The sequence below is a fragment of the Sus scrofa genome, chromosome 13 (assembly GCF_054392235.1).
Source record: "Sus scrofa isolate SSC_HxYL_T2T_F1_AM1 chromosome 13, Sscrofa_HxYL_maternal_Yorkshire_Landrace_v2.0, whole genome shotgun sequence".
Classification (NCBI taxonomy): Eukaryota; Metazoa; Chordata; class Mammalia; order Artiodactyla; family Suidae; genus Sus; species Sus scrofa.
In genome coordinates this window covers 176,231,326-177,384,758 of record NC_139395.1, presented here as the reverse complement: position 1 = coordinate 177,384,758, position 1,153,433 = coordinate 176,231,326, and the positions used below count along the sequence as shown (strand labels likewise).

The window sequence follows — 1,153,433 nt, the reverse complement described above, 5'->3', positions numbered from 1 at the left end:
GGAAAACAGATTGGTGGGAATCACTGATGCAGAACAGAATAAAGAAAAAAAGAATGTAAATAAATGAGGACAGTCTAATGGAACTCTGGGACAACATTAAACACACCAATGTTCTCATTAGAGGGGTGCCAGAAGGAGAAGACAGGGAGAAAGGGCTGGAGAACATATTTGAAGACATGATAGCTAAAACCCCTAACATGTGAAAGGAATCAACTCACTTGAATCCAAGAAGCACAACAAATAGCATTTAGAATGAATCCAATGAGGAATACCTCAAGATACAAACGGACCAAAATTAAAGACAAAGAAAAAATCAGCTAGGGAAAAGCAAGAAATAACATACAAGAAAACCAATAAGGTTACCAGGTGATTTTTCAGCAGACTCTGCAGGACAGAATGGAGTGGCTCAATACATTTAAAGTGATGAAATGAAAAAACCTACACTGGCATACTCTACCCAGCAAGGTACTCATTCAGATTTAAGGGAGAAGTCAAGAGTTTTACAGACAAGCAAAAGCTGAGAATTCATCACCACTAAACCAGCTTTACAACAAGTACTAAAGGAAATTCTATAGGTGGAAATGAATGGGCCACAACTAGAAACCAGAAAATTTACAAATGAGAAGGCTTACTGGTAAAGACAAACATATAGTAAGAAATCATTCACACACAACTATGATACCAAAACCAGTAGTCATGAGAAGAGGAGGGTTCAAATGCACAATACTGGAGATACATTTTCATTTAAGAGATCAACAACTTAAAACAAGCTTGTATATATAATATTCCCGTACAAAAACCCCATGTTAACTGCAAACCAAAAATCCATGATAGATACCCACACAAATAAGAAAAAGCAACCCAAACACAAACACTAAATATAGTCATCAAACCACAAGATAAGAGAACAAAACAAAAGGGGGAAACAAATCAGCAAACACAAACCCAAAACAATTAACAAAATGGTAATAAGAACATAACATGTCAATAATTACCTAAAGTGTAAGTGGACTAAATGCTTCAACCAAAAGATATAGACTTAGTGAATGGATTAAAAAATATAACTCATATATACTGTCTACAAGAGATACATCTCAGTTCTAGGAATGCATAAAAACTGAAATTGAGAGGATGGAAGAAGGTATTACATGCAAACAGAATTCAAAAGAAAGCTGGAATAGCAATGCTCACATCAGACAAAAAAGACTTTAAAATGAATACAATTACAACAAACAAAGTAGGACATTACATAATGATTAAAAGACGAATCCAAGAAGAAAATATAACAATTGTAAATAAATACCCCCCTAACATAGGGACACTTCAATATATAAGGCAACTGTGAACAACCTTAAAAGGGGAAATCGACAGCACAATAACAATGGAGGACTTTAACACCCCGCTTACATCAATGGATAGATCATCCAGACAGAAAATCAACAAGGAAACCCAAGACTTAAAATGATGCATTATACCACACTGACTTCATAGATATTTATAGAGCATTCCATTCCAAAGCAGCAAAAGACACAGTCTTCCAAGTGTATATGGAATATTCTATAGGATAGATTATACTCTAGGCCACAAATCAAGCCTCAGTAAATGTAAGAAAATTGAAGTCAAAGCTAGTATCTTTTTCTGATCACAAACCTGTAAGATTAGAAATCAAGGACAAGGATACCTACAAAAACACAAAGAAGTGGAGATTAAACTATATGTTACTAAACAACCAATGAATCATTGAGGAAATCAAAGAGAGAATTAAAAAATGCCTAGAGATAAATGGTAATGAAGACACAACAATCCAAAACAAATGGGATGCAGCAAAAGCATTCTAAGAGGGGTTTACAGCAATAAAGCCTACCTCAAGAAATAAGAAAAATGTCAAATAAACAACCTAACCTTACACCTAAAGAAACTAGAGAATGAAGAAAAAGCAAAATGCAATGTGAGTAGAAGGAAAGAAATCATAAAGTTCAGAGCATAATTTGAATTAAATAGAAACAATGAAAACAATAGAAAAGATCAGTGAAACTAAAATCTTGTTCTTTGAAAAGGTCAACAAAATTGAGAAACCTCAGCCAGCCTTATCAAGAAAAAAAGGGAGAGGGCTCAAATCAATAAAATTATAAGTGAAAAAGGAGAAGCTACAAAGGACACCTTAGAAATACAAAAGAAAATCAGAGACTACTACAAGCAACTATATGACAATAAAATGGACAACGTAGAAGAAATGAACAAACTCTTACAAAGGAACAACCTACCAAGATTGAACCAGGAAGAAACCGAAAATATGGAAAGACCAATCCCAAGTACTGAAATTGAAATGTGATTAAAAAAATTCCTAGCAATCCCACTCTCAAGCTCATTCTGTGAGGTCATGATCACCTTGATACCAAAATTAGACAAGGGTACTACACACAAAAAAAGAAAGTTACAGGCCAGTATAACTGATGAACATAGCTGCAAAAATCCTCAATAATACATTAGTTAACCCAATACAAATGTCTATTAAAAGGACCATATCTCATGATCAGGTTGAATTTATCCCAGGGATGCAAAGATTTTTCAGTATCCACCAATCAGTGTGATACACCACATTAAGAAATTGAAGAAAAAAAACATATAATCATATCAATCAATGCAGAAAAACCTTTTGACAAAATCCAACATCCATTTTTGATAGAGGGAACTCACTTCAAATATAATAAAGGCCATATATAACAAATGCACAGGTAACATCATTCTCAATGGTGAAAAGCTGAAAGAACTCCCACTAAGATCAGGAACAAGACAAGGATGTCCACTTTTGCCAATTCTATTCAACATAGTTCTGTAAGTCCTAGCCATGACAATCAGAGAAGTAAAAGAAAAAAAAGGAATCCAAATTGGAAAGGAAGAAGTAAAACTATCACTGATGGCAGATGACATGACAGTATATATAGAAAATCCTAAAGATGCTACCAAAAGCACCTAGGGTTCCTCAATTAATTCAGTAAAGTAGTAGGATACAAAATTAATATGTAGAAATCTCTTGCATCCTTAAACACTAACAATGAACTATTGGAAAGAGAAATTAAGGAAATAATCCCATGTACAATTGCATATGTACACTGCAATATATGGTATGATTGACCAACAGGAACCTGCTGTATAGCAAAGGGAACTCCACCCAATATTCTGTGACAGTCTATGTGGGAAAAGAAACTATAAAAGAACGTATGTGTGTACATGTAAAGCTGAATCACCCTGTTGTAAAGCAGAAAATATCACAAGATTTTAAATCGATTATAGTTCAATAAAACTTTAATAATGAAAAAAAAATCCCCAAACCAAAAGCAAACACAAATTTAGGAAAAATAAGAATGCTACTGTGCATGCCCAGAGAAATGTTCAGGTTCAGAAAAAAACATGAAAATACCTTAAATTTATACCTGAAGCTGATCCTTAGCAAAGGGATATCTTACATCAAGAAAAAAATAAAAACAGAAAATAGTAAACCCTGAAGAAAGTGAGAGTTTAATTTTGAGAGTTACTATATTGTTAGATTCAAATACCATTTTTAACAAAAATCTCAACGCATACAAAGAAACAAGGAAGTGTGACACATTCATAGGAAAAAATAAATAAATAAACCAAAACTCTCCCTGAAAAACACCTGATGGCAGATCTAGTAGATAAATACTTTAAAATAATTATCTTAAAGGCTTTTTGAAACTACAGGAAATTGTGGGAAAGGTCAATAAAACGATGCATAAACAAAATGTAAATATCAGTGAAAAGTTAGGAATCTAAAAAGAAATCAAAAATAAATCTTGGAGCTTAAAAATACAGTAACAGAAATTAATGTTCTCTAGAGAGATCTGAAGAGATTTAAACTGACAGAAGCAAAAACAGTGAACTTGAAAATAAGACAATGGAAAGTATAAAGTCTGAAGAATAGAAAGGAATTTCTTTTTTGTATTTTTAGGGTCACACCTGTGGAAATTCCTAGGCTAGGGGTCAAATCAGAACTGAAGTTGCCAGCCTATGCCACAGCAATGCCAGATCTGTGCCATGTCTGTAAACTATACCTCAGCTCATGGCAATGCTGTATGCCTAATCACTGAGTGGATTGAACCCACATCTTCATGGGTACTAGTCGGGTTCATTACTGCTGAGCCATAAAAGGAACTCCAAAATGAAAAATATTGAAGAAATGTTAATACAGCCTAAGGGATTAATCAGAAACCATCAAGAAATCCAACAGACACAAATGGGAATTCCAGAAGAAGAGCAAGAGAAAAGGGCAGAGAGAATATGTAAAGAATAAAATGGCTGAAAACTTGTGATAATTCATGAAAAAAATGAATGCAAATATCTAGAACCTCAACAAACTCCAAGCAGGATGGGCTCAAAGAGATCACCTTGAGACAAACAGTCAAACTGCCAAAAGCCAAAGATAAAGAGAGAATTTGGAAAGCAGAAAGGGAGAAGTAACTCTTCATATACAAGGGATCCACAATTAGATTGTCAGTATAACCTGCTATAGCCAATGTCTTGGGATAGAACATAATGGAAAATAGTATGAGAAAAAAAAATGAGCATATATGTATGACTGGGTTACTATGCTGTACAGAAGAAATTGTCACAGTATAAATCAATTATACTTTAATAAAAAGAGATTATCTTTTTTGGTCTTTTTGCCTTTTCTAGGGCTGCTCCTGTGGCATGTGGAGGTTCCCAGGCTAGGGGTCTAATTGGAGCTGTAGACACCAGCCTACACCAGAGCCACAGCAATGTGGGATCTGAGCCGCATCTGCAACCTACACCACAGCTCATGGCAATGCCGGATCCCAAACCCACTTAGAAAGGTCAGGGATCAAACCTGCAACCTCATGGTTCCTAGTCAGATTCGTTAACCACTGCACCACCATGGGAACTCCAAAAATATATTATCAGTATAATTTTCACCAAGAACTTTAAAGGCCAAAAGCAATGGGCCAATATACCCAAAGTGCATAAAGAAAAATTTTCAACCAAGAATCCCATATCTGAGAAAATTTCTTCAAAAGAGAAGGAACAATTAAGACATACTTAGATAAACAAAAACTGAGAGAATTCATTAATACTAGACCTTTGGCTCAGGAAATGCTAAAGGGAGTCCTGTAGGTTGAAGTAAAAGGACTCTAGATGATAACATTATGAGGTGTATGAAGAAATAAAGAATCTCAGTAAAATTAATATATAGGCAATTATAAAAGCTAATATATTCTAACAATGACACTTAATTCCAACTTTGTTTTCTACAATATTTAGAAACTAATATATTTTTTAGAAAGCTGTTTTCCATAAGTTAGTGTTATTATAATTCATTGGCAACTACATGTTTTATTTTCTACATAATTTAAGGGGCTCATGCACTAAAATTATTAGTTTGTGTTTTTGGACACTTAATGTATAAAGATCCAATTCTGTGACATCAACAAGAAAAAATCAGGGACAGAGCTGTTAAAGAAATTGAGTTACTGTATGTTATTAAAGTTAAGCTAATATAAACTGAAATCAGACAGCTGTAAATTTATGGTGTTAGACATGGTAATTATGAAGAAAAAAAGAATACACAGAGAAGGAAATAAGTAACGAATTTAAGCATTTCATTACCAAAAAACCCAACTAACTACAAAAGAAGACTATAATGCAGAAAATGAAGACAATAAAAGCTAAAGACATATAACAAACAAAAATAACATTGTAAATCAAGTATAATAAAAATTGAAAAAACAAAATAAAAAATGATGGAAATAAGACCTTTCTTATCAGTAATTACTTTAAGCATAAATGGACAAAAGACTCCAAACAAAAGACACAGATTGACAGAACAGATGAAAACAGATAATCTAAGGAAATGCTGTCTGCAAGACATTCACTTCAGGTCCAAAACATACCATCAAGTTGAAAGTGAAAAGATGATGACTTCATCAGCTTGGGCTGTTATAATGAAATATCATAAATTGAATAGCTTGTAGACAATGGAAATTTATTTTTCACAGTTCTCAAATGCAGAAATCAGAGACCATGGTACCAGCATGGTAAAGTTCTGGTGAGAATCTCATTCCTGGTTTGCACATTGCTGCTCTACACTGTATAATCAAATAATGGAGATCAGAGACAAAAAGAAAGCTCTTTCATGCCTTTTATTATAAAGGCATTAATTCCACTTATAAGATATGCACTCTCCTAACCTAATTACCTTTCAGATCCCCCAAATTCTAACACACATTGGGGATTAGAATTTCAACATATTTTTCCAATCCAGGAACAAGGAATATCTTTCCATTTCTTCACATCTTCTTTAATTTCCTTGATTAATGTTTTATAGTTCTCAGCATATTAAGTCCTTCACCTCCTTGGTCAGGTGTATTCCCAGGTATTTGATTTTTTGAGGTACAATTTTAAAGGGTATTGTATTTCTGTATTCCTTTTCTAAAGGTTCGTTGTTAGTATACAGAAATGCTACTGATTTCTGAATGTTAATTTGATATCCTGCTACTTTGCTGAATTTGTTGATCAGTTCAAGTAGTTTTTGGGTTGAGTGCTTAGGGTTTTTTATGTATAGTATCATGCCATCTGCATACAGTGACAGTTTTACCTCTTCTCTTCCTATTTGGATGTCTTTTATTTCTTTTGTTTGTCTGATTGCTCTGGCTAGGTCTTCCAATACCATGTTAATAGTAGTAGTGAGAGTGGGCATCCTTGTCTGATTCCAGATTATAGTGGGAAGGCTTTCAATTTTTCTCCATTGAGTATTATTTTTGCTGTGGGTCTGTCATAGCAGGCTTTGATTATGTTTGATTATGTTCCCTTTATACGCACTTTGGTAAGAGTTTTTATCATGAATGGATGTTGGACTTTGTCAAATGCTTTTTTGGCACCTATTGATATGATCATGTGGTTTTTGACTTTTCTTTTGTTAATGTGGTGTATGCCGTTGATTGATTTCTGTATGTTGAATCATCCTTGTGAACCTGGGATGAATCCCACCTGGTCATGGTGTATGATCTTTTTGATATGTTGTTGAACTCAGTTGGCAAAATTTTGTTGAGAATTTTGTGTCTATATTAACCAAAGATATTGACCTATAGTTTTCTTTTTTGGTAGTATCTTTGTCTGGTTTTGGAGTTAGGTTGATGATGGCATCATAGAATGTCTTTGGGAGTGTTCCTTCTTCTTCAACCTTTTGAAAGAGTTTAAGGAGGATGGGCACCAGACCCTCTATATATGTTTGATAGAATTCCCCTGTGAAGCCATCTGGTCCTGGACTTTTATTTGTAGAGAGTGATTTTATGATGCATTCAATTTCATTTCTAGTGATTGGTCTGTTCAGAGGGTCTATTTCTTCTTGATTTATTTTTGGCAGGGGGTAAGACTCTTGAAAGTTGTCCATTTCTTCCATATTGTCAAATTCATTGACATAGAATTGTTCATAGTATGCTCACATTGTTTTTTGTATTTCTGCAGTATCCATTGTGATTTATACTTTTTCATTTCTAATTTTGTTTATTTGGTTCTTTGTCTCCTCTGCTTGGTGAGTCCAGCCAGAGGTTTGTCAATTTTGTTTACCTTTTCAAAGAACAAGCTCTTGGTTTTATTGATTTTTTCTATTGTTTTTTGAATCTCTATTTTATTGATTTACTCTTTCATCTTTATGTTTTCCTTCATTCTGCAGACTTAGGATGTTTTGTTCTTCTTTTTCTAACTCATTTAGGTGGTGGGTTAAGTTGTAAATTTGAGATATTTCTTCTTTTTTGAGGAAAGCCTGTATTGCTATGATTTCCCTCTGAGCACTGCTTTTGTGGTGTCCCATAGATTTTAAGAGGTGGTGTCTTCATTATCCTTTGTATCAAGGTAGTTTTTAATTTCTTTCTTGATTTCCCCATTGACCCATTCATTTTTTTAGTAGCATGTTGTTTAGTATCCATGCAATAGGTTTTTTCTCATTTCTTTTCCTTTGTTTGATTTCTAGTTCTATGACATTGTGGTCAGAGATGATACTTGAAAAAAATTTCTATACTCTTAAATTTGTTGAGGTTAGCTTTGTGACCAAATATATGATCAATTCTTGAGAATGTTCCATGCGCACTTGAGAAGAATAAGCATTCTGACTTTTTTGGATGTAAGGCCCTGAAAATATCAATTAAGTCAAAATATTCTATTGTTTCCTTTAGGATCTCTGTTGCCTTATGGGTTTTATTTCTAGTTAGTATTGTAAAAATGGCCATAGTACTCAAAGTAATCTACAGATTCAATGCAATCCCTATCAAATTACCCATGACATTTTTCAAAGAACTAGATCAAACCATCCAAAAATTTATATGTAACCAGAAAAAGCCCAAAATCACCAAAGCAATCCCGAGAAAACAAAAACCAAGCAGGAGGTGTAACTTTCCCAGAATTCAAGCAATATTACAAAGCCACAGTCATCAAGACAGTGTGGTGCTGGTACCAAAACAGACAGACAGACCAATGGAACAGAGTAGAGAACCCAGAAATATATCCAGACACCTATGGTCAATTAGTCTTTGACAAAGGGGGCAAGAACATAAAGTGGGGAAAAGACAGTCTTTTCAGCAAGAATTGCTGGGAAACCTGGACAGCTGCATGCAAAGCAATGAACCTAGAACACACCCTCACACCATGCATGAAAATAAACTCAAAAGGCTGAACACTCAAATATAAGACCAGACACCATCAAACTCCTTGAAGAGAACATAAGCAAAACATTTTCTGATATCAACCTTACACATGTTTTCTCAGGTCCGTCTCCCAAAGCAACAGACATAAAAGTGAAAATAAACCAATGGGACTTAAGCCAACTGACAAACTTTTGACCAGCAAAGGAAACCAAAAAGAAAACAACCCCCCCAAAAAAAACTTACAGAATGGGAGAGAATAGTTTCAAATGATACAACTGACAAGGTCTTCACCCCTAAAATATACAAACAAGTTCTACAATTCAACAGCAAAAACCAATAACCCAACTGAAAAATTGGCAAAAGACCTGAATAGACATTTCTGTAAAGAAGATATGCAGATGGCCAACAAGCATATGAATAAATTCTCAACATCCCAGATCATTAGAGAAATGCAAATCAAAACTACCATGAGATACTATCTCACTCCAGTAGGAATGGCCACATTAATAATTCCACAAATCACAAATGCTGGAGCAGGTGTGGAGAAAAGGGAACCCTCCTGCACTGTTGGTGGTAATGTAAGCTGTTATAGTTACTATGGAGAACAGTTTGGAGATACCTTAGAAATCTATACATAGAACTTCCATATGACCCCACAATCCCACTCTTGGGCATCTATCTGGACAAAACTCTACTTAAAAGAGACACATGCACCTGCATGTTCATTGAAGCTCTATTCACAATAGCCACGACATGAAAACCACCCAAATGTCCATCGAAAGACGATTGGATTAGGAGGATGTGGTATATTTACACAATGAAATACTACTCAGCTATCAAAAAAACCAAATAATACCATTTGCAGCAACATGGATGGAACTAGAGACGCTCATACTGAGTGAAATAAGTCAGAAAGAGAAAGACAAATACCATATCATATCACTCACATCTGGTATCTAATATACAGCATAAATGAACCTTTCTACAGAAAAGAAAATCATGGACTTAGACAATAAACATGTAGTTGCCTGGGGGGAGTGGGAGGGAGTGGGAGGGATTGGGAACTTGGGGTCAACAGATGCAAACTATTGCCAGTGGGATGGATTTACAATGAGATCCTGCTGTTTAGCACTGAGAACTATGTCTATATACTTACAATGCAGCAGGACAATGGGAGAAAAATTCATGTATACATGTATGTGTAACTGGGTCCCCATGTTGTACAGTCAAAAAAAAGTGTCGGGTAAAATAACAATAAAAAATAAAAAGAAAAGAATTTCAACATATGAGTCTTGTAGGGACACAAAATTTCAGTTCATAACATTGGGGGACCATTTTTCCATATGTTATAGATCACTGGTCCATAACAGGGGAATATTCCCCCACCCCAAAATGATGTCCTTCTCACTTACAGAATACATTCATTCCAAACCACAATCCAAAAAGTATTAAATCATTCCAGAATCAAATGTAAAGTCCAAAATCTCATTTAGATATCATCTAAATCCAATATGGGTAATTCAAGGTATAAATTACACACAGGTATATACTCAGACTCAATGTATGAGACAACCTGAGGAACGTTTCTCTTCAGTTATGATCCTGTAAAAGCAATAACTGTAATTGTGGGATAGGCATAAGATGAACATTCCCACTCAAAAAGGGAGAAATAGGAAAGAAAGAAAGGGTGACATGACACAAGCAAGTACAAAACCTATCAAGGCAAATTTCATGAGTTTTCAAAGCTTGAGAATAATCCTTTTTAGCTCCTTTCTCTTTCTTCACATAGAGGACATGAATCTCAACTCTTACTTCACTCCATATATAAAAATTAATAAAATAACATAAAAGCTGGGCTAGAGGACCCCTAAATTAAAACAAGAAAATTTTGCAACTTTGAAGGTAGTCAATTATTTTTTGGAGAACACATAAAAATAGCAATAAAAGAAAAAATTGGTAAGTGAACCTGATCAAAATATAAACATATGCTCTTAAAAAAAATTTAGAAAGTGAAAATCCAAGCCACAAACTTGCAGAAAATAACTGCAGGACAACTATCTAAGAACTTGTATCCAGAATATATAAAGAAATTTTCAACTCAATAAGAATTCAATAATCCATTTTTTAAATGGGATTATATATGAACATACACTTCACAAGAGAAGATAAATTAATGGCCAGTAAAACATGAAAAGATGGTTAACACAATTATTCATCAGAGAAATGCACTACATCCTTGTTAGAAGGGTTAAATGTGAAAAGACTGACAATACCAAATGCTGCCAGGAAGTGAAGCAACTGAAATGCTCAGATGTTTCTGGTAGAAATGTAAAATGGTACAAATACTCAAAAAAATGTAGGGAGTTCCAATTGTGGCTCAGCAGGCTAAGAACCTGACATAGTGTCTGTAAGGATACGAGTTTGATCCCTGGCTTCCCTTAGTGGGTTAAGGGTCTGGCGTTGATGCAAACTGTGGCATAGATCACAGATGTGGCTCAGATCTGGCATTGCTGTTGCTGTGACATAGGCATAGCAGATGCATCTCCAATTAAACTTCTAGCCCATGAACTTCCATATAATGCAGATGTAGACTTAAAAAAAATTGGGCATTTTCTTAACAAGTTCATCATACACTTACCATCATGACCCCACAATTCTAGACATTTTCCACAAAGAAATGAAAATATATGTTCCCACAAAGACTTGTACACTACTGTTCATGCCAGCTTTATGATGAATAGCCTCACACCGAAGACAATGCAAATGTCTATCAATAAATGAATAGGTTAAAAAAACAGGCACAGCCATATAGTGCAATACTGCTCAGCAAAGAGGAATGAACTATGGTATATGCAACAACATGGTTGAATCTCAAAATAGTTACAGTGAGTGGGAAAATCCAGATGCAAAAGATTATGTGCTATATGATTTCATTTATGTGAAATCTTAGAAAAGGTAAAACTTATCTATAGTGACAGAAAGTGGTACTGATTGGGAAGGAGTAGAGGGCATTTTGGAGGTGATGGAAATGTTCTGTATATTGATTGTGCTGGTAGTTACACAGATCAAAATTTGTCATAATCCACTGAATTCTATGCATACTTAAAACAGGTGCATTTTCTTATAAGTAAATGCTTAAATAAAAACTATTTTAAAAATAAAAAAGCAAAAATAAACTACTTGTCTCCAAGTAAAGTATTTTAAATAGATAGATATGGCCTAAAAAGAAAAAAAAAACTATGCTTAGACATATGATAAGAAAGCTGGAATTCTTACATTAATATCAAATAGATAAGACAAAAATTTATCAGCAATAAAAATAAATTATATTAGTAATTTTTTTGTAGAACTGATGTAACAGTCCTAAATGGGTATAACCCTAATAATAATGAATAATGGAGTAAATTAATGCAATCGGAGAGACAGATAAGCTCAGCATCTTTGTTGAAGATTTTAACACCCCTCTCTCAACAAATGACAGAACAACTATACGAAAGATATAACTATAGTTAAGAGAAATAAGATCTGAAGAACACCATCAACTTTTTTTGGTGTAACTGACCATTTACAGAACAATAAAATCATCAACTTCAAGAAACACAATCTTTTCAAGATAATCATATTCTAGAGACATATGTCTCTATGCACTTAAGTGGAATAAAATTATACAGCATATGCTCTTTACTCACAATGAAATTAAATTAGAAAACAATAATAAGATATTTAGAAAAAATTGCTAATATTTATAAATAAAGTACTTCTAAATAATCCATGCATCAAAAAATTTACTAGGAAACTAAAAGAAATTTGAACTGAACAATAATGCAAATACAATATCTTAAAATTTAATGTCATAAATCAGTGCAAGGAGAAAAGTGCATAGCTTTAAATGCTTGTATCAGGAAAAGCGATGTCTAAAATAAATTATCTAAGCTTTCACATTAGAATAAATGAAAACAAACAAAAAAATGAAAGGAAAAATAAAAAAGATAAAAAGATAATAGCAGAAATTTTAAGAAAATATAAAATAGATGTACAATAAAGAAAATTGACAAAACTAAAATTTGGCTTATTCAAAATATCAGGACAATTAGTAAAGTTTTAGTGAGAATTAAATAAATGTCATGAGTAAACACAAATTACCAACATAAAGAATGAAAGAGAATATTACTACAGATTTTATAGTATTAATAGAAAAATAAAAATTTATGTCAAAATATAGACTACTTACAAAAAATGTATAAATTCTTTGAAAAATATAACTTCCCAAAACTTTCAAAACAAGAGATAGAAAAGCTAAATAACACTCTATTAAAGAAATTGAGTTAATACCAACAATTTTCTTAAAAATTAATGTCACTTTTCCTAAACTGTCTGAAACAACAGGAAAATTTAATCAAACATCCAGGGAATAAATAATACCAATCTTCCCAAATCTTTCAGTAAGTAGAAGAGTAGAAAAATCTTCCCGCCTCATTTATGAGGCCAAAATAATATTTACATGAACATGGGACAAATACATGTTTTTTAAAAAAGGTAAAGACCAATATCCCTCTTAACATATTACCAAAGATATTTAACAAAATATTAGCAAATTAAGTCCAGAAATACAAAATAAATTATATCCTAAGTTGATTTAATTTCATAAATGCAGGATTAGTTTAATAATAAAAATGAATCATTTTAATTCATATTAACAGAACAAAAATATGTAATTCTTGCAATATCTGCAAAAAAGCATATAACAAAATCTAACATGCATTCTTTATTTTTAAAAAGGCTAGTAGCTGTCTATAAATAGAAGGGAATTTCCTGGGAATTCCCAGTGTTGGGCAGCAGAAATGAATCTGACTAGTTAGTATCCATGAGTATGTGTCTTTGATCCCTGGCTTTGCTCAGTGGGTTAAGGATTTGGCATTGTGGTGAGCCACAGTGTAAGTCCCAGACATAGCTCAGATCCTGCATTGCTGTGGCATAGGCCAGCAGCTGTAGCTCTGATGTGACCCCTAACATGGGAACTTCCATAGGCTGCAGGTGCAGCCCTAAAAAAAAAAAAAAGAAAAAAAAGAAGGGCATTTCCTCAACTTGACAAAGTTCATTTATGTAAAACCCATAGCTGATTTTATACATAATGGTGAAATACTTAATGGTTTATCTTACATTGGGAAAAAATATAAGATTGTTTATTCTCACCACTTCTACTGGGTATTTTACTGGAGGTCCTACTCTTTGCAATAAGTCAAGAGAATAAAGGCATAAAGATAATAAAGGATCAAAATTCTCTCTATTCAGAGGACATGATTGCTTACATAAAGAATTGTAAAGAATCCATAAAAGAATGATAGTACTAACAGGTTAATTTAGTAAAGTTGCAGAATAAAAATTTATTTTTAATAAAAATATGTTTAATATATTATGTATATATAATGCATATTTATATGTGCTGGCAAGAAATGCTTGTAAAATAAAGTAAAAAGTAAACCCTTATTGAGAATATTAGAAAAATCATAAACTTCGAAGGAATAAATTTAACAAAAGGTGTGGAAGACCCATATTCTGATTTATATAAAACATTGCTGTGGGACATCAGAAGAACCCAGAAAAAAATGGAAAAATATACCTTGTTCATGGATTGAAACTTTCAATATCATTAGAATGTTAATTCTTCCAAATTCATCTATGGATTCAATGCAATTCTAATCAACATATTATTGTTATTATTATTGTTTGTCTTTTGTCTTTTTAGGGCTGCACCTGTGGCAGGCAGAGCTTCCCAGGCTAAGGGTCTATTTGGAGCTGTAGCTGCTGGCCTACGCCACAGCCATAGCAATGCCAGATCCAAGCTGCATCTGTGACCTACACCACAGCTCAGGCAATGCCGGATCCTTAACCCACTGAGCAAGGCCAGGGATCAAACCTGCTACCTCATGGTTCCTAGTTGGATTCATTTCCACTACACCATGATGGAAACGTCCTAATCTATATATTATGATTCTTATAGAAATTAATAAGCCAAATCTAAAATTTAAATAAAATGCAAAAATTTAGGTTATCCAAAGCAATTTTGAAAAACATATTGGAATATTACTGATTGATTTCAATATTAACTATAAATCTATAATAGTTTATATGGTGGGATGTGGGAATAAGTCTATACAAGCAGATCTGTGGAAGAAAACAGAACCCAGACGTAGGCTCACACATATGAAGAACCTGATTTCTAACAAATGCTTGAAACCATTCCAATAGAGAAACTAAGTCTTTTCAACGTAACATGCAACAGAGGAAAAAACCACTTTAATCATTACCTCTTATCATACACATTAGTTGATTAAAAATTATAGGCCTAAACCTAAAAGCTAAAATCATAAACCCTTTAGAAGAAAACAGAAGACCATATTCAAGAATTATGGGTAGACAAAAGTGTCTAAGCAGGACATAGAAAGCAGTATCATTTTAAAAAATGATAAATTAGATCATCAAAATGAAAATTCCTGTTCATCAAAAGATACCATTATATTCTTGTTCACTTGTTAACTGGGGACATACACAGACAATTAACACTCTCTTGAGACTATAATACTGAATCTGAGAGTCTTCTCTGGAGACTCTATTAGAAGTTTGATGCTTAGTGACTAGGAATAGGGAAACTTCTGTAATTGTAAATATGTATTTGTAATTTACATGCAATGCTCAGTAGATATTATAGGGAATCAACAGGGATTTCCTACAAAAGGTAAAGTTGCTGCCATCAAATGAGAATAATGTTTACATAATATTGATAAAACTCCAAGGTCAACCTTAGCATTAAGTGCAGAAGATGTTTCTCTGCTCTGGCCCTAAGCCAAGCTGACTGCATATCCTCCTACTCCTCAGCCACTATCAACCTGAGACTGACTCATTAGAGGAAAATGTTAATGTTAACAGCTGCTCTCTGAAATATAACTCTTTTATCTATTCATTCTGATTCATTAGCTCTTGTTTGTTATCCTCTGGCTTCGCTCAGTGGGTCCAGCATTGCTGTAAGCTGTGGTATAGGTCATATGGCTCAGATCTGGCATTTCTGTGGTTCTGGCATAGGCCACCAGCTACAGCTCCAATTAGACCCCTAGCCTGGGAACCTCCATGTGCCATAGGTGTGACCCTAGACAAGATAAAAAGACAAAAAAAAAAAAAAAAGAAATGGGATGTTGGTCTGATCCAGAACAGCACTATTCTTAACTATTGATGCTGACAAAACAGAGTGGTGAAATGCATAAACTTAAGTTTAGATTATTGGGTATTAAAGTCTGGCTCTACCACTTACTAACCACATAGACCTGATTAAATCACAATCTCTATGAGCCTCTATTTCTGCATTTGTAAACTGTGGAGGGGAGAGGGTGAAAAGAATACTGATTGCAGAGATCTGTTATGAAGATTTACAAGATAAATCACTGTAAAATATTTAATACAGATTCTGGAACATGTAAAGTGCATAGAAAATGCTAGCTAGAATATCATAATATTCTTGGAAAAACTGAAGTCTTGGAATTATGTGTATACAACTATTCCAGGTCACAGAAAATTTTAGCAATAAGTATATTGAACATATGTAATGTCATTACATTTAGATACTGAATTTTCTCATCATTTTCCAAGTATGAATGAATAGGTTCTTTCATAGATTTCTAGAATGTTGGAGCATTATTTTTTACTTGGATAGCATTTTGTTCAATTACTACACAGACCTATTCTTTTTTTCTCTTAGCTTTACTAAGATATAATTGATATACAAGAACATGTTAGAGGCATACTATGTGATAATTTGATATACATATATATTGCAAAGTGATTACAATAAGTTTAGTTAACATATCCATAAATTTACATGGTTACCATTTTTTTGTGTGGTGAGAACTTTTTTTTTTTTTTATTTTTTTTATTTTTGGTCGTTTTGCCATTTCTAGGGCCACTTCTGCGGCACATGGAGATTCCCAGGCTAGGGGTCGAATCAGAGCTACAGCCACTGGCCTACGCCATAGCCATAGCAATGTGGGATCTGAGCTGCCTCTGCAACCTACATCACAGCTCATGGCAATGCCAAATCCTTAACCCACTGAGCCAGGCCAGGGATCGAACTTGCAACCTCATGGTTCTCAGTTGGATTTGTTAACCACTGAGCCACGACGGGAACTCCTGTAGTGAGAACTTTTAAGCTTTACTTTCTTAGCACTTTTAAATTTTTTCTTTTAATTTTTTTATTGTTATTTCCCCCAACACACTTTTTTTTTCCCAATGTACAGCATGGGGACACAGTTACAATTACATGTGTAAAAATTTTTTCTCCCATTGTTGTGCTCCATTGTAAGTATCTAGACATAGTTTTCAGTGCTACACAGCAGGATCTCATTGTAAATCCATCCTATGAGCAATAGCTTGCATCTATTTACCCTAAGCTCCCAATTCCTACCACTCCCTCCCCCTCCTCTCAGGCAGCCACAAATCTATTCTCCAAGTCCATGATTTTCTTTTCTGTGGAAAGGTTCATTCATGCTGTATATTAGATACCAGATATGAGTGAGTGATATCATATGGTATATGTCTTTCTCTCTCTGATTTATTTCACTCAGTATGAGAGTCTCTAGTTCCATGCATGTGGCTGCAAATGGCATTATTTCATTCAATTTGTATGATTTATTTACTTTATTTTTTATATATAGTGATTTTTTTCATTATAGCTTGTTTACAGTGTTCTGTCATTAATTTCTGGGAATGTCATATATATGTCTCTATTTAATAGTACTATGTTATATACTTAAAAGCACTTAAAAGCATGTATATAAAAGCACTGTTAAATAGAGACATGTATATGACATACCCAGAAGTTAATCATCTTATAACTAGAAATTGGTACCTTTTGACCCCCTTCGCCCATTTCTCCCACCTCCACTCCCATCCCTAGAAACATCCAATGTACTCTCCATTTCTAGAAATTTGGCTTATTGATTATTTATTTTTTATTTTGCATATTCAATATATTTACCCATTTTAATTGAGGTAAATGAACATAACATTATATTAGTTGGAGTACAATGTAATGATTTAATATTTGTATGTATTGCAAAATGGTTGACCACCACAATATGTTTAGTTAACATCTGTCACCATACTTAGTTAAAAATATTTTTTGCATGATGAGAAGTTTCAAGGTCCAATCTCCAACTTACTTTCAAATGCATGCTAATGATATTATTAACTATAGTCATCATGCTGCTTATTACATCCCTATGACTTATTTTATAACTATAAATGACACTTTTTACAACCTGTACCCAGGCAACCACCAATCTACTTTCTATATCAATGAACTTAAGGGATTTTGGAGGGGATTTTTTTTTTGTTTGTTTTTGTTTTTTTGTTTTGTTTTGTTTTTTTTTTAGATTTCACATATAAGTGAAATCATATAGTATTTATCATTTTCTGTCTTACTTACTTCACTTAGCATGATGTCCTCAAGGTTCATGAGGGTCATTGTAAATGGCAGGGTTTCTTTCCTTTGGGGGATTAATAATATTTGCATGTGTGTGTGTGTGGTGTGTTGGTCTCTGGTATATCTATCCATATATATATGTATGTTCTATGTGTATATGTGTGTGTATATATATTTATTTATATATGTATGTGTGTGTGTGTGTGTGTATATATATATATAAAACACATTTTCTTCATCCATTCACCCATCAATAGACACTTTGATGTTTCCATGTTTTTACTGTCTACAGTGAACATAGGGATGTATCTATTTATTTCTTTGAGATAATGATTTAATTTCCTTTGCTTGTATACCAGATACAGAATTGCTGGATTACTGGTGGATCTTTTTTAAAGCTGTAAATGAACATCCATACAGTTTTCCATAGTGGCCATACAAATTTATATTCCTACCAATGGTTACAACAGTGCCATTTTCTCCACACTCTGGCCAATACTTGTTATATACTTCCTTTTTGATAATAGCCATTATATGAGGTGTGAGGTGATAGCTCATTATGGTTGTGATTTATATTTCCTGATGGTGAGTGATGCTGAGCACCCTTCTGTGTGTCTATCCAAGCCATTTGCCCATTTTCAAATATTTATATATATATTTGCTATTGAGTTGTATGTGTTCCCTTTATATTTTTAATATTAACATCATCACATATAAGGTTAACAAATACTTTATATCATTCCACAGGTTGCCTTTCATTTTGTTCATTGTTTCTTTTGCTGTGTAGAAGCTTTTAGTTTGATATAATCATTTATTTTTGCTTTCATTATTTGTGCTTTTGATGTCATATTCAAAAAGAATAATTGCCAAGAACTATGTCAAGAAGCTTTGTCCCTCTGTATTTATTCTTCTAAGAGTTTTACAGTTTGGGGTCTTATATTTACTTCTTTAATGCATTTTGTGTTAATTTTTATGCATGGTATTTTTTATATGAATATCCAGTTCTCTCGGCACCATTTATTGAAGAGATTTTTTCCCCATTGAGCATTCTTGACTCTCCTATCAAATACATGTTGACACTATATGTGTGAGTTTATTTCTGGGCTCTCAATTATGCTCCATTGATGTGTATATCTGTTTTTGTGCCATTATCACATTATTTAGATTTATACAGATTTGTAATATATTATAAATTATTATGTGTGATATCTCCAGCTTTACTCATCTTTCTAAATATTCCCTGGGCTATTTGGGGTCTTTTGTGGTTTCATATGAATTTTGGATTGCTTGTTGTATCTCTGTAGAAAGTACCATTAAAATTTTGATATGGATTGCATAAATATACAGATGGTTTTAAAGAGCAGGGATATTTCAACAATATTAAATCTTTATTTTTTGTGAACACAGGATATTTTCCCATGAATTTTTGTATTCCAATTTTTAAATTTCTATAATATATTATTTTTTCTACTGTACAGCATGTGAGAAAAAATGAATGTATTTGTGTATCCTTAAATTTATATTGTCAATGGGAAATGGGATCAAGATGGTGAAATAGAAGAACTGGAGCTCAATTTATCTCCTAAAAACAACAAAATTTACAACTACAGGCTGAGCAATCTTCAACCAAATGGACCTGAAACTTTCAAAAAGATATCCTACGCCAGAAGACAAAGAGGAGGCCACATCAAGAAGTAGGAAGGGCAATTATACAATATAAGCAACCCCATACCTCCTGGGTGGGAAGCCCCACAGACTTAAAAGTAACTGTTTCAAAGAGACTCACCTACGGGAGTGAGAGATCTGAGCCCCACATTAAGTCCCCATGCCTGGGAATCTGGCACTGGGAGAAAGAGCCCCTGGAACATCTGGCATTGAAGGCCAGTGGGGTTTGTGTGCAGGAGCTCCTCAGTACTGGGGGAAATGGAGACCCCATTCTTAAAAGGTGCACAAAGACTTTCACGTGCATTGGGCCCCAGGGAAAAGCAAATGCTCCATATGAATCTGGGTCAAACCTGCCTGCAGTTCTTGGAGGACCTCCTGGGAAAACAGGGGTGAATGTGGCTTGTTGTGGGGGAAGGACATTAGAAGCAAAGCTCTTGGGAATCTTCATCAGTGTGCCTTTCTCTGGAGGTGGCCATTTTGGGAAAATCTGGCCCAACCCATCAGAACTGAGAAGCCCCAGTCCAAACAAAAATCCAGGTGGGATCACAGCCCCACCCATCAGTAAACAGGCTGCCTAAAGACCTGCCAGGCACACAGCCACCTCTAATCTAACCCAGAGACAAAGCCCCACCCATCAGAGAGATAGGAATCAGCTCCACCTACCAGAGGGCAGGCATCAGTCCCTCCCATCAGGAAGCCTACAGCAAGCCCCATACTAACTTCATCTACAAGGGGGACAGACATCAGAAGTAAGAGAGGCTACAACACTACCATCTGTAAAAATGTCACCACACCAAAAACCTATAAAAATGAAAAGACAGAGAGCTATAACTCAGATGAGAGAGAAAGAAAAAAACCCAGAAAAACATTTAAGTGATCAGGAGATTCTCAGCCTCCAGGAAAAAGACTTTAGACTGGTGATGCTAAAGATGATGCAAGACATTGGAAATAAACTGGAGGCAAAGATGGGTAATTTACAGGAAACACTGAGAAAAGAGATACAAGCTATAAAACTTAAAGGGGAAGAGATGGAAAATACAACAAGTGAAATAAAAAACTAATTAGAAGGAGACAACAATGGAAAACAGGAGGCAGAATAATGAATAAGTGAGATGGAGGATAGATTAGTGGAAATTACGAATGCAGAACAGAAAAGAGAAAAAAGACTGAAAACAAATGAAAAGAGCCTCATAGAACTCTGGGACAATGTTAAACACACCAATATCTGTATTATAGGGGTGCCAGAAGGAGAAGAGAGAGAGAAAGGGACAGAAAAAATATTCAAAGAGATAATAGCTGAAAACTTCCCTAACATGGGAAAGGAACCACTCACTCAAATCCAGGAAGTGCAATGAGAACCATATAACATAAACCCAAGGAGGAATAATCCAAGACACATAATAATCAAACTAACCCAAATTAAAGACAAAGAGAAAATATTGAAAGCAGCTAGGGAAAAGAAACAAGTAACATACAAGTGAACCCTGGTAAGTTTATCAGCAGATTTCTCAGCAGAAACTCTGTAGGCCAGAAGGGAGTGGCATGATATGCTTAACGTGATGAAAGGAAAAAAGAACTCCAACCAAGATTACTGTACCTATCGAGGCTCTCATTCAGTTTTGAAGGAGAAATCAAAAGCTTCACAGATAAGCAAAATCTAGGAGAATTCAGCAACACTAAACCAGCTTTACATCAAATACTACAGGAACTTCTCAAGACATAAAAGAAAAGGCCACATCCAGAAACAAAAGTAACACAAATAACAAGGCTCAGTAGCAAAAGTATATATAAAATAAAGATACAAAATGGTCTATGGAAAATTATGCCACCAAAATCAGAAATTGTAAGAAGAGGAGCATACAAATGCAGGACACTGGAGATGCAGTTGCAATTAAGAGACCAACAATTTATAACAATCTTGTGTATATATATATATAGAGAGAGAGACCCTTATAACAAAACTTCATAAAAACTGCAAACCAAAAATCTACAATTGATACACAAATAAGAAAAATCAACTCAAATACAACACTAAAGATAGCCATCAAACCACAAGAGGACAGAATAAGAGAAGAAGGGAAGAAAAAACAGCAACAAAAACAAATCCAAAGCAACTAATAAAATGGCAATGAGAACATACATATCAATAATTACCTTAAATGTTAATGGACTAAACACCCCAATCAAAAGACATAGACTGGTTAAAAGGATATGAAAACAAGACCCATATATATGCTATCTTCAAGAGATCCACTTCACTTCAACGGACACATACAAATTGAAAGTGAGAGGATGGAAGTAGATATTCCATGCAAATGGAAATTAAAAGAAAGCTGGCATAGCAATACTCATATCAGACAAAATAGACTTTAAAATGAAGAAGGGACAAGGGCGGTCACTACCCAATGATCAAAGGGTCAATCCAAGAAGAAGATATAAAAATTGTAAATATATATGCAACCAACATAGGATCATCTCAATATATAATGTAACTGCTAACAACCTTAAAAGGAGAGATTAAAAATAACACAGTAATAGTGAGGGACTTTAACACCCCATATTCAGCAATGGACTGATCATCCAGACAGAAAATCAACAAGGAAACACAGGCCCTAAATGATGCATTAGACCAGATGGGCTTAACAGATATTTATAGAACATTCCATCCAAAATCAGCAAAATAAATTTTCTTCTCAAGTGCACATGGAACATTCTTTAGGATTGATCACATTCTGGACCACAAATCTAGCCTTGGTAACTTTAAGAAAATTGAAATTCTATCAAGCATCTTTTCTGACCACAAAACTGTATGACTGGAAATCAACAAGAAAAAAACTGCAAAGCACAAACACATGGATACCAAACAACATGCTACTAAGCAACAAATGGATCACTGAAGAAATCAAAGAGGAATTTTAAAAAACACCTAGAAGCAAATGAGAGCAAAGATACAACAGTCCAAAACCTATAGGATGCAGTAAAAGCTGTTCTAAGAGGGAAGTTTATAGCAATACAAGCCCACCTCAGCAAACAAGAAAAAGCTCAAATAAACAAGCTAACTTTACATCTAAAGCAGCTAGAGAGAGAACAGACAAGACCTAAAGTTAGTAGAAGGAAAGAAATAAAGATCAGAGCAGAAATTAATGAAATAAAAAAGAAGACAACCATAGAAAAGATCAATGAAATGAAAAGCTGGTTCTTTGAAAAGATCAACAAAATTGATAAACTCTCAGCCAGACTTATCTAGAAAAAAAGAGAGAGGACTAAAATCAATAAAATTAGAAATCAAAAAGGAGAAGTAACAATGGACATCACGGAAATACTAAAAATCACAAGAGACTATTGTACCCAACTACATGCCAATAAAATGGAAAACTTAGAAGGAATGGACAAATTCTTAGAAAAGTACAATCTTCCAAGACTAAACCAAAATGAAATAGAAAAGTTGAATGGACCAATCACAAGAACTGAAATTGAAACTGTGAATAAAAAACTTCCAAAAAACAAAAGTCCAGGACCAGATGGCTTCACACGTGGATTCTATCAAACATTTAGAGAAGAGCTAACACCGCTCCTTCTGAAACTATTCCAGAAAATTGCAGAGGAAGGGACATTTTGAAACTCGTTCTATGAGGCCACCATCACCCTGATATCAAAACCGGACAAAGATACCATGAAAATAGAAAACTATAGGCTTACTACACTGATGAACATTGATGAAAAAATCCTCAACAAAATACTAGCAAACCACATCCAACAATACATCAGAAGGATTGTACATCATGATCAAGTGGGATTTATCCCAGGGATGCAGGGATTCTTCAATAGCCACAAATCAATCAGTGTGATACACCACACTAACAAACTGAAGAATAAAAACCATATGATCCTCTCAATAGACGCAGAAAAAGCCTTTGACAAAATCCAACACCCATTTCTGATAAAAACCCTTCAGAAAGTGGGCATAGAGGGAACCTACCTCAACATAATAAAGCCCATATGTGACAAACACACAGCTAACATCATTCTCAATGGTGAAAACCTGAAAGAATTCCCGCTTAGGTCAGGAACAAGACAAGGATGTCCTCTCTTGCCACTACCATTCAACATAGTTTTGGAAGTCCTTGCCACAGCAATCAGAGAAGTAAAAGAGATAAAAGGAATCCAAATTGGAAAGGAAGAAATAAAACTATCCCTATTTGCAGATGACATGATACTATACCTAGATAATCCTAAAGACTACCAGAAAACTGTTAGAGCTCATCCATGAATTTGGCAAAGTCACAGGATACAAAATCAATACACAGAAATTGATGGCATTTCTGTATACTAACAATGAAAATCAGAAAGCAAAATTAGGGAAGCAATCCTGTTTACCATCGCATCCAAAAGAATAAAATACCTAGGAGTAAACCTACCTAAAGAGACAAAAGACCTGTACTCTGAAAACTATAAGACCCTGATGAAAGAAATCAAAGATGACACAAATAGATGGAAAGACATGCCATGCTCTTGGATTGGAAAAATCAATTTTATCAGAATGACTATACTACCCAAGGAAATCTACAGATTCAATGCAATCCCTATCAAACTACCAAGGACATTTTTCACAGAACTCGAACAAAACAGTTTAAAGTTTGTTTGGAAGTACAAAAGACCCAGAATAGCCAAAGACATCCTGAAAAAGAAAAATGGAGCTGGAGGAATCAGGCTCCTGGACTTCAGCCTATGCTACAATGGAACAATCATCAAAACCATATGGTACTGTCACAAAGACAGAAATATGTATCAGTGGAACAGACAGAAAACCCAGAATTAAACCCATTCACCTACAGTCAACTAATCTATGACAAAGGAGGCAAGAATATACAATGGAGAAAAGACAGCCCCTTCAATAAGTGGTGCTGGGAAAACCGGACAGCCACATGTAAGAGAATGAAATTGGAACACTCCCTAACACCATACACAAAAATAAACTTAAAAGGGATTAAAAACCTATTTATAAGACCAGATACTATAAAATTCTTAGAGGAAAACATAGGCCAAACACCCTCTGACATAAACGACAGCAACATCTTCTCAGATCACGAGAACTTCTCAGAGTCATGACAGTAAAAGCAAAAATAAACAAATGGGACCTAATTACATTCAAAGTTTCTGCACAGAAAAGGAAACCCTAAACAACATGAAAAGACAACCCACAGAATGGGTTAACATCTTTGCAAATGAATCACCTGACAAGGGATTCAACTCCAAAATTTAAAAAAAAAAAATTCTGACTAGCATCTTTAGTTTATTTTGGATTTTCTAAACATACAACTCTATTGTCTGAAGATGAAGGGATCTTTGATACCCCCTTTTAAATTTTTAAATATATCCTCTCCCTCTTTACAAAAAAAAAAAACACCACCTACAGCTCTATACCAAAAAACCTAACAACTCCATCAAAAAATGGGCAGAAGATCTAAACAGACAATTCTCCAAAGAAGACATACAGTGGTGGCCAAAAAACACATGTTTATTATCACTCACTATTAGAGAAATGCAAATCAAAAAACCACTATGAGGTACCACCTTATACTGGCCAGAATGGCCATCATCTAAAAGTCTATAAACAGTAAGTGCTGGAGAGGGTGTGGAGTAAAAGGAACTCTATTACACTGTTTGTAGGATTGTAAATTGGTGCAACCACTGTGGAAAACTGTATGGAGATTCCTCATAAACTAAAAATAGAACTACCATTTGATCCAGCAATCCAATTCCTGGGCATCTATCCAGAGAAAACCATGACTTGGAAAGACACACGTACTCCAATGTTCATTGCAGCACTATGTACAATAGCCAAAAGATGGCAACAACCTAAATGTCCATTGACAGAGGAATGGATAAAGAAGAGTGGTACATATACACAATGAAATATTTTTCAGTCATTAAAAGGAAAGAAATAACAGCATTTATAGCAACATGGATGGAATTAGAAATTACCATGCTAAGTGAGGTCATTCAGACAATGAGACACCAACATCAAATGCTATCACTGACGTGGAATCTGAAAAAAGGACAGAATGAACGTCTTTGCATAACAGATACTGATTCACAGACTTTGAAAAACTTATAGTTTCCAAAGGAGATAGTTTGGGGGGTGGGGGGATGCCCTGAGGGTTTGGGATGGAAATGCTATAAAATTTGGCTTTCATGATTGTTGTACAACTATAAATGTAATAACTTCACTGAGTAATATAAAAAAGAACAAAATAATGACATTTGCAGCAACATGTATGGAACTAGAGACTCTCATCCTGAGTGAAATAAGTCAGAAAGAGAAAGACAAACACCATATGATAACACTCATATCTTGTATCTAATATATGGCACAAATGAATCTTTCCACAGAAAAGAAAATCATGCACTTGGAAAATAGACTTGTGGCTGCACAAGAGGAGAGGGAGGGAGTGGGAGGGCACTGAAGCTTAGGGTTAATGGATGTAAACTATTGCTCTTGGAATTTATTTACAATGAGATCCTCCTATGTAGCACTGAGAAGTGTGTCTAGATACTTACATTGCAACACTACAATGGGAGGAAAAATTATGTATACATGTATCTGTAACTTGGTCCCCATGTTGTACATTGGAAAAAATAAATTAAAAAAATAAAGAAAAAAAAAGACTTGCAAATGCCTGTGGAGTCAACTTCCTTAGAAAAAGTTGTTCTGTTCAATTAGTTCTTTTTTTTTAAAGTATAGTGGATTTACGATGTGTTCCACCTGGTGCACAGTAATATGACCCAGTCATTCATACACACACACACAATCACACACACGTTCCTTTTCTCATACTATCTTTCATCATGTTGTATCCCAAGAGAATGGATATAGTTCCCTGTGCTGTACAGTAAGACCTCCCTGCTTAGCCATTCTAAATGTAATAGTTTGCATCTACCAACCCCAAACTCCTCATCCATCCCACTCTCTCCCCTCTCCCCTTCAGCAACCACAAGTCCATTCTCTATGTTTTTGAGTTCATTTCTGTTTTGTTCATTTGTGCCATAATTTACACTCCACATAAAAGTGATATATATTTTTCTTTTTCTTTCTGAATTTCTTCACTTAGTAAGAGACTAGCGCATCCATGTTACTGCAAATGCCATTGTTTCATTCTTTTTAACACTGAGTAGTATTTCATTGTATATATGTACCACATCTTCCTAATTCATTCATCTGTTGATAGTCATTTAGACTGTTTTCATGCCTTGGCTATTGTAAATAGTGCTGCAGTGAACATAGGTGTGCATGTATCCTTTTTTTTTTTTGTCTTTTTTTCTTTTTCTAGGGCCACTATATGAGGCATATGGAGGTGCCCAGGCTAGGGGTCTAATTGGAGCTGTGGCCACAGGCCTACACCACAGCCATAGCAACACAGGATCCGAGCAGAGTATGCAACCTACACCACAACTCACAGAAATGCCAGATCCTTAACCTAATGAGCAAGTTCAGGGATTGAACCTACAACCACATGATTCCTGGTCAGATTTGTTAGCCACTGTGCCATGACAGGAAATCTGCAGGTATCTTTTCAAATTATAGTTTTGTCCAGCTATATGCCTGGCTGGATCATATGGGAGTTCTATATTTATTTTTCTGAGGAAATCCATATTGTTCTCCAAAGTGGTTGTACCAATTTACACTCCCACCAACAGTGCAGGAGAGTTCCCTTTCCTCCACACCCTCTCCAGCATTTGTTATTTGTAGACTTGCTAATGATGGCCATTCTGATTGATGTGAGGTGGTACCTCATCATAGTTTTGATTTGCATTTCTCTAATAATTAGTGATGATGAGCATCTTTTCATATGCCTATTTGCTATCTGTGTGTCTCCTTTGGAGAAATGTCTATTTAGGTTACAACTGGAATGCCCTGTGGATTTTCCCCTTCCAGCTTGATCCAGATGAGAACACAAACATTAAAGAAGTTCAGGTGTAGAAAATGCTTGAATGATAAGATGTAGCCTAGGACTCTTAATCATCAGTTGGAATAGAATAGTCTATCAATTTTGAAGATGTGATTTATACTTATTATGAAGGTGAAATTAACTTTGTTGTAATTGAGAGTTATCTGTAAGTTCAGTTAGTGTTACCATAAATAATATATACATATAATGCAAAAAAACTCCCTAACTACATACAGTTAATTATTGGGTCTATTTGCCAGTATAGGGAAATGGATATTAGGCTTAAGAATTTTAGTATTATTTTATGTGCAATGATAAACTATTATTATTATTATTTGCTTTTTAGGGCCTCACCCACAGCATATGGAGGTTCCTAAGCTATGGGTTCAAAAGAAGCTACAGCTGCTGGCCTATGCCACAGCTATAGCAACTCTGGGTCTGAGCTGCATATGTGACCAATACCACAGCTCCTGGCAATGCCAGATCCTTAACCCACTGAACAAGGCCAGGAACCCATGTCCTCATGGATAGTAGTCAGGTTCATTAACCACTGAGCCACAATGGGAACTCCACAATGATAAATTATTAAAGCTCACACATCAGGTTTCAGTTGGAAATTTCCCCAGGGCATCATGCAATGTTTAAATACACAGATTCCAAAAATAAGTAAATAAATATAATTTTAAAATAAATAAAAAAATAAAAATTTTAAATAGGGCAAGTGTGTGTTATGGCGTGATATTAAACTTGTATACATTTTGTAAAAATTGGTCTGGTGTCAGTGTGGAAAACAGATTGCATGACTGTGTTAGGAGATGTAGATGGTGTAATTAGGGGGTTACTTAATAAGCCAGGCAAGGGATGACTAAATCCTGAAGAATAGTAGTGACTGCACAAATAAAAAGAAATAGTTGGATTTAAGTCATCTTTAGTAGATGAACACTTGCTTTGTGACCTTATTCCGCAAAACAGAAAACCCTGGAAGAATACCAGTTTTGGGTGTTGAATATAGGAAGATCATAACTGCAGATTTGGATATGTTAATTTTAAGGTAATTTTGGATTTCCAAGTGGGCAAGTCAAGTAGGTAGTTGGATAGAAGTGGCATTAAAATTAATACGAGAAAGGGAAACAAGCTTATTCCAAACTCTGTTCAGTGATATTTTATAAATATGCCCCTACATGGAACCTTGAGGACCAACGTGTAGTTTTAATTGTTACAATGAGTTATGTAAGAATGATTTGATCATTAGCTTCCAATGCCCAGTAGAACAACTTTGACTTCATCCTACTGGGAATACTTTGGAAGCATCAAGGGACTTTCAAAACTTTTTAAAGAACGGATTTACAAATAGAAGAAAGAAAAGCTATTTCCTTGCAGTTTGTTATTTCCAAGGAAAACCAATGCATAAATAATCCTGCTTCATTTCTGTATATTTAATGATACTTTGAGAAAACCAGCACATTTTCATTTTCCATATTCTACAGGAACTGGGTGAGAATGCAGACATTTTCATAATTTTCATTATTATAGCTTTGTAATTTGTCTGTCTGATAACAAAATATTCAAATAATAAATTAAAATCCTAGGCAGACTTTTTCTTTTTCAAATCCACAGTCAAACTCTGGGCAGACAGACTTAAATGTTTGTCTGAACAGGCATATTTCAGTTAGAACTTTTACTGTGTAAATAATACATGTTTTGAGACATTTTAAAATAATAAACTTTGATTAATAGAATTAAAAGTAGAAAAATAGCCATAATACAAAAAATCAGTTTATTTTACAAAATGAAGTTTTCATAATTGACACATAGGCTATGCAGCTCAAATTTAACTTATTTGTACTGTTTCAAAATAGGGAATTCTGGCTTCTGATTTATTGTATACAATAAAAATTCTTTAATTTCATGGAATCATAAGAATATAGGCTAAAGTTACTGAAGGTAACTTCAAAAGATTCCTTGTCTTATGTATCACATAACTCTTGAGGAAAAAAAAATTCACAAAGGTTACTATCCATGTCTAAATTATACATTATTGGAACTATGAGCAGTAGTAGCAATAACTTGGTTACTTGAGGTTATAAAGAAAGTTGGACCAGTTTATGTAGGGTAAATAAATATTACTTAAGGTTCTTAATTTCCAATTAATATTTTTTGCCTGATTTGTAAATCTGAGGGCTCTCTGCAGGTATATATTTAAAAGTAAAAATTCTAAAACTCTTAAATTCTTCACTTATTTTAGTGAGAATAAGATAATATCTCATGATCCTACATCTGCTGATCATTGGCTCTCAGGAAAAGAGCATTTTTTCATATTTTAAAACTAGACAAACTCAGTTTTTCTCGTATATCCTTGAGGTAAAAATTTTTTGTATTCCATAACTATTGAGAAGTATGACTATAAATTCGTGAAAAAATTTTCACAAGTGGAAATAGTTAACAACCTGTATGCCTAAATGTATTTATTTTCCTTTTCAAGATAATCTAAAAGGGTCTATATTCACAAGAAAATTCTTTTTTTTTTGGAGTTCATTCATGTCATCACCAAATATTTTGTTCACAATGGTGACAAAGCAATAAATATGCAGGAATGAATTTAATAAAAATTTATTGAAATTATAAAAATAAATAAAAAATGTGTTAACTATTTAAATCCTTGTAGTATATGACTATAGGTACCTTTGGAATATGAAAAAAATACATCTACTTTCAATGGGTCAAAAGTTAACTCCCATTAATAATACTCAAAATAAATGCTAATTTCCCTAAAGGTCATTTTTTGCATTTAACTGATATTTATGCACAAAAATTAAACATGATTATATCCTAATTTTACATTTTAATTTTTAGTGCCAAAACATATCCTTAAAAAGGTGACAACAGGATTTCAGTGTTCTTGTTTTTCTCCATTACTAATATGTTGCAGACCATTCTTTCCCACAGTCTTTATGTATGTATATAGAGCTGCACACATATGAATGAGTTACAGTTTTATGTGATAGAGAATCATAATATATATATGCTGCTTTTCTCCCTTCCTCCTTCCTCCTCCTTCTTTCCTTCCTTCCTTCCTTCCTTCTTTCCTTCCTTCCTTCCTTTCTTCCCTCCTTCCTTCCTTCCTCCCTCCCTCCCTCCCTTCCTTCCTTCCTTTCTTCCCTCCTTCCTTTTTTCCTCCCTCTCTTTTTTCTCTCTTTCCTCTCTCCCTTTCTTTTTGGCTGTGTCCATGGCATGTGCAATTTCTGGGGTCAGGGTTGAACCTATGCCAGAGCAGTAACCAGAGCTTCAGCAGTGACAACACTGGACCCTTAACCTGCTATGCTGCCAGGAAACTCCATGTATGCTGCTTTTCTTATAGAACTGTCCTTTTGACTTTCACTTTCCTGCATTTCTCTCATTCCAATCTGTGCTCTAACTCGCTCCACAAAAACCAGTGCTATAAACTTAGTGTCTATTATTCATGTTTCTCCATGTATGTAAAATAGATTTAAAATTATGTCACTTGTTTGATTTGTTGTCACTTGTTGATATCAAAATTTTCATACTTCTTTGTATCTTACTTTTCTTATAACTGCACATTGTAGAAATTTCAAAATCAAAGTCAGGTATGCTTTTTGTGGCTGGCATATTTTATAGCATGCATACAGTACAATTTATTAACTATTTCACTGTTGATATATCTGGTCTCTGCTACCTTGAACAATAATGTATTGATTATCTTTGTATAGTGTTGCTTTTATTTCTAGAATATATAAAAGAGAATGGTAGGTGAAAGGATATATGTGTTTGAAATTAAATAGTCATATAAAATTGATTTTCAAAAGGGTGTTGCAATCCATATTTCCACAAGTAAAATATGAGAATGTCACTTTCCTCACTTCAGTCAGCAGTGAGTGTTTTCTTTCATTTTAATTTCTGCTCTTTTGATACATGAGAAAGGAGGTATTCATGTGTTTGTACATGTCTGTGCACATGTGCGCATCTATGACATAGAAATTTAGTATCTTCTATTTATTTGTTATTTGATTGATTCATCTGTAAACATGCTTATTCATATCCTCCACTCATTCTTCTTTTAGACCGCCTTTTTAAATCTATACTTAACAATTATTATTATATTACACATATAATTCTATGAGTTTCAAATGCATGGTAAAATAGATTTCCCAACCTATTATATGGATCTTGACTCTCTGTTACATATTTTGCTAGCATTCAAACTACATAGTAGCTATGTTTTTACACTGACCTTCTTCTCTTGGATAAAGAGTTCTTTGTTCCCTATGTCTCCTAAATTTCATAGATAATATCTATGGTGTGGGATAAGAGCCTAACCTTATTTATTTCCAGACTGAGAGAAAAAATGTCTTCACAATCCATTAAATCAATCACCCATTTCCTACTGAATTGAAATATCCTATCTGACTTTGGCCACATTTCCACTTTTTGGAATCTGATTCTGGCCTTTCTATATCATTGCACGGATCTTCTTCCCTTTACTTATGCCACAAACTTAATGTTTTGATTATTCTGTTTCTATAATATAGTTCAACATCAATTAAGTTATTCCTGGCTCATCGTAATATTTATATTTTTCCTGGGAAATCTTGGAAATTATTTTCTTCCATATGAATTTTAACATGAGCATGTACATTTTAAAAAATGTATCTAACCCATGTTAGATTTAAAAGAATTTGCATTAAATTTACCAGTAACTTTAGGTGAGTACCATTTTAAAACTTTTTGTTATGGGTAATATTGAATGCATATAAAAGAGAAATAAAGGTAAAAATTTTTAACTACTAATTAAATGAAAAGAACCTCTTATGAATATGTTAGATACATAAAAATCACTGGTTTATGATACTTTTATGAATATTTGCTCATTTATTCTTTCATTGTAGTGATTAGCCAGTTGGGTATGGAAGAAGAAAATAAGACACTGGTGACTGAGTTTGTCCTCATAGGACTTACAGATCTTCTGGGGTGGCAGATCCCCCTGTTCCTGGTGTTCTTGGTCATCTACCTCACCACCATGGTGGGCAACCTTGGACTGATTTTTCTTATCTGGAAGGACCCCCATCTTCACACCCCCATGTACTTATTCCTGGGCAGTTTAGCCTTTGCAGATGCTTGTTCTTCATCCTCTGTGACTCCCAAGATGCTTATAAATTTTTTATCAAACAGTCATTTGATACCTCTCTCTGACTGTATGGCCCAGTTTTATTTTTTTGGTTTCAGTGCCACCACAGAATGTTTCCTCCTGGTGGTGATGGCCTATGACCGCTATGTAGCCATATGCAACCCCTTGCTTTATCCAGTGGTGATATCTACTAGACTCTGCATTCAGTTTATAGGTGTTTCATATTTCACTGGTTTTCTACATTCAGCAATTCACATAGGATTTTTATTTAGATTAAGTTTCTGCAGGTCCAACATAATACATCATTTCTACTGTGAAATTTTACAAGTCTTCAAAATTTCTTGCACTGATCCTACAGTTAATATACTTTTGGTTTTCATCTTTTCAGCCTTTATACAAGTCTTCACATTTATAGCCATAATAGTCTCTTATACTGGTGTCCTTTTTGTCATCCTGAAAAATAAGTCTGAAAAGGGCAGGAGCAAAGCCTTTACCACGTGCAGTGCCCACCTGCTCTCTGTTTCCTTGTTCTATGGAACTCTCTTCTTCATGTATGTGCGTCCTGCGTCTGGTCCCTCTGAAGGTCATGGCAAAATATATTCTTTGTTTTACACAATAATAATTCCTTTACTAAATCCTTTTATTTATAGCCTGAGGAACAAAGAGGTTATAGGTGCCTTGAGAAGAAAATTGAATAAATAAATAGTTGCTAGACAGTTTTCAAACTGTTTCTTCTTTACTGTTAGTTGAAAAAAATCTCATGTCCCAAATATTAGCTTGACTCAGGCATTTATTTAGTGGTCTACTGGTCAGGTTGGCCAATGAGCTCTGTGTGAAGGACCCCAGCTTCCTATTATGTTTACTTGGATATGGAGGAAAGTTTGGTAAACTTACCTATAACTAGCTCATTTATAAATATCGTGCTCCATTTTTATCTAAGCATTTAGCTTTTGCCGATTAGCTGCTCTCCTGGGAACTTTAAAAACTCTAGATAGCAATTGAGAATTTTACTGAGAAATAGCTGTAAGTGAGGCTGGCATATAGGGTTATTCACTTGTTTCCTGAGTGAGCCCAGCTCACTGCTCCAGACCTGCCAGATAATAAGGCTTCACTGTTCTCTGCCTCACACAGCAATTCCAGTAGACTAGTAAAAATAAAAGTCTGCTTCTTGACCAAATATATTCCTGAAAGAAATATTATTCAGTGGTGAAAGTTAGGAAAAGGTAAAAAAATTCTAAAAATTTGGTGGATCTCAAGAAGAAAAATGGAAGCTGGCATGAGCTAAAGAGTGGAGCAAAAAAATCAACCCCAGCTCAAATTTATAACTCCATGAACTATTTTAATCATGGCTCTTGCATGTGGCATGATATTCAATAACAGAAATTTAGAGATATTTTAGTTCAATAAAAAGCAATTTCAGAGATCATCCTTGATTGCATTACTAGTCTATCACTTTTAGCAGGAGCTGACTGGGAATGAAAGCAGGAGCAATATCAGTCTTTGCAACTCATTTTGCAAACTAAGACTGGTCAACATTTTAATTTCTTTGTTAAGAAAAATTTTTTTTCTATAATTTACTATTAGTCCTTTAAAAGTAAACCTTACATGTTTTTAAAGATCACTTATGTATGTGTAACTAATGTACTTGGCACAGCATATTTTACTTGAAGTATTTGCAAAGCTAACCACGGTAGTGTCCCCTTATCTGTGGGGAATATGTTCAAGACCCCCAGGGGATGCCTGAAATTGCTGATAGCATTGAACCCTGTTTTCCGTTACTGTTTTCCACCCACAACTTTAATGTGCTTTCCATCTATACCAAGTACTTATCACACACTGTGGCTGTAACTTTTGCAGTTTGAGGTGCAACAACAAAACTAGCACACAATTCTTTTTCTTTTTAAAATATATTAAAAAATATTTATTTACTTATTTGTTTTTTAGGATCCTATCCATGGCATATGGAAATTCCCAAACTAGGGCTCAAATTGGAGCTACAGCTGCTGGCCTACACTACAGCCACAGCAACATGAGATCTGAGTCTTGTCTGCAACCTACACCACAGTTCACAGCAATGCTGGATCCTGACCCACTAATCAAGGCCAGGGATCAAATCTGCATCCTCATGGATATTAGTAGGATAAGTTTACCCTGTACCACAACAGGAACTCCAATTTTTTTTTCTTTCTTCACAATTTCACTGGTGGAATATTTATTCTTATCATAGATCTTACCAACCTCAGGATATGATTTTTTTCTTTCCTATTGAGAACTTTCATCTTTTCTCATAAAGGAAACACTATGGTTTTTCTTTGGAAAATCCAACTTGCCAGCATTACTACCCTTGTGCTTTGAGGCCATTATTAAGTAAAATGAAGGTGACTTGAACATAAACTCTGTGATACTGCAACAGTCAATCTGACAACCCAGATAACTACTAAGTGACCAAGGGCAGGTAAAATATATAGCATGTATGCCAGACAAAGGGACGGTTTACATCCCAGGCAGAATGGAGTGGGATGGCATGAAATTTCATCACAGTACTCAAAATGGTGTACAATTTAAAACTTATGAATTGATTATTTCTGGAATTTTCCATTTAATATTTTTGGACCATTGTTGACCTTGGGTAACAGAAACTGGAAAGCAAAATCATGGATAAGGGGGAACTACTGTATGTGTTATGAAGTCTTGTAATATTTTTGCAGTTGCACAAGTAATACATGATTTTCTCAGGATTATCTTCAACAATATCCCAGCTATTGTACATATTACTTTGAAAATAAAGGGTTAAGTTGAACTTTAGTATTTTCCTCCAGTTTGAGGGCCTCTTGAGGAATTGACATTTGTATAATTTTTCAAGGTCAACTCCAGGACCTTGGGATAAATTAGATTCTATCTGGAGTTGGTATGAACTGATTATGTTCTGAAATGTTCAAAAGTATATTGTATGTCAAATATCTCAAGGCTATTTATAGTACATCCCATATTCTATGGAATGCAAGTGCACCAAAAAGTGAATGTGAGGTATATATCTTTCTAAGTGTTGAATGACAAGGAAATTATTTAAGCTGAGAGAACTGACACCTTCCCTGCACCTTCCCCGTGTTGAGTAATCTGTACTTAGATCAGTCTGCATTCAGTGAATGAGACTTTGGAAACTGTATCTGGATATGCAAGGCCTCTGTCATGTTGCTGCTATATACTCTGCTGCTTTACTTGTTTGATATTTTTTGCATAAAGCTAAGTCAATTTGGGTAATAAACCTGGTTAAATAAACACTGGGAATGCCTACTGCATCTTGTGAATTTGGTTCTCATTCTATATTTGAATTCTCCTAGAGTGGTCTTATTACATGGCCCTTGTGGTGAAGGATGGGTAGGGAGGATCTTCTGAGATTTTGGTACTAGGATAGCTAAAAACTAATCTTTGGTTTGAGGTAGTGGAAGTTTTTTGAGGCAACTTATGGGGGACAAATCTTATCAATGGAATTTAGATGATATAACAAAATTTATATGACTTAGCAAAATGGGCTAATAAACAATGGTAAATAGAGAGAATAGCTAGAAACATTGCCCGTTTGTCATTAACAGGCATTGGCAAAGTGGAAATTACATCAGAAGAACACAAAGAAATAGACCAAGAGTGATGAGACAAATTTTTAAAATAGAAGATGGTAATGACAGCAAAAGAAATGAATCAGTGAGGGTCCTATACAAAATTTGGTGGTGAATTATTATGGGATGGGAGCTGGAAAATGCCTGATAGCTTGGTTAACTGCCTCGCTAAAAATACCTTAATAAATTTGTTCTCTTTACTCCTTTTTGGGATCTGTCAAAGGATATTGGGAAAATAAAGTGAGTGAGCAATGTTTGGGGATACTCTATTTCTTAGGGTAAAAGAAATAAAAGAGAATTGAGATATACTTGTGAAATTGCAGCAGGAAAATCCAAAGATGTATGATTAAGTTAAATGGGTTTGTGTTGGTGAACAGTTTCCTGGGATTACCAGAAACTGAAATATAATACATGGTGGTATGAACTAGAGACAGAGAGGGTAACATTAGAGGGCCAAAGACAAAACTTTGAAGATAATGTGATGCTGTGCTAGCAGGTTCCAAGGATATATTAAATTACAATTATGAACATGTAAAAAAGTCTAAGACTAGCCTGTGGAAATGTCACTTCTATTTGGATATTTTATTGGATTTGATATGTTGCGGGAATGGAGGACTTTGCCATTGCTTACTATCATTTGTCAGCTATTAGTCAAGATGACCTCCACTCATTTCTACTTTGACGTACAAATGAGAAGCTCTAGAATTGTGCAAACTCTCCTCTGTAGTGAATATTAAGGAATACCAAATCCTTGGAGGACAACAATAAATTTCTTCCTTGACTTAAGAGATGGTAGAAACGGGATATTTATTCAAATGGACTTCATACGCATGACCACTAAGTACCAAAGAAAATAGTTCTACTGATAACTTTCTCTGTGCAAGTTATGATGAAAGCAGTTTAAGAAGTATAGTGAGGAGTTCCCATCATGGCTCAGTGGTTAATGAACTTGACTAGCATCCATGAGGACATGGGTTTGGTCCCTGGCCTCACTCATTGGGTTAAGGATCTGGTGTTGCCATAAGCAGTGGTGTAGGTCACAGATATGGCTTAGATCCTGCATTGCTATGGCAGTGCCTTGGCCAGTGGCTACAGCTCTGATTTGACCCCTAGCCTAGGAACCTCCATATACCATGGGTACATCCCTAAAAAGACAAAAAAAGGCCAAAAAAAAAGCAGTACAACTGAAGTAAAGGTGTCTTGTATACTACTATAGACTTGGCCAAGGATTTATGTTTTTATTCCAATTTCAGAAGAAAAGTCAAACAATTTTTTTTAATTTTGCAAAGTCTTCAACACATGTTTGAATAGTTAATCACTTCTGTGTAATCATATACCTCAGTTAGAGAAGATACAGATTTGATCCCTAGAAGAGGGAAATCCATAGTTTATTACGTTGAAAATATTGTGGTAATTTATCTTTCAGAGGAGGAAGACACCTAAGAGGAATTGAAAACTGTAGTATTTATGACTAATTCAAAATGGCTAGTTTTTTATTCATCTAAAATATAGGGCCTTGCCTAATCCATAAAATTGGGGGGAATATCTTGAATTGGGACAACAGTATACGTTCTACAAATAGTATGGAATAAATTACTATCTTTGAAGACTATCTAGGTAAAGAAAGAGCTATTTTCCTGTTGGTGAGTGTATTTATTGCACTTGAGCATTTTATTAAGCCCTATACTGTGTTACTCAAATTAGCAATGGGATCCTGCTGTATAGCACTGGGAACTCTTATCTAGTCACTTATGATGGAACATGTAATGTGAGAAAAAATAATGTATACATGTATGTGTAACTGGGTCACCAGACTGTACAGTACAAAAAAAATGCATATAAATAAATGAAAATAAAAAAGAAATCTGAATTTTTTGTTGTTGTTTTTTTTTTTTGCCTTTTCTTGGGCCGCTCCCACAGCATATGGAGATTCCCAGGCTAGGGGTCCAATTGGAGCTGAGGCCACCAGCCTATTCCAGAGCCACAGCAACACGAATCAAAGCTGTGTCTGCAACCTACACCACAGCTCATGGCAGTGCCAGATGGTTAACCCACTGAGCAAGCCCAGGGATCAAACCCGCAACCTCATGGTTCCTAGTCGGATTCGTTAACCACTGCACCATAATGGGAACTCCAGAAATCTGAATTTTAATGGAGTTGAGAAAAAAATTAGAGATATAAGTTGAACTCAGTCTTTTTGGAAGCTTACCATTCTAAGTCATAAATTATTTTAAATATATCTGCTATGTAGTTGTAGGAAGATTGGAGTCCCTGGCAAATACCAACATTATCAGACAGTGGCATTCTTAAGGGGTTTTAGGATTTAAATTACTTGGTGTGCAGCAAGAAAGAACACTTTGGAAAACAAAATGCAGGTCTGTTATTGGGATCTGGTGGAAGTAGTTCCCTCCAGGGAAAGATAGCAGATAATTTAAAAATCTGAGATAACCACTGCATATGAACAAGGCCAGAGGAATGGTCCCCAAAATGAGGTAACACACAGAGCTCATTGACTAAACGGGACGCATATACACAGGAGTATCCACTAGTGGTTGCTCTGGAGGAAGTATTACTTACTTTTGTATTCATGACCAAGTTATAACTCTGTTACTGAGATTAAATATTGGACACCCCAAGGAGATACCAGTCCTAGCTCCTTACGGTAAATGGTCTGGACTTTATATGAGTGTTCACCTGATAAAGAAAAGCAAGCTACCTGGTTCATTTACAGATGATCCAGAAATGAGACAAGATGCATTTTGGACATCTGTAGCCCTTTACCTTGCAGACCAAGGATAACATATTAGCTGAAGAAGGCAAGAGCAAATAGACCCAATGGGCATGATAAGGCTAGTGTACAGGACACTTAGTAGTTGTATCTGGCAGCTTGAAAAGAGCCTTTAATTTTTATTTATTTTTAAATTAAAGTATAGTTGATTTACAATGTTATAACAATTTCTGCTGCAAAACAAAGTGACCCAGTCGCTCTCTTTATCTCACACACACACATAATCATTTTTTTTCCCTCGTATCATCTTCCATCATGTTCTTTCCTAAGAGATCGGATATAGTTCCCTGTGCCACACAGTAGGACCTCACTGAAATGAATGTTGACTTTAAAAATTATTTGTTGAACTTTGGGATTCACTTACCCTGTGACTGAGGCCACAGAAGGTTCAATCAGTGGGTATGTGTAAAATTTGTCCCATAGGCTCTATGTCATTGGGCTAAATGCACATTTCACTGTAGCTCATGTAATAAATTGGACTAAGAAACTTAACACCGTATGGATATTATCATATTACTCATAACCCAGAAATCAGCAGTTTAATTAAGAACTTGAATGGATAATTTAAACACTTGATAATAAAAATCAGATGTAATAATGGCATAGAGGATTTTCTGGCTTGATTAGATAAATATCTTTATTTGAATATAGTTAATAAAGTGGGAAACACCTTTGTCAGTTTTCTCAGATACAGAGATGGGAGATCTTCTTATACTTAAAAAATTTACTTGAGATCTACCTCCTTTTTTGAGATATAACTAACATATAATATTAGTTTTAGGGGTACACAATAATGATTTAAGTGTGTATTGAGAATTGGTTACCACAATAATTTTACTTAACATCCATCACCACACACAGTTACAAGTTTTTTTTTCTTGCGATGACAGCTTTTAAGATCTACTCTCTTAGCAACTTTCAAATATACAATACAGTATTGTTAACTGTAGTTACAAAGGTGTGCATTACCTCCCCAGGACTTATTCATTCTATAACTGGAAATTTGTACATTTTGACCACTTTCATTTATTTTGCTCAACCCAAAAACCTCACCTCTGGCAATCACAATCTGTTCTCCCTTTCTATGAGCTTATTTTTGTTTTTGTTTGGTTCTTTTTTTAATTTTCTTAAATTCCATATATAAGTGAGCTCGTACTTCTCTTTCTCTGACTTATTTCACTTAGCATAATACCATCATGGTCCATCCATGTTGTCACAAATGGCATTATTTCTTTCTGTTTATGGCTGAATACTATTCCACTGTACATATATATCACAATATATCTATAAGGACATTGTGGTATATATGCACTTATTATTTCCATATCTTGGCTACTGTAAATAGTGCTGTAATAAACATAGAGGTACAGCTATTTCTTTGGGATAGTGGTTTCATTTGGATAAATACTTAGAAGTGGAACTGCTGAATTATATGGTAGTTCTATTTTTGATTTTTCTGAGAAACTTCCATACTATTTTCCATAGAGGCTGCACCAATTTATACTGCCAGGTCCTCACCAACACTTATTATTTATTGGGGCTTTTTTGGTAATAGTCATTCTAAAAGGTGTGAGGTGACATTTCATCATGGTTTTGATTTTCATTTTCCTGATGATTAGTGATGTTGAACACTTTTTATGTACCTGCTAGCCATTTGTGTCTTCTTTGGAAAAATGTCTTTTCAGGTTCTTTGCCCCTTTTAAAATCAGATTTGTTTTTTGCTATTGAGTTGTATGAGTTCCTTTTATATTTTGGATATTAATCTCTTACCAGATATATAATTTACAAATATCTTTTTCCATTTGGTATGTTGCTTTTTCATTTTCTTGTTGGTTTCCTTTTCTATGCAGAAGATAATCAGTTTGATATAGTATCACTTGTTCATTTTTGCTTTTATTGCTTATGCTTTTATTGTCAAATCCAAAAAGCATTTGCTAAGATTGATGTCAAAGAGCTTAACTCCAATGTTTTATTCTAGAAATTTCATGGTTTCAGATCTTACATTCAAGTCCTTAGTCTATTTTGAGCTAATTTTTGTGTATAGTATAAGATAGTGGTCCAATTTCACTCATTTGTGTGTGACTGTTCAGCTATCCTAACACTATTCACTGTAGAGATTGTATATTCTGTATTGTATATTTTTGGTTCATTTGGCATAATTTGATATGTATTCTTATACTTTTTAACATGACAGTTTAAATACCATTTGATGGATAAAAATAGATGTACTAAAACTAACAATCACCAGGACTTATACATCCTTTCCTCTCATTATCCACTATTACTTGAGATTTTCATAGATATTCAATACAAGCATTCACCTAACTGTAAATTTAATTTTCCAAAGATAAATATACTTTTCCCTCTGGTCATTCCATTTCCACATATATTGCATGAACTAAGAGTTTAAGGACAATTTCCTAAGTATATTTTATGCAGAGGGTTAATACCTAGATAATTCTCAATTTAGTTCTGTGAATCAACAAATTCTTTATTTCAGCATCAAGTGCAGAAATGAGATTAAAATAATGCTTAATGAACCACATGTAAGTTACCATTATTGATCCATAATTAATATTTCATTCCAGTTAATATTTTTTGTTGAATTCCCATATAATTTTTTTATGGTCACTACATATTATTATTATTATTATTATTATTTTATCTGAGAAACATGTGGCTAGCCTAAGATCAGAGAAATCTTGTCCTGAGTTTTATTCTAGAAGTTTTATAGTACTAGTTTTAACATTTAGCTCTAAGAGTTATTCAATTTTACTTTTTGTGTATGAGATGTTAAGAGTTGAGGTTCATTTTTCTTCATATAGATATCCAGTTATTCCAGCCTATTTTTTGAAAAGACTATGTCTTCAGCCATTGAATTACACTGATAGTCTTTGAAAATTTTCAGCAGACCATATATATATGTCAGAGTTCTCCAAAGAGCCAACATATTTATTTAAAGAAATTGGCTCACATGATTGTGTGGACTGGCAAGTCTGAAATCTAGGTTGAAAGGCTGGTAGGCTGGAAACAGGCTGTAGTATGGAAATAGACTATTTCCATACTACAGTCTTGAGGTAGAATTCCCTCTTCTTGGGGAATCCTCTGTCTTTATTATCAAGTGTTTCAAATGATTGTATAAGGCTTGTGTACATTATTGAGAGTAATCTCCTTCATGTAAAGTCAGCTAATTATATGTATTGATTACAGGTACAAAAATACTTTCACAGCAACATCTAAACTAGCATTTAATAAAATATTAAAGAGTTCACTGAATATTTTTTGGGTCACAGCAGTTCTGTCTGCCTATTTCCTGCTGTTTGAAAAAAACAGTTTCCTATGTTTCATATATTTTGTTCCAGGTTCTAGCTGTATACTTGAAAATATATAGAAATGTTATGGGACTAGCACTTTTAGAAATTACTTTTTAACTGAGGAAAATAGAAATACAAGATACTACTTTTTGTCATTTCATATCGCTCATTAATCTTCTAGTACTTCTTTTTTTGGCTACCTGATAGAGTCTACATTCCTTAGCTTTGTGTGGAGATCCATAAAGTAACCAAACAAATATTCTGTATTCCTGCATTAAATATGTAATTTACCTTCTTCTATGACTTTTCTCCTGTCACTCCTTTATCCTCAAATGGAAAGCCTTCTACATCTTTCTTAATTTCTAAATTGTGTCCATTAGAATCCTAAGAAGTTTGATCATCCCAAGTTTGATCATCCCAAGTTTGATCATCCCAAGTTTGATCATCCCAAAAGCTGTTAGTTTACTTTGGGCCTTAATTTTTATTACTTATGCCAGCCAATTTATTAGTTCATTCAATCATTCACACATTGCTTTTCAAGAAAGCTTATTAAACATCTCATAGATAAACTTAATCATGATTATTCTTTTCAAGGAATTCACAATCTAAAGAAGGAAATAGATTTGTCAACATGTTGACTGTGATAGAGAATGAAAGTGCTATCAAAGAAGTACACTCAAAAATACAATATATATCACCTCACACTGGTCAGAAGGGCCAGGATAAAGAAGTCTACAAATAAAAATATGCTGGAGAGAGCGTGAAGGGAAAGGACCTCCTACACTGTTGGTGAGAATATAAATTGGTGAAGCCACTTTGGAAAACAGTACGGAGGTTCCTTAAGAAAGAGTTGCCATATGATCCAGCAATCACACTCCTATTCATATATCTGGAAAAGATAAAAGCTCTAATTCAAAAAGGTATTGTACTACAATGTTCATAGCAGCACTACATATAATAGCCACGACATAGAAGCAATCTAAGTGTCCCTCAACAAACACATGGATAGAGAAGGTGTAGGTATGTATAATGGAATATTACTTATCATAAAAATGAAATAATGCCATTTTCAGCAATAGAGTTGGACATAGAGATTATCATACTAAATGAAGTAAGCCAGATGGAGAAAGACAAATATTATACAACTTACACGTGAAATCTAAAAAGTAGTAAATTTGAACTTAGTTACAAAACAAACAGAATCACAGATATAGGAGATAAACTTAGGGTTACCAAAGGTGGAGTGGAGGGAGAAGGAGAAATTGGGGCTATAGGATTAACAGATTCAAATTACCATATATAAAATAAACAGCAAGGATTTACTGTATAGCACATGGAACGATATTCAATATTTTATAATAAATTAGAGTGAAAAATAATAAAAAAATAATGACAGTATAAATGAATCTTTCCACAGAGAGAAACTCATGGACTTGGAGAAGAGCCTTGTGGTTGCCAAGAGGGAGTGGGATGGACTGGGAGTCTGGGGTTAACCGATGCAAACTATTGCTTTTGGAGTGGAAGAGCAATGATATGCTGCTGTATAGCACAGGGAATTATATCCAGTCACTTGTGATGGAAGGACAATGTGAGAAAAAGAACATATATACAAATATAAATATAAGTGTATACACACACACACACACACACACATATATATGACTGGGTCACTTTGCTCTATGGTAGAAATTGACAAAACACTATAAATCAACTATAAGGGAAAAATAAAAATCATAGAATAAAAAATCATATGTAACTGAAAAAAAGACTATAACTAAATAAACAAATCACTTTACTGTACACCTGAAACTAACACAATATTGTGAATCAACTATAGTGCAGTAAAAAGGGATAAAGAAAGAAAAAGGAAGTTAGTACAAGGTGTTGAGGCAGAAATATGAAACATTGCTCAGCAGTATGATAATGATGGAAGAGAATCAAAGACAACTTTCAAGAAGAGATTTCACTGATGCAAGATTAGATTCCTGACAGAATCAGTGGGAGTCACAAGGCACTCATTCCAGGATAAGGGAGTATAATACATAAAGATTATGCTCTAAGTTATTAGGTGATAGGGGAATGGGGTGTAAGCAGGGATTGGATGATGCAAAACCATTTATTTCATGCTAATGGGTTGGACTTTATTATAGATAAATGGGTACCTATGAAAGGTAATGAGCAAGATAAAAAAATACATTTCGAAGGTTCAATTTTGGTGGAAGCATAAAAGCAGATTAAAAATAGGGAAAGACTAGAGACAGAAAGAAAAATAAGGTTATAATTATAAACCATTGCAAATTCCTTTTTCTGAATTTCTATAAATATTTCTCCACTGAATATGTCTGGATATATGTTGCCATTGAAAAAATGTGATGCCAACTTGTTTTCCTTTCCTTGATCTAGATGTCCAGAGAGTATTTTATTTTGAAATTTGATACTTTTATTTTGGCCATGCCCACAACACTCAGAAGTTCCCAGGTCAGGGATCAAACCCACACCACAGCAGTGACAATGCAAGATCTTCAACTGCTAGGCCACCAGGGAACTCCAAATGTAATAATTTTAATATAATATGTCTCAAGTTGATTATTTCCATTATTTTACAAAGTACACAATGGACTTATATAGATTAACGTATATTTATTCTGAAACATTTTCTCAGATTATAATTTTCATAATTTTATACTGACTTATTTTTTCTTCAGGGATTTATTATATATATGTTGGATTTTACTTGCACATCAGCTATATCAATTATTTTTCTCTGATTATTTTTAAGTCTTTTTACTTTAGCTTTCCTCATGCTGTTCTCATGACTTTTCTTAATGATTGTATTATTTCTTTATGCATAAAAAGTGATCAACATTTAGTGACCTATCAACAATCAAGTTGTTAACTCTCACAATTCTGAGGTTTGGCCAGGCTCAAATGGACAATTATTTTGCTCTGTGTAATGTCAGCTGGTCTACAGGCATCTGTAGACACAATTGGTCTAGATTTTCCAGTGCAACTCATTCACAAATCTGGTCCATTAGTGAAGATGACTGAAACACAGGGCTCAGCTGAGATACTAGAAATTTTGGAAACTCTTCTTCCTTATATGGTTCCAGGTCCTTCATCTATGATCTCTGTGGACTCCAAAGTGGAATCAAATTCTTTTATTTTTGGATTTTTAGGGATGCACCCATGACATGTGGCAGTTCCCAGGCTAGGGGTGGAATCAGAGCTACAGCTTCCGATCTATGCTATAGCTATAGCAGCTTGGGCTCTGAGCCACATCTTCTATCTGCACCACAGCTCAGGGCAATGTCAAATCCTTAACCCACTGAGTGAGGCCAAGTATTGAACTCACATCCTCATGGATCCTAGTCAGGTTTGCTAACCACTGAGCCATGAAAGGAACTCAAAAAACAGTTATTATTTTTAAAGCTAAGTAATTTGAGTAATCTGATGGAGTAATTTAGCTGAGAAAGTGAAAGATAATTCTTTTGATACTCCATGGTCTTTGCTCTTACCTACCAAGAGTCAGGCTGGATCTCACTATTTCCCTCACTCAAGATTGAACTTCCTATTTGGGGGACTGATTTTATCTGTGTTCTGCTACTCTGAGGCCTCAGTTCTCTTTCTCTCTCTCCTTTTCTGTAGAGTTTCCATCTTCCCTTTAATCTGGTGCAGTCTCCAGAGTGAAGGGGTGTAATTTACTTCAAACCTATAAATTAAAGTTCATAGCATTCTTGGCTTCCTAGTTATACTGAAGGTGTGTTTTATGAATGTTTTTGTTCTCATTGTTCATCTGTAGTTTTTTTTTTTCTTTGAGAATTTGTGGAGAGATGTGGATTTTTCCAGTTTACATTCTTTATAGAAACAATATGGATAAAAAGGATTAAATTAATTTTTACGGGCCAACAGTAATTACTTTTGTGTGACAAAATGTACAAATAAATAAATATCAACTGAATGTATTACATATGTTTTTCAAAAATTATCTGGATGAAGCAGTTTCATACAGAAATAAATCAGATCCATCTTAAAGTCTCAGCTTGGAAACCACTATATTCTTCTGAAAGATAATGATGGTTGGGACATTTTGATCTTCACAGATCTCCATACTTTAATATGTATTCTTTATATCAATTTAAGGACCATCTTGCATGCTTGATTATCTGAACAGAAATGATGTTAAGACCTGAGTTTGTTATTTCTCACATCTGTGTCAACTATGATATTCCATTCACAAGAGCCATAGCCAGGCCATAATACATTTACTTTATCCTTCACAGAACTTTTATCAATGGAAGCTGGTTTAACAGGATGTTGAAATCCTATTGCTATTTTGAGGGAATTCTGTACACTTGACGACTATTTCTGAACATAACTTTAAATCCCCATTATTATACTTATGCAGTGTCATGTTAAATACTTCAGGGACTGTTAACCAGGGAGCAGAGAACAAAATCGATATGGTGATTATATGCTTAGTGGAGAATGTAATGGCAGATAAACAGAACTTGGTGTCTGTATGACATTAAAGTCCAAGCTAAGGCCAAAGAAGTCAAGTATGTTATTCTTCTCTATAAACATAAAAGTTGAATTTTCAAACAATATAATACTGGGATCCTGCCGCAAGATTGATCCATATCATCTGTAAGTTCTATAAATGTTTATTCACTCTTAACAGCCCATAGGAGTATCAATAGCTGGCCAGCATTTTTGCGTTGGTCACCTGTTTGCAACCACAGAGGACTGATCACTGTGAGAGAATAAACAGCTACCAGTCCTATTTAGGACAACCTAAAGAGGGTGTTAGACAGAGGTAGGGAGGCCAGATGGAATGCTTGAAAATTTGCAAATGTAAATACCTCTTTTGGACAAATTAGCTACCACCAGATTTCCCAGTTACCTGTTTAGTTGTTAGTATTATATGTAGTCTTATTTTTGTTAATATATTCTTGAACTATTGAAAACTGTAAATTATAATATTTCCAATAAGGAGAATCAAGGTAAATTGGGGGTAAAGAAAATAAAAACTTTTTGCCTCATAGTTTAGTGGGCTATAAAGGTGTAATTGTAAGCCTGTTTTTAAATGGCACAGAGGATCTTGGAGCAAGTCTTTTGGGATAGTTAGCTCTCCTCTTAAGAGATGGATTTAGATACATATGCAAGGTAAGTAATTAAGTGAGAAGAAACTGTCCCAGGGAAAAACCTTTTGGTAGCTGACTGAGGATATGCTGGCCCAATGGAGGCTTCCTTTCAATGTAAGCTCTTTTAGGACTTTTAGAAAGCAGGATGAAGCCAGCTATGATGACTGAAATACAGCCCATTCATTTTAAACCCTATCTTACACCAGACTTGAGAGTGATCATCTTTGCTCTGCTAGAGAAAAGAGAAAGCTAACAAGGTGCCATGAGAGTGGTAATTACTTGAGATAATGAGAAACTGCCAGGGGAAATTAGCAAAAGTTTGGTTTGACAACAGCAAATTTGATAACATTTTCACTGAGTAACTTTTCAATACTATATGAGGAGCAATGGGCATTAATAGTAGATATTTCCACCAGTTCCAGAAACATCTCCTCTAACTGAGTGCTGGGCTGATAATAAGAGGCTGTAAATTAAATTTCAAATTATAGAGAGTGTCCATTAGTTCAACCCTTATTAATCCTGACTCAGATCAGGTCCTTGTCAGCTGGGGATTCTCATTTGCTTCTCCATTTCTGAGTTCCATCAAAGTCAGGATCTCTGGCTCTTTACATTTCAATAGTATGTATTGGTGGCAGTAGTTAACTGATTCCCAAAATATACTTGGAAACAGCTCGTTCTAAATCTCTAATATTATATAGTATTGAACTCTTATTATTGACTTCAGAAAACTTTCTCTAATGTTTCGAAAATGAACCTCTTCATGGAACCACAAAAGATCCCAAACGACCAAATAAATCTTGCTAAAAAAGTAAGATTCACACTCCCTGATTCCAGACTATACTACATAGCTACAGTAATCAAAAGAGCATTGTGTTGGCACAAAAAAGACTCATAGATCAACAGAAAATAGTAGAGATCCCATAAATAAACCCATGCACTTATGGTCAATAATTCTGTGACAAAGAAGGCAAGAATATACAATGGAGAGAAGACAGTTTCTTCATTAACTGGTGCTGGGAAAACTGGACAGCTATGTGTAAAACAATAAAAGTATAACATTTTCTCACAGCCATATACAAAAATAAACTGAAAATTAATTAAAAGTCCACATGTAAGACCAGAAACCATAAAACTCTAGAAGAATACACAGGCACAACATTCTTTGACATAAATTGTAGCAATATTGTTCTTTTGGATCTATCTCCTAATGTAAAGGAAATAAAACAAAAACCAAACAAAAGGGACCTAGTTAAACTTAAAAACTTTTGCACAGTGAAGGAAACCCACTGAAAAAATGAAAAGACACCACTGAATGGCAGAAAATGTTTGCAATTGATATAACTGATAAGGGGTTAATATAAAAATATATAAACAGCTCATACAACTCAATATCAAAAAAACAGAAAACCTAGTGAAAAAATGGGCAGAAGATTGGAATAAACTTTTTTCCAAGGGAGATACACAGATGGCTAACAGGCACATGAAATGACGTTCAAATTGCTAATCACGAGAGAAATGCAAATCAAAAGCACAATCGCCTCACACCTCTCAGAAGGGCTATCATTAAAAGTTCTACAAGTGGAGGTCCCTGGTGGCCTAGTGTGTTAAGGATCTGGCATTATCACTGCTATGGCACAGGTTCGATCCCTGGCCTGGAAACTTCTGCATGCCATGGGTGTGGGCAAAAAAAATCCCACAAAATTTCTACAAGTAATGAATGTTAGAGAGGATGTGGAGGAAAGAAACCCTACCACATTGTTGGTGGAAATGGAAATTGGTGCTACCACTATGGAAAACATTATAGAGATCCCTTGAAAAAATTGCAAATGGAACAACCAAAGCTGAAGAAAGTTAAAATGCTATTTAAAAAAGCTATGTGTACTCCAATATTCATGGCAGTGTTATTTACAATAGCCAAGATGCGGAAGCAACCCAAGTATTCATCACACACACATATACATACACACACACAGGAAAATTACTCAGCTATAAAAAGAATAAAATTTTGCCATTTGCCACAACATGGATGGACCTATAGTATATTATGCTTAGTGAAATGAGTTAGACAGAGAAAAACAAGTACTGTATGCCATCACTTATATGTGAAATACAAAAAAAAAAAAATGAAAAAAGTTGAAAGAATATAACAAAACAGAAAAATTATCATAGATACAGCAAACATACTGGTCATTGTCAGTGGAAATACTAATGGTGGGAGGGTCAACATGGGGGATTAAGAGGTCCAAACTACTATATATAAATTAGATAAACTACAAGAATGTATTGTACAACACAGAACATAGCAAATATAAGAACTTTATAGAGTATAATCTACAAAACCATTGAATTACTCTGTTGTATGCCATAAACCCATAATACTATAAATCAACTATACTTCAATTGAGATAAAATTATGATAAATGAAGAAAATCATAAAAGGTAATTAAGAAGGTTAATGTGACAAATTCTATAAAAATGCATATTTCTCTCCATTTATCTCCCAGCTAATTTAAGAGATATAACATTATATTAAACAATCACTTATAACAATGGTTTTGTAAGGTATGTAGATGTAAAAGTTTTACTTATCTTACTAGTGTTAAATGAGTATCTGTCTGAAGTAGATTATGATAAGATGCATATTAAAAGTCCTGGAGCGAGTACTAAGAAAATAACTCAAGATATATCTTCTTTAATTAACTAATTTATTTGTATAGAATAATTCTCTTTACAACTGTGCTTCTGCTTTTGCCGTCTTTCTCCTGCCCCTTAGTGATAGCCTTCTTTCTTTGTTTATTAAATTGAAAGTTTAGAAATAGCAGTAATAAACATAATCTACACTTATTTTGAAGTCACTGATGAAAATCAGTGTGCCAGAAATCACTGCCTCATTGTCTACATTTCTTCAGGAAACCAATCATTTTCTGATTTCCCAATGTTTTGCAGGAACTAGGTGAGAGTGCAGTGATTTCTACATTTTCCATCACTTAGAGTTTGCGATTTGGTCTTTAGATAACACAACATCTATGTAATATACCTATGTGAGAAATTAAAATTACAGAGAAGCACTGAGATTTTTCTCAACCAGTCATCAAAAACTGGACAGGTGGGAGAGGATGGCTTATTGCAAAGGAGATATTTTTACAAAATTTCATAAATAATCAACTTTAACAGAAGAATGACGTAGGTGGAAAAAATTAAAGTAACCACAATAAGAATGATTCAACAGCATTAACTTTTATTTTAGAATGTAGAGGGTTTAGAATTGAGACACAGCTACAGCTTTTATATTCCTTATTTGTAATTTTGCTGAATGAAGATAACCTGAGCCTTTAATTTTGGTGGCTGTCTATAATGGGGACCACTTTGGGCATGTGTTTAGTAATTTAAATATATTAAAACTTTTTTTTATGTAGTTTAGTGAGGATGGAGAATAGCAACTCATTGTTCTCCCACCTTGTTAAACAAATCTAGTTCTTTTAATGCATTTTCATTCACTGTGTCTGTGTATTATGTGTCAAGAGGTATGGCTATACAATTATGAAATGGATTTTTAAAATAAGTTATTTTTAATTATTATTATTCTTGTGGTAAGTTATTTTTGTTTCTCTTTCAAGGAACATAGGAAGTTATATATTCTCTCCAACATATATGGAAAATTCAATTCTGTGTTTTGATTTCTGCTCCTCCCCACCTTTTTCTGCTGCCCACGGCATATGGAGTTCCCAGGCAAGGGATCCACCCTTGGATAACTCATCAAGTTAAAATAGACTTATTTTATGTCTGAAAAAATAGTCCACAGTAATACTGAACCATGGTTTACTCAATCATTCTATAGCTGTGAGTATTCTTTCTGTTTCTAGGCTTTGAGCTCATGAACAACATCTTATAAATAGCCTTGTATTTTATTCTTTTTCAGAAAATAATGTTTTTTAATGCTTAAAACAAAGTGTTTTTTTTTTTTTTTTTTGTCTTTTTGCCATTTCTTGGGCCGCTCCCGTGGCATATGCAGGTTCCCAGGCTAGGGGTGGAATCGGAGCTGTAGCCACTGGCCTACACCAGAGCCACAGCAACGCAGGATCTGAGCCGCATCTGTGACCTACACCACAGCTCACAGCAACGCCAGATCGTTAACCCACTGAGCAAGGGCAGGGATCGAACCCGCAACCTCATGGTTCCTAGTCAGATTCGTTAACCACTGCACCCCAACGGGAACTCTCAAATGTGTTTTTTTCTTAATTGAAGTATATCTAATTTATAATATCACGTTGGTTTCAGGTGTAGAGCAAAGTGATTCAGTTATTCATATGTATATATGTGTAAATATTATTTTTCAGATTCTTTTCCATTATGTATCACTGCAAGATACTGAGTATAGTTCTCTGTGCTATACAGTAGGTCCTTGTTCTTTATCTATTTTATATATAGCAGCATTTGCAGCAATATGAGGGACCTAGAGATTCTCATATTAGGTGAAGTCATGTGATATCACCTCTTTGTGGAATCTAAAAAAAATGATAATATGAAATTATTTACAAAAGAGAAATAGACTTACAGACATAGAAAACAAACTTACAGTTGCCAAAAGGGAAAGCAGGGGTGGGTGAGATAAATTAGGAGTTTGGGATTGACATATACACACTATTACATGTACTTTATTCTTGTACATGAGTTATATTATTTATAGAATGTATATTCAGGAATAAGACTGGTTGATCCAAGTTTACATAAATTTCTAATTTTGTCAGGTAAGGTCAGATTTGAAAGACTGTTAAAATTTATATTCACCAGTTATATTAGAAAATGCTTCCTTTCTTACTTTCCTGTCATCAGTGGATAATATTTCTCATTTTGCATTTTTGCTTATTTGATAAGTAAAAATAATGCACCAATTTAAAGAAAATCACTAATTATTAAGGAGGATGATAATTGTTTCATATATTTATTGGTCACATTGACTTGCTCTTTCATAAACACGTCTGTTCATATTTTCTCATCCTTCGTTTCACGGGGTCATTTAATTTGTTCTCATCTATATTGCAAGAGGTTTCTTTTGTGCGTGTGTTATCCTTACTAACCCTAAATATGCAAAATGTGTCACAGATTCTTTTCCCACATATTATTGCTTTTCCTCTTTGCTTATGGATTTTTTCTTGCGTGGTTATGCCTATTGAATCATTAGTTTATTTATTTCCCACATGCAATGGTTTTGCACTTGCATCTCTTTTTTTTCTGCAATAGTTTCCATATAGGTTTAGTATAAACTCTCATATTTGCACTTAGTTTTGTTTTTTATTTTTTTCCCAATTTTAGGGTCAGATACATAAACACAGAATTTTTAAACAGACTCACCATAGGATGAAAATTAAACTTTGAAAACTATCAACTAAATGGAAAGCGACAGTAGGATACAATTTAATTTGCAAATACAATGCCACAACTTTGTGTAATCTTTAGTGATTGTCTTTGTCACATATTTTCACATTACAGGGATCAAGTGTGGGTATGTCAGAAGGAAACAAGACTTTGGTGACTGAGTTTGTTCTTATAGAGCTTACTGAGCAACCATGGCTGCAGGTCCTCCTCTTCATTGTGTTCTGTCCAGCTACCTCATCACCATGGTGGGCAGTCTTGGACTGATGGTTTTTATTTGGAAAGATGCCCACATTGACCCACCTATGTATATGTTCCTTGGTGGTTTAGCCTTTGCAGATGCTTGCACTTCAACCTCTGTAACACCTAGGATACTGGTCAATTTCTTAGACAAGGCTGCAATGATATCCCTAGCTGGGTGCATCACCCAATTTTACTTTTTTGCTTCCATTGCAACTACAGAATGTTTCCTCCTGGTAGTGATGGCCTATGACTGTTATGTAGCCATACGTAACCCCTTGCTTTATCCAGTGGTGATGGCCAACAGAATCTGCAGTTACTTAATAAGTATTGCATATGCAATTGGCTTTCTGCATCCCCTGAGTCATGCAAGTTTATTATTAAAATTGACTTTCTGTAGATCTAGCATAATACATTATTTCTACTGTGAAATTTTGTAACTGTTCAAAATTTCATGTGACTCATCCATTAATGCACTATGATACTTATTTTTGCAGCTTTTATACAAATATCCATTTTAATGACCATCATAATCTCTTATACTTGTGGGCTCTTTGACATTCTGAAGACAAAGTCTGAGAAGGGCAGAAGCAAAGCCTTCTCCACGTGCAGTGCCCATCTGCTCTCTGTCTCATTTTATTACAGCACTCTCATTTTCATGTGTGTGCACCCTGCATTGGGCCTAGCTGAAGATCAGGACAAAAATGTATTCCCTATTTTACATGATTATAATTCCCCTGCTAAACCCATTTATTTACAGCTTAAGAAATAAAGAGGTTATAGGTACCTTGAGAAGAGTTGCAAAGAAGTAAACACCTCTCAAGGGAAATTTCAAATTCTTCCTCCTTTCACTCTTTGCATAAACAGGTCCCCAAGTCTTGCACATTGGCCACAGTTCTCCCCTTTCATCAGAGCAACAGAGGTCATGGTCACCAAGCACTGGCTGAAGGAACCCAGCTTCAAGCAATGTTTACTTGGATGTGGAAATTACTATTGCAGTTGTAGTTACTACTTCAGTTGAAATGACTCACATCATTCACAGTTAATTAGAAATATTGTAATTCCTTTTTATCTGAACTTTAGGCTTTGAAAATTTGCTCTCTGCAGGGAACTCCTCCTCCTAATTTTATTAATTTTTTTAAATAACTGACAGTAACTGAGGCTGGTATATAAGTGTGAGTCATTTGGTTCATGACTGACGCTAACTCACTGAGGTAGACCTGCATGTAAACAAGACTAGGGGATGCTCTACCACATCATGGTAAAGTGATAGAAACTTAGGTTCTTGACAGAAAAAAATGTTTTTCAAATAAAAGTGAGGAAAGTGAAGAAAAATGAGGAGGTTTAAAAAACTGATGCATCTGAACAACTGAAAAAAAAGGAAGCTGTCTTGAATGGAGTGATGGAACATCAAAATGTAAAACTTCCCATATCTGGAAATCCACACACTAAATTTCATACTGGATATCATATGATACTCATGAATCTGCAGATTTTGGAGATATCTCAAGATATAGACTTTTCAGATATTACAGATTCCCTATACACTACTTACGTGAGTATTTTGTTTGCAATAAAGTATATGGCTGTGGATACAAAATTGAGGTCGTGATCTCTCAAATCTGAGACTAGGATCTTGTGAGCTCAATCTAAGCTACCAATTTACTATGAATTTACTCTTTATGTTCTATTATAAACTTTTAAAATATTGTTGTCATTTTGAAAAAATAAATGTACTCCCCTGTGTACATCTCTGTGTGAACTTTTTTTTTAGGTTGAGTGTATGGCGGTATTTAATGCTTCTGATTTCTGCAATGATATTTCATGACTGAATTGTTAAAGCCAAAATCAAATTTTTATTAACCCTTTAGCAATACAATGCTAAAAAACATTTTATATTAATCTAAACAAGGCACAATTGTCATATATTGCAAACTTAATAACAGTTGATTAATATTTGATATCTATAGGCATTCAATATTTGTAATACATCTCAAAAATTTTGCTGTGTCTTTGTTTGAAACAGGATATAAACAAAGTCTAGCTATTGCATTTTAATGATGGTTTTTAAGTCTCTTTTAATATAAAAAGGTTTTTCTTCCTGATTTTTTCATGTCATTTATTTGTTGAAGAAACTGGTTCATGGTTCCTACAGAATTTTTCACAGTGTAGCTCTGGCCAAAAGAATCTTTGTGACGAAAATAATGTATTCCTTGTAAACTGGCAGATAAAATTACATCTAGAATCTTGATTAAATCCAGAATATTTTATTTTATTTTATTTTTATTTTTATTTTATTTGTCTTTTCTAGGGCCACACCTGTAGCATATGGAAGTTCCCAGACAAGGGGTCGAATCAGAGCTGTAACCACCAGCCTACACCAGAACCACAGCAACATGGGATCCAAGCCACCTCTGCGACCTCCACCACAGCTCAAGGCAATGCTGGCTCCTTAACCCACTGAGTGAGGCCAGGGATCGAACCCACAAACTCATGGTTCCTAGTCATATTCGTTAACAACTGAGCCACTCCTAAATTCAGAATATTTTCATTTTAGTTAATTAGCTGTGGACTTCCAACTGTGTGCCATTAAGAAGGACACAATTCTGATTATGTTGTTTCACAAAGTTATCCGTTTCATCAAGATTTTCAAATTTATTTGTCTAGAATTGGACAATGACTTTCATAATGGTTTTAAAATGTACTGCGTTTGGAAGGTTATTTCCCTCTTTTTATTTCATTTTATTTTGTTTTTTCATTTTATTAGTTTAAAAAGTTTAGATAGTGATTTTCCTATTTTGTAGGTGTTTTAAAGGAACTAGCTTATAATTTTTTAGTACATCTAATTTTGTTTGCTATTAACAAAATCATTAATTTCTATTAGTTTAAAATGTTTCCCATGTACTTTCTTTTCTTGAAATATATTGTTTTTCTTTTAGCTTTTATATTTAGAGTTGAATTAATTTATTTTCAGTTTTAATTTATTATTAATACTCCATATATTAATGACTTGTGATATCCTAGTATTCTGAATTAAATTTAGTCATTGAGTATTTCATATGTTTTTGGCTTTCTGTTTCTCCTTGCTCATGTGGGAATTCTATTTATGTTACTATTCTGTAGGTCCAACATTAAACATCAGTTCTATTTTGAAATCTTACTGCAGTACAAAATTTCTAAACTGATGATTTTATTAACACAACCATTCTTTTTATTTACTCATTTTTTTATTTCAACTTCACTCTTATGAATCGCATTGTCTCTTACACCCATTTAATATTCATCATACTGAAAACGAATTGTGAAAAAGGCGGTAGCAATGCTTTTCTACAGCAAGACCTAAATGCTCATTGGTCTCTTATTCTATTATAATGCTCATTTTTTCAGACGTGTGAGTTGGAATATAATAAAAAATCTTTGTCTAAGTAAATGAGCAATGTTTTTCTGTTTCTGTTATATTTGTCTCTGATGAATGATTCTTAGATGACAATATGTGGTCTTTCGTTATTACCTAACATACAATTTTGCAGAAAAACACTGTATATAAGTTAGTATACATTTTTACTGCTTAGTTTATGAAACTCTTCGTGATTCGTACACCTCCTATGCGCATACTGAGCCTAAATTATATCTATGTTTCCAGGTCTACAGTTTTCATTACGTAAGTTTACTGCCTTGGTGACAGCTGATTTGACAAGTAGTTGCATGATGCAAGACCTCACAATCTAAAGGACTCATGGCTTCTCTCTCTTATTATTGTGAATGTCATCTTCCCATACACCTACCTATGCCAATCCATCCTATGAGGTCAGGCCATGTGCCATGGTTTTATATACCACCATGGATGCCATGTTCAGTTAATACCACCTAGGATTAGGTTAGTATGTTTCATCACACTGGAGTAGGGATTAGGAAGATAGACTCCATGCTGGAGCTATGTGGTCTTCTCCGAGTGAGAGTTACAGACAGGAGAATTACTTTGCTTTTGGAAGAAGAGGAGCAATTCATTTTCTGCAACCACAAGAAAGGCAGTCTTTTTTCAGGTGCTAATGGCCAGGCACCATCATCTTCTTCTTTTTTTTTTTTTGTCTTTTGTTGTTGTTGTTGTTGCTATTTCCTGGGCCGCTCCTGTGGCATATGGAGGTTCCCAGGCTAGGGGTCTAATCTGAGCTGTAGCCACCGGCCTACGCCAGAGCCACAGCAACGCGGGATCCGAGCCGCGTCTGCAACCTACACCACAGCTCACGGCAACGCCGGATCGTTAACCCACTGAGCAAGGGCAGGGACCGAACCCGCAACCTCATGGTTCCTAGTCAGATTCATTAACCACTGCGCCACAACGGGAACTCCGGGCACCATCATCTTAAGAAGAATAATTTGGCAAATGACATGTAGGTTCTCCAAGACAGAGTAATTGAGGAAAATCTTCAAAGGATAGTTTGGCAGGTCAACCAAGATGGCAGAGTAGAAAAACCCTGAGCTTGCCTCTTCTCATGAGCAAACCAAAATCACAACTATTTGCAGAACAGCCATTTTCAGAACAAGACATGAAAAGAAACCACAGAGAGACAGGTAAGTGAGGCAGGACCTGTGACACAGTGAAGTCCCATATCCTGGGAGGGGCAACCCACAAACTGGAGAATAATTACATTGCAGAGGTTCTACCACAGGGGTGAGAGTTATGAGCCACATGTCGGGTTCTCAAGCCTGTTGGTCCTACACCAGGCAGATGAGCCCCCAGAGTATCTGGCTTTGAAGTCCAGACGGGCTGAATTTCAGGATTTCCACATGATTGGGGGAAATAGATATTTCACTCTTAAAAGGCACACACAAAATCCTACAGGCTTTGAGGTACAGGGCAAAAGCAATAAATGAGAGGAACCTGGGGCAAACCTACATGATGGTCTTGGAGAAGCTCCTGGAGAGGTAAGGTGTGGTGGTAGCTCACCCTGGGGATATAGGTACTGAAGGCAGCCATTCTTGGGAGCTCCTTCTATCTCATTGACATGGGTACTGGCTGGCATCACTGAAGAATCCTCCCACTAGCTCATTAGCAAGACCTGGCACCAACCAAGAGCCTGTAGGCAATAGTGGTGGGATGTCTCAGGCCAAACCACCACATGCCCCATCCATTAGCTGACAGGCTTCCCAAAGTCTTCCTATGCCCACAGCCCCTCTAGAGATACCTCTAGACATAACTGTACACCAGGGGGCTAAGACCAAGCTCCACTTATCAGGGGGCAGGCAACATCCCTGTCCTCCAGGAGCCTGCACTAGCCTCTAGACTAGCCTCATTCACCAGGGTACAGACACTAGATGCATGAAAACTTCAATCCTGCAATCTTTGAACTAAGCCTACTCACATCAATCCAGACTGTACTCTGGGACAATCTGGGCCCACCCCTGCCCACTAACAGGTCAACATAAGCTTAAAACACCCTGGACCTCATGCCAAATTGTGTCAGGACCCACCCTGTTCCTCCTCCCCAACCAGTGATATGACATCACCTCCAGGACCTGACTCTGTCTGCCAGTAGTCCAGCACTAATTCCAGGATCTAGATTTACTCATAAGTGGGGTAGGGGGAAGTAGTCCCAGAGTCTTCTGAACCCTGAGTGTGCCCACCACTGAACCAGCACAAGCCCTGGGGTCCCAGGGGTTTCTGCAGTTCACCACCTCATGACCAGGCCCTGCTAACTAGCAGCTAGTAGCATCCATATTAGGCAAGCTTGGCAACCAACAAGACTAGGGGCCAAACAAGCCTATTGAACCACCCACATTAAAAAAAAGGACTCACACAATCATTAGGAGGAACCCTAGAGAATATAGTTTGGGTTATGAGAGGGGAGTCTGCTGCTGGATTACATAGTATATCTCCTACAGAAGGTCACCTCTCCAAGGTCAAAAAATGTGACTTTCTTTTAAGAGCCATTGGAATTTATTTAAGGGTTGAGTTAGAGTTGTAGCCTTGGGTGTGAGAACAGTGGTGATCTCAACAGTTTGGTTTTTTATAAAGATGAGGTTGGACCAAGTGTAGGGCATGGTGCATGAAAGAATATTAGAAAACACACAAAGGATATTAAAAGATTATGCCAGTATTCCAGGTAGGAGATGGCGTTTTCTCGAATTTAGAGAAAAGTGGATGGTTTCAATATACATTGAAGAGATACAAGCTGTGGGTTTGATAATGGATTTGAAGGATGACTCTAATTTTTTTTAAATGGGGTAGGTGCAAGATAATGCAATTAATTCAAAATGGGAAGGCAGGATGAGGTCAATGTTTAGTGATATGTTTGAAGAGACTCTAAGTTTGGATTTGAACTTGTTGAATTTGAAGAGTCTTTGACATATTTAAAGAAATTATCATTTTATGTTTTTGCCACCTTTGTCAAAGATTAATTGACCATAGGTGTCTGGGTTTATTCCTGGGTTCTCTATTCTGTTCCATTGGTCTGTGTGTCTGTTTTGGTAACAGTACCACACTGTCTTGATGACTGTAGCTTTGTAATATTGCTTCAAGTCTGGGAGAGTTATGCCTCCAGCTTGATTTTCATTCCTCAGAATTGCTTTGGCAATTCTGGGTCTTTTGGGGCTCCATATAAATTTTTGTATTGTTTGTTCAGGTTCTGTGAACAATGTCATAGGTAATTGGATAGGGATTGTATTGAATCTGTAGATTGCTTTGGGTAGTATGGCCATTTTTACAATATTAATGTTTCCAACCCAGGAACATGGAATATCTTCCCATTTCTTTACATATTTAATTTCCTTGATTAATGTTTTGTAGTTCTTGGCATATAAGTCATTTACCTCCTTGGTCAGGTGTATTCATAGGTATGTGATTTTTGGGGGTGCAGTTTCAAAAGCTATTGTATTTCTGTGTTCCTTTTCTAATATTTAATTGTTTGTATACAAAGGGTGACTGATTTCTGAATGTTAACCCTATATCATGCTACTTTGCTCAATTTCTATATCAGTGCAAGTAGTTTTTGGGTTGAGTCCTTGAGGTTTTCTATATACAGTATCATGTCATCTGCATACAGTGACAGTGTTACGTCTTCTCTTCCTATTTGGAGGCCTTTTATTTCTTTTGTTTGTCTGATTGCTGTGGCTAGGACTTCCAGTACTACGTTGAATAACAGGGGTGAGAGTGGACAACCTTCTCTTGTTCCAGATTTCTGTGGGAAGGTTTTCAACTTTTGCTGTGGGTTTGTCATAAATGGCTTTGATTTTGTTAAGGAATGTTCCCTCTATACCCAATTTGGTGAGAGTTTTTATCATATGTTGGACTTTGTCAAATGCTTTTCAGCATCTATTAAGATGATCATGTGCTTTTTTACTTTTCTTTTGTTAATGTGGTATATGATGTTGATTGATTTGGGTATGATGAACCATCCTTGTGCACCTGGGATGAATCCCACCTGGTTGTGGTGTATGATTTTTTTGATATGTTTCTGGATTTGGATGGCTAAATTTTGTTGAGAATTTTTGCATCTATATTCATCAAACAGATATTAGCTTATAGTTTTTTTTTTTGGTGGTATCATGTCTGGTTTTGGAATTAGGTTGATGGTCGCATCATAGAATGTCTTTGGGAGTGTTCCTCCTTCCTCAACCTTTTCAAAAAAATTAAGGAGAATGGGTATAAGTTCCTCTTTGTATGTTTGATAGAATTTGCCTGTGAAGCCATCTGGTCCTGGACTTTTATTTGTAGGGAGTGTTTTTATAACATATTCAATTTAATTTCTAGTGATTGGTCTGTTCAGCTGATCTATTTCTTCTAAATTCAGTTTTGGCAGGCTGTAAGTCTCTAGAAAGTTTTCCATTTCTTCACGGTTGTAAAATTTGTTGGCATACAATTGTTGATAGTAGTCTCTCATGGTTTTTTGTATTTCTGCAGTAACCTTTGTGACTTCTTTTTCATTTATGATTTTGTTTATTTGGGTTTCTTCTCTCCTCTGTGAGTCTGGCCAGAGGTTTGTCACTTTTGTTCACCTTTTTAAAGAACGAGCTCTTGATTTTATTGATTTCTTCAATTGTTTTTTGAATCTCTATTTTACTGATTTCCTCTTTGATCTTTATGATTTTCTTCCTTCTGCTGGACAACTGCATGCAAATCAATGAACCTAGAACACACCCTCACACCATGCATGAAAATGAACTCAAATGGATGAAAGACTTAAACATAAGACAAGACACCCTCAAACTCATGGAAGAGAACATAGGCAAAACATTCTCTGACATCAACCTTACTAAAGTTTTCTCAGGTCAGTCTCTCAAAGCAACAGAAATAAAAGCAAAAATAAACAAATGGGACCTAATCGAACTGACAAGCTTTTGCACATCAAAGGAAACCAAAAAGAAAACCAAAAGATAATTTACAGAATGGGAGAAAATAGTTTCAAAAGATGCAATGGACAAGGGCTTAATATCTAGAATACACAAGCCACTTGTACAACTCAACAGCAAAAAAGCCAACAACCCAATTGAAAAAATGGGAAAAAGACCTGAATAGACATTTTTCCAAGGAAGATGTACAGATGGCTAACAAGCACATGAAACAATGTTCAACATCCCTGATAATTAGAGAAATGTAAATCAAAATATGAGATACCACCTAAAACCAGACATAATGGCAATCATTAATATGTCCACAAATAATAAGTGCTAGAGGGGGTGTGGAGAAAAGGGAACCCTCCTGCACTGTTGGTGGGAATGAAAGCTGGTACAACCAAAATGGACAACATTATGGAGATATCTGAGAAATATATACATAGAGCTACCATATGACCCAGAAATCCCACTCTTGGGCATATATCTGGAGAAAACTTTCCTTAAAAAAGACACATGCACCTGCATGCTCATTGCAGCTCTATTCACAATAGCCAAGACATGGAAACAACCCAAAGGTCCATCGACAGATGTTTGGATTAGGAAGATGTGGTATCTATATACAATGGAATACTGCTCAGCCATAAAAAAAACATTTTAAGCAACATGGATGGAACTAGAGACTCATAGCATATGGTATTACTTATATCTGGAATCTAATATATGGCACAAATGAACATTTTTACAGAAAAGAAAATCATGGACTTGGAGAATAGACATATGGTTGCCAAGGGGGGGGTGTGGGGTGGATTGGGAGTTTGGGGTTAGTAGATGCAGACTATTGCCTTTGGAAGGGATTAGCAATGAGATCCTGCAGTGTAGCACTAGGAACTAAGTCTGGTCACTTATGATGGAGCATGATAATGTGCGAAAATAGAATCTGTACATGTATGTGTAACTGGGTCAAAAAAAAAGAAGAGATTATCTGGTCTTAGAATGTGGAAATGTCAAGAGTTAATAAGATAGAAGAAATTAATATGCCCTAAAAACTGCTCAGAATCAGTTTACCAAGTTGCCTGAAGTGTAAACTCTAATGAAACAAAGTGTGTTTCTAATTGTTACACTGGGGTATGTCTAGGATGATTCAGTTGCTGATTTGCTCATAATGCACAGTAGAATCACTTTGCCTTAATCCTATAGGGAATCCACTGGTAAGTTTCACTGAGTCAATTCCAAGATTGTTTTTACTTTTTCACGAAGAGTAGAAATAAATATGACCCTGTAATTGTGGCTTCCAAGGAAAATCTTTGCACAATGAACACTGCTTCGTTTCACACTTCCATTTGTCTTCCTTTAAGACTTTTAAGAAGAGATGCAGCCACACATGTGAGAACAGGTGATCAGATTGGCAATTGGTAAAGATGACTCTGGCCTTGATGTAGTGTACAGTAGAGGGAAATACACATTGTATTCTATACTTTCTTTGAAAAAATTCACAATTTTTCCTTCAAGAAAACTGCCACTTTCTCATTCTCCCCAGAACTTACAGAAACTGAGTGAGTACACCAGGATCTAATTTTAATTCTTTGTTATTCCTCAATTTGCCTATCTGATAATTAATTATCCCTGGTAAGGAATAAGTGTCCTGGCAACTCTACCAGATTTTTTGTTTCTCTTTAGGACAATTTCATATGCCTGTCATAAATACTAGATGTTTAACTGTCGAGGAAACAATCATTACAAATTTCTTTTTAACAGTAAACTTAAATAATAGAAGAATGAAACAAATGGGGAAAACAATGGTATGACAATAGTTTCAGGGATTATTTCATACTACAGAAAATTTTATTGTTGGTATATCCATAACTATATTTTGCTGCTCAAACTTCTTTAGCTTATTCACGGAATCATGAGAAGATGAAGTTAAATCACCAGGGAAAGCTTTTTAAGCCCCTTAAATCCCAGTGGATAAGGAAGTGTACATACGTATCCATATGTAGGTATCTATCTACCTTTATCATCATCATCATCACCATCTCTATGTTAATGGGAAAGATCCAAAATTCTTAATACCTCTTAATCTAATTTTGAAATTGAGAAATACCAATTATAGGTTAAGAGTTGGCACAAAAGCTAGATAAGCTTAGGACAAAACCTCCACTTTGGAAACTAAATGACCTTCACTCACTGTCCATGAGGCCAGTCTTCAGCAGAGTCCAATCAGTCAATTCTCTTGCTTTATATTGTGCTTTCAGGTATCCTTATGGGTATATAATTTAAAAGATATATTTTAAAGCTAATTTGTATCTTTTATTTTCTTTGTCTTCTTTTTAGGGCCACATCTGCAGCATATGGAAGTTTGCAAGCTAGGGGTAGAATCAGGGGTTCAGCCACTGGCCCACACCATAGCCAGAGCAACACCAGATCCAAGCTGAGTCTGAAAGCCACACCACAGCTCACAGCAATGCTGGATCCTTGACCCACTGAGCAAGGCCAGGGATCAAACGTACATCCTCATGGATGCTAATCAGATTTGTTTCTGCTGAGCCATGATGCAGACTCCTTAAAGCTAATTTTTTTCTTGTTCTATTCTAAGACAGAAAATAACAATGCAGAACAATTTTAAGTTTATACAAATACAGTTTTGGTAGATAGGTAATTTTTTGCATGAATTTTTATCAAGTATGTGTATGAAATTGTGTTATTCATTTTATTTTGAGAAAGAGCTGAATTTACACACTAAATTACATTATTTTTTTCCCCTTCTAGGTAATCTAAGAATCTCTGCATTCACTTCCAAATATCTTATGATCTTTTTTTTTAGACTTATTTTTAGGAAAAATTTATATATCACAGAAGAAAGTCAAATTATTTAAGATCACATCAAATATTTCATTTGCATTATTGTTAAAAATTATAAAATATTTATCAATATATCAAAAAGAAAGGCACTTAGTTATAGAAACAAAAATATTCTACTTGTATATCTAACTTTATTCATTTACAAGATATTTTTGAGTATTCAGAAAACAAGAAAGAAAAATCACTCAATGATTGAAGTCAGATTGAAGTCAAAATATCCAAAAGGATATCTACATAATCCAAAATATTACTCAACTAAAGATGTAGTTTTACACAAAATTTACTTGTAATAAATTCTTTTTTTGGGGGGGGGGGAGATGGCTGCACCTATGGCATATGGAAGTTCCCAGGCTAGGGGTCAAATTGGAGCTACAGCTCCTGGCCACAGCCACAGCCACAGCCACACAGGACTGGAGCCACATCTCCAACCTACACCACAGTAATGCCAGTTATGCCAGTATTTAACCCATTGAGTGAGGCCAGGGATCAAACCTGCATCCTCATGGACACTAGTCGGGTTAAGTACTGCTGAGCCACAATGGAAACTCTGTGAAATCCTATTTTTTAATTAAAATATTTTTTATTGCTACCTATAGCACTAATAATAGCAATAGCACTATTATTCTTTTTCTCTTTTTCTCATCCTCACTGTTAACAGGCTTATGACTATCTCTAAACAGACTTTTGTACATGTATACCCACATATATATAATTGTATGAATAGAATTTATATATATTGTTTATATATATACATATGCTTGTGTTTTATCACAAACACTTTTTTTGGGGTAGAGGATGTTTTTCTCTCTACTTGTCTCCTTTATTCTTGCCTCTCATCAAGGAAACAAATATTCACCTGGAGTCTATCAGTTCATACAATCTTTTATGTTCACATGGTTATATGCAAATATATGTGTGTGTGTGTCTAAAGATGTACAAAGAGAATTTTAAGACTTTATTATTTGTTTGTTTAATATGATTATCTCATATATAGTTTTGTGCATCTTAACCTTTCTCACTTCCCTAATAATTGTGAAATTTTCCTTAAGTCAACTGGTAGAGCAGAAACTCATTTTGAAATGGCTGCCACAATATTGACTGTTATGATTATACCAGGATTTGCTCAACCATTTCTTCATCCTGATTAGTTTTTATATTAGCTCCAGGCTTTTGCCACCATGATCAATGCTGCAGTAGAATTTTCTTCCTATGAATGATAGGTTATTGCTATAGAATGAACTGCAGACACGTATTTCTGGGTTGAAGAGTACGTGTATTTTTATTTTTTAAAAGACTGAAAAATTGTTTTTAAAGGGCTTAATGATTTATATTCTCACCAGTAAGTGTGAGAGTGGCCTTTTCCAAATTCCACTAAGCAATAAGCTTTACTAATCTTGAGTGAAGTTTGGTCTTACTGTTATTTTATTTGTGCATCTTAAGTATTGGGGAAGGTGAGCAATTTTTCTTACATTTTTTTCAATGTGTGGACATTTTTCTGTGACTTGCTCATTCAGTTCCATTTTCATTTTTCTATTGAATTACTCAAATTTTCTTATCAACTTGTAATATTTTTTGTATGTGATAGGTATTGATATTTCACCTATTAATTGCACACATTTCTTCCTAAGTTTTATTCATCTTTCACTTTGTTGTAGATTCAATATATACTCCATTTTTGTGAAGTATTAGATTAAATATACCTATATATTTCCTTATAATTGATGGTTTTTTTATAATAGTCAAAGATTTTAAAATATGTTTAAATTATATTGTTTCATAAATTTTCTTAGAATGTTTTAATTGCTTCTTTTTGATTTTTTATTTTTTTAACTTTTAAAAAAGTCCTTTTTTCTGGGCCAGGGATCAAATCCAAGCCACTCCTTAAGTGCTTTATTTGGCAGCAATTTTGAAGTAGGCATAGGAAAGGGAGCCATTCTTACTTTTTTCTGATGGGTAGGCAAATACAGTCATACCATTTATTGGAATAAATCATTATTTTTCTCAGTTGAGAAAGCATTCATGTAATGTATTAAATTCCAATATATACTTGAATCTGCTTTGGAATCTTTGTTTTGTTTTACTATTATACTTCCCTACTTCTGTGTCATGTCATATTCTAAGGAATGGCTTTATGTTTTAATGTTACTGCTGCACATTTGATTTTCTTACTGTTCATATATTTCTTATCTCTTCAAAATAATTTTATTTTATATGAATTTTATGCCTATGTTGTTACATTAAAAAGTGATTAAGATTCTAATTGAAACTAATTTCAACTATAGTGAAATATTATACTAAGTCTTTTTATCTAAGAACATATTTTGGCTACTTTTAAGATATTGCCATTTGGTAAATTTTTGTAATTTTATTCACATCGGTCTTACACATGAAATTTATTTCAATGAATTGTAAAGTGTTATGGCTGTAATAACTGAAATCTTCCCTCTTACTTTCGTTTTTGTTGGTTATTATTTATATAGAAAAATCTAGTGATTATGATTCATTCTATATTTGGTACTTAAGAAAGCTAAAACATTATTTGTTTAATTATAACAAAATAAAAATAGCAAAACATGAATTTATCTCCTACAATTCTTTTGATATTTTATTATATTTATTATATTATTTTACTTAATTTTGATATATTTGATCCACTACAATTTCTAAGATAATGCTTCATAATAATTTCAATCTGTTCTTAATTTGAAGAGAGATGCTGCATTATTTAGAATGCGTGCTATTTGTTTTGATAATTATTACTGTGCATATTTAAACAGCTTGGTTCTATTCTTATATTTATATTAGATTTTTAGATGAGATTAAATTGCAATAAAATTTTCCAAATTACAAAATAAGCTCACATCTCTTATACAAGACATGAAATCATTACTCTGTGTGTGTGTGTGTGTGTGTGTGTGTATTCATACCCCCCCAATTAATAGGACTAGTTTCCCAAATACTTATTGTTTGTAAAGAATATTTACTCTAGGACAAGAGGCAAATGTTCTAATTAAAGGTGATACATAAACAAGGAAAATGCATTTTTTTTCAAATAAAATGTGATTATGTTCATAGTTTTTCAACGACTGTCTTCTTCATCTACTCTTTCACTGCAGTAATAGCCTGAGTGAATATAATGGATCAAAACAAGACATTGGTGACTGAATTTGTCCTCACAGGACTTACAGATCTTCCAGGGCTTCAGGTCCCCTTTTTCCTGGTGTTCTTGGTCATCTACCTCACCACCATGGTGGGCAACCTTGGACTGATTTTTCTCATCTGGAAGGACCCTCATCTTCACACCCCAATGTACTTATTCTTGCGAAGCTTAGCCTTTGTGGATGCCTGTTCTTCAACTTCTGTGACTCCCAAGATGCTCGTGAATTTCTTATCTACGAATCATTTGATATCCCTCATTGAGTGTATCTCCCAATTTTATATTTTTGCTTCCAGTGCAAATACAGAATGTTTCCTTCTGATGGTGATGGCCTATGATCGCTATGTAGCCATATGCAACCCCTTGCTTTACCCAGTGGTGATGTCCAATGTTTTCTGCACTCAATTATTAGGTGTTTCTTATAGTATTGGGTTTCTCCATCCCATGATGCATGTGGGTTTACTATTTAGATTAACGTTCTGTAAGTCAAATGTAATACATTATTTCTACTGTGAAATTTTACAGCTATTTAAGATTTCCTGTACTGACCCCAGAGTCAATATGCTCCTGATTTTTCTATTTTCAGTCTTTATACAGTCTTTCACTTTTATGAGTATCATTCTCTCTTACTCCTATGTCTTCTTTGCCATCCTGAAAAAGAAGTCTGCAAAGGGCAGAAGCAAAGCTTTCTCTACATGCAGTGCCCACCTGCTCTCTGTTTTCTTGTTCTATGGCACTCTCTTCCTCATGTATGTGCTTCCTGGGTCTGGACCATGTGAAAATCAGGATAAAATGTATTCTTTATTTTATACAATTATAATTCCTCTGCTAAATCCCTTTATTTACAGTCTGAGGAACAAAGAGGTTCTAGGTGCCTTGAGGAGAATAATGAAAATAAACAGTTCTTAAGGCGAAATTCAAATTTTTTTTTTCAAACTTTGCAAAATACAAGGCGTCTGTAATTACGCAAATTGGCCTTGGCTTTATAATTTTAACAGAGGGCAATGTCTAAGGCAGTTTTCTGAGCCCTAAGTGATGAAAAGTCAGCTTCAGTGGATATTAGTTTCAATGATGGAGGTCTTCATATGACAACTGGATTTTTAAGGAAAATAGAGCATCCTTCTTAAAAATTATGGATATAGAATTTGCATGTTTTTGACGCTAAATCAGATATAGTAGTTTTGCAATTTTACTCTGGCATATATTTTCATGTTTCTTTGTTTAAGGTTGGTGTGACTGAGTGAAGATGATTGTGGATAATATGGAAATTCTTGCTGCTTCTCAACTGTTTGGAGATTAAGGTGAATTAACTTCTTGGAGATTCTACCTGAAGAGAAAAATTTCCTTGTATTGCAGAAAATGTTAAAAAGCATAGAATATAAGAGATTGGTGGATTTTACTGGAGAATAGTGGAAGACGGCATAAAATAAAAAGTGGCATATTGAATATGGCTCAAATATTTGCAAATATACAGTGAATTTTATCAGGGAAATTATAGGAAATATTGGTAAATCAAGAATATGTAAATATTAAAGGATTTCAAAATATATTTCCTCACATATTGGCAGCCTATTCTACTGTATTAATCTTTATATGTTTAATGAAGCAGAAACATAATTTTACATAATTTCCCTATTATGATTTCTTGTATGCTTACTATTTAACTAAACATAATTTATTTTCAAAATTGCAGGATGCAATGTTTCTTAATTTAGGTAAAGGCTACTATGAAATTGTTCTCACTTCTGAAATGATAATAAAAGCTTGCAGCATAATATTTATTTTTCCTTCATTAACTACTCTGTAAGGAATGTGTAGTAACTTTTTCTGTTGGCCATTTTCTAAATTTAAAGGAAATCTAAAGTAGTAAATGTATAATTTGTTTGAATTTGTAATATCATTGACTACCCACTGCTGCTACAAACTCCCCAAATGACAACCTGATATTGCTGAGCAGTAAGGAAAAATTAAAAGGAAGAATCATGTATACAGAAAACCTGTTGTATAGATGCAATAGGTATGCAAGGTAGGAGGATACAAGAAGAGAATAAAAACAAAAGAGAACATTAAAGTACTGTGAAAGACTATTGAGTTAAGTTATCTAACATATGTTTAATTGGAATCTGAGAGGAAAAGAATGAGAGTGGGGCAGAAAAAATATTTGAAAACAATGGTCATGAATTTTTAAAAGATAAAGAAAATTATCAAACAAAGATCCTGGAAGTACATAGAACATGAAGTAGAATAAATATAAAAACAAACAAAAACCAAATCACAATAAAATAAACACACACACAAAAAACCTGGATGCATTATGGTGAAGGAGTTAAAAATCAAGGAAAAAAGGTTTGAAGGAAACCAGAGGGGGAAGTGTCCACAGCTGGAAGATAACTGAGGAATTCAGTGACATATTTCAAATTGTGGCAGGTAAGACTTGCCAACTTAGAATTTTATCTAACAAAAAATAATGTCCAAAAATTAATGTGGTCCATTAATTACCATTTTGGGGGACATTCTTCACCATTGTGAGATATCTATTAGCTTTCAAATCTTGTCTTTCTATGCCCACAGATGTAGGGGTACGTGTAGGTGATGCCAGGAGGGTTAGAGTTGGGCTAGGTTGACTCTCACCTGGCTGGGCTTCCAAAGTCCCTCTTTTGGGCCCCTTTCCATATGGGTCAGGAATTGAGAATATGTCAGAAAGTGGCTGAAGATTTTGGGGTCCTGAGGACCCAGTGGTCTGGGAGATCTGCAGGGAGATGGGGTGGTTGGTCCCTAAGGTTGGAATAGGGGTGGATCCTTATGGGGGCTGGAGACTTCTCAGCCTGAAAACAAGTCTGAGACCAGAGTTGAAGCACCCTGAGCGGGCCTGCCCCAAGCCTTGTGTTGCTTCCTGGTGCCATGAAGCAGGATGAGATGAAGCTAGAGCAAAACCCAGAGGGGTCCCTGGACATCAGAATTTTACAGAAGCTCCAACGTAGAAGAGAATCACCCTGTGAGAGCCAAAGGAGCATATTCTGTTTTGAGACTGCAGCAAAATAGCACCACAGACCAGTAGGCAGGCTACTTTAATATCCCCTGAGTCCACAGCTTGAATAGAAGTTATTCAAAGAAAATATACAAGTGGCTAATAGGTACATGAAAAGATGTTCAACACTGTTAATCATCAGAGAAATGCAAATCAAAACCACAATGAGTTATCACCTTACACCTACCAGATTGGCTGTCATCAAAATGAATGCAGATAACATATGTTGGCAAGGGTGTGGAAAAAAGAAAACCGTCATTTACTATTGGTGGGAATGTAAATTGGTGTAGCCACTGTGGAACACAGAATGGAGGGTCCTCAAAAAACTTAAATATAAAATAGAAATACCATACAATCCAGTAATTTCACTTCTGGGTATGTATCTAAAGAAAAGAAAAACATTAATTCAAAAAGATGTATGTACCCAAGGTTCAAAGCAGCAGTATTTACAACTGCTAAGACATAGGAGCAATGTAAGTGTCCATTAATGAAAAAGATATGGTATACACACACCGTGGAATAGTACACGGCAAAAGAAAGAATAAAACGTTGTCATTTGTACCAACTTGGATAGACTTGGAGGGCATTATGCTAAGTGAAATAAGTCAGACAGATGAAAACAAATACCATATGATATCACTTATATATGGAATCTAAAAGTGAAAGTGAGCCAGTGACTTTAGCAAAACAGAAATAGACACACAGATATAAAGAACAAATGAGTGGTTACCAGTGGGAAGAGGAAAGGGGAGAGGGAATGACAAAATAAGTGTAGAAGATTAAGAGGTACAAACCACTACGAATAAAATAAATGTTACAATGATATGTTGTATGGCAAGGAAATATAGCCAATATTTTTTAATAATCATAAAGGGAGTATCAGCTTTAAAAATTGTGAATGACTATGTTGTACACCCGAAACATGTAATATTGTACATCAACTATGCCTCAATTAAAAAAATGAAAAAAGACCCCCCCACTATTTAAAGCATTTTGTATTGATACACCGTCTTTGAATATAATATCATAAGCATATTTGATAATTTTTCATTTAAACTCCTAGTTGGTTTTAAATAAATTTTTAAAGCAACCCTAAGACAGGATTAAGATGGTGGAATAGAAGGACTGGACCTCACCTTCTCTCATAAAAACAACAAAATTGTAACAAAATGCTGAACAACCTTCAATAAAATGTACTGAAATTTTTAAAAGACATCCTACACCAGAAGACAAAGAGGAGGCCACATCAAGTGGGAGGAGGGGCAATTACACAATATAAGTAACACTATACCTGCTGGGTGGGAAGCCCATAGACTGGAAAGTAACTGTGTCACAGAGACACACCTACAGGAGTGAGAGTTCTGAGCCCCACATCAGGTCCCATGGCTGGGGATCTGACATTGGGAGAAGGAGCCCCAGGGCATATGACATTGAAAGCCAGTGGCGCTTGTGCTCAGGGGCTTCATCGGACTGGGGAAAATGGAGACCACATTCTTGAAAGGCACACACAAGCTTTTGTGTGTGCTGGGTCCCAGGGCAAAGCAGAGACTCCATGGGAATCTGGGCTGGACCTGACTGAAATTCTTGGGAAAACAGGGGGTGACTGTGGCTTGTTGTGGGGGAAGGGCATTGCAAGCAAAGCTCCTGGGAATATTCACCACTGTGTGTTCCTCTGGATGTTGCCATTTTGGGAAAGTCTGGCCCCACCTATTTGCTCTGAGAACACCAGGCCAAACCATAATCCAGGTGGGATCACAACCCCACCTCTTAGTAAATAGGCTGCTGAAAGATCCCCCAGGCACACAGCTGCCTCCAATCTCACCCAGAGACAAAGTCCCACCCACTAGAGGATTAGGAATCAGCCCCACCCACCAGTGAGCAGTCTCTACCATCAGGAAGCCTACAGCAAGCCCCCTTACCAACTTCAGCCACAAGGGTGGAGGACATCAGAAGAAAGGGAGGCTGCAAATCTTGTCTTCAAGATGGATATAAAACCAGAAAGCTATAAAAACGAAAAGGCAGAGAACTATAACTCAGATCAGGGAGAAAGAAAAAAAAAAAAACCCAGCTAAGTGATCTGGAGATTATCAGCCTCCAGGAAAAAGACTTTAGACTGATGATAGTAAAGATGATGCAGGACATTGGAAACAGACTGGCAGCAAAAGTGATAATTTACAGCAAATATTGAGCCAAGAAATACAAGATTTAAAACTTAAGCAAGCAGAAATGCAAAATACAATAACTGAAATAAAAAATTCATAGAGGCAGCCAAGAGCAGAATACAGGAGGCAGAAGAACGAATAAGTGAGGTTGAGGACAGACAAGGGGAAATCACTGATGTGGAACAGAAAATAGAAAAAAGATTGAAAAGAAATGAAGTCAGTCTCAGAAAAGACTGGGACAACATTAAATGCACCAACATCTGGATTATAGGGCTGCAAGAAGGAGAAGAGAGAAGGGACAGAAAAAATATTTGAAGATCTAATAGCCAGAAACTTCCCTACATGGGAAAGGACCCACTCATGCAAATCTAAGAAGCACAACAAGTATCATATAAAATAAACCCAAGAATGAACACCCTGAGACACATATTAATCAAACTGACCAAAATTAAAGACAAAGAAAAATACTAAAAGCAGGTTGGGAAAAGAAAAAAAAATAACACACAGGGGAACCCTGATGAAATTATTGGCAGATTTTTCAGCAGAAACTCTGCAGGCCAGAAGGGAGTGGCATGAAATACTTAACATGATGAAAGGAAAAAAACCTCCAAGCAAGATTACTTTATCCAGCAAGGCTCTCATTCAGATTTGAAGGAGAAATCAAAAGCTTCACAGATAAGCAAAAGCTAAGAGAATTCAGCAACACTAGACCAGCTTTACAACAAATACTAAAAGAACTTCTCTAGGCAGAAAAGAAAAGGCCACGACTAGAAATAAAAATACCACAAATTGCAAGGCTCACCTGTAAAGGCATATATACAGCAAAGGTAGGAAATCATCCACAGACAAATATGCTATCAAAATTGGAAACTGTGAGAAGAGGAGGATACAAATTCAGGACACTGGAGATGCACCTGTAATTAACAGACCAACAGCTTAAAACCATCTCATATATATATAGACTCATATCAAAACTTCAGCATAACTGCATACCAAAAATATACAATAGATACACACACAGGTAAGAAAAATCAACTCAAATACAACACTAAAGATAGTCATCAAACCAGAAGAGGAGAGAACAAGAGAAGGGAAGATAAAACAGCAACAAAAAGAAATCCAAAACACTCAATAAAATGGCAATAGGAACATACATATCAATAATTACCTTGAATATAAACGGACTAAACGCCCCACCAAAAGACATAGACTGGCTGAATGGATACAAAAACAACATCCATATATATGCCTTCTTCAAGAGACCCACTTCACTGCTAGGGACACATACCAATTGAAAGTGAGAGGATGGAAGGAAATATTGCATGCAAATGGGAATCAAGAGAAAGCTTGAGTAGCAGTATTCATATCATACAAAATACACCTTAAAATAAAGACTATTATAAGAATCAAGGAAGGACATTACATATTGATCAAAGGATCAATCCAAGAAGAAGATATAAAAACTGTAATTTAAATACACCCAAAATAGGATCACTTCTATATATAAGGCAACTGCTAACAACCTTAAAAGGACAAATTGACAATAACACAATAATAGCATGGGACTTTAACACCCTACTTTCTGGATGATCTGTCCAGACAGAAAGTCAACAAGGAAACACAGTCCCTAAATGGTGCATTAGACCAGATGGACTTAACAGATATTTATAGAATATTCCATCTAAAATCAGCAAAATAAATATTCTTTTCAACTGCACAAGAATAATTTCTAGGACTGATAACATTCTGGGCCACAAATCAAGACTTGGTAACTTTAAGAAAAATGACATCATATCAAACATCCTCTCTGACCACAAAACTATATGACTGGAAATCAACAGCAAGGAAAAAACTGCAAAGCACAAACATGTGAAGACTAAACAACATGCTACTAAGCAACCAATGGATCACTGAAGAAATCAAAGAGGAAATTTAAAGATACCTAGAAGCAGATGACAACAAACATATAACACTCCAAAACCTATGGGATGCAGCAAAAGCCGTTCTAAGCAGGAATTTTATAGCAATACAAACCCACCTTGGGAAACAAGAAAAAGCTCAAATAAACAAGCTAACTTTACATCTAAAGCAGCTAGAGAGAGAAGAACAGACAAGACCCAGAGTTAGCAGAAGGAAAGAATCATAAAGATCAGAGCAGAAATCAATGAAATAGAAACGAAGAAAACCATAGAACCAATCAATGAAATTAAAGCTGGTTCTTTGAAAAGATCAACAAAGTTGATAAATATTTAATCAAGAAAAAAAGAAAGAGGACTAATATCAGTAAAATTAGAAATGAAAATGGAGAAAGAAGTGAAAAGAGACTACTACATGCAACTGTACACCAATAAAATGGAAAACCTAGAAGAAATGGAGAAATTCTTAGAAAAGTACAATCTTCCTAGAGTAAACCAGATGAAATAGAAAAGATGAATGGATCAATCACAAGAACTGAAATTGAAACTGTTATTAAAAAACTTCCAAGAAACAAAAGTCCAGGACCAGATGGCTTTGCAGGTGGATTCTATCAAACATTTAGAGAAGAGCTAACACCTCTCCTTCTGAAACTATTCCAGATAATTTCAGAGGAAGGGACACACCCAAACCCATTCTATGAGGCCATCATCACCCTGATAATAAAACCAGACAAAGATACCACAAAAAAAGAGAATTACAGGCCAATTTCACTGAAGAACAGAGACGCAAAAATCCTCAACAAAATATTAGCAAACCACATCCAACAATACATTCAAAGGATTGTACATCATGATCAAGAGGGATTTATCCAAGGGATACAATGATTCTTCAATATCCACAAAATCAATCAGTGTGATACACCACATTAACAATCTGAAGAATAAAAACAATATGATCCTCTCCATAGATCCATAAAAAGCCTTTGACAAAATCCAGCACCCACTTCTGATAAAAACCCTTCAGAAAGTGGGCATAGAGGGAACCTACCTCAACATGGTAAAGGCCATATATGACAAACCCACAGCTAACATCATTCTCAATGGGGAAAAGCTGAAGGAATTCCTGCTGAGATCAGGAACAAGACAAGGATGTCTACTCTCGCCACTACTATTCAATATAGATTTGGAAGTCCTAGTCACACTAATCAGAGAAGTAAAAGCAATAAGAGGGAGGAATCCAAATTGGAAAAGAAGAAGTAAAACTATCACTATTTGCAGATGACATGATACTATACCTAGAGAATCCTAAAGATACTATTCCTAGAAAATCCTAAATTTTTCCACCAGAAATCTGTTAGAGCTCATCGATGAATTTGTCAAAGTTGCAGGATACAAAATTAATACACAGAAATTGACTGCATTTCTATATACTAACAACAAAAAATCAAGAAGTCAAATTAGGGAAACAATTACATTTACCATCGCATCAAGAAGAATAAAATACTTTGGAATAAACCTACCTAAAGAGACAAAAGACCTGTACTCTGAAAACTATATAGACCCTGATGAAAGAAATCAAAGATGACACAAATACATAGAAAGACATACCATGCTTTTGCATTGGAAGAATCAATATTGTCAAAATGATTATACGTCTAAGGCAATCTACAAATTCAATGCAATCCCTATCAAATTACCAAGGACATTTTTCACAGACCTCGAACAAAATATTTCAAGGTTTGTTTGGAAGCACAAAAGACCGAGAATAGCCAAAGACATCCTGAAAAAGAAAAATGGAGCTGGAAGAATCAGGCTCCCAGACTTCAGGCTATACTACAAAGCTACAGTCACAAAACTGTTTGGTACTGTCACAAAGACAGAAATATAGATCAGTGGAACAGGATAGAAAGCCCAGAATTAAAGCCACACAACTACAGTCAACTCATCTATGACAAAGGAGGCAAGAATATACAATGGAGAAAAGACAGCCCCTTCAATAAGTGGTGCTAGGAAAACTGGACCAGTCACATGGAAAAGAAAGAAATTAGAACACTTCCTAATATCATACACAAAAATAAACTCAAAATGGATTAAAGACATAGATATAAGACCAGATAGTATAAAACTCTTAGAGGAAAACATAGGCCAAACACTCTCTGACATAAATGACAGCAACATCTTCTCAGATCCACCTCTTAGAGTAATGACAGTAAAAACAGTAATGAACAAATAGGACTTAAGTAAGCCTAAAATTTCAGCACAGCAAAGGAAACCCTAAAAAATATGAAAAGACAACCCACAGAATGGGAGAAAATATTTGCAACTGAATCGACTGACAAGAGATTAATCTGTAAAATTTATAAACACCTTCTGCAGCTCCATTACAAAAAAAAACAAACAACCCCATCAAAGAATGGGCAGAAGATCTAAACAAACAGTTCTCCAAAGAAGACACACAGTGGTGGCCAAAAATACATGAAAAGATGTTCAACATCACTCATCATTAGAGAAATGCAAATCAAAACCATTATGAGGTACCACCTTATACCAGCCAGAATGGCCATCATCAAAAATCTACAAGCAATAAGTGCTAGAGAGGGTGTGGAGAAAAAGGAACCCTTAATAGGTTGGTGAGAATGTAAAGTGGTGCAACCACTGTGGAAAGCAGTATGGAGATTCCTCAGAAAACTGAACATAGAACTACCATTTGATCCAGAAATCCCACTCCTGGGCATCTATCCAAAGAAAACCATGACTTGATAAGATACACGTACTCCAGTGTTCATTACAGCACCATATACAATAGCCAAGACATGGAAACCACTTAAATGTCCATTGACAGAGGAGTGGATCAAGAAGAGTGGTACATATACACAGTGGAATATTACTCAGCCATTAAGAAGAATGAAATAATGGCATTTGCAGCAATATAAATGGACTTGGATATTATAATGAGGTCAGACAGTGAGACACCAGTGTCAAATGCTATCCCTTACATGAGTGGAATATAAAAAATGACACTATGAAGTTCTTTGCAGAACAGATACTGACTCACAGACTTTATAAAACTTATGGTTTCCAAATGAGACAGGTTAGGGGGTGGAGGGATGTGCTGGGTTTTGGGTTGGAAATGCTATAAAATTTGGTTGTCATGACTGTTGTACAACTATAAACAAAACTGAGTAAGAAAAAAAGCTATAAAAATTAAAAAATAAAAAATTAAAATAATTGAATTAATACAAAATATAAACCATAACATAATTAAATTAGAAATCACTAAGAGAAGGTATCCATAAAGTCTGTATTTAGCAATAAAAAATCTTTTTAAATATTCACAGATCAAGAAAATAGCCACAAGGCAAAAAATAACATATTATCAATTCAATTTAAATGAAAATACAAATAAATAAATACATGGGGTATTGTTACAAGAGCATTTATGGAGAAATCTATAGCATTAAATACATTAGAAAAGAGGAAAGGATTGAATCAATGTTCTAAGCTTTCACATTAATACATCATAAAAATAAGAGCAAATTTACCCCCAAATAAGCAGAAATAAATAATAAATATGAGCAGAAACCATTAAATTGAAATAAAAATAATAGAGAAAAATCAATACAGGAAAAGGTTAATTAAATTGACAAACTTGTAGCCAAAGTGGCCAAGAAAAGAGAAAAAAAATTTCAATCATTAAATGACAGAAAAGGCAGACATCAGAATAGAAAGAGGAACATCATTACATATGCTATAGTGTTTTAAGGACAACAAATAAATATCTTGAACATTTTTATGTCTGAAAATTTATCAGTCTAGATGAACCCAGAAAATTCCCTGGACAAAACATGAACTATCAAAGCTTATTTAAGAATAAATAGATAACTTGAATACTCACATGCTTCTTAAAAAAATCTTGTCCAAGCCCATGGCATATGGATGTTTCCAGGCAAGGGATCAAACCCACACCACAGCAGTAACCAGAACCACAGCAGTGACAACACTCTATCTGCAACCCACTCAACCCACCAGGGCACTCCTCATATGCTTTTTTAAAGTTTGAAATTTTAATTCAATTTTTCAAATGAAAAAAATAAAGCCCAGTCCATATATTTTATATAAAACAGATAAGCAGAAAGAGCTAATCATCTTCTAGGAGTTTTTGGGAAAACTACCTAAATATTCTTTTAGATGTCTCAGAGAAAGATATGAGTGCAGGGAAAAGAAAGCAAAGTGCAATATATTGCTACTTAAACTTTGGTCAAAATATGACAGAAAATTGTGACCTAGACAAGAAGTCCAAGGAACTTTCTCTCCATTAAGCCTAATCTGAATTTTGATTTTTCCAGTATTGTAAGAGATGGAGCCAAAGTTACCCAAATTGTAGAAAATAATAAAATTTAACCTTTGGTGAACAAAGCCAGCCTGCAGTGGCCAGACCTGGTGGCTAGTTTGAAAAAGAAGGAGTGAAGTAGAGCTAGCCATGTTTGGAAGGAAAGTCTCTGGGTAGCCTTATTTCTCTGGTTAGGAAGAAGAAATGACTGGCCTATTTCAAGGGAGCATGCCTTGGGGATACTTAGTACTTCTGTTAAAAGAAGAGACAAATCCAGTAAATCAAAGCCACAATATGACTTTTAGATGTGCATTAAGCTCACCCATGTGGTCCCAGCAAAATCTTGTCATTTCACACATCACATTAATATCTCCTTACTTTGGGTGAAGGAAAAAGGGAAATGTAAAAGGGATCAGAATAAGAACTTGAATTCCATATTCTAGAATTATCACTTCCAATATAATAAGCAGGAACAGCGGGTTATGAAACTATGTATATTGCATAATGTCCTTATCTGCAAACATGTGGATGTCTGTATATTTACACAGTAAATGATAGAAAAGTTTAAAAGATACATATGAAAAAAAAGATACATATGAAACTATTAGCAGTATATATTTCTAGATGATTATAAGTATTTTTATTTTCCTGTTATTCAGCAATATTTTCAAATCTTTCTATAATGGCCAGTTTTATTTGTGAAATAAAATATTTTTAGAGTGGAAGATATTGACAAAGCTTCTGTCATTGACCAAACTCTATACAGTTTCCTTTGAGTTCTTTTGGAAACAGGCCTGATTTTTGGATTAGCATTTATGTCCTTGAATTGTCCAATTTTAGCAAGAATCTTATTAGGTCAGTTTGACTAGTACCCCTACCCTTGATATCTGATGATCTTTGATACATAATTATGTTCCTTCTTATCCACCATCCTCCAGGTGATATGTGATCACCCTGGCCTGCCTTCAGCCATATTGTCAGGTGGGTTTAGCCAGAATTCCCCTCATGCTTGATGTTTCTTCTTGGTAATTTTTCATCCACCGCACCCTCTCTGCTCCTTCGTTGTAAGTACCCACTTTTTTATGCTATATTCAGAGTTGACCTCAATGTCTCTCCCCTATTGCAAGATCCTGTAGAGGAGGTCCTCAAAATAGCCTCCCCTTGAATGAAGTCTTTCTTACTATCTTTAATAAGTGTTATTGAATGATTTTTCCTTAATAGCATCCACATTAGAAAAATAAATAAATATATTTTAAACAGATAATATTATCATCCATGCAGAAAAGTCTACTGGAATCCACAAAAAGGCCACCAAAACTAATAGAGGAATTTACCACGTTTTTAGCACATAAGATCAATATTGAAAATCAACTGCACTCCTGTATAGTAGTGGCAAACATTCAGGAATTGATGTTAAAAGTACTATATACAATTATAATAAGCATTTGAAAGCTTAGTGCTAAATTTTGCAAATAATGTCCAAGGCCTATAAACTGAAAAAGAAGAAAAGCTCTTCTTCTGAGAGAAATTAAAGAATACCTAAATATGTAGAAAGACAGGTTGGAAGATTCAATATTGAAAAAATGTCAATTCTTCCTAAAACATTTTTATATTTAATAAAATCCTAATCAAAATCCCAGAAGGATTTCTTGTACAAACTGATAAGCTGATTCCAATATTCACATGGGAATGCAAAGAATATAGAATGGCCAAGACAATTTGGAAAAAGAAGTACAAAGTTAGCGATCTAACACTATCTGATTCCAAGATTCAACATAGAACTTACTAAACAAAGAACTTATTATCAAGACTGTGGAATTCTTGTAAAGGTAGATAAGTAGATGAATGGAACAGAATATAGTCCAGAAATAAGCCCATAACTATATGAACAGCTGATTTTGAACACAGCTGCAAAGGTAATTCAGTGGAAAAGGATAATCTTTCCAACAAATGATGCCAGAGCAATTGGATACCTATATGCAAAAAAAGAACTTTAATCCAAATAGTATACAAAAATGAGCTCAAAATGGATCATAAACCTAAATGTACCGCCAAGATATATGACATCGAAGGCACAACCTATGAAAGAAAAAATATTGATAAATTAACTTCATTAAATAAAGTATTTCTATTTTAAAAATCACTAAAAAAATGACAAGCAGGATACAAGAACAACGCTTAAAGCTCAAAAATTAGATAAAAACTCAGAAAAATGGGCAAAAAATTGAAAAGACATTTCACTGAAGATGGTCTATAGATGCCAGATAAGGGCGGGCAGAAAAAGACATGATATCATTACTCACTGGGGAAATGCAAGTTAAAATCCCAGAGAGATACAAAACCCATTATTAAAATACCTGAAATTGAAAGGAAAACCCAGGCCTGAAGCAGTAATACAGACCTTTATATTCATAGACAGGCAATGCAATGAGTTAGAGATGATTACCTTTAATTGAAAGTAATTTTTTTACAATGATTTTTAATTTTTCCATTCTAGTCGAATTACAGTGTTCTGTCAATTTCTACTGTACAGCAAAGTGACCCAGTCACACATATATACACATTCTTTTTCTCACGTTAACCTCTATCATGCTCCATCAGAAATGACTAGACATAGTTCCCAGGGCTACACAGCAGGATCTCATTGCTAATGGCAAATAAGTAGAGAAAAAGTAACATAGATATGATTCACTGTGAAAACTCTGCAGAAGGGTTGAGCAGGAAACTCTTCAATTGAAAGTAAATTTGTCAAGTTTTGGTTGTATTAAAAGCTCCCTCAGTACATCCCATTGCTTGCTCAACCCTTCTGCAGAGTTTTCACAGTGAATCATCTTTTATCTATGTCACTTTTTCTCTGCTTCTTTGCCTTTCACTCACAAAAAAATAAAGAAACAGGAAAAGGATTAAGGAATCTATCAAACAATATGTCCCCCTTTCCCTCATATTGTTGCCATTTTTCAGTTGGAGGTTATTCTTAAAAAAACTTTTAAGATATTAAATCAAAATGTTACAAGTAAGTAAATTAAGGTTTATTTTTCTGAATGTTCATGGATCATTTTCTCTGTTAATGCATACATGAAAGGAAAAGATGAACATATTATCACCATGTTCAAATACCCTTAATAGTTTTCCTTTAAGTTGGGATAAAGAACAAGGCCCCTGGCCTGGCTTCCAAGGCCCTGTGTTATCCTCATATGCTCACCTCCCTGACCCCATCTGGCTCCTGCTGCTTCTCTTTTGGCAAGCCACATTTAACACATTGTGCTTCTCCAGTTGCCTAGACTCTCTGATAATCTAATCCCTCCAGTGATGAAGGCCCTCTGGATAGCACCTGCCCAGAGGCAACAATCACCTTGATAAAAATGAAAATCCTTGGGCCCACATAGACCTACTGAAAGAAAACCTGCATTTTAACAAAATATTCAGTAGAGTCACAGTCGATAAAGTTTGAGAAGCACTGACCTAGGCTACCTCCTACCGTGACCATAGTGGTTTTCAATTTCCTTTGCTCCTCCCCTTGACTTTTGCTTGGTAAGATTTCTCATCAGATTTCAGCTTAAAGTGGAAAGTTAGGTATGAGGTTTGAATGTGAGCTAAAGTTTGCATGAGGAGGACAACTTTCCTTGGGTTTGCTTCTGAAGAGAATCTGGAACTTTGGCTTCAACAAAATCATGTGTGTCTAGCTCAGGCAATATGACCATCAAATTTCATAAATAATCTAGTTTTCCTAAACATGCCACAAATGTCACCTGTCATAGAAAATGGTGATGTAAAGTATAATTACTATTGTTAAAACTGGAACTATCTACAATGACTGATGATATGATTTCAGAGCCTGGGATGCCCTGTGGGACAACCTGGATTTCTCATACATGGTCAAGTCCATAATGCCTAGTAGAAAAGCTTAGCTTTCCTCAAGGGAATCCTCAGGAGCTATCAGGGTAATTTTAGTCCTTTGTTCCTCTTCTTCTGGCAATAGCACTCAGTTATATAACTGGTGGACTTTTCTGTTCAAAGCAAATTAGTATAACTGATAATTTCCTGAGCTTGGGAAGTGGAGCCTCCAAAAGGAATCAGTGTGCAAAGAATTGTTACCTGTGTTATTGTCATTCCTATGCTATTGCAGATTTTCCCACTCTGGAAAGCCTAGTGTACTGAAAAAATAGCTGCAATTTCTCCTAAGACATGGGTAAGAGAGAAATGATTTCTATAATATTCCTTATTTTTATATAAAAATTTAAAACACTGTTGATAATAATTTTATATTGAGCTCATAAAATGTCAAAATAGCTAGGTAGAGATGGAGAAAAATAGAGTTAATTGTGTATTTTATTTGTGTGACTAAAATTTAAATATGTAAAATAACTGTAAGACAGAATTGTTTCCCTTTAATAATGTTTTATTATTTTTACCTAACTATAATGATTTTACCAGGCATATTTTTGTGAACGAGAAAGTTAAATTATTTAAAACTGGGTTTAATGCTTCAGGTCATATGATTCTTATATCAGAAATTATTTTGATGATTCTGATAAAAAGACCCAGTCTGATTAATTAAACACTGACGAAAACTTTTAAGGTAAAGCACTTAAAATTAATTCCTCTATTCCTTCACCCACTTCTGAGAATAATTTCATTATTTTGTATATATAGCATAGAAATATGTTTATATATTATAGAAGATAAGTGAAAAATGTGTACATAAATCATATATATATGTTAGGATATATATAGAAAATATTTCTCCGTGTTTTTCAGCATTTAATGTTTCAGGAAGGGGAATTTTTATCAGGGCCCAAGAATGGGCTCTTGCCCAAACTGGGAAATGAGCTGTCCAAGGAGATACTTACACTGACAAAGCAAAAGTCTTTATTCAGAAGGGGTACCTTTGGTGGAGAGCAACAGGGTAAGGAAAACCAAGAGAACTGCTGTGCTGTATAGCTTGCAGTCTCAAGGTTTATGGGAATTAGGTTAGTTTCTGGGTTGTCTCTGGCCAATCCTCTTGCTTGGCCCATATTTGGTCTGACTCAGGGTCTTTTTGGTGGGGCACACACCTCTCAGCTAACATGGATTCCAGAGCAAAGGATTCTGGGAGGTAGGTTGTCTCCTCCATCCTATTGGTCTCTCCAAAATTCTTTTAGTCTTCAGGGCAGCACAATGTTCCTTCTAAGGGCCTTCTGTCATAAGACAACTCATGCAAGTGTTTGGACATGGTGGGCAGTTTCAGTCACTGGTTCCGTAACAACTCCCCTCTGAGACACTTCATACTCACGGTACTTCCTGGGAATTGAGGTGGAGGTCTCTTTCTTCCACAACTATTTCCTGCAGGGAGTGGCCACTGCTCTACCTAGTAGAGTAGAAGTTTTTCTCCACATAATGTAATTCAAGGTATTCAATGTCTGAAACCAGCTTTCACCCGAGTAACAATAATTTAGCCTAGAACTGTTGTACCCTGTCAAAGATAAACCTTGTAAACAGTTGAAACAGACAGGGTCCAAACAGGAGACCTTACAGGATGGTCCTTACAGGGTCCCGAAAAGGAAGACAAAATTTGGGGTAAGGGCTGAAGGGTGTGTGACTTTCTTCTGATTGGTTGGTGATAAGGTAACAGGGTAGTGCTCTAGGAATCTTGTGCTCAGCCTGAAGTTACCATTCTCTCCACCTGGGTGGGGGCCCTGGTTCTGCAGAAGAACTCAAGATATTATGCATATTACTTGAGGATGAGCCAGATCTCTGCCCCAAGACTGTGTACCACTGCTTTATTTAAAAAAAATTTATTTTTCATTTTCATGATATTTGGTCATATTCCATTTGTTTCTTTAAATTTTTTTCCTTAAGTTTTTATTTTGTTATTTTATCTTGTTTTATTGTATTTTATGATTTTAATTTTTTCCTTTATAGTAGATTTACAATGTTCTGTCAGGGTAAATTTCTATAGTTTGTACCACAGCTTCTTTTTTTTAATTTTATTTTCCACTGTAGAGCAAGGGGATCAAGTTTTCCTTACATGTATACATTACATTTACATTTTTTTCCCCACCCTTTGTTCTGTTATAACATGAGTATCTAGATAAAGTTCTCAATGCTACTCAGCAGGATCTCCTTGTAAATCTATACTAGGTTGTGTCTGATAAGCCCAAGCTGCCAATCCCTCCCACTCCCTCCCCCTCCCATCAGGCAGCCACAAGTCTTTTCTCTAAGTCCATGATTTTCTTTTCTGAGGAGATGTTCATTTGTGCTGGATATTAGATTCCAGTGATAAGTGATATCATATGCTATTTGTCTTTGTCGTTCTGGCTCATTTCGCTCAGTATGAGAATCTCTATTTCCATCCATGTTGCTGCAAATGGCACTATGTCATCCTTTTTTATGGCTGAGTAGTATTCCATTGTGTATATATACCACCTCTTCTGAATCCAATCATCTGTCAATGGACATTTGGGTTGTTTCCATGTCCTGGGTATTGTGAATAGTGCTGCAATGAACATGCGGGTGCATGTGTCTCTTTTAAGTAGAGCTTTGTCCGGATAGATGCCCAAGAGTGGGATTGTGGGGTCATATGGAAGTTCTATGTATAGATTTCTAAGGTATCTCCAAACTGTTCTCCATAGTGGCTGTACCAGTTGACATTCCCACCAACAGTGCAGGAGGGTTCCCTTTTCTCCACAACTCCTCCAGCACTTGTTATATGTGGACTTATTAATGATGGCCATTCTGACTGGTGTGAGGTGGTATCTCATGGTAGTTTTGATTTGCATTTCTCTTATAATTAACGATGTTGAGCATTTCTTCATGTGTTTGCTGTACATTTGCACATCTTCCTTGGAGAAATGTCTATTCAGGTCTTTTGACCATTTTTCCATTGGGTGATTGGCTTTTTTGCTGTTGGGTTGTATAAGTTGTTTATATATTCTAGAGATTAAGCCCTTGTCCATTGCATCACTTGAAACTATTTTCTCCCATTCTGAAAGTTGTCTTTTTGTTTTCTCTTTGGTTTCCTTTGCTGTGCAAAAGCTTGTCAGTTTGATGAGGTCCCATTTGTTTATTTTTGCTCTTATTTCCCTTGCTTTGGGAGACTGACCTGAGAAAATATTCATGATGTTGATGTCAGAGAGTGTTTTGCGTATGTTTTCTTCTAGGAGTTTGAAGGTGTTCTGTCGTATATTTAAGTCTTTCAGCCATTTTGAGTTTATTTTTGTGCATGGTGTGAGGGTGTGTTCTAGTTTCATTGTTTTGCATGCAGCTGTCCAGGTTTCCCAGCAATGCTTGCTGAATAGACATTCTTTTGCCTATTTTATGTTCTTGCCTCCCTTGTCAAAGATTAATTGACCATAGGTGTCAGGGTTTATTTCTGGGTTCTCTATTCTGTTCCACTGGTCTGTCTGTCTGTTTTGATACCAGTACCACACTGTTTTGATGACTGTGGCTTTGTAGTATTTCTTGAAGTCTGGGAGAGTTATGCCTCCTGCTTGGTTTTTGTTTCTCAGGATTGCTTTGGCGATTCTGGGTCTTTTGTTATTCCATATAAATTTTTGGATTGTTTGTTCTAGTTCTGTGAAAAATGTCATGGGTAATTGGATAGGGATTGCATTGAAGCTGTAGATTGCTTAGGGTAGTCTGGCCATTTTTACAATGTTGATTTTTCCAATCCAGGAACATGGAATATCTTTCCATTTTTTTACATCTTCTTTGATTTCTTTGATTAAGGTTTTATAGTTCTCGGCATATAGGTCCTTTACCTCTTTGGTCAGGTGTATTCCCAGGTATATGATTTTGTGAGGTGCAATTTTAAAAGGTATTGTATTTTTGTATTCCTTTTCTAATATTTCATTGCTGGTATACAGAAATGCAACTGACTTCTGAATTTAATCTTATAACCTGCTACTTTGCTGAATTTATTAATCAGTTCAAGTAGCTTTTGGGTTGAGTCCTTAGGGTTTTCTATGTCATCTGCATACAGTGACAGTTTTATCTCTTCTCTTCCTAAATGGATGCCTTTTATTTCTTTTGTTTGTCTAATAGCTGTGGCTAGGACTTGTACCATTGCTTTTTGACTGCTCCACCTGTTTCAGCCTTCCTTCCCTTCCCTGATGAGCAACTGTTTGAATTTGCCATGTGGAACTCTGGGAAGGTCAGGAAAGTGGAATGAAGGCTGTTTTCAAGAAACAGGAAACAGGTGACACAGAAAGGATTTGTACCCAGGAGACCCACACAGAGATCTGCTTGGTTTCAATCCCCTTTACCCTGATACTCCTTAATCTTTCAAGGAACAGGACAATGATATTTCTGGCCACTTCCTGCTGAGGTGGGGCAGAGTCCTGCCTCAATTTGGGGAATAGACATCAAATTTGAAATATTCCTGAGTTCCAAGTCCTGAATGTGAGTTTTATGTGTTTATGACCTCAATCTCTTGGTCCACCATTTTGGTGGAACATACTCAGTTAGACAATGTGGAAGGAAACGACAACTGGAATTTTAATAGATAAAATATAGCTCATTCCCTGAGGAATTCAGAAGAATAAGTGACCATAGTCTGGTGTTACCTTCTTGGTTTTGGATCATGGAGCATCTGATCTTCATCCAAAGATAGGAAAACACAGGTTAAAAACTTGTAATGTTTCAGAGAGAAACAGAAAGATATAACCACATTCATCAGTTTACTCAATTCTATTTGATAACCTATTTGACAACAGTTTCCATTAAATGTTTAAAATCTCTCACCTAGATTAGTAGTGTGATTTAAAAGGTATCAGAAACCTGTATTTTCTATGAATCTCAGGGAGATGAGGCAGTTTTGCAAAATATTGGTGTAACTGTCCATCCATGACAAAAAACAATTTAAAAGGCAAAGTTAAAGATTTGATTACAATGTTTTTGACAAAAAGCTTAATCAAGTTGCTGTGAAATACAACATTATAAGATAACCAAAATTAGTATATATATATATGTATATATATATATAATATACAATATATAATATAAATATAAATTACATATGTCCAGAACCAGTAAGGCAGTCAGTGGTATGACACATCTTTTTCTGCAGACTGTATTTCCTGGTCCAATGCCATGTTACACACCATCATATCAGCCTCAGCAAGTGATGTATCCTGAATCCTTGCAGACAGGAAAGGTAACCCATATCTGATCAATACTGATTCTAATAAAAAGGAATTTCTGCCCCTTTCAGAGTAGAAGACATTCATAGTAGCAAACTTGACACCAAGTGGCTGACTGATCATCTTGAGGGATGCTGCCATATTTGGGCAACAAATGTGTCTGACAAGTTAGATGCTTGGAAGAAACAGTAGCTAGATCAACCTAGTAAAGTTGGAGCCTAAGGTATTAGGCCTATGGATGCCTGTATCTCAGTCCAGCCAATACAGCATTTTTAATGTGCCCATTTTGCCAGCACTGGGGTGGGAGATGTTCAAAGCTGGATGACCTCAACTGTCTGAGCTTTGTTGACAGCTCTCCTATGGTAGATGCTCTCAGGTGGACATTTACATGCAGTATAGCTACCTCTATGTTTTGTATACACTTCAGTAGATTGAGTCATTTGCCTCTTGTTAAGATTTCCTAATCCCTGATTTTTCATTTTTCTTCCTACAGGCTAGGGGCCATTATCTAAATAATTTGTCTCTACCTTGAATCTATAGCCTGGAGAATGTTTCTTCCTATGCAATGGAAATGGAGGATCCTACCTCTGCTCTAAGGGAGGGTTCCTTCTTATTGATACCTTTCAAGTTCACCATGGGTGAAACTATAGTTGATAGCAGCAATATATTATAGCATTAGTGTACTAAAATGACTGTTCAAAAACCAACTTGTTTTTGAGGTCAGAGATGTGGGATGAGGAAAAGATGCCAGTGCAGTGGTGATGAATGACAAAGAGGTCTGAACCCACTACTTGCTCAGCCTATCCTGTTTTCTGGCTTTGCTAAGTTCAGATCTTTAATGTAACACCTTCCACTTCCAATGAACTCCTGGGCCAACTCAACCCTATACTTATTGGTATGACAAATTCCAGTTCATGAAGGCAATTTTAGCCTCTTGGTCACCTGACACTCCAAAGGCAGGAGTTCTTTCTCTAGGCAGGGTTCTTACCACACTAGAATTTATTGATATTATTTTTGAATAGCTTGTACTTCTCTGATGAAAAAGCATGGCCTTGCTCCCACATCTTAAGGATATATATCATGGTTATCCTATTAGAGATTTTCATAAAGTTTCCATTAACTCCATATCTCCTCCCACCTCAGAAATCTCTAATACAATAGGTCTGCTAAGTCATCTGGCTCCAATATTAGAGTGTTTACTTCACACTTTACACTTGCTCAGGAGTCCATTCTATTCTGTTATCCACTCAAACTTTGAATTCTATTTTTCTTTGGACAGATGAATCTGGGTACAGGGTCATTTCAACTGTGTTAAATATATCAAGACATGTTTGGAAAAATTTTTAAAAAGGGCTTGAATTGCAGTATCACATTCCTATGTTAAGATTTTAAAATATATCTTATCACACTTTTAAGATAATTGTTTTATTAATAGTAGTGTTAGTAGGGAGAAAACAAGGTTTTTAAAGCAGTAAAAACAAGATATGAAATTTTAATACCATTTCTATCTTTGTCCTATTTTTTAAAATTTCCATGATATATTTTATAATATACATAATACTTTAGCAATGTGGTACATATATTAACTTATAGGTAAAATAAATATGTTTAGAACATACACCAAGTGATTTTGCTGATTGAATGTATACCAAAAATAGTTTGGAATCTCTCATCTAGTGAAGCCACCAGTAGATGGAAGATAGCTGAAATATATATTTAGATGAGATAATCTGGGGGAAACTCTAGAATGAAAGAAGAGTAATGGCAAGTATAAACCCAAGGGGAGCACAAGCTTATTAAAGGTAAGAGAGAAACATGACCCAGCAAAAAGACTGAGATGGAATAGTCAGGAAGATAGTCAAGCAGTGACTGTTATCACAGAAATGGTGAAGACTTTCAATAGAATCAGACACGGACTTGGAAAAACTTCTGGTTACCAAAGTGAAAAGTGGAGTAGAGAAAGGATGGCCAGGGGGTTTGGGACTGGCATGTGCACACTGATGTTTAAGGAATGATTGGTCCACGGGGACCTTCTGTATAGCACATAAAACTACCCAACATTTTAGAATGTATGTTTGTACATATATAACTGAAGCACTCTGTTGTACAGCAGAAATTATCACAGCATTGTAAATCAACTATACTTCAATAAAACTTTAAAATGTAAAAAAGAAAGCACTACAGCCTGGATAAGAAGATAAGATAATGAGATGAGGAGAGAGACAGGATTAAAATGGCAGAATAGAAGGACTGGAGCTCAACTTCTCTCCTAAAAACAACAAAATTCACAACTAAAGACTGAGCACTCTTCATGCAAATGGACTGGAAACCTTAAAAAAGATATCCTACTCCATACGAAAAAGAGGAGTGCACATTAAGAGGTAGGAGGCATGATTTCATGATATAAATAACCCCATACCGCCTGGGTGGGAAGCTCCACAGACTGGAAACTAATTGGTTCCCAGAGACTCACCTACAGGAGTGAGAGTTCTGAGCCCCACTACAAACTCTCACGTGTGGGCATTTGGCATGGGGAGAAAGAGCCCCCGAGCATCTGGCATTGAAGGCCAGTGGGGCTTGTGTGTGGGAGCTCCACAGGACTGGGGGAAATGGAGACCGCATTCTTAAAAGGTGCACATAGACTTTCATGTGCACTGATTTCTAGGGCAAAGCAAAGTCTCCAAGGGAATCTGGGTCAAACCTGACCACAGTTCTTGGAGGACATCCTGGGAAAACAGGGGTGAATGTGGCTTGTTGTGAGGGAAGGACATTGAAAGCAAAGCTCTGGGGACTATTCAGCAGCACTGCCTTTCTCTGGAGGTGGCCTTTTAGGGAAAATCTGGCCCCACCCATCAGTCAGCTGCTGAGAAGGCCCAGGGCAAACAACAACCCAGGTGGGATCATAGCCCCACCCCTCAGTAAACAGGCTACCTAAGACCCCTCAGGCACACAGCTGCCTCTAATCCCATCCAGAGACTAAGACCCACCCTCAGAGGGATTACAATCAGCTCCACCTACCAGTGGGCAGGCATTAGCCCCTCCCATTAGGAAGCCCATATCAAGCCCCCATACTGACTTCAGCCACAGGGGGGCAGACATCAGAAGTAAGAGAGTCTACAACTCTATTATCTGTAAGAAGGTCACCACACCAAAAACCTATAAAAATGAAAAGACAGAGGACTATAACTAAGATGAGGGAGAAAGGAAAAACCCCAGAAAAACAGCTAAGTGAGGAGGAGATTCTTAGCCTCCAGGAAAAAGATTTTAGACTTTTGATGCTGAAGATGATGCAAGCAATTGGAAATAAACTGGAGGCAAAGATGGATAACTTACATGAAACACTGAGCAAAGAGATACAAGATATAAAACTTAAAGAAGAAGAGATGCAAAATACAATAACTGAAATAAAAAATTCACTAGAAGCAGCTAACAGCAGAATACAGGAGGCAGAAGAATGAATAAGCGAGGTGGAGGGTAGATTAGTAGAAATTATGGATGCAGAACAGAAAAGAGAAAAAAAGATTGAAAACAAATGAAGAGAGTCTCAGAGCACTTTGGGACAATGTTAAACACACCAACATCCTTATTATAGGGGTGCCAGAAGGAGAAGAGAGAGAGAAGGAGAAAGAAAAAATATTCCAAGAGATAATAGCCAAAAAGTTCCCTAACATGGAAAAGGAACCACTCACTCAAATCCAGGAAGCACAATGAGTACCATATAAAATAAACCCAAGGAGGAACACCCCGAGACACATACTAATAAAACTGACCAAAATTAAAGACAAAGAGAAAATCTTGAAAGCAGCTAGGGAAAAGAAACAAATAACATACAAGGGAACCCCGATAAGGTTATTAGCGGATTTTTCAACAGAAACTATGAAGGCCAGAGAGGAGTGGCATGATATACTGAACATGATGAAAGGAAAAAACCTCCAACAAGATTACTCTACCCAGCAAGGCTCTCGTTCAGATTTGAAGGAGAAATCAAAACGTTCACAGATAAGCAAAAGCTGAGAGAATTCAGCAATACTAAACCAGCCTTACAATAAATACTAAAGGAACTTCTATAGGCAGAAAAGAACAAGAGAAGAAGGAAAGGAAAAAGAGCAGCAAAAACAAATCCAACGTAATTAACAAAATGGCAATAAGAACATACTTATCAATAGTTACCTTAAATGTTAATGGACTAAACGCCCCAACCAAAAGACATAGACTGGCTGAATGGATACAAAAACAAGACCCATACATATGCTGTCTTCAAGAGACCCACTTCACCTTCTAGGGACACATACAAATTGAAAGTGAGAGGATGGGAGAAAATATTTCATGCATGGTAAAGGCCATATATGACAAACCCACAGCTAACATCAATCTCAACGGGGAAAAGCTGAAAGAATTCCCAAGGGATCAAAAGAAAGCTGGAGTAGCAATACTCATATCACACAAAAGAGACTTTAAAATGAAGAATATTTTAAGGGACAAAGAAGACACTACATAATGATCAAAGGATCAATCCAAGAAGATGATACAACAGTTTTAAATATCTACGCACCCAACACAGGTTCACCACAATATATAAGGCAACTGCTTACAACCTTAAAAGGAGAAATCGACAATAACACATTCATAGTGGGGGACTTTAACACCCCACTTACAGCAATGGACAGATCAACCAGACAAAATCAATAAGGAAACACAGGTCGTGAATGATGCATTAAACCAGATGGAATTAATAGATATTTATAGGACATTCCATTCAAAAGCAACAGAATACACATTCTTCTCAAGTGTACATGGAACATTCTCTAAGATTGATCACATCCTGATCTATAAATCCAACCTCGTAACTTTAAGAAAATTGAAATCATATCAAGCATCTTTTCTGACCACAACAATATACAACGGAAAATCAAAAACAAGAAAAAACCTGCAAAAAACACAAACACGTGGAGACTAAACAACATGTTACTAAACAACCAATGGATCACTGAAGAAATCAAAGAGGAAATTAAAAATACCTGGCAGCAAATGACAACAAAGATACGACATTCCAAAACTTATGGGATGAAGGAAAAGCCGTTCTAAGAGGAAAGTTTATAGCAATACAAGCCCACCTCAGGAAACAAGAAAAAGCTCAAATAAACAAGCTAGCTTTACATCTAAAGCAGCTCAAGAGAGAAGAACAGACAAGACCTAAAGTTAGTAGAAGGAAAGAAATCAAAGGTCAGAGCAGAAATCAATGAAATAGAAGCAAAGAAAACCATAGAAAAGATCAAGGAAACGAAGAGCTGGTTCTTTGAAAAGATCAACAAAATTGATAACCCCTAGCCAGACTTATCAAGCAAAAAAGAAAGAGAACTCAAATCAATAAAATTAGAAATGAAAAAGGAGAAGTAACAATGGACATCACAGAAATACAAAGGATCATAATATACTACTATATGCAACTATACGCCAATAAAATGGAAAACCTAGAAGAAATGGACAAATTCTTAGAAAAGTACAATCTTCCAAGGCTAAATAAAGATGAAATAGAAAAGATGAACTGACCAATCACAAGTAATGAAATTGAAACTGTGATTTAAAAACTTCTAACAAACAAAAGTCCAGGACCAGTTGTCTTCGCAGGAAAATTCTATCAAACATTTAGAGAAGAGCTAACACCTCTCCTTCTGAAACTATTTCAAAAAATTGCAGAAGAAGGGATACTCCCAAACTCATTCTATGAGGCCACCATCACCCTGGTACCAAAACCAGACAAAGATTCCACAAAAAAAGAAAACTACAGGCCAATTTCACTGATGAACATCAATGCAAATATCCTCAACAAAATACAAGCAAACCATATCCAACAATACATTAAAAGGATTGTCCATCATGATCAATTGGGATTTATCCCAGGGATACAAGGGTTCTGCAAATCTGTCAGTGTGATACACCACATTAACAAACTGAAGAATAAAAACCATATGATCCTCTCAATAGTCACACAAAAAAAAGCCTTTGACAAAATCCAACACCCATTTCTGAAAAAAACCTTTCAGAAAGTGGGCATAACGGGAACCTACCTCAACATGGTAAAGGCCATATATGACAAACCCACAGCTAACATCAATCTCAATGGGGAAAAGCTGAAAGAATTCCCGCTGAGATCAGGAACAAGACAAGGATGTCCACTCTCACCACTACTCTTCAACAGTTCTGGAAGTCCTAGCCACAGCAATCAGAGAAGTAAGAGAAACAAAAGGAATCCCAATTGAAAAGGAAGAAGTAAAACTATCCCTATTTGCAGATGACATGATACTATACCTAGAGAATCCTAAAGATTCTACCAGAAAATTGTTAGAGCTCATCCACGAATTTGGCAAAGATGCAGGATGCAAAATCAATACACAGAAATGGACAGCATTACTATATACTAACAATGACAGAGCAGAAAAGGAAATTAAAGAAGCAATCCCGTTTACCATTGCATCCAAAAGAATAATATACCTAGGAGTAAACCTACCTAAAGAAACAAAAGACCTGTACAAGCCACTGATGAAAGAAACCAAAGATGACACAAACATATGGAAAGATATACCATGCTCATGTATTGGAAGAGTTAATATTATCAAAATGACTATACTACCTAAGGCAATCTACAGATTCAATGCAATCCCTATCAAACTACCAAGGACATTTTTCACAGAACTCGAACAAAATATTTTAAAGTTTGTTTGGAAGCACAAAAGACACAGAATAGCCAAAGACATCCTGAAAAAGAAAAATGGAGCTGGAGGAATCAGGCTCCCGGACTTCAGACTATACTACAAAGCAACAACCATCAAAACCATATGGTACTGGCATAGAGACAAAAATATAGATTAGTGGAACAGGATAGAAAGCCCAGAATTCAACCCAAGCACTTACAGCAAACTCATTTATGACAAAGGAGGCAAGAATATACAACGGAAAAAGGACAGCTTGTTCAATAAGTGGTGGCTGGGAAAACTGGACAGTCATATGGAAAAGAATGAAAGTAGAACACTCCCTAACACCATACAGAAAAATAAACTCCAAATGGATTAAAGACCTAAATATAAGACCAGATACTATAAAACTCCTAGAGGAAAACAGGCCAGATACTCTCTGACAGAAATGACAGCAACATCTTCTCAGATCCACCCATCACAGTATTGATAACAAAAACAAAAATAAACAAATGGGACCTACTCAAACTTCAAAGTTTTTGCACAGCAAATGAAACCCTAAACAACACAAAAAGACAACCCACAGAATGGGAGAAAATATTTGCAACTGAATCGACCAACAAGAGATTCATCTCCAAAATTTATAAACACCTTCCTCAGATCCATACCAAAAAAACAAACAACCCCATCAAAGAATGGGCAAAAGATCTAAACAGACAGTTCTCCAAAGAAGACATACAGATAGACAGCCAAGAAACACATGAAAAGATGTTCAACATCACTCATTATTAGAGAGATGCAAATCAAAACCACTCTGAGGTACTACCTTACACCAGCCAGAGTGGCCATCATCCAAAAATCTACAAACAATAAGTGCTAGAGAGGGTGTGGAGAAAAAGGAATACTAGTACACTGTTGGTGGGATTGTAAATTGGCTCAACAAATGTGGAAAGCAGTATGGAGATTCCTCAGAAATAGAACTAACATTTGATCCAGCAATCCCACTCCTGGGCATCTACCCAGAGAAAACCATGACCCGAAAAGACACATGTACTCCGATGTTCATTGCAGCATTATTTGCAATAGCCAAGACATGGAAACAACCTAAATGTCTATCAACAGAGGAGTGGATCAAGAAGAGGTGTTACATATACACAATGGAATATTACTCAGCCATTAAAAAGAATGAAATACCAGCATTTCTGGCAACATGGATGGACCTGAAACTATCATGCTAAGTGAGGTCAGCCATACAATGAGACACCAACATCCAATGCTTTTACTGAGATGTGGAATCTGAAAAAAGAACATACTGAACTTCTTTGCAGAACAGATGCCAACTCAGACATTGAAAAACTTTTGGTCTCCGGAGGAGACAGTTTGGGGGGTTGGGGGATGTGCCTGGGATGTGGGATAGAAATCCTGTTAAATCAGATTGTTATGATCATTTTACAATTACAGATGTGATAAACTCATTTGAGTAATAAAAAATTTTAAAAAAGGATAATGAGATGAACCTTCGAGCTATAATTCAGAGTTAGTTATGACTTTACTGAGAGGGGTTGTGAACTGGCAGGTGTAGAATAAATAAATGTGAAGGAAGTCAAAAGAGAACTATTTCCAATTTAACTCACCATTTCATTTGTATTACCTTTAAGTGTCTCTTTATATCATGTAAGAGGAATCATCTGCCACACTATTTGCTACTCATTTTAAAATTAGATTTGCTCCTTCAAGCTTCCAGGCTTTGATCATGTGATTCCCTCCTACTATTTCTTTCCTCATGTGCTTTGCTTATTAAAATCCCAATTTATCTGCAAGGTTCATCTGAAATGACACTTTCATTTAGAAAGCTTTCTTTTTACCTGCAAGTCACTATTCATTCCCTTCATTATATTTTAATACAGCACATCTTGTCTTTTTACATCACAGCCTGAATTGCCTGCTAATTGGCAATGGGTCTCTCTTCACTAGATTATGAGCTCCTTTTCAGGAGCATTTCTAAGACCTAAGAAGGTTTTACCCTCCACATTCACATCCTGCGCTCACTCTACCCACTGTCTTTTCTAATATCTCATCTTTTGCAAGCATTGGATTAAGGGTAAATAGAACTGAAGTTTTAAAGACCACAGTGCCCATATTGAGGATCTAGCTAAGTTTGTTGGCAAGGTCCCCAATACATATGACATAATCCGTGACTTGGTGACTTAAGGATATTTCACTAAGATTTTTCTATCAAGACACATAGTATTCATGCTTGATAAGGTAGCAAATGCATTATAAGACAGCTACGTATCATGTAGATCAGGAAAGGGAACAATCAATTTAATTTAAAGGATCCAGCGAAGTCCTCATGGAGGAGATCTGATTGGAGATTAAGAATAAGTAGGACTGGGTGGAAAAAAAGGAGAATAAAGTGTTTTAGGTGAGAGAAATGTTACGAGTAAATTAATTAAGCAGGAGTACAAAGGAACAGTGGAGTGGTGAACATGGCCTAGTGCTCTGAGATGAGAGGAAGCAAGCAAGCTGAGAGAAAAGATACAGACTGTGGACCACCTGGAATACCAAAATTGAGAAAATGGATTTTCTTTGAAAGTAATGAAAGACCATTTCATATTTTTGATCAGGGGAGTATATTTTTCCACTTATTGGACTAATACTTGTTGAGCACTACTAAGTGCCACATATTGTTCAAGGTGTCAGAAATATGATCATAACAGAGTAATCCCTTCCCTCTTAAGACTATATGCTAATAGTGGTTGGAGCCACAAGTGACTGATTATAAATGTCCCTAACTCTTTCTCTTTATATGTATGTGTAATACATATATATATTACACTTAAGTTTGATTAGCGGAATGAAGGAAATAAAATGGGGTAAAATAAAATAGGTTAAAAAAGATAAAGGAAGCTGGGGTAAACTGAAGAGAAAGGAGAACTATCACAGTAAGTCATACGTAGGACTACATTATAATATCAGTGTTTTCAATGAAGTTTCTGAAAGCTATTGGGATGAATTCAACTCAGGGTAAAGTTGATGACCCAGACTGAACACACTATACCTTTTTGTTGCCTCTCAAATACTAATCATCTTTCATAAACCACATTAGTCCCTCCAGTAAAACATCAAGTTAACATCAAACTATTTTCAGCTCAATTTAAAGTTGTGCAGACAATAAAAAAGAACTTTAAAATGCAGTCAGGTACATTCTAAGCAGCAAGGTGATCATCCCAATGACCTTAGCAACCTTAGTGGAGGCAATTTGCTATAACCTCCTTGTCTCACAGGGCATCTTTAAACGTGTTGAGCCTTGAATCTCCCCACAGAAATATACTGATGCCAGTGCAGGGCAATCCCTCAGGATGTGATGGAAACTTTTTGCTTTGTCTTGTAAGGGATGTAATTATTGACCCTATTTGTAGTCTCCCAGGTTTTCATTCTTTTAATACTAAGTGTTTTAGAGACCAAGGTTCATACTCTGAAATTCTAAGACCTAAGGCCAAGAAGCAAACAGGAGGTGCTACAAAACATTTCTCAGTGAAAACTAGGTAAGGGAAATATTATAATCAATTTTTACCTTAACTATTAGCATCCATTAATATAAATTTATCTGATTCCTCAGGCATCTTTTTGTTGTCACTCAACTTCAGAGACTTAGTTATATTTCTAGTTCTTCTCAAAACTGAAGGCCATGTGAAACTAGGATGAGATTCAAACTGCAATTCATGGTAACCTTTTCTGATACAGGAAGAACTTCAACATACATGAGTTAGGATACAAAGTGAATTGTTAACTAATTCAGGCACTTACATTGAATGTTTTTCTAACTTAGCTGAATAATTCAGTTGGTTCTACTTAATATTTTCAAATAAGTAAATGAAAAATTTGTCAAGGCCTGTATTTTGAACATTTTGATTCTGGAAAAATAAAACTATTTTGACTATAGAATTTATATGATTAGACATATCAGTAACCAGTCCTACTGGATCAGAAAATAATCCAAGAAGATGGCCTTTGAAAGCAAAGCAAAATTTTTGTCAAAAATTGTATTAAGATTTAAAAAGTTTTCTCTTTCTTAAGTATTAGAAAAAGCAAAGCATGAAGGCAAGCTTACTTTTATTTATTTGCCTTTAATCTACTGTGATATACTTCTAAAATATTACTTAATTTTCTTAAAAAAAATTAGATGAGTCAGTTCAGATGAAAGAAGGATACCTAATTTTTGAAATTAATAAGAACCTACTATACAGCACAGGGAAATCTAGTCAACAGTTTTCGGTAACCTATATGAGAAAAAAGAATGGATGTATCTATATTTACAAATGATTTGCCTTGCTGTACACCTGAAACAAATACAGTATTTTAAGACGAATACACTCCAATAAAATAAATCAAATGTATTGTATACATATATATACATATATGTAGTATTATTTATCATAAAACACTAAAAGTTTAACATATGCTAACATGTTGATTTGATAATTTATATATGACATGATTGTCATTAAAATTGTCATTTGAAAGAATTCTATCATGTCACATAATTGTCATTTTTTTTCATAGTTGGAACAATTAAGATGATTATAATAAAATGTATATTTACATTCATTATACTGTGTTTTCTATTCCCAGAATTATTTGTCTATTAGTTACAGGTTTGTACCCTTAAGCAACATCTCCTCTATTCTCCCACTCCCTATTCCCTGGAAACTACCATTTTAATCTTCGTTTATATGTTTGGATTTTTCATTACCAAACCATATTATACAGTATTTATCTTCCTCAATCTGACTTATCACAATTAACATAATGTGCCCAAGTTCCATCTATATTGTCACAAATGCTGAGCTATCATTCTTTCTCATGGCTGAGGAACACTCATTTGTGTGTGTATATATACACATATACACACACTATACCTTCTTGGTCCATCAATCCTATGATGGGCATATAGATGTTTCTGTATCATGGCTATTGTGGACAATGCTGCAATAAACATTGGAGTACAGACATACCTTTGAGAACTTGTTTGTAATTCCTTGGAGTATTATATACCCAGAACTGGATCTGAGGGATCTCATGGTAGTTCTGTTCTTAACTTTTGGAGGGATCTCCATATTACCCATAGTGCTTGAATCAACTTCCATTCCCACCAACAGTGGGAATCTTTTGCCAATGATTGTTATTCCTTTCCTTCTTGAGGATACATATTCTGATAGGTGTGAGGTGAAATCTCATTGTGGTTTTGGGTTTGCATTTTCCTAATGATTAGTGAAGTTCAATATCTTTTCACTTGCCTATTGACCATTTGAATGTCTTCTGGAAAAATTTCATTTTAGTTGTTCTGTCCGTTATAAAATCAGATTGTTTATACTTTTACTGCTGATTTATATGAGTTCTGACATATTTTGAATACTAACTTAATTTTTAATGATAAATTTTGAATAATTTTCTTTGTAGATTCTTTTGCAAGATTTGCAGAAGAGGTCACTAATGAACATTGGTAGGAAAACAAAAACAAGTTCACTCCTCACAGGTCATCGGCCTGGAGGTAAGACTGGAATCAATACCCATAGCATTTTATTGTCATTATAAGAAGTTTAGGTCAGAGTTAAACTCAAAATGCCTATAATATAATAAGGACATTTTGCATTCACAGATTAAAAAAAAGCAATGTAGGTTATGCATAAGGCATCCTAAAATTTGTTGAGTACATAAGACATGCTTGAGTGTAGAGAAATTTGAGATCAGTGAGGTTTGGGGCATTTAGTTGAAATGTTATTAAGGAGAATTATATAAAAATTGTGCTTTACATAAAGGAGGAAATGATTTAGATATATGGACAAAAATAAACAATCATAGAGAGTCATTGTTTATGAAAATGGGTATGACACTGGAAAAAAGAATAAAAGAGGTAATAATAAATGGATATTTTTTTCCTTAGCTATCCAAGATTTCTGTCCTTAAAACTGAATAGACATCTCTTTAATCTTAGTGTTCTTTATACAATTCTAAAGTATAATATTAACATACCTATTATATGCTTTTTTAAAACAAGCCCTTAAGTGGAAGCATATACGACACTTTTAAACATTGGATAGATATACTTAAATTTATTTTTTAAATCTTTAATATACATCTTGACAATAAGCTTCTTTGAGAGTACTGAAGAGAATATAGGTACCCTAGATTTGTTCACTATACTCGTATAAATTCATAAAGACAAACCTTTTCCTCTGTAGACCTTCTCCACGTAATTAGAAAAATAGTCTCCTGAATCCTAAGTTTCAGATTTGAGGTCACAGAGGCTGACATCTTAGAAGAATGTCTATCCCCTAAGAAGGCTGTGCACCTGTATCACAGAGACGGAGAAGCTGGAGAAGCTCCTCCTTGTGATGTAAAATGAAAAATTTGAAGAGAAAATTATGCACATTCTAAATTAGAGTTTTCTATCCCCATAATTCCTGTCTCAGCAGGTAACACAGAGATGACTGAGGACAACTGCTCCTTGACAACCGAGTTTATCCTCACAGGATTTACCGATCACCCAGAGCTGAAGACCCTTCTGTTTCTGGTGTTCCTTACTATCTATCTGATCACCATGGTGGGAAACCTTGGTCTGGTGGCACTGATCTTTACAGAGCATCGTCTTCACAAACCAATGTACATCTTTCTGGGTAACCTCGCTCTGATGGATTCCTGTTGTTCCAGTGCCATCACCCCTAAGATGCTACAGAACTTCTTCTCTAAGGACAGAATGATTTCCCTGTATGAATGCATGGCACAATTTTATTTTCTCTGCCTAGCTGAAAGTGTAGATTCCTTTCTCCTTGCAGGAATGGCCTATGATCGCTATGTAGCCATCTGCAACCCACTGCAGTACCACACCATGATGTCAAAGAAACACTGCATTCAGATAATCACAGGGGTCTATGTAGCTGGATACCTGCATCCTATGATTCATGTTGGGCTGCTGTTTAGGTTAACATTCCGTGGGTCTCATCAAATCAATCACTTCTTTTGTGATGTGCTTCCATTATACCGGCTCTCCTGTGTTGACCCTTATATCAATGAACTGATGATATTTATCTTTGGAGGGTTAGTTCAAATTTTCACTGTCCTCATTGTAATAATTTCTTACCTTTTCATCCTTTTGACAATTTTCAAAATGAAATCCAACAAGGGCAGAGGGAAAGCCTTATCTACTTGTGCATCCCACTTTCTCTCTGTCTCGATATTCTATGGTTCTCTTCTCTTCATGTACATTCAACCAAATCCAGTTAAAGAAGAAGACAAAGATATACCCATTGCTATTTTCTATACTTTAGTGGTTCCTTTATTAAACCCTTTTATCTATAGTTTAAGAAATAAGGAAGTAATAAATGTCATGAAAAAAATTATGAAGATGTCATAATGTTCTGAAACAATTATCAAGACCTGTGGATAACTGACTTTAATCTGATAAAACATTTTTCCAAAATAACGGAACAACGAGAAGTGGGAAATGGCCACTTTGTATATAAAATATGAAATTACTAGTGTTTGAGTCATGCTTAGTGTATGAGTCCAATAAATATGTTAAGAAGGGAGATATTCTATTAAAATATATTCCCAAATCCAACCCACCAGATTTTACCAGGAATTAACTAGATGGTTAGTCTTGAGGTCACAGAATGTTTCAGGCTATAATTAGTTCCACCACAAACTGTTTCTTTTAGAGTATAATTAGTTACAATTTTCAGCAAATCCAACAAACTGTAGGAATACAATTCATTGTGTACAAAGTCACCTCATTGAATATTGTTACAAAATTTCTGGATCCTAAATCATAATCTAAAAATGGCCCCCACATCTTAAGTTCTCAGAAATTAATTTCTCCTTAAGCCACACTGTGTGACAGGAGTAAACGATATATTTCCATCTGAATCTCAGTTCTGAATTTGTACAAGAGACTGTGTTTGAATATGGATTCATGCATGATACGTATTCTCTAATCAATAAACAATTTCTTCTTTGTTAGTCAATTGTTGATTAAGTTCACTAAAATAGCGTGTCTGAATACATTCATAATTTAGCAGTCTATAGTGAACATGGTGCTACTTATATTGCCATCACTATGTATTTGGTACTTTCATGTACTTTGCTTTTGATTGGTAGTCTACCATATATGACAGTGTAATTCCTGAATATATTAATTAAATAAAGCTTTTACCCCTCTCTGATACTATTAATTGACCTGTTTGTTATTAGGAATACCACTAACCTGGACTGATCCAAATAACTTATGGAAATATGCATAGAATGAAGGTGGAAGGGCTGTTCAAGTGTAAATGAGGCAAAACTATTAAAAAATTTAAACATATAAGGAAAAATATTTATTCATCATTACATGTGTAAAAAATGAAAGAAAAGTAATTTACTGAGAACCTACTATGTGCAACGCACTATACATTTTATGTATATTACCTACACAAAATAACTAGACATGATTTATCATGTTTTACCTCAGTAAAAATCTCATACTACAAAATATTAAGGATCTTGCCCAAGTTCATCCTTGTTGCCACACTGAGCTAGAATTCAAATTAATACTGTCTTTTCTGGCACATGCTTGGCAGTTTAAAAATGGAGATCCTTGTAAATTTGGAAATTTAGTCTTAAGTAGCATCAGATGCAAACTGTGCCTTTAAAATGGGGACATATTTTTATTCTTGAAGGAAAACAGGAATGGGTGTGAACAGAGTCCATATTTATGGAAATGAGTATGGTACTGGGAATCAGGATGAGGAAGGAGAACCATGGGCTAGAACCAGAAAGCTGACAGAACTACTGGTGAGAGTTGGTGCTGTATACAGAAAAAGGTAAAAGTGGATCCAGTTACTGAGAATTTTTATTATTAGCAGTATTACTGTTTTGCTGTTTAGGGCCACAACAACTGCATATAGAAGTTCCAAGGCTAGAGGGGTCTAATCAGAGCTACAGCTGCCAGCCTATGCCACAGCCACAGCAATGCAGGATCCGAGCCATGTCTGCAACCTACACCACAGCTCAAGACAACTCCATATCCCCAACCCACTTAGCAAGGTCAGGGATCAAAGCCACATTCTCATGTATACTAGCTAGACTTGTTTCTGCTGTGCAACAATGGGAACCCCAAGGTATGTACTGAGACTTTAAATACCACCCTAAGGAATCTGAATTGATCTTAGAGCCATCAAGCACTGACATCTTGCTGGAGCACAGTAATATGATCTTATCTTTCAAAAACCTGTCCTTGCAAATGATTGGAAAGAGAGCCAAAGAAAGGAGACTAACTTCGAAAATTCATATATCAGATGAGGAGAAGTGAAAATACAGAACACTCTAAAAGGAAAGGACGCTACAGATATGAGCAAAACTTTAGGGAAAAAAGATAAGTTGTAGCTGTTGGATAATAAAATGAAGGCCTATCTTCTTCTAGTAAATTTCAAACATGTCATAACTGATTTCATGTAATCAATACTTAAAAGGTGCCTAATACATCTGGTCATTCAATACACATTTCCTTCGGTAGTTTTCAATATAGTTATGTAAGTACATATATAACAGTTGTACTATTTTTTACTGTGAATGAATTAGAATTGAACAAATCTTAATTTCGTGATTTTTAATTTCTAATATTACAAATGCTGAAAGGTATAACCCATATAAACAGGGCACTTTAGGGTCCTACCACATTTTACATCAGGAAGGCATGTAGATACAAAATTTTGAGAAGCTCTGAGTGAAATGGATGTATATCATGTACCCATTTCCTGTTAATGGATATTTTTTAGTTATCTGATGTGCATGTACTATTCTAAGGGAAACGTTTTCCACAATTTCTGTTCTGTATTTCTGCACCACCACCCATAACCCTTTGCAACACTGAATCCCAGATGTCTGTTAATGGAACATTATGTGGCTTATTTGGGGACAATTCAAAAAAGAGGTGATTTTCTGGAAGTTTCTAAGGTGTATGTGTAGTTTACCTAAAAAAAAAATCCATGAAATACTCCTTTATGAGGAAACATTAGTCTCTTTATTTCAGATCTTCTTAGCCCTTCATAACATAGATGTGTATAAATAGAAATTTCTCTCTCAGCACTGCTTTAGCTCCATCCCATAAATTCATGTATGTTTTGTCTTTATTTCCATTTATCTCAAAGTATTTTCTACGTTCCCCATGATTTTTCCTTGGAATCACTGATTATTTAGAAGTATTTATGTAAGTTTCACATACTTGTGAGCTTCTCAAATTTTTGAGTAGTTTTGATTATAAACAGATATTGGAATTTTTAAAATGATATAATTTTCTATGTTCATAAGGTAAGATCATGTTTTTTTTTACCCTGATGATGTGAAGGATTACATTTGGTTTTCTGTGGTTAATTCATATAGTACAAGGAAGAAGTAGAGTTTCAGCTGGATACAAAATTAATTTGGGACCTCTAGAATTTTTAGTTTTTCAATGATCATAACTTCTCCTTACTATACCAAAATATTCTAAAATTATATGGAAGAAAACTGCTTTATGAATTTTAAATATACTGCAGTGATTGAAAATAAAGCAATATGGCAAAATGCAAAATGTATACAGAGATATAGTAAACTAAATATAGATGAAGAAATAAACCAAAACTACTTAAAAGTGAGAATATGACAAAAGGGTAGTTTCAAATCAATAGAGAAATGATGGTGTTTGGAAAATAATCCTGTCACTGAAAAATAAGATTGGATCTCTATTATTTTATACCAAATTATATTTCAGATTAACAAAAAATGTAAGAATCAATAATGAATATGAAGAGTACAAAAAATATTCTTGAGAAAGGAAAGAGTTTATACCAAAAGATCAAATCTAGAAGGCATAAACAGATGACTGGATTATGGGATTCTCCTGATCATTTGAATTTTGTCTCTCAAACTATATTCCATTTAGCTCCTCTGTGTCTTATTTTATAATCAATGACCAAAGTAAATGCTATTTCCCACAGTCACTCTCTTTTCAAATGGCTTCTCCCTAGATTTGGACAGTGGGAAGCACCGATAAGAAACTAAAGAATGTGTCCATGTGGGGGACAACACTATTTCTCCCCCTTTCTTCTGCGGTAGAAAATATATCCTACACAAGCTGCATCTTCTCACTGCGTCTGCCTCCTACAGGAAAACTGTTCATGTGGCTGAAATCATGGGTTCTGTCAACACCACTCAGCTCCCTTTAGGAGCTTCCTACCCTTAGTAATCTTTGGACTGCATTACTGTTCCATGACTGACTATTTTTGTGTTTATAATACTTTGGAAATTTTACTAAATTAAAATTTCTTTCCTTAAGTAGTGGGCAAGGGCTTAGTTTTTTCGAGTTAATCCTCTTACAGTAACTACACAAAATGCAAAAACTTTCACATAATTAAAAAGAAAGCAGTGGGCATTGGAGAGAAGATGGTTGACTAACTTCTTGTCATGAAATCACCAAAATCACAATTACGTGCTGAAGAACCATAGACAAAAAGACTAGAACCTACCAAAAAAGACCTTCTACATCCAAAGACAAAGAAGAAGCCACAGTGACAGTAGGAGGGGCTCATACACAATACCATCAAAACTCATACTGCCAGGTGGGCAACCCACAAACTAAAAAATAGTTATACCGCAGAGGTTCTCCCACAGGAGGGAGAGTTCTGACGCCACACAAGGCTCCCTAGCCTGGGGGTCTGGCAGCAGGAAGAGGGGACTCCAGAGCATTTGGCCTTGAGGGCCTGTAGGACTTGATTGCAGAAGGTCCACAGGACAGGGAGAAATAGAAACTATACTCTTGGAGGGTGCCCACAAGGTCCTGTGCACACCAGGACCCAGAGAAAGAGAGGGACTTCATAGGAACTAGGTCCAGACCTACCTTCTGGTCTTGCTGGGTCTCTTGAGGAGGCGGGAGGGGGGGCAGCTGAGGCTCACTGTGGGGACAAGGACACTGGTGATGGTGGTAGACGGGAGGGCTCATCAGTGTGAGGTCTCCTGGAGGCTGCTATTTTGATACAAAAACCTGGCCACACCCAGCAGCCCGTAGGCTCCAGTGCTGGGACACTTCAGGCCAAACAGCCAGGAGGGTAGGAACACAGTCCCATCCATCATCAGGTAGGCTGCTTAAAGTCCTCCTGAACCCACAGCTGACTTTAAACATAACCCTTGGCCTGGCCCTGCCCATCAGAGGGACAAGACCTAGTTCCACCCACCAGTGGGCAGGCACCAGCTCCTACCACCAGGAAGCCAACACAAAGCCACTGGGCCAACCTCACCTGCTAGGGGGAAGACACCAGAAGGAAGCATAACTATAATCATGCAGCTTGCAGAACATGGACCACAAACACAGACAATGAGACACAATGAGTCTGCAGAGCAGTATGGTCCAGACAAAAGAACAAGATCAAACCTCAGAAAAACAACTAAGTAGGGGTAGGCAACCTACCTGAAAAATGATTCATCGTAATGATAGTACAAATGATCTAAGATCTGAGGAAAAGAACGGAGGCACAGAAACAGAAGATACAAGAAATGTTTAGCAAGGAGCTAGAAGATATAAGGGACAAACAAGTAGAGTTGAATAATACAATAACTGAAATGAAAATGCCCTAGGAGGGAACAAGAGCAGAATGAATGAAGCAGAAGCATGAATAAGTGAGCTGGGACGCCTAATGGTAGAAATCACTGTTTCAGAACAGAATAAAGAAAAAGGAACCAAAAGAAATGAGGATAGCCCAAGGGACTTCTGGGATATTAAATGTATGAACGTTTGCATTATGGTGGCCCCAGAAGGAGAAAAGAGAGAGAAAGGGCCTGAGGAAATATCTGAAGAGACAATAGCTGGAAACTTTCATAACATGGGGAAGGAAAGAGTCACCCATATCCCTAATTACAGAGAGTCCTATACAGGGTAAACCAAGGATGAACACCCCGAGAGACATAGTGGTCAAACTGACAAAAATTAAGGAGAAAGAGAAAACATGAAGATCAATAATGGAAAAACAGGAAATAACGCACAAGGGAATCCTCATAAGATTATCAGCTATTTTTTTTTTTGTTGTTGTTTTTTTTTTTTTTTAGCAGAAACCCCAAACCCTGCAGGTCATAAGGGAGTGGCACAATACATTTGAAGTGATGAAAGGGGAAAAAGTACAACCAAGAATACTCTCCCCACAAGGCTAATGTTCAGATTCAACAGAGAAATCAAAGGCTTTACAGACAAGCCAAAGCTAAGAGAATTCAGCACCACCAAACCGGCCTTACTATTCTAAATATGTATCTATGAAATATATATAAAATTGAAATGAATCTGACAGCACAGATATCTCAAAGGAAGTAATAGTACCTCACCAGTTACCAATCTTGTAGAGTTCAGGGAGATTACTTGTCCTGGGATGGCTGCTGCCTGTCAGTTCAACTTTCCAATTCTTTTAGGACAATCGCAGGTACACTACGCCTAAGGCAAATTAATCTTACTCTTTTTATCATGAGGAATAGGTCTTGGGATATATCAGGAGAAGCCCTTTAGCTCAATGTTTGGATTAAAGTATTTACAGCAAATGTCATTACTATGTATTTCTGGAGGTATAGGTCACAGGTTTAGACCTGGTCTACTGACTCCTTTTTTTTGCCTGATGGATACTGCTAAACATCAGAAAGAGAGTGAATGGGTCACAAACCAGGCGCCTCTATTATCATTCACTAAGGAATCCATGTTATTGCATATGTCCCTATTTTGATAATTTTTCCTTGTTTATCCACTCTTATGTCCTAAATACTATATTTCTAATACAAGCCAGCAGTATTTATTTCTTTGGAAATCATAAATTGTTCCTCTAATTAGCCTTTTGTTTGAATGAAAATGTTCATATCAAGCATGAGAATCTAAGCATGGTGTGCACATATCAAGTCTTTAAGTTGGTTTGGTATAAAATCGTCATACATAATGCATAAAAATATTGTATATATTTATTTAAAAAAAACTATGAAATTGTATATGTATTATTTAATGGTATGTAGATGTGAAAGATAGTATCACAATGCCACATTCTTCTATTTTTTTTGAACAATGCTAATGTTAATGGAACCACCAACTGAAACACTAACATAAAAGCAGTGTATTTACTATAAAGGTGTATAGATTTTCTTAACATGGAGATTGAAAAGAATTCATAGTTCCTCTCTCTTTATGTACATAGATAAACATTTTTATCATTATTTTACAATACCTCTTGCTGTTTAAAATTTGCTGACATTATACTAGACTGTGTTCAAGGAATAATACTCTTAGAAATTACGTGCAAGGAAACACCACCAAATCTAAACAATATTTCTCAGTCTGAGTTTTGAGTTATATAGGGAACAATCTTAATAGTATTCAGATTAGGTATGTGTGATACCTTTGTAGTCCAGGTTATCTTTTTAAACGTCTTTCTTTTTATCTAGCAGTTCTCGAAATTTAGTGGGCTTCAGAATTAGCTGACAAGCTTGTGGAAACACAAGTTGATGGACTCCATCACAAGATATCCTCTTTCAAATGCTACTGCTCTCAGATTAGAACCATTCTAGATAACTAGTATTTTAATAAAAAATTATTAAACTATTTATAAATCAAGATAATGGAGAACAGTCAAAAATGGAGTTTCCTCACCTATTCTATTCCCCATTGAACATAACTATGTAAATATTCTAAAGATTTCCACTCTCAGATTTATACTTTCTTCCTCATTTGGCAGCTGGATCAGGTTTAATGGGGGCATCTTTTACAAAGGATGAAGTACAATTGACTATTAATTTTTTTTTCTTGTGAAATGTCGACTAACAATGATATGACCACTCAAAATCCCGTTATGTTGTGTCAATAATGTGAAGGAGAGATTCACTTGTTTCATTAGAAGAAATTAGTGGTCAAGCTAGATCAAATTTTAGACCATTATTTTCAAAGGAATTTCATACACAGGTTATTCCTTTTTCTGCGATAATGTGATGATACCTAGTTTGAGAAGCACCTTCTAAGTGAGTGTCATTTGGTGGTTACAGCCACCAATTGCATCATGATAGTTCTGTTTATTTTTCAATATGAAGAATGAGGTTCCCCTAAATGTACAGTGTTTATATTAGTGAGGATTGTTCAGGATATTACCAATAGGATATACACACAGATACACAGACACAGACACACACAAAAATCAATCTATATCTGTTATTAGATTTGCCTCACCTTATTATGGCAGATGAGAAGACTGAAGATCTGCTATCTGTAAGGGAGAGATCTAGGAAAGTTCATGGTCGTTCTAAGGCCTGAGGAAAGCAGAGTTGCTGGTATCAATTCCAGTCTATGTCTGAAAATCTGAAAACAATAACATTGATGGCAAAATAAAATTGTTGTTCCTGATCAGTCATTTTCCACCACCTTTCTGTTTCATTCAAGCACACAATGGATGAGATGTCATCCACCCACAAAGGGTGGTACCATCGACTTTCCTCAGTCCACTAATTCAATACTAATCTCTTCTAGAATCACCCTCATAGACACAGAGAAATAATATTGGGAGTTCCCATTGTGGCTCAGTGGTAATGAACCTGGCTAGTATCCATGAGTATGTTGTTTTGATCTCTAGCCTCACCAAGTGGATAAAGGATCTGGCATTACCATGAGCTGTAGTGTAGGTTGCAGACATGGCTCAGACCAAGTGTTGCTGTGGCTGTGATGTAGGCTGGTGGCTGAAACTCTGGTTTGACCCCTAGCCCAGGAACTTCCACGTGCTGCATGTGTGGCTCTAAAAAACAAAATGAAACAAAAAAGTAAACAAAAACAAAAACAAAACAAAAACAGAGAAACAAGAAAACCCCACAAACAAAACAAAACCCCAAAATGATATTAACTGGGTATCTGGACATTCCTGGGCCATGTCAACTGGACACAAATTCAACCATCACAAGTCCAGCTGTTGGTCAATGTTGCAACCATACAGAATTTATTAAACTGTACTTAAACTTCAAATAAAGACAAAAGTACCTAGACCAAGATGGCAGAGTAGAAAGACCTGAGCTCGCTTCCTCTCAACAAGACATCAAAATTACAACTATTTATAGAAAATGATGAGGACAACCAGAATCTATCAGAAAATATCTACTACAGCTGAAGGTATAAAGAGGGAACCACACTGATACAGGGAGCAGAGGCAGAGTTACAGTATATTAAGGCTTACACTCCTGGACGGGTCATCCGCAAATGGGAGAATAATTAAACTTACAGATGTTCTCTCCAAGGAGTGAAAGATCTGGACTCCACATTGGACTCTTGAGCTGAGGTGGGGGGTTCCTGAACAAGGAAGTCCAGCTCATAACTTTGAAGGCCAGAGGTACTTTCTTTCATGAGACCCAGAGTACTGTGGAAAATAGATGCTCCATGCTTGAAGGACGTGTACTAAATCTCACATGCTCTGAGACCAAGGACAGAAACCATAATTTGAAAGGAGCCTCTGTCAGACTGACTTGCTTATCTTGAAGACACAGCTAGAGAGGCAGGAGCGAATGGAGCTAATGCTGGCGATGAAGACACTGTTGGCAGCCATTTTTGGGAGCTCATTCTACCATGTGGACACTGGTGCTGGCAAGTGCTTTTTTTGAATCCTCCCTCTAGCTTGCTAGCCTTGTGACCCAGCCCTCCTCTGGCCCACCAGTATGAGGCTATCACCTTACATCTGACAGAATGACTACCATCAAAGTCCACAAAAAGCGAATGCTGGCAGAGATGAAGAACAGGGAGCCTTAGGGTAGGAATGAAAATTGGTGCAGCCACAGTGGACTATAGTACACAGGTTCCTCAAAACTGAAAAATTAGACTACTAAATTATCCAGCAATTCAACTGCTGGGTATATAGCTAATGAAAATGAAGGCACTAATTCAAAAAGATACAGGAATCCCGTTGTTCTTAGGATAATTATTTACAATAGGCAAGGTATAGAAGTAACCTGAAAGTCCATGAACACATGAATGGATCATAAATATATCATACATGTGTATATATACACCCAATGGAATATTAATCAGCCATAAGTAGAATGCTATTGTGTCATTTGCAACAACATGGATGACCCTGATGAATATTATGCTTAGTGAAATAAGTCAGACTAAGACAAATATTGTAAAATATCATTTATCTGTGGATCCTCAAAAATGAAACAAATGAATATTACAAACCTGAAACAGATATACAGATATATAGGAAAAAACTAGTAGTTACCAATGGGTAGAAGAAAGGGGAAAGCCAGGATAGGCATAAAAGAGGTACATTCTAGTATGATTAAAGTTTAGGTAATATATTGCACAGCACAGGGTATATATCCAACGTTTCATCATAACTTTAAGTAGAGTATTATATACAATATTCTTCTTTTTAAAAATAAAGTATTGTTGAGTTACAATGTTGTGCCAATTTCTGCTGTACAGCAAAGTGACTCACTCAATACTAATAGGTAAATTTTTGAATCACTATGTTGAACATATGAAACAAATATAATATTGGAAATCAGCTGTATCTAACTAATATTGAAGAGATAATTAGTTCTGTGAAAAATGTCATGGGTAATTTGATAGGGATTGCATTGAATCTGTATATTGCTTTGCATAGTATTGCCTTTTTAACAATTTTATTTCTTCAAATTCAGGAGCAAGGGATATCTTTCCATTTCTTTGAATCCTTTCAAGTTTCCTTGTTTAATGTTTTATAGTTCTTAACATATAAGTCTTTCACCTCCTTGGTCAGGTTTATTTGTAATTATTTAATGTTTGCAGTATGATTTTAAAAAGTATGATATTCTTCTGTTTTTAAATTTATTTATTTATTTATTTATTTTTCCACTGTAAAGCATGGGGACCAAGTTACACATACATGTATACATAGTTTTTCCTCCCATTGTTGTGTTGCAATGTAAGTATCTAGACATAGTTCTCAATGTAAATCCATTCCAAGAACAATAGTTTGCACCCATTAACCCCAATTCATTTTCTAATATTTCATTGTTAGCATACAGAAACATAACCAAGTTATGAATGTTAGTCTTGAATTCGGCTATTTAGCTGAATTCATTGATCAGTTTGAGCGGTTTTTGTCTGGAGTCCTGGAGATTTTTCTCTATATAGTATCATGTCATATGCACAGAGTGACAATTTTAGCTCTTCTCTTCCATTTTGGATACTTTTTATTTCTTTTGTTTATTTGATTGCTAGGACTTCCAATCCTATGTTGAATAAAAGTGGAAAGATTGGGTGTCCTTGTCTTCCAGATTTTAGTGGGAAGTCTTTCAGCTTCTCTCTGTTGAGTGCTATATTGGCTGTGGATCTGCCATAAATGGATTTGAACATATTCAGGTATGTTCCCTATATACCCACTTTGGTAAAAGTTTTTTTTTTTTATCATGAATGGATGTGGATTTTTAAAATGCTTTTATGCATCTATTGAGATGATCACATGTTTTTTTCTTTTGTTTGGTTAATGTGGTGTACAGTGTTGATTGACTTGTGCATGGTGAACCATCCTTGTGAACCTGAGATGAATCCCACTTGCCTGTGCTGTATGATATTTTTTATATGTTGTTAGATTCCATTGGCTAAAATTTTGTTGATAGTTTTTAAGTCTATATTCATCGGAGATATTGGCCTTTAATTTTCTTTGTTTGGTAGTATCTTTGTCTGGTTTTGGTGTTAGTGTGATGGTGACTTCATAGAATGTCTTTGGGAATGTTCCTTCTTCTTCAGCCTTTTGGGAAACTTTAAAAAGAATGTGTATAATTTCTTTGTATGTTTGGTAGAATTTGCCTGTGAAGCCAACTGGTCCTATACTTTTGTTTGTAGGAAGTGTTTTTTTTATCACATATTCAATTTTATTTCTAGTGACCAGTCTGTTCAATTGACCTCTTTCTTCTTGATTCAGTTTTCATGGGTTATAAAGTTTCAAATCTAGAAAGTTTTCCATTTCTTCTAGGTTGTCAAACTTGTTGGCATATAATTACGTATAGTACGCTCTCTCTAGTTTTTGTATTTCTGCAGTATCTATTGAGATTTCTGCTTTTTCATTTCTTATTTTGTTTATTTGAGGAAGGCCTGTATTGTTGTGAACTTCCCTCTAAGCACTGCTTTGGTATCATCCCACAGATTTTGAATGGTTTTGTTTTCATTATAATTTGTCATGAGGTAATTTTTAATTTCCCCTGTGATTTCCTTGTTGACCCATTGGTTTTTTAATAGCATGTATTGTATTTTGTCTGATCTAAGTATTTCAACTCCTTATTTCCTCTCTTTTTCATTTGCATGAAATATTGTGTTAAATCCCCTCATTTTCAATTTATTTGTGTCCTTTGTTCTAAGTTGAGTCTCTTATAGGCAGCATATTACAGGCTATTACTTAATACAGCCTGCAACTCTATGTATTTTAATCAGAGCATTCAGTCCATTGGCATTAAGGTAATTATTGATAAATATGTATTTATTGCCATTTCAAACCCTACCAAATCAATCCTGAGGAACAAAAAACCAAGCAGGAGGCATAACCTTCCCACATTTCAGACAGTATTACAAAGTTACAGTAACCAAGACAGTGTGGTACTGGTACCAAAACAGACAAACAGACCAATGGAACAGACTAGAGAACCCAGAAATAAACTCAGAAACCTGTGGTCAATTAATCTTTGACAAAGGAGGCAAAAATGTAAAATGGGAATAGGACAGTCTCTTAAGCACGTGGTACTGGGAAAACTGGACAGCTGCTTGTAAATCAATAAAAATAGAACACACCTTCACACCATGTAAAAAATAAACATGACAAGAAACCATCAAACTCTTGTAAGAGAACATGGGTGAAACATTCTCTGACATCAAACTAACAAATGTTTTCTCAGGTCAGTCTCCCAAAGAAATAGAAATAAAAACAAAAATAAACCAATGGGACATAATCAAACAAAAGCTTTTGCACATCAAAGAAACCATAAAAAAGACAACCTATGGAATGGGGAAAATTGTTGCAAATGATGCAATTGAAAAGGGCTTAATCTCAAAAATATACAAACAGCTTATGCAACTCTACAGGATAAAAACCAACAACGCAAATGAAAGATGGGCAGAAGACCTGAAAAGACATTGCTTCAAAGAAGATATACAGATGGACAACAGGCACATGGACAAATGCTCAACATCACCAATTATTAGAGAAATGCAAATCAAAACTACAATGAAGTACCAACTCTCACCTGTCAGAATGGCCATCATTAACAAGTCAACAAATAACAAATGCTGGAGAGGGTGTGAAGAAAAGTGAACCCTCGTTAACTATTGGTGGGAATGTAAATTGTTACAACCACTATGGAAAACAGTATGGAGGTACCAAGGAAAAGTAAATATAGAACTACCATGTGACCCAGCAATCTACTCTTGGGCATATATCTGGAAAAATCCTTCAGTGAAAAAGATACATGCACCTCTATATTCATTGAAGCACTATTCACAGTAGCTAAGACAGGGAAACAACCTAAATGTCCATCAACAGATGAATGGATTAGGAAGATGTGGTATATATACACAATGGAATACTACTCAGCCATAAAAAGAACAGAATAATGCCATATGCAGCACATGGATGGAACTAGAGACTCTCATACTAAGTGAAGTAGATCAGAAAGACAAAGACAAATACCACATGATATTACTTATATGCAGTATCTGATATGCAGCACAAATGAACCTATCTATAGAAAAGAAACAAACTCATAGACTTGGAGAACAGATTTGTGGTTGTCAGGCGGGAGGGGGAGGGAGTGGGATGGAATGGGAGTTTGGGGTTAGTAGATGAAAACCATTGCATTTGAAATGGATAAGCAATTTGATCTTGTTGTGTAGTAAGGGAACTATAAACTAGTCACTGTGATGGAACATGATGACTGAGTCATTATGCTGTACAGCAGAAATTGACAGAACACTGAAAATCAACTATATTGGGAAAAAATCATAAGAAATAAAAGTTATCAGAAACCTGTTTTTTCTATGAATATTCTGGAATATGAAGCAGTTTTTGCAAAATAATGGTTTAACTGTCTATGAATAACAAAAAAATCTTTAAAAGGCAAGGTTAAAGACCTGATTACAATGTTTCTGACAAAAAAACTTAACCAAGTTGCTATGAAATACATTATATGATAACTAAAATTAAAACATATATAATACCTAATATAAATATAAATTAAAATATATATAATACCTAATATAAATATATATATATATATATATATATATATATATATATATATATATATCCAGAACCAGTAAGGCTGTCAGTGGTATGACATATCTTTTACTGCAAACAGTATTTCTTGCTCCAATGCCATGATATGTACCTTATATCAGCCTCAGATAGTTATGTTTCATGAGGCCTTGCAGACAGTCAAGATAACCCATACCTGATCAGTGTTGATTCTAGTCAAAATGAATTTCTGCCCCTTTCAGAGTAGAAGACATTCATAGTAGCAAACTTGACACCAAGTGGCTGACTGATCATCTTGAGGGATGCTGCCATATTTGGGCAACAAATGTGTCTGACAAGTTAGATGCTTGGAAGAAACAGCATCTAGATCAACCTAGAAAAGTTGGAGCCTGTGGTATTAGGCCTACGCATACCTGCATCCCAGCCAATACAGCATTTTTAATGTGCCCATTTTGCCAGCACTGGGGTGGGAGATGAACAAAGCTGGATGACCTCAACTGTCTGAGTCAGTCTGTCCACTTTGTTGACAGCTGTCCTATGGTAGATACTCTCAGGTGGACAGGTATACGTAATATAGCTACTGCTATGCTTAGTATTCCCTTTCGAAGATCCAGTCATATGCTTCTTCCTAAGATTTCCTAATCCCTAATTATTTCCTTTTTCTCTCTACAAGCTACTGACCATTATCCAAACAATTTGCCTCTACCTTGAATCTATAGCCTGGACAACTTCCCTTCTTATGCAATGGAAATGGAGGAACCTACCTCTCCTCTAAGGGAGGGTTCCTTCTTATTGATACCTTTCAAGTTCACCATGAGTGAAACTATAGTGGAACAGCAGTGATATATTATGGCATCAGTGTACCAAAATGACTGTTAAAGAACCAACTTGTCTTTTGAGGTCAGACATGTGGGATGAGGAAAAGATGCCAGTGCAGTGGTGATGAATGACAAAGAGGTCTGAACCCACTACTTGCTCAGCCTCTCATGCTCTCTGGCTTTGCTCAGTTCAGATCTTTAATGTAACACCTTCCACTTCCAATGAAGTTCTCCTGGACCAACTCAACCCTATACTTATTGGTATGACAAATTCCAGTTCATGAAGGCAATTTTAGCCTCTTGGTCACTTGACATTCCAAAGGCAGGAGTTCTTTCTCTAGGCAGGGTTCTTACCACACTAGAAGTTATTGATATTATTTTTGAATAGCTTGTACTTCTCTGATGAAAAAGCATGGCCTTGCTCCCACATCTTAAGGATTATGATTAAGATTATGATTCTCCTATTAGAAAATTTCATAAACTTTCCATTAACTCCACAGCTCTTCCCACCTCAGAAATATCTAATACAATAGGTCTGCCAAGTCATCTGGCCCCACTGTCAGGGTGTTTTCTTCACAGTTTAGACTTTCTGAAAAGTCCATTCTATTCTGGGACCCATTCAAACTTGAATTCTGTTTTTCTTTGGACAGATGAATCTGGGTACAGGATCATTTCAACTGTGATAAACATATTATGACATTATTGGAAACATATTTAAACAAGGGCTTGAAATGCTGTTTCACATTCTTATGCTAATATTTTAATAACATATATTTTTTCTAAATATAAGATTATAATTGTTTAATTGAAAATAAATTTTGTGGGAGTAAACAAGGTTATTAATATAATAAAAAATAAAATATGAACTTTTAATACCATTTCTATCTTTTGTATTATTGTTCTAATTTCCATTTTATATTTTATAATATACATAATTAGAATTGTGGTAAATCTATCAAATTTTCATGTAAAATATACATGTTTAGAATATACACCAAGTGATTTTACTCATATGGATATACAGCAAAAATGCTTTAGAATTTTTGCTCTGGTGAAGTAACCAGCAGAAGGAATATAGGTGAAATATATAATTAGATGAGAGGATCTTGGGGAAACTCTAGAGTGAAAGAAGAGTGAGATCAAGCAAAGAACCAAGAGGAGCACAATCATATTAAAAGAAAATAGAGAAACACTACCAATAATAAAAGACTTAGGTGGAAAAGTCAGGAAGACAGTCATGCAGTGACTGTTATCACAGAAGAGGGAAGACTATCCATAGAATCAAATGCAGACTTGAAAATCTATGGTTACCAAAAGCGACAGTTGGGAGTAGGGGAGGGATGGAAGGGGGTTTGGGATTGACATCATGCACACTGATGTTTAAGGAATGATGGGCCAAGAGAGACCTGCTGTATAGGCCAGAAAACCCTACTCAATACTTTGTAATAATCTATGTGGGATAAGGATCCAAAAGAGAATGGATGTTCACACATGCATAATTGAAGCACTCTGTTGTACAGCAGAAATTATCACAGCATTGTAAATCAACTATACTTCAATAAAGCCTTAAAACACGAAAAAAAGGACTACAGCATGATTAACAAGGTAAGATAATGAGATGAACTTTGGAGCTAGAATTCAGAGTTAGTTATGACTTTACTGAGAGGGGTTGTGAACTGGCAGGTGTAGAATAAATAAATGCGAAGGAAGTCAAAAGAGAACTATTTCCAATTTAACTCACCATTTCATTTGTATTACCTTTAAGCGTCTCTTTATATCATGTAAGAGGAATCATCTGCCACACTATTTGCTACTCATTTTAAAATTAGATTTGCTCCTTCAAGCTTCCAGGCTTTGATCATGTGATTCCCTCCTACTATTTCTTTCCTCATGTGCTTTGCTTATTAAAATCCCAATTTATCTGCAAGGTTCATCTGAAATGACACTTTCATTTAGAAAGCTTTCTTTTTTACCTGCAAGTCACTATTCATTCCCTTCATTATATTTTAATACAGCACATCTAGTCTTTTTGCATCACAGCCTGAATTGCCTGCTAATTGGCAATGGGTCTCTCTTCACTAGATTATGAGCTCCTTTTCAGGAGCATTTCTAAGACCTAAGAAGGTTTTACCCTCCACATTCACATCCTGCGCTCACTCTACCCACTGTCTTTTCTAATATCTCATCTTTTGCAAGCATTGAATTAAGGGTAAACAGAACTGAAATTTTAAAGACCACAGTGCCCATATTGAGGATCTAGCTCAGTTTGTTGGCAAGGTCCACAATATATACGACATAATCCGTGACTTGATGACTTGAGGATATTTCACCAAGACTTTTCCATCAAGACACATGGTAGTCATGCTTGATAAGGTAGCAAATGCATTATAAGACAGCTACGTATCATGTAGATCAGGAAAGGGAACAATCAATTTAATTTAAAGGATCCAGCGAAGACCTCATGGAGGAGATCTGATTGGAGATCAAGAATAAGTAGGACTGAGAGGAAAAAAGTGTTTTAGGTAAGGGAAACATGAGTAAATTAATTGAGTAGGTGTACAAAGGAACATTGGAGTGGTGAACATGGCCTAGTGCCCTGAGCTGAGCGGAAGAAAGCAATGTGAGATATAAGAGACAGTGGAGCACCTGGAATACCAAAATAAGGAAAATGGATTTGGTTTGACATTAATTGAAGAGCATTTCAAATTCTTGACCAGGCAAGTGTATTTTTCCAGTCATTGCTGAGCACTACAAAGTGTCACATTTTGTTCAAGGTGTTAGAAATATGAACATAACAGAGAAATCCCTTCCCTCTTAAGCCCATATGCTAATGGTGGTTGGTGCATGGAGTAACTGATTATAAATGTACTAACAAATTTATATATGAAATACTGAAATGTGGAATGAAGGAAATAAAAATAGGGTAAATTAGATAAAGGAAACTGGGCTAAACTAAAGTGAAAGGAGAACCATCACAGTAATTCATACATGAGACTAAACTATAATATCAGAGATTTCCTTCCTTCTTTTCTTCTTTCTTTCTTTCTTTCCTCTCTCTCGTCCGTCCTTCCTTTCCTTTCCCTTTTCCTTCCTTCCTTCCTTCCTTCCTTCCTTCCTTCCTTCCTTCCTTCCTTCCTTTCTTTCTTTCTTTCTTTCTTTCTTTCTTTCTTTCTTTCTTTCTTTCTTTCTTTCTTTCTTTCTTTCTTTCTTTCTTTTTGTTTTTGTTTTTTTTAGGGCTGCACCCAGGGCATATGGAGGATCCCAGGCTAGGGGTCTAATCAGAGCTGTTTCTGCCTACCTATGCCACAGCCACAGCAATGCCAGATGTGAGCCTCATCTGCAACCTATACCAGAGCTCATGGCAATGCTGGATCTTTAACCCACTGAGTGGGGCCAGGGATCAAACATGCAACCTCATGGTTCTTAGTTGGATTCATTTCTGTTCTGTCAAGACAGGAACTCCCGGAGTTTTCTTTTTTTTCTTTCTCTTTTTTTTTTTTTTTCATTTCTGTACCCATGGCATATGGAGGTTCCCAGGCTAGGGGTCTAATTGGAGCTGTAGCTGCCAGCCTACACCACAGCCAGAGCAACGCAGGATCTGAGCCTCATCTGTGACCTACACCACAGCTCATGGCAATGCTGAATCTTTAATCCACTGAGTGAGGCCTGGGATCTATCCCACAACCTCATGGATACTAGTCAAGTTCGTTAACCACTGAGCCACATGGCAGCTCCTAATATCAGAATTTTCAATAAGGTTTTTGCCAGATGTTGTGATGAATACAACTCAGAGTAAAGTTGATGATCTGGTATCAAGCTACTACACCTTTTAGTTTCCTCTGAAATGCTAATCATCCCTCATAAACCATATTAGTCCCTCCACTAAAACATCAAGCGAACATGTGACTCTTCAGCTCATTTTAAATTTATGAAGATAGAAATTTAAACTGTGGTCAGGTACATAATAAGCAGCAAGGTGATCATCCCAATGACCTTAGCAACCTTAGTGGAGGCAATTTGCTGTAACCGCCTTGTCTCACAGGGCATCTTTAAACGTGTTGAGCCTTGAATCTCCCCACAGAAATATACTGATGCCAGTGCAGGGCAATCCCTCAGGATGTGATGGAAATTTTTGCTTTGTCTTGTAAGGGATGTAACTATTGACCCTATTTGTATTCTCCCAGGTTTTCGTTCTTTTAATCCTAAGTGTTTTAGAGACCAAGGTTCATACTCTGAAATTCTAAGACCTAAGGCCAAGAAGCAAACAGGAGGTGCTACAAAACATTTCTCAGTGAAACCTAGGTAAGGGAAATATTCTAATTAATTTTACTTTTACTATTAGCAGCCATTAATGTATATTTATCTGAATTGTTAAGCATCTTTTTATGGTAGCTCGACTTCAGCTATTTAGTTATATTTCTAGTTCTCAAAACTGAAGGCTATGTGAAACTAGGATGAGATTCAAACTGTAATTCATGCTAACCTTTTCTGATAAAGGTAGAATTTCAAAATACACAAATAACTGTACAAAGTAACTCTGTTAAATAATTCAGGCACTTACACTGAATATTTTTCTAACTAGGCTGAATAATTCAATGGGTTCTATTTAATATTTTAAAACAAGGAAATAAAATTGTAATCAAGGCCTTATTTTGATGTTTTTATTCTGGAAAAATAGAACTATTTTGTCCATAGAATTTATATGACTAGACATATCAGTCATTAGTCTTAGTGGATCACCAAATGATATAAGAAGATAGCCTTTTAAAGGAAAAGAAAATTTGTTCTCAAAAATTGTATTAAGATTTAAAAGGTTTTCTCTTTTTTAAGTATTAGAAAAAGTTTTAAAGCATGAAGGCAAGATTACTTTTATTTATTAGTCTTTTCTGTGATATACTTCAAAATATATCACTTAATTGTCATAGAATCAAAAAAATTGTAGATGAGTCAGGTCAGATGAAAGGAGGATACGTCACTTCGAATATTAACAAGAACCTACTATATAGCACAGGGAAGTCTACAGAAGAGCTTTTAATAACTGATATGGGAAAAAAATGGATTGATGTTTATGTATACATGATTCGCTTTTCTGTACACCTGAAACAATGCATTTTATGTCAACTTATTCTCCAACAAAAATAAATAAAATTATATATACATATATCTTATTTATCATGAAACACTGTAAAAGTTTAACATATGTAACACATTGATTTGATAATTTGTTTATGGTAATATGACTGTCATTAAAACCTTAGAAAGCACTCTATCATGTCATATAATTGTTTTTCCTGGTGGGAATAATTAAGAAGATTATAATAAAATATATGTCTACATTCATTATACTGTGCTTTTTATTCCCGGACTTTTTTATCTATTAGTTACAGGTTTATATGCTTAAGCAACATCTCTCCAATTCTCCCACCCCCATCCCCTGGTAACCACTATTTTACTCTGATTTTACAAGTTTGGCTTTTTTGGAACCACCTGTGATTTATACTATACAGTATTTATCTTCCTAAATCTGACCTATCACAATTAGCATAATTTGTTCAAGTTCCATCTATTTATTGTCACAAATGGTGAACTATCATTCTTTCATATGTATATATACGTGTATATATATGAAATGGATGGACAAAGAAGGTGGTATATATGTGTGTGTATATAGGTTACACACACACACACACAAACACACACCTATGAGGAACAATAGGTATTTCTTTATCCTTGCTATTGTGGACAATTCTGCAATAAACATTGGAGTGCAGACATACTTTGATAACTTGTTTCTACTTCCTTTGAGTATTATACACCCATAAGTGTATCTAAGGGATAATATGATGGTTCTATTTTTAATGTTTTGAGGGACCTCCATATTATTCATAGTGGCTGAATCAAGTTCCATTCCCACCAATAGTGTACCAGTGTTCCCTTTTCTCCACATCTTTAGCAATGTTTTTTATTTCTTGCTTTCTTGAGGATATGCATTCTGATAGGTGTGAGGTGATATCTCATTGTGGTTTGATTTGTATTTTCCTAATAATATTGAACATCTTTTCATGTTCCTATTGATCATTTGAATGTCTTTTTAAAAATGTCATTTTAGTCGCTCTGTCCATTTGATTATTTATATACTATTATTATTATTTTTTGTCATTTGCCTTTTTAGGGCCACACTTGTGGCATATGGAGGTTCTAAGGCTAGGGGTCTAGTTGGAGCTGGAGCTACTGACCTACACCACAGCTACAGCAATGCCAGATCCGAGCCGTGTCTTTGACCTACACCACAGCTCATGGCAATGCTGGATCCTTAACCTACTGAGCGAGGCCAGGGATTGAACATGCAACCTCATGGTTCCTAGTCAGATTTGTTTCTGCTGAGCCATGATGGCAACTCCCCCTCTGTCCATTTTAAAAATCAGATTGTGTGTACTTTTAATGCTGATTTGTATGAGTTCCTGACATATTTTGGATATTAACTATTAATTTATTAATGACGAATTTTGAATAATTTTCTTTGTAGATTCTTCTTCAAAATTTGTTGAAGAGGAAACTAATGAACATTGGTAGAAAAAAAAACAATTTCATCCATCACAGGTCATTGGACTGGAGGTAAGGTTGCAATCAATAATCTTCCCCATAGAATTTTATGGCCATTAAAAGAAGTTTAAGTCACAGCTAACCTCAAAATGCCTATAATTTAATAAAGAAAGTTTTCATTCACAAATAAAAAAAGCAATGTAGGTTATGCCTAAGGCATTCTAAAATGTGTTGAATATACAAGATATATACTCAACATTCAAGGGCATAGAGAAAATGGAGATCAGTGTGGTTTGGGGCATTTAGTACAAACTTTATTAAGTAGCATTATATTTAAATTATGCTTTACATAAAGGAAGAAATGATTTAGATATATGAACAAAAATAAACAGACAATCAGAGAGAGACTTAGTGTTTACGGAAATGTGTATGACACTGGAAAAAGGAATAAAAGATGTGGAAATCAAAGGATATTTAATTTCTTATCTATCCAAGATTTCTGTCTTTAAAAGCAAGAAATCTGAAGTTGAAAATATGTGGCAGCAAGTACAAATAAACAGAAAACAATTGGGATAATAAAATCGGATAAGGCTGAATTCAAGGCAAACATCTTAAAATGGATTTCTAATGATTTTATAATTATTTTATACTGACAAAGAATAAAATTCACAGTGATATCATCAAAAAACCAAACCAAACCAAAACTGAACAGACCTCTCCTTAATCTAGGCATTCTTCATGTAATTCTAAAGTATAATATTAACATACCTATTATATGCTTTTTTAAAACAAGCCCTTAAGTGGAAGCACATAAGACACTTTTAAACATTGGATAGATATACTTAAATTTATTTTTTAAATCTTTAATATAAATCTTGACAATAAGCTTCTTTGAGAGTACTGAAGAGAATATGGGTACCCTAGATTTGTTCACTATACTTGTATAAATTCATAAAGACAAACCTTTTCCTCTGTAGACCTTCTCCACATAATTAGAAAAATAGTCTCCTGAATCCTAAGTTTCAGATTTGAGGTCACAGAGGCTGACATCTTAGAAGAATGTCTATCCCCTAAGAAGGCTGTGCACCTGTATCACAGAGACAGAGAAGCTGGAGAAGCTCCTCCTTGTGATGTAAAATGAAAAATTTGAAGAGAAAATTATGCACATTCTAAATTAGAGTTTTCTATCCCCATAATTCCTGTCTCAGCAGGTAACACAGAGATGACTGAGGATAACTGCTCCTTGACAACCGAGTTTATCCTCACAGGATTTACTGATCACCCAGAGCTGAAGACCCTTCTGTTTCTGGTGTTCCTCACTATCTATCTGATCACCATGGTGGGAAACCTTGGTCTGGTGGCACTGATCTTTACAGAGCATCGTCTTCACAAACCAATGTACATCTTTCTGGGTAACCTCGCTCTGATGGATTCCTGTTGTTCCAGTGCCATCACCCCTAAGATGCTACAGAACTTCTTCTCTAAGGACAGAATGATTTCCCTGTATGAATGCATGGCACAATTTTATTTTCTCTGCCTAGCTGAAAGTGCAGATTCCTTTCTCCTTGCAGGAATGGCCTATGATCGCTATGTAGCCATCTGCAACCCACTGCAGTACCACACCATGATGTCAAAGAAACACTGCATTCAGATAATCACAGGGGTCTATGTAGCTGGATACCTGCATCCTATGATTCATGTTGGGCTGCTGTTTAGGTTAACTTTCCGTGGGTCTCATCAAATCAATCACTTCTTTTGTGATGTGCTTCCATTATACCGGCTCTCCTGTGTTGACCCTTATATCAATGAACTGATGATATTTATCTTTGGAGGGTTAGTTCAAATTTTCACTGTTCTCATTGTAATAATTTCTTACCTTTTCATCCTTTTGACAATTTTCAAAATGAAATCCAACAAGGGCAGAGGGAAAGCCTTATCTACTTGTGCATCCCACTTTCTCTCTGTCTCGATATTCTATGGTTCTCTTCTCTTCATGTACATTCGACCAAATCCAGTTAAAGAAGAAGACAAAGATATACCTATTGCTGTTTTTTACACTTTAGTGATTCCTTTATTAAACCCTTTTATTTATAGTTTAAGAAATAAGGAAGTAATAAATGTCATGAAAAAAATTATGAAGATGACATAATGTTCTGAAACAATTTATCAGACTTTAATCTGATAAAACATTTTTCCAAAATAACGGAACAACGAGAAGTGGGAAATGGCCACTTTGTATATAAAATATGAAATTACTAAAACAAGATTGATGTTTGAGTCAAATAACTTAAGAAGGGAGAGATTCTGTTAAAATGTATCCTAAAATGCAAGCTACCAGGTTTCTTCAGAGTAGAACTAAATATTCTTGAGGTCACAAGTTCTGTAAGGGTGTAATTAATTCCACCACAAACTGTTTCTTTTAGAGTATAATTAGTTACAATTTTCAACAAATCCAACAAACACTAGGAATGGAAGAAATTATGTACAAAGATCACTTCCATTTAATGTTGTCAGCAAATTTCTGGATCCCAAGTCATAATCTAACAAACTCCTTCACATCTCATATTTTCAGAAATTAATTTCTCCTTAAGCAACACTTCGTGACAGGAGTAAACTATACATTTACATCTGAATCTCAGTTCTGAATTTGTTTAAGAGATTATATTTGAATATCAATTCATGAACAATATGTATTTTCTAATCAATAAACAATTTCTTCTTTATTGTTAGTCAATTTTATATCTATTGTTCTAAAATAGAGTGTCTTAATATGTTGGTTATTTAAAAATATATAGTTGAACCTGTTGCTAATTCATTGCAATCTCTATGTATTTGATATTTTCATGCAGTTTGATTTTAATTTTTGATTGTTAGTCCACCATGTATGATGTAATTCCTGAATATATTAATTAAATTACATGAATTCAATTTATAATATTTCCCCTCTCCAATATTATTATTTGACTTGCTTCTTATGTATACCACTAACCTGGATTAATCCAAATATATTATGGAAACAGGCATAGTATTGACAAAAAGTTGGAGGGACTTTTCAAGCAGAAATGAGGTAGAAAATATTGAATAATTTAAATATTTAAATAAAAATATTTACTGATCCTTACATTTGCAAATATGAAAGAGAGAACTATTTTACTGAGAATCCACTGTCTGCAACACAATAAACTAGACCTTTCATATATATTACCTACCAAATATTTAGACCTGATTTTTCATGTTTTTCCTCAGTAAAAACCTTATACTTTGAAATACAGAGGAGCTTGCTCAAGTTCTTCCAGGTCGCCGAACTGAGGTAGAATTTGAATTAATACTGTCTTTTCCCCCACATGCTTAGGAGATTAGAAATGGATATCCTTGTACACTGTGGCATTTAGTCTTAAGTAGCATTAGAAGTAAACTGTGCCTTTAAAATGGGCAACATTTTTTTTTCTTGGAGGAAAACAGGAATGGGTGTGACCAGAGTCCACATTTATGAAAATGAGTATGGCACTGGGAATCAGGATGAGGTAGGTAAACCATGGAATAGAATCAGAAAGCTGAAAGAACTACTGGTGAGAGCTTGTGGTATATATAGAAAAAGGATAGAAGTGGATCAAGTTACTGAGATTTTATTGTTATTATTATTATTAATTATTTCTGCTTTTAGGGACACACAGACTGCATATGGAAGTTCTCAGGCTAGGGATCTAGTCAGAGCCATGACTGCCTGCCTATACCATGTCCAAAGCAATGCAAGACCTGAGCCACATCTGCAACCTACACCATAGCTCATAGCAACAACAGATCCCTGACACATTAGGCAAGGCCAGGGATCAAAAGCACATCCTCAGGGATACTAGCTTGATTTTTTTCCACTGTGCCACAGTGGGAACTCCAAATTACTGAGACTTTAAAAACCACCCTAAAAATATGAATATATCTTAGAGGCATCAGGCACTGACGCCTTCCTGCAGCAGAGTAATATGATCACATCTTTCAGAAACCTGACCTTGCAAATGGTTGGAAAGAGAGCCAAAGAAAGGAGACTGACTTCAATAATTCATACATTAGATGAGCATAAGTGAAAATACTGAACTCTCTAAAAGGAAAGGACTGTATATATACGAGCAACCCTTTTGAAAAAAAAAGTAACTTGTAACTGTTGGATAATAAAATGAAGGCTTATCTCCTTCTAGTGAATTTCAAACATGTCATAACCAATTTGACATCACCACTACTTAAAAGGTGCTTAATACATCTGGCCATTCAATAAACATTTCCCTCCATACATTTTCAATATAATTACATAAGTATATATGTAACAGACTTATTATTTTTAAATTTTGAATGAAATAGAATCAAACAAATTAAAATTTCTTGATTTTTAATTTCTAACATTGTAAATACTGAAAGGTATAATCCTTATAAACAAAGCTCTTTAGGTTCCTAACACATTTTAAAGCAGAAAGGAATGTTTATATAAAATTTTGAGAAGCTCTGAGTTAAAGGTTTTTACATCATGAACCCATTCCCTATTTGTGGATATTTTTTTTATCTGATGTGCATGCAATGATTTCATTTCCTTTTCACAAGGTAAATTTTCTCCACCACCTACCCCCAACACTTGGTAACAATGAATCCCAGATGTCTGTTAATGGAATACAATGTAGCTTATTTGGGGCCAATAAGAAAGAGGTGACTTTCTGGAAATTTCTAGGAAGTATGTATCCATTATTTAAAGAAAAAAAGAGATCCATGAAATACTCCTTTACGTAGAAAAGTTAGGCCCTTTATTTCAGATCTTTTTATCTCTTTATAACATAGGTGTTTACAAGTATAAATTTCTCTCTCAGCACTGCTTTATTTCCATTGTATAAATTTATGTATGTTGTGCCTTTATATCCATTTATATCAAAGTATTTTTTACTTTCCCTGTGATTTTTCTTTTGAAACATTGATTATTAGAAGTACTTTGGGTAAGTTCCACATATTTGTGAGCTTCGCACATTTTTTAATAGCTTTGATTATAAATGGATGTTGGAATTTTTAAAATGATATAATTTTCTATCTTCATATGGTATGATCATATTTTATTTGCCCTGCTGATGTGAAGGAATATATTTGTTCTTCTATGGTTAATTTAAATAGTATAACTCAGAAGTAGAGTTTCAGTTGGATACAAAATAAATATGGACACCACAAGTATTTCTAGTTTTTTAATGATCATAACTTTTCCTTACTATACAAAATATCCAAAAATTATATTGAAGAATAAAGCTTTATGAATTTTAACTATATTGCAGAGTGAGTGAAAATAAAGCAATATGAGAATATGCAAAAATGTATACAGAGACATAAGAAACTAAAAATAGGGGCAGAAATAAACCAAATACCAGAATATGACAAAAGGGTAGTTTCAGATCAATAGAGAAATGATGGTGTTTGGAAAATAATCCTGTCACTGAAAAATAAGATTGGATCTCTATTATTTTATACCAAATTACATTTCAGATTAACAAAAAATGTAAGAATCAATAATGAATATGAAGAGTACAAAAAATATTCTTGAGAAAGGAGTTTATTACCAAGAGACTTAATCTACAGGTCATAAACAGATGAATGGCTTATGTGGTTCTCCTGATCATTTGAATTTTTTTCCCTCAAACCATTTCCCAATTTCCTCTTCTGTGTCCTGTTCTATAATCAATGACCAATGTAAATGCTATTTCCCACAGTCACTCTCTTTTCAAATGGCTTCTCCCTAGATTTGGACAGGGGGAAGCACCGATAAGAAACTAAAGAATGTGTCCATGTGGGGGACAACACTATTTCTCCCCCTTTCTTCTGCGGTAGAAAATATATCCTACACAAGCTGCATCTTCTCACTGCGTCTGCCTCCTACAGGAAAACTGTTCATGTGGCTGAAATCATGGGTTCTGTCAACACCACTCAACCCTTTAGAAGCTTCTTACCCTTAGTAATCTTTGAACCGCATTACTGTTCCATGACTGACTATTTTTGTGTTTATAATACTTTGGAAATTTTACTAAATTAAAATTTCTTTCCTTAAGTAGTGGGCAAGGGCTTAGTTTTTTCGAGTTAATCCTCTTACAGTAACTACACAAAATGCAAAAACTTTCACATAATTAAAAAGAAAGCAGTGGGCATTGGAGAGAAGATGGTTGACTAACTTCCTGTCATGAAATCACCAAAATCACAATTACGTGCTGAAGAACCATAGACAAAAAGACTAGAACCTACCACAAAAGACCTTCTACATCCAAAGACAAAGAAGAAGCCACAGTGACAGTAGGAGGGGCTCATACACAATACCATCAAAACTCATTCTTCCAGGTGGGCAACCCACAAACTAAAAAATAGTTATACCGCAGAGGTTCTCCCACAGGAGGGAGAGTTCTAACGCCACACAAGGCTCCCTAGCCTGGGGGTCTGGCAGCAGGAAGAAGGGACTCCAGAGCATTTGGCCTTGAGGGCCTGTAGGACTTGATTGCAGAAGGTCCACAGGACAGGGAGAAATAGAAACTATACTCTTGGAGGGTGCCCACAAGGTCCTGTGCACACCAGGACCCAGAGAAAGAGAGGAACTTCATAGGAACTAGGTCCAGACCTACCTTCTGGTCTTGCTGGGTCTCTTGGGGAGGCGGGGGGGGGGGCAGCTGAGGCTCACTGTGGGGACAAGGACACTGGTGATGGTGGTAGACGGGAGGGCTCATCAGTGTGAGGTCTCCTGGAGGCTGCTATTTTGATACAAAAACCTGGCCACACCCAGCAGCCCGTAGGCTCCAGTGCTGGGACACTTCAGGCCAAACAGCCAGGAGGGTAGGAACACAGTCCCATCCATCATCAGGTAGGCTGCTTAAAGTCCTCCTGAACCCACAGCTGACTTTAAACATAACCCTTGGCCTGGCCCTGCCCACCAGAGGGACAAGACCTAGTTCCACCCACCAGTAGGCAGGCACCAGCTCCTACCACCAGGAAGCCAACACAAAGCCACTGGGCCAACCTCACCTGCTAGGGGGAAGACACCAGAAGGAAGCATAACTATAATCATGCAGCTTGCAGAACATGGACCACAAACACAGACAATGAGACACAATGAGTCTGCAGAGCAGTATGGTCCAGACAAAAGAACAAGATCAAACCTCAGAAAAACAACTAAGTAGGGGTAGGCAACCTACCTGAAAAATGATTCATCGTAATGATAGTACAAATGATCTAAGATCTGAGGAAAAGAACGGAGGCACAGAAACAGAAGATACAAGAAATGTTTAGCAAGGAGCTAGAAGATATAAGGGACAAACAAGTAGAGTTGAATAATACAATAACTGAAATGAAAATGCCCTAGGAGGGAACAAGAGCAGAATGAATGAAGCAGAAGCATGAATAAGTGAGCTGGGACGCCTAATGGTAGAAATCACTGTTTCAGAACAGAATAAAGAAAAAGGAACCAAAAGAAATGAGGATAGCCCAAGGGACTTCTGGGATATTAAATGTATGAACGTTTGCATTATGGTGGCCCCAGAAGGAGAAAAGAGAGAGAAAGGGCCTGAGGAAATATCTGAAGAGACAATAGCTGGAAACTTTCATAACATGGGGAAGGAAAGAGTCACCCATATCCCTAATTACAGAGAGTCCTATACAGGGTAAACCAAGGATGAACACCCCGAGAGACATAGTGGTCAAACTGACAAAAATTAAGGAGAAAGAGAAAACATGAAGATCAATAATGGAAAAACAGCAAATAACGCACAAGGGAATCCTCATAAGATTATCAGCTACTTTTTTGTTTTGTTTTTTTTTTTTTTTTTTTTTTTTTTTAGCAGAAACCCCAAACCCTGCATGTCATAAGGGAGTGGCACAATACATTTGAAGTGATGAAAGGGGAAAAAGTACAACCAAGAATACTCTCCCCACAAGGCTAATGTTCAGATTCAACAGAAAAATCAAAAGCTTTACAGACAAGCCAAAGCCAAGAGAATTCAGCACCACCAAACCAGCCTTACTATTCTAAATATGTATCTATGAAATATATATAAAATTGAAATGAATCTGACAGCACAGATATCTCAAAGGAAGTAATAGTACCTCACCAGTTACCAATCTTGTAGAGTTCAGGGAGATTACTTGTCCTGGGATGGCTGCTGCCTGTCAGTTCAACTTTCCAATTCTTTTAGGACAATCGCAGGTACACTACGCCTAAGGCAAATTAATCTTACTCTTTTTATCATGAGGAATAGGTCTTGGGATATATCAGGAGAAGCCCTTTAGCTCAATATTTGGATTAAAGTATTTACAGCAAATGTCATTACTATGTATTTCTGGAGGTATAGGTAACAGGTTTAGACCTGGTCTACTGACTCCTTTTTTTCCCCTGATGTATACTGCCAAGCATCAGAAAAGGAGTGAATGGGTCCCAATCCACATGCTTCAATTATTTTCCAATAAGAATTCATGTTACTGCCTACGATCTTAATTTGTTAATTTTTATTATTGTACAATATTCCAATTGTTCTGACTATATTCTGTAAGTTTTCCAAATTTTTCCCCATTTATCCACTCTTATAACCTAATACTCCCTTTCTAATATAAGAAGCTGGTATGTATTTTTTTGGAAATCATAAATTCTGTTTGTCTAATTAGTCTTTTATTTGAGTGAAATGGTTTACTTCAAGGAATGAATATAGAATATTGTTTTACCTGTCAAGTCCTTTTTTAGGTTGGGTTGGTATAAAATAGGCATTTTCAATATATATAGATATTCTATAGATTTATTTTAAAAACCTAGGAATTTATATACATATTATTTCATTATATGTAGATGTAAAAGATAATATCACAATGCTAAGTTCATCCATTTTTCTTGAACACTGCTGCTGTTGGATGGAACCACCACTGAAATACTAACACAAAAAGAGTAGTATCTTTATGACAAATGTGTATAGATTTTCTTAATTTAGAGACTGAAAAGAATTCTTAGTTCCTCTCTCTTTTACGTAAATAGATAAACATTTTTAATCATCATTTTACAATATCTTGTGCTATTGAGAAGTTTCTGACAACATCATCCTAGACTGTGTTCAAAGATTCCACACAGTTAGGAGTTAGCTGCAATGAAACACCATGGGATATAGATATTTTTTCTCAGTCTGAGTTTTGAAGTAGATAGGGCACAATCTTAATAGTATTTATACCGGTATGTGTGAACACCTTTGTAGTCCAAGTTTTCTTTTTTAACATTGATTTCTTTTAATATAGAAGTTCTCAAGATTTAGTGGTCCTCTTAATTACTGAAAAGCTTGTGGAGGCACAAATTGTTGGATTCTGTCAGATGAATTCCTGTTTCAAATGCTGTTACTGTTGGTTGAGGACCATTATATATAACTAGTATTTTAATAATAAATTAAGTAAATATTTTAAAATCGAGAGCAGTCAAAATGGAGTTTCTGCACTTTTCTAATCTCTACTTGAACAGTACTAGGTAAATATTCTAAAGATTTCCACTCTCAGTTTGGATGAAGTACCATGGACTTTTTAAAATACTTTTTTCTTGTGAAAAATGGACTAACAGTGATGATAACCAATCAAAATCCTCTTAGGTCAATAATGTGAAGGAGAGATACGTTGGTTTCATTAGAAAAAAATAGTTGACAAGCTGGATCAAGTTTTGGACAACTATTTTCAAAGGAATTTCATATACAAGTTATTCTTTGTGCTATAATACTGTGATGATTCCCAGTTTGATAAGGCACCTTCTAAGTCAGTATCATTTGGTGGTTACAGCTACCAACTGCATCATGATAGTTCTATTTATTTTTCAATATAAAGAAAGAGTCTTTCTAAATATACAGTGTTTGTATTAGCTAGGATAATTCAGGATAGTACCAATAGGATATACACACAGATAAAACACACACACACACACATATCAATTAATATCTGCATCTCTATCTAAAGCATTTCTTATTAGATTTGCTTCACATTGGTATGGAAGATGAGAACACCGAAAATGTGCTATCTGCAAGGGAGAGATCTTGGAAAGCTGATGGTAATTTTAAGGCTTGAGAACAGGAACGCTGATATTATAGATTCCAGTTCATGTCTGAAAGTCTGAGAACAAAGAACATCGAGGGAAACATAAAATTGATGTTCCTGATCAATCATTTTCCACTGCTTTTCTGTTCCATTCAAGCCCACAATTGGTGAGATGACATCCACCAATGTCATCCTTGGTGCCATCCACTTCACTCAGTCCATGACTTCAATACTAATCTCTTCTAGAATCACCCTCATAGACACAGAGAAATAATATTGGGAGTTCCCATTGTGGCTAGTGGTAATGAACCTGACTAGTATCCAGGAGGATGTGGTTTTGATCCCTAGCCTCGCCCAGTGGATAAAGGATCTGGCATTTCCATGAGCTGTAGTGTAGGTTGCAGACATGGCTCAGATCAAGTGTTGCTGTGGCTGTGGTGTAGGCCGGCAGCTGAAGCTCTGGTTTGACCCTAGCCTGGGAACTTCCATATGCCACATGTGTGGTTCTAAAAAGCAAACATCAACCACAACCAAAAACAGAAAAACAAACAAAGCCCCCCCGCCCAAGTCCCCAAAAATACTGTTAAGTAGATATCTGGGCATTCCTAGGCCATGTCAACTGGACACAAATTCAACCATCACAGGTCTAGCTGTTGTCAATGTGGCCACCATATAGAATTTCTTAAACTGTACTTAAACTTCAGATAAAAACAATAGGATATCTGGGCCAAGATGGCAGAGTAGAAGACCTGAGCTCACTTCCTATCACTGAGATATCAAAATTATATTTATTTACAGAACATAATGAGAAAGACCAGATTCTATCAGAAATATCTACTACAGCTGAAGGTATAAAGAGGGAACCACACTGATACAGGGAGCAGAGGCAGAGTTACAGTATATTAAGGCTTACACTCCTAGATGGGTCATCCGCAAATGGGAGAATAATTAAACTTACAGATGCTCTCTCCAAGGAGTGAAAGATCTGGACTCCACATTGGACTCTTGAGCTGAGGTGGGGGGTTCCTGAACCAGGAAGTCCAGTTCATAACTTTGAAGGCCAGAGGTACTTTCTTTAATGAGACCCAGAGTACTGTGGAAAATAGATGCTCCATGCTTGAAGGACGTGTACTAAATCTCACATGCTCTGAGACCAAGGATAGAAACCATAATTTGAAAGGAGCCTCTGTCAGACTGACTTGCTTATCTTGAAGACACAGCTAGAGAGGCAGGAGCGAATGGAGCTCATGCTGGCGATGAAGACACTGTTGGCAGCCATTTTTGGGAGCTCATTCTACCATGTGGACACTGGTGCTGGCAAGTGCTTTTTTTGAATCCTCCCTCTAGCTTGTTAGCCTTGTGACCCAGCCCTCCTCTGGCCCACCAGTATGAGGCTATCACTTTACATCTGACAGAATGACTACCATCAAAGTCCACAAAGAGTGAATGCTGGCAAAGATGTGGAGAACAGGGAGCCTTAGGGTAGAAATGAAAATTGGTGCAGCCACAGTGGACTATAGTACACAGGTTCCTCAAAACCAAAAAAATAGACTACTTAATTATCCAGCAATTCTACTGCTGGTATATAGCTAAGGAAAATGAAGGTACTAATTCAAAAAGAATCCCATTGTCCTTAGGATAATTATTTACAATAGGCAAGGTATAGAAGTAACCTGAAAGTCCATGAACACATGACTGGATCATAAATATATCATGTATGTGCATATATACACCCAATGGAATATTACTCAGCCATAAATAAAATGTCATTGTGTCATTTGAAACAACATGGATGAACCTGATGAATATTATGCTTAGTGAAATGTCAGACTAAGACAGATGTTATAAAATTCCACTTATATGTGGAAGCTAAAAAATGAAACAAGTGAATGAAAATTGGAAATCTGAAGCAGATATAGGGATATATAGAAAAACTAGTAGTTACCAGTGGGGAGAAGAAAGGAGAAAGGCAAGATGGTGTAGGACAGGCACATTCTACTATGAATAAAAGCTATGAAATATTGCACAGCACAGGGACTATAGACAATTTTCATTATAACTTTAAGTAGAGTATAATATATAATTTTTTCCTTTTTAAAAATACTGTTAAGTTACAATGTTGTGCCAATTTCTGCTGTACAGCAAAATGACAGTCCTACTAATAGATAAAATTTTGAATCACTATGTTGCACAGCTGAAACTAATATAATATTGTAAATCAGCTATATCTGAAAAATAAAGAAAAGACCCTATCATGGTTATAATTCCACCTAACATGATATGATGTGCTCTGTTCTATGAATGCACTAAACCATTCCACAGAGAGGGCAAAATATGTACTCTTCTTTTTAATATATGATAGCTTAAATACTATGATATTTAATTTTCAAGGCATAATTATACATATTTAGTCACTATATTTTATAAGGGAATGATGGTATAAAGAAAAAATATCTGCTACACACACACACACACACACACACACACACACACACACACAAATGTATTCTTACCAAACTAAAGAAGAAATACTCGGGGCCTTTCTGTAACTGATCATATGGCACTTATGATTACTTTCTTCAACTACCCAATCCATATTCCCATCATCAAGCACTGCCCTTAGTTATATCCTGTCATCATTTCCAGATATTGTTTCCTCCTCTTATTGTGGAATGGTGGTCCATCTTCTCTATTTTCAGGATCAGTCACCTCAGCCAGCACAGTTACTCACTTCTTTGATGATTCGGGGGAAAGAGGAGCCCAAAGTGGCCGTCTTAACTCCCACCTCAATGGAATCATTGTGTGTTCTGTGGGACCATTCCTCCTTCTGGCTCTAAGTCCTCTAGGCCATCAGAGCATAACATCTGGGAAAATGAAGCTAAAATTATGCTAGTGGATCACTAGGTGTAACAGTGCCTGTTGCCACTTCCATTTCTACCATTGATTGCCATACCCATGATCTTAGCTATATGAAAAAGAGTACTATGTATTGGATGTTGAATCAAACAGCACATAGCCTTCTGAAGAACTTTGATCCTCAAAGGTTTTGTCTTCTAGGAAGTGCTGTAACTGAGTTGTAGAAGATCAGTCCAGTCCATTATTCTCTCAAACCAGCTGCTTCATAATTTAGGAAACAGGGTAAGACAGTTAATTTCATAATGATAGGGCCATTTCTGTATTTCATTTGCTGTGAAGTGAATTCCTTGGGCAGAAGCAGTGCTGTGTCGAATACTATGAAGGTGAATAACAAATTCTCTAAGTCCATAGATGGTTTTTTTGGTCAGAAGGAGCACTTGCAGGGAAGACAAATCCGTATCTATGGTAAAGCCTATTCTATTAAAATCAAACACTGTAAATCAACCATATCTCAACAAAACTTTAAAAAAACCGTCCTGGCCATTGATCTGTGATTTAATGTCTGGTCATTTATCCTAGGAAGTAAAATTTACAAGCAGAATTTTTTTTTTCTTTTTTTTCACTTATAATGATTTTTATTTTTTTTCCATTTTACCTGGTTTACAGTGTTCTGTCAATTTTCTACTGTACAGCAAGGTGACTTAGTCACACATACATATATAATTCTTTTTCTGACATTATCATGCTCCATCATAAGTGACTGGACATAGTTCCTAGTGCTATACAGCAAAATCTCATTGCTTACCCATTCCAAAGGCAATATTTTGCACCTATTAACCCCAAATTCCCAATTCATCCCACTCCCTCCCCATCCTCCATGGCAACAACAAGTCTATTCTGCAAGTCCATGATTTTCTTTTCTGTGGAAAGATTCCTTTGTGCCATATATTAGACACCAGATATAAGTGATATCATATGGTATTTGCCTTTCTCTTTCTGACTTACTTCACTTAGCATGAGTCTCTAGTTCCATCCCTGTTGCTGCAAATGGCATTAATTTGTGGTTTTTTTTTTTTTTTGGCTGAGTAGTATCCCATTGTGTATATATAACGTATCTTCTTAATCCAGTTATATGTTGATGGACATTTAGGTTGTTTCCATGTCTTGGCTATTGTGAATAGAGCTGCAATGAACATGCAGGTGCATGTGTCTTTTTTAAGGAATGTTTTATCTGGATATATACCCAAGAATGGGATTGCTGGTTCATATGTTAGTCCTATGTATAGTTTTATAAGGTACCTCCATACTGTTCTCTATAGTGGTTGTACCAATTTACATTCTACCAACAGTATAGGAGGGTTCCCTTTTCTCCACACCCACTCTAGCATTTGTTATTTGTGGACTTATTAATGATGGTCATTCTGACTGATGTGAGGTGGCACCTCATGGTAGGTTTCATTTGTGTTTCTCTAATAATCAGGGATGTTGAGCATTTTTTCGTGTGCTTGTTGGCCATCTGTGTATCTTCTTTGGAGAAATATATATTCAGGTCTTTTGCCCATTTTTCCATTGGGTTTTTGGCATTTTTTTTTTGCTGTTGAGTTATATAAGTTTGTATATTTTAGAGATTAAACCCTGGTCTGTTGCATCATCTGAAATTTTTTCACCCATTCTGTAAGTTGTCTTTTTTTTTTAATGCTTTCCTTTGCTGTGCAAAAGCATTATCAGTTTGATTAGGTCCCATTGGTTTATTTTTGCTTTTATTTCTGTTGCTTTGGGAGACTGACCTGAGAAAATATTCATGAGGGTGATGTCAGAGAATGTTTTGCCTGTGTTCTCTTCCAGGAGTTTAATGGTGTCTTGTCTTACGTTTAAGTCTTTCAGACAATTTTGGGTTTATTTTTGTGCATGGTGTGAGGGTGTCCTCTAGTTTCATCGATTTGCATGCAGCTGTTGAGGTATCCCCACACCACTTGCTGAAAGGACTGTCTTCTCCGCATTTTATGTTCTTGTCTCCTTTGTCAAAGATTAATTGCCTGTAGGTGTCTGCGTTTATTTCTAGGTTCTCTACTCTGTTCCATTCGTCTGTCTGTCTGTTTTGGTACCAGTACCACACTGTCTTGATGACTGTGGCTTTGCAATATTACCTCAAGTCTGGGAGAGTTATGCCTCCTGCTTGTTTTTTTTTTTTTTTTTTCCCTCAGAATTGCGTTGGCAATGTAGGTCTTTCATGATTCCATATAAATTTTTGGATGATTTGTTCTGGTTCTGTGAGAAATGTCATGGGTAATTTGATAGGGAGTGCATTGAATCTGTAGCTTGCTTAGGGTAGTCTGGCCATTTTTACAATATTAATTTTTCCAATCCAGGAACATGGAATATCTTTCCATTTCTTTGAATCCTCTTTAATTTCCTTGATTAATGTTTTATACTTCTTAGCATATATGTCCTTCATATCCTTGGTCAGGTTTAGTGCCAGGTATTTGATTTTTTGGGGGTTCAATTCTAAGAGGTATTGTATTTCCATATTCCTTTTCTAATATTTCATTGTTAGTATACAGAAATGTGACTGATTTCTGAATGTTAATCTTATATCCTGCTACTTTACTGAGTTTCTTGATCAGTTCAAGTTATTTTGGGGTTGAGTCCTTAGGGTTTTCTACATACAGGATCTTGCAATCTGCATACAGGGATAGTGTTACCCCTTCTCTTCCTTTGTGGTTGCCTTTTATTTCTTTTGTTTGTCTGATTGCTGTGGCTAGGACTTCCAATACTATGTTGAATATCATGGTGTGAGTGGACATCTTTGTCTTGTTCCAGTATTTAGTGGGAACTCTTTCAGCCATTTTCCATTGAGTATTATATTTGCTGTGGGTTTGTCAGAAATGGCTTTAATTATGTTAAGGTATGTTTCCTATATATACCTACTTTGGTGAGAGTTTTGATCATGAATGAATGTAAGACTTTTTCAAATACTTTTGCTGCATCTATTGAGTTGATTATGTGGTTTTTGACTGTTCTTTTGTTACTGTGGTGTATGATGTTGATTAATTTCCATTATGTTGAATCATCCTTGTGATCTTGGGATGAGTCCCACCTGGTCATGCTGTATGATCTTTTCTTATAAGTTGTTGGATTCGGTTGGCTAAAATTTTGTTGAGAATTGTTGTGTCTTGGGGAGTTCCCGTCGTGGCGCAGTGGTTAACGAATCCGACTAGGAACCATGAGGTTGCGGGTTCGGTCCAGGCCTTGCTCAGTGGGTTAATGATCCGGCATTGCCGTGAGCTATGGTGTAGGTTGCAGACACGGCTCGGATCCCGCGTTGCTGTGGCTCTGGCATAGGTCAGGGGCTACAGCTCCAATTCGACCCCTAGCCTAGGAACCTCCATATGCCATGGGAGCGGCCCAAAGAAATAGCAAAAGGATAAAAAAAACCCAGAATTTTTGTGTCTATATTCATCACAGATATTGGCTTTTGCAGAATACCATAGATTCGGAGTGGTTGTGTCTTCATTATCATTTGTCTTGAGGTATTTTTAAATTTCCTTCTTGATTTCCTATTGACCCATTGGTTTTTTAGTAGCAGGTTGTTTAGTTTCCATGTAGTAGGTTTTTTCTCATTTCTTTTCCTGTGGTTGATTTCTAGTTTCGTGCCATTGTGGTCAGAGAGATACTTGAAATAATTGCTATACTCTGAAATTTCTTGAGGTTAGCTTTGTGTCCCAGTATGTGATCCATCCTTGAGAACGTTTGATGTGTACTTGAGAAGACTGTGTACTCAGATTTTTTTGGATGTAATGTCCTGAAAATGTCAATTAAGTCTAACTTGTCTATTGTATCCTTTAGGATCTCTGTTCCCTGATTGATTTTCTGTCTAGAGGTGCTGTCCATTGATGTGAGTGGGGTTTTAACATCTCCTACTATGACTGTATTCCCATCAATTTCTCCTTTTATGTCTATTTCTATTTGTTTTATAGTATTTGTCTGTTAGTATATGGGTGCTCCTATGTTAGGGGCATATATATATATATTGACAATTGTAAAATCCTCTTCTTGAATGGATCCTTTTACCATGGAATAGTGTCCTTCTTTGTCTTTCTTTATGGCCTTCATTTTAAAGTCTATTTTGTCTGATATGAGTATTTCAACTCACAGATTTGCAGGAAGATTTTATGCAGTGCACTGCAATGCTCAGTACACAAATCCTTTGCTTGCAACACTCTCCTTCCCTGGGCTCCCTTCAGGTCTCCATTGAAATGTCACTTCCTTGCCAAGATTTTCCCTCAGTATCCCATAGTGGTTGATACTCTTGGCCAGGTCTTGCCATGATTCACTGTATCAGTTATAAATGTAGAGATATTTTTAATCTGGATAATTGCCCTTTTATTCTCTATACATATTGTAATCTCTTGGAGGCAGGGACTACACTTTTGTTCCTGCCTCTTCTTCCTGTGCTGAGGCAATGTTTCTAGCTCATTATGAGTAAATAGTCAATTTTTAAAATAAATTACTAAAATATTTCTTTCATATTTTATTTCAATAAAATATAGAAACTAATAAAAGTTCATAACTGTTAATATTTTTTAGGGGCCCCACCTGAAGCACATGGAAGTTCCCTAGCCAAGGGTTGAATCAGAGTTGAAGCTGTTGGCCTATGCCCCTGACATGGCAGCACCAGATGCAAGATTAACTTTTGTCTTATTGTAGGTTTATAGGAACATGACCAGTCCTAGGTGGACAGTTGCAAGAGCAAAGGATTCCTGCTCCAAGAAGTTTGCAAACGACCAGCCCCACCCCTTTCTCTTTTAGTATAAATGAAGCCAGAATTCATTCATAAGTAAGACAGTTCTTTGGAATACTAGTCCATTATCTTCTTGGTCTGCTGGTTTGCCAGATAAAGTTGCTATTCCTTGGCCTGACAATTCTTCTCTCAATTTATTGGTCTGTTTTACAGCAAGCAGTAGGATCTTGGACTCAGTAACATTCCCACTTGTGGTGGTTGTTGTTTTGCTATTTCAAATGATGCCATTACAAACATTGCTTTAAATACATATATATATTTAAACTGTATATATATATATATATGTCTGTGCGTGTGTCTGTATATTTATACACACTGATCCTTCCATAATGGAAATTGTCCAGTATAATCAACCTGTCACCAGGTTGGTGGCAAATTATCCCAATGAATGGTTCAATATTAGGGACTCAATGTTGTTATCTGTGCCTTTGTGCTGAGAGACTGGCATTCAGAAATGGCCTTAACCAATCTGGGCATGGTGAGAGAATCCCTTGTTGCTGAGCCCAAGCATAGCTTTCTGCTTCCATGGCTATTTTTTCTCTTGAGGCTATTAGGTATGGCAGTGTTACCTGGAGAAAGAGATGGACTATGGTACACAGAAGGGGTCATCCTATCTACTTCATTATTAATCCTCCACTGCTGAAGTTATCCTTCAGCTAGCATTCTCATGGCACACAAATAACTTCAGGTTTATGTGTATTTAAAATGATCTATCCACATACTTCCACAAATTTACTTGTCAACAATTTTCCGCTATTCTTGCTTCACATTCCCTGACTATCCAGGTAAACCATTGGCTCAAGCTCATGAATCACTATACAATCATATGTCTGGCCATTTTGCCTTTGAGGAAAGTTAACTACCAGGTGGACTCCTCCAAGTTCTGCCCTTTGGGAGGATTTTTCCATCATCACTATCCTTCAGGGATGTCCCAGAAATGGAAGTAGTGACATACCTGTCCAGTTTTGGATGGTGTCATAAGGTGCTGTGCTTCTTTTTGGTTGTAAGAGTGGCCAGATGCAACAACTTAGATATACCTTATAAGTATATCCCCCCCCCATCCCACCAAAGTGACCTTCTAGAAATTTCACTGAGCTAAATGGGTCTTGAATTTTGGATAGATTTATTTATCACCTCTGTCTGCAAATGTCTACCAATAAGTCTATAGGCATTCCTATTACTGCTCACTAGGTCCAATCAGCATAATGTGGCCCTGTGATACCTTGTAGGGGAGGAAGAAATCAAGAAAATGTTTGAGAATCATATATATGACTAAAACGTCTTATATCTGGGATATATGGAAAATTCTCAAAATTATATAATGAGAAAATAAAGCACTCAATAAGAAAAGAGAAAATTTGACAGACACTTCACTAAGAAATACATATGTCATATAAGGGCACACATATATGCTAAATATAAATTTTTATTGGGGAAATGCAAATTAAAAACACAATGAGATGTCATGACCTACTTATTGAAAAAACTAAAATTGAAAATAATGCCATTTGCTGCAACATGGGTGGAACTAGAGACTCTCATACTGAGTGAAGTAAGTCAGAAAGAGAAAGACCACTACCATATGATACCACTCACTCCCATCTGGTATCTAATATACAGCACAAATGAGTCTTTCCACAGAAAAGAAAATCATGGGCTTGGAGAATAGACATATGCTTATCCAGGGGAAGGGGAGGGATTGGGATCTTTGGGTTAATGGATGCAAACTACTGCTTTTGGAATGGGTAAGTAATGAAATCCTGAAGTGTAGCACTGAAACTATGTCTAGATACTTACAACAGAGCGTGACAATGGGAGAAAAAATTATGTATACATGTATATGTAACTGGGTCCCCACGCTGTACAGTGGGGAAAAAAAAGTATGTTGAGGTAAAAAACAATAAAAAAAGAAAATACTACTTATACTGGAAGCAACAATGTCACACACCACACTAAAAAAAGAAAAGTAAAAAACTACATGATCATCTCAATAGAGGCAGAAAAAGCGTTTGGCAAAGTCCAACATCCATCCATGATCAAATTCTTACCAAAGTGAGTATAGAGGAACAAACCTTAACATAATCAAAGCCATTTGTGACAAACACAGAGCAAATATAATATTCAATGGAGAAAAGCTGAAAGCCTCCCACTAAATACTGGAACAAGACAAGGATGTCCAGTCTCACCACGTTATTCAACATAGTATTGGAAGTCCTAGTCACAGCAATTAGACAAACAAAAGAAATAAAAGGCATCAAAATAGGAAGAGAAGAGGTAACATAGTCACTGTATGCAGACAACATGATACTATACATACAAAACCCTAAGGACTCAACCCCAAAACGACTTGAACTGATTAATAAATTCAACAAAGTAGCAGGATATCAGACTAACACTCAGAAATCAGTCACGTTTTTGTATACCAAAATGAAATATTGGAAAAGGAATACAAAAATACAACACCTTTTAAAATTGCACCTTGAATACAGTAATACAAAAACCAGTCTAAACAAAACATGAAAGGACTTCTCTAAACCAAAAAGAAAAGAAGGAAAGAAAGAGAGGAAAAAAGAAAAAAAAAAGAGGAAGACCTAGGATTGAGGAAACCATAATCAGAGAGCAGTCACTCAAGTAAGCCAGCATACAGATTTAATCATGAACATGTTTAAAACAAAATAAAATTAAAAAGAAAAAAAGAGTCATCAAAATCATAAAATGTGCAAGGTATGTTAGGAAATAAATAGACTTAAAATTTTTTTTTTTGTTTCTCTTCTTAATTTTAATATACTAATGAAGTATTTGAATATACAGGACTATCAGGCTAAAACACACAATGATAGGAAGAGGTCAGCATACTTAAAAACAGGGGTCCCACAAACCAAAATCATACATTGCATTCACAAAAAATGAAAAAAAAAAACACTCTAGCAGAAAATAATCAGAGACCATCCAACCAAAAAAGGAAAGGAAGAATGGAGAACCATACAATCAACTGGAACACGAGGTTTAAAATGGCAATAAATAATCATCTATCAATTATCATCTTAAATGTCAATGGACTGAATGCTCCAATCAAAAGTCACAGAGGGGCTGAGTGGATAAAAAAGCAGAAACCTTCAATCTGCTGCTGACGAGAAACTCAGACAAAGGACACATAGATTGAAATTGAAGGGGTGGGAAAAAATATTTCATGCCAAAAGACATGACAGGAAAGCAGGAGTTGCAATGCTCATATCAGACAAAATAGACTTTAAAATGAAGGCCATAAAGAAGGACAAAGAAGGACACTAACGATTAAGAGATCCATCCAAGGAGAGGATGTAACTATCATCAACATATATGCCCCAAATACAGGAGCACCCAGATACATACAACAAATATTAACAGACATAAAGGGAGAAATTTATGGGAATATAGTCATAGTAGGAGACTTTAATACTCCACTCACACCAGTGGACAGATCCTATAGACAGAAAACCAATAAAGCAACAGAGATCCTAAAGGAAAAAATTAAAAAGTTAGACTTGATTGACAGCTTCAGGACACTACATCCAAAACAATCAGAACACATTCTTTTCAAGTGCAGATGGAACATTCTCAAGAATCAACCAAATACTGGGACACAAAGCTAACCTCAATGAATTTAAGAGCATAGCAATTATTTCAACTATCTTCTCTGACCACAATGCCATGAAACTAGAAATCAGCCACAGGAAAACAAATGAGAAAAAATCTACCACATGGAGACTAAACAACACGCTACTAAAAAACCAATGGGTCAATGAGGAAATCAAGAAGGAAATTAAAAAATACCTTGAAACAAAGGATAATGAAGACACAACCTCTCAAAATATATGGGATGCTGCGAAAGCAGTGCTCAGATGGAAATTCATAGTGATACAGGCCTTCCTCAAAAAAGAAGAAAGTTGCCAAATAGACAACTTAAACCTCCACCTAAATGAATTAGAAAAAGAAGAACAAAAAAGACCTAAGGTCAGCAGAATGAAGGAAATTATAAAGATCAAAGAAGAAATCAATAAAATAGAGACTCAAAAAACAATAGAGAAAATTAATAAAACCAAGAGCTGGTTCTTTGAAAAGGTAAACAAAATTGACAAACCCCTGTCTCGACTCACTAAGAGGAGAGAAAGAACTCAAACAAAATTATAAACAAAAAAGGAGAAATCACAACGGATACTGCAGAAATACAAAAAACCATAAGAGAATACTATGAACAACTATAGGGCAACAAGTTTGACAATCTGGAAGAAATGGACAATTTTCTAAACTCTTACATTCTGCCAAAATTGAATCAAGAGGAAACAGACCAACTGAACAAATCAATCACTAGAAATGAAATTGAAGAAGTCATAAAAATTCCTAATAATAAAAGTCCAGGACCAGATGGCTTCACAGGCGAATTCTATCAAACATATAAAGAGGAATTGGTGCCCACCCTCCTTAAACTTTTCCAAAAGGTTGAAGAAGAAGGAAAACTCCCAAAGACATTCTATGATGCCACCATCACCCTCATTCCAAAACCAGACAGAGATAACACCAAAAAAGAAAACTATCGCCCAATATCATTGATGAATATAGATGCAAAAATTCTCAACAAAATCTTAGCCAACCGAATCCAACAACATATCGAAAAGATCATACACCATGACCAGGTGGGATTCATCCCAATTTCACAAGGATGGTGCAACATATGCAAATCAATCAGCATCATACACCACATTAACAAAAGAAAAGTCAAAAAACATATGATCCTCTCAATAGATGCAGAAAAAGCATTTGACAAAGTCCAACATCCATTTATGATCAAGACCCTCACCAAAGTGGGTATAGAGGGAACATTCCTTAACATAATCAAATCCATTATGACAAAACCACAGCAAATATAATACTCAATAGAGAAAAACTGAAAGCCTTCTCACTCAAATCTGGAACAAGACGGGATGCCCACTCTCACCATAGTATTGGAAATCCTAGCCACTGCAATCAGAAAAACAAAAGAAATAAAAGGCATCCATATAGGAAGAGAAGAGACAAAACTGTCACTGTATGCAGACAACATGATACCATACATAGAAAACCGTAATGACTCAACCCCAAAACTACTTGAACTGATTAATAAATTCAGCAAAGTAGCAGGATATCAGAATAATATTCAGAAATCAGTTGCATTTCTGTACACGACAATGAAATATTGGAAAAGGAATACAAAAATACAATACCTTTTAAAATTTACCTCATAAAATCAAATACCTGGGAATACACCTGACCAAGGAGGTAAAGGACTTAATGCCGAGAACTATAAAACTTTAATCAAAGAAATTAAAGAAGATGTAAAGAAATGGAAAGATATTCCATGTTCATGGACTGGAAAAATCAATTTTGTAAAAATGGCCATGCTACCCAAAGCAATTGACAGATTTAATTCAACCCTATCCAATTACACATGACAATTTTCACAGAACTAGAAGAAACAATCCAAACATTTATATGGAACAACAAAAGAACCAGAATTGCCAAAGCATTCCTGAGAAACAAAAACCAAGTAGGGGGCATATCTCTCCCAGACTTGAAGCTATATTAAAAAGCCACAGTCATCAAGACAGTGTGGTACTGGTATCAAAACAGACAGACAGAACAAAGGAACTTAATAGAGAACATAGAAATAAACCCTGACACCTATGGTCAATTAATCTTTGACAAGGGAGGCAAGAACATAAAATGGGAAAAAGAAAGTCTATTCAGCAAGCATTGCTGGGAAACCTGGACAGCTGCATGCAAAGCAATGAAACTAGAACACACCCTCACACCATGCACAAAAATAAACTCCAAATGGCTGAAAGACTTAAATATACGACAGGACACCTTCAAACTCCTAGAAGAAAACATAGGCAAAACACTCTCCGACATCAACATCATGAATACTTTCCCAGGTCAGTCTCCCAAAGCAATAGAAATTAGAGCAAAAATAAACCCATGGGACCTCATCAAACTGAAAAGCTTTTGCACATCAAAGGAAACCAAAGAGAAAACCAAAAGATAACTTACAGAATGGGAGAAAATAGTTTCAAATGATGCAATGTACAAGGGCTTAATCTCTAGAATATATAAACAACTTATACAACCCAACAGCAAAAAAGCCAATCAAGCAATGGAAAAATGGGCAAAAGACCTGAATAGACATTTCTCTAAAGAAGATATACAGATGGCCAGCAAACACATGAAAAAATGCTCAACATTGCTGATTATAAGAGAAACGCAAATCAAAACTATTATGAGATACCACCTCACACCAGTCAGAATGGCCATCATTAACAAATTGACAAATAACAAGTGCTGGAGGGACTGTGGAGAAAAGGGAACCTCCTGCACTGCTGGTGGGAATGTCAACTGGTACAGCCACTATGGAGAACAGTTTGGAGATACCTTAGAAATCTATACATAGAACTTCCATATGACCCCACAATCCCACTCTTGGGTATCTATCCGGACAAAACTCTACTTAAAAGAGACACGTGCACCCACATGTTCATTGCAGCACTATTCACAATAGCCAAGACATGGAAACAACCCAAATGTCCATCGACAGATGATTGGATTCGGAAGAGGTGGTATATATACACAATGGAATACTACTCAGCCATAAAAAAGGATGACATAATGCCATTTGCAGCAACATGGATGGAACTAGAGAATCTCATCCTGAGTGAAATGAGCCAGAAAGACAAAGACAAATACCATATGATATCACTTATAACTGGAATCTAATATCCAGCACAAATGAACATCTCGTCAGAAAAGAAAATCATGGACTTGGAGAAAAGACTTGTGGCTGCCTGATGGGAGGGGGAGGGAGTGGGAGGGATCAGGAGCTTGGGCTTATCAGACACAACTTAGAATAGATTTACAAGGAGATCCTGCTGAATAGCATTGAGAAACTATGTCTAGATACTCATGTTATAACAGAACAAATGGTGGGGGAAAAATGTAAATGTAATGTATACATGTAAGGATAACCTGACCCCCTTGCTGTACAGGGGAAAAAAAAAGAAATACAGACCCTCAGTCACCACCACTGAAACAGAATCTGCATTTTAAGAAAATCTCCAGGATATTCACAAAGATTAGAGTTTGAGAAGCAAAGATCTTCCCACAGTGGTCCTTCGTTTTCTTTTTTCCTTTTATCCTCCCACTGAATTTTGCCTAAGATTTCTCATCACTTTTCAGCTTAAAGAGGGACATTAGGTGTAGGTTTCAAATGTGAGCTACAGTTTCCATGAGAAGGATAACTTTCTGGAAATTGGATTATGAAAAGAATTGAGGATGTTGGCCTTATTAGAATTATGCATGATTGGCTAAGACAAGACTATATTCATCAAAGAACTCAGAATATCAAGTTTGTAGATAAACCAGAGTTTGCATTAACATTTCAGAAGTGCCTCTGATGGAAAGTGGTGGCTCCAATTGATAAACTGGAACTGTCTGCAATGACTTGATGTTTGTGATTTCGGTCTATAATGCCCTGTGAGACCTGGATTTCTATTTACAGGTCCAAGTCCACAAAGCCCAGTAGAACAGCTTAGGTTTGTCATAAAGGGAATCCTATCAGGGGAAGTACAGTTCTTCAGCCCTTCCCCTTTCAACAAATGTACCCAGTTGTACAATTGGTTAACTCTGTTCAAAATCAAATTCATATAAACAGCATTTTCCTGAGCCTGAAAAATGAAGCCTCAGAAATGAACCAATGTACAAAGAATTGCTACCTGTGGCTTTGTCATTCCAGTGCTCATATATTATTTTCTGTTTCAGAAAACCAAACACTGAAAGGATCTCAACAATTTTTTAACAGGTATTGGTAAGAGAGAATGATTTGTATAATGTTCATTATATTTTTACAGAAAGTTAAAATATTATAATAAAATGTATAATAATTTTATTTGGTTTACAAGATGCTGAAATAGCTGGGTGAAAATGGAAACAAATAGTGAATAATCTGTATATTTTATTATTGTGAGTAAATTTAGATAAGAAAAAGAGCTTTGAGAGTGCACTGTAATTTTTATAATATTTAATTATCCATTTTTCATAATTATAATTACTCCAAAAGATGCATTTCTGTGAACTGGAAAAGTAAACAAATTAAAAGTAGTTTAAAGCATTTAGCTCAAAACATTATTGTGTAAGAAATCTTTTTGGTAATTGTGCTCAAAATATTTACTTCATTAAATTAAACACACTTTTCTATTTTTACATCCACATCTTAAGTTATTTCATTAAAAAACTATATGCCAAAATAGTGAAAATATCCATCCAGTGCTCTTTTCAGCTTTCTGCCTAAAAAAGTACCACACAATGAACTGCAGATTTTTGATTATTTACTGTTTTGAGATTGCATGGAAGTAAAGCCCATTCTTAACAAATTCACATTTAACAAATGCACTTATTGGCATTGGATATTTATACTGCCTTATTAAGGTCCATATTTGGATCAATTTTATTCTGCAAAGGAAACTTGTAGAGAAGCAAATTCCATTAAAAATATTGGAAGGATTTGTAGAGAAAGTCAGCTCTAATCACAGTAAAAACAAGGAGAGAAACATCCTTTAAATATGAATGAGGCAAGGCTAGTATATTTAAACACAATATAATTAATGTAAATTTAAAATTAAAGACTCTAATTCATACACCAATCCAATGCAAAAATAAACTTGAATTTTGAATAAAGGAAAAAGCAAGATTTCTCAGTCTTGAAAACTTTTGGTGAAACCAGAGTTAAAACAAATATTTCCCTCCCCCCAAAACTCTGAGACTTTCCCCTTATTTCTACTTCAGCCTTTCTCTGATACTTCCTCTCTCTCTTACCTCCTAATCTTGGAAGAATTTAATGCATTTTCTTGTGTGCACAGCATATATGTAACATGTTAGATGGAGCTGTGAGCTTGCTATTGTCATTATTTGGAGATTAGCTCTGAACTAGGAATTGTGTATGGGTGTCAAGTTGACAAGGTTGGATTTATGATCATTCATTTTAATGTGTCAAATTTGGCTGAGGAAAAAACATGTCCAGATATCTTGAAAAACATCATCTCTGGGTCTATCGGTGAGGCTGTTTCCAGAAGTGACTAGCATGGAATGGGTAGACTGAGTAAAGCCTATGGCTCTCTTCAATGTGAGGGGGCATCCTGCAATGTGCTGAGAGGCTGCCCTGAACAACAACAGCAGCGACAACCACAATAACAACAAAAAAGAGTGGATGGTTGAACTTGCTTTCTGCTTGGGTGGTAGACACAGTGTTCTCATGCTCTTGGTGATTTTGGTTCTCAAGACTTCAGACTCAGTCAGAAATCTATACTATTGGCTCTATTGTCTCAGGTCTTTGCATGTGACACTTCCTGCCCTGGGTCTCCTGCTTTCAGAGGGAAGATTCTCAGCCTCATCAGTGCAAAAGCCATTATCGTAAAATAAAAATTTTTATATAGATACAGATTTATTTTTAAAGAGCTATATGTCTATCCCCCCTCAATATTTATATATATTTTCTTCTGTTACTCTGTACTCTCCTTTGCCTTTTTGATTATTTTCCTCTCTTTAAGTTCCCAACACTCAGCTTTCCATTGTCCTCCTTCTTCTCAAGAAAGGAGGATCTTTCCTCCTGATCACTCTGCTCAGTAGCCTTTTCTGGTCTTTCCTTTTCTCCTCTTGTTTCAGCCAGAGCTCTTGGCTGCAAGAAGAAATGTGTTAATTGAATGGAAAATGATTCCAACAAAGAAGTGGAAGTTGGAGAAACCCTTTGGAGAAATGATCAGGACACAAAGAAGGAAGTCAGAGGGCCAACACCCCAAATCATGTTTCAGCTCTAGCTCAATAAGTGCTACTGCCATTGCTGCTAAACTTGAATGCCACAACTCACACTGACAAGGCCATTGTTGTGGGTACAGGATGCATTTTCTGGGACCATGATGTTGTTCCTTTGGTTAACCTGGCAAGCAGAATTTTCTTTTGTACACATTTGATCCTGGGTTTTTTTATTCTATATCCACTGTAGATGAGTTTGAGTGGCTAACACTAGATCACGCACCTTCACTCTAGGTTTAAGAGGAATGGGAAAGTCAGTTTATAGAATTTTGACTTCTCGAGTGGATGACAGTTTTTGTGGTGCACCAGGAGTCATGCTCCAAACTCCCACATTTTTGATTTGTTTGGCCTCACTGTGCATTGGTGCCAGGACCTTGCATTTGGCAATACAGGTGACTCTTCATTCTGACTTATTCTGATCTATTTCTTTGTCTTCCTCATCACTCCTAATGCCACATGCATCATGTGGATTGAGAACTTCATATACTTTAAGTCACTGGGGGAGCAATCATTAAATGCATATTATTAAACTCCATTCATGATCTAATGATCCAATTTCTATAGTAATACTTCAGAATCTGTGTTTTGCACCAAAACCTCCCCAAAACAATTCTGCTGTGTAATCTGGTTTGGGAACCACTGGAAATAGCCACAGTTTCCTGATTACTGTTTATGACTTGAGTTTCTTCTCCTTGCAATGTATTTAAATTCAAAATTAAGTGATGTTGCCACTCCCTTTCTAATAAATTTTCATTTCTTGCCAACTGCTTGAAGAATGAAATTCAATATCTTAATGTAGCATTCATGTCATAATTTTAATTTTATACACAGGGCCCTTCTAACATCTTTACTTTGTTGCTGCGTCCATGTCCCACACACAGAATTTCTTGACCTCATTCTATAGTATCCCCTGAACTTGCATATCTTGAGAATGCTTTTCTTATCCTCTAAATCTCATTTCTGTACAAAATTTTCAATGATATAACTGCATTGTTTTAACATAACATTTTCTACAAATAATTTTCTGGTATCATAGTAAGAGTAAATAAAATAGAGATCATTCAAATTAATGGTTAATGTATGGTTTTATTTAAATTAACCTCAACAAGTATACTTTTTAAAATTTGTTTGGAGTTCCTGTCGTGGCTCAGTGGTTAACAAATCCAACTAGGAACCATGAGGTTGTGGGTTCGATCCCTGGCCTTGCTCTGCAGGTTAAGGATCTGGTTTTGCCGTGTGCCTTGTTGTAGTTTGCAGACACAGCTAGGGTCCCACATTGCTGTGGCTCTGGCATAGGTCAGCGGCTATGGCTCCAATTCTAACCCTGGCCTGGGAACCTCCATATGCCATGAGAGTGGCTCAAGAAATGGCAAAAAGTCAACAAAAATTTGTAAATGTCTTTTTTTCATTTACTGTATTTTATTTCAGAGGTCATCTATTAAGAATATGGAAACAAAAAATGTAACAGAATTGACAGAGTTTATTCTCTCAGGACTCAAGTATCAATCAGAGTGGCAAATCCCTCTGTTCCTGCTGTTCCTAATGATATATCTCATCACCCTCATGGGAAACCTTGGTCTGATTGCTCTCATCTGCAATAACCCTCAACTTCACATTCCTATGTACTTTTTCCTTGGGCATTTGGCCTTTGTGGATACTTGGTTGTCATCCACAGTGACTCCCAAGATGCTTATCAATTTCCTCGCTCAGAGTAAAATGATCTCTTTCTCTGAATGTGTGGTACAATTCTTTTCTTTTGTAGTCAGTGTAACAACAGAATGTTTTCTGCTGGCAACAATGGCATATGATCGCTATGTAGCCATTTGCAACCCATTACTTTATCCAGTGATTATAAGCAATAGGTTATGCATGAGAATGTTAGTCTCATCATACATAGGTGGCCTTCTTCATGCCTTAATTCATACAGGTTTTTTATTCAGATTAACCTTCTGTAATTCTAACATAGTACACCACTTTTATTGTGATGTCATGCCATTAATTAAAATTTCCTGTACTGATCCTTCTGTTAATGTTCTGATGTTATTCATTTTCTCTGGCTCAATTCAGGTGTTCACCATACTGACAGTTCTTGTCTCTTATACATTTGTTCTTTTTACTATTTTAAAAAACAAGTCTGTACAAAGCATAAGGAAGGCCTTCTCCACCTGTGGATCCCACCTCGTATCTGTCTCTTTATATTATGGGCCACTTCTCTTCATGTATGTGCGCCCTGGATCTACACAAGGAGGTGATCAAGATATGATGGACTCCTTATTTTACACTGTCATAATCCCTTTCTTAAATCCAATTATCTACAGCCTCAGAAATAAGAAAGTCATAGACACACTGAAAAAAGTGTTAAAGAAATATGGGTATGTGTCAAACTAATATCTGTTCTCCTTTCTATTAAAACATTAACATGACTATAGTTTACATGTTACTATGTGATGATTAGTGTTCAAAGCTTTTTGCATATATAATTTTCTTATTATTTTAAGGACAAGATGTTAGTACCTAATAAATTCCTTAAAATAGCTTTATATACTATTCAAAAACATATAAAATTTTAATTAACTCTTTATAGAGTACTAAAATAAAATAAAAAACAAAAAAACATTTAATATGCTTGTATGCTTTTCAGTGTAATTTTAAAAATGCATTAAGTACTAAAATAATGCTGTTCCTCTGTAGGGGACTTGTTTATGATGTCTTTGACATTTATTTGTTTTGTCTTTTTTTTTTCCATTTCTTGGGCCGCTCCTGCGGCATATGGAGGTTCCCAGGCTAGGGGTCTAATTGGAGCTGTAGCCACCGGCCTACGCCAGAGCCACAGCAACACGAGATCCGAGCCACGTCTGTGACCTACACCACAGCTCACGGCCACGCTGGATCCTTGACCCACTGAGCGAGGCCAGGGTTCGAACCCGCAACCTCATGGTGCCTAGTCGGATTCGTTAACCACTGCACCACGACGGGAACTCCTGTCTTTGACATTTATAAACCTTATAGTTAGAGACCTTAAATACATTTAACTCTACAACGGAAGCAGGTTGATATTTGAGTGAACAGCTATAAATACCAGGAATTCCACCTGCCATCAAAAGGTCATGTATTTCACTTTACTTGGGGTCTGGTAAATTTCACTTCTTGTGGGGATCAACACTCCCTTCACTCAGAGAAATGGGAAAGCAGTGAGGGAAAAGGACAAGAGATCTAAGACAATGAAGACAGAGCTACACTGTAAGAGATGCTCTTAGTTTAGCATGCTTCTTAGAGAAAGACAGAGGCAAGTTGTCTCACTGCCTATGATGCCTTTTTAAGGTCCATTGTAGCTGTATCTCTGTGCTGTTGCTCAATCTGCAAAGCTTCATTAACTAAGAAAGCTAATAGACTGAAGATTTACTTTGGATAAGAAAGAAGTGGCACAATGGGGAACAATGATCAATATTCTAGAATTGCTTTAAAAAGCAAAATTAGTGAAAGAAAAAGTAACATGTAAAGGGTACTGGATCATGTGGTGGACAGCAAGAAGTGTTAAATGCATATTACCATAGTTCAAATAATGTTAAGATGATCATTCATATTGCCCCGTCGGTAGAAAGACATGACAATGAACAAGAGTTTGGTTTTTGTACCCAAAAGTCCTTAAATGTTCATTTTCATTATACTCCATAATGAGTGATTCACCTCAGTGTCCATACCTTCTCTTACCATTTAAACCCTCAACCTCATAACTGCCTGTCTCTATGATCTGCAAAACCCTACTTATTCCCTCCATTATGCTGATCTCTCTTACTCCCCAAATACATCGACCAGATTATTCTTGTAAAAAGAACTCAGGTGAAATCATATCACTCTTCAAGGATTTTTAATGGAATGTCATTACTACCAGGTTATAGCTTGGTCTATATTTTTTTGCCTTTTTCTCTTTTTAGGGCTATACCCACAGTATATGGAGGTTCCCAAGCTAGGGGTCAAATCATAGCTGTAGCTCCAGGCCTATGCCAGAGCCACAGCAATGTGGCCTCTGAGCTGTGTCTGCAACCTACACCACAGCTCATGGCAACACCAGATCCTTAACTCACTGAGTGAGGCCAGAGATTGAACCTGCAACCTCAGAATTCCTAGTTGGATTCATTAACCACTGAGCCACAATGAGAACTCCAGTCAGCCTGCCTGTCTGTCTGTCTGTGTATATGTATGTATCTATCTATCTTACACACTTTGGCATATATTTATTCATTCAGTATGTTTGGACAATATCATGTGTGTGTATATATATATATATATATATATATATATATATGCGCACACATCATAAATATACACACACACACATCTACATTTATGTACCTATCTCATTCTTCCTTCCTCCCTTTGCATTTGTTCACTCTGGCATAATTTGAGGTCTTTTCAATTATGCCACAGTTGAACTCTTACTTCCCAGTCCTTTCTTCACAATTGTCCTAATGAACTCTGTGTTATATCCAAGTTCTGTTACTAAAAGACTCTGGATATGTTTCACTCCTCATGTACGTTCTTTTGGTCTTTTGTGTCTCTCCACAGAGAATCCACCTTCCCAGCTCCCTCTCATAATTTCAAAGATGTCCTTTCTTCAAGGTCTATCCTATGTTAAACTATCACTGATGCATTTCCAGATTATCCTAAAGGGATGGAAATGTGCACTCATTGGAATCATTGTCAGTTTATATGTTCTTCTTTGACAACACTTAGACTTGCATATTACTTATTTTTTCCTAACACATTCTTTTAGATTGTAATTTTGGAGTCCTAAATTCTTGTTATTTTTTGCAGTACATAGCAGAGTGGCTTAAACACATGAAGTTCTAAATAATAACTGGTTAGACATTTATGAAAATCAAAAATCTCACAGAATAAATACAGAGAATTCAGTGAGTGTGCATCAATCATTTTTTATGTGATCATAAGCCCAATGAGATTCCTCGGCTTGAGATGATTGTTGCATGCAGCTCACCTTCTTAGGATTCTTTTATGACAATCACAAGTATCACATATTTCTAGTGAATTACTCTTGTTCTGAACACTATGATTAGCTCCTGGGATAGAATATGACAACCTTTTAGGGAGAAGCCTTTTAATTAGATGTTTGGTTTAAAGATAAAACATAGTTATTGAAATAAATGTCATTATTATGCATTTCTTAATTTGTAGGACACAAGATTAGATCAGATCATCTGCCCTCTTTTGGTTTCCCTGAGAGATACCCCAAGCTCTGGTAAATGGAGTCCAGCTGATTTTGGTCTTTCAACCCAGAGAATTCATGTTATTACATATGTTCATAGTTTGTTAACTTTTGTTGCTATGTAATAGTCCCATTGTTATGATAGTTTCCTGTCATTTAACCAGATGTTTATTGTTCATTTATTATTATGAGGTAAAATCTAGAATGATATTATGAACTTCGTGTGTGTATTTTTTCTGCAATCATAAAGTCTAAGCATTTAATTGCCTTTTTCTTTTACTAATAAGGTTGATATCAAGCTTTGAGTACATGAGTGTGGTATCACTTGTCAAGTCTTATTTTGGGAAGGATGAGCCCAGCTGGGGGCCTCTCAGACTCTCAGAATTCTTGTGCAGCCTACTCCTTTGCATGTTTGATTCCTATGATCTGGTTTGCCATTCAGTACAATCCCAAATACTTTAAGCCTTCCAGAAATCCCCCAAAATTGCTTGTCCATCAATATGATCCCACTCTCAGTTACATCATAGATTTATTCATTTTGTACATTATTTTGCCATTTTAGTCTGTGTTGGGAAAGTGGTAAAATATACTGTGCAAGGTCCACATTTTGGACAAGATAAAATCTGCCTATTGCCTTAAATAGGAGCTATTGAAATATACCTCCATTATTTATTGGCTATATAGATATAAAGGATGATATCACAATAACTGGTTTACCTGGAATGCTGGTGATGATGGATTAAACATCTCATAGAAATACAAATAATATATCTTAAACAATCTTTCTTGTGATGGTGTATTCATTATCTCAACTTGGAGACTTAAAATAATCATAGACCCTATCTCTTTATATACATGTATAATCATTTTATTCTTAGCACTCTACAATACTTTCTACTGTTTAGAAGATTGCTGACAAAATTATCTTAGGTTATGTTCAAAGAAACAGCTCTATTAGGATTAGGCAAAACCAAATAAATGTCAGCTAAAACTAGAATAGTATTTCTCAAAGACTGACTTTTATACGAGCTATGATAAAATCTCATCAGGATATGTCTTGGGCATATGTCAAAATCTCTCTGATCCAGGCTTTCTTATGTTGTTCTTCTTATGTGTGTAGAAGCTATTCTACTAAAATTGTGTTCTCAAACTTAAGTGGGCATTAGGATCACTGGATGCTCATGAAAACATAAGTTGAAAGCTCTATGTTCAGAGATTCTGATTCAGCAACATGGACACTGATGAGGTGGGACCACATGTAGAGAACATTCTAAAATAATCATTGAGAACTTTGGAAGGCAAGATGTCAGAAGAGTGAGAGAACATGCTCACCCTCTCCCACAAACACATTAAAAAAACACATCTACGTGTAAAATGACATGCACAGAACATCAACTGATTGCTGGAAGAAGAAATTAAATCTCCAAAAATGGCAAGAAAATCTTGACATAACTGGCTAAAACAACAGAAAAGAGGAGAGGGAGAGAAGGGGAATCAGGATGGGACTAGCATTCCCGAGAGGGGGCTGTGAAGGAGAAAGGGAACCCACACCCTGGGAGGCCACCTAGCTGACAGAAAGATCAGCTGAATTTGAGGGATTTCCAAGACACCAAGAAAAGCACAGCAGCAGGTCTGAGAACCCAAAAGCAGAGTGAGAGACACACAGATCATCTGAACCACTGGCACAGACACCATAGCCTGAGATGCTCTGGAGGGGGCTGGGCACTGAAACTCAGGCTCCAGAGGTCAGTCACTGGGAGCGGACTGGGGTTGGCAGTGTGGAGACAGCCTAAAGGACTAGGAAGCAATATACTAAGGGTTGGGGAGTGGGAAGCTGTGACAGAGGGAGCCCAGGAGAAGGTCTGGACCTGCAGGAGAGAAAAGGCACCATTGTTGGGGAGGGGAGAAGAGAAGAGGAAGGCTGCCATAGAAACTCTATGCACCCCAGTGTGTATGTTTGTCCACCTGCTAGCAGAGAACAGAGCATTTCCAGTGCATCCCCCTACCCCTGAAGATAGAATCCACCAGCCTTCTACGGCAGACAAGATCCACCACCCATGGGAAGCATCCTGGTGGCATGCTGCATCCCAGCCACCCCTGCCAGCTGAGGGGTGGTGCCCTGGTGGCACACTGTGCCCTGGCCTAGCCCGCCCTCCTGCAGGGTGTGCCCCAGTTGCACACCATGCCTGCCACCCCTGTCCACCTGTGGGAAGCTCTTTGCTGGCCAGCCCTGGACTGTGCCAAACTAGTTTGTCATTCCCAAATTCATGGAAACAGAAGAACATGAGCAAGACGAAGAAGCTCAGAACCCATTCCCAGTTAAAGCAACAGAAGTATTCACCTAACACAGTCAAAAATGAAACAGACCTCTGCAGTCTGACAGACTTGGACTACAAAAGGGAGATAGTGAAAATATTGACGGAATGAAGAGAAGATATGAACAGTAACGCAGACTCCCTCAAAAGGAACTAGAAAATATAAGGAGGAGCCATAAAAAACTAGAAAATTCATTTGCAGAGGTACACACTGAGCTAAAGGCAGTAAAGACCAGAATGAATAATGCATAAGAATGAACTAGTGATGTGGAAGATAGAATAATGAAAATCACCCAAACAGGACAGCAGACAGAAAACCCAATGAAAAATCATGAAAGCAATATCAGAGTTTTATGGGATAATATAAAGTGGACCAATGTATGCATAATAGGATTTACAGAAGGAGAAGAAAAAGATAAGGGGATAGAAAATATAGTTGAAGACATTATGGCTGAAAACATCCCAAATCTAAAGGATAGTGATATCAAGATATAGGAAGTACGGAGATCCCCAAACAAGTTGAACCTAAACAGGCCCACCCCAAGACGTATCATAATAAAAATGGCAAAAGTTGAAGACAAAGAGAGGATTCTAAAGGCAGCAAGAGAAAAGCAAAGAGTCAATTATAAGGGAACCCCCATAAGGCTATCAGATGATTTCTCTACAGAAACACTACAGGCCAGAAGGAAGTGGCAAAATATATTTAAATCATAGAAAGGAAAAAATCTGCAAACCTAGAATACTCTCTCCAGCAGGAATATCATTTAAAATAGAAGGGGAAATAAAGAATTTCTCTAACAAACAAAAGCTAAGAGAGTACAGCAATATAAAACCCATTCTACAAGAATTACTGAAAGGGATTCTCTAATTTTTAAGAAAAGAGGAAGAACTAGGATGGAGGAAACTACAACTGGAAAGCAATCACTTAAATAAGACAGCATAGATCTAATCATGAAGATGGTAAAAAAAGACATCAAAATCATACAATGTGGGCAAGAAAAGTAAGGAAATCAATAGATTTTTTTTTCATTTAAATGATGTGTTTGAACCTACATGACTATCAGGCTAAAGCAAGTAGTTATAGGAATCTGTTACCATACTTAAAAAACAGCACAACCACAAATCAAAACCAAACATTACATTCACAAAAAATGAAAAGAAAACTACTCAAGCAGAAAATAAATGGAAACCATCCAAACAAAAAGAAAGGAAGAATGGAGAAACAAAGAATCAACTGGAAAACAAGGTTTAAAATGGCAATAAATAAACATTTATCAATAATCACCTGAAATGTCAATGAATTGAATGCTCCAAACAAAAGACACAGAGGGGCTGATTGAATAAAGAGGCAAAAACCTTCAATCTGCTGCCTACAAGATACTTACCTTAGGACAAGGGACACATATTGATTGAAAGTGAGGGGATGGGAAAATATATTTCATGCCAATGGACAAGACAGGAAAGCAGGAGTTGCAATACTCACATCAGACAAAGTAGACTTTAAAATGAAGGCCACAGAGAAAGACAAAGAAGGACACTATTTAATGATTAAAGGATCCATTCAAGAAGAGGATGTTACAATTATCAATATATATATCCCTAATATAGGAGCACCCAGATACCTCCAACAAATACTAACAGACATAAAAGGAGAAATTGATGGGAATACAATCATAGTAGGAGACATTAAAACCCCACTCACATCAATGGACAGATCCTCTAGACAGAAAATCAATCAGGCAACAGAGATCCTAAAGGACACAATAGACAAGTTAGACTTAATTGACATTTTCAGGACATTAGATCCAAAAAAATCAGAATACTCTTTCTTCTCAAGTACACATCAAACATTCTCAAGGATGGAACACATACTGCAGAACAAAGCTAACCAAGGAATTTAAGCATATAAAATTATTTCAGGTATCTTCTCTGACCACAATGGCATGAAACTAGAAATCAACCACATGAAAAGAAATGAGAAAAAACCTACTACACGGAGACTAAACAACCTGCTACTAAAAACCAATGGGTCAATAGGAAATCAAGAAGGAAATTAAAAAATACCTCAAGACAAATGATAATGAAGACACAAACACTCCGAATCTATGGGAAGCTGCAAAAGCAGCGCTCAGAGGGAAATTCACAGCAACACAGGCCTTCCTCAAGTAAGAAGAAAAGTCTCAAATTGGTAACTTAACCCACTACCTAAATGAATTAGAAAAAGAAGAACAAAAAACCTAACGTCAGCAGAAGGAATGCAATCATAAAGATCGAAGAGGAAATCAATAAAACAGAGATTCAAAAAACAATAGAAAGAAATAAAAAAACCCAAGAGTTGGTTCTTGGAAACGGTCAACAAAATTTAAAAACCAGGGGGGAGGAGGTAAGATGGCAGAAGAGTAGGGGGACACGCTTGCCCTCTCCCACAAACACACACAAAAAACACATCTACAGGATGAACAACTTGCACAGAACAGCAACCAATCACTGGCAGAAGAACCTAAACTCCAATAAAGGCACGAATCTCATGAAATTAATGGGTAAAACAAGAGAAAAGAGGAGAGTGAGAGAAGGTGAACCTGAGCTGGACAGGCACTCCAGAAAGGGAACTGTGGAGGAGAAAGGGATCCCATACCCTGGAAAGTCACCTACTCCACGGAATGATCAACCAAACTGGAGGAATCTCCAGATGCAGAGAAGAGTGTAGCAGTAAGTCGGAGTTCTAAAAAGCAGAGCGAGAACCAAACAGATCATCTGAACTACTGGCACAGTCACCAAAAATTGAGATGCTTGGGTGGGGTCTGGGCACCAAGACCTTGGCTCCAGAGGTTAGTCCATGGGAAAGGGCTGAGGGGGGTGGAGTGGAGACTGCTTGGGAGGTCTCGGAACCAGTCTGTCAAATTTGAGGGGGCAGAGACTGCCTGGGAGACTAGAAAGCAGAGAATTATAGGGGGGAGGGAGCAATATGCTAAGGGTGGGGAAGTGGAAAGCCATATCAGAGGGAACCTGGGCGATGAGTTGGGTCTGTATCAGTGTTGGGGAGGGGAGAGAAGGGATGGGTCCCCGTAGAATACGCCCCATATCACAGCGAGCTCTCTGGCCTGCCAGCTATCAGAAAGCTGTGCTTCCCAGTGCATCCCCCCAGCCACCCCTTATGTACTTGCCGGACATGGGGGTGCCTGCCATCGGGGAGGGCTGGCCTCAACAATTTCTGGAAGCCTACCACCACAGAGGCTGTCCCTGACCTGGCCTGCTTGCCCTTTGGAGGGGCTATGCCCCCATGGAGCAGTACCAAACACCACCAGCTCCAGGAAAAGGCCTGTAGCCCATAAAAGCTAGAACAAACTTGGCTGGGCCGTGAAAAGATCTGCCTACATTCTTGGACAGTCCTTCCAAGTTGGGCTGCCCTGGGGAAGAGCCTCTTGGGTTTGCAGTGGCCCAGCTAGCCTCTCCAGCACTTGGGGGGTGCTGCACTCCTATGGAACATCTACCCAGCACTGCCAGCCTCCTGCAGGAGCCTCCATAGCCCAGAAAAGCTAGAACAAGCATGGCCAGCTCATGAAAAGATCTGCCTACATTCTCAGACAGTCCTTCTGAGTTCGGCTGCCCTGGGGAAGAGCCTCTTGGGTTCTCAGCGACCCAGATAGCTGCTCCAGCCCTTGGGGGGTGTTGCACTCCTGCAGAACAGCTGCCCAGCACTGCCAATCCCCTGAAAGAGCCCCACAGCCCAAAAACACCAGAGCAAGCTCTGCCTGGCCAAGTGATATCTGATCCATTGTGGTGTAGACCTCCCAGTACTGTCTACCCTCAGGAAGTCCTCCTTTGCTTCAGAGAGACCCTGTCAGCCACACCCACCCCACAGAAAAGCCACACTGCCTCAAAGAAGACTGACCAACAACACCAGGCCTCAGGAAACATTCCACGGCAATAACAAGGCAAACACTGCCCGGCCATGGAGAGTACAACTCCACCAGGGAAAACAAAACAACAAGCAAGATGAAGAAGCTGAGAAACCACCCCCAGGCAAACCAACAAGAGAACTCACCTAAAGCAGTCAACAATGAACCAGATCTCTGCAGTCTGACAGACCTGGAGTTCAAAAGAGAAATAGTCAAAATATGGAAGGAATTAAGAGAAGATAGGAACAATAATACAGATGCCCTCAGAAAGGAACTAGAAAATATAAGGAGGAGCCAAGAAAAACTAAAACATTCATTTGCAGAGATACAAACTGAACTAGGGGCAGTAAAAACCAGAATGAATAATGCAGAAGAACAAATCAGTGATGTGGAAGATAGAATAATGGAAATCACCCAATCAGATCAGCAGACAGAAAACCAAATCAAAAAACAGGAAAGCAATATAAGAGACCTATGGGATAATATAAAGTGGGCCAATCTACGCATAATGGGAATTCCAGAAGGAGTAGAAAAAGATAAGGGAATGGAAAATATAGTTGAAGAAATCATTGCTGGAAACTTCCCCAATCTAAGGGATACGGAGTTCAAGATACAGGAAGCACAGAGGGCCCCACACAAGTTGAACCCAAATAGACCCACATCAAGACACATCATAATAAAAATGGCAAAAGTTAGTGATAAAGAGAGGATCCTAAAGGCAGCAAGAGAAAAACAGAATGTTACCTACAAGGGAACCCCCATAAGAATATCAACTGATTTCTCTACAGAAACACTACAGGCCAGGAGGGAATGGCAAGAGATATTTAAAGTGCTAAAAGGAAAAAATATGCACCTAGAATACTCTATCCAGCAAGAATATCATTTAAAATAGAAGGAGAAATAAAAATTTTTTTCCAACAAACAAAAGCTAAAAGAATACAGCAATACAAAACCCAGGCTAAAAGAAATACTGAAAGGGCTTCTCTAAACCAAAAAGAAATGGAGGAAAAAAAAAAAGAGGAAGAACTAGGATTGAGGAAAACGCAATCAGAGAGCAGTCACTCAAATAAGCCAGCATACAGATGTAATCATGAACATGTTTAAAACAAAATAAAATTAAAAAGGAAAAAAAAGAGTCATCGAAATCATAAAATGTTGGCAAGGGATGTTAGGAAATAAATAGACCTTTTTTTTGTTTGTTTGTTTCTCTTCTTACTTTTAATATACTAACGAAGTGTTTGAACCTACAGGACTATCAGGCTACAACACAAAATGATAGGAAGGGATTAGCATACTTAAAAATAGCACGCACACAAACCAAAACCAAACATTGCATTCACAAAAAATGAAAAAAAAACAAAAACAAAAAACACTCAACAGAGAAAAATCAGAGACCATCCAACCAAAAAAATGAAAGGAAGAATGGAGAAGCATAGAATCAACTGGAACATGAGGTTTAAAATGTCAATAAATAATCATCTATCAATTATCACCTTAAATGTCAATGGACTGAAGAAGTCATAAAAACACTCCCTACAAATAAATGTCCAGGACAAGATGGCTTCACAGGAGAATTCTATCAAACATATAAAGAGGAACTGGTGCCCATCCTCCTTAAACTTTCCAAAAGGTTGAAGAAGAAGGAATACTCACAAAGACATAAGTCAGAAAAAAAAGACAAATACCATATGATATCACTTATATCAGGAATCTAACATATGGCACAAATGAAGCTTTCCACAGAAAAGAAAATCATGGACTTTGAAAATAGACTTGTGGTTGTCTGGGGGGAGTGGGACAGAGTGGAATGGATTGAGAGCTTCGTGTTAATGGATTCAAACTGTTCTTTTTGGAATGGATTAGCAATTAGATCCTGCTGTGTAGTGCTGAGAACTATGTCTAGTGGCTTATGATGGAGCATGATACTGGAAGAAAAAAAATGTATATGAGTTTGTGTAACTGGGTCACCATGCTGTACAGTAGAAAAAAATTTGTGTTGGGGAAATAACAATAAAAAAATTAAAAAAATTAGAGAATTTGAAATAAAGACTTCTTTAATCGGTAAATAAAAATAATCATTGAGAGAAATTTTTATATTAAGCCATTTAGAGACCAGTCAAATGGAGTTTTTATATATATTCTCTATCCTCTAATTAAACAGTAGTAAGCAAAAATTTTAAAGGCCTCCACCCTTTGTTTTGTCCTTCTTCCCTGTTTGGGGCAGCTGGATGTAGATTTCAATGCAGCATCTCTTTCAAAGACTGACAAATTGCAGATATTTTAAAACTTTCCCTGGGGAACCATGATTGAAGGTAATGATAGCCAATCAATTCGACTTTCTCATTGGAGTAAGGTGAATGAATTACACTTCAGTTCATTTAAAAAACAATTGTCAATCTGTATCGACTTTTCTCAATGAAATTTCTTATAGCAGATACTATTTCTTATACCAAATACTACAATAATATGATGTTTACTTCTTCTGAGAAGGTACCTTCTAAATAATACATTAGTGAGAGAAATAGCTAAGTGTAGCATCATGATATTTCCCTCGAGCTTTCAATATAAAGCAGGAACTTAAACATACAGAAAATTTTTATATTAGCATAGGGTTCTCTGGATTATCAGAACCAATATATATAAAGAGAGAGAGAGAGAAGGTAGATATAGATATAGATTTTTATTATTTTTTTCTTTTTATAGCTGCATCTGTGGCATATGGAAGTTCCTGGGCCAGGGGTGAAATTGGAGATTCAGCTGCAGGCCTATGCCATAGCCACAGTAATGCTGGATCCTAGACCCATTGAGAGAGGCCAGGAATAGAACCCACATGCTCATGGACACTATGTCAGGTTCTTAACCTGCTGAGTCACAAAGGGTACTTCCTAGATCTTTAAAAATAAATCTGTATCAGGATTTCCTGTCATGGCAGAGTGGTCATCGAATCTGAATAGGTACTGTGGGGTTGCGGGTTTGATCCCTGGCCTTGCTCAGTGGGTTAAGGATCCAGCATTGCTGTGAGTTGTGGTGTAGGTTGTGGACACAGCTCGGACCCTGCATTTCTGTGGCTCTGGTATAGGCCTGCGGCTACAGCTCTAATTAGACCCCTAGCCTGGGAACCTCCATATGCCATGGGAGTGGCCCTAGAAAAAGGCAAAAAGACAGATAAATGAATAAGTAAATCTGTATTGATATAAAGATTTGTATTTTAATATATTGACTTATGCAATTATGAGGCTGAGAATCTTCCCTCTGTAAGCAGGAGACCCAGGGCAGGAGGTATCACATGCAAAGGCCTGAGACAATAGAGCCAATAGTATAGATTTCTGATTGAGTCTGAAGTCTTGAGAACCAAAATCACCAAGAGCATGAGAAGACTGTGTCTACGACCCAAGCAGAAAGCAAGTTCAACCATCCAGTGTTTTGTTGTTGTTCCTGTTGCTATTGTTGTTCAGATCAGCCTCTCAGCATATTGCATGATTCCCCCTCACATTGAAGAGAGCCATAGGCTTTACTCAGTCTACCAATTCCATGCTGGTCACTTCTGGAAACAGCCTCACCGATAGACCCAGAGATGATGTTTTTCAAGATATCTGGACATGTTTTTTCCTCAGCCAAATTTGACACATTAAAATGAATCACCATAAATCCAACCTTGTCAATTTGGCACCCATGCACAATTCCTTATCCATATTTAATCTCCAATAGCAAGCTCACAGCTCCATCTAACATGTGACATATATGCTGTGCTCACAAGGAAATGCATTAAATTCTCCAAGATTAGATAAATCCTTGAAAGACATTTAATCTTCTACTTGACATCTTATATCTTAAACACTATGATATAAATTAACAATGCTTAATTACTACCATATATAGTCAATATATTTTACATTACATAGTAAGGTAATACTAGTGAAAATAAAACACATCAGCTATATACACAGACTCACACACACACACATATACAAAATGTATTTTTACCAAATTAAGAAGGAAATGCTCATGACAATTACAGTCTTCACATCTGTGACTGATCATATCGTATTTATAACTACCCACTTCTACTACACAATCCGAATTCCCTTTTCCTTCAGGATGTACTGAAGCTAGTTACTGTGCTTTACCTGGTGGGGTGACCCAAAATTCATTTGCAAACCATCTGGCCAATATAAGTCCTGCTTGATTGATTTGTTAAAGTTGGCATTAACCTTAATCATAGGGAATAGCACTAGTAAGAAAAGCCCCAATAATCTGAATTTTAGACAGACTTATCCTTCTCTCCATTGTGTCATAGTACTACATTTTCCCCTTGGTAGTCAAGATCACTCAGCACAGAATTCACAGTAACTCCCCTCTTTGCATATGATTCATAGGAATGAGGAGCTCAAAATGGCCTGGTAGCCGTGTTAACTCCCATCTCAATCAGGACACATTGTTGTGTCCTGATGGGAATATTTCACCCTCCGTTCCTAAGACATCTAGGTCATCAAAGCATAAGATCAAAGGAACATAAAGCCAAAATTATGCTAAAGGGTTACTAGAGATAATAGTGAGTGATGCCACTCTCATTTCTACCTCTTTACCTCTGGACTTAAGGAACCTGTCTCTGGGAGAAAAAGTGCCTTATATTAAATTCTGATTCAGAAAATAAGAAGACTTCTAGAGAACCCTGTCCTAGCTCTGCAAGGTGTTTCCATCTAGTTCTTTGTAAATAAGTCTTTAAGAAGGTTTCCCTCCCAATTCTATGTAACAAGTTGCCTGAGACTGGAAGGCAACAGGGTAAGACTAGTGAATCCTTTAATCATGAGCCCACTACTGCACTTCTTTTGCTGAGAAGTGAATTCCCTGATGAGAAGCAATGCTGTGTGGAATACTATGATAGTGGATAAGGAATTCTGATAAATCCAAGAAGCACTGACTATAGGGAATGCAATTGATATTTAGGACAGGTGTCTACTTCAGAAAGAACAAAATACTACTAAGACAGAAACTGTCCAGTGTAATTACCTGTTACCTGGTAGGTGGCTAATCACATAATGAACGGTGCTTATGAGCGACTTAAGGTTATTTTTTTTTTCCTGCAGAGTGAGCACTCAGCAATGGCTATAGGCAATTTGGGCATACTTAACAGAAGTCCATGTAGTAAGGTGATGCATAACATCCATCCCTGCTGTCACAGCTACTTTATTCCTGAGCCCACTAACTGACTGCAAAAGTGGCTAGAAAAGGAAGCTGACTGGTATTCAAGAATAAATCATTCTAGCCACTTGATTATAAAAATCTTTTTTTTTTAATGATAATTTGCATGGGACACAGATATCTTTACATTTTTTTTTTGGCCATCATATTTGTTCAAAGTCCCCAACCACCCAACCAAACTGAGGCAGGAGATAGATGGGCTCCAGGATACACATTTACAACCAGCCACATATTTATACTTAGAATTGGAAGTAATAACAGGGACAAGGTAAATGATTGGAATTTGTCTTCTGTGGATACTTTAAACAATGGCAATGGCAATGGCAAGGCCAGAGATGGGGCTAAGACTTGCTTTAACAACAGATTAAGAGGTCACATACTTCCTATCCTTGTGGTCAAGGAGACTCTAAGTGCACATGTGCAGAAAGACTCCCAGGGTCAAAAAGAGAAGGGATACAAAGCCATAATAAGTCCTGATACCATCCCATAACACTTTGCTCTGAAATCCACCTTGGCCAAAAGATGAGCATGCATATCAGGGTGGGCCTTGGGTCTGGGAAAGTGTGAGAAATAAAATGAGATAATTGGCTGAAGGAAAACAAAGACACAGAAGAACTGTCCTAAATAAGTGGTTTAAATCATCTCTCTGGCATGCTCCTCATTCAGGAGGATGCCCACACTTGTGCTTCTCCTTTGGGTGTATATTATGGTTTTGCTTCTGCCTTAAAAAACTAGACGATTTCTCCATATTGTCTCTCATGTGTTATACTGTGTTTCAAAGAATAAATTTGTACCCATTCTCACACTCTTTGATTCCTTGAACCATTTTTGCTTTCAACAGGGGGCAAGAATCAGGGCATTTCTGCTTTTAGCCTCTAGCTAGTCTAGTGGTTGGATTCCTGGTTTTTACTCAGGCTGCTCAGGTTTAATTCCTGAACAGAGAATTAAAAGTTCACTTCCACTGTGGTGCAGTGGAAATGAATCTGACTAGTATCCACGAGGATGTGGGGTCCATCCCTGGCCTCGCTCAGTGGGTTAGGGATCTGGCATTGCCATGAACTGTGGTGTAGGTCGCAGATGCATCTTGGACCCCACATTGCTGTGGCTGTGGCAAAGGCCAGCAGCTGAAGCTCCAATTTGACCCCTAGCCTGGGAACTTTCATATGCCACGGGAGTAGCCCTAAAAAGCAAAAAAAAAAAAAAAAAAAAAAAAAAATTCAAGTCATCACACACAGCTGTCTCTTTGAAATCAAAATCATTGGCTATAGCCAATGGATATAATCTCACATCTGGTCACTTTTCCTTTTGAGCAAAGTAACAAGGTGTCCTGATGAAAGATCTGCCACTTGGAAGTTATCCCTTTCCCTAGGTCCTGCAGGAACGTCGTACAGAGGGGTCACAGTGCTGTAGCTGTTTGCTTTTGGATTACTTCTGCATTTCATGGAGAACCATTTGTAAACCAGACCCCAGTCTTTTCTTCCTCCATAGACAAATCATAGAGCATTCTCAGTGTGGCCATTGGTATGGGCTGGGAGAGAGAAGACACTATAGTAGGGAGTAAGTACCTTGTGTATTTGGACCACTTCTTCATGTTACTGCTTGTGCCTTTAGGGACTGTTCTGGCTGGACCGTACTTATGCTAGTTCCATATCACAAAGGGGTACTCCTGTGCATGACCACATTATGGCTCAGTGGATCAAAAACATCCAGTTTATAAAGGCAGCTCTGGTCTCATTGAAAACTGGTGATACATGACAAAGCATTCAATCTAAACTAAGAGCCAGTACCAGGTGTTTCCAAACAGGAGAAGATTGATTCACAGAGATGGCAGGGATTTGCTCCAAAATTCTAAGGCAATCCACCTATGGAAATCTACCACTGGCTCCAATTAGACACCCCATGTGTCACTGTCACTTCAAGCACAATTGATCTGTTGGCTCATGTGGCCCAAGTGGCATATTAGCTTACACAATGGCCTAGACTTGTTGCAAAGCCTTCTCTTGTTTTGAGGCACACCCAAAACTAGCCATTGATCTGGTCATTCACTAAATAAATTGGAATAACATGCCAAAACAAGGAATGATGTTGTCTTGAAAATCCAAAGGGGCCCACCTGGTTTCATGCCTCTTTTTAGTTGCAGGTGGTATCAGATCCAACATATTATCCTTCATCTTGGAAGGGATAACTGCTTATCAATGCCCACCACTGCCCTGGTATTTACACTGAAATAGCGGCCCCAACATTTTTGTTATATTTATTTCTTACCCTCATGCAAATATCTGACCAATAAGTATAGAATTCTTGTTACTTGTTCACTGGCACAAAATATCATAATGTTATCATTGTAATGGATTATTTTAATATCTTGTGGGAAGGAAAGGCAATACAATATTTGCCTGAAAAATATTTGTACATCATATTTCTAATAAAAATGTGGACCCCAAATAAATGAATAATTCACAAAGCACACTAATTAAAAAAGTGAAAAAAGAAAAAATGAACAAGCTAATTAAAAATATGCGAGAGATTTGAACACACACTGCACCAAAAGTGATATATAGATAACAAAAATGGATGCAAATAAGACTGTTATGTAATGTGTCATCAGAGAAAAGAAAGTGAAAACCATAATGGGATATCACAACCCACCTCTAAATAAATAACTGGAATGGAAAATACTACCTGAACTCCAGGCAGCAATGCCGACCTTTGTCCTCATAGATAGGCCACAGTATCTAGGGGATAATTATACACAGTTGAAACTGGCAGCAGATTTGTCAAGTTTGGAAATCTTGAAACTACCTCTGCACAATATACTGTTTTCTTCACTCTACTGTTAAGTTTCACTGTGATTTCCATTTTACCCAAGTTTGGAAATCTTGAAACTACCTCTGCACAATATACTGTTTTCTTCACTCTTCTGTTAAGTTTCACTGTGACTTCCATTTTACCATGTCATTTATTTTTTTCTCCTTGACATTGGCTTTCACCAACAAAATTTTTGGGGAAGTGGGAATCAATTAATCACTATCAAAAATGTGCTATTTGCTTTTCTCCAATCTTGCCCATCAAATCTTAAGTGTAGGTTAACATTTTTTTTGGAAACTTCAAATATCAATCAAAGTGTCACAAATAAGCTAATTTTTATTTTCCAGATCAAAATCACTGACCAATTATTTTCTTGATGCAGAAAGGTAAATATAGTTATGTTCCAACAATTTTCAAAATCCCTCAATACCTTCAAATTTGGGCAAAGAATAAGGTCCCTGATTTAGCCAAGGTCCTTTGTGATCCCACCCATGTTGGCCTCCTTGACACCATCTGGTTTATCCTTGCTTCTTGCATTGCTAACCTGCTACATTTACCAGTTCATGTTACTCCAATGCTCTAGGCACTTTGACAATATAGGCTTTTCAATGATAAAGGCCTGTGAGTGTCTAGTGTCCAGAGCAATCACTTTTTAGAAATGAAGACCCTCAGGCCTCATTCAGACTTACTGAAATGGAATCTGGATAGAGTATCATATCTCTGCAAATTGTGGTAGTTTTACTTTTTCTATTCCAATTTGGATTCCTTTGATTTCTTTTTCTTCTCTGATTGCTGTGGATAGAGCTTCTAAAACTATGTTGAATAGTAGTGGTGAGAGTGGACATCCTTGTCTTGATCCTGATCTCAGTGGGAATTTTTTCAGCTTTTCACCATTAAGAATGATGGTATCTCTGGGTTTGTCATACATGGCCTTTTTTATGCTGAGGTAGATTCCCTCTGTGCCTACATTCTGGATGGTTCTTATCAGAAGTGGGTGTTGGATTTTGTCAATGGCTTTTTATGGATCTATGGAGAGGATCATATGGTTTTTATTTTTCAGTTTGCCAATGCAGTGTATCACACTGATTGATTTGTGTATATTGAAGAATTCTTGCATCCCTGGGATAAATCCCACTTGACCATGATGAGAGTGATCCCACCCTTTGGAAGTATTGTTGATTCACTTTGCTAGTATTTTTGTTCAAAGTTTTTGCAACTATAATCATCAGTGAAATTGGCCTGTAATTTTCTTTTTTTGTGGTATCTTTGGTTTTGGTATCAGGGTGGTGGTGGCCACATAGAATGAGTCTGGGAGTGTTCCTTCTCTGCAATATTCTGGAATAGTTTCAGAAGGAGAGGTGTTAGCCCTTCTCTAAATGTTTGATAAAATCCACCTCTGAAGCCATCTGGTCCTGGACTTTTGTTTCTTGGAAATTTTTTAATCATAGTTTCAATTTCAGTACTTGTGTCTGGTCTGTTCATCTTTTCTATTTCATCTTGGTTTAGTGTTGGAAGATGTACTTTTCTAAGAACTTGTCCATTTCTTCCAGGTTTTCCATTTTATTGGCATACAGTTGCATGTAGTAGTCTTTTATGATCTTTTGTATTTCTGTGATGTCTGTTGTTACTTCTCCTTTTTCATTTCTAATTTTACTGATTTTAGCTCTCTCTTTTTCTTGATAAGTCTGGTTAAATATTTATTGATTTTGTTGACCTTTTCAAAGAGGCAGCTTTTCATTTCATTGATTTTTTCTATGGTTTTCTTCATTTCTATTTCATTGATTCCTCTCTGATCCTTATGATTTTTTTCCTTCTGCTAACTTTGGGTCTTATCTCTTCTCCCTCTAGCTGCTTCAGATGTAAAGTTAGCTTGTTTATTTGAGCTTTTTCTTGTTTCCTGAGGTAGGCTTGTATTGCTATAAACTTGCCTCCTAGAACTGATTTTTCTGCATGCCACAGGTTTTAGAGTGTTGTGTATTTACTGACATTTGCTGCCAGGTATTTTTAAATTTCCTCTTTGATTTCTTCAGTGATCCATTTGTTGCTTAGTAGCATGTTGTTTAGTCTCCACATGTTTGTGTTTTTTGCAGTTTTTTTTTCTTGTTGTTGATTTCCAGTCATACAGTGTTGTCATCAGAAAAGATGCTTGATAGGATTTCAATTTTCTGAAAATTACCAAGGTTTGATTTGTAGCCCAGAATGTGATCAATCCTAGAGATTATTCCATGTGCACTTGAAAGAATGTGTATATACTGCTTATTTTGGTTGGAATGTTCTATAAATATCTGTGAAGTCCATCTGGTCTAATGTGTCATTTAGGGCCTGTGTTTCCTTGTTGATTTTCTCTCTGGATGATCTGTCCATTGCTGAACATGGGGTGTTAAAGTCCCTCACTATTACTGTGTTATTTTTAATTTCTCCTTTTAAGGTTGTTAGCAGTTACCTTATATATTGAGATGACCCTGTGTTGGTTTCATATATATTTACAATTTGTACCTCTTCTTCGATTGATCCTTTGATCAATATGTAATGTCCTTCCTTGATTCTTATAATATTCTTTATTTTAAGGTCTATTTTGTCAGATATGATTATTGATACACCAGCTTTCTTTTGATTCCCATTTGCATACAATATTTTTTTCCTTCCACTAACCTTCAATTTGTATGTGTCCCTAGAAGTGAAGTGGGTCTTGAAGACGGCATATATATGGATGTTGCTTTGTATCCATTTAGCCAGTGTGTGTCTTTTGGTTGAGGCATTTAGTGTGTTTACATTTATGGTCATTATTGATATGTATGTCCTCACTGCCATTTTATTAAGTGTTTTGGGTCTGTTTTTGTTGCTGTTTTTTCTTCCCTTCTTCTCTCGTTCTCTCCTCTTGTGGTTGATGACTATCTTCAGTGTTGGATTTGAGTTGATTTTTCTTATTTGTTTGTGCATCAATTGTGGATTTTAGGTTTGCAGTTACCCTGAAGTTTTGATTGAAGAGTCTATATGAGATATATTTAAATATGAGATTGTTTTAAGTTGTTGGTCTCTTATTTGCAAGTGCATCTCCAGTGTCCTGCATTTGTACCCTCCTCATAATTTCAGATTTTGGCAGCATATCTATGCATGGATGATTTCCTACCTTTACTGTATATACGCATCTACAGGTGAGCCCGGTCACTTGTGGCATTTTTGTTTCTAGATGTGGCCTTTTCTCTTCTTCCTAGAGAAGTTCTTTCAGTATTTGTTGTAAAACTGGTCTAGTGTTGCTGCATTCTCTTAGCTTTTGCTTATCTGTAAACCTTTTGATTTCTCCTTCAAATCTGAATGAGAGCCTTGATGGGTTAAGGAATCTTGGCTGACTTTTTTCCTTTCATCATGTTAACTATATCCTGTCACTCCCTTCTGGACTGCAGAGTTTATGTTGAAAAATCTGCTGATAACCTAATCAGGGTTCCTTTGTATGTTATAGCATCTTTCAAACATTTTCCCTTTGTCTTTAATTTTGGACAGTTTAATATGTGTCTTGGGGTGGTCCTCCTTGGGTTTATTTTATATGGTACTCATTGTGCTTCCTGGATTTGAGTGAGTGGTTTCTTTCCCATGTTAGGAAAGTTTTTGGCTACTATTGCTTCAAATCTTTGGTCTGTCCTTTTCTCTCTCCGTTCTCCTTCTGGTACCCCTGTATTACGGATGTTGGTGCATTTAATGCTGTCCAAGAGATCTCTTAGACTGTTTCCATTTCATTTCAATCTTTTTCCTCTTTTCTCTTCTACATCAGTAATTTCCACTGGCCTTTGTTACACCTCGCTTATTTGTTCTCTGCATCCTGTATTCTGATGTTGGTTCCTTCTAAAGAATTTTTTATTTCAGTTATTGTATTTTGCACCTCTGCTTACTTAATCTTTAATCTGTATATCTTTGCTCAGTGTTGCTGTAAATGACCAGTCTTTGCCTCCAGTCTGTTTCCAATGTCCTGCATCACCGTTACTATCATCAGTCTAAAGTCTTTTTCCTGGAGGCTGATAATCTCCAGACCACTTAGCTGTTTTCCTGGGTTTTTTTCTTGCTCCCTTATTTTGAGTTATAATTCTCTGCATTTTTCATTTTTATATGTTTTTGGAGTGGTCTCCTTTTTATAGACAATAGAGTTGTAACCCCTCTCACTTCTAATGTCTGTCCCCCATGGCTGAACATGGTACAGGGGTTTGCTGTAGACTTCCTGATGGGAGGGACTGCTGCCTGCCCATTGGAAGGTGGGGCTGATTCCTCTACCTCTGGGGTGGAGCTTTGTCTCTGGGTGAGATTAGATGTGGCTGTGTCCCTGGGGTGTCTTTAGGCAGCCTGTTTGCTGATGGGTGGGGCTGTAATTCTACCTGGATTATCATTTGGCCTGGGGGTTCTCAGAGTTGAAGGGTGGGGCAAGGTTTTCACAAAATGGCCACCTCTAGAAGAACATATGCTGATGAACATTCCTGAGCTTTGCCTTTGATGCCCTTCCCCCACAATGATCCACAGTCAACCCCGGTTTTCCCAGGAGAGCCTCCAAGATCTGTAGTCAGGTCTGATCCACATTCCTATGGAGCCTCTGCTTTGCCCTGGGATCCCATGCACATGAAATCCTGTGTGTGCCTTTCAAGAATGGGTTCTCCACTTCTCCCAGTCACATGGAGCTCCTGTGCATAAGCCCTTCTGGACTTCAATGCCAGATGCTCTGGGGGCTCTTTTTCCCAATGCAAGATTCCCAGGCCTGAGGACCCAATGTGGAGATGAGAACTCTCACTCCTGTAGGTGAGTCCCTATGACATAGTCACTTTCAAGGATTTGGGCTGCCCAGCCAGCAGGTATGGCTTTGCTTAGATTGTGTAATGCCCCCTCCTACCTCTTGATGTGGCCTCCTCTTTGTCTTCTAGAATAGGATATCTTTGGTTGAAGATTATTCAGCATTTGGTTATAATTTTGTTGTATTTATGAGAGAAGGTGAGCTGCAGTCCTTCTATTCCACCATCTTAAACATGTATCTGAAATGGAATCTGCATTTTAACAAATTTCCAGGACATCCATAGGCATTAAAATTTGGAAAGCACTCATCTGGGCCACTTCTCACTGATGTCCTTGGTCTTTTTTTCTTTCTTTGCTTCACCCTTGATCTTTGCTTAGTAAGATTTCTCATCAATTCTTAGCTTAAAGTTGGAAGTTTGATATAAGTTTGGAATGTGAGCTGAAGAGTACATGAGGAGGAAAATTTTATTGGAATTGGTTCCTTAAGAGAATCTAGAATTTTTGGCCTCATTAAAACCATGTATGATTAGAGGAGGGGGCTCTAAGTTGGAGGAGAAATAGGACATAAGGCTCACCTACTCCCACAAATACATTGAAAATACAGCTACATGTGGTACTATTCACAGGGAACATTTGTGAAAAATTGACAAAGACCTCAAGATTATGATAGAACAAGAAAAGCATTAAAAAACCAAATAGGACATAAGAAAGGAGAAGAACTAGAGAAAAAAGAAGTGAAAGGAAATGAGATGGGACCTACTCTTCCAGGAGGGAGCTGGAAAGAGTAATATCTCCTGCAGCCCAAGAAGTTCTCCCATCAGTGAGATCAGCCAAGAATTGAGGAGGAACTCTAGACAAATGGTGTGAAGTAGTTAAAAAGGAGACAGTTCTCCACAAATGGTCACTGCTATGGGCAATGGGCAACCACAGGTGAGGTGGGTGCCAGCAGGTGTTTGGATCTAAAATTTTGGCCTTAGAGATCAAACCCAAAGAGGGAGTTGGGGCCAGCTATGTGGGAAAAAACAAGCTTGGCTGGAAACAGCCTGGAGAACTAGAACAGAGGGAAACCACAATGGAGAGCATCCAAGTAGAGGAAACCTAGTTGGGCTTAGAGACTAGATGGCATTGTTAGGGGGTGTTAGGAGGAAGGGGTGGGATCCACCACTGCATCCTTGTTCCCTACACTCAGTTTCTCAAGCTGTAGGACACTCTCTCTTCAGCTTGGGGAACCACTTGGCAATAGAGCTGCCTAGCAATAGATGGGAAGCAGCCATATCCAGAGGGCTATAGACTTCTTGGAGCTGGTGGAATAACTACCTAGGGGAATAACACATGTTCCTGGTGCCTGCTGGTGGCCCCCATGCTAGTGGAGCCCAATCTGCACCAGGAGAGCTCCCAGTGGTGATGTCCATTCCCCAAGAGATCAGGGAAACACAGGTGTCTCAGCTCCACCCAGAGAATCTGCAGAGGCTCATGCCAGCAGTGACCGATCAGTGTCAGAAGAGCTGCTGGTGCACACTCCCTGACAGAGCTGTGGGCGGCACAAATGGGGAAAAGTACAAGATACAGGACCCTTGCCAGTGGCCATGTGAAGGCCTATGTCAGTGGCACTTGTTCTACACCAAGGAAGCTGGGTGAGGCCCATTAACCCACATTCCAATCAGCATGGCTATGGAGGGCATTCCTAGCAGCAGAAAGACAGGGGAAGGAATGCCATAAATACACATCCTTCAGCTACAGTGAGAGCCTTTTAGCAACAGTTAGGGAGAATCCTCTGACATTTGTGCCTTTAGAGAGAAAATACTAGAGTGGCCAAGCAAGGGGAATGCTGACAGAACAGTAGCACCTGCTCCTATACCTACAGAGAGCAGTCCCTAGCACCTTCTCAGCAAAGGGAGGGGCAGCAGGAGAAACTGCTGTCATTGAAAGCTATGAAAAATAGCCCTCAAAGCTACCTGCTAGTAGGGAGAGACACTGCAACCCCTGTGAGCTACGAAAGCAATCCTGTGAATGGTGAAACACTGCCCCCTGACTCACAGACTGTATCCCTTGCAACTACCCAGCTACAGGAGAAGTGTGATACTGATGCTCCTGGCATGTTCTCTGGGTACATGTGAATGGTTACCGCCCCTGAGAACTCCAGGACTGGGCACCTGCTTTGACTTCTATATACTAACTGACAAGGGAACGATAAACACAAAGGAGGCCACTATAAGAGGACAAAGAACCAGCTTTCAGACAAAGGAACAAGACACAAAAAACACAAAAAACACTAAATGATGAGGACATAGGCAACTTACCTGAAAAAGAGTTCAGAGTGATGATTGTAAAGATGATCCAAGATCTTGGAAAAAGAATGGAGACACAGATGTAAATCTTGAAAGAAATGCTTACCAAAGAGCTAGAGGATTTAAAGAGCAAGATGAATAGCACAATACATAAAACAAAAAACAATCTAGATGAAACCAATAGCAGGTTAATGGGGGCAGGAGAACAAATAAGTGAGGTAGAATATATAGCGGTGGAAATCACTGCTACAGAACGAATATAGAAAAAAAGAATGAAAAATATGGGGAGAGTCTAAGAGACCTCTGAGACAACATTAAATGTACCAACATTCTGCTGCACAGGGGTTCAAGAAGGAGATGAGAGAGAGAAAGGGCCAGAGAAATTATTTGAAGAGATTATAATTGAAATTTTCCCAAATATGGGAAAGGAAACACTCACTCAAGTGGAAGAAGCACAGAGAATTCCATACAAAATTAATCTAAAGAAATACAGCAAGACAAATACTAACTGAACTGACAAAAATTAAGTTCAAAGAAAAATATTAAGGGTCAGAAGGGAAAAGCAATAAATCAGGGTCTAGCCCCTCCAGAGGGTGGGCAGGCCAGGCCGGGTAAAGTACCTGAAGTGGTCAGCTTCCTGCGAGTGGTGAGGCCAGCCCTCCAGGAGGGCAGGTGGCCTCAGGTCAGGCACGCATGGATTAGGGGAGAAGGGATGCACTAGGTAGCACCGCTCTCTGCTGGCTGGTGGGCAAGAGCACTACTGGGGTGCAAGGAGTATTCTATGGCAGCCCGCCCCTTGGCCTCTCCCCTCCCCAACACTGACACCTTGTCTCACCTGCGGGTCCAGCTCTTCTCCCAGGTTCCCTCTGTTGTGGCTTTCCACTCCCCAGCCCTTAGTGTGTTGCTCCCTCCACCTGTGATGCACTGCTTCCTAGTCCCCCAGGCAGTCTCTGCACCGCCAAACCCAGCCTGCTCCCTCCTGGGGACTAACCTCTGGAGCCGAGGTCTTGGTGCCCAGCACCCACCCCAGCGTCTCAGTTTTTGGTGACTGTGACAATAGTTCAGGTGATCTGTTCAGCTCTCACTGTGCTTTTCAGATCTTAGACCCACTGCTGTGCTCTCCTCAGGGTCTGGAGATCTCTCTGACTTGGTTGATCTTTCCATTGATTAGGTGACTTTCCAAGGTGTGGGTTCCCTTTCTCCTTCCCAGTTCCCTTTCAGGAGTGCCTATCTGGTCCTGATTCCCCTTCTCTCACTCTCCTCTTTTCTCTCCTTTTACCCAGTTATGTCATGAGATTCTTGCTGTTATTGGAGTTTTAATTTCTTCTGCCAGCATTTAGTTGCTGTTCTGTGTTAGTCGTTTAGTGTGGGTTTTTTTTTTTTTTTTTTTGTGGTGTTTCTGGGAGAGGGCGAGCAGGTCCCCCTACTCTTCTGCCATCTTGTCTTCCCCCCCTTCAAAGAAATTTCATTTGCGAGTTATTCCTTATGTTATGACAATATGATGATATCTTGTTTGGGAAGGTTCTAAACCAGCCTTATTTAATGACAACATCTAGCAATTCCATTATATTTCTCTCTTTTTTAAAAAAATAAAGACATTCACTAAACCTACAGTGAGTTTTGGTATTAGGATTGTCCAGAGTAATAAAAACTATATATATATATATATATATATATATACACACATATCTCCACACCCACCCACATCCACAATATGTAATTCAGATCAATATATATCTAAATCTATATATACATATATATCTATAACTAAGAACATTTGTTATAAGATAACTGTGTCACATATTTACTGATGCTAAGAAGTCCCATTATCTGGTATCAGAAAGGCAGAGACTCAGGGAAGCTGATGTTAGTATTAAAGCCTGAGAATAGGAGAGCTAATGGTATAGATATCTATTCATGTCTGAAAACCTGAGAATGAAGAGCACTGAGAGCAAAATAAGATTCCAAATAATTAGTCCTCCTCTACCTTTTTGTTCCACTCATGCCCACAATGGGGTAGATGATGGCCATTGAATTAGTTCACAAATTCAGTACTAATATTTTATAGAATCATCCTCAAAGACACAAATAAAAATAATGTCTAACCAGATATATAGGCATCCCTAGGCCATGTCAACTTGACACATAAACTAAAGCATTTCCAGTCTCCCTGTGGCCAACTTGGTGTCCATACACAATTCCTTAAACTGTAATTAAACCTTAAATGAAGACAATAGCACCCCTGGGCCAAGGTGGCAAAGCAGGAAGACTGTGAGCTCATGATCTCTCATGGACACACGAACATTAAAACTCTTTAGGGAACAACTATTAATGAGAAAGACCAGAATCAACCAGGATAGATCTTCTACAACTAAAGATAAAAAGAAGGAATCCCCACAAGACAGAATGGGGAACAAGCAGTTGTATAGTCAACAAGACACATGCTCCTCAGTGAGTGATCCACAACTGGGAGAATAATTACAATTGCAGAGGTTCTCTCCAAAGAGTGAGGGGTGAGTCCCACATTAGGCTCCCCACCCTGGGCATGTTACATCAGGAAAATGAGTTCCCAGAATGTTTGACTTTGTAGGCCACCAGGATCACTTTTGGGCGATCCAGAGTTTGGGCTATAAAGACTCCATTCTAAAAAGTTCCATACAAAATATCACACAGGAATGTCCACCAGGGGGCTCAGGACCTGGACCCACACACCAGCACACAGGCACTAAATATGGAGAGCTCCAGGCCTCTGTAGTCAGAGAGCCCAGGCCCCAGATCCATCCACCAGTGAGCAGGTACCAGACCTAGGGCACTCTTGGGCCAGGCCCAACCAACTGGCAGGCTGAGAATGAATATTGTTAAACTAAACATGGTATCCAAAGCAATTTCTACAGTCAAGACAATTCTGATGAAATAGCAATGACACTTTTCACAGAACTAGAACAAATAATTTAAAAATTTGTATGGAAATACAAAAGACCTCAAATACCTAAAAAAATCTTAAGAATGAACAAAGCTGGGGTATCATACTCCCTCATTTCAGACTATACTACAAAGCTACACTAATCAAAACCGTATGGTACTGGCATGAAAACAGACACAGAGATCAGTGGAACAGCAAAGAAAGCCCAGAGGGTGAGGTACCACTTCTATTTCCACCCTTGATTCCAATACTATGTATTGAATGCTGATTTAAAATATTACAGTTTTCTGAAGAACCTTGTGTTTTTATGGTATTGTAATCCAAGAAGTGCTATAACTAAGTTCTAAAAGTCCATTCAACCATTCTCTTGAACTAGCTGCTACAGGATTTCTAGGGAACATGGTAAATAAGCTAATTTCATAAAAATTGAATCACTACTACACTTCATTTGCTGTGAAGTGAATTCCTTGATCAGAAGCAATGCTGTATGAAATATCATGACAGTGGATGAAAATTCTCTAGGTCCACAGATAGGTGTTTTGGCAGAAGCACTGATGACAAGGAAGGAAGGAAAATCTGTATCTAGAGTGTCTATTCTCATAAGAACAAAACACTGATCCTTTCAGGATGGAAAATTGTCCAAAGTAATCAATCTGTCACAAGATAGCAGGATAATCACCCCAAGACTAGTACATTATTAGAAACTTAGTATTGCTTTCTGTGCTGGCAGATGGGACACTCAGAAATGGCCTTGCAAAGCTGGCCATGCTGAATGGAAGTCCATGTTGCTGAGCCCAAGCATAACTTCCATTTCTGCCATCATGGCCCATTTCTTAACAGGCCCATTTAAGGAGGAGAGGGGTTCCTGAAGAATGATGTTGATTGTTGTTCAGAGACTGAGTTATCCTAGCCATTTGATTTTTAAGGTCTTTCTTTGCTGAAGTCACCCTGTAGTGAACATTCATGTGGGACAAAAATATCAAGGGTTTGTGCATTTAGAAGGATCCATCCATATATTTCTTTCAAAGGTTTCCTTGGTATAATTTTCCAATATCATTCTTCAAAGTCCCTTACCCTCCAGCTAAACCACTGGCTAAAGCCCATGATCATTATATCATCATAAATCTTCTCCTTCTATGTAGAACACTCAAAGTTTTGCCCAGTATGAGGATATTCCATCACGACAGTCCTACATGGATGTCACAGAGAATGTTGATAGTGCTGCAGTTGTCCACTCTCAAAAGGTGTTGGCATGTGGTACAGATTCATTGGAAAATCAGGTCCAGGTAATATATTTATCTATTTATTACAGAGAACATTGTCCACACCATCATGAGGCCATAGTGCAGGCTGGGATAGAGAAACTTACTGGTGCCCTCGGGGCTTGCTTAGACCAGAGAGTGAATTTACCACTTCCACTTGATAAAGGAAAGCCCACTCCTGCCCATTTTATAGCTTGGTGGGCCATATAACACCAAGTTCATAAAATGCAACTCTGATCCCATAGGACACTCGTGGGCTATGGTTAAGTATTCAGTCCCTAATAAGACCCAGTAGCAGACCAATAGTTGTTTCTCACACAGGGAATAGTTATTGGCAGTGGATGCCAGGGCTTTGCTCCAAACATAAGTCTGTCCAGATTTTAACCTACAGACATCCTCAAGGCTCCAAGCAGCATCCTTCATTGCCACTACCACTCTGAACACCATTCTCTGTGCTGGGTTATATGGCTCAAGTGGCAGAACTGCTTGCACTGCAGCCCATATCTTTGGCAAAGCCTTTTTCTATTTTGAGCCCCACTTAAACCTAGCAGCTTTTCTGGATACTTGGTAAATGTGTTGGAATAGCACACCCAGAGACACATGGTGTTGCTCTAAAATCACCAGGTGGTCACTAGGTGTTGTGTCTCTTTTTGGTTGTAAGACATGCCAGATGCAAAATCTTTTTTTTTTTTTTGTCATTTTTGCCATTTCTAGGGCCATTCCTGTTGCATATGGAAGTTCCCAAGCTAGCGGTCTTATCGGAGCTGTAGTCACCGGCCTACACCAGAGCCACAGCAACGTGGGATCCAAGCTGCATCTGCAACCTCACCACAGCTCAGGGCAATGCTGGATCCTTAACCCACTTGGCAAGGCCAGGGATCAAACCTGCAACCTCATTTTTCCTAGTTGGATTCGTTAACCACTGAGCCATGTCGGGAACTCCAAGATGCAAAATCTTATCCTTCCCCTTAGAAGGTATATCTCCCCATGACCCAGACTAGTGAACCCCTAGAAATGTCACTGAGTTAAATGGCTCCGGATTTTTTATAGAAGCATTTTTCACCTTCTTGCTGCAAATGTCTGCCAATAAGTCTAAAGGAGTTGCTATTTCATGCTCACTAGGTCCAATCAGAATGGTGAACCAGTGTGATATCTTATGCCAGGGAAATAAATCAGGAACCTAGAGAAAATATTTGCAAGTCATATATTTCTATAAAAGCAGTATATCTAGGATATATGCAAAATTCTCAAAAGTCTATAACAAGAAACTGTACAACTCCATTAACAATGGGCAAAATCTTTGAACATATTTCACAAAAAAAGATATATATTCTCAAAAAATATATGTCAAATAACAGAAAACTATGCTCAAAATAATAATACTGGGGAAAGGCAAAGGAAGAGCATGATTTGACAACATGATCCACCTATTAAAATGACTATAATTGAAAAGACTATTCATACTGAAAGCAGCAATGCAGACCTTTGTACTCATCCATAGGCAGGAAAATGAGTTAAAAAATAATGACACAAAACTGACAGGGACAGTAAATTTATGTCAGGTTTGGGTTATGTCGAAGCTACTAATAGACAGTCCATTACTTCCACCACCCATCTGCTGAGGTTTCAGTGACTTGTCCTTGGTCTACAGAGTTTTTTTCATGCCTTTTTTAGTTTTCACTAGCACACTTCTAAGAACACAGGATAATGAACTAATGAGCATACCAAAGTTGACATCCTTTGCTTTTCCCCATCTGACAATATAGTTCCAAGTACAGGTTAAATATTTTCCTATTTTCAGAATCAAAACAAAACATTACCATTTTTGTATTATACTATTTTGACCCAAATAATGTTATTATTTATATTTCTTAATGAAAGTTCAATGGCAAAGTCTCTGTTGATAGTTAAAGTCATATAGGAACATGAGGCTACTATGTTTAAAATCCCTCAATAGTTTTTTTTTAAGTTGGGATAAAGAACAAAGTCTCTTATTTGGCCTCTAGCTTTTCTGAGATCCAACTCATGTTGGCCTTCATTGTCTATTCTGTCCCCACTTTGCCTCTCTCTTTGCACACCAGCTGTACTTGCCATGTTTTTTTTTTTGTTGTTGTTGTTGTTTTTCCTGTAATAATCTAGCTCTTACTAAGCTGGTTTGCAAATAAAGGAAGACCTTGAGGATGGCAAATGTCCAGAGGCATCATTTTGTTGGAAATGAAGAGCTTCAGGCCCCACCCTGACCTAGTGAAACAGAATGCAAATTTTAAGAAAATCACCAGGAGATTCACAGGAACTGAAGTCTGAGGAGCATTCATCTAGGCTACGTCTTATTGTGTTCTTTCCTTTTGTATTTTCCTTTGTTACTTCCCTTGATTAACACCAAATAAGATTCCTCAACAGTTTTCAGTGTAAAGTGGAGAGTTAGGTGTAAGTCTCGATGTGAGCTACAGTTTCCATGGGGAGGACAACCTTCTTGGGGGCTGGCTTCTGAGGAGAATTTAGAACTTTGATGTCATGAAAATCAAGCATGATTAGCTATCAGACCATCCTGAACAAAGCACTCAGAGTATCACAATTCATAGATAAATTTGGAGTTTGCATAAACCTGTCAGAAATATCATCTGTGGTGGAAAGACTAGAATTTCACTTGTTAAAACTGGCCCTGTCAACAAGGACTTGATGTTTATAATTTCAGAGTCTGTTGCTTTATGGAATAACCTGAATTCCTCCTATATGTCCAGGTGCATAATGCCCAGTAGAAAAGCTTAGTTTTGTCCTCAAGGGAATCCTTAGGCATTATCAGGGGAATTTCAGTTCTCCCCTCTCCTGGCAAAAACAAACAGTTGTACAACTGGATGACTATATTCAAAGCAAATTCATATAAACAACACGATCTTGAGCTTGGAAAATAAAGCTTCCAAAATGAGTCAGTGTGGAAAATACTGTAACTTGTGTTATTGTCATTGCTGTGCCATTATACTATTTTCTACTTCAGTACACTGAACACTGAAAGGATCTCAACAATTTCTTAACAAACATTGGTAAGAGAGAATTATTCCATAGTATTCATTATTGTAATAGTAAAATACTAGCAAATGTATAAAAAATTTGATTTGTTTTATATGATATCAAAGTAGCCAGTTGAAAATGGAAAATAATGAATAATTTGCATATTTTATTATTGCGAATGAAATCTGGATAAGAAAAATAACTCTAAGACTATACCGTACTCTCTAATGATATATAATTAATTCATTAGAATAATTATAATGACTCCATAGGATACATTTTGGTGAATTAGAATGTCAAACAAATTAAAAATTTTACAGAAATAAGGTCATTATATTTCCTACATTAGAAATCTTCCTGATAATTATCTTCAAAATCCTTATTCCATTAAGTTACTCACATTCTATGATAAAATTTTAAGTTAGTTTACTTAAATAGTACCCTTCTCTCTCCTTTCACCCACTTCTGATAATAAGGTCATTGAAAAAAATACCTATATGGAAAATATCAGAAAATGTTTTTCCAGTGCTCTTTGCACCATTATGACTTAGTAAGTACTCACATATTGAATGGAAAATTTTGACTGTTTAGTTTTGAGAGTGCATGAAAGAAAGACCATTTCAAATAAATTTAAGTTAACAATGCAATTATTGACATTGTTTATTTATACTGCTTGTATTCAGTTGCAGTCTTTGGCTCAATTATTTTCTGCTGTCAATCGGCTGGAAAGGCAAAATCTGTCCAGTAAATTCAGCAGGATTTCTAGGGAGAGTCAGCTCTCATCACAGTAATAGCAGAGATAGGAGGTGGTGGTAGTATATTTAATAACAATACAAATTTATTGAGTAAAATTAAAATGAATGCCATTTCATATATAAATTCCATGGGAAAATAAATTGAGGATTTTGAATAAAAGAAAAAGAAAGGATTCCCAGTGCTGACAACCTTTTTTTCTTTTTGTCTTTTTTGTCTTTTTAGGGCCACATCTGTGGCATCTGGTGGTTCCCAGACTAGGGGTGTAGTCAGAGCTATAGCTGCCGGCCAACATCACAGCCACAGCAATACCAGATCCAATGAAAACCAGAGTTAAGATGAATATTTGAGCCCTACTTCTAAGTGTTTCCCCTTATTTCATCTAACCATTTCTCTGGTACTTCCTCTCTTCCTCTTCAATGCCTTCTCTTTCCTGCAAGTATCCATCAATGTCCTTTCACCTCTTCCTGCTTCTTGATTTCTCCCTTCCTCCCTCAATTTCCCATTTCACTGCTTATCCTCTCTCCTATCAACACCTGCCCCCGTCTCTTTTGACAACTTTCATGACATTGTTCCACAAGACAAGAAATTCACCTCTGTTCTCCACATCTCAGATGCTCTGTTTCATTCTCCACCCTGCTGTGCCACTTGCTTCCCATTCACTTTTCACTATTCGCTGACTCATCTCTAATACAAATTGGCAGCTGCTCTTACTGAAGCCACTAAAAGTCTCTTAAATCCTACATGTAGTGATCTCTGTTCACTCCTTACCCTGTCAGAGCATTTGTTTTGCTTTAAGCATGGCATTCTCTTTGTCCTTCAGATTATTTTCCTTTCTTTGAGTTTCCAACACTGAAACCTCCAATTCCCTCCCTCTTCTCTGATCATTCTGCTCAGTACCTTTTTCTGTTTTTTTCTTCTTCTTTCTTTTTTTTTAATTAAAAATTTTTTTTCTTCTTTCTCTCTCCCTCCCTCCCTCCCTCCTTCCTTCCTTCCTTCCTTCCTTCCTTCTTTGTTTCTTCCTTCCTTCATTCATTCCTTCCTTCCTTCTTTCTTTCTTTCTTTCTTCTTTCTCTCTCTCTCTCTCTCTCTCTCTCTCTCTCTCTTTCTGTGATCCTGGGTAGAAGAGTCTTCTGGATAGAAGAGCCAAAGCATTAACTGAATGTAAATTGCTCTAAAAAATTAATGCTAAAGAAGTCAGAGAAATTCATTGGAGAAATATACTGAAACACATACAAAAAACTATTTAAACCACCATCAACCAAAATCCTGTCCCAGCTTTGGCTCATTAAGAGTTGCTGTCATTGCTGCTAAACTTGAATGCTACAGCTTACACTGATGAGGCCATTTTTGTGGGCAGAGCATCTATTTCGGTGTCATGATACTTCTTGCTTGCAACCAAAAATCTCTTAGAACCAAAATCTCTTTGGTCCACATTTGATTTTTTTCTCCCCTCTTCATATTCCTAATCCAGTGTAGGTGAGGTTGAGTGGCTAACCCTAGATCTGGTCCCTTCACTTTAGGTTTAAGAGGAGTAAAATTCAGTTTTCAGAATTTTGGTTCTAGAGTGAATGACAGTGTATATCTACCACCAAGAATTAGGTGGCGGAAAAGAATAGCAGAAGTTATCCATATAAAAAATGATGTGTATACATTTTAAGTTAATATAACTCCCTCATATTTATTTTCATTATTTTTAACCTCCTGCACATTGTCCACTGGATAGGTCATCCATATTATGCTTTCAGACACTTCAGTGACTTCCAAGCCATTATTTCTAGTAAGCATTTGTAGAATCATATTGCTAAGTTTATATCATTTTGATGTTTACAAGATGTTCTTTGCAAAAAGTGGCTGCTTTATCTGAGTTTTCAATCTCCATTTTCCATGATCATCTATCCAGACACCAAGTGAATGTCTCACCTTTAGGAACCAACCCTTCACATCTAAGATGTCACCAAGTTCTAGGAGGTCTACATTTTGATTCATTTTGATCTATCTCTTTGCCTTCCTCAGAACTCCTAATGTCCTACCACACATGGGCTAAGAAGCTCACATGCATTTTAATCACCTGGGGAGCATTTAGAAAATACATATTATTAGATACCACTTATGACCTTCTGAATCAATTTCTTTTCTTTACTTCTTTTTTTTCTTTTCCTTTTTTTTTTTTTTTTTTTTTTTGTCTTCTTGCCTTTTCTAGGGCTGCTTCCTACTGCATATGGAGGTTCCGAGGCTAGGGGTTGAACCGGAGCTGTAGCCACCGGCCCACGCCAGAGCCACAGCAACGCGGGATCCGAGCCACGTCTGCAACCTACACTGCAGCTCACAGCAATGCTGGATCGTCAACCACTGAGCAAGGGCAAGGATCGAACCCGCAACCTCATGGTTCCTAGTCGGATTCATTAACCCTGTACCACGACGGGAACTCCTGAATCAATTTCTGTAATACCTCAGAATTTGTATTTTGTACCAAACTCACTCAGAAAACTATGATGTGTAATCTGGTTTTCAAATCATTGGACAATTGTCCCAGCTCCTTGACTAGTGTTTCTGACCTCAAGTTCTTCAATCTCCTACCTGTATTCTACAAACAATTATTTATTTAAAAAAACAAGTACTTATTCCCATCTTAAACATTTTCAGGGTTTTCCTATTTCATGAAGGATAAAATTCAAGTTCTTTTACATGTAATTCAATTCACTTAAAAATCCAGGCCCTTCTAAAATCTACTTTTAATGATACTTCCATGAACTACACAGGATTTCTCTGCCTCATGCAGTAATTTCCCCACATATTGGCTCATGATCAGAATGGCTTTCTTCTCTTCTACATTTGTCTATTCCTATACATATTTTGAAATACAACTGCATGTTTTCAATATAACAATTTCCATAATACCCTCATGTTTAGTAAGAATAAATAACATGAAGGCATTTAGGCTGGTGTAGGGTTTTATTTAAATTATCCCCACCAAATTTTAATTGTTAAATTCTTAATAACTGTCTTTTCACATTTACTTCATTTTATTTCAGAGGCCATTCATTAGGGATATGGGAATCAAGAATGCAACAGAACTGACAGAGTTTGTTCTCACAGGACTGACATATCCACCAGCTTGGCAAATCCCACTGTTCCTGCTTTTCCTGATGCTGTATCTTGTCACGATCATGGGGAACCTCGGTCTGATTACTCTCATTTATAATGACCCTCACCTTCACATCCCCATGTATTTATTTCTTGCGAACTTGGCATTTGTGGATACTTGGTTGTCCTCCACAGTGACCCCCAAGATGCTGGTCAACATCATTACCAAGGACAAGATGATATCTCTCCATGAATGCATGGTACAATTTTTTTCCTTTGTAGTCAGTGCAACCACAGAATGTTTTCTGCTGGCAACAATGGCATATGATCGTTATGTAGCCATATGCAACCCGTTACTTTATCCAGTGATTATGACAAATAGGCAATGCCTGAGAATGCTGGTGTCATCATTTGTAGGTGGTCTTAGCCATGCCTTAATTCATACAGGTTTTTTATTCAGATTAACCTTCTGTAATTCCAACACAATACATCACTTTTATTGTGACATCACACCATTGTTGAAAATTTCTTGTACTGATCCTTCCATTAATGTTCTGATGATATTTATTTTCTCTGGCTCAATTCAGGTGTTCACAATTCTCATTGTTCTTGTCTCTTATACACGTGTACTCTTTACAATCTTAAAAAAGAAGTCTGTACAAGGCATAAGGAAGGCCTTTTCCACCTGTGGAGCCCACCTCCTATCTGTCTCTTTATACTATGGGTCTCTTCTCTTCATGTATGTGCGCCCTGGGTCTGCACAAGCAGATGATCAAGATGCAGTTGACTCTCTATTTTACACTGTCATAATCCCTTTCCTAAACCCAATTATCTACAGCCTGAGGAACAAGAAAGTCATAGATTCGGTGAGAAAAGTTTTTGAGGGAAAATTTAAATGGAAGAAGAATATGTGTTCCTTTACATGAAAAAGAAAACAAACTTGAACAGATTACATCTTGTCATGTGTAGATTAGTGCTTAACATTTTCTTTCATCATAATTGTCCTGTTACTTTAATGACTTCAAATGTCAGTGCCTCATAAATTCTTTAAAATACTTGTGTATGTTTTGCAAAACAGAGAGGCCATTTAATCAAGTGTTCATGCCACACTAAATTAACTTAAGCAGAAATTAAATTGAAAATATTTTACGTGTCTTTATATTTTTCATTGTGGCTGATAAGTACAATTATTAAACAGTTGTGAAGCATTAAAATAGTGCTGTGCCAATGAAAAGTACTTGAGTTTGAGGTGCTTGATAGTAATATAGGTGTACAGCCTCAAGAGTCATACCTCATTTAGCTCCACAGAGTGGGACATGTTTGTAGTTGAGTGAACAAACATAAATTCTAGAAATTTTGCCAACCAACCAAAGATCTTATATTTGGTTCATGGTGAATCCACTTCCCAGAGATCCATCTCTCATGTCCAACAGAGAAATAAACATAATAGGAAAGCAATGAGGACAACATGATAAGGGGTTTAAGACAGTGAAGGTCAGGCGAAACCATAAGAGGATGCTCTTAACTCTATGTGCTTCTATGAGGAGCTAGAAGCCTAGAGTTCCATCTCATTGTGATGCCTTCTGAGGCCCTTTCTGCCTATGTTGTTTGTTGCTGGGTGTTCTGAATATCTTCACTAATTGAGGGCTAAAATTTAGATCAAAGAACGAAGTAGCAATGGGCATGGTGGAAATATAAATGGCAGAACAGGAAGGAAATGGGTTCACTCTTCTAAGAACGAAAAAAGAAAAAAAAGGAATATAACATGTACTATCACATTATTGATTGATTTAAACTTCACTCGGCATTTGTTCCCTCTGATGCTATTTGAAATCCTTTTAAAGAAAATCTTGATTTAACTTAGTTTAACCTGGAAGGCCCTTCCTCCACAATTCTCCTGTGGACTCTACATTATACCCAAACTGAGTTACTGAAAGCTTTCTGGACAAACCTCTCTCTCTGTCCAGTTCATGCCTTTGCTCACAGAGGTCCCTCCACAGAGAATCCTTTCCACTCAAATGCTCCATCTTCATTTAACATTGACCTGGTATCATTTTCTCAATCTCTCTCTCAAATGTTACAACTTCCAAGATACATTCACAGATCCTCTCAAAGAAGATAGGAGTGCTCACTGATTTCAAGTATTTGCCAGTTTATTTATTCTTCTTGGCCCCACTTGGTCATGTGTGATAATATGATCATATTTTGGTCTATAAGCTTTTTTAGATGACAATGTTATAAGGTTTCTGTCTTTTGTATTAGGTAGCACAGTAGCTTACAGACTTGAGCTCCTAAATAGGAATTTGTGAAATATGTGCAATATGAAAATGATTGAAGGCACAAATACATAGCATGTGTAAGTGGGTATCTCTCTTTCTTACCTGATAATAAGCCCAGAGAAATTATTGGCTTGGGATGACTGTTGCATGCCAGCTCCATTTTTAAATTTCTTTTATGAAAATCACACATATCCCACTCCAAAAGTGAAATATTCTTTCCTTTTCCTTTTTTTTTTTAGAGCCACACCTAAAGGTTATGGAAGGTCTCAGGCTAGGGATCAAATTGGAGCTGCAGCTGAGGTATTATCCAGTGCCACAGCAACAATGGATCTGAGGTGTATCTGAGACCTCTATCGCAGCTTGTGGCAATGCCAGGTCCTTAACCCACTGAGTGAGGCCAGGGATCAAAGCCACATCCTCATGGATACTAGTCACGTTCTTAACCAGCTGAGCAACAACAGGAACACTTAACATGAATTATTCTTCTTATAATTATGACTGGGTCCTGGCACAGAATATAAAAAAATATCATGTCACAATTAAGGAAGTGTTGTGTTTGTGTGTGTGTGTGTGTGGTGTGAGAGAATGTTCTAATTTCATTGTTTTACATGTAGCTGTCTGTTTTTTGCAACACCACTCATTAAAGGTATTATCTTTCTTCCACTGTATGTTCCTGCCTCTTTTCCCAAAGATTAGTTGAACATAGGTGCTTGGGTTTATTTCTGGGCTTCCTGTCCTGTCCCATTGACTATATTTCTGTTTTTGTGCTATTACCTTATGGTTTGGATGACTATAACTTTGTAGTATAGTCTGAAGTCAGGAAGCTTGATGCTTCCAGTTCCATTTTCCTTTTTCAATAGTGCTTTGGCTCTTTGGGATCATTCATGTTTCCATACAAATTTTGAAATATTTTGTTCTAGTCTGTGAAGAATGTCCTTGGTAATTTGATATGGACTGCAGTGAATTTGTAGATGTTTTTGTGTCATAGACCTTTTGCCAATACTGCTTCTTCAAACATAAAGAGACATTTCTCCAAAGACGACATGTTTGGCCAGTAGGCATATGAAAAAATGCTCAACATCACTCATTATTAGAGAAATGCAAATCAAAATGACAATGAGGTATAACCTCGCCTTAGTCAGAATGGTCATCATTTACAAGTCAACAAGTAACAAGTGCTGGAGACTGTGGAGAAAAAGAAACTTTCCTTCACTGTTGGTGGAAATGTAAATTGGAACAACCACTAGGGGAGATTCCTCAGAAAACTAAATATAGAACTACCATATAATCCAGCAATCCCACTCCTGGTCATATATCTGGACAAAACTTTCATTCAAAGAATACATGTAACTCTATGTTAAGTGCAGCACTATTCACATTTTCCAAGACATGGAAACTACTTAAATGTCCTGTCGGGAGACATGTTTCTAAGACATTTTTAAAGCTTCTTTGCTTCTATTTTCTATGCTGAAAACTCCATCTTGTCCTGTGTTACTTTACGCCATATTCCTGCTTGAAAAACAGTCACATTGCTGGTAAAGACTTTAGCTTAAGAAGAAGTACCAAAAGGCTTAAGTTATTCATATGGTCAGCTGAATGAGGACATAATGCCAGACCTATGCAGATTGGCATGCCATTTGCACAGCATGATATGTCCTGTAAATCAAAGAAAGAGGAACCTCATAGCTCCAAGTGGTTTATGAGCATTCGTTAGGAGAATATGCATCAGCAAAGAGACCTGAGATGCAGACCTAGGCATACCCAGTTTCCCTTAGATAGGCATGCCATTTGCAGAAGCACAATGATGAATCTCTGGATGCTATACATAGATAGCTGACACCAAGATTCCTCAATGCCAAGGATTGTTAAATGCCTAAATGTCAGAATAAAAGCTTAACCATCTACCAGCTATGTGACTTTTAAAATAATAAAATAACTTTTTAAATAATAAAAAGAACCATATCCTGCATTGGCAACACACTGATCAATTAACATGATCCTAATAAGCACAATAAAAGCAGTGTAGTTTGTTGAGGGGGGGTTCTTTGTCATCCAGAACTTGAGTCCCCCATTTCCCACCTTTAATTAAGATAAATGTCTCTGTGTCTTGTTTTATGTTAACTTTGCTTTTAGCCACCTCAATGATTACCAAATGATTATTCTTATTAAGCATTTGTGGAATCATATCACCAAGTATGTATCATGTGGATGTCAAGACTGCTCTGTGCAAAAACTGGCCATTGCATCTGAGTTTTCATCTCCATATTTGCTAACTTTCTACTGAGTCACCATGTGATTCTCTCTGTAGTAGCACCCATTCATATCTAATATCTCACCAGTGCATGTGACTCTGTTCTCATTTATTTGAATGATTATCTTTAATTCCTCCTCATGCCCCCAAAAATCACACAGAGAGTAAGAGTTTTGCATACAGTTTAATCACCTAGGAAGCATTTTAAAAATGCACACTACTAGGTGACATTCATGATCTACTAAATCAATTTTTATAGCACCTCTGAATCTATATTTTGTTCCAGAACCTCCCCCAGAAGATTCTGATATGTAATCTGGTTTGAGAATCATGGGAAAATAGTCATGGCTTCCTGATTAGTATTTCTGAAACCATGTTATTTTCCTTGAAGCCTATGGTCTGCAAACACCTATTTAATTAAAAAAAAATACTTGATGATGACATCTCCTATTGCAAAAATTTTCAGGGTTAATATATGCCAAAGGAATAAAATTCAGTAAAGTTTCATGTAGTCTGCCCCTATTGGAAGCAACAACACAGACCTTTTGGCTCACAGATAAGCAACCAGATGATTTAGGTGGTAAATGCACAAAATTGAAGGCAATAGCTAATTTACATTAAATGTTGGTTATGTTAAAGCAGCTGCTGTATATCCCATTCCCCTACTCCACACTTATGTGTACTTTTCCCAGGATCTCCTCTCTCCTATGTTACTTTTCTTTTACAGTTTGGGTTCCCCCAACAAAATTGTAAGGAAGCAGATGACTGTTTTATCAGTTTACTGAAAGGACATGGTTGCTCTACTCTTATCCAGCCAAGGATGTCCCAAGTGGAGAGTACACTATTTTTTTTTTCAGATATGACCTCAAAATAACAAAAACTAAATTATTGTTTCATTTTTTGAACAAGTGTTCACTGACAACTTCATTATTGCACAAAAGTCAAATCTAAGTACATTAAAAATCCTTCTATAGTTTTCCTCTAAATTGAGGTGAAGTATGAACTCCATGACCCAGCCTCCAGACCCTGTGTTACTCACACATGCCGCCTTCCCTGACCCCATCTGGCTCCTCCCTCATCCCTCTTTGCAAGACACATTTACCATACTGTGCTTTTCCAATAATCTAGGATTTCTGGGATCATTTATATTGGAACAGAGATACATTTACAAGGGAAAGTCAACTTTCTTAAAGTCACCACCTAAGGGAGTCTAGAACATTGGTCTCATTAAAATCATGTATGATTAGCTCAGACAAGATCAGACTGAACAAAGTATGGTATCAGGTACCACAAATACACTGGAGTGTGCATAAAGATGTCAGAGTGTCCTCTGTGGTGGGAAGTAATGGCATGAAGTAAAATTCTAGTTGTTAAAACTGGAGCTGTTTACAGTTTCTGATGTTTATGATTTCAGAGCCTGTGATGTCCTGGGAAACAAGCTGGATTTCTCATAAATGTCCAAGTCCAAAACGCCCAGGAGAACAGCTTAGTCTTCTGCTAATGGGAGGCCATGAGTGCTATCTGGGGAATTTCAATTTGTTACTTCTCCCTCTTCTGCAAAAGCATATAGTTGTACTCTTGGTTGAATCCTATGTTCAAAGCAAGTTTTCTTAAGCTTGGATGATGAAGCCTCCAAAATTAATTGGTGTGTAAAGTATTGCTGCCTGTGTTATTGTCAATGAAGTGATGTTATTTTATTTTTGATTTCACAAAGCAAACACTAAAAGGATCTCAACAATTTAGTAACTATTGGTAAGAGAGAATTATTTCTATAACATTGATTATATTTTTAGAGAAAGTTAAAATGCTGTTAAATTTATAATAATTTTGATTTGGTTTACAAAATGCCAAATTAACCAGTTATAAATGAAAACAGTGAATAATCTGTATATTTTATTATTATGCATAAAATAGCTCTAAGACTATACTGTGCTCTTTAACTGTATACACTTATCTAATTAGAATAATCATAATGACTCCAGAGGATATGTTTTGGTGAACTAGAATGTTAAACAATTCAAAAGTAAGTTTAGAGAGTTAGGTCATAATATTTCCTGTGTAAGAAATCTTTCTGATAATTCTGTTGTAAATACATATTCCTTTAAAATTAAACACATGCTGATTAAATTTTAAGATAAATCACTTAAATTGTCATCTCTTTATCCTTTAACCAAATTCCTTCAGTAATTTCTTTGGAAATTAAAATAATTTCATTGACATTTAGTTTCATACATAGATATATATGTATACAAACACACACACACACACACACACACACACACATATATATATACAAAACGCCAGAAAGTTTATATATATTTGTGTGTATAAATATATAAAGCAATGTATGCATGAAATGTTTCTCAAGTGCTCTTTACAGCTTTATTACTTAATAAGTTCTCACATATTAAATTGATATTTTGATTACCTAGGTATCTGGGATTGTATGGAAGGAAGCCGATTCCAAGAAATATACATACAATAACTGCAGCTTTTGCTTTCATTTATACTGTCTGTATTAATATTCTAGCTTGGGCTCAATTTTTTCTCCTATACAACTGGTGGAGAGGCAATAGCTTTCAAGTAAAACCAGTAGGATTTCTAGAGAAAGTCAGCTCTAATCATAATGATAACAAAGATACTAGGTAGCAGTAGCACATACATCAACAATACACAGGTATCAAGTAAAGTTAAAATGAAAGCCTGTATTCCATAGGAAAATAAACTTGGGATTTTTAGAAAAGAAAGCATTCCTAGTGCTGATGACTTGCAATGAAAATTAGAGTGAAGACAAATATTTATGCCCTACCTTTAAGCCTTTCCCTTTATTTCCTCTTTATCCTTTCTCTGGTAATTCCTCTCTCCCTCTTCATTACCTTGTCCTTCCTACACTTATGCATCTATGTCCATTTGTCTTTTTTGGCTTCTCTTTTCACCCTCCAAAGTTCCAGTTACTCTTCTTTATCCTCTTTCCTCTCAAACCGAGCTCTCTCTTTTCTGACAACTTTCATGACATCATCCTACAAGACAAGAAATTCACATCTCTTCTCCACATCTTTGATACTTTATTTCATTCTCATACTGCTGGGTCACTTTCTTCCTACTCATTTCTCATTATTCTAGAACTTCAACTCTATCACAAAATGGACACTGCTCTCACTTAAGCCACTGAAAGTCTCCTAATTCCTGCACTCAGTTATCTTGTTCAGTTGTTATCCCATCAGAAGATTCATTATGCTTTAGGCACTGTACTTTCCTTTGTCTTTTCTGAGCATTTCTCTCTTTAAGTTCCCATGTCTCAGCTTTCCAATTCCCTCCTGCTTTTCGGACCTCTCTGATCAGCAGCCTTTTCTGGTTTTTTATTTTCTCGTTTTGAGCGAGCCAGAGCTCTGGGTTATAAGACACAATGGATTAACTGAATGGAAATTGGTTCAAACCTAGAATTGCTAGGGTAGTTAGAGAAGTTCATTGGTGAAATGGGTAGAACACAGAGAATGAAGCTGACGCCCAAAACCATGTTCTGACTCTAGCTCAATTAGAGTTGAACTTGAATGCAACAATTCATACTGACAATGCCACTGATGTGGGCACAGAATGCATTCTGGTGTCTTGCACATCTGGTTCACTTGCAACCAAAAATCTCTTCCATCCACTTTTGACTTCTTTCTCCCCTCTTCATATTGTCATTCCAGTATAGGTGAGTTTGAGTTGCTAACCCTATATCTAGTCCCTTCCCTCTCAGGGCAAGATTAAAGTCAGTTTCTAGCCTTTTTGGCATCCTAGAATGGATGACAGCTTTTTTCCACTACCAACACTCATATGATAGAAAGGATGATCAGAGGTTATCCATCTAATAAATAATGTATCTCCATTTGTAATGTCTTTACTACAATGTTCCCATGCTAATTTTCATGGTTTACTTTTCTTTACTTTAGGCACATTGTCGTATGGAGAGGACATACATACTTTGATTTTAGCTACCTCAAAAATTCCCAAATCATTATTGCTATTAAACACTTGTTCGTACCATAATGTTAGTATGTAGCACCTGGAGGTTGAGATTGTCCCCTCTAAAAACTAGCCATTGCATTTGATTCTCAATCTCAACTTCTGATTACTCTTCCAAGCTACCCAGTTACACTCTCTTCTTTACTAACCACCCTTGATATCTCATGTCACCTGATCCTAGTGACTTCACATTCTAATTTATTTTGATTTCTTTGTCTTCCTGAAAAACTCTAATATCCTATTACACAAAGAATTTAAAATACATTTTAATCACCTGAAAAGTATTTATAACATGAATATTAGCAGACAACTTTCATAACCTACTGAATCAGTTTCTATGGTAATACTTCAGAATCTATATTTTGACCAAAACTCCCCCAGACAATTCTTATGTGTAATCTGGTTTAGAAATCGCTAGGCAAAATACCAGTCCTGATTAATGTTTCTGACAGCAGGTTCTTCTCCCCGCAGCCTATTTCTACAACCAAGTACTTATTTCAAAAACAAGTGATGCCAGAGTACCCATCATGGCTCGGAGGTTAATGAATCTGACTAGGAACCATGAGGTCGAGGTTTGATATCTAGCCTTGCTCAGTGGGTTAAGGATCTGGCATTGCCGTGAGCTGTGTTGTGGGTTGCAGATGTGGCTTGTATCCTGTGTTGCTGCGCCTCTTTCATAGGCCAGGGGCTACAGCTCCAATTAGACCCCTAGCCTGGGAACCTCCATGTGCCATGGGAGCAGACCTTAAAAAGACCAAAAAAAAAAAAAAAAGCAACCAAGCAACCAACCAAACAAACAAAGAAAATAAGTGATGCTGCTACTCCCTGTTTTACTTTTCAGTGAATGCCTATCCTTAAAGAGTAACGTTCGAGATCGTTCATATGGTATATGATTTATTTTTTAATCCAGGCTCCTCTAAACTCTTACTTTTGACACTGCATTCATGTCTTAAACATAAGACTTCTCTACCTAGTTCAACAATTTTCCCATAAATTTGCTCACGTTCAGTATGTCTTTCTTCTCTTCTACATCTGTCCATCCCTGTACATATTTTGAAGCAAAATAATCACACTTTTCCAGTGTAGCAATTTCTGCAAATACTTTTTATATTTTTGGTAAGAACAAATATAATAAAATGCGTAAGGCTCTGCTATGCTTTTATTTATTTTAGCCTCATCAAATTTTCTTTTTAAAATTATAGCTAGATATTCACTTTACATTTATTGCATTGTATTTCAGAGGCCATCTATTAAGCACATGGAAACAAAAAATGCAACAGAACTGACAGAGTTTGTTCTCACAGGACTTAAGTATCAGTCAGAGTGGCAAATCCCCCTGTTCCTGCTCTTCTTGATAATATACCTCATCACCCTCATGGGAAACCTTGGTCTGATTGCTCTCATCTGCAACGACCCTCACCTTCACAGCCCCATGTACTTATTCCTTGGGAACTTGGCCTTTGTGGATACTTGGTTATCATCCACAGTGACCCCCAACATGCTGGTCAACTTCTTTGCCAAGAGCAAAATGATCTCTTTCTCTGAATGCGTTGTACAGTTTTTTTCCTTTACACTCTGTGTAACCACAGAATGTTTTCTGTTGGCAACTATGGCATATGATCGCTATGTCGCCATATGCAAACCATTACTGTATCCAGTGATTATGACCAATAGACTATGCATGTGGCTGTTAGTTCTATCATTTTTAGGTGGCCTTTTCCATGCCACACTTCATAATGCTTTTTTATTCAGATTAACATTTTGTGATTCCATCATCATACATCACTTTTACTGTGACATTATACCACTGTTTAAGATATCCTGTACTGACCCTTCCATTAACTATCTGATGATATTCATCTTTGCTGGGATAATACAGGTATTCACCATTTCTGTTGTTCTTATCTCTTATACACTTGTTCTCTTTACAATCTTAAAAAGGAGGTCTCTACAAGGCATAAAGAAAGCCTTCTCCACCTGTGGAGCCCACCTTCTATCTGTCTCTTTATACTATGGCCCTCTTCTCTTCACATATGTGCTCCCTGGATCTGCACAAGAAAATGATGGAGATATGATGGACTCTCTATTTTACACTGTCATAATTCCTTTCTTAAATCCAATTATCTACAGCCTGAGAAACAAGAAAGTCATAGATTCCCTAACAAAAATGTTAAAGAGAAATGTTTAGATTTCATACTAACATGTTCTCCTTGCATTAAAACAACACAAAATTGTGCAGATTAAATTTTGCTATGTGTTCACTATTGTTTAAAATTTTTGCATTTGTAATCACCTTATTCTTTTAATGATTTTAGGCATTAGTAACTAATAAATTCCTTAAAATAACTGCATATCTTAACTGTTTATATCATACTAAAATAGAGAATAAAACAAGTATGAAAACATTTTAAATATTTGTATGTTATTCAACATGGCTTTATAAATGCATTAAGCACTGAAATAGTACTGTTTCACTGAATAGGACTTTCTGATATGCTTGATATTACTACAGTTATAGAGCTGAGAGACTGGTTCTGGTAGCCATCAAAAGGTTCACATGGTTTGGGGCATGCTAAATTGTACTTCTTGAGATCAACTCCACACCATAGAGAGAAATAAACAGAAGTGGTAAAGCAATGGGGGGAAAATGACATGGGAGATAAGACAATGAGGACACAGCTGCAGTGTAACTGATGCTCTCGTGTTATTTTTAGAGAAAAGGATAGAGGTGAGTTGCCTCTCACTGTATTTGATTTTTCTAACGTCCTTTTTATCTGTGTTTGTGTGTTGTAGGCCAACCTTAAAACATTCACTAAATCATAAACCTAACCAATTAGACTGAATATTTAATTCGGAGAGACATAGAGAAGAAAGAAATGGCAGAATAGGAGAAAAATGGTCAAGTCTTTTAGAATTTTTTTAAAAATGAAGGTATGAAGATAAAAAGCTTACTAGAATGTGTGGTTGACAATGAGGGTCTGTAAATGCATATTACCAAAATTCAAATAATATTAAGATGAGATGATATCATAAGGATCAGTGAGTGGATGGGGAGGACATAAAGAGGAAAAAGAGGTTGGAAGTCAGTGTCTTAAAGTCTTCAAATGTTCATCTTTGTCACACTACATTCTCTAAGTAGAATGAGGGGTGCATCTTCAGGTTCACCCCTTCTATTCTCTCACTACTGATTCTAGGTATATTCTTACATTGCCACTGAGACCCTCACCCTTCTAACCACCTTCTTCTTCAATGATTTGCAAAACTCTGACTATTTATCTCCTCTATTTGGTTGATGCTTACTTCCCAACAGTTGTCAGAGTGTTCTTTGTAAAAAGAACTCATATGAAATCGGATAGCTCTTGATTATCTTTTAATAGATTGTGATTCCTACTGTGATATATGGATATATGGTACTGTATATAGATCTTTATATACACTTAAGCAAATATTTATTTGTTCATGTGCATGCTCAGGTAAGATGATACATATCTACATCCCTATCTATCATTTATCTGTCTAGCTCTGTCTCATCTCTATCTGCATTTAATACTATCTTCTTCACCCTACCTTTTTTTCTGGCATAATTTGAGGTTCTTTCAGATGAAAAAAGTGTTTTTACTCTAAAGTCTATTCCTTCACATTTCTCCTGATAAACACTGTCTTTTTTTTTTTTTTTTTTGTCTTTTTGCCATTTTCTTGGGCCGCTCTCGCAGAATATGGAGGTTCCCAGGCTAGGGGTTGAATTGGAGCTGCAGCCACCAGCCTACGCCAGAGCCACAGCAATGCTGGATCCGAGACGCGTCTGCAACCTACACCACAGCTCACGGCAATGCCGGATCGTTACCCCACTGAGCAAGGCCAGGGATCGAACCCGCAACCTCATGATTCCTAGTCAGGTTCGTTAACCACTACGCCACGACAGGAACTCCTAAACTCTGTCTTATATTCAAAATGAATTACTGAAAGCATCCTGGGTACATTTCACTATTCAGGTCCATCCTATTTCTTATACCGGTCTCTCCACAGAGAATGAACCCACACCTCTGCAAATACACTATATCCTTAAGTTGAAATGGTGCCCTTTCTTCAATGTCTAATTTAGAAGTTAAAACTTCAATGATGCATTTATGCATCTCCAGATTACCCTAAAGGGAATCAGCATGTGCACTCATTTGAAACATTGCTGGTTTATTTATTCTCCTTAGATCACAAATGGATATGTCTAATACTTATTTCAGTCAACAAACTCTTTCAGATTATAATTGAGAAGTTCTAGTACTCTTTCTAGCTTTTGAGTTATGTAGCAGAGTGGTTTATACACATGACGGTCTACTTAAGTATTTGAGAGTACCAACAGAATTGAAATAAAGGTAACAGTACAAATACAGATAATTCAGTAAGAGTGCATCAGCCTTTCCCAATATTTTAATGATCCCAGGGAGATTCCTGGGCCTGGCATGGCTGCTGAATGCAATTCACCTTCTTAGGATTCTTTTGTGACGACTGAAAGTATTATACAGTCAAAGTGAATAGTTCCTGTTCTTCTGATTACTAGAATTAGCTCCTTGGAGAGAATGGGATGCAAAATTAAGAAGAAAGTTTAACTTGATGTTTGTTTCAAAGATACAAAATAAATACTTAAATATCATGATTATGTATATTTGAAGGCACATATTTGAGGGAAATAACTAACAGTAGTATCACAATATTTTCTTCATGTTTTCAATATAAAGCAAGAAACTCACCAACTGTACAATGATTATTTGATTAGTATAGGGTTGGCCAGGGTAGAACCAATATGATACATATATATATGATGTATGTATTATACACACACACACACAAACACATAAACACACATATAGTAAACTTTTACTATAGAAAAGTTTTTATAATAAGATATAGGCTGATACAATTATGGAGCATGAGAATCTTCCCTCTGTAATCAGGAGACCCGGGATAGTAGGTGTCATAAATCAAAGGCCCGAGACATTAGAGCCAAAAGTAGTTTCCTGTTTGAGTCTGAAGTCTTGAGAAAAAAGATCACCAAAGTCATCAGGATAGTGTGTCTACCAGTCAAGCAGAAAGCAAATTCAAATATCCATTGCCTTTTCTGCTCAGTTTAGCTCCTCAGCACATTGGATGATGCCCACTTACATTGAAGAGGGCCACATGCTTAACTAAGTCTACCAATTCGGTACTAGTTACTTCTGGAAACACCTTCATAGACACACCAGAAATTATGTTTTTCAAAATATTGGGACATTCCATGGCTACCCAAGTGGACACATAAAACCAACCATCAAAAATCTACTATTGTCAACTTGGTACCCATATACAATTCCTTATCCATATGTAATCCCCATATAATGACAACAGTAACCTCATAACTCCACCTAACATGAAACAAGTATAATGTATACATAAGAAAGTGTATTAAATCTTTCCTCAGAGGAGGAGGTAAAATCCTTGAGTGATTTTTATTCTTTTTGATATCTGGTAATTTGAATATTATGATGTCAAATGCACAATGCTTAAATACTGTGATACATATTACATCTTAAGTTATATGGTAAGGGAAGAGAATGATAGTGGAAAGAAAATAAATATATTAGCTGTACACACACCTTCACCCCCTTGACATCCAGATATACAAAACATACCCTTACCAAACTAAGAAGAAAATACACATGGCTTTACTATCCTCATATCCCGTAAATGAACACATGGTATTTTTAACTACCTTCTTCCACCCAATCCATATACCCATTGCCTTCAGGAAGCACCACTGCTAGCCATTGTTCTTTACCTGGTGGGGTGAGGCAAATCTTCATTCCCAAAGAGTCTAGGCCATAAATATTCCTGCTCTATGAGTTTGTTAAAGTTTGCCATTGACCTTAGTTATAGGGAATAACACAACTAAGAGATATCCAAAGTAATATGTATTTGAGACTTGCTGATCCTTATCTCCATTGTGGAGTAGCATTCCAATTTCTCCTTAGTAGGAAGGATCAGTCATCTAGTCCACACAATAACTCCCTTCCTTCAATATGATTCAGAGGAAGGAGAAGCTCATTGGCAGTCTTAACTTCCATCTCACATACAATGAGTTACACAATGAACTCGTTGTGCTACACGGTGGAAGTATTCATACCTCTGGCTCTAAGACTTCTAAGCCTTCAAAGCAAATGATCAAGGGAACCTAAAGAAAAAAAATACGCTGGTATGTTACTAAGTGTACTAGTGAGTGCTGCCATTTATATTTCCACTTCTTGATTCCCATACCCTTGAAACCTGGCTATTGAAGACAAAGTAACCTATAGTAAACACGATGGGAAAAAGATAGTCACTTCAGTAATCTGGGCTCAGAAAACTGGACATCTACCTGTAAAATAAAATTACAGCTATATGTAAAAGAAATTAGAAAATATTCATACACTATCAACAAAATAAACAAATGGTACCTAATTAAACTTAAACACTTTGGTGCAGCAAAAGAAACCATCAACCATATTAAAAAAATGGCAGAGGACTTAAATAGTTACTTTTCCAAAGAAGATGTACAAATGGTCAACAGGGATATGAAAAGATGCTCATCATTGCTAATTATCAGAGATATGCAAATCAAACTACAATGAGATAACACCTCACATCTGTCAGAATGACCATCACCAAAAAAATCACAAATAACTTCAGTGAGAATGTGGAGCAAATGGAACCCTTTTACACTGTTAATGAGAAAGTAAATTGGTACAGCCACTGTGGAAAACACTATGAGGTTTCCTGAAGAAAAAACAAAAAACAAATATGGACTACTACATGACTCAGAAAATCTACTTTTGGGTATACATCCAACGAAAAGTAAAACACTACACTATTTTGAAGGACACATGAACTCCATAGTTTATAGCAACATAATTTATAAATGTCAAGATTAAGAAGCAACCTAGGAGTCCATCTACAGAGGAATGAATAAAGAAGATAGAGTGCATCTTCTTTAGTTGTCTACTCTCAGATGGTGTTGGATGTGATACAGAATCATTGGTAAATCAGGTCCAGATAAAAACTTCCTCTAACTATTTATTATAGAGAATGCTCCCAACTCCACTATGAGCCCATAGTACAGGCTGGGATAGAGAAGCCAGTGTAGTAGGTATGGAGACCATGGGCATTTCAATCATGCTTCAAGAAACTTACTGGTACCCTCAGACCAGAGCGTGTCCATATCACTCCCACTTGGTAAAGGTGTGGCCCTGTCCTTCCAATTTTATAGCTTGGTGGGTCATACAACACCAAGTTCATGAAAGGCAGCTCTGATCCCATGGAAAACTGGTGGCCCATAGTTAAGCATTTGGTCTCTAAGAAGCCCAGTAGCAGGTCAATAGTTTCTCACACAGGGAATAGTGAGTTATTTGCAGTGGATGGTAGCGCTTTGCTCCAGTCCTAAGAGTGTGTCAGGTTTTTTACTTATACAGACCTGACCAAGGCACCAAACAGCATCCCTACCTGCCACTACCACTCTGAGCACCATTCTCTGTGCTGGATCCTGTGGCTCAAGTGGCAGAACAACTTGCATTGCAGCCTAGATTTCGGCAAATCTTTCTCCTCTTTTGAGCCCCATTTAAAACTAGCCACTTCTCTGGATACTTGATAAATTGTGGGAATAGAACACCCCAAATGTAGATGGTGTTGCCTTAAAATCCACAGGGGCTCACCAGGTGTTGTGGCTGTTTTTAGCTGTAGGAGGGGCCAGATGCAAAATATTACCCTTCCCCTTAGAAGGTATATCTCCCCATCACCCAGACTAGCGAACCTCTAGAAATTTCACTGAGTTAAATGGCCCTGGATTTTTGATAGAAGCATTTTTCACCTTCTTGCTGAAAATGTCTACCAATAAGTCTACAGGAGTTGCTATTTCTTGCTCACTAGGTCCAATCAGCATGGTGAACCAGTGTTATATCTTCTTCCAGTGAAATAAATCAAGATCCTAGAGAGAATATTTGCAAGTCATATATTTCTATAAAAGCAGTGTATCTAGGATGTATGGAAAATTCTCAAAACTCTATAATAAGCAAATATACAACTTGATTAAAAATGGGCAAAACCTTTGAACAAATTTCACTAAACAAGCTATATTGTATATGTTAAATAACAGAAAACTATGCTCTATATAATTATACTGGGGAAAGGCAAAGGAACAGCACAATGTGTTAATGCGACCCACTTATTAAAATGACTAAAATTGAAGAGACTACTCATACTGAAAGCAGGAATGCAGACTTCCATCCATAGGCAGCAAAATTAATTAAAAGATAATTACACAAAACTGACAGGAACAGTACATTTACATCAAGTTCGGGTTATGTTGAATCTAATGTAATACACATTACTCTACTTACTCTGTCCATCTGACGAGTTTTCAGTGACTTATCTTTCATCTGCAGTATTTTTTTTCTTGCCTTTTTTTCGGTTTAAATAACACCATGCTAAGAACACAGCATAACTGATCAGCAAGTGTACCAAAGTCTATGTCCTGTGCTTTCCCCCTTCTGACAATAGACCAAAGTATAAACATTTTTCTACTTTTCAGAATCAAACCAAAATATTACTTTTTTCATATTACACTAGTTTTACATAAATAATGCCATTATATTTCTCAATGAATGTTCAATGACAACCTCTCTCTTAATAATTAAAGTCAAATCTTAACATGTGGCCACTATGTTCAAAATTTCTCAATAGTTTACCTTTCAGTTGGAGTAAAGAAAAACATTTCTGATGTAGCCTCCAGATCCTGTATAATTGCATGCATGCTAGCCTCCTTTGTTCAACCTGGCTCCTATTTGCATGCCAACTACATTTTCACTTTTTTTTTTGGTTGGTTTCTTTAATGACCTTGCTCTCTGATAAGCTGGGTCTGACAGTGATGGAAGACCCTGAGGATGGCAAATGTCCAGAGGTATCACCTTGTTGGAAATGAAGACCTTGAATCCCACTCTTGACTTAATGAAACAATTTGCATCATAAGAAAATCTCCAAGCAAGTCACATGGATTAAAGTTTGAGAAGCACTAATTTAGCCTCTCTCCTACTGTGTCCCTTGTTTTGTGTTTTCCTTTGCTCCTCTCCCTGATTTTTGCCTAGTAATATTACTCATAGGATTTCATTGTAAAGTGGGGAGTTATGTGTAGGTCTGCATGTGAGCTACAGTTTCCATGAAGAAGACAACTTTCTGAAGGGCGTTTAGAACTTTAACCTCATGAAAATCAAGCATGATTAGCTAAACCAGACCATTCTGAGCAAAGCACCAAGAAGTATCAAAATTGAGAGATAAATGGGAGTTTGCATAAATATGCCATAAATGTCATCTGTGGTGGAAAGCACTGCAATTTCAATTGTTAAAGTGGAAACGACAACAACGATTTGATGTTTATAATTTCAGAGTCTGTAATGCCTTGTGGAATGGCATGAATTCCTCATCTATGTCCAAGTACATAATGCCCAGTAGACAAGTTTAGGATTGTCCTAAAGGGAGTCTTTGGGCATTATCAGGGGACTTTCCGTTCTTTCCTCCTTCCTCCTCTGGCAAAAGAACACAGTTGTACAACTGACTCTGTAGTCAAAACAAATTCATAGAAACAACATTTTCCTGAGCTTGGAAAATAAAGCCTCCAAAATGAATCAGTGTGCAAAATAAAACAGTGTGCCTGTGTTACTGTCATTGCTGTGCTCTCGTACTATTTTCTACTTCAGACAACTGAACACTGAAAAGATCTCAATGATTTCTTAACAGATATTGGTAAGAGAGAATTATTTGTATAATATTTATTATTTTTATAGAATGTTAAGATACTATATACTATTAAAATAGTATATAAAAGTAAAAATACTATTAGGTGCATAATAATTTTGATTTAGTTTATGTGATATTGAAAATAGGAAACAAGTGTTGAATCATCCATTTATTTTAGTATTGTGAGTAAAATCTGGATAACCAAAGTAACTATAAGATTGCACTGTATTCTTTAATGATATATGGTTATCTGGTTAGAATAATTATAATGCCTCTTTGGATACTTTTTGGTGAACTGGATTGTTAAAGAAATTAAAAGTGGGCTTTGTGATTTAGGTCATGTTTCCTGGAAAATAAATATTTCTGATAATTGTGTTCAAAATACTTATTCCATTTAATTAACTACACTCTCTGATTAAATTTTAAGATAAATTTTAAGATAAATAATAATGTCTATTTATTAACCCACTTCTGACAATAATTTCACTGAAAAAAGACATATTGAAAAATTCAAAAATAATGCTTCTCCAGTGCTCTGTTCACCATTATGACTTAATAAGTACTTACACACCAAATTGAAAATTTTTATTTAGTTTTGGGAATGCATGGAAGAAAGCTGATTCCAAATAAATGTAAATTTAACAACTACAATTATTGGCATTGATTATTTCTATTGCCTGTATTAAGTTCCAGTCTTTGGCTCTATTGTTTTCTGCTATCACACTGGTAGAAAAGCAAAAGCTGTCCAGTAAACACAGCAACATTTCTAGAGAAAGTCAGCTCTCATCACAGTTACAACAAAGATACTAGGCAGTTGTAGTGTATTTAATAACAATACAAATGTATAAAGTAAAATTAAAATGAAAGTCTCTATTCCATATACAAATTTAATGTAAAAAATAAACTTAGGATTTTTAATAAAATAAAAAGAAAGGATTCCCAGTGCTGATGATTTTTAGTGAAAACCAGAGTTAAGACAAATATTTGAGCTCCCACTACTGTTTTTCCCTTATTTCATCTAAGACTCTATGGTAACTCCTCCCCCTCTCTCATTGCCTAATCTTTCCTATAATTATCTATGTCCTTTCTTTGCTTCTTGCTTCATGCTTCCTTTTCACTCATCATATTTCCCATTCTACTGGTTCATATTTTCTCCTCTCAATGCCCACCTCTTGCCCCATTGACAGTTTTCATGACATTGTTTCTCAAGACAAGAAATTCACATCTGATCTCCACACCTCAGGTACTCTTTCATTCTCCTCATTGCTGTAGTGCACTTCCTTCCCATTCACTTCTCATTATTCTCGGACCTCAACTCTATCACAAAACGGAAACCACTCTCACTAAAGCCACTAAAAGTCTCTTAAATCCTACACTCAGGTATCTCTATTCACTTCTTATCCTCCCAGGGAATTTATTTTGCTTTAAGCACTGTGTTTTTCTTTGTCCTTCCAGAGTATATCCCTCTCTTTAAGTTCCCAACACTCAGCTTTCCAATTCCCTTCTGCTTCTCTGGTCTCTCTTCTCAATGGCTTTTCTGGTTTTCTTTTTCTCCTCTAGTGTGATCCAGAGCTCTTTGTTTCAAGACAACATGAGTTAAAGAGAATTTTCTCTAGCAAAAAAATGCTAGAGAAGCTTGAGAAACCCACTAGAGAAATGGGCAGAACACAAAGAAAAATATCAGACAGCCAACACCCAAAATTATGTCCCAGCTTTCACTTAATAGCAGCTGTTATCATTGCTGCTAATCTTGAATGCCAAAGCTCACACTCACAATGCCATTGTTGTGGGCACAGGATGCATTTTGGTGTCATGATATTGCTTGCTTAGTTATTTTGCAACCCAAATCTCTATGTTCACATTTGACCTCTTTCCTCTTCATATTTCAAATCCACTGTAGGTGAGTTTGAGTGGCTAATCTTAGATGTGGTCTCCTCACTCTAGATACAAGGGAATGGGAAAGTCAGTAATCAGAATTTTGGTTCTAGAGGAAATGACAGTGTTATGTGTACACCCAAGAATCATGTGGCAGAAAAGAGGGAGATGTTATCCATCTAATAAATGATGTATATAAATTTTAACATAACATTTCCACTACTCACATTTATTTACTTTACTTTCTTCTTCTTACCTTATTCACACTGTGCATTGCATATATCATACATACTACACGCTAGCCATTGCAATAATTTCCAAGTCATCATTTCTATGAAACACTTATAGAACTGTATTGCTAATTGTATGTCACTTTGATGTTCAGAGGATGTTCCTAGCTAAAAGTGGCCACTGCATCTGAGTTTTCAATCAAAAATTTTCAGATAGTCTACCCAGACACCAGGGGACTCTTTCACTTTTAGCAACCAACCCTTCATATCTAATGTATCACCAGGTCCTAGTGACTCTAAATTCTGAATTACTTTGCTCTACCTCTTTGCCTTCCTCCAAAATCCCAATGTCCTATCACACATGTACTAAGAACATCAGATATATTTTAATTACCTGGGGATCATTTATAAATATATATTACTAGATGTCATTTATGACCTACTGAATAAGTTACTGTAATAAATCATCACATTTATATTTTGTGCCAAAATTCCCCAAGATAATTCTTATATATACACTGATTTGGGAATCATGGGGTAAAAGTCCCAGCCTCCCAATTAGTATTTCTAATACCAGATTCTTCACCTTGAAGCCTATATTCCCTGATCAATATTTATTTTAACAAAATGAGTTGTTAAGCCACTACTTGTAAAAGTTTTCAGTATTTGTATATTTCTTAAAGAATAAAATTCAATATCTTTTCACTTGGCAGTCAATTCATTTTTTAATCCATGTCCCTCTAACATCTCTAGTTTTTTGTTCTTTCTTTTATATATGTTTTTAAATTACTCAATTAATTTAATTACATTTATAGGTGTACAATGATCACCACAACCCAATTTTATAGCATTTCCATCCCAAACCCTCAGTGCATCCTCCCACTCCCCACAACCTGTCTCATTTGGAAACCATAAGTTTTTCAAAGTCTGAGTCAGTACCTGTTCTGCAAAGAAGTTCATTGTGTCCTTTTATTTTAGATTGCACATGTAAGTGATAGCATTTGATGTTGGTGTCTCATTGTCTGAATGACTTCACTTGGCATGATAGTTTCTAGGTCCATTCATGTTGCTGCAAATGCCATTATTTCTTTCATTTTAATGGTTGAGTAATATTCCATTGTGTATATGTACCACCTCTTCTTGATCCACTCCACCATTGATAGACATTTAGGTTGTTTCTATGTCTTGGCTCTTGCAAATAGTGCTGCAATGAACATTGGAGTACATGTGTTTTGTTGAGTCATGGTTTCCTCTGGATAGATGCCCAGGAGTGGGATTGCTGGATCAAATGGTAGTTCTAATTTTAGTTTTCTGAGGAATCTCCATACTGTTTTCCATATGGGTTGCACCAATTTACATTCCCAACAACAGTGTAATAGGGTTCCTTTTTTAACCTTATAGTTTTAACACTACATCCATAACCTAGACAAGGATTTCTCTATCTCCTTCAATAGTTTCCACAAAAATTTGCTCATGTTCATTATTTCTTTCTTCTTTCTGCAATACTTGTTAATTCCTGGACATATTTTGAAATAAAATAATTGTATTTTTCCAATACAATAATTTACACAAACACTTTTCATATTTTTCTAAGGGTAAATAAAATAGAGGGCAGTCAAGCTAGTGTATGGCTTTATTTCAATTATCCTTATCACATTTTCTCTTTTAAATGGTTGATGACTGTCCTTTTTACACTTGTTACATTTTATTTCAGAGAACATTGTTTAAGAATATGGAAACAAAAAATGCAACAGAGCTGACAGAGTTTGTTCTCACAGGACTTACATATCAACCGGATGGTAAAATTCCCCTATTCTTGTTGTTTTTAGTTATATACATCATCACCATCATGGGGAATCTTGGTCTGATTGCTCTCATCCACAATGACCTTCAACTTCATATTCCCATGTACTTATTTCTTGGGAACTTGGCTTTTGTGGATACTTGGTTATCCTCCACAGTGACCCCCAGGATGCTGGTCAATATCCTCACCAAGAGTAAGATGATCTCTCTCTCTGAATGCATGACACAATGTTTTTCCTTTTTAGTCAGTGGAACCACAGAATGTTTTCTGCTGGCAACAATGGCATATGACCGCTGTGTAGCCATTTGCAACCCGTTACTTTATCCAATGATTATGACTAATAGGCAATGCCTGAGAATGCTGGTCTCATCATTTGTATGTGGTCTTCTTCATGCCTTAATTCATACAGGTTTTTTATTCAGATTAACCTTCTGTAATTCCAATGTAATTCATCATTTTTATTGTGACATCATGCCATTGTTTAAAATTTCTTGTACTGATCCTTCTATTAATGCTCTGATGATATTCGTTTTATCTGGTTCAATTCAGGTGTTTACGATTCTCACTGTTCTGGTCTCTTATACACGAGTTCTGTTCACAGTTTTAAAAAAGAAATCTTTACAAGGCATAAGGAAGGCCTTTTCCACCTGTGGAGCCCACCTCCTATCTGTCTCTTTATACTATGGGCCTCTTCTCTTCATGTATGTTCGCCCTGGGTCTGAACAAGCAGGTGAACAAGATATGATTGACTCTCTATTTTATACTGTTATAATTCCTTTAATAAATCCAATTATCTACAGCCTGAGAAATAAGAGTGTCATAGATTCACTGAGAAGAACATTAAAGAGAAATACTTGTATCTGATACTAATGTGTTCCCTTACATGAAAACAACACAAAATGAGGCCAATTACATGGTGCTATGTGTTGACTATTGTGCAAAGTTTTCTTGGATTCATAATTGACTTATTGTTTTAACGAATTATCTTTAGTAATAAATGTTTTAAAATATTTATATCATAAAAATACAGGGAATTTTATCAAGTGATATCATTCTAAATTAACTAAAGCAGAAATTAAAATTAAAATATTTACATATGTGCAAAATCTTCAATGTGGCTTTATATATATATTTAATAAGCACCACAATAGTGTTGTAATCTGAAAGGCACTTGAGTTTGAGGTAATTGACAGTAAAGCTGCTGTGCAGCCTGGAGGCTCATATCACATTTACCTCCAAATAATAGGCATATTGGCATATTTGTGTTTGAATAAACAGGGTCAAATCATAAGAACTCTGTCAACCATCAAAAGGCCTTTCATTTTACTTTATTTGGGATATGATGAATCGCACTTCTTACAGATTCAATGCTCATGTCACACAGAGGAATAAACAGAATAGGAAAGACATGAGGAAAACATGGTCAGGCCAAATGATAAGAGGATGCTCTTAACTCAGTGTGCTTATATGAGGATCTGGAAGGAGTGAGTTGCCTCTCACTCTCTATAGTGCCTTTTGAGGTAATTTCCACCTGTTTCTTTGTTGTTGGGAAATATGAATATCTGTACTAATTCTGTAAACTAAGAGTTTAGATTGAAGGACTAATTTGGAATGGGCATGGGGAAGAAAGAAAAGTCATAATAGGAAGGAAGTGGTCTCACTCTTCTGAGAACTAAAAAAAATTGTAAAATAAATAAATCAGTAATATGTGTTACAATGTGTTATGGATAAGAATTTTTAATGTGTATTACCAAAGTTCACATTAATCTATGCCTTCCAAAATTCACTAAAATCTCTTCTTTATTGATATGTTTCCTTTTTTATTTCTGTTATAAATTTTTTGTATAGATGTATTTTTTTATATCATGTATATCATTTCAGTGGATGGTTGGGAATGATATAAAATATAAATTTGTATAAAGCCCACATTTTAGAAGATATTGTACAGATATATTTTTAAAATAGACACAAGGAAATGACATATAAACTATTTAATGTTATTAAGATGAAAGGAATGTTGTTTCAAAGTTACAATTATCTAACCATCTAGAACACTACTGATATTAGATGAAACCTCCCCTTTGTAATACTAACAATATAATAGAAATTTCTTTATTATGAAGGTGTATCAATGTTTTAACCTTGAGATTTAAGAGAATTCATAGTTCATCTCTCTTTATGCACATGGATAAACCTTATTTTCTCATCATTTAACAATACCTTGTGCTATTAGGAGTAGCTAACAATATTAAACTCTGTCAAAGAATCAACAAACTTAGGAGTCAAGTGAAAACAAACACTAGCCAATACTAGAAGAGTATCTCTAGGTCTGTGTTGTGACCAGCTAGAGTAGAATATCATTAGCACATTCATGAGGTATCTGTGAAATCCTCTGTAGTCTAGACTTTTAAAAATTGTTATTTTTCTCTAATATAGTGGTTCTCAAAATATAGTGAGGCCCAGAATCACCTGGAGGGCTTAGGGAAAGAGATTAATAGGCTCTACCAAGAGAATTTCTGTTTCAAATGCTAATGCTATAGGTTTTGGACCACACTAGAAAATTACTCTTATAAATAAACAGATAAGTAAATATTTTAAAAATCAATATATTAGAGACCAGTCAACATGGAGTTTCTACACATTTACTCTCTATGCACATATTTTAAAGATTTCCACTCTTGCTTATACTGGGATTTAGATTTTAATGAAGTGTCTTTTCCAAAGGATGAAGTATTGTGCACATTTTTATAAAAGTGTCTTGGAAAACATGACCTACAGTGTTGAAAGCCAATCAAAATCCCATTGCATCATGTCAAGAAGGTTAATGGGAGATACATCTGTGAATTATAAAAACTAATTAATTGGTTGGATAAACTTTAAGACCATCATTTCGAAGAATTTTCATATACAGGGAATTCCTTGAGCTATAATATGATGATGCAAATCTTTATTAAGTACTGAATGTTGGCTTCCTACAAAATCTCATGTTGACGCATTAACTCCCAATGTGGTAGTGTTTGGAGTGAACCCTTTGGGAGGATGTTAGGGTTAGATTAAGTCATGAGGGCAAGCCTTTTACAATGGGATATGTGCAATTGTAAGAAGAAAAGGGACAAGAGGCTTTTTCTTTACATGCATATTCAAACGGGAAAGGCCATGTACAATGGCAGTTACCTACTAGCCAGGAAGTAGCAAACTGATTATGTACAATGTCTACTGACACCTTGTTGTTCATCATCCCATTCTTCAGAACATCAAAAAATAAATGTTTTGGTATAAGGCCAAATAATCTATGACATTCTATTATTGCAGCCTGGGCTATGGCAATTACTATTTAATCAGTGAAGCAGAACTGTTACAATCTTAAGGTATTTAGAGAAAAGACAGAATGGAGTTTCTACATATCTTCTATTCCTTACTTGATCAGCACTGTGTAAATATTCTGAAAGTTTCCATTCTCTATTTATACTTTTCTCCCATTTCTGGATAGAAGGCCAACTCCATACATACATACTGATCAAACAGAAAAAATTAAATAAAAAGAAAAATATTAAAAGCAACAAGGGAAAAGCAACAAATAATATGCAAGTTAACTCTCATAAGGTTAGCAGCTGATTTTTCTATGTAAATTCTGTAGGCAAGAAGGGAGTGGCATGATATACTTAGGAATTTGTTTTCTTCTTAGGGCCACAACTATGGCATAGGGAAGTTCCCAGGCTAGGGGTTGAGTTAGAGCTACAGATACCAGCTTATGCCATAGCCACAGCAATGCAGGATCCGAGGCACATCTGTGACCTGCAGCACAGGTCATGGCAATGCCAGATGCTTAACACACTGAGTGAAGGCAGGGAACAAACCCAAATCCTCTTAGGTCCTATTTGGGTTTGTTAACTGCTGAGCTACAAAAAGAATGCCTATTTAGGATTTTTGAAGGGGTAAAACCTACAACTGTGAATATTCTAGCTAGCAAGCCTCTCATTTAGATTTGAAAGAGAAATCAAAAGATTTACAGACAAGCAAAATCTAAGAGAATTCAGCACCACCAAACCAGCTTTACAACAAATGCTAAAGGAACATTTCTAGGTTGAAAAGAAAAGCCCCAAAATAGAAACAAGAATATTATGAATGGAAAAGCTCATGAGTAAAGGTTAACATGAAATAAAAGTAGGAAATTATCCACAAATCTGTTATCAAAACCAGCAATCATGAGAAGAGAGGACAAATGCATTATAAAAATGTTTATTAAAAATGCATTTGAAATTAAAGATTTTAAAAATATTTTAAAAACGATTTTTATTTTTTCCATTATTTCTGATTTACAGTGTTTTGTCAGCTTTCTATGGTATGGCAAAGTGACCCAGTTACACATACATATATATATTTTTTGACTAACAATTCAAAACAATCTGATATATGTATGGAATGCTATATCAAAAGCTCATGGAAACTGAAAATTAAAAAGCTACAATAGATGCACCCATAAAAAGAAAAGAGCAATCTGAGTGTAACACTAAAGATAGACATCAAATCACAAGAAAAGGAAAAATCACAAGAGAAGAGAACAAAAGAAGAAAGGAAGAAAAAAAATACAATAACAACAAAGCCAAAGAAATTCTGAAAATGGCAATGAGTATATACATATCAATAATTACCTAGAATTTAAGTGGATTAAATGCTCCAACCAAAAAACACAGACTCAGTGAAGGGATACAAAAATAAGACCCACATGTATGCTATCTACATGCGACTGACTTCAGATCTTGGGAAACATACTGACTGAAGGTGAGGGGATGGCAGAAGGTATTCCATGCAAATAGAAAGAAAAAGAAAGCTGGAGTAGCATTATTCATATCAGACAAAATAGACTAAAATATGAAAAATATTATGAAATAAATAAGGGCACTTCTTATTGATCAAGGGATAATTCCAAAAAATGACATGACAACTATAAATATATACACACCCAACACAGGAATACCACAATATATAAGGTAACTGCTAACATCCATGAATGGAGAAGACAATAACAACCCAGTAATAGTGGCAGACTTTAATACTCACTTACAGCAATAGACAGGTCATACAAACAAAAAGTCAATAAAGAAACACAGGCCTTAAATGACACATTGGACCAGCTAGATTTAATCGATATCTACAGAATATTCCATCCCAAAGCAGCAGGATACATTTTCTTCTCTTGTACACATGGAACATTCTTCAAGGACAGATCACATCTTAGGACATAAATCAACCCTCAGTAAATTTAAGAAAATTGAAATCATGCCAAGCATTTTTCTGACCACAACACTATGAGACTCTAAATCAACCACAAGGAAAAGGCTGCAAAAAAACCCAACAAACAAACAAACAAAAAAAAAAAACAAAACACAAACACATAGAGGCTAAACAATATGCTACTAAACCACCAACACATCACTGAAGAAATCAAAGAAGAAATTAAAAAAATGCCTAAAGACAAATGACAATGAAAACGTGAGGATAGAAAACATATGACATGAAGAAAAACAGTTCTAAGAGGGAAGTTTATAGCAATACCATCTTACCTCAGGAAACAAGCAAATCTCAAATAAAGAATCTAAACTTGAACCTAAAGCAAGCAGAAAAAGAAGAAAAAGAAAACCCAAAGTTAGTAGAAGAAATGAATTCATGAAGATCAGGGAAGAAATAAATGAGAAAGAGATGAAGAAAACAATAGAAAATATCAATGAAATAAAAAGCTGTTTCTTTGGAAAGATGGAGAAAATTGATAAACCTATAGCCAGACCCATCAGAAAAAAAGGGAGAGATCTCAAATCAATAAAATTAGAAATGAAAAAGGAGAAATTAAAACTGACACCACAGAAATACATAGGATATAAAAGACTACTATGAGAAACTGTATGTCAATAAAAGAGACGACCTCGAAGAGATGGAAAAAGGGAAATCACAGGCCAATATCTCTGATGAACACAGGTGCAAAATCCTTAACAAAATATTATCAAACTGAATCCAACAATATATTAAAAGGATCTTACACCATAATCATGTGGGATTTATCCCATGGATGCAAGAATCCTTCAGTTGATTGATGAGTCAATCAATGTGATATATACCACATTAACAAAGTAAAGAAAAAAATCATATAATCACATCATTTGATGCAGAAAAAGCTTTTTGACATTAATTCAACACCATTTCTGATAAAAACTCTCCAAATGAATGAGTTCCAATTGCTGCTCAACAAGTTAAGATACAACATTGTCTCTGTGAGGATGTGAATTTAACCCTGGCCTGACTCAGTGGGTTAAGGATCTAGAATTGCAGCAAGCTGTGGCATATGTTGCAGATGGGGCTCAGATCTAGTGTTACCATGGTTGTGGCACATGCCTCAGCTGTAGCTCTGAGAACTTCCATATGCAAAAGGTACAGCTGTAAAAGAAAAGAAAAAATTCTCTAAAATGTAGGCATAGAGGGAACCTACCTCAACATATACAGGCCATAGATGACAAACCCACAGCTAACATCATTCTCAATGGTGAAAAGTTGAATGCATATCCACTAAGATAAGGAACAAGACAAGGCACTCCACTCTTGCCACTTTTATTCATTATAGTTTTTGAAGTCCTAGTCATGGAAATTAGAGAAGAAATAGAACTAAAAGGAGTCCAAACTAGAAAAGAAGTAGTAAAACATGCATTATTTGCTAATGAAATGATACTATACATAGAAAATCCTAAAGATGCTACCAAAAACTGCTAGATCTCATCAGTGAATTTGGTAAAGTTGCAGGATACAAAATTAAACCCAGAAATATCTTGCATTCCTGTACACTAACAATGAAAATTCATAAAGTGAAAATAAGGAAATAATTCCATTTACCATTGCATCAAAGAGAACAAAGTACCTAGGAATTAAGCTACCTTAGGAGACAAACTCTGAAAACTACAAGATGTTGATGAAGGAAATCAAAGATGACACAAACAGGAGTTCACACTGTGGTGCAGCAGAAATGAATCCAACTAGTATCCATGGGGATGTAGGTTCCATCCCTGGCCTTGCTCAGTGGGATGGGGATCTGGTGTTGGCATGAGCTGTGGTGTACGTTATAGACATGGCTCGGATCCCATGTTGCTGCAGCTGTGGCATAGGCCAATAGCTGTAGCTCCTAATTGAGCCATATCCTGGGAACTTAAATATGCTGTGGATGCAGCCTTAAAATTAAAAAAAAAATACAAACAGAGGGAAAGATATATCTTGCTCTTGGATTGGAAGAATCAGTATTGTCAAATACACTATACTACCCAAGGGAATCTATGGATTCAATGCAATCCCTATTAAGTTACCAATGACAGTTTTCATAAAACTAGAACAACAACAAAAAATTGTATGGAAACATCAAAGACCCTGAACAGCTAAAGCAATACTGAGAAAGCAAACAGATTTGTGAGAATCAGACTCCCCATCTTCAGAGTGTACTACAAATCTACAGTCATCAAAACCCCATGTTACTGACACAAAAACAGAAATACAGATCAATGGAACAGGATAGGAAGCCCACAACCAAACTCATGCATCTATGGTCAATTAATCTACAGCAAACAAGGCAAGAATATACATTGGAGAAAAGATGGACTCTTTAATAAGTGGTTCTGGGAAAACTAGACATCTAAAGGTCAAAGAATGAAATTAGAACACTCTGTAACATCACATACAAAAATACACTCAAAATGGATTAAATACCTAAATACAAGACTGACTACTATAAAACTCTTAGAGGAAAATATAGGCAGACACTGTTTGATACAAATCACAACAATACCATTCTTGATGCACCCCTAAAGTAATTAAAATATGAACAAAAATAAACCAATGGAACATAATTTAACTTAAAAGCCTTCACATTGCAAAGGAAACTGTAAACAAAATTAAGAACAACCCACAGAATGGGAGAATATCTCTGCAAACAAAACAACTGACAAGGGATTCCTCTCCAAAATATGCAAACAACTCATATGGCTCAATATCAAATAAACAAACAATCTAAGCAAAAAAGGGCATATGATCTAAGCAGACATTTCTCCATAGAAGACATAAAGATGAAAATAAAGAAAAAATGCTCATCATTGCTAATTACTAGAGAAAGGCAAATCAAATCGTATTGACTTATCACCTCATATCAATCAGAAAGCCTTCATAAAACAGACTATATACAGTAAATGCTGGAGAGGGTACAGAGAAAAAGGACTCTCATAAGCTCTTGTAAGAAATACACATTTGTACAGCCACTATGGAAAACAGTAGAGAAGGGCCACAAAACGCTAAAACTAGAACTACAACATGACCCAGCAATCCCACTCCTGGGCATATATGTGGAGAAAATAATAATTCAATAAAATACATGCACTCCAATATTCACTGCAGCACTATTTGCAATAGCTAAGACACAGAAGCAACCTAAATGTATATTAACAGAAGAGTGGATAAAGAAGATGTGGCACATGTAAATAATGCAACATTACTCAGTAATTAAAAAAGGATGAAATAATGCCATTTGCAGCAACACACATGAAACTAGAGAGTATTATACTAAGTGATAGACAAAGACATCATAAGATGTCACTTATTTGTGGAACCTAAATGTGATACAAATAAACTTATTTGCAAAACAGAAACAGATTCACAGACTTTAAAAACAAACTTATGGCTACCAAAGGGGACAAGTTGAGGGGGGAAGAATGCCTTTGGAGGTTTGTAATTGGCATATGCACACTATTGTACATGGAATGGATGGTCAATGGGACATGCTGTATAGCACAGGGAACTCTATCAAATTTCTGTGGTAACATACATAGGAAAAGAATCTGAAAAATATGGATATGTCTATATGTATAACTGAATCACTTTGTCATATAGCAGAAATTATCACAACATTGTAAATTCATACAATTCAATAAAACATTAAAAAGAGAAAACCCAATGAAAAAATGGGCAGAAGATCTAAATAGACATTTATCCAAAGTAAACATGCAGATGGTCAAACAACACATGAAAAGATGCTCAACATCACTAATTACTAGAGAAATGCAAATCAACACTAAATGAGGTACCACTTCACACTGGTTAGAATGGCCATCATCAATAAATCAAAAAATAACAAATGCTGGAGAGGGTGTGAGAAAAGGGAACACTCCTACACTGTTGGTGGGAATGTCCATTGGAAAACAGTATGTAAATATTTCAGAAAATGAAATATAGAACTATCATATGACCTAGCAATCCCACTCCTAGGCATACATCGCAACAAAACACCCATTCAAAATGTTACATGCTGAACTATACTTGTGAATCTGGGATGAATCCCACCTGGTCATGCTGTACAATCTTTTTGATATGTTGTTACATTCGGTTGGCTAAAATTTTGTTGAGAATTTTTGTGTCTATATTCATCAAAGATATTCGCCTATAGTTTTCTTTTTTGATGTTATCTTTGTCTGGTTTTGGAATTAGGGTGACAGTGGCACCATAGAATATCTTTGGAGTGTTCCTTCTTCCTCAAGGAACTTCCTTTTGAAAAAGTTTAAGAAGGATGGGCACAAGTTCCTCTTTGTATGTTTGGAAGCATTTGCCTGTGAAGCCATCTGGTCCTGGACTTTTATTTGTAGGGAGTGTTTTTAATGACTATTCAATGTTATTTCTAGTGATTGGTCTGTTCAGTTGATCTATTTCTTCTTGATTCAGTTTTGGCAGGCTGTAAGACTCTAGAAAATTGTCCAATTATTCCAGATTGTCAAATTTGTTGGCATAGAGTTGTTCATAGTACTCTCTTATGTTTTTTTTAAAATTTCTGCAGTATTCATATTTATTTCTCCTTTTTCATTTCTTATTTTGTCTCTTTGGGTTCTTTCTCTCCTCTGTTTGGTGTATATAGCCAGAGGTTTATCAATTTTGTTTACTTTTTCAAAGAACAAGCTCTTGGTTTTATTGATTTCTTCTATTGTTTTTTAAAATTTCCATTTTATTGATTTCCTCTTTGATCTTTATGATTTCCTTCCTTCTGCTGACTTTAGGCCTTTTTTTTTCTTCTTTTTCTAATTCATTTAGGTGGTGTGTTAAATTGTCAATTTGAGATTTTTCTTCTTTTTTGATGAAGGCCTGTATTGCTATAAACTTCCCTCTGATCAGTGCTTTTGCAGCATCCCATTGAATTTGAGAAGTTGTGTCTTCATTATCCTTTGCCTCAAGGTAGTTTTTCATTTCTTTCTTCATTTCCCCATTTACCCATTGGTTTTTTAGTAGCATGTTGTTGAGTCTCCATGTAGTGTGTTTTTTCTCATTTCTTTTCCTGTGGTTGCTTTCTAGTTTCACACCACTGTGGTCAGAGAAGATACTTGGAATAATTTCTATACTCTTAAATTTGTTGAGATTAGCTTTTTTCCCCAATATGTGATCAATTCTTGAGAATGTTCCACGCACACTTGAGAAGAATGTGTATTCTGATTTTTGTGGATGTAGTATCCTGAAGATGTCAATTAAGTCTAATTTTTTTATTGTTTCCTTAGGGTCTCTGTTGCTTTATTGCTTTTCTGTCTAGAGGATCTGTCCATTTGTGTGAGTGGGGTATTAAAGTCTCCTACTATGATTGTATTTCCATCAATTTCTTCTTTTATGTATCTTAATATTTATTGTATATATCTGCTTGTTCCTATATTTGGGTCATATATATCGATGACTGTAATATCCTCTTCTTGAATGGATCCTTTAACCACTAAAGAATCCATTCTTTGTCTTTCTTTATGGCCTTCATTTTAAAGTCTATTTTGTCTGATATGAGTATTGCAACTCCTGCTTTCCTGTCATGTCTATTGGCATGAAATATCTTTTCCCACCCCCTCAATTTCATTCTATGTGTCCTTTGTCCTTAAGTAAGTTTCTTGTAGGAAGCAGATTGAATGTTTCTGCTTTTTTATCCACTCAGCCCCTCTGTGTCCTTTGATTGGAGCATTCAGTCCACTGACATTTAAGGTGATAATTGATAGATGTTTATTTATTGCCATTTTTAACTTTGTGTTCCAGCTGACTCTGTGATTTTCCTTTTTCCTTTCTTTTTTTGGTTGGATGGTCTCCATTATTTTCTGGTTGAGCACATTCTTTTCATTTTTTTTAATGTAATATTCGGTTTTGTTTTGTGGTTGCCCATTTTTTTACGTATGTTATCCTCTTCCTATCATTGTGTGTTTTAGACTGATAGTCCTGTAGGTTCAAACACTTCATTACCATAATACAATTTTTAAAAAAGAAAAAAAAGAAGCTATATTTCCTCATGTCCCTTGCCCACATTTTATGGTTTTGATGTCTGGATCACAAGGATGGTTCAACATACACAAGTCAATCAGTGTAATATCCCACATTAACCAAATAAAAATAAAAAAAATACGATTATCTCAATAGATGTAGAAAAAGCATTTGACAAAGTCCAACATCTATTCACGATAAAATCTCTCACCAAAGTGTGTGTAGAGGGAACATTCCTGAACATAATCAAAGCCATTTATGACAAAACCAGAGCAAATATAATACTCAATGGAGAAAAACTGAAATAATTCCCACTTAAATCTGGAACAAGACAAGGATGCCCACTCTCACCACTGCTATTCTACATAGTATTGGAAGTCCTAGCCACAACAATCAGAAAAACAAAAGAAATAAAAGGCATCCAAATGGGAAGAGAAGAGATAAAACTGTCACTGTATGCAGATGATATGATACTATTCATAAAAAAGCCTAAGGAATCAACCTAAAAACTACTTGAACTGATCAAAAGATTCAGCAAAGTAGCAGGATATAAGATTAACATTCAGAAATCAGCCACATTTCTATATACCAACAATGAAACTTTAGAAAAGGAATACAAAAATACAATACCTTTGAAAATCCACTACAAATAGTCAAATACCTGGGAATACACCTGACCAAGGAGGTCAAGGAGTTATATTCCAAGAACTATAAAACATTAATCAAGGAAATTTAAAAAGATGTAAAGAAATGGAAATATATTCAATGCTCCTGGGCTGGAAAAATTAATGTTGTAAAAAGGGCCATACTACCCAAAGCAATATACAGATTATATGCAATCCCTATCAAATTACCCATGACATTTCTCACAGAACTAGAACAAACAATGCAAAAATTTGTATGGAACCACAAAAGAGCCAGAATTTCCAAGGCAATTGTGACCAACAAAAACCAAGCTGGAGGCATAACTCTCCCTGACCTCAGAAAATATCAAAAAGCCACAGTCATCAAATCAGTGTGGTACTGGTACCAACACAGAAAGACAGACCAATGGAAACAGAGTAGAGAACCCATAAATAAACCCCAACACCTACGGCCAATTAAACTTTGACAAAGGAGACAAGAACATAAAATGGGAAAAAGACAGTCTCTTCAGCAAGAATTGCTGGGAAACCTGGACAGCTGTATGCAAGGAATGAAACTAGAACACGCCCTCACACCATGCATGAAAATAAACTCAAAATGGCTGAAAGACTTAAATATAAGACAAGACACCATCAAACTCCTAGAATAGAAGATAGGAAAAACACTCTCTGACATCAACCTTACACATGTTTTCTCAGGTCAGTCTCCCAAGGCAACAGAAATAAGAGCAAAAAAAACCAGTAGGAGCTAATCAAACTGACAAGCTTTTGCACAGCAAAGGAAACCAGAAAGAAAACCAAAAGACAACTTACAGAATGGGAGAAAAGAGTTTCGAATGATGCAACAGACAAGGGCTTCATCTCTAAAATATAAAAATAACTTATACAACTCAACAGCAAAAAAGCCAATAACCCAATTGAGAAATGGTAAAAAGACCTGAACAGATATTTCTCCAAGATGTACAGATGGCCAACAAGCACATGAAAAACTGCTCAACATCCCTGATTTTTAAAGAAATGCAAATCAAAACTACCACGAGATACCACCTCACCCCAGTCAGAATGGCCATCATTAACAAGTCCTCAAATAACACATGCTGGAATGGGTATGGAGAAAAGGGAAGCCTCCTACACTGTTGGTGGGAATGTAAGCTGTTTCAACCACTATGGAAAACAGTGGAGGTACATTAGAAAACTATATACAGAACTTCCATATGACCCAGCAATCCCCCCACTTGGGCAAATATCCGGACAAAACATTTCTTGAAAAAGACACATGCACCTGCATGTTCATTGCAGCTCTATTCACAATAGCCAAGACATGGAAACAACCCAAATGTCCACCGACAGACAACTGGATTAGGAAGATGTGGTATATATACACAGTGGAATACTACTCAGCCATCAAAAAGAACCAAATAATGCCATTTGCAGCAACATGAATGGAACTAGGGATTCTCATACTGAGTAAAGTAAGTCAAAAAGAGACAGACATGGATTAGCAATGAGATCCTCCTGTGTAGCACTCAGAACTATATCTAGTCATTCATGATAGAGCAAGATAATGGGAGAAAAAAAGAGTGTAAACATGTATGTGTAAATGGGTCACCATGCTGTACAGTAGTAAAAAAAACTGTATTGGGAAAATAACAATTAAAAATTTAAAAAAAAGACAGAAAAATGCCATATGGTATCATTTATATCTGGAATCTAATATAGAGCACAATTAACCTATCCACAGAAAAGAAAAGCATGGACTTGGATAATAGACTTGGGGTTGCCAAGGGGCAGGGGGAGTGAGTGGGATGGATTGGGGGCTAGGGGTTTATAGATGCAGACTATTGCTGTTTTTGAATGGATTAGCAATGACGTCCTGCTGTAGCACTGGATACTATATCTAGTCACTTATGATGGAGCATGATAATGTGAGAAAAAAGAATGTATACATGTATGTGTAACTTGGTCACCATGCTGTACAGTAGAAAAAAAATAATGTATTGGGGAAATAAAAGGAAAGAAATAATTGTGGCTCTGCTCTTATACAAAAGGCAAATCTGAATTTGTTACCACCTTGTCCAAAATCCCTGAATAGTTTTCCTCTAAATGGGGCTAGTTACTATGACATAACCTCCAGACCCTGTGTTACCCACCTATCCTCACCTCCCTGATCACATCTGGCTCCTCCTGCTTCTCTGTTTGCAAACCACATTTACCATGTTGTGCTTCTCCAATGATATAGGCTTTTTGATGATACAGAACTGAAATGGGAGTTAACATGGGAAGGTCAACTTTCTTGCAGTTGGAGTTTAGAGGGAATCAAAACCATTGGCCTCACTAAAATCACATGTGATTAGCTTGGACAAGGTAATACTGATCAAAGTCCAAACAGTACAAAACTTTACAGATACACGGGAGCTTGCATAAACATGTCAGATGTGCCATTTGCAGTACAAAGTGGAAGCATAAAATATGATTTCAATTGTTAAGATGGAACTCTCTACAATGAATACTGATTATGATTTCAGAGGCTATAATGCCCTGACGAACTACCTGGATTTCTCATACATGTCCAAGGCCCCAATGCCCAGAAGGACAGCTTAGCTTTGTCCTAATGGGAGTCCATGAGTGCTCTCAGGGGAATTTCAGTTCTTTACTCCTTTCTCTTCTGGCAAAATCACACAGTTGTACAATTGGTTGACTCTTGTATTCAAAACAAATTCAGGTAAACTTTTTTCCTAAGCCTGGATAATGAAGCCTCCAAAGTGAATTTGTGTATAAAATATTGCTGCCTGTGTTACTGGTATTCCAGTGTTCTTGTATTATTTTCTACTTCAGAAAGCAAGTGACAAAAGGATACCCACAAATTCTTAATATATACTGGTAAGAGAAAAAGATTTCTATAATATTCAATACTTTTAATGGAAAGTTAAAACACTGTTACGTTTATAATAATTTTGATCTGCTTTACAAGACATAAAAAAGCCAAGTTGAAAATGGAAAATAGTGAATAATCTGTAAATTTTATCATTATAAGTAAAATCTGGATAAGCAAAATATCTCTAAGACTATCTCTTTAATGATAAATAATTATCTGGTTATATTAATCATAATGACTCCATAGGATATGTTTTGATGAACTAGAACATTAATCAAATTAAAGGGGTTCAGAGATTTAGGTCATAATGTTTACTGTGTAAGAAACCATATATTTTCATTCAAAATATTTACTCAACTAAATTAACCACATTCTCTGATTATAATTTTTGGCCATGTCCATGGCATGTGGAAGTTCCTGGGATCAAACCTGCACCACAGCAGTAACAACAATGGATTCTTAACTGCTAGCCCACCAGGAAAATCCTCTGATTAAATTTTCAGTCACATCACTTAAATAGTCAACTTTCTATCCTTTTTCCAATTCTGACAATAATATCACTTGTGGTAGAAAAGGTGATCAATGTTCTTTATCTGATGAATTGTATATACCCATTTTCAATCTCTTTAGTATAACTTCCTCATCTTTGTTTTCATGCCTCCTTGTTTTAACAATATGAACAGTTTCCAGTGGGTTAGTCATATATACTGCATTTCAGCCACCTCAGTGACTTCCTAGTCATTATTTCTATTAAACCCTTGTTGAATGATACTGCTAAGTTTATGTTATCTGGTGGTTCAGTGATTGCTCCTTGCAAAAACTGGATACTGCACCTGAGTTCTCAATCTCAACTTGTGATTACTCTTCCAAGCTACCACGTTACACTCTCCTTTACTAAACACCCTTCATATCTCATATGTCATCAGATCCTAGTGACTTCACATTCTAATTTATTTTGATCTCTTTGTCTTCCTCAAAACACTAAATGTGGTATTACACAAAGAACTTAAAATACCTTTTAGTCACCTGAGGAGTATTTATAACATGAATATTAGAAGTCAACATTCATAACCTACTGAATCATTTTTACAGTAATACCTCAGAATCTATATTTTGCCCAAAACTCCCCCAGACAATTCTGATATGTAATCTGGTTTAGAAATCACTAGACAAAATCCCAGTCCTGAATAGTGTTTCTGACACAAGGTTCTTCTCCCTGTAGCCTGTTTCTACAACCAAATATTTAATTTCAAAAATAAGTGATGCTGCTGCTGTTTTCAGTGAATGGATATCCTTAAAGAGTAATGTTCAAGATCCTTCACATGGCATTCGGTATATTACATAATCCAGGTTGTTCTAACCTCTTACTTTTAACACTACATTCATGTCTTAAACATAAAACTTCTTTACCTAGTTCAAAAATTTTCCCATAAATTTGCTCACGTTCAGAATGTCTTTCTTCTCTTCTACATCTGTCCATCCCTGTATATATTTTGAAGCAAAATAATCACATTTTTCCAGTGTAGCAATTTCTGCAAATACTTTTTATATTTTTGGTAAGAGTAAATCAAATAAAATGCATACAGGCTCTGCTATGACATAAAAAAGCCATATTTTATATTATGGGTATTTATATTACCCTCATGAAATTTTCCTTTTAAAATTACAGATCAATGTTATTTTTCCATTTGTTACATTGTATTTCAGAGGCCATCTATTAAGCACATGGAAACAAAAAATGCAACAGAACTGACAGAGTTTGTTCTCACAGGACTTAAGTATCAGTCAGAGTGGCAAATCCCCCTGTTCCTGCTCTTCTCGATGATATACCTCATCACTCTCATCGGAAACCTTGGTCTGATTGCTCTCATCTGCAATGACCCTCACCTTCACAGCCCCATGTACTTATTCCTTGGGAACTTGGCCTTTGTGGATACTTGGTTATCATCCACAGTGACCCCCAACATGCTGGTCAACTTCTTTGCCAAGAGCAAAATGATCTCCCTTTCTGAATGTAAGATACAATTTTTTTCCTTTGCAATCTGTGTAACCACAGAATGTTTTCTGTTGGCAACTATGGCATATGATCGCTATGTGGCCATATGCAAACCACTACAGTATCCAGTGATTATAACCAATAGACTATGTATCCAGCTGTTAATTTTGTCATTTTTAGGTGGTCTGTCTCATGCTATAATTCATAACGTTTTTTTACTCAGATTAACTTTCTGTAATTCTGTCATCATACATCACTTTTACTGTGACATTATACCACTGTTTAAGATATCCTGTACTGACCCTTCCATTAACTATCTGATGATATTCATCTTTGCTGGGATAATACAGGTATTCACCATTTCTGTTGTTCTTGCCTCTTATACACTTGTTCTCTTTACAATATTAAAAAAGAAGTCCATGCAATGCATAAGGAAGGCCTTCTCCACCTGTGGAGCCCACCTCCTATCTGTCTCTTTATACTATGGGCCTCTTCTCTTCACATATGTGTTCTCTGGAACTGCGCAAGAAAATTATCGAGATGTGATGGACTCTTTATTTTATGCTGTCATAATTCCTTTCTTAAATCCATTTATCTACAGCCTGAGAAACAAGAAGGTCATAGATTCACTGACAAAATTGTTAAACAGAAATGTTTAGATTTCATACCGATATATGTTCTCCTTTCATTAAAACAATGCAACATTCTGCAGATTAGATGTTGCTGTGTGTTGATTATTGTCCAAAGTGTTTGAATTTATAGTCGTCTTATTCTTTTATTGACTTAAGATGTTAGTACCTAATAAATTCCTTAAAACAACCACATCTTATGTGTTTATATCATACTAAAATAATTAGAACATAACGCAGGAATGAAAATATTTTATAGACCTGTATGCCATTCAATTTGGATTTATAAATGCATTAAGTACTGATATAGTGCTGTTCCTCTGAACAATACTTGCTTATGATGTCTTTGATATTTCTACAGCCAAACAGCCAAGAGACTGATATAACATTTAACTCCACATGAAGGCAGTTTATATTTAAGTGGGTAGAGGCAATTTCCTGGAAATCTGCTACCCATCAAACGGTCTTATAGTCCATGTTATTTGGGGAAAGATAAATTTCACTTCTTGTGGGGATTACACCATACCACATAGAGAAATAAATACAAACAGGAAATCAATGAGGGCAAAATGACATGCAAGTTAAGGCAATGAAAATAGCTACACTGTAAGGAATGCTCTTACTTTGGTGTGTTTCTTAGAGAAAAGGCAAGAGGTGAGTTGCCTCTCACTGTGTATGGTTTCTGTAATGTCCTTTCTAGCTGTGTTTGTATGTTGTAGGTCAATCTGACAAATTTCACTAATTCAGAAAGCCAACAGATTAGACTGAAGATGTAAACTGGATAGGTATCAAGAAGAAAAAGGAAATGGCAGAAGAGGAGAAAAATGTTCAATCTTCCTAGAATTAACAAAATGCAGCTCGTAAGATAAAGAAATTAGTGATCAGTAATAGTTATTGGAATGTGTGGTTGACAACAAGGTGCTTTAAATACCAAAGTTATACCAAATTTGAACATTACCAAAGTTCAAATTTTGTTAAGATGATATATCATAGTACTCAGCGGGTGGCTAGGAAATATATGACAATGAAGAAGAGTTTGGAGGTTTCTTCCCTAAAGTCCTTAAATGTTAATTTTCATCACACTCTTTACTTTAAGAATAATGAGTAGTGCATCTTCAGGTCTATTCAGGTCTACACTTTCTATTGTCTCACTGCCGATTCTAGGTACCTTTTTTTTTTTTTTTTTTTTTTTTTTTTTTGTCTTTTTGACATTTCTTGGGCTGCTCCCATTGCATATGGAGGCTCCCAGGCCAGGAGTTGAATCGGAGCTGTAGCCACCAGCCTATACCAGAGCCATGGCAACGTGGGATCTGAGGCATGTCTGCAACGTACACCACAGCTCACGGCAATGCTGGATCCTTAACCCACTGAGCAAGGCCAGGAATTGAACCTGCAACCTCATGGTTCCTAGTCGGATTCATTAACAACTGAGCCATGAGGGGAACTCCTCTAGGTACATTCTTACTGTTACCACTGTGACCTTCACTTTCATACCTACCTACCTCTGTGATTTGTGGAATTATAGTTACTCATCCCCTTCATTTGGTTGATTCTTACTTCCCAACACAGCTGCCAGAATACTCCTTGTAAATAAATTCAGATTACATCAAATCACTCTTAAATAACTTTAAGTGGATTTTCATCATTTTCATTGCTACTGTGTCATGTGGATACACAGTATACGCACATCTAGCTCTGTATACATACATAAACATATGTTCATTTGTCCATGTGCATATTCATATTGCATACATATATACACTAAGTCTATCTCAATCTTCCTCACCCAGCATTTGTTCACTCTTGCATAATTTGAGGTCCTTTCAAACAAACATTATCTTAACTCTGAAGTCTCTTCCCTCCTATTTCTCCTAATGAATTCTGCCCTATATTCAAAATGATCTACTGAAAGACACTGATCACATCTCATTCCTCAGCTTCATCCTTTTCCTCATATGGGTCTCTCCACAGAGAATCTATCCACCATGTCCTTAGCCCCTGCAAATATCCCATACCTGTTTACAACTCAAATGATATCCTTTCATCACAGTCTATGCTTCAGAACTTCAGTGATGCATTTCTAGATTACCTAAAATGTGGGAATGTACACTGAAATGAAATATTTGTAAGGTTAGTTATTTTTCTTAGAGATCACATTTGGGCTTACATAATACTTATTTTTGCCTATAACCTCTTTTAGATTATAAATTAGAAATCCTAGTACTATTCCTATTTTTGCTATACATAGCAGAGTGGCTTTAACACATTAGGTTCTAAATAGGTGCTTGTGAAATATTTATGAAATTTAGAAAATCTCACAGCACAAATACATAGAATGCAGTGAGATACATCAACATTTTATAAGATTGTATTGAACCCAGGAAGATTACTGGGCCTTGAATGGTTGCTGAAGCTCATCTTCTTAAGATTGTTTTATGACAATTACAAGTATCATACAATCATAGTGAATAATTCTTCTTGTTCTGATCACTAGGTTTAGCTCCTTGTAGAAAATATGACAAAGTATTTCCAATCTCTGGGAAAGGGGTGATTGGATAAGAATCCATCTGCTCTTATTCTTTCATCCTCGAGAATTCATGTGCTAGAGAATTCATGTTATCCCATATGTCTGTAGTTTGTTGATTTTTGGTTTTGTGTAATAATACCATTTTTTTCTGATAATTTCCTGTCAATTATCTAGATTTTTCTTGCTTATATATTGCTATGACTTAAAATCTAGATTGATAATATAAGCTACTAGTTTGTATTTATTCTGCCATCATAAAGCCTGTAGTCCTAATTGGCTATTTTTCTTTGAATGGTAACATTGAAGTCAAGCTCTGAGTGTATGAGTGAGGCTTGTTACTTGCCAAGTCTTACTTTAGGATGTGTTACACTAGAGCAGACCAGAGTGTGCCTCTCAGACACTCAGATCACTCTTCAGCCTGCTCTTTTGCATGTCTGCTTCCTCTGCTCTGATTTGTCCTTCAGTATAAACCCAACTACTTTACCCTTTCCAGAAATTCACCAAAATCCTTAGTTCACTGATGTGATCCCATTCTCACTTGTCTGATGGAGTTATTCATTTTGTACATTATTTTTCCATTTTAGTCCATATTGGGAAAGAAGTAAAATGTACACCTGTGCAAAGCCCACTTTTTAGACAAGATGAATTCTAATTGCCCAATCCTTTAAAAAGAAACTATGAAATACTTGTGTACTATCTAATTGACACATGGATGTTCAGAGGATATCACAATGTTGGCTCCACTCATTGTCTGGAAGACTGGTATGCTGGATTAAACCATCCCATGGAATTACAAGTAATATACCTGAAACACTATTTTTTATGATAGTGTATTCATTTTCTTTACTTGAAGATCTTAAAAAATTCTTAGCTCCTATGTCCTTACAGACATGTATATACGTTTTTCTCATTACCCTACAATATATTTTTTTACTCTTCAGAAAGTGGGGGTATTATATCCAATCTCTTGGGATAGAAGATGATGGAATGTATGACAAAAAGAAAGTATATATGTGTATGACTGGGTCACTACACTGTGCAGCAGAAATTGATGTGACAGTATAAACCAACTATAACACATATTAAATTTTAAAAAAAGAAGACTGCTGACAAAATTGCCAGACTGTGTTAAAAAGTAATTAGGTTTAGGGAAAAAAAAACACCAATAAAACTTGAACTGTTTTTCTCAAAGTCTGACTTTTGGAATAGCTAGGGCAAAATCCTTTTCAAAGTTGTATATTAGAAATATGTTAAAATCTAATATACACTAAGTCATATAGCAATATTCATTGGAGTAATCAACCACCTACTTGGTAGCAAATTGATGATCTTGGACAATTTCCATCACAGAAGGAAAGTATTTTGTTCTCACTAGAACAAATACTCCAGTTATTGATTATTAGTCCATGAAGTAAATGCTCTGACAAAACAACCATCCTTGGACTTAACAGAACTCCTTATTAACTGTCTTAGTACTCTACACATCATTGCTAGTAGATGTGTATTAGAAATATGTCACAATATGCTTGGTCCAGGCTTTCTTTTGCTGTTTTTGTTTTAAAATTGTGGTTGTCATACTTAAGAGAGAAAGTTATAAAAAGGTCTACAGTACTTCATTCTTTGAAACAGATTTCTCATTGAAATCTACATTCACCTACTCAGAATTGGGAGGAAAGGACAAAACAAAGGGTGGAAACCTTTGGAATATTTGGGCATTATTGTTTAAGTAGGGGATAGAGGATGCATTAAAAACTCCATTTGACTGAGCTCTATATATCTTGATATTATAAAAAATCTGTTTGACTAGTTATATCAGAATGTTGGTTCTGAAAGTGTTGTCCCAACTTAACAGTATCAAGGTTGCTGAATCAGAAACTCTAAAGATGGACGTATCAATGTTTCTACAAGACCTCCAGTCATTCTGACTTTCCTTTTAAATTTGAGAGCCCCAATTCTTTTTTTTTCTTTGATTTCCTCAATACATTATTTTTTTTCTACTGTATCGCATGGTATCCCAATTATAGATACATGTATACATTATTTTTACTCTCTTTATCATGCTCCATCATAAGTGACTAGACATAGTATCCAGTGCTACAGCAGGATCTCATTGCCAACCAATTCCAAAGGCAATAGTCTGCATCTTTTAACCCCAAGCTCCCAATCCATCCCACTCCCCTCCTCCCAACCTTGGCAACCACAAGTCTATTCTCCAAGTCCATGATTTTCTCTTCTGTGGAAAGTTTAATTTGTGCCATATATTAGATTCCAGATATAAGTGATACCATATAGTATTTTTATGTCTCTTTCATTCAAAATTTTTTAATTGCTATTTTCCCAATACAATTTTTTTTACTACTGTACAGCATGGCGACCCTGTTACACATACAAGTGCACATTCTTTTTTCTCCCATTATCATGCTCCACCATAAATGACTAAATATAGTTCTCAGTGCTATACAGCAGGATCTCATTGCTAATCCATGTCTGTCTCTTTCTGACTTACTACACTGAGTATGAGAATCTCTAGTTCCATTCATGTTCCTGCAAATGGCATCATTTCATTCTTTTTTATGGCTGAGTAGTATTCCATTGTGTATATATACCACATCTTCCTAATCCAATTGTCTGGTGATAGACATTTGGGTTGTTTCCACGTCTTGGCTATTGCAAATAGTGCTGTAACAAACATGCAAGTGCTTGTGTCTTTATAAGGAAAGTTTTCTGCAGTTATATGCCCAAGAGTAGGATTTCTGGATCATATGGTAGTTCTATGCATAGATTTCTAAGGTATCTCCATATGTTCTCCACAGTGGTTGAACCAGCTTACATTCCTACCCAGAGTGCAGGAGGGTTCCCTTTTCTACACACACACTCCAGCATTTGTGATTTGAGGACTTGTTAGTGATGGCCATTCTGACAGGCATGAGGTGGTATCTCATGGTACTTCTGATTTGCATTTCTCTAATAATCAGTGATGTTGAGCATTTTTTTCATGTGCTTGTTGGCCATCTGTACATCTTCCTTGGAGATGTGTCTATTCAGGTCATTGACCATTTCTCAGTTGGGCTGTTGACTTTTTTTGATGTTGAGTTGTGTAAGTTGTTTGTATATTTTAGATATTAAGCCCTTGTCAGTTGCATCTTTTGAAACTATCATCTCCCATTCTGTAAGTTGTCTTTTTGGTTTCTTTTTGGTTTCCTTTGCTGTGCAAAAGCTTGTCAGTTTGATTAGGTCCCATTGAGTTATCTTTGCTTTTATTTCTATTGCTTTGAGAGACTGACCTGAGAAAATATTCATGAGGTTTATGTCAGAGAATGTTTTGCCTATGTTCTCTTCCAGGAGTTTGATGGTGTCTTGTCTTATATTTAAGTCTTTCAGCCATTTGGAGTTAATTTTGGTGTATGGTGTGAGGGTGTGTTCTAGTTTCATTGATTTGCATGTAGCTGTCCAGGTTTCCCAGCAATTCTTGCTGAAGAGACTGTCTTTTTCCCAATTTATGTTCTTGCCTCCTTTGTCAAAGATAAATTGACTACAGGTGTTGGGGTCTATTGCTGGGTTCTTTCCTCTCTTCGATTGCTCAGTCTGTCTGTTTGATACCAGTACCACACTGTCTTGATGACTGTGGCTTTGCAATATTGCCTGAAGTCTGGGAGAGTTATGCCTCCTGCTTGGTTTTTGTTCCTCAGAATTGCTTTGGCAATTTGGGACTACTGTGGTTCCATACAAATTTTTGGATTATTTGTTGAAGTTCTGTGTAAATGTCATGGGTAATTTGATAGGGATTGCATTGAATCTGTAAGTTGCTTTAGTGTAGTATGGCCATTTTTATATTATTATTGGTTTCAACCCTGGCACATGGAATATCTATCTATTTCTTTACATCTCTTTAATTTCCTTGATTAATGTTTTATTGTTCTCAGCTATAAACCCTTCACCTCTTCGGTCAGGTGTATTACCAGGTATTTGATTTTGGGGGGTGAAACTTTAAAGGTATTTTATTTTTGTATTCCTTTTAGAATATTTCATTGTTAGCAAACAGAAATGTGGCTGGTATCTGAATGTTAATCTTATGTTCTGCTACTTTGCTGAATTTGTTTATCAGTTAAAGTAGAGTCCTTGAGAGTTTCCTTTTTTTTTTAATTTTTTTTGTCTTTTCTAGGGCCACACCTGGTGCATATGGATGTTCACAGGCTAGGGGTCCAATCGGAGAGGTAGCTGCCAGCCACATCATCACCAGATCCGAGCTGTTTCTGTGACCTACAACACAGCTCAAGGCATTGTTGGATCCTTATCCTGCTGAGCGAGGACAGGGATTGAACCCACAACCTCCTCATTCCTAGTCGTATTCATTAACCACTGAGCCATGATGTGAACTCAGAAGGTTTTTTTTATATAGTACCATGTCATCTGCGTACAGTGACAGTTTCACCTGTTCTCTTCCTATTTGGATGCCTCTTCTTTCTTCTGTTTGTCTGATTGCTGTGGCTAGGACTTCCAATACTATGCTGAATTGCAGTGGTGAGAGTGGGCATCCTTGTCTTGTTCCAGATTTAAGTGGGAAGGCTTTCAGCTTTTCTCCATTGAGTATTATATTTGCTGCAGGTTTGTAATAAATGGCTTTTACCTTGTTGAGGTATGTTCCCTCTATACCCACTTAGGTAAGAATCTTTATCATAAATGGATGTTGAACTTTGTCAAATGCTTTTTCTACATCTATAGAGTTGATCATGTGAAGTTTGACTTTTCTTTTGTTCATGTGGTAAATGAAGTTGATTAATTTGCATTATCTTGAATCATCCTTGTGAACTGGGGATGAATCCCACCTGGTCTTGGTGTATGATCTTTTTTATATGCTGGATTCACTTGGCTAAAATTTTGTTGAGAATTTTTGCATCTATATTCATCAAAGATATTTGCCTATAGTTTTCTTTTTTGGTGGTATCTTTGTGTGGTTTTGGAATTAGGGTGATGGTGGAATCATAGAATGTCTTTAGGAGTGTTCCTTCTTCTTCTACCTTTTGAAAAAGTTTAAGGAGGATGGGCACAAGTTCCTCTTTGTATGTTTGGTAGAATTCACGTGTGAAGCCATCTGGTCTTGGACTTCAATTGTAGGGAGTGTTTTTATGACCTCTTCAATTTCATTTCTAGTGATCGGTTTGTTCAGTTGGTCTATTTCTTCTTGATTCAGTTGTGGCAGGCTATAAGTCTCTAGAAAGTTTTCAATTTATTTTAGGTTGTCAAATTTGTCAGCATACAATTTTTCATGGGATTCTCTCATTGTTTGTATTTCTGTAGTATCTGTTGTGACTTCTTTTTCACTTCTTATTTTATTTGGGTTCTTTCTCTCCTCTTCTTGGTGAGTCTAGCTAGAGGTTTGTCAATTTTGTTTACCTTTTCAAAGAACCACCTCTTGGTTTTATTGATTTCTTCCATTTTTTGTCTCTATTGTATTGATTTCCTCTTTGATTTTGTGATTGCCTTCCTTCTGCTGACATTAGGGTTTCTTTGTTGTTCTTTTTCTAATTCATTTTGGTGGTGGGTTAAGTTGTAGATTTGAGATTTTTCTCTTTTTTTGAGGAAGGCCTGTGTTACTATGAATTTCCCTCTAAGTACTGCTTTGTGGCATCCCACAGATTTGGAATGATTTTGTCTTCATTATACTTTGTCTTGAGGTATGTTTTAATTTCCTTCTTGATTTCCTCATTGACCCACTTGTTTTTTAGTAGCATGTTGTTTAGTCTCCATGTAGTTTGTTTTTTTCTCATTTCTCTTCCTGTGGATGATTTCTAGTTTCATGCCATTGTGCTCAGAGGAGAGACCTGAAATCATTTCTATACTCTTAAATTTATTGAGGTTATCTTTGTGCTCCAGGATGTGATCCATCCTTGAGAATGTTCCATATATACTTGAGAAGAATGTATATTATGATTTTTTTGGATGTAATTTCATGAAAGTGTAAAATAATTCTAACTTTTCTATTGTGTCCTTCAGGATCTCTCTTGCCTTATTGATTTTCTGTCTAGATGATCTTTCCATTGATGTGAGTGGGGTGTTAATGTCCCCTACTATGATTGTATTCCCATCAGTTTCTCCTTTTATGTCTGCTAGTATTTGTTGTAGGTATCTGGGTGCTCCTATATTAGGGAGATATATATTGATGGTTGGAATATCCTTTTCTTGAATGGATCCTTTAACGATTAAATAATCCTTCTTTGTCTTTCTTTACAGACTTCGTTTTAAAGTCTATTTTGTCTGATGTGAGTATTGCAACTCCTGCTTTCATGTCTTGTCCATTGGCATGAAATATCTTTTCCCATCCCCTCACTTTCAATCTATATGTGTCCTTTGCTCTAAGGTGAGTTTCTTGTAGGCAGCAGATTGAAGGTTTTTGCTTTTTTATCCACTCATCCACTCTGTGTCTTTTGATTGGAGCATTCAGTTCATTGACATTTAAAGTGATTATTGATAGATATATATTTATTGCCATTTTAAATCTTGTTTTCAAGTTGATTCTGTTTCTCTTATTTTCGTTTGTTTTTTTTTTTTTTTTGGTTGGATGGTTTACATTCATTTTATGCTTGATTCCTTTTCTTTTCACTTTTTATGAATGTAATGTTCTGTTTTGATTTGCGTTTGCCCTGTTTTTTAAGTATGTTAAGTCCTTCCTATATCTGTTTTCTTTTGCCTGATAGCCATAGGCTCAAACACATCATTAAAGTCATAAAAATAACCTAGATTTTCTTACTTTCCTTCCCCACATTGAATGCTATTGATGTATTTTTTTAACATCCTCTTGTTTAGATCTGTATGCCATCTTAAGTGACTTCTTTCCAATTGTGATTTCCTCCATCGCAATTCTTCTTTTCCTCTCTTATCTTTTTTTTTAATCATAAAGAAATCTTAAAACAGACATAGATATAGGCTGTGAGAGAGAAGACACTGTTGCAGGAGCAAGGACCTTGAGTATTTGGGCCACTTCACTTCACTACTTGTGACTTTAGGGAGTTTTCAGACTTGACCATGTTTATACGTGTTCCATTTGATAAAGGGGTGCTCATGTGTATTCCCAAATTTATTACTTTGTGGATCAAAAACACTCAGTTTGTAAAGGTAGCTCAAGTACCATTGGAAATTAGTGGTCCCATGTTGTTGCATTCAGTCTCAACAAAGGGCAAGTGGCAGGCCAATAGCTATTTCTCAAAAGGGCAGCATTTATCCATAGAAGTTGTAGAGCTTTCTTCCAGTATTCTAAGGGCCTGCACTGTGGTCCACCTATGGAAATCCACTAACAGCTCCAAACACCGTTCCTGTGTGCCGATGAAACTTCAAGTGCCATTGATCTGTTAGATTATGTGGCCCAAGTGGCAGAATAGCTTGAAAAACAGTCTACACTTGTCAAAAAGCTGTCTCTTGTTTGAGACCCACTCAAAACTAGCAGTTTATCTGGCCACTAGGTAAATGACATGGAATAACATACCAAAGGAAGATAGTGTTGTCTATAAAATCCACAGGGCCCACTAGGTATTGTGCATCTTTTCAGTTGCAGGTGGGGGCAGACTCAAATCATTATCTTTCATATTTTTTTTATTATCCTTCATATTAAAGGGATACCTAAACATATTCTTTATCACTGGCCCCCTGAGAATTTCACCGAATTAAAATCATCTGAATTTTTGTTGAATTTATTTTCCACACAACTGTCATGCATATGTATTACCAGTAAGTATGGAATCACTGCTAACCAAACATTATTATGTCAATAAAGTAATGAACTAATGAGATATCATGTGAGAAGCAAAGGCAACAAAGATTCTTGGTAGTTCCCATTGTGGCTCAGTGGTAATGAACCTGACTAGTATCCATGAGGATGCAGGTTCTATCCATCACTTCACTCAGTGGGTTAAGGATCTGGCATGGCCATGAGCTGTGCTGTAGGTCACAGATGTGGCTCAGATCCCATGTTGCTGTGGCTGTGGCATAGGCTGGCAGCTGCAGCTCTGATTTGACCCCTAGCCTGGAAACTTCCATATGCTTCAGGAGTGACCCTAAAAAACAAATATATCAGATTTAGCTATACAACAGAGTGATTCCATATTTTTTTGATAATATGCCATATGAAGTTATAAAATATTGGTATTTTCTGTGTTGCAAGTTACATCCTTGTATCTTGTACTTCCTGGCAATAATTTGTACTTCTTACATTCCATTTTATGTTACTCCAATGATTGATATCCTGTGATATTCTAGGCCCTTCATTCAATGATGAAGATCCTGTGTTAGGCAAGTGTTCACATGCATCACCTTGCTAGAAATGAAGACCCACAGGCCTCACCCAGTCCTACAAAACATAATTTGAATTTATGCATTTAAATAAGATCTTCAAGGAGATTCACAGGCATTAAAATTTTTGAAGCACTGATCTAGGCACCATTGAGAACCACTGAGGTTCTTTGTATTTGATTTCCCTTTGCCCCCCATATCCCACCAACCTTTTCTTAGAAAGATCTTTTATCTGATTTCAGCTTAAAGTGGAAGTTAGGAGTACTTCTGAACTATGAGCTGCACTTTGCATGAAAAGTACTTTTATGGGATTGTCACTAGAACTTTGGCCTCATTAAAATCATGATTAGCTTAGACAATATCATACTAATTAAGGCACTAAAAGGAACATTTTACAGCTAAAAAGTAGGTTGATTTCAACTGTTAAAAACAAATCTACAATGACTTGATATTTATGATTTCAGCATCTGTAATACTCTGTGGGACAACCTGGACTCCTATATGTTCAAATCTCCAATGCCCAGAGGAACCACTTGGTTTTGTCCTAAAGGGAATTCTTGGGTACTATTAGGGGATTTAAGTTCTTTACTCCTTCCTCTGCAGGAAAAAAGCACACAGTTTTACAATTTGTTGACTCTTGGTTTTCAGGAAAATTTATATAAACAGCATTTTCCTGAGCTTGGTAAATAAAGCCTCCAAAATGAATCAGTGTCTAAAGAACTGCTACATTTGTTATTCTCATTCCTTTGCTGGTGTATTTTTTTCTACTTTAGAAAGCTTAACACTTTGAAGAATTTTCTCAACTTTTTATAAAATGGGTAAGAGAAAAGATTCTATAATATTTATTATGTTTATATATAAAGTTAAAATACTATATATTTCATAATAATTTTAGGTTGAATTTACAAGATGCCCATAAGGACAGATGAATATGGAAAACAAATAGTGAATAATCAATATATTTTAATTTAATGACTATACTGTAACACAATTATTTCCTTAAACAATGTTTTATTATCTGTTAACATAACTATAATGAGTTATAAGTTTTCATGAGCTGTAACATTAATCAACTTAAACTGCATTTAAATATTAGTTCATAGTGATTTCTAAAAAAGAAATCCCTCTGGTTAGTCTTAAGGAAAGATCCATTCTATTTAAATGATCATACTCTCTGAATAAAACATCTAAGATCAGTCACTTTCATATTAACCCCTCTATCTTTTGCACATTTCTGATGATAATTTCACTGGAAATTTTATATATATGTTGTAAGAAGTAAACAAAAAATGTCCCTCTATTGCTCTTTACAGCATTTCTGAATTAAGAACTCACACACTTATTGAATTTGAGAATTTTTAATTAGTGGTTTTGGATTTCAAGGAAGAAAGTCCATTCCAAATGAAAATATGCTGAACAACTGCAGTTATGTTGGTTATCTATATTGCCTGAATTAGGATCCAGTGTTTGGCTCCATTTTATTCTGCTAAAATAAACTAATATAAAAAAATTGCTCTCAAATAAAACCAGGAGGATTTCTAGAGAAAATTAGCTCTAATTACACTAATAATAAAGATAAAGTAACTTTTAAATATGGAAAGAATTTTCCAGAAGTGGAAGTAAATTTATGACAAATACAAAGTTTCTAAGGTAAATTTTAAAATGAAAATATTTTTCATACAAAAATTCCACAGAAAAATGAACTTAGCACTTTGAATAAAAGAAAAAAAAAAAGGATTCCCAACATTGAAAACTTTAAATGAAAACCAAGATTAAGATAAAGACTTATTTTCTACATTTGAGCTTTCCTTTTTCACCATGTTTGGACTTATTCTGATATATATTTATTTCTCTTCTGTGGCTTGTATTTCTACACTTATCTATGTTTCTGTTATTTTCTGCCTACTTCTTTTCCTCCATTTATGATCTTTTCACCCACTTGAACTTCTTTCTACTTCTCCTGTTTCTTTTCTCTTCCTAAATCCTCCCTCTCCTCTCTTTTCAAATAGTTTATTATAATGATCTACATGAAAAATTTTCTGTCTCTACATGCAATAAATATTAATGACTATCCAGAAACCTTGTATTCTCTATTCCATTCTCCTCAGTGTTGTGCCATTCACTTTTTTTGGATTTTATGTCTATTGTTATATTTTTATTTGTCCCATTATTGTCTCTTATCTTGACTTCTGGATTAATCATTTGTGTTTTAGTTATTCCAGATTAAGCTATAATCCCCTACACTTTTTTCTTAATTTTATTTTTTAATTAACTTTTTTTTTTCTTTTTGGCCACAGCTGCAGCATGGGGAAGTTCTCAGGCCAGGGAATGAATTTGAGCCACAGCATTAACCATCCTGGATCCTTAACCTGCTCTTCCACCAGGGAACCCTCTTTTTCTCCATTTTAGAAAGTTTTATTAGTGTACATTGGATTTACAATGTTTTGGTAATTTGTGCTGTACAGGAAAGTGATTCAGTTATACAAATACACACATCCATCCTTTTCCAGATTTTTTTCATATAGCTTATGACAGCATATTAGTAGAGTTTCCTGTACAGTTAACCATCTATTCCATGCACAATAGTTTGTATATGCCAATCCCAAACTCCCCATCCTTTCTCAAAACCTTCCTCATCTTTATGAGAGAGGTAACCATAACTTTGTTTTCAAAGTCTGTGTGTCTGTTCCTATTTTGTAAATAAGTTCATTTGTTTCATTTTTTTATATTCCACATATAAATGATATTTGTCTTACTCTGACTGACTTAACTTCACTCAGTATGATACTTTCTATGTCTATCCATGTTGATGCAAATGACATTATTGCATTATTTTCTATGGCTGAATATTGTTACATTGTGTGTACGTGTGTGTGTGTGTGTGTGTGTGTGTGTGTGTGTGTGAACACTCACACCACAAAAGATACGCACATACACACACCACATCTTCTTTATCCATTCCTCTGTTAATGGACTTTAAGGTTGCTAACATGTGTTGACTGTTGTAAATATTGCTGTAGCGACCCCTGGAGTGCATGTATCTTTCTGAATTATATTTTTTTTGGGATATATGCCCATGGCTAGGATTCTGGGATTGCTAGGTAATATGGTAGCTTTATTTTTAGTTATTAAAGAAACCTCCTTACTGATTTCCACAGTGGCTGTACCAACTTACATTCTCACCAGCAATGTTGGAGAGCTCCCTTCTCTCCACACCCTTTCCATCATTTATTGCTTGTAGACTTTTTGATGATTGTCATTCTGACTGGTGTGAGGTGATACCCCATTTTAGATTTGATCAGAATTTCTCTAATAATTAGCAATGTTAAGCATCTTTTCATGTGATTTTAGGCATCCATCTTTCTTCTTTGAAGACACATCTATTTAGATCTTCTGTCCTTTTTTTTTTTTTTTTTTGATTTGGTTGTCTTTTTTTTTTGATACTGAGCTGCATGAATTGTTTATATTTTTTAGATCAATCCCTTGTTGGTCACTTCATTTTCAAAGATTTTATTCCATTCTGTGTTTTTTTTTTCTCCATTTTTTAATGGTTTCCTTTGGTGTGCGAAAATTTTTAAGATTTCTCATTATTCTCTGACCTAATCTATATCACAAAATGGAAAATGCTTTTACTAAAGTCACTAAAAACTCTTAATTTTCATGCTCAATGACATCTGTTCATCCCTTGCCCCATCACAACATCTATTTTGGCAACTCACCCTGTACTTTTCTTTGTCTTTTTTGAGTATATTTCTTCTCTTTATGTTCATAACACTCAATTCTCCAGTTTCCCCTGCTTCTCTGATCATGCTGTTCTTCTAGTCTTTCCCTGTCTTTCATCACTGCCTGGCAGGGATATTGGCTGCAACATGAAATGCTTGTTTGTTAGAAAAAAATGAAACTTTCTCTAACATATAAATGGTAGATTAGAGGAATCAGCTGGAAAATGGGCATCAAGCAATAGAAGCAAGCAAGGAAGTCAATTAACAGACACATTCATGTCCCAGTGTTAGCCCCATGAGGTCACTGCTGCTGTTTTGGATGCCATGACTCATACTGACAGTGTCATTGGTGTGGGTTAAGGACATATTTGCTCCATTTTCATTATTGTTTCCTTGGCTGCCTTAGCAACCAAATTTTTTTTTTTTTTTTTGGTCCTTGTTCCTTTATCATCATTTCTCCAAACTCCAAATCCAGTGTGGGTGGTTTTGATCTATCACACCTATGTCAAGTTCTCTAACTCTAGGTGCAAGGGGAATGGGAAAGGCAGTTTTTTGTTTGTTTTTTGGCTTCTAGTGTGCTAGAGAAGAGGATCAGATTCTGGCAATCTTTAAAATGACATATATCCTCTATGACCTCTTAATACACTTCTTAGGCTTCCTTTTCACCCAACCTCCTTACCTTGTGCATACTCTCCAATGAATACGTCCTACTTCAGTATGACCTGCGCTACCCTCAATAACTCCCAAGGTGTTATTTATAATAGGAGACTCATACTAGAGACTCATACCACAAAATATATATCACCAAATGCTTAGGAGACACTACCTCCACAAATTGGCCCCTGCACCTGTTTTTAAACAATTTTTAATTAAAATCTAACAAGTCACAAAGTGACTCCTCTGTTCTTCACTGACCACCTCTTTCACATCCAATATGACACCAAGCTAGTGACTCTATATTTTGAATTCTTCTGCATCTATCTCTTCATCCTCTTCTCAATGTCACTTTACGCATGGACAACCCACTTCGTGTGTACCTGAAACACTTAAAGAACAACTTTAAAATGCATATCATTACAACTTATTCTTGACCCACTAAATAAATTTCTATAGCTAAACCTCATAAATTATACCTTGCATAAAATGTTTCCTAGAAAATTCTTATGGGCAATCTGATTTGAAAACCAGTGGACAAGAGTAACAGCTTCCTGACTAGTACTCCTGACCTCAATCTTCCATTTCTGCAGCTTGTTTTCTATACTACCATATATTTATTTAAAAAAAATTAGTGTTACTCCCACCTCTTTAAGTTTTCAGTGCATACTTATTACCTGATGAATCATAGTAAAGATCCTTCACCAGACATTCAATTTATTTTATTACCTACGCTCCTCAAGCTTCTTTTCTCCAAACTTACATTCATGTTCCAGATAGAATTTCCATATTACATTCAATTCTATGCCTATGAATTTAGCACACATTTAGAATGTATTTAATTGTTCTAAACTGGTTCAGTGATTCACATTTCTTGAATTAAAAAAATAACTTTACTTACTTATAGTTGACACAAATACATCTCATCTATTTTAAAAGTAATAAGGGCAATCTGATACGCAAGGTTTATTTCAAATATAAGCTCTTGTGTCTTTTTTTTTAGTTACTCTGTTTCATTTTAGAAAAAATTTATTGAAGACATGGAAAAGGAAAATGCAACACTGCTGACAGAATTCATTCTCACAGGACTTACATATCAACCAGAGTGGCAAATCCCCCTGTTCCTGCTCTTCTTGGTGATATATCTCATCACCATTGTGGGGAACCTCAGTCTGACTGTTCTCATATGGAATGAACATCACCTTCACATCCCCATGTACTTATTCCTTGGTAATTTGGCCTTTGTGGACGCCTGGATATCCTCCACAGTGACACCCCAGCTGCTGGTCAGTTTCTTTGCCAAGAGCAAACAGATATCTCTCACTGAATGTAAGATACAATTTTTTTCCTTTGCAACCAGTGTAACCATGGAATGCTTTTTGCTGGCAGCAATGGCATATGATCGCTATGTGGCCATATGCAAACCATTACTTTATCCAGTGATTATGACCAACAGACGGTGCATCTGGCTGTTAGTTTCATCATTTTTAGGTGGCCTTTTTCATGCCATACTTCACAATGTTTTTTTATTAAGATTAACCTTCTGTAATTCTAACATAATACATCACTTTTACTGTGACATAGTACCACTGTTTAAGATTTCTTGTACTGATCCTTCCATTAATTTTCTGATGGTATTCATTTTCTCTGGGTCAATACAGGTGTTTACCATTCTAACTGTTGCTGTTTCTTATATACTTGTTCTCGTTACAATCTTAAGGAAGAAGTCTGTTCAAGGCATAAGGAAGGCATTTTCCACTTGTGGAGCCCATCTCCTATCTGTCTCTTTATACTATGGGCCTCTCCTCTTCATGTATGTGCGCCCTGGATCATCACAAGGAGATAATCAAGATATGGTGTACTCTTTGTTTTATATGATTATAATTCCTTTGTTAAACCCAATTATTTACAGCTTGAGAAATAAGAAAGTCATAGATTCACTGGTAAATGTGTTAAAAAGAAATGTTTAGATCTAATACTGTTATCAGTTCTCTTTTTACTGAAATAGTCATAAAATTGTTTAGATTAGATGTTGCTACTGTTGGTTTGTGTTCATTTTTTGGCAGTTATATCTTCCCTACAGTTTTAATGACTTAAGCTGAAATCACTAAGAAGCTTCTGAAGGTATGTGTATATGTTACTCAAAAACATAGATACAATTCTAATAAAGTGTTCATGTTATAGTAAAATAGAGAACAAAATACTCCATATGTACTTTCTCAATGTTGCTTCATAAATTCATTGAGCACTATAATAGTGAAATCACCATTAAAAGAACTGAAACATGGTGGCTTTGACAATAATAGAGCTGTGCAGCCTGGGGACTCATAACACATTTACCTCCACAGTGGAGACAGGATTGTGTTTGAGCAAATGGAGACAAATTTCAAAAATTTTGCTAGCCACCAAAAGGTATTTGATGATATTCTACTTGGGACATGGTGAATGTCACTTTTTGTGGGGTTTCAACTTTCTTATAACACAGAGAAATTAACAGAAATGAGTCGATAATGAAAAAAATATGAGAAAGGAGTTAAAGCAGAGAAATTCAGGCCAAACTTTAAGAGGATGCCCTTAGCTCAATGAGTAATAAGAAGAGGGAAGATGCCTCTCAATGTCTATGATGCCTTGAGTGGTCCTGTTCAGTTTTTTGGTATGTTGCATGGTAATCAAAAAGCTTTACCGATTGAAAAGCTAAGTGATGAAATTTCAGATTTAATTGAGATGGGCATAGAGAGGGAAAGAGAAGTGGCAGAATATAAAGGAAATGATCCCACTTGCTCTCAATTTTACAACAATGAAACTGTTCAGAAAAATGTAATAGGTATTGATTGTTAGAACGTGTTGATGACAAGATGATTCAAATGCATGCATAGTACCAAAGTTCAAATAATGTTAAAATGAATTACACCAGAGTATCCAGTAAGTAGCTGGGAAAGACATGAAAATGAGCAAAAATTTGTGTGATTTGTACCCCCACAATACTTAAACACTAGCTTTTATCACACTCTGTACTCTAAGAATAATGAGTGATTCATCTTTAGGTCCATGACACCGGTGTGGGATCATGCAAGATTCCATCTTCAGGTCCACCCCCAATCTTCCAATCTCACCATTAACTCTATGTACCATCCTACTGGCACCACTGAGGCCCTTACCCTAAAACTACTGACAAATGTCATTTGCAATAGTCTTGTTACTTATTCTACATACTGTTGATACTCTTACTTCCCAAATATTGCTCTTGGATTATTCTTTATAAACAGAACTCTGAGGAAATAATATCCCTTTTCAACATCTTTTAATATATTGTCATCACTATCAGATTATATGTATATATGGTATACATATCTAGAACTCTATGCACAAGGATAAGTTTTATTTGTTCACGTTGGCATTACTTGAGGTCTTTCCCAATAAAGCCTTAATTTTACTATAAAGTCTTTGCTTCCACAATTCTCTTAATGGACCTTATGTTACACCCAAATAAATTACTGAAACCCTCCTAGAGAAACCTTCCTCTCAGATACATGATTCTCTTCCTATAGGTTCCTCCATTTCGAATGGTCTCCTGCCCAAGTGCATCTATCTTCATTTACAATTGTAATGGTCATTTTGTCAAGATCTGTCTTAAATGTAATAGTTTCCATAATGTATTTTCATGCTACCTCAAAGAGAGTAGACAGGCTCCCTCATTTGAACGTTTGAGTAGTTTAATTGTTCTTTTAGGCCACAAATACACTTCCCTAATACTTATTCTTGGCCAGCAAGCTTTCTCATTTAGATTATAATTTGAAGAATTACTATCTTCAAATAGTAGAGATTCATTCAATCATTTGTAGCTCTTAGAACAGCTGCTTACCACATGAGGTCCTAAATAAGCATTTATGAAATATATGCAAAATTGAAATGATTCTCACATCATAAATACTTCAATGAAGTGTGAGTAAACCACTTATTTTCAATCTTATAATGAGTCCACAGAGATTCATGCGCCTGAAATGGCTACTCTATCCAGTTTACCTTCACATTTCTTTCAAGATAACTGCAAGTATCATACACCCAAAGTAAACTAATCTTCTTCTTCCTAGCAGGAGGATTAGCTCCTGACATAGAGAAAGACAAAATATCTGGGTGAAGTTCTTTAGCTAGATGTTTGGATTAATGATACAGATTATACAAATATTTACAACACATATCATTATTACCTATTTCTGGAGGTGCAGGTCACAAGATTAGATCAGGCCATCTACCCTCTCTTTGTTTCCTGAGGGATATCCCCAAGTCCCAGAGAGGGAATAAAAGAATAACAGTCAGATACTCCTATTGTTTTTCACTAGGGAATCTATGTATTTGCATATATATCCATGGTGTATTAATTTTTGTTGTTTTACAATTGTTCCATTGTTCTTATTTTTTTCTGTAATTTATTTAAATTTTTGCTTGTTCGTACGCATATAGTTATAACCCAAATACTATATTGCTAATATAAGCAAATGCTATTTTTGTTTTGTAATAATAAATGTTTGTTTCCCTAATTGTCCATTTGTTTGAATGAAAAGGTTGATATCAATTATGAGTATATGAGGATGTGTCAAGTCCTTCTTTCAATTGGTATGAAATAGACATTGGTGGTCTCTCAGAAACTCAAGCTTCCTGTTTAATCTTCTATTGAACATGTCTAGTCTATGGATTTTACTGCTCTGATGTGTCTCTCTTTAAATTCCCAACTAATTTATGCCTCCCAGAAATTCACCAAACCTCCTCTTTGTCACTGTATGCCCATGCTCACTTCTGTTTAGCATTTTTTAATTTTTGTATATTATATATGTAATTTCAGGTATATGCAGGGAAATATGTAAAAATATTAACCTGCTAAAAGCCCACATCTTAGAAGATATTCTGCGAAATTCTTTAAAAAGAACCTGTGAAATTATAGAGGAGGCAAGATGGCAGAAGAGTAGGGGGACAAGCTTGCCCTCTCTCACAAACACAACAAAAATCACATCTACATGTAAAATGACTCGCACAGAACAGCAACTAAATGCTGGCAGAACTCAAACCTCCCAAAATGTCAAGAATCTCTTGACATAACTGGGTAAAACAAAAGAAAAGAGGAGAGATAGAGAAGGGGAATCAGGGCTGGACTGGCACTCCCAAAAGGGAACTGTGAAGGAGAAAGGGAACCCACACCCTGGAAAATCCCCTAATCGATGGAAAGGTCAACCAAGTCATGGGAGGGATCTCCAGATGCCGAGAAAAGTGGAGCAGGTCTGAGATCTGAAAAGAAGAGAGCTGTACCGATCATCTGAACCACTGGCACAGACACCAAAGTCCAAGACGCTCAGGTGGGGGCTGGGCACTGAGACCTAGGCTCTGAAGGTTAGTCCCTGGGAGCAGGCTGGGGTTGGCAGTGTGGAGACAGCCTGAGGGATGAGGAAGCTGTGTGTCATGGGTGGAGGGAACAATACGCTAGGGGCTGGGGAGTGAAAATCCACAATAGAGGGAACCTGGGAGAAGGTCTGGACCCCCAGGAGAGATGCTAGTGTTGGGTAAGGGAAAGAAAGAGGGGTGGGTCACCATTGAATACTCTTTGAGCCCCAGCATGCATGCTTGCCTGCCAGCTAGTAGAGAATAGAGCTTCCCAGCGCATCTCCCCTCTCCCACCCCACACACACCTTGCCAGAAGCTGCCTGCAATCCCAGCAGACTGGCCTTACCACCCACAGAAAGCCAACCACCACTGCAGCTTTCCCAGGCATGGACTGCCTGCATACAGGAAATGCCTTAATCCTGCAGAGCAAGTCACTCAGCACCTCCTGCTTTGGGAAGAGCTGCACAGCCCAGAAGCACCAGGGCAAGCCCTGCCAGGAAGGCCATAGGAAGTGAAACACCACTGCAGTACACACCTGCCCCAGGGTAGATGGGGCTAGCTGGCTCACTTTGAGGCAAAGGACCCTGCTAGTCCTGCCTGCCCTCAGGAAGCACCCTCTGCCACAGAGTGATACGGCTAACCCTGCACACGCTCGGGTAACACCTTGCTGCATCAAAGCAGGCCAGCCAACTCCACCAGCCCTCAGGAAGCACTCCACAGTGGTGTCAGGGAAAACCTGGCCCAGCCATGGGAGTGCACCTCCACCACAAAAAAGAAAAACACAAGCAAGATGAAAAAGCTGAGAAATCACTCCTGGTGAAACCAACAGGAGAACTCACCTAAAGCAGTTAACAATGAAACAGACCTCTGCAGTCTGACAGACTTGGAGTTCAAAAGGGAGATAGTGAAAATACTGAAGGAATTAAGAGAAGATAGGAATAGTAATGCAGACTCCCTCAGAAAGGAACTAGAAAATATGAGGAGTGAAAAAAAAAAACCTAGAAAATTCATTTGCAGAGATACAAACTGAGCTAAGGGCTCTATAACTAGAATGAATAATGCAGAGGAACGAATTAGTGACATGGAAGTCACTAATAATGGAAATCACCCAATCAGATCAGCAGACAGAAAACCCAATGAAAAAACATGAAAGCAATGTAAGAGACCTATGGGATAATAAAAAGTAGGCCAATCTACACATAATAGGAATTCCAGAGGAGAAGAAAAAGAAAATTAGATGGAAAATATATTTGAAGAAATTATACCTGGAAACTTTCCAAATTTAAAGGATACTGATATCAAGATACAGGAAGCACAGAGAGCCCTCAACAAGTGGAACCCAAGCAGGTCCACACCAAGACATATTATAATAAAAATGGCAAAAGTTAATGATAAAGAGAGGATCCTAAAGGCAGCAAGAGAAAAGCTAAGTGTCAATTATAAGCGAACCCCAATAAGGCTACCAGCTGATTTCTCTACAGAAACACTACAGGCCAGGAGGGAATGACAAGAGATATTTAAAGCACTGAAAGGAAAACATATGCAACCTAGAATAGTCTATCCAGCAAGAATATCATTTAAATTAGAAGGGAAAATAAAAAATTTCTCCAACAAACAAAATTTAAAAGAATACAGTAACACAAAACCCATTCTAAAAGAAAAACTAAAAGGGAATCTCTAAATTACAAGGAAAAAGTGGAAGAATGAGGATGGAGGAAACCACAATCAGAGAGCAGTCCCTTAAATAAGCCATCATACAGACTTTTAAATAAAATAAAATTTAAAAAAGATATCAAAATCATAAAATGTGGGCAAGGGAAGTAAGGAAAGAAATGGACATTTTTTACTTTTTTCTCTTTTCTTTTTATATTTCATTATGGTAATGACGAGTTTGAGCCTACAGGACTATCAGGCTAAACCACACAAATATAGGAAGAGGTTAACATACTTAAAAAACTGGGTAAGCATAAATCAAAACCAAACATTACATTCACAAAAAAATGAAAATAAAATTAATCAAGCATAAAATAAATGGAAAACATCCAACCAAAAAAAGAAATGAAGAATGGAGAATCATAGAATGAACTGTAAAATAAGATTTTAAAATGGAAATAACTAAACATCTATCAATTACCACATTAAATGTCAATGGACTGAATGCTCCAATCAAAAGACACAGAGTGGAAGACTGGATAAAAAAGGAAACACCTTCATTCTGCTGCCTACAAGAAACTCACCTTAGGACAAAGGACACATATAGATTGAAAGTGAGTGGATGGGAAAAGATATTTCATGCCAATGGACAAGACAAGAAACAAGAGTTGCAATACTCACATCAGACAAAATAGACCTTAAAATGAAGGTCATAAATAAAAACAAAGAAGGACACTATTTAATGATAAAAGGATCCATTCAAGAAGAGGATATTACAATCATCAATAGATACTTCCAAGATATAGGAGCACCCAGATACATACAACAAATATTAACAGACATAAAAGGAGAAATTGATGGGAATACAATCATAGTATGGGACTTTAACACCTCACTCACATCAGCGGACAGATCCTCTAGACAGAAAAGCAACAAAGCAACAAAAATCCTAAAGGACACAATAGACAAATTAGACTTAATTGACATTTTCAGGACATTACATCCAAAAAAATCAGAATACACATTCTTCTCAAGTGCACATGGAACATTCTCAAGGATGGATCACATCCTGAGGTACAAAGCTAACCTCAACAAATTTAAGAGTATAGAAATTATGTCAGGTATCTTCTCTGAGCAGAACGGCATGAAACTAGAAATTAACCACAGGAAAAGAAATGAGGAAAAACACACTACATGAAGACTAAATGACATGCTACTAAAAAACCTATAGTCACATAATTTTTGGCAAAGTAGGCAAGAACATAAAATGGGAAAAAGAAAGTCTATTCAGCAAGAATTGCTGGGAAACCTGGACAGCTGCATGCAAAGCAATGAAACTAGAACACACCCTCACACCATGCACAAAAACTCCAAATGGCTGAAAGACTTAAATATAAGACAAGACACCATCAAACTCCTGGAAGAGAACATAGGCAAAACAATCTCTGACATCAACCTCACGAATTTTTTCCTCAGGTCAGTCTCCCAAAGCAACAGAAATAAAAGCAAAGATAACTCAATGGGACCTAATCAAACTGACAAGTTTTGTGCAGCAAGGAAAACCAAAAAGAAAACAAAAAGACAACTTACAGAATGGGAGAAAATAGTTTCAAATGAAGGAACTGACAAGGGCTCAATCCCTAGAACATACAAACAACTTACACACCTCCACAGCAAAAAAAAAGCCAACACTCCAATGAAATAAAATGGGCAAAAGACCTGAACAGACATTTCTCCAAGGAAGATATACAGAGGGCCAACAAGCACAGGAAAAAAAGGCTCAACATCCCTGATTATTAGATAAATGCAAGTGAAAACTACCATGAGATACCACCTCACACCAGTCAGAATGGCCATCAATAATAAGTCCACAAATAACAAGCGCTGGAGGGGGTGTGGAGAAAAGGGAACCTTCCTGCACTGTTGTTGGGAATGTAAGCTGGTCGAAGAACTATGGAGAACAGTATGGAGGTACCTTAGAAATCTATACATAGAACTACCACATGATCCAGCAATCCCACTCTTGGGCATGTATCTGGGCAAAATTTTCCTTAAAAAATACGCATATACCCACGTATTCATTGCAGCAGTATTCACAATAGCCAAGACATGCAAACAACCCAAATGTCCACCGACCAATGATTGGATTAGGAAGATGTGGTATATATACACAATGGATTACTACTCAGCCAAAAAAAACAAAGACATAATGCCATTTGCAGCAACATGGATGGACCTAGAGATTCTCATACTGAGAGAAATAAGTCAGAAACAGAAAGACAAATACCATATGATATCACTCATATTTGGTATCTTATATACAGCACAAAGGAACCTTTCCACATAAAAGAAAATCATGGACTTGGAGAATAGACTTGCGGTTGTCCAGGGGGAGGGAGAGGGAGTGGGAGCTTGGGGTTAAGAGAAGCAAACTCTTACTCTTGGAATGAATTTACAATGAGATCCTGCTGTGTAGTACCGAGAACTATGTCTAGATATTTAAAATGCAGCATCACAATGGGAGAAAAAAGTGTATATACATGGATTTGTAACTGGTCCCCATGCTGTACAGAGGGGAAAAAAAAGTGAAAAAAAATTTAAAAACCTGTGAATTTACATACATATTATTTAGTGGTATTTATATATAAATGTTGATATCACAATACTAAGTTCACTTAGTTGTCTATAACACTACAGACATTGGATAAAACCATCCCTCGGAAATGCTAATAACATAAGAGTAATATTCTTCATTACAAAGCTGTATTAATTTTCTTAGCCAGAGAATATAAAATAATTCATAGTTCCTCTCTTATGTACATGGATAAACTTTTTTCTCATCATTTTAGAATACTCTGTGCTGTTGAGAAGTTGCTGACTACATTATCCTAGACTGTGCTCAAAGAAGCAAAACACTTAGGAGTTAAGTGAAATTAAACACCACGAAATCTAGACAGTATTTCTCATTCTGAGTTGTGAAGTAGATAGGATAGATTCTTACTAGTATATATGTTTGCTATGTGTAAACTCCTCTGCAATTCTAGGCTTTCTTATCATTGTCTTTCTTTTAATATAGTGGTTATCAAACTTTAGTGTGCCTCAGAATCTTCTGAAGGGCTTGTGGAAAGAGAATATGGTCTCTATCATGAGAGCTTCTGTTTCAAAAGCTAATACTATGGGGAGAAACAAGATGGTCTAATAGAAGGACATGGGGTTCACCTCTTCCCACAAATACATCAGAAGTCCATCTATAAATGGAACAACTACCCAGGACATCTACTGAACATTAGAAGAAAAACTCAAACACCAGAAAAGACAAGAAGGATCTCCATGTAACAGGGTAGGACTTAAGAGAAAAAAAAAAGGTGGAAGTGGGTTGAGACTTGCACCCTAGGGAGGGAGCTGAATGACAGGAGAGTTTGCTACACTTGGAGAGATTGTTCCACCTGTTAGTGGAGTCCCATCACCAGCAGGGTGACCAGCTGGGGCAGGAAAAGAGCTTTGGATGTTTCAAAGAAACCAAAACAGCCAACCTGTGGCAGGCAGAACAGAATAAGACATACATAGAGGGTTTGCACAACTGCCTTGTGTGTTCAAGCCTGAGATACAAGTCTGCATATAATATCAGGGGCTATGTGCTAGAGTGTACAGGGTTTAGAGTATATTCCTGAGGTTAGGACAGTCACTGGCTATGTGAGACAGCCTGGAGGAATGGAAGGGCAAAGTACCACAATTGGGAATATTTGGACAGGTGGCCCAGCTGCCATAGAGGCTTAACACCATTGTTAAGTAGCGTGTGAGTGGTGGGGTCACCATTACAACCTCCTCCCCCAAACAGGTCCCTGCCCCTGCAAGTTCTAGGGGAGGCTCCATCTGAGATGGACTGCCTGAGCTGGATGCTGCCTCCTATCAAGCCCCACCACCCTCCTCCTGGAGCAGGCTCTTATGCATCCAAATCTCTACCCAGCCCCATCTCCCTACACACACCCATCACCACTCTGTCCCATGTTCACTTGATACCTCCAAATCAATCACAGCCACCCTGGTGCCCTGTACCCCTGCTGCCTCCAAAGCAGTTGCAGGCAACCTGGACCCCTGTGCACCTACTATCTCCAAAGCAGTAACCCACTGCCTGGCCCCCTGTGCACCTGCTGCCTTGGGAGCAATCACCAGTGTGTTGTTCACACATAGAGGTGTTATTGAAATCACAGCTGAGCCCCAAGGACCCTGCCACTAAGGAGAAGGACCTGAAAACGCTCCTCCAAACTATGCAAACTCTGTATGGATTTACACCTCCATTGCCAATCTTCTAAAGTCAGAACTGATGGAACAATCCAATGATGAGTGCACCCACAGCTGAAAGGGGTCTGGCTTTAGTAGATATGGTTTTTTTTGGGGGGGGGGTACATACAGGGCATGGTCCAGGCCAGAGTCTGCACTGACTCCATAACTCTCACACTGGGCCAAGGAGCATGAGTACTGCAGCCCTGGGTCCTGACCTTAGTAGATCAGCACTGGTGGCCAGATGAAAACAACGCCTGAGAAACACCAGGACCAATAACTAATGTACCCATGGTTAAGGTGGGGGTGAGAGCAGTAACAACAACAGTGTACTTTGTGAGCCTCCACAATGTTGAAAGGTGAGACAACAGAGCACTCTCATAGGTGACAGCTCCAGTGAAGCAATATTCAGTTGTTCCTCTCCCAGTGTGAATGCTGTAATCCCTTCAAATTCACACCATGCATCTGAAACACAGCTCAGAAACAATATTGGTGTTTCTACTCCAACAAATCAGGATCAGAACCTACCCCTTACAGGATTGTGAAAACCACAGAGCAAATAGGAGGCACCACTCAATATCCAGTGAAAGCTCTAGTCACCACAACATCAGGTACATCTCCTATCAAGAGGATAATGGCAAGCATACACTGAGAAAAGAGGTGCCAGGCATCTAAACTAAAAATAGCTCTCCTGCCCCCCTCAAAAAAATAATCCCAGAAGGCTGCTTAAAGTCATACTAAGCTGATAGACACCTCGAAACACATCCCTTGACAAGGCCTGAACCACCAGAGGGACAAGACTCAGCCCACCCAAAAGGAAAAGGATACCTGTCTCTCAAACAAGAAAACCTGCACAAACCCCTGAACCAACTTTACTGAGCAGAGGTCAAATACCAGAAGCAAGAACTAAAAACCCTATAGTCTTCAGAAAGAAGACCACAAAAATAGAAGGAACGACAAAATGAGATGACAGAGAAATATGTTTCCAAAAACGAAACAAGATAAAAGCACACAAAAACAACTGAATGAAGAGGAGATAGGCAATCTACCTGATTAAAAAAATACAGAGTAATGATATTAAGGATGATCCAAGAACTCAAAAAAAGAATGGAGGCAAGATTCAAGAAATTATAAGAAATGTTTAATAAAGAGCTGAAAGAGTCAAACAAAAAGGGAACAAAGATGAATAACATAATATCTGAAATGGAAAAAAATGCATTAGAAGGAAACAACAGCAGAATAACTGAAGTTAAAGAAAAAGGAATTAGTGATGTGGAAGACAGGGTAGTGAAAATCACTGCCACGGAAAAGAATAAGGAAAAAAAAATGAAAAGAAATGAGGATAGTGTAAGAGATCTTTGGGAAAACATCAAATGTATGAACATTCACATCATAGGGGTCTCAGAAGGAGAAGAGAGAGAGTGAAAGGGCCTGATAAAGTATTTGAAGAGATTATACATGAAAGCTTCCCTAATATGGGAAAGGAAATACTCAAGCCCAGGGAGTGCAGAGCGTACCATACAGGATAAACCCAAGGAGGAATACAGCAAGACACCTATTAATGAAACTGACAAATTAAATATAAAGAATAAGTATTAAAAGCAATAAAGGGAAAATCAATAAGTAATATTCAAGGGAACCCTCCTAATAAGGTTAATAGCTGATTTTTTAACAGACACTCTGCAGGCCAGAAGGGAGGGCCACAATATGTTTATAATGATGAAGGGGAAGAACCTACAACTGAGAATACTCTACCCAGCAAGGCTCTCATTCAGATTCGAGAGAGAAATCAAAAGCTTTACAGACAAGGAAAAACTAAGAGAATTCAGCACAGCCAAACCAGCTCTTTGACAAATACTAAAGCAATTTCTCTAGATTGAAAAAAAAAAGGCCACAACTAGAAACAATAAAAGTATGAATAGGAAAGTTCATCAGTAAAGGCAAATGTAAAATAAATCATCTGCAGAGAAACATGATATAAAAACTAGTGATTTTGGGAAAAGGAGAGGGCAAATGCAGAATATTGGAAATGCACTTGAAATTAAGAGACCAGTAATTTATGTACATAGAATGCTATATGAAAACGTCATGGTAACAAGGAACCAAAAAACTACAGTGGACACACTGGTTAAAAAAATAAAGCAATTCAAATACAACGCAAAAGATAGTCATCAAATCACAAGAGAAAAGAACAAAAGAGGAAGGGAAGAAAAAGCCCCAAAATAACAAATCCAAAACAATTAATGAAATGGCAATGAGCACATGTATATTGATAACTTCCTTGAATGTAAATGGGTTAAATACTCCAAACAAAAGACACACTCACTGAATGAATACCAAAAAAGGAGACCGACATAGATTTGCTGTCTGTAATAGACCCACTTCAGACCTAGGGACATAAAGACTGAAAGTAAGGGAATGAAATATATTCCACACAAATGGAAATTAAAAGAAAGCTGGAGTAGCAATACTCAGACAAAACAGACTTTAAAATAAAGATTATTATAAGAGACAAAGAAGGACACTATCTAATGATCAAGAGATCAATCCAAGAAGTAGATATAACAACTGTAAATATATATGCACCCAACATAAGAGCACCACATTTTATATGGCAACTGCTAACAACCATCAAAGGAGAAATTGACAATAAAACAGTATCAATGGGGGACTTTATCACACCAATTACATCTATGGATAGAATCATTCAAACAGAAAATCTATAAAGAAACAGAGGCCTTAAATGACATTAGTCTAGAGAGACTTAATAGGTATTTATAGAACATGCCACCCGAAAGCAGGAAACTACACATTTTTTTGCAAGTGTACCCACATTTTTCAGGATAGATCTTGGCCCATAAATCAAACCTCAGTAAATCTAAGAAAAGCTAAATCACATCAAGCATTTTTTCCAACCACAGCACCTTGGGACTAGAAATCAACCACAAAAAAACGCTTCAAAAAATACAAATACATGGAGGCTAAACAATAAACAACCAATGGGTAAATGAAGAAACTGAAGAGGAAATCAAAAAATACCTAGAGACAAATGACAATGAAGACACAACCATCCGAAACCTATGGGATGAGGCAAAAACAAAAGCAGTTTTCAGATGGAAATTTATAGAAGTACAAGCCTACCTCAGGAAACAAGAAAAACTCAAATAAACAACCTAACCTTCCACCTAAAGCAACTAGAGAAAGAAGAACAAAAAACTCAAAGTTAGAAGAAGAAATCATAAAAATCAGAGAAAGAATAAGTGAGATAGAGATGAAGAAACTATAGAAAGGATCAATGAATCTAAAAGCTGATTCTTTGAAAATATCAACAAAATTGATAAATCTTTAGCCAGACTTATCAAGAAAAAAGAGAGAGTTCAAATCAATATAACTGGAAATGAAAAAGGAGAAATTATAACTGCCACCATGGACATATAAAGGATCATAACAGACTACTACGAGCAATTATATGTCAACAAAATGGACAACCTAGAAGAGATGGGCAATTCTTACAATGGTATGACCTTTCAAGACTGAACCAGGAAGAAAAGAAAATATGAAAGGACCAATCACAAGTTCTGATATTGAAACTATGACTCAAAAACTTCCAAAAACCAAAACGGCAAGATCTGATGGCTTCACAGAAAAATTCTATCAAACATTTAGAGAAAATTAATGCTTACACTTCTGAAACTATTCCAAAAAAATACCAGAAGAAAGAATACTCTCAATCTCATTCTATAATGCCACAGTACCCTGATCCCAACACCAGACGAAAACACCAAAAAGGGAGAAAATTAGAGATCAGTATCATTGATAACTACAGATGAAAATATCCTCAACAAAACATTAGCAAGCTGAATCCAACAATATACTAAAAGGATTACATACCATGATCAAGTGGGATTTATTCCAGGGATGCAAGGATTCTTCAATATCCATGAATCAATTGATGTAATATATACCACATTAACAAAGTGAAGAATAAAAATCACATGGTCATCTCCATAGATGCAGAAAAAGCTTTTGACAAAGTTCAATACCCATTTTTGATAAAAACTCTCAAGAAAGTGGGCATAGAAGAAACCTACCTCAATATAACAAAGGCCATATATGAAAAACTCAGAGATAACATCATTCTCAATTGAGACAACCTGAAAGCTTTCCCACTAACTTCAGAGGCATCATCTTTTTAGAAATGAAGACCCCCAGACCCCATTCCTGACCTACTGAAATAGACTTGCATTTTAATAAAATCTAAAGTGAAGTAAGCCAGAAAGAAAAAGACAAATACCATATGATATCACTTATTTGTGGAATCTCAAATATGGGATAGATGATCCTATATAAAAATAACAAAAAAAAAAAACAGAAAAAGATCATGGCCAAGAAGAGAACACATATGGTTTCTCAAGAGAGAAAGGGGAAGGAGTGGATGGATGGGCATTTTGAGGATTTTTTTTTGGATGGAAACTGTTATATTTAGAATGGATGGGCAATATGATCCTACTGTACAGCACAGGGAAATGTGTGTTATTGGCTCACTTTGTTGTACAACAGAACTTGATGAAACATTGTAAATCAACTATACTTTAATAATAATAATAATAATAATAATAATAATAATAATAATAATGATAAAAACATTATAAAAAAGAAAATCTCCAGGATATTCATAAGAATTAATGTTTAAGGGCACTAATCTATGCCACTTCATAATGTGGTTCTTGGTTTTGTTTTTCCTTTGCTCCTCTCCCTCCCTGACTTCTGCTTAGTAAGATTTATCACCTGACTTCAGCTTAAAATGAGGAGTTAGGTATATGTCCTCAATGGAAGCTGCAGTTTCCATGAAGAGGGCAACTTTATTGTGATTGGCTCCTGATGAGAGTCTAGAACTTTGGCCCCTTAAAATCATGTATAATTAGCTCAGACAGGACCACATTAATCCAAACACTCAGAAAATCAGAATTTTGGGATAAACTGAAGTTTGCCTAAACATGCCAGAATGGTCAGTGTTGTTGAAGGTAGTGACATAAAATGTAATTTCCACTGTTAAAAGTAAAACTGCCTACAATGACTTGATTTTAATGATTTCACAGGCTGCAATACACCCAAGGGACAACCTGGACTTCTCCTAAATGTTCAAGTCTACAATGCCCAAAGGAACAGCTTAGAGTTCTTCCCTCCTTTCTTATAAAACACTATTGTACAATTGGTTAACTATTCTATTCAAAGCAAATTTATATAAACAAAATTTCCTTATCTTGGGAAATGAAGCCTCCAAAATGAATCAGTGTGCAAGGAATTGCAGCTGTGTTGTTGTCATTCCAGTGATGCTGCATTATTTTCTCCTTAAAAAGCCTAACTCTTTGAAAAGATTGCCACCATTTCTTATGACATAGGTAAGACAGACATGAATCCTATCATATTTATTATTCTTTATATAAAATAGTCAAAATACTGTAAAAGCTATAATTTTAGATTACTTTATAATTTTATATCAATTTATAAGATTCCAAAAAGATAGATGAAAAATTTTAAACAATTAACCAATTCTCTGCATCTTATTTTTGTGGCTAAATCTGGATAAGCAAAATACCTGCTGGAAAGAGCTGTTCGTCTTAATGATTTATTATCTTTCTAACATAATTATAATGACTTTGTAATTACAAATGTACAAAGTTTGAACTAAAATATTACACAATCTAAACTTGATCTAAATATCAGATCATGTGTTTGTATGAAAGAAATCTTTATAGTTACATCTTTATAGTTAAAAGATCCATTCTTTTTAATTAATCACTGTTTATGATTTAACTTTTAAAGGAAGTTACTTAAATATTAACGCCTCTATTCTTTCAATTATTTTTGACAATAATTTCACCGAGTATTTAAAATAGATATATTATTTTAAAAACTTGCAGAAAATATCACTCCACCGTTCTTTCCAGATTTATGACTTAATAGCGGTCCACATGAATATTGAATTTAAGCATTTTATTTTTTTATATATTTTTTTACATATTTTTTATATATATATATATTTATATATATATATTTTTTTTCCCACTGTACAGCAAGGGGGTCAGGTTATCCTTACATGTATACATTACAATTACATTTTTTAAATTATCTAGTAATTTAAAATTGCATGTAAGGGAGTGTATTTCAAATAAAAAATATATTTAGCAACTGGAATTACTGGCATTAGTTATTATATAGCCTGAATTTGGCTCCAGTCTTTGGATCAATTTTACTTCACTGGAAAAACTGGTAGAGAAGAAAATGTTCTCAAGTAAACCCAGCAGAATTTCTAGAGAAAATCAGCTCTAGTTACTACAGTAACAAATATAAAGCAATTTTAACTGTGGAAAGAACTTTCCAGAAATTCTAGTACATTTTTTGAACAGTCAAAGCTTTTAAGGTAAATTTTAAAATTAATTTCTCTCATTTCCACATAAATTCCCAGGAAAATAAACTTGGAGTTTTGAATAAAAGAATAAGATTTCCAATGTTGACAGCTTTTAATGAAAACCAGGGTTAAGACAAGTATTTACCTGCAAACTCTCCCCTTATTATTTATCAGTCTTTACTTGAAACGGCCTGCATTTTCACTGGCTTGTCTCCCCTACACTTTTCTCTCCATGTCTCTGTACGTTCTTTCTATTTCCTCCCTCCATTGTTTTTAGTCCACCCAAATTTCTGCGTTCCATTACTCCTGCCCTCTTTATCTTCCTTATGCCTTCCTTTCCTACTCCTATTTCAAAAATTTCAAAAAGAGTATTTGAATGCTCTATAGGAAATAGCATTACTTTTGTCAATGGGCAGTAGATAAATTCCAATTGTTTTATAATTTCTTCTTAGCATTCCCCTCATGTTGTTCACCATGCTTCACACCATTCTATGATATCAACACAATTATAAAATGGAATCATTTCTGGCTAAAAGCACTAAAATCTCTTTTTCCCCACACTCGATGGCCTCTGTTCAATCCTATTCTACCAAAGCATTCATTCTGCCAATTGGTGCTATACTTCATTGTGTCCTGTGTCTTTGTTCTCCTTATGCTCCCAACACTCAACTCTCTAGTTTCCCTTCTGCTTCTTTGATCACTCTGCTTAGTGTCCTTTTCTGGTCTCTCTCTTTTACCTCTTTTGTTAGAGCCAGGAAAAATTGTTTGTAACCGAAAATTAGCTGGTTGAATTGAAAGTGACTATACGATAGAAATTCCAGAGAGATTGGATGGATCACCTGAAAAGTGGGCAGAAGTAGAAGAGAGCAATACAGTGAGTCTAAAGCCAAAATCAAATCCCTGCACTTGCCAATAGGAGCTCCTATCACTGCAGCTGAACTTTGGATGCCAAAGCTCACACTGGTAATGCAGTTGGTGCTAATGTAGGGTGCATTTCCTGGGGTCTTGATATGGATGCCTTGGCTGACTTTGCAAACAAAACTCTTGTTCCTTGTCCTTTTCTTCTGGATATTACGAATCCAATGTTGGCGTGTTTCTCGTCAAACTTAGATCAAGTCTCCTCACTCAAGGTGCAAGCGGGATGGGAAAGTAAGTTTCTGGCATTTTTGCCTGATACCAAGACTCGTGCGGTAGAAAAGAGGATCACTTTTTAGCTACCTAAAAATGATGTCTATCCGCTTCAAAACTTCTTTCATAAAACTCCTCAAGCATCTTTCCACACCCTTCTTTTACCTTATGCTCACTTTCCAATGGTTAGGTCATTCATAAGTGTGCCTTCAGCTACCAAATGACCTCCATAAGCTCTAACAAACTCATACTACTAAGCTCTCTTACCTGGATGTTCAAAGGGTGCTCTGACCACAGAGTGGCCAAAGCATCTGAGTTCTCAAACTCAATTTTCAGTGACCATTTACCCATCACCAAGTGTCTCCTCTCTCCTTCACTGACCACCTTATTCACAGTAAATAAGTCACTGAGTCCTAGCAACTCTACATCTTGATGCATTTTAATCTATCTCTTTGTATTCCCATCAACATATCACACATGGACTAAGAACCCAACATGAATTTGAACCAACCAGAGAGCATATTTAAAGCACAGATTATTAGGCTTCTTTCTTTAACCCACTGAATCAATATCCATAATCTGTATTTTGTACAATTACTTTCCAGCACATTCTGTTATGCATTCTTATTTGAGAACCACTGGATAAGAGTATCAACATCCTAATAAGTACCCTTGACTTTAGTTTTTTCTCCCTATAGAATATTTTCTGTACTGCCAAATATTTCTTTTTGAAAAAATATCTATGATGCCTTTCCTTGGCTTAAAAGTTTTTAGCACATCCCTACTATCTGAGGAATAAAGCTCAAGGTCTTTTTAATGGCATGCAATTCATTTTATAATAATTCAAACTTTTCCCCCTAGACCCTCATCCCTGTCACAACAGAATATCCCTAACACACTCAACTATCTCCATAAATTTAGCTCATATATTTATAAGCTCTTTCCATTCTTCTAAGCTTTCATTTCTTCCACATTTTTTGAAATGAAATAATTGCATTTTCTATTACATTAATTTCAAAAATTGGTTTCCATTTTTAAATTAGTAGTAAATAAAAGTAAGGGTACTCTGGTGAGTGTATGGTTTTATTTAAACTACTTTCTTCCAATATTCTTTTATTTATCTTAGTGAGTTCTCTCTTTACATTAACTGCATTTCATTTCAGGAGCCAGCCAATAACAATATGGATACGACAAATTCAACACTGCTGTCCGTATTTGTTCTCACAGGACTTCAGTATCCACTGGAGTGGCAAATCCCCCTGTTCCTGGTGTTCTTGATAATATACCTCATCACCACTGTGGGAAACCTTGGGCTAATTTATCTTATCTGCAATGACCCTCAACTTCACATTCCCATGTACTTATTCCTTGGGAGTTTAGCCTTTGCAGATGCTTGGATATCATCTACGGTGACCCCTACAATGCTGGTCAATTTCTTCACAAAGAGTCAAATGATATCTCTCACTGAATGCAAGGTACAATTTTTTTCCTTTGCATTCAGTGCAACCACAGAATGTTTTTTGCTGGCAACAATGGCATATGACCGTTATGTTGCCATATGCAAACCATTACTGTATCCAGTGATTATGAACAATAGACTATGCATCTGGCTGTCAGTCTCATCATTTGTAGCAGGAATTATTCATTCTATGATACATGTAGTCTCTTTATGCAGGTTGACCTTCTGTAATTCTAACATAATACATCACTTTTACTGTGACATCATGCCATTGTTTAAGATTTCTTGTACTGACCCTACAATTAATGTTCTAATGGCATTTATTTCCTCTGGGTCAATACAGGTGTTCAGCATTCTGACTGTTCTTATCTCTTATACACTTGTCCTCCATACAATTTTAAAAAAGAAGTCTGTTCAGGGCATGAGGAAGGCCTTCTCCACCTGTGGATCCCATCTCCTATCTGTATCTTTATACTATGGGCCTCTTCTTTTCATGTATGTGCGTCCTGGATCTGCACAAGTAGATGATCAAGATATGATGGACTCTCTATTTTACACTGTCATAATTCCTTTCTTAAATCCAATTATCTATAGCCTAAGAAATAAGAAAGTCATAGATTCACTGACAAAAATGTTAAAGAGAAATATTTAGATCTCATACTATTATCAGTTCTCTTTTTATTGAAATAATCACGAAATTGTGCAGATTATATCTGACTCAGTTTGGGCTGGTGTTCAAAGTTTTTCTGCCCAATTGTTTTAATGACTTAAATGTTTGTACCAACATACTCCTTAAGATATTTATGTATATTGTTAAAAATATAAGAAGTTTTAAATAATTTTCATGTCACATTAGAATAATTGAAGCAGAAATCAAATGAAAACCTTTTACACACTTATATATTATTGTATATTCTTCAATGTAATATATAAAATCATTAAGCAATGAAATAGTGCAGTTCATCTAAACAGGACTTGATCATATTGTTCTTCATAGTAATACAGCTGCAGAGCCTGGAGAGTCTACCACATTTAACTCCACAGTGAAGGCAGATTTGTGTTTGAGTGAACAGATGCATAGAATACTACTCAGCCATAAAAAAGAACAAAATAATGCCATTTGCAGCAACAAGGATGGAACTAGAGACTTTCATACTGAGTGAAATAAGTCAGAAAGAGAAAGACAAATACCATATGATATCACTTATATCTGGAATCTAATATATGGCACAAACAAACCTTAAAGAAAATCATGGACTTGGAGAAGAGATTTGTGGTTGCCAAGGGGAAGGGAGTGGGATGGATTGGGAGCTTGGGGTTAATAGATGAAGAGTATTGCCTTTGGAATGGGTTAGCAATGAGATCCTGCTGTGTAGCACTGGGAACTGTGTCTAGCCACTTATGGTGGAGCATGATAATATGAGAAAAAAGAATGTAAACATGTATGTGTAACTGGGTCACCATGCTGTACAGTAGAAAAAAATAATGTATTGGGGAAATAAAAACATTTAAAATTAAAAATTAAAAAAAGGTCTTTAATTAAACTTTATTTGGGACATGGTGAATTCTCCCATCACCATAGGGATTCAACGCTCATGTCACAGAGAAAAATTTTAAAAATGTGGGTCATGTTTCTGTACAGCAGAAACTGACAGAGCATTGTGAATCAACTATAAAAAAGGGATGGAAAAGCAATCAAGAAAAAATGAGAAGTAAGTTAAGACAGTGAAGTCAGAGCCAACTTTTATGAGGCTGTTCTTACCCTCATTTCTGAATAACAAGAAGAGGGAATTGCCCTTTATTGTCTATGATGCCTTGAAAAGCACTTCTCAGCTGATTCTGTAGGTTGTAGGATGGTCTGAAAACCTGCACTAATTCAGAAAGCTAGGAGATGAAATTGCAGAATTTAATTGGGATGGGCTTAGATAAGAAAAGAGAAGTGACAAAATATAATCAAGATTGGATTAGAGAAGAAAACAGAAGTGGCAGTGTCATGAAATGGTCAAGATTGCTGGATTGTTTTTTAAATATTAAGCTGTCAAGAATAAGAAATCATTAATATAGGTTATTTTTTATAATGTGCTGTTTACACAAGGGTTTCAAATAAATATTATGAAAGTGTTTCGAATAATGTTAAGTTGATATGACGTAACAGTGCCTAGTGGTAAAAGAAAATAAGCAAGATTTTGGGGTATTTTGTGCTCCCAAAGTCTTTTAACATTAGCTTTCATCTCCATGTACAGTAAATGACCAATCTTTGGGTCCACTCCTGTCCTTCCTTTCTGAACACTGAAATTCCATATACTTACTGTGACTGCTGAGGACCTTACCCTAAAAATCTACCTGCTTCTGTGTTTTGAAAAACTCTAGGTACTTATCTCCCATATCTTATTAATACTTGTATGTCCTAAATACAGCTGCCAGGTTAGGAACTATGATTAAATTATACTCATTTTCAATAATTTCTAATGGATTGACATTGCTATTAGTTTATGTGCAAATATGGTATTTGTATCTAGTTCCGTATAGGTATTCACGCAAATGATTCTTTGTTCTTGTGTCTGTCCAGATTATAGGACACACACACACACACACACACACCTTTATTTTATTTATACCTCCCCATATAACATCTTTCTAATTTTATTGCTATACTATTGCTATTTCTTTCTATTTCCACCTCTACCTCTCTCTCCATCTTCCTCACCCTGATGTTCTCATCCTGGTATTAAAAGGACCTTTCAAATAAAACCTTGGTTTAACTCTGAAGTCCCTTCATAATTCTCTTAATGGACCCTGTGTTATGCCCAAAATGGGTTGCAGAAAGCATTCTGGACACCCTTTAGTCTCTCAGGTATATGCTTTTGCTAATACATGTCTCTCTACACACTATATCCCCCCTCTACTGAAAATGACTAAATCTTTATTTACAATTCAAATGGTATCCTTTCTTTAAGGTTTATCTCAAATTTACATATTTCAGAATGAATTTCCATACTATATTGAAGAAAATACAATGCTTACTGACTTGAAACATTTAGCAGTTTATTTATTCTCTTGCTCAGTGGTTAATGATCTGGTATGGCCATGAGCTGTGCTGTGTAGGTCACAGATGTGGCTCAGATCCCATGTTGCTGTGGCTGTGGCATAGGCCAGCAGCTGCACCTCTGATTAGACCCCTAGCCTGAGAACATCCGTATGCCATGCGTGCAACCCTAAAAAGACAAAAAGACAACAACAGCAACAACAACAAAAACCTGGGAACTATTTATTCTTCTTAGGCCACACTTGGCCTTCCATGATACTAATTTTGGGCTACAATATTTTTTAATGAATTAGATGTCCTACTCTTTACTTTTTGCAGCACTTAGCACTTAGCACAGTGGCTTATACACATGAGGTTGAATAAGTATTTGTGATATATTGTAAAACTGAATTGGGGACCCAAGAGCACAAATATATAGAATATACTAAGAATATATCACTCATTTTCAGTCTTTTAATGAGCCCCAGGAGACTACTGGGCCTTGGAAGGCTGCTACATTTGCAGCCCAACTTCTTAAGGTTCTTTCATGATAATTACAAGTAATGTACACTGAAAGTTAATTATCTTGTTCTTTTTATCAATATGCTTGGCTCTTGAGATAGACTATGACATATATAAAGGAGAACCTATTCAATTATATGTTTGGCTTAAACATTTGCTTGCTTTAAAAGATGCTTTGTTTAAAATAGACAGGGATCCTGCTGTGTAGCATTGGGAACTCTGTCTAGTCACTTAATGATGGAACATGTAATGTGAGAAAAAATAATGAAAACAATTAAAATAGACAGGGATTCAAAGGTATATAATAATTTTATTATCTGAAGATCCACTTCACAAGATTAGACGAGGGTATCTCACTTTTTTGTTTGTTTGTTTGTTTGTTTGTTTCCATGAAGGATACCTCTAAGCCCTTGGAAAGAGAGCAATGGATCATAGTTCAGCAGTTTTTATTTTTTCTGAGAAAATCTATGTTACTGCATATGCCTGTATTTTAAAAACTTCCATTGCTATAGAACATTCTCAGTTTACTGATGATTTACTGTCAGTTGTCTTGGTTTTTATTTGTTAATTCATTATTATGACCCCCAACCTAGATTGATAATACACACAGCTAGTAACTTCTGCTGGCATAATGGTCTGGTTCTCTAATTAATTATTTTCTTGAATCAGTAGTCTGACAGCAAACTATGGCTGTGTGAATGATGTCTGTTACCTACCAAGACTTATTTTCAGTTAGATAACTATGGAAGAGACAGTTGGAGGCCTCTCAGAAACTCAGAATTTCTGTGGAGCCTTCTCTTGCATATGTATGACCTATAGATTCCTCTGCTATGGTTTATCCTTTAGTGTACTCTCAATTACATTAGGCTTTCCACAAATTTACCAAAATCCCTAGTTCACTGATGTGACTGCATTCTCAGTTCTGTTATAGGTACCTGCTGTTTTTTGTTCTTCATTTTTGTCATTTTGGTAGAATGTTGGGAAAGAGATCAAACACATTAAAACCAAATTTGGACAAGATACTCTGTTGATTCCTTTGAAAGGGAACTATGAAATAACATATGCATTATTTAACGATTATTTAAGAGTAAAGCACAAAATTATATTGTTAGGTTCACTTGGTTATTTGGAACACTAATGACATTAGATTAAATCATCTTATGGAAATACACATGAAATATTATACATGAAATAATATACATGAAATAGTCTATATTATGAAGATGTACTGATTTTCTTAACCTAGAGATTTAAAAGTACTCATAGGTCCTCTCTCTTTATATACATGCATATACATACTTTTTCTTATTGTTTTATAACACCTTCTACTCTCCATAATATTGCTGATGAAATTATCCAACAATGCAAAGACACAAAAGCATCAGAGTTTAGGTAAAATCAAAGAAATACCAATCAAAATTAGAACAGTATTTCTAAAGTCTGGTTTATTGACAGAGTATGGCAGATTATTATTGAGTATATTTTTTAGGTTTATGTCAAGGCTTTATTCTTTCAGTTCTTAAAAAAAAGAGGTTCTAAAACTTCAGATGGCTTGGAATCATCTAGATTCCACCAATAAAGGGTATATTTTTTCCCTTTTTAAAAGTGCTACACCCTCAGTATATGGAGGTTCCCAAGCTAGGGTTTGAGTCAGAGCTACAGCTGCCTGCCTACACCACAGCCACAGCAACACTAGATCTGAGCTGTGTCTGTGAACTAAACCACAGACCATGGCAACACTGGATCCTTAACACACTGAACAAGGCCAGGGATTTTACTCGCATCCTCAAGGATACTAGTCAGATTCATTTCTGTTGTGCCACAATGGGAACTTTCTCACCCATAGAATTTTTAATTTATTATTTTTCTTGTTTATATTATTTTATTTTTTTTCTACTGTACAGCATGGGGACCAAGTTACTCTTACATGTATACATTTTCCCCCCACCATTTGTCCTGCTGCAATATAAGTATCTAGACATAGTTCTTGATGCTACTCAGCAGGATCTCCTTGTAAATTGATTCCAAGTTGTATCCAATAACCCCAAGCTCCCGATCCCTCCCACTCCCTCCCTTTCCCCCCCAGGCAGCCACAAGTCAATTTTCCAAGTCCACAATGCAACACTGCAACAGACAAGGGCTTAATCTCCAGACTATATAAGCAACTTATACAACTTAACAGCAAAAAAAGCCAATCAATCAATGGAAAAATGGGCAAAAGACCTGAATAGACTGTTCTCCAAGGATGATATACAGATGGCCAACAAGCACATGAAAAAATGCTCAACATCGCTGATTGTTAGAGAAATGCAAATCAAAACTACCGTGAGATACCACCTCACACCAATCAGAATGGCCATCATTCATAAATCCACAAATAACAAGTGCTGGAGGGGCTGTGGAGAAAAGGGAACCCTCCTGCACTGCTGGTGGGAATGTCAACTGGTACAGCCACTATGGAGAACAGTTTGGAGATACCTTAGAAATCTATACATAGAACTTCCATATGACCCCGCAATCCCACTCTTGGGCATCTATCCGGACAAAACTCTACTTAAAAGAGACACGTGCACTCGCATGTTCATTGCAGCACTATTCACAATAGCCAGGACATGGAAACAATCCAAATGTCCATCGACAGATGATTGGATTAGGAAGATGTCGAGTATATATACACAATGGAATACTACTCAGCCATAAAAAAGAACGGCATAATGCCATTGGCAGCAACATGGATGGAACTAGAGACTCTCATCCTGAGTGAAATGAGCCAGAAAGACAAAGACAAATACCATATGATATCACTTATAACTGGAATCTAATATGAGGCACAAATGAACATCTCAACAGAAAAGAAAATTATTTACTAATCTTAATGCTGATGATTTGGAATCATATTTATTGAAATACCATTTTGGACTAAATTTCAGGTTCCTCTAAAATGCATATGGTGAAGCCCCAAATTCTAAAATGGAGCTATTTGTAGTGTGACATTTGGGAAGTAATTAGGGTAAGATTGTATTATCATAAGGGTGGGGAATTCATGACAGGATTAGTGCACTTGTAAGAAGAAAAAGAGATAGAAGGGCTTGCCCTGCTCTCTCTTGGTCTCCCAATCTCTAGCACTATTTTACTCTCTCTCTCCTTCCCACCTTGATTACTCACCCCAGAAAGGCCATGTGAGCAGTTAGAAGGCAGTTTTCCATAAGTTGAGAAGTGGTGTCTGAGCTTGTATCACATCACTAGCACGTTGATCTTGAACTTCCCATCCTCTAGAGCTGTTAAAAAAAATAAAGCCTGTTGCTTAAACTACCCAATGCATGATATTTTGTTATAGCAGCTGGACAGATTAGGACAACTACTATTTTAAAATAACCAGTGAGGAGTTCCCATTTTGGCATAGCAGAAACAAATCCAACTGGGAACCATGAGGTTGTGGGTTTGTTCCCTGGCCTCGCTCAGTGGGTTAAGGTTCCAGCATTGCCATGAGTTGTGGTGTAGGTCAAAGATGAGGATCAGATCTGGCCTTGCTTTGGCCCTGGCATGGGCTGGCAGCAACAGCTCTGATTTGACCCCTAGCCTGGGAACCTCCATATGCTGTGGGTGCAGACCTAAAAAGACAAAGGACAAATAAAATAAAATAACCAGTGAATCAAAATTGTTGTAATAGCAAAATATTTAGAGACAAATTGCCGGAGTCCAGCTCCAGCAGCCAGGGTACCCCTCCAGGGATGGACAGTGTCGGCGAAGCACTCGGAGACAGCCTCTTTGTCCCTTCTTTCAGGGCGCTGGACTGTTCAAATTTTATTAGCATAGGTAACAGTTTATATAGACAGCTTAATTGTAACATACATCACAGTGCTTAAATCATATTCTCAATGGTTAAATTTTAGACTACATGGTACACAAGATATACATTGTGTTCTAATAATTTTAATTAAAACTAACAGATACATATACCCCCCACGCCACAGCAAGCTTACAGGCCCACTAGCTAGCTGAAAGCTGTGCTTCCCAGTGCATTCCCTCCCCCCACCCCCGCCACCCCCTACGCTCTCACCGGACCTGGGGCTGCCTACCATCCAGGAGGGCTGGCCTCAACAATTGCCTGAAGCCTACCACCGCAGGGGCTGTCCCTGCACAGGCCTGCTTGCCCTTTGGAGGGGCTACACTTCCGCAGAGCAGCACCAAACACCACCAGCCCCCGAGAAAAGGCCTGCAGCCCAGAAAAGCTAGAACAAGCTTAGCCAGGCTGTGAATAGATCGGCCTAATTCTCGGACGGTTTTTCTGAGTCAGGTTGCCCCGGGGAGGAGCCTCTTGGGTTTCCAACGTCACCGCTACCCGCCCAAGCCCCCAGGGGATGCTCTAGTGGATCAGCTGCATAGGACTGCCAGGTCTAGGCAGGACCCCCTGCAGCCCAGAAAAGCTGCAACAAGCCTGGCCAAGTCGGGAAAAGATCTCAGACGGTTTTTCTGAGTCGGGCTGCCCTGGGGAGGAGCCTCTTGGGTCTCCAACGGCCCTGCTACCCGCCCAAGCCCCCAGGGGGTGCCCCACTCCCATGAAATAACTGTTCAGCACCACCAGCCCCCTGGAAGAGCCCATGCAGCCCAGAAAAGCTGCAACAAGCTCGGCCAGACTGTGAAAAGATCCGCCTACATTCTCAGGCTGTCCTTCTGAGTTGGGCTGCCCTAGGGAAGAGCCTCGTAGGTTCTCAGTGACCCAGATAGCTGCTCCAGCCCCCAGGGGGTGCTGCACTCCTAAGGAACAGCTGCCCAACACCGCCAACCCCCTGCAAGAACCCCACAGCCTAAAAACACCAGAGCAAGCTCTGGATGACCAAGTGAAATCTGCTACCATCGTGGGGTGGACCTCCCAGTCCTGTCTGCCCTCAGGAAGTCCTCCTTTGCTTCAAAGAAACACTGTTAGCCCCATCAACACTCCAGAAAAGCCACACTGCCTCAAAAAAAGATTGACCAACAATTCCAGCCCTCAGGAAATACTCCATGGCAGTGACAAGGCAAACACTGCCCGATAACGGAGAGTACAACTCCACCAGGAGAAAGAAAACAACAAGCAAGATGAAGAAGCTGAGAAACCACCCCCAGGCAAACCAACAAGAGAACTCACCTAAAGCAGTCAACAATGAACCAGACCTCTGCAGTCTGACAGACCTGGAGTTCAAAAGAGAAATAGTCAAAATATGGAAGGAATTAAGAGAAGATATGAACAGTAATGCAGATACCCTCAGAAAGGAACTAGAAAAGATAAGGAGGAGCCAAGAAAAACTAGAACATTCATTTGCAGAGATGCAAACTGAACTAGGGGCAGTAAAAACCAGAATGAATAATGCAGAAGAACGAATCAGTGATATGGAAGATAGAATAATGGAAATCACTCAATCCGGTCAGCAGACAGAAAACCGAATCAAAAAAGTGGAAAGCAATATAAGACACCTATGGGATAATATAAAGCGGGCCAATCTACGCATAATAGGAATTCCAGAAGGAGTAGAAAAAGATAAGGGAATGGAAAATATATTTGAAGAAATTATCACTGGAAACTTCCCAAATCTAAAGGATACTGGATTCAAGATACAAGAAGCACAGAGGGCCCCAAACAAACTGAACCCAAACAGACCCACACCAAGACACATCATAATAAAAATGGCAAAAGTTAGTGATAAAGAGAGGATCCTAAAGGCAGCAAGAGAAAAGCAGAATGTTACCTACAAGGGAAGCCCCATAAGAATATCAGCTGATTTCTCTACAGAAACACTACAGGCCAGGAGGGAATGGCAAGAGATATTTAAAGTGCTAAAAGGAAAAAATATGCAACCTAGAATACTCTACCCAGCAAGAATATCAATTAAAATAGGAGGGAAAATAAAAATTTTTCCCAACAAACAAAAACTTAAAGAATACAGCAACACAAAACCCAGGTTAAAGGAAATATTGAAAGGGCTTCTCTAAACCAAAAAGAAAGGAAGGAAAGGGGAGAAAAAGGAAAAGAAAAAAAAAAAAGAAGAAGAAGAGGAAGAACTAGGACTGAGGAAACCGCAATCAGAGAGCAGTCACTCAAATAAGCCAGCATACAGATGTAATCATGAACATGCTTCAAACAAAATAAAATTAAAAAGAAAAAAATAAAAAAGAGTCATCAAACCATAAAATGTGGGCAAGGGATGTTAGGAAGTAAATAACCCTTTTTGTTTGTTTGTTTGTTTGTTCCTCTTCTTAATTTTAATATAGTAATGAAGTGTTTGAACCTACAGGACCATCAGGCTAAAACACACAATTATGGGAAGGGGTTAGCATACTTAAAAAACAGGGCAACCACAAGCCAAAACCAAATATTGCATTTGCAAAAAATGAAAAAAAAAATACACTCAAGCAGATAATAACAGGAGACCATCCAAGCAAAAAAAAAAAAAAAAAAAAAAAAAAGAAAGGAAGAATGGAGAACCATACAATCAACTAGAACACGAGGTTCAAATGGCAATAAATAATCATCTATCAATTATCACCTTAAATGTCAATGAACTGAATGCCCCAATCAAAAGACACAGACTGGCTGAGTGGATAAAAAGGCAAAAACCTTCAATATGCTGCCTACAAGAAACTCACCTTAGGACAAAAGATACATATAGTTTGAAAGTGAAAGGGTGGGGAAAAATATTTCACGCCAATAGACATGACAGAAAAGCAGGAGTTGCAACGCTCATATCAGACAAAATAGACTTTAAAACAAAAGACATAAAGAAAGACAAAGAAGGACACTATTTAATGATTAAGGGATCCATCCAAGGAGAGGATGTTACTATCATCAACATATATGCCCCAAATATAGGAGCACCCAGATACATACAACAAATATTAACAGACATAAAGGGAGATATTGATGAGAATACAATCATAGTAGGAGACCTAAATACCCCCCTCACATCAGTGGACAGATCCTCTAGACAGAAAACCAATAAAGCAACAGAGATCCTAAAGGAAACAATGGAAAAGTTAGACTTCATTGATATCTTCAGGACACTACATCCAAAAAAATCAGAATACCCATTCTTCTCAAATGCTCATGGAACATTCTCAAGAATCGACCACATATTGGGACACAAAGTGAATCTCAATAAATTTAGGAGCATAAAAATTGTCTCAAGTATCTTCTCTGACCACAATGCCATGAAATTAGAAATCAACCATGGGAAAAGCAAAGAGAAAAAAACCTACTACATGGAGACTAAACAACATGCTACTAAAAAACCAATGGGTCAATGAGGAAATCAAGAAGGAAATTAAAAACTAGCTTGAAACAAATGATAATGAAGACACAACCTCTCAAAATCTATGGGATGCTGCGAAAGAAGTGCTCAGAGGGAAATTTATAGCAATACAGGCCTTTCTCAAAAAAGAAGAAAGATCCCAAATTGACAACTTAACCCTCCACCTAAACAAATTAGAAAAAGAAGAACAAAGAAGTCCTAAAGTCAGCAGAAGGAAGGAAATTATAAAGATCAAAGAAGAAATCCATAAAACAGAGACTCAAAAAACAATAGAGAAAATTAATAAAACCAAGAGCTGGTTCTTTGAAAAGGTGAACAAAATTGACAAACCCCTGGCCAGACTCACTAAAAAAAGGAGAGGAAGAACCCAAATAAACAAAATTATAAATGAAAAAGGAGAAATCACAACGGATACAGCAGAAATACAAAAAACCATAAGAGAGTACTATGAACAACTGTATGGCAACAAGTTTGACAATCTGGAAGAAATGGACAATTTTCTAGAATCTTACATCCTGCTAAAACTGAATCAAGAAGAAACAGACCAACTGAACAGACCGATCACTAGAAATGAAATTGAAGAGGTCATAAAATCACTCCCTACAAATAAAAGTCCAGGACCAGATGACTTCACAGGTGAATTCTATCAAACATATAAAGAGGAATTGGTGCCCATCCTCCTTAAACTCTTTCAAAAGGTTGAAGAAGAAGGAATACTCCCAAAGACATTCTATGAGGCCACCATCACCCTCATTCCAAAACCAGACAGAGATACCACCAAAAAAGAAAACTATCGTCCAATATCATTGATGAATATAGATGCAAAAATTCTCAACAAAATCTTAGCCAACCGAATCCAAAAACATACCAAAAAAATTATACACCATGACCAGGTTGGGTTCATCCCAGGTTCACAAGGATGGTTCAACATACGCAAATCAATCAGCATCATACACCACATTAACAAAAAAAAAAAAAGTCAAAAATCATATAATCATCTCAATAGACGCAGGAAAAGCATTTGACAAAGTTCAACATCCATTCATGATCAAGACCCTCGCCAAAGTGGGTATAGAAGGAACATTCCTGAATATAATCAAAGCCATTTATGATAAACCCACAGCAAATATAATCCTCAATGGGGAAAAACTGAAAGCCTTCTCACTCAAATCTGGAACAAGACAGGGATGCCCACTCTCACCACTGCTCTTCAACATCGTTTTGGAAGTCTTAGCCACAGCAATTAGACAAACAAAAGAAATAAAAGGTATCCATATAGGAAGAGAAGAGAACAAACTGTCACTGTATGCAGATGACATGATACTATACCTAGAAAACCCTAAGGACTCAAACCCAAAACTACTTGAACTGACTAATAAATTCAGCAAAGTAGCAGGATATAAGATTAACATTCAGAAGTCAGTTGCATTTCTGTATACCAGCAATGAAACATTAGAAAAGGAATACAAAAATACAATACCTTTTAAAATTGTACCTAACAAAATCAAATACCTCGGAATACACCTGACCAAGGAGGAAAAGGACCTATATGCCGAGAACTATAAAACTTTATCAAAGAAATCAAAGAAGATGTAAAGAAATGGAAAGATATTCCATGTTCCTGGAGTGGAAAAATCAATATTGTAAAAATGACCATACTACCCAAAGCAATCTACACATTCAATGCAATCCCTATCAAATTACCCATGACATTTTTCACAGAACTAGAACAAACAATCCAAATATTTATATGGAACAACAGAAAACCCAAAATTGCCAAAGCAATCCTGAGGAACAAAAACCAAGCAGGAGGCATAACTCTCCCAGACTTCAAGGAAAACTACAAACCACATTCATCAAAACAGTGTGGTACTGGTACCAAAACAGACAGACAGAACAATGGAACAGAATAGAGAATCTGGAAATAAACCCTGACACCTATGGTCAATTAATCTTTGACAAGGGAGGCAAGAACATAAAATGGGAAAAAGAAAGTCTATTCAGCAAGCATTGCTGGGAAACCTGGACAGCTGCATGCAAAGCAATGAAACTAGAACACACCCTCACACCATGCACAAAAATAAACTCCAAATGGCTGAAAGACTTAAATATACGACAGGACACCATCAAACTCCTAGAAGAAAACATAGGCAAAACACTCTCTGACATCAACCTCATGAATATTTTCTCAGGTCAGTCTCCCAAAGCAATAGAAATTAGAGCAAAAATAAACCCATGGGACCTCATCAAACTGAAAATCTTTTGCACAGCAAAGGAAACCAAAAAGAAAACAAAAAGACAACTGACAGAATGGGAGAAAATAGTTTCAAATGATGCAACTGACAAGGGCTTAATCTCTAGAATATATAAGCAACTTATACAACTCAACAGCAAAAACACCAATCAATCAATGGAAAAATGGGCAAAAGACCTGAATAGACATTTCTCCAAAGAAGATATACAGATGGCCAATAAACACATGAAAAAATGCTCAACATCGCTGATTATAAGAGAAATGCAAATCAAAACTACCGTGAGATACCACCTCACACCAGTCAGAATGGCCATCATTCATAAATCCACAAATAACAAGTGCTGGAGGGGCTGTGGAGAAAAGGGAACCCTCCTGCTCTGCTGGTGGGAATGTCAACTGGTACAGCCACTATGGAGAACAGTTTGGAGATACCTTAGAAATTTATACATAGAACTTCCATATGACCCCGCAATCCCACTCTTGGGCATCTATCCGGACAAAACTCTACTTAAAAGAGACACGTGCACTCGCATGTTCATTGCAGCACTATTCACAATAGCCAGGACATGGAAACAATCCAAATGCCCATCAACAGATGATTGGATTCGGAAGAAGTGGTATATATACACAATGGAATACTACTCAGCCATAAAAAAGAATGACATAATGCCATTTGCAGCAACAGGGATGGAACTAGAGACTCTCTTCCTGAGTGAAATGAGCCAGAAAGACAAAGACAAATACCATATGATATCACTTATAACTGGAATCTAATATCCAGCACAAATGAACATCTCCTCAGAAAATAAAATCATGGACTTGGAGAAAAGACTTGTGGCTGCCTGATGGGAGGGGGAGGGAGTGGGAGGGATCAGGAGCTTGGGCTTATCAGACACAACTTAGAATAGATTTACAAGTAGATCCTGCTGAATAGCATTGAGAACTATGTCTAGATACTCATGTTGCAACAGAAGAAAGGGTGGGGGGAAAACTGTAATTGTAATGTATACATGTAAGGATAACCTGACCCCTTGCTGTACAGTGGGGAAAAAAAAAACTAACAGATAAAATACATCATGTACAATTATAATGGGTACAAAACATTACATGGAAAAAAACATTATATGAAAATAAGGCAATTCTGTACAAAACGTCTTGTGGTTACTCTTAGCAAGCACCACCCGTTATTGTTTTAAGCTAATCTTTAACAACTAGAAAGGTCACAAGCACAAGAATTTAACATTTACAAAAACTCATTTTTTAGATTAAAGCTTAGGGCACTCACTTCAAAGCATTATGGTCAGGGGACAGTATGAGAAAATATTTTTTATATCAAAGCAACTTAATTTCCTAAAACTTAAAAGCCTCCTACAAAATTCATTAAAAGCAAGATTATTATTTTTTCCATCAAGAATAATGTACGTCTACCCTATTCTAACCTATTGTACATTCCACAATGACCTAACTCTAAAACCTATTCTTACTTGTAACAAAACAGTGAACACTTTGTTTTTGCTTCCATTAGATCTGAATAGGGGGAATTTCACCAAGGTGAAACCCTTATTATTTTATTACTGTTCCAATTTTTGTACTTTCAATTTTATTGAATCACAAAACAATATAGAAAAATAACAAAGAATAACAAAAAAATAACAGAAAAAGATGAATGATAAGTACATAACAGGAAAGACTGAATTTTCCAAAAAGCAATTTTTATTCTTGCACTATTGTGCAAAGCCTTCATTTTGTTATTGTTGCCACTGTTGTCAGGATAGCAGGTGAGCCTCCTTGTTTTTAGACTTGCCCTCAGAACTGTGCCACCGGGTAAGTCCTTTTCCCTATTTCTAAACCTGTCTTCGGAACTGTGCTGGCAGGTAGGCTTTTTTTCCTAGGTTAGGAACCCTGCCTTCGGAACTGTGCCATCAGGCTAATTCCCTTCCTTGGTCTCCTGTATCTCCTTGGCTCCCCGCAACAAATCAAAGAGAAATGTCTACACTCCCTACTTAAACAGTACTATGAAAATACTCTAAAAGTTTTCACCTTTTGCACTCTAATTTCTTCCATGTTTAGGACAGGTAGATGTAGATGTCAATAATGACATTTGTTTCAAAGGATGAAGAATTGTGTACTTTTCTATAACTCTCTTAGGAACCACAACTGACTGTGATGATAAACAATCAAAATCTCATTCTCTAATTTCAATAAGGTTAATGGGAAGGAAATATGTCCATTAGAAAAAACTGATTGTCAAATATTGTACTGTATCAACACTTTATTTTATTTGTCTTTTTTGTCTTTTCTAGAGCTGTGCCTGTGGCATATGGAGTTTCCCAGGCTAGGGGTATAAATGGAGCTGTAGCTGTCAGCCTACACCCAAGCCACAGCAATGTGGGATCCAAGCCACGTCTGTGATCTACACCATAGTTCATGGAAATGCCGGATCCATAATCCACTGAGCAAGGCCAGGGATCAAACCCACAACCTCACGGTTCCTAGTCGGATTTGTTGACCACTGAGCCACGATGGGAACTTCCTGTATCAATTATTTGAATGACTTTTTTTGTTCCACCATTCTCAAAAAAGTTTCAGATACAAAATGTCCCCCTGGCTGTAACAACGTGATATTTACCCCCTCTCTGCAGGTACTCTCGATGTGAGACTTATTTGACATCAATAACTGACAATGCGATCATAATATTTCCCTTATTTTTCAAGAAAAAGAAAGATTAACCAAGCGTACAGCGAGTGTTAGAGACTTCAAAATATATAAGTCTGGAAGATTGAAACAAAAAGTAAGACCCAACCATTCACTGTTTACACAAAAACCATCTTAAATATAAAGATCAACATAAGTCCCAAATAAATTAAAGGTAAAAAGATGAAAAAATATAGCATGCAAAAGCCAGAAAAAAAAAAAACCTGAAGTGGTTTTACTGATAGCAACTAAACAAACATACTGATGTTATGGAACATTGTGAAGAAGAGAAGAAGAACGCAGTATTTTAAAGCATACAAGAAATATCTATCAAGATATGATAAGTTACTGACTTGGATATTTTACTTATGAGTGCTTTTTTCTGTTGTTTGAAATCATCCATTGCACTCCACTCTCTTGGTACGATAAAGATATTTTAAAGCATGCAAGGACATTTTAAAATCATTATGCCAATTCTTTAACAAGAAAGAATTTCAAACTCATTATCTTCACAAAGAAAGAATAAGTGACAAAAGCCAAGTGATTTATACCTCCTACAACAATTTACTTCTTTTACTAGAGACTAATGATTTAGAACAAAAGAGTAAAGTTCTCATACTGTTGCATTCCCCTCCTCTCCTTTCCACTTCTCTCCCCTTCCCTTCCCTCCCTTGTCTTTGCTTTATTTTCTTTTTATCTATAGTGAATTGCTACAAAACTAATAAATTGCTTAATCTAGACTCATTGATAACTGGCATTATATATGTGGATTAGATTCTTTCACTTTGACAATCTCATATAGAATTTATAAAGAAAAATAGGGCATATGCTATTTTCTCTCCAAGGGCAAGCAAAAAATAAGGCTCAATATGACATAAGTGGGAGATCATATACCCTCTATGTTCCAATTCTAGTAATCAGCTTTTTTGGAGTAGTAAGCTCAGGTTGCACTAGCAGTGAATGTGATGTTAGCAGCAGTTTTTGTGCTTCTTGACAAAGCATTAGAAATGTGACCCTGAAAATAAAGACTAATGATTTCTTAAAGCATCTATTTTTTTCATTTTTCTGATATATGTGTAGTGATTTCTGTTTCTTGCACCAAAATGTGACAGAGGAGAAAGGGAACCCTCATGCACTATTGGCAGGGATGTAAACTGGTTCAGCCACTATGGAGAACAGTACAGAGGTTCCTTAAAAAAGTAAAAACAGAACTATCATATGATCTTGCAATCCAATTCCTGGGTGTATTATCTGGAGAAAACTTTTATTTGAAAAGAGACGTACACCCCAGTGTTCATAGCATCACCATTTATAATAGCTAAGGCATGGAAACAATCCAAATGTCCATTGACAGATGACTGGCTTAAGAAGATGTGGTGTATATACACAATTGAATATCACTCATCCATAAAAAATGAAATATTGCCATTTTCAGCAATGTGGATGGGTATGGAGAATAATATATTTAGTAAGTCAAAGACAAATATCATACGATATCACTTATACATGGAATCTAAAAAATAATATGAATGAATCTATATAAAAAACAGAGACACACAGACATAGAAAACAAACTTATAGTTACCAAAGGGTAAAGGGATGAGGAAAGAGATAAATTAGAAGCATGAAATTAACAAATATACACCACTGTACATAAAATATATAAGCCACAGGAGTTATTGAATAGCACAGGAAATTATATTTAATATCATGTAATAACCTAAAATGGACAATAACCTGAAAAATATAACTAAATCACTTTGCTGTACACTTGAAATTAATACAATATCATAGATCAACTATGCATAAATTTTTAAAATGACAGTGAATTAACTTTTATAAATTTATAATTTTAGAACATTTTACAAGGGTTTCATATTATTAAAACTTGTTTAATATCTAAATGATTTCTTATTCATATATATATACATATAAATCTACATGTATACATACATGTACATATGTATCCATAATACATCTATACCTATAATTAGAAAGAAGGTTATTCATAAATATAGACACATAAAATCACAAATATATCTATCCAAATAGCTGACATGATTCAACAAACTAGGGAGATACTTGAAAAATAATGAATACTTCATAGTGAAGGAAGCTTACGATTGAAAAATAAAGATTTCTATTTCTCAAGCACAAATTAAAGAAGGAATAGATTTTAAGATGCCACATGAGAAGCAGTGCATAACTTATGCTGTTGGAAGCAGGCTGTCTTCAGGAACTCCCACTGAATTGATACTAAGACCATCAGGTAAGTACCATAGGCTCCAGAAGGCAGTCGACCAATCATAATATTATGGCAGCTTAAAATTGATTTTTATCCTATAATTTTTTAAACTTTATAAAATAATAGAAAGATACCTAGATTTCTAGTGTGAAAACCTAGATAAAATAGGTTATATGACTTGGGGAAGGTCTAAACCTGAATTTATTCCAACTGCTGAATGTGAAAAAAATATCAGTATACCTAAAAAAAAAAAAAAAATAGAAACTGTTGTGAGAGATAGAGAAGATAGTATAAGAGAAAGGGCCTTTTAAACATAAAAATATTTTGCACTTTTACATTTTTATCTCTACTAATTCTACAGCAGAATAGTTAAAATCCACAACTTTAAAAATCTCTATGCAGTGATATGTTCTCATCTTTTGAGTTTACGGCTCTTATCTCTTAATTAATTCTGAGTTTGGCCCAGATACTCAGTAGAAGATAGAATTTGCTATGAGTGAACATAAACTTCCTTGATAGATACTAAACTTGGATAAATTATTCTATTTTATTTTTTGTACAAAAGAATATTGCTTAATGAGATGTAACAAAATAATAAAAAGGAAAAAATTCTGTATTTTTAATTATACTCAAATTTCATGATAATGATGGAACATTAACTTGAAATTTGTTTCATTTCAATCATATATATAAGGATTATTGGATAAATAAATTTTTCCTTACCTTGAAGACATTGTTGACTTCTACTATTTTTTGTGTAATTGCTACACTACTTTTCCATTGTATTTTTATTAAATATTGAAACAACTAGATAAATTTTGTTATGTTAGACATCTTAATAAACTGTTTAAATAATTTACAAAAATTATGACTGAAAAATTAAAATATGCTGATTCTGGAAGACACAATAAACTTTGAAATGTATTCTTTGACAATGACAGAGGTGGGAATTAAGAGTCTCCATTACATGTTCAAGATTATCTGAATAGATTTTTTTAAAGCAGGAGAGAATTCTGGAAAGATGGTAGAGTAAGAGCACCAGAAATATTACTCCCTATCTAAACAATTAGAAAACACTGAAAAAAATTTTCTAATAGAAACACTATGAAACTCTAGAGTCTATTGCAGGCTTGCAATATCCAGGGAGGGCTTGGACAGTAAATTATAGTTAGTTTTGGTCAATTTTTGCACTGAGCAAGTAGCAGCTACCCATCCCCAGTCCTAATCCCATGGCAAGCAGCTGTGCATGTGTTTCCCGGAACACCTTGCATACAGTCATATTGGGAGGTGGGGATTTCTGCAGTGATGGATGATCAGCAATTCTGATCACAGAGATGCAGACAAAGAAGAGATGGCCATCCCACTATTGTTGTGAGCCTAATGCTTTCAGATTAAAGTGACTTACAGAGAATTTAAAAAGCTGGCACCCTTTCCCTTCCTTTAATTTTCCAATTTCTCCCATTTTTTTGAGCCAAATATTAAGGATGAATACATTCAAAAGCAACCACAAGGAGAAGAGAAAAGATGGAAGATTAGAAGGATTCAAGTTCACCTCCTCTCATGAGAATACCAAAATTACAACTAACTGCTTAAATATCAAAAGGAAAACAGAATGAAAGCTACCAAAAAAGATATCATACACTTAAAGACAAAGAAGAAACCACATCAAGATCGTAGGAGGGGCACTTTCATCACATAAGTAATCACATACCCAGCCAGTGGGTGACCCACAGACTGGAAAATAACTATATAGCAGAGGCTCTACCACAGGAGTGAGACTTCTGAACACCAGGAGATTCCAGAGACTGGGAGTCTGGCATTGGGAGGAGGAGCCCCAAAGTATTTGACATTGAAGCTCAACAGGACATTGAGTGCAAGAGGTCCAGTGGACTGGAGCACACAGAGATTCCACTACTGGAGAGTGCACACAGGGTTTCATGTGCACTAGGTCCCATGGCAAAGCAGGGACTCTGTAAGAATCTGGGTCAGACTTACCTACAGGTCTTAGAGGGTCTCCTGGGAAAGCAAGGGGTGGCTGTTCCCTGCTCTGGGGGCAAGCCATTGGAGGCAGAGGGCTCATAAAAATATTCAGTGTGAGGTCTCATATATGCAGCCATTTTGGAATAATCTGGTCCCACCCATCAGTGCTGAAAAGCCCGAGGCCAAGCAGCAAATAGGATGGGAAACAGCAAGGCCCATCTGCAAACATTTGGCTTGAAGTCCTACAAGACACAAAGCCACCTCTAATCACACCCAGAGACAAAGCCCCACCCACCAGAGGGAAAAGAATCAGCTCCACCTACCAGTAGCAAGCACCTGTTCCTCCTATCAGGAAGCCTGTCACAAGATCCTGTTTCAACTTTACCCACAAGGGGGAAGACACCATAAAGAAGTTACAAGCCTGTAACCTACAAAAAGGAGATCACACCAAAATCTATACAAAATGAAAAGTCAGAGAAATATGAGCAAGAAGAAGGAAGAAGAAAACCCCCCAGAAAAACAGCTAAGTGAACTGGAGATAAGCAACTTCCATGAAAAAAGACTTTAGAGTAATGATAGTAAAGATGTTCCAAGATCTCAGAAAAAAAAAAAAGAAAACTGGAGGCAAAGATCAATAAAATACAGGAAACATTTAACAAAGCAATAGAAGATTTAGAGGTTAAACAAGTAGATATGAAAAGCACAATAACTGAAATAAAAAATTCGCTAGAAGGAATGAATAGTAGAAAACAGGAGGCAGAAGAATGAATAAGTCCGGTGGAAAACAGACTGGTGGGAATCACTGACACAGAACAGAATAAAGAAAAAAAGAATATAAATAAATGAGGACAGTCTAATGGAGCTTTGGGACAACATTAAACACACCAATGTTCTCATTAGAGGGTGCCAGAAGGAGAAGACAGGGAGAAAGGGCTGGAAAAATATTTGAAGAGATAATAGCCAAAACCTTCCCTAACATGGGAAAGGAATCACTCACTTGAATCCAAGAAGCACAAAAAATAGCATATAGAATAAATCCAATGAGGAATACCTCAAGATACAAACTGACCAAAATTAAAGACAAAGAAAAAATCAGCTAGGGAAAAGCAGGGAATAACATACAAGAAAACCAATAAGGTTACCAGCTGATTTTGCAGCAGACTCTGCAAGATAGAATGGAGGGGCACAATAAATTTAAAGTGATGAAATGAAAAAACCTACAACTGGCATATTCTACCCAGCAAGGTACTCATTCAGATTTAAGGGGGAAATCAAAAGTTTTACAAACAACTAGAAACAAGAACTTTTACAAATGACAAGGCATACTGGTAAAGACAAACATATAGTAAGAAATCATTGACACACAACTATGATACCAAAACCAGCAGTCATAAGAAGAGGAGGGTTCAAATGCACAATACTGGAGATACATTTTCATTTAAGAGATCAACAACTTAAAACAAGTTTGTATATATAATATTCCTATACAAAAACCTCATGTTAACTGCAAACCAAAAATCCATGATAGACACACACACAAATAAAGAAAAAGCAACCCAAACACAAACACTAAATACAGTCATCAAACCACAAGATAAGAGAACAAAACAAAAGAGGGGAAAAAACTCAGCAAAAGCAAACCCAAAACAATGAACAATATGGTAATAAGAACAAACATGTCAATAATTACCTTAAGCATAAGTGGACTAAATGCTTCAACCAAAAGATACAGACTTCGTGAATGCATACCAAAAGACATAACTCATATATACTGTCTACAAGAGATACACCTCGGTTCTAGGAATGCATAAAAACTGAAAGTGAGAGGATGGAAGAAGGTATTCCATGCAAACAGAATTCAAAAGAAAGATGGAATAGCAATGCTCACATCAGACAAAAAAGACTTTATAATAAATACAATTACAAGAGACAAGGTAGGTCATTACATAATGATTATTGGATGAATCCAAGAAGAAAATATAACAACTGTAAATAAACACCCCCCTTACATAGGAACACCTCAATATTTAAGGCAACTGTGAACAACCTTAAAGGGAGAAATCAGCAACACAATAACAATGGAGGACTTTAACACGCCGCTTACGTCAATGGATAGATCATCCAGACAGAAAATCAACAAGAAAACCCAAGACTTAAAATGATGCATTATACCACACTGACTTGAGAGATATTTATAGAACATTCCATCCCAAAGCAGTAGAAGACACAGTCTTCCAAGTGTATATGGAATATTCTCTAGCATAGATTATACTCTAGGCCACAAATCAAGCCTTGGTAAATGTAAGAAAATTGAAATCAAAGCTAGTATTTTTATCTGATCACAAACCTGTAAGATTAGAAATCAAGGACAAGGATACCTACAAAAACACAAAGAAGTGGAGATTAAACTATATGTTACTAAACAACCAATGAATCATTGAGGAAATCAAAGAGAGAATTAAAAAATACCTAGAGGTAAATGATAATGACCAAAACAAGTGGGATGCAGCAAAAGTATTCTAAGAGGGAACTTTACAGCAATAAAGCCTACCTCAGGAAATAAGAAAAATGTCAAATAAACAACCTAACCTTACACCTAAAGCAACTAGAGAATGAAGAAAAAGCAAAATGTAAAGTGAGTAGAAGGAAAGAAATCATAAATTTCAGAGCATAATTTAAATTAAATAGAAACAATGAAAACAATAGAAAAGATCAGTGAAACTAAAATCTTGTTCTTTGAAAAGGTCAACAAAATTGAGAAACCTCAGCCAGACTTATCAAGAAAAAAAGGGAGAGGGCTCAAATCAATAAAATTATAAGTGAAAAAGGAGAAGTTACAAAGGACACCTTAGAAATACAAAATATCATCAGAGACTATTACAAGCAACTATATGAAAATAAAATGGAAAACCTAGAAGAAATGGACAGATTCTTAAAAAGGAACAACCTACCAAGAATGAATGAGACCAAAACCAAAAATATGGAAAGACCAATCCCAAGTACTGAAATTGAAAATGTAATTAAAAAAACTTCCTAGCAATCCCACTCTTGGGCATATATCCAGAAAAAAGAATTTCCTTGAAAAAGATACATGCACCTGGATGTTCACTGACGCACTATTTGCAATAGCCAAGATGGAAACAATCTAAAGGTCCATTGGTAGATGACTGAATTAAGAAGATAAGATATATATCAAATAATACTCAGCCATAAAAAAGAACAAAATTATGCTATCCACAGCAACATGGATGGAACTAGAGGCTCTCAAAGTAAGTAAGCCAGAATGAGAAAGATACATACTATATGATATCACTTATATCTGGAATCTAATACAGAGCACAAAAGAAGCTTTCCACAGAAAAGAAACTCATGGACTTGGAGACAGACTTATGGTTGCCAAGGGGGAGGGGGAGGGAGTGGGATGGACTGGGAGTTTGGGGTTAATACAAACTATTGAATTTGGAGTGGAGAAGCAATGAGATCCTGCTGTATAGCACAGGGAACTACATCTAGTCATTTGTGATGGGACATGATGGAAGATAATGTGCAAAAAAGAATGTATTTGTATGATGGGGTCAATTTGTTGTACAGTAAATATTTACAGAACACTGTAAATCAACTATAATGGAGAAAATAAAAATCATAAAACAAAATATTTCCAAATATCAAAAGTCTGGGATCAGAAGGCTACATAGGTGAATTCCATTGAAACTTCAGAGAATAGTTAACATCTATCTTTCTGAAACTCTTCCCAAAAATAGCAGAGATAGGAACACTCTCAAGCTTATTCTGTGAGGACATGATCACCTTGATACCAAAATCAGACAAGGGTATCACACAAAAAAAGAAAGTTACAGGCCAGTATCACTGATGAACATAGCTGCAAAAATCCTTAACAATATATTAGTTAACCAAATGCAAATGTCTATTAAAAGGATCATATGTCATAATCAGGTTGGATTTATCCCAGGGATGCAAAGATTTTTCAGTAGCCACCAATCAGTGTGATACACCACATTAAGAAACTGAAGAATAAAAACCATATAATCATACAATCAATGCAGAAAAAGCTTTTGACAAAATCCAACACCCATTTTTGATAGAAGGAATTCACTTCAAATATAATAAAGGCCATATATAACAAATGCACAGGTAACATCATTCTCAATGGTGAAAAGCTGAAAGAACTCCCACTAAGATCAGGAACAAGACAAGGATGTCCACTTTTGCCAATTCTATTCAACACAGTTCTGTAAGTCCTAGCCATGACAATCAGAGAAGCAAAAGAAAAAAAAAAGGAATCCAAATTGGAAAGGAAGAAGTAAAACTATCACTGATGGCAGATGACATGACACTATATATAGAAAATCCTAAAGATGCTACCAAAAGCACCTAGGGTTCCTCAATTAATTCAGTAAAGTAGTAGGATACAAAATTAATATGTAGAAATCTCTTGCATCCTTAAACACTAACAATGAACTATTGGAAAGAGAAATTAAGGAAATAATCCCACATACAATTGCATATGTACACTGCAATATATGGTATAGTTGACCAAGAGGGACCTGCTGTATAGCAAAGGGAACTCTACCCAATATTCTGTGATGGTCTATGTGGGAAAAGAATCTGTAAAAGAATGGATGTGTATACATGTAAAACTGAATCACTTTGTTGTAAAGTAGAAAATATCACAAGATTTTAAATCAATTATAGTTCAATAAAACTTTAATAATGAAAAAAATACCCAAACCAAAAGCAAACACAAATTTAGGACAAATAAGAATGCTACTATGCATGCCCAGAGAAATGTTCAGGTCGAGAAAAAAACATGAAAAGCCTTAAATTTATACCTCAAGCTGATCTTTAACAAAGGAACATCTTACATCAAGAAAAAAATAAAAACAGAAAACAGTAAACTCTGAAGAAGGTGAGAATTTAATTTTGAGAGTTACTATATTGTTAGATTCAAATACCATTTTTAACAAAAATCTCAACGCATACAAAGAAACAAGGAAGTGTGACACATTCATAGGAAAAAATAAATAAACCAAAACTCTCCCTGAAAAACACCTGATGGTAGATCTAGTAGATAAATACTTTAAAATAATTATCTTAAAGACTTTTTGAAACTACAGGAATTTGTGGGAAAGGTCAATAAAATAATGCATAAACAAAATGTAAATATCAGTGAAAAGTTAGAAATCTAAAAAGAAATCAAAAATAAATTTTGGAGCTTAAAAACACAATAAAAGAAATTAATATTCTCTAGCGAGATTTAAAGAGATATAAATAGACAGAAGAAAAAGCAGTGAACTTGAAAATAAGACAATGGAAAGTATAAAGTCTGAGGAATAGAAAGGAATTTCTTTTTTGTATTTTTAGGGTCACACCTGTGGAAATTCCCAGGCTAGGGGTTGAATCAGAACTGAAGTTGCCAGCCTAAGCCAGAGCAATGTCAGATCTGAGCCATGTCTGTAACCTATACCACAGCTCATGGCAATGCTGTATGCCTAATCACTGAGTGGATTGAACCCACATCTTCATGGGTACTAGTCGGGTTCATTACTGCTGAGCCATAAAGGGAACTCTGAAATGAAAAATATTGAAGAAATGTTAATATAGCCTAAGGGATTAATCAGAAACCATCAAGAAATCCAACAGACACAAATGGGAATTCCAGAAGAAGAGCAAGAGAAAAGGGCAGAGAGAATATGCAAAGAAAAACTGGCTGAAAACTTGTGATAATTCATGAAAAAAATGAACGCAAACATCCAGAACCTCAACAAACTAAAAGCAGGATAGGCTCAAAGAGTTCACCTTGAGACAAATAATCAAACTGCCAAAAGCCATAGATAAAGAGAGAATTTGGAAAGCAGAAAGGGAGAAGTAACTCTTCATATACAAGGGATCTTCAATTAGATTGTCAGTATAACCTACTATAGCCAATGTCTTGGGATAGAACACAATGGAAGACAGTATGAGAAAAAAATGAGTATATATGTATGACTGGGTTACTATGCTGTACAGAAGAAATTGTCACATTATAAATCAATTGTACTTTAATAAAAAGAGATTATCTTTTTTTTTGTCTTTTTGCCTATTCTAGGGCTGCTCCCACGGCATGTGGAGGTTCCCAGGCTAGGGGTCTAACTGGAGCTGTAGCCACAGGCCTACACCAGAGCCACAGCAATGCAGGATCCGGGCTGCATCCATGACCTACACCACAGCTCACTGCAATGCCGGATCCCCAACCCACTGACTAAGGACCGGGATTGAACCCGCAACCTCATGGTTTCTAGTCAGATTCGTTAACCACTGTACCACGAGGGGAACTCCAAAAAAAGATTATCAGTATGTTTTTCATCGAGAACTTCAAAGGCCAAAAGCAATGGGCCAATATACTGGAAGTGCATAATGAAAAACTTTCAACCAAGAATCCCATATCTGAGAAAATTTCTTCAAAAGTGAAGGAACGATTAAGACATACTTAGATAAATAAATACTGAGAGAATTCATTAATACTAGACCTTTGGCACAGGAAATGCTAAAGAGAGTCCTGTAGGTTGAAGTAAAAGAATATTAGATGATAAATTCATAAGGTGTATGAAGAAATAAAGAATGTCAGTAAAATTTATATATAGGCAATTATAGAAGCTATTATATTCTAACAATGATGCTTAATTCCAACTTTTGTTTCTACAATATTTAGAAACTAATATATTTTTAGTAAGCTGTTTTCCATAAGTTGGTGTTATTATAATTCGTTGGCAACTCCACATTTTATTTTCTACATAATTTAAGGGATTCATGCACTAAAATTATTAGTTTGTGTTTTTGGACACATAATGTATAAAGTTCTAATTCTGTGACATCAACAAGAAAAAGGCAGGGACAGAGCTGTTAAAGAAATTGAGTTTTTGTGTGTTATTAAAGTTAAGCTAATATAAACTGAAATCAGACAGCTGTAAATTTAGGGTGTTAAACATGGTAACTACAAAGAAAAAAAGAACACACAGAGAAGGAAATAAGTAAGGAATTTAAGCATTTCATCACCAAAAAACCCAACTAACTACAAAAGAAGATGATAATGCAGATAAGACAAAAAATCTAAAGACATATAACAAAAATAACATTGTAAATCAAGTATAGTAAAAATTGAAAAAACAAGGTAAAATGATAGAAGTTATACCTTTCTTATCAGTAATTACTTTAAGCATAAATGGATAAAACACTCCAAACAAAAGACACAGATTGACAGAACAGATAAAAACAGATAATCTAAGTAAATGCTGTTGGCAAGACATTCACTTCAGGTCCAAAACATACCATCAAGTTGAAAGTGAAGCAATGATGTCTTAATCAGCTTGGGCTGGTATAATGAAATATCATAAATTGAATTGCTTGTCAACAACAAAAATTTATTTTTCACAGTTCTCAAATGCAGAAATCAGAGACCATGGTACCAGCATGGTAAAGTTCTGGTGAGAGTCTCATTCCTGGTTTGCAGATGGCGGCTTTTACACTGTATCCTCAAATAATGGAGAGCAGAGACAGAAAGAAAGCTCTTTCATGGCTCTTCTTATAAAGGCATTAATTCCACTTATAAGAGATGCACTCTCCTAACTTAGTTACCTTTCAGAGCCCCTAAATTCTAACACACATTGGGGATTAGAATTTCAACATATTTTTCCAATCCAGGAACATGGAATATCTTTCCATTTATTTACATCTTTTTTAAATTTCCTTGATTTATAGTTCTCGGCATATAAGTCCTTTACCTCCCTGGTGTATTCCCAGGTATTTGATTTTTTGAGGTACAATTTAAAAGGGTATTGTATTTCTGTATTCCTTTTCTAAAGGTTCGTTGTTAGCATACAGAAATGCCACTGATTTCTGAATGTTAATCTGATATCCTGCTACTTTGCTGAATTTGTTGATCAGTTCAAGTAGTTTTGGCGATGAGTGCTTAGGGTATTTTATGTGTAGTATCATGTCATCTGCATACAGTGACCATGTTACCTCTTCTCTTCCTATTTGGATGACTTTTATTTCTTTGTTTGTCTGATTGCTGTGGCTAGGACTTTCAATACTATGTTGAATAGCAGTGGTGAAAGTGGGAATCCCTGTCTTGTTCCAGATTTTGTGGGAAAGCTTTCAAATTTTCTCCATTGAGTATTATATTTGCTGTGGTTTTGTCATAAATGGCTTTGATTATGTTAAGGAATGTTCCCTCTGTACACACTTTGGTGAGAGATTTTATCATGAATGGATGTTGGACTTTGTCAAGTGCTTTTTCTGCATCTACTGAGATGATTATGTGGTTTTTGACTTTTCTTTTGTTAATGCAGTGTATGACATTGATTGATTTGCATATGTTGAACGATCCTTGCGAACCTGGGATGAATCCCACCTGGTCATGGTGTACAACCTTTTTGATATGTTGTTGGATTCAGTTGGCAAAATTTTGTTGAGAATTTTTGTGTCTATATTCATTAAAGATATTGACCTATAGTTTACTTTTTTGGTGGTATCTTTGTCTGGTTTTAGAATTAGGGTGATAGTGGCATCATAGAATGTCTTTGGGAGGGTTCCTCCTTATTAAACCTTTTGAAAATTTTAAGGAGGATGGGCACCAGTTCCTCCTGTGTGTTTGGTAAAATTCACCTGTGAAGCCATCTGGTCCTGAACTTTTATTGGTAGGGAGTGTTTTTATGATGTATTCAATTTCATTTCTAGTGATCGGTCTATTCAGATAGTCTGTTTTTTCTTGATTCAGTTTTGGCAGGCTGTAAGACTCTAGAAAGTTGTCCATTTGTTCAAGATTGTCAAATTCATTGGCATAGAATTGTTCATAGTATGTTCACATTTTTTTTTGTATTTCTGCAGTATCTGTTGTGATTTCTCCTTTTTCATTTCTAATTTTGTTTATTTGGGTTTTTTTCTCTCCTCTGCTTGGTGAGCCTAGCCAGAGGTTTGTCAATTTTGTTTACCTTTTCAAAAAAAAGCTCTTGGTTTTATTGATTTTGTCTATTGTTTTTTGAATCTCCATTTTATTGATTTCCTCTTTGATCTTTATGATTTACTTCCTTCTGCTGACTTTAGGATTTTTTGTTTTTCTTTTTCTAATTCATTTAGGTGGTGTGTTAAGTTGTCAATTTGAGATATTTCTTCTTTTTTCAGGAAAGCCTGTATTGCTATGAATTTCCCTCTGAGCACTGATTTTGTGGCGTCCCATAGATTTTGAGAGGTTGTGTCCTCATTATCATTTGTTTTAAGGTATTTTTTAATTTCTTTCTTGTTTTCCAAATTGCCCCATTCGATTTTTAGTAGCATGTTGTTTAGTATCCATGTAAGAGGTTTTTTTCTTATTTCTTCTCCTGTGGTTGATTTCTAGCTTCATGACATAGTGGTCAGAGATGATACTTGGAATAATTTCTATACTCTTAAATTTGTTGAAGTTAGCTTTTTGCCCAAGCATATGATCAATTTTGAGAATATTCCATGCACACTTGAGAAGAATAAGTATTCTGGTTTTTTTGGATGTAATGTCCTGAAAATATCAATTAATTCAAAATATCTTATTGTTTCTTTTAGGGTCTCTGTTGCCTTATTGGTTTTCTTTCTAGTTAATATTGTAAAAATGGCCATATTACCCAAAGCACTCTACAGATTCAATGCAATCTCTATCAAATTATCTATGACATTTTTCAAAGAACTAGAACAAACGATCCAAAAATTTTTATGGAACCACAAAAAGCCCAGAAACACCAAAGCAATCCTGAGAAACAAAAACCAAGCAGGAGCATAACTCTCCCGGACCTCAGGCAATATTACAAAGCCACAGTCATCAAGGCAGTGTGGTACTGGTACCAAAACAGACAGAAAGAACAATGGAACAGAGTAGAGAACTCAGAAATATATCCACACCTATGGTCAATTAATCTTTGACAAAGGAGTCAAGAGCATAAAATGGGAAAAAGACAGTGTTTTTAGCAGGGAAACCTGGACAGCTGCATGCAAATCAATGAAACTAGAACACACCCTCACACCATGCATGAAAATAAACTCAAAATGACTGAAAGACTTAAGTATAAGACAAGATACCATCAAACTCCTGGAAGAGAACATGGGCAAAACATTCTCTGACACATGTTTTTTCAGGTCAACCTTACACATGTTTTTTCAGGTCAGTCTCCCAAAGCAACAGACATAAAAGCAAAAATAAACCAATGACACCTAAGAAAACTGATAAGGTTTTGCACAGCATAAGAAACCAAAAGGAAAACAAACAAACAAACAAAAAAACAAGTAACAGAATGGGAGAAAATAGTTTCAAATGATGAAACGGACAAGTTTTTCATCTCTAAAATATACAAACAACTTATACAGCTCAACAGCAAAGAAGCCAATAACCCAACTGAAAACTTTGCAAAAGACCTGAATAGACATTTCTCTAAAGAAGATATGCAGATGGCCAACAAGCATATGAAAAAATGCTTAACATCCCAGATTATTAGAGAAATGCAAATCAAAACTACCGTGACATACCACCTCATTCCAGTAGGAATGGTCATCATTAATAAGTCCACAAATAACAAATGCTGGAGGGGATGTGGAGAAAAGGAAATCCTCCTCCACTGTTGGTGGGAATGTAAGCTGGTATAGCCACTATGGAGAACAGCAATGGACTTCCCTTAGAAATCCATACATACAACTCCCATATGACCCAGCATTCCCACTCTTGGGAATATATCTGGAGAAAACTTTCCTTAAAAAATACACAAGCACCTGGATTCACAATAGCCAAGACATGGAAACAACACAAATGTCCATTGACAGATGATTGGATTAGGAAGATCTGTTTTATATACACCATGAAATACTACTCAGCCATAAAAAAGAACAAAATAATGACATTTGCAGCAACATGGATGGAACTAGAGACTCTCATACTGAGTAAAATAAGTCAGAAAGACAAAGACAAATACCATATCATATCACTCAAATCTGATATCTAATATACAGCATAAATGAACCTTTCTACAGAAAAGAAAATCATAGACTTGTAGAAAAGACATGTAGTTGCCTGGGGAAGGGGATGGAGTGGGAAGGATTGGAACCTTAGGGTCAACAGATGCAAACTATTGCCAATAGGATGGATTTACATTGAGATCATGCTGGATAGCACTGAGAACTATGTCTATATACTTACAATGTGGCACGACAATTGTAGAAAAATTCATGTATACATGTATGTGTAACTGGGTCCCCATGTTGTACAGTTGAAAAAAAAATGTCTTGGGGAAAATAACAATAAAAAATACATTAAAAAGAGAAGAATTTCAACATATGTGTCTTGTTGGGACACAAAATTTCAGTTCATAACATTGGGGGCCCATTTTTCCATATGTTATAGATCGCTGGTCCATAACAGGGGAATCTTCCCCCACCCCAAAATAATGTCCTTCTGACTTACAAAATACATTCATTCCAAACCACATCCCCAAAGTATTAACTCATTCCAGAATCAAATGTAAAATGTAAAGTCCAAAATCTCATCTAGATATCATCTAAATCCAATATGGGTAATTCAAGGTATAAATTACACTCAGGCATATACTCAGACTCAATGTATGAGTCAGCCTGAGGAAAGTTTCTCTTGAGTTATGATCCTGTAAAAGCAAATAACTATAATTGTGGGATAGGCATAAGATGAACATTTCCATTCTAAAAGGGAGAAATAGGAAAGAAAGAAAGGGTGACATGTCATAAGAAAGTAGAAAACCTATCAAGGCAAATTTAATGAGTTTTCAAAGCTTGAGAATAATCCTTTTTAGCTCCTTTCTCTTTCTTCACATAGAGGACAGGAATTGAAACTCTTACTTCACACCACATACAAAAATTAATAAAATAACATAAAAGCTGGGCTAGAGGACCCCTAAAATAAAACAAGAAAATTTTGCAACTTTGAGGGTAGTCAATTATTTTTGGGGGAACACATAAAATACAATACCAATAAAAGAAAAAATTGATAAGTGAACCTGATCAAAATATAAACATATGCTCTTAAAAAACAATTTAGAAAGTGAAAATCCAAGCCACAAACTTGCAGAAAATAAGTGTAAGACAATGATCTAAGGACTTATATCCAGAATATACAAAGAACTTTTCATCTCAATAAGAATTCAATAATCCATTTCTTAAATGGGATCATATATGAACACATACTTCATGAGAGAAGATAAATTAATGGCCAGTAACATGAAAAGATGGTAAACATCATTATTCATCAGAGAAATGCAAATTAACATCATGGATACCACTACACCCTCGTTAGAAGTGTTAAATGTGAAAAGACTGACAATACCAAATGCTGCCAGGAAGTGAAGCAACTGAAATGCTCAGATGTTTCTGGTAGAAATGTAAAATGGTACAAATACTCAAAAAATATAGGGAGTTCCCACTGTGGCTCAGCAGGCTAAGAACCTGACATAGTGTCTGTAAGGATGAGAGTTTGATCCCTGGTTTCCCTTAGTGGGTTAAGGGTCTGGCATTGATGCACGCTGTGGCATAGATCACAGATGTGGCTCAGATCTGGCATTGCTGTTGCTGTGACATGGGCATAGCCTGGCAGATGCATCTCCAATTAAACCCCTAGCTATGAACTTCCGTATACTGCAGGTGTAGCCTTAAAAAAAATTGGGCATTTTCTTGACATGTTAATCATACAGTCACCATTATGACCCCACTATTCTAGACATTTTCCACAAAGAAATGAAAATATATGTTCCCACAAAGACTGGTACACTATTGTTCATGCCAGCTTTATGAAGAATAGCCTCACACCAAAGACAATGTAAATATCTATTGATAAGTGAATAGGTTAAAAAACCTGATACAGCCATATAGTGGAATAGTTCTCAGCAATAAAAAGGAATGAACTATGGTATATGCAACAATATGGATGAATCTCAAAATAGTTATGGTGAGTGGAAAAATCCAGATGCAAAAGATTATGAGCTATATGATTTCATTTATTTGAAATAGAAAAGGTAAAACTTATCTATAGTTACAGAAAGTGGTACTGATTGGGAAGGAGTAGAGGGCATTTTGGAGGTGATGGAAATGTTCTGTATATTGATTGTGCTGGTAGTTACACAGATCAAAATTTGTCATAATCCACTGAATCTATGCATATTTAAAACAGGTGCATTTTCTTATAAGTAACTCATACTTAAATAAAAACTATTTTAAAAATAAAAAAGCAAAAATAAACTACTTGTCTCCAAGTAAAGTATTTTAGATAGATAGATATGGCTTAAAAAGAAAAAAAACCACTATGCTTAGAGATATCATAAGAAACCTAGAGTTCCTACATTAATATCAGAATAGATAAGACAAAAATTTACCAGCAATAATTTTTTATATTAATAAAGGGAATCAATTTGTAGAACTGATGTAACAGTCCTAAATGTGTATAACCCTAATAATAATGAATAATAGAGTATATTAATGCAATTGGAGAGAGAGATAAGCTCAGCACCTTTGTTGAAGATTTTAACACCCCTCTCTCAACAAATGATAGAAAAACTGTATGAAAGATATAACTACAGTTAGGAGAAATAATATCTGAGAACACCATCGACTTTTTTTGGTGTAACTGACCATTTACAGAACAATAAAATCATCACCTCCAAGAAACACAATCTTTTCAAGATAATCATATTCTAGAGACATACGTCTCCATGCACTTAAGTGGAATAGAATTATACAGCATATGCTCTTTACTCACAATGAAATTAAATTAGAAACCAATAATAATATACTTAGAAAAAATGTCAATATTTGTAAATAAGGTACTTCTAAATAATCCATGCATCAAAAATTTTACTAGAAAACTAAAAGAAATTTGAACTGAATAATAATGCAAATACAATATCTTAAAATTTAATGTCATAAATCAGTGCAAGGAGAAAAGTGTATAGCTTTAAATGTTTATATTAGGAAAAGAGATGTCTAAAATAAATTATCTATCGGAAATGGGTGTACTTCTGATAAAAACTATACAGAAAGTGGGCCTAATGGGAAACTACCTCAACATGATAAAGGCCATATATGACAAACCCACACTAATATCACTCTCAATGGTGAAAAGCTGAAAGAATTCCCACTGAGATCAGGAACAAGACAAGGATGTCCTCTCTTGCCACTACTCTTCAACATAGTTCTGGAAGTCCTAGCCACAGCAATCAGAGAAGTCAAAGAGATAAAAGGAATCCAAATTGGAAAGGAAGAAATAAAATTAACACTACTTGCAGATGACATGATACTATAGCTAGAGAATCCTAAAGACTCTACCAGAAAACTGTTAGAGCTCATCCACAAATTTGGCAAAGTCTCAGGATACAAAATTAATACACAGAAATTGACAGCATTTCTATACATTAACAATGAGAGAGCAGAAAAAGAAATTAGGGAAGCAATCCTGTTTATCATTGCATCCAAAAGAATAAAATACCTAGGAGTAAACCTACCTAAAGAGACAAAAGACCTGTACTCTGAAAACTATAAGTCCCTGATGAAAGAAATCAAAGATGACACAAATAGATGGAAAGATATACCATGCTCGTGGATTGGAAGAGTTAATATTATCAAAATGACAATACTACCTAAGGCAATCTACAGATTCAATGCAATCCCTATCAAATTACCAAGGACATTTTTCACAGAACTCTAACAAAATATTTTAAAGTCTGTTTGGAAGCACAAAAGACCCAGAATAGCCAAAGACATCCTGAAAAAGAAAAATGGGGCTGGAGGAATCAGGCTCCCAGACTTCAGACTATACTACAAGGCTACAGTCATCAAAACCGCATGGTACTGGCACAAAGACAGAAATATAGATCAGTGGAACAGGATAGAAAGCCCAGAATTCAACCCATGCACCTACAGCCAACTAATCTATGACAAAGGAGGCAAGAATATACAATAGAGAAAGCACAGCTTGTTCAATGAGTGGTGCTGGGAAAACTGGACATCCACATGGAAAAGAATGAAATTAAAACATCCCCTAACACCATACACAAAAATAAACTCCAAATGGATTAAAGACCTAGATATAAGACCAGACACTATCAAACTCCTAGAGGAAAACAGGCCAGACACTCTCTGACGTAAACCACAGCAACATCTTCTCAGATCCACCTCTTAGAATATTGACAATAAAAACAAAAATAAACAAATGGGACCTACTCAAACTTAAAAGTTTCTGCACAACAAAGGAAACCCTAAACAACACGAAAAGACAACACATAGAATGTGAGAAAATCTTTGCAAGTGAATCAGCTGACAAGGGATTCATCAACAAAATTTATAAACACCTTCTGCAGCTCCATACCAAAACAACAAAAAACCCCATCAAAGAATGGGCTGAAGATCTAAACAGACAGTTCTCCAATGAACACATATGGATGGCAGAGAAACACATGAAAAGATGTTCAACATCACTCATTATTGGAGAAATGCAAATCAAAAAATCACTATGAGGTACAACCTTACACCAGCCAGAATGGCCATCATCCAAAAGTCTACAAACAATAAGTGCTAGAGAGGGTGTGGAGAAAAAGGAACCCTAGTACACTGTGATGGGATTGTAAATTTGTGCAACCACTGTGGAAAACAGTATGGAGATTCCTCAGAAAACTCAAAATAGAAGTACCATTTGATCCAGCAATCCCACTCCTGGGCATTTATCCAGAGAAAACCACAACTCGCAAAGACACATGCACTCTGATGTTCATTGCAGCACTATTTACCATAGCCAAGACATGGAAACAACCTAAATGTCCATAGACAGAGGAGTGGATCAAGAAGATGTGGTACATATACACAATATAATATTACTCAGCCATTAAAAATAATGAAATACCAGCATTCTTAGCAATATGGATGGACCTAGAAATTATCATGCTAAGTGAAGCCAACCATACAATGAGACACCTACATCAAATGCTATCACTGACATGTAGAATCTGAAAAAAGGATAGACTTAACTTCTTTGCAGAACAGATGCTGAATTACAGACTTTGAAAAACTTATGGTCTCCAGAGGAGATAGTTCGGGGAGTGGGGGGATGTGCTTGGGTTGTGGGATGGAAATCCTGTGAAATCAGATTGTTATGATCATTATACAACTACAGATGTGATAAACTCATTTGAGTAATAAAAAAAGGAAAATAAAATAAAATAAATTTTCTAACCTTTCACATTAGAATAAATGAAAACAAGCATAAAAAATGAAAGGAAAAATGAAAAAGATAAAAAGATAATAGCAGAAATTTTAAGAAAATATAAAATAGATGTACAATACAGAAAATTGACAAAACTAAAATTTGGCTCATTGAAAATATCAAGACAATTAATGTTTTAGTGAGAATTAAATAAATATCATGAGTAAACACAAATTACCAACATAAGGAATGAAAGAGACTATTACTACAGATTTTATAATATTAATAGAAAAATAAAATTTATGTCAAAATATATACTACTTACAAAAAATGTATAAATTCTTTGAAAAAATATAACTTCCCAAAACATTCAAAAGAGATAGAAAAGCTAAATAACACTCTACTAAACAAATTGAGTTAATATCAAACATTTTCCTAAAAATTAAATTAATGTCAACAATTTTCTTAAACTGTCTGAAGCAACAGGAAAATTTAATCAAACATCTAGTGAATAAATAATACCAATCTTCAAAAATCTTTCAGCATGTAGAGGAAGTGAAAAATCTTCCCACCTCATTTTATGAGGCCAAAATAATATTTATATGAACATGGGACAAATACATGTTTTTTAAAAAAGGTAAAGACCAATATCCCTCTTAACATATTACCAAAAATATTTAACAAAATATTAGCAAATTAAGTCTAGAAATATGAAAGAAATTATATCCTAAGGTGATTTCATTTCATAAATGCAGGATTAATTTCATAATAAAACTGAATCATTTTAATTCATATTAACAGAACAAAAATATGTAATTCTTTAAATATCTCCAAAGAAGCATATAACAAAATCTAACATGCATTCTTTATTTTTAAAAAGGCTAGTAGCCATCTATAAATAGAAGGGAATTTCCTGGGAATTCCCAACCTTGGGCAACAGAAATGAATCTGACTAGTTAGTATCCATGAGGATGTGGTTTTGATCCCTGGCCTTGCTCAGGGGTTAAGGATCTGGCATTGTGGTGAGCTGCAGTGTAAGTCCCAGACATAGCTCAGATCCTGCATTGCTGTGGCATAGGCCAGCAGCTTTAGCTCTGATGTGACCCCTAGCCTGGGAACTTCCATATGCTGCAGGTGAAGCCCTAAAAAAAACGAAAAAAAAGAAGGGCATTTCCTCAACTTGACAAAGTTCATTTATGTAAAACCTATAGCTAATTTTATACATAGTGGTGAAAAACTTAACTATTTATCTTACACTGGGAAAAAATAAAAGATTGTTTATTCTCACCGCTTCTATTCGGTATTTTTCTGGAGGTCTTACTCTTTGCAATAAGTCAAGAGAATAAAGGCATAAAGATAATAAAAGATCAAAATTCTCTCTACTCAAAGAACATGATTGTTTACATAAAGAATTGTAAAGAATCCATAAAATAATGATGGTTCTAACAGGTTAATTTAGTAAAGTTTCAGAATAAAAATTTATTTTTAATGAAAATATGTTTAATATACTATGTATATATAATGTATATGTATATGTGCTGGCAAGACATGCTTGGAAAATAAAGTAAAAAGTAAATCATTATTAAGAATATTAGAAAAATCATAACTTCTAAGGAATAAGGTGTGGAAGACCCATATTCTGAATTATATAAAATATTGCTTTGGGGAATTAGAAGAACTCAGAACACATGGAAAAATATACCTTGTTCATGGATTGAAACATTCAATAACATTAGAAGATTAATTATTCCCAAATTTATCTATAAATTCAATACAATTGTAATCAACATATTACTATAATAATAATTATTATTATTATTTGTATTTTGTCTTTTTTGGGCTGCACTTGTGGCATGTGGAGGTTCCCAGGCTAAGGGTCCAATTGGAGCTGTAGCTGCTGGCCTACGCCACAGCCATAGCAATGCCAGATTTAAGCTGCATCTGTGACCTACACCACAGCTCATGGCAACACTGGATCCTTAACCCACTGAGTGAGGCCAGGGATTGAACCTGCAACCTCATGGTTCCTAGTTAGATTCATTTCCACTACACCATGATGGAAACTTCCTAATCTATATATTATGATTCTGTGTATAAATTAATAAGCAAACTCTAAAATTTAAATAAAATTAAAATTTTAGGGTATACAAAGAAATTTTGAAAAAATATTGGATTATTACTGATTGATTTCAATATTAACTATAAAGCTATGAGCGTTCATATGATTGGATGTGGGAATAAGGCTATACAAGCAGACCTATGGAAGAAAATAGAACCCAGAAACAGGCTCACACATATGAAGAACCTGATTTCTAGCAAATGCTTGAAACCATTCCAATAGAAGAACTAAGTCTTTTCAACATAACATGCAACTGAGAAAAAACCACTTTAATCATTACCTCTTATCAGACACATTAATTGATTCAAAATTATAGGTCTAAACCTAAAAGCTAAAATCATAAACCCTTTAGAAGAAGACAGAAGACTACATTCAAGTATTATGGGTAGACAAAAGTGTCTAAGCAGGACATAGAAAGCAGTATCATTTAAAAAAATGATAAATTATATCATCAAAATGAAAATTTCTGTTCATCAAAAGATACCATTATATTCTTGTTCACTTGTTAACTGGGGACATACACAGACAATTAACAGTCTCTTGAAACTATAATACTGAATCTGAGAGTCTTCTCTGGAGACTCTATTAAAAGTTTGATGCTTAGTGACTAGGAATAGGGAAACTTCTGTAATTGTAAATATATATTTGTAATTTACATGCAATGCTCAGTAGACATTATTAGGGAATCAATAGGGATTTCCTACAAAAGGTAAAGTTGCTGCCATCAAATGAGAATAATGTTTACATAATATTGATAAAACCCCAAGGTCAACCTTAGCATTAAGTGCAGAAGATGCTTCTCTGCTCTGGCCCTAGGCCAAGCTGACTGCACATCCTCCTACTCCTCAGCCATTATCAACCTGAGACTGACTCATTAGAGGAAAATGTTAACAGCTGCTCTCTGACATGTAACTCTTTTATCTATTCATTCTGATTCATTAGCTCTTGTTTGTTATCCTCTGGCTTCGCTCAGTGGGTCCAGCATTGCTGTAAGCTGTGGTATAGGTCATATGGCTCAGATCTGGCATGTCTGTGGTTCTGGCATAGGCCACCAGCTACAGCTCCGATTAGATCCCCTAGACTGGGAATCTCCATATGCCACAGGTGTGGCCCTAGACAAGATAAAAAGACAAAAAAAAAAAAAAAAGAAAAAGAAACGGGAGGTTGATCTGATCCCGAACAGCACTATTCTCAATATTTGATGCTGACAGAACAGAGTGGTGAAATGCTAAACTTAAGTTTAGATTGCTGGGTATTAAAGTCTGGCTCTACCACTTACTAGCCACACAGACATAATTAAATCACAATCTCTATGAGCCTCTATTTCTGCATTTGTAAACTGTGGAGGGGAGAAGGTGAAAAGAATAGTGATTGCATAGTTTTGTTATGAAGATTTACAAGATAAATCACTGTAAAATATTTAATACAGATTTTGGAACATGTAAAGTGCATAGAAAATGCTAGCTAAAATATCATAATATTCTTAGCAAAACTGAAGTCTTGGAATTATGTGTATACAACTATTCCAGGTCAGAGAAAATGTTAGCAATAAGTATATTGAACATGTGTAATGTCATTATATTTAGATACTGAATTTTCTCATCATTTTCCAAGTATGAATGAACAGGTTCTTTCATAGATTTCTAGAATGTTTGAGCATTATTTTTTACTTGGATAGCATTTTGTTCAATTACTACACAGACCTATTCTTTTTTCTCTTAGCTTTATTAAGATATAATTGATATACAAGAACATGTTAGTTTGAGGCATACTATGTGATAATTTGATATACATATATATTGCAAAGTGATTACAATAAGTTTAGTTAACATATCCATAAAATTACATGGTTACCATTTTTTTGTGTAGTGAGAACTTTTAAGCTTTACTTTCTTAGCACTTTTTAAATTTTTCTTTTAATTTTTTTATTGTTATTTCCCCCAACACACTTTTTTTCCTCACTGTACAGCATAGGGACCCAGCTACACATACATGTGTACATAATTTTTTCTCCCATTATCGTGCTCCATTTTAAGTATCCACACGTATTTTTCAGTGCTACACAGCAGGATCTCATTGCAAATCCATTCCATGGGCAATAGTTTGCATCTATTTACCACAAGCTCCCAATCCCTCCCACTCCCTCCCCCTCCTCCCAGGCAACCACAAGTCTATTCTCCAAGTCCATGATTTTATTTCCTGTGGAAACATTTATTCATGCTGTATATTAGATACCAGATATGAGTGAGTGATATCATATGGTATTTGTCTTTGTCTTTCTGAATTATTTCACTCAGTATGAGAGTCTATAGTCCCATCCATGTTGCTTCAAATGGCATTATTTCATTCAAATTGTATTATTTATTTACTTATTTATTTTATTTATTTTTATATAGCGATTTTTTTTCATTATAGCTTGTTTACAGTGTTCTGTCATTAATTTCTGGGGATGTCGTATACATGTCTCTATTTAAAGCACTATGTTATATACAGCACTGTTAAATTGAGACATGTATATGACATCCCCAGAAGTTAATCATCTTATAACTAGAAAATGGTACCTTTTGACCCCCTTCACTCATTTCTCCCACCTCCACTCCCATCCCTAGAAACATCCAATGTACTCTCTAGTTACACAAATTTGGCTTATTGATTATTTATTTATTTTTTATTTTCAATATATTTACCCATTTTAATTGAGGTAAATAAATATAACATTATATTAGTCAGAGTACAATATAATGATTTAATATTTGTATGTATTGCAAAATGGTTGACCACCACAATATGTTTAGTTAACAACTGTCACCATACTTAGTTAAAAATATTTTACTTACTTTCAAATGCATGCTAATGATATTATTAACTATAGTCATCATACTACTTATTACATCCCTATGACTTATTTTATAACTACAAATTACACTTTTTACCCCTTTCACCCATTTTGATGACCCTGTACCCCAGGCAACCACCAATCTATTTTCTATATCAATGAACTTAAGGGATTTTGGAGGGGATTTCTTGTTTTTTTTTGTTTTGTTTTGTTTTTAGATTTCACACATAAGTGAAATCATATAATATTTATCATTTTCTGTCTGACTTACTTTATTTAGCATGATGTCCTCAAGATTCATGAGGGTCATTGTAAATGGCAGGGTTTCTTTCCTTTGGGGGAGGAGTAATATTTGCGTGTGTGTGGGTGTGTGGTTGGTTTCTGTTATATCTGTCTGTACATATATGTATGTTCTATGTGTATATGTGTGTGTATATATGTTTAACTGTATGTGTATATATATAAAACACATTTTCTTCATCCAGTCACCCATCAATAGACACTTTGATGTTTCCATGTTTTTACTGTCTACAGTGAACATAGGGATGTATCTATTTATTTCTTTGAGATAATGATTTCATTTCCTTTGGTTATATACCCAGATATAGAATTGCTGGATCACATGGTGGATCTTTTTTTAAGCTGTAAATGAACATCCATACTGTTTTCCACAGTGGCCATACAAATTTATATTCCTACCAACGGTATACAACAGTGCCCTTCTCTATACTCTGGCCAATATTTGTTATATCCTTCCTTTTTGATAATAGCCATTATATCAGGTGTGAGGTGATACCTCATTATGGTTGTGATTTACATTTCCTGATGGTGAGTGATGCTGAGCACACTTCTGTCTGTCTATCCAAGCCATTTGCCCATTTTCAAATACATGTATTTGCTATTGAGTTGTATGGGTTGCCTTTATATTTTTAATATTAACCTCATCGCATTTAAGGTTTACAAATACATTATATCATTCTACAGGTTGCCTTTCATTTTGTTTATTGTATCTTTTGCTGTGTAGAAACATTTAGTTTGATATAATCATTTATTTTTGTTCTCATTATTTGTGCTTTTGATGTCATATCCAAAAAGAATAACTGCCAAGAACAATGTCAAGAAGCTTTGTCCCTCTGTATTTATTCTTCTAGAGTTTTACAGTTTGAGGTCTTACATTTATTTCTTTAATTCATTTTGTGTTAATTTTTATACATGATTTAATTTTATACATTTTTCTTTTTGCCTATTCTAGGGCTGCTATTATGGCATATGGAGGTTCCCAGGCTAGGGGTCCAATTGGAGCTGAAGCCGCTGGCCCACAATAGAGCCACAGCAATGTGGGACCTGAGCTATGACTGCAACCTACACCACAGCTCACAGCAATGCCATATCCTTAACGCACTAAGCAAGGCCATGGATTGAACCCACAACCTCATGGTTCCTAGTCAGATTCGTTAACCACTGTGTCACGATGGGAACTCCAAGTTTAATTTTATTCTTTTTACATGAATATCCAGTTCTCTCAGCACCATTTATTGAAGAGATTTTTTTCCCCTGTTGAGCATTCTTGACTCTCCTATCAAATACTTATTGACAACATATGTGTGAGTTTATTTCTGGGCTCTCAATTATGTTCCATTGATGTGTATATCTGTTTTTGTGCCAGTATCACACTATTTATATTTCTACAGCTTTGTAATTTATTATAAATTATTATGTGTGATATCTCCAGCTTTACTCATCTTTCTAAATATTCCCTGGGCTATTTGGGGTCTTTTGTGGTTTCATATGAATTTTGGATTGCTTGTTGTATCTCTGTAGAAAGTACCATTAAAATTTTGATATGGATTGCATAAATATACAGATGGTTTTAAAGAGCAGGGATATTTCAACAATATTAAATCTTTTTTTTTGTGAACACAGGATATTTTCCCATGAATTTTTGTATTCCAATTTTTAAATTTCTATAATATATTATTTTTTCTACTGTACAGCATGTGAGAAGAAAATGAATATATTTGTGTATCCTTAAATTTATATTATCAATGGGAAATGGGATCAAGATGGTGAAATAGAAGAACTGGAGCTCAATTTATCTCCTAAAAACAACAAAATTTACAACTACAGGCTGAGCAATCTTCAACCAAATGGTCCTGAAACTTTCAAAAAGATATCCTATGCCAGAAGACAAAGAGGAGGCCACATCAAGAAGTAGGAAGGGCAATTATACAATATAAGCAACCCCATACCTCCTGGGTGGGAAGCCCCACAGACTTAAAAGTAACTGTTTCAAAGAGACTCACCTACAGGAGTGAGAGATCTGAGCCCCACATTAAGTCCCCATGCCTGGGAATATGGTACTGGGAGAAAGAGCCCCTGGAGCATCTGGCATTGAAGGCCAGTGGGGCTTGTGTGCAGGAGCTCCACAGGACTGGGTGAAATGGAGATCTCATTCTTAAAAGGTACACAAAGACTTTCACATGAATTGGGCCCCAGGGAAAAGCAAATGCTCCATACGAATCTGGGTCAAACCTGCCTGCAGTTCTTGGAAGACCTCCTGGGAAAACAGGGGTGAATGTGGCTTGTTGTGGGGGAAGGACATTGGAAGCAAAGCTCTTGGGAATCTTCATCAGTGTGCCTTTCTCTGGAGGTGGCCATTTTGGGAAAATCTGGCCCAATCCATCAGCACTGAGAAGCCCCAGTCCAAACAAAAATCCAGGTGGGATCACAGCCCCACCCATCAGTAAACAGGCTGCCTAAAGACCTGCCAGGCACACAGCCACCTCTAATCTAACCCAGAGACAAAGCCCCCTGTCAGAGAGATAGGAATCAGCTCCACCTACCAGTGGGCAGGCATAAGTCCCTCCCATCAGGAAGCCTACAGCAAGCCCCATACTAACTTCATCTACAAGGGGGACAGACATCAGAAGTAAGAGAGGCTACAACACTACCATCTGTAAAAAGATCACCACACCAAAAATCTATAAAAATGAAAAGACAGAGAACTATAACTCAGATGAGAGAGAAAAGGAAAACCCCAGAAAAACATCTGAGTGATCAGGAGATTCTCAGCCTCCAGGAAAAAGACTTTAGAATATTGATGCTAAAGATGATGCAAGACATTGGAAATAAACTGGAGGCAAAGATGGGTAATTTACAGGAAACACTGAGCAAAGAGATACCAGCTATAAAACTTAAAGAAGAAGAGATGTAAAATACAACAAGTGAAATAAAAAAACTAATTAGAAGGAGACAACAATGGAAAACAGGAGGCAGAATAATGAATAAGTGAGGTGGAGGAGAGATTAATGGAAATGATGGATGAGGAATGGGTAAGAGAAAAAAGACTGAAATCAAATGAAGAGAGTCTCAGAGAACTCTGGGACAATGTTAAACACACTGACATGCATATTATAGGGGTGCCAGAAGGAGAAGAGAGAGAGAAAGGGACAGAAAAAATATTCAGAGATAATAGCTGAAAACTTCCCTAACATGGGAAAGGAACCACTCACTCAAATCCAGGAAGTGCAATGAGAACCGTATAACATAAACCCAAGGAGGAATAATCCAAGACACATATTAATCAAACTGACCCAAATTAAAGACAAAGAGAAAATATTGAAAGCAGCTAGGGAAAAGAAACAAGTAACATACAAGTGAACCCTGATAAGTTTATCAGCAGATTTCTCAGCAGAAACTCTGTAGGCCAGAAGGGAGTGGCATGATATGCTTAACGTGATGAAAGGAAAAAAAAACTCCAACCAAGATTACTGTACCTATCAAGGCTCTCATTCAGTTTTGAAGGAGAAATCAAAAGCTTCACAGATAAGCAAAATCTAGGAGAATTCAGCAACACTAAACCAGCTTTACATCAAATACTACAGGAACTTCTCAAGACATAAAATAAAAGGCCACAACCAGAAACAAAAATACCACAAATAACAAGGCTCAGTAGCAAATGTATGTATATAATAACGTTATGAAATTTTCTATGGAAAAATATGCCACCAAAATCAGAAATTGTAAGAAGAGGAGCATACAATGGCAGGACACTGGAGATGCACTTGCAATTAGACTCTTATATCAAAACTTCATAATAACTGCAAACCAAACATCTACAATTGATACACACACAAATAAGAAAAATCAACTCAAATACAACATTAAAGATAGCCATCAAACCACAAGAGGACAGAATAAGAGAAGAAGGGAAGAAAAAAAGCAACAAAAACAAATCCAAAGCAATTAATAAAATGGCAATAAGAACATATATATCAATAATTACCTTAAATGTTAATGGACTAAATGCTGCAACCAAAAAATATGGAATGGCTGAATGGATACAAAAATAAGACCCATATATATGCTGTCTTCGAGGGACCCACTTCTCTACTAGGGACACATACAAATTGAAAGTGAGAGGATGAAAGAAAATATTCCACGCAAATGGGAATCAAAAGAAAGCTGGCATAGCAATACCCATATCAGACAAAATAGATTTTAAAATGAAGAATATTTAAGGGACAAAGATGATCACTACCCAATGGTCAATCAAGGAAGAAGATATAAAAATTGTAAATATATATGCAACCTGTGGGGAGCCGAGAAAATTCAGGGACTCAAAACAAGGACCTTGCCTGATGGCAAAAAAACATCTGAAGGTAGGTTCCTAACCAAGGAAAGGAGCTCACCTGAACGGTACAAGCCAAAGGTGGGCTTCTGGTCAGGAAAAAAAGCTCATCTAAACGGTGCATGCCGAAGGTGGGCCTCTGGTCAGGATGAAAGCCTGCCTGCATGGTACAAGCCGAGGGCAGGCCTCAGGTTATACAGCTCTCACTTTGATGTTGATGGGGAAGAAGTGGGGCTTTCCTGGGAAAGCAATTTCCATGTTTGCAATGGAGAACATGGATTGTTTCTCGGGTGACCTAGTCTTTCCTGTTGTTTTACTTGTTATTCAGTTTTCCTCAGTCTTTCCTGATTATTTACTTATTATTCTTATTTTCCATTATTACTTTCCTGTGGTGATTTATGATTTAACAAAATTACAACAATAGTATAATAAAAATTTCATCCTGAAGGACTTTTCCCCTATTTAAATCCAACTTAGTTAAAACATAGTGTTTGTTCATTAACTAGTTATATAGTAAACTTTAGAGTTAGGATTTTAATGAGGTCCATAGAAGTTAGCCGTATCTTATCCAAAAAACCTAGCTGTGAGTTTTGTCTTTGATTTTAAAAGCTTTTAAGTGATAGCTAGTTTAATAGGTTGGTTTATATTTACTTACACTATCTCCCTGCCATAACGCTTTGAAGATAAGCACCAGTCTACGAAAAAAGTTTGTAAATGCAAAATTCTTGTGTTTTATGGTCTCTTCAAAGTACTCACTAAGTTTAATTAAGATAGAGATCTTAAAACAGGATGCATAGCTTCTATACCATGTAATAGTTAACCAATGTACTTTTAACACTGTAATGTAATCTGTAATGAAAAATTTGTCTATGTATTCAACCACTGTTGCCAATAAAGTTTGAGCAGTCCAGCGCCCTGAAAGAACAGACAAAAAGGCTTACTCCGATGCAAAAAGCCGATGTCTGTCCCTCTTCTTTGGGAAAGTGTACAGTCCCTGGCTGCTGGAGCTGGCCTCCGGCAACAGCAACCAACATAGGATCATCTCAATATATAAGGTAACTGCTAACAACCTTAAAAGGAGAAATTAAAAATAACACAGTAATAGTGAGGGGCTTTAACACCCCACTTTCAGCAATGGACAGATCATCCAGACAGAAAATCAATAAGGAAACAAAGGCCCTGAATGATGCATTAAACCAGATGGACTTAATAGATATTTATAGGAAATTCCATCCAAAAGCAACAGAATACACATTCTTCTCAAGTGCACACGGAATAGTCTCTAAGATTGATCACATCCTGGGCTACAAATCCAGCCTCAGTAACTTTAATAAAATTGAAATCATATCAAGCATCTTTTCCGACAACAATGCTATGTGACTGGAAATTAACAACAAGAAAAAAACTGCAAAATACACAAGCACGTGGAGACTAAACAACATTCTACTAAGCAACCAATGGATCTCTGAAGAAATCAAAGAGGAAATTAAAAAACACCTTGAAGCAAATGACAACAAAGATAAAACACTCCAAAAACTATGGGATGCAGCAAAAGCTGTTCTAAGCAGGAAGTTTATAGCACTACAAGCCCACCACAGGAATCAAGAAAAAGCTCAAATTAACAAGCTAACTTTACATCTAAAGCAGCAAGAGAGAGAAGAACAGACAAGACCCAAAGTTAACAGAAGCAAAGAGATCATAAAGATCAGAGCAGAAATCACTGAAATAGAAACAAAGAAAACCATAGAGATGATCAATGAAACAAAAATCTGGTTCTTTGAAAAGATCAACAAAACTGATAAACCCCTAGCCAGCCTTATCAAGCAAAAAAGAGAGAGGACTCAATTCAATAAAATTAGAAATGAAAAGGGAGAAGTAACAATGGACATCACAGAAATGTAGAGGATCATTAAAGAATACTATATGCAGCAATACGCCAATACAATGGAAAGCCTAGAAGAAATGGACAAATTCTTAGAAAAGTACAATCTTCCAAGACTAAATCAAGATGAAATAGAAAAGAAGGATGGACCAATCGCACGTACTGAAATTGAAACTGTGATTTAAAATCTTCTAACAAACAAAAGTCCAGGACCAGATGGCTTCACGGGCAAATTCTATCAAACATTTAGAGAAGAGCTAACACCTCTCCTTCTGAAACTATTCCAGAAAATCATAGAGGAAGGGACATTCCCAAACTCATTCTATGAGGCCAACATCACAATGATACCAAAACCACACAAAGATACAACAAAAAAAGAAAATTACAGGCCAATTTTACTGATGAACAGGGATGCAATAATCCTCAACAAAATACTAGCAAACCACATTCAACAATACATCAGAAGGATTGTACATCATGAACAAGTGGGATTTATCCCAGAGATGCAAGGATTCTTCAATATCCACAAAATCTATCAGTGTGATACACCACACTAATAAACTAAAGAATAAAAACCATATGATCCTCTCAATAGACACAGAAAAAACCTTTGACAAAATCCAACACCCACTTCTGATAAAAACCCTTAAGAAAGTGGGCATATGGGGAACCTACCTCAACAAAATGAAGGCCTTATGTGACAAAAACACAGCTAACATCATTCTCAATGGTAGAAACCTGAAAGAATTCCCACTGAGGTCAGGAACAAGACAAGGATGTCCTCTCTTGCCACTACCATTCAGCATAGTTTTGGAAGTCCTAGCCATAGCAATCAGAGAAGTTAAAGAGATAAAAGGAATCAAAATTGGAAAGGAAGAAGTAAAACTATCACTATTTGCAGATGACGTGATACTATACCTAGAGAATCCTAAAGACTCTACCAGAAAACTGTTAGAGCTCATCCACAAATTTGGCAAAGTACAGGATATTATATAAACACACATAAATTGATGGCATTTCTATATGCTAACAATAAAAATCAGAAAGAGAAATTAGGGAAGCAATCCTGTTTACCATCACATCCAAAAGAATAATATACCTAGGAGTAAACCTACCTAAAGAGACGAAAGACCTATACTCTTAAAACTCTAAGACACTGATGGAAGAAATAAAAGATGGCTCAAATAGATGGAAAGACCTGCCATGCTCTTGGACTGGAAGAATCAATATTATCAAAATGAATACACTACCCAAGGCAATCTACAGATTCAATGCAATCCCTATCAAATTACCAAGGACATTTTTCATAGAACTTGAACAAAATATTTTAAAGTTTGTTTAGAAGCACAAAATACCTAGAATAGCCAAAGACATCCTGAGAAAGCAAAATGGAGCTAGAGGAATCAGGCTCTTGGACTTAAGCCTATGCTACAAAGGAAGAGTAATCAAAACCATATGGTACTGGCACAAAAACAGAAATATAGACCAGTGGAATGGGACAGATATCCCAGAATTAAACCCACACACCTACAGTAAACTAATCTATGACAAAGGAGGCAAGAATATACAATGGAGAAAAGACAGCCTGTTCAATCATTGGTGCTGGGAAAACTGGACAGCCACACATAAAGGAATGAAATTTGAACACTCCCTAACACCAGATACAAAAATAAACTCGAAAGAGATTAAAAACCTAGATATAAGACCAGATAATATAAAATTTGTAGAGGAAAACATATGCCAAACACTCTCTGACATAAACGACATCAGCATCCTCTCAGATCCACCTCTTAGAGTAATGACAGTAAAAACAAAAATAAACAAATGGGACTTAATTACACTTAAAACTTTCTGCACACCAAAGCAAACCCTAAACAAAACAAAAAGACAACCCACAGAATGGGAGAAAATCTCTGCAAATGAATCACCTGACAAGGGATTCATCTCCAAAATTTATAAATACCACCTATAGCTCAATACCAAAAAACAAACAACCCCATTAAAAAAGGGGCAGAAGATCTAAACAGATGATCCTCCAAAGACATACAGATGGCCAAAAAACACATGTTCAACATCACTCACTATTAGAGAAATGCAAATAAAAAATCACTATGAGGTACCACCTTATATCAGCCAGAATGGCTATCATCAAAAAGTCTACAAACAATAAGTGCTGGAGAGGGTGTGGAGAAAAAGGAACCCTATTACACTCTTGGTAGGATTGTAAATTTGTGCAACCACTGTGGAAAACAGTATGGAGATTCCTCAGAAAACTCAAAATAGAAGTACCATTTGATCCAGCAATCCCACTCTTGGGCATTTATCCATGACTTGAAAAGACGCACGTACTCCAATGTTCCTTGCAGCACTATTTACAAGGGCCAAGACATGGCAACAACCTAAATGTCCATCGACAGAGGAATGAATAAAGAAGAGTGGTACATATACACAATGGAATATTTCTCAGTCATTAAAAGGAAAGAAATAATAGCATTTATAGCAACATGTATGGAATTAGAAATTACCATGCTAAGTGAGGTCATTCAGGCAATAAGATACCTACATCAAATGCTATCACTGACATGTGGAATCTGAGAAAAGGACAGAATGAACATCTTTGCAGAACAGATACTGACTCATAGACTTTGAAAACCTTAAGTTTCCAAAGGAGATAGTTTAGGGGCTGGGGGGATGAGCTGGGGTTTGGGGATGGAAATGCTATAAAATTTGGTTTTCATGATTGTTGTACAATTATAAATGTAATAAATTCATTGAGTAACATAAAAAAAAGAACAAAATAATGCCATTTGCAGCAACATGGATGGAACTAGAGACTCTCACACTAAGTGAGGTAAGTCAGAAAGAGAAAGAGAAATACCATATGACATCACATATCCGGAATGCAATATACAGCACAAATAAATCTCTCCACAGAAAGTAAAATCATGACTTGGAGAATAGCCTTGTGGTTGCCAAGGGGGGTCGGGGAGGAAGTAGGGTGGATTCATAATTTGGGGTTAATAGATGCAAGTTATTGCCTTTGGAATAGATTAGCAATGAGATCCTGCTCTATAGCACTGGGAAATATATCTAGTCACTTATGATGGAGGATGATAATGCGAGAAAAAGGTTTGTATATGTGTATGTGTGACTAGGCCACCTTGCTGTACAGTAGAAAAATGACAGAACACTGTAAACCTGCTATATGGAAAAAATTAAAATCATTAAAATTGAAAAAAATAAGCTGAAGGAACAAACTTAACCAAGGAGGTGGGCGACTTATATGCTGAAAACTATAAACTATTGATAAAGGAAACTGAACATGATTCAAAGAAACGGAAAGATAGCCCATGCTCTTGGATTAGAAGATTTAACAAGGGATTAATATAAAATATAATTTAATTATTAAATATTATGAATATAAAATATAATTTGTTAAAATAGCCATAGTACACAAAGTGAACTATAGATTTAATGCCTTCCCAATCAAAATACCCATGACATTTTTCACAGAACTAGAATAATCCTAAAAGTTATCTGGAAGCAAAAAATACCCAGGATTGGCAAGGCAATCCTGAGAAAAAAAGGACAAACCTGGAGACATAACCCTCCAGTCTTCATACTATACTGCAAATCTATACAACAGCATGTTATTGGAACAAAAACAGATATATGGATCAATGGAACAGAACAGGGAGCATAGAAACAAATCCACACACTTCCAATCAATTCATCTTTTACAAAAGAGGCAAAAATATACAATGGAGAAAAAAAAGTCTTTTTAAGAAGTAGTGTTGGGAAATCTGGTATACACATGTAAATTAGTGAAATTAGACACTGTCTCACAAGAATAAACAAAATATTTTAAAGACCTAAGTATAAGACATAACAATATAAAACTCAAAACATTTTAAAGACCTAAATATAAGACATAACAGTATAAAACTCCTAAATGAGAACATAGACAAAATATTTTTGTACTTAAATCAAAGCAATATTTTCTTAGAAGAGTATCCCAAGGAAAAAGAAATAAAAGCAAAAATAAATAAGTGGGAGCTAATTAAACCTAAAAGCTTTTGTTCAGGAAAGGAAACAATCAACAAAATGAAAAGACAACCTATAAAATGGGAGAAAATATTTGCAAATGATGCAACTTACAATGGTTAATATCCAAAATATACAAACAGCTCATAAACTCAAAATCAAAACAAACAACCCAATTGAAAAAATGGGCAGAACCCCTGAACAGACACTTCTCCAAAGAAGAAATATAGATATCCTCAGTCACATTAAAAAATGTTCAATATTGCTAATTATTATAGAAATGCAAATCAAAACCACAGTGCAGTATCATGTCACACCAATCAAAATGGCTATCATTATATATATTTGTGCATATATATACATATGTATATGTATATATATATGAATGTTGGAGAAAATAAAAAAGATAGCTTTTACACTGTTGGTGGGAATATAAATTGGTATATACTATGAAAAACAGTATGGAGTTTTCTTAATACACGAAACACAGGTCCAATGTAGGATCCAGCAATCCCACTCCTGGATATACATATGGAAAAGATGAAAACTCTAATTCAAAAAGATACATGCATTCCAATGTACATAGCAGCACTAAGGAAACAACACAAGTGCACATCAAAATATGCTTGCCTTAAGAAGATGTGATGTGTATATATATATATACACACACACATATATATATAATTCAGCCATAAAAAGAATGAAATATTTCCATTTCCAATAATATAGATGGACCTAGAGATTATCATACTAAATAAAGTCAGAAAGAGAAAGACAAATATTACATGATATCACTTGTATGTGGAATCTAAAACATAATACAAAGGAATCTATACACAAAACAAAAATAGACTCACTGACATAGAATACCAACTTAGGTTTCCCAAATGGCAATATGAAAAGGGGAAGGAAAAATCAGGAATATGTTATTCATAGATACAAACCACTACATGAAAGTCATGCTCTACTTACTGAGCTATCTGGGTGGCTCAAACTACTACATATAAAGTAGATAAGGAACAGGGATTTGCTATATAGTATAGGGAACTAACTATATTCAATATCTTCTAATAATTTTTAATGGAAAATAATCTGAAAAAATATAACAATCAATTTTCTGAGCACTGGAAAGTAACACAGTACTGTAAATCAAATGTACTTCAATAAAAAGAAAAATCCTTGTTCTGGGTTTCAATATTGCAAAATAAAATATACCACTACATATGGTTTCTTCCATGCCCATGAGTGTTATCTCTGGAGACGATTTTCAAATTACTGCTTTGCTAAGGAGCAGGACTATCCTTTGTCTTGAAAGACATGAACAAAAATCCACAGAGAATGAAATATGACCCTTTCCTAAGGGAACCTCATGCAAGATTTTCATATCTAAAATGATTTTCAGAGCCAGTCTTTGCAATTTAAGAGTCCTGTTGTGTAAATACACACACTTTTTATAGAGATTCTGTGATTTAACATTTTAAAGGAGTTCAATTCTTAAAGAAATTCAAAGCACCTCAGATAAATGCAGTGCTAGATCTAGTGTTTAAAGGACTTGCATTTCTCTAATAATCAGGGATGTTGAGCATTGTTTCATGTGCTTGTTGGCCATCTGTACATCCTCCTTGGAGAAATGTCTATTCAGGTCTTTTGCCCACTTTTCAATTGGGTTGTTGGCTTTTTTGCTCTTGAGTTGTATAAGTTTCTTATATATTCCAGAAATTAAGCCCTTGTCAGGTGCACCATTTGAAACTATTTTCTCCCATTCTGTAAGTGGTCTTTTCGTTTTCTTTTGGGTTTCTTATGCTGTGCAAAGCTTGTCAGTTTGAATAGATCCCACTGGTTTATTATTGCTCTTTTTTTTCCATTGCCTTGGGAGAATGACCTGAGAAAATAATCATGATGTTGATGTCAGAGAATGTTTTGCCTATGTTCTCTTCCAGAGTTTGATGGTGTCTTGTCTTAAAAAGTCTTTCAGCCATTTTGAGTTTATTTTGGTGCATGGTGTGAGGGTGTGTTCTAGTTTTATTGATGTGCATGCAGCTGTTCAGGTTTCCCAGCAATGCTTGCTGAAAGACTTTCTTTTTCCCATTTTATGTTCTTGCCTCCTTTGTCAAAGATTAATTTATCATAGATGTCAGAGTTATGTATATTCTGTTCTGTTCGTCTGTCTGTGTTGGTACCAGTACCACACTGTTTTGATGACTGTGGCTTTGTAATATTGCTTGAAGTCTGGAAGAGTTATGCCTACCATGAGATACCACCTCACACCAGTAAGAATGGCCATCATTAATAAGTCCACAAACTGGAGTTCCTGTCGTGGCACAGTGGTTAACAAATCCGACTAGGAACCATGAGGTTGCGGGTTCGGTCCCTGCCCTTGCTCAGCAGGTTAACGATCCGGCATTGCTGTGAGCTGTGATGTAGGTTGCAGACGCGGCTCGGATCCCGCGTTGCTGTGGCTCTGGCGTAGGCTGGTGGCTACAGTTCCAATTGGACCCCTAGCCTGGGAACCTCCATATGCCGCGGGAGTGGCCCAAGAAATAGCAACAACAACAACAAAAAAGACAAAAAGACAAAAAAAAAATAAGTCCACAAACAACAAGTGCTAGAAGGGATGTGGAGAAAAGGGAACCCTCCTGCACTGTTGGTGGGAATGTAAGCTGGTACAGTCACTATGGAGAACAGTTTGGAGGTACCTTAGAAATATAGACATAGAACTACCATATGAGCCAGCAAATCCACTCTTGGGCATATATCTAGGCAACGCTTTCCTTAAAAAAGACACATGCACCCACATGTTCATTGCAGCACTATTCACAATAGGCATGACATGGAAACAACCCAAATGTCCATCAACAGATGATTGGACTAGGAAGATGTGGTCTAGATACACAATGGAATACTACTCAGCCATAAAAAATAACCATATAATGCCATTTTTAGCAACATGGATGGAACTAGACACTCTCATACTGAGTGAAATAAGTCAGAAAGAGAAAGACAAACACCATATGATATCACTCATATCTTGTATTGAATATAGGGCACATATGAACCTTTCCACAGAAAAGAAAATCATGGACTTGGAAAATAGACTTGTGGCTGCATGAGGGGAGAGGGAGGGAGTGGGAGGGATCTGAAGCTTGGGGTTAATGGATATAAACTATTGCTCTTGGAATTGATTTACAATGAGGTCCTGCTCTGTGGCACTGAGAACTATGTCTAGATACTTACATTGCAACACTAAAATGGGAGGAAAAATTATGTATACATGTATGTGTAACTTGGTCCCCATGCTGTGCAGTGGAAAAAATAAATTAAAAAAATGAAAAAAAAAGACTTGCAAATGCATGTGGAGTCTATTCTTTAGAATAGACTTCCTTAGAATAAGATACTCTGTTCAAGTCGTTCTTTTTTTTTTTTTTTAAGCATAGTGGATTTACAATGTGTTCCAATTTCTGCTGCACAGTAAAATGACCCAGTCATTCATACACACACACACACACACACACAATCACACACACACATTCCTTTTCTCATACTATCCTTCATCATGTTGTATCCCAAGAGAATGGATATAGTTCCCTGTGCTGTACAGTAAGACCTCCCTGCTTAGCCATTCTAAATGTAATAGTTTGCATCTACCAACCCCAAACTCCTCATCCATCCCACTCTATCCCCTCTCCCCCTCAGCAACCACAAGTCCATTCTCTATGATTGTGAGTCCATTTCTGTTTTGTTCATTTGTATGTATGTTCATTTGTGCCATAATTTACACTCCACATAAAAGTGATATATATTTGTCTCTTTCTATCTGAATTTCTTCACTTAGTAAGAGACTCTAGCGCATTCATATTGCTGCAAATGCCATTGTTTCATTCTTTTTAAGACTGAGCATTATTTCATTGTATATATGACCACATCTTCCTAATCCATTCATCTGTCGATAGTCATTTAGACTGTTTCCATGTCTTGGCTCTTGTAAATATTGCTGCAGTGAACATAGATGTGCATGTATCTTTTTTTTTTTTTTTGTATTTTTGTCTTTTTCTAGGGCTGCTATCTGCGGCATATGGAGGTGCCCAGGCTAGGGGTCTAATCGGTGCTGTAGCCACTGGCCTATACCACAGCCATAGCAATGCAGGATCTGAGCTGAGTATGCAACCTACACCACAGCTCACAGAAATGCTGGATCCTTAACCCACTAAACAAGGCCAGGGATTGAACCCACAACCTCATGATTCCCGGTCAGATTTGTTAACCACTGTGCCATGACAGGAACTCTGCAAGTATCTTTTCAAATTATAGTTTTGTCCAGCTATATGCCTGGCTGGATCATATGGGAGTTCTATATTTATTTTTCTGAGGAAGCTCCATATTGTTCTCTACAGTGGTTATACCAATTTACACTCCCACCAACAGAGCAGGGGAGTTCCCTTTTCTCCACACCCTCTCCAGCATTTGTTGTTTGTAGACTTGATAATGATGGCCATTCTGATTGATGTGAGGTGGTACATCACTGTAGTTTTGATTTGCATTTCTCTAATAATTAGTGATGATGAGCATATTTTCATATGCCTATTTGCTATCTGTGTGTCTCCTTTGGAGAAATGTCTATTTAGGTCACAATTGGAATGCCCTGTGGATTTCCCCCTTCCAGCTTGATCCATATGAGAACACAAATATTAAAGAAGTTTAGGTGTAGAAAATTCTTGAATGATAAGATGTAGCCGAGGACCCTTTATCATCAGTTGGAAAAGAATAGTCTGTCCATTTTGAAGATGTGATTTATACTTATTATGAAGGTGAAATTAACTTGATTGTTATTGAGAGTTATCTGTAAGTTCAGTTAGTGTCACTGTAAATAAGATATACATACAATGCAAGAAAACTCCCTAACACATACAGTTAATTATTGGGTCTATTTGCCAGTATAGGGAAATGGATATTAGGCTTAAGAATTTTAGTATTATTTTATGTGCAATGATAAATTATTATTATTATTATTTGCTTTTTAGGGCCTCACCCACAGCATATGGAGGTTCCCAAGCTATGGATCCAAAAGAAGCTACAGCTGCCAGCCTATGCCACAGATATGGTAACTCTGGATCTGAGCTGCGTATGTGACCTACACCACAGATCCTGGCCATGCTGGATCCTTAACCCACTGAGTAAGGCCAGGAACCCATGTCTTCATGGATAGTACTTGGGTTCATTAATCATTGAGCCATGATGGGAACTCCACAATGATAAATTATTAAAGCTCAGACATGCAGGTTCCAGTTGGAAATTTCCCCAGGGCATCACACAATGCTTACACAGGTTCCAAAAATAAATAAATAAATAAAATTTAAAAATAAATAAAAAATAGATTTTAAATAGGGCAAGTGTGTGTTATGGGGTGATATTAAACTGGTATACATTTTAGAAAAATGGGTCTGGTGTCAGTGTGGAAAACAGATTGCATGACTGTGTTAGGAGATGTAGATGGTGTAATTAGGAGGTTATGTAATAAGCCAGGCAAGGGATGACTAAATCCTGAAGAATAGTAGTGACTGCATAAATAAAAAGAAACAGTTGGATTTAAGACATCTTTAGTAGATGAACACTTGCTTTGTGACTTTATGCCCCAAAACAGAAAACCCTGGAAGAATACCAGTTTTGGGTGTTGAATATAGGAAGACCATAACTACAGATTTGGATATGTTAATTGGATTTCCTAGTGGGCAAGTCAAGTAGGTAGTTGGATAGAGGTGGCATTAAAATTAATACGAGAAAGGGAAACAAGCTTATTCCAAACTCTGTTCAGTGATATTTTATAAATATGCCCCTACATGGAACCTTGAGGACCAACGTGTAGTTTTAATTGTTACAACGAGTTATGTAAGAATGATTTGATCATTAGCTTCCAATGCCCAGTAGAACAACTTTGACTTCATCCTACTGGGAATACTTTGGAAGCATCAAGGGACTTTCAAAACTTTTTTAAAGAACGGATTTACAAATAGAAAAAAGAAAAGCTATTTCCTTGCATTTTGGTATTTCCAAGGAAAACCAACGCCTAAATAATCCTGCTTCATTTCTGTATATTTAATGATACTTTGAGAAAACCAGCATATTTTCATTTTCGATATTTTACAGGAACTGGGTGAGAATGTGATAACAAAATATTCAAATAATAAATTAAAATCCTAGGCAGACTTTTTCTTTTTCAAATCCACAGTCAAACTCTGGGCAGACAGACTTAAATGTTCGTCTGAACAGGCATATTTCAGTTAGAACTTTTACTGTGTAAATAATACATGTTTTGAGACATTTTAAAATAATAAACTTTGATTAATAGAATTAAAAGTAGAAAAATAGCCATAATAAAAAAAATCAGTTTATTTTACAAAATGAAGTTTTCATAATTGACACATAGGCTATGCAGCTCAAATTTAACTTATTTGTAATGTTTCAAAATAGGGAATTCTGGCTTCTGATTTATTGTATACAATAAAAATTCTTTAATTTCATGGAATCATAATATAGGCTAAAGTTACTGAAGGTAACTTCAAAAGATTCCTTGTCTTATGTATCACATAACTCTTGAGGAAAAAAAATTCACAAAGTTTACTGTCCGTGTCTAAATTATACATTATTGGAACTATGAGCAGTAGTAGCAATAACTTGGTTACTTGAGGTTATAAAGAAAGTTGGACCAGTTTATGTAGGGTAAATATTACTTAAGGTTCTTAATTTCCAATTAATATTTTGCCTGTTTTTTAAATATGAGGGCTCTCTGCAGGTATATATTTAAAAGTAAAAATTCTAAAACTCTTAAATTCTTCACTTATTTTAGTGAGAATAAGATAATATCTCATGATCCTACATCTGCTGATCATTGATTCTCAGGAAAAGAGCATTTTTTTCATATTTTAAAACTAGACAAACTCAGTTTTTCTAGTATATCCTCGAGGTAAAAATTTTTTGTATTCCATAACTATTGAGAGGTATGACTATAAATTCGTGAAAAAAATTTCATAAGTGGAAATAGTTAACAATCTGTATGCCTAAATGTATTTATTTTCCTTTTCAAGATAATCTAAAAGGATCTACATTCACAAGAAAACTCTTTTTTTTTTTTTGAGTTCAGTCATGTTATCACCAAATATTTTGTTCACAATGGTGACAAAGCAATAAGTATGAAGGAATGAATTTAATAACAAAATTATTGAAATTATAAAAATAAATAAAAAATGTGTTAACTATTTAAATCCTTGTATTATATGACTATAGGTACCTTTGGAATATGAAAAAAATACATCTACTTTCAATGGGTCGAAAGTTAACTCCCATTAATAATACTCAAAATAAATGCTAATTTCCCTAAAAGCCATTTTTCCATTTAACTGATATTTATGCACAAAAATTAAACATGATTATATCCTAATTTTACGTTTTAATTTTTAGTGCCAAAACATATCCTTAAAAAGGTGACAAGGGATTTCAGTGTTCTTGTTTTTCTCCATTACTAATATGTTGCAGACCATTATTTCCCACAGTCTTTATGTATGTATATAGAGCTGCACACATATGAATGAGTTACACAGTTTTATGTGATAGGGAATCATAATATACATATGCTGCTTTTCTCCCTTCCTCCTTCCCCCTCCTTCTTTCCTTCCTTCCTTCCACCTTCCCTCCCTCCCTTCCTTCCTTCCTTCCTTTTTCTTTCTCTTTTCTCTTTCTCTTTCCCTCTTTCTCTCTTTCTCTCTCCCTCTCTCTCCCTCTCCCTCTCCCTCTCTTTTTCCTCTCTCTCTTTCTTTTTGTCTGTGTCCATGGCATGTGGAAATTCTGGGGTCAGGGTTGAACCTATGCCATAGCAGTAACCAGAGCTTCAGCAGTGACAATACTGGAGCCTTAACCTGCTATGCTTCAAGAAACTCCATGTATGCTGCTTTTCTTATAGAACTGTCCTTTTGTGTTCATCAATAAACAAATGGATAAAGAAGATGCAGATATTTATGATGGAATATTACTTATCATAAAAATGAAATAACGCCATTTTCAGCAATACAGTTGGACCTAGAGATTATCATACTAAATGAAGCCAGATGGAGAAAGACAAGTATTATATAACTTACATGTGAAATCTAAAAAGTAGTAAATTTGAACTTAGTTACAAAACATAAACAGACTCACAGATATAGGAGATAAACTTAAGGTTACCAAAGGTTGGAGTGGAGGGAGAAGGAGAAATTGGGGCTATAGGATTAACAGATTCACATCACCATATATAAAATAAACAGCAAGGATTTACTGTATAGCACAGGGAACGATATTCAATACCTTATACTAAATTAGAGTGAAAATAATCAAAAAAGAATGACAGCATAAATGAATCTTTCCACAGAAAAGAAACTCATGGACTTGGAGAAGAGCCTTGTGGTTGCCTAGAGTGAGAGAGAGGGAGTGGGATGGACTGGGAGTCTGGGGTTAACCGATGCAAACTATTGCTTTTGGAGTGGAAGAGCAATGAGATGCTTTTGTATAACACAGGGAATTATATCCAGTCACTTGTGATGGAAGGACAATGTGAGAAAAAGAACATATATACAAATATAAATATAAGTGTGCATATATATATATACACACATATATATATACATATATATATATATATATATATATATATATGACTGGATCACTTTGCTCTACAGTAGAAACTGACAAAACACTGAATCAACTATAAGGGAAATAATAAAAATCATAAACAAGAAAATAAAATAAAATAATGTGTAACTGAAAAAAGACTATACATAATCAAATTGTTTTGCTGTACACCTGAAACTAACACAATATTGTGAATCAACTATACTTCAGTAAAAAGAAAGAAAGAAAGAAATAAAGAAAAAGGAAGTTAGTACAAGGTGTTGAGGTGGTGATATGAAACATTGCTCAGCGGTATGGTAATGATGGAGGGGAATAAAAGACAACTTTCAAGAAGAGATTTCACTGATGCAAGATTAGAAACCTTAAAAAAAAAGAGTAGATGCCTGACAGAGTCAGTGGGAGTCACAAGGCACTCATTCCAGGATAAGGGAGTAAAATACATAAAGTTATTAGGCGATAGGGGAATGGGGTGTAAGCAGGGATTAGGTGATGGATAACCATTTATTTCATGCTAATGGGTTGGACTTTATTATAGATAAATGGGTACCAATGAAAGGTGATGAGCAAGATAAAAGATACATTTTGAAGGTTCAATTTTTGTGGAAGCATAAAAGCAGATTAAAAATATGGAAAGACTAGAGACAGAAAGAAAAATAAGGTTATAATTACAAAAATAAGGTTATAATTATAAATATAACCATTGCAAATTCCTTTTTCTGAAATTCTATAAATATTTATCCACTGAATATGTCTGGATATATGTTGCCATTGAAAAAATGTGATGCCAACCTGTTTTCCTTTCCTTGATCTGGATGTCCAGAGAATATTTTATTTTGAAATTTGATACTTTTATTTTGGCTATGCCCACAACACTCAGAAGTTCCCAGGTCAGGGATCAAACCCACACCACAGCAGTGACAATGCCAGATCTTCAACTGCTAGGCCACCAGGGAACTCCAAATGCAATAATTTTAATATAATATGTCTCAAGTTGATTATTTCCATTAATTTTACAAAGTACATATAGATTAACGTATATTTATTCTGAAACATTTTCTCAGATTATAATTTTCATAATTTTATACTGATTTATTTTTTCTTCAGGGATTCATTACATATATGTTGGATTTTACTTGCACATCAGCTATATCAATTATTTTTCTCTGATTATTTTTAAGTCTTTTTACTTTAGTTTTCCTCATGCTGTTCTCATGACTTCTCTTAATTATTATTTGTATTATTTCTTATGCATAAAAAGTGATCAACATTTAGTGACCTATCAACAATCATGTTGTTAACTCTCACAATTCTGAGGTTTGGCCAGGCTCAAATGGACAATTATTTTGCTCTGTGTAATGTCAGCTGGTCTACAGGCATCTGTAGACACAATTGGTCTAGATTTTCCAGTGCAACTCATTCACAAATCTGGTCCATTAGTGAAGATGACTGAAACACAGGGCTCAGCTGAGATACTAGAAATTTTGGAAACTCTTCTTCCTTATATGGTTCCAGGTCCTCCATCTATGATCTCTGTGGACCCCAAAGTGGAATCAAATTCTTTTATTTTTGGATTTTTAGGGATGCACCCATGGCATGTGGCAGTTCCCAGGCTAGGGGTGGAATCAGAGCTACAGCTTCCAATCTATGCTATAGCTATAGCAGCTTGGGCTCTGAGCCACATCTTCTACCTGCACCACAGCTCAGGGCAATGTCAAATCCTTAACCCACTGAGTGAGGCCAGATATTGAACCTGCATCCTCATGGATCCTAGTCAGGTTTCCTAACCACTGAGCCATGGAAGGAACTCAAAAAACAGTTATTATTTTTAAAGCTAAGTAATTTGAGTAATCTGATGGAGTAATTTAGCTGAGAAAGTGAAAGATAATTCTTTTCATACTTCATGGTCTTTGCTCTTACCTACCAAGAGTCAGGCTGGATCTCACTATTTCCCTCACTCAAGATTGAACTTCCTATTTGGGGGACTGATTTTATCTGTGTTCTGCTACTCTGAGGCCTCAGTTCTCTTTCTCTCTCTCCTTTTCTGTAGAGTCTCCATCTTCCCTTTAATCTGGTGCAGTCTCCAGAGTGAAGGGGTGTAGTTTACTTCAAACCTATAAATTAAAGTTCATAGCATTCTTGGCTTCCTAGTTATACTGAAGGTGTGTTTTATGAATGTTTTTGTTCTCATTGTTCATCTGTAGTTTTTTTTTTCTTTGAGAATTTGTGGAGAGATGTGGATTTTTCCAGTTTACATTCTTTATAGAAACAATATGGATAAAAAGGATTAAATTAATTTTTAAGGGCCAACAGTAATTACTTTTGTGTGACAAAATGTACAAATAAATAAATATCAACTGAATGTATTACATATGTTTTTCAAAAATTATCTGGATGAAGCAGTTTCATATAGAAATAAATCAGATCCATCTTAAAGTCTCAGCTTGGAAACCACTATATTCTTCTGAAAGATAATGATGGTTGGGACATTTTGATCTTCACAGATCTCCATACTTTAATATGTATTCTTTATATCAATTTAAGGACCATCTTGCATGCTTGATTATCTGAACAGAAATGATGTTAAGACCTGAGTTTGTTATTTCTCACATCTGTGTCAACTATGATATTCCATTCACAAGAGCCATAGCCAGGCCATAATACATTTACTTTATCCTTCACAGAACTTTTATCAATGGAAGCTGGTTTAACAGGATGTTGAAATCCTATTGCTATTTTGAGGGAATTCTGTACACTTGACGACTATTTCTGAACATAACTTTAAATCCCCATTATTATACTTATGCAGTGTCATGTTAAATACTTCAGGGACTGTTAACCAGGGAGCAGAGAACAAAATCGATATGGTGATTATATGCTTAGTGGAGAGTGTAATGGCAGATAAACAGAACTTGGTGTCTCTATGACATTAAAGTCCAAGCTAAGGCCAAAGAAGTCAAGTATGTTATTCTTCTCTATAAACATAAAAGTTGAATTTTCAAACAATATAATATTTGGATCCTGCTGCAAGATTGATCCATATCATCTGTAAGTTCTATAAATGTTTATGAATAAACAGCCCATAGGAGTATCAATAGCTGGCCAGCATTTTTGCGTTGGTCACCTGTTTGCAACCACAGAGGACTGATCACTGTGAGAATAAACAGCTACCAGTCCTATTTAGGACAACCTAAAGAGGGTGTTAGACAGAGGTAGGGAGGCCAGATGGAATGCTTGAAAATTTGCAAATGTAAATACCTCTTTTGGACAAATTAGCTACCACCAGATTTCCCAGTTACCTGTTTAGTTGTTAATATTATATGTAGTCTTATTTTTGTTAATATATTCTTGAAGTATTGAAAACTGTAAATTATAATATTGCCAACAAGGGGAATCAAAGTAAATTGGGGGTAAAGAAAATAAAAACTTTTTGCCTCATAGTTTAGTGGGCTATAAAAGTGTAATTTTAAGCCTGTTTTTAAATGGCACAGAGGATCTTGGAGCAAGTCTTTTGGGATAGTTAGCTCTCCTCTTAAGAGATGGATTTAGATACATATGCAAGGTAAGTAATTAAGTGAGAAGAAACTGTCCCAGGGAAAAACCTTTTGGTAGCTGACTGAAGATATACTGGCCCAGTGGAGGCTTTCTTTCAATGTAAGCTGTTTTAGGACTTTTAGAAAGCAGGATGAAGCCAGCTATGATGACTGAAATACAGTCCATTCATTTTAAACCCTATCTTACACCAGACTTGAGAGTGATCATCTTTGCTCTGCTAGAGAAAAGAGAAAGCTAACAAGGTGCCATGAGAGTGGTAATTACTTGAGATAATGAGAAACTGCCAGGGGAAATTAGCAAAAGTTTGGTTTGACAACAGGAAATTAAATAACATTTTTCACTGAGTAACTTTTCAATACTATATGAGGAGCAATGGGCATTAATAGTAGATATTTCCACCAGTTCCAGAAACATCTCCTCTAACTGAGTGCTGGGCTGTTAATGAGAGACTGTAAATTAAATTTCAAATTATAGAGAGTGTCCACTAGTTCAACCCTTATTAATCCTGACTCAGATCAGGTCCTTGTCAGCTGGGGATTCTCATTTGCTTCTCCATTTCTGAGTTCCATCAAAGTCAGGATCTCTGGCTCTTTACATTTCAATAGTATGAATTGGTGGCAGTAGTTAACTGATTCCCAAAATATACTTGGAAACAGCTCGTTCTAAATCTCTAATATTACATAGTATTGAACTCTTATTATTGACTTCAGAAAACTTTCTCTAATGTTTTGAAAATGAACCTCTTCATGGAGCCACAAAAGATCCCAAACGACCAAATAAATCTTGCTAAAAAAGTAAGATTCACACTCCCTGATTCCAGACTATACTACATAGCCACAGTAATCAAAAGAGCATTGTGTTGGCACAAAAAAGACTCATAGATCAACAGAAAATAGTAGAGATCCCATAAATAAACCCATGCACTTATGGTCAATTAATCTCTGACAAAGAAGGCAAGAATATACAATGGAGAGAAGACAGTTTCGTCATTAACTGGTGCTGGGAAAACTGGACAGCTACACGTAAAAGAATAAAAGTATAACATTTTCTCACAGTCATATACCAAAATAAACTCAAAATTAATGAAAAGTCCACATGTAAGAGGAAGTAAAACAAAAAACAAACAAATGGGACCTAGTTAAACTTAAAAACTTTTGCACAGTGAAGGAAATCCACTGAAAAAAATGAAAAGACAACCACTGAATGGCAGAAAATGTTTGCAAATGATATAACTGATAAGGGCTTAATATAAAAATACATAAATAACTCATACAACTCAATATCAAAAAAACAAAAAAAACCCAGTGAAAAAATGGGCAGAAGATTGGAAAAAACTTTTTTCCAAGGGAGATACACAGATGGCTAACAGACATATGAAAAGATGTTCAAATTGCTAATCATTAGAGAAATGCAAATCAAAAGCACAATCACCTCACACCTGTCAGAAGGGCTATCATTAAAAGTTCTACAAGTGGAGTTCCCTGGTGGCCTAGTGGCTTAAGGATCTGGCATTATCACTGCTATGGCACAGGTTCGATCCCTGGCCTGGGAACTTCTGCATGCCATGGGTGTGGGCAAAAAAATCCCACAAAATGTCTACAAGTAATGAATGTTAGAGAGGATGTGGAGGAAAGAAACCCTAGCACATTGTTGGTGGAAATGTAAATTGGTGCTACCACTATGGAAAACATTATAGAGATCCCTTGAAAAAATTGCAAATGGAACAACCAAAGCTGAAGAAAGTTAAAATGCTATTTAAAAAAGCTATGTGTACTCCAATATTCATGGCAGTGTTATTTACAATAGCCAAGACGTGGAAGCAACCCAAGTATTCATCACACACACATATACATATACACACACAGGAAAATTACTCAGCCATAAAAAAGAATAAAATTTTGCCATTTGCCACAACATGGATGGACCTATAGTATATTATGCTTAGTGAAATGAGTTAGACAGAGAAAAACAAGTACTGAATGTCATCACTTATATGTTAAATACAAAAAATGAAAAAAATTGAAAGAATATAACTAAACAGAAAAATTATCATAGATACATACTGGTCATTATCAGTGGGAATACTGATGGTGGGAGGGTCAATATGGGGGTTAAGAGGTACAAACTACTACATATAAATTAGATAAACTACAAGAATGTATTGTACAACATATAACATAACAAATATAAGAACTTTATAGAGTATAATCTACAAAACTATTGAATTACTCTGTTGTATGCTAGAAACTCATACTATAAATCAACTATACTTCAATTGATATAAAATTATGTTAAGTGAAGAAAACCATAAAACGTAATTAAGAAGGTTAATGTAACAAATTCTATAAAAAATGCATATTTCTCTCCATTTATCTCCCAGCTAATTTCAGAGATATAACATTATATTAAACAATCACTTATAACAATGGTTTTGTAAGGTATGTAGATGTAAAAGGTTTACTTATCTTACTACTGTTAAATGAGTATCTGTCTGAAGTAGGTTATGATAAGATGCATATTAAAAGCCCTAGAGCGAGTACTAAGAAAATAAGTCAAGATATATCTTCTTTAATTAACTAATTTATTTGTATAGAATAACTCTCTTTACAACTGTGCTTCTGCTTTTTGCCGTCTTTCTCCTGCCCCTTAGTGATAGCCTTCTTTCTTTGTTTATTAAATTGCAAGTTTAGAAATAGAAGTAATAAACATAATCTCCATTTATTTTGAAGTCACTGATGAAAATCAGTGTGCCAGAAATCACTGCCTCATTGTCTACATTTCTTCAGGAAACCAATCATTTTCTGATTTCCCAATGTTTTGCAGGAACTAGGTGAGAGTACAGTGATTTCTACATTTTCCATCACTTAGAGTTTGCAATTTGATCTTTAGATAACACAACATCTATGTAATATACCTATGTGAGAAATTAAAATTACAGAGAGGCACTGAGATTTTTCTCAACCAGTCATCAAAATCTGAACAGGTGGGAGAGGATGGCTTATTGTAAAGTAGGTATTTTTTACCACAAAATTTCATAAATAATCAACTTTAACAGAAGAATGACGTAGGTGGAAAAAATTAAAGTAACCACAATAAGAATGATTCAACAGCATTAACTTTTATTTTAGAATGTAGAGGGTTTAGAATTGAGACACAGCTACAGCTTTTATATACCTTATTTGTAATTTTGCTGAATGAAGATAACCTGAGCCTTTAATTTTGGTGGCTGTCTATAATGGGGACCACTTTGGGCATGTGTTTAGTAATTTAAATATATTAAATCTTTTTTTTAGTTTATTGAAGATGGAGAATAACAACTCGTTCTCGCAACTTGTTAAACAAATCTAGTTCTTTTAATGCATTTTCATTCACTGTGTCTATGTATTATGTGTCAAGAGGTATGGCTATACAATTATGAAACAGATTTTTAAAATAAGTTATTTTTAATTATTATTATTCTTGTGGTAAGTTATTTTTGTTTCTCTTTCAAGGAACATAGGAGGTTATACATTCACTCCAAAATATTTGGAAAATTCAATTCAGTGTTTTGATTTCTGCTCCTCCCCATCTTTTTCTGCTGCCCACAGCATATGGGGTTCCCAGACAAGGGATCCACACTTGGATAACTCATGAAGTTAAAATAGATTTCTTTTATGTCTGAAAAATTACTCCACAGTAATACTGAACCATGGTTTACTCAACCATTCTATAGCTGTGAGTATTCTTTCTGTTTCTAGGCTTTGAGCTCATGAACAACATCTTATAAATAGCCTTGTATTTTATTCTTTTTTAAAAACCTATTTGTTTTTTAATGCTTAAAACAAAGTGGTTTTTTTAAATTGAAGTATATCTACTTTATAATATCATGATAGTTTCAGGTGTACAGCAAAGTGATTCAGTTATTCATATGTATATATGTACAAATATTATTTTTCAGATTCTTTTCCATCATGTATCACTACAAGATACTGAGTATAGTTCTCTGTGCTATACAGTAGGTCCTTGTTCTTTACCTATTTTATATATAGTAGCATTTGCAGCAATATGAGGGACCTAGAGATTCTCATATTAAGTGAAGTCATGTGATATCACCCATTTGTGGAATCTAAAAAAAAAAGATAACATGAAATTATTTACAAAAGAGAAATAGACTTACAGACATAGAAAACAAACTTACAGTTGCCAAAAGGGAAAGCAGGAGTGGGTGAGATAAATTAGGAGTTTGGGATTGACATATACACACTATTACATGTACTTTATTCTTGTACATGAGTTATATTATTTATAGAATGTATATTCAGGAAAAAGACTGGTTGATCCAAGTTTACATAAATTTCTAATTTTGTCAGGTAAGGTCAGATTTGAAAGACTGTTAAAATTTATATTCACCAGTTATATTAGAAAATGCTTCCTTTCTTACTTTCCTGTCATCAGTGGATAATATTTCTCATTTCGCATTTTTGCTTATCTGATAAGTAAAAATAATGCACCAATTTAAAGAAAATCACTAATTATTAAGGAGGATGATAATTGTTTCATATATTTATTGGTCACATTGATTTACTCTTTCATAAACACGTCTGTTCACATTTTCTCATCCTTTGTTTCACTGGGTCATTTAATTTGTTCTCATCTATATTGCAAGAGGTTTCTTTTGTGTGTGTATTATCCTTACTAACCCTAAATATGCAAAATGTGTCACAGATTCTTTTCACTCATATTATTGCTTTTCCTCTTTGCTTATGGATTTGTTTTTGCAATGTCTTTGTTGCGTGATTATGCCTATATTGAATCCTTAGTTTATTTTTTCCCATATGCAATGGCTTTGCATTTGCATCTCTTTTTTTTCTGCAATAGTTTCCATATAGATTTAGTATTAACTCACATATTTGCACTTAGATTTTTTTTATTTTTTTTCCCAATTTTAGGGTCAGATACATAAACACAGAATTTTTAAACAGACTCACCATAGGATGAAAATTAAACTTTGAAAACTATCAACTAAATGGAAAGCGACAGTAGGATACAATTTAATTTGCAAATACAATGCCACAACTTTGTGTAATCTTTAGTGATTGTCTTTGTCACATATTTTCACATTACAGGGATCAAGTGTGGGTATGTCAGAAGGAATCAAGACTTTGGTGACTGAGTTTGTTCTTATAGAGCTTACTGAGCAACCATGGCTGCAGGTCCTTCTCTTCATTGTTTTCATGGCCAGCTACCTCATCACCATGGAGGGCAGTCTTGGACTGATGGCTTTTATTTGGAAAGATGCCCACATTGACCCACCTATGTATATGTTCCTTGGTGGTTTAGCCTTTGCAGATGCTTGCACTTCAACCTCTGTAACACCTAGGATACTGGTCAATTTCTTAGACAAGGCTGCAATGATATCCCTAGCTGGGTGCATCACCCAATTTTACTTTTTTGCTTCCATTGCAACTGCAGAATGTTTCCTCCTGGTAGTGATGGCCTATGACTGTTATGTAGCCATACGTAACCCCTTGCTTTATCCAGTGGTGATGGTCAACAGAATCTGCAGTTACTTAATAAGTATTGCATATACAATTGGCTTTCTGCATCCCCTGAGTCATGCAAGTTTATTATTAAAATTGACTTTCTGTAGATCTAACATAATACATTATTTCTACTGTGAAATTTTGTAATTGTTCAAAATTTCATGTGATGACTCATCCATTAATGCACTATGATACTTATTTTTGCAGCTTTTATACAAATATCCATTTTAATGACCATCATAATCTCTTATACCTGTGTGCTCTTCGACATTCTGAAGACAAAGTCTGAGAAGGGCAGAAGCAAAGCCTTCTCCACGTGCAGTGCCCATCTGCTCTCTGTCTCATTTTATTACAGCACTCTGATTTTCATGTGTGTGCACCCTGCATTGGGCCTAGTTGAAGATCAGGACAAAAATATATTCCATATTTTACATGATTACAACTCCCCTGCTAAACCCATTTATTTACAGCTTAAGAAATAAAGAGGTTATAGGTACCTTGAGAAGAGTTGCAAAGAAGTAAACACCTCTCAAGGGAAATTTCAAATTCTTCCTCCTTTCACTCTTTGCATAAACAGGCCCCCAATTCTTGCACATTGGCTAGACTTTCATCAGAGCACCAGAGGTCATGGTCACCGAGCACTGGCTGAAGGAACTCAGCTTCAAGCAATGTTTACTTGGATGTGGAAATTACTACTGCAGTTGTAGTTACTACTTCAGTTGAAATGACTCACATCATTCACAGTTAATTAGAAATATTGTAATTCCTTTTTATCTGAACTTTAGGCTTTGAAAATTTGCTCTCTGCAGGGAACTCCTCCTAATTTTATTAATTTTTTTAAATAACTGACAGTAACTGAGGCTGGTATATAAGTGTGAGTCATTTGGTTTCATGACTGACGCTAACTCACTGAGGTAGACCTGCATGTAAACAAGACTAGGGGATGCTCTACCACATCATGATAAAGTGATAAAAACTTAGATTCTTGACAGAAAAAATGTTTTTCAAATAAAAGAGAGGAAAGTGAAGAAAAATGAGGAGGTTTAAAAAATTGATGCATCTCAACAACTGAAAAAAAAGGAAGCTGTCTTGAATGGAGTGATGGAACATCAAAATGTAAAACTTCCCATATCTGGAAATCCACACACTAAATTTCATACTGGATATCATATGATACTCATGAATTTGCAGATTTTGGAGATATCTCAAGATATAGACTTTTCAAATATTACAGATTCCCTATACACTACTTAACGTGAATATTTTGTTTTCAATAAAGTATATGGCTGTGGATACAAAATTGAGGTCGTGATCTCTCAAATCTGAGACTAGGATCTTGTGAGCTCAATCTCAGCTACCAATTTACTATGAATTTACTCTTTATGTTCTATTACAAACTTTTAAAATATTGTTGTCATTTTGAAAAAATAAATGTACTCCCCTGTGTACATCTCAATGTGAACTTTTTTTTTTAGTTTGAGCATATGGCAATACTTAATGCTTCTGATTTCTGCAATGACATTTCATGACTGAATTGTTAAAGCCAAAATCAAATTTTTATTAACCCTTTAGCAATACAATGCTAAAAAACATTTTATATTAATCTAACCAAGGCACAATTGTCATATATTGCAAACTTAGTAACAGTTGAGTAATATTTGATATCTATAGGCATTCAATATTTGTAATACATCTCAAAAATTTTGCTGTGTCTTTGTTTGAAACAGGATATAAACAAAGTCTAGCTATTGCATTTTAATGATGGTTTTTAAGTCTCTTTTAATATAAAAAGGCTTTTCTTCCTCATTTTTTCATGTCATTTATTTGTTGAAGAAACTGGTTCATGGTTCCTACAGAATTTTTCACAGTGTAGCTCTGGCCAAAAGAATCTTTGTGACGAAAATAATGTATTCCTTGTAAACTGGTAGATAAAATTACATCTAGAATCTTGATTAAATCCAGAATATTTTATTTTATTTTATGTTATTTTATTTTATGTTATTTTATTTTATTTTTATTTTGTCTTTTCTAGGGCCGCACCTGTAGCATATGGAAGTTCCCAGACAAGGAGTCGAATCAGAGCTGTAACTACCAGCCTACACCAGAACCACAGCAACGTGGGATCCAAGCCACCTCTGCGACCTCCACCACAGCTCAAGGCAATGCTGGCTCCTTAACCCACTGAGTGAGGCCAGGGATTGAACCCACAAACTCATGGTTCCTAGTCATATTCGTTAACAACTGAGCCACTCCTAAATCCAGAATATTTTCATTTTAGTTAATTAGCTGTGGACTTCCAACTGTGTGCCATGAAGAAGGACACAATTCTGATTATGTTGTTTCACAAAGTTATCCGTTTCATCAAGATTTTCAAATTTATTTGTCTAGAATTGGACAATGACTTTCATAATGGTTTTAAAATGCACTGCGTTTGGAAGGTTATTTCCCTCTTTTTATTTCATTTTATTTTATTTTTTCATTTTATAAGTTTAAAAAGTTTAGATGGTGATTTTCCTATTTTGTAGGTGTTTTAAAGGAACTAGCTTATAATTTTTTAGTATATCTAATTTTATTTGCTATTAACAAAATCATTAATTTCTGTTAGTTTAAAATGTTTCCCATCTGCTTTCTATTCTTGAAATATATTGTTTTTCTTTTAGCTTTTATATTTAGAGTTGAATTAATTTATTTTCAGTTTTAATTTATTATCAATACTCTGTATATTAATGGCTTGTGATATCATAGTATTCTGAATTAAATTTAGTCATTGAGTATTTCATATGTTTTTGGCTTTCTGTCTCTCCTTGCTCATGTGGGAATTCTATTTATGTTACTATTCTGTAGGTCCAACATTAAACATCAGTTCTATTTTGAAATCTTATTGCAACACAAAATGTTTAAACTGATGATTTTATTAACAGAACCATTCTTTTTATTTACTCAGTTTTTTTTTTACTTCAACTTCACTCTTATGAATCGCATTGTCTCTTACACCCATTTAATATTCATCATACTGAAAACAAATTGTGAAAAAGGCAATAGCAATGCCTTTCTACAGCAGGGCCTAAATGCTCATTGGTCTCTTATTCTATTATAATGCTCATTTTTTCAGACGTGTGAGTCCTATACATGAACATAATAAAAAAATCTTTGTCTAAGTAAATGAGCAATGTTTTTCTGTTTCTGTTATATTTGTCTCTGATGAATGATTCTTAGATGACAATATGTGGTCTTTCTTTATTACCTAACATACAATTTTGCAGAAAAACACTGTATATAAGTTAGTATACATTTTTACTGCTTAGTTCATGAAACTCTTCATGCTTTGTACACCTCATGCTCATACTGAACCTAAATTATATCTGTGTGTCCAGGTCTAGTTTTAATTACGTAAGTTTACTGCCTTGGTGACAGCTGATTTGACAAGTAGTTGCATGATGCAAGACCTCACAATCTAAAGGACTCACAGCTTTTCTCTCTTATTTTTGTGAATGTCATCTTCCCCTACACCTTACTATGCCCATCCATCCTATGAGGTCAGGCCATGAGCCATGGTTTTATATGTCGCCATGGATGCCATGTTCAGTTAATACCACCTAGGATTAGGTTAGTATGTTTCATCACACTGGAGTAGGGATTAGGAAGATAGACTCTATGTGGTCTTCTCCGAGTGAGAGTTACAGACAGGAGAATTATTTTGCTTTTGGAAGAAGAGGAGCAATTCATTTTCTGCAACCACAAGAAAGGCAGTCTTTTTTCAGGTGCTAATGGCCAGGCACCATCATCTTAAGAAGAATAATTTGGCAAATGACATGTAGGTTCCCCAGGACAGAGTAATTGAGGAAAATCTTCAAAGGATAGTTTGGCAGGTCAACCAAGATGGCAGAGTAGAAAAACCCTGAGCTTGCCTCTTCTCATGAGCAAACCAAAATCACTACTATCTGCAGAGCAGCCCTTTTCAGAACAAGACATGAAGAAGAAACCACAGAAAGACAGGTAAGTGAGGCAGGACCTGTGACACAGTGAAGTCCCATATCCTGGGAGGGGCAACCCACAAACTGGAGAATAATTACATTGCAGAGGTTCTACCACAGGAGTGAGAGTTATGAGCCACATGCCGGGTTCTCAAGCCTGTTGGTCCTGCACCAGGCAGATGAGCCCCCAGAGTATCTGGCTTTGAAGTCCAGACGGGCTGAATTTCAGGATTTCCACATGATTGGGGGAAATAGATATTTCACTCTTAAAAGGCACACACAAAACCCTACAGGCTTTGAGGTACAGGGCAAAAGCAATAAATGAGAGGAACCTGGGCCAAACCTACGTGCTGGTCTTGGAGAATCTCCTGGAGAGGTAAAGTGTGGTGGCAGCTCACCCTGGGGATATAGGTACTGAAGGCAGCCATTCTTGGGAGCTCCTTCTATCTCATTGACATGGGTACTGGCTGGCATCACTGAAGAATCCTCCCACAGCTCATTAGCAAGACCTGGCACCAACCAAGAGCCTGTAGGCAACAGTGGTGGGATGTCTCAGGCCAAACCACCACATGCCCCATCCATTAGCTGACAGGCTTCCCAAAGTCTTCCTATGCCCACAGCCCCTCTAGAGATACCTCTAGACATAACTGTACACCAAGGGGCCAAGACCCAGCTCCACCTATCAGGGGGCAGGCAACATCCCTGTCCTCCAGGAGGCCTGCACTGGCCTCTAGACTAGCCTCATTCACCAGGGTAGAGACGCTAGATGCATGAAAACTTCCATCCTGCAATCTGTGGACTAAGCCTACTCACATCAACCCAGACTGTACTCTGGGACAATCTGGGCCCACCCCTGCCCACTAACAGGTCAACACAAGCTTAAAACACCCTGGACCTCATGCCAAATTGTGTCAGGACCCACCCTGTTCCTCCTCCCCAACCAGTGATATGACATCACCTCCAGGACCTGACTCTGTCTGCCAGTAGACCAGCACTAATTCCATGATCTAGATTTACTCATAAGTGGGGTAGCAGGGAGTAGTCCCAGAGTCTTCTGAACCCTGAGTGTGCCCACCACTGAACCAGCACAAGCCCTGGGGTCCCAGGGGTTTCTTCAGTCCACCACCTCATGACCAGGCCCTGCTAACCAGCAGCTAGTAGCATCCATATTAGGCAAGCTTGGCAACCAACAAGACTAGGGGCCAAACAAGCCTAGTGAACCACCCACATAAAAAAAGGACCTACACAACCATTAGGAGGAACCCTAGAGAATATAGTTTGGGTTATGAGAGGGGAGTCTGCTGCTGGATTACATAGTATATCTCCTACAGAAGGCCACCTCTCCAAGGTCAAAAAATGTGACTTTCTTTTAAGAGCCATTGGAATTTATTTAAGGGTTGAGTTAGAGTTGTAGCCTTGGGTGTGAGAACAGTGGTGATCTCAACAGTTTGGTTTTTTATAAAGATGAGGTTGGACCAAGTGTAGGGCATGGTGCATGAAAGAATATTAGAAAACACACAAAGGATTTTAAAAGATTATGCCAGTATTCCAGGTAGGAGGTGGAATTTTCTTGAATTTGGAGAGATGTGGATGGTTTCAATATACATTGAAGAGATACAATCTGTGGGTTTGATAATGGATTTGGGTGATGACTCTAATGTTTTTTTTAATGGGGTAGGTGGAAGATAATGCAATTAATTCAAAATGGGAAGGCAGAATGAAATCAATGTTTAGTAATAGGTTTGAAGAGACTCTAAGTCTGGATTTGAACATGTTGAGTTTGATGAGTCTTTTGACATATTTAAAGAAATTATCATTTTATGTTTTCACCACCTTTGTCAAAGATTAATTGACCATAGGTGTCTGGGTTTATTTCTGGGTTCTCTATTCTGTTCCATTCGTCTGTGTGTCTGTTTTGGTAACAGTACCACACTGTCTTGATGACTGTGGCTTTGTAATATTGCTTCAAGTCTGGGAGAGTTATGCCTCCTGCTTGGTTTTCATTCCTCAGAATTGCTTTGGCAATTCTGAGTCGTTTGTGGTTCCATATAAATTTTTGTATTGTTTGTTCAGGTTCTGTGAACAATGTCATAGGTAATTGGATAGGGATTGTATTGAATCTGTAGATTGCTTTGGGTAGTATGGCCATTTTTACAATATTAATGTTTCCAACTCAGGATCATGTAATTTCTTTCCATTTCTTTACATTTTCTTTAATTTCCTTGATTAAGAATTTATAGTTCTCAGCATATAATTCCTGTACCTCCTTGGGCAGGTGTATTCATAGGTATGTGATTTTTGGGGGTGCAATTTCAAAAGCTATTGTATTTCTGTGTTCCTTTTCTAATATTTCATTGTAAGTATACAAGGGGTGACAGATTTCTGAATGTTAATCTTATATCTTGCTACTTTGCTGAATTCATTGATCAGTTCAAGTAGTTTTTGGGATGAGTCCTTGGGGTTTTCTATATATATAGTATGATGTCATCTGGTCACAGTGACAGTGTTACATCTTCTCTTCCTATTTGGATGCCTTTTATTTCTTTTGTTGTCTGATTGTTGTGGCTAGGACTTCTAATACTATGCTGAATAACAGGGGTGAGAGTGGACATCCTTGTCTCTTTCCAGATTTTAGTGGGAAGTCTTTCAGCTTTTCTCCATCAAGTATTATATTTGTTGTGGGTGTGTTATAAATGGCTTTGATTGTGTTAAGAAATTTTCCATCTATACCCACTTTGGTGAGAGTTTTTATCATGAATGGATGTTGGACTTTGTCAAGTGCATTTTCTGCATCTATTGAGATGATCATGTGGTTTTTTACTTTTCTTTTGTTAATGTAGTATAAGATGTTGATTGATTTGGTATGATGAACCATCCTTGTGCACCTGGGATGAATTCCACCTGGTTGTGGTGTATGATCTATTTTACATATTGTTGGATTCAGATGACTAAATTTTGTTGAGAATTTTTGCATCTATATTCATCAAACAGATATTGGCTTATAGGTTTTTTTTTTTGGTGGTATCTTTGTCTGGTTTTGGAATTAGGTTGATGGTGGCATCATAGAATGTCTTTGGGAGTGTTCCTCCTTCCTAAACCTTTTCAAAAAAATTAAGGAGAATGGGTATAAGTACCTCTTTGTATGTTTGATAGAATTCGCCTGTGAAGCCATCTGGTCCTGGACTTTTATTTGTAGGGAGTGTCTTCATGACATATTCAATTTAATTTCTAGTGATCAGTCTGTTAAGCTGATCTATTTCTTCTTGATTCAGTTTTGGCAGGCTGAAAGTTTCTAGAAATTTGTCCGTTTCATTCAGGTTGTCAAATTTGTTGGCACACAATTGTTGATAGTATTCTCTCATGGTTTTTTGTATTTCTGCAGTAAACTTTGTGACTTCACCTTTTTCACTTCTGATTTTGTTTATTTGGGTGTTTTTCTCTCCTCTTCTTGGTGAGTCTGGCCAGAATTTTGTCAATTTTGTTCACCTTTTCAAAGAACCAACTCTTGGTTTTAATGATTTTTTCAATTGTTTTTTGAATCTCTATTTTATTGATTTACTCTTTGATCTTTATGATTTTCTTCCTTCTGCTGGACAACTGCATGCAAATCAATGAAACTAGAACACACCCTCACACCCTGCATGAATATGAATTCAAAATGGATGAAAGACTTAAACATAAGACATGACACCCTCAAACTCGTTGAAGAGAACATAGGCAAAACATTCTCTGACATCAACCTTATAAGTGTTTTCTCAGAATTTGCCTGTGAAGCCATCTGGTCCTGGACTTTTATTTGTAGGGAGTGTTTTCATGACATATTCAATTTAATATGAATAAATTAAATTCAGTCTCCCAAAGCAACCAAAATAAAAGCAAAAATAAACCAATGGGACCTAATCAAACTGACAAGCTTTTTCACAGCAAAGGAAACCAAAAAGAAAACCAAAAGATAATTTACAGAATTGGAGAAAATAGTTTGAAATGATGCAACTGACAAGGGATTGATCTCTAGAATATACAAGCCACTTGTACTACTCAAGAGCAAAAAAGCCAACAACCCAATTGAAAAATGGGCAAAAGACATGAATAGACATTACACCAAGGAAGATATACTGATGGCCAACAAGCACATGAAACAATGCTCAACATCTCTGATTGTCAGAGAAATGTAAATCAAAACTATCACAAGATACCACCTAAAACCAGTCAAAATGGCCATTATTAATACGTCCACAAATAACAAGTGCTAGAGGGGGTGTGGAGAAAAGGGAAACCTCCTGCACTGCTGTTGGGAATTTAAGCTGGTACAACCACTATGGAAAACAGTATGGAGATATCTGAGAAATCTATACATAGAGCTACCATATGACCCTGCAATCCCACTCTTGGGCATATATCTGGAGAAAACTTTCCTTAAAATAACACATGCTGCATGCTCATTACAGTTCTATTTACACAAGCCAAGACATGGAAACAATCCAAAGTTCCATCGACAGATGATTGGATTAGGAAGATGTGGTATCTATACATAATGGAATACTACTAAGCTATCAAAAGAACAAAATAATGCCATTTGCAGCAACATGGATGGAACTAGAGACTCTCATACTGAGTGAACTAAGTCAGAAAGAGAAAGACAAATACCATATGATGTCACTTATATCTGGAATCTAATATATGGCACAAATGAACCTTTCCACAGAAAAGAAAATCATGGACTTGGAGAATAGACATGTGGTTGCCAAGGGGGAGGAGGAGGGAGTGGGAGGGATTGGGAGCTTGGGGTTAATAGATGCAGGCTATTTCCTTTGAAAGGGATTAGCAATGAGATCCTGCTCTGTAGCACTAGGAACTAAGTCTGGTCACTTATGATGGAGCATGATAATTTGCGAAAATAGAATCTGTACATGTATGTGTAACTGGGTCAAAAAAAAAAAAGAAGAAATAATCTGGTCTTTGGAATATGGAAATATCAAGAGTTAATAAGATAGAAGAAATTAATATGCCCTAAAAACTGCTCAGAATCAGTTTACCAAGTTGCCTGCAGAGTAAACTCTAATGAAACAAAGTGTGTTTCTGATTGTTACACTTGGGTATGTCTAGGATGATTCAGTTGCTGATTTGCTCATAATGCACAGTAGAATCACTTTGCCTTCATCCTATAGAGAATCCACCGGTAACTTTCACTGAGTCAATTCCAAGATCCTTTTTACTTTTTCATGAAGAGTACAAATAAATATGACCATGCATTTGTGACTTCCAAGGAAAATCTTTGCACAAGTAAACACTGCTTCATTCCACACTTCCTTTTTTTGTCCTTTAAGGGTTTAAGAAGGGATGCAGCCACACATGTGAGAACAGGTTATCAGCTTGGCAATTGGTAAAGATGACTCTGGCCTTGATGTAGTGTACAGTAGAGGGAAATACACATTGTATTCTATACTTTCTTTGAAAAAATTCACAATTTTTCCTTCAAGAAAACCGCCACTTTCTCATTCTCCCCAGGACTTACAGAAACTGAGTGAGTACACCAAATCTAATTTTAATTATTTGTAATTCCTCAATTTGCCTATCTGATAATGAACTATCCCTGGTAAGGAATAAGTGTCCTGGCAACTCTACCAGGTTTTTTTTCTCTTTAGGACAATTTCATATGCCTGTCATAAATACTAGATGTTTAACTGTTGAGGAAACTATCATAATAAATTTCTTTTTAACAGTAAACTTAAATAATAGAAGAACAAAACAAATGGGGAAAATAGTGGTATGACTCTAAAGTTTCAGGGATGATTTCATACTACAGAAAATTTTCTTGTTGGTATATCTGTAACTAAATTTTGCTGCTCAAACTTCTTTAGCTTATTCATGGAATCATGAGAAGATGAAGTAAAATCACCAATGATAACTTTTTTAAGCCCCTTAAATCCCAGTGGATAAGGATGTGTACATATGAATCCGTATGTAGGTATCTACCTATCTTTATCATCATCATCATCATCATCATCATCATCATCATCATCTATATGTTAATGGGAAAGATCCAAAATTCTTAATACCTCTTGATCTAATTTTGAAATTGAGAAATACCAAGTATAGGTTAAGAGTTGGCACAAAAGCTAGATAGGCTTAGGACAAAACCTCCACTTTGGAAACTAAATGATCTGCACTTACTGTCCATGAGGCCAGTCTTCAGCAGAGTCCAATCAGTCAATTCTCTTGCTTTTATATTGTGCTTTCAGGGTATATAATTTAAATATATATTTTAAAGCTAATTTGTATCTTTTATTTTATTTTGTCTTCTTTTTAGGGCCATACCTGCAGCATATGGAAGTTCACAGGCTAGGGGTCGAATCAGGGGTTCAGTCACTGGCCCATGTCATAGCCAGACCAACACCAGATCAAAGCTGAGTCTGCAAGCCACACCACAGCTCACGGCAATCCCAGATCCTTAACCCACTGAGCAAGGCCAGGGATCAAACCTACATCCTCATGGATGCTAATCAAATTTGTTTCTGCTGAACCATGATGTGGACTCCATAAAGATAATTTTTTTCTTGTTCTAAGTGAAGACAGAAAATAACAATGCAGAAAAATTTTAAGTTTATACAAATACAATTTTGGTAAATAGGTAAATTTTTGCATGTATTTTTACCAAGTATATGTACAAAATTGTGTTATTCCTTTTATTTTGAGAAAGAGCTGAATTTACACACTAAATTATAAGATTTTTTTTCCCCTTCTAGGTAATCTAAGAATCTCTGCATTCACTTCCAAATATCTTATGATCTTTTTTTTAGACTTATTTTCAGGAAAAATTTATATGTCACAGAAGAAAGTCAAATTATTTAAGATCACATCAAAAATTTCATTTGCATTATTGATAAAAACTATAAAATATTTATCAATGTATCAAAAAGAAAGGCACTTAGTTATAAAAACAAAAAAAAATTTTGTCCTTGTATAACTAACTTTATTCATTTACAGAATATTTTGGGGTATTCAGAAAACAAGAAAGAAAAATCACTCAATGATTGAAGTCAGATGGAAGTCAAAATATTCAAAAGGATGTCTACATAATCCAAAATATTACTCATCTAAAGATGTAGTTTTACACAAAATTTACTTGTAATAAATTCTTTTTTTTGGGGGGGGGGGGGTGGCTGCACCTATGGCATATGGAAGTTCACAGGCTGGGGTCAAATTGAAGCTACAGCTCCTGGCCACAGCCACAGCCACAGCCACACAGGATTGGAGCCACACCTCCAACCTACACCACAGTAATGCCAGTAACACTGGTACTTAACCCACTGAGTGAGGCCAGGGATCACACCCGCATCTTCATGGACACTAGTCGGGTTAATTACTGGTGAGCCACAATGGAAACTCTGTGAAATTCTATTTTTTAATTAAAATATTTTTATTGCTACCTACTAAGTACAATAATAGCACTATCATTCTTTTTCTCATCCTCAACAGGCTTATGACTATCTCTAAACAGACTTTTGTACATGTATACCTACATATATATAATTGTATAAATAGAATTTATATATTTTGTTTACATATATACATATGTTTGAGTTTTTATCACAAACACTTTTTTGTGATGTTTCTGAGAGGATGTTTCTCTCTCTACTTGTTTCCTTTATTCTTGCCTCTCTTCAAGGCAACAAATATTAACCTGGAATCTATCAATTCATACAATCTTTATGTTCTCATAGTTATATGCAAATATATGTGTGTGTGTGTAAATATACACAAAGAGTAAGAACTTTAAGACTTTATTATTTGTTTGTTTAATATGATTATCTCATATATAGTTTTGTGCATCTTAACCTTTCTCATTTCCCTAATAATTGTGAAATTTTCCTTAAGTAAACTGGTAGAGCAGAAACTCATTTTGAAATGGCTGCCACGAAACTGACTGTTATGATTATACCAGGATTTGCTCAACCATTTCTTCATCCTGATTAGTTTTTATATTAGCTCCAGGCTTTTGCCACCATGATCAATGCTGCAGTAGAATTTTCTTCCTATGAACGATAGGTTATTGCTATAGAATGAATTGCAGACATGCATTGCTGGGTTGAAGAGTAAGTGTATTTTTATTTTTTAAAAGACTGAAAAATTGTTTTTAAAAGGCTTAATCATTTATATTCTCACAATTAAGTGTGAGAGTTGCCTTTTCCAAATTCCACTAAGCAATAAATTTTGCTAATCTGGAGTGAAGTTTGGTCTTACTGTTATTTTATTTGTGCATTTTAAGTATTGGGGAAGGTGAGCAACTTTTCTTACATTTTTTCAATGTGTGGACATTTTTCTGTGACTTGCTCATTCAGTTCCATTTTCACTTTTCTATTGAATTATTCAAATTTTCTTATCAACTTGTAATATTTTTTGTATGTGATAGGTATTGATATTTCACCTATTAATTGCACACATTTCTTCCTAAGTTTTATTCATCTTTCACTTTGTTGTAGATTCAATATATACTCCATTTTCATGAAGTATTAGATTAAATATACCTATATATTTCCTTATAATTGATGGTTTTTTATATTAGTCAAAGATTTTAAAAATACGTTTAAATTATATTTTTCATAAATTTTCTTAGAATGTTTTAATTACTTCTTTTGTTTCATTATTTTTTCAACTTTTAAAAAAGTCCTTTTTCTTGGCCAGGGATCAAATCCAAGTCACTCCTTAAGTGCTTTATTTGGCACCAATTTTGAAGTAGGCATAGGAAAGGGAGCCATTCTTACTTTTTTCTGATGGGTAGGCAAATACAGTCATACCATTTATTGGAATAAATCATTATTTTTCTCAGTTGAAAAAGCATTCCTGTAATGTATTAAATTCCAATATATACCTGAATATGCTTTGGAATCTTTGTTTTGTTTTACTATTATACTTCTCTACTTCTATGCCATGTCATATTCTATGGAGTGGCTGTATGTTTTAATGTTACTGCTGTATATTTGATTTTCTTACTGTTCATATTTCTGTTATCTCTTCAAAATAATTTTATTTTATATGAATTTTATGCCTATGTTGTTACATTAAAAAGTGATTAAGATTCTAATTGAAACTAATTTCAACTATAGTGAAATATTATAATACTAAGTATTTTCATCTAAGAACGTATTTTGAATATTTTTTCAGAAATTGCCATATGGTAAATTTTTGTAAATTTTTTATATAAATTTTTATTCATATATTAAATTTATTTCAATGAATTTTGAAGTGTTATGACTATAATAACTGAAATCTTCCCTCTTATTTCTCTTTTTTGTTTGTTATTATTTATACAGTAAAATCTAGTGATTATGATTCATTCTACATTTTGTACTTAAGAAAGCTAAAATATTATTTGTCTAATTATAGCAAAATAAAAATAGCAAAACTAGCAAAACATGAATTTATCTCCTACAATTCTTTTCATATTTTATTATATTTATTATATTACTTTACTTAATTTTGATATGTTTGATCCATTACAGTTTCTAAGATAATGCTTCATAATAATTTCAATCTGTTCTTAATTTAAAGAGATGCTGTATTATTATTTAGAATGTGTGCTATTTGTTTTGATAATTATTACACTGCATATTTAAACAGCTTGATTCTATTCTTATATTTATATTAGATTTCTAGATAAGAGATTAAATTGCAATAAAATTTTCCAAATTACAAAATAAGCTCACGTCTCTTATACAAGACATGAAATCATTACTCTGTGTGTGTGTGTGTGTGTGTGTGTGTGTGTGTGTGTGTGTGTATTCATACCCCCCCAATTAATAGGACTAGTTTTCCGAATACTTATTGTTTGTAAAGAATATTTATTCTAGGACAAGAGGTAAATGTTCTAATTAAAGGTGATACATAAACAAGGAAAATGCATTTTTTTCAAATAAAATGTGATTATGTTCATAGTTTTTCAACGACTGTCTTCTTCATCTACTCTTTCACTGCAGTAATAGCCTGAGTGAATATAATGGAGCAAAACAAGACATTGGTGACTGAGTTTGTCCTCACAGGACTTACAGATCTTCCAGGGCTTCAGGTCCCCTTTTTCCTGGTGTTCTTGGTCATCTACCTCACCACTTTGGTGGGCAACCTTGGACTGATTTTTCTCATCTGGAAGGACCCCCATCTTCACACCCCAATGTACTTATTCTTGTGAAGCTTAGCCTTTGTGGATGCCTGTTCTTCAACTTCTGTGACTCCCAAGATGTTCATGAATTTCTTTTTTTTTTTTTCTTTTTTTTTTGTTTTCCCACTGTACAGCAAGGGGGTCAGGTTATCCTTACATGTATACATTACAATTACAGTTTTTTCCCCACCCTTTCTTCTGTTGCAACATGAGTTTCTTATCTATGAATCATTTGATATCCCTCATTGAGTGTATCTCCCAATTTTATATTTTTGCTTCCAGTGCAAATACAGAATGTTTCTTTCTGATGGTGATGGCCTATGATCGCTATGTAGCCATATGCAACCCCTTGCTTTACCCAGTGGTGATGGCCAATGTTTTCTGCACTCAATTATTAGGTGTTTCTTATATTATTGGGTTTCTCCATCCCATGATGCATGTGGGTTTACTATTTAGATTAACTTTCTGCAGGTCCAATTTAATACATTACTTCCACTGGGAAATTTTACAGCTATTTAAGGTTTCCTGTACTGACCCCAGAGTCAATACGCTCCTGATTTTTCTATTCTCAGTCTTTATACAGTCTTTCACTTTTATGAGTATCATTCTCTCTTACTCCTATGTCTTCTTTGCCATCCTGAAAAAGAAGTCTGCAAAGGGCAGGAGCAAAGCTTTCTCCACATGCAGTGCCCACCTGCTCTCTGTTTTCTTGTTCTATGGCACTCTCTTCCTCATGTATGTGCTTCCTGGGTCTGGACCATGTGAAAATCAGGATAAAATATATTCTTTATTTTATACAATTATAATTCCTCTGCTAAATCTTTTTATTCGCAGTCTGAGGAACAAAGAGGTTATAGGTGCCTTGAGGAGAATAATGAAAATAAACAGTTCTTAAGGCAAAATTCAAATTTTTTCTTTTCAAACATTGCAAAATACAAGGCATCTGTAATTATGCAAATTAGCCTTGGCTTTATAATTTTAACAGAGGTCAATGTCTAAGGCAGTTTTCTGAGCCCTAAGTGATGAAAAGTCAGCTTCAATGGATATTAGTTTCAGTGAAGGAGGTCTTCATATCACAACTGGATTTTTAAGGAAAATAGAGCACTCTTTTAAAAATTATGGATATAGACTTTGCATACTTTTGACTCTAAATTAGATACAGTAGTTTGGTAATTTTACTGTGGCAGATATTTTCATGTTTCTTTGTTTAAGGTTGGTGTGATGGAGTGAATACAAGAAATTCTTGCTGCTTCTCAACTGTTTGGAGAGTAAGATGAAGTAACTTGTTGGAGATTCTCCATGAAGAGAAAAATTTCTTTGTATTGCAGAAAATGTTTAAAAAGCATAGAATATAAGAGATTGGTGGATTTTACCGGAGAAGAGTGGAAGACGGCATAAAATAAAAAGTGGCATATTGAATATGGCTCAAATATTTGCAAATAAACAGTGAATTTTATCAGGGAAATTATAGGAAATATTGGTAAATCAAGAATATGTAAATATTAAAGGATTTCAAAATATATTTCCTCAGATATTGGCAGCCTATTCTACTGTATTAATCTTTACATGTTTAATGAAGCAGAAACATAAATTTACATAATCTTCCCTCTAATGGTATCTTGTATGCTTACTATTTAAGTAATAATAATTTACTTTGGCAATTACATGATACAATGTTTCTTAATTTGGGTAAAGGCTACTATGAAACTGTTTTCACTTCTGAAATGATAATAAAAGCTTGCAGTGAAATATTTATTTTTCTTTCATTAACTACTCTGTAAGAAATGTGTAGTAACTTTTTCTTTTGGACATTTTCTAAATTTAAAGGAAATCTAAAGTAGTAAATGTATAATTTGCTTGAATTTGTAATATCATTGGCTACCCACTGCTGTTGCAAACTCCCCAAATGACAACCTGATATTGCTGAGCAGTAAGGAAGAATTAAAAGGAAGAATCATGTATACAGAAAACCTGTTGTATAGATGCAACAGGTATGCAAGGTAGGAGGATGCAAGAAGAGAATAAAAACAAAACAGAATATTAAAGTACTGTAAAACACTATCGAGTTATCTAACATGTTTAATCAGAATCTGAGAGGAAAAGAATGAGAGTGGGGCAGAAAAAATATTTCAAAATATTATGGTCAAGAATTTTTAAAAGATAATGAAAATTATCAAACAAAGATCCTGGAAGTACATAGAACATGAAGTAGAATATATATCAAAACAAACAAAAACCAAATCACAATAAAATAAAAACACACACAAAAAACCTGGATGCATTATGTTGAAGTAGTTAAAAATCAGGGAAAAAATCTTTGAAGGAAGCCAGAGGGGGGGAAGTGTCCATGGCCAGAAGATAACTGAGTAATTCAGTGACATATTTCAAATTGTGGTGGGTAAGACCTGCCAACTCAGAATTTTATCTAACAAAAAATAATGTCCAAAATTAATGTGGTCCAAATTACCATCTTGGGTGATATTCTTTGCCATTGTGGGACATTTATTAGCTTTCAATCTTGTCTCTTTGCCATTGTGGGACATTTATTAGCTTTCAATCTTGTCTTTCTACGCCCACAGATATAGGGGTATGTGTAGGTGATGCCAGGAGGGTTAGAGTTGGGCTAGGTTGACTCTCACCTGGCTGGGCTTCCAATGTCCCTCTTCTGGGCCCCTTTCCATATGGGTCAGGAATTGAGAATGTGTCAAAAAGTGGCTGAAGATTTTGGGGTCCTGAGGACCCAGTGGTCTGGGAGATCTGCAGGGAGATGGGGTGGTTGGTCCCTAAGGTTGGAATAGGGGTGGATCCTTATGGGGGCTGGAGACTTCTCAGCCTGAAAACAAGTCTGAGACCAGAGTTGAAGCACCCTGAGCGGCCCTGCCCCAAGCCTTGTGTTGCTTCCTGGTGCCATGAAGCAGGATGAGATGAAGCTAGAGCAAAACCCAGAGGGGTCCCTGGACATCAGAATTTTACAGAAGCTCCAACGTAGAAGAGAATCACCCTGTGAGAGCCAAAGGAGCATATTCTGTTTTGAGACTGCAGCAAAATAGCACCACAGACCAGTAGGCAGGCTACTTTAAGACCCCCTGAGTCCACAGCTTGAATAGAAGTTATTCAAAGAAAATATACAAGTGGCTAATAGGTACATGAAAAGATGTTCAACACTGTTAATCATCAGAGAAATGCAAATCAACACCACAATGAGTTATCACCTTACACCTACCAGATTGGCTGTCATCAAAATGAATGCAGATAACATATGTTGGCAAGGGTGTGGAGAAAAGAAAACCCTCATTTACTATTGGTGGGAATGTAAATTGGTGTAGCCACTGTGGAACACAGAATGGAGGGTCCTCAAAAAACTTAAATATAAAATAGAAGTACCATACAATCCAGAAATTTCACTTCTGGGTATGTATCTAAAGAAAAGAAAAACATTAATTCCAAAAGATGTATGTACCCCAAGGTTCAAAGCAACAGTATTTACAACTGCTAAGACAAAGGAGCAATGTAAGAGTCCATTAATGAAAAAGATATGGTATACACACACAGTGGAATAGTACACAGCAAAAGAAAAAATGGAACTTTGCCATTTGTACCAACATAAATAGACTTGAAGGGCATTATGCTAAGTGAAATAAGTCAGACAGATGAAAACAAATACCATATAATATCACATATATGGAATCTAAATGTGAGAGAGAGCCAGTGACTTTAGCAAAATAGAAATAGACACAAAGATATAAAGAACAAATGAGTGGTTACCAGTGGGAAGAGGAAAGGGGAGAGGGAATGACAAATAAGTGTAGAAGATTAAGAGGTACAAACCACTATGAATAAAATAAATGTTACAATGATATATTGTATGGCAAGGGAATATAGACAATATTTTTCAAATCATAAAGGGTGTATCATCTTTAAAAATTGTGAATGAATATGTTGTACACCTGAAACATGTAATACTGTACAACTATGCCTCAATTAAAAAAATAAAATAAAGACCCCCCCAGTATCTAACGCATTTTGTACCGATACCAAGTTTTTGAATATAATAGCATAAGCATATTTGATAATTTTTCATTTAAACTCCAAGTTGGTTTTAAATATATTTTTAAAGATTAAAAAATTAAAACAACCCTAAAGTGGGATTAAGATGGTGGAATAGAAGGGCTGGTCCTCACCTTCTCTCATAAAAACAACAAAATTGTAACAAAATGCTGAACAACCTTCAATAAAATGTACTGGAAACTTTCAAAAAGACATCCTACTCCAGAAGACAAAGAGGAGGCCACATCAAGTGGTAGTTGGGGTGATTACACAATATAAGTAACCCTATACCTGCTGGGTGGGAAGCCCACAGACTGGAAAGTAACTGTATCACAGAGACACACCTACAGGAGTGAGAGTTCTGAGCCCCACATTAGGTCCCCATAGCTGGGGATCTGGCATTGGGAGAAAGAGCCCCAGAGCATATGACATTGAAAGCCAGTGGGGCTTGTGCTCAGGGGCTCCATCGGACTGGGGAAAATGGTGATGCCATTCTTGAAAGGCACACACAAGCTTTTGTGTGTGCTGGGTCCCAGGGCAAAGCAGAGACTCCATGGAAATCTGGGCTGGACCTGACTGCAATTCTTGGAGGAACTCCTGGGAAAACAGGGGCTTGCTGTGAGGGGAGGACATTGCAAGAAAAGCTCCTGGGAATATTCATCACTATGTGTTCCTCTGGAGGTTGCCATTTTGGGAAAGTCTGGCCTCACCTACTTGCTCTGAGAATAGCAGGCCAAAAAATAATCCAGCTGGGATCACAGCCCCACCCATTAGTAAACAGGCTGCTGAAAGATCCTCCAGGCACACAGCTGCCTCTAATCTCACCCAGAGACAAAGTCCCACCCACTAGAGGATTAGGAATCAGCCCCACCCACCAGTGAGCAGTCTCTCCCATCAGGAAGCCTACAGCAAGCCCCCTTACCAACTTCAGCCACAAGGGTGGAGGACATCAGAAGCAACGGAGGCTGCAAATCTATTGGCTGCAAGATGGATACCAAACCAGAAAGATATAAAAATGAAAAGGCAGAGAACTATAACTCACATCAGGGAGAAAGGAAAAAACCCTAGCTAAGTGATCTGGAGATTATCAGCCTCCAGGAAAAAGACCTTAGACTGATGATAGTAAAGATGATGCAGGACATTGGAAACAGACTGGCAGCAAAGAGTGATAATTTACAGCAAATATTGAGCCAAGAAATACAAGATTTAAAACTTAAGCAAGCAGAAATGCAAAATACAATAACTGAAATAAAACATTTATTAGAAGCAACTGAGAGCAGAATACAGGAGGCAAAAGAAAAAAATAAGTGAGGCTGAGGACAGACAAATGGGAATCACTGGTGTGGAACAGAAAATAGAAAAAAGATTGAAAAGAAATGAAGTCAGTCTCAGAATAGAGTGGGACAACATTAAATGTACCAATATCTGGATTATAGGGCTGCAAGAAGGAGAAGAGAGAAAAGGGGGCAGAAAAATCATTTGAAGAGATAATAGCCAGAAACTTCCCTACATGGGAAAGGAACCACCCATTCAAATCCAAGAAGCACAACAAGTATTAGATAAAATAAACCCAAGGACAAACACCCTGAGACACATATTGATCAAACTGACCAAAATTAAAGACAAAGAAAAATACTAAAAGCAGGTTGGGAAAAGAAAGAAAAAAATAACACACAAGGGAACCCTTTTAAAGTTATTGGCATATTTTTCAGCAGAAACTTTGTAAGCTGGAAGGGAGTGGCACAATATACTTAAGGTGATGAAAGGAAAAAACCTCCAAGAAAGATTACTTTATCCAGCAAGGCTCTCATTCAGATTTGAAGGAGAAATCAAAAGCTTTACAGATAAGCAAAAGCTAAGAGAAGTCAACAACACTAGACCAACTTTATAAGAAATACTTAAGGAACACTTAAGAAATACTTAAGGCAGAAAAGAAAAGGCCAAAACTAGAAACAAAAATACCACAAATTGCAAGGCTCACATGTAAAGGCATATAGACAGCAGAGGTAGGAAATCATCCACAGACAAATATGCTACCAAAATCAGAAACTGTGAGAAGAGGAGGATACAAACAAAGGACCCTGGAGATTCACCTGCAATTAACAGACAAACAGCTTAAACCATCTCATATATATATATGCAAACCAAAAATATACATTAGATACACACACAGGTAAGAAAAATCAACTCAAATAGAACACTAAAGATAGTCATCAAACCACAAGAGGAGATAACAACAGAAGGGAAGAAAAAACAGCAACAAAAACAAATCCAAAACACTTAATAAAAGGGCAATAAGAACATACATATCAATAATTACCTTGAATATAAGGGACTAAATGCCCCACCAAAACATAGACTGACCAAATGGATACAAAAACAAGATCCATATATATGCTGTCTTCAAGAGACCCACTTCACTTCTAGGGACACATACAAATTGAAAGTGAGAGGATGGAAGGAAATATTGCATGCAAATGGGAATCAAAAGAAAGCTGGAGTAGCAATATTCATATCATACAAAATATACCTTAAAATAAAGAATATTATAAGAATCAAGGAAGGACATTACATACTGATCAAAGGATTAATCCCAGAAGATATAAAAATTGTAATATAAATGCACCCAAAACAGGATCACTTCTATATATAAGGCAACTGCTAACAACCTTAAAAGGCCAAATTGACAATGGCACAAGAAGAAGATATAAAAATTGTAATATAAATGCACTCAAAATAGGATCACTTCTATATATAAGGCAACTGCTAACAACCTTAAAAGGCCAAATTGACAATGGCACAATAATAGCATGGGACTTTAACACCCTACTTTCCAGGTGATCTGTCCAGGTAGAAAATCAACAAGGAAACACAGTCAATAAATGATGCATTAGACCAGATGGACTTAACAGATATTTATAGAACATTCCATCCAAAATTAGCAAACAAATATTCTTCTCCAGTTCACATGAAATAATCTCTAGAACTGATCACATTTTGGGCCACAAATCAAGACTCGGTAACTTTAAGAAAAAGGAAATCATATCAAGCATCCTTTCTGACCACAAAACTGTATGACTGGAAATCAACAAGAAAAAAACTGCAAGCACAAATACGTGGAGACTAAACAACATGCTACTAAGCAACCAATGGATCACTGAAGAAATCAGAGGAAATTTAAAAATACCTAGAAGCAATTACAACAACAATACAACACTCCAAAACCTATGGGATGTAGTAAAAGCCATTCTAAGAGGGAATTTATAGCAATACAAGCCTATCTTAGGAAACAAGAAATAGTTCAAATAAACAAACTAAATTTACATTTAAAGCAGCTGAAGAACAGACAAGACCCAAAATTACAAGGAAAGAAATCATAAAGATCAGAGCAGAAATCAATGAAATAGAAAAGAAGAAAACCACAGAACCAATCAATGAAACTAAAAGCTGGTTCATTGAAAAGATCAACAAAATCGATAAATATTTAACCAGACATATCAAGAAAAAAAGAGAGGTCTCAAATCAATAAAATTAGAAATCAAAAAGTAGAAGTAACAACAGACATCACAGAAATACAAAGGATCGTAAGAGACTACTAAATGTGACTATACACCAATAAAACGGGAAACCTAGAAGAAATGGACAAATTCTTAGAATAGTGCACTCTTCCAAGTCTAAACCAAGATGAAATAGAAAAAAAATGAATGGATCAATCACAAGAACTGAAATTGAAACTGTGATTTAAAAACTTCTAAGAAACAAAAGTTCAGGACCAGATGGCTTCATGGGCAAATTCTATCAAACATTTAGAGAAGAGCTAACACCTATCCTTCTGAAACTATTCCAGAAAATCACAGAGGAAGGAACACTCCCAAACTCTTTCTATGAGGCCATCATGACAATGATACCAAAACCACACAAAGATACAACAAAAAAAGAAAATTACAGGCCAATTTCACTGATGAACAGAGATGCAAAAATCCTCAACAAAATATTAACAAATCAAATCCAACAATACATTCAAAGGATTGTACGTCATGATCAAGTGGTATTTATCCAAGGGATGCAATGATTCTTTAATATCCACAAAATCAATCAGGGTGATACACTACATTAACAAACTGAAGAATAAAAAACATATGATCCTCTCAATAGACACAGAAAAAGCCTTTGACAAAATCTACCACCCATTTCTGATAAAAACCCTTCAGAAAGTGGGCATAGAGGGAACCTACCTCAACATAATAAAGGCCATATGTGACAAACCCAGAGCTAACATCATTCTCAATGGTGAAAAGCTGAAGGAATTCCCACTGAGATCAGGAACAAGACAAGGATGTCTGCTCTCACCAGTACTATTCAACATAATTTTGGAGGTCCTAATCACAGCAATCAGAGAAGAAAAATAAATAAAATGAATCCAAATTGGAAAGGAAGAAGTAAAACTAGCATTATTTGCAGATGACATGATAGAGAATCCTAAAGACACTATACCTAGAAAATCCTAAATTTTTCTACCAGAAAATTTTTAGAGCTCATTGATGAATTTGTCAGTCAGAGGATACAAAATTAATACACACAAATTTACTGCATATCTATATACTAACTACAAAAAATCAAGAAGTCAAATTAGGGAAACAATTCCATTTACCATCACATCAAGAAGAATAAAATACTTTGGAATTTTATTGGAGTAAACCTACCTAAAGAGACAAAAGATCTGTACTCTGAAAACTATAAGACACTGATGAGTGAAAGAAAAAATGACACAAACAGATGGAAAGACATACCATTGTCTTGCATTGGAAGGATCAATATTGTAAAAATGATTATCTGTCTAAGGCAATCTACAAATTCAGTGCAATGACTATCAAATTACCAAATTATCAAATTTTTCTTTTATTTATTTATTTATTTTCTAAAATTTTCCCACTGTACAGCAAGGGGATCAAGTTATCCTCACATGTATACATTACATTTACATTTTTTCCCCACCCTTTGTTCTATTGCAACATGAGTATTAGACAAAGTTCTCAATGCAACTCAGCAGGATCTCCTTGTAAATCTAAGTTGTGTCTGATAAGCCCAAGCTCCCAATCCCTCCCACTTCCTCCCCCTCCCATCAGGCAGCCACAAGTCTTTTCTCCAAGTCCATGATTTTCTTTTCTGTGGAGATGTTCATTTGTGCTGGATATTAGATTCCAGTTATAAGTGATATCATATGGTATTTGTCTTTGTCTTTCTGGCTCATTTCACTCAGTATGACAGTCTCTAGTTCCATCCATGTTGCTGCAAATGGCATTATGTCATTCTTTTTTATGGCTGAGTAGTATTCCATTGTGTATATATACCACATCTTCCGAATCCAATCATCTGTTGATGGACATTTGGGTTGTTTCCAATGTCCTGGCTATTGTGAATAGTGGTGCAGTGGACATGCAGGTGCATGTGTCTCTTTTAAGTAGAGTTTTGTCCAGATTCATGCCCAAGAGTGGGAATGCTGGGTCATATGGAAGTTCTATGTATAGATTTCTAAGATACCTCCATACTGTTCTCCATAGTGGTAGTACAATCTTACATTCCCACCAACAGTGCAGGAGGGTTCCCTTTTCTCCACACCCCCACCAGAACTTGTTAGTTGTGGACTTATTAATGATGGCCATTCTGACTGGTGTGAGGTGGTATCTCATGGTAGTTTGGATTTGCATTTCTCTTATAATCAGCGATGTTGAGCATTTCTTCATGTGCTCGTTGGCCATCTGTATATCTTCTTTGGAGAAATGTCTATTCAGGTCCTTTGCCCATTTTTCCATTGATTGACTGGTTTTTTGCTATTGAATTGTATAAGTTGTTTGTGTATTTGAAATGAAGCCCTTGTCAGTTGCATCATTTGAAACTATTTTCTCCCATTATGTAATTCATCTTTTTGTTTTCTCTTTGGTTTCCTTTGCTGTGCAAAAGCTTTTCAGTTTGATGAGGTCCCATTGGTTTATTTCTGCTCTTATTTCTCTTGCTTTGTGAGACTGACCTGAGAAAATATTCATGAGGTTGATGTCAGAGAGTGTTTTGCCTATCTTTTCTTCTAGGAGTTTGATGGTGTCCTGTCGTATATTTAAGTCTTTCAGCCATTTGGAGTTTATTTTTGTGTATGATATGAGGGTGTCTTCTAGTTTCATTGCTTTGCATGCAGCTGTCTAAGTTTCCCAGCAATGCTTGCTGAATAGACTGTCTTTTCCCCATTTTATGTTCTTGCCTCCCTTGTCAAAGATTAATTGACCATAGGTGTCAGGGTTTATTTCCGGGTTCTCTATTCTGTTCCATTGGTCTGTCTGTCTGTTTTGATACCAGTACCACATTGTCTTGATGACTGTGGCTTTGTAGTATTTCTTGAAGTCTGGGAGAGTTATGCCTCCTGCTTGGTTTTTGTTTCTCAGGATTGCTTTGGCGATTCTGGGTTTTTTGTTGTTCCATATAAATGTTTGGATGGTTCTAGTTCTGAGAAAAATGTCATGGGTAATTTGATAGGGATTGCATTGAATCTGTAGATTGCTTAGAGTAGTCTGGCCATTTTTACAATATTGATTTTTCCAATCCAGGAACATGGAATATCTTTCCATTTCTTTACATCTTCTTTGATTTCTTTGATTAAAGTTTTATAGTTCTCGGCATATAGGTCCTTTATCTCTTTGGTCAGGGGTATTCTCAGGTACTTGATTTTGTGAGCTGCAATTTTAAAAGGTATTGTATTTTTGTATTCCTTTTCTAATATTTCATTGCTGGTATACAAAAATGCAACTGACTTCTGAATGTTAATCTTATATCCTGCTACTTTGCTGAATTTATTAATCAGTTCAAGTAGTTTTTGGGTTGAGTCCTTAGGGTTTTCTATGTACAGTATCATGTCATCTGCATACAGTGACAGTTTTACCTCTTCTCTTCCTATATGGATGCCTTTTATTTCTTTTGTTTGTCTAATTGCTGTGGCTAGGACTTCCAAAACTATGTTGAAGAGCAGTGGTGAGACTGGGCATCCCTGTCTTGTTCCAGAGTTGAGTGAGAGGGATTTCAGTTTTTCCCCATTGAGTATTATATTTGCTGTGGGTTTATCACAAATGGCTTTGATTATATTAAGGAGTGTTCCCTCTATACCCACTTTGGCGAGGGTCTTGATCATGAATGGATGTTGGACTTTGTTAAATGCTTTCTCTGCATCTATTGTGATGATCATATTATTTTTTGACTTTTTTTTTTTGTTAATATGGTGTATGACGTTGATTGAATTGCATATGTTGAACCATCCTTGTGAACATGGGATGAACCCTACCTGGTCATGGTGTATAATTTTTTGATATGTTGTTGGATTCGGTTGGCTAAGATTTTGTTGAGAATTTTTGCATCTATATTCATCAATGATATTGGGTGATAGTTTTCTTTTTTGGTGTTATCTCTGTCTGGTTTTGGAATGAGGGTGATGGTGGCCTCATAGAATGTCTTTGGGAGTATTCCTTCTTCAACCTTTTGAAAGAGTTTAAGGAAAATGGACACAAATTCCTTTTTATATGTTTGATAGAATTCACCTGTGAAGCCATCGGGTCCAAGAACATTTTTCAAAACCTCAAACAAAATATTTCAAGGTTTGTTTGGAAGCACAAAAGACCCAGAATAGCCTAAGACATCCTGAGAAAGCTAAATGGAGCTAGAGGAATCAGGCTCCTGGACCTCAGACTATACTTCAAAGCAGTAGTCATCAAAACTATATGGTACTGGCACAAAGACAGAAATATAGATCAGTGGAACAGGATAGAAAGCCCAGAATTAAACCCACACACCTACAGTCAACTAATCTATGACAAAGGAGGCAAGAATATACAATGGAGAAATGACAGCCTGTTCAATAAGTGGTGATGGGAAAACTGGACCAGTCACATGGAAGAGAATGAAATCGGAACACTTCCTAATACCATACACAAAAATAAACTCAAAATGGATTAAAGACCTAGATATAAGATCAGATAGTATAAAATTCTTAGAGGAAAACATAGGCCAAACACTCTCTGACATAAACGACAGCAACATCTTCTCAGATTCACCTCTTAGAGTAATGATAGTAAAAACAGTAATGAACAAATAGGACTTAAATAAACCTAAAATTTCAGCATAGCAAAGGAAACCCTAAACAATAGAAAAAGACAACTCAGAGAATGGGAGAATTTATGTGCCAGTGAAGCAACTGGCAAGCGATTAATCTCCAAAAATTATAAACTTCTTCTGCAGCTCAATACCAAAAAAACAAACAAACCCATTAAAAAATGGGCAGAAGATCTAAACATACAATTCTCCAAAGAAGACATATAGATGGCCAAAAAACACATGAAAAGATGTTCAACATCACTCATTATTGGAGAAATGCAAATCAAAACCACTATGAGGTACCACCTTACACCAGCCAGAATGGCCATCATCGAAAGGTCTACAAACAATAAGTGCTGGAGAGGGTGTGGAGAAAAAGGAACCCTTAATAGGTTGGTGTGAATGTAAATTGGTGCAACCACTGTGGAAAGCAGTATGGAGATTCCTCAGAAAACTAAACATAGAAATACCATTTGATCCAGCAATCCCACTCCTGGGCATCTATCCAAAGAAAACCATGACTTGATAAGATACACATACTCCAGTGTTCATTACAGCACAATATATAACAAACAAGACATGGAAACCACCAAAACATCCATCGACAGAGGAGTGGATAAAGAAGAGTGGTACGTATACACAATTGAATATTACTCAGCCATTAAAAAGAAAGAAATAATGGCATTTTCAGCAACATAGATGGACCTAGATATTATCATCAAGTCAGACAGTGGATACCAACATCAAATGCGATCCCTTACATGAGTGGGATTTAAAAAAATGACACTATGAAGTTCTTTGCAGAACAGATACTGACTCACAGACTTTGAAGAACTTACGTTTTCCAAATGAGACAGGTTAGGGGGTGGAGGGATGTGCTGGAGGTTTGGGTTGGAAATGCTATAAAATTTGGTTGTTATGATCATTGTACAACTATAAAAGTAACTGAGTAATAAAAATGCTGTAAAATTAAAAAATAAAAAATTAAAATAATTGAATTCATACAAAATATAAACCATAACATAGTTAAATTAGAAATCAATAAGAGAAGGTGTGTATAAAATCTCTATTAAGCAATAGAAATACATCTTTTTAAATATTCATTGATCAAGAAAATAGTCACGAGGCAAATAATATATTTTCAATTCAATTTAAATGAAAATAAAATAAACAACCACATGGGCTATTGTTATAAGAGAGTTTATGGAGAAATCTATAGCATTAAATACATTAGAAAAGAGGAAAGGATTGAATCAATGTTCTCAGCTTTCGCATTAATACATCATAAAAATAAGAGCAAATTTACCCCAAAATACGCAGAAATAAATAATAAATATGAGCAGTAACCAATTAAATTGAAATAAAAATAATAGAGAAAAATCAATACAGGAAAAGCTGGTTATTTGAAAAGGTTAATTAAATTGACAAACTTGTAGCCAAAGTGGCCAAGAAAAGAGAGAAAAAATTTCAATCATTAAATGACAGAAAAGGCAGACATCAGAATAGAAAGAGGAACATCATTACATATGCTATAGTGTTTTAAGGACAACAAATAAATATCTTGAACATTTTTATGTCTGAAAATTTGTCAGTCTAGATGAACCCAGAAAATTCCCTGGATAAAACACAAACTATCAAAGCTTGTTTAAGAGTAAATAGATAACTTGAATACTCACATGCTTCTTAAAAAATCTTGTCCAAGCCCATGGCATATGGGTGTTTCCAGGCAAGGGATCAAACCCGAACCACAGCAGTGACAACACTCTATCTGCAACCCACTCAACCCACCAGGGCACTCCTCATATGCTTTTTTAAAGTTTGAAAGTTTAATTCAATTTTTCAAATGAAAAAAAAATAAAGCCCAGTCCATATATTTTATATAAAACAGATAAGCAGAAAGAGCTAAATCATCCTCTAGGAGTTTTTTGGGAAAAGTACCTAAATACTCTTTTAGATGTCTCAGAGAAAGGTATGAGTTCAGGGAAAAGAAAGCAAAGTACAATATATTGCTACTTAAACTTTGGTCAAAATACGACAGAAAATTGTGACCTAGACAAGAAGTCCAAGGAACTTTCTCTCCATTAAGCCTAATCTGAATTTTGATTTTTCCAGTATTATAAGAGATGGAGCCAAAGTTACCCAAATTGTAGCAAAGGATAAAATTTAACCTTTGGTGAACAAAGCCAGCGTGCATTGGCAGACCAGGTGGCCAGTTTGAAAATGAAAGAGTGAGGCAGAGCTAGCCATGTTTGGAAGGAAAGTCTCTGGGTAGCCTTATTTCTCTGGTTAGGAAGAAGAGATGACTGGCCTATTTCAAGGGAGCATGCCTTGGGGATACTTAGTACTTCTGTTAAAAGAAGAGACAAATCCAGTAAATCAAAGCCACAATATGACCTTTAGATGTGCATTATGCCCACCCATGTGGTCCCAGCAAAATCTTGTCATTTCACACATCACATTAATATCTCCTTACTTTGGGTGAAGGAAAAAAAAGAGAAGTGCAAAAAGGATCAGAATAGGAACTTGAATTCCTTTCTCTAGAATTAACACTCCCAATATATTAAGCAGGAACAAAAAGTTATGAAACTATACATATTGCATAATTTCCTTATCTGCAAACATGTAGATATCTATATATTCATACAGTAAATGATAGAAAAGTTTAAAAGATAAATATGAAAATATTAGCAGTATATATTTCTAGATGATTATAAGTATTTTTATTTTCCTTGTATTTATCAAATTTTCAAATATTTCTAAAATGGCCAGTTTTATTTGTGAAATAAAGTATTTTTAGAGTGGAAGATATTGACAAAGCTTCTATCATTAACCAAAATCTATTCAGTTTGCTTTGAGTTCTTTTGGAAACGGGCCTGATTTTTGGATTAGCAATTATGTCCTTGAATTGTCCAATTTTAGCAAGAATCTTATTAGGTCAGTTTGACCAGTACCCCTACCCTTGATATCTGATGATCTTTGATACATAATTATGTTCCTTCTTATCCACCATCCTCCAGGTGATATGTGATCACCCTGGCCTGCCTTCAGCCATATTGTCAGGTGGGTTTAGCCAGAATTCCCTTTATGCTTGATGTTTCCTCTTGGTAATTTTTCATCCACCGCACCCTCTCTGCTCCTTCGTTGTAAGTACACACTTTTTTATGCTATATTCAGAGTTGACCTCAATGTCTCTCCCCTATTGCAAGATCCTGTAGAGGAGGTCCTCAAAATATCCTCCCCTTGAATGAAGTCTTTCTTACTATCTTTAATAAGTGTTATTGAATGCTTTTTCCTTAATAGCATCCACATTAGAAAAATAAATAAATATAATTTAAACATAATAGTATCATCCATGGAATCCACAAAAGGCCACCAAAACTAATAGAGGAGTTTAGCAAGTTTCTAGGACATGAGGTCAATATTAAAAAATCAACTGCACTCCTGTATAGTAGTAGTAAACATTCAGGAACTGATGTTAAAAGTACTATATACAATTATAATAAGCATTTGAAAGCTTAGTGCTAAATTTTGAAAATAATGTCCAAGGCCTATAAACTGAAAAAGAACAAAAGCTGTTCTTCCAAGAGAAATTAAAGAATACTTAAATATGTAGAAAGACAGGTTGGAAGATTCAATATTGAAAAAATGTCAATTCTTCCTAAAACATTTTTAGATTTAATAAAATCTTAATCAAAATCCCAGAAGGATTTCTTGTACAAACTGATAAACTGATTCCAATATTGGCATGGGAATACAAAGAATAGAATGGCCAAGACAATTTGGAAAAAGAAGTATAAAGTTAGAGATCTAACACTATCTGATTCTAAGATTCAACATAGAACTTACTAAACAAAGAACTTATTATCAAGACTGTGGAATTCTTGTAAAGGTAGATAAGTAGATGAATGAAACAGAATAAAGTCCAGAAATAAGCCCATAACTATATGAACAGCTGATTTTGAACAAAGCTGAAAAGGTAATTCAGTGGAAAAGGATAATCTTTCCAACAAATGATGCCAGAGCAATTGGATATCTATATGCAAAAAAAGAACTTTAATCAAAATAGTATACAAAAATGAGCTTAAAATGGATCATAAACTTAAATGTACCACCAAGATATATGATATCAAAGGCACAACCTATGAAAGAAAAAATATTGATAAATTAACTTCATTAAATAAAGTATTGCTATTTTAAAAATTGCCAAAATAAAATGACAAGCCATAGAATTTCAGGAAATACAAGGAAATAATATATCTGAGAAAACACATATGTAGGATATAAGAACTTTTAATGCTCAAAAATTAGAAATCAACTCAAAAAATGGCCAAAATTTGAAAAGACACTTCACTGAAGATGGCCTATAGATGTCAGATAAGGGCAGGCAGAAAAAAACATGATATCATTACTCACTGGGGAAATGCAAGTTAAAACCCCAGGAGACACAAAAACCCACTTATTAAAATACCTGAAATTGAAAGGAAAACCCAGGCCTGAAGTAGTAATACAGATCTTTATATTCATAGACAGGCAATGCAATGAGTTAGAGATGATTACTCTAAATTGAAAGTAATTTTTTTACAATGATTTTTATTTTTTCCATTATAGTTGAATTACAGTCTTCTGTCAATTTCTACTGTACAGCAAAGTGAACCAGTCACACATATATACACATTCTTATTGTCACATTAACCTCCATCATGCTCCATCAGAAATGACTAGACATAGTTCCCAGGGCTACACAGCAGGATCTCATTGCTGATGGCAAATAAGTAGAGAAAAAGTAACAGATATAAGATGATTCACTGTAAAAACTCTGCAGGAGGGTTGAGCAAGAAACCCTTCAACTGAAAGTAAATTTAAGTCAAGTTTTGGTTGTATTAAAAGCTCCCTCAGTACATCCCATTGTTTGCTCAACACTTCTGCAGAGTTTTCACAGTGAATCATCTTTTATCTATGTCACTTTTTCTCTGCTTCTTTGCCTTTCACTCACAAAAAAATAAAGAAACAGGAAAAGGATTAAGGAATCTATCAAACAATATGTCCCCCTTTCCCTCATATTGTTTGCCATTTTTCCGTTGGAGGTTATTCTTAAAAAAACTTTTAAGATATTAAATCAAAATGTTACAAGTAAGTAAATTAAGGTTTATTTTTCTGAATGTTCATGGATCATTTTCTCTGTTAATGCATACATGAAAGGCAAAGATGAACATATTATCACCATGTTCAAATACCCTTAATAGTTTTCCTTTAAGTTGGGATAAAGAACAAGGCCCCTGGCCTGGCTTCCAAGGCCCTGTGTTATCCTCATATGCTCACCTCCCTGACCCCATCTGGCTCCTGCTGCTTCTCTTTTGGCAAGCCACATTTAACACATTGTGCTTCTCCAGTTGCCTAGGCTCTCTGATAATCTAATCCCTCCAGTGATGAAGGCCCTCTGGACAGCACCTGCCCAGAGGCAACAATCACCTTGATAAAAATGAAAATCCTTGGGCCCACATAGACCTACTGAAAGAAAACCTGCATTTTAACAAAATATTCAGTAGAGTCACAGTCAATAAAGTTTGAGAAGCACTGACCTAGGCTACCTCCTACTGTGACCATAGTGGTTTTCAATTTCCTTTGCTCCTCCCCTTGACTTTTGCTTGGTAAGATTTCTCATCAGATTTCAGCTTAAAGTGGAAAGTTAGGCATGAGTCTGGAATGTGAGCTAAAGTTTGCATGAGGAGGACAACTTTACTTGGGTTTGCTTCTGAAGAGAATCTAGAACTCTGGCTTCAACAAAATCATGTGTGTTTAGCTCAGGCATTATGAGCATCAAATTTCATAAATAATCTAGTTTTCATAAACATGCCAGAAATGTCACCTGTCATAGAAAATGGTGACATAAAGTATAATTTCTATTGTTAAAACTGGAACTATCTACAATGACTGATGATATGATTTCAGAGCCTGGGATGCCCTGTGGGACAACCTGGATTTCTCATACATGGTCAAGTCCATAATGCCTAGTAGAAAAGCTTAGCTTTCCTCAATGGAATCCTCAGGAGCTATCAGGGTAATTTTAGTTCTTTGTTCCTCTTCTTCTGGCAACAGCACTCAGTTATATCACTGGTGGACTTTCCTGTTCAAAGCAAATTAGTATAACTGATAATTTCCTGAGCTTGGGAAGTGGAGCCTCCAAAAGGAAATAATGTGCAAAGAATTGCTACCTGTGTTATTGTCATTCCTATGCTATTGCAGATTTTCCCACTCTGGAAAGCCTAGTGTACTGAAAAAATAGCTGTACATAAATCATATATATATATATGTTAGGATATATATAGAAAATATTTCTCCATGTTTTTCAGCATTTAATGTTTCAGGAAGGGGAATGCTTATCAGGGCCCAAGAATGGGCTCTTTCCCAAACTGGGAAATGAGCTGTCCAAGGAGATACACACACTGACAAAGCAAAAGTCTTTATTCAGAAGGGGTACCATTGGTGGAGAGCAACAGGGTAAGGAAAACCAGAACTTCTCTGCTGTATGGCTTGCAGTCTAAGGTTTTATGAGAATTAGGTTAGTTTCTGGGTTGTCTCTGGCCAATCCTCTTGGTTGGCCCACATTTTCTCTGGCTCAGGGTCTTTTTGGTGGGGCACACACCTCTCAGCTAACATGGATTCCAGTGCAAAGGATTCTGGGAGGTAGGTTGTCTCCTCCCTCTTCTTGGTCTCTCCAACATTCTCACTGTTAGTCTTCAGGGCAGCACGATGTTCCTTATAAGGGCCTCCTGGCATGAGACAACTCATGCAAGTGTTTGGACAAGCTGGGAAGTTTCAGTCAATGGTTCCCTAACAACTCCCCTCTGAGACACTTCATACTCAGGGTACTTCCTGGGAATTGAGGTGTAGGTCTCTTTCTTCCACAACTATTTCCTGCAGGGAGTGGGCACTGCTCTACCTAGTAGAGTAGAAGTTTTTCTCCGCATAATATAATTCAAGGTATTCCATGTCTGAAACCAGCTTTCACCCTAATAACAATAATTTAGCCTAGAACTGTTGCACCCTGTCAAAGATAAACCTTGTAAGCAGTTGAAACAGACAGGGGCCATATAGGAGGCCTTATAGGATGGTTCTTACAGGGTCCAGAAAAGGAAGACAAAATTTGGGGTAAGGGCTGCAGGTGTGACTTTCTTCTGATTGGTTGGTGATAAGGTAACAGGGTGGTGCTCTAGGAATCTTGTGCTCAGCCTGAAGTTACCATCCACTCCACTGGGTAGGGGCCCTGGTTCTGCAGAAGAACTCAAAGATATTATGCATATTGCTTGAGGAGGAACCAGATCTCTGCCTCAAGATTGTGTACCACTGCTTAATTTTTTAATTTTTTTTTATTTTTCAATTTCATGATATTAGGTCATTTTCTGTTTGTTTCTTTAAATTTTTTCCTTAAGTTTTTATCTTTTTATTTTATTTTGTTTTATTTTATGATTTTTATTTTTTCCTTTATAGTTGATTTACAATGTTCTGTCAGGGTAAATTTCTATAGTTTGTACCACTGCTTCTTGACTGCTCCTCCTGTTTCAGCCTTCCTTCCCTGATGAGCAACTGTTTGAATTTGCCATGTGGAACTCTGGGAGGGTCAGGAAAGTGGAATGAAGGCTGTTTTCAAGAAACAGGAAACAGGTGACACAGAAAGGATTTGTACCCAGGAGACCCACACAGAGATCTTCTTGGTTTCAATCCCCTTTACCCTGATACTCCTTAATCTTTCAAGGAACAGGACAATGATATTTCTGGCCACTTCCTGCTGAGGTGGGGCAGAGTCCTTCCTCAATTTGGGGAATAGACATCAAATTTGAAATATTCCTGAGTTCCAAGTCCTGAATCTGAGATTTATATGGTTATGATCTCAATTTCTTGGTCTGCCATTTTGGTGGAACATACTCAATTAGACATAGTGGAAGGAAACAACAACTGGAATTTTAGTAGATAAAATATAACTCATTCCCTGAGGAATTCAGAAGAATAAGTGACCATAGTCTGGTGTTACTTTCTTGGTTTTGGGTCATGGAGCATCTGATCTTCATCCAAAGATAGGAAAACACAGATTTAAAGCTTGTAATGTTTCAGAGAGAAACAGAAAGATATAACCACATTCATCAGTTTACTCAATTCTATTTGATAAACCTATTTGACAACAGTTTCCATTAAATATTTAACATCTCTCACCTAGTTTAGTAGTGTGATTTAAAAGGTATCAGAAACCTGTATTTTCTATGAATCTTCAGGGCGATGAGGCAGTTTTTCAAAATACTGTTTTAACTGTCCATGAATGACAAAAAAAATTTAAAAGGCAAGGTTAAAGATCTGATTACAATGTTTTTGACAAAAAGCTTAATCAAGTTGCAGTGAAATAAAACATTTTAAGATAACCAAAATTAGAATATGTATATATATATATATATATATACACACACACACATATAATATAAATATAAATTATATATGTCCAGAACCAGTAAGGCAGTCTGCATCTTTTTCTACAGACTGTATTTCCTCGTCCAATGCCATGTTATACACCATCATATCAGCCTCAGCGAGTGATGTTTCCTGAGTCCTTGCAGACAGGAAAGATAACCCATACCTTGTCAATATTGATTCTAATAAAAAGTAACTTTTGTCCCTTTTGGAGTAGGTAGAAGACATTCATAGTAGCAAACTTGACACCAAGTGGCTGACTGATCATCTTGAGGGATGCTGCCATATTTGGGCAACAAATGTGTCTGACAAGTTAGATGCTTGGAAGAAACAGTAGCTAGATCAACCTAGTAAAGTTAGAGCCTGTAGTATTAGGCCTATGGATGCCTGTATCTCAGTCCAGCCAATACAGCATTTTTAATGTGCCCATTTTGCCAGCACTGGGGTGGGAGATGAACAAAGCTGGATGACCTCAACTGCCTGAGCTTTGGTGACAGCTTTCCTATGGTAGATGCTCTCAGGTGGACATTTACATGCAGTATAGCTACCTCTATGCTTTGTATACACTTCAGTAGATTGAGTCATTTGCCTCTTGCTAAGATTTCCTACTCCCTGATTTTCCATTTTTCTTCCTACAGGCTACTGGCCATTATCTAAACAGTTTGCCTCTACCTTGAATCTGTAGCCTGGACAACATCTCTTCCTATGCAATGGAAATGGAGGATCCTACGTTTGCTCTAAGGGAGGGTTCTTTCTTATTGATAACTTCAAGTTCACCGTGGGTGAAACTATAGTTGATAGCAGCAATATATTATGGCATCAGTGTACTAAAATGACTGTTCAAGAACCAACTTGTTTTTGAGGTCAGAGATGTGGGGTGAGGAGAAGATGCCAGTGCAGTGGTGATGAATGACAAAGAGGTCTGATCCCACTACTTGCTCAGCCTATCATGCTCTCTGGCTTTGCTCAGTTCAGATCTTTAATGCAACACCTTCCACTACCAATGAACTGCTCCTGGACCAACTCAACCCTATACTTATTGGTATGACAAATTACAATTCATGAAGGCAGTTTTAGCCTCTTGGTCACTTGACATTCCAAAGGCAGGAGTTCTTTCTCTAGAAGGGTTCTTATCATACTAGAAGTTATTGATGTTATTTTTGAATAGCTTGTACTTCTCTGATGAAAAAGCATGGCCTTGCTCCCACATCTTAAGGGTATATATCATGGTTATCCTATTAGAGATTTTCATAAAGTTTCCATTAACTCCATATCTCCTCCCACCTCAGAAATCTCTAATACAATAGGTCTTCCAAGTCATCTGGCTCCAATGTCAGGGTGTTTAATTCACAGTTTAGACTTGCTGAGGAGTGCATTCTATTCTGTTACCCACTCAAACTTTGAATTCTATTTTTCTTTGGACAGATGAATCTGGGTACAGGATCACTTCAACTGTGTTAAATATATCAAGACATGTTTGGAAAAATTTTTAAAAGGGCTTGAATTGCAGTACCACATTCCTATGCTAAGATTTAATATGTTTAGAACATACACCAAGTGATTTTGCTAATATAAATGTATACCAAAAATGGTTTGGAATCTCTCATCTAGTGGAGCAACCAGCAGATGGAAGATAGCTGAAATATATATTTAGATGAGATAATCTGGGGGAACTCTAGAATGAAAGAAGAGTAATGGCAAGTATAGACCCAAGGGGAGCACAAGCTTATTAAAGGCAAGAGAGAAACATGACCCAGCAAAAAGACTGAGATGGAATAGTCAGGAAGATAGTCAAGCAGTGACTGTTACCACAGAAATGGTGAAGACTTTCAATAGAATCATACACGGACTTGGAAAAACTTCTGGTCACCAAAGTGAAAGGTGGAGTAGGGAAAGGATGGCCAGGGGGTTTGGGACTGGCATGTGCACATTGATGTTTAAGGAATGATTGGCCCACGGGGACCATATGTATAGCACAGAAAACTCTACCCAACATTTTACAATGGATGTTTGTACATACATAACTGAAGCACTCTGTTGTACAGCAGAAATTATCACAGCATTGTAAATCGACTATACTTCAATACAACCTTAAAATGTAAAAAAGAAAGCACTACAGCCTGGTTAAGAAGGTAAGATAATGAGATGAACCTTGGAGCTGGAATTCAGAGTTGGTTATGACTTTACTGAGAGGGGTTGTGAACTGGCAGGTGTAGAAAAAATAAGTGAGATGGAAGTCAAAAGAACTATTTCCAATTTAATTTCCCATTCCATTTGTATTACCTTTAAGTGTCTCTTTATATCATGTAAGAGGAATCATCTGCCACACTATTTGCTACTCATTTTAAAATTAGATTTGCTCCTTCAAGCTTCCAGGCTTTGATCATGTGATTCCCTCCTACTATTTCTTTCCTCATGTGCTTTGCTTATTAAAATCCCAATTTATCTGCAAGGTTCATCTGAAATGACACTTTCATTTAGAAAGCTTTCTTTTTTACCTGCAAGTCACTATTCATTCCCTTCATTATATTTTAATACAGCACATCTAGTCTTTTTACATCACAGCCTGAATTGCCTGCTAATTGGCAATGGGTCTCTCTTCACTAGATTATGAGCTCCTTTTCAGGAGCATTTCTAAGACCTAAGAAGGTTTTATCCTCCATATTCACATCCTGTGCTCACTCTACCCACTGTCTTTTCTAATATCTCATCTTTTGCAAGCATTGGATTAAGGGTAAATAGAACTGAAATTTTAAAGACCACAGTGCCCATATTGAGGATCTAGCTCAGTTTGTTGGCTAGGTCCTCAATACATATGACATAATCCATGACTTGATGACTTGAGGATATTTCACCAAGACTTTTCCATCAAGACACATAGCAGTCATGCTTGATAAGGTAGCAAATGCATTATAAGACAGCTACGTATCATGTAGATCAGGAAAGGGAACAATCAATTTAATTTAAAGGATCCAGGAAAGTCCTCATGGAGGAGATCTGATTGGAGATGAAGAAAATGTAGGACTGTGAAGAAAAAAAAGGAGAATAAAGTGTTTTAGGTGAGAGAAATGTTATGAGTAAATTAATTAAGCAGGAGTACAAAGGAACAGTGGAGTGGTGAACATGGCCTAGTGCTCTGAGATGAGAGGAAGAAAACAAGGTGAGAGGAAAGATAAAGACTGTGGAGCACCTGGAATACCAAAATTGAGAAAATGGATTTGCTTTGAAAGTAATGAAAGACCATTTCATATTTTTGAGCAGGGGAGTATATTTTTCCATTTATTGGACAGATACTTGTTGAGCACTACTAAGTGCCACATATTGTTCAAGGTGTCAGAAATATAAACATAACAGAGAAATCCCTTCCCTCTTAAGACTATATGCTAATGGTGGTTGGAGCCACCAGTGACTGATTATAAATGTCCCTAACTCTCTCTCTCTTTCTCTTTATATGTATATACACACACACATATATATACATATATACATATTATGTATATAGATATATACATAATATATATGTAGTATTTCACAAGTGTGATTAGTGGAATGAAGGAAATAAAATAGGTTAAAAAAGATAAAGGAAGCTGGGGTAAACTGAAGAGAAAGGAGAACTATCACAGTAATTCATACGTAGGACTACATTATAATATCAGTGTTTTCAATGAAGTTTCTGGAAGCTATTGGGATGAATTCAACTCAGGGTAAAGTTGATGACCCAGACTGAACACACTATACCTGTTTGTTGCCTCTCAAATACTAATCATCTTTCATAAACCACATTAGTCCCTCCAGTAAAACATCAAGTTAACATCAGACTATTTTCAGCTCAATTTAAAGTTGTGCACACAATAAAAAAGAACGTTAAAATGAGGTCAGGTACATACTAAGCAGCAAGGCGATCATCCCAATGACCTTAGCAACCTTAGTGGAGGCAATTTGCTGTAACCGCCTTGTCTCACAGGGCATCTTTAAACGTGTTGAGCCTTGAATCTCCCCACAGAAATATACTGATGCCAGTGCAGGGCAATCCCTCAGGATGTGATGGAAACCTTTTGCTTTGTCTTGTAAGGGATGTAATTATTGACCCTATTTGTAGTCTCCCAGGTTTTCATTCTTTTAATCCCAAATATTTTAGAGACCAAGGTTCATACTCTGAAATTCTAAGACCTAAGGCCAAGAAGCAAACCTGAGGTGCTACAAAACATTTCTCAGTGAAAACTAGGTAAGGGAAATATTATAATCAATTTTTACCTTAACTATTAGCATCCATTAATATAAATTTATCTGATTCCTCCAGCATCTTTTTGTTGTCACTCAACTTCGGAGACTTAGTTATATTTCTAGTTCTTCTCAAAACTGAAGGCCATGTGAAACTAGGATGAGATTCAAACTGCAATTCATGGTAACCTTTTCTGATACAGGAAGAACTTCAACATACATGAGTTAGGATACAAAGTGAATTGTTAACTAATTCAGGCACTTACATTGAATGTTTTTCTAACTTAGCTGAATAATTCAGTTGGTTCTACTTAATATTTTCAAACAAGTAAATGAAAAATTCGTCAAGGCCTGTATTTTGAACATTTTGATTCTGGAAAAATAAAACTATTTTGACCATAGAATTTATATGATTAGACATATCAGTAACCAGTCCTACTGGATCAGAAAATAATCTAAGATGGCCTTTGAAAGCAAAGCAAAATTTTTCTCAAAAATTGTATTAAGATTTAAAAGGTTTTCTCTTTTTTAAGTATTAGAAAAAGCAAAGCATGAAGGCAAGCTTACTTTTATTTATTTGCCTTTAATCTACTGTGATATACTTCTACAAATATTACTTAATTTTCTTAAAATAAAAAAAATTAGATGAGTCAGTTCAGATGAAAGAAGGATACCTAATTTTTGAAATTAATAAGAACCTACTATACAGCACAGGGAAATCTAGTCAACAGTTTTTGGTAACCTATATGAGAAAAAAGAATGGATGTATCTATATTTACAAATGATTTGCCTTGCTGTACACCTGAAACAAATACAGTATTTTAAGACGAATACACTCCAATAAAATAAATCAAATGTATTGTATACATATATATACATATATGTAGTATTATTTATCATAAAACACTAAAAGTTTAACATATGTTAACATGTTGATTTGATAATTTATATATGACATGATTGTCATTAAAATTGTCATTTGAAAGAACTCTATCATGTCACATAATTGTCTTTTTCTTTCATCGTAGGAACAATTAAGATGATTATAATGTATGTTTACATTCATTTTAATGTGCTTTCTATTCCCAGACTTATTTGTCTATTAGTTACAGGTTTGTACTCTTAAGCAACATCTCTCCTATTCCCTGGTAACTACCATTTTAGTCTGCTTTTACATGTTTGGATTTTTCAGTACCAAACCATATTATACAGTATTTATCTTCCTCAATCTGACTTATCACAATTAGCATAAAGTGCTCAAGTTCCACCTATTTATTATCACAAATGGTGAGCTATCATTCTTTCCCATGGCTGAGGAACACTCATTTGTGTGTGTATATATACACATACACACACTATACCTTCTTGGTCCATAAATCCTCTGATGGGCAGATAGATGTTTCTGTATCATGGCTATTGTGGATAATGCTGCAATAAACATTGGAGTACAGACATACCTTTGAGAACTTGTTTGTAATTCCTTGGAGTATTATATACCCAGAATTGGATCTGAGGGATCTCATGGTAGTTCTCTTCTTAACTTTTGGAGGGACCCCCATATTATCCATAGTGCCTGAATCAACTTCATTCCCACCAACAGTGGGAATCTTTTGCTAATGCTTGTTATTCCTTTCCTTCGTGAGGATACACATTCTGACAGGTGTGAGGTGAAATCTCATTGTGGTTTTGGGTTTGCATTTTCCTAATGATTAGTGAAGTTCAATATCTTTTCATTTGCCTATTGGCCATATGAATGTCTTCTGGAAAAATTTCATTTTAGTTGTTCTGTCCATTTTAAAATCAGATTGTTTACACTTTTACTGCTGATTTATATGAGTTCTGACATATTTTGAATATTGGCTCTTAATTTTTAGTGATAAATTTCTGTGTAGATTCTTTTTCAAGATCTGCAGAAGAGGTCACTAATGAACATTGGTATGAAAACAAAAACAAGGTCATCAGTCTGGAGGTAAGACTGGAATCAATACCCATAGCATTTTATGGCCATTATAAGAAGTCTAGGTCAGAGTTAACCTCAAAATGCCTATAATATAATAAGGAAATTTTGCATTCACAGATTAAAAAAAAGCAATGTAGGTTATGCATAAGGCATCCTAAAATTTGCTGAGTGTTTAAGACATGCTTGAGTGTAGAGAAATTTGAGATCAGTGAGGTTTGGGGCATTTAGTTGAAATGTTATTAAGGAGAATTATATAAAAATTGTGCTTTACATAAAGGAGGAAATGATTTAGATATATGGACAAAAATAAACAATCATAGAGAGTCAGTGTTATGAAAATGGGTATGACACTGGAAAAAGGAATAAAAGAGGTAATACTAAATGGATATTTTTCCCTTAGCTATCCAAGATTTCTGTCTTTAAAACTGAATAGACCTCTCCTTAATCTCAGTGTTCTTTATACAATTCTAAACTATAATATTAACATACATGTTATATGCTTTTTTAAAACAAGCCCTTCAGTGGAAGTGTGTAAGACACTTTTAAACAGTGAATAGACATACTTAAATTTATTTTTTAAATCATTAATATAAATCTTGACAATAAGCTTCTTTGAGAGTACTGAAGAGAATATGGATACCCTAGATTTGTACACTATACTTGTATAACTTCATAAAGACAAACCTTTTCCTCTGTAGACATTCTCCACATAATTAGAAAAATAGTCTCCTGAATCCTAAGTTTCAGATTTGAGGTCACAGAGGCTGACATCTTAGAAGAATGTATGTTCCCTAAGAAGTCTGTGCACCTGTATCACAGAGACAGAGAAGCTGGAGAAGCTCCTCCTTGTGTTGTAAAATAAAAAATTTGAAAATTATGCACATTCTAATTTAGAGTTTTCTATCCCCATAATTCCTGTCTCAGCAGGTAACACAGAAATGACTGAGGATAACTGCTCCTTGACAACCGAGTTTATCCTCACAGGATTTACCGATCACCCAGAGCTGAAGACCCTTCTGTTTCTGGTGTTCCTCACTATCTATCTGATCACCATGGTGGGAAACCTTGGTCTGGTGGCACTGATCTTTACAGAGCATCGTCTTCACAAACCAATGTACATCTTTCTGGGTAACCTCGCTCTGATGGATTCCTGTTGTTCCAGTGCCATCACCCCTAAGATGCTACAGAACTTCTTCTCTAAGGACAGAATGATTTCCCTGTATGAATGCATGGCACAATTTTATTTTCTCTGCCTAGCTGAAAGTGCAGATTCCTTTCTCCTTGCAGGAATGGCCTATGATCGCTATGTAGCCATCTGCAACCCACTGCAGTACCACACCATGATGTCAAAGAAACACTGCATTCAGATAATCACAGGGGTCTTTGTAGCTGGATACCTGCATTCTATGATTCATGTTTGGCTTCTGTTTAGGTTAACTTTCCATGGGTCTCATCAAATCAACCACTTCTTTTGTGATGTGCTTCCATTATACCGGCTCTCCTGTGTTGACCCTTATATCAATGAACTGATGATATTTATCTTTGGAGGGTTAATTCAAATTTTCACTGTTATCACTGTAATAATTTCTTACCTTTTCATCCTTTTGACAATTTTCAAAATGAAATCCAACAAGGGCAGAGGGAAAGCCTTATCTACTTGTGCATCCCACTTTCTCTCTGTCTCGATATTCTATGGTTTTCTTCTCTTCATGTACATTCAACCAAATCCAGTTAAAGAAGAAGACAAAGATATACCCATTGCTATTTTCTATACTTTAGTGATTCCTTTATTAAACCCTTTTATTTATAGTTTAAGAAATAAGGAAGTAATAAATGTCATGAAAAAAATTATGAAGATGTCATAATGTTCTGAAACAATTTATCAGACTTTAATCTGATAAAACATTTTTCCAAAATCAAGGACACTGATAAAGTGGAAAATGGCCACTTTGTATATAAAATATGAAATTACTGGTGTATGAGTCATGCTTAGTGTATGAGTCCAATAAATATGTTAAGAAGGGAGATATTCTGTTAAAATATATTCCAAAATCCAACCCACAAGATTTTACCAGGAATTAACTACATGGTTAGTCTTGAGGTCACAGAATGTTTCAGGCTATAATTAGTTCCACCACAAACTGTTTCTTTCAGAGTATAATTAGTTACAATTTTCAACAAATGCAACAAACTCTAGGAGTACAATTCATTGTGTACAAAGTCACCTCATTGAATATTGTTACAAAATTTATGGATCCCAAGGCATAATCTAAAAAACTCCCCCACATCTTAAATTCTAAGAAATTAATTCTCCTTAAGCCACACTGTGTGACAGGAGTAAACTATATATTTCCATCTGAATCTCAGTTCTGAATTTGTTCAAGAGACTGTGTTTGAATATGGATTCATGCATGATATATATTCTCTAATCAATAAACAATTTCTTCTTTATTGTTAGTCAATTGTTGATCAAGTTTACTAAAATAGTGTGTCTGAATACACTCATGATTTATCAGTCTATAGTTGTACATGGTTCTACTTATATTGCCATCACTATGTATTTGGTACTTCCATGTACTTTGCTTTGATTGGTAGTCTACCATATATGACAGGGTAATTCCTGAAAATATTAATTAAATAAAGCTTTTACCCCTCTCTGATACTATTAATTGATGTGTTTGTTATTATGAATACCACTAACCTGGACTGATCCAAATAAATTACAGAAATATGCATAGAATGAACCAAAAGGTGAAAGGGCTGTTCAAGTGTAAATGAGGCAAAAACTATTAAAAAATTTAAACATATAAACAAAACATTTATTCATCATTACATGTGTAAAAAATGAAAGAAAAATAATTTACTGAGAACCTACTATGTGCAAGGCACTATACATTTTATGTATATTACCTACACGAAATAATCAGACATGATTTATCATGTTTTACCTCAGTAAAAATCTCATACTTCAAAATATTAAGGATCTTGCCCAAGTTCATCTTTGTTCCCACACTGAGCTAGAATTCGAATTAATACTGTCTTTTCTGAAGCCACACTGCCTCAAAAAAGACTGACCAACAATGCCAGCCCTCAGGAAACATTCCACAGCAGTGAAAAAGCAAACACTGCCTGGTCACGGAGAGTACAACTTTCCTAGGAAAAAGAAAACAACAAGCAAGATGTAGAAGCTGAGAAACCATTCCCAGTTAAACCAACGGGAAAACTCACCTAAAACAGTCAACAATGAAACAAATCTCTGCAGTCTGACATACCTGAAGTTCAAAAGAGAAATAGTGAAAATACGGAAGGAATTAAGAGATGATATGAACAGTAATGTGGATACGCTCAGAAAGGAACTAGAAAAGATAAGGAGGAGCCAAGAAAAACTAGAACATTCATTTGCAGAGATACAAACTGAACTAGGGGCAGTAAAAACCAGAATGAATAATGCAGAAGAATGAATCAGTGATATGGAAGATAGAATAATGGAAATCACTCAATCAGATCAGCAGACAGAAAACCAAATCAAAAAACAGGAAAGCAATATAAGAGACCTACAGGATAATGTAAAGCGGGCCAATCTACACATGATAGGAATTCCAGAAGGAGTAGAAAAAGATAAGGGGATTGAAAATATAGTTGAAGAAATCATCACTAGAAACTTCCCAAATCTAAAGGATACTGAGTTCAAGATACAGGAAGCACAGAGGGCCTCACACAAGTTGAACCCAAACAGACCCACACCAAGACACATCATAATAAAAATGTCAAAAGTTAGTGATAAAGAGAGGATCCTAAAGGCAGCAAGAGAAAAACAGAATGTTACCTACAAGGGAACCCCCATAAGATTATAAGCTGATTTCTCTACAGAAACACTACAGGCCAGGAGGGAATGGCAAGAGATATTTAAAGTGCTAAAAGGAAAAAAATATGCAACCTGGAATAGTCTATCCAGAAAGAATATCATTTAAAATAGAAGGATAAATAAAATTTTTTCCAACAAACAAAAACTAAAAGAATACTGCAACACAAAACCCAGGCTAAAAGAAATACTGAAAGGGCTTCTCTAATCCAAAAAGAAAGGAAGGAAAGAAAGGGAAGAAATAAGAAAAAAAAAAAAGAAGAAAAGGAAGAACTAGGACTTAGGAAACCGCAATCAGAGAGCAGTCACTCAAATAAGCCAGCATACAGATTTAATCATGAACATGTTTAAAACAAAATAAAATTAAAAAGAAGAAAAAAAAAAAGAGTCACCAAAATCATAAAATGTGGGCATGGGATGTTAGGAAATAAATAGACACTTTTTGTTTGTTTGTATGTTTCTCTTCTTAATTTTAATATAGTAATGAAGTGTTTGAACCTACAGGACTATCAGGCTAAAACACACAATGATAGTAAGAGGTTAGGATGCTTAAAAAACAGGGCACCCCAAACCAAAACCAAATATTGCATTCACAAAAAATGACAAAAAAAAAAAAAACACTCAAGCAGAAAATAATCAGAGACCATCCAACCAAAAAAAGAAAGAAAGAATGGAGAACCATAGAATCAACTGGAACACAAGGTTTAAAATGGCAAAAATAATCATCTATCAATTATCACTTTAAATGTCAATGGACTGAATGCTCCAATCAAAAGACACAGAGGGGCCGAGTGTATAAAAAGGCAAAAACCTTCAATTTGTTGCCTAGAAGAAACTTACCTTAGGACAAAGGATACATATAGATTGAAATTGAAGGGGTGGGAAAAAATATTTCATGCCAAGACATGACAGGAAAGCAGGAGTCGCAATACTCATATCAGACAAAATAGACACTAAAATGAAGGACATAAAGAAAGACAAAGAAGGACACTATTTACTGATTAAGGGATCCATCCAAAAAGAGGATATTACTATCATCAACATATAGGCCCCAAATACAGGAGCACCCAGATACATACAACAAATATTAACAGACATAAAGGGAGAAATCGATGGGAATATAGTCATAGTAGTAGACTTTAATACCCCACTGACACCAATGGACAGATCCTCTAGACAGAAAACCAACATAGCAACAGAGATCCTTAAGGAAACAATAGAAAAGGTAGGCTTAATTGACATCTTCAGGACACTACATCCAAAAAAATCAGAATATGCATTCTTCTCAAGTGCACATGGAACATTCTCAAGAATCAACCAAATATTGGGACACATAGCTAACCTCAATGAATTTACGAGCATAGAAATTATTTCAAGTATCTTCTCTGACCACAATGGCATGAAACTAGAGATCAACAACAGGAAAAGAAATGAGAAAAAACCTACTACATGGAGACTAAACAACATGCGACTAAAGAACCATTGCGTCAGTGAGGAAATCAGGAAGGAAATTAAAAAATACCTTGAGAGAAACGATAATTAAGGCAAAACTTCTCAAAATCTATGGGATGCTGCAAAAGCAGTGCTCAGAGGGAAATTCATAGTGATACAGGCCTTCCTCAAAAAAGAAGAAAGATACCAAATCGACAACTTAACTCTCCACCTAAACAAATTAGAAAAAGAAGAACAAAAAATACCTAAAGTCAGCAGAAGGAAGGCAATTATAAAGGTAAAGAGGAAATCAATAAAATAGAGACTCAAAAAACAATACAGAAAATTAATAAAACCAAGAGCTGGTTCTTTGAAAAGGTAAACAATATTGAGAAAACCCTGGCTAGACTCACTAAGAAGAGGAAAGGACTCAAATAAACAAAATTAGAAATGAAAAAGGAGAAATCACAACGGATACTGCAGAAATACAAAAAACCATAAGGGAATACTATGAACAACTATATGCCAACAAATTTGACAATCTGGAAGAAATGGACAATATTCTAGGATCTTACAGCCTGCCAAAACTGAATCAAGGAGAAACAGACCAACTGAACAGACTGATCACTAGAAATGAAATTGAAGATGTCATAAAAACACTCCCTACAAATAAAACTCCAGGACCAGATGGCTTTACAGACGAATTCTACCAAACATATAAAGAGGAACTGGTGCCCATCCTCCTTAAACTTTTCCAAAAGGTTGAAGAAGAAGGAACACTCCCAAAGACATTCTATGATGCCACCATCAACCTAATTCCAATACAGGACAGAGATACCACCAAATAAGAAAACTATCACCCAATATCTTTGATGAATATAGATGCAAAAATTCTCAACAAAATCTTAGCCAACCGAATCCAAGAACATATCAAAAAAATCATACACCATGACCAGGTGGGGTTCATCCCAGGTTCACAAGGGTGGTAAAACATACACAAATCAATCAACATCATACACCACATTAACAAAAGAAAAGTCAAATATCATATGATCATCTCAGTAGCTGGAGAAAAAGCATTTGACAAAGTCCAACATCCATTTATGATCAAGACCCACTCCAAAGTGGGTATAGAGGGAACATTCCTTAATATAATCAAAACCATTTATTATAAACCCACAGCAAATGTAATACTTAATGGGGAAAAACTGAAATCCCTCTCACTCAACTCTGGAACAAGACAGGGATGCTCACTCTCACCACTGCTCTTCAACATAGTTTTGGAAGTCCTAGCCACAGCAATCAGACAAAAAAAATAAATAAAAGTCATTCAAATAGGAAGAGAAGAGATAAAACTGTCGCTGTATGCAGACAACATAATACTATACATAGAAAACCCTAAGGACTCAACCCAAAAATGACTTGAACTGATTAATAAATTCAACAAATTAGCAGGATATCAGAACAACATTCAGAAATCAGTCGTATTTCTGTATACCAACAATGGAATATTGGAAAAGGAATACAAAAATATAATACATTTTAAAATTGCACCTCACAAAATCAAGTACCTGAGAATACACCTGACCAAAGAGGTAAAGGACTTATATGCTGAGAACTATAAAACTTTAATCAAAGAAATCAAAGAAGATGTAAAGAAATGGAAAGATATTCCATGTTCCTGGATTGGGAAAATCAATATTGTAAAAATGGCCATGCTACCCAAAACAATCTACAGACTCAATGAAATCTCTATCAAATTACCCATAACATTTTTCACAGAACTAGGAAAAAAATCCAAAAATTTATATGGAACCATAAAAGACCCAGAATCACCAAGGAAACCCTGAGAAAAAAAACCAAGCAGGGGGCATAACTCTCTCAGACTTGAAGCAATATTACAAAGCCACAGTCATCAAAACAGTGTGGTACTGGTATCAAAACAGACAGACAGACCAATGGAACAGAATACAGAATCCGGAAATAAACCCTGACACCTATGGTCAATTAATCTCTGACAAGGGAGGCAAGAACATAAGATGGGAAAAAGAAAGTCTATTCAGCAAGCATTGCTGGGAAACCTGGACAGCAACATGCAAAGCAATGAAACTAGAACACACCCTCACACCATGCACAAAAATAAACTCCAAATGGCTGAAAGACTTAAATATAAGACAAGACACCATAAAACTCCTAGAAGAAAACATAGGCAAAACACTCTCTGACATCAACCTCATGAATATTTTCTCAGGTCAGTCTCTCACAGCAAGAGAAATAAGAGCAGAAATAAAACCATGGGACCTAATCAAACTGAAAAGCTTTTGCACAGCAAAGGAAACCCAAAAGAAAACAAAAAGACAACTTACAGAATGGGAGATAGTAGTTTCGAATGATGCAATGTACAAGGGCTTAATCTCTAGAATACATAAGCAACTTATACAACTCAAATCACAAAACCCAATCATCCAATGGAAAAATGGGCAAAAGACCTGAATAGACATTTCTCCAAAGAAGATATACAGATGGCCAGCAAACACATGAAGAAAATGCTCAACATCGCTGATTATAAGAGAAATGCAAATCAAAACTACCATGAGATACCACCTCACACCAGTCAGAATGGCCATCATTAATAAATCCACAAATAACAACTGTTTAGGGGTTGTGGAGAAAAGGGAACCCTCCTGCACTGTTGGTGGAAATGTAAGCTGGTACAACCGTATGGAGAATAGTATGGAGGAACCTTAGAAAATTATACATAGAACTACCATGTGACCCAGCAATCCCACTCTTGGGCATATATCCGGACAAAACTTGACTTAAAAATGACACATGCACATGCATGTTAATTACAGCACTATTCACATCCCAAATGTCCACTGATACGATTGGATCAGGAGATGTGGTATATATACTCAATGGAATACTACTCAGCCATAAAAAAGTACAAAATAATGTCATTTGCAACAACATGGATGGAATTAGAGACTCTCATACTATGTGAGCTAAGTCAGAAAGACAAATACCATATGATATCACTTATATCTGGTATCTAATATATGGCACAAAGGAACCTTTCCACAGAAACCAAAATCATGGACTTGGAGCATAGACGTGTGGTTGCCAAGGGGGAAGGGGAGGGAGTAGGAGGGACTAGGAGCTTGAGGTAAGTAGATACAGAATTTTGCTTTCAGGATGGATTAGCAATGGGATCCTGCTGTGTAGCATTGGGAATTCTGTCTAGTCACTTATTATGGAACACGTAATGTGAGAAAAAAGTATATATACATGTATGTGTAACTGGGTCACCATGCTGTACAATAGATATATATATATACATAAAGAAATAAAAAAGAATAAAAATAACAAATGCAGACATCTGTACGAAGAGATAGGCTAAAAAAAGAGTTAAAATGATAATTGCATAAAATTGCAGTAGGCAGTATAGTTAAAACAAGTGTTGGTTATGTTGAAGTTACTGATACACATTATACTGCTTACTCCCTCCTTCTGCTGAGTTTTCACAGTGAGTTCATGTATGTGTGTGTGTGTATATATATATATATACACATATATATATTTCACACATTTTAAGATTTCACTAGCAAAATTCTAAGTACAAAAATAATTGATTAGTGACTAATAATATATCCGTTGCTTTTCCCCTAGCTTCCAATCAAATCCCAAATGGAGGACTAGCATCCATGAGGATGCAGGTTTGATCCCTGGCCTTGCTCAGTCAGTTAAGGATCTGGCATGCTGTGAGGTGGGATGTAGGTGGCAGACATGGCTTGGATCCAGTATTGTTGGGCCTGTGGTGTAGACCAGCAGCTAAAGCTCCTATTTCAGCCCTGCCTTGGGAGCCTCCATATGCCACATGTGTGGCCCTAAAAAGCCAAAAAAAAAAAGGTATCTATGCAAAATGTCAAAATTTTCATATTACACTTACTAATGTCATTATTTTTCTCAATGAATGTTTAATGTCAACTTCTCTGTTAACTTGTAAAGGTAAATTGACATGTGGCCACTATGTTAAAAGAAATCTCTCCACAGTTTTCCTTTAGGTTGGAATAATGAACAAAGCCCCGTCTACCCTCATATCTGATGTGATACCACAAACGCTGGCCTCCCTTGCCCATTCTCACTCCTCTTTGTTTCTCTCTTTATATTCCTGCTATGTTTGCAATGTTTTGCTTTGTTTCTCTAATTAACTAGCTCTCTGATAAGCTATGCCTGCAGATGACAGAAGACATGGAGGAAGGCAAATGTCTAGAAGCATCACCATGTTAGAAATGTAGACCCTCAGTCACCACCACTGAAACAGAATCCGCATTTAAAGAAAATCTCCAGGATATTCACAAAGATTAGAGTTTAAGAAGCAAAGATCTTCCCACAGTGGTCCTTGGTTTTCTTTCTTCCTTTTCTCCTCCCACTGAATTTTGCCTAAGATTTCTCATCAGTTTTCAGCTTAAAGAGGTACATTAGGTGTAGGTTTCAAATGTGAGCTATAGTTTCCATGAGAAGGATAACTTTCTGGAGATTGGATCCTGAAAAGAATTGAGGATGTTGGCCTTATTAGAACCATGCCTGATTGGCTCAGACAAGACTATATTCATCAAAAAACTCAGAATATCAAGTTTGTAGATAAACCAGAGTTTGCATTAACATTTCAGAAGTGCCTCTGATGGAAAGTGGTAGCTCGAAGTGTAACTTCAATTGATAAACTGGAACTGTCTGCAATGACTTGATGTTTGTGATTTTGGTTTATAAGGCCCTGTGAGACCTGTATTTCTATTTACAGGTCCAAGTCCACAAAGCCCAGTAGAACAGCTTAGGTTTGTCATAAAGGGAATCCTATCAGGGGAAGTACAGTTCTTCAGCCCTTCCCCTTTCAACAAATGTACCCAGTTGTAGAACGGGTTAATTCTGTGTTCAAAATGAAATTCATATAAACAGCATTTTCCTGAGCCTGACGAATGAAGCCTCAGAAATTAACCAATGTGTAAAGAATTGCTACCTGTGGCTTTGTCATTCCAGTGCTCATATATTATTTTCTGTTTCAGAAAACCAAACACTGAAAGGATCTCAACAATTTCTTAACAGTTACTGGTAAGAGGGAATGACTTGTATAACATTTATTATGTTTTTACAGAAAGTTAAAATGTTGCAATAAAATGTATAATCATTTCATTTGGTTTACAAGATGCTGAAATAGCTGGGTGAAAATGGAAACAAATAGCGAATAATCTGTATATTTTATTATTGTGCATAAATTTAGATAAGAAAAAGAGCTTTGAGACTGCACTGTAATTTTTATAATATCTAATTATCCATTTTTAATAATTATAATTACTCCAAAAGATACATTTCTGTGAACTGGAATAGTAAACAAATTAAAAGTAGGTTAAAGCATTTAGCTCAAAACTTTACTGTGTAAGAAATCTTTTTGGTAATTGTGCTCAAAATATTTACTTCATTAAATTAACCACACTTTTCTATTTTTACATCCACATCTTAAGTTATTTCATTAAAAAACTATATGCCAAAATAGTGAAAATATCCATCCAGTGCTCTTTTCAGCTTTCTACCTAATAAGTACCACACAGTGAACTGCAGATTTTTGATTATTTACTGTTTTGAGATTGCATGGATGTAAAGCCCATTCTTAACAAATTCACATTTAACAACTGCACTTATTGGCATTGGATATTTATACTGCCTTTATTAAGGTCCATATTTGGATCAATTTTATTCTGCAAAGGAAACTTGTAGAGAAGCAAATGCCATTAAAAATACTTGAAGGATTTGTAGAGAAAGTCAGCTCTTATCACAGTAAAAACAAGGAGAAAAACATCCTTTAAGTATGAGTGAGGCAATGCTAGTATATTTAAACACAATATAATTTTAATGTAAATTTAAAATTGAAGACTCTAATTCATACACCAATCCAATGCAAAAATAAACTTTGAATTTTGAATAAAGGAAAAAGCAAGATTTTCCTGCCTTGAAAACTTTTGGTGAAACCAGAGTTAAAACAAATATTTCCCTTCCCCCCAAACTCTGAGACTTTCCCCTTATTTCCACTTCAGCCTTTCTCTGATACTTCCTCTCTCTCTTACCTCCTAATCTTGGAAGAATTTAATGCATTTCCTTGTGAGCACAGCATATATGTCACATGTTAGATGGAGCTGTGAACTGTCTATTGTCATTATTTGGAGATTAGCCCTGAATTAGGAATTGTGTATGGGTGCCAAGTTGACAAGGTTGGATTTATGGTGATTCATTTTAATGTGTCAAATTATGTCCAGATATCTTGAAAAACATCATCTCTGGGTCTATCTGTGAGGGTGTTTCCAGGAGTGACTAGCTTGGAATGGGTAGACTGAGTAAAGCCTATGGCTCTCTTCAATGTGAGGGGACATCATGCAATGTGCTGAGAGGCTGACCTGAACAACAATAGCAACAACAGCAACAAGAAACAGTGGATGGTTGAATTTGCTTTCTGCTTGGCTGGTAGACACAGTGTTCTCATGCTCTTGGTGATTTTGGTTCTCAAGACTTCAGACTCAGTCAGAAATCTATACTATTGTCTCTATTGGCTCTGGCCTTTGCATGTGACACCTCCTGCCCTGGGTCTCCTGCTTACAGAAGGAAGATTCTCAGCCTCAGAAGTGCAAAAGCCATTATTATATAATAAAAATTTTTATATAGATACAGATTTATTTTTAAAGATCTATATGTCCATCCCCCCTCTATATATATATATATATATATATATATATATATATATATTTGTTTCTGTTACTCTGTACTCTCCTTTGCCTTTTTGATTATTTTCCTCTCTTTAAGTTCCCAACACTCAGCTTTCCATTGTCCTCCTTCTTCTCAAGAAAGGAGGATCTTTCCTCCTGATCACTCTGCTTAGTAGCCTTTTCTGGTCTTTCCTTTTCTCCTCTTGTTTCAGCCAGAGCTTTTGGCTGCAAGAAGAAATGTGTTAATTGAAGGGAAAATGATTCCAACAAAGAAATGGAAGTTGGAGAAACCCATTGGAGAAATGGTCAGGACACAAAGAAAGAAGTCAGAGGGCCAACACCCCAAATCATGTTTCAGCTCTAGCTCAATAAGTGCTACTGCCATTGCTGCTAAACTTGAATGCCACAACTCACACTGACAAGGCCATTGTTGTGGGTACAGGATGCATTTTCTGGGACCATGATGTTGTTCCTTTGGTTGACCTGGCAAGCAGAATTTCCTTTTGTACACATTTGATCCTGGGTTCTTTTATTCTATATCCACTGTAGATGAGTTTGAGTGGCTAACATTAGATCACGCACCCTCACTCTAGATTTAAGAGGAATGGGAAAGTCAGTTTATAGAATTTTGGCTTCTCGAGTGGATGACAGTTTTTGTGTAGCACCAGGAGACATGCTCCAAATTCCCACATTTTTGATTTGTTTGGCCTCACTGTGCATTGGAGCCAGGACCTTGCATTTGACAATACAGGTGACTCTTCATTCTGACTTATTCTGATCTATTTCTTTGTCTTCCTCATCACTCCTAATTCCACATGCATCATGTGGATTGAGAACTTCATATACTTTAAGTCACTGGGGGAGCAATCATTAAATGCATATTATTAAACTCCATTCATGATCTGATGATCCAATTTCTTTTTTTTTTTATTTTCCCACTGTACAGCAAGGGGGGTCAGGTTATACTTAGATGTATACATTGCAGTTACAGTTTTTCCCCCACCCTTTCTTCTGTTGCGACATGAGTATCTAGACATAGTTCTCAATGCTATTCAGCAGGATCTCCTTGTAAATCTATTCTAGGTTGTGTCTGATAAGCCCAAGCTCCCGATCCCTCCCACTCCCTCCCCCTCCCATCAGGCAACCACAAGTCTTTTCTCCAAGTCCATGATTTTATTTTCTGAGGAGATGTTCATTTGTGCTGGATATTAGATTCCAGTTATAAGTGATATCATATGGTATTTGTCTTTGTCTTTCTGGCTCATTTCACTCAGGATGAGATTCTCTAGTTCCATCCATGTTGCTGCAAATGGCATTATGTCATCCTTTTTTATGGCTGAGTAGTATTCCATTGTGTATATATACCACCTCTTCCGAATCCAATCATCTGTCGATGGACATTTGGATTGTTTCCATGTCCTGGCTATTGTGAATAGTGCTGCAATGAACATGCAGGTGCATGTGTCTCTTTTAAGTAGAGTTTTGTCCGGATAGATGCCCAAGAGTGGGATTGCAGGGTCATATGGAAGTTCTATGTATAGATTTCTAAGGTATCTCCAAACTGTTCTCCATAGTGGCTGTACCAGTTGACATTCCCACCAACAGTGCAGGAGGGTTCCCTTTTCTCCACAGCCCCTCCAGCACTTGCCATTTGTGGATTTATTAATGATGGCCATTCTGATTGGTGTGAGGTGGTATCTCATGGTAGTTTTGATTTGCATTTCTCTTATAATCAGCGATGTTGAGCATTTTTTCATGTGTTTGTTGGCCATATGTATATCTTCTTTGGAGAAATGTCTATTCAGGTCTTTTGCCCATTTTTCCATTGATTGATTGGTTTTTTCGCTGTTGAATTGTATAAGTTGCTTATATATTCTAGAGATTAAGCCCTTGTACATTGCATCATTTGAAACTATTTTCTCCCATTCTGTAAGTTGTCTTTTTGTTTTCTTTTGGGTTTCCTTTGTTGTACAAAAGCTTTTCAGTTTGATGAGGTCCCATGGGTTTATTTTTGCTCTAATTTCTATTGCTTTGGGAGACTGACCTGAGAAAATATTCATGAGGTTGATGTCAGAGAGTGTTTTGCCTATGTTCTCTTCTAGGAGTTTGATGGTGTCCTGTCATATATTTAAGTCTTTCAGCCATTTGGAGTTTATTTTTGTGCATGGTGTGAGGGTGTGTTCTAGTTTCATTGCTTTGCATGTTGCTGTCCAGGTTTCCCAGCAATGCTTGCTGAATAGACTTTCCTTTTCCCATTTTATGTTCTTGCCTCCCTTGTCAAAGATTAATTGACCATAGGTGTCAGGGTTTATTTCCGGATTCTGTATTCTGTTCCATTGGTCTGTCTGTCTGTTTTGATACCAATACCACATTGTTTTGATGACTGTGGCTTTGTAGTATTTCTTGAAGTCTGGGAGAGTTATGCCTCCTGCTTGGTTTTTGTTTCTCAGGATTGCTTTGGCGATTCTGGGTCTTTTATGGTTCCATATAAATGTTTGGATTGTTTGTTCTAGTTCTGTGAAAAATGTCATGGGTAATTTGGTAGGGATTGCATTGAATCTGTAGATTGCTTTGGGTAGTATGGAAATGATCCAATTTCTATAGTAATACTTCAGAATCTATGTTTTGCACCAAAACCTCCCCCAAACAATTCTGACTGTGTAATCTGGTTTGGGAACCACTGGAAATATCCAGTTTCCTGATTACTGTTTATGACTTGAGTTTCTTCTCCTTGCAATGTATTTAAATTCAAAATTAAGTGATGTTGTCACATCCTGTCTAATAAATTTTCATTTCTTGCCAACTGCTTGAAGAATAAATTTAAATATCTTAATGTAGCATTCAAGTCATAATTTTAATTTTATACACAGGGCCCTTCTATCATCTTTACTTTGTTGCTGAATCCATGTCCCACACACAGAATTTCTTGCCCTCATTCTATAGTATCCTCTAAACTCGCGCATCTTGAGAATGCTTTTCTTATCCTCTAAATCTCATTTCTGTACAAAATTTTCAATGATATAACTGCATTGTTCGAACATAACATTTTCTACAAATAGTTTTCATGTATCATAGTAAAAGTAAATAAAATAAAGATCATTCAAGTTAATGGTTAATGCATGGTTTTATTTAAGTTAACCTCAACAAATTTACTGTTTAAAATTTGTGAATGTCTTTTATCACATTTACTGTATTTTATTTCAGAGATCATCTATTAAGACTATGGAAACAAAAAATGTAACAAAATTGACAGAGTTTGTTCTCTCAGGACTCAAGTATCAATCAGAGTGGCAAATCCCTCTGTTCCTGCTGTTCCTATTGATATACCTCATCACCCTCATGGGAAACCTTGGTCTGATTGCTCTCATCTGCAATAACCCTCAACTTCACATTCCTATGTACTTTTTCCTTGGCAGTTTGGCCTTTGTGGATACTTGGTTGTCATCCACAGTGACTCCCAAGATGCTGATCAACTTCTTCGCTCAGAGTAAAATGATCTCTTTCTCTGAATGTGTGGTACAATTCTTTTCTTTTGTAGTCAGTGTAACAACAGAATGTTTTCTTCTGGCAGCAATGGCATATGATCGCTATGTGGCCATTTGCAACCCATTACTTTATCCAGTGATTATAAGCAATAGGCTATGCATGAGAATGTTAGTCTCATCATATATAGGTGGCCTTCTTCATGCCTTAATTCATACAGGTTTTTTATTCAGATTAACCTTCTGTAATTCTAACATAGTACACCACTTTTATTGTGATGTCATGCCATTAATTAAAATTTCCTGTACTGATCCTTCTATTAATGTTCTGATGATATTCATTTTCTCTGGCTCAATTCAGGTGTTCACCATACTGACAGTTCTTGTCTCTTATACACTAGTTCTTTTTACAATTTTAAAAAAGAAGTCTGTACAAAGCATAAGGAAGGCCTTCTCCACCTGTGGAGCCCACCTCCTGTCTGTCTCTTTATATTATGGGCCACTTCTCTTCATGTATGTGCGCCCTGGATCTGCACAAGGAGATGATCAAGATATGATGGACTCCTTATTTTACACTGTCATAATCCCTTTCTTAAATCCAATTATCTACAGCCTCAGAAATAAGAAAGTCATAGACACACTGAAAAAGGTGTTAAAGAAATATGGGCATGTGTCAAACTAATATCTGTTCTCCTATCTATTAAAACATTAACGTGACTGTATAGTTTACATGTTACTATGTGATGATTAGTGTTCAAAGTTTTTTGCATATATAAATTTCTTATTATTTTAAGGACAAGATGTTAGTACCTAATAAATTCCTTAAAATACCTTTATATGTTCTTCTAAAACATATAAAATTTTAATTAACTCTTTATAGAGTACTAAAATAAAATAAAAAACAAAAAAAACATTTCATATGCTTGTATGCTTTCCAATGTAATTTTAAAAATGCATTAAGTACTAAAATAATGCTATTCCTCTGTAGGGGACTTGTTTATGATGTCTTTGACATTTATAAACCATATAGTTAGAGACCTTAAACACATTTAACTCTACAATGGAAGCAGGTTGATATTTGAGTGAACAGATATAAATACCAGGAATTCCACCTGCCATCAAAAGGTCATGTATTTCACTGTATTTGGGGTCTGGTAAATTTCACTTGTTGTGGGGATCAACACTCCTATCACTCAGAGAAATGGGAAAGCAGTGAGGGAAAAGGACAAGAGATCTAAGACAATGAAGACAGAGCTACAGTGTAACAGATGCTCTTAGTTTAGCATGCTTCTTAGAGAAAGACAGAGGCAAGTTGTCTCACTGCCTATGATGCCTTTTTAAGGTCCTTTGTAGCTGCATCTCTGTGCTGTTGCTCAATCTGCAAAGCTTCATTAACTAAGAAAGCTAATAGACTGAAGATTTACTTTGGATAAGGAAGAAGTGGCACAATGGGGAACAATGATCAATATTCTAGAATTGCTTTAAAAAGCAAAATTAGTGAAAGAAAAAGTAACATGTAAAGGGTACTGGATCATGTGGTGGACAGCAAGAAGTGTTAAATGCATATTACCATAGTTCAAATAATGTTAAGATGATCTTTCATATTGCCCAGTCAGTAGAAAGACATGGCAATGAACAAGAGTTTGTTTTTTATACCCCAAAGTCCTTAAATGTTCATTTTCATTATACTCCATAATGAGTGATTCACCTCAGTGTCCATCCCTTCTCTTACCATTTAAACCCCCAACCTCATAACTGCCTATCTCTGTGATCTTCAAAACCCTACTTATTCCCTCCATTATGGTGATTCTCTCTTACTCCCCAAATATATCGACCAGATTATTCTTGTAAAAAGAACTCAGGTGAAATCATATCACTCTTCAAGGATTTTTAATGGAATGTCATTACTACCAGGTTATAGCTTGGTCTGTCTATCGTTTTTTTTTTTTTGTCTTTTTGTCTTTTTAGGGCTACACCCACAGCATATGGAAGTTCCCAGGCTAGGGGTCAAATTTTAGCTGTAGCCCCCAGCCTGTTCCAAAGCCACAGCAATGTGGCCTCTGAGCTGTGTCTGCAACCTACACCACAGCTCATGGCAACACCAGATCCTTAACTCACTGAGTGAGGCCAGGGATTGAACCTGCAACCTCAGAGTTCCTAGTTGGATTCATTAACCACTGAGCCACAATGGGAACTCCAGTCAGCCTGCCTGCCTGTCTGTCTGTGTATGTATGTATGTATGTATGTATCTCTCTTACGCACTTTGGCATATATTTATTAATTCAGTATGTTCAGACAATATCATGTGTGTATACACACACACACACACACACACACACACATCTATATTTATGTACCTATCTCATCCTTCCTTCCTCCCTTTGCATTTGTTCACTCTGGCATAATTTGAGGTCTTTTCAATTATACCACAGTTGAATACTTACTTCCCAATCCTTTCTTCACAATTGTCTTACTGAACTCTGTGTTATATCCAAGATCTGTTACTAAAAGACTGGATATGTTTCACTCCCCATGTACGTTCTTTTGGTCTTTTGGGTCTCTCCACAGAGAATCCACCTTCCCAGCTCCCTCTCATAATTTCAAAGACGTCCTTTCTTCAAGGCCTATCCTATGTTAAACTATCACTGATGCATTTCCAGATTACCCTAAAGGGATGGAAATGTGCACTCATTGGAAACATTGTCAGTTTATATGTTCTTCTTTGACAACACTTAGACTTGCATATTACTTATTTTTTCCTAACACATTCTTTTAGATTGTAATTTTGGAGTCCTAAACTCTTGTTACTTTTTGCAGTACATAGCAGAGTGGCTTACACACATGAAGTTCTAAATAATAACTGGTTAGACATTTATGAAAATCAAAAATCTCACAGAATAAATACAGAGAATTCAGTGAGTGTGCATCAATCATTTTCTACATGATCATAAGCCCAATGAGATTCCTTGGCTTGAGATCATTGTTGCATGCAGCTCACCTTCTTAGGATTCTTTTATGACAATCACAAGTATCATATATTTCAAGTGAATTACTCTTGTTCTGAACACTATGATTAGCTCCTGGGATAGAATATGACAACCTTTTAGGGAGAAGCCTTTTAATTAGATGTTTGGTTTAAAGATAAAACATAGTTATTGAAATAAATGTCATTATTATGCATTTCTTAATTTGTAGGACACAAGATTAGATCAGATCATCTGCCCTGAGAGATACCCCAAGCTCTGGTAAATGGAGTCCAGCTGCTTTTGGTCTTTCAACCCAGAGAATTCATGTTATTACATATGTCCAGAGTTTGTTAACTTTTGTTGCTATGTAATAACCCCATTGTTCTGATAGTTTTCAGTCATTTAACTAGATGCTTATTGTTCATTTATTATTATGAAGTAAAATATAGAATGATATTATAAACTTTGTGTGTGTATTTTTTTCTGAAACCATAAAGTCTAAGCATTTAATTGCCTTTTTCTTTTACTAATAAGGTTGATATCAAGCTTTGAGTACATGAGTGTGGTATCACTTGTCAAGTCTTATTTTGGGAAGGATGAGCCCAGCTGGGGGCCTCTCAGACTTTCAGAATTCTTGTGCAGCCTACTCCTTTGCATGTCTGATTCCTATGCTCTGGTTTGCCCTTCAGTACAATCCCAAATACTTTATGCCTTCCAGAAATCCACCAAAATCACTTGTCCATTAATATTATCCCACTCTCACTTATGTCATAGATTTATCCATTTTGTACATTATTTTGCCATTTTAGTCTGTGTTGGGAAAGTGGTAAAATATACTGTGCAAGGTCCACATTTTGGACAAGATAAAATCTGCCTATTACCTTAAAAAGGACCTATTAAAATATACCTGCATTATTTATTGAATATATAGAAATAAAGGTTGATATTACAATACTAGGTTTACCTGGAATGCTGGTGATGATGGATTAAACGTCTAATAGAAATACAAAAAATATATCTGAAACTATCTTTCTTGTGATGGTGTATTCTTTATCTCAACTTGGAGATAATAGACACTATCATAGACACTATCTCTTTATATACATGTATAATCATTTTATTCTTACAACTCTACAATACTTTCTACTGTTTAGAAGATTGCTGACAAAATTATCTTAGGTAATGTTCAAAGAAACAGCTCTATTAGGATTAGGCAAAAACAAATAAATGTCAGCTAAAACTAGAATGGTATTTCTCAAAGACTGACTTTTACACGAGCTATGACAAAATCTCATCAGGATATGTCTTAGGCATATGTCAAAATCTCTCTGATCCAGGCTTTCTTTTGTTGTTCTTCTTATCTGTGTAGAAGCTATTCTGCTAAAATTGTGTTCTCAAACTTAAGTGGGCATTAGGATCCCTGGATGCTCATGAAAACATAAGTTGATAGCTCCATATTTAGTGTTTCTGATTAAGCAACATGGACACTGTTGAGGTGGGACCACATGTAGAGAACTAACATTCTAAAGTAATCATTGAGAACTTTGGAAGGCAAGATGGCAGAAGAGTGAGAGGACATGCTCACCCTCTGCCAAAAACACATTAAAAAACACATCTACATGTAAAACAACTTGCACAGAACATCAACTGAATGGTGGCAGAAGAAATTAAATCTCCAAAAATGGCAAGAAACTCTTGACATAACTGGCTAAAACAACAGAAAAGAGGAGAGGGAGAGAAGGGGAATCAGGATGGGACTAGCATTCCCAAGAGGGGGCTGTGAAGGAGAAAGGGAACCTGCACCCTGGGAAGCCACCTAGCTGACAGAAAGATCAGCTGAGTTGGAGGGATTTCCAAGACACCAAGAAAAGCGCAGCAGCAGGTCTGAGAACCCAAAAGCAGAGTGAGAGACACACAGATCATCTGAACCACTGGCACAGACACCACAGCCTGAGATGCTCTGGAGGGGGCTGGGCACTGAAATTCAGGCTCTGGAGGTCAGTCACTGGGAGTGGACTGGGGTTGGCAGTGTGGAGACAGCCTAAGGGACTAGGGAGAAATATACTAAGGGCTGGGGAGTGGGAAGCTGTGACAGAGGGAATCCAGGAGAAAGTCTGGACCTGCAGGAGAGAAAAGGCACCATTGTTGGGGAGGGGAGAAGAGAAGAGGAAGGCTGCCATAGAAAACTCCTTGCACCCCAGTGCACATGCTTGTCCACCTGCTAGCAGAGAACAGAGCATTCCCAGTTCATCCCCCCACCCCTGAAGCTAGAAGCCACCAGCCTTCCATGGCAGACCAGCCCCATCACCCATAGGAAGCATCCTGGTGGCATGCTGCATCCCAGCCACCCCTGCCAGCTGAGGGGAAGTGCACACTGCCAGCTGAGGGGTGGGCACACTGTGCTCAGGCCTATCCTGCCCTCCTGCAGGGAGTGCCCCAGTGGTGCACCATGCCTGCCACCCCCAGCCACCTGTGGGAAACACTTCGCTGGCCAGCACGGGACTGTGCCAAACTAGTTTGGCTTTCCCAAATTCATGGAAATAGAAAAACACGAGCAAGATGAAGAAGCTCAGAACCCATTCCCAGTTAAAGCAACAGGAGTATTCACCTAACACAGCCAAAAAATGAAACAGACCTCTGTAGTCTGACAGACACTGAATTCACAAGGGAGATAGTGAAATTATTGAGGGAATGAAGAGAAGATATGAACAGTAGTGCAGACTCCCTCAAAAGGAACTAGAAAATATACGTAGGAGCCAAGAAAAACTGGAAAATTCATTTGCAGAGATACAAACTGAGCTAAAGGCAATAAAGACCAGAATGAATAATGCATAAGAATGAACTAGTGATGTGGAAGATAGAATAATGAAAATCACCCAAACAGGACAGCAGACAGAAAACCCAATGAAAAATCATGAAAGCAATATCAAAGTTCTATGGGATAATATAAAGTGGACCAATGTATGCATAATAGGATTTACAGAAGAAGAAGAAAAATATAAGGGGATAGAAAATACAGTTGAAGAAATTATAGCTGAAAACATTCAAAATCTAAAGGATAGTGATATCAAGATACAGGAAGTATGGAGGTCCCCAAACAAGTTGAACCTTAACAGGCCCGCCCCAAGACATATCATAATAAAAATTACAAAAGTTGAAGATGAAGAGAGGATTCTAGAGGCAGCAAGAGAAAAGCAAAGTGTCAATTATAAGGGAACCCCCATAAGGCTATCAAATAATTTCTCTACAGAAACACTACAGGCCAGAAGGAAGTGGCAAAATATATTTAAATCATAGAAAGGAAAAAATATGCAAACCTAGAATACTCTATCCAGCAGGAATATCATTTAAAATAGAAGGGGAAATAAAGAATTTCTCTAACAAACAAAAGCTAAGAGAGTACAGCAATACAAAACCCATTCTACAAGAATTACTAGGATGGAGGAAACTACAACTGGAAAGCAATCACTTAAATAAGACAGCATAGATCTAATCATGAAGATGGTAAAAAAAGACATCAAAATCATACAATGTGGGCAAGGGAAGTAAGGAAATCAATAGATTTTTTTTTCATTTTAATGATGTGTTTGAACCTACATGACTATCAGGCTAAAGCAAGTAGTTATAGGAATTTGTTACCATACTTAAAAAACAGCGCAACCACAAATCAAAACCAAATATTACATCCACAAAAAATGAAAACTACTCAAGCAGAAAATAAATGGAAACCATCCAACCAAAAAGAAAGGAAGAATGGAGAAACAAAGAATCAACTGGAAAACAAGGTTTAAAATGGCAATAAATAAACATTTGTCAATAATCACCTGAAATGTCAATGGACTGAATGCTCCAATCAAAAGACACAGAGGGGCTGATTGGATAAAGAGGCAAAAACCTTCAATCTGCTGCCTACAAGAGACTCACTTGAGGACAAAGGACACATATAGATTGAAAGTGAGGGGATGGGAAAATATATTTCATGCCAATGGACAAGACAGGAAAGCAGGAGTTGCAATACTCACATCAGACAATGTAGACTTTAAAACAAAGTCCATAAAGAAAGACAAAGAAGGACACTATTTAATGATTAAAGGATCCATTCAAGATGAGGATATTACAATTATCAATATATATATATCGCTAATATAGGAGCACCCAGATACCTCCAACAAATACTAACAGACATAAAAGGAGAAATTGATGGGAATATAGTCATAGTAGGAGACATTAATACCCCACTGACACCAATGGACAGATCCTCTAGACAGAAAATCAATCAGGCGACAGAGATCCTAAAGGACAGAATAGAAATGTTAGACTTAATTGACATTTTCAGGACATTAAATCCAAAAAAATCAGAATACCCTTTCTTCTCAAGTACACATCAAACATTCTCAAGGATGGAACACATACTGCAGAACAAAGCTAACAAAGAAATTTAATCATATAAAAGTATTCCAATTATCTTCTCTGACCACAATGGCATGAAACTATAGATCAACAACAGGAAAAGAAATGAGAAAAAACCTACTACACGGAGACTAAACAACATGCGACTAAAAAACCAATGGGTCAATGAGGAAATCAGGAAGGAAATTAAAAAATACCTTGAGAGAAACGATAATTAAGGCAAAACTTCTCAAAATCTATGGGATGCTGCAAAAGCAGTGCTCAGAGGGAAATTCATAGTGATACAGGCCTTCCTCAAAAAAGAAGAAAGATACCAAATCGACAACTTAACTCTCCACCTAAACAAATTAGAAAAAGAAGAACAAAAAATACCTAAAGTCAGCAGAAGGAAGGCAATTATAAAGGTAAAGAGGAAATCAATAAAATAGAGACTCAAAAAACAATACAGAAAATTAATAAAACCAAGAGCTGGTTCTTTGAAAAGGTAAACAATATTGAGAAAACCCTGGCTAGACTCACTAAGAAGAGGAAAGGACTCAAATAAACAAAATTAGAAATGAAAAAGGAGAAATCACAACGGATACTGCAGAAATACAAAAAACCATAAGGGAATACTATGAACAACTATATGCCAACAAATTTGACAATCTGGAAGAAATGGACAATATTCTAGGATCTTACAGCCTGCCAAAACTGAATCAAGGAGAAACAGACCAACTGAACAGACTGATCACTAGAAATGAAATTGAAGATGTCATAAAAACACTCCCTACAAATAAAACTCCAGGACCAGATGGCTTTACAGACGAATTCTACCAAACATATAAAGAGGAACTGGTGCCCATCCTCCTTAAACTTTTCCAAAAGGTTGAAGAAGAAGGAATAGTCACAAAGACATAAGTCAGAAAGAAAAGACAAATACCATATGACATCACATATCTGGAATCTAATATACGGCACAAATGAAGCTTTCCACAGAAAAGAAAATCATGGACTTTGAAAATAGACTTGTGGTTGTCTCGGGGGAGGGGGAGGGAGTGGAATGGATTGGGAGCTTTGGGTTTATGGATTCAAACTGTTCCTTTTGGAATGAATTAGCAATCAGATCCTGCTGTGTAGTGCTGAGATCTATGTCTAGTTGCTTATGATGGAGCATGATACTGAAGAAAAAAAATGTATATGAGTTTGTGTAACTGGGTCACCATGCTGTACAGTAGAAAAAAATTTGTGTTGGGGAAATAACAGTAAAAAAATAAAAAATTAGAGACTTTGAAATAAAGACTTCTTTAATCAGTAAATAAAAATAATCACTGAGAGAAATTTTTATATTAAGCTATTTAGAGACCAGTCAAATGGAGTTTTTATATATATTCTCTATCCTCTAATTAAACAGTAGTATGCAAAAATTTTAAAGGCCTCCACCCTTTGTTTTGTCCTTCTTTCCTGTTTGGGGCAGCTGGATGTAGATTTCAATGCAGCATCTCTTTCAAAGACTGACAAATTGCAGATATTTTAAAACTTTCCCTGGGGAACCATGATTGAAGGTAATGATAGCCAATCAATTCCACTTTCTCATTTGAGTAAGGTGAATGAATCACACTTCAGTTCATTTAAAAAACAATTGTCAATCTGTATCGACTTTTAGGTCATAGTTCTCAATGAAATTTCTTATAGCAGATACTATTTCTTATACCAAATACTACAATAATATGATGTTTACTTCTTCTGAGAAGGTACCTTCTAAAGGATACATTAGTGAAAGAAATAGCTAAGTGTAGCATCATGATATTTCCCTCCAGCTTTCAATATAAAGCAGGAACTTAAACATACAGCAAATTTTTATATTAGTATAGGGTTGTCTGGAATATCAGAACCAGTATATATAAAAAGCGAGAGAGAGAGAGAGAGAGAGAAGGTAGATATAGATATAGATTTTTATTATTTTTTTCTTTTTATAGCTGCATCTGTGGCATATGGAAGTTCCTGGGCCAGGGGTGAAATTGGAGATTCAGCTGCAGGCCTATGCCATAACCACAGTAATGCTGGATCCTAGACCCATTGATAGAGGTCACGAAGAGAACCCACATGCTCATGGTCACTATGTCAGGTACTTAACCTCCTGAGCCACAAAGGGTACATCCTAGATCTTTAAAAATAAATCTGTATCAGGATTTCCTGTCATGGCAGAGTGGTTATCGAATCTGACTAGGTACTATGGGGTTGAGGGTTTGATCCCCAGCCTTCTTCAGTGGGTTAAGGATCCGGCATTGCCGTGAGCTGTGGTGTAGGTCATGGACACAGCTTGGATCCTGCGTTGCAGTGGCTCTGGTGTAGGCCTGAGGCTATAGCTCTGATTAGACTGCTAGCCTGGGAACCTCCATATGCCATTGGAGTGGCCCTAGAAAAAGGCAAAAAGACAAATAAATAAATAAGTAAATCTGTATTGATATAAAGATTTGTATTTTAAGATATTGACTTATGCAATTATGGGGCTGAGAATCTTCCCTCTGTATGCAGGAGACCCAGGGCAGGAGGTGTCACATGCAAAGGCCTGAGGCAATAGAGCCAATAGTATAGATTTCTGACTGAGTCTGAAGTCTTGAGAACCAAAATCACCAAGAGCATGAGAACACTGTGTCTACCAGCCAAGCAGAAAGCAAATTCAACCATCCACTGTTTCTTGTTGCTGTTGTTGCTATTGTTGTTCAGGTCAGCCTCTCAGCACATTGCATGATGTCCCCTCACATTGAAGAGAGCCATAGGCTTTACTCAGTCTACCCATTCCAAGCTAGTCACTTCTGGAAACAGCCTCACAGATAGACCCTGAGATGATGTTTTTCAAGATATCTGGACATGTTTTTTCCTCAGCCAAATTTGACACATTAAAATGAATCACCATAAATCCAACCTTGTCAACTTGGCACCCATACACAATTCCTTATCCATATTTAATCTCCAATAGCAAGCTCACAGCTCCATCTAACATGTGACATATATGCTGTGCTCACAAGGAAATGCATTAAATTCTCCAAGATTAGATAAATCCTTGAAAGACATTTAATCTTCTACTTGACATCTTATATCTTAAACACTATGATATAAATTAACAATGCTTAATTACTACCATATATAGTCAATATATTTTACATTACATAATAAGGTAATACTAGTGAAAATAAAACACATCAGCTATATACTCAGGCTAACTCACACACACACATATACAAAATGTATTTTTACCAAATTAAGAAGGAAATGCTCATGACAATTAGTCTTCACATCTGTGACTGATCATACTGTATTTATAATTACCTACTTCTACTACACAATCTGAATTACCTTTTCCTTCAGGAAGTGCTGCAGCTAGTTACTGTGCTTTACCTGGTGGGGTGACCCAAAATTCATTCGCAAACCATCTGGCCAATATAAGTCCTGCTTGATTGATTTGTTAAAGTTGGCCATTAACCTTAATCATAGGGAATAGCACTAGTAAGAACAGCCCCCAATAATCTGAATTTTAGACAGACTTATCCTTCTCTCCATTGTGTCATAGTACTACATTTTCCCCTTGGTAGTCAAGATCACTCAGCACAGAATTCACAGTAACTCCCCTCTTTGCATATGATTCATAGGAATGAGGAGCTCAAAATGGCCTGGTAGCAGTGTTAACTCCCTTCTCAATCGGGACACATTGTTGTGTCCTGATGGGAATATTTCACCCTCCATTCCTAAGACATCTAGGTCATCAAAGCATAAGATCAAAGGAACATAAAGCCAAAATTATGCTAAAGGGTTACTAGAGATAATAGTGAGTAATGCCACTCTCATTTCTACCTCTTTACCTCTGGACTCAAGGAACCTGTCTCTGGGAGAAAAAGTGCCTTATATTAAATTCTGATTCAGAAAATAAGAAGACTTCTAGAGAACCCTGTCCTAGCTCTGTAAGGTGTTTCCATCTAGTTCTTCCGTAAATAAGTCTTTAAGAAGGTTTCCCTCCCAATTCTATGTAACAAGTTGCCTGAGACTGGAAGGCAACAGGGTAAGACTAGTGAATCCTTTAATCATGAGCCCACTACTGCACTTCTTTTGCTGAGAAGTGAATTCCCTGATGAGAAGCAATGCTGTGTGGAATATTATGATAGTGGATAAGGAATTCTGATAAGTCCAAGAAGCATTGACTATAGGGAATGCAATTGATATTTAGGACAGGTGTCTACTTCAGAAAGAACAAAATACTACTAAGACAGAAACTGTCCAGTGTAATTACCTGTCACCTGGTAGGTGGCTAATCACATAATGAATGGTGCTTATGAGCGACTTAAGGTTATTTTTTTTTTCCTGCAGAGTGAGCACTCAGCAATGACTATAGGCAATTTGGGCATACTTAGCAGAAGTCCATGTAGTAAGGTGATGCATAACATCCATCCCTGCTGTCACAGCTACTTTATTCCTGAGCCCACTAACTGACTGCAAAAGTGGCTAGAAAAGGAAGCTGACTGGTATTCAAGAATAAATCATTCTAGCCACTTGATTATAAAAATCTTTTTTTTAATGATAATTTGCATGGGACACAGATATCTTTACATTTTTTTTGGCCATCATATTTGTTCAAAGTCCCCAACCACCCAACCAAACTGAGGCAGGAGATAGATGGGCTCCAGGATACACATTTACAACCAGCCACATATTTATATTTAGAGTTGGAAATAATAACAGGGACAAGGTAAATGATTGGAATTTGTCTTCTGTGGATACTTTAAACAATGGCAATGGCAATGGCAAGGCCAGAGATGGGGCTAAGACTTGCTTTAACAACAGATTAAGAGGTCACATACTTGCTATCCTTGTGGTCAAGGAGACCCTAACTGCACACGTGCAGAAAGACTCCCAGGGTCAAAAATAGAAGGGATACAAAGCCATAATAAGTCCTGATACCATCCCATAACACTTTGCTCTGAAATCCACCTTGGCCAAAAGATGAGCATGCATATCAGGGTGGGCCTTGGGTCTGGGAAAGTGTGAGAAATAAAATGAGATAATTGGCTGAAGGAAAACAAAGACACAGAAGAACTGTCCTAAATAAGTGGTTTAAATCATCTCTCTGGCATGCTCCTCATTCAGGAGGATGCCCACACTTGTGCTTCTCCTTTGGGTGTATATTATGGTTTTGCTTCTGCCTTAAAAAACTAGACTACTTTTCCATATTGTCTCTCATGTGTTATACTGTGTTTCAAAGAATAAATTTGTACCCATTCTCACACTCTTTGATTCCTTGAACCATTTTTGCTTTCAACAGGGGGCAAGAATCAGGGCATTTCTGCTTTTAGCCTCTAGCTAGTCTAGTGGTTGGATTCCTGGTTTTTACTCAGGCTGCTCAGGTTTAATTCCTGAACAGAGAATTAAAAGTTCACTTCCACTGTGGTGCAGTGGAAATGAATCCGACTAGTATCCATGAGGATGCGGGGTCCATCCCTGGCCTCACTCAGTGGGTTAGGGATCTGGCATTGCCATGAGCTGTGGTGTAGGTCGCAGATGCATCTTGGATCCCACAGTGCTGTTGTTGTGACATAGGCCAGCAGCTGAAGCTCCAATTTGACCCCTAGCCTGGGAACTTGCATATGCCATGGGAGTAGCCCTAAAAAGCAGAAAAAATATTTCAAGTCATCACACACAGCTGTCTCTCTGAAATCAAAATCATTGGCCATAGCTAATGGATATAATCTCACATCTGGTCACTTTTCCTTTTGAGCAAAGTAACAAGGTGTCCTGATGAAAGATCTGCCACTTGGAAGTTATCCCTTTCCCTAGGTCCTGCAGGAACGTCGTACAGAGGGGTCACAGTGCTGTAGCTGTTTGCTTTTGGATTACTTCTGCATTTCATGGAGAACCATTTGTAAACCAGACCCCAGTCTTTTCTTCCTCCATAGACAAATCATAGAGCATTCTCAGTGGGGTCATTGGTATGGGCTGGGAGAGAGAAGACACTATAGCAGGGAATAAGTACCTTGTGTATTTCGACCACTTCTTCATGTTACTGTGTGTGCCTTTAGGGACTGTCCTGGCTGGACCGTACTTATGCTAGTTCCATATCACAAAGGGATATTCCAGTGCATGCCCACATTATGGCTCAGTAGATCAAAAACATCCAGTTTATAAAGGCAGCTCTGGTCCCATTGAAAACTGGTGATACATGACAAAGCATTCAGTCTAAACTAAGAGCCAGTACCAGGTGTTTCCAAACAGGAGAAGATTGATTCACAGAGATGGCAGGGATTTGCTCCAAAATTCTAAGGCAATCCACCTATGGAAATCTACCATTGGCTCCAATTAGACACCCCATGTGTCACCGTCACTTCAAGCACAATTGATCTGTTGGCTCATGTGGCACAAGTGGCATATTAGCTTACACAATGACCTAGACTTGTTGCAAAGCCTTCTCTTGTTTTGAGGAACAACCAAAACTAGCCGTTGATCTGGTCGTTCACTAAATAAATTGGAATAACATGCCAAAACAAGGATGATGTTGTCTTGAAAATCCAAAGGGGCCCACCAGGTTTCATGCCTCTTTTTAGTTGCAGGTGGTATCAGATCCAACAATTTATCCTTCATCTTGGAAGGGATAATTACTTATCACTGCCCACCACTGCCCTGGTATTTACACTGAAATAGAGGCCCCAACATTTTTGTTATACTTATTTCTTAACCTCATGCAAATATCTTACCAATAAGTATAGAATTCTTGTTACTTGTTCACTGGCACCAAACATCATAATGTTATCATTGTAATGGATTATTATAATATGTTATGGGAAGGAAAGGCAATACAATATTTGCTGGAAAAATATTTGTACATCATATTTCTAATAAAAATGTGGACCCCAAATAAATGAATAATTCACAAAGCACACTAATTAAAAAAGTGAAAAAAAGAAAAAATGAACAAGCTAATTAAAATATGCAAGAGATTTGAACACACACTGCACCAAAAGTGATATATAGATAACAAAAATAGATGCAAATAAGACTTTTATGTAATGTGCCATCAGAGAAAAGAAAGTGAAAACCATAATGGGATATCACAACCCACCTCTAAATAAATAACTGGAATGGAAAATACTACCTGAACTGCAGGCAGCAATGCAGACCTTTGTCCTCATAGATAGGCCACAGTATCTAGGGGATAATTATACACAGTTGAAACTGGCAGCAGATTTGTCAAGTTTGGAAATCTTGAAACTACCTCTGCACAATATACTGTTTTCTTCACTCTTCTGTTAAGTTTCACTGTGACTTCCATTTTACCATGTCATTTATTTTTTCTCCTTGACATTGGCTTTCACCAACAAAATTTTTGGGGAAGTGGGAATCAATTAATCACTATCAAAAATGTGCTATTTGCTTTTCTCAAATCTTGCCCATCAAATCTTAAGTGTAGGTTAACATTTTTTTTGGAAACTTCAAATATCAATCAAAGTGTCACAAATAAGCTAATTTTTATTTTCCCGATCAAAATCACTGACCAATTATTTTCTTGATGCAGAAAGGTAAATATAGTTATGTTCCAACAATTTTCAAAATCCCTCAATACCTTCAAATTTGGGCAAAGAATAAGGTCCCTGATTTAGCCAAGGTCCTTTGTGATCCCACCCATGTTGGCCTCCTTGACACCATCTGGTTTATCCTTGCTTCTTGCATTGCGAGCCTGCTACATTTACCAGTTTATGTTACTCCAATGCTCTAGTCACTCTGACAATATAGGCTTTCCAATGATAAAGGCCTATGAGTGTCTAGTGTCCAGAGCAATCACTTTTTAGAAATGAAGACCCTCAGGCCTCATTCAGACTTACTGCAATGGAAACTGGATAGAGTATCATGTCACCTGCAAATTGTGATTATTTTACTTCTTCCTTTCCAATTTGGATTCCTTTGATTTATTTTTCTTCTCTGATTGCTGTGGATAGAGCTTCTAAAACTATGTTGAATAGTAGTGGTGAGAGTGGACATCCTTGTCTTGATCCTGATCTCAGCGGGAATTTTTTCAGCTTTTCACCATTGAGAATGATGTTATCTCTGGGTTTGTCATACATGGCCTTTTTTATGCTGAGGTAGATTCCCTCTGTGCCTACATTCTGGATGGTTTTTATCAGAAGTGGGTGTTGGATTTTGTCAATGGCTTTTTATGAATCTATGGAGAGGATAGTACAGTTTTTATTCTTCAGTTTGTTAATGCAGTTTATCACACTGAATGATTTGTGTATATTGAAGAATCCTTGCATCCCTGGGATAAATCCCACTTGACTATGATGTGCAATCCTTTGAAAGTATTGGTGATTCAATTTGCTAGTATTTTTGTTGAAAATTTTTGCAACTATAATCATCAGTGAAATTGGCCTGTAATTTTCTTTTTTTTGTGATTGGTTTTGTTATCAGGGTGGTGGTGGCCACATAGAATGAGTCTGGGAGTGTTCCTTCCTCTGCAATATTCTGGAATAGTTTCAGAAGGATAGGTGTTAGCCCTTCTCTAAATGTTTGGTAAAATCCACCTGTGAAGCCATCTAGTCCTGGACTTTTGTTTCTTGGAAATTTTTTAATCATCTTTTCAATTTCAGTACTTGTGTCTGGTCTGTTCATCTTTTCTATTTCATCTTGGTTTAGACTTGGAAGAGTGCACTATTCTAAGAATTTGTCCATTTCTTCCAGGTTTTCCATTTTATTGGCATACAGTTGCATGCAGCAGTCTTTTATGATCTTTTGTATTTCTGTGATGTCTGTTGTTACTTCTCCTTTTTCATTTCTAATTTTACTGATTTTAGCTCTCTTTTTTTCTTCATCAGTCTGGCTAAGGGTTTATCAATTTTGTTGACCTTTTGAAAGAACCAACTTTTCATTTCATTGATATTTTCTATGTTTTTCTTCATTTCTATTTCATTTATTCCTCTCTGATCCTTATAATTTCTTTCCTTCTGCTAACTTTGGGTCTTATCTCTTCTCCCTCTAGCTGCTTTAGATGTAAAGTTACCTTGTTTATTTGAGCTTTTTCTTGTTTCCTGAGGTGGGCTTGTATTGCTATAAACTTGCCTCCTAGAACTGATTTTTCTGCATGCCACAGGTTTTAGAGTGTTGTATACTTATTGACATTTGCTTCTAGGTATTTTTAAATTTCCTCTTTTATTTCTTCAGTGATCCATTTGTTGCTTAGTAGCATGTCGTTTAGTCTCCACTTGTTTGTGTTTTTTGCAGTTTTTTTTTCTTGCTGTTGATTTCCAGTCATAGAGTGTTGTGGTCAGAAAAGATGCTTGATAGGATTTCAATTTTCTGAAAATTACCAAGGCTTGATTTGTAGCCCAGAATGTGATCAATCCTAGAGATTATTCCATGTGCACTGAAAAGAATGTGTATTCTGCTGATGTTGGTTGGAGTGTTCTATAAATATCTGTTAAGTCCATCTGTTCTAATGTGTCATTTAGGGCCTGTGTTTCCTTGTTGATTTTCTGTCTGGATGATCTGTCCATTGCTGAACATGCGGTGTTAAAGTCCCTCACTATTACTGTGTTATTTTTAATTTCTCCTTTTAAGGTTGTTAGCAGTTACCTTATATACTGAGATGACCCTATGTTGTTTTCATATATATTTACAATTTATACATCTTCTTCTTGGATTGATCCTTTGATCAATATGTAATGGCCTTCCTTGATTCTTATAATATTCTTTATTTTACAGTATATTTTGACAGATATGATTATTGCTACTCCAGCTTTCTTTTGATTCCCATTTGCATGCAATATTTTTTTCCTTCCACTAACCTTCAATTTGTACATCTCCCTAAAGTGAAGTGGGTCTCTTGAAGACAGCATATATATGAATCTTGCTTTGTATTCATTCAGCCTGTCTGTGTCTTTTGGTTGGGGCATTTTGTAAATTTACATTTATGGTCATTATTGATATGTATATTCTCATTGCCATTTTATTAAGTGTTTTGGGTTTGTTTTGTTGCTGTTTTTTCTTCCCTTCTTCTCTTGTTCTCTTGTCTTGTGGTTGATGACTATCTTCAGTGTTGTATTTGAGTTGATTTTTCTTATTTGTTTGTGCATCAATTGTAGATTTTAGGTTTGCAGTTACTCTGAAGTTTTGATTGAAGAGTCTATATGAGATATATTTAAATATGAGATTGTTTTAAGTTGTTGGTCTCTTATTTGCAAGTGCATCTCCAGTGTCCTGCATTTGTACCCTCCTCATAATTTCAGATTTTGGCAGCATATCTATGCATGGATGATTTCCTACCTTTACTGTATATACGCATCTAAAGGTGAGCCCTGTCACTTGTGGCATTTTTGTTTCTAGATGTGGCCTTTTCTCTTCTTCCTAGAGAAGTTCTTTCAGTATTTGTTGTAAAACTGGTCTAGTGTTGCTGCATTCTCTTAGCTTTTGCTTATCTGTAAACCTTTTGATTTCTCCTTCAAATCTGAATGAGAGCCTTGATGGGTTAAGGAATCTTGGCTGACTTTTTTCCTTTCATCATGTTAACTATATCCTGTCACTCCCTTCTGGACTGCAGAGTTTATGTTGAAAAATCTGCTGATAACCTAATCAGGGTTCCTTTGTATGTTATAGCATCTTTCAAACATTTTCCCTTTGTCTTTAATTTTGGACAGTTTAATATGTGTCTTGGGGTGGTCCTCCTTGGGTTTATTTTATATGGTACTCAGTGTGCTTCCTGGATTCGAGTGAGTGGTTTCTTTCCCATGTTAGGAAAGTTTTTGGCTACTATTGCTTCAAATCTTTGGTCTGTCCTTTTCTCTCTCCGTTCTCCTTCTGGTACCCCTGTATTACGGATGTTGGTGCATTTAATGTTGTCCAAGAGATCTCTTAGACTGTTTCCATTTCATTTCAATCTTTTTCCTCTTTTCTCTTCTACATCAGTAATTTCCACTGGCCTTTGTTACACCTCGCTTATTTGTTCTCTGCATCCTGTATTCTGATGTTGGTTCCTTCTAAAGAATTTTTTATTTCAGTTATTGTATTTTGCACCTCTGCTTACTTAATCTTTAATCTGTATATCTTTGCTCAGTGTTGCTGTAAATGACCAGTCTTTGCCTCCAGTCTGTTTCCAATGTCCTGCATCACCTTTACTATCATCAGTCTAAAGTCTTTTTCCTGGAGGCTGATAATCTCCAGACCACTTAGCTGTTTTCCTGGGTTTTTTTCTTGCTCCCTTATCTGAGTTTTGTTCTCTCCATTTTCATTTTTATATGTTTTTGGAGTGGTCTCCTTTTTATAGACAATAGAGTTGTAACCTCTCTCACTTCTGATGTCTGCCCCCTTTTTGGCTGATCCTGGTACAGGGGTTTGCTGTAGACTTCCTGATGGGAGGGACTGCTGCCTGCCCATTGGAAGGTGGGGCTGATTCCTCTACCTCTGGTGGGTGGAGCTTTGTCTATGGGTGAGATTAGATGTGGCTGTGTCCCTGGGGTGTCTTTAGCCAGGCTTTTTGCTGATGGGTGGGGCTGTGATTCCACCTGGAGTATTGTTTGGCCTGGGGGTTCTCAGAGTTGAAGGGTGGGGCAAGGTTTTCACAAAATGGCCACCTCTAGAAGAACATATGAACATTCCTGAGCTTTGCCTTTGATGCCCTTCCCCCACAATGATCCATAGTCACCCCCGGTTTTCCCAGGAGAGACTCCAAGATCTGTAGTCAGGTCTGATCCACATTCCTATGGAGCCTCTGCTTTGCCCTGGGACCCCATGCACATGAAATCCTGTGTGTGCCTTTCAAGAATGGGTTTTCCACTTCTCCCAGTCACATGGAGCTCCTGTGCATAAGCCCCTCTGGACTTCAATGCCAGATGCTCTGGGGGCTCTTTTTCCCAATGCAAGATTCCCAGGCCTGAGGACCCAATGTGGAGATGAGAACTCTCACTCCTGTAGGTGAGTCCCTATGACGCAGTCACTTTCCAGGATTTGGGCTGCCTAGCCAGCAGGTATGGCTTTGCTTGGATTGTGTAATGCCCCCTCCTACCTCTTGATGTGGCCTCCTCTTTGTCTTCTAGAATAGGATATCTTTGGTTGAAGATTATTTAGCATTTTGTTATAATTTTGTTGTATTTATGAGAGAAGGTGAGCTGCAGTCCTTCTATTCCACCATCTTAAACATGTATCTGAAATGGAATCTGCATTTTAAAAAATTTCCAGGAGATCCATAGGCACTAAAATTTGGAAAGCACTCATCTGGGCCACTTCTCACTGATGTCCTTGGTCTTTTTTTTTTTTCTTTGCTTCACACTTGATCTTTGCTTAGTAAGATTTCTCATCAATTTTTAGCTTAAAGTTGGAAGTTAGATGTGAGTTTGGAATGTGAGGTTAAGAGTACATGTGGAGGAAAATTTTATTTGGATTGGTTCCTTAAGAGAATCTAGAATTTTTGGCCTTATTAAAATCATGTATGATTAGAGGAGGGGGCTCTAACTTGAGGAGCAACAGGACATAAGGCTCACCTACTCCCACAAATACACTGAAAATACAGCTACATGTGGAACTATTCACAGGGAACATTTGTGAAAAATTGACAAAGACCTCAAGATTATGATAGAACAAGAAAAAAGTTAAAAAACCAGAGAGGACATAAGAAAGAAGAAGAACTAGAGAAAAAGAAGTGAAAGAAAATGAGATGGGAATTGCTCTTCCAGGAGGGAGCTGGCAAGAGTAATATCTCCTGCAGCCCCAGAAGTTGTCCCTCCAGTGAGATCAGCCAGGAATTGAGGAGGAACTCTAGACAAATGGTGTGAAGCAGTTAAAAAGGAGACAGTTCTCCACAAATGGTCGATGCTATGGGCAATGGGCAACCACAGGTGAGGTGGGTGCCAGGAGGTGTTTGGATCTAAAATTTTGGCCTTAGATATCAGACCCAAAGAGGGAGTTGGGGCCAGCTTTGTGGGATAAAACAAGGTTGGTTGGAAACAGCCTGGAGAACTAGAACAGAGGGAAACCACAATGGAGAGCATCCAAGTAGAGGAAACCTAGTTGGGCTTAGAGACTAGATGGCATTGTTAGGGGATGTTAGGAGGAAGGGGTGGGATCTACCACTGCAGCCTTGTTCCCTACACTCACTTTCTCAAGCTGCAGGATACTGCCTGCTTCAGCTTGGGGAACCACTTGGCAGTAGATCTGCCTAGCAATAGATGGGAAGCAGCCATATCCAGAGGGCTAAGGACTTCTTGGAGCTGGTGGAATAACTACCTAGGGGAATAACACACGTTCCTGGTGCCTGCTGGTGGCCCCCATGCTAGTGGAGCCCAATCTGCACCAGGAGAGCTCCCAGTGGTGATGTCCATTCCCCAAGAGATCAGGAAAACACAGGTGTCTCAGCTCCACCCAGAGAATCTGCAGAGGCTCATGCCAGCAGTGACCAATCAGCGTAAGAAGAGCTGCTGGTGGTAGCAACCATTCCCACAAGAGGGATGCCAGTGCACCCTCCCTGACAGAGCTGTGGGCTGCACAAATGGGGAAAAGTACAAGATACAGGACACTTACCAGTGGCCATGTGAAGGCCCATGCCAGTGGAACTTGTTCTACACCAAGGAAGCTGGGTGAGGCCCATTAACACATTTTCCAGTCAGCAGGGCTACAGAGAGTGTTCCTAACAGCAGCAAGACAGTGGAAGGAATGTCAGAAATACACATCCTTCAGCTACAGTGAGAACCTTTTAGCAACAGTTAGGGAGAAGCCTCTGACATTTGTGCCTTTAGAAAGAAAATACTAGAGTGGCCAAGCATGGGGAATGCTGATAGAACAGCATCACCTGGTGCCTGCTGGTGGCCCCCCATTCTAGTGGAGCCCAATACCTATACCTACAGAGAGCAGTCCCTAGCACCTTCTCAGCAAAGGGAGGGGCAGCAGGAGAAACTGCTGACATGCAAGCTATGAAAATAGCCCTCAAAGCTACCTGCTAGTAGGTAGAGACACTGCAACCCCTGTGAGCTACAAAAGCAATCCTGTGAATGGTGAAACACTGCCCCTTGACTCAGACTCTATCCCTTGCAACTCCCCAGCTACAGGAGAAGTGTGATACTGATGCTCCCAGCATGTTTCCGGGTACATATTAATGGTTACCACCACTGAGAACTCCAGGATGGGGCACCTGCTTTGACTACTATATACTAAACGACAAGGGAACAATAAACAACAGAAGCCACTATAAAGCACAAAGAACCAGCTTTCAGACAAAGGAACAAGACACAAAAAAACACAAAAAACACTAAATGATGAGGAGGTAGGCAATTTACCTGAAAAAGAATTCAGAATGATGATTGTAAAGATGATCCAAGATCTTGGAAAAAGAAGGGAGGCACAGATGGAAATCTTAAAATAAATGTTTATTCAAAAGTTAGATAATTTAAAGAGAAAGATGAATAGCACAATACATAAAATGTAAAACAATCTAGATGAAACCAATAGCAGGTTAATGGGGGTAGAAGAACCAATAAATGAGGTGGAATACAGAGTGGTGGAAATCACTGCTACAGAAAAGAATAAAGAAAAAACGAATGAAAAATATGGGGAGAGTCTAAGAGACATCTGGGACAACATTAAATGTACCAACATTCCGTATCACAGGGGTTCAAGAAAGAGATGAGAGAGAGAAAGTGGCAGAGAAATTATTTGAGGAGATTATAATTGAAATTTTCCAAATATGGGAAAGGAAACACTCACTCAAGTGGAAGAAGCACAGAGAATTCCATAGAAAATAAATCCAAAGAAATACAGCAAGACACATACTAACTGAACTGACAAAAATTAAGTTCAAGGAAAAAGATTAAGGGTCACAAGGGAAAAGCAATAAATCATATATAAGGTTATTCCCCATTAGGATAACAGCTGATCTTACAGCAGAAACTGTACAAGCAGAAGGGAGTGAAAAATATATTTGAAGTGATGATGAGGAGGAAGCTAGAACCAAGAATACTCTAAAGAATAAAGCTCTCATTCAGATTTGATGGAGAGATCAAAAGCTTTACTGACAAGCCAAAGCTAAGGAAATTCAGCACCTCCAAACCAGCTCTACATCAACTACTAAAGGAACTTCTCTAAGCAGAAAAGGAAAAGCCACAAATAGAAACAAGAATATTACAAACGAAAAAGCTCACTAGTAAAGGCAAAGTTAATACAAAAGTAGGAAATGTCCATTGACAAATATGGTATCTAAACTAGCAAGCATGAGAAGAAGAGAGGACAAATGCAGAACATTTAAAATACATTTGAAATTAAGAGACCAGCAAGCGGAAATATTCTGCACACATATAGGTGGGCATATAAAAGTGTAACGGGAACCACAAATCAAATAACTATACTGCAAATACATATAAAAAGAAGAAAGAAGCTAAACATAATACTAAATAAGGTCAGAAAATCAAAAGAAAAGACAAGAAAAAAAGGGAAGAAAAAAGAGCCAAAATAGCAATGCCCCCCAAAATTAAGTAAATGACAATAAATACATATTTATCCAAAATAACATAAATGAATTAAATGCTCCAACTTAAAAAAAACTGGCTGAATGGATTCAAAAACAAGACGTATAAATATGCTGAATGAGACCCACTTGAAATCTAAGGACACATATAAAATTAAATTGAGGGGATGGAAGTATATACTGCATGCAAATGGCAATTATAGAAAAGCAGGAGTAGCATTACTCATATTAGACAAAATAGATTTTATAGTAAAGAAGGTCAGAAGTGACAAAGAAGAAAATTGCATAATGATCAAAGGATTGAGACAAGAAGAAGAAATAATGATTTTAAATATATTTGCACCCAACATAGGAGCAGCACAACATATAAGGCAACTACTAACAGCCATAAAACAGGAAATTAACAGTAACACAATACTAGTGGGAGATGTTAACACCCAAGTTAAAGCAATGAACAGATCATCAAGACAGAAAATCAACAAGGAAACACAGGCCTTAAATGATACCTGAGACCAAACTGATAGCTATAGAACTTTTCACCACAAAGCAGCAGAATATACTTTTCTCTCAAGGGCACATGTAACATTCTCCAGGATAGATCACATCTTGGGCCATAGATCAAGCCTTGGTAAATTTACAAAATTGAAATTATTTCAAGCATTTTCTCTGATCACAATGCCATCAGACTAGAGGTCAACTACAAGGAAAATACAGCAAAAAACACAAACCCTTGGAAGCTGAACAATTTACAAATAATGAAAGGATCACTGAAGAAATCAAAGAGGAAATTAAAAGATATATAGACATAAAATGACATATATAAAATCAATACATAGACATAATACATAATATATAAAAATATGTAAAATATATTAATAATACAAAACACATAAAATAAAATGCATAGACATAAAATGACAATGAAGATACAACAATCCAAAATCTATAATTCACAGCAAAAGCAGTTCTGAGAGGGAAGTTTATGTCAATACAATCTTATCTCAGGAAAGTAAAAAAAACCCTCAAATAAATAACCTAATCTTACACCTTAAACATCTAGATAAGGAAGAAGAGACAAAGCCCAAAATTAGTAGAAAGAAAGAAATCATAAATATTAGAGCAGAAATTTATAACGTAGAGGCAAAGAAAACAATTGAGAAGATAAATGAAGCCAGATGTTGGTTCTTTGAAAAGATCAACAAAATTAATAAACCTTTAGCCAGACTCATCAAGAAAAAAAGGGAGAGAGTTCAAATACATAAAGTTAGAAATGAACAAGAAATTACAATGGACACTGAAGAAATAAAAAGGACCATGAGTGACTACTATGAGCAACTGTATGACAATAAAATTGATGACCTAGAAGAAATAGGCAAATTCTTACAAAGTTGAAACCCTCTAAGACTGAACCAGAAAGAAATAGCAAGTGCTAAATCGCAAGTGCTAAAATTGAAACTATGATTAAAAAACTTCCCTTGAACACAAGTCCAGGACCTGATGGCTTCACTACTGAGTTCTACCAAACATTCAGCGAAAAGTTAACACCTCTTCTTCTGAAACTTATCCAGAAAATTGCAGAGAAAGGAACACCCCCAAGCTCATTCTATGAAGCCACATTACTCTGATATCAAAATCAGACAAAGATACCACAAAAAAGAAAATTACAGGTCAATATCAGTGATGAACATAGATGCACAAATCCTCAAAAAATATTAGCAAGTGCCATACAAATATACATTAAAATATCATATACCATGATCAAGTAGGATTTATCCAAGGTATGCAAGGATTCTTCAATATTCACAAATATATCTCTGTGAAACAGAAGAACTTAAACCTCCAAAAGGGCAAGAAACCCTTGACATAACTGGGTAGAACAAAAGAAAAAAAGAAAAGAGAGAGAGAGAAAAGGAATGAGGACAGGGCTAGCATTCATGAGAGGGAGCTGTGACAGAGAAAAGGAACCCACACACTGGGAAGACACCTCACCAGAGGGGGGTCAGCCAAGATAGAGGACCTCAACATCACCAAGAAATGTACAGCAGTTGGACTGTGGAGAGCAAAGCAGAATGAGAAACATACAGATCATCTGCACTACCAACCTGGATACCACAGTCTGATGTGCTCTGGTGGGGGCTTGGCAGAAAATCAGGCTCCATAGATCAGTGCCAGGGAGAGAACTAGGATTGGGTGTGGGGAGACAGCCTGAGGAGCTAGGGAGCAGTGTGCCACAGACTGGGGTATGGTATGCTATGGACCGGGGAGTGAATGCCACAGCAGAGGGAACCAGGAGGAGGTCTGGGCCTGCAGGAGAAGCAAGCCACCATTGTTGGGGAAGGTGAGAAGAGGAGGAGCAGACTGACATAGGAATCTCCCTGTGTATGCATGGGCTCTCAGAGGGTGGGGCACTTCTGGCACAGGCTACGAGTGGCAGAGGCCACTTGCTCAAGCTACAGGGGACCAGGCATTCTTGCATAGGCTACAGGTGGCTGGGCACCTCTTACTAGGGCTATAGGCAGTGGAGGGCTAAGTCTGATGTGGTGCCCCTTAGGTGATCTACAGATGGCAGGGACAAACCATAGCAATCATCTCAGAAACCAGAGGGAGGCGTAGCCTGCCACCAGTAGGGGTCTGTGAAAGGGCTCAACCTGCATCCCTAGTCACCTCAGAGGTCGCAAAAAAGAAGGCATTGCTACAGAGCACTGGCTGTTGTTGCTCTCACTCCCATGGGAGCATACCCACCCTGCTGCTGCTTCTGACACTGTCAAATGCTCTGGGCAACATACAGACATTTGATCAGTGTCCCTTCCCAGCACCCTAAAACTAGAAGCAGCCTGTGCATCAACTCCTACATGGGCTAAGTAGGACAAGGTGCTTCTTGCATGGTCTACAGGTGTTGGTGGCAGACCATTGCAGTTATCTCTGACTCCAGAGGTGGGAATGGCTCACCACCCTAGAGATTCATGAACAAGTAACACTTGCAGCTTCCAATCACCTCAGAGGGCAACACAGAGGAGGACACTGTGACTGAACACAGCCTGTTGTTTCTCTCACTCTCCTGGGAACACACCAGCCCTGCTGCTGCCACTGCCAAACACAGCAGGAAGCAAACACATGCCTGATCACTGTCACTTCCCTGGACCCTGCAGCGAGAAGCAGACTGTGCAGAACCTCCTGTGTGGGTTAAGCAGCATAGGGTACTTCCTGTGTGGTCTACAGATGGTGGTGGGAAACCATAGCACTTATCTCTGACTCCAGAGGTGGGCATGGCCCAGCACCATTAGAGGCCCCAGTAACCTCAGAAGGCACCACACAGGAGGGCACTGTGACTGAACTCCACTTATTGTTGCTCTCACACCACTGCTGCTGCCATTTCTACATGCTATGGGCACTTCCTAAATCAGCTGAAGGCTCATTACCACTTCCCAGGGCCCTGCAACTAGGAGTAGAGTGTGCCATCTTCCTTCAGGTCCTGCTGTCAAGAGCCCAGTAACTAGGCACTGACTACTAGCCCTACACATTGCCTCCTTGCCCCTTGGAACAAACTCAGCACCCTGGGGTAAGAGCCTGCTCACACTGAAGAGATAACAAATGTCCAAACTTCCATGCCAAAAATAAATAGTAACCCCACACAAAATACAAAGGGGTGCACCTGCATAGAAGAAGTCATCCAAGCCTATAGTTCTGCTTCCCTAAACTCACAGAAAAAGAAAAACATAAGAAACATGAAAAAGCTCAGGAACAATTTCCAGTTAAAAGAAGAGGATAATTCACTTGAAGCAACAATGAAACAGACTTCTGCAGACTTCTGCAGTCTAGCATGCATGAGAGGGAGCTGTGAAAGAGAAAAGGTACCCATACCCTTGGAAGAAGAAAGAAGAAGAAGAAGGAGAAGGAGAAGGAGGAGAGGGAGAGGGAGAGGGAGAGGGAGAAGGAGAAGAAGAGGAAGAGGAGGAGGAGGAGAAGGAGGAGGAGGAAGAGGAAAAAGAGGAAGAGGAAAAAGAGGAAGAGGAAGAAGAGGAAGAACAGAAGCAGCAGAAGAAAATAAGCAGAAGCAGAAGAAGAAGAAGGGATTGAAAATATATTTGATGAAATTATGTCTGAAAACTTTCCAAATCTAAAGGAAACAGATATCAAGATACAGGAAGCACAGAGGACCCCAAACAGGTCACATGAGGTCATATAATAAAAATGGCAAAAGTTAAACAGAGGATTCTAAAGGCAGCAAGAGATAGACAAAGCATTATTTAAAAGGGAACCCCAATAATGCTATCAGCTGATTTCTCTACAGAAACACTATAGGCCAGAAGAGAGTGGCAGGATATATTCAAAATGGAAAAATTTGCAGCCTAGAATACTCTACCCAGCAAGGATATATGTGAAAATAGACAGAGAAATGAAGACTTTCTCTAACAAACAAAAGCTAAAAGAGTACTGCAATATGAATCCCATTCTAAAAGAAATAATAAGGGATTCTCTAAATTAAAAAAAAAGGTAAGAAGACATAGGATGGAGCAAATCACAATTGGAAAGCAATCACTTAAATAAGACATCATATAGGACTCAAAGGCCAAAACGACAAGACAAAACAAAACAAAAAACCCAGTAAAAATGATGATAGACACAAGAAACAGCAAAAGGCCAAACATGAAGATGTTAAGAAATGACTTCGAAATCATAGAATGTGGGGAAAAAAATAAGCAAGTATAGACTCCTTTTTTTAAATAATGTGTTTGAGCCTATATGACTATCAGGTTAAAGCAAGAAGATAGGAAGGGGATAACATACTTAAAAAACAGGGAAGCCACAAACCAAACCTTACATACACAAAAACTAAAGAGACAAGTACACAAGCATAAAATAAGTGGAAATCAGACAACCAAAGAAAAAAAAAGAGGAATGGAACAAAAGAGAAACAGAGAATCAACTGAAAAACAAGGTTTAAATTGTCAATAAATACATATTTATCAATAATTACCTTAAATGTCAAGGGACTGAATGCTCCAATCAAAAGACACAGAGTGCCAGAATGGATAAAAAATAAAACCTTACAATTCGTTGGCTACAAGAGACTCACCTTAGGGGAAAGTACACATATAAATCAAAAGAGAGAGGATGGGAAAAGATATTTCATGCCAATGGACAAGACAGGAAAGCAAGAGTTGTAATACTCATATCATACAAAATAGACTTTAAAACAAAGGCCATAAAGAAAGACAAAGCAGGACACTATTTAGTGGTAAAAGCATCTTTTTAAGAAGAGGATATTAAGATTGTCAATATATATGCCCCTAAAATAGGAGCTCTGAGATACACACAAATACTAGCAGACATAAAAGGAGAAATTGATGGGGATACAATACTAGTAGGAGAATTTAATACTCCACTCACATCAATGGAAACGTCTTCTAGACAGAAAATCAATAAGGCAACAGAGATCCTAAATTACATAATAGAAAAGTTAGACTTAACATTTTCAGAACATTAAATCCACAAAAATCAGAATATACATTCTTTTCAAGTGCCCTTCAAACAGTCTCAAGGATGGATCATATACTGGGTCACAAAACTAATCTCAACAAATTTAAAAGTATAGAAATTATTTCAAGTATCCTCTTTGACAACAATCACATGAAAGAAGAAATCAACCACAGGAAAAGAAATGAGAAAAAGAACTAACTAGATGGAAACTAAACAATCTCCTATTAAGAAACCAATGGGTCAATGAGGAAATCAAGAAGGAAATTAAAAAATACCTCAAGAAAAATGATAATGAAGACACAACCACTCAAAATCTATGGGATGCTGTGAAAGCAGTGCTTAGAGGGAAATTCACACGATATAGGCCTTCCTAAAATAAGAAGAAAAATCTCAAATTGACAACTTAATCCACCACTTAAATGAATTAGAAAAAGACAGACAAAAAAACCCTAAAGTCAGCAGAAGGAATGAAATCAGAAAGATTAGAGAGGAAATCAGTAAAATAGAGATTCAAAAAACAGAAAGAATCAATAAAACTAAGAGATGGTTCTTTAAAAAGGTAAAAAAATGATAAACCTATGGCAAGACTTACTAAGAAGAGAATAGAAAAGACAGAAATAAACAAAATAAGAAATAAAAAAGGGGAAATCCAAATGGATACTGCAGAAATACCAAAAACCTTAAGAGAATAATACTATGAACAATTATATGCCAACAAATTTTGACAATCTGGAAGAAATCAACAACTTTCTAGAGACTTACAGCCTGCTAAAACTGAATCAAGAAGAAATCGATCAACTGAACAGACCAATCACTAGAAATGAAATTGAATATGTCATAAAAACACTCCCTACAAATAAAAGTCCAGGACCAGATGGCTTTACAGACGAATTCTACCAAACATACAAAGAGGAACATATGCACATCCTCCTTAAACTTTTTGAAAAGAGTGAAGAAGAGGGAACACGCCCAAAGACATTCTATCACCCCAATTCCAAAACCAGACAAAGATACACCAAAAAAGAAAAGTATCGACCAATATATTTGATGAATATAGATGCAAAATTCTCAACAAAATTTTAGCCAACCAAATCCAGTAACATATCAAAAAGATCATATATCATGACCAGGTGGGGTTCATCCCAGGTTCACAAGGATGGTTCAACGTTAATGCAAGTCAATCAATGTCATACACCACATTAACAAAAGCAAGTCAAACTAGATGATCATCTCAATAGATGCAGAAAAAGGATCAAAGTCCAACATCCATCCATGATAAAAACTCTTAACAAAGTGGGTATAGAGTGAGAAAATACCTTATCATAATAAAAGCCATTTATGACAAACACAGAGCAAATATAATACTCAATGGAGAAAAACTGAAATACTTCCCACTAAAATCTAGAACAAGACAAGGATTCCCACTCTCACCACTGTTATTCAACACAGTATTGGAAGTCCTATTCACAGCAATCAGATAAACAAAAGAAATAAAAAGTATGAAAATTGGAAGAGAAGAGGTAAAATTGTCATTGTATGGAGATGACATGATACTATATATAGAAAACCCTAAGGCCTCAAACCCACAATTACTTGAACTGATCAACAAATACAGCAAAGTAGCAGGACATAAGATTAACATTCAGAAATCAGTCACATTTCTATACACTAAAAATGAAATATTAGAAAAGGAATACAAAAATACATTTTAAAACTGCACCTCCAAAAAATCAAATATCTGGGAATAAACCTGACCAAGGAGGGGAAAGACTTATATGCTGAGAACTATAAAACATTAATCAAGGAAATTAAAGAGGATTCAAAGACATGGAAATATATTCCATGCTTATGGATTGGATGAATTAATATTGTAAAAATGGCCATACTACCCAAAGCAATCTACAGATTCAATGCAATCCCTATAAAATTACTCATGACATTTTTCACAGAACTAGAACAAACAATCCAAAAATTTATATGGAGCCACAAAGATCCAGAATTGCCAAAGCAATCCTGAGGAAAAAAAAGCAGGAGACATAACTTTCCCAGATTTCAGGCAATATTACAGAGCCACAGTAATCAAGACAGCATGGTGCTCATTCCAAAACAGACATACAGACCAATGGAACAGAGTAGAGAACACAGAAATAAACTCAAAATACTTGTGGTCAATTAATTTTTGACAAAAGAGGCAAGAATATAAAATGGGAAAAAGACAGTCTTTTCATCAAATGGTGGTGGAAAAACTGGGCAGCCAAATGTAAATCAATGAAACTGGAACCCACCCTCACACCATGCACGAAAATAAACTCAATATGGCTGAAAGACTTCAGCATAAGGCAGGACACCATCAAACTCCTAGAAGAGGACATCAGCAAAACTCTCTGACATCAATCTTACAAATATTTTCTCAGGTCAATCTCCCAAGGCAACAGAAATAAAACAAAAATAAACCAGTGGGACCTAATCAAACTGAGAAGCTTTTGCACAGCAAAGGAAACCATAAAAATAAAGACAACCTACAGAATGGGAGAAAATAGTTTCAAATGATGCAACTGACAAGGGCTTAATCTCTAACATATACAAACAACTTATACAACTCAACAGCAAAAAAGCCAACAACCCAATGGAAAAATGGGCAAAAGACCTGAATAGGTATTTCTATTCTTTCCTTATTTTTTTCTTTTTGTCATTTCTTGGACTGCTCCCATGGCATATGGAGGTTCCCAGGCTAGGGGTCAAATCAGAGCTGTAGCCACTGGCCTATGCCAGAGCCATAGCAACGTGGGGTTTGAGCTGCATCTGCAACATATACCACAGCTCACGGCAACACTGGATCCTTAACCCACTGAGCAAGGCCAGGGATCAAACCAGCAACGTCATGGTTCTTAGTCGGCTTTGTTAACCACTGAGCCACGACGGAAACTCCTGAATAGACATTTCTCCAAGGAAAATATACAGATGGCCAATAGCACATGAAAAAATGTTCAACATCCCTGATTACTAGAGAAATACAAATCAAAATTACCATGAGGCACCACCTCACACCAGCCAGAATGGCCATCATTAATAAGTCCACAAATAACAAGTGCTAGACGGGGTGTGGAGAAAAGGGAACCCTCTTGCACTGTTTGTGGGAATGTAAGCTGGTACAGCTGGCCTATGCCACAGCCACAGGAATGCAAGATCTGAGCCACATCTGCAACCTATACCACAGCCCACAGCAATGCCAGATCTTTAACCCACCAAGCAAGGTCAGGGATTGTCCTCACGGATACTAGTCAGGTTCATTACCACTGAGCCATGATGGGAACTTCCAAAGGAAAAATTTAAATCAAAAATTTCTTTCATATACAAATTCCACAGGAAAATAAACTTGAGATTTTCAATAAAGGAAAAAAAATGATTTCAAGTATTAACAAATTTTGATGAAAACTAGGATTAGGATAAATATGTACACTCTACATCACAGCCATTCCTTTTTTTTAACAACTTCAGACTTTCTCTGACCACCCCCCCCTTACTCCTCTTCTGTGGCTTGTCTTTCCTACACTTATCCATCTAGGATTCTATTATTTTCCTCCTATTTCTCTCCCTCTATTTTTATGATGTTTTAATCTACTTAAAATTTCTTTCTATTTCTCTATGAATGCCTCCTTTCTCTTCCTAATTCCTTCCTCTTCTCTCCTTTCTTTTGAAAACTTTTCTTAAAATGATCTACATGAAAAATTCTCTATCTCTCTACAGGCAGTGGGCATTAACAACATGAATTCTCCATTTCATTCTCCTCATTGTTGTGCCACTTGTTTGCCTTTCATTTCTCATTATTCTTTGGTCCCATTTCTCTCACATAATGCAAGTTGCTCTCACCAAAGCCACTAAAATATCTCTCAATTTTTATGCTCAATGATATTCTGTTCACTTCTTGACCCATCACAACATTTTGGCCACTTTCCTGTGATTTTCTTTGTCCTTCTTGAGTATATTTCTCTTTATGATCATAACACTCTGCTCTCCAGTACCCTTGCTTTTCTGATCATTATGCTCTTACGGTCTTTCCCTGTCTTTATTACTGCCAGCCAGGGATACTGGATGCAATATGAAATGCTTTTTTGAATGAAATTGTCTCTAACATGGAAATGGCAGTGAGATTAGAGGAATCAGCTAGACAAAAATGGGCAGCAATAAAAATAAGCATGGCAGTCAGTCAATAGCGGAAATCATGTTACAGCCTTTGCCCCATTAGGTCTCTGCTGACGTATTGGACACCATGGCTCATGCTGAGTGCCACTAGTGTGGATGAAGGATGCATTTGCTGTATTTGTCCTGTTGCTGCTTTGGCTACTTTAGTAAACAAAATTATCTTTTGCCCTTTTGTCACGGTCACTCCAAATTCGAAATCCAGCATGGGTGGGTTTGATTTGTCAAACCTACATCAAATTCTCTAACTCTACGTGCAAGGGCAATGGGGAAGTCAGTTTCTGGCTCTTTTGGCTCCTAGAGTAGGTCATAAACTGCCAGCAGAGTATGGGTTAGAAAAGATGGTCAGATTTGGCAGTCTTGAAAAGACATACATCCTCTATGGCCACTTTAATATGCTTTCTTAGGTTTTGTTCCTCATTATTCTTTTTACTTCATGCACACTCTTCAATTGATAGGTTACAATTAAGTATGGCTTAAGACACTCTCAATCACTCCCAAGTCACTATTTCTATTAAGCTCTACTAGACTCATACCACAAATCATGTATCCCCCAAATGTTCAGAGGGCATAATCTCCACAAACTGACCACCACATTTGAGTTCTCAATCAATTTTTGATGAAAACCTATCTGGTCACCAAATGTCTCATCTATCCTTCACTGACAACCTCCTTTTTTTTCTTGTCTTTTGTCTTTTTAGGGACACACCCACTGCATTTGGAGTTTCCCAGGCTAGGGGTCTAAACAGAGCTGTAGCTGTCAGCCTCCACCACAGCAACAGCAATGCCCAATCCAAGCCATGTCTGTGACCAACACCATAGCTCATGGAAACACAGGATCCTTAATCCACTGAATGAGGCCAGGGATTGAACCTGCAACCTCATGGTTCCTAATCGGATTCATTTCCACTGCACCACAATGGGAACTCCACTGACTACCTCCTTCACATCCAACATGTCACAAATGGAGTGATTCTACATTATTAATTCCTTTGCATCTATCTCCTCATCATTCTCAACACTGTCAATATCATTTCACCTGTACACTAGGTACTTCACAGGATTTTGAAGTATTTCAGGCACAATTAAAAATATTGATTGTTAGACTTAATTCTTTGCACTCTAAATCAATCTTGACAGTAAAACCTCACAATCTATATTTTGCACCAAAAATTCCTTAGATAATTCTGATGTGTAAACTGGTTTAGAAACCAGGAGACAAGAGTAACAGATCCCTGACCTGACTATAATTTCCACTCCCTGCAGCCTAGTTTCTATACTACCATACAAGTATTAAAAAAAAAAAACAAAAAAAAAAAAAACAAAAAAAAACCTTACATTGCCATTCCTATCTCTTATTTTTAGTGCATACCTACTTCCTGATGATTATTGTTCAAGATTCTTTGCATGCCCTTCAATTCATTCTTTACCCAAGCCTTTTCAACTTACTTTTCCTTGATCCTATAGTCCTGTCCCAGACACAGAATTCCCTATAACACTCCATAATCTTCCCATAAATTTGGAAGACATTTAGAATGTCTTTCATTTTCAAATCTGTTGACTCTTTCACGGTTTTTGGATTTCAACAATCATTTAATTCCATCCCTCCAAATAAATCCCATACCATGCATGTAATAAACAAAATTGAGAGAATTATGATATGCATTTTTGTCTCTGTTCTCTAATATGTTTATATTATAATTTTATAGTGACTTTTCCTTTGATTTATCCCCATATACTTCAGGCAACACCTAGTGAGGAGATGGAAAAGGGAAATACAACATTGCTGACAGAATTTGTTCTCACAGGACTTACATATCAACCGGAGTGGCAAATCCCCCTGTTCCTGCTGTTCTTGATTATATACCTCATCACCCTCATGGGAAACCTTGGTCTGATTGCTCTCATCTGCAATGACCCTCATCTTCACATCCCCATGTACTTATTCCTTGGGAATTTGGCCTTTGTTGATGCTTGGTTATCATCCACAGTGACCCCCAAGATGCTGGTCAACTTCTTCACCAAGAACAAAATGATCTCTTTCACTGAATGCCAGGTACAATTTTTTTCCTTTGCAATCTGTGTAACCACAGAATGTTTTTTGCTGGCAACAATGGCATATGATCGCTATGTGGCCATATGCAAACCATTACTGTATCCAGTAATTATGAACAATAGACTATGGTGTTAATTTGGTCATTTTTAGGTGGCCTTTTCCATGCCATAATTCAAAATGCTTTTTTATTCAGATTAACCTTCTGTAATTCCATCATAGTACATCAAATTTACTGTGACATCATACCATTGTTTAAGATTTCCTGTACTGTTCCTTCCATTAATTTTTTGATGGTATTTATTTTCTCTGGGTCAATACAGGTGTTTACCATTCTAATTGTTCTTGTCTCTTACACACTTGTCCTCTTTACAATATTAAAAAAGAAGTCCATGCAAGGCATAAGGAAGGCCTTCTCCACCTGTGGAGCCCACCTCCTATCTGTCTCTTTATACTATGGGCCTCTTATCTTCATGTATGTGCACCCAGCATCTTTACAAGCAGATGCTCAAGATATGGTGGACTCTATATTTTACAGCATCATAATTCCTGTATTAAATCCAGTTATCTATAGCTTGAGAAATAAGAAAGTTATAGATTCATTGACAAAAATGTTGAAGAGAAATGCTTAGAACTCATACTAATACCAGTATTACTTCATTTAAACAGTCATATAACTGTGGAGATTAGATGTTGCTATGTGTTGATTAGTGTTCAAAGTTTTTTCATTTACTATTGCCTTAGAGTTTTAATGCCTTAAGGTGGAAGTATTAGTAAACATCTTACAGTACATGCATATGCTATTAAAATCTTAGAAAACACAATAATTTTTAACCAAGTGCTCATCTTATACTAGAATAAGAGAATAAATAATTAAATTAAAATGTTTTATGTATATGTTATCAATGTGACTTGATACATGCACTAAGCCCATGCTAGTAAAATTACCTTGAAAATAAATATACATATGATGTATTTGAGAGTAGTAGAACTGTTCAACCTGGAGACTCATATCACCTATTACTCAAGCCAGGATCTTGTTTGAAAGAACAGAGGCCATTCCCAATGAGGCAGGAGATAGATGGGCTTCAGAATAGACATTTACAACTAGCCTCTTGTTTATACTACTTGAGTCAGGAGATAGGTTGCTTTTGGTATAGATGTTTGTGACGAGCCACCTATTTGTACTTCAACATAAAAATAACAGGAACAAGATAAATAACCAGAATTTGTCTTCAATGGATACTTTAAACAATGGTAATGTCAGGGGCAAAGAGAGGGTTAAGTTCTCCTTGGGCAAAAGATCACATACTTCCTATCCTTGGGGTTAAGGAGACTGACACATGTGCAGAAAGATTCCTAGGGTCAAAAAGGGAGGGGATATCAGATCATAATAAATCCTGATACCATCCCATAATTCTTCACTCTAGAATCAATCTTGGCCCAAAAAAGTTCATGCATCTTGTGGGGGCCCTGTGTCTGGTCAGCTATGAGAAATAAAACAAGATAATTAGCCAAAGGAAAAGAAAGACCTGGAAGAACTGTCCTACCTGAGTGAATTAAATCACTTCTCTGGCATGCTTCTCATTCAAGGGAATACCCACAACCACACTTTTCCTTTGGGTGTGCATTACTGCCTTGCTTCTGCCTTAGAAAAATAGACCACTTCTTTGTGTGCTCTTCCACACGTTGTAATGGGATTTTAAGAATAGAATTGGTACCTGCTTTTAGGAGCCTTTGCCACCTTGAAACATTCTTGCTTTCTATAGGAGGCAAGAATCAGGACAATTCTGCTTTTAGCCTCTAGCTGCTCTGGTGGCTGGTAGTCCTGTTTTTCACACAGGCTGCACATGTTCAACTTCTGAGCAGATAATTAAGATCCCATTTCAAGCCATCACTCCCTGCTGTCTCCCTGAAATCACCAAGACAGTGAGAGGGAAGCTTCTCTCTCACTGATTCAGAAAGCTAAGAGATGAGATGGTGGATTTAATTGGGATGGACCTGGGAGGAAAAAGTGTCAGATTAGGAAGGAAATGGTTTCTATCATCCAACTATTTTAAAATCATGAAACTGATAAGAAAAAAAGAAGGAATATGTAAAGTTTACTGGACTATGCTGTTGAAAGCAAAAATCTTCAAGTAATGTTAAGATCGTATGATATCAGAGCAGTCAGTGGGTACCCAAGAAAGACATGAAAAAGAGCAAGAATGTACATGTTTTGTGCTCCCCAAATCCTTAAATGTCACCTTTTGTCTCGCCATATACTCTATGAATAAATGATTCACCTTCGGGTTCATCTCTGACTTTTCCATCCTTATCAATTATTTATACACATTCCTATTGACAATGCACTCATCCTAAAACTACTCACATCTGTAATAATAAATCACATCTGTAATTTAAAATAGCCTTCTTACTTCTTCTGTATCCTGTTTCTATTCTCTTCTCAAACATTGCAGGCTATTTTAAGAACAGAACTCTGATTAAATAATAACCATCTTCAAACATGCTTAGTGTATTCTTATTTCTACCAGATTATATCTGTATATTTGGTATACATATTCAGAATTTAATATATGTAAATGTATATGTAATTTGCTCATGTATTTAGTGTTCTTAGCTTGCCAATTTCTGTTGTTGTATAACATTCCCATGGTTCTGATTTTTTCCTGTAAGTTGTCTGAACATTTGTTCCTACGTTGTCATGACCCAAAGACTACATTGCTAATATAAGCAACTGGTGTGTGTTTCTTTGAAATTTGTAGAAATGCTTCACTAATTGGCCTTGTGTTTGAATGAAAAGGGTGACATCAAGCTTAGTATATGAGCATGGTGTGCTTACCTGCCAAGTCCTTTTTTAAGGTTAGGTGGATATTAAAGAAGAGTTTAGGTAGATATTAAATTGGAGGGTCTCAGTAATCCAGTCTTCCTATGTGGCATTACTTTGAACGTGTCTGTTTAATCTAGAGATTCTACTGCTTTTATGTGATTTTCATAAAAATCCCAAGTAATTCATCCCTTCCAAAAATTTACCAAAATGTCTTCACTGATATGTTCCTGTTTATACTGTGTTTTTTTATATATATGTATACATACACATATATACATACACATTTTTGGATCATATATGTCATTTAAGTGGTATGTTTGGAAAGATTTAAAATATAAACCTATATGAATACCACATTTTAGAATATATTTTGCATATTTCTATAAAAAGAAATCAATATGGCATATGTATTACTTAATGGTCTTTAGATGAAAAATACAATATTACAGTGCTAAGTTCATCCATTGCCTGGAACACTGATAATATTTTATGAAACCACCCTCTGTAAATACTAATAATATAATAGAAATACTCTTTATTATCAAAATATACAGATTTTTCTTAACCTGGAGATTTAAGAGTTCATAGTTCCCCTCTCTCTGTGTATACATATAAGCATTTATTCTCATCATTTTATAATACCTTGTGCATTTGATAAGTTGCTGACAACATTATGCTAGGCTGTGTTTAATGAGCCAATATAGCTAAAATTAGGTAAAAACAAACACCATCAGATTATAACAGTATGTCTCATTCAGAATTGTGAACTAGCTATAGCATAATTTATAGGGTATAGGCTATATATTAAGCATATAGGAATCCCCCTGTAGTCCAGGCTTTCTTTTTTTTTTTGTTGTTCTTCTCTAATAGAGTGGTTCTTAAAGTTTAGTGTGCTTTGGAATCGCCTGGGCAGCTTGTGGAAACAAACATTAATAGGCTCTCTCAGGAGAATTTCTGTCCAAATGTTATTTTTCCTTTTTTGGGACTTGTGAAATAGTTACTCTTTTTAATAATCAGTGAAGTAAATGTTTTAAAATCCAGATGTTAGTGACAAGTCAAAATGGAGTTTCTATTCCCTACTTAAAAAGCACTATGTAAATATTCTGAAGATATCCACTCTAGGTTTTATACTTTCCTTCCAATTTTGGGTAGCTGGCTACAGATTTTTTTCTTTATTTTTTTTTTCCTTTTTAGGGCCACACCCGCACATATGTAGGCTCCCAGGCTAGGGGTCGAATAGGAGCTGAAGATGACAGCCTGAGCTGAAAATAGAGCAATGTGGTTCTGAGCCCCATCTGTGACCTACAACATAGATCATGGCAATGCTGGTTGCTTAACCCACTGAGCAAGGCCTGGGATTGAACCTGCATCCTCATGGATACTATTTGTATTCATTAACCACTGAGCCACAACAGGAATTCCCTGGATACATATTTTAATGGGGCATATTTTCCAAAGGATGAGGCATTATGGACCTTTTTATAAACTTTTCTTGGGAAACATGACTAACTGTATTGATAGCCAACCTAAATCCCATTGTATCATGTTGATAAAGCTAATGGGAGATATATCTGTTAATCAGTAAAATTTTTTGTCAGGCTATATAAACTTATGGACATTCATTCTTTTATTTTATTAATTTTTACTTTTATATTTTCATGATAGCTTCCAATTTTGGCTACAGTGTTCTGTCAATTTTCTACTATACAGCATGTTGACCTGGTTACACATACATGTATAGATTCAACAGTCTGCATCTATTAACCCCAGACTCCCAGTCCATCCCACTCCCTCCCCTCCTCCTTGGCAACAAGTCTTTGCACCAAGTCCATGATTTTCTTTGCTGTGGAAAGGTTCATTTGTGTCTTATGTTAGACTCCAGATATAAGTGACACCATATGGTATTTGTCTTTCTCATTCTGATTTACTTTACTCAGTATAACCAAGACATGAAAACAACCCAAATGTCCATTAACAGATGATTGGATTAGGAAGATGTGGTATATATACACAGCATAATACTACTCAGCCATGAAACAGAACAAAATAATGCCATTTGCAGCAACATGGATGGAACTTGGAACTTCATTCTTATTTATTTATTTTACTTATTTATTTATTTTACTTATTTACTTATTTATCTTATTCTGCCGAGCATCATGGGGATCCAGTTACACATGTATGTATACATATATTTTCCTTCCATTTTGGTGTTGTGATGTAAGTATCTAGACATAGTTCTCAATGCTACACAGCAGGATCTCATTGTAAATCCATTCCAAGAGCAATAGTTGGCATCCATTAACCCCAAGCTCCCGATCCCTCTCACTCCCTCCCTCTCCCGTGGGCAGCCACAAGTCTATTCTCCAAGTCTATGATTTTCTTTTCTGTGGAAATGTTCATTTGTGCCATATATTAGATCCCAGCTGTGTGATATCATATGGTGTTTATCTTTCTCTTTCTGACTTATTTTACTCAGTATGAGAGTCTCTACTAACATCCATGTTGCTGCAAATGGCATTGGTTCTTTTTGATGGCTGAGTAGTATTCCATTGTGTATAGATACAACATCTTCCTAATCTAGTTGTCTGTTGATGGACATTTGGGTTGTTTGCATGTCTTGGATATTGTGAATAGAGCTGCAATGAACATGCAGGTGCATGTGTCTTTTTCAAGGAACGTTTTGTCCAGTATATGTCCAAGAGTGGGATTACTGGGTCATGTGGTAACTCTATGTATAGATTTCGAAGGTACCTAAATACTGTTCTCCATAGCGGCTGTACCAGCTTACATTCCCACAAATAGTGCAGGAGGGTTCCCTTTTCTCCACAGCTACTCCAGCACTTGTTATTTGTGGATTTATTAATGATGGCCATTCTGACTGGTGTGAGGTGGTATCTCATGGTAGTTTTGATTTGCATTTCTCTAAAAATCAGGGATGTTGAGCATTTTTTCATGTGCTTGTTGGCCATCTGTATATCTTCCTTGGAGAAATGTCTATTCAGGTCTTTTGCCCATTTTTCCCATTGGGTGGTTGGTTTTTCTGCTGTTGAAATGTATAAGTTGTTTATATATTCTAGAGATTAATCCCTTGTCTGTTGCATCATTTGAAACTATTTTCTCTCATTCTGTAAGTTATCTTTTTGGTTTATTTTTGGTTTCTTTTGCTGTGTAAAAGCTTGTCAGTTTGATTAGGTCCCATTGGTTTATTTTTGCTCTTATTTCTGTTGCCTTGGGTGAATGACCTGAGAAAATAATCATGAGGTTGATGTCAGAGAATGTTTTGCCTATGTTCTCTTCCAGGAGTTTGATGGTATCTTGTCTTATATTTAAGTCTTTCAGCCATTTTGAGTTTATTTTCATGCATAGTGTGAGGGTGTGTTCTAGTTTCATTGCTTTGCATGCAGCTGTCCAGGTTTCCCAGCAATGCTTGCTGAATAGAATTTCTTTTCCCATTTCATGTTCTTGCCTCCTTTGTCAAAGATTAGTTTATCATAGATGTCAGGGTTTATTTCTGGGTTCTCCATTCTGTTCAATTTATCTATCTGTCTGTTTTGGTACCACTACCACACTGTTTTGGTGACTGTGGCTTTATAACATTGCTTGATGTCTGGAAGAGTTATGCCTCCTGCTTGGTTTTTGTTTCTCAGGATTGCTTTGGCAATTCTGGGTCTTTTGTGGCTCCATATAAGTTTTTGGATGGTTTGTTCTAGTTGTTTAAAAAATTTCATGGGTAATAGGGATTGCATTGAATCTGTAGATTGCTTTGTGTAGTATGGTCATTTTTACAATATTAATGTTTCCAACTCAGGAGCATGGATTATCTTTCCATTTCTTTACATTTTCTCTAATTTCCTTGATTAATGTTTTATAGTTCTCGGCATATAAGTCCTTTACCTCCTTGGTCAGGTGTATTCCCAGGTATTTGATTTTTTGGGGTTGGATTTTAAAAGATTGCATTTTTGTATTCCTTTTAGAAAGTTTCATTGTTAGTATACAGAAATGTGACTGGTTTCTGAATGTTAATCTTACATCCTGCTACTTTGCTGAATTTATTAATCAGTTCAAGTCATTTTTGGGTTGAGTCCTTAGGGTTTTCTATGTATAGTATAATGTCGTCTACATACAGTGATATTTTTATCTCTTTTCTTCCTATATGGATGCTTTTTATTTCTTTTTTTTTTTTTGTCTGAATGCTGTTGCTAGGACATCCTATACTATGTTGTATAGCAGTGGTGAGAGTGGGCATCCCTGTCTTGTTCCAGATTTGAGTGAGAAAGCTTTCAGTTTTTCTCCATTGAGTATTATATTTGCCATGGGTTTATCATAATTGGCTTTGATTATGTTAAGGAATGCTCCTTCTATACCCACTTGGTGAGAGTTTTTATCATATGTTGGACTTTGCCAAATGCTTTTTCTGCATCTATGGAGATGATCATATGGTTTTTGACTTTTATTAACGTGTTGCATGATGTTGATTGATTTGCATATGTTTTACCATCCTTATGAACCTGGGATTAACCCCACCTGGTCATGGTGTACAATCTTTTTGATATGTTGTTGGATTTGGATGGCTAAGATATTGTTAAGAATTTTTGCATCTATATTCATCGAAGATATTGGCTGATAGTTTTCTTTTTTGGTGGTATCTTTGCCTGGTTTTGGAATTAGGGTGGTGGTGGCATCATAGAATATCTTTGGTAATGTTCTTCTTCAAACTTTTGAAAAATTTTAAGAAGGATTTGTATATGTTCCTCTTTGTATGTTTGGTAGCATTTGCCTGTGAAGCCATCTGGTCCTGGGCTTTTATTTGTTGGGAGTGCTTTTAATGACCTATTCAATTTAATTTCTAGTGATCAGTCTGTTCAGTTGGCCTGTTTCTTCTTGATTCAGTTTTGGCAGGCTGTAAGACTTTAGAAAATTGTCCATTTCTTCCAGATTGTCAAATTTGTTGGCATATAGTTGTTCATAGTGTTCTCTTAAGTTTTCTTTTTTCTTTTTTTGATATTTCTGCTGTATCCATTGTGATTTCTCCTTTTTCATTTCTTATTTTGTTTATTTGGGTTTTATCTCTCCTCTTCTCAATGAGTCTTGCCAGGGGTTTGTCAAATTTGTTTACCTGTTCAAAGTACTAACTCTTGGTTTTATTAATTTTCTCTATTGTTTTTTGAGTCTCTATTTTATTGATTTCCTCTTTGATCTTTATAATTTCCTTCCTTCTGCTGACTTTAGGTCTTTTTGGTTCTTTATCTAACTCATTTAGGTGGTGGGTTAAGTTGTCAATTTGAGATCTTTCTTCTTTTTTGAGGAAGGCCTGTATCACTATGAAGTTCCCTCTGAGCACTGCTTTTGCAGCATCCCATAGATTTTGAGGGGTTGTGTCTTCATTTTCATTTGTCTCCAGGTATTTTTTAATTTCTTTCTTGATTTCCTCATTGAACCATTAGTTTTTTAATAGCATGTTGTTTAGTCTCCATGTAGTAGGTTTTTTCTCATTTGTTTTCCTATGGTTGATTTCTAGTTTCATGCCATTGTGGTCAGAGAAGATACTTGAAATAATTTCTATGCTCTTAAATTCATTGAGGTTAGCTTTGTGTCCCAATATGTGGTTGATTCTTGAGAATGTTCCATGTGCACTTGAGAAGAATGTGTATTCTGATTTTTTTGGATGTAGTGTCCTAAAGATGTCAATTAAGCCTACCTATTTTATTGTTTCCTTTAGGATCTCTGTTGCTATGTTGGTTTTCTGTCTAGAGGATCTGTCTATTGGTGTCAGTGGGGTATTAATGTCTCCTAATATGATTGTAGTCCCATCAATTTCTCCCTTTATGTCTGTTAATATTTGTTGTATGTATCTGGGTGCTCTTGTATTTGGGGCATATATGTTGATGATAGTAATATCCTCTTCTTGAATGGATCCCTTAATCATTAAATTGCATCCTTCATTGTCTTTTTTGTCTTTCATTTTAAAGTTTATTTGATCTTATTTGAGTATTGCAACACCTGTTTTCCTGTCATGTACATTGGCATGAAATATTTTTTTCCCACTCCCTCACTTTCAATCTATATATTTCCTTTGTCCTAATGTGAGTATCTTAAGGCAGCATATTGAAGTTTTTTGATTTTTTATACACTCATCCACTCTGTGTCTTTTCATTGGGGCATTCAGTCCATTGACATTTAAGGTGATAATTGATAGATTTTGATTTATTGACATTTTAAACCTCATTTTCCAGTTGATTCTATGATTCTCCATTCTTCCTTTCTTTTTTTGGCTGGATGGTCTGCAGTTATTTTCTGCTTGATTGTTTTTCTTTTCATTTTTTGTGAATGTAATGTGTGGTTTTGATTTGTGCTAGCCCTGTTTTTTAGTTATGTTAACCCCTTCCTATCACTGTGTTTTAGCCTGATGGTCCTGTAGGTTCAAACACTTCATTACCATACTAAAATTAAAAAGAAAGAAAATTTAAAAATAATCTATTGATTTCTTTGCTTCCCTTGCACAAATTTTGTGATCTCGATGTCTCTTTTTTTAAAAATTTTATTTCATTTTAAACATGTTCATGATTAGATCTGTATGCTGGCTTATTTAAGTGACTGCTCTCTGAATGTGGTTTCCTCCATACCAGTTCTTTCTCTCTCCCTCTCTCTTTTTTTTTTTTTTTTTTTTTTGATTTAGGAAAGCCATTTCAATATTTCCTTTAGAATGGGTTTTGTATTGCTGTATTCTTTTATCTTTTGTTTGTTGGAAAAAATTATTTCTCCTTCTATTTTATATTATATTCTTGCTGGATAGAGTATTCTAGGTTGGGTATTTTTTCCTTTCAGTGCTTTAAATATCCCTTTCCATTCCCTCCTTGCCTGTGGAATTTCTGTAAAGAAATCAACTTATAGCCTTTTGGGGGTTCTCTTATAAGTGACACTTTGCTTTTCTCTTGCTGCCTTTAGGATCCCCTTTTTATCATTAACTTTTGCCATTTTTATTATGATATGTCTTGGTGTGGGTCTATTTGGGTTCAACTTATTTGGGGCTCTCTGTGATTCCTGTATCTTGAAATCAGTATCCTTTAGACTTGGGAAGTTTCCAATGATAATTTCTTCAAATATATTTTCCATCCCTTTATCTTTTTCTACTCCTTCTGGAATTCCTATTATGTATAGTTTGGCCTGCTTTATATTATCCTCTAGGTCGCTGATATTGCTTTCACGTTTTTTCATTGGGTTTTTTGTCTACTGTCCTGTTTGGCTGATTTCCATTATTCTATCTTCCACATTACTAATTCATTCCTCTGCAATATTCATTCTGGTCTTTATTGCCTTTAGCTCAGTATGTATCTCTGCAAATGAATTTTGTAGTTTTTTCTTGGTTCCTCCTTGTATTTCCTAGTTCCTTTCTGAGGGAGACTGCATTACTGTTCATATCTGCTCTTCATTCCTTCAGTATTTTCACTATCTCCCTTTTTAACTCCAAGTCTGTCAGACTGCAGAGATCTGTTCCATTGTTGACTGCTTTAGGTGAGTTCTCCTGTTGGTTTAACTGGGAATGATTTCTGAGTTTCCTCATCTTGCTTGTTATTTTCTTTTTTTGTGGTGGAGTTGTACTCCCTGTGGCTGGGCATGGTTTGCCCTGGCACTTCTGTGGAGTGCTTCCCAAGGGCTAGCAGTGTTGGATGGTCTTCTTTGAGGAAGCAGGACATTTACTGAGGGTGGGCAGGGCTAGAAAAGTCACTCTGAAGCTAAGGAAAACTTCCTGAGGGTGTGCAAGACTGGAAGGTCCATACCACAATGATTGTAGACTTCCTGTGGCAAGGGAGAGCTTGCTCTGGTGTTTCAGGGCTGTGGAGCACTTCCAGGGGTGGGCAGTTCTGGGCAGCTGCCCTGTGGGAGTACATTGCCTCTTGAGTGTGGGAGCAGCTAGACGGGCCACTGGGAGACCAAAGAGCACTTCTCCAGGGCAGCCAGAACAGGCAAGACCGCCCTGTGTTGGAGGTAGACTTTCTGTGGCCTGGCAGGTCTTGCCCTAGTGTTTCTGGGCCGCAGAGCTCTTCCAGGGGACAGGTGGGGCTGGGCAGCTGCTCTGTGGGTGTAAAGCATCTCCTGAGGGTGAGAGCAGCTGGTGGGGCACTCAGAGACAAGGGAGCCCTTCCCCAGGGCAGCAAGAACTGGCATGACCATCCTGCAATGGATGCAGAGCCCCCGTGGCTGGGAGGAGCTTTCTCTGGCATTTCTCGGCCAAAGAGCTCTTCCAGGGGTCAGGCGGTGCTGGGAGTAGAGCACTTCCCAAGTGCAGGAGCAGCTAACTGGGCCTCTGGGAGACAAAGGGGTGCTTCCCCAGGGCAGCCAGAACTGGCAGTACCACTCCACAATGGAGACATACTTCCCATGGCTGGGCAGAGCTTGCTCTGGTGTTTCTGGGCTGCGGAGCTCTTCTGGAGGGCTGGCAGTGCTGAGCACTACTCCACAGGGTGTAGCCCCTCCAGAGGGTGGGCAGGTCAGGCCAGGGAAAGTACCTGAAGTGGTCATCTTCCTGCTAGTGATGAGGCCAGCCCTATGGGATGGCAGGTGGCCTCAGGTCAGGCATGCACAGGTTAGGGGAGAAGGGATGCACTGTGTAGCACTGGTCTCTCCTGGCTGGTGGGCAAGAGCACTCACTGGGGTGCAAGGAGTATTCTAGGGCAGCCCACCCCCCATCCTCTCCCTTCCCCAACACTGGCATCTTGTCTATCATGCAGGTCTAGCTCTTCTCCCAGGTTCCCTCTGTTGTGGCTTTCCACTCCCCAGCCCTTAGTGTATTGCTCCCTCCACCTGTGATGCACTGCTTCCTAGTCCCTCAGGCAGTCTCTGCACCACCAACCCCAGCCCACTCACTCCTGGTGACTAACCTCTGGAGCCGAGGTCTCGGTGTCCAGCACCCACCCCACGTCTCAGTTTTTGGTGACTGTGCCAATAGTTCAGGTGATCTGTTCGGCTCTCACTCTGCTTTTCAGATCTCAGACCCACTGCTGAACTCCGTTGATCTTTCCATCAATTAGGTGACTTTCCAAGGTGTGGGTTCCCTTTCTCCTTCCCAGTTCCCTTTCTGGAATGCCAATCTGGTCCCAATTCCCCTTCTCTCACTCTCTTCTTTTCTCTCTTTTTACCCAGTTATGTCATGAAATTCTTGCTGTTATTGGAGGTTTAATTTCTTCTGCCAGCATTTAGTTGCTGTTCTGTGTTAGTCATTTAGTGTGGTATTTTTGTGGTGTTTCTGGGAGAGGGCGAGCAAGTCCCCCTACTCTTCTGCCATCTTGCCTTCCCCCCCTTCAAAGAAATTTCATTTGTGAGTTATTCCTTATGTTATGATAATATGATGATATCTTGTTTGAGGAGGTTCTAAATCAGCCTTATTTAATGACAATGGCTAGCAATTCCATTATATTTCTTTCTTTTTTAAAAAAAATAAAGACATTCACTAAATCTACAGTGAGTTTTGGTATTAGGATTGTCCAGAGTAATAAAAACTATATGTGTGAGTACATATATATGTGTGTGTGTGTGTGTGTGTGTGGATATATATATATATATATATCCACACACACCCACACCCGTGATATATAATCTAGATCAATATGTATCTAAATCTATATCTACATATATATCTATAACTAAAAACATTTGTTATAAGATAACTGTGTCACATATTTACTGATGCTAAGATGTCCCATCATCTGGTATTGGCAAGACAGAGACTCAGGGAAGCTGATGTTGGTTTTAAAGCTTGAGAATAGGAGGGCTAATGATATAGATATCTGTTCATGTCTGAAAACCTGAGAATGAAGAGCACTGAGGGCAAAATAAGATTCATAATTCTAATTAATCAGTCTTCCTCTACCTTTTTGTTCCACTCAGGCCCACAATGGGGTAGATGATGGCCATTGAATTAGTTCACAAATTCAGTACTAATATTTTATAGAATCATCCTCAAAGACACAAATAAAAATAATGTCTAACCAGATATATAGGCATCCCTAGGCCATGTCAACTTGACACATAAAGTATTTCCAGTCTCCCTGTGGCCAACTTGATGCCCATACACAATTCCTTAAACTGTAAATAAACTTTAAATGAAGACAATAGCACACCTAGGCCAAGGTGGCAAAGCAGGAAGACTGTGAGCTCATGCTCTCTCATGGACACACAAACATTAAAACGCTTTAGGGATCAACTATTAATAAGAAAGACCAGAATCAACCAGGATAGATCTTCTACAACTAAAGATAAAAAGAAGGAATCCCCACAAGACAGAAGGGGGAATAAGCAGTTGTATAGTCAAGACACATGCTCCTCAGTGAGTGATCCACAACTGGGAGAATAATTACAATTGCAGAGTCTCTCTCCAAAGAGTGAGAGGCTCCCACCCTGGGCATTTTACACCAGGAAGATGAGTTCCTGGAATGTTTGACTGTGAAGGCCACCATGATCACTTTTGGACAATCCAGAGGTTGGGGTATAAAGACTCCATTCTAAAAAATTCCATACAAAATATCACACAGGAATGTCCACCAGGGGGCTCAGGACCTGAGCCCACACACCAGCACACAGGCACTAAATATGGAGAGTCCCTGGCCTCTGCAGTCAGAGAGCCCAGGCCACAGATCCATCCACCAGTGAGCAGGCACCAGCCCTAGGGCACTCTTGGGCCAGTTCCAACCAACTGGCAGGCTGAGAATGAATATTGTTAAACTAAACATGGTATCCAAAGCAATTTCTACAGTCAAGACAATTCTGATGAAATAGCAATGACACTTTTCACAGAACTAGAACAAATAATTTAAAAATTTGTATGGAAATACAAAAGACCTCAAATACCTAAAAAAATCTTAAGAACGAATAAAGCTGGGGTATCATACTCCCTCATTTCAGACTATACTACAAAGCTACACTAATCAAAACCGTATAGTACTGGCATGAAAACAGACACATAGATCAGTGGAACAGCAAAGAAAGCTCAGAGGGTGAGGCACCACTTCCATTTCCACCCTTGATTCCAATACTATGTATTGAATGCTGATTTAAAATATTACAGTTTTCTGAAGAACCTTGAGTTTTCATGGTATTGTCATCCAAGAAGTGCTATAACTAAATTCTAAAAGTCCATTCAATCATTCTCTTGAACTAGCTGCTGCAGGATTTCTAGGGAACATGGTAAATAAGCTAATTTCATAAAAATAGAATCATTACCACACTTCATTTGCTGTGAAGTGAATTCCTTGATCAGAAGCAATGCTGTATGAAATATCATGACAGTGGATGAAAATTCTCTAGGTCCACAGATAGGTGTTTTGGTGGAAGCACTGATGACAAGGAAGGAAGGAAAATCTGTATCTAGAGTGTCTATTCTCATAAGAATAAAACACTGATCCTTTCAGGATGGAAAATTGTCCAAAGTAATCAATCTGTCACAAGATAGCAGGATAATCACCCCAAGACTAGTACATTATAAGAGACTTAGTATTGCTTTCTGTGCTGGCAGATGGGACACTCAGAAATGGCCTTGCAAAGCTGGCCATGCTGAATGCAAGTCCATGTTGCTGAGCCCAAGCATAACTTCCATTTCTGCCATCATGGCTCATTTCTTAACAGGCTCATTTAAGGAGGAGAGGGGTTCCTGAAGAATGATGTCAATTGTTGTCCAGAGACTGAGTTATCCTAGCCATTTGATTTTTAAGGTCTTTCTTTGCTGAAGTCACCCTTTAGTGAACATTCATGTGGGACAAAAATATCAAGGTTTTATGCATTTAGAAGAATCTATCCATATATTTCTTTTGCAGGTTTCCTTGGTATAATTTTCCAATATCATTCTTCAAAGTACCTTATCATCCAGCTAAACCACTGGCTAAAGCCCATGATCATTATATCATCATAAATCTTCTCCCTCTAGGTAGAACACTCAAAGTTTTGCCCAGTATGAGGATATTCCATCACGACAGTCCTACATGGATGTCACAGAGAATGTTGATAGTGCTGCAGTTGTCCACTCTCAAAAGGTGTTGGCATGTGGTACAGATTCACTGGAAAATCAGGTCCAGGTAATATATTTCTCTATCTATTTATTACAGAGAACACTGTCCACACCATCATGAGGCCATAGTGCAGCCTGGGATAGAGAAACTTACTAGGGTGCCCTCGGGGTTTGCTCAGACCAGAGAGTGAACATACCACTTCCACTTGATAAAGGAAAACCTTGTCCTGCACATTTTGTAGCTTGGTGGGTCATATAACACCAAGTTCATGAAATGCAGCTCTTATCCCATAGAAAACTTGTGGCCCATGGTTAAGCATTCGGTCCCTAATAAGGCCCAGTAGCATACCAAGAGTTATTTCTCACACAGGGAATAGTTATTGGCTGTGGATGGCAGGGCTTTGCTCCAAACCTAAGTCTGTCCAGATTTTAACCTACAGACATCCCCAAGGCTCCAAGCAGCATCCTTCATTGCCACTACCACTCTGAGCACCATTCTCTGTGCTGGGTCATGTGGCCTAAGTGACAGAACTGCGTGCACTGCAGCCCATTTCCTTGGCAAAGCCTTCTTCTGTTTTGAGCCCCACTAAAACCTAGCAGCTTTTCTGGATACTTGGCAAATGTGTTGGAACAGCACACCCAGAGGCAGATGGTGTTGCTCTAAAATCCACAGGTGGTCAAGAGGTGTTTTTCCTCTTTTTGGTTGTAAGACACGCCAGATGCAAAATCTTTTTTTTCGGTTTTTTTTGGGTTTTTTTTTTTTGCCATTTCTAGGGCCTTTTCTGTGGCATTTGGAGGTTCCCAAGCTAGGGGTCTAATCGGAGCTGTAGCCACCGGCCTATGCCAGAGCCACAGCAAAGAAGGATCGGAGCCATGTCTGCAACCTACACCACAGTTCACGGCACCGCTGGATCCTTAACCCACTGAGTGAGGCCAGGGATCGAACGCACAACCTCATGGCTCCTAGTTGGATTCATTAATCACTGAGCCATGATGGGAACTCCAAGATACAAAATCTTATCCTTCCCTTAGAAGATATATCTCCCCATGACCCAGACTAGTGATCCCCTAGAAATGTCACTGAGTTAAATGGCCCCAGATTTTTGATAGAAGCATTTTTCACCTCCTTGCTGCAAATGTCTGCCAATAAGTCTAAAGAAGTTGCTATTTCTTGCTCACTAGGTCCAATCAGCATGGTGAACCATGTGATATCTTCTGCCAGGGAAATAAATCAAGATCCTAGAGAAAATATTTGCAAGTCATATATTTCTATAAAAGCAGTATATCTAGGATATATGCAAAATTCTCAAAAGTATATAACAATAAACTGTACAACTCCATTAAAAATGGGCAAAACCTTTGAACAGATTTCACAAAAAAAGATATATATTCTCAAAAAATATATGTCAAATAACAGAAAACTATGCTCAATATAATAATACTAGGGAAAGGCAAAAGAAGAGCATGATTTGACAACATGATCCACCTATTAAAATGACTATAATTGAAAAGACTATTCATAATGAAAGCAGCAATGCAGACCTTTGTACTCATCCATAGGCAGGAAAATGAGTTAAAAGATAATTACACAAAACTGACAGGGATAGTAAATTTATGTCAGGTTTGGGTTATGTCGAAGCTACTAATAGACATTCCACTACTTCCACCACCCATCTGCTGAGGTTTCAGTGACTTGTCTTTGGTCTACAGAGTTTTTTCATGCCTTTTTTAGTTTTCACTAGAACACAGGATAATGAACTAATGAGTGTACCAAAGTTGATGTCCTTTGCTTTTCCCCATCTGACAAGATAGTTCCAAATACAGATGAAATATTTTCCTATTTTCAGAATCAAAACAAAACATTACCATTTCTGTGTTATACTATTTTGACCCAAATAATGTCATTATTTATATTTCTTAATGAAAGTTCAATGGCAAAGTCTCTGTTGATAGTTAAAGTCAAATAGGAACATGAGGCTACTATGTTTAACATCCCTCAATAGTTTTCCTTTAAGTTGGGATAAAGAACAAAGTCTCTGATTTGGCCTCTAGCTTTTCTGAGATCCAATCCATGTTGGCCTTCATTGTCTATTCTCTCTCTACTTTGCCTCTCTCTTTGCACACCAGCTGTACTTGCCATGTTGTTGTTGTTGTTGTTGTTGTTGTTGTTTTTTCTGCAATAATCTAGCTCTTACTAAGCTGGCTTGCAAATAAAGGAAGATCTTGGGGATGGCAAATGTCCAGAGGCATCATCTTGTTGGAAATGAAGAGCTTCAGACCCTACCCTGACCTAGTGAAACAGAATGTGAATTTTAAGAAAATCACCAGGAGAGTCACAGGAACTGAAGTCTGAGGACATTCATCTAGGCTACCTCCTACTGTGTTCTTTCCTTTTGTATTTTCCTTTGTTCCTTCCCTTGATTGATACCAAATAAGATTCCTCAACAGTTTTCTGTGGAAAGTTAGGTGTAAGTCTGGATGTGAGCTACAGTTTCCATGAGGAGGACAACCTTCTTGGGGCTGGCTCCTGAGGAGAATTTAGAACTTTGATGTCATGAAAATCAAGCCTGATTAGCTAAGGCAGACCATCCTGAACAAAGCACTCAGAGTATCACAATTCATAGATAAATTTGGAGTTTGCATAAACCTGTCAGAAATATCATCTGTGGTGGAAAGACTGGAATTTCACTTGTTAAAACTGGCCCTGTCAACAAGGACTTGATGTTTATAATTTCATTGTCTGTTGCCTTATTAAATAACCTGAATTCCTCTTATATGTCCAGGTGCATTATGCCCAGTAGAAAAGCTTAATTTTATCCTAAAGGGAATCCTTAGGCATTATCAGGGGAATTTCAGTTCTCCCCTCTCCTGGCAAAAACAAACAATTGTACAAATGGATGACTATATTCAAAGCAAATTCATATAAACATCATGATCCTGAGCTTGGCAAATAAAGCTTCCAAAACGAGTCAGTGTGGAAAATACTGTAACTTGTGTTATTGTCATTGCTGTGCCATTATACTATTTTCTACTTCAGTATACTGAACACTGAAAGGATCTCAACAATTTCTTAACAAACATTGGTAAGAGAGAATTATTCCATAGTATTCATTATTGTAATAGTAAAATACTAGTTAATGTATAAAAAATTTGATTTGGTTTATATGATATCAAAGTAGCCAGTTGAAAATGGTAAATAATGAATAATTTGCGTATTTTATCATTGTGAATAAAATCTGGAAAGAAAAAGAGCTCTAAGACTATACCATACTCTCTAATGATATATAATTAATTCATTAGAATAATTAAAATGACTCCATAGGATACATTTTGGTGTATTAGAATGTCAAATTAAAAATTTTACAGAAATAAGGTCATTATATTTCCTACATTAGAAATATTCCTGATAATTGTCTTTGAAATCCTTATTCCATTGAGTTACTCATATTCTATGATAAAATTTTAAGTTAGTTTACTTAAATAGGACCCCTCTCTCTCCTTTCACCCACTTCTGACAATAACGTCATTGAAAAAAGTACCTATATGGAAAATATCAGAAAATGTTTCTCCAGTGCTCTTTGCACCATTATGACTTAGTAAGTACTCACATATTGAATGGAAAAATTTGACTGTTTAGTTTTGAGAGTGCATGAAAGAAAGACCATTTCAAATAAATTTAAGTTAACAATGCAATTATTGACATTGTTTGTTTATACTGCTTGTATTCAGTTGCAGTCTTTGGCTCAATTATTTTCTGCTGTCAATCGGCTGGAAAGGCAAAATCTGTCCAGTAAATTCAGCAGGATTTCTAGGGAGAGTCAGCTTTCATCACAGTAATAGCAAAGATAGGAGGCAGTGGTAGTATATTTAATAACAATACAAATTTATTAAGTAAAATTAAAATGAATGTCTCCATTTCATATATAAATTCCATGGGAAAATAAATTGAGGATTTTGAATAAAAGAAAAAGAAAGGATTCCCAGTGTTGACAACTTTTTTTTCTTTTTGTCTTTTTTTGTCTTTTAGGGCCGCATCTGTGGCATATGGAGGTTCCCAGGCAAGGGGTGTAATCAGAGCTATAGCTGCTGGCCAACATCACAGCCACAGCAATGCCAGATCCAATGAAAACCAGAGTTAAGATGAATATTTGAGCCCTACTTCTAAGTGTATCCCCTTATTTCATCTAACCATTTCTCTGGTACTTCCTCTCTTCCTCTTCAATGCCTTCTCTTTCCTGCAAGTATCCATCAATGTCCTTTCACCTCTTCCTGCTTCTTGATTTCTCCCTTCCTCCCTCAATTTCACATTTCACTGCTTATCCTCTCTCCTATCAACACCTGCCCCCGTCTCTTTCAACAACTTTCATGACATTGTTCCACAAGACAAGAAATTCACCTCTGTTCTCCACATCTCAGATGCTCTGTTTCATTCTCCACCCTGCTGTGCCACTTGCTTCCCATTCACTTTTCACTATTCGCTGACTCATCTCTAATACAAATTGGCAGCTGCTCTTACTGAAGCCACTAAAAGTCTCTTAAATCCTACATGTAGTGATCTCTGTTCACTCCTTACCCTGTCAGAGCATTTGTTTTGCTTTAAGCATGGCATTCTCGTTGTCCTTCAGATTATTTTCCTTTCTTTGAGTTTCCAACACTGAGACCTCCAATTCCCTCCCTCTTCTCTGATCATTCTCTCAGTACCTTTTTCTGTTTTTTTTCTTCTTCTTTCTTTTTTTTTTAATTAAAAATTTTTTTCTTTCTCTCTCCTTCCTTCCTTCTTTCCTTCCTTCCCTCCCTCCCTCCTTCCTTCCTTCCCCCTTTCTTTCTTTCTTTCTTTCTTTCTTTCTTTCTTTCTCTCTCTCTCTCTCTCTTTCTTTCTTTCTTTCGTTCTTTCTCTTTCTCTCGTTCCCTCGTTCCCTCTTTCCCTCTTCCCCTCTTTCCCTCTTTCTCTCTTTCTCTCTTTCTCTCTTTCTTTCCTTCATTTTTTCTTTCATGTGATCCTGGGTAGAGAGTTTTCTGGGTAGAAGAGACAAAAAAATTAAGTGAATGTAAATTGCTCTAAAAATTAATGCTAAAGAAGTTAGAGAAATTCATTAGAGAAATGTACTGAAACACATACAAAAAATCTATTTAAAGTCATCAACCAAAATCTTGACCCAGCTTTGGCTTATTAAGAGTTCCTGTCATTGCTGTTAAACTTGAATGCTACAGCTTACACTGATCAGGCTACTTTTGCGGGCACAGTATGCATTTTGGTGTAATGATACTTCTTCCTTGCAACCAAAAATCGCTTAGAACCAAAATCTCTTTGGTCCACATTTGACATTTTTCTCCCCTCTTCATATTCCTAAAGCAGTGTAGGTGAGGTTGAGTGGGAAATCCTATATCTGGTCTCCTTACTCGAGGTTTAAGTGGAGTAAGAAAGTCAATTTTCAGAATTTTGGTTCTAGAGTGAAAGACAGTGTATATCTACCACCAAGAATTAGGTGGCGGAAAAGAATAGCAGAAGTTATCCCTCTGTCTCTCATTTATTTTCATTAATTTATTTTAAACCTCGTGCACATTGTTCACTGGATAGGTCATACATACTATGCTTTCAGACACCTCAGTGGCTTCCAGCCATTATTTCTACTAAGCATTTGTACAATCATATTGTGAAGTTTACATCATTTTGATGTTTACAAGATGTTCTTTGCAAAAAGTGGCTGCTGTATCTGAGTTCTCAATCTCCATTTTCCATGATCATCTACCCAGACACCAAGTGAATGTTTCACCTTTAGGAACCAACCCTTCACATTTAAGATGTCACCGAGTTCTAGGGGGTCTACATTTTGATTTATTTTGATCTATCTCTTTGCCTTCCTCAGAACTCCTAATGTCCTATCACACATGGACTAAGAAGCTCACATGCATTTTAATCACCTGGGGAGCATTTAGAAAATACATATTACTAGATACCACTTATGACCTACTCAATCAAATTCCATAGTTATACCTCAGAATCTATATTTTATACCACGACTCCCCCAGAAAACTCTGATATGTAATCTGAATTTGGAATAACTGGACAATGGTCCCAGCTTCTTGTTAGAATTTCTGAGCCCAAGTTCGTCAACCTCCAGCCTGTATTCTACAAGCAATTATTTATTTTAAAAAGCAAGTACTGATTCCCCTATTAAAATTTTCACAGTTTTCCTGCTTCATGAAAAATAAAATTAAAGTTTCCTCACATCTAATTCAATTCACTTAAAAATCCAGGCCCGTCTAACATTTTCTTTTGATGCTACTTCCATGAACTAAACAAAGGATTTCACTACCTCATGCAATAATTTCCCCATACATTTGCTCATGTTCAGAATGGCTTTCTTCTCTTCTACATATGTTCATTCCTATGCATATTTGAAATACAACAACTGCATGTTTTCAATATAACAATTTCCATAATACCCTCATGTTTAGTAAGAATAAATAACATAAAGGCATTTAGGCTGGTGTAGGGTTTTATTTAAATTATCCCCACCAACTTTTAATTGTTAAATTCTTAATAATTGTCTTTTCGCATTTCCTTCATTTTATTTCAGAGGCCATTCATTAAGGATATGGGAACCAAGAATGCAACAGAACTGACAGAGTTTGTTCTCACAGGACTGACATATCCACCAGCTTGGCAAATCCCACTGTTCCTGCTTTTCCTGATGCTGTATCTTGTCACGATCATGGGGAACCTCGGTCTGATTACTCTCATTTATAATGACCCTCACCTTCACATCTCCATGTATTTATTTCTTGCAAACTTGGCATTTGTGGATACTTGGTTATCCTCCACAGTGACCCCCAAGATGCTGGTCAACATCATTACCAAGAACAAGATGATATCTCTCCATGAATGCATGGTACATTTTTTTTTTCCTTTGTAGTCAGTGCAACCACAGAATGTTTTCTGCTGGCAACAATGGCATATGATCGTTATGTAGCCATATGCAACCCGTTATTTTATCCAGTGGTTATGACTAACAGACTATGCCTGAGAATGCTGGTCTCATCATTTGTAGGTGGTCTTCTTCATGCCTTAATTCATACAGGATTTTTATTCAGATTAACCTTCTGTAATTCCAACACAATACATCACTTTTATTGTGACATCATGCCATTGTTGAAATTTTCTTGTACTGATCCTTCCGTTAATGTTCTGATGATATTTATTTTCTCTGGCTCAATTCAGGTGTTCACAATTCTCATTGTTCTTGTCTCTTATACATGCGTACTCTTTACGATCTTAAGAAAGAGGTCTGCACAAGGTATAAGGAAGGCCTTCTCCACCTGTGGAGCCCACCTCCTATCTGTCTCTTTATACTATGGGTCTCTTCTCTTCATGTCTGTGCGCCCTGGGTCTGCACAAGCAGATGATCAAGATACAGTTGACTCTCTATTTTACACTGTCATAATCCCTTTCTTAAACCCAATTATCTACAGCCTGAGAAACAAGAAAGTCATAGATTTGGAGAGAAAAGCTTTTGAGGGAAAATTTAGATGGAAGAAGAATATGTGTTCCTTTACATGAAAAGAAAACAAACTTGAACAGATTACATATTGTTATGTGTAGATTAGTGCTTAACATTTTCTTTCATCATAATTGTCCTGTTACCTTAACGACTTCAAATGTCAATGCCTCATAAATTCTTTAAAATACTTGTGTATGTTTTGCAAAACAGAGAGGCCATTTCATCAAGTGTTCATGCCACACTAAATTAACTTCAGCAGAAATTAAGTTGAAAATATTTTATGTGTCTTTATATTTTTCATTGTGGCTTGATAAGTACAATTATTAAACAGTTGTGAAGCATTGAAATAGTGCTGTGCCTCTGAAAACTACTTGAGTTTGAGGTGCTTAATAGTAATATAGGTGTACAGCCTGAAGAATCATACCTCATTTAGCTCCACAGAGTGGGCATGTTTGTAGTTGAGTGAACAAACATAAATTCTAGAAATGTTGCCAACCATCCAAAGATCTTATATTTGGTTCATGGTGAATCCACTTCCCAGAGATCCATCTCTCATGTCCAACAGAGAAATAAACAGAATAGGAAAGCAATGAGGAATACATGATAAGGGGTTCAAGACAGTGAAGGTCAGGCCAAATCATAAGAGGATGCTCTTAACTCTGTGTGCTTCTATGAGGAGCTAGAAGCCTAGTGTTCCATCTCATTGTCTGTGATGCCTTCTGAGGCCCTTTCTGCCTATGTTGTTTGTTGCTGGTATTCTCAACATCTTCACTAATTCTGAGGGCCAAAAGTTTAGCTCAAAGAACTAAGTAGCAATGGGCATGGGGAAAAGATAAATGGCAGAACAGGAAGGAAATGGGTTCACTCTTCTAAGAACTAAAAAAAAAAGGGATATAACATGTACTATCACATTATTGATTGATTGATTTAAACTTCACTCGGCATTTGTTCCCTCTGATGCTATTTGAAATCCTTTCAAAGAAAATCTTGATTCAACTTAGTTTAACTTGGAAGGCCCTTCCTCCACAATTCTCCTATGGACTCTACATTATACCCAAACTTAGTTACTGAAAGCTTTCTGGACACACCTCTCTCTCTGACCGGTTCAAGCTTTTGCTCACAGAGGTCCCTCCACAGAGAATCCTCTCCACTCAAATGCTCCATCTTCATTTAATATTGACCTGGTATCATTTTTTCAATCTCTCTCTCAAATGTTACAACTTCCAAGATACATTCACAGATCCTCTCAAAGAAGATAGGAATGCTCACTGATTTCAAGCATTTGACAGTTTATTTATTCTTCTTGGCCCCACTTGACCATGTGTGATAATATGATCATATTTTGGTCCATAAGCTCCTTTATATGACAATCCATTAGGTTTCTGTGTTTTGCAGTAGGTAGCACAGTAGCTTACAGACTTGAGCTCCTAAATAGGAATTTGTAAAATATGTATAATATGAAAATGATTGAAGGCACAAATACATAGCATGTGTAAGTGGGTATCTCTTTCTTACCTGATAATAGGCCCAGAGATAATATTGGTTTGGGATGACTCATTCATGCCAGCTCCATTTTTAAATTTCTTTTATGAAAATCACATATATGCCAATCCCACTGTGAAATATTCTTTCCTTTTCCTTTTTGTTAGAGCCACACCTAAATCATATGGAAGGTCTCAGGCTAGGGATCGAATTGGAGCTGCAGCTGAGGTATTATCCAGTGCCACAGCAGCAATGGATCTGAGGTGTATCTGAGACCTACATCTCAGCCTGTGGCAATGCCAGTCCTTAACCCACTGAGTGAGGCCAGGGATCAAACCCACATCCTCATGGTTACTAGTCATGTTCTTAACCAGCTGAGCAACAACAGGAACACTTAACATGAATTATTCTTCTTATAATTATGACTGGGTCCTGGCACAGAGTATGACAAAATATCATGTTCACAATTAAGGAAGTGTTGTGTTTGTTTGCGTGTGTATGGTGTGAGAGAATGTTCTGATTTCATTGTTTTACATGTAGCTGTTTTTTGCAACACCACTCATTAAAGGTATTATCTTTCTTCCACTGTATGTTCCTGCCTACTTTCTCAAAGATTAGTTGACCAAGGGTGTCTGGGTTTATTTCTGGGCTTCCTGTCCTGTCCCATTGACTATATTTCTGTTTTTGTGCTATTACTTTATGGTTTGGAGGACTATAACTTTGTAGTATAGTCTGAAGTCAGGAAGCTTGATTCTTCCAGTTCCATTTTTCTTTTTCAATAGTGCTTTGGCCCTTTTGGATCTTTCATGTTTCCATACATATTTTAAAGTAATTTGTTCTAGTGTGGGAAGAATGTCCTTGGTAATTTGATATGGACTGCAATGAATCTGTAGATGGTTTTGATTCATAGTCTTTTTAACAATATTGATTCTTCAAATATAAAGAGACATTTCTCCAAAGACAACATATGATTGGCCAGTAGGCATATGAAAAACGATCAACATCATTCATTATTAGAGAAATGTAAATCAAAATGACAATGAGGTATCACCTCACCTTAGTCAGAATGGTCATCACTTACAAGTCAACAAGTAACAAGTGCTGGAGACTGTGTGGAGGAAAAGAAAGTTTCCTTCACTGTTGGTGGAAATGTAAATTGGAACCACAACTAGGGGAGATTCCTCAGAAAACTAAATATAGAACTACCATATAATCCAGCAATCCCACTCCTGGTCATATATCTGGACAAAACTTTCATTCAAAGGATACATGTATCTCTATGCTAAGTGCAGCACTATTCACATTTGCCAAGACATGGAAACAACTTAAATGTCCATTGACAGATGACTGGCTTAAGACAATGTGGTGCATATAACTGATGGATTACTGCTCAGCCATAAAAATTAATGAAATAATGTTATTTGCAACAACATGATTGCCACTAGAGATTCTCGTACTGAGTGAAATAAATCAGAAAGAGGTAGTCAAATACAGTATGTTATCACTCATATGTGGATTCTAAAATGTGGAACTAATTATTCTATTGACAAAACAGAAATAGATTACAGACATAGGAAGAAGACATGTGGTCACTAGGGGGAAGATGGAGGAAGTGGGATGCATGGGGTTTTCAGGGGCTGGCAGATGTAAACTATTGCATTTGGAATGTGTAAGCACTGAGGTCCTTCTGTACAGCACAGGGAACTATGTCAAGTCTCTTGGGGTGGAACATGAGAGATGATTGTATGAAAGAAGAAGATACATAATATCTGGTTCACTATGCCGTACAGTAGAAATTCACTCAACACATTAACTAAACCATTCTGTAATAAAAATAGAAATTTTATTTAAAGACACAAGTCTTTAAAACAGTCATGATATCTCTATATTCCTGGAGGTGCAGGTCACAAGATGAGAACTGGGCAACTGCTTAATTTTTATTTATCAAAGGGACTGTCCCAAAGTCCTAGAGAAAGTAATAGGATTGATCATATTCGAGTTGCTCTTAATCTTTCTCCCTAAAGAATTACTGTTATTGCATATGTTCTGGTTGTTGATTGTTACTGCTGTAGAAAGTTTCCATTGTTCAGAAATTTCCCTGTCTATTACTGAGATTTTTGCTTGCTCACACAATATAATTATCCCAAGACTAGTTGAAAGTACAGGCAACTGATGTGTATATCTTCTGCCTTCAATGAGGACTGTTTCCTAATGGATCTTACTTTGAGTGAGAAGTTTGATGTCAAACTTTGAGTATACACATGGGACATACACCCTGTCAAGACCTACCTTAGCTTGGTGAGTACAGAACAGACTGTCGGAGGCCTCTAAGAAACACAGACTTCCTCGTAGCCTTCTAGTATAGATGTCTGATCTACAGATTCCTCTGCTCTGTATTGACCTTCAGTACAATCCCAACTACTTTATGCTTTTCAGAAATTACCAAAATCTCTGGTCACATGATGTGATCCAACTAATTTATCTTATAGATTGATTCATTTTGTACATTATTTTCATCATTTCAGTGGCATGTTGTGAAAGAGGTAAAATATACACTTGTGAAAAGTCAACATTTTGGATATGACATTCTGCTGATTCTTATAAAGTGGTACTATGTACTGTTTAACAGTTATTTAGGTATAAAGGATGATACCATTTTGCTAAATTCACCCCATTGTCTGGAACACTGGTAATTTTGGATTAAGTCATCTTTTGGATATATAAATACTATACTTGAAATTCTCTTTTTTATGAAATTATATTCATTTTCTTAAGCTAAAGATTAAAAAGAGTATAATTCCTCTCACTTTACATACATGCATATATGAGTTTTCTCATCATCTTAAAAATACCTTCTAGAAAGTAAGACATCATCTAACAAGATGTCAAGCGCTTGTGGACAAAATTATCATAGGCTGTATTCAGAGAAACAACACAAGTAGGATTGTGAGTTCATAGAACCAACAGAATTAGAACAAGGTAAAAACCAATATCAGTTAAAACTAGAACTGTGTAGGAGTCCCCTTGTGGTGCAACTGATTAAGGATCTGGCATTGTCTCTACAGTGGTTTGGGTTGTGGCTATGGCATCAGTTTGAACCCTGGCCAAGGAACTTCCATGTGCTGTAGGCATGATCAAAACAAAAAACAAGAACCAAAAATAAAACTAGAACTGTATAACTAAATTCTGGTTGTTGACTAACTGTGGCAAATCTTATTTAGTACATGTATTAACAATGTGTCAAACCTCCCTTGTATAGACTTTCTCTCTCTTTTTGGTGTTTTTAAAATAATGCTTCTCAACATTCAGTGAGCAAAGGAATCACCTGGAGAGCTTAAAAAAACACAGATTGATGGGTGTCATCACCAGAGCTTCTGATTTAGTAATGTCGAAACTTGACTTGGGACCACGCAGTGCAGGCAGCTGCAGCTGCTGGTCTACACCACAGGCAGAGCAACTTGGGATACAAGCTGCATCAGGAAATACATTTCAGCTCATGGTAACGCTGGATCCTTTATCGTACTGGGCCAGGTGGGATCAAGCTGATATTGTCAGGGATTCTAGTTGGGTTCCTTACTGCTGAGTCCTAATAGGAATCCTCCTTAAATATCTTGAATGCTCATAGCTGTGTGTCTTATTTTGTTCTCCTATGCAAGCAGTTACTATTAGATGAAAGGATGAAAAGGAGAGATAGGATGGGATTAAGATGGTGGAATAGAAGGTCTAGAGCTCACTTTCTCTCATAAAAACAACAAAATTTCAACCAAATGCTGAACAACCTTCAACCAAATGCACTGGAAACTTTCAAAAAGATATCCTACTCCAGAAGATAAAGTGGGGGCCACATCAAGAGGTAGGAGGGGTGATTGTGTGATATAAGCAACACCATACTTGCTGGGCCAGAAGCCCACAGACTGGAAAGTAATTGTATCACAGAGACACACCTACAGGAGTGAGAGTTCTGAGCCCATATAATGTTCCCATGCCTTGGGATCTGGCATTGGGAGAAAGAGCTACTGGAGCATCTGGCATTGAAGGCCCGAGGGCTTGTGCACAGAAACTCCACATGACTGGGGGAAATGGAGACCCCATTCTTGAAAGGCACATGCAGGTTTTCATGTGCACTGGGTCCCAGGGTAAAGCAGAGACTCCATGGGAATATGGGTTGGACCTGACTGCAGTTCTTGGAGGATCTCCTGGGAAAACATGGGGTGACTGGTTTGCTGTGGGGAAAGACATTGAAGGCAAAGATCTTGGGAATATTCATTGGCATTTGTTCCTCTGGAGGTGGCCATTTTGGGATTGTCTGGCCCCACCTATCAGTGCTGAGAAGCCCCAGACCAAACAATAATCCAGGTGAGATCACAGCCCCACATATAAGCAAATAGTCTGTGTAAAGACACCCCAGGTATAGAGCCTCCTCTAATCTCATCTAGAGACATAGCCACACCCTCTAGAGGGATAGGAATCAGCCACACCTACCAGTGGGCATTCCCTCCAATCAGGAAGCCTACAGAAAGCCCCCATACCAAGTTCAACCACAAGGGAAGCAGACATCAGAAGTAAGAGAGGCTACAACTCGATTGTCTCCAAAATGTAGATGACACCAAATGCTATAAAAATGAAAAGGCAGAGAACGATAACTCTGATAAGGGAGAAATTAAAAAACCCAGAAAAACAGCTAAATCATCTGGAAATTATCAACCTCTGGGTAAAAGACTTTAGACTGATGGGACTACACAGTGCAAATCACTGTGGGGACTGAATGTTGGGGTCCCCTCAAATCATAAATTGAAATGTTAACTGTTGAATGTGGCAACACTTGAAGTGAGGTTTCAGGAGGTAATTATCCTTAGATTAGATCACAAGGGTAAGGCTTTCATGATGGAATTAATTTCCTTATAAGAAGATAAAAAGACAAGAGAGCTCTCTCTCTACAGGGGTATTCAGCCAGGAGAGGCCATGTGAGAAGGCAGGCTGCTGCAGGCCCAAAAGCAAGTTCACACCAGGTAGAGGATCTGTGGGCCATTCCTTCCTGAGCTTCCTGTCCTCCAGAATGTAAAAAGTACTTGTCTGTGACATAAGGCCAAACGATCTATGATATTCTACATAGCAGCCTAAGCTAAGACGCCATGAGTTAAAATAATCAGTAAAGCAAAACTGTTATAGTATCAAGATATTTAGAGAGCAGACAGAAAGGAGTGTCTACATATCCTCTATTGCCTACTTACTCAGCACTTTGAAAATATTCTGAAAGTTTCCACCCTCATTTTATTCTTACCTCCCACTTTTAGACAAAAGGACACAGATGAGGCATACATTTTAAAAGATGAAGTATTGTGGACTCTTTAAAAATGACTTCTTTGTTTAATGAAAAATTAATTTTTTCACACTTGATAGTGGTGACAGCCAATCAAAACCTCATTGCCTGCTTTTAGTAAGGTTAATGGGAGGCGTCACAATTCCTTTTGAAAAATAATTACCAAGCTAGATCAGCTTTTAGAGCATGCTTTTCAAAAAATTTTCATATATGAAGCTCTTCCTTATGCTATAATGCTTGCCTATTCTGATAAGGTAGTGAGAATCTTTAGAGCAATAGTCCACAGTTGTCTCATGCTATTTCCCATAATTTTCAAGACAAAATAAGTTCACTAAATGTACAATGAGTCCTGCTTATACAGAGTAACAGAACCAAAAAGATCGATCTGTCTCCATCATCTCTCTACCATCTCAAGACATCTATTATGAGATAATGGCTCACAGAATTACAAAGGATGAGAGGGTCCCTGAAAAACTAGAGACAGAAGACAGAAAGTGACAGGTACTGGCTGTCCTTCAGCAAGCACCACAGCTACACATTGTTTTTCACTTGGTAGGGTAACCTTTCATTTTTGAAGAATCTAGTCCATTAGAGCAACCATCTGCACTACTTTGTTGAAGTTTTCCACTGACCTTCATTACAGGATTGAAAATGCTAAGAGACACCATTGAGGAACGTCTGTATTCCAGATGTATGCTTCCTTACTCATTCTGTGGAGCTCTAATTGAGCTTCCCCTCATTAGCTATCATAAATCATCTCAGCCAGTATATTAACACTCTGCTTTGTCTGATGATTCAAAGGAATGTGGAACTAAAGGGACTGAGTGGCAGCCAACTTTCAGCCCAAATGAATCATTGCTGTGAGTCCTGGGGCAAGCCCTCCTCCCTCTGGGAGTGATACCTCAAGATCAGTAGGGAATAAACTGATGAGAACAGGAAACAAATATTTTGTAGTGGGGCATTGGGGACAATAGTGACGGTTGCCCTTTGTCCTAGATCCAAGAATCCTAGCCATAGTAGCAACAGTACCAAGTACTAGAAATTGGTTCAGAAATTCTCAGTCTTCTGGAGATCTTTGCCCTAGCCTTGCAAGATATTGATATCTGGTTCTGCTACAACTCAGTCTTTAAGAGGGCTGCTCCAAATTCTGTCAAATTCATGTTTCAAAACAGTGTGATTGAGGGAAGACCAGTGAATTCCACAAGCATGGGCACATTGCCACAACTGTTTTACTGTGAAGTGAATTCTTTCATCAGAATTAGGGTGGTTAGGAATACTATGACAGTGGCTAAGGAATTTTATAGGACCAAGGATGATAATTTTGGCAGAAGCATTGATATCAGGGAAGTGCATATATCTAGAATAAGCATCTATTCCAATAACAACAAACACTTTTACTTTCATGATTGAAGTTCTCCGAACACTTCTACTTTCATGATTGAAGTTCTCCAAGCTAATAAAGTTGCCACCATGTATCTAGTTGATCACTCCAATCAATGGTGTCACATCAGGAACTCAATGATGGTCTCTGCTACTGGCTAATGGGGATCTCAGGAGTGGTCCGAGTCAGGTTGGCTCTAGTAAGTGGAAGTCAAGGTGTTGATTCCATGAAAAATCTCTATCCAAGTCAGGTTGGCTCTAGTAAGTGGAAGTCAAAGGTGTTTATTTCATGCACAATCTCTATCCCTGCCTCTCTGGTCTCTTTGTTTATGAGCCCATTGAGTGGTGTCAGAGATTGCCTGAGAAAGACTGACTAGTTTCTGTAACTTCGTCACTTGATGATAAAATCCTTTCCTGCTGAGGTCACATTTTTTGGTAAGCACATAAAGCACAAATATCTTCATGTTTTTGTGCCCATTCAGAGAGACTTACTAACATAACTCTTCCTATATTTTCTTGCCATCAATTTCCAGCCATATTCCTTCAAAGTCCCTGAACATCAAATCAATGACTGGCCACAGGTGATGTATTGGTATATGATCCTACATCTGCCCAGTTCTCCTTCCAAATTAAGGGGAAAACTCAATGCAATGCTTGAAGTTCTTCCAATGGGAAGGTGCTCCCTTCACAGCTCTCCTCCTGGAATATCACAGAGAGGAGCTCTAGTGCAACAGCTTCCTCTTCGTGATGGTGCCAGCATATCATGCAGGACCATCTGTAAATCATGCCCCAGTCTTCTCTTCTCTGTTAACTCACCATACAGGACTCCCTAAGAGGCCTCAGGGATAGTCTGGGAGACAGAAGTCTTTGTAGCAGGACGGGAGGCCAATGACATTTGGACCACTTCTTCATGGAACCAAGCTGTGCTTTCAGGGCCTCTTTGTGCTTGATCAAGTTTATACTACTTCCATTTGATGAAGGAATGCTTCTGTGCCTACCCAAATTTATGGATAGTGGGTCAGATAACATTTAGTCTGTCAAGGGCAGCTCTGGTACCATGGCAACTTGGCAGCTCACAGGCAATCACTCGTTTGCTACTAAGGCCCTTTAGCAGGTCAACAGCTGCTTCTATATAGTACGGTAGTTGTCCAGAGGATGACGGCACTTTGCTCAAATGTCTAAGGGCTTGTAGTGTGATCCACCTTTCGAGGCCCATTAAAGGACCTGAGCATCTGCCACTGCTGTTGCAACCCTACTGGTTATGCTGGATGTGGCCCAAGTGTCAGAACAGCTTGCACTGCAGCCTAGACATGTGGAAAACCTTCTCTAGCTCTGAGCCCCACACAAAAGTAGCTCCCAGTAACTTGGTAAATGGACTGGAGTAACTCATCCAAATAAGGCTAATATTGCCTCCAAAATTCACAGAGGCACATTATGTGTTGTGCCTCTCTTTTGGTTTCAGGGCCAGAAGTATCAACCTATTCTTCACTTTAGAAGGGTTATCTCAGCCTGCTCCATATATTTGGACCCATAAAGTAGTTCCCTGAAGTTTAAGATCCATGAATTGTTGTCAGATTTGTTTACCACCTCTTCCTTATGAATGTCTCACCAATAAGTATTACCTCTTACTCACGAAGACCAATCAGCATAATGTTATCAATATAACAGACTAGTGTGATTTTTATAATATTTGCAAATCTGATAAAAGCTTCTATAGAGGATATATGAAGCTCTCCCAAACTCATAATCCAAAGATAAATAATCCAATTAAAGATTGGGTAAAATACCTAGACAAACACCTCCCCCAAAAAGATAAACAGATATCAAAGTAGAACGCAAAAAGAGGCTCTACATAATCAGCCAGTAATGAAATGCAAATGAAGCACAAAGACATGTTACCTACTAAAATGACTAAAATTGCAAAGACTGCCTATATTGAAAGCAGCAATATAGACCTTTTGGCTCACAGATAAGCAACCGAATGATTTAGACAGTAATTTCACAGAATTGAAGTGGGCAGTGTAGTTAAGTCCACTGTTGATTATGTGGAACCTAACCTCTGCACATTACATTCCCCACTCCACACTTATTTTATCTTGTAGTTTGGACTTCTCCATTAAAATTGTAAGGAAGCAGAATAGCGGAAATGGTGCTGTTGCTCCATTCCTATCTATCCAAGTGGAGAGTAACATTTTTTTTTCTATTCAGATATGACATCAAATGTCAGAAATAAAATTACTATGTTTCATTTTCTGAACAAGTGTTCACTGACAACTGTGTTATTGCACAAAAAACAAATCTGAAGACATTCATCCCTCGATAATTTTCCTCTAAATTAAGGTAGAAAACAAACTCCATCACCTAGCCCCCAGATACTGTGTTACTCACATATGCTGGCCTCTCTGACCCTACCTGGCTCCTCCTTCATCCCTCTCTGCAAGTCCCATTTATCATGTTGTGCTTTTCCAATAACCTAGGTTCTCTCTGATCATGTAGATCTGGAACAGAGATACACTTACAAGGGAAAGTCAACTTTCTTAAAGTTGCCAGCTGAAGGGACTCTAGAACCTTGGTCTCATTAAAATCATGTGTGATTAGCTCAGAGAAGCTCATACTGAGCAAAGTCATCAGAGGACCAAAATTTATAGATACCCTGGAGTTTGCATAAACATGTCAGAGTGCCATCTGCAGGGGAAAGTAATGGCACAAGGTACAACTCCAGTTGTTAAAACTGGATCTGTCTACAATGACTGCTGTTCATGATTTCAGAGCCTGTAATGAATGCCCTGTGGAACCACCTGGATTTCTCAAAAATGTCCAAGTCCAACAATGCCCAAGAGAAAAGCTCAGGTTTGTCCTAATGGGAGTCCATGGGTATTATCAGGAGAATTTCAACTCTTCCTTCTTTCCTCTTCTGGCAAAAGCAGAGAGTTGCACAACTGGTCATCTCTTGTGTTCAAAACAAATTCATGTAAGTTAATATTTTCTTGAGCTTGGATAATGAAGCCTCCAAAATGAATCAGTGTGTAAACTATTGCTGCCTATGTAACTGGCAGTGAAGTGCTGTTATATTATTTTCTACCTCAGAAAGCAAACACTTAAGGATCTCAACCATTTACTAGCTATTGGTAAGAGAGAATGATTTCTATAATATTCACCATATTTTATAGAAAGTTAAAATACTGTTAAATTCATAATAGTTTTTTTGATTAGGTCAACAAAATGCCAAATGAAGCAGTTGAAAATGGAAAACTTATAAGGGATAACTGTATATTTTTCTTTTATGAGTAAAAGCTAAGACTATATTTTACTCTTTAATAATATACAATCATCTTATTAGAATAATCATAATGACTCCACAGGATAAATTTGGTGAAATAGAGTGTTAAAGTAATTAAAGTTGAGTTTAGAGAGTTAGGTCACAATGTTTCCTATACAAGAAATCTTTCTGACAATTCTGTTCAAACCATAAATTCCTTTTAATTGACCACATGCTCTGATCAAATTTCAAGAAAAATCACTTAAATTGTCACCTCCATATCCTTACCCCAATTCTGACAGTAATTTCTTTGGAAATTAAAACAATTTTGTTGACATATATTTTAATTTTGGAAATTAAAATATTTTCATTGAAATATATTTTCATACATATAATTAAAATGGCTGTATATTTATATATACACATACAATATATACATACATACATATACATTCAAACACACAGAAAAGTTGTATATTTTGTGTATATATAAATATATACAACAATATTACTTTGTAAATAATCTTCCTCTTCATTGCCTTGTCTTTCCTACACTTACCTATCTCTGGCCCCTTTTTTCTTTGTCTTCTTTTTTTTTTACCTTCCAATTTTCCCATTACATTCCTCATCCCCTTTCCTTTCAATGCCTACCTCTCCCTTTTCTGAGAACTTTCATGACATTTTTCTACAAGACAAGAAATCCACATCTGTACTCCACATCTGAGATACTTTATTTCATTCTCTCACTGCTGTGCCACTTTCTTCTTATTCATTTCTCATTATTCTATGACTTCAACTCTATCAGAAAATGCAAACTGCTCTCACTAAAGCCACTGAGTGTCTCTTATTTCCCACAGTGATCTCTGGTCATTTGTTATCTCATCAGAAGACTTATTTTGCCGGAGGCACTATACTTGCCTTGTCTTTCCTGAATATTCCTCTCTTTAAGATCTCAAGTCTTGGTTTTCCAATTCCCTCCTGCTTTTCTAATCACTCTGCTCAGTAGTTTTTTCTGGCCTTTCCTTTTCTCCTTTTGAGTAAGCCAGAGCTCTGGGTTACAAGACATGATGAGGTAACTGAATGGAAATTGGCTCAAACAAAGAAATGCTAGGGTAGTTAGGGAAATTCACTGGTGAAGTGGGTAAGACACAGAGAATGAAACTAGATAGCCAAAGCCCAAAATCTTGTTCCAACTCTAGCTCAGTATGAGTTGAACTCAAATGTCACAACTCACACTGACAATGCCACTGTCGTGGGCACAGAATGCATTTTGGTGTTTTGTACACCTAGTTAACTTGCAACTCTTTGGTCCACATTTGACTTCTTTCTCCCCTCCTCATATTTGCAAATCCAGTTATGTGAGTTTGAGTTGCTCACCCTAGATTTAGCCCCTTCCCTCTCAGTACAAGATTAAAATCAGTTTCTAGACGTATTGGAATGTTCAGTGGATGATAGCTTTTGTCTGCCACAAAGACTCAAGTAGTAGAAAAGACAATCATGGTATCTATCTAATAAGTGATGTGTATCCATTGGTAATATCTTTACTATAACTTCTTCAAGTTCATTTTCATGCCTTCCTCCTCTTTACTTTATGCACTTTGTCTAATGGGTAGGATATACATACTCTGCTTTTAGCCATTTCAGTGATTACCAAATGATTATTCTTATTAAGCATTTGTGGAATCATAATGCTAAGGATGTATCACGTGGATGTGAGACTGATCCTTGCAAAAACTTGCCAGTTCATCTGAGTTTTCATCTCAATATTTGATAACTTTCTACCAAGTCATCAAGTGATTCTATCTTTCTTAAGAACCCCCTCACATCTGATATTTTGCCAGTTCAAGTGGCTCTATGTTCTGATTTAACTGAACAGTTACCTTTAATTCCTCATCATCCTCAAAAAATTCACATATACTAAGTGTTTGACATACATTATAATCACCTAGGAAGCATTTTAAAAATGCATTGTACTAGATGACACTCATGATCTACTAATTTTTATAACACCTCAGAATCTATATTTTGTCCCAGAACCTCCTCCAGAAGATTCTGATATGTAATCTGGTGTTAGAATCATGGGACTACAGTCACAGCTTCTTGATTAGCATTTCTAAAACCATGTTATTTTCCCTGAAGCCTATTGTCTGCAAACACCTATTTAATTAAAAACAATACTAGAAGATGCCTCCTCCTATTTCAAAAAATTTCAGTGTTTGTATGTTCCAAAGGAATACAATTTAGTAAAGTTTCATGTAGCATAAATTCATGTTATAATCCAGGTCCTTCTATCATCCTCCCTTTGATGATACATCCATATACTAAAAACAAGATTTCTTTAGCCCCTTCAAAAATTTCCCCTTAAATTTGCTCACATTCAGAATGGCTTTCTTCTCCCTTATATATGTTCATGGCTGTACATATTTTCAACTAAAGTAATTGCATTTTTCCAACATAACTTCCTCAAAACTTCTCCTCTACTTTAGTAAGATTAGATAAAATAAGGACATTCAGGCTAGTGCATGGTTCTACTTACATTACCCTTACTGAATTTTCTTTTTTAAATTACAGCTAGATACTCACTTTCCATTTATTGAATTGTATTGCAGAGGCCATCTATTAAGAATATGGAAGCACAAAATGCAACAGAACTGACAGAGTTTGTTCTCACGGGACTAAAATATCAGTCAGAGTGGCAAATCCCCCTGTTCCTGCTCTTCTTGATAATATACCTCATCACTCTCATCGGAAACCTTGGTCTGATTGCTCTCATCTGCAATGACCCTCACCTTCATATCCCCATGTACTTATTCCTTGGGAACTTGGCCTTTGTGGATACTTGGTTATCATCCACAGTGACCCCCAACATGCTGGTCAACTTCTTTGCCAAGAGCAAAATGATCTCTTTCTCTGAATGTGTTGTACAGTTCTTTTCCTTTGCACTCTGTGTAACCACGGAATGTTTTCTGTTGGCAACTATGGCATATGATCGCTATGTCGCCATATGTAAACCTTTACTGTATCCAGTGATTATGACCAATAGACTATGTATCTGGCTGTTGGTTTTATCTTTTTTAGGTGGCCTTTTCCATGCCATACTTCATAATACTTTTTTATTTAGATTAACTTTTTGTGATTCTATCATCATACATCACTTTTACTGTGACATTATACCATTGTTTAAGATATCCTGTACTGACCCGTCCATAAACTATCTGATGTTATTTATCTTCGCTGGGATAATACAGGCACTCACCATTTCCACTGTTCTAGTATCTTATACACTTATTCTCTTTACAATCTTAAAAAAGAGGTCTCTACAAGGTATAAGGAAGGCCTTTTCCACCTGTGGAGCCCACCTCCTATCTGTCTCTTTATACTATGGCCCTCTTCTCTTCATGTATGTGCTGCCTGGATCTGCACAAGAAAATGATCAAGATATGATGGACTCTCTGTTTTACACTGTCATAATTCCTTTCTTAAATCCAATTATCTACAGCCTGAGAAACAAGAAAGTCATAGATTCCCTAACAAAAATGTTTAAGAGAAATATTTAGATTTCATAGTATTATTTTTTCTCTTTTCATTAAATCAGCACAAAATTGTTCAGATTCGATGTTGCTATGTATTGCTTATTGGTCAAAGTGTTTGCATGTGTCATCACCTTATTTTTTTAATGATTTAAGATGGCGGTACCTAGTTAATTCCTTAAAACTACTGCATATCTTCTTTATAACATACTAAAATAATTGGAGCACAAACAAGAAAGAAAATATTTTACAATCTCATATGTTATTCAACATGGCTGTATAAATGGATGAAGTACTGAAGTAGTGCTGTTCCTCTGAACGGGACTTGTTTGTGATATGTTTGATATTTCTACAGCCACGTAGCCAAGAGATTTATTCTGGTAGCCATGAAAATGTCCACATGATTTGGGGCAAGGTAAATTGTACCGCTTGGGATCAACTCTACACCACAGAGAGAAATAAACAGTAGTGGTAAAGCAATGAGGAAAAGATGATATGGGAGATAAGACAATGAGAACAGATCTCATTATTTCTTGAGAAAAGGAAATAGGGGAGTTTCCTCTTACTGTATATAATTTTTCTAAAGTCCTTTTTAGCTGCATTTATATGTTGTATGTCAACCTGAAAAATGTCACTAAATCATAGACCTTACAGATTAGAAGGAAGGTTTAATTTGGAAAGGCATAGAGATGAAGAAATAAATGGAAGAATGGGGTAAAATGGGTAAATCGCTTAGATATTTTTTTTCTTTTTGCTTTACAGGTCAGCATTTGAGGCATATGTAGATTCCCAGGCTAGGGGTCCAATTGGAGCTACAGCTGCTGGCCTACACCACAGGCACAGCAATGGAGGATGCGAGCCACATCTGTGACCTACATCACAGCAATGCTGGATCCTTAACCCACTGAGCAAGGCCAGGGATAGAACCCGCAACCTCATGGTTCTTATTCAGATTCATTTCTGCCTTGCCATGACAGGAACTCCCGAATTTTTTTTTAAATGACGCTAATAAGATAAATCAGTAAAATGTAAAGCTTATTAGAATGTGTGGTTGACAATGAGGATCTGTAAATGTACATTACCAAAATTCAAACAATGGTTAAGATGCTATCATAATGCTTAGAGAGTGGATGGGGAGGACACGAAAAGGAGGGGTTTGGAGGTTTGTATCCTAAAGTCTTCAAATGCTCATTTTCATCACACTTCATAGTCTAAGGAGAATGAGGGGGTGTATCTTCAGGCTCACCCCTTCTATTCTCTCACTACTGATTCTAGGTACATTCTTACTTTGCCACTGAGACCCTTACCCTTCTAACTACCTTCCTACTACCATGATTTGCAAAACACTAGTTACTTATTCCCTCCCTTTGGTTGATTATTACTTCCCAACACAATTGCCAGTGTTGTTTGTAAAAAGAACTCATATGAAATCAAATAGCATTTAAATATCTTTTAATGGATTGTCATTGCTACTGTGATATATGGATATACGGTATTTTATTTAGATCCCTACATATACTTAAGTATATATTTATTTGTTCATGTGTATATTCAGATTACAGGATATATATCTACATATCTATATATGCATCTATGTATGTGTGTATCTATCTATCGGCATCACTCTCTGATCTCTGTCTCCATTTACCTCTAACTTCTTCACCCTGCCTTTGTTTCTGGCATAATTTGAGATTCTTTCAGTCAAAAATGTTTTTACTCTGAAGTCTATTCCTTCACATTTTTCCTAATAAACTCTGTCCTATATTCAAAATGAGTTACTGAAAGCTTTCTGGGAACATTTCACTACTCAAGTTCATCCTAATGCTTATATAGGTCTCTCCACAGAGAATCGACCCACCCCTCTGAAAATACCCTACATCCATTTACTTGTTATTTATTTTTTATTTACTTTTTAATTTTCTTAATTGTTATTTCCACAATACATTTTTTATCTACATCCACTTAAACTGAAATAGTGCCCTTTCTTAAAGGTCTATTTTAGAAGTTCAAACTTCAATGACGCGTTTACGCATTTCCAGATTACCTTAAAGGAAATCAGAGTGTGCACTGACTTGAAACATTGTTAGAATTATTCTCTTTAAACCACAAATGGATTTGTCTAATACTTTTTTCAGTCAAAAAATGCTTTCAGATTATAATTGAGAAGTTCTAATACTCTTTCTAGCTTTTGAGGTGTGTAGCAAAGTGGCTTATACACATGAGGATCTAGATAAGTATTTGTGAAGTAGTAACAGAATTGAAATAAATGTAACAGTACAAATACAGAGAATTCAGAAAGAGTGTCTCAACCTTTTCCAATATTTTAATGAGCCCTGGGAGATTCCTGGGCCTGGCATGGCTGCTGAATAGAGTTTACTTCTCAGGATTCTTTTGTGTCAACTGCAAGTATTATACAGTCAAAGTGAATAGTTCCTGTTGTTCTGATCACCAGGATTAGCTCCTTGGAAAGAATGGGATGAAAAATTAAGGATAAATAATTTAACTTGATGTTTGTTTAAAAGATACAAAATAAATAAGTACTTAAATATCCTTATTATGTATGTTTGGAGGTACGAGGCAAAAGAAGGTAATCTGCCTTCTTTTTGTTCTCTAAGTGATACCCCCAAGCTTTGAGAGAGTGACTGGATAAGAATCCAACTATTTTTATTCTTTCAACCCAGGGAATTCATGTTATTGTATTTGCCTGTATTTTGTTGATTTTCCTTGCTGTGTAATAAACCCATTGTTCTAATGGTTTCCTTTCCATTACCCATATTTTTCTTGCTCATTTATTGTTATAACCTCACATTTAGTTTGATAATATAAGGTACCAGTTTAAATTTATTCTTCCATCATTAAAATCTATATCTCAAACTGGCCTGTTCTTTGAATGATAATGCTGACATCAAGTTTTGAGTGTATAAACTTGGTTTGTAATTTGTCACGTCTTACGTTCAGATGGGTGACTGTAGAGCAGAGGGTTGGGGGTCTTCTCAGACACTCAGAATTGCTGGGTGGGCTGCTCTTTTGCATGTCTGCTTCCTCTGCTCTGATGTGTCCTTCAGTATAATCCCAACTACATTACCCTTTCCAGAAATTTACCAAATCCCTAGTCCATTGATGTGATCCCATTCTCACTTCTGGCATAGTTTTTATTCATTTTATACGTTATTTTTGTCAGTTTAGTCCACGTTGGCAAAGAGGTAAAATACATCAGTGAAAAGCCTACTTTTAGTCAAGATAAACTCTTCCTATTCCTTTAAAAATAAGGTATTAAAATACTTATGTGTTATTTAGTGGATATATAGATATAAAAGATGATAACACAATGCTAGGTTCACCCAGTTGTCTGGAACACTGGTGAGGTCAGATAAAACCATCCCCCAGAAATACAAATAATAGACTGGAAGATCTCTTTCTTGTGAAGGTGTATGCATTTCCTTAACTTGGAGGTTTAAAAAAATCAGTTTCTATTTCTTTACATACATGTGCATACATTTTTTTCTCATCTCTCTACAAAATATTCTACTGTTCAGAAGAGTGTTGACAAATTTGTCTTAAACTGTGTTCCAAGAAATAACATGATTAAGATTAGGCAAAAACAAACAAATGCCAATAAAACTAGAACAGTATTTTTAAAGGCTGACTTGTGGAATAGTCATGGCAACATCTTTTTCAGCATATGCATTACATATATTTTAGGTATATGTCAAAACCTCTCTGGTCTTGGCTCTCTTTGGTTGTTGGTGTTGTTCTTCAAAACCCATAGTTTTCCTTCCTATACTGCTGATGGGAACATAAATTGGTCCAGTCCCTACAGAATACAGTAAGGAGGTTCCTTAAAAAACTTAAAATAGAGTTACCTTATAATAAAGCAATCCCATTCCTGGGCATGCATCTTGAGAAAACTCTAATTACAAAGATGCATGCACCTCTATGGTCATAGTGAAAACATGGAAGCAACCTAAATGACCACAAACAGATTAATGGATAAAGATTTTAAGATATTGGCTCATATGATTATGGAGGCTGAGACGATTCACAATCTGCTTTCTGCAAAGCAGAGACCCAGGAATGCTGATGATAGCTCTAAGCTTTGAGAATAGGGAAGCCAATGGCATAGATTTCAGTCTAAGACTGAAAACCTGAGAACCAAGAGCACTGAGGGCAAAATAAGTCTCATGTTCCTGATCAATCAGTGTCTTTATGCCTTTTTGTTCCCTTTAGGCCCATTATATAGATGATGGCCACCCAGAAAGGGTCTGGCCATCATCTTGACACAGTCCATTAAATCAATACTAATCTGCTCCCAAAGATACAAACAAAATAATGTCCAACCAGAAATCCAGACATACCTAAGCTGAATAAATTTAACACGTAAAATGAATGCTACCTGGTCAGCCTGTTGTCAAACTGGCACCCATACACAATTCCTTAAGTATCACTTAAAACTTTTTTTCCTTATTATTATTGTTATTTCCCCAAAATAATTTTTCCCCTAAACTATAATGAAGCCAATAGCACCCCTGAGCCAATATGACAGAATAGGAAGAGCATGAGTTCACCTCCTATCCTAGGCATATCAACATTACAACTATTTAGAGAACAACTATTAATGAGAAGGACCAGAATCAGTCAGAATAGATCTTATACCACTAAAGATATAAAGAAGAAACTTCAAAAATAGGGGTGGAAGGGGAAGAGCCACTATAATCAAACCCATATCCCCAGGTGGGTGACCCACAAATGGAAGAATCATTACCAGCACTGAGGTTCTCCCCAAGGAGCAAGGAGTCTGAGCCCCACATTGGACTCATCGGTCCAGGGGTCCTGCATCAGAATGTCAAGGCCTGAAATCAGTTGTTCTCACAGGCTAGCAGGGCTTACTTTCCTGAGACCCAGATTAGTATCCAAGATAGGGATTCTACTATTAAAGGACACCTATTAAATCCCACATGCTCCAGACTCAGGGCAGAAGCCATAATTTGAAAGGAGCCTGTGTCAGACCCTCCTACAGATCTTGAAGGCTTTCCTGGAGATGCACGAGGAAACTGGAGCTCACCTTGGGGACATAGACACTGATGGTACTCCTTATTGGGAGCCTGCTCTAGTATGCGGAAAATGTTGCATGGTCCTATTTTCAAGGGGACCCAGAATCCAGTCCTGTATACCAGCATGCAGGCACTAGATCCAGAAATCATGGAATCCTGTAGCCGGTGACCCCAAGACACAGCTACAAACACCAGGGAGCAGGCACCAGCCCTAGAACATGATGGGTCCTTGCCACACCCACGAGCAGGCCAAGCATTAATATTATTACTAAAAAGACCATATTACCCAAGCCATCTATATATTCTAGGTAATCCTGGTCAAAATACCAAAGGCATTTTTCACAGAATTAGAGCAAATAAACTTTAAATTTGTATGGAAACATAAAAGATCCCGAATAGCCAAAATACTTTTGAAAAAAAACATAGCTGATGGTATCACACTTCATGACTTCAGATTATACTAGAAAGCTAGTCATCAAAAGAATATGTTCCTGGCACAAAAGCAGACCCAGATCAACAGAACAGAACAGAGAGCTAGGCAATAAGCCTAAGAACTTAAGGACACCAATTAATCTTTTCGTGTCTAGAAGATAATCCCTTCAATAAGCTGTGCTCATAAAACTAGATGGCTACATGTAAAAGAAACTAGAAAATGTTCTTACACTATCAACAAAAATAAACAAACAGTACCTAATTAAACTTAAAAGCTTTTGTGCAGCAAAGAAGCCATCAATCATATTAAAAGATGGCAGAGGACATGAATATCACTTTTCCAAAGAAGTCAACAGGGATATGAAAAGACACTCAACTCTGATAATCATCAGAGAAATGCAAATCAAATCACAATGAGCTATCAACTCACACCTGTCAGAATAACCATCATCAGAAAGACCACAAATAATGTTAGTGACAGTGTGGAGAAAACAGAATCCTTTTACACTGTTAATGGGAGTATATATTGGTGCAGCCACTGTGGAAAATAGTAGGGAGTCTCCTGAAAAAAAAATCAAAAATCAAAAAACAAAAAACAAATAAAGACTACTATATGACTCAGCAATTCTCCATTTGGATATATATCCAAAGAAAAGTAAAACTCTACTTTTAAAAACACATAGTTCATAGCAGCATAATTTATAAATGCCAACATTAAGAAGCAACATAGGGCATATCTTCTTTAGTTGTCTACTCTCCGATGGTATTGGATGTGGTACAGAAGCATTGGTAAATCAGGTCCAGGTAAAAACTTCCTCTATTTATTATAGAGAATGCTCCCCACACCACTATGAGCCCATAGTACAGGCTGGGATAGAGAAGCCAGTGTGGCAGGTATGGGGACCATGGGCATTTCAACCACTGCTTCAAGAAACTTACTGGTACCCTCAGGGCTTGCTCAGACCAGAGCATGTCCATACCACTGCCACTTGAGAAAGGTGTGGCCTTGTCCTGCCAATTTTATAGCTTGGTGGGTCATATACCAAGTTCATGAAAGGCACCTCTGATCCCATGGAAAACTGGTGGCCCATAGTTAAGCATTCAGTCTCTAATAAGTCCAGTAGTGGCTCAATAGTTGTTTCTCACACAGGGAATAGTGAATTATCTGCAGTGTATGGTAGGGCATTGGTCCAGATCTAAGAGTATACCCTTTTTTTTTTTTAACTTATATGGACCTGTCCAAGGCACTAAGCAGCATCCATACATGCCACTAACATTCTTAGCACCACTGTCTGTGTTGGATCCTGTGGCTCAAGTGGCTGAACGGCTTGCACAGCAGCCTAGACTACTGGCAAACCATTCTCCTCTTTTGAGCTCCACTTAAAACTACCAGACCTCCTGGATACATTGTACATGGGTTGGAATGGCACACCCAAATGCAGATGGTGTTGCTCTAAAATCCACAGGGGATCATTAGATGTTGTGCCTCCTTCTGGTTGTAAGATGGACCAGATACAAATTCTTATCCTTCCCCTTAGAAGGTATATCTCCCCATGACCCAGACTAGTGGACCCCTAGAAATTTCACTGAGTTAAATGGCCCTGGAGTTTGGATAGATACATTTTTCACCTTCTTGCTGCAAATGTCTACCAATAAGCCTACAGGAGTTGCTACTTCTTGCTCACCAGGTCCAGCAGGCACGGTGAACCAGAGTGATAACAAATCAAAATCCTAGACAAAATATTTGCAACTCCTATATTTTTACAAAAGCTGTGAATTTAGGACATATGGAAAATTCTCAAAACCCTGTCATAAGAAACTATATAACTACATTAAAAATGGGCACACACTTTGAACAGATTTTACTAAATAAGGTATATCACATATGCCAAATAACAGAAAACTATGCTCACTATAATAATACCAGGGAAAGGCAAAGGAAGAACACAATGTGACAACATGAGGCACCTATTAAAATAACTAAAATTGAAAAGGCTACTCATACACAGAATTCCCATGTGGCAAGGTGGAAATGAATCCAATTAGGAACCATGAGGTTGCAGGTTTGATTCCTGGCCTTGCTTAGTGGCTTGAAGATCTGGTATTGCCTTGAGGTTGATGTAGGTCACAGATGCTAATCAGATCTGGTGTTACTGTGGCTGTGGCTAGGCTGACAGCTTATCTCTAATTAGGCCCCTTGCCTGGAAACCTCCCTGTACCATGGGTACAGTCCTTAATAAAAGGAAAAGAAAAGACTAGTTATACTGAAAGCAGCAATGCAGACCTTTGTACTCATCCATAGGCAGGAAAATAATTACACAAAATTGACAGGGATAGTAAATTTATGTCAGGTTTGGGTTATGTCAAAGCTACTAATAGACATTCCATTACTTACACCACCCATCTGCTGAGGTTTCAGTGACTTGTCTTTGGTCTACAGAGTTTTTTCATGCCTTTTTTAGTTTTCACTAGAACACAGGATAATGAATTAATGAGTGTACCAAAGTTGATGTCCTTTGCCTTTTCCCCATCTGACAAGATAGTTCCAAATACAGATGAAATATTTTCCTATTTTCAGAATCAAAACAAAACATTACCATTTCTGTGTTATACTATTTTGACCCAAATAATGTCATTATTTATATTTCTTAATGAAAGTTCAATGGCAAAGTCTCTGTTGATAGTAAAGTCAAATAGGAACATGAGGCTACTATGTTTAACATCCCTCAATAGTTTTCCTTTAAGTTGGGATAAAGAACAAAGTCTCTGATTTGGCCTCTAGCTTTTCTGAGATCCAATCCATGTTGGCCTTCATTGTCTATTCTGTCTCCACTTTGCCTCTCTCTTTGCACACCAGCTGTACTTGCCATGTTTTTGTTGTTGTTGTTGTTGTTTTTTCTGCAATAATCTAGCTCTTACTAAGCTGGCTTGCAAATAAAGGAAGATCTTGGGGATGGCAAATGTCCAGAGGCATCATCTTGTTGGAAATTAAGAGCTTCAGACCCCACCCTGACCTAGTGAAACAGAATGTGAATTTTAAGAAAATCACCAGGAGAGTCACAGGAACAGAAGTCTGAGGAACATTCATCTTGGCTACCTCCTACTGTGTTCTTTCCTTTTGTATTTTCCTTTGTTCCTTCCCTTGATTGATACCAAATAAGATTCCTCAACAGTTTTCAGTGGAAAGTGGAAAGTTAGGTGTAAGTCTGGATGTGAGCTACAGTTTCCATGAGGAGGACAACCTTCTTGGGGCTGGCTCCTGAGGAGAATTTAGAACTTTGATGTCATGAAAATCAAGCATGATTAGCTAAGGCAGACCATCCTGAACAAAGCACTCAGAGTATCACAGTTCATAGATTAATTTGGAGTTTGCATAAACATGTTAGAAATGTCATGTCTGTTGGAATCCAGTGCAATTTCTTTTAAAAAAATTTTATTGTTATTTCCCCAATACAATTTTGTTACTACTGTAAAGCATGGTGATACAGTTACACATATGTGTATACATTCTTTTTTTCTCACATAATCATGCTCCATCAGAAGTGACCAGTCCTAGTTCCCAGTGCGACACAGCAGAATCCCATTGCTTATCCATACTAAAGGCGACATTCTGCATCTATTAACCCCAAGCTCACAATCCCTTCCCCTCCCTCCCCCTGTCCCTTGGCAACCACAAGTCTATTCTCCAAGTCCATGATTTTCATTTCTGTGGAAAGGTTCATTTGTGCCTGATATTAGATTCCAGACATAAGTGATATCATATGGTATTTTTTGTTCTCCTTCTGACTTACTTCACTCAGTATGAGAGTCTCTAGTTCCATCCATGTTGCTGCAAATAGCATTATTTCATTTTTTATGGCTGAATAGTATTCCATTGTGTATATATACCACATCTTCCTAATCTAATCATCTGTTGATGGACATTTGGGTTGTTTCCATATCTTGACTATTGTGAATTGTGCTGCAAAGAATTGTAAGCTGATACAACCACTATTGAGAACAGTATGGAGGTACTTTAGAAAACTATACACGGAACTATCATATGACCCAACCTGTATATCCAGACAAAACTTTCCTTAAGGAAAGGCACATGCACTCGCATGTTCATTGCAGCAATTTTAATTGTTAAAACTGGCACTGTCAACAGTGACTTGATATTTATAGCTTCAGAGTCTGTGATGCCTTATTAAATAGCCTGAATTCCTCATATATTGCCTGGTGCATAATGCCCAGTAGAAAAGCTTAATTTTGTCCTAAAAGGAATCCAATGGCATAATCAGGGGAATTTCAGTTCTTCTCCCCTTCCTCTTCTGGGAAAAGCACACAGTTGTACAACTGGATGACTCTGTATTCAAAACAAATTCATATAAACAACATTTTCCTGAGCTTGGAAAATAAAGCTTCCAAAATGAATCAGTGTGGAAAATACTGTTGCTGTGCCCTTATTAAATTCTACTTCATAAAACTGAACACTGAATATTTCTCAACAATTACTTAACATATATTGGTAAGAGAAAGTTATTTCTATGATATTCTTATTTTAATATGAAGTAAATTAGTAGTAAATTATAATTAATTTGTTTTACATGTTATCAAAATACCCAGGTTAAAACAGAAAATAGTGAATAATTTGTGTATTTGATTATTGCAAATAAAACCTGGATAAGTAACTAGCTCTAAGACTATACTGTAATCTTTAATGATATATAATGATCTCATTAAAATAATTATAATGACTCCATAGGATATATTTTGGTGAATTAGAATGTTAAACAATTAAAGTTTAGGGATTTATGTCATAATATTTCCTACATTAGAAATCTTTCTGATAATTGTCTTTAAAATCCTTATTCCATTGAGTTACTAACATTCTATGATAAAATTTTAAGTTAGTTTACTTAAATAGTACCTCTCTATCTCCTTTCACCCACTTCTGACAATAAGGTTGTTGAAAAAAATACTTATATGGAAAATATCAGAAAATATTTCCCTCTTTTCATCTTCATGACTTAATAAGTACTCTCATATTGAATGGAAAAATTTGATTGTTTAATTTTGGAAGAGTATGAAAGAAAGCTTATTCCAAATAAATGTAAAGTAACAATGCAGTTATTGATATTGTTTATTTAAACTGCTTGTATTCAGTTGCAGTCTTTGGCTCAATTATTTTCTGCTGTCAAACTGCTGGAAAGGCAAAATCTGTCCAGTAAATTCAGCAGGATTTCTAGGGAGAGTCAGCTCTCATCACAGTAATAGCAAAGATAGGAGGCGGTGGTAGTATATTTAATAACAATACAAATTTATTAAGTAAAATTAAAATGAAAGTCTTTATTTCATATAAAAATTCCATGGAAAAATAATCTTAGAATTTTGAAAAAAGGAAAAAGGAAGGATTCCTATTGCTGACAACTTTTTAATGAAAACCAAAGTTAAGATGAATATTTGAGCCCTACTGCACAGTTTTTTCTCTTATCTCATCTAAGCATTTCTCTGGTACCTCACTCCCTCCCTCTTCAATGCCTTCTCTGTCCTGTAAGTATCCATCAATGTCCTTTCATCTCTTCCTGCTTCTTGATTTCTCCTTTCCTACCCCAATTTCACATTTCACTGCTTATCCTCTTTCCTATCAATGCTGGCCCCCCTCTCTTTTGACACATTAACTGACATTGTTCCTCAAGACAAGAAATTCACCTCTGTTCTCCACATCTCAGATGCTCTGTTTCATTCTCCACCCTGCTGTGCCACTTGCTTCCCATTCACTTTTCATTATTCTCTGGCTCATCTATATAAAAATTGGAAGCTGCTCTTACTAAAACCACTAAAATCTCCTAAATCCTACTCTCAGTGATCTCTGTTAACTCCTTACCCTATCAGAGCATTTGTTTTGCTTTAAGCATGGCATTCTCTTTGTCCTTCAGATTATTTTCCTTTCTTTGAGTTTCCGACACTGAGAATTCCAATTCCCTCCCTCTTTCTTCTCTGATCATTCTGTTCAGTAGACTTTTCTGGTCTTTCCTTTCCTTTCCTTTTCTTTCTTTCCTTCCTTTCATTCTTTCTTTTTTTCTTTCTACATAATTCTGGGTAGAAGAGGTTTCTTGGTAGAAGATACAATGAATTAACTGGATGGAAATGCCTCTAAAAAAATTAATGCTAAAGAAGTTAGAAAAATTCATTGGAGAAATGTACTGAAACACATACAAAAAAAAATCTATTTAAACAGCCAAAAACCAAAAGCATGTCTCAGCTCTGGCTTATTAGGTGTTGCTGTTATTGCTACTCAACTTGAATGCTACAGCTCACACTAATCAGACCATTTTTGTGGGCACAGCATGCTTTTTGGTGTCATGGTACTTGCTTGTAACCAAAAATCTCTTGTAACCGAAATATCTTTGGTCCAAATTTGACATTTTTCTCTCATGTTCATATTCCAAATCCAGTGTAGGTGATATTGACTGGTTAAACCTAGTTCTGGCCCTTCACTTGAGGATTAAGAGGAGTGATAAAGTCAGTATTCAGAATTTTAGTTCTAGTGTGAAATACAGCATATGTCTACCACCAAGAATTAGGTGGTAGAAAAGAATAGCAGAAGTTATCCATCTAAAAAATGATGTGTATACATTTTAATTTAATATCACTGTCGCTCATTTATTTTCATTAATTCATTTTTAACCTCATGCACATTGTCTACTGGGTAGGTCATACATACTATGCTTTCAGACACCTCAGTGGCTTCCAGCCATTATTTCTATTAAGCATTTGTAGAATCATATTGTGAAGTTTACATCATTTTGATGTTTACAAGATGTTCTTTGCAAAAAGTGGCTGCTGTATCTGAGTTCTCAACCTCCATTTTCCACGATCATCTACCCAGACACCAAGTGAATGTTTTACCTTTAGGAACCAACCCTTCACATTTAAGATGTTACCGAATTCTAGGGGGTCTACATTTTGATTTATTTTGATCTATCTCTTTGCCTTCCTCAGAACTCCTAATGTCCTATCACACATGGACTAAGAAGCTCACATGCATTTTAATCACCTGGGGAGCATTTAGAAAATACATATTACTAGATACCACTTATGACCTACTCAATCAAATTCCATAGTTATACCTCAGAATCTATATTTTATACCACGACTCCCCCAGAAAACTCTGATATGTAATCTGAATTTGGAATAATTGGACAATGGTCCCAGCTTCTTGTTAGAATTTCTGAGCCCAAGTTCGTCAACCTCCAGCCTGTATTCTACAAGCAATTATTTATTTTAAAAAGCAAGTACTGATTCCCCTATTAAAATTTTCACAGTTTTCCTGCTTCATGAAAAATAAAATTAAAGTTTCTTCACATCTAATTCAATTCACTTAAAAATCCAGGCCCGTCTAACATTTTCTTTTGATGCTACTTCCATGAACTAAACAAAGGATTTCACTACCTCATGCAATAATTCCCCCATACATTTGCTCATGTTCAGAATGGCTTTCTTCTCTTCTACATATGTTCATTCCTATGCATATTTGAAATACAACAAATGCATGTTTTCAATATAACAATTTCCATAATACCCTCATGTTTAGTAAGAATAAATAACATAAAGGCATTTAGGCTGGTGTAGGGTTTTATTTAAATTATCCCCACCAAATTTTAATTGTTAAATTCTTAATAATTGTCTTTTCGCATTTCCTTCATTTTATTTCAGAGGCCATTCATTAAGGATATGGGAACCAAGAATGCAACAGAACTGACAGAGTTTGTTCTCACAGGACTGACATATCCACCAGCTTGGCAAATCCTACTGTTCCTGCTTTTCCTGATGCTGTATCTTGTCACGATCATGGGGAACCTCGGTCTGATTACTCTCATTTATAATGACCCTCACCTTCACATCCCCATGTATTTATTTCTTGCGAACTTGGCATTTGTGGATACTTGGTTGTCCTCCACAGTGACCCCCAAGATGCTGGTCAACATCATTACCAAGAACAAGATGATATCTCTCCATGAATGCATGGTACAATTTTTTTTTCCTTTGTAGTCAGTGCAACCACAGAATGTTTTCTGCTGGCAACAATGGCATATGATCGTTATGTAGCCATATGCAACCCGTTATTTTATCCAGTGGTTATGACTAACAGACTATGCCTGAGAATGCTGGTCTCATCATTTGTAGGTGGTCTTAGTCATGCCTTAATTCATACAGGATTTTTATTCAGATTAACCTTCTGTAATTACAACATAATTCATCATTTTTATTGTGACATCATGCCATTGTTGAAAATTTCTTGTACTGATCCTTCCGTTAATGTTCTGATGATATTTATTTTCTCTGGCTCAATTCAGGTGTTCACAATTCTCATTGTTCTTGTCTCTTATACATGCGTACTCTTTACGATCTTAAGAAAGAGGTCTGCACAAGGTATAAGGAAGGCCTTCTCCACCTGTGGAGCCCACCTCCTATCTGTCTCTTTATACTATGGGTCTCTTCTCTTCATGTCTGTGCGCCCTGGGTCTGCACAAGCAGATGATCAAGATACAGTTGACTCTCTATTTTACACTGTCATAATCCCTTTCTTAAACCCAATTATCTACAGCCTGAGAAACAAGAAAGTCATAGATTTGGTGAGAAAAGCTTTTGAGGGAAAATTTAGATGGAGGAAGAATATGTGTTCCTTTACATGAAAAGAAAACAAACTTGAACAGATTACATATTGTTATGTGTAGATTAGTGCTTAACATTTTCTTTCATCATACTTGTCCTGTTACCTTAACGACTTCAAATGTCAATGCCTCATAAATTCTTTAAAATACTTGTGTATGTTTTGCAAAACAGAGAGGCCATTTCATCAAGTGTTCATGCCACACTAAATTAACTTCAGCAGAAATTAAGTTGAAAATATTTTATGTGTCTTTATATTTTTCATTGTGGCTTGATAAGTACAATTATTAAACAGTTGTGAAGCATTAAAATAGTCCTGTGCCAATGAAAACTACTTGAGTTTGAGGTGCTTAATAGTAATATAGGTGTACAGCCTGAAGAGTCATACCTCATTTAGCTCCACAGAGTGGGCATGTTTGTAGTTGAGTGAACAAACATAAATTCTAGAAATTTTGCCAACCATCCAAAGATCTTATATTTGGTTCATGGTGAATCCACTTCCCAGAGATCCATCTCTCATGTCCAACAGAGAAATAAACAGAATAGGAAAGCAATGAGGAATACATGATAAGGGGTTCAAGACAGTGAAGGTCAGGCCAAATCATAAGAGGATGCTCTTAACTCTGTGTGCTTCTATGAGGAGATAGAAGCCTAGCGTTCCATCTCATTGTCTGTGATGCCTTCTGAGGCCCTTTCTGCCTATGTTGTTTGTTGCTGGTATTCTCAACATCTTCACTAATTCTGAGGGCCAAAAGTTTAGCTCAAAGAACTAAGTAGCAATGGGCATGGGGAAAAGATAAATGGCAGAACAGGAAGGAAATGGGTTCACTCTTCTAAGAACTAAAAAAAAAGGGGATATAACATGTACTATCACATTATTGATTGATTGATTTAAACTTCACTCCGCATTTGTTCCCTCTGACATTATTTGAAATCCTTTCAAAGAAAATCTTTTTTTTTTTTTCTTTTGTCTTTTGTTGTTGTTGTTGTTGTTGTTGCTATTTCTTGGGCCGCTCCCATGGCATATGGAGCTTCCCAGGCTAGGGGTCGAATCGGAGCTGTAGCCACCAGCCTACGCCAGAGCCACAGCAACGCAGGATCCGAGCCATGTCTGCAACCTACACCACAGCTCACTGGCAATGCCAGATCGTTAACCCACCAAGCAAGGGCAGGGACCAAACACACAACCTCATGGTTCCTAGTCGGATTCGTTAACTACTGCGCCACGACGGGAACTCCCTTTCTTTTTTTTTTTTTTTTTTTTTTTTTTAGAAAATCTTGATTTAACTTAGTTTAACCTGGAATGCCCTTCCTCCACAATTCTCCTGTGGACTCTACATTATACCCAAACTGAGTTACTGAAAGCCTTCTGGACAAACCTCTCTCTCTGACTGGTTCAAGCTTTTGTTCACAGAGGTCCCTCCACAGAGAATCCTCTCCACTCAAATGCTCCATCTTCATTTAACTTTGACCTGGTATCATTTTCTCAATCTCTCTCTCAAATGTTACAACTTCCAAGATACATTCACAGATCCTCTCAAAGAAGATAGGAGTGCTCACTGATTTCAAGCATTTGCCAGTATATTTATTCTTCTTGGCCCCACTTGACCATGTGTGATAATATGATCATATTTTGGTCCATAAGCTCCTTTATATGACAATCCATTAGGCTTCTGTGTTTTGCAGTAGGTAGCACAGTAGCTTACAGACTTGAGCTCCTAAATAGGAATTTGTAAAATATGTATAATATGAAAATGATTGAAGGCACAAATACATAGCATGTGTAAGTGGCTATCTCTCTAATTTCATCCTTTTACACGTGCTGTCTGGTTTTTGCTGCACCACTTATTAAAGCTATTATCTTTCTTCAACTTTATATTCCTTCTCCTTTCTCAAATTTTAGATGACCATACGTGCTTGGATTTATTTCTGGGCTTTCTATCCTGTCCCATTGACTATATTTCTGTTTTTGTGCTATTACTGTATGGTTTGGATGACTATAACTTTGTAGTACAGTCTGAAATCAGGAAGCTTGTTTCTTCCAGTTCCATTTTTCTTTTTCAATAGTGCTTTGGCCCTTTTGGATCTTTCATGTTTCCATACAAATTTTAAAGTTGTTTGTTGTAGTCTGTGAAGAAGAATGTCCTTGGTATTTTTATATGGACTGCAATGAATCTGTAGATGGTTTGGGTTAATAGTCTTTTTGACAATATTGATTCTTCAAATATAAAGAGACATTTCTCCAAAGACAACATATGATTGGCCAGTAGGCATATGAAAAATGCTCAACATCACTCATTATTAGAGAAAAGCAAATCAAAATGACAATGAATGATGTATCACTTCACCTTAGTCAGAATGGTCATCACTTACAAGTCAACAAATAACAAGTTCTGGAGACTGTGTGGAGAAAAAGAAACTTTCCTTCACTGTTGGTTGAAATGTAAATTGGAACCACCACCAGGGGAAGATTCTTCAGAAAACTAAATATAGAACTACCATACAATCCAGCAATCCCACTCCTGGTCATATATCTGGACAAAACTTTCCTTCAAAGAATACGTGTAACTCTATATTAAGTGCAGCACTATTCACATTTGCCAAGACATGGAAACTACTTAAATGTCCTGTTGGGAGACATGTTTCTAAGACATTTTTTTTAAATAATTTTTTTTTATTTTCCCACTGTACAGCAAGGGGGTCAGGTTATCCTTACATGTATACATTACAATTACATTTTTCCCCCACCCTTTGTTCTGTTGCAACATGAGTATCTAGACAAAGTTCTCAATGCTATTCAGCAGGATTTCCTTGTGAACCTGACTAGCATCCATGAGGATGTGGGTTCGATACTACCTGGCCTCTCTCAGTGGGTAAAGGATCCAGCGTGGCTGCAGCTCCAATTTGACACTTGGCCTGGGAACTTCCATATGCTGCAGGTGTGGCCCTAAAAAGGGGGAAAAAAAAAGTCACATCTAAGAAATTTTTAAAGCTTCTTTGCTTCTATTTTCTATGATGAAATCTCCATCTTTTCCTGTTACTTTACCCCATATTCCTGCTTGAAAAACAGTCACAGTGCTGGTAAAGACTTAAGCTTAAGAAGAAAGACCAAAAGGTATAAGTTATTCATATGGTCAGCTGAATGAGGACATAATGCATTGGTCTAGCCATGCTGGACCTATGCAGAATGGCACACCATTTGCACAGCATGATATGTCCTGTAAATCAAAGAAAGAGGAACCTCATAGCTCCAAGTGGTTTATGAGCATTCGTTAGGAGAATATGCATCAGCAAAGAGACCTGAGATGCAGACCTAGGCATACCCAGTTTCCCTTAGATAGGCATGCCATTTGCAGAAGCACAATGATGAGTCTCTAGATGCTGTACATAGATAGCTGACACCAAGCTTCCTCAATGCCAAGGATTGTTAAATGCCTAAATGTCAGAATAAAAGCTTAACCATCTACCAGCTATGTGACTTTTAAAATAATAAAATAACTTTTTAAATAATAAAAAGAACCATATCCTGCATTGGCAACACACTGATCAATTAACATGATCCTAATAAGCACAATAAAAGCAGTGTAGTTTGTTGAGGCAGGGTTCTTAGTCCTCCAGAACTGGAGTTCCCCCAGTTCCCATCTTTAATTAAGATAAATGTCTCTGTGTCTTGTTTTATGTTAACTTTGCTTTTAGCCACCTCAATGATTACCAAATGATTATTCTTATTAAGCATTTGTGGAATCATAACACCAAGTATGTATCATGTGGATGTCAAGACTGCTCTGTGCAAAAACTGGCCATTGCATCTGAGTTTTCATCTCCATATTTTGTAACTTTCTTCTGAGCCATCATGTGATTCTCTCTGTAGTAGCACCCATTCATATCTAATATCTCACCAGTGCATGTGACTCTGTTCTCATTTGTTTGAATGATTATCTTTAATTCCTCCACATCCCCCAAAAATCACACAGAGAGTAAGAGTTTTGCATACAGTTTAATCACCTAGGAAACATTTTAAAAATGCACACTACTAGGTGACATTCATGATCTACTAAATCAATTTTTTACAGCACCTCTGAATCTATATTTTGTTCCAGAACCTCCCCCAGAAGATTCTGATATGTAATCTGAATTGAGAATCATGGGACAATAGTCACAGCTTCCTGATTAGTATTTCTGAAACCATGTTATGGTCTGCAAACACCTATTTAATTAAAAAAAAATACTTGATGATGCCACCTCCTATTTCAAAAACGTTCAGTGTTCGTATATGCCAAAGGGATAAAATTCAGTAAAGTTTCATGTAGACTGCCCCTATTGGAAGCAACAACACAGACCTTTTGGCTCACAGATAAGCAACCAGATGATTTAGGTGGTAAATGCACAAAATTTAAGGTGACAGTTAATTTACATTAAATGTTGGTTATGCTAAAGCAGCTGCTGTATATCACATTCCCCTACTCCACACTCATGTGTACTTTTCCCAGGATCTCCTCTCTCCTATGTTACTTTTCTTTTACAGTTTGGGTTCCCCCAACAAAATTGTAAGGAACCAGATGAGTGTTTAATCAGTCTACTGAAATGGCATAGTTGCTCTACTCTTATCCAGCCAAGGATATCCCAAGTGGAGAGTTCACATTTTTTTTTTCTATTCAAATATGACCTCAAAATACCAAAAACTAAATTATTGTTTCATTTTTTGAACAAGTGTTCACTGACAACTTCATTATTGCACAAAAGTCAAATCTAAGTATGTTAAAAATCCTTCTATAGTTTTCCTCTAAATTGAGGTGAAGTATGAACTCCATGACCCAGCCTCCAGACCCTGTGTTACTCACATATGCCACCTTCCCTGACCCCATCTGGCTCCTCCCTCATCCCTCTTTGCAAGTCACATTTACCATACTGTGCTTTTCCAATAATCTAGAATTTCTGTGATCATTTAGATCTGGAACAGAGATACATTTACAAGGGAAACTCAAATTTCTTAGAGTCACCACCTAAGGGAGTCTAGAATATTGGTCTCATTAAAATCATGTATGATTAGCTCAGACAAGATCATACTGAACAAAGTATGGTGCCAGGTACCATAAATACCTTGTAGTGTACCTAAAGATGTCAGAGTGTCCTCTGTGGTGGAACGTAATGGCATGAGGTAAAATTCCAGCTGTTAAAACTGGAGCTGTTTACAGTTTCTGATGTTTATGATTTCAGAGCCTGTGATGTCCTGGGAAACAAGCTGCATTTCTCATAAATGTCCAAGTCCAAAACGCCCAGGAGAATAGCTTAGTCTTTTGCTAATGGGAGGCCATGAGTGCTATCAGGGGAGTTTCAATTTGTTACTTCTCCCTCTTCTGCAAAAGCATATAGTTGTACTATTGGTTGAATCCTATGTTCAAAACAAGTTTTCTTTAGCTTGAATAATGAAGCCTCCAAAATTTATCACTGTGTAAATTATTGCTGCCTGTGTTATTGTCAATGCAGTGATGTTATTTTATTTTTGATTTCACAAAGCAAACACTAAAAGGATCTCAACAATTTAGTAATTATTGGTAAGAGAATTATTTATTTCTATAACATTCATTATATTTTTAGAGAAAGTTAAAATGCTGTTAAATTTATAATAATTTTGATTTGGTTTACAATATACCAAATTAACCAGTTAATGAAAACATAGTGAATAATCTGTATATTTTATTATTATGCATAAAACAGCTTTAAGACTATGCTGTGCTCTTTAATTGTATACACTTATCTAATTAGAATAATCATAATGACTCCAGAGGATATGTTTTGGTGAATTAGAATGTTAAACATTTCAAAAGTAAGTTTAGAGAGTTAGGTCATAATATTTCCTGTGTAAGAAATCTTTTGATAATTCTGTTGTAAATACATATTCCTTTAAATTAAACACATGCTGATTAAATTTTAAGATAAATCACTTAAATTGTCATCTCTCTATCCTTTAACCTAATTCCTTCAGTAATTTCTTTGGAAATTAAAATAACTTCATTGACATTTAGTGTCATACAAAGATACATATGTATACACACACACACACACACACACACACATATATATATACATATATATATATATATACACAAAACCACAGAAAGGTTGTATATATATGTGTGTATAAATATATAAATCAATGTATTCATGAAATGTTTCTCAAGTGCTCTTTAAAGCTTTATTACCTAATAAGTTCTCACATGTTAAATTGATATTTTGATTACCTAGGTATCTGGGACTGTATGGGAGGAAGCCAATTCCAAGAAATATACATACAATAACTGCAGCTTTTGCCATAATTTATACTGTCTGTATTAATATTCTAGCTTGGGCTCAATTTTTTCACCTATACAACTAGTGGAGAGGCAAAAGCTATCAAGTAAAACCAGTAGGATTCTAGAGAAAGTCGGCTCTAATCATAGTGATAACAAAGATACTAGGTAGCAGTAGCACATACATCAACAATACACAGGTATCAAGTAAAGTTAAAAGGAAAGCCTGTATTCCATAGGAAAATAAACTTGGGATTTTTAGGAAAAGAAAGCATTCCTAGTGCTGATGACTTTCAATGAAAATTAGAGTGAAGACAAATATTTATGCCCTACCTTTAAGCCTTTCCCTTTATTTCCTCTTTATCCTTTCTCTGGTAATTCCTCTCTCCCTCTTCATTACCTTGTCCTTCCTACACTTATGCATCTATGTCCCTTTGTCTCTTTTGGCTTCTCTTTTCACCCTCCAAAGTTCCAGTTACTCTTCTTTATCCCCTTTCCTCTCAAACCGAGCTCTCTCTTTTCTGACAACTTTCATGACATCATCCTACAAGACAAATTCACATCTCTTCTCCACATCTTTGATACTTTATTTCATTCTCATAGTGCTGGGTCACTTTCTTCCTATTCATTTCTCATTATTCTAGAACTTCAACTCTATCACAAAATGGACACTGCTCTCACTAAAGCCACTGAAAGTCTCCTAATTCCTGCACTCAGTTATCTTGTTCAGTTGTTATCCCATCAGAAGATTCATTATGCTTTAGGCACTGTACTTTCCTTTGTCTTTTCTGAGCATTTCTCTCTTTAAGTGACCATGTCTCAGCTTTCCAACTCCCTCCTGCTTTTCGGACCTCTCTGCTCAGCAGCCTTTTCTGGTTTTTTATTTTCTCCTTTTGAGCGAGCCAGAGCTCTGGGTTATAAGACACAATGGATTAACTGAATGGAAATTGGTTCAAACCTAGAATTGCTAGGGTAGTTAGAGAAGTTCATTGGTGAAATGGGTAGAAAACAGAGAATGAAGCTGACGCCCAAAACCATGTTCCAACTGTAGTTCAGTTAGAGTTGACCTTGAATGTCACAATTCACACTGACAATGCCACTGATGTGGGCACAGAATGCATTCTGGTGTCTTGCACCTCTGGTTCACTTGCAACCAAAAATCTCTTCCATCCACTTTTGACTTCTTTCTCCCCTCTTCATATTGTCATTCCAGTATAGGTGAGTTTGAGTTGCTAACCCTGTATCTAGTCCCTTCCCTCTCAGGGCAAGATTAAAGTCAGTTTCTAGCCTTTTTGGCATCCTAGAATGGATGACAGCTTTTTTCCACTACTAACACTCATATGATAGAAAAGATGATCAGAGGTTATCCATCTAATAAATAATGTATCTCCATTTGTAATGTCTTTACTACAATGTTCCCATGCTAATTTTCATGGATTACTTCTCTTTAGGCACATTGTCAAATGGAGAGGAATACATATTTTGATTTTAGCCACCTCAATGATTCCCAAATCATTATTGCTATTAAACACTTGTCCGCACCATAATGCTAAGTATGTATCACCTGGAGGTTGAGATTGTCCCTTGTAAAAACTAGCCACTGCATTTGATTCTCAATCTCAACTTCTGATTACTCTTCCAAGCTACCCAGTTACACTCTCTCCTTTACTAACCACCCTTCATAACTCATATGTCATCTGATCCTAATTACTTCATACTCTAATTTATTTTGATCTCTTTGTCTTCCTCAAAACTAAATATCCTATTACACAAAGAATTTAAAATACATTTTAATCACCTGAGAAGTATTTATAACATGAATATTAGCAGACAATTTTCATAACCTACTGAATCAGTTTCTATGCTAATACTTCAGAATCTATATTTTGACCAAAACTCCCCCAGACAATTCTGATGTGTAATCTGGTTTAGAAATCACTAGACAAAATCCCAGTCCTGATTAGTGTTTCTGACAGCAGGTTCTTCTCCCTGCAGCCTATTTCTACAACCAAATACTTAATTTCAAAAACAAGTGATGCCAGAGTACCCATCATGGCTTGGTGGTTAACAAATCCTACTAGGAATCATGAGGTCGTGTTTTGATATCTGGCCTTGCTCAGTGGGTTAAGGATCTGGCATTGCCATGAGCTGTGTTGTAGGTTTCAGACATGGCTTATATCCTGTGTCGCTGCGCCTCTGGCATAGGCCAGCAGCTACAGCTTTATTTAGACCCCTAGCATAGGAACCTCCATATGCTGTGGGAGTGGCCCTAAAAAAGACAAAAACAAAACAAAACAAAATGAACAAAATAAGTGATGCTGCTGTTCTCTGTTTTAGTTTTCAGTGAATGGTTATCCTTAAAGAATAACGTTTGAGATTGTTCATATGGCATTTGATTTATTTTTTAATCCAGGCTCCTCTAAACTCTTACTTTTGACACAGAATTCATGTCTTAAAAATAAGACTTCTCTACCTAGTTCAACAATTTTACCATAAATTTGCTCACTTTCAGAATGTCTCTTCTCTTCTACATCTGTCCATCCTGTACATATTTTGAATTAAAATAATCACATTTTTCCAGTGTAGCAATTTCTGCAAATACTTTTTATATTTTTGGTAAGAGTAAATTGAATAAAATGCATACAGGCTCTTCTATGCTTTTATTTATTTTAGCCTCATCAATTTTTCTTTAAATTATAGATAAATTTTCAGTTTCCATTTATTGCATTGTATTTCAGAGGCCATCTATTAAGCATATGGAAACAAAAAATGCAACAGAACTGACAGAGTTTGTTCTCACGGGACTAAAGTATCAGTCAGAGTGGCAAATCCCCCTGTTCCTGCTCTTCTTGATAATATACCTCATCACTCTCCTTGGAAACCTTGGTCTGATTGCTCTCATCTGCAATGACCCTCACCTTCATATCCCCATGTACTTATTCCTTGGGAACTTGGCCTTTGTGGATACTTGGTTATCATCCACAGTGACCCCCAACATGCTGGTCAACTTCTTTGCCAAGAGCAAAATGATCTCTTTCTCTGAATGCGTTGTACAGTTTTTTTCCTTTACACTCTGTGTAACCACAGAATGTTTTCTGTTGGCAACTATGGCATATGATCGCTATGTCGCCATATGCAAACCATTACTGTATCCAGTGATTATGACCAATAGACTATGCATGTGGCTGTTAGTTCTATCGTTTTTAGGTGACCTTTTCCATGCCACACTTCATAATTATTTTTTATTCAGATTAACCTTTTGTGATTCTATCATCCTACATCACTTTTACTGTGACATTATGCCACTGCTTAAGATATCCTGTACTGACCCTTCCATTAACTATCTGATGGTATTCATCTTCCCTGGGATAATACAGGTATTCACCATTTATGTTGTTCTTGTCTCTTATACACTTATTCTCTTTACAATCTTAAAAAGGAGGTCTTTACAAGGCATAGATAAAGCCTTCTCCACCTGTGGAGCCCACCTCCTATCTGTCTCTTTATACTATGGCCCTCTTCTCTTCATGTATGTGCTGCCTGGATCTGCACAAGAAAATGATCGAGATATGATGGACTCTCTATTTTACACTGTCATAATTCCTTTCTTAAATCCAGTTATCTACAGCCTGAGAAACAAGAAAGTCAGAGATTCCCTAACAAAAATGTTAAAGAGAAATGTTTAGATTTCTTACTAACATGTTCTCCTTGAATTAAAACAACCCAAAATTGTGCAGGTTAAATTTTGCTATGTGTTCACTATTGTTTAAAAATTTTGCATTTGTAATCACCTTATTCTTTTAATGATTTTAGACATTAGTATCTAATAAATTCCTAAAAATAACTGCATATCTCAACTGTTTATATCATACTAAAATGGAGAATAAAACAAGTATGAAAACATTTTAAATATTTGTATGTTATTCAACATGGCTTTATAAATGCATTAAGCACTGAAATAGTACTGTTCCTCTGAATAGGACTTTCTGATATGCTTGATATTACTACAGTTATAGAGCTGAGAGACTGGTTCTGGTAGCCATCAAAAGGTTCACATGATTTGGGGCATGGTAAATTGTACTTCTTGAGAGCAACTCCACACCATAGAAAGAAATGTACAGGAGTGGTAAAGCAATGGGGGGGGGGAATGACATGGGAGATAAGACGATGAGGACACAGCTATAGTGTAACTGATGCCCTCAGTGTTATTTTTAGAGAAAAGGATAGAGGCGAGTTGCCTCTCACTGTATTTGATTTTTCTAACGTCCTTTTTAGCTGTGTTTGTTGTGTTGTAGGCCAACCTTAAAACATTCACTAAATCATAAACCTAACCAATTAGACTGAATATTTAATTTGGAGAGACATAGAGAAGAAAGAAATGGCAGAATAAGAGGAAAATGGTCAAGTCTCTTAGAATTAAAAAAAATGAAGATAGGAATATAAAAAGCTTACTAGAATGTGTGCTTGACAAGGAGGATCTGTAAATGCACATTACCAAAATTCAAATAATATTAAGATGAGATGATATCATAAGGGTCAGTGAGTGGATGGGGAGGACATAAAGAGGAAAAAGAGGTTGGAAGTCTGTATCTTAAAATCTTCAAATGTTAATCTTTGTCACACTACATTCTCTAAGTAGAATGAGGGGTGCATCTTCAGGCTCACCCCTTTTGTCTTCTCACTACTGATTCTGTGTACATTCTTACTTTGCCACTGAGACCCTCACCCTTCTAACTACCTTCTTCTTCCATGATTTGCAAAACTCTAGCTATGTATCTCCTCTATTTGGTTGATGCTTACTTCCCAACAGTTGTCAGAGTGTTCTTTGTAAAAAGAACTCATATGAAATCAAATAGCTCTTGAATTTTTTTAATGGATTGTTATTCCTATTGTGATATATGGATGTATGGTATTGTATCTAGATCTTTATATATACTTAAGTAAATATTTATTTGTTCATGTGCATGCTCAGATAACATGATTTATATCTACATCTCTATCTATCATCTATCTATCTAGATCTGTCTCAACTCTCTCATCTCTATCTGCATTTAACTCTATCTTCTTCACCCTACATTTTTTTTCTGGCATAATATGAGATTCTTTCAGATGGAAAAAGTGTTTTTACTCTAAAGTCTATTCCTTCACATTTCTCCTAATAAACTCTATCTTATACTCAAAATGAATTACTGAAAGCATCCTGGGTACATTTCACTACTCAGGTTCATCCTATTGCTTATACAGGTCTCTCCAAAGAGAATCAACCCACACCTCTGCAAATACACTGTATCCATTTAAATTGAAATCGTGCCCTTTCTTCAAGGTCTAATTTAGAAGTTAAAATTTCAATGATACATTCACACATCTCCAGATTACCCTAAAGGGAATCAGAGTGTGCACTCATTTGAAACATTGCTGGTATATTTATTCTCCTTAGATCACAAATGGATATGTCTAATACTTATTTCAGCCAACAAACTCTTTCAGACTATAACTGAGAAGTTCTAGTACTCTTTCTAGCTTTTGAGTTATGTAGCAGAGTGGCTTATACACATGAGGGTCTAGATAAGTATTTGAGAGTACCAACAGAATTTAAATAAATGTAACAGTACAAATACAGAGAATTCAGTAAGAGTGTCTCAGCTTTTTCCAATATTTTAATGAGCCCAGGGAGATTCCTGGGCCTGGCATGGCTGCTGAATGCAGTTCACCTTATTAAGACTATTTTGTGACAATTTCAAGTATTATACAGTCAAAGTGAATAGTTCCTATTGTTCTTATTACTAGGATTCGCTCCTTGGAGAGAATGTGATGAAAAAATAAGGAGAAATAGTTTAACTTGATGTTTGTTTCAAAGATACAAAATAAATAAATACTTAAATATCATTATTATGTATGTTTGAGGGTACATATTTGAGGGAAATAACTAACAGTAGTATCATGATATTTTCTTCTAGTTTTCAATATAAAGCCAGAAACTCACCAACTGTACAATGATTATTTGATTAGCATAGGGTTGGCCAGGGTAGAACCAATATGATATGCAGATATATATGTTATGTATGTATTACACACACAAAAAAACACATATACAGTAAACCTTAACTATGGAAAAGTTTTTATTATAAGATATAGGCTGATACAATTATGGAGCATGAGAATCTTCCCTCTGTAATCAGGAGACCCAGGACAGTAGGTGTCATAGATCAAAGGCCTGAGACATTAGAGCCAAAAGTAGTTTCCTGTTTGAGTCTGAAGTCTTGAGAAAAAAGATCACCAAAGTCATCAGGATAGTGTGTCTACCAGTCAAGCAGAAAGCAAATTCAAATATCCATTGCCTTTTCTGCTCAGTTTAGCTCCTCAGCACATTGGATGATGCCCACTTACATTGAAGAGGGCCACATGCTTAATTAAGTCTACCAATTCTATACTAGTTACTTCTGGAAACACCTTCATAGACACACCAGAAATTATCTTTTTCAAAATATTGGGACATTCCATGGCTACCCAAGTGGACACATAAACCCAACCATCAAAAATCTATTATTGTCAACTTGGTACACATATACAATTCCTTATCCATATTTAATCCCCATATAACGACAACAGTAAGCTCATAACTCCACCTAACATGAAATAACTATAATGTATACATAAGAAAGTGTATTAAATCTTTCCCCAGAGGAGAAGGTAAAATCTTTGAGTGATTTTTATTCTTCTTCTTGATATCTGGTAATTTGAATATTATGATGTCAAATGCACATGCTTAAATACTGTGATACATAATCAATACATCTTAAGTTATATGGTAACGGAAGGGAATAATAGTGGAAAGAAAATATATGCATTAGCTGTACACAAACCTTCACCCCCGCCCAACATCCAGATATACAAAACATACCCTTACCAAACTAAGAAGAAAATTCACATGGCTTTACTATCCTCATATCCCGTAAATGAACACATGGTATTTTTAACTACCTTCTTCCACTACCAATCCATATACCCATTGCCTTCAGGAAGCACCACTGCTAGCCATTGTTCTTTACCTGGTGGGGTGAGGCAAATCTTCATTCCCAAAGAGTCTAGGCCACAAATATTCCTGCTCAATGAGTTTGTTAAAGTTTGCCATTGACCTTAGTTATAGCGAATTGCACAACTAAGAGATATCCAAAGTAATATGTATTTGAGACTTGCTGATCCTTATCTCCATTGTGGAGTAGCATTCCAATTTCTCCTTAGTAGGAAGGATCAGTCATCTAGTCCACACAATAACTCCCTTCCTTCAATATGATTCAGAGGAATGAGAAGCTCATGGGCAGTCTTAACTTCCACCTCACACACACAATGAGCTGCACAATGAACTTGCTGTGCTACCTGGTGGAAGTATTCCTACCTCTGGCTCTAAGACTTCTAAGCCTTCAAAGCATAAGAGCAAGGGAACATAAAAAAAAAACATGCTAGTATGTTACTGAGTGTACTAGTGAGCGCTGCCGTTCATATTTCCACTTCTTGATTCCTGGACCCTTGAAACCTGGCTATTGAAGACAAAGTAACCTATAGTAAACACTGATTTATAAAATATAAAGCCTTCTAGAGAATCTTGTCCTAGATCTGCAAGGTATTTACATCTTTTCCAAAGGATGAAGTATTGAGGATCATTTTCATAAATTTTTCTTGGGAAGCATAGATGATAATGATGATAGCTAATCAAAATTCCATTGCATCTTGGCAATAACGTGAATGAGAGATACATCTGTTAATCAGAAAAAAAACTTGTATTGGGTTGGATCAATTTTTGGATCATTATTTCAAAGAAATTTCATATACACGGTATTCCTTGAGCTATAATAATAAGATGAAAAATTGTTTGAAAAGGCACCTTCTAAATCAGCCTTATTTGATGGTAACAGTTAACAACTGCATCATAATATTTCCCATCTTTTTTCAATATAAAGAAAGAAATACACTAAATGAACTGTGAGGGTTTGTATTAGGAACCAGGATTGTTCAGACACAGGATACACTGGGTGTGTGTGTGTGTGTACATGCACATTTGTTAATTTCTTTCTATCTCTACCTATATATCTCCCCATCCATTCACCATCCATCCATCAATACAGAGATCAACCCATATACATAGTATACATCTATTTACATATATATCTACATCTCTAAATCTAGACATTTAAGATATTCGCTCCTATGATTATGGAGGCTGAGACGATTCACAATCCGCTTTCTGCAAAGCAGAGACCCAGGAATGCTGATGATAGCTCTAAGCTTTGAGAATAGGGAAGCCAATGGCATAGATTTCAGTCTAAGACTGAAAACATGAGAACCAAGAGCACTGAGGGCAAAATAAGATTCATGTTCCTGAACAATCAGTGTCCTTCTACCTTTTTGTTCCATTCAGGCCCACTATGGATTAAATGATTGCCATCCAGAAAGGGTCTGGCCATCATCTTGACATAGTCCATTAAATCAATACTAATCTTTCCCCAAAGACACAAACAAAATAATGTCCAACAAGAAATCTGGACATACCTAAGCTGAATAAATTTAACACATAAAATGAATGATTTCTGGTCCACTTGTTGTCAACACGGCACCCCTACACAATTCCTTATGTTTTGCTTACACTTAAATGAAGACAATAGCACCCCTGAGCCAAGATGGCAGAGTAGGAAGAGCATGAGTTCACCTCCTATCCTAGGCATATCAACATTACAACTATTTAGAGAACAACCATTAATGAGAAAGACCTGAATCAGTCAGAATAGACCTTCTACCACTAAAGATATCAAGAAGGAACTTCAAAAATACAGGTGGCAGGGGCAGAGTCACTATAATCAAGCCCATACCCTCAAGTGGGTGACCCACAAATGGAAGAATCACTATAAGCACAGAGGTTCTCTGCAAGTTGCAATGAGTCTGAGCTCCACATTGGACTCATCAGTCCAGGGGTCCTGCATCAGAATGTCAAGGTCTGAAATCAGTTGTTCTCACAGGCCAGCAGGGCTTACTTTCCTGAGACCCAGATTACTTTGGAAAATAGAGATTCTACTCTTAAAAGGCATCTACTAAATCCCACATGCTCCAGATTCAGGGCAGAAGCCATAATTTGAAAGGAGCCTGTGTGAGACCCTCCTACAGATCCTGAAGGCTTTCCTGGAGATGCACGAGGAAACTGGAGTTCACCTTGGGGACATAGACACTGATGGAACTCCTTATTGGGAGCCTGCTCTAGTATGTGGAAAATGTTGCATGGTCCTATTTTCAGGGGGACCCAGAATCCAGTCCTGTACCAGCATGCAGGAACTAGACCCAAAAATCCTGGGACCCTGTGGCCAGAGACCTCAAGACACAGCTACACCCACCAGGGATCAGGCACCAGCCCTAGAACATGCTGAGCCCTGGCCACACCCACGAGAAGGCCAAGCATTAATATTATTACTAAATGACCATATTACCTAAGGCAATCTACATATTCTGGGTCATACCGATCTAAATACCAATGATATTTTTCACAGAATTAGAATAAATTTTAAATTTGTATGGAAACATAAAAGATCCTGAATAGCCAAAATGCTCTCAAAAAAAAAAAAAAAAAAAAAACAGGAGAAATGACAGTAACACACTTCTTGACTTCAGATTATACTAGAAAGCTACAGTCGTCAAAAGAGTATGGTACTGACAAAAAAACAGACAAAAAGATCAACAGAACAGAGAGCCAGGCAATAGGCCTCTGCACTTAAGGACAACAATTAATCTGTTGGAGACAACAATACATGATGGGAAAAAGATAGTCACTTCAGTAAGCTGGGCTCAGAAAACTGGACATCTATCTGTAAAAGAAAATTACAGCTATATGTAAAAGAAACTAGAAAATATTCCTACACTATCAACAAAATAAACAAATGATATATAATTAAGCTTAAACACTTTGGTGCAGCAAAAGAAACCATCAACCACATTAAAAAAATGGCAAGAGGACTTAAATAGTCACTTTTCCAAAGAAGATGTACAAATGGTCAACAGTGATATGAAAAGATGCTCATCATTGCTAATTATCAGAGATATGCAAATCAAACCACAATGAGATAACACTTCACACCTGTCAGAATGACCATCATCAAAAAGATCAAAAACAACATCTGTGAGAATGTGGAGGAAAGGGAACCCTTTTGCACTGTTAATGAGAAAGTAAATTGGTATAGCCACTGTGGAAAACACTATGAGGTTTCCTGAAGAAAAAACAGAAAAACAAAAAACAAATATAGACTACTACATGACTTAGAAACTCTACTTTTGGGTATACATCCAAGGAAAAGTAAAACACTACACTATTTTGAAGGACACATGAACTCCATAGTTCCTAGAAGCATAATTTATAAATGTCAAGATTAAGAAGCAACCTAGGAGTCCATCTACAGAGGAATGAATAAAGAAGATAGAGTGCATCTTCTTTAGTTGTCCACTCTCAGATGGTGTTGGATGTGATACAGAATCATTGGTAAATCAGGTCCAGGTAAAAACTTCCTCTAACTATTTATTATAGAGAATGCTCCCAACTCCACTATGAGCTCATAGTACAGGCTGGGATAGAGAAGCCAGTGTAGTAGGTATGGAGACCGTGGGCATTTCAATCATGCTTCAAGAAACTTACTGGTACCCTCAGACCAGAGCGTGTCCATATCACTCCCACTTGGTAAAGGTGTGGCCCTGTCCTTCCAATTTTATAGCTTGGTGGGTCATACAACACCAAGTTCATGAAAGGCAGCTCTGATCCCATGGAAAACTGGTGGCCCATAGTTAAGCATTTGGTCTCTAAGAAGCCCAGTAGCAGGTCAATAGTTTCTCACACAGGGAATAGTGAGTTATCTGCAGTGGATGGTAGCGCTTTGCTCCAGTCCTAAGAGTGTGTCAGGTTTTTTACTTATACAGACCTGACCAAGGCACCAAACAGCATCCCTACCTGCCACTACCACTCTGAGCACCATTCTCTGTGCTGGATCCTGTGGCTCAAGTGGCAGAACAACTTGAACTGCAGCCTAGACTTTTGGCAAATCTTTCTCCTCTTTTGAGCCCCACTTAAAACTAGCTACTTCTCTGGATACTTGATAAATGGTTGGAATGGCACACCCAAATGCAGATGGTGTTACCCTAAAATCCACAAGGGCTCACCAGATGTTGTGGTTCTTTTTAGTTGTAGGAGGGGCAAGATGCAAAATATGCCCCTTCCCCTTAGAAGGTATATATCCCCATGACCCAGACTGGTGAACCCCTAGAAATGTTAATGAGTTAAATGGCCCTGAATTTTTGATAGAAGCATTTTTTACCTTCTTGCTGCAAATGCCTAAGTCTACAGGTGTTGCTATTTTGCCCACTAGGTCCAGTCAACTGGTGAATCAGTGTGATATCTTATGGGAGGGAAAGAAATAAAAATCCTAGAGAAAATATCTGCAACTCACATATTTTATAAAAGCATTATATCAGGATGTATGGAACATTCTCAAAACTCTATAATAAGAAATATACAACTGGATTAAAAATGGGCAAAGCCTTTGAACAAATTTCACTAAACAAGCTATATTGTATATGTTAAATAACAGAAAACTATGCTCTATATAATTGTACTGGGGAAAGGCAAAGGAACAGCACAATGTGTCAATGTGACCCACCTATTAAAATGACTAAAATTGAAGAGGCTACTCATACTGAAAGCAGCAATGCAGGCTTCTGTACTCATCCATAGGCAGCAAAATAAATTAAAAGATAATTACACAAAACTGACAGGAACAGTACAATTTACATCATGTTTGGGTTATGTTGAATCTACTATAATACACATTACTTACTCCGTCCATTTGATGAATTTTCAGTGACTTATCTTTCATCTGCAGTGGGTTTTTTTCTTGCCTTTTTTTTCAGTTTCACTAACACAATTCTAAGAACACAGAATAATTGATCAGCGAGTGTACCAAAGTCTATGTCCTGTGCTTTCCCCCTTCTGACAATAGACCAAAGTATAAACATTTCTCTGTTTTTCAGAATCAAACAAAAATATTACTTTTTTCATATTACACTAGTTTTACATAAATAATGCCATTATATTTCTCAATGAATGTTCAATGACAACTTCTCTCTTAATAATTAAAGTCAAATCTGAACATGTGGCCACTATGTTCAAAATTTCTCAATCGATTACCTTTCAGTTGGAGTAAAGAAAAACATTCCTGATATAGCCTCCAGACCCTATGTAATTGCATGCATGCTGGCCTCCCTTGTTCAAACTGGCTCCTCTTTGCATGCCAACTACATTTTCATTTTTTTTTTTTGGTTGGTTTCTTTAATGACCTTGCTCTCTGATAAGCTGGGTCTGACAATGATGGAAGACCCTGAGGATGGCAAATGTCCAGAGGTATCACTTTGTTGGAAATGAAGACCTTGAATCTCACTCTTGGCTTAATGAAACGATCTGCATCTTAAGAAAATCTCCAAGCAAGTCACATGGATTAAAGTTTGAGAAGCACTAATTTAGCCTCTCTCCTACTGTGTCCCTTGTTTTGTGTTTTCCTTTGCTCCTCTCCCTGATTTTTGCCTAGTAATATTACTCATAGGATTTCATTGTAAAGTGGGAGTTATGTGTAGGTCTGCATGTGAGCTACAGTTTCCATGAAGAGAACAACTTCCTTGGGGTTGGCTCCTGAAGGGTGTTTAGAACTTTAACCTCATGAAAATCAAGCATGATTAGCTAAACCAGACCATCCTGAGAAAAGCACTGAGAAGTATCAAAATTGAGAGATATAATGGAGTTTGAATAAATATGCCGTAATTTCCATCTGTGGTGGAAAGCACTCCAATTTCAATTGTTAAAGCCAATTATGTCAACAACAATTTGATGTTTATAATTTCAGAGTCTGTAATGCCCTGTGGAATAGCCTGGATTCCTCATCTATGTCCAAGTACATAATGCCCAGTAGACAAGTTTAGGATTGTCCTAAAAGGAGTCTTCAGGCATTATCAGGGGACTTTCCGTTCTTTCCTCCTTCCTTTTCTGGCAAAAGAACACAGTTGTACAACTGACTCTGTAGTCAAAACAAATTCATATAAACAACATTTTCCCAAGCTTGGAAAATAAAGCCTCCAAAATGAATCAGTCTGAAAAATAACACAGTGTGCCTGTGTTACTGTCATTGCTGTGCTCTCGTACTATTTTCTACTTCAGACAACTGAACACTGAAAAGATCTCAATGATTTCTTACCAGATATTGGTAAGAGAGAATTATTTGTATAATATTTATTATTTTTATAGAATGTTAAGATACTATATACTATTAAAATACTATATAAAAGCAAAAATTCTATTAGGTACATAATAATATGATTTAGTTTATATGATATTGAAAATAGGAAACAAGTAATGAATCATCCGTGTATTTTAGGATTGTGAGTAAAATCTGGATAAGCAAAATAACTGTAAGAATACACTGTATTCTTTAATGATATATAGTAATCTCGTTAGAATAATTATAGTGCCTCTATAGGATACTTTTTGGTGAACTGGATTGTTAAAGAAATTAAAAGTGGGCTTTGTGATTTAGGTCTTGTTTCCTGGAAAATAAATATTTCTGATAATTGTGTTCAAAATACTTATTCCATTTAATTAACTACACTCTCTGATTAAATTTTAAGATAAATCAACTAAATAATAATGTCTATTTAATAACCCACTTCTGACAATAATTTCACTGAAAATAATACATACTGAAAAATTCAAAAAATGTTTCTCCAGTGCTCTGGTCACCATTATGACTTAATAAGTACTTACACATCAAATTGAAAAATTTTATTTAGTTTTGGGAATGCATGGAAGAAAGCTGATTCCAAATAAATGTAAATTTAATAACTACAATTATTGGCACTGGTTATTTCTATTGCCTGTATCAAGTTCCAGTCTTTGGCTCAATTGTTTTCTGCTATCACACTGGTAGAAAAGCAAAAGCTGTCCAGTAAACACAGCAACATTTCTAGAGAAAGTCAGCTCTCATCACAGTTACAACAAAGATACTAGGCAATTGTAGTGTATTTAATAACAATCCAAATGTATAAAGTAAAATTAAAATGAAAGTCTCTATTCCATATACAATTTTCATGTAAAAAATAAACTGGATTTTTAATAAAATAAAAAGAAAGGATTCCCAGTGCTGATGATTTTTAGTGAAAACCAGAGTTAAGACAAATATTTGAGCCCCCACTTCTAAGTCTTTCCCCTTATTTCATTTAAGCCCTTCTCTGGTACTTCCTCCCCTGCTCTTCATTGCCTAATGTTTCCTACAATTATCTATGTCCTTTCTTTGCTTCTTGCTTCTTGCTTCATGCTTCCTTTTCATTCGTCATATTTCCCATTCTACTGGTTCATATTTTCTCTTCTCAATGCCCACCTCTTGCCCCATTGACAATTTTCATGACATTGTTTCTCAAGACAAGAAATTCACATCTGATCTCCACACCTCAGATATTCTTTCATTCTCCTCATTGCTGTAGTGCACTTCCTTCCCATTCACTTCTCATTATTCTCGGACCTCAACTCTATCACAAAACGGAAACCACTCTCACTAAAGCCACTAAAAGTCTCTTAAATCCTACACTTGGGTGTCTCTATTCACTTCTTATCCTCCCAGGGAATTTATTTTGCTTTAAGTACTGTGTTTTTCTTTGTCCTTCCAGAGTATATTCCTCTCTTTAAGTTCCCAAAACTCAGCTTTCCAATTCCCTTCTGCTTCTCTGGTCTCTCTTCTCAATGGCTTTTCTGGTTTTCTTTTTCTCCTCTCATGTGAGCCTGAGCTCTTGGTTTCAAGACAACATGAGTTAAAGAGAATTTTCTCTAGCAAAATAAAAAATGCTAGAGAAGCTTAAGAAACCCACTAGAGAAATGGGCAGAACACAAAGAAAAATATCAGACAGCCAACACCCAAAATTATGTCCAAGCTTTCACTCAATAACAGCTCTTATCATTGCTGCTAAACTTGAATGCCACAGCTCACACTCACAATGCCACTGCTGTGGGCACAGGATGCATTTTGGTGTTATGATATTGCCTGATTAGTTATCTTGCAACTCAAATCTCTTCATATTTCAAATCCACTGTAGTTGAGCTCGAGTGGCTAATCTTAGATCTGGTCTCCTCACTCTAGGTACAAGGGAATGGGAGAGTCAGTAATCAGAATTTTGGTTCTAGAGGAAATGACAGTGTATGTGTACACCCAAGGATCATGTGGCAGAAAAAAGGGGCAGATGTTATCCATCTAATAAATGATGTATATAAATTTTAACATAACATTTCCACTACTCACATTTATTTTCTTTACTTTCTTCTTTTTACCTTATTCACACTGTGCATTGCATATATCATACATACTACACGCTAGCCATTGCAATAATTTCCAAGTCATTATTTCTATTAAACACTTATAGAACTATATTGCTAATTGTGTCATTTTGATGTTTAGAGGATGTTCCTAGCTAAAAGTGGCCACTGCATCTGAGTTTTCAATCAAATATTGTCAGATCGTCTACCAGACACCAGGGGACTCTTTCACTTTTACCAACCAACCCTTCATATCTAATGCATCACCAGGTCCTAGTGACTCTAAATTCTGAATTATTTCGCTCTACCTCTTTGCCTTCCTCCAAAATCCCAATGTCTTACCATACATGTACTAAGAACATCAGATATATTTTAATTACCTGGGGATCATTTATAAATATATATTACTAGATGTCATTTATGACCTACTGAATCAATTACTATAATAAATCCTCACAATTTATATTTTGTGCCCAAATTCCCCAAGATAATTCTTATATATACACTGATTTGGGAATCACTGTGTAAAAGTTCCAGCCTCCCAATTAATGTTTCTGATACTGGGTTCTTCACCTTGAAGGCTATATTCTATGATCAATATTTATTTTAACAAAATGAGTTGTTAAGCCACTACTTGTAAAAGTTTTCAGTGTTTATCTATTTCTTAAAGAATAAAATTCAAGATATTTCACTTGGCAGGCAATTCATTTTGTAATCCATGTCCCTCTAAAATCTCTTTTTTTGTTCTTTCTTTTATATAGGCTTTCAAATTACTCAATGCATTTTATCACATTTATAGGTGTAAAATGATCATCACAACCCAATTTTATAGCATTTCCATCCCAAACCCTCAGTGCATCCTCCCACCCCCCACAACTTGTCTCATTTGGAAACCATAAGTTTTTCAAAGTCTGAGTCAGTACCTGTTCTGCAAAGAAGTTCATTGTGTCCTTTTTTTTTTTAGATTCCACATGTAAGTGATAGCATTTGATGTTGGTGTCTCATTGTCTGAATGACTTCACCTAGCATGATAGTTTATAGGTCCATCCATGTTGCTGCAAATGCCATTATTTCTTTCCTTTTAATGGTTGAGTAATATTCCATTGTGTATATGTACTACCTCTTCTTGATCCACTCCTCTGTTGATGGACATTTAGGTTGTTTCCATGTGTTGGCTATTGTACATAGTGCTGCAATGAACATTGGAGTACATGTGTCTTGTTGAGTCATGGTTTCCTCTGGATAGATGCCCAGGAGTGGGATTGCTGGATCAAATGGTAGTTCTATTTTGGTTTTCTGAGGAATCTCCATACTGTTTTCCACAGGGGTTTCACCAATTTACATTCCCAACAACAGTGTAATAGGGTTCCTTTTTTAACCTATAGTTTTAACACCATATCCGCAACCTAGACAAGGATTTCTCTATATCCTTCAATAGTTTCCACAAAAATTTGCTCATGTTCATTATTTCTTTCTTCTCTGCAATACTTGTTAATTCCTGGACATATTTTGAAATAAAATAATTGTATTTTTCCAATACAATAATTTACACAAACACTTTTCATATTTTTCTAAGGGTAAATAAAATAGAGGGCAGTCAAGCTAGTGTATGGCTTTATTTCAATTATCCTTATCACATTTTCTCTCTTAAATGGTTGATGTCTGTACTATTTACACTTGTTACATTTTATTTCAGAGAACATTGTTTAAGAATATGGAAACAAAAAATGCAACAGAGCTGACAGAGTTTGTTCTCACAGGACTTACATATCAACAGGAATGTAAAATTCCTCTGTTCTTGTTGTTCTCAGTTATATACATCATCACCATCATGGGGAATCTTGGTCTGATTGCTCTCATCCACAATGACCTTCAACTTCATATTCCCATGTACTTATTTCTTGGGAACTTGGCTTTTGTGGATACTTGGTTATCCTCCACAGTGACCCCCAGGATGCTGGTCAACATCCTCACCAAGAGTAAGATGATCTCTCTCTCTGAATGCATGACACAATGTTTTTCCTTTTTAGTCAGTGGAACCACAGAATGTTTTCTGCTGGCAACAATGGCGTATGACCGCTGTGTAGCCATTTGCAACCCGTTACTTTATCCAATGATTATGACTAATAGGCAATGCCTGAGAATGCTCATCTCATCATTCGTAGGTGGTCTTCTTCATGCCTTAATTCATACAGGATTTTTATTCAGATTAACCTTCTGTAATTACAACATAATTCATCATTTTTATTGTGACATCATGCCATTGTTGAAAATTTCTTGTACTGATCCTTCTATTAATGTTCTGATGATATTTATTTTCTCTGGCTCAATTCAGGTGTTCACAATTCTCATTGTTCTTGTCTCTTATACACGCGTACTCCTTACGATCTTAAAAAAGAGGTCTGCACAAGGTATAAGGAAGGCCTTCTCCACCTGTGGATCCCACCTCCTATCTGTCTCTTTATACTATGGACCTCTTCTCTTCATGTATGTGCGCCCTGGGTCTGTGCAGGCAGGTGAACAAGATATGATTGACTCTCTATTTTATACTGTTATAATTCCTTTCATAAATCCAATTATCTACAGCCTGAGAAATAAGAGTGTCATAGATTCACTGAGAAAAACATTAAAGAGAAATACTTGTATCTGATACTAATGTGTTCCCTTACATGAAAAAACACAGAATGAGGCCAATTAGATGTTGCTATGTGTTGACTATTGTGCAAAGTTTTCTTGGATTCATAATCAACTCATTGTTTTAATGAATTATCTTTAGTAATAAATGTTTTTTTTTTTTTTTTTTTGGCTTGTCTTTTTGTTGTTGTTGTTGTTGTTGTTGCTATCTCTTGGGCCACTTCCGCGGCATATGGAGGTTCCCAGGCTAGGGGTTGAATCGGAGCTGTAGCCACCGGCCTACGCCAGAGCCACAGCAACGTAGGATCCGAGCCGCATCTGCAACCTACACCACAGCTCACGGCAACGCCGGATCGTCGTTAACCCACTGAGCAAGGGCAAGGACCGAACCCGCAACCTCATGGTTCCTAGTCGGATTCGTTAACCACTGCACCACGACGGGAACTCCTAGTAATAAATGTTTTAAAATATTTATATCATAAATATACAGGGAATTTTAATCAAGTGTTCATATAATTCTAAATTAAAGCAGAAATTAAAATTAAAATATTTACATGTGTGCAAATTCCTCAATGTGGCTTTGTATATACATTTATTAAGCACCACAATAGTGTTGTAATCAGAAAGGCATTTGAGTTTAAGATACTTGATAGTAAAACTGCTATTCAGACTGGAGACTCATGTCACATTTACCTCCAAATAATAGGCATATTTGCATTTGAATAAACAGGGTCAAATCATAAGAACTCTGTCAACCATCAAAAGGCCTTTCATTTTACTTTATTTGGGACATGGTGAATCTCACTTCTTGCAGATTCAATTCTCATGTCACACAGAGGAATAAACAGAATAAGAAAGACATGAGGAAAACATGGTAAGGCCAAATGATAAGAGGATGCTCTTAACTCAGTGTGCTTATATGAGGATCTGGAAGGAGTGAGTTGCCTCTCACTCTCTATAGTGCCTTTTGAGGTCATTTCCACCTGATCTTTGTTGTTGGGTAATATGAATATCTGTACTAATTCTGTAAACTAAGAGTTTAGATTGAAGGACTAATTTGGAATGGGCATGGAGAAGAGAGAAATGGCAGAATACGGAGGACATGGTCTCACTCTTTTGAGAACTAAAAAAAAATTGTAAAATAAATAAATCAATAATATGTGTTACAATGTGTTATGGATAAGAGGTTTTAATGTGTATTCCCAAAGTTCACATTAATCTATGCCTTCCAAAATTCACTAAAGTCTCTTCTTTATTGATGTGTTCCCATTTTTATTTCTGTTAAAGATTTTTTGTATAGATGTATTTTTGTATATCATGTATATCATTTCAGTGGATGGTTGGGAAAGATATAAAATATAAACTGTATAAAGCCCACATTTTAGAAGATATTGTACAGATATATTTTTAAAATAGACACAAGGAAATGACATATAAACTATTTAATGTTAATAAGATGAAAAGAATGTTGTTTCAAAGGTACAATTATCTAACCATCCAGAACACCACTGATATTAGATGAAACCTCCCCTTTGTAATACTAGCAATAGAAATATTCTTTATTATGAAGGTGTATCAATGTTTTAACCTTGAGATTTAAGAGGATTCATAGTTCATCTCTCTTTATGCACATGGGTAAACCTTATTTTCTCATCATTTAACAATACCTTGTTCTATTAGGAGTTGCTAACAATATTAAACTCTGTCAAAGAATCAACAAACTTAGGAAGCAAGTGAAAACAAACACTAGTCAATACTAGAAGAGTATTCTAGATCTGTGTTGTGACCAGCTAGAGTAGAATATCATTAGCACATTCATTAGGTATCTGTGAACTCCTCTGTAGTCTAGACTTTTAAAAATTGTTATTTTTCTCTAATATAGTGGTTCTCAAAATATAGTGAGGCTCAGAATCACCTGGAGGGCCTAGGGAAAGAGATTAATAGGCTCTACCAAGAGAATTTCTGTTTCAAATGCTAATGCCATAGGTTTTGGACCATACTAGAAAATTACTCTTCTAAATAATCAGATAAGTAAATATTTTAAAAATCAAGGTATTAGAGACCAGTCAACATGGAGTTTCTACACATTTACTCCCTACTTAAACAGTTCTGTGCACATATTTTAAAGATTTCCACTCTTGCTTATACTTTCCTCTATAAATTTGGCAGCGGGATTTAGATTTTAATGAAGCGTCTTTTCCAAAGGATGAAGTATTGTGCACATTTTTATAAAAGTGTCTTGGAAAACATGACCCACACTGATGAAAGCCAATCAAAATCCCATTGCATCATGTCAAGAAAGTTAATGGGAGATACATCTGTGAATTGTAAAAACTAATTAATTGATTGGATAAACTTTAAGACCATCATTCCAAAGAATTTTCATATACAAAGAATTCCTTGAGCTATAATATGATGATGCAGATCTTTATTAAGTACTGAATGTTGGATTCCCACAAAAATCTCATGTTGACACATTAACTCCCAATGTGGTAGTGTTTGGAGTGAACCCTTTGGGAGGATGTTAGGGCTAGATTAAGTCATGAGGGCAAGCCTTTTACAATGGGATATGTGCACTTATAAGAAGAAAAGGGACAAGAGGCTTTTTTTTTTACATGCATATTCAAACAGGAAAGGCCATGTACAATGGCAGTTACCTACTAGCCAGGAAGCAGCAAAATGATTATGTGTAATATCTACTGACCCCTTGTTCTTCAACATCCCATTCTTCAGAACATCAAAAAATAAATGTTTTGGTATAAAGCCAAATAATCTATGACATTCTATTATTGCAGCCTGTGCTATGGTGATTACTAACTCATCAGTGAATCAGAACTGTTACAATCTTAAGGTGTTTAGAGAAAAGACAGAATGGAGTTTCTACATATCTTCTATTCCTTACTTGATCAGCACTATGTAAATACTCTGAAAGTTTCCATTCTCTTATACTTTTCTCCCATTTCTGGATAGCAGGGCAACTCCATACATACATACATACTAATCAATCTGAAAAAATTAAATAAAAAGAAAAATATTAAAAGCAACAAGGGAAAATCAACAAATCATATGCAAGCTAACTCTCGTAAGGATAGCAGCTGATTTTTCAACATAAATTCTGCAGGCAAGAAGGGCGTGGAATGATATACTTAGGATTTTGTTTTCTTTTTAGGACTGCACCCATGGCATAAGGAAGTTCCCAGGCTAGGGGCTGAGTTAGAGCTACAGATACCAGCCTATGCCATAGCCACAGCAATGCAGGATCTGAGCCACATCTGTGACCTACACTGCAGCTCATGGCAATGCCAGATGCTTAACACACTGAGTGAAAGCAGGGAACAAACCCAAATCCTCACAGATCCTATTTGGGTTTGTTAACTGCTGAGCTGCAAAGGGAATGCCTATTTAGGATTTTCAAAGGGGTAAAACCTACAACTGTGAATATTCTAGCTAGCAAGCCTCTCATTTAGATTTGAAAGAGAAATCAAAATATTTACAGACAAGCAAAATCTAAGAGAATTCAGCACCACCAAACCAGCTTTACAACAAATGCTAAAGGAATATTTCTAGATTGAAAAGAAAAGCCCTAAACTATAAACAAGAATATTATGAATGGAAAAGATCATGAGTAAAGGTTAACATGAAATAAAAGTAGGAAATTATCCACAAATCTGTTATCAAAACCAGCAATCATGAGAAGAGGAGAGAACAAAGGCATAATATTAAAAATGCATTTGAAATTAAAGATTTTAAAAATATTTTAAACATAATTTTTATTTTTTCCATTATGTCTGGTTTACAGTGTTTTGTCAGTTTTCTATGGTACAGCAAAGTGACCCAGTTACACATACATATATATATTTTTACTAACAATTCAAAACAATCTGATATATGTATGGAATGCTATATCAAAAGCTCATGGAAACTGAAAATTAAAAAGCTACAATAGATGCACCCATAAAAAGAAAAGAGCAATCTGAGTGTAACACTAAAGATAGACATCAAATCACAAGAAAAGGAAAAAATCACAAGAGAAGAGAACAAAAGAAGAAAGGAAGAAAAAAAATCCAATAACAACAAAGCCAAAGAAATTCTACAAATTGCAATGAGTATATACATATCAATAATTACCTAGAATTTAAGTGGATTAAATGCTCCAACCAAAAAACACAGACTCACTGAATGGATACAAAAATAAGACCCACATGTATGCTATCTACATGAGACTGACTTCAGATCTTGGGAAACATACTGACTGAAGGTGAAGGGATGGCAGAAGGTATTCCATGCAAATAGAAAGAAAAAGAAAGCTGGAGTAGCATTATTCATATCAGACAAAATAACTAAAATAAGAAAAATGTTATGAGATAAAGAAGGGCACTTATTGATCAAGGGATAATTCCAAAAAAAAGACATGACAATTATAAATATATATGCACCCAACATAGGAATACCACAATATATAAGGTAACTGCTAACATCCATGAATGGAGAAGACAGTAACAACACAGTAATAGTGGCAGACTTTAATACCCACTTACAGCAATAGACAGATCATCCAAACAAAAAGTCAATAAAGAAACACAGGCCTTAAATGACACATTGGACCAGCTAAACTTAATGATATCTACAGAATATTCCATCCCAAAGCAGCAGGATACATTTTCTTCTCTTGTACACATGGAACATTCTTCAAGGACAGATCACATCTTAGGACATAAATCAACCCTCAGTAAATTTAAGAAAATTGAAATCATGCCAAGCATTTTTCTGACCACAACACTATGAGACTCTAAATCAACCACAAGGAAAAGGCTGCAAAAAAAAAAGCCAACAAACAAACAAAAAAACAAAACACAAACACATACAGGCTAAACAATATGCTACTAAACCACCAACAGATCACTAAAGAAATCAAAGAAGAAATTTAAAAAATGCCTAGAGACAAATGACAACGAAAACGTGAGGATAGAAAACATATGACATGAAGAAAAACAGTTCTAAGAGGGAAGTTTATAGCAATACAATCTTACCTCAGGAATCAAGCAAATCTCAAATAAAGAATTTAAACTTGAACTTAAAGCAATTAGACAAAGAAGAAAAAGAAAACCCAAAGTTAGTAGAAGGAACGAATTCATGAAGATCAGGGAAGAAATAAATGAGATAGAAATGAAGAAAACAATAGAAAATATCAATGAAATAAAAAGCTGTTTCTTTGGAAAGATGGAGAAAATTGATAAACCTATAGCCAGACCCATCAAGAAAAAAAGGGAGAGATCTCAAATCAGTAAAATTAGAAATGAAAAAGGAGAAACTAAAACTGACACCACAGAAATACAAAGGATATAAACGATTACTATGAGCCACTGTATGCCAATAAAATGGACAACCTCAAAGAGATGGAAAAATTATTACAAAGGTGCAACCTTGCCAGACCAAACCAGAAAAAAATAGAAAAATATGAATAGACAAATCACAAGTATGGAAATTGAAACAATGATTTAAAAATTCCAAAAATCAAAAGTGCAGGATCACACAGCTTCAGAGGCAAATTCCCTCAAACATTTAGAGAGGAGTTAGCACCTATCCTTCTGAAACTCTTTGAAAAAATAGCAGAAGGAGCACTTCCAAGCTCATACTATGAGGTAACCATCACCAAAACCAAAGATGCCAAAGAAAGTGAAATTAAGACCAATATCACTGATGAACACAGAGGCAAAATCCTCAACAAAATATTATCAAACTGAATCCGACAATATATTAAAAGGATCATACACCATAATCATGTGGGATTTATCCCATGGATGCAAGAATCCTTCAGTTGATTGATGAATCAATCAATGTGATATATACCACATTAACAAAGTACAGAATAAAAATCATATAATCACATCAATTGATGCAGAAAAAGCTTTTTGACATAATTCAACACCATTTCTGATAAAAAAAAAAAACTCGCCAAATGAATGAGTTCCAATTGCAGCTCAACAAGTTAAGATCCAACATTGTCTCTGTGAGGATGTGGGATTAACCCTGGCCTGACTCAGTGGGTTAAGGATCTGGAAGCGCAGCAAGTTGTGGCATAGGTTGCAGATGGGGTACAGATCTAGTGTTACTATGGTTGTGGCACATGCCTCAGCTGTAGCTCTGAGAATTTCCATATCCCAAAGGTACAGCTGTAAAAGAAAAGAAAAAAATCTCTAAAATGTAGGCATAGAGGGAACCTACCTCAACATAATAAAGGCCATAGATGACAAACCCACAGCTAACATCATTCTCAATGGTGAAAAGTTGAATGCATTTCTACTAAGATAAGGAACAAGACAAGGCACTCCACTCTTGCCACTTTTATTCATTATAGTTTTTGAAGTCCTAGCCATGGAAATTAGAGAAGAAATAGAACTAAAAGGGTCCAAACTAGAAAATAAGTAGTAAAACATTCATTTTTGAAGATTAAATGATAGTATACATAGAAAATCCTAAAGATGCTACCAAAAACTACTAGATCCCACCAATGAATTTGGTAAAGTTGCAGGATACAAAATTAAACCCAGAAATATCTTGCATTTCTGTACACTAATAATGAAAGATCATAAAGCAAAATTAAGGAAATAATCCCATTTACCATTGGCATCAAAGAGAACAAAGTACCTAGGAATTAAGCTACCTTAGGAGACAAACTCCGAAAACTACAAGATGCTGATGAAGGAAATCAAAGATGACACAAACTGGAGTTCACACTGTGGTGCAGCAGAAATGAATCCAACTAGTATCCATGGGGATGTGGGTTCCATCCCTGGCCTTTCTCAGTGGGATGGGGATCTGGTGTTGGCATGGGCATGAGCTGTGGTGTACATTATAGACATGGCTTTGATCCCATGTTGATGTGGCTGTGGCATAGGCCAATAGCTATAGCTCCTAATTGACCGATATCCTGGGAACTTAAATATGCTGTGGATGCAGCCTTAAAATTAAAAAAAAAATACAAACAGAGAGAAAGATATATCTTGCTCTTGGATTGAAAGAATCAATATTGTCAAATACACTATAGTACCAAAGGGAATCTGTGGATTCAATGCAATCCCTATTAAATTACCAATGACACTTTTCATAAAACTAGAACAACAACAAAAAAAATTGTATGGAAACATCAAAGACCCTGAACAGCCAAAACAATACTGAGAAAGTCAAACAGAGTTGGGGAATTAGACTCCCCATCTTCAGAGTGTACTACAAATCTACAGTCATCAAAACCCCATGTTACTGACACAAAAACAGAAACACAGATCAATGGAACAGGATAGGAAGCCCCAAACTAAACTCATGCACCTATGGTCAATTAATCTACAGCAAAGGAGGCAAGAATATACAGTGGAGAAAAGATGGACTCTTCAATAAGTGGTGCTGGGAAAACTAGACATCTAAAGGTCAAAGAATGAAATTAGAACACTCTCTAACATCGCATGCAAAAATACACTCAAATGCATTAAATACCTAAATAAAAGACTGACTACTATAAAACTCTTAGAGGAAAACATAGGCAGACACTGTTTGATACAAATCACAGCAATACCTTTCTTGATCCACCTCCTAAAGTAATTAAAATATGAACAAAAATAAACCAATGGAACATAATTTAACTTAAAAACCTTCGCATCACAAAGGAAACTGTAAACAAAATTAAAAACAACCCACAGAATGGGAGAATATCTCTGCAAACAAAACAACTGACAAGGGATTCCTCTCCAAAATATGCAAACAACTCATATGGCTCAATATCAAATAAAAAAACAATCTAAGCAAAAAAAAGGTCATATGATCTAAGCAGACATTTCTCCGTAGAAGACAAAAAGATGAAAAAAAAAAAATACTCAACATTGCTAATTACTAGAGAAAGGCGAATCAAATCATATTGACTTATGACCTCACATCAATCAGAAATCCTTCTTCAAAAAGACTGTAAATAGTAAATGCTGGAGAGGGTGCAGAGAAAAAGGACTCTCATACACTATTGTCAGAATTATACATTTGTACAGCCACTATGGAAAACAGTGTAGAAGGGCCACAAAACACTAAAACTAGAACTACAACATGACCCAGCAATCCCACTCCTGGGCATATATGTGGAGAAAATAATAGTTCAATAAAATACAAGCACTCCAATCTTCATTGTAGCACTATTTGCAGTTAGCTAAGACATGGAAGCAACCTAAATGTACATTAATAGAGGAGTGGATAAAGAAGATGTGGCACATGTAAACAATGCAACATTACTTAGTAATTAAAAAAGGATGAGGAGTTCCCGTCGTGGCGCAGTGGTTAACGAATCTGACAAGGAACCATGAGGTTGCGGGTTCGGTCCCTGCCCTTGCTCAGTGGGTTAACGATCCGGCGTTGCCGTGAGCTGTGGTGTAGGTTGCAGATGCGGCTCGGATCCCGCGTTGCTGTGGCTCTGGCGTAGGCCGGTGGCTACAGCTCCGATTCAACCCCTAGCCTGGGAACCTCCATATGCCGCAGGAGCGGCCCAAGAAATAGCAACAACAACAAAAAGACAAAAGACAAAAAGACAAAAAAAAAAAAAAAGGATGAAAAAAACTAGAGAGTTTTATACTTAATGATAGACAAAGGCAAATATCATAAGGTATCACTTATTTGTGGAACCTAATAGTGATACAAATAAACTTATTTACAAAACAGAAACAGATTCACAATCTTTAAAATCAAACTTATGGTTACCAAAGGGGACAAGTTGAGGGGGGGAGAATGCTTTGGGGGTTTGTAATTGGCATATGCACACTATTGTATATGGAATGGATGGTCAATGGGACTTACTGTATAGCACAGGGAACTCTATCAAATTTCTGTGGTAACATACATAGGAAAAGAATCCGAAAAACATGGATATGTCTATATGTATAACTGAATCACTTTGTCATATAGCAGAAATTATCACAACATTGTAAATTCATACATTTCAATAAAACTTTAGAAAGAGAAAACCCAATGAAGAAATGGGCAGAAGATCTAAATAGACACTTATCCAAGGTAAACATGCAGATGGTCAAGCAACACATGAAAAGATGCTCAACATCACTAATTACTAGAGAAATGCAAATCAACACTAAATGAGGTACCACCTCACACTGGTTAGAATGGCCATCATCAATAAATCAAAAAATAACAAATGCTGGAGAGGGTGTGAGAAAAGGGAACACTCCTACACTGTTGCTGGGAATGTCAATTGGAAAACAGAATGTAAATATTTCAGAAAATGAAATATAGAACTATCATATGACCCAGCAATCCCACTCCTAGGCATACATCCTGACAAAACATTCATTCTAAAATTTACATGCTGAACTATACATGTGAATCTGGGATGAATCCCACCTGGTCATGCTGTACAATCTTTTTGATATGTTGTTACATTCGGTTGTCTAAAATTTTGTTGAGAATTTTTGTGTCTATATTCATCAAAGATATTGGCTGATAGTTTTCTTTTTTGAGGCTATCTTTGTCTGGTTTTGGAATTAGGGTGATGGTGGCACCATAGAATATCTTGGGAGTGTTCCTTCTTCCTCAACCTTTTGAAAAAGTTTAAGGAGAATGGGCACAAGCTCCTCTTTGTATGTTTGGAAGCATTTGCCTGTGAAGCCATCTGGTCCTGGACTTTTATTTGTAGGGAGTGTTTTTAATGACCTATTCAATTTTATTTCTAGTGATTGGTCTGTTCAGTTGATCTATTTCTTCTTGATTCAGTTTTGGCAGACTGTAAGACTCTAGAAAATTATCCATTTCTTCCAGATTGTCAAATTTGTTGGCATAGAGTTGTTCATAGTATTCTCACTTTTTTTTTTTAATTTCTTCAGTATCCATAGTGATTTCTATTTCATTTCTTATTTTGTCTCTTTGGGTTCTTTCTCTCCTATGCTTGGTGTGTCTAGCCAGAGGTTTGTCAATTTTGTTTACCTTCTCAAAGAACGAGCTCTTGGTTTTATTAATTTTGTCTATTGTTTTTTGAATCTATATTTTATTGATTTCCTCATTGATCTTTATGATTTAATTCCTTCTGCTGACATTAGATCTTTTTTGCTCTTCTTTTTCTAATACATTTAGGTGGTGTGTTAAGTTGTCAATTTGAGATTTGTCTTCTTTTGTCAGGAAAGCCTGTATTGCTCTGAATTTCCCTCTGAGCACTGCTTTTGTGGAGCCCCATAGATTTTGAGAGGTTGTGTCTAAATTATCCTTTGTCTCAAGGTAGTTTTTCATTTCTTTCTTCATTTCCCCATTTACCCATTGGATTTTTAGTAGCATGTTGTTTAGTCTCCATGTAGTGTGTTTTTCTCATTTCATTTTCAGTGGTTGATTTCTAATTTCATGCCATTGTGGTCAGAGAAGATACTTGGAATAATTTCTATACTCTTAAATTTCTTGAGGTTAGCTTTGTGCTCCAGTATGTGATCCATTCTTGAGAATGTTCCATGCACACTTGAGAAGAATGTGTATTCTGATTTTTGTGGATGTAGTATGCTGAAGATGTCAATTAAGTCTAATTTTTCTATTGTTTCCTTAGGGTCTCTGTTGCTTTATTGCTTTTCTGTCTAGAGGATCTGTCCATTGATGTGAGTGGGGTGTTAAAGTCTCCTACAATGATTGTATTTCCATCAATTCTCCTTTTATGTCTCTTAATATTTGTTTTATGTATCTGCTTGTTCCTATATTTGGGGCATATATATCGATGATTGTAATATCCTCTTCGTGGAGGGATCCCTTAATCGTTAAATAGTGTCCTTCTTTGTTTTTCTTTATGGCCTTCATTTTAAAGTCTATTTTGTCTGATATGAGTATTGCAACTCCTGCTTTCCTGTTTTGACCATTGGCATGGAATATCTTTTCCCACCCCCTCAATTTCATTCTATATGTGTCCTTTGTCCACAAGTGAGTTTCTTGTAGGAAGCAATTGAATGTTTCTGCTTTTTTATCCACTCAGCCCCTCTGTGGCTTTTGATTGTAGCATTCAGTCCATTGACATTTAAGGTGATAATTGATAGATGTTTACTTATTGCCATTTTTAACCTCGCTTTCCAGTTGACTCTATGATCTTCCCTTTTCCTTTCCTTTTTTGGTTGGATGGTCTCCATTATTTTCTGTTTGAGCACATTTCTTTTCATTTTTTTGAATGTAATATTCAGTTTTGTTTTGTGGTTGCCCCGTTTTTAAAGTATGTTAACCCCTTCCTATCATTGTGTGTTTTTGCCTGATAGTCCTGTAGGTTCAAACACTTCATTACCATAATACAATTTTTAAAAAAGAAAAAAATGATCTATATTTCCTCAATTCCCTTGCCCACATTTTACGTTTTTAATGTCTGGTTCACAAGGATGGTTTGACATACACAAGTCAAACAGTGTAATACACCACATTAACAAAAGAAAAGTCATAAACCGTATGATTCTCTCAATAGATGCAGAAAAAGCTTTTGACAAAATCCAACATCTATTAATTATAAAATCTCTCACCAAAGTGTGTATAGAGGGAACATTCCTTAACATAATCAAAGCCATTTATAACAAAACCACAGCAAATATAATACTCAAATGGAGAAAAACTGCAAGCATTCCCACTAAAATCTGGAATAAGACTAGCATGCCCACTCTCACCACTGCTATTCAACATAGTATTGGAAGTCCTAGCCATAGCAATCAGACAAACAAAAGAAAGAAAAGGCATCCAAATAGGAATAGAAGAGATAAAATTTTCACTGTATGCAGATGATATGATACTATACATAAAAAACCCTAAGGACTCAACGTAAAAAATACTTGAACTGATAAACAAATTCAGAAAGGTATCAGGATATAATATTAACACTCAAAAATCAGCCACATTTCTGTATACTAACAATGAAACTTTTCAAAAGGAGATATAAAAACACAATACCTTTTAAAAACCACCACAAAAAAATCAAATAACTGGGAATACACCTGACCAAGGAGGTTAAGGACTTACATGCCAAGAAGTATAAATCATTAATCAAGGAAATTAAAGAAGATGTAAAAAATGGCAAGGTATTCCATGTTCCTGGATTGGAAAAATTAATATTGTAAAAAGGGCCATACTCCCCAAAGCAATCTACAGATTCAATGCAATCCCTATCAAATTACCCATGACATTTCTGACAGAACTACAACAAACAATACAAAAATTTCTATGGAACCACAAAAAGACCAGAATTGCCAAAGCAATTGTGAACAATCAAAACCAAGCAGGAGGCATAATTCTCCCTGATCTGCGGCAATATTACAAAGACACAGTCATCAAGAGAGTGTGGTTACCAAAACAGATGGACAGACTAATGGAAACAGAGTAGAGAACCCATAAATAAGCCCAACACTTATGGTCAATTAAACTTTGACAAAGGAGGCAAGAACATAAAAAGGGGAAAAAGTCAGTCTTTTCAGCAAGAATTGCTGGGAAACCTGGACAGCTGTATGCAAATCAATGAAACTAGAGCACACCCTCATACCATGCATGAAAATGAACTTAAAATCGCCGAAAAACTTAAATATAAGACAAGATACCATCAAATTCCTGGAAGAGAACATAGGCAAAACACCCTCTGACATCAACCTTACACATGTTTTCATAGGTCAGTCTCCCAAAGCAACACATATAACAGCAAAAAAAATGAAAAAATGGGACTTAAGCAAACTAATAAGCTTTTGCACAGCAAAGGAAACCAGACAGAAAACCAAAAGACAACTTACAGAATGGGAGAAAATTGTTTCAAATGATGCAAAAGACAAGGGCTTCATCTCTAAAATATACAAATAACTTATACAACTCAACAGCAAAAAAGCCAACAACCCAATTGAGAAATGGTAAAAAGACCTGAACAGATATTTCTCCAAGGAAGATGTACAGATGGCCAACAAGCACATGAAAAAATGCTCAACATCCCTGATTATTAGAGAAATGCAAATCAAAACTACCATGAGATACTGCCTCACACCAGTCAGAATGGCCATCATTAATAAGTCCTCAAATCACAAATGCTAGAGTGGGTGTGGAGAAAAGTGAACCCTCCTACACTGTTGGTGGAATGTAAGCTGGTTCAACCATTATGGAAAACAGTGGAGGTACATTAGAAAACAATACATAGAACTACCATATGACCCTGAATTCCCACTCTTGGGCATATATCTGGACAAAACTTTTTTGTTGAAAAAGACACATGCACCTGCATGTTCATTGCAGCTCTATTCACAATAGCCAGGACATGGAAACAACCCAAATGTCCACCGACAGACGACTGGATTAGGAAGATGTGGTATATATACACAATGGAATACTACTCAGCCATCAAAAGAACAAAATAATGCCATTTGCAGCAACATGGATGGAACTAGAGACTCTCATACTGAGTGAAGTAATTCAGAAAGAGAAAGACAAATACCATATGATATCACTTATATCTGGTATCTGATATATGACACAAAGGAATCTTTCCACAGAAAAGAAAATCATGTATTTGGAAAATAGACTTGTGGCTGCCAAGGGGGAGGGGAAGGAATGTGAGGGATTGGGAACTTGGTTAATGGATACAAACTATCAATTTTGGAATGGATTAACTATGAGATCCTGCTGTGTAGCACTGAGATCTATGTCTAGATACTTACAACAGAGCACGAAAATGTGAGGAAATAGAATGTATACATGCATGTGTAACTGGGTCGTCATCCTGTAGAGTAGGAAATTTGATAGAACAGAGAAAACCAGATATAATGGAAAAATCATTATATATATAAAGAATGAAATACATGCATTACCTGATGTGGGGAGTGGAAAAAAATGGCCATGAGCAAAAAGTCAACAAACAATAAACAGTGGAGAGGGTGTGGAGAAAAGAAAACCCTTCTACTCTATTCATGGGAAACTAAATTGGTGCAACCACTATGGAGAACAGTATCGAGGTTCCTGAAAATCTAAATATAGAACCACCATGTGGTCTGGAAATCCTATTTCTGGGCATATAACAAGAAAAGAGGCGGAGAAGGCAAGACGACTGAAGAGTAAGGGAACACGCTTGCCCTCTCCCACAAACACAGCAAAAAAAAAAAAAAATACATCTGCAGGATAAATGACTCATGCAGAACACCAATCAATCACTGGCAGAACTTAAACTCCAATAAAAGCAGGAATCTCATGACATTACTGGGTAAAACATGAGAAAAAAGGAGAGTGAGAGAAGGTGAATCCAAGCTGGACAGGCACTCCTGAAAGGGAACTGTGGAGGAGAACCCTTTCTCATGGAAAGTCTCCCACACCCTGGAAAGTCACCTACTCGATGGAAAGTTCAACCAAACTGGAGGAATCTCCAGATGCAGAGAAGAGTGTAGCAGTAAGTTGGAGTTCTGAAAAGCAGAGTGAGAATTGAAGAGATCATCTGAACTACTGGCACAGTCACCAAAAACTGAGATGCTTGGGTGGGGGCTAGGCACTGAGACCTCAGCTCCAGAGGATAGTCCCTGGGTAAGGGCTGGAGTGGAGACTGCTTGGGAGGTCTAGGAAGCGCTCTGTCAAGTTTGACAGGGCAGAGACTGCCTGGGAGACTAGAAAGCAGAGCTTCGCAGGGGGATGGAGCAATATGCTAAGGGTGGGGAAGTGGAAAGCCACATCAGAGGGAACATGGGAGAAGAGCTGGGTCTGTGCCAGTGTTGGGGAAGGGAGAGAAGAAGGGTGGGCCCCCATAGAATATTCCCCACAGCACACCGAGCTCACTGGCCTGCCAGCTATCAGAAAGCTGTGCTTCCCAGTGCATCCCCCCAGCTACCCCTTATGCATGCGCTGGATTGGGGCTGCCTGCCATCCGGGAGGGATGGCCTCAACAATTGCAAGAAGGCTACCACTGCAGGGGCTGTCCCTGCCATGGTCTGCTTGCCCTTTGGAGGGGCTACACCCCTGCGGAGCAGCACCAAACACCACCAGCCCTGGGAAAAGGCCTGCAGCTCAGAAAAGCTAGAACAATCTTGGCTGGGTTGTGAAAAGATCTGCCTACATTCTCGGACAGTCCTTGCAAGTCGGGCTGCCCTGGGGAATAGCCTCTTGGGTTCACAGTGGCCCAGCTAGCTGCTTCAGCCCTCAGAGGGTGCTGAACTCCCGGAGAACAGCTGCCTAGCACTGCCAGACCCCTGCAGGAGCCTCCACAGCCCAGAAAAGCTACAACAAGCTTGGCTGGGCCGTGAAAAGTTTTGCCTACATTCTCAGACAGTCCTCTGAGTCTGGCTGCCCTGGGGAAGAGCCTCTTGGATTCTCAGTGACTCAGTTAGATGCTCCAGCCTGTGGAGGGTGCTGCACTCCTGAGGAACAGCCCCCCAGCACTTCCAGGCCCCTGCAAGAGCCCCATAGCCCAAAAACACCAGAGCAAGCTCTGCATGACCAAGTGAAATTTGTTCCCATTGTGGTGTGGACCACCCAGTCCTGTCTGCCCTAATGAAGTCTTCCTTTGCTTCAGAGAGACCCTGTCCCCCTGCCCACTACACAGAAAGGCCAAACTGCCTCAAAGAATACTGACCAACAACACCAGCCCTCAGGAAACATTCCACGGCCGTGACAAGGCAAACACTGCCTGGCCACTGAGTACAACTCCCTCAGGAAAAAGAAAACAACAAGCAAGATGAAGAAGCTGAGAAACCACCCCCAGTCAAACCAACAGGAGAACTCACCTAAAGCAGTCAACAATGAAACAGATCTCTGCAGTCTGACAGACCTGGAGTTCAAAAGAGAAATAGTGAAAATACTGAAGGAATTAAGAGAAGATATGAACAGTAATACAGACACCCTCAGGAAGGAACTAGAAAATAATAATGAGTAGCCAAGAAAAACTAGAACATTCATTTGCAGAGATACAAACTGAACTACGGACAGTAAAAACCAGAATGAATAATGCAGAAGAATGAATCAGTGATATGGAAGATAGAATAATGGAAATCACCCAATCAGATCAGCAGACAGAAAACCAAATCAAAAAACAGGAAAGCAATATAAGAGACCTACAGGATAATATAAAGCGGGCCAATCTACACATGATAGGAATTCCAGAAGGAGTAGAAAAAGATAAGGGGATTGAAAATATAGTTGAAGAAATCATCGCTAGAAACTTCCCAAACCTAAAGGATACTGAGTTCAAGATACAGGAAGCACAGAGGGCCTCACACAAGTTGAACCCAAATACACCCCCACCAAGACACATCATAATAAAAATGGCAAAGTTAGTGATAAAGAGAGGATCCTAAAGGCAGCAAGAGAAAAGCAGAATGTTACCTACAAGGGAACCCCCATAAGATTATCAGCTGATTCCTCTACAGAAACACTACAGGCCAGGAGGGAATGGCAAGAGATATTTAAAGTGCTAAAAGGAAAAAAAATATGCAACCTAGAACTCTATTTAGCAAGAATATCATTTAAAATAGAAGGAGAAATAAAAATTTTTTCCAACAAACAAAAGCTAAAAGAATACAGCAATACAAAACCCAGGCTAAAAGAAATACTGAAAGGGCTTCTCTAAACCAAAAAGGAAGGAAGGAAAAAAAAAATAGGAAGAACTAGGACTGAGGAAAATGCAATCAGAGAGCAGTCACTCAAATAAGCCAGCATACAGATTTAATCATGAACATGTTTAAAACAAAATAAAATTAAAAAGAAAAAAAGAGTCATCAAAATCATAGAATGTGGGCAAGGGATGTTAGGAAATAAATAACCCTTTTGTGTTTTTTTGTATGTTTCTCATCTTAATTTTAATATAGTAATGAAGTGTTTGAACCTACAGGACTATCAGGTTAAAACACACAATGATAGGTAGGGGTTAGCATACATAAAAATCAGTGCACACACAAAACCAAACCAAACCTTGCATTCACAAAAAATGAAAAAAAAAAAAAAACAAAAAAAAGACAAAAAAAAAACACTCAAGCAGATAATAACTGGAGACCATCCAAACAAAAAAAGAAAGGAAGAATGGAGAACCATAGAATCAACTGGAACACGAGGTTCAAATTAGTAATAAATAATCTATCAATTATCACCTTAAATGTCAATGGACTGAATGCTCCAATCAAAAGCCACAGAGGGGCTGAGTGGATAAAAAGACAAAACCTTCAATATGCTGCCTACAAGAAACTCACCTTAGGGCAAAGGATACATATAGATTTAAAGTGAAGGGGTGGGAAAATATATTTAAGGCCAACAGACATGACAGGAAAGCAGGAGTTGCAATGCTCATATCAGACAAAATAGACTTTAAAATGAAGGCCATAAAGAAAGACAAAGAAGGACACTATTTAATGATTAAGGGATCCATCCAAGGAGAGGATGTTATTATCATCAACATGTATGCCCCAAATACAGGAGCACCAAGATACATAAAACAAATATTAAGACATAAGGGAGAAATTGATGGGAATACAATCATAGTAGGAGATGTTAATACCCCACTTACACCAATGGACAGATCCTCTATACAGAAAAGCAATAAAGCAACAGAGATCCTAAAGGAAACAGTAGAAAAGTTAGACTTAATTGACATCTTCAGGACACTACATCCAAAAAAAGCAGAATACACATTCTTCTCAAATGCTCATGGAACATTCTCAAGAATCAACCATATATTGGGACACAAAGCTAACCCCAACAAATTTAGGAGCATAGAAATTATCTCAAGTATCTTCCCTGACCACAATGGCATGAAATTAGAAATCAACCATGGGAAAAGGAAAGAGAAAAAACCTACTACATGGAGACTAAACAACATGCTACTAAAAAACCAATGGGTCAATGAGAAAATCAAGAATGAAATTTAAAAATACCTTCAAACAAATGCTAATGAGGATACAACCTCTCAAAATCTATGGGATGCTGCAAAAGCAGTGCTCAGAGGGAAATTCATAGTGATACAGGCCTTTCTCAAAAAAGAAGATCCCAAATTGACAAGTTAACACTCCACCTAAATGAACTAGAAAAAGAAGAACAAAAAAGACCTAAATTCAGCAAAAGGAAGGAAATTATGAAGATCAAAGAAGAAATCAATAAAATAGAAATTCAAAAAACAATAGAGAAAATTAATAAAACCAAGAGCTGGTTCTTTGAAAAGGTAAACAAAATTGACAAACCCTGGCTAGACTCACTAAGAAGAAGATAGAAAGAATGCAAATAAACAAAATTATGAATGAAAGAGGAGAAATCACAATGGATACTGCAGAAATACAAAAAACCATAAGAAAATTCTATGAACAACTCTATGCCAACAAATTTGACAATATGGAAGAAATGGACAATTTTCTAGAATCTTACAGCCTGCCAAAACTGAATCAAGAAGAAATAGACAAACTGAACAGACCGATCACCACAAATGAAATTGAGGAGGTCATAAAAACACTCCCTACAAATGAAAGTCTAGGACCAGATGGCTTCACAGGGGAATTCTATCAAACACATAAAGGTTGAAGAAGAAGGAACACTCCCAAAGACATTCTATGACTCCAACACCACCCTAATTCTAAAACCAGACAGAGATACCACCATAAAAGAAAACTATCGGCCAACATCTATGATGAATATAGATGCAAAAATTCTCAACAAAATCTTAGCCAACCGAATCCAACAACAAATCAAAACAATCATACACCATGACCAGGTAGGGTTCATCCCAGGTTCACAAGGATGGTTCAACATACACAAATCAATCAGCATCATACACCACATTAACAAAAAAAAAAGTAAAAAATCATATGATCATCTCAATAGATGGAGAAAAAGCATTTGATAAAGTCCAACATCCATTCATGATCAAGACCCTCGCCAAAGTGGGTATACAGGGAACATTCCTGAACATAATCAAAGCCATTTGTGATAAACCCACAGCAAATATAATACTCAATGGGGAAAAACTGAAAGCCTTCTCACTCAAATCTGGAACAAGACAGGGATGCCCACTCTCACCAGTGCTATATAGCATAGTATTGGAAGTCCTAGCCACAGCAATTAGACAAACAAAATAAATAAAAGTCATCCAAATAGGAAGAGAAGAGACAAAACTGTCACTGTATGCAGACGACATGATACTATACATAGAGAACCCTAAGGACTCAACCCAAAAATTGCTTGAACATTCATTCAGAAGACAGTCGCATTTCTGTATACCAGAAATGAAATATTAGAAAAGGAATACGAAAATACGATACCTTTTAAAATTGCAGCTCACAAAATCAAATACCTTGGAATACACCTGACCAAGGAGGTAAAGGACCTATATGCTAAGAACTATAAAGTTTTAATATAAGAAATCAAGGAAGATGTTAAGAAATGGAAAGGTATTCTATGTTCCTGGATTGGAAAAATCAATATTGTAAAAATGGCCATACTACCCAAAGCAATCTACAGATTCAATGCAATCCCTATCAAATTACCCACAACAGTTTTCACAGAACTAGAACAAACAATACAATAAAATTTATATGGAACCACAAAAGACCCAGAATCTCCAAGGAAATCCTGAGAAACAAAAATCTAGCAGGAGGCATAACTCTCCCAGACTTCAAGAAATACTACAAAGCCACAGTCATCAAAACAGTGTGGTACTTGTATCAAAACAGACAGACCGACCAATGGAACAGAATAGAGAATCCGGAAATAAACCCTCACACATATGGTCAATTAATCTTTGACAAAGGAGGCAAGAACATAAAATGGGAAAAAGAAAGTCTATTCAGCAAGCATTGCTGGGAAACCTGGACAGCTGCATGTAAAGCAATGAAACTAGAACACACCCTCACACCATGCACAAAAATAAACTCCAAATGGCTGAAAGACTTAAATATAACACAAGACACCATCAAACTTCTAGAAGAGAACATAGGCAAAACACTCTGTGACATCAACATCATGAATATTTTCTCAAGTCCGTCTCCCCAAGCAATAAAAATAAGAGCAAAAATAAACCCATGGGACCTAATCAAACTGACAAGTTTTGCATAGTAAAGGAAACCAAAAAGAAAACAAAAAGATAACTTTTAGAATGGGAGAAGATAGTTTCAAATGATGCAATGGACAAGGGCTTAATCTCTACAATATATAAGCAACTTATACAACTCAACAGCAAAAAAGTCAATCAATCAATGGAAAAATGGGCAAAAGGCTTTAATAGACTGTTCTCCAAGGAAGATATACAGATGGCCAGCAAACACATGAAAAAATGCTCAACATCACTGATTATAAGAGAAATGCAAATCAAAACTACCATGACATACCACCTCACACCAATCAGAATGGCCATCCTTAAGAAGTCCACAAATAACAACTGTTGGAGGGGTTGTGGAGAAAAGAGAACTCTCCTGCACTGTTGGTGGGAATGTAAACTGGTATAGCCACTATGGAGGACAGTTTGGAGATACCTTAGAAATCTATACATAGAACTTCCATATGACCCTGCAATCCCACTCTTGGGCATCTATCCGGACAAAACTCTACTTAAAGGAGACACATGCACCCGCATGTTCACTGCAGCACTATTCACAATAGCTAGGACATGGAAACAACCCAAATGTCCATCAACAGATGATTGGATTAGGATGATGTCATTTATATATACACAATGGAATACTACTCAGCCATAAAAAGAATGACATAATGCTATTTGCAGCAACATGGATGGAACTAGAGACTCTCATACTGAGTGAAATGAGTCATAAAGACAAAGACAAATACCATATGATATCACTTATAACTGGAATCTAATATCCAGCACAAATGAACATCTCCACAGAAAGAAAATCATGGACTTGGAGAATAGATTTGTGGCTGCCTGATGGGAGAGGGAGGGAGTGGGAGGGATTGGGAGGGATCTGGGTTTATCAGATACAACTTAGAATAGAATTACAAGGAGATCCTGCATTGAGAACTATGTCTAGATATTCATGTTGCAACAGAACAAATGCTGGGGGAAAAATGTATACATGTAAGAATAATTTGATCCCCATGCTGTACAGCAGGAAAAAAATAGAAAAGAGCATACTTTTTGAAGATACATGCACTCAATGTTTATTGCAGCACTATTTACAATAGCCAAGACATGGAAGCAACCTGTGTGTTCATCAAAGAAGATTGAATAAAGAAGATATTTTATAAGATATTTAATAAGATAAAAGAAGGTATTATATGTATATTATATATAATGTAATATTACGAAGCCATAAAAAGAATGAAATAATGCTATTTTTAGCAACATGGATAGACCTAGAATTATCAAAGTGAATTAAATCAAAGACAAATATCCTGTGTTATATCTTGTATACTCTAATAAAAAATGATGCAAAAGTACTGATTCACAAAACAGAAACAGACTCACAGATTTCAAAACCCAACTTATGATTACCAAGGGAAAATGTCAGGGGTAGGGATAAATTAGGAGTTTTGGATTAATATATTCACACTACTACACATAAAATAGATTATTAACAAGCACCTACTGTATAGCACAGTGAAATCTGCTCAGTACTGTGTAATAACCTATACGGAAAAGAATCTGGAAATGAATGTGTATAACTGATACACTTTGCTGTACACCTTAACTAACACAACAGTTTAAGTCAATTATACTCTAATAAATTTATTTATTTATTTTTATTTTTTATTTTTTATGTCTTTTTGGCATTTCTTGGGCCACTCCCGTGGCATATAGAGGTTCCCAGGCTAGGGGTCTAATTGGAGCTGTAGCTGCCAGCCTACACCAGAGCCACAGCAATTTAAAACAAAAAATTAAGGATAAGATTGCCTCCAAAATCCACAGAAGCCCAATAAGTTTTGTGCCTCTCTTTTGAATAAGGAAGGGTCAGATGCAGCAACTTAATCTTCAGCTTAGAAAATTTAGCCTTATTTATTTATGTTTTTTTTTTTTTTTTTTTTTGTTTTTTGCCTTCTCTAGGTCCACTCCCACACGGCATATGGAATTTCCCAGCTGAGCAGTTGAATCTGAGCCATAGCCACTGGCCTATGCCAGAGCCACAGCAACGCGGGATCTGAGCTGCTTCTGCAACCTACACCACAGCTCACGGCAATGCCGGATCAATAACCCACTGAGCAGGGCCAGGGATAAAACCCGCAACCTCATGGTTCCTAGTCAGATTCGTTAACCACTGAGCCACAACGGGAACCCCAGAAGATTTATCTTGACCTTCCCTATATCAACGGACATTTAGAAATTTCACTAAACCAGAAGTCCTGCAAATTTTTATTTTTCTAAATCTCCTGAAAATATCTTACCAGTGAGTATTACTTCTTGCTCACTAAAACCAATCAGCATAATGTTATCAAATGTAACAGGCTAGTGTGGTATATTACAATATTTACAATTCATATATCTCATACAAGGCTTGTATCCAGGATGTATGGAAGCACTCCCAAAACTCAAAATAAAGAAACAAATAAGGTAATTAAAAACTGGGCAAAATATTTGAACAGAAACTCTACCAAAAAAAGATATACAGATTTCAAAACGATGCCAAAAATGATACTCTATATTATTAGTCACTAGGGAAATGCAAATGAAAGCACAGTGAGGTATTAACAATTAAAATACCTATAAAAAAGAACCTATACATGTATGTGCAACTGGGTCACCATGCAATACGGTAGAAAAAAATGTATTAAGGAAATAACAATTAAAAAAACTGTAGTCAGAGAATAAAAGCACATTACTTGAAAAGAAAAAAAAAAAGCCTAAAAATGAAAAGAATACCATATTGGACGTAGCAGCACAGGCCTTTGTACTCATAGATAGGCAGCCAAACATATCAACAGGCAATTACAAAAAATTGGAGGGGACAGTAAATTTTAGTGAAGTGTTGGTTATCTTGAAGCTATCTCTGCACACCACATTCCCCACTCCACTCTTCTATGCACTTGTCACAACAATCTCTCTTCTAAGTGAATTTCCTCTAATTTGGCTTTCATCAGAAAAATTGTAAGGATGCAGGGGAAGTGATTAATAAGTCTATCAAAATGATGCTGTTTGCTCACCTCCTATCTAACCAGGAAGTCTGAAGTAGAAGCTAAACACTTTTTTTTTTTTTTTACTGAGATGTAACATGAAAATATCACAAGGAAGTAAATTAAATTTTATTTTTCTGAATTCATTGACAGTTTTCTCTGCTTTTATACAAAAGGAAAATCTGAATTTCTTACCACCATGCCCCAAATCCTTGAATAGTTTTCCTCTAAATGGGGGTAGTTACTGCGACATAACCTCCAGATCCTGTGTTATCCACCTATTCTCACCTCCCTGATCACATCTGGCTCCTCCTGCTTCTCTCTTTGCAAACCACATTTACCATGTTGTGCTTCACCAATGATATAGGCTTTTTGATGATACAGAACTGAAATGGGAGTTAACATGGGAAGGTCAACTTTCTTGCAGTTGGAGTTTAGAGGGAATCAAAACCATTGGCCTCACTAAAATCACATGTGATTAGCTTGGACAAGGTAATACTGATCAAAGTCCAAACAGTACAAAACTTTACAGATACACTGGAGCTTGCATAAACATATCAGATGTGCCATTTGCAGTACAAAGTGGAAGCATAAAATATAATTTCAATTGATAAGATGGAACTCTCTACAATGAATACTGATTATGATTTCAGAGCCTATAGTGCCCTGATGAACTACCTGGATTTCTCATACATGTTCAAGGCCTCAATGCCCAGAAGGACAGCTTAGCTTTGTCCTAATGGGAGTCCATGAGTGCTCTCAGGGGAATTTCAGTTCTTTACTCCTTTCTCTTCTGGCAAAATCACACAGTTGTACAATTGGTTGACTCATGTATTCAAAACAAATTCATGTAAACTTTTTCCTAAGCCTGGATAATGAAGCCTCCAAAATGAATTTGTGTATAAAATATTGCTGACTGTGTTACTGTTATTCCAGTGTTCTTGCATTATTTTCTACTTAAGAAAACAAATGCCAAAAGGATACCCACAAATTCTTAATATATATTGGTAAGAGGAAAAGATTTCTATAATATTCATTATTTTTAATGGAAAGTTAAAACACTGTTACATTTATAATATTGTGACCTGCTTTACAAGACATAAAAAGCCAAGTTGAAAATGGAAAATAGTGAATAATCTGTACATTTTATTATTATAAGTAAAATCTGGACAAGCAAAATATCTCTAAGACTATCTCTTTAATGATAAATAATTATCTGGTTAGATTAATCATAATGACTCCCTAGGAAATGTTTTGATGAACTAGAACATTAATCAAATTAAAGGGGTTCAGAGATTTAGGTCATAATATTTACTGTGTAAGAAACCATATATTTTCATTCAAAATATTTATTCAACTAAATTAACAACCTTCTCTGATTAAAATTTTTGGCCATGTCCAGGGTATGTGGAAGTTCCTGGGATCAAACCTTCACCACAGCAGTGGCAACAATGGATTCTTAACTGCTAGGCCACCAGGAAAATCCTCTGATTAAATTTTCAGTTACATCACTTAAATAGTAAACTTTCTATCCTTTTTCCAATTCTGACAATAATATCACTCGTGGTAGAAAAGATAATCAGATGTTCTTTATTTGATGAATTGTATATACCCATTTTCAATCTCTTTCGTATAACTTCCTCATCTTTATTTTCATGCCTCCTTGTTTTAACAATATGAACAGTTTACAGTGGGTTAGTCATATATACTGCATTTCAGCCACCTCAGTGACTTCCTAGTCATTATTTCTATTAAACACTTGTTGAATGATACTGCTAAGTTTATGTTATCTGATGGTTCATTGATTGCTCCTTGCAAAAACTGAATACTGCACCTGAGTTGTCAATCTCAACTTCTGATTACACTTCCAAGCTAACATGTTACACTCTCTCCCTTCCAAAACACCCTTCATATCTCATATGTCATCAGATCCTAGTGACTTCACATTCTAATTTATTTTGATCTCTTTGTCTTCCTCAAAACACTAAATGTGGTATTACACAAAGAACTTAAAATACCTTTTAGTCACCTGAGGAGTATTTATAACATGAATATTAGAAATCAACATTCATAACCTACTGAATCATTTTTACGGTAATACCTCAGAATCTACATTTTGACCAAAACTCCCCCAGACAATTCTGACGTGTAATATGGTTTAGAAATCACTAGACAAATCCCAGTCCTGATTAGTGTTTCTGACACCAGGTTCTTCTCCCTGCAGCCTGTTTCTACAAACAAATATGTAATTTCAAAAATAAGTGATGCTGCTGCTGTTTCAGTTTTCAGTGAACGGATATCCTTAAAGAGTAATGTTCAAGATCTTTCACATGGCATTCGGTATATTATACAATCCAGGTTCTTCTAACCTCTTACTTTTAACACTACATTCATGTCTTAAACATAAAACTTCTCTACCTAATTTAAAAAATTTCCCATAAATTTGCTCACATTCAGAATGTCTTCTTTTCTACATCTGTCCATCCCTGTACATATTTTGAAGCAAAATAATCACACTTTTCCAGTGTAGCAATTTCTGCAAATACTTTTTACATTTTTGGTAAGAGTAAATAGAATAAAACACATACAGGCTCTGCTATGCTTTTATTTATATTACCCTCGTGAAATTTTCTTTTTAAAATTATAGATAAATGTTATTTCTCCGTTTATTACATTGTATTTCAGAGGCCATCTATTAAGCATATGGAAACAAAAAATGCAACAGAACTGACAGAGTTTGTTCTCACAGGACTTAAGTATCAGTCAGAGTGGCAAATCCCCCTGTTCCTGCTCTTCTTGATTATATACCTCATCACTCTCATTGGAAACCTTGGTCTGATTGCTCTCATCTGCAATGACCCTCACCTTCATATCCCCATGTACTTATTCCTTGGGAACTTGGCCTTTGTGGATACTTGGTTATCATCCACAGTGACCCCCAACATGCTGGTCAACTTCTTTGCCAAGAGCAAAATGATCTCTTTCTCTGAATGTGTTGTACAGTTCTTTTCCTTTGCACTCTGTGTAACCACGGAATGTTTTCTGTTGGCAACTATGGCATATGATCGCTATGTCGCCATATGTAAACCATTACTGTATCCAGTGATTATGACCAATAGACTATTTATCCGGCTGTTAATTTTATCATTTTTAGGTGGTGTGTCTCATGCTATAATTCATAATTTTTTTTACTCAGATTAACTTTCTGTAATTCCGTCATAGTAATCACTTTTACTGTGACATTATACTATTGTTTAAGATATCCTGTACTGACCCTTCCATTAACTATCTGACGGTATTCATCTTTGCTGGGATAATACAGGTATTCACCATTTCTGTTGTTCTTATCTCTTATACACTTGTCCTCTTTACAATATTAAAAAAGAAGTCCAAGGAAGGCATAAGGAAGGCCTTCTCCACCTGTGGAGCCCACCTCCTATCTGTCTCTTTATACTGTGGGCCTCTTCTCTTCACATATGTGTTCTCTGGAACTGCACAAGAAAATGATGGAGATTTGATGGACTCTCTATTGTATGCTGTCATAACTCCTTTCTTAAATCCAATTATCTACAGCCTGAGAAACCAGAAAGTCATAGATTCACTGACAAAATTGTTGAAGAGAAATTTTTAGACTTCATACTGATATATGTTCTCCTTTCATTAAAACAATGCAACATTGTGCAGATTAGATGTTGCTATGTGTTGATTATTGTCCAAAGTGTTTGAATTTATAGTCATCTTATTCTTTTATTGACTTAAGATATTAGTACCTAATAAATTCCTTAAAACAACTGCATCTTAAGTGTTTATATCATACTAAAATAATTAGAACATAACACACAAGAATGAAAATATTTTACAGACCGTCAATTTGGATTTATAAATACAATAAGTACTGAAATAGTGCTGTTCCTCTGAACAATACTTGTTTATGATGTATTTGATATTTCTACAGCCAAAGAGCCAAGAGACGATATAACTTTAACTCCACATGGAGGCAGTCTGTATTTAAATGGATAGAGGCAATTACCTGGAATTGTGCGACCCATCAAACAGTTTTATATTCAATGTTATTTGGGGAATGATAAATTTCACTTCTTGTGGGGATTACACCATACCACATAGAGAAATAAATACAAACAGGAAATCAATGAGGGAAAAATGACATGCAAGTTAAGACAATGAAAATAGCTACACTGTAAGAAATGCTCTTACTTTGGTGTGTTTCTTAGAGAAAAGGCAAGAGGTGAGTTGCCTCTCACTGTGTATGGTTTCTGTAATGTCCTTTCTAGCTGTGTTTGTATGTTGTAGGTCAATCTTACAAATTTCACTAATTCAGAAAGCCAACAGATTAGACTGAATATGTAAACTGAATAGGTATCAAGAAGAAAAAGGAAAAAAGATGAGAAACATGGTCAGTCTTCCTATAATTAACAAAACGAAGCTAGTAAGATAAAGAAATTAGTATTCAGTAAAGGTTATTGGAATGTGTGCTTGACAACAAGGTGCTTTAAATACACATTACCAAAGTTCAAATTATGTTAAGACGATACATCATGGTGCTCAGTGGGTGGCTGGGAAATACATGACAATGAAGAAGAGTTTGGAGGTTTCTTCCCTAAAGTCCTTAAATGTTAATTTTCATCACATGCTTTACTCTAAGGATAATGAGTAATGCATCTTCAGGTCTAAACTTTCTATTGTCTCACCACTGATTGTAGGTACATTCTTACTGTTACCACTGTGACCCTCACTTTCATACCTACCTACCTCTGTGATTTGAAGAATTATAGTTACTCATCCCCTTCATTTGGTTGATTCTTACTTCCCAACACAGCTGCCAGAATACTCCTTGTAAATAAATTCAGATTACATCAAATCACTCTTAAATAACTTTAAGTGGATTGTCATCATTTTCATTGCTACTGTGTCATGTGGATACACATTATATGCACATCTAGCTCTGTATCCATACATAAACATATGTTCATTTGTCCATGTGAATATTCATATTACATACATATATACCCTAAGTCTATCTCAATCTTCCACACCCAGCATTTGTTCACTCTTGCATAATTTGAGGTCCTTTCAAACAAACATCATCTTCACTCTGAAGTCTCTTCCCTCCTATTTCTCCTAATGAATTCTGCCCTATATTCAAAATGATCTACTGAAAGACACTGATCACATCTCACTCCTCAGCTTCATCCTTTCCTTTTCCTCATATGGGTCTCTCCACAGAGAATCTATCCACCATCTCCTTAGCCCCTGCAAATGTGCCATACCTGTTTACAACTCAAATGATGTCCTTTCATCAAAGTATATGTTTTAGAATTTCAGTGATGTATTTCTAGATTACCTAAAGTGTGGGAATGTGCACTGATGAAATATTTGTAAGGTTAGTTATTCTTCTTAGAGATCACAGATGGGCTTACATAATACTTATTTTTGCCTATAACCTCTTTTAGATTATAAATTAGAAATCCTAGTACTATTCCTATTTTTGCTATACATAGCAGAGTGGCTTTAACACATTAGGTTCTAAATAGGTGCTTGTGAAATATTTATGAAATTTAAAAAATCTCACAGCACAAATACATAGAATGCAGTGAGATACATCAACATTTTATAATATTATAATGAATCCAGGAAGATTACTGGGCCTTGAATGGTTGCTGAAGCTCATCTTCTTAAGATTGTTTTATACAGTTACAAGTGTCATACAATCATAGTGAATAATTCTTGTTTCACTAGGTTTAGCTCCTTGTAGCAAATATGACAAAGTATTTCCAATCTCTGGGAAAGGGGTGATTGGATAAGAATCCACCTGCTCTTAATCTTTCATCCTCGAGAATTCATGTCCTAGAGAATTCATGTTATCCCTTATGTCTGTAGTTTGTTGATTTTTGGTTTTGTGTAACAATACCATTTTTTTCTAATAATTTCCTGTAAATTATCTAGATTTTCCTTGCTCATTTATTGCTATGACTAGATTGATAATATAAGCTATATTGCTATCTAAATTGATAATATAAGCTACTAGTTTGTATTTATTCTGCCATCATAAAGCCTGTAGTCCTAATTGGCTTTTTTTCTTTGAATGGTAACATTGAAGTCAAGCTCTGAGTGTATGAGTGAGGCTTGTTACTTGCCAAGTCTTACTTTAGGATGTGTTACACTAGAGCAGACCAGAGTGTGCCTCTCAGACACTCAGATCACTCTTCAGCCTACTCTTTTGCATGTCTGCTTCCTCTGCTCTGATTTGTCCTTCAGTAAAAACCCAACTACTTTACCCTTTCCAGAAATTCACCAAAATCCTTAGTTCATTCATGTGATCCCATTCTCACTTGTCTGATGGACTTATTCATTTTGTACATTATTTTTCCATTTTAGTCCATATTGGGAAAGAAGTAAAATGTACACCTGTGCAAAGCCCACTTTTTAGACAAGATGAATTCTAATTGCCCAATCCTTTAAAAAGAAACTATGAAAATACTTACGTATTATCTAATTGACATATGGATGTTCAGATGATATCACAATGCTAGATCCACTCATTGTCTGGAAGCCTGGTGATGTTGGATTAAACTACCCCATGGAATTACAAATAATATACCTGAAACACTCGTTTTTATGATGGTGCATTCATTTTCTTTACTTGGAGATCTTAAAAAAATACTTAGCTCCTATGTCTTTTCAGACATGTATATACATTTTTCTCATTACCCTACAATATATTTTTTTTACTCTTCATAAGGTTGGGAGTAGTATATCCAATCTCTTGGGAGAGAAGATGATGGAATGTAGGACAAAAAGAAAGTATACATGTGTATGACTGGGTCACTATACTGTGCAGCAGAAATTGATGTGACACTATAAACCAACTATACTTTAACACATAATAAATTTAAGAAAAGAAGACTGATGACAAAATTGCAAGATTGTGTTAAAAATAATTAGGTTTAGGAAAAAAAAAAACACCAATAGAACTTGAACTGTATTTCTTAAAATCTGACTTTGGAATAGCTAGGGCAAAATTTTTTTCAAAGTTGTATATTAGAAATATGTTAATATCTAATATAAACTAAGTCATATAGCAATATTCACTGGAGTAATCAACCACCTACTTTGTAGCAAATGATTGTCTCGGACAATTTCCATCATAGAAGGAAAGTATTTTGTTCTCACTAGAACAAATACTCCAGTTATCGATTATTAGTCCATGAAGTAAATGCTCTGACAAAACAACCATCCTTGGACTTAACAGAACTCCTTATTAACTGTCTTTGTATTCTACACATCATTGCTATTAGATGCATATTAGAAAAATGTCACAATATCCTTGGTCCAGGTTTTCCTTTGCTGTTTTTGTTTTAAAGTTGTGGTTGTCAAACTTAAGAGAGAAAGTTATGAAAAGGTCTACAGTTCTTCATTCTTTGAAACAGATTTCCCATTGAAATCTACATTCACCTGCCCAAAATTGGGAGGAAAGGACAAAACAAAGGGTGGAAACCTTTGGAATATTTGGGCATTATAGTTTAAGTAGGGTATAGAGGATGCATTAAAACTCCATTTGACTGAGCTCTATATATCTCGATAATATAAAAAAAAAATTGACTATTTTAGAATGTTAGTTCTGAAAGTGTTGTCCCAACTTAACAGTATCAAAGTTGCTGAATCAGAAACTCTAAAGACGGAGGTAGCAATGTTTCCACAAGCCCTCCAGTCATTCTGACTCTCCCTTAAAATTCAGGGCCACATTGATTTGCATTTCTCTAAAAATCAGGGATGTTGAGCATTTTTTCATGTGCTTGTTGGCCATCTGTACATCTTTCTTGGAGAAATATCTGTTCAGGTCTTTTTACCATTTCTCAATTGGGTTGTTGGCTTTTTTGCTGTTGAGTTGTATAAGTTGTTTGAATATTTTAGAGATGAAGCCCTTTTCTGTTGCATCATTTGAAACTACTTTCTCCCATTCTGTAAGTTTATCCCATTCTTTTTGGTTTGTTTTGTTTTTGGTTTCCTTTGCTGTGCAAAAGCTTGTCAGTTTGATTAGGTCCCACTGGTTTATTTTGCTCTCATTTCTGTTGCCTTGGGAGAATGACTTGAGAAAATATGTGTAAGGCTCATATCAGAGAATATTTTGCCTATGTTCTCTTCCAGGAGTTTGATGATATCGTGTCTTATATTTAAGTCTCTCAGAAATTTTGAGTTTATTTTCATGCATGGTGTGAGGGTGTGTTCTAGTTTCATTGATTTGCATGCAGCTGTCCAGGTTTCCCAGCAATTCTTGCTGAATAGATTTTCTTTTTCCCATTTTATGTTCTTGCCTCCCTTGTCAAAGATTAATTGACTATAGTTGTTGGGGTTTATTTATGGGTTCTCTACTCTGTTTCCTTTGGTCTGTCTGTCTGTTTTGGTACCAGTATCACACTGTCTTGATGACTGTGGCATTTTGATATTGTCTGAGGTCCGGGAGAGTTATGCCTCCTGCTTGTTTTTGATTGTTCACAATTGCTTTGGCAATTCTGGTCTTTTTGTGGTTCCATACAAATTTTTGGATTGATTGTTCTATTTCTGTGAAAAATGTCATGGGTAATTTGATAGGGATTGCATTGAATCTGTAGATTGCTTTGAGTACTATGGCACTTTTTACAATACTAATTTTTCCAATCTAGGAACATGGAATACCTTGTCATTTTTTACATCTTCTTTAATTTCCTTAATTAATGTTTTCTTTTAGTTTTCAGCTATAAGTCTTTTCCCTCCTTGGTCAGGTGTATTCACAGGTATGTGATTTTTGGGGGTGCAATTTTAAAAGGTGATGTATTTTGGTATTCCTTTTCTAATATTTTATGGTTGGTATACATAAATGCAACTGATTTCTGAATGATAATCTTATATCCTGCTACTTTGCTGAATTTTTTGATCAGTTCAGGTAGTTCATGTGTTTTTCTATATATAGTATCATGCCATCTGCATACAGTGACAGTGTTACCTCTTCTCTTCCTATTTGGATGCCTTTAGTCAACACAGTCGATAAATGATGCATTAGACCAGATGGACCTAACAGATATTTATAGAATATTCTATCCAAAATCAGCAAAATAAATATTCTTTTCAAGTGCACACATAATAATCTCTAGGACTGATCACATTCTGGGCCACAAATCAAGACTTGGTAACTTTACGAAAAAGGAAATCATAGCAAGCATCCTTTCTGACCACAAAACTGTACAACTGGAAATCAACAGCAAGAAAAAAACTGCAAAGCACAAACACGTGGAGACTAAACAACATGCTACTAAGCAACCAATGGATCACTGAAGAAATCAAAGAGGAAATTTAAAGATACCTAGAATCTAATTACAACAAAGATAAAACACTCCAAAACCTATGGGATGCAGCAAAAGCCGTTCTAAGAAGGAAGTTTATAGCAATACAAGCCTATATCAGGAAACAAGAAAAAGCTCAAATAAACAAGCTAACTTTACATCTAAAGCAGCTAGAGAGAGAAGAACAGACAAGACCCAAAGTTAGCAGAAGGAAAGAAATCATAAAGATCAGAGCAGAAATCAATGAAATAGAAAAGAAGAAAACCATAGAACCAATCAATGAAATTAAAGCTGGTTCTTTGAAAAGATCAACAAAATTGATAAATATTTAATCAAGAAAAAAAGAAAGAGGACTAATATAAGTAAAATTAGAAATGAAAACGGAGAATTAAATGAAGAGAGACTTCTACATGCAACTATACACCAATAAATGGAAAACCTAGAAGAAATCGACAAATTCTTAGAAAAGTACAATCTTCCAAAACTAAACCAAATGAAACAAAAAAGATGAATGGATCAATCACAAGAACTGAAATTGAAACTGTGATTAATAAACTTCCAAGAAACAAAAGTCCAGCACCAGATGGCTTTGCAGGTGGATTCTATCAAACATTTAGAGAAGAGCTAACACCTCTCCTTCTGAAACTATTCCAGATAATTTCAGAGGAAGGGACACACCCAAACCCATTCTATGAGGCAATCATCATACCAAAACCAGACTAAGATTCCCCCAAAAAAAGAGAATTACAGGCCAATTTCACTGAAGAACAGAGATGCAAAAATCCTCAACAAAATACTAGCAAACCACATCCAACAATACATTCAAAGGATTGTACATCATGACCAAGTGGTATTTATCCCAGGGATGCAAGGATTCTTCAACATCCACAAAATCAATCAGTGTGATACACCACATTAACAAACAGAAGAATAAAAACCATATGATCCTCTCCATAGATCTATAAAAAGCCTTTGACAAAATCCAACACCCACTTCTGATAAAAACCCTTCAGAAAGTGGGCATATGGGGAAATTACCTCAACATAATAAAGTATATATCTGACAAGCCTCAATTTAATAAAGTATATATCTGACAAACCTATATCATTCTCAATGGTGAAAAGCTGAAGGAATTCCTGCTGAGATCAGGAACAAGACAAGGATGTTTACTCTTGCCGCTACAATTCAACATAGTTTTGGAGGTCCTAGTCACACTAATCAGAGAAGTAAAAGAAAGAAGAGGAATACAAATTGGAAAAGAAGAAGTAAAACTATCACTATGTGCAGATGACATGATACTATACCTAGAGAATCCTAAAGACATTATACCTAAAAAATCCTAAATTTTTCTACCAGAAATATGTTAGAGCTCGTCAATAAATTTGTCAAAGTTGCAGGATACAAAATTAATACACAGAAATTGACTGCATTTCTATATACTAACAACAAAAAATCAAGAAGTCAAATTAGGGAAACAATTCCATTTACCATCACATCAAGAAGAATAAAATACTTTGGAATAAACCTACCTAAAGAGACAAAAGACCTGTACTCTGAAAACTATATAGACCCTGATGAAAGAAATCAAAGATGACACAAATAGATGGAAAGACACACCATGCTTTTGCATTGGAAGAATCAATATTGTCAAAATGATTATACTGTCTAAGGCAATCTACAAATTCAATGCAATCCCTATCAAATTACCAAGGACATTTTTCACAGACGTCAAACAAAATATCTCAAGGTTTGTTTGGAAGCACAAAAGACCCAGAATAGCCAAAGACATCCTGAGAAAGCAAAATGGAGCTGGAGGAATCAGTCTCCCGACCTCAGACCATACTAAAAAGCTACAGTCACAAAACTGTTTGGTACTGGCACAAAGACAGAAAAATAGATCAGTAGAACAGGATAGAAAGCCCAGAATTAAACCCACACACCTACAGTCAACTAATCTATGACAAAGGAGGCAAGAATATACAATGGAGAAAAGAAAGCCCCTTCAATAACTGGTGCTGGGAAAACTGGACCAGTCACATGGAAAAGAAAGAAATTAGAACACTTCCTAATATCATACACAAAAATAAACTCAAAATGGATTAAAGACCTAGATATAAGACCAGATAGCATAAAATTCTTAGAGGAAAACATAGGCCAAACACTCTCTGACATAAATGACAGCAACATCTTCTCAGATTCACCTCGCAGAGTAATGATAGTAAAAACAGTAATGAACAAATAGGACTTAAGTAAACCTAAATTTTCAGCACAGCAAAGGAAACCCTAAAAAATATGAAAAGACAACCCACAGAATGGGAGAAAATATCTGCAAATGAAGCAACTGACAAGTGATTAATCTCCACAAATTATAAACTCCTTCTGTAGCTCAATACCAAAAAAACAAACCCCATCAAAAAATGGGCAGAAGATCTAAACATACAATTCTCCAAAGAAGACATATAGATGGCCAAAAAACACATGAAAAGATGTTCAACATCACTCATCATTAGAGAAATGCAAATCAAAACCATTATGAGGTGCCACCTTATACCAGCCAGAATGGCCATCACCAAAGTCTACAAACAAAAAGTGCTGGAGAGGGTGTGGAGAAAAAGGAACCCTTAATAGGTTGATGCGAATGTAAATTGGTGCAACCTCTGTGGAAAACAGTATGGAGATTCCTCAGAAAACTCAAAATAGAATTACCATTTGATCCAGCAATCCCACTCCTGGGCATCTATCCAAATAAAAACATGACTTGATAAGATACACGTACTCCAGTGTTCATTACAGTACCATATACAATAGTCAGGACATGAAAACCACTTAAATGTCCATGGACAGAGGAGTGGATCAAGAAGAGTGGTACATATACACAGTGGAATATTACTCAGCCATTAAAAAGAATGAAATAATGGCATTTGCAGCAACATAAATGGACTTGCATATTATCATGAAGTCAGACAGTGAGACACCAACGTCAAATGCTATCCCTTACATGAGTGGAATATAAAAAATGACACTATGAAGTTCTTTGCAGAACAGATACTGACTCACAGACTTTGAAAAACTAAAACAAAAAGACAACTTACAGAAGGGGAGAAAATAGTTTCAAATGATGCAACTGACAAGGACTTAATCTCTAGAATATATAAGCAACTTATACAATTCAACAGCAAAAAACCAATCAATCAATGGAAAAATGGGCAAAAGACCTGAATAGACATTTCTCCAAAGAAGATATACAGATGGCCAACAAACACATGAAAAAATGCTCAACATCGCTGATTATAAGAGAAATGCAAATCAAAACTATCATGAGATACCACCTCACACCAGTCAGAATGGCCATCATTAATAAATCCACAAATAACAAGTGCTGGAGGGGCTGTGGAGAAAAGGGAACCCTCCTGCACTGCTGGTGGGAATGTAAACTGGTACAGCCACTATGGAGAACAGTTTGGAGATACCTTAGAAATCTATACATAGAACTTCCATATGACCCTGCAATCCCACTCTTGGGCATCTATCTGGACAAAACTCTACTTAAAAGAGACACTTGCACCTACATGTTCATTGCAGCACTATTCACAATAGCCAGGACATGGAAACAATCCAAATGTCCATCGACAGATGATTGGATTCAGAAGATGTGGTATATATACACAATGGAATACTAGTCAGCCATAAAAAAGGATGACATAATGCCATTTGCAGCAACATGGATGGAACTAGAGACTCTCATACTGAGTGAAATGAGCCAGAAAGACAAAGACAAATACCATATGATATCACTTATAACTGGAATCTAATATCCAGCACAAATGAACATCTCCTCAGAAAAGAAAATCATGGACTTGGAGAAGAGACTTGTGGCTGCCTGATGGGAGGGGGAGGGAGTGGGAGGGATCAGGAGCTTGGGCTTATCAGACACAACTTAGAATAGATTTACAAGGAGATCCCGCTGAATAGCATTGAGAACTATGTCTAGATACTCATGTTGCAACAGAACAAAGGGTGGGGGAAAAACTGTAATTGCAATGTGTACATGTAAAGATAACCTGACCCCCTTGCTGTACAGTGGGAAAATAAAAAAAAAAAAAGAAAAACTTATGGTTTCCAAATGAGACAGGTTAGGGGGTGGAGGGATGTGCTTGGGGTTTGGGTTGGAAATGCAATAAAATTTGGTCATCATGATCATTGTACAACTATAAAGGTAACTGAGTAATAAAAAATGCTGTAAAAATTAAAAAATTAAAAATTAAAATAATTGAATGAATACAAAATATAAACCATAACATAATTAAATTAGAAATCAATAACAGAAGGTATCAATAAAACCTGTATTTAGCAATACAAAAACCTTCTTATTTATTTTTATTTTTTTATCTTTTTTTTTTTTTTTTTTTTTTGCTATTTCTTGGGCCACTTCCGCGGCATGTGGAGATTCCCAGGCTCGGGGTCCAATCAGAGCTGTAGCCACCGGCCTACACCAGAGCCACAGCAATGCGGGATCCAAGCCGCGTCTGCAATCTACACCACAGCTCACAGCAATGCCGGATCCTTAACCCACTGAGCAAGGTCAGGGACTGAACCCTCAACCTCGTGGTTCCTAGTCAGATTCATTAACCACTGCGCCATGACAGGAACTCCCAAAAAATCTTTTTAAATATTCACGGATCAAGGAAATAGCCACAAGGCAAAAAATAACATATTATCAATTCAATTTAAGTGAAAATACAAATAATTAAATACATGGGGTATAGTTAAAAGAGAGTTTATGGAGAAATCTATAGCATTAAATACATTAGAAAAGAGGAAAGGATTGAATCAATGTTCTCAGCTTTCACATTAATACATCATAAAAATAAGAGCAAATTTACCCCCAAATACACAGAAATAAATAATAAATATGAGCAGAAACCAATTAAATTGAAATAAAAATAATAGAGAAAAATCAATACAGGAAAAGCTGGTTATTTGAAAAGGTTAATTAAATTGACAAACTTGTAGCCAAAGTGGCCAAGAAAAGAGAGAAAAAATTTCAATCATTAAATGACAGAAAAGGCAGACATCAGAATAGAAAGAGGAACATCATTACATATGCTATAGTGTTTAAAGGACAACAAATAACTATCTTGACCATTTTTATGTCTGAAAATTTGTCAGTCTAGATGAACCCAGAAAATTCCCTGGACAAAACATGAACTATCAAAGCTTATTTAAGAATAAATAGATAACTTGAATACTCACATGCTTCTTAAAAAATCTTGTCCAAGCCCATGGCATATGGGTGTTTCCAGGCAAGGGATCAAACCCACACCACAGCAGTAACCAGAACCACAGTAGTGACAACACTCTATCTGAAACCCACTCAACCCACCAGGGCACTCCTCATATGCTTTTTTAAAGTTTGAATTTTTAATTCAATTTTTCAAATGAAAAAAAAAATAAAGCCCAGTCCATATACTTTATATAAAACAGATAAGCAGAAAGATCTAAATCATCTTCTAGGAGTTTTTTGGGAAAAGTACCTAAATACTCTTTTAGATGTCTCAGAGAAAGATATGAGTTCAGGGAAAAGAAAGCAAAGTACAATATATTGCTACTTAAACTTTGGTCAAAATACGACAGAAAATTGTGACCTAGACAAGAAGTCCAAGGAACTTTCTCTCCATTAAGCCTAATCTGAATTTTGATTTTTCCAGTATTATAAGAGATGGAGCCAAAGTTACCCAAATTGTAGCAAAGGATAAAATTTAACCTTTGGTGAACAAAGCCAGCGTGCATTGGCAGACCTGGTGGCTAGTTTGAAAATGAAAGAGTGAGGCAGAGCTAGCCATGTTTGGAAGGAAAGTCTCTGGGTAGCCTTATTTCTCTGGTTAGGAAGAAGAGATGACTGGCCTATTTCAAGGGAGCATGCCTTGGGGATACTTAGTACTTCTGTTAAAAGAAGAGACAAATCCAGTAAATCAAAGCCACAATATGACCTTTAGATGTGCATTATGCCCACCCATGTGGTCCCAGCAAAATCTTGTCATTTCACACATCACATTAATATCTCCTTACTTTGGGTGAAGGAAAAAGGGAAGTGCAAAAGGGATCAGAATAGGAACTTGAATTCCATTCTCTAGAATTATCACCTCCAACATATTAAGCAGGAACAGCAGGTTATGAAACTATGTATATTGCATAATGTCCTTATCTGCAAACATGTGGATGTCTGTATATTTACACAGTAAATGATAGAAAAGTTTAAAAGATACATATGAAACTATTAGTAGTATATATTTCTAGACGATTATAAGCACTTTTATTTTCCTGGTATTTACCAATATTTTCAAATTTTTATGCAATGGCCAGTTTTATTTGTGAAATAAAATATTTTTAGAGTGGAAGATATTGACAAAGCTTCTATCATTAACCAAACTCTACTCAGTTTCCTTTGAGTTCTTTTGGAAACGGGCCTGATTTTTGGATTAGCATTTATGTCCTTGAATTGTCCAATTTTAGCAAGAATCTTATTAGGTCAGTTTGACCAGTACCCCTACCCTTGATATCTGATGATCTTTGATACATAATTATGTTCCTTCTTATCCACCATCCTCCAGGTGATATGTGATCACCCTGGCCTGCCTTCAGCCATATTGTCAGGTGGGTTTAGCAAGAATTCCCCTCATGCTTGATGTTTCCTCTTGGTAATTTTTCATCCACTGCACCCTCTCTGCTCCTTCGTTGTAAGTACCCACTTTTTTATGCTATATTCAGAGTTGACCTCAATGTCTCTCCCCTATTGCAAGATCCTGTAGAGGAGGTCCTCAAAATAGCCTCCCCTTGAATGAAGTCTTTCTTACTATCTTTAATAAGTGTTATTGAATGCTTTTTCCTTAATAGCATCCACATTAGAAAAATAAATAAATATATTTTAAACAGATAATATTATCATCCATGCAGAAAAGTCTACTGGAATCCACAAAAAGGCCACCAAAACTAATAGAGGAATTTACCACGTTTTTAGTACATAAGATCAATATTGAAAATCAACTGCACTCCTGTATAGTAGTAGTAAACATTCAGGAACTGATGTTAAAAGTACTATATACAATTATAATAAGCATTTGAAAGCTTAGTGCTAAATTTTGAAAATAATGTCCAAGGCCTATAAACTGAAAAAGAACAAAAGCTATTCTTCCTTTAAGAATTTAAGTATTCTTTAAGTATTCTTTAAGAAATTAAAGAATACTTAAATATGTAGAAAGACAGGTTGGAAGATTCAATATGGAAAAAAATGTCAATTCTTCCTAAAACATTTTTATATTTAATAAAATCATATTCACAATCCCAGAAAGATTTCTTGTACAAACTGATAAACTGATTCCAATATTGGCATGGGAAAGCAAAGAATATAGAATGGCCAAGACAATTTTGAAAAAGAAGTACAAAGTTAGATATCTAACACTATCTGATTCTAAGATTTAACATAGAACTTACTAAACAAAGAACTTATTATCAAGACTGTGGAATTCTTGTAAAGGTAGATAAGTAGATGAATGGAACAGAATAAAGTCCAGAAATAAGCCCATAACTGTATGAACAGCTGATTTTGAACAAAGCTGAAAAGGTAATTCAGGGAAAAGGATAATCTTTCCAACAAATGATGCCAGAACAATTGGATAGCTTTATGCAAAAAAAAGAGCTTTAATCAAAAGAGTATACAAAAATGAGCTCAAAATGGATCATAAACTTAAATGTACCACCAAGATATATCGAAGGCACAACCTATGAAAGAAAAAATATTGATAAATTAACTTCATTAAATAAAGTATTGCTATTTTAAAAATTGCCAAAATAAAATGACAAGCCATAGGATTTCAGGAAATACAAGGAAATAATATATCTGATAAAACACATATGTAGGATATAAGAAGAACTTTTAATGCTCAAAAATTAGAAAACAACTCAAAAAAATGGGCAAAAAATTGAAAAGACACTTCACTGAAGATGGTCTATAGATGCCAGATAAGGGCGGGCAAAAAAAGACATGATATCACTAGTCACTGGGGAAATGCAAGTTAAAACCCCAGGAGATACAAAACCCACTTATTAAAATACCTGAAACTGAAAGGAAAACCCAGGCCTGAAGCAGTAATACAGACCTTTATATTCGTAGACAGGCAATGCAATGAGTTAGAGATGATTACCTTTAATTGAAAGTAATTTTTTTACAATGATTTTTAATTTTTCCATTCTAGTCGAATTACAGTGTTCTGTCAAGTTCTACTGTACAGCAAAGTGACCCAGTCACACATATATACACATTCTTTTTCTCACGTTAACCTCCATCATGCTCCATCAGAAATGACTAGACATAGTTCCCAGGGCTACACAGCAGGATCTCATTGCTAATGGCAAATAAGTAGAGAAAAAGTAACATACATATAAGATGATTCACTGCAAAAACTCTGCAGAAGGGTTGAGCAAGAAACCCTTCAACTGAAAGTAAATTTAAGTCAAGTTTTGGTTGTATTAAAAGCTCCCTCAGTACATCCCATTGTTTGCTCAGCACTTCTGCAGAGTTTTCACAGTGAATCATCTTTTATCTATGTCACTTTTTCTCTGCTTCTTTGCCTTTCACTCACAAAAAAATAAAGAAACAGGAAAAGGATTAAGGAATCTATCAAACAATATGTCCCCCTTTCCCTCATATTGTTTGCCATTTTTCAGTTGGAGGTTATTCTTAAAAAAGAAAAAACTTTTTAGATATTAAATCAAAATATTACAAGTAAGTAAATTAAGGTTTATTTTTCTGAATGTTCATGGATCATTTTCTCTGTTAATGCATACATGAAAGGCAAAGATGAACATATTATCACCATGTTCAAATACCCTTAATAGTTTTCCTTTAAGTTGGGATAAAGAACAAGGCCCCTGGCCTGGCTTCCAAGGCCCTGTGTTATCCTCATATGCTCACCTCCCTGACCCCATCTGGATCCTGCTGCTTCTCTTTTGGCGAGCCACATTTAACACATTGTGCTTCTCCAGTTGCCTAGGCTCTCTGATAATCTAATCCCTCCAGTGATGAAGACCCTCTGGACAGCACCTGCCCAGAGGCAACAATCACCTTGATAAAAATGAAAATCCTTGGGCCCACATAGACCTACTGAAAGAAAACCTGCATTTTAACAAAATATTCAGTAGAGTCACAGTCAATAAAGTTTGAGAAGCACTGACCTAGGCTACCTCCTACTGTGACCATAGTGGTTTTCAATTTCCTTTGCTCCTCCCCTTGACTTTTGCTTGGTAAGATTTCTCATCAGATTTCAGCTTAAAGTGGAAAGTTAGGCATGAGTCTGGAATGTGAGCTAAAGTTTGCATGAGGAGGACAACTTTACTTGGGTTTGCTTCTGAAGAGAATCTAGAACTCTGGCTTCAACAAAATCATGTGTGTTTAGCTCAGGCATTATGAGCATCAAATTTCATAAATAATCTAGTTTTCATAAACATGCCAGAAATGTCACCTGTCATAGAAAATGGTGATGTAAAGTATAATTACTATTGTTAAAACTGGAACTATCTACAATGACTGATGATATGATTTCAGAGCCTGGGATGCCCTGTGGGACAACCTGGATTTCTCATACGTGGTCAAGTCCATAATGCCTAGTAGAAAAGCTTAGCTTTCCTCAATGGAATCCTCAGGAGCTATCAGGGTAATTTTAGTTCTTTGTTCCTCTTCTTCTGGCAACAGCACTCAGTTATATAACTGGTGGACTTTTCTGTTCAAAGCAAATTAGTATAACTGATAATTTCCTGAGCTTGGGAAGTGGAGCCTCCAAAAGGAATTAATGTGCAAAGAATTGCTACCTGTGTTATTGGCATTCCTATGCTATTGCAGATTTTCCCACTCTGGAAAGCCTAGTGTACTGAAAAAATAGCTGTACATAAATCATATATATATATATATGTTAGGATATATATAGAAAATATTTCTCCATGTTTTTCAGCATTTAATGTTTCAGGAAGGGGAATGCTTATCAGGGCCCAAGAATGGGCTCTTTCCCAAACTGGGAAATGAGCTGTCCAAGGAGATACACACACTGACAAAGCAAAAGTCTTTATTCAGAAGGGGTACCATTGGTGGAGAGCAACAGGGTAAGGAAAACCAGAACTTCTCTGCTGTATGGCTTGCAGTCTAAGGTTTTATGAGAATTAGGTTAGTTTCTGGGTTGTCTCTGGCCAATCCTCTTGGTTGGCCCACATTTTCTCTGGCTCAGGGTCTTTTTGGTGGGGCACACACCTCTCAGCTAACATGGATTCCAGTGCAAAGGATTCTGGGATGTAGGTTGCCTCCTCCCTCCTCTTGGTCTCTCCAACATTCTCACTGTTAGTCTTCAGGGCAGCACGATGTTCCTTATAAGGGCCTCCTGGCATGAGACAACTCGTGCAAGTGTTTGGACAAGCTGGGAAGTTTCAGTCAATGGTTCCCTAACAACTCCCTTCTGAGACACTTCATACTCAGGGTACTTCCTGGGAATTGAGGTGTAGGTCTCTTTCTTCCACAACTATTTCCTGCAGGGAGTGGGCACTGTTCTACCCAGTAGAGTAGAAGTTTTTCTCCGCATAATATAATTCAAGGTATTCCATGTCTGAAACCAGCTTTCACCCTAATAACAATAATTTAGCCTAGAACTGTTGCACCCTGTCAAAGATAAACCTTGTAAGCAGTTGAAACAGACAGGGGCCATATAGGAAGCCTTATAGGATGGTCCTTACAGGGTCCAGAAAAGGAAGACAAAATTTGGGGTAAGGGCTGCAGGTGTGAATTTCTTCTGATTGGTTGGTGATAAGGTAACAGGGTGGTGCTCTAGGAATCTTGTGCTCAGCCTGAAGTTACCATCCACTCCACTGGGTAGGGGCCCTGGTTCTGCAGAAGAACTCAAAGATATTATGCATATTGCTTGAGGAGGAACCAGATCTCTGCCTCAAGACTGTGTACCACTGCTTAATTTTTTAATTTTTTTTTATTTTTCAATTTCATGATATTAGGTCATATTCTGTTTGTTTCTTTAAATTTTTTCCTTAAGTTTTTATCTTTTTATTTTATTTTGTTTTATTTTATGATTTTTATTTCTTACTTTATAGTGGATTTACAATGTTCTGTCAGGGTAAATTTCTATAGTTTGTACCACTGCTTCTTGACTGCTCCTCCTGTTTCAGCCTTCCTTCCCTGATGAGCAACTGTTTGAATTTGCCATGTGGAACTCTGGGAGGGTCAGGAAAGTGGAATGAAGGCTGTTTTCAAGAAACAGGAAACAGGTGACACAGAAAGGATTTGTACCCAGGAGACCCACACAGAGATCTGCTTGGTTTCAATCCCCTTTACTCTGATACTCCTTAATCTTTCAAGGAACAGGACAATGCTATTTCTGGCCACTTCCTGCTGAGGTGGGGCAGAGTCCTGCCTCAATTTGGGGAATAGACATCAAATTTGAAATATTCCTGAGTTCCAAGTCCTGAATCTGAGTTTTATATGGTTATGATCTCAATTTCTTGGTCTGCCATTTTGGTGGAACATACTCAATTAGACATAGTGGAAGGAAACGACAACTGGAATTTTAGTAGATAAAATATAACTCATTCCCTGAGGAATTCAGAAGAATAAGTGACCATAGTCAGGTGTTACCTTCTTGGTTTTGGGTCATGGAGCATCTGATCTTCATCCAAAGATAGGAAAACACAGATTTAAAGCTTGTAATGTTTCAGAGAGAAACAGAAAGATATAACCACATTCATCAGTTTACTCAATTCTATTTGATAAACCTATTTGACAACAGTTTCCATTAAATATTTAACATCTCTCACCTAGTTTAGTAGTGTGATTTAAAAGGTATCAGAAACCTGTATTTTCTATGAATCTTCAGGGCGATGAGGCAGTTTTTCAAAATATTGTTTTAACTGTCCATGAATGACAAAAAAAATTTAAAAGGCAAGGTTAAAGATCTGATAACAATGTTTTTGACAAAAAGCTTAATCAAGTTGCGGTGAAATAAAACATTTTAAGATAACCAAAATTAGAATATATATATATATATATATATATATATATATATACACACACACATATAATATAAATATAAATTACATATGTCCAGAACCAGTAAGGCAGTCTGCATCTTTTTCTACAGACTGTATTTCCTGGTCCAATGCCATGTTACACACCATCATATCAGCCTCAGCGAGTGATGTTTCCTGAGTCCTTGCAGACAGGAAAGATAACCCATACCTGGTCAATATTGATTCTAATAAAAAGTAACTTTTGTCCCTTTTGGAGTAGGTAGAAGACATTCATAGTAGCAAACTTGACACCAAGTGGCTGACTGATCATCTTGAGGGATGCTGCCATATTTGGGCAACAAATGTGTCTGACAAGTTAGATGCTTGGAAGAAACAGTAGCTAGATCAACCTAGTAAAGTTGGAGCCTGTAGTATTAGGCCTATGGATGCCTGTATCTCATTCCAGCCAATACAGCATTTTTAATGTGCCCATTTTGCCAGCACTGGGGTGGGAGATGAACAAAGCTGGATGACCTCAACTGTCTGAGCTTTGGTGACAGCTCTCTTATGGTAGATGCTCTCAGGTGGACATTTACATGCAGTATAGCTACCTCTATGCTTTGTATACACTTCAGTAGATTGAGTCATTTGCCTCTTGCTAAGATTTCCTACTCCCTGATTTTCCATTTTTCTTCCTACAGGCTACTGGCCATTATCTAAACAATTTGCCTCTACCTTGAATCTATAGCCTGGACAACATCTCTTCCTATGCAATGGAAATGGAGGATCCTACCTTTGCTCTAAGGGAGGGTTCTTTCTTATTGATAACTTCAAGTTCACCGTGGGTGAAACTATAGTTGATAGCAGCAATATATTATGGCATCAGTGTACTAAAATGACTGTTCAAGAACCAACTTGTTTTTGAGGTCAGAGATGTGGGATGAGGAAAAGATGCCAGTGCAGTGGTGATGAATGACAAAGAGGTCTGATCCCACTACTTGCTCAGCCTATCATGCTCTCTGGCTTTGCTCAGTTCAGATCTTTAATGTAACACCTTCCACTACCAATGAACTGTTCTTGGACCAACTCAACCCTATACTTATTGGTATGACAAATTACAGTTCATGAAGGCAATTTTAGCCTCGTGGTCACTTGACATTCCAAAGGCAGGAGTTCTTTCTCTAGTAGGGTTCTTATCATACTAGAAGTTATTGATGTTATTTTTGAATAGCTTGTACTTCTCTGATGAAAAAGCATGGCCTTGCTCCCACATCTTAAGGGTATATATCATGGTTATCCTATTAGAGATTTTCATAAAGTTTCCATTAACTCCATATCTCCTCCCACCTCAGAAATTTCTAATACAATAGGTCTGCCAAGTCATCTGGCTCCAATGTCAGGGTGTTTAATTCACAGTTTAGACTTGCTGAGGAGTGCATTCTATTCTGTTACCCACTCAAACTTTGAATTCTATTTTTCTTTGGACAGATGAATCTGGGTACAGGATCACTTCAACTGTGTTAAATATATCAAGACATGTTTGGAAAAATTTTTAAAAGGGCTTGAATTGCAGTACCACATTCCTATGCTAAGATTTAATATGTTTAGAACATACACCAAGTGATTTTGCTAATATAAATGTATACCAAAAATGGTTTGGAATCTCTCATCTAGTGGAGCAACCAGCAGATGGAAGATAGCTGAAATATATATTTAGATGAGATAATCTGGGGGAAACTCTAGAATGAAAGAAGAGTAATGGTAAGTATAGACCCAAGGGGAGCACAAGCTTATTAAAGGCAAGAGAGAAACATGACCCAGCAAAAAGACTGAGATGGAATAGTCAGGAAGATAGTCAAGCAGTGACTGTTATCACAGAAATGGTGAAGACTTTCAATAGAATCAGACACGGACTTGGAAAAACTTCTGGTTACCAAAGTGAAAGGTGGAGTAGGGAAAGGATGGCCAGGGGGTTTGGGACTGGCATGTGCACATTGATGTTTAAGGAATGATTGGCCCACGGGAACCTTATGTATAGCACAGAAAAATCTACCCAACATTTTACAATGGATGTTTGTACATATATAACTGAAGCACTCTGTTGTACAGCAGAAATTATCACAGCATTGTAAATCGACTATACTTCAATACAATCTTAAAATGTAAAAAAGAAAGCACTACAGCCTGGTTAAGAAGGTAAGATAATGAGATGAACCTTGGAGCTGGAATTCAGCGTTGGTTATGACTTTACTGAGAGAGGTTGTGAACTGGCAGGTGTAGAAAAAATAAGTGAGATGAAAGTCAAAAGAACTATTTCCAATTTAATTTCCCATTCCATTTGTATTATCTTTAAGTGTCTCTTTATATCATGTAAGAGGAATCATCTGCCACACTATTGGCTACTCATTTTAAAATTAGATTTGCTCTTTCAAGCTTCCAGGCTTTGATCATGTGATTCCCTCCTACTATTTCTTTCCTCATGTGCTTTGCTTATTAAAATCCCAATTTATCTGCAAGGTTCATCTGAAATGACACTTTCATTTAGAAATCTTTTTTTACCTGCAAGTCACTATTCACTCCCTTCATTATATTTTAATACAGCACATCTTGTCTTTTTACATCATGAGCTCCTTTTCAGGAGCATTTCTAAGACCTAAGAAGGTTTTATCCTCCACATTCACATCCTGTGCTCACTCTACCCACTGTCTTTTCTAATATCTCATCTTTTGAAAGCATTGGATTAAGGATAAATAGAACTGAAGTTTTAAAGACCACAATGCCCGTATTGAGGATCTAGCTCAGTTTGTTGGCAAGGTCCTCAATACATATGACATAATCCGTGACTTGATGACTTAAGGATATTTCACCAAGACTTTTCCACCAAGACACATGGTATTTATGCTTGATAAGGTAGCAAATGCATTATAAGACAGCTACGTATCATGTAGATCAGGAAAGGGAACAATCAATTTAATTGAAAGGATCCAGCAAAGTCCTCATGGAGGAGATCTGATTGGAGATCAAGAATAAGTAGGACTGGGTGGAAAAAAAAGGAGAACAAAGTGTTTTAGGTGAGAGAATTGTTATGAGTAAATTAATTCAGCAGTGTACAAAGGAACAGTGGAGTGGTGAACATGGCCTAGTGCTCTGAAATGAGAGGATGAAAGCAAGGTGAGAGAAAAGATACAGACTGTGGAGCACCTGGAATATCAAAATTGAGAAAATGGATTTGCTTTGAAAGTAATGAAAGACCATTTCATATTTTTGAGCAGGAGAGTATATTTTTTCCATTTATTGGACAAATACTTGTTGAACACTACTAAGTGTCACATATTGTTCAAGGTGTTAGAAATATCAACATAACAGAGAAATCCCTTCCCTCTTAAGAATATATGCTAATGGTGGTTGGAGTCACAAGTGAATGATTATAAATGTCCATATATATATAAATATATATATATATGTACACACACACATACACACACATATAATATATATATATATATATATATATATATATATATATTACACTTAAGTGTGATTAGTGGAATGAATGAAATAAAATAGGGTAAAATAAAATAGGTTAAAAAAGATAAAGGAAGCTGGGGTAAACTGAAGAGAAAGGAGAACTATCACAGTAATTCATACGTAGGACTACATTATAATATCAGTGTTTTCAATGAAGTTTTTGAAAGCTATTGGGATGAATTCAACTCAGGGTAAAGTTGATGACCCAGACTGAACACACTATACCTTTTTGTTGCCTCTCAAATACTAATCATCTTTCATAAACCACATTAGTCCCTCCAGTAAAACATCAAGTTAACATCAGACTATTTTCAGCTCAATTTAAAGTTGTGCAGACAATAAAAAAGAACGTTAAAATGAGGTCAGGTACATACTAAGCAGCAAGGTGATCATCCAATGACCTTAGCAACCTTAGTGGAGGCAATTTGCTATAATCTCCTTGTCTCACAGGGCATCTTTAAACGTGTTGAGCCTTGAATCTCCCCACAGAAATATACTGATGCCAGTGCAGGGCAATCCCTCAGGATTTGATGGAAGATTTTTGCTTTGTCTTGTAGGGGATGTAATTATGGACCCTATTTGTAGTCTCCCAGGTTTTCATTCTTTTAATTCTAAGTGTTTTAGAGACCAAGGCTCATACTCTGAAATTCTAAGACCTAAGGCCAAGAAGCAAACAGGAGGTGCTACAAAACATTTCTCAGTGAAACCTAGGTAAGGGAAATATTCTAATCAAGTCTTACTATAACTATTAGCATCCATTAATATAAATTTATCTGATTCCTCAGGCATCTTTTTGTTGTTGCTCGACCTCAGCGACTTAGTTATATTTCTAGTTCTTCTCAAAACTGAAGGCCATGTAAATTAGGATGAGATTCAAACTGCAATTCATGCTAAGCTTTTCTGATACAGGAAGAACTTCAACATACATGAGTTAGGATACAAAGTGAATTGTTAACTAATTCAGGCACTTACATTGAATATTTTTCTAACTTAGGTGAATAATTCAATTGGTTCTACTTAATATTTTCAAACAAGTAAATGAAAAATTCGTCAAGGCCTGTATTTCAAACATTTTGATTCTGGAAAAATAAAACTATTTTGACCATAGTATTTATATGATTAGACATATCAGTAACCAGTCCTACTGGATCAGAAAATAATCCAAGAAGATGGCCTTTGAAAGCAAAGCAAAATTTGTTCTCAAAAATTGTAATAAGATTTAAAAAGCTTTCTCTTTCTTAAGTATTAGAAAAATCAAAGCATGAAGGCAAGCTTACTTTTATTTATTTGCCTTTAATATACTGTGATATACTTCTACAAATATTACTTAATCTTCTTAAAATAAAAAAAATTAGATGAGTCAGTTCAGATGAAAGAAGGATACCTAATTTTTGAAATTAATAAGAACCTACTATACAGCACAGGGAAATCTAGTCAACAGTTTTCGGTAACCTATATGAGAAAAAAGAATGGATGTATCTATATTTACAAATGATTTGCCTTGCTGTACACCTGAAACAAATACAGTATTTTAAGTCAAATATACTCCAATATAATAAATCACATGTATTGTATACATATATATATATACGTGTGTAGTATTATTTATCATAAAACACTAAAAGTTTAACATATGTTAACATGTTGACTTGACAATTTATATATGACATGATTGTCATTAAAATTGTCATTTGAAAGAACTCTATCATGTCACATAATTGTCATTTTTTTTCATTGTGGGAACAATTAAGATGATTATAATAAAATGTATGTTTACATTCATTATACTGTGCTTTCTTTTCCCAGAATTATTTGTCTATTAGTTACAGGTTTGTACCCTTAAGCAACATCTCTTCTATTCTCCCACTCCCTATTCCCTGGAAACTACCATTTTAGTCTGCTTTTACATGTTTGGATTTTTCAGTACCAAACCATATTATACAGTATTTATCTTCCTCAATCTGACTTATCACAATTAGCATAATGTGTTCAAGTTCCACCTATTTATTGCCACAAATGGTGAGCTATCATTCTTTCCCATGGCTGAGGAACACTCATTTGTGTGTGTATATATACACATACACACACTATACCTTCTTGGTCCATAAATCCTCTGATGGGCAGATAGATGTTTCTGTATCATGGCTATTGTGGATAATGCTGCAATAAACATTGGAGTACAGACATACCTTTGAGAACTTGTTTGTAATTCCTTGGAGTATTATATACCCAGAATTGGATCTGAGGGATCTCATGGTAGTTCTGTTCTTAACTTTTGGAGGGACCTCCATATTATCCATAGTGCCTGAATCAACTTCATTCCCACCAACAGTGGGAATCTTTTGCTAATGCTTGTTATTCCTTTCCTTCGTGAGGATACACATTCTGACAGGTGTGAGGTGAAATCTCATTGTGGTTTTGTTTGGCATTTTCCTAAGTATTAGCAATGTTCAATATCTTTTCACTTGCCTATTGACCATTTGAATGTCTTCTGGAAAAATTTCATTTTAGTTGTTCTGTCCATTTTAAAATCAGATTGTTTACACTTTTACTACTGATTTATATGAGTTCTGACATATTTTGAATATTGGCTCTAAAATTTTAGTGATAAATTTCTGTGTAGATTCTTTTTCAAGATTTGCAGAAGAGGTCACTAATGAACATTGGTAGGAAAACAAAAATAAGTTCACTCCTCACAGGTCATCGGTCTGGAGGTAAGACTGGAATCAATACCCATAGCATTTTATGGCCATTATAAGAAGTCTAGGTCAGAGTTAACCTCAAAATGCCTATAATATAATAAGGAAATTTTGCATTCACAGATTAAAAAAAAAAGCAATGTAGGTTATGCATAAGGCATCCTAAAATTTGTTGAGTATATAAGACATGCTTGAGTGTAGAGAAATTTGAGATCAGTGAGGTTTGGGGCATTTAGTTGAAATGTTATTAAGGAGAATTATATATAAATTATGCTTTACCTAAAGGAGGAAATGATTTAGATATATGGACAAAAATAAACAATCATAGAGAGTCAGTGGGTATGAAAATGGGTATGACACTGGAAAAAGGAATAAAAGAGGTAATAATAAACGGATATTTTTTTCCTTAGCTATCCAAGATTTCTGTCTTTAAAACTGAATAGACCTCTCCTTAAACTTGGCATTCTTCATGCAATTCTAAAGTATAATATTAACACAAATATTATATGCTTTTTTAAAACAAGCCCTTCAGTGGAAGTGTATAAGACACTTTTAAACAGTGAATATATTTACTTAAATTTATTTTTAAAATCTTTAATATAAATCTTGACAATAAACTTCTTTGAGAGTACTGAAGAGAATATGGGTACCCTAGATTTGTACACTATACTTGTATAAATTCATAAAGACAAACCTTTTCCTCTGTAGACATTCTTCATGTAATTAGCAAAATAGTCTCCTGAATCCTAAGTTTCAGATTTGAGGTCACAGAGGCTGACATCTTAGAAGAATGTATGTTCCCTAAGAAGGCTGTACACCTGTATCACAGAGACAGAGAAGCTGGAGAAGCTCCTCCTTGTGACGTAAAATGAAATATTTGAAAATTATGAACATTCTAAATTAGAATCTTCTAACCCCATAATTCCTGTCACAACAGATAACACAGAGATGACTGAGGACAACTGCTCCTTGACAGCCGAGTTTATCCTCACAGGATTTACAAATCACCCAGAGCTGAAGACCCTTCTGTTTCTGGTGTTCCTTACTATCTATCTGATCACCATGGTGGGAAACCTTGGTCTGGTGGCACTGATCTTTACAGAGCATCGTCTTCACACACCAATGTACATCTTTCTGGGTAACCTCGCTCTGATGGATTCCTGTTGTTCCAGTGCCATCACCCCCAAGATGCTACAGAACTTCTTCTCTAAGGACAGAATGATTTCCCTGTATGAATGCATGGCACAATTTTATTTTCTCTGCCTAGCTGAAACTGCAGACTGCTTTCTCCTTGCAGGAATGGCCTATGATCGCTATGTGGCCATCTGCAACCCACTGCAGTACCACACCATGATGTCAAAGAAACACTGCATTCAGTTGTCCACAGGGGTGTATATGGCTGGAATCCTAAATTCTATGATTCATGTTGGGCTTCTGTTTAGGTTAAATTTCCGTGGGTCTCATCAAATCAATCACTTCTTTTGTGATGTGCTTCCATTATACCGGCTCTCCTGTGTTGACCCTTATATCAATGAACTGATGATATTTATCTTTGGAGGGTTAATTCAAATTTTCACTGTTATCACTGTAATAATTTCTTACCTTTTCATCCTTTTGACAATTTTCAAAATGAAATCCAACAAGGGCAGAGGGAAAGCCTTATCTACTTGTGCATCCCACTTTCTCTCTGTCTCAATATTCTATGGTTCTCTTCTATTCATGTACATTCGACCAAATTCAGTTAAAGAAGAAGACAAAGATATACCTATTGCTACTTTCTATACTTTAGTGATTCCTTTATTAAATCCTTTTATTTATAGTTTAAGAAATAAGGAAGTAATAAATGTCATGAAAAAAATTATGAAGATGTCATAATGTTCTGAAACAATTATCAAGACCTGTGGTAACTGACTTTAGGCTGATAAAACATTTTTCCAAAATCAAGGACACTGATAAAGTGGAAAATGGCCACTTTGTGTATAAAATATGAAATTACTAGTGTATGAGTCATGCTTAGTGTATGAGTCCAATAAATATGTTAAGAAGGGAGATATTCTGTTAAAATATATTCCAAAATCCAACCCACCAGATTTTATCAGGAATTAACTAGATGGTTAGTCTTGAGGTCACAGAATGTTTCAGGCTATAATTAGTTCCACCACAAACTGTTTCTTTCAGAGTATAATTAGTTACAATTTTCAACAAATCCAACAAACTCTAGGAATACAATTCATTGTGTACAAAGTCACCTCATTGAATATTGTTACAAAATTTCTGGATCCCAAGGCATAATCTAAAAAACTCCCCCCACATCTTAAATTCTCAGAAATTAATTCTCCTTAAGCCACACTGTGTGACAGGAGTAAACTATATATTTCCATCTGAATCTCAGTTCTGAATTTGTTCAAGAGACTGTGTTTGAAAATGGATTCATGCATGATACGTATTCTCTAATCAATAAACAATTTCCTCTTTATTGTTAGTCAATTGTTGATTAAGTTTACTAAAATAGTGTGTCTGAATACAGTCATGATTTATTTGAACATTGTGCTACTTATATTGCCATCACTATGTATTTGGTACTTCCATGTACTTTGCTTTTGATTGGTAGTCTACCATATATGACAGGGTAATTCCTGAATATATTAATTAAATAAAGCTTTTACCCCTCTCTGATACTATTAATTGATGTGTTTGTTATTATGAATACCACTAACCTGGACTGATCCAAATAAATTATGGATATATGCATAGATTGAACCAAAAGGTGGAAGGGCTGTTCAAGTGTAAATGAGGCAAAACTATTAAAAAATTTAAACATACAAACGAAAACATTTATTCATCATTATATGTGTAAAAAATGAAAGAAAAATAATTTACTGAGAACCTACTATGTGCAAGGCACTAGATATTTTATGTATATTACCTACATGACATAATTAGACATGATTTTTCATGTTTTTCCTCAGGAAAAATCTCATACTTTGAATATTAAGGATCTTGCCCAAGTTCATCCTTGCTGCCACACTGAGCTAGAATTCAAATTAATACTGTCTTTTCTGGCACATGCTTGGGAGTATAAAAATGGAGATCCTTGTAAATTTGGACATTTAGTCTTAAGTAGCATCAGAAGCAAACTGTGCCTTTAAAAATGGGGACATAAGAAAATCATGGACTTGGAAAAGAGACTTGTGGTTGCCTGATGGGAGGGGGAGGGAGTGGGAAGGATTGGGAGCTTGGGCTTATCAGACACAACTTAGAATAGATTTACAAGGAGATCCTGCTGAATAGCACTGAGAACTCATGCTGCAACAGAAGAAAGGGTGGGGGAAAAACTGTAATTGTAATGTATACATGTAAGGACAACCTGACCCCCTTGCTGTACAGTGGGAAAATTAAAAAAAATAAAAAATAAAAAAATAAATAAATAAAAATGGGGACATATTTTTATTCTTGAAGGAAAACAGGAATGGGTGTGACCAGAGTCCATATTTATGGAAATGAGTATGGTACTGGGAATCAGGATGAGGAAGGTGAACCATGGGCTAGAACCAGAAAGCTGACAGAACTACTAGTGAGAGTTGATGCTGCATACAGAAAAAGGTAGAAGTGGATCCAGTTACCGAGAATTTATTATCACTAGTACCAGTATTAGTATTTTTCTGCTTAGGGCCACAGAAAATGCATATGAAAGTTCCAAGTCTAGAGGGATCTAATCAGAGCTACAGCTGCCAGCCTATGCCACAGCCACAGCAATGCAGGATCCGAGCCATGTCTGCAACCTACACCACAGCTCAAGGCAACTCCATATCCCCAACCCACTTAGCAAGGTCAGGGATCAAAGCCGCATTCTCATGTATAATAACTAGACTTTTTTCTGCTGTGCAACAATGGGAACCCCAAGGTATGTACTGAGACTTTAAATACCACCCTAAGGAATCTGAATTGATCTTAGAGACATCAAGCACTGACATCTTCCTGGAGCAGAGTAATATGATCTTATCTTTCAAAAACCTGACCTTGCAAATGATTGGAAGGAGAGCCAAAGAAAGGAGACTAACTTCGAAAATTCATATATCAGATGAGGAAAAGTGAAAATACAGAACACTCTAAAAGGAAAGGACGCTACAGATATGAGCAAAAGTTTGGGGAAAAAAAGTAAGTTGTAGCTGTTGGATAATAAAATGAAGGCCTATCTTCTTCTAGTAAATTTCAACCATGTCATAACTGATTTCATGTCATTAATACTTAAATGGTGCCTAATACATCTGGTCATTCAATACACATTTCCCTCAATAGTTTTCAATATAATTATGTAAGTACATATGTAACAGGCTTACTATTTTTTACTGTGAATGAATTAGAATTGAACAAATCTTAATTTCTTAAATTTTAATTTCTAATATTATAAATGCTGAAAGGTATAACCCATATAAACAGGGCTCTTTAGGGTCCTACCACATTTTACATCAGGAAGGCATGTAGATACAAAATTTTGAGAAGCTGTGAGTGAAATGGATGTATATCATGTACCCACTTCCTGTTAATGGATATATTTTTTTGTTATCTGATATGCATGCACTATTCTAAGGGAAACATTTTCCACAATTTCTGTTCTGCATTTCTGCACCACCACCCACAACCCTTTGCAACACTGAATCCCAGATGTCTGTTAATGGAATATTATGTCGCTTATTTGAGGCCAATGCAAAAAAAAAAGAGGTGATTTTCTGGAAGTTTCTAAGATGTATGTGTAGTTTACTTAAAAAAAAAAATCCATGAAATACTCCTTTATGAGGAAATATTAGGCTCTCTGTTTCAGATCTTCTTAGCCCTTTATAACACAGATGTTTATAAGTAGATATTTCTCTCTCAGTATTACTTTAGCTCCATCCCATAAATTCATGTATGTTTTGTCTTTATTTCCATTTAACTCAAAGTATTTTCTATGTTCCCCATGATTTTTCCTTGGACTCACTGACTATTGAGAAGTATTTGTGTAAGTTTCATATACTTGTGAGCTTCTCCAATTTTTGAGTAGTTTTGATTATAAACAGATATTGGAATTTTTAAAATGATATAATTTTCTATGTTCATATGGTAAGATCATGTTTTCTCCTCACCCTGATGATGTGAAGGATTACATTTGGTTTTCTGTGGTTAATTCATGTAGTACAGGGAAGAAGTAGAGTTTCAGCTGGATACAAAATTAATTTGGAGCCTCAAGAATTTTTAGTTTTTCAATGATCATAACTTCTCCTTACTATACCAAAATATCCAAAAATTATATGGAAGAAGACTGCTTTATGAATTTTAAATATAATGCAGAGTGATTGAACATAAAGCAATATGGCAAAATGCAAAATGTATACAGAGATATAGTAAACTAAATATAGATGAAGAAATATACCAAAACTACTTAAAAGTGAGAATATGACAAAAGGGTAGTTTCAGATCAATAGAGAAATGATGGTGTTTGCAAAATAATCCTGTCACTGAAAAATAAGATGGGATCTCTATTATCTTAAGCCACATTATATTTCATATGAACTAAAAAAGTAAGAAACTATAACGAAAACAAATAGTAGGAAAAATACTCTTGAGAAAGGAAAGAATTTATACCAAAAGATCAAATCTTGAAGACATAAACAGATGACTGGATTATGGGATTCTCCTGATCATTTGCATTTTGTCTCTCAAACTATTTTCCAATTTGCTCCTCTGTGTCTTGTTTTATAATCAATGACCAAAGTAAACGCTATTTCCCATAGTCACTCTCTTTTCAAATGACTTCTCGCTAGATTTGCACAGTGGGAAGCACTGATAAGAAACTAAAGAATGTGTCCATGTTGGGACAACACTATTTCTCCCCCTTTCTTCTGCTATAGAAAATATCTCCTACACAAGCTGCATCCTGTCACTGAGTCCACCTCCTACAGGAAAACTGTTCATGTGGCTGAAATCATGGGTTCTGTCAACACCACTCAACCCTTTAGAAGCTTCCTACCCTTAGTAATCTTTGGACTGCCTTACTGTTCCATGACTGACTATTTTTGTGTTTATAATACTTTGGAAATTTTACTAAATTAAAATTTCTTTCCTTAAGTAGTGGGCAAGGGCTTAGATTTTCTGAGTTAATCCTCTTACAATAACTATATAAAATGCAAAAACTTTCTAAACTAATTTAAAAAAAGCAGTGGGCATTGGAGAGATGGTTGACTAAGACTAACTTCCTGTCATGAAATCACCAAAATCACAATTAAGTGCTGAAGAACCATAGACAAAAAGACTAGAACCTACCAAAAAAGACCTTCTACATCCAAAGACAAAGAAGAAGCCACAATGACAGTAGGAGGGGCTCATTCACAATACCATCAAAACTCATACTGCCAGGTGGGCAACCCACAAACTAAAAAATAGTTATACCGCAGAGGTTCTCCCACAGGAGTGAGAGTTCTAATGCCACACAAGGCTCCCTAGCTTGGGGGTCTGGCAGCAGGAAGAGGGGACTCCAGAGCATTTGACCTTGAGGGCCTGTAGGACTTGACTGCAGAAGGTCCACAGGACAGGGAGAAATAGAAACTATACTCTTGGAGGGTGCCCACAAGGTCCTGTGCACACCAGGACCCAGAGAAAGAGAGGGACTTCATAGGAACTAGGTCCAGACCTACCTTCTGGTCTTGCTGGGTCTCTTGGGAGGCGGGGGGGGGGCAGCTGTGGCTCACTGCGGGGACAAGGACACTGGTGATGGTGGTAGACGGGAGGGCTCATCAGTGTGAGGTCTCCTGGAGGAAAACCTGATACAAAAACCTGGCCACACCCAGCAGCCTATAGGTTCCAGTGCTGGGACACCTCAGGCCAAACAGCCAGGAGGGTAGGAACATAGTCCCATCCATCATCAGATAGGCTGCTTAAAGTCCTCCTGAACCCACAGCTGACTTTATACATAACCTTTGACATGGTCCTGCCCATCAGAGGGACAAGACCTAGTTCCACCCACCAGTGGGCAGGCACCAGCTCCTACCACCAGGAAGCCAACACAAAGCCACTGGGCCAACCTCACCTGCTAGGGGGAAGACACCAGAAGGAAGCATAACTATAATCATGCAGCTTGCAGAACATGGACCACAAACACAGACAATGAGACACAATGAGTCTGCAGAGCAGTATGGTCCAGACAAAAGAACAAGATCAAACCTCAGAAAAACAACTAAGTAGGGGTAGGCAACCTACCTGAAAAATGATTCATCGTAATGATAGTACAAATGATCTAAGATCTGAGGAAAAGAACGGAGGCACAGAAACAGAAGATACAAGAAATGTTTAGCAAGGAGCTAGAAGATATAAGGGACAAACAAGTAGAGTTGAGTAATACAATAACTGAAACGAAAATGCCCTAGGAGGGAACAAGAGCAGAATGAATGAAGCAGAAGCATGAATAAGTGAGCTGGGACGCCTAATGGTAGAAATCACTGTTTCAGAACAGAATAAAGAAAAAGGAACCAAAAGAAATGAGGATAGCCCAAGAGACTTCTGGGATATTAAATGTATGAACGTTTGCATTTATTGTGGCCCCAGAAGGAGAAGAGAGAGAGAAAGGGCCTGAGGAAATATCTGAAGAGACAATAGCTGGAAACTTTCATAACATGGGGAAGGAAAGAGTCACCCATATCCCTAATTACAGAGAGTCCTATACAAGGTACACCAAGGATGAACACCCCAAGAGACATAGTGGTCAAACCGACAAAAATTAAGGAGAAAGAGAAAACATGAAGATCAATAATGGAAAAACAGCAAATAACGCACAAGGGAATCCTCATAAGATTATCAGCTTTTTTTTTGTTTGTTTGTTTGTTTTTAGCAGAAACCCAAACCCTGCAGGTTATAAGGGAGTGGCACAATACATTTGAAGTGATGAAAGGGAAAAAAGTACAACCAAGAATACTCTCCCCACAAGGCTAATGTTCAGATTCAACAGAAAAATCAAAAGCTTTACAGACAAGCCAAAGCCAAGAGAATTCAGCACCACCAAACCAGCCTTACTATTCTAAATATGTATCTATGAAATATATATAAAATTGAAATGAATCTGACAGCAGAAATATCTCAAAGGAAGTAATAGTACCTCACCAGTTATCAATCTTGTAGAGTTCAGGGAGATTACTTGTCCTGGGATGGCTGCTGCCTGTCAGTTCAACTTTCCAATTCTTTTAGGACAATCGCAGGTACACTACGCCTAAGGCAAATTAATCTTACTCTTTTTATCATGACGATTAGGTCTTGGGATATATCAGGAGAAGCCTTTTAGCTCAATGTTTGGATTAAAGTATTTACAGCAAATGTCATTACTACGTATTTCTGGAGGTATAGGTCACAGGTTTAGACCTGGTCTACTGACTCCTTTTTTTCCCCTAATGTATACTGCCAAGCATCAGAAAAGGAGTGAATGGGTCCCAATCCACATGCTTCAATTATTCTCCAATGAGAAATCATGCTATTGCTTATGACCTTAATTTGTTAATTTTTATGATTGTACAATATTCCCATTGTTCTGATTATATTCTGTAAGTATTCTAAATTTTTCCCCCTTTATCCACTCTTATAACCTAAATACTACCTTTCTAATGTAAGAAGTCAGTATGTATTTCTTTGAAAATCATAAATTCCGTTTGTCTAATTAGTCTTTTATTTGAATGAAAAGGTTCACATCAAGGCATGAGTATACAAAATGGTGTTACCTGTCAAGTCCTTTTTTAGGTTGGGTTGGTATAAAATAGGCATTTTCAATATATAAAGATATTCTATAGATTTATTTTAATAACCTAGGAATTTATATACATATTATTTAATGATATGTAGATGTAAAAGATATCACAATGCTAAGTTCATCCATTTTTCTTGAACACTGCTGCTGTTGGATGGAACCACCACTGAAATACTAACACAAAAAGAGTAGTATATTCATGATAAATGTGTATAGATTTTCTTAATTTAGAGACTGAAAAGAATTCTTAGTTCCTCTCTCTTTTACGTAAATAGATAAACATTTTTAATCATCATTTTACAATATCTTGTGCTATTGAGAAGTTTCTGACAACATCATCCTAGACTGTGTTCAAGGAATCCACACAGTTAGGAGTTAGCTGCAATGAAACACCATGGGATATAGACATTTTTTCTCAGTCCGAGTTTTGAAGTAGATAGGGCACAATCTTAATAGTATTTATATTGGGTATGTGTGAACACCTTTGTAGTCCAAGTTTTCTTTTTTAACATTGATTTCTTTTAATATAGCAGTTCTCAAAATTTAGTGGTCCTCTTAATTACTGAAAAGCTTGTGGAGGCACAAATTGTTGGATTCTGTCAGATGAATTCTTGTTTCAAATGCTGTTGCTGTTGGTTGAGGACCATTATATATAACAAGTATTTTAATAATAAATTAAGTAAATATTTTAAAATCGAGAGCAGTCAAAATGGAGTTTCTGCACTTTTCTAATCTCTACTTGAACAGTACTATGTAAATATTCTAAAGATTTCCACTCTCAGTTTGGATGAAGTACCATGGACATTTTAAAATACTTTTTTTCTTGTAAAAAATGGACTAACAGTGATGATAACCAATCAAAATCCTCTTAGGTCAAGAATGTGAAAGAGAGATACTTTGGTTTCATTAGAAAAAAAAAATAGATGTCAAGCTGAATCAAGTTTTGGACCATTATTTTCAAAGGAATTTCATATACAAGTTATTCCTTGTGCTATAATACTGTGATGATTCCCAGTTTGATAAGGCACCTTCTAAGTCAGCATCATTTGGTGGTTACAGCTACCAACTGCATCATGATAGTTCTATTTATTTTTCAATATAAAGAAAGAGTCTTTCTAAATATACAGTGTTTGTATTAGCTAGGATAATTCAGGATAGTACCAATAGGAGATACACACAGATAAAACACACACACACACACACACACACACACACATCAATTAATATCTTCATCTCTATCTAAAGCATTTCTTATTAGATTTGCTTCACATTGGTATGGAAGATGAGGACACCGAAAATCTGCTATCTGCAAGAGAGAGATCTTGGAAAGCTGATGGTAATTTTAAGGCTTGAGAACAGGAAAGCTGATATAGATTCCAGTTCATGTCTGAAAGTCTGAGAACAAGAACATTGAGGGAAACATACAATTGATGTTCCTGATCAATCATTTTCCACTGCTTTTCTGTTCCATTCAAGCCAACAATTGATGAGATGACATCCACCAATGTCATCCTTGGTGCCAGCCACTTCACTCAGTCCATGACTTCAATACTAATCTCTTCTAGAATCATCTTCATAGACACAGAGAAATAATATTGGGAGTTCCCATTGTGGCTCAGTGGTAATGAACCTGACTAGTATCCAGGAGGATGTGGTTTTGATCCCTAGCCTCACCCAGTAGATAAAGGATCTGGCATTGCCATGAGCTGTAGTGTAGGTTGCAGACATGGCTCAGATTAAGTGTTGCTGTGGCTGTGGTGTAGGCCGGCAGCTGAAGCTCTGGTTTGACCCTAGCCTGGGAACTTCCATATGCCACATATGTGGTTCTAAAAAGCAAACATCAACCACAAACAAAAACAGGAAAACAAACAAAGCCCCCCCCCAAGTCCCCAAAAATATTGTTAAGTAGATATCTGGGCATTCCTAGGCCATGTCAACTGGACACAAATTCAACCATCACAGGTCTAGCTGTTGTCAATGTGGCCACCATATAGAATTTCTTAAACTGTACTTAAACTTCAGATAAAAACAATAGGATACCTGGGCCAAGACGGCAGAGTAGAAAGACCTGAGCTCACTTCTTCTCACCAAGACATCAAAATTATATTTATTTACAGCACATAATGAGAAAGACCAGATTCTATCAGAAAATATCTACTACAGCTGAAGGTATAAAGAGGGAACCACACTGATACAGGGAGAAGAGGCAGAGTTACACTATAATTAAGATTTACACTCCCAGGCAGGTGACCACAAATACAAGAATAATTACAATTACAGAGGTTCTCTCCAAGGAGTGAAAGATCTGGACTCCACATTGGGCTCTTGAGCTGAGGTGGGAGGTTCCTGAACCAGGAAGTCCAGCTCACAACTTCAAAGGCCAGAGGTACTTTCTTTCATGAGACCCAGAGTACTGTGGAAAATAGATGCTCCATGCTTGAAGGACATGTACTAAGGACATGTACTAAGGTCACATGCTCTGAGACCAAGGATAGAAACCATAATATGAAAGGAGCCTTTGTCAGACTGACCTGCTTATCTTGAAGACACAGCTAGAGAGGCAGGGGAACTGGACCTCATGCTGGGGATGAAGACACTGGTCGCAGCCATTTTTGGGAGCTCATTCTACCATGTGGACACTGGTGCTGGCAAGTGCTTTTTTTTGAATCCTCCCTCTAGCTTGTTAGCCTTGCGACCCAGCCCTCCTCTTGCCCACCAGTATGAGGCTATCACCTTACATCTGACAGAACGACTACCATCAAAGTCCACAAAGAGCAAATGCTGGCAGAGATGTGGAGAACAGGGAGCCTTAGGGTAGGTTGAAAATTTGTGTAGCCACAGTGGCATATAGTACACAGGTTCCTCAAAACTGAAAAATTAGACTACTAAATTATCCAGCAATTCAACTGCTGGGTATATAGCTAATGAAAATGAAGGCACTAATTCAAAAAGATACAGGAATCCCATTGTCCTTAGGATAATTATTTACAATAGGCAAGGTATAGAAGTAACCTAAAAGTCCATGAACACATGAATGGATCATAAATATATCATATGTGTGCATATATACACCCAATGGAATATTACTCAGCCATAAATAGAACGTTATCGTGTCATTTGCAACAACATGGATGACCCTGAATATTATGCTTAGTGAAATAAGTCAGACTAAGACAGATATTATAAAATGCCACTATAAGTGGAAGCTAAAAAATGAAACAAGTGAATGAATATTAGAAATCTGAAACAGATACACAGATATATAGAAAAGCTAGTAGTTAACAGTGGGGAGAAGAAAGGAGAAAGGCAATATGGTGTAGAACAGGCACATTCATTCTGCTGTGAATAAAAGCTATGAAATATATTGTATAGCACAGGGACTATAGACAATTTTCATTAGAACTTTAAGTAGAGTATAATATATACTTTTTTCTTTTAAAAAATACTGTTGATTTACAATGTTGTGCCAATTTCTGCTGTACAGCAAAATGACAGTCATACTAATAGCTAAAAATTTGAATCACTATGTTGTGCACCTGAAACTAATATTGTAAATCAGCTATATCTGAAAAATAAAGAAAAGACCCTATCATGGTTATAATTCCACCTAACATGATATGATATGCTCTGTTCTATGAATGCACTAAACCCTTCCACAGAGAGGGCAAAATATTTACTCTTGTTTTTAATATCTGATAGCTTAAATACTATGATATATAATTTTCAAGGCCTAATTATACATATTTAGTCACTATATTTTATAAGGGAATGATGGTATAGAGAAAACAAAATATCTGCTACACACACGCCCGCGCGTGCACTGCATGTGCGTGCGTGCGCGCGCACACACACACACACACACACACACACACACACACACACACATGTATTCTTACCAAACTAAAGAAGAAATACTCAGGGCCTTTCTGTAACTGATCATATGGCATTTATGATTACTTTCTTCAACTACCCAATCCATATTCCCATCATCAAGCACTGTCCTTAGTTATATCCTGTCATCATTTCCAGATATTATTTCTTCCTCTTATTGTGGAATGGTGGTCCATCTTCTCTATTTTCAGGATCAGTCACCTCAGCCAGCACAGTTACTCACTTCTTTGATGATTCGGGGGAAGGAGGAGCCCAAAGTGGCCGTCTTAGCTCCCACCTCAATGGAATCATTGTGTGTTCTGTGGAACCATTCCTCCTTCTGGCTCTAAGTCCTCTAGGCCATCAGAGCATAACATCTGGGAAAATGAAGCTAAAATTATGCTAGTGGATCACTAGGTGTAACAGTGCCTGTTGCCACTTCCATTTCTACCATTGATTGCCAGACCCATGAATCTTAGTTATATGAAAAAGAGTACTATGTATTGGATGTTGAATCAACCAGCACATAGCCTTCTGAAGAACTTTGATCCTCAAAGGTTTTGTCTTCTAGGAAGTGCTGTAACTGAGTTGTAGATCAGTCCAGTCCATTATTCTCTCAAACCAGCTGCTTCATAATTTAGGAAACAGAGTAAGATAGTCAATTTCATAATGATAGGGCCATTTCTGTATTTCATTTGCTGGGAAGTGAATTCCTTGAACAGAAGCAGTGCTGTGTCGAATACTATGAAGGTGAATAACAAATTCTCTAAATCCATAGATGGTTGTTTTGTCAGAAGCAGCACTTGCAGGGAAGACAAATCTGTATCTATGGTAAAGCCTATTCTATTAAAAACAACCGAATCTCAACCAAACATTAAAAAAACAGTCCTGGCCATTGATCTGTGATATAATGTCTGGTCATTTATCCTAGGAAGTAAAATTTGCAAGCAGACTTTTTTTTTTTCTTTTTTTCACTTATAGTGATTTTTATTTTTTTCCATTATACCTGGTTTACAGTGTTCTGTCAATTTTCTACTGTACAGCAAGGTGACTTAATCACAAATACATATATAATTCTTTTTCTCACGTTACATGCTCCATCATAAGTGACTGGACATAGTTCCTAGTGCTATACAGCAAAATCTCATTGTTTATCCATTCCAAAGGCAATATTTTGCACCTATTAACCCCAAATTTCCAATTTATCCCACTCCCCACCCCTCCTCCATGGCAACAACAAGTCTATTCTGCAAGTCCATGATTTTCTTTTCTGTGGAAAGATTCCTTTGTGCCATATATTAGACACCAGATATAGGTGATATCACATGGGAGACTGACCTGAGAAAACATTCATAAGGGTGATGTCAGAGAATGTTTCCCAATGTTCTCTTCCAGGATTTTAATGGTGTCTTGTCTTACATTTAAATCTTTCAGCCAATTTTGAGTTTATTTTTGTGCATGGTGTGAGGGTGTCCTCTAGTTTCATTGATTTGCATGCAGCTGTCGAGGTATCCTGGCACCACTTGCTGAAAAGACTGTCTTCTCCGCATTTTATGTTCTTCTCTCCTTTGTCAAAGATTAATTGTCCATAGGTGTCTGGGTTTAATTCTGGGTTCTCTACTCTATTCCATTGGTCTGTCCGTATGTTTTGGTACCAGTATCACACTGTCTTGATGACTGTGGCTTTGTAATATTGCCTCAAGTCTGCGAGAGTTAAGCCTCCTGCTTTTTTTTTTTTTTCCCTCAGAATTGCTTTGGCATTCTGGGTCTTTTGTGGTTCCATATAAATTTTTGGATGATTTCTTCTAGTTATGTAAAAAAATGTCATAAGTAATTTGATAGGGATTGCATTGAATCTGTACCTTGCTTAGGGTAGTCTGGCCATTTTTACAATACTAATTTTTCCAATCCAGGAACATGGAATATCTTTCCATTTCTTTGAATCCTCTTTAATTTCCTTGATTAATGTTTTATAGTGCTCTGAATACATGTCCTTCATCTCCTTGGTAAGGTTTAGTGCCAGGTATATGATTTTTGGGGGTACAATTCTAAAAGGTATTGTATTTCCATATTATTTTTCTAATATTTCATTGTTAGTACACAGAAATGTGAGTGATTTCTGAATGTTAATCTTATATCCTGCTACTTTACTGAGTTTCTTGATCAGTTCAAGTTGTTTTGGGGTTGAGTCCTTAGGGTTTTCTACATACAGTTTCTTGCAATCTCCATACAGTGATAGTGTTACCTCTTCTCTTCCTAGTTAGTTGCCTTTTATTTCTTTTGTTTGTCTGATTGCCGTGGCTAGGACTTCCAATACTATGTTGAATAACATGGTGAGAGTGGACATCCTTGTCTTGTTCCAGTATTTAGTGGGAACTCTTTCAGCCTTTCTCCATTGAGTATTATATTTGCTGTGGGTTTGTCAGAAATGGCTTTAATTATGTTAAGGTATGTTTCCTGTATACCCACTTTGGTGAGAGTTTTGATCATGAATGAATGTTTGAGTTTGTCAAATACTTTTTCTGCATCTACTGAGTTGATTATGTGGTTTTTGACTGTTCTTTTGTTAATGGGGTGTATGAGGTTGATTAATTTCCATTATGTTGAATCATCCTTTTGAAATTGGAATGAATCCCACCTGGTCATGCTGTATGATCTTTTTTTATATGTTGTTGGATTCGGTTGGCTAAAATTTTGTTGAGAATTTTTGTGTCTATATTCATCAAAGATATTGGCTTTTGTAGCATCCCATAGATTCGGAGTGGTTGTGCCTTCATTATTATTTGTCTAGAGGTATCTTTGAATTTTCTTCTTGATTTCCTCATTGACCCATTGGTTTTTTAGTAGCATGTTGTTTAGTCTCCATGTAGTAGGTTTTTCTCATTTCTTTTCCTGTGGTTGATTTCTAGTTTCATGCCATTGTGGTCAGAGAAGATACTTGAAATAATTGCTATACTCTTAAATTTCCTGAGGTTAGCTTTGTGTCCCAACATGTGATCCATCCTTGAGAATGTTTGATGTACACTTGAGAAGATTGTGTACTCAGATATTTTTGGATGTAATGTCCTGAAAATGTCAATTAAGTCTAATTTGTCTATTGCATCCTTTAGGATCTCTGTTGCCTGATTGATTTTCTGTCTAGAGGTGCTGTCCATTGATGTGAGTGGGATTTTAACATCTCCTACTATGACTGTATTCCCATCAATTTCTCCTTTTATGTCTGTTAGTATTTGTTTTATAGTATCTGTCTGTTAGTATCTGGGTGCTCATATGTTAGGGGCATATATATATTGACAATTGTAATATCCTCTTCTTGAATGGATCCTTTTACCATGGGATAGTGTCCTTCTTTGTCTTTCTTTATAGCCTTCATTTTAACGTCTATTTTGTCTGATATGAGTATTTCAACTCACAGATTTGCAGGAAGATTTTATGCAGTGCACTGCAATGCTCAGTACACGAATCCTTTGCTTGCAACACTCTCCTTCCCTGGGCTCCCTTCAGGTCTGCATTGAAATGTCACTTCCTTGCCAAGATTTTCCCTCAGTATCCCATAGTGGTTGATACTCTTGGCCAGGTCTTGCCATGATTCACTGTATCAGTTATAAATGTAGAGATATTTTTAATCTGGATAATTGCTCTTTTATTCTCTATACATATTGTAATCTCTTGGAGGCAGGGACTACACATTTGTTCCTGCCTCTTCTTCCTGTGCCGAGGCAATGTTTCTAGCTCATTATCAGTAAATACTCAACTTTTAAAATAAATTACTAAAATATTTCTTTCATATTTTATTTCAATAAAATATAGAAACTAATAAAAGTTCATAACTGTTAATATTTTTTAGGGGCCCCACCTGAAGCACATGGAAGTTCCCTAGCCAAGGGTTGAATCAGAGTTGAAGCTGTTGGCCTATGCCCCTGACATGGCAGCACCAGATGCAAGATTAACTTTTGTCTTATTGTAGGTTTATAGGAACATGACCAGTCCTAGGTGGACAGTTGCAAGAGCAAAGGATTCCTGCTCCAAGAAGTTTGCAAATGACCAGCCCCACCCCTTTCTCTTTTAGTATAAAAGAAGCCAGAATTCTTTCATAAGTAAGACAGTTCTTTGGAATACTAGTCCATCATCTTCTTGGTCTGCTGGTTTGCCAGATAAAGTTGCTATTCCTTGGCCTGACAATTCTTCTCTCAATTTATTGGTCTGTTTTACAGCAAGTAGTAGGATCTTGGACTCAGTAACATTCTCACTTGTCGTGGTTGTTGTTTTGCTATTGCAAATGATGCCATTAAAACCTTTGCTTTAAATACATACATATGCATATGTTTACACTGTATACATATATAGATATATATATATATATATGTGTGTGTGTGTGTGTGTGTGTGTGTGTATTTATACACACTGATCCTTCCATAATGGAAAATTGTCCAGTATAATCAACCTGTCACCAGGTTGGTGGCTAATCATCCCAATGAATGGTTCAATATTAGGGACTCAATGTTGTTGTCTGTGCCTCTGTGCTGAGAGACTGGCACTCAGAAATGGTCTTAACCAATCTGGGCATGGTGAGAGAAGTCCGTGTGGCTGAGCCCAAACATAACTTTCTGCTCCCATTGCTCCTTTTTCTCTTGAGGCAATTAGGTATGACAGTGTTACCTGGAGAAAGAGATGGACTATGGTACACAGAAGGGGTCATCCTATCCACTTCATTATTAATCCTCCACTGCTGAAGTTATCCTTCAGCTAGCATTCACATGGCACACAAATAACTTCAGGTTTATGTGTATTTAAAATGATCTATCCACATACTTCCACAAATTTACTTGTCAACAATTTTCCAATATTCTTGCTTCACATTCCCTGACTATCCAGGTAAACCACTGGCTCAAGCTCATGAATCACTATATAATCATATGTCTGGCAACTTTGCCTTTGAGGCAAGTTAACTACGAGGTGGACTCCTCCAAGTTCTGCCCTTTGGGAGGATTTTTCCATCACCACTGTCCTTCAGGGGTGTCCCAGAAATGGAAGTAGTGCCATACTTGTCCAGTTTTGGATGGTGTCATAAGGTGCTGTGCCTCTTTTTGATTGTAAGAAGGACCAGATGCAACAACTTAGATGTACCTTACAAGTTATATCTCCCCATGACCCACCAAAGTGACCTTCCAGAAGTTTCACTGAGTTAAATGGGTCATGAATTTTGGATAGATATATTTATCACCTCTGTCTGCAAATGTCTACCAATAAGTCTATAGGCATTCCTATTACTGCTCACTAGGTCCAATCAGCATAATGTGGCACTGTGATACCTTGTGGGGGAGGAAGAAATCAAGATCCTACAGAAAATGTTTTAGAATCATATATGTGACTAAAAAGCCTTATATCTGGATATATGGAAAATTCTCAACATTCTATAATGAGAAAATAAAACACTCAATAAGAAGAGAGAAAATTTGACAGACACTTCATAAGAAATACCTATGTCATATAAGGGCACACATATATGCTAAATATAAATTTTTATTGGGGAAATGCAAATTAAAAACATAATGAGATGTCATGACCCACTTATTGAAAAAACTAAAACTGAAAATAATGCCATTTGCTGCAACATGGATGGAACTAGAGACTCTCATACTGAGTGAAGTAAGTCAGAAAGAGAAAAACCACTACCATGTGATATCACTCACTCACATCTGGAATCTAATACACAGCACAAATGAATCTTTCCACAGAAAAGAAAATCATGGACTTGGAGAATAGACTTATGGTTGCCCAGGGGAGGGGGAGGGATTGGGATCTTTGGGTTAACAGATGCAAACTACTGCTTTTGGAATGGATTAACAATGAGACACTGATGTGTAGCACTGAAACTATGTCTAGATACTTACAACAGAGCATGGTAATGGGAGAAAAAATTATGTATACATGTATATGTAACTGGGTCCCCACGCTGTACAGTGGGGAAAAAAAAGTATGTTGAGGTAAAAAACAATAAAAAAAAGAAAATAATACTTCTAATGGAAGCAACATTGTCATACACCACACTAACAAAAGTCAAAAACAACATGATTATCTCAATAGATGCAGAAAAAGCATTTGACAAATTCCAACATCCATCCATGATCAAATTCTTACCAAAGTGAGTATAACAGAACAAACCTTAACATAATCGAAGCAATTTATGACAAACCTATAGCAAATATAATATTCAATGGAGGAAAGCTGAAAGCCTTCCCAGTAAATAATGGAACAAGACAAGGATGTCCATTCTCACCACGTTATTCAACATAATATTGGAAGTCCTAGCCAAAGCGATCAGACAAACAACAGAAATAAAAAGCATTCAAATAGGAAGAGAAGAGGTAACATGGTCACTGTATGCAGATGACATGATACTATACATACAAAACCCTAAGGACTCAACCTAAAAACAACTTGAACTGATTAATAAACTCAGCAAAGTAGCAGGATATCAGATTAACATTCAGAAATCAGTTGCATTTCTGTATACCAACAATGAAATATTAGCAAAGGAATACAAAAATACAATACCTCTTAAAATTGCACCTTGAATACAGTAATACAAAACCCAGTCTAAACAAAATATGAAAGGACTTCTCTAAACCAAAAAGAAAAGAAGGAAAGAAAAGGAGGAAAAGGAAAAAAAAAAGAGGAAGAACTAGGATTGAGGAAACCACAATCAGAGAGCAGTCACTCAAGTAAGCCAGCATACAGATTAAATCATGAACATGTTTAAAACAAAATAAAATTAAAAAAGAAAAAAAAGAGTCATAAAAATCATAAACTGTGGGCAAGGGAAGTAAGGAAATAAATAGACTTAAATTTTTTTTGTTTATTTTCTTAATTTTAGTATAGTAATGAAGTGTTTGAACCTACAGGACTATCAGGCTACAACACACAATGATAGGAAGGGGTTAGCATACTTAAAAATAGGGCACACACAAACCAAAACCAAATATTGCATTCACAAAAAATGAAAGAAAAAAAAAACACTCATGCAGAAAATAATCAGAGACCATAAAAACAAAAAAAGAAAGGAAGAATGGAGAACCATAGAATCAACCGAAACACGAGGTTTAAAATGGCAAAAATAATCATCAATTATCACCTTAAATGTCAATGGACTGAATGCTCCAATCAAAAGACACAGAGGGGCCGAGTGTATAAAAAGGCAAAAACCTTCAATATGCTGCCAATGAGAAACTCACCTTAGGACAAAGGACACATATAGATTGAAAGTGAAGGGTTGGGAAAAAATATTTCATGCCAATAGACATGACAGGAAAGCAGGAGTTGCAATACTCATATCAGACAAAATAGACTTTAAAATGAAGGCCATAAAGAAAGACAAAGAAGGACACTATTTAATGATTAAGGGATCCATCCAAGGAGAGGATATTACTATCATCAACATATAGGCCCCAAATACAGGAGCACCCAGATACACACAACAAATATTAACAGACATAAAAGGAGAAATTGATGGGAATACAATCATAGTAGGAGACTTTAATACCCCACTTACACCAATGGACAGATTCTCTAGACAGAAAACCAATAAAGCAACAGAAATCCTAAGGAAACAATAGAAAAGTTAGACTTAACTGACATCTTCAGGACACTACATCCAAAAAAATCAGAATACACATTCTTCTCAAGTGCACATGAAACATTCTCAAGAATCAACCAAATATTGGGACACATAGCTAACCTCAATGAATTTAAGAGCATAGAAATTATTTCAAGTATCTTCTCTGACCACAATGGCATGAAACTAGAAATCAACCACAGGAAAACAAATGAGAAAAAAACCTACTACATGGAGACTAAACAACATGCTACTAAAGAACCATTGCGTCAGTGAGGAAATCAAGAAGGAAACTAAAAAAATACCTTGAGAGAAACGATCATGAAGGCAAAACTTCTCAAAATCTATGGGATGCTGCAAAAGCAGTGCTCATAGGGAAATTCATAGTGATACAGGCCTTCCTCAAAAAAGAAGAAAGATACCAAATCGACAACTTAACCCTCCACCTAAACAAATTAGAAAAAGAAGAACAAAAAAGACCTAAAGTCAGCAGAAGGAAGGCAATTATAAAGGTAAAGAGGAAATCAATAAAATAGAGACTCAAAAAACAATACAGAAAATTAATAAAACCAAGAGCTGGTTCTTTGAAAAGGTAAACAATATTGAGAAAACCCTGGCTAGACTCACTAAGAAGAGGAGAGAAAGAACTCAAGCAAAATTAGAAATGAAAAAGGAGAAATCACAATGGATACTGCAGAAATAAAAAAAAACATAAGAGAATACTATGAACAACTATATGCCAACAAATATGACAATCTGGAAGAAATGGACAATATTCTAGGATCTTACAGCCTGCCAAAACTGAATCAAGGAGAAACAGACCAAGTGAACAGACCAATCACTAGAAATGAAATTGAAGATGTCATAAAAACACTCCCTACAAATAAAAGCCCAGGACCAGATGGCTTCACAGATGAATTTGACCAAACATATAAAGAGGAACATATAATCATCCTCCTTAAATTTTTCCAAAAGGTTGAAGAAGAAGGAACACTCCCAAAGACATTCTATGATGCCACCACTGCCCTAATTCCAAAACCAGACAGAGATACCACCAAAAAAGAAAACTATTGGTCAATATCTATGATGAATATAGATGCAAAAATTCTCAACAAAATCTTAGCCAACCAAATCCAACAACGTATCAAAAAAATTATACACCATGACCAGGTAGGGTTCATCCCAGCTTCACAAGGATGGTTCAACATAAGCAAATCAATCAACGTCATACACCACATTAACAAAAGAAAAGTCAAAAATCATATGATCATCTCAATAGATGGAGGAAAATCATTTGACAAAGTCCAACATCCATTTATGATCAAGACCCTCACCAAACTGGGTATAGAGGGAACATTCCTGAACATAATCAAAACCATTTATGATAAACCCACAGCAAATATAATCCTCAATGGGGAAAAACTGAAAGCCTTCTCACTCAAATCTGGAACAAGACAGGGATGCCCACTCTCACTACTGCTCTTCAACATAGTTTTGGAAGTCCTAGCCACAGCAATTTGACAAACAAAACAAATAAAAGTCATTCAAATAGGAAGAGAAGAGATAAAACTGTCACTGTATACAGATGACATGATACTATACCTAGAAAACCCTAAGGACTCAACCCCAAAACTACTTGAACTGATTAATAAATTCAGCAAAGTAGCAGGATATCAGAATAACATACAGAAATCATTTGCATTTCTGTATACCAACAATGAAATATTAGAAAAGGAATACAAAAATACAATACCTTTTAAAATTGCACCTCACAAAATCAAGTACCTGAGAATACACCGGACCAAGGAGGTAAAGGACTTATATGCTGAGAACTATAAAACTTAAATCAGAGAAATCAAAAAGATGTAAGGAAATGGAAAGATATTCCATGTTCATGGACTGGAAAAATCAATATTGTAAAAATGGCCATACTACTCAAAGCAAACTACAGATTCACTGCAATCCCTATCAAATTAACCATGACATTTTTCACAGAACAAGAAAAAACAATCCAAACATTTATATGGAACAACAAAAGACCCAGAATTGCAAAGGAAAACCTTAGAAACAAAAACCAAGCAGGGGGCAAAACTCTCTCAGACTCAAAGCAATATTACAAAGCCACAGTCATCAAAACAGTGTGGTACTCATACCAAAACAGACAGACAGACCAATGGAACAAAATAGAGAACCCAGAAATAAACCCTGACACATATGGTCAATTAATCTTTGACAAAGGAGGCAAGAACATAAAATGGGAAAAAGAAAGTCTATACAGCAAGCATTGCTGGGAAACCTGGACAGCTGCACGTAAAGCATGAAATTAGAACACACCTTCACACCATACATGAAAATAAACTCAAAATGGCTGAAAGACTTAAATATACGACAGGACACCATCAAACTCCTAGAAGAGAACATAGGCAAAACACTCTCTGACATCAACATCACGAATATTTTCTCAGGTCAGTCTCTCAAAGCAACAGAAATAAGAGCAAAAATAAACCAATGGGGCCTAATCAAACTGAGAAGCTTTTGCACAGCAAAGGAAACCAAAGAGAAAACAAAAAGATAACTTACAGAATGGGAGAAAGTAGTTTCAACTGATGCCACTGATAAGGGCCTAATCTCGAAAATATGCAAACAACTTGTACAATTCAACAGTAAAAAAGCCAACAACCCAGTGGAAAAAGGCAAAGGACCTGAACAGACATTTCTCCAAGGAAGATATACAGATGGTCAACAAGCACGTGAAACAATGCTCAACAGCAAAATTATTAGAGAAATGCAAATCAAAACTACCGTGAGATACCACCTCACAACACTCAGAATGGCCATCAGTAATAAGTCTGCAAAACACAAATTCTGGAGGGGGTGTGGAGAAAAGGGAACCCTCCTGCACTGTTGGTGGAAATGTAAGCCGGTACAACCACTATGGACAACAGTATGGAGGTAGTTTTGAAAATTTTACATAGAACTATCATATGACCCAGCAATCCCACTCTTGGGCATATATCCGGACAAAACTCGACTTAAAAATGACATATGCACATGCATGTTCATTGCAGCACTATTCACAACCCAAATGTCCACTGATACGATTGGATCAGGAGATGTGGTATATATACTCAATGGAATACTACTCAGCCATAAAAAAGTACAAAATAATGTCATTTGCAACAACATGGATGGAATTAGAGACTCTCATACTATGTGAGCTAAGTCAGAAAGACAAATACCATATGATATCACTTATATCTGGTATCTAATATATGGCACAAAGGAACTTTTCCACAGAAACGAAAATCATGGACTTGGAGCATAGACTTGTGGTTGCCAAGGGGGAAGGGGAAGGGGAATGAGTAGGAGGGACGAGGAGCTTGGGGTAAGTAGATACAGAATTTCGCCTTCAGGATGGATTAGCAACGGGATCTGCTATTTAGCATTGGAAACTCTGTCTAGTCACTTATTATGGAACACGTAATGTGACAAAAAAGAATATATACATGTATGTGTAAATGGGTCACCATGCTGTACAATAGAAATATATATATATACACATATATATATATAAAGAAATAAAAAAGAATAAAAATGAAAAAAATGCAGATATCTTTACTCAGAGATAGGCTAAAAAAAGAGTTAAAAAGATAATTGCATAAAATTGCAGTAGGCAGTATATTTAAAACAAGTGTTGATTATGTTGAGGTTACTGATGCACATTATACTGCTTACTCCCTCCTGCTGAGGTTTCACAGTGATTTCTCATATATATATATTTCACATTTTTTAAGATTTCACTAGAAAACTTCTAAGTACAAAAATAATTGATTAATGACTAATAATATATCCGTTGCTTTTCCCCTAGCTTCCAATCAAATCCCAAATGGAGGACTAGCATCCATGAGGATGCAGGTTTGATCCCTGGCCTTGCTCAGTCGGTTAAGGATCTGGCATGCTGTGAGGTGGGATGTAGGTGGCAGACATGGCTTGGATCCAGTATTGTTGGGCCTGTGGTGTAGACCAGCAGCTAAAGCTCCTATTTCAGCCCTGCCTTGGGAGCCTCCATATGCCACATGTGTGGCCCTAAAAAGCCAAAAAAAAAAAAAAAGATGTCAATAAAAAATGTCAAAATTTTCATATTACACTTACTAATGTCATTATTTTTCTCAATGAATGTTTAATGCCAACTTCTCTGTTAACATGTAAAGTTAAATTGACATGTGGCCACTATGTTAAAAGAAATCTCTCCACAGTTTTCCTTTAGGTTGGAATAATGAACAAAGCCCCATCTACCCTCATATCTGATGTGATACCACAAACGCTGGCCTCCCTTGCCCATTCTCACTCCTCTTTGTTTCTCTCTTTATATTCCTGCTATGTTTGCAATGTTTTGCTTTGTTTCTCTAATTAACTAGCTCTCTGATAAGCTATGCCTGCAGATGACAGAAGACATGGAGGAAGGCAAATGTCTAGAAGCATCACCATGTTAGAAATGTAGACCCTCAGTCACCACCACTGAAACAGAATCCGCATTTAAAGAAAATCTCCAGGATATTCACAAAGATTAGAGTTTGAGAAGCAAAGATCTTCCCACAGTGGTCCTTCGTTTTCTTTTTTCCTTTTCTCCTCCCACTGAATTTTGCCTAAGATTTCTCATCACTTTTCAGCTTAAAGAGGGACGTTAGGTGTAGGTTTCAAATGTGAGCTATAGTTTCCATGAGAAGGATAACTTTCTGGAGATTGGATCCTGAAAAGAATTGAGGATGTTGGCCTTATTAGAACCATGCCTGATTGGCTCAGACAAGACTATATTCATCAAAGAACTCAGAATATCAAGTTTGTAGATAAACCAGAGTTTGCATTAACATTTCAGAAGTGCCTCTGATGGAAAGTGGTAGCTCGAAGTGTAACTTCAATTGATAAACTGGAACTGTCTGCAATGACTTGATGTTTGTGATTTTGGTTTATAAGGCCCTGTGAGACCTGTATTTCTATTTACAGGTCCAAGTCCACAAAGCCCAGTAGAACAGCTTAGGTTTGTCATAAAGGGAATCCTATCAGGGGAAGTACAGTTCTTCACTCCTTCCCCTTTCAACAAATGTACCCAGTTGTAGAACTGGTTAATTCTGTGTTCAAAATCAAATTCATATAAAGAGCATTTTCCTGAGCCTGAAAAATGAAGCCTCAGAAATGAACCAATGTGTAAAGAATTGCTACCTGTGGCTTTGTCATTCCAGTGCTCATATATTATTTTCTGTTTCAGAAAACCAAACACTGAAAGGATCTCAACAATTTCTTAACAGTTACTGGTAAGAGGGAATGATTTGTATAACATTCATTATGTTTTTACAGAAAGTTAAAATGTTGTAATAAAATGTATAATAATTTCATTTGGTTTACAAGACGCTGAAATAGCTGGGTGAAAATGGAAACAAATAACGAATAATCTGTATATTTTATTATTGTGCATAAATTTAGATAAGAAAAAGAGCTTTGAGACTGCACTGTAATTTTTATAATATTTAATTATCCACTTTTAATAATTCTAATTACTCCAAAAGATGCATTTCTTTGAACTGGAAAAGTAAACAAATTAAAAGTAGGTTAAAGCATTTAGCTCAAAACTTTACTGTGTAAGAAATCTTTTTGGTAATTGTGCTCAAAATATTTACTTCATTAAATTAACCACACTTTTCTATTTTTACATCCACATCTTAAGTTATTTCATTAAAAAACTATATGCCAAAATAGTGAAAATATCCATCCAGTGCTCTTTTCAGCTTTCTACCTAATAAGTACCACACAGTGAACTGCAGATTTTTGATTATTTACTGTTTTGAGATTGCATGAATGTAAAGCCCATTCTTAACAAATTCACATTTAACAACTGCACTTATTGGCATTGGATATTTATACTGCCTTTATTAAGGTCCATATTTGGATCAATTTTATTCTGCAAAGGAAACTTGTAGAGAAGCAAATGCCATTACAAATACTTGAAGGATTTGTAGAGAAAGTCAGCTCTAATCACAGTAAAAACAAGGAGAGAAACATCCTTTAAATATGAGTGAGGCAATGCTAGTATATTTAAACACAACATAATTTTAATGTAAATTTAAAATTGAAGACTCTAATTCATACACCAATCCAATGCAAAAATAAACTTTGAATTTTGAATAAAGGAAAAAGCAAGATTTTCCTGCCTTGAAAACTTTTGGTGAAACCAGAGTTAAAACAAATATTTCCCTTCCCCCCAAACTCTGAGACTTTCCCCTTATTTCCACTTCAGCCTTTCTCTGATACTTCCTCTCTCTCTTACCTCCTAATCTTGGAAGAATTTAATGCATTTCCTTGTGAGCACAGCATATATGTCACATGTTAGATGGAGCTGTGAGCTTGCTATTGTCATTATTTGGAGATTAGCCCTGAATTAGGAATTGTGTATGGGTGCCAAGTTGACAAGGTTGGATTTATGGTGATTCATTTTAATGTGTCAAATTTGGCTGGGGAAAAAACATGTCCAGATATCTTGAAAAACATCATCTCTGGGTCTGTGAGGGTGTTTCCAGAGTGACTAGCATGGAATGGGTAGACTGAGTAAATCCAATGGCTCTCTTCAGTGTGAGGGGGCATCATGCAATGTGCTGAGAGGCTGACCTGAACAACAATAGCAACAACAACAACAAAAAACAGTGGATGGTTGAACTTGCTTTCTGCTTGGCTCATAGACACAGTATTCTCATGCTCTTGGTGATTTTGGTTCTCAAGACTTCAGACTCAGTCAGAAATCTATACTATTGGCTCTATTGTCTCAGGCCTTTGCATGTGACACCTCCTGCCCTGGGTCTCCTGCTTACAGAAGGAAGATTCTCAGCCTCAGAAGTGCAAAAGCCATTATCACATAATAAAAATTTTTATATAGATACAGATTTATTTTTAAAGAGCTATATGTATATCCCCCCTCAATATATATATATATATATATTTGTTTCTGTTACTCTGTACTCTCCTTTGCCTTTTTGATTATTTTCCTCTCTTTAAGTTCCCAACACTCAGCTTTCCATTGTCCTCCTTCTTCTCAAGAAAGGAGGATCTTTCCTCCTGATCACTCTGCTCAGTAGTCTTTTCTGGTCTTTCCTTTTCTCCTCTTGTTTCAGCCAGAGCTCTTGGCTGCAAGAAGAAATGTGTTAATTGAATGGAAAATGATTCCAACAAAGAAATGGAAGTTGGAGAAACCCATTGGAGAAATGGTCAGGACACAAAGAAAGAAGTCAGAGGGCCAACACCCCAAGTCATGTTTCAGCTCTAGCTCAATAAGTGCTACTGCCATTGCTGCTAAACTTGAATGCCACAACTCACACTGACAAGGCCATTGTTGTGGGTACAGGATGCATTTTCTGGGACCATGATGTTGTTCCTTTGGTTGACCTGGAAAGCAGAATTTTCTTTTGTACACATTTGATCCTGGGTTCTTTTATTCTATATCCACTGTAGATGAGGTTGAGTGGCTAACACTAGATCACGCACCCTCACTCTAGGTTTAAGAGGAATAGGAAAGTCAGTTTATAGAAGTTTGGCTTCTCGAGTAGATGACAGTTTCTGTGTAGCACCAGGAGTCATGCTCCAAACTCCCACATTTTTTATTTGTTTGGCCTCACTGTGCATTGGAGCCAGGACCTTGCATTTGACAATACAGGTGACTCTTCATTCTGACTTATTCTGATCTATTTCTTTGTCTTCCTCATCACTCCTAATGCCACATCCGTCATGTGGATTGAGAACTTCATATACTTTAAGTCACTGGGGGAGCAATCATTAAATGCATATTATTAAACTCCATTCATGATCTAATGATCCAATTTCTATAGTAATACTTCAGAATCTATGTTTTGCACCAAAACCTCCCCCAAACAATTCTGACTGTGTAATCTGGTTTGGGAACCACTGGAAATATCCAGTTTCCTGATTATTGTTTATGACTTGAGTTTCTTCTCCTTGCAATGTATTTAAATTCAAAATTAAGTGATGTTGCCACACCCTGTCTAATAAATTTTCCTTTCTTGCCAACTGCTTGAAAAATAAAGTTAAATATCTTAATGTAGCATTCAAGTCATAATTTTAATTTTATACACAGGGCCCTTCTATCATCTTTATTTTGTTGCTGCATCCATGTCCTACACACAGAATTTTTGACCTTGTTCTATAGTATCCCTTAAATTTGCACATCTTGAGGATGCTTTTCTTATATTCTAAGTATCATTTCTGTACAAAATTTTCAATGATATAACTGCATTGTTCGAACATAACATTTTCTACAAATACTTTTCATGTATCATAGTAAAAGTAAATAAAACAGAAATCATTCAATTTAGTGGTTAATGTATGGTTTTATTTAAGTTAACCTCAAGAATCTTACTGTTTAAAATTTGTGAATGACTTATTTCACATTTACTGTATTTTATTTCAGAGATCATCTATTAAGAATATGGAAACAAAAAATGTAACAGAATTGACAGAGTTTGTTCTCTCAGGATTTAAGTATCAGGCCGAGTGGCAAATCCCCCTGTTCCTGCTGTTCCTAATGATATACCTCATCACCCTCATGGGAAACCTTGGTCTGATTGCTCTCATCTGCAATAACCCTCAACTTCACATTCCTATGTACTTTTTCCTTGGCAGTTTGGCCTTTGTGGATACTTGGTTGTCATCCACAGTGACTCCCAAGATGCTGATCAACTTCTTCGCTCAGAGTAAAATGATCTCTTTCTCTGAATGTGTGGTACAATTCTTTTCCTTTGCAATCAGTGTAACCACAGAATGTTTTCTGCTGGCAACAATGGCATATGATCGCTATATAGCCATTTGCAACCCATTACTTTATCCAGTGATTATAAGCAATAGGCTATGCATGAGAATGTTAGTCTCATCATATATAGGTGGCCTTCTTCATGCCTTAATTCATACAGGTTTTTTATTCAGATTAACCTTCTGTAATTCTAACATAGTACACCACTTTTATTGTGATGTCATGCCATTAATTAAAATTTCCTGTACTGATCCTTCTATTAATGTTCTGATGATATTCATTTTCTCTGGCTCAATTCAGGTGTTCACCATACTGACAGTTCTTATCTCTTATACACTTGTTCTTTTTACTATTTTAAAAAAGAAGTCTGTACAAAGCATAAGGAAGGCCTTCTCCACCTGTGGATCCCACCTCGTATCTGTCTCTTTATATTATGGGCCACTTCTCTTCATGTATGTGCGCCCTGGATCTGCACAAGGAGATGATCAAGACATGATGGACTCCTTATTTTACACTGTCATAATCCCTTTCTTAAATCCAATTATCTACAGCCTCAGAAATAAGAAAGTCATAGACATACTGAAAAAGGTGTTAAAGAAATATGGGTATGTGTCAAACTAATATCTGTTCTGCTTTCTATTAAAACATTAACGTGACTGTATACTTTACATGTTACTATGTGATGATTAGTGTTCAAAGTTTTTTGCATATATAATTTTCTTATTATTTTAAGGACAAGATGTTAGTACCTAATAAATTCCTTAAAATACCTTTATATATTCTTCAAAAACATATAAAATTTTAATTAACTCTTTATAGAGTACTAAAATAAAATAAAAAAACAAAACAAAAACGTTTCATATGCTTGTATGCTCTTCAATGTAACTTTAAAAATGCATTAAGTACTAAAATAATGCTGTTCCTCTGTAGGGGACTTGTTTATGATGTCTTTGACATTTATAAACCATATAGTTAGAGAATTTAAACACATTAACTCTACAATGGAAGCAGGTTGATATTTGAGTGAACAACTATAAATACCAGGAATTCCACCTGCCATCAAAAGGTCATGTATTTCACTGTATTTGGGGTCTGGTAAATTTCACTTGTTGTGGGGATCAACACTCCTATCACTCAGAGAAATGGGAAAGCAGTGAGGGAAAAGGACAAGAGATCTAAGACAATGAAGACAGAGCTACACTGTAAGAGATGCCCTTAGTTTAGCATGTTTCTTAGAGAAAGACAGAGGCAAGTTGTCTCACTGCCTATGATGCCTTTTTAAGGTCCTTTGTAGCTGCATCTCTGTGCTGTTGCTCAATCTGCAAAGCTTCATTAACTAAGAAAGCTGATAGACTGAAGATTTACTTTGGATAGGGAAGAAGTGGCACAATGGGGAACAATGATCAATATTCTAGAATTGCTTTAAAAAGCAAAATTAGTGAAAGAAAAAGTAACATGTAAAGGGTACTGGATCATGTGGTGGACAGCAAGAAGTGTTAAATGCATATTACCATAGTTCAAATAATGTTAAGATGATCTTTCATATTGCCCAGTTGGTAGAAAGACATGACAATGAACAAGAGTTTGTTTTTTGTACCCCGAAGTGCTTAAATGTTCATTTTCATTATACTCCATAATGAGTGATTCACCTCAGTGTCCATCCCTTCTCTTACCATTTAAACCCTCAACCTCATAACTGCCTATGTCTGTGATCTGCAAAACCCTACTTATTCCCACCATTATGCTGATTCCCTCCTAATCCCCAAATATAGCCACCAGATTATTCTTTCTAAAAAGAACTCAGGTGAAATCATATCACTCTTCAAGGCTTTTTAATGGAATGTCATTACTACCAGGGTATAGCTTGGTCTTTTTTTTTTTTTTTTTTGTCTATTTATGCCTGTACCCATGGCAAATGGAGGTTTCCAGGCTAGGGGTCAAATTTTAGCTGTAGCCCCCAGCCTATTCCAGAGCCACAGCAATGTGGCATCTGAGCTGTTTCTGCAACCTGCAACACAGTTCCTGGCAACACCAGATCCTTAACCCACTGAGTGAGGCCAGGGATCAGACTTGCACCTCATGGTTCCTAGTTGGATTTGTTAACCAATGAGCCATGATAGGAAATCCAGGTCAGTCTGCCTGTCTGTCTGCCTATCTATCTATCTATTGATATTACATGCTTTGGCTATATTTATTCATTCGTTATGTTCAGACAATATCATATGTGTGTATATATGTATATATATACATATATACACACACACATCACAAATATATATATATACACACACACACATCTATATTTATGTATCTATATCAACCTTCCTCACTATAATTTGTTCTCTCTGGCATAATTTGAGGTCTTTTCAATTATACCACAGTTGAACTCTTACTTCCCAATTCCTTTCTTCACGATTGTCCTAATGAACTCTGTGCTATATCCAAGATCTGTTACTAAAAGACTCTGAATATGTTTCACTCCCCATGTACATTCTTTTGGTCTTTTGGGTCTCTCCACGGAGAATCCACCTTCCCAGCTCACTCTCATAATTTCAAAGATGTCCTTTCTTCAAGGTCTATCCTATGTTAAACTATCACTGATGCATTTCCAGATTACCCTAAAGGGATGGAAATGTGCACTCATTGGAAACATTGTCAGTTTATATGTTCTTCTTTGACAACACTTAGACTTGCATATTACTTATTTTTTCCTAACACATTCTTTTAGATTGTAATTTTGGAGTCCTAAACTCTTGTTACTTTTTGCAGTACATAGCAGTGTAGCTTACACACATGAAGTTCTAAATAATAACTGGTGAAATATTTATGAAAATCAAAATCTCACAGTATAAATACAGAGAATTCAGTTAGCGTGCATCACTTATTTTCTACATGATCATAAACCCAATGAGATTCCTTGGCTTGAGATCATTGTTGCATGCAGCTCACCTTCTTAGGATTCTTTTATGACAATCACAAGTATCACATATTTCAAGTGAATTACTCTTGTTCTGAACACTATGATTAGCTCCTGGGATAGAATATGACAACCTTTTAGGGAGAAGCCTTTTAATTAGATGTTTGGTTTAAAGATAAAACATAGTTATTGAAATAAATGTCATTATTATGCATTTCTTAATTTGTAGGACACAAGATTAGATCAGATCATCTGCCCTCTTTTGGTTTCCCTGAGAGATACCCCAAGCTCTGGTAAATGGAGTCCAGCTGTTTTTAGTCTTTCAACCCAGAGAATTCATGTTATTACATATGTCCAGAGTTTGTTACCTTTTGTTGCTATGTAATAGTCCCATTGTTCTGATAGATTCCTGTCATTTAACCAGATGTTTATTATCCATTTATTGTTATGAAGTAAAATCTAGAGTGATATTATGAACTTCGTGTGTGTATTTTTTCTGCAGTCATAAAGTCAAAACATTCAATTGGCTTTTCCTTTTACTACTAAGGTTGATATCAAGCTTTGAGTACATAAGTGTGATATCACTTGTCAAGTCTTATTTTGGGAAGGATGGGCCCCAGTTGGGGGCCTCCCAGACTCTCAGAATTCCTGTGCAGCCTACTCCCTTGCATGTCTGATTCTTATGCTCTGGTTTGCACTTTAGTATAATTCCAACTAATTTAAGCCTTCCAGAAATCCACCAAAATCACTTGTCCATTAATATGATCCCACTCTCATTTATGTCATAGATTTATCCATTTTGTACATTATTTTGCCATTTTAGTCTGTGTTGGGAAAGTGGTAAAATATACTGTGCAAAGTACACATTTTGGACAAGATAAAATATGCCTATTACCTTAACAAGGAGCTATTAAAATATACCTGCATTATTTATTGGATATATAGATATAAAGGATGATATCACAACACTAGGTTTACCTGCAATGCTGGTGATGATGGATTAAACATCTCATAGAAATACAAATAATATATCTGAAACAATCTTTCTTGTGATGGTGTATTATCTCAACTTGGAGACTTAAAAAAATCATAGACCCTATCTCTTTATATACATGTATAATCATTTTATTCTTAGCACTCTACAATACTTTCTACTGTTTAGAAGATTGCTGACAAAATTATCTTAGATTATGTTCAAAGAAACAGCTCTATTAGGATTAGGCAAAACCAAATAAATGTCAGCTAAAACTAGAATAGTATTTCTCAAAGACTGACTTTTATATGAGCTATGACAAAATCTCATCAGGATATGTCTTAGGCATATGTCAAAATCTCTCTGATCCAGGCTTTCTTTTGTTGTTCTTCTTATGTGTGTAGAAGCTATTCTGTTAAAATTGTGTTCTCAAACTTAAGTGGGCACTGGGATCACTGGATGCTCATGAAAATATAAGTTGATAGCTCCATATTTAGTGTTTCTGATTCATCAACGTGGACACTGTTGAGGTGGGACCACATGTAGAGAACTAACATTCTAAAATAATCATTGAGGAATTTGGAAGGCAAGATGGCATAAGAGTGAGAGGACACGCTCACCCTCTCCCACAAACACATTAAAAAAACACATCTACATGTAAAACGACTTGCACAGAACATCAACTGAATGGTGGCAGAAGAAATTAAACCTCAAAAAATGGCAAGAAACTCTTGACATAACTGGCTAAAACAACAGAAAAGAGGAGAGGGAGAGAAGGGGAATCAGGATGGGACTAGCATTCCCAAGAGGGGGCTGTGAAGGAGAAAGGGAAACCACACCCTGGGAAGCCACCTAGCTGACAGAAAGATCAGCTGAGTTTGAGGGATTTCCAAGACACCAAGAAAAGCACAGCAGCAGGTCTGAGAACCCAAAAGCAGAGTGAGAGACACACAGATCATCTGAACCACTGGCACAGACACCATAGCCTGAGATGCTCTGGAGGGGGCTGAGCACTGAAACCTAGGCTCCAGAGGTCAGTTGCTGTGAGCAGACTGGGGTTGGCAATGGGAGACAGCCTAAGTGACTAGGGAGAAATATACTAAGGGCTGGGGAATGGGAAGATGTGACAGAGGGAACCCAGGAGAAGGTCTGGACCTGCAGGAGAGAAAAGGCACCATTGTTGGGGAGGGGAGAAGAGGAGGGGAAGGCTGCCACAGAAAACTCCTTGCACCCCAGTGTGCATGCTCACCCACCAGCTAGCAGAGAACAGAACATTCCCATTGCATCCCCCACCCCTGCATCTAGAAGCCACCTGTCTTCCATGGCAGACCAGCCCCACCACCCATGGGAAGCAGTCTGGTGGCATGCTGCATCCCAGCCACCCCTGACAGCTGGGGGGGTATCCCAGTGGCACGCTGTGCCTGGCCTAAACTGCCCTCCTGCAGGGAGTTCCTCAGTGGCACACCATGCCTGCCACCCCCGCCCACATGTGGGAAGGCCTTGCTGGACAGCCCTGGACTGTGCCAAACTAGTTTGGCTTTCCCAAATTCATGGAAATAGAAGAAGATGAGCAAGATGAAGAAGCTCAGAAACCATTCCCAGTTAAAGCAACAGGAAAATTCACCTATAGCAGTCAACAAAGAAACAGGCCTCTGCAGTCTGACAGGCTTTGAGTTCAAAAGGCAGATAGTGAAAATAGTGATGGAATGAAGAGAAGATATGAACAGTAATACAGACTCTCTCAGAAAGGAACTAGAAAATATAAGGAGGAGCCATGAAAAACTATAAAATTCATTTGCAGAGGTATATACTGAACTAAAGGCAATTAAGACCAGAATGAATAATGCATAGGAAAGAATTAGTGATGTGGAAGATAGAATAATGGCAATCACCCAAACAGGTCATCAGACAGAAAACCCAATGAAAAAACATGAAAGCAATATCAGAGACTTATGGGATAATATAAAGTGGACCAATGTATGCATAATAGGATTTACAGAAGGCGAATAAAAAGATAAGGGGATAGAAAATATAATTGAAGACATTATGGCTGAAAATGTTCCAAATCTAAAGGATAGTGATATCAAGATACAGGAAGTACAGAAGATCCCAAACAAGTTGAACCTAAACATGCCCACCCAAAGACATATCATAATAAAAATGTCAAAAGTTGAAGACAAAGAGAGGAAAGCATTCATCTTGGACACCTATCATTGATGTCTGTGGTCTTTTTTCCCTTTGCTTTATCCCTGATCTTTGTTTAGTAAGATTTCTCATCAATTTTTAGCTTAAAGTGGGAAGTTTGATATAAGTTTTGAATGTGAGCTGAAGAGTGCATAAGAAGGAAAATTTTATTGGGATTGGATCCTTAAGAGAATATAGAATTTTTGGCCTCATTAAAATCACGTATGATTAGAGGAGGGGGCTCTAAGTTGGAGGAGCAACAGGACATAAGGCTCACCTACTCCCATAAATACACTGAAAATACAGCTACATGTGGAAAAATTCACAGGGAAAATTTGTGAAAAATTGACAAAAGACCTCAAGATTATGACAGAACAAGAAAAACATTACAAAACCAGATAGGACATAAGAAAGGAGAAGAACTAGAGAAAAAGAAGTGAAAGGAAATGAGATGGGACTTGCTCTTCCATGAGGGAGCTGGAAGGAGAAATAGCTCCTGTACCCCAAGGAGTTCTCTCTCCAGTGAGATCAGCCAAGAATTGAGGAGGAACTCTAGACAAATGGTGTGAAGCAGTTAAAAAGGAGACAGTTCTCCACAAATGGTCACTGCTATGGGCAATGTACAACTATAGGTCGGTGCCAGCAGGTGTTTGGAACTGAAACTTTGGCCTTAGATATCACACCCAGAAAGGGAAGTGGGGCCAGCTATGTGGGAAAAAAACAGGGTTGTCTGGAAACAGCCTGGAGGACTAGAGCATATGGAAACCACAATGGAGAGCATCCAAGTAGAGGAAACCTAGTTGGGCTTAGAGACTAGATGGCATTGTTTGGGAGTGTTAGACGGAAGGGGTGGGATCTACCACTGCAGCCTTGTTCCCTACACTCACTTTCTCAAGCTGCAGGATAATCTCTGCTTCAGCTTGGGGAACCACTTGGCAGTAGAGCTGCCTAGCAATAGATGGGAAGCAGCCGCATCCAGAGGGCTGAGGACTTCTTGGAGCAGGTGGAATAACTACCTAGGGGAATAACACACATTCCTGGTGCCTGCTGGTGGTCCCCGTGCTAGTGGAGACCAATCTGCACCAGGAGAGCTCCCAGTGGTGATGTCCATTCCCCAAGAGATCAGGAAAACACAGGTGTCTCAGCTCCACCCAGAGAATCTGCAGAGGCTCATGCCAGCAGTGACCGATCAGTGTCAGAAGAGCTGCTGGTGGTAGCACCATTCCCACAAGAGGGATGCCAGTGCGCACCCACTGACAGAACTGTGGGCGGCCCACCTGGGGAAAAGTACAAGCTATAGTACCCTTGCCAGTGGCCATGTGAAGGCCCATGTCAGTGGCACTTGTTCTACACCAAGAAAGCTGGGTGAGGCCCATTAACACACTTTCCAGTCAGCAGGGCTATGGAGGGCACTCCTAGCAACAGCAAGACAGGGAAAGGAATGCCAGAAATACACATTCTTCAGCTATAGAGAAAGCCTTTTAGCAACATTATGGGGAAGCCTCCCACACTTGTGCCTTTAGAGAGAGATTACTAGAGTGGCCAAGCAAGGGGAATGCTGACAGAACAGCAGCACCTGCTCCTATACCTACAGAGAACAGTCCCTAGCCCCTTCTCAGCAAAGGGAGGGGCAGCAGGAGAAACTGCTGACATTGCAACCTATGAAAAATAGCCCTCAAAGCTACCTGCTAGTAGGGAGAGACACTGCAACCCCTGTGAGCTACGAAAGCAATCCTGTGAATGGTGAAACACTGCCCGCTGACTCAATCCCTTGCAACTACGCAGCTATAGGAGAAGTGTGATACTGATACTCCTGGCACATTCTCTGTGTACATGTGAATGGTTACCACTCCTGAGAACACCAGGACTGGGCACCTGCTTTGACTTCTATATACTAAATGACAAGGGAACAATAAACACAAAGGAGGACACTGTAAGAGGACAAAGACAAAGGAACAAGACACAAAAAACACTAAATGATGAGGACACAGGCAAATTACCTGAAAAAGAGTTCAGAGTGATGATTGTAAATATGATCAAAGATCTTGGAAAAAGAATGGAGACACAGATGTAAATCTTAAAAGAAATGTTTATCAAAGAGCTAGAGGATTAAAGAACAAGATGAATAGTGCAATATATAAAATGAAAATCAATCTAGATGAAACCAATAGCAGGTTCATGGGGGCAGAACAAATAAGTGAGGTTGATTACAGAGTGGTGGAAATGACTGCTACAGAAAAGAATAAAGAAAAAACGAATGAAAAATATGAGGAGAGTCTGAGTCCTGTGGGATAACATTATATGTACCAACATTCCATATCACAGAGGTTCAAGAAGAAGAGAGAGAGAAAGGGCCAGAGAAAATATTTGAAGAGATTATAACCAAAATTTTCCCCAAAATGGGAAAGGAAACATTCACTCAAGTGGAAGAATCACAGAGAATTCCATACAAAATTAATCCAAAGAAATAGAGCAAGGCACATACTAATCAAACTAATAAAAATTAAATTCAAAGAAAAAAATATTGGGGTCACAAGGGAAAAGCAATAAATCATATATAAGGGAATCTCCATGAGGACAAAAGCTGATCTTACGGCAGAAACTCTACAAGGCAGGGGGGAGTGGCAAAATACATTTGAGGTGATGATGAGGAGGAACCTAGAACCAAGAATACTATAAAGAATAAAGCTCTCATTCAGATTTGATGGAGAGATCAAAAGCTTTACTGACAAGCCAAAACTAAGAAAATTCTGCACCTCCAAAGCAGCTCTACATCAACTACTAAAGGAACTTCTCTAAGCAAAAAAGGAAAAGCCACAAATAGAAACAAGAATATTACAAACAAAAAAGCTCACCAGTAAAGGCAAAGATAATATAAAAGTAGGAAATGCCCCTTTGACAAATATGGTATATAAACTAGCAAGCATGAGAAGAAGAGAGGACAAATGCAGAACATTTAAAATACATTTGAAATTAAGAGACCAGCAAGCGGAAATATTCTGCACACATATAGGTGGGCATATAAAAATGTAATGGGAACCACAAATCAAATAACTATGCTGGAAGTACACATAAAAAAGAAGAAAGAAGCTAAACATAACACTAAAGATGGTCAGCAAACCAAAACAAAAGACAAGAAAAAAGGGAAGAAAAAAGACCAATATAGCAATGTCCCCCCAAAAATTACGTAAATGACAATAAATACATATTTATCCAAAATAACATAAATGGATTAAACGCTCCAATTGAAAAAAAAAACTGGCTGAACGGATTCAAAAACAAGACCTATAAATATGTTGTCTAGAGGAGACCCACTTGAAATATAAGGACACATACAAATTTAAACTGAGGGGATGGAAGTATATATTGCATGCAAATGGCAATTATAGAAAAGCAGGAGTAGCATTACTCATATTAGACAAAATAGATTTTATAATAAAGAAGGTCACAAGTGACAAAGAAGGAAATTGCATAATGATCAAAGGATCGAGACAACAAGAAGAAATAATGATTTTAAATATATCTACACGCAACATAGGAGCAGCACAACATATAAGGCAACTGCTAACAGCCATAAAACAGGAAATTAACAGTAACACAATACTAGTGGGAGATGTTAACACCCAAGTTAAAGCAATGAACAGATCATCAAGATAGAAAATCAACAAGGAAACACAGGCCTTAAATGATACATGAGACCAAACTGATAGCTATAGATCTTTTCACCCTAAAGCAGCAGAATATACTTTTCTCTCAAGGGCACATGTAACATTCTCCAGGATAGATCACATCTTGGGCCATAGATCAAGCCTTGGTAAATTTATAAAATTGAAATTATTTCAAGCATTTTCTGTGATCACAATGCTATGAGACTAGAGGTCAACTGCAAGAAAAAAACAGCAAAAAACACAAACCCTTGGAAGCTGAGCAATTTACTAATAACCAATGGATCACTGAAGAAATCAAAGAGGAAATTAAAAGATACATAGACATAAAATGACATACATAAAATCAAAACATAGGCATAATACATAATACATAAATTAATACATAAAATACATAAAGTAATACAAAACACATAAAATAAAATACACAGACATAAAATGACAATGAAGATACAACAATCCAAAAATCTATAATTCACAGCAAAAGCAGTTCTGAGAGGGAAGTCTATGTCAATACAATCTTATCTCAGGAAAGTAAAAAAAACCTCAAATAAATAGTCTAAATTACACCTTAAACATCTAGATAAGGAAGAAGAGACAAAGCCCAAAATTAGTAGAAAGAAAGAAATCATAAAGATTAGAGCAGATATTTATAACATAGAGACAAAGAAAACAATTGAGAAGATCAATGAAGCCAGATGTTGATTCTGTGAAAAGATCAACAAAATTGATAAACCTTTAGCCAGACTCATCACGAAGAAAAGGGAGAGAGTTCAAATTGGTAAAAATAGAAATGAAAAAGGAGAAATTACAATGGACACTGCAGAAATAAAAAGGATCATGAGAGACTACTGTGAACAACTGTATGACAATAAAATTGATGACCTAGAAGAAATGGGCCAATTCTTACAAAGGTGCAACCTACCGAGACTGAACCAGAAAGAAATAGAATATATGAATAGACTAATCACAAGTGCTGAAATTGAAACTATGATTAAAAAACTTCCCCCAAACACAAGTCCAGGACCTGATGGCTTCACTACTGAATTTTACCAAACATTCAGAGAAGAGTTAACACCTCTTCTTCTGAAACTTATCCAGAAAATTGAAGAGGAAGGAACAACCCTAAGCTCATTTTATGAACCCACGATTATTCTGATACCAAAACCAGACAAAGATACCACAAAAAAGAAAATTACAGGACAATATCACTGATGGACATAGACGAAAAAATCCACAAAAATTTAGCAAACTGCACACAAACATACATTAAAATATCATATACCATGATCAAGTAGGATTTATTCAAGGGATGCAAGGATTCTTCAATATTCAGAAAAACTTAAACCTCCAAAAGGGCAAGAAACCCTGGACATAACTGGGTAGAACAAACAAAAAAAAAGATAAAAGAGAGAGAGAGAAAGGAATCAGGACTGGCCAGCATTCATGAGAGGGAGCTGTGAAAGAGAAGAGGAACCCACACACTGGGAAGCCACCTAACCAGCAGGGAGGCCAGCCAAGATGGAGGAGCCTCAACATCACCAAGAAATGTACAGCAACTGGACTGAGGATGGCAAAGCAGAATGAGAAACATACAGATCATCTGCACCACCGACCTGGATACCACAGTCTGATGTGCTCTGGTGGGGGCTGGGCAGAGAATCAGGCTCCATAGATCAGTGCCAGGGAGAGAACTAGGATTGGGTGTGGGGAGACAGCCTGAGGAGCTAGGGAGCAGTGTGCCACAGACTGGGGTATGGTGTGCTATGGGCTGGGGAGTGAATGCCACAGCAGAGGGAACCCAGGAGGAGGTCTGGGCCTGCAGGAGAAGCAAGCCACCATTGTTGGGGAAGGTGAGAAGAGGAGGAGCAGACTGACATAGGAATCTCCCTATGTATGCTTTCAGAGGGTGGGGTACCTCTGGCATAGGCTACGAGTGACAGAGGCCACTTGCTTAAGCTACAGTAGACCAGACAATTGTATGGGCTACAGGTGGCTGGGCACCTCTTACTAGGGCTATAGGCAGTGGCGGGCTAAATCCGATGTGGTGCCCCTTAGGTGATCTACAGGTGGCAGGGACAAACCACAGCAATCATCTCAGAAACCAGAGGGAGGCATAGCCTGCCGCCAGTAGGGGTCTGTGAACGGGCTCTACCTGCATCCCTAGTCACCTCAGAGGTCACAAAAATGAAGGCATTGCTACAGAGCACCAGCTGTTGTTGCTCTCACTCCCATGGGAACACACCCACCCTGCTGCTGCTTCTGACACTGTCAAATGCTCTGGGCAACACCCAGACATTTGATCAGTGTCCCTTCCAAGCACCCTAAAACTAGAAGCAGCCTGTACATCACCTTCTGCATGGGATAGGTAGGATAGGGTGCAACAAATAAAAGTCCATGACCAGATGGCTTCACAGGCCAATTCTGCCAAACATACAAAGAGGAACTTATATCCATCCTCCTTAAACTTTTTCAAAAGGTTGAAGAAGAAGGCATACCCCCAAAGACATTCTATGATGCCACGGTCACCCTAATTCCAAAACCAGACAAAGACACCACCAAAAAAGAAAACTATAGGTCAATATCTTTGATGAATATAGACGCAAAAATTATTAACAAAATATAGCCATCCGAATCCAGCAACATATCAAAAAGATCGTACACCAAGACCAGGTGGGATTCATCCCATGGGCACAAGGATGGTTCAACATGTACAAATCAAAGAACGTCATATACCACATAACAAAAGAAAAATCAAAAACCACATGATCATCTCAATAGATGCAGAAAAAGGATCTGACAAAGTCCAACATCCATCCATGGTAAAAATTCTTACCAAAGTGGGTATAGAGTGAGAACATACCTTATCGTAATCAAAGCCATTTATGACAAAACCACAGCAAATATAACTCTCAACGGCAAAAAGCCTTCCCACTAAAACTTAGAACAAGACAAGGTTTCTCACTCTCACCACTGTTATTCAATGTAGTATTGGAAGTCTTATTCACAGCAATCAGATAAACAAAAGAAAGAAAAGGTATGAAAATTGAAGAGAAGAGGTAAAATTGTCATTGCATGAAGATGACATAATACTACTTATAAGAAACCCTAAGGCCTCAAACCCAAAATTACTTGAGCTTATTAATAAATTCAGCAAAGTAGCAGGATATAAGACTAATATCCAGAAATCAGTCACATTTATGTATACTAAAAATGAAATATTAGAAAAGGAATATGAAAATACATTTTAAAACTGCACTCCCAAGACATCAAATATCTGGGAATAAACCTGACTAAGGAGGTGAAAGGCTTATATGCTGAGAATTATAAAACATTAATCAAGGAAATTAAAGAAGATGTAAAGAAATGGAATGATATACCATGCTCATGGGTTGGAACCAAAGCAATCTACAGATTCAATGCAATCCCTATCAAATTACTCATGACATTTTTCACAGAACTAGAACAATCCAAAAATTTATATGGAACCACAAAAGACTCAGAATTGCCAAAGCCATCCTGAGGAACAAAAACCAAGCAGGAGGCATAACTCCCCCATACTTCAGGCACTATTATAAAGCCACAGCAAACAAGACAGTGCGGTACTGGTACCAAAACAGACATATAGACCAATGGAACAGAGTAGATAACCCATAAATAAACCCAGACACCTACAGGCAAGTAATATTTGACAAAGGAGGCAAGAATATAAAATGGGAAAAAGACAGGCTTTTCAGCAAGTGGTGGTGGGTAACTGGACAGCCACATGTAAATCAATGAAAGTAGAACACACCTTCACACCATGCACAAAAATAAAGTTAAAAAGTCTTAAAGACTTCAGCATAAGCCAAGACACCATAAAACTCCTAGAAGAGAATATAGGCAAAACATTCTCTGCCATCAACCTTACAAATGTTTTCTCAGGTCAGTCTCCCAAAGCAAGAGAAATAAAAGCAAAAATAAACCAATGGGACCTAATCGAATGGACAAGCTTTTGCTCAGCAAAGGAAACCAGAAAAATAAAGACTACCTAGGGAATGGGAGAAAATAGTTTAAAATGATGCAACTAACAAGGGCTTAATCTCTAGAATACACAAACAAGTTATATAACTCAACAGCAAAAAAGACAACAACCCAATCAAAAAATGGTCAAAAGACCTGAATAGACATTTTTCCAAGGAAGATATACAGATGGCCAACAAGCACATGAAAAAATGCTCAACATCCCTGATTATTATGAAATGCAAATCAAAACTACTACGAGGCACCTCCTTACATCAGTTAGAAAGGCCATCATTGATAAGCCCACAAATAACAAATGCTGGAGAGAGTGTGGAGAAAAGGGAACCCTTCAGCAATCTTGGTGAAAATGTAAATTGGTACAACCACTATGGAAAACACTATGGAGGTACCTTAGAAAATTATATGTAGAACCACCATATGACCCAGAAATCCCACTCTTGGGCATGTATCCAGCAAAATTTCCTTGAAAAAGACACATGCACCTGCATGTTCATTGCAGCACTATTCACAATAGCCAAGATACATCCTAAATGTCCATCAAGAGATGAATGGATTAAGAAGATCTGGTGCATATCCATAATGGCATACTACTCAGCCATAAAAAGAACAAAATAATGCCATCTGCAGCAACACGGATGGAACCAGAAGACCCTCATACTAAGTGAAGTAAGTCAGAAAGAGAAATACCGTATGTTATCACTTACATCTGGAATAAAATATATGGCACAAATGAATCTTTATGCAGAAAAGAAAATCATGGACATGGAGAACAGACTTGTGGTTGCCAAGGGGGAGGTGGGGGAGGAGGATGGACTGGGAATTTGGGGTTAATAAATGCAAACTATTGCCTTTGGAGTGGATAAGCAATGAGATCCTGCTGTATAGAAACTGGGAACTATATCTAGTCACCTATGGTGGAGCATGATAATATCAGAAAAAAGAATTTATATATGTATATGTGGCTGGGTTACCTTTCTGCACCGCAGAAAACTCACAGTGCACTGTTTAATCTCCAAAATATACAAATAACTCATACAACTTCAAAACAAAAAAACAAACAATCCAATTGGCAAGCAGCTGGAAGATGTACATAGACATTTCTCCAAAGAAGATGTATAGATGGCTAGCAGGCACAAAAAACGCTCAATATCCCTAATTATTAAAGAAATGCAGATCAAACAACAATGAGGTAGTATCTTACACCATAGTGGCCATCATTAAGAAGTCAAACAACCAATGGTGGCAACAGTGTGGAAAATAGGGAACTTTTCCTCTCTGTTGGTGCAAATGTAGACTGATACAACCACTATGAAAAACAGTATGGAAATACCTCAGAAAACTAAATACAGAAGTACCATTTGACCCAGCAATTCCACTCCTATGCATATATCTGGACAGAACTTTCATTGAAAAAGATATATGCACCTGTAGTTCATCGCAGCATTATTCACAATAGCCAAGACATGGAAACAACTTAAATGTCCAGTGGCAGGTGAATAGATTAAGAAGATATGCTACATATATGCAGTGGAATACTACTTGCTCATAAAAACGGAAAAAATAATGCCATCATATCACTTATATGTGGAGTCTAAAATATGCCTCAAATGACCTATCTACAAAAGAGATACAGATCATGGTCATGGAGGACAGATTTGTGTTTGCCAGGGGGAGTAGGAGGGAGTTGGATGGATTGGGAGTCTGGAGTTAGTACATGAAAACTGTTGCTTTTGGAGTGGATGGGCAAGGGCATCCTGCTGTGTAGCACAGGAAACTATATCTAGTCATTTGTGATGGAACATGATGGAGGATAATGTGAGAAATATAATGTGTATATATGCATGACTGGGTCACTTTGCTGTACTGTAGAAATTGACAGAACATTGTAAATCAACTATAATAAAAATAAATAAAATAAATAAAAATAAAAAAGAACAAAAAAGTTAAGAAAAAAGATGAATGTATTTGTATATAAAAGTAAAATCATTATTCTTTTGAAAAATCATGTTTGATTAGCTAAGATCAGACCATACCAATTAAGCACCTAGAGTAATTATTTATAGATAAAAGAGATGTTTGACTAAACATGTCAGAAATTTCACCTGTGGTAGAAAAGAGTGGCATAAAATGCAATTTCAATTGTTAAAACTGGAACTGTCTACAATGACTTGATGTTTACGATTTCAGCATCTATAATGCTCTGAGGGACATTGTAGACTTCTCCTACATGTCCAAATTTATAATGCCCAGTAGAAGAGCCTAATTTTATCCTAAAGGGAATACATGGGTGCTATTAGGGGAATTTTCATTCTTTACTTCCCTCCCCTTCTGGCAAAAGCAGAGTAGTTCAACTGTCTGACTCTTGGTTTCAAAACAAATTTATACATACAGTTTTTTTTTTCTGATTTTGGGAACTCTATACTCCAAGATTAATCTGTATGCAAAGAATTGCTACTGGTGTTATCATCACTCTTGTGGTATGAATTTTTTTTTCCACTTTAGAAAGACTTACCCTTTGATGGATTTTCTCATTTTCTTAAAAGTTACAGGTAAGAGAAATTAATTGATAATATTTATCCATATATATATATATAGTTAAAATACTGTGTAATTTGTTATAAGTTTATATTTGGTTTAAAAGATTCCAGTAAAGCCAGGTGAACAAGGGAACTGAATAATCTATATATTTTATTTTAATGACTATAATATAAATAAGAAAATAGCCTTAGGACTGAATTTTCCCTTTGAAATGTTTTATTAAGTTTCCATAGTTATGACTTTATAAGGTAAATTTTGGTGAACTAAACATTAAACAATTAAAACTGTTGTTAAATCAGTTATTATTTTGTTCTAGGTATGAAATTTCTTCATTAAATTTTATCACATTCCCTTAATAAAATTTCTAAGGTAAATCATTTTAATATTAACTCCTCTGTTCTTTTCCCACTTCTTATAGTAATTTCATTCATTATATTATATTCATGCAGTAGGAAATAGGCACACAATGTCTCTCTGTTATTTTTTCCAGGATTGTAAGATTTAAGGGGCTACATATATATGGAATTTGGGAATTTTCAATTACCTAAGTGATTTGGGATTGTATAGAAGGAAGCCACTTCCAAATAAAAATACACTTAACTACTGCAATTATTGTTGGTGGTTACTTATGGAGCCCAAATTATATTCTAGTAGTTAGCTCAATTTTACTCAGCTAAATCAAATTTGGGGGATAAAACTTGCTCTCAGTAAAATGAGTAAGATTTCTACAGAAATTCAGTTCTAACCATTGTGATAACAAAGATAAAGCACCTCTCAAATTTGGAAAGAACTTTCCACAATGATACCATATTTATGAACAGTACAAAGTTTCAAAGGCAAATTTTATTATTGTTATTTGATTATAGGGCTGCACCTGTAGCATATGGAAGTTCCCAGGCTAGGGGTCCAATTGGAGCTGCAGTTGTTGGTCTATGCAGCCACAGCAATGCCAGATCTGAGCCACATCTGCAACCTATACTGAAGCTCATAGCAATGCCAGATCCTTAACCCACCGGGCAAGGTCAGGGGTCGAACCTATGTCCTCATGGATACTAGTCAGGTTCATTATCACCGAGCCATGATGGGAACTTCCAAAGGTAAAATTTAAATTAAAATTTTCTTTCATATACAAATTCCACAGGAAAACAAACTTGAGATTTTCCATAAAGGAAAAAGAAATTATTTCCAGTATTGACAAATTTTAATGAAAACTAGGATTAGGATAAATATGTAAACTCTACATCACAGCCATGCCTTTTTTAACAACTTCAGACTTTCTCTGACCCAGACCCCTTACTCCTCTTCTGTGGCTTGTCGTTCCTACACTTATCCATCTAGGATTCTATTATTTTCTTCCTGTTTCTCTCCCTCTATTTTTATGATGTTTTTCATCCACTTAAAATTTCTTTCCATTTCTCTATGAATGCCTCCTTTCTCTTCCTAATCCCCTCCTCTTCTCTCCTTTCTTTTGAAAACTTTTCTTAAAATGAAATTTTTCAATCTCTCTACAGGCAGTGAACGTTAACAACTTGAATTCTCCATTTCATTCTCCTCACTGTTGTACCACTTGTTTGCCTTTCAGTTCTCATTATTCTCTGGTCCCATTTCTCTCACATAATGCAAATTGCTCTCACCAAATCCACTAAAATATCTCTCAATTTTCATGCTCACTGACATTCTGTTCATTCCTTGACCCATCACAGCATCTATTTTGGCCACTGCCCTGTGATTTTCTTTGTTCTTCTTGAGTATATTTCTTTTCTTTATGTTCATAACACTCTGCTCTTCAGTTACCCCTGCTTTTCTGATCATTATGCTCTTACGGTCTTTCCCTGTCTTTATTACTGCCAGCCAGGGATACTGAATACAATGTGAAATGCTTTTTTGAATGAAATTGTCTCTAACATGGAAATGGCAGTGAGATTAGAGGAATCAGCTAGACAAAAATGGGCAGCAATAAAAACAAGCATGGCAGTCAGTCAATAGCGGAAATCATGTCACAGCCTTTGCCCCATGAGGTCTCTGCTGCTGTATTGGACACCATGGCTCATGCTGAGTGCCACTGGTGTGGATGAAGGATGCATTTGCTGTATTTGTCCTGTTGCTGCTTTGGCTACTTTAGTAAACAAAATTCTCTTTTGCCCTTTTGTCACGGTCACTCCAAATTCGAAATCCAGCATGGGTGGGTTTGATTTGTCAAACCTACATCAAATTCTCTAACTCTACGTGCAAGGGCAATGGGGAAGTCAGTTTCTGGCTGTTTTTGGCTCCTACAGTAGGTGTTAAACTGCCAGCAGAGTATGGGTTAGAAAAGATGGTCAGATTTGGCAGTCTTGAAAAGACATACATCCTCTATGGCCACTTTAATATGCTTTCTTAGGTTTTGTTCCTCATTATTCTTTTTACTTCATGCACACTCTTCAATTGATAGTTTACAATTAAGTATGGCTTAAGACACTCTCAATCACTCCCAAGTCACTATTTCTATTAAGCTCTACTAGACTCATACCACAAATCATGTATCCCCCAAATGTTCAGAGGGCATAATCTCCACAAACTGTCCACCGCCTCTGAGTTCTCAATCAATTTTTAATGAAAACCTATCTGGTCACCAAATGCCTCATCTATCCTTCACTTACTACCACCTTTTTTTTTTTTTTGGTCTTTTTTCTTTTTAGTGATGCACCCACGACATATGGAGGTTCCCAGGTTAGGGGTCTATTCAGAGCTATAGCTGCCAGCTTACACCACAGCCATGGCAATGCCAGATCAGAGCAGCTTCTGTGACCTACACCAATGCAGGATCCTTAATCCATTGAGCGAGGCCAGGGATTGAACCTGCAACCTCATGGTTCCTAGTCAGATTCATTTCTACTGCACCACGATGGGAACTCCACTGACTGCCTCTTTCACATCCAACATGTCACCAATGGAGTGACTGTACATTCTTAATTCCTTTGCATCTATCTCCTCATCATTCTCATCACTGTCAATATCATTTCACCTATACACTAGGTACTTCACAGGATTTTGAATTTCTTCAGGAACAATTAAAAATGTAAATTATTAGATTTAATTCTTTACACACTAAACCAATCTTGACAGTAAAACCTCACAATCTATATTTTGCACAAAAATTTGCTTAGACAATTCTGATGTGTAAACTCGTTTAGAAACCAGTAGACAAGAGTAACAGATCCCTGACCAGTATTCCTGACTATAATTTCCATACCCTGCAGCCTAGTTTCTATACTACCATAATGTATTTTTAAAAAAAAAAATCCTTACTGTGCCATTCCTATCTCTCATTTTCAGTGCATACTTACATCCTGATTTATTATTGTTCAAGATCCTTTGCATGCCCTTCAATTCATTGTATTACCCAAGCCTTTCAAACTTACTTTTCTTTGATCAGATAGTCCTTTCCCAGACAGAGAATTCCCTATAACACTCCATAATATTCCCATAAATTTGGAAGATATTTAGAATGTCTTTCATTTTTAAATCTGTTGACTCTTTCACGGTTTTTGGGTTTCAACAATCATTTAAGTCCATCCTCCCAAATAAATCCCATATTATGTATGTAATAAACAAACTTAAGAGGGAATTATGATATGCATTTTTGTCTCTGTTCTCCAATATGTTTATATTATAATTTTTCAGTGACTTTTCCTTTGATTTACCCCATTTATTTCAGGCAACACCTAGTGAGGAGATGGAAAAGGGAAATACAACATTGCTGACAGAATTTGTTCTCACAGGACTTACATATCAACCAGAGTGGCAAATCCCCCTGTTCCTGCTGTTCTTGATTATATACCTCATCACCCTCATGGGAAACCTTGGTCTGATTGCTCTCATCTGCAATGACCCTCACCTTCACATCCCCATGTACTTATTCCTTGGGAATTTGGCCTTTGTTGATGCTTGGTTATCATCCACAGTGACCCCCAAGATGCTGGTCAACTTCTTTACCAAGAACAAAATGATCTCTTTCACTGAATGCCAAGTACAATTTTTTTCCTTTGCAGTCTGTATAACCACAGAATGTTTTTTGCTGGCAACAATGGCATATGATCGCTATGTGGCCATATGCAAACCATTACTGTATCCAGTAATTATGAACAATAGACTATGCATTTGGCTGTTAATTTGGTCATTTTTAGGTGGCCTTTTCCATGCCATAATTCATAATGCTTTTTTATTCAGATTAACCTTCTGTAATTCCATCATAATACATCAATTTTACTGTGACCTCATACCATTGTTTAAGATTTCCTGTACTGATCCATCCATTAATTTTTTGATGGTATTTATTTTCTCTGGGTCAATACAGGTGTTTACCATTTTAGTTGTTCTTGTCTCTTACACACTTGTCCTCTTTACAATATTAAAAAAGAAGTCCATGCAAGGCATAAAGAAGGCCTTCTCCACCTGTGGAGCCCACCTCCTATCTGTCTCTTTATACTATGGGCCTCTTCTCTTCATGTATGTGCGCCCAGCATCTTTACAAGCAGATTCTCAAGATATGGTAGACTCTATATTTTACAGCATCATAATTCCTGTATTAAATCCAGTTATCTATAGCTTGAGAAATAAGAAAGTTATAGATTCATTAACAAAAATGTTGAAGAGAAATGCTTAGAACTCATACTAATACCAGTCTTCCTTCATTTAAACAGTCATATAACTGTGGAGATTAGATGTCGCTATGTGTTGATTAGTGTTCAAAGTTTTTTCCATTTACTATTGCCTTAGAGTTTTAATGCCTTAAGGTGGAAGTATTAGTAAACATCTTACAGTACATACATATGCTATTAAAAACTTAGAAAACACAGAATAATTTTTAACCAAGTACTCATCTCATACTAGAATAAATGAAGAGAATAAATTATTGTTAAAATATTTTATGCATATGTTATCAATGTGACTTGATATATGCACTAAGCACCATGCTAGTGTAATTACCTTGAAAATAAATATACATATGATGTATTTGAGAGTACTAGAACCATGCAACCTGGAGATGCATACTACCTATTACTCATACTATATACCACAGTGGAGCCAGGATTTTATTTGAGAGAACAGAAGTCTGTCCCAATGAGGCAGGAGATATATGGGCTTCTGGATAGACATTTACAACTAGCCTCTTGTTTATACTTCTTGAAGCAGGAGATAGGTGGTCTCTGGTATAGACATTTATGACCAGCCACCTATTTATACTTCGAGTTAGAAATAATAACAGGAGCAAGATAAATAACCAGAATTTGTCTTCTATGGATACCTTAAACAATGGTAATGTCAGGGGCAGAGAGAAGGTTAAGTCCTGCTTGGGCAAAAGATCACATACTTCCTATCCTTGGGGTTAAGGAGACTGACACATGTGGAGAAAGATTCCTAGGGTCAAAAAGGGAGAGGATGTCAGTTCATGATATGTCCTGATACCATCCCATAATTCTTCACTCTGGAATCAATCTTGGCCCAAAAATGTTCATGTATATTGTGGAGGGCCCTGCGTCTGGTCAGCTATGAGAAGTAAAACAAGATAATTAGCCAAAGGAAAAGAAAGACCTGGAAGAACTGTCCTGCCTGAGTGAATTAAATCACCTCTCTGGCATGCTTCTCTTTCAAGGGAATACCCACAACCACACTTTTCCTTTGGGTGTGCATTACTGCTTTGCTTCTGCCTTAGAAAAATAGACCACTTCTTTGTGTGCTCTCCCACATGTTGTAATGGGATTTTAAGAATAGAATTGGTACCTGCTTTTAGGAGCCTTTGCCACCTTGAAACATTCTTGCTTTCTATAGGAGGCAAGAATCAGGACAATTCTGCTTTTAGCCTCTAGCTGCTCTGGTGGCTGGTATTCCCATTTTTCACCCAGGCTGCACAGGTTTAACTTATGAGCAGATAATTAAGATCCCATTTCAAGCCATCACTCCTTGCTGTCTCCCTGAAATCACCAAGACAGTGAGAGGAAAACTTCTCTCTCACTGATTCAGAAAGCTAAGAGATGAGACGGTGGATTTAATTAGGATGGACCTGGGAGGAAAAAGTGACAGATTAGGGAGGAAATGGTTTCTATTATCTAACTATTTTAAAATCTTGAAACTGAATAGAAAAAAAGAAGGAATATGTAAAGTTTACTGGACTATGCTGTTGAGAGCAAAAGTCTTCAGGTAATGTTAAGATCATATGATATCAGAGCAGTCAGTGGGTACCCAAGAAAGACATGAAAATGAGCAAGAGTTTGAGTGTTTTGTGCTCCCAAAAACTTAAATGTCACCTTTTGTCTCACCATATACTCTATGAATAAGTGATTCATCTTTAGGTTCATCTCTGACTTTTTCAACCTTATCACTGATTTATATACTACTGACAACACACTCATCCTAAAACTACTCACATCTGTAATTTACAATTGTCTTCTTACTTCTCCTATATCCTGTTTCTATTCTCTTACTTCTCAAACATTGCAAGTTATTTTATGAACAGAATTCTGAGTAAATAATAACCGTCTTCAATCATGCTTAGTGGATTATAATTTCTACTATATAATATGTGTATATATGGTATACATATTCAGAATTTCATATATGTGAATGTATATGTAATTTGCTCACATATTTATAGATTACATGATATATAACCATGTATATAGATATAGCTCCGTCTATATATAGATGTACTGCCCTATATTTGCTTATGTTGACATTATTTAAAGTCCTTCCCCCCAGTCTTGATTTAACTCTGAAGTATATTCTTCTAAAATTGTCCTAATAGACTCTATGTTGTATCCAAAATGAATTAATAAAGCCATTCTGAAACACCTTCCTCTCATGTACATGGTTTTATTCTTTCAGGTGTCTGCATACAGGTGCTCCCCTCAGATGGATCTGTCTCCATCTGAGATTGTAATGTTCCTTTCTTCAAGGTCTACCTAAATATCACAGCTTCCACAATGCATTTCCAGATTACCTCAAATAGAATAGGAATGCTTCCTCGTTTGTACCTTTGAGTAGTTTATTTGTAATTTTAGGCCAAAAATAAATTTGCATAATACTCATTTTTGGCCTGAAAATTTACACTGCAATTTAGAAGACATAATATTCTTTCAGTCTTTTGTAGCTCATAGCACAGTTGCTTACATTCATGAGGTTCTATGCAAGTATTTATGAAATATAAAAATGAAATGAATCTGATAACACAAATATAGCAAATGAAGAAGGACTCTGTCACTTGTTCACTTGTTTTCAATCTTGTACGAAGCCCAGGGAGATTACTGGTCCTGGGATGGCTACTATATGCCAGATCACCTTCTTAAGTTTCTTTCAAGACCATCACAAGGATCATATACCTAAAGTGAATTAATCTTGTTCTTATCATGAAAATTAATTCATGGACATATTCAAAGACCGTTAGTTAGATGTCTGAATTAAAGAAACAAACTATATAAGTATTTACAGAAAATAGCATTATTACATATTTCTGGAGGTGCAGGTCACAATACCGATTAGGTCATCTGATTTCTTTTTGCAACCTGAGGGATATTCCCAAACCACAGAAAGAAATAGGTGCATCCAGTACAAAAGCTTTTTTTATTCTTTAGTAGAGAATCCATGATAATGCATTTGTTCTTAGCTTGCCAATTTCTGTTGCTGTATAACATTCCCATGGTTCTGCCTTTTATCCTGTAAGTTGTCTAATCATTTGTTTGTGCATTGTCATGACCCAAAGACTACATTGCTAATATAAGCAACTGGTGTGTATTTCTTTGAAATTTATAGAAATGCTTCACTAATTGGCCTTGTGTTGAATGAAAAGGGTGACAGCAAGCTTAGTATATGAGCATGGTGTGCTTACCTGCCAAGTCCTTTTTTTTTTTAAGTTAGGTGGATACTAAAAAAATGGTTAGGTGGATATTAAATTGGGGGTCTCAGAAATCCAGTCTCCTATGTAGCTTTCTTTTGAACTTGTCTGTTTAATGTAGAGATTCTACTGCTTTTACATGTTTTTCATAAAAATCCCAACTAATTTATGCCTTCCAAAAATTTACCGAAATCTCTTCACTGATATGTTCCCGTTTACACTTTGGTTTTATATATATATGTACATTTTCATTTTTGTGTATCATATATGTCATTTCAGTGGCATGTTTGGAAAGATTTAAAATATAAACCTATATGAATACCGTATTTTGTTTACAGTGTTCTGTCCATTTTCTACTATACAGCATGTTGCATATTTCCATAAAAAGAAACTAATGTGATATATGTATTACTTAACGGTCTTTAAATGAAAAATATAACATTACAATGCTAAATTCATATACTGCCTGGAACACTGATAATATTTAACAAAACCACCCTCTGTAAATACTAATAATATAATAGAAATACTCTTTATAATCAAAATATACAGATTTTTCATACGTTGGAGAGTTAAAAGAGTTCATAGTTCCTCTCTATGTATATGTAGAAACATTTTTTCTCATCATTTTATAATACCTTGTGCAGTTGAGAATTCCTGACAACATTATGCTAGGCTGTGTTTAATGAGCCAATATACTTAAAATTAGGTAGAAACAAATACCATCAGATTATAACAGTATTTCTCATTCAGAATTGTGAACTAGCTGTAGCATAATTTACAGGGTATAGGCTATATATTAGGTATATATGAATCCCCCTGTACTCCAGTCTTCCTTTTTTTGTTGTTGTTTTTCTCTAATAGAGTGGTTCTTAAAGTTTAGTGTGCCTTGGAATCACCTGGGCAGCTTGTGGAAACAAACACTAGCAGGCTCTGTCATGAGAATTTCTGTACAAATGTTATTGTTCTTGTTTTGGGACTGTATGAAATAACTACTCTTTTTAATATTCAGTGAAGTAAATATTTTAAAATCAAGATGTTAGAGACAAGTCAAAATGGGGTTTCTATTCCCTACTTAAAAAGCACTGTGTAAATATCCTAAAGATATCCACTCTAGGTTTTATACTTTCCTTCTAATTTTAGGCAGTTGGCTAAAGATTTTTTTTGTCTTTTTTTTAGGGCCACACCCATGCACATGGAGGTTCCCAGGCTAGGGGTCAAATAGGGGCTGTAGTGAAGGCCTGTACCACAGATAGAGCAATGCAGTTCTAATCCCCATCTATGATCTACACCACAGATCATGGCAATGCTGGATCCTTAACCCACTGAGCAAGGCCAGGGATTGAACCTGCATCCTTATGGATACAAGTTGGGTTTGTTAACCACTGAGCTAGAATGGGAACCCCCTGGATACAGATTTTAATGGGGCATATTTTCCAAAGAATGAAGTATTGTGGACCTTTTTATAAACTTTCCTTGGGGAACCTGACTGACAGTATTGATAGCCAATCCAAATCCCATTGTATCATGTTGATAAAGCTAATGGGAGATATATCTGTTAACCATAAAAATTAGTTGTAAGGCTATATAAACTTCTGGACCTTTATTCTTTTTCTTTTTCTTTATTTTTATTTTTATCTTTTCATTATAGCTGGTTTACGTGTTCTGTACATTTTCTACTATACAGCATGTTGACCCGGTTACATATACATGTATATACTCATCAGAAGTAATTAGACATAATTCCCAGTGCTATACAGTAGGATCTCATTGCCCATCTATTCCAAAGGCAATGGCCTGCATCTATTAACCCGAGACTCCCAGTACATCCCAATCCCTCCCCCTCCTCCCTGGCAACAACAAGCCTGTGCTCCAAGACCATGATTTTCTTTGTTGTGGAAAGGTTCATTTGTGTAGTATCTTAGACTCCAGATATAAGTGACATCATATGTTATTTGTCTTTCTCTGACTTACTTCACTCAGTATAGTCAAGACATGGAAACAACCCAAATGTCCATTGACAGATGATTGGATTAGAAAGATGTGGTATATATACACAATAGAATACTACTCAGCCATAAAAAAGAACCAAATAATGCCATTTGCAGCAACATGGATGGAACTTTGACCTTCATTCTTAAAGAAATTTCATTTGTGAGTTATTCCTTATGTTATGACAATATGATGATATCTTGTTTGAGAAGGTTCTAAATCAGCCTTATTTAAGGATAATGGCTAGCAAGTCCATTGTATTTCTCTCTGTTTCTTAATATAAAAACATTCACTAAATCTACAGTGAGTCTTGGTATTAGTCAGGATTGTCCAGAGTAATAAAAATAACAGCATGGATATATATATATATATCCATACCCACCCCCCACAATATATAGATTAATCTAGATGAATTTATATCTCTATTATATCTACATATATATATATATATATATATATATACACACACATGTTTGTTATAAGATACTGTGTTACATATTTACTGATGCTAAGAAGTCCCATCATCTGGTATCAGCAAGACAGAGACTCAGGGAAGCTGATGGTAGTTATAAAGCTAGAGAATAGGAGGGCTAATGGTATAGATTACTGTTCATGTCTGAAAACCTGAGAATGAAGAGCACTGAGGGCAAAATAAGATTCATAATTCTAATTAATCAGTCTTCCTCTACCTTTTTGTCCCACTCAGGCCCACAATGGGGTAGATGATGGCCAACAAAGGGCTGGCCATCAACTTTACTAAACTTTAATAGAATTATCCTCAAACACACAAATAAAAATAATGTCTAAACAGATAGATAGGCATCCCTAGGCCATATCAACTTGACACATAAAGTATTTCCAGTCTCCCTGTTGCCAACTTGGTGCCCATACACAATCCTTAAACTGTAAATAAACTTTAAGTGAAGACAATAGCACACCTAGGCCAAGGTGGCAAAGCAGGAAGACTGTGAGCTCATGCTCTCTCATGGACACACAAACATTAAAACTCTTTAGGGAACAACTATTAATGAGAAAGACCAGAATCAACCAGGATAGATCTTCTACAACTAAAGATAAAAAGAAGGAATCCCCACAAGACAGAAGGGGGAACAAGCAGTTGTATAGTCGAGACACATGCTCCTCAGTGAGTGATCCACAACTGGGAGAATAATTACAATTGCAGAGGTTCTCTCCAAAGAGTGAAGGGTGAGTCCCACATTAGGCTCCCCACCCTGGGCATTTTACATCAGGAAAATGAGTTCCCAGAATGCTTGACTCTGAAGGCCACCAGGATCACTTTTGGATGATCCAGAGTTTGGGCTATAAAGATTCCATTCTTAAAAGTTCCATACAAAATATCACACAGGAATGTTCACCAGGGGGCTTAGGACCTGGACCCACACACCAGCACACAGGCATTAAATATGGAGAGCCCCAGGCCTCTGCAGTCAGAGAGCCCAGGCCCCAGCTCCATCCACCAGTGAGAAGGCACAAGCCCTAGGGAACTCCAGGGAAAGGCCCAGTCTACTGTCAGACTGAGAATGAATATTGTTAAACTAACCATGACATCCAAAGCAATTTCTACAGTCAAGACAATTCTGATGAAATACCAATGACAATTGCCACAGAATCAGAACAAATAATTTAAAAATTTGTATGGAAATACAAAAGAGCTCAAATAGCTAAAAAATCTTAAGAAAGAACAAAGCTGCGGTAACATACGCCCTCATTTCAGACAATATTACAAAGCTACACTAATCAAAACTGTATGGTACTGGCATGAAAACAGACACATAGATCAGTGGAACAGCAAAGAAAGCTCAGAAGGTGAGGCACCACTTCTGTTTCTACCCTTGATTCCAATACTATGTGTTGATTTAAAATATTACAGTTTTCTGAAGAAACTTGAGTTTTCATGGTATTGTCATCCAAGAAGTGCTATAACTAAGTTCTAAAAGTCTATTCAACCATTCTCTTGAACTAGCTGCTGCAGGATTTCTAGGGAACACAGTAAATAAGCTAATTTCATAATAATTGAGTCATTACCACACTTCATTTGCTGTGAAGTCAATTCCTTGATCAGAAGCAATGCTGTATGAAATATCATGACAGTGGATGAAAATTCTCTAGGTCCACAGATTGGTGTTTTGGCAGAAGCACTGATGACAAGGAAGGAAGGAAAATATGTATCTAGAGTGTCTATTCTCATAAGAATAAAACACTGATCCTTTCAGGATGGAAAATTGTCCAAAGTAATCAATCTGTCACAAGATAGCAGGATAATCACCCCAAGACTAGTACATTATAAGAGACTTAGTATTGCTTTCTGTGCTGGCAGATGGGGCACTCAGAAATGGCCTTGCAAAGCTGGCCATGCTGAATGGAAATCCATGTTGCTGAGCCCAAGCATAACTTCCATTTCTGCTATCATGGCCCATTTTTTAACAGGCCCATTTAAGGAGGAGAGGGATTCCTGAAGAATGATGTTGATTGTTGTCCAGAGACTGAGTTATCCTAGCCATTTGATTTTTAAGGTCGTTCTTTGCTGAAGTCACCCCTTTAGTGAACATTCATGTGGGACAAAAATATCAAGGGTTTATGCATTTAGAAGGATCCATCCATATATTTCTTTCACAGGTTTCTTTGGTATAATTTTTCAATATCATTCTTCAAAGTCCCTTACCCTCCAGCTAAACCACTGGCTAAAGCCCATGATCATTATATCATCATAAATCTTCTTCTAGGTAGAACACTCAAAGTTTTGCCCAGTATGAGGATATTCCATCACGACAGTCCTACATGGATGTCACAGAGAATGTTGATAGTGCTGCAGTTGTCCACTCTCAAAAGGTGTTGGCATGTGGTACAGATTCATTGGTAAATCAGGGTCCAGGTAATATATTTCTCTATTTATTACAGAGAACACTGTCCACACCATCATGAGGCCATAGTGCAGGCTGGGATAGAGAAACTTACTGGTGCCCTCAGGGCTTACTCAGACCAGAGAGTGAACGTACCACTTCCACTTGATAAAGGAAAACCCTGTCCTGCCCATTTTATAGCTTGGTGGGCCATGTAACACCAAGTTCATGAAATGCAGCTCTGATCCCATAGAAAACTCGTGGCCCATGGTTAAGCATTCAGTCCCCTTAATAAGGCCCAGTAGCAGACCAATAGTTGTTTTTCTTACAGGGAATAGTTATTGGCAGTGAATGGCAGGGCTTTGCTCCAAACATAAGTCTGTCCAGATTTTAACCTACAGACACCCCCAAGGCTCTAAGCAGCATCGCTAGCTGCTACTACCACTCTGACCACCATTCTCTGTGCTGGGTCATGTGGCTCAAGTGGCAGAACTGCTTGCACTGCAGCCCTTATCCTTGGCAAATCCTTCTTCTATTTTGAGCCCCACTTAAACCTAGCAGCTTTTCTGGATACTTGTTAAATGTGTTGCAATAGCACACCCAGAGGCAGATGGTGTTGCCCGATAATCCACAGATGGGCACTAGGTGTTGTGCCTCTTTGTGGTTGTAAGATGTGGCAGATACAAAACCTTATCCTTCCCCATAGAAGGTATATCTTCCCATGACCCAGACTAGTGAACCCCTAGAAATGTCACTGAGTTAAATGACCCTGGATTTTTGATAGATGCATTTTTCACCTTCTTGCTGCAAATGTCTACCAATAAGTCTACAGGAGTTGCTATTTCTTGCTAAGTCGAATCAGCATGGTGAACCAGTGTGATATTTACACCAGGGAAATAAATCAAGATCCTAGAGAAAACTCATATATTTTGCAACTTACAAATTTTTATAAAAGCCTTGTATCTGGGATATATGGAAAATTCTCAAAAGACTATAACAAGAAACTATACAACTTGATTAAAAATGGGCAAAACCTTTGGACAGATTTCACAAAATAAGATATATATGTTAAATAACTTAAAACTATGCTCAATATAATAATACCAGGGAAAGGCAAAGGAAGAGCATAATGTGACAACATGACCCACCTATTAAAATAACTATAATTGAAAAGACTAGTCATACTGAAAACTTCAATGAAGACCTCTGTATTAATCCAAAGGCAGGAAAATGAGTTAAAAGATAATGACACAAAACTGACAGGGATAGTAAATTTACGTCAGGTATGGGTTATTTCGAAGCTACTAATAGACATTCCATTATTTATGCCACCCATCTGCTGAGGTTTCAGTAACTTGTTTTTGGTCGACAGAGTTTTTTTTCTTGCATTTTTTAGTTTTCACTAGCACACTTCTAAGAACACAGGATAATGAATTAATGAATTTACTAAAGTCGATGTCCTTTGCTTTCCCCCATCAGGCAATATAGTTCCAAATACAGATTAAATATTTTCCTATTTTCAGAATCAAAACAAAATATTACCATTTTTGTATTATACTATTTTGACACAAATAATGTCATTGTATTTCTTAATGAAAGTTTAATGGCAAAGTCTCTGCTGATAATTAAAGTCAAATAGGAACCTGTGGCCACTAGGTTTAAAATCCCTCATTGGATAAAGAACGAAGTCTCTGATTTAGCCTCTAGCTCTTCTGAGATCCCACCCATGCTGGCCTCCCTTGTCTGTTCTGTCTCCACTTTGCCTCTCTCTTTGCACACCAGCTGCATTTTCCATTTCTTGTTGTTTTTCTGAAATAATTTAGTTCTTACTAAGCTGGCTTGCAAATGAAGGAAGACCCAGAGGATGGCAAATGTCCAGAGGCATTATCTTGTTAGAAATGAAGAGCTTCAGGCCCCACCCTGACCTAGTGAAACAGAATGTGAATTTTAAGAAAACCACCAGGAGATTCACAGGAACTAAAGTCTGAGGAGCATTCATCTAGGCTACCTCCTATTGTGTTCTTTCCTTTTTTTTTTTTTTTTTTTCCTTTGCAGCTTCCCTTAATTGATACATAATAAGATTCCTCAACAATTTTCAGTGTTAAGTGGGGAGTTAAGTATAAATCTGGATGTGAGCTACAGTTTCCATGAGGAGGACAACCTTCTTGGGGCTGGCTTCTGAGGAGAATTTAGAACTTTGACGTCATGAAAATCAAGCCTGATTAGCTAAGCCAGACCATCCTGAATAAAGCACGCAGAGCATCACAATTCATAGATAAATTTGGAGTTTGCATAAGCCTGTCAGAAATATCATCTGTGGTGGAAAGACTGGAATTTCACTTGTTAAAACTGGCCCTGTCAACAATGACTTGATGTTTGTAATTTCAGAGTCTGATGCCTTATGGAATAACCTGAATTCCTCTTATATGTTCAGGTGCATAATGCCCAGTAGAAAAGCTTAGATTTGTCCTAAAGGGAATCCACAGGCATTATCAGGGGAATTTCAGTTCTTCTCCATTCTCCTGGCAAAAACAAACAGTTGTACAACTGGATGACTTTGTATTCAAAACAAGTTCATATAAACAACATTTTCCTGAGCTTGGAAAATAAAGCTTCTAAGACAAATCAGTGTGCAAAATACTGTAGCTTGTGTTATTGTCATTGCTGTGCCATTATACTATTTTCTACTTCAGTACACAGAACACTGAAGGGATCTCAAAATTTCTTAACAAACATTGGTAAGAGAGAATTATTCTATAATATTCATTATTGTAATAGTAAAATATTAGTAAATGTATAATAAATTTGATTTGTTTTATATAATATCAAAATAGCCAGTTGAAAATGGAAAATAATGAATAATGTGTATATTTTATTATTGTGAATGAAATCTGGATAAGAAAAATAGCTCTAAGACTATACCATACTCTCTAATGATATATAATTATCTCATTAGAATAATTAAAATGACTCCATAGGATACATTTTGGTGAATTAGAATGTCAAAGACATTAAAAATTTTACAGAAATAAGGGCATTATATTTCCTACATTAGAAATCTTTCAAATCCTTATTCCATTGAGTTACTCACATTCTATGATAAAATTTTAAGTTAGTTTACTTAAATAGTACCCCTCTCTCTCCTTTCACCCGCTTCCAACAATAAGGTCATTGAAAAAAGTACCTATATGGAAAATATCAGAAAATGTTTCTCCAGGGCTCTTTGCACCATTATGACTTAGTAAGTACTCACATATTAAATGGAAAATTTTGACTGTTTAGTTTTGAGAGTGCATGAAAGAAAGCCCATTTCAAATAAATTTAAATTTAACAGTGCAATTATTGACATTGCTTATTTATACTGCTTGTATTCAGTTGCAGTCTTTGGCTCAATTATTTTCTGCTGTCAAACTGCTGGAAAGGCAAAATCTGTCCAGTAAATTCAGCAGGATTTCTAGGGAAAGTCAGCTCTCATCACAGTAATAGCAAAGATAGGAGGCGGTGGTAGTATATTTAATAACAATACAAATTTATTAAGTAAAATTAAAATGAATGTCTCCATTTCATATATAAATTCCATGGAAAAATAAATTGAGGATTTTGAATAAAAGAAAAAGAAAGGATTCCCAGTGTTGACAACTTTTTTTTTTTTTTGTCTTTTTTTGTCTTTTAGGGCCGCATCTGTGGCATATGGAGGTTCCCAGGCAAGGGGTGTAATCAGAGCAATAACTGCTGTTCAATGCCACAGCTACAGCAATGCCAGATCTGATGAAACCAGAGTTAAGATGAATATTTGAGCCCTACTTCTAAGTGTTTCCCCTTATTTCATCTAACCATTTCTCTGGTACTTCCTCTCTTCCTCTTCAATGCCTTCTCTTTTCTGCAAGTATCCATCAATGTCCTTTCACCTCTTCCTGCTTCTTGATTTCTCCCTTCCTCCCTCAATTTCCCATTTCACTGCTTATCCTCTTTCCTATCAACACCTGCCCCCTCTCTTTCAACAACTTTCATGACATTGTTCCACAAGACAAGAAATTCACCTCTGTTCTCCACATCTCAGATGCTCTGTTTCATTCTCCAACCTGCTGTGCCACTTGCTTCCCATTGCTTTTCATTATTCGCTGACTCATCTCTAATACAAATTGAAAACTGCTCTTAGTAAAGCCACTAAAAGTCTCCTAAATCCTACTCTCAGTGATATTTGTTCACAGTGTAACCTGTCAGAGCATTTGTTTTGCTTTAAGCATGGCATTCTCTTTGTCCTTCAGATTATTTTCCTTTCTTTGAGTTCCCAACACTGAGACTTCCAATTTCCTCCCTCTTCTCTGATCATTCTGCTCAGTACCTTTTTTCTGGTTCGTTTGTTCTTTTCTTTCTTTCCTTCTCTCTTTCTCGCTTTCTTTCTCTTTCCCTTCCTTCCTTCTATCCTTCCTTCCTTCTATCCTTCCTTCCTTCTATCCTTCCTTCCTTCCTTCCTTCCTTCCTTCCTTCCTTTCCTTCTTTCTATGTGATCCTGGGTAGAAGAGATTTCTGGGTAGAAGAGACAAAGAATTAACTGAAGGGAAATGTCTCTACAAAATTAATGCTAAAGAAGTTAGAGAAATTCATTGGAGAAATGTACTGAAACACATACAAAAAATCTATTTAAACAGCCAAAAACCAAAAGCATGTCCCAGCTCTGGCTCATTATGAGTTGCTGTCATTACTGCTAAACTTGAATGCTACAGCTCACACTAATCAGGCCATTTTTGTGGGCCCAGCATGCATTTTGGTGTCATGATACTTCTTGCTTGCAACCAAAAGATCTTTGGTCCACAGTTGAATTTTTCCCCCCTCTTCATATTCCAAATCCAGTGTAGGTGAGTTTACTTGGCTAACCCTAGATCTGGTCCCCTCACTCGAGGTTTAAGAGGAGTAAGAAAGTCAGTTTTCAGAATTTTGGTTCTGGAGTGAATTACAGTGCATGTCTACCACCAAGAATAAGGTGGCAGAAAAGAGTAGTGCAAGTTATCGAATAAATGATGTGTATACATTTTAATTTAATATCACTGTCTCTCACTTATTTTCATTATGTTATTTTTAACCTCATGCACATTGTCCACTGGATAGGTCATACATACTATGCTTTCAGACACTTCAGTGACTTCCAAGCCATTATTTCTATTAAGTATTTGTAGGATACTATTGCTACGTTTCTCTCAATTTGATGTTTACAAGGTATTCTTTGCAAAAAGTGGTTGCTGCCTCTGAGTTCTCAATCCCAACTTTTCTTGATAATCTACCCAGACACCAAGAGAATGTTTCACCTTTAGGAACCAACCCTTCACATCTAAGATGTCACCAAGTCCTAAGGGGTCTATATTCTGATTTATTTTGATCTATCTCTTTGCCTTCCTCAGAACTCCTAATGTCCTATCACACGTGGACTAAGAAGCTCGCATGCATGTTAACTACCTGGGAATTATTTATAAAACACATATTACTAGATACCACTTATGACCTACTGAATCTATTTCTATAGCAATACATCAGAATCTGCATTTTGTACCAAAACCCACTCAGAAAACTATGATGTGTAATCTGGTTTTTGGAATAACTGGAACATGGTCCCAGCTTCTTGATTAGTATTTTTGACCCCAAGTTCTTCACCTGGAAGTCTCTATTCTATCACCAATTATTTATTGAAAAAAGCAAGTAGTGATTACCATTTTAAAAGTTTTCAGGGTTTTCCTATATCTTGAAGAATAAAATTCAACATCTTTCACAAATCATTCAATTTATTTAAAAATCCAGGCCCTACTAAAATCCACTTTCAATGCTACTTCCATGAACTAAACAGGGTTTCTCTACCTCATGAAATAATTTCCCCATACATTAGCTAATGTTCAGAATGGCTTTCTTCTCTTCTACATTTGTCCATTCCTACACATATTTTGAAATACAACAACTGCATGTTTTCAATATAACAATTTCCATAATACCTTCATGTTTTTAGTAAGAATAAATAACATAAAGGACATTTAGGCTTGTGTAGGGTATTATTTAAATTATCCTCACCAAATTTTAATTGTTAAATTCTTAATAATTGTCTTTTTGCATTTCCTTCATTTTATTTCAGAGGCCATTCATTAAGGATATGGGAACCAAGAATGCAACAGAACTGACAGAGTTTGTTCTCACAGGACTGACATATCCACCAGCTTGGCAAATCCCACTGGTCCTGCTTTTCCTGATGCTGTATCTCATCACGATCATGGGGAACCTTGGTCTGATTACTCTCATTTATAATGACCCTCACCTTCACATCCCCATGTATTTATTTCTTGCAAACTTGGCATTTGTGGATACTTGGTTGTCCTCCACAGTGACCCCCAAGATGCTGGTCAACATCATTACCAAGGACAAGATGATATCTCTCCATGAATGCATGGTACAATTTTTTTCCTTTGCAGTCAGTGCAACCACAGAATGTTTTCTGCTGGCAACAATGGCATATGATCGTTATGTAGCCATATGCAACCCGTTACTTTATCCCGTGATTATGACTAATAGGCAATGCCTGAGAATGCTGGTCTCATCATTTGTAGGTGGTCTTAGTCATGCCTTAATTCATACTGGTTTTTTATTGAGATTAACCTTCTGTAATTCTAACACAATACATCACTTTTATTGTGACATCATGCCATTATTTAAAATTTCTTGTACTGATCCTTCCGTTAATGTTCTGATGATATTTATTTTCTCTGGCTCAATTCAGGTGTTCACAATTCTCATTGTTCTTGTCTCTTATACACGCATACTCTTCACAATCTTAAAGAAGAAGTCTGCACAAGGTATAAGGAAGGCCTTTTCCACCTGTGGAGCTCACCTCCTATCTGTCTCTTTATACTATGGGTCTCTTCTCTTCATGTATGTGCGCCCTGGGTCTGCACAAGCAGATGATCAAGATGCAATTGACTCTCTATTTTACACTGTCATAATCCCTTTCTTAAATCCAATCATCTACAGCCTGAGAAACAAGAAAGTCAAAGATTCAGTGAGAAAAGTTTTTGAGGGAAAAGTTAGATGGAAGAAGAATATGTGTTCCTTTACATGAAAGGAAGACAAACTTGAACAGATTACATATTGTTATGTGTAGATTAGTGCTTAACATTTTCTTTCATCATAATTGTCCTGTTATTTTAATGTCCTCAAATATCAGGGCCTCATAAATTCTTTCAAATACTTGTGTATGTTTTGCAAAACAGAGAGGCCATTTCATCAAGTGTTCATGCCACACTAAATTAACTTCAGCAGAAATTAACTTGAAAATATTTTAACTGTCTTTATATTTTTCATTGTGGCTTGATAAGTACAATTATTAGTCAGTTGGGAAGCATTAAAGTAGTGTCGTGCCTCTGAAAAGTACTTGAGTTTGAGGTGCTTGATAGTAATATAGCTGTACAGCCTGAAGAGTCATACCACATTTAACTCCACAGAGTGGGCATGTTTGTAGTTGAGTGAACAAACATAAATTCTAGAAATTTTGCCAACCATCCAAAGATCTTATATTTGGTTCATGGTGAACCCACTTTCTGGGAGATTCATCTCTCATACCCAACAGAGAAATAAACAGAATAGGAAAGCAATGAGGAATACATGACAAGGGGTTTAAGACAGTGAAGGTCAGGCCAAACCATGAGAGGATGCTCTTAACTCTTGTGTGCTTCTATGAGGAGCTAGGAGCCTAGCGTTCCATCTCATTGTCTGTGATGCCTTCTGAGGCCCTTTCTGCCTATGTTGTTTGCTGCTGGTATTCTCAACATCTTCACTAATTCTGAGGGCCAAAAGTTTAGCTCAAAGAACTAAGTAGCAATGGGCATGGGGAAAAGATAAATGGCAGAACAGGAAGGAAATGGGTTCACTCTTCTGAGAACTAAGAAAAAAAAAGGAATGTAATATGTACTACACCTTTGATTGATTGATTGATTGATTTAAACTTCACTCAGCATTTGTTCCCTCTGACGCTATTTGAAATCCTTTCGAATAAAAACTTGATTTAACTTAGTTTAACTTGGAAGGCCCTTCCTCCACAATTCTCCTGTGGATCTACGTTATACCCAAACCGAGTTACTGAAAGCCTTCTGGACAAACCTCTCTCTCTGACCCGTTCATGATTTTGCTCACAGAGGTCCCTCCGCAGAGAATCCTCTCCACTCAAATGCTCCATCTTCATTTAACATTGACCTGGTATCATTTTCTCAATCTCTCTCTCAAATGTTACAACTTCCAAGATACATTTACAGAGCCTCTCAAAGAAGATAGGAGTGCTCACTGATTTCAAGCATTTACCAGTTTATTTATTCTTCTTGGCCCCACTTGGCCACGTATGATAATATGGTCCTATTTTGGTCTATAATCTCCTTTAGATGACAATGTATAAGGTTTCTGTCTTTTGTAGTAGGTAGCACAGTAGCTTACAGACTTGAGATCCTAAATAGGAATTTGTGAAATATGTGTAATATGAAAATGATTGACAGCACAAATGCATAGCATGTGTAAGTGGGTATCTCTCTTTCTCGCCTGATAATAAGCCGAGAGAAATTATTGGCTTGGCATGACTGATGCATGCCCACTTCGTTTTTAAATTTCTTTTATGAAAATTGCACAGATCCCACTCCCAAAGTGAATTATTCTTTCCTTTTCCCTTTTTTTAGAGCCACACTTAAAGCATATGGAAGGTCTCAGGCTAGGGATCAAATTGGAGCTGCAGCTGAGGTGTTATCAAGTGCCACAGCAACAATGGATCTGAGGTGTATCTGTGACCTCCATCGCAGCCTGTGGCAATGCCAGGTCCTTAACCCACTGAGTGAGGCCAGGGATCAAACCCACATCCTCATAGATACTAGTCATGTTCTTAACCAGCTGAGCAACAACAGGAACTCCTAACGTGTATTATTCTTCTAATAAGTAAGACTGGGTCCTGGCACAGAGTATATCATGTCATACTTAAGGAGGTTTTGTATTTGTGTGTGTGGTGTGTGTGTGGGGGGGAGGTGAGAGAGTGTTCTAATTTCATCCTTTTACATGTAGCTGTCTGGGTTTTACAGCACCACTTATTAAAGAGATTATTTGTCTTCCACTGTATGTTCCCACCTCCTTTCTCAAAGATTAGTTGACCATGGGTGCCTGGGTTTATTTCTGGGCTTTCCATCCTGTCCCATTGATCTATATTTCTGTTTTTGTGCTATTACCATATGGTTTGGATGACTATGACTTTGAAGTAGTGAGAGTCAGGAAGCCTGATTCTTCCAGCTCCATTTTCCTTTTTCAACAGTGCTTTGGCTCTTTGGGATCTTTTGTGTTTCCACACAAATTTTAAAGTATTTTGTTCTAGTCTATGAAGAATGTCCTTGGTAATTTGATATGGACTGCAGTGAATCTGTAGATGGTTTTGGGTTGTAGTCATTTTGACAATATTGATTCTTCAAATATAAAGAGACATTTCTCCAAAGACGACATATGATTGGCCAGTAGGCATATGAAAAATGCTCAACATCACTCAGTATTAGAGAAATGCAAATCAAAATGACAATGAGGTATCACCTCACCTTAGTCAGAATGGTCATCATTTGCAAGTCAACGAGTAACAAGTGCTGGAGACTGTGTGGAGAAAAAAGAAACTTTCCTTCACTGTTGGTGGAAATGTAAATTGGTCAACCACCAGGGGAAGATTCTTCAGAAAACTAAATATAGAACTACCATATAATCCAGCAATCCCACTCCTGGTTGTGTATCTGGACAAAACTTTCATTCAAAAGGATAAATGCAACTGTATGTTAAGTGCAGCAATACTCACATTTGCCAAGACATGGAAACCACTTAAATGTCCACTGACAGATGAGTGGCTTAAGACAATGTTGTGCATGTAACTGACGAATTACTACTCAGCCATAAAAAGGAATGCAAATAATGCCATTTGCAACAACATGAATGCCACTAGAGATTCTCATACTGAGGGAAGTAAATCAGAAAGAGATAGTCAAATACAGTATGTTATCACTTATATGTGGAATGTAACATGTGGAACTAATTATTCTATCCCCAAAACAGAAATAGATTACAGACATAGAAAGCAGACTGTGGTCACCAGGGGGAAGCCGGAGGAAGTGGGATGGATGGGGTTTTTAGGGATTGGCAGATGCAAACTATTGTCTTTCAAATGTATAAGCACTGAGGTCCTTCTGCACAGCACAGGGAACTATGCCCAATCTCTTGGGGTGGAACATGATAGATGATTGTATGAAAGAAGAAGATACATAATATCTGGTTCACTATGATGTACGGCAGAAGTTCACACAAAACTTTAACTCAGCTATACTGTAATAAAAATAGAAACTTTATTTAAAGATACAAGTCTTTAAAACTATCATATATCTATATTTCTGGAGGTGCAGGTCACAAGTGAGACCTGGGCATCTGTCTAATTTTTATTTCTCTAAGGGACTGTCCCAAAGTCCTAGAGAAAGTAATAGGATTGATCATATTCGAGTTGCTCTTAATCTTTCTGCCTAAAGAATTATTGTTATTGCATATGTCCTGGTTGTTGATTGTTACTGCTGTAGAAAGTTTCCATTGTTCAGAAATTTCCCTGTCTATTACTGAGATTTTTGCTTGCTCACACAATATATTTACCCCAAGACTAACTGAAAGTACAGGCAACTGATGTGCATATCTTCTGCCTTCAATGAGGACTGTTTCCTAGTGGATCTTACTTTGAGTGAGAAGTTTGATGTCAAACTTTGAGTATACACATGGGACATACACCCTGTCAAGACCTACCTTAGCTTGGTGAGTACAGAACAGACTGTCGGAGGCCTCTAAGAAACACAGACTTCCTCGTAGCCTTCTAGTATAGATGTCTGATCTACAGATTCCTCTGCTCTGTTTTGACCTTCAGTACAATCCCAACTATTTTACGCCTTGCAGAAATTACCAAAATCTCTGGTCACATGATGTGATCCAACTCATTTCTCTTATAGATTGATTCATTTTGTACATTGTTTTTGTCATTTCAGTGGCATGTTGGGAACGAGGTAAAATATACACTTGTGAAAAGTCAACATTTTGGATACAATATTCTGCTGATTCTTATAAAGCGGTACTATGTATTGTTTAACAGTTATTTAGGTATAAAGGATGATATCATTTTGCTAAATTCACCCCATTGTCTGGAACACTGGTAATTTTGGATTAAATCATCTTTTGGATATATAAATACTATACTTGAAATACTCTTTTTTTATGAAATTATATTCATTTTCTTAAGCTAAAGATTAAAAAGAGTATAATTCCTCTCACTTTACATACATGCATATATGAGTTTTCTCATCATCTTAAAAATACCTTCTAGAAGGTAAGACATCTAACAAGATGTCAAGCGCTTGTGGAGAAAATATCATAGGCTGTATTCAGAGAAACAACACAAGTAGGATTGTGTGTTCATAGAACCAACAGAATTAGAACTAGGTAAAAACCAATACCAATTAAAACTAGAACTGTGTAGGAGTTCCATTGTGGTGCAGCCGATTAAGGATCTGGCATTGTCTCTACAGTGGTTTGGGTTGTGGCTGTGGTATAGGTTTGAACCCTGGCCAAGAAACTTCCACGTGCTGTAGGCATGATCAAAAAAAAAACAAAAAACAAGAAGCAAAAACAAAACTAGAACTGTGTAACTAAATTCTGGTTGTTGATTAACTATGGTAAAATCTTATTTAGTACACGTATTAAAAATGTGTCAAACCTCCCTTGTATAGACTTTCTCTCTCTTTTTGGTGTTTTTAAAATAATGCTTCTCAACATTCAGTGAGCAAAGGAATCACCTGGAGAGCTTACAAAAACACAGATTGATGGGTGTCATCACCAGAGCTTCTGATTTAGTAATGTTGAAACTTGATTTGGGACCACAAAGTGCAGGCAGCTGCAGCTGCTGGCCTACACCACAGGCAGAGCAACTTGGGATACAAGCTGCATCAGGAAATACATTTCAGCTCATGGTAACGCTGGATCCTTTATCGTACTGGGCCAGGTGGGATCAAGCTGATATTGTCAGGGATTCTAGTTGGGTTCCTTACTGCTGAGTCCTAATAGGAATCCTCCTTAAATATCTTGAATGTTCATAGCTGTGTGTCTTATTTTGTCTCCTATGCAAGCAGTTACTATTAGGTGAAAGGATGAGAAGGAGAGATAGGATGGGATTAAGATGGTGGAATAGAAGGTCTAGAGCTCACCTTCTCTCAAAAACAACAAAATTACAACCAAATGCTGAACAACCTTCAACCAAATGCACTGGAAACTCTCAAAAAGATATCCTACTCCAGAAGATAAAGTGGGGGCCACATCAAGAGGTAGGAGGGGTGATTATGTGATATAAGCAACCCCATACTTGCTGGGCTGGAAGCCCACAGACCAGAAAGTAACTGTATCACAGAGACACACCTACAGGAGTGAGAGTTCTGAGCCCATATAAGGTTCCCATGCCTGGGGATCGGCATTGGGAGAAAGAGCCACTGGAGCATCTGGCATTACAGGCCCAAGGGGCTTGTGCACAGAAACTCCACATGACTGGGGGAAATGGAGACCCCATTCTTGAAAGGCACATGCAGGTTTTCATGTGCACTGGGTCCCAGGGTAAAGCAGAGACTCCATGGGAATATGGGTTGGACCTGACTGCAGTTCTTGGAGGATCTCCTGGGAAAACATGGGGTGACTGGTTTGCTGTGGGGAAAGACATTGAAGGCAAAGATCTTGGGAATATTCATTGGCAGTTGTTCCTCTGGAGGTGGCCATTTTGGGATTGTCTGGCCCCACCTATCAGTGCTGAGAAGCCCCAAACCAAACAATAATCCAGGTGAGATCACAGCCCAACTCATTAGTAAATAGTCTGTCTAAAGACATGGACTTGGAGAAAAGACTTGTGGCTGCCTGATGGGAGGGGGAGGGAGTGGGAGGGATTGGGAGCTTGGGCTTATCAGACACAATTTAGAATGAGCTTGGGCTTATCAGACACAATTTAGAATAGATTTACAAGGAGATCCTGCTGAGTAGCATTGAGAACTATGTCTAGATACTCATGTTGCAACAGAACAAAGGGTGGGGAAAAAATGTAATGGTAATGTATACAAGTAAGGATAACTTGATCCCCCTTGCTGTACAGTGGGAAAAGAAAAAGAATAAAGACCCCCCAGGCACAGAGCCTCCTCTAATCTCATCTAGAGACAAAGCCCCACCCTCTAGAGGGATAAGAATCAGCCCCACCTACCAGTGAGCATTCCCTCCAATCAGGAAGCCTACAGAAAGCCCCCATACCAAGTTCAGCCACAAGGGAAGCAGACATCAGAAGTAAGAGAGGCTACAACTCCATTGTCTGCAAAAAGGAGGTGACACCAAAAGGCTATAAAAATGAAAAGGCAGAGAACGATAACTCTGATAAGGGAGAAAGGGAAAAAAAAAAAACAGAAAAACAGCTAAGTGATCTGGAAATTATCAACCTCTGGGTAAAAGACTTTAGACTGATGGGACTACACAGTGCAAATCACTGTGGGGACTGAATGTTGGGGTCCCCTCAAATCATAAATTGAAGTTCTAACTGTTGAATGTGGCAACATTTGAAGTGAGGTTTCAGGAGGTAATTATCCTTAGATTAGATCACAAGGGTAAGGCTTTCATGATGGAATTAATTTCCTTATAAGAAGATAAAGAGACAAGAGAGCTCTCTCTCTACAGGGGTATTCGGCCAGGAGAGGCCATGTGAGAAGGCAGGCTGCTGCAGGCCCAAAAGCAAGTTCACACCAGGTAGAGGATCTGTGGGCCATTCCTTCCTGAGCTTCCTGTCCTCCAGAATGTAAAAAGTACTTGTCTGTGACATAAGGCCAAACGATCTATGATATTCTACATAGCAGCCTAAGCTAAGATGCCACGAGTTAAAATAATCAGTAAAGCAAAACTGTTATAGTATCAAGATATTTAGAGAGCAGACAGAAAGGAGTGTCTACATATCCTCTATTGCCTACTTACTCAGCACTTTGAAAATATTCTGAAAGTTTCCACCCTCATTTTATTCTTACCTCCCACTTTTAGACAAAAGGACACAGATGAGGCATACATTTTAAAAGATGAAGTATTGTGGACTCTTTAAAAAAGACTTTTTTGTTTAATGAAAAATTAATTTTTTCACACTTGATAGTGGTGACAGCCAATAAAAACCTCATTGCCTGCTTTTAGTAAGGTTAATGGGAGGTGTCACAATTCCTTTTGAAAAATAATTACCAAGCTAGATCAGCTTTTAGAGCATGCTTTTCAAAAAATTTTCATATCTGAAGCTTGCCTATTCTGAGAAGGTAGTGAGAATCTTTAGAGCAAGAGTCCACAGTTGCCTCATGCTATTTCCCATAATTTTCAAGACACAATAAGTTCACTAAATGTACAATGAGTTTCTTTTTAGAGTCCTGCTTATACAGAGTAACAGAACCAAAAAGACTGATCTATCTCCATCGTCTCTCTACCATCTCAAGACATCTATTACGAGATAATGGCTCACAGAATTACAAAGGATGAGAGGGTCCCTGAAAAACTAGAGACAGAAGACAGAAAGTGACAGGTACTGGCTGTCCTTCAGCAAGCACCACAGCTACACATGGTTTTTCACTTGGTAGGGTAACCTTTCATTTTTGAAGAATCTAGTCCATTAGAGCAACCGTCTGCACTGCTTTGTTGAAGTTTTCCATTGACCTTCATTACAGGATTGAAAATGCTGAGAGACACCATTGAGGAACGTCTGTATTCCAGATGTATGCTTCCTTACTCATTCTGTGGAGCTCTAATTGAGCTTCCCCTCGTTAGCTATCATAAATCATCTCAGCCAGTATATTAACACTCTGCTTTGTCTGATGATTCAAAGGAATGTGGAACTAAAGGGACTGAGTGGCAGCCAACTTTCAGCCCAAATGAATCATTGCTGTGAGCCCTGGGGCAAGCCCTCCTCCCTCTGGGAGTGATTCCTCAAGACCAGTAGGGAATAAACTCATGAGAACAGGAAACAAATATTTTGTAGTGGGGCATTAAGGGCAATAGTGACTGTTGCCCTTTGATTCCTAGATCCAAGAATTCTAGCTATAGTAGGAACAGTGCCATGTACTAGAAATTGGTTCAGAAATTCTCAGTCTTCTGGAGATCTTTGCCCTAGCCTTGCAAGATATTGATATCTGGTTCTGCTACAACTCAGTCTTTAAGAGGGCTGCTCCAAATTCTGTCAAACTTTGTGCTTCAAAACAGTGTGATGTGAGGAAAGACCAGTGAATTCCACAAGCATGGGCACATTGCCACAACTGTTTTACTGTGAAGTGAATTCTTTGATCAGAATTAGGGTGGTTAGGAATACTATGACAGTGGCTAAGGAATTTTATAGGACCAAGGATGATAATTTTGGCAGAAGCATTGATATCAGGGAAGTGCATATATCTAGAATAAGCGTCTATTCCAATAACAACAACAAACACTTCTACTTTCATGATTGTAGTTCTCCAAACTAATAAAGTTGCCACCATGTATCTAGTTGATCACTCCAATCAATGGTGCCACATCAGGAACTCAATGATGGTCTCTGCTACTGGCTGATGGGGATCTCAGGAGTGGTCCAAGTCAGGTTGGCTCTAGTACGTGGAAGTCAAGGGTGTCAATTCCATGCAAAAATCTCTATCCTGCCTCCCTGGTCTCTTTGTTTATGAGCCTGTTTTGTGGTGTCGAAGGTTGCCTGAGAAAGACTGACTAGTTTCTGTAACTTCGTCACTTGATGATAAAATCCTTTCCTGCTGAGGTCACATTTTTTGCCAAGCACATAAAGCACAAATATCTTCATGTTTTTTTGCCCATTCAGAGAGACTTACTAACATAACTCTTCCTATATTTCCTTGCCATCATTTTCCAGCCATATTCCTTCAAAGTCCCTGAACATCAAATCAACAACTGGCCACAGGTGATGTATTGGTATATGATCCTACATCTGCCCAGTTCTCCTTCCAAAATAAGGGGAAAACTCAATGCAATGCTTGAAGTTCTTCCAATGGGAAGGTGCTCCCTTCACAACTCTCCTCCTGGAATATCACAGAGAGGAGCTCTAGTGCAACAGCTTCCTCTTCATGATGGTGCCAGCATATCATGCAGGACCATCTGTAAATCATGACCCAGTCTTCTCTTCTCTGTTAACTCACCATACAGGACTCCCTAAGAGGCCTCAGGGATAGTCTGGGAGACAGAAGTCTTTGTAGCAGGACGGGAGGCCAGTGACATTTGGACCACTTTTTCATGGAACCAAGCTGTGCTTTCAGGGCCTCTTTGTGCTTGATCAAGTTTATACTACTTCCATTTGATGAAGGAATGCTTCTGTGCCTACCCAAATTTATGGATAGTGGGTCAGATAACATTTAGTCTGTCAAGGGCAGCTCTGGTACCATGGCAACTTGGCAGCTCACAGGTAATCACTCGTTTGCTACTAAGGCCCTTTAGCAGGCCAAGAGCTGCTTCTATATAGTATGGTAGTTATCCAGAGGGTGACAGCACTTTGCTCAAATGTCTAAGGGCTTGTAGTGTGATCCACCTTTCGAGGCCCATTAAAGGACCTGAGCATCTGCCACTGCTGTTGCAACCCTACTGGTTATGCTGGATGTGGCCCAAGTGGTAGAACAGCTTGCACTGCAGCCTAGACATGTGGAAAACCTTCTCTAGCTCTGAGCCCCACACAAAAGTAGCTCCCAGTAACTTGGTAAATGGACTGGAGTAACTCATCCAAATAAGGCTAATATTGCCTCCAAAATTCACAGAGGCACATTATGTGTTGTGCCTCTCTTTTGGTTTCAGGGCTGAAAGTAGCAACCTATTCTTCACTTTAGAAGGATTATCTCAGCCTGCTCCATATATTTGGACCCATAAAGTAGTTCCCTGATGTTGAAGATCCATGAATTGTTGTCAGATTTGTTTACCACCTCTTCCTTATGAATGTCTCACCAATAAGTATTACCTCTTGCTCACGAAGACCAATCAGCATAATGTTATCAATATAACAGACTAGTGTGATTTTTATAATATTTACAAATCTGATAAAAGCTTCTGTAGAGGATATATGAAGCTCTCCCAAACTCATAATCCAAAGATAAATAATCCAATTAAAGATTGGGTAAAATACCTGGACAAACACCTCCCCCAAAAAGATAAACAGATATCAAAGTAGAATGCAAAAAGAGGCTCTACATAATCAGCCAGTAATGAAATGCAAATGAAGCACAAAGACATGTTACCTACTAAAATGACTAAAATTGCAAAGACTGCCCATATTGAAAGCAGCAATACAGACCTTTTGGCTCACAGAGAAGCAACTGAATGATTTAGACAGTAATTACACAGAAATGAAGGGGTCAGTGTAGTTAAGTCCACTGTTGATTATGTGGATCCTAAGCTCTGCACATCACATTCCCCACTCCACACTTATTTTATCTTGTAGTTTGGACTTCTCCATTAAAATTGTAAGGAAGCAGAATAGCGGAAATGATGCTGTTGCTATACTCCTATCTAGCCAAGGAAGTCCCATGTGGAGAGTAAACACTTTTTTTTCTATTCAGATATGACATCAAAATGTCAGAAATAAAATTACTATGTTTCATTTTCTGAACAGGTGTTCACTGACAACTGTGTTATTGCACAAAAAGCAAATCTGAAGACATTCATCCCTCGATAATTTTCCTCTAAATTAAGGTAGAAAACAAACTCCATCACCTAGCCTCCAGATACTGTGTTACTCACATATGCTGGCCTCTCTGACCCTACCTGGCTCCTCCTTCATCCCTCTCTGCAAGTCCCATTTATCATGTTGTGCTTTTCCAATAACCTAGGTTCTCTCTGATCATGTAGATCTGGAACAGAGATACACTTACAAGGGAAAGTCAACTTTCTTAAAGTTGCCAGCTGAAGGGACTCTAGAACCTTGGTCTCCTTAAAATCGTGTGTGATTAGCTCAGAGAAACTCATACTGAGCAAAGTCATCAGAGGACCAAAATTTATAGATACCCTGGAGTTTGCAGAGTGCCATCTGCAGGGGAAAGTAATGGCACAAGGTACAACTCCAGTTGTTAAAACTGGATCTGTCTACAATGACTGCTGTTCATGATTTCAGAGCCTGTAATGAATGCCCTGTGGAACCACCTGGATTTCTCAAAAATGTCCAAGTCCAACAATGCCCAAGAGAAAAGCTCAGGTTTGTCCTAATGGGAGTCCATGGGTATTATCAGGAGAATTTCAACTCTTCCTTCTTTCCTCTTCTGGCAAAAGCAGAGAGTTGCACAACTGGTCATCTCTTGTGTTCAAAACAAATTCATGTAAGTTAATATTTTCTTGAGCTTGGATAATGAAGCCTCCAAATTGAAGGATTTGTAAACTATTGCTGCCTATGTAACTAGCAGTGCAGTGCTCTTATATTATTTTCTACCTCAAAGCAAACACTAAAAGGATCTCAACCATTTACTAGCTATTGGTAAGAGAGAATGATTTCTATAATATTCACTATATTTTTATAGAAAGTTAAAAATACAATTAAATTTATAATAGTTTTGATTTGGTCTACAAAATGCCAAATGAATCAGTTGAAAATGGAAAACCTATAGTGAATAATCTGTATTTTTTTTTTATTATGAGTAAAGCCTAGATAAGCAAAATAGTACTAAGACTATATTTTACTATTTAATGATATACAATCATCTGATTAGAATAATCAGGATTATTCTATTGGATAATTAGGATAAATTTTGGTGAAACAGAATGTTAAACAAATTAAGGGTGAGTTTAGAGAGTTAGGTCACAATGTTTCCTACATAAGAAATCTTTCTGACAATTCTGTTCAAACCATAAATTCCTTTAAATTAACCACATGCTCTGAACAAATTTTAAAGAAAATCACTTAAATTGTCACCTCTATATCCTTTAACCCAATTCTGACAGTAATTTCTTTGGAAATTAAAACAATTTTGTTGACATACATTTTAATTTTGGAAATTAAAATAATTTCATTGACATATTTTCATACATATAATGAAAATGGTTGTATATTTATATACACACACTCTATACATACATATACATTATATATTCAAACACACAGAATGGGTGTATATGTATGTGTCTATATAAATATATACAATAATACTTCTTTGTAAATAACCACATATTAAATTGAAATTTTGATTAGTTATTTGGGATTTGCATGGAAGGAAGCCAATTCAAATAAATCTACATATTACAACTGAAGCTACTGCCATCATTTGTATTGCCTGCTTTAATATTTTAGGACTGGGCTCAATTTTTTTCCTTCTATAAAACTAGAGAGGAGGCAAAGCTGTCAAGTAAACCCAGCAGGATTTCTAAAGAAAGTCAGCTTTCATCACAGTAATAATAAAGATACTGGGCATTGGTAGCACATTTATTAATGATACAAATTTATAAAGTAAAAGGAAAATGAACACCTCTATTTCATAAGAAAATAAACTTGGGATTTTGAATGAAAGATAAAGACAGGATTCCCAGTGCTGACAACTTTTAATGAAAATCAGATTTAAGACAAATATTTAGGCCCCGCCTTTAGGCCTTTCCCTTTATTTCATTCTCATCCTTTCTTTGATAATTCCTCTCTCCCTCTTCACTGCCTCGTCTTTCCTACACTTACCTATCTCTGGCCCCTTGTTTCTTTGGCTTCTTGGCTTTTTTTTTTTTTTTTTCCTTCCAAATTTCCCATTACATTCCTTATCCTCTTTCCTTTCAATGCCTGCCTCTCTCTTTTCTGAGAACTTTCATGACACTGTTCCACAAGACAAGAAATCCACATCTGTCCTCCACATCTTAGATAACTTTATTTCATTCTCTCACTGCTGTGCCCTTTCTTCCTATTCATTTTCTCATTATTCTATGACTTCAACTCTATCAGAAAATGCAATCTGCTCTCACTAAAGCCATTGAGTGTCTCTTATTTCCCACAGTGACCTCTGTTCAGTTGTTATCTCATCAGGAGATTTATTTTGCCTGAGGTAACATGCTTGCCTTTGTCTTTCCTGAATATTCCTCTCTTTAAGATCTCAAGTCTCCGTTTTCCAGTTCCCTCCTGCTTTTCTGGTCACTCTGCTCAGTAGCTTTTTCTTGCCTTTCCTTTTCTCCTTTTGAGTAAGCCAGAGCTCTGGGTTTCAAGACACTATGAGTAAACTGAATGGAAATTGGCTCAAACAAAGAATTGCTAGGGTAGTTGGGGGAATTCACTGGTGAAGTGGGTAAGACACACAGAATGAAACTAGATAGCCAAAACCCAAAATCTTGTTCCAACTCTAGCTCAATAAGAGTTGATCTCAAATGTCACAACTCACATTGACAATGCCACTGTCTTGGGCACAGAATGCATTTTGGTGTCTTGTATGCCTAGTTGACTTGCAGCCAAAAATCTCTTTGGTCCATATTTGACTTCTTTCTCCCCTCTTCATATTGCAAATCCAGTTACATGAGTTCGAGTTGCTAGCCCTAGATTTAGTCCCCTCACTCTCAGTGCAAGATTAAAATCAGTTTCTAGACGTATTGGCATGTTCAGTAGATGACGACTTTTGTCTGCCACAAAGACTCAAGTAGTAGAAAAGACACTCATGGTATCTATCTAATAAATGATGTATATCCATTGCTAATGTCTTTACTATAACTTCTTCAAGTTCATTTTCATGCCTTCCTCCTTTATGCCCTTTGTCCAATGGGTAGGACATATATACTTTGCTTTTAATCACCTCAGCCACCAAATGATTATCCCTATTAAGCACTTGTGGAATCATAATGCTAAGGATGTATCACATGGATGTGGGGAATGCTCCTTGTAAAAACTTGCCACTGCATCTGAGTTTTCATCTCCATATTTAGTGACTTTCTACTGAGTCATCAAGTGATTCTCTCTTTAGTAAGCACCCCTTCATATCTAATATGTCACCCGTGCAAGTGACTCTGTTCCTATTTATTTGAATGATTATCTTTAGTTCCACATCATCCTAAAGACAAATCAGGCAGAAAATAAGAATTTTGCAATAGTTTAATTGCCTAGGAAGCATTTTTAAAATACATGCTAATAGATGATCTACTAAATCATCAAGTGATTCTATCTTTCCTAAGCACCCCCCTCACATCCGATGTTTTGCCAGTTCAAGTGACTCTATGTTCTGATTTAACTGAACAGTTACCTTTAATTCCTCATCATCTCCAAAAAATTCACAGAGTCTAAGTGTTTCACATATATTTTAATCACCTAGGAAGCATTTTAAATATGCATTGTACTAGATGACATTCATGATCTACTCAATTAATTTTTATAACACCTCAGAATCTATATTTTGTCCCAGAACCTCCTCCAGAAGATTCTGATATGCAATCTGGTTTTAGAATCATGGGACTATAGTCACAGCTACTTTTTTTTTTTTTTTTTTTTTTTTTTTTTTTTTTTTTTTATTTTCCCAGTGTATACAGCAAGGGGGTCAGGTTATCCTTACATGTATACATTGCAATTACAGTTTTTTCCCCCACCCTTTCTTCTGTTGCAACATGAGTATCTAGACATAGTTCTCAATGCTATTCAGCAGGATCTCCTTGTAAATCTATTCTAGGTTGTGTCTGATAAGCCCAAGCTCCCGATCCCTCCCATTCCCTCCCCCTCCCATCAGGCAACCAAAAGTCTCTTCTCCAAGTCCATGATTTTCTTTTCTGAGGAGATGTTCATTTGTTCTGGATATTAGATTCCAGTTATAAGTGATATCATACGGTATTTGTCTTTGTCTTTCTGGCTCATTTCACTCAGTATGAGATTCTCTAGTTCCATCCATGTTGCTGCAAATGGCATGATGTCATCCTTTTTTATGGCTGAGTAGTATTCCATTGTGTATATATACCACCTCTTCCGAATCCAATCATCTGTCGATGGACATTTGGGTTATTTCCATGTCCTGGCTATTGTGAATACTGCTGCAATGAACATGCGGGTGCATGTGTCTCTTTTAGGTAGAGCTTTGTCCGGATAGATGCCCAAGAGTGGGCTTGCAGGGTCATATGGAAGTTCTATGTATAGATTTCTAAGGTATCTCCAAACTGTTCTCCACAGTGGCTGTACCAGTTGACATTCCCACCAGCAGTGCAGGAGGGTTCCCTTTTCTCCACAGCCCCTCCAGCTCTTGTTATTTGTGGATTTATTAATGATGGCCATTCTGACTTGTGTAAGGTGGTATCTCATGGTAGTTTTGATTTGCATTTCTCTTATAATCAGCGATGTTGAGCATTTTTTCATGTGTTTGTTGGCCATCTGTATATCATCCTTGGAGAACAGTCGATTCAGGTCTTTTGCCCATTTTTCCATTGATTGATTGGTTTTTTTGCTGTTGAGTTGTATAAGTTGCTTATATATTCTAGAGATTAAGCCCTTGTCCGTTGCATCATTTGAAACTATTTTCTCCCATTCTGTAAGTTGTCTTTTTGTTTTCTTTTTGGTTTCCTTTGCTGTGCAAAAGCTTCTTGATTAGCATTTCTGAAACCATGTTATTTTCCCTGAAGGCTATTGTCTGCAAACACCTATTTAATTAAAAACAATACTAGAAGATGCCTCCTCCTATTTCAAAAATTTCAGTGTTTGTATGTTCCAAAGGAATACAATTTAGTAAAGTTTCATGTAGCATAAATTCATGTTATAATCCAGGTCCTTCTATCATCCTCCCTTTGATGATACATCCATATACTAAAAACAAGATTTCTTTACCCCCTTCAAAAATTTCCCCTTAAATTTGCTCACATTCAGAATGGCTTTCTTCTCCCTTATATATGTTCATGGCTGTACATATTTTCAACTAAAGTAATTGCATTTTTCCAACATAACTTCCTCAAAACTTCTCCTCTACTTTAGTAAGATTAGATAAAATAAGGACATTCAGGCTAGTGCATGGTTCTATTTATATTACCCTTACTGAATTTTCTTTTTTAAATTATAGATATTCACTTTACATTTATCACATTGTATTTCAGAGGCCATCTATTAAACACATGGAAGCAAAAAATGCAACAGAACTGACAGAGTTTGTTCTCACAGGACTTAAGTATCAGTTAGAGTGGCAAATCCCCCTGTTCCTGCTCTTCTTGATGATATACCTCATCACTCTCCTTGGAAACCTTGGTCTGATTGCTCTCATCTGCAATGACCCTCACCTTCATATCCCCATGTACTTATTCCTTGGGAACTTGGCCTTTGTGGATACTTGGTTATCATCCACAGTGACCCCCAAAATGCTGGTCAACTTCTTTGCCAAGAGCAAAATGATCTCTTTCTCTGAACGTGTTGTACAATTTTTTTTTTTTCCTTTGCAATCTGTGTAACCACGGAATGTTTTCTGTTGGCAACTATGGCATATGATCGCTACGTGGCCATATGCAAACCATTACTGTATCCAGTGATTATGACCAATAGACTATGTATGTGGCTGTTAGTTCTATCTTTTTTAGGTGGCCTTTTCCATGCCACATTTCATAATGCTTTTTTATTCAGGTTAACGTTTTGTGATTCTATCATCATACATCACTTTTACTGTGACATTATACCATTGTTTAAGATTTCCTGTACTGACCCTTCCATTAACTATCTGATGGTATTTATCTTCCCTGGGATAATACAGGCATTCACTATTTCTGTTGTTCTTGTCTCCTATACATTTGTTTTCTTTACAGTCTTAAAAAAGAGGTCTCTACAAGGTATAAGGAAGGCCTTTTCCACCTGTGGAGCCCACCTCCTATCTGTCTCTTTATACTATGGCCCTCTTCTCTTCATGTATGTGCTGCCTGGATCTGCACAAGAAAATGATCGAGATATGATGGACTCTCTATTTTACACTGTCATAATTCCTTTCTTAAATCCAATTATCTACAGCCTGAGAAACAAGAAAGTCATAGATTCCCTGACAAAAATGTTAAAGAGAAATGTTTAGATTTCATACTAACATGTTCTCCTTGTATTCAAACAACACAAAATTGTTCGGATTTGATGTTGCTATGTGTTAATGACTGGTCAAAGTGTTTGCCTGTGTCATCACCTTATTTTTTAATGATTTAAGATGGCAGTACCTAGTTAATTCCTTAAAACTACTGCATATCTCATTTATAACATACTAAAATAATTGGAGCACAAACAAGAAAGAAAATATTTTACAATCTCATATGTTATTCAACATGGCTGTATAAATGGATATACAGTGTATATAAATGGATATACACTGAAGTAGTGCTGTTCCTCTGAATGGGACTTGTTTGTGATATGTTTGATATTTCTACAGCCACGTAGCCAAGAGATTTATTCTGGTAGCCATGAAAATGTCCACATGATTTGGGGCAAGGTAAATTGTACTGCTTGGGATCAACTCTACACCACAGAGAAATAAACAGTAGTGGTAAAGCAACGAGGAAAAGATGATATGGGAGATAAGACAATGAGGGCAGAGCTCATTATTTTTTGAGGAAAGGAAAAAGGGGTGTTGCCTTTTACCGTATATAATTTATCTAAAGTCCTTTTTAGCTGCATTTGTATATAAACCTGAAAAATGTCACTAAATCATAAACCTTACAGATTAGAATGAAGTTTTAATTTGGAGAGGCATAGAGATGAAGAAATAAATGGAAGAATGGGGGAAAATGGGTATATCTCCCAGATTTTTTTTTTTTTTTTTTTTTTTTGCTTTGTAGGGCAGCATTCGAGGCATACGTAGATTCCCAGGCTAGGGGTCCAGTTGGAGCTACAGCTGCCGGCCTACACCACAGGCACAGCAGCAGAGGATCTGAGCCACGTCTGTGACCTACATCACAGCAATGCTGGATCCTTAACCCACTGAACAAGGCCAGGGATCGAACCTTCAACCTCATGGTTCTTATTCAGATTCATTTCTGCTGTGCCATGACAGGAACTCCAGAATTTTTTTTAAATGACGCTAATAAGATAAATCAGTAAAATGTAAAGCTTATTAGAATGTGTGGTTGACAATGAGGATCTGTTAATGCACATTACCAGAATTCAAACAATGGTTAAGATGCTATCATAATGCTTAGAGAGTGGATGGGGAGGACATGAAAATGAGTATTTTAGAGGTTTGTATCCTAAAGTCTTCAAATGTTCATTTTCATCACATTTCATAGTCTAAGGAGAGTGAGGGGTGTATCTTTAGGCTCACCCCTTCTATTCTCTCACTACTGATTCTAGGTACATTCTTACTTTGCCACTGAGACGCTCACCCTTCTAACTACCTTCCTACTTCCATGATTTGCAAAATGCTAGCTACTTATTCCCTCCCTTTGGTTGATTATTATTATTGATTGTTGTTTGTAAAAAGAACTCATATGAAATCAAATAGCATTTAAATATCTTTTAATGGATTGCCATTGCTACTGTGATATATGGATATATGGTATTTTATTTAGATCCCTACATATACTTAAGTATATATTTATTTGTTCATGTGTATATTCAGATTACAGGATGTATATCTACATATCTATATATGTATCTATGTATGTATGTATCTATCTATCAGCATCACTCTCTCATCTCTGTCTCCATTTATCTCTATCTTCTTCACCCTGCCTTTGCTTCTGGCATAATTTGAGGTTCTTTCAGTCAAAAACGTTTTTACTCTGAAGTCTATGCCTTCACATTTTTCCTAATAATCTCTGTCCTATATTCAAAATGAGTTACTGAAAGCTTTCTGGGCACGTTTTACTACTCAGGTTCATCCTATTGCTTATACAGGTCTCTCCACAGAGAATCAACCCACCCCTCTGAAAATACCCAACATCCATTTAATTATTTTTTTATGTTTTAATTGTTATTTCCACAAATCAATTTTTTATCTACATCTGCTTAAATCAAAATAGTGCCCTTTCTTCAAGGTCTATTTTAGAAATTAAACTTTCAATGATGCATTTATGCATTTCCAGATTACCCTAAAGGGAAGCAGAGTGTGGACTCATTTGAAACATTGGTAGATTTATTCTCCTCAAATCACAAATGGATTTGTCTAATACGTTTTTCAGTCAACAAACGCTTTCAGATTAGAATTGAGAAGTTCTAATACTCTTTCTAGCTTTTGAGGTGTGTAGCAAAGTGGCTTATACACATGAGGGTCTACATAAGTATTTGTGAAGTACTAACAGAATTGAAATAAATGTAACAGTACAAATACAGAGAATTCAGAAAGAGTGTCTCAGCCTTTTCCAATATTTTAATGAGCCCTGGGAGATTCCTGGGCCTGGCATGACTGCTGAAAGCAGTTCACCTTCTTAAGATTCTTTGTGACAACTGCAAGTACTACACAGTCAAAGTGAATAGTTCCTGTTGTTCTGATTACTAGGATTAGCTCCTTGGAGAGAATGGGATGCAAAATTAAGAAGAAATAGTTTAACTTGATGTTTGTTTCAAAGATAAAAAATAAATAAATACGTAAATATCATTATTATGTATGTTTGAAAGTACGAGTCAAAAGAAGCCTTCTTTTTCTTTCTCTAAGCAATATCCCCAAGCTTTGAGAGAGTGACTGGATAAGAATCCATCTATCGTTGGAGTTCCCATGGTGGTGCAGTGGTTAATGAATACAACTAAGAACCATGAGGTTGTGGGTTCGGTCCCTGGCCTTACTCAGTGGGTTAAGGATCCAGTGTTGCCCTGAGCTGTGGTGTAGGTTGCAGACTCAGCTCAGATCCCATGTTGCTGTGGCTCTGGTGTAGGCCAGTGACTACAGCTCTGATTAGACCCCTAGCCTGGGAACCTCCATGTGCCATGGGATCAGCCCTAGAAATGGCAAAAAGACAAAAAAAAAAAAAAAAAAAAAAAGAACCAATCTATTTTTATTCATTCAACCCAGGGAATTCATGTTATTGTATTTGCCTGTATTTTTTTGATTTTTATTGCTGTGTAATAAGCCCATGGTTCTAATGGTTTCCTTTCCATTACCCTTATTTTTCTTGCTCATTTATTGTTATGACCTCACATCTAGATTGATAATAGAAGGTACCAGTTTAAATTTATTCTGCCATCATTAAAATCTATATCTCAAAATGGCCTGTTCTTTGAATGATAATGCTGACATCACGTTTTGAGTGTATAAACTTGGTTTGTAATTTGTCACGTCTTACGTTCAGATGGGTGACTGTAGAGCAGAGGGTTGGGGCTCTTCTCAGACACTCAGAATTGCTGGGTGGGCTGCTCTTTTGCATGTCTGCTTCCTCTGCTCTGATGTGTCCTTCAGTATAATCCCAACTACATTACCCTTTCCAGAAATTTACCAAATCCCTAGTCCATTGATGTGATCCCATTCTCACTTCTGGCATAGTTTTTATTCATTTTATACGTTATTTTTGTCAGTTTAGTCCACGTTGGCAAAGAGGTAAAATACATCAGTGAAAAGCCTACTTTTAGTCAAGATAAACTCTTCCTATTCCTTTAAAAATAAGGTATTAAAATACTTATGTGTTATTTAGTGGATATATAGATGTAAAAGATGATAACGCAATGCTAGGTTCACCCAGTTGTCTGGAACACTGGTGAGGTCGGATAAAATCCCCCAGAAATACAAATAATAGACTAGAAGATCTCTTTCTTATGAAGGTGTATGTATTTCCTTAACTTGGAGATTTAAAAAAATCAGTGTCTATTTCTTTACATACATGTGCATACATTTTTTTCTCATCTCTCTGCAAAATATTCTACTGTTCAGAAGAGTGCTGACAAATTTGTTTTAAACTGTGTTCCAAGAAATTACATGATTAGGATTAGGCAAAAAAAAAAAAAAAAAACAAATGCCAATAAAACTAGAACAGTATTTTTAAAGGCTGACTTGTGGAATAGTCATGGCAACATCTTTTTCAGCATATGCATTACATATATTTTAGGTATATGTCAAAACCTCTCTGGTCTTGGCTCTCTTTGATTGTTGGTGTTGTTCTTCAAAACCCATAGTTTTCCTTCCTATACTGCTGATGGGAACATAAATTGGTCCAGTCCCTACAGAATACAGTAAGGAGGTTCCTTAAAAAACTTAAAATAGAGTTACCTTATAATAAAGCAATCCCATTCCTGGGCATGCATCTTGAGAAAACTCTAATTACAAAGATGCATGCACCTCTATGTTCATAGTGAAAACATGGAAGCAACCTAAATGACCACAAACAGATTAATGGATAAAGATTTTAAGATATTGGCTCATATGATTATGGAGGCTGAGACGATTCACAATCTGCTTTCTGCAAAGCAGAGACCCAGGAATGCTGATGATAGCTCTAAGCTTTGAGAATAGGGAAGCCAATGGCATAGATTTCAGTCTAAGACTGAAAACCTAAGAACCAAGAGCACTGAGGGCAAAATAAGTCTCATGTTCCTGATCAATCAGTGTCTTTATGCCTTTTTGTTCCCTTTAGGCCCATTATATAGATGATGGCCACCCAGAAAGGGTCTGGCCATCATCTTGACACAGTCCATTAAATCAATACTAATCTGCTCCCAAAGATACAAACAAAATAATGTCCAACCAGAAATCCAGACATACCTAAGCTGAATAAATTTAACACGTAAAATGAATGCTACCTGGTCAACCTGTTGTCAAACTGGCACCCATACACAATTCCTTAAGTATCACTTAAAACTTTTTTTCCTTATTATTATTGTTATTTCCCCAAAATAATTTTTCCCCTAAACTATAATGAAGCCAATAGCACCCCTGAGCCAATATGACAGAATAGGAAGAGCATGAGTTCACCTCCTATCCTAGGCATATCAACATTACAACTATTTAGAGAACAACTATTAATGAGAAGGACCAGAATCAGTCAGAATAGATCTTATACCACTAAAGATATAAAGAAGAAACTTCAAAAATAGGGGTGGAAGGGGAAGAGCCACTATAATCAAACCCATATCCCCAGGTGGGTGACCCACAAATGGGAGAATCATTACCAGCACTGAGGTTCTCCCCAAGGAGCAAGGAGTCTGAGCCCCACATTGGACTCATCAGTCCAGGGGTCCTGCATCAGAATGTCAAGGCCTGAAATCAGTTGTTCTCACAGGCTAGCAGGGCTTACTTTCCTGAGACCCAGATTAGTATCCAAGATAGGGATTCTACTATTAAGGGACACCTATTAAATCCCACATGCTCCAGACTCAGGGCAGAAGCCATAATTTGAAAGGAGCCTGTGTCAGACCCTCCTACAGATCTTGAAGGCTTTCCTGGAGATGCACGAGGAAACTGGAGCTCACCTTGGGGACATAGACACTGATGGTACTCCTTATTGGGAGCCTGCTCTAGTATGCGGAAAATGTTGCATGGTCCTATTTTCAAGGGGACCCAGAATCCAGTCCTGTATACCAGCATGCAGGCACTAGATCCAGAAATCATGGAATCCTGTAGCCGGTGACCCCAAGACACAGCTACAAACACCAGGGAGCAGGCACCAGCCCTAGAACATGATGGGTCCTTGCCACACCCACGAGCAGGCCAAGCATTAATATTATTACTAAAAAGACCATATTACCCAAGCCATCTATATATTCTAGGTAATCCTGATCAAAATACCAAAGGCATTTTTCACAGAATTAGAGCAAATAAACTTTAAATTTGTATGGAAACATAAAAGATCCCGAATAGCCAAAATACTTTTGAAAAAAAACATAGCTGATGGTATCACACTTCATGACTTCAGATTATACTAGAAAGCTACAGTCATCAAAAGAATATGTTCCTGGCACAAAAGCAGACCCAGATCAACAGAACAGAACAGAGAGCTAGGCAATAAGCCTAAGAACTTAAGGACACCAATTAATCTTTTGGTGTCTAGAAGATAATCCCTTCAATAAGCTGTGCTCATAAAACTAGATGGCTACATGTAAAAGAAACTAGAAAATGTTCTTACACTATCAGCAAAAATAAACTTAAAAGCTTTTGTGCAGCAAAGAAGCCATCAATCATATTAAAAGATGGCAGAGGACATGAATATCACTTTTCCAAAGAAGTCAACAGGGATATGAAAAGACACTCAACTCTGATAATCATCAGAGAAATGCAAATCAAATCACAATGAGCTATCAACTCACACCTGTCAGAATAACCATCATCAGAAAGACCACAAATAATGTTAGTGACAGTGTGGAGAAAACAGAATCCTTTTACACTGTTAATGGGAGTATATATTGGTGCAGCCACTGTGGAAAATAGTAGGGAGTCTCCTGAAAAAAAAATCAAAAATCAAAAAACAAAAAACAAATAAAGACTACTATATGACTCAGCAATTCTCCATTTGGATATATATCCAAAGAAAAGTAAAACTCTACTTTTAAAAACACATAGTTCATAGCAGCATAATTTATAAATGCCAACATTAAGAAGCAACATAGGGCATATCTTCTTTAGTTGTCTACTCTCCGATGGTATTGGATGTGGTACAGAAGCATTGGTAAATCAGGTCCAGGTAAAAACTTCCTCTAACTATTTATTATAGAGAATGCTCCCCACACCACTATGAGCCTATAGTACAGGCTGGGATAGAGAAGCCAGTGTGGCAGGTATGGGGACCATGGGCATTTCAACCACTGCTTCAAGAAACTTACTGGTACCCTCAGGACTTGCTCAGACCAGAGCATGTCCATACCACTCCCACCTGAGAAAGGTGTGGCCTTGTCCTGCCAATTTTATAGCTTGGTGGGTCATATACCAAGTTCATGAAAGGCACCTCTGATCCCATGGAAAACTGGTGGCCCATAGTTAAGCATTCAGTCTCTAATAAGTCCAGTAGTGGCTCAATAGTTGTTTCTCACACAGGGAATAGTGAATTATCTGCAGTGTATGGTAGGGCATTGGTCCAGATCTAAGAGTATACCCTTGTTTTTTTTTTTAACTTATATGGACCTGTCCAAGGCACTAAGCAGCATCCATACATGCCACTAACATTCTTAGCACCACTGTCTGTGTTGGATCCTGTGGCTCAAGTGGCTGAACGGCTTGCACAGCAGCCTAGACTACTGGCAAACCATTCTCCTCTTTTGAGCTCCACTTAAAACTACCAGACCTCCTGGATACATTGTACATGGGTTGGAATGGCACACCCAAATGCAGATGGTGTTGCTCTAAAATCCACAGGGGATCATTAGATGTTGTGCCTCCTTCTGGTTGTAAGATGGACCAGATACAAATTCTTATCCTTCCCCTTAGAAGGTATATCTCCCCATGACCCAGACTAGTGGACCCCTAGAAATTTCACTGAGTTAAATGGCCCTGGAGTTTGGATAGATGCATTTTTCACCTTCTTGCTGCAAATGTCTACCAATAAGCCTACAGGAGTTGCTACTTCTTGCTCACCAGGTCCAACAGGCACGGTGAACCAGAGTGATAACAAATCAAAATCCGAGAGAAAATATTTGCAACTCCTATATTTTTACAAAAGCTGTGAATCTAGGACATATGGAAAATTCTCAAAACCCTGTAATAAGAAACTATGTAATTCCATAAAAAATGGGCACACACTTTAAACAGATTTCACTAAATAAGGTATATCACATATGCCAAATAACAGAAAACTATGCTCACTATAATAATACCAGGGAAAGGCAAAGGAAGAACACAATGTGACAACATGACCCACCTATTAAAGTGACTAAAATCAAAAGGCTACTCATACACAGAATTCCCAGTGTGGTAAGGTAGAAATGAATCCAACTAGGAACCATGAGGTTGTGGGTTTGATCCCTGGCCTTGCTCAGTGGCTTGAAGATCTGGCATTGTTGTGAGGTGTGATGCAGGTCACAGATGCTGCTTGAATCTGGCATTGCTGTGGCTGTGGCTAGGCTGACAGCTATATCTCTGATTAGACCCCTAGCCTGGGAACATGCCTATACCATGGGTGCAGTCCTAATAAGAAGAAAATAAAAGACTACTGATACTGAAAGCAGCAATGCAGACCTTTGTACTCATCCATAGGCAGGAAAATAATTACACAAAATTTACAGGGATAGTAAATTTATGTCAGGTATGGGTTATTTTGAAGCTACTAATAGACATTCCATTATTTATGCCACCCATCTGCTGAGGTTCCAGTGACTTGTCTTTGGTCTACATTTATGCATTTTTTAGTTTTCACTAGCACACTTCTAAGAACACAGGATAATGAATTAATGAATTTACTAAAGTCGATGTCCTTTGCTTTCCCCCATTGGACAAGATAGTTCCAAACACAGATTAAATATTTTCCTATTTTCAGAATCAAAACAAAATATTACCATTTTTGTATTATACTATTTTGACACAAATAATGTCATTGTATTTCTTAATGAAAGTTCAATGGCAAAGTCTCTGCTGATAATTAAAGTCAAATAGGAACCTGTGGCCACTAGGTTTAAAATCCCTCAGTGGTTTCCCTTTACATTGGGAAAAAGAACAAAGTCTATGATTTAGCCTCTAGCTCGTCTGAGATCCCACCCATGTTGGCCTCCCTTGTCTGTTCTGTCTCCACTTTGCCTCTCTCTTTGCACACCAGCTGCATTTTCCATTTGTTGTTGTTGTTGTTTTTCCTTTAATAATCCAGCTCTAAGCTGGCTTGCAAATGAAGGAAGACCTTGAGGATAGCAAATGTTCAGAGTCAACATCTTGTTAGAAATGAAGAGCTTCAGGCCCCACCCTGACCTAGTGAAACAGAATGTGAATTTTAAGAAAACCACCAGGAGATTCACAGGAACTGAAGTCTGAGGAGCATTCATCTAGGCTACCTCCTATTGTGTTCTTTCCTTTTGTTCTTTTTTTCCTTTGCAGCTTCCCTTAATTGACACATAATAAGATTCCTCAACAATTTTCAGTGTAAAGTGGGGAGTTAAGTATAAGTCTGGATGTGAGCTACAGTTTCCATGAGAAAGACAACCTTCTTGGGGTTAGCTCCTGAAGAGAATTTAGAACTTCAACCTCATGAAAATCAAGCATGATTAGCTAAGCCAGTTCATTCTGATCAAAGCACTCAGAGTATCAAAATTCATAGATAAATCTGGAGTTTGCATAAACATGTTAGAAATGTCATGTCTGTTGGAAACTCTGCAATTTTAATTGTTTTTTTATTATTTTTTATTGCTATTTCCCTAATACAGCTGTTTTTCCTACTGTACAGCATGGTGATGCAGTTACACATATATGTATACATATTTTTTCTCACATTGTCATGCTCCATCATAAGTGACCAGACATAGTTCCCAGCGTGACATAGGAGGATCCCATTGCTAACCCATCCTGAAGGTAACATTTTGCATCTATTTACACCAAGCTCCCAGTCCATCCCACTCCCTCCCCCTCCCCCTTGTCAACCACATGTCTATTCTCCAAATCCATGATTTTCTTTTCTGTGGAAAGGTTCATTTGTGCCTGATATTAGATTCCAGACATAAGTGATATCATATGGTATTTGTCTTTCTCCTTCTGACTTACTTCACTCAGGATGAGAGTCTCTAGTTCCATCCATGTTGCTGCAAATAGCATTATTTCATTTTTGATGGCTGAGTAGTATTTCATTGTGTATATATACCACATCTTCCTAATCCAATCATCTGTTGATGGACATTTGTGTTGTTTCCATGTCTTGACTATTGTGAATTGTGTTGCAGTGAACAGTAAGCTGGTACAACCACTATTGAGGACAGTATGGAGGTACCTTAGAAAACTATACACAGAACTATCATATGACCCAACCCATATATCCAGACAAAACATTCCTTAAGAAAAGACACATGCACTGGCATGCTCATTGCAGCAATATCAATTGTTAAAACTGGCACTGTCAACAGTGACTTGATGTTTATAGCTTCAGAGTCTGTGATGCCTTATTGAATAGCCTGAATTCCTCATATATTGCCTGGTGCATAATGCCCAGTAGAAAAGCTTTATTTTGTCCTAAAGGGAACCCATGGGCATTATCAGGGGAATTTCAGTTCCTCTCCCCTTCCTCTTCTGGGAAAAGCACGCAGTTGTACAACTGGATGACTCTATTCAAAACAAATTCATATAAACAACATTTTTCTGAGCTTGGAAAATAAAGCTTCCAAAATGAATCAGTGTGGAAAATATTGTGGCTGTGCCCTTGTATTATATTCTACTTCAGAAAACTGAACACTGAATATATCTCAACAATTACTTAACATTTATTGGTAAGAGAGAATTATTTCTATGATATTCATCATTTTAATGTGAAGTAAATTACTAGTAAATGTATAATAAATTTAATTTGTGTTATATGACACCAAAATACCCAGTTTAAAACAGAAAATAGTGAATAATTTGTGTATTTTATTATTGCAAATAAAACCTGGATAAGTAGCTAGCTCTAAGACTATACTGTGCTCTTTAATGAAATATAATTATCTCATTAGAATAATTATGATGACTCCATAGGATATGTTTTGGTGAATTAGAATGTTAAACAAATTAAAGTTTTAGGAATTTAGGTCATAATATTTCCGGCATTAGAAATCTTTCTGATAATTGTCTATGAAATCCTTATTCCATTGACTTACTAACATTCTATGATAAAATTTTAAGTTAGTTTACTTAAATAGTACCACTCTATCTCCTTTCACCCACTTCTGACCATAAGGTCATTGAAAAAAATACCTATATAGAAAATATCAGAAAATGTTTCTCCGGTGCTCTTTGCACCATTATGACTTAGTAAGTACTCACATATTGAACTGAAAAATTTCACTGTTTAATTTTGGAAGAGCATGAAGAAAGCCCATTCCAAATAAATGTAAAATAACAATGCAATTATTGATATTGTTTACTTAAACTGCTTGTATTCAGTTTGCAGTCTTTGGCTCAATTATTTTCTGCTATCAAACTAGTGGAAAGGCAAAATCTGTCCAGTAAATTCATCAGGATTTCTAGGGAGAGTCAGCCCTCATCACAGTAATAGCAAAGATTCCAGGCAGTGGTGGTATATTTAATAACAGTACAAATTTATAAAGTAAAATTAAAATGAAAGTCTTTATTTCATATAAAAATTCCATGGAAAAATAATCTTAGAATTTTGAAAAAAGGAAAAAGGAAGGATTCCTATTGCTGACAACTTTTAATTAAAACCAAAGTTAAGATGAATATTTGAGCCCTGCTGCAAAGTGTTTTCTCTGATTTCATCTAAGCATTTCTCTGGTACCTCCTCCTGCCCTCTTCATTGCCTTCTCTCGCCTGCAGGTATCCATAAATATTCTTTCATCTCTTCCTGCTTCTTGATTTCTCCCCTCCTCCCCCAATTTCCCATTTCACTGCTTCTCCTCTTTCCTATCAATGCTGGCCCCCCTCTGTTTTGACATTTTACAAGGCATTGTTCCACAAGACAAGAAATTCACCTCTGTTCTCCACATCTCAGATACTTTGTTTCATTCTCCACCCTGCTGTGCCACTTGCTTCCCATTGCTTTTCATTACTCTCTGACTCATCCACACTACAAATTGGAAACTGCTCTTACTAAAAATCTTCTAAATCCTACTCTCTGTGATCTTTGTTCACTCTGTAACCTGTCAGAGCATTTGTTTTGCTTTAAGCATGGCACTCTCTTTGTCTTTCAGATTAGTTTCCTTTCTTTGAGTTCCCAACACTGAGACTTCCAATTTCCTCCCTCTTCTCTGATCATTCTGCTCAGTAGACTTTTCTGGTCTTTTCTTTCCTTTCCTTTTCATTTCTTCCTTTCCTTCCATCCTTCCTTCCTTTCCTTCTTTCTTTTTTTCTTTCTATGTAATTCTGGGTAGAAGAGGTTTCTGGGTAGAAGAGACAATGAATTAACTGGATTGAAATGTCTCTAAAAATTAATGCTAAAGAAGTTAGAGTAATCCATTGGAGAAATGTACTGAAACACATACAAAAAATCTATTTAAACAGCCAAAAACCAAAAGCATGTCCCAGCTCTGGCTCATTATGAGTTGCTGTCATTACTGCTAAACTTGAATGCTACAGCTCACACTAATCAGGCCATTTTTGTGGGCCCAGCATGCATTTTGGTGTCATGATACTTCTTGCTTGCAACCAAAAATCTCTTGTAACTGAAATCTCTTTGGTCCACAGTTGAATTTTTTCCCCCCTCTTCATATTCCAAATCCAGTGTGGGTGAGTTTGCTTGGCTAACCCTCGATCTGGTCCCCTCACTCGAGGTTTAAGAGGAGTAAGAAAGTCAGTTTTCAGAATTTTGGTTCTGGAGTGAATTACAGTGCATGTCTACCACCAAGAATAAGGTGGCAGAAAAGAGTAGTGCGAGTTATCTAATAAATGATGTGTATACATTTTAATTTAATATCACTGTCTCTCACTTATTTTCATTATGTTATTTTTAACCTCATGCACATTGTCCACTGGATAGGTCATACATACTATGCTTTCAGACACTTCAGTGACTTCCAAGCCATTATTTCTATTAAGTATTTGTAGGATACTATTGCTACGTTTCTCTCAATTTGATGTTTACAAGGTATTCTTTGCAAAAAGTGGTTGCTGCCTCTGAGTTCTCAATCCCAACTTTTCTTGATAATCTACCTAGACACCAAGAGAATGTTTCACCTTTAGGAACCAACCCTTCACATCTAAGATGTCACCAAGTCCTAAGGGGTCTATATTCTGATTTATTTTGATCTATCTCTTTGCCTTCCTCAGAACTCCTAATGTCCTATCACACGTGGACTAAGAAGCTCACATGCATGTTAACTACCTGGGAATTATTTATAAAACACTATTACTATTACCACTTATGACCTTCTGAATCAAATTTCATAGTTATACCTCAGAATCTATATTTTGTGCCATAACTCCCCCCAGAAAACTCTGATATGTAATCTGAATTTGGTATAACTGGAACATGGTCCCAGCTTCTTGATTAGTATTTTTGACCCCAAGTTCTTTACCTTGCAGCCTTTCTATAAGAAAATATTTGTTTCAGAAAGCAAGTAGTGATTCACATTTTAAAAGTTTTCAGGGTTTTCCTATATCTTGAAGATAAAATGCAACATCTTTCACATCTCATTCAATTTATTTTAAAAACCAGGGCCTTTTATGGGAGTTCCCGTCGTGGCGCAGTGGTTAACGAATCCGACTAGGAACCATTAGGTTGCGGGTTCGGTCCCTGCCCCGGCTCAGTGGGTTAACGATCCGGTGTTGCCGTGAGCTGTGGTGTAGGTTGCAGACGCGGCTCTGATCCCGTGTTGCTGTGGCTCTGGCATAGGCCGGTGGCTACAGCTCCAATCAGACCCCTAGCCTGGGAACCTCCATATGCCGCGGAAGCGGCCCAAGAATAGCAAATAGACAAAAAAAAAAAAAAAATTCCAGGGCCTTCTAAAATCCACTTTCAATGCTACTTCCATGAACTAAACAAGGTTTCTCTACCTCATGAAATAATTTCCCCATACATTTGCTCATGTTCAGAATGACTTGCTTCCATTCTACATTTGTCCATTCCTACACATATTTTGAAATACAACAACTGCATGTTTTCAATATAACAGTTTCCATAATACCTTCATGTTTTTAGTAAGAATAAATAACATAAAGGACATTTAGGCTTCTGTAGGGTATTATTTAAATTATCCTCACCAAATTTTAATTGTTAAATTCTTAATAATTGTCTTTTTGCATTTCCTTCATTTTATTTCAGAGGCCATTCATTAAGGATATGGGAACCAAGAATGCAACAGAACTGACAGAGTTTGTTCTCACAGGACTGACATATCCACCAGCTTGGCAAATCCCACTGGTCCTGCTTTTCCTGATGCTGTATCTCATCACGATCATGGGGAACCTCGGTCTGATTACTCTCATTTATAATGACCCTCACCTTCACATCCCCATGTATTTATTTCTTGCGAACTTGGCATTTGTGGATACTTGGTTGTCCTCCACAGTGACCCCCAAGATGCTGGTCAACATCATTACCAAGGACAAGATGATATCTCTCCATGAATGTGTGGTACAATTTTTTTCCTTTGGAGTCAGTGCAACCACAGAATGTTTTCTGCTGGCAACAATGGCATATGATCGTTATGTAGCCATATGCAACCCGTTACTTTATCCCGTGATTATGACTAACAAACTATGCCTGAGAATGCTGGTGTCATCATTTGTAGGTGGTCTTAGTCATGCCTTAATTCATACTGGTTTTTTATTGAGATTAACCTTCTGTAATTCTAACACAATACATCACTTTTATTGTGACATCATGCCATTATTTAAAATTTCTTGCACCAATCCTTCTATTAATGTTCTGATGATGTTTATTTTCTCTGGCTCAATTCAGGTGTTCACAATTCTCATTGTTCTTGTCTCTTATACACGCATACTCTTTACAATCTTAAAAAAGAGGTCTGCACAAGGTATAAGGAAGGCCTTCTCCACCTGTGGAGCTCACCTCCTATCTGTCTCCTTATACTATGGGCCTCTTCTCTTCATGTATGTGCGCCCTGGGTCTGCACAAGCAGATGATCAAGATGCAATTGACTCTCTATTTTACACTGTCATAATCCCTTTCTTAAATCCAATCATCTACAGCCTGAGAAACAAGAAAGTCAAAGATTCAGTGAGAAAAGTTTTTGAGGGAAAAGTTAGATGGAAGAAGAATATGTGTTCCTTTACATGAAAGGAAGACAAACTTGAACAGATTACATATTGTTATGTGTAGATTAGTGCTTAACATTTTCTTTCATCATAATTGTCCTGTTATTTTAATGTCCTCAAATATCAGGGCCTCATAAATTCTTTCAAATACTTGTGTATGTTTTGCAAAACAGAGAGGCCATTTCATCAAGTGTTCATGCCACACTAAATTAACTTCAGCAGAAATTAACTTGAAAAGTGTCTTTATATTTTTCATTGTGGCTTGATAAGTACAATTATTAGTCAGTTGGGAAGCATTAAAGTAGTGTCGTGCCTCTGAAAAGTACTTGAGTTTGAGGTGCTTGATAGTAATATAGCTGTACAGCCTGAAGAGTCATACCACATTTAACTCCACAGAGTGGGCATGTTTGTAGTTGAGTGAACAAACATAAATTCTAGAAATTTTGCCAACCATCCAAAGATCTTATATTTGGTTCATGGTGAACCCACTTTCTGGGAGATTCATCTCTCATACCCAACAGAGAAATAAACAGAATAGGAAAGCAATGAGGAATACATGACAAGGGGTTTAAGACAGTGAAGGTCAGGCCAAACCATGAGAGGATGCTCTTAACTCTTGTGTGCTTCTATGAGGAGCTAGGAGCCTAGCGTTCCATCTCATTGTCTGTGATGCCTTCTGAGGCCCTTTCTGCCTATGTTGTTTGCTGCTGGTATTCTCAACATCTTCACTAATTCTGAGGGCCAAAAGTTTAGCTCAAAGAACTAAGTAGCAATGGGCATGGGGAAAAGATAAATGGCAGAACAGGAAGGAAATGGGTTCACTCTTCTGAGAACTAAGAAAAAAAAAGGAATGTAATATGTACTACACCTTTGATTGATTGATTGATTGATTTAAACTTCACTCAGCATTTGTTCCCTCTGACGCTATTTGAAATCCTTTCGAATAAAAACTTGATTTAACTTAGTTTAACTTGGAAGGCCCTTCCTCCACAATTCTCCTGTGGATCTACGTTATACCCAAACCGAGTTACTGAAAGCCTTCTGGACAAACCTCTCTCTCTGACCCGTTCATGATTTTGCTCACAGAGGTCCCTCCGCAGAGAATCCTCTCCACTCAAATGCTCCATCTTCATTTAACATTGACCTGGTATCATTTTCTCAATCTCTCTCTCAAATGTTACAACTTCCAAGATACATTTACAGAGCCTCTCAAAGAAGATAGGAGTGCTCACTGATTTCAAGCATTTACCAGTTTATTTATTCTTCTTGGCCCCACTTGGCCACGTATGATAATATGGTCCTATTTTGGTCTATAATCTCCTTTAGATGACAATGTATAAGGTTTCTGTCTTTTGTAGTAGGTAGCACAGTAGCTTACAGACTTGAGATCCTAAATAGGAATTTGTGAAATATGTGTAATATGAAAATGATTGACAGCACAAATGCATAGCATGTGTAAGTGGGTATCTCTCTTTCTCGCCTGATAATAAGCCGAGAGAAATTATTGGCTTGGCATGACTGATGCATGCCCACTTCGTTTTTAAATTTCTTTTATGAAAATTGCACAGATCCCACTCCCAAAGTGAATTATTCTTTCCTTTTCCCTTTTTTTAGAGCCACACTTAAAGCATATGGAAGGTCTCAGGCTAGGGATCAAATTGGAGCTGCAGCTGAGGTGTTATCAAGTGCCACAGCAACAATGGATCTGAGGTGTATCTGTGACCTCCATCGCAGCCTGTGGCAATGCCAGGTCCTTAACCCACTGAGTGAGGCCAGGGATCAAACCCACATCCTCATAGATACTAGTCATGTTCTTAACCAGCTGAGCAACAACAGGAACTCCTAACGTGTATTATTCTTCTAATAAGTAAGACTGGGTCCTGGCACAGAGTATATCATGTCATACTTAAGGAGGTTTTGTATTTGTGTGTGTGGTGTGTGTGTGGGGGGGAGGTGAGAGAGTGTTCTAATTTCATCCTTTTACATGTAGCTGTCTGGGTTTTACAGCACCACTTATTAAAGAGATTATTTGTCTTCCACTGTATGTTCCCACCTCCTTTCTCAAAGATTAGTTGACCATGGGTGCCTGGGTTTATTTCTGGGCTTTCCATCCTGTCCCATTGATCTATATTTCTGTTTTTGTGCTATTACCATATGGTTTGGATGACTATGACTTTGAAGTAGTGAGAGTCAGGAAGCCTGATTCTTCCAGCTCCATTTTCCTTTTTCAACAGTGCTTTGGCTCTTTGGGATCTTTTGTGTTTCCACACAAATTTTAAAGTATTTTGTTCTAGTCTATGAAGAATGTCCTTGGTAATTTGATATGGACTGCAGTGAATCTGTAGATGGTTTTGGGTTGTAGTCATTTTGACAATATTGATTCTTCAAATATAAAGAGACATTTCTCCAAAGACGACATATGATTGGCCAGTAGGCATATGAAAAATGCTCAACATCACTCAGTATTAGAGAAATGCAAATCAAAATGACAATGAGGTATCACCTCACCTTAGTCAGAATGGTCATCATTTGCAAGTCAACGAGTAACAAGTGCTGGAGACTGTGTGGAGAAAAAAGAAACTTTCCTTCACTGTTGGTGGAAATGTAAATTGGTCAACCACCAGGGGAAGATTCTTCAGAAAACTAAATATAGAACTACCATATAACCAGCAATCCCACTCCTGGTTGTGCATCTGGACAAAACTTTCATTCAAAAGGATAAATGCAACTGTATGTTAAGTGCAGCAATACTCACATTTGCCAAGACATGGAAACTACTTAAATGTCCTATCGGGAGACATGTTTCTAAAACACTTTTTAAGCCTCTTTGCTTCTATTTTCTCTGCTGAAAACTCCATCTTGTCCTGCTTTACTTCACCCCACATTCCTGCTTGAAAAACAGTCATAGTGCTGGTAAAAGACTTACGCTTAAAAACAAAGACCAAAAGGCATAAGTTATTGATATGGTCAGTTGAATGAGGACATACTGCATTGGTCTAGCCATGCCGGACCTGTGCAGATTGGCATGCCATTTGCACAGCATAGTATGTCCTGTTAAATAAAAGAAAGAGGAATCTCATGGCCCCAAGTGTTTTATGAGCAGTAGTTAAGAGATGCAAACCTAGGCATGCTGGGTTGCCTTAGATAGACATGCCATTTGCAGAAGGACAGTGAAGATTCTCTAGATGCTATATATAGATAGCTGACACCAATCTTTCTCAATGCTAAGGATTGTTAAATGCCTATGGGTCAGAATAAATTCTTAACCATCTACCAGCTATGTGACTTTTAAAATAATAAAATAACTTTTTAAATAATAAAAAGAACCATATCCTGCACTGGCAACCCCCTTGTTCACTTAACATAATCCTAAAAAGCACAATAAAAGCAATGTGGTTTGTTGAGTGGGGGCTCTTGGTCCCCACGAACTTGAGTCCCCCAGTTCCCACCTTTAATTAAGATAAATGGCTCTGTGTCTTGTTTTAGGTTAACTTTGCTTTTAGCCACCTCAATGATTACCGAATGATTAATCCTATTAAGCATTTGCAGAATCATAACGCCAAGTATGTATCATGTGGATGTCAAGACTGCTCTGTGCAAAAACTGGCCATTGCATCTGAGTTTTCATCTCCATATTTCATGACTTTCTCCTGAGTCATCATGTGATTCTCTCTTTAGTAGCAACCATTCACATCCAGTATCTCACCAGTGCACATGACTCTGTTCTCATTTATTTGAATGATTATCCTTAATTCCTCATCATTCTCCAAAAAATCACACAGAGAATAAGAGTTTTGCATACAGTTTAATCACCTAGGAAACATTTAAAATTGCACACTACTAGGTGACATTCATGATCTACTAAATCAATTTTTATAGAACCTCTGAATCTATATTTTGTTCCAGAACCTCCCCCAGAAGATTCTAATATGTAATCTGAATTGAGAATCATGGGACAATAGTCACAGCTTCCTGATTAGTATTTCTGAAACCATGTTATTTTCCCTGAAGCCTATGGTCTGCAAACACCTATTTAATTAAAAAAAAAAATACTTGATGATGCCACCTCCTATTTCAAAAACGTTCATTGTTCGTATATGCCAAAGGGATAAAATTCAGTAAAGTTTCATGTAGACTGCCCCTATTGGAAGCAACAACACAGACCTTTTGGCTCACAGATAAGCAACCAGATGATTTAGGTGGTAAATGCACAAAATTTAAGGTGACAATTAATTTACATTAAATGTTGGTTATGTTAAAGCAGCTGCTGTATATATCACATTCCCCTACTCCACACTCATGTGTACTTTTCCCAGGATCTCCTCTCTCCTATGTTATTTTTCTTTTATAGTTTGGGTTCCCCAAACAAAATTGTAAGGAAGCAGATGAGTGTTTAATCAGTCTAATCAGTCTACTGAAATGATATATTTGCTCTGTTCTTATCCAGCCAAGGATATCCCAAGTGGAGAGTTCACATTTTTTTTTCTATTCAAATATGACCTCAAAATACCAAAAACTAAATTATTGTTTCATTTTTTGAACAAGTGTTCACTGACAACTTCATTATTGCACAAAAGTCAAATCTAAGTACATTAAAAATCCTTCTATAGTTTTCCTCTAAATTGAGGTGAAGTATGAACTCCATGACCCAGCCTCCAGACCCTGTGTTACTCACACATGCCGCCTTCCCTGACCCCATGCGGCTCCTTCCTCATCCCTCTTTGCATGTCACATTTACCATATTGTGCTTTTCCAATAATCTAGGATTTCTGTGATCATTTAGATCTGGAACAGAGATACATTTACAAGGGAAACTCAAATTTCTTGGAGTCACCACCTAAGGGAGTCTAGAACATTGGTCTCATTAAAATCATGTATGATTAGCTCAGACAAGATCATACTGAACAAAGTATGGTGTCAGGTACCATAAATACACTGGAGTGTGCATAAAGATGTCAGTATCCTCTGTGGTGGAAAGTAATGTCATGAGGTAAAATTCCAGTTGTTAAAACTGGAGCTGTTTACAGTTTCTGATGTTTATGATTTCAGAGCCTGTGATGTCCTGGGAAACAAGCTGCATTTCTCATAAATGTCCAAGTCCAAAATGCCCAGCAGAACAGCTTAGTCTTTTCCTAATGGGAGGCCATGAGTGCTATCTGGGGAATTTCAATTTGTTACTTCTCCCTCTTCTGCAAAAGCATATAGTTGTACTCTTGGTTGAATCCTATGTTCAAAGCAAGTTTTCTTAAGCTTGGATAATGAAGTCTCTAAAATTTATCAGTGTGTAAATTATTGCTGTCTGTGTTATTGTCAATGCAGTGATGTTATTTTATTTTTGATTTCACAAAGCAAACACTAAAAGGATCTCATCAATTTAGTAACTATTGGTAAGAGAGAATTATTTATTTCTTTAACATTGATTATATATTTTTAGAGAAAGTTAAAATGCTGTTAAATTTATAATAATTTTGATTTGATTTACAAAATGCCAAATTAACCAGTTAAAAATGAAAACATAGTGAATAATCTGTATATTTTATTATTATGCATAAAACAGCTTTAAGACTATGCTGTGCTCTTTAATTGTATACACTTATCTAATTAGAATAATGACTCTAGAGGATACATTTTGGTGAACTAGAATGTTAAACAATTCAAAAGTAAGTTTAGAGAGTTAAGTCATAATATTTCCTGTGTAAGAAATCTTTCTGATAATTCTGTTGAAAATACATATTCCTTTAAAATTAAACACATGCTGATTAAATTTTAAGATAAATCACTTAAATTTTCATCTCTCTATCCTTTAACCTAATTCCTTCAGTAATTTCTTTGGAAATTAAAATAACTTCATTGACATTTAGTGTCATACAAAGATACATATGTATATACACACACACATATATACAAACACACAGAAAGGTTGTATATATATGTGTGTATAAATATATAAAGCAATGTATACATGAAATGTTTCTCAAGTGCTCTTTTCAAATTTATTACCTAGTAAGTACTCACATATTAAATTGAAATTTTGATTACCTAGGTATCTGGGATTCTATGGAAGGAAGCCAATTCCAAGAAATATACATACAATAACTGCAGCTTTTGCCATAATTTATACTGTCTGTATTAATATTCTAGCTTGGGCTCAATTTTTTCACCTATACAACTAGTGGAGAGGCAAAAGCTATCAAGTAAAACCAGTAGGATTCTAGAGAAAGTCGGCTCTAATCATAGTGATAACAAAGATACTAGGTAGCAGTAGCACATACATCAACAATACACAGGTATCAAGTAAAGTTAAAAGGAAAGCCTGTATTCCATAGGAAAATAAACTTGGGATTTTTAGGAAAAGAAAGCATTCCTAGTGCTGATGACTTTCAATGAAAATTAGAGTGAAGACAAATATTTATGCCCTACCTTTAAGCCTTTCCCTTTATTTCTTCTTTATCCTTTCACTGGTAATTCCTCTCTCCCTCTTCATTACCTTGTCCTTCCTACACTTATGCATCTATGTCCCTTTGTCTCTTTTGGCTTCTCTTTTCACCCTCCAAAGTTCCAGTTACTCTTCTTTATCCCCTTTCCTCTCAAACCGAGCTCTCTCTTTTCTGACAACTTTCATGACATCATCCTACAAGACAAATTCACATCTCTTCTCCACATCTTTGATACTTTATTTCATTCTCATAGTGCTGGGTCACTTTCTTCCTATTCATTTCTCATTATTCTAGAACTTCAACTCTATCACAAAATGGACACTGCTCTCACTAAAGCCACTGAAAGTCTCCTAATTCCTGCACTCAGTTATCTTGTTCAGTTGTTATCCCATCAGAAGATTCATTATGCTTTAGGCACTGTACTTTCCTTTGTCTTTTCTGAGCATTTCTCTCTTTAAGTGACCATGTCTCAGCTTTCCAACTCCCTCCTGCTTTTCGGACCTCTCTGCTCAGCAGCCTTTTCTGGTTTTTTATTTTCTCCTTTTGAGCGAGCCAGAGCTCTGGGTTATAAGACACAATGGATTAACTGAATGGAAATTGGTTCAAACCTAGAATTGCTAGGGTAGTTAGAGAAGTTCATTGGTGAAATGGGTAGAAAACAGAGAATGAAGCTGACGCCCAAAACCATGTTCCAACTGTAGTTCAGTTAGAGTTGACCTTGAATGTCACAATTCACACTGACAATGCCACTGATGTGGGCACAGAATGCATTCTGGTGTCTTGCACCTCTGGTTCACTTGCAACCAAAAATCTCTTCCATCCACTTTTGACTTCTTTCTCCCCTCTTCATATTGTCATTCCAGTATAGGTGAGTTTGAGTTGCTAACCCTATATCTAGTCCCTTCCCTCTCAGGGCAAGATTAAAGTCAGTTTCTAGTCTTTTTGGCATCCTAGAATGGATGACATCTTTTTTCCACTACCAACACTCATATGATAGAAAAGATGATCAGAGGTTATCCATCTAATAAATAATGTATCTCCATTTGTAATGTCTTTACTATAAATTTCCTATGCTAATTTTCATGGTTTCCTTCTCTTTATGTCTCTTTATGATGGCTGGAGTTCCCATCATGGCACAGTGGTTAACGAATCCGACTAGGAACCATGAGGTTGTGGGTTCAATCCGTGGCCTTGCACAGTGAGTTAAGGATATGGCATTGCCATGAGCTGTGGTGTAGGTTGCAGACATGGCTCGGATCCCGCATTGCTGTGGTTCTGGCATGGGCTGGTGGCTAAAGCTCCAATTGGACCCCTAGCCTAGGAACCTCCATTAGCCATGGGAGCGGCCCTAAAAAAGACAAAAACAAAACAAAAGAAAACGAACAAAATAAGTGATGCTGCTGCTCCCTGCTTTACTTTTCAGTGAATGGTTATCCTTAAAGAGTAACATTCAAGATCCTTCATATGGCATTCAACTTATTTTATACTCCAGGCTCCTCTAAACTCTTACTTTTGATACTACATTCATGTCTTAAACATAAGACTTCTCTACCTAATTCAAAAAATTTCCCATAAATTTGCTCACGTTCAGAATGTCTTTCTTCTCCTCTACATCTGTCCATCCCTGTACATATTTTGAAGCAAAATAATCACATTTTTCCAGTGTAGCAATTTCTACAACTACTTTTTATATTTTTGGTAAATCAAATAAAATGCATACAGGCGCTTCTATGCTTTTATTTATTTTAGCCTCATCAAATTTTCTTTTTTAAATTATAGCTAGATATTCACTTTCCATTTATTGCATTGTACTTCAGAGGCCATCTATTAAACACATGGAAGCAAAAAATGCAACAGAACTGACAGAGTTTGTTCTCACAGGACTTAAGTATCAGTCAGAGTGGCAAATCCCCCTGTTCCTGCTCTTCTTGATGATATACCTCATCACTCTCCTTGGAAACCTTGGTCTGATTGCTCTCATCTGCAATGACCCTCACCTTCATATCCCCATGTACTTATTCCTTGGGAACTTGGCCTTTGTGGATACTTGGTTATCATCCACAGTGACCCCCAAAATGCTGGTCAACTTCTTTGCCAAGAGCAAAATGATCTCTTTCTCTGAACGTGTTGTACAATTTTTTTTTTTTCCTTTGCAATCTGTGTAACCACGGAATGTTTTCTGTTGGCAACTATGGCATATGATCGCTACGTGGCCATATGCAAACCATTACTGTATCCAGTGATTATGACCAATAGACTATGTATCTGGCTATTAGTTCTACCTTTTTTAGGTGGCCTTTTCCATGCCACATTTCATAATGCTTTTTTATTCAGGTTAACGTTTTGTGATTCTATCATCATACATCACTTTTACTGTGACATTATACCACTGTTTAAGATTTCCTGTACTACCCTTCCATTAACTATCTGATGGTATTCATCTTCCCTGGGATAATACAGGCATTCACTATTTCCATTGTTCTTGTCTCTTATACATTTGTTTTCTTTACAGTCTTAAAAAAGAGGTCTCTACAAGGTATAAGGAAGGCCTTCTCCACCTGTGGAGCCCACCTCCTATCTGTGTCTTTATACTATGGCCCTCTTCTCTTCATGTATGTGCTGCCTGGATCTGCACAAGAAAATGATGGAGATATGATGGACTCTCTATTTTACACTGTCATAATTCCTTTCTTAAATCCAATTATCTACAGCCTGAGAAACAAGAAAGTCATAGATTCCCTGACAAAAATGTTAAAGAGAAATGTTTAGATTTCATACTAACATGTTCTTCTTGTATTCAAACAACACAAAATTGTGCAGACTAAATTTTGCTATGTGTTCACTATTGTTTAAAATTTGTGCATTTGTAATCACCTATGCTTTTAATGATTTTAGATATTGGTAACTAATAATTTCCCTAAAATAACTGTATATCAACTGTTTATATCATTCTAAGATAATTAGAGAATAAAACAAGTATGAAAATATTTTAAATGCATTAAGCACTGATATAGTACCATTCCTCTGAATAGGACTTTCTGATATGCTTGATATTACTACAGTTATAGAGCTGAGAGACTGGTTCTGGTAGCCATCAAAAGGTTCTCATGATTTGGGGTATGGCAAATTGTACTTCTTGAGATCATCTCCACACCATAGAGATAAATAAACAGAAGTGGTAAAGCAATGGGGGGGGAAATGACATGGGAGATAAGACAATGAGGACACAGCTGCAGTATAACTGATGCTCTGAGCTTAGTGTTATTTTTAGAGAAAAGGATAGAGGTGAGTTGCCTCTCACTGTATTTGATTTTTCTAACGTCCTTTTTAGCTGTGTTTGTGTGTTGTAGGTCAACCTGAAAAATTTCACTAAATCATAAACCTATCTGATTTGAATGAAGATTTAATTTGAAGAGACATAGAGAACAAAGAAACGGCAGAATAGGAGGAAAATGGTCAAGTCTCTTAGATTTTTTTTTAAAAATGAAGGTAGGAGGATAAAAAGCTTACTAGAATGTGTGGTTGACAATGAGGATCTCTAAATGCATATTACCAAAATTCAAATAATATTAAGATGAGATGATATCATAAGGGTCAGTGAGTGGATGCGGAGGACATAAAGAGGAAAAAGAGGTTGGAAGTCTGTATCTTAAAATCTTCAAATGTTCATCTTTGTCACACTACATTCTCTAAGTAGAATGAGGGGTGCATCTTCAGGTTCACCCCTTCTATCTTCTCACTACTGATTCTGGGTACATTCTTTGCCACTGAGACCCTCACCCTTCTAACCACCTTCTTCTTCCATGATTTGCAAAACTCTACCTATTTATCTCCTCTATCTGTTTGATGCTTTCTTCCCAACAGTTGTCAGAGTGTTCTTTTTAAAAAGAACTCATATGAAATCAAATAGCTCTTGCATATCTTTTAAAGAATTGTCATTCCTACTGTGATATATGGATATATGGTATTGTATCTAGATCTTTATATACACTTAAGTAAATATTTGTTCATGTGTATGCTCAGATAACATGATTTATATCTACATCTCTGTCTATCATCTATCTATCTACCTCTGTCTCATCTCTCTCATCTCTATCTGCATTTAACTCTTCTTCACCCTGCCTTTTTTTCTGGCATAATTTAAGGTTCTTTCATATGGAAAAAGTGTTTTTACTCTGAAGTCTATTCCTTCACATTTCTTCTAATAAACTCTGTCTTATATTCAAAATGAATTACTGAAAGCATTCTGGTTTCACTACTCAGGTTCATCCTATTGCTTATACATGTCTCTCCACAGAGAATCAACCCACACCTCTGCAAATACACTGTAATCATTTAAATTGAAATGGTGCCCTTTCTTCAAGGTCTAATTTAGAAAATCATGGACTTGGAGGAAAGACTTGTGGCTGCCTGATGGGAGGGGGAGGGAGTGGGAGGGATCTGGAGCTTGGGTTTATCAGACACAGCTTAGAATAGATTTAGAAGGAGATCCTGCTGAGTAGCATTGAGAACTTTGTCTAGATACTCATGTTGCAACAGAACAAAGGGTGGGGGGAAAATGTAATTGTAATGTATATATGTAAGGATAACTTGATCCCCTTGCTGTACAGTGGGGAAATAAAAAAAAAAATGAATGAGTAAGTAAATAAATAAAAGAATTTGGCTGAAAAAAAATCGCTTAACAAAAATAAAAAAAAAACAAACTTCAATGATGCATTTATGCATCTCCAGATTACCCTAAAGGGAATCAGCGTGTGCACTTATTTGAAACATTGCTGGTTTATTTATTCTCCTTAGATCACAAATGGATATGTCTAATACTTATTTCAGTCAACAAATTCTTACAGCTTATAACTGAGAAGTTCTAGTATAGCAGAGTGGCTTACACACATGAGGGTCTAGATAAGTATTTGAGATACCAACAGAATTTAAATAAATGTAACAGTACAAATACAGAGAATTCAGTAAGAGTGCATCAGCCTTTTCCAATATTTTAAAGAGTCCAGGGAGATTCCTGGGCCTGGCATGGCTGCTGAATGCAGTTCACCTTATTAAGACTATTTTGTGACAATTTCAAGTATTACACAAAGTGAATAGTTCCTGCTCTTCTGATTACTAGAATTAGCTCTTTGGTGAGAATGGGATGAAAAATTCAGGAGAAATAGTTTAACTTGATGTTTGTTTCAAAGATACAAAATAAATAAATTCTTAAATATCATTATTATATATGTTTGAAGGTACATATTTGAGGGAAATAACTAACAGTAGTATCACAATATTTTCTTCTAGTTTTCAATATAAAGCCAGAAACTCACCAACTGTACAATGATTATTTGATTAGCATAGGGTTGGCCAGGGTACAACCAATATGATATTCAGATATACATGTTATGTATGTATTATACACACACACAAACACATAAACACACATATAGTAAACCTTTACTATAGAAATGTTTTTATTATAAGATATAGGCTGATACAATTATGGAGCATGAGAATCTTCCCTCTGTAATCAGGAGACCCAGGACAGTAGGTGTCATAGATCAAAGGCCTGAGACATTAGAGCCAAAAGAAGTTTCCTGTTTGAGTCTGAAGTCTTGAGAAAAAAGATCACCAAAGTCATCAGGATAGTGTGTCTACCAGTCAAGCAGAAAGCAAATTCAAATATCCATTGCCTTTTCTGCTCAGTTTAGCTCCTCAGCACATTGGATGATGCCCACTTACATTGAAGAGGGCCACATGCTTAATTAAGTCTACCAATTCTATACTAGTTACTTCTGGAAAAACCTTCATAGACACACCAGAAATTATGTTTTTCAAAATATGGGGACATTCCATGGCTACCCAAGTGGACACATAAACCCAACCATCAAAAATCTATTATTGTCAACTTGGTACCCATATACAATTCCTTATCCATATTTAATCCCCATAAAATGACAACAGTAAGCTCATAACTCCACCTAACATGAAACAACTATAACATACACATAAGAAAGTGTATTAAATCTTTCCCCAGAGGAGGAGGTAAAATCCTTGAGTGATTTTTATTCTTCTTCTTGATATCTGGTAATTTGAATATTATGATGTCAAATGCACAATGCTTAAATACTGTGATACATAATCAATACATTTAAGTTATATGGTAAGGGAAGGGAATAATAGTGGAAAGAAAATAAATGCATTAGCTGTACACACACCTTCACCGCCTCGACATCCAGATATACAAAACATACCCTTACCAAACTAAGAAAAAAATACACATGGCTTTTTTATCCTCATATCCTATTAATGAACACATGGTATTTTTAACTACCTTCTTCCACTACCAATCCATATACCCGTTGCCTTCAGGAAGCACCACTGCTAGCCATTGTTCTTTACCTGGTGGGGTGAGGCAAATCTTCATTCCCAAAGAGTCTAGGCCACAAATATTCCTGCTCAATGAGTTTGTTAAAGTTTGCCATTGACCTTAGCTATAGCGAATTGCACAACTAAGAGATATCCAAAGTAATATGTATTTGAGACTTGCTGATCCTTATCTCCATTGTGGAGTAGCATTCCAATTTCTCCTTAGTAGGAAGGATCAGTCATCTAGTCCACACAATAACTCCCTTCCTTCAATATGAGTCAGAGGAATGAGAAGCTCATGGGCAGTCTTAACTTCCATCTCACACACACAATGAGCTGCACAATGAACTCGTTGTGCTACCTGGTGGAAGTATTCCTACCTCTGGCTCTAAGACTTCTAAGCCTTCAAAGCATAAGAGCAAGGGAACATAAAGAAAAAATATGCTAGTATGTTACTAAGTGTATTAGTGAGTGCTGCCATTCACATTTCCACTTCTTGATTCCTGGACCCTTGAAACCTGGCTATTGAAGACAAAGTAACCTATAGTAAACACTGATTTATAAAATATAAAGCCTTCTAGAGAATCTTGTCCTAGCTCTGCAAGGTATTTGCATCTTTTCCAAAGGACAAAGTATTGTGGATCATTTTTATAAATTTTTCTTGGGAAGCATAGATGATAATGATGATAGCTAATCAAAATTCCATTGCATCTTGGCAATAAAGTGAATGAGAGATACATCTGTTAATCAGAAAAAAAAAACTTGTATTGGGTTGGATCAATTTTTGGATCATTATTTCAAAGAAATTTCATATACAAGGTATTCCTTGAGCTATAATAATAAGATGAAAAATTGTTTGAAAAGGCACCTTCTAAATCAGCCTTATTTGATGGTAACAGTTAACAACTGCATCATAATATTTCCCATCTTTTTTCAATATAAAGAAAGAAATACACTAAATGAACTGTGAGGGTTTGTATTAGGAACCAGGATTGTTCAGACACAGGATACACTGGGTGTGTGTGTGTGTGTGTACATGCACATTTGTTAATTTCTTTCTATCTCTACCTATATATTTCCCCATCCATTCACCATCCATCCATCAATACAGAGATCAACCCATATACATAGTACACATCTATTTACATATATATCTACATCTCTAAATCTAGACATTTAAGATATTCGCTCCTATGATTATGGAGGCTGAGACGATTCACAATCCGCTTTCTGCAAAGCAGAGACCCAGGAATCCTGATGATAGCTCTAAGCTTTGAGAATAGGGAAGCCAATGGCATAGATTTCAGTCTAAGACTGAAAACATGAGAACCAAGAGCACTGAGGGCAAAATAAGATTCATGTTCCTGAACAATCGGTGTCCTTCTACCTTTTTGTTCCATTCAGGCCCACTATGGATTAAATGATTGCCATCCAGAAAGGGTCTGGCCATCATCTTGACATAGTCCATTAAATCAATACTAATCTTTCCCCAAAGACACAAACAAAATAATGTCCAACAAGAAATCTGGACATACCTAAGCTGAATAAATTTAACACATAAAATGAATGATTTCTGGTCCACTTGTTGTCAACATGGCACCCCTACACAATTCCTTATGTTTTGCTTACACTTAAATGAAGACAATAGCACCCCTGAGCCAAGATGGCAGAGTAGGAAGAGCATGAGTTCACCTCCCTTCCTAGGCACATCAACATTACAACTATTTAGAGAACAACCATTAATGAGAAAGACCTGAATCAGTCAGAATAGACCTTCTACCACTAAAGATATCAAGAAGGAACTTCAAAAATACAGGTGGCAGGGGCAGAGTCACTATAATCAAGCCCATACCCTCAAGTGGGTGACCCACAAATGGAAGAATCACTATAAGCACAGAGGTTCTCTGCAAGTTGCAATGAGTCTGAGCTCCACATTGGACTCATCAGTCCAGGGGTCCTGCATCAGAATGTCAAGGTCTGAAATCAGTTGTTCTCACAGGCCAGCAGGGCTTACTTTCCTGAGACCCAGATTACTTTGGAAAATAGAGATTCTACTCTTAAAAGGCATCTACTAAATCCCACATGCTCCAGATTCAGCCATAATTTGAAAGGAGCCTGTGTGAGACCCTCCTACAGATCCTGAAGGCTTTCCTGGAGATGCACGAGGATTCTGGAGCTCACCTTGGGGACATAGACACTGACGGTACTCCTTATTGGGAGCCTGCTCTAGTATGCGGAAAATGTTGCATGGTCCTATTTTCAAGGGGACCCAGAACCCAGTCCTGTATACTGGTATGCAGGAACTAGACCCAAAAATCCTGGGACCCTGTGGCCAGAGACCTCAAGACACAGCTACATCCACCAGGGATCAGGCACCAGCCCTAGAACATGCTGAGCCCTGGCCACACCCACGAGAAGGCCAAGCATTAATATTATTACTAAATGATCATATTACCTAAGGCAATCTACATATTCTGGGTCATACTGATCTAAATACCAATGATATTTTTCACAGAATTAGAATAAACTTTAAATTTGTATGGAAACATAAAAGATCCTGAATAGTCAAAATGCTCTCAAAAAAAAAAAAAAAAAACCCAAAAAAACAAAGGAAAAATGACAGTAACACACTTCTTGACTTCAGGTTATACTAGAAAGCTACAGTCATCAAACGAGTATGGTACTGGCACAAAAACAGACAAAAAGATCAACAGAACAGAGAGCCAGGCAATAGGCCTCTGCACTTAAGGACAACAATTAATCTGTTGGAGACAAGAATACACGATGGGAAAAAGATAGTCACTTCAGTAAGCTGGGCTCAGAAAACTAGACATCTACCTGTAAAAGAAAATTACAGCTATATGTGAAAGAAATTAGAAAATATTCCTACACTATCAACAAAATAAACAAATGATTAATTAAGCTTAAACACTTCGGTGCAGCAAAAGAAACCATCAACCATATTAAAAAATGGCAAAGGACTTAAACAGTCACTTTTCCAAAGAAGATGTACAAATGGTCAACAGGGACATGAAAAGATGCTCATCATTGCTAATCATCAGAGATATGCAAATCAAACCACAATGAGATAACACCTCACACTTGTCAGAATGACCATCATCAGAAAGATCAAAAACAACATCAGTGAGAATGTGGAGGAAAGGGAACCCTTTTACACTGTTAATGAGAATGTAAATTAGTACAGTCACTGTGGAAAACACTATGAGGTTTCCTGAAAAAAAAAATGAATATAGACTACTACATGACTCAGAAATTTTACTTTTGGGTATACATCCAAAGAAAAGTAAAACACTACACTATGTTGAAGGACACATGAACTCCATAGTTCCTAGCAGCATAATTTATACATGTCAAGATTAAGAAGCAACCTAGGAGTCCATCTACAGAGGAATGAATAAAGAAGATAGAGTGCACCTTATTTAGTTGTCCACTCTCAGATGGTATTGGATGTGGTAAAGAATTATTGCCCTAAAATCCACAGGGGCTCACCAGGTGTTGTGCCTCTTTTTAGTTGTAGGAGGGGCCAGATGCAAAATATTACCCTTCCCTTTAGAAGGTATATATCCCCATGACCCAGACTAGTGAACCTCTAGAAATTTCACTGAGTTGAATGGCCCTGGATTTTTGATAGAAGCATTTTTCACCTTCTTGCTGAAAATGTCTACCAATAAGTCTATAGGAGTTGCTATTTCTTACTCACTAGGTCTAATCAACATGGTGAATCAGTGTCATATCTTATGAGAGGGAAAGAAATAAAAATCCCAGAGAAAAAATTACAACTCACATAGTTTATAAAAGCATTATAACAGGATATATGGAAAATTCTCAAAACTCTATAATAAGAAACATACAACTTGATTAAAAATGGGCAAAAAAGCCTTTGAACAAATTTCACTAAACAAGCTATATTGTATATGTTAAATAACAGAAAACTGTGCTCTATATAATTATACTGAGGAAAGGCAAAGGAACAGCACAACGTGTCAATGTGACCCACCCATTAAAATGACTAAAATTGAAAAGACTACTCATACTGAAAGTAGCAATTCAGGCTTCTGTACTCATCCATAGGCAGCAAAATAAATTAAAAGATAATCACACAAAACTGACAGGAACAGTACAATTTATATCATTTTTGGGTTATGTTGAATCTGCTATAATACACATTACTCTACTTACTCCGTCCACCTGCTGAGTTTTCAGTGACTTATCTTTCATCTGCAGTGTTTTTTTTTCCTTGTCTTTTTTCAGTTTCACTAACACAATTCTAAGAACACAGAATAATTGATCAGCGAGTGTACTAAAGTCTATGTCCTGTACTTTTCCTCTTCTGACAATAGATCAAAGTATAAACATTTCTCTGTTTTTCAGAATCAAACAAAAATATTACTTTTTTCATATTACACTAGTTTTACATAAATAATGCCATTATATTTCTCAATGAATGTTCAATGACAACTTCTCTCTTAATAATTAAAGTCAAATCTGAACATGTGGCCACTATGTTCAAAATTTCTCAATAGTTTATCTTTCAGTTGGAATAAAGAAAAACATTCCTGATGTAGCCTCCAGATCCTGTATAACTGCATGCATGCTAGCCTCCATTGTTCAAACTGGCTCCTCTTTGCATGCCAACTACATTTTCACTTTTTTTTTTGGTTGGTTTCTTTAATGACCTTGCTCTCTGATAAGCTGGGTCTGACAATGATGGAAGATCCTGAGGATGGCAAATGTCCAGAGGTATCACCTTGTTGGAAATGAAGACCTTGAATCTCACTCTTGGCTTAATGAAACGATCTGCATCTTAAGAAAATCTCCAAGCAAGTCACATGGATTAAAGTTTGAGAAGCACTAATTTAGCCTCTCTCCTACTGTGTCCCTTGTTTTGTGTTTTCCTTTGCTCCTCTCCCTGATTTTTGCCTAGTAATATTACTCATAGGATTTCATTGTAAAGTGGGGAGTTATGTGTAGGTCTGCATGTGAGCTACAGTTTCCATGAAGAGGACAACTTTCTTGGGGTTGGCTCCTGAAGGGTGTTTAGAACTTTAACCTCATGAAAATCAAGCATGATTACCTAAACCAGACCATCCTGAGAAAAGCACTGAGAAGTATCAAAATTGAGAGATATAATGGAGTTTGAATAAATATGCTATAAATGTCATCTGTGGTGGAAAGCACTGCAATTTCAATTGTTAAAGCTGGAAATGTCAGCAATGATTTGATGTTTATAATTTCAGAGTCTGTAATGCCCTGTGGAATAGCCTGGATTCCTCATATATGTCCAAGTACATAATGCCCAGTAGAAAAGTTTAGGATTGTCCTAAAGGGAGTCTTCAGGCATTATCAGGGGACTTTCCATTCTTTCCTCCTTCCTCCTCTGGCAAAAGAACACAGTTGTACAACTGACTCTGTAGTCAAAACAAATTCATATAAACAACATTTTCCTGAGCTTGGAAAATAAAGCCTCCAAAATGAATCAGTCTGAAAAATAACACAGTGTGCCTGTGTTATTGTCATTGCTGTGCTCTCATACTATTTTCTACTTCAGACAACTGAACACCGAAAAGATCTCAATGATTTCTTACCAGATATTGGTAAGAGAGAATTATTTGTATAATATTTATTATTTTTATAGAATGTTAAGATGCTATATACTATTAAAATACTATATAAAAGCAAAAATTCTATTAGGTACATAATAATATGATTTAGTTTATATGATATTGAAAATAGGAAACAAGTAATGAATCATCCGTGTATTGTAGGATTGTGAGTAAAATCTGGATAAGCAAAATAACTGTAAGAATACACTGTATTCTTTAATGATATATAGTTATCTGGTTAGAATAATTATAATGCCGCTATAGGATACTTTTTGGTGAACTGGATTGTTAAAGAAATTAAAAGTGGGCTTTGTGATTTAGGTCTTGTTTCCTGGAAAATAAATATTTCTGATAATTGTGTTCAAAATACTTATTCCATTTAATTAACTACACTCTCTGATTAAATTTTAAGATAAATCAACTAAATAATAATGTCTATTTAATAACCCACTTCTGACAATAATTTCACTGAAAATAATACATATTGAAAAATTCAAAAAATGTTTCTCCAATGCTCTGTTCACCATTATGACTTAATATGTACTTACACACCGAATTGAAAATTTTTATTTAGTTTTGGGAATGCATGGAAGAAAGCTAAATTCGAATGTAAATTTAACAGCTACAATTATTGGCACTGGTTATTTCTATTGCCTGTATCAAGTTCCAGTCTTTGGCTCTATGGTTTTCTGCTATCACACTGGTAGAAAAGCAAAAGCTGTCCAGTAAACACAGCAACATTTCTAGAGAAAGTCAGCTCTCATCACAGTTACAACAAAGATACTAGGCAGTTGTAGTGTATTTAATAACAATCCAAATGTATAAAGTATAATTAAAATGAAAGTCTCTATTCCATATACAATTTTCATGTAAAAAATAAACTGGATTTTTAATAAAATAAAAAGAAAGGATTCCCAGTGCTGATTGATGATTTTTAGTGAAAACCAGAGTTAAGACAAATATTTGAGCCCCCACTTCTAAGTCTTTCCCCTTATTTCATTTAAGCCCTTCTCTGGTACTTCCTCCCCTGCAATTCATTGCCTAATGTTTCCTACAATTATCTATGTCCTTTCTTTGCTTCTTGCTTCATGCTTCCTTTTTACTCGTCATATTTCCCATTCTACCGGTTCATATTTTCTTCTCTCAATGCCCACCTCTTGCCCCATTGACAATTTTCATGACATTGTTTCTCAAGACAAGAAATTCACATCTGATCTCCACACCTCAGATATTCTTTCATTCTCCTCATTGCTGTAGAGCACTTCCTTCCCATTCACTTCTCATTATTCTCAGGCCCCAACTCTATCACAAAATGGAACCCACTCTCACTAAAGCCACTAAAAGTCTCTTAAATCCTACACTCGGTTTTCTCTATTCACTTCTTATCCTCCCAGGGAATTTATTTTGCTTTAAGCACTGTGTTTTTCTTTGTCCTTCCAGAGTATATTCCTCTCTTTAAGTTCCCAAAACCCAGCTTTCCAATTCCCTTCTGCTTCTCTGGTCTCTCTTCTCAATGGCTTTTCTGGTTTTCTTTTTCTCCCCTCATGTGAGCCTGAGCTCTTGGTTGCAAGATAACATGAGTTAAAGAGAAATTTCTCTAACAAAAAAAAATGCTAGAGAAGCTTGAGAAACCCACTAGAGAAATGGGCAGAACACAAAGAAAAATATCAGACAGCCAACACCCAAAATTATGTCCCAACTTTCACTTAATAACAGCTGTTATCATTGCTGCTGAACTTGAATGCCACAGCTCACACTCACAATGCCATTGCTGTGGGCACAGGATGCATTTTGGTGTCATGATATTGCCTGATTAGTTATCTTGCAACTCAAATCTCTTTTATCCACATTTTACCTCTTTCTCTCCTCTTCATATTTCAAATCCACTGTAGTTGAGCTTTAGTGGCTAATCTTAGATCTGGTCTCCTCACTCTAGGTACAAGGGAATGGGAGAGTCAGTAATCAGAATTTTGGTTCTAGAGGAAAGGACAGTGTATGTGTACACCCATGAATCATGTGGCAGAAAAGGGGCAGATGTTATCCATCTAATAAATGAGGTATATAAATTTTAACATAACATTTCCACTACTCACATTTATTTTTACTTTCTTCTTTTTACCTTATTCACACTGTGTTTGCATATATCATACATACTACATGATAGCCATCTCAATAATTTCCAACTCATTATTTCTATTAAGCATGTTGATAACTGTATGTCACTTTGATGTTCAGAGGATGCTCCTAGCTAAAAGTGGCCACTGCATCTGAGTTTTCAATCAAAAAATTTCAGATTGTTGTAGTTCCTATTGAGGCATGGTGGTTAGCAAATTCGACTAGGAACCATGAGGTTGTGGGTTCGATACCTGGCCTTTCTCAGTGGGTTAAGGATCCGGCGTTGCCATGAGCTGTGGTGTACGTCACAGACGCAGCTCAGATCCCGCATTGCTGTGGCTCCGGCATAGGCCGGTGGCTACAGATCCAGTTAGATCCCTAGCCTGGGAACCTCCATATGCTGCAGGAGTGGCCCTAGGAAAGGCAAAAGGACAAAGAAGAAAAGTTCAGGTTGTCTACCCAGACACCAAGGGATTCTTTCACTTTTACCAACCAACCCTTAATATCTAATGCATCACCAAGTCCTAGTGACTCTAAATTCTGAATTATTCTGCTCTACATCTTTGCCTTCCTCCAAAGTCCCAATGTCCTATTACACATGTATTAAGAACACTGCATAGGTTTTAATTACCTGGGGATCATTTATAAATACATATTACTAGATGTCATTTATGACCTATTGAATCAATTACTATAATAATTCCTCAGAAATTGTATTTCGTGCCCAAATTCCCCAAGACAATTCTGATATATACACTGATTTGAGAATCACTGGGTAAAAGTCTCAGCCTCCCAATTAGTATTTCTGATACCACATTCTTCGCCTTAAAGCCTATTCTATGACCAATATTTATTTTAACAAAATGAGTTGTTAAGCCACTACTTGTAGAACTTTTCAGTGTTTGTCTATTTCTTAAAGAGTAAAATTCAAGATCTTTCACTTGGCAGGCAATTCATTTTGTAATCCATGCCCTTCTAACATCTCTAGTTTTTTGTTCTTTCTTTTATATATGTTTTTAAATTACTCAGTGAATTTAATTACATTTATAGGTGTACAATGATCACCACAACCCAATTTTATAGCATTTCCATCCCAAACCCTCCGTGCATCCTCCCATCCTTCCAACCTATTTTATTCGGAAACCATATGTATTTCAAAGTCTGTGAGTGAGTATCTGTTCTGCAAAGAAGTTCATTGTGTCCTTTTTTTAGATTCCACATGTAAGTGATAACATTTGATGTTGGTGCTCATTGTCTGAATGACTTCACCTAGCATGATAGTTTATAGGTCCATCCATGTTGCTGCAAATGCCATTATTTCTTTCCTTTTAATGGTTGAGTAATATTCCATTGTGTATATGTACCACCTCTTCTTAATCCACTCCACCGTTGATGGACATTTAGGTTGTTTCCATGTCTTGGCTCTTGCAAATAGTGCTGCAATGAACATTGGAGTACATGTGTCTTGTTGAGTCATGGTTTCCTCTGGATAGATGCCCAGGAGTGGGATTGCTGGATCAAATGGTAGTTCTATTTTGGTTTTCTGAGGAATCTCCACACTGTTTTCCACAGGGGTTTCACCAATTTACATTCCCAACAACAGTGTAATAGGGTTCCTTTTTTAACCTTCTGGTTTTAACACTACATCCATAACCTAGAAAAGGATTTCTCTATCTCCTCCAATAGCTTCCACAAAAATTTGCTCATGTTCATTATTTCTATCTTCTCTTCAAAACTTGTTAATTCCTGGACATATTTTGAAATAAAATAATTGTATTTTTCCAATACAATAATTTACACAAACACTTTTCATATTTTTCTAAGGGTAAATATAATAAAGGGCATTCAAGCTAGTGTATGGCTTTATTTAAATTATCCTTATCACATTTTCTCTCTTAAATGGTTGATGACTGTACTATTTACACTTGTTACATTTTATTTCAGAGAACATCATTTAAGAATATGGAAACAAAAAATGCAACAGAGCTGACAGAGTTTGTTCTCACAGGACTTACACATCAACAGGAATGTAAAATTCCTCTGTTCTTGTTGTTCTTAGTTATATACATCATCACCATCATGGGGAATCTTGGTCTGATTGCTCTCATCTGCAATGACCTTCAACTTCATATTCCCATGTACTTATTTCTTGGGAACTTGGCTTTTGTGGATACTTGGTTATCCTCCACAGTGACCCCCAAGATGCTGGTCAACATCCTCACCAAGAGTAAGATGATCTCTCTCTCTGAATGCATGACACAATGTTTTTCCTTTTTAGTCAGTGCAACCACAGAATGTTTTCTGCTGGCAACAATGGCGTATGACCGCTGTGTAGCCATTTGCAACCCGTTACTTTATCCAATGATTATGACTAATAGGCAATGCCTGAGAATGCTGGTCTCATCATTTGTAGGTGGTCTTCTTCATGCCTTAATTCATACAGGTTTTTTATTCAGATTAACTTTCTGTAATTCCAACATAATTCATCATTTTTATTGTGACATCATGCCATTGTTTAAAATTTCCTGTACTGATCCTTCTATTAATGTTCTGATGCTATTCATTTTCTCTGGTTCAATTCAGGTGTTTACAATTCTCATTATTCTTGTCTCTTATACACGAGTCCTGTTCACAATTTTAAAAAAGAAATCTTTACAAGGCATAAGGAAGGCCTTCTCCACCTGTGGATCCCACCTCCTATCTGTCTCTTTATACTATGGGCCTCTTCTCTTCATGTATGTGCGCCCTGGGTCTGTGCAGGCAGGTGATCAAGATATGATTGACTCTCTATTTTATACTGTTATAATTCCTTTAATAAATCCAATTATCTACAGCCTGAGAAATAAGAGTGTCATAGATTCACTGGGAAAAACATTAAAGAGAAATACTCGTATCTGAAACTAATGTGTTCCCTTACATGAAAACAACACAAAATGAGGCCAATTACATGTTGCTACATCTTGACTATTGTGCAAAGTTTTCTTGTATTCATAATTGACTTATTGTTTTAATTAACTGTCTTTAGTGATTAATGTTTTAAAATATTTGTATCATAAAAATACAGGGAATTTTCATCAAGTGTTCATATCATTCTAAATTAACTAAAGCAGAAATTAAAATTAAAATATTTACATGTGTGCAAATTCCTCAATGTGGCTTTGTATATACATTTATTAAGCACCACAACAGTGTTGAAATCAGAAAGGCACTTGAGTTTGAGGTAATTGACAGTAAAGCTGCTGTGCAGCCTGGAGACTCATATCACATTTACCTCCAAATAATAGGCATATTGGCATATTTGTGTTTGAATAAACAGGGTCAAATCATAAGAATTCTGTCAACCATAAAAAGGCCTTTAATTTTACTTTATTTGGGACATGGTGAATCTCATTTCTTACAGATTCAATGCTCATGTCACACAGAGGAATAAACAGAATAGGAAAGACATGAGGAAAACATGGTCAGGCCAAATGATAAGAGGATGCTCTTAACTCAGTGTGCTTATATGAGGATCTGGAAGGAGTGAGTTGCCTCTCACTCTCTATAGTGCCTTTTGAGGTCATTTCCACCTGTTTCTTTGTTGTTGGGTAATACGAATATCTGTACTAATTCTGTAAACTAAGAGTTTAGATTGAAGGACTAATTTGGAATGGGCATGGGGAAGAAAGAAAAGTCATAATAGGAAGGAAGTGGTTTCATTCTTCTGAGAACTAAAAAAAATTGTAAAATAAAGAAATCAGTAATAGGTGTTACAATGTGTTATGGATAAGAGGTTTTAATGTGTATTCCCAAAGTTCACATTAATTTATGCCTTCCAAAATTCACTAAAGTGTCTTCTTCACTGATGTGCTCCCATTTTTATTTCTGTTAAAGACTTTCTGTATAGATGTATTTTTGTATATCATGTATATCATTTCAGTGGATGGTTGGGAAAGATATAAAATATAAATCTGTATAAAGCCCACATTTTAGAAGATATTGTACAGATATATTTTTAAAATAGAATCAGTGAAATTACATATAAACTATTTAATGTTGCTAAGATGAAAAGAATGTTGTTTCAAAGGTACAATTATCTAACCATCTAGAACACTACTGATACTAGATGAAACCTCCCCTTTGTAATACTAGCAATAGAAATATTCTTTATTATGAAGGTGTATCAATGTTTTAACCTTGAGATTTAAGAGGATTCATAGTTCATCTCTCTTTATGCACATGGGTAAACCTTATTTTCTCATCATTTAACAATACCTTGTTCTATTAGGAGTTGCTAACAATATTAAACTCTGTCAAAGAATCAACAAACTTAGGAAGCAAGTGAAAACAAACACTAGCCAATACTAGAAGAGTATCTCTAGGTCTGTGTTGTGACCAGCTAGAGTAGAATATCATTAGCACATTCATTAGGTATCTGTGAACTCCTCTGTAGTCTAGACTTTTAAAAATTGTTATTTTTCTCTAATATAGTGGTTCTCAAAATATAGTGAGGCTCAGAATCACCTGGAGGGCCTAGGGAAAAAGATTAATAGGCTCTACCAATAGAATTTCTTTTTCAAATGCTAATGCCATAGGTTTTGGACCACACTAGAAAATTACTCTTCTAAATAATCAGATAAGTAAATATTTTAAAAATCAAGGTATTAGAGACCAGTCAACATGGAGTTTCTACACATTTACTCCCTACTTAAACAGTTCTGTGCACATATTTTAAAGATTTCCACTCTTGCTTGTACTTTCCTCTACAAATTAGGCAGTGGGATTTAGATTTTAATGAAGCGTCTTTTCCAAAGGATGAAGTATTGTGGACATTTTTATAAAAGTGCCTTGGAAAACATGACCCACACTGATGAAAGCCAATCAAATTCCCATTGCATCATGTCAAGAAGGTTAATGGGAGATACATCTGTGAATTATAAAAACTAATTAATTGGTTGGATAAACTTTAAGACCATCATTTCAAAGAATTTTCATATATAAAGAATTCCTTGAGCTATAATATGATGATGCAGATCTTTATTAGGTACTGAATGTTGGCTTCCCCCAAAATCTCACGTTGACACATTAACTCCCAATGTGGTAGTGTTTGGAGTGAACCCTTTGGGAGGATGTTAGGGCTAGATTAAGTCATGAGGGCAGCCTTTTACAATGGGATATGTGCACTTATATGAAGAAAACAGACAAGAGGCTTTTTTTTTTTACATGCATATTCAAACAGGAAAGGCCATATACAATGGCAGTTACCTACTAGCCAGGAAGAAGCAAACTGATTATGTACAGTATCTACTGACCCCTTGTTCTTCAACATCCCATTCTTCAGAACATCAAAAAATAAATGTTTTGGTATAAGGCCAAATAATCTGTGACATTCTATTATTGCAGCCTGGGCTATGGCAATTACTAATTAATCAGTGAAGCAGAACTGTTACAATATTAAGGTATTTAGAGAAAAGACAGAATGGAGTTTCTACATATCTTCTATTTCTTGCTTGATCAGCACTATGTAAATACTCTGAAAGTTTCCATTCTCTATTTATACTTTTCTCCCATTTCTGGATAGAAGGCCAACTCCATACACACATACTAATCAAACAGAAAAAAAATAAATAAAAAGAAAGACATTAAAAGCAACAAGGGAAAAGCAACAAATCATATGCAAGCTAACTCTCATAAGATTAGAAGCTGATTTTTCAACATAAACTCTGCAGGCAAGAAGGGAATGGAATAATATACTTAGGATTTTGTTTTCTTTTTAGGGCCACACCTATGGCATAGAGAAGTTCCCAGGCTAGAGGTTGAGTTAGACGTATAGACGCCAGCCTATACCATAGCCATAGCAGTGCAGGATCCCAACCACATCTGTGACCTACACCACAGCTCATGGCAATGCCAGATGCTTAACACACTGAACGAAGGCAGGGATCAAACCCAAATCCTCATAGATCCTATTCAGGTTTGTTAACTGCTAAGCTACAAAGGGAATACCTATTTAGAATTTTTGAAGGGGAAAACTTACAACTGAGGATAATCTAGCTAGAAAGGCTCTCATTTAGATTTGAAGTGGAAATCAAAAGATTTACAGACAAGCAAAATCCAAGAGAATTCAGCACCACCAAACCAGCTTTACAACAAACACTAAAGGAAGGTCTCTAAGTTGAAAAGAAAAGCCCCAAACTAGAAACAAGAATATTATGAATGGAAAAGATCATGAGTAAAGGTTAACATAAAATAAAAGCTGGAAATTATCCACAGAAAAATATGTTATCAAACTCACTAATTATGAGAGGAGGAGAGGATAAAAGCAGACTAAAAATGCATTTGAAATTAAGTGATTTTTAAAAATATTTTAAAAATGATTTTTATTTTTTCCATTATGTCTGGTCTACAGTGTTTTGTCAGTTTTCCATGGTACAGCAAAGTGACCCAGTTACACATACATTTATACATTTTTTGACTAACAATTCAAAACAATCTGATATATGTACGGAATGCTATATCAAAACCCATCAAAACTGAAAACTAAAAAGCTACAATAGATGCACCCATAAAAAGAAAAGAGAAATCCGAATGCAACACTAAAGATAGTCACCATATCTCAAGGAAAGGAAAAAAGAAAAAAAAGGGAAAAATCACAAGAGAAGAGAACAAAAGGAGAAAGGAAGGAAAAAAATCCAGTAACAACAAAGCCAAAGAAATTCTGCAAATGACAATGAGTATATACATATCAATAATTACCTAGAACTTAAGTGGATTAAATGCTCCAACCAAAAAACACAACTCACTGAATGGATACAAAAATAAGACCCACATGTTTGCTATCGACATGAGAATGACTTCAGATCTTGGGAAACATACAGACTGAAGGTGAGGGGATGGCAGAAGATATTCCACGTAAATAGAAACAAAAAGCAAGGTGGAATAGCATTATTCATATCAGACAAAATATTGGACTTCCCATGTGGCTTGCAGCATATCAGACAAAATAGACTTAAAATAAAAAATGTTATAAGAGATATAGAGGGCACTTCTTAATGACCAAGTGATCATTCCAAGAAAAAGACATGACATTTATAAATATATATGCACCCAACATAGGAATACCACAATATATAAGGTAACTGCTAACATCCATGAATGAAGAAGTCCATTAACAACCCAGTAACAGTGGGAGACTTCAATACCCCACTTTCAGCACAAAGTCAATAAAGAAATGCAGGCTTTAAATGATATATTGGACCAGCTAGACTTAATCGATATCTACAGAATATTCCATCCCAATGCAACAGGATACATTTTCTTCTCTTGAACACATGGAACTTTCTTCAAGGATAGATCACATCTTAGGCCACAAATCAACCCTCAGTAAATTTAAGAAAATTGAAATCATGCCAAGCATTTTTCTGACCACAATGCTATGAGACTCTAAATCAACACAAGGAAAAAGGCTGCAAACAACAACAACAAACAAACAAACAAACAAAACCAAAAACCAAACAAAAAACAAACACGTAGATGCTAAACAATATGCTACTAAACCACCAACAGATCACTGAAGAAATCAAAGAAGAAATTAAAAAAATACCTAAAGACAAATGACAATGAAAATATGAGGATAGAAAATATACAATATGAAGCAAAAACAGTGCTAAAAGGGAAGTTGATAGCAATACAGTCACACCTCAGGAAAGAAGCAAATCTCAAACAAAGAATCTAAACTTGAACCTAACGCAACTAGAAAAAGAAGAATAAAGAAATCTCAAAGTTAGTAGAAGAAACAAATTCATGAAGATCAGGGAAGAAACAAATGAGACCGAGATGAAGAAAACAATAGAAAATATCAATGAAATAAAAAGCTGTTTCTTTGGAAAGATGGAGAAAATTGATAAACCTTTATCCAGACCCATTAAGAAAAAAACGGAGAGATCTTAAATCAATAAAATTAGAAATGAAAAAGGAGAAATTAAAATTGACACCACAGCAATACAAAGGACTACTATGTATAAGAGACTACTATGAGCAACTGTATGCCAATAAAATAGATGACATCAAAGAGATGGAAAAATAATTACAAAGGTACAACCTTGCCAGACCGAACCAGAAAAAAAATAGAAAAATATAAATAGGCAAATCACAAGTATGGAAATTGAAACAATGATTTAAAAATTTCAAAAAAAAAAAATCCAGGATCAGATAGCTTCAGAGGCAAATTCCCTCAAACATTTAGAGAGGAGTTAGCACCTATTCTTCTGAAACTCTTTGAAAAAATAGCAGAAGAAGGAACATTTCCAAGCTCATTCTATTAGGTTACCATCACCAAAACCAAAGATGCCACAAAAAAAGGGAAATTACAGGCCAATATCACTGATGAAAATTGATGTAAAAATCCTCAACAAAATATTGTCAAACTGAGTCCAACAATATATTAAAAGGATCATACACCATAATCAAGTGGGATTTATCCCATGGATGCAAGAACCCTTCAGTTGATTGATGAATCAATCAATGCGATATATACCACATTAACAAAGAAAAAAAATCATATAATCACATCATTTGATGCAGAAAAAGCTTTTTGACATAATTCAACACCATTTCTGATAAAAACTCTCCAATGAATGAGTTCCAATTGCAGCTCAACAAGTTAAGATTCAACATTGTCTCTGTGAGGATGTGTATTTAATCCCTGGCCTGACTCAGTGGGTAAAGGATCTGGAATTGCAGCAAGCTGTGGCATAGGTTGCAGATGGGGCGCAGATCTAGTGTCACCATGTTTGTGGCACATGCCTCAGCTGTAGCTCTGAGAATTTCCATATCCCAAAGGTACAGCTGTAAAAAGAAAAGAAAAATATCTCTAAAATGTAGGCATAGAGGGAACCTATCCCTACATAATACAGGCCATAGATGACAAACCCACAGCTAACATCATTCTCAATGGTGAAATGTTGAATGCATATCCACTAAGATAAGGAACAAGACAAGGCACTCCACTCTTGCCACTTTTATTCAATATAGTTTTGGAAGTCCTAGCCATGGCAATTGGAGAAGAAATAGAACTAAAAGGAATCCAAACTAGAAAAGAAGTAGTAAAACATTCATTTTTGCAGATGAAATGATAGTATACATAGAAAATCCTAAAGATGCTACCAAAAATGACTATATCTCATCAATGAATTTGGTAAAGTTGCAGGATACAAAATTAAACCCCAAAATATCTTGCATTCCTGTACACTAACAATGAAAGTTCATAAAGCGAAAATACGGAAATAATCCTATTTACCATTGCATCAAAGAGAACAAAAAACCTAGGAATTAAGCTACCTTAGGAGACAAACTCCGAAAACTACAAGATGCTGATGAAGGAAATCAAAGATGACACAAAGAGGAATTTCCACTGCGGTGCAGCAGAAATGAATCCAACTAGTATCCATGAGGATGTGGGTTCCATCCCTGGCCTTGCTCAGTGTGATGGGGATATGGTGTTGGCATGAGCTGTGGTGTACGTTATAGACATGGCTCAGATCCTATGTTGCTGTAGCTGTGGCATAGGCTGAGAGCTGTAGCTCTTAATTGGCCCATATCCTGGGAACTTAAATATGCTGTGGATGCAGCCTTAAAAAGTTTAAAAAAATACAAACAGAGAGAAAGATATACCTTGCTCTTGGATTGGAAGAATCAATATTGTCAAATACACTATACTACCCAAGGGAATCTATGGATTCAATGCAATCCCTATTAAATTACCAATGACATTTTTCACAGAACTGGAACAATAACAAAATTGTATGGAAACATCAAAGACCCTAAACAGCCAAAGCAATACTGAGAAAGACAAACAGAGTTGGGGAAGTCAGACTCCCCATCTTCAGCGTGTACTACAAAGCTACAGTCATCAAAACCCCATGTTACTGACACAAAAACAGAAATACAGATCAATGGAACAGGATAGGAAACCCAAAACTAAACTCATACACCTATGGTCAATTAATCTACAGCAAAGGAGGCAAGAATATACAGTGGAGAAAAGATGGACTCTTCAATAAGTGGTGCTGGGAAAACTAGACATCTAAAGGTCAAAGAATGAAATTAGAACACTTACTAACATCACATACAAAAATGCACTCAAAATGGATTAAACACCTAAACAGAAGACTGAATACTATAAAATTCTTAAAGGAAAACAATAGCAGACACTGTTTGATACAAATCACAGCAATACCTTTCTTGATCCACCTCCTAGAGTAATGAAAACAAGAACAAAAACAAACCAATGGAACATAACTTTTTTTTGTCTTTTTGCCATTTCTTGGGCCGCTCCCATGGCATATGGAGGTTCCCAGGCTAGGGGTCGAATTGGAGCTGCAGCTGCCTGCCTATGCCAGAGCCACAGCAACACAGGATCCAAGCCGCATCTGCAAACTACACCACAGCTCACAGCAATGCTGGATCCTTAACGCACTGAGCAATGCCAGGGAGCAAACTCGCAACCTCATGGTTCCTAGTCAGATTCGTTAACCACTGAGTCACGATGGGAACTCCCCCAATGGAACATAATTAAACTTAAAAGCTTTTGCATAGCAAAGGAAACCTGAAACAAAATTAAAAGAAAACCCACAGATGGCGTAGGCCGGTGGCTACAGCTCCGATTTGACCCTTAGCCTGGGAAACCTCCATATGCCATGGGAGTGGCCCAAGAAATAGTAAAAAGACCAAAAAGAAAAAAGAAAAAGAAAACCCACAGAATGGGAGAATATCTCTGCAAACAAAACAACTGACAAGGGATTCCTCTCCAAAATATGCAAACAACTCATATAGCTCAATATCAAATAAACAAACTATCTAAGCAAAAAAGGGCCTATGTTCCAAGCAGACGTTTCTCCATAGAAGACATAAAGATGAAAAAGAAAAAGTACTCAACATTTCTAATTACTAGAGAAAGGCAAATCAAATCATATTGACTTATCATCTCGCATCAATCAGAAAGCCTTCTTCAAAAAGACTGTAAACAGTAAATGCTGGAGAGGGTGCAGAGGAAAAGGGACTCTCATACACTGTTGTCAGAAGTACACATTTGTACAGCCACTATGGAAAACAGTATAGAAGGGCCACAAAACACTAAAACTAGAACTACAACATGACCCAGCAATCCCACTCCTGGGTATATACATGGAGAAAATAATAACTCAGTAAAATACATGTACTCCAATCTTCATTGCAGCACTATTTGCAGTAGCCAAGACATGCAACCAACCTAAATGTACCTTAACAGAAGAGTGGATAAAGAAGATGTGGCACATGTAAACAATGCAACATTACTCAGTAATTAAAAAAGGATGAAATAATGCCATTTTCAGCAACATGGATGGAACTAGAGAGTTTTATACTAAGTAATAGACAAAGACAAATATCATAAGATATCACTTATTTGTGGAACCTAATAGTGATACAAATAAACTTATTTACAAAACAGAAACAGATTCACAGACTTTAAAAACAAACTTATGTCTACCAAAGGGGACAAGTTGAGGGGGGAAGAATGCTTTGGGGGTTTGTAATTGGCATATGCACACTATTGTACATGGAATGGATGGTCAATGGGACTTACTGTATAGCACAGGGAACTCTATCAAATTTCTGTGGTAGCATACATAGGAAAAGAATCTGAAAAATATGGATTTGTCCATATGTATAACTGAATCACTCCGTCATGTAGCAGAAATTATCACAACATTGTAAACCTACTACAATAAAACTTTAAAAAGAGAAAACCCAATGAAAAAATGGGCAGAAGATCTAAATAGACACTTATCCAAAGTAAACATGTAGATGGTCAAAAACAGATGAAAGATGCTCAACATCACTAATTACTAGAGAAATGCAAATCAAAACTAAATGAGGTACCACTTCACACTGGTTAGAATGGCCATCATCAATAAATCAAGAAATAACAAATGCTGGAGAGAGTATGATCAAAGGGAACCCTCCTACACTGTTGGTGGGAATGTCAATTGGAAAATAGTATGGAAATATTTCAGAAAAATAAATATAGAACTATCATATGACCTAGCAATCCCACTCCTAGGCATACATCCTGACAAAACATTCATTCAAAAAGTTACATGCACTCCTATATTCACTGCAGCACTATTCCTAACAGTCAAGACAGGGAAACAACCTGAATGTCCATCAACAGATGAATGGATTAAGAAGATATGGTACATATATAAAATGGACTATGACTCAGTCATAAAAAGGACAAAATAATGGCATTTGCAGTAACATGGATGGAACTAGAGATTCTCATATTAAATCAGAAAGAGACAAATATCATGTTATCAATTATATGTGGAATCTAAAACATGGCACAAATGAACCTATCTACGAAACAGAAATAGACTCAAAGACATAGGGAAAACACTTGTGGCTGCCAAGGGGAAGGGGGAAGGAGTGGGATGGGTGGTGATTTGGGGGAAGGGAAATGCAAACTATTGCATTCAGAATGGATAGACAATAAGGTTTTATTGTATATAGCACAGGGAATTATATCCAATCTCCTGGGATAGACCATGATGGAAAATAAAATTTTAAAGGAATTCATATGTATCACTGAGTCAATATGCTATACAGTAGAAACTGGCACAATATTGTAAATCAACTATGATTTTTGTGGTTGCCAAGGGGGAGGGGGAAGGAGTGGGATGGATGGGGTGCTTGAGGTTAATAGATGCAGACTATTGTCTTTGGAATGGATTAGCAATGAGATCCTGATGTATAGCACTGGTAACTGTGTCTAGTCATTTATGATGGAGCATGATAGTGTGAGAAAAAAGAATGTATACATATACATATAACTGGGTCACCATGCTGTACAGTAGAAAATTGATAGAACACCGTAAACCAGATGTTATGGAAAAAAATAAAAATCAGTATATATAAATAAATATATATATCAGTATATCAGTATATATAAATAAATATATATAAGTATATATAGATATAAAGAAATACACATATTAACTGAGGGGGTAGTGGAAAAAAATGGCCATAAGCAAAAAGTCAACAAACAATAAATGGTGGAGAGGGTGTGGAGAAAAAAACCTCCTATGATGTTGGTGGGAATGTAAATTAGTGCAACCACTATGGAGAACAGGATGGAGGTATCTTAAAATATAAATATCGAACTACCTACGTGATCCAGAAATCCTATTCCTGGGCATATAACAAGAGAAAAGCATACTTTAAGAAGATGCATGCACGCCAATATTCATTGCAGCATTATTTACAATAGTCAAGATATAGAAGCAACCTTTATGTTCATCAACAGAAGAATAAAGAAGATATTTTATGTATATATATATATATATATATATAATAAGATAAAAGAAGGTATTATATGTATATTATATGTAATGGAATATTACTAAGCCATAAAAAGAATGAAATAATGCTATTTTTAGCAACATGGATAGACCTAGAATTATCAAACTAAGTGAATTAAGTCAAAGAATGACAAATATCCTTGTATGTACAGTCTAATAAAAATGATGCAAAAGTATTTATTCACAAAACAGAAACAGACTCACAGATTTCAAAACCCAGCTTATGATTACCAAAGGGAAAATGTTAGGGGGAGGGATAAATTAGGAGTTTGGGATTAATATATTCACACTACTACACATAAAATAGGTTAGTAACAAGGACCTAAGTATAGTAAAGGGAAATCTGCTTACTACTGTGTAATAACCTATATGGAAAAGAATCTGGAAAGGAATGTGTATATGTGTAACTGATACACTTTGCTGTACACCTTAAACTAACACAACAGTGCAAGTCAATTATACTCTAATAAAATTTAAAACAAAAAAATTAAGGATAATATTGCCTCCAAAATTCACAGAAGCCCCATATGTTTTGTGCCTCTCATTTTAGTCAGGAAGGGCCAGATATAGCAACTTAGTCTTCAGCTTAGAATATTTATCTTGATCTTCCCTATATCAATGGACATTTAGAAATTTCACTAAACCAGAAGGCCTCCAAATTTTTGTTTTTCTAAACCTCCTAAAAATATCTTACCAGTGAGTATTACTTCTTGCTCACTAAAACCAATCAGCATAATGTTATCAAATGTAACAGGCTAGTGTGGTGTATTACAATATTTACAAGTCATATGTCACATACAAGGCTTGTATCCAGGATATACGGAAGCACTCCCAGAACTCATAATAAAAAGAAAAATAACCCAATTAAGAATTGGGCAAAATATTTGAACAAAAACTCTACCAAAAAAGATATACCGATTTCAAAATGATGCAAAAAAAGATACTCTGTATTATTAGTCACTAGGGAATTGCAAATGAAAGCACAGTGAGGTATTAACAATTAAAATACCTATAAAAAAGAACCTATACATGTATGTGTAACTGGGTCACCATACTGTACAGTATATAAAAAAAAGTGTACTGGGGAAATAACAATTAAAAAAAACTGTAGTCAGAGAATAAAAGCAAATTACTTGAAAACAAACAAAAAAAAATGCCTAAAAATGAAAAGAATACCGATATTAGACGTAGCAGCACAGGCCTTTGTAGTCATAGGTAGGCAACCAAACATATCAACAGGCAATTACAAAAAACTGGAGGGGACAGTAAATTTTAGTCTAGTGTTGGTTATCTTGAAGCTATCTCTGCACACCACATACCCCACTCCACTTTTCTATGCACTTGTCACAACAATCTCTCTTCTAAGTGAATTTCCTCTAATTTGGCTTTCATCAGCAAAATTTTGAGGATGCAGGGTAAGTGATTAATAAGTTTATCAAAATGATGCTGTTTGATCTCTTCCTATCTAACCAGGAAGTCTGAAGTAAAAGCTGAACATTTTTTTTTTTACTGAGATGTAACATGAAAATATCACAAAGAAGTAAATTAAGTATTATTTTTCTGAATTCATTGACAGTTTTCTCTGCTTTTATACAAAAGGAAAATCTGAATTTCTTACCACCATGCCCCAAATCCCTGAATAGTTTTCCTCTAAATGGGGCTAGTTACTATGACATAACCTCCAGACCCTGTGTTATCCACCTATTCTCACCTCCCTGATCACATCTGGCTCCTCCTGCTTCTCTCTTTGCAAACCACATTTACCATGTTGTGCTTCTCCAATGATATAGGCTCTTTGATGATACAGAACTGAAATGGGAGTTAACATGGGAAGGTCAACTTTCTTGCAGTTGGAGTTTAGAGGGAATCAAAACCATTGGCCTCACTAAAATCACATGTGATTAGCTTGGACAAGGTAATACTGATCAAAGTCCAAACAGTACAAAACTTTACAGATACACGGGAGCTTGCATAAACATGTCAGATGTGCTATTTGCAGTACAAAGTGGAAGCATAAAATATAATTTCAATTGTTAAGATGGAACTCTCTACAATGAATACTGATTATGATTTCAGAGCCTATAGTGCCCTGATGAACTACCTGGATTTCTCATACATGTTCAAGGCCTCAATGCCCTGAAGGACAGCTTAGCTTTGTCCTAATGGGAGTCCATGAGTGCTCTCAGGGGAATTTCAGTTCTTTACTCCTTTCTCTTCTGGAAAAATCACACAGTTGTACAATTGGTTGACTCTTGTATTCAAAACAAATTCATGTAAACTTTTTCCTAAGCCTGGATAATGAAGCCTCCAAAATGAATTCTGGTATAAAATATTGCTGCCTGTGTTACTGTTATTCCAGTGTCCTTGTATTATTTTCGACTTCAGAAAGCAAATGCCAAAAGGATACCCACAATTTTTTAATGTATATTGGTAAGAGAAAAATATTTCTATAGTATTCATTACTTTTAATGGAAAGTTAAAACACTGTTACGTTTATAATAATTTTGACTTGCTTTACCAGACATAAAAAAGCCAAGTTGAAAACAGAAAATAGTGAATAATCTGTATATTTTATTATTATAAGCAAAATAGCTCTAAGACCATCTCTTTAATGATAAATAATTATCTGATTAGATTAATCATAATGACTCCATAGGATATGTTTTGATGAACATTAATCAAATTAAAGGGATTCAGAGATTTAGGTCATAATGTTTCTTGTGTAAGATTCTTGTGTAAGAAGATTCAATGCAATTCCTATCAAATTACCCATGACATTCTCCACAGAACTAGAAAAAACAATCCAAAAATTTAAATGGAATAACAAAAGACCCAGAATCGCCAAAGCAATCCTGAGAAACAAAAACCAAGCAGGAGGCATAACTTGCCCAGACTTCAAGAAATACTACAAAGCCACAGTAATCAAAACAGACAGACAGACCAATGGAACAAAATAGAGAACCCAGAAATAAACCCTGACACCTATGGTCAATTAATCTTTGACAAGGGAGGCAAGAATATAAAATGGGAAAAAGACAGTCTATTCAGCAAGCATTGCTGGAAAACCTGGATAGCTGCATGCAAAGCAAAGAAACCCTTATGCCATGCACAAAATAAGCTCAAAATGGCTGAGGGACTTAAATATACGACAAGACATCATCAAAATCCTAGAAGAGAACATAGGCAAAACACTCTCTGACATCAACCTCATGAATATTATCTCAGGTCAGTCTCCCAAAGCAATAGAAATTAGAGCAAAAATAAACCCATGGGACCTAATCAAACTGAAAAGCTTTTGCACAGCAAAGGAAACCAAAAATAAAACAAAAAGACAGCTTTCAGATGGGAGAAAATAGTTTCAAATGATGCAATGTACAAGGGCTTAATCTCTAGAATATATAAACAAATTATACAACCCAACAGCATAAAAGCCAATCAATCAATGGAAAAATGGGCAAAATACCTGAATAGACTGTTCTCCAAAAAAGATATACAGATGGCCAGCAAACACATGAAAAAATGCTCAACATCGCTGATTATAAGAGAAATGCAAATCAAAACTACCATGAGATACCACCTCACACCAGTCAGAATGGCCATCATTAATAAGTACACAAATAACAAGTGCTGGAGGGGTTGTGGAGAAAAGGGAACCCTCCTGCACTGTTGGTGGGAATGTAAACTGGTACAGCCACTATGGAGAACAGTATGGAGATACCTTAGAAATCTATACATAGAACTTCCATATGACCCCGCAAGCCCACTCTTGGGCATCTATCCGGACAAAACTCTACCTAAAAGAGACACGTGCACCCGCATGTTCACTGAAGCAATATTCACAATAGCCAGGACATGGAAACAACCCAAATGTCCATCAACAGATGATTGGATTCGGAAGATGTGGTATATATACACAATGGAATTCTACTCAGCCATAAAAAAGAATGACATAATGCAATTTGCAGCAACATGGATGGAACTAGAGAATCTCATACTGAGTGAAATGAGTCAGAAAGACAAAGGCAAGTACCATATGATATCACTTATAACTGGAATCTAATATCCAGCACAAATGAACATCTCCTCAGAAAAGAAAATCATGGACTTGGAGAAAAGACTTGTGACTGCCTGATGGGAGGGGAAGGGAGTGGGAGGGATCGGAAGCTTGGGCTTATCAGACACAACTTAGAATAGATTTACCAGGAGATCCTGCTGAATAGCATTGAGAACTTTGTCTAGATACTCATGTTGCAACAGAACAAAGGGTGGGGGAAAAATGTAATTGTAATGTATACATGTAAGGATAACTTGATCCCCTTGCTGTACAGTGGGAAAATAAAAAATAAATAAATAAATAAATAAATAGTAAAATATTTTCATTCAAAATATTTATTCAACTAAATTAACCACATTCTCTGATTAAAATCTTTTGGCCATGTCCATGGCATTTGGAAGTTCCTGGGATCAAACCTGCACCACAGCAGTGACAACAATGGATTCTTAACTGCTAGGCCACCAGGAAAATCCTCTGATTATATTTTCACTTAAATCACTTAAATAGTAAACTTTCTATCCTTTTTCCCACTTCTGACAATAACATCACTTGTGGTAGAAAAGATGATCAGATGCTATTTATATATACCCATTTTCAATCTCTTTAGTATAACTTCATCTTTATTTTCATGCCTCCTTGTTTTAACAATATGAACAGTTTCCAGTGGGTTAGTCATATATACTCAGTGACTTCCAAGTCATTATTTCTATTAAACCCTTGTTGAATGATAGTGCTAAGTTTATGTTATCTGGCAGTTCAGTGATTGCTCCTTGCAAAAACTGGATACTGCACCTGAGTTGTCACTCTCAACTTCTGATTACTCTTCCAAGCTAACATGTTACACTCTCTCCTTTACTAAACACACTTCATATCTCATGTCATCAGATCCTAGTGACTTCACATTCTAATTTATTTTGATCTCTTTGTCTTCTGCAAAAACTCTAAATATCCTATTACACAAAGAATTTAAAATACCTTTTAATAACCTGAGGAGTATTTATAACATGAATATTAGCAGTCAACATTCATAACCTACTGAATCAATTTTCACGGTAATACCTCAGAATCTATATTTTGACCAAAACTCCACCAGACAATTCTGACGTGTAATATGGTTTAGAAATCACTAGACAAAATCCCAGTCCTGAATAGTGTTTCTGACACCAGATTCTTCTCCCTGCAGCCTTTTTCTACAACCAAATATGTAATTTCAAAAATAAGTGATGATGCTGCTGTTTTAGTTTTCAGTGAATGGATATCCTTAAAGAGTAATGTTCAAGATCTTTCACATGGCATTCGGTATATTATACAATCCAGGTTCTTCTAAACTCTTACTTTTAACACTACATTCATGTCTTAAACATAAAACTTCTCTACCTAATTCAAAAAATTTCCCATAAACTTGCTCACGTTCAGAATGTCTTTCTTCTCTTCTACATCTGTCCATCCCTGTACTTTTTTTGGAGCAAAATAATCACATTTTCCAGTGTAGCAATTTCTGCAAATATTTTTTATATTTTTGGTAAGAGTAAATATAATAAAATGCATACAGGCGCTTCTATGCTTTTATTTATTTTAGCCTCATCAAATTTTCTTTTTAAAGTTATAAATCAATGTTATTTCTCCATTTATTACATTGTTTTTCAGAGGCCATCTATTAAGCACACGGAAGCAAAAAATGCAACAGAACTGACAGAGTTTGTTCTCACAGGACTTAAGTATCAGTCAGAGTGGCAAATCCCCCTGTTCCTGCTCTTCTTGATAATATACCTCATCACTCATCGGAAACCTTGGTCTGATTGCTCTCATCTGCAATGACCCTCACCTTCATATACCCATGTACTTATTCCTTGGGAACTTGGCCTTTGTGGATACTTGGTTATCATCCACAGTGACCCCCAACATGCTGGTCAACTTCTTTGCCAAGAGCAAAATGATCTTTCTCTAAATGTGTTGTACAATTTTTTTTTTCCTTTGCAATCTGTGTAACCACAGAATGTTTTCTGTTGGCAACTATGGCATATGATCGCTATGTGGCCATATGCAAACAATTACTGTATCCAGTGATTATGACCAAAAGACTATGCATCCGGCTGTTAATTTTGTCATTTTTAGGTGGTCTGTCTCATGCTATGATTCATAGTGTTTTTTTACTCAGATTAACTTTCTGTAATTCCGTCATCATACATCACTCTTACTGTGACATTATACCACTTTTTAAGATATCCTGTACTGACCCTTCCATTAACTATCTGAGGATATTCATCTTCGCTGGGATAATACAGGCATTCACCATTTCTGTTGTTCTTATCTCTTATACACTTGTCCTCTTTACAATATTACAAAAGAAGTCCAAGGAAGGCATAAGGAAGGCCTTCTTCACCTGTGGAGGCCACCTCCTATCTGTCTCTTTATACTATGGCCCGTTTCTCTTCACATATGTGCTCCCTGGATCTGCACAAGAAAATGATGGAGATATGATGGACTCTTTATTTTATGATGTCATAATTCCTTTCTTAAATCCAATTATCTACAGCCTGAGAAACCAGAAAGTCATAGATTCTCTGACAAAAATGTTAAAGAGAAATGTTTAGATTTCATACTGATATATGTTCTCCTTTCATTAAAACAATGCAACATTGTGCAGATTAGATGTTGCTATGTGTTGATTATTGTCCAAAGTGTTTGAATTTATAGTCATCTTATTCTTTTATTGACTTAAGATATTAGTACCTAAGAAATTCCTTAAAACAACTACATCTTATGTGTTTATATCATACTAAAATAACTAGAACATAATGCAAGAATGAAAATATTTTATAGACCTGTATGCCATTCAATTTGGATTTATAAATACATTAAGTACTGAAATAGTGCTGTTCCTCTGAACAATACTTGCTTATGATGTCTTTGATATTTCTACAGCCAAACAGCCAGGAGACCGATATAACATTTAACTCTACATGGAGGCAGTTTTTATGTAAATGGATAGAGGCAATTTCCTGGAAATCTGCTACCCATCAAACGGTCTTATAGTCCATGTTATTTGGGGAAAGATAAATTTCACTTCTTGTGGGGATTACACCATACCACATAGAGAAATAAATACAAACAGGAAATCAATGAGGGCAAAATGACATGCAAGTTAAGGCAATGAAAATAGCTACACTGTAAGAAATGCTCTTACTTTGGTGTGTTTCTTAGAGAAAAGGCAAGAGGTGAGTTGCCTCTCACTGTGTATGGTTTCTGTAATGTCCTTTCTAGCTGTGTTTGTATGTTGTAGGTCAATCTGACAAATTTCACTAATTCAGAAAGCCAACAGATTAGACTGAAGATGTAAACTGGATAGGTATCAAGAAGAAAAAGGAAATGGCAGAAGAGGAGAAAAATTGTCAATCTTCCTAGAATTAACAAAATGAAGCTCGTAAGATAAAGAAATTGGTGATCAATAATAGTTATTGGAATGTGTGGTTGACAACAAGGTGCTTTTAAATACACATTACCAAAGTTAAAATTATGTTAAGATGATATATCATAGTGCTCAGTGGGTGGCTGGGAAATACATGACAATGAAGAAGAGTTTGGAGGTTTCTTCCCTAAAGTCCTTAAATTTTAATTTTCATCATACTCTTTACTCTAAGAAGAATGAGTAGTGCATCTTCAGGTCTACCCTTTCTATTGTCTCACCACTGATTCTAGGTTCATTATTTTTATTTATTTATTTTTTTGTCTTGAGCTGCTCCCGTGGCATATGGAGGTACCCAGGCCAGGACTTGAATCGGAGCTGTAGCCACCAGCCCACACCAGAGCCATGGCAACGTGGGATCTGAGGCATGTCTGCAACGTACACCACAGCTCACAGAAATGCTGGATCCTTAACCCACTGAGCAAGGCCAGGGACTGAACCCGCAACCTCATGGTTGCTAGTAGGATTCGTTAACAACTGAGCCATGAGGGGAACTCCTCTAGGTACATTCTTACTGTTACCACTGTGACCCTCACTTTCATACCTACCTACCTCTGTGATTTGAAGAATTATAGTTACTCATCCCCTTCATTTGGTTGATTCTTACTTCCCAATACAGCTGCCAGAATACTCCTTGTAAATAAATTCAGATTACATCGAATCACTCTTAAATAACTTTAAGTGGATTGTCATCATTTTCATTGCTACTGTGTCATGTGGATACACAGTATACGCACATCTAGCTCTGTATACATACATAAACATACGTTCATTTGTCCATGTGCATATTCATATTACATACATATATACACTAAGTCTATCTCAATCTTCCTCACCCAGCATTTGTTCACTCTTGCATAATTTGAGGTCCTTTCAAACAAACATCATCTGCACTCTGAAGTCTCTTCCCTCCTATTTCTCCTAATGAATTCTGCCCTATATTCAAAATGATCTACTGAAAGACACTCATCATGTCTCACTCCTCAGCTTCATCCTTTTCCTCATATGGGTCTCTCCACAGAGAATCTATCCACCATGTCCTTAGCCCCTGCAAATATCCCATACCTGTTTACAACTCAAATGATGTCCTTTCATCACAGTCTATGTTTCAGAACTTCAGTGATGCATTTCTAGATTACCTAAAGTGTGGAATGTGCACTGAAATGAAATATTTGTAAGGTTATTTATTCTTCTTAGAGATCACAGTTGGGCTTACATAAAACTTATTTTTGCCTATAACCTCTTTTAGATTATAAATTAGAAATCCTAGTACTATTCCTATTTTTGCTACACATAGCAGAGTGGTTTAGCACATTAGGTTCTAAATAGGTGCTTGTGAAGTATTTATGAAATTTAGAAAATCTCACAGCACAAATACATAGAATGCAGTGAGATACATCAACATTTTATAAGATTGTAATGAACCCAGGAAGATTACTGGGCCTGGGATGGCTGCTGAAGCTCATCTTCTTAAGATTGTTTTATGACAATTACAAGCATCATACAGTCATAGTGAATAATTCTTGTTCTGATCACTAGGTTTAGCTCCTTGTAGCAAATATGACAAAGTATTTCCAATCTCTGGGAAAGGGGTGATTGGATAAGAATCCATCTGCTCTTATTCTTTCATCCTCGAGAATTCATGTCGTAGAGAATTCATGTTATCCCATATGTCTGTAGTTTGTTGATTTTTGGTTTTGTGTAACAGTACCATTTTTTTGTAATAATTTCCTGTCAATTATCTAGATTTTTCTTGCTTATTTATTGCTATGACTTAAAATCTAGATTATAATATAAGCTACTAGTTTGTATTTATTCTGCCATCATAAAGCCTGTAGTCCTAATTGGCTTTTTTTCTTTGAATGGTAACATTGAAGTCAAGCTCTGAGTGTATGAGTGAGGCTTGTTACTTGCCAAGTCTTACTTTAGGATGTGTTACACTAGAGCAGACCAGAGCGTGCCTCTCAGACACTCAGATCACTCTTCAGCCTGCACTTTTGCATGTCTGCTTCCTCTGCTCTGATTTGTCCTTCAGTATAAACCCAACTAATTTACCCTTTCCAGAAATTCACCAAAATCCTTAGTTCATTGATGTGATCCCATTCTCACTTGTCTGATGGACTTATTCATTTTGTACATTATTTTTCCATTTTAGTCCACATTGGGAAAGAAGTAAAATGTACACCTGTGCAAAGCCCACTTTTTAGACAAGATGAATTCTAATTGCCCAATCCTTTAAAAAGAAACTATGAAAATACTTATGTGTTATCTAATTGACATATGGATGTTCAGATGATATCACAATGCTAGATCCACTCATTGTCTGGAAGACTGGTGATGTTGGATTAAACCATCCCATGGAATTACAAATAATATACCTGAAACATTCTTTTTTATGATGGTGCATTCATTTTCTTTACTTGGAGATTTAAAAAAAAATCACAGCTCTTATTTATTTACAGACATGTATATACATTTTTCTCATTACCCTACAATATATTTTTACTCTTCAGAAAGTTGGGGGTACTATATCCAATCTCTTGGAACAGAAGATGATGGAATGTATGACAAAAAGAATGTATATATGTCTATGACTGGGTTACTATGCTGTGCAGCAGAAATTGACATGATACTATAAACCAACTATACTTTAACACAAATTAAATTTAAAAAAATGAGACTGCTGACAAAATTGCCAGACTGTGTTAAAAAGTAATTAGGTTTAGGAAAAAAAAAACACCAATAAAACTTGAACTGTTTTTCTCAAAGTCTTACTTTTGGAATAGTTAGGGCAAAATCCTTTTCAAAGTTGTATATTAGAAATATGTTAAAATCTAATATACACTAAGTCATATAGCACTATTCATTGGAGTAATCAACCACCTACTTGGTAGCAAATTGATGATCTTGGACAATTTCCATCACAGAAGGAAAGTATTTTGTTCTCACTAGAACAAATACTCCAGTTATTGATTATTAGTCCATGAAGTAAATGCTCTGACAAAACAACCATCCTTGGACTTAACAGAACTCCTTATTAACTGTCTTAGTATTCTACACATCATTGCTATTAGATGTGTATTAGAAATATGTCACAATATGCTTGGTCCAGGCTTTCTTTTGCTGTTTTTGTTTTAAAATTTTGGTTGTCAAACTTAAGAGATAGAAAGGTCTACAGTAATTCATTCTTTGAAACAGATTTCCCATTGAATTCTACATTCACCTGCCCAGAAGTGGGATGAAAGGACAATACAAAGGGTGGAAACCTTTGGAAATGACCTCCAGTCATTCTGACTTTCCCTTTAAATTTGAGAGCCACAATTCTTATTTTTTTCTTTGATTTCCTCAATACATTATTTTTTTTCTACTGTATCGCATGGTATCCCAATTATAGATACATGCATACATTATTTTTTCTCACATTACCATGCTCCATCATAAGTGACTAGACATAGTATCCAGTGCTACAGCAGGATCTCATTGCTAACCCATTCCAAAGGCAATAGTCTGCATCTTTTAATCAACCCCAAGCTCCCAATCCATCCCACTCCCCTCCCCCCAACCTTGGCAACCACAAGTCTATTCTCCAAGTCCATGATTTTCTCTTCTGTGGAAAGTTTAATTTGTGCCATATATTAGATTCCAGATATAAGTGATACCATATGGTATTTTTCTGTCTCTTTCATTTAAATTTTTTTTAATTGTTATTTTCCCAATACAATTTTTTTTATTACTGTACAGCATGGCGACCCAGTTACAAATACAAGTGCACATTCTTTTTTCTCCCATTATCATGCTCTGCCATAAATGACTAGATATAGTTCTCAGTGCTATATAGCAGGATCTCATTGCTAATCCATGTCTGTCTCTTTCTGACTTACTACACTGAGTATGAGAATCTCTAGTTCCATTCATGTTCCTGCAAATGGCATCATTTCATTCTTTTTATGGCGGAGTAGTATTCCATTGTGTATATATACCACATCTTCCTAATCCAATTGTCTGGTGATAGACATTTGGGTTGTTTCCACGTCTTGGCTATTGTGAATATGCTGTAACAAACATGCAAGTGCTTGTGTCTTTTTAAGGAAAGTTTTCTGCAGTTATATGCCCAAGAGTAGGATTTCTGGATCATACGGTAGTTCTATGCATAGATTTCTAAGGTATCTCCATATGTTCTCCACAGTGGTTGAACCAGCTTACATTCCTACCCAGAGTGCAGGAGGGTTCCCCTTTCTACACACACACTCCAGCATTTGTGATTTGAGGACTTGTTAGTGATGGCCATTCTGACAGGCATGAGGTGGTATCTCATGGTACTTCTGATTTGCATTTCTCTAATAATCAGTGATGTTGAGCATTTTTTTTCATGTGCTTGTTGGCCATCTGTACATCTTCCTTGGAGATGTGTCTATTCAGGTCATTGACCATTTCTCAGTTGGGCTGTTGACTTTTTTTGATGTTGAGTTGTGTAAGTTGTTTGTATATTTTAGATATTAAGCCCTTGTCAGTTGCATCTTTTGAAACTATCATCTCCCATTCTGTAAGTTGTCTTTTTGGTTTATTTTTGGTTTCCTTTGCTGTGCAAAAGCTTGTCAGTTTGATTAGGTCCCATTGAGTTATCTTTGCTTTTATTTCTATTGCTTTCAGAGACTGACCTGAGAAAATATTCATGAGGTTTATGTCAGAGAATGTTTTGCCTATGTTCTCTTCCAGGAGTTTGATGGTGTCTTGTCTTATATTTAAGTCTTTCAGCCATTTGGAGTTAATTTTGGTGTATGGTGTGAGGGTGTGTTCTAGTTTCATTGATTTGCATATAGCTGTCCAGGTTTCCCAGCAATTCTTGCTGAAGAGACTGTCTTTTTCCCAATTTATGTTCTTGCCTCCTTTGTCAAAGATAAATTGACTACAGGTGTTGGGGTCTATTGCTGGGTTCTTTCCTCTCTTCCATTGCTCAGTCTGTCTGTCTGATACCAGTACCACACTGTCTTGATGACTGTGGCTTTGCAATATTGCCTGAAGTCTGGGAGAGTTATGCCTCCTGCTTGGTTTTTGTTCCTCAGAATTGCTTTGGCAATTGTGGGACTACTGTGGTTCCATACAAATTTTTGGATTGTTTGTTGAAGTTCTGTGTAAATGTCATGGGTAATTTGATAGGGATTGCATTGAATCTGTAAGTTGCTTTAGTGTAGCATGGCCATTTTTATATTATTATTGGTTTCATCCCAGGCACATGGAATATCTTTCTATTTCTTTACATCTCTTTAATTTCCTTGATTAATGTTTTATTATTCTCAGCTATAAGCCCTTCACCTCCTCGGTCAGGTGTATTACCAGGTATTTGATTTTGGGGGCTGAAACTTTAAAGGTATTTTATTTTTGTATTCCTTTTAGAATATTTCATTGTTAGCAAACAGAAATGTGGCTGGTATCTGAATGTTAATCTTATATTCTGCTACTTTGCTGAATTTGTTTATCAGTTAAAGTAGAGTCCTTGAGAGTTTCCTCTTTTTTTACTTTTTTGTCTTTTCTAGGGCCACACCTGGTGCATATGGATGTTCACAGGCTAGGGGTCCAATCGGAGATGTAGCTGCCAGTCACATCATCACCAGATCTGAGCTGTGTCTGTGACCTACAACACAGCTCAAGGCATTGCCAGATCCTTATCCTGCTGAGCGAGGACAGGGATCGAACCCACAACCTCCTCATTCCTAGTCGTATTCATTAACCACTGAGCCATGATGTGAACTCAGAAGGTTTTCTTTATATAGTACCATGTCATCTGCATACAGTGACAGTTTCACCTGTTCTCTTCCTATTTGGATGCCTTTTCTTTCTTTTGTTTGTCTGATTGCTGTGGCTAGAACTTCCAATACTATGTTGAATAGCAGTGGTGAGAGTGGGCATCATTTTCTTGTTCCAGTTTTAAGTGGGAAGGCTTTCAGCTTTTCTCCATTATTATATTTTCTGTATGTTTGTAATAAATGGCTTTTATCTTGTTAAGGTATGTTCCCTCTATACCCACTTTGGCAAGAATCTTTATCATAAATGGATGTTGAACTTTGTCAAATGCTTTTTCTACATCTATACAGTTGATCATGTGAAGTTTGACTTTTCTTTTGTTCATGTGGTAAATGAAGTTGATTAAGTTGCATTTTCTTGAATCATCCTTGTGAACTGGGGATGAATCCCACCTGGTCTTGGTGTATGATCTTTTTTATATGTTGGATTCTCTTGGCTAAAATTTTGTTGAGAATTTTTGCATCTATATTCATCAAAGATATTTGCCTATAGTTTTCTTTTTTGGTGGTATCTTTGTGTGGTTTTGGAATTAGGGTGATGGTGGTGTCATAGAATGTTTTTAGTAGTGCTCCTTCTTCTTCAACCTTTTGAAAAAGTTTAAGGAGGATGGGCACAAGCTCTTCTTTGTATGTTTGGTAGAATTCACCTTTGAAGTCATCTGGTCCTGGACTTCAATTTGTAGGGAGTGTTTTTATGATATATTCAATTTCATTTCTAGTGATCGGTTTGTTCAGTTTGTCTATTTCTTCTTGATTCAGTTTTGGCAGTCTATAAGTCTCTAGAAAGTTTTTGATTTATTTTAGGTTGTCAAATTTGTCGCCATACAATTTTTCATGGGATTCTCTCATTGTTTGTATTTCTGTAGTATCCGTTGTGACTTCTTTTTCACTTATTTTATTTTATTTTATATTATTTTTGCCTTTTTGACATTTTTTTGATCCACTCCCACAGCATATGGAGGTTCTCAGGCTAGGGGTCAAATCAGAGCTGTAGATGCCAGCCTATGCCAGAGCCACAGCAACACAGGATCTGAGCCATGTTTGCGACCTACACCACAGGTCATGGCAAGGCCAGATCGTTAACCCACTGAGCAAGGGCAGGGATCAAACCCACAACCTCATGGTTCCTAGTTGGATTCATTAACCACTGTGCAATGACAGGAACTCCTCTTATGTTAATTTGGTTCTTTCTCTCCTCTTCCTGGTGAGTCTAGCTGGAGGTTTGTCAATTTTGTTTACCTTTTCAAAGAACCATCTCTTGGTTTTATTGATTTCTTCCATTTTTTGTCTCTATTTTATTGATTTCCTCTTTGATTTTGTGATTGCCTTCCTTCTGCTGATATTAAGGTTTCTTTGTTGTTCTTTTTCTAATTCATTTTGGTGGTGGGTTAAGTTGTAGATTTTAGATTTTTCTCTTTTTTGAGGAAGGCCTGTGTTACTATGAATTTCCCTCTAAGTACTGCTTTGTGGCATCCCACAGATTTGGAATGGTTGTGTCTTCATTATCCTTTGTCTTGAGGTATGTTTTAATTTCCTTCTTGATTTCCTCACTGACCCATTGGTTTTTTAGTAGCATGTTGTTTAGTCTCCATGCAGTTTCTTTTTTTCTCATTTCTCTTCCTCTGGGTGATTTCTAGTTTCATGCCATTGTGCTCAGAGAAGAGATCTGAAATAATGTCTATACTCTTAAATTTATTGAGGTTAGCTTTGTGCCTCAGGATGTGATCAATCCTTGAGAATGTTCCATGTGTACTTGAGAAGAATGTGTATTCTGATTTTTTTGCATGTAATCTCAGAAAAGTGTCAAATAATTCTAACTTTTCTATTGTGTCCTTCAGGATCTCTGTTGCCTGACTGATTTTCTGTCTAGAGGATCTGTCTATTGATGTGAGTGGGGTTTTAAAGTCTCCTACTACGATTGTATTCCCATTAATTTCTCCTTTTATGTCTGCTAGTATTTGTTGTAGGTATCTAGGTGCTCCTATATTAGGGACATATATATTGATGGTTAGAATATCCTCTTCTTGAATGGATCCTTTAACGATTAAATAGTCCTTCTTGTCTTTCTTTATGGCCTTCGTTTTAAAATCTATTTTGTCTGTACAAGTTTTGCAACTCCTGTTTTCCTGTCTTGTCCATTGGCATGAAATATCTTTTCCCATCCCCTCACTTTCAATCTATATGTGTCCTTTGCTCTAAGGTGAGTTTCTTGTAGGCAGCAGATTGAAGGTTTTTGCTTTTTTATCCACTCTGTGTCTTTTGATTGGAGCATTCAGTTCATTGACATTTAAAATGATTATTGATAGATATATATTTATTGCCATTTTAAATCTTGTTTTCCAGTTGATTCTGTTTCTCTTATTTTCTTTCTTTCTTTCTTTTTTTTTTTTTTGGTTGGATGGTTTCCATTTATTTTATGCTTGATTAGTTTTTTTTTTCACTTTTTATGAGTGTAATGTTCGGTTTTGATTTGTGTTTGCCCTGTTTTTTAAGTATGTTAAGTCCTTCCTATATCTGTTTTATTTTGACTGATAGCCATAGGCTCAAACACATCATTAAAGTCATAAAAATAACCTAGATTTTCTTACTTTCCTTCCCCACATTGAATGATATTGATGTATTTTTTTTAACATCTTTTGTTTAGATCTGTATGCCATCTTATTTAGGTGACTTCTTTCCAATTGTGATTTCCTCCATCCTAATTCTTCTTTTTCTCTCTTATCTTTTTTTTTTAATCATAGAGAAATTTTAAACAGACATAGGTATAGGCTGTGAGAGAGAAGACACTGTTGCAGGAGCAAGGACCTTGAGTATTTGGGCCACTTCTTCACCTTACTACTTGTGCATTTAGGGAGTTTTCAGACTTGACCATGTTTATACATGTTCCATTTGATAAAGGGATGCTCGTGTGTACTCCCAAATTTATTACTTGGTGGATCAAAAACACTCAGTTTATAAAGGTAGCTCAAGTACCATTGGAAATTAGTGGCCCCATGTTTTCCGCACTCAGTCTAAACAAAGGGCCAGTGGCAGGCCAATAGCTATTTTTCAAAAGGGCAGCATTTATCCAAAGAAGTGGTAGAGCTTTCCTCCAGTATTCTAAGGGCCTGCACTGTGGGTCCATCTATGGAAATCCACTAATAGCTCCAAACACCCTTCCTATGTGCCAATGAAACTTCAAGTGCCATTGATCTGTTAGATTACATGGCCCAAGTGGCAGAATAGCTTGAAAAACAGTCTACACTTGTTGCAAAGCTGTCTCTTGTTTGAGCTCCATTCAAAACTAGCAGTTTATCTGGCCACTTGGTAAATGACATGGAATAACATACCATAGGAAGATAGTGTTGTCTATAAAATACACAGGGCCCGCTAGTTATTGTGCATCTTTTCAGTTGCAGGTGGGGGCAGACTCAATTCATTATCTTTCATATTAAAGGGATACCTAAACATATTCTTTATCACTGGCCCCCTGAGAACTTCACCGAATTAAAATCATCTGAATTTTTGTTGAATTTATTTTCCACACAACTGTCATGCATATGTATCACCAGTAAGTATGGAATCATTGCTAACCGAACATTATTATGTCAATAAAGTAATGAACTAATGAGATATCATGTGAGAAGCAAAGGCAATAAAGTTTCTTGGGAGTCCCCATTGTGGCTCAGTGGTAATGAACCTGACTGGTATCCATGAGGATGCAGGTTCTATCTATCACCTCACTCAGTGGGTTAAGGATCTGGCATGGCCATGAGCTGTGCTGTAGGTCACAGACATGGCTCAGATCCCATGTTGCTGTGGCTGTGGCATAGGCTGGCAGCTGCAGCTCTGATTTGACCCCTAGCCTGGAAACTTCCATATGCTTCAAGAGTGACCCTAAAAAACAAATATATCAGATTTAGCTATACAACAGAGTGATTCCATATTTTTTGATAATATGCCATATGAAGTTATTATAAAATACTGGTATTCTCTGTGTTGCAAGTTACATCCTTGTATCTTGTACTTCCTGGCAATAGTTTGTACTTCTTACATTCCATTTTTTTTTTTTTTTTGTTTATTATAGTTGTTTTTATTACAGATACTCTGTTTCTTTCTCTTTTTTTTTTATTTTTATTTTATTTTCCCACTGTACAGCAAGGGGGTCAGGTTATCCTGACATGTATACATTACAATTACAGTTTTTCCCCCACCATTTCTTCTGTTGCAACATGAGTATCTAGACATAGTTCTCAATGCTATTCAGCGGGATCTCCTTGTAAATCTATTCTAGGTTGTGTCTGATAAGCCCAAGCTTCCGATCCCTCCCACTCCCTCCCCCTCCCATCAGGCAACCACAAGTCTCTTCTCCAAGTCCATGATTTTCTTTTCTGAGGAGATGTTCATTTGTGCTGGATATTAGATTCCAGTTATAAGTGATATCATATGGTATTTGTCTTTGTCTTTCTGGCTCATTTCGCTCAGTATGAGAATCTCTATTTCCATCCATGTTGCTGCAAATGGCACTATGTCATCCTTTTTTATGGCTGAGTAGTATTCCATTGTGTATATATACCACCTCTTCCGAATCCAATCCTCTGTCGATGGACATTTGGATTGTTTCCATGTCCTGGCTATTGTGAATAGTGCTGCAATGAACATGCGGGTGCATGTGTCTCTTTTAAGTAGAGCTTTGTCCGGATAGATGCCCAAGAGTGGGATTGCAGGGTCATATGGAAGTTCTATGTATAGATTTCTAAGGTATCTCCAAACTGTTCTCCATAGTGGCTGTACCAGTTTACATTCCCACCAGCAGTGCAGGAGGGTTCCCTTTTCTTCACAGCCCCTCCAGCACTTGTTATTTGTGGATTTATGCTACTCCAATGATTGATATCCTGTGATATTCTAGGCCCTTCATTCAATAATGAACATCCTGTGTTAGGCAAGTGTTCACAAGCATCACCTTGCTAGAAATTAAGACCCACAGGCCTCACCCAGTCCTATAAAACATAATCTGAATTTATGCATTTAATTAAGATCTTCAAGGAGATTCACAGGCATTAAAATTTTTGAAGCACTTATCTAGGCACCATTGAGAACCATTGAGGTTCTTTGTATTTGATTTCCCTTTGCCCCCCATCTCCCACCAACCTTTTCTTAGAAAGATCTTTTATGTAATTTCAGCTTAAAGTGGAAGTTAGGAGTAGGTCTGAAATATGAGCTGCACTTTACATGAAAAGTACTTTTATGGGATTGTCTCTAGAACTTTGGCCTCATTAAAATCATGATTAGCTTAGACAATATCATACTAATTAAGGCACTAAAAGGAACATTTACAGCTAAAAAGTAGGTTGATTTCAACTGTTAAAAACAAATCTACAATGACTTGATATTTATGATTTTAGCGTCTGTAATACTTACTCTGTTGGACAACCTGGACTCCTATATGTTCAAATCTCCAATGCCCAGAGGAACCACTTGGTTTTTTCCTAAAGGGAATTCTTGGGTACTATTAGGGGATTTAAGTTCTTTACTCCTTCCTTTGCATGAAAAAGAATACAGTTTTACAATTTATTGAGTCTTGGTTTTCAGGAAAATTTATATAAACAGCATTTTCCTGAGCTTGGTAAATAAAGCCTCCGAAATGAATCAGTGTCTAAAGAATTGCTACATTTGTTATTCTCATCCCTTTGCTGGTGTATTTTTTCTACTTTAGAAAGCTTAACACTTTGAAGAATTTTCTCAACTTTTTATAAAATGGGTAAGAGGAAAGATTCTATAATATTTATTATGTTTATATATAAAGTTAAAAAACTATATGTTTCATAATAATTTTAGGTTGGACAGATGAATATGGAAAACAAACAGTGAATAATCAATATATTTTAATTTAATGACCATACTGTAAGACAATTATTTCCTTAAACAATGTTTTATTATCTTTTAACATAACTATAATGAGTTATAAGTTTTCATGAGCTGGAACATTAATCGACTTAAACTACATTTAAATATCAGTTCATAGTGATTTCTAAAAAAGAAATCCCTCTGGTTAGTTTTAATGAAAAATCCATTCTATTTAAATGATCATACTCTCTGAATAAAACATCTAAGATCAGTCACTTTCATATTAACCCCTCTATCTTTTGCACATTTCTGATGATAATTTCACTGGAAATTTTATATATATGTCACAGGAACTAAACAAAAAATGTCCCTCCATTGCTCTTTACAGCATTTCTGAATTAAGAACTCACACACTTATTGAATTTGAGAATTTTTAATTAGTGATTTTGGATTTCAAGGAAGAAAGTCCATTCCAAATGAAAATATGCTGAACAACTGCACTTATGTTGGTTATCTATATTGCCTGAATTAGGATCCAGTGTTTGGCTCCATTTTATTCTGCTAAAAAAACTAATATAAAAAAGGGCTCTCAAATAAAACTAGGAGGATTGCTAGAGAAAGTTAGCTCTAATTACACTAATAATAAAGATAAAGTAACTTTTAAATATGGAAAGAACTTTCCAGAAGTGAAAGTAAATTTATGACAAATACAAAGTTTCTAAGGTAAATTTTAAAATGAAAATATTTTTCATACACAAATTCCATAGAAAAATGAACTTAGCACTTTGAATAAAAGAAAAAAAAAAGGATTCCCAACATTGAAAACTTTAAATGAAAACCAAGATTAAGACTTATTTTCTACATTTGAGCCTTTCCTTTTTCACCATCTTTGGACTTACTCTGACATATATTTACTTCTCTTCTGTGGCTTGTATTTTTTACACTTATCCATCTATGTTTCTGTTATTTTCTGCCTACTTCTTTTCCTCCATTTTATGATCTTTTCACTCACTTGAACTTCTTTCTACTTCTCCTGTTTCCTTTCTCTTCCTAAATCCTCCCTCTCCTCTCTTTTCAAATAGTTTACTATAATGATCTACATGAAAAATTTTCTGTCTCTCTACATGCAGTAAACACTAATGACTCTCTGGAAACCTTGTATTCTCTATTCCTTCTCCTCAGTGTTGTGCCATTCAGTTTTTTTGTCTCTTATGTCCATTGCTATTTTTTTATTTGTCCCATCATTGTCTCTTATCTTGAGTTCTTCTGGATTAATCATTTCTGTTTTAGTTATTCCAGATTAAGCTATAACCCCCTACACTTTTTTCTTAATTTTACTTTTTAATTAACTTTTTTTTTTTCTTTTTGGCCACAGCTGCAGCATGGGGAAGTTCTCAGGCCAGGGAATGAACTTGAGCCACAGCATTAACCATCCTGGATCCTTAACCTGCTCTTCCACCAGGGAACTCTCTTTTTCTCCATTTTAAAAAGTTTTATTAGTGTATATTTGATTTGCAATGTTTTGGTAATTTGTGCTGTACAGGAAAGTGATTCAGTTATACATATACACACATCCATTCTTTTCCAGATTTTTTTGACATAGCTTATCACAGAATATTGAGTAGAGTTTCCTGTAATGTTAACTATCTATTCCATGCACAATAGTTTGTATATACCAATCCCAAACTCCCCATCCTTTCTCCAAACCCTCCTCATATTTATGAGAGAGGTAACCATAACTTTGTTTTCAAAGTCTGTGTGTCTGTTCCTGTTTTGTAAATAAGTTCATTTGTTTAATTTTATTTATATTCCACATATGAATGATATGATATTTGTCTTACTCTGCCTGACAACTTCACTCAGTATGATACTTTCTATGTCTATCCATGTTGATGCAAGTGACATTATTGCATTATTTTATATGGCTGAATATTGTTACATTGTGTGTACGTGTGTGTGTGTGTGTGTGTGTGTGTATGAACATTCACACCACAAAAGATACACACATACACATACCACATCTTCTTTATCCATTCCTCTGTTAATGGACTTTAAGGTTGCTAACATGTGTTGACTGTTGTAAATATTGCTGCAGCGACCACTGGAGTGCATGTATCTTTTTGAATTATATTTTTCTTGGGATATATGCCCATGGCTAGGATTCTGGGACTGCTAGGTAATATGGTAGCTCTATTTTTAGTTATTAAAGAAACCTCCTTACTGATTTCCACAGTGGCTATACCAACTTACATTCTCACCAGCAATGTTGGAGAGCTCCCTTCTCTCCACACCCTCTCCATCATTTATTGCTTGTAGATTTTTTGATGATTGTCATTCTGACTGGTGTGAGGTGATACCCCATTTTAGGTTTGATCGGTATTTCTCTAATAATTAGCAATGTTAAGCATCTTTTCATGTGCTTTTTAGGCATCTGTCTTTCTTATTTGGAGACATGTCTATTTAGATCTTCTGTCGTTTTTTTTTTTTTTTTTTTGATTTGGTTGTCTTTTTTTTTTTTTTTTTTTTTGATACTGAGCTGCATGAATTGTTTATATTTTTTAGATTAATCCCTTGTTGGTAACTTCATTTTCAAAGATTTTATTCCATTCTGTGTTTTCTTTTTCCATTTTTTAATGGTTTCCTTTGGCATGCAAAAACTTTTAAGATTTCTCATTATTCTCTGGCTTAATCTGTATCACAAAATGGAAAATGCTTTTACTAAAGTCACTAAAAACTCTTAATTTTCATGCTCAATGACATCTGTTCATCCCTTGCCCCATCACAACATCTATTTTGGCAACTCACCCTGTACTTTTCTTTGTCTTTTTTGAGTATATTTCTTCTCTTTATGTTCATAACACTCAATTCTCCAGTTTCCCCTGCTTCTCTGATCATGCTGTTCTTCTAGTCTTTCCCTGTCTTTCATCACTGCCTGGCAGGGATATTGGCTGCAACATGAAATCTTGTTGTTAGAAAAAAATGAAACTTTCTCTAACATATAAATGGTAGATTAGAGGAATCAGCTGGAAAATGGGCATCAAGCAACAGAAGCAAGCAAGGAAGTCAATTAACAGACACAATCATGTCCCAGTGTTAGCCCCATGAGGTCACTGCTGCTGTTTTGGATGCCATGACTCATACTGACAGTGTCATTGGTGTGGGTTAAGGACACATTTGCTCCATTTTCACTATTGTTTCCTTGGCTGCCTTAGCAACCAATTTTTTTTTTTTTTTGGTCCTTGTTCCTTTATCATCATTTCTCCAAACTCCAAATCCAGTGTGGGTGGTTTTGATCTATCACACCTATGTCAAGTTCTCTAACTCTAGGTGCAAGGGGAATGGGAAAGGCAGTTTTTTGTTTGTTTTTTGGCTTCTAGTGTGCTAGAGAAGAGGATCGGATTCTGGAAATCTTTAAAATTACATATATCCTCTATGACCTCTTAATACACTTCTTAGGCTTCCTTTTCACCCCACCTCCTTATCTTGTGCATACATTCCAATGAATAGGTCCTACTTCAGTATGACCTGCGCTACCCTCAATAACTCCCAAGGCATTATTTCTAATAGCAGCCTTATACTAGAGACTTATACCACAAAATATCTATCACCAAATGTTTAGGAGACACTACCTCCACAAATTGGCCCCTGCACCTGAGTTTTTAAACAGTTTTTAATTAAAATCTAACAAATCACAAAGTGACTCCTCTGTTCTTCACTGACCACCTCTTTCACATACAATATGACACCAAGCTAGTGACTCTATATTTTGAATTCTTCTGTATCTATCTCTTCGTCCTCTTCTCAATGTCATTTTATGCATGGACTACCCACTTCATGTGTACCTGAAACACTTAAAGAACAACTTTAAAATGCATATTATTACAACTTATTATTGACCCACTAAATAAATTTCTATAGCTAAAACTCATAAATTATACTTTGCATAAAATATTTCCTAGAAAATTCTTATGGGCAATCTGATTTGAAAACCAGTGGACAAGAGTAACAGCTTCCTGACTAGTACTCCTGACCTCAATCTTCCATTTCTGCAGCTTGTTTTCTATACTACCATATATTTATTTAAAAAAAAATTAGTGTTACTCCCACCTCTTTAAGTTTTCAGTGCATACTTATTACCTGATGAATCATAGTAAAGATCCTTCACCAGACATTCAACTTATTTTATTACCTAGTCTCCTCAAGCTTCTTTTCTCCAAACTTACATTCATATCCCAGATAGAATTTCCATATTACATTCAATTCTATGCCTATGAATTTAGAACACATTTAGAATGTATTTAATTGTTCTAAACTGGTTCAGTGATTCACATTTCTTGAATTAAAAAAATAACTGCACTTATAGTTGACACAAATATATCTCATCTGTTATAGAAGTAATTAGGGCAATCTGATACGCAAGGTTTATTTCAAATATAAACTCTTGTGCTTTTTTTTTTTTAGTTACTCTGTTTCATTTTAGGAAAAATTTACTGAAGACATGAAAAAGGAAAATGCAACACTGCTGACAGAATTCATTCTCACAGGACTTACACATCAACCAGAGTGGCAAATCCCCCTGTTCCTGCTCTTCTTGGTGATATATCTCATCACCATTGCGGGGAACCTCAGTCTGATTGCTCTCATATGGAATGAACATCACCTTCACATTCCCATGTACTTATTCCTTGGGAATTTGGCCTTTGTGGATGCCTGGATATCCTCCACAGTGACACCCCAGCTGCTGGTCAGTTTCTTTGCCAAGAGCAAACGGATATCTCTCACTGAATGTAAGATACAATTTTTTTCCTTTGCAACCAGTGCAACCATGGAATGCTTTTTGCTGGCAGCAATGGCATATGATCGCTATGTGGCCATATGCAAACCATTACTTTATCCAGTGATTATGACCAACAGACAGTGCATCTGGCTGTTAGTTTCATCATTTTTAGGTGGCCTTTTTCATGCCATACTTCACAATGTTTTCTTATTAAGATTAACCTTCTGTAATTCTAACATAATACATCACTTTTACTGTGACATAGTACCACTGTTTAAGATTTCTTGTACTGATCCTTCCATTAATTTTCTGATGGTATTCATTTTCTCTGGGTCAATACAGGTGTTTACCATTCTAACTGTTGCTGTTTCTTATATACTTGTTCTCTTTACAATCTTAAGAAAGAAGTCTGTTCAAGGCATAAGGAAGGCATTTTCCACTTGTGGAACCCATCTCCTATCTGTCTCTTTATACTATGGGCCTCTCCTCTTCATGTATGTGCGCCCTGGATCATCACAAGGAGATAATCAAGATATGATGTATTCTCTGTTTTATATGATTATAATTCCTTTGTTAAATCCAATTATTTACAGCTTGAGAAATAAGAAAGTCATAGATTCACTGGTAAATGTGTTAAAAAGAAATGTTTAGATCTAATACTGTTAGCAGTTCTCTTTTTTACTGAAATAGTCATAAAATTGTTTAGATTAGATGTTGCTGTTGGTTTGTGTTCATTTTTTGGCAGTTATATCTTCCCTACAGTTTTAATGACTTAAGCTGAGAGTATTAAGAAGCTTCTGAAACTATGTGTATATGTTACTCAAAAACATAGATAAAATTCTAATAAAGTGTTCATGTTATAGTAAAATAGAAAACAAAATACTCCATATGTACTTTCTCAATGTTACTTCATAAATTCATTGAGCACTATAATATTGAAATCACCATTAAAAGAACTGAAACATGGTGGCTTTGACAATAATAGAGCTGTGCAGCCTGGGGACTCATAACACATTTACCTCCACAGTGGAGACAGGATTGTGTTTGAGCAAATGGAGACAAATTTCAAAAATTTTGCTAGCCACCAAAAGGTATTTGATGATATTCTACTTGGGACATGGGGAATGTCACTTTTTGTGGGGTTTCAATTTTCTTATAACACAGAGAAATTAACAGAAATGAGTCGATAATGAAAAAAATATGAGAAAGGAGTTAAAGCAGATAAATTCAGGCCAAACTTTAAGAGGATGCCCTTAGCTCAATGAGTAATAAGAAGAGGGAAGATGCCTCTCAATGTCTATGATGACTTGAGTGGTCCTGTTCAGTTTTTTGGTATGTTGCATGGTAATCCAAAAAGCTTTACTGGTTGAAAAGCTAAGTGATGAAATTGCAGATTTAATTGAGATGGGCATAGAGAGGGAAAGTGAAGTGGTAGAATACGAAGGAAATGAGCCCAACTTGCTTACAATTTTACAACAATGAAACTGTTCAGAAAAATGTAATAGGTATTGATTGTTAGAACGTGTTGATGACAAGATGATTCAAATGCATGCATAGTACCAAAGTTCAAATAATGTTAAAATGAATTATATCAGAGTATCCAGTAAGTAGCTGGGAAAAACACGAAAATGAGCCAAAATTTATGTGATTTGTGCCCCCACAATACTTAAACACTAGCTTTTGTCACACTCCGTACTCTAAGAATAATGAGTGATTCATCTTCAGGTCCATGACACCGGTGTGGGATCACGCAAGATTCCATCTTCAGGTCCACCCCCAATCTTCCAATCTCACCACTAACTCTATCTACAATCCTACTGGTACCACTGAGGCTTTTACCCTAAAACTACTGACATATGTCATTTGCAATAGTGTTGTTACTTATTCTACCTCCTGCTGATACTCTTACTTCCCAAATATTGCTCTTGGATTATTCTTTATAAACAGAACTCTGAGGAAATAATATCCCTTTTCAACATCTTTTAATATATTGTCACCACTATCAGATTATATGTATATATGGCATACATATCTAGAACTCTATGCACATAGATAAGTTTATTTGTTCACATGTGTGTTCACATTACATATATTTGTTCACATTGGCATTACTTGAGGTCTTTCCCAATAAAGTCTTAATTTTACTCTGAAGTCTTTGCTTCTGCAATTCTCTTAATGGACCTTATGTTACACCCAAATAAATTACTGAAACCCTCCTAGAGAAACCTTCCTCTCAGATACATGATTCTCTTCCTATAGGTTCCTCCATTTCGAATGGTCTCCTGCCCAAGTGCATCTATCTTCATTTACAATTGTAATGGTCATTTTGTCAAGATCTGTCTTAAATGTAATAGTTTCCATAATGTATTTTCATGCTACCTCAAAGAGAGTAGACAGGCTCCCTCATTTGAACGTTTGAGTAGTTTACTTGTTCTTTTAGGCCACAAATACACTTCCTTAATACTTATTCTTGGCCAGCAAGCTTTCTCATTTAGATTATAATTTGAAGAATTACTGTCTTCAAATAGTAGAGAGTCATTCAATCATTTGTAGCTCTTAGAAGAGTTGCATACCACCTGAGGTCCTAAATAAGCATTTATGAAATATATGCAAAATTGAAATGATTCTCACATCATAAATACTTCAGTGAAGTGTGAGTAAACCACTTATTTTCAATCTTGTAATGAGTCCACAGAGATTCATGCGCCTGGAATGGCTACTCTATCCAGTTTACCTTCACATTTCTTTCAAGATAACTGCAAGTATCATACACCCAAAGTAAACTAATCTTCTTCCCAGCAGGAGGATTAGCTCCTGACATAGAGAAAGACAAAATATCTGGGTGAAGTTCTTTAGCTAGATGTTTGGATTAATGATACAGGTTATACAAATATTTACAACACATATCATTATTACCTATTTCTGGAGGTGCAGGTCACAAGATTAGATCAGGCCATCTACCCTCTCTTTGTTTCCTGAGGGATATCCCCAAGTCCCAGAGAGGGAATAAAAGAATAACAGTCAGATACTCCTATTGTTTTTCACTAGGGAATCTATGTATTTGCATATATATCCATAGTGTATTAATTTTTGTTGTTTTACAATTGTTCCATTGTTCTTATTTTTTCCGTAATTTATTTAAATTTTTGCTTGTTCGTACGCGTATAGTTATAACCCAAATACTATATTGCTAATAGAAGCAAATGCTATTTTTGTTTTGTAATCATAAATGTTTGTTTCCCTAATTGTCCTTTTGTTTGAATGAAAAGGTTGATATCAATTATGAGTATATGAGGATGTGTCAAGTCCTTCTTTCAATTGGGTTGGTATGAAATAGGCATTGGTGGTCTCTCAGAAACTCAAGCTTCCTGTATAACCTTCTATTGAACATGTCTATTCTATGGATTTTACTGCTCTGATGTGTCTTTCTTTAAACTCGCAACTAATTTATGCCTTCCAGAAATTCACCAAACCTCCTCTTTGTCAATGTATGCCCATGCTCACTTCTGTTTAGCATTTTTTAATTTTTGTATATTACATATGTAATTTCAGGTATGTGCAGGGAAATATGTAAAAATATTAACCTGTTAAAAGCCCATATCTTAGAAGATATTCTGCGAAATTCTTTAAAAAGAACCTGTGAAATTATAGAGGAGGAAAGATGGCGGAAGAGTAGGGGGACATGCTCGCCCTCTCTCACAAACACAACAAAAAAGCACATCTACATGTAAAATGACTCGCACAGAACAGCAACTAAATGCTGGCAGAACTCAAACCTCCCAAAATGTCAAGAATCTCTTGACATAACTGGGTAAAACAAAAGAAAAGAGGAGAGGGAGAGGAGGGGAATCAGGGCCGTACTGGCACTCCCAAAAGGGAACTGTGAAGGAGAAAGGGAACCCACACCCTGAAAAGTCTCTTAATCGATGGAGAGATCAACCAAGTCATGGGAGGGATCTCCAGATGCCAAGAAAAGTGCAGCAGCAGGTCTGAGATATGAAAAGAAGAGAGCTGTACAGATCATCGGAACCACTGGCACAGACACCAAAATCCAAGATGCTCAGGTGGGGGCTGGGCACTGAGAACTGGGCTCTGAAGGTTAGTCCCTGGGAGCAGGCTGGGGTTAGCAGTGTGGAGACAGCCTGAGGGATGAGGAAGCTGTGTGTCATGGGTGGAGGGAACAATATGCTAAGGGTTGGGGAGTGGAAATCCACAACAGAGGGAACCTGGGAGAAGGTCTGGACCCTCAGGAGAGATGCTAGTGTTGGGTAAGGGAAAGAAAGAGGGGTGGGTCACCATAGAATACTCTTTGAGCCCCAGCATGCATGCTTGCCTGCCAGCTAGTAGAGAAGAGAGCTTCCCAGCGCATCCCCCCTCTCTCACCCCACACATACCTGGCCAGAAGCTGCCTGCAATCCCAGCAGACTGGCCTCATCACCTGCAGGAAGCAAACCACCACTGCAGCTTTCCCAAGCATGGCCTGCCTACACACAGGAAATGCCTTAATCCTGCAGAGCAAGTCACTCAGCACTGCCTGCCCTTGGGAGGAGCGCCACAGTCCAGAAGCGCCACGGCAAGCCCTGCCAGGAAGGCCATAGGAAGTGAAACACCACTGCGGTACACACCTGCCCCAGGGCAGGTGGAGCTAGCTGGCTCACTTTGAGGCAAAGGACCCTGCTAGTCCTGCCTGCCCTCAGGAAGCACCCTCTGCCACAGAGTGACACGGCTAACCCTGCACACCCTCGGGAAACACCTTGCTGCCTCAAAGCAGGCCGGCCAACTCCACCAGCCCTCAGGGAGCACTCCACAGTGGTGTCAGGGAAAACCTGGCCCAGCCATGGGAGTCCACCTCCACCACAAAAAAGAAAAACACAAGCAAGATGAAGAAGCTGAGAAATCACTCCTGGTGAAACCAACAGGAGAACTCACCTAAAGGAGTCAACAATGAAACAGACCTCTGCAGTCTGACTTACTTGGAGTTCAAAAGGGAGATAGTGAAAATATTGAAGGAATTAAGAGAAGATATGAATAGTAATGCAGACTCCCTCAGAAAGGAACTAGAAAATATGAGGAGCGAAAAAAAATAAAACCTAGAAAATTCATTTGCAGAGATACAAACTGAGCTAAGGGCTCTATAACTAGAATGAATAATGTAGAGGAATGAATTAGTGACATGGAAGTCACTAATAATGGAAATCACCCAATCAGATCAGCAGACAGAAAAGCCAATGAAAAAAACATGAAAGCAATATGAGACTTGTGGGATAATAAAAAGTAGACCAATCTACACATAATAGGAATTTCAGAGGAGAAGAAAAAGAAAATTAGATGGAAAATATATTTGAAGAAATTATACCTGGAAACTTTCCAAATTTAAAGGATACTGATTTCAAGATACAGGAAGCACAGAGAGCCCTAAACATGTGGAACCCAAACAGGCCCACACCAAGACATATTATAATAAAAATAGCAAAAGTTAAAGATAAAGAGAGGATCCTAAAGGCAGCAAGAGAAAAGCAAACTGTCAGTTATAAGCGAACCCCAATAAGGCTACCAGTTGATTTCTCCACAGAAATACTACAGGCCAGGAGGGAATGACAAGAGATATTTAAAGCACTGAAAGGAAAAAATATGCAATGTAGAATAGTCTATCCAGCAAGAGCATCATTTAAATTAGAAGGGGAAATAAAAAATTTCTCCAACAAACAAAAGTTAAAAGAATACAGTAACACAAAACCCATCCTAAAAGAAATACTGAAAAGGCATCTCTAAATTAGAAGGAATAAGTAGAAGAATGAGAATGGAGGAAACCACAATCAGAGGGCAGTCCCTTAAATAAGCCATCATACAGACTTTTAAATAAAATAAAATTTAAAAAAGATATCAAAATCATAAAATGTGGGCAAGGGAAGTAAGGAAAGAAATGGATACTTTTTTTATCTTTTCTTTTTATATTTCATTATGGCAATGAAGAGTTTGAACCTACAGGACTATCAGGCTAAACCACACAATTATAGGAAGAGGTTAACATACTTAAAAAACAGGGCAACCACAAATCAAAACCAAACATTACATTCAAAAAAATGAAAATAAAATTACTCAAGCATAAAATAAATGGACACCATTCAACCAAAACAAGAAATGAAGAATGGAGAATCATAGAATGAACTGGAAAGTAAGGTTTAAAATGGCAATAACTAAACATCTATCAATAACCACGTTAAATGTCAATGGACTGAATGCTCCAATCAAAAGACACAGAGTGGAAGACTGGATAAAAAAGGAAACACCTTCATTCTGCTGCCTACAAGAAACTCACCTTAGGACAAAGGACACATATAGATTGAAAGTGAGGGGATGGAAAAAGATATTTCATGCCAATGGACAAGACAAGAAACAAGAGTTGCAAACTCACATCAGACAAAATAGTCTTTAAAACGAGGCTATAAAGAAAGACAAATCATTTAATTTAATGGTTAAAGGATCCATTCAAGAAGAGGATATTACAATCATCAATAGATACTTCCAAAATATAGGAGCACCCAGAAACATACAACAAATATTAACAGACATAAAAGGAGAAATTGATGGGAATACAATCATAGTAGGGGACCTTTAACACCTCACTCACATCAATGGACAGATCCTCTAGACAGAAAAGCAACAAAGCAACAAAGATCCTAAAGGACGCAATAGACAAATTAGACTTAATTGATATTTTCGGACATTACATCCAAAAAAATCAGAATACACATTCTTCTCAAGTGCACATGGAACATTCTCAAGGATGGATCACATCCTGAGGCACAAAGCTAACCTCAACAAATTTAAGAGTATAGAAATTATGTCAGGTATCTTCTCTGAGCAGAACAGCATGAAACTAGAAATTAACCACAGGAAAAGAAATGAGAAAAAACACACTACATGGAGACTAAATTACATGCTACTAAAAACCTATAATCACATAATTTTTAGCAAAGGAGGCAAGAACATGAAATGGGAAAAAGACAGTCTCTTCAGCAAGAATTGCTGGGAAACCTGGACAGCTACATGCAAAGCAATGAAACTAGAACACACACTCACAGAATCAAAAAAATAAACTCCACATGGCTGAAAGACTTAAATATAAGACAAGACACCATCAAACTTCTGGAAGAGAACACAGGCAAAACATTCTCTGACATCAACCTCATGAATATTTTCTCAGGTCAGTCTCCCAAAGCAACAGAAATAAAAGCAAAGATAACTCAATGGGACCTAATCAAACTGACAAGCTTTTGTGCAGCAAGGAAAACCAAAAAGAAAACAAAAAGACAACTTACAGAATGGGAGAAAATAGTTTCAAATGATGGAACTGACAAGGGCTCAATCCCTAGAATACACAAACAACTTACACACATCCACAGCAAAAAAAAAAGCCAACACTCTAATGGAAAAATGGACAAAAGACCTGAACAGACATTTCTCCAAGGAAGATATACAGAGGGCCAACAAGCACAGGAAATAAAGGCTCAACATCCCTGATTATTAGATAAATGCAAATGAACACTACCATAAGATACCACCTCACACCAGTCAGAATGGCCATCAATAATAAGTCCACAAATAGCAAGCACTGGAGAGGGTGTGGAGAAAAGGGAACCTTCCTGCACTATTGTTGGGAATGTAACCTGGTCCAACCACTATGGAGAACAGTATGGAGGTACCTTAGAAATCTATACATAGAACTACCACATGATCCAGCAATCCCACTCTTGGGCATGTATCTGGACAAAAATTTCCTTAAAAAATATGCATACACCCACGTATTCATTGCAGCAGTATTCACAATAGCCAAGACATGCAAACAACCCAAATGTCCACCAACAGACGATTGGATTAGGAAGATGTGGTATATATACGCAATGGATTACTACTCAGCCATAAAAAAACAAATACATAATGCCATTTGCAGCAACATGGATGGACCTAGAGATTCACATACTGAGAGAAATAAGTCAGAAACAGAAAGACAAATACCATATGATATCACTCATATTTGGTATCTTATATATAGCACAAAGGAATCTTTCCACAGAAAAGAAAATCATGGACTTGGAGAATAGACTTGTGGTTGTCCAGGGGGAAGGAGAGGGAGTGGGAGCTTGGGGTTAAGAGAAGCAAACTCTTGCTCTTGGAATGAATTTACAATGAGATCCTGCTGTGTAGTACCGAGAACTATGTCTAGATATTTAAAATGCAGCATCACAATGGGAGAAAAAAGTGTATATACATGGATTTGTAACTGGTCCCCATGCTGTACAGAGGGGAAAAAAGTGAAAAAAAAATTAATAACCTGTGAATTTACATACATATTATTTAGTGTTATTTATATATAAATGTTGATATCACAATACTAAGTTCACTTAGTTGTCTGTAACACTACAGACATTGGATAAAACCATCCCTCGGAAATGCTAATAACATAAGAGTAATATTCTTTATTACAAAGCTGTATTAATTTTCTTAGCCAGAGAATATAAAATAATTCATAGTTCCTCTCTTATGTACATGGATAAACTTTTTTTCTCATCATTTTAGAATACTCTGTGCTGTTGAGAAGTTGCTGACTACATTATCCTAGACTGTTCAAAGAAGCAAAACACTTAGGAGTTAAGTGAAATTAAACACCATGAAATCTAGACAGTATTTCTCATTCTGAGTTGTGAAGTAGATAGGATAGATTCTTACTAGTATATATGTTTGTAAGTGTAAACTCCTCTGCAATTCTAGGCTTTCTTATCATTGTCTTTCTTTTAATATAGTGGTTATCAAACTTTAGTGTGCCTCAGAATCTTCTGAAGGGCTTGTGGAAAGAGAATATGGTCTCTATCATGAGAGCTTCTGTTTCAAAAGCTAATACTATGGGGAGCAACAGGATGGTGGAATAGAAGGACATGGGGTTCACCTCTTCCCACAAATACATCAGAAGTCCATCTATAAATGGAACAACCACCCAGGACATCTACTGAACATTAGAAGAAAAACTCAAACACCAGAAAAGACAAGAAGGATCTCCATGTAACCGGGTAGGACTTAAGAGAAAAAAAAAAGGTGGAAGTGGGTTGAGACTTGCACCCTAGGGAGGGAGCTGAATGACAGGAGAGGTTGCTACACTTGGAGAGATTGTTCCACCTGCTGGTGGAGTCCCATTACCAGCAGAGTGACCAGCTGGGGCAGGAAAAGAGCTTTGGATGTTTCAAAGAAACCAAAACAGCCAACCTGTGGCAGGCAGAACAGAATAAGTCATACACAGAGGGTTTGCACAACTGCCTTGTGTGTTCAAGCCTGAGATACAAGTCTGCATATAATGTCAGGGGCTATGTACTAGAGTGTACAGGGTTTAGCGTATATTCCTGAGGTTAGGACAGTCACTGGCTATGTGAGACAGCCTGGAGGAATGGAAGGGCAAAGTACCACAATTGGGAATATTTGGACAGGTGGCCCAGCTGCCATAGAGGCTTAACACCATTGTTAAATAGCGTGTGAGTGGTGGGGTCACCATTACAACCTCCTCCCCCAAATAGGTCCCTGCCTCTGCAAGCTCTAGGGGAGGCTCCATCTGAGATGGACTGCCTGAGCTGGACACTGCCTCCTATCAAGCCCCACCACCCTCCTCCTGGAGCAGGCTCTTATGCATCCAAATCTCTACCCAACCCCATCTCCCTACACACACCCATCACCACTCTGTCCCATGTTCACTTGATACCTCCAAATCAATCACAGCCACCCTGGTGCCCTGTACCCCTGCTGCCTCCAAAGCAGTTGCAGGCAACCTGGACCCCTGTGCACCTACTATCTCCAAAGCAGTAACCCACTGCCTGGCCCCCTGTGCACCTGCTGCCTTGGGAGCAATCACCAGTGTGTTGTTCACACATAGAGGTGTTATTGAAATCACAGCTGAGCCCCAAGGACCCTGCCACTAAGGAGAAGGACCTGAAAACGCTCCTCCAAACTATGCAAACTCTGTATGGATTTACACCTCCATTGCCAATCTTCTAAAGTCAGAACTGATGGAACAATCCAATGATGAGTGCACCCACAACTGAAAGGGGTCTGTATTTAGTAGATATGTTTTTTTTTGGGGGGTACATACAGGGCATTGTCCAGGCCAGAGTCTGCACTGACTCCATAACTCTCACACTGGGCCAAGGAGCATGAGTAGTGCAGCCCTGGGTCCTGACCTTAGTAGATCAGCACTGGTGGCCAGATGAAAACAATGCCTGAAAGATACAAGGACTCATAACTAACATACCCATGGTTAAGGTGGGGGTGAGAGCAGTAACAACAACAGTGAACTTTGTGAGCCTCCACAATGGTGAAAGGTGAGACAACAGAGCACACTCATAGGTGACAGCTCCAGTGGAGCAATATTCAGTTGTTCCTCTCCCAGTGGGAATGCTGCAATCCCTTCACATTCACACCATGCACCTGAAGCACAGCTCAGGAACAATCTTGGGGCTTATACTTCAACAACTCAGGATCAGTCCCTACCCCTTACAGGACTGTGAAAACCACAGAGCAAATAGGAGGCACTACTCAATATCCAGTGAAAGCTCTAGTCACCACAACATCCGGTATGTCTCCTATCAAGAGGATAATGGCAAGCATACATTGAGGAAAGAGGTGCCAGGCATCTAAACTAAAAATAGCCCTCCCGCCCCCCTCAAAAAAATAAACCCAGAAGGCTGCTTAAAGTCATACTAAGCTGATAGACACCTCGAAACACATCCCTTGACAAGGCCTGAACCACCAGAGGGACAAGACTCAGCCCACCCAAAAGGAAAAGGATACCTGTTTCTCAAACAAGAAAACCTGCACAAACCCCTAAACCAACTTTACTGAGCAGAGGTCAAATACCAGAAGCAAGAACTAAAAACCCTATAGTCTTCAGAAAGAAGACCACAAAAATAGAAGGAACGACAAAATGAGATGACAGAGAAATATGTTTCCAAAAACGAAACAAGATAAAAGCACACAAAAACAACTGAATGAAGAGGAGATAGGCAATCTACCTGATTAAAAAAATACAGAGTAATGATATTAAGGATGATCCAAGAACTCAAAAAAAGAATGGAGGCAAGATTCAAGAAATTATAAGAAATGTTTAATAAAGAGCTGAAAGAGTCAAACAAAAAGGGAACAAAGATGAATAACATAACATCTGAAATGGAAAAAAAATGCATTAGAAGGAAACAACAGCAGAATAACTTAGGTTGAAGAAAGAATTAGTGATGTGGAAGACAGGATAGTGAAAATCACTGCCACGGAAAAGAATAAGGAAAAAAGAATGAAAACAAATGAGGATAGTGTAAGAGATCTTTGGGGCAACATCAAATGTATGAACATTCACATCATAGGAATCTCAGAAGGAGAAGAGAGAGAGCGAAAGGGCCTGATAAAGTATTTGAAGAGATTATACATGAAAGCTTCCCTAATATGGGAAAGGAAATACTCACGCCCAGGGAGTGCACAGCATACAATACAGGATAAACTCAAGGAGGAATACAGCAAGACACCTATTAATGAAACTGATAAAAATTAAATATAAAGAATAAGTATTAAAAGCAATAAGTAATATTCAAGGGAACCCTCCTAATAAGGTTAATAGCTGATTTTTTAACAGACACTCTGCAGGCCAGAAGAGAGGGCCACAATATGTTTATAATGATGAAGGCGAAGAACCTACAACTGAGAATACTCTATCCAGCAAGGCTCTCATTCAGATTTGAGAGAGAAATCAAAAACTTTACAGACAAGGAAAAACTAAGAGAATTCAGCACAGCAAAACCAGCTCTTTGACAAATACTAAAGCAGTTTCTCTAGATTGAAAGAAAAAGGCCACACTAGAAACAATAAAAGTATGAATAGGAAAGTTCATCAGTACAGTCAAACGTAAAATAAATCATCTGTAGAGAAACATGATATAAAAACTAGTGATTTTGGGAAAAGGAGAGGGCAAATGCAGAATATTGAAAATGCACTTGAAATTAAGAGACCAGTAACTTAAAACAATTTTTATGTACATAGAATGCTATATGAAAACCTCATGATAACGAGGAACCAAAAAACTACAGTGGACACACTGGTTAAAAAAATAAAGCAATTCAAATACAATGCAAAAGATAGTCATCAAATCACAAGAGAAAAGAACAAAAGAGGAAGGGAAGATAAAAGTCCCAAAATAACAAATCCAAAACAATTAATGAAATGGCAATGAGCACATGTATATTGATAACTACGTTGAATGTAAATGGGTTAAATACTCCAAACAAAAGACACACTCACTGAATGAATACCAAAAAGGAGACTGACATAGATTTGCTGTCTGTAATAGACCCACTTCAGACCTAGAGACATAAAGACTGAAAGTAAGGGAATGAAATATATTCCACACAAGTGGAAATGAAAAGAAAGCTGGAGTAGCAATACTCATATCAGACAAAACAGACTTTAAAATAAAGATTATTATAAGAGACAAAGAAGGACACTACTTAATGATCAAGAGATCAATCCAAGAAGTAGATATAACAACTGTAAATATATATGCACCCAACATAAGAGCACCACATTTTATATGGCAACTGCTAACAACCATCAAAGGAGAAATTGACAATAAAACAGTATCAATGGGGGACTTTATCACACCAATTACATCTATGGATAGAATCATTCAAACAGAAAATCTATAAAGAAACAGAGGCCTTAAATGACACATTAGTCTAGAGAGACTTGATAGGTATTTACAGCACCAAAAAGCAGGAAACTACACATTTCTTTGCAGGTGTACCCACATTTTTCAGGATAGATCTTGGCCCATAAATCAAACCTCAGTAAATCTAAAAAAAGCTAAATCACATCAAGCATTTTTTCCAACCACAGCACCTTGAGACTAGAGATCGACCACAAAAAAAAAAAAAAAAAAAACCACTTCAAAAAATACAAATACATGGAGGCTAAACAATAAACAACCAATGGGTAAATGAAGAAACTGAAGAGGAAATCAAAAAATACCCACAGACAAATGATAATGAAGACACAAGCCTCCAAGACGTATGGGATGAAGCAAAATCAAAAGCAGTTTTTAGATGGAAATTTATAGAAGTACAAGCCTACCTCAGGAAACAAGAAAAACTGAAATAAACAACCTAACCTTCCACCTAAAGCAACTAGAGAAAGAAGAACAAAAAACTCAGTTAGAAGAAGAAATCATAAAAATCAGAGAAAGAATAAATGAGATAGAGATGAAGAAACTATAGAAAGGATCAATGAATCTAAAAGCTGGTTCTTTGAAAAGATCAACAAAATTGATAAATCTTTAGCCAGACTCATCAAGAAAAAAGAGAGAGTTCATCAATATAACTGGAAATGAAAAAGGAGAAATTATAACTGCCATCACGGAAATATAAAGGATCATAACAGACTACTACGAGCGATTATATGTCAACAAAATGGACAATCTAGAAGAGATGGGCAATTCTTAACAATGGTATGACCTTTCAAGACTGAACCAGGAAGAAAAGAAAATATGAAAAGACCAATCTCAAGTTCTGATATTGAAACTATTATTTAAAAACTTCCAAAAATCAAAAGTGCAAGACCTGATGGCCTCACAGAAAAATTCTATCAAACATTTAGAGAAAAGTAATGCTTACACTTCTGAAACTATTCCAAAAAATACCAGAAGACAGAATACTCTCAAGCTCATTCTATAATGCCACAGTACCCTGATCTCAATACCAGACAAAACACCAAAAAGGGAGAAAATTAGAGATCAATATCATTGATAAATATAGATGAAAATATCCTCAACAAAATATTAGCAAGCTGAATCCAACAATATACTAAAAGTTTCACATACCATGATCAAGTGGGATTTATTCCAGGGATGCAAGGATTCTTCAATATCCATGAGTCAATTGATGTAATATATACCACATTAACAAAGTGAAGAATAAAAACCACATGGTCATCTCCATAGATGCAGAAAAAGCTTTTGACAAAGTTCAATACCCATTTTTGGTAAAAACTCTCAAGAAAGTGGGCATAGAAGAAACCTACTTCAATATAATAACGGCCATACATGAAAAACTCAGAGATAACATCATTCTCAATTGAGACAACCTGAAAGCTTTCCCACTAACTTCAGAGGCATCATCTTTTTAGAAATGAAGACCCTCAGACCCCATTCCTGACCTACTGAAATAGACTTGCATTTTAATAAAATCTAAAGTGAAGTAAGCCAGAAAGAAAAAGACAAATACCATATGATATCACTTATTTGTGGAATCTAGACTATGGGATAGATGATCCTATATAAAAAATAACAACAACAACAACAAAAAAAACAAACAAATCAAAAGAACACACAAAAAAACAGAAAACGATCATGGCCAAGAAGAGAACACACATGGTTTCTCAAGAGAGAAAGGGGCAGGAGTAGATGGATGGGCATTTTGAGGATTTTTTTGGATAGAAACTGTTATATTTGGAATAGATGGGCAATATGATCCTACTGTACAGCACAGGGAAATGTGTGTTATTGGCTCACTTTGTTGTACAACAGAACTTGAAACATTGTAAATCAACTATACTTTAATAATAATAATGATGATAAAAACATTATAAAAAAGAAAATCTCCAGGATATTCATAAGAATTAATATTTAAGGAGCACTAATCTATGCCACTTCATAATGTGGTTCTTGGTTTTGTTTTTCCTTTGCTCCTCTCCCTCCCTGACTTCTGCTTAGTAAGATTTCTCACCTGACTTCAGCTTAAAATGAGGAGTTAGGTATAAGTCCTCAATGGAAGCGGCAGTTTCCATGAGAAGGGCAACTTTCTTGTGATTGACTCCTGATGAGAGTCTAGAACTTTGGCCCCTTAAAATCATGTATAATTAGCTCAGACAGGACCACATTAATCAAAGCACTCAGAGAATCAGAATTTGGGATAAACTGAAGTTTGCCTAAACATGCCAGAAGGGTCAGCTGTTGTCGAAGGTAGTGACATAAAATGTAATTTCCACTGTTAAAAGTAAAACTGCCTACAATGACTTGATTTTAATGATTTCACAGGCTGTAATACACCCAAGGGACAACCTGGACTTCTCCTAAATGTTCAAGTCTACAATGCCCAAAGGAACAGCTTAGAGTTCTTCCCTCCTTTCTTATAAAACACTATTGTACAATTGGTTAACTATTCTATTCAAAGCAAATTTATATAAACAAAATTTCCGTATCTTGGGAAATGAAGCCTCCAAAATGAATCATTGTGCAAGGAATTGCAGCTGTGTTGTTGTCATTCCAGTGATGCTGCATTATTTTCTCCTTGAAAAGCCTAACTCTTTGAAAAGATTGCCACCATTTCTTATGACATAGGTAAGACAGATATGAATCCTACCATATTTTTCCTTATATAAAATAGTCAAAATATTATAAAAGCTATAATTTTAGATTACTTTATAATTTTATATCAATTTATAAGATTCCAAAAAGATAGATGAAAAATTTTAAACAATTAACCAATTCTCTGCATCTTATTTTAGTGGCTAAATCTGGATAAGCAAAATACCTGCTGGAAAGAGCTGTTCATCTTAATGATTTATTATCTTTCTAACATAATTATAATGACTTTGTAATTATAAACGTACAAAGTTTGAACTAAAATATTACACAATCTAAACTTGACCTAAATATCAGATCATGTGTTTGTATGAAAGAAATCTTTATAGTTACATCTTTATAGTTAAAAGATCCATTCTTTTTAATTAATCACAGTTTACAATTTAACTTTTAAAGGAAGTCACTTAAATATTAACGCCTCTATTCCTTCAATTATTTTTGACAATAATTTCACCGAGTATTTAAAATAGATATATTATTTTAAAAATTGCAGAAAATATCACTCCACTGTTCTTTCCAGATTTATGACTTAATAGTGGTCCACATGAATATTGAATTTGAGCATTTTAAATTACCTAGTAATTTAGAATTGCATGTAAGGGAGTCTATTTCAAATAAAAATATATTTAGCAACTGGAATTACTGGCATTAGTTATTATATAGCCTGAATTTGGCTCCAGTCTTTGGATCAATTTTACTTCACTGGAAAAACTGGTAGAGAAGAAAATGTTCTCAAGTAAACCCAGCAGAATTTCTAGAGAAAATCAGCTCTAGTTACTACAGTAACAAATATAAAGCAATTTTAACTGTGGAAAGAACTTTCCAGAAATACTAGTACATTTTTTGAACAGTCAAAGCTTTTAAGGTAAATTTTAAAATTAATTTCTCTCATTTACACATAAATTCCCAGGAAAATAAACTTGGAGTTTTGAATAAAAAATAAGAAGATTTCTAATGTTGACAGCTTTGAATGAAAACCAGGGTTAAGACAAGTATTTACCTGCAAACTCTCCCCTTATTATTTATCAGTCTTTACTTGAAACGACCTACATTTTCACTGGCTTGTCTCCCCTACACTTTTCTCTCCATGTCTCTGTACGTTCTTTCTATTTCCTCCCTCCATTGTTTTTAGTCCACCCAAATTTCTGCGTTCCATTACTCCTGCCCTCTTCATCTTCTTTATGCCTTCCTTTCCTACTCCTATTTCAAAAATTTCAAAAAGAGTATTTGAATGCTCTATAGGAAATAGCATTACTTTTGTCAATGGGCAGTAGATAAATTCCAATTGTTTTCTATTTTCTTCTTAGCATTCCCCTCATGTTGTTCACCATGCTTCACACCATTCTATGATATCAACACAATTATAAAATGGAATCATTTCTGGCTAAAAGCACTAAAATCTCTTTTTCCCCACACTCGATGGCCTCTGTTCAATCCTATTCTACCAAAGCATTCATTCTGCCAGTTGGTGCTATACTTCATTGTGTCCTGTGTCTTTGTTCTCCTTATGCTCACAACACTCAACTATCTAGTTTCCCTTCTGCTTCTTTGATCACTCTGCTTAATGTCCATTTCTGGCCTCTCTCTTTTATCTCTTTTGTTAGAGTCAGGAAAAATTGTTTGTAACCGAAAATTAGCTGGTTGAATTGAAAGTGACTATATGATAGAAATTCCAGAGAGATTGGATGGATCACCTGAAAAGTGGGCAGAAGTAGAAGAGAGCAATACAGTGAGTCTAAAGCCAAAATCAAATCCCTGCACTTGCCAATAGGAGCTCCTATCACTGCAGCTGAACTTTGGATGCCAAAGCTCACACTGGTAATGCAGTTGGTGCTAATGTAGGGTGCATTTCCTGGGGTCTTGATATGGATGCCTTGGCTGACTTTGCAAACAAAACTCTTGTTCCTTGTCCTTTTCTTCTGGATATTACGAATCCAATGTTGGCGTGTTTCTCGTCAAACTTAGATCAAGTCTCCTCACTCAAGGTGCAAGCGGGATGGGAAAGTAAGTTTCTGGCATTTTTGCCTGATACCACGACTCGTGAGGTAGAAAAGAGGATCACTTTTTAGCTACCTAAAAATGATGTCTATCCGCTTCAAAACTTCTTTCATAAAACTCCTCAAGCATCTTTCCACACCCTTCTTTTACCTTATGCTCACTTTCCAATGGTTAGGTCATTCATAAGTGTGCCTTCAGCTACCAAATGACCTCCATAAGCTCTAACAAACTCATACTACTAAGCTCTCTTACCTGGATGTTCAAAGGGTGCTCTGACCACAGAGTGGCCAAAGCATCTGAGTTCTCAAACTCAATTTTCAGTGACCATTTACCCATCACCAAGTGTCTCCTCTCTCCTTCACTGACCACCTTCTTCACAGTAAATAAGTCACTGAGTCTTAGCAACTCTACATTTTGATGCATTTTAATCTATCTCTTTGTATTCCCATCAACATATCACACATGGACTAAGAACCCAACATGAATTTGAACCAATCAGAGGGCATATTTAAAGCACAGATTATTAGGCTTCTTTCTTTAACCCACTGAATCAATATCCATAATCTGTATTTTGTACAATTACTTTCCAGGACATTCTGTTATGCATTCTTATTTGAGAACCACTGGATAAGTGTATCAGCATCCTAATAAGTACCCTTGACTTTAGTTTTTTCTCCCTATAGAATATTTTCTGTACTGCCAAATATTTCTTTTTGAAAAAATATCGATGATGCCATTCCTCGGCTTAAAAGTTTTTAGCACATCCCTACTATCTGAGGAATAAAGCTCAAGGTCTTTTTAATGGCATGCAATTCATTTTATAGTAATTCAAACTTTTCCCCCTAGACCCTCATCCCTGTCACAACAGAATATCCCTAACACACTCAACTATCTCCATAAATTTAGCTCATATATTTATAAGCTCTTTCCATTCTTCTAAGCTTTCATTTCTTCCACATTTTTTGAAATGAAATAATTGCATTTTCTATTACATTAATTTCCAAAATTAGTTTCCATTTTTAAATTAGTAGTAAGGGTACTCTGGTGAGTGTATGGTTTTATTTAAACTACTTTCTTCCAATATTCTTTTTATTTATCTTAGTGAATTCTCTTTTTACATCAACTGCATTTCATTTCAGGAGCCAGCCAATAACAATATGGATACGACAAATTCAACGTTGCTGTCCGTATTTGTTCTCACAGGACTTCAGTATCCACTGGAGTGGCAAATTCCCCTGTTCCTGGTGTTCTTGATAATATACCTCATCACCACTGTGGGAAACCTTGGGCTAATTTATCTTATCTGCAATGACCCTCAACTTCACATTCCCATGTACTTATTCCTTGGGAGTTTAGCCTTTGCGGATGCTTGGATATCATCTACAGTGACCCCTACAATGCTGGTCAATTTCTTCACAAAGAGTCAAATGATATCTCTCACTGAATGCATGGTACAATTTTTTTCCTTTGCATTCAGTGCAACCACAGAATGTTTTTTGCTGGCAACAATGGCATATGACCGTTATGTTGCCATATGCAAACCATTACTGTATCCAGTGATTATGAACAATAGACTATGCATCTGGCTGTCAGTCTCATCATTTGTAGCAGGAATTATTCATTCTATGATACATGTAGTCTCTTTATGCAGGTTGACCTTCTGTAATTCTAACATAATACATCACTTTTACTGTGACATCATGCCATTGTTTAAGATTTCTTGTACTGACCCTACAATTAATGTTCTAATGGTATTTATTTCCTCTGGGTCAATACAGGTGTTCAGCATTCTGACTGTCCTTATCTCTTATACACTTGTTCTCTATACAATTTTAAAAAAGAAGTCTGTTCAGGGCATGAGGAAGGCCTTCTCCACCTGTGGATCCCATCTCCTATCTGTATCTTTATACTATGGGCCTCTTCTTTTCATGTATGTGCGTCCTGGATCTGCACAAGTAGATGATCAAGATATGATGGATTCCTTATTTTACACTGTCATAATTCCTTTCTTAAATCCAATTATCTATAGCCTAAGAAATAAGAAAGTCATAGATTCACTGACAAAAATGTTAAGGAGAAATATTTAAATCTCATACTATTATCAGTTCTCTTTTTATTGAAATAACCACAAAATTGTGCAGATTATATCTGACTCAGTTTGGGCTAGTGTTCAAAGATTTTCTGCCCAATTGTTTGGATGACTTAAATGTTTGTACTAACATACTCCTTAAGATATTTATGTATATTGTTAAAAATATAAGAAATTTTAAACAATTTTCATGTCACATTAGAATAACTGAAGCAGAAATCAAATGAAAACCTTTTATACACTTATATATTCTTGTATATTCTTCAATGTAATATATAAAATCATTAAGCAATGAAATAGTGCAGTTCATCTAACAGGACTTGATCATATTGTTCTTCATAGTAATACAGCTGCAGAGCCTGGAGGGTCTACCACATTTAACTCCACAGTGAAGGAAGATTTGTGTTTGAGTGAACAGATGCATAGAATACTACTCAGCCATAAAAAAGAACAAAATAATGCCACTTGCAGCAACATGGATGGAACTAGAGACTTTCATACTGAGTGAAATAAGTCAGAAAGAGAAAGACAAATACCATATGATATCACTTATATCTGGAATCTAATATATGGCACAAACAATCCTCTCGACAGAAAAGAAAATCATGGACTTGGAGAAGAGACTTGTGGTTGCCAAGGGGAAGGGAGTGGGATGGATTGGGAGCTTGGGGTTAATAGATGAAGAGTATTGCCTTTGGAATAGGTTAGCAATGAGATCCTGCTGTGTAGCACTGGGAACTGTGTCTAGTCACTTATGATGGAGCATGATAATATGAGAAAAAAGAATGTAAACATGTATGTGTATCTGGGTCACCATGCTGCACAGTAGAAAAAAATAATGTATTGGGGAAATAAAAACATTTAAAATTAAAAATTAAAAAAAGGTCTTTAATTAAACTTTATTTGGGACATGGTGAATTCTCCCATCACCATAGGGATTCAACGCTCATGTCACAGAGAAAAATTTTAAAAATGTGGGTCATGTTTCTGTACAGCAGAAACTGACAGAGCATTGTGAATCAACTATAAAAAAGGGATGGAAAAGCAATCAAGAAAAAATGAGAAGTAAGTTAAGACAGTGAAGGCAGAGCCAACTGCTCTTACCCTCATTTCTGAATAACAAGAAGAGGGAATTGCCCTTTATTGTCTATGGTGCCTTGAAAAGCACTTCTCAGCTGAGTCTGTAGGTTGTAGGATGATCTGAAAACCTGCACTAATTCAGAAAGCTAGGAGATGAAATTGCAGAATTTAATTGGGATGGGCTTAGATAAGAAAAGAGAAGTGACAAAATATAATCAAGATTGGATTAGAGAAGAAAACAGAAGTGGCAGTGTCATGAAATGGTCAAGATTGCTGGACTGTTTTTTAAATATTAAGCTGTCAAGAATAAGAAATCATTAATATAGGTTATTTTTTATAATGTGCTGTTTACACAAGGGTTTCAAATAAATATTATGAAAGTGTTTCGAATAATGTTAAGTTGATATGACGTAACAGTGCCTAGTGGTAAAGAAAAGAAAATAAGCAAGATTTTGGGGTATTTTGTGCTCCCAAAGTCTTTTAACATTAGCTTTCATCTCCATGTATAGTAAATGGCCAATCTTTGGGTCCACTCCTGTCCTTCCTTTCTGAACACTGAAATTCCATATACCTACTGTGACTGCTGAGGACCTTACCCTAAAATCTACCTGCTTCTGTGTTTTGAAAAACTCTAGGTACTCATCTCCCATATCTTATTAATACTTGTATGTCCTAAATATAGCTGCCAGGTTAGGAACTATGATTAAATTTTGCTCATTTTCAATAATTTCTAATGGATTGACATTGCTATTAGTTTATGTGCAAATATGGTATTTGTATCTAGTTCCGTATAGGTATTCACGCAAATGATTCTTTGTTCTTGTGTATGTCCAGATTATAGGACACACACACACACACACACACACCTTTATTTTATTCATACCTCCCCATATAACATCTTTCTAATTTTATTGCTATACTATTGCTATTTCTTTCTAATTCCACCTCTACCTCTCTCTCCATCTTCCTCACCCTGATGTTCTCATCCTGGTATTAAAAGGACCTTTCAAATAAAACCTTGGTTTAACTCTGAAGTCCCTTCATAATTCTCTTAATGGACCCTGTGTTCTGCCCAAAATGGGTTGCAGAAAGCATTCTGGACACCCTTTAGTCTCTCAGGTATATGCTTTTGCTAATACATGTCTCTCTACACACTATATCCCCCCTCTACTGAAAATGACTAAATCTTTATTTACAATTCAAATGGTATCCTTTCTTTAAGGTTTATCTCAAATTTACATATTTCAGAATGAATTTCCATACTATATTGAAGAAAATATGCTTACTGACTTGAAACATTTATCAGTTTATTTATTCTCTTGCTCAGTGGGTCAAGGATCCAGCATTGCTCTGAGCTGTGGTGTAGGTCCCAGATGTGGCTTGGATCTGGCAGAGCTGTGGCTATGGCACAGGCCAGCAGCTACAGCTCTGATTAGACCCCTAGCCTGAGAACCTCCGTATGCCATGGGTGTAGCCCTAAAAAGACAAAAAGACAACAACAGAAACAACAACAAAAACCTGGAAACTATTTATTCTTCTTAGGCCACACTTGGCCTTCCATGATACTAATTTTGGGCTACAATATTTTTTAATGAATTAGATGTCCTACTCTTTACTTTTTGCAGCACTTAGCACTTAGCACAATGGCTTATACACATGAGGTTGAATAAGTATTTGTGATATATTGTAAAACTGAATTGGGGAACCCAAGAGCACATATATATAGAATATACTAAGAATATATCACTCATATTCAATCTTTTAATGAGCCCCAGGAGACTACTGGGCCTTGGAAGGCTGTTACATTTGCAGCCCACCTTCTTAAGGTTCTTTCATGATAATTACAAGTAATGTACACTGAAAGTTAATTATCTTGTTCTTTTTATCATTATGCTTGGCTCTTGAGATAGACTATGACATATATAAAGGAGAACCTATTCAATTATATGTTTGGTTTAAACATTTGCTTGCTTTAAAAGATGCTTTGTTTAAAATAGACATGGATCCTGCTGTGTAGCTTTGGGAACTCTGTCTAGTCACTTAATGATGGAACACATAATGTGAGAAAAAATAATGAAAAAAATTTTTAATTTTTTAAAAATAGACAGGGATTCAAAATATATAATAATTTGAATATCTGAAGATCCACTTCACAAGATTAGACGAGGATATCTAGCTTTTTTGTTTGTTTGTTTCCATGAAGGATACCTCTAAGCCCTTGGAAAGAGAGCAGTGGATCAGCACCTTTTTTTTCTGAGAAAATCTATGTTATGCATATGCCTGTATTTTAAAAACTTCCATTGCTATAGAACATTCTCAGTTTACTGATGATTTCCTGTCAGTTGTCTTGGTTTTTATTTGTCAATTCATTATTATGACCCCCAACCTATATTGATAATACACACAGCTAGTAACTTCTGCTGGCATAATGGTCTAGTTCTCTAATTAATTATTTTCTTGAATCAGTAGTCTGACAGCAAACTATGGCTGTGTGAATGATGTCTGTTACCTGCCAAGACATATTTTAGATTAGGTAACTATGGAAGAGACAGTTGGAGGCCTCTCAGAAACTCAGAACTTCTGTGGAGCCTTCTCTTGCATATGTATGACCTATAGATTCCTCTGCTATGGTTTATCCTTTAGTGTACTCTCAATTACATTATGCTTTCCACAAATTTACCAAAATCCCTAGTTCACTGATGTGACTGCATTCTCAGCTCTGTTATAGGTATCTGCTGTTTTTTGTCCTTCATTTTTGTCATCTTGGTAGCATGTTGGGAAAGAGATCAAACACACTAAAACCAAATTTGGACAAGATACTCTGTTGATTCCTTTGAAAGGGAACTATGAAATAACATATGCATTATTTAACGATTATTTAAGAGTAAAGCACAATATTATATTGTTAGGTTCACTTGGTTATTTGGAACACTAATGACATTAGATTAAATCATCTTATGGAAATATACATGAAATATTATACATGAAATAATATACATGAAATAGTCTATATTATGAAGATGTACCGATTTTCTTAACATAGAGATTTAAAAGTACTCATAGGTCCTCTCTCTTTATATACATGCATATACACACTTTTTCTCATTGTTTTATAACACCTTCTACTCTCCAGAATATTGCTGATGAAATTATCCAACAATGCAAAGACACAAAAGCATCAGAGTTTAGGTAAAATCAAAGAAATAACAATCAAAATTAGAACAGTATTTCTAAAGTCTGGTTTATTGACAGAGTATGGCAGATTATTATTGAGTATATTTTTTAGGTTTATGTCAAGGCTTTATTCTTTCAGTTCTTAAAAAAAAAAAGGTTCTAAAACTTCAGATGGCTTGGAATCATCTAGACTCCACCAACAGAGGGTTTTGTTTTCCCTTTTTAGTGCTACACCCTCAATATATGGAGGTTCCCAAGCTAGGGGTTGAATCATAGCTACAGCTGCCTGCCTACACCACAGCCACAGCAACACTAGATCTGAGCTGTGTCTGTGAACTAAACCACAGACCATGGCAACACTGGATCCTTAACTCACTGAACAAGGCCAGGGATTTTACTCGCATCCTCAAGGATACTAGTCAGATTCATTTCTGTTGTGCCACAATGGGAACTTTCTCACCCATAGAATTTTTAATTTACTATTTTTTTTCTTGTTTCATTATTTTTTTTTCTGCTGTACAGCATGGGGACCAATTTACTCTTACATGTATACATTTTCCACCCCCACCCTTTGTCCTGCTGCAATATAAGTATCTAGACATAGTTCTTGATGCTACTCAGCAAGACCTCCTTGTAAATTGATTCCAAGTTGTATCCAATAACCCCAAGCTCCCGATCCCTCCCACTCCCTCCCTTTCCCCCAGGCAGCCAAAAGTCTATTCTTCAATTCCACAATGCAACAATGCAACAGACAAGGGCTTAATCTCCAGACTATATAAGCAACTTATACAACTTAACAGCAAAAAAAGCCAATCACTCAATGGAAAAATGGGCAAAAAACCTGAATAGACTGTTCTCCAAGGATGATATACAGATGGCCAACAAACACATGAAAAAATGCTCAACATCCCTTATTATTAGAGAAATGCAAATCAAAACTACCATGAGATACCACCTCACACCAATCAGAATGGCCATCACTAATAAGTCCACAAATAACAAGTGCTGGAGGGGTTGTGGAGAAAAGGGAACCCTCCTGCACTGTTGGTGGGAATGTCAACTGGTACAGCCACTATGGAGAACAGTCTGGAGAGACCTTAGAAATTTATACATAGAACTTCCATATGACCCCACAATCCCACTCTTGGGCATATATCCAGACAGAACTCTGCTTAAAAGAGACACATGCACTCGCATGTTCATTGCAGCACTATTCACAATAGCCAGGACATGGAAACAACCCAAATGTCCATCAACAGATGATTGGATTAGGAAGATGTCGAGTATATATACACAATGGAATACTACTCATCCATAAAAAATGACATAATGCCATTTGCAGCAACATGGATGGAACTAGAGACTCTCATAGTGAGTGAAATGAGCCAGAAAGACAAAGACAAATACCATATGATATCACTTATATCTGGAATCTATTATCAGGCACAAATGAACATCTCCACAGAAAAGAAAATTATTTAGTAATCTTAATGCTGATAATTTGGAATCATATTTATTGAAACACTGTTTTGGACTGATTTCAGCTTCCTCTAAAATGCATATGGTGAAGCCCTAAATTCTAAAATGGAGCTATTTGTAGTGTGACATTTGGGAAGTAATTAGGGTAAGATTGTATTATCATAAGGGTGGGGAATTCATGACAGGATTAGTGCACTTGTAAGAAGAAAAAGAGATAGAAGGGCTTGCCCTGCTCTCTCTTGGTCTCCCAATCTCTAGCACTATTTTACTCTCTCCTTCCCACCTTGATTACTCACCCCAGAAAGGCCATGTGAGCAGTTAGAAGGCAGTTTTCCATAAGTTGAGAAGTGGTGTCTGAGCTTGTACCACATCACTAGCACCTTGATCTTGAACTTCCCATCTTCTAAAGCTGTTGAAAAAAAAAAGCCTGTTGCTTATTAAACTACCCAATGCATGATATTTTGTTATAGCAGCTGGACAGACTAGGACAACTACTATTTTAAAATAACCAGTGAGGAGTTCCCATTTTGGCATAGCAGAAACAAATCCAACTGGGAACCGTGAGGTTGTGGGTTTGTTCCCTGGCCTCACTCAGTGGGTTAAGGTTACAGTATTGCCAGGAGCTGTGGTGTAGATCAAAGTTGAGGATCAGATCTGGCATTGCTTTGGCCCTGGCATGGGCTGGCAGCAACAGCTCTGATTCTACCCCTAGCCTGGGAAACTCCATATGCTGTAGGTACAGACCTAAAAAGACAAAGGACAAATAAAATAACTAGTGAATCAAAATTGTTATAATAGCAAAATATTTAGAGACAAATTGCTGGAGTCCAGCTCCAGCAGCCAGGGTACCCCTCCAGGGATAGACAGTGTCGGCGAAGCACTCGGAGACAGCCTCTTTGTCCCTTCTTTCAGGGTGCTGGACTGCTCAAATTTTATTAGCATAGGTAACAGTTTATATAGACAGATTAATTGTAACATAAATCACAGTGCTTAAATCATATTCTCAATGGTTAAATTTTAGACTACATGGTACAGTAGATATACATTGTGTTCTAAGAATTTTAATTAAAACTAACAGATACAATACATCATGTACAATTATATGGGTACAAAACATTATGTGGAAAAAAATTATTTGAAAATAAGGCAATTCTGTACAAAACATCTTGTGGTTACTCTTAGCAAGCACCACCCGTTATTGTTTTAAGCTAATCTTTAACAACTAGAAAGGTCACAAGCACAAGAATTTAACATTTACAAAAACTCATTTTTTAGATTAAAGCTTAGGGTACTCACTTCAAAGCATTATGGTCAGGGGACAGTATGAGAAAATATTTTTTATATCAAAGCAACTTAATTTCCTAAAACTTAAAAGCCTCCTACAAAATTTATTAAAAGCAAGATTATTATTTTTTCCATCAAGAATAATGTATGTTATTATTCTATTCTAACCTATTGTACACTCCACAATGACCTAACTCTAAAACCTATTCTTACTTGTAACAAAACAGTGAACACTTTGTTTTTGCTTCCATTAGATCTGAATAGGGGGAATTTCACCAAGGTGAAACCCTTATTATTTTCTTACTGTTCCAATTTTTGTAGTTCCAATTTTATTGAAACACAAAACAACATAGAAAAATAACAAAGAATAACAAAAAAATAACAGAAAAAGATGAATGATAAGTACATAACAGGAAAGACTGAATTTTCCAAAAAGCAATTTTTATTCTTGCACTATTGTGCAAAGCCTTCATTTTGTTATTGTTGCCACTGTTGTCAGGATAGCAGGTGAGCCTCCTTGTTTTTAGACTTGCCCTCAGAACTGTGCCACCGGGTAAGTCCTTTTCCCTATTTCTAAACCTGCCCTCAGAACTGTGCCGGTGGGTATGCTTTTTTTCCTAGGTTAGGAACCCTGCCTTCGGAAATGTGCCATCAGGCTAGTTCCCTTCCTTGGTCTCCTGTATCTCCTTGGCTCCCCGCAACAAATCAAAGAGAAATGTCTACACTCCCTACTTAAACAGTACTATGAAAATATTCTAAAAGTTTTCACCTTTTGCATTCTACTTTCCTCCCTGTTTAGGACAGGTAGATGTAGATGTCAATAATGACATTTGTTTCAAAGGATGAAGAATTGTGTACTTTTCTATAACTCTCTTAGGAACCACAACTGACTGTGATGATAAACAATCAAAATCTCATTCTCTAATTTCAATAAGGTTAATGGGAAGGAAATATGTCCATTAGAAAAAACTGATTGTCAAATATTGTACTGTATCAACACTTTATTTTATTTGTTTTTTTTGTCTTTTCTAGAGCTGTGCCTGTGGCATATGGAGTTTCCCAGGCTAGGGGTATAAATGGAGCTGTAGCTGTCAGCCTACACCCAAGCCACAGCAATGTGGGATCCAAGCCACGTCTGTGATCTACACCATAGTTCATGGAAATGCCGGATCCATAATCCACTGAGCAAGGCCAGGGATCAAACCCACAACCTCACGGTTCCTAGTCGGATTTGTTGACCACTGAGCCACGATGGGAACTTCCTGTATCAATTATTTGAATAACTTTTTTTGTTCCACCATTCTCAAAAAAGTTTCAGATACAAAATGTCCCCCTGGCTGTAACAACGTGATATTTACCCCCCTCTCTGCAGGTACTCTCGATGTGAGACTTATTTGACATCAATAACTGACAATGCGATCATAATATTTCCCTTATTTTTCAAGAAAAAGAAAGATTAACCAAGTGTACAGCGAGTGTTAAAGAGACTTCAAAATATATAAGTCTGGAAGATTGAAACAAAAAGTAAGACCCAACCATTCACTGTTTACACAAAAACCATCTTAAATATAAAGATCAACATAAGTCCCAAATAAATTAAAGGTTAAAAAGATGAGAAAATATATCATGCAAAAGCCAGAAAAAAATCTGAAGTGGTTTTACTAATAGCAACTAAACAAACATACTGACATTATGGAACATTGCAAAGAAGAGAAGAAGAACGCAGTATTTTAAAGCATACAAGAAATATCTATCAAGATATGATAAGTTACTGACTTAGATATTTCACTTATGAGTGCTTTTTGTTGTTGTTTGAAATCATCCATTGCACTCCACTCTCTTGGTATGATAAAGATATTTTAAAGCATGCAAGGACATTTTAAATTCATTATGCCAATTCTTTAACAAGAAAGAATTTCAAACTCATTATCTTCACAAAGAAAGAAAAAGTGACAAAAGCCAAGTGATTTATACCTCCTACAACAATTTCCTTTTTTTACTAGAGACTAATGATTTAGAACAAAAGAGTAAAGTTCTCATACTGTTGCATTCCTCTCCTCTCCTTTCCACTTCTCTTCCCTTCCCTTCCCTCCCTTGTCTTTGCTTTATTTTCTTTTTATCTATAGTGAATTGCTACAAAACTAATAAATTGCTTAATCTAGACTCATTGATAACTGGCATTATATATGTGGATTAGATTCTTTCACTTTGACAATCTCATATAGCATTTATAAAGAAAAATAGGGCATATGCTATTTTCTCTCCAAGGATAAGTGATAAAGTAGGCTCGATATGACATAAGTAGGACATCATATACCCTTTATGTTCCAATTCTAGTAATCACCTTTTTTGGAGTGGTAAGCTCAGGTTGCACTAGCAGTGAAAGTGATGTTAGCAGCAGTTTTTTCACTTCTTGACAAAGCATTAGAACTGTGACCCTGAAAATAAAGACTAATGATTTCTTAAAGCATCTATTTTTTTCATTTTTCTGATATATGTGTAGTGATTTCTGTTTCTTGCACCAAAATGTAACAGAGGAGAAAGGGAACCCTCATGCACTATTGGCAGGGATGTAAACTGGTTCAGCCACTATGGAGAACAGTACAGAGGTTCCTTAAAAAAGTAAAAACAGAACTATCATATGATCTTGCAGTCCAATTCCTGGGCATATTATCTGGAGAAAACTCTTATTTTAAAAGATACAAACACCCCAATGTTCATAGCATCACCATTTATAATAGCTAAGGCATGGAAACAATCCAAATGTCCATTGACAGATGACTGGCTTAAGAAGATGTGGTGTATATACACAACTGAATATCACTCATCCATAAAAAATGAAATATTGCCATTTTCAGCAATGTGGATGGGTATGGAGATAATATATTTAGTAAGTCAAAGACAAATATCATACGCTATCACTTATACATGGAATCTAAAAAATAATATGAATGAATCTATATAAAAACCAGAAAGAGACACACAGACATATAAAACAAACTTATAGTTACCAAAGGGTAAAGGGATGAGGAAAGAGATAAATTAGAAGCATGAAATTAACAAATACACACTACTGTACATAAAATAGATAAGCCACAGGAGTTACTGAATAGCACAGGAAATTATATTTAATATCATGTAATAACCTAAAATGGACAATAACCTGAAAAATATAACTAAATCACTTTGCTGTACACTTGAAATTAATACAATATCATAAATCAACTATGCATAAATTTTTAAAATGACAGTGAATTAACTTTTATAAATTTATAATTTTACAAGATTTTACAAGGGTCTAATATTATTAAAACTTGTTTAATATCTAAATGATTTCTTATTCAGATATATATCTACATATAAATATAAACCTACATGTATACATACATGTGCATATGTATCCATAATACATCTAGACGTATAATTAGCAAAAAGGTTAATCATCAATGTAGACACATAAAATCACAAATATATCTATCCAAATAGCTGACATGATTCAACAAACTAGAGAGATACTTGAAAAAATAATGAATACTTCATAGTGAAGGAAGCTTAGAGTTCAAAAATAAAGATTTCTATTTCTCAAGCACAAATTAAAGAAGGAATAGATTTTAAGATGCCACATGAGAAGCAGTGCATAACTTATGCTGTTGGAAGCAGGCTGTCTTCAGGAACTTCAACTGAATTGATACTAAGACCATCAGGTAAGTACCGTAGGCTCCAGAATGCAGTCAACCAATCATAATATTATGGCAGCTCAAAATTGAATTTTATCCTATAATTTTTTAAACTTTATAAAATAATAGAAAGCTACTTAGATTTCTAGTGTGAAAACCTAGATAAAATAGGTTATATGACTTGGGGAAAGTCTAAACCTGAATTTATTCCATCTGCTGAATGTGAAAAAATATCAGTATATCTAAAAAAAAAATACTGTTGTGAGAGTTAAAGACGATAGTATAAGAGAAAGGGTCTTTTAAACATAAAAATAATTTTAATTTAATTTAATTTAATTACAACCTAAATGTCCATCGACAGATGATTGGATTCGGAAGATGTGGTATATATACACAATGGAATACTACTCAGCCATAAAAAAGTATGACATAATGCCATTTGTAGCAACATGGATGGAACTAGAGAATCTCATACTGAGTGAAATGAGCCAGAAAGACAAAGACAAATACCATATGATATCACTTATAACTGGAATCTAATATCCAGCACAAATGAACATCTCCTCAGAAAAGAAAATCATGGACTTGGAGAAGAGACTTGTGGCTGCCTGATGGGAGGGGGAGGGAGTGGGAGGGATCAGGAGCTTGGGCTTATCAGACACAACTTAGAATAGATTTACAAGGAGATCCTGCTGAATAGCATTGAGAAATATGTCTAGATACTCATGTTGCAACAGAACAAAGGATGGGGGAAAAAATGTAATTGTAATGTATACATGTAAGGATAACCTGACCCCCTTGCTGTACAGTGGGAAAATAAATAAAAAAAAACATAAAAATATTTCGCACTTTTACATTTTTATTCTTCTAATTCTGCAGCAGAATAGTTAAAATCCACAACTTTAAAAATTTCTATGCAGTGATATGTTCTCATCTTTTGAGTTCATGGCTCTTATCTCTTAATTAATTCTGAGTTTGGCCCAGATACTCAGTAGAAGATAGAATTTGCTCTGCATGAACATAAACTTCCTTGTTAGATACGAAACTTGGATAAACTTTTCTGTTTTATTTTTTGTACAAAAGAATATTGCTTCATACTATGTAACAAAATAATAAAAAGGAAAAAATTCTGTATTTTTAATTATACTCAAATTTCATGATAATGATGGAACATTTACTTGAAATTTGTTTCATTTCAATCATATACATAAGGATTATTGGATAAATAAATTTTTCCTTACCTTGAAGACATTGTTGACTTCTACTATTTTTTGTGTAATTGCTACACTACTTTTCTGTTGTATTTTTACTATATATAGAAACAACTAGATAAAATTTGTTATATTAGACATCTTAATAAACTGTTTAGATAATTTATAAAAATTATGACTTAAAAATTAAAATATGCTGATTCTGGAAGACACAATAAACTTTGAAATGTATTCTCTGACAATGTCAGAGGTGGGAATTAAGAGTCTCCATTACATGTTCAAGATTATCTGAATAGATTTTTTAAAGCAGGAGAGAATTCTGGAAAGATGGTAGAGTAAGAGCACCAGAAATATTACTCCCTATCTAAACAATTAGAAAACACTGAAAAAAATTTTCTAATAGAAACACTATGAAACTCTAGAGTCTATTGCAGGCTTACAATGTCCAGGGAGGGCTTGGACAGTAAATTATAGTTAATTTTGGTCAATTTTTGCACTGAGCAAGTAGTAGCTACCCATCCCCAGTCCTAATCCCATGGCAGGCAGCTGTGCATGTGTTTCCCGGAGCACCTTGCATACAGTCATATTGGGAGGTGGGGATTTCTGCAGTGATGGATGATCAGCAATTCTGATCACAGATATGAAGACAAAGAAGAGATGGCCATTCCACTATTGTTGTGAGTCTAACACTTTCAGACTAAAGTGACTTACAGAGAATTTAAAAAGCTGGCACCCTTTCCCTTCCTTTAATTGTCCAATTTCTCCCATTTTTTTGAGTCAAATATTAAGGATGAATACATTCAAAAGCAACCACAAGGAGAAGAGACAAGATGGAAGATTAGAAGGACTCAAGTTCACCTCCTCTCATGAAAATACTAAAATTACAACTAACTGCTTAGTAACCAAAAGGAAAACAGAATGAAAGCTACCAAAAAGGATATCATACACTTAAAGACAAAGAAGAAACCACATCAAGATGGTAGGGGGGGCACTTTCATCACATAAGCAGTCACATACCCAGCCACACTGGAAAATAACTTTATAGCAGAGGCTCTACCACAAGAGTGAGACTTCTGAACACCAGGGGAGACCAGAGACTGGGAGTCTAGCATTGGGAGGAGGAGCCCCCAAAGTATTTGGCATTGAAAGTCAACAGCATCTTGAGCACAAGAGGTCCAGTGGACTGGAGGAAACAGAGATTCCACTACTGGAGAGTGCACACAGGGTTTCATGTGCACTAGGTCCCACGGCAAAGCAGGGACTCTGTAAGAATCTGGGTCAGACTTACCTACAGGTCTTAGAGGGTCTCCTGGGAAAGCAAGGGGTGGCTGTTCCCTGCTCTGGGGGCAAGCCATTGGAGGCAGAGGGCTCAGAAAAATACTCAGTGTGAAATCTCATATATGCAGCCATTTTGGAATAATCTGGTCCCACCCATCAGTGCTGAGACGCCCCAGACCAAGCAACAAATAGGATGGGAAACAGCAAGGCCCATCAGCAAACATTTGGCCTGAAGTCCTACAAGACACAAAACCACCTCTAATCACACCCAGAGACAAAGCCCCACCCACCAGAGGGAAAAGAATCAGCTCCACCTACCAGTAGCAAGCACCTGTTCCTCCTATCAGGAAGCCTGTCACAAGATCCTGTTTCAACTTTACCCACAAGGGGGAAGACACCATAAAGAAGTTACAAGCCTGTAACCTACAAAAAGGAGATCACACCAAAATCTATACAAAATGAAAAGTCAGAGAAATATGAGCAAGAAGAAGGAAGAAGATAAAACCCCAGAAAAACAGCTAAGTGAACTGGAGATAAGCAACTTCCATGACAAAAGACTTTTGAGTAATGATAGTAAAGATGTTCCAAGATATCAGAAAAAAAAAACTGGAGCAAAGATCAATAAAATATAAGAAACATTTAACAAAGCAATAGAAGATTTAGAGGTTAAACAAGCAGATATGAAAAGCACAATAACAAATAAAAAATTCGCTAGAAGGAACAAATCACAGAATACAGGAGGCAGAAGAATGAATAAGTCAGGTGGAAAACAGATTGGTGTGAATCACTGATGCAGAACAGAATAAAGAAAAAATGTAAATAAATGAGGACAGTCTAATGGAACTCTGGGACAACATTAAACACACCAATGTTCTCATTAGAGGGTGCCAGGAGAAGACAGGGAGAAAGGGCTGGAAAAAATATTTGAAGAGATAATAGCCAAAACCTTCCCTAACATGGGAAAGGAATCACTCACTTGAATCCAAGAAGCACAAAAAATAGCATATAGAATAAATCCAATGAGGAATACCTCAAGATACAAACTGACCAAAATTAAAGACAAAGAAAAAATCAGCTAGGGCAAAGCAAGAGATAACACACAAGAAATCCAATAAGGTTACCAGCTGATTTTTCAGCAGACTCTGCAGGATAGAATGGAGGGGCACAATAAATTTAAAGTGATGAAATGAAAAAACCTACAACTGGCATACTCTACCCAGCAAGGTACTCATTCAGATTTAAGGGAGAAATCAAAAGTTTTAAAACAACTAGAAACAAGAACTTTTACAAATGACAAGGCATACTGGTAAAGACAAACATATAGTAAGAAATAATTCACACACTAGTATGATACCAAAACCTGCAGTTATGAGAAGGGGAGGGTTCAAATGCACAATACTGGAGATACATTTTCACTTAAGGGATCAACAACTTAAAACAAGTTTATATATATTATATTCCTATACAAAAACCTCATGTTAACTGCAAACCAAATATCCATGGTAGATACATACACAAATAAGAAAAATCAACCCAAACACAAACACTAAATGTAGTCATCAAACCACAAGATAAGAGAACAAAACAAAAGGGGAAAAAAAACTCAGCAAAAACAAACCCAGAACAATGAACAATATGGTTATAAGAACAAACATGTCAATAATTACCTTAAGCGTAAGTGGACTAAATGCTTCAACCAAAAGATATAGACTTCATGAATGCATACCAAAAAACATAACTCATATATACTGTCTACAAGAGATACACCTCGGTTCTAGGAATGCATAAAAACTGAAAGTGAGAGGATGGAAGAAGGTATTCCATGCAAACAGAATTCAAAAGAAAGCTGGAATAGCAATGCTCATATCAGACAAAAAAGACTTTAATATAAATACGATTACAAGAGACAAGGTAGGTCATTACATAATGATTATAGGATGAATCCAAGAAGAAAATGGAACAATTGTAAATAAATACCCCCCTAACATAGGGACATCTTAATATTTAAGGCAACTGTGAACAACCTTAAAGGGAGAAATCAGCAACACAATAACAATGGAGGACTTTAACACCACGCCTTCAGCAATGGATAGATCATCCAGACAGAAAATCAACAAGGAAACCCAAGACTTAAAATGATGCATTATACCACACTGACTTGAGAGATATTTATAGAACATTCCATCCCAAAGCAGCAGAAGACACAGTCTTCTCAAGTGTATATGGAATATTCTCTAGGATAGATTACACTCTAGGCCACAAATCAAGCCTCAGTAAATGTAAGAAAATTGAAATCAAAGCTAGTATTTTTATCTGATCACAAACCTGTATTAGAAATCCAGGACAAGGATACCTACAAAAACACAAAGATGTGGAGATTAAACAATATGTTACTGAACAACCAATGAATCATTGAGGAAATCAAAGAGAGAATTAACAAATACCTAGAGATAAATGATAATGATCAAAACAAATGGGATGCAGCAAAAGCATTCTAAGAGGGAACTTTACAGCAATAAAGCCTACCTCAGGAAATAAGAAAAATGTCAAATAAACAACCTAACCTTACACCTAAAGCAACTAGAGAATGAAGAAAAAGCAAAATGCAAAGTGAGTAGAAGGAAAGAAATCATAAAGATCAGAGCATAATTTAAATTAAATAGAAACAATGAAAACAATAGAAAAGATCAGTGAAACTAAAACCTTGTTCTTTGCAAAGGTCAACAAAATTGAGAAACCTCAGACAGACTTATCAAGAAAAAAAGGGAAAGGGCTCAAATCAATAAAATTATAAATGAAAGAGAAGTTACAAAGGACATCTTAGAAATACAAAACATCATCAGAGACTATTACAAGCAACTATATGAAAATAAAATGGAAAACCTAGAAGAAATGGACAGATTCTTACAAACGAACAATCTACCAGGATTGAACCAGGAAGAAACCAAAAATATGGAAAGACCAATCCCAAGTACTGAAATTGAAAATGTGATTAAAAAACTTCCTAGAAATCACATTCTTGGGTATGTATTTGGAAAAAAACTTTCTTTGAAAAAGATACATGCACCTGTATGTTCACTGACACACTATTCGCAATAGCCAAGATGGAAACAACTTAAAGGTCCATTGGTAAATGACTGAATTAAGAAGATGATATATATATATATATATATATATATATATACACACACACACACACACACACATGTACATACATATACACAGTAGAATACTACTCTGCCATAACAAAGAACAAAATAATGTCATTTGCAGCAACATGGATGGAATTAGAGGCTCCTATACTATGTGAAGTAAGTCAGAAAGAGAAAGAAATATACCATATGATATCACTTATATCTGGAATCTAATACAGAGCACAAATGAAGCTTTCGACAGAAAAGAAACTCATGGACTTGGAGACAGACTTGCAGTTGCCAAGGGGGAAGGGGAGAGGTAGAGGGAGGGAGTGGGATGGACTGGGAGTTTGGGGTTAATGCAAACTATTGCATTTGGAGTGAATAAGCAATAAGATCCTGCTGTACAGAACATGGAACTACATCCAGTCACTTGTGATGGGACATGATGGAGGATAATGTTCAAAAAAGAATGCATGTATATTTGTATGATGGGGTCAATCTGTTGTACAGTAAAAATTGACAGAACACTGTAAATTAACTATAATGGAAAAAATAAAAATCATAAAATCAAGAAAATATTCCAAAAATCAAAAGTCTGGGATCTGAAGGCTACATAGGTGAATTCCATCGAAACTTCAGAGAATAGTTAACATCGATCTTTCTGAAACTCTTCCCAAAAATAGCAGAGGAAGGAACACTCTCAAGCTCATTCTGTGAGGTCATGACCACCTTGATACCAAAATCAGACAAGGGTACCACACAAAAAAAGAAAGTTACAGGCCAGTATCACTGATGAACATAGCTGCAAAAATCCTCAACAATATATTAGTTAACCAAATGCAAATGTCTATTAAAAGGATCATATGTCATAATCAGGTTGGATTTATCCCAGGGATGCAAAGATTTTTCAGTAGCCACCAATCAGTGTGATACACCACATTAAGAAATTGAAGAATAAAAACCATATAATCATATCAATCAATGCAGAAAAAGCTTTTGACAAAATCCAACACCCATTTTTGATAGAAGGAATTCACTTCAAATATAATAAAGGCCATATATAACAAATGCACAGGTAACATCATTCTCAATGGTGAAAAGCTGAAAGGACTCCCACTAAGATCAGGAACAAGACAAGGATGTCCACTTTTGCCAATTCTATTCAACACAGTTCTGTAAGTCCTAGCCATGACAATCAGAGAAGTAAAAGAAAAAAAAGGAATCCAAATTGGAAAGGAAGAAGTAAAACTATTCACTCATGGCAGATGACTTGACACTATATATAGAAAATCCTAAAGATGCTACCAAAAGCACCTAGGGTTCCTCAATTAATTCAGTAAAGTAGTAGGATACAAAATTAATATGTAGAAATCTCTTGCATCCTTAAACACTAACAATGAACTATTGGAAAGAAAAATTAAGGAAATAATCCCATGTACAACTGCATATATATACTGTGGTATATGGTATGGTTGACCAACAGGGACCTGCTGTATAGCAAACGGAACGCTACCAAATATTCTGTGATGGTCTATGTGGGAAAAAAAATCTGAAAAAGGACAGATGTGTGTACATGTAAAACTGAATCATTTTGTTGTAAAGTAGAAAATATCACAAGATTTTTAAATTAATTATAGTTCAATAAAACTTTAATAATGAAAAAAAAAATCCCCAAACCAAAAGCAAACACAAATTTAGGACAAATAAGAATGCTACTATGCATGCCCAGAGAAAAGTTCAGGTCGAGAAAAAAACATGAAAGGCCTTAAATTTATACCTCAAGCTGATCCTTAACAAAGGAACATCTTACATCAAGAAAAAAATAAAAACAGAAAACAGTAAACCCTGAATAAGGTGAGAACTTAACTTTGAGAGTTACTATATTGTTAGATTCAAATACCATTTTTAACAAAAATCTCAATGCATGCAAAGAAACAAGAAAGTGTGACCCATTCATAGGAAAAAATAAATAAACCAAAACTCTCCCTGAAAAACACCTGATGGCAGATGTAGTAGATAAATACTTTAAAATAATTATCTTAAAGGCTTTTTGAATCTACAGGAAGTTGTAGCAAAGGTCAATAAAATGATGCATAAACAAAATGTAAATATCAGCAAAAAGTCAGAAATCTAAAAAGAAATAAAAAAATAAATTTTGGAGCTTAAAAACACAATAATGGAAATTAATATTCTCTAGAGAGAATTGAAGAGATTTAAACAGACAGAAGAAAAAAAACAGTGAACTTGAAAATAAGCCAATGGAAACTATAAAGTCTGAGGAATAGAAAGGAATTTCTTTTTTGTATTTTTAGGGTCACACCTGTGGAAATTCCCAGGCTAAGGGTCAAATCAGAACTGAAGTTGCCAGCCTATGCCACAGCAATGCCAGATCTGTGCCATGCCTGTAAACTATACCTCAGCTCATGGCAATGCTGTTTGCCTAATCACTGAGTGGATTGAACCCACATCTTCATGGGTACTAGTCGGGTTCATTAATGCTTGGCCATAAAGGGAACTCTGAAACGAAAAATATTGAAGAAATGCTAACATAGCCTCAGGGATCAATCAGAAACCATCAAGAAATCCAATAGCCACAAATGGGAATTCCAGAAGAAGAGCAAGAGAAAAGGGCAGAGAGAATATGTAAAGAAAAAATGGCTGAAAACTTCTGATAATTCATGAAAAAAATGAACACAAACTTCTAGAACCTCAACAAACTAAAAGCAGAATGGGCTCAAAGAGTTCACCTTGAGACAAATAATCAAACTGCCAAAAGCCATAGATAAAGAGAGAATTTGGAAAGCAGAAAGGGAGAAGTAACTCTTCATATACAAGCGATCCTCAATTAGATTTTCAGTATAACCTACTGTAGCCAATGTCTTCAGATAGAACATAATGGAAGACAGTATGAGAAAAAAAATGCATATGTGTGTATGATTGGGTTACTATGCTGTACAGAAGTAATTGTCACACTATAAATCAATTATACTTTAATAAAAACAGATTATCAGTATATTTTTCATCAAGAACCTTAAAGGTCAAAAGCAATGGGCCAATATACTGGAAGTGCATAAAGAAAAACTTTCAACCAAGAATCCCATATCTGAGAAAATTTCTTCAAAAGTGAAGGAACAATTAAGACATTCTTAGATAAACAAATACTGAAAGAATTCATTAATACTAGAACTTTGGCACAAGAAATGCTAAAGGGAGTCCTATAGGTTGAAGTAAAAGAACACTAGATGATAACGTCATAATGTGTATGAAGAAATAAAGAATCTCAGTAAAATTAATATATAGGCAATTATAAAAGCTATCATATTCTAACAATGACACTTTATTCCAACTTTTGTTTTATACAAGATTTAGAAACTAATATTTTTTTTAGAAAGTTGTTTTCCATAATTTGGTATTATTATAATTTGTTGGCAACTCCACATTTTATTTTCTACATGATTTACGGGACTCATGCACCAAAATTATTAGTTTGTGTTTTTGGACACATAATGTATAAAGTTCTAATTCTGCGACATCGACAAGAAAAAAGCAGAGACAGAGCTGTTAAAGAAACTGAGTTTTTGTATGTTATTAAAGTTAAGCTAGTATAAACTGAAATCAGAGTGCTGTAAATTTATGGTGTTAGACATGGTAATTATGAAGAATAAAAGAATACACAGAGAAGGAAATAAGTAAGGAATTTAAGCATTTCATTACCAAAAAACCCAACTAACTACAAAAGAAGACTATAATGCAGAAAATGAAGACAAAAAAAAGCTAAAGACATATAATAAACAAAAATAACATTGTAAATCAAGTATAATAAAAATTTAAAAAACAAAATAAAAAATGATGGAAGTAAGACCTTTCTTATCAGTAATTACTTTAAGCAAAAATGGACAAAACACTCCAAAAAAAAGATATAGATTGACAGAACAGATAAAAACTGACAAAACAGATAAAAACAGATAATCTAAGTAAATGCTGTCTGCAAGACATTCACTTCAGGTCCAAAACATACCATCAAGTTGAAAGTGAAGAGACGATGTCTTAATCAGCTTGGGCTGTTATAATGAAATATCATAAATTGAATAGCTTGTCAACAATAGAAATTTATTTTTAACAGTTCTCTAAACCATTAGAGACCATGGTGCCAGCATGGTAAAGTTCCAGTGAGAGTCTCATCCCTGGTTTGCAGATGGATGCTTTTACACTGTATCTTCACATAACGGAGAGCAGAGACAGAAAGAAAGCTCTTTCCTGCCTCTTCTTACAAAGGCATTAATCCCGCTTATAAGAGATGCACTCTCATGACCTAATTACCTCTCAGAGCCCCCAAAGTCTAACACACATTAGGGGTTAGAATTTCAACATATGTGTCTTGGAGGGACACAAACTTTCAGTTCATAACATTGGGGGTTCATTTATCCATATGTCATAGATCACTGGTCCATAACAGGGGAATCTTCCTCCACCCCAAAATGACGTCCTTCTCACTTACAAAATACATCCATTCCAAACCACAACCCCAAAAGTATTAACTTGCTCCAGAATCAAATGTAAAATGTAAAGTCCAAAATCTCATCTAGATATCATCTAAATCCAATATGGGTAATTCAAGGTATAAATTACACTCAGGTATATACTCAGACTCAATGTATGAGTCAACCTGAGGAAAGTTTCTCTTCAGTTATGATCCTGTAAAAGCAAATAACTATAATTGTGGGATAGGCATAAGATGAACATTCCCATTCAAAAAGGGAGAAATAGGAAAGAAAGAAAGGGTGACATGTCTCAAGAAAGTACAAAACCTATCAAGGCAAATTTCATGAATTTTCGAAGTTTGAGAATAATACTTTTTAGCTCCTTGCTCTTTCCTCATATAGAGGACATGAATCTCAATTCCTACTTCACACCACACACAAAAATTAATAAATAAAAAGCCATAAAATCTGGGCTATAGGACCCCTAAAATAAAACTAGAAAATTTTGCATCTTTGAGGGTAGTCAATTATTTTTTGGAGAACACATAAAATACAATACCAATAAAAGAAAAAATTGATAAGTGAACCTGATCAAAATATAAACACATGCTCTTAAAAAACGTTTTAGAAAGTGAAAAATCGAAGCCACAAACTTGCAGAAAATTACTGCAAGACAACTATCTAAGGACTTGTATCCAGAATACATAAAGAACTTTTCAACTCAATAAGAATTCAATAATCCATTTTTTAAATGGTATTATATATGAACATACACTTCACAAGAGAAGACAAATTAATGGCCAGTAAAACCTGAAAAGATGGTTAACAATTATTCATCAAAGAAATGCAAATTAAAATCACAGACACCACTTCACCTTTGTTAGAAGGGTTAAATGTGAAAAGACTGACAATACCAAGTGTTGCCAGGAAGTGAAGCAACTGAAATGCTCAGATGTTTCTGGTAGAAATGTAAAATGGTACAAATACTCAAAAAAATATAGGGAGTTCCCATTGTGGCTCAGCAGTAAAGAACCTGACATAGTGTCTGTAAGGATGAGAGTTTGATCCCTGCTTCCCTTAGTGGGTTAAGGGTCTGGCATTGATGCAAGCTGTGGCATAGATCACAGATGTGGCTCAGATCTGGCATTGCTGTTGCTGTGACATGGGCATAGCCTGGCAGATGCATCTCCAATTAAACTCCTAGCCATGAACTTCCATATACTGCAGGTGTAGCCTTAAAAAAATTGGGCATTTTCTTAACAAGTTCATCATACACTTACCATCATGACCCCACAATTCTAGACATCTGCCACAGAGAAATGAAAATATATGTTCCCACAAAGACTTGTAGACTATTGTTCATGCCAGCTTTATGATGAATAGCCTCACACTGAAGACAATATAAATGTCTATCAATAAGTGAATAGGTTAAAAAACCTGATACAGCCATATAGTGGAATAGTGCTCAGCAATAAAAAGGAATGAACTATGGTATATGCAACAATATGGATGAATCTCAAAATAGTTACAGTGAGTGGAAAAATCCAGATGCAAAAGATTTTGGGCTATATGATTTCATTTATGTGAAATCAAGTCCAGAAATATAAAAGAAATTATATCCCAAGGTGATTTCATTTCATAAATGCAAGATTAGTTTAAAATGAATTAAAATAATTAAAAATGAATCATTTTAATTCATATTAACAGAACAAAAATATATAATTCTTTCAGTATCTCCAAAGAAGCATATAACAAAATCTAACATGCATTCTTTATTTTTAAAAAGGCTAGTAGCTGTCTATAAATAGAAGGGAATTTCCTGGGAATTCCATGTTGGGCAGCAGAAATGAATCTGACTAGTATCCATGAGGATGTGGTTTTGATCCCTGGCTTGCTCAGTGGGTTAAGGATCTGGCATTGTGGTGAGCTGCAGTATACATACTTTGCAGACATGGCTCAGATCCTGCATTGCTGTGGCATAGGCCAGCAGCTTTAGCTCTGATGTGACCCCTAGCCTGGGAACTTCCATATGCTGCAGGTGTAGCCCTAAAAAAGGAAAAAAAAAAGAAGTGAATTTCCTCAACTTGATGAAGTTCATTTATGTAAAACATATAGCTTATTTTATACATAATGGTGAAATACTTAATGGTTTATCTTACACTGGGAAAAAATATAAGATTGTTTATTCTTACCACTTCTACTGGGTATTTTACTGGAGGTCTTACACTTTGCAATAAGTCAAGAGAATAAAGGCATAAAGATAATAAAGAATCAAAATTCTCTCTATTCAGAGGACATGATTGTTTACATAAAGAATTATAAGGAGGAGTTCCCGTCACGGCACAGTGGTTAATGAATCCGACTAGGAACCATGAGGTTGCGGGTTCGATCCCTGGCCTCGATCAGTGGGTTAACGATCCGGCGTTGCCGTGAGCTGTGGTGTAGGTTGCAGACGCGGCTCGGATTCCGTGTTGCTGTGGCTCTGGTGTAGGCCAGTGGCTACAGCTCCGATTTGACCCCTAGCCTGGGAACCTCCATATGCCATGGGAGCGGCCCAAAGAAATAGCAAAAAAGACAAAAAAAATAATAATAATAATTATAAGGAACCCATAAAATAATGATGGTACTAACAGGTTAGTTTAGTAAAGTTTCAGAATAAAAATTTATTTTTAATAAAAATATGTTTTATATATTACGCATATATAATGCATATTTATATGTGCTGGCAAGAAATGCTTGTAAAATAAAATAAAAAGTAAATTCTTATTTAGAATATTAGAAAAATCATAAACTTCTAAGGAATAAATTTAACAAAAGGTGTGGAAGACCTATATTCTGATTTATATAAAACATTGCAGTGCGACATTAGAAGAACCCAGAAAAAAATGGAATATACCTTGTTCATGGATTGAAACATTCAATATCTTTAGAATGTTAAATCTTCCCAAATTTATCTATAGATTCAATGTTATTTTAATCAATATATTTCTATTATTATTATTTGTCTTTTCTCTTTTTAGGACCACACCCATGGCATATGGAGGTTCCTAGGCTAGGGGTCCAATTGTATCTGTAGCTGCTGGCCTACGCCAGAGCCACAGCAACACCAGATCCAAGCTGTATCTGCGACCTACACCAGAGCTCACGGCAATGCTGGATCCTTAACCCACTGAGTGAGGCCAGGCATCAAACCTACAACCTCATGGTTCCTAGTTGGATTTGTTTCCACTATGCCATGATGGAAACTCCCTAATCAATATATTATGATTCTGTGTAGAAATCAATAAGCCAACTCTAAAATTTAAATAAAATGCAAAAATCTAGGATATCCAAAGCAAGTTTGAAAAAAATATTGGAGTATTACTGATTGATTTCAATACTAACTATAAAGCTATGAGCGTTCATATGGTGGGATGTGGGAATAAGTCTATACAAGCAGATCTATGGAAGAAAACAGAACCCAGACGTAGGCTCACACATATGAAGAACCTGATTTCTAACAAATGCTTGAAACCATTCCAATAGAGGAACTAAGTCTTTTCAACATAACATGCAACTGAGAAAAAAACCACTTTAATCATTACCTCTTATCATACACATTAACTGTTTCAAAATTATAGGTCTAAACCTAAAAGCTAAAATCATTAACCCTTTAGAAGAAGACTAAGACTATATTCAAGAATCATTGGTAGACAAAAGTGTCTAAGCAGGACATAGAAAGCAGTATCATTTAAAAAAATGATAAATTAGATCATCAAAACGAAAATTTCTGTTCATCAAAAGATACCATTATATTCTTGTTCGCTTGTTAACTGGGGACGTACACAGACAATTAACACTCTCTTGAGACTATAATACTGAATCTGAGAGTCTTCTCTGGAGACTCTATTAAAAGTTTGATGCTTAGTGACTAGGAATAGGGAAACTTCTGTAATTGTAAATATGTATTTGTAATTTACATGCAATGCTCAGTAGACATTATTAGGGAATCAACAGGGATTTCCTATGAAAGTTGGAAAATTTTCAACTTTCCATAAAGTTGCCACCATCAAATGAGAATAATGATTACATAATATTGATAAAACCCCAAGGTCAACCTTAGCATTAAGTGCAGAAGATGTTTCTCTGCTCTGGCCATAAGCCAAGCTGACTGCATATCCTCCCACTCCTCAGCCACTATCAACCTGAGACTGACTCATTAGAGGAAAATGTTAATGGTTAAGAGCTGCTCCCTGAAATACAACTCTTTTATCTATTCATTCGGATTCATTAGCTCTTGTTCTTTACCCTCTAATATCTAATTTCACTTTCCATCTCATATCTTTTCAGGGATTCCTAAGATTTGGTAGTCCTATGAAAGTTGGAAAATTTTGGGTTAGATTTGGGTTCTCTAAAGGAGTGGTCTCATTTTCCTAATCTGAATTCAAAGTTAGCCTAGATTACATGAGCATAAATCTGCAAAAGGAAGGGGTTCACTACTACTGCTAATTCTCCCTCAAATCTCCCTGGATTAATCATATATTAGAAAAGGGATGTGGCGTTCCCCTTGGGGCTCAGTGGTTAACAAATCCAACTAGGAACGATGAGATTGCGAGTTTGCTCCCTAGCCTCGCTCAGTGGTTTAAGGATCCAGCATTGCACTGAGCTGTGGTATAGGTCACACAGCTCAGATCACATGTTGCTGTGGCTCTGGAGTAGGCTGGTGGCCACAGCTCTGATTAGACCCCTAGCCTGGGAACCTCCATATGCCATGGGTGTGGCCCTAGAAAAGATAAAAAGACAAAAAAAAAAAAAAAAAAAAAGAAATGGGATGTTGGTCTGACCCAGGGCAGCACTATTCTCAATTATTGATGCTACAAAACAGAGCAGTGAAATGATAAACTTAAGTTTAGACTGTTGGGTATGAAAGTCTGGCTCTACCACTTATTAGCCACATAGACCTATTTAAATCACAAACTCTCTGAGCTTCTTTTTCTACTTTTGTAAACTGTCAAGGGGGGAGAGTGAAAAGAATTCTGATTCCAGAGATTTTTAATGAAGATTTACAAGATAAATCATTGTAAAATATTTAATATAGATTCTGGATATATAAAGTGCATAGAAAATGCTAGCTTGAATATTATAATATTCTTGGCAAAACTGAAGTCTTGGAATTATGTGTATGTAAATATTCCAGGTCAGAGAAAATGTTAGCAACAACTATATTGAACATGTGTAATGTCATTATATTTAGATACTGAATTTTCTCATCATTTTCCAAGTATGAATGAACAGGTTCTTTCATAGATTTCTAGAATGTTGGAGCATTATTTTTTACTTGGATAGCATTTTGTTCAATTGCTACACAGACCTATCCTTTTTTTCTCTTAGCTTTATTAATATATAATTGATATACAAGATCATGCTAGAGTTGTACTATGTAATAATTTGATATACATATATATTGAAAAGTGATGACCACAATAAGTTTAGTTAACATATCCATAAATTCACAGTTACCATTTTTTTGTGTGTGTGTAGTGAGAACTTTTAAGCTTTACTTTCTTAGCACTTTTTAAATTTTTCTTCTGATTATTTTATTGTTATTTTCCCCAACACACTTATTTTTTCCTACTGTACAGCATGGGGACCCAGATACACATACATTTATACATAATTTTTTCTCCCATTGTCGTGCTGCACTGTAAGTATCTAGACATAGTTCTAAGTGCTATACAGCAGGATCTCACTGTTAATCCATTCCAAAAAGCAATACTTTGCATCCATTAACCACAAGCTCCCAATCCCTCCCACTACCTCCCCCTCCCTACAGGCAACCACAAGTCTATTCTCCAAGTCCATGATTTTCTTTTCTGTGGAAAGGTTCCTTTGTGCCATATATTAGATTCCAGTTATAAGAGATATCATACAGCATTTGTCTTTCTGTTTCTGACTTACTTCACTCAGTATGAGAATATCTAGTTCCATCCACGTTGCTGCAAATGGCATTATTTCATTCAATTTGTATTATTTATTTACTTATTTTTTTTATTTTTTATACATAGTGATTTTTTTCATTATAGCTGGTTTACAGTGTTCTGTCATTAATTTCTGGGGATGTAATATACATGTCTATAATAGAGACATGTGTATGACATCCCCAGAAATTAATCATCTTATAACTAAAAATTGGTACTTTTGACCCCCTTCACCCATTTATCCCAGCTCCACTTCCATCCCTAGAAACACCCAATGTACTCTCTAGTTCTACAAATTTGGCTTATTGAGTATTTATTTTTTATTTTGTATTTACCCATTTTAATTGAGCTAAATGAACATAACATTAGGCAGAGTACAATGTAATGATTTAATATTTGGATGTATTGCAAAATGGTTCACCACCACAATATGTTTAGTTAACATCTGTCACCATACTTAGTTAAAAATATTTTTTTCCATGATGAGAGGTTTCAAGGTCCAGTCTCCAACCTACTTTCATCATGCTGCTTATTACATCCCTATGACTTATTTTATAACTACAAATTACACTTTTTAACCCCTTTAACCCAGTTTGACGACCCTGTACCCCAGGCAATCACTAATCTATTTTCTATATCAATGAACTTAAGGAATTTTGGAGGGTATTTCTTGTTTTTTTGTTTTGTTTCATTTTGTTTTTAGATTTCATATATAAGTGAAATCATATAGTATTTATCATTTTCTGTCCGACTTACTTTATTTAGCATGATGTCCTCAAGGTTCAAGGATGTCCTTGTAAATGTCATGGTTTCTTTCCTTTGGGGGATGAATAATATTTGCGTGTGTGTGTGTGTGTGTGTGTGTGTGTGTGTGTGGTGTGTTGGTCTCTGGTATATCTGTCTGTATATATATGTATATTATATGTGTATATGTGTGTGTATATATATGTATACGTGTGTGTGTATATATAAAACACATTTTTTTATCCATTTGTCCATCAATAGACACTTTACTGTTTCCATGTTTTTACTATCTACGGTGAACATAGGGACACATCTATTTCTTTGAGACAATGATTTCATTTCCTTCGGTTATATATCCAGATATAGAATTGATGGATCACGTGGTAGATCTTTTTTTTAAGCTGTAAATGAACATTCATACTGTTTTCCATAGTGGCCATGCAAATTTATATTCCTACCAATGGTATACAACAGTGCCCTTTTCTCCATGTCCTGTCCAATACTTGTTCTATCCTTTTTGATAACAGTCGTTATATCAGGTGTGAGGTGATAGCTCATTATGATTGTGAAATACCTTTCCCTGATGGTTAGTGATGCTGAGCACCCTTCCATGTGTCTATCCAAGCCTTTTGCCATTTAGTTAACATCTGTCACCATTGCTATTGAGTTTTATGAGTTCCTTTTATATTTTAATATTAACCTCATCAGACATAAGGTTAACAAATACTTTATATCATTTCACAGGTTGCCTTTCATTTTGTTCATTGTTTCTTTTGCTGTGTAGAAGCTTTTAGTTTGATATAATTATTTTTTACTTTTGTTATTTGTGCTTTTGATGTCATATCCAGAAAGAATAATTGCCAAGAACAATGTCAAGAAGCTTTGTCCCTCTGTATTTATTCTTCTAAGAGTTTTACAGTCTGGGGTCTTACATTTACTTCTCTAATGTATTTGAGTTAATTTTTATGCATGGTTTAATTTTATTCTTTTTTATATGAATATACAGTTCTCTCAGCACCATTTATTGAAGAGATTTTTTCCCCATTGAGCATTCTTGACTCCTCTATCAAATACTTGTTGACAATATACGTTTGAGTTTATTTCTTGGCTCTCAATTATGTTCCATTGATATGTATATCTGTTTTTATGCCAGTATCAAAATATTTAGATTTCTACAGATTTGTAATATATTATAAATTATTATGTGTGATCCAGCTTTACTCATCTTTCTAAATATTCCCTGGGCTATTTGTGGTCTTTTGTGGTTTCATATGAATTTTGGATTGCTTGTTGTATCTCTGTGAAAAATAGCATTAAAATTTTGATATGGATTGCATAAATATACAGATGGTTTTAAAGAGTAGGGATATTTCAACAATATTAATTCTTCCAATTTGTGGACACAGGATATTTTTCCATGTATTTGTGTATTCCTTTTTTTTTATTTCCCCAATACATTTTTTTCTACTGTACAGCATGGGAGTAAAAAGAATGTATTTGTGTATTCTTCAATTTATATTATCAATGTATTTAAGTTTTCAGTGCACAGATATTTCACTTTAGTGGTTAACATATTCCTAAGTATTTTATTATTTTTCATGCTACTATAAATGCATTCTTTATTTCTTTTTCAGAATTTTATTTGTTAGTATATAGAAAGAGGTCCAATTTTATATGTTGATTTTACATCCTGTAACTACTAAAATTATTGATTACTTACAACTAATCAATGGTAGGAACTTCATTTCAGGATTTTCCATGTAGATCATGTCATTTGCAAACGAAGATTTTCCTTATTTTTTTGAAAATAATTTTATTGTAGTATAGTTGATTTACAATGTCATATTTGTTTTAGATATACAACAAAGTGAGTCAGACATACATATAAATATATCCAGTCTTTTGGCCCATATAGGTTGTCACAAGCTGCTAAGTAGATTTCCCTGTGCTATACAGTAGATTCTTGTTAATCACTTAGTTTATACAGTAGTCTGTATATGTTATTCCCCCTTTCCAATGCTTTTACCTATGGTAATTATGAGATTGGTTTTGAAATTTTGAGTTGGTTTCTGTTTTTTAAATAAGTTCTTTTGCATCATTGTTATTAGATTCCACATGTAAGTGATATGATACTTTTTCTCTGTCTGACTTAATTCAGTATTATAACCTCTAGATCCATCTATGCTGCAAATGGCATTATTTCATGTTTATGGATGAAAAATATCCCATTGTATATACGTATATCTTCTTTATTCATTTCTCTGATAGGCATTTAGGTTGCTTCCATGTCTCGGCTACTGTAATAGTACTGCAGTGAACACTGGGGTGTATGTATGTTTTCAAATTACGCTTTTTTCTGGATATATGCCCAAAAGTAGAATTACTGGATCATATGATAGTTCTACATTTAATTTTTTTAAAGAACCTCCATACTGTCCTCCATAGTGATTGTACCAATCTACCTTCCCACCAGCAGTGAATAAGGGTCCCCTTATCTCTACACCCCTCCAGAATTTATTGTCCATAGACTTTTGACAATGGCCATTCTGACTGGTGTGAAGTGATACCTCATTCTAGTTTTGACTTGCATTTCTCTAATAATTAGTGATGTTGAGCATCTTTTCATGTTTTTTTTTTTTTTTTTTGGCCTTCTATATGTCTTCTAAATGTAAGGCCAACTACTATAAAACTCATAGGGGAAAACATAGGCAGAATGCTCTTTGACATTAATTGCAATGACATCTTATTTATCCACCCACTAGAATAATGAAAACAAAAACAAAAATAAACCAATTGGACCTAATTAAACTTAAAAGCTTTTGCACAGCAAAGGATATCATAAAAAAATGAAAAGACAACCCACAGAAGGGGAGAAAAATCTTTGCAAAAGAAGTGAAAGACAAGAGGTTACTCTCCAAAATATACCAATATCTCATGGAGCTTTATATAAAAAATAAATAAAACCATTAAAAAATGGGCAGAAGTTCTAAACAGACATTTCTCCACAGAAGACATAATTATATCTTCCTATCTGGATTCCTTTCACATATTTTTCTTGCCTTATTGCTCTTATTATGACTGCCAGTAGTATAATGGATAAAGATGGTGACCATGTGTAGGTTTCTGTTGTTCCAAATCTTAGAGGCATAGTTTTCAAACTTTCAACAATGGCTATTATTTTAGTTGTGGGCTTGCCATACGTGTCCTTGGCTATGGTGAGGTACGTTCCGTTCTTTCTATATCCCATGCTAAAAGAATTTTTCTCATGAAATAATGTTGAATGTTATGAAATGATTTTTCTGCATCTATTGAGGTCACCATGTTTTTATCCTTCATTCTGTTACACACCTTGATTTGCGTATGTTAGAGCATCCTTATGTCACAGAAATAAATCCCATATGATTATGTTGCATACTTTCAATGTGCTTTTGAATGCAATTTACTACATTTTTGTTGAGTGTTATGGGATCTATATTCATTACTGGTATTGGCTGATGTTTTATTTTAATGTTCTAACATGGTTTTGGTTTCAGGATGATGCTTGCCACGTAAAATGAATTTAGATTATCCTTCCTCTTCAATATTTTGGAAGAGATTGAAAAGTATTGGCCTTCTTTATTTTTAAGTATAGTATTTGCTAATGAAATTAATTGATACTGAGCTCTTTCAAAGATTTTTTGTTTAGTGATTCAATCTCACTATTAATTGTTCTGTTCAGATTTTCTACTTTATTATCATTCAGATAGGTCACAAGTTTCTAGGATATTATCCCCTTGTTCTTGATTATCTAATTTCTCATCTTACAGTTGTTCACAGTAACTTCTTATTATCCTTCACAATTTTGTGACATCATTGTAATATACCTTCTTTAATTTATAATTATGTTTATGGTTATACCTTGGAGATACTGAAGTTATGGTTCTAGACCACTACAATAAAACAAATACTGCAAGAAGGTGAGTCACACAATTTTTTTTGGTTTTGAAGTGCCTATAAACATTATATGTAGACTATCCTGTGGTCTATTAAGTGTGAAACAGCATTATGTCTAAGAAATTAATGTATTTACCTTAATTTAAGAATGCTTCTGTGAAGCCATCTGGTCCTGGATTTTTATTTGTAGGGAGTGTTTTATGACATATTCAATTTCATTTCTAGTGAGCAGTCTGTTCAGTTGATCTATTTCTTGATTCAGTTTTGCCAGACTGTAAGTCTCTAGAAAAATGTCCATTTCTTCCAACTTGTCAAATTTGTTGGCATATAATTGTTGATAGTGTTCTCCTATGGTTTTTTGTATTTCTGTACTATCCTTTGTGACTTCTACTTTTTCACTACTTATTTTGTTTATTTGGGTTTCTCACCTCTTCTTGGTGAGTCTAGCCAGAGTTTTGTCTATATTGTTTACCTTTTCAAAGAACCAGCTCTCGGTTTGATTGATTTTGTCTATTGTTTTTTGAGTTTCTATTTTATTGATTTTCTTTTTGATGTTTATAATTTCCCTCCTTCTGTTAATTTAGGTATTGCTTGTTCTTTTTCTAATTCATTTAGGTGGTGGGTTAAGTTGTTGATTTGAGATTTTTCTTCTTTTTTGAGGAAGGCCTGTACTGGTATGAATTTCTCCTGAGCACTGCTTTTGTGGCATCCCATATATTTGGAGTTGTTGTGTCTTCAACATCATTCGTCTCAAGGTAATTTTTAATTTCCTCTTGATTGCGTCATTGGCCCATTGTCTTTTTAGTAGCATGTTGTCTAGTCCTCATGTTGTAGGCTTTTTCTCACTTCTTTTCCTGTGGTAGATTTCTAGTTTTACACCATTGTGGTCAGAGAAGATACTTGAAAAAATTTCTGTACTCTTAAATTTGTTGACGTTATCTTGGTGCCCCAATATGTGATCAATTCTTGAGAATATGAAGACAAGGATGCTCACTCTCACCATGGAATTCAACCTAGTATTGGAAGTCCTGGCCATAGCAATCAGACAAACAATAGAAATAAAAGGCATCCCAATTGGAAGAGAAGAGGTAACACTGTCACTGTATGCAGATGACATGATACGATATATAGAAAACCCTAAGGACTCAATCCAAAAACCACTTGAACTGATCAACAAATTCAGCAAAGTAGAAGGATATAAGATTAACATTCAGAAATCAGTTGCATTTCAGTATATTAGCAATGAAGTATTAGAAAAGGAATAGAAAAATGGAATACCTTTTAATATTGCACCCCAAAAAATCAAATTCCTGGGAATACACCTGACCAAGGAGGTAAAGGACTTATATGTCAAGAAGTATAAAATATTAATCAAGGAAATTAAAGAAGATGTAAAGAAATGGAAAGATATTCCATGTTCCTGGGTTGGAAAGAAAAATATTGTAAAAATGGCCATACTACCCAAAGCAATCTACGGATTCAATGCAATCCCTATCAAATTACCCATGACATTTTTCACAGAATTAGAATAAACAATCCAAAACTATATATGGAACAACAAAGACCAAGAATTGACAAAGCAATGCTGAAGAACAAAAACCAAGCAGGAGGCCTCTCTCTCCCCCAGATTTCAGGCAATATTACTGAGCCACAATGATCAAGACAGTGTGGTACTGGTATCAAAACAGACAGACAGACCAATGGAACCAAGTAGAGAACCCAGATATTAACCGGACACCTTTAACCAATTCATCTTTGACAAAGGAGGCAAGAAGATAAAACGGGAAAAAGACAATCTTTTCAGCAAGCATTGCTGGGAAACCTGGACAGCTACACACAAATCAATGAAATTGGAATGCATGTTCATACCATCACAAAAATAAACTTAAAATGGCTCAAAGACTTAAATATAAGACACCATCAAACTCCTGGAAGAGAACATAGGCAAAAATTCTCTGACATCAACCTTACAAATATTTTCTCAGGTAAGTCTCCAAAAGCAACAGAAATAAGAGCAAAAATAAACCACTGGGACCAAACTAAAGTGACAAGCTTTTGCACAGCAAGGGCAACTAAGAAGAAACCAAAAAGACGACTTACATAATGGGAGAAAATAGTTTCAAATGATGCAACTGACAAGGGCTTTCATCTCAAATATACAAACAACTTACACAACTCAACAGCAAAAGAGCCAACTACCCAATCAAAAAATGGGCAAAGGACCTGCATAGACATTTTTCCCAGGAAGATGTACAGATGGCCAATGAGCACATGAAACAATGCTCAACATCACTTATTATTAGAGAAATGCAAATCAAAAGTACCATGATATACCACATCACACCAGTCAGAATGGCCGTCATTAATAAGTCCACAACTAACAAGTGCTGCTGGGGGTGTGTGGAGAAAAGGAACCCTCCTGCACTGTTGGTGGGAATGTAAGCTTGTACTATCACTATGGAGAACAGTTTGGAGACACCTTAGAAATCTATACATAGAACTACCATATGACCCAGCATTCCCACTCTTGGGCATATATCTGGAAAAAAAACTCTACTTAAAAAAGACACATGCACCCTCATGTTCATTGTAGCACTATTCACAATAGCCAAGACATGGAATCAACCCAAATGTCCACTGACAGATGATTGGATTAGGAAGGTGTGGTATATATACACAATGGAATACTTCTCAGCCATCAAAAAGAACAAAATAATGGCATTTGCAACAACATGGATGAAAGTAGAGACTCTCATCCTGAGTGAACTAAGTCAGAAGGAGGAAGACAAGTATAATGATATCACCTATATCTGGAATATAATATATGGCACATAGGAACCTTTCGACAGAAAAAAATCATGAACTCGGGGAATAGACTTGTGGTTGCCATGGGGGAAGGGGAGGGAGTGGGAGGAACTGGAAGCTTGGAGTAAATAGATGCAGAATGTTGCCTTCGGGATGAATTAGCAATGGGATCCTGCTGTGTAGCACTGGGAACTCTGTCTAGTCAATTATGATGGAACATGTATTGTGAGAAATAATAATATATATATGTAAGTGTAACTGGGTCACCATGCTGTACAGTAGAAAAAAAAATATATATATATATAAATGATAGAAAAGAATGTTTCATTGCCAAAATCTGCTGCCCATCACTTGAGCCTTCAGTGAACTATTATCATTTGCAATATTACTACCACAGATTACTGATAACAATCACCATAACACATATAGAAATAATGAAAAAGTTTTACATTTTACAAGATTTAACAAAATGTGATACTGAGATACTTAGTGATAAAATGCTGTTAGACCTGCTTGGTGCAGAGTTGCCACAACACCGAATTTGTTAAAGATATAATATCTGCAAAACACAATAAGGTGAAGTTAAATATAACAAGGTATGATTGTATTTGAATTTTCTTTTTTCTTGGTAAATATAGCTAAAGTTTTCTCAATTTTTGTCTGTATCAAAAAACAGCTCTTCCTTTCACTGATCTTTTCTCTTGTATCTCTGGTCTCTATTTCAATTGTATCTGCTATAATCTTTATCATTTCCTTCCTTCTGCTAACTTTGGGCTTAGTGTGTTCTTTTTCTTGTTTCTGGAAGTGTAATCGTAAGTTTTTTTTTTTTTGAGATCTTTCTTCTTGATATATGAATTTATAGCTATAATATTTGCTCTTAGAAATACTTCTGGTGCATTCAATAAATTATTTTATGTATGTATCCATTTTTATTTAAGTTTCCTACTATTTCCTTTTTGATTTTTTTGACTTACCAGTTGCTCAAGAGTGTTGTTTAATTTCCATGCATTTGTAAATACTTCAGCATTCATCCCGTAATTGATATCTATTTTTATACCATTGTACTTAGAAAAGATATGCGGAATAATTTTTATCTTTTGACTTGGTTGAGACTTGTTTGTGGATAATACACAATCTATCCTAAATGGATCTGTGTGCACTTGAGAAGAATGTATCTTCTGCTGCTGATTGGTGGAATATTCTCTATATATCTGATAGATCCGTTCATTCTCTAGTGTTTCTCAAGAATTCTATTTCCTAAATGAATATTGTAAAAATGGCCATACTACCCAAAGCAATATACAGATTCAATGCAATCCTTATCAAATTACCCATGACATTTTTCATAGAACTAACATAATCCAAAAATTTATATGGAAGCATAAAAGACCCAGAATTGCCAAAACAATCCTGAGGAACAAAAACCAAGCAGGAGGCATAACTCCCCTAGACTTCAGGAGGTATTACAGAACCACAGTCATCAAGACAGTGTGGTACTGGAACCAATCTGACATACAGACTAATGGAACATATTAGGGAGCCCAGAAATAAACCCAGACACCTACAGTCAATTAATCTTTGACAAAGGAGGCAAGATTATAAAACAGGAAAAAGACAGTCTTGTGCTGGGAAAACTGGAAAGCTGCATGTAAATCATTGAAACTAGAACACACCCTCTCAGCATAGAAATAAACTCAAAATGGCTTAAAGTCTTAAACATAATTCAAGACACCATCAAACTCCTGGAAGAGAACACAGACAAAAAATTCTCTGACATCAACCTTACAAGTGTTTTCTCAGGTAAGTCTCCAAAAGCAACAGAAATAAAAGCAAAAATAAACCAATGGAAACTTATCAAACTGACAAGATTTTCCACAGCAAAGAAAACCAAAAGACAACTTACAGAATGGGAGAAAATAGTTTCAAATGATGCAAGTGACAAGGGCTTCATCTCTAAAATATACAAACAACTTATAAAACTCAATAGCAAAAAAGCCAACTCAATTGAAAAATGGTCAAATGACCTGAATAGAAATTTCTCCAAAGAAGATATACAGATGGCCAACAAGCACATGAAAAAATGCTCAACATCACTGATTATTACAGAAATGCAAATCAAACCAGTCAGAATGGCCATCATTAATAAATTCACAAATAACAAACTCTGGAGAGGGTGCGGAGAAAAAGGAACCCTCCTATACTCTTGTTGGAAATGTAAATTGTTACAAACAGTGGAAAGCCATATGTAAGTACATTAGAAAACTAAATATAGAACTACCATATGACCCAGCAATCTCACTCTTGGACATATATCTGGACAAAACTTTCCTTGAAAAAGACACATGCACCCATATGTTCATTGCAGCATTATTCACAATAGCTAAGACATAGAAATAACCTAAATGTCCATCAAGAGATGAATGGATTAGGAAGATGTGGAATATACACAATGGAATATTACTCAACCATAAAAAGAACAAAATAATGCCATTTGAGGCATCATGGATGGAATTAGAGACTCTCATACTCAGTGATGTAAGTCAGAAAGAGAAATACAAATACCACATGATATCACTTATAACTGCAGTCTAACATATGGAACAAATGAACCTTTCCACAGAAAAGAAACTCATGGACTTGGAAAACAGACTTTTGGTTGCCGCAGGGGAGGAGGAAGGAGTGGGAAAGACTAGGAATTTGGGGTTAATAAATGCAAACTATTGCCTTTGGAATGTATAAGCAATGAGATCCTGCTATACAGACTGGGAAATATAGTCACATATGATGGAGCATATGAAAATGTTAGAAAAAGGATGTATATATGTATGTATGACTGGGTCACCTTGCTGTACAGTAGAAAGTTGACAGAACACTGTAAATCAGCTATAATCAAAAATAATAAAAATCATTAAAATTATATTTCCTTGTTGATTCTCTGGATGGCCTATACACTATTGAAATTGGTATATTAATGTCCCCACTATTATTGTGTTGCTGCCTACTTCTCCTTTTGATTGTTGACATTTGCTTTATATATTTAGTTGCTGTGATATTGGGTGCTTAAATATTTACTATTATTATAATTTCTTGATGAATTAACCCCTTTTTATTATATAATGACTTTGTCTCTAGCGACCATTTATAGCTTACATTCTGTTTCATATGTATAAGTATAGGTACTCCTTATTTCTTTTATCATTTGTTTATAATATATTTTTACATCTCTTTACTTTCACCATATACGTGCCTTTAAAGCCACAGTGAGTTTCTGATAGGCAATATATCTAGTAAGAATCTTATTTCTTATTAAGCCATTCTACATCTTATGTTTGGAGATTTCAATCTATTTACATTTAAGGTAATTATTGATTGAAAGTTATTACTACTATTATTTTGTTAATTTTTTTCTGACTATCTTGAGATCCTTTTCTCCATGTTTATGCTCTTGTTGTCTTATTTTGTGACTTGATGATATTTTGTGGTGGTATACTCTACTCCTTTATTTACTACTACTGTCTTTTTTTTTTTTTACTTTGCATGTGCTTGAGGCTTATATAAAAGCTTGTATTTATCTTTTCTAAGCTAATAAATTCAGCTGTATGGAAAAAATATATTCCTATTTGTCCCTTAATTTCAAGATTTGGATCTTATAGTTTATGTCCTTTTATTTTTTATAAATCAATATAAATTATAGTTTTTAATATGTTTAACTTTTCAATTAGATTTGAAGTGATTTATGTACTTCTCTACAATATTAGAGAATCTGACATTGACTAAATATTATTCTTACTGATGAATTTTACACATTCATATGTTTTTACAATGTTAACTAGCATCCTTCCATTACATCTTGTAGAATAACTTTATCATTTCTTATAAAGCAAGTTTATTGGTGATGAACTCCCTAGGTATTTTGTTTGGGAATCTTTATCTCTTCTTCATTTCTGAAGTATAGCTTTCCTGGGTATAGCATTCTTGGTTGACATGTTTTTTTTTCAAAAATTTAAATGCAGTCATCCCTCAGTAGTCACAGGGAATTTATACCAAATACCCATTTGATATAAAAATCCTCAGATGGTAAAGTCCCTTATATAAATTGGCATATTTTCATGTAATCTAAAAATATCCTCCCTTATACTTTATCTCCCTACTAGATGGCTTATAATATCTATGTAAAGCCTATATAAATGATAGATAAATAGTTATAAACCCAATGTAGTTCAGTGGGTTAGTGATCCAACTTGTCTCTATGGAGGCACTAGTTCAATCCTCAGCCCAGTGAAGTGGATTAAGGATCCAGCATTGCTGCAGCTGTGGTGTCAGTTGCAGCTGTGGCTTGGATTTAATTAACTGGCCTGGGAACTTCCATATGCCATACAAGCAGCCAAAAAAAGAAAAAAAATGCATAAATAAAATAGAAATACTATGTAAATAATTTCATGTTGTAAATTCAAGCTTTGTGCTTTTGATTATTGTGGAAATTTTTATTTTTTTTTTATCTGCAGTTAGTTCAATCTGTGAATGCAGAACCAGGGATATAGAGGGTCAATAATACATCATCCCACTCTCTCCTGGACTGGAAAGTTTTTCAGAGAAATCCACTGATTGTATTATAGGGCTTTCTTGTATGTTGTGAGTTGCTTTCCTGTTTATACTTTCAAAATCCACATTGCCTTTGATTTTTCATTTTAATTAGAGTGTGTCTTGGTGTAAACCTTTTCAGATTCAATTTATTTGATGTCCTTTGAGTCTCGTGAATCTGGATATTCATTTCTCTCCCTACATGTAGGAAGTTTCATCAACAATTTCTTTAAATAGACTTTTGTACCTTTATTTTTCTCTTCTTCTTCCAGGATTCCCTATAATGTGTTTATTGTTTAGGTGATGGTGTCTCTTAAGTCCCACAAGTTTCTTCACTCTTTTTACACTCTTTACTTTTTGTTTCTCCAATGACATAATTTCAAATACTTTGTCCTCTAGTTAATGAATCCTTTCTTCTTCTTGGTTAAGTCTTATGTTTATGCCCTCCTTTTAATTCTTTATTTCAGTCACTGTACTTCTAAGTTCTAGGATTTTTGAGTTTTTTTTTTTTTTTTGATGGTTTCTATTTCATTGTTGAACTCACTTTGATAATACATAGTTTTCCAAATTTTGTTTACTTGTCTGTCTCTGTGTTCTTATGGTTTACTGAATTACTTTAAGAGGATTATTCTTAATTATTTGTCAGACAGTCCATAGATATAAGTTTCTTTAGAGTGAGTTAGAGGAGTATTATTAGTTTCCTTTAATGGTATCATGTTTACCTGATTATTAGTGATCCTTGTATTCTTGTGTCTATATCTGCACATTTACATAAACAGTTCCATCTTCCAGACTTTATATATTTGTTTAGGCAGATAAAGACCTTACCCAGTCAATTCAGTTTAGTGGTACTAGATGGGTCAATTAGTCTTGTTACTGGTGTCTGTAGTTGTATTTGGCCACTGCTTTGAGGTTATACTAGTGGGGTACTACTAACTGGACTCTGTGGTAGGCAGGCCTGCTGCTTGGGCTTGTGTTCATGGAGGCCCACTGAATTAAGCCCGTAATTGGGCTGGTCTAATGCTTGTATTCCATGGTCAGACAGTGCCATGAGCTGGGGTCTTCAACTGTCTCTGATGGGTCAGTGTCTCATACTACATTTCCTATCTGGGAAGTGCCAATGGTGGAATTCTGCCAGTGACCAGGTTCATAGGCCATGCTCCAAAATCACTGATGGTCAATATAAGCCTCAGGCTGTGCTTTCTAGGTGGATGGCACCACTTCTTGTATCCCATACCAGATCTCACATTTATGTAGAGCCAAAAACTAGACTTTGTAGTTGAATGAGTATTCGGGCTGTGGTCTGTGATCAGGCAGGCTGGAGACTGTGCCCTTAAGTTGGGCAGACTATAGCTCTGAGCTTTGTCATCATTGCTGTGTTCTGTTTTTGAGTGAGAATTCTGGCCAAATTTTTTGGTAGGGCCTCCAGCTGTATCCCACAGTTGAGTGGAATTGGAGACTGTGTTCAGACAGGGTTACTGTCTGGGCTCTGTTTTAGGTGTGACTTCAGGCTATAGTCCATGATGAGAGTGGGTAATTGGCTGGGCTTGCTGCCTGGTTTAGGCCACAGCCTATGTTTAGCAACTGGGTATGGCTGTATATTGAAATATAGTGCTGGGTGAGGTTGTTGTACTGGCTCTGTGGCCATGTGGTATTGTAGGATAGGCTGGCTGCAAGGCTGCTCAGACTCTCTATTTAGTCATCCTGGTTATTGGGGCAAGATACGTATGTGGGGCAAGATAGTATGTAAGGTAGAGATGCTGGCTTGACTACCTGTCTGAAAGGCCATAGGATATACTCCATGGCTGGTGAGAGTTTGTGACTATGCTTCTCAGAGAGGTGAGACTACAGTGTGTGCTAACAGTTAGAGATGACTGGGAATTTGCTCCTGACCCCACTCCAGGCAACCAGTATAATGTGCTCCAATGCTACCAGTCATAGACTAAATCATTCTTTTCTCTGTTTTTTGGCTGCACCCATTACATATAGAAGTTCCTAGGCCAGGAACTGAATCCAAGCCACAGCTGTAATCTATGCCACAGCCAAGACAAGGCTGGATCCTTAACCCACTCTGGCACAATGGGAATGGTGACTCAACCATTCTTAAAGAAACCCTTGGTTCAGGCCATTCTGGATGGGTTATAGCAGTGTCATTTTATGGCAAATCTCACAAAAAAAATTAGTTTCTATTCTTACATATAAACAGTTAAAATATAAATACAAAATATAAAAATAAGCAAAATATATAATAATGTAATAATTATGGAGTAAACACCCATGTAAGAATCATAAATATCAAAATATGGAATACCAGATGTACTCAGAATACTTCCTGTGTATATTTTTCAATCACAACTTCCCTCTGTGTTCTATTATCTTCCAATAATGACTTTTTTCATTTACATTTCTTACATCTTTTATTCATTTTCCTCTGTATTTCCCTTTTGTCTTATATTGGCTATAAGAGTCATTATAACATTCCTGAAAGCAGGCATTCTAATGTCATTCCTGATCTCAAAAGGAAATATTCAAAGATTAGTATTGTCAATATTTCCTATAAATTTTCAGTACTTAACCATTTATTAAAGATATTTTTATTTCAAGATTCGTAATTCTTTTGTCATAAAAAGATTATTAAGTTGTATCACACTTTTTTATACTTGTAAAGTGGTCATATTATTTTATTTTAACCAATTAGTGTAGCAAATTATATTGATCAATTTTCAAATGCCAAATCAATCTTAACTCCCTGGAATAAGCCACCTTCATTACATTTTTAACATAATGTAAGGTCATTTGCTAGTTTTCAAATATATATATATTTGAAATATATATATATAAATATATATATGGCAGCTATATATATATTTAAGAATGAAAATGTCCTACAATTTTCTTTTCCCAAGAAAAGATGTGCTAGCCAAGTTGTGGCCGCCTAATGAAATGTGTTGGGGAGTCTATCATTTTTTCATCTTTTATTTTTTCAGTCAATTGTACTATCCATGGGAAAAATTACAGACTTCCAAATGGCGTCATGTTCCTTAATTTTGTAACGTGTATTAGTAACTGAGTACACTTGCTATGCAATAGCAGAGAGAGAATTATATAATTTAATATTTAGAAACTGGTTCTAGCAGTTGTTTTAGAGGTTGTTTTGAAAGTGTCAAAGTCTGGACTGAAAAATGCTCATGGATATAGTGTACTTCCCCAAAGAAGTAATTATTTTATCAGTGATAATTGCTAAATTGATCAATCTTATATCTTTGACATTGCTAATTATATAATAGGCATTTGGATATAGGAATTATTTGATTTCCTTTAGGGTTGAAACCTGGTTCCACTAAAGTATACATAACAGACCAGCCGTTTTCTCTTGAAACAACTATATAATTTCTAATGAATCCCAAATCCAATTATTCAAAGTTTTGAAAGTCCCAGCCATACAAATCAGAGAATTAAAAAAAAATGAATCCAAATTGGAAAAGAAGAAGTTAAATTGTTGCTTTTTTCAGTTGACAGGATACTATACATAGAAAATGCTAAAGATGCTACTAGAAAGCTACTAGAGCTCATTAATGAATTTGGTAAAATTGCAGGATACGAAATGCACAGAAACCTCTCACATTCCTATATACTAACAATGAAAGATGAGAATGAGAAATTAAGGAAACAATCCCATTTACAGTCATATCAAAAAGAATAAAATACCTAAAAATAAACCTAACTAAAGAGGCAAAAAACCTGTATTCTGAAAACTATGACACTGATGAAGGAAATAGAAGACACAAACAGATAGGAAGATATACCATACCCTTGGATTAGAAGAATCAACATTGTTAAAGTGACTATATTACCCAAGGGAACCTATAGATTCAATGCAATTCTTATCAAATTACCAATAGAATTTTTCACAGAACTTAAACAAAAAAAATATATGGAAACACAAAAGATCCCAAATACCAAAAGCAATCTTGGGAAATCCAATCTCATGACAGAACATGATGGAAGATAATATGAGAAAAAAATGTGTATATATGTTTGACTGGTTCACTTTTCTGTACAGCAGAAATTGACACAACATTGTAAATCAATGATACTTTAATAAAATAATAGAAATAATAACTGGTAAGGCCCTATCTTTCTGTTAGTGGGAATCACTTTGGTCAAAACTTAGAAGGAAAGTTTCTTTTCCTTTGTTTTTCCTCTTGGTTCTGCTTCTTCAGATGCACTAGGCACTGGGCTTCGAGTTTCCAGGCAGTAAGCCCCTCAGATATGTGTCTGAGCATCTCACCTGTGACAATACGGATAAGTTAAATCTGCAAGAGAATCAGAAGGTCTGCCTATACCCTTAATCCATTAACATATCAGAATAAATCCAATACTTCATGTCCATGTAGCTATGTATATATAAACTCTTAAACAGATGCATGAAAGTGAAAAGATATCACATCAAAAATTTAATCCCTAAATATAACTAACCCATCTTCAAAACTTTATGAAGATGTAAGACTGTCAAATGATTAGTGCAGGATAAAATTATCAAGGTATGACGGCCTGGAAAAAGTAGAGATGGTTGGGAGATGCAAAAGTGAATTATGGGTCTTGGAATTACCTCAAAGGAAAATTCATAGCCTGGGTGACTAATATGGGGTAAATGGAGGTGGTGGCATGCAACTGCAATTAAACAATGTCACCATACTTGACTTATTTTGTCCTGTCCTTTATCTTAGTTTTCAAAGTTATTCCAATCATATGTGGTACTAACTGAAGCATTTTTAACACTCTAAAATAATAACAACAAAAACATAGCTGGATGCATCAGGCTCCCTGACTTCAGGCTAACTACAAAGTTACAGACAGCAAAACAGTATGACACTGGTGCAAAACCAGAAATACAGATCAGGATACAGGGTAGAACACCTAGAAATAAACCCACACAGCTATGGTCAATCTATGACAAAGGAGTCAAGACTATACAATGGAGAAAAGATAGTCTCTTCAATAAGCAGTGGTAGTAAAACTGGACAGGTACATGACAAATAATGAAATTATAACATTCTCTAACATCATACCCCCAAATAAATTCTAAATGGATTAAAGACCTAAATTTAAGGCTAAATAGTATAAAACTCATAGAGGAAAACATAGCAATATCTTTTTGGATCCACCTCCTAGAGTAATGAAAATAAAAACAACAACAAAAATCCCAAATGTGACCTAATTAAGCTTAAAAGATTTTACACAGAAAAAAAAACCCACAAACAAAACAAAAAGAGTGGGAGGACACCTTTGCAAACAAAGCAACTGACAAGGGATTAATCTCCAAAATACACAAACATCTTGTATAGCCATATATACAGACCCAGTCAAAAAATTGTCAAGATATTTAAATAGACATTTCCCCAAAGAAGACCAACACATGGCCAAAACTCACAAGAAGAGATGCTCAATATCACTAATTATTAGAGAAAGTGAAAATCAAACCTACAATGCAGTATCACCTCCTACTGGTCAGAGAGCCATCATCAAAAAGTCTACAAATAGTAAGTGCTAGAGATGTTGTAGATAAAAGGGAATGCATCTTCACTGTTAGTGGTGAGATAAACTGGTGTGACCACTATTGAGGACAGTATAGAAGTTCCTTAAAAAAAATGTAGAACTACATATGACCTAGCAATTCCACTTCTGGGCACATATCCAGAGAAAACCATAATTTGAAAAAATACATGCACCCCAGTGCTCATTGCAGCACTATTTACAATGGACAGGACATGAAAATAACCCAAATATCCATCAACAGAGGACTGGATAAAGAAGATGTACACACACACACACACATACACACACATATATATATTCACATACACACAGGAATATATATGCCATAAAAAATGAAATAATGCCATTTGCAGCAATATGGATGGATCTACATATTATCATAGTAGTGAAGTTAGGCAGAGAAAGACAAGTATCTTATGAGATCATGAATATGTGGAATCTAATAAAAATGATGCAAAAGAATTTAGAAAATATAAACAGCCTGAAAGATATCAAAATCAAAGTTGTGGTTACCAAAGGGGAAACATTGGGGAGAGGGATAAATTGGGAGGGTGGGATTGGTGTGTGTACACTACCATATACAAAACTGAGAAGTAACGAGGACCTATTGCATAGTACAGGAAAATCTACTCAATACTCTGTGATATATATGCATATATATATATATATATATATATATATCCATTTTTTGCAGATTATTTTCCATATATATATAAGACAGATTCACTTTTCTATACACCTGAAGCTAACACAATATTGTAATTCAACTATATTCCAACAATTTTTTTTAAAGTTTATGCCTCATGGTAGGTAATATGCATTGTCTTTAAAACAACATAAAATTGTGCAGATTACACGTTGCTATGTGATGATTACTGTTCAGCATTTCTACATTTATAATTGTCCTAGTCTTTTAATGATTTAAGATACTATAATCTAATAATAATATCCCTAAAATATTTGTATATTTTTTTTTTCGGCTATGCCCCCATCCTGGGAAAGTTCCCAGCCCAGGGATCAAACCCAAACCACAGCAGAGACAGTGATGAATCCTTAACTTCTAGACCACCAGGGAACTCCAAATATTTTTATTCCTTAGTTGTTTATATCATAGTAAAACAGAGCAAAAACAGGAATGAAAACATTTTATAAGCTGATATGTTGTTCCCAATGTGGATTTACAAATGCTTTAAGTACTGAAATAGTGTGGTTCCTTTGAACAACCACTTCTTTAATGGTGTCTTTGATATTTATACTCACGTATAGCCTAGAGATTCATACTACATTTAACTCCACATCAAGGCAGGCTTGTGTCTGAGTGAACAGAGGAAAATTGCAGGAATTCTGCTAGCCACAAAAGGTCTTATATTCCACATTATTTGGGCACAGTAAATTTCACTTCTGGGGATCAACTCCATATCAAAGAGAGAAATAAAGAAATTGTAAGGCAATAATGAAAATTTCATGGGAATTAAAGTAAAAAGATGTGGTATATATACACAATGGAATTCTACTCAGCCATAAAAAAGAATGACATAACGCCATTTGCAGCAACATGGATGGAACTAGAGAATCTCATACTGAGTGAAATGAGCCAGAAAGACAAAGACAAATACCATATGATATCACTTATAACTGGAATCTAATATCCAGCACAAATGAACATCTCCTCAGAAAAGAAAATCATGGACTTGGAGAAAAGACTTGTGGCTGCCTGATGGGAGGGGGAGGGAGTGGGAGGGATCAGGAGCTTGGGCTCCAGACACAATTTAGAATAGATTTACAAGGAGATCCTGCTGAGGAGCATTGAGAACTTTGTCTAGATACTCATGTTGCAACAGAACAAAGGGTGGGGGAAAAATGTAATTGTAATGTATACATGTAAGGATAACTTGATCCCTTTGCTGTACAGTGGGAAAATAAATAAATAAATAAATAAATAAATAAATAGAGTAAAAAAAAAAAGACAGCTACAAAGAAAGGGACACTCTTAATTTGTGTGCTTCTTAGAGAAAGACCAAGAGGACAGTTCTTCCACTGTCTGTGATGGCCTTCTTAGGTACTTTCCATCCGTGTTTATGTGCTGTTAAGTCAATCTGACTAGATTTCACCAATTCAGAAAACTAACAGATTGAAGATTTAAGATGGATAGACAACAAGGAGAAATAAATTGAAGAATATGAAGAAAATGGTCAATCACCATTGAATTAAAAAATGAAGCTAGTTAGATAAATCAGGAATACATAAAGGTTGTTAAAATGTATGGCTGAAAATGAGAAGCTTTAAATACATATTATTAACATTCAAATCATGTTAAGATGATATGATGTCATGGTGCTCAGTGGGTGGATCAGAAGAACAGTAAAATGAACAAAACTGTATGTTTGTGCCCCAAAGTCCTTAAATGTTCATTTTCATCATATTATCACTAAAATAATGTGACGCATCCTCAGTCCCACTGTGTCTCCTCATCTCACCAAAGATTATGTACATAATTTTTTACTGTTACACTTAGACACTCACCCTCAAAACTGCCTCCCTCTCTCTGTGGTTTTCAAAACTCTAGTTACCTAACCCTTCCATTTGACTGGTTTTTTACTTCCCAAACATGGATTCTAGATTATTCTTTGTAAAAAGAACTCAGATTAAGTCAAATTGTTCTTAAATAAATTTTGATGATTGCCATTGCTAGTACGCTATGTGAATGTGGATATCTGTCTGTCTGTCTATCATCTATCTATCCACTTAAGCATGTATTTATTTGTTCATATGTATGTTCATACTACATGATGCACATCTACATCTATATCTATCTACATCTCTCCATCTTTATCTCTATTCCTATCTTCTCTACCTTATGTTTGTTCACTCTGGCATAACAAAAATCCTTTCAGATAAACCATGATTTAAACCTGTGTCTCTTCCTTACATTTCTCCCGATAATTTCTCTTGATAAAATGCCCTCTCCAAAAGGAGACCTAGGACAGTAGGGATCACAATTCAGGGCTTGAGGCAGTAGAACAAATGATAAAGATTTCTGTCTGAATCTGAAGACTTGAGAACCAAGATCACCAAAGACATGAGGAAAGGATAGTTGAAGCAAATTCAACCATCTACGGTCTTTTTGTTCACTTCAGATCCTACACACATTGGTTGATGTCCATCCACACTGAAGAGAGACACTTGATTTTCTCAGTCCACCAATTCCATATCATTCACTTGTAGAAACACCCTACAGACATACCCATAAGTAATGTTTTTAAAAACATATGGACATACTATGGCCCACACAAATTAACATATAAAATGAACGATTATATATCTACTATTGACATTGTGGCACTTACACATAATTCCTTATCCATATGTAATTTCCAAATAAAGACAATAAAAAAACGCATAATTCACCTAACATGATACAACTATGCTGTATACATAAGAAAATGCATTTAACCTTTCCCCAGAGGAGGAGAAGAAATCTTTGAGTTATGTTTACTCTTCTCCTAGATTTTTGGTAATGTAAATACTATGATGTCAAATTAACAATGATTAACTACAATGATATAATAATAGAAAACAAATATATTAGCTGTACACACACATTTTTTTTTCTTTTTAGGGCCATACCTGAGGTATATGGAGGTACCCAGGGTAGGGGTCCAATCAGAGCTACAACTGCCAGCCTACACCAAAGCCATAGAAACACCAGATCCAAGCCATGTCTCTGACCTACACCACAACTCATGACAACACCAGATCCTTAACCCAATGAGCAAGGCCAGGGATTTAACTCACATCCTCGTGGGATCCTAGTCAGGTTTGTTAACCACTGAGCCATGATGGGAACTCCCACAAAATGTATTCTTAACAAAGTAAGAATAAAAATACATATGGTATTACTGTCTTCACATCTTTAAATAATCACATGGTATTTATAATTACCTTCTTAAAAAAACAATCCATATTTCCAGTTCTTTCAGGAAGCACCAAAGCTAGTCATTGTTATCTACCAGGTGGGGTGACACAAGTCTTCATTCCCAAAGAGACTAGTCATTAAAGTCCTGTTCAATTGGTTTCTTAAATTTTCCATTGACCATAGTCATAAGGAATAGCACTACAAAGAGATATCCAAAGTAATGTGTCTTTTCAGACATACTGATCCTTACCACCATTGTTTAGTATTATTCCAATATCTCCTTCATGGTCAGGATCAATCACCCCAACCAACACAGTAACTCCCTTATTTCCTAATTATCAGAGCAATTAGGACCCCAAACTGGCTGAGTGGCAGCCTTAAATTCCAACTCAATGGAATCATTGTCATGTGTCCTAATGGAAGTATTTCTCCCTCTGGCTCTAAGACCCTCAGACCATCAAATCATAAGATTGGGGAACATAAAACAAAAATTAGGCTAGCAAGTTACTAGGGTTAATAGTGAGTGCTGCCCTCCCATTTCCACCTCTTGATACCTGAACCCATGAAACCTAGCTATGGGAGAAAAAGTACCATATACTAAGCACCAATTCAGAAAACAAAGACTTCTAGAGAATCTTGTCCTAGTTATGTAAGGTATTGCATCTAGTTCTTCTATAAATTTGTCTACAGGGATGTCATCCCCATCTTCTATGAAACAAGTTGCCTCAGAATGTGGGGAAACAGGTTAAGACTAGTGAATCCTATGATCAGGGACCCATTTCTGCACCTCTTTGGCTATGAAGAGAATTCCTTAATCAGAAGCAATACTGTGTGGAATACTATGACAGTGGACAAGGATGTTCAGTCTAAGGATGATTGTTTTGTCAGAAGCATTGACTTCAGGGAAGGTAAATCTATACTTAGAACAAGTATATATCCCACTAAGAAAAAAAACTTCCCTTTTATGATTGAAATTTTCTAAGTTAATTTGGAAATTAACCAAATTAATTGGTTAATTGCCACTAGGTAAGTGGATGATTAGATTACTTCAATGAATATTTATATATGAGAGACAGTGTTATCTTTGCTCCTGGCAGGATAAGCACTCTCAGTAGCTATAGCCAAGCTAGAAATATTTAATAGAAGTCCATACTGTGAAGCCATGCATATCATCCTTCCCTGGCATAATGGCTACTATATTTATGTACCAATTAGGTGATGAAAAAGATAGCTAGAGAAAAAAGCTAATTTGTTTCCAAGAATAGGTCATTCTATCTACTTGATTGTTTAAAAAAATTTAGGTGACCCTTTAAGGAGTATTTTCTTGGAACACAAATATCTTAACTTGTTTTTCTCATTAAGAGAGATCTGTTTAGTTACCTCTTCAATTGTCTTGTCATATTCCTTCAAAGTCCATGACCACTCAACCAAACGAGAGCATATGAGTTGGTATTTAATTTCACATCTGGCCATGTCTATTTCTATAAAAAGTTAACAACCAAGTATATTATCCAAAGTACAGCTACCTGGAAGATATTTTTCCCCTGTGCCCTTCAGGAATGTCACAGAGAGAAATCATGGTGCTGCTGTTGTCTGCTTTGGAATCTGTGTGACTTTTGTGGATAATATATGTGGATATAGAACCATCTATAAAAGACACCCACCTTTATTCCTCTCTCAACTGATCATAGAGAATTCTCAAAGACACCATAGCTGTAGCTGGGAGAACCCGTTGAAGCAGGAGTGGGACCACTTCTTCATATAATTACTTGTGCCTTCAAGGCTTGCTCTGGCTGGAATATGCTTATATCAGCTCCATTTCATGACGGAATACTACTAGACATATCCAGCTTTATAGTTTTGTGGATAAAACACACTTAGTGTGTAAAGAGAGCTTGGGTCTCTTAGGAAATTGTTGGCCCATGGTTGTACATTCATTCTAAACTAAAGTCCAGTAGCAGACCAACAGGTGTTTTTCAAAAGGAGACAATTTATCCACAGTGGTGGCCTGGTTTTGCATCAAAATTCTAAGGGTAGACTGTGTTCTACCTATGGAAATCCACTACTGGTTCTAATTAGCCTCACTATATACCATTATCACTTCAAACACCATTGGATTTGTTAGATCATATGGCCTAAGTGGCAATAGAGCTTGCACAACAGCCTAGGCTTGTTGCAAAGCCTTCTCTTTTTTGAGCTCAAATCTATCAATTTATTTGGTCATTCGTTAAATGAGCTAGAGTAACATGTCAAAATGAGGATAATGTTGACTCTAAAACCCATTAGGTGTTGTAATTCTTTTTGGTTGTGAATGAGGCCAGATATACAACTTATTCTTCACCTTGGAGGGCTTTCTCTAAATATCCTGTATCACTGGCACCCTAAATGGAAGTTCCCTCATATTTTGTTGGGTATGTTTCCCACCCTCTGTGATTTAGATGTATTATCTATAGGTATAAAATAATTACTACTTGCTCACTGAGATCAACATCATATCGCCAGAGTAATGGATCACTGTGATATGATGCATGAAAGAAAGTAAATCAAGATTCCTTAGAAATATTTGCACACCATATATCTAATAAAGACTTGGGCCCACAGCAATTGAAGAATGCACAAAACACTAATTAAAAGATATATTACTCAATTTAAAAATGGGCAAAAGCTCTGAAAATTCTTCACAAAATTAATATATAGATATCAAAAACATGTAAAAATGCTTCATGTAATGTGTCATCAGGGAAATGCCAGCAAAAAACATAAGGATATATCACAAGCCACTTGTATAACTAACTAAAACTGAAACACCTACCCTTACTGGAGGCAGCAATGCTGGCCTTTATACACACAGATAGGCAATAATAGCTAAGGTATAATTACATAAAAATGAAGTGGGGAGTAATTGGTCAGTTTTTGGTTACAGTGAAACTATCTCTATATATCATACTGCTTATTACACTTTTTTGATAAATTTTCATAGTGACTTCTATTTTTAACTATGTTAATTTTTATTCTTTACTGTCTCTCACTAGAAATTATATGGAAGTGGGAAATAATTCACCAGTCTCACAAAAAAATATGCTGTTTGTTTTCCTTGTGTCTTACCAATCAAGCCTCAAGTGTAGGTTAAGCATTTTTTGTACTCTTTGGACAAATAAAATTTTTAGAAATAAGTAAATTATGTTTTACTTTTCTGAATGAAAGGTCAATGATAAATTACTTTACCAGTGCACAAAAGGGAAATGTGAATAGTTTACCACCATGTTCAGAATCCCTCAATTTCTTTAGGTTGGAGTAAAGAACAAAGCCACTGATAGCCTTCAAGACCCCTTGTGATCCCACCCATGTTGGTCTCCCTAACCTATACGGTTGTTCCTTACTTTCTGCTTTGCATGCCATCTACATTTATCATTTAAAAAAATTCATTTTTACATTAAATTAAGAATTTTTTCTTCTACCAAAGTATAGTTTACTTATAAAATATTAGATTCAGTTATAAAATATATTAATATTTTTAGAGGTTATATTCTTTATAAAGTGATTATAAAATATTGGTTAACTATTAAAAATAATAACAAAGAAAGAAGAAAACTCAGGTAATACCAAATTCCACCTCACAGAGATTAAAAAAATAGAATAAAAATAAAATTTTGATATCAAAAATATTGGTTATATTTTCTGAACTTTACATTACAACCTTGTATCTTATTTATTTCATGTCTGGTAGTTTTTACATCTTAAATCCCATTTTACATTACTCCAATAATCTATGCCATCTGACTTTCTAGGTCTTCCAATGATGAAGGCCCTGTGTTATGCATGTGTTCACAGCTATCGCCTTGTTAGAAATGAAGACTAGACTCCCCACCCAGTTCCACTGAAACAGAATCTGCACTGGAACATTAAAATACTCAAAGGACTTATCTAAGAACTTCCCATGAGATCCTTTGCCATTGTTCTGTCAAATGAAAAAACAATATTTTGTCAAATTTCAGTTTAAAGTGGGAGTTAGGCAAAGGTTTAGAATGTGAGTTATGCTTTGTATGAGGAGGACAATTTTCTTGAGGTTGGCTCTTGAAAGTAATCTATAACTTTGGCTTCATTAAAATCATGTTTAGCACTGACAAGACCCTAATGGTCACAGCACTCAGAGTAACACGTTACAAAACAGTTGGAGCTTGTATAAATATGCCAGAAGTGTCATGAATGATAGAAAGTAGTGACAAAGTACAATTTCAACTCTTAAAACTAGAACTAAAATAACTTGATGTTTGTGATTTAAGATTATGTAATGCTCTTTGGAAAAACCTGGACTTCTCCTACATGTTCAAATCTCCAATGCCTAGAGGAATAGCTCAGTTCTGTCCTAAGGGGAATTCTTGGGCACTAGGGAAATTTTAGTTTTTCACTGTTTCCTCTTCTGTCAAAAGTACACAGTAGTTCAACTGGGTGACTCCTGGTTCAAACCTACTTCAAAATAATTAAGGCCCTATATGACAAACCCATGGCTAACATAATTCTAAATGATGAAAAGCTAAAAAAATTCATGCTAAGATCAGGAACAAGACAAGGATGCTTATTCTTTCCACTTTTATGTCCATTCTTGACACTGAAAAAAATTATCATAGATTTGGAAGCCCTAGCCACAGTGATCAGTGAAGAAATATAGATAAAATGAATACAAACTGGAAAAGAAGTAAAACTGTCAATGTTTGAAGATCACATGATAATATACATAGAAAATCTGAAAGATGCTATCAAAAAAGTACCATAATTCATCAGTGAATTTCATAAAGTTGCACGATACAAAATTAATAGACAGAAATCTATGGCATAAACTAACACTGAAAGATCAGAAATAGAAATCAATGAAAAAATCACATTCACCCCTGCATTGAAAAGAAAAAGATACCTAGAAATAAACCTACTTAAAGAGCCAAAAGACCTGTACTCTGAACACTACAAGGCTCTTATGAAAAAAAAAAAAATCAAAGATGACACAAACAGAGATAAAGATTGAGACAGTAGAGGAATACTCACCTTCTCCCATGAACAGATTAAAGAAAAAAAAACTACATGTAGGACAATTGGCACAGAACAACTACTGAACGTTGGCATAAGACTTTAGACCTTCAAAATTTCAAGAAACCCTCCATATAACTTGGTGGAACAAAAGGGAAAAAAAAGAAAGCAGAGGAAAAAAAAGGAATCAGGATGGGACCATAATTCCTGAAAGGAAGGTGTGAAAGGGGAAAGGAATTACAACCTGGGAGGATACCTAACTGAAAGAACAGCCAGGATGGAGGATTTTCCAAAAGTCTCCAAGAAAAGCACAGCAGTTGGACTGAGGAGAGAAAAGCAGAGAGAGATCCACACAGGCAATCAGTACCACTGTCCAGAACACCAGAGCCTGAGACACTTGGGAAGGAGTTGGGTGCTAAGACTTGGGCTTTGCAGGTTAGTTCTGGGTAAAGTACCAGGTTTGGCTGAATGGAGACAACTATGGGTTGGGGAGCAAGGCAGTGGAGTGCCACAGCATAGGGAGCATGGGAGGAGGCCTGGGCCTGTGGGAGAAGCAAGGTACCCACTGTCAGGGAGAGGGAGGAGGAAGGGTGAACTCTCAGCAAGCAGGGTGTCTCTTGTGTGGGCTACAGGCAGTGGGGGCAAACTGCTGTAGCCTCCTCAGATTCCAGAGGTTGCTGTCTGCCACCATTAGGCAACACCTATGGCCCCAGGCACCTGAGGGTTTGCCACAGAGAATGCTGCTGCAACTGAGCACTACCCATTATCCTCACCCCCCTTGGAATGCACAGGCCCTGATGTTGCCTCTGCCAAAGGCTCTGGGTGCTGCCTATTCCTCTCTGAGGGTAACTGCCACTTCCCAGGGCCCTTCAACCAGGAGCAGTCTACTCTACCTACACAGGTCCTCACCACTGTGAAGGGTCCAGCAACAAGGCATTGGTTACAAGATCAGCCCATTGTCTCCATCTCCCTGGAAGCTCACTAACATACCCCCTATTAAGGGGGTAACAGCCTGTACACACTGAGGAAAGAGACAGCAAGCTTCCAAACTAAATGCAGCCCTCAACACCCACCCAAAAATAGAGAAAGCCCTGACAAGCTACCTAGGGATGTTCTCACATATAAATAGCCCTCAAAGATTAAAGAAGATAGGTGTTTTCCCTAAACTCACAGAATAAGAAAAATATAAGCAAAATGAAGAAGCTCAGGAACCTCTCCCAGTTAAAAGAACAAGAGAATTTCTCTGAAGGAGCAAACAATGAAACAGACCTCTGCAGCCTAACAGACACTAAGTTCAAAAAGAGGTAATGAAAATACTGAAGTAATAAAGAGCATTTATGAATATTAACACAGATTACATTTTAAAGGAACTGAAAACTATAAGGAAGAGCCAAAAAAAAAAACCTAGATAATTCATTTTCAGAGACACAAGCTGAGTTAGATGCATTGAAGAGCAGAATGAATAATGCAGAGGAATGAATAAGTGACTTGGAGGATAGAATAATGGAAATAACCCAATCTGAACAGCAGACAGAAAATCAAAGGATGGAGTTCTTAGGCACAGTTGTTTAGTGAACTGGCTCATCTCTGTGGTGGTTCCAGTTCAATCTTAATCCTGGCACAGTGGGTTAAGGATCCAGACCCCTTGCCCAGAAACTTCTACCTATGGATACAGTGGAAAAAGAAGATATAAGGGATGATATAAAGCAGGCCAATGTACACATAATAGATTTCCAGAGGAGAAGAAAAAGGAAAGGGGATTGAAAATATATTTGGGGAAATTATGGTTGAAAACTTTCCAAATATAAAGGAAACATGCATCAAGGTACAAGAAGCACAGAGGGCCCCAAACAAGGTGAATCCAAACAGAACTACCACAAATCATATTATAATCAAAGTGGAACAAGGTAAGATAATGAGATGATTCCTTTTTTTTTTTTTTTTTTGGCCATGCAGCATATGGAGGTTCCCAGGCTAGGGGTGCCATCAGGACTGTAGCTGCTGGCCTACACCACAGACACAGCAAAATGGATCTGAGCCATGTCTGCAACCTACACCACAGCTCACAACAACACCAGATACTTAACCCACTGAGAGAGGCCGGAGATTGAATCTGCATCCTCATGGGTACTAGTCAGGTTTGTTAACTGCTGAGCCATGATGGGAACTCCAAAGACAGAATTCTAAAGGCAGCAAGAGAAAAACAAGAATCAATTATAAGGGAACCCTCATAAGGCTACCAGATGATTTCTCTACAGCAATGCTACAGGAGTTAAGAGAGTGACAAGATACATTCAAAGTTCTAAAAGAGAAAATTTGCAGCCTAGAATACCCTAGCCATCAAGATTATCATTTAAAATAGAAGGAGAAATAAAGATTTTCTCCAACATATAAAAACTAAAAGAATATTGCAATACTAAAATAATTCTAAAAGAAATACTGAAAAGTCTCCCTTAAATAATAAAGAAGTGACCAAAAAAATAAAGAAATACGAAGATATAGGATGTAGTAAATAAGAATTGGGAAGTAACCATTCAAATAAGCCAGTATAAAGATTTAAAACAACAACAAAAAACTATTTGTAAAAGGGATGGAAAACAATAGAGACAGAAAAAGGATAAATATGAGGATGTAAAAAGATGATATCAAAATCATATGTGGTGAAGGAAAGTTAGAAATCTAGACGTGAAAAACAAGGCAGGAATAAATCAAAACAAAAGAACACATTCACAAAAACTTAAAAAAAAAGGACACAAGTATAACATAAAAGGAAATAATAAAACCAATAAAAAAGGAGCAAAGGAGAAACATAGTACCAACTGGAAAATAAGACTTAAAATGGCAATAAATTCATATTTATCAATAATTACCTTAAATGTTAAAGGACTGAATGAATGCTCCAATCAAAAGACGTAGAGTGTCAGACTGGATTAAAAAAAAAAAAAGGGACCTACAATAGGCTGCCTATAAAAGACTCACCTTAGGGCAGAGGACAAATATAAACTGAAAGTGAGGGGATGGAAAAAGATATTTCATGTGAATGGGAAAGAGAGGAAAGCAAGAGTCACAATACTCACATCAAACAAAATAGACTTTAAAACAAAGGCCATAAAGAAAGACAAAGAAGGCCACTAGTGAAAAAATGATCCAATCAAGGAGAGGATATTAAACTCATCACGATATATACCCCTAATATAGAAGCACTCAAATATATACAACAAATACTAACAGACATGAAAAGAGAAATTGATATAATATGATAATAGTCAGAGATTTTAACACCCTAGACACATCAATGGACACATCTTCTAGAAATAAAATTAATAAAGTAACAGAGATTCTAAATGACACAATAGAAAGTTTAGACTTAATTGACATTTTCAGGACATTACATCAAAAAAATCAGAATATACATTGAAGTGCACATAGAACATTCTCAAGAATTGACCACATACTGAGGCACAAAACTAACCTCAACAAATTTAAGACTATAGAAATTATTACATATGTCTTCTCTGACCATAATGACATGAAAATAGAAATCGACAACAGGAAAAGAAATGAGAAAAAAACTGACTACATGGAGACTAAACAACTAAAAAATCAATTAGTCAACTAGGAAATCAAAATGGAAATTAAAAATAAAACCTCTAGACAAAGAAAAAAGAAAACACAACCATTTAAAATCTGTAGGGTACCGAAAAAGTAGTTCTTAGAGAGAAGCTCATAGCAAGCAGGCCTGACCCCAAAAAAGAAGAAAAATCTCACATCAACAACCTAACCTATCACCTACATGAATTAGAAAAAGAAGATCAAACAAAACCTAAAGTCAGCAGAAGGAAGGAAATCATAAAGATCAGAGAATAAATCAATAAAATAGAGATTCAAAAAAAACCAATAGAAAAAAATCAATAAACCAAGAACTGGTTCTTTGAAGGGTAAATAAAATTGACAAACCTCTGGCCAGACTCACCAGAAGAGAGAGAGATCCCAAATGAAAAAATAAGAAATGAAAAAGAACTCTACGTTGATATTTTAGAAATACAATAAACCATAAGAGAACACTGTGAATAATTATATGCCAATAAATTTGACAACCTAGAAATGGACAACTTTCTAGAGATATACAGCCCACCAAAACTGAATCAAGAAGACGTAGATCAATTGAACAGACCAATCACTGGAAGTGAAACTGAATATGCAATAAAAACACTCTCTCAAACAAAAGTCCAGGACCAGATGGTTTCAGAGAAGAATTCTACCAAACATAAAAAGAAAAACATATACCCATCCTTAAACTTTTCTTAAAGATTAAAGAAGGAATACACTCAAAGACATTATATGAAGCCACCATCACCCTAATACGAAAACCAGACAAAGATACTACCAAAAAGGAAAATTATGGGCAAACATCTTTGATGAATATAGCATAAAAATTCTCAAGAAAATTTTAGCCAACCAAATCCAAAAATACCTAAAAAAGATAATAGAAGAACCAGTGGAATTCATCCCAAGTTCATCAGGATGTTTCAACAACATCATCATATAACATGTTAACAAAAGAAAAGTCCAAAAACAAGAAGATCATCTCAATAGATGCAGAAAAAGCATTTGTCAAGATCCAACATCCATTCATGATAAAAAATCTTACCAAGATGGGTAGAGGGCACATAACAACATAATAAAAGCCATTTCTAATAAACCCACAGCCAACATAATACTCAATGGAGAAAAGCTGAAAGCCTGGAGTTCCCATCGTGGCTAAGTGGTTAATGAATCTGACTAGGAACCATGAGGTTGCAGATTTGATCCCTGGCCTCGCTCAGTTGGTTAGAGATCTGGCATTGCCATGAGCTGTGGTGAAGGTCGCAGGTGTGGCTCAGATCTGGTGCTGCTGTGGCAGTGGTGTAGACCCATAGCTACAGCTCCGTTTGGACCTCTAGCCTGGGAACCTCCATATGCAGTGGGTGCAGCCCTGGAAAAGACCAAAAGACAAAAAAAAAAAAAAAAGACAAAAAAAAAAAGAAAAGCTGAAATCTGGAAAAAGAAAAAATACTCTCACCACTTTTATTCAACATAGTATTGGAAGTCTTAGCCACAGCACTAGGACAAACAAAAGAAATAAAAGGTGTCCAAACTGGAAGAGAAGAGGTAAAACTGTCACTGTATGCAAATGACATGATACTATATGCAGAAAACCCTAAGGACTCCACACAAAAACTACTCAAAATGATCAATGAATTCAGCAAAGTAGTAGGATACAAGATTAACATCTAGAAATAGGTTGCATTTCTGTATTCTAAAAAAATGAAATATTAGAAAAGGAATATTAAAAATATCTTTTATAATCACACCCCAGAAAATTACATGCCTTGGAATAAACCTGACCAAGAAGGTGAAATACCTATATTCTGAAAACTATAAAACATTAATCAAGGATATTAAAGGGGATTCAAAGAAATGGAAAGAAATTCCATGCTACTGGATTGGAAGAATTAATATCATTAAAATGGCTGTACTACCCAAAGCAATCTACAGATTCAGTGCAATCCATATCAAATTACCCATGACATTTTTCACAGAACTAGAACAAACAATGCAAAAATTTATATAGAACCATAAAAGACCCAGAACTGCTAAAGCAATCCTGAGGGGGATAAAAACACTAATCAGGAGACATAACTCTCCCACTTTCAGACAATATCACAAAACTACAGTAATCAAGGCATTGTGGTACTGGAACAAAAACTACATAAAACAATGGAACAAAATAGAGAACCTGTAAATAAACCCAGACACCAATTAAGCTTTGACAAAGTAGGCAAGAATACAAAATGGGAAAAATACAGTTTCTTCAGCAACTAATGCTGGGAAAATTGGTGAGCTGCATGAAGACCAAAGAAACTAGAACACATCCTCACACCATGCAGAAAAGTAAACTTAAAGACTTAACCATAAAACACCACAAAAATCCTAGAAGAGAACATAGGAAAAACATTCTCTGACATCAACCTTACAAATGTCCTCTTAGGTCAGTCTAGAAGGCAATAGAAATAAAAACAAAAATAAACTAATGGATCAAATTAAACTTACAAGCATTTGCACATAAAATGAAACCATAAAAAAGACAACCCATGGAATGGGAGAAAATTTTTGTAAGCACTGCATCTAGCAAGGGCTTAATCTCCAAAATATACAAAGAACTTATTTGAATCCAAAGCAAAACAAATCAACAAACAAAAAAACAAAAGCAAAACCAATTGAAAAATGGGCAAAAGACCTCAATAGACATTTCTACAAAGAAGACATATGTATGGCCAAAAAGCACATGAATAAATGTTCAACATCACTAATTATTAGATAAATGCAAATTAAAACTTCAATGAGGTACAACTACCTCAACTACCTCACACTGGTAAGAATGGCTATCATTAATAAGTCAACAAATGAATGCTGGAGAAGGTGTGGAAAAAAAGGAACCCTTCTACACAATTGGTGGGAGTGTAAATTGGAAAACAGTATGGATGTGCCTCAGATAATTAAATATAAAACTACCATGTGATCCAGCAATCCCACTCCTAGGCATATATCCGGACAAAACTTTCATTGAAAAAGGTAAGTGCACCCCTATGTTCATTGCAGCAGTATTCACAATAGCCAAGACATGGAAACAACTCAAATTTCCATTGACAGATGAATGGATTAAGATGTGGTACATATATACAATGGAATACTACTCACCCATAAAAAGAACAAGATGATGCCATATGCAATGACATGGATGGAACTAGAGATTCTCATACTAAGTGAAGTAAGCCAAAAAGAGGAAGACAAATACCATGTAATATTATTTATATGTGGAATCTAAAATATGACACAGATGAACCTAGCTACAGAACAGAAACAGACTCACAGACATGTGGCTGCCAAGGGGTGGGGTGGGAGTTGGACGGACTGGATCTTTGGGTTTAGCAGAGGCAAGCTATTACATTTAGAATGGATAAGCAATGAGATCCTGCTGTATAGCACAGGAAACTATATCCAATCACTTGTAAGAGAACATGATAGAAGACAATGTGAAAAAATGTGTGTGTGTGTGTGTGTGTGTGTGTATATATATATATATATATATATGTAAAATTAGGTCACTTTTTGTACAGCAGAAATTGCCAGAACATTGTAAATCAAGTATAACATTAAAAAAAAAACTTAAAAGGATGACACAAACAGATGGAAAGATATACCATGCTCTTGGATTGAAAGAATCAATACTGTCAAAATTACTTTACTTCCTAAGGAAATCTACATATTCAATGCAATCCCTATCAAATTACCAATACCATTTTTTTCACAGAACTAGAACAAAATATTTTACAATTTGTATGGAAAAACAAAAGACCCTGAACAGCCAAATTAATCCTGAGAAAGAAACGTAGAACTGGAAAAATCAGGCTCCTTGGCTTCAGACAACATTACAAAGCTACGGTCTTCGAAAAAGTATGGTACTGACACAAAAAACAGAAACATAGATCAATGAAATAGGATAGAAACACCAGAAGTAAACCCATGCACCTATGGTCAGCTAATCTATGCCAAAGAGGCATGAACATATAATGGAGGAAAGAAGTTCTCTTCAATAAGTGGTATTGGGAAACTAGATATCTTTGAATGAAAGAATGAAATTAGAAAACTATAACAGTATACACAAATAAAAGCTCAAAATGGATGAAAGGCCTGGAGTGCCACAGTGGCTCAGTGGGCTATGAACCCAACCAGCATTCATGAGGATCCTGGTGTAATTCCTGGCTTTGCTCAGTAGGTTAAGGATCCAGCATAGCTCTGATTTCTGGTGTAGGTCACAGATATGGCTTGGATCCATCACTGCTGTGGCTTTGATGCAGGCCAGCAGCTGCAGCTCCAATTTGACCCCTATCCTTGGAACTTCCATGTGGCTCAGGTACAGGCCTAAAAAACAATAAAAAACAAAAAGAAAGAAAATAAACAAAAAAAAACCACCTAAATGTATTTAAGACCTAAATATAAGACTGGATATTATTAAACTCTTTAAAACACAGGCAGAAGGCAGAATATTCTGACATAAACTGTAGCAATTTCTTCTCAGATCCACCTCCTGGAATAATGAAATAAAAGCTAAAGAAATGGGACCTAATTAAACTTAAAATCATTTGCAGAGCAAAGGAAATAAAAAAAGTCAACCACAGAATTGGAGAAAATCTTTGCGAATGAAGCCAATGACAAGGGATTAATCTCCCAAATATACAAAGAACTCATGCAGTTTAATATCAAAAAACCAAACAACCCAATAAAAAATGCATGGAATACCTAAACAGACATTTCTCCAAAGAGGACAGACCAATGGCCAAAAAGCACATAGAAAGATATTCAACATCACTATTATTAGAGAAATGCAAATCAAAACTACAGTGAGGTATTACCTCACACCAATCAGAATGGCCATCACCAAAAATCTACAAACAATAAATGCTGGAGAGGGTATGGTTAAAAGGGATCCCCTCTATACCACTAATGGTGGTAATGTAAATTGGTACAAGCACTATGGAGAACAATATGGAGGTATCCTGATTAACTAAAAATAGAACTATTGTAGATCCTGTAAGCCCAATCCTGGGCATATATTTGAAGAAAACTCTAATTTTAAAATTACATGCACCCCTATGTTCATAGTATAAAAATTTACAATAGCCAAGACAGGGAAACAACATAAGTTTGCATTAACAGATGACTGTCTTAAGGAGTGGTATGTATACACAATAAAATATTATGCATCCATAAAAATGAAATATTGCTATTTTCAGAAACATGAGTGGGTCTACAGAAAAATATATTTAGTGAAATAAGTCAGATGGGGAAAGACAAATATGTGATGTCACTTACGTATGGAATCTAATAAAAACAAATAAACTTATTTACAAAGCAGAAAAAGAACAGACTCAAATTTTGAAAACAATCTTACGGTCAACAAAGAGGAAATGTGAAGGGGAGGGATAAACAAGGAGTTTGAGAATAACACACACACACTACTTTATATAAAAAAGATAACCAGCCAATGCATGGAAATAGCCTCAATGTCCATTGACAGAAGAAATGGATAAAAAATATGTGGTACATAAACATAATGTAATATTACTCAGCCATTAAAAGGAAAGAAATAACAGCATTTGCAGCAACACGGATGGACCTAGAAATTATCATGCTAAATGAAGTTAGCCAGACCCTGAGATACCAACATCATATACTACCACTTACATTTGGAATCTAAAAAAGGGACACAATGAACTTCTTTGCAGAACAAATACTGTCTCAAAGACTTTGAAAAACTTATGGTTTCCAAAAGAGACAGGTTGGTGGGTGGGGAGATGGGCTAAGGATTTGGGATGGAAATGCTATAAAATTGGGTTGTGATCATCATTGTACAACTATAAATAAACTCATTGAGTAATTAAAAAAATACACCAGTCCCAAATTACTAAAAAAAAAAAGAGAGAGAGAGAGAGAGTGATAACCAACAAGGATCTACTGTATAGCACAGGACACTCTATTCAATATTCTGCAATAACTTCTATAGGAAAAGAATCTATAATAATGCATTATGTGTATATATAACTGAATAATTTTTCTGTACATCTTATACTAATAGAACATTGTAAGTCAAATATGCTCCAATAATTTTTTTAAATGAGCAAAAGATTTGAACACTTCCATAGAGAAGATTTAGACACTTCTCTAAACTAGGTATGCATATGTCAAATAAGGACTCAAATATATACTCAATATAATTTGTCCCTGGGAATATGCAAATACAGATTACAATGTGATACCATGACACACTTATTAAAATGACTAAAACTGAAAAGTTTACTCATAATGAAAGCTGCAGTGTAGACCTTTGTACACATACACAAAGAATAAAATGAATTAAAAGATAATTACACAAAAATGAATGGGGAATATATTTAGGTCTAGTTGGGTTAAGTCGAGGCTAATGATGTATATTATACTGCTTACTTTATCCTTCTGCTGAGTTTTCACAGTGACTTCTCTTTGATCTGTGTTGTTTTATCACCTCTTATTTAGCTTTGTTAGCATAATTTTAAGGACACAGGATAATTGATTTACATGTCTATAAAAATAGGCTGTTTGCTTTCTCCCAGCTACTAATCTAGTTTCAGGTAAAAGTCAAACATTTTTCACCCTCTCATATATCAAAACATATGAAATATCTTCATATAATACTACTTTGACATAATCTTATTTTATTTTTTGTTTTTTTGCCTATTTATGGCTATACCCACGGCATATGGAGGTTCCCAGGCTAGGGGTCGAATCAGAGATATAGTTGCTGGCCTACACCACAGCTGCAGCAATGCCAGATCAGGGATCGAATCTGTAACCTCATTCGTAACCACTGAGCCACAACAGCAACTCCTTATTTTCTCAATTAATGTTCAACAGAAACTTCTCTTAGTAAATGAAGTCAAATATGAACATGTGACCACCATGTTCAGAATCTATTGGAGAGTTTTCCTTTGGGGGTAAAGAAAAAAGTTCCTGACCTAGCCTGCAGCTTCTCTGTGATCCTACCCATGCTGGCCTCCCTTGTCTGTACTGGCTCCTCTTTGCTTCTCTCTCTTCATGCCAGCTCCATTTGCCATTTATTTTGTTTCTTTAATGATCAGGCTCTTTGATAAGCTAGGCCTCAAGTGATAGGAGACCCAGAGAATGGCAACTGTTTGGAGGCATCACTTTGTTAGAAATGAAGTATCTAAGGCCCAATCCTTAAACTAATGGGAAAAAATCCATGTTTTAAGAAAATTTCTAGAAGATTTGCAAGGAATAAAATTTGAGAAACACTGATCTAGGCCACCTCGCAATATAGTCCTTGTTTTTTGTTTTTTTTTTCCTCTGCTCCTCCTAGTGACCCCTGCTTAGTAAGATTTTTCATCAGTTTTCAGCTTAAGGTGGGAAGTTACTTGTAGGTCTGGAATGGGAGCTAAGATTGCACAAGGAGGAAATTCCTGAAGGGAATCTAGAACTTCGGCCCCAGTAAAATCATGCGTGATTAGCTCAGACAAAACCCCATTGATCAAAGCACTCAGCATTAAAAATTAGAGATAAACTGAAGATTGCATAAGTATGTTAGAAATGTACCTTTGTTGGAAAACGATGCAACTTCAACAGTTAAAATTAGAATTGCATACATCATTCCTCGATGTTTCTGATTTCACAGGCTGTAATGCCCTTTGGAACCACCTCGATTTGCACATGTTCAAATATATAATACCCAGAGGAAGAGCTTAGTTTTGTCCTAAAGGGAATCTTTGGCTGCTATCAGGGAATTTTAAGTCTTCACTCTTTCCTTTTTTGGCAGAAGAAAAAACAGTTGTATAATTAACTCTTGTATTCAAAGCAAATTTACTTAAGATCTTCCTGACCTTTGGAAAGAAAGACTCCAAAATGAATGGGTGTGCAAGGAATTACTACCTGTGTTACTACCATTCTGCTGCTGTTTTATTATTTTCTACTTAGAAAGTCTAAGCCTTTGAAAAGATCACAATTTCTTACAAGATATGGGTAAGAGATATCATATTATTCTTTATGTAAAGTAGTTTAAATTCTGTATAATTTATAATATTTTGGATTGACTTCCAAGATGCCAAAAAAAACACTGGAGGAAAATGTAAAACAAAGGATAAATTATTTATCTTATTTTTGTGACTAAATATAGATAAGTGAAATACCTGTAAGACTGAATTGTTCACCTTAATGAAAATTCATTATCTTTGTGACATAACTAAAAATGACTTTATAATTCTGGTGAACTTGAATATTAAACAGTTTAAAATCGATTTAAAGATTTAAATATCAGGTCCTCAGTACATAAAAAATCTTACAGTTATTCTGATTAAAGATTCATTCTTTTTAATTAATCACAATCTCTGATTAAACTTTTTTTTTTTTTGTCTTTTTGCCATTTCTTGGGCTGCTCCTGTGGCATATAGAGGTTCCCAGGCTAGGGGTCAAATTGGAGCTGTAGCTGCCAGCCTACACCAGAGCCACAGCAACACACAATCCAAGCCGAGTCTGCGACCTACACCACATCTCACGGCAAAGCTGGATCCTTAACCAACTGAGCAAGGCCAGGGGTCGAACCCACAACCTTATGGTTCCTAGTCAGATTCGTTAACCATGACGGGAACGACTCTCATTAAAATTTCAAGTTACTTATTTCCTCTATTCTTTTTCCAGCTGTAATATTAGTTTTATGAATAATTCAAATATATACATAATACTATATATATATATGTATATATATATAAATATGTAGAAAATATCCCTCCTCTGCTCTTTCTGGCTATGTGACTTATTAAAGACCCACACAAATATTGAGTTTGAGCATTTTAAATTATCTAGTAATTTGGGGTTGCATGGAAGGGAGCCTAGTGCAAACAAAAGTTCATTCAACAACTGGAATTATTGGCATTTGTTATTATATCACTTGAATTTGGCTGCATCTTTGGCTCAGTTTTATTTCACTAGAAAAACTGATGGAGAAGAAAGTGTTCTCAAGTAAACCCAGAAGAATTTCTAGAGAAAGTCAGCTCTAGTCACTACAGTAACAAATATAAAGCAATTTTTAACTATGGAAAGAACTTTCCAGAAATGCTGGTATATTTATGAACAAAGTTTCTAAGGTAAATTTCAAAATTAAATCTCTCTTTTATACACAAATTCCCAAGAAAATAAGCTTGGAATTTTGAATAAAATAATAAGATTTCCAGTGTTGACAACTTTTAATGAAAACCAGGTTTAGGACTAGTATTTACCTGCAAACTCTCCCCTTTTTATTTATCAGTCTTTATCTGAAACTACCTGCATCTTTACTGGCTTGTCTCTCCTACACTTATCTCTCTATGTCTCTTTATGCTCTTTCTATTTCCTCCCTCCATTTTTCATCTACCCAAATTTCTGCTTTCCATTACTCCTGCCCTGTTTATCTCCTTAATGTCTTCCTCTCCTAGTCTCACTTCAAAAGTTTGTATTTGAATACTCTACAGGAAAAAAAAAAAAGATTTTGGCTATGGCCAGTAAACAAATTCCAATTGTGTAGCATTTTCTTCTTAGATTACTCAAAACATTTCCCTCATGTTGTTTGTTCACCATGCTTCCCACCATTCTCTGATAGCATTTTGTTATAAAATGGAAAGCGCTCTTACTAAAAACACTAAAAATCTCTCATTTTCTCACACTCAAAGACCTCTGTTCACTACTTGTTCTACCAGAGCATTCATTTCGCAAATTGGTACTGCACTTCATTATGTCCTGTGTCTTTTTTGTCTTTATGTCCACAATGCTCAAATCTCCAGTTACCCTTCTGCTTCTCTTATTACTTTGCTTGGTGTTTTTTCTCTCTTTGGTTAGAGCCGGGAAAATTGTTCTCAACAGAAAACTAGTTGGTTGAATGAGAAGTAACTGTAACAAAGAAATTCTGTGGAGATTGGAGGAATCAGCTGAAAAGTAAGCAGGAGTAGAAGAAAGCAATACAATGAATCAAAGGCCAAAATAAAATCCCTATACCTGCCAAATAAGAGCTCCTATCACTGCAGCTGAACTTTGGATGCCACAGCTCACGCTGAAAATGCAGTTGGTGCAGATGTAGGGTGCATTTCATGGGGTCTTGATATAGATGCCTTGGCTGACTTTGCAACCAAAGCTCTTTTTCCTTGTCCCTTTGTTCTGGATATTACAAATCCAATGTTGGTGTGTTGAACTCTTCAAACCTAGGTCAAGTCTCCTTGCTCTAGGTGCAAGGGTGATGAAAAAGTGAATTTCTGGTTCTTTTGACTTCTAGAGTAAGTGGTAGCCTTTGCCTATACCAAGACTCATGTCATAGAAAAGAGGATCACCCTTTATCTATCTAAAAATGACATGTACTCACTTCAAAATTTCTTAAATAAAACCTCCTCAAGCTTCTCTCCATGCCCTTCTTCTTCTTTTTGCTGTATATACACTTTCCAGTGATTAGCTCAATTATAAGTGTCCCTTTAGCTACCCAAATAATCCCCAACTCACTGTTCCTAATAAGGTCTAAATTCATACTAAGTTATCTCACCTGGATGCTCAGAGGATGCTCTCTCCATGAAGTAGCCAAAGCATTTGAGTTCTCAAAATTGATTTTCGATGACCTTTTGCCTATCACCATGTGTCTCTCATCTTTCCTTCACTGACTATCCCCTTCACATCTAAATCACTGAATCCTAGGGACTCTACATTCTGGTTTGTTTTTATCTCTTTGTCCTCCGCATCACTCCCAATAATGTTATTACCCACTGACTAAGAACTTCACATGCATTTGTGTCAACTAGAAAACATATTTGTAATGAAGATTAGACTTCATCTCACCACCATTAAGTCAATATCTACAGTAATACTTCAAAATCTATATTTTGTACAAAAAGTTTCCCAGACAATTCTTATATATGTATTCTGGTTTGGGAAACACTGGATTAGAGTATCAGCTTTCCAACTATTATTCCTAACTCTGGTTTTCCCTTTTACAGAGTATTTTCTATACTAACAAATTTTTAATTTTAATATCTTGATGACACCTCTAGTCTAAGAGTTTTCAGCAATGCTTATTTCCTGAAAAATAAAGTAAAATATCTTTCAAATGACGTTCATTTTATAATAATTCAAACTTATTTTCCCTAGACTCTAATCCATGTTCCAGACGCAGAATGCTCCCAACACACTCAAGTATCCTTATAAATTTAGCTCATGTTTAGAATGTCCTTCATTTTATTCTAAATCTGTTAATTCACATTTTTTGAACTGAAATACTTGCATTTTCCATTACATCAATCCCCAAAATTAGTTTCCATTGTTATGGCAGTAGTAAATAAAATTAAGGGCTTTCTAGTAAGTGCATGGCTTTATTTCAACTATGTATTCCAAAAGTCTTTGTAATGAATATTATTTTTACATTTACTGTATTTCATTTCAGGGACCATTCAGTAACAATATGGATATTAAAAATGCAACATCACTGACTAAGTTTGTTCTCATAGGACTTATCTATCAACCAGAGTGGCATATTCACTTGTTCTTGATGTTCTTGTTGTTGTACCTCATCACTACTATGGGAAACCTTGGACTAATTTATCTCATCTGCAATGACCCTCAACTTCACATCCCCATGTACTTTTTCCTTGGGAGTTTAGCCTTTGTGGATGCTTGCATATCAACCACAGTGACTCCCAAGATGCTGGTCAGTTTCCTCACCGAGAATAAAATGATCTCTCTCTCTGAATGCATGACACAGCTGTTTTCCTTTGCATTCAGTGCAACCACAGAATGTTTTCTCTTGGCAACAATGGCATATGATCGCTATGTTGCCATATGTAAGCCACTATTGTATCCAGTGATTATGACCAATAGACTATGCTTCCAACTATTAGCCTTATCTTTTGTCAGTGGCTTTATTCACTCCACAATTCATATAGGTTTTTTATTCAGATTAACTTTCTGTAAGTCTAACAGAATACATCACTTTTACTGTGACATCATGCCATTGTTTAAGATTTCTTGTACTGACCCTTCGGTTAGTGTTCTAATGGTTTTTATTTTCTCAGGGTCAATACAAGTATTTACCATTCTTATTGTCCTTGTCTCTTATACATTTGTTCTCTTCACAATCTTAAAAATGAGGTCTATACAAGGCATAAGGAAGGCCTTCTCCACCTGTGGAGCCCACCTCCTATCTGTCTCCTTATACTATGGGCCTCTTCTCTTCAGATATGTGCACCCTGGATCTGAAAAAGCAGATGATCAAGATATGATGGACTCTTTATTTTATACTGTCATAATCCCTTTCTTAAACCCAATTATCTACAGCCTGAGAAATAAGAAAGTCATAGATTCACTGACAAAAATGTTAAAGAGAAATGTTTAGCTCTCATATTGTTATCTGTTGCATTTTTATTAAAATAACATAATTATAAACATTAGATATACTTCCATTTTGGCCAGTACTCCAAGTTTTTTTGCAATCATAATGGCCCTAGTATTTTTAATGACTTAAGGTGTTAGCACTAATATACTCATTAAAATTTGTATATGTTGTTCAAAAAATACAAAGAACTTCAAATATTTAGATAATGATAGAATAATTGAAACAGAAAACAAATGAAAATATTTAAACTCTTGTATGTTCTTCAATGTAGCTTTATAAAATCATTAAGCACTGAAATAATGCAGTTCCTCTAATAGGACTCGATTATGTTGTCTTTGATAGTAATACAACCTTGCAACCTGGGGATTCATATAATATTTAAATCCATAGTAGGGACAGGTGTGTGTTTGAATGAACAGAACCAAATACCATGAATTTTTCTAGGGATCAAAAGGTTCTTTCATTCCACTCTATTTGTGGTATGAAGAATTTAACTTCTTTTGGGGATTCAATAGTCATAACATAGAGAGAAATAAACAGAATTGGGAAAGCAATGAGGAAAAAAAGATAATGGAGTTAAGACAGTGAGGATGATCTGAACAGCAAAAGGATGTCCTTAGCCTAGTGTGTACTATTGAGTAATGAGAAGGGGAGTTGTCTTTCATCATATGTTCTGCCTTGAATGGCACTTTCCAGCTGTGTTTGTATGTTATGGGTAAACTGAAAAACTTCACTGATCCAAAAACCTAGGAGATGAAGCTTCAAAATAATTGGGATGGCATAGAGAAGAAAAGAGAATTAAGAGTACAGAAGAGAAATGGTTAATCATGCTAGATTTTTTTTTTTTTTTTGGTCTTTATGTCCATTTAGGGCCCCACCCGAGGCATATGGAGGTTCCCAGGCTAGGGGCCTAATTGGAGCTATAGCCACCGGCCTATGCCAGAGCCACAGCAACATGAGATCTGAGCTGCATCTGTGACCTACACCACAGCTCACTGCATCGCCGGGTCCTTAATCCACTGAGTGAGGCCAGGGACTGAATCTGCAACGTCATGGTTCCTAGTCAGATTCATTTCCGCTGCGCCACGATGGGAACTCCTGCTATATTTTTTTTAAATGAAGCTAGTAAGATAAAAAAAATTAGCAACATATAAAGTTTTTTGAATGTGTCATTTGCATGATAGCTTAAAATGCATATTACCAAAATTTATATAATGTTAAGATGATATGATGTCATAGAGTCTAGTGGATGGGTGGAGAAAACATGAAAATGGGCAAGGTGTTGGATGTTTTGTGCCCTCCCCAAGCTTAAAGGCTAGGCTTCATTTCACTCCATGCTCTCAGTACAGTGAGTACCCATCTTTAGGTCTCCTGCCTTTCCTTTCCCAACATTGAAATTCAATACACTTTCCTATTGATAGCACTAATATCCTTACCCTAAAAACTACTCACATTTGGGTAGTTAATTTATCTCCTGTGTCCTTCTGTTATTCATGTGTCCTAAACATATCTGACATATTATTTCACATAAATAGAACTATGATTAAATCATATCCCATTTTGATAACACTTTATGGGTTGACATTACTAATAGGTTATGTGCAAATATATGTGTATATATATATTTCTGTGTATGTATTTGTGAATATGTTTATTTGCTCATGTGTATGTCTAGATGATATACTATATATAGCAATATATCTACATATCTATGTCTATATCCATATATCCCTATGTCTCTCCCTCATCGCTGCCTCTCTATCTCTATCCCTATCTCTAACTTTCTCACCCTGATTTGTTTACCCTTGTGTTACTTGGGGTCCTTTCCTTTTTTTTTTGTCTTTTTGTCTTTTTAGGGCTACACCCATGGCATATAGAGGTTCCCAGGCTAGGGGTCTAACTGGAGCTCTAGCCACTGGCCTATGCCACAGCCACAGCAACATCAGATCTGAGCCGCATCTGCAAACTACACCACAGCTCCTTAACCCACTGAGAGAGGCCAGGGATTGAACCCACAACCTCATGATTCCTAGTCAGATCTGTTTCTGCTGCACCATGATGGGAACTCCCCTTGAGGTCCTTTCAAATAAAACCTTTTTTAACTCTGAAGTCTCTTCCTACACAGTTTTCCAGCAGACCCTTTGTTGTACCCAACACATGTTCTGGACACCCTTTAGTCTCTCAGGTACATGTTTTACTAATACAATCTCTCCACAGAGAATCTCCTCACTAGCAAGAGTTTCACCCATTTTTATTTACAGATGAAATGGTTTCCTTTCTTTCAGATCTGTCTCAAATGTTATAGCATCCATCATGTATTTCCAGGTTATCCTGAAGAGGATAATTTGCTAACTCATTTGAAACATTAACAGTTTATTTATTGTTCTTAGGCCACACTTGGCATTGTGTAATAGTTATTTGATGGCTATAGACATTTAAAGTTTTATAAATTAGATGTCTTAGTGTCTTTTGATCTTTTGCAGTACACAGCACAATGGCTTACATGTGCAAAGTCCTGAATAAGTACTTATGAAATATTAGTAAAATTGAACTAAATCTGAAAGCACAAATACAGAGAATGCAATAAGAGAGAATGACTCATTTTCAATGTTGTAATGAGCCCAGGAAGATTATGGATTGTAGCATGACCACTGCATGCCAGTTCATTTTCTTAAGTTTCTTTCTTGACAACATTTATCATAAAAGTAAATCCCTTTTATTCTTTTTATCAGTAGGATTAGCTCCTGTGATAAACCATGGTTAAATATCAGGGATAAGCTATACAAATATAGGTTTGATTTAAACTTTCATTTGGTTTAAGAGGTGTTTTATTTAAAGTAGATAAGAATGCCATTAATATAATTATTTTACAATATGAAGATCCACTTCAAAGTTTATAGACTATGTCATCTGCCCTCTTTTCATTCCTCTGAGGATCCACCTCAAAACCATTGGAAAGGGAATAATGGATCATAGTACAGCTCCTCTTATGTTCTTCCCTAGGAAAACCTATGTCATTGTATATGTCTGGAGTTTTTTAAAAATAATTTTGTTGCTATATATTTTCAGTGTATTAATGATTTATCCTCAATTGTCTTGATGTTTTCCTTGTTTGTTCATTACTATGACACCAAAACTAGACCAGTAATATAAACAGCTAGTATATTCTTGCCATTGTTTTTTGTTGTTGTTGTTTTCTTTTTTTTGTTTTTTTTGTTTGTTTGGTTTTTTTTTTTTTTTTTTTGCTTTTTAGGGCTGCAGCCATGTCATATGGAGATTCCCAGGCAGGGGGTTTAATTGGAGCTGTACTGTTGGCCACAGCCACAGCCAAGCAGGATCTGAGCCATGTCTGCAACCTACACCATAGCTCATGGTAATGCTGGATCCTTAACCCACTAAGCAAGACAAGGAATTGAACCTGCATCCTCGTGGATGTTAGGTTCATTAACCACTGAGCCACGATGGGAACTCCATCTTCGACCACCTTAGCAGTCTAGTTACCTACTTAATTATTTCCCTTAATCATAAAGTTGACATCAAGCCAAGTTTGTTACCTGTCAAGTCTAACTTTAGGCTGGATGACTATGAAACAGATTGTTAGGGGTCTTTCAGAAGCACGGAATTCCTGTGTAGCCTTCACCTGTATATGTCTGGTCTATACATTCCTTTGCTGTGTTTTATCCTTTAGTGAAGTCTCAACTACTTTATGCTTTCCAGAAATTCACCAAAATTCCCCATCCACTGATACAATCCCATTATCACTTATTATAGATATTTTTGTACTTCTTTTTGTCACTTCAATGGCATATTGAGAAAGGTAAAATATATACACCTGTGATAATTCCTTTAAAAAGAAACTACAAAATTAAATATGTATTATTTAGTGGTTATTTAAGTATGAAGGATGATATAATAATGCTAAGTGTATTCAAGTGTCTGGAACACTGGTGATGTTTGATTAAACAATTACATGGAATTATTAATAATATACACAAAATACACTTTATTACAAAGGTATATTGAATTTCTTAACCTGGCTATTTAAAAAAAAGTCTAGTTCCTCTCTCTTTATATACATGTATATACATACACACATGTTTTATGGTATTGTTCAGAAAATTTCTGACTAAATTTTTCAATATTCAAAGAAACAAAAAAAATAGGATTCAGGAAAAAAAATCAATTAAACTAGAACAGTATTTCTAAAGTCTGGTTTGTTGATTGATTATGGCAGAATTCAATAATATTAAGTGTATATTAGATAGGTGTCAGAACCTCTCTGTTCTAGGATTTTTTTTAGTTCTTTTAAAAAAGAGGTTGTCAAACTTTAGTGGGCTTAGAAGCATCTCTAAAGCTTGTTAAGAGACTGACAGTTTCTACGAATAGAGGTTTTGATTCAACAATGTTGGCTTAGGACAATAATGAATAAACTGCTGTTTTGGACTGAAATTGGGGTCCCTCTCAGGTTCATATGTTGAACTCCTAGCTTCTAATGTGCTGGTATTGAGAATAGGGCCTTTTGAAATAATTAGGGTTAGATTTTGTCATCATAGGGTGAGGCCTTCCTGATGAGAGAAAGAAGAGAAAGGAAGGTGCCCCCCCCCCAAGAGTACTCACCTAGGAAATGCCACGTGAATGCAGTGAGACGATAACTATCAATAAGTCAAAAAGGCTTTGGCCAAGTACTATGTTGCTGGTACCTCGATTCTGAACTTCTCGTCTTTAAGAATTATAAAAAATAAATTCTGCTGTTTAAGCCACCCAGAGAATGAAATTTTGTGGTAGCAGCTGAATAGACTAGGATAACCACTGTTTTAAAATACTAGGTAAAGCAAAATTTTTATAATATCAAAGTGTTTACAAAGAGGAATTTCTACACATCTTCTATTCCTTACATAGACATGCTATGCAAATATTCTAAAAGTTTCCACCCTTGTATTCTACTTCCTTCCCTGTTTGGGATAGGTAGATATATATGTCAATATGGCATCTGTTCAAAGGATGAAGAAATGTGGACCTTTTTTGACTTTATCTTGGAAACCAGACTGAGTGATGATAGCCTCATTGCCTCATTTCAGTAAAGCAAATGGGAAGAAAATCTGCCCATTAGAAAAAAAAATTACTGAAGTAGACCAAATTATATATCATCATTCTTTAAAAAAACTCATATACAATATGTTGAACTTGCTAAAATACTATGATTTTACCCTTTCAAACTAGGTACCTTCTAGGTGAGACATTTGACAGCAATGACTAATAATCTTATCATATTAGATACAAAATATATTCTCTATTTTTACCAAAAAAAGAGAAATTGCCTATCTGTATTAGAGACTTCAAAATGTTTGAGGTTGTAAGACTGGGCCAAAAAGCAAGAGTCAACTATACATTGCATATAAGAAGCCCACTTTAAATATAAAGACTCAAATAAGTCAAAGGTAAAAGGGTGCAGAAAATATCTTAGGGAAATACTGGAAAAAAACCTGAAATGGCTTTATTTGAAACAATCAAATTGATATATTGATGTTATTGAAAACTCAACACAACAGCAGCAGAAAACATAGTATTTTAAAGTACACAAAATACATCTATCAAGATATAAGTCACTGAGTTGGATATGTTACTTACATGTGTTTTTTTGTTAGAAATATTTCATTGCACTCCAACATCTTTGTAGAATAAATTGGAGAGATATTTTAAAGAATGCAAGTACATTTTTATTTTGTTATGTCATTTCTTTCTCAAGAAAGAATCTCAAACTCAGTGTTCTCACTGAAAAAAACACTTAGAAAAGACAAATGATTTATACCTCTCCCAAAATTTATTTTTACTAGAGACCAGTTCCTTTAAAACAAGGTAGTAAAGAATACCTAGATACAATAAGTGGTATTCTTTGGAGAAAAACTAAATCTGAATTTACCCATATGCTAAATAGGGATAATAACAGTCTCCAAGAGCTATTGGCAAGGTTAAAGGACATAAGAGAAAGTGGCTTTTAAACAGAAAAAAATCTTTGCACTTTTTTTCTCTAATCATCTTCAGAAAATATTTTTAGTATCATATTGTTTAGTCACCAAGTGTTTGTAGTTTATGAAGTTTTTTTTTGGTTGATTTCTAGTCTTACAGCATTGTGGTTAGAAAAGATGCTTGATACAATTTCAATTTTCTTAAATTTACTGTGGCTTGGTTTGTGGCCCAGAATGTGATCTATCCTAGAGAATGTTCTGAATGCACTAAAATGAATGTGTATTCTGTTGCTCTTGGATGAATATTCTGTAAATATATATTAAGTCCATCTGGTCTAATGCATCATTTAAGGTCTGTATATCCTTTTTGATTTCCTATCTTGATGATCTTTCCATTTCTGTAAGTGGGATTTTAAAGTCTCCCATATTACGGTGTTGCTGTTGATTTCTCCTTTTATGACTGTTAGCAGTTGCCTTATATGTTAAGTTGCTTCTATGTAGGGTACACATATATTTATAATTGTTAAATCTCCATCTTAAACTGATCATTTGATCATTATATAACATCCTGCTTTGTCTCTTGTAACTGTCTTTATTTTAGTCTCTTTTGTCTGATATGAGCATTGCTATATTGGCTTTCCTTTGAATTCTGTTTGAAAGGAATACCTTCTCCCATTCTCTCAATTTCAGTTGGTATGTGTCTCTAGAACTCAAATGGATCTCTAGCAGATAGCATATATATGGGTCTAGTTTTTGTATTCATTCAGCCAATTTATGTGTTTCAGTTGGAGATTTTAGTCCATTTACAGTTAAGGTAATTTTTTTTTGACTTTTTGCCATTTCTTGGGCTGCTCCTACAGCATATGGAGGTTCTCAGGCTAGGGGTTGAATCAGAGCTATAGCAGCTGGCCTATGCCAAAGCCACAGCAACACAGGATCCGAGCCACATCTGCAACCTACACCACAGCTCACAGCAACACTGGACCCTTAACCCACTGAGCAAGACCAGGGATGGAACCCACAACGTCATAATTCCTAGTTGGATATGTTAACCACTGAGCCATGACGGGAACTCCTATAGTTAAGGTAATTATTGATATGCATGTTCTTATTGCCATTTTTTTAATTGCTTTGGATATGTTTTGCTGGTCTTTTTTATTCCCTTCTCTTGTTCTTTTGTGGTTTGATGACTATCTTTAGCATTGTGTTTGGATTTTTTTTTTTTTGGTCTTTTGTCTTTTTAGGGCCACACCTGCAGCATATGGAAGTTCCCAGGCTAGAGGTTGAATCAGAGCTATTGCTGCCAGCCTACTCCAGAGCCACAGCAATGCCAGATCTGAGCAGCATCTGTTACCTACAGCACAACTCACCTTAACGCCAGATCCTTAACCCAATGAGCGAGGCCAGGGATTGAACCTGCAACCTCATGGTTCCTAGTCAGATTCATTTCCACTGCACCATGATGAGAACTCTGGATTGCTTTTTCTTACTTGTCTGTATGTCTATTGCAGATTTTTGGTTTGCAGTTACCATGAGGTTTTGATACAGGAGTCTCTCTCTCTCTCTCTCTCTATCTATATATATCATACAGACCAACAGACATATACAAAAGATTGTAATGAGTTTCTGGTCTCTTAATTGCAAATGCATCTCCAGTATTGTGCATTTGTACCTTCCTCTTCTCATGACTACTGGTTTTGGTATCATATTTGTGTGTGGATGACTTCCTACCTTTAATATATGTTGCCCTTACCAGTGAGCCTTCTCATTTATAATTTTCTTGTTTCTAGTTGTGGCCTTTTCCACCTAGAGAAGTTCCTTTAGAATTTGTTGTAAAACTGGTTTAGTGGTCCTGAATTCTTTTAGCTTTTGTTTGTCTGTAAAGCTTTTGATTTCTTCTTCAAATTTGAACAAGAACCTTGCTGGGTAGAATATTCATGGTTGTAGGTTTTTTCCCTTAATTACTTTAAGGCCACTCCCCTCTGGCCTGCAGAATTTCTGCTGAAAAAGCACCTGTTAACCTTATTGGGGTTCCCTTATATGTTATTTGTTGCTTTTCCCTAGCTGCTTTCAATATTTCTCTGTCTTTAATTTTGGTTAGTTTGACTAATATGTACCCCAGAGTGTTTCTCTTTGATTTTATTCTATATGGTACTCATTGTGCTTCTTGGATTTGAATGAGTGATTCCTTCCCCATGTTAGGGAAGTTTTCATCTATTATCTCAATAAATATTTTCTCCAGCTCTTTCTTGCTTCTCCTTCTCACACTCCTATAATGTGAATGTTGGTGTCCCAGAGTTCTCTAATATTGTCCTCACTTATTTTCATTCTTTTTTTCACTGATTTCTACCAGTATGTCTTCCACTTCACTTAGTTGGTTTTCTCCCACATGTATGCTGCTAATTGTTCATTTGAGTGAATTTTTAATTTACCATATTTTGCATCTATGCTTAATATTTAAATTTTCTATTATTTAATCAATGTTTCTTATAATTTATTTATCTGTGCCTATTTTGTTCTGAGACTTTGGATCATCTTTATCATTATTACTCTAAAGTCTTTTTTCATGGAATTTGCTCATATCCAATTCACTTAGTTATTTTTTTTCTGGAGTTTTGTCTTATTCCTTCATCTTACTCATATTTCTCTGTCTTTTCATTTGTATGCTATTTGTCTCCTTTTTTAGGCTAGAAGCTAGAGCTTCCCTTGTTTCTGGTTTATGCTACCTTGAGGGTAAAGATGATACAGGGGCTTGTTAAAGGCTTCCTGATGGGAGGGACTGGTGCCTGTCCACTGATAGGTAGAGCTGAGTCTTGTCCCTCTGGTTAGTGGGCTTTGTCTCTGAGAGTTATTAGAGGCAGCTGTGTGCCTAAGGAGGACTTTAGGTTGCCTGTTTGCTGATAGGTGAGACTGTGTTCCTACTCTGTTTGTTGTTTTCCCTTGGGAGTCTCGGCCTTCATGGGTAAGGCCATATTTTTTCCAAATGGCAGCCTCCTGGAGTGCTCATGCTTATGATTATTACCTGGGACATCAGTCTCTAATGCCTGGTCCCCACAGTGAGTCATAGACACTCTCTGCTTTCCCCAGAACCTCCAAGCACCACAGGTACCTCAAACACATATTCCTATGTATTCCTTGCTTTGCCCTGGAACCCAGTACAAATGAAACCCTGTACGCACCCTCCCAAGAGTGGAGTCTCTGTTTTCCCCAGTCCTGTGGAGCATTCTGTGCACAACACCTACTGGCCTTCAATGCTAAATGCTCTGGGAGCTCCTCCTCCAAATGCCAGACACCCAGGCTGTGGAACCTGGGATTTGGAACTCTCACTGCTGTGGGAGAGCCTCTGCAATAAAGTTATTTTCCAGTTGTGGGTCACTCACCTGATAGATATGAAATTGTTTATTTCGTGAAAGAGCACTTTCTACCATCTCAACGTGGCCTATTCTTTGTCTCTGGGTGTAGGATATCTTTTATGGTAGTTTATAATTCATTTTGTTGATGGCTTTTCAGCAGTTAATATTAATTTGGTGTTTCATCATAGGAGATGAGCTTGAGTACTTCTACTCTGCCATCTTGTTTCTAATCTCCAGCAAAAAATTTAAATCCAAAAATACATATTGCCATAGAGTAGTTGTTCTGGTCTCTTGAGTCTATGACTCTTTTAATTCATTCTGAGTTTTGCTCAACTAAATGGTAGAAGAGGAAATCTGTTTTATATAAGCATGAACCTCATGAGATACTAAACATGGGTAAATGTTTCCATTTTATTTTTTGTACAAAATAATACTGCATAATAAGTTATATAAAATAATTGAAAGGAAAACAACCTTCTGTGTATTTAGTTATACCCAAGTAAACTTCATGATAATAAAGGCACAATTAATATTTGTTTCATTTAAATCATATACATAAAGAACATCCTATAATTTTTTTTTGCTTCACCTGAAGACATTGCTGGCTGCAATTAATTATTCTGACAGTGTTACTCTGCTTTATTTGTATTATTTTGACTAAAATATAGACACACTTAGGTAAGATTTATTATAATACTAGGCATCTTAATAAACTGTTCAGAAAATTTACAAGTCATGTAAATGAAAAATGAAATTGTGTTGATTCTGGAAGATGAAATAAACTTTGAGGTGTATTCTATGACGATGCCACCTATAAGGTGACTAAGAAACAAAGGATCTCTTAAAAACAATGTAACAAAATCAAGAAACATCAAATGATCACCTATTTCTTATCAGAAACAATAGAGACTTAAAGATAGAACTTCATCTTTAAAGTGATAAAAGAAAAGAAAAGAAAATATGTCAACTGAAACCTCTATACCTGGTGAAAATATAATTCAGGAATAAAAGCACAATAAATATATTTTTAGATAATAGAGACTAAGGGATCTGCTATTAATATCATTGCAAAAAATGTACTTCTTAATGAAGGGAAATGAGTTCAGACAGAGACTTGGACTTCAGGAAGAAGTGAAGATTCCTGAAAATAATAGTTATGTAGATAAATACAAAAGAGTATTTTTCCATTAATTTATTTAAAATAGGATGTTTAGAGCAAAAATATGATTTATATTAGGGATATGAAATAAATATATTTAATATATACAACAATTACACCTTATAGGCCAGGAAGTGTATAAATAGATCCACATAACTGTAAATTGTTCAATTTTGTGATAAATGGTAGAATATTAAAACTTTGAAAAGTGCTAAGAATGTATATTGTAATCCTGAGAGTGGCACCATCATACCATCAGAGAGGTATAGAAAAAAACAGACGTTAAAAACATAAAATAGTAAAATGTTACACATAAGTCCAATCTTGTCAATAATTACATTAAAGTTAAGTGGAGACTAAATACACCAATTAAATTACAGAGATTCTTTCAATAGATTTTCAAAAAGCATGAGAGGATTCTAAAAAGATGGTTGGAACATCAGAAAACTTTCTCCCTATCTAAATAAAAATTGCACTGGCAGAATCTCTATAATAGAAATACTATGGAACTCTTAGGTCTATTGAGAACTTTTAACTTCCATGGGAGGTTTGGATAGCAAATTTGGTTAATTTTGGTGGATTTTAGCTCTTTGCACAGCTATCCATCCTCTACACCATACACCATGGGAGACAGCTGTCATGTGCTCCTGGAGCTGCTGGCACACATGCTACAAGAGCCAGGGTAGCTGAAATAGCACCTATCATCAAAATATTGGGGGTTTTAACAGAGATTTCTGATCACTAATTCTGATCACAGAGCTGTAGACAAAGAAGAAAGAACCATTTTTGTTGTTATTCCTATCATTGTTGCAAACCGCCTCCCCCTACCCCGATTGAAGTGACTATGAGGGGATTTAATGAGATGGCACCATTTCCCCTTCATTAACTTTTCTGTTTTCCCCCACTTTGGGTCCAAACACCAAAGGCTAGTATATCCAAAAGCAACTACATGTATGGGAAAAATAAGAATGTTACCATCCACACCTAAGGAAACATTCAGGCTCAGGGAAAAAAAACCTGAATAGACCCTAAGTTTATACCTCAGGCTGATCCTTAGCAAAGAGACAACCTACAACAATTAAAAAATAAGAACAAAAACAAAACCCCAAAACCAACAACAGCAAACCCTAGAGAAGATGAAAGTTTAATTTCCAAAAATAGTACATTATTAGATCCAAATGTCCATTGTTTAACAAAAAATCTCAATCTCCAAACATACAAAGAAATATGTAATTATGACACTTTCAAAGAAAAAAGATAAGTCAACAGAAACTGTCCCTGAAATAGACCTGATAGCAGATTTACCATATAAAGACTTTTTTTTTCTTTTTAGGGATACACCTACAACATACGGAAGTTCACAGGCTAAGAGTCAAATTGGATCTGCCACTGCAGGCCTATGTCACAGCCACAACAATGCCAATCCATATCTGTGAATCTACGTCACAGCTTTCAGTAATGCCAGATCCTTAACCCACTGAGCAAGGCCAGGGGTCAAATCTGCACCCTCACAGAGACTATGTCAGGTTCTTAACCCACTAATCCACAATGAGAACTCTGAGATAAAGACTAAAATAATTATCTTAAAGATGCTTAATGAACTATAGGAAGATGTAGAATAAGGCAAGAAAATGATGTATAAGCAAAATAGGAATATTAATACAAATAAACCTAAAAATAAATCGAAAATAAATTCTAGAGTTAAAAAACACAATAATCGATATTCACAAATAGGACTCAAAGCCACATTTGAACAGGCAGAAGAAAGAAATAGTGAACTTGAAAATAGGACAGTGGAAATTATCAAGTCTGAGGAATAGAAAGGAAAACACTTGAGAAATGTGAATAGAGCTTAACGGATCAATGATTTACCATCAAGAAAATCAACATACACGTGTGGAAATTCCAGAAGGAGATGGACAGAAAAGGCCATAGAGAAAATGTAAAGAAAAAAATGGCTGAAGACTTCTGATAATTGATTTAAAAAAAACAAAACATGAATATAAACATCCCAGAAGCTCAACAAACTCCAAGTTGGACTACCTCAAAGAGTTAACCCATAGACACACATTAAAACTCCCAAAAATCAAAGACAAAGAGATAATTTATGTGAGGTGAACATCATAACCCCTTAACTACACAAACTAAAGACAGAATTTGGAAAGCAGCAAGGGAGAAGTGACTCATCACATAGAAGGGATCCTCAATAATATTATCAGCATATTTTTCATTAGGAAATTTGGAGGTGAGATGGCAGTGGGCCATTATATTCAAACTGAAAAAAAGAAGGATAAAAACTGTTAACCAATAATCCTGTATCTGATGAATTTCTTCAAAAGTGAGGGAGAAAGTAAACCATTCTAAGATAAATAAAAACTGAGGGAGTTCATTACCACTATACCTGTTGTGCAAGAAATGCTAAATTGATTCCTGTAGGTTAAGGTAAAAGAACACTTATATGGTAACTTCATAAGCTCTATGAAAAAATAAAGATCTCAGTAAAGGTAAATGCATAGGCAATTACAAAAGCTTTTATTATTGTTACCATGATGTGTAACTTCACTTTTTGTTTTCTACATGATTTAGAGACTAATATATTAAAATTACTATTCTAAAAGCTAGTATTATTATAACCTGACAATCTCATGTTTTGTTTTCTACATAATTTAAGGGACTAATGAATTTTAAAATTATTAGTTTATGTTTTTGGACACATAATGCATAACAATGTAATTTTGTGACATCACCACCAAAAAAAAGTGGGGATGGAGCTCCTGGAGAAGCAAAGTTTTGTGTGTCATTAAAGTTGAAATCCTGTGAAATTGGATTTTTATGAACATTATACAACTACAGATGTGATAAATTCATTTGAGTGATAAAAAAGTAAAGTTAAACTTGTATAAATTCAAATAAGATAGCTATAATTTTAGGATGTTAAATGTAATCTCAATGGTAGCCACAAAGAAAATAAAAATATATATGGACAAGGAAATGAATAGAGAATTTAAGCATTTCATTACAAAAAAATCAACGGGCTACAAAAGACAATAATGTAAGAAATGAGAAAAAGAAAATCGTAAGGAATATAAAAACAAATAGAAAAATGACAGAAGAAAGACCTTTCTATCAGTAATTATTTTTAATGTAAATAAGTTAAATTCTCCAATTGAAAGACAAAGATTGACAAAATGCTAAAATCACATGATCTAAAATGTGCTGTCTGCAAGAGATTTACTTTAAATGTAAAAATAACAAGTTTAAAGTGAAAAGATGGCTCTTAGCTAGCTTGGGTTGTTACAGTGAAATATCGTAAATTGAATGGTTTATCTACAACAGAAAATTATTTGTCATCATTATTAAGTTTGGAAATCAAAGAACATGGTGCTATCATGGTAAGGCTCTGGTGAGAGGCTGTGTCATGGTTTGTAGATGACTGCCTTTTCACTGCATCTTCACATGATGGAGAAGGGAGACAGGAATGAAGCTCTCTCCTATTCCTCTTATAAGGGCATTAATTGCATTCATGAGAGATACACTTTCACAATTTATCTTCCATAGGCCTCACCTCCTAAAACACATTGGGGGTTAGGATTTAAGAATATGAGTTTTGGGGAACATAAACATTCAGTTCATAACATTGGGAGACTATACATCTGTATGTTATGGACAATTCATCCATAACAGAGGGGTCCCTTGCCCCACCAAAATCAATTTTCTTTTCAATTAAAAAATCTATCTATTCTATCCATAATTCCAAAAGTCTTGTCATTCCACCATCAAGTCTAAACAGTAAAGTCCAGAGTCTCATCTAAATATCATTTAAATCAGGATGTGAGAGCGATCTGGCTGTGACAACTATCACCCCACTAATTGCCAGGGTTGATTCAGCTGATCTGGCTGGGTAGGTGGGTGTCCCCTTTCTCTTTAACTGCTCCATGTGAGTCCCTCCTGAAGCTGCCTGCTCAGTTGAAGAGGATGACCAGCTCTGATAGAGAAGGACCATTCTTTGGTCAAGGGTGTATGAGTAGCTGTACTCCCCTGCTAGAACCCCCAAATGAGCTCTCAAGAGCTAGTTTTTTGAAAATATAACTAAAAGTAACAAGTTTCTAGGCTCCCAAGAAGAAAAGAGAGAGAACCCAAATAAACAAAAAAGAAATAATTTAGAAATTTATATGGAAATACAGACTATGAAAGCCAAAACAGTTCTGAGAAAGAGAACAGAGCTGGAGGTATCATGTTCCCTGACTTCAGACTATACCATGAAACTACAATTGTCAAAGCAATATGACACTGGTGCCAAAACAGACACAGATCGAAGGAACAGGATGGAGAGTGGAAATAAACCCATGCACTTATGATCAATTAATCTGCACCAAAGGAATTAAGAATACAAAGTAGAGAAAAGAGATTATCTTCAGTAAGTGGTGCTGGGGAAGTTAGACAGCTATGCCTAAAAGAACAAAATTAGAACATTTTCTCACATCATGTATAAAAATAAACTCACAATGGATTAAAAGCCTAAATATAAGATAGGAAACCATAAATCTCTTAGAAGAAAACAGGCAGGACACTCTTTGATATAAACTAAAGCAATAATTTGGGTGTGTGTTTCCAAAGGCAAAGGAATCAAAAGCAAAGTAAAAATAAACAATGGGGCCTATTTAAACTTAAAAGCTTTTGCACAGCAAAGGAAACCATCAGCAAAACAAAAAGACAACCTATGGAATGGGAGAAAGTATTTGCAAATGATACAACTGATAAAGAGTTAATATACAAAATATGTAAATAAATCATATAATTCATTTTCAAAAAACCAAACAACCCAATTAAAAAATGGGCAGAAGATCTGAAGAGACATTTTATATATAAGACCTACAGATGGCCCATAGACATATGAAAAGATGTTCAACAGAACTAATCAGAGATTCAAATCAAAACCACATGAGATATCTTCCCATACCTTGCAGAATATCTATCATCAAAAAGTGTACAAATAATAAATGTTGGTGAGGATGTGGAGAAAAGGGAACACTAGTATGCTGTTAGTGGGTGTAAACTGGTGTAGACACTGTGGAAAATACTATGAAAATTTATTAAAAAAACTAAAATTAGAAACAGAAGTTGATCCCTCAATTCCACTTCTGTACATTTCCAAAAAAAAAGGAAAATACTAATTAAAAAAGATATACGCACCTCAAACTTTTTAGCAGTATTATTTACAATAGCCAAGATATGGAAAAAACCTAAGCATTCATCAACCTTTAGAAGATAAATGAATAAAAGATGTGGTATGTGTCTGTAAACACATACAAATACTCATACACAATGGAATATTACTCAGCCATAAAAAGGAATGAATTTTTGCCATTTGCAGCAATATGGATGGACATGGAGGATATTATGTTCAGTGAAATAAGTCAGACAAAAATACCATACATTACCACTTATATGTGGAATCTAATAAATAAAACAAATGAATATAACAAAACAGAAATAGACTAACAAACAGAGAGCCATGGCTTAGATCTGGAGTTGCTGCGGCTGTGGTATAGGCCAACAATTGCATCTCTGATTGGATGCCTAGCTTGGGAACTTCCATATGCTGCCAGTGTGACCTTTAAACAGCAAAAACAAACAACAAAAAAGCAAAAACAAACAAACTAAAACCAAAACAAACAAACAAACAAACAAAAAACAAAAAATGCACAGCATATGTTTAAGCCTATAAGACAGAATCCCATACTTTTAGGCTCTTATCCATAACTTACTACATGACTGATTTTTCAGAAACCCATTGAACATTTCCTATAGGCCATCTATTTCCAGGTGATGGAGTATGCAGGTTAATTGTATAGAAATAAGCCTATTCTGCACTTCCTTTGCAGTAAAATAAGTTTCTTAATCATAACCAATCCTATACAGAATACCATTCTGGTTTATAAGGCATTTTATGATTCTGCAGGCAGTGATGCTATCAGAAACTTCATGAGCAGGAATGGTAAATCCATATCCAGAACATGTTTCTGTTCTAAAGAGGATAAATCCATGTTCCCTCAATTATGGAAGCGATCCAAGGTAATCTTCGACAGGTGGCTAGGTAGTACTTAGGGAATATACTAGGACTAGTACCTAGCCAAATCAAAGGCTCAGCAAAATTCTAATTTTATAGATTAGACATGCATCAGTACTCTTAGGTCAGTCTTTGTAAGAGGAGGCCATGCTGTTAAGTAAATATAGCTAAAATCACTGTCATCAGAGATAAATGGGCACTTTGCTCCTGATAACACTGAGAAAACAGTGGGTATCCAGAAAAAGAAGTTAATATCCACAGAGCTTGTCATTTTGTCATTTGGTCTACCATCATTATTAAGAGCTTCCCCTAAAATAAATGCCATTTGGTGATCATTCACCTGGAAAATTATCTTTACTCTTCCATCCTGAGTGATCTATAAAAGGTAACAATTCCCAGATCTCCTTATCTCCAAGCATATGTTCCTATCCTTTCCAAAAAGCTTATCATATAGCAAAGTATTTTGTAGAAAAGGACATAAATTTATTCCCAAAGTATAGAAGTTTCTGCTGTGAATTCCTTATTGTTGTTTTCAGAGGCTGTGCAGCACTGGATTTCCTGAATCAAGAACCTAAGTGGTAGAGCAGCTGGTACTACAAACTAGACTTGTTTTGGTGTCTTCTTTAGTTCTGGCCCCCACTTGAAGCTGGCTGACTTATAAATGGCTCTGTCACTGAGTCAAAGTAGCACACAGATGTTGTATAGGTAAACTCCAAAATAAAGAAAAATTTATCAAGCATAGTACCACTTTTAGGTGGTAGACGATGTGAGGTACAGTAATTGTTTTTCACCTTGAAAGGGATATCTCATTATGCTCCAGACAATCAAACTCCATAAACTGCAATGTTATATCAGGACTCTAAATTATAGGGGGGTTATCTTCTACTTTCTAGTACACATATGTTTTATATAAAGGCATCTGAAGTAATTGCTATTACTGCTCCTTAGTTACAGTTAGCAAGAGGCTGTGAATATTATAGACCATCATGATATTTGGTGAAATGTCAAAATGATCAAGATCTGGAGTTCCCATTATGGTGCATCAGAAACAAATCTGACTAGTATCCATGAGGATGTGGGTTCGATCCCTGGCCTCCCTCAGTAGGTCAGGTATCCTACGTTGCTGTGAGCTGTGGTGTAGGCTGCAGATACAGCTCGGATCCTGCATGGCTGTGGCTGTGGTGTAGGCCAGCAGCTGTAGCTCCAATTTTACCCATAGCCTGAGAACTTACATATGCTGTGGGTATGGCCCAGAGAACAACAACAGAAAAAAAAATATCAAGGTCTTTTCAGACCTCATGGTGGCAGAAAGAAGGATAACTGATATATCTCCGAGACAGAATGTAAAGGTATATGTTGGGCCTGCTAAGTTAAAAGAAGTTGATTTTGTTTTTCTTACAAATTGAAATGGAGAGGTGGCACTAGTTAGATCAAGTTCATACTCAGTACCAGGAGCAATGTCGATTTGGTTCATTCAAGTTAGTACCTCTGGAACAGCAACTAAAATGGAAGACACCACCTGATTTACAGTAGATCACAGTTATTGTCCAAAAATCCATTACATTTATATACAGACCAAACAAGTAAGTTAAAATGGTGTATCTGATAGGGATCACCATTCTTACAAATCATTGATAGTGCCATTAATATATGCAATTGAGATATGGATTTGTAATTACATCTGGTTTACTACATTGATAAAGAGAAGGAATTTAAGGGTCTTCCACTTAGACTTTCCTTCCATGTTTCTCACGCCATGAATCACAGGAACAACATAGGTATTCTTCTAATTGTCAAGGACATCCACTACAGTTACATATTTAATAACTGGGGAAATAACCACAGGGTATATTGATGGGCCAACTGGGACACTGTAAGTCATATCTGAGCTAAGGTAGCACCTGTCACATGACCACTGTAAATCCCTTCTTTGATTATTGGGTCATACTGGCATTTTTGGTCTTCAGGCATTAAAGTCAATTTAGATCCAGTGTCTAGCAATCCCTTAAATGTCAATTTTTCTTTTTCTCCAGTGCAATCATTCAAGTAAGTGGCCAAAGTTTGCTTTTGGAAAGTACTGGAGGACATTTGATGGTATATACATATGTGGGAATGCTGCAAGTTCCTTCCACAAGGAGGAAAACCACCCCTTAAATCGAGGCATATGAGTTAACTTAGGTTTATAAAATGGGTGTGAAGATATAACTTTCTACTCTAGAAGCTCAAGTCAGGTGTTTTGCTACCTTAAGTCATTTCTATTATAAGACTGTTACATAGATCAAGTAGTATGTTATTAAGTTACCTGCTCTCCTTGGTCTAACACCCTTAGAATTAATGCTCATACATGTTCTATGGATTTCTACTGATAAATATTATCAGTCTCACAATTTTTTTTCAAGTTTTAGATATTTCCTCCTGGGTATACCTATAGCCCTGTAATATGCTGAAGTATGTATCAGAGGGTGGTCAATAGCATCAACTCATATAGTTAAGTTAATTAAAATAAATGACAGATGTGTTTTGAATTTGGTGATTAGGAGAGAAGTCATTATCTTGGTGAGAGAACAGTGTCAGCAAAATGGAGGGTATCATAAGCAGAACCAGTTATAATGCAAACCTCTCAGCTCCTCCGACTCCTAGAATGCACCCAGACTCTGGTTTACTTTGGCAACCGTGGTTTACTATCTATTCCTTAAATATACCTTATCCTTTAAAACTCCCATGCCTTTAACCTTCAGCCATGCTGCTTCTTCCTTCTATGATATCTTATCATACAATTTTCTGCTTACTGAAGTCTAGTTTTACTTCAAGAATCATAGGAATGTCATTTCATTGTTAAGTCTTCCCTTAGTCTTCTAAGCTGTGTTCTTCTTGTGTTCTCATAAACTTTATTATAGTTCTATTTTTATTTTAACTCAGTCTGAGCTTCTGCATATACAGTTGTATAAGTAATTTTGCTCTCTACATCAGTAGCTCAATGAAGGCCGGATTATTTCTTATTTATCTATATAGCTTCCTTCCCAACCCCACTCCCAATGTGGGTAACTCTTTACAAAACATCTGAGTGACTTGTCTATTATTTTTGACTTGTTTGTTATTAACATACTATAAATATTGAATTTAATTTAATGGAAATTTTTGCAACTAATTCAATAAACATTCTTTGAGAGCCTACATCATCTAGAACTCTGAGAGGTTTGCAATGTGGAAGATCAAAAATAAAATTAATCCATCTGAGAATAAATAACACTTTCACATGAAGAACAGCTGGAAGAATATACAAGAGAAGCATGATTAAGAGCTCTTTGTATTATAAAGACAATAAGTATTTTGCAAATCAGAAATTTGAAAATATCTTAATGAAGAGAAACAGATATATAAAGATTGAACAGGATTTGGATAGAGGAATAGGGCAGAGAGGGCATTTTAAGTGAGGAGCACATCCAAAGTAAATATTCTGAATTTAGGTTTTAACTCTAGTGCACCAAAGAATACGTAAGTGATAGGTATTTCTTTGGAGATGGATTTTAAGGTGAATGGCGAATGGCAGAAAATAGAATCATAGGTAATAGAAGTATTCTAATGAAGCCATTGGAATACTATGATAAAGGACAAAGATTTGGTTTAGAGAGTAATGAGGATAAAAAACATTTCCAGTCCATAGGAACAGATCTACAGAGAAAAAAGGATTCATACAGAAGATTGAAAAGTTCTCTGATGATGCACAAGTGAAACCAAAGAACACAATTTTAGCTTTGTTCAGATGATAAGTCTGTTGGATTTGGTCAGATTCATCAAAGGGAGTGAAGAAAAATGCAACTCTTCCTGATCATACCATGTTTTTGCCTTTTTTTCTGCAAATCCAAATCTCTCTTCAAATCTTGGTTTAACACTCACTTCCTCTATTATTTAACCAATATGAATTTTTATTCTTTCCACTATAGTTTTCAAGTAAAGAAGATGAGAAAGAGAGAAAGGGATATCAAGTGTGTGAAAAAGCACCATGATCCTTAAGCTGGCTTTTGTGATGTCCCTTTGTTTTAACCTCAGAATCTCAAAGGACATCTATACTTAATTGACACTCTTTGGTTTACTAGTGTTTGGGGCTCCATGTCTCTCAGGTTTGGAGTCTCTGCAGAAATACTTGATGCAGATGCCAAGGAAATCCCTTTAGAATCGATAGAAAACTTTTAACTTTGCTCCAAGGCTAACATAATTACTGTCACTGACTTATAGGTAGAGTGTTCTAAATTTTCATAATTTATTCCCATATGTTTTAAAGACCAAGGTTTATTTTATGAATTTAACTAAAAACAATATCAGCTGGGAAATCAGCTACTATAAAAGGTTTGCAAGCGAATTAGAAATATGAGGATTTCTAATTTATTTAAAATGGTAAAATGCAGAAATATGCATTTTCCCAAAACATGTCAGCATTTTCAATTGGTTACTCATTTTGTCTAATTAATAATATTCCTGGTTTGTCTCTAAATTGAAGACACTGTGGAAGGTCATAATGAAACACCATACGAGTGGATCATTCTTACCTATTCTGAGTACAAATGTAACATTGTCTTATGAGTAAACATACAGGTAAGGCTATAAATGTAAAATAGTTCTTTGAGGTAAAGCAAATTGATTTCTAATTTTGTTGAATAATCTATATTTCAAACTGGGTAAGATAAAATTAAATTTTATTCATTATTATTCTGATCCTTTATTTTTTCTATAAAACATGATTATTGAAAACTAAACCACAGTCCACATGATAAAAAGTTTTTAGTTGACTGACCATCATGTATTGCTAAAATAATAAAAATTGTCTTAGTTTTACAGAGGTTTTCCAAAACACTCTATTTCTGGAAGATTTTTTAAAAACTGTGGTAGGCCTAAAATATAAAAGGCAAACATATTTTCCTCATTTCATGACAACCATCCAATGATAAAACTCCAGAAAACTTCATGATGTTATGTGAACAGAAATAGTATATTAAATTCAGTACAGAAAAGGATAATGGATATAAAAAAAGCTAACTAAAGTGAATTTTTAAAATAAACTTTAAATAACTTTTTCTCTAACACTGTTTAACTGAAAAATACTGAAGCCAAAGACTTTTAGCAATTTCTGCAAGAAAACAAAAATGATTTTGGCATTCTTTAAAACTTATGTTTCTTGTGATGTTAACTGTACTTAGCTATAGCAAGTATATAATGAATTTGGGTGATCTTTGATTCCAATAAATATATAGTGCATTTGAGGAAAGAATGAGTTTATAAACCTAAACAATTATATAATAACAAATAGCTTCCATAGGATTCACCAAAATTGAGGACATTAGTTTCTATAGAACAGATGTAAGAAAGTACAAGATGGATATTTATTGTGAGGAATATAAATACTTTGAACGGAGACAAGGTGACAAAATCTCATAATGTTAGACATGCATGCAGGACACCTAAAACTAGAGAAAAAAATACTCGTATAAATTAATAATTTAGAGCAATAACTTCTTGGGGAAATGTGTCATAGCAATATAGGAGTAGTATCCAGAATGTGTTGAAATATATATTAAAACAATATCAAGATTAGCCTATTAAGAAAATTTAAAAATTGTCTATGTTCTTACTCTGTCTTAAGTGACTAAAACTGTCTTTAAAATATCCCTGGGTAAAGGGATATCAAGGTAGGGAAACTTTTTTTTAGGGCCACACCCACAGCATATGGAAGTTCCCAGGCTAGGGATCAAATTGGACCTCTAGCTGCCAGCCTACACCACAGCCATACCAAGGCAGGATCTGAGCCAGATCTGTGATCTACACCAGAGCTCACATCAATGCCAGATCCCTGATCTACCAAAAGAGGCCAGGAATTGAACCTGCATCCTCATGGATACTAGTCAGATTAATTTCCTCTGTGCCACAAAAGGAACTCCTTGGATATTTTTAGAAATTATACATTTAGACATTTAGACATTTAAAATGTCTGATGTATTTGATTTTTAAATACCACAGCAGTCACATAGGATTGTATTTAAAACATCATTTCCTTAAGAAAAAGACACCATAAAATTTTATTGTGTCTTCGAATTTTGTAAATGTCACATTATATATACTGACCAGGAATTGATATATCAGTACTGGGTAATTGATACAGAAAATCTTTTCTGTCTTGGCAATTTATATAGGTATTTCCAGACTATCCCTTTGTACACAATTTGTGATACTTTTGTTCTTGCAGAATACATAGAATGATTAAAAATGAGCTTGTTTCTTTTTGTATGAAGGGAAGTTAGAGGGGAGAATTAGATATATTCTAATTGAGAATCTCCTTTTTTCTACAATTTCTATGTCAGCTAATAACCCAGGAATGGATAAGGAAAACCAGTCCTTGACAACTGAGTTTATCCTTGTAGGATTTACAGATCACCCAGTGCTGAAAACCCTTCTGTTTCTGGTATTCCTTACCATCTATCTGATCACCATGGTGGGAAACCTTGGTCTGGTGGCACTGATATTTACAGAGCATCATCTTCACATACCAATGTACATCTTTCTGGGTAACCTGGCTCTCATGGATTCTTGTTGTTCCAGTGCCATCACCCCCAAGATGATAGAGAATTTCTTTTCTAAAGACAGAAAAATTTCCCTGTACGAATGCATGGCACAATTTTATTTTCTCTGCCTAGCTGAAACTGCAGACTGCTTTTTCCTAGCAGCAATGGCCTATGATCGCTATATAGCCATCTGCAACCCACTGCAGTACCACACCATGATGTCAAAGAAACTGTGTGTTCAGATGACCACAGGGATCTACATAGCTAGTAACCTGCATTCTATGATTCATGTAGGACTTCTGTTAAGGCTAACTTTCTGCAGATCTAGTCAAATTGATCACTTTTTTTGTGATGTTCTTCCACTCTATAGACTGTCCTGTACCAACCCTTATATTAATGAACTAATGATATATATTTTTTCAATGCCAATTCAAATCTTCACCATTGCCACTGTCTTGATCTCTTATGTTTGTATTCTTTTCACTGTTTTCAAAATGAAATCCAAAGAAGGGAGAGGTAAAGCATTTTCTACTTGTGCATCTCATTTTCTATCTGTCTCGATATTCTACATTTGTCTTCTCATGTATATTCGACCATTTGAAGAAGGGGATAAAGATATACCGGTGGCAATTTTTTACACAATAGTAATTCCTTTACTAAACCCTTTTATTTATAGCTTGAGAAACAAGGAGGTGATAAATGTTCTGAAAAAAATTATGAGGAATTATAATATTCTTAAATTTCATCTTCTATGGAAAACTAACTTTAATTGATTAAAATGGTCTATTATAAGGGGCACAGAAAATGAGAAATATGTTCTTATGTAAAATACTAAGTTTTAAATAATTACACTATGTTGTTTAAAAGATATATGAATGAAATTTCATAACTGGCTGGCAAATTTAATCCAAATTCAACAGTATCAGAGTAAATCAGAAGAAAACTCAGTGACAGTTTTCATTACTAACTCTTTGAACTGTTTCAGACTAGTCTTTTAAACATTAGTAAAACTACATAGCATCAAAAATTAAGTGCTTAAATGTATAGAAGAGTTGGCCTTAACCTTGTCTAGTTAATGGAAGACATTGTATCTTATTCTATATAGAATGTTTGAAACATTTAAAATTGTCTGGCAGGGAACAGAAATAGTCTTTATTCATAAAACTCATCTGAAGACACAAGTATATTGGTTTGAGAGAGAGAGAGACTAGAAGCAGCTAAATAACTGCAGTAATCTTTATTTAATGTAATGAAGTTTTATCTGAATAAGACTCCAAAAAAGGGGAAAAACGGAAAAATGAGGAAAAACGGAATTAGAAGGAATACAAACACATACACACACTTATACACACGTCAATTTTATAGAAGAATTAACAATGAATTATAAAAAGTTGGCTATAGTATATCAAAATAAATTTTAACCTGAAGTATGATTAAGGTCATTTAACTTTCTGAAGGCATCATGTTTTGTATCATGGAATACAGAATAGAAACTTACATAGTAAATACTCAATAAGCATTTTAAAACCACATTAATAAAGGTGATATTTATTTTTAATATTTTTGAGAAATACTGAAATATATATATATATATATTTAATATACACATACATACATACATATTTGTCTTTTCTATGGCTACACCTGTGGCACATGGAGATTCCCAGGCTAGGGGTCCAATTGGAGCTGTAGCTGCCGGCCTACACCAGAGCCACAGCAACGTGGGATCTGAGCCATGTCTGTGACCCACATCACAGCTCACAACAATGCCAGATCCTTATTCCACTGAGGAAGGCCAGGGAGTGAACTAACAACCTCATGGTTCCTAGTCGGATTTGTTAACCACTGAGCCACAATGGGAACTCCTATTTTCTTTCTTTACTGGCAATGTTTACTTATATAAATTATCTGTTCACCAATCCTTTCAGTCTTTTTTTCTCTCATTTATTTTTACTACTGTTTATCAAGAAAAGATAATAAAATGATGTGGCTATTAGTGGCAATTAAGTTCTCTGTGTGTTAATTGTATTTTCAAATTGGTTTGTGTTACTTATAATTGATAAAAATATAATTTGATATAATTTGACATTTTCAGGGTCATTAATTTCTGTCTTATATGGTCTTTCATGCATTTTTATTTAGAACTTCTATTCTTAATATGAGATCTACTATTAACCACTTTTTCTGATTCTCTTTCTTCTAACTCTCTCCTCCTCCTCTACAACCTCAGTCTCCTTGTTTTCCTCCTCTTTTTTTGATAGTTTAAATTTTTACACTTTACCTTGATTATCCCTGGGATTTATTTAATATATAGCCTGAATTGAAGATGTAAATTTATTTGGCTTATTTAACCAAAAATAATATGCAACTTAATTTAAATCAAATAAACATTTAAGAGGACTTCTTTGGGAATGTGTCAGTATAATTCCATATTTGCATGGAAAAATTATAATCAATAAGCAAACAGGCTTGATGTATTAAATATTAAAATATATAATGATGTTCCAATTATAGAAATAATTTGGCTTTAAATAAAAAATCAGCATACAGATCAATGGAAATAAATGAAATTGTCCAGAAGTGAACTCCCACGTAGAACATCACAAATCAACCAGGAAAGAAAAGGTTGTTTAAAGAATCATCCTAAGCCAATTGTCTATTTATGTTCCATTGTGTTAATTTGTAAGTCCTCTCTCATTCAAAGATATTCCATAAACTTATTTTGTATTTTTTCCCATCTTAAATTTTTACACATAAAAATTTTACTCAAATGGAATTCATTTCAGAATGTTGCAAGGTGAAAATTAAAGTTCTTTTTTATTGCTAACCAGCATTTATTAACTAATTCTTTTTATGCCTCCTTTTTGTTCATACACACACACACACACACATGCATACATGAAAAGGTCTATTTCTAGCTTATCTAGTATGCACAACAGAAACTGACAGTTCTAGAGTTCAGTTCAAGATGGCAAAGCAGGAAAATGTGAACCATGTCTCCCTTCATGAACACATAGAAAACACATCTACATGTGGAGTAATTCTCACAGAAAACAATCTGGAGACCAGCAGAATTCTTGAATAACCAAGGCTGTAAGAAAGATCCACATGGAATGGGGTAGGAAGTGAAGAGATCAGGAATGGCACCCCTAGGAAGGGATACAGAAGAAGAGGGGGATTCCACTGGTGGAGTAAACTTCTTCCCTGGAAAGTGAGTGGATCAAACCACATACTGCATACTCTATCCCTGGCATACAACACGGAGAAAAGGAATCCTCCTAGGTGTTCTGAAAAGCAGTAGAAATAAAAATGAAGGATGTAAGAATTCTAGACTCTGCTTATGAAGAGCATGCCTACACATTCTTGCTCCCAAAAGGTAGAGGAAGATTTCCCATTACTCCCTAGAGCTGAGCACCTGTTCCATCCATGTTTACACCATGGCATAGCTGGGACAAGGGTTATGCCACACTGGGTCAAGGGCTTCTGTGGCTGATGGGAAAACTCATTTGTGAGAGATGGAGAAAGCTTAAACCTCAAATACATCTAAAAGTGGTGGGGGCAGCCATTACTGGTGCTTATGGAGACAGTTCATCAAGGTGGTCTGTGACTGAGGCCAAAAATGCCTCAGTCCATGCCAGACCCAAGCAGAGTACTTCCTATAGCCCCTCTAGCTCCAGAACTGCTTCCTCTCATGCTGGGAGGAAGAAGATTCCACACAAATGGAAGAGAGCTGCCTCACACTGATGCTTATACCTTCTGTTCCAGCTATTAGGGACCTGCCCCACACCCAAGATTGGCATGGGTCACTGAGAAGAGAAGGTCCTGGCTCACACCTGCCTCTGGCTCTAGCTCCCTCCATTTCTAGCCCTACCTGCTATGAAGGTGACAGCAACCAATAAACTATGAGAAGATGAGACTTATGCTCATGTCAGATTCAGCTCTCCCACCAAAGCCACTGGGTACAGGTGGATTGTATAGGCATGCTCCCATAAAAGGATGCCACTTTAAAAAAAAAATAAGAAGTTTCAAATAATTTCACAGAAGCAGAGAAATTTAAGCAAAATGAGGAGAAAAAAATTGTTTGAATTAAAATAACAAGAAACAACCATATATATATATGGACTGCTATACTAAAACCTCATGGTAACCACAAACAAAAGATATAATAGAAAAATAGATACAACACAAACAAGAAAAAGGAATCCAAATACAACATAAAATATAGTCATCAAATCACAGGAGAAGAGAACAAAGAAGATGGAAGATACAAAGCCAGAAGAAAGAAAATGGCAATAAATGCATGAGTATTGATAATTACCTTGAATGTAAATGGATGAAATGTTTCATGAAAAAGGCACATACTGGCTGAATGGACACAAAACAAAACCCATATGTATGCTGTCTACAAGAGACCGACTTCAGACCTAGGGACTCATAGATACTGAAAGTGAGGGGATGTAAGAAAATATTCCATGCAAATGGAAATCAAAAGAATGCTATAGTAGCAATACTCACAGAAGACCAAACAGACTTTAAAATAAAGACTATTATAAGAGACAAAGAAAGACAGTACCTAATGACCAAGGGATCAAGCCAAGAAGAAGACATAGCAATTGTAAATATATATGCAGCCAACACAGGAGCACCTCCATATATAAGGCAAATGTTAAGACATAAAAAGAGAAATAGAAAAATAACACAATAATATTGAGGGACTTAAACATATAACATACATCAATGGAAAGATTATCCATACAGAAAATCAGTAAAAAAACACAGGCCTTAAATGACACATTAGACCAGATAGACTTAATTGATATTTATAGAGCATTTCATCTGAAAGCAACAGAGTACAAATTATTTTCAATTAGACATCAAACATTCTCTAGGATAGACTGTCTGCTGGGCAACAAAGCAAGCCAAGGTAAATTTAAGAAAAACTGAAATCTTACTAAGTATCTTTTCCAATCATACCACTATGTGATTAGAAATCAAGTACTAGGGGAAAAAACTGCAAAAAAAAAAATACACCAACACATGGATTCTAAACAATATGCTACTAAACAACCAAAGGAAAATTGAGGAATTCAAAGAGTAAATTAAAAAAGTAGATAGAAATGAAAAGGAAAAACCTGATAATTCAAAATCTGTGGAATTCAGCAAAAGAAATTCAAAGGAGGAAGACTATAGCAATGAAATCTTACATTAGGAAATTAAGAAAACCTCAAAAAAACATAATCTTACACATAAACTAGCAAAAGAAGAAAAAAGAAAACCCAAAGTTAGTAAAACAAGTAAACATATAAAGGTCAGAACATAAATAAATTTGAGACTAAGAAAAGAGTTCTAAGATGGTGGAGTAGCAGGATTTAAGGCTCACCTACTCCCACAAATACATTGAAAATACAAATACATGTGGAACTATTCACACAGAAAATTTGCAAAAAAATGACAAAATACCTCAAGATTATGATAGGGCAAGAAAAAAATCACAAAACTAGATAGGACATGAGAAAGAACAAAGAAGGCCAAGAGAAAAGTAAGTGACAGGAAAGGAGATGGGACCTGCTTTTCCAGGAGGGACTTGGAAAGAGGAATAATTCCTGCACCCAAGGAATTTCCCTCACCGGTGATGAGATTAGCCAAAAATAAAAGAGACACTCTAGAAAAATGGTGCAAAGCAATTAAAAAGGAGGCAGTCCTCCACAAACTATTAGTGCTAAGGGTAGCAGGCAACCATAGGCAGGTACCAGCAGGTGCTGGGAGCTAAAACTTTGCCTTAGAGATCAGACCAAAAGAGGGAGCTGGGGCCAGCTATATGGGGGAAAAATGGGGTTGACCATGCAGAAACAGCTTGGAGGGACTAGAGTATAGGGTAACCACAACGGAGAATAACTAAGTGGAGGCAAACCAGTTGGGATTAGAGATTAGATGCCATTGTTTGGGGAGGGGGGAGGAAAGGAAAAGGGCAGGATCCACCATTACAGCTTTGTTCCCTGCACCCACTTTCTCAAGCTACAGGACACTGCCTGCATCAGCTCAGGAAACCACCTGGCAGTGGCTGGGGAGCAGCCCTGCCTATAGGACTACAGACTTCTTGGAGCAGGTGCACTAACTGCCTATAGGAACAGCATAAGTTCCTGGTTCCTACCAGTGGCCCCAGCATTAGTTGAACACAACCTGTGCCAGAAGAGCAGCCAGAAGAGCAGCCAGAAGTGCAGCCAGAAGTGCAGCCAGAAGCAGTGGCACCCATCCCCTGAGAGATCAGGTAAAACACAGGCAACTTGGCTCTGCCCAGAGTATCTGCAGAGGCTCATGGAATCAGCGCACAATCACTGCCAGAAGAACTGCTAGTGGCAGCACCTAATCCCACAAGAGGCTGCCGGTGCCCATTCCCTGTCAATCAGGGAAAATGCAGATTCCTTGGCTATGCCCAGAGAACCTGAAGAGGTTCTAGACAGCAGGACAGTGCCAGAAGAGCTGCTGATATCAGACCATTCCCTGTGAGCTGCTGGGAGGAGCACCCATTCCTGTGAGAAGTCTGCCAGTGCCTGCTCCCTGATGGAGCTATAGGCTGACCCACTGGAGAAAAGCACAAGACACAATGCCCCTGCAAGTGGCCCTGAGAAGGATCAGGTCAGAGGCATTTTCTCCATGCCAATTCTGATTAACCCACATTCTGATCCAGAGGGCTTCAGAAAGCACTCCTATCAGCAGCAAGGCAGAGGGAGCGACTGCCAGAAACACACATACTTCAGCTACATAAAGAGCCTGTGAGCAACAATTAGGCAGAACCCCCCTGCCCCTGAGGCTTTATAGAGAGATCCTTAGAGTGGCTAAGCAAGGGGAGTGCTGGCAGAACAGCAGTACATGCTCCTATATCTACAGAGAATAGTCTCTAGAGCCTTCCAAGCAAAGGGAGAGGTGCCAAGAAGAACTGCTGACCCTGCAAGCTATAAAAAATAGCTCTCAAAACTACCTGCTAGCAGGAGGGCCTTTAGGAGACACTGTTACCACTGCAGGCTACAAAAGCAAACTGTAAATGGTTAAATACTGCCAACTGCCTCACAGACCATATCCCTATCCTTAGCAGTCACCCAGCTACAGGAGAAGTATGATACTGTTGTTCCCAAAACATGCTCTGGATACAAGAGTAGCAATACTCATATAAGACAAAATAGATTTTAAAATAAAGAAGGTCACAAATGACACAGAAAGACATTACATAATGATCAAAGGATAAATACAAGAAGAAATAATCATTATAAATATATACGCACCCAATATAGGAACAGCACAATATATATGACAACTACTTTCAGCTATAAAAGGGGAAATTGACAGTAACACAATAATAGTGGGGGACTTTAACACCTCACTTCTAGCAATGGACATATCACCCATACAGAAAATCAATGAGGAAATACAAGTCTTAAATGATACATGAGACCAAACAGACATAACTGATTTCTACAGAACATTTGAACCCAAAGTGGCAGAATTTACTTTCCTCTCAAGTGCACACGGAACATTCTCCAGGATATACCACATCTTTGGCCACAGATCAAGACTTGGTAATTTTTTTTAAAAAATTGAAAGTATTTCAAGCATCCTCTCTGATCACAATGCTATGAGGTTAGAAATTAACTACAAAAGAACAGCAAAAAAATTGTTGGAAGCAAAACAATATGCTACCAAACAACCCATGAGTCACTTAAAATATCAAAGAGGAAATTAGAAGATACATACAGAAAAATGGCAATAAAGACAAAACAATCCAAAACCTATGGGACACAGCAAAAAAGTTCTGAGAGGGAAGTTTGTATCAATGCAATATTATCTCAGGAAAGAAGAAAAAACTCAAATGAACAACATAACATTACAACTTAAACATAAAGAGAAGAAAGAACAATGCCCAAAATTAGTAGAAAGAAAGAAATCATAAAGATTAAGAAGAAATTAATCACATAGAGACAAAGAAAATAGTTGAGAAGATCAATGAAACAAGAAGATAGTTCTTTGAAAAGATGAACAAAATTGATAACTGTTAGACTCATCAAGAAAAAAAGGGAGAGGGTTCCAATTGACTAAATTAGAAATGAAAAAGGGGAAGTTACAATGGACACTGAAGAAATAAAAAGGATCATAAGAGACTACTATGAGCAACTCTATGCCAATAAAATGGACAACCTAGAAGAAATGGACATATTCTTACAAAGGTACAACCTACCAAGACTGAACCAGGAAAAAACAGAATATATGAATAGACAAATTACAAATGCTGAAATTGAAACTATGGTTAAAAAACCCAAAACACAAGTCCAGGACATAATGGCTTCACAGCTGAGTTTTACCAAACATTCAGAGAAGAATTAACACCTTCTCTGGGGAGGGAGGAACACTCCCAAGCTCATTCTACGAAGACACCATTATTCTGATACTAAAATCAAACAAAGATACCACAAAAAAATACAGGCCAATATCACTGATGAACATAGATGCAAAAATCCTCAACAAAATATTAGCAAACCAAACACAAATCGATATTAAAAGATTATATACCATGATCAAGTAGGATTTATCCAAGTGATGAAAGGATTATTCAATATTCACAAATCTATCAATGTGATACACATCAACAAACTGAAAAATAAAAACCATATCATCTCAATAGAAGCAGAAAAAGCTTTTGACAAAATAAAACACCTATTCTTGATAAAAATTCTCCAGAATGTGGGCATAGAGGGTGACTACTATGAGAAACCCACAGTTAACATCACTCTCAATGGTGAAAAACTGAAAGTATTTCCACTAAAATAAGGAGCAAGACAAGGATGTCCTCTTTAATGTTATTCAACATAGTTTTGGAAGTCCTAGCCACAGCAATCAGAGAGGAAAAATAAATAAAAGGAATCCAAATTGGAAAAGAAGTAAAACTATCAGAGTTTGCAGATGACATGATTCTACACCTAGAAAATCCTAAAAACACTACCAGAAAACTATTAGAGCTCATAAATGAATTTGGTAAAGTCACTGGATACAAAATTAATACACAAAAAATTATTACATTTCTATATACTAACAATGAAAGATCGATAAGACACATTAGGGAAACCATCCCATTTACCATTGCACCAAAAATAATAAAATACCTAGGAGAAAACCTACCTAAAGAGACAAAAAACTTGCACTCTGAGAACAATAAGGCACTGATGAAAGAAATCGAGGAGAAAAATAGCTGGAAAAACATACCATGTTATTGGGTTGGAAGAACCAATATAGTCAAAATGACAACACTATCCAATGACTTCTACAGATTCAGTGCAATCCCTATCAAATTACCAATGATATTATTTACAGAACTAAAAAAATACTTAATATTTGTATGGAAACACCTCGAATAGACAAAGCTATATTCAAAAGCAAAAATGGAATTGGAGGAATTAGGCTCACCGATTTCAGACTCTACTACAAAGCTACAGTCATCAAAAAATTATGGTACTGGCCAAAAAACAGAAATATAGATCAATGGAACAGGACAGAAAGCCCAGAAATAGACCCAAATACCTATGGTCAAGTAATCTATGACAAAGGAGGCAAGAATGTGGAGGGAAGATAGTCTAGTCAATAAAAGGTGCTGGGAAAACTGGACAATGACATGCACAGAGAATAAATTTAGAACATTTTCTAATGTCATACAAAAAAATAAAACTTGAAATGGTTGAAAGACCTAAATGTAAGGCCAGATACTATGAAAACTCCTACAGGAAAACAAGTAGAATGCTCTTTGACATAAATCACAGCAGCATCTTGTTTGACCCACCTCCTAGAATAAAGACAGTAAAGACACAAATAAAACAATGGGACCTACTTAAACTCAAAAGCTTTTGCACAGCAAAGGAAATTATTTTAAAAAGTGAAAAAAACAACCCACAGAATGGGAGAAAATTTTCGCAAATAATCAATAAAAGTTTAATCTCCAAAATATACAAAGAACTCACAAAACAAAACAAAAAAACAACGCAATCAAAAAATGGGCATAGAGGAAAGGAAGAAGGGAGAAAAGAAGGAAGTGGGAAGGAAGAAGGGAGAGAGGGGAAGAGAGACAGAAGAAAAAAAAACAAGAAAAAGTTCGGGGAAGGATCAGGATGGCAGAAGAATAAGACGTTGTGCTTACCTTCTCCCACAAACACATCAAAAAACACATCTACATGTAGAACTAGTCACACAGAACATCTATGTAACACTGGCAGAAGAACTTACACCTCCAAAAAGGGCAAGAAACCCTTGACATAATTGGATAGACCAAAAGAAAAACAAGAGAGAGAGAAAAGGAATCAGGATTGGACTAGCATTCATGAGATAGAGCATGAAAGAGAAACAGAAATACCAAAAACCATAAGAGAATACTATGACTAACAAATTTGACAACCTAGAAGAAACAGATAACTTTGTATTTCTGCAGTATCCATTGAGATTTCTCCTTTTTCATTTCTTATTTTGTTATTTGGGTTTTTCTCTCCTCTTTGATAAGTCTGGCCAGAGGTTTGTCAATTTTACCTTTTCGAAGAACCAGCTCTTGGCTTTATTGATTTTTTTTATTATTTTTCAAATCTCTATTTCGTTGATTTCCTCTCTGATCTTTATTATTTCCTTCCTTATGCTGACTTTAGGGGGTTTTTTTCTTCTTTTTCTAATTCATTTAGTTGGTGGGCTAAGTTCTCAATTTGAGATATTTCTTCTTTTTTGAGGAAGGCATGTATTGCTGCAAATTTCCCTGTAAGCCTGCTTTTGCATCATCCCATAGATTTTGAATGTCTGTCTCTTCTTTATCATTTTTTCTTGAAGTATTTTTTAATTTCCCACTTGATTTCCTCATTGACCCTTTGGTTTTTTAGTAGCATGTTGTTTAGTCTCAATGTAGTTAATTTTTTCTCATTTATTTTCATGAGGTTGATTTCTAGTTTCATGCAATTGTGGTCAGAGAAGATACCTGAAATAATTCCCTTACTCTTAAATTTGTTGAGGTTAGTTTTGTGATCCAGTATGTGATCAATCCTTGAGAATGTTCCATGTGCACTTGAGAAGAAAGCATATTCTTATTTTTTGGATGAAATGTTCTGAACTGTAAATTAAGTCTAAATTTTCTATGTGTAATTTAGGATCTCTGAGTCCTTATTGATTTTCTGTCTACAGGATATTTCCATTCATGTGAATTGGGTGTTAAAATCTCCTGCAATGATTGTATTTCCATTGATGTCTTCATTTATGTCTGTTTTTATTTGTTCATATTTGTATCTGGGTGCTCCTATATTTGGGGTACATATATTGATGATCAAAATATCTTCTTCTTAAATGGATCCTTTTATAATTAAATAGTGTCCTTCTTTATGGCCTTCCTTTTAAGGTGTATTTTATCTGCTATGAGTACTGCAACAACTGCCTTCCTGTTTTGTCCATTGGCATGAAATATCTCTTCTCATTCCCTCTCTTTCAATCTATATGTGTTTTTTACCCTAAGGTGAGTTTCTTGTAGGCAGCAAATTGTAGTCTTTTGCTTTTTCATCCAATCTTCCACTTTGCATCTTTTGATTTAAGCATTCGGTCCATTGACATATAAGGTAATTATTGATAAATATGCATTTATTGCCATTTTAAACCTTGTTTTTCAGTTGATTGTGTTTCTCCTTTCTTCCATTTTTTTTTAGTTGGATGATTTCCATTTATATTATGCTTATATAACTTTATTTTTAGTTTTCATGAATATAATGGTTGGTTTTGATTTGAAGTTTCCCTGTTTAACTTTCAACATAAATCAATCAATGTTATATACCACATTAACAAGAGAAAAGTAAAATACCACATGACCATCTCAATGGATGCAGAGAAAGCATTTGAATCCATCACCCATCCATGATAAAAATTCTTAACAAAATGGTTATTGAGGGAACATAACTTAACATAATAATAAGCTATTTATAATAAATCCATAGCAAATATAATATTCAATGGAGAAAAGCTGACAGCCTTCCCAGTAAAATCTGGAACAAGACAAGGATGAGCACTCTCACCACTTTTATTCAACATAGTATTGAAAGTTCTAGCTGCAGCAATCAGACAAACAAGAGAAATAAAAGCTATACAAATTGGAAGACAAGAGATAAAAGAGTCATTGTATGCAGATTATATGATACTATATATAGAAAACCCTAAGGACTCCGCATAAAAACTACTTGTACTGATCAACTAATTCAGCAAAATAGCAGAATACAATATTAACTTTCACAAATTGGTCGCATTTCTATAGACTAACAATGAAATATTATAAAAGGAATACAAAAATACAGTACCTTTTAAAATTGCAATCAAAAAATTAAATACATGGGAATAAACCTCACCAAGGAGGTGAAAGCTGTATATTTTGAGAACTGTAAAATATTAATGAAAGAAATTAAAGAGGATTCAAAGAAATGGAAAGACATTCTATGCTCCTGGGCCCAAAGCAATCTACAGGTTCAACGCAATCCCTACCAAATTGCCCATGTCATTTTTCGCAGAACTAGAAGAAACAAAACAAAAATTCATATGAGACCGCAAGAGATCCAGAATTGCCAAAGCAATCCTGAGGAACAAAAATCAAGCAGGAGGCATCTCTCTCCCAGATTTCAGGCAATATTACAGAGCCACAGTAATTAAGAGAGTGGGGTACAGGTACTAAAACAGACATACAGACCAATGAAACAGAATAGAGAACCCAAAAATTAACCCAGACACCCATGGTCAATTAAACTTTGACAAAGGAGGAAAGACTATAAAATGGGAAAAACACAGTCTTTTCAGCAAGTGGTGCTGGGAAAACAGGACAGCCACATATAAATCATGAACACAAATAAACTCAAAATGGCTTCGAGAAATCAGCATAAGGCAAGACACCATCAAACTCCTAGAGGAGAACCTAGGCAAAACATTCTCTGACATCAACCTTACAAATGTTTTTCAGGGCAGTCTCCCAAAGCAACAGAAATAAGTGCAAAAATAAACCAATGGGACCTCATCAAATCGATAAGCTTCTGCACAGCAAAGGAAACCATAAAAAAAAGACAACTTACAAAATGGGAGAAAATGGTTTCAAATAATGCAACTAACAAGGGCTTAATCTCTAAAATATACAAACAATTTATACCACTCAACAGCAAAAAAGCAGACAATCCAATGGAAAAATGGGCAAAAGACCTGAATAGACATTTCTCTAAAGAAGATATGCAGATGGACATCAAGCACATGAAAAAATGCTCAACATCACTGATTATTTTAGAAATACAAATCAAGACTACTATGAGGACCACCTCACCCCAGTCAGAATGGCCATCATTAAGTCCACGAATAACAAATGCTGGAGTGGGTGTGGAGAAAAGGGAACCCATCTGCACTCTTGTTAGGAATGTAAAGTGGTACAACCACTATGGAAAACAATATGGAGGTACCTTAGAAAACTATGCATAGAGCTACCATATTACCCCACAATCTCACTCTATATCCAGACAAAAATTTCCTTGAAAAAGACACACACCCATATTTTCATTGCAGCACTATTCGCAATAGCCAAAACATGGAAACAACCTAAATGTCCATCAAGAGATGAATGGATTTGGAAGATTTGGTATATATACACCATGGAGTACTACTCAGCCATAGAAAAACACAAAATAATGCCATTTACAGCAACATGGATGGAAAAAGAGATTCTTACACTAAGTGAAATGTCACAAAGATAATGACAAATACCAGATGATATCACTTATATCTGGAATAATACATGGCACAAATGAAACTTTCCACAGAAAAGAAACTCATGTACTTGGAGAATAGACTTGTGGTTGCCAACGGGGAGGTGGAGGGAGTGGGATGGACTAGATATCTGGGGTTAATAGATGCTAACTATTGTCTTTGGAATGGATAAGCAATCAGATCCTGCTGTATAGCCCTGGGAACTGTATCTAGTCATATATGATGGAGCACGATGGCGGATAATGTGAGAAAAATAATGTATACATGTATGTGTGACTGGGTCACATTGCTGTATGTAGAAAATTGACAGAATACTGTAAACTAGCTATAATTGAGAAATGAAAATCATTTAGGAAAAAAAGAGGAAAAATGGGCAGTAGACCTAAATAGTCATTTCTCCAAAGAAGACATACAGATCATTAGCAGGTACATGAAAAAAATGCTCAACATCTCTAATTATTAGAGAAATGCAAATCAAACAACAAGGTGGTACCAACTCACACCAGTTAAAGTTGCCATTATTAATGAGTCAGCGATGAACAAATTCTGTTCAGGATATGAAGAAAAGGGAACCCTCCTTCACTGCTGGTTGGGATGTAAATTGGTATAACCACTATGGATACAGTATGGAAGTACCTCAGAAAACTAAATATAGAACTATCATATGACCCAGCAATCCCACTTCTAGGCATATATCTGGACAAATCTTTCATTAAAAAAGTTACATGCAGCTGTATGTTCATCACAGCACTATTCACAATAGTCAAGACATGAAAACAGCCTAAATGCCCATCAACAGATGAAAAGATTAGTAAGAAGTGGTACGTATGTACAATAGCATACACTAAGCCATAAAAAATACAAAATAATGCCATTTGTAGCAACATGGAAACAATAGAGACTCTCATATTTAGCTAATTAAGTCTTAAAGAGAAAGAAAAACACCATATGATATCACTTAGAAGTGGCGCCTACAATATGGCACAAATGATCTATCAAAAAAACAAAAACAGGAGTTCCTTTCATGGCTCAGTGGTTAATAAATCCTGCTAAGAACCATGAGGTTGTGGGTTCAATCTCTGGCCTCGCTCAGTGGGTTAAGGATCTGGCATTGCATTGGGTTGTGGTGTAGGTCATGGACATGGCTCATATCTTGTGGAGCTGTAGCTCCAGTGTAGGCCTGGCAGCTATAGCTCCAACTAGACCCCTAGCCTGGGAACCTCCATATGCCATGGGTGCTGCCCTAGAAAAGACAAAAAGATAGATAGATAGACAGATAGATAGATAGACAGACAGACAGACAGACAGACAGACACAAACAGATCATGGACATGGAGGACAGACTTGTGTTTGCCACGGGGGAGGGAGAGGGAGTGGGATGGATTGGGAGTCTGGGGTTAGTAGATGGAAACTATTGCATTTCTAGTGGATGGGCAATGGAACCCTGTTTTACAGCACAGGGAAATATATAATCACTTGTGATGGAACATGTTGGCGGATAATATGAGAAAAAGAAGGTGTAAATATATATGTGTGTGTGCGTGGACAACTGGGTCACTGTGTAGTACAGCAGAAATTGACAGAACATTGTAAGTCAATTATAATTTAAAAATTTTAAAAAACAAAGTAGAAGAAACTATAAAAAATAGAGACTAAGAAAACACAAAAGATTAATGAAACTAAAAGCCGATTCTTTGAAAAGATTAACAAAATTGATAAATGTTTAGCCAGACTTATGAACAAAAAGACATGACCCGAATCAATAAAACTAGGAATGAGGGGAGTTCCGGTCATGGCGCAGTGGTTAACGAATCCAACTAGGAATCATAAGGTTGCGGGTTCGGTCCCTGCCCTTGCTCAGTGGGTTAACGATCCGGCGTTGCCTTGAGCTGTGGTCTAGGTTGCAGACACAGCTCGGATCCTGCGTTGCTGTGGCTCTGGCATAGACCAGTGGCTACAGCTCCGATTCGACCCCTAGCCTGGGAACCTCCATATGCTACGGGAGTGGCCCAAAGAAATAGCAAAAAGACAAAAAAAAAAAAAAAAAAAAAAACTAGGAATGAAAAAAGAATACTACATAAAAGAATACTACAAGAAGCTAGATGCCAATAAGTTGGACAGACTAGAAATATTGGACAAATTCTTACAAAGGTACAACTTTCCAAGACTGAACCATGAAAAATAGCAAAATGAATAGATCAATCACAAATACTAAAATTGAATATCTGATGGAAAAAAACTCCTAACAAACCAAAGTCTATCACAGGATAAATCTATTAAAAATTTTGAGAAGGAGTTCCCATCATGGCGCAGTGGTTAACGAATCTGACTAGGAACCGCAAGGTAGTGCATTTGATTCCTGACCTAGCTCAGTGGGTTAAGGATCTGGCATTGCTGTGAGTTATGGTGTAGGTCACAGACACAGCTTGGATCTTGCATTGCTGTGGCTGTGTTATAGGCTGGCAGCTGTAGCTCCAATTCAACCCCTAGCCTGGGAACCTCCATAAGCTGCAGGTGTGGCCCTAAAAAAATCAGAGAATTAAGTCCACCCTTCTGAAACTATTCCAAAAAAAAGCAGATGGAACACTTCCCAACTCATTCTACAAGGTCACCATTACCCTAATACCAAAACCACACAAAGATATAACAACAACAACAAAAATGACAGGCTGATATCACCGATGAACATAGAAAAATCCTCAACAAATCACTAACAAACTAAATTCAACAATACATTAAAGAATCATACACCATGATCAAGTGGGATTCACCCAATGGATGCCAGGTTCTTCACCACCTGCAATACAATCAGTTTGATAAACATTAACAAACTGAAGAATAGAAACCAACTCAATGGATATGGAACAACATTTTGATAAAACTCAAAATGTTTTTAAATAAAAATTCTAATAAGATAGGCATAGAGGGAACATATCTCAATATAATAAAGGCCAAACATGACAAATCCACAACTTAATACCACAATCAATGATTAAAGCTAAAAGCATCTTCTAAGATCAGGAATAAGACAAGGAAGTCCACTCTAAAGAAGTCCACTCTCACCACTTTTATTCAGCATATTTTTGGAAGTCCTAGCAATAGCAAAAAGAGAAGAAAAAGAAATAAAAGATATCCAAATGTGAAAAGAAGCAAAACTGTCCCTGTTTGCAGATTACATGAATCCATACATAGAAAATCCCAAAGATTCTACCAGAAAACTGTTAAATATCATCAATGAATTTGATAAAGTTGTAGGATACATAATTAGTAAACAGAGATTTCTTGCATTACTATACACTAAAAACAAAATATCAGAAAGGGAAATTAAGGAAAAAATCTCATTCACTATAGCACCAAAAAGAAATAAAGTACCTAGGAATAAACCTACCTAGGGAGGCAAAAGACCTGCACACTGAGAAGTAAGTTGCTGATGAAAGAAACTGAAGATGATACAAGCAGATGGGAAGATATAATATGTTCTTGGATTGTAAGAAACAATGTCTTCAAAATAATTATACTACTCAAGCCAATCTACAAATTCAATGCAATCCCTCTCAAATTACCAGTGGCATTTTTTTCACAAAATTAGAGCAAAAAATGTTAAAATACGTATGGAAACAAAAAAAGATCCCAGATAACCAAAGCAATCCTGGGATAGGGTCAGAGGGATTTGGAGGATTTGGGTTCTCTGACTTCAGACTGTATTACAAATCTTCATTAATCAAAACAGTATAGTACTTGCACAAAAAACAGAAATATAGATCAAAGGAGAGGACAGAAAAGTCAAGAAAAAAAGGAAGGAAGAATATACAATGTAGAATAGACAAGGTCTTCTATAAGTGTTTCTAGGAAAACTGGACAACTACATGTAATAAAATGAAATCAGAACATTCACTACCACCATACACAACAATTAAACTCAAAATCAATTAAAGACCCAAATGTAGAACCGTTTACTACAAAAATCCTAGTGGAAAACACAAGCAGATCACATTTGACATAAATCACACCAATGTCTATTTGTATCCATCCCCTTGAATAGTGGAAGTAAAAATAAAAATAAACAAATGTGAGCTATTTAAACTTAAAATCTTTTGCATAGAAAAGAAAACCAGTGGTAAAATAAATGGAAAACCTACAGAATGGGAGAAAATATTTGCAAATGATGCAACCAATTACACAAACAACTCATTCAGCTCAGTATCAAAAAAACACAACCAAATCAAAAAATGGGCAGAAGACCTAAATAAACATTTCTCCAAAGAAGACATACATATAGCCATTAGGCATATGAAAGGTTGCTCAACATTTCTAATTATTAGAGCAATGCAAATCAAAACTCCAGTGAGGTATCATCTCACACTGGTCACAACAGTCACCCACAAAAAGTTTTAAAATAATAAATGCTGGAGATGGTATGGAGGAAAAGGAACTCTGCTACACTGTGGGACTGTAAATTGGTATTGATACTTTGGAGAGCAGTATGGAGGTTCCTTTAAAAACTAAAAGTAGGTGAGTCCCTGGTGGCCTAGTGGTTAGATCTAGCGTTGTCACGGCTGTGGTGTGGATTTGATCCCTAGCCCATTAACTTCTGCATGCCATGTGCAAAAACAAAAAAAATTAAAAATAGAACTACCAAAATATCCTACAATCCCACCCATGGACATATATCTTAAGAAAACCATAACTTGAAAAGATATATTCACCACAATGTTCACTGCAGCACTACTTATGATATCATATCAAAGACATGAAAACAACCTAAATGCCCATCAACAGATGAAGAGATAAAAAAGATACACAAACACACACTCGATGGCATGTTACTTAGCCATGAAAAAGAATGAAATAATGCTATTTGTAGCAACATTGATAGACCTAGAGATTTTCATACTGAGGTAAGTCAGAGAGTTAAAGGCAAATATAAGATATTGCTTATATGTGGAATCTGAAAAATGATACAAATGAATTTATATACAAAGCAGAAATAGACCCACAGACATAGGAAAAAAAATTATAGTTACCAAAGGGGAAAGAGAGAGGGGAAGGGTAAATTAGGAGCTTAGGATTTAACATATACACAATAACATATGTAAAATAGATAACAAGGACCTACTGTATAGCACAGCAAACTATACTCAATATTTTGACTTTTGAGAGGGAAGTTTATGGTGAAATAGGACTTCCTCAAGAAACATGAAAAATCTCAAATATATATTTTTTAATAACCTATAAGGGAAAAGAATCTGAAAGTGTGTGTATATATATAAAATATACATTAAAATATATATATTAATGAACATTTATTCATTATATTTATGAATAAACTATTCATTATATACAATTATATTACAAATATAATACATTCATATATTGTAGAAGTATATATTAGTAACCTAACTATATATTATGAATATAATAAATGAATAAAAGTCATATTTATAAATATAAATGTATTATTCATTATATTTATTTTTTTATTGATCGGACAAAACATGTTGAACACTACAAAGTTCCACATATTGTTCAAGGTGTTGAAAACACAGAATGAACACAACAAACAAATCACTCCCCTAGCTGGGTAGTAGGTGACTAATTATAAATGTAATAAACATACATAGTATATTGAAGAGTATTAATAAAATGAAGGGAAAAAACAAAGGAAGATAAAGGCAGCTGAGGTAAACTGAAAAGAAAGGAGAACCATCTCAGTTACTCATATGTGGGATTAAAAATGATATGAGAGTTTCCAATAAGGTTTCTGCAACACGCTGGGACAAACCAATTCACAGATGACCCTGTGATGAGCCTAGTGTACATTTTCTCTCCTTTAAAAATCTAATAATCTTTCATAAACCATACCACTTCCTCCACTAACAATTCAAAGTAACAGGCTACTCTTTCCTGATCATTTCACATTTATGTAGAATAAACCGAATTTTTAAATTAGATCGGTTACATAATAAACAGCAAAGTGATCATCAAATGACCTAGGTGACCGTAGTGAAGGTAACTTGTTTTAACCTCATGTCAGAAGGCATTTTTACATGTTTTTGTGGACTGAATTTCCCCAAAGAAATATATGGATGTCAGTGCAGGAAATCCCTTAAGACTGACGGAAGATTTTAATTTTGCATCATAAAAAAAGTAATTATTGACTCTCACCATTTGTACTTTCCTATATTTTCATTATTTTAATCCCAAGTGTTTTAGATCAAGGCTTATATTATGAAGTTTTTTGGGTCCTAATACCGTAAGCAAACATGAGGTGCAACAAAACACTTCTCAGTGAGTGTAGTTAAGAGTATTCTAATTGATTTTTACATTTAATATTAACAACCAGTAAAAATTATTTACTGAAATATTTTTTAATGATTTTTCAAACTTTAATTTTTTCTGAAATCTGAAGGCTATGGTAAGCTAGGATAAGACTCAAACTTCAATTCATGCTGACTTTTTCTGATTAATATAGGACTTCAAAATAAACAGGTAAGGACACAAAGTTACTCTGCTAAATATTTCAGGCACTTACAGTGAATATTTTTTCTAACTTTGCTAAATAATTAAGTGGTTTTTATTTAATGTTTTGAAATGAAAAAAAGAAATACAATTTTTAGTTCTGGCCTGTACTTTGATATTATAATAAAGGAAAAATAAAACAATTTTGATTATAGAATTTATATGATTATATGCATGTTTAAGTATGTCCTAGAGAACCACTAAAAATGGTAGAAGATGGCCTTTCAAAGAAAATCAAATGTTGCTCTCAAAAACTGCACTAAGATGTAAAGCATTTCTCTTTTTCTTTCTTTTAGGGCCCCAACCACGGCATACGGAAGTTCCCAGGTTAGAGGCTGTATCAGAGCTATAGCGGCTGGCCTATGCCACAGCAAAGCCAGATCTAGGATGCATTTGTGACAGACACCACAGCTCACAGCAATGACAGATCTTTAACTCACTGAAAGAGACCAGGTATCAAACCTGCACCTTCATGGATACTAGTCTGGCTATGTATCACTAAGCCACTGTGGGAACTCCTGGTATTTGCTTCTTCTAAGTGTTAGAAAAAACTAAAGCATAAAGGCAAGCTTACTTTTATTCATTACCATTTAATTTACTGTGATTACTTCAATATTACACAATTTCCTTACAAATGGACAAATAGTAGATGAGTCAATTGAGATAAAGATACCTAATTTTTAAAATTTATTTTTATATATACATATATGCGTAAGATTGAAATACATTTTGTATATAATATTGTGTAAGTTTAAGATACACAACATATTGACTTGAGGCATTTGTATTTGGCAATATGTTTACCAATGTAACATTAGTTAGCACTCTATCACATCACATAAATGTCATTTCTTTTTGTGGTGAGAATAACTGAGATGTACACTCATAGAAATTTTAATGATTATAAAATTATTTTTGTCTACACTCTATTATGCATTAGAACTTCAGGACTTATTTATCAGTTGCAAGTTTGTACTCTTAAACTACGTTTCTCTTATTCCCACAATACAATTTTCTGGTAACCACAACTTTATATTGTTTTCATGAGTTTCACTATTTAGATAAACAAAATACCATACTTTATTTCTCTTTTCCTGTCTGACTTATGACACTTAACATAATGTCCTCAAGTCCCATCCATGTTGTTACAAATGGCAGGATATTCCTTTCCAAAGTTAAAAAATATTACATTGTATTTATGTAACATACATTCTTAATAAATTCATTCTCTAATGGACATCTAGGTATTCCTGTATCTTGACTATTGTGAAAGGTGCTGAATTTAATACTGGAGTACATATATTTCTTTTGATAATTTGTTTTCATTTTCTTTGAGTATATAGTCAAAAGTGAGATTTAGGGATCATATTAAAGTTTTATTTTTAATTTTTTAAGAAACATCAGCATTGTTATATGTACAGATGAAACAATTCACATTCCCACCAAGAGTGTAAAAGCATTCCCTTTTCTGCACATCCTTGCCAGCTCGTAATCACTTGTGTTCTTGATGACAGGCATTCCTATAGGTGTAAATTGATATCACTTTGTTCTTTTGATTTGCATTTCTCTACTAATTAGTGATGTTGAACATATTTTCATGTGCTTGTTGAAATTTTATTGTTTTTGGAAAAATGTCTTTTTAATTCCTATGCATACAGCTATAAAAATACGTAACATAGATTATACATACGGCCTTCTAGATTGTGTTTGGTGTAGAAAACATGTTTGAGAATAGAAAAATGGATATCAGTGTATTCTGAGGCATTTAGTTAAAACTATATTAGTATTATATGTACATTATATATAATATATCATAAATTATAATATTATATGTTGTATATTATGCTTTGCATAAAGAATGGAAGGATTTAAATATCTGGGCAAAAATAAACAGGAATAATGGCATGATAGGTGTTTATAGAAATGTGTGTTTCACTGGGGAAAAAGATAAAGATGATAATCAATGCATATTTTATTCCTTAGCTCTCTAAGTTTACTTTTTAAAATTGAATCATGCTCTAACTAGTCATTAATTATTTTCACATAATTTCAAAGACATAAATTTACTATTTTGAATGTATGCTATTTTCAAGTATTCACACCACTGGGAGTATACATGAAAACACCTTGTGAAAATTCAATAAAATATATATAATAAAGGAAAATTGATTTAAAAGTTTTAATTTAAAAACTGAAACTAAATATATTTGGTAACACTGAAAAAATATAGGTACTCCAGACTTGTACACTACGCTAACAAAAATTCATAAAGACAAACCATTTTCACTGTGTACATCTTCCCTAGAATTACCAAAATAGTCTCACAAATCTTGAGGTTAAGAGTTGAGGTCATAAGAGCTGACATGTTAAGGAAATAAATGTCTGCCAGGAGTTGATGTACCTGTACTACAGAAACAGGAGGAAAAGACTAAAGAAAAATCTCTCCTTTTTATAAAAATAAAAATTGAAAAGGAAAATTATACACATTCTACTAATGAGATCCTGCTGTGTAGCACTGGGAACTATGTCACGGAGCATCATAATGTGAGAAAAAAGAACATATACATGTATGTGTAACTGGGTTACCATACTGCACAGTAGAAAAAATAAATAAATAAATAAATAAATTATAAACATTCTAAATTAAAATCTTATATCTTTCCATAATTCATGTCTCAACAGATAAGAAAGAGATGACTGGGAATAACCAATCCTTGACCACTGAGTTTACCCTCACAGGATTTACAGATCACCCAGACCTGAGGACTATTTTGTTTCTTGTGTTCCTTACCATCTATCTGATCACCATGGTGGGAAACCTTGGTCTGGTGGCACTGATATTCATAGAGCGTCATCTTCACACACCAATGTACATCTTTCTGGGTAACCTCGCTCTGATGGATTCCTGTTGTTCCAGTTCCATTACCCCCAAGATGTTACAGAACTTCTTCTCTAAGGACAGCATAATTTCCCTGTATGAATGCATGGCACAATTTTATTTTCTCTGCCTAGCTGAAAGTGCAGATTGCTTTCTCCTGGCAGCAATGGCCTATGATCGCTATGTAGCCATCTGCAATCCACTGCAGTACCACACCAGGATGTCAAAGAAACTCTGTATTCAGATGACCACAGGAGCCTACCTAGCTGGAAACCTGCATTCCGTTATTCATGTTGGGCTTCTGTTTAGGTTGACTTTCTGTGGGCCTCATCAAATCAATCACTTTTTTTGTGATGTTCTTCCATTATATAGACTCTCCTGTGTTGACCCTTATATCAATGAACTGATGATATTAATTTTGGCAGGGTTCATTCAAATCTTCACTATTACCACAGTAATAATCTCTTATCTTTTCATCCTTTTCATAATTTTCACAATGAAATCCAACAAGGGAAGAAGGAAAGCCTTATCTACTTGTGCATCCCACTTTCTCTCTGTCTCAATATTCTATGGTTCTCTTATCTTCATGTATGTTAGACCAAATTCAGTTAAAGAAGAAGAAAAAGAAAAACCTGTTGCTGTTTTTTATACTATAGTGATTCCATTGTTAAACCCTTTTATTTATAGCCTAAGAAATAAGGAAGTAATGACTGTTATGAAAAAAATGATGAAGATTTCCTAACATTCTGAAACAAATACCATGACATGTAGACAACTTTTTTCAAATTGATTAAACTTTTTTCAAAATTAAGGAATACTGATAAAATGGAATCTGGCCACTTTGTGTATAAAATACCTAATTATTAAGACACAACAGCGTATGTGTCAAACACACTTAGAAAAGAAAGATTCTGCTAAAATATATGCCAAATTCTAAGCTATGAGATTCCACTGGGGGTGAGCTAAATATTTAATCTTAAAGTCACAAATATGTGTTATGGTGTTTTGACATACACTAGTAACTATTTGTTTCAGAGTATAATGAGGTACAATTTTCAACAAATCCAAAAAACTCTAGAAAGAGAAGTCCTAACATGCAAAGGGAGCTTATTGTTAAGACTTTTGGCAAATCTCTGGGATCCCAAGATATAAATTTAGAGAGTCCCCACAGTTTTAGTTCCTAAATATCAATCTTTTCTTTTTCAATTTATTTTTTTATTATCTAAGTATAGTGTGTTTACAATATTGTATTACTTTTAGTTGTTTAGCACTGTGATTCAGTATTTTTACAGAGTATAGTCCACTGAAATTTATTACAAGAAAATGGTTATAATTATGTGGTCTATATCAAATGCTAATCCAGTCTGAAGCAATTGTGTGTGACAGAAGTAAAGCCTATATTTCAATTAGATTATCAATTTTGATTGTTCAAGAGAATGTCTGAATATGAATTCATGCGGAATACATATTCTCTGATCAAGAACATTTTCCTCTTTAATGTTAGATATTTTCTCTAAGTTCTCTGAAATAGAGTCTCTGTACACTGGCAATTTATCAACTGTAGTTTATAATGATGTTAGGTATATTGACATCTCTAAAGATATAATATTTGTGTTTGGTTATCCATTTATATGACAGTGTAATTCCTTAATATATTGTCAATAAACCATTTTTTCTGACATTACTACTTTTATTGCTTGTTATTAGGAGTACCACTAACCTGGACTGATTCTAATGTAAAACAATGATATACGCATGGCATTAACCAAAACCTTGAGGTGTTGATCAAGCAAAAATGAGGTAAAAATTAGTAAAAATTCTAAATGCCTAAGCAAAAGTGTTTATTGATCCTTACATGTGCAAATATAAAGGAAAAATTTACTGAGAACCTACCTATTATCCAGTATAATTGGTTACACACTAGTTAGATCTTTCACATATTTTACCTAGCAATCAGTTACAGGTGATTTTTTTGCTTCTCCTCAGTAAAAAATCTCATACTTGAGTTCATAGCAAGGAGCTTTTCCAAGTTAATCCAGGTTCTAGGATTTAGCAAGAATTTGAATCAATACTATCTTTTCCCCTTGCTAGGGAGTTCAGAACACGAAGATGTTTGTCAGCTGGGGGTATTCAGTTATTAAGGAGCATCAGAAGTAAACTATGCCTTAAAAATGGAGGAAATTTTCATATTTAGAGAAAAATAGGACTGAATACAACCAAAGTCAATGTTTATGGAAATTAGTATGGCACTGGGAATGGGGATGAGGGAGGTAAACCATGGGACAGAGTCAGACAGCTGACAAAACCACTGGTGAGAGCTGCTGGTAAATGTGGGGAAAAGTAGGGAAGCAGGTTGGGTTACTGAGAATCTTAAAAGCCACCCTAAGGAATCTGATTTTATCTTAGAGCCATCAGCTATGCCTTCAAGGAGCGGAGTAGTATGATTTTATCTTTCATAAATCTGACCTTGAAACTGATTGTAAAGAGAGCCAAAGCAAGGACTTCAGTCATTCATACAGTAGATGATAACAGACTGGAGAAGAGGAGAGGAGAGTACAGATATGAGCAACATATAAAGAAAAAAATAGTAAGTTGTAAAAACTGTTGAATAATAAAATGAAGGCCTGTCATATTTCTGTGAGTTTCAAACAAGTCATAACTGATTTCATATCACTAACACTTTAAAAAGCACCTGGCATACTTGGCCATTCAATAAACATCTCCTTTATTATGTTTTTAATAGAATTACATACATTAATATGTTAATAGGCTAATTATTTTATTTCTAATGAATTAATAAATAAATCCATTTAAAATTATTGGTTTTATTTTCTAGCATTATAAATACTGATAGATAGAATCCAGACAAACAAAGCTCTTTAGGTTCCTAACATATTTTATGAGCAAACAGGTACCTTTAGGAAGTTACTCTCATGGCTCAGCGGAAACAAATCTGACTAGCATCCATGAGGAAGCAAGTTCAACCCCCGGCCCTGCTCAGTGGGTTAAGGATCCAGCAATGCCATGAGCTGTGGTATAGGTCACAGATGTGGCTCAGATCCCACATTGCTGTAAATATACTGTAGGCCAGTGGTTATAGCTCTGATTTGAACCCTAGCCTGAGAAACTCCATATGCCACAGGTGTGGCCCTAAAAAAGACAAAAAACAAAAACAAAAACAAAAACAACCCCCCCAGGTATCTATAGCACAAAAATTTTGAGACTCTGAATTACATGGATGCTGTGTGTTCTGTATTCACTCTCTATTTTAGTGAACATGTTTAGTTACTAGACTTGGGTGCATTGATTTTTGTCTCCTTTTCTAATGGGGCCAAATTTTTGTTACATGTTTTTGCACAATTCAAACATAAACCTTAGTGACAGTGAATCCCAGAAGTCTATAAGGGGAGGATGATATGACTTATTTGGAGACAATGAGACAATTTGGGTGATCTTCTAAAAGTTTCTGGGGAATATATGTCCTTTATTTTAAAAGACATCCACAAAATAATTACTGTTTCTCCCTCTGAATGTCATGGTGTCTGGATATGAAATCTTGCACTGTTTTGCCATCAAGAAGGAAACCAATATCGAGATGAAATAAATATACAGTGAAGGATATCACTATGATAATCACAGAGAAAAGACCAAGGATCACTAGAATAAATGCTCCCTCTGGTTGTAAAAGTCAATAAACCTTCTTAGTGTTTACGTTTGTTTGGAAAAGATGCTTTACTTGAAACAGAATAAATACTAATATATTAACGTCTCTTGCCTAATTTTTATAGTTATACTATCTCATAAATTATCTTTAGACATTCTTTAGCATACAAATAAATTTTCAGCATTATTCATTTAATGATTCAGCACATCTATTAAATCTTTTATTTTTTGGTACTAAATTTTAATTCCCATCTATTTTCCCATTCCCTTTATATTACCTGAAAATATCTCTGATATCATGTATGAATAAACCTCAGTCATCCTAGTATACTATCCATATTTTAATTAGGCATTTTTCCTTCAAGCTTCTAGGCTGTCATCACATGCTTCCATTGGACTGCTTCTTTTCCTCCGTTGTGTCATTTACCATAATCCTACTTATCCTGAAAAGTTCATCTGACCTGACATTTACAATAAAGAATCTTTTTTCTTCCACATCTCCATTCGCTTCCTTCACTATGTTTCTATATAGCACTTTTATTATACTTTTTTAATATCATAGGCTGGATTGCCTTTTAATTACCAACATAAGTGTCATTCTCCCTACTAGATTAAGAGCTTCTTATCAGGAACCATTTGTAAAATATAAGTGTTTTCCCTGTGGTGATTCTACACACCATCTCTTCTAGCACATTTTATATTGTAAATATTTGATTAAGTTTAAACAGAACTGATAATTTAAATATCAATTCAGTGTATACTGTGAATCTAGCTCTGTTTGTTGTAAGGAGCCCAAAATGCCTGTGACATGATCCGTCACTTATATTAAGCTAATACTTTTACAATCAACACATAAAAATTAACACATGATAAAGTGAGAAATGTATTATAGCAGGTAATTATTAGGACAATAAGGAGAAGCAAAATCAATTTAATTTAAAGGATCTAGGGATACCCCCATGGAGGTCTTATTTGAGAATAAGAAGGAGTAGATTGGGATGAAAATAGAGGCTGAAAAGGGTGTTTCTGTTGAAGGAAATGTTATGAGTAAATTAATGAAGCAAGTGCACAAAGGAATAGTGAAGGAATAAACATGGCCAAGGGTCATGTCCTGAGGTAATAAGAAGAAATCAAGGTCACATGTAAAATATAGACAGACAGTAGAGCACCTGGAATACCAAAATCCAAAAATGGATTTGTCTGAAAACTATGAAGGACAATTTCAAATTATTGAGCAGGAGTGTATAATTTTTTTTCTTTCATATGAAAACAATTCCTTGATTATTGATTATTGTAAATTGACATGTATTACCAAGGTCATAAATACAGAATGAACATAGTGGAAAAAGGCTTTCCCTTCTAATCCTATGTGCTAATGGTGGGAGCAGGGAAGAGAGTGACTAGATATAAATGTACTAATAAATAAATATGTAGAGTATGCTGAAAAGTGATTAGTGGAATGAAGTGGACAAAAACAAAGTAAAAAAAGACAGAGGCAGCTGGGGAAATCTGAAGAGTAAGGAGAACAATCTAGGTAATCCATATATTATACTAACTAATATCAGAATTTCCAATGATATCTTGCAAAAATCAACTCACTGGTGGCACTGTGATAAACCTATCACAATTTCTAGTCTGCTCACAAAATTTTAAATCTCTTCCATAAACCATGTTAATTACTCCAGTTAAAAAAATTATTTCCTATTCAGATGGCTATCATGCTGAATAATACAGAACTTTAAAATGAGTTCAGTTACATAATAATCAGCGAGTGATAATCAAATATTCTTCAGTACCTTAGTGAAGGTAATTTGCTCTGACCTCATCATCTCACAGGGCATCCTTATGTGCATTGGAAACTTAATCTACAGAAATATACTGATGTCAGTGCAGGGATATTCCTTAGGATTTCATGGAAAATTTTAACTTCTTATTTTAAGGAAATAATTATCAACTCTAAACTATTTGTTTTTGCCCATATTTTCATTATTTTAATTCCAACTGGTTTGGAGACTAAGGTTTATATTCTGAAATTCTATGAGATTCAACACCATAAAGCAAACACGAGGTGTTACAAAACTTTTTTCAGCGAAATCTAGGTAAGGGAAGTATTCCAATTTTTTAATTTTAATATTAGCATCCATTGATATTTATTTATCTAAAGTATTTTGCTGTTGTTAGTTTTCAACTACTCAGTAATATTTCTACCTCTTTTCAAAGTGAAGGATATGGAAAAACTAGAATGATATTCAAACTGCAAAGTTCTCTGAACTTGCTTGACTACCAGTTAGACTTACAACACACGTATGAACAAAAAGTGTATGAAATAATTCAGGAACTTGATTAATGGAAAAATTAAGTGGTTAACATTTAATATTTTAAACAAATAAAATGTTTAGCCAGGGTCTTTATCTTAATGTTATGGAAAATAAAACATATTCAACATGGAATTCATATAAGACAAATCACTCAATATTCCTAGTAAATCATTAAATGATAAGAGATAGCCACTTAAAATTGTTCTCAAAAACATATTCATATTTAAAGGTTTTTCTTTGTTTCTAAATTTTAGGAAAGTATAAAAGTAACCTTACTTTTATTTATTAGCTTTGAATCTACTGTGATATACTTCAGAAAAATCTTAATTTCCTTAGAAACATAAAAATATATCAGTCAACTCAATAAGAGATACATACATTTTTCTAATACATACATTACTGAAATATATTTGATATATAAAACTGCATAAGTGTAAGGTTTTATTACATGTTGATTTGATACAATGGTAAATGGTAATATAGTTGCAATTGCAGCATTAGTTAGCAACCTATCACATCATGTAACTGTCATTTCTTTCTTGTAGTGGGAATAATTGGGATCTAGTCTCTTAACAGTTTTGATGAATATAGTTAACATATTATTTATATTCACCACAGTGTTCATGAGATCTTCCTGACTTGTCTACTAGTTGCAAGTATGTACCCACAAACACTATCTCTATTTCCCCACCCCCAGTGCTCCTGGTAACCACTATTTAATCTATTTTTATGAGTCTGGCTTTTTCAGATGCACAGCTTTTGTCTTCTTCTGACTTATCACACTTATCACAATGTCTCCAGGGTCAATCCATTTTGTTGCAAATGGTTGCATATCCTTTTTTCTCAAGGCTGAATGTCATTCACTTTTATCCATTCATCTTTTGGTGGTACTTTGGTGTTGTTATATCTTGGCTACTATACATAATTGTGCTACAACAGGAGTCCATATAACCCTATGATAATTTGTTTTCATTTACTTTGAGTATATACATAGAAGTCTAATTGCAGGATCACATGATAGTTCTAATTTTAATTATTTCAGGAAACTCCATATTGGCATGTACCATGACTGAACCAATTTATATTCCCACTAAGAGTTCTCCCCACATTCTCTATAATCCACATTCTAGACAATACTATTACGGTAACTCTTGTCTCCTTGATGACAGTCGTTCTGACATGTGTGAGGTAATATCTCATGGTTTTGATTTGCATTTCTCTAATGATTAGTGATGTTGAAGATCTTTTCATTTTTCTGTTGGCCATCTGGATGTCTTTTGTAAAAACATCTATTTAGTTCCTCTGTACATTTTTTAATATGAATGTTTGTGATTTTTTTCATTGAGTTGTATGTGTTCTTAGATATTTTGGATATTAACCTTATTTTTTTAAATGATGAGTTTTGATAATTCTTTTAGTAGAATATTTTTCAAAATTAACAGACTCGGAATTCCCATAGTGGTTAGTGAACCTGAGTAGCATCCATGAGGATTCAGGTTTGATCCCTGGCCTCACTTAGTGGGGTTAAGGATCTGGCATTGCCATGAGCTGTGATGTAGGTCACAGATGTGGCTCAGATCCCACATTTCTGTGGCTCAGGCATAGGCCAGCAGCTACAGATCCGATTAGACCCGTAGCCTTGGAACCACCATATGCCGCAGGTACAGCCCTAAAAGGACCAAAAAAAAAAAATTAACAGACTCACATTGTGGAAGTAGTCACCAAGCATCAACAAAAGGATCACCAAAGAAGTCATTAAGGATCATTGGTCAGACCCTGAAAATAAGTTTACCCAGCCCAGGTCAGTGGGATATAGGTAGGACTGGGATCAATATGCTTATCCCCCATACCACTGTACAGCTATTATAAGAAGTATAAGTTATAGCTAAATGTCTAATATGCAATAAAGAAATTATGTGTACATAGGGAAAAAATGCAATGTACGTTAGATATAAGCCATTGTAGATTGTGTTGGGTATATAAGACATGCTGGAAAGTCTAGAAAGTGGAAATTAATATGGCCAGAGGCATTTAGTTAGCTTTATTAAGTAGTATTATATATAAACTATGCTTTGGAAAAAGGAAAAAAGGTATAGATATTTGAGCAAAATTCAACAGGAATTTTGAAGAGAGTCAATGTTTATGAAAATGGGTATGACACTGGGAAAGGGACAAAGAGGCAATAATAAAATGAATATTTTATTTATCTCTCTGAGTTTATTGTCTTTAAAATTGAGCAGTACTCTCATTAATCCTTAGTAGTCTTCAAATAATTTTTAAGATATAAATTAAACATATCTATTTATGATATTTTAAAACATTCACCCCATTGGGAGAGTATATGAGAAGATTCTGTTCAATGAAAAAAATGTGTGTGTGTGTATATATATATATATATATATATATATGTATATACGATTTTAAATTTATTTTAAGGATCTCCAATATAAAAATTGAAACTAAAATTGTATGGGCACAGTGAAGCAAATATGAGTATTTAGACTTATACACTGTAATTGTATAAATTCATAAAGATAAACCTTTGCCAATGTAGGCATCCCCTCTGTAATTATCAAAATAGCCTTTTGTGAATTTTGAGTTTCAGATTTAAGGTCATAGAAACTGACATGTTATGGGAATGATTGTCCTCTAGGAGTTTGTGTGCTTATATCACAACACAGTAGGAGTTTGCCCAAGTTCATCTAAGTCATTGGACTGAGATAGAATGTGAATCAATATTGCCTTTTCCCTCACAAGCATAGGAGTTTGGAAAGTGGAGATCTTTGTAACCTAGGACATTTAGAGCTTAAATAGCATTAGAAGTAAGTATGCCTTTAAATATGGGGAATATTAAATATTTTTAATATTTGGAGGAAAAACAGGAATGGGTATGACCGGAGTCAATGTTTATGGAAATGAGTGTGGAACTAAGAATGGGGATGAGAGAGGTGAATCATGGGATGGAGTCAGAAAGCTGGTGGTGAATATGAGGGGAAAAAAATAAAAGTAGAAGAGGACCAAATTACTGAGGATCTTAAATGCCACCCTAAGGAATCTGAATCTATCTTAGAAACATCAAATATTGATGTCTTCCTGGAGCAGAGAAATATGATTGTACATTTTAGGAAACTGATCTTGCAGTTGATTGTTAAGAGACCTGAAGCAAGGAGAGTAACTTCAATCATTTGTACATTATATGAAGAGACCTGAAACTGAAGGGAGACCTGAAACTCTAAAAAGGGAGCACACTCTACATAGTAAGTTGAACCTGTTAGAAAATATTATATAATTAAGGCCTATGTTCTTCCCTTAGAAAACATGTCATAAGTGATTTAATATTACCCATAATTAATAAGACTGACATATTTGGCCATTCAATAAACATTCCTTTATTAAATATTTTTTTCTCATTTGCAATGGGTCCCTGTTTTTTGTCCTTTAATCTACTGATTTGGTGCTTTATATAAATATCTTTTTGAAAGTAAAATTAAACTTTTATTATTAGAATAAATTTCACATGGTTATAATGTATGTCATTTTGATATGTCTGTATTTGGTTTGGTAGTCTTTTATTGAACACATTGCAAGTATATTTGTAACACAAATTGATCAATAGTTTTCTCATGATATATGTCTGGTTTGGTTCTCAGAATAATTTTGGCCTCATTGAACTAATAGAGACATATTTCTTCCCCTTAATATTTCAAGAGTTTGTAAAGCATTGGTGTCCAATCCTCTTAAATGTTTTTGGAATTCAACACCAAAGCCCTTTAGGCTTGGGCATTTTTATTTGGATTATTTTCTAAAATACAAATTCAATCTCTATTATGATTTTCTATTTCTTCCTAAATCAATTTTGGTAATTTGTATATTTCAAGTTATGTGTACATTTTATCATAGTGGTCTACTTTGTTGACATAGAATTATTCATAGCAGTAAACAATTTATTTTCTATAAACTGACAGAATAAATGACTGACATTTCGTAATTTTATAATTTAAGTTCTTTCTTTCATTGGTCAGCTAAGGGTTTGTCAGTTTTGTTAATCTTTCAAAGGACAAACTTGCATATGTTAATATTTCCTATTGCTCTTGCATTCTTTGTTCCATTAACACATTCTCTAACATTTATTATTTCTTTTTCATTTTTGCTTTGGTCTTAGTTTGCTCTTCTATTCCTTAGTGGAAAGAGTACTTTTAATCATTGCTTTAGTTCCATTCAACAAATTTAGGTTTATTTTCTCTTAATTTCTATTATCTAAGAGGATTTTCTACTTTTCCTGTGATTTTTTTTTTTTGTGAACCAAATTTATTACTTAGGTATAATCTCTCTCTCTCTCTCTATATATATATATAGAGAGAGAGAGAGAGTACCACACTTGCAGGTATATGGAGGTTCCTAGGCTAGGTGTCAAATCAGAGCTACAGCTGCTTGCCTAGGCCACAGCCACATCAACATGGGATCTGAGCTGTCTCTGTGACCTACACCAGAGCTCATGGCAATGCCAGACCCTTAACCCACTGAAAGAGGCCAGGGATCAAACCCGCAACCTCATGGTTCCTAGTTGGATTTGTTTATGCTGTGCCATAACAGGAACCCCTCCACATATTTTTGAGCTTCTCAGGTTTTTTTTTTTTTTTTTTTTTTTTAGGGCTGCCCCTGCGGCATATGGAGGTTCCCAGGCTAGGGGTCTAATCGGAGCTGTAGCTGCTGGTCTCTGCCACAGCCACAGCAATGCCAGATCAGAGACGTTTCTGTGAGCTGCACCACAGCTCATGGCAATGCTGGATCCTTAACCCACTGAGCAAGGCCAGGGATCACACCCAAAACCTCATGGTTCCTAGTTGGATTCATTTCCACTGTGCCACGAGGGGAACTCCTTGAGCTTCTCAAGTTTTGGAACCGTTTTTATTATAAATGGATGCTGGAATTTTTGAAATGGTATAATTTGCTTTGATTATTTGAAATGATCAAATGAGACTTCATTTTAATATTCTTATTTTTTTCTATTATAGTTGATTTACAATATTCTGTCAACTATTGCCATACAGCAAAGTGAGCCACATACACACACACACACACACACATATTATTTTTCTCATGTTAGCCTCCATCGTGTTCCATCACAAGTGACTAGATATAGTTCTCTGTGCTATACAGGAGGTTCTCATTGCTTCTCCATTCCAAATGCAACAATGTGCATCTATTAACCCCAAATTCCCAGTCCAACTCACAACTCCCCTTTGGCAACTACATGTCTGTTCTCCAGGTCCATGCGTCTATTTCTTTTCTGTAGATAGGTTCATTTGTGCCATATATTAGATTCCAGATATAAGTGATATCATGTGGTATTTGTCTTTCTCTTTCTGACTTAGTTCACTTAATATGAGAGTCTCTAGTTTCATCCATGTTGCTGCAAATGGCATTATTTTATTCTTTCTTATGGCTGAGTAGTATTCCAAGGTGTATATATACCACACCTTCTTAATCCATTCATGTGTCAGTGGACATTTAGGTTGTATCCATTCCTTGGCTATTGTGAATAGTGCTGCAATGAACATACAGGTGCATTTATTTTTTTCAAGGAAAGTTTTGTCCAGATATATGCCCAAGAGTGTGATTGTTGGTCACATGATCTACATTTACTTTCCCGAGGTACTCCCATATCCTTTTTCCACAGCAGTTTTACCAATTTTCATTCCCATCAACAGTGAAAGAGGGTACCCTTTTCTCCACACACTCTCCAGCATTTGCTTGTTGATTTGTTAATGACGGCCATTCTCACTTGTGTGAGGTGGCACCTCATAGCAGTTTTGGTTTACATTTCTCTAATAATTAGTGATGTTGAGCATTTTTTCATTTGTGAAATGTACTTTTGCCCCTCTATCTTCAATTCAAATGGCCTAAGTGGAAAGCAGGGTTTCAGTTGGGCATCCCTGTCATATGTATACCTCAAGAATTTACAATTCTTTTAATTATAATAGTTTTACTTATGAAAAAATATTCTAAGAATCACCTAGAATAATGAATACTTGCTGAACTTTTAAAAATATTTTAGAGAGTGAAAACAAAGCAATATCATAGATTGTCAAAATATGCAAAAGATATAAGAAACTAAATAAATATATACGAATAAACACAAACTACTTAAAAGTTCAGAATATAATAAAGAGATAATTTCAAAATCAATAAGCATATGATTATGTTTGTAAAGCCATCCTTTTACTGAGAATGAGTGGATCTTGATTCACATCTTATCCCAAAATATGTATACTATGCCCTAAAAATGTAACAATCAATACCAAGTATAAATAGTAGAAGAACTACTCTTGAGAAAAGAAAGATATATTACCAAAAAACCAAATCTAGAAATTATATAAATATAATAAATGATGTATATTATTCTCCTGACCATCACCTGTTTGACCTCAACCCATTCCCCAATTTCCTCACCTGTGTGATGTTTTACACACAGTGAACACTATAAACTCTATTTGTGAGAATCCTTTACAAATGGCTTCTGGCAGTATTTGGAAAATGTGATGCATTGATAATTAACTTGAGAGTGGCAGGAAAGAAACCATAATATTTCTCCCCACTTTCACTATTACAGGCAGTATCTCCAGTACAGGCTGCATCTCCTTACTAAACCCAGCTCCTGCAGAAAAGCTGCTCATGTGGTTCTATGAACACCAATTATGCCTGGAGAAGTTTCCTACCCTTAGTAATCTCTGGGTTGCCTTACTATTCCCTATTTGACTTTTTGCTTTTATAACCCCTTGGGACTCTTTACTAAACTAAATTTTCTTTTTAACTAAAATGCAATATCTGTTTTCCTGAGTTGATCCTCTTACAATGACTATGTAAAATGTCAATACTTTTACAAAAAAATTAAACAAACAAAACAGCAGAGATAACACCCAAATAAAAAATAAAAGATATTTAAGATCTCTTAAAGATGGAAAGGAAAAAATTACCACTTTTACTGCATAAGGAGCTTTTATAAATTCATTATAAAAATGCAAATATTTGAATAGAAGGAGCAGTAGACAAAAAACAAATTATATGTTCAATAAGTTTAAAAATCTGTATTTAACATTGTAAATTTAAATTCATAAAATTAAAACAATGAGGTTTTATTTTACTTTCAGTGGGTGATACAGAAGAAGAACTATTCAATTGGCATGTATTAAAAAAAGAGTCACTTTGTTAGGAGAATAATGGAGCAGGTACACTGCCCAAATTTCTACAATCTTTGAAGAAGACAATTCAACAAAATAGATCAAAACCCTTCCTAACACTGGACTGATCCAGACAGTCCTACTGTAATGTAACAGAGATCAAGAATATTTTTAACTATTATTTAGTAGCTTGTTTATAATTTTTAAATGGAATTAAGCAAAAATATTCACCAAAAAGATGTACATAAAGCTTCATTGACACACAGAAAACATCTAGAAAAAAAAAACTAGAGAAAGGAATCAAAGAATGTCACAGAACTGAACTAATCCAGAGCTGTGAGCTACTCCACAGCTTCAGCAATGCTAGATCCTTTCATCCACTGTGCCAGGCCTAGGATCACACCCACACTTCCACAGTGACCCGAGCCACTGCAGTAAAAATTCTTATCCCATTGCAGCAACTCCAAAGGCAATATTGAGAAAGAAGTTGATACTACAATAATCAAAGAGTATGAAAATGGTATAAAAGCAGATACAAAGATCAATGGCACAGAAAAGAGGGTTCAGAAACAAACCAATGCATATACAGTTAATTAATTTACAACAAATTTATCCAAAAATATAGTGGGGAAAGAACAGTCTTTTAAAAAAAGGGGGAAACTGGAAAGCCACATGCAAAAGAATGAAAGAAAATCACTTTCTTATACCATATACAAAAATTAACTCAAACTGGATCAAAAAATATAATACTTGAAACTATACATCTCATAGATGAAAACATAAGTGGTAAGCTCTGGACATAAATCTTGATGATTATTTGGATTTTATACCAAAAGCAAAAATAAACAGGATGAATTATAATAAATTTAAAAGCTTTTGCACAGCAAGCCATAAGCAAAGTGAAAAGACAACCAACCCACAGAATGGGAGATATTCATTATAAATGATGCAACTGACAATGGATTAATCTCCAAAATATAAAAACAGCTTACACAGTTCAATATAAAAAGAAATCCAATAAAAATGGGCAGAAGGTCTAAAGAGACATATTCCCAAAAAGATGTACAGATGGCCAAAACACCCATGAAGAGATGCTGTAACGTCACTAATTATTAGAGAAAAGAAAATCAAAACTACCATGAAATATCACCTCATACTGGTCAGGATGGCCATCATCAAGATGTCTACAAAATATAAATGCTAGAGAAGGTATGGAGAAACAAACTTATCCTTACCAAAGTGGAAAGGGAGAAGGAAGAATAAATTAGGAGCTTGGTAGTAACTTGTATGCTCTAATATGTATAAACATAAATGCTAGAAAGGGTGTCTTTTGGTAAGGATGTAAATTGGCACAGCCTGCATGAAGAACAGTATGGAGGTTCCTCAAAAACTAAAAGTAGAGCTACCACATAATCCAACAATCCCACTCCTGGACATGTATCTGGAGAAAACCATGTTTCAGAAAGATATATGCACCTCAGTGTTCACTGTGGCACTATTTACAATAGCCAAGACATGGAAGCAACCTAAATATCCCTCAACAGAGGAATGGATAAAGAAGATGTACTAGATATATATAATGGAATAGTTCTCAGCCATCAAAAAGAATGAAATAATGTAATTTGGAGCAACATAGATGAACCTCAAGATTATCACACTAAGGGAAGTCAGACAAAAACAACTATCATTTGATATCACTTATGTGTGGAATCTAATAAAAATGATACAAATGAACTTAGTTACAAAAGAGAAACAGACTCACAGACATAGAAACAAACATGGTTACCAAAGGGAATAGTGGGGAAGAGGAGATAAATTAGGAGGCTGGGATTAACATTTACAACTACTATATATAAAATAGATAATCCACAAGGACCTACTGTATAGCACAAGGAACTCTACTTAATACTTTGCAATAACTTATATGGGAAAATAATCTGAAAAATAATAGATCTATGTATAATTAAATTGCCTTGTTGTACACCTGAACCTAATACAACATTGTAAATCAACTATACTCCAATACAAAACAAAAATTAGAAAATTAGAATTTAAAATGATATAAAAACACAGATACTTTTAGAAGAGACGGAGCAAGGTATGCCAATTGTGGGAATGTTGAGAACATCCAGAGGGAACAGTCTGTGAAATGGCCATAAGATTAGTGTGGAGGATTGGGGTAGAGAGTGGAAAGAACAGCAAGATTGGTTAGGGAATGGTGAGAGAAGAGGGAGAGGTAAAGTGACCAAAGCAGAGAGTGAAAAAATAAACGGGGAACATACATAACAGATACTGATAGGCCCTGTTAATGAATGTTCATGTATACCAGGTTTTTTCTCCCAGTGGATGGTTATGATATTGCAGGGGTTCAAACAGTTGAATTATGCGAATCAATTTTCAGTTTAATGTCAACTCTTCTTTTGGTGAAAGAAAATAGAGAAATATGAAAAACCAGTAATCCATGGAAAAATGATAGAAGTTAAGACAGAAGGGTAGCAATAAGAGTGACTTTTACAAAGCTCAATTTAAAAGGTTAAATGTCCATTGACAGAGGAATGGATAAAGGTGTGGTTCATATATAGATTGGAATATTATTTGGCCATATAAAAAGGATGAAATAGGCCATTTATAGCAGTACGGATGGACCTAGAGATTATCATATTAAACAAAATCAGATAAAGACAAATATCATATGATCATATGATATCACTTATATGTGTAATGTAATAAAAATTATACAGATGAACTTATTTGCAAAACAGAAACAGGCTCTTTGGCATAGAAAACAATCTTATGGTTACCAAGAGGGAAATGTTGGAGGGGAGGTGCAAATTGGGTGTTAAGATTAACAAATACAGAGGGCAGGATCAAGATGCTGGAGGAGTAAGACGTAGAGCTCACCTTTTCCTACAAACACATCAAAAAACCATGCACATATAGAATGATTCACACAGAACATTACTGAACGTTGGCATAAGGATTTAAAACTCCAAAAAAGGGCAAGAAACCCTCTATATAACTGGGTAGAACAACAAGGGAAAAAGGAGAGAGAGAGAGAGAAGGGAGAAAAAAAGGATTCAGGATGGGACCAGCAATTCTGAGAGGGAGCTGTGAAAGAGGAAAGGAACCAACACACTGGGAAGCCACCCGACAGGGAGATCAACTGAGTCAGAGACCTCAGAGAAAAGAGCAGCAGTCACGCTGAGAGAAAGTAGAGAGAGAATCTCAAGAACCATCTATAGCACCACCAATGGACAACACAGCCTGAGATGATCAGGTGGGGATGGGCACTGAGAATCAGGCTCTGGAGGTCAGTTCCAGGGAGAGGAGCAGTGTTGGCTCTGTAGAGACAGCCTAAGGGGCTAGGTAGCAGTGCACCATGGGCTCAGGATCAGAGCACCACAGCTAAGAGAATCCAGGAGGAGAAACAAGGTGCCATTGTTGGTGAGGGCTAGAGGAGGAGCAAGGAACTGCCACAGGAATATATTTCTCTATGAATGCCCAGGCTCTCAGGTGGTGGGGAGTCACCTGTGTAAGCTACAGATGGCAAGGCCCCACTTGTATGGGTTATAGGCAGCAGGGTGACTCTTGGGTGAGTTATGGACAGCATGGACAAACCACCATAGACATCTCAGACTCTAGAGGTGGGCATGGCCTGCCACCACCAAAGGTCCTTGAACAGGCACCATCTATGGCCCCCGTCATCTCGGGTTGGTACAGAGTAGGACACCGCTACCAAATGCTACCCATTGCTGCTCTCACTCCCATAGGAATGAACATGCTCTGCTGCTGCAACTGACAGCTGTTCTGGGCACCACCTAAACCTACCTGAGGGTCACTTCCACTTTCCAGGGCTCCACAAAGAGGAGAAGCCTGCACCACCTCCCCATAGGTGCTTTGTTGCGAGACATATTTTTATAATATTTTCTTAGCCTCTTTGCTGAAAACTTCATCTTGTCCTTCCTTACATTGTCCTGTCCTCCTGCTTGAGAAACAGTCACGGAGATGGTAAATGACTTGAGGATTCTCTGAAATACTATGCATAGATAGATAACTCAAATGCTAATGATTCTTAAATGCCTATAGTTTAGAGTAAAAAGTTTAACCATTTACCAGCTAAGTGACTTAAAATAATAAAAAAAAATCCCTATATCCTGCACCTACAACCTCCTTTTTGCTTGACGTAATCCTCAAGAGCACAATAAAAGCAGTGTGGTTTCTTGAGGAAGGGCTCTTGGTCCCTGAGACCTTGAGTCCCCCAGTTCCCACCTTTACTTAAGATAAATGTCTCTGTGTCTTGTTTTATGTTAACTTTTTTTTCCTTAAGCTCCATAGCACCCATTCTTCAGTCCCATCCTGCTGAGCTGGTCTCGGCAGTCCTTGCCACTGTCAAGGGCCTAGCAGCTACTAGCTACTCACCCTGCCCATTGCCTCAATCTCCCTGGCAGCATGCACAGGCTATATACCAGCAAGGGGATAACAGCCTGCACACACAGTGGAAAGACACAGCAAGTATCCAAACAAAAAGCAGCCCTCACACCAAAAAATAAGAGAGTAAGTCTTCTAAAACTACCCATGGGTTCTATTGCATATGAATAGCCCTCCAAGAACAGTCGTTGTTTCCCCTAAAGTCAGAGTATAAAAAATATATATAAGCAAAATCAAAGACTCTCAGGATCCATTCCCAGTTAAAATAACAGGAGAATTCCCCTGAAGGAGCAAACAGTGAAACAGACCTCTATATTCTAAAAGACAACAGGTTCAAAAAGGAGATTGTGAAAATACTGAAGGAATTAAGGATGAATATGAAGGAATTAAAGCAGATGTGAACAGTAAGGCAGATTACTTTCAAAGGGAACTAAAAAATACAATGAGGAGCCAAGAAAAAATTATAAAATTCATTTGCAAGCTGAGTTAAAGGCACTGAGGAGCAATATGAATAATGCAGAGAAAGGAATAAGTGACTTGGATGATAGAATAATGGAAATCACCCAAGCAGGAAAGCAGACAGAAAAACAAATGAATATGTAAAAGCAAGATAAGAGGTCTATTGGATAATATAAAGCAGGCTAATCTAGCATAATAAGAATTCTAGGAGAGAAAAAATAAAAGGGGATTTAAAATATATTTGAAAAAATTATGGCTGAAAACTTTCCAAATCTAAAGGCAACAGATATAAAGATAGAGGAAGCACAGAGGACATCAGACAAGGTGAACCAAAACAGACCCACACTAAGACATATAAGAAAATGGCAAATATTAAAAATTAGGTGAGGATTCTAAAGGTAGCAAGAGAAAAACAGAGTTAATTATAAGGGAACCTACATAAGGCTATTAGCTGATTTCTCTATGGAAATTCTACAGCCAGAGACAGTGGCAAGATATATTCAAAGTTCTAAAAGGGAAAAATTTGTATCCTAGAAAACTCTACCCAGCAATCTTATCATTTTAAATAGAAGGAGAAATAAAGAAATTTTCCTACAATCAAAAACTGTAAGAATACAGCAATACTGAACACATTCTAAAAGAAATACTGAAAAGTCTCTTCTAAATTGGAAAGAATTAAGAAGCTGTATGATGGAAGAAATCAAAATTGGAAAATAATCACTTAAATAAGGCAGAATATAGACCTAAAAGGAAAAAAAACTATTGTTAAAGTGATGATAAACACAGGAACAGCAAAAAGGATATAAATGAAGATGATTATAAAAAAGATATGAAAATCACAAAATGTTTGGAAGGAAGGTAAGAAAATCTAGACTCATTTTATTTTGTTTTTTGAAGGCATTTGAGCCCATATAACTATGAGGATAAAGCAAGAAGATATAGGAAGGGCAAAATACAAATCAAAATATTTGAAAAACAGGGCAAATACAAATCAAAACCAAGTATACATTCACAGAAACTGAAACTAAGGAGACACAAGCATAAAATAAAAGTAAATCATCCAATCAAACAAGAAATGAACAAAGGAGAAACACAGAAACAATTGGAAGACAAGATTTAGGATGACAATGAATACATATCTATCAATAATCAGCTTAAATATAAATGCAGTGAATGTTCCAATCAAAACAAACAGAGTGGCAGACTGGAATAAACACAAGAGCCTACAATATGCTGCCCAAAATAGACTCACCTTAGGGCAAAGGACACATATAAATTAAAAGTGAGGTGATGGAAAAAGATATTTCATGTGAATGAAAAAGACAGGAAAGCAAGAGTCTCAATATGCATATCAGACAAAATAATCTTTTAAACAAAGCCATAAAGAAAAACGAAGAAGGGCAGTATTCAATGATAAAAAGATCAATTCAAGAAAAGGATAACAAACTTGTCAAAATATATGCCCTAATATAGGAGCACCCAAATATATACAACAACACTAATGGACAAAAAAGGAGAAATTGATGGGAATTCAATAATAGTAGCTTTTAAACCCCACTCCTATCAATGGAAAGATCCCCTAGACATAAAATCAGTTAAGTCAACAGAGATCCTAAATGACACAAGAGAAAAGTTACTTAATTGATATTTTCAGGGCATAAAATCCAAAGAAATCAGAATATACATTGTTTTCAAGTGCACACATAACATTCTCAAGGATTGACCACATACTGGGGCCCAAAACTAACCTCAACAAATTTAAGACCAGAGAAATTATTTCAAGCATCTTCTGTGGCCACAATGGTAAGAAACAAGAAATCAACAAAGAGGAAAAGAAATGAGAAAAAACTGACTACATGGAGATTAGACATGTTACTATAAAACCAGTGGGTCAACAATGAAATCAAAAGGGAAATTTAAAAATCTCTCAAGACAAATGGCAATGAAAACAAAACCATTCAAAATCTAATGTCCATCGACAGATGATTGGATTCGGAATATGTGGTATATATACACAATGGAATACTACTCAGCCATATAAAAGAATGACATAATGCCATTTGCAGCAACATGGATGGAACTAGAGAATCTCATACTGAGTGAAATGAGCCAGAAAGACAAACTCCATATGATATCACTTATAACTGGAATCTAATATCCAGCACAAATGAACATCTCCTCAGAAAAGAAAATCATGGACTTGGAGAAAAGACTTGTGGCTGCCTGATGTGAGGGGGAGGGAGTGGGAGGGATCGGGAGCTTGGGCTTATCAGACACAACTTAGAATAGATACACAAGGAGATCCTACTGAATAGCATTGAGGACTTTGTCTAGATACTCATGTTGCAACAGAACAAAGGGTAGGGGAAAAAATGTAATTGTAATGTATACATGTAAGGATAACCTGACCCCCTTGCTGTACAGTGGGAAAATAAAAAAATTTTTTTTAAAAAAAGAAAAATCTATGGGATGTGCAAAAGCAGTTCTGAGAGGAAGTTCATAGTGATATAGGCCTTCCTTAGAAAAGAAGAAAAATCTCAAATTAACAACAACCTACCACCCAAAAGAATTATAAAAAGAAGAACAAATAAAACTTAAAGTCAAAAGAAGTAAGGAAATCATAAAAATCAGAGAGGAAATCAATAAAATAGACATTCAAAAAACCTTAGGAAAAAAAAATCCATAAAACCAAGATCTCATTCTTTGGAAAAGACATATGCACCCCTATGTTCATTATAGCACAATTCACAATAGTCAAGTTATGGAAACAACCTAAATATTCAACAACAGATGAATGGATTAAGAAGATATGGTGTCTATACACAAACTACTCAGCCATAAAAAAGAACAAAATAATTCCAATTACATTAACATGGATGGATCTAGAGATTCTCACACTAAGTGAAGCTCAAAAAAGAAAGACAAATACCATATGATATCACATATATGGAATCTAATATATGGCAAAAAATAAAGCAATCTACAGAAAAGAAACAAACTCATGGACATAGAGGAAAAGACCCATGATTTCCAAGGGGGTGGGGGCGTGATTGGGATGGACTGGGAGTTTGGCGTTAGTTGATGCAAACTATTTCATTGGGAATGGACAAGCAATGAGATCCAACTGTATAGCAAAGGGAACTATATCTAATCACTTGTGATGGAACATGATGGAGGATAATGTGAGAAAAAGAATTTGTATATGTATAACTGGATCACTGTGCTGTACTGCAGAAACTGACAGAACATTATAAATCAACTATAATAAAAAATTAAAAGATTAACACATACATAATATTTAATATAAAATAAGTAAATAAGGACTAATGTTAGCACAGGGAATATTCAGTAATAATCCATACAGGAAAAAAATCTGAAAAAGAACGGATATATGTATAACTGAATCATGTTCCTATACACCTAAAACAAATACAACATTGTAAATCAACTATACTCCAACATAAAATAAATGCATGAATATATACATACATAAGTAAAAGATACCTTATGATACAGAACCAAGAACTAATGACATTTTAGGGTCCTACCCTATGTCCCACACGGGAATGAAAAGATATATGATTGCACCGCTTAGTAGAAACTTGTAATTATCTATTAGGGGAAAAATAAACATATAGAAAATAATATTGATAATCCCCCAAAACCTCCCCTGACACCTTACAAAAGGTCAATTCTTTGTGTTAAGAGAGGGAATGTGTAGAAAACTGATGATAATATTTTTGTGTTATATTACTGCTGTTGATCACTGTATTCATAGCTTGATTTCCTGTGCCAGTAACCAGAATGTTAACAATGTTCAAACAGTTCATTCTCTGGAATATACATATTTTTCCTTATTTAGGCTAGGTCTTGGACATGGGTAGATATCAGATTGCAGCAGGTGATGAAAAATTTAAAAAATACTCAAAAAAAAGCCACTGTTTACCCTGCAGCTTGGATGGGCTGGAGAGCCTGTCCCTGTTTTGGAAAGCAATAAAAACTTTCATTCTTCCCCATTTGAGTAGATGTATCTGTGTATTAGATCTTTTCAACTGTGTCAGATATTAAGAAATATTTAGAAATAAATTCAAACAAGTTCTGGAAATGCTGGAACACAGCACTAAGCTAGGATCTGAATAATGTACCATATACCATCACATTTGTTTTCTGAATGCAAGGTGATAATTATTTAATAATAGCGTTAGCAGGAGTAATATTTTATACCATTAATACATTAACTTAAAATGTTAATACCATTTCATTATTAAGTCATTCATAGATTCTATTTTCATATTTTATAATATATATAGTACTTTAGCATAGTGGTACATTTACCTAATTGTAGGTAAAAACGTATATATTTAAAACATATCTGGGGAGGGGATTAAGATGGCGGAATAGAAGGACTGGAACTCAACTTCTCTCCGAAAAACTACAAAATTCACCACTAAAGACTGAGCACACTTCACCAAAATGGACCAGAAACCTTGAAAAAGATACCCTACTCCAGAAGAAAAAGAGGAGGCTACATCAAGAGGTAGGAGGGGCGATTTCATGATACAAACGACCCCATACCTCCTGGGTGGGAAGCTTCACAGACTGGAAACAAACTGGTTCACAGAAACTCACCTATAGGAGTGAGAGTTCTGAGTTTCACATCAGACTCTCATGTGTGGGGATCTGTCATGGGGAGAAAGAGCCCCAGAGCATCTGGCATTGAAGGCCAGTGGGACTTGTGCACAGGAGCTCCAAGAGACTGGGGAAAATGGAGACCCCATTCTTAAAAGGTTCACACAGATATTCACATGCACTGGATCCCAGGGCAAAGAAAAATCTCCATGGGAATCTGGGTCAAACCTGACTGCAGTTCTTGGAGGACATCCTGGGAAAACAGGAGTGAACATGGCTTGTTGTGAGGGAAGGACATTGAAAGCAAAGCTCTTGGGAATGTTCAGCAGCCATGCCTTTCTCTGGAGGTGGCCATTTTGGGAAAATCTGGCCCCATCTGTCAGTCAGTGCTAAGAAGCCCCAGGGAAAACAACAACCCAGGTGGGATCACAGCCCCATCCCTCAGTAAACAGGCTACCTAAAGACCCCTCAGGCACACAGCTGCCTCTAATCCCATCCAGCGACTAAGCCCCACCCACTAGAGGGATTAGAATCAGCTTCACCTACTAGTGGACAGGCATCAGTTCCTCCCATCATGAAGCCTACAGCAAGCCTTCCATACCAACTTCTGCCACAAGGGGGGTCAGACACCAGAAGGAAGAGAAGCTACAACTCTATTATCTGTAAAAAGGTCACCATGCCAAAAACCTATAAAAATGAAAAGACAGAGAACTATAACTCAGATGAGGGAGAAAGGAAAAACCCCAGAAAAACAGCTAAGTGAGGAGGATATTCTTAGCCTCCAGGAAAAAGATTTTAGACTGTTGATGCTGAAGATGATGCAGGACAATGGAAATAAACTGGAGACAAAGATGGATAAGTTACAGGAAACACTGACCAAAGAGATACAAGATATCAAACTTAAACAAGAAGAGATGCAAACTACAATAACTGAAATAAAAACTTATTAGAAGCAGCTAACAGCAGAATACAGGAGGCAGAAGAATGAATAAACAAGGTGGAGGGCAGATTAGTGGAAATTATGGATGCAGAACAGAAAAGAGAAAAAGATTGAAAACAAATGAAGAGAGCCTCAGAGAACTCTGGTACAACGTTAAATGCACCAACATCCAAATTATAGGGGTGCCAGAAGGAGAAGAGAGAGAAAAGGAAACAGAAAAAATATTACAAGAGATAATAGCCGAAAACTTCCCTAGCATGGGGAAGGAATCACTCACTCAAATCCAGGAAGCACAATGATTATCATATCAAATAAACCCAAGGAAGAACCTCCCAAGACAAATATTAATCAAACTGACCAAAATTAAAGACAAAGACAAAGTCTTGAAAGCAGCTAGGGAAAAGAAACAAATAGCATACAAGGGAACCCCAATAAGGTTATCAGCAGATTTTTCAACAGAAACTCTGCAGGCCAGAAAGGAGTGGCATGATATATTCAACGTGATGAAAATAAAAAACCTCCAACCAATATTACTCTACCCAGCAAGGATCATAGTCAGATTTGAAGGAGAAATCAAAACCTTCACAGATAAGCAAAAGCTGAGAGAATTCAGCAAAACTAAACCAGCCTTACAACAAATACTAAAGGAACCTCGCTAGGCAGAAAAGAACAAGAGAAGAAGAAAGGAGAAAAGAGCAACAAAAACAAATCCAAAGCAATTAATAAAATGTCAATATGAACATACATATCAATAATTACCTTAAAGGTTAATGGATTAAATGCCCCAACGAAAAGACATAGACTGGCTGAATGGATACAAAAACAAAATCCATATATATGCTGTCTTCAAGAGACCCACTTCACTTCTAGGGACACATACAAATTGAAAGTGATAGGATGGAAGAAAATATTTCATGCAAACAGGGATCAAAAGAAAGCTGGAGTAGCAATACTCATATCACACAAAAGAGACTTTAAAATGAAGAATATTTTTAAGAGACAAAGAAGAACATTAAATAATGATCAAAGGATCAATACAAAAAGAAGTTATAACAATTTTAAATATCTACACACCCAACACAGGTTCACCACAATATATAAGGCAACTGCTAACAACCTTAAAAGGATAAATTGACAATAACACAATCATAGTGGGGGACTTTAACACCCCACTTACAGCAATGGACAGATCAACCAGACAGAAAATCAATAAGGAAACACAGGCCCTGAATGATGCATTAAAACAGATGGACTTAATAGATATTTATAGGACATTTCATCCTAAAGCAACAGAATACACATTCCTCTCAAGTGCACATGGAACATTCTCTAAGATTTATCACATCCTGGGGTACAAATCCAGCCTCAGTAACTTTAAGAAAATTGAAATCATATCAAGCATCTTTTCCAACCACAATGCTATATGACTAGAAATCAACAACAAGAAAAAAACTGCAAAAAACACAAACACGTGGAGACTCAACAACATGCTACTAAACAACCAATGGATCACTGAAGAAATCAAAGAGGAAATTAAAAAATACCTACAAGCTAATGACAATGAAGATACGACACTCCAAAACCTATGGGATGAAACAAAAGCCATTCTAAGAGGAAAGTTTATTCCAATACAAGCCCACCTCAGGAAACAAGAAAAAGCTCAAATAAAGAAGCTAACTTTACATCTAAAGCAGCTGGAGAGAGAAGAACAGACAAGGCCTAAAGTTAGTAGAAGGAAAGAAATCATAAAGATCAGAGCAGAAATCAATGAAATAGAAACAAAGAAAACCATAGAAAAGATCAATGAAACGCAAAGCTGGTTCTTTGAAAAGATCAACAAAATTGATAAACCCCTAGCCAGACTTATCAAGCAAAAAAGACAGAGGACTCAACTCAATAAAATTAGAAATGAAAAAGGAGAAGTAACAACGGACATCACAGAAAAACAAAGGATCATAAGAGGCTGCTATATGCAACTATATGCCAATAAAATTGAAAACCTAGAAGAAACGGACAAATTCTTAGAAAAGTACAATCTTCCAAGACTAAAACATGATTAAATAGAAAAGATGAATGGAACAATCACAAGAACTGAAATTGAAATTGTGATTAAAAAACTCCCAACAAACAAAAAACCAGGACCAGATGGCTTCACAGGCAAATTCTATCAAACATTTGGATAAGAGTTTTTTGAAACTATTTCAAAAAATTGCAGAGGAAGGGGTACTGCCAAACTCATTTTATGAGGCCATCATCACCCTGATGCCAAAACCAGATAAACACACCACACAAACAGAAAACTACAGGCCAATTTCACTGATGAACATCGATGCAAAAATCCTCAACAAAATACGAGCAAACTGCATCCAACAATAAATTAACAGGATTGTACAGCATGATCAAGTGGGATGTACCCCAGGTATGCAAGGGTTCTTCAATATCCACAAATCCATCAGTGTGATACACCACATTAACAAACTGAAGAATCAAAACCATATGATCCTCTCAATAGACATGGAAAAAGCCTTTGACAAAATCCAACACCCATTTCTGATAAAAACCCTTCAGAAAGTGGGCATAACAGGAACCTACCTCAACATGATAAAGGCTGTATATAACAAACCCACAGCAAACATCATTCTCAATGGTGAAAAGCTGAAGGAATTCCCACTGAGATCAGGAACAAGACAAGGATGTCTGTCCTCGCCATTACTCTTCAACATGGAAGTCCTAGCCACAGCAATCAGAGAAGTAAAAGAAATAAAAGGAATCCAAATTGGAAAGGAAGAAGTAAAACTAATACTATGTGCAGATGACGTGATACTATACCTAGAGAATCCTAAAGACTCTACCAGAAAAGTTAGAGCTCATCCACAAATTTGGCAAAGTCTCAGGATACAAAATTAATACACAGAAATTGACTGCATTTCTATACATTAACAATGAAAGAGCAGAAAAAGACATAAGGGAAGCAATCCTGTTTACCACTGCATCCAAAAGAATAAAATACCTAGGAGTAAACCCACCTAAAGGGACAAAAGACCTGTACTTTGAAAACTATAAGACACTGATGAAAGAAATCAAAGATGACACAAATAGATGGAAAGATATACAATGCTTGTGGATTGCAAGAGTTAATATTATCAAAATGACTATACTACCTAAGGCAATCTACAGACTCAATGCAATCCCTACCAAATTACCAAGGACAATTTTCATAGAACTGGAACAAAATATTTTAAAGTTTGTTTGGAAGCACAAAAGACCCAGAATAGCCAAAGACATCCTGAAAAAGAAAAATGGAGCTGGAGGAATCAGGCTCCCGGACTTCAGACTATACTACAAAGCTACAGTCATCAAAACTGCACAGTACTGGCACAAAGACAGAAATATAGATCAGTGGAACAGGATAGAAAGCCCTGAATTAAACCCATGCACCTACAGCCAACTAATCTATGACAAAGGAGGCAAGTATATACAATGGAGAAAGGACAGCTTGTTCAATAAGTGGTGCTGGGAAAACTGGACAGCCACATGGAAAAGAATGAAATTAGAACACTCCCTAACACCATACACAAAAATAAACTCCAAATGGATTAAAGACCTAGATATAAGACCAGACACTGTAAAACTCTTAGAGGAAAACATAAGCCAAACACTCTCTGACATAAATGACAGCAACATCTTCTCAGATCCACCTCTTAGAGTATTGACAATAAAAACAAAAATAAACAAATGGGATCTAATCAAACTTACAAATTTCTGCACAGCAAAGGAAACCCTAAACAAAATGAAAACACAATCCACAGAATGGGAGAAAATCTTTGCAAGTGAATCAACTGACAAGGTGTTCATCTCCAAAATTTATAAACAATTTCTGCAGCTCAATACCAAACAAACAAACAAACAAACAAACAAACCCATTAAAAAATGGGTGGAAGATCTAAACAGACAGTTCTCCAAAGAAGACATGCATTCGGCCAAGAAACACATGAAAAGATGTTCAACAGCACTAATTATTAGAGAAATGCAAATCAAAACCACTCTGAGGTACCACTTTACACCAACCAGAATGGCCATCATCCAAAAGTCTACAAACAATAAGTGCTAGAGAGGGTGTGGAGAAAAAGGAACCCTAGTACACTGTTGGTGGGATTATAAATTCGTTCAACCACTGTGGAAAGCACTATGGAGAGTCCTCAGAAAACTAAAAATAGAATTCCCATTTGATCCAGCAATCCCACTCCTGGGCATCTACCCAGAGAAACCCATGACTCTCAAAGTCATGTATACTCCAGTATTCAGAGCAGCACTATTTCCAATAGCCAAAACATGGAAACAACCTAAATGTCCATTGACAGAGGAGTGGGATCAAGAAGTGGTACATATACACAATGGAATATTACTCAGCCATTAAAAGGAACGAAGTACCGGCATTTTTAGCAACATGGATGGACCTAGAAATTATCATGCTAATTGAAGTCAGCCATACAATGAGACACCAACATCATATTCTTTCACTGACATGTGGAATCTGAAAAAAGGACAAACTGAACTTCTTTTCAGAACAGATGCTGACTCACAGACTTTGAAAAACTTATGGGCTCCAGAGGAGACAGTTTTGGGGGTGGGGGGATGTGCTTGGTCTGTGGGATGGAAATCCTGTGAAATCAGATTGTTATGATCATTATACAACTATAGATGTGATAAATTCATTTGAGTAATAAAAAAAAATTAAATCCAAAAAAAAATAAAAAAATAAAAAAAGTATTGGATATATTCCTCGTGTTATACAATATATCCTAATAGCCTGTCTTATACCCAATAATTTGTACTCCCACTTTCCCACTCCAAAATTGCCCCTGCCCCTTACCTGTAACCACTAATTTGTTCTCTTTATCTGTGAGTATGCTTCTTTTTTTGTCATATTCACTATTTTGTTATATTTTCAGATTCTACATATAAGTCATATCATAGAGTATTTGTCTTTTGACTCATTCCACTTATCTTTATCACCTCACAAGGGTCAGAATGGCCCTCATCAAAGTGTCTACAAACAATATGTTGGAGAAGATGTGGGGAAAAGCGAACCCTCTCACACTGCTTGTGGGAATGTAAATTGGTACAACCACAATGGAAATCAGTACAGAATTTCCTCAAAAAGCTAAATATAGAATTACCATATCCTTCAGCAATCCAATACTGGGCATATATCCAGACAAAATTATAATTCAAAAAGATACATGCACTCCTATGTTCATTCCATAGTCAAGACAATGGAAACAACCTACATGTCCATTGACAGAAGAATGAATAAAAAGATGTACACACAATGGAATATCACTCAGTCATATAAAAACAAAGAAATGATGCCATTTGCAGCAACATGGATGGACCTAGAGATCATCATATTAAGTGAAGTTAGTCAAACAAAGACAAACATCGTATGATATGACTCATACGTGGAACCCTAAGAAAAAAGGGCTAAAAATGTGCTTATTTGTATAACAGAAACAGACTCACAGACATTGAAAACAAACATATGGTTACCAAAGTGGCCAGGTGTGGAGTAGGGAAAGATGGACCAGCTATTTGGTACTTGCATATGCACACTGTGGCATTCAGAATGACTGGCTAACAGGGACCTGATCTGCAGCACAGGGAACTCTACCCAATATTCTGACATGGTCCATGTAGAAAAAAATGTGAATAAGAACATATGTCCATGTGTAACTAAATCACTTTGTTGTACAGCAGAAATTATCACATTGTAATTCAACCATACTTCAAGGAAATTTTTTAAAAATAAAAAAGTATTATTTTCCCATACAAGAACATGGTATATATTTCCACTTGTTTGTTCTGTCTTCCATTTCCATCATCAGTGTTTCATAGTTTTCTAAGTACAAGACTTTTACCTCCTTATGTATGTTTGTTCCTAAGTATTTTGTTCTTTTTGATGTGATGGTAAATGGGATTGTTTCCTTAATTTCCCCTTCTGGTACTTTGTTGTTAGTGTAGAGAAATGCAAAAGATTTCTTTACTAACTTGTACCCTGCTACATTACCAAGTTCACTGAAAAGCTCTAGTATGTTTCCAGTGGCATCTTTAGGATTTTCTACATACAGAACCATGTCATCTACCAAAAGTGACAATTTTACTTCTTTCATTGTAATTTGGATCACTTTATCTTTCTTTGAATGATGTGGCTAGGACTTCCAAAACTATGTGAATAGAAATGGTGAGAATATTCATCCTTGTCTTGCTCTGGATATAAGAGGAAATGCATTCAATTTTTTACCATTGAGTACGATGTTTTATATCTATGATCGTTGTAGTTTGCTTATCTCTAAATTTAAAATGCATTTTTGTAAAACTGCATTTGTATTCTCCTCCCTTGTGATTACTGTTTTTGATATCATACTTCACATATAATTGTTTTGTGTATAACTTAACTGCTTATTGTGGACACAGATGGTTATACCACTTATTTTTTACCTCCCTACTAGCTTTGTGTGTGGATGATTTCCTACCTTTATTGTGTTTGCTTTTACCAGTGAGTATTTTCATTTTTGAATTTTTCTTCTTTCAAGTTATGACCTTTTATCTTACTCCTAGAAAAGTTCCATTAGGATTTACTGTAAAGATGGTTTGATGACACAGTATTTTCAGCTTTTGCTTGTCTGTAAGTATTTTGATAATGCCTTCAAATCTGAACAGAAGCCTTGCTTGATAGAATATTCTTAGTTATAGATTTTTCCTTTTCAATACTTTTAATATATTGCACCATTCCCTTCTAGCCTGCAGACTTTCTGTTGAAAAATAAGCTTATGGGTTTATAGGAGTTCTGTGTTATGTTTTTTGTTGATTTTCACTCACTGATTTTAATATTCTCTATCTTTAACTTTGTCATATTATTAACATCGTATCATTGTGTGCTCTCTTAGGGTTCATACTATATTGGACTGTCAGTGCTTCCTGAATTTGGAGAAAATTTCCTTCCCTAGATTAAGTAAATTTTCAGCTATTAGGATCTCAAATACGTATTCAGCCCCTTTCTCTCTTCCTTATAGATCCCTTATGTTGTAAATATTAGTGTACTTAATTTTTTTTTCCACAGAACTCTCTTAAATTGTCTTCATTTTCTTTCATTCTTTTTTTTCTTTTGTTCACTGACAGTTATTTCCACTACTCTGTCTTCCAGTATAGTGCTACACTCCTCTGTATCATTTAGTCGGTTACAGATTCTAGTGTATTTTTCATTTAAATTATTGCATTTTTCATCTCCGTTTGGTTGTTCTTTATATTTTCTAACTCTGTGTTAAATAATTTTAACTATTCACTTTTTGCATCCATTCTTCTCCTTTGATCCACATTGAATTCTTTCTTTCTTTTCATACCAAGATCTTCCTATCTCCAGATCACACAATTCATCTCCTGGGACTTAATCTTGTTCCTTCAATTTGAACATATTCCTCGGCCACCTCATTTTGTCTAAGATACTCTTCGTATTTTTGTGTATAGGTTAGTCATGTATCTCAAATGTGGAGAGGTGGCCTTACTTTGGATATGTCATAAGTATCCAGTGCATTCCTTTTATATCTAAGGTATATGCCATAGAGATTCCCCCTAAGAGGGCTAGCTGGGTCCTTACTTTGTGAGTGGCAGGCTTACTTTGTGAGTGGTCTGGTAGGCTTGGTTACCCCTAACATAGTTTGTTTCCAGGCCCAACATTGGGTAGATATTGATGGTTGCTGGTTAGTGTGGCTTGGTCAAAGGTATCTGGCTGTATAATCCCAGAGGACCCAGTTAGTGCAAGTTCACTAGTGAACTGAGTCAGGGTCCAGAAAACTACAGGGCTATTTGTAGCCCACTTGTTGCTGAAGTAAGTTCTTCAGGTTAATGGTAGACTATTGGGAGGCATAGCCAGGTTCTGGAGTCTGGCTAGGGTTCAGAGATCACAGAGCTGGGGTCAGAACACTAGTAGAGGTGAGGCTTGTTCCTGCCACAGTTGATTTTGGTGTATGGGTATTTGGAAACTTGTATTAGCCTGCTTGTGGGAATAACCAAGGTCCAAGGGGATTGTTGGGTGTATCATTAAGCCAGGACTTTTCCCAGATTGACACAATCATAGTGGGTGGAAACTTATCAAAACAGATTTAAATTCTTTACAATTCCTACACACCTTGAGAGAGAGATTTCACTTCTAATGAATCAGAAACCAAGGATATACATAAATAGATGTTACTTAGTAGTTTGTAATACGGGAAAATGAAGTTAAACAAGACTACCATCAAAAGGGAATGAATTAAAAATTTTAAATAATGCCTCATGGTAACTACAAAACAAAAAAATATATATATAGTACATACAGAATAGATAAAAGAGTCAAAGCATACCATTATGGAAAATCATCAGTTCATAGTAGAAAACAGCATGAGAGCAAGAATGGAAAAATGGCACTACAAAACTACCAGAAAATGGTAAGATAGTAATTCAACATATCTTGATAGGTTGATATTTATATCTAACCTATCAGTAATTATTTTAAATGTAACTGGAATAAATTCTCCAATAAAAAAACAAAGAGCAGCTGCATGGATACAAACATAGTATCCAACTATACATTGCCTACAAGATATTTGCTTCAATATTAAAGACGCTCTAGGGATCAAAGCAAAGGAATGGAAAAAAGATATTCCACACATAGAAACCAAAAAAGAGCAGGGGTAACTATACATATATAAGACAAAATAAACTTTAAGTGAAAAACAGTAACAAGAGAAAATGTACGTCATTATATAATGATAAAGGATTCAATTTATCAAGAGGATATATCAACTGTATGTGTATACTTATATATATATATATATATTAGGTACCTAAATATATATACTATGCATTTATGATTTTATATTATTTATGTAATATTTTATGTATTTAGCATATATTATATATTTATGGCATATGTGATAGATACATATATATATATACACATACACACACACTCACATAAAGACACAGTATACACACACACAAACAGACACATACACACCCATATACATATTTAGGTGCTTCAGTGCAGAGATGTCTCTCCAATACTTGGGGCACATAAATACATTGAGAAAATACTAACTGATAACAAGGGAGAAATTGACCATATATTAATAAGAGGAGTCTTGAATACCCTTTCAACAATAGATAGATCAAACAGACAAAAACCAATAAGAAAGAACCAGACTTGAATTACATATTTGAGTAGAGGGATCTAACAGTTGTACAGAACACTATGCCCAATAGTTACAACATAGGCATTCTTCTCAACACACGTTAACCTTCTCTAGGATGGATCTTATGCTAAATAGCAAGTAAGAATTAACAAATTTTTTTAAGAAAATTGAAATTATATGAAGTGGCTTTTTTTCCCCCAACAATGGAACCTAAGCACTGATTTTTATGGGAAAAAAACATTTTTAGTTAAACTAAGAAAAAAAAGAGAAGGGAGAATACAAATAAAATCAGAAATGAAAGTGGAAACATTACAATGGATAGCACAGAAATACAAAGTATCATCATAGTAGATTACTACAGATAATTACACATCAAAATTGTACAACCTAGAAGAAATGGATAAATTCTTGGAAACAAAAAGCCCATGAAGACTGAATCATGAAGAAACAGAAAAACTGAAGAGACAAATAATGTCAGGAGATTGATTCAGAAATCAAAAACCACCCTCCAAAAAAAAAAAAAAGAAAAAGGCACAGAACCAGAGGTTTCACTGGTGAATTCTACAAATATTTACAGAAGAATTAATGTAAATCCTTCTCAAATTGTTCCAAATAGTTGAAAAGGAGGTAACACTCAAAAATTCAATTTACAATGCTAACATTACTCTGACACCAAAGCCAGATAAAAATAATACAAGAAAAGAAAGCTTACAGGCCAAGGTCTCTGAAGAATATGAACACAAAAAAATAAGAAAAAATAGAAAATAGAATTTGACAGCACATTAAAATGATTACATGCCATAATCAACATTTATCCTGAATGCAAGAGTGGTTCAAAAATACAAATCAATACATGTGACAAATCACATTAATAGAATAAAAGATAAAAATCATACCATTCAAGGGAGGAGGCAGGATCAAGATGGTGGAGGAGTAAGACATGGCACTCATCTTCTCCCACAAATACATTAAAAAAAAACCATCTACATGTACAACTATTTACACAGAACATCTATTGAATATTGGGAAAATACCTTAAACCTCCAAAAGGGAAAGAAACCCTACATATAACTGGGTAAAATAAAAGAATAAAGAGAGATAGAAAGGAATTAGTATAGGACCAGCCTTACTGAGAGGGAGCTATGAAAGAGGAAAGTAAATCACAACCTGGGAAGGCACCTAACTGGCAGGGAGATCAGCCAAGATGGAGAGACCACAAAGTCACAGAGAAAAGTACAGCAGGTAGACTGAGGAGGACAAAGCAGAGAGAGCTGCAAAGACAGTTGGTACCCCACTCCCAGATACTACAGCCTGAGATGCTCAGGTGGGGACTGGGCACTGATACTCAGGCTCTGGAAGTCAGTTCTAGGGAGAGGACTAAGGCTGGTGGTGTGGAGATGCCCTGAGGGAGATAGGGAGATGTGCCCCTAATGACTGGGGAGTGGAGTGCCACAGCTGAGGGAAAATGGGATGAGGCCTAGGCCCTCAGGAGAAGTGAGGCACCATTGTTGAAGAGGACAGCTGGAAGAAGGGCAGATGGCCAAGCAATATCTTTCAATGAGCATATGCAGATTCTTTGAAGGTGTGGCTACAGGTGGCAAGGTGCCACTTGTGTGGGGTATGTTTGACAGTCCTCTTTGGCTGGTTACAGGTGCAGGCATCTTCTGCATGGGATAGGCATCACTGGGTACTTCCTGAATGATCTACAGGTGGTGGGGCAAACCATTGCAGTTTTCTCTGACTCCAGAGGTGGGCGTGGCTCCCCCATTACCCCAATGGACAGGGACCACATGCAACCCAGTCACCTCAGAGGTTGGGACAGAGGTGGGCACTGCAACCAAGCACCCCCTGTTTTTGCTATCACTCACCTGGCAATGCACATGCCCTGCTGATGCTACTGCCAAATGCTCCAGGTACTGCCTAAACCTGCCTAAGGCTCATAGCCACTTCCAAGGCCACTGCAACTAGGAAAGCCTGTGCCACCTTCCTACAGATCCTTGCTACTGTCAAGGTCCCAGCAACAAGGCACTGGCAACTATCCCTGCACATTGCATCCATCTTTCTGGAAGCATGGGAGGCACCTTATCAAGGGGATAACAGTCTGCACACACTGAGGAAAGAGATATCAAGCATCCGAACCCTCAAGCCAAAAATAAATAGCAAACACTTACGAAATACCCAGGGGCACTCTTGCATGTAAAGAGCCCTCCAAGACAACAGTAGTGGTTTACCTTAACTCAAAGAATAATAAAAATAAAAGCAAAATAACAAAGTTCAGGAACCATTTCCCAGTTGAAAGAACAAGAGAATTCCCCTGAAGGAGCAAACAATGAAACCTCACAGTCTAACAGTCACTGAGTTCAAAAAGGAGATAGTGAAAATACTGAAGGAAATAAGACTGAAAATGGAGGAATTAAGAGTGGATATAAACACTAATTCAGATTACTTTAGAAGGACAATAGAAAATATAAAGAGGAGCCAAGAAAACTTAGAGAATTCATTTGCAGATACACAAGCTGAGTACAAGGCACTGAAGAGCTGAATGAATAATGCAGAGGAATGAATAAGTGACTTCGAAGATAGATTAATGGAAATCACCCAATCAGGACAGCAGAAAGAAAACCAAATAAAAAAACATAAAAGAAAAATAAGAGATCTATAGGATAATATAAAGCAAACCAGTCTATGCATAACAGTGATTCCAGAAGGAGACAGATAAAAAAGGGATTAAAAATATATTTGAATAAATTATTTTTGAAAACTTTCCAAATCTAAAGGAAACAGATATCAAGATATAGGAAGCAGAGAGGACCCCAAACAAGTCGAATCCACCAGGCCAGCACCAATAAATACTATAACAAAAGTGGTAAAAGTTAAAGAAAGGATTATAAAGCCAGCAAGAGAAAAACAAAGAATTAATTATAAGGGAATCCTCATAAGACTATCACTGATTTCTCTATAGAAACACTACAGGGCAGAAAAGATACATTTAAAGTTCAAAAAGGGAGAAAATTCAGCCTATAATGCTCTACCTCTCAAGGATATCATTTAAAATAGATGGAGACATAAAGACTTTCTCCAACAAACAAAATTAAAAGAATAAAAAATACTAAACACATTTTAGAAGAAATACTGAAAGGACTCCTCCAAATAAAAAAGAAAGAAGAGTATATAGGATGGATGAAATCACAATTGGAAACTAACCACTCAAATAAGCCAATATATGAATTTAAAAAAAAGAAAAAAAAAGCTATTGTAAAAGAGAGGATAAGCACAAGGAACAGCAAAAAGGATAAACATGAAGAAGTTAATAAAGGACAACAAAATTAGAAAGTATAGGGAATAAATGTAAGAAAATCTAGACTCCTTTTTTATTTTATTTTATTATTATTATTTTTTTTTTTTGTCTTTTTTAGCACCACACCTGCAGCATATGGAGCGTCCCAGGCTAGGGGTCTAATTGAAGCTACAACTGCCAGACTACACCAGAGCAAGAGCAACAACAGATCAGAGCCGAATTTGTGATCTACATCACAGCTCATGGCAACGCCAGATCCTTAACCCCCTGAGTAAGGCCAGGGATCAAACCTGCAACCTCATGGTTCCTAGTCAGATTCATTACTTCTGCACAATGATGGGAACTCTGACTCCTTTTTTTTGAGAATGTGTTTGGGCTTACATGATTATTAAACTAAATGAGCAGATATAGGAAGTGATCAGATACTTTAAAAACAGGGTAACCACAAATCAAAACCAAAGAATACATTCACAAAAATGAAAAAGAAGAGAAAACAAACATAAAATAAATGGAAAAATCAACTGAAAAAACAGAAATGAACTAAAGAGAAATATAGAATCAACTGGAAAACAGGGTTTGAAATGACAATAATTACATATTTATCAATAATCACCTTAAATGTCAATGTAGTGAAAGCTCCATTCAAAAGGCATAGAGTGGCAGATGAGATTTAAAAAAAAAAGAAAAGGAACCTACAATGTCCTTCCAATGAGAGACTCACTTTAGGGGAAAGTACACAAAAAATTAAAAGTGAGGGGATGTAAAAAGACATTTTACGTTAATGGAAAATTCAAGAAAGCAAGAGTCTTAAACTCACATGAGAAAAATTAGACTTTAAAATGAAGACCATAAAGAAAAACAAAGAAGGACACTAATTAATGATAAAAGGATCTTAAACTCACATGAGAAAAATTAGACTTTAAAATGAAGACCATAAAGAAAAACAAAGAAGGACACTAATTAATGATAAAAGGATCAATTTAAGAAGAGGATATTACACTTGCCAACTTAGGAGCACCCAAATATATACAACCTAACAGACAAAAAAGGTGAAATTTAAGGTAATACAATAATAGCGGGAGAATTCAGCACCTCACTCACATCAATGGACAGATCCACTAGACAGAAAATCAATAAGGCAACATAGATCCTAAATGACACTATAGAAAAGTTAGATTTAGGACATTTATTTTTAGGAGATTACATCCACAAAAAATCCCAGAATATACATTCTTTTCATGTACACAAAAAATCCCAGAATATACATTCTTTTCATGTGCGCATGGAACATTTTCAACAATTGCCAAATACTGAGCCACAAAACTAACAAAAAACAAAAGAGTACAGAATTTATTTCACATATCTTCTCTAACCACAATGCCATTAAACTAGAAATCAACCATAGGAAAAAAATTAGAAAAAAACTTACTACATGGAGACTAAATATGTTACTAAAAAAAACCAGTGGGTAAAGGAGGAAATGAAAAGAGATCTTTAGAAATACCATAAAATTAACATTGATGAAAACACAACCATTCAAAAGTTATGGGATGCCACAAAGGCAGTGTTTACAAGGAATTTCACAGCAATACAATATTTCCCTAAAAAAAGAAATATCTCAAATCAACAACTTAAACCACCACCTAACAATTAGAAAAAGAAGGAAGAAAACATAAAATTAGTAGAGGGAAGGAAATAATAAAGATCAGATCTGAAATCAATAAAATTGGCCTTTAAAAAAACAATAGAAAATATCAGTAAAATCAAGAGCTGGTTCTTTGAACGAGTAAACAAAATGACAAACCTCTGGCCAGACTCACCAAAAAGAGGAAAGAACTCAAATAACAAAATAAATGAAAAAGCAGAAATCTCAATTGATAGTTCAGAAAAAACGTAAGAGAATACTATGAACAATTACACACTAATGAATTTGACAAGCTAGAAGAAATGGACAACTTTCTAGAGATTTATAGCCTACCAAAACTGAATCAAGAAGAAACAGATCAACTTAACAGACAAAACTCTAGAAATGAAATTGAATATGTAATAAAAACACTCCCTACAAATAAAAGTAAAGGACCAGATGGTTTCACAGGCAAATTCTATCAAACATAAAAAGAAGAACTTATACCCATCCTTCTTAAACTTTTCCTAAAGATTGCAGAAGGAACACACCCAAAGACATTTGATGAAATGACCATCACACAAATACAAAAACCAGACAAAGATATTACACAAAAAGAAAATAATAAGCCAATATCTTTCATAAATATAGACCCAAAAATTCTCAACAGAATTTTAGCCAACCAGGGAGCAAGCTGGTGGAGGAGTAAGAGGTTGTACATACCTTCTCCCACAAACACATCAAAAAAAAATCTACATGTAAAACGACACACACAGAACATCAGCTGAATGCTGACAGAAGAAATTAAACCTCCAAAAAGGTCAAGAAACTCTTGACATAACTGGGTAGAACAAAAGAAGAAAAGAGAGAAAAGGAATCAGGATGGGACTAGCATTCCTGAAAGAGAGCTGTGAAGAAGAAAAGGAACCCACCTCCTGGGAAGCCACCTGACTGACAGAATGATCACCCAAGTCGGGGACACCTCATACTTGCTGAGCAAAGCACAGCAGCTGGACTGAGAACAGCAAAGCAGAGTGAGAGCCACACAGATTATCTGAACCACCGCCCAGACACCACAGCCTGAGGTGCTCATGCAGGGGCTGGGTGCTGAGACTCAGGCTCTGGAGGTCAGTCCCAGGGAGAGAACTGGGGATGGCATTAGGGGCTAAGGAGCAGTGCACCATGGGCTAAGGAGGGGGAACACCATGGCAGAGGGAACCCGGGAGAAGGTCCAGACCCACAGGAGAGGCAAGGCAGCATTGTTGGTGAGGGGAGAGGAGGAGGGGTGATGCCATAGGAAACTCCCTGCACTGGAACATGCACATGCCCACAGGCTTAGAGTGTCCGGTGGCTCTGTGGAGGCCAAGGGTGGTGAGAAGCCTCTTGCTAACTTAAGGGAGATTAGGAGCTTCTTGTGCAGACTACCAATGGCCAGGTACCTATTATGTGGGCTAAGGGCATAAGGGGGCTAAGTGCCACGTGGTGCCTCTTGCACAATCCACAGGTGGCAATGGCAGACTGTGGTGGTTGTCTCAGAGGCCAGAGGGAGACATGGATTACCACCACTGGGGGCCTGTGTGTAGCCTCCACCAGTGACCCCAGTCACCTCAGGCATTGCCAAAAAAGAAAAAAAGAAGGCATTGCAACCAAGCACCATATGCTGTTGCTATTGCTCCCCTGGGAACATACCCACCCTGCCGCTGCCACTGCCAAATGCTCTAGGTGACCCCTAGACACGTGGTCACTGTCACTTCCCAAGACCCTACAACTAGGAGCAACAGGCGCAGCACCTCTGTCATGTGCTAAGTGGGACAGCGTGCTTCTTGTGTGGTCTGCAGGAGGTAGGGGCAAACTGCCACAGTTATCCCTGATTCCAGAGGTGGGTGTGGCCCACTGCCATTGGAGATATATGAACAAAAATCACTTGCAGCCACATTCACCTAAAGGGGACCACAGAGGAGGGTATTGTGACCGAGCACCAACTGTTATTGCTCTTGCACCCCCGGGAACACACCCACCCTGCTGTTGGCACTGCCAGACATTCTGGGCAGTACCCACATGCCTGGTCTCTGTCACTACCCAGGATCCTGAAACTAGGAGCACCCTTTATAACACCTCATATGTGGGCTAAGTGAAATGGGTTTCTTCATGCATGATCTACAAGTGACAGGGGAAAACCACCACAGTTATCACTGACTTTAGGGATGGTCATGGTCGGCTCCCAATAGGGGGCCCTAAATAGGCACCAACTGCAGTTCCAATCACCTCAGAGGAGGGCACTGCAATCAAACAAAGGTGTTGTTGCTCTCAATCCCCTGAGAACTCACGCACCCTGCTGTAGCTACTGCCAAATGCTCTGGTCACCTTGAAGATCTGCCTAGAGCTCATTACCACTTTCCAGGGCCCTGCAACTAGGAGTAGCCTGTGCAAAATTCCTGCAGGTCCTTGCTGCTATTGAGAGCCCAATGACCAGGCACTGACTGTTGATCGTACCCACTGCCTCCTTCTCCCTCAAAACACAATGAGCAATCTGGGAACAAGAGCCTGCTCACACTGAAGAAAGAGACAGCAAATATTCAAACTTCCACCCCAAAAATAAATAGTGACCCCCCCCAAAATACAAAGGGGTGTTCTTGCATAGAAGTAGCCTTAAAAGAGTACAGTTTGGCTTCCCCAAACTCACAGAAAAAGAAAAACACAAGCAAGATGAAGAAGCACAGAAACTATTCCCAGTTAAAGGAACAAAGAGAACTCACCTAAAGCAGATAACAATGAAACAGACCTCTGCAGTCTGACAGATACTGGGTTCAAAAGGGAAGTACTGAAAATACTGAAGGAATTAAGAGAGAATATGAACAGTAATGCAGATTTCCTCAGAAAGGAACTAGAAAATATAAGGAGGACCCAAGAAAAACAAGAAAATTCATTTGCAGAGATACGAACAGAGCTTAAGTCAATAAATAGCAGAATGAATAATGCAGAGGAACCAATTAGTAACTTGGAAGATAGAATAATGGAAATCACACAAACAGGACAGCAAACAGAAAACCAAATGAAAAAACATGAAAGCAATATAACATGGGATAATATAAAGCAGGTCAGTCTATGCATAATAGGAATTCCAGAAGGAAAAGAAGAAGAAAAAGGGATTGAAAATATATTTGACGAAATTATGGCTGAAAACTTTCCAAATCTAAGCATACTGATACCAAGATACAGAAAGCACAGAGGGCCCCAAACAAGCTGAACCCAGACAGGTACACACCAAGACATACTATAATAAAAATGGCAAAAGTTAAAGAGAGGATTCTAGAGGCATCAAGAGAAAAGAAAAACATTAATTATAAAGGGAAGTCCCATAAGGCTATCAGCTGATTTCTTTACAGAAACACTACAGGCCATAAGGGAGAGGTAAGATAAATTTAAAGTGCTGAAAGGAAAAAATTTGAAACCTAGAATATTCTATCCAGAAAGAATATCATTTAAAATAGAAGGAGAAGTAAAGAATTTCTCCAACAAACAAAAGCTGAAAGAGTACAGCAATAATAAACCCATTCTAAAAGAAATACTGAAAGGGCTTCTCTAAATTAAAAAAAAAGAGAGAGGAAAAAAAGATTAAAAGAAGAATTAGGACAGAGGAAACCACAATTAGAAAGCAATCACTTAAATATGCCATCATACAGATCTAAACATGAAGATGTTAAAAAAAAGACATCAAAATCATACAATGTGGGGAAGGAAAGTAAGAAAATACAGATTCTTTTTTTATTATAATGATGTGTCTGAGCCTATATGACTATCAGGCAAAGCAAACAGATATAGGAGGGGCTTAATGTGCTTAAAAAACAGGGTAACCACAAATCAAAACAAAGCATTTTGGTGAAAATGAAAATCAAAAAAGTGAAAAGAAAAGTACTCAAGTATAAAATAAATGGAAACCATCCAACCTAAAAAAGAAGAGAGTTCCCATTGTGGCTCAGTGGTTAATGAATCCGACTGAGAACCATGAGGTTGCAGGTTCGATCCCTGGCCTTGCTCAGTGGGTTAAGGATCTGGCATTGCCGTGAGCTGTGGTGTAGGTTGCAGACATGGCTCAGATCCCGCATTGCTGTGGCTCTGGTGTAGGCTTGGCAGCTACAGTTCCGATTAGACCCCTAGCCTGGAAACGTCCATATGCTTCAGGTGCAGTCCTAGAAAAGGCAAAAAAAGACAAAAAAAAAAAGAAGAAGAAAAGAAAAACACAGAATCAAGTCGAAAATGAGGTTTAAAATGGTAATAAATACACATCTATCATTAATCACCTTAAACGTCATTGGATTAAATGTTCCATTCAAAAGACAGAGTGGCAGATTGAATAAAAAAGCAAAAACCTTCAATCTACTGCCTACAAGAGACTCACCATAGAGCAAAGGCCACATATAGATTGAATGGGAGGGGATGGGAAAAGATATTTCATGCCAATGGACAAGACAGGAAACAGGAGTTGCAATACTCATATCAGACAAAATAGACTTTAAAATGAAGGCCATTAAGAAATACAAAGAAGGACACTATTTAATGCTTAAAGGATCCATTCAAGAAGAGGATATTACAATCCTCAATATGTATTCCCTTAAAATAGGAGCACCCAGACACCTCCAATACTAATAGACATAAAAGGAGAAATCAATGGGAATACAATCATAGTGGGAGATTTTAACATCCCACTCACAACAATAGACAGGGCCTCTAGATAGAAAACCAATACAGCAACAGAGATTCTAAAGGACACAATAGAAAAGTGAGACTTAATCAACATTTTCAGGACATTACATCCAAAAAAATCAGAATATACATTCTTCTCAAGTGTGCGTGGAACATTCTTAAGAATTTAACACATTCTGGGGCACAGAGCTAACCTCAACAAATTTAAGAATATAGAAATTATTTCAAGTATCTTCTCTGACCACAATGGCATTAAAATAGAAATCAACCACAGGAAAAGAAATGAGAAAAAACCTACTACATGGAGACTAAACAACATGCTACTAAAAAACCAAAGGGTCAATGAGGAAATCAAGAAGGAATTAAAAATCACCTCAAGGCAAATGATACTGAAAACACATCCACTCAAAATCTATGGGATTCCACACAAGCAGTGTGCAGAGGGAAATTCATAGTGATACAGGCCTTCCTCTAAAAAGAACAAAATTCTCAAATTGACAACTTCACCCACCACTTAAATGAATTAGAAAAAGAAGAACAAACAAAACCTAAAGTCAGCAGAATGAAGGAAATCATAAAGATCAAAGAGTAAATCAATAAAATAGAGATTCAAAAAGCAATTGAAGAAATTAATCAAACCAAGAGCTGGTACTTTGAAAAGATAAATAAAATTGACAAACCTCTGGCTAGACTCACCAAGAAGAGGAGAGATAGAACCCAAATAAACAACATAATAAATGAAAATGGTGAAGTCCCAATGGATCCTACAGAAATACAAACAACCTTGAGAGAATACTATGAACAACTGTATGCCAACAAATTTGACAACCTAGAAGAAATGGACAACTTTCTAGAGACATACAGCCTGCCAAAACTGAATCAAGAAGAAAGAGATCAACTGAACAGACGAATCACTAGAAATTAAATTGAATATGTCATAAAAACACTCCCTACAAATAAAAGTCCAGGACCAGATGGCTTCACAGTCAAATTCTACCCAACATGCATAGAGGAACTGGTGCCCATCCTCCTTAAACTTTTTCAAAAGGTTGAAGAAGAAGGAACACTCCCAAAGACATTCCATGACTCCACCATAATTCCAAAACCAGACAAAGATACCCCCCAAAATGAAAACTATTGGCCATTATCTTTGATGAAAATAGACTCAAAAATTCTCAACAAAATTTTAGTCATCCAAATCCAAAAACATATAAAAAAGATAATAAACCACAACCAGGTGGGATTCATCCCAGGTGCACAAGGATTGATCAACATAGGAAAACAAATCAACATCATATACCACATGGACAAAAGAAAAGTCAAAAACCATATGATCATCTCAATAGGTTCAGAAAAAGCATTCAACAAAGTCCAACATCCATTCACGATAAAAACTCTCACCAAAGTGTGTATAGTGGGAATATTCCTTAACATAATCAAAGCCTTTTATGACAAATACACATAAATATAATACTCAATGGAGAAAAGCTGAAAGTCTTTCCACTAAAATATGGAACAAGACAAGGTGATGTCCACTCTCACCACTGTTATTCAACAGAGTACTGGAAGAACTAGCTCACTGCAATCAGACACACAAAAGAAATAAAAGGCATCCAAATAGGAAGAGAAGAGGTAACACTATCACTGTATGCAGATTGCATGATACTATATATAGAAAACCTAAGGACTCAAGCCAAAAACTACTCAAACTGCTCAACAAATTCAGCAAAGTAGCAGAATATAAGATTAATATACAGAAAACAGTTGCATTTCTTATACTAACAATGAAACTTTAGAAAAGGAATACAAAAACCCAATACCTTTAAAATTGCAGCCCAAAAAGCAAATACCTGGGAATAAACCTGATCAAGGAGGTGAAAGACTTATATGCCAAGAACTATAAAACATTAATCAATGCAATTAAAGACAATGTAAAGAAATAGAAAGGTATTCCATGCTCCTGGGTTGGAAAAATTAATATTGTAAAAATGGCTGTATCACCCAAAGAAATCTACAGATTCAATGCAATCCCAATCAAATTACCCATGCATGACATTTTTCACAGATCTAGAACAAACAATCCAAAAATATATATGAAACCACAAAAGACCCAGACTTGCCAATGCAATTCTGAGGAACAAAATCCAAGCAGGAGCGATAGCTCTCTCAGACTCCAGGAAATATTACAAAGCCACTGTAATCAAGATAGTGTGGTACTGGAAACAAAACAGACAGACAGACCAATGGAACAGAACAGAGAACTCAGAAATAAACCCTGACACCTACAGTCAATAAATCTTTGACAAAGGAAGCAAGAAAATTTTTATAAGAATAAGAAAGTCTTTTCAGCAAGCACTGCTGGGAAACCTGGACAGCTGCATGCAAAGCAATGAAATTTGAACACACCCTCACACCATGCACAAAAATAAACTCAAAATGGCTGAAAGACTTAAATATAAGACAAGACACAACCAAACTCCTGGCAGAGAACATAGGCAAAACATTCTCTGACATCAACTTTACACATGTTTTCTCAGGTCAGTCTCCCAAAGCAACAGAAATAAGAGCAAAAATATACCAATAAGACCTAATAAAGCTGACAAGATCTTGCACAGCAAAGGAAACCAAAAAGAAAACAAAAAGATAACTTGCAGAATGGCAGAAAATAGTTTCAAATGATGTAACTGACAAGGGATTAATCTCTCAAATATACAAGCAAGTTATACAACTTGACAGCAGAAAAGCCAACAACCCAACTGAAAAATGGGCAAATGTCCTGAATAGACATTTCTCCAAGGAAGATATACAGATGGCCAACAAGCACATGAAAAAATACTAATATCCCCAATTATTAGAGAAATGCAAATCAAAACTACCATGAGATATCACCTCACACCAGTCAGAATGGCCATCATTAATAAGTCCACAAAAAACAAATGCTGGAGGGGGTGTGGAGAAAAGAGAACCCTCCTGCACTGTTGGTGGGAATGTAAGCTGGTACAACCACTATGGAGATCAGTATGTAGATACCTTCGGAATCTATACATAGAACTACCATATATCCCAGCAATCCCACTCTTGGGCATATATCCAGAGAAAACTTTTCTTAAAAAAGACACATGCCCCTATATGTTCATTTCAGCACTATTCACAATATCCAACACATGGAAACAACCTAAATGTCCATCAACTGGTGATTGGATTAAGAAGAGATGGTATATATACACAATGGAATACTACTCAGCCATAAAAAAGAATGAAATAATGCCATTTGCAGTAACATGGATGGAACCAGAGACTGTCATACTGAGTGAATTATGTCAGAAAGAGAAAGACAAATACCATATGATATCACTTATATCTGGAATCTAATATAAGGCACAAGTGAACCTTTCCATAGAAAAGAAAATCATGGACTTGTGGAAAAGACCTGTGGTTGCCGAGGGGGAGGGAGTGGGATGGTTGAGGAACTTGGGGTTAATGAATACAAACTATTTGCTTTGGAATGGATAAGCAATGAGATCCTGCTCTGCAGCACTGGGATCTATATCTAGTCACTTGTGATGGAGCATGATAATGTGCAAAAATAGAATGTGTACATGTATGTGTAACTTGGTAACCATGCTGTACAGTAGAAAAAAATTATTGGGAAAATAACTATTAAAAATAATTTAAAAATGAGGGAAAAAAAAGAATGGACAAGCAATAAGGTCCTACTGTACAGCAAGGGAACTCTATACAGTCTTTTGGAATAGACCATGATGGAAGATAATAGAAGATAATTTAAGAAGGGGAATGTATATATATGTAAAACTGAGTTGCTTTTCTGTACAGCAGAAATTGGCACAACACTCTCAGTCAACTATACCTTAATTTAAAAATTTTAAATAAAAATTAGTTAAAAAAATTATCCAACCAAATCCAACAACACATAAAAAGATCATACACCCTGACCAAGTATGATTCATCCCAAGTTCACAAGGATGGTTCAACACACAGAAATCAATCAACATCCTACACCAGATCAACAAAAGAAAAGTCAAAAGCTACATGATCATCTCAATAGATAAAGAAAAAGCATTAGACAAAATTCAACAACATTCTGGATAAAAAAAAAATACAAAAGTGGATACAGAGGGAATGTAACATAATAAAAACCATTTATGATAAACACTCAGCAACTATAATTCTCAATAGAGAAAAGATAGAAGAGAAGAGGTAAAATTGTTAATCTATACAAATGACATGATACTATATATAGAAAACCCTAAGGACTCCACACAAAAAACACTCAAACTGATAAATGAATTCAGCAAAGTAGCAGGATACAAGATTAACATTCAAAAATCTGCTGTATTTCTGTATACTAACAATTAAATATTAGAAAGAGAATAAAAATGAAATACCTTTTAAAATCACATGTAGAAAAATTAAATACCTAGGAATAAATCTGACCAAGGAGGTGAAAGACTTTACGCTGAGAACTGTAAAACATTACCATGGAAATTAAAGATGATTCAAAGAAATGTAAAGATCTTCCATGCTCCTGGATTGGAAGGATTAATATCATTAAAATGGCCATACTTCCCAAAGCAATCAACATATTCAATGTAATTTCTATCAAATTACAAATGACATTTTTCACAGAACTAGGGCAAACAATCCAGAAGTATACATGGAGGCACAAAAGACCTAAAAATGCCAAAGCAATACTGAGGAACAAAAACCAAGCAGGAGGCATACCTCTCACAGACGTCAGACAAAATTACAAAGCTACAGTCATCACGAAAGTGTGCTGCTGATGCCAAAACAGACATACAGACCAATGGAACAAAAGAGAGAATCCAGAAATAAACCCAGACATCTATGGTCAATCACTCTTCAACAAAGAAGTCAAGAATATAAAATGGGAAAAAGACAATCTCTTCAGTAAGTTGTGCTGGGAAAATGGACAGTTGCTTGTAAATTAATGAAACTATAACACACCACCACACCATGCAGAAAAATAAACTCAAAGTGGCTTAAAGACTGAAACATAAAATAAGACACCATCAAACTCCTAGAAGAAACATAGGCAAAACATTCTCTGACATCAGCCATACAAATGTGTTCTTAGGTGAGTCTTCCAAAGCAATAAAAATAAAAATAAAAATAAACCAGTGAGACCTGGTCAAATTTAAAAGCTTATGCACAGCTAAGGACACCATTAAAAAAAAAAAAAAACACAACCTATGGAGTGGGAGAAAATGATGCAAACAATGCTACTGACAAGGCCTTAATCTCCAAAATACGCCAACAACTCATACAACTCAATTTAAAAAAGAGCAGAAAACCCGAATAGCCATTTCTCTAAAGAAGACAGATGCCAATAGGCACATTTAAAAATGCTCAACATCATTAACTACTAGATATGCAAATCAAAACTACAATGACCATTTCAATAGACACACAAAAATATTTTGACAAAATTCAGCATTCATTTACGATTGAAATTTTCAACTAAGTGGGTATAAAGTAAACTTTCTCCAACATAATAAAGGCCATGTAGGATAAGCCCACGGAAAACATCATACTCCATGGTGAAAAGTTAAAATAATTTCCTCCAAAACTAGAAATAAGAATGCCCACTCTTACCACTTTTATTCAACACAGTATTGGAAGTCCCAACCCAGAAATCAGATAAGATAAAGGGAACCCAAACTGGAAAGAAGGAAGAAAACTGTTACTGTTTACAGATGACAAGATAGGAAAAATAAAAAAAAACCTCAACACTGCCAATACTACTAGAATTCACGAGTAATTTCAGTAAAATTTCAGAATCATAATTAATATACCTAAATCTGTTGCCTTTCTATATAGTAACAACCCAGCTATCTGAAAGAGAAATTAAGGAAACAATCCCATTTATGATTGCATGCAAAAAAATAACATTCCTAGTAATACATCTAACTAAATACCTAGGAGTAAACCTAACTAAATCTGCCCTAGGAAAACTTATGAAAACATTGATTAATGAATTTGAAATGGACACGAATAGATGGAAAGATATACTACATACATGGAGTAGAAGAATCAACACTGTTAAAATGAACATACTCCCCAGGCAATCTACAGATTCAATGCAATTCCCATAAATATACCAATGGCTTTTTTTTTATAGAACTAAAACAAATAGTTCTAAAATTTATATGAAAACACAAAAGATATAAATGGTCAATACAATCTTATGAAAGATGAATGAGGCTGGAGGTATCACACCACTTAATTTCAAACATACTACAAAGCTACTACAGACTAAAAAGTATATTATTAGCATAAAAACAACATGTGTATCAGTGGAATAGAATAGAAAGCCTAGAAACAAACCAACACTTTTTTTTGGCTATGCCTCCAGGATACATTAGTTCCCAAAATAGGGATCAAACCCCACACAGAGAAGTTACAATTCCAAATCCTTAACTGCTAGGGAAACAAGTACTCCACATCTACGCTTATGTGGGCAATTATTCTACAACAAAGGAGTCAAGAATATGCAATGGGGGAAAAAACATCATCTTCAATAAATGGGAAAACTGGACTGGTAAAGGCAAAGCAATCAAATTGGACTACTATCTCAAACCATATAGAAAAATATATTCAAAATGGATCAAAGTCTTAAATGTAAGACCTGAAACCATAACTTCTTGAAGAACATAGGCAGTTTGCTCTTTGACATTAGTCTTAGTAATTTTTATTTAGATATGTCTCCCCAGGCAAGGGAAACAAAAGCAAAAATAAACAAACAGGGATGCATCAAAATAGAAAGCTCCTGCACAGCAAAGGAAACTATCAAGAAAATGCAAAGGCTGCCTACTGAATAGTAGAAGATATTTGTAAATAATGTATTTGTCAAGGGCTTATTAAAAATATCCAATAACTCAAAAAGCTCAACATAAAGGAAAACTCTATTAAAAAATGGGCAGAAGACCCAAATAAACATTTTTCAAATATATACAAATGACCAACAGGCACATTGAAAAAATGCTCAGCATCACTAACCATCAGGGAAATGCAAATCAAAACCACAATATCATTTTACACCTGTCAAAATGGCACTTATCCAAAAGACAACAAGTAACAATTGTGGGCAAGGATGTGGAGAAAAGAGAACCCTCATGTACATTAGTGGGAATGTAAATTGGTGCAGCCGCTATGACAAACAATACAGGGGTTCCTCAAAAAAATAAAGGCAAGAGTTCCACTTGATCCAGCGATTCCACTCCTGGGTATTTACATGAAGAAAACAAAAACACTAACTAGAAGTTATATAATGCATCCCTATGTTAATTTCAGTATTACTTACAATAGCCCATATATGAAGAAACTTAAGTGTCTATCAACAGATGAATGGATAAAGAAAATGGGGTATATATATATATATATATATATATATATATACAATAGAATTATACTCAGCCATATTAAAAAAAGAATTGAATTTTGCCATTTGTGACAACATGGAAGGACCTGGAGGATATTATGCTGGGAAAAATAAGTCAGAGAAAGTAAAATGCTCTATGAGTTCACTTATGTGGAATCTAAAAAAATAAAACAAATGAACAACTATAACAAAATAGAACCAGTGTTACAGACACAGAACAAATAGCTGGTTTCTCAAGGGGAAAGAGATGTGAGGAGCAAAGAAATAGGTGAGGGAGATTAAGCAGTATAAATTTCCAATTGCAAAATAATTGAGTCACAGATATTCAAAATACACTGTGAGAAATAAAGTCAATACCCCTATAATATCTTTGTAATATGACATATTGTAACTAAACTTATGGGGGCAATCATTTTGATATGTATAGAAATATCAAATCACTATGTGGTGTAGCAAGAATTAACATAGCTTTGTAGATCAATTATACTTCAAAAACAAACAAGCAAATTTATAAGAGAAAAAAATGAACAGATTAATGGTTACCAGAAGTCAGAGGTATGAAGAGGGGAACTGGATAAATGCAGTCAAAACATACAAACCTCCAGTTATAAATAAGTACTAGGGGTATAATAAATAAGTACTAGGGGTATAACATACAACATGATAAATAGAACACAGCTGTATGTTATATATGGAAGTTGTTAAGAGAGTAAATCCTAAGAATTCTCATTAAAAGAAAAAAGGTTTACTCTTTAATTTTGTATTCATATGAGATGAATGTTCACTAAACATATTGTGAAAATTATTTCGTGACATATGTAAGTCAAATCATTACGCTGTACACCTGAGACTTAGGCAGTGCTGTATATCAATTATATTTCAATTAAACTGGGGAAAAAACAACTACTGTACCAGCATAAAAACAGACACATCAACCAATGGAACAGAAAAGAGAGCTCAGAAGCAAATCCACACATATAAGGTCAACTAATCTTTTAAATAGGCACCATGAATACACAATGGGGAAATCAGAGTCTCTCCATAAATGATGTTGGGGAACACTGGATATTCAAATGCAAGAGAATGAAACTGGACAGTGATTTGACACCATTCACAAAAATTAACTCAAAATGGATCAAAGACTTACATGTAAGTCCATAAAACTGCTGGAAGGAAACAGAAGGAAATTCTCTGACATTGTTCTTAGCAAGGATATTTTTGCTTTTGACACCCAAAGCAAAAGAAACAGAAGCAAAAGTAAACAAGTGAGACTACACCAAACCATAAATCTTTGGCACAGCAGAGGAAACCATCAACAAAATGAAAAGGCAACCTACCAAATGGGAAAATATATTGATAATACATATATCTGATAAGGGGTTAGTATACAAAATATGTAAAAAAAAACCTCATACAACTCAATAACAATAATAATTCCATTAAAAATGGGCAGAGAAAAGGGAGTGGGAGGGATCGGGAGCTTGGGCTTGTCAGACACAACTTAGAATAGATTTACAAGGAGATCCTGCTGAATAGCATTGAGAACTATGTCTAGATACTCATGTTGAAACAGAAGAAAGGGTGGGGGAAAAATGTAATTGTAATGTATACATGTAAGGATAACCTGACCCCCTTGCTGTACAGTGGGAAAATAAAAAAAAATTAAAAAAAATTAAAAAAAATTAAAAAAACAAAAAAGTATAATTTATTTGCAATGTTGTGCCAATTTACTCTGTCCAGCAAAGTGACCAATTCATACATGTATATACACTGCTTTTCTATAATACCTTCCATCACTGTCTATCCCGAGAGACTGCAAATAGTTCCCTGGGGCAGAAAAATTAATAGACAATTTTTCCAAAGTAGACACATATACAAGGCATATGGAAAAATGCTCAACAGTATGAATTATCTGGGAAATGCACTTCAAAACCATATTGAGATAGCATCTCACACCTATTAGAATAGTTGTCACCCAGGAGACAAAAGATAGCAAATGTTGGCAAGGCTGTGGAGGAAAGGGAACTCATGTGCACTATTGGTGAGAATGTAAATTGGTACAGCTACTATCAAAAACATTATGAAGGTTTTCAAAAAATTAAAAGTTGAACTACTGCGTAATCCAGCAATTTCATCTCTGATTATGCATACAAAGAAAACAAATCAACTTTACAGCAGCATAATCCACAACAGCCAAATCACAGAAAAACTGGAGTGTCCACTGTGGGATGAATGGATAAAGAAAATATTATTCACAGCCACACACAAAATGGAATGTTACTCAGCCATAAAAAAGAAGGAAATCCTGCTATTTGAAACAATATGCATGGAGGTTGAGGGCACTGGCTATTTCTAAACAAGTCAGACTCTTAGAATCAGAGGGTAGAATGCTGGTTGTCAGGGGCTGAAGTCAGGGGGAACTGGTGGAAGGGAACAAACTTCCAGTTGTAAAATAACAATGTAACTACTGTTATAGTTAATACTGTTTTATATACTAGAAATTTGCTTAAGAGTAAATATTAGAAGTTCACACCACACACCAATAAAACAGTAATTATGTGAGGGAATGGAGGGAATCAAGCTATGTCACAATCATTTCACAATACATACCTGCATCAAATCATCACCTCACCGCTTACACTTCCACAGTGTTGTATGTCAATTATATATCAAAAAGCTAGGAAAATAATAAAAGCAATGGTACTTACCATTACGTATGTACCTGAGTCTGTCCTTCAGAGGAAAAGCGGGAGAAATAGGCAGCGACCGCCCCATGAGACAAATTCTAGATCCGTCACTGCTGTCAGGAGGAACCAGCCCTAAAGGTATGCAATGAAACACGGTGTTTGGGTTGCTGTGGCCTAGAACCTTGGCAAATCTCGGAGAGTGCCGGGTATGGAGTCAGAAGCTGACCCTGGGCTTTCTGTCTCCTGGAAGAAGACTAAGTGCCTCGCGCACGCGCATTTCACTCCCCTGTGCCGGCCTTGGGCCATCCCACACCTGCAGGCTTTTAGCCAAATCACAGTCTTCAGTTCCCACACCTGGCGGGCTCCTGGGGTGAGGGGCCAGAGAACAACTACTCTGATTTGGGCATTGAGAGAGGCTTCAGGGATGACTGGAATTTGCTTAATAGGTTGCATGTGCCAAATGGCTAACACACTAGTCTGAGAGAGCACCCAGGTGTTTCTCTTACCAGGCATTAAATTTTGATGCATATTTTGCTTATTGATAGAGATGTATTTCATTTTAATATTTTTTATTTTTATTTTTTTATTTCCTCAATGCATTATTTTTCTACTTTTAATATTTTTAAGTTAAAATGTTCTTTCCAATTTCCACCTAAAGGAAAATGAGAAATAATTCTGAAAGACTATATATTAGAATGATAATAGCTCTATAAGGTAGCTACCAAGCCATGTATAATTTTTAAGATTTTATTTTCTGATATTTACATCTTTCTTTCTTTTTCTTTTTGGCTGTGCAGATGGCATGTGGAACTCCCAGGGCCAGGGATGTAACCAGCACTGCAGCTGCTATCTAAGCCACAATACCGGATCCTTAACTCACTGCACCACGAAGGAATTCTTCAAATTTCATAAGAATATATGAAAGTAATCATTTTGTAATAAAATATTTTCATTTGGATAAATGTAAAATCATAAAGAACTGGTGGGTATTGACATAATCTTATGCCCATAAAGTTACCTCCTCTTACAGTTTTTATTCCAGTGTCAGATTAACCTATCAGGCTGGTTTGATTCAACTGTCCCTCAGGTTTGAAAGCCAGCTTTAATCAATGTGTTGGAGTTGGTGGATTGCTCATTCACTACAAAAGAAAGGACAGCTGCTTTCTCCCAAGCACTGAAATCTTGAGGAAGCCAATCACAGTTATCCCACTTCACCCTCTAAGAGTTCCAGCAAGAGCCTAGAGTAGTGAGGGATATAGTTGATCAACCAGCTTAATGAGTCCAGGAAACTTGCACTTACACTGACACAAGTGGAAGTGAAATTAAGTAGGAGAACCAAGGGAAGACAGAACCCAAAAGAGCTGCTTTAAGAGAGATGTGGAAGGAGTTCCCATTGTGGCTCAGCAGGGAATGACCCTGACTAATATCTATGAAGATGTGGGTTTAATCCCTGGCCTCACTCAGAGGGTTAAGGATCCTGCATTGCTACAAGCTGTAGCATAGCAGCAGATGCAGTTCAGATCTCACATTGCTATGGCTGTGGTGTAGGCCAGTCATCTATGGACTCCTAGCACAGGAATTTCCATATGCTACAGATGTGTCACATAAAAAAGGCAAGAAAAAAAAAGAGAGAGAGAGAAAGAGAAATGTAGAGAAAATGGGGAAGTGGGCAGCAATGGGACAGACATAAAGATGGTAGCAGGGAAAGTGGAAAGGAAAGTGAGATAGAAGAGAAGATACAAAAGGTAGGAAAGTGCTGTAGAGGGTGTTCAAGAGTTCAAGTCACTCACTTAGGAGCAAGAGTTCAAGTCACTCAGGAGAAATGGAATAACAACAAAGTTGATCTCAGTTGTGTCTCAGTAATGACACAGGTATATAAATAGGTAAAAATTCATTAGACTGTATTCATAAGATTTGCATGTCATATTACATGTGTGTTGTATCTTAATTTTCAAAAATACATCAAGCACCAGTGGTCTGCTCAGATTCTGGGGCTTGAAAATTCCCTGGTAATTAGGGAGGGAAGTCAAGGAGAATTCATCCACTCACACTACTAGGGATCAAACAAACAAACAAAAAAGCCAAAAGAAAAAAAAAAAAACAAAAAACTATGGTTTTCAAAAAAAGAAGTACCAAATTGCAATTCCTTTTCTTTCTTTCAACTCAGGCTTAACTGCTATCTTAATTATCAAGATTATAAACCTAAATAACTTGATATTTATAGTGATATAAATAATTGATAATATAAATAATATAAATAACAACTGAAATTTGTATCAATTATATAGATGTATCCAAATATTTATGTTTTTATCAATATCAATGAGATTATACATAGGGCACCAAAACAGCACAATTGAAAGATGTTTCTTTTTATCTCCAGACCAGAAAATACTGAAGATTCTTTTGGATAAAGAAATTGCAATCACTGAAAATCATTAATGCATTCCTGAAAGTGATAATTTGTCTTGTGAGGTTTTGTTGTTGGTATTAAATTGGTATTAAATTACATTTGTAAAAGTCTTAAGTTCTCATAAAATCAGCCATTGTGACTGTTACTGAGTACCCTTGTAGTTGATAGTCCTCACAATATTTCACAAGAGAAGGAGAACAAGAAATATTTGTTGAATAAATGATTGCAGTTCAATGCTGCTGGGAGGAATCCAAGCCCCAATAGGAATTCAAGGTCCTTCACTAGAGAATATGTACCATTTCAAAGCTGAAGAGTATACAAATCCTTTATGAATTAAACCTTTGATGTAGGCTATCAGGGGACAGGGCACTAGAGTGATTTGACTGAGACTGGATTGTTTTCTTTAATTAAAAGGATTGGTTATCAGCCTGATGGATAGATTTTCTAGGACTCTGTTTCATGTAATGAAAGTGTGATTCTTAAAAGATAAACTCAGCCCCCCTCACTAATGATAGCTCTGGCCCAAAGGGCTGTCTCAACACAAACTCTCTTCTCATTTGTTACCAATTCCTCAAACATCCAAAACTTACTTCTGCCTTAAGGACTTTTCACTATCATCTCTGTACTTGACATGCTCTTCCCTGTGGGTGGAAGAAAACAGGACCATAAGCCTCAAGCTTGAAAGCATGTAGTTAGAGTAAGGAAAGAAAACAGAATATAGAGATCATGGAAAATCATGACCTCCTCTTGAAATGCCAAGAAGGTTATGCTAGGAAAGAACTTTAGATAGTTAAGGCTTATGGGCCCTGTGAGGGGAACAAACAGGCCTGCTGTAAAGGCTAATATATGCCTTCCTGAGATAAGATCTGATGATTGTTAGAACAGACTCTGTTAATCATAATCCCCCAGACTTGTATAGTCTTTGTAAGTTTCATTATAGTCTTCACCCCCCAACACTTTTACACATATTCTTTCTTCACAATTCTAATAAAAGGTAGACCCTGTGTTTGCTCAGAGCTCTTGCTTGTCACAGCATTAGCCATCCCTGTGCCTTCTTCAAACTGTCTCCAGGCACAGCCTAAGTTCTGATTGTCACAGAAAATGAATCTTCCCCAGACTGCCATGGCTGTCTTCTTGCTAATCATGTCTCCACTTGACTAGGCCACCTTTCCTCTAGACCTTTCCCAATCTTCTGATATAAAGTAATTCCCAGTCATACTTTATCACACCAGTACATTTTACTCTCATCATAGCACTTTCTGGTTTTTGCTATTCTCCTTATTTATGTATTTATTTATATTTGCTTCCCTGGTCTTCCCTATTAGAATGGAAGCTTCATGAGAAGGATGGATTGGGAGTTTGGAATTGGCATATGCATACTTTTGTATAAGGAATGGATGCTTAATGGGTGCCTGCTGTATAGCACAGAGGACTCGTCTCAGTAATCTGTGATAACCTATATGGGGAAAGGATCTGAAAATATTGAGTACATGTATAAAAATATAAAAATATGTCTATATATATAACTGAATTACTTTGCTTCTCAGCAGAAATTAACACCATGTTGTAAATCAACTACACTTCAATAATTTTTTTAAAATGGAAAAAAGCCAAAAAATTAAAAATTAAATTAAAAAAAAGGAATCCATGAGAACAGAATCTATAATTGTGACCATATAGAATTGTTGGTTTTCAAACTGTACACAGAGGACAAGTGGAGACCAAAGAAAGAGGTGGACCACTCCAAACTAGTAGTTTTAATAAGCAAGGGAACGTACATACAAGGCTTGAATTGGGCAGCTACAAGGCAAGTAGATCTCTGTATTGACCCACAAGGACGTTAACATTTTATGTAGAGGCATAAACTGTATTCAGGCACATGTACCATCCAGATGGTCTCAACAGCACCTTGTTATCTCAAGGCTGTGTCTTTGAAACAACTTCCACAGTGGGAACACTGGGCCAGAAGTACTTTCCAAGGACAGGTAAGGGGATAATAGCTCAGGTGCCCAGTTTCAGGTTTCAGGTTAACCAGCACTTACTTCTTCTTGATGACCTCCTCTAACAATAGAAAGTACTATAAAGTATTTCTTGAATGAATATTTAAAAAATGGTACCCAGAAATGGAGGCTGTTTTGTGGTACTGAACATAAGAACTTTTCAAAATGCTTAAGTAAGGATAAAATTTTTCAAAAATTTGTAAGAAAATTACAATAAAGAGAAATGTGTACATGCTCCTTTTCACTGACACTGGGAATCTTTCTATGAGCTCAAGTTGTTTCATGGGTAAGAGGTGAGCTGGGGCAACATTCATCATTCTTCCATAGTTCCTCTGGTGAAAACTTGTCCCCAGAATTCTTAACAAGCTCTGACTGAAGGAGAAAGTTTCCTGCATCATCATAGTGATGTGAATCTCACCTAAAATAATCACATTGCCCTAGAATTCACATCTGAGATCACGGGTTGATTTCTACTTTTTTTTTTCTTTTCTGTGTCTGCAGGGTCCATATCAGAAATATGAACAAAACTTATATGAGAAAAAAAATGTATACATGTATGTATACCTGGGTAATCATGCTGTACAGTAGAAAAATTGTATTGGGGAAATAACAATCTAAAAAAAATAAAACAAAACAAAATAGGAAAAAAAAGAAATAAGCACAATCCTGAAAAAAAGTGAGGTTGTAATCTAAGTAAGGTGAATAAGACTTATACTCATGAAATTCCAGAGGATCACACAGGCAATCTTGAGACTTGAGAAGGTGTTAAATGGGTAAAAAGAGCTTGGGAAGTGGGGAGAAGATAGATAAGCTTGTTTCAAATAGACCATGGATTGACCTTAAGGAATAGGTGGGATTTGGATAGATGTAAGATAATGATGAAGATAATACAGTTAAGGCAAAAGGCACCAAATGAAGAAGGAAAGTGATATATTCAGAAAGCCACAAATAGAAGGGTTTGACTTAGGGATGGCACATGGGGAGTTCAGAATACAAGGAGATAAAGTGAACTCAAATGATGTAAGGTTAGAAAAATCCAGGTATGTAATCAAACAAACAAATTGTGACTCATGGTTGATAGGCAATAGGGATTTATTACACTAAAAATGATGGGAAAGTTCTAAATAAGGAACTACTTTGAGGAAAGAAATCTTTACAGAAGCTACTTCTAGATTTGCCAGAAAATTTTAGTAATTTTTTTTCAGCTGCACCTGGGGCATGTGAAAGTTCCTAGGGCCATGGATCAAACCTGTGCCACAGCAGAAACCTGATCCACTGCAGTGACAATGCCAGATCCTTAACCCACTCACCACAAGAGAACTCTGTGAGGGAAGTTTAAAGGTTATTCTATTAGTAGTTAGACGTATAAGATGAAAGATATAGTGAATGCCATTTTAAATGAGTATTCTAGAAATTCTATATTGTTGTAAAAAGAAGTGAGAAAGGTGATATTTTAAGGCCTCTGCTCACACAACCTTTCCTCTGAGTCAATAAGTCCTATGAATAAATCCTTCTTTTATGAAGCATTTGTTGACAAATCCAGAGGGAATTTTTTTCTTCCCACCTACAATTTGATATTCAGACCGGTAATGAGGATAAATGGTATAAACTCATATGAATTAAAATCAAAAGATGACCCTTAAAATTTTCTTAGAAATGGGCATAAGTGACATGTACCAATGACGTAATATTTAGCAATGACATGAATATTATCATTGACTTGTTGGTAGATATATTCTCCTTAATAATCAAGAAGGTAGAATTTTATTACTGCATCTATGTAAAAACTACTATCAGATAACCAAATAGCCTTTCGCAACTCTTATTTGGGAAATCCAGGTGGAAAATCATTTAAATTTTTTTGGTAGAAATATGAACTTTCAGAAACTTTTTAAAAAGTTTTTTTAAGGTTTTTTTTCTTTTAATTTTTATTTTTAAATTTTTTTGCAATCCTCAAAATCCTTCCTCTACCCTAAGGTCCACTGTATAATTCATTTGAATCACTTCTGAATTTAAGGGAAACCTAAATTTACCCAAAAATAAGTAAGGAAAAGCATAATTTTAGAGTAAGAACAGAAGATTTTGGAATTTCTTTTAATAATGTGGTTTGCTATATAACTTACAAGTTAACAGATAAAATAGAATATTAGCCTCTACAATGAAATGGTATTTAAAATGTTTGTGTTATATGAGGGCTTAATCTATAAAATATACAAAAAAGTATACAACTCAAAAGCAAAAAAAAAAATGACAATTGAAAAATGGGCAAAAGAGTTAAAGAGAAATTTCTCTAAAAAGATATACAGATGGCCACAAGCACATGAATAAATGCTCAACATCACTGATTATTAGAGAAATGCAAATCAAAACTACTCTGAGGTACCACCTCATGCCTGTCAGAATGGTCAATATTAACAAGTGAACAAATAACAAATGCTGGAGAGGGTGTGGAAAATAGGAAACTCCCACACTCTTGGTGGGGATATAAATCAGTACATACAACCACTATGGAACCAATATGGAGATACCTCAGAAAACTAAATAAACAACTAACATATGACCCAGCAATCCAACTCTTTGGCATATATCTGGACAAAACTTTCCTTGAAAAAGATGAATGCACACATATATTCATTGCAGCACTATTCACAATAGCCAAGACATGGAAACAACCTAAATGTCCATTGACAGATGAATGGATTAAGAAGATAGGGTATATATACATAATGGAATACTACTCATCCATAAAAAAGGACAAAATAATGCCATTTGGAGCAACATGGATGGAGCTAGAGACTCTCATGCTAAGTGAAGTAAATCAGAAAGAGAAAGACAAATACCTTTGATATCACTTATAACTGGAATCTGATGTACTGCCCAAATGAAGCTTTCCACAAAAAGAAAATCATGGACTTGGTGAATAGACTTGTAGTTGCCAATGGGGAGAGGGAGGGAGTGGGATGGACTGGGATCCTGGGGTTAATAGATGCAAATTACTGCATTTGAAGTGGATAAGCAATGAGATCCTGCTGTATAGCACAGGGAACTATCCAGTCACTTTTGGTGGAACATGATGGAGGATAAGGTGAGAATAATTTAAGCACTTTGAAGTCCAGCAGAAATTAACACAACATTGTAAATCAACTATCCTTCAATTTTTAAAAGTCCATGAAGATAGAAAAAATGTACTGAATGTTTAATAAAAGTGAATGTTTTATAGAATCTCAGAACATTATGAATCCCTTGACATTCAAGAGTAAAACTTGACACTGCAGAGTTAGTGCATTACATGAACACAAGTGGTCTCAAGAATGCGTCACCATAATATATGAATATATTCCTGAATGTTTTGAGATGTGTACAAGATCATCATCAAACTCTTATGTTTTATATCCTGAATCCCATTATCACAAGAATGCAACAGACACTTCCTCAACATATCTACTGTGATTTAGCCACTACAGAATTGTAAAGGGCAGAAAATAGAAGTAGGATCTCTAATAACTATTATGTGGTTATCAGGCTTTAAAACATAGCACACATGGGAGTTCCCATCATGGCAAGTGGTAATGAACTTGACTAGTATCCATGAGGAGGCAGATTTGATCCCTGGACCTGCTCAGTGGGTTAAGGATGCAGTGTTGCCATGAGCTGTGGTGTAGGTCAGAGAATGGCTCAGATCCCATGTTGCTGTAGATGTGGCACAAACCTAAGAGCATGTAATTTTTTAATTAATTAAAATATTATTTCTTATTATAAAAATAATATTTAGTATAGACAATTTTAAAGAAAAGAAGAAAAAAATGACCTATAACTTCCATTGCACAGAGAAAATTAGTTTTAAAATTTTGGTGTGTTTGTGTGCTGCCTTTCCTTTTCATTCATATGTAAGTCTTTATTTGGAAAATTAGGATTATTCTGTATATAAAACTACATTTTCCACATATTTTATTATGTCTATTTTATTATCACATTAAATATTCTAAATTAATATTTTTATGTTATAATATTTGTTGTTTGTTGAGTTTTTAATTTTTAAATATTTTTATTGACATATAGTTGATTTATAATATTGTATTTGTTTCTGGTATACAGCACTGTGATTCAATTATATTCTTTTTCAGAATCTTTTCCCTTATAGGTTATTGTAAAATGTTGAGTATTATTCTCTGTGCTATACAGTAGGTCCCTCTTAGTAATATGTTTTATATATAATAGTATATGTTTATATATATGATTTATAAATATATATAGGATTAAAATAACATTATCATATATATATGTATAATAATGTTATGTTAATTCCAGCCTCCTAATTTATCCCTTCCCATCTTCCCCTTTGGTAGCCTTTGGTTTGTTTTCTGTGTCTGTAAGTCTCTTTATGAAATGAACAACATTTTAAATGATTAAACAATATGGCATCTTATGGATGATATACATTGACTTAAACATACAAACAAAATGTTTACCATTTAAGCTTTTCATTTTTATAAATGATGCATCATTATAAAATGGGCCATTATACAATGGACATAATTACATATAAATCTTTGTCTGAGGTGCTAAATATTTTGTTCTGCTAGATTCATAGTTACTGATTTTAGGTCTGAACATTTAAGTGTTTCCCTAATATTACCAAATTATTTTCCAGTGATTGTACCAGCTAATATGTTGGCCAGGAATGAAATTAAATTCCCAATTTACTGTATTTCAGACAACACTATATAGCATCATCTTTTAAATCTGATTATTTTGATAGGAGAAATAAATATGCCCTCCTAATGATATCAAACTATGTTTCTCTGATTATCAATTGTCAAACATTTTATTTAAAAAAAACATATAAATGTTTGGATTGTTTGTTCTAGTTCTGTCAAAAATGTCATGGGTAATTTGATAGGGATTGCATTGAAAGACCCAGAATCGCCAAAGCAATCCTGAGAAACAAAAACCAAGCAGGAGGCATAACTCTCCCAGACTTCAAGAAATACTACAAAGCCACAGTCATCAAAACAGTGTGGTACTGGTACCAAAACAGACAGACAGACCATTGGAACAGAATAGAGAATCTGGAAATAAACCCTGACACCTATGGTCAATTAATCTTTGACAAGGGAGGCAAGAACATAAAATGGGAAAAGGAAAGTCTATTCAGCAAGCATTGCTGGGAAACCTGGACAGCTGCATGCAAAGCAATGAAACTAGAACACACCCTCATACCATGCACAAAAATAAACTCCAAATGGCTGAAAGACTTAAATATACGACAGGACACCATCAAACTCCTAGAAGAAAACATAGGCAAAACACTCTCTGACATCAACACCATGAATATTTTCTCAGGCCAGTCTCCCAAAGCAATAGAAATTAGAGCAAAAATAAACAAATGGGACCTCATCAAACTGACAAGCTTTTGCACAGCAAAGGAAACCCAAAAGAAAACAAAAGGACAACTTACAGAATGGGAGAAAATAGTTTCAAATGATGCAACTGACAAGGGCTTAATCTCTAGAATATATAAGCAACTTAAACAACTCAACAGCAAAAAAACCAATCAATCAATGGAAAAATGGGCAAAAGACCTGAATAGACATTTCTCCAAAGAAGATATACAGATGGCCAACAAACACATGAAAAAATGCTCAACATCGCTGATTATAAGAGAAATGCAAATCAAAACTACCATGAGATACCACCTCACACCAGTCAGATGGCCATCATTAATAAATCCACAAATGGCAAGTGCTGGAGGGGCTGTGGAGAAAAGGGAACCCTCTCGCACTGCTGGTGGGAATGTAAACTGGTACAGCCACTATGGAGAACAGTTTGGAGATACCTTAGAAATCTATACATAGAACTTCCATATGACCCTGCAATCCCACTCTTGGGCATCTATCTGCACAAAGCTCTACTTAAAAGAGACACATGCACCCACATGTTCATTGCAGCACTATTCACAATAGCCAGGACATGGAAACAACCCAAATGTCCATCGACAGATGATTGGATTCGGAAGAGGTGGTATATATACACAATGGAATACTACTCAGCCGTAAAAAAGAATGACATAATGCCATTTGCAGCAACATGGATGGAACTAGAGAATCTCATACTGAGTGAAATGAGCCAGAAAGACAAAGACAAATACCATATGATATCACTCATAACTGGAATCTAATATCCAGCACAAATGAACATCTCCTCAGAAAAGAAAATCATGGACTTGGAGAAGAGACTTGTGGTTGCCTGATGGGAGGGGGAGGGAGTGGGAGGGATCGGGAGCTTGGGCTTATCAGACACAACCTAGAATAGATTTACAAGGAGATCCTGCTGAATAGCATTGAGAACTATGTCTAGATACTCATGTTGCAACAGAAGAAAGGGTGGGGGAAAAAACTGTAACTGCAATGTATACATGTAAGGATAACCTGACCCCCTTGCTGTACAGTGGGAAAAAAAAAAAAAAAAAAAAGAGTCATGGCACAAAGCCAAGTAGAATCTGGTGAAGTGTCATATTGAAACAAAACAGTTATCGAAGTATTTTGAGTACAATAAACTGTTATATTGTCAGATCCAAAAAAAAAAACATATTCCTTATGAGATATTTTCTTTTTGTCCTTTTAGAGCTGTACCCACGGCATATAGAGGGTTCCAGGCTAGTGGCTGAATCAGAGCTGCAGCCACCAGCCTACACTACAGCTTCAACAATGCTGGAACTGAGCAGTGCCTGCGACCTATACCACAGCTCACAGCTAGACCCTTAACCCACTGAGTGAGGCCAGGGATCAAGCCTGCATCCTCATGGATATTAGGCAGATTTGTTTCCATTGAGCCATGATGGAAACAACTCCTAAGACTTTTCTGTTGCTGTTCTTTATCTATTTTCTAGTGATATTCCAACTGATTGTAGAGCTCTTTATGGAGGAAGTTCTTATTGTGGCTCCATGAAATGAATCCAACTAGTATCCATGAGGATGCAGGTTCAATCCCTGGCCTTGCTCAGGGGGTTGGAGATCAGGCATTGCTGTGAACTATGGTGCAGGTTGCAGATGTGGCTTGAATCCCACATTGCCATGGCTGTAGCATAGGCTGGCAGCTGTGGCTCTGATTCGACCCCTAGGCTGGGAAATTCCATATGTCGTGGAAGTGGCCCTCAAAAAAACAAACAAACAAACAAAAAACAACAAAGAAAGAAAAGAAAGAAAAAGTTCTTTACAAAAAAAACTATAGAAATTATGTCATATTAATTGTGATAATTTCCCAATTCATATCTCATATTTGATGTTACTCATGATGTTTTCGACAGTTATATAATTGAATTTACCAATTTTTAACTCGAAAATGCTTCAATTTCTTTTGATAGTATTTACATTTCTTTAGAATTCTTTATGAACATGCACTTTTATATTGCATGAATAAAGGATATAAATACCAAGAGACTATCTTAAAGTTTTTATAGTAGAAAAATAGAAAATATAAAATTTATCATTCTAACTATATTTAAGCATATACGGTTCACTGGCATTAAGTAAATTTATATTGCTATATAGCCATCCTCACTATATAACTCCAGAAACTTATCATCTTACCAAATTGAAGCTCTGTACCCATTAAACAATAATTCCTGTTTCTTCCCATCCCCTGACAACCACATTCTACTTTCTGTCTGTAGGAGTTTGACTACTTTAATTCATGTTAAGTGGAATAATAATATTTATCCATCTGTGTCTAGTTTATTTCACTTAGCACAATGTCATCCATAATAATCAATATTTTAACATGTATCAGAATGTTATTTCCTTTTTAAGGATGAATACTATTCCAGTTTATGTCTATACCACATTTTGTTGATCCATTCATCCAGCAGTGGAAAGTTGAGTTGTTTCCACCTTTGGATATCCTGAATAATGCACACACATGGGTGCACAAAAATAGTCTTTCAGACAACATGGCTAATCTGTACAGACACCGTCACTGAAATTGTTTGGGAACACTAATATCAATTGCTGATGCCTAAATTATGAATCAGCTTTACCTAACCTACATAGATAAATCTTTTTGCACTTAATATTCCTTTCAAAAACCTCAAAAGCCATCTTTTTGAATGTTTTTTCTTGAAAATATGCTGGGAAAATTTTAAATAACTAGCTTAAAAGGTGAGAGCTCCTGGAGATTAATACTCCAAAATGCACATAACTTGTCAGAGCATTATGGAAAATGTTCCTCACCCTTCTGGCCCAGGCAGAGCTTATGGCTGAACTGGATAGTGTAAAAATTAGTACCTCATTTCTCCACAATTTTTGTCAACAGAGAATTAAGGAATGGATAAAGAAAACCATAACATAAATAATGAATTTTAACTCATGGGATTTACAGATAACCTAGAGCTGAGGATCCTTCTATTTGTGGTATTCTTTGCCATCTACCTGATCACCATGGTGGGGCATCATCTGTATACTCCAATATATGTCTTGCAACCTCACTATTGTGGATTCTTGATGTGCCTCTACCATTACTCCTAAGATGTTAGGGAACTTGTTTTCTGAAAACATAATGGTTTTCCTCTATGAAGGAATGGAACAATTTTATTTTCTTTGCACTGTTGAAACTGAAGACTACTTTCTCCTGGCAGCAATGGCATATGATCACTATGTGGCCATCTGCAACTCATTGCACTATCACACCATGATGTCAAAGAAAGTGTTCAGATGACCACAGGTACCTACAGAGCTGGAAACCTGCATTGCATGATTCATGTTGGGCTTCTATTTAGGTTAGCTTTTTGTGGCTCTATCACATCAAACATTTTTATTGTGATATTCTTCCTGTGTACAGGCTCTCATGTTGATCCTTATGTCAATGACTGATAGTATATATCTTTTCAGGCTCAATTCCAATCTTCACAATAGGTAGTGTCTTAATATCTTAGCTCCATATTCTCTTTATATTTTCAAAATTAAATCCAAAGAGAGAATGATCAAAGCCTCTTCCACCTACCTGAGCATCCTACTTTCTGTCAGTTTCATTATTCTATGGACCTTTTTTTCATGTACATTAGACCACATTTGCTTGAAGAAGGGGATAAAGATATACAAGCTTCTATTTGTTTATAAAAGTAGTTCCTTTACTAAATCCTTTTATGTATAGCCTAAGAAATAAGGAATTAACAACTGTCTTGAGAAAAATTCTGAAGGAAAACAAATATCAAAAAAGATTGGAACACATGACATTTACTGTAGCTTAATGTTTTAAATGCAGAAAAAAACTTCCAAGTGAAATTACATGGAGAAAATGCAAAAACTGTATGTAAAATGTTACAATATATCATAATGTAATCAATTTAAGCAGCAAAATATAAGGAAGAAAATACAAAGGAAAGAGTAAAATGTACCAAATCTTAATTCAAAATAACAAAATTGGGTCACTTTGTTGTACAATAGAACTTGCTGTGGAGAAAAGGGAACCCTCCTGCACTGCTGGTGGGAATGTAAACTGGTACAGCCACTATGGAGAACAGTTTGGAGATACCTTAGAAATCTATACATAGAACTTCCATATGACCCCGCAATCCCACTCTTGGGCATCTATCCGGACAAAGCTCTACTTGAAAGAGACACGTGCACCCGCATGTTCATTGCAGCCCTATTCACAATAGCCAGGACATGGAAACAATCCAAATGTCCATCGACAGATGATTGGATTCGGAAGAGGTGGTATATATACACAATGGAATACTACTCAGCCATAAAAAAGGATGACATAATGCCATTTGCAGCAACATGGATGGAACTAGAGAATCTCATACTGAGTGAAATGAGCCAGAAAGACAAAGACAAATACCATATGATATCACTTATAACTGGAATCTAATATCCAGCATAAATGAACATCTCCTCAGAAAAGAAAATCATGGACTTGGAGAAGAGACTTGTGGTTGCCTGATGGGAGGGGGAGGGAGTGGGAGGGATCGGGAGCTTGGGCTTATCAGACACAACCTAGAATAGATTTACAAGGAGATCCTGCTGAATAGCATTGAGAACTATGTCTAGATACTCATGTCGCAACAGAAGAAAGGGTGGGGGAAAAAACTGTAACTGCAATGTATACATCTAAGGATGACCTGACCCCCTTGCTGTACAGTGGGAAAAAAAAAAAAAAAAAAAAAAAAAGACAAAGGCACACCTCTATCTGAATGCTAAAATGGGGTACTGCTCTAAAGTGTATAAAGCTGCAAGGATCTAGAGAGACAGCCTGAAATAATGATATTGGTGTTAAGAAGCTAAATGATGCTATGGACTGAGTAACAAACCCTTTTGTAAGTTAGATTGTTTAACAGTACTTGTTTTCTTATTTTCTTATTTTTTGTCTTTTGTCTTTTTAGGGCTGCACCCATGCATATGGAGATTCACAGGCTAGGGGTTTAATCAGAGCTACAGCTGCTGGCCTGCACCACAGCCACTCCAATGCCAGATCCGAGCCGCGTCTGAGATCTACACCACCACAGCAACGCTGGATCCTTAACCCACTGAGAGGGGCCAGGGATCAAACCCGAAACCACATGGTTCCTAGCCAGATTCGTTTCTGCTGCCCCATGACAGGAACTCCAACAGTACTTGTTTTCTAGTAAACTGAAGGAAGACTTATTCAAATTGTCCACTGATAAATTATTAAAAATAAGATCACTAAGTGATGTATGGCATATAAATTGGCAAGCTTTCCAATAAAAATGTGACATCACTGAAACAATTCCTTTCAGTTACATATTTATGTGAACAGTGTTCCTCAGTGTTCATAATATAAAAGCAAACACTTTGAATTAAAAAAAAAAGAACTTGATGAAATATTGTGAATGAACTACACTTTAACCATAATAAAAAAATAACAAAAATCAAAACCAAATTTTGAATTAATTCAAGAAACACAATACCTTGCCAAGATCATGGTCTGTGTCAGCATCAGGTATTATCAGCACTTAAAAGAAAAGCAAAAGTTAATACCCATAAAACAGAAAAAATGTTTTTGAACTGTCACATTGATATCCACAAGTCTGTCCTCTATGTCTGTGAGTCTGTTTCTGTTTGGGGCTAGCTATACTGAAAGAAAGAAATAAGGAAGGATGGGGGAAGGGAGAAAGGAAGGGAAGGAGGGAGGGAAGAAAAGGAAGAAAGGAAGGGAGAGAGGAAAGGAAGAAAAGGAAAGAAGGGAGGGAATGAATGAAGGAAGGAAGGAAGGAAGGAAAGGAAGAAAGGAAGGGAGGAAGGAGGGAGGGAGAGAAAGAAGAACAGAGGGAATGAAGGAAGGAAAGTAGGAAGAAAGGAAGAAAGGAAGGAGAGATAAAAAAGGAGGAGAGATAGAAGGAAAGAAAGAAAAGGTGAAAGAAGGAAATAAAAAGAAACAATTCAGAAGGCTGTAATCCAAGGCATCTGATCAGGTTATAACACTGTGTGAATATACTTACTATTGGGGCAATATATGGAATGTACAGACTTGATTTCAGAAAGTTGGATGTAATGGAATAAAGCTAATAAGTAGTCACTTGAGAAACTCAGGGATTTTGTATTTTATGATAAAGCTGCCCTAAAGGAAAAATAGAATAAAAAAAAATGTCAGACTGAGAAAAAAGGAAGAAAAATAACAAATTAGCTGTTACAAGTAAAAAGGATAACTCTACTAAACGTTAATAGCCAGCTCAAATTATAAGCTTGAAGCATGAGCACTCCAGTTAAGCTAAAAGGGTTTAAGGGTATGTGAAGTTCCAACCAACGAAATCATTTATTACCATGAGTGTCAGAGTTGAGGCAAATGAATTTTGAAGAATCACTTTTAATAGAATTTTGAAGGACGCTGTAGTTAGAATAAATGCATTGAGGAAATAAGTGTGTAAAATAAAAGTGAACATTATATTTCCAAGTTGAAGTTCCTATGATGTTGAATAATTAAAGGCAGGATGTCAATTTTCAAGAGTAATTATCATCACATATATTTATTCCCAGATATACATACATAAAGATGCCATGCGTGTATTTAGATCATCATATGATATTTTACTTTTCTTTTGTTAATGTGGAGTATGACGTTGATTGATTTACATATGTTGAACCATCCTTGTGAACCTGGGATGAACCCTACCTGGTCATGGTGTATAATTTTTGATATGTTGTTAGATTTGGTTGGCTAAGATTTGGTTGAGAATTTTTGCATCTATATTCACCAAAGATATTGGCCGATAGTTTTTTTTTTTTTTTGGTGTTATCTTTGTCTGGTTTTGGCATTAGGGTGATGTTGGCATCATAGAATGTCTTTGGGAGTATTCCTTCTTCTTCAAACTTTTGAAAGAGTTTAAGGAGAAAAAGCATTTGACAAAGTCCAACATCCATTCATGATCAAGACCCTCACCAAAGTGGGTATAGAGGGAACATTCCTGAATATAACCAAAGCCATTTATGATGAACCCACAGAAAATATAATCCTCAATGGGGTAAAACTGAAAGCCTTCTCACTCAAATCTGGAACAAGACAGGGATGCCCATTCTCACCACTGCTCTTCAACATAGTTTTGGAAGGCCTAGCCACAGCAATTAGACAAACAAAAGAAATAAAAGGCATCCATTTAGGAAGAGAAGAGATCAAACTGTCACTGTACACAGACAACATGATACTATACGTAGAAAACCCTAAGGACTCAACCAAAAACTACTTGAACTGATTAATAAATTCAGCAAAGAAGCAGGATATAAGATTAACATTCAGAGTCAGTCTTATTTCTGTATACCAGCAATGAAATATTAGGAAAGGAATACAAAAATACAATACCTTTTAAAATTGTGCCTCAAAAAATCAAATACCTGGGAATATACCTGACCAAGGAGGTAAAGGACTTATATGCCAAGAACTATAAAACTTTAATCAAAGAAATCAAAGAAGATGTAAAGAAATGGAAAGATATTCCATGTTCATGGATTGGAAAAATCAATATTGTAAAAATGGCCATGCTACCCAAAGCAATCTACAGACTCAATGCAATCCCTATCAAATTACTCATGACAGTTTTCACAGAACTAGAACAAACAATCCGAAAATTTACATGGAACAGCAAAAGATCCAGAATTGCCAAAGCAATCCTGAGAAACAAAAACCAAGCAGGGGGCATAACTCTCCCAGACTTCAAGAAATATTACAAAGCCACAGTCCTCAAAACAGTGTGGTACTCGTACCAAAACAGACAGACAGACCAATGGAACAGAATAGAGAATCCGGAAATAAACCCTGACACCTATGGTCAATTAATATTTGACAAGGGAGGCAAGAACATAAAATGGAAAAAGAAAGTCTATTCAGCAAGAATTGCTGGGAAACCTGGACAGCTGCATGCAAAGCATGAAATTAGAACACACCCTCTCACCATGCATGAAAATAAACTCCAAATGGCTGAAAGACTTAAATATACGACAGGACACCATCAAACTCCTAGAAGAGAACTCAGGCAAAACACTCTCTGACATCAACCTCATGAATATTTTCTCAGGTCAGTCTCCCAAAGCAAGAGAAATAAGAGCAAAAATAAACCCATGGGACCTCATCAAACTGACAAGCTTTTGCACAGCAAAGGAAACCCAAAAGAAAGCAAAAAGACAACTTACAGAATGGGAGAAAATAGTTTCAAATGATGCAACAGACAAGGGCTTAATCTCTAGAATATATAAGCAACTTATACAACCCAACAGCAAAAAAGCCAATCAATGGAAAAATGGGCAAAAGACCTGAATAGACATTTCTCTAAGGTAGATAAACAGATGGCCAACAAGCACATGAAAAAATGCTCGACATCTTTGATTATTAGAGAAATGCAAATCAAAACTGCCATGAGATACCACCTCATACCACTCAGAATGGCTGTTATTAAGAAATCCACAAATAACAAGTGCTGGAGGGGTTGTGGAGAAAAGGGAACCCTCCTGCACTGTTGGTGGAAATGTAAGCTGGTACAACGACTATGGAGTACAATATGGGGGTAGCTAAAAAACTATACATAGAAATACAATATAACCCAGCAATCCCACTCTTGGGCATATATCCGGAGAAAATTTTCCTTGAAAATGACACATGCACCCGTATGTTCACTGCTACACTGTTCATAATAGCCAACACCTGGCAACAACCCATATATCCATGGAGAGATGATTGAATTAGGAAGATGTGGTATATATACACAATGGAATACTGCTCAGCCATAAAAAAGAACCAAATAATGCCATTTGTAGCAACATGGATGGAACTAGAGACTCTCATATTGAGTGAAGTAAGTCAGAAAGAGAAAGACAAATACCATATGATATCACTTATATCTGGAATCTAATATGTGTCATAAAGGAAGCGTTCCACAGAAAAGAAAATCATGGACTTGGAGAATAAGCTTGTGGTTGCCAAGGGGGAGGGGAGGGAATGGCCATTATTAAATATGAACTTACAATTTTACTTAAATTATCTTTATCACTTTTAATTTTAATTTAATATTTTTGTTTGTTGGTGAATCAGTATCAATACCTGGTAACAGAAAGAACAAATACTACTTAGTCCTGTTTAATGTGTTAACAAGAAAGTAAATTCCCTTTTATAAGGGAAGGAAAGACCAATGTTACCTTGGGAAACACTATGTTATCAAATTAGTATGCTAATTTTGGAGAAATGTGTCATGCATTGCACAAGTGTCAAAGAAAATTATATTTAGAAGATAAGGATAAAAGAATACATATGAAATATAGAAAAATTGAGACAAAATTTCAAAACTTTCTATTTGTAGAAAAAATACTGGGAATTTTTTTAAAAATACAATTTCATGGATAGATATGCATCTGTGCAGAATTATTTCTTCATAAAACCAGAGAGGGAAAATGAGAGGAAACACACCCTGTGACAGACACTCTGATGGGCAGGTTAGGACATCTAAACACAGGTACCTAAGCTGTGTCATCTACAAAGCAGAGGGAGAGATACAGTTAGCATGTTTGCAATAAATCTGGAGCATAGAATAAAAGTGTTGCTTGAGGTTATCACAGTAAGGAACAACAGGACAGGGCAAATTGTTTTATTCATCCCTGGGAGAAAGCTATGTAGAGACTAGCTCTCTAAGTAGGCAAAGAAATATAATTTGAGGGCCTACATACAATTCTCCTAGAATATCAAAATATTTCTTCATCTCCATAGCAAGAATAAATTCTACCATCAGAATGTTGAGACAAACCTGGTGAACAGATTTTATCCTTCCTGCCAAATGAACAATTAAGAGCACAGTTGAATGATTAGGGATTTGTTCATGGATTCAAAAGTGAAATGTATCACGCTTCCAGAGTTTAGTGGTAGTCCATATTCCACATGCCTGCCATGAATGTAGAGAGGCAGTCTGCATGCCCAAGGCTGGTTGCAATGCCTGGTACCAGCCAAGGTGCTAAAAACTATATTAAAAAGAAAGAAATGCAAGAAGGAAGAAGGACAAGAAGCAAAAAACTGGGATTAAGATATTGAAAGTTCAGGTGTTAAAATGGGAATAATTTACTTGAAGAGTATGACTTGTTATCAGTAGCATAAATCATTTCAATCACTATTTGACCAGCTATTCAGCAGAAAATAGCCCAGAGGAATGAGGTGCAATTCCAGGAAGCCATGATTCTCACATACAAAATGCTGGATTATGTCCTAAAAGTGGTTCCTGGAAGGCCAGGGGCAGCCTGAGGACACCTGGCTGCACAGGAAGAATCAGAGCTAGACATGGGAGGCAAAAGGGCCCTGAAACAAGGTATCTTCTCAGTGTTATGTTAGCTGAGCTGCAGTGTGATTCTCCAAAGAACACATCACCTGAGTGCTCTCTTAGTCTCAAATTGTCACAAGAAACAAGGTAAGGCTGAAATTTCCCATGACAAGAATTCTTGAACAGCAATCAATGAACACCAAAAAGATGACAACTTTGGCATGATTTCCTCAGCACCTGAGGGTTGTCCTCCTTTGTTCTGCTCTCTACTGGGTCCTCCTCATCCCCTTAAAGTGTGTCTCCTCTCTTCCCATAATCCTCAGGGATGTAATGAAGTTACATGCTCTTAATGTAGGAAATGACACAAAGCAACACACAGTAAAAATAATTACACAGACACAACCTGCGCCTTATAAATGTATCTAATGCAGAACATTAAAAAAGGAAGGAAAGGAGTTCCCTATTGTCTCAGTGGGTTAAGGATCTGGTGTTGTCATTGATGTGGTGCTGGCTGAATCCCTAGCCTGGGAATTTATTCATGTTCGGGAAAAGCCAAAAAAAGGAAAAAAAAATGTATGTATAGGCTATTTATAGTATATAAATTGACTAATATTAAATATGTTGATTAATATAAATGACTAATATTAAACTAAATAGATCTTAATTCTTCACAATTCTTCTCCCTCTCAATTTTTTTCTTATATTTAATCATATTAAGTATGTAGCCCCTACATAGAGGGAAATTCTAATTGATAAGATAGATTTTATTTTTACTCTCCTTCTGAGGAAATATACATTGAGAAAATAAAGCTTTTTGAGGACTGAATGGAGGCAAAAGGAGTCTCAAAATTTAATAATTGTGTGTACATATGTGTACTCACCTCTGAAAAAAATGAGTATTGTGAGTAACCAGACTTACAAGATGTGTTCATATGTTTTAAGAAGATATGAAATTTATTTATTTATGTATAATTCAATAAACACTTATTGAGCATTTTATTGTAAACTAGGCACTGTATTAAGCACTGTGTATCATGAGCTAACACAGATAAGATCTTTGCTCTCATTAGTTTTAAACAGTCCAAGGAAGGAAGATATTAAACAAAAGTGTTTCAATTTGTTTTGACTGTACCCACAGCATACAAAATTACCAGTCCAGGGATCAAACTCGAGTCACAGCAGGGATTATGCTGGATCCTTAATCCACTGATCCTCAAGGGAACTCCCAAATTTTTGCAATTTAATAATGTTTCAAATGATTTAAATGTAATTTATCTTGTTACTTGGTTTATTTTTATCAGAATCTCCACACTCAATGCATGTGGACCCCCATCCAAGTTAGAGCCCGAGCAGGATTTTCAGGGGGTGGTCTTGTGATTTTTAGCTCATCACTCCCCTTAAGGGTCTATAAGGGCCTTGGGGAATCTACCAGAGTTTGGAGAATTAAGAGACAGACATCTCTGGAGGGATGTGTTGAAGGCTATGGGTTTTCCCCTAGTCCCACACAGTGTGGTGGACAGAGCTTGCCTTCCGCTCACTCTGCTTATTCACCCAAGAGGGGCTTTACTAAGAGAGCCTGGCCTATGTGCCCTGGAGTCTGAGAAACCTATGGAAGAATTCCTGACTCACCCTTGAAAAGTTAAAAGCTCAAGGGCTTGGCCAGATGGGAAGAAGGGCAAAGTGGCAACACTCCAGATTGAGTTGAGAGACCTGCATTCTGACCATCCAGGTACCCCTAAACCACATTTGTTTCCTGGTGAATAAATGTCTTCCCTGAAGAAGGGGCTGACCTGGGGAGCTAGTAAAAGAGAACTCCTGAACAACCTGAGATAACTGTGAGCCCAACAAAAGGATCAGCCTGCCAGGAAGCAAGGCAGACTGGGGTGTGGTAAATAGAGGACTGAAGGAGAGACAGTGATTTCACATGTTAAAAGAACTGCTCTTTGTCAAGGGCAGACACCTCCCCCTGGTCCCTGGGTGGGTCCTGCAGGGGAAGCAGCCGGCAGGGTTTGCCCCTTGGGCAGTGTGCCTTGTGCTTGGACCCACAGGCCATGGCCCTTGGGGGTGAGCTTGCAGGAGAGCCCCTCTCCCGCTGAGAGGAGGGAGACTTTGTGGCTTGGGAACCTGGCCTGAGGTCCTTTTCTCAGGGGCTGAGCCACTCCCAGGCTCAAAGCTGCAGTGACATGCCAAGCCAGTGTGTAGGTCCTGGGCATTGTGACCTCAGCTGTTCCGCACCCAGAGAGGCAGTCATCCTGACCTCACCTTGGCCAGTAACCTGCACAGAACGGTGGCTTGGTCACAGGGGCCCGTTGTGCAGAGGCTGGGAAGTTGAACACTCTGGCTGCCTCCACCATGTCGGCCAAGAGGGCAGAACTGAAGAAAAATCTGGTAAAAGGGAAACACTGCTGGGCCACGTGGGGCCTCTGCGCTCCCAGTGCATGGAGATGTGGGGGTGCGGGGTACAGAGAGTCCCCTGTGAATCTCGACTTTTCTTTCTCTCTCTCTCTCTCTTTTTTTTTTTTAACATTGGTCAGAGTAGATATTTAATTCACTATTGAAAAATGGAAGCAGCGGGAGTTCCAATTGTGGCTCAGTGGTAACGAACCTGACCGGTATCCATGAGGATTCGGGCTTTTACTGGGGTGTGGTAAATAGACGACTGAAGGAGAGACAGTGATTTCACATGTTAAAAGAACTGCAGTCTGAAAGCTTTCAGTGGAAGTCCATGAGACACTCCCCAAAGTAGCCCTTAAAAGAAATGCAGGAGTTCCCATCATGGCACAGCGGAAACGAATCTGATTAGGAGCCATCAGCTTTCGGGTTTGATCCCTGGCCTCCCTCAGTGGGTTAAGGATCCGGCGTTGCCATGAGCTGTGGTGTAGATCACAGAAGTGGTTCAGATCTGGCATTGCTGTGGCTGTGGTGTAGACCTGCAGCATTAGCTCTTATTATACCCCTAGCCTAGGAACCTCCAAATTCTTTGGGTGTGGCCCTAAAGGGACAAAAGACAAAAAAAAAAAAAAGAGAGAGAGAGAAATGCAGCAATGCACATGGGATCCTCACAGCCCCAAGGTCAGAGGACAACTGGGGCATCCATACAGAACTGTACTTGTTCCTAATCTACTCCTACCAGGGTCTCACATAGAAGAGTCACGTCTGTGTAGGAGAAAGTGACTGAGGACAGAGAAGAAGCTGACTGACTCTCCTTCTATCAGAAGCAAAAATCAGCCAAGAAAGAAGGGAGTTTTAACTTTGAATGTGTTTTGGTTTTAATATTTCTCTAACTGGCCTGGAGTGCCACCCTAGTTTGTTATCCATTTTTAAATTAGGTCTTGCTAGTTCAAGCTTCCTGGCTTTTACTATGTGATTCACTCAGGCCACTTCCTTTCCTCTTGTGCTATGCTTACTAAAATCCTCTGTATCTCCAAGGTACATCTGAAATGCTATTTCCAATGAGAAATCTTTTTTCTTCCTTCAGGTCAAAATTCACTTACTTCATCATATTTTTATACAGCATATTTATACATTATATATCACAGCCTGAACAGCCTGCTAATTCACAATGTTAAGTACTTTCTTGCCATCAAATTACAAGGTTCTTTTTAGAAGCCATTTTAAAGCCTAGGAACATCTTACATCTTCCTCCCCCATGCTCACATCTTGTACTTACTCTACTCATTATCTTTTCCAATGCCTTGCATACTGTAAGTACTTGATTAAGGTTAAACTTAACTGAAATTTTGAAGAGCAACAAAGCAAGTATTGAGGTTCTTTCTCAGTTTGTTCTTAAGAGCCAAAAATATGTGATCTGATCAGTGACTTGGTGACTTAATATTTAGTCACGATTTTTAGGAGTTCCTGTCATGGCTCAGTGGAATTCCTGTCGTGGCTCAGAAGTTAACAAACCCAAGTGTAAACCATGAGGTTGCATGTTCAATCCCTGGTCTCAGTGGGTTAAGGATCTGACATTGCCAGGAGCTATGGTGTAGGTCACAGTTGCAATTCATATCCCAAGTTGCTGTGGCTGTGGTGTAGGGTGGTATCTATGGCTCCAATTTGACCCCAAGCCTGGGAACCTCCATATGCCTCAGGGGCAGGGGAGGCCCTAAAAAGACTAAAGCCAAAAAAAAAGATTTTTACAATCTAGACACATACAAGTCATACTTGATAAATTAGCAAATATATTATAAAAACAGGTAAGTATCATGTGGTTCAGGAAAAGGAAAAATCAACTTAATTTAAAGGACCTAAGGAATGTCCTCATGGAAAATTGATTTCACTTTAAGGATGAGTAGAATTGGAATGAAAAGAGAAGAAGAAGAAGGATTTTTTTGTTGAGGGAAGCACAAGCCAGTTAATGAAGCAGGTACACAGTGGAAGAGTGAAGGGGTGCACATGGCCAAAAGATATGAGATGAAAGGAAGACAGTAAGGTGAGAGGTAAGATATAGTCAGACTGTGGGAAATCTGGAATACAAAAACAAGGAAAATGGATTTTTTTGAAAACTAAGAAAGGCATTTCAAATTCTTGAGAAGGGAAGTATAATATTTTCTATTGATTGGAAAAAACATGTTGAGCACTACAAAGTGCCACATGCTGTCAAGGTAGTGAAAATACAGGAATGAACACAACAGAAAAATCACTCCCCTCCTAAGCCTATATGCTAATGGCAATGGTGGGGAATAGGTAAATAATTATAAATGTACTAACAGATAAATATATAGTATATTGAGGAGTGATTAATAAAATGAAGGGTAAAAACAAAGAAAAAAATGTAGCTAAGATAAGCTGAAAAGAAAAGCTAACCATCTCAGTTATTCGAATGTGGGATTAAATAATGATATGAGAGTTTCCAGAGAGGTTTCTGCAACAAAGAGAGAACAATCAGTTCACAGATGTCCTTGTAATGAGCCTACTGTATCTTTTCTCTCCTTTCAAAACTGTAAGCATTTTCATTAAACCATATCAATTCCTCCACTAACAGGTCAAACTAACAGGTTGCTCTTTCCTCCTCATTTCACATTTATGCAGTATAAACACAATTTTTAAATGAGGTCGGTGGCATAATAATCAGCAAAGTGACCATCAAATGACATTGGTGAACTTAGTGAAAGTAATTTATTTAAACCTCATTATTTCACAGTGTGTCTTTTTATGTTTTGTGGACTGAATCTCTCCACAGGAATATACAGATATCAGTGCAGGAAACCCCTTAAGATTTGATGAAAAATTTTAATTTTGCATCATAAGGAAAATAATTATTGACTCTCACCCATTTGTAGTTTCCTATATTTTCACTGTTTTGATCCCAAGTGTTTTAAACCAAGGTTTATAGTCTGAAATTTTTGGGGTCCTAATGCTGTAAAGCAAATGTGAGTTGCAACAAAACCCTTCTCTTTAGTGTAGTTAAGATAAGTATTCTAATTTATTTTTATTTTTAATATTAACATACACTAAACTTATTTACTGAAATATTTTATTGATTTTTCAAAATTTAATTTCTCTTAAAACTGAAGGCTATGGGAAGCTAGGATCAGATTCAAACTGCCACTCAAGCTGACTTTTTCTGATTAATATAGGACTTCAAAATATACACATAAAGAAACAAAGTAACTCTATTTCAGGCACTTACATTTCACATATAATTTTCTAAATTTGCTAAATAATTAAGTGGTTTTTATTTAATATTTTGAAATTAAAAGGAAAAGAAAAATTTCAGTTTGGGCCTGTAATTTGATGTTTTTACAAAGGAAAAATAAAATATTTTACCGCAAAATTTATATGATTAGACATAAGGTTAGATGATCACTAAAAATGGCAGAATATGGCCTTTCAAGGAAATCAAATGTTACTGTTAAAAACTGCATTAAGATGTAAAGAATTTTCTCTTACTCAAGTGTTAGAAAAGAATAAAGCATAGAGGCAAGCTTACTTTTATTCATTAGCTTTTAATCTACTGTGATATACTTCAGGAAAACATTACACAATTTCCTTAGAAACAGATAAATTGCAGATGAGTCAATTCAGATAAAAAAAGATACCTAAGTTTTTAAAACTTTATTTTATACATACATATATACATGTACTATTGAAAACATTTGCATATAATAATGAATAAGTTTAACATAACATACTGATTTGAGACCTTTGTACATGGCAATACTTTTACCACTGAAAAATAAGTTAGCACTCTGTCACATCACATAAATGTCATTTCTTTTTGTGGTGAGAATAACTGAGATGTATTCTTAGCAATTTTGATTATTATAAAAATATTTTTATCTACATTCACACAACTATACATTAGATCTCAAGGACTTATTTTCAGCTTCAAGTTAAACTACCTTTCTCTCATTCCCACAATACTGTAACTTGGTAACCATAACTTTATAGTGTTTTCAAGAGCTTCACTATTTAGATACACAATATATCATACTATATTTCTCTTTCTCTATCTGTCTTGTTACAGTTAGCATGATGTCCTAAAGTTCCATCCATGTTGTCACAAATGACAGGATATCATTCCTTCTCGTGTCTGTAAAATATTGCATTTTATTTATATAACACACTTTTATAAACTCATCCTCTAATGGACTCATAGGTGTTTCTGTGTCTTGACCATTGTGAATAATGCTGCATTAAATACTGGGGTGCAGATATTTCTTTTAATTGTTTTCATTTCCTTTGAGTATATAGCCAAAAGTGGGATTTGGGGATCATATTGTAGTTCTATTTTTAATTTATTGAGAAATATCAACTTTGTTATCTGCAGTGGATTAATAAATTCACTTTCCCACCAAGAAAGTATAAGCATTTACTTTTGTGCACATCAGTGCCAGCTCTTGTTATCACTTGTCTTCTAATGACAGGCATTCTGACAGCTGTAAGGTGATATTTCATAGTGCTTTTCATTTAAATTTCTCTACTAAAATTAGTCACGTTGAACATCTTTTCATGTGCCTGTTGATATTTGATTGTTTTTGGAAAAATGCCTTTTTAGTTCCTATGCATAAACCTATAAAAAGAGGTAACATATATTATACATAAGGCATTATATACTGTGTTTGATTGAGAAAGCATGTTTGACATTAGAAAAATGGATATCGGAGTTCCTGTCGTGGCACAGTGATTAACGAATCCGACTAGGAACCATGAGGTTGCAGGTTCGGTTCCTGGCCTCGCTCAGTGGGTTAAGGATCCGGCATTGCCGTGAGCTGTGGTGTAGGTTGCATACGCGGCTCAGATCCTGTGTTGCTGTGGCTCTGGCGTAGGCTGGTGGCTACAGCTCTGATTAGACTCCTAGCCTGAGAAACTCCACATGCCGCCACGGGAGTGGCCCAAGAAATGGCAAAAAGACAAAAAAAAAAAAATAGGATATCACTGTAGTCTGAGGTATTTAGTTAAAAAATTAAGTTGCATTATACATACATATTATATACACAGTATATATACTAATATATTCTATAGTATATAGTTTCATATTATATATACTACAGTATATACTATAAAACTATATGTATATTATATATTACATAAGATGCTTTGCATAAAGAATGGAAGTATTTAGATATCTGAACAAAAATCAACAGGAATGATGGTGTGGTCAGTGTTTATAGAAATTGATGTCTCACTGGTAAAAAAGATAAAGATATTATAATTAATACATATTTTATTCCTTAGCTCTATAAGTTTCCATACTTAATATTGAATTGTCCTATAATTAATCATTAATGACCTTCATATAATTCCTAAGATATAAATTATATACATTCTAAATAAAAATCTTATTGAATGTATGTTATTTTCAAATATTCACTCCATTGGGAAAGTACATGAAAACTTTTTGCTCAATTTCAGTGTAACATATATATAAAGGAAAATGGATTTAAAATTTGTAATCCTTAATTTGAAAACTGAAATTAACTTTGAGAACACTGAACCAAATACAGTTATCCCAGATTGGTAGACTATACTCATAAAAACTCATAAAGACAAATAATTTTCACCTTGGGCATCCTCTCTGGAATTATGAAAATAGGCTTACAAATCTTTAGTTTAATAGTAGAGGTCATGAGTTCCCATCATGGTGCAGTGGAAACAGATTTGACTAGGAACTATGAGGTTGCAGTTCAATCCCTGATGTTGCTCGGTGTGTTAAGGATCTGGCATTGCCATGAACCCTGGTGTAGATCACAGACATGGCACAGATTCTGAGTTGCTATGGCTCTGGTGTAGTCCAGTGGCTACAGCTCTGGTTGGACCCCTAACCTGGGAACCTCCATATGCCATGGGTGTGGCCCTAAAAAGCAATTAAAAGAGTTGAGGTCATAAGAGTAGACATTTTAGAGAAACAAATGTCCCCCAGGAGTTTATGTACCTGTATTACAGACAGAGTAGGATAAGGTTGAAGAAAAATCTCTGCTTATTTTGCAAAATAAAAATAGGAAAGGAAAATTATATACATTCTAAATAAAAATCTTATATCTCCCCATAGTTCCTCTCTCAACAGATAAGATAGAGATGACTGGGAATAATCAATCTCTGACCACTGAGTTTATCCTCACAGGATTTGCAGATATCTCAAAACTGAGGATCCTTCTGTTTCTGGTGTTCCTTACCTTCTATCTGAGAACCATGGTGGGAAACCTTGGTCTAGAGGCATTGATATATAGAGCATCGTCTTCACACCCCAATGTACATCTTTCTGGGTAACCTCAGTCTGATGGGTTCTTGTTGTTTTTGTGCCATTACCCCCAAGGTGCTGGAGAATTTCTTCTCTAAGAACAGAATGATTTCCCTCTTTGAATGAATGTTATGATTTTATTGTCTCTGCCTAGCTGAAAGTACAGATTCCTTTTTACTGGCAGCAATGGCCTATGACTGCTATGTGGCCATCTGCAGCCTGCTGTAGTACCACACCATGCACCAAGAAACTGCATTCAGATGACCACAGAGACCTACATAGCTGGAAACCTGCATTCCATGATTCATGTTGGGCTTCTGTTTAGGTTGACTTTCTGTGGGCCTCATCAGATCAATCACTTTTTTTTTGGTGATGTTCTTCCCTTATATAAACACTCCTGTATTGACCCTTATATCAATGAATTGATGATATTAATATTGGCAGGGTTCATTCAAATCTTCACTATTACTACAGCAATAATCTCTTATCTTTTTATCCTTTTCATAATCTTCACAATGAATTCCAACAAGGGAAGAAGGAAAGCCTTATTTATTCGTGCATCCCACTTTCTCTCTGTCTCAATATTCTATGGTTCTCCATTCACATACATTTTGACCAAATTCACGTAAAGAAGAAGAAAAAGATAAACCTGTTGCTCTTTTAATATTATAGTGGTTCTGCTTTTAAAACCTTTTATTTATAGCATAAGAAATAAAGAAGTAATAAAAGTTATGAAAAAATGATGATTTCATAATATTCAGAAATAAATACCATGACATGTTGACAACTGGTTTCAAATTGATTAAACTTTTTTTCAAAATTAAGGAATACTGCGAAAGTGGAATATGGCCACTTTCTAGGTTCCACCAGGGGTGAACTAAATAGTTACTCTTAAAGTCACAAATTGTGTCAGGGTGTTTTTACATGCACTAGTAACTAATTGTTTCAGAGTATAATGAGGTAAAATTTTCAATAAATTCAACAAATTCTAGCAATAGAAGTCATAACATGTAAAGGGAGCCTCTGTTTATGACTCTAGGCAAATCTCTGGGATCCCAAGGTATAATCTTATATCCCCCATAGTTTGGTTCCCAATTATCAATTTGTTTTTAATTTATTTTTATTATTAAAGTATAGTTTATTTACAATACTATATTACTTTTAGTTGTTTAGCATAGCGATTCAGCATTTTTATAGATTATACTCCATTAAATATTTTTATAAGATAACAGTTATAATTCTTTGGGCTATATCAAATGCTAGTCCCTTCTTAAGCAACTGTGTGTGACACAAATAAAGACTATATTTCAATTTGATGCTCAATTTTGAGTTGTTTAAGAGTATTACTGAATATGAATTTGTGCACAATACATATTCTCTAATCAAGGACATTTTCCTTTTTAATATTAGACAATTTTCTCTCAAGGTCTCTGAAATAGAGTCTCTGTGTACTGGTGATTTATCAATTGTAGTTGAAATTATGTTATTTATATTGACATAGCTAACAATTTAATATTTTCATGAAGTTTGGTTGTCCATTGTATATGACAAGTGTATTTTCTTAATAAATGTGCAATAAATCATTTTATCCTTCTGATATTACTACTTGTCTTGGTTGTTATTAGGAATACCACTAACCTGGACTGATTCCATTGTAAAGTACTGACATGTTTTTGGCATTACTAAAAAGTTGGAGGTGTTGATCAAGAACAATTGATGTAAAAAATAGTAAAATTTCTAAATATCTAAGCAAAAGTGTTTATTGATCCTAACGTGCAAGTATAAAAGAAAAATTAACTAAGAAGCTATTTTCCATTATTATTAGTTACACACTAGTTAGATATTTCATATATATTACCTACCAATTAGATACACATGATTTTTAAGCTTCTCCTCAGTAAAAATCTCATACTTGAGTGCATAGTGAGGAGCTTTCCCAAGTTAATCCAGGTCCTAGGATTTAGCAAGAATCTGAATCAATACTGTCCTTTCCCCCACATGCTAGGGAGTTCAGAAAATGAAGATCTTTCTAGGCTGAGGGTATTTAGTTGATAAGTAGTATCAGAAGTAATCTGTGCCTTAAAAATGGGGGAAAATTTCACATTTAGAGAAAAACAGGATTGAATAAAACCGAACTCAATGTTTATGGAAATGAGTGTAGCACTGGGGATGGGGAATAGGGAGGTAAACCATGGGGCATAGTCACAAAGCTGACAAAACTATTGGTGAGAGCTGGTGGTAAATGTGGGAAAAAGTGGGGAAGCAGGTCAGGTTACTGAGAATCTTAAATTCCACCCTAAGGAATATGAATTTATCTTAGAGCTATCAGATATGTCTTCCAGGAGCCGAGTAATATGAACATATCTTTCTGAAACCACATCTTGCTACTGATTGGGAAGAGAGCAAAGCAAGAAGAATTTAGATGAGGAGAATTAAAATTGGATAAGTGGAGATGGGTGCACAGATATGAGCAACATTTAAAGAAAAAATAGCAAGTTGAAAACATTGAATAATAAAATGAATGTCTATCATATTCTTATCAGTTTCAAACATGTCATACCTGATTGCAAATCACCAGTACTTTAAAAAGTATCTGATATACCTTAGCCATTCAATAAACATCTCTTTCAGTATGTTTTAATATAATTGCATACATTAATATGTAATAGGCTAATTATTTTATTTCTAATGTATTAATACATAAGTACTTTAAAATTACTGTTTTTTTTCCTAAAATTATAATTACTGATAGATAGAATCAATACAAACAAAGCTGTTTAAGTTCCTAACATATTTTTTGAGCAAACAAATCTATAGACAAAAAATTTTTAGATGCTCTGAATTAGATGGATGTTATATGTCCTGTATTCACTTTCAAGTCTAGTGATTATTTTTGGGTATTAGACTTGCATGCATTGATTTTATCTCCCTTTTCTAATGGTACCAAAATTTGTGTTACATGTTTTTGCACCATTCATCCATAACCTTTTGCAACAATGAATCCCAGAGGTCTGTAAAGAGGAGATTATATGACATATTTGGGGACAATATGAAAAATGAAGTGATCTTCTAAAAGTTTCTGGGAAATATGTGTCCTTCATTTTAAAATACATCCACAAATTAAATAGTGCTTCTCCCTCTGAATGTCATGGTGTCTGGGTATGAAATATGGTACTCTTTGACATCAAGAAGGAAACTAACCTAGAGATGAAATCAATACACAAAGAAAGCCTTTGCTAAGGGAATGACAGAGAAAAAACCCAGGGTCACTAGAATAAACACTCCTTCTGGTTTAAAAGCCAGAGTCACTAGAATAAACACTCCTGGTTTAAAAGCCAATAGACCTTCTTACTGTCTATGTTTGTTTGGAAAAGATGCTTTATTTGCAACTAAATAAACACTAAATAATATATTAATGTCTCTTTCCTAATTTTTATACCTATATACTGTATTATAAATCATCCTTAGACATATTTTAGTATTCAAACAACTTTTCAGCATTATTCATTGAATGATTCAGCACATCTATTATCTTTTACATTCAGTACTAAATTTTAATTCAAATTTAATTTCCAATTCCCTTTATATTACCTGAAAGAATTTCTTATATTATGTATAAATATGCCTCAGTCACCCTAGTTTACTGTCCATATTTTAATTAGGTCTTGTCTCTAGCTTCCAGGATATGACCATATGCTTAAATTAGGCTTCTTCTTTTCCTCCAGTGTGTCATTTACTAAAATCCTACTTAACCTGAAAAGTTAATCTGAAATGACATTTGGAAAGAAGAATCTTTTTTTTCCACATCTCCATTCATTTCCTTTATCATAATTTTGTATAGCACTTTAACTACTTTTTTTAATGACGCAGGCTGAATTGCCTTTTAGTTAGCGATACAAGTATCCTTCTCCCCACAGGATTATGAGCTTCTTGTCAGGAGCCATCTCTAAAACCTAGCACTTTTCCTGTGCTCATTCTATTCACCATAACTTCTAGCCTACTTTATTTATTTTTTCCATTTGTGTTTTTTCTTTTTTTATCATTATATATATATATATATATATATATACATACATACACATATATATATATAGTACTGTACAACGTGGTGACCCAGTTATACATACATATATACATTCTTTTTGGTCACATTATGTGTTCCATTATAAGTGACTAGACAGAGTTCCCAGTGCTACACAGCAGGATCCCATTAGCTAATCTATCCCGAAGGCAACATTTTACATCCATTTATCCCAAGGTCCCAGTCCCGCCTACTCCCTCCACTTCCCCTTAGCAACCACAATTCTATTCTATTCTAATTCTGATTTCATTTTCTGTGGAAAGGTTCCTATGTGCCATATATTAGATTCCAGATATAAGTGATATCATGTGGTATTTGTCTTTCTCTTTCTGACTAAGTTCAATCAGGATGAGAGTCTCTAGTTACATCTGTGTTGCTGAAAATGGCATTATTTTGTTCTTTTTATGGCTGAGTAGTATTCCCTTGTGTATATATAATATATACCACATCTTCCTAATCCAAACATCTATCAGAGGACATTTGGATTGATTCCATGTCTTGGCTATTGTGAATAGTGCTGCAATGAACATGCAGGTACATGTGTCTTTTTTAAGTAGAGTTTGTCCAGATATATGCTCAAAAGTGGGATTGCTGGGTCATCAGATGACATGATACTATATATAGAAAATCCTAAGGACCCAACTCAAAATGTTCTTGAACTGATCAGCAAATTCAGCAAAGTAGCAAGTTATGACTAAAATTCAGAAATCAGTCACATTTCTGTATACTAACAATGAAATATTAGAAAAGGAATACAAAACTACAATACCTTTTAAAATTGCACCCCAAAAAAATCAAATGCCTGGGAATACACCTGAAAAAGGAAGTAAAGTATTTAAATGTCAAGAAATATAAAACATTAATCAAAGAAATTAAAGAAGATATAAAGAAATGGAAAGGTATTCCATGTTCCTGGGTTGGAAAAATTAGTATTGTAAAAATGGCCATACTACCCAAAGCAATCTACAGACTCAATGCAACCCCTATCAAATTACCCATGATATTTTTCACTGAACTAGAACAATCCGAAAATTTATATGGAACCACAAAAGACCCAGAATTGCCAAAGCAATGCTGAGAAACAAAAAACAAACAGGAGGCATAACTCTTTCAGACTTCAGGCAATATTACAAAGCCACAGTCATCAAGACAGTGTGGTACTGGTACCAAAACAGACAGACAGGCCAATGGAACAGAATAGAGAACCCAGAAATAAACCTTGACACCTATGGTCAATTAATCTTTAACAAAGGAAGCAAGAACACAAAATTGGAAAAAGACAGTCTTTTCAGCAAGTATTGCTGGGAAACCTGGACAGCTCCATGGAAATCAATGAAACTGGAACACACACACCATGCATGAATATAAACTCAAAATTGCTGAAAGAGTTAAATATAAGACAAGATACCATTAAACTCCTGGAAGAGAACATAGGCAAAACGTTCTCTGACATCAACCTTACAAATGTTTTCTCAGGTCAGTCTCCCAAAACAACAGAAATAAAAGCAAAAATAAACCAATGGGACACAATAAAACTGACAAGTTTTACACAGCAAAGAAACCACAATGAAAATAAAAAGACCACTTACAGAATGGGACAAAATTGTGTCAAACAATTCAAGGACAAGGGCTCAATCTCTAAATTATACAAGAAACTTATACAACTCAACAGCAAAAAAAGCCAATCACTAAGTGGAAAATGGGCAAAAGACCTGAATAGACATTTCTCCAAGGAAGATATACAGATGGCCAACAAGCCCTTGAATCAATGCTCAACATAGCTGATTATAAGAGAAATGCAAATCAAAACTACCGTGAGATACCACTTTACGCCAGTCAGAATGGCCATCATTAACATGTCCACAAATTACAAGTGCTAGAGGGTGTGTGGAGAAAATGGAACCCTCCTGCACTGGTGGTGGGAATGTAAGCTGGTGGAACCACTATGGAGAACAGTATATAGGTATCTTAGAAAACTATACATAGATCTAACCCACTTTATATTGTACATATTTAAGTTTAAACAGAACTGAAAATTTAAATATCAATGCAGTATATTTTGGGAATCTAACTCAGTTTGTTTCCAAGAGCCCAAAATACCTATGACATTTTCTCCTATTTATGGATATTAAGATAATACTTTTACGGTCAGTGCATAACAAGTTAAAAAGTGATAAAGTAAGAAATGCAATATAGCAGCTAATTATTAAGAAGAAGGAAAATCAATTTAATTTATAGGTTCTAGGAATGTCCCCATGGAGATCTGGTTTGAGATCAAGAATAAGTAGAACAGGTTGAAAAGACAGGCTGAAAAAGGTGTTTTAGTTGAAGGAAACTGTATGAGTAAATTAATGAAGCAAGTGTACAAAGGCATAGTGCAGGGATAAACATGGTCAAGGGTCATGTCCTGAGGGAAGAAGAAGAAATCAAAGTCACATGTAAAATACATACAGACTGTGGAGCTTCTGTAATACCAAAGTCCAAAAATGAATTTGTCTGAAAACTAATGAAAGACCATTTCAAATTATTGAGCAGGGCTGTATAAGTTTTTCTTTCATGTGACAAATATTGTTTATTGTTGTAAATTGCCATTTAATATCAAGGTGTTATAAATAAACTATGGACATAGCAGAGAAATCCTTTCCCTTTTAATCCTATATGCTAATGTTGAGGGAGGTGAAGGGGATGACTAGCTCTAATGTACTAGCAAGTAAATATGCAGTATACTGAAAATTGATTAGTGGCATGAAGTGGAGAAAAACAGAATAGAAGAGATAGAGGCAGCTGGATAATCTGAAAAGTAAGGAGAACTATCCAGGTAATCCATATATGGTACTAACTAATATCAGAGTTTCCAGTGATATTTTGCAAAAGCAAACTCACAGGTGACCCTGTGATAAACCTATCTAATCATCTTCCATAAACCATGTTAATTCCTCCAGTTAAAAAAAAAGCAAAAAATTCAAGCCAACATGAGACTCTTTCATGTTCAGATGGTTCATATGCAGAATTATCAACAGAAATTTGACATGAGGTCAGTTACATAATAATCAGGAAGTGATCATCAAACACTGTTAGTGACCTTAGTGAAGACAATTTTCTTTGACCTCATTATTTCACAGGGCATCCTTATGTGTTTTGGCAACTGAATCTCCCCAAAGAAATATGCTGATGCCCTTGAAGGGATATCCCTAAGGATTTGATGAACTGTTTTAACTGCTCATTATAAGGAATATAATTATCAACAATAACCTATTTGTTTTTGCCCATATTTTCATTCTTTTAATCCCAAATGATTTGTATACTAAGGTTTATATTCTAAAATTCCATGTCATTCAACACCATAAAGCAAACATGAGGTCTTACTAAAGTTTTTTTCAATGAAATCTAGATAAGGGAAGTATTCCAACTTTTTTTAAATTTTACTATCAGGATCCATTGATATTTACTTATCTAAAGTATTTTGCTGTTGTTAGATTGCAACTATTCAGTTATCTTTCTACATCTTCTCACAACTGAAGGCTAAACTGGAAAAACTAGAATGAGATTCACACTGCAAAATAATCTGACCTTGTCTGATTATAAGTTAGACCTAAATACACAGGTAAGGACACAAAGTTACTGTTTAAATAATTCAGGAACTTGTTTAGTGGAATAATTAAGTGAATAACCTTTAATATTTTAAAACAAACAAAGTTTTAAGCCAGGGTCTTTATTTTAATATTTGATTGTGGAAAAATAAAACATTCAACATACAATTCATATGATTATACAAATCACCCGATATTCCCAGTACAGTGCTAAATAATGACAAAGATAACTACTTACAGAATGTTAAAAATCAGTTCTCATAAAAGTTTTATGATTTAAATGGCTTTCTCTTTTTCTAAATGTTATAAAATTTAATTATAAAGTTAACCTTACTTTTATTAGCTTTGAATCTACTCTGATATACTACAGAAAAATTTTACATAATTTTGTTAGAAACATAAACACAGATCAGTCAACTCAGATAAGAGATAACTAAATTTTTAATGATAAATATATTTATCACTGAAATATATTTGACATATAGCATTGCATATATTTAACACATTGATGTGATGCCATGGTAAATGGTAATATAATTGCAATTGGAGCATTATTTAGCAACCTATCATGTCATGTAATTGTCTCTTGTTTTTTGTGATGGGAATAATTGATATATAGTCTCATAACAGTTTTGAGGATTATAACAACATATTGTTTATATTCACCATAGTGTTTGCTAGATCTTCCAGACTTATTTATCTATTAGTTGAAAGTATATTCCCATAAAAACTATCTATTTCCCCAACCTCAGAACCCTGTTAATCACTATTTAATCTATTTTTATGAGTCTGGGTTTTTCAAATACACAGTATTTTTCTTCCTCTGACTTATCTCAGCATAATATCCCCAAAGTCAATCCATGTTGTTGAAAATGAAATAATATCCTTTTTCTCAAGGCTGAATGTCCATTTACTTTTACCCAGTCATACTTTATTATATCTTGGCTACTGTACATAATATTGCTATAACAGGAGTTCATATATCTCTTTGATAATTTGTTTTCATTTCCCTTGAGTATACACACAAAAGCAGAATTGTAGGATCATATTAATAATCATGATAATTTGTGGAAACTCCATATTGGCATCTACAATGGCTGAAACAATTTATATTCCTACCAAGAGTTTCCTCCACATCATATATTCTCCACATTCTAGGCAATACTGTTACCTCCTGTACTCTTGATTACAGGCATTCTGACATGCGTCCAGTGAGATCTTGTGGTTCTGATTTGCATTTCTCTAATGATTAGTGATGTTGAACATCTTTTCATGTGTCTGTTGGTCATTCGAATGTCTTTTGTAATAACATCATTTTAGTTCTTCTGTCCATTTTTACTTTTCTCATTGGGTTGTAATAATTTTTCCTTAATTGATATAATAACCTTAGTTTTTTAAAATGAATATTGATAATTCTCTTTGTAAAATCTTCTCTAAAATTAATTGACTCAATATTTGGAAGTGGTCAATTAATTGACTCAATATTTGCAAATAGTCACTTAATATCACCATATAGATCACCAAATAAGCCATTAAGGATTATTGGTTAGATCATAAAACAAGTTCACCCATCCAAGGTCACTGGGATGGAGGTAGGACTGGAATCAATATTCTTTTTCCCCATAACACTATACAGCTGTTATAGGAAGTATGAGTTATAGCTTACTTCAAATTGTCTACTATACAATAATGAATTTGTGTGCACATAAGAACAAAATGCAATGTAGATTAAATATAAGCCATCGTAGGTTGTGTTGGGCATATAAGACAAGCAGGAGAGTCTAGAAAGTAGAAATTAATTTGAACAGAGGCATTTAGTTAGCTGTATCAAGTAGAATTATATATAAACTATGCTTTGGAAAAAGGAAGAAAATGTGTAGATATTTGGGCAAAATTCAACAGGAATAGAAATCAGAGTCCAAAAAGCTAGCCTCAGTTTCATGTTGTTGGCAAATTTCTGGAATCCCAAAGCATAATAATCTTATAAAAACTCCCATATTTCAAGTTCTCAAATATGAATCCCTTCTTAAACAACACCATGTGAAAAAATAAATTATATTTTGACTTTGATTCTCAGAATTGAATTTGTTCAAGAGATTAAGTTTGAATATTAATTATTCATGGAGACTATATATTCCTAATCAAGACTATTTTCATTTTTGTTAGACAGTTTTCTCTCAGATTCCCTGAAAAGGATCTGAATATGCTGGATATTTATCAATTTGTAGTTGAAAGTGATGTTTTTTTATTTTGACACCCCTATGGACTTTATATTTTTATTTTGATTAACTGGTTGTCCATCATGTATAACAGTTTAACCTCTGAATTTATTAGTTAAATAAAGGGATTTTTTCCCTCATATTATTATGTGTCTTCCCTGTTATTAGGAATGCCAATAACCTGGACTGACTGCAATATACGGTATTGATATATGCATAGCATTAACAAAAATCTGGAGGTGTTATCCAAGTAAAAATAAGGCAAAAAGTAGTGAAATTTCCACACATATAAACAAAAACATATATTGATCCTTATACTGCATATATGAAGGAATAAAATAATTTACTGATAATTTACTACTTGCTAGACCTTTCACATATATTGCATTCAAAATAATCAGACACAATTATTCATTATTTCTCTCCTTAAAATTTTCATACTTTGCAATATCGAGGAGCTTGCCCAAGTTAATCCAGTCATATAGACTGAGCTAGAAGTGCAATCAACACTGCCTTTTCTGAGTTTGGGAGTTCAGAAACCAGAAATCCTTGTAGCTGGGGTTATTCAGTTCTTTAGTAGCATCAGAAGTTAACTGTGCCTGAAAAAAATGGGAATAGTTTTTGATATTTAAAGAAAGACAGGAGTGGTTATGACCAGAGTCAAGGTTTATGGAAAAGAGTGTGACACTGGGAACAGGGATGAGGGAGGTGAACCATGGGAGAGAATCAGAATGCTGACAAAACTATTGGTGAGAGCCAGTGGAGAAAGTGAACATGGAAAAAGAGGGAGGTAGGTCAGGTCGCTGAGAGTCTTAATCGCTAACCTATGGAATCTGAATGCATCTTAGAGCCATCAGAGAGTGAATTCTACTAAAGAGATAAAATATCTGTATTCTAAAATTATAAGACTTTGATGAAAGAAATCAAATAAACACAACAGATGTAAAATATACACCATTCTATTGGCATGGAAGAATGAATAATGTCAAAATGACTATTCTACCCAAGGCAATATACAGATTCAATGCAATCCCTATCAAATCACCAATGCCATTTTTCATAGCTAGAACAAAAACAAAAAAATTTAAAATTTGCATGGAAGCACAAATTGGATGGAACCAGAGACTCTCATACTGAGTGAACTAAGTCAGAAAGAGAAAGACAATATCATATATCACTTATGTCTAGAATCTAATATACTGAACAAATGAAACTTTCCACAGAAAAGAAAATCATAGACTTAGAGAATAGACTTGTGGTTGCCAAGGTTGAGGGGGAGGGAGTGGGATGGTCTGGGAGTCTGGGGTTAATAGATGCAGACTATTTGCATTTGGAATGGATAAGCAATGAGATCCTGCTGTGTAGTGCTAGGAACTATGTCTAATCCCTTGGGATGAATTTATACATGTATGTGTAACCAGGTCACCACACTATACAGTAGAAAATTGATAGAACACTGTAAACCAGCTACACTGGAAAAAATAAAAATCATTATAAAAAAGATAATAAAACTTTGCAAGTTTAAAAAAAATCCAAAAATGGGCAAAAGATCCAAATAGACATTTCTCCAAAGAACACATACAGGTGGTAAATGTAATCATGAAAAAAATGCTCAATATTGCTAATTATTTGAGAAATGTAAATCAAAACCTCTATGAAATGCTACTTTGCAACAGCTATAATGGCCATCATCACAAAGTCTACAAATAGTAAATGCTGGAGGGGATGAGGAGTAAAAAGAATCATCTCATGCGCCTACTGGAAATGTAAATTGGTACAACCACTATGGAAAACAGTATGAGGATTCCTCAAAAAAATAAATTTTATCTACCATGTGATTCAGCAATCCGGCTCCTGGGCATCTATCCAGAGAAAACCATAACTTGAAAAGATACATGCACCCCAGTGTTCATTGCAGCACTATCTACAACAGCCAAGAAATTAAAAAAATAAATGTCCGACGGGAATGGAAAAATAAGTGCGACAAAACTATATAATGGATTATTATTCTGCCATACAAAAAATTAAATAATGCAATTTGAAGCACCATGAATAGACTTAGAGGTTATCATACTAAGTGAAATTAGGGAGACAGTGAAAGACAAACATCATACATCACCTGTATGTGGATTCTAATGAAGAATACAAATGACCTTATTTGCAAAACAGAAACAGACTCACAAACTTTTTGAAAACAAATTTATGGTTACCAAAGTTGACAGTGGTGAGGGGAGGGAGTTTTGTGTTGACTGGGTGTTTGGTGTTGGCATATGCATACTGTGATATGTGGAATGACTAACTAGTGGGAACTTGCCATATAGCACAGCAAACTCTACCCATTATTCTGTGATAATCTATATTGGAAAAGAATCTGAAAAAGAATAGATGTGTGCATATGTATAACTGAATCACTTTCTTGCACAGTAAAAATTATCTCAACATTGTAGGTAAACTATACTTCGATAAAACTGAAAATGAAAAACATTAAAAAAATAGTACCTCACATATGTGGCCCTTCAGTAAACATTTCATTCTGTTTTTAATAGTCTTATTGTTTTTATTTTTAAATGAATAAATAAGAATATCTTCATTCTGAATTTCTAATACTATAAATACTGATAGAAATGATCCATGTAAAAAAAGCTCTTCAAGGTCCTAATACAATTTAGGAGCAAAAAAAATGTAGATACCATAAACAGAAAATCTCTGAATTAGATGTATTTTGTACATTCTGTATCCATTCTCCAGTAGTGTATATTTTTGTTTGTTAAACTTCCATGCATTGGAATTTTCCTTTTCTAAGAGTACCCTGATTTTGGTTATGTATTCCTGCTCCATTCAACTGAAACCTTTAGTAAAAGTGAATCCCAGAGATCTGTTAAAGAAAATATGAATGTTGGGTATATGGCAATGAGGCAAAAGAGTTCATTTTTTGGAGATTTCTGGTAATATGTCCTTTATTTTAAAAAAAGAACCATAAAAAATGTAGTGTTTCCCCTGTGAAATATAGTGCTTCCCCTGTCATGGTATGTGGATATTAAGTCTTACACAGTCTATGTCCACTTTGCCATCAAGAGAGAAACCAGCCTGAAGATAAAGTCAATGCACAGTGGAGAACATAGCTGAGTGAAACACCAAAGACTAGATCCAGAGTCAATTGAATAAACCATTCTTCCAATTTATTATGGAACACTTTTTTTTTTTACTGTTTAAGCATGTTTAGAAAGATGCTTTAATTGCAACTGAATAAATATTAACTGATATATCTGTGTCTCTTGCTCAATTTCACATTTTATACTCTACTTTAAATGATCCTTAGATATTCATTAGATCACAAAAAACTTTTTACCAGTATCCATTTAACTATTCAGCATATCAATTAGGCATTTTAATTCTACTACTAAATTTTAATTTCCTGTAACCCCACTTCAAAAATATGAGGGATGAAGGAAGACTAAGATGGCAGAGGAGTAAGATGTGGTGCTCACCTACCACAAACAAATAAGAAAAATCTACATGTAGGACAATTCACACAGAACATTGCTTGAATGGTGGCAGAATATCTCAGACCTCCAAAAATGGCAGGGAATATGCCACATAGCTGTGTAGAACAACATAAAAAAAAAGGAAAAAAAGATAGAAAGAGAAGATAATAAAAAATAAGAGAAAAACAAAAGGACTCAGGATGGGACCAGCATTCCTGAGAGGGAACTATGAAAGAGGAAAGAAATCCAAACTCTGGAAGGACACCTAACTGATGGGGAGATCAGGTTGAATTGAGAGTTAACCTCAAAGGCTTAGAGAAAAGTGAATCATGTGCAAAGAAAAAGGCAACACATAGAGAGAGCCTTGCAAAACTATCAATACCACCACCCAGGATACCACATACCGAGACTCTCAACTAGGAGTTGAACTCAGAGACAGGCTTTGGAGAGAACTAGGTTTGGCCACGTGAAGTCAGCCTGAGTGGGCTGGTAAGAGGAGATCCACAGCCCAGTGAGTACAGGACAAGGCCTGGGTCTACAGGAGGAGCAATGTACCACCATTGGGGAAGCAAGAAGAGGACCACCATAAGAATATCATTCTCTGTGCAGGGGTGAGATCTCAGGTGGCTAGGTGCCTCTTGCAAGGGTTAAGATCACTGAATGCAGGTTATCACAGCCATCTTGGACCCCTGAGGTGGGCAGAGCCCACCACCATTAATGGTCCTATGAACAGGCACTACATGAGGCCCTAGTCACCTCAGGGGTTGTCACCACCACAGAGGGCCTTTCTACCAAGTGCTACTGGTTACCCTCACAGGCACACCCCTGGAAATTGACACACCCTGGCATCAACACTGGCGAGGAGTCTGGGCACAGCCCCTATTTCCCTGAGGGTCAGTGCCCAGGGCCCTGTAACCAGGATCAGCCCGTGCCCCCACCACACTATGGGTTCTTGCCACTGCCAAGGGCCTGGCAATAAGGTGCTGGCTACAGGTACTGCCCATTGTCTCCACCTGCATGGAAGCACATGCAGGCCATACATATGCACATCCACCAGCAATGGCCAGCAATCACTGAGGAAATAGCAAACATCCAAACCAAATGCAACCTTCGTGCACACACACACACACACACACACACTCACTCACTCACTCACTCACTCACACAGGGTAGTAAGCCCTCACAAGCTACCTCGGAGTCTCCTACATAAAAATAGCCCTCCAAACTACCATAGACACCTGTTTTCCCTAATCTCACAGAAAAAGAAAAATATGAGCAAAGCAAAGAAGCTCAGAAACTATTCCCAGTTGAAAGAACAGAATTTCCCTGAAAGAGCATACAATGAAACAGATCTCTGGACTCAAAAGACACCAACTATAAAAAGGAGATAATGAAAATACTGTAGGAATTGAGAGCAGATATAAATAGCAACACAGATTACTTTATAAAGGAACTAGAAACTATAAGGAGGAGCCAAGAAAAATTAGAAAATTCATTTTCAGAGGTGCAAGATGAGTTAAAAGGCATTGAAGAGCAGAGTGAATAATGTAGAGAAGCAAATAGTGACTTGGAAGATAGAATAATGGAAATCACCCAATCAGGACAGAAGACAGAAAACCAAATAAAAAAATGACAACAATATATGAAGTCTAAGGGATAACATAAAGCAGCTAACATATGAAGGAAAAGAAAAAGAAAAGGTGATTGAAAATATATTTGAAGCAATTATGGCTGAAAACTTTCAAAACTAAAGAAGGAAACAGATATTCAGAACGAGGAAGAATAGAGGGCCCCAAACATACTGAACTGACACAGATCTACTCAAAAACATACTGTAATAAAAATGGCAAAAGTTAACATTAGGAGAAGATTCTAAAGGTAGCAAGAGAAATCCAAAGAGTTAAAAAAAAAAGGAACTCCCCCAATAAGGCTATCAGCTTATTTTTCTACAGAAATGCTACAGTCCAGAAGTGAGTGGCAAAGTTCTAAAAGGAAAATATTTGTATCTTAAAATAATTTATTGATAAAGATTAACATTTAAAATAGAAGAAATCAAAATTTTCTTTGACAAACAAAAACTAAAAGAGTACAACAATAATAATACATTCTAAAAGAAATATTGAAAGGTCTTCCCTAAATAGGAAATAAGAACAAACTTATAAGGTGAAGGAAATCATAATTGGATAGTAATATATAAGCCAGTACACAGATCTGAAAGGAAAAAAAGCTATTTGTGAAAGTGATGATAAACACAAGGAACAGTAATGGAATAAATATGAAGATGTAAAAGGGATCATTTACAGAAACTAAAAAGAAGAGGACACAAGAATAAAACACAGATCTGAAAGGAAAAAAAGCTATTTGTGAAAGTGATGATATACACAAGGAACAGTAATGGAATAAATATGAAGATGTAAAAGGGATCATTTACAGAAACTAAAAAGAAGAGGACACAAGAATAAAACAAAAGACAGAGCATTCCAACAAATAAGAAAATGAAAGAAACAAAGAAAAATCTTAGAATCAACAGGAACATGAGGTTTAAAATTCAATGTATACATATCCATCAAAAATTGCCTTAAATGTCAATGGAATGAATGCTGTGATATAAAGATATAGAGTAGAAGACTGGATTAAAAAAAGAGCCTACAATTTGCTGCCTACAAAAGAGTCATCTTATGGCAAAGGGCACATATAAATTGAAAGTGAGTGTATGGAAAAAGATAATTCATGGGAAAGGAAAAGACAGGTAAGTGGGGGGGGTCTCAATGTTCATATCAGACAAAACTGACTTTAAAATGCAGGTCATAAAGAAAGAAAAAGAATGACACTGTTTAAGGATAAATTCAAGAAAAGGATATTATACTTATCATATATATGCCTCTAACATAGGTGCACACAAAACATAAAACAAAAACAAAAATAAAAGGATAAATTGATGGGATTACAGTAATAGTAGATGTCAGCACCCCACTCATATCAATGGACAGATCTTCTAAAAGAATCAATAAAGCAACAGAGAACACACATAACATTTAGATTATTTTATATTTTCAGGGCACTTCATCAAGATAAAAAATAACAGAATATACATTCTTTTCAATTGCACATGGAACATTCTCTAGGATTGACCACATCCTGGACCACAAAACTAAATTCAACCAATTTAGGAGTATAGAAATTATTTCCAACCTCTTTTCTGACAATAATGGCATGAAATTAGAAATCAACAAGAAAAGAATTGAGAAAAACCTGACTGCATGGAGCCTAAACAACATGCTGCTAAAAAAACAATGGGTCAATGAGGAAATCAAAATGGGAATTAAAAATATCTTGATACAAAGCACAATGAAAACACAACCATTTAAATTCAATGGAATGCCAAAATAGCCATGCAGAGGGCATGCCACAGTGATATAGGCACTCCTCAAAAAAGAAGATAAATCTCCAATCAATATCTTAAATTACCCATTGAAAGAATTAGAAAAATTACAAACAAAACCTTAGGTCATCAGAAGGAAGGAAATCACAAAGATCTAAAGATCAGAAAGGAAACCAATAAAATAGAGATTAAAAAAATAGAAAAAAATCAATAAAACCAAGAGATAGTTTGGTGAAGAGGTAAACAGAATTGAAAAAATCTGTCCAGACTCACCAAGAAGAAGAGAGAGATACCCCATATAAACAAAATAAGAAATGAAAAAGGAGGAATCTCAACAAATACTGCATAAATATAAAAAAAAAATTCAGAGAATCCTAAGTAAAATTATATTTCAAAAAATTTGACAACCCAGGAAAAATAGAGAACTTTGGTCTCAAGTCACATGTTAGAACAGGTTAATTTAATAGAAATACATAGAATATTCCAAATAAAAGAAAGAATACCAGTAGTTCCTGTCATGGCTCAGTGGTTAGCGAACCTGATTAGAATCCATGAGGACATTAGTTGGATCCCTGGCCTCGCTCAGGGTGTTAAGGATCCAGCATTGCCATGAGCTGTGGTGTAGGTTGCAGACGTGGCTCAGATCCCACATTTCTGTGGCTCTGATGTATAGTTCTGATTGCACCCCTAGCCTGGGAACCTCCATGATATGCGAGTGCAGCCCTAAAAAACAAAAAGACAAAAAACAAACAAACAGAATACATACTTTGCAAGTGCAAATAAAATATTCTCTAAGATAGATAACATATTGTTCCATAAAATAATGATCAATAAATTAAAGACTATTGAAAAAATATGAAAAAAACTTTTCCTACTCCAATAGTGTGAGGTCAATTATAAGAAAACTGGAAAATTCACAAACATATGGGGATTATACAACTTGCTACTGAAAAACCCAGGTTACAGGGAAAAAAATCAAACATAAATACAAAAATAACTTGAGATAAAAATGGAAATACACCATGTTATAAAAATGGAGATAAAGCATAAGTATAATTAAAGGATGCAGCAAAAATGTGCTAAGAGTGAAGTACATAGTGATAAAAGCCTACATGAATGTACAAGAAATACACAAAGAATCTAGATTTGCAAATAAAGGAAATAGAGAATGATGAGGCATCAAACTTCAATATTACTGAAAATAGAGAAATAAAGACATAAAATAAAGTTAGAAAAACAATAAAAATATTAGTGAAACTAAGCTGATTTTTGATAATGAATACAGAAAACTGACAAACCTTTAGCTAAGCTGACCAAGAAAAAAATTAGATATGTCTCAACATCATAAATGAGAGAAATTACAACTGAAACCACAGAAATACAAAGGATTATAGGAGACCATAGTAAAAGTTATATCCCAACAAATTGGACAATCCAGAAGAAATGAGTCAATTCACAGAAACATACAATTTCCCAAGTCTGGACCATGAAGAAAGAGAAATTTTGAACACATGATCACTAGTAATAGTAATAGAGTCAGTAATCAAAAATCTCCATGAAACAAAACTAGGACCAGATGGTTACACTAGTGAATTACTCTCAAACATTAATGAAAATTAACAGCAAGCCTAGAGGGAGATCAAGACCACAGAGTAAGAGGACATGGAACTCATCTCTCCCCATGAACACAAAAATATATCTATATATGGAATAATTATCCTTGAAAATTAACTGAAAATTGGCATAATCATCCCTGGGAAAACAAAGTCTGTAAGGAAGACACCCACATAATTGGGTAAGAAGGAAATAAAAGCGATTTGTAGGAATCTCTACCCTGGGAGGAGATTCCTAGTAAAAGGAAGATTTTCTTAGGGTAGACATTCACCCCTAGGAGTGAGCAGGCCAATTCACTGGTTGGGAATCCTGGTCTTGAGTTTTTACATGGAGAGACAAGCCACCCTTAGCTGGGCAGAAGGTCCTTGGTACAAAAATAAGTTCTTTAAAAGCCTGGACACTGTTCATGAGCAGAACACATGTTCTGGATAGCCCCTGTTGTTGGGCAGAGAGAGAGCTTCTCTACTGGCTCCAAAGTTTCCCATGACTGCTTAGCCATGTAGCCCACTGAACCAAATGAAAGCTCCAGCCTTACTTACATCACTCCAATTTGTAAGAACTGGATCTAGGGGAATAAGGACTGTGAAAAAAACTTGACTGTCATATGTAAGTGCAAAGTGGTTCTGGGCAGGGCCCAGCTGGGACAGTTGCAGCCATTGTTGGCAATTATTCAAAAAGCACCTCAGAAACTGCCCAGAGCTCTAAAAGTAGCTTCTCTATCATAGTTAATCCATGATACATGCAGAAAGACCATAAAGGCCCTCCCTGCCTTGTAGGACGTTTCCACAACAAGGCAGCAGTAACAGAGCTGGGAAAAGTTATCACCTCTGAGAAACAAAGGATACTTCCACCCAAAGAAGAATGGAGATCAGTCTTCCCTAGCAGCTGGCAAATGTCCCCAAATAAGCTTTCCAGGTCCCCCAAACCAAACTTGGTGAATGTTCCAGCCCTGCTAAATTTACATCACAGTGATATGCCAGGTCTGTAGCATATTTTAAAATTTTTAAAATAAAAGTTTAAAAAATTTTAAGTAAAATAAATTCTAAAAATAAAAGCAACTTAAGAGATCTTTTAGTTAATACTAAGTGTTCCAACATTTTGATTAAAGGGATTCCAAGAGGAGAAGTAAAAGAGAGTGAAAATTTATTTGAAGAAATTATGGCTAAAATTTTCCAAACATAAATAAAAAACCACATATCTAGGTACAGGAAACAGAGAGGGTGACAAATAAGATGAACCTAAACAGTCCCACATCAAGACATACTAAAATTAACATGGAAAAAAGTTGAAGATAAAGAGAATCCTAAAGGAAAGCTCTAGTCTTACTTACATCACTCCACTTTGTAGTACTGGAGTGCTATAAGAGAAAATCAACTAGAGAGTCCCCATAGGGTAAGAGCTGATTTCTCTGTAGAAACATCATAGGCTGAAATTTAGTGACATGATATATTCAGAGTCCTGAAAGAGGAAAACATTTAAAATCTAGTATAATATACCCAAATAGATTATCAAGATTATTCAGAATAGAAGGAAAGAACTTCTCAGACAAGCAAAAACTGTAAGAATTCATCAATACTCAAACTACTCTAAAAGAAATGTTGAAGGTTCTTCTCTAAATGAAAAGGAAGTATGTATAGGAAAGGAAAAATTGTATTAGGAAAGGGAAATACATAGTAAGAATTTAGGATCAACAAATTAAATGAGCCAGCACATAGATTAAAACACAAAAATTTGTAAATGCCACCATAAAGCCACAAAATAATAATGATAAGGATAGCAATGTAACTAAAACACCATAAACAAAAAATCGCAGTGACAGGAGTTAAAAAAGTAGACAATTGAGAACATTATTAACTTAAGTCCTGATTCAAAGAAAGTAGATAAAATTCAGGTCAACATTTATGAAAGCCATGGTGGCAACACCGGAGAAAAATTAAACAGACACACAAAAATCAAAAAGAAAGGAACACAAGCATATTCTTAAATAAAACAATAAAACCAAAGGGAGAAACAAAAAGAATAAAAAATGAACATAGAAAATCTACAGAAACAACTAGAAAACAAGTAATAAACAACAAGTAAAAAAATAGCCATAAGTACATACTAATCAACAATTACTTTAATTAGCAATAGAATAAATGCTCAGATCTAAAGACATAGGTGGGCTGCTTTGATAAAAAACAAGAAACTTCAATATGCTACCTCCAGGAGATTCACCTCTGGGGTAAAGATACAGAAAGACTGAATATCAGAGGATGGAAATGATTTGCATTTCATGCCAATGGAAATGAAAAGAAAGGAGGAATAGCAAATACTAATATCACACAAAATGAAAAATATAAAAGCTATAACAAAACAAAAAGAATATCATTATATAATGATAAAGTCATCAATACAAGAAGAGGATATTACACTCATTAACATATATACAACCCATTACAAGGAGATCTAAGTATATAACCAAATCATAACTGCTATAAAAGGAGACATTGACAATAATATAATAATCATAGGGGACTTTAACACCCATACTTATATCAATGGAATGGTCATTCGGAGAGGAAATCATTAAGGAAGCTTTGATCTTAATGATACAACAGAAGAGTAAGTCTCAATTGATATGTACAGGACATTACATTCAAAAACAACTAAGAACACATTATTTGAAAGGCACAATAGAATGTTCTTCAAATTAGATCACATGATAATCCATAAAACAAGTCTTAAAAAATTTAAGAGGATAGAAATTATACCAGCATTTGTTTCCAGTCACAATGGTATGAAACTAGAAAAAAAATATAGAAAGGAAAATGAGAAATGAACAAACATGGGAAGACTAAACAACATGGCAAGAAAAAAAAAAAAAACAATGTATCAGTGAATAAACCAAAGAGGATATCAGAAAATACCTTAAGACAAATGAAAATGGAATGTGATACACAAAATTCCAAAACATACAGACTGCAGCAAAAGCAGTTCTAAGAAGTAGGTTTAAGGTAATAGAGGCCTACCTCAAGAAATTTTTTAAAATCTCAATTAAGCAACATAACTTATCAGCTATAATAATTAGGAAACCAGATCAAAGTCCAGAGTCAGCAGAAGGAAGGAAGTAATATAGACTAGAGAGGGAGTAAAAAAAATAGAGGTGAAAAACAATAGAACAAATCAACTAAGCAAAGAGATGCATTTTGGAAAAGATGTTAAATATCAATAAACCTTTAGCCAGGCTTACCATGAAGGAAAATGAGAAAACCCAATCAAATACAGTAAGAAATGAAAGAGGAGAAATTGTAACTGATACCAGAGAGATACAAAAAAAAAAAAAATCCAAAGAGAATACAATGAACAGTTTTTTGCCAACAAATTGAATCAACTAGAAGAAAGACAAATTTCTAAACACATGCAGCCAGCAAACTTTGAATAGAGAAGAAACAGACAATTTGAAAAGATGGATTACTAGTAGTGAAATTAAATTTGTAATTTAACAAACTCACCAGAAAACAGAAGTCCAGGAACAGAAGGCTTCACAGGGGAATCATCAAAAGTATAATAACTGGAGTTCCCATCATGGTGCATTTGTTAATGAATCTGACTAGGAACCATGAGGTTGCGGGTTCAGTCCCTGGCCTTGCTCAGTGTGTTAAAGATCTGGCATTGCCGTGAGCAGTGGTGTAGGTTGCAGACGTGGCTCGGATCCCAGGTTGCTGTGTCTCTGGTGTAGGTCGGTAGCTACAGCTCCGATTAGACCACTAGACTGGGAATCTTCATATGCCGTGGGAGCAGCCCTAGAAAAGGCAAAAAAAAAAAAAGTGTAATAACTAATATATATCTTCCACAAACTACTACAAGCTATTTAAGTGGAGGAGATATTCCCAAATCCTTTCTACAAGGCCAATATAACCTGATTGATATCAAAACCAGACAAAGACTCTACAGAAAAGAGATACAAAGGCAAATGTCTTTGATGATTATAGATGCAAAATTCTCAACAAAGTATTAGCAATTCAAATTCAACAGTAGATACAAAATATTTCAAAATATTGTCAATTTTGGTTTATTTTGATGGTCACAAGCTTGTTTCAACATCTGCATATCAATCACTGTGGTACATATTAACAAAAGGAAGGATTAAAAACCACATGATCATCTTACTAGATGCAAAAAAAAGCATATAACAAAATACAACCTCCATTCATGATAAAAAATCTCATCTAAGTTAAAGAGGGAACATACTCAACATAATAAAGACCATTTATTTAAAACTCATCACATCATACTCAATGGTAAAAAGCACAAATTTGTCCTCTAAATTCAAGAACTATATAGTGATGCCCACACTTAACACACCCACCAAAAATAATATTGGAAGGGCTATCCACAGAAGTTAAACAACAAAAAGAAATAAAAGGCATCCAAATTGGAAAGGAACAGGTAAAACTTTTACTACATGTAGATGGCATGGTACTATATATATATAGAAAACCCTGAAGTCTCCACCAAAATCTATTACAATTAATACATGAATTCACCAATGTTTGAGGGTACAAGATTAATGTACAGAAAACTGTTGCTTTTTTATGCACTGCTAATGAAATATCAGAAAGAGAAAGTTAAAAATAATCTGATTTAAAACCAAAGATAAAAAGAATAAAGTACTCAGGAATAAACTTAACCAAGGAGATGAAATATACATTTATATTATGAACACTCTAAAACATTGATGAAGAAGACTGATGTTGATTCAAATAAATGGAAAGTTATATAGTGCTCTTGGTCTGAAATAATTAATCATGTTAAAATGGCCATGCTACACAATGCAATCTACAGATTTAATTTAATCCCTATCAAAATACTCGGGACATTTTCCACAGTTTTAGAACAATCCTAAAATTCCTACAGAACCAAAAAAAGACACTCATAGCCATAGCAATCTTGAGAAAAAAAAGAACAAACCTGAAAGCATAAGCCTCTAATACTTTGGACTGTATTACAAGATACAGTGATTAAAACAGCATGGATTGTCACAAAAACAGACCCATAGATCAATGGAACAGAATAGAGAGCCCAGAAATTAACTCCACACGCCCATAGTCAATCAATCTACGACAATAAAAGAGAAGCCAACAATGGAGAAAGTAGTGTCTTCAACAAGTGTTGCTGAGAATACAAGACAGCTACACATTAAAGAATGAAATTAGAATATTTTCTCATACTACATACAAAAATAAACTCAAAACAGATTAAAGATCTGTCAGACCTGAAATCGCAAAACTCTCAGAAGAGAATACCCTTTGACATAAATCATAGACGTGTTTATTTTTGATATCTTTCCTAAGGAAAAAGAAATAAAAGCAAAAATAAAACAATAGGACCTAATTAAACTTAAAACCTTTTTAATAGAGAAGAAAACAGTTGACAAAATGAAAAGACAATCTTGGATTGGAAAAAAATTTGCATATATGTGACTGACAAAGGACAAATATCCCAAATATATAAACAGCTTGTAAAATCAATAATAAAGACCCAAGCCTCTTCAAATTCAGGAAGAAGACCAGCATAGATATTTTTCTAAAGAAGACATAAATAGCTAATAAGCAAATAAAAGATCAACATCATTAATTGTTAGAAAAATGTAAAGAAAAAGAACAAGATATCATCTAACATTTGTCACAATAACTATCATAAAAAATTCCACAGATATCAAATGTTGGCAAGGATGTGGAGAAATGAGAACCATTGAATACTGTTGGTATAATGTAAATTACTGCAGTCACCATTGAAAACTGAATGGAGGTTGCTCATAAAATTAAAAATAGAACTACCATAAGATCCAGCAATTTCATTCCTGCAATATATCCAAAGAAGACACAAACACTAATTCTAAAGCCTATAAGCACCCCAATGTTCATAGCTGCACTTTTTACACTTGTCAAAATATGGAAACAAGCCATGTTCCCATCAATAGAGTAACTGATAAAGAAGATTGGTATGTATACGTGCATACACAAACACACAATGGAATGTTACTCAACCAAAATAGTATGAAATTCTGCCATTTAAAGCAATGCGGATAGACCTAAAGAATATTATGATTAGTGAAATATGTCAGAAAGAGAAAAACAAATAGTATATGGTATTACTTATATGTGGAATCTAAAATGTAATACAAATGTATATGCAAAGCAGAAACACACTCACAGATATAAAAAGCAAACAAGTAGTTACCAAAACAGAGAGGGAAGAGGTGAAGGGGCAAATTAGGGTCGTAGGACTTAGAGATACAAACTACTATGGATGAAATAGATAAGCAATAAAGATATGCTGTATAACACAAGAAATAAAACCGTTATCTTTTTTTAAGTGAACTATAGTTGATTTACCATGTTGTCTTAGTTTCAGACATACAGCAAAGTGATTCATGTATGTGTGGGTTTGCATATATATATTATGTATATACATAATAACTAAAAATATAATGATATAATATCAAAATATATATGTACACACACATACTATTCTTGTGTGTATATATATGTGTGTGTGTATATTATATAATATTTTTCCATATAGGTTATTACAAAACATTGATAAACATTAGGCCCCTGATATTTGCCTATTTTATAGATAGTAGTGTGCATGTGTCACTCCCAAATTCCTAATTTACCCTTTCCCTCTGCCTTTCCCCTTTGGTAACAATAAGTTTGTTTTCTATGTCTGTGAGTCTCTTTCAGTTCTATGACTATGTTCATTTGCAATATTTTTTAAGATTCCACATATAAGTGATTCCTGTATTTGTCTTTGTCTGACTTGCTGACTTGCACCACTTAGTATGATAATCTCTACGTTCATCCATATTGTTTCAAATGGAAGCATTTCATATTTTTATGACAAATATTTTATTGTAATAACTTTTCATGGCTTTTAACCTCAAAATATTTATTCATTATACTACATACATGAAACTAATATAATGCTATATACCAACAAACCTTAAATACAACATAAAAATAAACATGTTTATATAAAACATAACACCAATATCTCAAACTCTTTCAAATATAGAAGAGGAGAGAACATTTCTAAACTCATTTACAAGTCCAGATTCTCTTTGATATCAAAACCAGACAAGGACCACAAAAGAAAAGATAATAAAAGGCTAATATCTCTGATGAACAAAGATGTAAAAACATTAAACATATATAAGCAAATTGAAATCAAAAATACATTATAAATATCATATACAATTAGAAAGTAGGATTTATTTCAAGGATGCAAAGATGGTTTAACAACCACAATTTAATCAATATGATAAAAAACATTAACAAATATAAAAATCAAATAACCACCTCAATGGAAGTATAAAAACCATTTAACAATATTCAATTTATTATAAAAACTTGTCTAAAAATTGGGTACCAAGAGAATACACTTCAGCATAATAAGTGTGATATATGACAAGCTCATAGCTAAAATGATACTTAAAAGTGAATCAGCATCCAGACAAGGATACCAATTCTCGCTACTTCTGTTGAACATGGTATTGGAAGTTCCAGCCAGAGTAATTAGACAAGAAAAATAATAAAGGCATCCAATCTGAAAGAAAATAATAAGATGTCATAACTTGCAACCTTATGGTTACCATAGGTGAAACCGTGGAGGGAAGGGAAGAATTGGCAGAGTGGGAATAACATACACACTACTGTATAAAATAGACAACTAATGAGAATCTTCTACATAGCCAGGAAAGTCTACCAAGTAGTTTGTAATAACTATATGGAAAATAATTAATTTATTTTTATGTTTGACAAATTCATTTCTGTACAACTGAAACTAATATGACATTGTAAATCAACTGTATTCCAATAAAAATAAATTAAAAAAATAAAAGAATCTAGGAATGTTCTCATGGAGATCTGATTTGAAATAAATAATGAGTAGATTGGAAAAAAAAGAGAGGCTGAAAATGGTGTTTTAGTTGAAGGAAACTTTACGAGTAAATTAATGATTCATGTACACACAGGAATAGTGATGGAATGAACATGACCAAGGGTCATGTCCTGAAGTAAGAAGAAGAAATCAAAGTTGTATGTAGAATACAAATAGACTGTGGAGCTTCTTCAATACCAAAATCAAAAAACGGATTTGTTTGAAAACTAATGAAAGATCATTTCAAATTCTTGAGCAAGGGAGTATAAATATTTTATTTAATCTGACAAATATTTGTTGAGTACTACAAATTGCTGCATAATATAAAGATGTTATAAATATTTGGATGAACATAGCAGAGAAATCCTTTCCCTTTTAGACCTATATGATAATAGTGTGAGAGGAGAAAAGTGTGACTAGCTATAAATGTACTAACAAATAAATATGTGGTATACTGAAGAGTGATTAGTGGCATGAAGTGGAGAAAAACAGAGTAAAAAAGATAAAGGCAGCTGGGGAAAAGTGAAAATGAATGAGAACCATCCAGGTAATTCATATATGGGACTAAGGAATGATATCAGAGTTTCCAAAGGTATTTTGCAAAACATCAGGACAAATCAACTCACACATGAACTTTGTGATAACCTTACAACAGCTTCTACTCTCCTCACAAAATTCTAATCACCTTTCATAAACTAGACTAATTCATCCAATAAAAAAGTCAAGGCAGCATGATATTCTTTTCTTCTCAGATGGCACTTATGCCAAATAATAAACAGAATTTAAAAGTGAGGTCAGTTACATAATAATCAGTGGGTTATCATAAAATGATCATAGTGACCTTAATAAAGGTAATTTACTTGACCTCATTATCTCAAAGGGTGTCCTGATATGTGTTGGCAACAGTGTCTCTCTACAGAAATAGACTGATGTCAGTGCAGGGGCATCCCTTAGGATTTCATGGAAAATTTTAACTTCTCATTGTAAGGAATATAATTATCAAATCTAACCTATTTGTTTTTGCCCATATTTTCATTCCTTTAATCCCAAATGGCTTGGAGGCTAAGGTTTATATTCTGAAATTCTATGAAATTCAATACCATTAAGCAAATATGAGGTGTTACACAACTTTTTTAACCAAAATCTAGGTAAGGGAAATATCCTAATTTTTTATTTTAATATTAGTATCCATTAATATTTATTTATCTAAAGTATTTTGCTAGTGTTACATTTCAACTACATGGTTATCTTTTTCCTCTTCTCCAAACTGAAGGCTATGGAATAGCAAGAATAAGATTCAAACTGCAAAACACTCTGATCTTTTCTGATAAAAGTCAGACTGAAATACACAGGTAAGGACACAAAGTTAACTGTGTTAAATATAATTAAGGAACTTGTTTGGTGGTATTAAAAATGGTTAACATTTAATATTTTAAAACAAATAAATAAAATTTTCAGCCAAGGTCTTTATTTTAATATTTGATTATAGAAAAACAAACTTATTTGACATGGAATTCATATGATTAGGTAAATAATTAAATTTTCCTAGTAGATCACTAAATAATGATAAAGATAGTCACTTATAGAAAATTAAAATTTGTTCTCAAAAATAGATTAAGATTTAAAGGGTTTTCTCTTTTTCTAAATGGTAGAAAACAAGTATAAAGGTAGTATTACTTTCATTTATTAGCTTGTATCTACTGTGATATTCTACAGAAAAATCTTAAATAATTTTCTTAGAAACATAAAGGCTTTAGATCAGTCAATTTAGATGAGAGATACATAAATTTTTATGATATTTTACTGAATTATTCTTGACAAATAACTGCATAAATTGAAGTTTTGTAACATATTTATTTGATACCATGGTAAATAGCAATGTGATTGCAATCACAGCATTACTTAGTACTCAAGTCATGTAATTGCCCTTTCTTTATAGCAGTGGGAATAATTGAAATCTAGTCTCTTAACAGTTTTGATGATTATAGTAATATATTCACTCTATTGTTCTCTAGATCTTTCAGACTTTTTTATCTATTAGTTACAAGTTTGTATCCACAAACACTACCTCTCCTATTTCCCTACCACCAGAGCCCATTGTAAACATTATTTGATATATTTTTATGAGTATGGCTTTTTCAGATGCACAGTTTTTCTCTTCCTCTAAATTATCTAAGCATGATGTCCCCATGTTGTTGCAAATAGGATACCCTTTTTCTCAAGGCTGAATATCCATTCACTTTTATCCATTTATCCTTATGGTGGCACTTAGGTGTTTCTATATCTTGGCTACTTTACATAATGCTGCTATTTCAGGAGTGCATATATCACTTGGATAATTCGTTTTCATTTCCTTTGAGTAAATACACAGAAGTGGAAATGCAAGATCACATAGTAGTTCTATTTTTAATTATCTGAGGAAAATTGATATTGGCATCCATAATGAGTGAAACAGTTTACATTCTCACCAAGAGTTTTCCCTACTTTCTCTATTTTCCACATTCTCATCAATACTGTTACCTCTTGTATTCCTGACTACAGGCATTCTAACATACGTTAGGTGATACTCCATGGTTATGATTTGGATTTCTCTAATATTAGCGGTGTTGAACATCTTTTCAGGTGTTCATTGGCCATTAGGATGTATTTTGTAAAAATATATTTTTAGTCCCTCTATTTGTTAATCTGAATGTTTGTACTTTTCTGATTTAGTTCTATGAGATTTTACATATTTTCATATTAACTTTAATTTTTGAAATTATTTGTTCTGTATAATTCTCTTTGCAGAAACTTCAAAATTAACAGACTCAATTTGTAGAAGTGGTCATTTAGGATCACTGGAAAGGCCATCAAAGAAATCATTAAGGATCATTGGTAGGACCCTGAAAACAAGTTCACCAATCCCATGTAACCGAGATGGAATTAGTACTGGAATCACTATTGCTTTATCCTCATAGCAGTGTATAGCTGTTATAAGATGTAAAAATTACAGCTAACCTCCATGTGTCTACTCTACAATAAGGAAAATGTGTGCACATATAAACAAACTGCAATGTATATTAGACATTAACCATCATAGATTATGTTGGGTGTATAAGACATGCTGGAGAGTATAGAAAGTGGAAATTAGTAGGACTAGAGGTATTTAGTTAGCTTTATTAAGTAGCATTATACATAAACTAAGATTTAGTTAAAGGAAGAAAAGGCAAACTTCAATAGGAATGATGGCATATAAGGAGTCACTGTTTATGGAAATGGGTATGACACTGGGAGAGTATAAAGAGATGACCTAGAGTGCATTTTTCATTCCTTAGCTTTCTGAGTTGACTTTCTTCAAAATTTAACAGTACTCTCATTAATCCTTAGTAATCTTCAAACAATTCTTAAAAATTAAATTAAATCCATCTATTGTATAACTGTTTTAAAATATTTACCCAACTAGGAAGTATATGAAAATTTTTGCCCAATAAAAGTTTATATATATAAAGTGATTTTAAATGCATTTTAAGGATCTCTAATATAAAAATTGAAAATGAAATAGTATGGGGACAGTGAAGCAAATATCATTACCTAGATTTATACACTACACTTGCATAAATTCATAAAGAAAAACCTTTGCAATTGTGAGCATCAGCACTGAAATAGTCAAAACAATCTTGTGAATTTTGAGTTTCAGAGTTGAGGTCCAGGAAGTGACATATTATGGGAACAAATGTCCCTTAGAAGTATGTGTGTTTATATCACAATATGGTAGGAGAAGCTTGAAGAAGCTCATTCTTGTTTCTAAAAAGAAAATTTTAACAGTAAAGCTATATAGATATTCTAAATTAGAATATTTTTTCTTTAAATTATAGTTGGTTTACAAGGTTTCTTGAATTTCTATTGTACAGTAAAGTGACCCAGTTATACACAGTTCCCTGTCATACACAGTAAATCACAACTGCTCATCCATTACAAATGTAGCAATTTGCATCCACCAACAAAAAACTCCCTATCCATTTTACATATACATATTTCTTGTCTCAACAGAAAATGAATGTAGAAATGACTGGGGAAAACCAATCCTTGTCAATAGAGTTTATCCTCACAGGATTTACAGATCTCCCAGAGTTGAAAACCCTTCTGTTTCTGGTGTTCCTTACCATCTACCTGATCACCATGGTGGGAAACCTTGGTCTGGTGGCACTGATATGTACAGAGCGTCATCTTCACACACCAATGTATATCTTTCTGGGTAACCTTGCTCTGATGGATTCCTGTTGTTCCTGTGCCATCACCCCCAAAATGCTAGAGAATTTCTTTTCTAAGGACAGAATAATTTCCCTCTATGAATGCATGGCACAATGGTACTTTCTCTGCCTGGCTGAAACTACAGACTGCTTCCTTCTGGCAGCCATGGCCTATGATCGCTATGTGGCCATCTGCAACCCACTGCAGTACCACACCAGGATGTCAAGGAAACACTGCCTTCGGATGACCACAGGAGCCTACATAGCTGGAAACCTGCATTCCATGATTCATGTTGGGCTTCTGTTTAGATTAACTTTCTGTAGGTCTCATCAAATCAATCACTTTTTTTGTGATGTTCTTCCATTGTTCAGACTCTCCTGTGTTGACCCTTATATCAATGAATTGATGATATTAATCATTGCAGGATTCGTTCAAATCTTCACTGTTACCATAGTAATAATCTCTTACCTTTTCATCCTTTTCACAATTTTCACAATGAAATCCACCAAGGGCAGAGGGAAAGCTTTATCTACTTGTGCATCCCACTTTCTCTCTGTCTCAATATTCTATGGATCTCTTCTCTTCATGTACATTCGACCAAATTCACTTAATGAAGAAGATAAAGATTTACCCCTTGCTGTTTTTTATACTCTAGTTATTCCCTTATTAAACCCTTTTATTTATAGCCTAAGAAATAAGGAAGTAATAAATGTCATGAAAAAAATTATTAAGAAGATGTCTTAAAATTGAAACAAATACCCCATGTGGACAACTGATTTTATTCCTAAAACCTGATAGTCCATGAGTCAAATAAAGAAGTTCAGAGAGAGAATTTTACTAAAATATATTCAAAAGTTTAATCTACTAGATTCCATAAATTGTGAACTAAATAATTACTTTTGAGAGCACAAATTGTGTTCAGGTGCATTCAGTTACAAGAGTAACTGTTTCAGAGTACAGTGAGTTTTAATTTACAACAAATTTAATGAATGCTAGGAAGAGAATACACTACATAGAAATTTACCTCCATTTAATACTGTTGGCCATATTCTGGAATCCCAAGGTGTAATCTTACAAACTCCCCCACATTCTAAGTTCTCAAATATTAATCCTTTGTTCAAAAACAGCATATGACAGAAATATGCTGTATGTTAAAACTTGAATTTCACACTTGAGTTTCTTCAGGAGATTATATTTGACTATTAATTCAATCAGAGCATGTATTCTCCAACCAGGTATATTTTCCTCTTTAGTGTTAGTCAATATTCTCTCGAGTTCTAAAGGATTATCAAAAAAATCATTAGTGATTTATCAATCTGTAGTTGAAAATGATGCTATTTATACTGATAACCTGTATGGATTTTACATTTTCATGTAGTTTGACTTGTCCATGATATATGAAGGTGTAATTGATGAACATAGTTATTTGTAAAATGCGTGATTTTTTTCTTTGTGATGTTATTACTTGCCTTGATTGTATAAGGAATACCAATAACCTGGATTCCAATGTAAATTATTGACACATGAAGAGCATTAACAAAAAGCTAGAGGTGCTATTCAAGCATAAATGAAGTAGAAACTAGCAAAAATTTAAATATATAAACAAAAATATTCATTGATCCTCACAATAACAAATGTGAAAGAAAAAAAATAATTCACTTAGAGCCTACAGTCTGCCAAGTACTAAGCTAGGCATGTCAAACATTCAACCTATCAAGTAATTATACATGACTTTTCATGATTTTCCTTAGTAAAAATCTCATACTTTGAAATAGTTTGGAGTTTGCCCAAATTCATCCAGGTCATTGGACCAAGCTAGAATTTGAATCAATATTTTCTTCTTCCTCACATGCATGGGTGTTCAGAAAGTGGAGATCTTCTTAACATGGGACATTTATTTATTAAGTAGCAGTAGACATAATTGTACCTTTAAATAATAGGAAATTTTTAATATTTGGAGGAAAACAGCAATGGGTAGGACCAGAGTCAATGTTTATGGAAATGAGTGTGTCACTGGGAATGGGGATGAGGGAGATGCATCATGGGACAGAGTCAGAAAGCTGACAACAGTACTGGTGAGAGCTGGTGGTGAATATGATCCAAAAAAAAAAAAGAGGAAGAGGATCAGATTATGGAGAATCTTAAATAATGATCTAAGAAATCTGAACCTATCTTAGAAGCATCAGACGTTGAGGCAGAGTAATACGACTGTACATTTTAAGAAAATTATCTTTCATTTGATCGTAAAGAGACCAGAAGCAAGGAAAGTAACTTCAATCATTCACACATTAGATGAAGAGAACTAAAACTGAAGAATACACTAAAAGGAGAGAATACTCCACATAGTAAATAGAACCTATTAGATAATATAATGAAGGGCAGTCTTCATCCTGTATCAAACTTGTCATAACTGATATATCATCAGTAATTAAGTAGAAGTATAACATATTTGGGCATTCAATAAACATTCCTTGCAATATATTTTTTTTCATTTTAAAATTTTTATTGGAACAGATTAATTTCCATTACTGTGTTGCAGTAATTTCTGCTATACAGCAAAGTGATTCAGTTAATATGTACATAAATCCTCAATCATTTTTAATATAATTATATAAGTAAAAGGAAATGCACTTATTGTTATTATTATTATTATTATGTTGTCTTTTTAGGGCCGCACCTGTGGTATATGGAGGTTCCAAGGCCAGGGGGATAACTGGAGCTGTAGCTACAGGCCTACACCACAGCCACAGCAATGCCAGATACGAGCTGCATCTGCGATCTATACCACAGACCACAGCAATGCCAGATCCTTAACCCACTGAGCAAGGCCAGGGATCAAACCCACAACCTCATGTTCCTAGTCAGATTTGTTTCCTCTGTGCCATAATGGGAACACTTATTTTTTATTTTTGAATGAATTAATGAATAATCGCATTTTTCTTTCTTACAAATTTGCTTCTAATTTGTAATATTGTAAATACTAATAGATATAATTCACATAAATGTGGATCTTTAGGTTCCTAGTAACTTTAATGGGCTAAATGAATTAGATAAAAAAATTCAGAAAATCTGAATTAGCTGGACTTTGTATATCTAGCATTATCTTCCATTTTAGTGGCCATTTTTTTTTTGCTATTAGACTTGCATGCATTGATTTTCTTTCCCTTTTCTAAGGGTACCACAATTTTTGCTGTGTATTTCTGTCATACTCATCCCCATCCTTAGCAACACTGAATCCCAGAGGACTGTTAAGGGAAGAATGCATAACTTATTTGGGGACATCAAGACAATAGAAGTGATTTCCTGGAAGTTTCTGGGAAATATAAATCCTATATTTTAAAAAAGATCACAAAATAGGCAATATTTCTCCCTCTGAATATCACAGCACTTGGATATGATATCTGGAGCAGTCTACATTCAATATGCCATCAAGAGGTAAAACAGCCTGGAGATGAAGTCCAAAGAAAGATGGTATTTCAGAAGGAATTACAGAGAAGCAGTCCCAGAGTCACTGGAATAAACCTTACTTCAGGTTGTATAATCCAACAAATCTTACCGTTTAAGCTTGTTTGGAAAAGATGCTTTATGTACAATAGAATAAACAGTAACTGATATATTCATGCCTCTTGCCTTATCTCCCATGTATATTCCCCATTTTAAATTAATCGTCATATATTTTTTAGCTTGCAAATAACTTTTCAGTAATATACATTTAATTATTCAGGACATCTATTAAGATTTTTACTTTCATTACTAAATTTTAATTTCCTATGACTCCACCTTAAAAATATGAAGGATAGAAAGGTTTCAGAACTATTCCAAATAAATATTAAGGTGGAGCTCAGGAGCCAAACTCAGACTATCTGTCTCCAGAATCCATGTTCTTAACAACTATGTTAAATGATCCATCAATCCCACTCATGGGCATCTATCCAGAGAAAACCAAAATTCAAAAAGATAATGCACCCCAATGTTTATTTAAGCACTATTTATAATAGCCATGGAAGCAATATAAACACCCACCAACCAAGGAATCAATAACAAAAGTGGTACATATATACAATGGAGTATTACTCAGTCATTAAAAAGAATGAAATGATGCCATTTGAAGCAACATGGATAGACCTAGAGATTATCATACTGAATGAAGTAAGGCAGACAAAAAAATATATCACATGGTATCATTTATAAGGAATATAATAAAATTACACTAAATAACTTATTTATGAAACAAATCCACAGATTTAAAAATCAGTTTTATGGTTATCATGGGTATAAACAGTTAGGGGGAGGGAAGAATTGGGAAAGTATAAATAAAACATACACACTAATATAAAAAACATGATTAACAAGAGCCTATTGTGTAGCATAGGAAGATCTACTCAACATTTTGCAATAAGCTATATGAGAAAAAATGGATATATTTTTTTATATGTAAGACTGATTCACTTTACTGTATACTTGAAAGTAATATATCGTGGTAAGTTAACTGTAATCCATAACATTAAATTAAAAAAAAAACCTTCTTATACTGTTAGTGGAGATGTACATTCATGCAACCACCATGGAAAACAATATGGAAGTTCTTCAAAAAAAGAAGAACTTATAAAAATATAACTACCCTGTGATCTAGCAATCCAACTCCTGGGCATCTGTGCAGAGAAACCATAATTTGTAAAGGTAAAGAAACCCCAATGTTCACTGTAGCACTATTTATACTACCCAAGACATGGGATCAACCTAAATGTCCATCAACAAAGGAATGGATAAAAAATGTGGTACGCATATACAATGGAACATTACTCATCCATAAAAATGAATAAAATAATGCCATTTGTGGCAACATGGATAGATCTAGAAACTATCATACCAAGCGAAGTTAGACAGTGAAAGACAAACAATCATGTTGTATCACCTATATGTTAAAATCTAAAAAATAAAAGGATACAAATGAGCAGATACAGACTCCAGACTTTGAAAAACACATGGTTACCAAAGGGCACAGTTGGGGGTGGGTGGGAGGGATGAACTGGGGGTTTGGGATTGGCATATGCACACTGAGGTAAATGGAATGGTTAGCCAACAGGGACCTGCTGTACAGCACGGAGAACTCCACCCAGTTTTCTGTGATAATTCATGTAGGAAATATCTGAGAGGTAATAGATATGTGGATGTGTATGACTAGGTCACTTTGCTGTACAGCAGAAATTATCACAGCCTTATAAGTTAACAATACTTCTAAAAAACTTAAAAAAGTGAGTTGTACTAAAGCAAAATAATGCTAACAGAATACATTGCAAAGATAGTGCTGCATAATACTAGAGCTTGGATAGGAGACTAAATCCAGATGATTCTAGATTGTTTCTAGAATCATTGCTATATAAGCCAAGACAAGTCATTGAATGTTTTTGAGTAAAAGGTTGATGTGATCAAATCTATGCTTTTGAAAATCAGACTGGGAAGATGAGTAAAATAGATTACAGGAGATAGAGTGTCAAGGCTTCTGTCATCATCCAGTAGCCCAAACCAGGGTAGGACAGCAGAATACTACTCAGCTATAAAAAAAGAAAAAAACTAATGCCATTTGTAGCAAAATGGAATACTACTCAGTCATAAAAAGGAAAATGGATGGAACTAGAGATTCTCATTCTAAGTGAAGTACATCAGAAAGAGAAAGACAAATATCATATGGCATTACTTACATATGGAATCTAATATAGGGCACAAATGAAACTTTCCACAGAAAAGAAACTCATGGATTTGGAGAACAGACTTGTGGTTGCCAAGCTGGAGTGGGAGGGAGTGGGAAGGATTGGGAATCTGGGGTTAATAGATGCAAATCATTGCCTTTGAAATGGATAAGTAATGAGATCCTGCTGTATAGCACTGGGAACTATATCTAGTCATGTATGATGGAGCATAATAGAGGATAACGTGAGAAAAAGAATATATATACATATATATATATATATATATATATATGTATATATGAAGGGGTCTTTTTGCTGTAGTGAGAAATTTGATAGGACACTATAAACCAGCTATAATGGAAAAAATAAAAATCATTAAAAAAAGAAACATATAAAAATAAAATGATACACAAAGCTTCATGGCAAACATGTATTAAATCTAGAAAAAGAATTAAGGGAAGAGAATCAAAGCATATCCCTACACAGAACCACCAATTCACAAATGAAAAGAGCAAAAGAAAAAAGGAACTACAAAACATTCAGGAAAAATATGATACTATTACGTCCTTTCCTTTCAATAATTAATTTAAATGTAAATGGGTCAAATTCTCTAAACAAAAAATGTTGTTTTGTTTTTAGATTCATATACTCTGGGAGGTGGATCAAAAAAGATACTAACTGCTATTTCTGTCAGAGAGTATTCTGCCTATATTTTCCACTAGGAATTTTATACTGTCTGGCCTTAGGTTTAGGTATTTAATTCATTTTGAGTTTATTTTTGCATATGGTGTTAGAGAAAGTTTATTCCTTTTTTTCATGTAACTGTGTATTTTTCCCTGTACCACTTATTGAGAAGACTTTTTTTCTTCCATTTTATATTCTTGCTTCTATATCATAGATTAGTTGGCCATAGGTGCTTGGGTTTATCTCTGAGCTTTATATCCTGTTCTACTGATCTATATTTCTGTTTTTTGTGCCAGTACAGTACTCTTTTGACTACTCTATCTTTATGGTATAGTCTGAAGTCTGGGGGCCTGATTCTTCCAGTTATGTTTTTCTTTTTCAATATTACTTTGGCTATTTGAGGTCCCTTGTGTTTCTATACAAATTTAGAAAATTTTTGTTCTAGTTCTGTGAAAAAATGTCATTGGCATTTTGATTGCATTGGGTAGTACAGTCATTTTGACAGTACTGATTCTTCCAGTCCAAGATCATGGTGTATCTTTCTATCTTTTTATGTCACCTTTGATTAATTTCATAAGTGTCTTGTAATTTTCAGAGTACAGGTCTTTTGCCTCTTTAGGTAGGCTTATTCCTAGGTATACTTTTCTTTTTGTCATGATAGTAAATAGGATTGTTTCCTTAATTTTGTTCTGTTCTTTCATTATTAGTGTATAGGAATTCAAGAAATTTCTGTTTATTAATTTTGTATCCTGCAACTTTACTGGGTGTCAGTCAACAGAGGAATGGATAAAGAAGTGGTATATATAGGCAATGGACTATTAGCCATGAGAATGAATGATACAATGCCACTTGCAGCAATGTGGAAGGACCTTACTTAAATGAAGTAAGTCAGACAAAGACAAATATATGCTATCACAAGAACTTATTTATAAAACAGAAACAAACTCAGAATTAAAAATCAAACTTAGGGTTACCAAAGGTGAAACCATGGGGAGAGAAGAAATTGGGACAATAGGATTAACACAACAGCACTACTATATATAAAATAGACAACTAACATGGACCTAATGTATAGAATATGAAGGTTTTCTCAATGTTCTACAATAGCCTATATGAGAAAATAATGTATATATGTATAACTGACCAACTTTAGTGAAAACCTGAAGCTAATACAACACTGTAAATCAACTATATCACATTAAATGTTTTTAAAGATGTAAAGTATCTAAATGATTTAAAAAAATAAGAACCATCTAATGCCATTGGCAGCAACATAGATGAAACTAGATACTATACTAAATAAAGTAAGTCAAAAAGAGAAAGAGAAATACCATAGCTATCATTTAGATGTGGAATCTAAAATATGCACATAAGAACCTATCTATGAAACAGAAACATACAGATATAGGGCCAGAATTGTGGTTTCTAAGGGGGAGTGAGGTGAGTGAGATGGATGAGGAAGTTGGGGTTAGCAGATGCAAGCTACTATATTTATAATGGATAAACAGCAAGGTGTTACTGTATAGTGCAGGGAACTATATACAGTCCTGGAATAAACCATAATGGAAAAGAATGTATAAAAGGAAATAAGTCACTTTGCTCCACAACAGAAATTAGCACAACATTGTATATTGACAATAGCTTAAAGATAAAAGAATAAATAAATATAGAAGAGCCATCTATATGCTTCCTGTAAGAGACTCTACAGATGTAAGGATACAAATAGACTGAAAGTGAAAGGATAGAAAAAAGTATACCATTTGAATAGAAACCAAAATAAAGTTGAGGTAATTTCACTTATACCACAAAATATAGACTTTAAAACAAAGGCCATAGTAAGAGACAAAGAATGTCATTTTATAATAAGAGGGTCAATCCAATGAGAAGATACAGTATTTATAAACATTTTTTCAGGGAGTTTCCATAACTCCATGTAACTCAGTGGTCATGAATCTGATTAGTATCCATGAGGACATGGGATCAACCCCTGGCCTCGCTCAGTGGGTTAAGGATCCAGCATTGCTGTGAGCTTTGGAGTAGGTTGCAGATGAGGTTTTAATCCCACATTGATGTGGCTGTGGTGTAGGCCAGCAGCTACAGTTCCAATTTGAACCCTAGCCTTGGAAATTCCATATGTCATGCTTGTGGCCCTAAAAAGTAATGTGTTGCCTCCATAAGATCCCCTAAATATAGAAAGCAAATATTAACTAACCTAAAGAGAGAAATAGAACACAATACAAGTAGGTGACATTAGTATATCAAGGTCATTAATGGATAGATCACCCAGAAAGAAGCTCAATAAGGAAATACTGGTCTTAATTACACATAAAAACAGGTGAACTAACAGACATGCACAGACTATTACGTTCAAAAGCAACAAAATACACATTCCTTTCAAGGGCACATAAAATATTCTCCAAGTAAGATCACTTGATAGGCCATAAAGTAAGTCTTGGGAAATTTAAGGAGATAGAGAACATATCAATAATCTTTTCCTACTACAATGCTATGAAATCAATTACAAGAAAATTGGAAAATTCACAAAAAATAGCAACAAAAAAACATGCTACTGAAAAATCCATATATCAAAGCAGAAATTAAACAGAAACCAGATATACCTTGAGATAAATGAAATTTAAATGCAATATATTACAAAAACTGAAAACACAACGTATATACAAAACATATGTGTGCAGGAAAAGAGTGCTCAGAGTGAAGTCCATAGGAGTAAATGCTACATAAACAAGAACACAAATAAACAAAATAGCTTTGAACATCAAGGAAAGATAGAAAGAGAAAGAAAAGAGAAAGCTCAATATTACTAGAAGCCAGGAAACAAGGATCAAAATGGAAATAAATGAAATAAACACTAGGAAGATAACTGATGTGCCACATTAACAAAAGAAAAGTCAAAAACTACATGATCATCTCAATAGATGAGAAAAAAGCATTTGATAAAATCCAGCATTGATTCATAATAAAATCTCATACCAAAGTGGATACAGAGGGAACATATATCAACATAATAAAATTTATTTATGACAAATCCACAGCCTATATAATACTCAAAGGAGAAAATCTAAAAGCCTTCCTGCTAAAATCTGGAACAAGCCAAGGATGTCCACTCCCACCACTTTCATTCCTAGCCACAGCAATCAGATAAACAAAGAAAAAAAATGTACCCACTTGGAAGAGAAGAGGTCAAATGGTCACTTTATGCAGATGACATGATATATTTATAGGAAAACCTAAGGACTCCACACAAAAAAGACTCAAACAGATACACAAATTCAGCAAAGAAGCAAGATATAAGATAAGCATTCAGAAATTGGTTGCATTCCTGTATAGTAGCAATTAAATACTATAAAGGAATATAAAAAGCAATACCTTTTAAAATTGCACCACCCAAAATTAAATACCCAGGAATAAACCTGACCAAGGGTGTGATAGACTTATATGCTGAGAACTATAACACACTAATCATGGAAATTAAATATGATTCAAAGAAATGGAAAGATATCTCATGCTCCTGGATTAGGAGAATTAATATAATAAAAATGACCATACTACCCAAAGCAATCTACAGATTTAATGTGATCCCTATCAACTTTCCCATGACATTTTTCACAGTGAAACAGAATACTAACTCAAGTAGTTAATGTAGAAGATCAGGCTCCCATAAATTCTTTGATATGGCTATTGATTAATAGTTATGGCTTAAGGTCTCCAGGGAGTAACACCCCCACAGGACTTGTTTTATTATAGAAAAAGAGCCTTCCCCACAGGTTTTGTTTACTATAGGAAATTCAAATATCTATCCCACTCCTCAACTGATAGAAAAGGAATGAGAGGGATGGTGACTTAATCTAAGGAAAGAAAACACCAAAGAAACCATAAACTTATAGGACATTTCCAACCCTAAAATCTCTATTGGACATGGACTGATTAGGTAACTGAGCAAGGCCAATGGGAGAAAACCACATCTTTCTGGACTCCCCCACATTGGGGTCCCAGCCCACATTTAAGAGATAAAAATCCCTATAGGATAATAGAGAAGGGGGCTCTTCTCCCACCCCTTCCAGAAGCTGTGGGAGCCATTTGCTTTTTTTTTTAATAAAGACTTTCCTTGCTTGCTGCCTGTGTGTTCGTGGATTTCATTCTTTGACTTCCATGAACAAGAACCCAGATTCTGGTATCAACAGGACTATAACAAACAATCCCAAAATTTGTATGGAAGTATAAAATATATAGAATTGCCAAAGCAATCCTGAGGGAAAAAAAAAACAAAAAAACAAAAACAAAAACAGGAGACATAACTCTCCCAGACTTCAGAAAATATTACAAAGCTACAGCAATCAGGACAGTGTGGTACTGATATTAAAACAGTTATAAGGATGAATGGAACAAAATAGCCCAGAAACAAACCCATACACCTATGATCAATCAATCTTTGACAAAGGAGGCAAGAATATAACACAGGAATAAGAAATGAAATTCTTGTTGTGGCTTAGCAGGTTAAGAACCTGACATAGTGTCCTTTAGGTTGTAGGTTTGATCCCTGGCCTCACTCAGTTGGTTAAGGATCCAGCGTTGCCATAAGCTGTGATGTATCTCACAGATGTGGCTTTGATCTGGCATTGGCATGGCTATGGTATAAGCTGCCATTTGCAGCTTGAATTGGACCCCTGGCCACCCAAAAACTTCCATTTGCTTCAGGTGAGGACTTAAAAAGAAAAGAAAAAAAATAATAAAATGGAATAAAGAAAGTTTCCTCAGCCAGTGGTGCTGGCAAAACTGGACAGATGCATGAAAATCAAGGAAACTAGAACACACCCACACACCACACACAAAAATAAACCAAAATGACTTAAACCCTTTAACATGAGAAATGACACAATAAACTCCTAGATAAGAACATAGACAAAACATCCATTGACATAAACCATAGAAACATTTTCTTAGGTCACTCTCCCTAGTCAATAGAAATAAAACCAAACCCAAACAAATGGGACTTAATCAAGCATACAAGCTTTTGTGCAGCAAAAGAAACCATTCAAAAACCATTTAGAATTAGAGAAAATGGTTGTGAATGCAGCAACCAACAAGGGCTTAATCTCCCAAATATACAAACAATTCATAGAACTCCCCAACAAAAAACATACAATCTAACAAATAAGTGGGCAGAAGACCTAAGTCAACATTTCTCCAAAGAAGACATATGGATGGCTAATAGGCATGTGAAAAAATGCACAACATCACTAATTATTAGAGAAATGGAAATCAAAACTTCAGTGAAGTACAACCTCACGTAAGTCAGAATGGCCATCATTAATAAGTCTACAAATAGCAAACACTAAAAAAAGTGTGGAGGAAAGGGAACCCTCCTACACCATTGGTGGGAATATAAATTGTTTTCACCACTATGGAAAACACTATGGGCATTCCTCAGTAAATTGCATATAGAACTGTCATATGATTCATCAATCCATCTCCTGGGTGTATATCTAGGCAAAAAATTACAATTAAGGAAGATACATTTTTGCATATGTTCATAGCAGCACTATTCACAATAGCCAAGAAATGAAAGCAACCTAAATATCCATCAACAAATGAATGGTTTAAGAAAATGTGGTACATACATACAGTGTAATACAACTCAGACATAAAAAGGAACAAAACAATGCCATTTGCAGTAACATGGATGGAACTAGAGATTCTCATACTAAGTGAAGTGACTCAGAAAGAGAAAGACAAATACTATATGATAACACTTATATGTGGAGTCTAAAATATGCCATAAATGAGGCTATCTACAAAACAAAAACAGGTCATGAACATAGAGAATATACCTGCTAACAATTTTGGGATAAGTGGGATAGATGGGGAGTTTGAGGTTGGTATATGTAAACTATTACATTTAGAATGAATAATACTGTATAACACATGGAACTATACAATCTCTTGGGATAAAACATGGTAGAAGATAATATGAGAAAAAGAATGTATATGCATATGACTGGGTCATGATGCTGTAGAGCTGAAATTGACTCTACAGTGTAGAAAAATTGATTTACAGTGTAGAGTCAATTTCAGCTCTATAGCACCATGACCCAGTCATATGTATATACATGTATATACATTATTTTTCTTATATCTTCCATCATGGTCTCTGGAGTTCCCATCATGGCTCAGTGGTTAATGAATCCAACTAGGAACCATGATGTTGTGGGTTCAATCCCTGGCCTTGCACAGTGGGTTAAGGATCCGACATTGCTGTGAGCTGTGGTGTAGGTCACAAACATAGCTCGGATCCTGCACTGCTGTGACCCCTGTGTAGGCTAGCGGCTATAGCTCCTATTAGACCCCTATCCTGGGAACCTCCATATGCCATGGGAGTGACCCTAGAAAAGGTAAAAAGACAAAAGAAAATTATGGCATAAATGAACCTACATACAAAGGATTATAAGAAACTACAATGAGAAATTTTATACACAAACAAATTGGACAATCTAGAGGAAATGGATACATTTCTAGAAACATATAACTTAACAAGACTTAATCACAAAGAAATAGAATACCTTAACAGAATGGTTGATATCTAGTAAGGAGATTGAATCAGTAACAAAACCCCCCCTAAAAAACAAAATCCAGCACAAGATGGCTACACTGGTGAATTCTTCCAAACATTTAAAAAATAATTAGCATAAACTTTTCCCAAAGACTTCAAAAAACAGATGACAGGGAACAATACCAAACTCACTTTCCAGACAAGCATTACTCTGACACGAAAACTAGATAAAGACTGAACAAGAAAAAATACTTAACAAGCCAATATGTCTGAGGAACACAATTGCAAAATCTGCAACAAAAATCATCTCAATAAATGTAGAAAAAGGCAAAATCCAATATCCATTTAGGATAACATCTCTAAACAAAGTTCGTAGAGAGGGACTGCACCTCAACATAATAAAGGTCAAATATGATAAGCCTATAGCTAAACGATACTGAACACTTAAAATATGAAACTTTTGCCTCTGACATCAGGATCAAGACAAAGATGCTCACCTTTGCCAACTTTCAATAAACACACTATTAGAAGTCCTAACCACAGGAATTGGACAATAACAAAGAAACAGAGACATTCAAATCTGGCAGGAAGCAGTAAAAATGCCATTTTCATATGAAATGAAATTATAGATGCGAAACCCTAGAAATCCCAGCTAAAAACTGATAGAAATAATAATTCAGGAAAGTTGTAGGATACAAAATGAATATAAAAAATTCAACTGTTTCTACAAACTGATAAACTTATCAGAAAGACAAATATGATTAAAAAATTTTATTTACAGTTGCATCACACAAAGTAAAATACCTTGGAATAAATTAAAGAAGGGGATAAAATACTTGTATATTGGAAACTATAAGAAGTTGATGAAAAACATTAGAGAAGACATAAATAAATGGAAAGATACTTTGGGGTCATGAATTGGAGGTAGTATTATTACTACTAATATGGCCATACCTCTCAAAGCAATCTGCAGATTCAAAGCAATAACTGTTAAACTGCCAGTGTTGTTTCTCACAGAAATAGACAAGGCAATATTTTTTTTTAATTTAGTTTTATGGCCACATTCATGACATATGGAAATTCCTGGGCTAGGGCTTGAATCTGAACCACAGCTCTGAGCTACTCCACAAGTGCAAGCTATTCCACAGCAGCAGAAATGTCAGATTCTTTAACACATGGGCCAGGCCAGGAATCAAACCCACACTTCCACAGTGTCCAGAGTCACTTCAGTCAAAATTTTAACCCACGTAGCCATGGCAGGAAATCCCAAGGCAGTATTGAGAAAGAACAGAAGTGAATGCATCATGCTTCTCAATTACAAATTATATGACAAAGCTATAATAATCAAAAAGTACAGAAATGGTATAAGAGCAAATACAAAGATCAGAGGCACAGAAAAGTGGGTCCAGAAACACACCCATACATATATAGTGAATAAATTTACAAATTTATCTAAAAATATATAATGGGGAAAGGATAGTCTTTTTGAAAAATGGTCTTGGGGAAACTGGGTCAACATGCAAAAGAATGAAAGCAACACGCTATCTTATACTGTACACACAAATTATCTCAAAATGGATTAAAAATCAAACATAACAATACATTAATACATAGATACATACATATATACATCTATAACATTTACCTGATACTGCAGAACTAAGAACCAATCACATTTTGAGGTCATACCATATGTCTCACATGGGAATATAAAGATGCATGATTGTCCCTGCCTACTGGGAACTTATGACTTATTAAGGGAAAAATTGACATATATAAAATTGCATCAATAACCTCCAAGAACCTACCATTACACCATATAAAAGGTTATTTCTTTGTGTTAAGAGAGGGAATATGTAGAAATACAAGTTAATATTTTTGTGTTATAATACTGCTGTTGCCGATTGTATTTATAGATTGATTTCTCTGTGCCAGTAACCAGAATGTGAGCAATGTTCAAACAGGTATTTCATTCTTTGGCACATAAATATTTTTCCTTATTTTGGCTAGGTCTCGAAGATGGGGTAGATATCAGATTGCAATAGGTGATGGGAAGTTTAAAAAATACTCAATTATATGTTAAAAAACCAAACAAAAACAAATATTAGGGCTGTTTACCCCACAGCCTGGATGGACTGGAATGCCCCTTCTTGTTTTGGAATACAGTGAAAACTTGTATTCTTCCCCATTTGAACAGATGTATCTGTGTATTTAAAATGTGTCAGACCAAACATTAGGAAATATTTAGAAATAAATTTAAACAAGTTCTGGAAATGCTGAAATAGGCAGCACTAAGCTAAGATCTGAATAGTATGCCATATACCATTATATTTATTTTACTAAACTTAAGATTATTATTATATAATTAATAATTGTGTTAGCAGGAGTAACATTTTACAGCATTAACATATAAGTTGAAATGTTAATACCATTTCATCATTAAGTCATAATTTCTATTTTCATGTTTTATAATATACATTTTAGCCTAGTGGTACATTTACTTATAAGTAGGTAAAAGTGTATATATTTAAAACATATCCCAAGTTATTTTCCATATGAATATATTCCAAAAATTGGAACTTTCATTTAGTGAACTCACCAGAAGATGGAACATAGTTGAAACATTTAAGAAAATAAGAAAGTCTGGGGAAAACTCTAGAGTGAAATAAGAGGATGGTCAGGTATAGAACCAAGGGGAACACAAAGCATTTTAAAGGCAAAGAGAGAAACATAACCCAGCAGATAAAGTCTGAAATGGAACAGTCAATAAGACAGAAGCAGGGACTGTTATCACAGAAACTGAAGGTGAAGACTTTCAATAGAAAAAGAAAAAACTACAGCTTAGTGTTTTAAGATAATTTTATGTCCTTTGCAGTTGGCATTTAGCATTGTTTATGACCTTACTGAGAGAAGGTCCAGTGAGTTGGCAGGGAAGAAACCAAATAGCACAATTTCAAAAGAGTTTTCCCAGTCTCTTTATATTACCTGCAAGGAGCTCCTATATCATATATGAGTAAATTTCAGATAACCTAATTTACTACCCACTTTTGAATTAGGTCTATTTCAAGCTTCTTGGATTTTATGATATGCTTCCATTCTGTTGCTTCTTTTTCTCATGGACTTCACATACTATAATCCTCCTTAGTCTGCAAGATTCATATGAAATACTTTCAATGAGAAAACTTTCTTTTTTTTTCCTCCAGATCTCTATTCACTTACTTCATCATATTTTCATACAGTATATTTACACTTGTTTATATCACAGCCTGAATTTCTTGTGAGTTAGCAATACAAGTGTCTTTCTGCACACTAGATTATGAGCTTAATGTCAAAAGCCATTTCTAAAACCTAAGAAATCCTTATATTTTGCTCATTCTAGCCATGGTCTCTCACCACACCCCATATATTATAAATATTTAAGGTTCCATAGTACTGAAATGTTTTTAAAAATCAATGCAGCCTGTTTTAAGAATCTATCTCAGTTTGTTGTTAGGAGCCCAAAAGATGTATAACATGATTGGTAAATTAAAGCTATCTAGCCAAGGTGTTCACAATGAAGACATAAAAAATTGACATTTGATAAAGTGGTAAAAGCATTGTAAAAGCAGGTAGTTACGTAGGCTCAAACACATTCTAAAAAAGAGTCTAGATATTCCTACTTTTTTTTTTCTTTTTAGGGCTGGATGTTCCCTGGCTAGGGCTCAAATCAGAGCTCCAGATTCCAGCCTTTGCCACAGCCACAGCAATGTGGGATCAGAGTGGCATCTGCAATCTACCACACATATCAGGGCAAAGCCAGATCATTAACCCACTGAGCAAGGCATGGAATCAAACCTGCATCTTCATCGATACCAGCCAGGCTCATTTACTGCTGAGCCACAATAGGAACTTCTGAGATTTTCTTACTTTCCATCTCCACGTTTTTTGATTTTGATGTCTTTTTGCAACATGTTCATGTATATCATTTTTGCTATTCCTTGTGTTTACTGTAGTTTCAGAACAGTTTTTTTTTTTTTCCTTTTGGATATGTATACTGGTTTTTTGAGTGATTTCTTTCCAGTTTTCATTTAATCCATCCTATTTCTTCTCCTTTTTTATTTAGAGGAGCTCTTACCGTATTTCTTTTAGAATGGATTTACTACTGCAGTATTTTAGTGTTTGTTTGTTAGAGAAATTCTTTATTTCTATTTTAAATAAACTTACTGGATAAAGTATTTTAAGGTGCAAATTTTTCCCTTTTAATACTCAGAATAAAACTTGCCACTCTCTTCTGGCCTGTAAAGTTTCTGTAGAGAAATCAGCTGATAGGCTTTTGGGGGGTTCCTTTGTAACTATTTGCTTTTCTCTGGCTGCTATTTAAATCCTCTCTTTATTTTTAATTTTGCCATTTTTATTGCAGTATATCTTGGTGTGGGCCTGTTTTGTTTCAACTTGTTTGGGGACCTTTGTGCTTCCTGTATCTTGATATCTGTTTTCTTCAGATTGGGAAAGTTTTGAGCCATGATGCCTTCAAATAGTTTTTCAGTCCCCTTTTATTTTCCTTCTCCTTCTGGAATCCTAATATGTATAGATTGTCCCACTTTATATTATTCCATAGATCTCTTATCTTGCTTTCATTTTTTTAATTGGTTTTTAGTCTGCTGTCCTGATTAGGTGGTTTCCATTATTCTATCTTCCAAGTCACAAATTCGTTCCTCTGCATTATTCATTCTGCTCTTCAATGCCTTTTACTCATCTTGAATTTCTGCAAATGAAATTTCTATTTTTTAATTCCTCCTCCTTATATTTTCTAGTTCCTTTTTAAAGTAACTGTATTACTATTCATATCTGCCCTTGATTCCTTCAGTATTTTCACTATCTACTTTTTTGAACTTGGTGTCTCTTAATCTGCAGAGGTCTGTTTCATTGTTTTCTCCTGGGGAATTCTACTGTTCTTTTAACTAGAAGTGGTTTCTGAGCTTATTCATTTTGCCTATATTTTTCTTTTACTGTCAGTTTAGGGAAAACAACTACTGTAGTTTTAGAGGACTATTTACATGTGCGAGTGCCTGTGACTATTTTTGAGGGTTTATCCTTTATTTTTAATGTGCTGTGTATGTTTCCAGGGAGGTGGAGGCAATGGTCAGGGCTAGTAGCCAGTGCCTCATTGATGGTCCTTTGACAGTTGCACGTACTCATGGGAAGGTGACACAGGCTACTCCTTGTTTCAGTGCCCTCAGGCAGATATAGGTTGTGCCTGTAGCATGTGGCAGTGGCAGCAGCAGAGCAGGTGCATCCCCAGGGGAGTGAGAGTAACAATGAGTGGTGTTCATTTGAAGTGCCCTCCTCTGTGCCAACCTCTGAAGTGATGGGGGCAGTAGATAACACCCGTTCTTGAGCCCATTATGGTAGCAAGCCATGCCCACTTCTGGATTCTGAAATGACTGAGTTTGCCCTGACCATTTGTAGACCACACAAGAGGCACCCCATCACGCTTAGCCATGGCAGGACACACCACCACCCACAGCCTACACAAGAAGGGCCTCACCACTTATAACTTCACTGAGAGTCTGCATATGCACAGAGAAAGATATTCCTATAGTGGTGCATGCATCCTCTTCTTGTCCTCCCCAACAATGTTTCCTTCCTTATACTGCAGGCCAAATACTCTGCCCCAACAATGGTCCATGGGTCCCTAGCCCCTCAGAGGTGGCACCAATCGTCTTGTGGCACGCTCTCTCTCTCTGCCTTGCCTTCCTCATTCCAGCTGTTGCACTTTTCTCTGAGGCTTTGAGGTCCCCCGGTCTGGGATGTTCTGCCCATCAGGACGCTACCCAGCATGTGGATTCCTTTCCTCTTTCACAGCTCCCTCTCAAGAGTGTTTTTCCCATCCTTATTAAGTTTTCTCTCTTTTTCCCCCCTTTTGTTCTACACAGTTATGTGGAGGGGTTCTTGCTATTTTTGGAGGTTTAAGGTGTTCTGCCAGTGTTTAGTAGATGTTCTGTGCAAATTGTTACACAGTACATTTTTTTTTTTATATGTTTGTGAGAGAAGGTGAACATTGGGTCTTACTCCTCTGTCATCTTGATGCTCTACCCACTGAATCTTCTATATCTTTTAGTATCTGCTCCAAATTCAAACATAGTTCAATCCTGTTCCACTGATCTATATTTCTGTCTTTGTGCCAGTACCATATGGTTTTGATGATTATTGCTTTGTAGTATAGTCTGAAGTCAGGGAGCCTGATTCCATTTTTCTTTTTCAGGATATCTTTGGCTATTCTGGGTCTTTTGTGCTTCAAAAAACTAAAATATTTTGTTCAGGAGTTCCCATCTTGGTGTAGTGGTTAACGAATCCAACTAGGAACCATGAGGTTGAGGGTTTGATCCCTGCCCTTGCTCAGTGGGTTAAGGAACCAGCGTTGCCATGAGCTGTGGTGTAGGTTGCAGATGCAGCTTGGATCCCGTGTTGCTGTGGCTCTGGCATAGGCTGGCAGCTACAGCTGTAATTCGACCCCTAGCCTGGGAACCTCCATATGCCGTGGGAGCGGCCCAAGAAATGGCAAAAAGACAAAAAAAAATATTTTGTTTGAGTTCTGTGAAAAATGTCCTTGATAATTTGATAGGGATTGCATTGAATCTCTAGATTGCCTTGGGGGTAGTATAGTCATTTTGATAATATTGACTCTTTCAATCCAAGAGCATTGTATGTCTTTCCATCTAGTTGTGTCACCTTTGATTTCTTTCATCAGTGTCATATAGTTTTCAGAGCACAGGTCTTTTGTCTCTTTAGGTAGGTTCACTCCTAGGTGTTTTATTCTTTTGGATGTGATGGTAAATGGGATTGCTTCCCTAATTTCTCTTTCTGATCTTTCATTGTTGGTGTATAGAAATGCTGTCGATTTCTGTGTATTAATTTTGTATCCTTTGACTGTCAAATTCATTGATGAGCTCTCACAATTTTCTGGTAGGGTCTTTAGGATTCTCTGGGTATAGTATCATGTCATCTGGAAACAGTGATAGTTTTACTACTTCCTTTCCAATTTGGATTCCTTTTATTTCTTTTACTTCTCTGATTGCTGAAAAGATGTTCAACATCACTCATTAAAATTAGAGAAATGCAAATCAAAAGCACTATGAGGTACCACCTCACACCAGTGAGAATGGCTGTCATCACAAAATCTACAAACAATAAATGCTAGAGAGGGTGTGGAGAAAAAGGAACACTATTACACTGTTTGTTGGATTATAAATTAGTGCAACCCTTGTGGAAAACAGTATGGAGATTCCTCAAAAAACTAAAAATAGAACTACCATTTGATCCAGCAATCCCACTCCTGGGCATCTATCCAGAGAAAACCATGACTCAAAAAGACACATGTACTCTGAATATTCATTGCAGCACTATTTGCAATAGCTAAGTCATGGAAACAACCTAAATGTCCATTGACAGAGGAGTGGATCAAGAAGATGTGGTACATATACACAATGAAATATTACTCAGCCATTAAAATCAACAAAATACCAGCATTTTTAGCAACATGGAGGATCTAGAAACTACCATGCTGAGTGAAGTCAGTCAGACAATGAGACACAAACATCAAATGCTTTCACTGACATGTGGAATCTGAAAAAAGGACAGAATGAACTTCTTTCAGAACAGATACTGACTCACAGAATTTGAAAAACTAATGGTTTCCAAAGAAGACAGTTTGGGGGGGTAGAGGGATGCACTGGGGTTTTGGGATGGAAATCCTATAAAATTGGGTTGTGATGATCACTGTACAACTATAAATGTAATAAATTAATTGAGTAATAAAAAAGCACAGTTCATAAGCCATATTAATCTGATAAACATATTAATTATTCCAGTAAGAGATGATAGCAACTTGACTCTTCTGCTCCTTTTTACATTTTACAAAACGTATGAATAGATTTGTAAAAATGCATTCAGTTACATAAGAATCAGAAAGATGATCTCAAATTGCCTTAGTGACTTTAAGGAAGGTCTTTTATTTCAACCTCATTTTTTTTAACAGGTCATTTTTTTTTTTCCTTTTGAGGCCAAAATATGGCATATGGAAGTTCCAGGGCTAGGGGTCAGTTCAAAGCTGCAGCTGCCAGTCTTCAATACAGCCACAGCAATGGGGGATCCTAGATCCAAGATGGGATCTGTGAACTGTGCTGCATCCTTAGTCAACATCAGATACCTAGCCCACTGAGCAAAGCCAGAGATCAAACCCATATCCTCGTGGACACTATGTCCAGTTCTTAACTCCATGATCCACAATGGGAACTCCCCACAGGTCATCTTTAATTAATGTCTGGAAATGTATGTCTTAGTGACCAAAACTCCCCATAGAAATACACTGAAGTCATTATACAGAAATCCCTTTAGCATTTGATGGAAAAATTAAATCTAAATTTACATTGTAAAGAAAATATTTATTGACACTGACCTCTTGGTAGTCTCCCAGATTTATTCTTTTAAGCCCAAATGCTTAGAGACCAGGTTTATATTCTGTAATTCTAATGGACTTCACACCATAAAGCGAATGAGTTGTTAACAACACTTCTCAGTGAAATTTAGAGGAATATTCCCATTTACTTTTACTGTTAATATTATCATCAATTACTATTTATTTTTCTGAATGATTAAGCATCTTTCTTGTTATATTTCAACAATTTATCATTCTGGCTATTCAAAAATGTAAGACTATGGGAAACAAGAATGAAAAAATTATTACAACTTATTAGGCCTCTGATTCAAAGGCAGAACTTCAAAAGATACAGGTAAGGACAAATTATAATTATATTACATAATTCATGTATGCACATAATGTTATTTCTATCTTGGATGAATAATAAATTGGCATGTTTAATATTTTAAAACAAAAAATAAAACTTTTAGTCAGTGATTGTATTTTGAAATTGATGTAAACAATTTTGACCATAGAATTTATGTGCTTATACACTCATAATATTTTGTAGATCACTAACTATTAGTACAAAGGTAGACTTTGGAAAGAAAACAAAAATTGGTTCTCACACATCATATTAAGATTTAAAGGATTTTCTATATTGCTAAGTGTTAGAAAACAAGTATAAAGGCATGGCTAAATATTATTTATTAGCTTTTAATGAATTGTGATATATTTGAGAAAGTCTTATGTAGTTTTTTTTGGAAATGGAAAAATATCAGGTCAGTTAATTCAAGGAAAAAGAAATACAGATATTTTTAAACAATGAACTTTGAATATTGCCCTCTGTAAACTGCTCTTCAAAATTGTCTCAATCTGCACATACCAGATAGTTCACTACAGACCACTGGCAGGATACTGAAAACAAATTCATTCATCCCAGATCATTGGACTAGAGGTAGGAAGGGAATCAACCATGCTATTTTCCCTGTAACATTGTACACCTACTATAATAATTATAAGTCACAGAAAACCTTAAAATATCAAAAATATACAAAGGAAATTATAAATGAAGAAATGAAGAAGAGCAATGTTAGATTATACACAAATTATTATAGATTGTGTTGGGTATATAAGATACTCTTAATAGTTCAGAATAGTGGAGATTGGTGTATTCTAGGGCACTGAATAAACTTTATTAAGTATCATTATATAAAAACTACGCTGTACATAAGGAAGCAAAGGACTTAGATATCTTGGCACATTCAAAAAGAATAATGGATTTAGCATGACACTGGTAACAGAAGTGATAACATATGGGTATTTATTTTCATAGCATCCAAAATAATTGTCTTTAAAGATCAATATTCCTCTACTTTATCCTTAGTGATTTACATGGAATTCCTAAGATATAAAATTAACCTGTTTATACTATTCAAACATTCACTCACTTGAGAGAATATATAAACATATGTTGTTCAATTAAAATATATATATATGTAAAATGATTTGATATTTAAAGAACTCCACTATAAAAACTGGCATATTTTGGGGGAATACTGAATGAAATATGGGTACCATACATATTATAATATTCTTCATAAATTCATAAGGACAATTCTTTTCCACTGTAAGCATAATCTTTAGAATTATCAAAATAGTTTTGGGAATCCCAAGTTTCAAAGTCAAGATCTAAAAAGCTTACTTTCCACAGAAATGCATGTCCCCTATAGGTATGTGTCCCTGTATCCCAGAGAAAAGGGGTAAGCTTAAAAAGAGCATCAATCCTCATAAAAGAAAATTTTGAAAGGAAAACTATGCACTCTAATTTCAGATCTTTTGTCTCCACAATTCAGATTTCAACAGAGAAGGTGGATATGATTCAGGATAACCACTCCTTGACAACAGAATTTATCCTCATAGGATTTAGTAATCACCCAGAGCTGAGGACCATTCTGTTTCTGGTGTTCCTTACCATCTACCTGATCACCATGGTGGGAAACCTTGGTCTGGTGGCACTGATATTTGCTGAGTCTCGTCTTCACACACCAATCTCGCTCTGATGGATTCCTGTTGTTCCAGCGCCATCACCCCCAAGATGCTACAGAACTTCTTTTCCAAGGACAGAATCATTTCCCTCTATGAATGCATGGCACAATTTTATTTTCTCTGCCTAGCTGAAACTACAGACTGCTTTCTCCTGGCAGCAATGGCCTATGATCGCTATGTGGCCATCTGCAACCCACTGCAGTACCACACCAGGATGTCAAACAAACTCTGCCTTCAAATGATTACAGGAGCCTATATAGCCGGAAACATGCATCCCATGATTCAAATAGGATTTCTGTTTAGGTTAACTTTCTGTAGGTTTAATCAAATTAATCACTTCTTTTGTGATGTTCTTCCATTGTTCAGACTCTCCTGTATTGACCCTTATATCAATGAAATGATGTTATTTATCTTGGCTGGGTCAATTTTAACCTTCTCTATCACCATAGTAATAATCTCTTATCTTTTCATCCTTTTCACAGTTTTCACAATGAAATCCAACAAGGGCAAAGGCAAAGCCTTATCTACTTGTGCATCCCACTTTCTCTCTGTCTCCATATTCTATGGTTCTCTTATCTTCATGTATGTTGGACCAAATTCAGGTAATGAAGGAGATAAAGATATTCCTGTTGCTGTTTTTTATACTCTAGTTATTCCTTTATTAAACCCTTTTATTTATAGCTTAAGAAACAAGGAAGTAATAAATGTTACCAAAAAAATCATGAAGAAGACTTCATAACATTATGAAACAAATATTTTCCCACATGGATAACTGATTTTAATCTGCTAAACTTTCTATCAAAATCAAGAGTACTCATAAGGTGGAAAATGGGTATTTCTCTTTTTTTAATTTTTTTATTGTTATTTCCCCAATACAATTTTTTTCTACTGTACAGCATGGTGACCTAGTTACACATACATGTATATTCTTTTTTCTCCCATTATCATGCTCCATCATAAGTGACTAGACATAGTCCTCAGTGGTACACAGCAGAATCTCATGGCTAATCTATTTCAAAAGAAATAGTTTGCATCTATTAACCCCAAGCTTCCAATCCATCCCACTCCCTCCAATTACTGAAACATGATGGTTTATCAATCTAATAAACAAATGTAAACTGTATTCGAAAATTTAAGCAACTATTTTACATCAGGAATCAGCTAAATAATTACTCTTGAGGTCACAATTTTGTCAGGGTGTAGTTAGTTACACTTCTTATCTATGTTTCAGAGTATAAGTTTTTTCAACAAATTCATTAAATGATAGGAATTAAAGTCGTTACATATAAAGGTCACCTGCATTTAATATTTTGGGGAATTAAAATCCTTACATATAAACGTCACCTGCATTTAATATTTTTGGAAAAATTTCTGGAATCCCAAGGCATAATCTTATGAACTTCCCCATACCCCAAATTCTCAAATATTAATTTTAAGCAACACCATTTGACAGAAGTTAGCAATATATTTTAATTGTATTATAATTTCAAGTTGTTCTAGACTTCATTTGAATATTATATCACAGAGAATATATATTTTCCTCTTTAGATTTGTCAAATTCTCTCAAGTTCTCTGAATTATAGTATCTGCACATTTAAAAATCTGTGCTTGACGATGATGCTCCTTACATTGACAGAACTATATATTTAATATTTTCATGTAGATTGAATGATTGAATATCATCTATGACTGTGCAAATCCAGAATATATAAGCAAATAAATATTTTTCTCTCTGATGTATTTATTTATCCTGCTTGTTATTAAGAATACCACCATCTGATGGAGTTCCCATCGTGGTGCAGTGGTTAAAGAATCCAACTAGGAACCATGAGGTTGTGGGTTCCATCCCTGGCCTTGCTCAGTGGGTTAAGGATCCGGTATTGCCGTGAGCTGTGGTGTAGGTTGCAGATGTGGCCCAGATCCCATGTTGCTGTGGCTCTGATGTAGGCTGGCAGCTACAGCTCTGATTTGACCCCTAGCCTGGGAACCTCCATATGCCATGGGAGTGGCACTAGAAAAGGCAAAAAGACAAAAAAAAATCACCATCTGAAATGGTTCCAACAAAATTTTTTTGGTTTTGTTTTTTAGGGCCAGGCATGCTGAATATGGAAATTCCCAGGCTAAAGGCCACAGCCACATCAACACAGGATACAACTTATATCTTTGACTTACAACACAGCTCACAGCATTGCCAGATTCTTAACCCACTGGGTGAGGCCAGGAATTAAACCTTCATCCTCATGAATACTAGTTGGATCTATTAAGACTGAGCCAAGACAGGACTTCCTCACATAAATTACTGATGTAAGCACAGCATTAACAAAAATTGGAGGTTCTAATCAGGCATGAATGAAACAGAAAATAGTAAAAATTTAAAAAGCAAAATAATAATATTTGCTGATCCTTACATGTGCAAATATGAAAGACAAAATTATTTTCTAAGAACCTATTCTCTGCTGGGCGCTTGCTAAGCCAGACCTTTCTTATATATTACCTGACAATTTATTACATGTGAATTTTCATGATTTTCCTCAGTAAAAATCCCATGCTTTGTAATATTTAGGGGTTTGCTCAAATTCATACAGGTTAGAGAAGTGAACTAGAATTTGAATCAATTCTACCTTCCCCCAAAAAATGCTTAGGAATGCAGAAAATGGAGGTTCATGTAGTCTGAGGTATTTAGTTCTTAAACGGCATCAGGAGTAAAATGTGCCTTAAAAACAGGAAAAACTCTATTTCTAGGAAAATAGGAATGGTTATGTCTGAAGACAGTTTATGGAAATGAGTGTAGCACTGGGAATGGGGATGAGGGAGGTGTACAGAGGGACAGAGTCAGAAAGCTGATGAAACTATCGGTGAGAATTGTTGGCAAATGTGGGGGTAAGGGGAAGCCAGATAGGTTACTAAGTCTTTTAAATGCCACCCTAAGAAATCTGAAATTATCTTAAAGCCATCAGACACTAATTAATAATACTGTACATTTCAGAAAAGTGATCTTGCAATGGATTGTAAGTGAAAGCCCTGAAGCAATGAGACTAACTTCATAAATCATGTATTAGATGAGGAGGACTGAACCTGGAGAATACCTTAAAAGGAGAGGAGTTCACAGGAGCAACATTTTAAAGAAAAAAAATTATAGTGAATTGTAACTATATTTATTTTATTGAATAATAAAAATAAGACCTATCTTCTTCCTGTGAATATCAAACATGATATAATTGATTTCATAACACCAATACTTAACGAGGTGCCTAACATATTTGGCCATTCAATAAACATATGCTGCAATATGTTTTAACATATTTATATAGGTAAACCTGTTTCAGGCTTATTATTTTCATTTTTCAATTAATTACTAAAAATCAATTTGTATAGGAGCTCCTATATCATATATGAGTAAATTTCAGATAACCTAATTTACTATCCACTTTTAAATTAGGTCCATTTCAACTTCCTGGATTTTATGATATGCTTCCATTCTGTTGCTTCTTTTTCTCTTTGATTTTATAATATGTTAAAAGTGGATAGATATAATCCACATGAACAAGGATCTTTATGTACATAAGATACTTTATGAGCAATGAGGAATCTGGGTATCAAATATTTGGGGGAACTGAGTCATAGATAAGCTGTACATCATATATTCACTGTCTACCTCAAAGGATATTTTTAGTTTTCAGACTTTCATTGACTTAGTTTCCATTTTATAAGAATACCAAAATTTTCTGCACCACTCACACCAACACTAGCATCACGGAATCCCAGATGTCAGCTAAGGGAGGAATATGTCACTTATTTGCAGCCAGTGACATAAAAGAGGTGATTCTCTTGATGTTTCTGAGAAATATGTATCCTTTATTTGAAAAGATAGCCACAAAATATCAATATCTCTTCCTCTGAACCTCATGGTATGTGGATATGAAATCTGGCACAATCTATGTCCATTTTGCCATCAAAAGGGAAACCAACCCAGAGATAAAGTCAATACACAATGGAGGGCATAAATGAGTCAATTACAGATAAATACATCCATAGTCACTGGGATAATATTCATCTTGTTTTATAATTCAACAGCTGTTCTTAACCTTGTGTGGAAGAAATGTGTTATCCATATTTGGATAAATGTTAATTGATACATTCATGTATTTTATCTCCCACATTTATACTCTCTTTAAAATAATTGTCAAGCCATCCTTTAGCTTATAAGATATGTTTCAGCAGTACCTGTTCAATTATTCATCACGTCTGTTTTCTTTTACCTTCATTACACTTTTTTTTTTTTTGGCTTTTTTGCTATTTCTTGGGCTGCTCCCGCGGCATATGGAGGTTCCCAGGTTAGGGGTCCAATTGGAGCTGTAGCCACCGGCCTACACCAGAGCCACAGCAACGCGGGATCCGAGCCGCGTCTGCAACCTACACCACAGCTCACAGCAACGCCGGATCCTTTACCCACTGAGCAAGGGCAGGGACCGAACCCGCAACCTCATGGTTCCTAGTCGGATTCGTTAACCACTGCGCCACGACGGGAACTCCTCATTACACTATTTTAATTTTGTATAACTCCACTTTGAAAATATGAGACAGAGATCTTACATAATTTATCCACATAAATTACTAAAAGTAAAACTCAGGAATCATACCCAGGAAATCCATGCCCTGAACCACTAAATCATACTGTACATAGCTTAAAGAAGTAAAAGCATAAAAAGATATCTTCCAAGAAGTGAAATTGTCAAGTAGGTGGGGCAATAGAGCAGAGGTTCAAAAATGATGTGAATCAATGGCTTTTTCTTCCAAATTTTTTTTGACAAATTTCAAACAAAACGAAGAAAAGAGAATTCCAATGGATTTTTAAAGTCAAGATTAAACAGTTGTTAACACTTTAAATTTGACTGGTAAGCTATCAGTGTGCCTATGTATATTGCGTCTATGCATGTGTATGAAGACACTATTACATTTTCCCTCATAAATAATTCAACATTCATCTCAAGGGAACACAGATATTTCCTATGTTATTTAATATCATTGCAATCCCTAAATAATTTAACAACACCAAGTGTGAAGTTCATGTCTGAACTTTTCCCAGTTTTCTCAAAATTGCCCTCTACAATTTTTTATGTATAATTTTAAGTGTTACACTGCATTTACATTATTACAAATATTGGCTATATTCCCCATGTTATTGAACACAACCTAATATCCTATCTTATACCCAAGAGATTATAATCCCAATACTGGCCTTGGCCCATACCTGTAGCCATTAGATTGCGTTCTTTATCTGCGAGTCTGCTTCTTTCGTCATATTCACTACGTTTTTGTATTTTGTTAGATTCCACATATAAGTGATATCATAATATATTTGTCCTTGACTTATTCCACTTATTGTTATCACCTCACAGTGTTCAGAATGGCCGTCATCAGAAAGTCTACAAACAATAAATTTCAGAGAGGACTTGGAGAAAAAGGAACCATCCTACTTGGTTGGTGGGAATGTAAATTGGTACAACCACTACTGGAAACAGTATGGAGGTTCCTAAAAAAAGCTAAATGTAGAAATACCATATGATCCAGCAATCCAATCCTGGGCATATATCCAGTCAAAACTATAATTCAAAAAGATACATACACACCTAAGTTCATTGCAGCACAATTCATAATAGCCAAGACAATGGAAACAATCTAAATGTCCATCAATAGATGAATGGATAAAGGAAATGTGGTACATATACATAATGGAATATTAGTCATAAAACATAATGAAATAATGTCATTTGCAGTAACATGGTTGGACCTACATATACTAAGTGAAGTGAGTCAAAGACAAATATCATATGATATGACTCAAATGTGGAATCTTTTTTAAAAATGAAAAAAAATGAGCTTATTTGCAGAACAGAAACCTACTCACAGACACTGAAAATAAATGTATGGTTACCAATCTGGCCAGGTGTGGGGTAGGAGGGATGGACAATAATTTTGGGACTGCCATATTCGCACTGTAGCATATGGAAAGACTGGCCAACAGGGACCTGCTGTGTAGCACAGGGAACTCTACCCAATATTCTGAGATGGTCTTTGTGGGAAAAAAGTCTGAAAAAGAATGGATGTATGTACATGTATAATGTTGTACAGCAGAAATTAACACAACATTGTAAATCAAACATACTTCAATAAAATTTAAACATTAAAACAAGGTATTATTTTTCCATACAATACCATGGTATATCTTTTCATTTATTTGTGCTGTCTCCAGGTTCTTTCACCATGATTTCATAGCTTTCCAAGTAGAAGATTTTTACCTCCTTATGAATGTTTGTTCCAAAGTATTTTGCACTTTTTGATGTGATGATAAATTGGATTGCTTCCTTAATTTCCCTTTCTGATACTTTATTGTTCATGTAGAGAAATGCAAAGGATGTCTGCGATTTTGTACCCTGCAAATTTACCAAGTTCACTGAAAAGCTCTAGTAGTTTTCCGGTGGCACTTTTTGGATTTTCTATATATGGAATCATTTCATCTACCCAAAGTGACAATTTTATTTCTTCCTTTCCAATCTGGATCACTTTATTTCTCTTTCTTCTCTGAATGATGTGGCTAGAACTTCCAAAAATATGTTGAAAAATTTGGTGGGAATGGCCATCCTTGTCTTGCTCTGGATATTAGAGGAAATGCTTTCACTTTTTAACCATTGAGTATGATGTTTATTATCTATGATTGTTGTAGTTTGCTCATCTCTATAACTTGAAATGCATTTTTAAAAAACTCCATCCTCATGATTATTATTTTCCTTTAATTTCCCCAATATAGTGTTTTTTTTCTTTCTACTGGACAGCATGGTGACCCAGTTACACATACATCTATACATTCTTTTGCTCACATTATCAAGCTCCATCATAAGTGACTAGACAAAGTATCCAGTGCTACACAGCAGGATCTCATTGATAATCCATTCAAGATGACTGAATTAGGAAGATGTATATATACACAATGGAATACTACTCAGCTATAAAAAAAGAACAAAATAATGCCATTTGCAGCAACATGGATAGAATTAGAGACCCTCATACTGAGAGAAGTAAGTCAGAAAGAGAAAGACAAAACCACATGATATCACATATCTGAAATCTAATATATGGCACAAATGATTATTGGTTTTGATATCATATTTTACACTTGTTTGTGTATTCCTTAACTGCATGTTGTTGACATAGATGATTGTAATACTTCATTTTTTACCTCCCCACTAACTTTATGTGTGGATTATCTCTTACATTTATCATGTGTTTACCTTTACCAGTGAGTCTTTTCATTTTGTAATTTTCTTGTTTCTAGTTATGTCCTCTTCTCTTTCTCCTAAAAAACTTCCTTTAGGATTTGTTGTAAAGCTGGTTTGGTGATACTGAATATTTTCATCTTTTGCTTGCCTGTAAAAATGTTGATCACTCCATCAAATCTGAACATGAACCTTGCTTGGTAGGGTATTCTTGGTTACAGATTTTTATCTTCCCAACACTTTTAATATATTGTGCCACTCCCTTCTAACCTGGAGAATTTCTGTCAAAAAATAAGCTTATATGCTTAGAGAAGTTCCCTTGTATGTTATTTGTTGATTTTCCCTATCTGATTTTAATACACTCTATCTTTAAATTTTGTCATATTACTGACACTGTATCCTGGTGTGTTCTCTTGGGGTTAGTAATGCATTGGTTTCTTGGGGCTTCATAAATGGGTTGACATGTTCCTTCCTCAGGTTTAGGGAATTTTTCAGCTGTTATGTTTTCAAATATGTTTTAAGCCCCCTTTTCTCTTCCTTATGGGTTCCCTACATTGTGAATATTAATATACTTTATGTTGTACCAGGAGTCTCTTAAATTGTCTTCATTTTCTTACATTTTTTTCTGTTCACTGCTAGTTATTTCTTCTACTCTGTCTTCCAGTATAGTGATTCACTCCTCTGTGTCATTTAGTCTACTATTGATTTTAGTGTATTTTTCATTTCAGTTATTGTATTCTTCATCTCTACATAGTGGTTCTTTATATTTTCTAACTCTTGTTAAATAATTCTAACTTCTCACTCTTTGCGTCCACTCTTCTCCCACAATCAACTTTATGATCATTACTCTGAAAGTTTTCTCAGGTTGATTTCCTATATCCACATAAATTAATTCATTTCCTGTGACTTAATCTTGTTACTTCAACTTGAACATATTCCTCTGCCACCTCATTTTGTCCAAGTTACCTTTGATTTTTAGGTATGTATATGTCAGTCGTGTAGCTAAACCTTGCAGCGGTGGCCTTAATTTAGAGATGGAATAAGTATACCATCATATTTCTCTTTTGTCAACTAAGGTATATGCCCCAAGGTACGACCATAAAAGGGCTTCCTTAGTCCTTCAGCTGTGGCAGGCTGATTCTGTGGGTGGTCTATTAGGCTTGGCTAGCTCCTCACACATTTGGTTGCCAGGCCCCAACATCTGTAGATGTTGGTTGCTGGTAAGGTGGGGTTCGGTCAAAGATGTCTCATTATTGAACCCCAGAGGACCTATAGCTAGTGCTGGCTCACTGGTCAACCGAGTTAGAAAACTACGGGATGGTTGGTAGCCCACTTGTTGCCAAAGCCGAGTCCTTGGGTTAAGGCTAAACTACTGGGAGGCAGATCCAGGTCCTGGAGTCTGGTTCTATAGGGCTCAGAGATCCCAGAACTGGTGTCAGAACACTAGTAGGGTAAAGACATGTTCCTGCCACAGTTGTGTATGGGTTATAGGTGTTCAGACACTTGTGTTAGCCTGCTAGTGGACAGAGCCAAGGGCCAACAATTCCAGGGTATTGTCTGGCCTGCTGTGATTGATCTGGGTATGCAGGCTGCAGGATTGTGGCTTTCTTGTGTATGGTGTCTTCCCCATGGTGGGTGAGGCTGGTCTACTAGTTAGTGCAGGATTCCAGGATTGCCTGTCCACTGATGCATAGAGCTGATTCTTAGCTCTTGGGTGGCCAAGAACTTTTCTATAAGTATGTCTAGAAACTGTGCACTCAGGTAGTGTTCAGACAGCTTGTCTGTTGATTGGTAGGACCCTGTCCCTGTCCAGTTACTTTGGCTTCAGTCTTCCCAGTACTGGTGCTACAGGCTGTTGTATGTGTGTGTGTGGGGGGGTAAAATCCTGGTGTAAATAAGCTGGAGAGAGAGGATGCAATAATGGCACTGACCTATACTATTGTTCACATGGTAGCAGGTCAAAAATTATGGCTTATGCCAGCTTCTATGTCTCAAAGATGAGCCACAGTGGCCTCTGCCTCTTCAGAAGACTCTCCAAGACCAGTAGGTAGGTCTGTCCCAATCTTCTAACAAATCACTGTTTTGCCTTGGGTCCCAGTGAATGTGAGATTTTGTGTGCAGCCTTTAAGAGGGAAAAGTCTATTTCCTTTAGTCTGATGGGGCTCCAGAAATTAAGGTTCTATTGGCCTTCAAAACCAAATATTCTAGTGGCAGGAATCCCAATCTGGAGAGCCCAAATATGTGGCTCTTAACTCTTTAAGTTGGAAAGCTACTGCAATATAATCATTCTCCAGTTTGTGGGTAAATATCTAAGGATATGGGCCTAGAATATACAATGAAGCCATCATTTCTAACCATCTCTTTTCGGTTTCTGCCTTATACCATTAGGTGTAGAAGGCCTTTTTGTGGGTTTCAGTCTTTCACATTGATACTCGTTCTTCAAAGAGATGTAGCTTTTGTGTGTCATGAGAGGAGGCCAGTTCAGGGTCTTTCTACTACTCCATCTGGGCTTATTCTCTATTTCCAAATGTCAGAAGTACAAAATGGGTCTCAATGTACTCTTTTTGCTGGTGTGGAGGAATATATGTTTCCTTTGCCCATATTTTTGGTCTCTAAACTCCTTCCCCTAACCTCAAAGCCATAAATGGTACTTGAGTATTTTTTTCAAATAGTGTCACTTTGATACTCTGTTTCATTTCTATTCACTAACAACAAAGTAGTAGAAAGAGAAACCAAGAAAACCATCCCATGTACAACTATATCAAAAAAGATAAATACCCAGGAATAAACCTACCTAGGTAGGTAAAGACCTTTCTTCTGAAAACTATGAGACACTAATGAAAGAAATGAAGACAACAAAAAATGGAAAGATATACTATTTTCATCAGCAGAAGAACAAATATAGTTAAAACGACCATACTACCCAAGGCAATCTACAGCCTCAATGCAATACCTTTCAAAATATCAATGGCTTTCTTCACAGAACTAGAATAAATAATTCTGAAATGTAGTTGGACATTAAAAAAACACCTAAAAAACAGGGAAGGAATCAAGATAGTGGAAGAGTAAAACTTGGCACTCACCTTATCCCACAAACACATCAAAAAAAAAAAACTGCATGACAAGTGATTCACACAGAACATGTGCTGAATGCTGAGAGAAGTATTTAAACCTCCAAAATGGCAAGAAACCCTCCACATAACTGGGTACAACAAAAGTAAAAAGAGAGATAGAGAAGAGGAAAAAAAAAGGACCCAGAAGGGCATCAGCATTCCTGAGAGAGAACTCTGAAAGAGAAAAGGTACCCACAGCCTGGGATGCCACCTAACTGAAAGGGAGAACAGCTGAAACAGAGGGACCTCAAAGCCTCATACAAAAGCTCAGAAGTTGGCTGAAGAGGGCAAAGCATAAAGAGAGCCACACACACCATCGATAGCACCAAACCAGGACTCCACAGCCTGAGACACTCAGGCAGGGGCTGGGCACTGAGACTCAGCCCCCAGAACTCAGTTCCTTTGAGAGGAATAGGTTTGGATGTGTGGAGTGAGCTTGAGGGGCTAGGGAGTGGTGCATCACAGGCTGGGAAGCAGAGCACCACAGCTGAGGTAAGCCAAGAGAGGTCTGGGCCAACAGAAGAAGCAAGGTGCCATTGCTGAGGAGGGGGAGAAGAGGAGGGGTATACCACCACAGGAATATCTTTTTCTGCAAACACATGGGCTCTCAGGCATTGGGGTTTCTCTTTTGCAGTCTAAAGGCAGAAGGGAGACTTTTGCACATGCTACAGGCAGTGAGGCACCTGTTGCATGGGCTACAGGCAGTGGAGAATATCACAACAGCAATCTCAGACTCCAGACTTGAATGTGGTCTGAAAAAACTAGGGGTCCATGAAGAGGCCACAGCTGCAGCACCAGTCACCACAGGGATTGGCACAGAGGAGTACACTGAAACCTAGTGCCATCCTTTGTTGCTCTCTCTGCTGGAGGAACACACACACCCTACTGCTGCCACTGAAATTCTCTGGGTACCACTACACACACCTGCCTGAGGAGCATTGCCACTTCCCAGGGCCCTACAACCACAGGCAACCTGCCACACTTCCCTGTGGGTCCTTGCCACTCTCAAGAGTCCCTCAATGAGGCATTGGTTACTAGCACTGCCCATTGCTCCCATCTACAAAGAAGCATACTAGGGCCATATATCAACATGAGGATAACAGCCTGCACATCTTTGGAAAGAGACAGCAAGCATCCAAACCAATACCATCTATGGATTAAAAATCTGGGATAATATAAAGTAAGTCAATCTATGCAAAATAGGGATTTCAGAAGAAGGAGAAAAGAAAAATTGATCTAAAATATATTTGAAGAAATTATGGTTGAAAATTTCCCAAATCCAAAGGAAAAAGATATCAAGACACAGCAAGCACAGAGGGCCATAAACAAGTTCAACACAAACAGTCCCAGACCATGACATATTATAATAAAAATGGCAAGAGTTAAAGGTAAGGACAGGATTCTAAAGGTAGCAAGAGAAAAATAGTTAATTATAAGGAAATCCCATCTGGCTATCTGTTGATTTCTCTATAGAAACACACACACACACACACACACACACACACACACACACACACACACACCAAAACAATTCCAAATAACAAAAGCCCAGGATTGGATAGCTTCACAGGAAATCTGTCAAACATTCATAGAAGAGTTAACATTCTTCCAATAAATTGCAGAGGAAGGAACACTCCCGAGCACATGCTATAATTCCACTACTACCCTGGTACAAAAACCAGACAAAGATATCCCAAAAATATAAAGTTACAGTCCAATATTGTTGATGAACATAGATGGAAAAATCCTAAACAAAATTTCTTAATTCTCATATTTTTTCTAATTATACCAATTTATCCTAAGGACCATCTGGAAAAATAAATGCTTACTGCATTTATTAAAACGTGTTTTATTTAGATTGAGTGAAAAAAATCAACATTGTAGATGGATGGTGAAGATATATGAGATGTATGGAACTCAACAGAAGTTCAGAAATAAACAACTTATAAAGTTTCAATATATGACAAAGATGTAACTTAAAGTCAATAGAGAAATAATGGCACTGGAAAAACAAGGCTGTCATTTAGAAATAAGTTTAGATCCCTACCACATCTTGGATCAAAATATATTTAATGTGAAGTAAAAATGTAAGAACCAACACTTAGTACAAAAAAAAGTTCCCTTGATAAAGAAAGGATTTTATTACTAAAACACCAAATCTAGAAATCATAAATTGAGTAACTGGTGTATGTGATTTTTTCTTCTCATTTGTATGTCTTCCCTCAAAGCATTTCCCAACTTCCCTTCCTGTGTTATGTTTCACCATCAAATGGCCTTTCAAATATCTATTTGCTAGACTCCCTTTCAAATGGTCCTGGCTATATTTAGACAAGGAAAGACACAAATAAGAAATTGGAGTGAGGAAAAATGTAACCAAAATATCTCTCCCCACTCTTTCTCTGCTATTGTCAGTGTCACCAGCACAAGCTGAATCTCCTCCTTTATGTCCTCTCCTGAAGGAAAACACCTCATGTGGTCAGAATCATGGGTTCTGTTAACACTACTCTTCACTGTAGGAATTTTCCACTATTAGTAATTTTCCTATGCCCTGTTCTACTTTTTGCTCTTGGTAACCTTTGGAACTTTTACTGAGTTAAATAAAACTTTCTTTTAACTAGTGAGCAAGATCATTGTTTCCTGAGTACACCATCTTATAATAACAACAAAACTTTAATACTTTTATATTATTAAAAGACATGAAGCCTAGTTAACACCAAATAATAATAAAAAGAAAAATGGTTTACATTTATGAAAGAAAGATAAACACCTTTAATATATACAAACCTCTTAAAATATATTAGAAATAAGCAAATTTCTGTATAGAAAGTATAGAAAGAGGAACCTATGGACATTCGAAAAAGGAAATGTAAATATCCAATATGTTTTTAAAATAAATATTCAGTTTATTTAAATTAAGAAAATTAAAACATCATTGAAGTTTTATCTTTTTAAATTTGAGAGTGATGGGGAAAAGAGCTACTGGTTTGGTTATAATTAGAAAGGACAAGGATAGTCAAGTTGTTGGGTATATGATGAAACAAGAGCTTTACCCATACTGCTATAATTTTAGTGGGTGGAAACTTAACAAAATAGATTTAAATTCTTTCAAATGCCCATACACTTTGAGCCAGATATTTCACTTCTAATGGGTCAGACACCAGGGATTTACTAAAATAGATATGAGTATTTTATTTAAAATAAGGGGAATTTCAATTAAACAAGTTTACCATCTGAAAGAAATGAATTAAAAATGGTACATAAAGCCTCATGGTAACTAAAACAAAAACTACAGTATATACACAAAAGATAAAAGAGTCAAAACATACCACCAAAGAAAATCCTCAATTCATCATGGAAGACAGCATGAGAGGAAGAATGGATCAAAGGAACTACAAACTCCCAGAAAATTGTAAGATAGTAATTTCTAAACTATCAATATTTTTTAATGTAAGTGGAGTAAATTCTCCAATCCAAAGACAAAGAGTGGCTGCATGGACAAAAAAATTATTCCTAACTATAATATTTCCTACAAGATATTTGCTTCACCTTTAAGCACACTCAAAGAATCAAAGTGAAGGAATGGAAAAAAAATATTCCACACAGAGAAACCAAAAAGAGCAGACTTTTCTCCTTTTAAGTAAGACTTCTCTATGCTTAATCAAAGGACGAAATAAACTTTAATTGAAAAAGTGTAACAAGAGACAAAGAAGGTCATTATATAATGGTAGAGAATTCAATATATCAAGAGGATACATCAATTATATTCATATATTTATAGAACTATTATGTATAAAATATATAAAATATGCATTTATGATGTTATTTATATCATTTTGGTAATATTTAAAAATGTATATATGTTTGCACATATATTTGACATATGTGATAAATACATATGTAAAATGCACATATATTTGACATATGTGATAAATACATATACACACTCACATAAAGACAGTATACACAAACACAAACACACACATATACAATGTAGACACTTCAGTGTGGAGATCTCTCTCCAACATGTGGAGCATATAAATATATTGGGAAAATACTAACTGATAGCAAGGGAGAAATAAACAATACCATAATAGTAGGATTCTTGAATGCCTTACTTTCAACAACAGATAGATCAAATAGACAAAAACCAATAAGGAAGCACTGGACTTGAACTCCCTACTAGGGTAGAGGGACCCAACAGGTGTACAGAACACTACACCCAACGGTTGACATACACATTCTTCTCAAGCACACAGGTAATTTTCTCTAGAATGGATCATATGCTAAATAACAAAGTAAGCATTAGCACATTTTAAGAAAATTGAAATTATAAAAAGTGTTTTATTCAACAATGGAAATTAAGCTCTGGCTTTCTGGGAAAACAAAACAAAACAAAACAAAATAGAAATATTTTAGCTAAGCTAAGCAAAGAGAGAGAGAGAAACAAACGAGAAGTCTTAAATTAAGTAAATCAGAAATGAATGTGTAAATATTACAAGTAATGACACAGAAATACAAGGCATCAAAAATAGATTACTACAGACAATTACACATCAAAAAATGTATATCTTAGAAAAAAGGGATAAATTCAAATTCTTGAAACAAACAGCTTATGAAACTGAATCATGAAGAAATTGATAAACTGAAGAGACAAATAACAAGTAAGGAAATTGAATCAGTAATCAAAAACCTTCCCCAAAAAGAAATGCACAGGATCAGATAGTTTCACTGGTCAATTTTCCAAATATTTAAAGAAAAAGTAATGTAAATCCTTTTCAAATTGTTTCACATAATTTAAAAGAGGTAGCACTCTGAAATTCAATTTGCAATGCTAACATTACCCTGATACCAAAGCCAGATAAGAATATTACGAGAAAAAAAAAAAGAAAACTTACAGGCCAACCTCTAAAGAACATGGATGCAAAAAAAATTAAAAAATTAGCAGACACAATTTAGTATCATATTAAAAGGATCACACACCATAATCAAGATTTATCCTGGATGCAAGAGTGGTTCAACAATACAAATCAATAAATGTGACAAATCACATTAATGGAATTAAAGGTAAAAATCATACAATTCAAGGGAAGAGGCATGATCAAGATAGTGGAGGAGTAAGATGTGGTACTCACCTTCTTCCAAAAATATATTAAGAAAAAAATCTACATATGGAATGACTTGCACAAGCTATCTACTGAATGCTGAGAGAAGACCTTAAACCTCTAAAAAGGGCAAGAAACCCTCCTCATAAGTGGATAACACAAAATAATAAAAAGAGAGAGTGAGGAATCAGGACAGGTCCAGCATTCCTGAGAGGAAACTGTGAAAGAGGAAAGGAAACCACAACCTGGACAGCCACCCAATTGACATGGAGATCAGCTGAGAATGAGGGATACCTTAAAGCCACAGAGAAAAGTGCAGTGACTGAGGAGGGAAAAGAAGAGAGAGAGAGAATTGCAAAGACCGTCTGTACCACCACCACCAGATACCACAGAGTGAGATGCTCAGATAGGGACCTGGTACTGAGTTTCAGGCTCTGGAAGTAAGTTCTGGGAAGAGGACTAAGGTTGGTGGTGTGGAGATGGCCTGAAAGAGATAAGGAGTGCTGCTCCAAGAGCTGGGGAGAGGAGTGCCACAGCCAAGAAAACATGGGAGCAGGCCTGGCCCACAGTAGGAAAGCATGATTGTTGGGGAGGATAAGGGTGGGAAGGGCAGATTGCCACAGGAATATCTTTCACTGTCCACACACGTACTCTCAGAGGACATGACTATGGGCAGTGAGGTGCCACTTGTATAGGGTATGGGCAACAGCCCTCCTGTGCTAGCTACAGGTTTCAGTGCCTCCTGCATGGTCTAAGCATTATGGGGCACTTTTTTCATGATCTTCAGGTTGTGGGGGAAAACCACTGTAGATAACTCTGACTCTAGAGGTAGGTGTGGCTTGCCACCACTAGGGATCCATGGACAGGCAACACCTGTGGCCCCGGTCACCTCACAGTTTGGGAAAGGAAGGCACTGAAACCAAGAACCACCTTTTGGTGCTATCACTCCCCTGGGAATGCATATGCCCTGTTGCTCCCACTGCCAAATGATCCACATGCTGCCTAAACATACCTGAGGCTCATGGCCATTTCCAAGGGCCCTGAAACTAGAAGCATCCTGTGCCACCTTTCCACAGGTTCTTGCTATTTGTCAGGAACTAGGCACTACCTTCTACCCCTGTCCATTGCCATCATCTGCCTTGCAGCATGTACAAAACCCTATAAAGGGAATAACAGCCTGCACACATTGAGGAACGAGACATCCAGCATCCAAACCCTCAAGCCAAAATTAAATAGTAAATTCTCACAAAATATCCACTCTTGTAAAGAGCCTCCAGGAGAACAGTAGTTGGTTTCCCAAAACTCACAGCATAAGAAAAATATAAGCAAAATGAAGACACTCAGGAACTATTGTCAGGTGAAAGAACAGGATAATTCCCATGAAGGAGCAAAAAATGAAAGAAATCTCTGCAGTCTGATAGTCACTGAATTCAAATGGGAGATAGTGAAAATAGTGAAGGCATTAAGAGTGAAAATGGAGGAATTGAGTGGATATATACAATAATGCGGATTACTTTAGAAAGGAAATAGAAAATATGAGGAGGAGCCAAGACAAATTAGAAAATTCATTTGAAGAGATGCAAGCAATTTAAAAGGCCCTGAAGAGCTGAATGAGTAATGCAGAGGCACAAATAAGTGACTTCAAAGTTAAAATAATGGAAATCACCCAATCAGGATGTGTATAGAAACCTAAATGAAAAAAACATGAAAGCAAGATAAGAGATCTATGGGATAATATAAAGCAGGCCAATCTATGCATAACAGGGATTCCAGAAGGAGAAGGAAAAGAAAAAGGGATTGAAAATATATTCAAAGAAATTATGTCTGAAAACTTTCCAAATCTAAAGGAAACAGATATCAAGATACAGGAAGCACAGAGGGCCCCAAACAAATTGAATCCAGACAGGTACGCACCAAGACATATTATAGTAAAAGTGGCAAAATTTAAAGGTAAAGAAAGGATTCTAAAGCCGGAAAGAGAAAAACAAAGAGTTAATTATAAGGGAACCCCTATGTGGCTATCAGCATTCAGTTAATGTTCTGTGCTCATTGTTTTATATGTAGATGTGGGGTTTTTTTGATGTGTTTGTGGGAGAAGGTGAATGTGACCTCTTACTCCTCCATCATCTTGCTCCTCCCTCACTATGCAGCTCTTATAAGACGTATGAGTTATGGGTAACCTCAAGGTGTCTACTATACAATAAGGAAATTGCATACACATAGGAACAGGATGAAACGTAGATTAGATATAAGCCCTTATAGATTGTGTTGGGTATAGAGACATGCTGGAGAGTCTAGAAAGTGGAAATTAATACAAACAGAGACATTTAGTTAGCTGTATTAAGTAACATTGTATATAAACTCTGCTATAGAAAAGGAAGAAAAATGTAGATATTTGAGCAAAACTCAACAGGAATAGAAATCAGGGTCCTGAAAGCTAACCTTGGTTTAATGTTGTTGGCAAATTTCTGGGATCTCAAAGCACAATCTTATAAAAACTCCCATATTTCAAGTTCTCAAATATCAGTCCCACCTTAAGCAACACCATGTGACAAAATATACTATATGTTTCAATTTGATTCTCAATTGAATTTGTTCAAGAGATTAAGTTTGAATATTAATTAATGGAGAATATATATTCCTATTCAAGAACATTTTCATTTTTAATGTTAAAAAATTTTCTCCAGGTTCTCTAAAAGTTATCTGAATATACTGGTGATTTATCAATTTGTATTTGAAAGTGATGTTATTTATTTTGACACACCTATCAACTTTATATTTTCATTTTGACTGACTGGTTGCCCACCATATATAATAGTGTAATCTCTGAATTTATTAATTAAATACATGGATTTTCCCTGATATTATTACTTGCCTTCACTGTTATTAAGAATGCCAATAACCTGGACTGACTGCAATATACATTTTTGATATATGCATAGCATTAAAATCTGGAGCTGTTATCCAAGTACAAATAAGGCAAAAAATAGTGAAATTTCCACACACATAAACAAAAACATATATTGATACTTATATTGCAAATATGCAGGAAAAAAAGTAATTTACTGAGAACTTACTACCTACTAGGCACTAAGCTACTCGTTCACATATATTATATTACAAATAGTGACAACTTTTCATGATTTCTCTCCTTAAGAACCTCATACTTTGCAATATTGAGGAGTTTTCCCAAATGAATACAGGTCATACAGACTGAGCTAGAAGTGGAATCAATGTTGCCTTTTATGAGCAGGAAGTTCAGAAATCAGAAGTCCTTGTAGCTGAGGGTATTTAGTTCTTTAGTAGCATCGGAAGTTAATGGTGCTTAAAAAATAGGGAGAAGTTTTTGATATTTGGAGAAAGACAGGAGTGAGTATGACCAAAGTCAATGTTTATGGAAAGGAGTGTGGCACTGGGAACAGGGATGATGGAGGTGAACTATGGGAGAGAATCTGAATGCTGACAAAACTATTGGTGAGAGCCAGTGGTGACGGTGAACATGGAAAAAGAGGGAGGCAGGTCAGGTCACTGAGAGTCTTAATTACCAACCTACAGAATCTGAATTCATCTGAGACCCATCAGACACTGAATTGTTCCAGGAAGAGAGTAAATAAGATTGTACATTTCAGAAACCTTGTCTGGAAACTGACTGGAAAGAGACCTGAAGCAGATAAGGAGAATACCCTAAAAGGAAAGCAATGCACAGATATTAGCCACACATAAAGGCAAAATTGTAAAATATGTTAGATAATTAAATGAAGACCATATATTATTCCTGTGAGTTTCAAACATGTCAGAAGTGATTTCACCTCACCAGTACTTGAAAAAGTATGCTATCAGACAAATGCTAGAGCTCAATAATGAATTTGGTAAAGTTTCAGGATACAAAACTAATACACAGAAATTTATTGCATTTATATAAACTAACAATTAAAGAAAAGAGAAGTTAGGGAAATAATCCCATTTACCATCGAATCAAAAAGAATAAAATACCGAGGAATAAATCTATCTAAAACTATAAGACACTGATGAAAGAAATCAAAGAAAGACAAACAGATGGAAAATATACACCATTCTATTGGGTTGGAAGAATTAATACTGTCAAAATGACTATTCTACCCAAGGCAATCTACAGATTCAGTGCAATCCCTATTAAATCACCAATGCCATTTTTCATGGAGCAAAAACAATTTTTTTTTAAAATTTGAATGGGAACAACAAAGAGTCAAAATAGCCAAAAAGCAATCCTGAGAAAGAAAAATAAAGGAGGAAGAATCAGGTTTCCTGACTTCAGAGAACTGCAAAGCTACAGTCATCAAAACAGTACGGTACAAGCAAAAAACAGAAATATGCATCAGTGGAACAGGATAAAAATCCAAGAGATAAAACCAAGCCCAACTCATCTATGACAAATGATACAAGAATATACAATGGAGTAAAGAATGTCTTTTAAATAAATGGTTCTGAGAAAATGAGACAACTACAAGAAAAAAAGAGATTATCAGAGTTCCTATCATGGGTCAGCAGAAAAGAACCAGACTAGTATCCATGACGACGTGGGGTTGAACCCTGCCCTCACTCAGCAGGTTAAGGATCTGGTGTTGCCCTGATCTCTACTGTAGGTCAAAGACACAGCTCAGATCTGTCATTGCCAAGGCTGTGGCATAGGCTGGTAGCTGCAGTTCTGATTTGACCCCTAACTCGGCAAATAGCATATGCAGTGGGTACAGCCTAAAAAAAAATCAATTATAACATTCTATAACAACACCATTTACAAAGCAACCTTAAAATGGATTAGAGAACTAAATTCCTTAGGGGAAAAGCTAGGCAGAACACTCTGACATAAAGTACAGCAATATCTTCTCAGATCCACCTCCTAGAGTAATGAAAAAAAATATAAACAACTGGGACCTAATTAAACTTAAAATTTTTTGCACAGCAGAAGAAACCATAGCTTCTAGAAAGACAACCCAAAGAATGGGAAAAAAGATTTGTAGACAATGCAAATAACATGAGATTAATCTCCAAAATACAGAGACAGCTCATGCATCTCAAAATAAAAAAAAAAATCAAAAAATGGGCAAAAGATCCAAATAGACATTTCTCTAAAGAAGACTTACAGATGGCCAAAAAATCTTGAAAAGATACTCTATATTGCTAATTACTAGAGAAATGCAAATCAAAACCATTATGAAATACTCCTTTACACCAGCCAGAATGACCATCATCACAAAGACTACAAATAATAAATTCTGGAGGGGATTTGGATGAGGAAAAAAGGAAAGACTCTCATACTGTAATTGGGAGTGTAAACTGGTACAACCACTATGGAAAACAGTATGAAGATTCCTCAAAAAACTAAAATTAGATCCACCTTGTGATACAGCAATCCTGCTCTTGGCATCTATCCAGAGAAAACCATAATTCAATAAGATATATGTACCCCAGTGTTCATTGCAGCACTATTTGCAATAGCCAATACACGAAAAAAAGAAAAAAATGTCCATTGACAGTGGAATGGAAAAAGAAGATGTGGAAAAACACATAATGTACAACTACTCTGCCATAAAAAATAATGAAATAGTGGCATTTGCAACACTGAGAATAGACAGAGCTTATCATACTAAGTGAAATCAGACAGACAAAGAAAGATGATCATGGTATGTCACTTATATGTGGATTCTAACGAAGAATACAAATGGCCTTATTCACAAAACAGAAACAGACTCACAGACTTTGAAAACAAACTTATGGTTACCAAAGTTGACAATGGTGAGGTGAGAGAGAGACTGGGGGTTTGGTGTTGGCATATACATACTGTGAAATATGGAATGACTGAAAAGGGGAAAAAGCTATAGAGCACAGTGAACTCTATTCAAACTTCTGTGACAATCTATATGGGAAATGAATCTGAAAAAGATAGATTCTGTATATGTATAACTGAATCAATTTCTTGTACAGCAGAAATTTCCTCAACATTGTAGATAAACTGTACTTCAATAAAAGTTTAAAAATGAAAAAACAATAAAAAAAAATTGTTACTGACATATATGTCCTTTCAATAAACATTTCATTCATGGAGTTCCCATCATGGCTCAGTGGTTAATGAATCTGACTAGGAACCATGAGGTTGTGGGTTCCATCCCTGGTCTTGCTCAGTGGATTAAGGAGCCAGCGTTGTGGTGAGCTGTTGTTTAAGCTGCAGACACGGCTCGGATCTGGTGTTGCTGTGGCTCTGGCATAGGCTGGCGGCTACAGCTCTGATTGGACCCCTAGCCTGGTGACCTCCATATGCCATGGGAGCGGCCCAAGAAATGATAAAAAGACAAAAAAATGTTTCATTCACTATGTTTTTAATATAATTAAGAACATTAATTTAATAGCCTTATTATTTTTATTTTTAAATGAATAAATAAGAATATCTTAATTCCTGAATGCTTGTACTATAAATACTGATAGATATGACACATGTAAAAAAGATCCTTCAGAGTCTTAACACATTTTAGGAGAAAAAAAAATGTAGATACCAAAAGATGTGAAAAGCTCGGAATTAGATGTATTTTGTACTTTCTGCATACATTCTTTACTAGTGCATATATTTGTTTGTTAGAATTCTGTGCATTGGAATATTTCTTTTCTAAGGGTAACCTGATTTTTGTTATATATTCCTGAACCATTTACCGCAAACCCTTAGCAAAAGTGAACCCCAGAGATCTGTTAAAGAAGGAATATGTGACTTTTTGGGTGGGTGGCAATGAGGCAAAAGACTTCATTTTTTGGAGGTTTCTGGTAATATGTCCTCTATTTTAAAAAAGAACCATGAAAAAATGTAGTGTTTCCCTTGTGAAATACAGTGCGTTCCCTGTCATGGTATGTGGATATTAAGTCTTACACAGTCTATGTCCATTTTGCCATCAAGAGAGAAACCAGCCTGAAGATAAAGTCAATGCACAATGTAGAACATAGCTGAGTGAATCACAGAGGAATAGACACAGAGTCAATGGAACAAATCATTCTTCTAACTTATTAGGTAACAGATTCTTTTTTTGTTTACTGTTTAAACTTGTTTGGAAAAGATGCCTTAATTGCAACTGAATAAATATTAACTGATATATTTGCGTCTCTTGCTCAATTTCACATTTTATACTATACTTCAAATGATCTTTAGATATTCATTACATTACAAAAAACTTTTTACCAGTATCCATTTAACTATTCAGCATATCTATTAGGCATTTTAATTCTATTACTAAATTTTAATTTCCTGTAACCCCACTTCAGAAATATGAGGTATGAAGGCAGATAAAGATTGCAGAGGTATAAGATGTGGTTCTCACTTTCTACCACAGACAAACAAACAAACAAAAAAAAAACTACATGTAGAACAATTCACAAAGAACATTGACTGAATTCTGGCAGAAGACCTTGGACCTCCAAATAGGGCAAGGAGACCTCCACCTAACTGTAGGACCAAAAAAAAAAAAAAAAAAAAAGGAAAAAAAGAGAGAAAGAGGGAAGAGAAAAAAAAAAAGACTCAGGATGGGACCTGAAATCCTGAGAGGGAATTTTGAAAGAGGAAATAAATCCAAATGCTGGAAAGATACATAACTGATGGGAAGATCAAGCTGAATGAAGGGGTAAACTCAAGGCCTCAGAGAAAAGTGCACCAGCTGGACAGAAAAGGGAAAAGCAGAGAGAGAGCCTCACATATCATCAATACCACTGCCCAGGACACCACAGCTTGAGACTCTCAACGTGGGGTTGGACTAAGAGATAGGTTTTGGAAGAGAGTTCCAAGGAGAGAAATACATTCAGCTCTGTGGAGACAGCCTGAGGGACCTGGGGAGAGGAGGTGAACAGCCCAGAGAATGAAGGAGGAGGCCTGGGTCCAGAGGAGGAGCAACACATCACTGTTGAGGAAGGCAAGGAGAGAAGATGTGGACTGCCATAGGAATCTTTCTTTGCACAGGGGTGAGACCACTGGTTGCCAGGTGCCTTTGCAAGGGCTATAGTCAATTAATGCAAACTACCACAGCCATCTTGGAGCTCTGAGGTGGGCAGAGCCCACCACAATTAATGGTTAACAGGCACTAACTACAGCCCCAATCACCTAAGGTGTTGCCACCAGCATGAAGGGCCTTGCTATCAAGTGTCACCTATTTCACTCACCCCCCCCTGCACAAGAAATGCACACACACTGCCATCAATATTGGTAAGGAGTCTGGGCACAGCTCCCACCTCCTTGAGGGTTACTGTGAGTGCCCAGGGCCCTGTAACCAGGAACAGCCTGTGCCCCCACCACCCTGTGGGTCCTCACCACTACCAAGGGCATGGCAATGAGGTTCTGGATACAGGCATTCCCCATTGCCTCCACCTGCATGGGAGCAAATGCATACCATATATATGCACACCCACTATCAATGGGATAATGGCCAGAAAACACTGAGGAAATAGACGGCAAACATCCAAAGGAAATGCAACCCTCACACACACAAAAAAGTAAGCCCTCACGAGCTACCCCGGGAAGCTCCCACATACAAATAACCCTCCAAGGATACAGTAGTTACTTGTTTTCTGTAAACTTACAGCATAATAAAAATATAAGAAAAATGAAGAAGCAGAGAAACCATTCCTAGTTAAAAGAACAGAATTCTCCTGAAGGAGCAAACAATGAAACAGACCTCTGCGCACAAAAGACACCAAGTACAAAAGGAGTTAATGAAAATACTGTAGGAATTGAGAGCAGATATAAATAGTAACACAGAGTACTTTAAAAAAAGAACTAGAAACAAAAAGGTTGAGCCAAGAAAAATTAGAAAATTCATCTGCAGAGACACAAACTGAATTAAAGTCACTGAAGAGCAGAATGAATAATGTAGAGAAGCAAAAAGTGACTTGGAAAATAGAATAATGGAAATCACCCAATCAGGACAGCAGACAGAAAACCAAATAAGAAAACATAAGAAATCTATGGGATAATATAACACAGCTAACCTATGCATAATAGGGATTCTAGGAGAAGAAAAAGAAAATATTGTGACTGAAAATATATTTGAAGCAGTTATGGCTGAAAACTGAAAAAATAAAGAAGGAAACAGATATTCAGATAAAGGAAGCACAGAGGGCCATGAACAAGTTGAATCAAAACAGAGCTACACTACAGCCACTATGGAGAACAGTTTGGAGATACCTTAGAAATCTATACATAGAACTTCCATATGACCCTGCAATCCCACTCTTGGGCATCTATCCGGACAAAGCTCTACTTAAAAGAGACACATGCACCCGCATGTTCATTGCAGCACTATTCACAATAGCCAGGACATGGAAACAATCCAAATGTCCATCGACAGAGGATTGGATTCGGAAGATGTGGTATATATACACGATGGAATACTACTCAGCCATAAAAAAGGATGACATCATGCCATTTGCAGCAACATGGATGGAACTAGAGAATCTCATACTGAGTGAAATGAGCCAGAAAGACAAAGACAAATACCATATGACATCACTTATAACTGGAATCTAATATCCAGCACAAATGAACATCTCCTCAGAAAAGAAAATCAATCATGGACTTGGAGAAGAGACTTGTGGTTGCCTGATGGGAGGGGGAGGGAGTGGGAGGGATCGGGAGCTTGGGCTTATCAGTCACAACGTAGAATAGATTTACAAGGAGATCCCGCTGAATAGCATTGAGAACTATGTCTAGATACTCATGTTGCAACAGAAGAAATGGTGGGGGAAAAACTGTAATTGTAATGTATACATGTAAGGATAACCTGACCCCCTTGCTGTACAGTGGGAAAATAAAATTAAAAAAAAAAAAAAAAAAAAAAAACAGAGCTACACTAAAACATATTATAATAGAAATGGCTAAAGTAAAGATTAGGAGAGGATTCTAAAGGCAGCAAGAGAAAAACAAAAAGTTGATTAAAAGGGATCCTACCCATAAAGCTACCAGCTGATTTCTCTATAGAAATGCTACAGTCCAGAAGTGAGTGGCAAGATATATTCAGAGTTCTAAAAGGGAAAAATTTTCATCCTAAAATACTTTACCCACAAAGCTTAGCATTTAAACAGGAGAAATAAAAAAAAATCAGTAAAACAAAAAAAAAGAATACAGTATTCTAAAGAAATGTTTAATGGTCTCCTCTAAATAGGAAATAAGTAAGAACATATAAGATGAAAAAAAATAATTGGATATTAATATATAAACCAGTGTACAGATCTGAAAGAATAAAAAGCTGTTTGTGAAAATGATAGTAAACACAAGGAACAGCAAATGAATATATATGAAGATGTAAAAATGGGTATCAAAATCATAAAATGAGGGGAAGGAAAGTAAGAAAAACTAGGATTTTTTTTAGAATGTGTTTGAGCCTATATGACTATTAGTCTGATGCAAGCAGATACAGGATAGGGTTCAATATGTGAAAAACAGGGTAAATACAAATTAAAACCAAATAATACATTCACAAAAAACTAAAAAGAAGAGGACACAAGCATAAAATAAAATAAAATAATCCAACCAAATCAAGAAAAAGAAAGGAACAAGGAAAAACTTAGAATCAAAGGAACACAAGTTTTAAAACATAATGAATACACATCTATTACTAATTACTTAATAGAATGCTCTGATCTAAAGTCATAGAGAAGAATGGATTAAAAAAAGAGCCTATAATAATCTGCCTATACAAGACTTCCCTAGGGCAAATGACACTTACAAATTGAAAGTGAGTGTATGGAAAAAGATATTTCATGAGAAAGGAAAGACAAGTAAGCAGGATTCTCAATGCTCATATCAGACAAAACAAACTTTAAAATGAACACCATAAAGAAAGACAAAGATGGACACTATTCAATTGTAAAAGGATAAATTCAAGAAAAGGATGTTACACTCATCAATATATATGCTCCTATTATAGGAGCAAAGTAATGCATATAACAAAAACGAACAAAAATAAAAGGATAAATTGATGGGAACACAATAAGAGTAAGAACTTTTAGCACCCCACTCATATCAATGCACATATTTTGTAGACAGAAATAAGGCAACAGAGATCCTAAATGACACAATAGAACAATTATATTATTTGATTCTTCAGGAAACTGCATCCAAACAAACAAACCAGAATATATATTCTTCTCAAGTGCACATGGAACATTCTCTAGGATTGACCACATCTTGGGCCACAAAACTAACTTCAACCAATTTCAGAGTACAGAAATTATTTCCAGCTTCTTCTCTGACAATAATGGCATGAAACTAGAAATCAACAACAAGAAAAGAAATGAGAAAAACCTGACGTCTAAGAGACTAAACAACATGTTACTAATAAACAATGTGTCAAAGAGGAAATCAAAAGAGTAATTAAAAATACCGTGATACAAATAACAGTGAAAACACAACCATTCACATTCAATGAGATGTCAAAGTAGCCATTTTTAGAAGGGCAGGTCACAGTGATATAGGCCTTACTCAAAAAAAGGAAGAAAAATCACAAATCAATATCTTAACGAACCATCTGAAAGAATTAGAAAAAGCACAAGCAAAAACTTAGGTCAGAATAAGGAAGGAAATCAAAGATCTAAAGATCAGAAAGGAAGTCAATAAAATTTTCAAAAAAATAGAAAAAATAAAAAAAAGAGATGTTTCTGTGAACAGGTAAACAAAATTGAAAAAAAAAATCTGTTCAGACTCACCAAGAAGAAGAGAGAGAGACCCCAATTTTTAAAAATAAGAAATGAAAAAGGAGGAATCTCAACAGATACTGAAGATATATATATATAAAAAAAAATCCAAGAATACTAGGAACAATGATATGCCAAAAAATTCAACAACCCAGAAAAAATAGACAACTTTGGTTTCAGGTCACACATTAGAAAAGGGGAGTTTAATAGATATAAAAAAACTTCCAACTAAAAGAAAGAGTATACACAATTTTCGAGGGCAAATAAAATATTCTCCAAGATAGATTGCATGTTGGTATACAAAACAATAAGCAATTAATTAAATAATTTTGAAAAATATGAAAAAAATTCCTACCCCAATGGTAATAAGTCAATTTCAACAAAACTGGAATATTCTCAAACATATGGGGACTAAACAACATGCTACTGAACAAAGCAGGTGCAGAGAAGAAATAAAAAATAAATAAAAAATAACGAGATAAAAATAGAAATACACAATGTTATAAAAAATGGAGATAAAGCATAAGTACAATTAAGGGATGCAGCAAAAAGGTACCAAGAGTGAAGTACATAGAGATAAATGCCTACATGAATGTACAAGAAATACAACAAATAAACAACCTTGATTTGCAAATCAATGAAAGATAGAAAGAAGCATCAAACTTCAATGTTACTAGAAGTACAGAAATAAAGAAATGTATAAATACTAGAAAAACAATAAAAATATTAGTTAAACTAAGAGCTGATTTTTGATAAATTATACACAAAACTGACAAATCTTTAGGTAAACTGACCAAAAAAAAAAAAAATGGGACTCAAAGTCATAAATGAGAGACATTACAACTGAAACCTCAGAAATATAAAGGATTATAAGAGACTACAGTGAAATGTTACATTCCAACAAACTGGCATATATGCAATTGGTAAATTCACAGAAACATACAATTTCCCAAGACTTGACCTTGAAGAAATAGAAATTTTGAATAGAATGATTACTACTTATAGACTGAGTCAGTAATCAAAAATCTCCCATGAAACAAAACCAGGGTCACATGGTTACACTGGTGAATTATACCCAACAGTTAAAGAAAATTACTACCAATCCTAGAGAGAGATCAAGACAGCAGAGTAAGAGAACCTGGAACTCACAGCTCCATATGAACACATAAACATATAGCTAAATGTGGAAAAATTTTCCTTGAAAACAAACTGAAAATTGGCATGATGATTCCCATAAAACAAAGGCTGTAAGGAAGACACCCACGTAATAATAAGAAGGAAATACAAGCAATTAGGTTGGAATCTATTCCCTGGGAGGATATTCCTAGTTAAAGGGAGATTTTTAGGGTAGGCATCCACCCTTAGGAGTAAGCAGGACAAGTCACTAGATGGGAATCCCAGGCTTGAGTTTTTACATGGAGAGACAAGCCACTCTTAGCTGGCTAGAAGGTCCCTGGGACAAAAAGAAGTGCATCAGATGCCTGGACAATTCTCAGGAGAACACTTGTGCTGGCTAGCCCCTGACGCGGGTGAAGAGAGAGGTTGTCTCCACAGGCTGCCAGGTTTCCCATGACTGTTTAGCCATGTATCCCACACTGAGCCAAGTGAAAGCTCCAGCCTTACTTACATCACTCCACTTTGTAGCACTGGATCCAGGGCAAAAAGGACTATGGAAAAAATTTTGACTCTCAGAGGTAAATTCAAACTGGTCCTGGACAGGACCCACATGAGAGAGTGGTGGCCATAGTTGGCAGTTATTCAAAAAGCACCTCAGAAATTGCACAGAGCTCTAAAAGCAGCTGCTCCATCACAGCTCATCCATGATAACATGCAGAGAGATCATACAGGACATCTCTGCCTTGTGAGAAGTTTCCTCAACAAGGCAGCAGAAGCAGAGCTGGGAAAAACAAAGGATACTTGCTCCCAAAGCAGGATGGAAAGAAGTCTTTCTGAGCAGCTTCCAAGTGTCCTTCAATAGGCTTGCCATGTGACCCAACCAAACCAATGTCTCAGCCCTGCTCAATTTACATCTTAGTGATGTGCCAGATCTGAAGCAGATTTTCTTAATTTTTAAAATAAAATTTTTAAACATTTTATGAATGAAATAAATTTTAAAAATAAAGCAACTTAGATGATAATGAGTTTCAATGTTTTCATTACAGGGGTTCCAGCAGGAGAAGTAAAAAAGATTGAAAATTTTTTGAAGAAATTATAGCTAAAGTTTTCCAAACCTAAAGAGAGAAACACACATCTAGGTAGAGAAAACAGAGAGGGTGCCAAACAAGACAAACCTAAATAGTCCTTTATTAAGACATACTAGAATTAACATGGAAAAACTTGAAGATAAAGAGAATCCTAAAAGGAAGCAAGAGAAAACAGGCTAGAGTTTTATATATAAGGGAATCCCTATAAGAATAAAAGCTGGTTCTCTATAGAAACATCATAGGCTGAAATTTAGTGACATGATATATTCAGAGTCCTGAAAGAGGAAAACATTTAAAATCTAGTATAATATACCCAAATAGATATCAATAATAGAAGGGAAGAACTTCTCAGACAAGAAAAACTATAAGAATTCATCAATACTCAAACTACTCTACAGGAAATATTGAAGGCTCTTCTCTAAATGAAAAGGAAGTATTTATAAGAAAGGAAAAATTGTACTAGGAAAGGCAAATATATAGTAAGAACTTAGGACCAAGAAATTAAATAAGCCAGCACATAGATTAAAACACAAAACTTGTAAAAGAAACAATAAATAATATAACCAATATATACATATATATATGTATATATGTACAATAATGTAAAAACAATAAACACAAAATAATAACTAGATAAGGACAATTATGTAACAGTAGACACCAAAACCACAAATCTCAGTGAAAGGAGTCAAAAAGGTAGACAATGTAGAATGTTATAAACTTACATGATTCCCAGTTTAAAGAAAGTAGATAAAATTCATGTCAACCTTTATGATAGCCATGGTGGCAACACATGAGAAACCTAAAATAGATACACAGAAATCAAAGAGAAAAGAACACAAGCATATGGATAAATAAAACAATAAAACCACAGGGAGAAAAAAAATAATAAAAAAATGAACAGAGAAAAACTACAAAAAACCCTAGAAAACAAGTAATAAACAACAAGTAATAAAATAGCCATAAGTACATAGTTATGAATAATTATAAATGAAATAAATGCTCAGATCAAAAGACATAGGGCGGCTACTCTGATTTAAAAAAAAAAAAAGACCCTTAACTATGCTGCCTTCAAGAGATTCACTTCTGGGGTAAAGATACAGGAACTGAAGACAAGACGATGGAAATCATTTGCATTTCATGCCAATGGAAATGACAAGAAAGCAGGAGTGGCAATACTAATATCAGACAAAAATGACAAATACAAAAGCTACAACAAAACAAAAAGAATATCATTATATAATGATAAAGCCATCAATACAAGAAGAGGATATTACTCTCATTAACATATACACAACTCAATACAAGGAGGTTAAGTATATAACCAAATCATAACTGATATAAAAGGATAAATTGTCAGTAATACAATAATCACAGAGGACTTTAACACCCCAACTTACCTCAAAGGATAGGTCATTCAGAGAGAAAATCATTAAGGCAACTCTGCTCTTAAAGATACAAAAGAAAAATAAGTCTCTCTCTATATATATACAGAGGACATTATGTTCAAAAACAACTAAAATCACATTCTTTGAAGGGCACACGGAATATTCTTCAGATTATATCACATGACAATCCACAAAACAAGTCTCAAAAAATTTAAGAGGACTGAAATTATTCCAGCATTTTTTTTTTAGTCACAAATGTATGAAACTAGAAAGCAATTACAGAAAGGAAAATGAGAAAAGAACAAACATGGGAAGACTAAAAAACCCAACATGAAAAAGAAAACAATGTGTCAATGAATATATCAAAGAGGCTATCAGAAAAAACATTGAGACAAATGAAAATGGATACATAACATGCCAAAACATATGGAATGCAGCAAAAGCAGTTCAGAGAAGGACGTTTAAAGTAATAAAGGCCTACCTCAAGAAATTTTTTAAAATCTCAATTAAGAAACATATCAGCTAAAAGATTAGAAAACAAGATCAAAGTCCAGAGTCAGCATTAGGAAGGAAATAATAAGGAATAGAGAGGAAGTAAAAAAAAAATAGAGGTGAAAAACAATAGAAAAAATCAAGACAAGAGATGCAATTGTGAAAATATTTCAAACATTAATGTACCATTAGCCAGGCTTACCATGAAGGAAAATGAGAAAACCCAATCAAACACAGTAAGAAATGAAAGAGGAGACAATGTAACTGATATTAGAGAGTACAAAAAAATCCTAGAACACTACAAACAGTTTTTTGCCAACAAATTGAACAATCTAAAAGAAACACAAATTTCTAAAAATACGCAGCCAAAAAAGTTTAAATAGAGAAGAAACAGACAATTTGAACAGATAGATCACTAGTAGTGAAATCAAATTTGTAATTTAAAAAACTCATCAGTAAACAAAATCCAAGAACAGACTGCTTCACAGGGGAATCATACCAAAAACAGAATAACTAATATCTACCTCATACAAACAATTTAAGTGGAGGAGATACCCCCAAATCCTTTCTATAAGGCCAGTGTTACCCTGATATGAAAACCAGACAAAGACACTACAGAAAAGAAATATATAGGCAAATATCTTTGATAATTATAGATGCAAAATGCTGAACAAAATATTAGCAAAACAACCAAATTCAACAGTACTTAAAAAAGATTGATAAAATACAGTCAATTTGGATTTACTTTAAGGGTCTCAAGCATGTTTCAATATTTGTGTGTCAATCACTGTGATACACCACATTAACAAAAGGAAGGATGAAAATCACATGATCATCACACTGGATGCAAAAAAATAACAAAATTCAATATCTATTCATGATAAAAATTTTCATGTAAGTGAAAGAGGGAACATACTCAACATAATAAAGGACATTTATTAAAAATTCATAGTCAATGGTAAAAAGCACAAATTTGTCCTCTAAATTCAAGAACTACATAATGATGTGAACTCTTACCACTTTCACTGAAAATAATACTGGAAGTGATATCCACAGCAGTCAGACAAGAAAAAAAGAAATAAAAGGTGAACGATTTAGAAGGGAAGAAGTAAAACTGTTACTACAATAGATGGCATGGTACTATATATATACATAGAAATCCCTAAAATCTCCACAAAAAATATTACAATTAATACTGAATTCATCCATGTTTGATGGTACAAGATTAATATATAGAAAACTGTTGCTTTTTCTTGCACTACTAATGAAGTATCAGCAGGAGAAAGTGAAAAACCAACCTGATTTAAAACCAAAGATAAAAGAATATAATACTAGTAATAAACTTAACCAAGGAGATGAAATATACATGTATATTTTGAACACTATGAAACATTGATGAAGAAAATGGAAATTGACTCAAAAAATGGAAGGTACCTAGCACTCTTGTTCTGGAATAATTAATTCTGTTAAAATGGTCATTCTACTCAATTCAATCTACAGACTTAATTTAATTCCTGTCAAAATAATACTCATGATATTTTCCACAGAATTAGAATAATCCTAATGTTCCTATGGAACCAAAAAAAGACACTCATAACCACAGAAATCTTGAGAAAATAAGAACAAACCTGAAAGCATAAGCCTCTAATACTTTGGATTATACTAACAAGATACAGTGATTAAACAGCATGGGTTGTCACAAAAACAGACCCACAGGTCAATGGAACAGAATAGAGAGCCCAGAAATAAACTCCACACACCTACAGTTAATTAATCTATGACAATACAGGAGGAAGCAACAGTGAAGAATGTAGTCTCTTCAACAAGTGTTGCTGAGAAAACCAGACAGCTACATGTAAAAGAATGAAATTAGAATATTTTCTCATATATATACACAAAAAGAAATTCAAAACAGATTAAAGATCTGTCAGACCTGAAGTTGCACAACTCTCAGAAGAGAATACCTTTTCACATAAATCATAGAAAAATTTTTGTGATATCTCTGCTAAGGCAAAAGAACTAAAAGCAAAAATAAACAAATAGGACTTAGTTAAACTTAGAAGGTTTTTCATAGAGGAGAAAATAGTTGACGAAATGAAAAGACAATCTATGGATTGGAAAAAAAACACATTTCCTTATACAGGAGTGACAAATAACAAATATCCAAAATATAAAACATCTCATACAAATCGATAATAAAAACCCCAACATATTAAAAATTCAGACAGGAGACCAGAATAGATATTTTTCCAAAGAATACATAAAAACAGCTAACAGGAAAATGAAAGATCAACATCATTAATTGTTTAAAAAATGCAAATAAGAACAAGATATCATATAACATTTGTCACAATATATATCATCAAAATTCCCTAGATATCAAAGGTTGACAAGGATATGGAGAAATGGGAATCCTTGAACACTGTTGGTGGAATGTAAATTACTGCAGTCACCACTGAAAACTGAATGGAATTGCTCATAAAATTAAAAATAAAACTACCATATGATCCAGCAATTTCATTCCTGGAATATATCCAAAGAAAACACAAACACTAATTCTAAAACATAAAAGCACCCCAATGTTCATAGTTGCAGTATTTATAGTTGCCAAAATATAGAAGCAAGCCAAGTTCCTATCAACAGCGAAACTGAGAAAGAAGATCAGTATGTATGTGTGTGTACACACACACACACAATGGAATGTTACTCAACCATATATAGTATGACATTCTGCCATTTAAAGCAATGTGGATAGACCTAGAGAATATTATACTTAGTGAAATATGTCAGAAAGAGAAAGACAAATAGTAATGATATTACTTATAAATTGATTCTAAAATATAATACAAATGAATGTATTTGCAAAGCACTAACACACTCACAGATATACAAAGCAAACCAGTGGTTACCAAAATGGAGAGGGAAGAGGGGAGAAAATTAGGGTTGTAGGACTTGGAGATACAAATTACTATGGATGAACCTGATAAGCAATAAAGATATGCTATATGACACAAGGAATATAGCCATTACCTTTTTTTAATTTTTATTTATTTTTTTATTCTTATTATTTTAATAGTTATTTCCCCAATACATTTTTTTTCTACTGTACAGCATGGTGACCCGTTTACACATACATGTACACATTATATTTCCTCACATTATCATGCTCCATCATAAGTGACTAGACATAGTTCCCAGTGCTACAAAGCAGGATCACATTGCTAATCCATTACAAAGGCAATAGTTTGTATCTATTAACCAACCCTAAGCTCCCCAACACCTCACTCCCTCCCCCTCCCCCTCGGCAACCACAAGTCTATTCTTCAGGTCCATAATTTTCTTTTCTAAGGAAAGGTTCACTTGTGCCTTATATTAGATTCCAGATACAAGTGATATCATATGGTATTTGTCTTTCTCTTTCTGACTTACTTCGTTCAGTATGAAATTCTCTATTTCCATCCATGTTACTGCAAATGGCATCATTTCATTCCTTTTTATGGCTTTTTTAAATTGAACTATAGTTGATTTACACTGTTGTGTTAGTTTCAGGCATAGAGCAAAGTGACTCATTTATACGTGTGTGTGTATACATATATATATATATATATATATATATATATATATATATATATATAATATCCAAGATATATATGTACACACATTTACTTTTCTTAATATTAAAACTTATTCTCAGATTTCTAAATAAGTTCAATTTTCACAAACATAAAACAGTATTTTCCCATATAGATTATTATAAAACATTGAGTACTGTTCCCTTGTTAATCATTAGGACCTTGTTATTTGTCTATTTTATCTATAGTAGTGTGTATATGTCACTCCCAAATTCCTAATTTATCCCTTCCCTCCACCTTTCCCCTTTGGTAACCATAGTTAGTTTTCTATGTTTGTGAATACACTTCAGTTTTCTAAATAAAATCAATTGCAACATTTTTAAAGACGCCACATATGCCATATCATATATTTGTCTTTCTCTGTCTGAATTGTTGACTTGAACTACTTAGTATGATAATTACTAGGTCCATCCATGTTGCTGCAAATAGCAGTATTTCATTTTTTGTTATGACAAATATTATCTTGTAATAACATTGTATGGCTTTTAGCCTGTAAAATACTTATTCATTATGTTGTATACATGAATATAATACTGTATGTCAACTTAATTTGATATACAGTAAATAAGCATAATTATATAAAATAATACTAATCTCTCTCAAACTCTTTCAAATATAGAAGAGGAGGGAACATTTCTAAACTTATTTACAAGGAAAGTATCTGAAATAAAGACCAGACAAGGAATACAAAATCAAACACAATAAAAGGCTAATATTCCTGATGAACAAAGATGCAAAAACTTTCAACAAATATTAGCAAATTGAATTCAATAGTACATTATAAGGATCATATAAATTTAGTAAGTGGTATTTATTTCAAGGATGAAAAGATGGCTTCACCACCATAATTTAATCAATGTGATAAACAACATTAAAAAATCAAATTATCACCTCAATGTATACATAAAAAACATTTAACAATATTCAACATTAATTTATTATAAAAACTTTTTTAAAACTTGGGTAACAAGGGAAAACACTTCATTGTAATAAAGGTTATATATGACAAGCCCACAGCTAATATGATATGAACAGTAAAGAGCTGAAAGTTTTCCTCTCAATCAGCATCAAGACAGGGATACCAATTCTTGCCACTTTTATTGAACATGGCATTAGAAGTCATAGCCAGAGTAATTAGACAAGAAAAAGTGATAAAGTCATCCAAATCTGAAAGAAAGTAATGTCATTATTTGCAATCTTATGTTACCATAAGTTAAACCATTGAGGGAAGGGAAAAATTGGCAGGGTGGGAGTAACATATACACGTTACTTTATAAAGTAGACAGTTAATGAGAACCTACTGTATATCACAGGAAAATATACTTAGTATTTTGTAATAACTGTGTGGGTAAAAAGAATGGATTTATTTACATGTATGACTAATTCATTTGCTTTACACCTGAAACTAATACATCACTGTAAATCAATTATACTCCAATAAAATTAAATTAAAAAAATAAAGGATCTGGGAATGTCCTCATAGAGATGTGATTTGAAATCAAGAGTGAATAAATTTGGATGAAAAGAGAGGCTGAAAATGGTGTTTCAGTTGAAGGAAAATTTATGAGTAAATTAACTAATCATGTGAAACTGGAATACTGATGGAATGAACATGGCCAAGGGTCATGTTCTTAGGTAAGAAGAAGAAATCAAGGTTGTATGTAAAATACACACAGACTGTGGAGCATCTTAAATGCCAAAATCAAAAATGAATGTGTTTAAAAACTAATGAAAGACGTTTTCAAATTTTTGAGCAAGGGGTTATAATTACTTTCTTTCATCTGACAAATACTTGTTGAGTACTACAAATTGCCACCTAATATTGAGATGTTATAAATACAAGGATGAACGTAGCAGAGAAATCCTTTCCCTTTTAAGCCTATATGATAATAGTGGGAAAGGGGGGAAGTGTGACTAGCTATAAATGTACTAGCAAATAAATATGTAGTCTACTGAAGAGTGATTAGTGGCATGAAGTGGAGAAAAACAGAGTAAAAAGATAAAGGCAGCTGGGAAAAGTGAAAATGAATGAGAATCATCCAGGTAATTCATATATGGGACTAAGGAATGATATCAGAGTTTCTAATGGTATTTTGCAAAACATCAGGACAAATCAACTCACACATGACCCTGTAAAAAACAAACAACAGCTTCTAGTCTCCTCACAAAATTCTAATCACCTTTCATAAACCAGACTAATTCATACAATAAAAAAGTCAAGGCAGCATGATATTCTTTTCTGCTCAGATGGCACTAATGCCAAATAATAAACAGAATTTTAAAATGAGGTCAGTTACATAATAATCAGTGGGTTATCATAAAATGATCATAGTGACCTTAATAAAGGTAATTTACTTGAATTCATTTTCTCAAAGGGCATACTGATGTGTATTAGCAATGGAATCTGTACAGAAATATACTGATGTCAGTGCAGGGACATCCCTTAGGATATCATGGAAAATTTTAACTTCTCATTGTAAGGAACATAATTATTAAATACAACCTAATTATTTTTGCCCATATTTTCATTATTTTAATCCCAAATGTTTTAGAGAGCAATGTTTATATCCTGAAATTCTATGAGATTCAACACCATTAAGCAAACATGCAGTGTTACACAACTTTTTTCACCAAAATCTAGGTAAGGGAATTATCCTAATTTTTTATTTTAATATTAGCAGCCATTAATATGTATTTATCTCAAGTATTTTTCTATTACATTTCAGCTACACAGTTATCTTTCTATCTCTTCTCAATACTGAAAACTATTTAAGAGCAAGAATCAGATTGAAACAGCAAAACATTTTGACCTTTTCTGATTAAAAGTCAGACTAAAATACACAGGTAAGGACACAAAGTTAACTGTGTTAAATAATTCAGGAACTTCTTCAGTAGAATAATTAAATGGTTAATATTTAATATTTAAAACAAATAAATAAATATAATATTCAGCCAGGGTATTTATTTTAATATTTGATTATGGAAAAACAAAACTTAATTGCATGGAATTAATATGATTAGACAAACTAAATATTCCTAGTAGATCACTACATAATGATAAAAATTTAGTTAAAGAAAATTAAAATTTGTTCTCAAAACAGTATTAAGATTTAAAGGGTTTTCTCTTTTTCGAAATGGTAGAAAACTTAGGTATAAAAGTTACATTTCTCTTATTATCTTTGAATCTAATGTGATATATTTCAGAAAAATCTTACATAATTTCCTTAGAAACACAGAAGTAATAAATCAGTCACCTCAAATGAGAGATACCTAATTTTTATGATATATATTGTACTGAATTATACTTGACAAATAACATTGCATATGTTTTATAACATGTTTTTTGATACCACATTAAATAACAATATGATTGCAATTGCAACATTAGTTAGCACTCTAAATAGTCATGTAATTGTTTTTCTTTCTAGTGGTGGGAATAATTGAAATTTAGTCTCTTAACGGTTTTGATGTTTAAAGTAATATAGTCACCATAGTGTTCACTAGATCTTCAGGACTTTTTTATCTATCAGTTGTAAACTTGTACCCACATTCACTATCCCTATTCCCCCACCACCAAAGCACTTAGTAACCATTATATGATATATTTTTATGGGCATGGCTTTTTCAGATGCAGTTTTTGTCTTTCACTGACTTATCTAAGCCTTATGTCACCATGTCGTTTCAAATAGGATATCCTTCTTTCTCAAGGCTGAAGAGCCATTCACTTTTATCTATTCATCCTTAAGGTTGCACTTTGGTGTTCTGTGTCTTGGCTACTGTGAATAATGCTGCTATAATAGGAGTGCTTACATCACTTGAATAATTTGTTTTCATTTCCTTTGAATATATACACAGAAGTTGAATTGCTGGATTACATGGTAGTTCTAATTTTCATTATTTGAGGAAAATTGATATTGGTATCCATCATGAGTGAAACCATTTACATTCTCACCAAGAGTTGTCTCCACACTCTGTATTGTCCACATTCTAGCCAATACCTGCACCTCTTGTGTTCCTTATGACAGGTATTCTGACATGTGTCAGGTGATACGTCATGGTTTTGATTTGCATTTATCTAATGATTAGTGGTATTGAACATCTTCTCATGTATCTGTTGGCTATTTGGATGTCTTTTGTAAAAACAGGTTTTTAGTTCCTCTGTACATTTTTTAATCTCAATGTTTGCACATTTCTTATTGAGTTGTGTTTTTACATATTTTCCTATTAACTTTAATTTTTGAAATTGATGAGTTTTGTATAATTCTATTTGTAGAATCTTCTTAAAAATTAAAAGACTCAATTTGTGGAAGTGGTCACTTAGGATCATTGGAAAGACCACCAAAGAAGTCATTAAGGATCATTGGTATGACCCTGAAAACAAGTTCACCCATCCCATGTAACTGAGATGGAATTAGGACTGGAATCAATACTGATTTACCCCCATAGCAATATACAGCTGTTATAAGAAGTACAATTTAGAGATAACCTCAAAATGTTTACTTTACAATAAGGAAAATATGTGCACATATAAAAAAACTGCAATGTAGGTTAGACATAAGCCATAGCAGATTGTGTTGGGCATATAAGACATGCTGGAGAGTCTAGAAAGTGGAAATTAGTAGGATCGGAGGTATTTAGTTAGCTTTATTAAGTAGCATTAAGTATAAACTAAGATTTAGTTAAAGGAAGAAAAAATATAGGGAAGTAATGGGAAAATTCAATAGGATTGATGGCATGGAGAGAGTGAAATGTTCATGGAAATGGGTATGACACTGGAAAAGGGATAAAGAGGTGATCGTCAATGCAATATTTTTATTCCTTAGCTCTCCAAGTTGACTTATTTCAAAGGACAGTAGTCTCATTAATCCTTAGTAATCTTCAAACAATTATTAAAATATAAATTAAACCTATTATTTATGACTTTCAAAATGTTTACCCAGTTTAGAGAGAATATGAAGAATTTTGCTCAGAGATAATCTATATATATATATATAGATTATATATATATATAAAGTGATTTTAAATTCATTTTAAGGATCTCTAATATAAAAATTGAAACTGAAATTGTGAGGGCACCATGAAACAAATATCATTACCTATATTTATACAATACACTTGCATAAATTCATAAAGAAAAACCTTTGCAACGGTGAGCATCAGCACTGAAATAATCAAAACAATCTTGTTAATTTTGAGATTCAGAATTGAGGACTAGGAACTGACATATTATGGGAACAAATATCCCCAATAAGATCATGAGTTTGTATCACAATACAGTAGGAGAAACTTGAAGAAGCTCACCCCTTGTTCTAAATAGAAAATTTTAATAGTAAAGCTACATACATACTCTAATTTAGAATTTTTTTCATTACATTATAGTTGATTTACAAGGTTTCTTCAATTTCTATTGTATAGAAAATGACCCAGTTATACAGAGTTCCCTATGATATAAAGTAAGACAAAACTGTTCATCCATTCCAAACGTAACAGTTTGCATCGACCAAGACAAAACTCCCTATCCATTTTATATATCCATAGTTTCTGTCTCAAAAGGAAATGAATGTAGAGATGACTGGGGAAAACCAATCCTTGTCAATAGAGTTTATCCTCACAGGATTTACACATCTCTCAGAGCTGAGGACCCTTCTGTTTTTGGTGTTCCTTACCATCTACCTGATCACCATGGTGGGAAACCTTGGTCTGGTGGCATTGATATGTACAGAGCATCACCTTCACACACCAATGTATATCTTTCTGGGTAACCTTGCTCTGATGGATTCCTGTTGTTCCTGTGCCATCACCCCCAAGATGCTAGAGAATTTCTTTTCTAAGGACAGAATAATTTCCCTCTATGAATGCATGGCACAATGGTACTTTCTCTGCCTGGCTGAAACCACAGACTGCTTCCTTCTGGCAGCCATGGCCTATGATCGCTATGTGGCCATCTGCAACCCACTGCAGTACCACACCATGATGTCAAGGAAACACTGCCTTCGGATGACCACAGGAGCCTACCTAGCTGGAAACCTGCATTCCATGATTCATGTTGGGCTTCTGTTTAGATTAACTTTCTGTAGGTCTCATCAAATCAATCACTTTTTTTGTGATGTTCTTCCATTGTTCAGACTCTCCTGTGTTGACCCTTATATTAATAAGTTGATGCTATTAATCATTGCTGGATTCATTCAAATCTTCACTGTTATCACAGTAATAATCTCTTACCTTTTTATCCTTTTCACAATTTTCACAATGAAATCCACCAAGGGCAGAGGGAAAGCTTTATCTACTTGTGCATCCCACTTTCTCTCTGTCGCAATATTCTATGGATCGCTTCTCTTCATGTATATTCGACCAAATTCACTTAATGAAGAAGATAAAGATTTACCCCTTGGTGTTTTTTATACTGTAGTTATCCCATTATTAAATCCTTTCATTTACAGTTTAAGAAATAAGGAAGTAATAAATGTCATGAAAAAAATTATTAAGATATAAAATTGAAACAAATACCCCAAATGGACAACTGGTTTTATTACTAAAACCTGATAGTCTATGAATCAAATAAACAAGTTCAGAGGGAGAAATTCTGCTAAAATATATTTCAAATTTTAGTCTTCTAGATTCCATCAGGGGTGAACTAAATAATTACTTCTGAGGTCACAAATTGTATTTGGATGTATTCAGTCACAACAGTAACTCTTTGTTCCAGAGTACAATGAGTTGTAATTTTCAACAAATTTAACAGAGGTTTGGAATAGAATTCACTACATAGAAGTTGAACTCCATTAATACAGTTAGCCATATTCAGAATCCAAAGGCATAATCTTACAAACTCCCCCACATTCCAAGGTCTCAAATATTAATCACTTCTTAAAAAATAGCATCTGAAGGAAGTACACAGTACTGTTAAACTTGAATCTCAATTTTGAGTTTGTTCAAGAGTTTGTACTTGAATGTTAATTCAAGCTGAACATGTACTCTCTAGCCAGGTATATTGCCCTCTTTAGTGTTAGTCAAATTTCTCTCATATTCTCCTAATTGACTACCTGAATACACTAGTGATTTATCAATCTGTAGTTGAAAATGATGCTATTTATACTGATAACTATATAGATTTTACATTTCCATGTAGTTTGACTTGTCCATGATATATGACAATGTAATTCATGAATAGAATTATTTGTAAAATTAGGTATTTTTTCTTTGTGATATTATTACTTGCCTTTCTTGTTATTAGGAATATCATAAACCTGGATTCCGATGTAAAGTACTGATACATGCACAGAATTAACAAAAAGGTGGAGGTGCTATTCAAGCAGAAATAAGGTAGAAAATAAAAAAAAATAAATATATAAAATATTTATTGGTCTTCACATGTGGAAATTTGTAAGAAAAAAAATTAATTCACTTAGAGCCTACAGTCTGCCAAGTATTAAGCTAGACATGCCAAACATTCAACCTATCAAGTAGTTAGACATGACTTTTCATGATTTTCCTTAGTAAAAATCTCATACTTTGAAATATTTTGAAGTTTGCCTAAATTCATCCAGGTCATTGGACTAATATTGAATTTGAAACAATATTGTTTTTTCCTCACATACATAGGATTTCAGAAAGTGGAGATCCCTGTAACATGGGACATTTATTTCTTAAGTAGCATTAGAAGTAATTGTGCCTTTAAATAACAGGAATTTTTTAGTATTTGGAGGAAAACAGCAATGGGTATGACCAGAGTCAATGTTTATGGAAATGAGTGTGTCACTGGGAATGGGGATGAGGGAGATGCATCATGGGACAGAGTCAGAAAGCTGACAACAGCATTGGTGAAAGCTGGTTGTGAATATGATATAAAAAAGGGTGGAAAAGGTTAAGGTTACTCAGCATCTTAAAGGTTGCTCTATGGAATCTGAACCTATCTTAGAAGCATCAGACACTGAGGCAGAGTAATATAACTGTACATTTTAGGAACATGATCTTTCAACTGATTTTAAAGAGACTGAAGCAAGGGGAATAACTTTGATAATTCACACATTAGATGAAGAGAATTGAAACAGAAGAATACTCTAAAAGGAGAGAATACTCTACATAGTAAATTGAACCTGTTAATAATATAATGAATGCCAATATACATCCTGTATCAACCATGTCACAACTGATATCATATCATCAATAATTAATTAGAAGCATAACACATTTGCCATTCAATAAACATTCCTTTCAATATATTTTTTCATTTTTAAATTTTTATTGGAGGAGATTTAGTTCCATTACTGTGTTGTGGTAATCTCTGCTATACAACAAAGTGATTCAGTTAATATGTACATAAATCCTCAATAATTTTAATATATTTATAAAAGTAAAAGGGCAATGCATTTATTATTTTTTATTTTTGAATGAATTAATGAATAATCATATTTTACTTTCTTGGTTCTAATTTCTAATATTGTAAATACTGACAGATATAATTCACACAAACGAAGCTCTTTCAGTTCTTAGTACATTTTATGAGCTAAAATGAACATAGAGCAAAAAAAATTCAGAAGCTCTGAATTAGCTGGATTTTGTATATCCAGTATTATTTTCCAATTTAATGGCTATTTTTATTTTTTATTTTTTTTTATTTAATTTTCCCACTGTACAGCAAGGGGGTCAGGTTATCCTTACATGTATACATTACAATTACAGTTTTTCCCCCACTATTTCTTCTGTTGCAACATGAGTATCTAGACATAGTTCTCAATGCTATTCAGCGGGATCTCCTTGTAAATCTATTCTAGGTTGTGTCTGATAAGCCCAAGCTCCCGATCCCTCCCACTCCCTCCCCCTCCCATCAGGCAGCCACAAGTCTCTTCTCCAAGTCCATGATTTTCTCTTCTGAGGAGATGTTCATTTGTGCTGCATATTAGATTCCAGTTATAAGTGATATCATATGGTATTTGTCTTTGTCTTTCTGGCTCATTTCACTCAGTATGAGATTCTCTAGTTCCATCCATGTTGCTGCAAATGGCATTAAAAAAGGATGACATAATGGCTATTTTTAGCTGTTATACTTGCATGCATTGATTTTGTTTCCCCTTTCTAAGGGTACTATTATTTTTGCTATGTATTTCTGTCATACTCATCCCCATCCTTAGCAACACTGAATCCCAGAGGTCTGTTAAGGGAGGAAAGTGTGACTAATTTGGGGATATTGAGATAATGGAAGTGATTTCCTGGAAGTTTCTGGGAAATATGAATCCTATATTTTAAAAGAGATCACAAAATAGACAATGTTTATCCCTCTGAATATCACAGCACTTGAATACGGTGTCTGGCATATTCTATGTCCAATTCGACATCAAGTGGTAAACCAGCCTGGAGAAGAGGTCCAAGGAAAGGGGGCATTGCTGAAGGAATTACAGAGAAACAGACCCAGATTCACCAGAATAAACCTTACTTTTGGTGGTATAATCCAACAGATATTACTGTTTAAGCTTCTTTGGAAAAGAAGCTTTATTTACAATAGAATAAATAGTAACTGATATATTCATGCTTCTTGCCTTATCTTCCATGTATATACCCCATTTTAAATTAATCATCACATATTCTTTAGCTTACAATTAACTTTTTAGTAATATATATTTAACTATTCAGGACATCTATTAAGATTTTTACTTTCATTACTAAATTTTAATTTATGAATCCACCTTAAAAATATAAGGGATAGAGGGGTTTCATAACTTGTCCAAATAAATATTAAGGTGGAGCTCAGGAGTCAACCTCAGACTATCTGTCTCTAGAATCCATGTTCTTAACAACTATGCCAAATGATCCAGCAATCCCACTCCTGGGCATCTATACAGAGAAAACCATAATTCAAAAAGATACATGCACCACAATATTTATTGCTGCAATACTTACAATAGCCATGGAGGCAACTTAAAGGTCCACCAACTGAGGAATGGATTAAAAAAAGTGGTACATATAGACAGTGGAATATTACTCAGCCATAAAAAGAATGATATAATGCCATTTGCAACATCATGGATAGATCTAGAGATTATTATGATTAGTGAAGTAAGGCAAACAAAAAACCTCATCACATGATATCATTTATGTATGGAATCTAATAAAATGACCCTAAATAACTTATTTATGAAACAAACTTACAGATTTCCAAACCAATTTTATGGTTACCATGGGTTTAAACAGTTAGCAGGAGGGAAGAATTGGAAGGGTGAAAATAACAGACATATTATTATAAAAAAGCATATGATTAATTTTTGAAACAAACTCATAGACTCAGAGCCAGTTTTATGGCAACCATAAGTTTAAACAGTTAGGGGGAGGGAAGAATAGGCATGGTGGAAATAACATGACATATGCAAGTTACTGTAAAATCATACGATTAATGAGAATCTACTATATAGCACAGGAAAATCTCAATAATTTGTATTAACCTATATGAAAAAAATGGATTAATTTATATGTGAGACTGATTCACTTTGCTGTACCATTCAAACTAAAATGTCATGGTAAGTCAAGTGTAATCCATAACATTAAGTTTAAAAAATATTCTTACACTGTTAGTGGAACTATACATTGGTGCAACTAGTATGGAAAACAGTACTGAGGTTCCTCAGAAAAAGCTTAAAATAGAACTACAGTGTGATCCAGCAATACCACTTCTGGGCATCTATGCAGAGAAATACATAATGTGAAAAGATACATGCACACCAATGTTCACTGTAACAATATTTACAATAGCCAACATAAGGGATCAATTTAAATGTCCATCAGCAGAAGAATGGATAAAAAATGTGGTACATATATACAATGGAATATTACTCAGCCATAAAAACGAAAGCAATAATGCCATTTGCAGCAACATGGATGGGCCTAGAAACCATCATGCCAAGTGGAGTTAGTCAGATAGTGAAAGACAAACATCATATGATATCAACTATATGTGGGATCTAAAAAATAAATGGATAGAAATGAACAGATTCAGACCCCAGACTTTGAAAAACCCATGTTTACCAAAGAGGACAGTTTAGGGGGTGAGAGGGATGATATTGGGGTTTGGGATTTGCACATTGAGATATATGGAATGATTACCAAGAAGGACATGCTGTAAAGCACAGAGAACTCCACTCAGTTTTCTCTTATACTCTATGTGGGAAGTGATTCTGAGAGAGAATGCATATATGTATGTGCATGACTAGGTCACTTTGTTGTACAGCAGAAATTATAAGAGCCTTGTAAGTTAACTATACTAATAAAAAATTTTAAAAAGTGAGTTGTACTAAAGCAAAAGAATGGGAACAGAATATATTGCAAAGATAGAACCAGCTAATGCTAGAGCTTGGATGTGAGACTAAATCTAAATGATTCTAGATTGTTTCTAGAATCTTTGCTTTATAAGTGATGAGAAGTCATTGGATGTTTTTGAGTAAAAGGTTGATGTGATCAAATCTACGCTTTTGCAAATCAGACTGGGAAAATGTGTAAAATAGATTATAGGAGAGATAGTGGAAAGAATCCTTTCATCATACAGTAGTACAAACAAGGGTAGGACAGCAGAATTTTAGCAAGATAGACATTATGTAGAACAAGAAAGCCATGGTTACAGATTGCATGTATGAGGCAAGGGCACAAGAGGCATCAAAAATTATGTCACCACTGAAAGTCTATTTTATGGGGAAACATAAAGAATATGGAAATTGGAAAAAGGATAAGAAGAAAGGTGAGTTCAAATCTACACATAGTAAGTTTTAGGTAGCATGATAATGTTCAAATGGAGTTCTCTCAAAGGCAGTTATAAATTTATACCTAAAGCACAGGAGAGAAGGCAAAGAGATATGAAATCATGTGCAGAGTAAATGATCACAATTTATTGAAAGATTAAGATACACTGGACAACATACTAAAAGCTTTACATGTTTTACGTTATTTAAGCCTCAAAACAAACATAACTGGATGTCATTATTCCATTGAGACATAAGAAAAGTTTTAAAAATCTAAAATCAATAAATAAAATAAATGATGTAAAATTATAAATAAAATAAAAAATTAAAAAAGACATATAGGTAGCATAAAGAAGTCAAAGTAGCATGAGAGAATACATTTCAAGAAATTTATTTGTTAATGGGCAGAGAAATAGAGTAGAGATTTAGGAAAAAATATAATTAGTGAGATTTTCCTCAAATTTTATTTTGGAATATTTCAAACCTACAGAAATGTTGAGAGAATTACAAAATTAATGTGCTCAGATTTTTAAAAAATACTGTTAAACAATTATTGTTTTACCACAATTACTTATGCCCAAATGTATGTGTGTATTTCCTTCATGTATATATGTATGTGTATCATTATTATCAACAAGAAATTTAATATCACCTAACATAAAGTTCACATGAAACTTTTTTTCCAATTATCCAACCTAAATATCCTCCCATGTTTTCTCCTAGAAAAGTTTATAGTTTTGAATTTTACATTTGATCTGTAATTTACTTTGGTAAACTTCTGTAAAACTTCTGTAAAATTAATTTAATAGAAATAAATTAGTTCCAGCACAATTTTTATGAAAAGGCCACCTAATTGCCTTTGCTCCTTTGTCAAAGATTGAATACATCTGTATGCGCTCTATTCTAGGCTCTTTATTCCCTTTCCTTCACCCCCATGCCCATTTGAGAAATAACACGCTATCTTGAGTTCTGTTATTCTCTAGTAAGTCTTGAAATCAAGTAGTTTGAGCCCTCCAACTTTCTTCTTTTTCATTATTGTTGGCTATTTGAGTTTTGGGCCATTCCATATATACTTTAGAATAAGTTTGTCAAATATAAACAACACTGCTCTGAACAATCATGTAAGTCTTTATTTGTACATATATTTTCATTTTGCTTGTGTTTATAGCTATCAGTGGAATTATTGGATCATGTGATAACACTACTTTTAGCCTATTAAAATTTTTATTTTATTTTAAATTCAATTTAATTTTTCCCAACTGAGGGATAGTTCATTTACATTTCTCTATTTGTTTCAGATATACAGCAAAGATATTCACACATAAACATATTTTCCTTCACAGGTTGTAACAAAATATTGAGTATAGATCCCTTTGCTATAAAGTAGCTTATCTATTTTAAATATAGTAGTGCATATATGTTAATCCCAAACTCTAATTTACATGTAGCCTTTTGAAAAATTACTAGGATGTTTTCCAAAGAAGATATTCCATTTTACATTCACAAGAACAGGGCCTAAGTCTTACATTTTTGCCACATAACCTGCAGTATGTGTTATTGTCTGCTTTTTTATTATGGCTCCAGAGGTCAGTTCCAAGGAGAGGACTAGGATTGGCTACAGGCTGGGGAGCAGAAAGCAACAGGTGAGCCACAGGAGAAGCAAGGTTCCATTGCTGGGGAGGGTGAGAGGTGGAGCATTGACCACTATAGGAATCTCCTTGTGCATGCAGGATCTCAGAGTGTGGGGCACCTGTGGTGCAGGCTACAGGTGGCAATAAGACACTTGCTCTGGCTACAGGAGAACAGGCTTTTCTGGTGCAGGCTATGAGTGGCCAGGCGCCTCTTGAGTTGGCTAGGGGACCAGGTGGCTAAGGGCTACATGGTTCCACTGTGTGATCTACAGGTGGTGGAGAGAAACCACAGCAGTCATCTCAGAAACCAGAGGGAGGTGTGGCCTGCCACCACTAGGCATCTGTGAATGGGCTCTTTCTGTGGCCCCAGTCACCTCACAGGTCAGCAAAAAGGAGGGCACTGCAACTAAGCACCACCTGTTGTTGTTCTAACTCCCATGGGAATATACCCTCCCTGCTGTTCCCACTCCCAAACACTCCAGACAGCTCCCAGATGCTTGATCACCATCACTACCCAGGACCCTGCAACTAGGAGAAGACTGTGCAGCACTTCCTGTAATGATTAAGCTGGATAGGTTTTTTCATGCATGGTCTAGAGGTGGGGGAAAACCACCACAATCATCTCTGACTCAAGAGGTAGACACATCCCACCACCATTAGGGATCCATGAACAGGGACCACTTGCATTCCCAATTACCTCCAAGGGCACCACAGAGGAAGGCATTGTGCAAAACACCACCTGTTGTTCTCTCACTCCCCTGGGACCTCACACACATTCCCATTGCCACTAACAACTGCCCTGGGCACCTCCTAAATCTGCCAAAGGCTCATTATCACTTCCCATGGCCCTGCAACAAGAAGTAGCCTGCACCACCTTCCTGCAGGTCCCTGCTACTGTCAAGAGCCCAGGAAGGAGGCTCTGACTGCTAGCCCTATGCAGTGCCTCCTACTCCCTGGAAACACTCAGCATCCTGAGGAATAACAGCTTGTTCACATTGAAAAAAATAGACAGCAAATATCAAAACTCACATGCCAAAAATAAATAGTAACCCCCCACAAAATACAAAGAGATGCTCTTGCATAGAAATAGCCCTCCAAGGTTACAGTTTTGTATCCCTAAAATCACAGAAAAATAAAAACACAAGCAAATGAAGAAGCTCAGGAAGCATTTCCACTTAAAATAACAGGAGAATTCACTTGAAGCAGCAAACAATGAAATAGACTTGTACAGTGTAATATACACTGAGTTCAAAAGTGAGATAGTGAAAATACTGAAGGAGTTTAGGGTTAATATGATGCAAATAAGAGCAGATATGAACAGTAATGCAGATTACTTTAGAAAGGAACTAAAAAACATAAGAGGGAACTATGAACATTTAGAAAATTCATTTACTGAGATGTAACATGAGCTAAAGACACTGAAGAGCAGAATGAATAATGCAGAGGAATGAAATAGTGACTTTGAAGATAGACTAATAGATATCATGCCATTGGGACAGCAGGGAGAAAACCAAATGAAAGAACAGGAAAGCAATATAAGAGATCTACAGGATAATATAAAGCATGCCAATATACACATAATAGGAATTCTAGAAGTAGAAGAAAAAGGGGATTGAAATTTTTTTAAAGAAATTATGGATGAAAACTTTCCAAATATAAAGGAAACAGATATCTAGATACAGGAAGTGCAGAGGTCCCCAAACAAGTTGAACCCAAAGAAGCCCGCACCAAGATATATTATAACAAAAATTAAGATAAAAAGAAGATGCTAAAGTCAGCAATAGAAAAACAAAGGGTTAATTATAAGGGAACTCCCTTAAGGCTATCAGCTGATTTCTCTACAGAAAAAGTAGAGTGAAAAAAAAGTGGCGAGATATATTTAAATTTCTAAAAGGGAAAAATCTGCAGCCCAGAATAATCTACCCAGCAAGAGCATCATTTAAATTATAAGGAGAAATACAGAATTTTTCCAACAAACACAGTTAAAAGAGTATAATAATTATAAACACATTCTAAAAGAAATATTGAAAGGGCTTCTCTAAATTTAAAAAAAATGTAAGAAGAAAGAGGATGGAGGAATTCATAATTGGAAAGCAATCACTTAAATAAGCCAGTATACAGATCTAAAATGAATAATTTTTTAAAAAGCCACTGTAAAAGTAATGATAAACACAAGGAAAAGCAAAGGGACAAACATGAGGATTTTATAAAAAGGACTTCAAAATCATAAAATGTGGGGAAGGAAAGTAAGAAATATAGACTTTTTAAGAATGTGTTTGAATCTATATGACTGTGAGGCTAAAGCAAGGAGATACAGGAAGGGTTTAACCTACCTGGAAAACAGGGCAATCACAAATAAAAACCAAACATTACATTCACAAAATCTAAAAAGGAAAGTACACAAGCATAAGATGAAATGAAATCATCCAAACATAAAAAGGAACAAAGAAGAAACATAGAATCAAATGTAAAACAAGGTTTAAAATAGTGATAAATGCATATTAATCAACAATTACCTTGAATGTCAATGAGCTGGATGTCGAATCAAAATACACAAAGTGTAAGACTGGATAAAAAAGCAAGAGCCTAAAATATACTGTCTATAAGAAACTCATCTTAGGGAAAAGACACATATAGATTGACAGCTAGGAAATCAGAAAAGATACTTTTTGGCAGTGGACAAGACAGGAAAGCAGGAGTTGCAATATTCACATCAGAAAAAAAATGTCTTTAAAATGAAGATTTTAAAGAAAGATAAATGACAATGTATAATGATAAAAGGATATATTGAAGAAGATATTACAATTCTCAGTATATATTACCCTAATATAGGATCACCCAGATACATATGACAAATACCAACAGACATAAAAAGAGAAATTGTTGGGAATACAATAATAGTAGGAGAATTTAAAAGCCCACTAACCTCAATGGACAGATTCTCTAGACAGAAAATTAATTAGGAAAGGGAGATCCTAAATGACACAATAGAAAAGTTAGACTTAATTGACATCTTCATGACATTACATTAAAAAAATCATAATATACATATATTTCAAGTGCACATATAATTTTTTCAAGGATTGATCACATCTGGGACACATATATGAAGAGTATAGAAATTATTTCAAAAAATATATTATTTCAAATATGTTCTGTGATCAAAATGGCAAGAAACTGGAAATCAGCCACAGGAAAAAAAAATGAGAAAAAAAACTAACGACATGGAGATTAAAAAACATGATTGTAAAAAAACAGGGTATCAATGAGGAAATCAAAAAAGGCAATTAAAAAATACCTCGAGCCAAATGATAATGAAGACATAACCTTTCAAAATCTATGGGATGCCACAAAAGCATTGCTTAGAAGGAAGTTCATGGGGATACAGGCCTTCCTCAAAAAAAGAAGAAAAATCTTGAATTGACAACACAACACCTAAATGAACTATAAAAATAAAATATACAAAACCTAAAGTCAGTAGAAGGAAGGAAATCATAAAGATCAGAGAAGTAATCAATAAATTAGGTATTCAAAAAACAATATAACCAAGAGTTGGTTCTTAGAAAAGGTAAAAATAATTGACAAAACTCTGGCCAGACTTACCAAAAAGAGGAGAGAAAAAAACCCAAATAAACAAAATAAGAAATGAAAAAAAGAGAAATTACAATGGATACTATAGAATACTAAGAACAATTATATCTCAACTAATTTGACAACATAGAAGAAATGGACAAGTTTCTAGAGAATTACAGCTGGCCAAAACTGAATCAAAAAGAAACAGATTAACTGAATAGACCAATAGCTGGAAATGAAATTGAATATGAAATAAAAAGACTCCCTACAAACAAAAGTCCAAGATGAGATGGTTTCACAGGCGAATTCTCCCAAACATACAAAGCGGAACTTAAACCCATCCTCCTTAAACTTTTCTAAAAGTGTAAGAAGAAGGAAAACTCCCAAAGACATTCTATGAAGTCACCATCACCCGAATACCAAAACCAGACAAAATTACTACAAAAAAGGAAAATTACAGGCCAACATCTTTGACGAGTATAGGTGCAAAAATTCTCAACAAAATTTTAGGCAGCCAAATCAAACAATATGTAAAAAAGATCATACACATGACCAACTGGGATTCATCCCAGGTTCACAAAGGTGGTTCAAAACAGGCAAATCAATCAGCATCATACACTACATTAACAAAAAAAAGTAAAAAAACACACAATCATCTAAATAGATGCAGAAATAGCATTTGAGAAAATTCAATATCCATTCAAAATAAAAATATCTTACCAGAGTGGCTATGGAGGAATCTCAAAATAATAAAAGTCATTTATGACAAATCTACAGACAATATAACACTCAATGGTGAAAAGCTGAAAGCCTTCCGGCTAAAAAGTGGAACAAGACAAGGATGCCCATTTTCACCATTTTTATTCCACATAGTATTGGAAATCGTATCTATTCAGACAAACAATGAAATAAAAGCTATCCAAATTGGAAGAGAAGAGGTAAAATTGTAACTCTATGCTGATGACATGGTACTTTATTCATTTATTTATTGTTATTTCCCAAACACATTTTTTTTCAATGCACAGCACAAGGACCCAGTTACACATACATGTATACATAATTTTTGTCCCATTATCATGCTCAGACATAAGTAACTAGAATATTTCTCAGTGCTACACAACAATATGTCATTGTTAAACTATTCCAAAAGCAATAGTTTACATCCATTAACCCCAGGCTCCCAATCCATCCCACTCACTCCCCCTCCCCCCAAGCAAACACAAGTCTATACTCTAAGTCCATGATTTTCTTTTCTGTGGAAATTTCCTTTGTGTTGTATATTACATACCAGATATAAGTGATATTATATGGTATTTGTATTTATCTTTATGACTTACTCCACTCAGTATGAGAGTCTCTAGTTCAATCCATGTTGCTGCAAATGGCATTATTTCATTCTTTTTTTACGGCTGAGTAGTATTCCATTGTGTATATATACACAACATCTTCCTAATCTGATCATCTGTTAATGGACATTTGATTTGTTTCCAGATCTTGGCTGTTGTGAATAGAGCTGCAATGGACATGTGGGTGCATGTGTCTTTTCTAAGGAAAGTTTTGTCCAGATATATGCCCAAGAATGGGATTGTTGGATCATATGGTAGTTTGATGCATTGTTCTCTAAGGTACCACCATACTGTTCTCCATAGTGGTTGTATAAATTTACATTCCCACCAACAGTGCAGGAGGGTTCCATTTTCTCCACACACCCTCTAGCACTTGTTATTTGTGGACATATTAATGATGGCAATTCTGACTAGTGTGAGGTGGTATCACATGGTAGTTTTGATTTGCATTTCTCTAATAATCAGGGTTATTAAGCATAGTTTCAAGTTCTTGTTGGCCATGTGTATACCTTCCTTGGAGAAATGTCTCTTCAGGTCTTTTGCCCATTTTTCATTTGGGATGTTGGCTTTTTTGCTGTTTAGTTGTATAAGTTGCTAGTATATCCCATAGATGAAGCCCTTGTCAGTTGTATCATTTGAAATTATTTTCTCCCATTCTGTAAGTTGTCTTTTTGTTTTCTTCTTGGTTTCTTTTGAAGTGCAAAAGCTTGTCAGTTTGATTAGGTCCCATTTGTTTATTTCTGCTTTTATTTCTGTTGCTTTGGGCGATTGACCTGAGAAATCATTTTTAAGGTTGATGTCAGAGAATGTTTTGCCTATGTTCTCTTCCAGGATTTTGGTGGTGTCTAGTCATATTTTTTTTCATTTATTATATTATTAATTCTTTATTTATTATTATTTATATTATTTATTTTTATAATAATAAATATATTTATTTATTTCATTTTGATTTTGTTTTTTCCATGATGTAAGGGTGTGTTCTAGTTTAAGTTACGTGTAGTGGTCCAGGATTCCCAGCAATTCTTGCTGAATACACTGTCTATTATGAATTTTAAGTTCTTGCCTCCTTTGTCAAAGATTAATTGACCATAGGCGTCTGGGTTTATTTCTGTGTTCTCTATTCTGTTCCATTGGTTTGTATGCCTATTTTGGCACCAGTACAACACTGTTTTGTTGACTTTGGCTTCATAATATTGCTTGAGGCCTGGGAGAGTTATGCCTCCTGCTTGGTTTTTGTTTCTCCATATTGCTTTGGCAATTCTCTGTCATTTGTGGTTCTACATAAATTTTGGTATGGTTTCTTCTAGTTCTGTGAACAATGTCGTGGGTAATTTGATAGGGAATGCATTGAATCTGTAGATTTCTTTGGGTAGTATGGCCATTTTTACAATATTAAATTTTCCAACCCAGGAGCATGGACTATCTTTCCATTTCTTTGCATCTTCTTTAATTTCCTTGATTAACATTTTACAGTTCTCAACATATAGATATTTCAACTCCTTGGTCAGGTGTATTCCAAGGTATTTGATTTTTTGGGGTGTAATTTTAAAGTGTATTGAGTTTTTACACTCCTTTTCTAAAGTTTCATTGTTAGTATACAGAAATCTGACTGTTTCTGTATGTTAATTTTATATCCTATTCATCCTCCTTAAACTTTTTCAAAAGGTTGAAGGAACACTCCCAAAGACATTCTATGATCTTCACCCTAATTCGAAAACTAGACAAAGATACCACCAAAAAACTATCAACCAATATCTTTGATGAATATAGACGCAAAAATTCTCAACAAAATTTTACCCAGCTGAATCCAACAACATATCAAAAATATTGTACACCATGACTAGGTGGGATTCATCACAGGTTCACAGGAGGGTTCAACAAACACAAATCAATCAATGTCATACAGCACATTAAAAAGAGAAAAGTCAAAAACCATATGGTCATCTCAATAGATGCAGAAAAAGCATTTGACAAAGTACAACAAACATTCATGATCAAAACTCTTACCAGAGTGGGTATAGTGTGAACATACCTTAACATAATCAAAGCCCTTTATGACAAAACCACAGCAAATATAATACTCAAAGGAGAAAAGCTGAAAGCCTTCCTACTAAAATCTGGAACAATACAGGGATAAACACTCCCATCACTGCTATTCAACATAGTATTGGAACTGCTAGTCACAGCAATCAAACAAAAGAAATAAATGGCATCCGTATAGGAAGAGAATACGTAAAACTGTCACTGTATGCAGATGACATAATTCTATATATAGAAAACCCTAAAGACTCAACCCAAAACTTCTGGAACTGATCAAAAAATTCAGCAAAATAGTAGGATATAAGATTAACATTGAGAAATCAGTTGCATTTCTGTGTACTAACAATGAAACTTTAAAAAGGAATACAAAAACACTATACTCGATTTAGAAAGTGCAAAGTACTCCACACATAAACTATTCAAACTGATCAACTAATTCAGTCAAGTAGTAGGATACAAGATTAACATTCAGAAATTGTTTGCACTTATGTATACTAACAATGAAATATTAGAAAATTAATATAAAAATACAATAACATCCAAAATCACACACACAAAAATTAAATACGTGGGAATAAATCTGACCAAGTAGGTGAAAGACTTATATGCTGAGGACTATAAAACATTAATCAGTGAAATAAAGAGGATAAAAAAATGGAAAGATATTACATGCTTCTGGGTTGGAAAAAATTAATATTATTAAAATGGGCATACTAAACAAAGCAATCTACAGATTCAATGCAGTCTCTATCCAATTTCCCATGTCATTTTTCACAGAACTAGAACAACAAATCCAAAAATTTATATGGAACCACAAAAGCAACAGAATTGCAAAAGTAATCCTTAGGCACAAAAACCAAGCAGGACACACAACTTTCCAAGACCTCAGGCAATATTACAAAGTCACAGTTATTAAGACAGTGTGGTACTGGTATCTAAACAGACATACAGACCAATGGAACATGATAGAGTCCCCAGAAATAATCTCAGATACCTACAGCAAAATAATCTTTGACAAAAGGGACAAGAATATAAAATGGGAAAAAGACAGTCTTTTCAACAAATGGTGCTGGGAAAACTGGATGGCTGCATGTAAATCAATGAAACTGGAACACACACTCACACTATGCATGAAAATAAACTCAAAATGGCTTAAAGATTTAAATATAAGACAAGACACCATCAAACTCCTGGAAGAGAACATAGGCAAAACATTCTCTGATATCAACCTTACAAATGCTTTCTCAGGTCAGTCTCCCAAAGCAACAGAAATAAAAGCAAAAATAAACCAATGGGTCCTAATAAATCTGACAAGATTCTGCACAGCAAAGTAAGCCAATAAGAAAACAAAAGCCAACTTACAGAATGGGAGAAATTAGCTTCAAATAATGCAACTGACAAAGGCTTAATCTCTAAAATGTACAAAAAACTTAGACAACTCAACAGCAAATAAAAAAGCCAATAATGCATAAATAAATGAATGAAATAAAGAAAACAATAGAAAAGATCAATGAATCTAAAAGCTGATTCTTTGAAAAAATCAATATATTTGATAAATCCTTTGCCGTATTTCAAAAGAGAGAGAGAGAAGACTCACATCAATAAATTATAAATCAAAACCAAGAAGTTATAATGGACATCAAAGAAATATAAAGGATCATAAGAGACTACTAGAAGTATCTACATGCCAATACAATGGACAGCATAGAAGTAATGGACAGATTCTTACAAAAGTACAATCTTTCAAGACTAAACCAGGAATAAATGGAAATGTGAACTGACTGATCACAACTACTGACATTGAAACTGATTTAAAAACATCCAAAATACAAAAAGTTCAGGATGTGATAAATTCACAGAAAAATTCTACTAAACTTTTAAAGAAGTTTTATACCTATCTTTCTGAAACGCTTCCCCAAAAAATTGGAGAGGAAGGAACAACTCCCAAAATCTTACAATGAGGTCACCTTCACCATGATAACAAAACCGGAAAAGATACCACAAAGAAGAAAATTACAGGCAAATATCAATGATGAATATAGGAGCAAAAATCCTCCACAAAATGCCAGCTGAATCCTCAACCACTTTTTGCAGATGATATGATACTATACCTAGAAAATTATAAAAATCTATCAGAAATCTGTTAAAGCACATAAATGCATTCTGTAAAAGTTGCAGGGTACAAAACCAAAACCCATAAATTGATTGCATTTCTATATACTAACAATTAAAGATCAGAAAAAGAAATTAAGAAAACAATCCCATTGATCCTATTTACCATTGCATCAAAAAGAATAAATACCTCAGAATAAACCCACCTAAAGAGAAACAAAAGGACCTGCATTCTGAAAACACTAAGATGCTGATGGCATAAATCAAAGATACCACAAATAGTTGGAAAGATACACCATGCTCTTGGATTAGAAGAATCAGTATTGTCAAAATAATTATACTACCTAAGGCAATCCACAGATTCAACACAATCTCCATCAAATTAACAATGGGATTTTTCACAGAACTAAAATAAAAAAAAAAATTTAAATTTGTACAGAAACACAAAGGCACCCTAATAGCCAAAGCAACTGTGAGAAAGAAAAATGAAGCTGGAGGATTCAAGCTTCCTGACTTTGAACTACACTACAAAGCTACAGTCATTAAAATAGTATGATATAGGCACAAAAATGGAAATAAAGATCAATAGAACAGGATATAAAGCCCCCAAATAAACCCATGCACTATGGTCAAATTATCTACAACAAAGGAGGCAAGAATATACAATATAAAAAAGCAAGTCTCCTCAACGTGCTGTTGGGAAACCTGGACAGATAAATGAAGAGACTTAAATGAGAATGCTCTCCAATACCACACACAAAAATAAATGAAAAATTGTTTAAATATCTCAATATAAGACCAGATACTATAAAACTCTTAGAGGAAAACATAGGCATTATACACTCTGACATAAGCCACAGAGAGACCATCTCAGATCCACCTCTTAGAATAATAAAAATAAAAACAAAAATAAACAACTGATACCTAATTAAACTTAGAAGATTTTGCACAGCAAATTAAACCATAAATAAAAGGACAAGACAAAACATAGAATCAGAGAAAATATTTGCAAATGAAGCGACTGACAAGGGATCAATCTCCATAATATACAAAAAACTCATACAGGTCAATATAAACAACAATAACAACAACAACGACATAAATAAATATTTATCCAAAGAAGACATAGATGGGCAAAAAACACATGCAAAGATTCTCAACATCACTAATTACTACAGAAATGTAAATCAAAATTTCTATGAAGTTCAACCTTAAACCAGCCAAGATGGTCTTCATCAAAATTCTATAAACAATAAATGCAGGAGAGGGTGCAAAGAAAAGGGAATCCTCTTATACTGTTGGTATACCTGTAACATGGTACACTACTATGGAAAATAGTATGGAGGTGCATCAAAAAATTGAAGACAGAACTACCATTTGATCCAGCAACCCAACTCTTGGGCATCTACCTGGAGAAAATTATAATTCCAGAAGACATGAGAACCCCAATATTCAGTACATCACTATTTACAATAGCCAATACATGAAAACAACCTAACTGTCCACTGACAGAGGAATGGATTAAAAAGAAGTGGTACATATATACAATTACTCAACCATAGAAAAGAATGAAATAATGCCATTTGTAGCAACATGGATGGACCTCGAGATTATCTTAATAAGTGAAGTTAGACAGTGAAAGACAAATATCACAGGATATCAGTTGTAGGTGAAATATAAAAATAGAGATACAAATTATTTGCAAAACAGAAGCCATTTCACAGACTTTGAAAAACAAACTTATGATTACTAAAGGGGATACATGGAGGGGGAGAGAGTAACTGGGGTTTTGTGATTAGCATACTCACACTGTGGTATTGGTATGACTGGTCAATGGGGACATGCTGTATAGTATGGAGAACTATATCCAATCTTCTGTGATAATCTTTGTTCAAAAAGCATGTGAAAGAATGGATATGTGTATAACCGATTTACTTTGTTGCATAACAGAAATTATCACAACATTGAAAATTAACTATACTTCAATAAATTTTTAAAAAATGAAAAATAAAAGACTGAAAGTTTTACTTCCTCAAAAAGGCAAAGCCTGTGTGTAAACAGAGAAAATTCACAGAGGAAAAAAAGAAAACATTTTCAGAATAAGTTATTTCCCAAAATCACATGAAGAAGTTTAACATATTAAAAATTATCATTATGAATTCATAGATTTAAATGTCTTTTATCAGCTTAAATCCATTATAGTTACTATTCACTTTGATGCAAAAATTGTCTCATATTTGGCTCAGAGGAACTCATCTGACAAAGCTCAAGATGGTTCTTGAATCCTTCTGAAATGAGCACAGAATTTTCAGATATTTTTATTTTATTGCTGTCATTCTCTTTCACAATATGCCTAGGCTAGTTTTGTGCATTTCCTGCCTCATGAAGAAAATCAGACATTTTTTCAGAGGAACCCCATAAACCTAGTTCACTAGATTCTTATCTATATGCTTTGTGACTATTTTCAAATATGAGAAAATGTTTCTTATTTGAATTGTAGAATAGAGACAAAACATTACATACAAAAACACAAAAAACACACACAAGCATGCACACATGAGTGCACACACACACACACACTTGTTGCCTTGATTTCCTTTCTATGGAAGGGAAACTGCCTTTCCATGTGCAGGGGCAGGTCGCTTTTCTATAAATGGAAGACTTTCTTTCTCTTTTACTAGGACATATCTTAGAGCTCTTTTATCTGGATCAAGTGTCACAACTGTGTTTCAAACTATATATTGAAGTTTGGTTGAAGTCAGAGATTTAACTAAGAGATATGAACCCTTCTTGTCTGAAAAGGTAGCTGTGTGCCTTTTCAGTTCTTCTCACCTTATACCTTCCTTCTTGAATTATGCAGCAACTACATATCCTATGTCCAAGCCAGCAGCCCTGCTAATCCTGCTCCAAGCATTTCTTATCAATTTCACTTCTGTAACCTTGCTTGCTCAGTTTTTTAAGGCAGGAACAGTGTCTGTTCAAGGAAGGGGGAGGTCTGGGCTGCTTACATGGAAAAGCAAGGCCTTGTATGGAATGAAATTTGCTGAGAACAAAGACCTGAATCTCAGACTCTGGAGGTGACCTCCCTGAGCCTGCACCAGTGCTGAAAGAACCTTGATTTTCTGCATCTCTGAGTGCTATTTGTCTCCTTCCATTGCTATGATTTATGCAGTCTGCAACATTTTCTGGTGCATGGGCTGGGAAGCCAACAACTGAGCTAGCCCACTGTGTCACCATTGCTGGGGAACCAGGGAAAGCCTTCATTGCCAGCCCAGTGACAGGCAGATAGTGCGCACCCAGCCACTTTGCTGGTTCCAGAACCTCACTCGGGTCATGCCAGCCCCAGCTCACACCACTTCCTGAACAGACTCAGAAGGAGAGCAGAAACAGGTTCCAGGACAGGGCATCAGACTGGTGAGTGCCCTGGGGACATCTGCTTAAGTCAGGACCTGCCATACAGGCAAAGGGGAGGCTGATCACCTCTCAGTGACCATAGGGTCACTCAGATAGGATTTCTTTCCTAGGGTTGGGGTGGCTTATCAATTCTGGTGTGTGTGTGTGTGTGTGTGTGTGTGTGTGTGTGTGTGTGTGTAAATGACTGAAGAGAATGAGAGCCCATGCTCCACTGTCTTTGGATTATAGAGCCAGAGTGTGTCCTAAACTGTAGTTCCATGGTGGCCCTCATATGGCTTATGGTGACCCTCTTTGGGGGGGGCCCTGATGTTGGGGGTTATACAGTCCCAACAATGCTAAGAGTTGCCTGAAATATCTCCTCCAGGGGAGCAGTCAGGTGGATGAAGAGATTGTTCTCTGAGGCCTTGTCCTCGCTGTTTGTCTTGCATCACTGACACAGGGTGCAAATTCATACAATGGGTAAATGGGCTTCAGAGCCCATTCTCTTAGAATGTATGGTTAAGAATTTTAAGACAGGCTTTTTCTGGTGATTATGGTGTTAAACTGAGCTCTGGAAAATTGTAACCTAGAGTGGCTCTCCTTCAGGGTTGTATGGCCCTTGGAAGGGACCTTAGATGTGCCAACAATTTGAGCAGTATATAATGTTATAACAGGAGACTCTGGAAATCCAATTGATCAATGGTTAGAAATTGCTCAGTTGAGGCTTCCATGGATTCTGTTCTGCATCACAGGCCATGAACAATGTAAGATACTAATGGTCCAGTCCAAGAAGGAAAACTTGTCTTGAGAAAAGGAGCCACCTATTTTTCAAGGGGAGGCCAAGGACTCACCCCTTGCACCACCTCCCTATGTTCTGCCAGCCCCTCCTTTGTGGGATGAAGGTCTCCAGTTGTAAGGCATGGGGCCCAAGGCCAGGGAAAAGGAGCCTCCTGGGACATGATCAATGTGCTTACTGCAAAGAGAAGGGACATTGGAAAAATGAATGCCCCATCCATCCTGAGAAAAGGACCAAGTGGCACCCCCACCTAGCAGATACCAATCTGAGCTATCCAGTGCAAATCTGATTGGCCTAGCAGAGTCCAACTTGGGGGGACCAGGCTCTCTCCAGCTGGGTCCCTAAGAGCCCATGGTCAGAATTCAAGTAGGGGAATGCCCTGTAGAATTTATGGTAGGCACAGGGGCTGAATATTCAGTGGGCATGCAACCTGTAGCTCACTTCTTGGGTAGAGAAACTATCATCATTGGGGCCATTGCAACCAAACTCACAGACCCTTCTGTGGTCCCTGCCAGTGCCAGTTAGGAAGCCATGAAGTAATGCATGAATTTCTTTACCTGCATGACTGCCCAGCCTCCTTAATGGGAAGAGACAAGCTGGCTAAAATGGGGGCACAAGTTTCCTTTTCCACTGATGGATTGCCCAACTCAGGTTAACAGAATCCCCCTCTTCTTTAATCATGACTCTTGTGGTAAGAAGGGAAGAAGAATGGCACTAGTACTCTTACCCTTCAGAAATTGGAACAGTTCCCCCAGAACTAGAAACTGAGTACCCACTGGTTTGGGCCAAAGGGAATCCTCCAGGACTAGCAAGGCACCATGTCCCTATCTTGATTGATCTGAAACATGGAGCTCAACCAGTAAGGCTGTGGCAGTACTTGATTCCCCGAGAAGCTCGACTGGTAATCCAGGATCACCTGGACAGGTTACTTCAGCACAGACTGTTGATAAAGTGTCAGTCTCCCTGGAATATCCCCTTACTCCTTATGAGGAAAATACTAACACAAGACTACCAGTTCAGGACTTGAGAGGCATAAATGAAGCAACAGTTACATTGCACCCATTTACCTAACCTGTATACTTTGCTATGGCTGATGCCTTCCACTGCTGAGTGGTTCACTTGCTTGGACTTAAAAGATGCCTTCTTCTGCCTCTGAGTGGCACCCAACACTCAGCCTTTGTTTACCTGTGAATGGGAAAATCCACATACAGGGACAAATGAGTAGCTCACCTGGATGAGACTTACACAAGGATTTAAGGACTCTCCCACTCTGGCTGAATTTCCTGGACAAAAACTGGACTGTGTTTTGCTGCAGTACATTGACAACCTCTTGCTATCTCAAGGCTAAATGCCTAGAGGGGGCAAATTCTTTCCTCTCCCTACTAATGGAGGCAGGGTATCAGGTATCAAAGAAAAAAAGGTACAAATCTATAAGAAAAAGGCCAAGTATCCAGGCTTTAACATCATGCAGGGCTGACAAATGTTGAGAACTTAAAGCAGGCAGTTTGTGCCATTCCAGTCCCTACCACCTGCCAGGTTTGTGAGTTCCTAGGGGCAGCAGAATTCTGCCAGATATGGATCCCTGGGTTTTCAGATTTGGCCAGACCTATGTATGAGGCTGTAAAAGGGAAATAAAATGCTCCCTTTGAATGGGGACCAATCCAGGAGGCCACATTTCAGGCAATCAAAATCAAACTCACTGAGGCTCCAGCCTTCAGACTTCCAGATGTAACCAGAGAATTAACCTCTTTGTTCATGAGAAAAATGGGATGAATTTGGGAGTCCTAACCTGAGAGTTTGGGCCTTGGCAGAGGCCAGTGACATGTCTGTCTAAGCAAATTGACTCAGTTGCAGCTGGATGGCCTCCCTGCCTCCATGTGCAGTTACCACCTTATTAGTAAAATTGGCTGACAAGTTAACTCTGGGACATAACCTCAACATTAAAGTCCTGCATTCAGTTGTAACCCTGATGGACACTAGGGGCTATCATTGGCTTACACGTGCATGAATGACTCAATATCAATGGTTACTATGTGAAAATCCGTGGGTAAAACTGGAGGTTGTACAAACTCTGAACACAGCCACTTTTCTACCAGATAAAGTAGGACTCCCAGACTGTAACTGCTTAGAGGTCCTGGGTGAGGTTTTTTTTTCCAGCAGGCCTGACTTAACTGATAAGCCACTCAAAAACCCAGACCTGGTTTTATATACCAATGGCAGCAGCTTCATGGAGGATGGAAAAAGGATGGCAGGATATGCTGTGATATCTGACTTAGAAGTGATGGAAGCAGAGATGCTTCCTCAAGGTTGGTCAGCACAGAGAGCAGAATTACAGGATTTAATTAGAGCACTGTAACTCAGCCAAGGCCAGTGAGGTAATATCTATACTGATTCACAGTATGCCTTTCCAACCCTACCCATCCACGGAGGCTTATATAAGGAAAGAGGACTTCTAACTGCTGCAGGAAAAGGGATTAAAAACCAAGCTGAAGTATTAAAGCTCCTAGAGGTGGTATGTGAACCTAAAGAAGTGATGGTTATTCACTGTAAAGGCTGCCAAAGAGGGAAACCCAGCGGCAAAAGAAAACTGCAGTGCTGATGCAGCCACCAGACTAGCAGCCTGGGGGAAACAACCAGATAAACCTAAGGTCTTTCTTGTGCCAGAGGTGCCAACAGTCTCCAAGTATTCTTCAGAATAAAATGGATAAGGGAGGAATTAAGATGGGATGGTAGGTTACACAGGACCATCTAGTTTATGTTCTAGTTTATGTTCTATAAACTAGTCCACGGGCAGCACGAGTTAACACACATGGACAAAACTGCCTTAGAGATCTTACTGGGCCAGTACTACCTAATTGTATGTCTTTCTGCACTCTGCTCCACTGTCTCCCAATGGTGCACAACCTGTTTACCAAATAATGCTTGCCAGAGGCCTAGCAGACCAGCTGGGATACAACATTGTGGACTGTCCCCACTTGAGGATATGGAAGTGGACTCGCTGAAGTCACCCTGAGCAGGGAGTACAAATACTTGCTAGATTTTGTTTGCACCTTTTCAGGATGGGTAGAAGCCTTCCCCACCCAAACTGAAAAATCAAGGAACTCTTAAGAGACATCATTCCCAGATATGTAATGCCTCTAACCATTGGGTCAGACAATGAACCAGCATTTGTGGCTGAGACAGGGCACCAGGTGGCAAAAGCCTTACAGATATGGTGGAAGTTACATTCTGCCAATCATCCTCAAATTTCAGGGAAAGCAGAATGCATGAACTGAACCCTTAGGCAGACACTAGCAAAGTTATGTCAGGAGACTTGCTTGCCCTGGGTAGATATGTTGCCTGTGGCCCTCCTAAAACTCAGATGCTCACCCTGAGTGGGAATAGGATTCTCACCATTTGAAATTTTATATGTGAGGCCACCTCTACTGATCAGCTTGAGAGGAAACACCAGAGAGTTGGGAGACTTGGACTTACATAAACAATTACAAGGATTTGGGCTCACTATCTCACAAATACATAAATGGGTCCTGGATAGAATACCTGTATCTTTAGGCATAACAGCACACCCTCACAAACCAGGGGACGAGGTGTGAATAAAGGACTGGAAAAAAGACCCTTTAAGGCCAGTATGGAAAGGCCCCTGTACTATAATTCTAACCACCCCCACTGCTCTCAAAATAGCAAGAATAAATGCTTGGATCCATCATTCCAGAGTTAAACTGGCTGGCCCATCTGATGACCATGGGGGATGGGAAGCTGCCCTTGATCCAGAGAAATCCCTATGCCTGACAAGACAGAGGAAGAGGTAACAATCTCAAAGCCCTGCTCTGACCACACTGGAAGCTGTTCAGTCAATACATGGCTGAAGCTTGAGGAATTGACTGCCCAGTAAAATAGACTGCCTTATTTTCCATAAGAGACTGACTTACTGTCATATATTATTATCCTATATCCAACATATATGTTTGCTGTTTGTTGGTATTAATCTGGTCTCCCTTGGCCCTGCCAGGATCCATTTCTTCATGTGACCCATGCATTCAAGTGACCCAATCAGATCAGGGGGTTACATGAACTTTGCTTTACTCCACTCATTTCTCCTGTTCAGGAGAAATCCAAGGAAATTGTACCCACAACAAAACCACTTATTCTATCTGTCAACAGGGGGACCAATATACCTGCTTTGATCCACAATACTCACCAACTGAGGAATGATTAGGGGTCTAGCACTCTCATAAAACAGGGCATCTGATTAATCAGACAAAAATTACCAACCTTGAGTTGCAAGTATCAACACTTTTTGATGCTTGTGAAGCTATGAACAAGTCATGGACTTCTATCATACCATGTGGGAGCCCACCATGTGAAAGCGAATACAGGCTCTAAGATAAATATATGTGCTGGGGGACCACCTGGAGCAGTTGCCAGGACTGCACTTACTGGAGCAGTGTATCCTGGGAAACCTGGGATAAGGGAGACAAAACAGCTGGGCACATCAAAAGGGCACAACCCCTCCACACTGTCAGACTAAAACTTGAAACCCAGTTAATTTCACTATTTACAATTCCAGTGAGCCCAAGTGGAAGGAGGGTTTCATAATTGGCATACATATTCATGGAAGAGGCCTTGACGCAGGAGCTCTGTTACATTTTCAGAAAGTCATAGAGAGGCTTCAAACTGCCTCTCACAAGATTTTCCATTCCTTTTATGAGGAGATAAAAATCACCCTGCCTGCCATTGTGGCCACAACTAAAAACTTGCTTTTGGTCCCGGCAGAAACAATTGCACAAACCCTCAAGGTCTCCTCTTGTTATGTACGTGGGGGGATGAATGCAGGAGATCATTGACCTTGGCAAGCTAGGGAACTGAACCTGTTAGAGCCTCTTAATGAGACTGCTCACCAGTGGGGTATGGCTCCTTGAAATTGACATTATAGTGAAAAGCTGCCTTATAAGGCAGGGAGGATGGTTCAGTGTCTCAGTCAGGAACTTAACATGTTTAGGCCTAAGATTTTATAACCTGACTGCCCAAATGACTCAATGGTGGGCATCTTCCAACGTCTAAGAGCCCAAGCCTAATCTTCTAACTTTTCCCACCTCTGAAAGCATGGGACAGTATCAGTGCTGATATCAACAGTGAGCACCAAAGTGATTATATAGGATTTGAGGGAAAATGGCATATTCTGTATCCCCCCATTGGGCCAGGGCATGCATACTAGGAACAATTGGACCATCCTTTTTCCTGCTTCCACTGTCACTAGGAGAGTAATTGAGAGTCCCTATATATAGGACACAAGGAACTCAGATAGACCTGAGGGCTCTCCAGATTGGAAGCTGGAAGGATGATGAATTGTCCCCAGAATGAATAATTGAATATTATGGGTCTGCCACTGGGCAGAAGATGGCTTTTGGGGATATCACACCCCTATCTATATCCTAAAACACATCATTAGATTACAGGAGGCACTGGAACTTATAACAAATAACACTGCAAGGGCCCTGACTATATTAGCCCAACAGCAAACTAAAATGCATAACACCATCTGCCTAAACCACTTGGCTTTGGATTATTTGCTTGCTTCTGAGGGAGGGGTTTGTGGAAAGTTTAAGTTGAATAATTGTTGTCTAAAAATAGATGACATAGTAAAGGTGACAGAAAAAAATGCTGATTGCATGACTAAAATTGCCCATGTGCCTACTCATCCTTGCCTTATACCTCTCCTAATTAATATTATAAAAGGTTTTATAGAAACCATGGTTGAAAGAAAAGCAGCCTCCCAGTTGCTACTCATCAAATTCGCCAACAGGTAATGACTGATGATGATCCCTGATGGCTACAGATGCACACTGTACAACAAGAGAGGGGAAGGAAGTTGGAGATCTAACTAAGAGACATAACCCCCCTTGTCTGAAAAGGCAGCTGTGTGCCTTTTCAGTTCTGCTCACCTTATACCTTCCTTCTTGTAATTATGTAGCAACTATGTACCCTATGTCAAAGCCAGCAGCCCTGCTAATCCTGCTCCAAGCATTGCTTATCAGTTTCACTTCTGTAACCTTGCTCAGTTTTTTTTAGGCAGTAACAGTGTCTGCTCAGGAAAGGGGGAGGTTCAGGCTGCTTACATGGGAAAAGCAAGGCCTTGTATGGAATGAAATTTGCTGAGAACAAAGACCTGAATCTCAGACACTGGAGGTGACTTCTCTGAGCCTGCACCAGTGTTGAAAGAACCTGGCTTTTCTGCATCTCTGAGTGCCATTTGTCTCCTTCTGCTGCCATGATTTCTGCAGTTTCTGCAACACTGTTATTTTCCAAATTTTGTGGATTATAATTTTTAACACAATTTCTGTTGCATTGTAATTTTCCTTTGGGAGTCCAATACTTTGTGTGATGTATCACTCTTGTGAATTTTCTTTTTTTTTGTCTTTTTGCCTTTTCTATGGCCACACCTGTGGCATAAGGAGGTTCCCAGGCTAGGGGTCTAATTGGAGCAGTAGCTGCTGGCCTACACCAGAGCCACAGCAACATGGGATCCAAGCCAAGTCTGCAACCTACACTACAGCTCATGACAATGCTGGATCCTTAACCCACTGAGCAAGGCCAGGGATCAAACCCACAACCTCATGGTTCCTAGTTGGATTTGTTAACCACTGAGCCATGATGGGAACTCCCTCTTGTGAATTTTCCACACCAACATAACTCTAATACATTTTAATGGAAGTATAGCTGATGTACAATATTATGTTAGTTTCAAGTGTAAAACATTCATTATTTTTATGGATTATACTCCATAAAATTAATGTAAAATATTGGCTATGTTCCCTGTGTTGTACAATATGCCCATGCAGCTTATGTATTTCATGTATAGTACTTTGTAATTTTCAGTCTTCTAACCCTCTTATACCATGTCCATTTCTTCTCCCACTGGTAACTGCTAGTTTGTTCTATCAGTGAGTTTGTTTCTGTTTGTCACATTCATTACTTTGTTTTATTTTTTAGATTCCACATATAATTTGCTTTAGCCTCATTGTCTCACAGGGCATCTTTTTTGTGTTGGCTATGAATTTTCCTACAGATATACACTGATGTCAATGCAGAGAAGTTCCTCACATAGAAAAATTTTAATTAACATTGTAAAGAACATCATTATTGAATCTAACCTATTTGTAGTCACATGAATTCTCATTATTTTAATCCCAAATGTTTTAGGGACCAAAATTTATATTCTGAAATTCTATGAAACCTAACACTGTAAACCAAACAAGAGGCATTTCAAGATTTTTTCCGGTGAAATCTAGGTAATTAAAGTGTTCAGATTTATTTTTTAGTATTTGTTACTAATTAATATTTATATGAAGTATTGAGTATTTTTGTTGTTATTGTTGTTAATTTCAACTACTCAGTTATCTTCCCACCTCTTCTCAAATTGAAGGCTGAAAAAACACTAGGATGCCATTGATATTTCAACTCACTGACCTTTTCAGATTAAAGTAGAATCTCCCATATACAGTAAATACAAAAAGTAACTCTATTAAATAATTTAGGCACTTAGGCAGAATGTTTTTTTTCCACCTAGGATAAATAATTAAGTGGCTTATATTTAATATTGTATTTAATTGTTCATTTGTTTATGTCTTTTTAGGGCTGCACCCATGGCGTCTGGAAGTTCCCAGAGTACGCATTAAATCAGAGCTGTAGCTGCAGGTCTTTGCCACAGCCACATTAAAATCAGATTCAAGCTGTGACTGTGACCTACAACATAGCTCAGAGCAATGCAGGATTCTTAACCCTCTGAGCAAGGCCAGGGATCAAACGTGTGTCCTCATGGGCATTACTCAGCTTTGTTATTGCTGGGGCAAATTGGGAACTCCAATATCTAATATTTTTTAAAACAAACAAAATGTTCAACCTAGGGCCTTTATTTGATGTTTTGATTATGGAAAAATAAATCCATTTTGATCATAGGATTAATGTCATTAGACACATCAGACAATGTTCCCAGTGGATCACTAAATAATTGTAGGAGACAGCCATTTAAAGGAAAACAATGGTTTCTCAAAAATTGTATTACAACTTAAAGGTTTTTCTTTTTCTGTATGATTTTTATTTTTTTCTATTATAGTTGATTTAATATGTTCTGTTCTTTTTCTCACATTATCCTCCATCATGATCCATCACAAGTGACTAGATATAGTTCCCTGTGCTATAGAGCAAGATCTCACTGCTTATTCACTGGTTTTCTCTTTTCCTAATTGTGAGAAAACTTAAGTTAAAGGCAAGCTTACTTTTATTTATTAGCTTTGACTCTACTGTAATATAATTTAGAAAATCTTACATAATTTTCTTAGTAATGAAAAATAATAGATGAGTCTCCTCAGGTAAAATAAAGATATCTAAATTTTTTATAACAATATAACCTTATTGAAATACATTTTACATTTAACATTATGTAAGTTTAAGGTACATAATACGTTGACTTTATACAGTGGTGAATGGTAAAATGATTGCCCTTGTAGCATGTTAGGACTCTATCACATCATAAAATTGTCATTTATATTTTGTGCTAGGAATAATCTGTCCTCAGCAATTTCGATGATTATAAGAAAACATTGTTGTCTATATTCAGTATAGTGTGCATTAGATATACAGAATTATCTATTAGTTTCAATTTATGCCCTCAAACTTCTCTCCAATTCTCCTATCACCTAGCCCCTTGTAACCACGATTTTACTCTATTTTGATGAGTTTGGCATTTTTAGATATGCATATAACAGTGTTTTGTTTTTCTCTGACTCACCACAATTTGCATAATGTTCTTAAGATTTATCCATGATGTCACAAATGGAAGGATATTCTTTCTAGAGCTGGATATTATTTCCAGACCATGCTTTTATCATCATTTTGATTGTCACTTAGGTGTTCCTATATATTAGCTATTGTGAATAATACCCCAATAAACACAGGAGTGCAGTTATCCTTTTGTAAATCAGTTTCATTTCCTTTGAGCGTATGCCCATTAGTGAAATTTTGAGATCATACAAAATTTCCATTTTTAATTATTGGAGGAATGTCCATGTTCATACCCATAGTGACTGAACCACTTTCCATTCCTATTAACAGTTTTCTCCATATTTCCAGCAACATATGTAATAAATTTCTTCTTGATAACACAGACTGTGACAAGAATAGTTTAATTTGCCTTTCCCTGATGATTATTACTGTGAATATGTTTTCATGTATCTATTGGGCATTTGGATGTATTTTTTTATTTTAATTATTATTATTATAAAAGTACAGTTGACTTACAATGTTTCAAGTTCTGTTTTTTTAATAGTGATTTTTATTGTTTCTGTTATAAATGGTCTAAACTGTTCTGTCAATTTTCTACTGTACAGCCTGGTGACATGGTTACATGTACATATATAGATTCATCACAAGAGATTAGACATATTTCCTAGTGCTGTACAGCAGGATCTCATTGCCTATCAATTTTAAAGGCAATAGTCTGCATCTATTAACCACAGACTCCCAGATCATCCTACTACCTCCCTTTCCCCATTTTCAACCACAAGTCGGTTGTACAGGTCCATAACTTGCTTTTCTGTGGAAAGGTTCATTTGTGCCATATATTAGATTCCATATATGTGATATCAAATGGTATTTGTCTTTCTCTTTCTGACTTACTTCACTCAGTATGAGAGTCTCTAGTTCCATCCATGTTGCTGCAAATGGCATGATTTTGTTCTTTTTATGGCTGAGTAGTATTCCACTGTGTATGTATATATATCACATCTTCCTAATACAGTCATCTGTCAATGGACATTTGGGTTGATCTTGGCTACTGTGAATTGTGCTACAATGAACATGTGGGTGCATGTGTCTTCTTTGAGGAAACTTTTGCCTGGATATATGCCTAAGAGTTGGACTGCTAGGTCATATGGTAGTTCTATGTATAGTTTTCTAAGGTACCTCCACACTGTTTTCCATAGTGGTTGTACCAAATTATATTCCTTCCAACAGTGCAGGAGGGTTCCCATTTCTCCACACCCCCTCCAGCACTTGTTATTTGTGGACATATTAATGATGGCCATTCTGACTGGTATGAGTTGGCAACTTAGAGTTGTTTTGATTTTTATGTCACTAATAATCATTGATGTTGAACACTTCTCTATGCCCTTGTTGGCCATCTGTATATCTTCCTTGGAGAAAGGTCTCTTCATGTATTTTGCCCAATTTTCAATTGGGTTGTTGGCTTTTTTGCTGTTGAGGTGTATAAATTGCTTGTATATTCTAGAGATGAAGCCCTTGTAAGTTGCATCATTTGAAATTATTTTCTCCCATTCTGTAAGTTGTCTCTTTGTTTTCTGTTTGGTTTTCTTTGCTGTGCAAATGCTTGTTGGTTTGATTAGGTCCAATTGGTTTATATTTGCTTTTATTTCTGTTGCTTTGGGAGACTGACCTGGGAAAACATTAGTAAGATTGATGTCAGAGAATGTTTTGCCTATGTTCTCTTCCAGGAGTTTGATTGTGTCTTGCTTATATTTAAGTCTTTATGCCATTTTGAATTTATACCATATGATCCAGCAATCCCACTCTTGGGCATCTATCCAGACAAAATTTTCCTTAAAAAAGACACATGCACCCACATGTTCATTGCAGCCCTATTCATAATAGACAAGACATGGAAACAACCCATGTGTCCTTCAACAGATTATTAGAATAGGAATATGTGGTATATATACACAATGGAATACCACTCAACCATAAAAAGAACAAAATCACGCCATTTGCAGCAACATGGATGGAACTGGAGACTCATACTGAATGAAGTAAGTCAGAAAGAGAAATACCATATGATATCACATATCTAGAATCTAATATATGGCACAAATGAACCTTTCCACAGAAAAGAAAATCATGGATTGGAGAATAGACTTGTGGTTACCTGGGGGGAGGGGAGGGGTGGGATGGATTGGGAGCTTGAGGTTAATGGATGCAAATTATGGCTTTTGGAATGGATTAACAATGAGTTCCTGCTGTGTAGCACTGAGAACTATGTCTAGTTACTTACAATGGAGCATGATAATGGGATGTTTAACTGGGTCCCCATGCTGAACAGTGGAAAAAAACATTGTGTTAGGGGAAATAACATTAAAAATAAAATAAATGAAAGTACTTGAATGCAAAAAAAAATAAAAATAAAAATGGCCAAAATTAAAGATGAGAGGATTCTAAATGTAGTAAGAGAAAAATAAAGAGTCAAGTATAAAGAAATCCCAGCAGTCTATCATTTGATAGCTGTACATAAACACAAAACAACACAATTTCATAAAACAAAATCCCAGAACTCGATGGCTTCAAAGGAAAATTCTGTCACATAATCACAGAAGAGTTAATATTCTTCCAATAAAATGCCAAGGAAGGATCACTCCCAAGCACATCCTATGAAGCCACATTACCCTGGTACCAAAGCCAGACAAAGATAACCCCCCAAAAATAAGCACAGTCCCTATCACTGATGCACATAGCCTGAAAAATCCTCAACAAAATTTCTTAATTCTCATATTTTTTTTCTAATTATACAAAATTATCCTAAGGATCATCTGGAAAAATAAATGCTTGCCACATACTTTCAAACATATTTTAGATTGAGTGAAAACAAAGAAACATTGCAGATTGACGGTGACAATATATGAGATACATGGAACTCAGCAGAAGTGCAGAAACAAATCTAAACAACTTATAAAGTTTCAAAATATGATGAAGGTGTATGTAACATCAAGTCAATTAAGAAATAATGGTGTTGGAAAACCCAAGCTGTAATTTAGAAATAAGTTTAGATCCCTATCCACATATTGGACCCTATATCTGGAATATAGTATATGGCACAAAGGAACCTTTCCACAGAAAAGAAAATCATGGACTTGGAGGATAGACTTGTGGTTGACAAGGGGGAAGGGGAGGGAGTGGCATGGGCTGGGAGCTTGGGGATAATAGATGCAGACTGTTGCCTTCAGGATGTATTAGCAACAAGGTCCTGCTCTGTAGCACTGGGAACTCTACCTAGTCACTTACGATGGAACACATAATGTGAGAAAAAAGAATGTATACATGTAGGTGTAACTGGGTCACCATGCTGTACAGTAGAAAAAATAATAATAAAAGTTTAAAAAAAAAGATCAAAGTTTATTTAATATGAATGAAAAATGTCAGAATCAACACTGAATACACATAGGAAAATGTTGATAAGGAATGGATTTTATTACCAAAACATAAAATCTAGAAATCACAAGTGGAGTAACTGATGTATGTTATTTTTTTCTTCTCCTTTGCTGTTTGCCCTCAAAGTATTTCCAAACTTCCTTCCTATGCTATCTTTCACCATCAAATGGCCTCTCTAATCTCTATTTCCCAGATCCCTTTCAAATGGTCCTGACCATATTTAGACAATGAAAGACACTGATAAAAAATTGGACTGTGAGAAAAATGAAACCAAAATATTTCTCTCCTCTCTCTCTGTTATTGTCAGTGTCTCCAGCACAAACTGTCTCTCCTCCTTGATGTCAACTCCTGCAGGAAAACACATCATGTGGCCAGAATCAAGGGTTCTGTTAACACCACACTTCACTGTAGTAACTTACCACCATTAGTAATCTTACTATGCCCTGTTCTACATTTTGCTCTAGGTACCCTTTGGAATTTTTTACTGAATGGAATAAAACTTTCTTTTAACTAGTGATAAAGATCATGGTTTCCTGTGCATACCTTCTTATAATGACAACAAAACGTTAAAACTTTTATATTATTAAAAGACACGAAGTTAATACCAAATACTAATAGAAAGAAAAATGATTTACATTTATGACAGAAATATAAAGATTAACATCTTTAACATGTAATGAGTTATTACAATATATTTGAAAGAAGCAAATATCTAGATAGAAAGAGGAACCTATAGATATTCAAAAAAGAGGAAATACAAATATCTAAAACAAAAAACAAATTCCTGTCATGTCACAGTGGAAATGAATCTGAAAAGGAACCATAGGAACCACAAGGTTGCATGTTTGATTCCTGGCCTTGCTCAGTGGGTTAAGGATCCAGCATTGCCGTGAGCTGTGGTGTAGGTTGCAGATGTGGCTCAGATCCCATATTGCTGTGGCTGTGGCATAGGCCAGCAGCTGTAGCTCTGATTAGACCCCTAGCCTGGGACTCTCCATGTGCCACAGTGCAGCCCTAAAAACCAAAACAAAAACCAAACATGTAATACCTTTTTAAAATACATAGTCAGTTTATTTAAATTAAAATTAAGAAAATTAAAACATCATTAAAAATTTATCTATTTAAATTTGGGAGGGTGATAGGGAAAAAAAACCTACCGGTTTGGATATAATTAAAAAGGACAAGGGTAGTCAAGTTGGGTATATAATGAAGCAGGGACTTCCAGATTGCTACAATTTTAGTGGGTGGAAATTTAGCAAAATAGATTTAAATTCTTTCAAATGCCCATACACTTTGAGCCAGATATTTCACTTCTAATGGGTCAGACACCAAGGATATACCAAAATATATATTACTTAGTATTTTGTTTAAAATAAGAGGAAATTCAATTAAATAAGTTTTCAATCAAAAGGGAATGAATTAAAAATGGTACATAAAGCCTCATGGTAACTAAAACACAAACTATAGTACATATACAAAAGATAAAATAATCAAAGGATACTACTAAAGAAAATCCTAAATTCATAGTGGAAGACAATGAGAGGAAGAATGGATGAATGGAATTATAAAACTACCAGAAAATGGTAAGATGGCAATTTCAATAATTTCTTAAAAGGTAAGTGTAGTAAATTCTCCAATCCAAAGACAAAGAGTGGCTGCATGGACAAAAAAAAAATGAAATTCAACTATATATTTCCTACAAGATATTTGCTTCACCTTTAAGGACACTCGAAGGATCAAAGTGAAGGAATGGAAAAAAATATTGCACACAAAGAAATAAAAAAAGCAGACTTTTTTCATTGTAAATTAAACTTCTCTATACTTATATAGGACAAAATAAACTTTAAGTGAAAAACTGGTAAGAGACAAAGAAGGTCATTATATAATGATAAAGGATTCATTTTATCAAGAGGATATATCAATTATATATATATATTTAGAACTACTATGTGTAAATATATATATATACTATATGTATTTATGATGTTATTTATGTAATATTTTATATATTTAGTATAATATATATGTATATATTTATGTAATAAGTGATAGGTACATACATATATACAGACATAAAAACACAGTATACACACACAAACAGACACAAACACACACACATATATATATGTAGATGACTCAGTGTGGAAATCTCTCTCCAACACATGAGGCACATAAATATATTGAGAAAATACTAATTGATAACAAGGGAGAAATAGACAATACAATAATTGTAGGAACCTTGAATACCATACTTTTAACAATAGATATATCAAAGGGACAAAAACCAATAAGGAAGCACTGGACTTGAACTCTATACTAGAGTAGAGGGACCTAATAGATGTACAGAACACTACATCCAACAGGTATGACATACACCTTCTTCTCTAGCACACATAAAACTTTACCTATGATGGATCTTATGCTAAATAACAAAGTAAGCATTAACACATTCTAACAAAAATGAAATTATACAAAGTGTTTTTTCCAACAGTGGAAAAAAAGCACTGGCTTTCTGGAAAAAAAAAAAAAAGAAAATGAACAAACAAAAAACAAACAAAACCTTTTATCCAAACTAAGCATAAAAGAAAAAGAGAGAATGGATAAGTCTTAAATTAAGTAAATCAGAAGTGAATGTGGAAACATTTTACATATTATAGCACAGAAATAAAAATTATTGAAAACAGATCATTACAGACAATTACATATCAAAAAAGTATAACCTAGAAGAAAGTGATAAATTCTTGAAAACAAAGAGCCTATGAGGCTGAATCATGAAGAAATTGATAAACCAAAAAAACAAACAACAAGTAAAGAGATTGAATCAGTAATCAATAACTTCCCCCAAAAAAGAAAAGCACTGGACCAGATGGTTTCACTGCTGAATTCTACAAATATTTAATGAATAATTAATATAAATCCTTCTCAAATTGTTTCACATAATTTAAAAGGAGGTAGCACTCTAAAATTCAATTTACAATGCTAATATTACCTTGATACCAAAGCCAAGGAAGAATAATGAGAGAAGAGAAAACTTAAAAGTTAACATTGCTGAAGAACATGGATGCAAAAAAAAAGTAATGAAAAAATAGCAGACAGAATTTAGTATCATCCTAAAAGGATCACACACCATAATCAGATTTATCCTGGAGGCGAGAGTGAATACATACAAATCAATACAAGTGACAAATCACATTAATGGAATAAAAGATAAAAGTCATACCATTCAAGGGAGCAGGCAGGATCAACATGATGGAGGAATAAGATGTGACACTCACCTCTTCCCATAAATACATTAAACAAACAGACAAAGAAACATCTACATGTAGAATGATTTGCACAGGATATTTACTGAATGCTGATAGGAGACACTAAACTTCCAAAAAGGGCAAGAACCTCATAAGTGGGTAAAACAAAAGAATAAAAAGAGAGCAAGGAATCAGGACAGGACCAGCACTCCTGAGATGGAGCAATGAAAGAGGAAAGGAAACCATAATCTGGAAAGTCACCAAACTAACAGAGATATCAGCTGAGAATGAGGGACCTCAAAGCCAGAGTAAAGCAAAATGACAGGATGGAAAAGCAGAGAGAGAGCTGCAAAGACCAGCTGTACCCCCACCCTCAGGCTCTACAGGTTGAGATGCTTGGGTGGGGACCAGACACTGAGATTCAGGTTCTGAAAGTAAGTTCTGGGGAGAGGACTAATATTGGTGGTGTGGAGATGACCTGAGAGAGATAGGGAGTGGTGCTCCAAGACCTGGGGAGAGGAGTGCCAGAGCTGAGGAAACCTGGGAGTAGGCCTTGCTCACAGGAGATGGAAGGCATGATTGTTGGGGAGGGCAATGGTAGGAGGGGCAGACTGACATATATTTCACTGGCCACATGCATACTCTCAAAGGGTGCACCTGTGGCAGGCTGGATTAAAAAAAAAAGACTATGCAATATGCTGCATACAAAAGACTTACCTTGGGGAAAAGGACACATATAAATTGAAAGTGATGGGATGGAAAAGATATTTCATATGAATGATAAAGGCAGGAAAGCAGGAGCCTCAATATGCACAGCAGAAAAATATTTTTAAAAATGAAGGCCATAGATAAAGACAAAGAAGGACACTATTTAGTGATAAATGGATCAAGTCAAGGATAGGATATTACACTTGTCAATCTATAGGCCCCTAATATAGGAGCACCCAAATATATACAACAAATAATAACAGACATAAAAGGAGAAATTTATGGGAATACAATAACAGTAGGAGACTTGAACACCCCACTACATCATAGTTCAGATTCTCTAGACAAATAATCAAAAAGGCAATAGAAATCATGTCATAATGGAAAAGTTAGAATTAATTGATATTTTTAGGACATTACATCCAACAAAAAAAAGATGCATTCATTTCAAGTGTACATGGAACATTCTAAAGGATTGACAACATACTAGGGCACAAAATTAAACTTAACCTATTTAAGAGTACAGAAATTATTTCAAGTGTCTTATCTGACCACAGTGGCATGAAACTAGAAATCAACCACAGGAAAAGAAATGAGAAAAATCTGACTACATGGAAATTAAACACGCTACTAAAAACCAATGGGCCAATGAGGAGATTAAAAGGGAAATTAAAAAATAATTTGAGACAAATGATAATTAAAAAAATAACCATTTAAGGAGTTCCCGTCGTGGCGCAGTGGTTAACGAATCCGACTAGGAACTATGAGGTTGCGGGTTCGATCCCTGCCCTTGCTCAGTGGGTTAACAATCTGGCGTTGCCGTGAGCTGTGGTTTAGGCTGCAGACGCGGCTCGGATCCCGCATTGCTGTGGCTCTGGCGTAGGCTGGCAGCTACAGCTCCGATTGGACCCCTGGCCTGGGAAACTCCATATGCCGTGGGAGTGGCCCAAGAAATAGCAAAAAGACAAAAAAAAAAAAAAAAAAAAAAAAAAAAAAAAAAAAACATTTAAAATGTATGGTATGCCACAAAGGCAGTGCATACAGCAAAACAGTACTTCATCAAAAAAGATATATCTGAAATAAAAAATGTAAAATATCAACTAAAATAATTAGAAAAAGAAGAATGAACAAAACCTAAAGTCAGCAACAGGAAGGAAATTATCAAATAAGAGAGGAAATCAATATAATAGACCTTCAAAAAACAGTAGAAAACACCAACAAAATCAACAGCTGATTCTTTGAAAGTGTAAACAAAATTGACAAACCACTTGATATTCTCACCAAGAAGATGAAAGAAGGAACTCAAATAAATTAAATAAGCAAATGGAAGGAAAAATGTCTATTTTACTGCAGGAATACAAAAAAAAATAGGAGAATACTATGAATAATTATATTCCAACAAATTGGATAGCTTAGAAGAAATGAACATCTTTCTGGAGACATGTAGCCCACCAAAATGAATCAAGAAGAAATAGATCAATTGAACAGAATGATTTCCAGAAATGAAATTGAATATGTAATAAAAAGACTCCCTACAACCAAAAGCCCAGGACCAGGTAACTTCACAGTTGAATTCTACCAAACTTAAAACCAAATTTTACCCATTCATAATAACTTATTCCAAAAGATTGAAGAAGAAGGAAAACTCCCAAAGATATTTGATGAAACTACCATCACACTAATACTAAAGCCAGACTAAGATACTACCCAAAAAGAAAATTATAGGCCAAAATCTTTGATGAATATAGATTCAAAAATTCTCAATAAAATTTTAGACAACTAATTCCAACAACATATAAAAAAGATCAAAAACTGACAGATTTTAATATGGTGGGATAGAAGGAATAGAGCTAACTTTGTCTATATAAACAAAATTGCAATCAAATGCTGCAGGGGTGGCCCTAGAAAAGACAAAAGGACAAAAAAAAAAATACTACATATATAAGGGTGCCAGAGGATGAGAGAGAGAAAGGGATAGAAAAAATATTCAAGGAGATAATAGCCAAAAATTCCTTGGGAAAGGAATCACTCACTCAAATCTAGGAGCACAAGGAGTAACATATAAAATAAACCTAAGGAGAAACACCCTGAGATACATAATTAAGCAAACTGACCAAAATTAAAGACAAAGAGAAAATATTGAAAGCATCTAGGAAACAGAAAATAACATACAAGGGAATCCCAATAAGGTTATAGGCAGATTTTTCAGGAGAAACTCTGCAGGCTAGAAGGGAGTAGCACAATATACTTAACATGATGAAAGGAAAAAACCTCCAAATAATATTACTTTAACCAGAATGGGTCTCATTCAGATTTGAATGAGAAATCAAATTTTTACAGATAAGCAAAAGCTAAGAGAATTCAGCAACACGAAGCCAGCTTTACAACAAGTACTAAACAGGTGGAAAGAGATTCCAAACTCTTGGTTTGGAAGAATCAATATTATCAAGATGAATATACTATTCAAAGCAATCTACAGATTTAATATAATCCCTATCAAATTACAAATGACATTATTCACAGAATGGAACAAAATGTTTTGAAGTTTGTTTGGAAGCACAAAAGACCTAGAATAGCCAAAGCCATCCTGAAAAAGAAAAATGGAGCTGGAAGAAAGAGGCTCACTCACTTCAGACTACACTACAAAGCAATGATCATAAAAACCATATGGTACTGGCACAGATGGAAATATAGATCAGTGGAATAGAATAGAAAGCCCAGACTTAAACCCATGCACCTACAGTCAACTAATCTATGGCAAAGGAGGCAATAATATACAATGGAGAAAAGACAGCCCTTTCAATAAATGGTGCTTGGAAAACTGGACAGCCACATGTAAAAGAATGAAATTACAACACATTATAATGCCATATACAAAAATAAACTCAAAATGGTTTAAAGACCTATATATAAGACCAAATGCTATAAAACTCTTAGAGGAAAATATAGGCTAAACACTCTCCAACATAAACGACAGCAACATCTTCTCAGATCCACCTCCTAGAGTAATGACGATAAAAGCAAAAATAAATAAATGGGACTTAATTACACTTAAAATATTCTGCACAGAAAAGGAAACCCTAAACAAAATGAAAGGACAACCCACAGAATAGGAGAAAATATTTGCAAATGAAGCGACTGACAAGGAATTAATATCCAAAATTTATAAACACCTTCTGCAGCTCAATTTCAAAAAAACAATCCCATTAAAAAAATGGGCAGAAGATCTAAACAGACAATTCTCCAAAGAAGGCATACAGATGGCCAAAACACACAGGAAAAAATGTTCAACATCATTCATTATTAGAGGTATGCAAATTAAAATCACTATGAGGTACCACCTTACACTAGCCAGAATGGCCATCATCAAAAAGTTTACAAACAATAAATGCTGGAGATGGTGTGTAGAAAAGTGACTCTATTGCAGTATCAGTTGGAATGTAAATTGGTGCAACAACTGTGGAAAACAGCATGGAGATTCCTCAGAAAACTTAAAATAGTATTACCATTTGGCCAAGCAATCCCACACCAGGATATCTATTCAGAGAAAACCATGACTCAAAAAGATACATGTACTCCAAGGTTCGTTGCGGCACTATGTAAAATAGCCAAGACATGGAAACAACCTAAATGCCCATCAACAGAGGAGTGGATAAAGAAGCTATGGTGCATATACATGATGGAATATTACTCATCCATTAAAAGGAAAGAAATAATGGCATTTGCAGCAACATGGGTGGACCTAGAAATTATCATGCTAAATGAAGTCATTCAGTGAGACACCAATATCAAATGCTATTACTTACATGTGGAATCTAAAAAAAAGGACACAATGATATCACTTATAACTGGAATCTAATATCCAGCACAAATGAACATCTCCTCAGAAAAGAAAATCATGGACTTGGAGAAGAGACTTGTGGCTGCCTGATGGGAGGGGGAGGGAGTGGGAGGGATCGGGAGCTTGGGCTTATCAGACACAACTTAGAATAGATTTACAAGGAGATCCTGCTGAATAGCATTGAGAACTATGTCTAGATACTCATGTTGCAACAGAACAAAGGGTGGGGGAAAAACTGTAATTGTAATGTATACATGTAAGGATAACCTGACCCCCTTGCTGTACAGTGGGAAAAAAAAAAAAAGAAATGAAGCAGGATTGCCTTACATAAATTAAATATTTTTGTCCTCAAAGTTTAACAATAAAACAAGGCTTATCACCTGAAAAAAAAATAAATAAAAAATAAAAAAAATAAAAAGAAACCTAGCAGGAAAAAAATAAAAAATAAAAAAAATAAAAAAAGGACACAATGAATGTCTTTGCAGAACAGAAACTGACTCACAGACTTTGAAAATTCTGTTTTCCAAAGGATAAATGTGGGGGTGGGATGGGGGATACACTGGGGGTTTGGGATGGAAGTGCCATAAACTTTGGTTGTAATGATCATTGTACCACCATAATTGTAGTAAAATCTGTTCAGATGAGGGAGAAATCGATGTGAATACAATCATAGTAGGAGACTTGAAAAAAACACTCACATCAATGGACAGATCCTCTAGACAGAAAATAAAAAAGACAGCAGAGATATTAAAGGACAGAATAGAATTGTTAGACTTAATCACATTTTCAGGACATTACACCCAAAAGAAAAATCAGAATATACACTCCTCTCAAGTGCACATGGTACAGTCTAAAGAATTGATCACATCCTGGTACACAAAGCTAATCTCAATAAAGTTAAAAGTACAGAAATTATTTCAAGACTCACTAAGAAGAGGAGAGAAAGAAGCCAAATTAAAAAAATAATAATAAATGAAAAAGGAGAAATCACAACAGATAATGCAGAAATACAAAAAAACCATGAGAAAATACTATGAATAATTATATATACCAAAAAATTTGACAATCTGGAAGAAATGTGCAACTTTCTAGATTCTTACAGCCTGCCAAAACTGAATCAAGAATAAATATATCAACTGAACAGAGTGATCACTACAAATGAAATTGAATGTGTCATAAAAACACTCCCTACAAATAAAAGTACAGCACCAGATGGATTCCAAGGTGAATTCTACCAAACATGCATAGAGGAACTTAAAACCATCCTCCTTAAACTTTTTCAAAAGGTTGAAGAGAAGGAACACTCCCAAAGGCATTCTATGATGTCACCATGACTATAATTCCAAAACTAGATAAAGATACAACAAAAAACAAAACCATCGGCCAGGAGTTCCCGTCGTGGCGCAGTGGTTAACGAATCTGACTAGGAACCATGAGGTTGCGGGTTCGGTCCCTGCCCTTGCTCAGTGGGTTAACAATCCGGCGTTGCCGTGAGCTGTGGTGTAGGTTGCAGACGCGGCTCGGATCCAGTGTTGCTGTGGCTCTGGTGTAGGCCGGCGGCTACAGCTCCAATTCAACCCCTAGCCTGGGAATCTCCATATGCCGCGGGAGCGGCCCAAAGAAATAGCAAAAGGACAAAAACCATCGGCCAATATCTTTGATGAACACAGATGCAAAAATTCTCAACAAAATCTTAGCCAACTGAATCCAACAACATATCAAAAAGATCATATACCACGACCAGGTGGGATTCATCCCAGGTTCACTAGGATGGTTCAACATATGCAAATCAACCAACATCATACACCACATTAACAAAAGAAAAGTCAAAAACCACAGGATCATCTCAATAGATGCACAAAAAGCATTTGACAAAAGTCCAACATCCATTCATGATAAAAACTCTCACCAAAGTGTGTATAGAGGGAATATTCCTTAACATAATCAAGGCCACTTATGACAAACCCACAGCAAATATAATACTATGGAGAAAAGCTGAAAGCCTTTCCACTAATATCTGGAACAAGACAAGGATGTCCACCCTCCAACACTGTTATTCAACATAGCCACAGCAATCAGACACACGAAAGAAATAAAATGCATCCAAATAGGAAGAGAAGAGGTAAAACTGTCACTGTATGCAGACAACATGATACTATATATAGTAAAATTAAAGACTCAAATCAAAACCTAATGAACTGACCAACAAATTCAGCAAAGTAGCATGATGTAAGACTAACATTCGGAAATCAGTAACATTTCTGTATATTAACAATGAAATATGAGAAAAGGAACACAGAAATATAACACCTTTTAAAATTGCACCCTCAAAAATCAAATACCTGGGAATTCACCTGCCAAGGAGGTAAAGACTTACATGTTGAGAACTATAAAACATTAACCAAAGAAATTAAAGAAGATGCAAAGAAATGGAAATATATTCTATGTTCCTGGATTGGAAAAATTAGTATTGTATAAATGGATGTACTACCCAAAGCAATTTACAGATTCAATGCAATCCCTATCAAATTACCCATGACATTTTTCACAGAACTAGAACAAACAATCCAAACATTTATATGGAACAACAAAAGACTCAGAATCGCCAAAGCAATCCTGAGGAACAAAAACCCAACAGGAGGCATTACTCTCCCAGACTTCAGGCAATATTACAAAGCCACAGTCATCAAAACAGTGTGGTACTGGTATCCAAACAGACATACAGACCAATGGAACAGAATAGGGAATGCAGAAATAAACCCAGACACCTATGGTCAATTAATCTTTGACAAGGGAGGCAAAAACATAAAATGGGAAAAAGAAAGTCTATTCAGCAAGCATTGCTGGGAAACCTGCACAGCTGCATTCAAAGCAATGAAACTAGAACACACCCTCATACCATGCACAAAAATAAACTCAAAATGGCTGAAAGACATAAATATATGACAGGACACCATCAAACTCCTTGAAGAGAACATAGGCAAAACACTCTCTGACATCAACATCATGAATATTTTCTCAGGTCAATCTCCCAAAACAACAGAAATAAGCACAAAAATAAACCAGTGGGTCCTATTCAAACTGATGACATTTTGCATAGCAAAGGAAACAAAAAGACAACTTACAGAATGGGAGAAAAAAGTTTCAAATGATGCAACTGACCAGGGCTTAATCTCTAAATTATATGAGCAACTTATACAACTCGACAGCAAAAAACTCAACAATCCATTGAAAAATGGGCAAATGACCTGAATAGACTGTTTTCCAAGGAAGATATACAGAGGTCCACAAGCACATGAAAATATGCTCAACATCCCTGGTTATTAGAAAAATGCAAATATAAACTGCCATGTGATACCACCTTACAGCAGTCATAATGGCCATCATTGATAAGTCCACAAATTACAAGTGCTGGAGGGAGTGTGTACGAAAGGGAACCCTCCTGTACTGCTGGTGGGAATGTAAAATGGTATAACCACTATGGAGTACAATATGGTGGTACCTTAGAAATCTATACATAGAACTATAATATGCCCCAGGAACCCCACTCTCTGGGCAAATCTTGCCTTGAAAAATACACATACACCCACATGTTCATTGCACCCCTATTCACAATAGCCAACATCTGGAAACAACCCAAATGTCTTTCTATGGACAATTGGATTAGGAAGATGTGGTATATATACATAATGGAATACTACTCAGCCAGAAAATAGAATGAAATAATGCCATTTGCAGCAATATGGATGGAACTAGAGACTCTCATACTGAGTCAAGTAAGTCAGAAAGAGAAAGACAAATACCGTATGATATCACTTATATCTGGAATATAATATACAGCACAAATGAACCTTTCCACCAAAAAGAAAATCATGGACTTAGAGAATAGACCTGTGGTTGCCAAGGTGGAAGGGGAGGGAGTGGGATGAATTGTGAGCTTTGGGTTAAGAGATGCACATTATTGCTTTTGAAATGGATTAGCAATGACATCCTGCTGTGTAGCACTGAGAACTATGTCTAGTCACTTATGATGGAGCATGATAATGGGAGAAAAAAGAATGTATGCATGCATGTGTATCTGGGTCACCATGGTGAACAGTAAAAAAAATATTTTATTGGGGAAGTAATAATAAAAATATTAAAAAAAATTAAAAAATATCCTGACAAAACAAACATCAACAACAACAACAAAAATGTATATAAGAGCACAAAAGATCCAAAGTAGACAAAAAAATCTTGGGAAGGAAGAATGAAGCTGCAGTATAATTTCAAACTGTACTACAAATTTACTACAGTTTAAAAGAGTATGCTATTGCCACAAAAACAGACACATATTGATGGAATTGTATATAGAGCCCAGAAATGAACCTACACTTTTTTTTGCAGCTGCGTGTTCAACATGCATTATTTCTTGGGCCAGGGATCTAACCCAAGACAGAGCAGCAACAATGCCAAATCCTTAACTTCTGGGGTTCATGGAATTCCAAATCCACACTTACATGTGAAAGTTATCTACAACATAGGATACAGGAATATATATGCATCCATTAACCCCAAGCTCCCAAACCATCCCACTCCCTCCCTCTCCCCTCAGGCAGCCACACAGCTATTCTCCATGTCCATGATTTTCTTTTTGGTGGAAAGGTTCATTTGTGCTGTATATTATATTGCAGATATAAGTGATATCATATGGTATTTGTCTTTCTCTTTTTGACTTACTTGACTCAGTATGAGAGTCTCTGGTTCCATCCATATTGCTGCAAATGGCAATATTTTGTTCTTTTTTATGGCTGAAAAGCATTCCATTATGTGTATATACCACATCTTCTTAATCCATTCACCTGTCAATGGACATTTAGGTTGTTTTCATGTCTCAGTTGTTGTGAAAAATGTTGCAATGAACATATGGCTGCATGTATTTTTTCAAGGAAAGTTTTGTCTAGATATATGCCCAAGAGTAGTATTGCTGGGTCATATGGTGGTTCTATATTTAGACTTTTGTAGTACCTCCATATTGTTTTCCATAGTGGTTATACCAATTTACATACCCACCAACAGTATAGGAGAGTACTCTTTTTCAACACTCACTCCAGCATTTGATTTTTGTTATCTTGTTAATGACGGCCATTCTCACCAGTGTGAGGTGGTACCTCATAGTAGTTTTGATTTTCATTTCTCTAATAATTAGTGACATTGAGTAATGTGCTTTTCCAATTTTATGTTCTTGACTCCTTTGTTGGAGGTTAATTGACCGTAGATGTCTGCATTTATTTCTGGCTTCTCTATTCTGTTCCATTAGTCTTTATGTGTATAATCAAGACAGTACCATACTGTTTTGATTACAGAGGCTTTGTTATTTCTTAAATATGGGAGAGTTTTGTCTCCTGCTTGTTTTTTGTTAAATATTTCTTAAATATGGGAGAGTTTTGTCTCCTGCTTGTTTTTTGTTTCTCAGGAATGTTTTTGAAATTCTCAATCTTTTGTGGTTCCATATAAATTTTTGGATTGTTTGTTCTAGTTCTATTAAAAATATCCTTCATAAATTGATAGGGATTGCACTGAATTGATGGATTGTTTTGGGTAGTATGGCCATTTTTATGATATTAATTGTTCCAACGCAGAAGCATAGAATATCTTCCCATTTCTTTGAATACATTTTCATTTCATTGATTAATGTTTTATAATTATCAACATGTAAGTCTTTCTATCTCCTTGGTCAGGTTTATTCTTAGGTATTTAATTTTATGGGGTGCAATTTTAAAATATATTTTATTTTTATATTCCTTTTCTAATACTTCATTTTTAATGTACAGAAATGCAACTGATTTCTCAATGTTAATCTTGTATGTTCCTACTTTGCTGAATTTGGTGTTCAGTTTGAGTATTTTTTGTGTGGATTCCTTAGGCTTTTCTACATACAGCGTCATGTCATCTGCTTAGAGTGAAATTTTTACCTCTTCTCTTCCAGTTTGGATGACTTTTATTTCTTTTGTTTGTCTGATTGCTGTGGCTAAAACTTCCAATACTATGTTGAGTAAAAATGATGAGAGTGGGTATTTTTTTCTCTTCCAGATTTTAGTGGGAAGTCTTTCAGCTTTTCTCCATTGAGTATTACTTTTGCTGTGGGTTTCTCATAATGGTTTTTTATTATGTTAAGGTATATTCCCTATATACACACTTTGGTAAGAGTTTTTTTATCATGAGTGGATTTTGGATTCTGTCAAGTGTTTTTCTGCATCTGTTGAGATGATCATGTGTTTTTTTACTATCTTTGGTAATGTGGTATATGACATTTATAGATTTTTGTATGTTAAAGCATCCTTGTGAACCTGGGATGAATCTCACTTGGTCATGGTGTATGATCTTTTTAATGTTGTTGGATTCAGTTGGATAAATTTTTTTGCATATCTTTACATCTATATTCATCAAAGTTATTGGCCTATAATTTTCCTTTTTGTTAGTATCTGTCTGGTTTTGGAATTAGGGTGATGGTGGACTCATAGAATGTCTTTATGAGTGGTCTTTTTTCTTCAAGCTTTTGGAAAAGTTTAAGAAGGGTGGGTCTAAGTTCTTCTTTGTATGTTCGGTAAAACTCACCTGTGAAGCCCTCTGGTCCTGGACTTTTGATGTAGGGAGTATTTTTATTACATATTCAATGTCACTTCTAGTGATCAGTCTGTTATATTGATCTATTTCTACTTGATTCAGTTTTAGCAGGATATAAGTCTCCAGAAAGTTGTCCATTTTTTTTTTCTAGGTTGTCAAATTTTTTGGTCATACAACTGTTGATAGCATTCTCTTATGGTTTTTTTTTTTTTGTATTTATTCAGTATTCATTGAGATTTCTCCCTTTTCATTTCTTATTTTGTTTACGTGGCTTTTTTCTCTCCTCTTTGTGAGTCTGGACAGACATTTGTCACTTTTGTTGACCTTTTCAAAGAGCCAGCACTTGGTTTTACTGATGTTTTCTATTGTTTTTTGAATCTCTATTTTACTGATTTCTTCTCTGATCTTTATGATTTCATTCCTTCTATTGGCTTTAGGTTTCCTTGTTTGTCTTTCTCTAATTCATTTAGGTGGTGGATTAATTTGTCAATTTTAGATTTTTCTTCTTTTTTGAGGAAAGCCTGTATCACTATGAACTTCCGTCTAAGTACTGCTTTTGTAGCATCCCATAGACTGAATGGTTGTGTCTTCATTATCAGTTGTCTTGAGGTAGTTTTGAATTTCCTTCTTGAATCCTCATTGACCCATTTTTTTTAGTAGCATGTGCTTTAGTCTCCATGTATTCAGTTTTTTTCTCATTTCTTTTGCCGTGGATTTCTTAAATGTAAGACCTAAATTTATAAAACTTCTAGAAGAATGAAGGGAGTGTGCTATTTTACATTAGTCTTAGTAATTTTTTTTTGCCATTTCTTGGGCTGCTCCCACGGCATATGGAGGTTCCCAAGCTAGGGATCGAATTGGAGCTGTAGCCACTGGCCTATGCCAGAGCCACAGCAACATGGGATCTGAGCTGCGTCTGTGACCTACACCACAGCTCATGACAATGCCGGATCCTTAAACCACTGTGCAAGGCCAGGGATGGAACACACAACCTCATGGTTCCTAGTTGGATTCATTAACCACTGAGCCACAATGGGAACTCCAAATCTTAGTAATTTTTATTTGGTATTATCTCCCCAGGAAAGGGAAATAGAAGTGAAAATAAATAATTGGGATGACATAAAAATAGAAAGCTCCTGCACAGCAAAGGAAACTATCAAGAAAATTCAAAGGCTTCCTACTGAATAGTAGAAGATATTTGCAAATAATATATCTCATAAAGGCTTAATAGCCAAACATCCAATAACTCAAATAGCTCAACATCAAAAAAACAACTCAATTACAAAATGGGCAGAGGATCCGAAAAAAAAACATTTTTCATAAAAAGACATACAAATGGCCAACAGTCACATGAAAATTTGCTTAGCAACACTAATCATCAGGCAAATGCAAATCAAAACCATGCTATCATTTTACACCTGTCAAAATGGCATTTATCTGAAATACCATTAATAACAAGTGTGGGCAAGGATATGGAGAAAAGAGAACTCTTATGTTCATTGGTGGGAATGTAAATTGGTGCAGCCACTATGAAAAACAATATAGAGATTCCTCAAAAAATTAAATGTAGGAGTACCATCTGATGCAGCAATTCCACTCCAGGGTATTTATTTGAAGAAAACAAAAATGAGAATTAGAAAATATATAAAGCACTCTTATGTTGTTGCAGTATAACTTACAATAGCCCATATAAGAAGCAACTTAAGTGCCCATCAACAGATGAATGGATAAAATGATGTGGTATACATATACAATAGAATTGTTTTCAAACATTGAAAACAAAGAATGAAATTTTGCCATTTGTGAAAAAAATGGAAGGACCTACAGGATATTATGCTAGGTGAAATGAGTCAGTGAAAGTCAACTGCTGTATGATTTCATTTATATGATATCTAAAAAAATAAATTACATCTATAACAAAATAGAAACAGTGTTACAGACACAGAACAAATAGCTGGTTGCTATAGAGGAAAAGAGATATGGGGAGGAAAGTAATAGGTGAGGGAGATTAAGCAGTACAAACTTCCAGCTGCAAAATAATTGAGTTAGAGATATTCGAAGTACACTGTGAGGAATATAGTCAATACTTCTAAGATATCTTTGTAAAATAACATATTATAACTAGACTTATGGTGGCAATCATTTTGAAATGTATAGAAATATCAAGTCACTATGCTGCATAGCAGGAACTAACACAGTTTGTAAGTCAATTACACTTCAAAAACAAACAAGGTAATTAATATAAAAAACCCCATCAGATTTGTTGTTGCCAAATTCAGAGGTATGAAAAGGGGGATATGGATGAATGCAGTAAAAACAGACAAACCTCCATTTATCAATAAGTACTAGAGGTAAACATACAGCATGATAAATAGACCACAGCTGTATGTTATATATGAAAGTTGCTAAGTAAATCTTAAGAATTCTCATTACAAGAAAAAATAATTACTTTTTATTTAATTTTGTATATATATGAATGTTCCCTGAACATATTGTGAAAATCACTTCATGATGTATATAATTCAAATCATTATGCTGTACACCTTAGACTTACACAGTTCTATACATCAATTATATTTCAATTAAACTGGAGAAAAAACAACTATGGTACCAGCATAAAAATAGACACATAGACCAATGGAACAGTAAAGAGAGTTCAGAAGTAAATCCACACATACAAGGTCAACTAAATTTTGAAATAGACACCATGAATACGCAAGGGAAAATTATAGTCTCTCCATAAATACTGTTGGATAATAAAAATAAAATTCTATTAAAAATGGGCAGAGAATTTTTTTAATTTTTAATTTTTTATTGAAATATAATTGATTTACAGTGTGGTACCAATTTACTCTGTAGACCAAAGTGACCCAGTCATAACATACATATTTTTTTCCTTATATTATCTTCTATCATGGTCTAACCCAGGGATTGGATATAGTTCCCTGGGGCAGAGAAACTTAATAGACAATTTTCCAAAGAAGACATATATACAAGGGATATGAAAAATGATCAACATTACTAATTCTCTGGGAAATGCAAGTCAAAATCATAATGGGATATCATCTCACACATATCAGAATAGTTGTCATCAAGGAGACAAAAACAGCAAATGTTAGCAAGACTGTGGAGAAAAGGCAAATCTTATGTATTGTTGGTGTGAATGTAAATTTGTACAGCCACTGTAAGAAACAGTATGAAGGTTTTCAAAAAATTAAAAATTGAACTACTATGTAATCCAGAAATTTCATTTCTGGTTATGCAGACAAAGAGGACAAAATTACTATCTTGAAGAGATATCTGTACCTTAAAGTTTATTGCAGCATAATCCACAATAACCAAGAAGAACAATATGAGTGTCCACCGTGGGAGAGCTAAAGAAAACACTATTCTTGCCACACACAAAATATTATGTTAGCCATAAAAAGAAGAAAACCCTTCTATTTGAAACAATATGGATGGATCTGGAGGGCACTGGCAAAATCTAAAAAGTCAGACTCTCAGAAAAAGGGAGTACAATGGTGGTTGTCAGGGGCTGAGGTTAGGGAGAACTGGTGGAAGGCAACAAAATTCCAATAGTAAGATGACAATATAACTAATGATGTAGTTAACAATACTGATTTATACACTGGAAATTTGCTTAAGAGTAAATATTAAAAGTTCAAACCACACACCAATAAAAGGGTAATCATGAGAGGTAGTGGAGGTAACTAACCTTATGTTGCAATCATTTAAAATAGGCTTGTGCCTGAAGGGGTGGGGGGGAGGGAGGGAGTGTGAGGGATCAGGAGCTTGGCGTTAATGGACGCAAACTATTGCGCTTGGAATGGATTTACAATGAAATCCTGCTGTGTAGCATTGAGAACTATGTCTAGATACTTACAATGCAGCACAACAATGGGAGGAAAAATTATGTATACATGTATGTGTAACCTGGTCCTCATGTACAGTGGAAAAAATAAGTTAAAAAATTAATTTAAAAATAAATTAAATATATATATATATATATATATATATATATATATATATATATAGGTGTATCAAGTCATCACATTGCACCACTTAAACTTTCACAATGTTGCATGCCAATTTTATCTCAAAAATCTAGCAAAACAATAAGAATAATGGTACTTACCATTACCATTATGTATGTATGTGAGGCTGTCTTTCAGGGGAAAGTCCAGAGAAATCGGCAGTGACAACCTTGTGAGATGAATTCTAGACCTGTCTGTGCTGTCAGGAGGAACTGTCCCTGAGAGTATGCAATGGAACACAGTGTTTGGGTTGCTGTGTTCTACGACCTTGGCAAACCTTGGAGCAGTGCCTGATATTGAATCAGAAGCTGGCACACTTGACCCTGGGCTTTCTGGCTTTCTGGAAGCTGAAGACTATGGCCCTTGTGCACAAGCATTTCACTACCCTGTGCTGTCTTGGGCTGTCCCACAGTTGCAGGCTTCCAACCAGATCACAGTTCTCAGTCCCCACACCTGGTGGGCTCCTAGAGTAAGAGGCCACCACACGTAACTCTCACATGGGGACTGGAAGAGGCTGCAGGGAAGACTGGAATTTGCTCAACAGATTGAATGTGCTAGACAGCTTACAGACTAGTCTGAGAGGGCACCAGGTGTTTCTCATCCCAGGCATTTAAATTTGAAGTATATTTTTGCTTATTGATATAGACATATTTATTTTTAATGTTCATAATTTAAAATGTTCTTTCCAATGTTATTCTACTTTCTTAAAGGAATATGAGAAATAATTCTGAAAGACTACACATTAGAATGATAATAGTTATTTTGGATTGCCACTAAGTCAATGGATAATTTTTATCACTTTAACTTCTGATTTTTATTTCTTTTTTTTTCCTTTGGCTGTGCCAATGGCATGTGGGAGTTCCAGGCCAGGGATGTAACCAGCATCACAGCTGCAACCTGAACCACAACAGTGGATGTTTAACTCACTGCACAACCAGGGAATTGCAGTTTTTGTAATAATGCATGAAAGTAATCATTTTCTAGTAAAAACTTTTCATTTTGATAAATGTAAATTCATAAAAACTGATGGGTATTTGCATTATCTGCTGCCCATTAAGTTACCTCCATGTGCAGTTTTTATGCCAGTATCAAATTAATACATCATGCTGGCTTGATTCAGCACTTGTCCCTTGGGCCTGAAGGCCATCTTTAGTCAGTGTGTTGGAGTTGGTAGATTTCTCATTCACTGAAAGAGAAGAGCCAGCCTCTTTCTCCCAAATACTGAGACCCTGAAGAAACCAATTACAGTTATTCCACTTTATCCTCCCTGGAAATGCTTTGATTCCACCCACTAAGAGATCCAGCAGGAGCCTGGAGTAGTGAGGGATAAGGTTGAGCAACCAGCTTAATGAGTCCAGGAATTTGCACTTACACTGATGCAAGTGGAAGTAAGACTAAGTATGAGAACCAAGGGGAAACAGAACACAAAAGAGAAGCTTTAAGACAGATGAGGAAGACATTCCCATTATGTGTCTATGAAGATGTGGGTTCAATCCCTCATCTTGCTCAGTGGGTTAAGGGTCCTGCATTGCTGCAAGCTGTGGCATAGGTTGCAGAGGCAGCTCATATCCTGTATTCCTCTGGCTATAGGGTAGGCCAATGGATATATCTCTGATTCGATCCCTAGCCCAGAAACGTCCATATGTCCCAGGGGTATCCCCCACCCAAAAAAAAGGACAGATTTAGAGAAGATGGGGAAGTGGGCAGCAACAGGGGTAGGAATAGAGATGGATGGGAACAGGGAAATTAGAAAGGAAATTGAGATAGAAGAGAAGATACCAAATGTGGAAAAGTACTATAGAGGGTATTCAAGAGTTCAGGTCACTCAGGAGAAATGGAGTAACACGGAAGTTGATGTCAGTGGTGATTACATTACACAAGTATATAAAAAGCTGAAAATTCATTAGACTGTACTCAAAGATTGACATACTGTACTACCTGTTTGTTGTATCTTAACTTTACGTCAAGCTCCAGCCATGTGCTCAGTACCTGGGAGCTGAAAGGTCCCTGATAATTAGGGAGGGACAAGCAGAACCTATCACAAAGCAAAGTAAAGAAATAAAATTAAAAAATTCCAAAAGAGGGAGTTACCATTGTGGCACATCGGTTAATGAATCTGACTAGGAACCATGAGGTTGCAGGTTCGATCCCTGGCCTTGCTCAGTGGGTTAAGGATCCGGTGTTGCTGTAAGCTGTGGTGTGGGTTGCAGAAGCAGCTCCAGTGCTGCGTTGCTGTGGCTCTGGTGTAGGATGGCGGCTACAGCTCCGATTGGATCCCTAGCCTAGGAACCTCCATATGTCACAGGAGCAGCCCTAGAAAAGACAAAAAAAAAAAAAAAAAATCCAAAAGAAAGAAAAAAACTTTGGTTTTCAAAAGCAAGGACTACCAAATAGCAATTCCTTTTCTTTCTTTCAACTCAGGCTTAACTGCTATCTTAATCATCAAGATGATAAACCTAAATAACTTGATATTTATATCAATATTAGCAATCGATAACTTAAATAATATAAATAACAATTGAAATTTTTACCATTATATAGATGTGTCCAAATACTTATATCAATATCAATGAGATTCTATAAAGGGCACCAAAAGAGCATAAACTGAAGTTGCTTTTTTTTCTAAGCTCCACTCTGGAAAATACTGAAGATTCTTTTGGATAAAGAAATTATATCCACTGAAAACCATTAATGCCCCCTTGAAGGTAACACTTTGTCTTTTGAGGTTTTGCTGTTGGTATTAAATTATATTTGTAAAAGCCTTAAGTTCTCAGTAAAATCAGCCACTGTTATTGTTAATGGATGCTTTTGTAGTTGGAAGTCCTCACCACATTTTAGAAGAGAAGAAGGGCAAGAAATATTGTTGCATAAATGATTGCAGTTCCATGGTGCTGGGAAGAATCCAAGCCAATGGGAATTTGAGGTCTTTCATTAGAGAAGCTATATCATTTTAAAGCTGAAGAGTATAGAAATCCTTTATGAATTAAACCTTAGATGTAGACTAGCAGGGGCTAGGGCATGGAAATGATTTTCCTGAGACTGGATTGTTGTCACTTTCTTTAATAAAAGATTTGGTTATCGGCCTGCTGGAGAGATTCTCTAGGGGCCTTTGTTTCATATAATGAAAGTGGGATTACTAAAGGATAAACTCAGCCCTCCTTGCTTTTGATGTCTCTGGCCCAGAGGGCTGCCTCAATACAAACTCTCTTCTCATTTGTCACACCTTTACTAGAAATCTCTGTTTCTTAATAATGTCCATTGCATCTTATTGCAAATGAAACAAAACTCACTTGCAGCTCTGGAACTTATCCAATTCTTGGCCCCTAAGGGTCAAATTTTTAATAAAGTCTCCAGGGAGAACACAGGTTTACTAAGCATTTTGCTAGATATTCTTAATAGATGCAAATCTCCCCCAGCTAATTAGTTAACGATAAAATTTACCAAGTCACATACTGATTCAAATAATTTTAGCAGAATACTCTAAAAATTAAGACACGAAAGCATTAAAGACAGAAATAATTACCATAAAATAACTACTCTTGTACAACGAAGTTTCATAATATCTGCAAAAGTATCCACCATTAATGAATGCTTTTCTGGATTGCCCTTCATACAGTGTTTCCATTTTAAAAGAGCTATTCACTGATTTGACCAAGCTCTCTTGCATATTCATAAGACAAAATTTCCATGTTTTTCTATGGGACCACCTCAGGGTGATGGTGCACTTCTGACCACCTATTTGCTGCAAGCAGCACCTTACTATATACTTCCTAGGGCCCACTCAATTAATACTCCATTTGTGAACAAGTTCATCTGTATCTTTTTCTTTTCCAGACCCATAGACGTAGAAAACAAATTTATGAATACCAAAGGGGAAGGTGAAGAGGAATAAATTAGGAGGATGGGATTAACAAATACACACTACTATATGTCAAATAAATAACCGACAGGACCTACTGTATAGCACAGGAAAAAAATACTCAATATTTTGTAATAACGTATTAGGTAAAATATTCTGAAAAAGAACATGTGTGTTTCTGTATATTTATATAACTGAATTATTTTGCTGTCCACCAGAAAGTAACACAACAGCTCCGATTAGACCCCTAGTCTGGGAACATCCATATGCTGAGGGAGTGGCCCTAGAAAAGGCAAAAAGACACACAAAAAATACTCATATTGGGAGAGAGTACCTTCTCCTTATATATGGTCGGTTTTAGAAAAAGTAAATTTTACATATTAAAATATGAAAAATTAGTTTGAACAAAATTGATCTTACTGGGAGTTTCCTGGTAGTCTAGTGGTTAGCATTCAGTGCTTACACCACTGTGGCCTGGGTTCAACCCCTGGTCTGGGAATTGAGATACTACCTCAAGCTGCTACATGCTATGCCCCCTATTTAAAACAATTTATTCTCCTAAAATTATCTTATTGATCTCAAGTGTGTGGCCCACTTATTCAGCGCATGAAACTTGTGAGCTAAGAAACATGGGATACAGTATTGAGCAAATGTAGTAGAAGGAACTGATGTGAGAGACTAAAAGGGAAGAATCCATGGGACTTGATGGCACCTTGATGACAAGTTGTATATGTGCAGTGAGGATAACAGCAGTCTCTTAGATGATCCTGAAGGTTTGGACCTTGGGATATCTAAAGTCTCCTTGTTGCTCTTGGAATGCACTTGAGAGTCTTGACCCTGGACCACAAGACCCCATGATATCTGACCACTGACTCACCTTCTAGCATGATTTATCACCACTGTCACTCTGACTTACTGGGCTACAAGTGGACTGACTTCTCACTTCTTGGAACCCACTGGGCCACCTCCCATCTCAAAGCTTTCAAATGTGTAAATGTCACTTGCCTCACTTCCTCATCAATTATCTAGTTAATTCATATACTCCCAAGACTTCAGCTTATATGCTCTTTTCTATGGGAATTTTTTCTGGCCCCAATCTGCGGACTAGGGTAAGACCCCTATTATATATATACACACCCATAGTTTTCATTACTTTTCTTCATAGCAGTTCATACCATTTTAATGGATCTCTCTCCAGCACTAGGGCATAAGGTTTATGAAGGCAGGACCATGTTTAACTCACTGCCTTTCCCAAAAGGTTAGCACAGTGCATGGCACATAATAGTCAGATGACAATACTGATAAAGGATAAAAGGATATTTGAGTGAACAAATGATTTCTACAACCTAGAATACAGTTTCCCTCTCTTTCCTGTTACCTGGTTCACTCTTATATTATCTTTGTCACATGCTGTGACAGCCTAGGGGCTTAGGAGGAAAACTTCCTTCCTGGTACAAGGTAATTCTCCTTTCAATATAGTGAGTTTGAGAGGATGATTAGATATTATGGAAGTATCCCACAGAAATCAGTTGGGTGGGGTGGGTAGGGCTTCACATGAAAATTTGAGAGCCAGCTGCGTACAGTTGTGAGTCAATTTCTAAGCAGCAAGAAATACTCAGAGATGGAACTTTAAAAAATGCTTATGATGAGACAGAAAGTACCAGTTTTAAGAATGAGAGAATATTTAATGTTTCAGAGAGGTCATGACAACAAAGATCTAAGAAAGATAATTGGACTTGATGGACAGATCATTGGAGAGAGTAGTATTTACAAAGCAATGGGAATGAAAAATCTAGGTCACAGACAATTAAAAAGAGCTAATGAAAACAGCAAGTGTTGAGTGCTTATTACGTTTGGTGCTAAAAATTGAGAGAATGAGACAGGAACTAAACTAACAGTGAGGTCACTTAAGGCTTTACAAAATAGGGCAGTACACAGCTTTAGGGAAAAAAAAAACAACCTTTTATACTTGCAAAGTCTAAAATCAGTCAAATCCTTTAACCACTAACTTCTTAGAGAAATAATCTCCTTCACTTTTTACTACATAATCCTATCTCTCTTCCTCTCCCTCTTGTTCTATCTTCTCAAATTTTGAACAATACTCCAAACATGACCAGAAAAGCACACCAGTATTTATCACATTAAATTTGGGGTATTTTTGGTGGCCTTAAAAAAAAGTCTGGGGTTAATAGATGCAAACAATTGCATTTGAGTGGATAAGCAATGAAATCTTGCTGTAGAGCAAAAGGAAACTATATCCAGCCACTTGTGATGGAACATGAGGGAGGATAATGTGAGAGAAAGAATGAGCGCGCGCGCACACACACACACACACACACACACACACACACACACACACACACACACACATATGTATGACTGGGCTATATTGCTGTACAGTAGAAATTGACAAAACAATGAAAATCAAGTATAATGTAAAAAATAAAAAATCATAAAATAGAAAAAGAAACACAAAAAATCTTAAAGCCACCTTATTTTTTAGATTTAATTTTAACATGGTACATGATTGGCCCTCAAACACTTGGGTATGAATTTTGCATTTATGCCTTGTCAACATGGAAAATGGAGCATAGAGAATGAAGTAATGCATCACACACAGAATAGTTTTTCTGAAACAAATTTGATAGAGTCAGTTCCTTGACGTATTTATTCAAGGCTTACTCCCAAGTTTAGCATTATGACCTCATCGTTTTATGAGACTACCTGTACTTTCTAGCCCCACTGTATTCTATTCCCACCAGGCATTCTGTGTGCTAGATAATCTGATCTAGCAGATTATCTAAACCAGAGAGACCAGAGTTCTCTCTCAGCCACCCTTCTCTGCCTTCCCACTCTCCTACATGATCTCACTCAGTTCCAAGCTTAAAATACAGATGCTGATGAATCCTAATGGACAGCCCTGTCCTTTATATTTAATTTCCTGTTTGACATCTCAACTTCCATAATTTATAAGACTCTCAAATAAAACGTGCATAAAATAAAAAATATTTCAAGCTCCCCCTGCACCAAGAATGTTTTTCTCCTCAAACATCTTTCAGCTAATAAATGCTACCAGGTTTTCCTCAAATGCTCAAGGTAAAACACGAATCTAGCCATTTTCACCACTTACTCTTTTTACCCCATCTCAAACAGAAATCATCATCAAATCCTGTTAAATCACCCTCTAAAACATTAACCAAATCCATCTATGTTTCTCCAGGTCCACTGCTATCAGCCTAATTCTGATTTACTTCAGTGGCCTCCTAGCTGCTCTCCCTACTTTTACCCTGACCTTTCATGTTCCATTTTCATAAAAAATTTAATAAGGTAATTCCATTTCTCTGTGTTAAAAAACCCCTCTGGTTTTGAAGGCAAAATAATAGTTCCCCCCATAAAAGATGTCAACATCTTAGTTCTCAGAAATTGTGAGTATGTTGTTATCCAATAAAGGGGAATTAAACACTCCTGAATCATCCAGGTGGGCCCAGTGTAATTTTTGAAAACAGAAGCAGAGGAATCAGAATCAGAGTAGTACAATGTGAGAAAGTTTTAACGGGATTTTCAAGCTTTGAGATGGAAGCAGGCCATGAGCTCAGGACTACAGACAGACTCTAAAATCTGAAAAAGGCAAGGAAGTGGATTCTCGAAATTTCCAGAAAGGATGTTTACCTCTGAATTTTAGCCCAGTGAGAATTGTTTTGGACTTATAACCTCAGAATTGTGTAATAATAACAATTTGTGTTGTTTTAAGCTCCTGAGTGTGTGGCGATTTGATAGAGGAGCAACAGGAGATCAATATACCTTCCCATAGCTTCCCATTGAGATGAAAATAAAACACAAACTCCATACACTGTGTTATAAACCCTGCAAAGTCAACTGTATATTCTCATTATCAACCACTCTACCCTGTCTTTTCCTGGCTCCTCAAACATGCAGAACTAATTTATGCCTTAAGGAATTTTCACTCTCATCTCTGTACCTAAAATTCTCTTCCCCAGACTGCCATAGCTGGCAACTTGCTACTCATGTCTCAACTTGTCTAGGCCACATTTCCTGTAGACCTGTGCCAATCATCTGACCTAAAGTAACTCCCAGTCATTCTTTATCACACCATTCCATCTTACTCTCAGTACAGCATTGTTTTAGTTTTTGCTCTTTTACTTATTTATGTATTTATTTGCTTACCAAGTCTCCTCTATTAGCATGTAAGCTTCATGAGAAGGATGAATTGGGAGTTTGGGATTGCCCTAGGCACACTTTTGTGTAAGGACTGGATGTTTAATGATGGCCTTCTGTATAGCACAGGGAAATATTATTCAGTGATAACCTATATGCAGAAAGGATCTGAAAAAGATTGAATATATGTACATGTATAATTGAATTACTTTGTTGTACAGCGGACATTAGCACCATGTTGTAAATTAGCTGCACTTCAACAAAATATTTAAAATGGGAAAAAGTCATAAAAATTAAAATATTAATTTTCAGAAAAGAGTGTCAAGCCCCATGAGAACAGAATCTGTAATTGTGATGATACAGAGTAGATGGTTTGCAAACTCTACACAGAGGATGAGGAGAAAACAAAGAAAGAGGAAGAACACTCCAAACTGGTAGTTTTAATAAGCAAGAGAACTTACATACAAGGCTTATCTTGGGCAGCAAGACAAGAGCATCTCTGTATCTATGTACCCTTCAGAATCTTAAAATTGTATGTAGAGGCCTTAACTGTGTTCAGACACATATACCATCCAGATGGTCTCAACAGCACCTTGCTCTCTCAAGGCTGTGTGCTTAGAACAGCACCCAGAGGGGGAACATGGGGCCAGAAGTGCTTTACAAGGACAGGTGATGGAGATGATAGCCCAGTTGCCCAGGTTTAGGTTTCAGGTCAACCAGCACTCATGTCCTCTTGATGACCTCCTCTAACAATAGTAGGTAGTATATTTCTTGCATGAATATCTGAAAAAAAAGGTGCAAGAAATGGCAGTTGTTCTGTGGTACTGAACATAAGAACTTTTAAAAATGTTTAAGATAAAAATTTTCACAAATTTGCAAGCAAATTATAATAATGGGAAATGAGCTATATGATCCTTTTCATTGACTCCATGAATGTTTCACTGAGCTCACATTGTTTCATGGGTAAGAGGTTAGCTGGGGCAACATTTATCATCCTTCCATAGTTCCTTTGATGGAAATTTGTCCCCAGGATTCTTAAACTCTTACTGAAGGAGAAAGTTGCCTCATGCTGTAATTCAGAACAGACTTGGTCCTGCATCGACATAGTTATGTGGCCTTCACCTGAAATAATCACATTGCCCTAGAATTCAAGTCTGAGGGCAGGGGTTGATGTCTTTTATTTATTTATTTATATTTTGCTGTATCTTTAGGATCCATCTCAGAAATATGCATAATTCTGTTAAAAAATGAGGTGGTGATCAAGCCGAGGAGAATAAGTCTTATACTCATGTAATGCCAGAGGACAACAAAAGGCAAATATTGAGACACGAGGTGCTAAATGAATGATAAGTGCTTGGAAGCTGGGGAGAAGATAGACAAGCTTGTCCAAAATAGACCTTGGATTGACCTTAAGGAAGGGGTGGGATTTGGATAGATGTAAGAAAATGGTGACGGTAATATCATTAAGGCAAAAGCACCGAATGAAGAATAGAAGTGATTTATTCAGAAAGCCATGAAAGAAGAGTTGGCTTCGGAGTGGCACATGGGGAGTGCAGGGTACAAGGAGATAAAGTGAAGTCAAATGATGTAGGGTTAGAAAATACAGGTTTGTAATTAACCAAACAAATTGTGACTCGTGATTGATGGGCAATAGTGATTTATTATACTAAAAATGATGGGAAATTACTAAATAAGGGAATGTTTTGAGGAAGGAAATCTTTACAGAAACTACTTCTGGATTGGCAAGAAAAATGCAGTAATTTTTTTGTGGGGGCTGCGCCTGCAGCATGTGGAAGTACTGGGCCGGGGATTAAGCAGCAGCGGTATGTTCCACTGCATTGACAATGATGGATTCTTTAACCCACTCACCACAAGAGAACTGTACAATGAAAATTTAAAGTTTATTTTAGTAACTAGAAGTATAAGATTAAAAATATTATGGATTTAATTTTAAATGAATATTCTAAAAATTGTATATTATCTTTAAAAAGAGATGGGAAAGGTGATATTTTAAGGCCTCTGCTCACACAACTTCTCTTCTGAGTCAGCAAGTCAAATAAATAAATCCTCCCCAATAGGAAGACTTTGCTGACTAATCCAGAGGGAATTTTTTCTTTCCATCTGCAATTTTATATTCAGATTGGTAATGAGGATAAGTGCGGTAAACTCATATGAAATCAGATTGTTATGATTATTATACTACTACAGATGTGATAAATTCATTTGAGTAATAATAAATAAATTAAAAAAAGAATATATTTTTAAATCATGCTTTTAAACCCCTGATGTAATTTTAGGGAGCTTTTTAGTTTATTTTTTGATTCTGAGAGAAATAAAATAACAATGTAAAACTCATTTCTATATGATTAATTATCATCCTCTTAGAAAACTGTTATGTGACTTCACATTGGCAAATGTAAGAAATTTAATGAAAAACATATTCAAATTATATAGATATAAATTTTTTAATTATTTTATTTATTTATTTGCTTTTTAAGGCCACACCTGTGGCATATGGAATTTCCCAGGTAAGGAATCTAATTGGAGGTGCAGCTGCTGGCACAGACCACAACCACAGCAACACCACAGCAACAGCCACAATAACACCAGTTCTGATCCATGTCTGGGACCTATACCACAGCTCAAGGCAACACTGAACCCTTAATAGACTGAGCGAGAACAAGGACGAAACCTGCATTCTCTTGGTTACTAGTTGGGTTGGTCACCTGCTAAGCCACAATGGGAAATCCCTAAAATATTCATTTTTTAGATGTCAGGTTACCAAGAGTAAGGCATTTAGTGAAAACATAATTCAGATTATATAGATTTCAAATGATCATTTCTAATATTCTTTTTAAAGTTATCAGCCACAAATAGTTTGAGTTTAAAAGTTAGTAAAGAGTTCAGGAAGTCAAAAAGAAAGAGATTGTCTCCCCCAAAATGTTTTCCCTGTCTTCCAGAAATATGGACTGTAGTTATGGTTTAACGAATATCCAGAATATTTATCAATGTGTAAATGTCCAGGAAAGTCAACTAATCTGCGAAAATATGTAGCACAGAGCAGACATTTAATAAGTAATGAATCATTGAATGAATTATTCTTGAATTGACTAAAATAAATGAAAATAGATTGAAATAAAGCATTCCACAATAGTATAGAACTCTCAGGCCATAAGAAAAAATCTAAGGGATAGATAACTGAGGTTTAAAAATATACTGAAAGCAAGTCAATATCCTGTTGGAGTTCCCATCATGGCTTAGTGGAAATGAATCTGACTAGTATCCATGAGGACACAGGTTCAATCCCTGGCCTTGTGCAGTTGGTTAAGGATCTGGCATTGCTGTGAGCTATGGTGTAGGTCACAGGCATGGCTCAGATCCTGTGTATCTGTGCCTGTGGCATAGGCTGCAGCTATAGCTCTAATCTGACCCCTAGCCCCTAGCCTGGGAACCTCCATATGCATGGGTGTGGCCCTAAAAGGACAAAAAATATATCTATTTACTGAAAGCTATTCAATATACTGTGATAAACCATAGTAGAAAAGAATATAAAAAACATATATATATACACACACATATAGTTTAATCACTTTGCAGTACAGCAGAAATTAACACAACATTGTAAATCAACCATACTTCAATTTTTAAAAGTACATGAAGATAGAAAAAATATACTGAAAGCTTAATAAATGTGAGCATTATAGAATCTGAGAAAATTATGAAATCCTTGACATTCAAGAGTGAAACCTGACACTGCAGAGTTAGTGCATTACATACAGGCAAGGGGCCTCAAGAATGCATTACCATAGTATATGAATATATTCCTGAATAGTTTGAGATGTGTACAAGATTGTCACCAAACTCTTACTATTTATAACTTTTAATTCTATTATCAGAAGAATGGAGCAGACACTTCCTCAACATATCCACTGTGATTTATCTGCTACAGAATTGTATGGTGCAGAAAACATCAGCTGGATCCCCAATAATTATTATAGGGTTATCAAGTCTTAAAAAATAGCAGGCCTTGGAGTTCCCATTATGGCACAACAATAACAAACCTGACTAGCATTCATGAGGATGCAGGTTTGAGCCCTAGCCTTTTTCAATTGGTTAAGGATGTGGTGTTTCCTAGAGTTCTGGTGGAGATTGAAGATGCAGCTTGGACCCAGTGTTGTTGTGGCTATGGCACAGACCTAAGAGCATGTCACTTTATTTATTTAATTAAAAATTTGGTTTCTGAGTATAAAAGTGATACTTAGTGTAGACAATTTGAAATAGAAGAAAACACATAGAAGAAAAAAATGACCTAAAATTTCCATTACACAGAGAAACTAGTTTTAAAGTTTTGATGTATTATTGTGCTACCTTAAATTTTCATTCATACAAAGTCCTTATTTGGAAAATTAGGATTATTCTATTCATAAAACTTTATATTTTCCACATAATTTTTATTATGTCCATTTTAACATTACATTAAATATTCTATATAAATACACCTTTTGTTATAATGCTCATTGTTTTTTGAATTTTAATTTTTAAATATTTTTATTGAAGTACAGTGGATTTATAATATTATGTTATTTTCAGGTATATAGCACTGTGATTCAGTGTTATACATTTTTTTTCAGAATCTTTTCCTTTATAGTTTATTAAAAAATGTTGAGTATTACTCTCTGTGCTATACAGTAGGACCCTATTGGTTATTTTATACTTAATAATATGTATATGCGAATCCAGCCTCCTAATTTATCCCTCCCCATCTAGTCCTTTGGTAGCATAAGTTTGTTTTCTTGGTCTGTAAGTCTCTTTCTGAAATAAAGAACGTTGTAAATGATTAAACAATATACCATCATATGGATGACTCACATTGACTTAATCATACTGACAAAATGCTTACCATTTAAATTTTTCATTATTATAAACAATGCTACAATGCACATCATTACATGTAAATTTTTGTCTAAGACTCTAAATATTTTTTCTGCTAGATTCATAGTTAGTTAATAGATTTGAACATTTAAGAGTTTCCTTCATCTATTACTAAATTATTTTCTAGTGATTTCACCAGCTAATACTTTTGCCAGGAATGCAATTAGGTTCCCAATTAACTGCATCTCAGACAACACTATATAGCATCATTTTTTAAATCTTTTTTTTTTTTTTTGACAGGCAAAATAAATATGCCCTCCTATCCATTTTGAGCTATGTTTCTGTGATTATCAATGAAGTCAAACATTTTCAATTTGTTAAAAAATGGGATTCCTTGATATTTTTCTGTTCCTATTCCTTATATATTTTCTAGTGATAGTCTAACTGATTGTATAGGCTCTTTATGGAGGGAGATCCTGACAAGGCTCAGCAGAAACAAATCTGGCTAGTATCCATGACTATGCAGGTTTGATCCCTGGTCTTGCTCAATGGTTCAAGGATCTGGTGTTGCTAATGACCTATGGTGTACGTTGAAGGGGTGGCTCAGATTCCTCTGTGCCATGGCTGTGGCTGGCAGCTGCAGCTCTGATTTTACCCCTAGCCTGGGAGAGGCTTATACTTATACCAACTGCTGACACCTAACTTATGAATCAGCTTTACCTAATCCACATAGAAAAGTCTTTTTGCACTGAATATTCCTTTAAAGACCACAAAAACCATCTTTCTGCATCTTATCGAAAGTTTTTTCTTGAAAATATGCTGGAAAAGTGTTAAACAACTAGCTTATAAGTTAAGAGGTCCTGGAGAGAGATACTCCCCTAGAAATGGGTATGTACCAAAATCCATGGGACTTGTCAGAGCATTGTGGAAGATGCTCCTTGTCCTTCTGGGCCAGGAAGATCTCATAGTTAAACTGGGTATATTAAAAATTATTACCTCATTTCTCAACTTTTTTTCTCAAAAGAGAAGTCAGGAATGGCTAAAGAAAATCATATCATAAACAATAAATTTATCCTCATGGGATTTACAGATCCCTGTAAAGACCCTTCCATTTGTGGTGTTCTTTGCCATCTATCTGGTCAACATGGTGGGAATCTTGACCTGGTAATAATGATTTCCAAAGAGCATAGTCTTCACACTCCAATTTACATCTTTCTGGGCAAATTTGCTCTTGTGGATTCTTGCTGAGCCACTGCCATTACTCCTAAGATGTTATAAAACTTATTTTCTGAAAACATAGTGGTTCTCCTCTAGAATGCATGGCACTATTTTATTTTATTTATACTATAGAAACTGCAGATTGTTTTCTTCTGGCAGCAATGGCTTATGATCACTATTTGGCCATCTACAACCCACTGCAGTAACATACCAAGATGTCAAAGAAACTCCATATTTATATGACCACAGGCACCTACATATCTAGAAACATGAATTACAAGATGTATATTGGGCTTCTATTTTAAGTTAGCTTTCTGTGGCTCTAATCACATCAACCACCTTTACTGTGATATCCTTCCCTTGTATAGGCTTTCATGTGTTGACCCTTATGTTAATGAACTGATACTCCACATCTTTTCAGGCTTAGTTCAAGTCTCCATGATAATATCTCCACTAAGACATTAGTGTCTTAATATCTTATCTCTATGTTCTATTTACTACTTTTAAAATTAAATCCAAAGAGGGAAATATCAATGCCTTTTTTACCTGTGCATCCCACTTTCAGTCAGTTTCATGGATCTTTTATTTTCATGTATGTTAGACCACATTTGCTTGAACAAGGGATAAAATATATCAGCTGCTATTTTGTTTACAGAAGTAGTTCCTTTACTAAATCCACTTATTTATAGCCTAAGCAATAAGGCAGTAATAACTGTCTTGAGAAATATTCTGAAGCAAAACAACGTCAAAAACATTTGAAGTAAATGACAACTACTGTAGCTTACTGTTTTAAATGCAGAAAAAACTTTCAAGTGAAATTATACAGATAAAGTGCACAAATCATAAGTAAAATATTAAAATATAATATAATCAATTTAAGCAGCAATATGTAAGGGAAAAATATATAGGAAGGTGTAAACTATACCAAATCTTAATTCAAAATAACAAAAATCAAAACCAGATTTTTAATTAATTCAAGAAATAACACAGTATGTTTCCAACATCATGGATTGTGTTGGCATCAAGAATTATCAGCACTCAAAAGAAAAGCAAATGTTATATCTCAATAAAACTGAAAAAAAAAAGATTTTAAATTGTCAAGACTGATATCCAAAGTCTATTCTCTATATCTGTGAGTTTGTTTCTGTTTTGTGGATAGCTATACTGAAAGAAAGAGAGAAAGAAAGAGGTAACAAAAGAAAGAAAGAAAGAAAGAGAGAAAGAAAGAGAGAATGAAAGAAAGAAAGAGAGAAAGGGAAAAGAAAAGAAAAGAAAAGAATAAAAAGAAAAAATCCAGAAGGCTTTAATCTGCAGGATCTGTTCAGGGTATAAAACTAAGTGTGAATATAAATACTATTGTGGCAATAGATGGAAGGTATAAACACAGCCATGATTTCAGAAGTTGGATATAATGTGATAAACCTAATTAGTAGTTACTTGAGAAACTCAGGGATTTTGTGTTTTAAAATAAAGCTGCCCTAAAGGAAAAGAAGAATAGAAAAAAAATGTCAGATTGAGAAAAAAGGAAGAAAAATAATAAATTCACAGTTACAAGTATAAAGGATAACTAATAAACATTAAGAGCCAGCCCACATTTATAGCTTGTAGCATGAGCACTCCAGTTAAGCCAAAAGGGTTAAGGGTATGTGGATCTTCAATCAATGAAATCACTTACAACCATCAGTGTCAGAGTTGAGGCAAGTGAATTTTGAGGAATCACTTTTAATGGCATTTTGAAAGATACTGCAGTTAAAATAGATGAAGTGAAGAAATGTGCAAAAAAGGTGAATATTGTATTTCCAAGTTGAAGATCTTATGCTGTTGAATAATTCAAGATGGAATGTCAATTTTCAAGAGGAGTTATCTTCACATTCATTTATTCCCAGATGTACAAGCATAAAGATGCCATGCCATAAAGTTCCAGACAAGCAGTCAAACCTCATTTTGGATTTGAAGAGTTTGTTGTCAGTTAGCTAGGCTAGATTTCTCTAGCCAGCTTCCTGAGAGGTGGGAAAAGGCTCAGCAATGGGGACACTATCAGACTGTATGTAGACATGAAGAAAGTTATGCTTGTGGAACTGCAGATTGGGCTTATCTATTTTTTCCTTTTCATTACTGTAAAACCTGTGGTTGTGAAATATAGATAGAACTATATGATCTTATGTGAGATACTGAAAGGATGACTTTCTTGTTTTTTATTCAACATACATCTATTGCGAGCTTGCTCTGTAGAAGCACTGCTCTATGCACTGGGATGTATCAGTTACTAAAATACCAGGTTTCTCATCTTCAGAGATAATAAAAACATTGCCATGATTTTAATAACTTCTGTACCAAGAAGGATTTTTATCGAGTAAAAAAAAAATTCCCCTCTCCACCTCTTTTCTTGATGCTCTGAGGGCACATCTAAATTTCCAGAAGGCAACTGTGAGGTTATAGGTATAATCCAGCCTCAACAGCCACACAAGGCCAAATTTACATGGAAAATCAACATGTTTTGCCTATTTAGAAATGCAGTAGGAATGCAGGAACAGTAATTCCAATTCCCTATATCATGAATACAAAGTTATAACCACTTAGTTTATGTATGTAACTTCTATACTATCTAACCTAGCTCATCCCATATAATAAGACATTATATGATTTAAAATTGAGACATTTCAAGATTTTCTTGGTTGTTCCAAACTGAAGCCCCATCAGTTTAGGATTTTCCCACCCCCACTCTATTCTTTCTTGCTGCATCTACAACATCTTGGCTGTGTAGGTACTTGCTTGATAAGCTATTGAAGACAGGTATCCACTTGGTGGTTTTCTAAGATGTTTGATCAGCTGACCTTCCAGTTACCTCTTCATTATATCATCAGTTTTGGTTTATGCATTTATATCTGGTCCCCAGGCTAAACATGAAAGCATGTTTCAGCTGAGTCATCTACTTGTCTTGTTTACAAGACTTAAAATTTGCTGGCTCAGATGATCTTGCTCTTTATTTCTCTGCTAATTTCTGAGTAAATTCTCCTGACATCCACCTCCAGGATATTTAAGAAGACAGAAAAACTGGTATTTTCATAACTACTATATCCCAGGATCTCATTGAAGGAAAGTTGAAGGAATCTAACTTTGTACGTCTGATGACCCACTGTATGGGTACATCATAGGATTTTGAATGTTTGCAAGGGTCTGTCCTAATGTCTCTTTGCCCATAGATCTCCAAACTTCTATGGACATTTGATTGTCTCCCTATCTCATACACAGGACAAACTTGGGAATTTTTCACAGAGCCCCATCTCAGCAAATACTATTCATCCCCCTCTAACTTTTCTTACACTCTCCAATTAACTGCATCCTTATTTCTAGGATAATACTTAGCTCTTAAATCATTATAAATGCTTCCCAAATCTGCTTATATAGAATATTTTCTTTTCTCTGAAATAGCCCTCAAAAGTGAGGCTTTCTCAAAATAGCCTCTCTGGAATTTCAAAGGTAGGTTCAGGGGAAAAAATGAATGTGAGATTGACATTGTTGTGCACTAGTCTTTCTCTTTTAAAGCAATAAATCCAAACTTCAGAAGCTGTTACAATGGCAATATTACTGCAGCATATAAATGTATCTAAGTAACACACTGAACATCTTAAACTTACACAATGTTATAGGTCAAATTTATACCAACAAGTAAAATTAAATAAACATTTATACTCTGGCAAGCATTTTGTTTTATTTTTATTTGTTTATTTATTTTTGGTCTTTTGTCTTTTAAGGCCAAACCCATACCATACGGAGGTTCCCAGGTTAGGGGTCCAATCAGAACTGCAGCTGCTGGCCTACACCAGAGCCACAGCAACATGGGATCCAAGTCGTGTCTGTGACCCACACCACAACTGACAGCAATGTCAGATCCCTAACCCACTGAGTGAAGTCAGGGATCAAACCTGCACCCTTGTGGATGCTAGTCGGGTTTGCTAACCACTGTGCCACAATGGGAACTCCTGGCAAGCATTTTGAATCATAATGGTTGAAAAGAGGGTTTTTTAATCTACAGGGAGATTTTTTGAATAAGGAAAAAATGTGAATCATAGTACATTACATTATATAACTATGAACAATAAATTAATACTCATAAGAATAGAAATAATTCCCATGATTTAAACAAACAGTGATTTAACTTTATTGAGAGGGCAACAGGAGTGAGAGTATTCTTTGATAAGGGCTGTGATATAATGAGACATTTTATGATTTAAAATTAAGACATTTAAATTTACATAAAAATCTATAATTAACTATGATATAGTATAAGTACTCCACTTAGAAATAAGAAAGTGAATCCAGAAAAAAATGTCATGAGAGGTGAAAATGTTTGAGAGTTGGGGAGGGTGGAAATTAAAGTGAAGGTATAGATGCTCTTTTTCATTTTAAGCATTTAAAATTATGAGTTACAAAATTCTGTATACAAATTACTTTGATAAAAATAAAAGATACATTTTAAAACATTGGTAATATTATAACAAAATCTTGAATCTTTTGCTCCTTTCCACTTTATATGTTTATAGTAGAAAATTAAATTAGCATTTTTTGAGGAAGGATGTGTTAGTTTCAAACATTTGAAATTCCAAGTTTCTCTTGGTTTCTATGTCCCTCAAAATAACAAACTCCTTGATAAAAATATATTATTACAAGAAATAACAAGAGAACATGCACATAAATGCCAAGCAGGACCTAAAGAAAAGGTTCATATTAGTTGCTACATACAAGGAATGGGGGAATTGTTGGCAAAAGGTGAAAAATAAGCCTATAGGCACCTAAAAATGTTAAGATCTTGAAAAATGCCAGAGTATGCCTAGACAAGAAGCAGAGCTGTCCAGATGCAGCCATAGGTGGTATTGTAAGACATATTTGTAACCACAGGGTATACTGGGTCCCTATGTGGACAAAACTTCTTTGCAATCTCATGGTGACATACACTCCAGTTATTTATTGTTGTGTGGCCTCAAAATTCCATGACTTAAAACAACAATCACTATTTTTTCTCCCATGGCTTAGGGTTTGACTATGCTCACCTAGGCAAGTTCTTGCTCAGTATTTATCATGTAATTGCAGGCACAAGAATTGCTGGCTGCCAGATGTGTTCTAAGCCAACACAGGAGATCTGGTGTTAAGAGGTGAATTGTGCCCCCTAAATGATATCCCTGGTACATCAAAATGTGACCTTATTTAGAAATAGGATCTTTAGAGACATAATCAAGTTAAAGTGAAGTCAGTAATAGGCCCTAATTCAATACGACTACAGTCCTGTATAAAAAGAAGACATGGATACAGACACACAGAGGGAAGATAGTGCAGAGAGACACAGGAAGAATGGGAAGAATGCCTGAATGGAGGATTGGAGTGATACATCCAAGCTGAGGAATGTCATAGAGTGCTAGTAAGCCACCAGAACACAAGAAGAGGCAAGGAATGATTCTCTTGTTTAGGTTGCAGTGGGAGTGTGGCCCTGCCAACACCTTGAACTCAAACCTCTGACCTCCAGTTCTGTGAGATAATAACCTTATGTTATTTTAGCAATTCTGTGGTTAACTGTTATGGCAGTCCCAGGAAGCAGATACACCCAGCTTTCCTTACAGAATAGCTATTGGGTTCCAAGAACATACCAAGAGAGCAGGGAACAAGTACATGACATTTTTATAGGTCCAGATTTGGAAATCGCAAAAAAGGCACTCCCATCTTAATTCAATATTTCAGGCAGTCACTAAATTTTACTCCTGTGCAAGGGGAGGGGGAATAGACTTCTGGATGGGAAAAGTGTCAACATCCACACTGAAAGATAAATATGTGGTATAAGATATACTTTGTTGGTTGGCACAGCCTATACAATTTACAAGAGTTTAGGAAGAGAAGAGGAAGATGATAGGTGAGGGCTGAGGGTAGGACAAGGGCTGGGTTTGAAGGGAGAATGTTAAGGACTGCTTAACTCACTTGTTCATAAAATTGGTTTTTCCCTGGATAAATGTAAGGTGGTTGTTGTGAAAAAAAAAAAAAAAGCAAAGCAGTGAACTCTAAAGGAGTTTGGTTCTTCAGATCTTGAGCTCCTCAGATATCCTCTAACTCCCATGATCCCAGTAATCTGAAATACTCTAAGAGAGGTACAGTTGTTGTCCCAATATGACAGGTAAGAAAATTAATCCTAGTCTTGCTTAGAGTCCCACAGTATTATTTGTGTTCTGAACCCCAGGCTAACTACAAAACTCACATTTTCAACTATCACATAAGAAGCCGCAAAAGATTGTCCAGGGGAGTGCACAGAATAGTTTAGCCCATGCAGTGCAGGACAGATAGTACTTTTAAAAAATACCCAAAATATAAAAATCAGGAAGATGTGTATAAAAAAATCTAACATTTCTTGAAAAATGGAGTAGTTCTTTTTATTCCATCTGCCAGCCCTCTTTGACCATATGAATGTTTAACTTGTGTCACAAAGTACTACCTCTCATCATATGTCATTATTTCAACACTAGTAGTGAAAACAATTACAAAATTGCTACTGCAAACTATAAAATACACCAATTTTAAAAATTTGTTTCATGCCACATTTTATAGAAAAATGTTAAAAAAAAAAAAAAAACAGAGGAGTTCCCGTCGTGGCACAGTGGTTAGTGAATCCTACTAGGAACCATGAGGTTGCGGGTTCGGTCCCTGCCCTTGCTCAGTGGGTTAACGATCCGGCGTTGCCGTGAGCTGTGGTGTAGGTTGCAGACGTGGCTCAGATCCTGCGTTGCTGTGGCTCTGGCATAGGCCAGTGGCTACAGCTCCGATTCAACCCCTAGCCTGGGAACCTCCATATGCTGCGGGAGCTGCCCAAAGAAATAGAAAAAATACCAAAAAAAAAAAAAAAAAAAAAAAAAAAAAAACAGAGACAGATAAATTAGCAAAAAGGCCTAGATAGGATAATTTATTGATTCATTGATTAGTTACTATATAGCTATATATAGTGGAATAAAAAATAGCAAAAATAATAAAAATAACCTAAACCTGTTAATTCAGCTTTTAAAAAGCAAATCTTATGCAGTAGATGACTGTTGAGCTGTAAATTATTTTAAACATTGTTTTATTTGGCAGATGATTAGGTATGAATGTGATAGAAATATGGCAGAATAATAGTCAATATAATTCATTTTAAGCAAGCATATTTCATCCCTTTATTAAATATGAACTTACCATCTTACCTAAATTACCTTAATCTATTTTATTTTAATTGTTTTTTGTTGGTGGTGGTGGTGAATCAACATCTATCCCAGAGAAGAGAAAGAACAGATACTACTTAGTTATGTTTAATGGGTTAACAATAAAGTCAATTCCTTTTGCAAAGGAAGGAAAGCCAAATATTACCATGGGAAAGAGAGTATTATCAAATTAGTGTGCTAATTTTGGAGAAATGTGTCATTGCATTGCACCAATAGCAGTTATAGATATATTTTCTTTGATACCCCTTTAGAAGGAAAAGATAAAAGAAAACATATGAATTAAAGAAAAATTGGGATAAAAATTCAAAACATTCTATTCATAGAAGAAAAAGCTGGGAAATACACATTAAGAAAATAACTCTTAATTGAGGACTGATGGAAAGCAACAATGAGTCTCAAAATATAATAATTGTGTGTATATCAGTGTACTCATATCTGAAAAAATGAGTATTATGGGTAACCCAGACTTATAAGATTAGTTCATACATCTTAAGAACGATGAAATTCACTTATTTACGTATAATTCAATGAGCCCTTATTGAGCATTTTATTATATGCTAGGCACTGTACTAAGCACTGTGTATTATGAGCTAAGACAGATAAAATCTCTGCTCTAATGAGTTTGAAATAGACCAAGGAAAGAAGATATTAAACAAAAGTATTACAATTTTTTTGACTGGACACATGGAATATAGAAATTCCTGGTGCATGGATCAAACCCAAACTACAGCAGTGATAAGGCTGGATGCTTAACCCACTGAGCCCCAAGGGAACTCATGAAATTATTATAATAATAATGTTTAATATAATTTAAATGTAATTTATCTTATTACCTCTGTTTAGTTTTATCAGAAGCAACACACTCTATGTATGTGGACCCTATCCATGTTAGACCCAATGCAAGATTTTCAGGGGGTGGTCTAAAAAGGGATCTTGAGACTTTTAGCTCATCATTCCCCTCAAGGGTCTATAAGTACCTTGGGGAATCCACCAGAGTTTGGAGACCTAAGAAGCAGACATCTCTAAGGGGACAGCTGAAGGCTCTAGCTTTTTCCCTAGTCCAACCCAGTGTGATGTGGAAGGGGCTTGCCTCCAAACTCGCTCTGCTTAGTCACTCAAGGGGGGCTTTACAGAGAGCTGGACATATGCACACTGGAGTCTGAGAAACCTATGGAGGAATACAACACTCACCATTGAAAAGTTAAATGCTACAAGGGCTTAGACAGGTGGGGCAGAAGGGAAAATTGGCAAGAACTAAGGTCGAGGTGGGAGAGACCAGCATACTCTCTATGGTATCCCATAGCCTTTCTTGCTTCCTAGATACTAAATATCTTCCCTGAAGAAGGGGCTGATCTAGGGTGCTATTAAAAGAGAACTCCTGAAAAACCTGAGATCACTATGACCCCAAACATAGAGGAATCAGCCTGCCAGGAAGCCAGGAACTGACTGGTAAATAGGTGCTGCAGGAGAGACATCGATTTCATATGTGAAAAGAAATGCAGTCTGAAAACTCTCAGGGGAAGGTCTCTGGGAAACTCCCCCAAAGTAGCCCATAAAAGATAAATGGAGCAATCTGCACAGGCCTCCCACAGCCCAAAGGTCAGAGGACAACTGGGACATCCACATACAACTGTACTTGTTCCAAATCTACTCCTCCCAGGGCCTGACATAGAGGAGGAGACACTGTCTGTGTAGGAGAAATTGACTGAGGACAAAGAGAAGAAGCTGACAATGTCTTCTCCCAGCCAGAGGCAAAATTCAGCCAAGACAGAAAGGAGTTTAAACTTTGAATGTTGTTTCTGTTTTAATATTTCTCTAACGAGCCTGGAGTGTCATCCTAATTTTTAAATTAGTTCTTACTAGTTCAAGCTTCCTGGATTTTACCATGTGATTCACTCAGGCTACTTCCTGTCCCCATATGCTATGTTTATTAAAATCCTCTTTATTCCAAGGTACATCTAAAATGATATTTCCATTGAGAAGTCCTTCTTTCTTCCTCCAGGTCAAAATTCACTTGCTTCATCATACTTTATATAGTATATTTATGTTTCCATATCACAGCCTGAACTTCCTGCTAATTTGCAATGTTAAGTAACTTTCTCACCATCAAATTATGAGCTTCTTGTCAGAAGCCATTCTAAAACCTAAGAACATCTTATATCTTGCACTCCCATGCTCAAATCTTATACTTTACCGATTATCTTTTCTAATACATTGTATACAATAAGTATGTGATTAAGGTTAAACATAATTGAAATTTTGAAAAGCCAAAAAGAATGTTTTGAGGAGCTAGCTCAATTTATTCTCAAGAGCCAAAAACATATGTAAGATGATCAGAGACTTGGTGATTTAAGAATAGTTAGTCAAGATTTTTACTATCCAGAAAAATAAAAGTCATACTTGATACAGTAGCAAATATATTATAAAACAGGTAAGTATAATATAGTTCAGGAAAAGGGAAAACCAACTTAATTTAAAGGAACCAGGAATATCCTCATGGAAAACTGATTTCACTTTAAGGATAAGTAGAATTGGGACGTTAAAAAAAGAATTCAGAATCACAGAATGTGGCGAAGAAAAGTCAGAAAATATAGATTTTTGTAAATGGGTTTGAGCCTATATGACTATCAGGCTGCAGCAGGCAGATACAGGAAGTGTTTAACATAATTAAATAACAGGGTAACCACAAATTAAACCAAACATTATATTCACAGTATCTAAAAAGAAAAGTACTCAACCATAAAATAAATGGAAATCATCCAACCAAAAAAAGAAAGGAGAAACATAGGCTCAACTGGAAAACAAGATTTAAATTGGCAATAAATATATATCTATCAATAATTACTTTAAATATCAATGGAATGAATGCTCCAATAAAAAGTCACAGAGTGGCAGATTGGATTAAAAAATCAGAAACCTAGAATTTACAGTCTACAAGAAATCAACATTAGGGCAAAGGACACGTATAGATTGAAAGTGAGGAGATGGAAAAAGGCATTTCATGCCAATGGACAAGACAGGAAAGCAGGAATTACAATAAGCATATCAGACAAAATAGACTTTAAAATGAATGCCATAAATAAAGGCAATGAAGGACACTATTTAACGGTTAAAGGATCCACTCAAGAATAGGATATTGCAATCATCAATATATATGCCCTGAATATAGAAGCATCCAGATACCTACAACAAATACTAACAGACATGAAATGAGAAATTGATAGGAAAACAATAATATCAGGAGAATTTAACACCCCACTGACATCAATGGACATATCCTCTAGACAGAAGATCAATAACTCAGCAGAGATCCTAAAAGACAGAATAGAAAAGTTAGACTTAATTGACATTTTCAGGAAATTACATCTAAAAAAAATAAGGATATATATTCTTATCAAGTGCATGTGGAACATTCTCAAGGATTGATCATATACTGGGGCACAAAGCTAACCTTAACAAATTTAAGAGTACAGAAATTATTTCAGGTGTTGAAATAATGGCATGAAACTAGAAAGCAACCACAGGAAAAGAAGTGGAAAAAAAACCTACTATATGGAGACTAAACAACATGTCACTAAAAAACCAGTGGGTCAATGAGGAAGTCAAAAAGGATATTAAAAAATAACTTGTGACAAATGATAATGAAGGCACATTTCATAGTGAAGACACAGCCACTCAAAATCAATGGGATGCTGCAAAAGCAGTGCTCAGAGAATAATTCAAGAAGAAATGAAAAAAGTTGAAAGACCTATTTTTGTCTTCCCACAAAAACAAAAAGGGGGAGATGTCACAAGACGTGTTTCCTTGAAAACTCCATCTTGTCCTTCTTTACTTTATCCCATCTTCTTGTCTTACTTTATCCCATCTTCCTTCTTGGAGAAACAGTCACAGTGCTGGTAAATGACTTAAGCTTAAGAACAAAGACCTAAAGGCGTAAGTGACTTAATCTTAAGAACTCTTATGTGCCTAGAGGTCAGAGTAAGAGCTTAACCCTTTACCACATAAGTTGCTTTTTAAATAGTAAAAGAACTTATGTAATAGTAAACAAGCCCTGTATCATCCACCCATAGCCACTCCTCACTTGATCTCATCTAAAGAGCACAATAAAAGCAGTGTGGTTCCTTGAGGCAGGGCTCTTGGTCCCTGAGACCTTGAGTCCCCCGGCTCCCACCTCTACTTAAGATAAATGTCTCTGTGTCTTGTTTTATGTTAACTTTTTTCTCCTTAAGTTTCACAGCACCAGTTCTTCAGCCCCATCCTGCTGAGCTGGTCTCGGCAAGTGGCAGTTCATAGCAATACAGACCTTCCTCAAGAAAGAAGAAAAATCTCAAATCGACAACTTAACCAACCACATAAATTAATTAGAGAAAGAAGAACAAGCAAAACCTAAAGTCAACAGAAGGAAATCATAAAGATCAAAGAGGAAATCAATAAAATGAGATTCAAAAAACAATAGACAAAAATCAATCAAACCAAGAGCCCGGTTCTTTGAAAAAGAAAATGAAATTGACAAACCTCCAGCCAGACTCCCAAAAAAAGAGTAGAGAAAAACCCAAATAAACAAAATAAGAAATGAAAAAGGAGAAATTACAACATATACTACAGAAATACAAAAAAAAAAAAAAAGAGAGAATACTATCAACAAATATTTGCCAACAAATTCAGCAAGCTAAAAGAGATGGACATCATTCTGGAGACCTACAGCCTGCTAAAACTGAATCAAGAAGAAATAGATCAACTGAACAGACTGATCACTAGAAATGAAATTGAATATGTCATAAAAGCAGTCCCTACAAATAAAAGTACAGGGCAGATGGCTTCAAAAGTGAATTCTACCAAACATACAAAGAAGAAATTAGACCTATCCTCCTTAAACTTTCTTAAAAGGTTTAAAAATAAGGACACTCCCAAAGACATTCTGTGACGCCACTATCACCCTCATTTCAAAACCAGACAGAGATGCCACCAAAAAGAAAACTATCAACGAATATCTTTGATGAATTTAGACGCAAAAATTCTCAACAAAATTTTAGCCAAATGAATCAAACAACATATCAAACAGATTAAATATTATTACCAGTTTGGATTCATCCAAGGTTCCCAAAGATGGTTCAACATATGCAAATCAATGAATGTCATACACCGCATTAAGAAAAGAGGAGTCAAAAACCAGATGATCATCTCAATAGATGCAGAAAATGCATTTGACAAAGACAAACAGCCATTCATGACAAAAACTCTTACCAAAGTGGGTATAGAGGGAACACTCCTTAACATAATCAAAGCCATTTATGTCAAACCCACAGCAAATATAATACTCGGTGGAGAAAAGCTGAAAGCCTTCTCACTCAAATCTGGAACAAGACAGGGATGCCCACTCTCACCACTGCTCTTCAACATAGTTTTGGAAGTCCTAGCCCACAGCAATCAGACAAACAAAATAAATAAAAGGCATCCAAACAGGAAGAGAATAGGTAACACTGTCAATGTATGGAGATGATATGATGGTATATTGAAAATCCCAAAGACTCAACCCAAAAACTATTGTTGATCAATTCAACACTATTGTTGATCAACAATATCAGCAAAGTAGCAGCATATAAGATTAACATTCAGAACTCAGTCACATTTCTGTATAGCAACGATGAAATATGAGAAAAGGAATGTAGAAATATAATACCTTTTAAAATTGCACCCCCCAAAAATCAAATACCTGGGAATACACCTGAGCAAGTAAGTAAAGACATATGCTGAGAACTATAAAACTTTCATCAAGGAAATTAAAGAAGATGTAAAGAAATGGAAAGATATTCCATGTTCCTGGGTTGGAAAAATTAATATTTTAAAAATGGCCATACTGTGCAAAGCAATCTACAGATTGAATGCACTCCCTTTCAAATTACCTATAACATTTTTCACAGAACTTCACAAACAATCCAAAAATGTATATGGCACCACAAAAGACCCAGAATTGCCAAAGCAATCCTAAGGAACAAAATCCAAGCAGGAGGCATAACTCTCCAAGACTTCAAGCAATATTACAAAGCAACAATCATCAAGACAGTGTGGTACTGGTACCAAAACAGACAGCCAGATGAATGGTAAGGAATAGAGAACCCAGAAAAAAACCCAGACACTTGTTATCAATTAAAATTGACAAAAGAGGCAAAACCATAAAATGAGAAAAATACAGTTTATTCAGCAAGAATTTCTGGGAAATCTGGACAGCTGCATGCAAATCAATGAAACTAGAACACACCTTCACACCATGCACAAATATAAATTCAAAATGGCTAAAAGACCTAAATATAATACAAGACATCATCAAATTCCTGGAAAAAAACATAGGCAAAACAATATCTGATATCAACCTTACAAATGTTTTCTCAGGTTAGTCTCCCAAAACAACACAAATATAAGCAAAAATAAACCGATGGGACCTAATCACACTGACAAGATTTTTCACAGCAAATGAAACCAAAAAGAAAACAAAAAGACAACTTACAGAGTGGGAGAAAATAGTTTCAAATGATGCAAATGACAAGGGCTTAATTTCTAAAATACAAAAACAGCTTATACAACTCAACAGCAAAAAAAGCCATAATCCCAATTTAAAGATGGGTAAAGGACCTGAACAGACATTTTTCCAAGGAAGAAGGACATATGGTCAACAAGCACTTGAAACAATGCTCAACATCCCTGATTATTACAGAAATGCAAATCAAAACTACCATGAGATACCACCTGTCAGAATGGCTATCATTAATAAGTCCACAAATAACAAGTGTTGGTGGGTTGTGGAGAAAAGGGAACCCTCCTGCACTGTTGGTGGGAATGTAAGCTGGTATAACCACTATGGAGAACAGTATGTAGTTACCTTAGAAAATTATACATAGAACTACCATATGACCCAGCAATCCCACTCTTGGGCATATATCAGGACAAATCTCTACTTAAAAAACACACAGGCACCCCCATGTTCATTTCAGCACAATTTGCAATAGCCAAGACTTGGAAACAACCCAAATGTCCATTGACAGATGATTGGATTAGGAAGATATGGCGCATATATATATATATATATATATATATATATATATATATATATATATATATATTATACACACACACACACATATACATACACAGACACACACACACAATGGAATACTACTCAGCCATAAAAAAAACAAATTAGTGACATTTGCAGCAACATGGATGGACCTAGAGACTCTCATCCTGAGTGAAGTAAGTCAGGAAGAAAAAGACAAATATCACATGATATCACTTATATCTAGAATCTAATATATTTCATAAAGGAATCTTTCCACAAAAAAGAGAATCATGGACTTGCAGAATAGACCTGTGGTTGCCAAGGGGGAAGGGGAGGGAGTGGGAGGGACTGGGATCTTGGGGTAAATAGATGCAGAATGTTGCCTTCAGGCTGGATTAGCAATGGGATTCTGCTGCATAGTACTGGGAACTCTGTCTAGTCACTTATGATGGAACACACAATGTGAAAATAAAGAATGTATACATGTATGTGTAACTGGGTCAACATGCTGCACAGTAGAAAAAAAAAATATATATATAAACGATAAAAATAAAAGAATAAAAGAAAAACACCGAAAACACAAATCAAAACAAAACTATACATTCACAAAAACTGAAAAGAAGAGGATGCAAACTTATAATAAAAGGAAATCATTCAATAAAAAAGGAACAAAGGAGAAACATACAACTGAAAAAAACTTAAAAGTGGCAATGAACATATCTATCAATATTTCCCTTAAATGTCAGTGCAGTTAAGGCAACAATCCAAAGTCAGAAAGTGGCTGACTGGATAAAAAAAAAATAAGAGCCTACAATATGATGCCTACAAGAGACTCACCTTAGAGCAAAGGACACATGTAAATTGAAAGAGAGGATATGGAAAATATATTTCATGCAAATTCAAAAGACATGAAAGCAGGAGTCTAATACTTTTATCAGAACAAATAGACATTAAAACAAAGGCCATAAAAAAATGAAGAATGTTAATTTTTAATGCTAAAAGGATCAATTCAAGAAGAGGATATTACCCTTGTCAATATATAAGTCCTAATAATAGCACCCAAATGTATACGAGAAATACAAATGGAGTAAAAAGGAGAAATTGATGGGAATTCAATAATAGTAGTAAATATTAACACTCCACTTACATCAATGGAAATATCCCCTAAACATAAAATCAATATGACAGAGGTCATAAATGACACAATAAAAGAGGATTGATTTATATTTTCATGATCTTATATCTGAAAAAAATCAGCTATACTTTCTATGGAAGTGTGAAAGGAACTTTCTTAAGTACTGACCACATACATACACCACATACAGGGGCACAAAACTAAGATCAACCAATTTAAGAGCACAGAATTTATTCCAAGCTTCTTGACTACAATGACATGAAACTAGAAATCAATCACCAGAAAAGAAATGAGAAAAAAACTGACTACATGGAAACTAAAATATGCTACTAAAAAAACCAATAGGTCAATGAGGAAATCAAAAGGGTAATTAAAAAATACTGTGAGACATGCAGATCAGCTGCATAGGACTGCCAACTCCAGGCAGGACCCCCTGCAGCCCAGAAAAGCTACAACAAGCCTGGCTGGGCCGTGAAAAGACCTGCCTAATTCTTGGACAGTCTTTCTGAGTTGGGCTGCCCTGGGGAGGAACCTTTTGGGTTGGCAGCGGCCCAGCTAGCCAACCCAGCCCTCAGGGGGGCCAAGCTCTCAGGGATCAGCTGCAGAGGACAGCCAGGTCCAGGCAGGACCCCCTGAAGCCCAGAAAAGCTACAACGGGGCGTGAAAAGATCTGCCTAATTCTTGGACAGTCTGTGTGAGTTGGGCTGCCCTGGGGAGGAACCTCTTGGGTTTTCAGCAGCCCAGCTAGCTGCTAAAGCCCTCGGGGGGAGCTGCTCTCTTGCAGAACACCTGCAAAGGAGTGCCAGCTCTCTGCAGGACCCCCTGCAGCCCAGAAAATCTACAACAAGCTTGGACGGACTGTGAAAAGATCTGCCTACATTCTCAGGCCGTCCTTCTGAGTTGGGCTGCCCTAGGGAAGAGCCTCTTGGGTTCTCAGTGACCCAGATAGCTGCTCCAGCCCTCAGGGGCTGCTGCACTCCTGAGGAACAGCTGCCCAACACCGCCAACCCCCTGCAAGAACCCCACAGCCTAAAAACACCAGAGCAAGCTCTGCCTGAGAGTGAAATCTGCTACCATCGTGGTGTGGACCCCCCAGTCCTGGCTGCCCTCAGGAAGTCCTCCTTTGCTGCAAAGAGACCCTGTTAGCCCCATCAACACTCCAGAAAAGCCACACTGCCTCAAAAAAGACTGATCAACAATGCCAGCCCTCAGGAAACATTCAACGGCAGTGACAAGGCAAACACTGCCCGGTCACGGAGAGTACAACTCCCTCAGGAAAAAGAAAACAACAAGCAAGATGAAGAAGCTGAGAAACCACCTCCAGTCAAGCCCACAGGAGAACTCCCCGAAAACAGTCAACAAAGAAACAGATCTCTGCAGTCTGACAGACCTGGAATTCAAAAGAGAAATAGTGAAAATACTGAAGGAATTAAGAGAAGATATGAACAGTAATGCAGATACCCTCATAAAGGAACTAGAAAAGATAAGGAGGAGCCAAGAAAAACTAGAACACTCATTTGCAGAGATACAAACTGAACTACGGGCAGTAGAAACCAGAATGAATAGTGCAGAAGAACGAATCAGTGATATAGAAGATAAAATAATGGAAATCACCCAATCAGGTCAGCAGACAGAAAACCAAATCAAAAAACTGGAAAGCAATATAAGAGACCTATGGGATACTATAAAGCAGGCCAATCTACACATAATAGGAATTCCAGAAGGAGTAGAAAAATATAAGGGAATGGAAAATATATTTGAAGAAATTATTGCTGGAAACTTCCCAAATCTAAATGATACTGAGTTCAAGACACAGGAAGCACAGAGGGCCCCAAACAAATTGAACCCAAATAAACCCACACCAAGACACATCATAATAAAAATGGCAAAAGTTAGTGATAAAGAGAGGATCCTAAAGGCAGCAAGAGAAAAGCAGAATGTTACCTACAAGGGAACCCCTATAAGATTATCAGCTGATTTCTCTACAAAAACACTACAGGCCAGCAGGGAATGGCAAGAGATATCTAAAGTGCTAAAAGGAAAAAATATGCAACCTAGAATATCTATCCAGAAAGAATATCACTTAAAATAGAAGGGGAAATAAAAATTTTTTCCAACAAACAAAAACTAAAAGAATACAGCGACACAAAACCCAGATTAAAAGAAATACTGAAAGGGCTTCTCCAAACCAAAAAGAAAGGAAGGAAAGGGAAGAACAAAGAAAAGGAAAAAAGAAGAAGAAGAGGAAGAACTAGGACTGAGGAAACTGCAATCAGAGAGTAGTCACTCAAATAAGCCAGCATACAGATTTAATCATGAACATGTTTCAAACAAATTAAAATTAAAAAGAAAAAAAAAGAGTCATCAAAATCATAAAATGTGGGCAAGGGATGTTAGGAAATATATAGACCCTTCTGGTTTGTTTGTTTCTCTTCTTAATTTTAATATAGTAATGAAGTGTTTGAACCTACAGGACCATCAGGCTAAAACACACAATTATAGGAAGGGATTAGCATACTTAAAAAACAGGGCAACCACAAGCCAAAACCAAATATTGCTTTCACAAAAAATGAAAAAACAACACTCAAGCAGATAATAACAGGAGACCATCCCACCAAAAAAAAAAAAAAAAAAAAACAAAGGAAGAATGGAGAACCATAGAATCAACTGGAACAAGAGGTTCAAAATGGCAATAAATAATCATCTATCAATTATCACCTTAAATGTCAATGGACTGAATGACCCAATCAAAAGACACAGAGTGGCTGAGTGGATAAAAAGGCAAAAACCTTTAATATGCTGCCTACAAGAAACTCACCTTAGGACAAAGTATACATATAGATTGAAGGTGAAAGGGTGGGGAAAATATTTCACACCAACAGACATGACAGATAAGCAGGAGTTGCGACACTCATATCAGACAAAATAGACTTTAAAACAAAAGACATAAAGAAAGACAAAGAAGGACACTACTTAATGATTAAGGGATCCATCCAAGGAGAGGATGTTACTATTGTCAACATATATGCCCAAAATACAGGAGCACCCAGATGCATACAACAAATATTAACAGACATAAAGGGAGATATTGATGAGATTACAATCAGAGTAGGAGAGCTTAATACCCCACTCACACCAATGGACAGATCCTCTAGACAGGAAAGCAATAAAGCAACAGAGATCCTAAAGGAAACAATGGAAAAGGTAGACTTAATTGATATCTTCAGGACACTACATCCAAAAAAATCAGAATACCCATTCTTCTCAAATGCTCATGGAACATTCTCAAGAATCAGCCACATATTGGGACACAAAGCTAACCTCAACAAATTTAGGAGCATAGAAATTATCTCAAGTATCTTCTCTGATCACAATGCCATGAAATTAGAAATAAACCATGGGAAAAGGAAAGAGAAAAAACCTACTACATGGAGACTAAACAACATGCTACTAAAAAAACAATTGGTCAATGAGGAAATCAAGAAGGAAATTAAAAAATAACTTGAAACAAATGATAATGAAAACACAACCTCTCAAAATCTATGGGATGCTGTGAAAGCAGTGCTCAAAGGGAAATTTATAGCAATACAGGCCTTTCTCAAAAAAGACGAAAGATCCCAAATTGACAACTCAACCCTCCACCTAAACGAACTAGAAAAAGAACAAAAAAGAACTGAAGTCAGCAGAAGGAAGGAAATTAAAAGATCAAAGAGGAAATCAATAAAATAGAAATTCAAAAAAACAATAGAGAAAATTAACAAAACCAAGAGCTGGTTCTTTGAAAAGGTAAAAAAATTGACAAACCCCTGGCCAGACTCACTAAAAAGAGGAGAGAAAGAACCCAAATAAACAAAATTAGAAATGAAAAAGGAGAAATCACAATGGATACAGCAGAAATACAAAAAACCATAAGAGAATACTACGAACAACTATACGGCAACAAGTTTGACAATCTGGAAGAAATGGACAATTTTCTAGAATCTTACAGCCTGCCAAAACTGAATCAAGCAGAAGCAGACCAACTGAACAGACCAATCACTAGAAGTGAAATTGAAGATGTCATAAAAACACTTCCTACAAATAAAAGTCCAGCACCAGATGGCTTCACAGGTCAATTCTATCAAACATATAAAGAGGAATTGGTGCCCATCCTCCGTAAAATCTTTCAAAAGGTTGAAGAAGAAGGAATACTCCCAAAGACATCCTATGATGCCACCATCACCCTCATTCCAAAACCTGACAGAGATATACCACCAAAAAAGAAAATTATCGACCAATATCTTTGATGAATATAGATGCAATAATTCTCAACAAAATCTTAGCCAACCGAATCCAACAACATATCAAAAAAATCATACACCATGACCAGGTAGGGTTCATCCCAGGTTCACAAGGATGGTTCAACATATGCAAATCAATCAACATCACACACCACATTAACAAAAAAAAAGTAATAAACGACATGATCATCTCAATAGACTCAGAGAAAGCATTTGACAAAGTCCAATATCCACTCATGGTCAAGACCCTTGCCAAAGTGGGTACAGAGGGAACATTCCTGAATATAATCAAAGCCATTTATGATAAACCCACAGCAAATATAATACTCAACGGGGAAAAACTGAAAGCCTTCTCACTCAAAGCTGGAACATGACAGGGATGCCCACTCTCACCACTGCTCTTCAACATAGTTTTGGAAGTCCTAGCCACAACAATCAGGCAAACAAAAGAAATAAAAGTCATCCATTTAGGAAGGGAAGAGATAAAACTGTCACTGTATGCAGACAACATGATACTATACCTAGAAAACCCTAAGGAATCAACCCCCAAACTACATTAACTGATTAATAAATTCAGCAAAGTAGCAGGATATAAGATTAACATTCAGAAGTCAGTTGCACTTCTGTATACCAGCACTGAAATATGAGAAACGGAATACAAAAATATGATACCTTTCAAAATTGCACCCCACAAAATCAAATACCTCGGAATACAGCTAACCAAAGAAGTAAAGGACCTATATGCCAAGAACTATAAAACCTTAATCAAAGAAATCAAAGAAGATGTAAAGAAATGGAAAGATATTCCATGTTCCTGGATTGGGAAAATCAATATTGTAAAAATGGCCATACTACTCAAAGCAATCTACAAATTCTATGCAATCCCTATCAAATTACCCATGACATTTTTCACAGAATTACAACAAACAATCCAAACATTTATATGGAGCAACAAAGAATCGCCAAAGCAATCCTGAGAAACAAAAACCAAGCAGGAGGCATAACTCTCCCAGACTTCAGGCAATATTACAAAGCCACAGTCATCAAGACAGTTTGGTACTGGTACCAAAACAGACAGACAGACCAATGGAACAGAATAGAGAACCCGGAAATAAACCCTGACACCTATAGTAAATTCATCTATGACAAAGGAGGCAGGAACATAAAATGGGAAAAAGAAAGTCTATTCAGCAAGCATTGCTGGGAAACCTGGACAGCTGCATGCAAAGCAATGAAACTAGAACACACCCTCACACCATGCACAAAAATAAACTCAAAATGGCTGAACGACTTAAATATATGACAGGACACCATCAAACTCCTAGAAGAGAACACAGGCAAAACACTCTCTGACATCAACCTCATGAATATTTTCTCAGGTCAGTCTCCCAAAGCAAGAGAAATAAGAGCAAAAATAAACCAATAGGACCTAATCAAACTGACAAGCTTTTGCACAGCAAAGGAAACCCAAAAGAAAACAAAAAGACAACTTTCAGAATGGGAGAAAATAGTTTCAAATGATGCAACCAACAAGGGCTTAATCTCTAGAATATATAAACAACTTATACAACCCAACAGCAAAAAAAACAATCAATCAATGGAAAAATGGGCAAAAGACCTGAATAGACATTTCTCCTAAGAAGATATACAGATGGCCAACAAACACATGAAAAAATGCTCAACATCGCTGATTATAAGAGAAATGCAAATCAAAACTACCATGAGATACTACCTCACACCAGTCAGAATGGCCTTCATTAAGGAATCCACAAATAACAAGTGCTTGAGTGGGTGTGGAGAAAAGGGAACCCTCCTGCACTGCTGGTGGGAATGTCAACTGGTACAGCCACCATGGAGAACAGTTTGGAAATACCTTAGAAATCTATACATAGAACTTCCATATGACCCCACAGTCCCACTCTTGGGCATATATCCAGACAATAGTTTCCTTGAAAAAAAACACATGCACCCATATGTTCATTGCAGCACTATTCACAATAGCCAAAATTTAGAAACAACCCAAATGTCCATCAACAGATGTGGTATATATACACAATGGAATAGTACTCAGCCATAAAAAAGAACGAATTAATGCCCTTTACAGCAACATGGATGGAACTAGGGTCTCTCATACTGAGTGAAATTAGTCAGAAAGACAAAGACAAATACCATATGATATCACTTATAACTTGAATCTAATATACAAAACAAATGAACCTTTCCACAGAAAAGAAAATCTGGACTTGCGTAATAGACTTGTGGAGGCTTGGTGGGAGAGGGATGGAGTGGGTGGGATCTGGAGCTTGGGGTTATCAGATAAAACTTGGAATGGATTTACAAGGCGATCCTACTGAGTACCATTGAGAACTATGTCTATATACTTATATTGCAACAGAACAAAGGGTAGGAAAAAAATGTATACATGTAAGTGTAATTCGGTCCCCATGCTATACAGTGGAAAAAAATTAAAAAAAAAAAAACGTGGAGGAGAAAAGAAAGTTTTCAATTGAAAGTATCATTTCAGGTGAACCTTTCAGGATTAGGAGGATTATAATATGTGAAGCTCATGAGGAAAAGAATCAACAGAATGCAAGCTTGTGATAAAATCCTAGAAGCTTGAAGTAGTAAGACCGAATTAAAAAGTGGGTGGTAAATTAGGTTAGGTGAAGTTTATTCATATATGATGTAAGAATAACTTATAAGTAATATAAAGGGATTGGGCAAACTGCTTGTCAATTGTGCTCTTTGTTTCCTTTCCTGCCAACTCACTGGACCTTCTCTTAATAAGATCATAACTAATGATAAATGCCAACACCCAAGTTCATTTAATCATCTTAAAATCTCAAGCTGAAGGGTTTTATATGATTGAAAATCTTCACTTCTGGTTCTAGGGTGGCAGTCACTGCTTCTTTCTGAACTGTTCCTTCTCAGACTTTTCTGCTATGTTGTGTTTCTCTCTTTGACTTAAAATCCTTGTGTTCCCCTAGGTTCTATGCTTGACCACCCTCTTCTTTCACTCTAGAGTTTCCCCCAGATTATCCTATCTACTTAGATATTTCAACTATATTCCATCATCTGGTGTCTTCACTAAATGAGAGTTCCAGACCATTTCTGGTAAATATTCAAAAGGAAAATCACTGGGAGTATGTTTTAAATATGTATTTTACCTAGGAATAGTTAAATGTACCACTATGCTAAAATGTTATGTATATTATAAAATATGGGAATAGAAATTAAGAATGACTTAATAATGCAATGGTATTAACATTTTAACTTATGTACTAATGCTATAAATTTTTATTCCTCGTAACACTTAACCTTGTGTTCAGATAAAGAAATGTGATGGTATATGTTTTATTATTCAGATCTTAGCTTAGTGCAGTGTTACAGCATTTTCAAATCATGTTTAAATTTATTTCTAAATATTTCTTAATATCTGACACAGTTGAAAAGATCTAATACACAGATACATCTGCTCAAATGTGGAAGAATGCAAATTTTGATTGGGTTCCAAAACAGGGACGAGGTCTCAAGCCCATCTGAGTTGTTTGTTTTTGATCATCTAAGCTGAGTATTTTTTAAAACTTTCCATCATCTGCTGAAATCTTGTATTTACCTGATGTCCAAGACCTATCCTAAAAAGGGAAAAAATATATATGTGCCAAATAGTGAACTACATGTTTGAACATTGTTCACATTCTGGTTACTGGCACAAGGAAATCCAACTATGAATACAGTGATCAACAGCAGTGATATAACACACAAAAATACTATCTTCTTATTTCTACATATTTCCTATTTTAACACAGAGAAATGACCTTTTGTAGGGTGAAGAGGAGGTTCTTCAAGATTATTGATATGATTCTCTATATGTTAATTTTCCCCCTAATAAATCATACATTCTTAGTAGGCAGGGGTTATCAGGTATCTTTTCATTCCCATCTGGGACGTATGGTAGGATCTCAAAATGTGATTGGTTCTTGGTTCTGTATAACAGGAACCTTTCATTTATGTAAGTATGTATGCAAGTATTTAAATTGTAGTATATTTGATTTACAATGTAATATGTTTCTCAGATGTATAGGAAAGTGATTCAGTGATACACATATCCATCATTTTCCAGATTCTTTTCCCACATATATTAGTACTGAATATTCCCAGCTGTAGGACCTTGTTATTTATCTATTTTATATATAGTAGTATATTTATGTTAATCTCTTTAAACATTTTTTATTATACTTGACAAGGTTCTGAAATTTTCTACTGTATAGCAAAGTGACCCAGATATACATTTCTATACACCCTTTGTTTTCACAATATCCTCCATCATGTTCCATCACAAGTGGTTAGATGTAGTTCCTTGCACTATACAGCAGGATCTCATTGCTTATCCCCTTGAAATCCACTAGTTTGCATCAACCTAATCAAACTCCTCGTCCAACCTACTCCCTTCCCCTCCTCTTTGGCAATCAGAAGCCTATACTCCATGTCCATGAGTATGTTGCTTTTCTGTAGATAGGTTTATTTTGTGCCACATATTATATTCCATATATAAGTGATATCAAATGGTATTTGTCTTTCTTTTTCTGACTTAGTGTGAGAGTATCTAGTTCCATTCTTGTTGCTGCAAATGGCATTATTTTGTTCTTTTTGTGGCTGAGGAGTATCCCATTATGTATACATACCACATCTTCTTAATCCATTCATCTGTCAGTGGATATTTAGGTTGTTTACATGTCTTGTATATTGTGAATATTGCTGCAATGAACATATGGGTTCATATATCTTTGTAAAACAGTCAGATCTTAGTTTTACTGATTTTATCCTAAGGTTTTTGAATGTCTGTTTTACTGATTTCTGCTCTGATCTTTATGATTTCATTCCTTCTGCTGATTTAAGTTTTGATTGTTCTTTGTTTCTAATTCTTTTTGGTGAAAGTTTAAATGTTGATTTGAGTTTTTTCTTCCTGTTTGAGGAAGGCCTGTATAGCTACAAACTTCCCTCTAAGAATGGCTTCTGCAGCATTCCATGGTTTTTAAATGGTTTTGTTTTCATTACCGTTTGTCTCACAGTATTTTTTTTAATCTACTAAATTATTTTTTTCTTTTTTTCTTCTTCTTTTCCCAATGTACAGCAAGGGGATCAAGTTATCCTCACATGTATACATTACAATTACATTTTTTCCCCGCCCTTTGTTCTGTTGCAACATGAGTATCTAGACAAATTTCTCAATGCTACTCAGAAGGATCTCCTTGGACATCTATTCTAAGTTGTGTCTGATAAGCCCAAGCTCCCAATCCCTCCCACTCCATCCCCCTCCCATAAGGCAGCCACAAGTCTCTTCTCCAAGTCCATAATTTTCTTTTCTGAGGAGATGTTCATTTGTGCTGGATATTAGATTCCAGTTATAAGGGATATCATATGGTATTTGTCTTTGTCTTTCTGGCTCATTTCACTCAGTATGAGAGTCTCTAGTTCCATCCATGTTGCTGCAAATGGCATTGTGTCATTCCTTTTTTATGGCTGAGTAGTATTCCATGGTGTATATATACCACCTCTTCCGAATCCAATCATCTGTCGATGGACATTTGGGTTGTTTCCATGTCCTGGCTATTGTGAATAGTGCTGCAATGAACATATGGGTGCATGTGTTTTTTTTCAAGGAAACTATTGTCTGGATATATGCCCAAGAGTGGGACTGTGGGGTCATATGGAAGTTCTATGTATAGATTTCTAAGGTATTTCCAAACTGTTCTCCATGGTGGCTGTACCAGTTGACATTCCCACCAGCAGTGCAGGAGGGTTCCCTTTTCTCCACACCCACTCAAGCACTTGTTATTTGTGGATTCCTTAATGAAGGCCATTCTGACTGGTGTGAGGTAGTATCTCATGGTAGTTTTGATTTGCATTTCTCTTATAATCAGCGATGTTGAGCATTTTTTCATGTGTTTGTTGGCCATCTGTATATCTTCTTAGGAGAAATGTCTATTCAGGTCTTTTGCCCATTTTTCCATTGATTGATTGTTTTTTTTGCTGTTGGGTTGTATAAGTTGTTTATATATTCTAGAGATTAAGCCCTTGTTGGTTGCATCATTTGAAACTATTTTCTCCCATTCTGAAAGTTGTCTTTTTGTTTTCTTTTGGGTTTCCTTTGCTGTGCAAAAGCTTGTCAGTTTGATTAGGTCCTATTGGTTTATTTTTGCTCTTATTTCTCTTGCTTTGGGAGACTGACCTGAGAAAATATTCATGAGGTTGATGTCAGAGAGTGTTTTGCCTGTGTTCTCTTCTAGGAGTTTGATGGTGTCCTGTCATATATTTAAGTCGTTCAGCCATTTTGAGTTTATTTTTGTGCATGGTGTGAGGGTGTGTTCTAGTTTCATTGCTTTGCATGCAGCTGTCCAGGTTTCCCAGCAATGCTTGCTGAATAGACTTTCTTTTTCCCATTTTATGTTCCTGCCTCCTTTGTCATAGATGAATTTACTATAGGTGTCAGGGTTTATTTCCGGGTTCTCTATTCTGTTCCATTGGTCTGTCTGTCTGTTTTGGTACCAGTACCAAACTGTCTTGATGACTGTGGCTTTGTAATATTGCCTGAAGTCTGGGAGAGTTATGCCTCCTGCTTGGTTTTTGTTTCTCAGGATTGCTTTGGCGATTCTTTGTTGCTCCATATAAATGTTTGGATTGTTTGTTGTAATTCTGTGAAAAATGTCATGGGTAATTTGATAGGGATTGCATAGAATTTGTAGATTGCTTTGAGTAGTATGGCCATTTTTACAATATTGATTTTCCCAATCCAGGAACATGGAATATCTTTCCATTTCTTTACATCTTCTTTGATTTCTTTGATTAAGGTTTTATAGTTCTTGGCATATAGGTCCTTTACTTCTTTGGTTAGCTGTATTCCGAGGTATTTGATTTTGTGGGGTGCAATTTTGAAAGGTATCATATTTTTGTATTCCGTTTCTCATATTTCAGTGCTGGTATACAGAAGTGCAACTGACTTCTGAATGTTAATCTTATATCCTGCTACTTTGCTGAATTTATTAATCAGTTAATGTAGTTTTGGGGTTGATTCCTTAGGGTTTTCTAGGTATAGTATCATGTTGTCTGCATACAGTGACAGTTTTATCTCTTCCCTTCCTAAATGGATGACTTTTATTTCTTTTGTTTGTCTAACTGCTGTGTCTATGACTTCCAAAACTATGTTGAATATCACTGTTGAGAGTGGGCATCCCTGTCATGTTCCAGCTTTGAGTGAGAAGGCTTTCAGTTTTTCTCCACTGGGTATTATATTTGCTGTGGGTTTGTCATGAATGGAGTTGACTATGTTCAGGAATAATCACTCTATACCCACTTTGGCAAGAGTTTTGATCGTGAATGGATGTTGGACATTGTCAAATGATTTTTATGCATCTGTTGAGATTATCATGTGGTTTTTGACTTTTCTTTTGTTGATGTGGTGTATAATGTTGATTGATTTGCGTATGTTGAACCATCCTTGTGAACCTGGGATGAACCCTACCTGGTCATGGTGTATGATTTTTTTGATATGTTGTTGGATTCGGTTGGCTAAGATTTTGTTGAGAATTATTGCATCTATATTCATCAAAGATATTGGTCGATAATTTTCTTTTTTGGTGGTATCTGTCAGGTTTTGAAATTAAGGTGACGGTGGCATAGAATGTCTTTGGGAGTGTTCCTTCTTCTTCAACCTTTTGAAAAAGTTTAAGGAGGATGGGCACCAATTCCTCTTTATATGTTTGATAGAATTGACCTGTGAAGCCATCTGGTGCTGGACTTTTATTTGTAGGAAGTGTTTTTATGACATCTTCAATTTCACTTCTAGTGATTGGTCTGTTCAGTTGGTCTGCTTCTGCTTGATTCAGTTTTGGCAGGCTGTAAGATTCTAGAAAATTGTCCATTTCTTCCAGATTGTCAAACTTGTTGCCCTATAGTTGTTCACAGTATTCTCTTATGGTATTTTGTATTTCTGCAGTATCCGTTGTGACTTCTCCTTTTTCATTTCTAATTTTGTTTATTTGGGTTCTTTCTCTCTTTTTAGTGAGTCTGGCCAGGGGTTTGTCAATTTTGTTTACCTTTTCAAAGAACCAGCTCTTGGTTTTGTTAATTTTCTCTATTGTTTTTTGAATTTCTATTTTATTGATTTCCTCTTTGATCTTTTAATTTCCTTTCTTCTGCTGACTTCAGTTGTTTTTTGTTCTTACTTTTCTAATTCATTTAGGTGGAGGGTTGAGTTGTCAGTTTGAGATCTTTTTTTTTTTTTTTTTAAAGGAAGGCCTTTATTGCTATGAAATTCCCTCTAATTCATTTAGGTGGAGGGTTGAGTTGTCAGTTTGAGATCTTTCTTTTTTTTTTTTAAAGGAAGGCCTTTATTGCTATGAAATTCCCTCTGAACACTGCTTTTACAGCATTCCATAGATTTTGAGAGGTTGTGTTTTCATTATCATTTGTTTCAAGTTATTTTTTAATTTCCTTCTTGATTTCCTCATTGACCAATTGGTTTTTTAGTAGCATGTTGTTTAGTCTCCATGTGGTAGGTTTTTTCTCATTTCTTTTCCCGTGGTTGATTTCTAATTTCATGGCATTGTGGTCAGAGAAGATACTTGAGATAATTTCTATGCTCCTAAATTCATTGATGTTAGCTTTGTGTCCCAATATGTCATTGATTCTTGAGAATATTCCATGTGCACTTGAGAAGAATGTGTATTCTGATTTTTTTGGATGTAGTGTCCTGGAATGTCAATCAAGTCTACCTTTTCTATTGTTTCCTTTAGGATCTCTGTTGCTTTATTGCTTTCCTGTCTAGAGGATCCGTCCATCGATGCGAGTGGGGTATTAAAGTGTCGTACTATGATTGTATTCCCATCAATTTCTCCTTTATGTCTGTTAATATTTGTTGTATGTATCTGGCTGCCCCTGTATTTGGGGCATATATGTTGATGATAGTAACATCCTCTTCTGGGATGGATCCCATAATCATTAAATAATGTCCTTCTTTGTCTTTATGTCTGTTGTTTTAAAGTCTATTTTTTCTGGTATGAGTATTGCAACTGCTGCTTTAATGTCATGTCTATTGGCATGAAACATTTTTCTCCACCCCTTCACTTTCAATCTATATGTGTCCTTTGTCCTAAGGTGAGTTTCTTGTAGGCAGCATATTGAAGGTTTTTTCCTTTTTTTCCACTCAGCCACTCTGTGTCTTTTGATTGGAGAATTCGGTCCATTAACATTTAAGGTGATAATTGATAGATGGTTATTTATTGCCATTTTAAACCTCGTGTTCCAGGTGATTCTATGGTTCTCCATTCTTCTTTTCTTTTTTTTTTGGTTGGATGGTCTCAAATTATTTTCTGCTTGAGTGTTTGTTTTTTCATTTTTTGCAAATGCAATATTTGGTTTTGGCTTGTGGTTGCCCTGTTTTTTAAGTATGCTAACCCCTTCCTATAATTGTGTGTTGTAGCTGGATGGTTGTGTAGGTTCAAACACTTTATTACTATACTACAATTAAGAAGAGAAACAAACAAAAAAAAAACAAAAAAAGAGAGAGAATAAAAATTTTTTTAAAAGTGTTTATTTATTTCCTCACTTCCCTTGCCCACATTTTATGATTTTGATGATTTTTTTTTCCTTTTTAATTTTATTTTGTTTGAAACATGTTCATGATTAAATCTGTATGCTGGCTTATTTGAGTGACTGCTTTCTGATTGTGGTTTCCTCAATCCTAGTTCTTTTTTTTTCTTTGTCCTCCCTTTCTTTCCTTCCATTCTTTTTGGTTTAGAGAAGCCTTTCAATATTTCTTTTAGCCTGGGTTTCGTATTGCTGTATTCTTTTAGCTTTTGTTTATTGGAAAAAATTATATCCACTTCTATTTTAAATGATATCCTTGCTGGATAGATTATTCTAGGTTGCATATTTTTTTTCCTTTTAGCACTTGAAATATCTCTTGCCTTTCCCTCGAGGCCTGTAGAGTTTCTGTAGAGAAATGATAACCTTATATGGGTTCCCTTATAGGTAACATTTTGCTTTTCTCTTGCTGCCCTTAGGATCCTCTCTTTATCTTTTGCCACTTTTATTATAATGTGTCTTGGTGTGGGTCTATTTGAGTTCCACTTGTTTGGGGCCCTCTGTGATTCCTGTATCTTGAAATCAGTATCCTTTAGATTTGGGAAATTTCCAGCGATAATTTCTTCAAATATATTTTCCATCCCCTTATCTTTTTCTACTCCTCCTGGAATTCCTATTATGCATAGACTGGTCCATTTTATATTATCCTTTAGGTCTCTTATATTGCTTTCATGTTTTTTGATTTGGTTTTCTGTCTGCTGTCCTGTTTGGATGATTCCCATTATTTTATCTTCTACATCACTAATTCATTCTTCTGCATTATGTATTCTGTTTTTTTCTGCCCTTAGCTGTTTGTATCTCTGCAAATGAGTGTTCTAGTTTTTCTTGGCTCCTCCTTATCTTTTCTAGTTCCTTTATGAGGGTATCTGCATTACTGTTCATATCTTCTCTTAATTCCTTCAGTATTTTCACTATTTCTCTTTTGAAATCCAGGTCTGAGAGACTGCAGAGATGTGTTTCATTGTTGACTCTTTTAGGGGAGTTCTGTTGGTTTGACTGGGGGTGGTCTCTCAGCTTCTTCATCTTGCTTGTTGTTTTCTTTTTTCTTGGTGGAGTTGTACTCACGTGGCTGGGCAGGGTTTGCTGTGGCACTGCTGTGGAATGTTTCCCGAGGACTGGAGTTGTTGGTTGGTCTTCTGTGAGGCAGTGTGGCTTTTCCAGAGGGTGGACGGGGCTGACAGGATCTCTCTGAAGCAAAGAAGGACTTCCTGAATGTAGACAGGACTGGGAGGTCCGCACTGCTATGGAAGCAGATTTCACATAGCCAGGCAGAGCCTCCTCTGGTGTTTCTGGGATGTGGGGCTCTTCCAGGGGGCTGGTGGTGCTGGGCAGCAGTTCCACAGGAGTGCACCACCACCCGAGGTTGGAAGAAGCTAGCTGGGCTACTGAGAACCCAAGGGGCTCTTCCCCAGGGTGGCCGGAATTGGAAGGACCACACCACAATGGAGGCAGGTTTGCACGGCCATGCTGAGCTTGTTCTAGGTTTCTGGGCTGTGGGGGCTCTTGCAGGGAGCTGGCAGTGCTGGGCAGCTGTTCCACGGGAGTGCAGCACCCCACCCCCTGAGGGTGGGAGCAGTTAGCTGGGCCACTAAGAACCCAAGGTGCTCTTCCCCAGGTCAGCCAGAATTGGCAGGACCACCCTGAAATGGAGGCAGATTTTGCACAGCCAGGCCGAGCTTGTTCTAGATTTTCTGGGCTGCAGGCTTTTTCCAGGAGGCTGGCCTTGTAACCCCTCCAGAGGGTGGGGGGGCCAGGGAAGGGAAAGACCCGCTGTGGTTGGCTTCCTGCAAATGCTGAGGCCAGCCCTATGGGATGGAAGGCAGCCTCAGGTATGGGTGCATGTGCCATGGTAGGGGGAGGGAGGATGCACTGGGAAGCACAACTTTCTGATAGCTGCCAGGAAAGTGAGCTTGCTGTGTCATGGGGATTATTCTATGATGGCCCACCCCTCCTCCTCTCCCATCCCCAACACTGGCACCTTGTCTCTCCTACAGATCCAGCTCTTCTCCCAGGCTCCCTCTGAGGTGGCTTTCCACTCCCCAGCCCTTAGCATTTTGTTCCCTCCACCCATGATGATCTTCTTTCTAGTCTCCCAGGCAGTCTCTGCCCTGCCAACCTGACCAAATGCTTCCTAGTCCCCCATGTAGTATCTATCACCAACCCAACAGACTGCTTTCTAGTCTCCCAGGGTGGTGTCTGTGCTGCCAACCCGACAGAACACTTCCTAGTCCCCCAAGCAGTCTCCACACCACCCACCCCAGCCTTCTCCTGGGGACTAACCACTGGAGCTGAGGTCTCGGTGCCCATCCCCCATCCAAGCATCTCAGTTTTTGGTGACTGTGCCAGTAGTTCAGATGATCTGTTCCATTCTCACTCTGCTCTTCAGATCTCAGGTTTACATTTGTGCTCTTTTCTGCATCTGGAGATCCCTCTGCTTTGGTTGATCTGTCCATTGATTAGGTGGCTTTCCAGGGTGTAGGATCCCTTTCTCCTCCACAGTTCCCTTTTGGGAGCACCCACCCAGCCCAGATTCCCCTTCTCACACTGTCCTCTTTTCTCTTGTTTTACCCAGTTATGTCACGAGATTCTTGCCATTATTGACGTTTAGGGTCTTCTGCCAGTGATTAGTTGCTGCTCTGTGTGAGTTTTTTAATCTATAGGTATGTTTTTTTGTTTGTGTGTTTGTGGGAGAGGGCGAGCATGACCCCTACTCTTTCACCATCTTGCCTTCTTCTCCCCTCCACATCTTTATTTATTTCCTTTGCTATGTTTTCATAGAGCATATTTACACTTTTTTTTATATTAGAGCATGAATTGCATGTGAGCTAGCAATACAAGTGTATTTCTCCATACTAGATCAAGAACTTCTTGTCAGAAGACATTTCTAAGACCCAAGAAGTCCTTATCCTGTCTTCATTCTACACATTGTCTCTCACAACACTCTGTATATTGTAAATACTTGATTAAGGTTCCACAGAATGGAAATATTTTAAAAACCTATGCAGCCAGTATGAAGAATCTAGCTCAGTTTGTTTTTAAAAGCCCAAAATAGATATAACATGATTGCTGACTTAAGGGTATTAAGCTAAGACTTTTATAATCAAGACATACACAATTCACATTTGATAGACTTAGCAATTCACATTTGATAAGCTTTTACACATTATAAAAGCAGATAATTATCATGTAGATCAGGAAAAGGAAAATTGACTTCATTTAAAGGACCTAAGAAAGTCCTCAGGAAGATATGGTTGGAGATCAAAGATAAGCAGGACTCACTGAAAGACAGGGAGATGAAGAAACATGAACCAATTGATGAAGCAGGTCCTCAAAGGAGAAGGGAAGGGAGGCACATGGCCATGTGCCCTGAGGGGAGAGGCAGAAAGGAACAGGAGAGGTAAGATACAGACTGTGCAGCATCTGGAATGACAAAATGAGGAAAAACAGTTTGTTTGAAAACAAATCTTGGATCATGTCAAATACTTGAGCAAGAGAGTATAATCTTTTTTCATTCATTGGACAAGTGTTTGTTGAGCACTACAAAATGCTCCATATTATTCAAGTGCTGGAAATACAGGAATGAATGTATCAGAAACATGTCTTCTCTCTTAAGCAAATCATCATTGTGGGAGGGAGTGACTGAATACAGAGGTCCTGAGAAAAGAATAAACCATGTTGGAGGGTAATTACTATAATAAATGGGGGAAATCAGGATGATAAGAACAAAGGCACCTGGTATAGACTTAAAAGTAAGAAGAGTCTCAATAATTCATATGTGGGGCTAAATGATAATACCAAGTTTCCACAAACTGTTTTGTAAGACATGGGGCCAAATTCAACTCACAGTTAGGAAGTTGATATCCTGGCTGAATCTTTTATACCATTTAAAATTTTTAAATTATAATTGATTTACAATATTCTGTCAATTTCTGCTGTAAAGCAATGTGCTCAGTTATACACTTATATACATTTTTTCACATTGTCCTCCATCATGTTCCATTGGGAGTAGTTAGATATAGTTCTCTGTGCTATACAGGTGGATCTCATTGCTTATTGACTCAAAATGCAAACGTTTGCACCAACCACCCCAAACTCCCAGTCCATCCCTCTCCCTCCTCCTCCCCATCGGCAACCACAAGTCTTTTCTCCATGTCCATGAGTTTGCTTCCTTTCTGTATATGGGTTCATGTTGTGCCGTATATTACATTCCAGATACAAGTGATATAACATGGTATTTGTCTTTCTCTTTCAGACTTGCTTCCCTTAGTATGAGAATCTCTAGTCCCATCCATCTAACCACAAATGGCATTATTTTGTTCTTATCATGGCTGTGTAGTATTCCAGTGTGTATATGTACTACGTCTTCTTACCATTCATCTGTTGTTGGACATCTAGGTTGGTTCCATATCTGGGCTACTGTGAATAGTGCTGCAATGAACATAGGGATTCACATATCTTTTTCAACGAAAATTTTGTCTGGATATATGCCCAGGAGTGGAATGCTAGATCACATGGTAGTTCTATATTTACATTTCTGAGATACCCACATACTATTCTCCATAGTGGGTATAACAATTTTCTTTCCCAACAACAGTTTAGGGGGGTTGCCTCTTATCCACACCCTCTCTCACATTCATTATTTGTAGATTTGTTAATGATGGCCATTCTGACAGTTGTGATGAGGTCCCTCACTGTAGTTTTGATTTGCATTTCTCTAATAATTAGTGATGTTGAACTTTTTTCTTGTGCCCGTTGCTCATCTGTTGTCTTCTTTTGAAAAATGTCTATTCAGGTCCTTTGCCAATTTTAAATTTAGTTATTCATTTATTTATTTATTTGCCATTGTATTGTATGAATTGTTTGTATATTTTTGAGATTAAGCCCTGTCCGTTGCATCATATGAAACTATTTTCTACCCTTCAGTAGGTTTTTTTATTTTTTATGGTTTCCTTTGCTGTGGAAAAGCTTTTAAGTTTAATTCACTATCATTGGATTAGATTTGTTTTCATTTCTATTGCTTTGGGAGACTGACATGAGAAAATACTTGAATGGTTGAGTTAAGAGAATACTTTACCTATGTTGCTTTCTATGTGTTTTAAGGCATCTTGACTTCTGTTCGAGTCTTTATCCATTTTGAATTTATTTTTGTGCATGTCCTGATAATGTGTTCCAGTTTCATTGATGGTACATGCAGCTGTCCAGTATTGCCAGCACCACTTGCTGAAAAGACTTTCTCCCACATTATATTCTTGCCTCTTTTGTCAAAGGTTAATTGACCATAGGCATCTGGGTTTCTTTCTGGGTTCTCTCTTCTGTTCCATTGGTCTGTATGTCAATTGTTGTACCAGTACCACACTGTCTTGATTGCTGTAGCTTTGTAATGTTGTCTAAAGTCTGGCAGAGTTATTCCTCCCACTCGGTGTTTGTTTGCTCAGTATTGGTTTGGCAATTCTGTGTCTTTTATCATTCCATATAAAATTTTGGATGGTTTGTTCCAGTTCTGTGAGAAATGGCATGGATTATTTGATAAGGATTGCATTGAATTGGTAGATTGCTTTGTGTAGTATGCCCATTTTAATGACATTAATTCTTCTGATCCAGGAGCATGGGATATCTTTCCATTTCTTTGAAGCCTCTTTAATTTCTTGATTAATGTTTTATAGTTTCTCACCATATAAGTCCTTGGACAGGTTTATTCCTAGGTATTTATTTTTTCAGGGTGCAATGTTAAAAGGTTTTGTACTTTTGTATTCCTTCTCTAACATTTGTCAGCATACATAAATACAACCAATTTCTGAATGTTAATCTTGGATTCTGAGACTTGGCTGGATTCTTTGATCAGTTTGAATAGTTTTTGTCAGAGTCCTTAAGCTTTTCTAGAGATATAGTATTATATCGTCTGCATAGAGTGACAGTTTTACCTCTTCTCTTCCAACTTGGATACCTTTTCTTTATTTTTTCTGATTGCTGTGGATAGGATTACTAATACTATGTGGAATAAAAGTTGTGACAGTGGGCATCCATGTCTTCTTCCTGATGTTAGCTGCAAGCCTTTCAGCTTTTCTCCATTGAGTGTTGTATTGCCCGTGGGCTTGTCATAAATTACTTTTATTAGGTTATGTTCTTGCTATACAAACTAAGGTAAGAAATTTTATCATGATTGGATATTGGATTTTGTCAAACATTTTTTCTCCATCTACTGAGATGATCGTGTGGTTTTTGACATTTCTATGGTTAATATGGTATGTGTCTTGTTTGATTTGCATATGTTATTTTTGGAGTATAATTTTCTTTTTTGGTAATTTTCTTTTTTGATGTCTGCTTTTGACATCAGTGTGATTGTGACTTCATAATATGATTTTGGAAGTGTTCCTTTTGCTTCTTCAAATTTTTGGAAAACTTAAGAAAACTGTGTGTCTGTTCTTTTTCTATGTTTGGTAGAATTCTCCTGTGAAGCTATCTGGTCTTGCTCCACCTCTTGACCTCTGTTTGTATGGAGTGTTTTTTATTACATATTTAATTTCATTTGTACTGACTGGACTGATCATTTGATCTATTTTTTCTTGATTCAGTTCTGGTATGTCTCTGAAAATATAATTTGACCCCAGGTGGTCAAATTATATTTGTTGGTATATAATTGTTTATTATTTATTTTTAGAATGCATGCATTTGAGCCTAGCTGCAGGGCCCTGGGACGTGACAGTGACACTCAGGAAGATGGTGGCACCTGGAGCATTTGGCAGTAAAGCATTAGGGCATGTTCATTTCCAGGTGCCGTGGAGCAACAACAGGTGGTACACAGTTGCAATGCCATCCATTGTGCTGGCCTATGAGGAGACTTGGGAGGTTGGTGTTGCCTATTGATGATGCCAAGTGGTTGTGGGCCATTACCACCTGTGGAGTTGGCCTGTTGACCACACAAGTGCCCCATCACACTTAGCCCATGAAAGAAGCACTGACACCCCTAGCCCACACAAGAGGGGCCCCACTGCTCAAAGATACAACATTCAAGAGTCCATGCATGCATAAAGAAAGATGTTTCTAAGGTGGTCTGCTGCTCCACCTCTTGACCTCTCCAACAATGATGCCTTGCTGCTCCTGTGGGCCAAGACCTCCTTCAGAGTTTCTTCAGCTGAGGTGCTCCACACACACCCCAGCCCTTGGTGCATGGATTCCTAGCTCCTCAGTCTGACTCATGTGCAGCCAACCCTAGTCCTCTCTCCAGAACAGACTTCAAGAGCCTGTATTTCAGCACCCAGTCCCTGATGAGTGTCACAGGCTGTGGTGTCCTTGATGGTGGTACCAATGGTTTGTGTGGCTCTCTCTCTGCTTCGCCCTCCTTAGTCTAGGTGCTGTGCTTTTTTTCTGTGGCTTTGAGGCTTTGGGTACCACCAGTGTGGCTGATAAGGGGGCTTTCCAGGGTGTGAGTTCCTTTCCTCTTTATCAGCTCCCTCTCAGGGGTGTTATTCCTTTCCTGATTCCTTTTTCTCTTTCTCGCCTCTTCTCTCTCTTTTTTTTCCTTTTCTCTACCCAGTTATGTGGCATATTTCTCACCATTTTTTGAGGTTTAAGGTCTTCTGCCAGGATTCAGTATGTAAATGTGACTTGTGAATTGTTTATTACATTTAGATTTCTTTTAATGTGTGTGTGGGATAAGGTGAAGGCACATGTTTTACCCCTCTACCATCTGGATCCCACCATCCTGGAAACTTCTATATCTTTTAGTATCCTTTCCAAATTCAAGTATCTTTCATGAGATATATTAATCTGATAAGCATATTCCTCCACTAGGAGGTAATACCCACCTGATTCTTCTTCACCCGTTACATTTTACACAAACAATGAAAAGTATTGTAAAAATGAGGTCAGTTACATAAGAATCAGCAAGATGATTCTTAGCGGTTTTAATGAAGATCTTTTACTTAATCTCATTTATTTTTCACAGTTCAGCTTTGTTTTTTTCCTTGTATGGCCACATGTGCAGCACATGGAAGTTCCCTGGATAGGGTCATATCAGAGCTCTGTCTACCAGCCTATGCCATAGCCACAGAAACGCTGCATCTGAGGAGCTTCTGTGTCTTACACTGCAGCCAGAGGAAATGCCAGATACTTAACCCAACAAGCAAGACCAGGGATTGCACCAACATCATCACAGACACTATGTCAATTTTTAACCCCCTGAGCTACAACAGGAGCTCCCCATAGGTCATCTTTAATTAAGATCAGGTTGTGTATGGCATAGTTACCAAATCTCCCCATAGAAATACAGTGAAGTCACTATGAGGAAATCCCTTCAGAATTTGACGGAAAATTTACATTTGCATTTTAAGGATATTTATTAGCACTGACCTGTTACTCATCTCCCAGGTATAGTCTTTTAATCCTAAATGCTTAGGGACCAAGGCTTATATTCTTAAATTCTCATTGACTTAAAGAAAAGTAGATGTAACAAATCACCTCTCAGTGAAATTTAGGCAAGGGGAATATTCTAGTTTACTTTTACTGTTAATATTAATATTGATTTTTATTTTTTCTGAATTATTAAGCATTTTTCTTGTTAGAGTTCAACAATGTATTATCATAGCTATTCAAAAATATAAGACTATGAAAAATAAGGATGAAAAAATTTATTGCAATTCATGCTGACCTCTGATTCAAAGGTGGAACTTTAAAACATACAGGTAAGGGCAGAATATAATTCTGTTAGATAATTTGGGCATGCATATAGAAAGTTATTTTTATCTTAGCTAAATAAGAAAGTGCCATATATTTAATGTTTTTAAAAATAAAACTTTTGTCAGTGCTTGTAATTTTTAATTGATATAAACCATTTTGACCAAAGAATTTATGTCATTAGACAATGAAATACTTTGTAGATCACTAATTTGTACTAAGAATGTAGACTTTGAAAAGAAAACAAGAGTTTTTCTCACAAATAATATTAAGATTTAAAGGATGTCTTCTATTTCAAAGTGTTAGAAAACTAAAGTATAAAGGCATGGATTACATTTATTAGCCTTTTATGTGATGTTATGTCCTTCAAAAAATCTTGCATAATTTTTTCAGGAAATGGTATAATATTAAATAAGGTAATTCTTGTAGATGAAAGATGTACGGATTTTCTTAAACAATTTTGAATAATTTCCTTTGTAAACTCTTCTTTGTCAATTTGTAGATGACAAATAGTTCATTACGGATCACTGGTGGAATAATGAAAACAAATTCACTCATCTCAGGTCACTGGAAAAGAGGTAGGATTGGAATCAACCATGCTTTATTCCCTAAAGCATTATACATCTGTTATTAGAAGCATAAGTCACAGAACATCAAAATACTAGTAATAGAAAAAGGAAAATGGGCATGCACATATAAAAAAAAGCAATGTTAGAGGATGCAGAATTGATTCTAGACAGTGAAGCATATACATGATCCTATTAATATTTAAAAATGGATATTGGTGCATTCTGGACACCAAGAAACATTGTTAAGTATCATTATATAAAAAAACTATTATTTATATAAAGAAGGAAATACTTTTGATAGCTGAGAGCATAAAAAAGAATAATGGATTTAATACGACACTGAGAAAATAAATCAAAGAAGTGATGACCAAAGTGTATTTATTTATATAGTTTTTCACAGTAATGTTCTTTAAGGATGCACAGTTATCTCCTTTACCTTTAGTGATGTTCATGCAATTCCTAAGACATAAAATTAACATACCTGTTTATGCTACTAAAACATTCACTTTCTTGAGAATATATATAAAAATGTTCTCAATTAAAAATGTGTAATTATACATATATATATATAATATACACACATTTTTTTTTATTTCTTTTTTTTTGTCTTTTGTCTTTTTGTTGTTGTTGTTGTTATTGTTATTGTTGCTATTTCTTGGGCCGCTCCCGCGGCATATGGAGGTTCCCAGGCTAGGGGTCTAATTGGAGCTGTAGCCACCGGCCTACGCCAGAGCCACAGCAACGCGGGATCCGAGCCGCGTCTGCAACCTACACCACAGCTCAGGGCAACGCCGGATCATCAACCCACTGAGCAAGCGCAGGGACCGAACCCGCAACCTCATCGTTCCCAGTCGGATTCGTCAACCACTGCGCCACGACGGGAACTCCAATATACACACATTTACACACATGAAAAGTGATTTGCTATTTATTTAATATACTCTAATAAAAACATATAACACATTATTTCAGAATTCTGAGCCAAATATAGGTAACATAAATATGTATAATATTCTCTAAAATTCACAAGAACAATTTTTTCCACTTTAAGCATCATCCCTAGAATTTCCAACATATTTTATGGGAATCCTGTTTTTCTGAGATCTTAAAAGCTTACATTACACAGAAATGAACTTCCCCTACAGGTATGTGTTCCTGTATCCGGAGTAAATGAAGTAGCTGAAAGAAGAATTCTACTACTCATAAAAAGAAAAATTTGAAAGGAAAATTATACAAACACCAATTTCAAAACTTTCTTCCCAACAAGTGTCAATTCAACATAGAGGGTGGATATGATTGAGGATAACCACTCCTGGACAAATGAATTTATCCTCATAGGATTTACTGATCACCCAGAGCTGAGGACCATTCTGTTTCTGGTGTTCCTTACCATCTACCTGATCACCATGGTGGGAAACCTTGGTCTGGTGGCACTGATATTTGCTGAGTCTCGTCTTCACACACCAATGTACATCTTTCTGGGTAACCTCGCTCTGATGGATTCCTGTTGTTCCAGTGCCATCACCCCCAAGATGCTACAGAACTTCTTTTCTAAGGACAAAATCATTTCCCTCTATGAATGCATGGCACAATTTTATTTTCTCTGCTTTGCAGAAACTGCAGACAGCTTTCTCCTGGCAGCAATGGCCTATGATCGCTATGTGGCCATCTGCAACCCACTGCAGTACCACACCAGGATGTCAAAGAATCTCTGCCTTCAAATGACCACAGGCGCCTACATAGTTGCAACTGTGCATCCCATGATTCATACAGGCTTTCTCTTTAGGTTAACTTTCTGTAAGTTTAATCAAATTAATCACTTCTTTTGTGATATTCTTCCATTATTCAGACTCTCCTGTGTTGACCCTTATATCAATGAATTGATGGTATTTATATTTGCTGGGTTAGTTTTAATCTTCACTATTACCTTGGTAGTAATCTCTTACCTTTTCATCCTTTTCACTATTTTCAAAATGAAATCCAACAAGGGCAAAGGCAAAGCCTTATCTACTTGTGCATCCCACTTTCTCTCTGTCTCAATATTCTACGGTTCTCTTATCTTCATGTATGTTCAGCCAAATTCAGGTATTGAAGGAGATAAAGATATACCTGTTGCTATTTTTTATACTCTTGTGATTCCTTTATTAAACCCTTTTATTTATAGCCTAAGAAATAAGGAAGTAATAAATGTTACCAAAAAGTTCTTGAAGATTTCATAACATTATGAAACAAATACTACATCATTTGGGTAACTTATTTCAATCTGATTAAACTTTTTTCACAATCAAGAGTACTGACAAGGTGGAAAATAGGTTCATACATAACATTAAATTACTAAAACATAATGGTGTATCAATCAAATAACCAAATGTAAATGACATTCCAAAATCTAGGCTACTAGGTTTCATCAGCCCTGAGATAAAGAACTACCCTTGTGGTCACACTTGCATCAGAGTGTAATTAGCTACATTTCATAACTACATTTTAGTGTATAATACATTGCAATGTTGAACAAATTCAGCAAATGTTAGTAATTAAATCATTACATAAAAGATCACCTCCATTTTATGTTTTTGGCAAATTTCTGGAATCCCAAGGTGTAATCTTACAACCTGCCCCATGTCCCAAATTCTCAAATATTGGTCCTGTCTTCACCAACAACATCTGACAGAAGTAAACTATATATTTTGATTTGATCCTCATTTTTAAGTTATTCAAGAGATTGTTTGAATATAAAATCACAGTGAATATATATTCTTTAATCAACAACACTTTCCTCTTTAGACGAAGTCAATTTTCTTTCAAGTTCTCTGAATTCCAGGATCTGCATATTGGAGATTTATAAATCTGTACTTGATGATGATGCTACTTATACTGACATTACTATAGATTTCATATCTTCATGTATTTTGTATGGTTGACCATTACATATGATGGAGCATTTCCTGAATATATACTTTAATAAAACGTTTTCTCTCTGCTATTATTTTACTTTTCCTGCTTGTTATTAAGAATACCACAACCCAAGCTAGTTGCAACATAAATTTTTGTTTTTGCTTTTTTGGGGCCACACATGTGGCATAGGGATAAAAGCAGGCTAGGAGTCAAGTCAGAGCTGCAGCTGTCAGCCTATGCCACAGCCAAAGCAAGATAGGATCTGTGATCTACACCAGAGTTCATGGCAATGCCAGATCCTGAACCCACTGAGAGAGGCCAGGGATTGAAACTACATCCTCATGGTTACGAGTCAGATTCATTACCACTGAGTCAAAATGGCAACTCCCCAACATAAATTATTCATATATGTGTAGCACTAACACAAAGCTGGAAGTTCTGATCAGACATGAATGATGCAGAAAACAGTGAAAATTTATATATATTTGTAATATTTATTGATACTTAATATATGCAAATATGAAACCAAAGGATAATTTACTCAGACCCTGGTCTCTGCTTGGTGCTTGATAAGCTAGACCTTATATATAGATTAGCTACCAAATTATTAGATATGACTTTTCATGATTTTCCTCAGTAAAAATCTCATGCCTTGTAATATTGAGAAAGTTGCCCAAATTCATCAGGGTTATGGAAATCAACTAGAATTTGAATCCATTCTGTCTTTTTGACCCACATGCTTAGGAGTTGAGAAAATGGAGATTCTTATAGCCTGGGGTATTCAGTAGCATCAGAAGTAGAATGTGCCTTAATACAGGAATAAATGTTATTTATGGGAAAACAGGAATGGTTATGACTGAAATAAACATATAAGTGTAGCACTGGGAATAGGTATGAGGGAAGTGAACATATGGACAGAGTCAGAAACCTGATGAAACTATTGATGAGAGCTGGTGGTAAATGTAGGGAAACGAGGGGAACCTGGTCAGTTTACTAAGTCTCTTAAATGCCACCCTAAGAAATCAAGATTTTCACAAAGCCATCAGACACTACAGTTCCAGGAACCGAGAAACAATATTATACATTTCAGAAACCTGACCTTGCAATTGATTGAAAGTCCCTAAGCAAGGAGATTAACTATAATAAATCATGGAGAATACCCTCAAAGGAGAAGACTGCACAGATAGGAGCAACATTTCATGGAAAAAATATAGTGAATTGTAACTTCTGAATAGTCAAATTAAGGCCTATCTGCTTCTGTGAATATCAAACATGGTATAATTGATTTCACATCACCAATACTTAATAATGTGCTTAATATTTTCCCATTCAATAAATATTTCCTGCAATAAGTTTTAATATCTAAGTAAATACGTGCCAGGCTTATTAGATTTATTTTTCAATTAATGAATAAAAATAATTTTCTAGATTTTCATTTCTAATACAGTAAAAGTGTATAGATATAATCTACTTTAACAAGGTCAGAGGTTTTTTTTTTATGCCAAAAGTAATCTGGACATTACGTATCTTGAGAAGCTCTGAAATATGGGGATGCTGTAACTCCTATATTCACTGTCTACCTCAAGGGATCTTTTTTAGATTTCAGACTTGCATTGATTTAGTGTCCCTTTTCTAAAATTTAGTACCAAATTTTTCTGCACCACTCACCCCCAAACTTACCATCACTGAATCACAGAGGTCTGTTAAGTAAAAAAATAGGTGATTTATTTGAGGCCAATGATACAAAAAAGTAATTCTCTGGAAATTTCTGGGAAATACATATCGTTTATTTGAAAAGACACCACAAAATGGTAGTGTTTCTCCCTCTGAACATCATGGGGTGTGGATATAAAATCTGGCACAAAGTAGGTCCATTTTTCCATCAAGAGAGAAACTAGCCCACAGAGGAAGACAGTACACAATGGAAGGCATATCAATTATATTACTATCTTTTCCAATTTGGATCACTTTCTATTTTTCTCTGAGTGGTATGGCGAGGACTCCCCAAACTATGTTTAATAGAAGTGATGAACGGGGATGTCCTTGTCTTGCTCCGGATATTACAGGAGATGCTTTCACTTTTTTACCATTGTGGTTGCTATTTTATATATATGATTATTTTATATATATGATTGCTCATCTCTTAACTTCAAATTCATTCTTTTAAAAAGTGCACCTGTATTCTCCTTCCTCATGACTACTGTTTTTGTTATCACATTTTACACCCAATTGTTGTCAAGTGTTTTGTGTATCCCGTAACTGCTTTTTGGGGTCATAAATGACTTTACTACTTTGTTTTTTACTTCCCTACTAGATTTTGGTATGGATGATTTCCTCCCTTTATTGTAGATTTGCCTTCAAAGGTGAGCCTTTTCTTTTTGTAGTTTTCCTGTTTCTAGTTATGGCCTTTTCTCTTTCTCCTAGAAAAGTTCCTTGAGGATTTGTGGTAAATCTGGTTTGGTGGTCCTGAAGATTTTCAGCTTTTATTGTCTGTAAGGTTTTATAGCACTATGTCCAATATGAACAGGAGCCTTGCTTGGTAGAATGTACTATGGTTGTAGTTTTTCCATTTCTCCACTGTTACAATAGCAAAGATATTGAAGTAACCTCAGTGCCCACTAATATATGAGTGGATTAGAAGATATTACAGATATATACATAATGAACACTACTCAGCCATAAAGAACACTGAATATTTGCCACTGCCAACAACATATATGGGCCTTGAGGACATTGAGGACTTTTTTTTAAGAGAAATGAGTCAGAGAAAGACAGATACTCTATGATTTCACTTAAATATGGAATTAGAAAATAAATCAACAAATATAACAAAATTGCCAGAGAGCTCTAGATAACAAAAACAAACAGGTGCTGACCAGAGGGAAGGAGTTAGGGCAATAAAAGGAATAGATGAGGTCAATTAAGGGATACAACGTTCCTGTTGCAAAAAGAATTGACAGATATATAAAATGTACAGTGTGGAAAATGTAGTCATCAAATAGGTGACTATTTCATAAACTGTAACTAGGAATTAGCATGATCTTCATTTTGAAATACATAGAAATATTGAATCACTGTGTTATGTCACAGAAACTTAAATAGTATTTTACGTCAATTATACTTCAAAAACAGAAACAAACAAAACAACTCATACTAAGGGGGATCAGATTTGTGATTACCAGAGCTTCATTGTTTGGGAAGAAGAATAGGATGAAGGCAGTGAAGAGATACAAAAATCCAGTTACACGTTAAGGAAGAACTAGGATGTCGAGATGCGGATTCCTCTGCAATTTCAAACCAATAGGTGTCCAGCTATCTAACAGAAATGAAGAGAGAAGCGTAGGACTTGGAGCTCACCTCTCATCACAAGCACATAAAAACCACATCTATATGTAGAACCATTCTCACGGAACAGCAACTGAAATCTTGCAGAAGATCTCAGAAAAACCAAAGCTGCAAGGAAGAAACCCATGCAACTGAACAGAATGAAAGGAAAAGTTTAATATTATTTGGGATGAGATTTGCACCAATGACAGGGAGCCATGAAAGAGGACAGATGCCCTTATCCTGGTAATCCTGTTTGCCAGGTGGAATGTCCACCAAGAAAGAATGGGAGAGGGAGTGGCCTGGGCTTTGCTCCAGAGGAGTATGCAGGTGCTGGCTTGCTGTAAGGCAGGAGAGACAGCAACAAGCACTGACAGCTGCCATGTCACCACACTTCTCAGCCTGGGATATGCGCCTACTGGTGCTTACATCTGCTGGTTGTTGAAGCTTGGGCTTCAGTGAAGAGATATGGGGAGAAGGGCTCAGCTTGCCTATGTGAAGACAGCCTGAAGGTTCTGGAATGTGGTCCAGGAACTCATTATTGGATTGTGCAAGATGGAATGGAGGCCCATCATAGGAGCCAAATGTCAGTGTGCTCATGGTAGGGCAGTGCACTTTGGGAGCACATACTTTCCAGAAGTAGTGAAGATATCTCAGCAATTTATTAGGGTTCCCAGAGTGGGGCTGGGGCTGGTGCAAGCATCAGAAGACTATGTTGGCACACATACATCATATGTACTGGCTGGGTGATGGGTGGCACTACAGAATTGCACATCCCCAGCAGAAACCCCTAAGGAGGAATGCTTATGGGCTTCTTTCACAATGGAAGCACTTCAGTTCCACCAGACCCATACCACAGCTCAGAATGAGATAGGGGCTTCTATTCCAACCACTGGAGAGTTGGAGTCGGTGACTCTGCCCCTAATGGGGCTATGACATCCACAGAGCAAAAAGGACACCTCATCCAACATCAAGAGTAGGCTAAGGTCAAAACAACAATGATCACACCCCCTATCCAGGGGACAATTGAAGACCACACTGAGGATCGACATGGAAGGCAACCATGCAAAAAACAAACAAACAAAAACTAAATAAAACAGCAAAACAACAACAACAACAAACTCTTTTATCAAAAGTACTACTCTTGCACAGTCTACAAAGGGATGCTCCCATAAAAAATAGCTTTTTAAGATTATACCAGCTAAACATTTCTACCAAATCCATGGAGTCAGTGAAATTTAAGTAACATGGAAAATCAGATTATTTTCTTAGATAATTTTAGAATACTGTGCAGAATTACTTTAAAAGTGAATGAACTGGATCTTCTGATAAAAAAGATAGAATGGCAGATTGGATTAAAAAACAAGAACCTACAATATTCTGCCTACAAAAGACCTACCTTGGTGGTGGGGAAAGACACACATAGGTTGAAAGTGAGAGGACAGAAAAAGTTATTTGAAGCAAATGGAAATAAGAAAAGTTCAAGTAGCAATACTGATATCAGAAAAAAAATAGACATTAGAAAAAAGTCCATAAAGGAAGACAAAGAAAAACATAATGCAATGTTAAAGGGATCAGTATAATAGATAATTATAATCATTAGCATATATTCACCAAATATAGGAACACGTAAATATATTAAACAAATACTTACAGACATAAAGGGATAAACTGACAGGAATATAGTTATAGTAGGCAACCAAACTTTAATACAAACCTTGGACAGAAATGGACAAATACACCAGAAGAAAATATTAATGCAAGAGAGATCCTAAATGACACAATAGAACATCTGATCTCCATTGATATCTACAGTGTACTCTATGCAAAATTCCTGAACATATATTTTATTCAAGCTCATATGGAACATTCTCTATAATTGACCCAGTGTGCAAATAAATTTGAGAGGACATAAACTATTTCAAACATCTTTTTTGATGACAACAGTATGAAATTAGAAATCAGTCATAGAAAGAAAAAGTAGCAACATATGATTACATGGAGACAAAACAACATGTGACTAATAAACCATCAGGGCAATGATAAAATCACAGAGGAAATCAGAAAATACCTCCAGACAAAAGACAATGAAAACACAATCCTACAAAATCTAGGGGATGCAGTGAAGGCAGTTTCAAGAGGGAATTCATACCAATATAGGCCTTCTGCAAGAAACAAGAAAAATCTAAAATAAAGAACCTAGCTCACCACATAAAATAATTTGAAAATTGAGTCAAGAAGAAATACACAGTTTGAACTGATGAATAACTAGATTGAAATAGAAAGTGTAATTTTAAAAAACACCCTGTAAAAAGAAAAAAACAAAACAAAACAAAACAAAACAGTCAATGCCACTGGCTGGCTTCCCTAGGGAATTCTAGCAAATGTGCAAATTAAAACCTATACCTATCCTTCCCAAACTATTCCAAAATACTGAAGAGGAGGGAACATTCCCAAAATCATTCTATGAAGCCACCATAACCCCAGTGGTAAAATCAAAGACACCACTAAAGAATAAAATTATAGGTCAATATATTGAGTAAGTATACATGCAAAAATCCCTAACGAAATATATACAAACCAAATCCAATAATACATAAAAAGGATCATACCCCATGACCAATTTGGATTCATTCCATGGTTGTAAAAATGATCCAAGTTACAGAAATCAGTGTGATACATCACATTAACAAAAGAAAAGACAAAAAACACATGATTATTTTAAGAGATATAGAAAAAGTACAAGATAAAATTAAACATATACTGATGGTAAAACAACAAACAAACAAAAACCTCAAAAGTAACTCTATAGAGCATATATCCCAACATAATAATAGCTGCTTATAACAAACCACAGACAAAATCATATGTGACAGTAAAAAGCTAAAAATGTTCCTGTTAAATTCATGAACAAGTAAAAGAGGTCCACAATAACCACTTTTATTCTATATTGTATTAGAAGTCCTAGTCCCAGCAATCTGACAAGAAAAAAAATGAAAGTTTTCCAAATTAGAAGGAAAGGCATAAAATTGTCATTGTATGCAGATCACATGACACTCTACTTAGAAAACTCTAATGATGACACACAAAAATGAGTAGAATTTATACATGAATTAAACAAAGTAGCAGGATACAAGACTAATATACAGAAATCTGTTGTATTTCTTTATATTAACAATGAGATATTATAAAGAAAACATTTTTAAAAATCACTTTTAAAGCTGTGTGAAAAAAAAAATACATAGGAATAAAGCTCACCAAGGAATGAAAGATCTGTACACTGAAAACCATGAAATATTCTTAAAGGAAAGCGAGGATGATTCAGAGAAACGTAAATGTATCCTATGCTCTTGGATTGGAAGAACCAGTACTCTTAAATGGTCACACAACCCAAAGCAATCTACGGATTTAATGTAATATCTGTCAAATTACTAGAAATTCACAGAAAGAGAACAATTCTAAAATTTGTATGGAACAACAAAAGATCCAGAATTTCCAATCCAATTTGATAAAAAGTACAAAGCAGGGGGCATAACCCTCTCAGGATTCAAATACTACTACAAAGGTATAGTAAACAAAAGAGTGTGGAATTGGCACACAAACAGCCACATGGATCAATGGATCAATGGAACAGAACAAAGAGCCTAGAAATAACCTACAAACCTGTGGTCAATTAATTGGCGAAGGACGTGAGAGTATAAAATGGGAAAAAGACAATCCTTTCAAAAAGTGGTATTGATAAAGCTGGGCAGTCATATGTAAATCAATGAAATGAGAACACACCCTCACACTATACATAAAAATAAAATCAAAGTGGCTTAAATGCTTAAATATTAAGACACAACATCATAAAACTCCTAAGGAGATCAAAAGCAAAACAACTGTATTGATGTTTTCTTAGGTCAGTCTCCCAAGGCAAAAGAAATAAAAGCAAAAGTAAACAAATGGGACCTAATAAAATTTATATGTTTTTGCAAAGTATAAGCAAGAGAAACCATAAACAAAATGTAAAGACAGGAGTTCCCATTGTGGCTCAGTGGTAACAAACCTGATTAGTATTCATGAGGATGTGGGTTTTATCTCTGGCCTCAGTCAGTGGATTAAGGACCTGGCTTTGCCATGAGCTGTGGTGTAGGCAGCAGAAGTGGCTCAGGTCTGGTGATGCTGTGATGTAGGCCAGCAGCTAAAGCTCCACTTTGACTCCTAGCTCTGGGAATTTCCATATGCCAGGGGTGTCGTGCTAAAAATACAAAATAACAATAACAGTAATAATAATAATAATAATAATAATAATAATGAAAAGATAAACTAGGACTTGGAGAAAATGTCTGAAAATGAGGGCTTAATTTCCAAAATACATAAACAGCTCATACAACTCAATTACAAAAATAAAACCCACTCAAGAAATGGACAGAAGACTTAACACAGATATTTCTCGAAAGAAGATATACAGATGAGCAGTAAGCACATAGAAAGATGCTCAATATCACCAATTATTAGAGCAATGCAAATCAAAACTACAATATAAATCTCACACTAGCCAAAATGCCATGATTAAAAAGGCTACACATAAAAAATGCTGGAAAGGGGTGGTAAATGGGAACCCTCCTACACTGCTGCTGGGAATGTAAGTCGTTATAGCCCAATGGAAAATAGTATGGTGTTTCCTTTAAAAACCAAACTAAAAAGAGAGTTTCCATATGATCCAGCAAACCCACTCCTTTGCATATATCCAGAAAAAGATACAATTCAAAAAGATACATGCACCCCAATGTTCACTGCAGCACTATTTACAACAGCCAAGACATGAAAGCAACCTAAATGTCCATCAACAGATGAGTGGATCAAGAAGGTGATATATATATATCATGCATGGTATAATGCAGTACCATTATACTACTACTTCAACCACACACACACACACACAAATGAAATAATACCATTTGCAACATGGTTTAACCTATAGATTATCATACTAAGGTACATAAGTCAGAAAAAGAAAGACAAATATCATATGTTATCACACATGGAAGCTAAAATATGACACAAATGAACCTATTTACCAAACAGACACAGACTCACAGACATAGAAAACAAACTTATGATTATCAAAGGGAGAACAAGAGAAGGAATAAATTACACTATGGGATTAAGAGATACATACCACTTTGTACAAAATAACAAGGATTTATTGTACAGCACAGGGAACTACAGTGAGTATCTTGCAATAATAAATAATGGGAAAATTTTGAAAATATACATGTATAACTGAATCACTGTGCTAACACATCATTGTAAATCTTAAACTAACACATCATTGTAAATCAGCTATGTTTCAATAAAAATGTTAAAGAACTAGGGATGCAGTGTGCTTGATAAATATGAATAATACAATGGTATGTTATATATGAACATTTAGAGAGAAAATACTAAGGGTTCTTATCCCAGGAAATTATTTCATATTTTTTCATTTTTTATTTAAATGAGATGAGAGATACTCACTAAACTTACAGTGATAAACATTTCATGAAAGACAAGTAATTATGCTGTACACCTTAAACATGCTTTGCTAAATGCCAAATATATCTCAATAAAACTGGGAGAAAAAACCTACTGTAGAGATTTTACAGTGATATTTTTATTTACATTAATGTACTATTCAATTCCAGAATTTCTATTTGGTTATTTTCTATATATTATCTTTATTGATAGGTCTCTATTTGATGCAACATTGTCATCATAGTGTACTTATTTAATCCTGGTTTCCTTTTGTTTTGTAAATCTATTTATCACAGCTATTTTTAAGTCTTTTTCTGTTAAGTCCAACATCTGAGAGGTCTCACAGGCAATTTTGTTGCCTGTTAATTTTCTGGTATATGGGTCACACATTTTATCTATGTCACAATTTTTTTGGTTTTGAGAACTTGGTGTTTAAGCTGAGATAGTAACTCTGGAAACTCACTCATCCTTAGGTCTTGTTAGAGCATTATCTGTTTAAAACTGGGTGGATGTTTTTGCAAAATCGGTTTCCCAAGCAGTTTAAAGCTTCCACTGTTACTCTCCAGAGGGTGCAGCATGCACACAGTCACCTAGGATAACCATGATTCTAGTAGAGCCTCTTTTCTCTCTTTCTTTGATCATTTCCAGCTGTCAGACTCCACTAAGTGCCAGGGATTTTTCCATTGTTTTGGCAATGTCCTAGGATTAAGCTGTTTCAAATTCACAACCACTTAAACTTGGGCTTCTCTGAAAGATGATTTTGAGGACAATGTTTGCGGCTTTTTCTATCCCAGGAAGGCTCCTCCCTGCTTCCCCGCCCCCATTGGATCATTCAGGGCAAACCACCTGGCTGAAAATGATTCCGCCTACATCCTCCAAATCTCCTTTCACCAAAATGTTCATTATTTCTCAAAGTGCCCTATGTTTGAAGTTCTCTATATTCTGTTTCAAAGAGTCTCTTCTTTGTGGAGACATATCAAAGTCTCTGTTTTTAAGGTCTTTTTTTTTCCTCCTGGGCATAATGTCTAAGACTCAGTTCCCAGATGGGGAAGGGGAGTGATAGTCACCCACTTCTATGTGACATCCCTGCTTCAGAAGCAGGTCATTGCACAGGTACTATAGACACTCCCAGGCTCTAACAACCACCTTACAAATAAGCATGGGACAAGGGTGATTAGGGCTCAGTACTTTGGCTGTGCCATGCCTAAGATAGCACTTCTGTTCTGAATTAGGGCTGTGGAGAAGAAGAGATCTCCCAACTCTTGATCATACCGACTCAGAATTTAGCTTCTGCAACACTTAGCTGGGTGAGGTGAAGAAGATGCAGGCCTGGCACTCTTGGAGAGGTAACTTAGCCCCCTATGAGGAGAAGAGAGGAGGTGGGTGGGAGTTCTGTGTTCTTGGCTGCACCTGTGCAGAGTGGACATTTAATCACCCTGAATCTAGAAGACAGATGGAGAGAGTAGGTTATGGTTCAAGTGGTGTAAATTCTTACCAACCATTAGTGTATTTTCTTGAATGAATGTTTCTTCCTTTGTTGCATGCCTTAATCTAAATTTACAGAGATTTTTTTAAATGGTGTTTTTAATACATAATTTTCTCCATTTATTCTCATTCTGTTTGAGAATTGATTGACATACTTTCTCAGGATGCCATTCCTAAAGTGGACCTCAACTGTTGGTTTTTTGTAATTGTTCTTTATCAAGTTGAAGAAGTTCCCTCTCGTCTTAGGTTTTATCATGAGGGAATCTTGAAGTTTATCATATTGTAAACTGTATCTCCTCTGCAACACTGAACAGTGTTTACCATGAATGGATGCTAAATTGTGTCAAGTGTTATAATTTCATATTATCCATTAATTTGATCACATGGATTCTTCTTCCTTAGTCCACTGCCAAGAATGATTATATATGAGTATTAAGCCAGCCTTATATACCTGAAATAACTTTACTACTGATGGCAATAATACACCCCCTTTCTATGAGAGATAAGAGAGTATATTTAAGGACTGATAGGATGACACAATAGAAAGAATACATCAATAATATACAGATATGAGGGATAACACAGCCTGAAAATTGCAGACTGGGTAGCTGAGTGGCTACCTCATTAGTACACTGCTACCATCAGAACTGGTCTATATCTTCCCCTCTCAAATACAGTGGTCATTCAATCTGACCAAACTCTTACTCCTGTCATCCCAGAATGAAGATGCAAGAACCCTCCAACAACATTTATTCTCCACTTTGTCTTTTCCTTACATTCCAGTTCTTTTTCATATCATTCCTCTATGTTTGAATCCAGTCTCTGTCTCTCATTATGTGGCATTTTGGGAAAGCTAAAAATTTTTCTTTTTCTTAATTGGGAGGGCCAGAACTCCCTTTATTTGTTATGCTAAGGTAAATTTCTAACTGAAATATATATCATACAACTAATTCTTCCCTTTTTTTGAGGCAACATCTGAGAGACCTACAGAAGTTCCTGGGCCTGGGAATTAATATGAGCCACAGGTGCAGCAATGCTGGATTCTTTAACACACTCTGATGGACCAGGAATCAAATCCACACCTCCACAGCAACCTGAGATACTGCAGTCAGATTTTTAAACCACTGTGCTATGGCAGTAATGCCATTTATTCCTCTTAATTCACATTTCTAAGTATGTGTTCATGAATATTTCATAATGTACTCAATATCACTCTAAACAGCAGATCTTAGAATTTATAATGAATAAATATTGATCCCCATAACTTTTTTCAACTTTTTGATCTTTTTCTTTGTTATATGTGTCCATATTTGTAAATCATATATTATGTGGCCATTTGCCAACTATTCCATTTTTAAATTTATTGAATTCATAACCTGAAATATTTTTCACACCTAATCTTTCACATTCTTTCAAATTTAACCACAGTATAATACAATTTTACCAATATTCATTGATACCTGTATTATGCCTATGTAAATATTATTCACAGCAAAAGCAGAGTACTAGGATAATACTTTTTTATAGAAAATTTGTCTACTTTGTGGTTAATAATCACATTGATTTGTTTTCTTTCTTTCATTTTTTTGTTACTAATTCAAACACAACATTTTCTACATGTCAAGTGATCTGCCAGTTACAGGTTTTCCTTTAGAATGCTTCACTTGGAGCTCCTGCCCTCCTCCAGTCCACACAGGTTGTTCTCTAGGACTGCAATCAGTGATCATGACATATAAGCAAGAGCTAGCAACTTGATTGTTATCCTACCTATGTCCTTAAGCTATAACATGCTCTTCTGTGGTCAATCCTGATTATGTGAATAAGAAGTCGAGTTTAAGTTGGGTACCAAATTAATATTTACACTAAAAGGATTTTCAATTCCTTAGTCCCTGGTGGTGGGCAGAGTAACTGCAGGAACAGCACAAGCTTCCATGGCTACAGAGACGTTTCCCACAAATGCCCTGGCAGGAGCTAATGGGAGTGCATTTATCAAGAGCTAGAAAGCATTCCCAATCTTAAAGCTTCAGAGAGTGCTGCCTAGAGTGGAAAAACAAAAGGAGTGACCACAGGAATCGTGTCTGCTCCTGTGGATGCAGAGAATGGTCCCAAAAGTGTCACCCCCAAAGCACAGGACATTAGGAGCAAATTCTGACATTGATAGCTATAGGAAATGGCTTTGAGATCTGCCTGGGAGTGAGAGGGGTTTCAGAGGCTGCTGATGCCCCTGCTATAAGAACAGTCTCAGGAACTTTGAACCACTGCCACCCCCTCATGGACCCCATCCCTAGAAGCCACCAAGCACCAGCAAAAATAGCATAATAACACTGTCCTCACTGTGTGCTATGGGTACATGTGCACCTCTACCACCCCTGACAACCCCAGGAATGGGTACCACCTGCTACATCTATATACCTGTTGTCAATGTTACCACCTACACACAAAGTTAGACAATATAAAATGACAAAGAAATGGCTTTCTGACAAAAGAATAAGACACAAACACACAAAAATACTAAATGAAGAGCCAACAGGTAATCTACCTGAAAAAGTATTCAAAGTGACGATAGTACAGATGAACCTAGATATCAGAAAAAGAATGGAGACACAGATCAAGAAGTTACAAGAAACGTTTAACAAAGATCTGGAAGATTTAAAGAATAAGCAAACTCAGATGAATAGTTTAAAACCTTAAATGAAAAATACACTACACGGAATGAATGGAAGTGCAGTGGAAAGCAGAAGAATGAGTGAGTGACTTGGAAGACAAACTAGTGGAATTCACTGCCACAGAAAAGAATGGAGAGAAATAATGAAAAGAACTGAGGCACGTCTAAGAGGCCTCTGGGACAATTAAACATATCAACATTCACATCACAGGGTTCCAGAAGGAGAAGAGAGAGAGAAAGGGCCAGAGAAAATATGTGAAGAGATTATAGCTGAAAACATCCTTAATATGGGAATAGAAGCACTCATTAAAGTTGAGGAAGCACAGAGAATCACACAAAGGATAGACCCAAGGAGAAACACATGGAAACACATACTAATAAAACTGACAAAACTTAATTACAAAGAAAAAATATTAAAAGTAGCAAGGAAAAGCCACATATAACTACAAAGGAACTCCTAAAAGGATAACAGCTGATGTTTCAGCAGAAACTCTGCAAGCTAGAAGGCAGTGGCAAGATATATTTAAGGTGACACAGCTGAGGAGACTAGGGACAAGAATTGTCTAGCCAGCAAGTCTAGCCTGCATGTCTAGCCAGCAAGTCTAGCTAGCACGTCTAGACAAGAATAGTCTAGCCATCACATTCAGATGTGATGGAGATATCCAAAGATTTTCAGAAAAGCAAAATCTAAGATAATACAGCACATCAAAGCCAGGCCTACAACAAATAGTAAAGGAAATTCTCTAGGCAGAAAAGAAAAAGCCACAAATGGAAACAAGATAATTACAAATGAGAAAGCTCTCTGGTAAAGGCGAAGCTGATATAAAGGAGAAAATCTCCCATTGACAAATATGATATCAAAAGTAGCAAACATGAGACGAGGAAAGAACAAATGCAGAACACTGAAAACACATCTTTAAGTACCGGGAACCAAAACCAATTCTGTACATATGCAGATGGTTATATAAAAAACTAATGGAACCATAAACCAAACACTACAATAGACACACACAAAGAAAAAAAGAAAATGTAAACCAAAAATGACACTAAAAATAGTCAGCAAATCCCAAGAGAAAAGAGAAAGAGAAAGGGAAGATAAAAGACCTAAAATAACAAAAACAAAACAATAAAATAGAAATGAGTGCATATGTATCCATAATAATATGGAATAATTATAGAGTAAATGCTCTATCCAGAAGGACATAGATTGCATGGATGGCAAAAAACAAGACACAACAAAAGAAACAAAAACTACATATCTGCTTTCACAAGACACTCATTTCAGATCTAAGGACACACATAAACTGAAAGCGAGGGGATAGAAGAAGATATCACACAAAAATGAACATCAAAGGAAGATTGGAGTACCATTACTAATACCATACAAAACATACTTTAAAATAAAGATGGTCTAGAAATTTGTCCATTTATTCTAGGTTATAAAGTTTATTGGCATATAATTATTGATAATATTCTCACATGGTATTTTGAATTTCTGTAGTATCCATTGTGACTTCTTTTTCATTTTTGTTTATTTGGGTTTTTTCTCTCCTCTTCTTGGTGAGTCTAGCCAGAGGTTTGTCAATTTTGTTTAACTTTTCAAAGAACCAGCTCTTGGTTTCATTGATTTATTTCTATTGTTCTTTTAATCTCTATTTTATTGATTTCCTCTTTGATCTTTATGATTTCCTTCCTTCTACTAACTTTAGGTTTTGTTTGTTCTTCTTTTTCTAATTGGGTTAGATTATATGTTAAGTCGCCGATTTGAGATTTTTCTTCTTTTTTGAGGAAGGCCTGTATTACTATAAACTTCCCTCTGAGTGCTCCTTTTGCAGCATCCCATAGAGTTTGAGTGGTTGTGTCTTTATTATCATTTGTCTAGAGGTTTTCTTTTTCATTTTCTTCCTGATTTCCTCATTAACCCATTGGATTTTTAGTAGCATGTTGTTTAGTCTCCATGTAGTAGGTTTTTTGTCATTTCTTTTCCTGTGGTTGATTTCTAGTTTCATGCCACTGTGGTCAGAGAAGATACTTGAAATAACTTCTATACTCTTAAATTTGTTGAGTTTAGCTTTGTGACCCAATATGTGATCAATTCTTGAGAATATTCCTTGTGCACTTGAGTAGAATGTGTATTCTGATTTTTTTGGATGTAATGTCCTGAAAATGTCAATTGAGTTTAAATTTTCTACTGTTTCCTTTAGTATATCAGATGCTTTATTGATTTTCTGTCTACAGGATGTGTCCAATAATGTGAGTGGGGTGTTAAAGTCTCCTACTATGATTGTATTCCCATCAATTTCTCCGTTTATGGTCTGTTAGTATTTGTTGTAGGTATCTGGGTGGTCCTATGTTAGGGGCATATATATTGACAATAGTAATATGCTCTTCTTTAATGGATCCTTTAGCCATTAAATAGTGTCCTACTTTGTCTTTCTTTATGACCATTGTTTTTTTTATAATTTTTTTATTTTCCCACTGTACAGCAAGGGGGTCAGGTTATCCTCACATGGATACATTCCAATTACAATTTTCCCCCACCCTTTGTTCTGTTGCAACATGAGTATCTAGACAAATTTCTCAATGCTACTCAGAAGGATCTCCTTGTACATTTATTCTAAGATGTGTCTGATAAGCCCAAGCTCCTGATCCCTTCCACTCCATCCCCCTCCCATCAGGCAGCCACAAGTCTCTTCTCCAAGTCCATGATTTTCTTTTCTGAGGAGATGTTCATTTGTGCTGGATATTAGATTCCAGTTATAAGTGATATCATATGGTATTTGTCTTTGTCTTTCTGGCTCATTTCACTCAGTATGAGATTCTCTAGTTCCATCCATGTTGCTGCAAATGGCATTATGTCATTCTTTTTTTATGGCTGAGTAGTATTCCATGGTGTATATATACCACATCTTCCGAATCCAATCATCTGTCGATGGATATTTGGGTTGTTTCCATGTCGTGGCTATTGTGAATAGTGCTGCAATGAACATGCGGGTGCACGTGTCTCTTTTAAGGAGAGTTTTTTCCAGATAGATGCCCAAGAGTGGGACTGCAGGATGACCTTTGTTTTAAAGTCTATTTCATCTGATATGAGTATTGCAACACCTGATTTCCTGTCTTGTCCATTGGCATGAAGTATCTTTTCCCATCCCCTCACTTTCAATCTATATGTATCCTTTGCCCTAAAGTGAGTTTCTTGTAGGCAGCAGACTGAAGGTTTTTGCATTTTTATCCAATCTGCAACTCTGGGTCCAATCAAGGATCATTTCATTCCATTGACATTTAAGGTGATTATTGACAGATATTTATTTCTTGCCATTTTAAACCTTATTTCCCAGTTGACTCTACATTTCTGTTTTCTTCTTTTTTGGGTTGGCTGGTTTCCAATTATTTTATACTTGAGTATTATTTTTTCAGTTTTTGTGAGTGTTTAATATTTGGCTTTGATTTGTGGTTACTCTGTTTTTTAAATATGTTAACACCTTCCTATATCTGCTTACTTTAGCCCAATAATCATATGGGCTCAGACAATATTCTATGGAATTACAGCCTTCCAAAACTGAATCAAGAAGAAAGAGGTAAAGCAAATGAACTGATCACTAGAAATGAAAGTGAATATGTCATTAAAAAGCTCCCAACAAATAAAAGTCCAAGACCAGATGGCTTCATAGGAGAATTCTACCAAACATTCAAAGAGGAACTTATACTCCATAAACTATCTCAAAAGGTTGAAGAAGAAGGAACACTCCAAAAGACATTCTTTGATGCAACCATCACCCTAATAACAAAACCAAAGATACCATCTAAAAAGAAAACAATTGGATAAGATTTTGATGAATATAGACACAAAAATTCTCAACAAAATTTTAGCTACCCTAACCCAATAACATATCAAAAAGATCGTACACCACAAACCAGGTGGGATTCATCCCAGGTTCACAAGGATGGCTCAACATAAGCAAATCAATCAACGTCATATACCACATTAAGAAAAGAGGAGTCAAAACCATATGATCATCTCAATAAATGCTGCAAAAGCATTTGACAAGGTCCAACATCCTTCATGATAAAAACTCTTACCAAAGTGTGTATAGAGGGAACATTCCTTAAGATAATCAAAGCCATTTATGACAAACCCATGGCAAATATAATACTCACTGGAGAAAAGGTGAAAGCCCTTCCACTAAAATCTGGAAAAGACAATGATGCCAACTCTCACCACTGTTATTCATTAGTACTAGAAGTCCTAGCCACATCAATCAGACAAACAAAATAAATTAAAGGCATCCAAATAGGAAAAGAAGAGGTAACACTGTCAACGTATGCAGATGACATGATACTATATATAAAAAACACCAAAGACTCAACCCAAAACTCACTTTAATGGATCAACAAATTCAGCAAAGTAGCAGGATATAAGATTAACATCCAGAAATCAGTCGTGTTTCTGTATACTAAAAATGAAGTATGAGAAAAAGAATACAGAAATGCAATACGTTTAAAATTGCACCCCAAGAAATCAAATACCTAGGAATACACCTGACCAAGTAAGTAAAGGGCTTATATGCCAAGAAATGTAAAACTTTGATCAAGAAAATTAAAGAAGATGTAAAGAAATGGAAAGATATTCCATGCTCCTTGGTTGGAAAAAATAATATTTTACAAATGGCCATGCTACCCAAAGCAATCTACAGATTCAATGCAATCCCTATCAAATTACCCATGACATTTTTCACAGAAGTAGAGCAAACAGTCCAAAAATTTATATGGAACCACAAAACACCCAGAATTGCCAAAGCAATTCTGAGGAACAAAAACCAAGCAGAAGACATAACTCTCTCAGAATTCAGGCAATATTACAAATCCATAGTTGTCAAGACATTGTGGTACTGGTATAAAACATATATAGACCAATGGGACAGAATAGAGAATTCAGAAATAAACCCAAACACCTCTGGTCATTTCATCTTTGACAAAGAAGGTAAGAACATAAAATGGGAAAAAGATGGTCTTTTCAGCAAGTGGTGCTGGGAAACCTGGGAAGCTGCATGTAAGATAATGAGACTAGAACACACTCTCACAGCATGCATGAAAATAGACTCAAAATGTCCTGAAGACTTGAATATAAGACAAGACACCATCAAACTCCTGGAAGAGATCACAGGCAAAACATTCTCTGACCTCAACCTTATGAACATTTTCTCAGGTCAGTCTCTCAAAGCAACAGAAATAAAAGCAAAAGTAAACCAATGGGACCTAATCAAACTAACAAGCTTTTGCACAGCAAAGGAAACAAAAAAGAAAATACAAAATTAACGTACAGAATGGGAGAAAATAGTTTCAAATGATGCAACTGACAAGGGCTTAATCTATAGCATACACAAACCACTTATATAACTCAACAGGAAAGAAGCCAACAACCCAATTGAAACATGGGCAAAAGACCTGAATAGATATTTCTCCAAGAAGAGATACAGATGGCCAATAAGCACATGAAAAAATACTCAACATCACTGATTATTAGAGAAATGCAAATCAAAGCTATCACGAGGTACCACCTTGCACCAGTCAGATGGCCATCATTAATAAATCCAAAAATAACAAATGCTGGAGCAGGTCTGTAGAAAAGGGAACCCTCTGGAACTGTTGCTGGGAATATAAGCTGGTATAGCTGCTATGGAGAAATCTATATATAGAAATAATATATGACCCAGCAATCCTACTCTTGGGCATGTATCCAGAAAAAAATTTCCTTAAAAAACACACATACAACTGCATGTTCATTGCAGCACTATTCACAATAGCCAAGACATGGAAACAACCCAAATTTCAATTGACAGATGATTGGATTAGGAAGATGTGGTATATATACACAATGGAGTACTACTACGGCATGAAAAAGAATGAAATAATGCCATTTGCAGCAATATGGATGGAACTAGAGATTCTCATACTGAGTGAAGTAAGTCAGAAAGAGAAAGACAAATACCATATGATATCCCTTATATCTGGAATCTAGTATACAGCACAAATGAACTTTTCAACAGAAAGCAAAACCATGGAATTGGAGAATAGACTTGCAGTTGCCAAGGTAGGGGGATGGAGTTGCTTGGATTTGGAGTTTGCAGTTAATGGATCCAAACTATCGCCTTTGGAATGGATTAGCAATGACAGCCTGCTTTGTAGCACTGGGAACTATGTCTAGTCACATATGATGGAGCATGATAATGTGAGAAAATGTAATGTGTACATGTGTGTGTAACTGGGTCACCCTGATGTACACTAGAAAAATAACTGTACTTGGGAAATAATTAAAAATAACATAAAAATTTTTAAAAAATAACCTAAAGAAGGTCACAGGAGACAAAGAAGGATGATTGATAAATCCAAGAAGATGTAACAATTCTAAGTATATACGCACCAAACATAAAAGCCCTGACATATATAAGACAACATCTAACAGTCATAAAAAGATGAAAAATGACAGCAGTACAATAACAGTCTGGCACTACAATACCCTGCTTACACCATTGGCCAGCTCATTAGAAAACAACAAGGAAACACAGGGCTTAAATGATATCCTACTTTTAGATAGACTTAACTGATATTTATAGAACCTTCCTTCCCAAAGCAGCTGAATATATACTCTTCTTAAATGCACAAGGATCATCCTCCAGGATATATCACGAGTTTGGGCATATATCAAGCCTTGAATAAATTTTAAAAATTGAAATTATTTCAAGTGATTTCTGAGACTAGAATAAAATACAATAAAAAAACCTAAAAACTCCTGGAAGCTAAACAACAATAGGGTACTAAACAAGCAATGAATCACTGAAGAAATCCAAGAGGAAATCAAAACATACTTAGAGATGAATGACAACAAGGATACAACAATCCAAAACTTATGGGGCATGGCAAAACCATTTCTGAGAGGGAAAAGTAGAGCAAAATTATCTTATCTCAGGAAAGAAAGAACATTTTAAATAAACAAGCTACAATTATACCTAAAACATCTAGAGAAGGAAGAATAGACAAATCCCAAAATTAGAAGGAGAATAATCATAAAGAGTACAACAGAAATAAACAGTGATGAAAAACAATAAAGATCAGTAAAACCAAAAGTTGGATCTTCAAAAAGGTAAGCAAAATTGATAAAACTTTATCCAGACTCATCAAGAGAAAACAAGGAGAGGTTTCAAATCAATAAAATTAGAAGTGGAAAAGATGATACAACCAATATCACAGAAACACAAACAATCATAGAAGACTATTATAAGCAATTTCATGCCAAAAAATGGACAACCTAGAAAACATAGGCAGATTCTTACAAAGGTACAACCTTCCAAGACTGAACCAGGGAGAAATAGAAAATATGAAAAGACTGGTCACAAGCACTGAAATTAAAAGAGTGATTTTAAACCTTCTGGAGTTCCTGTTGTGGCTTAGTGCAGTAAGAATCCAACAGTATCCATGCGGAAGTGGGTTCAATCCCTGGCCTCACTCAGTGGGTTGTAGATCCAGCATCTCTTCAAGCTGCAGCACAGGTTACAGATGTGACTCAGATCTGGTGTTGTTATAGCTATGGCTCTTATTTGACATCCAGATTTGATTTGACTTCCAGCCTGGGAAATTCCATATACCACAAATGTGGCCTTAAAAAAAGATAAAGAAAAAAATAATATACTTCCAAAAAACAAAATCCCAGGACCTGATGGCTTCACAGGCAAATTCTATCAACCATTCAAAGAAGAGTTAATACTCCTCCAATTAATTTCAGAGGAAGGAACAATCCCTAGCTCATCTGATGAGGCAGCTATTAGCCTGATCCCAAACCAGACAAAGATACTACAAAGAAAGAAATTTGGAGGCCAATAACCCTCATGAACAGAGATGCAAAAATCCTCAACAAAATTCCTTAACTCTCACATTTTTCCTAATTACACAAAATTATCCCAAGGATCATCTGGAAAAATAAATGCTTGCCACATACTATAAAACATTGTTATAGTTTGAATGAAAACAAAGCAAGATTGTAGATAGATGGTGAAAATATATGAGATGTATGGAACACAATAGAAATGCAGAAACAAACCCAAAGACCTATAAAGTTTCAAAACATGATAAAGGTGTAACTTTAAATCAATAGGGAAATAATGGTGTTGGAAAAACCAGGTTGTCATTTAGATAACAGGTTAGATCCCTCTCTACATCTTGTATCAACATATATTTAATGTTAATTAAAAATGTAGGAATCAACACTGAATACAAAGAGAAGCAAGTATTCTTGACAAGGAAAGGATTTTTTTTAACCAAAACACCAAATCAAGAAAAGATAAATGGGGGCAAATATCAAGATAGCAGAGGAGTAAGATCCCACAAACTCACTTTCTCTCATGAACACATCAAAAACACACCTACAGGTAGTATGATTTGCACAGAACATTCACTGAATGCTGGCGGAAGAACTTAATCCTCGAGAAAGGAAAAGAAATTCTCCACATAACTGGGTAGAACAAATGAAAAAAGAGAGAGAGATAGAGAAAGGAATGAAGATGGGACTAGCATTCCTGAGAGGTAGCTGTGAAAGAGAAAAGGAACCCAAACCCTGGGAAGCCACCTAACCAACCAGGAGATTAGCAGAAACAAAGGGACTTCAACATCTCTGAGAAAAGTGCAGTAGCTGGAATGAGGAGGGCAAAGCACAGTTAGAGCCACACATATCATCTGATACACCTCCCTGGACACCACATCCTGAGATGATTGGGTGGGAGCTGGGTGCTAAGACTCAGGCTCTGAAGGTCAGTTCTGGAGAGAGGACTATGGTTGGCTACGTAGAGACAGTCTGAGTGGCTAGAGACCTCTGTGCCACAGGCTGGGAAGCTTAATGTCACATCCTAGGGAACTAGGGAGGTGTGGGCCTGCAGGAGAAGCAAGGCATCATTGTTGGGGAGGGTGAGAGGAGGAGGAGTGTACCACCATAGGAATCATTTTCCCTGCACGTAAGAAGGCTTTTAAAGGGCAGGGGTGCCTCTAGCAAAGGCTCTATGTGGTGAGAGGCCACTTGCTTGGTCTATGAGAGCCAGGCACATCTTGTGTGGGCTAAAGGCAGCAGGGAAAAGTGCAACACAGAACCTCTTATGTGATTTACAAGTGGCAAGGACAAACTACAGCAGTCATCTCAGAAACTGGGGTGGGCATGGCACACCACCACTAGGGGTCTGTGGTCAGGCTCCCCCTGTGGCCCCAGTCCCCTCAATGGTCAGCAAAAAAGAGGGCACTGGGACCGAGCACCACACATTATTGCTCTCACTCACCTGGGAATACACCTGTCCTGCTGTTATCACTAACAAATGCTCCAAGAAGTGTCCACACATGACTGATCACTGTTACTTCCTAGGAACCTGAAACCAGGAGCAGCCTGTGCACCACCTCCTGTGTGGGTTAAGGAGGATGGGGTGTTGCTTGTGTGGTCTACAGGGTATGGGGGCAAACCACCATAGTCATCTCTGACTCCAGAGGTGGGCGTGGCCTGCCACTACTGGGGGTCTGTGAACAGGTACCACTTGCGGCCCCAATCACATCAGAGGGCATGAGAGAGGAAGGCCTTCTGACTGAACACCACCCATTGTTGCTATCACTACTCTGAGAACTCACATACCCTGCTGCTGCCATTGCCACTGCCAAATGTTCTGGGTACTGACCTAATCTGCCTGGGGCTCATTACCACTGCCCTGAGGCCTGCAACTAGGAGTGGCATGTGCCACCTTCCTGCAGAGCATTGCTATTGTCAAGAGCCCAGCAACCAAGCATAGAATACTAAAGCTGTCTATTGCTTCCTTCCGCCTGGAAACACATGTAGCACCCAAGCAAAGTGAAAAGAACTCAAACTGAAGGAAGAGAAAGCAAATATTCAACCTCCCATACTCAAAACAAATGGTAACCCCACACAAAATACAACAGCGTGCTCTGACATAGAAATAGCCCTGAAAGAGTACAGCAGCTGGTTTCCTAAACTCACCAAAAATAAAAGAAACCTACAAGTGAAATGAATAAGCTCCAGAATCATTCCCAGTTAAAACAACAGGAGAATTTCATCTGCAGCAGCAAACAATGAAATAGATATCTGCAGCATAATACACAATTGAGTTCAAAAAGCAGATAGTGAAAATTCTGAATGAATTAAGGAATAATATGAAAGAACTAAGAGCAATATAAATAGCAATTCATTATTACTTTAGTAAGAAACTAGAAAATATAAGGAAGAGCCAAGAAAAATTAGAAAATTCATCTGCAGAGATGCAAACTGAGATAAAGGCACTAAAAAGCATAATTAATAATTCTGAGGAACAAATTAGTGACTAGGAAGATAGAAAAATGGAAATCACCCAGTGAGGTCAGTAGACAGAAACCACATGAAAAAAAAACACAAATGTAATATAAGAGATTTAAGGGAAAATACAAAACGGGCAATCCACTATAAGAGGGATTCCACAAGGAGACTACAGGAAAAGAGGTATTGAAAATATATTTGAAGAAACAATGTCTGAAAAATTTCCAAAACTAAAGGAAACTGATATCAAAATATAGGAAGCACATAGGGACTCAAAGAATGTGTGAAACCAAACAGGGCCACATCAAGATATAAAATGAGAATGGGAGAACTCAAAGACAAAAAAAAAAAAAAAAAAAAAAAAAAAAAGGTCTCTAAAGGCAGCAAGAGAAAAACACATCATTACGTGTCAGGGAACCCCTCTAAGCCTATCAGCTGATTTCTCTACAGAAACACTACAGGCAGGAATTGAGTGCCAAAATATATTCAAAGTCAAAAAGGGAAGAAAGTGCACCCTAGAATTCTCTACCCAGCAAGAATATAATTTACTCAACATCAAAAAGTGAACAATGCAATTGAAAAATGGGCAAAAGACCAGAATAGACATTTCTCCAAGGAAGAGATACAGATGGTCAAGAAGCACATGAAAAAATGCTCAACATCCCTGATTATTAGAGAATGCAAATCAAAACTATCATGAGATACCACATCACACCAATCAGATTGCCCATCATTGGTAAGTCCACAGATGACAAGTGCTGGAGGGCTTATGGAGAAAAGGGAACCCTCCTGCACTGTAGGTGGGAATGTAAGCTGATACAAACACTATGGAGAAGAGTATGGAGATACCTTAGAAATCTATACAGAGAACTACCATATGACCCAGCAATCCCACTCTTGGGAATGTATCCGGACAAAACTTACCTTGAAAAAGACACAAGCATCCTCATGTTCACTGGAGCACTATTCACAACATCCAAGACATGGAAAGAACCCAAATGACCATCAACAGATAATTGGACTAGGAAGGAAAGAAACAAAATCTAGACTCTTTTTTTTAATAATGTGTTTGAGCCTAAATGACTATCAGGCTAAAGAAAGCAGATTCAGGAAGGGGTTAACATACTTTAAAAAGCAGGGAAACCAGAAATCAAAAACAAACATTACATTCACATAACTAAAAAGGAAAGTACACAAGCATAAAATAAATGGGCATCAGGGAAGGAGGTGGATCAAGTTGGTGGGGGAGTAAGACATCACAATCATCTTTTCCCACAAACGCATCAAAAAAAAAAATTCTATGTGTAAAACTACATGCACAGAGCATCTATTGAATGCTGGCAGAAGAACTTAAATCTCCAAAAAGGGCAAGAAACTCTTGACATAAATGGGTAGAACAAAAGAAAAAAAGAGGGAGAAAAGGAATGAGGATGGGACTAGCATTCCTGAGAGGGAGCTGTGAAGGAGAAAAGGAACCACAGCCTGGGAAGCCATTTAACTGACTGGGAAATTAGCCGAGGCAGAAGGACCTCAAAGACACCAAGAAATGTGCAGCAGCTGGGCGGAGGAGGGCAGAGTAGAGTGAGAGTCACACAGATCATCTGCACCATCACCTGGGACACCAGACCCTGAGATGCTCTGGCAGGGGCTGGATAATGAGACTTAGGCTCTGGAGGTCAGTCCCAGGGAGAGGACTACAGTTGGCTGTGTAGGGATAGCCCAAGGGGCTAAGGAGTGGTGTGCAATGGGCAGGGAAGTGGTGTACTATGGGATGGGGAGTGGAAAGCCATTACAGAGGGAACGAGGGACCAGGGAGAAGGTCTGGGCCTGCAGGAGAAGCAAGGCACCGTTATTGGTGAGGGTGAGAGTAGGAGGGGCTGACGGCTGTAGGAATCTCCCTGTGAAGGCATGAGAGGGCATTCAGAGGGCAGGGGGCCTCTGGTGCAGGCTACAGGTGGCAAAAAGCCACTTGCTTAGGGCTAATGGAGACTGATCACTTCTTGTGCAGGCTATTGCTGGCTAGTAAAAATCAGACAGGAAATCAATAAAATAAAGTTTCAAAAAGCAACAGAAAAAATCAATAAAACCAAGAGCGGGTTCTTTGAAAACAAAATTGACAAACCACTGCCCAAATTCCCCAAAAAGAGGAGAGAAAATCCCAACTAAACAAAATAATAACTGAGAAAGGAGAAATCTCAAGGGATACTGCAGAAATACAAAAAACCACAAGAGAATACTACGAACAATTACATGCCAACAAATTTAAGAATGTAGAAGAAATAGAGAACTTTCTAGATACTTACAGCCCCCCATAATTAAATCAAGAATAAAAGAATAAAAAGATCAACTGAACAGACTGATCAGTAGAAATGAAATTGAATATATGTATGTGTGTGTGTGTGTATATATATATATATATATATATATATATATATATATGTATATAAACACTCCCTCCAAACAAAAGTCAAGGACAAGATGGCTTCATTGGCAAATTCTACCCAACATGCAATGAAGAATTATACCCATCCTTCTTAAAATTTTCCAAAAGGTTAAAGAAGAAGGCACACTACCAAAGACATTCTGTGGTGCTCCCATCACCCTAATACCAAAATCAAAGACACTGCCATAAAAGAAAAGTACAGTCCAATATCTTTCATGAATATATACGCAAAATTTTTCAACAAAATTTTAGCCAACTCTATCCAACAAAAGATCATACACCACGACCAGTTTGGATTCATTCCAGCTTCACAAGGATGGTTCAATATATGCAAATCAATCAACATTATATACCACATGAGCAAAAGAAAAGTCAAAAGCCAAATGATCACCTAAATGGATAACAGAAAAAGCATTGGACCAAATCCAAAAATTTATTCATGATAAAAAAAATCTTACAAAAGTGGGTACTGAGAAACATAACATAATAAAAACCATGTATGATAAACCCTCAGCAAAAATAATACCCAAGAGAAGAAAGCTAAAAGAGAATAGATCAAATTGTCACTCTATGCAGATGTGTTACTACATATAGAAAACCCTAAGGACTCCACACAAAAACTATTTGAGTTGATCAACAAATTCAGCAAAGTAGCAGTATACAAGATTAACATTCAAAAATCAGTTGCATTTGTTTACTGACAATGAAATGTTAGAAAATGAGTACAAAAATGCAATAACGTTTTTTTTTAAACTTGATTTTTTTTCATTATACCTGGTTTACAGTATTCTGTCAATTTTCTACTGTACAGCATAGTGACCTAGGTACACATACAAGTATACATTGTTTTTTCTCACTTTATCATGCTCCATCACAGGTGACTAGACATAGTTCCCAGGGCTATACAACAAGATTTCATTGCTTATCCATTCCGAAGTCAATAGTCTGCATGTATTCACCCTAAGTTCCCAATCCATCCCACTCCCTCCCCGTCCACCTTGGTAACCACAAGTCTGTTCTCCAAGTCCGTGATTTTCTTTCCTGTAGAAAGGTTCATTTGTGCCATATATTAACCTCCAGATATAAGTGATATTGTATGGTATTTCTCTTTCTGTTTCTGACTTACTTCACTCAGTATGAGACTCTCTGGTTCCATACATGTTGATGCAAATGGCAGTATTTTATTCTTCTTTATGGCTAAGTAGTTTTCCATTGTGTCTATATACCACGTCTTCCTAATCCAATCATCTATTTAAGGACATTTAGGTTGTTTCCATGTCTTGGCTATTGTGAATAGTGCTGCAATGAACATGTGGGTGCATGTGTCTTTTTCAAGGAATGTTTTGTCTGGAAAAATCAAATACCTGGGGATAAACCTGACCAAGGAGGTGAAAGACTTACATGCTGGGAAGTATAAAACATTCATCAAAGAAATTAAACAAGATGCAAAGAAATGGAAAGATAGTCTATGCTCCTGGGTTGGAAAAATTATTATCACAAAAATGGCCATAATGTACAGATTCAATGCAATCCATGACAAATTACCCATGACACTTTTTCACAAAACTAGAACAAACAAACCAAAATTTTATATGGAACCACAAAAGACCCAGAATTGCCAAAGCAATGCTGAGGAACAAAAACCAAGCAGGAGACATAACTCTCCTAGACTTCAGGCAATACTACAAAGCCACAGTAATCAAGACGGTGGGCTACTGGTACCAAAACAGACAGACCGACCAATGGAACAGAATAGGGAACCCAGAAATAAACCCGGACAACTACAGTCAATTAATCTTTGACAAAGTAGAGAAGAATATAAAATTGTAAAAGGTCAGTCTTTTCATCATATGGTTGCTGGAAAACTGGAGAGACATGTAAATCAATGAAACTGAAACACATCTTCATACCATGCACAAAAATAAACTCAAAATGGCTTAAAGATTTAAACGTATGGCAATACATCATCACAATCCTAGAAGGAAAGAGAGGCAAACCATTCTCTAACATCAACCATACAGATGTTTTCTTAGGTCTATCCCCTAAGATAGTAGAAATAAAAGCAAAAATAAACCAATTGGATATAATCAAACTGACAAGGTTTTGCACAGCAAAGGAAACAATATTAAAAAAAAAAACACAACCTATGAAATGGGAGAAAATACTTTCCAATGATGAAACTGACAAGGGCTTAATTTCTAAAATATACAAACAAATTATACAACTGAATAGCAAAAATCAACCTGTTGAAAAATGGGTAAAGACCCGAACAGTCATTTATACAAAGAAGGTATACACATGGCCAAAAGGCACAAGAAAAATGCTCAGCATCACCAATTATTACAGAAATGCACATAAAACTTCAATGAGGTACCAACTCACTTGTCAGAATGGCCATAATTAACAAGTCCACAAATAATAAATGCTGGAGAGAGTGTGGAGAAAAGGGAACCCTCCTGAACTGTTGGTGGGAATGCAAATTGGTATAACCACTATGGAAAACAATATGGAGGTACCTCAGATATCTAAATATAGAACTATCATATGATCCACCCATCCCACCCTTGGACAAAATTTGCCATGAAAAAAAGATTCATGCATCCATATGGTCACTGCAGTACTATTCACAGTAGCCAAAACATGAAAACAACCTAAACGTCCATTGACAGATGACTGGATTAAGAAGAAGTGTATATACACAATGGAATACTGCTAAGCCATAAAAAGAACAAAATTATGCCATTTGAAGCAACATGGATGGAACTACATGCTAAGTAAGTGAGAAAGAGAAAGACGAATACCAAAGACGAATCTAATATACCACACAAATGAATATTTCCACAGAAAACAAAATCACAGATTTGTGGTTGCCAAGGGGAAGGGATAGGGAACAGGATGGACTGGATGTCTGTGGTTAATAGATGCAACATATTGCATTTGGAATGAATAAGTAATAAGACACTGCTGTATAGCACAGGGTACTATATCTAGTCACTTTTGATGGAGGATAGTGTGAGAAAAAGAATGTATATATATGTGTCTGGGTCACTTTACTATACAGGAGAAATTGACAGAACACTTTAAACCAACTACAATGGAAAAAATAAAAATTATTTAAAAATGTATGGGAAACTGAAAAAGCACTTCTATAGCACTTCTCAGGAAACATAAAAAAAAAAAAAAAGAAAAAACTCAGTAAAACAACCTTGCCGTACAACAAAAGGAACTAGAAAGAGAAAAAAAATCCAAACCTAATGGAAAACATCATAAAAATTAGAGCAGACATATAAAATGAAGATTTAAAGAACACTAGGAAACATCAATGAACCTAAGAGCTAGTTCATTGAAAAGACAAACAAAATTGAAGAACCTTTAGACAGATTCATCAAAGAAAAAAAAGATGACTAAATTTATCAATTCAAAAATGTAAAAGAAGTTAAAATCTGTATCAAAATACACAAATGATCATATGTGATTACCACCAACAATTATATGCCATAAAAGTGCCAACCTCGAAGAAATGGACAAATTCCTAGAAATATACAATTTCCCAAGACTGCACCAATGAGAAATAGAAAAAAATGAACAGATCAATTACTAGTAATTAAACTAAAATAGTAATCAAAAAAAAAACAAAAAACAAAAAAAATTACTAAGAAACAAAAGCCTCGGACCAGAAAACTTTTGAAGTGAATTCTTCCAAATATTTAGAGAATAATTAGTACCTATCCTTCTCAAATTATTCAAAGAAAATTACACAGGAAAAAATGCTTCCAGACTCATTCAACAAGGCCAACACCAACCTGATACCAAAACAAGACAAATATATCACCAAAAAAAGGAAAATTAAAGGATTATATCACTAAAGAAAGAGTATACAGAAATTCTCATCAAAATTTTAGCACACTGAATGCAATTATACATTAAAATGGTCTACATTATTATCAAGTAAATTTGATCACAGAGGTGTAAGAATGATTCAATAT

The 1,153,433-nt window shown here is 36.0% G+C and overlaps 31 protein-coding genes and 11 pseudogenes across 35 annotated transcripts; 41 read left to right on the top strand and 1 right to left on the bottom strand.

The window, feature by feature from the left end:
* The first annotated feature begins 32,682 nt into the window (after nt 1-32,682).
* On the top strand, nt 32,683-33,606 carry LOC100514252 (olfactory receptor 5AC1-like). The gene has a single exon (XM_003132723.3). It carries the CDS (start codon nt 32,683-32,685, stop codon nt 33,604-33,606), a length of 924 nt encoding a protein of 307 aa, XP_003132771.3.
* Nucleotides 33,607-53,269: 19,663 nt separating this feature from the next.
* Nucleotides 53,270-54,189, top strand: LOC100514602 (olfactory receptor 5AC2-like; annotated as a pseudogene).
* A 13,514-nt stretch (nt 54,190-67,703) lies between these two features.
* On the top strand, nt 67,704-68,636 carry LOC110256357 (olfactory receptor 5AC1-like). The gene has a single exon (XM_084992474.1). It carries the CDS (start codon nt 67,707-67,709, stop codon nt 68,634-68,636), a length of 930 nt encoding a protein of 309 aa, XP_084848600.1. The 5' UTR covers nt 67,704-67,706.
* Nucleotides 68,637-101,464: 32,828 nt separating this feature from the next.
* LOC110256289 (olfactory receptor 5K3-like) lies at nt 101,465-102,391 on the top strand. The gene has a single exon (XM_021069367.2). The coding sequence runs from the start codon at nt 101,465-101,467 to the stop codon at nt 102,389-102,391; it is 927 nt and encodes a 308-aa protein (XP_020925026.2).
* Nucleotides 102,392-124,853: 22,462 nt separating this feature from the next.
* LOC110256356 (olfactory receptor 5K3-like) lies at nt 124,854-125,780 on the top strand. The gene has a single exon (XM_021069836.2). The coding sequence runs from the start codon at nt 124,854-124,856 to the stop codon at nt 125,778-125,780; it is 927 nt and encodes a 308-aa protein (XP_020925495.2).
* A 26,856-nt stretch (nt 125,781-152,636) lies between these two features.
* Nucleotides 152,637-153,599, top strand: LOC110256355 (olfactory receptor 5H8-like). The gene has a single exon (XM_021069835.2). It carries the CDS (start codon nt 152,658-152,660, stop codon nt 153,597-153,599), a length of 942 nt encoding a protein of 313 aa, XP_020925494.2. The 5' UTR covers nt 152,637-152,657.
* Nucleotides 153,600-188,717: 35,118 nt separating this feature from the next.
* LOC110256354 (olfactory receptor 5H8-like) lies at nt 188,718-189,677 on the top strand. The gene has a single exon (XM_021069834.2). It carries the CDS (start codon nt 188,718-188,720, stop codon nt 189,675-189,677), a length of 960 nt encoding a protein of 319 aa, XP_020925493.2.
* Nucleotides 189,678-198,508: 8,831 nt separating this feature from the next.
* On the top strand, nt 198,509-199,477 carry LOC146397791 (olfactory receptor 5H8-like). Its single transcript, XM_084992473.1, has one exon. It carries the CDS (start codon nt 198,548-198,550, stop codon nt 199,475-199,477), a length of 930 nt encoding a protein of 309 aa, XP_084848599.1. The 5' UTR covers nt 198,509-198,547.
* An 11,411-nt stretch (nt 199,478-210,888) lies between these two features.
* On the top strand, nt 210,889-211,854 carry LOC100623107 (olfactory receptor 5H2-like). The gene has a single exon (XM_003358864.3). The coding sequence runs from the start codon at nt 210,919-210,921 to the stop codon at nt 211,852-211,854; it is 936 nt and encodes a 311-aa protein (XP_003358912.3). The 5' UTR covers nt 210,889-210,918.
* A 15,639-nt stretch (nt 211,855-227,493) lies between these two features.
* LOC100623197 (olfactory receptor 5H8-like) lies at nt 227,494-228,456 on the top strand. Its single transcript, XM_084992472.1, has one exon. It carries the CDS (start codon nt 227,527-227,529, stop codon nt 228,454-228,456), a length of 930 nt encoding a protein of 309 aa, XP_084848598.1. The 5' UTR covers nt 227,494-227,526.
* A 16,196-nt stretch (nt 228,457-244,652) lies between these two features.
* Nucleotides 244,653-245,582, top strand: LOC100623489 (olfactory receptor 5H2-like). Its single transcript, XM_084992470.1, has one exon. It carries the CDS (start codon nt 244,653-244,655, stop codon nt 245,580-245,582), a length of 930 nt encoding a protein of 309 aa, XP_084848596.1.
* An 18,052-nt stretch (nt 245,583-263,634) lies between these two features.
* On the top strand, nt 263,635-264,570 carry LOC100623293 (olfactory receptor 5H2-like). The gene has a single exon (XM_005657126.2). It carries the CDS (start codon nt 263,641-263,643, stop codon nt 264,568-264,570), a length of 930 nt encoding a protein of 309 aa, XP_005657183.2. The 5' UTR covers nt 263,635-263,640.
* Nucleotides 264,571-270,630: 6,060 nt separating this feature from the next.
* Nucleotides 270,631-1,068,319, bottom strand: LOC146397788 (uncharacterized). 5 transcript variants are annotated; one of them, XM_084989128.1, is made up of 3 exons: nt 893,192-893,426; nt 731,023-731,135; nt 576,596-578,255 (listed from the first exon to the last, which is right to left on the bottom strand). In XM_084989128.1, exons 1-3 carry the CDS (start codon nt 893,256-893,258, stop codon nt 578,109-578,111), a joined length of 327 nt encoding a protein of 108 aa, XP_084845254.1. In that variant the 5' UTR covers nt 893,259-893,426; the 3' UTR covers nt 576,596-578,108. The 5 variants fall into 5 exon arrangements, 1 of the variants encoding a protein (XP_084845254.1); XR_014823571.1 differs by having other exon boundaries at nt 577,172-578,885; XR_014823572.1 differs by lacking the exon at nt 576,596-578,255 and adding an exon at nt 1,068,192-1,068,299 and having other exon boundaries at nt 730,999-731,135; nt 893,192-893,302.
* On the top strand, nt 332,992-333,915 carry LOC106508017 (olfactory receptor 5AC2-like; annotated as a pseudogene).
* LOC100623392 (olfactory receptor 5AC1-like) lies at nt 347,362-348,586 on the top strand (annotated as a pseudogene).
* LOC110256353 (olfactory receptor 5K1-like) lies at nt 375,277-376,203 on the top strand. Its single transcript, XM_021069832.2, has one exon. The coding sequence runs from the start codon at nt 375,277-375,279 to the stop codon at nt 376,201-376,203; it is 927 nt and encodes a 308-aa protein (XP_020925491.2).
* Nucleotides 389,561-390,547, top strand: LOC110256352 (olfactory receptor 5H8-like). Its single transcript, XM_084989987.1, has one exon. The coding sequence runs from the start codon at nt 389,606-389,608 to the stop codon at nt 390,545-390,547; it is 942 nt and encodes a 313-aa protein (XP_084846113.1). The 5' UTR covers nt 389,561-389,605.
* Nucleotides 424,133-425,070, top strand: LOC110256241 (olfactory receptor 5H2-like; annotated as a pseudogene).
* On the top strand, nt 445,869-446,830 carry LOC100622924 (olfactory receptor 5H8-like; annotated as a pseudogene).
* LOC110256238 (olfactory receptor 5H8-like) lies at nt 459,445-461,769 on the top strand. The gene has a single exon (XM_021068881.2). It carries the CDS (start codon nt 460,840-460,842, stop codon nt 461,767-461,769), a length of 930 nt encoding a protein of 309 aa, XP_020924540.1. The 5' UTR covers nt 459,445-460,839.
* Nucleotides 474,942-475,903, top strand: LOC110256350 (olfactory receptor 5H8-like; annotated as a pseudogene).
* Nucleotides 482,543-487,894, top strand: LOC100623013 (olfactory receptor 5H8-like). The gene has a single exon (XM_084989097.1). The coding sequence runs from the start codon at nt 484,927-484,929 to the stop codon at nt 485,854-485,856; it is 930 nt and encodes a 309-aa protein (XP_084845223.1). The 5' UTR covers nt 482,543-484,926; the 3' UTR covers nt 485,857-487,894.
* LOC110256349 (olfactory receptor 5H8-like) lies at nt 499,219-500,193 on the top strand. Its single transcript, XM_021069831.2, has one exon. The coding sequence runs from the start codon at nt 499,258-499,260 to the stop codon at nt 500,191-500,193; it is 936 nt and encodes a 311-aa protein (XP_020925490.2). The 5' UTR covers nt 499,219-499,257.
* LOC110256348 (olfactory receptor 5H2-like) lies at nt 525,918-526,845 on the top strand (annotated as a pseudogene).
* LOC100623704 (olfactory receptor 5K3-like) lies at nt 551,782-552,708 on the top strand. The gene has a single exon (XM_003358868.3). The coding sequence runs from the start codon at nt 551,782-551,784 to the stop codon at nt 552,706-552,708; it is 927 nt and encodes a 308-aa protein (XP_003358916.3).
* Nucleotides 579,550-580,512, top strand: LOC110256347 (olfactory receptor 5H8-like). Its single transcript, XM_021069829.2, has one exon. It carries the CDS (start codon nt 579,571-579,573, stop codon nt 580,510-580,512), a length of 942 nt encoding a protein of 313 aa, XP_020925488.2. The 5' UTR covers nt 579,550-579,570.
* Nucleotides 598,843-602,632, top strand: LOC110256237 (olfactory receptor 5H2-like). Its single transcript, XM_084989096.1, has one exon. It carries the CDS (start codon nt 599,907-599,909, stop codon nt 600,834-600,836), a length of 930 nt encoding a protein of 309 aa, XP_084845222.1. The 5' UTR covers nt 598,843-599,906; the 3' UTR covers nt 600,837-602,632.
* Nucleotides 612,561-617,083, top strand: LOC146397790 (olfactory receptor 5H8-like). The gene has a single exon (XM_084989095.1). It carries the CDS (start codon nt 615,051-615,053, stop codon nt 616,008-616,010), a length of 960 nt encoding a protein of 319 aa, XP_084845221.1. The 5' UTR covers nt 612,561-615,050; the 3' UTR covers nt 616,011-617,083.
* Nucleotides 632,036-632,970, top strand: LOC100621954 (olfactory receptor 5H8-like; annotated as a pseudogene).
* Nucleotides 646,676-647,656, top strand: LOC100621857 (olfactory receptor 5H8-like). Its single transcript, XM_003358858.4, has one exon. It carries the CDS (start codon nt 646,697-646,699, stop codon nt 647,654-647,656), a length of 960 nt encoding a protein of 319 aa, XP_003358906.3. The 5' UTR covers nt 646,676-646,696.
* On the top strand, nt 655,907-656,840 carry LOC100621552 (olfactory receptor 5H8-like; annotated as a pseudogene).
* Nucleotides 670,088-671,062, top strand: LOC100621756 (olfactory receptor 5H8-like). The gene has a single exon (XM_003358857.2). The coding sequence runs from the start codon at nt 670,127-670,129 to the stop codon at nt 671,060-671,062; it is 936 nt and encodes a 311-aa protein (XP_003358905.2). The 5' UTR covers nt 670,088-670,126.
* Nucleotides 682,704-688,188, top strand: LOC146397789 (olfactory receptor 5H8-like; annotated as a pseudogene).
* LOC100621657 (olfactory receptor 5H8-like) lies at nt 703,913-708,800 on the top strand. The gene has a single exon (XM_084989127.1). The coding sequence runs from the start codon at nt 705,186-705,188 to the stop codon at nt 706,113-706,115; it is 930 nt and encodes a 309-aa protein (XP_084845253.1). The 5' UTR covers nt 703,913-705,185; the 3' UTR covers nt 706,116-708,800.
* Nucleotides 724,056-724,991, top strand: LOC100622127 (olfactory receptor 5H2-like). The gene has a single exon (XM_005654075.1). The coding sequence runs from the start codon at nt 724,062-724,064 to the stop codon at nt 724,989-724,991; it is 930 nt and encodes a 309-aa protein (XP_005654132.1). The 5' UTR covers nt 724,056-724,061.
* LOC106505477 (olfactory receptor 5H2-like) lies at nt 793,370-794,302 on the top strand. Its single transcript, XM_013981184.2, has one exon. It carries the CDS (start codon nt 793,373-793,375, stop codon nt 794,300-794,302), a length of 930 nt encoding a protein of 309 aa, XP_013836638.2. The 5' UTR covers nt 793,370-793,372.
* On the top strand, nt 817,218-818,177 carry LOC100513883 (olfactory receptor 5K4-like). Its single transcript, XM_021069828.2, has one exon. The coding sequence runs from the start codon at nt 817,218-817,220 to the stop codon at nt 818,175-818,177; it is 960 nt and encodes a 319-aa protein (XP_020925487.2).
* Nucleotides 840,362-841,331, top strand: LOC100513311 (olfactory receptor 5K3-like). The gene has a single exon (XM_003132720.2). It carries the CDS (start codon nt 840,405-840,407, stop codon nt 841,329-841,331), a length of 927 nt encoding a protein of 308 aa, XP_003132768.2. The 5' UTR covers nt 840,362-840,404.
* Nucleotides 952,353-953,282, top strand: LOC100157439 (olfactory receptor 5K3-like). Its single transcript, XM_001924799.3, has one exon. The coding sequence runs from the start codon at nt 952,353-952,355 to the stop codon at nt 953,280-953,282; it is 930 nt and encodes a 309-aa protein (XP_001924834.3).
* LOC100156225 (olfactory receptor 5K3-like) lies at nt 975,756-976,666 on the top strand (annotated as a pseudogene).
* LOC100153406 (olfactory receptor 5K1-like) lies at nt 1,016,398-1,017,321 on the top strand. Its single transcript, XM_001927390.3, has one exon. The coding sequence runs from the start codon at nt 1,016,398-1,016,400 to the stop codon at nt 1,017,319-1,017,321; it is 924 nt and encodes a 307-aa protein (XP_001927425.3).
* A 53,776-nt stretch (nt 1,068,320-1,122,095) lies between the features above and the next one.
* Nucleotides 1,122,096-1,123,022, top strand: LOC100153810 (olfactory receptor 5K3-like). The gene has a single exon (XM_084989984.1). It carries the CDS (start codon nt 1,122,096-1,122,098, stop codon nt 1,123,020-1,123,022), a length of 927 nt encoding a protein of 308 aa, XP_084846110.1.
* The last annotated feature ends 30,411 nt before the right edge of the window (nt 1,123,023-1,153,433 follow it).

Coding starts and splice junctions, on each gene's coding strand:
- LOC110256352 (XM_084989987.1), top strand. CDS start 389,606: ATGGAAACAAAAAATGTAACAAAATTGACAGAGTTTGTTCTCTCAGGA.
- LOC110256353 (XM_021069832.2), top strand. CDS start 375,277: ATGACTGAGGATAACTGCTCCTTGACAACCGAGTTTATCCTCACAGGA.
- LOC110256357 (XM_084992474.1), top strand. CDS start 67,707: ATGGATCAAAACAAGACATTGGTGACTGAATTTGTCCTCACAGGACTT.
- LOC100622127 (XM_005654075.1), top strand. CDS start 724,062: ATGGATACGACAAATTCAACGTTGCTGTCCGTATTTGTTCTCACAGGA.
- LOC110256238 (XM_021068881.2), top strand. CDS start 460,840: ATGGAAGCACAAAATGCAACAGAACTGACAGAGTTTGTTCTCACGGGA.
- LOC110256237 (XM_084989096.1), top strand. CDS start 599,907: ATGGAAAAGGGAAATACAACATTGCTGACAGAATTTGTTCTCACAGGA.
- LOC100623489 (XM_084992470.1), top strand. CDS start 244,653: ATGGAAAAGGAAAATGCAACACTGCTGACAGAATTCATTCTCACAGGA.
- LOC110256356 (XM_021069836.2), top strand. CDS start 124,854: ATGACTGAGGATAACTGCTCCTTGACAACCGAGTTTATCCTCACAGGA.
- LOC110256349 (XM_021069831.2), top strand. CDS start 499,258: ATGGAAACAAAAAATGCAACAGAGCTGACAGAGTTTGTTCTCACAGGA.
- LOC100621857 (XM_003358858.4), top strand. CDS start 646,697: ATGGGAACCAAGAATGCAACAGAACTGACAGAGTTTGTTCTCACAGGA.
- LOC100621756 (XM_003358857.2), top strand. CDS start 670,127: ATGGAAACAAAAAATGCAACAGAGCTGACAGAGTTTGTTCTCACAGGA.
- LOC146397790 (XM_084989095.1), top strand. CDS start 615,051: ATGGGAACCAAGAATGCAACAGAACTGACAGAGTTTGTTCTCACAGGA.
- LOC100623013 (XM_084989097.1), top strand. CDS start 484,927: ATGGAAACAAAAAATGCAACAGAACTGACAGAGTTTGTTCTCACGGGA.
- LOC100623107 (XM_003358864.3), top strand. CDS start 210,919: ATGGAAACAAAAAATGCAACAGAGCTGACAGAGTTTGTTCTCACAGGA.
- LOC146397791 (XM_084992473.1), top strand. CDS start 198,548: ATGGAAACAAAAAATGCAACAGAACTGACAGAGTTTGTTCTCACAGGA.
- LOC100157439 (XM_001924799.3), top strand. CDS start 952,353: ATGACTGGGGAAAACCAATCCTTGTCAATAGAGTTTATCCTCACAGGA.
- LOC100513883 (XM_021069828.2), top strand. CDS start 817,218: ATGGATAAGGAAAACCAGTCCTTGACAACTGAGTTTATCCTTGTAGGA.
- LOC110256355 (XM_021069835.2), top strand. CDS start 152,658: ATGGAAACAAAAAATGTAACAGAATTGACAGAGTTTATTCTCTCAGGA.
- LOC100623704 (XM_003358868.3), top strand. CDS start 551,782: ATGACTGAGGACAACTGCTCCTTGACAGCCGAGTTTATCCTCACAGGA.
- LOC100623293 (XM_005657126.2), top strand. CDS start 263,641: ATGGATACGACAAATTCAACACTGCTGTCCGTATTTGTTCTCACAGGA.
- LOC100153810 (XM_084989984.1), top strand. CDS start 1,122,096: ATGATTGAGGATAACCACTCCTGGACAAATGAATTTATCCTCATAGGA.
- LOC100623197 (XM_084992472.1), top strand. CDS start 227,527: ATGGAAACAAAAAATGCAACAGAACTGACAGAGTTTGTTCTCACAGGA.
- LOC146397788 (XM_084989128.1), bottom strand. CDS start 893,258: ATGGGGCGGTCGCTGCCTATTTCTCCCGCTTTTCCTCTGAAGGACAGA. Junction 731,136..893,191: donor ACTCAGGTACATACGTAATG/GTAAGTACCATT, acceptor TTTTTTCAACAG/CTTTAGAAGATGGGAAGTTC. Junction 578,256..731,022: donor GCTCACATGGCCTTTCTGGG/GTGAGTAATCAA, acceptor TTCTTCTTGCAG/CCAAGAGCTCTGGCTGAAAC.
- LOC106505477 (XM_013981184.2), top strand. CDS start 793,373: ATGGATATTAAAAATGCAACATCACTGACTAAGTTTGTTCTCATAGGA.
- LOC110256289 (XM_021069367.2), top strand. CDS start 101,465: ATGACTGAGGACAACTGCTCCTTGACAACCGAGTTTATCCTCACAGGA.
- LOC110256347 (XM_021069829.2), top strand. CDS start 579,571: ATGGAAACAAAAAATGTAACAGAATTGACAGAGTTTGTTCTCTCAGGA.
- LOC100153406 (XM_001927390.3), top strand. CDS start 1,016,398: ATGACTGGGGAAAACCAATCCTTGTCAATAGAGTTTATCCTCACAGGA.
- LOC100621657 (XM_084989127.1), top strand. CDS start 705,186: ATGAAAAAGGAAAATGCAACACTGCTGACAGAATTCATTCTCACAGGA.
- LOC100513311 (XM_003132720.2), top strand. CDS start 840,405: ATGACTGGGAATAACCAATCCTTGACCACTGAGTTTACCCTCACAGGA.
- LOC100514252 (XM_003132723.3), top strand. CDS start 32,683: ATGGAAGAAGAAAATAAGACACTGGTGACTGAGTTTGTCCTCATAGGA.
- LOC110256354 (XM_021069834.2), top strand. CDS start 188,718: ATGGGAATCAAGAATGCAACAGAACTGACAGAGTTTGTTCTCACAGGA.